Below are 1,153,433 nucleotides of genomic sequence, written 5' to 3' on the forward strand. Positions count from 1 at the left end.
CATAAATCAAATACTAACAATAAAAATGCAATAAATATGTAGAGATCTTTTAAAATATTTTCATTATTTCCCAATTGTTCAAGTATATATATTTTGATAAATTAGATATTTCAAATAAGAAATCACCCAACAATTCTGAGAGGCTAAGGAAATTTATGTGTGCATTTAAAAAACTATATATTTTTAGTTAAGAACTGAGAAACTGGAATTGCTAAAATGCCATTTGCTAATGAAACCTGATTTTTGTGATACTGTTTGAACTGATGACTTCTCATGATTCTGTGAAATAATTATAACATTTTTCAATAAATAAAGCAAGTTGAAATGACAAAAAGAATGGGATAAGCTATTCATGAATATTTTATTACCTATCATATGTGGTTTTTGTGTGAATTATAGGTTAAATTCTGACAAGATTGGAGAAAAAAGGTGAAGTAGAGAATCAAACCCATACAACTTTAGTCTGTATATTTCCAACTTCTGATAACATCTCTTATGATAACTCACTATATTTTAAATAATAATCATTTTAATAAAGCATCAATAAAAAGATAACATTGATGAATACCATCCTAAGTTGAGAAGAAGGTTGAATTGAGTCAGAGTACATTTGACAGAATTAAAGATCTGGATTTTTCAAAAAATAGCTAGCTTACATTTTTAAAATCACATTTCAAAATTCTGTAAGTGGAAATAGATTTTAAAATGTAATTTTTTTTAAACAAGAAACAAATTGAATTCAATGGCCTTTAGCACCCTAAGAGTTTAGTGCAAAGTTAGCAAAAGTTAAAACCTCTGTTGTTCATATTTTAATGTTTTTAAGCACATAGATTAAGTAATGGAAATTTTAAGTGTCATTATACCTATTAGTTTATAAGTTAAAATTAGACACTATTTGGATTATGTTGATAGTTGCCCAGTCTCGCGGAATAATCCATTCACCTCCTGGACAATTGCAAAGCACTTTCTAAACCTTAATCAATGTAATCTACAGGTGCAGTGTCTTTGGGAAATACTGGCATCAAAATGGGGGAGAAGGAACTACCTGAATGACAACCCAGGACTGTCAATAAATTACCACGTTTCGAGAAATGAACTGTAGTATGGAAGTTTAATCACTTACTGCTAAGAAATAAGTAATATATTTATTTATTCATTGATTCTGCCTACAAAGATTATTTGGAGTATGTTTTGGAGCATATATCACTTGTCAGAGTGCTCCAGACGATAGATAAACTGTTGGAGAGTTTACAAAGGTAACGAGAACAAAGAGCACATCTAACCAAATGCTTTAATGGAGGTTTGTGGGGGTTTTCTATTTCAATGAAAATATTTTTAATTTCTTAAGGCTCATTGTCTAATTTAAAAGAAGTTTTGCCTTTTCTTTTTAAAAAAGTGATGTAGTCATATGGCCATAATTCTTAAAGATTCACAGATGTATTCAATAAGGGAGATAGAGGAGTTGATTGTCAATTTATATTCACAGAAACTCCAAAATCATTCAAAAAAGAATTTAGCAGTTGCAGGAAGTCTCTTTGAATTTAAAAACTTCCCCATAAAAATATTCTTTTCTTCCTCTGGTAATGTTTATATATGTTAACTATATCTAATGCATTTCATTACAAATTATACTACAGTATTTTCAATTTTTTCTCCTACAATGAGAAAAAACCAATTACTTAAAAAAGTAATACTTTGAATACTTTTATACTGTCATACTAGGGGACTTTAACACCCCATTGACTTCACTGGATAGGTCTTCCAGACAAAAAAATCAAGGAAAAAGTGACCCTAAATGACACACTAGATCAGATGGATTTAATTGATATTTACAGAACATTCTACCCTAAAGCTGCAGAATATACATTCTTCTCAACTGCACACAGGACATTTTCAAAGATAGAACACATGTTAAGACACAAACAAGTCTCTATAAGTTCAAGAAGATTGAAATCATATCATGCATTTTCTCAGACCACAGTGGCATGAAATTAAAAAACAACTACAATAAGAACACTAAAAAACATTCAAACACATGGAGGCTAAAAAAGCATGTTTTTAAACAAAGCATGGGTTACCAAAGAGATCAATAAAGAAAGAAAAACTCCCTGGAAACAAATGAAAATGAACACACAATAACTCCAAATCTGTGAGACAAAATGAAAGCAGTCCTGAGAGGGAAGTTCGTTGCACTACAAGCCTACCTCAAAAAAAAAAAAAAAAGAGGAAAACTTCTAATAGACTCTCCAACCCTACAACTTAAAAACTTAAAAAGAGAACAAGAAAAGCCCAGAGTAAGTAGAAGGAAAGAAATAATAAAGATCAAAGAAGATATAAATGACATAGAGACTAAAAAAAAATACAAAAGATCAATGAAACCAAGTGTTGGTTCTTTGAAAAAATAAACAAGATTGATGAACCTTTAGCCAGGTTCATCAAGAAACAAAGAGAAAGGACCCAAATAAATAAAATCAAAGATGAAAGAGGTGAAATAACAACTGGTCTAAAAGAAATATAAAGGATTGTAAGAAAATACTATGAACAACTATATGCCACCAAACTGGACAACCTGGATGAAATGGATAAATTCCTAGAAAAATACAACCTTCCAAAACTCAATCAGGAAGAGTCAGAAATCCTGAGTAGGCTGATAACTGCTGATGAAGTTGAAGCAGTAATCAATGGGCTCTCAGCACACAAAAGCCCTGGCCCGGATGGCTTCACAGGGGAGTTTTACCAAACATTCAAATAAGAATTAACACCTACCCTCCTCAAACTATTTCAAAAAATCCAAGAGGAAGGAATACTTCCAAGCTCTTTTTATGAGGCCAGCATTAGCCTAATTCCACAACCAGATAAAGACACTACAAAGAAAGAGAATTACAGGCCAATATCCCTAATGAACATAGATGCTAAATTCCTCAACAAAATATTAGCAAGTTGGAGCCAGCAATATATTAAAAATATCATACACCATGACCAAGTGGGATTTATTCCAGGGATGCAAGGCTGGTACAATATTCACAAATCAATAAACTTGATACATCACATAAACAAATTGAAAGACAAAAATCAAATGATCCTATCAATAGATGTAGAAAAAGCATCTGAAAAAATCCAACACCCATTTTTGATAAAAATTCTTAGCAAAGTGGGAATAGAGGGATCATATCTCAACAGAATAAAGGCCATATATGACAAACCTACAGCCAATATCATACTCAATGGGCAAAAACTAAAACCATTTCCCTTAAAAACAAGAACAAGACAGGGGTGTCCACTTTCACCACTCTTGTTCAACATAGTACTGGAAGTCCTAGCCATAGTGATCAGACAAGAAGAAAACATAAAAGGAATCCAAATTGGAAAGGAGGAAACAAAACTGTCATTATTTTCAGATGACATGATATTGTACATAGAGAATCTTAAAGACTCCACCAAAAACTACTAGGTTTAATAAATTAATTCAGCAAGGTAGCAGGATATAAAATTAACACCCAGAAATCCATAGCATTTTTATACACCAATAATGAACTCTCAGAAAGAGAAACTAATAAAACAATCCCATTTACCATTGCAACTAAAAAAATAAGATACCTAGGAATAAACTTAACCAAAGATGTAAAAGACCTTTTCTCAGAAAATTACAGAACACTGAAAAAAGAAATAGAGGAAGATATAAACAAATGGAAAAATATACCATGTTCATGGATTGGAAAAATTAACATTTTTAAAGTGTCCATACTACCCAAAGCAATCTTTAAATTCAATGCAATCCATATTAAAATACCAACAACATATTTCACAGATCTAGAACAAACACTTCAAAAATTTATATGGAACCAAAAACACCCCGAATAGCCACTGCAATCTTGAGAAAGAAGAACAAAGTTGGAGGGATCACAATACCAGATATCAAGTTATACTACAAAGCCACTGTAATCAAAACAACGTGGTACTGGTGCAAGAACAGACATATCGATAAGTGGAACAGAACAGAGAACCCAGAAATTGACACAAGCCATTATGGTCCATTAATATTTGATAAAGGAGGCAAGAACATACAATGGAGTAAAGACAGTCTCTTCAATAAATGGTGTTGAGAAAATTGAACAGGTACGTGCAAAAAAATGAAACTAGACCACCAACTTATACCATACACAAAAGTAAATTCAAAATGGATAAAAGACTTAAATGTAAGACCTGAAACCATAAAAACCCTACAGGAAAACATAGGCAATAAAATCTCAGACATCTCTCATAGCAATAGGTTTGCTGATACATCTCCTAGGGCAAGAGAAACTAAGGAGAAAATAAACAAATGGGACTGCATCAAAATAAAAAGCTCTGCACAGCAAAAGAAACCATCAACAAAATGAAAAGGGAGCCCACTGTATGGGAGAACATGTTTGCCAATGACACATCTGATAAAGGGTTAATATCCAAAATATATAAGGAACACATACAACTTAACAAAAGGAAGACAAACAATCCAGTAAAAAAATGAGCACAGGACCTAAATAGACACTGCTCCAAAGAGAACATACAGATGGCCAAAAGACATATGAAAAAATGTTCAACATCACTAATCATCAGAGAGATGCAGATTAAAACCACAATGAAGTATCACTTCACACATGTCAGAATGGCTGCCATCAACAAATCAATGAACTACAACTGCTGGTGAGGGTGTGGAGAAAAAGGCACCCTAGTACACTGTTGATGGGAATGCAGACTGCTGCAGCCACTATGGAAAACTGTATGGAGTTTCCTCAGAAGATTAAAAATTGACCTGCCATTTGACCCAGTGATCCCACTTCTAGGAATATATCCTAAGAAACCCAAAACACCAATCACAAAGAACTTATGCACCCCCATGTTTATAGCAGCACAATTTACAATAGCTAAGATCTGGAAACAGCCCAAATGTCCATCAGTAGATAAGTGGATAAAAAAGCTGTGGCACATTTACCCCATGAAATACTATGTAGCTGTAAAGAAGAAGGATCTTTTATCCTTTGTGATGGCATGGAAGGAACTAGAAAGTATTATACTAAGTGAAATAAGCCAGTCAGACAAAGTCAAGTACCACATGATCTCACTTATATATGGAATATAATAAACAAAATAAACTGATGAGCAAAATGGATCCAGAGGCTTAGAAGCATGGAACAGACTGAGGGATCTCAGACGGAAAGTGGGGAGAGGAGAGTTGGTTGGAAGAGATTAATCAAAAAACTTATATGTTTATAAGCATAACCCCTGGACACAGACATTGGTAAGGGGAACACTTGGGGGTGGGATGGATGCGGGGTGGAGGGGATCAGTGAGGGTAAAAAGGAGACATCTGTAATATTTTCAACAATAAAGATAAACTTAAAAAAAATAATACTTTGAGAAGCAGAACTCTGTAGTTATTTTGTCTTAATAAGAATAATGACAAAGTATGCCCAATATAGCCTCTTAATATATGAAAAAATAAATAATAAAATTTGTACAGAATTAAACTTCTGGTTTATATTAGTTGCAGTATAGGCTTGATATTATAAAAAAAAATAAGTTGCAAAACTCAAATTACAATGGTTTAATTTATCAAACCATTTTGTTCCCCTCTCTTATCGCATTCTGGAGATAAATGTCAAGTCAAACGATTGCTCCAGAAAATAGTGTCCCAGGTTCATTTCACATTTGCGTTTAGCCATTGCCAAAGTGTCATTCTCATCTGCACTGTTGAATGTAAGTAAACACTTTTCTATACTGTAACCTGTAGGGAGAGAAAAGGCAATTCAAATGAATTCCATTTAACAAGCAAGTTAGGTATTCATTCATTTTCACATTCCACTGAAGAAAAAATAGTCATAACTAACTCTAAGGGAGGTTGGAAATGTCTCAGCAATGATGGGCCCAGCAAAAGTCTACTGAAATAGAAGAATGGATTTGGAGCAATGGAAAATAAATGGACCAAAATGTCCTTCCTTATTTCCATATATAGACTCATTCCACAATTTGCTGCATTGTGCTCAGTATAGAATCTCTTACTGAAGCATAGTCATGTTCATCAAGCCTAAATATGACTCTTTGCAATCTGATAATTTATGCATTAATAGACAATTTATATGACCACCTCTCACCCAAAATGCAATAGAACAATATATCGGTCTATCATAGGCAAATGACTGGTGGAACAGGCTTTTTTATTTTATTTTTGTAATATATTTTTATTGATTTCAGAGAGAAGAAGGGAGAGGGAGAGAGAGATAGAAACATCAATGATGAGAGAGAGTCATCGATCAGTTGCCTCTCACACACTGCCTGCTGGGGATCGAGCATGAAACCAAAGCATGTGCCCTGACCAGGAATCAAACCTCAGTCTCCTGGATCAAAGGTCAGTGTTCAGCCCCTGAACCAAGCCTGCCAGCTGTACTGTGGGGCAGGCATTTTGTCTGGCTTTCTTGACAATAAAATTCTCTAACAAAACAGAAGGTTTTTGCCTTATTTTACTCCAGTATGTTAAAATAATTAATGCCCAAAGTTTTCCTCTAGATATACACATTAAGTCTGCCAATTCTTCTAATGACTGGTTCTGGACTAGACCCATTTCCTCTCCAATGAGGTAAAGGCAACTAAATCGAAGATACCCTGAAACAATACAGTTGGATGACAAGGCAACACCTTCAATCTGAGCTTTACTGAAGACTTCCTGTGCTGCCTAAAAAGTTTACTTTGGAGGCCTTGGAGATAGGTTAAAAGTAACAAGCTCATCTTCTGCTATTTAGATATAAAAGTAGTTGGTATTTTAAGGCTTTTAGGGCCATATTACTAGTTGCACAGTCAATGATTGCTGATTGCAGGGAGAGATTGCCTCTCATAGCAGTGCTATATTTTCTTCTATATAGGATTGCAAAAATTGTCATTTTTTTTGGCCTAATCTTGACTCTCTTTACTAGTAACTTTGCTAAAACAAGAAAGAACAGCCCAACACATAATTTGTCTGAATTTTTCTAACAAGTTCCAGCAAGGCTACAGATTTGGTAACCATGTGGTCTGCTACTGAAATTATCACAGGTGATAGTTTTCCAATGTTTTGGCATGTCCTAACATGAGCCATCATCTTCCCAGCCAGAACACTCATGCCATCCCTTTTCCCTTGTTATAGCCATGCCACTGCCACAGGATTTGGGTTTTTGTTTAGTAGCACTTCACTTGTAGGTATCATTTTTTTTCTATCAATGAAAGACTAAGGTTGATCACAAAGAGACTACAGAACACATTAGTTTAAATAGGAGTTATTTCTTTCACACATGCAGTTTGAAAGTGATTCAGACTGAAAAGCATCATTTCTCTGTAAAGTTCTTTCTATGAAACAGTCCAGGGTCTTTCCATTTTGTTGCCATTTCTTCCCCTACAGTATTGATTTCACTTGTACATCCAAAAGAGGTCATTTTTAAGCCATGTCCCCATTTCAGCCTATGGAAATAGGGACATCTAATTGAGGACAGGCATCTTCCTTTTGAGCAAGACACTCAAATGTTACATAGATTATATCTACTCTCCATATTCCGTTAGAGAAAACGTTGTCACTTCACCACACTTAGCTTCAGAGAACCCTCCAGACATTCCTCTTCAAGGAGGGACTTATGAGCTGGCTTCTCTAGAGTGTTGTAAGCAGGTGTATATCAAATGTCAGTCCTTTCAGGTATTGCCTGAGTTTCAAAGAGTCATTTTGTCTAAGGACAAATCTCAGCAAGGGCAACCTATATCCAATGACTAATCTTTGTTGGGGTATAAAGTCTGGCTTCTTCACCAAAATTGAGGACAATCCTGAAAGCCTATTCCATTTCAAAGCCACCAATGGGCTCAGCCAAAGGCGGGCTAGGCCATGACTTATCTCTCTGACCATGCTTACTTACTTCTCTGCTTTCACAGGTATTATTCCCAAAGATCCTCTTTAACAAACAGTTGACACTCTAAACTCCATCTCAGAGTCAGCTTGCCAAGGAACCCAATAAATCACAATGGTAAGGTATTTTATTTCATTAACGCATGTATGTTTCTTTCTGTAAATTAGCTAGCCATATCAAGGCAAATATAATAAATGTCCCTATATATGCCTTCCACCTGATTCAAACTTGCCATCAACATAGAAAATTTTCCTAAATGAAGAAGTTATCCTCTACCTTAGTCCTTATGACTACAGTATCAAATGCATAATGAGATTGAATAAAATATGTGGCTTTAATAATTTTAGTTTATATTCCCATGCCTCCTTGACAATATATTTATTATATTTGTATAAAAGCTACTGCCTGATAGGAGTAACCAGACTGCTTCTCATCACTTCATGAAAATTTGTGTCAATTTAGTGGGCAACTGTAGTGCTCCAACCCTCTCCACTTCTATTTGTAAGTACCAGCTTTTGTTTAAGTGGCTCATGCCAAAGCCAATACATCATATATCACTAGAGAATAAATAAGGAAGCTTTTTGTCGGCCTAATAAGCAATGCTTGTAAAAGTAAGAAACACACACAGAGGAAGGAACACTAGGTCTAAGAGTGTCTCATAAGACCAGGAAGATTTAGCCTACTCCTCCCCCTTCTTTAGGACAAATGAGGAGGGTAGAACTAGAAGGAGGTTGCTAGTGGGCACCAGAGTGAATTTTCCTCTAAAACCGGGTGTGGGGGGGGGTGTTCCCAGAGCAGGGGAACAAACAAAGGTGACAAATTCCTGCCAGTTAGAAGATAAGACTAGTTGATGCTATTTCTGTCCAGCCATTACATTTTTTGAATCAAATGAAGGCCAAAATTTTAATACATTCTACATAACATAAATTACCATAGTGTGTTTTGCTTGTTTTGACCTTTTCAGCATTTCTTCTATAATTTGATTGGGCAGCTATTACACTTGCTTTCTGTTTACAACATTTAACCTGAAAGGAAGAAAGATATTGAGCCAAACAAGCAAAATACTAAAATAACACAGGACTTAATTAGAGGTATAATGTGCTGCAAGTCAGGGGAGCAAAATGCCAGTAAGTCTGGAACTGTCTTGTGAATTTCTTGATTGACAAAGGCAGCAAGAGCATTGAAAGTGATAAGTAAAGTGAGGACAACTAAAACCAATTGTTGGTGTTATTTAAAGGTCACTTACATTAAAATATTCTCTAATGTGTTAGATGCAATAATAAAAATGATTTTAAAATAAACCACAATTGAAAATGTGAAATGTACTGAATTTGCAATGGAATAGCCTTGGATAAATAAGATTTGGTAGAACAAATTCAATCCATCAAGTGGCATTTCTTGAGTGTCTAGAATGCACAACACATCAGGTTAGGAACTGAGTATAAATAAACATACTACATATTTCAAACATTTATAACCTCCCCCTGAAATTGCAGACAAGGAATATGTATGAACAAGAATTCATATAATTAAGTGATTTTCCCCAAGAGCATCAGCAACTTGAATGAAGAAGTAGTGGCAATGGATGGTTGGAATGATCAAGGCTAGAACTTTGCCAGTTTATGTAAATAGAAAGATTTGGGGACAGAGAAGTTGAGGTTATTTGTAATATGTTAGTTTTAGTGAGTTTCAGGAGGATGATAAATGGGATGTATTATGTGAAGAAAGGAAAGAAAGACATAGTGGGCAGTGACGAGAATATATAATGTTGAAAAAGATGAAGTAGAGATTAGTTTAAAAATAAGTGTAACAGAAATTCTGTGAAGCAACAAATTCCTATGACAATACGAATTCTTTCAAATAGTTAATGTTTACAGTAAATATTAAAATAAGTTAACATGAGTCTTTTAGCTTTTTCTTTTTTTAGTCAATATTGTTTGTTTTTCTAAGCTCTTTGTATTTTCATATAAATTTTAAAGCCTACTTGTCAATTTCTCCAAACAGGCCTGTTGGAATTTTAATAGAAACTGTGCTGATTTAAGAATAATTTGGGATAACAATCACATCTTAACAATATTTTCTTCCAATCCATGAATATTGGGTATTTTTCCATTTACCTCAATTTCCTTAATTTCTCTCATCACTTTTTGTTTGGTTGGTTTTGGTTTTTTGGTTTTTATTGTAGTGATCCTGAACATTTTTTGTTATTTTCTTTTTCTTAATTTTTAAGGTTTATGATGCTATTGTGTATTAGTCAATTATTAAAATAATAACAACATCAACTCAAGAATAGCAATAATAAAGAAAATACCTAATAGACATTGAGCTTGGCATTTGCTATAAAAATATTATTGCAAAATAAATTATTTTATATTTACTCTTCGTGAAGATGAATTAGCATGAACAAATTAAAAATAAAACAATTTTATTTGTAAATAATTTAATTAAATTGATCAGGACAAATATTTCTACAAGAATGGTGGTTTAAAAAGCAAAAAGTAATAAAATTTATAGTAACAGCCAAAATTTTATTATGAAAAATAACTGGTCTATTTAATGATCAGAAGACTAGTGTTCTGGCCTATTCTATTTCACTAATTAGCTATTTGACCATGGTCAAGTTATACAGTCTCTTTTGTTTCTTGACTTCAGTTTTATTCATCTTCAAAATAGAAAGGATAAACCTACTGGTCCCTCAATCCCTCCCAGTACTAAAAGTATTCTATTTTCAAAGACTACTCAAGGATTTTTTAATTCAAAAAGTAAATATTGCCATTTAGAAGTTCATCAAAAGTTTTGTATGTATCCCTTCTGTAGAGGTGGTGCAGCATAATGAAAATATTTATACTTTGAAATATGGTTTATGGTTTAAATTATGTTCCCCCACAAAAGATATATTGAATTCTATCCCTCAGTGCCTCAGAATATCATCTAATTTGGAAATAATGTCTTTGCCTATGCAATTTGTTTAGTTAAGATGAAGTAATACTGGGATAGGGTGGCCTCCTAATCCAATGTGACCATATAAGAAGACTGTCATGTATCCACTGAGACCCACAGGGACCATATTATGTGATGAAAGAGGCAGAGATTGGAATTATGCAGCTGCAAGTCAAGTAACTACAACAGATTGTCAGCAAACCACCAAAATCTAGAAAGAGGCAAGGAAGAATTTCATTACAAAGCTCAGAGGGAGCTTGGCCTTACTGACACACTGATTTTGGACTTCTGGTCTCCAGAATTCTGAAAACAAAAGTGAAAACAAACAAACAAACACAAACTCTTGGACTTCTAGCATCCTGAACTTTGAGAAAGTTAAGCCACCAGTTTGTGTTACGTTGCTATGGCAGCCCTAGAAAACTAATACTTACAGAATACAGGTTTTTATCCAAGCTCTGTTGTTTCCAGTATATATGAACATGGTACTTAACCTGAATGAGCTTTGATTTCTTCTGATGTCAATTTTGGACAATAAAATTTACTTCATACTCTTCTTTCATGAATTAAATTAAAACACATATAAAAGTAACTCAAATACTCTTGCACCATAGTAAGAATTAAACAATTTTATTATTTATAATTTATATCACTGGTGCTCAATTATAAACTGTTGAAAACATTTTGTAAAGTGTAGACTCCTTAGCCTCACCCCAATTTTATGCATTAAAATTTCTGGTAGTATTTTTAATGACTTTATATTTTTAAGTTTTTCCAGAGATGATCATTCTCTACTTCAGGCAGCCTACTAACACTCTAGGCATCTATTTTAGGGAGCCACTTGTTTAAGTGAGAATGGTTTCATTGTTGATTTAAAAAAATGTTTATATTTGTAATATAAAATTATTGCTTTTAAATTTGAAGCACTCTTAAGACTATAACTTGTTTCTTGAGCTTTTTTTATTACCTCTTTAAAATCCCCTATGGAAAGTAGTTGCTTACATGTTTTGTAAATTAAGATTTTCAACCAAAAATTTTAACATTTGCATATCATATAATAATCTTAAAAAATGTGTTTCCAAGTTTCTGACAGTCTATCAAGAGATCCACAAATAGTTTATTTTAAAAGGCTCTGAAATAATTTTGGTGACATGCATTTCATAAATATGAATTTTAAACTTCATTGATATTTTCTCAGAAATATTGTTATTGTCATAATAATATTTACATCCTTAAAGGTTAATATACTTGGTAAGGTTTTGTTTTGTTTTGTTTTTGTTTTCTGTGTATTATTTAACTTACTTTAGCAGGTTATTGAATAGTTCCAGCCGAGGTGTGTGGTGGGGGGGGCACACATAAGGATCAGTTCATTGTGTATGTTATAAATTACATTTAACATTTTTGTATTTTTATTGAATTATGGGAAAACATATATAGAGAGCATGGATTCAAAAGCAATTCTTGAAAAGATGAAAGTTAGTGATGAAAACAGTCATGTAAATATTAGAATCTAGACTTGCCATAAATAACTAGTAAGATGGATGCCAATACTAATATAGATTATGAATCTGTGTGAGCTGGAGAAAATAAAACTGAGTGTGAAAAAAATAGACTAAAATTGCTTAAAAGTCGGGGCTGGAAAGTGGATTATATTAAACTAGAAATTCATTACCTCAATTTTCAGTGTGTTATTGTTTAAGAGAAACTTTTCAAGCAATTTTCTCTTGGGTAAATCAATCACATTTTTTTCTAGAACAAGTGCTCAATTTTAATTATTATGTAAATTTGACAGATTTGTCATGATTTAGACACCAAAATTATGGACATATCAAAGTTTTATTCTTTTAGGAAATCATAATCAATTATAATTAAGACATGGTATTTCAGAGAATTATTCCTAAATATTATCCTTGGAGAGAACATAGAATGGGGATTAGGAAAATTCCTTTGTCAACAAAAATATACATGATAGCAGATATGGCAATTTACATTCTAATTAGGCAACTGATGTGCAGAATATAAACAGCTCTTGGCATATATGTAGCACATATTAAGTGGAAGTGTTCAACAATTTAGAGTCAATTCTCCTTATTCCCAGATTCTGTATTTGTGAATTTGTTTACTTGCTAAAATGTATTTGTAACCTCAAAATCTATTATTCTGATGCTTTTGTGGTCATTTGTGAGCATTCTTAAAGCAGAAAAAATGTGAGTCACCTGACATCCACATTCCCAGCTGAGAAGATACAAGTTACAGCTCTGCCTTCTTGATTCAGCTCTCATACAGAGATGACCCGAGGATGGAGACAGTAGGGGGTAGTGGAGTGAAATGCAAGAAGATCCACCTCTGAGATGAGGATTGACTTCTAACTTTGGCACCTGTTATGTGGGGCAGCCTCAGGCAAGTCACTTAACACTTTGGAACCTCATTCTCTCCTTTGCAAAAACAAGAAAATAGAATCTACCAGGATAGATTGTTTTTAAGATTTAAGATTACAATCTATGTGAGTTTTGTATATCTATATGTACATATTTCCCCTAAGTCAATGGTTCTGTATTTGCAAATTCAGTTTTTGACAACTTTATAGAACATAACTACAGTGCATAATGAGAATTGACTGTATATTGTCTGCACTACAAAACTTTAAGGGCAAAAAAACTACATATATTCTATTTTGTGATCAATTATATAGACTGTGAATGTGTCTTGAGCAAGTATCTTCCAACTTAATATGGAAGGTTGAATATATAAGTTTTTACTTGCTGCTCAAATCCATTAAAATAATAGTTAAAAATGAATAGCAGCTACACAGCAGGATAAAGAAGAGAGAGGAGACAAGATATGTGAACAAAATTTTAGGAGATTGAATATATGTAATGGGATGTAATGATTTAGAGAAAAAAGCTGAAAGCATCAGAAGCAGTACAGGCAAATAGTTTATTCCTTCTTCCTTTCAGTCATAGGCCCCTCTCTTTTATCTGGACACATGACTGCCTAGGTCTTACTGTATTTCTCAACACCTCTTGCGGCTATATATGTTCATGAGATACAGAGATTGAAATGTAAGTAAAAGTAGCTTGTGTGACTCTCAGATCACGTCTTTTGAGAAGAAAGCTAATTGCTCTCCAGTTGTGTGTTTTCTCTATCCTTCTGGCTACAACTTGGATGCAGTGCTGGTGCTCCAACCAAAATGAATGCATAGATGATGACAAAGCAATAGGATTGAAGGAACCAGGGTCCATGGACAATCTCGGGGAGTAGTAGATTTTGAACAGCCTTCTTGTTCCCTGGCTATCTATGAAGGAGATGTGAGGGTTGATGCTGAAACAAATTGGATCTTCAGACCCCATTCTCCAACCCAGAAGAAGACACAAAGTTTATGCTCTTTAGATGATGAATCAGCAATACAGTAAGTCTTCACTTAACATCATCAATAAGTACCATTATAAGGAAAACAAGGTATAATGAAACCAATTTTACTAGAAGCTAATTTATATAAATAAGAGTTAAATTCCTGCACCATCTCATCAATGTTACAATAAAACAACATTGAATGAAATGGTGTTATTCAAGGACCCACTGTTCTCTGAATAAGAAGAACCAGGGTTTAGCTGAGGGCAGGGGTGAAAATGAGATTGCCACACTACTTCACCAAGAAGAGAGGTACGAATTCAATCATTTATATCCTGTTTCAGAATTCTAAAAAGTATTGCAGAGGGTTAGCAAACAATACTACAACCCTTATTGCACAGCTGGTCCTAAGATATAATTGATATTTCTCTTCCAACCAATTCTATATTACTACCAACTCTCCACTTTGACCAATATTTCACCTTGCTCAATACAGTAGTGAAGTGACCTAGATATTTATATCCAAAGGTCTGAGTGTGAATGTATTACTCATGCCAGGCTGAATTTGCTGCATAGACACACAAAGAAATGTTACACGTTCATTCATTTCATACGTTTTCCTTCTTGCATCCATTGTGCCTAAGCACCCCAACTATTCTTGGTCACCAGGGTTAACTATACCAGATAGTCTAGTAATTCATTTTTTTGCCTGTTAATTCCCTTGAATGGGGAGTCCAATATGGCCCAGTGATATTTGCAACTTTCATTCCAGTAAAACTCTTATAGTTTCTTTTGTTGGAAATTACCCTGATGGTAAACAGGACCTCTATTTCATCAGAGTTACTGGTTGGGGAGAAATGCTCTACAAATTGTACAGGTTGATCACTGGGAGCCATAATGATGTAGTCCATCATATTTCTTCCTCTTCTTACTTAGCTCCTTTGGAATACAGCTTCATATATCAGCCATTGGATCAGCTCATAAATCCTGTCCAGGAAAACAATGCATTTGAACTCATTGTATTTTCCATAATGACCACAACAATATCTTCCATTCCATATGCCCTTCTGCAATGTAACTTTGTCAGTCTCCCATCAGGAGGTGGTTTCTAATCCCCAACACTTCCTCCGTCTCCATGAATCTGAGCCAGTCTTCATGAGTACGTTGAATAAATATAATGTAAGTGGTGATAGTATAGGCTGGATCATAAGAAGTTTTACAGTTCCCACGTGTATCTTTTAAAACACCAGTATTGAATGTTCCCTTCCAAGACCTACCAAAGAAACCCAAGCTGCATGGAAAATCTATGTGTGGATGCTCCAGTTATCAGTCCCAAGCTGAGCAGCTGACATCATCTCTCAATCATGTGAGTGAGCTATCAGCCCCGTCAAGCCTCTGCAGCATTAGCTAGAATCTAGCTTCAGCCTCAGCCTCAATATCTGACCTAAGTCAACTGAGGAAATTTCGTCTGAACCTAGTCAATCAATAGAAGAGAGAGATAATAATTTGTTCAAACCATTTAGTTTAAGAGTGGTTAGTAGATGACCAAAGAGGTCCTCAAACACTTCAAGATGTTGACCCTAAGTTGATGCCTTAGCAGAGACTTCAATAGGCCATTCCATTATTCTGTAGGAACAATCATTTTAGATAATAAAAAACATTGTAAGATCAGGCTTTCCAATGTCCATACACCCATTATCAAAAGTCACTTCCATTATACCGTTTCCTCTTTAGAGGCAATGCTGTGTGAGATGTTGTTGGATCAGGCATTCTAAAGGTCATGATCAACAAATGGCAAAACCATATCCACAATGTGTATCAATTTCAGTGAAAGTAATTTGTTTTCCCCGAAGTGCCTGATGTAATCTACCTGCCAATAGATGGTTGCTCTGAGTATTAGTGCCATATTAAAGAGCTAACCCTGTTCTTTACTTCAATGGTTGGACATTCGGTAGTAGGTAATTCAATCTTTGCAACAGTAACCCACAATTTTTGACAAATGCATAGTTTCCAGCCATGCCACCATAGCTTCTCTGCTCACAGGCCCATTTAGCAGGAAACGCGATAGCCAGAAAAGAGACTCACTAACATACACAGTATAGGTTGTGTGTCACATAGTTTTTGAGAGTCTTCTCTTTGTTAAATCACACCTGTGAGAGTTGACATGAGACAAAACCATCTTTATATTTTGTGCCCTCTCCAATAAGTTTATCTATATCACTCTTCTCCAAACATCCTTAATCACAGTCTTCCATTCTTGTTTCTTTCCAGTCATTATCTACTACAAAGCATTTCATGTACATCCATACATTAGGCAATATCCCACTCAGGAAAGAATGGCTGACTGAGTATTTTGCTAACAGCTTTGCCCCTTGACATGATTTAATTTGACTAATATCTTCCAGGGCCACCTATGAATGGGGGTATAATATGGCAGCAGCCCTTTTTCAGATAGTGTCAACTTATTGTGGATTCCATCTGTGAGCCAGACAGACCTGGAACCTAAACCCTGTACAATCACTGAATAACCATGAGATCTATGCAAATTAATGAGGCTTTCCAATCTCCAGTTTCTAATATGCAAAATAAAGATTTTTAACTGGCATGTAAATTGGAAATATTCCACTTGTGTCAGTGAAAGGAAACACTTGCAACAGGTTTAGTAGGTGCCTAGTTCCTGATTCCACCACACCTGGCAGTCTTGTGGTTTCATTTCAATATTTTAAATTCCTAGTTTATTGTTTATATATTTCGGAAAAGGCAGGTATTTATTCATTTTCTTATCATTCTTCTTATAGTCTCACAAAGTTGAACACCAGTAAGGTTAACGTTCAGTTGTTAACAAAGTAATCTGAAAATGGCAAATACTCAAATGAATTAAATCCTTGTTTCCATCATAAGTCACTTACTACAAATAAAGAGCTGTTTAAGGTTGTGTAAAACATTACTTACCTATCAAAAATAAGATTCCAAGGATACTTAAACTCTTTGCATTTCAATAGCAGATAGTGTCTAACTCAAATCACTAAACTAAGTCATTTTATGAGAGAGGATTCAAAAAATGAGCTCTCACTCTGAGAAAAAATAACATGACACCGGAGGGTGACCCTATTCCCTATTTTTGTGGCAGCATGTGAAGTGTGTTGCTGTGAAGTGAAAAAAACAAAAAACAAAAAACAAAGTCACATGTGGGGAGAGGCAACAGCTGTCTCCATAAAGTCTTTGGCCTCCCGCTGCCCTCCATCCTAAGGCAGAGTGGTGGCTGATGGCTGCCCACCATGCTATACTTTATTGCTTCATTGCCTGTGTAGCAAATGCTGACAACAGTTTACCAGCCGCAAAGAAATTATTTGATTTACTCAAGTTCCTTTGCTGCCATTCCAGAGTCTTTCCTGTCCTTGGCTAAATAGTGCCCTTGTAAAATTGCAAGGCAAAAAATAAACTGTTTTCCCCTTAACCAAATAGATATAGTGCTGTGATGTGAAATTACTAAAAAAAAAAAAAAAAAAAAAGTGATTTGGGGAAATTACAGTTCCTTGTTTAGTATGTATTGTGCATGCCCTACAGCCTTCCCTAACCAGTAGCTCCCAATTTCATTTAAATTGTAATGATTTTCTTTAAGGACAATTAAGTTGCCTAAGAGCAGTGCATGCATACTAATGCTGCAGAGGCAAGGCTCAGTGTAGAAGAGAGTAATAACTGTTTATTAATATGATAATTAAGTGTTAATGCTTAGCAACCTAATGGTATCTGTTAAATAACTTACACTTTGGAGCCAAATCCTGGCAAATGGAATTCTATTAAAAATAACAAAATGCAGTGAATATAAAAATAAATGATGCTAATCTGCCATTAAATCACAGATATTTTCTGATTTGCATCTCATAGGAGAGAAGTCTCTTATTTTCTCTTTTCTACCAAATATGTGAAACCAGTATAATTATCCATGCTCATTTCTGAGTATTATATGCTGGTGGATGTTTATATATATTCCAAAAGAAGCAGTGACAAAAATCAGAAATACAGATGAATACCTTTTTAGATCACTCTTTTGAAACCATCCTTTTAAAAGTATGCATTTTCTAAATTTTCAAAAAATTCTAAAATAAAAAAATAGAATTTCTAAAATGTGCCATTCAAAAAATTTTTTTAATTCTCACCTGAGGATATGTTTTTATTGATTTTTAGCGAGCAAGGAAGGGAGAGAGAGAGTGAGAAACATTGATTGCTTCCCATCTGTGCCCAGACTGGGGATTGAACCTGCATTCTAGGTATGTTCCCTGACCAGGAATCAAACCCACAACCTTTTGGTTTATAGGACGATGATGCTCCAACCAACTGAGCCACCTGGCCAGGCCCCATATTCAACACTGAAACACTTTCTATAGGTCCTCATTCTCCAGCCTGAAGTTATCTTTCAATTTTTTCCAGACTATTCCATAAATAAATACTTCCAATTTACTCAGTATTATCTAAAATTTTTCTCTTTTAAACTTACTTTTATATTTTAAAATCTATATTATTTTATTATTATTATTACATCTTTAGAGATATCCATTTGAGAGTATGAGTAGCTACCCATTGGTAATTTAACTACTGGGAGAACAAATAGAAATTGTCATTGTTCTGACAAAATGGGTAACAGGAGAAACTTGTTCTGCAAGTGTGAGGTCATATTTCTATAAATGTAATAAACAAAACCGTCATGTGTTGCTTTCCTTTTGCAAGTCGTCAAACTATTTCCTAGGTTTAAATGAGATATCACAGTATCTAATTCATTGAGTAGTTTTTGGTCTCTGATCTGCAGTCAGGACCCAATAATCAAAGGAAGAAAATATCCCACCTAAAGACACGCTCCTGAAATCCTATTTTTTCTTGCACTTTCTCAGCCATCTCTCTCCACTGTTCTCCTGTCCCTGTGATAACATATGTACAAACTGACTGAGGAGAATCTTTTGAAAGAAGACAAAACACCTAGTGAGGTTCTTTGCAGAGAGTGACATGAATGAATGTCGACTGAAGTGAAGGAGAAATCAAATGCTTAGCGGATCGAATAGAAATGAGGGCTAGGAACACTCATTGGATTTAATCACCAAGAACTCCTTAATTGCCTTTAAAAGGGAAATATTCTTACAGTATTAAGAGCTAATCAGGCTGCAATGGACTGATGTGTGAATTAAATTAAATCACAAAGAAATTAAAACAAAAAATAATTAATTTTCTTGAGGCTTGGCCTTAAAGGGAAGAAGAGATGTATGGCTTTAGCTAGAGAGAGAATATAGAATTAAGAATTATTTTAAAGATAGGGTATGTGTTTACTCAAATGTGTGTAGATGTTTAAGAAATGCTCAGGGGAGATTGGCTGAAGATTAGCAGGATAGGAATAAGAAGTGATGAAGCAAGATCCCTAAAAAAGTAGGAGGAGATGAAACTTAGAACCAATGGAAACATTGGCCTTGAATCCTAAATAAGTGTCTCTCTCTGTGAAAAGAAAGAAAAGGGGTTGAGGTGTCGTATTTGTGTTGTGAAGGCAAGGGTCTTGTACTGATTCACCTAAAATTTCTTAGTGAAATAAAAAAAATAAATAAAATAATAAAAGCACTGTTATTTAACATTTTCTTTTTTACCACAAGTAGTTTATGTTTGTTGTGTTTCTCTTCAATTCTAAGCAGTGAAGTTTTCAAAATACGGACTTTCACAGCACACCTGCCATTATTATTCGTTACTCTGCTGACCTCTCAACCTCAAAGGTTATACTTGGTCTAGTTTGTCTTTCCTTTTCCAACTTCTTGGTCTTTATTGTCTTGTGTCTTCCTTTGGATCTCTAGGGTAGTGAGGAATTCTTTTCTGTTTGGCCCCAGGTTCATCCTTTTGGCCTCTGGTCTATCTCCTTGCTAACTTGGCTGATATCCATAAAGCTAACTAGAGAATGCTTCTGTCTCTTGGCTAACCCTTCTATTCAGAAATGAGCATAAGTCCTGCTCCCTCCATTAAAGCATGCTAGATATTTTCTGTTTTTGTGTTTTTTCTGCCTGCCATTGGCTATTTATGTCTTATCTTTTATAAAATGTAATAAAGATGAAAATTGAGGTAGGAAAATAAGATTGCTTTTGCTGTAAATGCTAGTTAGCTATTTATGTTGAGGAGTTAAGACTTTCATTAATATCCCAAGAGTTTAGAAGTCTTTTGTTACCCAATGTATGCTTCCTGGGCAACAAGTAAAGATGTAGAATCAAAGCTGTACAAATAAAGATTGATAATTTGATTAATTTGGAGTTTAAAATGACTTTTCATTTGATTTTATGATTGAGTAGAGTATAATTTGCATATAAGGCCTAGGCATGTGAAAGCAGTAAAGATAACACACTCCAATAAAATTTTTCCAAAGAAGGTCCTGGAGGGGGCCAAACATAGGTCAGGAAAAGCTAGAACATTAAAAGATCTGAATGGAGATACAGCACATCAAACATTTTCCTTGTGAGCCTAAGTAACAAACACATGTCAATGGTTCAGGGTTAGGTAAACTGACATTTAACAGGTAAGTTTACTAAGAGACTAAGTACACAGAAGAAACATAACCTTCAATACCAGATGTTTGTTACATCTTCGTATTTTTGCTTAATAAGATTTCCTAATATAATTTTGTGTCAGCACGCTTAGAAGAAATTGCATGTACTGCCTAGTTTAATGAGGTAAATTGCTTTAAGTGGGAACACATTGTAAAGGAGATCTAAGACACAAAACCAGAAAGCTTCATACTCACAGAAGCACTGTTTTTTACAAAGAAACAAAGACAATAAACTATTGATTTCAAGATATCAAAGTGACCCCACCTATTTGTATTTCTTCCCTGTAAGTATAACAGAAATTTTCAAGTAAATATTATAAATTCTATAACAGGGGTAGAAAAACAACAACAACAGTGCTATCAGTAGAACTAAACTTGGATTAATCTTTGTAATACAGGGATTAGATCAAGGAAAAAGCCAATTAGTTTCAAAAGCCGTCGATTAAAACATATCACAACAGGGACAAATGAAACAAGTGGACTTACTTTCCCCTCCAAAAACTCACCAGTTTGAACTTTGAAGGAGTCAGTGTTATCTGTGATCATATGCCTGTGCATGTATCTTTATGTGTGTGTGACCTGTGTGTTTTGTGGGTGGTGAGGACTGAAGTCTGAAAACTTCACTAGGACCAAAATTGTTTATGACTTACATTTTTGGGGATCACTTGGTGAGTCAAGTAGACAGTCCAAGGTAGAGAATCCAGTACAAAAAATTAGGGAAGCAGTTTGCCAATTAAGCATAGGATTGGGACAACTCCAATAAATACAGAAGAAAAGCTTTCAGTAAAGTGGTGAAATCTCCAAATCAGGCTAGTCTCCACATTACCGCCTGTCCAATGTCCTATTCATAACTGCATTTAGACTGAAAGGAATTCTCAGTACCCCACAGGCAGAAGACCAAAAGGTGTAGAGATTATTGAGCATTAGACAGAGATTAGATAAAAGACTTAAGGAGCCCCATTAGCATCCTTCACTGAGAGCAGCCACATACTGATATCATCTCCAAGGGAAGTGCAGAAGTGAGCTTTGCCCACCACTTTCTATCATCAGAGAAGTACCCACCCTAGGACTCATTTGGATGAGACTCCTTAGAGCATAGGAAGAGAAATCAACTGAAAATCAGCCTAGCCCGGCCAGGCATGTCTCAGGGGTTGAGCGTCGACCTGGGATCTAGGCGATCCGGGTTCGATTCCCGATCAGGGCACATGCCAGGGTTGCAGGCTCAATCAATGACTCTCATCATTGATGTTTCTGTCTCTATCTCTCCCTCTCCTTTCCTCTCTCTGAAATCAATAAAGATATATATAAAAAAAAAAAAAATCAGCCTAAAAGTTCACCGTGTTACTAATGTCTTCATCACCAGAAATAAATAAATAAAATTTTAAAATACTTAATATTGTGCCATAATTAAAATTCATAAATATCTCATTCTCTGAACCCACCATAATGAAACTGGAAATTAACAACAAAAGCCAAACAAAACAATGAACCACTCAGAAAGTTAACAGCACTTCTGAATAAGTCTGGGATCAAAAAATTAATTCAAAATTAAACTACACATTTACACTACAAGGAGACTGCAGCAGTCTATCCTTCAAAATCCCAGAGAGGCACTGAGCTGAAAGTGCCTACCATGGAGGGCCAGAGTAAGAGGCAGACCTTGAACCAGGGGACTAGCTGAAGATCCATAAAAAGGAGCAACTGTGCAAAATGCCTGTCACCGTTGCACCAGTACAGGCTCACACACACACACACACACACACACACACAGAATAACTTCTGGCAAAAGGACAAGTGGTTCTCCTCTTAAGAAATTGAAATAGTAATAAGGTGAGAGCAAAGGTTTCTAATGGAGAATCAGAGCCTCAGACAAAGCCCTCTCGGTTCTGGAGACCCTAGAGGACCTGCCTGACAGGCATCTGCGTGTCCGTTCACCCTAAAGTGAGAACTGCTAGTTAACCCCAGCTCTTCCCCGTACATCAGGGTCTCTGCAGCTTTCCCAGTCAGGGAAGGTGAGAAAGCATCCTGTCTATGCAACAATAAAAACATATAACACCCTCTTGGTGCTTAATTATTCAATAAAAATGGACAACAGGAAATTACCAGATAGGTATAGAAAGAACACTGGGAGCATAAAAGTAACCAAGATCAAAATAACCAAAGCTGATTCCAGAGAAATATGTATGGAAAGAGGATTTTAAAAGTGTCTAATTAGTATATCCAGAGAGATTAGGGGGAAAAGTCAGATCTTTTACACAAAAACATAAATGCCATGGGGGAGCAAAGTTCAAGGAACAAAGAATCTATATGAGAGTATGTGTGCTATGTTCAAAATATGAGATATTCATTCTATTATTCATTCAAAAATTATGGAATGTCTGCTATGTGTCAGTGTGTCAGGCAAATTCTCCCCATGCTCTCTGACTGTTGAAAATTGTTTAGTTGAACACCCATGCTGAGAAGTCAGGCTTCAAACACCAATATCACTGAGAAAGGAAAGGACATTTCTAAAATGTCCAATAATGTCCAAATGATAAAAATAAAAATTTTAGAATAGAGAAGCTGGGCACTCGTGGGAGTAAATAAGGCAAAATCCTGAGGCAAATGATATTAATGAAATAAAGCAATTTGCCTCTGCCAAGCCGCTTTTGGTGCAGCCGTGAGTTTGGTGGGGGAGCGGGCTCTCAAGGTTCCCACGCCTGAATGGATTCTCCATCCCGGGTGCACTGAACCAGAATCTCCAGGGCCGGGGGTCCAGTAAACGCCTAGGCTCCGGTCAGGAACAGGGGAAAGGAACAGAAGGGAAGGTGCGTGCGTGGGCTTGGAGGCACCTGGACCTAAAAAGAGTAACTTCAGCTTCAGGAGCGTGTGGATCTCCCAGGCCTCCAGGACCCAGCGGCTTCAGTGCTTCCTCAGTGCAGGGAGTAGGTGCCTCTCTTTCTGCTTGACTTCTGCCCCCTTTTATAGCATTAGTTTCTCTGAATTTGAAATACAGACTCTCTGAAAGGAAGGAACTGATGGGTGTCATGTGAACACTCACAGTGTTTCTCTAACCCCCAGTGTCTTATTTGAAGTGGAGACAGTAATTTCTCTCATATGGTGCGGCTGTGAATATTTAGAAAAATTGCAATGGGAAAAATGCCTGCATAGTGGGAACTCACCGAAAGGGAACAATCGATACTGGTGAATTGGTGACAGATATTATAGCCATTTTAATGACTTTTCTCTGCAATTATTAATCATATTGCCTTTTCCCTGAAAATATTTAAGAATACTATTACCAATACCACTAACTATGGCTGCTGTTTTTATTACTCTTAGTACTCTTTAGTCAGTTGTCAATGTGGCTGAAATTGTGTAGGACAAAATATTTCAGATAATGTATCACCATAATTAAGGAAAATTTTCTTTAATCAATAGAAAAAAACAGGGAATGGTTGAAAAAATGTGGGTGAAAAAGTGGTTGAAAAAACTCTAGGGAATGGTTGAAAAAAAACACCAGGAAAACTTGGTAATGATTTTCTGACTGGAGCCTTGGAGTAATTTGCAGAGAACCCACATTCCAGATTCTATACTTGGGGACACACTTCTTGCATATGAATGATTGAGAAATTAAAATATCTTTGTCTGTCTCTGAGTCAGCTATTTCTGGTAGAGCCATTTATTACATCTTAAACTATTAATAGAGTTTAATATCCCCATCTTTACTCTTACTTTAATTCAAAAGGAGGAGAGTTCTGCTGCAGGGAAGTCAATTAAACTACTCATTACTATAAATATGATGAAGGTAGAACATTTTTATATTACCATAATCCTGTAAGGTACTCACAGGCTGATTTAAGAGAAAGCTTTGCAGAATATTTATGGTGTGTACAGCTCCACAGGTGTGATTGTGAGTAGATCTGCATTTGGGCATCTTTGATTAGAACTTGTGTTGTGGCTTTGAAGGCTCAACACACAAAAATGGGCTGAAGTAAACTGAAGTAGGGAAAGGGTCCAATGTAGTTAAACTGCCACTTCAGGCTCTTGTTCCGAGTTCTGCAAAAGCAGTCATTTGCTTTAACTTTCAATTGCTTGTTGTGCTATTGAGAAACCGTTAGTTCATTTATTCATTCAACAAATAGCTACTGAGTACCTACCATGTGCCAAGAAATAAATGAGGTTAATTTATCTTATTCTTACACAGAGGCTTTTAGTGAAAATGTGCAGAGTTCAATATTGTCCTGACCTCATAGAATAACATTGCTATTAGAAGGCAAAACTCAGTACAACTGCTTCAATTTGAGACCTATTTCAAATTCTCTTTGGAAGTCTGTTCCCCAGGGAAATGGGTGACTAGACCGGCTCTAGAATTTAGCATTTATAGACCTCAGACAGTTACTTAGAGCCACACAAGTAATTTCATTCTAATCTATAGTTTGATTTGTTTATCAAAGAATCCACTCCATTTGAAAGCCTCCACATTCTTTTACTTCTCCACAGGTCATTTTTTAGAAAACTCCAGAAAAAAACTACAAGTCTCCTCTAACATGTCCATTATTATTATTTACCAAAAGAAAAAAAAAAACATTTCAGAACACTCTGAGCTAGTAATATTTATTTCTTCTTTACTTTTCCACAATAAACATATCTGGAATTATTAACATAAGATTTAATATGGAAAAATATAATAACTAAGACAATATTAAGTAATATATTAAATAAAATTATATATGATTGGTAAGCTTGTTCCACTAAAAAAATTGAAAAGATTTAATATTTTCATTTTAAAAAATATTTATACTGGTTTAAATATAATACATGGGGGCTTTTCTTTTAAAAATTCACTATTATGCCTGTCTGTCACAAATATTTTACCATTATTTCTATGGAAAAATCAGATTTGATTTATATCATTTTGATTTAAATCACTCTTTATGGGTCTGTAACACACCTTATGTGTCAAGACTATTCTTGCCTCCATTTTTTTATTTTATTTTTTGACAGATCCAACTCAGCTCTACACTTTTTCAAGGATATCAACATTACAAGAACTGCATCATTTGAGGGAAACAGAAAGAAACTTTTCAATGACCTGAGAAGATTACAATGGCTGTGTGAATGCAATAAGGTGCAGGTAATAAAACTGGTGGAAGGAAATAAAACTGATCTAATATATAGATAGTAATCTGTTAATGAAAAATAAATAAGTCCCAGGAAGATCTAGGGTAGATAATGGGAAATAAAGTGAATAAGTCTTTTCAGACAGAAAGTCATTTTGATGACAAGTTGATTCCAGTAATTAGAAATTTTGATACTGAAAAAAACACACACAACACAATCAAATATAAACAAGGAAATGATGGTGACTTGAGGGTTATGACTCACTTGCAGAATAAATATCATGGCCCCTCAAAAGTCACCTTCTTGATTATAGAATACTGATCTAAATAACTATCCTATTTTAGTAATCTAGGATTTAAAAAATATAAGGATTCATGGAAAAAGTCAATTGGAAGAATGCAAAAACTTGACAGATCTCCAAATGGGTAAGAACTGTTCCACAAAGGGAAATTCTTTAAACCAAGAGCATGTAGGATGGAAGAGCATAATGGAAATGCCATAATATGTGTAGCAGTTTAGAGAGCTATACATTATTCATTCTGTCTCATTTGATCCCTATATCCACCAAGTAGTAGAGATGGAGAAGATGAAAAGGCTTACACTCACAGAGGCTGAATTTTCTTTGGATTTTTCTTTGATATACCCACAACTTCCAGCATATCTTGTTTTGTTTCTTTTCTTTTGATTCCTTCTGCTAGGCTCTTTTTTGTGTGTCAGAAAACAATAAGTATCATGACAATATGGTATTTATTCTTTTGGATCTCTTATGCCTTCTTTTCAGCAGAGAAAAACTGAATGGTATTGGCAGGTGTTATATTTTCTGCAGTCACATGGTGGGGCAGAAGGGCTTCTCAACACGGGTTAGATGCCATGTCTGAGTTGCTTTCTCTCTTTACTCCAGCCTCCCTTATACATTTTGAGGTAAACACTTTTTATTTATTTAACCATCTCTTGGGGATTGAGACCACTAATAAATTACTCCCTCTCATGCCTTCCTTCTAAACTAATAGAAAGACATAAAATGGTGGTGTTCAAATAGAACATCTCACAAACAGAAGTGCTGGAGAAAGCAGTTCAGGGTGATAATTCTCTTTTCATTCCTTCTAACCAAACAAAATAGGTCATCATGTACATCTTTAAGCACAAACATTGTAAAGAGCACAAAATTAGAACAAGTAGAGGCATAAAAGGGATAGATGGGTACAATGGGCAACAGTGACTTGCCTGTCCATTAGCCAATACCCCTTTCTGTGGTAACAGTACCTTAATTTTTCTTTTCCCAACTCTTAGTTCATATTATTTAGATTTCTGTTCCTGTCATTTTCCCCCAGACTCCAGGTGTGGGTAGGTGACCCAGGAGTGGTCAACTGGGGAGTTCCATTTCCCCTGGCCATAGATGTGGGCATAGAGCACAAGACCATTAGAATCCATTCAGAAATATTTAGAAAGCATAGTTGTGTGATGGGGGAAGAACAGAATTCTGCTAGATCTATAGTCAGGACAACCCTGAGACTTTGAGACATTTTTGTTAAATATACAAATTTCTTTTTTGCTAAATTTGAGGGCTTGTTTTGTTTTGCTTTTTTGTTTGTTTAATTGTTTGGCTAAGTTTAAGCCAGTTTGAGTCGGGTATCTATAACTTATTTTCTTAAAACATCTGGACAAGATGGGAGTCAGACTGTTGGAATCATTTCTTTTAATTTATTATAATTAAACAATAGTATTTAATATGAATGTGGTATGAAACCTTAAGATGGCTCCAGTGATTTCGGCCTCTTAGTATTCACAGTATGGTGTTATCCCCTCCTCTTGAGTGTGGGGTGGCCCAGTGTCACTCTTCTAATAAACAGAAGGTAAGGGCAATGGGTTGTTTCTTCCAAGACTGACTTATGAAGAGTTGTGGCTTTGGTCTTGCATACCTTTTCATACACTCTCTTGGGTCACTTGCTATGAGAGAAACCAGCTACCATGTTTGAGCTGCCCAATGGAGAGGTCTAAGTATGGAAAAACTGCTGTTTCCAATCAATTGCCAACACGATCTACAATCACATGAGTGAGCTTGAAGGGGGCTCCTCCCCTAGTCTAGCCCTGAGATGGCTGTAGCCCCAGACTATATGTTAATTTCAAACTTATGATACACAGTGAGCCTGAGGACCCAGCTAAGCTGCACCAAGATTTCTGAACCATAGAAATTATGACATAATAAATGTTTGGTGGTTAAAACTGCTAAATGTGGGGATACTTTGTCATGTAGCAATAGATAACTAATAGAATGTAATTAACTTCAAATCAATTAACAATAAAATACTCATAAAAAAAAAAAGACCAAAAAATCTGTTATTCTTGATTTAAAAATATTCGTTCTAATTAATTAGTGCGATTTAAATTATTCATGCATGTTTTCTGGTGTAATATAAACACTTTGAACAGTACAAAATTAAAAAAAAAAAGAAGAAGAGACTGGATATTGGGGATATTTAACAAAGTAATTTCTACTACCCTCACCGTCAACTTCTTACCAATGTACTATGGGAGAGGTAGAGTAACACTCACATATTTATTCATAATTTTTCTTTCTCTGGCCAATAATTTTCCAAGTATATTATATGAGGGTTTTACCCAAACTTAGTTTGATTAATGCTAGTATTTTTTTTTTCTTTTTGCTGCTTTCACTATTTGTTTCTTTGCTTGTTTGATTCATTAGGTGTGGAGAACAGGAATGTATAACATTTAATTTACTCTGGCATCTTTTGTCTGCTTTCTTTGATTTATACCATTGTGCTCATTCAGGATACTTTCTAGTCTTTCAAGCATGTGAAATCTTCTCTTGCTCTATAATTTTAAGGAAAGAAGTATACATGTAATAGGTTCATATATATTCCCTAATGTTATCATTCTAGCTGAGGTTGCTGTTAAAAAAGGAAATATATTATTTCCATATTATTAATTTATAAATTGATTGTCAATGAACAACTAAAATACATTCATCTTCTTTTCTCTTACTGGATTAAAAGCTCCTTATGGTCTGCAGTCATGTCTTAAGTCCCAAATGTACAAAACAATGTAAATATAAGGATTCAACAAATATCTGTAGAAATAAAGAGGAGTAAATAATAGCAAAAGAGATGGGAAAGTGGGCTGAGGTAAAAGGAGAAAAGAAAGGACACATGGGCAAATAGTTTGTGTTAAACTTCATAAAATAGAAATATTTGTGCATAAGTAAGAACAAACCACCATGAGAATCAGTTGGGGGTGGGGGAAACAGCGTTCAATTTAAAGTATATATGTACATTACACATAATTCAACATTATTCAAAATATAGATTGAAAACATTACTAAACATGTACATTGTAGTAAAAGTAGACAGGAAAACAATATTAGCACATTTTTAACTTCTATAAATGTAATCAGTTGATACATAAAATAATTAAATAATTGCCCTTTCTAGTAAATCTATTTTTGCTTTAATTAGTGTAAATGAATCCAACCTTAGGCTTTCATGAAAAGAACAAACCCAATGCTATTGAAAAGACTTTTCTATCTTAATACCAAAAGGGAAACCCTTATCCATTACTCCTGGTAAGCATTCATTACTTATGATCAATAGATGTGGTTAACTCTAAGGCTTCATGATCAATGCTGTATAAGGCCTATTTTACCAAACTAAGCATAACCAAAATAACAAGCATAGATTTATCAAAACACATATTTTGTTGATGTTGACATGATTCTCTTGAGACTGGTTTTTCTTCATAGTACTAAGGATACTACTATGTAGAAAAGGGTCCTTACCCTTTTGTGGGGTATAAACCAGGAAGGATTTCAAGAAGGTCAAAGACTTGTCCTTGTACCTTATAATTTTTTTGTTGAGTTATAGCTAACTTTATGAAATAGCATAGAGAATGTTAAATAATAATTCCTTTGGAAAGTGATATCAAACATATGAGTTCTGCTCAAACTATTTTCTCTATCTCCTGATTCTAATCTAATGAATTCCCATTCTCTCTCACATAAATCTAATTCCCCATTGAATGTGCCAGTTACCTGTAATGTCAATTATTGCTATCAACATATCATATTTGAGTGCTATTTGTTAAACTGTAACTTTGATGCCATCCTTGATCTCTAGAGCCTTTGTTACTAGAAATGTATAATATAGTCTCTATAGGCATAGTGAATATATATATTAAAAAACATGCCTATCACTATCAAATGATACATAGTTAGTATATACACATATATATGTGTGTATGTATGTGTATATACATACACTATATATATATATATATATATATATATATATACACACACACACACACACATATATATACACACATATATATATCAAAAGTAGGCACTATAGTGTTTCACTCTCACTTTACTTTTAATATCCCCTACAATAGCTACATTGGAGTTTCCAGAGTCAATGAAGTGGACTAGAGTATCTGGGTACACTTTTTAACTCTACTTAGGCATTTTTATGCCCAAGATTAGGTGAGCTTTTTAACAACTAGAGTGCTAGGGAAGATGCAAGCAAGGTGATTGTCAGAAAAGAAGAAAAAAAGATGGTATAGTCATTGGCATTTTTTTTGAAACTTTAAGCTCATATTACAATTGGCATCTTACAGTCAAGGCATTGTATAAATCATGTCTGGTCATGAAATACACTGATAAAACTGAAATATCTGTAAAGACTGGTTTCAGAGGTATATCAAGGCAGACTGGAAACAGGCCAAATAATTTGGCATGATCCATATGGTCTCAGATAATGCTGAATAACAGGTTTTCTATGACAGGTAGGCAAGTTAAATAGACAGGGTTCAGATAGCCATTAAAGGCAGAACCCCAGTGCCATAAGACTGAAAGATAGAGTTAAGCTTCAACCAGACAACCAGCTTCAGGACTGATCTATCTTAGAGTAAAACTAGAATTCTTTGATATAATCCAATCCCACTTAAAAAGTTACCACCATAAGAAGTAGAAAACTGTGAATTAGGAGAAATTAGACCCCTGCATGTTTATCTATGGGGTTCTAATCTAGGTCTATGTAGTCTATGTATGAGCCAAGAACAAAAGAATCAGTGAGGAACACTGCCAGTCAAGACTGCAGTGGCAGACCATCCATAATCCCAGATGGGGCAGTGTGAAGAAGGCATGGCCAGAGGAAGTAAGGTGACAAACTGAAAGGTGGGAGAAAATGATCATTACTCATTGTTTGCTTTTGCATTGAGTAAGGGTAGCCAACATAAAAATGAAGAGCTGGAAACAAGAGAAATGGAAGAATTTAATAAAATTCCAGATTTAATAAAAATATTAAAAGGAGATATTAAATAGAACAACAATTTTAAATATATTTCAAATCAATTACTACATATGAATTTGAAATGGAAGAGCCAGCAATAAAATTATTATATATTGTGACTGTGACAGGGGTGGAAAGAATGTGCTAATCGTGATTTAGGGTAAGGGACATAGGATATACAAAAGGAGATACTATGGCAGGACAATGCCAACAAGTTAAGGGCTGTCTCCAACTTTTAAGTTGCACTTAGAAGCAGGGCTAATAAAGATTTAGCATGAAGAGATACAAGAATAGTTTGTTTATAAGCAGTAGCTGGCCAAAAACTATTTAGCAACTAAATGTTTTATTTGAATTTTTATTACAAATTAGCCAGCTAAATACTGTTTGCTACACCAATAAGAAGCTAACCTTCAATATTTATCACTAATATCCAGCCTTGCTCATCCGCTTTAGCTATATCCAGACTTTCAGAGCCAAGGAAATCTCAGCTTTGTAGTCATTAGTGATCATTAGCCCTAAATGAAAATGTACTGAAAATAACTTTTATATCATTCTTATTGGGTAATTTAAAGGAGAAAATGAGAATATTAATGTTGAAAAAGTACAGTGTAATAGTCAAAAAGCCTATTGAAGAGAATATTAAGTTACAAGGATCACCAGGAAAGAAGTGTCCTTGTCTGATGTTTCACATAAAGCCTCTACTGTTCCTCCTATTATCAGAAAAAAACCATCCCTGACTTCCAAAGCAAACCCAGGGAACGCCAGCCAATACAACAGAACACCAAAGAGAAGCTCTTAGCTCCCAGTGACTTGAAATACCAGCATTCTGAAATTGCCAGAAATTATTACTTACTAAAACCCCATCTCCATTTTTTAATGTAATAATTTAATATATCTTTCAATCTTAATCTGAACCAGCCATTCATAAGCATACAGCCCCACTTGCCAGACACTGCCTTGGCTCTTCCGTGAAAACAGAGCATTCAAAGGGTATTGTCATCTTGTAGTAACCATGAGACCTCAGCTGAACAGCAGATGGGCCTCGGCAAGCACACGCAGAAACAGTGATGGAAATAATGCGCTAACCAGGCCTTGAGACAGGAGGCAGAACAAGGCACTCGGCACCCTTTCCCGCATGGGGTCATTTCACCAGCACCCCTCAGTCGCAGGCACTGACACTCCACAATGTCAGCCCATATTCAAGGGTAGATTTACTCCATCTGTGTCTCTCATCCCTGCAGTTCCTGAGGCTGGATGACCTTCTTGGTGAACCTCAGATCACAGTGTAACATTGCCAACATACAGTAAAAAATATCTACCGAAATGGAAGCAAGAAGTTGCCCCTGAATTTTTAAAAGAATAGTAGGGAAAAAAAAACCCACCTCATTTTATGAGATGAATATATGATGATAAAGTGGCAGTTTTCTATTCAATATTCTTCCCCTCTCCACTTACTGATGGAAAGCCCGAGCTGTTGGAGCAGCACTGTGCGAAGGAAAAGAGGGATAGCCCCTCATCCAGGAGGGAGCCTGAAGAGTAGATCTTTTTCCTTAGTTCAGTGCATCTCAAAGACATCCCAGAAGATAAAAGGGGAAGGAGGAAATGAAAAGTAAAGGGGAATGACAGCTAAATCTGTCTCAGTTAATCCAAGAATAATCAGCTCTCTTCAGAGTGATGCCCAATATTTTCCCATTTACATTTTATTGGCCAGAAATGTATAATTTAGGCCACACCTAGATAGGCAACAGCCTGGAAAATCAAGAATTTAGCTGAGCACACTACTAAACCAAACTGAATTTGGGTTCCTCTTAGTAACAAAAAGGAGAGAATGAAAAAATCAGGGGATTTCAGTAATAGTTGTAATGATTAATATACGTAGACCCATTGTCCAGTCATTTACAGAGGTTACCTTAGTGTATGCTGTATTATTCGGATTATTATATTTACTTAACATTAAATTGTCATTCTGTCCCAATTTCTTGAAAGGAAACTAGGATAACTATCTAGCTTTTCAGTGAAAGCCTTTGAATATTATATTTTTACCCAAATGTCCTTATTATATATTTTTCCTCAGGCATTTAGTCATTTTGTTACATCCTACAGCAGCGATAATTCTCTATTCCATAAAAAGTGGAATTTTACAAGCAGAGCAAACAGTTCCATAAATTAAGAATACCTGCCTATGCTGAAACAACACATTTCTTTCTTATTCACACTTTTGTAATGTATTTGTCTTGGAATCACACTCTCATTTGTCCTTAAATTTACAACTCCTTTTTATGGGTTGAAAATCCAGTGAAAAACTGGTTGACGCCTAGAATATCAAGAAGGAAGGGATTTATAAGTAAAATGCATACTTCAGATATAAACGTTTTCTCAAAACATGTATCTCATCCTAAAATGTTCCTGAATCTATTTAGTAAATAAGATTTTTTTCTCCCAGACTCTCTCCCTCTCTCACACACACACACAGTTACCCATGTAGGTGAGAATTTTTAATTGTGTTATCTAGACAAAATAACCTCATTGGCATATTCTTTTTTTCTTTAAGAGAAAATTTACTAGTATTAATCCAATACTAGTAAATCTATACAGGACACTTGCTAGAGGAAACTAATCTAAATAAACAGTTTTATAGCAACAGTAACTCTCACACTTTTCATTTCAATTAATTTATTGCATTTGATTGTTTTTTCATGTTACAAGTGAAGCAATTGTATCAGAATGGGTAAATACTTTTCATATTTTCACATTAGAATTATGTAGTCATTGAATTATGTAGTCGCAGTGGAAACCAAGTGCTTTACACCACCAGACACTTCAATAAGCCATGCAAATACTGAAGATAACATTTGTAGAAGTAGGACTTTCTAGTATGTCTTCTCCCCTCTCCTTATATATAAGTGCCTATTAAATTCCAAGAAAAACTATGAAAATTCAAAAAATATTAAATTTCTTCAAAATGTATGTGGCTTAAGAACTTTCATTTCAAGGTTCTGAAATATTTCTGTTTTGATATTCTTAGGACAGCTCTTCACAAAAGCCAATACTAATTTATTTTTACAGATGTATAATTAATATCTCTGAACTCAGATAGTTTCTCTGCAAGTGGATCAGACTTTGTTCATAATTATGTATTAAGAAACTACTGTATGCCAAGTCCCATGCTTATTTTAAAAAAAAGTTTAACCCACAAACTTTAGTTTTAAAAAAATTCAGGTTTGCAGTGGGAAAAGTGAAAGCTAAAACTAGTTATGCACTTTTACTTCACGTGCCTTTAAAAAAAATAAAATGCTTCATGATTTATTTCTATTTCAGATTAAACACAGAGCTAAGACCACAGAGAACTCTTAGAAAGCCATTCCTATATCGGAGAATCATGAGTTCTCTTCAACCAGCATTTTTCAATGTCCACTGGGAGCTATGCTGGGTGCTTAGGTGCTTACACAGACACAAGAATGAAGGGGACACATGCTGTAACGTAACCTCCAGCATTTAAAATCTAGCAGGCAAAGACAATAATTATAGTACAAGGCAAAAGGAGAGGTGGAATATATTTGTTATAAAAGTGTTTAGAAGAGAGGGAGAAGGGGCAAGGGAGTGGATGTTTTCTTTGGGACATCAGAAAAGTGCTTCTATATATTTTACCCTTGTGACAGACTTCCAAAGGTAGACATTCTAATTCTCATTTTGTTAATGAGAAAATGTAAAGAGATGAAATAACTTGCAGTCTGGGTCAATCTGTGACTCTAAGAGACTCTGAGGAGCAAAGTACTCCCCCTACCTACCTTTGCCTTCCGTAGACCCTCTACACAAATATTTGCATAAGAGCAAAAAATAAACTTCTGTTGGGCTGTGTCACTTAGATTTGGGGCTGTTTGTTACTGCAATGTAACCTATAATATACTCTCAATCACAGGCATTCTGGGTAGAGGAAAGAGTAAATGCAAATGATTAAATGAGTACATCAAAAGTGAAAAGTGGGAGAAATTTAGTTTGGCTAGAGCACACCTCCTGTGTAGGGTGGTAATGTGGACTGAGGACTTAAAGACCAGTTTGGTCTATGTTACGGAAAGCAGCTGTCCCCAATTCAGTAGGTATGATTCACTGCTTGGGCAGTAGGCTCAACACATCACACAAAAATTAATCATCAGCAAGCAAGTCATAAAATAATAGTGCTTTCTAAACTAATGGATCTATTATCCTCTATTTTGAAGCTGTTCCCTGTATTCTCAAGTGGAAACAAACCACTTTATGTACCACACATCACTACCCCTAAGTCTCCATATTCTGGGATTATAGACAAAATGGTAATCTGTGAGAGAGTTACTAAAAAACAGAAAAAAACAGAAAATAAAGTTCCATCCAAGTCTATCCAAATGCTCTATAATTTACCAGAAGAAGACCTTGGAAGGAAGATAACAGCAGAACTGATGCAATGTCTAACATGCATTTCCCTCAGCACTAGCTCCTCCCTTCACAAATAATTGAAATATACATAATCTCTTTGCAATTTTAAAGTTGCAGATACCTTCTATATTATTCCAAGACCTCTATAATAATAAATGATAAAGAAGAATGATTGTTAAAGTAGACAAGCTAAATTACAAAAGATAATGCATATTCTTAGTGCATTTGATTTTGTTTGAAATTAGGAAGATGAATTGTGATGTTGATTTTTTAAAAAATTTACTAAACTGTACATTTTGCTAAACTCAATCTTAAAAAGACTTAGGAACAAAAGATATCATTCCATTTTCAAGAACAATAGGTCTTTGTTCAAAGGCTCTTTGGAATTACTGCAAAATTTATTCCTCTCCTGTAGCTCCACAATATAATTAAGATGTTAAAGTTCCCAAGATGTCCCATAGTAAAGAAACATCTTTAACTTGATTTGAGTTAAATAAACTTCTTTCCTCAGAGGAAGCTTTTTGTTCACTGTTTCCTTGAAACAAATCTATCATACCCCGTTAGTGCTAGGCTAGAATGTTTACTGTTTCTGAACCTTGGCACTATTGATGTGTTTGGCCTGTATTTGTTTTCTATTGCTACCTCACGAATGACAAATCTGGCAACTTATAACAACACCTGTTTATTACCTTGCAGTTCTGTAGGTCAGAAGCCCAGTAGTGTGGCTGAGTTCTCACCTAGAGACTCAGGTCCTCTTCCAAGCTCATTTTTGTTAAGAAAACAATTCAGTTCCTTGTGATTGTCAGGTTGAATCCCTGTTTCCTTGATAGATGTCAGCCAGGAACTGCTCTTGTCTCCTAAAGTCTACTCACAGTATGGCAGGATAGTAGGAAGCTAGGGAAACTTTTTGACAAGTGGAATAAAGGAACTGATATAAAATAATTAAATAAGGCCAAACAATTTGAGAAATTTACAGCCAGCTAGTGAATCATAAGGTTTTATCTTCCTCAACCAAAGACACTTAGAAGCAAATGGTTTACACACTTCAGATCATCCAGGGGCAGACCAGTCTCAGTCCTGGTCCCTCTTTGATCACCTTTGAAAAAGAAACTAACCAGAAAATAACCCCTGATCCCTCTATACTCACATTTTGATGAATCAGTACAGACACACCTGGAAAGCTAATGAATATTCTGCTAAGACTGTCCCCTGAGACCTACCCTAGGATTTCCACCAGCCAAAAACAGATAAAAATGCCTCAAGACAAACGGCCCGCATTGTGCTCTTGCTAAAGCACACTCATGCCATGCATCTCGTCTTTCTCCTAAGCTCTAAGGGACCCCATGAGACTTGCAACCAGGGGAGAAGGAAGCAGCAGCTGCTCATCCTGGGCTTAACCCCTAAACCTGTCTCCCAGGCCCTCTTTTTCTCTGACTTTCTCTTTCCCGTTCCTTCTTCTACCTTCAGCCCTTCCTTTGTTTCACTGTCCCCAGCTTTAATAAACATACTCTCAGAATCACCTGGATTAATGTTGTGAACTCTTTCCTGCATGAAGGCGGGAGCCCACACACTACCGTTGGGCCCAAGGCAGACAGACCCACTCTGGGCTCAGACCCATCTGGTAATAGCAGATCCTTGACCGCAGGTACCTAAATCTGGGTAACAGAGAACTTCCTTTACTTCTGTTGAATCTCTCTCACACTCCAAATCTCTTTGGTTTCCTATTCTGTGACCATCAGGAGAAAAAACTCTGCTTTAAAAGGGCTCATTGGTTAAGCCTCTTTGGTTATCTCCCTATCTTGAAGTCAACTGTGCCACAGAAGCATAATCACGGTTGTGAAGTCTCATCAGATTTAAGGTTCAGGGATTATACAGAGTGTGTATGCTGGGAGGGGTGATAAATCTTCTGGTTTATCTTAGAATCCTGACTACCACAAGACAGGATAATTTTTTGTGGTGGGTGCTGATCCCTGCATTGTCGGATATTTAGCATGATCCTTGCCCTAGCTATCACAATAAAAAATGTCTCCAGATTTTGTCAAACAACCCCCAGGTGAATAAATAGCCCCTGGTTAAGAACCATTGGCTAAAACCCTATCTTATTATCATGAAATTAGGTGTAAAATAAAAAAATATCCACTGTCCTATTTTTTAAAGGCTAGTAAAATGTGGATTTTATTAATTTATTAATACAATTTTATTAATAACCTGGTGATGATTGTTAAATATATTTACTAATCAGCATTAGTATAATTAGCATTTTTAATTGTATAGAAAAACACAGCCAACTAAACAGCAACAGCAACCATGGTTTAACCCCAGTTTTTAAAACTTGGGCAGATAAGCAAAAGTAGTGGAGACTTCAAAAAACTGGAACTCTACTGAAAATGTTGAGATAACTCATTAATAAAAGTCATGGCTTGAAGCATATTGGCCTTCAAGTTCCAGTTTTCCTTCAGTCTGTTATGAATTTGCTACCTATGGAATTTTCTCTGCCCTTTTCAGATTTATTTATATCTTTAACATGGAACATTTGGGTCTTAAGTTTCACAGTTTTACAACTAACTCTGTAAAATGGAAGTGTATTTTACTAGTTGTAAAAAGTATCTCTTGTGAGTTTCTGGGGACAGCCTCTTCAAATGTTCTCAGATTGCTAAAAACTTTCATGTCCGTCCTCTCATAATATTTTTGAATTTATGGATTTTATAACATCCCTTCTTGACTTTTATTTCTCCAGCTTAAAGAATTCTAATTTAAAAAAAAATTTTCTACTTACATAGTAGCTTTTTTTTTTTTTTTGGTTCCATAATTCATGACACCTCCAACTTCAGCGACGAGGGGACAGCTTGCTGTTTTGAAGCCTTGCTGCCAAAGAATTCTCTAACTAGTTGTGCGACTTTAGACAACTTGAATTTGAGCCCTCCCTGTCCTTATGGTAATCTAGATATTATATCATGTTTCTTTTAGGATTGTTAAAAGAAATGAAAGCTGTAGTCTATGCATTGGCTTAATATAGCTACTTACTCACAGAAATCACTAGTAAATTTACTCCCTCATTTAAATGATATCTGTTAAAAACTAGTCTGTGGTAATGCTGAGTATTTAGAAGTTGAAAACATACACACAAAACAGGCCGGCCCTGCTTATAACTGGTCTAGTGACTTTTATGCTCATGTGAGGATGAGGCAGAGGATGACAGGGATGTTAATTGTGATGTTCTTGCCCCACAAGTAAGAAAACTGAGATGTTGGAAGCTACCGCACAGCACTAGACATTGATCACAATTACGAATTTTCTGTCTTTTCAACCTGTAAGCAATAGACTAGTAGTTGATATCCTAAATATGGGTTTAATAAAATATAAATTCTGTGGATGACTTTACAAAATACAGACATCTAGGCCATACCCCGAGATATTTTTATTCATTAAGTTTCTAGTGGAGAATACTATTGAATGTTCAAAATGGGCCCAGGTGTATTTGGAGCATAAGTCAGGTATCAAAAGATACAGTCCTGTGGTCAAAGATTTCTGGCTATCTATAGCATTATCCATTGACCAGTTGGGAATTACTGCCTTAATAATTTTATTTCATTGTATGAACTTTTCTCCATGCAGTAATTTCTTGCCCTGAAGTACAGTTTCCAGAAATGCATATAATATTTCAGGTCTGGATATATTATTATTTTATAGAAGTGTTCATTATTTTTTGTTTTGTGTTCAACATTTCTCATCAAAAATTCTCAACATCCCAACCCCACAGTAATTATTTTATCCTGGAATATGACTGATTACTAGAGAATCAAATTAAAAGTAAAATCACTTTTAGAATCTAATATAGACAACTATATGCTAATACTGTAAAGTTCATGTTTTTTCTTCCTCCACTTGTATAATTTCTCCTGATCATCTTTAGATTGTGCTACTCATGTATCATTTTATTCTCCAGAAATTCTGTGACATCTACAAATTTAACAGGTTTACTAATCGCTTTAGAAATCACATTAAAATAGTAAATGATTATGATCTCATAAGCACTTTTTAGAAACCCTTCCATTCACAGCTTTTCATCTATCTACTTTTAATCTATGTTTATTGACTTTAATTCCATTTTTATCCATAATCTATTGTTTCCATGTTTCTCATAATCCTTTAACTTTTCAACAATGTGTTTAACTTTTCCAAAAAATTTTGAATGTCGTTAGTCTGATTTTTCCATTTCTAAGAAAGAAAAAGTAATTTTTAAAAAAACAACACTTCGATTATTAATCAAAAAGACCTTCATTTATACAAGTTTTGCTACCTTTTTCTAAATATATACAATTCCATAAATCTCCTCTAATCCTACCTTTTATGCATTCTACTAAGTGGAAATAAGTATGCAAATGAAACTAACGGAGCTATAATTCATGGTTATCCCAGGAGCCCCTCTCAGGAATAAAATCAATAGGAATTCTTAAAGGAACTATTTATTAATTGCATGGTGCCACATATTCATAATTTTACTCTGACTTTTTTCTCTCAACATTCTTGCTAATTGCTTATTTAGTAGTCTCTAGTGTTTCCTTACCATGCCGGCTTCCAAGTGTTTTTACCGCAGCTATAAGGAACATAGCTGTAAGACATATATTTTACATGGCAGCTGAAGAATGTCCAAAGCAATGGTTTACCAGAGACATCTTCCCACCTCAACCTACACTCTCCCTCCAGTTTTCTTGGATACAGTAGTTGCAGATTGAGGTACAACCCAATCTGTATACAGGCATGCATGTCATTGAGCTTTTTGCTGACCTTTGCGAATGGACATCCTTAACTGGATTTCATTTGTTTGGCAAAAATGAAGAAATGTCACAGTTCTACTTTTAGTCTTCTGGATCAATTAATACCCACTGTAAATGTAATTCACATGGGTTCTTTGCCTTCTCATTGTTTCATTCTGATTCTGAAATTTACCATTGTCTCTAGAGATTAGAGATCAGGCTCTATCGGTGCACAGACACAGGATGTGATTTGCGTTTCTGTCATCTAAAAGAGATGCATATGACTCCTCATTATAATGACGGACGGAATCCTAGAAAGTTAAGAATTCTAACATTTGCATTAAAAAAAATAAAGGAAAATAAGGCTGTTTGCCTGTGACTCTTTGCCAAAGGCACTAGAAATCATTTCTTTTTGCAAATGTTATTCAAGGCAAGAGTAGTTTGGAATTTTCTCCTTTAAATATAAGACGTATCTTCTTTATTTTCTAAGATGATGATGAATCATTTCCAAAAATATATTCTTTTGAATTGAAATGTTTCACTCTTGAAGAAAGCCTAAGGCAAGTAAAGTTTAGATATCTGAAATTACCAAGTTTTATATGCTAACATATCATCAACTGATATATATGCTACATTAGAAATGTAAATATTAGTAACAGTTCTTACTTTCTCATGCAGAGGTTTTCTCTCAACTCCTAGGAACATTACATTTACTTTTACAGATAAAAATCAGAACTCACAGCTATCAGAGCTGTGGTCTAGACCACAGCAGGTGCTCCAAGTGCTCCATCCCCTCCCCAACGCCTCCACTCCCAGTCCCTGGCCGGAGGCAACCCCAGCCCAGCCCAGCCCAGCAGCAGCACCCAGGCCTGGTGAACTACCCACATCCACATCCTCAAGGCCGGAGGGACTGGTCAGGACATGGCCATCGTGGGCTATGAGGACTCACCCTCAGCCTGGGCTGCTGTCCTCGGGAAAAACCTTCGAGAGCAGCACACCAGCAGAAGTTGGTGTCCTGGCTGGCAAAGACCTGCCAAGTTTTTTTCTTGAATGGGCTGACACTTGGAGGCCAGAATTGTCTGAGATCCCGGACTCTCTGCTGCTGGATGGGGAATTTACCATGGACCTTCCTACCCAGAGCACTGGTGGAGTCCCTGCCTTCAACATCACTGTCACATGCCTGCCAAGACACTGATCCTGCTGATGGGCAAAGAAGGTGTCCACAGTGGTATGATCAACAAGAAATGTTATAAAATGACCTCCCACCTCAGGCTTTCCCAGTACTGACCTCATCTTTCCCTTCCCTTCACCACCCCCCACTGTTTTTGGACCCCTTTCCTTCCCATACACACACTCCTATACCCATTTTTATTTTGGGAGCCATCACCCCACACCCCTTATTGCTGCCAAAACCACATAGGCTGGGAACCAGGGTTGGATGGACAGATACCTCCCCCTACCCATACCCCTCCAGAGTGTGGTTGAAAATTTGTGTTTGGGGGTTTTCATCTGAATAAACAAGATACTACTAAAAAATCAGGACTTGTAAAAATTAAGTTGACTAGCACCGAAGATAAGGCTGGTAAAATTAAAATAATTTATAGGAATGATAGTCACAGAATTGAGGTGGAAATGCCGCTAAGATTAAATATTTGCTAAATTCTGTCATTAAGCAGAATACAGTAAAACCTTCAACACCTTTTTAATCAACTTATGCTACCTCGTCACAGAATACCAGATCTGAGTAGCAGACATAATGAATAGGTACTGAGAAAGAACAATGAGGTTATTAAAATACATGTAAAACAGAAACTAGGGCACAAAAATGTGCTTAAATAACTGTGTGTTTTTTTTATTTTTTTAAAATCCTCACTTGGGAATATACTTTTACTGATTTAAAGAGAGAGAGACAAGCATCAGTGTGAGAAAGAAACATTGATCAGTTGCCTCCCATAGGGCTGCCTCCGGTCCACCCTGGCTGGGGATCGAACCCACACTTTTGGTGTACAGGACAGCACTCCAACCAACGGAGTCCCCCGGCCAGGGCTAGAACTGTGAGCTTTTCTCTTATGTAGTATTTTGTTTTATGCCACTGTTTTCATTTGACAAACTTTTTCAAGTAATAAATATATATCTTAGGCGTAGTATTGGGAGTTTCCAAAACTTTTACTTCATGGGATAACCATTCTAGGAAATTAATCATGTAGTGAGGAACTAACATTTAAACTAAAGTACATAGCACATAGCAGGCATTCAACAGTGGTGTCTATAATGTTCAACAGTGAATCATTTGTTCCAATGTGAAGGGAATGGGAAGGAATATTAGAAATGCTTTAATGATAAGATACTGTTGGAACTTAACCTCAGAGGATGGCATTTATATGTTGTCTACCATTAATAACATTAATTGGCTCTAAATTGTATTTGTCCCTGATCCTTATAAAAAAAAGATACAGCATTGCCCTGCCTGTGTGGTTCAGTGGTTGAGGATTGACCTATGATTCAGGAGATCGAGGTTTGATTCCTAGTCAGGGCACATGCTCATCCCTAGTGGGGGGTGAGCAGGAGGCAGCCAGTCAATGGCTCATCACTGATGTCTCTCTCTCTCTCTCTCTCTCTCTCTCCCTCTCTCACCCCCTCCCTTCCTCTCTCTGAAATCAATAAAGATATATATATATTTTTTTTAGTTTTTGAGAAGGGTATAGCATAAAGAAAATAAAAACTTACATTATGCTCATTTAAAAATTTTAGTTAATGAAGAGCAAAATATGACCGCCAAGAGCAGCTTATTTTAAATACAAAGAGTGACGATGAATTAACAAATTTCAACACACCTAAGTCATACCACCTTTGACTCACACATACTTTCCAATAAACCAATACTGACTTGATAAATTTGCTAAGAATCAGGACAACTTTATGTTTTAACAGCTTTTCTGAAAGTATGCCTTGGTCTTCCCAGTGAGTTGCCAGGAAGAGATTACTCAGGCTAAAAATAGCGAAATAGAGTTCGTTTTCAGGTTGAAAAGAGAAAGTTAGGAGATTGCAATCGTGCTGCTTTGAAGACCCCCAGTTCTGTCCACACTCTTGATGCTAGGTCCTTGTTATTTTGTCTTTTTCTATAGAGTCATGGAAAGAAGCATTTGGAATAAGGACAGTGGTTAATTATTATGGTTTTTGAGAAGAGGTTGGAAATGGGTGAAACTACTAAGTAGGGCAGAGGTTGGAAACATAATATATGAGCATGACCAACTCCTGATCCTTAGTTCTATTTCCTAAGATGAGTAGGTATTCAGTTCGCTATGGGAATATTTGGGAGTATTTACATTATTTACAAAATCATTTGTCAAGCACGTAATCACTAAGTGCCTGTCAGGAGATATGGATCATCTAAAAGAAAAAAAGAAGAAAAGGGCTCACTCTCCTCACCTTTGGAAAATTTTATTTATTTGGTCAAAGGAAATGAATATTACGTATGGGTAGATACGCATATAGGGCATTCAGGGAAATAGAAGATGACAGAATGAGAAGAGCACATGACTAAAGAAACTGGTGGGGCTCGTGGTACAGGGGAAAGGGGGATCTTACGCAGGGAGGGCTGCGGGCCTTCTGCATGAAGAGATGCCTTGGTTGAAAGTTCCTTGCCATGGAGGAGTTAAGGAAATGGAAAAAGGGGAAATGGCCGTAAGTGGGAGGAATACGATCTTAGGGTGGAGAGAAACAGCTCTGATAGAGAGTTGAACTTTGAATTGATTAAGTAAATACCTAAAATGTACATTCTTAAATAATAAAATATTGAGATGCCTTTAATTGGTAAGTCCTGTCTGTCCTCCAACAATGTCTTTATCCCTCACTATTCTGCATATAGAACAGTGTTAGAAGTCTAAGGTTGGATCAAACATAATTAATTTGCTCAACCGAAAGTATTGTGTGAGTTGTGGCATCACTTCACAGGCACAGAGACACACGTTGGTCTCCTGTAACTTTCACATCTCTTCTGACCCTCTTGGTAAGCAGAGTGGCTTCATAAACCTTCTGAGCTACTGGAAAGAGAAGGCTGTATGGATGGGGTATTTCAGATAAGCTGAGTAAAGATTCAGAGTCACAAGGCGTTACTTCCACTCTACTTTCAGAAGGAGATAGGCTAACGTGAAGGAAAAAATCATTGCAGGACAGAGACGAGGGTGACAAACAACATAGTTCTTTGACCATGTGACTGTGAGCAGTATCCACTCAACGAAAGAAACTTCATTCCCAGGCACTGGCAAAGGGGAGCGGCAGGGCCTGATTGCTGGAAGATGACACACACTCTTTAATTTTAGTTTTCAATTACAATTGACATTCAATGTTTTATATTAGTTTCAGGTGTACAGCTTAGTGGTTAGACAATTATGCAATTAATAAGGTGATTCCCCCCAATAATTCAGGTTCCCACCTGGCACCATACATAGTTAATACAATATTATTGACTGTATTCTCTATACTGTGCTTTATATTCTCTGTGTTTATTTTGTAGCTACCAATTTGTGCTTCTTGATTCCTTCACCTTTCTCACCTAGTCCCCCAAGCCCCTTCCCCTCTGGCAAGCTTCGGTTTGTTCTCTGCATCTATGACTCTGTTTCTGTTTTGTTTGTTCATTTATTTTGTTGTTCAGATTCCACACATACATGAAATCGTATGGTATTTGTATTCCTCTCTCTGACTTATTTCACTTAACATAATACCCTCTAGGTCCACTCACGTTGTCACAAAAGGTAAGATTTCATTCTTTTTATGGCCAAGTAATGTTTCATCTTATATATACATACCACCACTTTTTTATCCACTCCTCTATTGAAGGCCACTTGGGTTGATTACAACTTGGCTATTGTAAATAATGCTGCAGTGAACATAGAGGTGTATATATCTCTTCAAATTAGTGTTTTGGTTTTTTTCAGATGTATACTCAGAAGTGAAATTACTAGATCCTAAGGCAATTTTGTTTTTAATATTTTGAGGAACTTCCATGTTGTTTTCCATAGTGGCTGCACCAATTTTCATTCCTGCCAAGAGTGCAAGAGGGCTCCCTTTTCACCACATCCTCACCAACATTTGTTGTTTGTCGGTTTATTGATGATAGTTATTCTGACAAGTGTGAGGTGATATTGTGGTTATAATTTGCATTTCTGTGATAATTAGTGATGTTGAGCATCTTTTCATGTCTATTAGCCATCTTAATGTCCTCTTCGCAGAAGTGCATATTCAGGTCCGGGAAGCTGGTATAAAGTTTCAAACAATTACGCTGCAGTTCACACCTAAGACCCCACAGATATTTCAGGGCTTAGCTTTCAAATCTAAGCTTTGGAACTCAATTTTTTGTTTTTTTAATACTAATGCCTTTGAGATAAATATTGAAGCATGTTTTAAATTCAAAAGACAAGCATTGGCTTTCTAGTTATCTGAAATTTTCCTTTCCCTGAGATAGACAAAGTAGAAAATCAGACCTTCCCAGACTAGAGAAAAATCAGGTTAATGTATATGCAGATATAAATGGACAAAGCATGTATATATATAGATATAGCTATAATTGTGTTTGCATATTTATCTATATATATCTGTATACATATATAGCAAATACCTTGGTAATATATAACATATATATCATAAATAATGTTATAGCTATTATGGTTTTCCGAAACACCATTTTTAACCATTTCTAATTGCTGTTCTTTTGTAAAAGTGTTCTATCAATAAATAAATTTGGGAAACATAAGTGCTTTGTTTCTTTTCATATATATAATAATATATATTACCATATGAAATGTTATTTAGAGCCCTGATATATATATGTGTGTATGCGCGCATGTATATTTTTTTAAATTTTTATTTATTGATTTGAGTGAGAGAGAGAGATCAATTTGTTGTTCCATTTATTTATGCATTAATTGGTTGATTCTGGTATGTGCCCTGACCGAGGATTGAACCCTTAACCAACAACAATGGGACACATTTCTAACCAACTAAGCTACCCAGCCAGGGCCAGCTTCTTGAATTGTTTCTTCTCTAATCACCTACTTCCACCTTCAGCTCTGAGAAGGGAGACAAGCCATTTATTCATCTGTATTTTTAATATCTGACATGTTATATAGTTGGGCATAATAACCATTTTGTTTCAAATCTTCTTCATAAATTAGGTTTTTGGGGTTTTTTGTAAAATGTATCAACAACATTAATTCCTTGCTAAAACATTGTACATGCTTAAAAGTTTGATTTTATTATTATTTTTGTATTAATACAGTTTTCAATAAAGATGGAAGATAATTAAGTAAAATATGTTTAAAAACCTGAGACTTTCTAATTAATAAATATTTTTTTATGATCTTAGGATGGGTAGGACTCTTGTAGCTATGCTATAAAATTTAAAATGGAAAAAAAAAGATTTGATTACATTTAGATTTAAACTGTCTTTATTAAAATATATCATAATTAAAGTTGAAAGGCAAATGACAAAAATAGTTACATTATCTGACCATATTATTTTTCAAAATGCATTATTAGCTTCTGTATTTCAGTAAGAAATACATGAGCTCTTTAGAAAACAAAATGGCATGACCAGGCACCTACCAAAAGAAATACAAACAACAAATATACATCATTTAAAAATTTCAAATTAACTAATGATCAAATAAATGAAAAGTTAAAAATAAATTAGCATTTCTATCACAGTGATAAAAATTAAAAAGTTGATCATATTTAATGTTAGAAAGGATTTGAGTATGTACTATTGGTAAAACAAGTTGGTGTATCTATCTGGAAGGCAATTTGAAAATATAGGTAAACATATCATATGCAATTCTTTTTACCCAACATTCTGGGTTCTAGATATTTATCTATAGTGAAACAAAATAAACAAAGATATATGTATTGTGATGGCCAACATAATATAAATTTTTAGAAAAAATAAAATCTGTGACAATGGTTAAGTTTCTAGAATGTTTCCACCAAAACTGATAAAGTTGATTTCTAAGTATTTCCACACAAATACTTCTTTAAAAAATAGATATAAATATCTAATGCATATCTGTGTCAGAGTGAGGTGGGAATGATGGTGGTGAGAAAGCCTAGAGTCATTATTTACCAATCTGCTGTGTACCCCACCAGCTGATGTGGAATAATATGGCAAAACCTGTGAGAGGACACATGGTGGTGGTTGTTTTCCCTTTTCCCTAAGGAATTTGTATAACTTTATAATTTAAGAAGCAAGTGCAATCCCAAAAAACACTTTCATATGCAAATGGCACATCTGGGTGGAGAAAGAAAAGCACAAACATACCTATTTTATTGCCCTTTGCTGATATTGTGTTTTTTACAAACTGAAGTTTTGTGTGTCAAGAAAGTCAGCACCATTTTTTCCCAACAGTATTTACTCCCTTCATGTCTCTGTGCCACATTTTGGTATCCTATCAATATTTCAAACTTTATTATATTTGTTATGGTGATCTGTCATCTTTACTGTTACTACTGTGATTATTACTATTTGTAAATGTTGCATGTGTTCTGACTGCTCAACCAACCAGCCCTTCTTCCATCTCTCTCCTTCTCCTCAGGCCTCCCTATTCCCTGAGATACAACAGTATTAAAATTAGGCCAATTAATAACCCGATAATGGCCTCTAAGTGTCCAACTGAAAGGATCGCACGTCTCACACATTAAGTCAAAAGCTAGAAATTATTAAGCTTAGCGAGGAAGGTGTGTCAAAAGCTGATGTAGGTCAAAAGCTAGGTCCATTGTGCCAGTTCAACAAGTTAAGATTGCAAAGGAAAAATTCTTGAAGGAAATTAAAAGTGCTACTCTAGCAAACACACAAATGATAAAACAAACTGGTATGGAGAAAGTTTTAATATTTTTAATTAAGCTATGTACATTGTTTTTTTTAGACAAAATTCTGCTGCACATTTAATAAACTACAGTTTAGGGTAAACATAACTTTTATATGTACTGGGAAACCTAAAAAATTGCATGACTCACTTTATCATAATATTTACTTTATTGCAGTGGTCTGGAAATGAACTCAGAGTGTCTCCGAGGTATTCCTGTATTAAAAGTAAGATTAAATTAAAAGTGGAATTTACTCACTAATGAGAATAGGTAACAGTTCATTTTATATCATACTAAATCAAATAATCATGCTATTAATTTAACACGATTAAAATGGACTCATTAAAATGTTTATGTTATATGGAAAAATACTATTTCTCAGCCATTGAAAGTATTCTATTAGCGTCTGAATTTAAATAGGTTATATATCCACTCATCTACTGATGGGCACTTGGGCTGTTTTCCAGATCTTAGCTATCGTAAATAGCACTGCTATGGACATAGGGGTGCATATATTCTTTTTGAAGAAGTGTCTATTTCGTTCCTTTGCCCATTTTTTAAATTGGATTGCTTGTCTTTCTTTTGTTAAGTTGTATGAGTTCTTTATATATTTTGGAAATTAACCACTTATCATTGGCAAATATGTTCTCCCATACAGTGGTCTCCCATTTTGCTGATGGTTTCTTTTGCTGTGCACAAGTTTTTATTTTGATGTAGTCCTATTTGTTTATTTTCTCCCTTGTTTCCCTTGCCCTAAGAGATGTATCGGCAAACATTGCTAACATAGAGGTGCTAATTTACACCATGGAATACTTTGCAGTAAAAAAGAAGGATCTCTTACCCTTTGAGACAGCATGGAGGGGCCTAGAGAGTATTGTGCTAAGTGAAATAAGCCAATCAGGGAAAGACAAGTATCACATGATCTCACTCATATGGGGAATCTAATGAACAAGATAAACTGATGAACAAAATAGATTCTGAGATATAGAAGCATGGAAAAGACTTCAAAATCTCAGAGGGAAGGTGGGGGTGGGTGGTAGGTAAGGAGAGATTAACCTAAAAACTTATATGCATATATGCATAACCCATGGACACAGATAATAGTGTGGTGAAGGCCTGGGGGGATGGGTGGAAGGGGGGCAATGAGGAAAAAAGGGGAGACATTTGTAATACTTTCAACAATAAAGATAAATTTAAAAGTAAATAAATAGGTTATATAAACTAAGATCCAAAATAATAAATGAGGACAATGCAGCCTATCAGATGATCAGAATTGCCAACAGTGAATATGTTATACTGATAAGACTTTAAAATATAAAAGAAATGAAAATACTATTGAAACAAAATAAATAAAAATGTCCCAAATTGGAAAAACTATAATTAAACGCTCAGTGTATGTAATTCTAATTTAAAAGAATAAATTATTTGAAACTTGGCAATACTTCTATGAATCTCATAAAACGCAAAGTCTTAGTAATAAAGCATATTTTAAATTAAAAATTACATATATTTTTTCAAGTCTATGTAATTTCCTGGAAACTTTTTCCAAGTCTTTAAAAAGATTTTCAGAGAAAAACAAACCATTTTCATGCTGGGTGATTTAGACCTCATAAAAGGTTAGCAGAATGCTGGGAACCTGATCAGTGCATGCATTTGTTTCACTATAGGAAGCTGAGTTTTATTAAGTATATAATTCTATGTTGCAAGAGAAGCGCACGTGGCACGCAGACCTGCTGGCTGCTGTATGGCAATGTTACACGTGTGTTGATTTCGTGCTCAACCTGGAAACCTCAGAAAAATCACAACAGAGGCTGATACCAGCTCCTCGAATTGTGAGTAAGCCGTCCCTAAGGCACTTGGTCTTTTCAGCCTGTTTGTTTAAAGTACAGAAAATTAAGGGAAACATACAAGTGATATAAAGAGCAAACATTCTGAGAAGTATTGGTGCAGTAAATGTAAAAACCAGATGAGGATGCCCTCAGGTTAACTTGACAATCACTACAGCCCCAAAAGATTCCCCCCACCCAGTATTTGTGAAGGGAGGGAGAGGAGAGAGAAGAAAGAACAAGACTGGGGGTAGCAGAGGAGGGCAGCTGGGCCAGCGGAGAGCAGGCAAGAAGCTGCCGGAGGGGAGAGGTTTGGGGGGCCAGGTGAAAAGATGAAGGCATTAAGGAGAACAAATTGAGAGTTTCAAAATAGTCGTGGGGTTGCCAAGTTCAGCATAGGAAATATAGTCAATAACAGTCTAATAAGTATTTATGGTATCAGATGGATACTGGAAATGCCAAGGGGAGCACTTCGTAAAGTATATGATTGCCTAAGCACTATGCAGTATACCTGAAACGAATATAAAATAATATTGAATGTAACTGCAATTTAAGAATTTTAAAAGTACAATAAATTAAAATTTTAAAAAAGAAGCTGATCCTTTCAGTACCCAAGGTTAATCTGGCTGTGGGAATGTTCCCCAGGACGCGGGCCTGGGGAATGGGAATGGAGAAGGCAAGCACTACAGATGTTAGCGTCCAAGTCAGATGGATGAATTCAAGCCCAAATCAAAACACGAAGGACAGAATCCAGCAGGCCCACGGCTGGCGCTTGCAGGTGGTTGGTGCTTGTAGCTGGTGCACCAGAACGAGGCTCAGCGTCAGGCCTATGCCAGTATTGGGCTCCTCTGTTGCTCTGTGACCTAAGGCTGACTCCAAGCAAGAGGGGTAGGGACAGGAAGACGCTCCAGCACGTCAGAAGGCAGGGTGTTCAGGGTGCCTGCCGGGCAGGCTGGGGTTCTGCACAGGTGGCAGAACCTGAGGGAAACCGAAGGGAAAACCAGAAGAACGGTAAGACTGAGGGTGGGGGCAGAAATGGAAACACTGGGGGGGCAGGGGCTCCTGGGAGGTAATGCTCAGACCTCTCCCGTCATTGAGCTCTGCGGGTGAATTCTCAGGTTGGTTGCAGGCCCCACCTGTCAGTGGACCGGGCTCCAAGTCTCCTCGGGAATGTTAGTCACTGAGGACTGGTGGGCTGCCTGGAGCAGGCAGGGCTGAGGCCAGGAGGAAACAGCACCAGCCGTCCAGGGGAAACCCAGAGCGCTCACTCCTTCCATTCAGCCTCCGGAGATCTTTCTGTTTAGTTTGTGTTTTGTTCTGTCTTGTTCTTGTCACTCTGTTTTGTTAGTATTTGTCCCCAGATATTAGCAGTGATTATGTACAGTCATTTTAACACCATAAGAAAAGCCCTAGCAACTAAAATGGCAGAGCAGAGATTCTCTTTCTTCGAGTGGCTTTGCAAACATGGAAACTTACCTAGCATTGAATTCATTTGTTCAGTTCCAAGGTGACCTTCTTTCCTTCAATGTTTCATTTCTGCTGAACAGTAAAGCAAGAAAAACTGTCTTTATATTCATATATTTTGATTGAGGACGATTTTCCCTTCCTAAAGAACAGGTGGCTATCACTCTATCCTGGGGAACTGGTATGCAAGATAGCTAGGGAGGGTGACCAAGGAGTCATCACAGAGCCGTGAGATGTGACATTTCTACAGTGTTTTCTCTGAACCGTGCACTCTACGTGCAGAGCAACTGAGAAAATGAGATGTTCGCAAAGTGTATCCTCTTAAGGCAGAAATAGTCAGATGACTGGAGACTGTTCTATGAGCAGCCAGCACAAGTGATGCTGTATTATATTGATGTAAATTAACTTTCTAGGATATATTTCTAAGTCTAATATGTTCAGATAGTATGTGTATGTATGTGTATATATTTCTTTTTTCAGATAGAATTGCATATTTGTTTTAATTCCTTCAAAAACCCATCTCACAATGACTATAAAGAAATGGGGGCAAAAGCCACAAGAGTGAAAAGCAGCTCATAAGCAGATGTGAAGTTTCAATAAATATATGGAAGGTCAAAAAAACAAAGGAAACATTTGTTCAGATAAAGAGAAGAAAACTATAGCTTAGGATACAGGAAGTTTAGGGTTTAACCTAGAAGAATCCCGGACTCTCAGAAAGTTTAGGAATAAGAAAGGCCATATGTGACTTGAGGGTTTTCTAGTCAATGTGCTAGAGAACCCTGACATCTCAGTCTTTCTTTGTCAGGTTCATTTCTTACTGGGTATTTCTGATCAGGGTTTAGGACTCCTCAAGGCCTGAATCCTGGATCCTGGCTACTTGCATCCTGGGCCTCAACTATCTTCACAATATGGATTCAAAATTAAACCAAATCAAGAACTATCTAGTACACTCAGAAGAACTTCACGAAAACTTATGTTCAAGAAACAAGAACAGGATACTACGAAAAATGAGCCCTCGGGAAATGGGAAGAAGCATTGGCATTTAAAAATATGACTGTTTAGGAATTTTTTTTTTAATGGTAATAAATCAAAAAGAGAAAGAGGAAGGGAAGCTCTTCTCTACTGATAAATGGCATCTAATAAAAGAAGAAAGGATAATAATATTAGAAAATCCCTGTTTTCCTGCATATGATATAATTCTTGATTCAGGTCAAAGATCATCAATGGCTATTAGAATCATTTAGTACCATTTTATCAAGTAACTGAAGATTAAAATAGGGCCAATATATCTTCCCACAGATCATTTACTAATTGAAAGAAGAAAAAGTCCTCTGTAATGGAAAGGATGACAATTACTTTCTATATAGAATGATCATAAGTCACACCATGAATAGAGAAATAACCTAACATTGTGGGTCTCCTGAAAACATTAAACATGAAAACCACACCTCACCAATGAAATATTATGGCCCAGAATGTTTAGTTTTTATCAAGGCTCTAATCCTGTGCTCTACAATGTTAGACACTAGACACATGGGACTATTCATGAATTTTGGCTAGTCCACATTAACATGTGTTATAATTATGTACACCAGATTTGATTTCATAGATATAGTATTTTAAATAAAAAAGGTAAAATATATTAACACTTTTATTTATTTATTTATTTATTTATTTAATGTATCTTTATTGATTTCAGAGAGAGGAAGGGAGAGGGAGAGAGAGATAGAAACATCAATGATGAGAGAGTCATTGATCGGCTGCCTCCTGCACGCCCCTTTCTGTGGATTGAGCCCACAACCTGGGCATGTGCCCTGACCAGGAATCGAACCCCGATATCCTGGATCCTAGGTCGACGCTCAACGGCTGAGCCACACCCAGATGGGCAACACTTTTATTTTTAACTCTCACCTGAGGATATTTTTTTCATTGCTTTTCAGAGATAGTAGAAGGGAGGGAGGGAGAGAGAGACAATCACGTTAGAGAGATACATCATTGGTTGTCTCCTGTATGCTCCCCAACGGGGCCAGGGATTGAGCCTGCAACTGAGGTACATGCCGTTGACCACAATCGAACCCAAACCCTTCAGACTGTGAGCTAACGCTCTAACCACTGAGCAAAACTGGCTTGGACAACACTTTTATTCATATTTGCTATATGGTGAAATGATGTTTTGTATATATTGGATTTAATAAAATACCTTATTAGAATAATCTCATCTTATTTTCTAATTTTTTAAAGTGGCTATTAGAATATTTAAAATTACATATATGGCCCAAATTATTAGATTTTGTTTGTTTTTGTTTGTTTTTTGAACAGTACTGTTGTAGATCCTAGTTTACAAAAATACAGGTCACGGAGAATCAAGTTAATGACCCAAGAGGCAGCAATTAAGCAAGTCCATGTTGTAGAATAGTCTCCCTTACAACTGCCCTAAACTAATCAGAAATAAAATGTCAAGGGGAAAAAAATTGAGGAAACTGTTTTAAACTGAGAGTGAAGAGATGTAACAGGAAAGGCAATGTGAACATAAATTAGATTGGATGGAGTTCGGAAGAGGGATGAAAAAACCCCACCAATGGCTATAAACCTTTTCCTGGGAATGAGTAGAACAATTTGAATATAAAATAGACATTACACGATGTTACAGAATTATTACTACTTAAGCAAGGCAATGCTACCGTGTGGTTATGTAGGAGATTGTACTTATCCTTAGGAGATGCATACGGAATGACTTTGCAATGACGGCTCTACATCTTACTTTCAAATGTTTGAGCATAAATGTGAGAAAGAGGAAATTGGAAATTGGAAAAAAAAATATTAAAAATTGAATCTAGATAAAGGATGGCACTATTTTTTTTTTTTTTAACACATAAAAGTTTTCTTATATATTTTTTTTCTTCAGCATGCCACTGAAGACCCTGGTGTGGCCACTGGCTGAAGCCCTGCCGGTGTTACCTGTATTGCAAGAACAAGCAGTACACAGTCTCACTTCTGCCAGGTGTCCTGCTGCCAAGATTCGCATCTTTGACCTGCGGCAGAAGAAGGCAAAAGTGGACAAGTTCCTATCTGTGCAACAAGTGCCATCTGGTGAAAGGCTGTGGCATCTTACAGATGGCTTTCACACGGGAGCTGTTCCACACCTTCCACATCAACAGGATGCTGTCCTGTCTGTGCTGGGGTGACAGCCTCCAGGCAGGGGTGAGGGGTCCCGCCTCTGGGAATCCCCAGGGCACAGTGGCCTTACCATCCTGTCCATTGGTGCCAAGCTATAGAACAAGGAGCACGAGACTTAGGCCCCCCGCAGAGCCAAGTTCAAGTCCCCTGGCCACCAAAAGATCCACATCTTCAAGAAGTGGGGCTTGACTAAGTGTAATGCGGACCAGTTTGAAGACTGGGTGGCTGAAAAGCAGCTCATTCTGGAAGACTGTGAGGTCAAATACGCCCCTAATCACAGTCCCCTGGACGAATGCGGGCCCTGCACTCATGAGAGCCTCGCCCCCCCATAACTGCACATCCCCCAATAAATCCTACTTCCTGTCCATAAGAAATTTTTTTTTTCTTGCTAGAAAGTCAAAGTTTCCAAAGTTCAGTGCAAAAGGGATGTCATTATCTGTTCCTCTGCAGTATACTATTTTCTTCCACATGTATTTTTTACATTGATTAAAAAAGAATACAATATATAAATGTATAATATCAAATAATACAGGGGCGGACAAATGTAGGTTTACAGTTGTATGTAAAACAGTTTATTCTTGTATTATTATTTACTAATTACTTTATTATTTGTGTTACAACTGTAAACCTACTTTTGCCCACCCCTGTATAAATCTTTGAGAAACTTCCACTAGAAAAAGAGTAATTATACCTGTATGCACTGATACTGATTCAGTTCCTTTCTTTCTCTCTGTTATTTGTGGGGTGTCCTCTGTGTCCCCACCAGTTGCCAATGGAAGTGGGCTTGTTGGGGCACAATAAGAATTTCCTGAGGCTCCCAAAGGGAGATGAGCTACCGTGGAAAGCTTTATTTCTGTGGAATTAAACCCCTTGAGTTCCCAAGGTCCCATCTCCCTCTGTCCCACCAGGGAAAAAGTCCCTGCTTGTCTTCAGCAAGGCCAGGACCAAGGCCATTGCCCAGGTTTCCGCTGCATGTTTGCACGGTTCGGTCCCGCCCAGCATCAGGCTAGGCTGGCTTGTGTTCCCAGGGCAGACCGTTGCATGTGGGGCTGCGTGGCTGTGGGCCCCGCAGTGCTAGGGCCACATGCTGCGGAAGGAGCTCGGGCGGGTGCAGGGGAGGAGTGAAGCCAGAGCAACAGGAGAGAGAGGATTCCTCTGTCTGGGGATTAAGTTTTCCCCAATCTTCACAGGCTTGCAGTGGCTCCGCTGGCTCTGGCCAATGATCTTTGTTCCCAGGTTAGACTGACAGACAAATACCTTCCTTAGTCACCCCAACTTTGTGGCGCATGTGTCCATCTTTCCTTTTGTGGGACCCCTTCCCTCAGTGAGCTGCCGGGAATGGAAGGGACTGGTGGTTCCCTGGGGAGTGTGAAGTTGCAGCTTCCTAGTGAAGCTGCCCAGATGCCCATGCTGATAATGTCTGGCCTTCCCTTTGCTCCCGTCCTATTATTAATATTAATAACTAGCTGATTACAGTGGTAACACCATCAGTGTCCATTTATAAATAAAACACCAGATGCAAAATGGTGGTGATTACACCAGTCAGCATGCCATCAGTGTTATTATCTCTGTAATTTTTACTCACTTAAACAAAAAATAGTTGAATAAAATTGTATCAGATTCTAACGTAGATATTCATTGTAATTAAAACATCAAATTATGAAAAGAAAAATTATTTGTATCCTCACTTATAGATTTCCCCTTCAGCTAGGCATCTCTATAGCTTTTTAGCAACTTTGTGGAACTATGTTTTAATGCTATGTATCATTTTTTAAATTTGATTTGAAATTTATGCTCTCCTTTGTCTTTTTAGTAATAGAATTAATAATCTAGCAGTTTAAGTGCAGATCTAACATAAAGAAGATGCTAAAATAGAATCCTGGTCATCTCAAAAAAGTTGCAAATATGTGTGACATTTGTTACAAGTGATATAAAGTAGACTTTCACAAAATGTATTAGTAATCAAGTTGGAATTCAGGGAGCACATAAAAATTAATTTCAGTAGACAACATTTGCATAATTTTAACTATAAATGAAAATACTAGATAGCCACTTAACTTAAAAAATGAGTACTGTTGTTATGTGGAAAATGTGTTATAGAACACACGTTTTTCTTTGTTCCTATTCATCAGTTTTGACAATGGAAACTTCATGGGTGTTAAGGTGCTTGTACTTCTATTTAAATAGGCAACACAGCAAACTAACCCTTATTTTACCCTTTTTTAGACCCTGAGCTTCTGCAGTCTCAGCCACCATTGATTAATGAGGATCTCAAAAAGCAGAACTTAGAAATTAGCACAGGGAGTAAGTTAATGAAACAGGACTGAAAAATGTTCATGTTAAAACTAACACAAAAGGAGAAAGAAAGACAGAAAGAAATAAGAAGAATAGTACAGGTAATTTTGTTGCTTTTCTGAACAGAAACATTTGTTGTAAAGTGTGTGCCTTATATGGTGATATTGTATTGCAGGTTTCTCTAACTATTGGTTCTAATATACATTTTGCAAGAATCTGACTATAATTCTGATATTAAAGTTAGTTTGTTAAATACAAAAAATAAATTACTATCCGGCAAATGTGAGACAAGATCTTGAAAACATGGTTAATAAAAAGTATTTCATTCAAATAACTACTTTGACAATGTATTGATATTTGAAAATCACAGCCATAATATGGCTTAATGTCTCAGTTTTACAATTAAGTTTATTTTATGTAACATAGGAGAATTTGTTTTTCACATTTATGAAATTTATAAAGTAAAAATTATAGCATAAATCGATACATATAACACTTTTAGGCATTTTAGTTTTGATGTACATTACCAGAAAAGTCCTCTAGATGGCAGTGTTTACCACAGTTAGAAATTATTTTAGAACTACTTTAAGTTTTAAAATGATTCTCAAATACGCCAAGTAGTGTATAGTTAAAAATTCATTTTCTAGTATTCAATATTTTTTCAGCATTTTTCTGGATATATAGTTAACCTAATTCAGAAAGGTTTTGCTAACTTGCTAAGTTATTATTGCAATATAATTTGTGGATTTCCAAGAATCATTAAGTTGACCCAGAAACTTTAGAATAAACATATATGTGATTTATATCCTTTGTAGGAAATAAAATGTTATTGAGACTATGATAACAAGAATAAAAAAAAACTTAGATAAATCACATTTCTTCCTTTGTTTAAGTTTGTATATAACCATAGATTTTAAAGAAGTTATAGATGCTTTGTTGATTTATAAGCAAGGGGGGTTTACATCTCCTATTTCAAATAGTTGTAGTTTTAATTTTTTGACCTGATGAACAACCCAAATAAGTCATAGAATGTGTAACAGAATCTAGGGGAATCGTATTTTGTCAGAGAAATTGTGGGTTGGGTAAATTTTTTAATAATTATGAAATAAAAGAAATAATAATAAAGGTATCATATAAAATCAACTTCTATAATGGATATAGATTACATGTTAGTATAAAGCTAATAAAAATGCCTCATATATTCATTAAAGAATCAAAGTTTCTGAAAATAAAGATGGACAAAAATGGCCACAATTAGGCTCAATGCTTGGTTTATAGATTTGTTGTGCCTTCTATAAAAATAGAAAATTTGTCACAAAGATTTGGAAGAGAAATTTATGTATGCAGATTTCAACAGCATAATTTGTAACATTTTGTCTGTTTTTCTATAGGTCATCAGGTGAACTCTAATGATATCTTAATTTTTGATATGGCTATTTACAGACTTAATAGATATAAATCTGCTTAAATAAATCATAACATATAAAATACAAATACTATTCATCCGAAGCAAGGTTCTTCAACTTTGGCACTACCACCACTTTGAGCCAGAAAATGTGCGTGTGTGCGTGTGTGTGTGTGTGTGTGTGTGTTGGGGAAAGAGGAGTGGGGGAGGGGCAGCTGTTCTGCACATTATACAATATTTAGCATCATCCTGGCCTCCACCCCGCTACATGCCAGTAGCAACACCAACCTTTCCACCCACGTTCCAGCTGTGACAATCGACATGTCTCCGGACATTGCCAAATGTCACCTAAGGGGCAAAATCACCCTGCATTGAAAAGCATGGATGTAAAAATTTGACTATCTTCACTCTTCCATTGTCTCCTACAATTATAAAATGCCAGTCATGCTATTCCAGTGCACAGGCTAGCCTTTCAGTGTATTAACTAACCAGGAATAGACAGGGTCAAGCAAAATGACCACATTCCCATTAGTTAGGCCTCTTTTGTGCAGACAGTAGCTATTCTAAAGGCTCCTCGACTGGCTTTTAAGCAACAGTGGTAGGTATATAACTGGACACCAGCGATGAACTGGAACCAGATCATTAACTGTCATGGGGGCTCTCTGTCTCCGGTTCCTTCTGTGCATCACCTTCATTTTTCTTATTCTCTCTCCCTCTGCTTTCATTTGTTTTCCTGGTTTACTTAATGAAAAACTTCTGTTTCTAATTACTCCTGAGTATATATCACCTCCTGTTCACAGAACAATGGGATGGGTCTTGGAGTATCTTGAGTACAGATGAGGGGGTTCCTTGGCCCATCTTGAACCCAGTATCTTCGTAAACGTAACCAGATGTTGGCAGGATGGGATGGACCCAGTGATTTCTGGCAGGGTGGGAGGAGGCACACTGTGTGAAGATAGCTGCTTTGCTCACCACGTGGATGGAATTTAGGGAGAAACATGTCCCCGAAAGGAGGAACTGTGAGCTTTGGAGAGGACTGACTCATAGGTGCTCAGGCGTGTGCTTGGTCACCTCCTTGTTGACGCCTTGTATGCTCCTCAGGGCCCTGGTGCCCTCACACTGCTTAGCAAGGGCCCCGAGTCCTCCTGGTCTGTTCCATGCAGTGCTGCCCTCCCCAGAAGGGTGCCAGGCTCCAAATGGACATCTTCCTCACGTCCAGTCCAAAGTAAAACTAAAGTTTATCTCAAGATATCTATGTCTGTGAGAGAGAAAATGAACTAAACCAAGTTAATATACGAGTGATGGGTACATTCCTTGAGTCTCTGAGCTATACTTGCATCAAAAGAATGTTTGGTAATAGAATTCATCCATGCATGGTAAAAGGTAGGTATAATCCTTTCTTTCTCCAGTTTTCTCTTCTGTATGCTCTCCTGTGTGCCCTGACACTTCATATCTAAGGTGCCTTTTAGGTCCTTGCTACTTAAAGCCTGGCCAACAGGTCAGGACCCCTGGGGGACTTGGTTGAAATGCTACCACCCCAGAAATAATTTTCAGAACCTGCATTTTAATTTAACAAGGTATCTGGGCAATTTGTATTCTAATTAAAATTTGAGAAACACAGAATCAGTTTAAGTTTGTTGTTATTTAAGTCACAAAAATGTCAATTTTAGTATATTATTAGGCTTACAATCATAAACTCAGTAAACACTCTAGAACAATATGAAGATAAACACAACAAAATTGTTAGTATTTTATTTATGCATATTATCAAAAAGTTGCTATTGAGTATTCAAAATATTAAGACTAATGTAATAAGCAAGTTATTTAAAATCTAAAATATAAATGAGAGATATTATGATAAGAATTAGCAAAGGAGGAAGTACTCTCAGGATAATACGCCTCTATGTAAAAAATAAACAATAAAACAAAAAAAACACACTAAGAGGCCTCAGCTGATTTATGCATAAGATATACAGGGTGAGGCAAAAGTATGTTTATAGCTGTTTGTATAGAAAATAATACAACAATTAATAAAAATACAAGAATAAACTCTGTGCTTCAACTACTCACAACTGTAAACCCACTTTTGCCTTACCCTGTAGATATTAAATGTCTCTGTGCTGAGAATATAGGAGGCTTTTAAAAATATAGTAGGTGTTTTAACATAGTATGTTTTTATTACATTTTTGAGTGACCTAATGAATAAATTTATGATACTAAATATTCCCCTTTAGTGTTTTATAATCATTTCGTTTAAGTTTCACTTTCCACTCTTTTCTACTTGTGGTGTGTACCTGAAGTGCAGCCTGGTCTTTAGGATCTATTTATCTGTTCTAATATTCCCAAAAGTCAGCCTATTTCCACAGTGAGGGACTGATATTACTGGAAAATCATCCCATTATTTCAGCATAGCCTTTAAGAAGATGCCTGCATTGCTATGGCTCTTTCTTCTAGAAACTAGACTGATAAGTCTGCAATTAGGCCACAGACATACTGATTCTGCACTCAAGCAGGGGTGCTTATTTACTCTCTGAATCAATACATGGCATGAATATTTTGGTGACATAAAGAAATGTTTATAATCTCTTGAAATTGTAAGAAGTATTTATTGCTTTCTTTTATTTCACAAGCGACATTTTTCCAAGGAAAGGTTTTCTAGTTAGGCTTAGCTTATAAACTCAACATACAATGTTTCTTATAACTTCTATTTTTAAAAATACTTGTCTCTTATGATGTGCCCCGGCTTACTTTAAAACAGACCGACTTTTTTCCATATAGCCAAGAAGGTTCTTTGAGGTTTTTTATCCTTTATGGAAATTTCACTGATCTGTGTGTGTCTAGAGCATAGTAAATTCACAGGCATAGGATTGAAAAGATGATGCGTATTTTAGAAACTTTTAAAGGATTGTGTGAATGTAGACTACAGAATATTTAAGAAAAATATAGTAAAGAATTACGTATATACATACACAATTTTTGTAAGTAGAGTGGTATTGACTTAAATCCCAGACAAAGCATGCCAGTGTCTTTTAAAGGCTGAGCAATCCCTATCGCTATTACTTGGGAGTTATCAGTGATCTGGAATTAAGCCAGGGCTGCAGGAGTCAATGGAATACGCTTAGTCTCCCTGACTCATCCTAATTCAATTAGAGGGGGACTGTGGGTTGAATTTGGTTCCTGAGAGGAGACTATACGAGAAAAATGAGGCTTATCCATTCTGCCCTATATTAGTAAGTCTATTTATGTGCATATTATGTAACAAGTTGGGCTCTTAGAAGAATATCATGTGAGTTTATTAAAAAAAGAAAAAGGGCAGAAAATATAGGTATGCAGAAGTGGGAGAGAAGACTAAGGAAAGAAAGTTACTAGAATGATGTTTCAGGTACTCTGAAGTTCTATTTTCATGAGAATGTACTAAAAGAGAATAAAGAAAAAACTTGTAAGATATTTATTTTAAATTGAGAATGTTCTAATAGCTAAGAAACTCATTTTCCCAATTACCTTGGGCCAGTGCTATAGTGCGTGAAATGTATTCTTGTCTCAACATCTCTCTCTTTCTATTTTTAAGGGTAAATAGAGGTGCTTCTGAATAATGTGCATGTTACTTCTGCATTTGGGAGTGTTGATTTTATATAAATATGAATTAAATAGATCATACTTGATATTCTAATCTAACAGTTTTTCCCTGCAGAAAATAAATATCCCACAGACAAGAAATAGAAAGTTTTATATGTTACATTTCACTTAAAATTATGACTTTAAAGTGATCAAATTATTTAAGGTTAAACATATTTATTCTCTCTTTACTATCTTAAAATAGCTGTTCCATGTTTTCTGAGTAACTACTTGAGCCCTACCTGTGATAGGGAAATCATTTGTTGTAAGAGCTATGTCTCAATATAACCAGAAATCTTAAAAAACAATAAGGAAATATGAAAATTCAGTGTTTTCTTTGTTTATATGGTAACCATGATAAAGTAGTGGCACTTGAAAATGTCAGTTTATGTTGTAATAACTGAGTTACAAGCCTGACATCTATAATCATTGTCAGTCATAAAAATATAGCAAATTGAGATAAATTTAGTTCAGCTATTCAAAGATAATGCAGTTTCTTGTCACGTGCTTTCCTTTGTGACTGACTTGATTACTTTGGACTAAGTCTCCTTAAAAAATAAGAAAGGAAAAACATATTCAAAGGAAAGAGCTAAGAGTAAAACAAAAGAATTATTCAAGTACCTTACTACACTTTGCCAGTTTGTACAGTCTTAAAAGGTGTTAATTTTTGTGGTGTTAACAATCTGGATTGTCATTTTCTAAACAGTGATAATACAAATAACCCTTTGGATTTTTAACATAATTTGTCCCCGGAAGTACAGTACAATAGTCTAGACTCCTGTGAAATGAGATACCTGCTGTGGCTTGAGCCCCTGTGATTGATTGATTAATGTCTGTTAGACACAATAAGACATCTGGATTAAAGGAACTTTAGAAGTACAAGTCACAATAGTATTTTATTTTAAATTTTGATTGGAATACAGAACTAGTATATTAGAGTTGAACACTTTACTAGTCTTAAAATCCTTGAGGAGGTCATTTGATCATTGCAAATACCACAGTCTGTATCTTTCATGCAAAATGTAACTTAAATAAATAAGCCTTTACAGTCTCTGTGTGAAATATAATTTTTAAATGCTGACTGAAAACTAGAAAATCATAGATGAAAATCCAATTAACAAACCAAACTGCTTGATAGTCTAAGTTATTAAATGCCATTACATGGAAATTGTTTAAATATATAAACAAAATGTTAAATTTTGCAATATAGTGTTATTAACTCATCTTTTTCTGTATAAATCTGTAATAGTCTTCTAGTCTTCAGTTAGCTGATCTAAGGTGACTCAGCTTCACAATATCCAGTGACCTATATAACCAGCAGGGAACACTAAAGCAGTTTTACTACAGCCCAGATGGCATAATTCCTAAATTATATACTAACCAGGTACAACATGTGAGACTATAATAATTCCTTGCTGTAGAAACATGCAATGCCAAAGATAAATAAGGGTTAATTAATGAGATCTAACTGGAAGCCTAATACATATACTGGAAGATCTATATCGGAAGTCCTGTAATTGTAAATCAAATATTTTATTCAACTCACTGAAGAAAAAAGTGATTAAAATGCATCAAAACCAATTGATATTCTTCTACAAAAACTAGAATTGATGTATAATATCATTTCCCTAATTCATAATTATGTAGGTATAACTTTAAAAAAATAAAGTGCAAGAGGTGGATTGCGAGCAGCTCTCATTATGGAAACGCTTTAGACAGCGTCCTGGGCAGAAGCCTCACGTTATGATAGCAGAGGGTTAGAAATATGACCCTTTATATTTAATTTTCTTCCTGAATATTAATAAGATCTTTAATAACAGTTCTCGTTCTGGAGTTTAGCAGTTGGAATAGAAGAGGGCAAACAATAAGCTTCAACTCTTCTAGCTTTAAGAGACAAAACTAGTATGATTAAAGAATACCAATAATTTAGATATGCCAAATAAACACCTAAACGATAGAACGCACTGAAGTCAGTAGCTCTGTTTCTATATTATCGTCGACCTCCTTTGAAGAGTCTAGACGGACCTAATTTGGGGGCTCTGACCTGTGGTTTCTGTTAATTGAAGTCTCATGGTCATAAATTTAATCATGTGATTTTTTCTCTCCTCAACCTTCATCTGTGTTCATACTAAGATTTCACTTATGAGCACAGGGCAATAACGGGTTCTGGCTACTAGTAAAGCTACCCCTCAGCAAACAGAAATAATTCTGCTTAGTAATAATGTTAACTAAGTATTGCTAAGTTATGTGTTGCGACAGCAACGTGACTTTGAAATGATGGTAGTATGTTTAGAATGAGAGGTGACTGTGATGCCTATGAAGTGACCTGGAAAGTGGCTGCGCTACAATGTTTATTGTAAATGTATCAGAATGATGGTTCATTTATTATTTTAAACAAGTGCAGAGCACAGAATAGGTGACAGCTGGAACAATGCACTGGCTCTAATTGTAGATTTTGTGAATGGCAAAATGATCATTCACAGAGTTAAGATAAAAGAATGGTCTTTTGGTTCACTCCTAATATTGTATGAGGTGATATTTTTCTTTCTAATTTTAGATGCTTAAGCAGTCCTTTTAATTCTTAAATTTTGTATACTCTCATCATACAAAATACTACTAGTATGAGAGGCTTTTTTGGCTATTTAAAACCAGTATCAATCTATTGCCTTTAAGAAATCTGTTTTGTATTTCACATATAAGAGATGAACCTATTTTAGTGCACTTTAGTCACTGCACCCTTGTGATGAACACTGACCTCAGGAAAAGTTCGAATTAAGAAGAACTCACATCGTCAGAGAGGTGGGGGAATTGTAATGTCAAAAGAGTTGGTTAAATAGTTAAATTACTTATGCAATATTTAAGTTTGGTGGGTTTGCTTGGTGATAATATTTTTACTTATAACTTAAGTATCTAAAAACAAGTGTTCATGTTTTAAGCGAAAACCACTGTATTAAAAAATAAGAGGTATCTGTGTACATCCCATCATAGTGCGGAGCTGTGCGAAGAGCCATCGGTGCGTCCACAGCTCAGTGCAGAACCGGAGCACGGAAATTTCAAATAAATGCCCCTCATCCTCCCTGTAAGTCAGAGCCAGTTATTCAACCACACATTAAGACCTTCTCAGACAACCTTTACAGGGCATTAAAACAAAAAACAAAAAACAAAATTTTTGTTCCGAGTGAACTGTTGTTATTAAAGCCTCAAACTTTACTATGTAATCTAACGTTGTAGGACGCCCCCCCCCCCCCCATGCAAACCTTCGCGGGTTACTGATTTCAAAAGACCAATCATCCACAGAGAGAGTCTGGGTTTCGGGGCCACTATTTAAGGAATAGGGTTAATCCTTTCGGGAGTCATTCCACCCTGCACCGGCATGAACACTGAGAAACGTGCGCGAGTATCCGCTACAAACACGAGGCAGAGAAATGAACCGCGCAGGGAACGACGAGCATTACGTGTCAGGTTGGAATCAGCAGAAAGTGCCGGGGAAAGGAGACGTTCCGCAGCTCGGGGAAGCGGCTGCGCGGGGCTCCTTCCAGCCTGTCGCGGGCAAAGTTTGCAGCTGGGCGTGCGGGCGCGCGGGCGCGGGAGCTCGGGTTCGCAGGCTGCGGGCGCGGCGGCGGGAGCGCACGGACGGCCGGCTCGGCTCGCGGCTCCGGCGCGCGGGACCCCGGAGGCCGCCGCCGTCCCCGTCCCCGTCCCCGGCAGCTCCCGTCGCCCCGCAGGCCGGCCGCGCTCCACTCCATCTGCCTTCCGCTCTCCGCCGAGACTCCACGTTCCCGCCCCGACCTTCCGCGCCCGCCCTCCCCGCCGAGTCCCCGCCGGCAGAAGCTCCGCGTCGCAGCCCCCGGCGTGCGGTCGGTGGAACGCGCTCCCGGGGTCTGCCGGCTCCTACCCCCTTCCGAGGGGCGACCCTGCCCCGGGTGAACGCCCCCATCTTTGCACCTTGGCCCCTCCGTTCAGAAAAGGGAAGCGAGAGAGGTTCGCGGGGAGAGGAGCGCCCTGGGCGTCCGCAACCCGCCCGCCGCGGTGCCCGAGGCTCCCCGGACCCGCGCCCGCCCGCGCGCCCGCCCGCCCCCCGCAGCGCCCCTCCTGCCCGCCCGCCCGCACTCGCCCGCCCGCCGCCAGCACCGCCCGCGCCGCCCCGGGAGCGCCGGCGCTTCCCCGCCGGGCCGGACCCTGCTGGGCATGCTCAGTGCGCCGCCCGGCCCCAGCTCTCCCGGGGCCGGGATCGGCTCTCCGCGTTTTCCCGACTGCCGAGGGGGCGCCGAGGAGGGGCGGCGGGGAGACCGTCAGCGCCCGGCTCCGCGCCCCTCCCTCGCGTCCGGCCGCCGCGCCGCAAGATGCGGGCCAATCAGCGGCCGGGGGCGGGGCCTCGGCCGTCACGCCCTCCCTCTGGGCTTATTGAGAGTTATATCAAGAAATTCAGTTCAGAGAGAGGAGAGGGAGGAGAGGAGACGGAGAGGGGCGCGGAGCGGCGCGGAGGGAGCGCGAGCGCGCGGCGAGGAGCGCCCCGAGTCTCTCGAGCCCGAGAGCGCGAGCCGGTCAGGAGCCCTTCGGGCCGCCGGCGGTCACCCCGGAGAGCAGCCGGAGAAATCACCGTCACCCCAACTCCGACGTTTCCTGCAAGAAGTTAGAGACTTAAGCAGCACCTGACACCGGAGGGAGATGATATGCTCGATGCTGTGGAAAATACCCCTGAGCTGAAGAAGTGCCACTGGATGTTGTGCGCGTTCGATACCAGAAGAGCCCAGACCCCGTGGGCAACTGAGACGAAATGTGCCGAGAATGACGACAAATCTGTGAATTTGTTCTCTGGAGTTGCTAATTTGCCAGCCCGAAGCAACACATTCCGCACGGAGGAAACGTTCTGCTGCTCCTGATTTCTCCCCAAACTGGTGCTCCCAGATGCATGGCTTTCTATGTGTTGGAACAAATCATCCCTAACTGCAGCATACCGGGAGAGGGGAAAGGTTGAGGCAACTAACGTAAGTGTAAAGTTTCGCATGCACGATTGTAAATTCTGTGTTTAGATATGCCCTCGGCGTAGACGAGGGGTGTTTGTAATTGGGTGGACGGGTTGGGGCAGAGCTCACCTGCTGGGCTGTATCTGCATCCCTACCTGCATCACTCTGCCGGAACTAATCGCGGGCATCAGCTGCCGTGCAGCCTAATGCAGATAAGAGAGCAGCCTGGGAACTGACCAGTTCCACTCCTGGTGGGCAGCTGCCTGGAGCCTTGCCCCCGTTTCAGTTGCAGTTAGGGGAGCATCTGAGCGGAAGCCTTTTAACCTGCATCACTGGGTTGCAGTATTTATATGTGGCAGATGTTACTAATATTGTAACAGAGACCAGGGTTAAGAAACTGCATCCCCCCCCCCTTTAGGCTCTGTCGAAAATATTGTGCTGTTACATGGAAATATTACTGCGTTTCACTTACATCTCGACACTCGCTCCCACCTCTAGGATGAGGAATCCTATATTATTATTTTGTAAAGTTTTTAATGTGTTTATTAATTCTGATGGAGTTAATTTGGCAATATGGAGAAACGAGAGCAAGGTCTGGATAAGACGTTTGAAGTCTTGGTGTTGTGCTTTCAGGCAATAAGGGTCTGTCGCGGCCGGTGACTATTGCTGCTGATGCTGCAGCAGCATGTCCGATGCTTGTTTCCCAGTAAGACTGTGTTAGAAGGCAGTTGAAGAACTGGGCGGCGGGGGGAGAGAAAATGATAGTCTTTTTAGAAAAAAAAAGAGATGACTCAGTGTGGCAGAGAAGAAAACTCATCACAGTTGACATGTGACAAAGCAGGTAGCAGGAACCACAGCCAAATACTTAGTGTTTTTCACTTGCACCTGAAAAAACTAAGGGAGCTGGGTTAGAAACCAGGAGGCAGGTGAGCCAGGGGGAGGGGAAGAGGGGAGCAAGAAGGCGAGAAGGCACGTTTTGAATTAAACAGCGTCCTGAAAAACAGCGTGGGTGAATACAGGTAAAAATAGCAGCTGTCCTGAATTCAAAAGTAGATGATTTTATTTTCTCTGGGCGAATGCAACAAGCAGAGGACGCTGAGTGTTTTTATCCACAGAGTTAACTTGCAAACAGTGGCAGAGCACACTGCCATGTTTACTAATATGCGGTGGAAAATGTGTTGCAATGTTTCGTGACTGTGTGTTTTTGTTTGCTGAAGAGTAATATTGTCTATACGATTGTGTTGGCAGTGGCTGTCTCCAAATAAGCGACGAGATGTAATGCATCCTCCAGTCCATGCATGCTCCCAGTTTGTGCATCGTTCCTCAGTGGAGACCTTTAAACGCTAAAATTCAGGAAAAGAAAATAAATACACTATCATGGACCTGAGGGATTTTTACCTGTTGGCTGCTCTGATTGCCTGTTTAAGGCTGGATTCCGCAATAGCTCAAGAACTTATTTACACCATTAGAGAGGAATTGCCTGAAAATGTGCCCATAGGAAACATACCAAAGGATCTGAACATTTCTCACATCAATGCTGCCACAGGGACCGGTGCCAGCCTTGTCTACAGACTGGTTTCTAAAGCTGGGGATGCCCCTTTGGTGAAAGTATCCAGCAGCACGGGGGAGATTTTCACAACCTCCAACAGAATAGACCGAGAAAAACTCTGCGCCGGGGCCCCTTACGCCGAGGAGAGCGAGTGTTTCTTTGAACTGGAGGTGGTGATCCTCCCCAATGATTTCTTCAGGCTGATCAAAATCAAGATCATCGTTAAGGATACCAATGACAACGCCCCCATGTTTCCGTCTCCCGTCATCAACATTTCCATTCCGGAGAACACTCTGATCAACAGCCGCTTTCCAATCCCATCGGCAACAGATCCCGACACGGGCTTCAACGGCGTCCAGCATTACGAGCTGCTCAACGGGCAGAGTGTCTTTGGACTGGACATCGTGGAAACTCCGGAGGGGGAGAAGTGGCCGCAGCTGATTGTCCAGCAGAACCTGGACCGCGAGCAGAAAGACACCTATGTGATGAAAATCAAAGTGGAAGACGGAGGCACCCCGCAGAAATCCAGCACGGCCATCCTGCAGGTGACGGTGAGCGACGTCAACGACAACAGGCCGGTGTTTCGGGAGGGCCAGGTGGAGGTCCACATCCCCGAGAACGCCCCGGTGGGCACCTCGGTGATTCAGCTCCACGCCACCGACGCCGACATCGGCAGCAACGCCGAGGTGCGCTACATCTTCGGCGCCCAGGTGGCCCCTGCTACCAAAAGGCTCTTCGCTTTGAACAACACCACCGGGCTGATTACCGTCCAGAGGTCCTTGGACCGCGAGGAGACGGCCATCCACAAGGTGACGGTGCTGGCCAGCGACGGCAGCTCCACGCCCGCCCGGGCCACGGTCACCATCAACGTCACCGACGTGAACGACAACCCGCCCAACATCGACCTCAGGTACATCATCAGCCCCATCAACGGCACCGTCTACTTGTCCGAGAAGGACCCGGTCAACACCAAGATCGCCCTCATCACCGTCTCCGACAAGGACACCGACGTGAACGGCAAGGTCATCTGCTTCCTGGAGCGCGAGGTCCCGTTCCACCTGAAGGCCGTCTACGACAACCAGTACCTGCTGGAGACGTCCTCCCCGCTCGACTACGAGGGCACCAAGGAGTTCAGCTTCAAGATCGTCGCCTCGGACGCGGGCAAGCCCAGCCTGAACCAGACGGCGCTGGTCCGGGTGCGGCTGGAGGACGAAAACGACAACCCGCCCGTCTTCAGCCAGCCGGTCATCGAGCTGTCGGTGCCGGAGAACAACCGCCGCGGCCTCTACCTGACGACGCTCAGCGCCACGGACGAGGACAGCGGCAAGAACGCGGACATCGCCTACCAGCTGGGCCCCAACGCCTCCTTCTTCGACCTGGACCGCAAGACGGGCGTCCTCACGGCCTCCCGCGTCTTCGACCGCGAGGAGCAGGAGCGCTTCATCTTCACGGTGACCGCGCGCGACAACGGGACGCCGCCGCTGCAGAGCCAGGCGGCCGTGATCGTCACCGTGCTGGACGAGAACGACAACAGCCCCAAGTTCACGCACAACCACTTCCAGTTCTTCGTGTCCGAGAACCTGCCCAAGCACAGCACCGTGGGCGTGATCACGGTCACGGACGCCGACGCGGGCGACAACAAGGCCGTCACGCTGTCCATCCTCAACGACCGCGACAACTTCGTGCTGGACCCGGCCTCGGGCGTCATCAAGTCCAACGTGTCCTTCGACCGCGAGCAGCAGAGCTCCTACACCTTCGACGTGCAGGCGGCGGACGCGGGGCGGCCCCCGCGCGCCGCCACGGCCAAGGTGACCATCAACGTGATGGACGTGAACGACAACAGCCCGGTGGTCATCTCGCCGCCGTCCAACACGTCCTTCCGCCTGGTGCCGCTGTCGGCCATCCCGGGCTCCGTGGTGGCCGAGGTGTTCGCCGTGGACGTGGACACCGGCATGAACGCCGAGCTCAAGTACGCGATCGTGAGCGGGAACGGGCGCGGGCTGTTCCGCATCGACCCGGTCACGGGCAACATCACGCTGGAGGAGAAGCCCGCGCCCGCCGACGTGGGGCTGCACCGCCTGGCCGTGAACATCAGCGACCTGGGCTACCCGCGCGCGCTGCACACGCTGGTGCTGGTCTTCCTCTACGTGAACGACACGGCGGGCAACGCCTCCTACATCCACGACCTGATCCGCCGCACGCTGGAGACGCCGCTGGACCGCAGCATCGGCGACGGCGCCGCGCCGCCCCGCCGCGACGACTACCTGACCATCGTGGTGGCCGTGGTGGCCGGCGCCATGGCCGTCGTGGTGGTCATCTTCGTCACCGTGCTGGTGCGCTGCCGCCACGCGTCCCGCTTCAAGGCCGCGCAGAGGACCAAGCAGGGCGCCGAGTGGATGTCGCCGAACCAGGAGAACAAGCAGAGCAAGAAAAAGAAGAGAAAGAAACGGAAGGCCCCCAAGAGCTCCCTCCTGAACTTCGTGACCATCGAGGAGGCCAAGGCCGACGACGCGGGGCGCGAGCCCATCAACGGGACCCTGCGGCTGCCGGCCGAGCTGGAGGAGCAGAGCCTGGCGGGCTTCGGCTGGGGCGCGGCGCCGCCCAGCACCTTCAAGCCCGGCAGCCCCGACCTGGCCAAGCACTACCAGGCCGCCGCGCCGCAGCCCGCCTTCCACCTCAAGCCCGACACGCCCGTGTCCGCCAAGAAGCACCACGCCATCCAGGAGCTGCCCCTGGACAACACCTTCGTCGGCGCGTGCGACACGCTCTCCAAGCGCTCGTCCACGAGCTCGGACCACTTCAGTGCCTCGGAGTGCAGCTCCCAGGGAGGCTTCAAGACCAAGGGCCCCCTGCACGCCAGACAGGTAACCGAGCCCTTCTACTGGTCCATAAGTACCGCGCCCAGGGGCCCCGCGGGCCAGCAGGGGCGCGCCGGCGCGCCCGGCCTCCTGGCCTAGCTTTCTAGTGTCGTTTTAAAGGGAAGGGGGGAGGGGAGGGGGGAGGGAAAACAAACAAAAAACAACAACAAACAAAACCAAAAATAAAAAGGGGAGGGAAAAAAAACAAAAAACTTGACCCCTTGTCTCCTCCTCTGGGACTCAGTCAAGAGTCCGTAGGACAGCTTTGAAACGCCTGGGTTCCGAGGATTGGGTAACTTCCCCGTTTTCCTTCCAATGGCGAAAGACGAAAAGGGGAAGTTATTCCAAAAGGTCCCGAGAGCGTGTTGGCTGAACGGGAAAACCTGTCCCGGGAACGCCAAAGGCTGCTCCCGAGGTTTCCCAGTTGACGGCTGCACGATTTTTCACATTGCCTTTGGATCCAAGAAGTCACCTTCAAACCTCGAGTTTTAAGTGACGTTTGAAGGTCTGACTGTGATTATGTTGGAGCTGTGGTGGTGGCTAAAGGGGTTAATTTTTTTTTTTTTTTTTTTTTACGTCTCTAAACAAGATAGTAGAATATTAAATGTACATCAGCTGTGAAGCACATGGTTGTTGGTAGATTGCAACTAAGCCATAGAGGAAGTCTTCTTTTTGATTTCAGATGATTTTATTGTAATATAGTAAATGGGGTGCTGAATAGATAGATTTGCAGATTGTCCACAGTGGCCAAAGTACTCTTGCAAAGGGGGGAAGAAAAAAAAGAAGGAATGCTGTGTCCCTGATCTAACTGATTTATACAGAAAAGAATGAATCCACTGTAAATATTCTCTCATCTTAGTAATGCATAAGTGATCTGTCATAACTCATTTTAAACTGTGAAATATGCCATATGAAGAGGGATTAAGAGGCTGAGAAACTCATATTTCAACCAAATCCAGAATTAGTTTTTCTTAGGTCTAATAATTCCTTGTTAATAAAGATTTAAATGCAGCGCTGTCTAATTTATTTCACTGGTGCTTGTCCGTTGCCACAGAATCTGAGTGTCAATAATAGCCTGTAGATGGCACTAGGGTATCATGTGCTTGCTCTGGCCAGGTGCCAATCCCGTAGTAGCAAGGAAAGGGGGGGGGGAGGGAAAGATCAAGCTGGTACTACAGCCAAAGATACCTTTTATTTAATGATAGTTGCTCTGGAGCAACTAGCATTTCAGTTCATTTGCTTGCCCTTTTGTGACTAGCTCTCACCACACCACCTTTCCAGCATTTCGCAATCCCAAGTTCGATCTTTGTTGGTATTGAGTCCATCTGTGGTGGTGGCCCATCTGAATTTGTTAAAAAATAAGGAACATATAGGTTTCAGAAAATCAGGTAAAGCAAAAGAGATGTGCAGGTAGTATTTGTTGACAGTCATTGACTAGTGATTGGAAATTCAAGAGGCTTCCCCGGCCCCCACCTTTTTGTGTGTGTGTGGGACTGGGATGGGGTGGAATGTCTTCTTGAAACTCCATTGCCTTCTCAGCTTCTAGTGTTTATTGCTCTGGAGTGGCTTTAAGATTTTGTGGTTATTTATAAAAATAATTTTGACAATGAATAACATTGATACTCCCAGATCATTAAATAAAATCTCCATTTCTTAAAGAAAAAAATACCTAGAGCAACTTAACAGTATACTTAGAGCTTGCATACGCAGAGTGCAAGGAGTTAAAGAGTCAGCATAGAAGTTCTAGAGGATAGTGTGAAATTATTAGATACAAGTTGAAGTTGGATGACTTATCTTCGTGTTAAATTTGTTGGCTTTTTAAAAGAAGCTGAAGTTTTAAAATTTAGAACGTTTCTGAGCTTACTAAAGGCTTATAAAAGTTGGTAAATAGTTAACCGTGGTAAGAAAAAGTAATTTATGAGACTGGGTTTAAATACGGAATCGCTCTTTCAAATGAAAAGAAAGAATATGGCTTTTTTATTATTGGCTTTTAACGTGAAGGTCTCTCACAATATACTGATGATATCGTATGATTTGCATAATGTCATGAAAAAAAACTAACCCTATTTAAAGCTTTCGTATAAAACCAGGAACTGGTTTTCCAAAGAAACATACTGATTTTCTTTCCACATCGCCTTTCTTTTCATTTGAGCGTGGTAGTTATTAGCGGTAATGTACAGATCCACTTTTTCTGACGTTGCCCCAGAAGTTGAAACTATAGTACAGTGACATAAGCGTTAAGTGCACATTAGCAAAATATGACAAGGATCTTTTGTTGAGGCTTAGTCAGTCATAACAATATGTGTTTGTATGATGTCATCTTTGAAATAGGACGCTGAGTAATCCTCTAACTGGAACTAAAGTGCAATTTAGGCATTCCTTGAGACCATGTGTCACTGTGCCATTCTCCTTGTAGGCATTTTGGTGTTCATGTGTAGCTATGATTTACTATTATGGTAAAGAGCTATTGTAATGGCTTTGCTTATGCCTTTTCAAAGTTTTCAAGCTGAGAAAGAAAAATTGTGATGTTGGAGAAAAGGAATATTGGAAGTAGGGGAAGATGACGGTGAGAGCAACATGTACAATTTTAGTACGAAGCGGCATATTTTCTATGAATGAGAACATAAACTATATACTACTCCTTTAATTTTTTTCCCACTGAACTATATAATTATCTGAAGATGTTCTATTTAAACTAAAAAGTAAAAATCCTTTTTTTAACTCATTTACTTCAACTAGTGGCTTTTATACTAAAGGTGCTCCTGAAAGCTACACAATTTTGAAAAGTAAGATTTGTTACCACAAAAGTGTTCAAAGAAATTCACAAAGTAACATATGATCTCTGAAGATTTTTAGTTGAATTAGGCACAGATTGCTGTTAACAGGAACACCTTTTCACTTAATGGAGCTCATTGACACCTGGGTAAAATGCAAGATTCTTGAGTAAGGGTCACCAAACTGAAGTATCAATTTGTATCTTCTGTAGACATCATGAGTTTGATTGTAGTGCATTGATTGTTACTTTGTCTTTTTCCCCCCTGCTATTTTCCCTTGTGTGAGCCTGCAAAGGTCCCGTGAAACAATCGTAAACCACATTCCTCATCCACTCTATTTACTAAGCTTTCCTTTTCCTTACGTACAGCCAATCTGTCACTGACTTGACTTTTCCACCGATTAATTTTTATGAAATTATGGAAGTACCCTTAGCATTCACAGATTGAGTGAAATTTCCTGTTTTCAAAGCAAGGTCGTGTCTTGATATTTATTCATATATAGGCAAAGTTCACTGTTATAGGGTTAAGAGAATGACAATATAATTAATTCCAGTAGGGCTTCAAATAACACACATTGGTGTATTTTCTCTAAAAGAAAAAGATACAGTATTCTTTTAATGGATATGATTTTAAAAATAAGATACTAAGTTCTCAAATTTTAGGCTTTCTCAGAATCACCTGAGGGTTTCTGAAATTGGGTTGTTGGGCCTCTCCCCCAGAGGTTCTGATTCGGTACCACTGGGGTCCATCCTGAAAAGTGACATCACTGACAAGCCCCTAGGTGATGCTGGTGCTGCTAGTCCAGGGATCACACTTTGAGAACCACAGCCTGGGCATATTGGAAGGAGAAATGTCAGCTCCTTTCCCTTTCAGATGATCATTTCCAGAGGACCTGTTTTTCCACAGCCCAACTCTCAGTTCACTATTGACAGCCGTTTATTGTAGCTGGAGGCTTTACAGTAAGCTGTTTATTGCTGTTTCCCAACCCAGTTGACAGCTTTAGGGAATTAATTTTCTTGGCCCCAGTGTGCTTTTTGTGGGGGTATAGATGAAAATGTAAAAGAAAAAAAGAGTGACCTGTTTACGTTTGACAACTTCTTCCAGTCATGAAACAATCTGCTGTAGCTGCACTAGAGTTCGTTTCTGGGTAAACAGTCATGTTTCATTTTCTAAATGAAATGCTCATTTTAGAGCTTAAACATCCTTACTTTACTTTTCACAATCTAGGGTAAGCATTTGCTAGTATATACATTTGTGTGCATAGTGAAGAAATGATACATTGAAAATGTGTATGCATGCTGTACTCAAATGTATACATGTACGTTTGCAGTATAAAGGGAATTGCTTCTATCCCCAGTCATTTAGAGATACTATATTACATTCATGATTACTTTTCATTTTTGAGTAATCCCACCACAACCACTACTGAAATGCTGTTATGTCATGTAAAATGCACAAGACAGTCATAGAATTGCTACTTAGGAGTATGAGAAAGAAAAATGCAATTGAAACTGAGGGAGGAAAATTTAACTAATGTGAGGCTAGCAAAAACTTTCAGATATTTTAAACTACTAAGTTTTGCAGTATATTGTGATGGTTGAACATGGGTGGCATTTGGAGAAAAATTGCTCCCCAAAATGCAAATTATATTTACAATGTTACCAGTCGTGATTTTTCTTTCTACTCCTTCCTTTTGGCTAAGTGCTCTAGGATCATGAAATCTGTTTATGAGGGAGAGGATACCAGACCCCTTAGATAACGATTCAGGAACTTGAAACTCGGTCGGGCCATTATTTCAAACCGGCTACCTTTCCCCTTGGGTTTCTGAGACAAATATCTGATGTTTCTTGCAGTTTGATACACCTAAGCTGTAAAATTTAAGGTACATTTTAGCATTTATTGCTAAGAACCTTCAGGAAGGTAAAATAAAAAGCTGCTACTGTATTAAGCATAACTATATCTACAGATTCCTGGACATTTATTAACTAGAGCAAATACATTTCTGTAGTCAAAATATTCTATTATCTTGTTTTCCAAATTTTGTTGCAATTAATCTATATATAGAAACACTGTAAATGGCTGTTCCCTGAGTTTCAGATGAGTCTTCCTTATGGTGTCACAGAACAGGCTTCGGCATCATTATAATGACCTTGTAAATATTGTGCTTGAAATAATGTTATATTCTTATGGTATATGCATAGTGTTATTAGTTAAATATTCAGCTTCTCATAATAGCACAAATTAAATTAAAACATGTGAAGGAGTAAAACAGAGAGTTCAGATTTAATGCAGAACCTCACGTCTCAAATCAGATCTCTTCACAACCAATTGTAGATTGTTTTGACTCTTGACGTTTCATTTTCATATTGAATGTCTATAGGTTACACTCAAAATATTACAAATGGCATCTTAATGAGTTCTTTTCACAGTACTTTATTTTACATGATAGTACTGAGGTATGAAAATGATACCTTTAAATCATATTTTCTCGTGAGCTCTGTGCCCACAACTATTTTTATTTGATTATTATTTAGATTTTTTGACTTCTAATTTTTGAGGGTTTGAGAGGAATGCAGAAATCTACTAAATGCTAAAAGCTACAGTGGTTGTGTTGGTCTAGCAGTACCAGACTGCGTGTTTGCAGGGTTAAGGGCCCTGTCAACTGTATCATTCTTTTTTGATAATTTCTCAGTTTGACTTTGTCAGAGTTGAACTCTTAGCTTGCATATAGTTAAAAAAGACAAAAGCAAAATTGAGTCATGAATTGTTTACCACTTTTCTTAAAATCTTGGAGTAAGCTTTCTCTGAATTTAGTCTGGTGTTTTCTGGAGGGGGATCCTTTATTAAAACTATAAATTAGTCTCTTGATAATACCAACAAATCAGTTAATATCTTACATATTTAACATAGTTGGAAACTAAGTAAGAATTATCTAATGTGGATTTTTAAGTTTTGGATTTCTTGACAGCTAATTTTCTGTTTATTATACTTTCCAGAATTTGTTACATATCAGGGTCTTAAGATGTATATCAGGGTTGTTGAATTACGACTCTAATCACAGGCCAGATGTTAGTGAGAATCTGTGAATGTAAGTCAGCAAGAGGCTTACTCTAAAGTTTTCAATATCTGGAGGCATATGGGAGTCAGCTATTCAGTAAGTAACAGTGCTAATGTGCTATGGCCCTTTTAACAATTAGAGCCCCCCCAAATCTACATCAGATCACAGAAGCAAATCCAAATGTAGAAATATGATCCCTCATGTGCATAAGGAGATATACTTTGCTGTTTAAGATTTCATCAGAAAGCTGTTAAATCTGTCAAACATTTCATCTGGAAAGGAACACATGTTTTTTACCTTTGTTTGATACAAACCTACTGGGCTGTCAGTCATCAGAAACATAGAACAAGATATAGTATCATGAATGACATTTTGATTTTGATTTATATTATTTTTTCCCTAAGCCAAGATTCATTAAAATGTGAAATTCCTAGATTAGTTAAACAACTACCCTCCCTTAACTGTAAGGAGTGGTGGCAGGAAGAAACTGGGAGAACAGCCCATATGTAATCTCTCACCCGTCCGATGTCCTATAGACAGTTTGTCTCCTATAGACAAGAATAGTGGCAGAATCTGTGGAATTTTCTGAGCCATAATATATAACTTTAGGATATTCAGAACTCAAAGTCATTCAATAGGCACCTGTATTTACATGCTTATTTATTATTTAAATGGCGTACGGAAATATTTTTCCCCAATCTTCAACACCTTGATTGATTACGGTGCCATAAGCACATATCGCGTTTAGACTGATGGACTTGGGATCACCTGTACATCTGGGAGTGGTGGAGATATAAACATAGCCAAGATCTTTGAGGCATATTTGATTGATCCTACTCATATTACATTAATTATTCTGGAATTCCTTGAGAAGATATATGAAATTAGTTTATCTTTTACTGAAAGGAGTCAACTACAGCCTTACCACTCATGAATTTATATAGATTTGTAATTATGTGGGCTGCAGGAAAGAACAGAAATGTGGTCAGTTTTAGCATGTTTGTGTGTCTTGCATTTTAACATTCTTCCACAGTCTGTCTTTCTATCTGACCATCTCTGCATCTTCGTATTACACAGCTTTGTTAATATCCAGTCTGTGGCCTTTTTCAGTCTGTTAGCAGTTGATTAAGAAATACTCTAATCCCTTCCAGGATATTGAGAAACTAATGGATTGCAGAGTATTTGGGTCTTTAAGCTTCCGTTGTAAGTGGTATGAAGAATTGTCACTGAGCTGGTATTTGCATATATCTCACCCAGTGCTAGTTACTTTGCCTCCTTTTTTTGTTCTCCTAATCTTCAGCTTTCATTCTAAGAATATTTTAGTTGGAAAGAAGCATGCCTGTGATAGAAATTTGGGATTCACCTCTAAATGAATGCCATCACAGACAGCGAAGCTCTGGCACATTTTGCATAGATCTGTATGAACACAGTGCACCCTTCATAAGCTCTTAGATTGCAGGAAATCGGTGCTGAAAATTAAGTGGGGTTTTAAAGATTTGCAAAGTAGAGAGCTTTGTATCAAAGCTGGTATTGCAGGTGCCTATTAAATATGAAGTAAAAGCTTTGTAATACAACTAGCTAACACATTTCCCTCCACATTAGAGGGGTTTATAGCCTAGGGAATTAGTCTTGCCTGTTTTCTCCAAATACAGAAACACCGGGTGCGTCTGAAAGAATAAAAACCTAAACGCATGACTTAGAAGGGACAGATTTGCTCTGTGATGATTCTAAGGCATTCAGGGCAGACAGTGCAGGCCCTTTCCTGCTTACCTGTGACAGCCTGATGCCCATAATCTGGTCTTCACCTCTCCTGAGAAGAAGCTCTCAATCGCACGTGCAGACGCCCCTCTAAAGGGAAAGCAGGGTGAAGCCTTCAGCATCTGTAGAACTATAGCATTACCATAATGTAGAGGGCTGGCTACTGCACGGGTGCTTTGATCCTCATAGGAATTGCTTTGAATCATTTCTCAAACTGTATTTTTAGAATTCGTCTTTACTCCTTCCGTAAATAGCGCGTATTTGTAGCACAGCATTTCATTCCAGACTTGCAGGGGCTTCAATGCATTTACCTTTATGACAGTGTAGTAAAAGGCCTCACATTTCTTCAATGCTTAATGTTTTGGGCCCTGTTAGATATAAATGGGTAGAAATAGCCATGCATATTTTTCAATGATTTTACAATTCATGTATTTTTGCTCACTAGAAAAAGTATATATATAATCCCTGTGCAGTCCACAGTGAATATAGTGGACTTGCTGAAAATCATCGTAGATGATTGATTTTGAAAACAAAACAGATTTTGTGCAAGACAATAGCAGCCGCAATTCAGTGAATGAGGTTTTGTTTTGTTTTTTCCCCTCATTAAACAAACCTCAGTGAGAAGAACGGAAACACAGGAGGATATGTAAAATGAAGCTGTACCTTTTATAGGGAGAAACTGCCTTCTGCTGACAGTAGTTCCACAGTAGATCTTTTCTTGAGAGAAAAAAAAATTACTGGTGCTTTTTTGGATTCGGAGGATGCAACCAATCTGTGCCTCTGTGTGATAGTAGCTGCATGCTGAGGACTTTCAAATACACAGCTACACAGGATTCTGCAGGAAACTTTTTGTAGAAGGTGCAAGTGACAAATGGAGGCAAGCTGGGGTGACTTCTGAGTTGTGAGTTGATGCCCTCCTATGTCATATATTCATGTCATTGAACCAATTTTCACACTGGAAACCTAGCATCACAATAGCCTTTTCTCAGTTTGTCAGCTGCGAACACACCTGGACTGGCAACTTTTCTCAGCTCCATTTCTTGTCATTCACTAGGTGGACTATATTCATTTATGTTTCTTAATACACAGCTGCTTTCTTAGTTTATTGATAGGTTAACATTTCTTTTATTGACAGGTTAACATTTTTTTAAAATTGATTTTAGAAAGAGAGGGAGAGAGAGAGAGACATACCAATTTGTTGTTCCACTTATTTATTCATTCACTGGTTGATTCTTGTGCGTGCCCTGACTATGGATTGAACCTGCAACCTTGGAGTATGGAAACAGCGCTCTAATAAACTGAGCCACCTGGCCAGCGCTCTTGATAGATTTTTAAGTGACACAAAATTATTTCTGCATTTATTTTCTCAAAAAAGATATTTTGCTCAAGAATATCCATAAAGTTTCAAATAAAATGCTCACAATGTGTTTATAGCAAATCTCTATATATTTTTCTTTGTACTTTTCAAATTTGATTTTACTTACTGGTACCATTTTCAAAGTTAAGAAATAATGTTAAGCTTAGCTTAATTGTAATAATGTTTCAGTGTATTCCCAATCCATTCAAACTTCCAACATAAACAAGGTGGTAGAACTTTTATGAAAATAAATTCGTGTGTTTTTTTGTTTTTTTTTTGGCTGCAAAATTGAAATGAGTCTCAAAATTACATTGAACTGTAGTAAAAACAGAAACAATCTTTAGGATATTTGAGTTTGACATGAATTCATTTTCATTTTTGGTCTTGACAGCAAAATCTTTTGCCAAGCAGTGACTGCAAAACACGTATGTTAAATTCATTGATTGATTTTTAAAAATCTGTAATAATTAAGCAAAATCATTTTGACACCTGCAGTCTCTGTTTTAGACAATTAAATTCTGCTTCAGCTAAGGGTTATTGATTTCTGGATGATACTAGGAGCAATACTCCTCAAGGGTTAAACTATTCCTGCAAGGCTATCCTCTCCAGCTCCCAGCTTATATTCAGGATTCTTCAAAACACGGCCCTGGCCCCTCATCATCTTTCAGTCTCGAATGGCAGCTCAGTCAAATCAAATACTGGTGCCCTGGCCTGTGTGGCTCAGTGGTTGGAGCATTGGCCTGTGCACTGAGGGGTGATGGGTTCGAAATCCGGTCAAGGACACGTACCTGGATTTCAGGTTTGATCCACACCTCAGGCTGGGGGCTTGCAGGAGGCAACCAAGTCACATGACCAAAGCCAGTGGCTTTTATTTTCAGTCTGGAACTGGTATTTTATACATGGCCTACTTTTACTTGTAAAACACTCTTCTTAGGCCAGGTACAAGTTTGAAAAATTTTCTTTATTAGGCACATTATTTGTGTTGGAAAGGACTGCAGCCCATTCATTAAAAATCCATATTACAAAGCCACTCAGGGCACCAAAATTGTTCTTCACGCATTACCCCCCAGTAAACTAACTCCAGAGCATAAGATTACAAGAAAGTGTGGTATGCGTGTGAAACTGTTCTGGATGTATTGCTGTTACAGAGGCCAACATGTATAATGTATATATGGAGAGAGTTCTGAATGTCTAATTTCAGTTGTTGTCCCTATTTTCCTCTACAGCAGGTGATGCCCTAAGTTCTAATTAGGTTTAAGAATCTGTGTGTGTGTGTCTCTGTGTGTGTGTGTGTGTGTGTGTGTGTGGCTGGGGAGTCCCCATACTCTCCGGTCTAAGAAATGAGGATCTCCTTGCACCCCTCCATTCATATTTCTGGAGGTCCAGTGAAGACCCACCTAACATAACCCAGTCCTATAGGTGAGCAAGTATAGCATCCTTGGACTCTGCATTTTGCCATTTTGATCTTTTTACACAGTAAAATATAATTAACATTTTTATATCATTTATCAGTATCTTGACTAATGATTTCTACGTATCGATCAGAGAGAGAGAGTAGCAGAGAATCAGAGAGAGGATAGCAGAGAATTAGAAAACTGCTAATTCTAATGTACATAAATACACTCTATTTTCACTTAATCCAAGATCGTGGTTTCAGTTTTCTCCCTCATTTTCTGCACATCACTATGCCAGCTCATCCTAGCATCTTTCTTTGTATTGGGATATAATGGGAAGGGAAATAGGAACAAAATAAACAAGATCAGATTCCTTTTCTTCAAATCCTCCTCATCCAAAATGTTTATTTCAAGTTATGATACTTAGATTATTGAGTGATTACTTTTAAACATAATGGTCAGTATATTTACTTTTATATCTGCTGAACAGAAACAAGGGGTTTGGAGGCGGAAAAAAGTCATCGCATTAAAGTTTCCTTAATAGACTTTCGAGCCAGCCAGACAACACCCTAGAATCACATATGAATTCTATAAAAAGAAGCAAAATAATAATTGAATAGCAACTAAAGCAGTGTCTAGCTCCTATATTAATTTTAGAAAGATAAATTTGGCATCTAATAGAGCTCATAATAATAGTTTCTCAAGACTCAAGTAGACCTTTGAGATTATTTGGCCTATTTAATTCCTTTTCTAGATGGAAAAAAAAAATGAGACTATAAAAAAGTAGTTTGATATTTGAAGTAAAAAAAAAATGACTTAATGGACTGCTACTTAAAAACCGTGTGACAGCAGGTACATCAAAAGTGCACTGTCCTGGCTTTTCCAGTCTATAAAGTGGATGTAATCATGCCGAATCCATAAGGTTGTTTTGAGATCAAATGTACAAGTACATGGGTACATGAGAATGTCTGACTCGTGGTAGGCAAACCCTCAGGAAAAAAACACAGCCTGTTCTTCTACCCCTTTTATCCAAAGATGCCAGCTTCCCACTGACAGGGGTGCCCTATTTCACTTAACACATGCTCTCTTAGTTTGGTGTTTGGTGGTTTTCTGGAATCTGAGTTTTATTTTATCTTTTTTAATAAGCAAGATATCTGTTAACTTGCTTTTGGTTTTAAACACTGTTTATTGGTTATTTAGAATTTCTAAAAAGGTGATCTTTGTAACAGCATCAGTATGTAGCAGATGGGATGTTATATATATATATTATCTTAGTTCCTATTGTTTCACATTTGTATAATTGCCTCATCTTTTATTTTGAGCATTTCACCATATTCATTTGCATGTTGTGTTTTAAAATTATTCTACTTCTTTTAGAATTTGTTATTAATTTACTTCCTCGTTGATTGCCCATAGGGACTCCACCTGTCTGGGGATTTTCACCTTATACATCACTCCTATTACAAAACAACACATGAGAGAGGGAATCTGTTTCACAGTCGTAGTTAACGCAGCTGGAGCCATTTGAAACCTGCTGGTTGTTGCTTTCAATTATTCCATAGACTAGAAAGCTTCTCTGTTGAAGGAATGGCATCCATGGTGTAATCAAACCAGTTAAAATGCCTTGGAGTAATTGGATCATAATTCTGGGATTCATCAAATGTATGCCAGAAGCATAATTACCTTTTTTTTTTTTTACTTTTTTAGTATTTTAAAATAACATGTGTTCATTTATATGTTTTTAATGTTTGAATATGCAGATTTATAATGTTTGAGTATGTGAGTTACATAGCGTAAATGAGACCCCCAAAATAAAAATATAACACACTATGATAATACCTGAAAAGTACTTTTTTATTTATGTCCTGGGGCCAAAATCATTATTTTATGTTGGAATAGCTGAAATCATCAAGATAAAGTTAATGATTTGGATTAGGAGCAAAATAGAATGGGGATTTGTTAGTAACTTTATCAACTAAATAAGAAGTAGATGTAGTCAAATTTCAGTTGGTCTCATTGTGACTGAGATGGTAGAAATTAAATTTCTAATTTCTTATTGACCCTCGCTACACTCTCAGTACAATCCAATTGTTTTTGGATTGGCCTTTGTGTTTAGTTCTAATTTCACACAGTGGCTCGGTAAGAAGGACTTTAAAATAAAACATGAATGACAAGGAAACTCTTCATGCTTGGAAAAACCTAAACAGATAAAACTTGGCAAAGAGGCATGATTTCCTTTAGACTGCTGCTTGTTTTATGCTTAGTTATGATATCCATCTTACAGCATTGGGATACTGAGCAGGGCTGGAACATAGTGTGGGCAAACCTTGGAGATCAGATCACGTGGAGTTGTTGTAAGGATTATAGCATGACATATAGTAGATGCTACACACACACACACACACACACACACACACGAGTTCTCTCTTCGTTTTAAATCGATGTCATCATTTTCCTGAAATATATTTTTTAAGGTCTCTCCTTTTTTTAACTAGTACTGGAGACTTGATTTTTCACTAGGGTAATAAAATTCTAAGATCTATTACTCTAATTATAAGAATGTCAAGTTTAAATTTATCCTTTGGTTAATTTAGAAGGAAATATACTTTTTCATCCTTAAAATCATACTTCTTCTGCAGGCAAAGGTGTTAATAAAATATAGTTGCAAGTAAAACTTCATTTTTGTAACTATGTGAGATTAGCATATTTGCTATATTAAAAATCATTTTAAAACATGGCACGCATTGATAATGTTGAGTAGCAACCCAAATTAAAAGATAACGTTCTCTAAAAATGGAGTTCCACTTATATAGGGATCCTTTCAAAAGGGTATTTTGAGTCTTGGTATTTTGCAAAAGAATGTTCAGCCTTCACCCTTTGAAAAGACATAATCTTAACATAGTCTTGGGACATAGATGTTAAACTCTGGCTAGAATAAATGTTTGATTCAATCAGCTTTTACCTACAGTTGGTGCTGATTTGGGCAAGTCCATGTTCTTATGAATATTTATCACACTTGTTCAAGGAATCAGTATAATGACATAAACATTGAAAGCAGAGACCTTTGTTATATATAATTGTTTCTTAAATTGAAAACTTTTCGTATCCTGAAATTTTGGTTTCTTTTAATCACAATAGAAAATGTTACAATTGGGCTTTTCAGGCAAGTCAGACTATGTTATTTTTAAATTAATCATTTTAAAAACAGTAATAATTTACATATGGGTGAGTGTTTATATGAGCAGGTCATTTCAAAATTTCAACATAGTGAAGAAAAAATATTTGTATTTTAAAAAAATATATGCATTTAATGCCTCACCTGCACAAATTTGTGCCAAATTATTTTTAAGATAATTTTTTACTGCCAGAAAAAGTACTATTTTAATTGCAGTTAGGCTTTCATTATAACTATCAAGCTGGTGCCAAAAAGATCTTTCCAACTTTTCTGTGGCTACTTAGGCAACTGTCTCCCAAGTAATTACTCTCATGTAAATGAACTACAAAATTAAAACCTGGCAAAAATATGTAGCACTTGTCAAATATATTGATTAAAATATGAACAATTTTTTGGAAATCATAAATTTGTTGATATGACCAATCATCAACTAAATGTAACCCACTGTCCAATAATGTGAAAATATAGATGGTTTGGAAAGCAAATTTAGAACCAAGCAACAGAATACATTATGCTTAGTGAAAAAGATACATTTAAATAAAGGTTGGTATAGAAGTCACATGAGTGTACACTTATGAACCAATTTCTACATAAAATTAGAAATGTGGTAGTCTTACAGTTACTCAGAGTGACAGTTAACTTGGTGTTTTTATATAGTTTCAATTCCTTGCTCAATATGACTTCTATAAATGACTATGCATTGCTTTACCAAAAGAAAGTAAACCAGTAGGAGTTAATAAAATATTTGGATTTTCCCATTTGCAAAACTTTTATACACATTGCTTTCTAATTTTTGGCAACAATAATATCTATTCAAAGCCACTTATACTTTGCTAAAATTTCACTTAGCATCTTGAGAATTAAATTTTCTCATCTGAAAATTGGATTATTGGATTCAGTCATTTTTTATTTTTATTATTAGAAGTAGAACTACAGCTTTTGTTAATTACTTGGAGAAACATCAGTCTTTGTCAGGATTCCTGGTACCACACATCGGTTGACCTACTTCTTCCTATCATCAGTTGATATATGTTCAAACAGTACCAATTAATGTTAACATTGGCTCAAGAAAAATAATTACAAAGTAAATCATACAGTTCAGGCTCTCTCGACAATGAACGATTTGCAATATTTTCATTGTTTGTATGATCTCTGTTATCACACTCTTGCATTAGTGTTGATAACACAGCATTGCCTTTATCTTCTTTGCGGTCTCTGCCTGATTAATTTTTCCCTTCTGAACTAGAAAATTAATTTTTTTCTTCTAAATCAGAAATCACAGGGCGGAAGAATTATAAAACCTCAAGCAGATTATTGGTGTTTATAGTTTGATTGAAAAACCATCAACTTAAAATAGTGTATAGCTACCATCTTTTTATCACTAACATTATACTAGTTATATCTGATTTTTTTTTCCTGTAGTAAGTCATTAAGATGAATTTAGTATTTCACCTTTGTGAATATTGAGAATTCCACATAGTTTGGGGGTGATGTGTAAATATAGTTTTTAAAATGTCAAACAGTGGTAATTTTGATTGATGATTCATTTGTTATCAGGATAAGTCTTAGAAAAGCTAATTAAATCTAATAATGCTCATTGATTTCATTGGCAGCCTGCTCATTCAAAGACAAAATCGAGTTAATTTGAAGAAATAATGTAAATAATCAGAACTGTCAATCTATTGCTGAAGGAAAATCAAGTTTGTGATTAAAGGGACCGAATTGCAAATTAGCTGAAGTAGCCCCCAAATATACCACCTGAATGTCAGACAAGTGCCATTTGCTTATTGGAGCATAAATTACAACTATGTTTTGCCACAGCAGAGCCCACCAGGTTTTCTCCAGAATACTGCAGAATCAGGGCCCTGCAGGGTGGTTCTGAGCTGGACAGTAGCCTAGAAATGCTTACTCCTCCAATATCATAGTGATTTCAAAATCTGTTTGCATTTAGTACTGCTGATAGCATTGTGTTCTTTCGTCTTGTAAAAATCTATGAAAACCCAATTCTATTGGTCTTTTTGATGGAGGAATTACAAAAAGATTATTTTACACTGTTAAGTGGATGGGTTTAAGAATTACTTTACAAGTTTGGCAAGCTGATGTAGATGGAGGCGGTGTAGTTTCAAAAATGGCACATGTTGCCCAAACAGACATGTCTCAGCAGTTGATCATTGATCTAGGATCCAGGAGATTGAGGTTCGATTCCCGGTCAGGGCACATGCCCGGGTTGTGGCTCAATCCTCGGTCAGGGGCGTGCAGGAGACAGCCGATCAATGACTCTCATCATTGCTATTTCTATCTCTCTCTCCCTCTCCCTTCCTCTCTCTGAAATCAATAAAGATTTATATATATATATATATATATATATATATATATATATATATATATATATATAAAAGCACATGTTGGCCATAAGACACTTTTTTTTTTCATATTAATCAGCCTCATCTTATGTTCATATCCTAAATGTACAGCAACAAAGATGCCTTCCTTAGCCATATGGCTATGTGCACGTGATATATTTTCTAAATATTCATTCCATGGATATAAGGTCATTTAGAATTTTATAAATGAAGAGTATTTCAGGACTGGAACCATAGCAGTCTTGTATCAGAGGCTTTGCTTATAGTTGCTAAGCAATAATGCCTTTATGATTGAACTTTTATTTAAAAATATAAGTATGTGGCACATCCCTGAGAGTCAGTTGTGTTCAAAAATAAATTCTTTGTGTAAAGGAAAAAAAGATATCTGAAGCCTAATGCTTTCTTTTTAATTACTTTAGTGTATAAGTTTCACCACTGATCCTGTGGCTTGATAATACAACCATACCTGAGGCACATGTGGTTCTTGCCAGCTTACAATGAACCTTCACAGACAGGACGTACTAAGAATAGTAGTAGCATTTGTATCATTTACGCAGTAGGATTCTGGGTACTTTTCACAAACAGTGGATTTTAGCAGTGAATTTCAAACATTCTGCTCATCTCAAAATAGATCAAACATTTTGTGATAGTCCTTTAGAAAAAAAAATGACTCCCTTCTCATATCAGACAGGAAGGTGTCTAGAAGAGAGGGAGGTCAAACTATGATAACAAACAGATCTCGCCCCTCCACTAGGCTAGAATGATTCTTTTCTTTTCTTTCCTTTTCTTTCCTTTTCTTTTCTTTTCTTTTCTTTTCTTTTCTTTTCTTTTCTTTTCTTTTCTTTTCTTTTCTTTTCTTTTCTTTCTTTTCTCTCTTCTCTTCTCTTCTCTTCTCTTCTCTTCTCTTCTCTTCTCTTCTCTTCTCTTCTCTTCTCTTCTCTTCTCTTCTCTTCTCTTCTCTTCTCTTCTCTTCTCTTCTCCTCTCCTCTCCTCTCCTCTCCTCTCCTCTCCTCTCCTCTCCTCTCCTCTCCTCTCCTCTCCTCTCCTCTCCTCTCCTCTCCTCTCCTCTCCTCTCCTCTCCTCTCCTCTCCTCTCCTCTCCTCTCCTCTCCTCTCCTCTCCTCTCCTCTCCTCTCCTCTCCTCTCCTCTCCTCTCCTCTCCTCTCCTCTCCTCTCCTCTCCTCTCTTCTCTTCTCTTCTTTCTCTTTTCTTTTCTTTTCTTTTGTCTTCCCCTCCCTCCCTCCCTCCCTCCCTCCCCCCTCCCTCCCTCCCCCCTCCCCCCTCCCCCCTCCCCCCTCCCCCCTCCCTCCCTCCCTCCCTCCCTCCCTCCCTCCCTCCCTCCCTCCCTTCCTTCCTTCCTTCCTTCCTTCCTTCCTTCCTTCCTTCCTTCCTTCCTTCCTTCCTTCCTTCCTTCCTTCCTTCCTTCCTTCCTTTTTATTCCAGCCCTATTCCTAAATTGGGAGAAGCACCAACCACCATCCGCCTCTGCACCAACTTGCCATCTCAGATCAGCATGGGCCTTCCCCCAACCTATCTGTAATGCACTGGGAGAACACATCTTCACGTCTAATTAGATGCATGTATGATGTTACTTTATTGTTTAAAAATTTTAGACCTAGAGCAGATTTTCCTGTCTTTTTTTTTTTTACCTGTAACCACAAAAAGTATCCAGTAATTTTATACAGTTCTATAAATACATCATATTTTATTACTGGCTTCTTAAGACCGTCTTGCTTAAAACTCTAACGATAGGTGATAAACACTTGTCAACCACATGTTGGATTTTCAATATCTCCCTTAAATCTGAGAAGTGGGAGAGCTATTTCAGCCACCTAGTCAAATAAAATTTGTTTATTATGGATTATTTTAATGGATGCATTTTTTAAAAACTTCTAGCTGAGAAAGTTGCAGTTTTAATTTGAGGGACATTTGAAGGTTAAAATGAAATAGCTGAGCATTATGAATGCACAGCTTTTCCTATTCCATTTGGCAAAAGAAATTGATTCTTAAAACAACATGCTAACCTTTTTGTCCATCGTATGTCATCCGTGTGTGCATCACTTATGAATGCTATTTTTACTCAGAACACAAATTCTGTCACAGTACTAGAGAATAAATAAGATCTGCTCTTTCAAAAAGAGTTTCTTAATATGAGACAACCTGGCTGTCATAATTCCAAAAGGCCATAGTTTTGAAGCTTGCATTGCTTACGTTTTGATAGTGTGGATACAGTTATTATTTAAAACTTAGTTTGATTTTGGAGCAGCAGCTTTTTCTTGATGACCTTAACTAATAAGCTTTAATAGGCAGAAAAATTTCAATTTTTCTAATTAAAGAGCCATATTGAACATGTTGACCAAATGTAGATTTTGTGTTGTTAATTAGAAACAAGAATTTGGTAAGAACATACTTTAAGATCAACCACTGATATAAGAAAGCTAAGTTCACCTGTTAATTTGTCCATGAACTAGACTGGCAGGTTTTCTTAAATTACTAAGGTAAGATATTATAAAAGCATAATTCTTAAGCATGGTTTCAAATACCTACAGGCAACTTCGAACTCAGTAACTTGCAAGGTTAGAATAATTTTGTTAGTGTATTTGTTAAAAGTGTCATTTTTAAGAGAAATGTTTTAAAGTGATACTCTTTGATGAAATTCATGTTTAACAAAACCAAACATAAAAGCAAACGCTTTTAGTAATTTCTTTTCATCAGATTCAGGCAGAAAAGTGCCAAACTGTTTGGCTTCACGATAGGTTGCCGTCTTGTGACTGAGTCCTCATTTGGGGTTTGGAAGCTAAAACTCTGGCATGCAGATGCTTGTGGCCTAACATGATGTGTTGATTTCGCTTTCTAGATGACTTAAAATATAGCTGGAGTTCTCTTTTATCTAGGGAACTAAACAGACACGGCTTTGTGAAACACTAAATTAATTTTGTATTGACATTCTGGGTGTTGCTTATAATTCGCAGTGACATCATGCCTATTGGTTATGATTGTGACAGGCAGGTCTATCCAAATGGACAATACAAGAGCCAGGCTTAATAGTCTTAGCACTGGAGAGTTCCACCTTGAGTAGAGCAGAAGCTTTCCAATATTTGTTTGTTTTTCTCCCTCCACAATTATGGATTAATACACAGCAATTCTAGGAAGCTGAGGAATGACATGAGAGGATTATTGGAACTCGACCACCTTGCACTAGTGAAGTTAAAATTCTATAATGGTTTCTCTGCTGTGATGTTGTAGAAAAGGTGATGGACACCCATTCCTAGCCTTCCCAAATTCAGAATTTCAAGAAAGTAGATAAAAAGGGAAGTAGAAAACAAATATGTAATTCAAGCTAGTAAATTTTTTTTTGTCAGATACATAAATAATTTTTCAAAAATATCAACAATTGGTTCAATGGATTAGCTCAATACCTAGTATATTATTTTGTCCATTTAATTACAACCACTTTTATCTCTTAAAAATATTCACAGAAAAAGTATGCTTAGTCTGTGACCACAATAAGAAAATTAGATGTAATGAATATACACAATAAATCTAATATACAATCATATACATATTGATGTATGAAATATCTCTAAAGTGATAGGATTTTTTTCATACCTTATCAAAAGTTTTAATAAACATTTTTAACTACAAAATATTGAAGGCTCCCCTGACTCTAGCTTTTTGTTTTTTCCAGCTTACAAAACGTATCTACCATAGTAGAATTGTGGCAATCTTTTCAAATGCTAATAAGTCTGTGTATTTCTTTTTTCAAGTTATCTGAGAACTTTTTAACTATCTTTATTGCAATTTTTTTCCAAAGTGACACTGTGATATTATTACTGTTCTTAGATTTTAATTTCACAAACTCTTAAGTGTATTTTTACATAGAATTCTGATGGGGCACTAATTTCTAGATTTTTCTAGATTTTTTAAAATGTGATTTTTTTTTGAGATGTTTATCCAGTAGAAGGTGATTTCTTATTCTTAATTGCATGTCTTTTTTTTTATTTTTAAAAACCACAAAATGTGTTTGAATGCTGTGAAAATTGGAAAAACAAACTATAGGAGTGTGAAAATGACTTACTCAGTGTCACTTTTACAGATCCACTCACTTAGGCAATGAATTCTAGTAATTCACAGTATTTTTTAAAGCTTTTTTTTGCCCCCCCCCCCGAAAATAGTAATATTAAAGCCAGAAAGATCAGGAGTATGCCAAATTTAAGGTGATTATTTGAAAAAGAGAAATTACAAACTTGTTAACCATGCTATATTTGAAGTGATTGTAGATGACTCTTTGATATACAGCATAGCATTAAAATAAAATTATAAAGTTTATTGTCCATAATGACAGAAATCTAGATCTAGGTGAAATGAGACGATTGTCTTTAAACTTTTAATATACTTGTTACCCAATTTAGGAGCCTTTGTAGCTTATGGGACCTTGTTTATATTCATTTAACTTCAAAAACTTAAGGATGCATTAGTTAAAGAATGTTTGAAGTTCTGTCATTTAGTTTCTAGCATCCTGAGACAGTGGTCAAGAGACTGGAAATGTTTTAACTTGGTGTGAATGTATCCACACTTTATAGTTAAACGAATCATTGCTTTGCTACTGTCAAGGTCTTAAAGCACAGAGTGCTGAGAAGACACAGCAATTTGCTTAATTAACCCCTGCTCCTTCTACAGGGGAAGAAATATGATTACTCTTTGGCAATCACATGTTGCTGGAATTATATTTAATCTTTTATTACTCTGAAAACATACACACACACACACGCAAGCTAATGCAGATACGGACAGCGGAACTATCCCCTTGCGAGTGCATCTCTCCCTTACACAAACTGAATGTTAATAGCTCTGATGGCATTTCTCTCTGATGGAAACGCAGTGCCACCGTTAGAAAGGCAGAGCTTACGCGTTACAGGTTTATGGCCTGCAGTAAAAGTAGATTAAGACTGCATTTGTGTGTGTTCCCTACATAGCCTTCCTCATATCAGCTGACTAATTGGAGAAAATGTGTGTGCTTTCATTCTGACCAATAAAAGGCAATTTAGTGAGTTACAGAGATTGACTGGGTGCTTGACATGTGGTGCTGTCCCATTAAAAGAGTGGGCAATTGGTACTGGGGAGGTTTAGGAGAAATTAACCTGTCTTGCTTGTTTTTAAATATGCTATTAGATATATTAATATCTTAATATTCTTAAAATATAAAAATGCAACATCAATTCACATATAATAAGTTTCCTGATGTTTTTAGAGTACTGATGTAAAGAAAGAATGATAATGCACTCCTAGTCATTTTATAATCATGTTCTAATATTAACAAGGCCATTTTTATAGACATAGATAAACACATTATTCATTATTTAATTGCAAACTGCATCTCTTCACTCATTATTGTCTAAGTAAATTTTAGAGAATGATCATTGAGTGGTGCCTCCTCGCACTTCACCACTCTATCATAGGTGGATATATTAGATTCCTTTTCCGTTCTTCCTCTTATTATTAAAAGTACCCTATAGATAATAAAACATTTGTTTTCAGTTGAAAAACAACAACCCTTGTAATTTATATTCAGTTTTACTTCTGCTAAATAGCCACATTTTTATATACTCCAAACAAATTGTCATGTGTAGCTATATGCTAAAATGATGAAATGTGGCAGAAAATAATCGCCCTTATTTTGTGCTACAGTGTATGAATAATTATAAATGTAAACACTTGACATCACATGTTCCTATAATACCATTATTCTGTAGATAGTATTTACAATAGTATATCCTATTGCTAAATTATGAAATGAATTCTTGAGAGTCATCATAAGGTACTACACAAAGCATTCTTATTAAAGAATTATTGGGAAAATGTTCCCAATTGAAAACTGATAATTAAAAGTATTATTTATAATAAGTGTATTGCAGAGTAGATAAATTCAATGTAGCAATATCTTTTTATTTATTTTTTAAAAAAATACACCTTTATTGATTTCAGAGAGAGGAAGGGAGAGGGAGAGAGAGAGAGAAACATCAATGATGAGAGAGTCATTGACCGGCTGCCTCCTGCAAGCCCCTGACTGGGGATCAAGCCCGCAACCCGGGCATGTGCCCTGACCGGGAATCGAACCCCGATCGCCTGGATCCTAGGTCAACGCTCAACCGTTGAGCCATGCCCAGCCGGGCTTATTTTTATTTTAAATTAAGTTTTTATATACACATAAAATTTGACTCAACAATTAGGTGATATATTTTAGACAATTTAAAACAACCAAAATAATGCTGCAGTGTGTTATATTGATAATTTATCAATAACATTTATTACTGTTAATAATTGATAGAATTTTTTCCTCCTTGTGTTAGTGATTTAAGTTGAATGAGAACTTAGTAACATGTATAGGGATGCATCTTAATATCTATATTTGCTGAACAGTGTTAACACAATTAAAACTTGTCCTCATTAAAATGTACTTTTGTACACTATAATTTGAATTAAGTCATGAATATATAAAGTATTTACAAAGTTGTATATCAAAATGTATAACGTTCCATTTTTGGCTATATTTTGTAAAACATATTTGGTGTAATCAGTATGACTCACATATGTCAAATCAAGTATTCTACTATTTATTTAAACAGATATATACCTAATGTATTTCGAAGTTTATTGCACTCATATAATTGTATATATTGTGGCTTCAAAAATCTGTACTTATCCTTGCTTTAAAGAAGTAGTATGTGCATTTCTTTCCAATTTATTTTAATTAATTATATTAAGGAAAACATCCTTTACTAAATGTACCTTAAAAATCACAATAAAGTTTCAGAAATTGTTTTGTACAGTGTTGAGATTTTGTGTTGAATTTGTTTGTGAACATTTTTTTTAAAAATTGTTCTCTGGTTTTCTAATAAGAATCCCTGACCCTAAGCCTCTTGATAAAACGATGAGTTAAGACATGTGGCGTGGTGAAGAGCTGGCCCTGTGTAACTGAGAGGCTGTCGCCTACGTGACGAATTGCTCACACCTGTGGAACCTTGGCTAAGACACCAAATGGGCTCCCCCTCAAATCCCTAGTCGCTCATTATGTCCACTTTTCAGCATCGGAATGTCAAGCAATTTGCGCTTTAACTGAGTGCCCTAGACTGCAGAGAAGCAGTTTCATGGAGGTAATGTGGAGAAAATATATGCAGGTCTGTTAATGGAAATTTTTATGCTGTATTTACAGAAGTTAAATGGGTATTTAAGAGTAAAAGTTTGGCTTACATTACTTTTGACATCCCATTAAAATATAAGGCTAGACTCTCAAGTATTGTAAACATAAATATGCACATTTTGTTCAGGTTAGCTTATTGAGGGACAGGCTCACTTATTTTGCTAAGAATATTCAGATATCTGGGCTAAGGACAGGCCCTGTATCATCATGAGTTGACCACAGTATTTAATGTCACCCTTGAAGCCTGTTGGGATTCAATCTCTAGGCTGTTTCCTCAAAGAAACACATGTACTCCATCCACACGGTTGAGTAGGAATGAATAGGCCTTTGCTATGTGATCTGTTTAGATTCCCTGTGATAAGAAGAGGGAAGCTGAATTACATTTTCATAGCAAATAACCTTTTCAATTGCAGCTTGATTATTTTATTTATATACCTGTTTAAAACAAGCAAAAAAATATGGATATCATTAAAAGGTTCAAACATTTTTCATATGAAAGGGTTCTATTTGTAATGATACTTATTTGAAATAGCAGAGATGAAAATTAGCTAATTATAAATGTGGAACAAATGTCACAAAATTGCTGTTGGTCTTAAAGTCACCTTTATTTTAGCCCAGAGAGATTTAGCCAGTTGTGTACTATATGCTAAGTTCTGTTTTGTTTTAGCAGATTTTTTCCCTTTAAAAATAGTAAGTTGGTCAGGTCCATTCAACTAATGTACTTGAATGAAAATATTTTTAACTTGCGTTGACATTATAATGCTACACACAAAACAGAAAACTTTTTTTTTTTTACTTTTCATTCATGTAATGAAAAGTATTTTGAATATTGAGGTCATCAAATCTGAGGACCAACAGGAGCTGGGCAAGTGGCTTATTGTTACCTTAGTTAAACAGCCAGGGCAACAAGGTGCTTTTCTCCATAGGAGAAAAGAAAATTAATTTCAAATATGTATTTTCCCTTGTGAATATTTCTCTGAAATTGTTTCCCATTTTAATGCTGTTTAGCAGTTTTAATTATTTTTCATGAGATATAATTCTTTACAAATGTTTTGTCCATATCTCTACTCATGAATAGTGCATATTGTTACTCTATTAAAATATGTTAACACTATAAATTATTCAAATCATTTTCACCACTTAATTTCACTTCAAAAATGCATTCTGTTATTAACTTGGAGGGTTAAAGAAGTATTACCAGTCATATTTTGAAAGAAGCAAGTGACTTTTAACTGAGAGTCAGGGGGAACAAAGGAATAAATATTATGCCTTACAACAAGATATTCTGATAAGCAAAACCAGCTAACGTAGTCTATACTTTTAATTTTATTATTTGGTGACTAGAAATAAAGTGCTTAATCTCAGAGATGCATATGTACGTGGATATATGTTCAGATTTTTATATTCAGGTAAAAATATTTTTTAATCTATATGAGTATGTGTAGAGAAAAATACATATATATATTATATTTATATAGATTGAAAATGGTTGAAACACTAATTCTACACAATAAAAACTTAATTTTTATCTATTAAATATAATTCATTAGTTATCTATTATATAATCAGAATTGAATACATATTTTAATGCCAATAATTTACTTTAGATAGTATTTAAAAAATGTATCAGCTTTCCATTTTAAAATTTCGAATAGGTAGATTCATTGGAATTATGGTCATTAATTAAATTTTTATCAACCTAAGTATTATAGGTTGAGGTCATTATTTTTACTATAGCTGCTTTTGATATTTAAATATATGTCCTTTAGTAAAACACAACACCCACTTAGTTTTTTTTTAACCTGTACAAGTAACCATTTACTTATGAATATGTAAATAGATTTGTGATTCTCCAGTTAGTGTAAATGAATCACTATTTTCTTTTGGTTACTTTAAAATACTATGTCAGGGAGAAAAGAATGATTCCACACTTCATTTATTTAAGAAATAGTTATTGATCACCTATATTATGGTGTAAGTTTTTGCCAAGTGGATCTTCTCACAATTTTATGTGCTTCTCATATTGCACTTACAACCTTCTATATGGAAAATCTGTAAGGTGACTGGGTGTTCTTTTGTTTTCCTTTTGATAAAATTTAGAGTTTTGTATACCAAATGAGATTTAATAACATCCTGCAAATTCAAAAGAAATCTGGCAGAATTTCTGGTTCATAGTAGGCATTCATAAATACTTTATGGATAAATGAATGACTGAGGACTTCAGATAATGGAGGTTTTTGTTTTCTTTTTTAATGTATATTAGCAATTATAACTTACTTTTTTCAAAAAAAATTTTAGTTAATCTGGTTATATGGTAAAATGTATGCTAGGGTTAATTTTATTATTTTATTTTATTTTACTTCTTAACGTACCTGCAAAATAGAATAAAGTGGGGAAAATAACTATTTTCCACTATACAATGGGGAAAATAACAATTTTTTTGTTTTGTTATACAAAATACATACTTAATATTTAAAATAAATATATTGTCCTTACAGTCCAGAAAATTTACCATCCAATTATTTCCCTTTTTATATAAGTATATATTTAATTAAATAACATTTGATGTTTAAAATATTGAAAATAATAAGTAATGGCAATTTTTTGTTTTGTTTTGATAACCATGAGTCACTTGTTTGCATTATTACCTCATAATTTTATATAGAAGGGTAGCAGTGTTAGAATAATTCATTTATAAATTGTAACTATTAATTGACATATTTAGGAGGCTATTCTTAAATATATGCATTAAGTGCACGTATGTAATATTGTATCTTTTGGCAATTAGTTATTTTAATTATTTCAGAAATGTGCAATAGCCTTAAGCATATAAATGATTGTTAACATAACAAACATGTTTGTTACTTTAAATATGTCATTTAAAAACCAGCAATGCTTAAACGTTTGTGTTCTGAACTCCTTTGAGTATAATTTAAGAGCTGTAGGCCCACTGTCCAGAGAAATTCACTTAACCACATGTATTTTGTTTTAATTGCAAATTATTCAAATTTTCCATAGACCCTGTGAAACCCATCTTTGAAATTTTCCAGGGGCCTGCGGCCCTGGGTAATAACAAAATATATGGGAATTATTAAGCTCTTTATTAAACTCCTACTAATTATTCTTTGAAAATAGTTTGAAGTACTTCAAATAAAGAGAATTTAATATTCTTTTCTCAGAACTAGCTATTTTTTAGAAAATGAACTCTTCGAACTAGTTTCTCCTATAATAATGTTTAAAACCTAGACTATTTTTGCTTCCTTATGTTGTACAGTACACAAATGAGACACATTAAAACATAAATTCTGCCATAGGAATGCACACATTGATCACATTAATGAAATACTCTCCATGGAATATATAATTGTGCTGTTAGCAGACATGCAAATAAGCAGCCAGACAGAGCCAGCCAAACACAATAGGCAGGTCTAAATTTAACTTCTTTGATGTATGCGTTTCTTATTGTTTGCTAAATTGGAAGATATTTTTTTATATCTTGTCCATTGTCCTTTTGCTTCTGTAAAATGCACAAAAATCCCTATGGAGTGACATAGCACAGGTGTAATTTCCTGTTCACCCTCACATTTCCACCCTAGACTTGGCCTTACATTTTCTTCTTGCACAGAGAATAATACAGACAATATTTTTTCGCCTATAGCTATATATATTTATATATTAATTTCACATAAAATAGTGTGTTTGAATCCCACAAAAAATGTTTAAATTCGGTTTCTATTCCCATTTCTGAGAAAGTTAAAGCTCAGTGATTGTGACTTTTCCAAGGTCACATAGCTCCTACATGGCTCAACTAGAATTTATTCATTTTTCTTCAATCTTCTAACTCTCATCCCAGGAATCAGGATTGATTTGAAAAAGATACAAAAGTATTTTGCCCTGGCTGGTGTGGTTAGAGCATCGGCCAGCACACCGAAGGGTGGCGGGTATGATTCCTGGTCAAGGGCAAGTACCTGGGTTTCAGGTTCACTCCCTGGTCCATGTTAGGACGAATGCTGGAAGCAACCAGTCTATGTCTCTCTCTCTCCCTTCAACTCTCTCTGAAAAGCAATGGAAAAAATATCCTCAGCTGGGGATTAAAAAAAAAAGTTTTTTAAAAAATATGAAATTAAACATTAAATAAGCATGCATCAAAACATATTTTCCCAGAATTCATTTTTGAAAATATATTCAAAAAACTTTAAATATTATTTATTTATAATATTTTTATAGTACTTATCATGTATGTGAGCTATTTTTCACAGTATATTTTCACTATTTGTAGTTATCTCTAACCCATAATCATTTCAATTTTGGTGAATTAATAAGCCTGCCTTCCTTCCTTCCTTCCTTCCTTCCTTCCTTCCTTCCTTCCTTCCTTCCTTCCTTCCTTCCTCCCTCCCTCCCTCCCTCCCTCCCTCCCTCCCTCCCTCCCTCCCTCCCTCCCTCCCTCCCTCCCTCCCTCCTTCCTTCCTTCCTTCCTTCCTTCCTTCCTTCCTTCCTTCCTTCCTTCCTTCCTTCCTTCCGTGAATCTTCTGCCAGAGTTGAGAAATGAGAGTAGTTTCTCTAATCACTGAGGGGTAAAATATCCTAATAAATACAAACTTTCATGTGCTCTGGCTACTGTTCTCTACCAGTCCATTTCTTAAGGACAGGTGTTTTTTCTTCCCCAGCTGCAATGCCTCTTTAGTTTTGGTGAGTTCATAACAGCACCCAGGTTACTATACCTAGTAACTAGTCCACACTAAATAGATTACACACATTCTTTTATTTGCGGATTTTTGAACCCTCAGAACAGCACTATGAAGTAAGTGTTCTTATCATCATTTCATTAAAGAGGCGGCTGAGTTTCATAGACATTAAGTAATGTATCCAAAAAGTTTGTTTCAACTTCACAGCAAACTAGTGCACAATAAGTGGAAAACCTCTTTGATTCCATTTCTCTTTATAAGCTAATGATCTATTTATATTTTTTTTACAAATTTTTTGAGGCATATTTTAGTTTAGATCTCATAGAATTCAATCATTTAGACTGTGTGATTCCACAATTTTTAGTGACTGCAACTATCACTATAAATCAGTTTTGGAACATTTTTGTCACCCCAGTGAGATTCCTTGTGCCAATTTACTATTTTTTTTAAATTTTTAAATTTTATTTTCATTTAAAATATTACAGATGTTCCTTTTTCTTCCCAATGACCCATTCTACCCCATCCCATCCCCCTCCCCAGTACCTCTCCCCCACTGTCCTTGTCCTTGGGTTGTGCATATATGCATATAAATTCTTTGGTTACTCTCTTCCCCTCCACCCACCAATTTACTATTGATCTCCATTTCCCCCATCCTCAGGCCCCAGACAACCACCAATTTATTCTCTGCCTTTATAGACTTGACTTTTCTGGACATTTCATATATGTAGAATTATACCATATGTAATCTGTATTTTGCTGTTAAGTGATCATCTCTGATGCCATTGTAAAATAAATATGTCTTTACGTATTACAATTATTAATACTGTGAAAATATAATAACATCTATTTATATCCTTATGATCATGAATTATTTTCCCTACAGCTTTTCTAATTGGTAAAGATCCTATTTTTCTCAAAAAAGATCTGATAAAATCAAATAACTCTTTTTGAGAGCTACAGATTATTACTGTACCCCAAACTGGTATTTGCACCCTTCATTACTGATTAAATAATAAATTACCTATTAAATAGTAGGTTATTAATTACTTTTAAAGATCTCAAAAATGTATGAAACCTAACAATATCCCAGACATTAATTTACACAATGAGACTGTATTTACTGCAATTTTATAAGCATTTTTTGGCAATGGTTTGGATGGGGCTCTGGTGACTTCCTGTTATGGAGATTTCCCAGTTGACACAAATGATTTGGGTATCCACTCTCAAGTAAATCAGCATTTCTTCCTTGACAAATAGTACACTCATTGTTATAATTACAGTAGTCTCTCTTGGTAGATATTTACTTCTTTATGTTAATGTGTCTCTTCATTGTGCTTTTGAAACATTTTGTTTTTTACTATATTTCAACATGTACTCTAATCACTGAGTGGTTTCAATTACACCGCTCTTGTCAAAAAGTTACAGAACCATAAACCTTATCAGTCTTCCCACAGTATTTTAAATGAGTAGTAACAAAATACCATTTCCTTGCAATTATTATAGAGATCTTAAAAACATAAAGTTTTATAATTCATCTAATAAAATAATACATTTGAATATTATTATTTTGAGAAGAAATGATAATATATTTCAAAGTAGTAAATAATCCAAATTGTATTTGCTTTTATCTTAAGATGCCATTCCTGGGTTTGGGGTAGCAAATTTAATTTCTTGATTGTAATTTTTGAGCAAATATTTAAATGATTTTTTTTCTGAGCAAGTGGCAAACAGGTAATAGGAGGAGATGAGCAGATATGGTCAATAACAGAGCAATAGTTCATTGAAGATTCATCGTATTTATAAAGAATGAAGTACACGGAGATGATGGAGATGAAATTGGAGCTTCAAAGTTTACTTTAGTCTTCAGTCATCACTATTAAATTTTTGTTTTTGTCTCACATGTTTTTATTTGAAGCCAATGATTTGTGAGTATCTCAACAATTGTGAAAAAGAAAACTATTAAATGTGTCAACATTTCTATAATGCTTATATGAGTGCAATAATCAATAAACTAATATATGAAATAGCTTAGAATAGTGCTCAGAATATAATGAACATCCATAAAGTGTTTGATAAGTAACATTGCTAAAACTCCCCAAAGATTCTTCTCAATTTAACGTCAACAACTAATTTTGCTTTAACAGTATTTTGTCCAATCAGCTATTTGAAAAACATCCTGCTTCATATAGGAGAAAAAAACAAAAATAATCTAAATGTACAAAATTTGAAGTTCTTGTTTCTTGTTCCTATACAGATATATGTAACTCAAATATTAGTGGCACTAAAGTTAAATGTTAGCCCTGTTTGTGTAATAAAATCTGCCTTAACCAAACTATTTAAAACTGGTTTAACTTCCATAGAAATATGGGAAGAATTAGTAAAGGGTTATTGCCATGGGGATTACAAGAGACTATCAAATTGAAACATTAAAAGATCCCCCTCTCCTTTTTTTTAAACTTCTATAAACTCATAACTGCAGGCTTTATCTTTAATCATTACTTATAATTAGTTTTTTCCACTTATAAGAAAATGAACTAAAAATATGTATTCAAGGTAATCTACAGGAACGTAAGCTTTGCATGAAAGGCTGTTTATTTTTGTGATTTATTTCTTTTAGAAAAACTCATGTTTTATAGTTTAACTGAGAGGTAATATAGTTGGGATTCATGTGCATTTCTTAACTTCATTCACCATCAGACCAGATCTGAGATATCGTGCTTACTTTTCTAAATTGATTTTAATGAAACCTGAATAGAGGAAATGAAGATGTGACCAGGCAAAAGAATGATGTGACTGGAAGCGATGAAGTTATAAAGGACATGCGCCAGAGGCTTTCTTTTCCTTTCTCTTTTTCTTTTCCTTCCCTGTGTGTGTGTGTTTTTCAGCTCCTGTAGCACATAGCATGATTCCTTATATATAGTTGACTAAGAACTAAAGCCTCAAGGAAAGGGAAGGCCTTATGATACTAACCAATTTGGTACAGAATTAACTTATCAGATATCTTTATTTCACTAGACTGAAAATTTTCGTGCTAGACATAGTCTGAATCTGGCATGCCACCGGATGATGTTTGATTACAGACAAATGTGACATTCGTCATGCATATATGGGCACAGTCATAATTCCTTGGACTATAATTGGGTTTTCACATGAATATTTTCAGTTCATCTCTCTAGTTTTTACAAAAGCAACTTGGGTGTTGATGAATTGAGAAAAAAGCAATAGGACAAAGGAGCTTGCAACAGAATTGGGCAGAGAGGATGGTTCTTGTTAAGCAGTCTTCCCTTCTGGCTACTTGTTGAAAGATACTAGAATCTTACAAAAACATTCTGTACAAACACATGGAAGTTATGTATGCTTCTGGCCATAATTCAGTGAATAAGGTATTTAAATTAAGTGATTTTAAAGTTGCAATTTTGTACACAAAAGTAAGGAAAGGAGTATCCCTCTAATAATGTCTCTGCCATTTTAAATGACATCTTATGAATTTGTTTCACGATGGATTCTACTTTCCTGAGTTTAGCCACCAATGCTTAGCTTCTCAACTTTCCTTCCATTTCCTGAGATAGTGCAGAACCCTTCTGAGATATTTGTAACCCCACCTCTCTAGTTTTCGATTTATTTTCATTAAGTCAGACTGCGTATGTTGTCATTTGTAATTTAAGGATCCTAAAAATATTTTATGAAAGCACTTATAAATCCATGGATTTTATATTTATAATATTAGAAAAATACACTATTAGTTATGACTGGTATGGTCAGAAAAAACTTCACAGAAGAGATTAAAACTTAACAATTGTATCAAAAGTTAAGTCAGTAGTAACTTACTTGTTTGGTTTTAATTTTTTATATCACTTTCAAATTCATTCTCTCAATTATTCACAAAAACATTATGGGTTGAAAAAGTCAAACATCCCCCCCCACGCACACACATATATTATTATTGATAAAATTATGGTTGAATGATGTAATGCTTTATGGAAGGAGAGATATTCTATTCTTAAATGTGTTAACTGTATTAATATCTTTTAAGTCTTCCAGCAATTCTTTTAATTATAGATTAATTTGTCCCAATTTTTACAAGTAAGAAATCAAAGTAGTAAAATGACTAGGTTCATATAGAAATCAGATCCTTCAATTCCAATAAGACACCCCTTGTTTCTGATTTCTTTTGGATGGTTTCTTGAAGGAGAATTAGCAGAAAGAGAGGGAGAACACCGGCAGAGATGCCTGAGGCAAGCAGGTTCGGGGAAGATGAGAGCATGCAGAAGAAAAGGATGAGGCAGATCCAAATAAGGCTGCTGCTGGTTGGACCAGGCAGAGATTTGTGCAGAAAAGCGGTTAGAGATATGCCTGGAGCGGCAGGTTGGCCTTAAACACTACAGTGAGCACAAAATAACCTCCTCGTTGTGTGCGCTGTTTCCAGTGTTTTCAAACTGAAGTTTGGGTATGTGTCCCTAACATTAGGTAAGGCTACTTACTGTCTTCTTTAAACATGTTGGAGATAGTTTTGGCCAGTAGGAGCAATTCAAAACCTTGAGCTGGAGAGAGCATGAACAAGGGAGATTGTAGAGATAAATTCTTTAAATTCAGTCAAATACTTATCAAGAATTTTTTGAGAGCCTGTTGTATGCCAGAACCAGGAACCACAAAGTGAGCAAGACATCCTACCTGTTTTCAAGAAATTTATGTTTTTCAAGGACTGTACATTTGCCAAGGAATTTATATTCTAGACAGAGAAATATAATAGTTAAAAAACATGTTGAACATATATTTATATTACTTATGGGATTAGGATTTAGCTTATAATAAAGATGAAAAGCTCAAGAAATGAATTATTTTTCTAAAAGGGAGTAGTATTTTTCAAGGCCTTTACCGAAGTCTTAATGGATAGTACAGAATCAAAAATGTATTTTATTGCTTTGAGATGTGTAATCTCAAGAGATCACATATGAGTAAAATGGAGGCCAAGGCCTTGAGAACTTCATTTCTCAGTATTTTTTAGTAAGATAGAAAATAAAAAGTACCAGTTTTACTGTTTTCCCTTATTTTCTACTTACCTATAAGAAGGTCAAATAAAAAAATAGCTTTTATTTGACATTTTAAAATATTGCTGGGAAGGATGAAGAATTCAAGGGACATAGAACACTAACAAAGCAATGTGTATTCCAACTAGAAGACAGAAAAAATATTTTGCTATGTTTTTGCTGTGTTTCAAAATATATCATTTAAAATTTCAGAAGTTTTCCTGGTCAGTGTGGTTCAGCTGGTTGTAACATGGTCACATACACCAAAAAGTGACAGATTTGATTCCTGGTCAGGGCACATACACAGGTTGTTAGGGGTTTGATCCCCAGTGGGGGTGCTTGCTCACATTGGTGTTCCTTTCTCTCTCTCTTCTCCTCTCAAAAAAAAATAAATTAAATTAAATTTCAGAAAACTTGTTACAAATAGTGAAACTATTCATATTAAGAAGAATATTTGCTGACAAATCTATGTTCCTTAATGCATTTGAGCACTTGTCCTAGCTATAATTTTATATGATTTTATATTAGTCATTTTTTACTGGATTCTGACCACCTAGCATGCTGGACTCAGCATTTTCAAAGTAGAAATCTGAAGTTCTGTCTTGGAAATTACGTTATTCGATTAACTAGTTCATCTTACACAAAGGCATCAATTGCTCAATTGGATCTCTATATTGGATTTACTATAGACACAATAAAATAAAACATTTCTTCTTTATTTAAGGTATTAACATCTAGGTGAACTTACCATAAAGAAATCTGGTAGTTTCAAATTGGGAAAAATAAGAATTAGCCCTACTACCATTCATTCATTAACTCACTAACTTAACAAACATTGATACTGTGTCCCATGTAGTGTATTTACCTGTCTTATTTTCTGTCTAATTAATGTTTTTTTTGAGTATTATTAATGTAGTAGAGATACCAGGCATAGCATCATCATTATAGTAAGCAGCAGGACTGAATGTCAAAGGGCCTAGTGATAGGAATTGGATGATAACTTTATGTCTCAGGGTCTTTATCTGTATAATCAAGAATTTTGAGTCAAATTCCCAATTTTCTTTGCATATTAATATTCAATGAAGACATTCAACAACATTATTATCAGCAGAGTCAGAAATCTCACATAGATGCATAGAAATTGGTATAAGTGTAAGACACAGTTTTTTTCCACATCTATTTAAAATCCAACTTCATTAGTAAGTCACCTATAAATTGCCTTGTTAGTTTTAATATCAAGATTTCTGATGGGATTTTTAAAATCAGAGTTTACTCTTGAAACTAACTTGCTTATCTGAAGAACATGGGCTTTGAAATCATTCTATTGTGGGTATAGTTGCACTTTCCCTCAGCCTGTATCAATAAAAGAAAAATAGATGTTATTTCTAAACTTCATTACAATCAATAGGCATATCCATATGATAACATTTATTATAAGTATATGTACTTAAATATAAAGCTGTATAAAACCTATGATGCTGTTCAATAAAAGCATTTCTTGACCAGTTGCTCTTTAGAAAAACAGACTGTTATAGATATGCCATTTAAAGATGCTAGAATGTCTTCTGCTGGAAACAGAAACTATACCTTAGAAGACCCATTATCTGATCTTCACAGGTTATAGCAGCTCATACTGTGTAAATCAAATCCATTTGTGGATATTTTGGTACACATTTCTATACGCTACCTTTGTTCTATCCCCAGAGGTTCAACAAGACTGGAGGAAAGACAGTTATGATTGTTTTCAGTTGCTGAAGAGAGCAGCTTTTCTATGTACTGGGAGGATCAGAGAGGCACTGTGCAACCTGGGGAGCTCCCTTTGCTCCAGGTTTGAGGTCGTTGGGGTATGTTTGTTCTTTTGTTTGTCTTTCAGGGCTACATGGAACATCATGACCATCATGTTTAGCTTTGATGCCTGTGGGGGATAAGTTATATATAAAACACAGTACAGAGAAAGATGCTTGCTGCATTTGTATTGAAAGTTGAGGAAAAACATTACAAGTGCTTGGGTCCACCTAAGTTAAAACAAAGAAATGAACAACAAAAATGCTTATAAATTCATCGTCAAATTATCAGTAATTCTCTCTTTTTAAATTGTAACATCTATGTACCAAAGAAGATGGCCTAATATTTTAGTTTTTGCTTTATAATACTGTTTTTCATGCAGGCTTTAACAGCTGAGACTTATAAAGCCTACAAATTGTCCATGTCTGAAGCTTAATGGGGATCTAATGTGTATATTCATTTTGGGTTTGTAGCAAACCCATATGTTAAATATAAGCATTAATATATCAAACTATTATTCACATTAGAGTTATTATCTAGTTGATCTTTCACCAGAGAATAAATTTCGCTTTTCTTTTCCGTTTATTCATTCTAATCTTTTCACCATGGGGTAGATCATTAACACTTACCTAACTCTATTTTATGACTTGCTACTAAAAATGCAATCCACCCATGAACCTGGAGCATTTGATTTTCCCGGGAGCTTGTTAGAAATGCAGAATCCTATACCAACTGAACCTGCATTTCAGCAAGATTTCCAGGTGATTTGAATGCATATTAAAGTCTGAGATGCAATATTTTGATGTACGCATTAAATAGCAGTAAATATTTCCTAATCTTAGATAAATGTTTGATCTCTGAAGTAAATTTATGCTTTTCTATTATGTAAAACCATCAGGTCATAATAACTTCGGTGTCACTATACTCAAAGGAGAGTCAACATAAATTATTTTAACATTGTACGTATCTGTCAGGATCCATATTGTTAATTTAAGTATATACTCTGGTGTTCAAGAGAAAATGAAAAGTATAATTCTTTCCAACAGCAGATTGTTTCAAATTTACCCTCTGTGAAAGTTAGGGATAGTAGTGAGAAGCTGAGGGACAGAGACAACTAAAATATGAAGATGCCCAAAATAAATTTTATTTATCTCCTTACTTCTCCAGGAAGGACTAGTAAACACTTTATTCAACTTCTTTCAACCTATGGTTCCTTAGTCTGGGTGGTAAAAATTTATTCTTGACGTATTGAGGGATGTTGATGAGATGAAGAGTTGGCATAAAGAGGTGAACAGATTGAAAAATCATCAGCTCTCCTAGGACCTGGAGAGAGGTGATAGCAAAGGGCAAAACCCTGCTCCCTCAGACTGGAGAGACAGAGGTAAATACAGGGAGTAATGGCTTACCAGGGTGGAGAGACACAAGGAGACACTCAGGAGAACTAGTGCCTCAACCAAGGCTGGGATAGGGTAACTTGAACTGTAACTGACAAATTGCTGGTCAATTTTGAGAACTAAAAATTCCAGTGGAGGCCCTGGCCAGGAGAGCATCCTCCGGATATGCCAAGAGTGCAGGTTCTAGATTTGGTCAGGGCACATACAAGAAGCAACCAATAAATGCATAAATAAGTGGAACAACAAATCGATGTTTCCCTCTCTCTCTCTTTCCCTACCCCTTTCTCTCACTCTCTCAAATCAATACATAAACATAAAAAAATAGAGCTGGCATAAATCAGTTTATCTAAGTTCTAAACAGAAAGATTTAGGTTATATTCTAAGAGGAAGCAGAGTGAATGAAAATTTTCAGCAGAGGGATAGCGTGATCTGACCTATAATTTAAAAAAAGTATTCCAGTTACTATGTAGTGATTTGACTTTACTAGGTAAATGGTGAAACCAAAGATAGAGATAATGGTAGTTTGGACCAGGGTATATAGCCAAGGAGGTGGTAAGGAATGATGATTGAGCTTTGGGATATTTACTACATATATAGTAGAGCTGATACGACATGTTCACTCATTAGATGTTGGGCTGTGGAGGAAAGAAGCAATTTGTGTCTAACATCTTGACTCCTTCCTTTTTGGCCTGAACAAAAGGGGAAATGGGAAATCCTGGGGCTGGAGTTGATTTAGGAAAAAGACTGAGAGTGCTGTTTTAGGCAGGAGAAGTTTAAGATGCCCATTCGATATCTAAATAGAATTATCAGGGAGGTGTTTTAATTTATGAGTCCTGAGAGGCAGGGAGGCTGTATCTGGAAGCATATATTTGAGATCCATCTATGTACAATTTTATGCCCTGAAACTAGATATCAATCTAGGTAGCAGGTGAGAGAAGAGATCCAAGGATAATCCTCGGAGATAAACCCACATTCAGTGGCAGGAGGAGGGGAGCCACAAAGGTAGTCAATAAGGTCAGGGGCAAACTGGGGCCAGTGGTGTCCTAGAAACCAAGTGAAGAAAGGGTTTCTGGAAGAGGGAGTCATCACCTAGTAAAATTCTAATGAGGGTGCATGATGGGATTAAAAGACAGAGCATTGACCATTGGAAGATATTGTTTGTGGCCTCGAGAAGGCTATTTCTATAATCCAACTTGTTGCAGTGTTTCATGTTCTGCATTTTAAGTCACTTCTATCTATGTCCCTTTAAGAAACAGCTCGGTTACAGTGTCCCTTCATATTTCCAAAACTAACCCACATTACTCTGATTTTACACCCACTCACAAAGCTGACACCCTCGGCTAGTCTCACTATTTGTAGGAAATATTTATGGAATTTTCACTTCACACTGCCGCCGTTACAATATTACCTATAAAGATTCAAATGCTGTTCCATCCTAACAACTTAAATGTTATTTTAACCTCTGGTGCTTTGCAGCTGTCTTCAGGTTCATTCCACAAACATTTTTTAAGTGACCTGTATCTTTTTTCTACCTGCTCTTCTGTCCTCTCTCTCCCAGACCTCTTGCAGTATGACTTTTCTCCACAGCTCTCCTGAAATTGCTCTGCTTAATGACACCAGTAATTTCCTAACCACTGGAACCAGTGGCTTTTTATGATTATTCCCTCGATGCAGCTACTTTAAGTACGAAGTTGAAAAAATATTTGCACTATTTGCAAGTTTGATTTACCATGACTTAAATTTCAATGATAAATCCCCAGGGGCTCCTCTTTTGACTTAAGCTTTTCCTAGACCCTAGTTTGAAAGCCACTGATCCAGAAAACAAGCATTATGTTAATGTCTTTTATAGAGGACAACACCCAAGGTAAAGGCCAAGCTGACTGTCTCTGGCTTCCTACACATCTCCCACTGTTAAATTCCCCATTAATTTGAAATTGATTTTTAGTAATTAAAATCACAGTTATATTAGCCTCTTGACACAAATTTAAAATGAAGAGCTTTAACTTTATAAACGGTAATGCTTATTGCAGTTGATGGTGCTAAAAGGTAACAATACGACTCTATAAACACATTTGGAGTTGCTATCCCTGAACATGAGCCAGCATCATAATCTACTTATCAGTGAGAAATGCTCAGGGAGTGTGAAATTCAACAAGACAAGCCAAAGAAAATTAATTCAGACCTGCCTCAGAAATGCCAATTGACCTAATCTTCCCAATCTATTAATTCTGAAGGTAGAAAGAGCAATAGATAGAAAAGCCTAGGGGGTAATCATAATAACACAAGACTTAGGAACATCTCACAGTGTCAGCTTGGCTCCTAAAGACCAACCAGGGAATTTTGAATAGTTATTTCAAATGTGTATAGGCCATGCAGAGTCTTATAGGTCAAAAGCAAAAATCCAAAAATCAATACCAAAAAGTGAATTAGGGAACTTAAAGACGTAAATAATGTGATGGGTTGATTTAATACAGGTGACTTTTGGAGTTGGAGGAATCCTGTAATAATAACAGAACCAGTCTTTCAGTGAGCCATGCTGGAACCCAACGGTGAGCTTCACTAGCAGATTTGGAGACAATAAAAGCTTTGAATCAGAATACTTATAAAATAAGTATTATTCTTGAAAACTAGTGCCAGTAAGTAATATTCTTGAAAACTAGTGCCAGTTACATAGCACACAGATTGTGGTTGTGAGTTAAAGTTTCTAAGCATTAAGCCTATCCATTTTTCATTCTCCAATTAGAAATAATAAAGCAGAAAGCATCAGTAATTAAGAGATGAAGCTGATTCTAGGAAATATTATAGATTGTTAAAGAGCATTTCAATATATCATACTAAAATATTCATTAGCCATTTCATCTAACCTTTCAAGCAATCAAATGTTATAGAAAGAATTTCTAAGAAATAATATCAACTGGTAGTTTAGAGATTTAAAAGAAATTTTATTCTAGCTGATGGACCATAAACACATGCAATGATTAGAGTTTTCTTGGGTGCACGAAATATAGACAATGGATATCTTAGCAAACCATAGTTTTAAGGCTGTATTACAATCAATATTGCTTTTCTGTTCTACTTTTCCCCCCTTCCCCTTAACCTTGACTTTGCAATAGGTTCAAAACAGATAGATGATAGGAACAGATTCCCAAGACAAGTAATGAGGACACATTTCTGCCAGGAAACTGGGCAGAAATGTTGTAACCTAGCTAATTTTTTTTATCATTTTCTCCAAAATACCAACTCTTGGTCAAAAAACAATCTGTGAAATATATGCTTCATAAACAATGACCACAAAGTAGCTTCTGGTGTCTTTAGCTTTAATTCTAATAGAATATTACAAGCATAAAAACTAGATTTAATATCAGTAATTATTATAATTAATATGAAGTAAATAAACAGCAGTTAACCCTATAAATCTGCTTCTGCTTAACCTGGTTTGTTAGGATATAGTTCCTGTAGTCTTCATTTGACCTATAATCTGCTTACATTTGCAACCCACTTTGCAGTCATTTAGCAGTTGTGTAGTGAACAGGCTTTGGTGGATGGCCTATGGATAGATTGCTATGGATCAATCATAGTCATTGAATCTTGTGGCAAACACTTTTAGCACTTTTACCTACTTAAACCTCAATAATCCCATCTTGAGGACCAGCTATACAAATGCTTAAATAAAAGAAATAAAATTTCTACATTGACTTTTGTGCCTGACAATCCTAAAAATGAGTACTGGCTCTGACAATTATTATGGGCATTGAATGATAACTAGTGGCTCTCTAACCTCAGTTTTCTATTCTGTAAAATAATAATTCACTACCCAACTCATAGGAGTTAAAGGAGACAAACTCAGTACAGTGCCTGGGACATAGTAATATATTCACTTATGTTTTTACTACTCAAAAGTTCACTGTGTGATCACTATGTGCCACAACTGTGTTTAATTGGGCATGCAGGTATAAATGCACAAATTATGTTTAAATTCTCTGTGTTCATGGATGTCACAATACAACTAGGAAAAAAATTAAGCAAGCCTTGAATTCTGTTTCTGGTATGGATGGAGTACCAAGGTGTTTTGTAGCCTGGCTCTCTGTCACTCTATTGGAAAGTCTTTCTCCCTCATGAGGTTGTTTTGAGGAATTTAAAAATGAAATTATATCTGTAAATCTTGACTCACTGTCTGGTACAAAACAACCATACAGCAAATGTTGCCTATTATTGATGTGTTTAAGAGGAGATTTAAATATCTAAATCCAGTAGGATTTAACTGGCAAAGATGGAGGGGAGACAGTTCAGGAAAATGCAATAGCATGTGCAAAGACCTGGGGTGAGTGAGGTGGCACTTAAGAAGAGCTAAAAAGAATGGAAATGGCTCCTGCATCCAGTAACAAGAGTAAAAAGCATAGAGTTCAATGTTCAAGCTATATGAAGACTAAATTAACAAGTATAGACATTACTCTAAATTGCAATAGAAACTCACCAAATGTTTTTAATGTGAAGAGTTGACATAATCTAATGTAGAAAGAATAGTGGTAAGGAACAGGTACTACCTATTAGATTGAACAGTCATTGTATGCTAAGCACGGGGCCCGTAGTCTCTCATTTAATCCTTCCAACATAAGGTACTAATTGCCCTCATTTTACAACTGAAGAAATTGAGACATAAATAAATAATTTGCCCAAGATCATACAACTCTGCTGATGAAAATGGAACTCTAACTTAATTTAGCCTAACCTTTAACTTCTATGATACATTTTTTCCCATGTAGCGATCTTTGCAAGATCTCTCTCAGTGTATAGAGAGATAAAATAAGAGTTGACAGCAGTAAGAATTCAAGAAAAATATGATGTGGGTTAAGACAGTGGCGGTGAGATAAAGAGAAAAGGACAGCAGATTTGAGGGATATTTAGAGTCAATAGTATTTGGTACCTAATCATATATTGTATTTCAATGAAAAAGATGATTCAGAGATGACTTCCAGATGTGGTTTGGGCAATTGGGTGTGTATTGCTTCTCTTTATTGAGCTAGGGAAACACAGAAAGGTGACTGGTTTTAGAAGTGGAGATTAGACATCATGGGTTTGATTTTGGACATATTGAGGTTGAGACATCTGGGACATCTCCGTGTTGAGAGGTTCAGTGCGGTACAGTGTGTCTTCCTGTTTGAAAGCAGGGATTTGAAGAGCATCAGCAGTAAATGATAGCAAATGGTAACTTAAGTCTTGCCCTTTAAGAGGCCATCAGAGAAAAAGGAACAAAGAAGAGAACACCAACATAGGGTAATAAACACCAAGATGTAAGGATTATACACAGAAGCAAGATTGTAGGGTTGCGATGGACAGAGGAATGGGTTGGGTGTGAAACTGACAGAGGTCAGCTAAAAGAAAGACGGTCAGGATGCCCAAGTCTGCCGGGATACTCAGGTAAGGTGTGGAAAGCCACCTGGATTTGGGGAAAAGACTCCTGAGAGGGAAATTTGAGTGTGGAATTCATATAGCATTCGGGCTACTGATCAGCAGTGGTGGTAAAGAAATGAAGAGTGAATAAAGATAATTTCTTCAAAAAAATACATTCTGAGAGGGAAAGAGAGAGAATCTTGGAGGGGTGACAGATGGCAAAGGATTTTATTTAAAGAAAGTATTAATTACATAATAAGTCAGATGATAGATAGTCTCAATTTTAATTTAAAAAAGCAAGTCTAAGTTCTGAAAGTAGTAGGTCAGTATCTGAAACAATGTGACTTAATGAGTACTCACAGCAATCATAAAGGCACTTAACTGAGTGCTTACTAATGGACTGGACACAATATTCCTTATTAACAATAGATACTTTAATTCTTATAACAACCTATGAAAAAAGTGTGACTATCATTCCCATTTTTGGAGATGAAGAAATTATGACTATGAGTGATTAGACACTACCTAAGGTAACTCAAGGGCACTGCCTTTCATCCCTGACAACAAATCAGTGTAGCCTTTTTTCTTTATTTTTTTTTTGTAATAAGATCACATGAGGATTGACAAAAGTCTATTCACATGCTCTTAGAAAAGGGATGCCTAGCCTGGCCAGTGTGGCTCCGAGGTTGAGCATCGACCTAGGATCCAGGAGACTGAGATTCGATTCCAGGTTAAGGCACATGCCCCGGTTTCAGGCTTGATCTCCAGCAAGGGGTGTGCAGGAGGCAGTGGATCAATGACTCTCTCACATCATTGATGTTTCTATCTCTCTCGCCCTCTCCCTTCCTCTCTGAAATCAATAAAGACATATTTAAAGAAAAAAAAAAAAATGATGCCCATGTTAGTCCAAAAAAAAAAAAAAAGAGAAATTTCAAAAACGAACCAGGTGTGTAATGAGATAGACAAGGCTAGATAAAGGGGGAAGGTAATCTATTCTTACTTAAAGTTGCATTGTAGATATACGTTCATTTTTTTCTTGGTCTAAAAATATTAGTACTTCAGGAATAAATGAAGCTAGGTAGTGCTTGGTGTCAGTCGAAACATCTCTTAAATGTTTTTCAGTCCTAATAGAGATTCTTCTTTTGTTTTGCTTTTTGGTTTTATTTCTGGAAACCATTCAAAAGATGCTTTAACAATAGTGCTTTGATAGTAGAATGATTTTAGTTAAAAACTTTAACATTGAACTGAAAGTACCTTTTGTTGAAAAGAAAATAAATGAAGAGAGTGGGCAAGATGCATGTGCAGAGATCCAGGCAGATCATCTGGTTAAGCATGGGGGATTGAACCTGAAAAGATTTATGGGACCCTGAGCAATTTGCTTTATGCTGGTAATAATTTCCTACTTCCCTTATTAACTTTCTCTGCATCACCGCTCTTTTTGAGTTTATCTGTCTTAATGAAATATCCATCTTCTGTCTTTCTTTCCTGCTTTATATTTTAGACCTTGGAGGGGATTGAAACTAGTTTTCTCAGCTGGACCCACTCACTAGCCAGAGGCCAACTTTGCTTCCAAGTAAGATTCCACAGAATTTCCCCATTAGGCATTTGTTTCATTGTCTACAAGAGAGCAATAAAACTTATCAGCGAGCTCAATCAAACAAATCAGCTGGAAACATCTTCCTGCTGAGCATGAAAGAAAAAACAAAACAAAAACGGTTTCCCTGGATTTTGTTGTTAGAACAGTCTAAATCTGTTGTTTAAACATTAGCCATGGTTTCTGTATCTGCATATTTATGTACTTCTAAAATCTAGTGCCAGCATTTTATTGAAGTACTATCATAATTATCTTTAAGATTAGTTTAAGGCATGGGATTGGAGGTACAAATTTTACGTGAGTTTTGAGACTTATAGAAGTACTTTATTCTATCTGTAACCAATTTGAACAAAGACTCCCTCTGCAGCAACAATTAAGTTTGCATTCTTGTACTTACACTAAGAGAAAATGTGTTTATGAGATCTTTTTCACTCATTTAGGACACTCCCTGAACCTTGGATGGGAGGATCATTGGTATAGGTAATATCATTAGCAAGTGTGAAGAGAGGGCTTAGGTGGAAACAAATGTAGAAGTAGGAAGTTGCTCTCACCCAAAACGACCATCTACACAAACACACACACACACACCAGATACTTTTCTGTATGTATGTATATAATATATGTATGATATAAATATAGATATATATCATCAATATATGTATATATATGGAAATATATATATTTATATTTTCAGTTTTAATGCCCTTGCTTGTTTTAGGCCCTGCATATGGTGTTCTCCTGGGTAGTTAAGGTGGTTTATATGTGCGAGTTCAGATAGCTTACCATCAGGACAATTTATTTATAATGAATCTTGGGTTGTGGTAGGTAGAAACCAACCAAGACCCCTTCCTTTATTTCTGGTGTTTTGAAATTACTTTTTTTCCAATAGTAATAATTACTTTTAGTCATTAAAAGACTAGTTTCTCTGAATAATACTGTTAAGTTCTCAGGCAGAAGCACCATCTTGTCCAAGCTTAGAGAATCATTAAAGACATATTGAGTCAAATAACAGAGGATGTTGGCTTCTACCCCTTCTGGATATAGCAAGTTTCCCAGTAACTTTTCAAACTATGGAAAAGCCTCTTTATCAAAGGGCATTTAGTTTTGTTTAGATAAAATAAATGAATAAGTAGTTTTCTGACATAAAAGATGCTCCCTCCATACCCCCATGTATGTGTGTATGTATGTATATATGTATCTATTTACCTAGCTATCCGCTTTCAGTAGTATATTTAAAAATTAATATTTTGTATACGTGTGTGTGTGTGTGTGTGTAAAAGAGCTATTTAATTTTCCCACAAATTATTCTTTTTATTATAATCAACCCTTTTAATGCAGACCATATGGTCTGTGGGATATTAAATAAGCTTTTAATTATTTCAAATTTACAGTGACCTTTTAAACACAAATTTGACATTAATAAATACATGGACCCTGGCTAGGTAGCTCAGCTGGTTAGAGCATTGTCCCTATACACACAGGTTGCAGGTCTGATCCCCTAGTCAGGGCATACAAAAATCAACCAGTGAATGTATTAATAAGTGGAACAACAAATCCATGTTTTTCTTTCTCTCTCCACCTTCCTCTCTCTCTCTCTCAAATTAATAACAATAAATTTTTTAACTTAAAAAACAATTAAGTGGAAGACCAGTTTAAGATGGAAATAAGAATTCTGAGATGGATGCACCAGCCTTGTATTTAAAGATATGGGATTTCCCCACCCCAACACACACGCATGCAAGCTCAGCCACCTCACTCCCTGCTTACCTGAAGGGCACATGCCCGGGTTGCAGTCCCGGTCAGGGCACATGCCCGGGTTGCAGACTTGATCCCCAGTCGGGGGCCTGCAGGAGGCAGCTGATCAATGACTCTCTCATCATTGATGTTTCTACCTCTCTCTCCCCCTCTCCCTTCCTCTTTCTGAAATCAATAAAGACATATTTAAAAAATATATATGAAGTGGGCAAAAAAAAAAAATGGACAATCCATGTAATTTATAAACATTACATTTTATAATTAATTTATTCATAATATTTTGTTTTAGATGGAAGAAATAATTAAAAGCGTATTTAATATCCCACAGACCATATGGTCTGCATTAAAAGGGTTGATTATAATAAAAAGAATTTGTGGGAAAACTAAATAGCTCTTTTACACACACACACACACACACATGTATATAAAATATTAATTTTTAAATATACTACTGAAAGTGGAAAGCTAGGTAATAGATACATACATACATACATACACACATACATGGGGGGTAGGGAGGGAGGAAAGAAATTTATTTGTTCATTATACTGGTCCTGTCTCCAGAAAGGATCATAAACATTCCTGATAATAAACATTCCTGATAATAAATGTACCTGTTAATGGAACCAATAATGAAAGCTACATTCTTCAGGTAAGCAGGGTTTTGCACACTTTAATAGCTACATTTGACAAGGAAAACCTGTCATCTAAGTTGTTGAAAGAATTAGCTCTTGTACAAAATGATTACTTTTTAAAATAAAATCACAAAAAATTCATGCATACAACTCCACAGATCAGACCTCTAGGTTAGATAAGAAGGTGGTGGGGTTCTATTTTATTTTTGTCTTATAGCTGGAGGCATAAAACAACATTTTCTGCCTGTAAAGTGTACTTAGAATTCAAAATTCAAAACATATCAGGCACATACTTCCTGCTGCCTTGCTAACCGATTTTCCAGGGTCATTTTCTTTCAAGTACAGTTGAAATTTTTCTCTGTCGAACTGAAGTATGTAGCAGAGACTCTTGGGATTCAAGTTCATCATTCTAGACTTTTATCTAGAGCAGGTAGCCTAAGTGAATTTTCCATCTTGTGAAACTCCTGCAGTGAGGCAGCAGAGGGGAAATGAACTAAGTATTGAGAGATGCTCCACGAGCCCCTATGTTGTGAATCAGGGTTACAGCTGGACAAAATATATATAATTTGCTGATCTTAAATGATATATCCTTCAAGGGGCTAAGCTCTTCACCCCTACATTTTCTGCTTTACTACTTTTCACAGGAAGGTGGATTCAATAGCTATACTTCTCAGGTGATATAATTCTCCACCCTCCACCCTTGCTCCCACGTATTTTTATATAGCAAATTGCAAATTCTATTTATTCGAGATCACTATGGGGGGGGGGAGAGACCTTAAAGTGGATAACTTTCAATCCTCCCATCCCCCACTCCGTTTTATCTATCTGTATAAGGTAATCATGACAGTCTAAATTTCCCTCCCTTTGATTTCTTCTTTTTTTTTTTCTTCTTTTTTTTTAATTTGCACTGGAGGATGTGTTTTTACTGATTTTTAGAGAGAGAGGGAGAAAGAGGGAGATAGTGAGAGAGAAAGAAACATTGATGTGAGAGGGAGGCATTGATCGATTGCCTCCCGTCCACACCCTGACTGTGGATGGAACCTGCAATCTAGGCCTGTGCCCTGACCAGGAATCGAACCCGTCACCTTGTGGTGTACGGACAATGCTCCAACCAACTGAGCCACTGGCCAGGGCCCTTTGGTTTATTCTTAATCAAAGATTTACTATTATTATTATTTCAAGTTTCCTGAGCTGTGAGAACCAGAGTTGCAGAGAATTTGAAGGACTTTTTGCCTTTTAGATTTTATCTGCTTGTGGCTGCAAATGCATGCATTTCCGCCTGAGGTCTTAACACAGACCGTGAATTTGTTTTATTTGGTTCTGCAGTGTTTTAAATTTGAATCAGTTGCCAATATTTAACAACTAAGAAATGTTTACTTCCCAAGAGTGCCTGAATGAAGCACCAACATCACCTCATTCTTGAAAGCCTCCAAAAAATTCTCTAGAATTGAGCCCCAGCTATCACTTTCCATAGATCAGGCTCCCTCAAATTTGAATGTCTCCCACCACTGCCTGTTATTCCCATCACTTGAGGCCAAGTCTCTATTGCCAGTTTTCATCTTACTCCCCATTTAACTTCGCTTATTTACTTTAACTGCCTGTCCATTGTAGTCATTTTAGTTTTCTGCTCATTTTGTAGGAAGGGCATAGATGTTACAAATTTTCTGCCAAGTCTTATGAATGAGTATGTGCTGCCTGGAGAGATGTATTAAGAACGATGCTAGGGCTCTGTCTGGCCTCCCCCGGAAAGTATGCCTTCGAGAACTGCACTATCTGCCAGGGGTGGGCCAGGAGAGCAATCATCCCAGACCTAGCTGACTCACGCTGGAGAGGAAGGACAGCCAGGTCGCCTGAAATAGGCCCATTTCAGCAACAGCTAAGAGAAGCTGAGGCTTCCTGAAGTTTTTTTTCCCAGATTGACACACTCAATTTTGGCTGGGTAGTAATCTAGCTAGCCTTAATTTGCAGATAAGAAACTGAGACTCAAGGTCTCATCTGTTGTGATAATACTAGTAGGCAGCAAGGTTGCCTTAAACAGTCTTATTACAGCTATTGGAAGTGAAGCGGTGGCTTACGGAACATTTTTGTTTTTCTCAAACAGATTCACACCCAATTGTTGATTGGGGCTTTGTAGTTAGCCCTAGTTTACAGATATGAAATTAAAGTCCAATATCTCATTTGATGTGATAAAATTAGTAAGTAGTGGCCTTAAGTTTTGAATGTCCATCTTTGTTTATATTGTGCTCCCTTAGTGCATGAGAACGCTCACATTTTCTTAGAGTGGGCAATGGAATCCAGGTACCTGAAGCTGATAATTAGATGCTAAGAGTAAGTCCTTTACGGAAATCAATTCCACTGCTCTCACTTATCGAAGACTGATTATGTGTCCATCCTGCTTCTAGGTACATAATAAAGGTTATCTCGTTTACCACAACAATTTCCTCATTTGTAGGAAAGTATTATAATCATCACTTTATAGAAGAAGAAATCCACTTTCAGTGGCCTCAAGTGATCCAAGATCACAAAGCTAGTAAGTCATTGAGGTGGAATTTGCATCCTGAGGGATAATTTCTTCAATGTCTTGCTTCTACATACTACACCACTGAAGTTCGTGGTTAAAATGTGTAATAAAACAGGGATAGAACCATGTTACCAAAGATAAATCACTGCCATCACAATTTCACCTGGGTCTAGGTGCTTAGATTTGGGATGAGTTCATAGGTAGCTCAGTGGTTTGACTCAAGACTCTCAGTTTCAATTCTGACACATATGGAAGAAATGTATCAACTTCAAACAATATTGAATGAATGAGACTGACAGTTTTAATGATTGGTGACAATCTAATGCCCACAAAGTCTTCTGCTGTTAACGGGAATAGAACACCAACATCCACCCTGAGCTAGAAAAGTCAACTGTTACCCTCAATTTAAGTTTTACCCCAATTTGTAAATGCGTATGCTTGCCTTTGCTTCATGTAGATGCCTCATCTTCATTTTGGGTTTTATTTACTGTTTGGTTTGGAGTGCATACAATTCACAGGAAAACCATTCCCTAGGACAATTTATTTGGAAAATTAAAAGTGACAGAAATGACTCAGTTAGAATATGGAACCAGTTCATGGTAAGTGGGTTTTGGTATGCTCTATTTAATAAAGGAGAAATAAGTTGCTTGGGCCTTGAGATGTCAAACTTCATGGCATCACCTCTTGCAGTTCAAAGAATGTGGTGACCATATTTCTCCCTTAGTCATGATTACATATGACTTTTACATGACCCCCCATGGTTGTCATTTCTTACTTTGGTAAATATATTTCTGTATGCATCCCTGTTATTATTATAACATCTTGATGTTATATTACAAACGTTTGATCTTAAGAGAGGACTTTTTGTAGAGTATCCTTTGCTCTTTCATATCAAATGATATTTCCCACTTTAGACCTCTTGTCATTCTTTTTAGACAGTCACTCTCCATATCTGGTATAGAAATAATCCTTTTACCATTGAGTTTACCAATTTTCAGTAATTGTTAGCAAATATTTTTTGAAGCCTTATGCGAAGTGCAGTCCTCTATGTTAGGAAAACAATCATGACCTCCGTTCACAAGCAAACAGTGTTGCATGTGTTACATTTCTTTATGGTGGGTATGAAAATACACGACTATGTAAGCTTTAAATCTTCTTAATAAAACATTAAATTCAAATACAAATACCAAAACCAAGTTTGCAAAAGAACATGAATAAAAGTAAACTGGTGTTATTACAATGCATAGCAGCGATATCTCTGAAGAACATAAAACTGCTCTTGTGCTCAGAGAGTGTATCATGTAGCATAAGAGAGCAGCCTGTAAACAGGAAGACACCTATCATATAATACATAATATGAAAGAGGGACAGGATTATAACAGATGCTCTGCAAGCACCTAGGAGGGTCACCTAATCTAGTCCTAAGATTTGGGGAGCTGAGTGTGTTGCCAGTATTATCATTCAACATAGTGAGATACAGCAGAAAAAAAGAAGCAACCTTGTGATATTTTCAGCAGTGAGCTAATTGGACAAAACATATAGAAGAGGAAAGTAGGAGCTAAAAAGTTTAGCTCACTTGCTCAAGATCTCTTAAGTGGTTAGTAAAATAAGCTTTTATTAACTTAATCAAAGGAAGTGTCATTTTAAAATAACTGGTTAGGAAAATACATAGATACTTTGTTGGATTTTTCCTCAATAGCACAGTGTTGGTAAGATTCTCTATGAATTACACTGATATGACAAGTATATTAAAATAGTGTTTAGTTTATAAAATAATGCTAGGCCATAGCATAGCTTTTCAGTGACAATAATTAAAAATCAAACACTTTGGAATGTGCTATAAAATTCTGTTGAAAAGAATACAAGATAAGTGGAAACAGCAGTAATTTTATGAGTTAAATTTGTGCCAGAGCTTCCCTTTACAAAAAAAAAAAAGAAAGAAAGAAAGAAAGAAAGAGAGAAAGAGAGAAAGAGAGAAAGAGAGAAAGAGAGAAAGAAAGAAAGAAAGAAAGAAAGAAAGAAAGAAAGAAAGAAAGAAAGAAAGAAAGAAAGAAAGAAAAGACTTTTCTGTACTTGAACACTGGAATACAACAATGTGTAAGTTTTAAGTTTTTTTAATGAAATGTTAAAATTTAAATTCAAATACCACAATGAATATTGCACAATACATATAAATAACTTTGAACTGATGATTTTAGAATGTCACAGCTTTGATTTTCTTAAAATGTGAATTTTCAATAATTTCATAGCTCCTGCCTCATATCGGCATTCTTGGTTTTCATGTCAAATGCAATCATCCGTGTGACAAGTATACTGTGGTCTCCATTCATAAACAACCATTGATTTTCTGCAGTGATGCTTATGACTGCCAGTGTCATCAGTGTGAATAGGGTAATGTCTCTATACTTTGCAATGTCTTATGAAAGTGTGAGGAGTAGGGAAGAGTGGTTAAAACACATAATTAATAACTACTTGGTCAACAAACATTTACTAAACGTCTGCTGGAAGTGTTGCTCATCTTTAGGAGCACTAGAATGATCCACACTTACTCATGAAAGTTGCCCTAAAAGTCATTTTTGAAAGTGTTGTAGAGATTCAGAGGAACTTAAGCTCACTCAAGTTAGAGATAATAAAAGTTTAAAGATTAAGATAGAATTTTAAATGAATCTTGAGCAATGGTTGAAAATTTTCAGCCTTTTTTTTTTTTTTTTGTATTTTTCTTCTGTATTCTGAATGCCTCTTTTTAGAGTTACTGACTGAAGTCCTCTTTAGTATTCTTGGTATAGACCTATTTCTCTCCCCATTATTTCCTCTCCTTCCTTGCTTATTTCCCCATGGTTATGAACATTCTGTATCAGCCTTTAGAATCAGTGTTCTTGAACTATAGCAATATAAGATGGTGATATGATGCAGAGGCTTAGCAAGGAGATTATATATTGAAATCATTTCCAAATCAGATATTTTACATTAGAAGAAGGCTGCAAGAATAAAGGTCTTGTCACTGCTTGTCATAAATGTGAATACGGATTGCCACTTGCTTTGGATAACAAGTGATTTTTCTAGCAAAGTTGTCTACAACATGGTTGCCTTTATCGGTATTTTCTCTTCTCTCCTGGCATTGTATTTGTCATTTTTAATATGAGCTTTTGTTATCTATTGCTGTGAAGCAAGCAATTTGTTTCTGCATGAAATAGTAGGGATGTGACCTCAAGCTTCTGAAGATAGCTCTGTCTCCTTTTCATTTTTCTACGGGTGTATTGTATTGCTTTCTGACGATTGCATATGAATCTAAATTCCTCTATACATTAATTTTAACACTTTTGCTAATAAATTGGATTATAAGTGTAACTCCAGGTAGACAGCTGATCTGTTTTAAGCTTGGTCATAGCACAATAATGCTGTTATGGTGTAATCATGAAGAGAAGAAAAAAAACACAAACGATATTTAGATGAAATGGGGCTGAGAAACTTCAGCATATTTGAAAGACTGTTGAAAATAAATTGGAAATGGATAGATGTCAAAACTAGGCCTCAGTCTGTTATTTAAAACAAGTAACTTAAAATGTTGATTTTCCTGCCACAGGGGAATGTCAACACTTGTAAAGAAAAAGTTATTGACTTAAAGCAAATGATTTGGAAGGCTATGTCAAAAGCTTTTCTATGGCTAAGTGAAAGCTTGATGAAGAGTGGCTTTTCCCCTTATGAAACAGTAAATTTGACTTTATGTACTAGAGAATTATATATGCTGTCCTTACCAAAGTCAGTCATTGTTCTTATTGTATTTATGACATTTTAAATCCTCACAATCACACTATGAAATAAATATAGTTATTATCCTCCTCGTTTTAAATAAGAGTAAATAGAACCGAAGGGCTTAAGTAACTTGCCGAGAGCTATGCAGTTATTAAGTAGTAAAAGCAGATTGAAACCTGTATAGTCTGGCTCCAGATTCTCTCTGCTCTTAACCATTTTTATTAAACACATATAGTCCTCTTTAAGGTCAAATCATGTAACCTAAATATTTTACACTTGAATTGGACAAAGGATTAAAAATATCATAATGAATTCTTCTGAGTATATTGCTTTAAGATGGAATAAGAAAGGGTATTGTTATAAGGCAAGAAACTGGAATTAATTAATTTACTTTCAAAAGGCACAGTGTTAAGAAACCTTACTTCAAGTGATCATTTTTCTAAATTTATGTGAATATTAATGTCATGCAAAGACCTTTTCCACTGTTAGTTTACCAAAGAAAATTATTTCCCAGATGATAGAAATAATAGTGAAATTGTAGTCTATTAGGCAGAAATGCAGTCATAGATAAGCAAAACTTTGCCCACTCATTATAGGCCATTTTATTGCAACATCATACATTTTTTAATCCTAGTAGAGAAAGAAAACATTATTTCTCCTAATACTACTATATAATATAGCTTAGAATAAAAAGCACAACAAAACAATCAAAACAGAGCAAACTCAAAATCCTTAAAAATTCTTATTGATTATGCTTTATATATGAATCTAATAAAGTAAGTAGACACTTTTATTTGACAGAAAATATCAATTATGCTGTGTTACCAAACTAAAGCAGTACTAACCAAATATTTTAGATGAACTCATTACACTCATAGGGTAGGTAAGTACTCAAATATCCACATTTTGTATAATATGAAAGTGAGTTTTCAAAGAGATTAAGTGACTTTTTCATGGTTACCCAGTGTAGAGAAACTAGGTTCAAATTCAAAGGGATACCACAAATCCCACAAATCTGTCCATTTCTTACTGGTCGGGTGTCTTCTATGTCCTCACTTGTTATGGGTGAAATTGGAGTTTTTGGGGTACTGTGGGAACAGGAATTTCCTGAGGCCCCCATGGGAGTATGAGGTATTGTGGAAAACTTTAATGATATGAAATTAAGAAAGTTCCCCTCTAAGGTCCTATTTCCCTCTGTCTCGCCATGGAAAAAGTCCAGCTGGGCCTTCAGCAGGGCTGAGATCAAAGCCACTGCCCAGAGTCTTCGCTCCATATTGAAGTCCAGTCCAGCGTCTGGTGAGCTTAGCTGGTGTTCCCAGCTTCAGTCCACTGTGTGGGGGGGATCACGTGACCCTGGGTCAGGTGGCTGCTAAAGCCACATAGCCCTGGAGGCTCACAGGCATGTGTGAGTCACGGAGCAAGCCAGGAACAGGAGTGCAAGAGCAAACAAGAGAGTGGGAATTCTTTGGGGATTATGTATTCCCAAATTTTCATGGGCTTGCACTGGGGTCCAGTCTCCTAGACAATGATCTTTGTTACCAGGTTCGACTGATAGGCACCTTGCTTATGTCACCCTGACTTACTGTGCGTGTGCCCGTCTTCCTTTTTGTTGGGCTCCTTCCCTCAGTGATGTTCAGGGAATGGACTGGTGGTTCCCTTGGGAGTGTAAAGTTGCAGCTTCCTGGTGAAGCTGCCCTAGATGACCATGCTTATAATGTCCGGCTTCCCTTACTCTCTTTCTATTATTAATATTATCAAGCTAATTATGATGGCATGAATACCCCCTTAGGGAACATGAGCCTCTTGTAATCTTACAAGGGTAAATGGGTGAAGGTCTTCATCTTCTGGCATTGCTTTGTGCTGTCAGAGGGCATGGCCCTGCCTATCCCAAGGCTCAGAGGTTCTCCCTATCTGTTAAAGGAAGTAAGGAACAAAAGGGACAGGAGTATTTATGCAGGGAAGAGGGACTTTGCAAAGTCCAGGTTAGTCTGGTAGTCCTGGGAGGTGGAATAGGTGATATCCAGAGGATGACCTGTTAGATAAGCTGACGTCCTTGTATCCCAGAGGTGACATTTGACAAGAAAGTTAAAAGACACAATTCAAAAGTGAGGAGACTTAATAGCAAATAAAGGTCTGGTGAGAGGTAAAAACCCATATGATAGAGGGAAAGTCTAACTTTACAGTGTCCCAGACTAGGTTTGGAAGAGTGGCTTCCCTGGAAGAAGGTGGGCCATGCCTGTCTGAAGCCCTTCTGTCCACCATACTTACTTCAAATTAGGCCAAGGGTGATATTCTAAGATTTTCCCCATGAAGAACTGTGAGCCTTTTCTGTTTGAATCATTTAGGCAGAAAAAAGAAAGCAATTTTCAAGTGAAGCCGAGAGACCATCTTATACTTCACTAACTCAACTATTTAGTCCTGACATCAAGTCAATTCAGCTGAACCATTGAGTCTCATTTCATGGGATTGTAATGCAGATGGTTTCTAAAGTGAGGCCTATATTGTGTGAACAAGCAATCAGATTAATAAGGTCATAGGCATACATTTTATGAAAACAGAAGGAAGAACACAAAACACAAAGGCTATCAAACACAGCAAATCATAAACCAGTTTAGAAGACTTCCAGATGCAAAGAAGTCTCAAGTGAAAGCAAGCAGTGACAGTCTGATAATGCTTTGTCTGCAAGCACCTTCCCTATGCCACCTTCCCTTTATTGCTGATGCACCCGTCGTCCCCTTTGTTGGACCCCTTCCCCCAGTGATTTGCAGGGAAGGGACCAGTGATTCCCTGGAGAGAGTAAAGTTTCAGCTTCCTGGTGAAGCTGCCCAGATGACCATGCTTACAATGTCTGTCCTTCCCTTTTCTCTCTTTTTATTATTAATATTAGCTAGGTAATTATGATGGTAGCACATCCACAGTTATCTTTTGGATGTCTGATCCATAAGTATCAAGAATTTGGGGATACAGCACTAAGTGAAACCAAGACTCTGCCCTCATGGCAGTTATTCGTATCTAATAGAAGAGAAAAACATTTAACATCATATCATGTGTCAGTTGCTCGTAAAGGTCGCAGATGAATAAAGAAGAATAAGGAACCAGGGAGTCATGGTGGGTGTGAAAATTATTGCCTATGGTGTGGTCAGCAGAGGCCATGCTGATAGGAAAACCCAAAGGAAGCCATTGCAAAGCCCCTGGCCTTAACCGTTTAGGCCAACTGACCCCACACTGCAGCACTTCCAACCCAAGGAGAAAGAGATTCAGAAAGCCTAATTAATCATACTGGTTTAAATGTGGTTAAATCATTCCTTATAACAAATATGTTGTCTGCAAAGTGGGTAGAATGATGTAGCTTTTAATTAACAGAGCATAATAAACTGTTAAAAAGTCATTGTAAATCAACAAATCAGTCATTCAAATATGATTTATTACACTAATGAAAAATATAAGTACATCTTGAAAAAACATTCAAATTCACTAGGAAATAATATTCTATTGAAAAGATAAGTTAATAATGCCTATCCACCTCTCAAAAATAAAATAAAGAAGTGTCTAAAAGCAAATTAGGTTCCCCCAAACAGGCATTCTAATAAGGAGCCAAAGGCAATATAAATTAGAATAACCTTTTTCCCCCATTGGGGAAAAAGAGAGAGAGAGAATAGATTAGATAGGTAGATGATTGATAGATGATAGATAGATAGATAGATAGATAGATAGATAGATAGATGATAGATAGATAGACAGATAGAATCAAAATGTTCTCTTTGTCCTGGATTCAATCTCAATTCTGTCATTTTACCATAAGGCAGTCATAAAATGGAGCAATAATAGAGTTATTGAGATCATAAATGAAGTAATTAATGTGAAGTTTTTAACATAGAACATAGTAAAGTAAGCACCCACAAAATATTAACTATCACTATTGTAAAATATATAATGATACATTCTACAGCCATAAAATTCAGCTTTAGAATTCAATGGCATGCTGAAATTTTTATTAATGCACAGGTAAATAAAAATTGCTGGTTATAAAAATATTTATAGTATGATTTCACTTTGTAAAAGCAGTCATATATATTTTATCAAGTATAACTATACTTGCATAATGTTTAGCTTACTATTTAACTAGCCCAAACTTTTTTATTCATTATCACAGTTTACTAACGAAAAAGTAAAGTAAGAGAAATAAGTACTACCAAAAGAATTAACAGAGCTTATTTCTGGGTGATAGGATTATAAGTGATTTTAATTTTTAGATTCGTTTAGTCCCCCAGACATTGTTTTACACCCCACATTATCAAGGACCTATACTTTGCTATGGCCCTGTTTTAGATTCTCTATTGCTGCTGTTAACAAGATGGTCAAGGTCTCAGCCTGATGGGGCTTTCATTGAGGCGCATAGTCAAGAGGTAAATAAATTTGTTTGTAAGATAATTTCCATAGGGACAGTGTTATAGAAACACAGGACAGAATGAGTTAGAAAGTGACTGCATCGGGAGAGGGAGGCAAAGGTGCCTACGTACAGTGTGGTCAGAATATCTGAGGAGTTAAGAAATAAACTGAGACCAGAACAAGAGGAAGAGGCTTAATGAGCAATCTGGTCAAAGGCCTGAGGGGAAGAACTAGCCCCACCCATGCAATGACAGGCAAAAGGCCAGAGCCTCCTGCAGGCTATCTGGAAACAACCGGAGTCCAGCATTGGTTCTTCTTAAAACTTCTGTTGATTTTTGTATTTTTCTATACTAGACACGTTGTGTATGTTCAAATATTTTAACTGAGGTATATATCTGTGTTATTTAAAAGGGGCAGAAATAACAAAAATAAAAATGTTTATAGTTGAAATGAGAACAGCAGAAAATGAACTTGAGAATGCATTGTAATTGTATTACGTGCAAATGGACATACATTTGGGCAATGACTAGAAGATATCAAAGCACAGAATTACGTTTTAGTTGATTAATAACTTTTAAAAACGAAATCCTTTCAACTTTCAGCTAATTGAGTTTTACAATAAGGTAAGGGAAAAACCCTGTCATTCATTTCCTTCACAAAATTCAGGACCCCTTTAACCTTTCACTTAAAAGTCCTGTAGGTGGTCATTATGCTTCTCTCTGCTGTAATGGCTGGCTTTAGATCATCAATAAATAAGTCTGGACCTATTTTTTTAATAGTTTTGCTGACTATGTATAATAAAAAAATAATGAGGTAAATCCTTCATTATTGCTTAAAGAATGGTATATTTATAAATGAAGATATATCTTTGCAAAATATTATGCAGTGCTTAAATTCAGTTACTTTACACAACAAGTTTGGGTATAAAAATACAGGTGTTTTTTGTTGTTGTTTTTTGTCTGCTTTGAAAAATTACCAACTAAAAGCAGAAATGATAATTACTGCCTTTGTTACAATGATTTGAAGTTAAGGAGTTTAATGTTTTTGATGTGACCTTGTTACAGAAAACCTGCACTGGAATTTTAAATGGTTGGAACATGGCAGAGAAGCAAATTCAATGTGGAAAAGTTAGAGCTCATGTAAAGGATAACATTAATAACTGTGCTTGACAAATGAGAGTCAAGCCTCTTCTGAAAGCTCTGTTCAAGGTCCTACATATTATGTACATATTTAAATATGGCTTTTAGTTACTTTCACTGTGTATTATGCTTTGAGCGTAGCTTGATTCCTCTGCCCGGAGGACTGATCAAGTCATGAACCGTTGTAGTGGAGCAGACACCCACCGTATTTTGCCCACTGATAACAGTACTGTATCGTCGCCTCAAACATCTGTTAAAAGAATAGATATCATGTGAAGTGTTCCTACACAATACACTTTTTAAAAAGAATAAAGACCTTTATAATATCACAATATTAAACTGATAAAAATAAACTGATTCCAAAAAAACACCCTACGAACAATTAGTGCAGTTTTCATTGAAAGGGAGAGTCCCGACTTCCACATTTTTTATTTATCGGGGCTGAGTAAGCTCTACAAGGCTTCTTTATACCTGATTCCCTTTGATTCTCATTCTGGCATCTAGAGTCGCTGCTTTAATCAAATATTTGAAAGCCCAGAGTTGGTTACTCCTCTGATTTTATATGCCGGCCTTAAAAGCGTTACTACTTAAATACTGTAAAGGATTAATTATTCTGGCTACTCTGCGCCGTGAGCGTAATGTGGGAAAGCTGGAGAGCAATAAAGGACCGCAAAAGTGCAGGCATGATGTTGCCTATATTTTCTCGTTAACTTTTCTAAGTATCCCTCCTACATTTAATAATACACTTCAGAAAGATTTTCTGTTTTAGTGGCCTGAAACCAAGCGCTGTTTTCTCAGTCCGGAACAGTGCGGGTAATTGTGTATTCGGCAGTTGTCTTTTTCTGAATACATTATTACTTAAACAGTAATCTCTAAGGGGTGCTCCATCAGTTTCCCTTTCTCTCTGATGTGAAGAAAGATGTTAAAGACTCTGAAGCACCTTCTCGTCTCCACTCACCCGGGAGTTTTAGAAGAGGGCATTGAAGTATGGCCAATTTTATTTTCTGATGCAGACTCCTGCAGACCAGGAACTAGGTCAAACACTGCTGACCTTCTTCTGTGAACGTTTCTTCTGGTGATCAGATAGGAAAGGCTTTTGATGGTTGTTCTGTGAGTTAGAAGTCCAGCAAGTGGAAGTCAACACGGTGGATTCGTTATGTGAACTTTAATAAAAATATTTCACACAGCATTTCTAAGAGAATATATCTAGTCCACTTTAACCAACCAAAATTTTGAAACTGAAGTTCTAGGGAGAAGCTTTCAGAGTCAGACGCTTTAAAAGTTAACATGCATTTTCAAATACTTCGATTTTAGGAGAAATTTGAACTATAATTCAGTTTGACAAAGACACTGGTGTATGTTTTTACTTTATAAAATGTTATAATCTACAAATGTTAGTTTTGTGCAAATCTACATCACTTAGGGTAGCTATCTAGGCCAATAAGTATGAATAAATGGAAGGAATAAAGCCAAGGAAAATTTAGCCTGAATATGAAAAATTAATAACACTAAAAATTATTGGCTTTATAATTGCTTCCCAGAAGATATGGCAAAATCTCTACTCCTAGGGTCATTTAAGTAGGCTGACTTGAACAAAGTGCTTAGACTAGGCCAGCTAATAAGTTTTGGCCCTCACCAATTTCCAAGCACTGTTGACTGCACATAAAATATTATAGTTATCACTTTCCTAAATCCAGAGAAGGGCAAACCCTTTGCAATCCTTGGAGAAATGATGTTGTTGCTATTATTACAACATCTCCCTAATTGTGAGACTAATGGGAAGAGTCACAAGTTACAGGCATTCGGCAAGATGAAACAGTTTCATTTTGTAGTATTTTCCCTTATTAGCTCCTAATTCCCTCTCCCTACTCACATTAACCCTGCCTGCCAGTCCCTAGAAATTAAAGTGTTTATTATTAGGTCCTGGTCTCCCAGACGCTGTCAGTGGTACTTGCCATAGTCAACAGTTCCCCCACCATGAAGGACGGCTCTGCATGTGGGTCTGTCTGTGAGCTGCAGAGAGTGGCCCACTTTTCTTGGCCTTCGGTGGCCCTCTTTGGAACTTACTCTCCGATGAACTGCAAGAGCCTTGGGCCCTGTGGATACATTACATTTAGGACAGGAGGAAGAAAGAGATTTCGCTCTTCAGAAGCTGAAGTAGGTGGGTGCTGAGCCAGGTGTTTCTGTCACTGAAGAGCTTTAAGCCTGGAAGGAGCAGCAGCACGGCAGCGAAGCAGACCTCCTGAATAATGCATCACTGCCCCGCACTCTTCTGAGGCTGGGCTCTTATTTATGAACATAGATTATACTGCTATTGATTGCAGGCCTCACAGAGGCATTTCATTAACTGGGAGGTTTGTCTGTTTGCTTATGCTTTGTTTCTGTGAGAGTTTCCTTGCGTTTGGACAGAATTTATAGCTAAAGTAAAATTACAGAGGACTGTCTAAAAATTCTGGCTCAGGAAGGGAATTGGTAATGGTTTCCTCTAGATACCTAGATTATTAAATCATTTTATTCCATTAATTGCACTGTGATCTGAAGGTGTGATGAAAAACACCCAAGACAAGTACTCTTTCCAAGAATCTCTCTGCTTACCTCATTTACTACTCTTGTTCTAGTTAGATTATCTGAAATTTCAGATAAATTGTCCCATGGTGTGGGGATCTCAGAGATGCTTAAAATATATGTGACTAGGAAAATTGCTCAGCTGCTCCACAAACTAGCTCCTAGCCGCATCATTCAAAGGGTGTGAGAATTCAGTTGCTCTCAGTGCTGCATGAATGTTCAGAGGGAATCCAGAACCTGACTTAGTAGGACGAATGGTTTTCGTAGGTGCCAGTGAGCAAAGTACCCTTTCTTCACAGAGATCCTGAATGATGTTCATGGCTCATGATACTACAGTAACTGATTCAAATAAAATGCTAGATGTATCCCCCTGCTTTTTGAAAGTTCCTGTTACACCACTTCACTTTTACGGAAGGCCTACATTACCGCCTGTTTGTGCTAACCCAAAGAAATCCAAAGAGGATTTTTGCCTTTAATAAGTAAAAAAAAAGGAAAAATAGCATTCAGCACTTGTTTTGCAGCGAGCCATTAGAGAGGCAGCACTCAATCCCAGCAATGAGAGTGGCACTGCCTTTTCTATATTTTAGTGTTATTTTAGGTTTTATGTATCATTTGGTATGATTTGGTAGCTATTTTGGGGGTCTGGGAACACTCAAAAAATGCCTTTCCACATAAATAAATGGTAATTGCTTCTTTACTTTATGCCAATTTGGCTTATGAAAGCTTTCCCAGGAATGTTTTACTTTCGGATAGTGAGGGAAACCTGTATTTGTTTTTGTTTTATTTTGTTGCTGTTGTGGATGATGATCTGTTTGTTTGAAGTCTATGAGGTTGAAGAGAAATGAATCACAAAAACTCAGCGATGTCAGGGTTTTCAAGACAGCAGTGTTGTTCCTCCAAGGAAACCCTCTCGAATGTATCTGAGCTAGAGTACATACTTCCACAGTGGAAGAAACGGGAACATAAGTTCAGATCAGGAGGTGATTCTTTTGTAGTTGCTAGAACTGCAAGGGCTTCTTTGCAACTGTACAAAAAAATAATAGAAAAAAAAAGTAATCAGACAAAGGATACTTTCTGACAAAAGGAAAATATTTTTGGCTGCATAGCTGATTTATTTATTACAGTATTGTTTTCCTTTGCACTAAGTGTTACATTATTTCAATGTAGGTTTATTTTTTTTTCCTGAATAAACTTGTTTCTACAAGAGTCAATTGCTTAATGAGTCAATTCCCTAAGAAATACTTTGCCATTTGTTAAACAAGAAATTATTCACTACCTGTCCCTTAAGTCAGTTCTGTAGTTATATTAAAGACTTCAATGGAAATGTTTAAATTATTTGCAAATTTAAAATAATATATTTTTAAATTTTTTATTCTCATCTCCTCAGGGCTGGGTCTAGTTTCTCTGACTGTTATTTTCCTACTCTAGGTCCAAGAACTCGTCCTATTGCTTTTCCTTTTGTAAATTCCATTTGATTTTGAGAAGCACTGTGGAGGGTCCAGTTTGCCAGTAGTGTACCAGATGTGACATACCACACTGGCTTCAGGTCAGGTCATGTCATCCCTGTGTTAGAACACTTCAGCCTGGCTGGTGTGGCTTAGTGGTTGAGCACTGACCCAGGAACCAAGGGGTCAAGGTTCCATTTCCTGTCAATCAGGGCACATGCCCGGATTGTGCACTTGATCCCCCATAGGGGATGTGCAGGAGGCAGCCGATTGCTCTCAAATCAATGGTTCTATCTATCCTTTCCCTTCCTCTCTCTCTAAAACTCAATAAAAACATGAAAAACAAACAAAACATTTCAGCAGTGAATTCTGAACTCTTTGCTGTGGTTTATATGTCTCTGTAATAGGGAGTCCCACTCTTATCCTTTGCCTAGGACTGATACAGTTGGGCCCAAGGCCACATATCTCATCAGTCAGGAGAGTTGATCACTGTACAGCAGCCTTCTTTTCTTACACCCTCCTATTAAAATATTTCCCTTCCTTCCAACAATTTCCAGCTGAGTGATCTTGAAGAAATCATCTTATTTTGCCTATTTTTTTCAATTTCTTCATTTGTAAGATAGGAATGATAATACCATTCCTTTCATGGTTCTTTTGAAGATTAATGATAGTGTCACTGGGCCAGTGCCTGTCTTACTCTCCATGAATAGAGTGACACCTTTGCTTTTTTGGAATTTGATATTATTTTTGACTACAGGGAGATGTTGTTACCTCTTGCTGATAGTTAATACATGAGTGTGATTTCGACATAGTAGCTTGTGTAACTTTTGCCTAGGCCATTCATTCAGTGTTCTTAAGATTAGCTAGATATAGTAAAAACACCATACGAAGAAAATCCCACTTACCATAGCTCAGAAAGGGTGAGGGTATAACAAAAATTATTTATTTTGTATCCATGCACTAGGGCTTTCATCCATTGAGGTAAAAAAAACACCGAGGAACAAAGTCAACACTTTTAATATCTGTTCTCAGTTTGTGAGCTACATAAAAATTCAAGCAAATGTATACCTAAACAAATTGACATTTTATTAGCTTATATTGTGTGAAATAAAATGAAGAAGCAGATATATTTACTTTCTTTGGGGCTAAAATAAGCACTAATACTCATGCCCTTACAATGTCTCTCGGGAACAGTAAAAGGTCTAATGATACCAATTATGTCAATTATAAAGCGTGTATAGGTTGTGCTAAGGAATGATGTTGTAATTCTTGTTATTTAAAAAAAATAAGATTCTGACATTCAGTTACCTTTGTAAGAAGTTTACTTTTAAAATCACTTCATCTCCTTTGGCATCTAAACTCACCACAGATGCTTTATGATTTCATGTTTTTAATTAATGTCAGCCCCCAGGTTGCAGGGAGAGTTGTCTGATTTTCCTGCCAGAGCCCAGAGTGAGAGAATTATGCTGGCAATGAAGAAACGATGATGCCCATTAAGGTTTCAGACTCAAGTTTCCAACTTCCCAAAAATCTGTGTCTGTTTCTGTATTAGTTTTAAGGTTGCCTTCTGCTAAAGTCCCTTCTGATCACCAGAGAAATATCTTTTGGTAAATATTATGGCTAAAAATTGACCACATTCATAATTCTCACACTATCCTATTATTTCACATGGCATGTTTTATTTCTTACCCAGTTTTTATTCAATAAAATAAATTATTTGGAATTACTTTTGCAGGATCTTGCATGGGCTTGAGAGTAGGAGAGTTTTCCCACAGTGTAGGCCAGTGCTATAATCATATAGGGGCCATTTCAGAGACTCTTAAAAACTGAACCTGTTTAAGCACCTGAGTAAAACAGAAACAATCATTCTTAAGCTCACTATTAATATAATTTGCATCTATTCATTTAAATAATACTATTTGAACACTTAGTGTATGTATGTCTTGAAGGCATGAATATGTCAATAATGAAGAAAAGAAAATCCAGCTGTCGAGAAATTTTTAGTTTAATGGAGATTTTTTTAAATTTTATTTTTGTTTAAAATATTACAGATGCCCCTTTTTCTCCCCAATGACCTGTTCCACCCTGTCCCACCCCCTCCCCAATCCCTCTCCCCACCATTGTCCGTGTCCTTGGGTTGTGCATATGTGCATATAAATTCTTTGGTTACTCTCTCCCCCTCCACCCACCCACCCTCCTCCATCCCTCTGACATTCGTCTGTCTCATCTATGCTTCCATGTCATTGAATCTATTCTGTTCATAGGAGATTTTTTATATTATAGAAGTACCGGGAGTGATAAGTGGCCTAGGTGAGACCTATACAAAATGTTGGGGTAAGGACAAATATAAAGACAATAGACATGATGCGCTTAAGATCTATTAATGTTCAGAAAGGCGTGCGTTTCTTCATTCATTCCACCAATTAATATGTATTCGATATGTGTCAAGCATTGATCTAGGCACCAAGGATACAGGGAATGCGTGGACTATAAACAACTAATTATATAAAGCAATACCAGAAATAAACAAAGAAAAAAACAGTAACAGAAAATGTTGAATACTCTGAAAAGGCAAGAGGAATTCTTATATAAGCTAGTCTCATCTCACAATATTTGAGGTGAGGCTCGAAGGATGATATTGGCCAGCCACAGGAAAATCGGGGAGGTGAGCACTCCAGGCAGGAAGAAAAATGAGCTATATGGCTCTGAAGCAGGTGCAGGCCCACTAGCCATGTTAGTATTTAAGGAAGGGTGAAGGTGAGAATAGAAATTGGACACCTAAGAAAAGCCAAATGAGATTGATATTGCTCTTTTGATTCCAATAAAATGGCCTCCTACCTGGTTATTTTAGAGTGAGTCCAATGCTTTACTTCTCTTTGCACAGCTCTTAGTATTCTGGGTGTTTCCTTTAGGGTATCTAGCTTCTGTCAACAGTGAGTAATTCCTCAGTAAATGCAGAAGGAGAAAAGGAGACTGCCCCTGGGACTTAAAGGGAAGATGGCTTAAAAGTGAAATCACTTCATGGAACACATGATACATCTGACATATGCTCCATTGTTATAAAAATGCAAGAACATTTGTTTTCCATACGTTTGGTAATTACTACTTAACATTATGATCCAATTTCAGCATAAATAGATCTTGTTTTCCCACACCCTTCTTTCCCATTTGGAAATCTTCCCCTGCTTGGTGCTGCTCTAGCCTCCGATACAGTAACATCAAATAATCATGAAACCAAAGCCTAATAACAGATTTTAAAATATTAGAGAAGCTGGAAACATTGAACTATCTTTGAAAAACCTGAAAGATTTAGAAATGATACTGAAATTACTTCAGCCTGCTGGCCTATTGCATTCAGTTCCAGACAGAGAGTTCATTTGCTCCTGAAAAATAACTGATATGAGTTTTAAAAAAAAGCAAGTTAGTGAGAAATTGCGAAATATGTGATAAGCTGGGGTGGGATGCCAGAATACAAAACTGAAAATCATATATATAGAAACTCAAACCTCTTTGACAAAAGACAAACATTAAAAGAATGTAATGAAAATTAGTAAAAAGAAATCATTATGGTATAACATTTCTCAACACAGCATAAGTTACCAACACAAGATAATATCTTTTTCTTGCATATTCTAAACAGGTGATGGATTATTTTAAACATTTATTTTTATGTCTTATAGAAGAGGGACTTTTTGTTATTTTAAGTGTCTATTAATTTTGACTCTCTTCTTCCTTACCTTTGTTTCAACTCAACACATTAATTTTTTAAGAAGTTAGTTGCATGAAACAATCTATACCTTGCGCAAGATGCCAAAGTGTACACGGGCACTGTCTTTTAAGTCTAAGGTCACAACAAGGCCAAATGCGACTGGTATTGCTTTTGTTGTCCATGCAAGATAATTCCTTTAGTCATTCAGTTATTTCAGGGTAAAATAAATTTTTCATCAGTGCCTGTTATGCTGTAAGTATATTTTTTTCAGAAAATAGTAAATCTCCAGTCACTGAGATAAAATCCTCAGAGGAGAAGATACCCCTGGGGTCAGCAAGGGGAGTAGATATTAGGGGCTTTACACCCCTCCAAGTAACCCACTTACTTGTATGACTTCCATCAACAGGCATGGAATGCCCTAAATATGTAAGACATCTCAAAGGACACGAGGATGAAAATGACACAGCTTTTATAGGTGAAAAGCTCCCTATTTTACAAACCGAAAATATATTTAAACAAGTTGTTAAGTGTGTTGTGAGAAGTGCCAAAAATGTTTTCTAAAAATATTGTGGAAGGGACAACTAATTATGTCAGAGAAGAAAGGTTTTGAAAGAAGAAGGTTGAGCTGGGTCATAGGGCCATGCAGGTCCCCCAGGCGAGCCTGGCGAGGGGAGAGAGCAGGGCCACGCGGCCAGGAGGTGAGCCAGCAGGGCAGGCCCAGGTGGCAGGGCTGAGGGCCAGCTGGGGAAGCGTCTGGAACGCTGCGCTGAAGTGGGTGGCGGAGCAGGGCTACCTGGAATCATTTACACACGTGCACTGAGAAGGAACACGCTGCTTGCATGAGATCTGAGCCCCGGTCCTCTGACTTCCTGGGTTTATTCTTCCTAGGTATTTAAAATGTAAAACTTTTTCATCTTGCTCTTTCTCATTTTTTGAGTATAATTTTGAAAGTGGTTCCCCCCCAAATATAGGGAGTTTGAAAGGAGTGTGAATGATTCTTTTTTCACATTGATTGATGGAAAGCTTTATTTTTTATCTCTTGTTTGGGGGGGGGGTGCTGCTGCTTTTGTTTTAAGACTATAAAACAGGACAATATGTCTTTGAATGGAGCTGGCAGCCCTTCCTTTCCAAAAGAACATCAGTCATTTTGAGGTGGCAGGTATTTATTTATTTATTTTTCCAGATGCTTAGGCCTGTTATGTCTAAGGGGATTTCATTTCATCAGAGTTTTAAGAATATTCTGTTATCTACCTAAAGATATGCTGATTTCAACCGATTTACTGTTGTTATTGCAAAACAGAAGAAATGTTCAGAGGTTTAAGATAGAAAAAAATATGTTGTTCATAATTTTTCTTCATCAATAAGGTAAAATCAGAAGTCTAGCAATGTCATGCTTTTTACTCTGAAAGGTACAGGGAGGCCTTAGGCACAAGTAGATTTCTGGAAGCAGTAGATTTCATAAATTTGAACTAAATTGTATCAGGCATGGAGTGCTGCCAAATTCTAATTCATTAGTTCACGCCTTGGCAGAGTTCTGTTTCCTATCAACAGTAAAACATACAGGTTTTTTTGGGGGGTATGGAATGTTCTCACTTCCAAAAGGCAGCTTGTGCTTTTATTCAATGTAACAACAAGTCTAACACAAAAATCTTATGCGTTCTTTATTTATAAGAAGATGAAATTTGGGGGAATCTGCGAAATACTACAATTTCTCTCATGTCATTTGGGATGACTATTTAAGAAATGAAAAAGTATGCTCAAGAATCTTTTAATTCATTCACATCACCTTGCAACAAAAGAATTATCATTTTAGGCACAGTGATGATGCAGAAACCCTAGTGCATCTGGGACTTGGTGCCTTAAAAATGAATCTGGTCCAGAATTGAGTGGTTCTGGCCCCTGCAGCTCTACTATGGTTGTTACTTCCCGAGGCCTTTACAGGACATTAAAGGCCTAAAGTCCTTGAGCTTAACGATATTTTCCTCCTTTTTTATTTATGATATTTTTATTCTCCTTATTTGCCTCAGTTTCGGTCGATTGAAAAGATAAATTTTTTTCTTCCTCTAAGTATTGAGCAAAAAGCTTTCACAGCTTCTAGAAGAGAAATATTCCCTATTGTTCATCGCTGTGTGAAACGAGGTCGTTGGATCAGATGGGGTCTTTGAGTTCTAACTTTATAGGATTTTAGAATGCAGTGCTTCCTCTTAGATTTCCTGCCTCAGTTCGAATCAGGCCCATTTCTTTCAAGCAAGTCCTCAAAGCAGCTGCAGCTCTCGGTTCACCAGTAGAGCTTGACCCTGCTGCCTTTGTGTTGCTCAGACACCTACACCCACCCCCAAAACCTGCAAAGAGAAATGGCAAGGAAGGTGGGCAGTAGGCCGTGTTCTTTTGCTACATTAAATATTGATACCCCTAAAGGGAAAGAAATGTTATTTTTTTCTTTAAGTATTGTTCTGGTCACCCGCTATATATGCAAAGTATTATATTAAGCGGCAATGGGGAAGTAGCAAAGTGAAAAAAGGTCCTGTCTTGCTTATTGGAAGTCTGCCTCTAGCAGCAGAAAAAGACACAGCACTAAATAACTGTATTTCAAGGTAACACAAAGGTAAAACCCACAAATGTGATTTTAAAAAAACACAGGGGAAAAACAAAAGAACAAGACAACAAGGAGCTCTGTATAGATATTCATGGAAGGGCTAGTTTTGAATAGAATGGGGAGAGAGAGCCTTAAGAAGAGGGCAGTCTCTTTACTGGACTTTGAGAAAGATGGAGGACTTTTCTGGATTAAAATAGTTGAGGGCAAAGGACCAGGCAGAAATCATACATGATCAATGTTGAAATCAGTTTTTTCATAGATTAAGTTTTGTTTACTAGGTGGACAGGGAGGAGCAACTGGAAGGTCTTGGGAAGGGGAGCATAACATTCAAAATCTGGTGAAATAAAAAGGTTAATTTGGTTGTAGCAAGTAGGTTGGATTAAAGGGGATTAGTTGCTTTGTTTGCAAATAAAGAGTGCCCCCAACACGTGTCCCCAATCAATCTTTGAATGATTATAAAGTCAGTGCTTATTAATATACAGTTCATTTTCAAAATTTAAAAGAATCTACAGAAATGAATAATTTTTTGTCAATGCCTGTTTTCAAACTGATGACCGTTCTGGTCCAGGCCCTGCTGATAACACAAAGCAACTGAATTGCAAACATCAAGAACCATTTCCGTATTTGTGCGCCCTCAATTCATCGACTATTGCTGGTTTTATACCATAAACTTTATCTTTTATGTATCCCCACAAAAAGTCTAGTGGCACTTTAGGATAAATTTTCTTTGTTCAAAGCTTAGTCTGGCTTCACCCATTATTTCAAATAGTTGAACCTGAAAAGGAGTGAAAATTAAGTGAGTTATCAGCTGTTAAAGTGTGTATGCATTTTTTGGGACACCCTATAGTTGTGCAGTGGAAAAAAACAGCCTTTCTGGGGTGCTACTAGGTGCGCAAACAGCACTGCATGCCTTTGGTTCCAGTTACTCTGTTTTCTAGTTTTTGGTTTGTTTTTTTTTTTTTTGTAAATTAAAAACAAATTTGCATTAGTTGTAGTCCTCTACTTATTTACAAAGCATTATTCTCACTTTTTGATGTGATTACAGGCACTCATTTTTATGTATTGTGGTTAAGAATCACATGACTTAAACAATTCTACTTATTGATTTAGCTAAACCAAGTGTGGGGGAGCAACGTGAGGCCATTGAAAGCAGTAAAAATCCAAGGGTTATACTGCTAATTAACATTTGTTCAAGATATTTTAGTTATGCATCCTTTTTACTCTTCAGTGTAGTCAAAATACTGCTTACTAAATGTAACAATCTCTATTAGTTATGTTTTTTTCGACTTGTTATGGAGAGCAATTCATTGGTTGTTTGGTTTTGATTAAAACTAAAATTATCTTATCATTAAAATATGGACTGAGAATATTCTTTCCTTATATGACCCTTATTAGACATTTGTTTTCAGAATTTTGATTTCAAAAGTGAATATCAGATATTCCTGCCACTAAGAAGCTCTGTAACTTTGAGTTTCAGTTTCTTCTCTGTAAAATGGGAATAAACATGCAGGGCATTTATACAGTTTAATATGTTATTTTGCATGAAAGTGTTTAGTGAAAGCAGAGTTTTTAAAATTCAAACACTATACAAATGCATTTTTATTGCAACTGCCATTACCCACTTTTAAAGTTAATAACCTTAGATATTTTTATAGAAGTAAATGCTTTTAAAGTAATTTTTCTTCATGGAAGTAGAAATTGCAATTTCTTTGTGATCTTAGGGTAACAAGAAATCATAAAAATATCAAAAAATTATGGCCATTAGTATTTATAGTTTGATTTTCCATTTAGTTTTACTTTGTTTTGTATGAAAGTAGATGTTTGGTGCAGGTTTGTTTCTTTCCTTTCTTGTAAAAAATTATGATGATGATGATAATTACAAGAACAAACATTTGTCAAGTCCTAGCAGTGTGCTGGGCACTGTGATTAAAATATCTTACTGAATTTTCATCCTACCTGTAAAGTGGGCAATATCATTATACACATTTCATTAATATAATGAGTCTTAGAAATATTAAAAATAGCATGTCAGGTAGGACAGCACAATTCCAGCTGAGGCTATCGGCCTCAGGAGCCCATATTCTTGCTCTATTATGCCTGCTGTTTTTTTGTACTGATAGGCAGGTTTCTAAGGAATACAAACTCTGGGAGGACAGATATCTATCTTAGCACTTTTTTCCACATGTTTATCCATCTTAATATCTCTTCAAAAGACCTAGAAACATTGTTGGCACATAGTTACTCCATAGATATAGTAGAGGGGTTATTGGTCCATATAGCATTAGGACAGGGTCCTGGGTGTTCAGGTTTGAGCACCAACATGAGGGTGAAAACCTCCTTAAATTTTGCCCCAGAAGTATGTCACTTGCCCTATCCTAGTTGCAGCCTTGTAGTAGATGCTCAATAAAAGTTTGTTTCATTGGATGATTCCATTCTTCATTAGAACTGATAAGAGTACCCAGGAGTTTTACATCACAGGAATAAAAAAAAACTTAGTATAATAAATGTTTTAAAGATCAAAGGGACTTGTCTATTTATTATATTCATCCTTGGACAATTTTCAGTGACTGTATTTTTGTAATTTAACATGTAGACCCAGGCCTTTAAAAACATAAAACCTCTGGACCTTGATCAGTTTTTCTTAGGCTTTTAATAGTAAACAAAAATGTCTTATGACAGGTGTAAAGAACGTAGAAAAAGGCTTCAAAGCACCTGGAAGAAAACTATGACTGAAGCAAGAAATGCTAAGTTTTAAATGCAAATGTATATGTTGATGATTCAGAAAAGTGATGATTTTAAAGAGAATGTTGACCTTTTTTGCCCGAATCTTTTAAGATTAAAACTCACACAGGCATTCTAAACAAAATGCTGGTTATTGCATATAACAAGGAACAACGTAATTACTTTTCCCTTTCCCTTTTTTTATTTTTCCTGTCTCGTTGCCCATGTGCCTGCTGCTGTTTACCTAGGAAAGGAGCGAGTGCACGTCAGCTGTTAAAATCCAAAGACTATAGGAAATTCCTATAATTGGTCTCTAACTGTCTGGGGAGAGCTGCTTCACACAAAGAAATGGTCTTGAACAAATCTTATTCTGTATGTTTCTTTCACATCACAAAGAGGGAGGGGAAAAAATACAAATTCCAATTAGTGTGATTTTGAAGAGAAAAAAAAAAGAAAAGACATAGGAGGTATTTTTAACATCCTAGATATGCTTATAAATTCTCAAAGCCACTGAGACGGAATGACTTCTGAGGACTTAAAGTATGTTAAAAAGATAGACCCGCATTTAAATGCTGATCTCAACTTTTCACTGGGGACCACTAAAAAGCCTTTCAGGAGAAAAGACCAGGATCAGCAAAACATGAAATCATTATAGCAGCAGACTTTCTAGGTCTGCTTTTATATTATATTTTTGAGAGGGACATTTGTTTAAGGATATGATAGTTTTATCCTGCATGTATTGCATGCTCATTTACTGCAGGGATGAAGGGGGTTGTGGGGGAAAAATAGAGTGCTTTGACAGTGAGATCACAGATCAAAAACACAAAGGAACTGGCCCAGACCCCAGCTATTTCTTAGTAATTCATCTGCAAAAGCATTCTTCTGATATCTAATGAGGGCAAAAAGTAAACAGTGGATCGTCTCTGCTTGTAAATGGGTCCCTGGAATAAGAAAAAAATAATTTTGGCTATTGAAAAGGAGGTATTTGTGAAATAGTCCCAAAATGAATGCCATTGCTTTCTTTTAAAACCACTCTCTTAGTTATTTTTCCTTTTGGGGAAGGAAGGAAGGAAGGAAGGAAGGAAGGAAGGAAGGAAGGAAGGAAGGGAGGGAGGGAGGGAGGGAGGGAGGGAGGGAGGGAGGGAGGGAGGGAGGGAGGGAGGGAGGGAGGGAGGGAGGGAGAAATGGCATCCCTTCAAGCTCATTAACAGAGCTGTGAGCATTGGCCAAAGAGGTCACTTTAAAATAAGACAGACCCTGCCTCCAGGAACAGGGCAGGCCATGTGGTTGGATGCGACCAACAGCCTGTTACTGCTATCCTAGTAAATACACATCACGGTTTTATATTTGTGTCGTGGACTTCCTCCTGCCCTTTCCTCCTGCCCCACTCCCACCTCTGCTGCTAGAAAAAAATACCATAAGTAAATCGGAATAATTGCAAAGATAAAGCCATTTTATTTTTCCAAAAACGATAATTTCCCTTTCAAAAACTGAAAGTCTGATAGAACGTTTAAGCATCCTATTTTCAGCTGTTGAAAATTTAAAAAACTAAATAAAATAAAAAAAATGCTAAGTCTAAAAACAATGGTGTAAGAAGCCTTGTCACATGAACTGTAATACTTGCAAAACAGATAAAGCGCTGTGGGCTAGAGGAGGAGAGCAGAGAAACGGTCCATTAGAGCATCTTTCCTACATTGTTTATCTACTTTGTGTGTATAAAAATGCTTCCACTTGCCTCTGGGCACCTATATAACAAATTCAGAACCGTGAAAGAATAAACTTAAAAAAAACTAAGCCAAAATCACAGTTGCTCCTTGCCAAACTAGTATCTCTCTTCCTATCAGAAAAGAGGGGAAAAACAAAATCAAAAAGCTTTATTGTCTCCTTTATGAAAATGTTTAAGGGAAAAAAAATACCTGCTCTTAAGTGAAAGTTTGTTTTGACTGAAATAGGCTTTTCTGGCAGAGTACTTTTAATAAAAGAGGAAGGAGTTGCCAGTTCTCCGCCAGCGCTGAAAGCATTGCCGAGCTGGAACCTTTCATGAGGCCTTAATGTAACCACTGCGGCTTCTAAATGTGAGCGGTCTCGAGGATTCCTGGAAGGATCTATTTTGGAGAGGGTCATTTGCCGGTTTCCGATGTTCCACGCATATTTTTTGTGCACTTTACAAAATGTACTGAGCAGATGATTTTTTCAAGAGTTCCATTGACATAAATAATGGCAGAAAGCCTGAATCAAGATGTCCATCAGAGCAAACCAGTGACGATCGGTCTGTTTTGTTTGTGTGGTTTGGTTTGGTTTTCTTAGGAATTTGGCTTCACAAGGACACTAAGGCATTTTATTTGGAGGAAAGAACATATGGCATGTGTGAGATTCTCTAGTGTATAAATCATCATTTATCCTCATATTAATTTATATGCATTTTATATATGCTTAGTTTTGTAACATCTTCATTAGCAAAGGAAGTTATCATGAACACGGAGCTTCATTACTAAAATCTTAGGAAACAGTATTAAATACCAGGATTTCTGCTGTTTTTCATTATCAAATATTACAGAGACTGATTTGCATGAATTTCCTGGAAACATCTGAAGACATTTCAATGTCATTTTATGTTGACTGAAATGGAACGTGGACTATTTCCTCAATTACCTGCCTAAAACATTCAGCAAAAAGAGACCTATTAAATCTGAAGATTAAAGGCGAGCCAGCTTTATAGCAGACAAAATTAATTCTTAAACTTATTGCCTTGTAAGTTAAGAGCAAAAGACTTTCTGATTACAGATATTAAGACCTGTAATGTCATCCTTCAAAAGCAGGTGTTAATATAAAATCCTTATAAAATATGATTTTGGTGTCATTTTATGGACAGATAGATCATCTCTTCTGAAGTTTGAGGAGTGTCATTGAAGTGACTTTCCAAACACTTCAGGAAGAATTTTCATGCATTGTACGAGTATATTTTATATCCTATAAAAATAATACAGTAACCAGCAAGTAGTAATGTGACTTTGAGCTGCACTAGTTTGCATGAATGCTTCTCTTAGTCTTTACCCATAAAAGATTCCTGTTACTTAGTCTTGAATTTTAAAAGTTATGGGATGCATGTCTGTATGTATGACTGAAGCTTCCAGAGCCTTTCTTCATGTAGCCCACTATTTTACACTAGAATATAAAACCTAGAGTACAAACTGTACTGCGGACCACAATTTAATAGGGCAAGATATCCTTTCTTATTAGGCATGAATAGTCTCTTCTTGTTATTGAGAAATCATATTTTTTCTTAATTAAGACTCTTGAGCTTCTGTGGTACTAAATGAGGTGCCTAAAATCTCTCAACATTCCTATCATGTATGAGAAAGGAAGAACAAAGAAAACTGACAAGGTAAAAATAATTCATTCAGAACACTTGGGGGAAAAAAACTTAAAAATCTTACTAGAGAGATACTTGATTTGTAACTATCTTGTTCAGCCTGAATCGTGAGTTCTTGAAGAATTCTATTTCTTTGGTGTTTGCTGCTAATATTTAGACAGTCATCCAAAGAGAGTTTTGAGCAGCCATAATGCAATACACGATGGGGTGGATATTTTTTGACTATCATCACTGAATTGTTTTATGGTGTGTAATAGATTTTCTCTTTAAAACCAGCTATGGAGACTAATGAGTGTCCGATTTAATGAAATTTCATTTTTCTTGTTGTTTTATGTCAAATGCAAAAGACGATGGGAAATCTGAAAGTCTGGGAACACACCTAACTTCCAATTCAGTCTATGAATGTACTTTACTTGTAAAAGAGAAAATTTTATGTGACTTAGAGTCTAGAGAAATTTTTTTTTTTTTAGAAATTAAAGGGGTCAAAGTGACAGGTGGGATTTAATAATTGACAACCATGAGATTGCATTTCCCATTTCATCTTACTTTTGGATAAAGAAAGTGTGCAGTGAATTGCAGAACATTTGTATGTCCTCTTTGTATGTTTTTCTCCCTAATGCATACCTGCTCACCTGCTATCAACACTTTAAAATGTTAAGTGGAATGACTACTAAGGAACATTGAATCTGATATACAAAGGTATTCTCTGGATACTCTATTAGCATTTTTTGATAGTGAATGATTAAAGGTGTTCCTACAGGGATTTAGGATCCTGGGCATTTTTACTTTTTCAATGTCAGTTTGGTATATAGCAAGTGCCTAATGTTTTACACAATTAATATGTGTACTTATTCCCAGAAGTATAGATATTTCCTACTGTGAATATTTTATAAAATGTATGAATGGTTTACTAATTCACTAAGGTAGTGCAAGACTAATAGATACTGGCTTTTCATTTGGACTGTATCTTCTTTAGTTTAGTAATAATAACACAATAATAAGATATTATATATAGTAGGGCTCTTCTCACATGATTGCTATTAATTAAGGTGAAAAACAAGGATGGCAAATAAGATCATTGTTCCTAGGAGACAGTTACTTACAAATTTTACAAAGTTGCTGCCCCCTCTTTTGTCTTTCATTTTAAAACATTTTCTTCTTTAAATTGTTTCCTGGCAAATAAGCCAACGATCATTAAAGCAAATTAAAAATCTCTTTTGGAAATTGTGTGCCAAAACCAGGAAAGGGAATTGTTGCTCTAATGAGTTCTATCTGCATTTCTTCTTTACAGATTGTTATGTTAGAAAACTCCTAAAATGCGCCTTTCTTTCACCTCTCATGGTAAAGGGAGCTCCCCTGTGATAGTTACTGTTGCCCTTCAGGGAGATACAGGGCCTGTTCCCTCGTGGGATTAAATGTGAAGTGTGCTCCCTGTTTATTCTCCCGAAATATACAGGCGCAATGCGATGACTCACTCACCCGGCTTTCTGCAGGGAGGCATTTCTTCTTCAGTTTCCCTTCCACAGTTTCCCTGAAGCATGTAACAGCGATATCCTTAAATGAGTTTGAATTCAATAAGAATTCCGTTGGAAACTTCTACCACAGAAGAGCCTATATGCACATGATGTATCTCACCCTTCCCATCACGCCTCTGAGTTTGGTGTATTGTCCCGTCTGGCCAGCAGTGTCCCCTTCCTTCCTTTCTTACTAGATCTTTTGAGGCTTTCCTAGAGCTCTAGCCCCAATGGAGGAAGAACACCTCAGAAGGCTTTCCTACTTTTTTCAATTCAGATACTACAGATGTATTCCATTTTTATGCTATAGAATTTATATTAGCTGCATTTCTATTTTACACTAGATGTGGTTATACCTTATATTATAACATCTCCATTATGAAGTCAGTTTGACCAGGACCAGTATTTCCAGTAACTAGCAGAAACAACATTATACACAATGCCAAACCTGGAGCAGACCAAACTGAACCGCAAGGTTTCTTGATCCTAAACCTTAGATTCCTTAATATCGAATTCTATGTCTACCTCATAGGATTGTTGTAAAGCTCAGTTGGGGATATTCGTGGGAAGTAAAACGTGTAAATTGTGTAAAATGAGCTATTAAAACAATTATAATCTAGCTCTGATATTGTGTAAGTTTATAATCATGTATTGGATGAAACATTTTTGTTTCGATAAATTTATTGTACATTTTATGAAGAATATGTCCAAATTTTTAATGTCTGTGTTTTCTCATTTTACTCACTCTTACAAGGTTTGTTGGTTATTTTTAAATTTTGCAAGAATTTTAATTTCAGTAGCGAAACAAACAACCTAGTATTTATTTGCATTTATTTAAAAAGAATAATTTTTTTTATTATATATTTTTATTGATTATTTTTATAGAAAGAGGAAGGGAGAGATAGGAATATCAATGATGAGAGAGACACTGATTGGCTGCCTCTTGCAGGCCCCGGCCGGGGATCGAGCCCGCAAGCCCGTCATGTGCCCTGACCGGGAATCGAACCACTATCTCCTGGATCCTAGGTCGATGCTCAACTACTGAGCCACACCTGGCCAGGCAATTTACTTTTCTTTAATATTACTTTCTTCTCTCAAAGCTTATCTTTGTTTGTGTGCAGCATTTTCATGAGCACATACTAATGTGCCAAACCCTCTTCATTTCCACATGGAGGGTACTGAACTAAGCTGTCACCTTTATTTTCATTTAAAATTCAAAAATCAAGTATAAATGGGGCCATTGGAACCATGCTGATATAAAAGTCACAAAATCAAAGTAAATGTGAGCCACAATTTTTAAAATACCAGTTTTTGATATGGAGTCAGCTTGAACCTTTTTTCTAGGTCTTCGATGCAGAGCAATTTTATGGCCTTATTAAATCAATGTAGGATTTTCACTGAGACTATTAATGTTGATAAATGGAACCATATAAAAGTTTATTAAAAATGTATACATTAACTAGACCGTACAAAAATTTAATTCTGTTTGATTTTCCTAAAATCTATAGTAACAAAACAATGGGATGGAATGGAATTAATTGTCCACATTTTGGATTCAGAGAAACATTCTGATATTTACAGCTATCTCCACAGATTTTCATATCAGGAACATTGTTCTGTTGATGGTAACATAAAATTGCAGTCACTGAAACCAGCATGATATTTTCTATTCCAAAGTGCATTTAGGGCATCATCTACTATTGTTTCATGTAAAATTTTAAACCTCATAATTATAAATGGTACAGAGGCAGGTCTTATAGCCACTGAAAGTCCTGGCACTTTGTAGATTAAGAATTATTGGTGTGGAATGGACTCCATATGCTGCTGCCAGAAATTAAGGAAGATAAAGTTGGTGGAATCACTTTATTGAGGTTCCGGATCTTGGTTACCTGGAATGATCCAAAACTCACACAACATTCCCCTTCGCTTCCTTTCTTCTTGTTACTAAACTTTCATGCTTCCTGCTGTACAATTCTAGTTTCTTCTTTTCCCACTGACTTCTAACACTTAGCCCAGCATTCCTATTGCACACGTGCTCTTGTCTCTCTTTTTATTTTTGTCTATCACAGGGTTTGTAGAATTCCAAACAAATTATATAGAGAAGTTCTAAACTTCTTTCTTCTGAACTCTAATAGCTTTTAATTTCATATTTGTCTTTTCTCCATTGTTAGGTATCCAGTTCTTGACTTTTTTGTGATGTCTCAAGTTGTCCTTCAGATTTACCTTCCAAGACATCATAAAATAGCAAAATAATAAGTATTACAAACAAATGTGGGGAAAAAATTCAAAAGAAAGAAAAGGTAGAGGCATAAAAATGAACCAGAAAAGACTGGGTGTCCTGGAGGACCATGCAGACGCAGTGTTCCCTTCACACTTGACTTTAAGATTTCCAGTAGCCAAGGCAACAAGAGGAATTGTTAGGCATGGTCCAGCGTGTCCCGAGCATCCGCATCTCAAAATAAGAACAAACTGTTTCTGATCCTAAGAGAAGAGAAACGTTTCTCCTGATGTTACAAATGAAAATATCAATGAAGAAGGTACATTGGAATTAACTGGGGGCTTTTAAAAAATAGCAGTTATAAGCTCCACTCCAGATAAAAATTAAATCAGAATTATTGTGGGTGTAAACCAAGAATTACTATTTTTCAAAAGCACTGGAGGTAATTATAACGTACCCCGTGTTGAGAACGCCTGACCTAGAGTAGCAAGGACTGGTTCCCAGACGTGGAGCTGGTATATAGCAGATGTATGTGCTTGTCATTACTACTCTCCTGGGCTTTCTTATTTCAAGTCAAAGCGTTTGAAGTAGATACTTTAAAGGGTCATTCAGGTTGGCAATATTTTTCTCCTTGTTCTTCCAACAGTGGACTTTTACCTTTAACAGTTCTCATGTTGCACATTTTCCAGAAAAAGCTAAGATATACATGGATTGCCACCTGTGGTCATCATAATTAATGGTCATTTCTGGCAATTTGAGCCAGACACTTTGTAGGACTGAATGCCGAACCCCAGGAGGTGCATTTAGTCTTTCAGACGATAATTGACTAAAAGTGCTCTTGTCATAAATCAGTAGCCATTGATGCCAGCAAGCATGTTCTTTTTATGATTTAACCCTTCCTTAAACCCCAAGAATATTGTTGTTGTAAAAAATAAGGCAATGGCAAATGAGCAGAAAACAGCATTTCCAGTAACAGAAGGGAAATCAGCCAATGGAATTACCTTAGGATGGGTGTATTTCAGATAAAGAAAAATAGTCAATCCAGTCACAAAATAACCCCAAGACACCAAGGAATACTACATGCAAGGAACTCGGATGGCTCATATATTAACTGTTTATCATTTGTGACTGAATATCAACCGATGGGAACTGTTTTGGAGTTAATGAAAGCAAAATTACTTTATTTCAAAGGTTCATATCCAGAGTCAACTTGGGTATTGTAGAGCAGATGTTGTGCTCTGGTACAACCTGAACCTATTACAACGATTGCCTCTTGACTGGATCGGGTAACCAGATGTACAAGTCATGCACTTTGCAAAGCAAAAGTGCTGATTGTCAGGATGCTTTTAATTATAAAGTTATAGTAACATATTTGGAATATGTTAAAATCCCCCGTGATATGGGACATTAGTAACCACTGCAAATTTAAGAAAAGAGCAGCTTACACAAATAAGCCCCTACATGGTTTCATTTTTATTCACAGAAAATGGGTAGAAAAAGAGATGACGTTAGAGAATTTTGCATTATTACTCTGTTAGTTTCATCCGGTAACTTCTGTGCTGGAATCAAATGGGAAATTTGCTCTGATTGCAATATCCAACTGTGCTGAATCTCTGAGCGATTAAGACTTGTTAATAGTGGCGAGGAGTCAATAAGACTGCTCACAGATTCAAATGGCAGTGTTGAGAAGTCAGAACAAAAACCAAATTATTTCAATGGAGCATGTTTGATTCACACGTAGTGTGACAGCTGATGTCGGAAGAAAGTCTTCTGCTAATGTTTCAGATAGTTATGTTATTACTTGGGTGATTTGACAGAATCCACCATGGTGTATGCAAAACAGGACCTGGCAGACGTCAAGGCAGAAGAAGATGCACATGTGATAGCATCGACTAAAATTTTTGCCCTTGAGAATTGGGGGAGGAGCATTTCTTTCCTGATACAGGCATCATCTTATTACTTTGGATTCTCACTATGGGAGATCACACAGATACACATACGGTTTGTTGATATTGTTTCCTATTATTTTGCATTAAATAGCACTGATTCATTTTGTTTTCTAGGAGAACTTTGTGTGGTTTGACCGAAGTATTTAGTTAGTCTGATTTGTACAGGCTATTTTTAGTAACATATTAACAAGCTATCATTAAGTTCAGTACTTTAGATCAACAGATGGCACAGGCTGTAAATAAAGCTTGAACACTCAAAACCCATCAAAACCATTTTTAAACATTTTATGCCATTTACATAACTCACATAAGTAACGGACATCATGTTTTGAGTGCCTATGATGTGCCAGACAATGTGCTAAACAGTCTGAATATTCAAGATCATTTGGTCCTCACAATAACTCAATGAAAAGGGCATGTGTAATTTTGAACGTTTTCTAGAGGAGGATTCTAAGACTCAATGAGATAGAGTACTTTGCTCAGAATTTCTTATATAGATAGTAAAGACGAGATTCAAAGCCACTTTATATGATAAAGAAGTTCATGCATTTTCCATTGAGCTAAAATGGACTTCCACCCAAAATATCTTCCTCTCTCTCTCTCTCTCTCTCTCTCTGTCTCTCTGTCTCTGTCTCTCTCTGTCTCTCTGTCTGTCTGTCTGTCTGTCTCTCTCTCTCTCTCAGAAAATGTCTTTTTCTTTGCTGTGTGATGTGTGCATGACTACTGAAAATAAGACCGGAGTAAGATTGTTCATGAGCATTCCTTTCAGTTTCAAAAGTGTTTAGAAATTTTTGACATGGGACTGAACAGATTTTCTCAACTGTAGGAGCATTTTTTAAGTTGTTCTTTTTTAGTAAAAGCCAAGTAATCGATTATGGACAAAGAAAATCAAATAATCCTTGTGGTTGATGACATTTTTAGGCCAAGCAGCTTTTTGAGTAGCTGAAAGAGACCACCAGTGGAGAAAGAATTCCCTTTTATTCCTGTATATTAATAGCACACAAGTAGCGTTAGCAGAATCTATAACAATAGCACTACCTCTCACTATTGCAGACAGAGCTGAAAAAATGTGGATAGGATAAATGTTCTAAAATGTATTATAAAATTACATGTCACAGCAGCTGAAAGCCAATTTCCATTACAACATAGTCTCAATGTGCAGAAGTTGAGTCATCTCTATTTTGGTAACTGTTCTTTCTCACTAAAGATAATTCATGCTATATTTTCATCCTCATGATGGAGGCAAGAGAATCACCCAAAGTTTTGACCTACAAAGTTGCCTTTGATAAAGCAAACTGCGGAAACAGTGATAGAGAGTCTGGTGCTTTCCTTGAGCTTATGGTTGGAGATTTCAATACACAAGATTTCATTTAAATAAAATACCAACCAGACTCCATCCTTACAATGCTACCTAAATATGACTTGGTTTACATATATCAGTCCAGGGCTTATCATAGGCAATTATAAAATACTTTTTGAGTAAAATGAATACATGAGAAGTCCTTGTGTCTCACATTGATGCACAATAACATTGGGGGGGGGGTAAAGAAATACAAATAATCTCCATGAGTCATTTTATAGAACCTTTTATTCATAAACACATTGTGTAAATGATTTCAATTGCAATTTTAGTCTCCATTTCAACAGATTAGCCTGCTGCCCATTGAAACTGGAGCATTTTGTAGATATAGTTACCTTTCATTTCTAGTGGGTGCAGCCTATCGAATTCTCAAAGTATATACTCAGTCCCTCCCCAAACCTTCTTGACATTAGTTTTATATGATGCAGCAAGCTCCCAGGACCATCCATCCACAGGTACAGAGCATGATGCCACCTGGAACACGGGTCCTCTTGAGGAACAGGCGCCGCAGCAGAGGAGCGATTCCTTCGCCCCGTCGCTGTGCTCAGAGCTTAGGAATATTCAGCATGAGTGAGAGGAAGCAACCGCAGCCGAGGCAGCGAAGTGGGCACGTCAGCTAAGCCCTTTCTTGCTTTCTAAGAGCAGGAAATGTTACTGTAAACAAGGATGGCACTGCAGTCAACACTACCAGATCTCCGATTTTCCCTCTGTCCAAGAAAGTATTACCCGAGAGGAAAATATGATGGGAAAACATGCCAACACCTCTCTGCACTTTGCAAATGTACTGCAACGTCTCCCACTGGTATTTTTCTACAAGTGTTGTTGTTTTTTTTAATATAAATGACTCCCGACAAGCTTACTGCATGAATTTTCAAATTCCCCTTGACTATTTTCATTGTACATCCTTCCCTCAGAACGACACTTTATAAATTCCTGATTTTTTCTCCTCTCCTAAATAGTGCCCACCAGTGTTCTTATTGCGAAGTTACTTTGGTAGTGAAGTGCTGGTATTTGGCTCAGTGTTCTATCTTATAACTTTAGAAAACCTTAGGCTTTCTGTAAATCAAAGAAGACAGATTTTTAAAAAGGAAAAAAGGACAGAAAATGCCCATACGAAATGAGATCTATGGGAAGAAAATGGAGGAAGATGTAGAAAATATAAGTTGGATACACACAGCTTGGATTTAGATTATTTTTCCCCAAGCTGAGCTTTGAGGCCAAACGTTTAGTTTAGCTGGCTATGATGCGCCCCCTCTCAAGTACTGTCACAATCCCTTAAGCATATCATCATCAATCAGTTATCAGAATAAAAACTAGAAAATATTATTCACTTATTGTAACAATACACCATGGACACTTTGCTATTTCTGAAAATATGTGGCATCTTGCAATCAATGGCATTTTAAAACTAATAGATAACATTTTTAATGGCACGCAAAACCATAATACATTGCACAATTGATGGCATCTTAGAACCAACCAATAAAATGCATTATTATTATTAACAATAATAGTTAACAGTAATCTTCCCTACCCAGAAATGATTTTCACAAACCTTTCACATTATACAGATGGACTGGAAAAGTCTCATTCCTCACATGTCATTACCATCTTGTAACTTCAGTGTCTTTCCAGTTTCTATGGCAGAAAAATCAACCAAGACAACATGAATTCTTTTTTCTTTAATCAGCTGTTTGAAAGAGTTTTAAAGAGTCTTCGTTCATAAATTTGTATGAAGATCACAGAGGTTAAATTGTCATCTCACCTGAGCCAGATGCAACTTTTATATGGTTCTAGAAGCCCCTGGGATGTATTATAGATCGCTTGTTTGCTCTTATACATGTTACTAGGTTTATATATGCTGCTGTTTGGAAGTATTTTCAGATGTTCTATTCAGCAGGCCAACTTGAAATTCAGCTTTGTATTCCTTACGAATGTGCTTTTGAAGAAAAATAGAAACAGGAAGGAAGGAAGGAAGGAAGGAAGGGAGGGAGGGAGGGAGGGAGGGAGGGAGGGAGGGAGGGAGAGAGGGAGGGAGGAAGGAAAGAAGGAAGGAAGCCTTTAAATGAAGAAGCACACATATGTTAGAGGGAAACACAACAAGAGAGAATTGGGCATGGGACCAAAATCTCAGTGACTCTGAGTCCCCAGGGTCATCTTAAGCAGCCGGGCTAGTGATTCCAGGTCTGCCTCGGGTGGCCATGTGTATGAACCATGGTGAATTAGAGTGCCAAAAAGAATGGTTTATTCTGGACTATTAAAACAGCTAATTCTGTGATAAAGGGAGATTTATATCACTTATTACAAGTTAGTGTTTTTATCTAAATGAAATGACCTATATCTAAGAACCTCAGGGAGTGTTTTAAATTTTAAATTCTCATGAATACTGATCTTGGCTATATTAGAAGTGGGAAAAGAAGGGAATACAACCATTAGGGCTTTTGTTTTTTACATTACATATATATATATTAACATTGGTATTCATAGTTATTTTGAAAACATTTGAAGGCTGTCACAGGAGATTTTATGACAAATAATAACTTTTGTTTGAAGTTAAATTGCACAACAGAAAAATATAATTACTGTATATAAATATGTGAAAGTCATCAGCATGCTATTGATGCAAATTTTTAAGAGTGGGAGTCTTCTTGATCTGCTTTAATAGATTTTAATTTCTATTTCTTTTAAGAGACCTATCTAACTATGAATATTCACAGGTATCTTTTGGTAGAAGTCTTTCCCATACAACCCTCACGTGGACTTTTTAAAAGAACCCATGAGACTTCCATTTTTCCTAAACTCAATTAGTCCATGAAACAGTCACTCTTTCTTAGCATTGCTTTTGATTAATTTATTGCATGAAGGGTCTAACCTTGACTATTAAGATATTTTCTTAGTGATGTCTTTTTATAACCTTTCATTTCTAGATGAGCAACACGAGAAGAGGTAATGCAGTCATTTAGATGAAACACAAACTGCCTGCCAGGGAATCTGGGTTTGTTCCAATTCTCCTCTTAAGCAAATCTTTTATCTCCCTTTGATATAGGCCAGCATTCTGTAGAGCACTAAACTAATGAAAAGGGGTTGTCTTTTTCTCCAATGTTATGAAATAAAATTTAGATTTGAAATTATAGAATTGTAGATTTATAGTCATAAAATTCAACTTTTCAAGCAATGTAACTAACAATTTCAATTCAGAATTCCTGAGAGCCTCATTCAGCCTCTATGCAAATGTATCCATCGTTTTTTAAAGGTGGCCTATTTCACTATGGGCTCCAGTTACAAGTCAAACTAAAATCTACCTCTTTGTTAGTTTAATTTGTTTATCCTCTTTTTACCCTTTGAAATAAAAATGGACAGATAAACTTTTTTTCCAACATAAGACCCACCAAAATTTGAAGCAGGATATCAAACCCGTCTTTCGCTATAGATTGATCCAGCCGTGCTGCAGATTTATTTTATCTTTTGAGATCTTGCATTCCTTGTTCAAAAATCTTGTGCATAGATCTTATATAGGCATGGGGCTGCTTATATATTGTCTGACTATGGCAGAGTACTTTCAAAGCCTTATTTCTTATGATATGGGTACCTGATCTATGAATTTATATTTTGAGGAGCATCACTGAAATGTCTTATAAGAAAATGTCATCTTCAACTCTAGTACATTTCAGAAAACACATAAAGAAGTTAGGCCAGACATCCTGGATATAATTGGATCTGAACAGGTCTTTAAGGAATACATAGAGTTTTAACTAGAAGAAAAGATCAAGGGTGTTATCCTTCTGTCTGATATAACACTTTGTATTGAATTCTTGAATTTTATTGACTATGTGCTACATTAAGGGCCTCAATTTTTTGACATATACTTTGTCAACTATAGTTTTATATTTAAAGTCACTTATTTTTTTAATGCTATGTTCTCTACTTGGCAGGAATTACTATTAACTTCTATATTCTCGATTTTTGCCTATTATAGCCTTTTAAACTTTGTTTGAAATTTTGCTATCCTCATTGTTACTGTAAACTATGTGATTTATATATTCTATTTTGACACACATACCTTCTTTATCTTAAGTTATTGATTTATATATGGTAAAAAGGAAGATCTTTGAACTGCACTTTCAGTTTACATAGATACAAGAAAGTAAACTCAATTATGAACCCCTAAGATATTCCTAGCTGGAGAAATCAGGAAAATTTTCTTGAAAGGTGTAATATTTTAATTGTGGATTAGAAGATGAGAGAGGAGAGGAATGGGGAGTATATTTCAAGTAATTCAAATATATTCCTAGTAGTGGGAAAGTAGTAGGTAATATGGTTAAATAGGGACATTGGTTTCAAATGGGGAAGAAATGAAAACTGAAGCTGAAAATATTCATTCTTTCCTTGTTTCCCCTGAACAAAAAGTCAACTTTAATTTTCTAACTCTCTGATTCCTTATACTTGCATAAAACTTACCAATTGAAATTTAAGTGATATCTATAGTTACATAACAATTTGGTAGATAATTAAATTGGACTAGACACTTGTGTTTGTAATCCCTGTGGAAAGAGAGCGCCTCCTTCTTGATGATGGCAGCAGAAATCCCAGGTAGAAATTTGACTGCCTTGGTGTGGAATCACAGCATCAAATGCACAGGGAGATGGGTAGACAGGCCTTGAGTTCTCATTGAAAAGTGGTCTTCCATTATCAGAACAAGATGGGCATGCAAGCCATTAAAAGTCTATTGTAACTGGAATCATATGTTTATCATATTAGTAATTTTATAATCTGTATCAAAGGCACTTGTCCCAGGTAACATGCAAAGCTGATGAGGTAGAAACTGAAAGTTGTGTGAACATAAGATTAAAACATGTACCTAGTTTCTTTGAATTATATTTATTTCTCAAACTTTTTATGAACTTTTCACAATTTTTCTTCTACATTTTGCCATAATTATTATTAATACTTTTTGATAAGAGATACTGAAATAAAATTATATCTCTGAGATTTTTGTGAATGAAATATTTTAATCCTGTTTTAATCTTAAAAGCAATAAATTGTAGGGTTAGCAATCACGATGTCAACAAGTTCAGAAATGCACACCAAAAATTTGGAAGAATTTACCACATTAAATCACTCATGTTAAACCTTTAAATTAAGGAATTATGTTTGTAAAATATGCTTTCTTTCTTTTCAAATCAGTAATATTCCTCAGGAGTGGTAGAGAGGCCAAATATCTCTGATGATCTGTAGAGATGAATTTATCACAGATGGGACTCCTGTTATGGCCACTTCTTTGACCCTTTCTACAATCCTTGCTTTGTAATATATAATACATTGGAGTCCAAAGATCTAAATGATAATTTAAAATAGAACTGAACATTTATCTATATTATAATAAATTTATCTATATTATAATATTGTAATAAATCTATATTATAATTAAAATTTGTCTATATTATCTATATTATATACTGATTTAAATTATAAAATATACCCTCTGGCCCAAACTATATGTAATGTAAATAAGCACTGCTTTGAAATAAACATCTAAATATTTGAATTAAACATCTTTCTTTTAATTTTTTTCAATTGTTACTTATGTATTTTAATCTGGCATCATTTTATTATTTTTAATTAATACATTACTTCAGTTTTCTCACTGGAAAAGGCACCATAAGATATGCAAACTATTGTAATATTCTTTAAGTGATATATCATTTGGAGTGTTAGATCTATGAATATTAGATAATTCATACATTAAAAAGACAATAATACCTCATTTACTACATTTAGAATTGAGGATTTATATTATACATGACAGACATATGATAGTTTTTCTTTTTGTTTTGTTTTGTTTTTCTTTTAAACCTTTATTCATCTTTGGTGTGTTTTGTTTCTAGTAGCGATATGATAAAGGAGATATACTGAAATAATCCTTTCCTAGAGCTAAGTGACTACATCTATCTCCTGTTTCTTTCTTTGTATGTTCAGAAAGTGAAAATGCTCATTCATAATAAGAAAATGTAAGTCTGCTAGGCACCAAGGTTTTAATATTTAATTTTCTACATTATAAAGCAGACTCTTTTCTGCCTTCCCATAAATGCAGAAATGGATAAGATTAATTAAACATTAAACCATTATTCTTCATAAAAAAAAAAAAAGTCCATTGCTAGTCATGTTTGATATACTTTCTTTCCAAGGTGATCTTTCTGAAGTCTAACTCTTACTCCCTTTCAAAATTTTAAAATAATTAATAATAAGAAACGTAGTCACTTTACTGTCATTTTTCTCTTTTATTTTATTCTTTTATTATTTTGAAAGACTTTAATATGAATTGTGGATTGATTCCAGAATAGATAATTTATTTGATATCAGACCTTCTACTTATTTGTAGTAGAACTGTCTGGAAGCATAAAAAATCAAATTTCCTTTCTAGATTTTTTTAGTTACAGGGAATATATAGTGTAAGGAAGAGCAGATGTTTAAACACTTAGTAGCCAATCCCGCTAAGGTTTGCGATTATACCATTTTAACCAGTAACTCATTCTTAATAGATTTGCGAGGTTAAAAAATAAAAACAACAAGAAATATGAGACTCAAAGGTAGAGTTTAAATGAGGCCAGAATGTTGGATTGAAACACACACATGCAATTTTTCATGCATATAATTTCTATCATGCATTGTTACCCTCAAACATGTACAAACATAACCTATAATTGCTTGAGCTTTTTAAACCATGGCATAATTACCATGAACATGATTATAGCATTTGTGACATTCTATTCATCACAGAGAGGTTTTCTTTCCCTCTCTCTCCTTCTGTTAAGCAAGGTTATTAGTTATTTTCACTGTCATCTGATGATACCTTCTGTATTTTACAATGATATTGAAGAGAAGCCATGGAAACCTTCAGCATAAAACATAAACATAAAATAATTCCTGGTAACTGTTATTCATGGTTATGTTACAAGTGTTTTCAGAGGATTGACTTCTATTCTGCGGTAGCATCAAGTAAAAAACAAACAAACAACTAAAAACCCAGGGTTGCCAGTAGCCAAGTGGTCAGCACTAGGCAGGAGAATAAGTCTGCCTCTGGGAAGAGGTAAAATAATTAGATAGACCGACATCAAGCTTACCTTCTACTCACCTCTTTCTGACCCTTTTTGAGAGTAGACAGGATTTTAGTAAATCATTAAACTCACATACTAGTGGAAATCCTTTGAACAGGGCTGTAGACTAGCTGCACCGTCCTCCTCTCCTAGGAGGTGCCTCATGTGGAACATAATTGTAGAAGCTCACGATGTCCTAGGGGGATTCAAACAATTGGAAGAGATGTAACATTAGCATTTATCTTCAAAAGCCTCATAAGTAACAGAATCTCCACTTCTTCCTTTCTAAACCATAACCAAAGCAAAAGTTTACAACCAATAACACACCCAGGGGTTAAATGCCAAAGGAAAGAGTAGAGGGTGGTGATACACCCACTGAGTGATATGAATTAAATAAAATAAATAAACCTAAGGAAGACCTTTGTGGTACCCAACTGCCATAACTTTGATTAACACCGCTGTGTTTCAGCTCTGGGTCATGCAGCCCTTTTGACACTGTTTCTTTGAGGTGTCAGTCACATTTCAATAACTTTTCAGCATGGGCTTGTAAGTCCTGTCTCTTCATTGACTTTGAATGAGGCAGGATGCTTATGAATGCAGCTCCAAGTGTCACTCAGAGATACTTGCATTGTGTTATCTTTGATTGGCATGTCTGGGGGTTGTGGAAAAATTCCAGCATATCTAAATGTGCTTCTCTAAACACTGAATATCTTCACACAAGTGTTTTCTCCAAGAGCATCAGCTCATCCCCTTATGATGACAGTGTGTTACTGCAGTGTTCCCTCTCACTACAGATGAAGTATATCCTAAAGCAGTAGGTTCATGGGACTTGGGAACTCAGATTGTGTTTGGAAGTCTGATCCCACAAGCCTTTAGGGCTGTAATTTAACTAATGTGTCACATTAACTGCCACATACAGAGCCTATTTAACAACCTAATTACTTTGATTAGAATACCTGTGTAATATTCTCCTACTTGGCAAAAATAAGTGGTGCTAAAAAAGATCCCAAAGCATCTACTTCATCTGGAAAATAAAATAAAATAAAAACATTCCCATCATTAAAAAGTGCTAGACATATAAACAACTGATTTGCAATAGATCCTTATAGTCAAAGAAATACTCTTATCCCCAGTACTGACTTCCTTGCAACAGTTGACATGAGCTGTTGGTATCCATACTAATGCTACATGAAAACTATGGCTTGATGTGTTATGTGAATACATACATATATCTGAAACAGAAAACCTTAAAATGCATGGGAAAGCTGACTCCAGAGGCTGGATAAATGACATGCTCAAAATGCCCTTTCTTAGAGCATGAGCCCCTTATTAGTTGTGGTATAAGGAGGGCACACACACACACATACACACACACACTAGCACCTGGCAATGTATTGAGTTATCAGGGAAAGAGTCAGTACCAAGGTCCCCCAAACTCTCATCATCCCACAGAGAAGGAAGCTTAGGTTAGGCTTAGCTAGATATCACAGCAGGGGAAATGCTGCAGGAGGAGTCTCCATCCCACCACACAATGCTTTGCTAAATATTAGGGACCATGGGACAGGAACATCTGGACAACTATGTACAGCTAGACTTCTGGTCAATGAAGTGGTCTTGGAAGAGGACTCCTTCAGAGAACACTGTGTGAACGTGCTCTTCTGTTGTTCCTGGGGTCTGCTAGGCCAGCTTCTTACGAAACTACCGCAAACAGGAAGAAAATCTGCCACTACAGCCATCTGGATCTGTCTCTCCTCATTTAGAGACCACATTGAATTAATTTGTTATTAATCTGGGTAAGGAATATCTTTCTACAATACAAATATTTATAGGTTCATCATGAACCAATTGTAATTTGTGTTGTTAATCACTTAAATGCCATGTTCCCCACCTATCCCATAGCAAAGCTCAACTGATGTAAGGAAATAGACATATTGATCGCCATGGAATGGAATATTGTGGGCTAAACTAGTTGGAGAACAATAGGGATATTTTGGAAGTACCAAAGTCAAACTTCAACTATCTCAAAATTTTGACTGGAATCGGCCCTATTTCTTCTTAGATAAGCGGAGAAATTTGTCTATGTTATTCTTTGCCATGCCTGCCTCCCTGCTGCCAGGATAAAGGGCATTAATGCCTTAACTAATTATTAGTTAGTTAATAATAGATTAAAAAGGTCTTTGAAACTATATTTTATGTCTAACCACCATTTATAATATTATTTTCATATTTAAACATCTGATCTACAAATTAAATCTTAAAAAATTATTTATAAACTGATACTTTGGCTACATCAATCTAATCAATACTTATTTAAAAGAGGTGAAAGAGTACAGCAAGATCTCAAATACTGCTGTTCTGTTCAAATTCATTTTGTTATAATGTTGATGAGATGCTGTAGGAATTTAACTATTTTTTAAATGAATTTATTGGGGGTAACATTGGTTAATGACATTACATAAAGGTGTACAACTTTATTTATTTATTTTTAAAAATATATCTTTATTGATTTCAGAGAGAGGAAGGGAGAGGGAGAGAGAGAGAGAGAAACATCAATGATGAGAGAGTCATTGATCAGCTTCCTCTTGCACGCCCCTGACTGGGGATCGAGCCTGCAACCCGGGCATGTGCCCTGACCAGGAATCGAACCCCGATCGCCTGGATCCTAGGTCGGTGCTCAACGGCTGAGCCACTCCTGTCTGGGCATGTGAACAACTTTAAAATATCTTTATATTCCATTGTGTTCTCACCACCTGAAGCCTAGTCTCCTTCTGTCCCAATATATTTGACGCCTTTACCATCTTTGTCTCCCCCCCTTCCTCTCTGCTAACCACCATTCTGCTGTCTGTATCTGAGTCTCTTGGTTTTTGTTTTCTGTCCCACATATGAGTGAAATTATATAGTTCTTTTCCGTCTGACTTATTTCACTTAGCACGATACTCTCAAAATCTATACGTGTTGTTGCAAATGGCAATATTTCATCTTTTTTACTGCTGAGTATTATTTCATTATTTATTTGTACAGTATCTTCTTTATCCAATTATCCATGTAAAGAGACTTAGTTTGTTTCCATGCTTTGCTATTGTGAACAATGCTACCAGGAACTTAACTCTGTTTATATCAATTAGCCAATGCTAAAATTGGTTTTGTTATACATTATGTCATTTTAAATGGCAGAACCTATTGATGACATTACGTGAGGACTTATTATATACCAGAGTTTACTAGAGAACCTTTTCGTTGGTTGATAAACATAGTTAAATAAAATTTAAAATAGGTTCAGTATAATAATTACTTTACTATAGTTTAGTGGCTAAGACCCCTGGCTCTTGAACCACATAGTCTAAATTAGAATCTATTGCTTATTAAATATATGACATGACTAAGTTTCTAAAAATCTCTTTGCACTTCTGTTTTCTCAACTGAAAACTGGGATATTAATAGACCACTAGAAATATTACAAGTTAGTACAAGTAACATACTTAAAACTAACCGGCACATAGTGAGTGCTCAATAAATGTTAGCTATATTTGATATTAAATATTAGTGGAGAATTTGTAGATTACTTTAAAGAATTTTAATCAACAAGTAATTATACAAATACATTAATAATACTAAGTTAATAATTTATAATAACTATGTATATTTAAATAAAAAAGTTATACTGCTTATTTTAAACAGAATATTTATTTTATTACATAAACCTTTTGGTTATTATATTTCTCAAAACTCTCAATCCTAATAGAATATTATTCAGCCATAAAAAAGAATAAAATTTTACCATTTGAGAAAGCATGTATGGACCTAGAAAGTTTTATGCTCAGTGAAATAAGTCAGTAAGAGAAAGACAAATACCATATGATTTCATTTACATGTGGAATCCAAAGAACAAAGTAAATGAACAAACAAAATTGAAACAGACTCATAGAAACAGAGTAGGCTGCTGGTTGCCAGAGGGCAGGGAAGTTGGAGGACTGAGTGAAAGTGGTGAAGGAATTAAGGACAGATTGGTAGTTGCAAAATAGTCATGAGGGTTTTAAGGACAGCATAGGGAATATAGTCAATATAATTGTGATAATTATGTATGGTGCCAGGTGGGCACTGGAACACTTTGTAAAGTATATGATTGTCTAACCACTGTGCTGTACACTTGAAACTAATACAAAATAATATTGAAAGTAAACTATAATCGAAAAATTAAAATTAAAAAAATAAAGTGAAAAAATCCTCTCAGTTCTTTATATGTAAATTCATGAAGAAAAAATGTAGAAAGAGATGCATTAAATTTCTTATTTTAAAATACAAAGAATGTTCCATCAATGGATTAAGATACTCAACATGTTAAACAGCCATCCCATTGTTCTCAACTTAGATTAATATGATATAAAATTACCTACACACACATATGCACTTTGAGAAGAATCTTTTTAAAAGGACACTATGTATTGCCAAACTAAAAGGTAAAAAAAACCCAAGATGCCTGTGAAAATGGCTGGTCAACCCAAGACAAATTAAGCAAAAATTAGTGAGAATATAAGAGAGATAAACTCATTGGAATATATGAGAGGTTATTACGGATTACAGTCTATATATTACTGAGCTAAAATTTAAAAAGAAATAAAATCCAGGTGCAACATAGACTGGATGATGGTGACATTCATTGATAATGAAAGAGATAAGTGACATAGGTTCCCCAGTACTTACCCCCCCTTCTCCGTGTACACTGAGTCCAAAATTATGTGTGATTCTTCTGTAGCTTGATGTTTCTGTAACAAAGGGGAGAAAAGGGATTCTTCTCTTCATCCCATATGTTTGTCCCCTCCTACCCTTGACCAGGTAAAGTCACAGCTAAACCCTCCATATATTATCTAAAATAAGGTGTTGGTAAGGGAAATTAAGATTAATAGTGAAGAATTAAGAAAAGCATTTAATTGTTTCCTTATAAGGTTATTATTCTTCCATGGGCAACACCAATGCACATGCACTGTGTTCAGGCTGCTGAGTCACAAAAGAGCTGCAAAATATGACACCAAATGCCCAAATCCATGTCTGTATGAGAGCCAGTGGCACACCATGGGTAGTACTGACCTAGGAGCCAGGAAGAAAAAGGAGGCAAACATTTTATTAGTGTCTGCTCTTTGTCAGAACTGACACTTTACATCTATTTTTTCCACTAAAATTGCACACATCTCTGAGCATTCCCAATTTTGCAGACAAAGAAACTGAGGCTCAAAGACTTGCCTCAAATCAGAAGCTCCATGAGTTGCTGAACCAAGATTTGCAGTCTATACTGCCTCCAAGCCAAGACCCTTCTATTTCCACACAACCTGATTTTGAGTTCAAGGTTTGTCATTGGCTATGTAGACATAAACAGATCACTTTCCTAATGTGTTAATTTAGGGAGTTGCACCAGGACCCATCTGGATCTTGGGAATATCTAAATTAGTAAAACCCAGAGAGGTGAATCTAAATTAAATACCTTCATGTTATCAACACAAATGGATCCTACAGAAAGTACACAGAAATCTCTTTCTCAACACTAGGTCAGTGGTTCTAGTCCTACAGGGATAAAGCTTCTTGAACAATTTTTTACTCTGTCCATTCAGCTGAAATCTACACTACTCTACTCAACAATGACCATGGGGGGAGGGGGTGTAAAATCAAAGAAAATCCAAAGTATGTCTTCTATTTTCATTTCTTATTTACTATGTATTTCAAAAGAAGATTCTAGTTGCTTCTTCCTTCACCCATTCTCTGCAAGTTTTTCTTTTAAGACAATGTGTATAAAGTATTTTCATTTAATCAAAACAAGGGAGAATTACTGCACGTGAGGTCATGCTCTACATCAACAAAAAAATTACTGGAGGAAAGGTAGAGTTGATATGCTAGTAGATGTTAGGTTATTAAATTTAATAAAGAATAATATAGCTTGAAAAATGCCTTGGGTTAGTCATAAATTAATACTGGGTAGCCAACAACATATTTATTGTTTTACAGCTAAGAACTGAATAGGAAGCCTCATAGGACCGTCTTTCTTGTTGCAGAATTAATTCTTAACATCTTTTTCTACTTCATAAGACTGAAAGATGTTTAAAAAATAAAACAGGTTGTTTATAACTCCTGTTTTTTTATTACACTTACAATATTCCTATACACATATTGTTTGTTCAGTAAGTGTATATTAAAGTCTTCAAATGAATGTATATGGCTACTACATCTTACAAACTTATTAGTCATTTCTCTAAAGAGTTTAGTGTTTACATTTATTATATTTATTTGTCACGAAAAGCAAAGACCTGAGCATACTTGCAATTCTGTTTGGTCATTCTTGTCTCCAGTGGAAACAGGGTGGCATACTACAGATGCCATCGCTTTGACAATATTTAGTAGTTATAGAATCTATGCATTTTACTCTGAGACTAGATTCATCATTATTTTGCATTTTAAAACAAAAACATCAACAACACAGAGTTACAATTCAGAATAATTGTGTAAATTACAATGAAAATAAAGACATATTTAGTCATGGCTAGGCACAATAGCAAGCATTTTTTGTTAATTTTTTTCTTTAACTCTTCAGATGAGGCATATTTTGAGAATTAAGATACTGCTTGGGCAGTTCATTAGTACTGACTGTCTAATTAATTTGAACAAATTTTGAGCACTAGAGTATAACATAGATATGAATAACACATTTTATGATCTACTGTGACTAGGTGTCTTATGAAGGAAAAGTACAGAAATCAACTAACTTAGGTATTTTTATCACTTCTTATAAACTTTAATTTTTTTTGTTATATTCAGAACGAGTTGGTTCCCTAATAACTTATATTTTATTTAGACTGAACAAGGATGAGATGACAGGTATTAAGTTTAACTGTAGGCATGAACTCTCTCCTAATCATACTTTCATAATTTAATCACCATACTAATCCATGATAGGAGTCATAAAATTGTTTCAGAAAGACATATATTTGAATAAAGAAAAGTAGGGCTTCAGCTAGTACTGAAAGTGAAAGAGATAGAAACATAGGTAAAGAAAGCTTTTCTCTCCTACCAAGTGTGTGTTTATAAAGTACGCAGAGTATCCTTGTTTGCCTTAAACATATGGATAGATGTGGTATGGTGGAGAACAGCCACATCTTGATTTGCTTTAATTGATTTGGGGGGCAATCTAGAAGAGGAAAGGGAGCTTGGGGTAGTTATATCTCATAGCATTTCTTACAGGAAATATGCTGTTATTTATGTGCATTTGAAAATAGCAAACCATGGTAGTCTTTGTTTGCTTTCTTCTCCTGAGAACTTGCTCTTGTAAATAAGTTAAGAATACAAAGATGGGTAGCAAGAGGTCTTTTACTACCAAATGTCTACAAAGGGGAATAGATTTTGTCCTTCCAAGTTTGAAGGGAGAAACCAAGCAATTTTAAAAGCATTTATATTAATCCCTAAAGAAATAAATAAATGAATGTGAAAGCCTTCAAAAAATTAGGGAATTTGCATACTAATTTTGTTTAGTTCTGTTTTTAATATTTGTGCCACTAAAATAATAGTAAGAGAATTTTTTCTTAAAAAGAACAGAACTAATTTCATGGATGAACTAATGTACACGTTTTTAAAAATTTGTCTCATTTTCCTGGAATACCTTCTGGTGTGGTGAAGTTACTTTGAGCTGAATAGAATCTTTGCTTCCTAACTATTAACTTCACACTGAGCCTCAACTTTCTCATCTGTAAAATGGTGATGATATATTCTTCATAAAGTTATTGTTAGGAAGAACCTAGTAAATATGTATAATATGTCAAGGAAGTGAAAGTATTTGATATAGTGACTCTTTTCTCAGGCATCTCTACCATATAAGAAAAATGCTTGGGGCTTACACTTATATGCCATATTTTATTTATGTAAACATGAATTTCTTTTATTGAAGTTGGAATAGTTACATCTGTAATTCAATTATTCATAAATAAAAAAAAAGAATCTAGACCAAATAATAGACATTAAAAGAGGCTTTGTCAATAAACTCAACTTGGCTATCTTGAGATAGATGTAAGTTCTTCTTTAAGACACTGTGTATGGGGTGTATTCATCATGGTCAACTACACCATTTTTAAAGAAAGAACAAAACAAATGATCTAGAGGTAGGTGAGGAAATTGAGGCCCAGCACAATTACATGGGTTTTATAACATTACATACATTTGTTTAATGGCAGAGTCCAGATAGTGCCAAGACTCTTGCACTTTCAAATCCACACCACTTGCCCATTTATAACAAAATATTTTTTTATAGACACAGCAAAAATCATGTGATAATGCATCAAAAAGATTCTATTCACTGCTTTTATACAAGTACTTTTTCTAACTAAAAATTCTGAAAGGGGTGTATATTTAAGCAGCATTCTCTTGAGATGGCTGGTAATTTGTAAAAAAAGATTAGAGAGTGCTATGCAAAGTAATGTGAAAAAGAGGAGAGAAAAATAATTATTCTATATGATGGAAGAAAAAAAAGCTTAAGATACCACAATAAAGACATTACAAGTTAACATTGCTCCAGGCGGCAATATGTAGTAATTTACTGCAGAACACAGAGCAGATTTCCCCATTCCCAATCCAGTAACTCCTGGGGCCTGCCGGTTTAACACATTTTAAAATGACAGCTCATGCTCACTGTCTGCTGTTGGGACAAATAGTTGGAGCTTCTAGGACAAGCAAGAATAAGAGTCTGTATGTTCAGAATATACTTAAGGTAAAAATTAATTATATTTGCAAATCTTACAATGTACATTGATTCTGGTATTTTATAGTAATTTCCAACTTTTAAAAACAAATCTTTATATAAAGGAATACCCTGAAAGAGATGAAGGTTGTTTTATGATAGCTTTGTATGCATATCTGCCCCACCGCTCAACTCTGAATTGTTTGAGGAACTAACTTTGTCATTAATTGGTGTCTTCAGGAGCTAGTGGAGTATATAGTAGGAAGTCAGTAGTTGTTAAATAGATTAATAAGTAGATATATTTTGTTACCAATAGAATGTTTCTTCTCAATGGAATAGTGCCTCTAAACCCATTTCCTCTGCAGTGGTTCAAGTAATTTCCTCAAAATAAGATGTTTTTCATCGCCTTAAAAACATATGCTGGCTCCTTATTGCAAAATCTATATTTTTTTGTGCCACAATATATGAGAAAGTGACTTGAAAACTGAAAAGTATTACATGGATGGAAAAATATTATCAATTTATTTTAGCAAGTTTTTAAAGAAGGACTAATATGTGACATTGAGGATTCAAATATTAATGAGAACTAATGTTTGTCATATTGGACCAAATATTCCTGTGACTAAATACTGATACAATGTAACTGAACTATGTGTACAGTACTATGTAAGCAATAATGAGGAATAGATTGAGTTTGTTATGCCTGGTGAAGAGTTTGCTGTTATACAATAGATGTCATACTTTAAACTGAATCTTTAAGACTGACTAGTGTAAAGATTAAAGGAGGAAAAGGGAGAAATAAAATGAGAAGAGTTGGGTAGAAAAAACAAGCTTTGGGGTTGTAGAAATTATTTAAACACTCATTTCCAACTCCTAATTTCAGGCATTAGCCACGAATAAAAGCTAGTGAAGATTTGCATTCTTAATGAATAGTACCCACATCCACAGGGGTGGCTTGTATTCAAAGAAAAGTCTATACTGCACATTTCATTATGTAACTGCATGTAGATCCAGACTAATAACAATGACATAAATATAAATGCTTCTTCTAGATGCACAATCAGCCTTCTTCAGGGCCTTCATACAGACCCACATCATCTCTTTAAATGTGTGGGCATGATATGCAGTGGAAGTTTGTTATTAATTCACACATTACATGAATATAGGCCTGGGGAAAAAAGAAAATCTCGAATTCCTCATATATTTAAATCTATTTTCTGTTCTTAGAGATATTATGAAATTATTAAGTAAGTAGCATACAAATTTATAAAGTTAGAGTAAGTTAAATACATAACTATTGTTTTTTTCATATATTTACATATTATCTGGGGAAAAAATGAAGAGACAATGGGAGACCTGACAATATAAAACAAAAGTCACTAAAATGCTTAAAACACAGTGTTCTCAGTCTAACCTACTCATGACTACCTGACCCAGTATCTTCCGAACCAACTCGCTGTATTCTTTGAGGCTCCAATAACTTTTATGTGGCTCACTCCTTCATACCCTATTCTAGCTGTGTAAGAGCCATTGTGAATAAATCATTGCTTAAGCATTTCTAAAACATGTCGTTTTCCATCTCTCAGGGTAGATTACATCTTTTGGCAAACCAATACCTGGGTCTAAGTTCTACCCCTGCATCCTGAGGAAACAAATGAATTAGTGTCATTTCCCTAAATAAGTCATCACATTTCCAGATTGTACAAATGTTTAAATCAAATTGACTCTAAATTTTGTTCCATGACTCTTTCCTGCACAAGTGTATTGCTGAGTAGCATACTCTACATTTACCTGTCTTACATTAGACAGTATAATCTAAGAATTGGTGTGAAAGATATTTTTTAAATATGTTTTTACTGATTTTTAGAGAGGAAGGAGAGGAATAGAGAGATAGAAACATCAGTAAGAGACGAAAGAGAAACATCATCGATCGGCTGCCTCCTATATGCCCCCCACTGGAGACTGGAGGCTGAACCTGCAACACTGGTGTGTGCCCCTGCCGGGAATCGAACCATGACCTCTTGATTCCTAGATGGACACTCAACCATTGGGGCACACCAGCTGGGCATGAAAGATACTTTAAATGGTCATATTTAATTTTTTAAAAAGAAGTAATATTGAAATGGAAATGAATAATTTTTCCTTACTTACTAATGCAAAGTGTTCAGGAGGAGATGTAGGGTGATGTGTTGATGCTAATAATTATTAGCTGTCATGGAGAGCTTAGCGATTTTATTCCAGGTTAAGGTCCACAAGATCCAAGCCCATTTGATTAAATGATGATCATGACAACAACAATAATAACAACAACAACATTAACAAACGAACCAAAAAAGAACTTCTAAATCTCCTAAGACTTCAGGCCCGACGAATTTTCAGATGGAAGCCTTTTATTTTCCATCCACTATAGCCTTGCTGAAAGGACATTCTCTTTCTTACTTGATGTATTCTGGACATGATCTTAACTGTGCTTGAATTCACTGTTATAAACCACCTGCTTCAGGAAAGAAGACGTTTTAAATCCCAGGCACAATTGAATTAATAATAATATGATTCATGCCAGGTGCCATAACATTTTTCTGACCAAATAAACAAATTTAAGTATGTTACTTGCTCTCCATTTGGATGCTAACCCTAGTAAATTGTGGTGACATCAGAAAATTACTTGTTAGGAAAATGTATTTAGGGTAAAGAGTGTAGTGTGAAGGTGCTTGCAATGCCATAAATATAAATCATTTAGAAGCTTGATTAAATTTTAATCCTGAGTTTAGGCCAATCTTTAGTTGAATACTATTGTACTCTATGGTTTCTTGCTTTTCAAAATGCTATGGTCACTTTGAAAGTTAATTTGAGATGTATGTGTGTTTCACCTTGCTTGGCTTGTAGGAAGTCATGTTTACCATAGATTTTTCACAGACTAAAAAGAAATGTTAGAAGCTCACGTTAATGAAGCACAGATAAACAAACAAAAGCCATTGTGCCATATGGCAATTATGTCATATGATTGAATTTATTACTAAATAAAACTGTTGGCTTAGGCATTTCACAGTTTTTACTATACATATCCAGTATTTTTTTAAGGTTTTCTGTAGGGTTATTTGCCCAGGCGTCTACAAAAATAAATAACAATGTGTCCTTGTTTCAGGAAGTGTAAAAAAATGAAATCCCACTAGAACAGTGAATAAAATTAGAGTAGTTCCCTGCCAGTCCTGGTACCAGTGCCAAGAACTAGGAAGGCATTTAACCTAATGAATATAATATTCAATCTGTTTGATTATGGATAGGTGCATTCTTGTATCCAGTATCCACAGCAAAAGTTTCTGCCACATATAATTTTTTGTTCCTATAGAGAAAGTAGATATTTCTTACCTTGAAATTATTTAACATTGCCCATATGAACTATTACCTGCCAAATATATTGCTAAATTTTATTGAGTTCAAAGTGTTGAAAATTTAATCTCATGTTTTATTATGTAAGGATGTTATACTTTTCTTAAATTTTTATATATTCTAACCCTGATCATACAGTCAACTCACCCATTCTCTTCATGGAAATTATACTAGCATGTCCTTTTCTTGGGGAGTCACTGAATAGTTCTTGCATTTTATGTGGGTAATCTTCAAATCCTCAAATAAGTTATATTTGAGATCTGACATTTTTATGTGTAAAAATCCTTTTCAATTTACACTCTTAATTAGGTCACATTAAGGAAAGTGCTTCTTTTTTAAAAAAATCCAATATATCTATTCATCTGTGAAAGTGGACATTTATACTATTACTTCAGATAAGATTGCTCTCTGTGGTTCAGAGGCTCTTACGCACTTAAGTGCAATTTCATAGCACGCGCACATGGAAAACATTATAAATAGTATTCAGTATAACTTTTATTCAGGCTGTAAATTTATAATTTATTCTTTTTTCTTTCTCATTCTTGCTTCTGTGTTTCTCATTTTTCATTAAGCCACTTTCAAAATAAACTTAAAACATGATGCCCAGGGATGCTTATGCTTAGAACTCATCACAACCCCCTTCCCCAAGAACAAAGCTGGACGTGAACACCCCTTACTACCACTTGGATATGCAGTTTGACTTTCTCAGCAAAGTTGGCAGTGATCCTGAGGCTGAAAGGGAATCCTTCAAGGAGGACAATAGTGCTTTTCTTTGGCAGTAGGAAAAGATGCAAGAGAACACAAATAATTCCCTACTCTCGCCTTCAATGGCTCAATTCAGCTGGGCCCCTTCACCAGGATTTTTAGTGATTGGCATGGAAAGAAACACAGAAAAATGGATCTACAGAATTGCTCCTCAACTGGGACAACTCACTTATCTATAACCTGTCAAATTTGCCACCAATTAGTGCCAGTATAGTAAATTCTTTATGAATTTGTCAAGACATGTTTCCCCTTTTTGTTTGTTTCTTAAAGATTGGTCCTGTTAGCTGGACTTATTAACGTTTATCTTTCTTCAATCTATATTTTCTTTTTTCAAATGGATAATGTAACATATGATCATATAAAATTGTGAATAATATTTGGTTCAGTTTATGTGAAAACAGCAATCCCCTGAGAGGAAACATTAATAATGGGTTGGCACAATAAGTTTGCTAGAATGGGTTTGATGCCTTGATTACATTTCTGAGGAGCATTTGTTGTTGCTTTGGGGAAAGTATGTATATTGGGTTCAATAGAGCATAGAATTTGATGTTAACCTCTTATTTTCCTTACCTTTCACATAATAATTTTAATAGTATCCTTTTGTTATTTAAAGTAGGTGGGATAAAGGAGTAATGTGTTTGCTTTTACCAATATTGCTAGCCTTATCTGAGTCTGTTCAGCAGAGAAAATATCTTTGTAGGTCGCTAGATTAAACTTCATTCCCAAGAATATATTTTATTTTTATCAGTTGAATCCAACACTAATTTACCCTATTCAGGCCCCAAGAGTGGAAATAGTTAGCACTTCATTTTTAAACTAGTCTTCCTAATTAATCTTTTCTACCCTCCCCCACCCCCCAACTGGATAAACATTTGAAGAAGTTGGAGTTGATTTTTGGAAGTTATGTTAGACTTTGTCAGGATCTCCTTTTGAGGTAAACAACAAAATTTTAAAATAAAGGGATATAATTGAAAGTAATTTATAAGAATGGAAATGATGTAACAGTTTCATCTAATTCTCTCTGTTTCTGTGTCTCTGTTTCCAACATTCTCTGGTTGATATTGTGATCTATATTAAATTATCTAGGTTGGGGGGTTTCTATTAGATTTGGGATGTTTTCACATACCAAAAAATAAAAAAAATAAATAAGACAATTTTTGAGTTTCAGATATCTAAGAGAAAGGGGGCCAGCCAAAAAAAAAAAAAAAAAAAATTATGTGATTGACAGATGGTGTCATTCCAGGAGGTCATACCTGGAAGGAATGATATAGTGGTTCTATTGTAAGATAAGAGCTGGTTGAATTCTTATTTCTCTGGTAGGAAACACATTTTTTAAATGATATTTAAAAATTATTAGGAAGTTACATTATGTAACCCCTTTCTCTGTTGCTGCAATAGATACTTGGAGGATCTAACAGCCAAAATCATATAGCTGTCAGCATTTGGATTCTCACCCAGACAGTGTGACTAGTATGTTTGGTCCTAATGACTATGCTAGACTGCCACTCCTTATTTAAATTAATAAGAGATAAAATATAAAACAGAATATAATTATTACTTCCAACCAGATATCAAATGAAAAGTGTCACTGATTTTATTTAATTCATTAATTAACAAGGGAACTACATTTGGCCCAAAAGAGAACCTAAAATTCCACACATGAAAATCATATAAGGAATAAATTTGAAATAAGTTTACAATGTCAGCAAAACAGGTTAATATCCAGAGGGACGTAATCAATTGCATTCTATTGGACACAATTTTTATGGATAGGAATCATTTGTATTGCTAATATTATAATAAAATATTATAATGTAATTATTGTATTAATTACACATTAATCACCATTAGTGTCCCATTACTTGAAGGACTCACTGAATTACTTTGTTCTTATGGGTCACCTTTATTACAGGCAAGAAATACAGAGCAGCAGCAGTGGAAGTATTTGCATTGAAAAGGGCCCAGAGATACCAGGCACAGGCTCTTCTGTCCTCTCACTCCTGGGTGGGTTGCACAGGACATTCCTTGTCTCCAGGGTATGTGCAAAACACCTCTGTGCCAGAAAGTCCCAAATCTGCTCCTGGTAGGAGGCGTTCTGTTCACATCCTAACATATAACCAGCATTTACTTTTGAAACTCCACTCTAGATTTCACTAAAACTAGATGTATATCATAAATCCATTTATTAGTACTTAACAATGTTAATATCTTGATATGTCCTACTCCAAAACAACATACAGACTCATGGTTACAGACCAGCACTTGTTTCTAGGTAATAGACTCATCAGCATTAGGTAGCCATGGGGATTAGCAGGCAGTCAATGCAAACCAGCTGAAATTAACCCATGCTGTGCACTGTAATTTTTCAACAGTTTAAATTCTATCTGTACAGAGCTAGAAGAAAAAAGAAGAAAAGAAAGAAAAAAGAAAAAAAAAAAAAACTGACCAAAGCCAATAAGCTAACCATGAAGTGAAAATAACGGGTTAGATTGGAGAGAATCAGGAGGCTAACCAAATTTCAATTTCACAATTCTTCTATGGAAAGCGTACTGAAAAGTAAGACAGTTTCCACATAATACCAGTATAACCAGATAAAAAGTCAACATTCCAGGCAGTCTTCTTTGTGTTTCTATCTAGAACCAAGTTTCTGATACATAGGTATATTTATTATTGATTTTCTGTTCTACTGCCTCCCCCCCCCATACAAACTTAGAATTCACAGGAAGGGACTGTGGCATAATTCTGCAGTTAATTTAAAACTCTCTTTTGTGTGTGTGAATATAGGTGAAATCTTACATTCAGCAATACATTGGGCTCATGGAATAATTGTGCAATATATTGCTTTAAAGATGGTTACAAAAAAGTTTCCCTGCTTTGTTCATTTCTCTCATTCCTTTTGTTTAAAAGTCTCTGTAAAAAAACAAAAACAAAAACAAAGAAAATTGTTAGAGCAGTTTAAACTTTATCGACTGACAAATGCCTCACTGAAATTAACTGGACATGGATTTTCTACAATCTGAAACTTTGAGCTTTGTCAACTGCATACAGTTTCAGTGGGACATGTAGCCCCCAAAGGGGCTAAAATTGGTTCCTGGAGGGCAAGGGTAAAAAAAAATGTACTTTTTTGTGTATAAGTACTTTTTGTGTGTGTAAAGCACAGATATACATACATTTCAGAAACAGATATGCACTCTATCTGCAATATTAAAATTTCATGGAACTGACAATTAGGAAAAAATGTCTTAAAAGACCACTTAGGGGAAAAGTGAGTTAAAAAGGTTGACAAACACAACTTCACTGCAGCTTCTTGAAATGGTAAATTGAAATATAATTAATAAATTATTCTGCCCACTTTATGTTTTACACTGAACTGTCCAGTTGCTTTGACTTTAAGCAGGTTGAACTCAGACTTTTTGCTAAATTATAATTATACTATATTATGTTCTCTAATTTGATTCAAAGAGTAAATAAATAAAACTTGGTTGCACTGTATAGAGCATTATGCTCTGTGATGTACCAAACTGAACACCTTGACTTTTAATTAGCTCTATCCAGCAAAACAAGTGCCTTTTATTGCCTCGCTCAGTGATTGCATTTCTCAGTGTGATCCAGGTGTTTGATGGGCAAAGTTTGGCAGTTACTGTATCAGAAGAAAACATGATTTGGCAATGCAGACACTAATGTGAGGTGTTCTTCCTGTTACCATATGGAACAAAAGTAATTATTAATGATGGAAGGGAGAGCAATCTAATCGCTTGCAGTTTGTTGAGAAGTATTTCTCATAGCTGATAGTGCTTTGTTGAAGTTATAAGACATGATAGGAATGTAAAAAAGGTTTTCCTTTGCTTTCTTCTAGGGATTAAGGCAGAAGAAATATAGTCACAGATATTTTGTGTAGTTTTTGTTTGGATGATGTTATATTTACCTAATTAAGATTACAGGCTGATTTTATCTACTTCACTACATCTGGGCACTGTGTGGTTACTTAGTATTATATTGTGGATTCAAAATTAATTTTAATGAAGTGTCCACCTGAAGGCAAAATATTAATCAAGAACTAGAGTCTAAGAGTAGAAAATAAGATCACACCAAGGTCAGTAATACGATTCTAACTGGAAAATTAAATATTCTAGTGAGATTAGGCTAAAGTCACAAAGCAAAGGAGGCCCAAAGAGGTAACAGGACACTATCTTGCAGAAGCCTTAATCATTTTTACATCTTAGTCAAATAATAAGAAAATATTATTCAGTTTTGTTCAAAATTTGGAAAATTTGTAACTTCATTTATTTTTAAAATTCTTTGAAAGATATTTAATTAGTTTATATGCTCTGTTAGAAGCAGCAGAGCAGGGCAAATGAGAATCCCTTTCCTGGAAGAGTGGCACTGCCAAGGGTGAAAGAACAATGCACAGAGTTAGAATGTATCTGCTGTGGGCGGGAGTCCTGCTGCTGAATCCAGCAGCACAGGATTTAAATATGGCTTTTCCACACGTTAAAGTGTTGCCTCTCCTACCGAATGACAACCATAATAACTGTGTCATAAAGATGCTTTGAAGGTGAATATATATAATGTCCCAAACACCCTGCCAAGCACGGAGTAAGAGCACACCAAGGTCAGTAATATGATTCTAACAGGAAAATTAAATATTCTAGTAAGATTGGAATAAAGTCACAAAGCAAAGGAAGCCCAAAGAGATAACAGGGTTCAGAGTAAGCTTAATATGAGGGATAAAGAAAATAATGATGATGGCAATGGAATTAGTAATTACATAAACAGAATACTGAGTAGGGCCACACATAGAAGCTAAAGCCAGGCTCTACTGTAAGTTGGCTTTACTGGATGACTTCAATGCAGAAGATGACCCAGGAATAATCTAACTAATCTTATTCTGATGTTAGATTGCACTGTTAAAAATGTGTGCAAAACTAATGTCCTTGCTAACATGTGAGTGATAGTGGCATGCCATATCTAATGAGTATGTATAGACTAAATGAAACTAAAATTATGTGTGAATTACCTACAATTTAGTTCCAGGCTAAGACAATAAAATCATTAGTTTTATAAAATTAATAACTGTATTATAATTAAATAAGAAACAACAGTGGCATGAGAGGCTTAATTAGCTCAAAGAGATGAATGTTACATATAATCCTACATTTTTTGTATCTATTGTATTTAGACTTTATTCCACTGGTCTTATCAAAGCCACTCAAAAGGAAGACTAGACAAACTAATTTCCAGTGACTGATCAACCTCCACTGAAATAACTATAATATATGCCTTTACAGGAGTGAGCGGCAAAATGATCTTGTTAATTTTGCAGTGAATAATTAAAGTAATGTAACAGTGAATTTTAAATTTCTCCCATATTCTTTTTAAAAAACCAACTGTTTGGTTGTGGTAACAGGAACCTATAATTTTCATGATGGGTCACTGCTTGGCTGGTGTTTATTTAGCCCTGTTGTCCAGGAGCTTATCTATCCTATAAACAAGTATGTTTGTTTATTTGTTTATATAAAACTTTATATAGCCTGAAGGATTGTTTGCCTAAAAGAATAATATGGAAATATTGTGATGTGTTACTATCTCAAAAACATAACAACTCTATCTAAATGTCATGTATTACTAGACTCACTGCTTGTCTTATTTGCTATCCCAGATGTATATATTTACCTGTTATGTCTGCTTTACAAAAAGGGACTCAAAAAAAAAATATATATATATAAATATACACATATATTTGGAATTAGAATTTTAACTCACTTTGGTTAAAGAAATAAAATATTGTTATTCCAGAAGCCATCTGAAAAAATTGCAAGCCACATAATGAAAGAGACAAAAACTCACTGAGCTTAAGCTGTTTATTTATTTAGATAATCAGTCAACCAAAATGTGTTGAGTAGTCATCATGTTCTAAATGTTAAGAATACAAAAGCTATGGACCTCATGGAACTTGCATTCTAGTGAAAGACTATAAACATGTGAACAAATAAATTGTATAATTTCAGATAGAGACCATTACTATTAAAAAAACAAAACAAAAAAAAAACAGGGTAATAGGATAAAAATTTACTTGATAGGAGTCCTTTATTGAGGGATAATATGTATGTAACTAAGCATAGACCTAGAGTCAGAGACATAAACAAACATATACAATTGACCCTTGAACAACACAGATTTAACCTGCATGGGTCAACTTACACATGGATTTTTTTTTTCCCCCAATAAATTCTGTAAATGTATTCTCTGTTCCTGGTGAATTTCTTAATAACATTTTATTTTCTCTAGCTTACTTTATCATAAAAACACAGTATATAATACATATAGCATACAAAATATGTGTTAATCATGTTATTGCAAGACTCTTGGTCTACAGTAGGTTACTAATAGTTAAGTTTTGGGAGAGTCAATGTTATATGTGGATGTTCAACTGTGTGGATTAGTGGCTCTAACCCCCACGATTAATATACAGGGGTCAACTGTATATTAATCAAAGATCAGCCATTTCCTGACTGTGTATGTTACTTAGGCTCAGTGGATTTCTGTTTTCTTATCTGTAAAAGAAAGGTCATGCCAACCTTGCAAAATCATTGTGAGGTTACAGATATTATCTGTATAATGTCTGGTACATAAGATGCCTTCAGTAATTATGAATCGCTAAGAACTATACAATAAAAGCCACAAAATTCCCTCGTGTGTTTTTTCTTCTCTATAATGTCCCTTTGTTTTAGAATTGCCTTTTTCAAAGACCCCGCAAGCTAAACACATAGGTATTTGTATTTAACTTGTACTTCTCACTGTAAATGGGGCAATTATTCTGTGGTCAGGAGATTTTGCCTTGCTACAAGGATAAAGTGAGGGTTTTCATATGCCCATTGGATATTTTGGGACATTATTTATCTCAGTGAACCTGGTTCAAGAGCATCACCACCAGCTTGCATTTCAGGGTCCACCTATCTTATCTTCTGGGCAACAACATGCCTTGTGACTTTAAAAGAATCATTTCCATACTTTAATTTTCTGCAAATAAAGATTTTTTTGCATGGCGGTTTTCCATATAAGGAGTTTAAACCTAGATTACAAAGACGCTTAAAATGTGCACAGACTTAGATGTTGCTTTGTCAGTCTACTTATCATTAATTTTTTTCATGTGTGTGTAAAGCCTCCTCAGCTAAATTGTTAAGCCCTTGAGATCAAGGACTCATCTACTTCTTTAAAATATTATTGAAATGTAGCACACAAAGGAAGTGTTATGTACATAGTAAGGGTCACTTGTTTTGGTTAAATATAATTATGTTATATGAGGCACTTCAAGAGGCACATTGTCATTTCACTAGGATCTCATCACAAAAGCTTTGATTTTTTCATTTTATAAATAAGAAATCACAGCTCAAGATGCAAAATAGCCTGTCCCAATACCAGAGAAATATAACAAATATATGAGCTAGCTTTTTTATTAGCCCAAAGAACTGTTTTGATCTAAAATAAAAGTTTTCACTCTTTCTAAAATAGCATGAAAATTAATTTAGCCTTAGTGGAGATTATTTTTTAAACAATCCCTGTGTCACTGTGATACTAAATACTTGGATTTTCTAGAGACTTTTATTCAAATGGGTATTATAGTTATTGATTGTGGGTTAGAAAGTATTAGACAAAAATTTTAGTAAAACCTTTTAAAAATCAGTAATGAAGGTCTATGTGTGCTTACGGGTGGGGACAATTCCAGATCTAGACTGGATTTTATAAGCATGCCAATTGAAGACAGATGCATTTGAAAAATGAAGTATGCCAAACTACATGTTTAGGCAACATTATTAACTTACTTAAGAAAGTGAATTTGATAATTTTCATAACACACAATTACCTAAATCTCATTGGCAAAATAGAACTTTAAAAGAAATCAAGATCATTGCTCATAAAACACTGCTAGGTTATAGATCTGAAGAAGACAGAGGGTGAGAAGTATCGAAGGAGTAAAAGGGGCAGAATCAGAGAACCCTCTCCCTATGAGCTAAAGATCATCTTTTCTTTTGTTCTTGTGGAACATGATGGATCTCCATTACCTCGCTAGAATTTCGGTCCTGTGAGAGTTTGCAATGAGTTAGGTATTAATGAAATTTTTACAAAATGTATATATTTTAAAAATTTACACAGACGTTTCCCGACATGGGACTGAGACCACTTACCTCATTTCAAATGGCCCACATGGTTTTGATGAAAATTGACTACATATGATGCGGTAATGGTATTGAGCAAAACTATTAAAATTATACTAAAATATTTTGGTGGCCTGATTAATGGTTTTGCTTTATAAGTCCATACTGCAATGCTGTGCTTTATAACATTATTAACTGGAGCAAAACTGGTGTATTCAACTTCATTAAAACATTAGTCTTGTTCCCACCTAGTTATTTAATATAATACTGAGTTTATTTAGAATTGTGGATTTATTTGATGAAGAGGTGCTAATTTTCATGGTTATATGTGTGAATCTAATCAGTCCTTGCTATGTTCTTGTGTATTATTCTTTATTCATATAATAAACGTTGTATCGGGCAATATGCTATACAATGGAAATGGTACAAATGAAGATTAGTTCCTTCTCTAAAAATATATTTTATTATCATTCTGAAGTGGAATTTTCTACCTTGGAACTGACAAAAACAAATTGTTTATTGCTTCAGCATGAGTGTTTTTTTGAGCACATTTGTCTCATTACCATTATCTCTCGCAATTTAAAACATTATATATTGATTATTATGGATAACTCTTAGTTCCATATCATTATGCTATCAGCTTACAAGTAAGCGATCTGTGTGTATCATTTAATTATTCTAAAGGACAGTATCCTGAATCAGAATTGCATTACCCTTAATGTACCGTATTAAAATTACAATTGTAGTTTGGCCAAATTAATTCTTACCATAAAATACTTACCATGAAATACAATTGACGATTAACCTGCTCCTTATCATTTAAAGGTGATATAATTCTTTGTTACATTTAATACAGAGCAAGTCCAGATATATAGTTAATGTTTAATATAATCTTGATGCTTGCAGTTATCTTGTATTTTATTTAAAATATTTACTGTTTTAATATAGAGCACTTACTATATCTAGGACACAATAGATATTTAACTTGCAAATGTTAGGTGAATGGACAAATAGATAGACAGCAATCACATGTAAAGCAGGGCCCCAAGAGTTTTTATAAATTATCCAACTTAATCCTCACAACAACTCCTAGACAAGCAAGGCTACGCTTGTTTATTGACTACTTTCCAATGTGAGGCACTTCAGGAGGCATATTGTCCTTTCACTAGGGATTCATCACAGATGCATTTTTTGTTATGAAATTACCAAAAGAAATGTAATTGTTGGCAATTTTTTGGTATCTTCTTTAATCTCCTTTAATTCTAACAGCATTATCATCACTTTACTAATGAAGAAACAGATTTGAAAAGTTTGAGACTTGGTCAATGACACCATTATTTTAGTGGTCACATGGGTATTGATAGAAGTTCTAGTGGACCCAGAAGTCATTAAAATGTATTGTCTCCCATATGTGCCCTGACCAAGAATCAAACCTACAACCTAGGTATTTTCCCACACTGGAATCAGACCCACAACCTTTTGGTGTATGGGTTGATGGTACAACCAATTGAACCACCTAGCCAGAGGATATATGCGTACATTTAATGTGAGGAAAAACATGGAAAGCTGCTTATTTATTTATTATATTTAATGTTTTTAAAAACAACCATGTGTTTAATGCTTCACAGAACAAACTTGTTCATTACTATTAAGTTCATTATGAACTTGAATCACTATTTACTTTTATGTAAAAAGAAAGTAGAAAATAAAAGACAAAAAAATGTATTTTATTTCTTATTTTTAAAAGATGCTGCATCATTCTTCTTCTCAATCATCATCTAAGAGGCTGCCTTTAATTGATAAAATTAAATCATTTCTGAAGGTACATCATCAAAAATTATGATTTTCACATTTTAATAAAAAATGTACATATTTAATTTATAAGTAGGCAAGTTTTATAGTTAATTCATGTGCTTACTTCATGTCTGGGTACACAGAGAATTTCCAGCTAGTTATTTATTTCAGGACTTTCCTATTACTGATCCATTCTTTTCCAGTAATCTGGAATGCAATTCTCAAAGCCTATAGCAAAATAATATGGTGTTTATGGCCTAAAATAAACTGTTTTGTTTCTTGTATTTTACTTCCAAAGTTCAGAGTCCCTTTGCCCAATAGTATTATTTTAATTTACTAAATCACTGACAGATAAAAAAAGACCTTCCATTGTTTTGATATTTTTTCTAAGAACAACAAAAATAGTACAATCCTGTGTATTTTTGGTCTTTTTCCAAAATTTATAGGCAATTTCACATAATCTTCTTTCCAAGTCAGTTTGTGACCCAGCTGTAGAAAAGACTCATGGACCCAGACAGCAGCATGGCGACTGCCAGGGGGAAAGGGGGTGGGGGAGGTAGGAGAGGGCGAAGGGGGATAAGTGATGCTGGAAGGAGACTTGACTTGGGGTGGTGAACACAATACAGTATACAGATGACATATTATACAATTGTATACCTGACACCTATATGATTTTATTAATCAATAACCCAATAAAGTCAATAAAAATAAATTAAAAATAAAAATTAAATTAAAAAAAGAAATAAGACAGAAAATACTGAATTCATTAAATGGGAACTCTGAGGCCAAGAGGCTTCAAATTTGAGAGTGTTAGTCACAAGGTATGTGACTGTGGACATAGCAGTGTGAGTGATGAGAGAGAATTTGAGTTCAAGAGTAAGATAACCTTGTGAAGGAAAAGTTTCAAAAGAACATTCTAGGGAAGAGGAGTTGGTTTTTATGTCAGTGAAGTTGGACTGATTTAAAAATGAGATCAATGGTTCTCTCATAGAAAGAGAGGGATCTTAAATGTTAAAGATATTTCTTTGTACAGCAGATATGATTTATATGTTTAGTAATCCAAATGCATTATTTGTAAATATCAAGATAAGCAAAATTACAGTCAGTTTAAAACCGTATTTTAACTGTGAAGGGAAGTGGCTTAAAAGGGGGGGAGGTGTCATAAATAGGCCCTAGCCCCTGTCAATTATAAAACTAGTCTGAAAATACTCTAAGGGCCCTCTAAAATTTCACTGTAAATTTATTACTTTTACCATAGAATTCTGAAATACTTGAGTTTCCAGCAGTTCAATTCATAGACATGATAGTTGGAAGTAACAGAGATAATGCATTTCTTTTAACCTTACAGTGAAATCTAGCCTAAATTCAATATGATATGTTGAAAACTCCAGGACCCAGGTTTTAGATGAGGTGCTCCTCAGTGGGTTTTTCACATGAATCATGAATTTCATGCCATTCTTTTCAAGAAATAACCTTGAGAGGAACACAAAGCTTGAAATGTTGCTGCAGCGAGGACTTACTTTGAATATCTCATGTAAAAACTATGTAGCAGTGAAGTGATCTGATTATCTTGAAATACCTGATGTCACATTCTTAAGATCACTAAACTCCAACCACTCCATAACTACCGTAATTTGATCTCAATTGGCCTCTTTGCAGCCAGATTCAAAGTAGTTCACTTAGCCCTGCACATAACCATCAAACTGACTGTGAATCCCCTGTTCAAAGAACTTCATTGACTCGCCACTGCCTCCTCAGTGACAGACTTTCCTCAGTGAGGCGCTCCAGCCCCTGAGCAGTCCACCGCTCTCCCAAGGATTCCGAGTTCCAGCTCAACCGGCCCTTTTCTTGTCCATGAGACATTACTTCTGTTTCAACATACAAGTCAAAATAATTCCTTTGACTTTATAAGTAATAAAGGTTTATTACAGATAAAGAAAATGTAGAAAAGGAAAAAGAAAAAGACAAAAGCATTTGTTTTTCTGCCACTTGAAGGAAATCAATATTAATTGCTAATATTATTGGCAAGTTTGACATTTTACTGAATTTAGAGGTTTATAATTTTCTCTCAATGCTGCGTATTTAAGTTGTCACCTTTTGTGATGTTATACATTATATATATTTTTGTGAATACCTCTGATAATTACTTGTAATAAATTCCTGAAAGTGAAATTATTGAATTATATTAGGAAGATGTAAATGCTTTTCAATTTTATCAATACCTTCACCAGCAGAATAGTCAAATGATTTCATAAGTGGGAGGCGTCCATTACCCCAACGCTCCTCACATATGTGCTGGTATTTGATGTTTTAAATGTATGAATATTTTCATAGATTTTATTATTTCCCCAGTACTGTGTTTTTATTGATTTTCAAGATCCCAATATATAATATGTATAAGACTCTGCCATATAGATGACATTTTCCCCATGTTTTTACTTAAATTTTGCTACATTTTATAAACATTTAGAAGTACTTGTGCAGTGGAGCTCTCTCTTTTCTTTTATGGTTATTTCATTTCCCAGAATGTTTAGAAAATATTTTAGGTGAATATTTCCCTATATATTTCCTATATATTTTAAGAACTAGTAAAGTGTCATTGCCTTACTCTATAGAGACTTTGTTTTTATATGTGATAAGAGGTAGAAATATAACATTATTGTCTTTCAAACAAATTTATCAGTTGCCCAGGTACTATTTATTTAATAAACTAAGAGTTTCTGTTGTCAATTTAATTGTGAACTAAATTCAAGTATAAATTAATCTGTTTCTACTATTTTTGTTTTATAACTTTCATCTTCAATTATCTTTTCAGTAGTACAATGAATTTAAATACGTTTATATCCAATAGTTCATGTCTAATTATTATCTTTCTTTCCCAGAATATCTGTCATTCTTCATAATTTAATGTTATAGTTTAAATTTAGTCTCTTTTCTTCATGCCCCTCAAAGCTGTCTCCTAGGTAGGACAAAAAAAATAAAAGCTTGGTTGTGTTTTTTGTTTACTTTGAGAGGTATGAAGGATAAATAAAGATAATTTGGGCATTCAGTATGTTTTTTTTCTGTTTGAAAATGTTTAATTTTATAGAATTTTTGATTTTGTGGTTTTATGTGTAAAAACAGATTCGAGCAGACTGTCAGCAACATTAATATTTTTGAATGTCAGTGTTTTATATTTATGTATTATTCCATGTTCAGAATATACTGAGTTGTAGGTGTAGTTTGTCTACTTTACAGTTGAGATCATTGAGGCTTAGAAAGATCTCAGATTAGCAAAATGCAAAACAAACAAGCAAACTAATGAAGGACCCTTGTTCTGTCTGTTTACACAGGCTATAATTGCTTTGGTTCATAACTGCTAAGAAAGCAAGGGACCTGAAGTCAAACTTAGCAGTTTCACGATTGCACTCTAAGTCCTTATGTCCTTCACATTCGGTGCATTTTAGCTGAAGCTCTGGAAGACGTGCAATTGTGTGATCTTTTAATGTAGGATGACTTTTGAAAAAGGAAATCTCTGCCCTTTTATGATAAAGAAGGTTTATTAAAACTGGCATAAATATTATCACTACTATAGAAAGAAATATTCTCACACAAACTGTATTGGGACTGAGATATTGTGGATATTTATAAATTTTCCACTATTTAACAGCATTGGTATTCCATTGACACATGATTCCATCAAGACGTTTCATTCCCTTCAGTAACAGCACCGATTTCATTCCTTTGAACACTGCTGGTATCTGTTGTTCATTTTTATCCTTTTTTGTTACTCCTTTATTTTACTTCAATGTCATTCATTGATATTTACCCTGAAAGAAAAACCGAAAAACTTTTGTCATAACTAAATCACCTAGAGTTTAAAATCAATAGGTTATTCACCCTGGGGTTGTTTAAATGCTCATTGAGAATTCACACAGTCAATTTGGTGGTTACTTGGCTCAGTTGGTTGGAGAGTCTTCCTGTGCACTGAAGGGTCGAGGGTTTGATTCCTGATCAGGGCACATACCCTGGTTTCGGGTTCATTCCCAGTCAGGGTACATATGGGAGGCAACCGATCAATGTTTCTCTCTCTCTCCCTGTCCCTTCCTGTCTCTGTAAAATCAATAAAAAACATATCCTGGGGTGAGGATTTAAAAAATGTTCATTGAGTGATACAGAAATATTAGTTAGATGTGCACATTAAGGTAAAAAACAAAAAGTTCTTACTGTATTTTAGAGTTGCATTACTCTACATTGGTCTATATTTTCATTTCCATGAATACATTTATACATACACAAGTGTGTGTGTGTATATATATATATATATATATATATATATATATATAAATGCATATATATTTAGAGGATACTAAGTGGGTGAGGAAAACTTTTATCCCACTTCATTGGCAACCCATTTTCAATTTTTAAAGGAAAACCTATTTTTTAAGAAATAGTTATTACATTGGATCTCAGAAGAGAAGCTGAAATATAAAGCGCAGAGTTTTGCCGCTCACACGTGTGCTCCCTTAATTTCCCTTTTCCCACATGTACAGGAGCTGACTCGGTGATTGATGAGCAAGTGGTAGTACATGTCACAACTACAGTTTTTGAATAACACTTTCTTGCTTATAATCACATTGAATCTAAGGTTGTCTTTCTGAAAGCACGAATGAAAAGGTAAAAGTCATGTTTGCTATTTAAATGAAAGACTCCTTCCTGGGTGACAGTGGCAAAGGAGAGCAGTAAGGAAAAGAGCATTGTTGTGGGAACCGAGATGACCCTCGCTAGCCGTGGTTCTCCCCTCCAGGCTGATGGCCAAGGTCAGGCTTCTGCTCGTACCCTTCAGGAGCAAATCATGGATTCATTTGTGAGGCACTTTTCACCCTAGAGAAATGAACCCATTTTTGAGTGATGATATCTCTTTCCCAGCTGGTTTTTTCTCTTTCTGTACCTTTGATTGTGCTACTTCTTTAGAGCACTTTCTATGGAAATATTCTGTGAGCAGCCCAAGGTACAGACGTTCGGCCTCAACAGGATGAGAAGGAATGAATTGTTTAGAGCAACTTGTAAGCGACCAAGCAAAGAATAAAATTCTCAAACTGTGTGCTGATATTAGAAGTTGATAAGCAAGAGTGTGGGGAAAGAAAAACATTTAAAAATATCTCTGAGGAAGAAAGAAACATTTGCAGGTCATTCCGAGGGAATTTTTGGTAAGGCTAAGTGAGGTAAGATAGAAACTTCAGTGATTACTCTTTTGGTGCTTATGTCTGCGGTTGCTTGGTATTAATTTTTGCATTAAATTAACATTATTCTTTAAATACATACATGTAATTCAAGATAGAAATACTTCCTGCATTTTAGCAGACTTGGATAACGTTAGTATGATTCAAGATATAAATATTTTCTATGTGTCGGTAGGCTGTGCTTTATGTATATACTTAAAGCTAAGTTATTTTGTGTTGCTCAAACATTTTTTTCATTTCAAGGAAACAGCCTTTGGTACATACTAATCATTCAGTAAATTAGCTCATTATGATTTTGATTATCACTGTGTGTCCTATTATTTCTTACTCAGTACTATAATGAGGATCAAATGAAGCCAATAAAGTTATTATTTAATTAATTAATATGTTACATGTCAGCTGACATAAAGTATGCATTAATGTCTTAAACAATGGCAGGTTCTTTAGGGACAGTGAAAGGGCATTAACTAAGATGTCAACCACTTGAGAGGCAAGGGCAAAAAGCCATAGACTTAGTGACATATCTACTCTAATGTTTTCTTTTATTTTCTTTTAAATATAGTTCAATGATTTAAAATCACTAGAAAGAGTGTGTTTGAACTTCCAGAGAGGTGCAATAGATGTTATACAGTGCCATGGAGTACAGGGACCCATTATTATATTTCATTGTCTCTTTTATTACCTGAGGGTAAGTGCAGGCAATAGAACAAGGTGTCAAACTTACTTTTAACCTCTGCTAGAGGAAGAAGTTAGATGAAGAGTTGAAAGGTATTTCTAAGTTATTATCCTTAGAGGCACCTCTCGCGCTCTCCCTTTGCAGCCGCGGAGCATGAATGTTATCCAGTCTGCAGTGTCAGCCCCTCATATCAAGTCCTACTTAGTCCTGTTGCGTTCTCCACAGGGCCCTTCACCTGAGTGCCTCTGCTTTATCTAATGCATTGTAGATGAGTTAGCTTTTCCCACTGTGCAGTCTAGTCAGATGAATTGTGCTCAAAAACACAATAAACTCCATTTCTGAATATGTAGAAAAAGTTATTTCTTTATACTATTTCATTTACAACATTCTGGAGCAAGTGGCAAATTTACTGACAGTAGTGCAATCCCTTAAGATAGATATAAATGGTCAAATAATAAAAAAAAAAATTGATACTGGAAACCATTGATGTTTGCCTCATTTGTTTGAATTTTTACAAATTTAATGGCAGATTTTTAAAAATCCTTTGACTTTTGACTCAGATCGAAGGTTCTAAGTGGGTCATGTTGGTTATTTTATATGTAGTATGCCTAAACGAGAATATGGTTCTAGGTCTGTCAGCCAACTCTATTCAGCAAGTTCTCCATTAATCTTTCCGTGACCAAAAGAAGGGAAACGAGCATCGTGCTAACGGCCACTGCAGTATTCACAGTGTTTCTAGGTTCATGTAAATCGATTCTACCCTTTAATGACTTTGCTGTTGCTCAGTTGACTAGGATGACTGGGGTGTGAGAATAATGAAAATATGAATTTCAGTGTAAAATTCTAAATTCAAAGGGTTCGACTTCAAGTTCTTTACAAAGGACTACCTGACATGATATCTATTTAGTGCACACGTTTTGTCATTTATTCAATATCTATTTGACTTCCAGAAATAACTGGAGCAACTAGTTAGCCCACCAGTTTTCTCTATCTCATTTTCACTCTTGTTTATAATATTCACTTTAAGTTGTTTCATTGTAACACTTCTGGCATAAGGCAGTCATGCAAACTATGAAGCTTGAAGAAAATTTAGTTTAAATTTAATCAGAAATAGGATTTAGATAAAGAACTTAAAATACATTATTTATAACCAGAAGAAGAAAGAAACAATACTACGGTTAGGAGACTTTGACAAAGATCATATTTTATAAAATAATGCACTGATTATAAAATTTTTACTTGGTTTTAAGAGGTGTTTTTTTCTAAGCATTTAAACATTCTTTAAATTATATTATTCAATCCTGGGTATACAGAATTACAGACCTCGACAATTCTTCAGAGATCACTTAGTCTCATTACGTAACATATGATTCAGAGATAAGTATTTTGACATTCTGCATGTTAATATCTGTTTATTGTATAATATTCTATAACTTTATTTAATTTTTTAGAGTCATTTCTTCCTCCTGTGTCTTTTGCTGGTGATGGTGCTACTTGTTTTGTTTGTTTTTAACCTTGGCAATGATTTTGTTTTTAATGTTTCAGTGATATATTTCAGAATCAGAAATAAATTGTGTGTTTAGTATATATGTGATTATATATGTGTGTGTATGTATGTGTCTCCAACCAGATCTATAAGAGTGAAGAACTTCTTTACTTTCTGCAGTTTAAAAAAATGTTTTTGTTCATAAATATGGATAACACATCAACTTCACCAAGATTTTTCTTAGGATTAGCTAATTAAAAAGTACTTAGCAGCCCAGCCAGGCATGGCTCAGCGGTTGAGCGTTGACCTAGGATCCAGGCGACTGGGGTTCAATTCCCGGTCAGGGCACAGGCCCGGGTTGCGGGCTCGGTCCCAGTCAGGGGCTTGCAGGAGGCAGCTGATCAATGACTCTCATCATTGATGTTTCTCTCTCTCCCTCTCCCTTCCTCTCTCTGAAATCAATAAGATATGTATTTTTTAAAAAGTACTTAGAAGTTCTATATAGTACTCTGAAGTCCTTATCTTATATTTTACCATAATAGTAAACTGTATAGCTTTTCATTTGTTGTGTTCTTTATTTTTATCAGTTCTAGGTGTGTAGATTTTTTTATATCCAAAATTCACAAATGCTTTTTACTCTACAAATTGCTTTAGTGTGGGTTCCAGTAAGTTAAAATTAAAATAAATATAAAATTACTCTTTCCTTTACAGAAAAGAGTAATTATAGATCAAATGGTTATGAGAGCAGAAACTTCACTTAATGACAGATGTTTTCACATAACACCTGTCCTAAAAGGCTATTTTAGTCATAATGAGTCCCTCTGTTCTAATATTAAATAGCTTAGAAATTAAAGTAATTTTTCCATTTATAAAATATTCCATTGCTATACTCTGCCTTATATTTGCTGGTCTATTAGACTCTAAGAATTAGACTCTAAGAATATAGATTATTAATTAGACTCTAAGAATATAGATTATTTATTTTGTAATGCAGGAATTTTTTAAAAATAATATGAAATGTAATAAAAAGGGAAATTAACAGGATAACTTTTAGTTAGACCTGCATTTATATTTTAAAACTGTTTCAATTTTTAAAATTCTTAAAATATTTAAAAATCTGTGCCAGTCACACGTTTGATAACGAAAGCAAAATACAAAAAAAAATAAAAAATCTTATTTTAACTTTACATAGCTTTAAAAAATCGACTATTTTTTTGAGCAGTTTTAGGTTCACGGCAAAATTGAGCAGAAAGTACAGAGTTCCCATGTACTCCTCATTCCCACACACATACAGCCTTCCTATCACCTACCTGCACCAGAGTTTTACATACTTTTAACATTTTCTATTAAAAGAGAAAGAAAACAAAGATAGGTAAATAATGCAGTAACACAAAATCTATAGCATTACTATCTTGAATACTGTTTTCCTGTTATATGCTATGGTTGTCCTTAGCCAGTGGTGTCAAAGAGAACCTGTGATAAAGGCAGTTAAAGAGATGAGAACAGTATCTAAAAGTTGTCTTATAGCCAACCTGATGCAATTCATCAGGATCCTAGCTCTTGCGTTGCTGTGGATTCTTGTGGTGTTACTGCATCCATCTCAGAGGAAAATTATCTACAGAAAAATAAATTCCGTTTTTCCATCTCTTAGTTAGTGCATTGAGAATATATTCTAAGGAGACAGGAATTAAACCAAATGAATAATTTCTAGTAAATTCTGAAATTCTTGTGGGTCTAGGAAGTAGAATGTGTTTCAAAAGATTTGGCAGAATTTCACTGGTTGTGGCTTTGTTGTGTTGCTATATGATAATCTAAAAACTGTCACAGTAATCTAGTTACAGCAATACTGCAAATTTAAGGAAAATTCAATATCGGAAACACTACCCCCAACACACACACACACACACACACACACACACACACAGCTTTATTCATGGCTACTCTATGTAAATGTTAAGTAAATGTTTTTTTCCTCCCAAACTACTCAAAATCTGTCATGGTTTTAAAGAAAAAAAATCATTCTATATTTTGTCAAAAAGGAAACATTGACTATTATATGCTTGCCTATTTTTACCAATACTATAGCATGCATAATTATAAAAGCTAGCATTCTGTTCTTTACTGGCCTTGAGTAACTACAACTTCAGTTTTGGCACGGGGAAATCAGATTTTCCTTTTAGTAAAAGGTTTTTAGTTTCTATTTAGTTGTGTGATTTTTTTTGTGAGTATATAGATTCCAACTGCATTTATTTCGACTATGTGTTATTATATAACAAACAGAACAGCTTATGACAAATAAGGTATTGTCTGAGACCTTGTTTTAGATTCATTTAGCCCGGGAAAGCAACTAACCATTTCTTTGGTGACAAAGACGCAGTAGGTGTCAAGTACTATGTTAGGCACTTTATATACATTATCTCATTTAATCTTCCCAACAAGGAGTCCATTCATGGGAACTGAAGAGCAGGAAGATAATAATGATTCTAAAGCCACACAGTTACAAATGATAGAGGCAGAATTTACTAAAATGTATTGCTCTGCTGCTTACTTTGATAATGTTCTACACTGGTCAGTATGCATCCTCTCTTCTGTATTAACAGAGAGGCTGTCATCATGGGCAGTATTATCTGACATTGTTTTCCTTTTGTCTAATTTACTCTACATATACGTATGGACTGACCCGGAGGATCTCAAATATGTTACTTATTTTAAATGTAACACTTAGCCAAAAAAATAAAAATGAAAAAAATAAATGTAACACTCAAAATCTTTTCTGAGTTTGGTAATAATTTTAAGTAATCCATGATTTTGAAGTAATAATCAAGAAACACCTTGAGTCCAAATCCAAACTATAATCGTTCACATGCAATCCAAGTGAATTGTATGCCACAGTATACAGAGGTTTTTAAGAAGCTCTAAAATGCCTCTTGGACACAGCTGTATTCTATGCTGTCTGAGTAATTGGAATGCAAGTAACACTTGATTGAATCACACACAAGCCAAAGACTAATGCCTACTTCTGTGCTATTCATGCTTCAGTGAAGGTGGTAGAAATGAACAAAACAATTTGAAGGAATATTTGTCTTTTGGAAAGAAGAAACTCTCAGCTGTTAAATCAAAATATATATGTCATAAGGAGAGCCAAATGTTTCACAGTCCTCCATCAGCTGAGGGAGACAACTTGATTTTCAACTAAGGGTTGCTTTTCAGCTCTTAAAATATTATTGTTTCCTGATTTGAGTCTGAGATTTTGACCAGATTGTGGGCTAAAAAGACAAATTGCTAAGACACCTGAAGGGAGTAGGCCACATTTAGTTGGATAAAGGCAGCGATGCTAACATGGTTGGGTTTTCTCAAGAATGGCATTCAGAAAATTCAAAAGACTCGGAAATTGCCTAGAAGAGATTTATAATTCAAAGAACAGCCTTGGCATTATTTTAAAAAAGAAGAGAAGGAAATGTGTGCTCATTTTATTAAGTGTGCTTATGCAGGAAAAAAGAAGAAGAAAAAAGTTAAAAGGTCTTTTTTTGTAGGCAACACAGCAAGCAATGCTAGACATGGGTGTGTGTCTGGGCACTCTTTTGTCACCTCTCTTCCCTTGGGCAAGTTACTTAATCTTATTTCTGTCATGTGTAAAGTCAAAACACACTTCTTAGAATAGGATTCAGGGTTAAATGCTACAAAGTATCTACAGTATTAAACAGGTTGAACGCCTTCCTAAGTGTCAGCTTTATTCTTTTCTCCTCTAATGAAGCCACGACTCTCAGCCTGTTAGCAGAGCTATTTAGACAGTGTTCCGCTACTTCCAGCCTGGGGGTGGAAATGATGATCCCAACAAGAAGAATTTTGTAGTAAAATCTTCTCTGGAGTGGGACATTAGAATATCAGAAGTAAATAGTGAAATGATTGAAATAGTCTTCACTAAGTATTCTCGCTAATTCATGATTTTAACTCATTCTCATGATTGCTACATTATTACTTAAGAATGTCTTGCTTTTCTGAATACTCAGAAGTCCTGACTGCTTGCTTGGGAATATATTTCCTAAAACTGAATATCACAGCCACAGATTAGGACAGTGTAAAGATTTTCAGTGATACGAACAAATGTATTGTTTGTAGTCAATAGAAGTCCACTGAGTGAAAGAACAAAAAAATTCACATTTTACTTTCTCTTTCTTACCCAACCTACCTATTCCATATCTAGTACCTTTTCTATCACCTCATCTTCGAAATTTCCTAAAGTCAGAAAGTAAACTTGTCAAGATAAATTGCATAAATAATATTGGAACAAGATGGTAATGTCACCTAGTTGCTGACAGCCCTGTTGTTCAGTCCCACTGTTTGCGACTGTGTAGCCAGCCACCTTGCAGGCAGGTATTGACGACAGCGGCTGGATTCTCTACAGAACTGCTGTGTTTCTACAGCTGCATTTGTTTCCTAAGGAGAAAAAGAATCAGGATGTGCTAATTTCCATAGAAAAAGAACAGCGTACTTTTATCTTAAGTTTTATTTTTCATTAACTAATAAAATTGAACTCTTATAGCTACTTCCTTTGGGTTTCAAATGGTAGCAAGTGACATTTCTCTTGGGGGTCAAAACATTCTTAGGTCCTATCTTATTAGGGTGATGCTGATATGGTTAATTACTTAGTTTGGAAGTTACTATGGGTTTTCTTCCTTCCCTTTCACCTTGTGGCCTAGAAGTCCTCAGCATTAATTGGCTGAAATTCCAGTCAATAAGGGAACCTGATGGCTGGTTGGGCCTCGGAAATGCTGAAGCCAATGTGAGAAACTGATTCACTTTGCCCACATTATTATTTTTCGGTGAGAATTCTAACAAGGTTGTAAAACTGAACATTACAGCTGGAGAGTAAAAGCTTTGTCTCCTAGGATATTTCTCATTGTGCTTTTTATGGGAAATAAAATGAAATCACATAGGGGAGAAATCATGTGGTTTAGTGCTGTTGAGAGGACAACTTTAGCAAACAAGGCATGCTGCCATCTAGGAAGGCCAGAGTGGCATTAGGCACTGAAACTGTCTCCTCAGTTAGGGGGAATAAACTTCGGAAAAGAGTTATGTGTGTCAGTGGCAGTAGTTCAAATCTCTGTGGGCTCTTAAAAATGAGTTTTTGTTTTTCTCTCTTAGGTTTTTGCCTGGATTCTAATAGCTGTACACACATCCAGGTACATTTATATTAAATCATTTTCTTTACAATCCAGTACAGGTTTAATGAATAATAAACCATGTTATTGAAGTTTTGACTTTGCTTCAAATTGAGTACTATTAATTTGTAGAGTCAAAACCAAAATACCTAAAATCAAAATCTGGCAGTGATGAAAAACGGGATTGCTTTCCATATGTGTATCATAAACCAGATATATACTAGATCTTTGATGTGGGTATTAAGACACTATAAATCTCATAAAATAAGAGCAAGTCAAGTAAATGGACATGGTCCTTTATGTTACATTGAAGGTAAGATTAGAATAAAAGAAAGTTTATTTAAAATTGATAATTTCATCATAGACCCTCAAGTCACATCAGTGTAGAAACTATAGAACTGTTCTTGACATATGCCCCAAATATTAAATCTTCCTTCTATATTTAGATTATAGAATTATATTCTGCCTCAGGGGAAAAAAATAAAACAATTTGAAAAAGCATGAACCCCGGTAACTTATAAATACTACTTAAAACAAAGCCATTTTATTGGGAAATAAAAAAATAAGCACATAATTATACTTATTTTTTTATAAGTTACTTGTGGATCAACACAAAAAATTATATCGGGGAGGAGGGGAAGACAAGATATCCATGTCATACCTGTGGCATTTTTAACTGTAAATTGCTAACAATTTGAACCATGCCACAATGTTAAATAGATTATTGATTTTTACATGCATGTTGTAACTTTAATGCTTATGTGAGTATTAGTATCTTTAATTTTCAAACGAAGCAACTGCTAAGGAGTAGAGCAAGATCAGCTGTGTGTGACTTCAAAGGCAGTGATCTCACAGCAACAATATAGAGTGTCCTTGGAGGAGATTCTGAAGTCACAAACTGTATTGATTATAAAAGTAAAAAAAGGAGGCTTGAGTACCTGGTTGTATCTGGTATAAGCAGGACTTCCAACATGCAGAAAAGATAAAGGTGGTGCAATAAACAGTGATGGGCTTTTGATTAACAGCTCCTGAGTTCAGAGTATTTCCCTCCAGGCTAGTGAGCCTCCATTTTCTTATCTGTAAGGAGAAATGTTAATATCACCTTCTGGTTGATAGATAATAGTCATATAGATGATGCATGTGTTTTGTCAATTACAAAGCATAGACAGATATTGATTTTTGATTGTTATTTTACGTATTAATTACCCCAGGGCAGCACAAGTCAGGAAGCAATTTTCAAAAGCACTTTAACCCTGCTAAATCCAAGCCTATAGTCATTTCTATTTCTAAAATTATTTCTTAGGATGATTGCAGTGAAAACATTTGTCCCTAATCATAGGGTTAATGTTAAAGAATTTGAAATATGACAAATTAAAGTGAACATGAACAAATTAAAAGGTTGTGGCTGCATCACAAATTCTTAGTGTGTAAGCTAAAATCTGTACGTAACAGTAAAAGGACAATATTGGCAGCAAGTCCTACAAGTCATGGCAATCCACATATTGAACAAAACGTGATAATATTTGTAGTTGGAGTTTTATATACTTTAGCTTTTGTAATTTCTACCAGTGTAGATTTAAATTTGCAAACTCTACACCATACTAGCTTCATCTCTTGCGTTTTTATGAAGATTTTTGGGTAGATAAAACATAGATGTAATTTGAATTTTAGTTTTATGTACATTTATAATACCTAAATCATTTAAATAAAGAACATATGTGATTTTAAATTGCATTGCATCAAAGGGATGTAGAATTTATTTAAATTAATACTGGAGTTCAAACATGTTATGAATTTACAAATTCATTGGCAAAGGAACAAAATGAAACATTTCATGAAGCAATGGAGAAGAAACTTGAAACTTGAACTTGAACCAAGAATCTTTAGAATCACCTGGAAGCTTGTTAGAAATGCAGATGGACAATGGAAGGAGATCTGACTTGAGTTGTAAACACACAATGCAATTTATAGATAATGTATTATAGAATCATAGTTTTGAAACCTATATAATTTTATCAATTAATATCACCCTAGTAAATTTAATAAAAAGTAAATATGCAATTTTTAAAAATGCAATCAGGTCACAACCCAGAAGTAATGAATCAGAATCTATATGTTCACAAGTTCCCCCATATGATTCGTATACACATTAAAATTTCAGAAGGACTGCTCTCAAACAGTTTTTCTAACTACAGTCTTCATTAGTAACCATTTCATGCATTCATTCAACAGATATTTAGTAAGTATCTGGGCATTCTTGAAATTCTTCTATTCTAATGGTTTGGGGTTATGATCAATGCAAAGGGGCAAAGGTCAATCTAGAATGAACAGCTAAGATCTCAGCAGATTAATTAACATCTTAACTTGGGCTGGGGAAGGGTCACAGAAGCAATTAAAAATGAGGAAGGGCAAGTCTATGTATTTAGGATTCTATTAAATCACCCATGGCTTGTGTGACTCACTGTTGTTGTTACAGGCACTTCAAAAGCTCCAGGAACAGGTAGGGTAAAGAAGTGACACCAAATATGAGCTTTGTCCATTTTCCTAGGCATGGGTCTATGAGCATCTAAAAATGGACAAAAAAATTAATGTTGAAATGCAGGTAAATGAAGGGGACAATATGACCAAAGTGGTGATTTTTTTGTTTTATTTTGTTTTGTTTTAAATAAAAAAGGCTTCCCTGTGTATTTAGAGTAATTTATAACTAATTGATTATATTTTAGTAGCTGGTTATTTGTCACACTGTGAACACTTTTTAAAAAAAGAAATGAAAATATTTCACAAAATTTTATATTGCTTGAAGGCAGAATGCAAATTTGTTTAACCTTCTTATATTCATGGCCTAATACAATGCATGGGTTGGGTATAGTATATGCTCATAAGAATGGTACGTGGTCAATAAAATCATATTAAATGGCACTTGACTGAAGACTTTGGATTTACTCACCAAAGGCATAAATCACTACTATCTCATCACCAAAGAAAGAACCATTGAGGTTATGTGTCTTGGGCTTTGGAAATAAGTATCAAGCTTATAAAAAGCCAAATAAAAATACAGTCTTATATAAATAGGCAATTATATTTCTGTACTTGTATATAATTAAAGTGAAAAAAAGACAAGTGATATTAGAATATCTAATTATACATCCTCCACACAAACTACTTCTTTTTGTTATAATATTCTGCCTCTGAGTGTGAAATTGGGTAGTAGGAAATAAAACACACATTATTAATGATCTTTACTCTCCCTGCTTTTGGTATATGTATTCTGAAACAACCTTGAAACTTCACTAAGTGAAAAAAATTTAATCAAGACAATAAATGCAAAAGAGAATTATAAGAGGAAATAGAGCACATTTATTTATATGCTTTTATATAGAGTAGATTCTATCATTTCTCTAGTTCTGTTTTCTAATCTTATAATTACTATTTGTAGCCTTCTTCCCTGCCATGAGTTAAATATGATACTATTAACTCAAGTGTCAGAATGCCATTGTTGACTTCCTTTCAGTGTTCATTTCATTGAAATAAAACTAGAATTGTGCTTTTAAACTGCTCAGTACTATTTTAAAAACATAAAGTGTGGGGGAAAAGTAGGTTTAGAGTCATGAGTATGCAAAACACAGAGTCTATTCGAGTATTATTATTTATTAATTATTGTATTATTTTCCATATGGACAACTGTAAACCTACTTTGGCCCCACGCTGTAAATTTGACCATGCAACAGGTCTCACAGACTCTAGAGTGCCTGGTTCTCAACTCAAGCACCCTGAACCCTGATATTATTAGTAAACAGCTTCTCTTCTGCTAGAGTAAGTGACAGTTACACTATTTGCCGGAGTCTTCCTAAGACCTCCTAAGGAATAGTGACAACTCTCCTTCTTTAGGGGAGACTAAGAGGGCCAGCCTGTCAAATCTTAAAAATCATTACTTGAGATACTTACCTCACTGTTAGGACTTTCTTATGACCTTTCCAAAATTCTAAGTTGTTTTATATTAACCTTTTAAGAAAAAAATCTGGGAGACGATATAAGAGAATTAAAAACTCACTTTGTCCCCACTGAATTCTTCATGAAAGATGTGCCATTGGCACATAGTAGATGCTTGATAAAATTTGGTGAATGAGTAGATGGCTGTTAGACTCTATCTGGATTTAGAAAATCGTCTGAACTTGTTTACATACCCATTCCTAGAAACTGGGTAAGACTGAACTGCAGTCTAAAATGATTTGAGGTCCAAGAGACATGGGTTAATGTAGTGCATTAAACAACTCTGTGACCTCATTCACAAAACTAGAGATAAATGTCACATCAAGTCACTCAAGCAGAAAGTCCTGTTCTTTAGGAAGTAACTCTGGGAGGAAAGGAACCAAAATGATTAAATGGACCAAATCCCCTACCTTTCACATTGCAGAGTAGCTGCAATTCCTAATAGTGAGGCTCAGCAGCTTTTGGGCTGATCAGGCTATTTTGGTGCTGTATCAAGAGAAAATTTTGACAGCCTTGGCTCACAATTTAACCTCCTTCAGAACTGTTACAATCTGGTGGGGGAATATCCATGGAATACTAAACATCTATCTTGTTTTAAAACCCGCCATTCTCTCATAAATAATAGCTGTATTTCATGCATGATCCTCTTTTTGTTCTGTTGCTGCAGAAGCAGCCAACTAGGCAACAGAGGAAGCGAAAGTAAACTAACACATTCCCAGTTCTCTTGGCATCACTGATGAAAATGTCTGTGATGCTTATGATGATCCAAAAGACATCAGAAGAAAAAGCACGTTGGCTTGTGCTGTGTAAGTAAAGCGTGTGTAACAGGATGGGGCATGGACAGCCAATGTTTGCCAATTTAGAAGAACAGAGCTTGGAGGGAGGCTGCGCTACAGATCTGAAGTGTACAGCAGTTCATGGAGACTGAAAGATGAGCATTTAAAATATGTTTAACACTCGAACTTGCATTTACCATTTATGTTCTAGCAATGGTTGAATTGCTTACAATATTAACATTTATTTCTTAAGGAAGATTGGAAAGTATAAACCTTTTTCTAAGATTAGAATAAAATAAGGGTTTCAATATATTTGTAAAATTGGTACTAAGATTTATTCCTGTATCCTTTAATCTTTGCTTTTATGTTGCATATCAAATACATTTTATGGCCTAAAACTCAGAAGCCTAGTAGGGGATTTTAAGGACCGCTGGAACGCTTTCTTTGAAATTCAGGCAGTTCTGGTGTTGCACAATAGGGAAGGGCCTTAAAAATGACTGTGCTAGCAGAAACCTCGCAAAGAGATCTTAATAATTGATAGGGGGAAATGTAATTGCTCTGTCACCTTTTAGACAATTTTCAAAACACTGAAAACTCTTTTTCTGATGGTTATACATGTGTAGGGAAGTGAACAAATTGTAAAACTAATATTTATTTAGTACTCTGTCATTTAAAATCATGGAAACATTAAGGATTCAAGTTTTTATTTCTTTGTAAAGAACAAAAAACTTATCAGGCGTAGTTTAAAAATAGCGCTTGCCTTTTTCTTCCGGTCATATAACAGCATGGAGCAAGCACCTTTTCTATGCCTTGATAAATTGCCATACTCCTTTCTCCTTTTGGATCAGCTAGCGACATTTTATCTTTTGCAGTGTCAATGTTTTGGAATATCTCTGAGAATTCCATTATTGTGAAGTTTTTTGCTGGTGTCACTTCTGGGGTATCATGGTACTTTTCATCACAACCACTTTGCTCATTTATATCAATAACTTTGCCTTCACTGAGTTTCTCAGATCGCAGATCTAGTCTCTTGAACAGTATTGGGGACGAAATTCCCACACTCGGTTGTTTCTTCTATAACTCATTTATATTCTATGCAGATTTTATGATGTTATCACTTTTCGTCTTTGGTGCACCTTCATCTTTGTTGGCCAATTACTTCTTTTAATTATCCATTTCTGTAAAGTGTCACGTGGGTTTATCACTGGGAGACAGAAGCAAACAGAACTATATGCTTTGCTTTCTGGGCACTTTGAAAGAAATGCCAAGATCAGTCACTGATAAATACATAGTGATGTGTGGACTGAACAGCTAGCAGCAGAATTTGTAATGTGTATTTCTACAAGGTTTCTATCAGCCGCTATTAATAGGCTGCAGTAAATGAAATTTGGACCATGTTGTTAGGAGGCTGGTATTATTTAACTAAACCAGGGTAGCTACAATTCATACATATAGGAAATGTTCAAATGAGCCTGCCTATATAGATACCATGTTAGTAAGTTAAATAATTTAAGTGCTTTGTACCTGAAGAATGAATTCTTTCAGGTTCCTTATAGAAAAGAGAAACATTAGCCCTAGCAGGATGGCTCAGTTGGTTGGAGCATCATCCCATACCCCAAAAGGTTGTGGATTCAATTCCAGTCAGAACACATACCTAGGTTGTAGGTTCGATCCCTGTCAGGGCAAAATGGGAGGCAACCAACCGATCAATGTTTCTATGGCACGTTAATGTCTCTCTCCTCCCTCTCTCTCTCTTTCTAAAAATAGAAAAAAACATGTCCTCTGGTGTGGATTAAAAGAAACAAAAAGATTAAACAGTTTATAAGGAATATGCGATTTTTTGCACCTACCATAATGCCTATATAGAATTTACCCGAATCAAGTGTTAGTGACTATTTCCTTTAGGTGTAAAGATGATTAAAGAGAAAACTGTAGGCTATATCAAGCTTGGCCTCACAGAATTAGAGTCCTTTATGAGTCAAGTTTGTTTTTTTTACCTGACAGATTCTTAAACGTAACATTAACAAATCACCTTTATAAGTGATGGGATTCTGGAGAATTCTTTCTTGCTAACTAAGCTAATAAGAAAATACAAATTTATATTGGGAAATGTGCCCACCCCAACTGTTGTTTGTATTTTGTAGTTCCTTTAGAGAAACTCATTCATTCCAGGCATGAAATAATTTATTGGTAAAATGATTAATTATAATATTGGAATATTATCCACAGGAATAGAAATAGTTAGGTCTCAAGGTGTGCGTTGTTTTTTTAAAAATTAATTAAGCATATTCAGTAATTTCTCTCTACTTGTTTAAGAAATATTTTTCTTTAGATCATGGTGCCAGTTATTAGAATTAGCACTTTATCAACTTGGTGTGAAATGAATATTGACAGACTTAGTTTCCAATAGCTGTCAACAATGTTTATTAGTGTCCAAAATTAATTGATTTCATAAAACAACTCTTGAAAATACTTGCAACTTATAGTTCATATAGCATATTCTACATGTATTTGAAAATGGCCAGCACATAGTAGGTGCATGTTAAATGGTTTTTTTATATTTTATTTTCTTCTCATTAGTTATTTTTGTTGTTTTTGTTGATAATCTTTCTTTAAGAACATTTCTCCTTGTAGAGATTAGAGTGCTATGTAGAATTTTCAGGGCAATGTTCACAGATCACTACCTTGATTGCTTTTGTACTGGGAATATTTCCATCAGGAAGACATTTTACAATGTTGGTGTAAAGCTTCACTCATAGAATAATTTTTCCCCTAAAGGAAAACACAGGGGATGAAATTTTCTCCTATTTTACCCTCAATAGTGAGGTTATGTGTTAATAAAACTTGTGGCTACCAATCAGTAAATATATTGCCAATTATAAGAATAAATGACAACATATATCAGGAACTAGTAGGGCATAATATTTTAATACAGGTCCTACATTTACTTAAAATTTGCATGAGCTAGAAAATTAAATAAACTAAAATTATCTTTTAAATTGTCAAATTTAAACTAACATGTTAAACTAAATTTCAAAATGAGTGCTCCTAAGACATGATAGTAAATTGAGTTATATCACATTTATAGTTGGAATCTCATAAAGGAGATCCCAAAACAACCTTTTCTGGTGATACATGGATGCAGCTCTCAGAGTATCTTGTACTAACATAATGTATATGACATGTTCCATTTAAGGTGTTCTTTGTGCTCTGTGCTCATTTTTCTGCTGATAGTCCCTTATTTGTTTTTCTTATTAGTAGATGAACAGCACTCAATTAAAAAAATAAAATAAAACATTTGGGCTATGAGTTCTAATAAGGAGACAGTAATGAAAAGCCACAAAACTGATTATTTCCCCATAATTCTTTGTGTATACATTATTTTAAATGATCGTATTTTTTATTCCCAGCTGCACATTGATATTTCAATTAAAATATAGACATTTTTTTCTTAATGCTAGTGACACACATTTTGTTGCCTTCTCTAATTACTTATTTAAAGCTGACATAAGAATGCCTCCCACTGGACATCACTAAGTGTATCTAACCCATCTATGTTTTCAGACTGGCTTTTGCTATTGTAACATGATTAAAATACCACATTAATTATGCAAAACTCTATAAAATAGAATTCAACACAGATAATAAGTGCATAATTAATAATACATAAATTATTAATCTATATATTCAGTTGAATAGATGCAGAATATATTTTCAATTCATAGAGATCAACTGTACTTTTTATACAGATATTTTCTTTTTTTTTTTTAATCCTCACCTGAGGATATTTTTTCTGAGACAGTGGAAGGGAAGGAGAGAGAGAGAAATATTGATGTGAGAGAGGCACATCTATTGGTTGCATCCTACACTCTCTTGACCCAGTCTCTGGGGATTGAGCCTGCAACCGAACTACATGCCCTTGACTGGAATTTAACCCAAGACACTTCAGTTCATGGGCCGAGGCTCTAACCACCAAGCTAAACCGGCTAGGGGCACATATTTTCTTTAATCTCATTCAGCTAAAAAATGAAAACTTTTTCAGGGTGAACTAAGATTCAAGAAGCTTATCATTAAATTTTAGTTTTATAATTTAATTTTGTCAACTGATGGTCATTGGTGCCAATTCAACACCAATAGGTATCCACAATTCAGTGTATAGTCAAGAAGGAAACTATTCAGTGCAAAGCAACTCAATTATGATACAACATGGCTGTGAAAACAGCAGGGCTCTAGAACAGTCTGGAGCCGCATGGCCCTGGGCCCAGGCCTTCCTCTGGGTAGAGAGCTTTGCTCCTTGATGGTCTGCTCAGTCTTCTCTGGGGAGACATCTTTGATGTATCAGTTCAGCCAAGGAGACAGGGAGACAGACTGTAAAGTCTTCAACAGAAGGGAAAGTGTCTCCACTCCCCAGACAGGAGAGGAGCTGGCTTATGTGGACAGAAGTCCCCAGCCCTAGTCCCTGATTGGTTCATTCTCATGCAAATGAGGACTCCAAATCCCTGCTGTTCCTTGGTCCAAAGGGCACTGTCCTGATAGGTCAGAATAGAAATGCTCTGATTGGCAGAGCTGCACAGCTTTGATTGGATAAAAGTTAAGTATCTAAAATATAAGAACTCTAAGAAGAGAAAATAGAGATAATTAAGAATAAATTTTATTGTTGTTGTTAATTCTCACTCAAGCATATTTTTTCCATTGATTTTTAGAGAGAGTGGGAAGGAGGGAGGGAGGGGGAGAGGGAGAGAGAGAGACACATTTGCTTCAGGGCCAGGGATCAAATCTGCAACCCAGGTATGTGTCTTGGACCAGGAATCCAACCTAAGACCCTTCCGTGTGGGGGCTGATGTTCTAACGGCTTAGCAACTCTGACTGAAGCAAGAGAAGGAATTTTTTTTTAACTCAAAAAAACTTTGCAGAACTAAAAGATATGAGTTGTCTGCCTGAAATGACCCACTGAGCACCCAACACAAAGGATAAAACTGACCCAAGCCAAAGCACGTCATCAAAATTTCAGAACACTGGGACAGATGGCTTCACAAGCATTCAGTGGATAAAGTGTGTTACATACTTTATCTGGATCAGGAACCAGAATGGCTTTGGATTTCTCAACGATAACATTAGAAGCTATACCCAGCTAAATAATCATTCAAGTTTATGGTGAAATAAAGCCATTTTACATGAAGAAAAGGAAGAAAGGGAAGGGAAGGGAAGGGAAGGGAAGGGAAGGGAAGGGAAGGGAAGGGAAGGGAAGGGAAGGGAAGGGAAGGGAAGGGAAGGGAAGGGAAGGGAAGAAGAAATATTTGATTTTAAGCCACCTTATGCTGGTCTTTAGTGTTTGATATATTTTAGAATCATGGTAATTATACTACCTACATGTGGACTTTGTTAAAACCCATGAGCCTTGGACTTTGTCCACTATTCTAAAGTGACTTTTTTCTGAGTTTCTTATTTGTGGGCCAGATCCAGACTGACTACTGCAGAACTGTAATAAAGAATTGCTTTCTGATTTATTGCAATGATATGAAAGATTTAGACATAAACATGAAGAGGGGCCCTAGATTATAAATATTACTTTATTTTGATATCCCAGTTTCATACTCTTCTAACAAAGGACCCTTAATGATCTAATTCATTGACTAGGTATTGAATTTCTAGAACCTCCAAGCTGCTGTGCTTACACTCTAGGAAGATAAATAAGACATAGTTCCTGCCATCAGGAGGCTTGAATCCAATGGGAGGATGAGATATTGTACAGGAGGAGACATAATAAAATACATTTTTTATAAAAGTTCACAAGCTGGACAGATTACGGAGGGGGTAAATAAGGCACTTTAGGCTTTGAGTTTGTCTCTTTATGGTCAAGTAAGATTTAGACCAGTAGAAAGAGACAAGGACATTATAGGAAGAGCAAAGACAGAGTTGAAAAACACAAAACTTTTTGAGAAGCAGTGTGTAGTTTCAAAGCTTCCAATCCTTCAAGAGAAGTGGGCAATATGATGGAAAAAGACCTACAAGACATTTGCTGAAGATGAAGAGGAAGGAGCTGAAGAAGACAGGGAGAGCCTCGAGAGCAACGCAGATAACACACCTGCAAAAGAAGAGGTAGGAAAGGGAGCATTGGGCAGGAGAGGCTCAGGACTCAGTGCAGGAGAGCAAATCTTGGCCAGGCTGATGGGGTAGCTGGGAGCCAAGGGCACTGGCAATAGTTCTCACACTACTCTTAGCTCTGGGTGGGAAGCAGTCCAAGGGAATCATGGCTTCATGCTGGGCAGCTGCTGGAGGCTGCAAAAGTTTTGAAGGGGATCTGAGTGACTGATGTCTACAGACATCACAGCCATCTGCAGGAATGCCTAGCAGTTTCATTGACTGACACATACAGAATATAACACAGGGAAGGAGCTGAGACTATATCAAGGAGAACCTGAAATGTCATGCTTTGAAATGTGTACTTTTTCTAATGGAAATACTTTGAGGAGTTTTCCATTTTTATATAGAAATATAATTTATAAAGAATTAAAATTGAGAGCTAAATTAATGTGCATGTGATGGATTGTTTTAATGGGTCAAGTTGGCTACACAAACTCACTCAGTATCTATTGTAAAGTCTGTGGTTTCAGTTACCCATGGTCAACTGCAGTCCAAAATACTGTGGCAAGTTCCAGAAGTTATTCATAAATTTTAAATTGTGCACTGTTCTGTCTAGTGTAACCAAATTTCATGAGTCCCACACTTTCCTGCAGGTTGCAAGTCATTCCTTTACCCAGCATCTCCATGCTGTATGTGCTCCTCACCAGGTAGTTACTTAGCACCTATCTCTGTTATCAGATCCACTATCTCGATATCACAGTGCTGTGTTCAAGTAACCCTTACTTTATTTAATAGTGGCTCCAAGGCATAAAAATAGTGATGCTGGCAACAGATACGCCAAAGAAAAGCTGTAAAAGTGCTTCCTTTAAGGAATAAGGTGAATATTCTGAACTTAAGGAAAGAAAAAAGTATTGTGTGCTAAGGTTGTTAAGATCTACAGTAAGAATGAATCTTCTCTACATGAAATTGTGATGAAGAAAAAAGAAATTTGTGCTACTTTTGCTTTTGCACCTCAAATTGAAAAGGTAAGCTCTTAGGTAGGATGGAAGAGGCATTCAATTTGTGAGTGGAAAACACTGACAGAAAACATTCTGATTTATGGCAACTTGTTGTGCTGGAAAACGTTGAGACCAACGTTGACGTCTTCAGCAAGGGATACCCCAAAACAAGTGACTCCAAGCCATTCACTGAAAGTGAGCGATGGTCTCACAGATTCCGGAATAGGTTTTTTATCATTTTACATCATGACAAGAAGAAAAAGCTTGAGTGTACTATTAAAAGACATTTTGAGAGAGAGAGACATTCACATAACTTTTACTATAGTATATTATTATAATTTTATTTCCTTATTAGCTATCATAGTTTATCTCTTACTGTGCCCCATTTGTAAGTGAAAATTTACCATAGGTATTATATATAGGAAAAATCAGTATTTATATATAGAACTCGGTACTATTCTCCCTTTCAAGCATCCACTAGAGGTCTTGGAATGTATTCCCTGTGGTCAAGGGGTGAGTACTGTACTGATTCAACTGAAATAATTATGCCTTAAATGTTAATGTTAACAGCTGTGACGGAAATGCAGCATCAGAGAAACAAGTAGACAAATGAATCAAAAACTTGAGGGAGGGAGAACAAGAGGATGAAAGAATGAAAGGAAAGAAAGGTGATTCTAAATTGAAATCTAGATTTCTCAGAGAATGTTAATGTCCTCTGTTCATTTAGTCACTCAAAATATTTAGAGCATCTTCTATGTGTGCCAAGTACTATTTTAGATATCAGAGGTATGTCAGAGAACAAAAGGAACAAAGTGTCTTTTTTTAATGGCACTTACACTTGAGACTGAAACAAAAGTAAGATTTTTATCAAGTGATGGTAAGTATTAGAAGAAAATTAAACAGGGAATGCAAAAGATTATTGAGTTATCTGGGAGTTCGGGACAGTAGTTGCTCTTTTAAAAGGAGCGATCAGTGACACCTCATCAAAATAATGATTAAAACAGGAAAAACACAGAATAGCCTAGAAGGAGGCAAGTGGGTAACAGTGGGAGAAAGACTAGGGGCCAGAGGAAGAGCAACACGGGCAAAGGGGCTGAGGTCAGAGGTTTCCCAACAGGATCAATAAACAGCTGTGGGGCCAGAGGGATTGAAGAGTAGAAAGTATCAGAGCCAGAGTGATAACAACCTTGAGGTAGAGGCAGGCATCTTTTAAAACATTACATAAATTTAAAGGTCAATGATATTTTTGAGCAGAGGAGTGGCGTAATCTCACTTTGATCTTCAGCTGCTTACACTGTTGAGAACAGACCGGAGCCGGTGCAGAAACAGGACAACCCCATGAGAGTTTCTTCAGTATCAGGCGAGAGATGTTAGCAATGAATGTGGTGGAAATCATTCAGATCTTGGATACATTAATCAGACATAATCAGACACTAAGCAGCTACCCTGTCATTACAATGCATATTTACTTCTCAAAGTTTGAAGCAATTATAATAAACATATGTCTTATGTTACTTTGAACAAGAAAATCAAACTCTATAATGTACGTAAATTGAATGTAGCTGGTGATCCGTCTTGAATAAATAAGATGTACTATCATTCTTTATGTAGTGTCAGAAAAACAACTTTGTTTCACGAAATTTATGATCACTTCTATTAATAGTTTTCATGGAAACTAGAGCATTTTGCAGATGCTGATTCATCTGCTGGAAACACTGTTTTTCTTCCTCACAGTTTAGCTCTTGGTTAGAGCTTCATAGTTTAGCTCTTGGTTCAAATACCACTTCAGCTGAGAAGTCTTCCCTGCAGACAGCCTGCATTTGGGTTTTTGTGTCACCACTCTGAGCTTCCATGGCCCTCTCTGCTTTGCCTGTGTCGCACCTTTCTCCACTTCCTCCCTTATGTGATCTAGACTTTAGAAATCACATTTTCCCTTTAAAACAATGAATTGAATTAACTCAAATTTTATAATATATAGGAAGTGTAGGAATTTTAGGAAAAGACTATAGAAGGCAATACCCTAGAATCCTCTTGTACCCTACCTAACAAGCAGTAATAAAAGCTACACCTGTTAGTTTTCTTTGACTTTATGTAAAATCAAAATATTCTCAGGTTTTCCTCCTCTTCTTTCTTTCCCTTTCAGAACCAACTTAAATAACCTTTCTTTTCTTTTTTAAATATATCTTTATTGATTTCAGAGAGAAGGGAGAGGGAGAGAGAGATAGAAACATCAGTGATGAGAGAGCCATTGATCGGCTGCCTCCTGCACACCCCGTGCTGGGGATCGAGCCCACAGCCCGGGCATGTGCACTGACCGGGAATTGAACCCCAATCGCCTGGATCCTAGGTTGATGCTCAACCGCTGAGCCACGCCTGGCCGGGCAACATTTCTTTTTATGCATACATAAGAAGAACAATAATTTTGTTCCCAAAAGAAAAAAAAAAATGTACTAAAGTTAGGATGACTGAGAAGTTTTGAGCAAAGCACACTATTTCAAAAGGCAGAACTAAATGTTGAAAACGTTGCACAGAGATGGATTATACCACTTGGTGTCCTGAAATACTGTTTTCATTTGGCTATCTGCTTCTAACATTTTATTTGAACACAGCAGTTGCATTGTTTTTTCTTGTCTACATCACACTAATACACTAAGGGACTGAAAATAGAAGTATATATGACAACTGATCCATTCCCTTTTGGGATGGTTCATGGCACCTAAACAATGTCTGCGCTGAGGACAAGCAAACCTGGCTCCAGCTCAGGTTTACAGCTGTCTGATCAGGTACCAGGGGATTCTTCTATTCACAAGGGTAATGTTGAGAGCTGTAGTCCCCATAATGTTCTTTTCTTCTGATTTTTTTCTTTTTAGTTTAAAATGATCTATTGCATATTAATACTAACTCTGTTCTCTTAATTCCATTTTATTCAGAGATTATACACCACACACTAACACACATGAGGCTACAATAAAGTTTTTCTCAGTTTTGCTTGACTTTTATGTACGTATTTACAGTTCAGTAGAACCATTTTATAGAACTTATCTTGACCTTTCTTCCCCTGGATAACCTTAGAAAGGGCATTACCTGTAGGTACTTCAAGAAATAACTATCCTGTTGGCTGGGTTTCAAGGCAAAACTATCTTGTACTAAATTTTACTTCATAAGGCATTATATTATAGAAATATTAGATAAATAGATGATAGATGATAGACAGACAGACAGACAGGTAGATAGATGATAGATGATACATGATAGGTAGATCGATGATGATGATGATGATAGATGATAGATAGATGGATAGATATATAGATGATAGATGATAGATAGATGATAGATGATAGATAGATAGATGATAGATAGATAGATAGATAGATAGATAGATAGATAGATAGATAGATAGATGATAGATAGATAGATGATAGATAGATGATAGATGATAGATAGATAGATAGATGATAGATAGATAGATGATAGATAGATAGATAGATAGATAGATAGATAGATAGATAGATAGATAGATGATAGATAGATGATAGATAGATAGATGATAGATAGATAGATGATAGATGATAGATAGATAGATGATAGATAGATAGATAGATGATAGATAGATAGATAGATAGATAGATAGATGATAGATAGATAGATAGATAGATGATAGATAGATGATAGATAGATAGATATAGATAGATAGATAGATAGATAGATAGATGATAGATGATAGATGATAGATAGATAGATGATAGATAGATAGATAGATAGATAGATAGATAGATAGATAGATGATAGATAGATAGAGATAGATAGATATAGATAGATAGATAGAGATAGATAGATGATAGATAGATGATAGATAGATAGATGATAGATAGATGATAGATAGATAGATAGATAGATAGATAGATAGATATAGATAGATAGATAGATGATAGATAGATAGATAGATAGATAGATGATAGATAGATGATAGATAGATAGATAGATAGATAGATAGATAGATAGATAGATAGAGAGATAATATCACTTCAGTGAAATGAAATATATACCAAGTTTTGCATCAGGAAGACTATAGTGCAAAACTGGTACCCAGATTCAAGTTTTAAGCTTTACCACCAGAAATGAAAATCTCTTGAAGTAATTCAAGAGTTAACTTTTAGTAGAAGTACTTCATTATACTAGGAATGAAAACATATTTTTATGTTGATAACCAGGGTGTCCCATGGGTCTAAACAATATACATATATTAATATTATAATATTAAAACTGGTAGTAATAAACGTCTAGTTAGCATACCAGAAAACTATGAATCTCAAAATTATGCACATTTAGAGAAGATATTTTATTCCACATGAAAGTTTTACATAATATATAATAGTTGCAGAGTAGTTATATTATTATAGCAGTTCTATAATAGTTAAGCTATTAAATTATAAAGGTTTAGAATGTGAGCAATGCTTGGCTGATTTTTTTTTGGCCAAAATTTTTTATCTTTTAAAGATCTCCTGGGGTTCTTGTGTTTCAGCTTCATTTGATAGCCTTACTTGCAAGCTATCCCACTTTCCATCAAAGAAATTTCTCATTATGTCTAAAAGTTTTCATTCTTTCACTGCTGTAGCTCATAATATGCAGTGTCATGTTGTTATGCAACATATGTTGTCTTTCTTCCTAACCTGTAAACCTCTTGGAGATCAGGAGGAGTATTTTAATTAACCATATAATAATCTCTAATAGAATAAAGTAGAACAGTGTTTTAGTTCTTTCTTGCTACCTCTCTGTAGTTAAATTAATTGGATACATGTGTTTCTGTAATAGCAAATATGAAGTTATTGGCAGTATGAACCAAAGGTGGCTTTTATTGAAATGGGTCTTGGTATTTACTGTCAGATCATATTGCTCAACATTCATCTGGTGAAAAATAAAATGATCTTTGGCAGACGTTTGCCAAAATTCAATTAGTCAATTTTAAATAGCTTCATGTACAAAATGGGCTATATTAATTACCTTCAGGGGCATTCCAAAGACAGTCATTTTCTGTTGGATTTTAGAACACTTTGCTGTTAGATATATGAAGTTTCATCATAAGATAATTGAAGATTAACTATATTTAAAGAAGGTCTTTGGTAACACCTACTAGGATAATTTTCCAGACCCATCAACCTCAACTTTGTTCTGGGTACCCTTTCACAAATTGTGACTTCCAGTCAACTTGCATGAGAAAAACATTGGATACTTTATAAATATTAAAATCCTTAGGCTCCACCACAGACCATTTGGGTATATGTGTACAGGAATATGCAATTTTAACAGGCTCCTTGTGTGATTATTGGGTGCCTAAAGCCTGAGAATGGCTGCTCTATGATGTGAATTTCAGGGAATCAATTGAGCATCTTTAAATGTAGTTGTATAGAACCAAATAATTTTTTTCAAAAAATTTACAATTTATTTCTGCATGCAGTCAACCATAATTTCGTTTTCATTTGTTAGAAGAACAAAAATGAACTAAGACTACTGGCTTCTGAGAATCATCTTGCATGCATTGTTTCAAACATTCCAGCACTTAACAAATATTTCTGTTGTAATACAAATACTGAAATTTATTTTTAATTTTAGTGTTTACCTATTTTTTAAAAAAATATGTTTTTTATTGATTGATTTCAGAGAGCAAAAAGGAAAGGGAAAGAGAGAGAAAACATCAATGATGAGAGACAATCATTGATTAGCTGCATCCTGCACGCCCCCTACTGGGGATCGAGCCAGAAACCCGGGCATGTGCCCTGACCTGGAATCGAACCGTGACCTCCAGGTTCATGGGCTGAAGCTCAACCACTGAGCCACGCCAGCCAGACAACCTATTATTATATAACAGAAATCATGCTGCTTTGTAGAAATTTTGAAATATTTACCATAACATCACCACTGTTTTTGAATGTAAGGTAGGAAATTCTTTTCCTACTCCATGGGTTTCGACATGCGGAACCTCACATTCTACTGTCAACAATATGGAATTGCTATCTTTTTTTAAAAAATTTTTTAGAGAGAGAGAGGAAGGGAGAGGGGTAGGGACATAGAAACATTGATCAGCTGCCACCTGCATGCCCCCTACTGGGGATCGAGCCCACAACCGAGGCATGTGACCTGAGCAGGAACTGAACTGGTGACCTCTTGGTTCATGGGTTGACGCTCACGCACTGAGCCACACCAGCCGGGCTGGAACTGATAGCTTGATGAAGACAGAAACATGCAGGCAGGCAGTCACTCCTGGACTGCTCAGAGGAACTTCTCTCAATGGCCTGAAATAAGTTTTATGCAAAACACTCCATCTTTTACTAGGAACTCAATTACATTAATCATATTGTAACTTTGATCATTTTATTAAGACTTACAGGATAACAGGGTTTTGAACCATATGTTTTTAAGCATTCTCTTACTATTGAATAGTTTGTCTTAATTTTTCCTTGATACACTTTTGATAATTTATGTCTTGTAGAAAAAAATTATTAATAGTAAGGTTGCTGGATAAAAGATTATAATGATTTTCTCTTTGATAGGTATTACCAAATTACCATTGGATGAATTCAAAGTCCTACCAAGTTTTCCCAAGAGTAGAAATGATCAGTTTTATTTTTTTTTAAATCCTGCCAATCTAAAAGTAAAACATTGTATTACACAGTGATAGCCCTTGGCTTTTTATAATTTTTAGTGAACTTCGCCTTTTATGTTTCATGTTTTATGATTTGGAATGTGGTGGCTATTCATTTTGTTTTTAAAAAAATCACTGCCAGTGGTTAGGCATAAAACAGGGAAATGGGCTTATAATCCGTTAAATCTGGTCATTCTATCATTATTAAATAATTTGGCTCTTCCAGTTTTCTCCATTAGGCCCCTAGATAGGGCTCTGGGCAGGGAGAACAGAAAAATCTCTGAAGAGAAAGGGCCTTTTGTTTGGGAAATTAGCAGAAATAAATATGTAAATCTGAGTGTTGAAAATATATGCCGGACTACCTAGAGATTAAAAGCTTGAAGAAATATAGATGATTGCTACAGTCTTTTTGAATAAGAATCTCTACAAAGTGGGGGCAAGGGATCTGCATTTTAACATTGCCCATATGCAAGCTATAATTTGAGTACCAGTGTTTGTGGAAAAAAGTAAAGAGAAACAATTTATATTCAATTATTAGATTTTGCATTCAAGAGCTAAATTGAACAAATAATTAGAAATACCTACTTTAGACCACAATGTTGTTTTTTTGTAAAATGGAGAGTTATTAAGATGCATAATTTAAAGAGGAAATATACATTAACACTGAACTTAATGAGTTCTCAAAGTCCTCTGTATAATTTAATCAGTGGCAATTGCCATGCTTAGATGAGATAAGAAAGTCTCAACATAAAGCAGTTGTTTTGCTTGTTCTGTGTAATCACTATAAACAAGCACAGCAGGTAGATACCTGAAACAATTGTGAGCCTGAAGAGAAGTTTAAAAATAGTAAAGGCAACTTTCAGGAAAACTGTAATGGTGTTAATACCTCTCACACTTAACAATAAAAGGCTGTCTACTTCTTTTTACATTCAATGTTACTGATTTCAGAAACCCCATAATATCTGTTGACAGATTTAAATTAACTTTCTTTTTTTTTAAACCTGTGACGGTAAAATGAGCATCTCTTTTTTTCACAGCAGTTATGCTCGGTAATACTTAGCATCAGGTGAAGGTTAATTGATGCCTTTAAACTTATCTTTGTATATACACAGAACCAAGGAGCAAATATATCTTAATTTAGTCCATAATAAAACAGAGCACAAATATGTAGTTTTGCTGTCTGCAAAATCTCTACATGGAAAACAATCATATTTTATTTAAAATATGCATTCTATCTTATCTATTCTTCATATAGTGGGAGAGAGGCCTGCTAAAAATCAAGAATACCAGTTATTCAGAATTCTCTTGAACATTCTGGACCTCTGAATGTCAAAGATGGAGGGAAGTTTAATGGTATCTGTCAAAAGGGGTTCTCAGTCTTTTATTTGACGTAACAATAACGATAAATGATATTCACATGCCCAATATATTCTTATGAATAAACTGCTTTTGACAAAATCTCAGGATTTTTCAGAACAGCAGAGCAATTAGCATCATGGATTCTTTATCAATTAATCTACTTAAATCTGTTCCCCATTAGTACTGTTTATTCTTAGCCTGCGTAAGGATAAAAAGGCAACAATTTAATTAGATGAAATTTCCTCGAAGTAAATACATGTAACGATTTCCTTACCATAAAAAGTTTTGTGGTCTGAAAAAAAGCAAATTTAGAAAGAAAGGAGATGGTCTATTATAGGGTGTGAAAAGCACTCGCAGGAGATCAAGCTGCTCATTCTCAACATGGGCTGGAAGTAAGGGAGAGTTAAGCTGCCTTGACACTGGCCTGCTCTTCTCAGGCAGACTGTAATTCTGTTACCCTACGATTTTGATTGTGTGGTTTAAAGATAAACTGGGTACATAGTTGTACTTTAGCTTAGTGGAGAAGGCCTGTAAAAAGTTCCTATCAGGCTTTGAATATCAGCTGCTAATTGGTCAACTTCTGACCATAGAGTTTCTTTTAAAAAAAAATTCTTTTCAAGTATTTTGTTAGGTTTCAGTCAGCACAAACAGTAAATATTCTTGGCAGTGCTGAACAGCCCTTTGGAAGCAGGAGTCATTCCCAAAAAGGGCGCATAGATGACTAATCTCCCAAGATCCAGGCACACTCTCAAAGATAACCAAAGGAGAGAGTTAGACAATTCCCCTGAGAGCTAGCAACAGCTGGTAGGACCCTAGCTGCAAATGGGGTGCAATCCACATTTCTGTCCAGGCGTATATTGGAAGCTCCCAACCTGACCGTTGCCAAGCCAACTTCTCAGGATACAAAACCATTCAAACAAGAGGCAATAGTGGTCCCTGGAAGAGAAAGAATCAATAACCAATGGGTACCTGAAAACAAATTCACAAGTCACAATTCAAATATGTAAATCTTACAAAATTTTTTCCCTGTCAATCTGAATTTGGAAAGGAAGGGACAATATGAAAGTCTACTCCTTGAGGCACCACAGACCTGGACGAGCTGACTTTGATAAGAGTTCTCACCCTTTGCTGGCTTCAGGGTTCCCCCGGGATCCCATCTGCAGGCTCTAAGGCCAGTGGTATGTCCCAGTGACTCTCATCCTAGTCACCAGACAATATAGAGGAGGGAACGAGAATTTCTTCTACCCTTTATGGTGAGTGCTTGTCTGAGACGGCTTATTCTGTAGGGCACCTAGTAAACTGATAAGTTTATTTAGCTTAAATGTTCTCTACTGTGGCCACTGTAATTCAAGATAGTCTTTGGGAAAGTTAAACTGATTGTTTAGCTTTAAAAGAAACTTTTAGTCACCTGAGACCTCACGCTGGACCCAATCTGGTTTTTAAGTTGAACTAACATTACCCTGGACACAGTCCAGTTTCTAAGTTGGATTCAGTCTTACTCCTGAACCTGTTCTGTTTTTAAGTCAGATCCAGCCTAGAAAAAGAAATGCTCAAGGTCTGAAAGCTCATAAGCAAATGCTGCAGAGCCAGGATCACAAAGGGACTCACCCACCACCTCCAGAGGCATCTGGAAAGCAGCAAGCTGAGGAGCCCAGCAGGTGCCCATGTCTGTTTGCTCATTGCTCCTGGGGGCCATTAGAATCTCCTCTGTTCCTTCTTCTGGCACCAGAATGGTTAAAAGGTAAACTGAGGCATATTTAAAATGTTTTTAAAGAGTTTATAGGAGCCAAAATTGATTCATATTTGACAGCATCCTGTTTAGCAGGTAGAAAGGAATTCTGAGATGCTGTCCAAAGGAAAGACTTTTATAGGCAGAAAGGAACAAGAGAAAAGAAGTTATGCTGGGCAAAAACGCAGGTTGGTTATTGCAAAATTAATTTTCTTTAGGGGATGGTAGAGGAAGATTCCCTAACTACTGCTGATCAAGAGATTCCTGATTGATTAAGATTCCACTTCTGAGAGAGCTGAACCTGTAACTGAGTAGTGGTTTTGTGACAGGGGGCTTAGTATGAGCGACTCCATCTTGGCCCTGTTGTCTTGTTTTTAACAGTGTGCAACTAAATTTTATTTAGAGACCTTTAGATAGGATGAAAGCTTTAAACTCAAAGACTTACTACTATGGGTTCAATTATTTTGAGAAGATGACTAGAAAGTGAGATATGAACATAATCTGATAGGATTAGCCCTTACTTCACATTTTTACAGTTGGGATAGTTTAAAGTAGTTATATTTAGTGTTTTTACATGTGTAGTTATTGAGTTAAATGTGCCACTTTGACAAACTTTGAATGAAGATAATTTTTTCTTTATTTTTTTCTGCTTTTAAATGTTTTGTTAGATGATGCTAAACTGTAATCAACATGCTGAGGTTTGGGATCAAACACACCTGTTCCACTGCTGACTTTGCCACTTACTTATAGAAACAGGACAGGCTATTAGTTTTTCTGAATTTCAATTTCCTCACATGCAGAATGGAAATAATAATATCAAAAGCTTATAGGCATTGTGGTTAAATATAATAAATATGTATCTCCTAATTTTATACACAATAAATTTTAGTTTTCTTTTCTATACCTTGATAGAGAACACATATCAGGCATCTTTGTATATCCGGCTTTTAGCATAATGCATGTTCCATGTGGCATGATAAGCTAGCATTTGTTGATAACACTTTTTGGAAAAATAAACATTTAATGAATAAGGTTTACCTAAAAATCATATTTTATCATTTTTTAAAACATTTTTATTGATTTCAGAGAGAGGAAGGGAGAGGGAGAGAGAGGGACAGAAACATCAATGATGAGATAGGGTCATTGATCAGCTGCTTCCTGCAAGTCCCCGACTGGGGATGGAGACCACAACACAGGCATGTGTCCTGACTGGGAATCGAACCTCGATCCCCTGGATGGCAGGTCAATGCTCAACCTCTGAGCCATGCTGGGCAGGGCAAAATCATATTTTAGATTATCCTCTTACCTAGCACTTGAAGGATTTTTAAAAAATGTAAATGAGGTAATATTTATTAAATACATATTGATTTTATAATACTATTGTTTGTGACAGTGCTATGTAAAATTAGAAAATAATTAACATTGTTTTATACTTAGTATGCTTGTTTTTCTTGGATTATTCTATTGTAAAATTAATATGTGCTGCTTGTAGGAGTATTTGCCTAGAAGCTATTGAAACTGAATGTTATGTCACCACAACTGGTCCTAACCAAATGAAACTAAGAGCTATGAACTCTGAGTGAACTAAGGATGCCAGAACTTTACTGGAACTGATAGTCTTCAGACTATTCTGACTAAGGGATTATTGCATTTAAATCATTCAGAAATTTAAGGCACCTAATCCTATCCAGGGAACTAACTTTCCATTTTTATTTAGCATAATTTGCATGAAACTGCTCCTCCCCCACCTCCCATAGGCCTAGCAGTCAAAACCCTGGTCTTCTTTTTCTAAATCAGTGACCTACACAGCACACTTCTTCACTGCCAGGTGTTCTCTTACCTGGGAAATTAATACACTCAGAATTTTGTGTTATTGCTGTTTGGTTTGGTTTGGTTTAGCTCTGGTGATCTTTGTTTTATGCTTTAAATGTTTTATTTCAAATAACAAAATAAGGTTAAAAGAAAAACAATCACACGGCTACTTTGAGGAGATGACTCTTTTACATTAGTAAATTCTGCAACCCAATAAGGTAGCTATAAACCGCATGTGGCACTGAGCTCTTGACATGTGGCTAGCCCCAGATGAGGTGTGCTCTAAGTGTAAAACACTCGCTACTCTGAGATAGTGCAGGTGCACACGCGCCTTGTAAAGACGTCATTAATAATATTTCACATTGGTTGCATGTTGAAGTAATGATATTTTGAATACATTGTGTAAAATGAAGTACATTATTAACATGAATTTTACCTGTTCTTTTTACTTTATCATAAGACTGTTAAAATATGTAAAATTACATATGTGGCTTACATACTTCTATGGGACAGTCCTGGTTTAGAACTTAAGTTGCCAGTTGTGCTTCTCCTGTTCATTAACAAAGGCATCTTCCACAAATACATTAACAAAGACATCTTGAACAAAGACATCTCCCCCAGGGGTGGCAGCCCTCCTGAGGAAAGGAAGCCCCAGAGGAGCAGTGAGGCCCGAGAGATTTATGCTGGGGTAGGCAAGAGCAGCTGTGAAGACAGAAGAGAGGCTGAGCACGAGTATAAACGGGGACACTTAGGCGGGTTTGTTCTGATTCTCCTTGGCGTCCGTTTGTCCCTGGAGATGAGGATGCTCCTTTCACAGGAGAGTTTTACCACCTACTTCAGGGAGAAGGGCGGGGGAAGGGCAGAGCGAACTTTCTGCTTCTGCTGTTTTTCTCAAGTTTCTTCAGCTTAAAGTGTTCAGTTTGCCCTGAATTTTAAAATAATGTGATAAAGATTTTTCTGTATGAAAGACTTTCATCTAAGATTAAGTATTTATCTCAGTAGTTTAAGGCACTAGAAGGAGGAGGAGGGGGGAGGGGAGGAGGAGAGGACTTCTGTATAAGTGGCTTAAGTTGAAGCATATTTTCCCTTTGGGTTTTAAAAGTGCCTGACCCAAATTTATAATGACTGATTTTTAATGACTGCCAAGTATTTGATTGAATAGATAGGCTAAAAGTGCATAAACATATCATTTCTATTTTTGAAATTCTGCAAGGAAAACCCCTTAACCCTCACATCATTAAGTACACATCTTACATTATTATTTTTAAATAAATTTCTTAAGGTAGAGGTGCTCTGAGAAAGGAAACGTATTGCCAGAGGTAATTCTTAGAGCCACGCTATTCTTCAGAAAGTTTGTGCCCCTTTCTACTTTTACCAGCAATATAGGAGACTGACCCTTTTGTCTCTAACCATGACTTCTTATCAGTGGAATTTTAGTCTTTTAAAACATATACTGATTTTTATTTCTTAACTTGATGCCTAAATATTCAAATTAATATTTGCTTTAATACTTTGTCTTATTTTTTAAGTATAAAATTACTGTGAAAGGAGTGATAAGAGCAAAATTATTTTTCTAGCAAGTGAAAGAATATTAGACATGTGTGATAAAGCCTGCTCTGCCCCTCAAAACTATATGGCGTTATAATTTTCACATCAGTTATTTGAGTCATGATTTCTTCATTTCTAAAGCAGCAATGGTTAGTAGAGAACATTTACCAGTGAGTTTTTGATGTTCAAAAATAAAATTTTGTTTTAAACTTGTATCACCGAAACCATGGGTTATTTAGTGGCATTTTTAGCCCTCACAGATTCCTAGTTTGTATGGGACATAGTTAGGTAGCTTCCAAACTCAATTCTCTCTCACTCTTTTATATTGGAGTTGAAGTTCAGTTAATATCTAAAACAAGAATATAATTTTGGACAACTGAATGGAAGTTGTGAAAGAATATTCTTTAAGTGAAAGATGACTTATTTTCTGGCATTATTTTAAAATTAGACAAACTTTTTTTAAGTGAACATAGCTAAACTCTTGTTCTTTTTTGAATAAGCTCAGTTGTGTGGGGAGAAAGTTTGAATGATTTCTTTTTCATTTTATCTGTCACAATTTAGTGGGTTTGCAATAAAAGAATAATTAAATATATGATTAACATCATGTAAACATGCTTCATTCCAGTGTTCTCACAAGATACCAAATCCTCTGATTTTTATGTGAAAAGTAATCCCAAAATCCATGTCAGCACAATTCCTCCAATACAGCTTAAATATTTATCATTATATCTTAAATTAAGAAATCCCTTAGGTTCATTCAAATTTTATTTCTACAGATATACAGATGAACTATCCATCTACCTACCTATCTATCATCTATCTAACATTTTATGTATCTTTTTGCACAGATATATGCACACATATATAGATACACACACATATAATTTCCTTCAATACCCTAAGGAATTGTTGAAATGTGTTCTGTTTCTCTTCAAAGTATTGAGATGAAATACATTGAAAAAGTGTGAAAGAGCAACAAATTATATCTTTTGGGAAAGTCTAGCCCTAGAAAAAAAATATGAGTAGGAGAGACGTTTATCGTGATTACTAGGCTAGAGTCTCAGTAGGCTAAGATTATTGTAAGTAAAATTGATTTTGCCCATGATTTGATTTTAATCTAGTGTAGCAGAATCATATTCTACAAGGAACAGATATTTAATTTAGTGCATTATGATGAAAAGACTTCAGTTCAAAGAAGTTTAATGCATTTGATGCGATAAAAGCACTAACTGATTATTAGGTTTTTAAAAATAGTTATTCCTTGTTATTTTATTACTTAAATAATTTCCTCTGTTCATAATATTTATATTAAATCTAGAAAATATTTTAGGCTCTCGTACTGGTACTCAGGCTGATTGTCTCTGTTAAATGCGGCCCTTTAGGAAGGAATAAATAGGATTTAAAATTTGCTTCACAATTTTTGTTTTTGTTTTTTTGATCTAGAGATTTTCAGACAACACTTGCCACAGAATGAGTTGGTCTGACTAGTTACCAGTTACCAAGGGTCTATGGAAATCACTCTTCTGTAATTTTCCAGTCTACTGTTTTCAAATACTAAGGAGTCAGTACATTTGGCAATTTTGAAGATGCTGCTCAAAAAAGGTCTCTAGCACTTTAACGGTTGGGAACAGATGGGACTATTTTCTGAGGTTAACACCAAGGCCTGGAGACCTATCCAAGCAAAGAAAAGAGACAATGGAGGAAATTCAAAGGGTGGAATATTATGTTTCTTTTTCTATTGAATAATTTATGCCAAAATGTTTTCCCTCTCCATTTTTCCTATAGACTCTTTTTTTTAAATTACCTCTGTATTTTTTAAAAATATAACTTTATTTATTTCAGAGAGAAGAAGGGAGAGGGAGAGAGAGAGAGAGAGAAACATCAATGATGAGAGAGTCATTGGTTGGCTTCCTCCTGCAAGACCTCCACTAGGGATTAAGCCTGCAACCCGGGCATGTGCCCTGACCAGGGATCGAACCATGATCTCCTGGATCATAGGTCCATGCTCAACCACTGAGCCACGCCAAGCTGGGTTTCCTATAGACTCTTGATGCTATATCAACATCATGTCAGTTCATCATATTCCCTATAATTCTGTCACCTATTTGTAGTTTATTTTGGGGTTGTAATGAGCACAAAGCTTATCCACATTTTTTCAGAGTTAAGGCTGCTCTTTCCTTTTCTGTAAATTCATGATTAAGACTATCTTTTCACTCTATACCATTAATTTGTTTCACAAACATTCTGTTATATATAATTACAAAGTCACATCAAAATGGCTGTATGCATGCAGCATGTGTTTTGTTGTTGCTTTTAATGTGAAGAATTATATAGTACCTGAGCCTTAATGGGAAAATCAGCAGTATGGTGTAGAGGCAAGGAGGGTGACCATTGTCATACAGTAATGGCTTTTTGCTTTAGAAAGCCTCTTAAATTCTATGAGCCTCAGATTCATTTAGTAAGCTAAATGGAACCTTAATAACACCTACCTGCAAGGGTGACTGTATGTATTAAAATTATGCAATGTAGGGAAAGCACCTCCCCAACTTAGTTGGGCCTTAATAAATGGTGGCTACTTCTGATATTTATGCTTCCTGACTCCCTTGTGGTTAGATAGTCCATTGTGAATAGTACACAATAAGTTGTGGGAGGAAGTGGGGTTTATTCCTGCTGGGCTGGGCCATGTAATTGCTTATGGGAGGTTGTCCAGAACTCTTTATTTGTCTCTACCATGGCAACCAGCATTGTTACAGGTAGTAGTTGCTCCATCAACTAAGATTCCAAAGTGAGTACAGCACAGACCAGAGCCTCTAGCTGACCTGTGATGGGCTTGTAATATAAGTAAGGAATAAACTTTTTTTTTTTCGCTTTAAACTACTAAGCTTTGAGGGCTATTTTCTGCAGCATATTCTAGCTTATCCTGATTTACGTAACCTTTAAATAGGTGTAGGGTATAATACCTTTATACACTACATTGTGATTACTGATAAGAGGTAGGTGTTTTTTTTATATATCTTTATTGATTTCAGAGAGAGGAAAGGAGAGGGAGAGAGAGAGATAGAAACATCAATGATGAGAGAGTTGTCATTGATCGGCTGCCTCCTGCATATCCCCCACTGGGGATCGAGCCTGCAACCCGGGCATGTGCCCTGACCCAGAATCGAACAGCGACCTCCTGGACCCTAGGTGGATGCTCAAGGGCTGTGCCACGCCCAGCTGGGCAAGACATAGTTCTTATTATGCTAGTACTTTGAAACTACTTACCACTTTACAGCAAATTCTGACCTTGATTAGCAAACTTTAATGAATGTTTCATAAATTGCTTCTCTTACTTTTTAAGAAAAAAGGAATGAATATATCCCATTGTTCTCAAACACATTAGAAAAGACTAAATCTATATCATCAATTTAATTAAGCTGAAGCATGTTTAGCTCATTTCTCCACAGTCATTTTAGGACACTGATTTCTTCCCAATACTTCTGATTTCAGAATAATTTTATAATTCCCTAGATTGCTGTGCAAAATATATCTCTATACAGTTTTGCAAGTTTTAAGAAAATAGAACAGTATTTTTAAGACCAGAGCTCCAGATGTTGTATGGAACGCACAATTGTTTGTAGTTCCTCTTGATTACCTTTTTCTTTCTTCTCAACATATATCAGCCTCTGCAAATGTGAGCTAACAATACACAATGTGCAATGTGCAGTCATACAGTGAAATGGCAGGAGCTATGGCTTGCCTTTTATATTATCTGAGATGGTTAACACTGTGAAAGAAATCTTGCATCCTCTGCAGTTTCTCCCTTCCTGTTCTTAGGAACTGCAAAGAAGGCTTTTCTTTTGCCAGATGACTACAGCATGCTTGTATCCATTCTGATAAACACTGGAATTTTTCCTGCAACATGTTGATGGATTTGGAGCGCAGGCCACAAGCTTAAACGGGCTGTGTTTTTTGTTTTTTTAATCTATCTATCTAATCGCTCCAATTTCTTGTCTGTGTTTCACTATCTGTTTGGGGCAAATAAGATTGATAGTGGTACCTTGGGTTCCTGTCACTTGGGGCCTGGTGAAACAGTGTAAGACACATCACCCAAGCTGAAGCAAGGGAACACTTCTCCAGCCTACGTCTTATCAGTAATCTTTGACTTCCACCAGCTGGAACTGCTGGAGTGCTTCACTCCATCTCCTTCTGGCTCCTGAAGACTCGGGAGTAATGAGAATTCCCCCCACCGTTACGGCCTGCGAGTCCTGCACTGAGATTGCATCAGTTCATTTAGCTGGAGCTTTTCAGGCACTTGTTGGCAGGAATTGATTTCCTTATTTTGGTCCCTTTGCTTTTGGATTCTGCCCAAAAGCCAAATTCCAGGAAGTAAATTCTGCCCTTACAAGGTCTGTTTCAGATAATTACCTGGAAACGTTAGAAAATGTAAGGCAGTAGGGAGGTTGTTTTTCTTTATCTGTAAACTCACTATGACGGTGTCTATAATGCACTTTCAAAAATGTGCGTTTCTTCTTGGGAGTTTGTTGAGAGAAAAGAGGCATGCAGGGAAATGAGAGTATTAATTGATTTTATTTTCAAATTGTTTCATTAGAAATTTTCTAAAAGACAAAGATTCAGAAATAACAAAAAAGTAAATTGAAAAAATATATAGCATGTATTTTTACACCAGTCTTTTCTTCATCAGTCATCATGTCATTTCAAATACATTTTCTGCCAGTTTTCAAACCACAGCTTCTTTGCATTACATACATAGCAATTATTTTATATCTATGCTAGGTACAAACAAAGAGATATGATTAATACATCATGCCTGCTCTCAAAGATCTTGCATTTCAACAGGTGTTAGTTTTCCTGCTCATTTGATTGTCTTCATAAGTGACTGGCAAGGTCTTCATGGAGGCAGTGAAATGAACAGAAAAACTAATATCTGTTGGTAACAGCCGTGCTGAAGGAAGCACCACAGGGTTGCTTCACATTGGGAGTGGGGGGAGAAAAAGTTGCTGTTTGAAAGGGAATGTGCAACCTTTTGTTTCTGTTTTTACTGCTTCTCTAGTATATGACAATACATTATTTTCATATTTTAGCTGACAATCTAACTGAAGGTAAGTACAAAAAGAGCAACTAAATATTAAGAAGTCACTCGACTTGTCAGCTGTACAATATGTACCTTCATTTGGTTGGATGATGATGGTGATGATGGTGATGATGCTACTACTACTACTACCACTAATGATAATAATAATAACAACAAGCAAATGAGATCTTACTTGCCAACAAGATGCTCTAACTACCTCCCCCAAGATTTAATGAGAAGGCATTCTAGTGTAAAGTATCTTAAAGGAAACCTTTATAGAAGAGACATCAAAGAAGGTTCATATACTCTGATCCATGAGGAAAACCCAATCCACATCATCTGGGAATCGATTCCAGGTGAACGGAATTAGTCTATATTATTTTTGATGCTGTACTCTGTTTTGAGTCCATGAATGTTGCTCTTGAAAGTAATGTAGAGAAACTAATTTGGGGATAGAAAATAAAATGAAAGCAAAAAGGTCTACTTGAATGTCATCATATTTTTTATTATATGGTGATAATTGTCAGAATTGTGATGCTGGTGGTAATGGAAATGAAGGAATTGATAAGAGAGCCATTTCAAAACAAAACAAAAATAATACCCAGGACTTAGAGAGTGATTAGTTACGGCAGACAAGTGAGAAAAAAAGAATCAAAAGCAATCATTGTTTGTGAAATGATATAGGAGACACAAAACAAACAGAAACTCAAAATCAAAATAGGTGTTTGTGGTCTTAAAGGGCCTAGATTTGAAGTTTAGCTCCCTACTTCCACTGTGAGAGCTTGGGGAAATTGCTTAACTTTACACGGCTTTCATTTCCTCTTGGGTAAATTGGGCTATTATAAAAATTATATGGAATAAAACATAAAACATCAACCATCTATGGTCTCCTTTGCTCCCCTGGAGAGCTAAGTAGGGCTCAAGCATGTTGTGTACCTGACCTCATAAAACCCTTCCAGAAAAACACTGAGGAAGTTTGTCTCTCATTATGACTTATAATAATGAACGTCAAGTGATGTGAGCAACCTGTCCTCTCTTAGTGGGTTCAGGCCAATATAACAAAATACCGTACACTGAGTGGCTTATAAACAGAAGAAATGTATTGCTCACAGTTCTGGAGGCTGGAAGTCCAAGATCAGGGTGTCAGAATGGCCAGGTGAGGGCTGACAGTCTGAGTAACAGGCTTCTTGTAGCCTCACATCGGGGAAGGGGAACTAAGGAGCTCTATGTTACCACTTCTATAAGAGCTCTACCCTCATGACCCAATCACCTCCCAGTGGCCACGCTTCTAATACCATCTCCTTTGGGGATTAGGATTTTAACATGAATTGGGGGGCACAAATACTCAGACTATAGAATGCCTAGAGCCACATAGATAATGAATAGTACAATTAGAATTCACATCCAGATCTCTTTGAATTCAGAGCAACATTCCCTAAAAATGGCATCTTTCCTCTTTACAAAGTGTTTCTTAAACTTTTTGAACATATAGTAGAAGTGGCGGGCCCTCATCCCATGGGGGAGGGTGGGAACATCCATAGATAAACACCAAATGTTGATGTCATGGATGCCCTTAAAGCTGAGAAGATCTCTCAGAAGCTGATGGCTTCAAAGTTAATCTCTAGAAAGTGGAAAAATATGTTAATTAGAAAATCAGTACAACACTAGAGATAAATGTATTCCCTCATTCAAAATGGCTTTCTCTATTAAGTTTCCTGTGTGACTCTGTTTGATTAGGCAAACATCCTTGAAAGGACATTTAGACCCACTTGCGCCTGGGTTTTCTTCCCAAGATACCCCCAGGAGGGCACTCGGTCCTGTCGTTCAGCCTCCGCTCGGGCGTCGGAGGCCCTCCCTGACCAGCCACTTTCTCTGCAGTTTCCCTGCACACATGTTGCATGCCACTCCCTGCTGGATTTTCCTCTACAACGCTTATCATTACTTGACGGCATCTTACAGTTTTGTTTCATAATTCTCTTTCCTATATCCCCATCGGAAGGTAGGATTCACGACGTTCTAAACTCTGTTTTGCTTGTGACTCACCCTCAGCGCCTAGAACAGAGCGAGCACACAGTAGGCCTTACATGCTTATTGTGTGAGTGGGAGAGTTTCCAGGTCCCGGCAGTTACACTTGGGCAGCTGTAGACCAGTCTCCCTGTTTTAGGAGAACAAAGGAGACAGAGCAGGAAGGAGAGGGCAGGACTGAGCCTGAAGGTTTGGTTCAAGGTGCTCAAGTGGCCCTGAAGAGAGGTCAGGCTCCCCTGGGGAGCAGCTGTGTAAGAAGAGTAAGGAAACAGAGAGAAGTCAGTCTCTTGGAATCCCTCACTTATGCTGTGGTTATCTCCTAAAATGCCCTTTGGACACTTTTTATTCAGTACAGGTTGAAAGATCCCTGCTTAGAAAAAATTACACCTAAAAACAAGTCCCTGTGTTTACAGTTATTAGAAAGCTGTCATATATTTACAGGTCAGCTGCATCCAGTTAGTTTCAGGATGTGGGCTTCCCATTGCCAGACGATGCCTTCACCACTAGCTAAAAGCCCTTTCAAAGGTGTGCTAATGTATAGAAAGTTATTAATACAATTATTTGTTACTCTTTGAGGGGCAGAGGTTGAGCCAGTTACACAACGCTGCTATTTAACATCGATCATAGGCAGGCTGTTATTGCTATTTAAGATTACCCGCTACTCCAAAGCATAAAAGTCTGTTTGCTCTCATTTATAGCAATACTTCTGTGGTCGGAGGTAAAGTATGTGTAATTATAAGTTCAATTACAGCTCCTGGTTTATCGGTAGCAGTGTGCTAGACTGGACCATGGCCCTGACGGGGGCAATGCAGTGAAAAATGAGGATCATGCCGAGTACAAAGGAAACTTAAAATGAGATTGGGTTTAAATTCACTGCTGGGATTTGCACACTTGGCACAGGAGAACACGGGGTCACTATAGTAAGATAAGAAGCATTCCATCATATCCTTCAGGGAAACCAAGATACTGTTTTTGTAGCTCTTGTTTAAATGCCTAGAACTTTCTCTTGGGTGATGTGTATGTTCATATGTGAAAGCGTGTGTATATATACTTAGACACACAAACACACATATATATGTACGTTGAACAAATAACTTTTATTTATATAGTGAGAGGTAAAAATTGTAAAGCCATTAAAAAATCCTTTTTTCAATAATATCATTTTCTACAATGCTTTGATAAAAAGGGAAAATACCAAATCATGTAAAATATATTTAGAGATAAATGTTAGCTTATGGCTTTAAAAGCTATTGTTTAGGCATGCTACTATTTAAATCAGGTATAAATTGGGACTATGTAAATAAAATTACACTTTTGGATTTTTATTTACACATTCATGATTACAGAGTTTGAGAAGGTAATACTGAGTCTGGAAAGCAAAACAAAATAAAACAAAAAAAACTCCAGTAAAATTTTAAGGAAGAAAGAGGAAAGGAAAACACCACATCACCACATTTTATTTGTGGGCATATTATGTGCCAAGTACATTGATTGCCCCCTTTTTATTTTGGTGATAATACCATTAATGCTCACAGTTAATATAAAAGCTAAGTATCATCTCTTTCTTTAGAGGAAAGGCAACAAAATTTCTGAGACATTCAATAATTTTGCCATGGTTAATAGGTCGTAATTGGTAGAACCAGGGTTTAGTCTTATATCTTTCTGAATTAAAATTCCATCTTTATTATTTCTGTACTTATCCAATTTTCTTTTCCCCCCTCTTTCTACAAAAGTAATATTATATTGATTTTTTTTTTTTTTTATTTCTTTTGTTTCTTTTTCTTAAACCATAATTTAGGAAAAGGCATCAAAGAGTAAGCACCATTTAGCGTTGGGAATGCATGAAAATCTCTGAAACACATTCAATACAAGGTTAATAGGTCTGGATTAAGTACATTCCTGCTTTTGATGGATGGCCAACTACGGTGCTGATGATCTGTGGCCTGTAAGATGCACATTTTGATTATTTCCAAGTGTTATCATGCTGAGAATTTCATATCCTCTCAGTCATTTCCCTGGATCAGTTGCCAATGGATAAAACATTTATTTGAATCTAAGAAAGAGAGGTCAATTAAAAATAAACAAACTACTCTGATTCCCTTGGGATTTCTGTCATTTATTTATTTATTTATTTATTCATTCAACAAATACATAGTAAATACTTATCTCTATAGACACTGTGCCAGACCTTGCTCTGATTCCTGTAGAACCTAAAGGCTTTTACAGGGGTTGAGAACACAAATTTGCAGGCAGTTAACATAAAGAAGAGAAGGAGGTATATGGGGTCCATCTATAATTACCCCAAAGACACCTTCCACATGTAAAAGAGTGTGGCTGCTACTCAACACTTGTCAATTGTTGCCATATAGAGATATAGCTCAGCATTGCTTGAAATATAATTTTTCAGGAAAAAAAATTCATATTTTTATATGAAATTTCTTTTTTAATATTGGCACATTTTTGTTGTTTAACTATGTGTAGAATAAATTCATTCAGCCTATAGTCCAACTACTTTGAAATGCATTGTCCATGAGATTCTATTGTTAAATATGTTTTCTACCCCTGGATAGTGAGTTCCCAGAGAACCAGAATTATCTTTGCATTTGAAGAGTTTAAGGGACAATATAGGTTAATAACTGTTTAATAAGGCAGAGAAACTTATTCATTTACGAAGCAATAGGTGATACTTAATAAGTGGAAAGTAAGCCTCCTACCAAGCAGGGCAGAAGATATTTATGAGCATCTACTATCTAATGGGTATCATGAGTTGGTGATGCCATTTAATGATCCAAGTCAATGTTGTTAGTGTTATCCAATCTACAAATTAAGAAAAAATAGCATAATTAAATCAGGTGCATAAAGTTGTATCCTTCAATAAATACATGCTCAAAATAACTGGAATCTTGAGTCTAATACACCTGAGTTCAAATTACAGTGGTTTCCAATTATATTCTTGTAAAATGTTGTGCAAGATATTTAACCTTGCCTGATCCTCAATCTGCTGATATAGACAGGGAAAGTAATAAAAATGTTATAGAGCTTTTGTGATATTTTAGATAATATATATGATGTTCTTTGAAGAGTGTGTGCCGTGTAGATGGTTTTTAGTAAAGAGTGGATAACATTATGGCTCTTGTTTTGTGCTTAAAGCCTGTGTTCTGTCTTCTACACCTCCGAATGCAAAGGTAGCCAAACAGCATATCAACGATATTGAATTCTAGGAAGGCAGATACAGTGGCTTGTTATACTTGCACATGTTTGGTTATTTCTAAGCAGTAGACATGCTAGTGGGCCCAACAGCCACGAAGACTCAAGGCCCAGTTTGTGTGTGGATTTAGTCAACTTTAGCATCTCTCTCTCAAGCTTCAGTCAATCAGATTCAGGCTGCCTTGTTAATTCCATTCAGCAATGAAGCGGCCACTATTCTAAAGAAAATATATACTGAATCATGGATTTCAACCTGGAAAACACTCATCAGAATTACGGGACAGCTCTGTCAAACCACAGGTATTTCCTAACCTCAAGAAGGCTCATCAAATAAATAGCTGTGCCCTGAGTTGAAAAGCATTGATTTTCAGAGAAGCCTATATTCAACCATAAATGTTAAAGAAATACTCATTTCATGGTGATGGGTTTTTTTTTATTTTATTAAATTTCTACATGGTCATGAGTCTGAGAATGTATGACCAATAGGGTAGTAAAATATAGTTACAAGATACAAAGGTTTGTTCATCTTTGTATCCCAAATTCCTTACATGGTATACAGTTGATCCTTCAACAATGTGGGGGTTAGCGGCACTGACCCCCTTGTGGTCAAAAACCCACATGTAACATTTGACTCTCCCCAAACTTAACTACATGAGTTCTTCCTTGGTATTCAAACGGGATTGGTTCCAGGACCCGCCCTCACCCGCGTGGGTACCAAACTCCACCATGCTCAAGTTCCCCATATAAAATGGCATATATCAGTACACACAGCCCATTACCTCCACGGATTCCCAACCTGGGCAGAAAACAGTACAGTGTTCTTTGTTTATTTTAAATCCGGGTATAAGTGGATCCATGTAGTTCAAGCCATGCTGTTCAGGGGCCAACTGTTTATAAAATAGTGCATACATATCATCAGTGCTGGCTTAAATGCTTAGGTGGAATCCATCCTTCCTGCCTTGGTGATAGTGTTGATGATGATGATGATAAAACATCCTCTGACACTCGTGGAGCACCTGGCTCTACCTTAGTGCTTTACATATGTATCCCGCATAATTCTCATAATAACCCCACTACTAAGTGTCATTTTCATTCTCATTTAACAGAGGAGGAAATGAATAGGTGTGGAAGTTAATTAGTCAAGGTTTACACTATTACAGGACTGTGACTTGAATCCAGGCATTGTGACTCCAGAACATGTGTGCCTATGGGTGTGTGTGTGACTCCTAGTTTTACACTTTGTTGTTTCTGGTGAAAAGCAAGGAACTCTGAGGGAGGTTAGGGCTCTTCCTTAAATAACTCCCAGAGACACATTTCTAACAAGGAATTACATTATCGCTGTAATATTGAACGTCCGTCCCTTTCTTCAGTGAATATAATTAATAATTGACTGTGTATCTTTTTGAGAGCAGGAAATCAAATAAACACAAGACACAAAAATAGACATAGAGGTACATAGATAGATAGTATCTGGTCAGCTGGCTAACTAGAATAGATGTAGTGATCAGACTCAGAAATAATTACATTTTCGTTAATTAGGCCCTTAGTGCTTTATTAAGTGCCATCTATTCTTCTAAACAAATAAGTACTTGTCTCTTAAATAAGTAAATTGCAGCTCTGGCCTCATTTAGTACATTAAGCACCTTATGAGAATTGATAAGACCAGTTTAAGTATCCTAATATCTTGCAGCTTCCCCTTTTAAAATAATGGCACTCAGTTTTATAGATTCCATAGCAAATCTGTGCATTTTTGCATGTTTTTTTCTAAAATATTTTATTTACTTGTTCTGTACTGCCTGCTCTGTTTCTGTTTAGACATTATTATTCTTAGAACATACCCCCCACTCCCCAGGTCTAGGATTCATAATTCCACTTGAATCTAACCAAAATTTTTAGGGGGTGTACTGTGCATTTAAGGACAGTCAGTGAATGTAGATTGGATGTCTACTGATTCTGCTCACAGGACCTGTCCTGTTCAGACACATATTAATTTTAAAATCTCAACAAATGCAGCAGAATTTTAAAAACAAACAAAACCCCTGACATTTATAAACCATCTAGTACTTCCTAGAGTTCATTTTGACCAATGATTTCTATAGCAACTATTACTCTTATATTTGGTGACTTGACAAATGCACTATAATATCAAAAACATCAGAGCAAAGAAGAATAATTTTTAGTAAGTGTAATATTTTCTCAAAGGGGGAAAAACTCAGATAGGATCAAAAGAGTTCAATGGCTTTTAAGAGGAAATAATAAAACGTATCTTACCAAAGTAAAATTGAGTTTCATAGTAGGATCAATGCAATGGTGAGAACTTTTAGCAAAATTCAGCACTTTGAGATGCTTTTAAAATCATAGAGTTCTCTGATGATTTCAACAATAGAATATGCTTATCCTATAGTTGCCCAAGCCAACACATTCACTCATTTATCTATGCAAAATATATATGTATTTTTTTAATCACCTACTGAACACACGTTCCAATGCTGGATAATATGACAGAGGCTGGGACATAAACATTTCTGACATTAATGGATTGTGATTTGTTCAGGGTGAATTTAGTCCTGTTATTTTTATTTGTAATCCTTCAAGCTCTTTTAATTTTAACGTCTTTTTTAACGTTAAAGAATCACAATGTTCACAATGTTTTACTTCTTTTCTGAGATGTTGAATGTTAACATAATAACTCTGTCAGAAACTTACATAATCAATCATATGTGCATTAGAAAAGGATCTTAGAAAACCTCTGAAGTTTTGCTAATACTAACTTATCTAACCTCTAAAGTTGCTAGCTGGGTCTATTAGAGTGCTCAGATGAATTGTTTTCAGACAAAAGCAAGACGTGCTGCAGAATCCACAGTAACAAATCCAATATCTTTTAAACCATTATGTGCAAAAGCTCAAGTGCCAGGAAGCTCAAGCAAAGGTCTTTGTCTGCTTGTCTGGGGCGTGTGTGCCTACAACAGGATACGTTCATGCTCTTATTTACAAATTAAAATATCTGAAAATAGAAATGATACAATTTCAAAATAGCAGGCTTTTTTTTCTAAATGCATTATCCTGTTAACTAAGTTATGTGTCCCCAATTTAAAGTGAATTATTATTGATATTTTGAAGAGAGTTTTGGAAGTGATTCTAAATACATGGTTAGAAAGAAAAAAAAGAGAAAAAAACCTTGTTTTGCCCCTCCCCTACCTTTTTACCCTGTATTTACCAGTTTATCTGTTACAACTAGATTTGTTTGTTTTTTCCTCCAGGTGGGTGGGTGGGTGAGTGGGGGGAGTCAACACTTTGTATCTTCCATTGGTGATGGTTCAGAGGCACTGTCATTTTAGAGTATCTTAGTGTAGTTTCCTCCCCTGAAAGAGCATACTAATATAGCTCATTGGGGTTTTATGAGGATTCAATGAGTTAATAATTGTAAATAGTTGTAACACCCCCCCCCCCCCCGTTTAAATTGCAATATAACTGACACACATTATATTAGTTTCAGGTACACAGCATCACTATGCAATATTTACATATAACGTGAAATGATCACAATAAGTCTATTTAATGTCTAGTAAATGGTTTTGATAAATGTTAGAATCATGACCTTAAATGTGTCAATCCTATCATCAAGATAGTAACATAAATGACAAATTGGCCTAAAAGGAAAATCATACATTATATCCATTACTTTAACAGTGAATTGCAAAGTTATTTTTTGTTATTTTGTCCGTCTGTCTTGGTGCACATATATGGAAGGAGAATTCCGCATAAATTCACTTTTTTCCCCATAGCTTATGGTCTTCAGACTATAAATAAATGAGTGAGAATATATCTATTTATTTATATCTCTTTATCAATAAACCAAATATCCTTTTCATGTATTTTAGTCTCTGACCCCCTCCAGTACTCTTATCTTGTGTTAGGTTGTTAACTGAAATTCCTTAGAGCAATACACTGTTTCCCCTTCCTTCTGTCCCACTTTGCTATTTCTTGTCCTATGTCCTGTTTCCTCTGTGCTGTTTGTGTTTTCCTTAATCGTCTCTTCTGGGGTTCCTGGAGGGTAGAGGAAATGTGAAGGTCTAGACATATGTATGGAGCTTATGTGACACTTATTTTTGGACAAAGCTCTACCATGTTTTATAAAAGGAGTTGGACCACCTAGGTGAAAAATGAAATCCCCATTTTCTTTCACTTGTAAACCCTGCCCTAATATAAGTTTTACTCAGGTGATCTTCACGTCCTCTAACCTGGGATCTCTCCTGCTCCCACTGGCTTCTTTGACACAGGGCACTTCATTGCATCTTCATCTGTGGCCATTAATACCATTCAAAAATCAAGCGAAGAAATAAGATTTCTAATCCCCCACAGATATATAACTATTGCTTGTTGAGCTTTTAGTTACATTTTTTTATTACTAACGTTTGACATGTTTGTATATGCTGAAGATTTCAATTAAAATAGACAGCAGGGTGATATTGAATCGCTCCTTGTTGTTCTGTATCTAGGGAGAGAGAAGCAATATGAAATATGGAAATCGGGGAGAAAGTAAATGCTCCCGGATCTGCTGTGAGACACACCCTCCTGCTTGTCAGGCAGGCATGGTTTTTTTAGAGCAGAGAATTTTCTGGCTTAACGAATGACAACTTGCCTGTTTTATGAGTTTTGTATCTTACTCTAGATAGAGTCACTGCCGCGATCATTGGAGTACCAATCCTAAGCTGCCATTGAGTTGGAGCCAAATGACAGCCTATTTGAGAAGTGCTTTGCACCATCACAATATGTAGCTGAATACTGCTTATAGTTGAGTAAGCTTGTGATAACTTCACTAGGAGCTGCATGCTGCTCTTCTTTTCCATTTTTGCTTAGGTTTACTTTTCATGAGCTTGCCAAGAAGATAATTATTAGTGTTTCTTATAAACACCCAGTGGGGATCACACTGAGACTCTTTCTTCTAAAAATGGAAAATTTGCATGTATAAACTAACCTACCAATGTGGTGGGACGGAGTAGGGAGGATCACTGATTCTCTTTATGGCGAAGTTGTGGGAGTTTTTTGTTTTTTTGTTTCCCCCACACACTTACTCAGGGGTGGGTAGAGAGTTCAAACAGATTAGATCCAAAGAACAAGGAATTCCTTAAACATATTTAAGAAGCCTTTCAAAAGAAATGATATCAAATCATGGGGTATCTCAAGCAACCAAAATTAAGATGGGAAATCTGCCTGCAAAAGGAAAATCTCTAGCGAAGAAAATGATATGTTTTTAGTTTTGAAACCAAAATGTTTCATTATTTTGTGCCATACTGTGCACCCCACCCGGTATCAGCCTAGGAATCAGAATAACCTGCAGGAAACCAAGACAAACATTTAAGGTCAACTAGATAACATTTTCATTCTCTGATTCTCTCTGAATTTACTATTGTTCCTTCTGAATTCTTTGTTCTCTGAAGGCAAGAAGCAGAACAAACACTGTTGGATATCTTGTCTTGCTGTCTATCTGCAGAATATTTTGGCTACATGCAGTTCTTCAAATATGGTACAGAATAATATTTATGTTTATAAGTTTTCTGCTTTCCCTGAACACATCATTTTCCCACAGACTCATTAAATTTTTTAAAATGTTAATGTGTTAAGAGTTTTTCAAATTTGTAGTTATTTCAATAGACTAGCCAGAAAAATACCTCTCTTGATTGAAAAGTAAACCCTGAAGAAAAGATGGGGATACTGAGCTAGCTAGCAGTAAGTGCTTGGTGTGCCTTGTTTAAAAGCACATGGCTTTTTATAGTCATCCGCAGGCAAAGATTCCTACAAAGGTGTTAATAAGTTCTTGATATATATACATATGCCTCTTGGGCTTCTGTTCCACCAACAGTGAGGAGAGAGCTATAATAATCTGCCTCTTGAGAAAACTCTGCTCATTGCTAGGAAGAAGAATCTGATGGCTTTTCCATGCTTGGGATGTGCTTTATTCCTATTGTTATAAATTGTCCAAGTATAAACAATAGTATAGCAGATGATTTTCCACAATTTACAGATTCCTACTGTTAGCAACATTATCCCTCCATGTGTGTGTATAAGACAGTTCATCAGACAACATGCTAGGCCAATGAAATAATTAGTTGTATATCATTCAAATATTATTGTTTTTACATTTACACACAAGTTTTAGTAAACTCAGAGAGCATATTATTTAAGAAAGCCCCTTTACATTTAAATAAAAAGTACCAATTAAGGAAAATTAAAAGTTAAGGTGGCAGCCAATTTTTAATTTTAGACTATTAAAAATATCTGATTACAATGCACTCACATTTAAAAAGCAATTGATCTGTCAAAAGGGACTAGAATTTTTGGTGTCCTATGTCTTTAAGCATATGTGGCTGCTGCAAACCCTGCAGGCATTTCAGTATTGTAATGCCTTCCAGTGGTTTTGCTTTTAATTCAAGCCATAACAGACCCCCACATTTCCCTGGCAGTATAAGACAACTATCCCAGCAGCAGATTCAGTTCCAGAGACATGATACAAATACCTACTGTGCTCAAAATTTGTGCCATTCACTGAGCAGAGTACACCTGTGAGTAAGGCAGAAGCCCTGCCTATAAACTGCCCACTATCTAGGGGGACAGGGACAGGCTTTACTGAGCTTTTCATTTAAGACAAAGAGCTTCAGTGTTAGCAGGCCGAGGGAAACTTTGTTCAGCACACATTTGTTCTAACACCCCCACCCCCCCATATACTATCTATGTTTGACCAGGCTGTCTGATTTCTCTCATTTGACCTCATTCTTCTGAGGCTATGAATATACGTCTGCGTGGGAGTAAATGCCTTAAGTCTCTGCTCAAGCCCGTGGAAACAAACAGAAGGGGCAGGCTGCATGCGATGCACTGAGGAGCTCAGCCTTACACGCCTTCGCGGCGGACAGTGTCACTGCAGGCCCTGAGCATATGGGTAAGGGCTTGTCTTCAGAGCCACTTACGGACCATATATAACATTTACTGTACCTTCCTGGGAATATGCAGTGTTTGTGAACCACCCGGGAGAGGGATGGATTTATGGACGGGGGAAAACACAGCCAGTCAAGCTATTAAACACTGGATTCCATGGCATTTTCAGCCACTAGGATATGAATGAGGCACTTTCATGTTGGGCTATACGATGAACAAGTGTCTGGATCTTTTTTGAAATAAATTACTTGTCAAGATCTCTTTTAGGGATCAATTTCACTATTTATATCTTCGGAATCATAGGTTTTTGAGGTCAGTGGTCAAGCATAAGGGATGGGCAACACATATAATGACAGAAGTGGCATGAAAGTTGCTTTCCTATTACTGAAAAGAAGTGCAATACGAGAAACAGCCATCCCTCAAGTAACTAATGCCTCCGAATTGATTTTTCAAAGAAGTCCTATTTATAAATTGTACTGTACTTTTGTTAATAGAGAAACTGGTAATATGTCCTTCAGTGCTTGTGGATGAATAATCTTATTAATCCACATAAGTCCTTAAATCAACCTTCTAATTTGGCATTAGCATTTTTATTTCACTATGCATGAAATTTTTAAAATCAAGAGAGTCGACTTTTGGTGTAAGTAGGTATTAATCAGAACACAAGAGCTTGGTGACATGCTGTTAGACCCTGTTTTACTTGGAATGGCATTGTACATTTTCACTAATATGTTTAATTTTACTTAAAGGCATTACACTCTTTTTTTTTTTTTTTTTAATATATCTTTATTGATTTTCGAGAGAGGAAAGGAGAAGGAGAGAGAGAGATAGAAACATCAATGATGAGAGAGTCATTGATCGGCTGCCTAGCCTGCAACCCGGGCATGTGCCTTGACCTGGAATCGAACCCTGGTCGCCTGGATCCTAGGTCGATGCTCAACCGCTGAGCCACACCCGGCCAGGCACACTCTTTCTTTTCTGTATCTATTTGTGAAGTCATATCAAGAACTTCTTATGGTAAAATTGTGAGCCAAATTGATAAGCAGCAAGGGTGAGATAGAAACAGTATACTCATAGAGAGGACCTGGATGTCAAATTCCAATGAACAGAAAGAGGAAGCATCCTTTGTATGTAACCACATATTTTGCATAACTTAACCTTTAAAGTGGTGTCTGATATATATATATATATATATATATATATACATATATCAAAAAGAAAATGCTTCTCTTTTCTAGCGCAGATGTCATTTTGTTTAGACATATAATTAGAAGTACATAACTTGAATATTTAGAAAGTGTTTTGTTCTTGGGTGTGGTTCAAGGAAGGAAGAGAATGGCAAATGTACTTCAACAGGTGCTGCTTACTATTCAACTCAAAGATTTCATTCCAGTGGAGCCTGTGGGCACCATGGCCTTTGGGAAAAGGTATTAGAGTGGGTGTTTAAAAACCTGGCTCTTAGCTGGTTTTAGCACTAGTTATATAACCAAGAGGATATCACTCTCCCAGTCCAAGTGCCTCCAGCTTCATTCCCCATTAGCACTTTATGTCATATACATATTATAGCCCACATTACCATGTGCTTCTATGCAGGCATGGTGAGATGTCCTTTACATGCATCGCTCTGCTTGAAATGTCCTATCAGAATATTCATGAGATTTTATTGAAATTATCTGTTCATGACTCTAACTCTCCTATGTGAGAGACACTGTGTTTTATTGACATATTAGATGCTTAGTTAGGTTTGTTAACCTAAGCTGACCTTTTGTGTTTCCCATTTCTCAATTGTTTATGTTTTTATTCTGTCAAATAAAAATAAGATGATATTTTCTCCTTATGAGAATAAAGAGGGTTTCCTCAGTGTTTTCTCCATTGTTATAACATGTTATGGCAGCAATTTTCAACCTTTTGCATCTCATGGAACATATAAACTAATTACTGAAATTCTTCAGCACACTAAAAAAATTGTATTTTTTGCAATCTGACAAAAATAAAAGAAAAATATAATTTTCATTTATTCATTCACATTGGATGGCTATTGCTGTGTTGGCTGTTGTCATTTTTTATTTTTATGTTCTTTGACAATTTAAGGGAAAAGAGGTCAGTGCCCCTGACTAGATAGTCAGGTATTGCATGTTTTAAAATTTCTTGCCTGGCCAGGTGTGGCTCAGAGGTTGAGTGTCGACCTAGGATCCAGGCGATAGGGGTTCGATTCCCTGTCAGGTCACATTCCCGGGTTGCTGGCTCGATCCCCAGTCAGGGGTGTGCAGGAGGCAGCCGATCAATGATTCTCTCTCATCATTGTTGTTTCTATACATTTTAAAAAAAAGGACTTTTGCACACTTTATTAAAAAAAAAAAAAATTCTTGCAGCACACCAACATGTCACAGAGTGCCTGTTGAAAATCGCTGAGTTATAGTATAGTATTTTTTTGGTATGTGTCTCCTGTATTATCATAGACCATTGTTATTTTAATTTTATGTTTATAACTCAAATGACTCACACATACAAAACAAAACATCCCCTCACTAGATTGTTCTTGGTAAAATAAGTGAAAACATCATAGACTTTCAGTTGCATGCTATACTAAAAACATAGAGTGAATCCACAAGATTTGCCAAGAGAATGATCTTTACATTGGTTATTGTTAATTGGACCTTTTGAAAAAGCTATGTTTTTATGTTTTTGTATTTGTTTTTGTGACAACTATTAACATATTATTAAGCTTTATCAGTTTTATCAAACAGAAAGTTTATTTGACGAAGATTTGTTAGTCTGTCCCTGTTTATCTATTGAGTTATTTTCTAAAATGGTCTTAGGGTCTATATCTTAAAGCTAAGTGTAAAAACCATTAGCAGCCCACACAGAAAGCTAATTGCTGGAGTATAATCTTGGCAAAATTTTTTATAGTTGCTAATGAAGCCCACATAGCTAAGAGGGTACATTATCTTATAACAATTATATTCTCAGGGGATTTTGTTTTTAACATGTTATAATAGCACAAATAATAGCTTGGGCCAATGGCCAAGGGTGGAATTATAATCTGTTGAGGTGAAAATTTCCTACTAGTATAAACTACATTTGAAGTATTTTGAGTCTATAGTTGGGGTAGATGGGATGTGTTACATTCAGTTAAATACTCTACCCCCTTAGACTATTAACACACCCTACAACCATTCTGGAGGAGGAGAGGGAATAAATAGAAAAACAAGAATAAAAAATAAGTAAAAATAAAAACAACAAAAAGTGCACAACAAAAATAATTACCAGAGTTTGAGAAAAATTTCTTTCCACAATGCTCTGGACAACCCAAATGAGGCTAAGGGTTTCTTCCTTTTGAAAAGAAACACAAAAGCATCTCATTGTATTTAATTAAATTTTAGTAGTAGCCATGATAAAGACATTAAAAATACTTAACTATTGATGTTACAAGGCGATGAGTTTTCCAATTCCGTGGCTAAATAGCATATTTAAAAATTTAGAGATATTTGGTCTTTGAGATCATTTAAAACACTGTATTTAGTCACAGTACAGCCTTTTTTGTTAATGTGCTTGCTAGGCAGCGCCATCGCATTATCAAACAAGAAAGCAAATGTTGTAAAGCAGAGATGGGAGGTGTGGAGAGAGAGACAGAGGTTTTGAATGACTGAAAAGGACCAGGTGTAGTGGGCTAGACACATTGAGATAAGTATTGAAAGTATTATAGACTATGTAGGGAAAGAAGAAAGCTTGGGAGGTAATTGCATAATACACTATTTAGTTTATGACTAAACATAGCATTTACGACTAAACTATCGTGTAGTCAGCAGCCTTTGGAAGATCCCAGGATGTACGGGAACATCTGCCATTCCACTTATGATACTCCTTTGAAAGAATTAGGAATAAAACAGTAAAGGAAAGTCTGAGTCATGTAGAATAACCCAAGTTCAGCTGGGAACATTGACCACATCAGGCATGGAAGTTGGCTATTAGATACTGAGATCATAGGAATGCTGGGCAAAGGCTCTGTTTCTAGATGTTATTGTACCTAAGTTTCTGCCCCTTGGAGATCTCACTAAAGTTGTCCTGTCCCCCTAATTCTTTATGGTCTGTGAATGTCTCAATCTTTCCTCACAATCTGAACTCCCAAAGGCGGGCATTTCCATTATCTGCTTCATTTCTACACTTTAGCTGCCTACAGACAGTTTCTACTTTGCCATATAACTGGAAGGATATCGGATTCAGCGTCATAAGTTTTTCATTAAAAAAATCATCCGCAGCAAGTGTTTCACATTTTTAGTAATTTTGCTGAAAATTTGAGAGGCCGTACCTCGAAGTTTATTCTCTTCACTCCCTCCCATTTCATTAAGAGTAGTTTCTCCTCCTTCTCTGAAGCCCTAATACAAACTGACATCCTGCCCTTAAGGGACACCCCCACTGCCTCCATGAATTTGCTAATTTTCTTGAATTATTAATGTTCAGTAAGAATTAGTCACAGCCTTTTCCTCTCTCGGAAACTATCGTGTAGTCAGCAGCCTTTGGAAGATCCCAGGACGTACTGGAACATCTGCCATAACACTTATGATACTCCTTTGAAAGAATTAGATTTGTTTTGAAAGGGATGGCCTGGAGCAAGCTTAGGGCATAATTCTCTTGGGGTTAAAGAAATGAGTGAATTATTGCACTTTAGATGTGTGTGTGCATATATTGTGCACAAACACAAGCTTTCATTTATGTAGGTAATACAATGACTACTTTTGAGAAGCACTATGAATTCCATCTGGAATTGGCATTTTGCTTATCACTTAGGTAACCATACAAATTGTGATGTGAATTCTGATCTCTTTCTTCTAGCCACAGCAGTGATGGAATGCTGTTATAAGATTATATTTCATACTATTTTCTGAAGCAAAGGTTATTTTAAATCTTTCTTTTTGAAATGATCTTGCTATCTTTTATCCCCCCCCCCCTTTTAGAACAGCTTCAGGATAAAGGAATTTCATAAATTAGCTCAATTTCTTTCTTGAAATTTGTGGACATTTTTGGTTGCCTGCCTAATATCTGTGACTCCAATCCTCATTCCCAGTAGAAACTTGATTGTGCCTGGGTTTGATCCTTGGTATTAACCCTCACTCCGGGACTGGAACTTTGTTTAAATGATCTAATCCTATTGATGCCATTCCTCTGTCCCTATATTAGGGATGGATTGATCTAAACCAGTTTAAAATAATTAGATGAGAGGGTTGCAGTGTGCTGCTTAATGTTTCCATAAAACAAAGCCAACACTACTCTCTTAGGACATCAATAAGGTTATATGTACATAATCATGATTATTAGAATTGGGAGCCAACCCATGACTATCTGGGATAGTATATCTATGTTAAAGCAACTCCAGAGCACAGAAGTATGTAGGAACTGATAATTGATGACTTTTAAAGCACTGTATCAACTAACCCTGACAACTGCTCTAACTTTAAATACTTATTAGATGAACAAATAATTTTTCATGTTCTAAGCCCTTTCTTCACTCTTATTAAACCAGCTCAGATATTTTATATTATTTGAATTCATATTTTCAGCTATTGTATATTTTTATCTGTGTCCCACAGACCTTGCAATTTTATTTCATTATCACATTATTTCCAATGTTCTACATCCTACGTGTTTTTCCCTGTATTTGGTACCACCACCCACTTTGTCACAGAAAAGAACCCTTAGATTATTCCTTCCTCTTTTTCCTCTCTTCTCATATGCAACTTTTCATTGGGCCTTATTTATTCAAACTTCTATAATCTGTTTAGTTCATGCATTCCTTCTACATCTCTTTCCTCTGGCTTGCTTCAATCCGTAATCATTCTTTATGTGGATTGTTTCAAGAGATGCCAACCATTCTCTCAGCCTTCCATCTCTTCCCCCAACAATTCAATCTCAAAAATTACTTCCAGGAAGAGCATTCTAAAATATAAATTTGGCACGTCATCTTTCTGCTTAAAATTTGTAAGCAATTTCCTATCCCTTGAGGATCAAGTCCCAAGTCTTTTGCATATTTAAGATGTTTTTTCCCTTCCTTCTTTTATATTCCCTAGCTTATTACTGTATGAATCTCATGTTCCAATTATACTGAATTCTCTAAATTCTCTAAATATGACTATTTTCTCACAACTTGATGGTTTTTCAAATTCATCTCCTTCGGTGTACTCCCTTTAATTTATTATATTTGTATATGATAAATTCTATTTAATCAGCAAGGATCACCAGGGATTACATTTATGTAATTTTTACCCTAGCACTCTTTAGGCAGCATTAGGCCTTTCTCTATAGGACTTCCACAGTGCCATTGCAAATTAGAGGACAAGGCAATTTCTAATATTTTCTGGTCTGTTTCTCTACTAAATCCTACTCTTGGAGCTTAGCACCATTTGTCATTGTATTTCTGATATTCACATTGTGCCTGGCACATAGTAGACAAGCAATGTTTGTTTTCAAATGAATAGTGAGAAAAAGAATTGCTAATGTAAAAACTAAAGGCTATCTGTATATGACATCAGCCCAGCTTATGGAAAAAAGAACTTCAGAGAGTTAATTGTTTTGTTTGCTATTATCTTTGCAATAACACATGATCAGTTTTATATGTATTTTTTGGTTATTTTGTTTTGTATTTCACTTAGATACTTGAGATTACTTTTTAGTTTCCTATTGTTTTTCTGCTTGAAATGTATTTAGTAACTGAAGATAAAGTGATTTGTCTTAAATAGGAATTTAATCAGAAAAACAAAGTGGAAATCATATTTTAACCAAAATTATATGTTAATTCCTTGATATTAAGTGAATGCATATCTGTTTGACTTAAGGGTGGGCTATAGGACATAGAGTAAACTCAGGTGATGATCTTCTATAGCTTATTTTGGACAAAAGTGTTGTAATTATTAGGAAAGGTTAGGTCATGTTATAGTAAAGCAAAACAAAACAACTCTACCCCTCCCCAAACTCCAAGATCTCTTCTTTGGCTCAACACCACAAAATTTCACTTCTCACTTTTTCTACAAACCCCATGTATGACAGAATGCCTCCATCCACACAGTCACTCAAGGATCCAGGCTGAGAACATGTATGCCTCCTGGAGATGCACCCTCAGGAACATGGGTCCTTTGCAAGAGTGACCCCATAACAAGAGAATGGAGAACTGTGCATGAGTCTTTTGGTAGAGAAAACCTGGTAGTGACACAACTTTATTTTGAACACAGTTCAGTAGCGAGAACTTGTCACATACCTTGCCTAATGTCAGAGGGCTGAAAACATAAGGGAGCATATGTGATCATTACCGAGCATTTCTTTCTGCCACAGTCTTATGGTGCCTGTTTCATAGATGGGGTTATAACGATCCAGTCTTGGAAAAGTTAGTAAAATTTGGGAGGAGGCAGGAAAGAAAGCAAAGACCTTTATTTTCTTTCTTTTCAGTAAGCAATACTGCTTACTACTTTTTTCATCAGTACTTTCTCACCCTAAGCTGTAGTATTCTACTGTGATTTTAAACAGAAGGGAATATACTGGCTGATAGTACTGAAAACTTCAGGCAGAGCATAGTCTACTTTGACTTCAGGCTCAACTGTGCCCTGTTGCTCTAATGCGTTGTCAGGATCTGGGTTCTCCTTCAATTTTCCATGTGTAGATCAACTCTCTTATATTTGGGCCTTATTTCTCAGTAGGTTCTTGTTACATAGTGTTTCTTGGCCAGGTCTACACTCTACCTGTTCATGAAAAGTAAGGTTATTAGTACAATGACATTCATTACTATAGGTAGTCTCTAGAAGACAGCAGTGCACTTGATAAACATTGCATAGGTTTTAGTTATTCTATCTTGGTCCACTGTCCCAGGAAGAGTCCTGAGAGAGAATTTCATTAGCCATCAAATATTGTGAATGGACAGGCCTGTGTCATTTACCAAAATGCTGGTGATCATGCTTATCTGACATTCTTGGAATGATTGTTGGGGAGGAAATGGATCCTGGGAAGGCAAAACAAACAAACAAAATGCCTACTGTGCTTATTATCCAAATAAACATTAGCAACTTCATTTGCAATTGTCCATATGCATATATAAGATGTACTGATAAATTCTCATCTTCACTTAAAATATAGTATTTATCAATGTTTTTATACATTCTTCAAAATTATCAGTTATAATGGAGGGAAATATTCCAGAGTGAATATAGAATATTTAAATTAAAATGTTAAGTATTTTTTTTTTAAATCCTCACTCAAAGATGTTTCTTTCTGTTGCTTTTCAGAGAGAGTAGAAAGGAGAGAGAGAGAAACATCTATGTGAGAGAGAAACAATGATTAGTTGCCTTCCATACATTCCCCTACCTGGTATCAAGCAAGTAACCTTTTGGTGCACAAGACAATGCTCAAGCAACTGTTCCACTCCAGCTGGGGATTGACTAGGTATTTTTAAGTCCAGTATTACTTTTGTAATTTCATCAGGAAATTGGATACAGTTTGATTCAAATCTAATTAAATCAGTTGAAGCATGTGTATGTTAAGGAGACCTGCTATGTTATTACCTTATGAGCAATTAAAATTTAAAAATTAGTATTTCAAACACCATATCAATTGCATTTTCCTAAAACCCTTAAACATATACATGCACATTTTAATCACTATATTTATCTACAGTAATTATGTTTATGATCATTTTATTCTTATACTCTGAAGTGTATAGTGATCTTAATATAACTCTAAAAACTGCTTGAAATATGTGGCTTTTCATAATGCAATCAATGCTATATTATTTTTACTCCAAAAACATTCATCTTAAATTTTAATTTAATTCATTTTATAATATAAAGCCCAAAACAATTTTTTATACCTACAGTCAACATCAAAGGCTATTTCCTTGGATTCTAGGTGAGTTTTTGGTTTCAAGTGGAATTTTGTGCAACTTATTTTAAAGCATTTGTGGTTTCTGTTCCTGGTTTAAAAGCTGTTTTCATCATTTGCATATAAACTGTTATTTATATCTTAATGTTAAGCTTCTAGGAATTCTCTTCTTTATGGGACCATCTCACAACCACATTCTAGTATTTATAATCTTCCTTCCAGTCCCCTCACCACTACCATCTTTCCATTCCATTGCAGTGCCATCTCACTATTTTTATTACAAAAAGAAAATGTTCTATCCCAATATGCCAAATATTGCTATGAACGGCATTTCTCCATTGGCCTCTTAATGTTTATGGGGTGAACTACACCTCCACATCTTCGAGCTCATCTTGTTTACCAGAAGTTCCCATTAATTTCATCTCGCTGAGATAGGAAATATAGCAATAATATATTTTCATTTATAAAATGGAACAGTCCTGAACCCTGACCTATGTCATCACTATGCTTTATGACAGTATGCTTGGTGCCAGAGAGAAACTTTCAAATATTTCTGCCATTTGAGAGCTAAAATGTAGTTTTCACAGAAATAACTCCCCTAGTATTAAGACAGTTTTATAAAACACAAGAATAGCGCTGTGCGCTCAACATAAACCCAAAAATTTCTGTAAGATGGCACTTGTAGATTCAGAATCAAGACCTCAGAATTTTGTGTTTACACTCTGGATCATAGCTTTAACGAAAGTGGCCACATTTATGAAAAACAACAACCACACATACACACACAGACACACACCTTAAAAATTATACTATTAGATTTGAAAATTTCTAGTGGATTTTTATATCTGTTCACAAAATGCTTATAGTAAAGCTGCAGAAAGTGTAAATATCCCCAACCTCAGGGCCAAAGGTATATGTGTGAGTTAAGAAGCCAAGTACAAAAATCATTTCTGTGTAAGCCAAGCAAGTAACACAACGTCATGATTTAACATTGATAGATTGAGCATCCCTGTCCACCCCCACCATCAGCTTCAATGCTACTTAACCTGGAATTGAATGTTAGTTAAACCTCTTCTGAATTGATTCAGATTGTCCAACTAGGAAACTACAACCAGAAAAGAGTGTAGGATTTTGTGGAAAGTTGAAGGGGATGTAATCAGAGATTGAGGGGTACTCTAAAGCTGCTTTTAACTAAGTGTTTGGGGTAACCTGAAAAAACTAGATCCTCCAGCTTCTGGTATATGTCAAACCCCAGTGTTAATTTACAACCCATAATACAGTTTCCTTGGCAGTGATTCATAAATCCCCATTTCATCTGACAACCGCTGCATGGTAATGGTACTTTCTCTGCAACAGCTTCCATTCTCCTAAGCCTGCTTCTCAGGCCAGGAAGGCTTCCATTTAGAGAATACCACCCAATGCCAGTCTTAACAAATGCATAGCCTCATAGAAAATGTGCTGGTGACTCACATGATTATGCAGGTCCAGGGTCATTAAAATTTTATCATATAAACCCTGCCGTCTGTACAGAAGAGGAACTGACAATGTTGGCAAGGGATGATCACATGTTTTATCAGAATCTGCTAAAAGAGGAAAATCAACCTGTTTAAAGCAGGAAGGAACCAAAATAACACTGCCTTTCATTTAAATCCTGGCAAAAATAAATAAATAAACAAACAAACAAACAAATAAATAAATAAAACCAAATATCAAAAACCCTGAAATTGACATTAATCGGCTGCAGTTCATTTTCACAAATCCCTCGAATGTCTCAGTTTCCCAAAGTTGCCTGACAGTTTGATCCAGCTGCACATGGTATGATTTTCATGTTTCCCTTGGAAAGCTGATATTAATCAAAGGATATCTCTGAGAACCAAAGGCAGCATGCTATTATTGATTGCAGTGTTGACTTATCAAAGGGCTGAGAGATTAGTCAGTTTAGAGCTTTATGTAGGCAGATAAATTTGAATGGCTGAAAGCCTGATTTGGCAATGTACTTTAGCTTATAAATGCAGATAAAAATATGAAACAGTGGGGACAAAACCAATTCCAACAGCACCCACCACATTTTTGTCAAGTGCTCATGCATTTCCCCTAAAACTATTTCTCCTTACAGTTGTGTTTGTATACATTTTGTTTATTGTTAGATGTAGCATTTTATGTTTTACCTTTTCAGATTTAGAACAGACTGTGACTACTAAAATGCTCCTGTGCTATTCCGGTTTCCATCAATGGCATGAGTAATCATTTTGGAAAGAAAAAATCTATCAGAGCTTTGAAAATGTATAGAAGTTGTTCTTTCTTGTCATATTTTAACATTTTATTGTTTGGAACAGTTTTAATGATTTATGTCTGTAAGCTTTCAAAATTAAAATTAGAGTGTGGTCAGATAACTTCTTAGCACATGAGAAAATCAACCAAGAACAAGTGTTGGTCTATATGCTAAACTTTTAAATATTGTATTATTCTGTGTATAGATAAGGCAAGAGTTCTCATCATTGATATGCAAGCTCTAGATAGTGTTCTACAAGTAGGGATAAATTTTCTCTGATTTTTCATTTCTTCTTCAGCCTTTTGAGATTGTTGTGAAATTTGATGGCGAGATTTCTTGATCTCAAGCAGTTAATCAATCTATGTTTAAATTTACCTTTGATGCCTTACTATAATTACCATCCATTTTTTCTCTAACAAGTCAATATATAATTTAATTTTATTAATACATAGTTTTAATTCACATATAATTATATATATATTTTAATATATCTTTATTGATTTCAGAGAGGGAAAGGGAGAGGGAGAGAGAGAGAAACATCAATGATGAGAGTCATTGATCGGCTGCCTCCTGCACGCTCCCTACTGGGGATCGAGCCTGCAACCAGGGCATGTGCCCTGACTGGAAATCGAAACGTGATCTCCTGGATCACAGGTTGATGTTCAACTGCTGAGACCCACTGGCTGGGCTATAATTATATATTTCTTTACTTGAAACATTCTTTGTTTTTTTAAAGTCCAATTTCTTACTTTAGGAGACAAGCTCTGCAAACTGTTACCCAGTAACTTGCATAAGACATCAATTCCATTATATAGTAAGAACTATCTTAAATTTTGTCCTCTTTTTATAATATAGCCACACAGTTTTAATTCATACTAAAAAAACTTATGGACATTTATCCAAATAGTCTTATAATGAGTCTCATTCAAACTGTGCTAATACCAAGTAAGAACTTCCTGTTCTACATTCAAATCTTAGGACAAGGGAGACCTTTTTTTTTTTCAGTGTTCAGCTAGATTTTTACATGAATACAAACAATACTATATTTTTCTAAATTTTATATATTTCCTTATTAAATATTTCTTATTAAAACTGAAGTTTTAAATCCAAAAGCCATTTAGCAATTGCCTTCACAACTATAATCTATAACTGCTGGCTTTTCTAGCAACTTCTACAGGAAGCTCAATGGCTAATTACAAAATTCTTGTTGCTATAAGTACACCTGTGCTCTCTATAGAGCTACCTCTCTTACTAAATTTTTTTTGAACATTTGTTTTGAAAACATTTTCTCTCTACTTATCATTGGCAAGGTTCTACAAAATTTTATGAAGGCTAAGTAAAAGACCAGAAGTGCTGTCTCTTTGATAGGCATAATTTCAAAGGTAGCTTCTTTTAACTCTATAATAATAAGTCAGAAAAAACAGAAAATATTTTCATTTCTTCAGAAAGTTTACTAGCTAAGCAAATGTATCAGGCACAAATAATAGAAAAAAAATCAAAATCTCCAAACAATAAAAAGTCCAGTATTTTATAGAATTACATTTTAAACATAGACTAATAGGCATTTTGAAAGACACAGGTTTTATTTGAATTGTATTTTATAGGTAAGAAGAGCTAAGAATTCTGAAAGAAATTATTCCTGTAAATTGTAGAAAATATGGATAATTTTATATATATTATCTACACATATACTTCAATTTTTTGAAATAACCTTTTTTTTTAAAAAACTGCTCATTACAAAAATTATGGATGTTTCCAACTTTAGATGATGCTGTGGTTTCATTATTGCTTCTTAACACCTGCTTTCAAAGTAGTTTCTGGTTGGAAGAAAAATGCACAACATTATAGCTCTCTCAAAGCTTTCTATAAATGGTTCGATGTTGTTGGATTTTTCTCATTTATGCTTTGAATACAAAGTTAGTTTAAAGCAGTAGTTCTTTTTTGTTATTTTACTCTGAAAATGCCATTTTTAAACCATAGTATATACTTATAGGGCTAGTTGTTGTGTTCCCTGTATCAGTGTTACTAGGAGTTTGAATCAATTAATTTGAATGACTTTAACATACTAAATAAAAAAAAACTTACTTTAGGAGTTGTGGATTTTTAATCTTATAGTTGCTACTTTTTGTTCTATATTCAGAATTTAAAATTTTGATTTCAAAGTTGAAAGGTAGCATCTTTAATCATCAGTGGTAGAAGAGTGAAGGCAAACTTTAAATTTGTAGAGTGAGGCACCCTCAACTTTCCGGTTAAAGGCTCTAAGAAGGTAAAGAGCAAAATCTTCTTTCCATTAGAGAATGTTAGGCAGAGGCACAGGGCTCTGCGGAAGTATGCTGCTCAATCTCAGCTGAAGGCTCTGCTCTAGAGGAGAGTGCCGGGTCTCAGAGACTCTTCTAAGCATTCTGATTTATTTGAACAATTTATCGTCTTGCACTCTGCCCATTTGTGCCCATAGAAAATGTTTTACTGTTGATCTAAAGTTACAGATCCAGAGCAGGGGATGCCTGGGACCTTTCCTTTTCTAGTCATACATGATAGAATGTGGTCTTTTTATGTAACGGTGTTACTAAGCCAGCAAGAAAAGTGGCTGGCTCTAAAATGGCAGAGTGTGAATATCCCTCTGCTAATTTTTACAATGGCTTTGATAGAAAGATAAAGGGTTCTGACTTGTTTCCATGCATTATTTATTAAGTTAAGAGATGTACCTAGTAATAATGAAAAAAATAATAATAGAAAAACCAACTGAAATACTTTGAGTTTAGGAGTTGAAAAATGAAGATTAATGAAATGTTGCATTAGGTGAGTAGTATTATTTATGTTTAAATGTGCTCACCAGAGTTTTGATGTGTTTCCCTGGTTGGAAAAATGATGCATAAGCATAGTTCCATAATGCATATTGATCATTCAAAAGCACATTGCAAACTAAAAGGCAAAACGACTTACTCAAGGCTCTTAAAACACATGCAGGGAATTGTGCCAGCAAAAGAAGCTGCTTTCTAGGGAAGACTGGGATGTATTAGCTTTTGAATGAAGAGGTTAACCACTGAAGAACTCTTTTAGAAGAAATGGAAAAACAACAGATACTGATAAAAGACAGATAATTCTCCAACATGGGGAGAGAGCCTCCATGAGAGTCCACACAGGGTATTTTCAAGAACTGGGTAATTGGAAAGAGTACAAACTTGCAAAAGATTACATTAGCATTTGTTTTAAGAAGCCATTGTATTTTTCTCATGCTTCTTTGCACAGGCTTTTCACATATAAATCCCATCTAAGGGTAAACTGGAGGAAGATATCATCCTCTCTTTTGCTCCATCCTTTGGCAAAAAAATTCCAACAGCCTTTTAAGTATTTTATCAAAGCTATTATTTCATCTGTCTTGCCTTGATATGAGCTCCATGACAGCAGACTTCTTCTCATTCATTTTTGTATAACCAGTGTTCAAGTCAAAATATTTATTAGATAAATTAATAAATTGATAGGAATATATTAAGACATTTATTTAAAATTAGAATTCCTTGTAAGCTATTTTTAGAAACTAATTTGATTTCAAGCCAACATGATTTTGCCAGAATTAGGCTTCTGATATAATTAAACTATAGTAGTCTGCCTTAGGTTAGGAAAAAATAAAGCTCTTTGAAAATGCCAAATATGTCTAAATCTCATTTTAATTTTTAGGTAATCCATACAATTGTGTCATTTGTTCTATGGTGTCAGGATGGGTGTGTTGTAAATAGTTATTTAAACATTTTTAATGTAGAAAAGTAAAACATAGTAAAATATTTAGAATGAAAGTACAAGAAAGATAAAAAATTGCAGTCTCATAAACCTTGGTTTAACTAACTTTTTATAGTTAAACACCTTAATATTTCTCTCTAAATTGTACACTTCAAAATTAATTCATTCTATGTATATATGATTTTGCCTGCTTTAAAATGTGGAATAATTGTTTATCATAAAATAAAATGTTTTAGTTAGTTTTTAAAAAGAACATAACACAAAAGATAAAAAAATAGACACTATATCAGCTAATTGATAACTCTAATACTTATAATGTATATTTCATAATATTGTATTATGTAATGTAGTATTATATATACATATATATTTGTAAAAGCATATAGATATTCTTTAACCTATCTTTTTTTATTATGGAAACTTTTAAAATGGATTTATTGAGGTAAAATTGACAGGAAGGAAAATACACATATTTAAAATGCAATTTGATAAGCTTTGACATGTGGATATACCTGTGAAATTATCACCATAATCAAAATAGTAGACACCTCCAACAAACCCACAGAAGTTCCTTTGAGCCTTGTGATCACGCCCTCCCACCTTCCCCCAGTGACTTTCAAGTTTTTATTTCAGAAATGGAATTGCTTTTTTTTTTTTTTAATATATCTTTATTGATTTCAGAAAGGAAAGGAGAGGGATAGAGATAGAAACATCAATGATGAGAGAGTCATTGATCAAGCCCCAACTGTGCCCTGACCGGGAATCGAACCCCGATCGCCTGGATCCTAGGTCGATGCTCAACCGCTGAGCCATGCCCGGCCAGGCAGAGATGGAATTGCTTTTAACTTAGCACATAGTGGACATTCAAAAATGGAAGTTATGTAAATCAATATTAAGTTCATGCTTCAACACAGTTCTTCTCAGAGGGGGTAATTATTTAACTTTTTATGTCAATGGTAATATCAAAATTATATACTTTTGACTGTGCTCCTAAAGTTTGAAAAAAAGTGATAACATAAAGTGCCTTCCCTCAGTAGCAGTTGGGATTTTGAATACTCAAGGAATAGTAAGGTAACATTCATATTATTTTTCTTGGACATCTCATGAATTATATTTGAAAGGTCTTGATTTTAATGTTGCATTACATTTGCCCAGTATTAGAGTAAGGGCATTTGACAGATGGCCTGACTTTTCATAGGAGAGTTAAGATAAAACACATGAAACCATTTTCACCTGCTCATTTAGAAGAAAAAAGTTAGAACACAGCACCTTGGTAAATGATAGCTCCTCTCACCTAGCATATGTATAAATATACACTTCACACAAACACACACACATTTATTGTACATTTTGCTGATATAAAGAATGTGTAGCCCGCAACATACAAACAATTACATTAAACTCCATGATTAATTCGATATAACTAGCTGATTCTTACAGAGTAATTGGTGGAAAATGACAAATGAGTTTACTTCTGACATGCATGTTGGTTGATATTTTCATTCATGTTTATAGTAAAACAGACTTAAAACAAACAGAAATAATATATTTCAGAACTTCACTCATTCATCAACAATGTAAGCACTCATTTGTTTAATCAAATAATAGTTTTCAAATATAGTAGGCTGTCCATATTTCAGGGTTTCCTATTAGCAAATCCAACCAACCCCAGATCAAAAATATTCAGAAAAAAATGTTATGTTGTTGCTGACATGTATCATGTGTTTAGGCCTATGATGGCTGCCTCTGTACTGAGCATGTGCAAATGTTTCATTCTCATCATTATTCCATAAACAAAACAATATAACAGCTATTTATATAGCATTTACAATGTACCAGGTAACCTAGAGATGATGTAAAGTAAGTGGGAGGATATATATAGGTGATATGAAATACTGAGCAAGGGACATGAGCATTGAAGGATTAGGTATCTGTGAAGGGAACAGGGGTCCTGAAGTCCATCCTGGTGGATATGGAGGGGTCACTGTACTGACAGAGCATGTCATCAGTTTTCCTGCTGTTTGCAATGTAACAGCTAGAGATATGACACATTTTTGAGTTTATTCTGTATTAACATTTTTCAATCATTGTCTTAAGCATAGATAATCAACAAAGCAATAAATCTAGCTCTGATATATAATGTTTGCTAAGTCCTATGATGTAAGTCCTTCCGTTGTGGCTAATTTCAATCTACCAACATGGTATTACTGAACATGGAGTTGAGAAGAGGTGAACATAGCACACCATGATATACTATTTCCATCATATAGTTACAATAGATAGAAAACCTCAATTATAGATAATAGTAAAAGTTAGTAAAACTATGATTTTAATATAATTTATTAAATTATAAATTCCTATACATTAATTTTTAATAATGATTATGTTTAATAACTGGCTCACAAAATTCCTGAAAATTTTACAGGTTTTAACAATTTCAGTACACCACTGCTTATAGACTGCTGCATTCCTAAATGTAGAAAATATGAGCAATGGCCAATGAGCATTGTGGTAGTTGGCCTATCTCGATACATTCTTTTGCTCTATAGTAATTAATCACCTGGTTTTGGTCAATCTTTGCTAAAGTCACCTTAAGCCTTCACCAGATTGTAAAGTTCTCTGGCCTTTTATCTAAATGACTCAATGTTTTCCTATTATCTCTTTACATTAAAATACACAAACTTAAAGATAAATACAAAAATGAAATTCTGTTGGCTTCCTGATAACGTATTTAGAGTAATGCATGGGCATGCAGGTTTCACTTTTCTGAAGTCCCAAAGCATGAAAGACAATTATGGCAAACCAGAACTACTACTATTCCTAATACTTCTCTTCATCATCATCTTTCTCTGGCCTTTTTTTTTTTCTCTCTCCCAGATAGAATGCCTTAGTATCATGGGACATCCTTTAAAACAGTCTGTTTTGCAATTGATATATTTTATTCTCTTTGTTTATATTCTTTCTGATAGACTCTGCCCTTACCTAAAAATTGCATTTAAATATCCATTCTTTCCAGTTCAACTTGTTTTTCTTTTAAGTGTTTCCCAGCTGCTTTTTTTAAGTTAGGTGGTGGTTGTTTTTCTCTTCCCTCTAGGCTGCTTGCAGCCATGGCAACCCCTCTGGTGAGCCACTGTGAACCCCGCCATCCAGGAGCTCTGCAAGGGCTGGCCAAGTGCCAGGGCCACATGCTGGTTCAGAGCTTCGAGAGGGTCCATTAAGTTGTCCAGCCTCCGATACAAATTCCTACCTCTTTGCTCTGTTTCCTTCCCCTCGGGCAAATTATCTTTTATTTATTTGTTTCACATTCTTGACTTCTATTAAGTGTCCCTTCGAGTAACTCTTTAAATGAAAAGATTCACTTCTTCAAATATGCCTTTGTTTTGTGTGCTTTCCTGTTTCCTGGAAGTTGATTATGTCGGCACATAGAAGATGCAGTTTTATTATAGAATGTCTGGTTTGTCTTTGAAGTTTTGAAATTGTGTTAAAAAGGATGCTAATGTGATTGCTTTTTTTATGGGTAAAGAAAGGCAAATGACGGTGGAGAAGAGAAAAATGGAGTGGGGGACTGGAGTACTAATTTGGAACAGGTGTTGATCACTTTTGCCTAGATTAAGTAGTGTAACCATAAGCAAATTATCTTCTAAAATAAAGGCTCAAAGTTAAAAAGGTTAAAAGAAAGGCTTTCCATGAGAACTTCCCCAAGCCCCTTCCTGAAACAGAAATCTTAGTAAAACAGAAGTTTCAAAGTGGTTAAGAGTGGTTGGTTGGAAATAAAAGCCGAAAGAGAAAACTGCATTGCAGTGATGGGTTTGATTTGGCGAATAAATTGCTGTTTTCAGATTCAATTTGTGCCAATAGGTAAAGCTCTGTACACCTGCAGACCCCATTTCAGTTAGTATCAGCAGCCAGTCTTAAACAATAGGTTTCCCTTTTGACAATAATTGCACCACTATTTCTGAAGCCTCAGCCTAGGAGAGGAGCCTTTGATGTCTGATCAGCAAGCAATACGCTCTTCTGTCCCTCATGGAAAGACCACTATGGTTTATAAATTTAGAGGATATTTTTAAAAATTCTGCCTCCTTGTTTTTAAAAGAGCTGAGGAGGTTGATGTGCTAGAAAAAAAAAAAAAAAATTATTATATGTGCCTAAACACTGGAAGTATAAGGTACTATTTTTTAAAAGAAAGTTACAAAATCACATTTTGGTTACAGGCCTACCTCAGAGATATTGTGAATTCAGTTCCAGATCACCCTAATCGAGTGTCACAATAAAGCGAGTAGTGATTTTTTTGCTTGTGGAAGGTCTTGCCTTCAGTCTGTAAAAATAAGACAACACTGTGAGGTACAATAAAGTGAAGCACAATAAAAGGAGATATGCCCGCCTGGCAGGTGTGGCTCAGCAACTGAGCATTGACCTAGGATCCAGGAGGTCAGCAGTTGAGCATTGACCTAGGATCCAGGGGATCGTGGTTCAATTCCCTGTCAGGACACAGGCCCAGGTTTCAGGCTCAATTCCCAGCAGGGGGCGTGCAGGAGGCAGTTGATCAATGACTCTCATCATTGATGTTTCTATCTCTCTCTTTCTCCCTCTCCCTTCCTCTCTCTATTATTATTAAAATAATAAAATAAATTAAAAAAAAACAAGATATGCTTGTATTTTACAATGAGCAGTACAGCAAATTGATTCAAACAGGTATTCATGGAAGTCTTGCATAGTTCCTGGTTTAGAAGAAAAGCAGCAAAGTAATTTCACATACTTGTCACCACTGAGAGGTAGGAGTTTGGGTTGAACACTCTAGTCTTCCTAGGTTCTGATTCAGGTTACTAATTAAAGACCATCTACTTGTTCATCCCAGCACTTCAAGACTGGAACATTTTTTATTAAATAAAGAAATCTTCCATTTTGAGGCTCTAATGCACACAAATTAATTGATTCATAAATATTTTTCTACCTTATAAGTGCTAGTGATATATATGTATATACAAAAGAACAAGTAAATTACCTTTAAAAATAATATCCTAATTAGAATTTTTTTAAATGCCACCTCCACTGCCACTGGTACATTCATAGTAGCATATAAACTTTGAAGCCCAGAAGTATAAGAGAAAAAATATGTAATTTATTTCAATGATACTTCTTGAGGATCAAAAACTTTTATGGGTACTTGAACAAAATAAAGCATTACCACTTGTCATGTAAGTATGCATTCAAGTATTTAATGATTCTTTTTTCCCCTTACATTCATTTATTAATACTTATTGAGTGTCTGATGTTCAGGCACTGAGCCCTTAGATGAGAGAGACTCAACTATGTGTGCTTCCTGCGGAATTCCACTTAAACTTCTAGAAAGGGCTTGTAGGTATAGCAAAACATTATTCCTTGTCTGCTAGTAGTTATATAGTATAGCAAGTCCTCAAATGTTTCATTCAATGTTGTTATGTTATAACATTGATGAACTGGCATAGGAACTTAATTCTTGTTCGTATCAATTTGCCTATGGTAAAACTGGTTTTGTTATAAGCCATTTGCACTTCAAGTCATGGAACCTACTGATGACATTAAGTGGGAACTTACTGTATAGCAATATAGCATAAGAAGTTGTCACTTTGTCTCATGAGTTTGAAGCTTGACTAGGTTTGCATTGGGTAACATAGGAATGAGTTGTACACTGAATGACACTAAAGGGAGCCTGGAACTTTGAAAAGGGACTATATTTCTTTTATCTCACATAAACAAAGAAAACTAGAGAATGGAAGTGCCAAGTTATAATATGTAGATATTTATATAATGAAGACATTTACATTTAATTGTATAATTTGTTTGAACTGTCTTTAATTTTACCTCAGGTTTCTCATACTTATTTTCACTGGAGTTTTAACTACTGATGGAAATCTCATATATTCAGATTTTGTAGGCTCAAAGCATTTCATACAATGAATACAAATATTCCATAGTCCCATATGATTCAAGTTAACAGGTGACCGACACATAATCTAGTTAAAACCAAGCACATTGTTACTGGTGTTATTATGATTATTCTACCCCCATAACTGCATATTATAACAGTCTAGATTGATGTATTTGACCTCTTCTCACATATTTATTGACTGAAATCTACACGGCATTTTTCCCTGTGGGGATTTGGCTAGTATATACGAGCAACATGGCAACTACATATTTTACTGTTTTGATTTTTTCCAGCTGCTTTCTTGATGGACAGTCTGTTTCTGATTTTTTTTTGCTTTGCTGTTGGTTTGGGAAGAAAGGAATATCTGCATTTCATTTCCTAACATGGGTATATTTTTTCAGGGTTTCAACCCTTCTGACATATTTTGCCTGCTTTGTAATCCAGGCGGATATGGATATGGCTTGGGTTGCTATGGATTCAATAAAGCTTTACTTTAGTAGTGAATCCAAAAATAATTTTGTCTGTCAATGTACTTCAGCTTCTATTTAACAGCAGCTTGTCAGTGGCTGGTGGGGAGTAGGCAGGTGGTTGGATGCGGTAGCATTAGTCACACATGATATAGCGAAGTCAAACTGGGATAAGTGAGTATCGCCCAACCAAATAAAAGCTTTTTTGGTTGCTGTTTTCCTGTATGCTCTTTTTCACAGATGCATTCTGCACGTAAGCCGTACTTGACTTTTAAAAGAAAGAAACATACACTACACACAGACTAAAGAAGAAAAATGTAACAATACCTGTGCATTCTGAAAAATAAAATATAATAGAAAATCAAAGGCTTGTTTGCACAAAACTTACAAAAAGACTCAAGTCACTCTAGCATAGAAAATTTATTTATAGCTAAAGAATTCTATGAAGTTTGTAAATTTTTAATAGTGTGTGTCCAGTAGAACAAATTATTATATAAAAGCCACCCTATCCTGCTATGATGCCCCATCCAGACTCTCCTCTCCCAATCAACTGTCATATGAGCTCATTGTCCCTGGAGTGTGCCTGGTACCCTCCTCTCCTGCCCCTGACATCTTGCTTTCTTCCCTCCACTAATATCTTGCTGTAAGATAATCCCCATCCCTCACGTCTCTAACATATCCCCCGTCTACCTAAGTTTGAGACTATCCTTCATCTCCTTAAGCATTTATATTTTTTGAATACTTACTGTGGCCAGGGTGATGTTCAGACTCCGGGAACATATCAGTGAAAGACTTTAGTGACTTCTCTCAAGAATTTATAGTCTTGTGGGAGATCCACAAAAAGTAAACATCGCAACGGAAATATATAGATAGCTAAAAAAAAAAAAAAAAATGAAGAAGAAAGTTAGTAAAGGAGCTGCTGCCTGAAGGTGTTGGGGAAGGCTTCACAGACAACTATTTGAACTGACATTTTCAAAAGGAGAAGATTCTCACATGGACTTTGTAAGGGAGGAAATTTCAAAGCAAGGAAAAAAAATATGAGAAAAAAATGGCATGAATAACGGGGCTGTTCAAGGAGCTGCAATGAGTTCTGTACTACTTAAAGGAAAAGTGAGAAACTGGCAGGGCAGGTAATGATGGTTGTTAGGAGACTAGATATTTATGAAATAACAACATCAAGAATGTTCTTATTTGCCAGATAAATTAACTTAATTTATGATTTTGATTTTGGGTGGGGTAACATGGTCGTATTTAAATGTCAGAAATAAAAGTTAATTGTCAGCATACATTATTGAATTTAGGGGAATAGAGACTAGAAGGGGGAGCATTGCAATACTTATGTGAGGGATGTGAGAAAGCTGAGGTGTTTAGGAGAGAAGACAGTGCATGGAGCTTGACTCCATATAGAAGAATGAGAAGGAAGGGCAGGGCTAGTAGAGGGGAGGCAACATAGAGCTGTGAGTGCCATCTCTCCATCCTTGTATCCATGGACACAGTACTAACCAATTAGGTAATTATTTGTAACTAAACCTGGCTATGACTCAAGGACACAACACTTCTGAAACCTACCCCAGTCAATCAGAGGGGCCAAGGGGACATATATTTGTCATTATTGAGATAAGATGACTTCTAGTTTATTGGTACTTTTTGAGACTCTTATGGGAGAATATATTCAACTTATTTAGTAACTCACTATTTAGGTCATCCCATTTATTGTCATCTTACATCATATATTTTATTTATTTCTTTGGAAATGCAATATGCATGTCTCATTTTTAATTAATTTTACCCATTTATGACTCTTTTTCCAACTAAATGCAAGTTCATTTAGAACCTGATGATGCTATTTACCTAACATAACTTTTCTTATTCCAAACATAATTTGCACATATTTAGCAAATAGTCAATATTTGCTGAATGGATTAGCAAGCCATTTTGGTTATCACATGACAATGTTCAAACAGTGGTAACACACAAGGACACATTGCATATTGGTAATGCTGAATTGCTTCAAATCAAACTATAATTTGTAAAATTTAAAAAAAAGCAAAGTCACAATAAAGAGTTGTATTACAAGTAAACCAAGGTAGGTATATAAAAGTATCTGAATCAATTATTGGCTCTTAGGTACACCTGAGTTGTATATTTGTGGGTCCTTAAAGTGGTCATTTTCTGTCACCTACAGCATTAGTTCTAAATTAATATGTACTTTCTGTAGTATCAATCTGAGATTATTGAATTTGTATTATTTTCCGTACACAGAAAACACTTTTATCATTTTTGTCCTTTCCACACAAATAAATATACATGCACTATATTTTTAATTACTCATAGACTGTTCACAGCAATAATTTTCTTAAATTCCTGAATATTTATAATTTTGTTTTGTAGAAAGTTGTCAAAAAAAATCATTATTTTATAGTGGGGATATATTTAAGTTTTAAAAATACTAAAATAGTACAACAGTTTTAACTATAATTTATCCTATTGCCCCATCATAATTGAAACATGTAAAAATAGAACCACCTCTTCAGTAAACCTGGGATCATGGGCACATACACAGTAACAGGTGGGCACCCCTCCTTTTTCCCTTCATGGTGCCCATCTGCTGGTACCCATCTGCCTTATCTTTGTAAACAGGGATATTTTTTAAACTGTAAGGGAATATCAATGTCTGTAAATTGCTTAGAGAGCAAGATTTATTTAGATTCCCAAAAGTGACAGTATAATTCACTTAAAGTGAAACTTCATTTATAGTAAAACCGAATGAACGTTCAGATATCTAAAATGTATTGTGTTGTTTAAATTGCATTTTTGGTTTATACAGAGTCACTTTTCTTGGAGCAGGGTTTACTTATGAAATCAAATTGAATTCTATTCTATTTCTGTTCAGCAGATCATGGTTCTACCCTAAATGAAATCATTCTATTTTTCTAAACAGTGAAAGACAGGACATGGCCAGCTTTGTCTGGCCTACATATGATTCATATTTGCCCATGTATCAGCAGCTTCTTCATACACTGTGGCTATTTCAATAGCATTCACATTGTTAAATTCTGAACTATTGATTGTATTGCCCTTCTGAGAGTGCTAGAAATGCTCTCAGTGGACAAAAAAATGTCTTGTAGAAAATATCATTGAGCACTTAATGGGTGCCCTTGGGTCCTATGTAGTAGGTGCTATTATTGAAAAAGACTGTAGTGCAAGAAGTACATTCTTGAAGGTTTATATGGTGAATTCTCATGTAGAACCTATAGACAAATGTAATAATATAAAAGAGAAAATGCTTTTATATTAAATCGATATTGTTATTTGAGACTATTGCCAAAATATTAGCCATGAAACAAGCCAAATGTGCTTGTATTCTGATTTTGATGAGAAGTAGCTTTGGTGATGTAATGGGTCAGTGAACTATTGGAGAGAATATGGGCAGAGTACAAATAAAATTTACTGAGTTGAGACCAAAACTCATTTTCAGGAAGTACATTCGCTGAGCTCTGTAGAAGACTTGCATGACTGTAAAGCTTGAGGTAAATTGGCAAGATGATTGGGAAAATGACACAATAACTTCCTCTCTCTCGAGGCTTTGAGCCAACTCCGTTATTTGTGAATTCAATTTATCAAATTTCTCTCTTAAATTATATAGACTGCTTTTCCTGAGTAGCTCAAATTGTCTCATAGACATTATCTCATTTGTCCTCATAAAAAGATGGGGTGTTATTATTGAATGAATGCTTCATAGAGTGAATATGTTAATGAATGGAAATTCAAAGGAAGTGTTTTTAATTCCTACTCTATCACCTACTGGCTTTGTGACAATGGTGAGTAACTTAACCTCTATTAGTCTTATTTTCTTTAACTGTACCATGGAGAAATACTCCTCCTTTTCACTTAACATCATGTGGAGTATTATAAGAAGTCATGCAGCTGCTCAAGAAAAGTTTTGGAGTTCATCAAAAAAAAGGATATGCACTCAATTTTAATAAATTCCAGCTACGTACATGAAACATGTTTTCCTATTGAATTAACCTCATCTCATGACAACTTATTCTTACAGATATCAGAATGATTTTAATTACTGAAATTAGTTTTTAAAATATTTATTGAGCCTGAAATATTTATCAAGAATTGTGCTGTTGGGAGTCACAAGGATGAATGAAATGGTTGCTACCTTTCAGGAATTTATAACCTACCAGGGAGGACAGACTTGCTAAGAACTTAATAAGACAGAAGGAGTTGAGAACTGTAACTATTGGCAGGAACAGTGAGCCATGGGAGCACAGATGAAATAGAAATTCATCCTGTCTGGGTGGAATAAAGAGAACAATTAATTATATAGGAACAGAGATTAGAAAAGGGGTTTGGGGCCAAAATGTAAAGGACTTGAAGAGTAGATGTAGATTGAATCCTGTTAACAGAACCATTAAAATTTTTAAGACTCTTGAATCTGATCAATGCATTTAATCTGCCTTATGTATTTAAAAAAGTATTTGTGCTGGTGATGAGAGAAAGCAGATTAGAAATGAGTTGTAGAGAGATACAGCAAAAGAGAAAGGTCAGTCAAATAGGATTTGATGATTTCCAAGTTGAGTAACTGCCTGGGTAAAAATACCATTAACTAAATATCAGAAGTAAAGAGGGCAGGAAGAGGAAATTAAAGAAAAGAGCAACAAAGTATAATTTTATAAATTAAGTTTGATATTCTTCTGTATCCCACATTCTAATCTTCACATAAAATTCAGGCTATATTTTTAATATTTACTCACATATCTGCAGTTTTGAGAGTTACCTGTGTTTAAATGACAGTAGAACCATGGAGGTCAGTGTGACTGTCGGAGAACTGCAGAGGGCTGCGGGGAGAAAACAAGGGAGTGTGGACCAAATACAAATAACATTTAAGAGGTTATTTGCACGACAGGTGCTGCTGTAGATAGCCGAATAAAGCTGTAAATGAACAGCAAGAAGTGAATAATGCCATGGAGCTCTAGAAGAAAATCTCAACAAATAAGGGATAACCTATTGTTAAATGCTTTAGAGATATCGAGGAAACCTGAGACCAAAACTTGTTTTGTAAGACTAAGAATTTATCATTGAAATTGACAATTACAAATTATCAATGGTTATACAGTATTATAGTAAAAAAGAAGATAAAGTTAGATCATTAATTCAAGGTGCTTGGTAGCTAAGGGAAGGAGAGTTGGGACTGCTTCTTGAAGAGGAAGTAGGCTGGACAGAGATCTTTGACTACGGAGGATATTTTAACACATTTTCAAGTAAAGAATTGGTGGAGGGAGGCCATGGAAATTTAGAAGGGGGAATAGAGCTTTCTAGAGTAAAGCTGTGAGAAGTAGAGAGGTATACGATCAAAGCACAGTTCATAACTAATTGAGGCTCTTCTTTCCAAGAGACTGTAAAGAAGGGGGCTAGTCGTGAGTGGCACAGGAATAGTTCACCTGGTGAAGGGTTGGTGGGGGGGGGCTGGGAAGTGATGGGTATTTCGAGTAGGGTGGTTATAACTCGCAACTTTGGTAAAGGAAATGGGAAAGGCAACCGAGTAGATGTGAATAAATGCGCCTGGAAGTGCTGAGAGAAAAGCAGTGTTATTATCAAAGGAAATCCAGACTTCGAGAAAGTGGAGCAATAGAGAGAATGCTCTGGGTGAAGAGAGGATATCCACTTTTTGTTAGCAAGTGAATAAAAGTTACAGAGGACACAATCAACCTAGAAAGGACATTTTGCAAGGAAAGAGGCATGAAAAGGTCCAGCATAGGACTGTGCATGAGCTTCCTGTGGCAGTTTTTATTTCTATAGACCTTTCATTTTTCCTTTTTCCTTTCCTTTTTCCTTTCCTTTCCTTTTTCCTTTCCTTTCCTTTCCTTTCCTTTCCTTTCCTTTCCTTTCCTTTCCTTTCCTTTCCTTTCCTTTCCTTTCCTTTCCTTTCCTTTCCTTTCCTTTCCTTTTTCCTTTCCTTTCCTTTCCTTTTTCCTTTCCTTTTTCCTTTCCTTTCCTTTCCTTTTTCCTTTCCTTTCCTTTCCTTTCCTTTCCTTTCCTTTCCTTTCCTTTCCTTTCCTTTCCTTTCCTTTCCTTTCCTTTCCTTTCCTTTTCTTTTCTTTTCTTTTCCTCACTGGAGGAAACATTTATTGATTTTTAGAGAGACAGAGAGAAACATCAATTGGTTGCCTCTCATAGGTGCCTGAGTGGGGCATGAAACCTGCAACTCAGGTTTGTATCCTGATCAGGAATCGAACTCACAACCTTTTTTGGTGTACCGGATGACTCTCCAACCAACTGAGCCACACCACCAGGGCTGACATTCCTTTTTTTAATACAAGGGACATTCATATAAGACCATCTTACTTGTTAGGCAGGCAGGCCCAGAACAGCCGTCTGAGAATAGTATTCTAGCAAGATGTGCGTGTTGGAAGTTATAGAAAGTGAATCTTCTTTTAGTAGGGACAAATAAATTGCCTAGATTCAAGGAACACACACACAAAAAAGTGTGTTTTGACTGGTTTCAAATTTGAACAGAAGCAAGTAAACAAATCTGAAAATGGGCTTATGGTGAGAGTATTGTGTCACACACTGAGAATGGGAACAAAAACATAGGATCCAGAGAATGTTTGCCTCACGATGGCAACACTTTCCCTGATAGCACTTGTCTTCCACCCTCATGGCCTTTCCTGGAAACTCTTGCTGCCTTACCTCTTTCCATAGTTAAGGTAAATAGTCATATGCTAAACTTTTTTCTTCGATTCAAAATTGGTTTTATGCTGAATACTTTATTTCTCTTATTTAACCTCTGATTTTCTCTTATTTATCTACTATGGGTAAAATTCATCCAAGGACAGCCAGGCAAAGATGACTGAGTCTAATATCTGAGGGAGCAGGCCCAATCTATACACAAATCATAGGTTATGTCATCAAGACATGGCTTTTAATGATACAATTTATTTATTTTTGTTTGTTTGTTTGTTTGCTTTTAAATATATCTTTATTGATTTCAGAGAGAGGAAAGGAGAGGGAGAGAGATAGAAACATCAATGCTGAGAGAGTCATTGATCGAGCCCACAACCTGGGCATGTGCCCTGACTGGGAATCAAACCCCAATCACCAGGATCCCAGGTAGACGCTCAACCGCTGAGCCACGCCCGGCTGGGCTCAATGATACAATCTAAAGAAAACCATTTTGTTTTAATTATAGTATCTTAAAATCTGGACCTAATTCCAGGCATTTATATCAATAGAAAGGAATCAGAGATATGGAGAAAGAATTATTCATTGAGTTTATCATGAATAGGTATGTAGTTGAATATATGGTACATCCATAGGATGAAATTATATTTTTACTTAACATTTACTGATACATGAAAAAATACTTATGTTACAAAGATAGCTAAAGCAAAAATAGGATAAAAAGAATGATCCATATTTTAGGAGAGAGAAATGTGTGTGTGAGTGTGTGTGTGCATGTGTGTGTATTACATAATGAGCCAGCATATGTTCAGGACAAATCCTGGGGAAACTAGAATATGATTTTTTGCATTGGTGTTTTTGAATGGTGTTCTTATGGGTGATTTATGCATTTCCAACACATTGACCTAGATATGATACACTTTTTATAGCTACCATGTATCACTTTTTCAAAATTTTTGTAAGTTTTAGGTGTACAGCATGTGTATTCGATCGACATCAGTATACAGTACAAAGTGACCACCCCCAAAAGTCTAGTCACTATGTATAACCATGCAATTGATCCTCATCCTTTTTTCTTACCCCCGATCCTCTTTCCCTTTGGTACCCACCTATCTGTTCTCTACGAGTTTGTTTTTGTTTATTTTGTTTGTTTCCTTTTTAAAATTTGTTTCACCTGTAAGTAAAATCATATGGTACTTTCTGTCTCTCCCCTCTGACTTCACTTAACATTATACATTCAAAGTCCACTTATGTTGTCACAAATGGCAAGACTTCGGGTATTTTTATGCCCGAGTAATATTTCATTGCCTATGTTTACCACATCTTTTTTAACCATTCGCCGATGGACACTTAGGCTGTTTCCACATCTCCGCTACTATAAATAATGCTGCAATAAACATAGGGGTGTACATATCTTTTTAAATTATTGTTTTCATATTCTTTGGATAAATATTAAGAAGTAGAATAGCTGGATTATATGGTTGTTCTATTATTATTTTTTTGAGGAGTACTCATACTGATTTTCATAACAGGTAAATCTGTTTACAGTCCCACCAACAGTGTTTGAGAGTTCCCTCTTCTCCACATCCTCTCCAACAGTTATTTTTTGTCTTTTTGATAATAGCCATTCTAAGGGGTGTGAAATAATATCTCATTATGGTTTTGTTTTAAATTTCCCTAATATTGAACTGGTTTCATGTGCCTGTTGACTATCTGTATGTCTTTTTTGTTGAAAATGTCTATTCAGATGCTCTATTACTTAGTTGGATTGTTTCCAGGCTTTTGTTGTTGGGCTTGAGTTGTATTAGTTCTTTATATATTTACATATTGATTAACCCCTTATCAGATGTATGATTTTCAGATATCTTCTCTTATTCAGTAGCTTGCGTTTTATTTTGATGATGGTTTCTTTCCTTCACTATGCAAAAACTTTATATTTTGATGCAGTCCCATTTGTTTATTTTTGCTTTTGTTCCCCTTGCCTTTGGAGTCAAATCCACAAAAACATTACTAAGACCTATTGGAAAGAGCTTACTTACCACCTGTGTTTTCCTCTAGGAACTTCATGGCTTCAGGCCTTAAGGTTAAGACTTTAACCATTTTGAGTTAAGTTTGCTGTATGGTATAAGATAGTGGTATAGCTTCATTCCTTTTCATGAGACTCCCTAGTTTTCTCAACAACATTTATTGAAGAAACTGTCTTTTCTCTTTTGTATGTTCTTGGCTCCTTTGTCATAAATTAATTGTCCATATATAAATGGGTTTACTTCTGTGTCTTCAATTCTGTTACATTGATCTGAGTGTCTGTTTTTGTGACAATACCTTACTTTTTTGATTACTATAGCTTTGTAGTAGCATTTGAGGTTAGAGAGCATGCTACCTCCAGTTTTTCTTTCTCAAGATTGCTATGGCTATTGGGGATGTTTTGTAGTTCCATACATGTTTTAGAGTTATTTATTCTAGTTCTGTGAAATAGGCCATTGGAATTTTGATGGAGATTATGTTAAATTTATAGATTGCTTTGGGTTATATAGACATTTTTAAAATATGTTTTTATTGATTTCAGAGAGAGGAAAGGAGAGGGAGAGAGAGAGAGAAGCATCAATGATGAAAAAGAATAATCGATCTGCTGACTCTTGAATACTCCCTACTGGGGATTGAGCCCACAACCCCCAGGCCTGTGCCCTGATTGGAAATGGACCCCTGAGCCCCTGGCTCATAGGTCAATGCTCAACCTCTGAGCCACACTGGCTATGTCAATATAGATATTTTAATAGTATTAATTCTTCCAATTTTTAAGCCATATCACTATTCTAATCATGGACATATTAATAAAATGAACACTTACATTATCACAACTATAATTTTGTTATGCCACAATTTTTAAGGCACACACACACTATCACACATATACACACATATACACACACTTTCACATATTGCCTGGGTCTTAAATGAATAGTGTGACTTCACCTAATAATTGGGACTAATTATCTCCTTATAGGAGTGTGTTCTTTTTGCCACGATTTCTAAATGCCAACCAATTTACACTTAAGTCCTTTACAATTGATCATCTAGGCCTTTCATGATATAATAACACTTTTGAATTTTCTCAACAGTGTGACTCTTTAATCTTTTTACATAAAAAAAGAAATACTTGTCTATTATTGAGTGTTTCAGTGTTAACCATTTAATTCAGTTGGAGGAAGGGAGTGTAGGAACCATCACAATTATGTGAGTAGGAGCTGGATGAATCAGAGACCATCTCTGCTGTTCACAAGGCGGAAAACAATGTGATTCTCTAACCATTCAATTTATTTGTACCTTCCTGTTCATTAGTCCATGAATAGTATAAACTGGGTAAAACAATGATTCAGAATTTTCTTATCAGTGTTCATTCAGCAGGAGAAATCTTAAGGTCCCATGGTCTGTTTTGCTTTTTCTTTCCTTCTTGCATCAAAGATAAATTAGAAAAAGTAATTAAATGCTGTTGGTAATAACTTGCTTGTTGTACCTTGAAAAAGAATGTAACTCATTATAGGAGACCTGATTGCTAGGTTTATTTTCCTTCTTTCTCTCAAATGCACACCTGCACACTCACACAGACATAATACTGCATATTTGAACATTGTTTGGCTGATGTGACTATAGACAAAATTAACCTAAATCTCATCAGCATCAATAATGTAACTACTATTGAAAATACTATGAGAGAGATAAGAGTTTTTGAGCTCTAAATATGGGCCAGGTGCTGTATAACATGCTATATATAACCTCTTCTTGTTGAGGGCTTTCAATATGTATTTTCTAATATTTATACATAGTAATAACTTACTTCATAACTTTATAAAAGGGTTACATTTATTTATTTTTTATAACTTAGTATTCTGTTCAACAATTGACAACAGAACCATGATCCAAAAATCTGTTAAGACAATTCTTTCAAGATTTAGTGCTTAAAAATTTCTAAGCAATAGAGTTATTTCAAAATTGCAAAAATAAAGAGAAGGGAAGAAAGGAAGGATAGAAACTTAATTCTTTGCATAGAATGCTCTATCTAAAACAAGGTCTTGCATCTATTTTTATTTTCATGGCTTAATTAATAAATGAACTGAAATTTGTTCTCTCCCTATAAACATAAAGAGGAGTTTCCATGTTGCTTTTGCTGAGTAACAGGTAAACTTGAAAATAGGCACTTTGTTATTTTGGAGTACAGTGCTGCTGATACTAGTAGCCACCTAGCCATATTTTCAAGGAAGAGGGAATCTAAATGGGAACACTTCTATCAAGAGCAAAATGTTTTAAAGAACACTCAACATTCAGCTCTCCAACCAATATGCATGGCTCTATATAAGTGTTTAATCTATTGGCATTTTTCTATGTACATTTAATTTGTGAGTCTTAGAGGCTTCTCTGATTGAAAATGAAATGCCTCAGATCTTATTGCAAAGGTCTAACGATGTTTCATACGGAAACATCTCTTGTGTAACTGTGATAGATCGGTGCTGTATGCAAGACGTTTAATTATTGGTGCACCAAAAATACTCCTCAGTGGCAGAATCACCAACTCTAAGGTGTTGATTTAACAGATATCTAATGAAAAGCATTTTCAACACTTCCATATCTTCCATATTCCATATTCTTGATTTAGAAAACTAGAAATTATTTTAGTATCCATATTCTTTGAAGCATTTAATAAATGATGAACTTCTCAATTAAATCTTTCAATAATATTCTGGTCTACTCAATTTTGGACTATAAATGTAGGATATAAATACAGATTTTTCTGTTTCTTCTTCATTATATTGATATAATGTGTGTCTAATAAGTATCATGAATGACAGCTCTGTAAGTAAACATGACATCACTTCATCATAGACTTGATGTTAATATCATGATTAAAAGAAGCAATAAAAATGATATATGAAAAAATGTTGCAATATATCAAGTAGAGTCAGAATTTGCTTTTACTCACATGTGTACATGTCTTAACTTCCTTGAACTTTATATCGATATAGGGAATTGTATTAGTCACCTTCTCTCTAGGTCACATGAGTATCATGATGAATATCACAATGTATGTGAAATATTTTTGAATCCATAGAGTAATAGGCAGGCAGTAAAAACTAAGTACTCAATCTTTCTGGCTTAGAAAAATGGAAGTCAAATAACTTCACATTTGAGTTTACATACTAGTTTCCACCTCATGCCAAAGGTGATTGATTTGAGTTTGAATTGTTTTCCTTTAAATTGTTAAAGTCCAGTGAAAATATTTATATGCCATGAAGTGTATCTCTGCGTCAAGAAATCATTGCATGCGTCAGAGAGTTGTCACAACTTGGGCAATGCATATACAAGTAAGGAAAATAATATTGCAAATAGATCAGGATATTCTATTAATAACAGAATTAGAATAAGACACTCATCAAAATAAAAACAATCATCACAATCTGTTAATTAGTATTTTACCAGTCTAGAAGCTATAAAAATGGCATCTCTGATATTCTTCAATGTTTTTCTTTTGGCTTCTATGAGTATCTATCCTAATTGAAGTTGGTGTAGTGCTGTTATCCACAGTGCTATTGTGCTCTAAGTGAAGATATCATTCTGTCTTGCAGGCTTTATAGTCAATAGAGAGAAGAAAAATGATTGAAAGACCCTCCCCACACCGACTGCACCTCAACATAATGGATTGAAGCTTCTAGTTTAGCTGATTAAGAGGAGTGCAGGCTTCTGAGTCCCATAGTTTGGAGTTTGAATCCATACCCTATATTAGCTAAGGGACATTGAGGCAGTTATTTAACCTTTCCATGCCTCAGTTTTACCTTAAATCAACAATCATTGCAACAAACATGGAGGCTTATTTTAAGGAAAATTTGAGCTTGGATTGAAATAATATGTGTAAAGCCCCTAGTACAACACCCACTAGTTAGTAAGTTTTCCATTAAAATCCACTGCTATTGTGATAGTTACTTAAATAACCTGATTAACTTATTCTTCACATTTTCTTAACATCCTTAGTTAATTGATAGATTTGTAGCTTGGCAAAGTAATATTCAAAAAGATTTTATATCTATTCTCTTTAGGGAGAACTACATATAAAGAAGTAGTAGAAACACAAAGCAGTTGACAGTTGATAAAAAAATAATAATAATAAAAAGAGCTAGATTAGCCTAGTAAATAAGGAAATGGTTCTGAAAGTTAAGGATGGGTAGAATTTGCAGTAGGAGAGAAGCAAGTGCGGAGTGAGGGCTAAAGGACTTACTAAGTAAGGGGAACAGATCAGACAGAATACATAAATGAAAAGACGTTTAACATGCTCATAAATCAATGAAAAACCCTAGATTCCTAGCAGCAGAGTAGGATCCAGGCTTTGTGTGACTTAACTATTTTTAGGATTCTCTTTAAGAATGATAAAAATTAATTCTAAGGCCTTTTTTGGAGGCCTATGCAAATGAGGAGCCTTGAAGCTGATGTGTTAACGTCACTATAAATCCACATCTATCTAAAGAAGTATTTGCTAAGTGTAATGAAATGAGTAAAGTGGCCTCGAATTATGGACAGCTCTGAAATCTGGGAGGAGGAGTTTAGAATTGTATTAGATCTGTGTTTCTCAAAGTATAGCTCCAGGACCAGGGGTATCATCCTCATGTAGGAACTTGTTAGAAAGGCAAATTATAGGGCTTAACCCTTAACCTGATTCAGAAATTGTGAGACCAGCAGCCTGTGACTTAACAAGCCCTCTTGGTTATTACGGTGGACACTGAAGTCTGAGATGCCATGTTGAGAGATGGGCTCTGAGCTGCCTACAGTGAAGGTGGGCCAGGTCATGGCACGCCGTGAATGAAAGCGGTGTAGGTCCATCAGAAGTGTTCTGCACTAGCCGGGTTAGGGGCAGATAGGCAAGACGTGAATGATGCTGTCACATTGGTAGGTAAACAGTTCATACAGGAAGATATACAGGAATTGGGAAATTGACTAAATTTGATTGCTCCATGTCGAGTATGAAGGAGGTTTGTCTCGGAATGAGTCCAGGTGGGTGTCAGAGTTGCTTTGCACAGCAGCAATGAAAGTAAGAGAGGTGGTTGCTGCACGGAGAGGGTGGGATTGATCGATGGAGAAAGGGGTAGAAGGTTTTGTTTTGAATGTAGTTAGAGACCCAGACTAGAGTGATTCAGTGTATCTTGTAAATTCTTCTCAGTTCTGCGCTGGAGGTGTCCCCTAAAGTCCCAATTTGACTGCAGGATTTATTCAGGACTGACATCCTCTCAAATTGTGCCAGGGAGGGGAAAGAGGAGGCTTTCAAGTCATGGGCTGCAGTGTGTGACATGAGGACGCAAGACTAGATGGAAGCAGGGGCTTGGTCTCTTCAGATTCCTCAGGTCCCCTCCACTCCTCCCACTGGAGGTGAGTTTACACCAGCCTTGGTGCTCTGACTAAAATAGGGAGGCGGAGGCAAAGCTGAAGGTGAGCAAGTCATGGAACCACTTAGAGGCATCAGAAAATGAAGTTTGAGATTTACATCAGCACAGGGTTGGTTGGTTGGTTTTGATGTGTGTGTGTTTGCTATTTTCTTGTTCCCTTTTACCACTTATAAGTAAAATGTAGAACAAGAGAAGGGAAATAACATCTGCACTACCTAGAGTTGTGTAGCATTTTATATTTTTCCCCAATTTTTATTTTTATAAATATATATTTTATTTTATTGTTTAGGTAATCTTATAATAAAAATAGGGCCAGTTTTATTATTCTTGTTTTTGAGATCAGAAGAGAGAGGCCCAGAAATGGGAAGTGACCTCCATTGGGTTAAAAAATATCTGTTTTGAACAAGCTGACTCTGAGATATCAATGAGATATCTAAATAAAAAGTATCGAGTAGCCAAGGGGCTAAAAAGGAGAGTTAGTTGCAAGTACTGGAAGTATAGAGTTGGAATATTTCTTGGATAACAATATAATACAAAACAACATGTAATTATACACCTTCCTCACTCCACAAAAAATAAACTAACAATCTTACAGATTGTACACTAGCTGATTTTTTTCTTGCTCAAATTGTTTACATATAAAAGAAATGCGATACAGCTCTTTTCCCAGTGGGTAGGTAGTACTTAAAAGAAATTCCACTGTTGGTAATACTAGTGCTTTTTACTTTCTAGTAACTTTGAATAGGCTCTAGCAATTTTAGCTGTTACGAGAAGTGGAAACAGAAACAAAGGTTTTGCTGAGAGCTTTTTATTATTTTGTTTCACATTATTATGGTTTTGTTTCATTCTCTTATTCCAAAATCTACATATTATATCTAATGGTGATTGGGAATTATCTTAACCTTAATAAAATCTGCCTATTTTATTTGTACTTTTGCAGCATATACTTACTAAATATATTTGCATTTTATAATGGATGTTAATATGAATGGTGAAATAAGCTCCAATTAGAAGCCTTTTCTTTGCATATAATCGCTCAAGACCAGGAGCATTTTCCATATACTCACTGTTTTCAAAGCAGTAATATAATTGCATTTCATGTCTTTAATAGTGTAAAGTTGATATACTCATGAGTACCCCATCACTCTTAAATTGGCTATTAAACGTGTTAGGAAAGATACCTGAATAAAAATGTTAGCCATGGGCACAAGGACTCAGAGTTGCATGGATTCTGGGGCTTGTTGCAGAAATTGACTAGGACTTGCCAAAATGAGGAACAAATGCAGACATGGCCTGCGTGCCCACATGAGGATGCTTATTCAAATTCCACTTCACAGCCTGCACATAATATAGTACTTTTCTGCTGAATGAGTGGATGGAAGTTATTTATTCCTCTCCTTTTGTATTCTATGCTACCAATTGCTTAGAAAAGTCAGAGAGAGAATAGCGTTTTCAGTGATGCCAAAAATGATAACAGATCAAAAATAATTTCTAAGCCACATAAACATAATGTTCCTCTCTATTCATAAATTTTGAAAAGCCATGTATTAATACATTTTTGTTAATAAATTAAATAAAATATATTAAAAGTTAAGTATCTTTTAAATCTCTCATAATCCCATGATTTTATCATGATTACTGTTTTAACTCTTTTTCTTCAGGTCTTTGCAATCATATATAAATGTAGTTACAAATTGTGTGTGTGTGTGTGTGATGGCCTTTCCTACAATAGATTACAGCCTTAAGACATGAGTAAGCAAAAGAAGACCAGAGCTAGTTGTGCTGCAAAAAAGAGGGGGCAAGAAAGTGAGGTAGGGGGGGCTCTGGAGAGGAAAGGGGCCTGGGGTCACTTCAGGGGAGAGAGAACTGCTGTGGGCTATTTGATGTAAAACCCAACTCTGTCTCTAGGTAGAAATATGCAATACAGTGACCATTTCTCACTAAGGCCTTGTGGTGAAGGTAAAGAGAAGTGCTCCTTGGCGAGGGAAGTGAATGGGGGCTGTGTTGGGAGAGTGGACACCCCTGAATTTCATTTTGGGACCTTGTCCAGGCTTTTTGATGGGAAGTTCAATTCTCAGCTGAATCTGGGTTTCCATCATCACCCTAAGTAAAAGATCAAACATACAACATTGTACCTCTACTGTTGTGTAGTTACAGATTTATCATCTTGGTGTGTAGACACCGTTGGTTATTTTTTATTATTTTTTTAATTTATCTTTTTTGTTGAAACTATTATAGGTGTCCCATTTCCCCCCCCAATTGACCCCCTCCACCTCGCTCCCACCCCCTCCCCAGGCCTTCACCCCATCATTGTCTGTGTCCATGGGTTATTCATATATGCATATAACTTCTTTGTTTAATCTCTTCCCATCCTCCACCACCTTCCCTCTTCCCTCTGAAATATGATCGTCTGTTACATGCCTCAATGTCTCTGGATCTATTTAGTTCATCTGATTCTTTTGTTCACTAGCTTCTTGTTAAAGAAGACCCTTCAACTTTTCCTGTAGTGCTGGTTTGGTGGTGATGAACTCCTTTAGCTTTTTCTTGTCTGAGAAGCTCTTTATCTGACCTTCAATTCTAAATGATAGCTTTGCTGGGTAGAGCAATCTTGGTTGTAGTTCCATGTTTTTCATCACTTTGAATATTTCTTGCCACTCCCTTGTGGCCTGCAAAGTTTCTGTTCACAAATCAGCTGATAGTCGTATGGGTGCTCCCTTGTAGCACTAACTGCTTTTCTCTTGCTGCTTTTAAGATTCTCTCTTTGTCTTTAACCTTTGGCATTTTAATTATGATGTGTCTTGCTATGAGTCTCTTTGGGTTCCTCTTGTTTAGGACCCTCTGTGCTTCCTGGTCTTATAAGTCTACTTCTTTCCCCAGGTAGGGGAAGTTTTCTGTAATTATTTTTTCAAATAGGTTTTCAATTTCTTGCTTTCTTTCCTCTCCTTCTGGTTCCCCAATAATACGAATGTTGGGCCTCTTGAAGTTATCCCAGAGGCTCCTTATACTATCTTCATATTTCTGGATTCTTTTTTCTTTTTGCTCTTCTGGTTGGGTGTTTTTTGTTTCTTCATGTTCCAAATTGCTGATTTGATTCTCAGTGTCCTCTACTCTACTGTTGATTCCATGTAAATTATTCTTCCTTTTAGTTTGTGTAGCCTCATTTCAAATTGGTACTTTATTATGTCATTGATGATCTCACTAGTTTCCTTAATAGTCTTACTAAGATCCTTGAGCAGCCTTATAACCATTATTATTAGCTCTGTATCTGTTAGCTTGCTTGGATCTATCTCATTTAGTTCCTCTTCTAGAGATTTCTTCTGTTCTTTTCTTTGTGATATGTTTATTTGCCTCCACATTTTGGCTGCTTCCAGGTGTTTGTTTCTATGTATTAGGTAGAGCTGCTATGTCTCCTGGAATTTATAGAGTGGCTTTGTGTAGTAGGTGTCCTGTAGGGTCCAGTGGCTCAGCCTCCCCAGTCACCTGAGCTGGGCCTTCTAGGTGCTCCCCTGTGTGGGCTGTGTGCACTGTCCTGTTGTAGTTGAGCCTTGGTTGCTGTTGGCATCACTGGGAGGAATTGACCCCCAGGCCAATCAGCTGTGAGGACCAGCTGCAACTACAGCCAAAGAGTTGCTGTGCTGGAGACACCCCTATGGAGCAGGATTTACTTCAGTAGAGCTTTGGTGTTCACCAAGTGAGCCCCTTGAGTGTGTCACTCGTGGATGTGGTAGGGTTGTAATCCAGCGTGGTTGAGTCTGAGCACCAGGTGCACTGTCTCTGGGGCCTCCTGAGAGGTGCAAAGTCAGCCTGTGCCAGTGCCTTGCCCAGGGCCCCTCAGCATGAGCTACTCAGCAAACCGTAGTTGGCTGCTACTTGTGCTGGGCTTGGAGGTGTCCAGGAGAGGCCCAGCTATGAGCCAGTGCAGGCTGCCGCTAGTGCCAGGCCTGGGGCCACTTATCAAGCCCTATGGGAGATTTGACAGATTTTAGGAAAGTCCTAAGCATGAGGCTCGAGAGGCCACTTGCGCAGAAAAGCCCCTGGAAATGGCCTGGATGAGCTGCAGGTGGGGAGGGGTGGGGCCTCCGGGAATCACGGGGCGGGGCCAAAGGTGCGAGTCAGGTGCTGGCGATTCAAATATGGCGCCTGCCTGCCTGTCTGCTGTGTGTGGGAAGGAGTCGCCAAGGGAGCAATGGCCTCTGCCAGCCCTTCTGCCGGGGAGGAAGCCGCCCCTCCACTTCTCACCTGGATTTCAGGCAGGTTAGTTCCTCCCCGAGTGTCCCAGGTCCTTTCAGGCTGCTGCCCGGCGCTGGGCTCAGAGGGAGCGTCCGAGTGAGTCCGTGCCGGGCCCTTTAGAGGAGCTGCTGGGGCTCCCGCAGCCTCTGCGACCCTCAGCGACAGTCCCCGCTGGTTTCACAGCCGGAGTTGTGGGGACGTCTCTTCCCGACCCTGGAGCTCTGGGCTGGGGGCCTGCTGTGGGGCTGGGACCCCTCACTCCTCTGGGAAACCCCCACCGCCCAGATTCCCTCCCGGTTTCAACTGCGACGCAGGGTGTGGGCCTGCGGCCGTGTCTCTGTGGTTCAGCCTGGATCCGCCGGAGTCTCCACCCCTCCTCCCGGTCTCGGTGCTTCTTCAGGTCCCTGGTTGTGGGGCTTCTGTTCGGTAGGATTTCAGGAGGTTCTGAGTGCTGGTGGTTCTGTATTTTAGTTGTAAAGTTGATGTGGTTGCGGGAGGCGGCGGGTGCAGCTGTGACCTACGCCCCCATCTTGTTTCCTCTCTCCTATTTGTTATTTTTAACTCAATTTATATCCTAAAGATTTCTAAAAGTTTTCACATTTTTACTATTGTTATTTTGATGTCCGCACAATATTCAGTGTAATAACATTGAATTGATATTCTAGAATATTCTAACTCTTAGCATAGATATTACTGCTGTGAAAAGTTTTGTAGCCCGGCCGGGCGTGGCTCAGCGGTTGAGCGTCGACCTAGGATCCAGGCGATCAGGGTTCGGTTCCTGGTCAGGGTACATGCCGGGGTTGTGGGCTTGATCAATGACTGTCTCATCATTGATGTTTCTGGCTATCTCTTTCCCTTTCCTTTCCTCTTTCTGAAATCAATAAAGGTATATTTTAAAAAAAGAAGAAAAGTTTTGTAGAATAGCTCTTGTTATAAACTTAGAACAAATTTTCAGTAGAAAGGTTTTAGAATAAGGTCTGATGCTCTTTGGAATATTTCAATGTAATATATTCACACATTGGCAATATTATTGAAGCTTGGATATCTATAAACCTTTAAAAGACTGCATTTAAAAGACAGCATCATACAAACTCCATATATTTTCCAGGATCAACTGTACAAATAATGGTTTCTTTCCCTTGGCCTGTAAAAAAGAATGTATATGCTTAGGTTTCTGAGTATTTAAATACTCCGGGTCTTGACATTGAGGCCAAACTAGACTTAGATGGGTTTACTCCTTTCAAAAGCATATTTTCCTTGGAAATCACATCATTTTGTTTTGAACTGAATTATGTATTTGCAAAAAAAGAGTGTGAAGTTATGTTTCCCTTTAAGGCTACTAATATTGTTATTTAAATCTTATTAGAATATATAATATATATCTGTTATAATCAAATATATACAATACATAGCTATTATATATATAATAAAATACATATAGTAATATTTACTGCATAATAGGAGCTAAATAAAAATTATATCTAAGTTAATGTTCTCAGATACTTTTAGAATAAATGACTTTAATTCAACTCATAAAGCTAAAAGAAAAAAATCCTATTTTTAAATATTTCTCTTCACTGATCTTTCTTCTTCTTAGTTATTGAGTTCCAATGGCCAGTGTGGAAGGAACTGTATAAAATCACCAGGGATAGGACTAAAAATACTTCTTTCCAGATATTGTCAACCAAATCTTTAGGGGTTGGGACTTGGGAATCAGTATTTTTAATAAGTTTTCCAGTTAATTCTGATAATTTCAGGCAGGTTTCAGAACCGATGACCTAGATTACCAAAGACACCCATTCTGTTTCTATTCCCACTTTATATTTCTTACATCCCTCCACAGTTCATTCTCCATACTTCATATAGACCCTGTATTTTTAGGAACTGGACTTAAGGTATTATTATAGTTCTTTTTATAAGATACAATTTTAGTTTCATTATTTAATTATGTCTACTACTTCTTTTTAGATTTATCACCTAACTCTCATCTTAGGCTATTCTGGATATAGGGCAGGACTAAGTATCTGTGAAATAGGCAGAAGTATATTATTTAAAAGATATTGAAATACCTTATTTATTCTTTGCTTTCACTGACAGAATGACGGCAATACCTACCTAAATTAATTTATTTGGATTGAAAGTTACACATGTGCATATTATTTCTGGAAGACATTTTAAAGTGTACATATTGATGTTATCATGGTTTAATTGACTAGGACTGACACTGTAGGAACCACAAGGGCCTGAAGAGGCGTTTGATGGCAAGGAAACAGAATAATGCAATGGATACTGGGTGCCAATCACAGGGTGCACCCATGGAATGTTTGAGGAAAATGAAAGGTGCACTTGAAGTTTTAAAGCAAGAGTGTGGGGGAGGTGGGTGGAGGATTTCCGAAGGCAATATGATAAATGGCATGGACAGAGTTGCACAGGAAAGCTCATCCAGCTCTGTAGCCTGGGTTCACCGCTAACGAAGCACTTACACCCTCCAAAGGGAAAGCAAATGGTTTAAAGTGAACTCGAATCATAGAAGAAAGTGTCCCCACTTCACCAAATCAATTTCTTCTCTTGACTCCTCTTTCTACCACTTCTTTTCTTAGAGATTTCAGTTTTGAGTACATGAATCTTCTTAATCAGTAGGGAAAGCAAATGGATGTTCCTACAAGCTTAAATGTCTGTGACTCTGCTTGCCTTAGTTTTTCAAATTTCTTCCAATGTCCCATGTGGACTTTTTAAAGAGGAAACCCAGGCCTGGCCGGGCATGGCTCAGCAGCTGAGCATCAACCTGGGATCCAGGTGATCAGGGCTCGATTCCCGGTCAGGGCACATGCCTGGGTTGTGGGCTCGATCAATGACTCTCTCATCATTGATGTTTCTCTCTCTCTCTCCCTCTTCTTTCCTCTCTCTGAAATCAATAAAGACATATTTAAAAAAAAATTTAAAAAAAGAGGAAACCCAGGCTGCACAATCTCTTCCTCCTGTGTCACTTCTTTCCAAAGGGTGCCTTCTTTAATGTCTGCTAAATTACAGAGAGAGGAAAAAGATCCTGCATATAAGTTGGAAAATAGTACCTGTTGTTAGGTGGACCACTTCAAAATACAATATTTTTGCCTTAGATGTTAACATTCAGTTAGAAATAACTGACTTGAATATTGGTTGAATATACAGTAACAATGCAACAATGACAAATACATCAATCGTAAAGTATTTATTTATCTATTATTATTTGTCAGGAAAAGCAAAAGACTTACATAAAATATTTCCTTTAATTATTTCCTAAATCCCATAAATCAAATATTATTTCCACTCCCCCACTATATGCTAAAGACATTGAAGCACAAATAAGTCAAGAAACATCTCCAAAATCACCCATTTACCAAGTAAGAGAACTTGGATTCTCAACTAGACTCCATAGAAACCTACTATCCATTGCTCACAACTAAAAATCTTTTAACATATTTATTTTAAAATATTTTCTCTTTAATGAAATGCTGGTAACAAAGTACAAGGTTATAAATTTCTTCTTTAATTTAAGAAACTGAGCCCTTGCCCATTGTGGGTCAGTTGATTAAATGTCACCTGGCCAAAAGGTCACCCATTAGATTCCCGGTCAGGGCACATGCCTGGGCTGTGGGTTAAATCCCTGGTAGTGGTGCATGTGGGAGACAGCCCATCTCTCTCTCTCTCTCTCCCCCTTCCTCTCTCTCTAAAAATCAATAAAAACATTTTTTAAAAAGAAACTGATATTTTGTATAAATATTTTAAAATAATCTAATTAATGAGTAGATTGTGAAAATGTTTTAATCTACAATGCTGTTTTTACCTATATAGTTGTACTCAACAAATAAATATATTAAAGAAAAAAAGTTAATTTTTTCTTCTGTGACCTACTTCCTTCTACGGAATAAATCAGGGCTCTGATAACACCACACTGCAGAATAGGGGCATTTTTCAAAGGCATTTTTTTCTTCTCAGTTTCTGAAAGAACTTCATCAAAACTAATGGGACTATCCAGAAGATTTATCAGAGTCTCGGTCAGGTCTGCTAGATCGCCCCTGCACATGGGAATGGGCACATCCATCTACCTTCCCTAGAGACTAGTAGAATAGAGAACTCATGACAGATATTATGCCTTTTAAAGAGATTATTTTTTTAAAATAAAGTCCCTTTCTTCCTATGCTATTCTCTAATAATGAGAAGCAATCACTAAAATAGTTTCTTAAAGTGTCATTTAATTTTTTAGTTATAATGGATAGACTAGAGACTGAAATATCTTAGTGTATCATGACTAATTTTGCAATTGGGACAGACTCTTTGGAAGCATAAGAAGTAATGGATGTTTCTGTTTTGTACTATATTGGTTCTCTATAATCTTTATTTAAATAATTGAACGTGATGGTCCTAAGTATATTCTAAGTCCAGTAATATTAGGTCTATCTAATAATGTGTGCATCCATTAGAGGCTGCTTATGATGAAGAAAAATATTTTATGTAGATACTCTCAAATAGAATAAAAGATTACAATGTAAGATTAAACTTCTGTCATTATAGTTCCTTAAAATAATATAGTGATAATATCTTAATAATAAACATACTATAGAATGGGGGGATGAATAGATTAAATATGTTTTTATCCCACTTCTTAAACTTAAACTGTTGTTAAAAGGCCAGTGTAAGGGCTGCTGATGGGGATATAATTTGGTGCAGCCTCTATAGAAAACAGTATGGAGGTTCCTCAAGAAATTAAGACTAGAGCTACCATAGGACCCAGTAATCACTCTTCTGGCTATCTACCTGAAAAATTTGAAAACACTTATTTATAAGGCTGTATGTATCTCTATGCTTATTGCGGAATTATTCACAATAGCCTAGACTTGGAAACAAGCTAACTGTCCTTTGATGGATGATCAGATAAAGATGATGTAGTCCATATACACAGTGGAATACTACTCAGTCATGGAAAGGATGAACTAGCGTCATTTGGGGCAACACGGATGGATCTTAAGAGTATCGTACTAAGTGAAATAAGTCAGATGGAATAGGACAAGAACAATATGATTTCACTCATATGTGGGATATAAAACAGAAGGCAGCACGTAAACATACAAAACAAAGAGACATATAAACGTAGGCAAGAGTATGGTGGTTACCAAAAGGCTGGGAGGAGAAGGGAGAGCATAAAAGGGGTCAAATCTATGGTGACTGAAGGGGACTAGACTCTGGGCAGTGAGCACACAATTCTATATACAGGTGATGTCTTATAGAATTATATACTTGAAACCTATGTAACTACATTAACCAGTGTCACCCTAGTAAAGTTAATAAAAAAAAAAAAAGGAACAGAAAAAAAGTCCAATATAAGGAGTCAGAATGTGGAAGAATTTGGAATAAATTACTTTTTAGAAGTCAGGTAATATCTTTGTTGCAAGAAAGTTATTTGTAAAGCTACTTTAAAATAAAATAATCCTTCCAAAAATATATTGCTCTATATATTGGATTTCTAAAGCATATACACTTACCTTTTATGTGTATGTGTACACACTTTTAATTGTGAAAAAATGCCGTAAGTGAACAAGGTCAATGAGTTTGACTGGAAGATTGTGGAAAACAAGCCTGGTAAAAGCCAATATGATGCAGCATGTAGTTATATAAACTAATGTGCAGCCTACTAAAAACATCTTTGTCTAAATTTGGTTGTCATAAACTTAATACAAGCAAAAAAACAAAACTAAACAAATAAACAAACAGAACAAGCTCCTTTTCCACACAGAATCTATAGAAAGGCTCAGAGGTAAATGTCTGAAAACGAAGGAATTGGATAGACTAATAATTAATGGACTGATCAATATGTCAGTTTCCAACACAATTTATAATATTTTCCATTCTATACAAAAATAGCATAATAAACCTTATAAAAGTATAGTAAGATGGCATATAAATAGAAAGAGGAAGTTCATAGAAGATTAAACTCTCTTTTCAGCAGGCTGACTTTGTTTCAGTGAAAGCTGTTATGAGTAATTAGATTTAGCACATCATTAGTCCTAGTTAGGAACCAAACAGGGATAATCAACGGTCTCTAAAAATTGATATCTTCTTAAAAAGAGAAAAACATGAGGAATGAGAACATTGGATCTCTTAGACTCCTGACTACTCATTAAATCACTTCTAAAACAGAATTGTGAACACATTTGACTATTATTCTAATTCAACACAAAAGGTGATTTATACACATAGATGATATGTATTTTGTCATAAATTTGTGGATTTATTGTACTTTTTAAATTTGAATTAAATTAGGAAGATATTGAACAGCTTATTAACTTATAGGCAACTTTAAAATCATCAGTAAACTGCTTTAGTGTAAGTTTATTGACAACAAATTAGATATTTAATAATAAACGTTTCTCCTAATGATTTCTATACTGTCCATATTCCAGTGATTGATAGGATGTGGCTTTTACATAAAACTAAATCTTTTGAATCTTGTTCATGTATTTACCCCAAGGAATTCTGAGAATGAAGATATTCTATAGGAACTCTAACTTCTTATTTTTTGTATTCATTTGATTGTAGCTATTTCTGCAAGTAAGGGGAACAATTATTTCAAACAGTAAATGTTTATTTTATGAGTGAAATAATACACGAGAAACCTACATTAATTTTGTACTGGAAATTTGAGGAGTAATATATAAGCTGAAATGTCTTTCTGACAATAACTAAATTCTTACAAGCTTCCTGTAGAGTAGTTACGTGCACTGATAGAAATTAAAATTAGGAGACTAAGAAGTAAACTCTTAAAAAACTTAAAAAAACTTATTATATCAAACGCTTCCATTGTTTTGGAATGGCTCTTGGTTGTCCCTGGAAGACTCTTTTTAGCAGGGTACCTGGGATTCACTACCACCACAAGACACTCCCTTGTCCCCTCCACCCCACTAGGAATACACAGCCTGTCTGTTCCTCCTGTTCCTTAGATCCCATGTTGCTCTCTGTCTTTCAGTCACAGCCAAACAACTCTGGTCCTAATTAAACCAAGGGGATTGACGTTCTCTCCTAGGTGCTTAGAATGCTGTACCAAGAGCATTTTCAGCCTATGCCAGCCAGGGAATGAACCAGGGCTTTTCTCATTTTGGGATTTCTCTACCCTTGTTTTGTTAGCACTAAGAAATAAAACTGAAACTTGAATGCCCGGCAGCACAGCTAGCTCCTACTCTTGACACTTTTTGTCTTGTGAAATTATTTTCAAGAACATAATTCTTAAAATTTTATGGCACAATTTTTCAACATTTTCAACAGGTTTAAAATTATTTTGCTATTTTATTCTAGCCAATGTGGTTAATAAGAGCACAATAACTGTACCTTTGAATCAGAGTTCAAACACCAATTCTCCCACTTTTATTTGAGGATAATGATGATAAAAACCACCTTATCAGCTTTGAATTGAGACAGACTTAGTTGTGTATGAAACCTATGTGACTTCCGGACGATATTTTACCTTCTTAATTCTTAGTTTAATCTTTTGTAAATGTCTTAATTATAAAAGCTATTCTTCATCTGTCATTTTGTAAATGACTAGAGGATGTTACATACCTAGAAAAATGACAGGGTCATAGAAGTACTCAATAAACGCAAAGCAATAATAACAATGAAGATTATTTTATATAAATGTTTTTACCACTCTAAAAGTATCAGAAATTACTTTTCAAGTTTAAGACAATTTTTGGTACATGCTTCCTAGCATAAAGATATTTAAAATTATTGTGAATAAAATCGATTGGTCATGAATTAAGTCTAAAGTCCACTTTTTAGCATGGATAAAAATTAGGAATGCTATTAGTTTCCTTCTGTACAAAGAGGATTTGATTCTATTCTTTGTCAAATTTATTTTGTCAGAAATAGGATTAAGCGATGGAAATAAAGTCAAGTTCCTTATTCCTTTATCAGTAAGTTTACTTAGTTTAAAAGTTCAAAGGATGTAGAAGAAACTTGCAAGGATAGCATAAACTTTAGAAATATAAATGAGTTTCCTCATCTTCATATCTTTTATATGTTCTTCCTTTGTGACTTTCATCCGTTATCAGCATTTCTGCAATATGCTGCTGACTCTGAAACCATTTCTACAATTTGCTTGACATCTCAGATTAGGCCTCGAAGGATAGGTAGGAGTTTGCCAGACTGAGTACAAAAGAATAAAGGCAGAGTGGTGGGGAATGAAACAGTTTGTTTGGAGAGCATGGCATTCTAAGGGGTGACTGGCTGGAGAAATGGCCACAGTTATAGGGTGAAGGGGAGACTGGTATATAGGTTTTAAGGGATTCTGAGTCTTACTAAGGTGTTGGTAGTTTATCTTGGTTTATATTTTAACAAATAATGATTGAAGTCCTTGCTTTTTGTTTTGTTTTATTTTTTATTTTTATTTCTAAGTATATCTTTATTAATTTCAGAGAGAAGAAGGGAGAGGGAGAGATAGAAACATCAATGTGAGAGAGTCATTGATCGGCTGCCTCCTGCATGCCCCCGACTGGGGATCGAGCCAGAAACCCCGGCATGTGCCCTGACTGGGAATTGAACAGTGATCTCCTGGATCCTAGGTCCATGCTCAACCACTGAGCCACGCCAGCTGGGCAGTTTTGTTTTATTTTTAACTGAGCTTTACTATGACTTTCTTGTCTCTCAATAAATAAATGGGTTTCTTTGAAATATGGCCCAATTTTCAAGTTCCAATATTGTAATTCAAGACTAAGGCTGTGTTACCTCTTGCAAAGAATATTTAAGAGCCTATGAATCATCTCCTGTATCTCAGGTCTTGTACATACCTGACCTAATTCAGTCACCACACAACTCTGTTTATGTTACCTCTCTTTCTTTCTTGCCCCTCCACATTGGCTCTAGTTAAAATTAAAGTGTTTTAATTCTATACTGAATTTCCTATAAATTTTTTTAACTTTGAATTTAAAATCATACCTTCACCTAAATTTTTAGCTTTTTCTACCATGCTTTTACTACAAACTCACCACTTTCCAGCCAAATGGGATGATTCTCATTTAGACAAGTGGACAAGTGGACTTTGATGATGCTATAAGTTTGTACATATATTTATGTATTCAGTGCATATTTTTTAATCTATTTTGTGTCAGTTTATTAGGCTCTGAAGATAAGTATAGAAATAAATTATAATTTTGATGCTATTTTTTTTCTTAAATACTCTTTCTCAGAGCAAATGCTTATTATAACTCTTCAAGTCTTTGTTCAAATGTTGCTTTCTTAGTGAAGCCCATCTCACCCACCCTGTTTAAAACTGTGATCACTCGTTCCCAGCATGGACATTCTGAGTCCCAGCTAATCTCTGCCTTCTCCTTTTTTCTTAGCACTGGTGTTCCAAGTGTGTTCTACATAATGACACATAGCTTATTTATTACACCCATTGTAAATCATTTGCCTCCACTCACTAGAACGTAAGATCTGCAAGGACTGGGATCTGTAACCATTCACCAGTGTATCCCTGCTGAATGGAACAGAGTAATGTTCAATAAAATGACCACCTCAGAAGACACTCTTTTAGTGAAATTTCCTCTGAGGACACAAGCTACTGTTCACATAGCACTCTTCTTGTGCTTCTTAGATAAGACTTAATATTGTCCTTTGCCATATCTTCCTATTAAGTAAATGCTGTGCAAGGCTAGTGAGTATTGTTTATGCATTTGTATCTTCCATAGCATTCATCCCATTAGCCCAGTAAATGGCAAATAAGTATTTATTGGGGGGGGGGGGGTGGAAATGAATGAAGATTAGCCGCTGTGAAGAAATATTCTGTAAAGGTGTTCTTTATCTTTTTTCAAATATTGCAGCTCAATAATAATCATCTAAGAGCCTCAGCAATAGTCATGTTGTTAATCCAGGCTCTTTTCATTCAAATTCAGTAGATCAGAGCATTTTTACGTAGCAATAATATGGATAATCTGTTCTCTCCGATCCAGTTGAATACATTTGATATAAACTATGTTCCAATCATTTACAGAATAGATGGAGCTCTGCCTGTAAGGACAAGAGTTCAAGAAGCTGCAGTGTTTGCTGCAGGAACACACAATATAACATGTTCTTTGCTTCTTTATAGTCACAGAAAACCATTTTCATGCTGCAAAATGAAACGATCAAACTGACACAAATATTGAACAATTTTCCTAAACTTCTTAACCCAACCCACAAACTTAAGAGTTTGAAAATTGGTTGCAGCTGTTTCTTTCTGTTTTTTAAGTTTTGGGTTCTTTTTTTTCCAACCTGAGTGGTGGACGCATTTACGCACCAGCACTCACGCAGAGCCTCTGACTGCAGGTGCATTTACCATTTGGGGAACGCGCTGCCCTTGTTGTGTTAGCTTCAGCATTTTCAAATACCTTACTTCGCCTGTGGTGCTTGTGAATATATCACTGTCCACCTCTTTTGCTTTTTGTATTTACCGTTGCCTTATGCTTCAGCGTTTCCGATGCCCTTGAGAAGCGGTAACCAGGCTTTACATTTGAAAGAGTGCCAGCTCATTTAATCAGGCAGAGTTTGAGAGGCATGGATGAATTTATTCTATCTACCATTTAATAAAAAATAAATTAAAAATGTGACTTATGCCATGACATGCTTAGCATTACCCTTCTAGGTTTAAATTTGAGAGTTGTCAGCACCCTCCGTGGTCTGGAAACTGACATGTTATCAATCTAGTGCGTGGGTGACAAGGCCACTGATGTCTTCCCAAGGCTCTTGTTTAATAATTAATTTTTCATTGCAGCCATGTTCAATAAGTGGATTACAAAACTTAAGCCCATATAAAAGGTTTCAGAAATTCATTATTAGTTTTAAAAGATGAATGCACAAATTAACTATGCCATGATAGATGAGGCGTGCCAAATATAGCCAGGGCCTAGGTGGTTTTAGTCTATTTATATACAATATAGAGTAGGGAATATCCTATTGTAGACAATGTCACAGAATCACGGAGGAAGTGATTAATTTCAAGGAAGGTTCAAAAAGGGAGATCAGATGACAAAATTGTGCTTCGAACATTTTCATGTTTTCTCCTGCTCTCAGAAGTCCTCAACCATCAAGCCTCTGGACACTCTGAGTACTATTTCTGGAGTCAGTACCTCAGCTCAAGGTCTTTCACAGAATAACATTATGATTTAAATAAAATAAATTTTATCACTTATTACCTTTTAATTTCCTTGATTAATCTGTGGTGCCAGCTATTATACTGTTATCTTTCAACCCCAAACCCACCAGCTTTGTGATTCTGGGCAGGGGCTCTGAGAACTGCATTTGCCCTGGGCCATCCACTTCCCGTTAGGTTCCACCCACAGGGTGCGCGAGAGGGCGGCCTGCTGGCCAGGGCGGGAAACTGGCTTGCTTCTCTGTTGGTTTTATTGCTGTCCCTGCAATGGCACTTTGCCCTTGCAGCGGATTTTCTCTGGTTTCAGTGGGGGCTTTTTTGTTTGTTTGCTTTTGTGTGTGTGTGTATTTCTGGAATTAGTTTTATTGTGGCCCATTGAGTTATCGGGAGTAGTTAGGCAGTGTCCTTACTTCAGAATCTCTTCAGAAGTGAGCCCAATTCTGTGGGTGCTCTGCCAGGCTAATCATTTCTGAGAATGTCAAGCTCTTCCCTTTGTGTCCTAAGGTGTTTAGGTGTTTGATCCTTCAGTTATTCATAATCATGTTACCTCATGTCTTTTCCCTTCCCTGTTTTTTTTTCAATGTTTTATCTGCATCTTTAGCCCTTCAACACTTGATTAATAAGTTCCTATGTTAAATTCTCTCCATTAAAATAGCTACTGATTTGTGTTTTCTGAACTATTACAAATGCTATTGATCATGGGGGAAAAAAAATAGAACCAACTGTCTCTATCTTCTAAAAGGACTCCATATAATTAAATGATCTATTTGTCTTAGGCCATTGAAAAGGTTCTACATGTGAATATATATGTATATGTGTGTGTATATATATATATTCATATATCATTATATAACATAATCTACACATGTACACATACATAATTTTTAAAAAATATGTATCTTTATTGATTTCAGAGAGCGGAAGGGAGAGAGAGAGAGAGATAGAAACATCAATGATGAGAGAGTTGTCATTGATCGGCTGCTTCCTGCACGCCCAGACCAGGGTTAGAACCTTGATCCCCGAGGATCCTAGGCCGATGCTCGATCCCTGAGCCACACTGGGACAGGCCACACACATAATTTTTAAGGATATATAAAATCAGAATTCTTCATAGGTTACCTCATAACTTACTTACCTATTGATTTCTCCCCTCCTACTCTACCAAGCTTTCAAATATCTCCCTTTCATTTCAAGTCAAAGTGTGAGGAAGATGGACAATAGTATGACTGTGGCTACAACTTTGAAAATCTCTTTTCTTATTAGCTGTCGTACCGGTGAAGCAGTTGGCTATTCAGACTCTCTGCTCCCCACATACTTAGGGTAAATGAGAAGCTCCAGGTCAAAAATGAGAGAAGCTACCCGACGTCTATTAATTTCTTTCATCACTATACTAACAATTTGAGTTTCTGAAATAGTTAACTCTTACTTCACAGCCAGGCTTCAGATTATGCTGAACCAAGGCTATGTTAGGAATTAGTCTAACATAAATCTTGCCCCAAATGAGGTGAATCTAAAGACAATAGCTTCAAATGTTTATAAAGGTTAGAATGATTGATGTGTTTTTCCAGATTCAGTATACAAAGTAAGTATCAGGAAAATTAGGAAAATAAATAAAACCATTTCCTCAGTTAATCATGTTTCTGTTTATTTTATACTTATTCATTTTTAATAGGTGTTTCACAAATGTCTATGTATTATGTAACATACTAAACACTGAACATTTTTAATGGAAAATTCTTGTGAAATCAGTCTTTACTAGATAATAACTAGTGTTAGCAATATAGTGAAAATTATTTCATAAATAGCGAATATTATGTGTCTCCACTAGAATTCATTTAGTAGGAAATCTAAACTTTAGTGTCTAAATTTTAATGTAAAACCTTTCCTTCATATGGTAATTGCAGACATGTTTTTTGTTTGTTTGTTTCCATTGCTGCTTTTTTCCGTTGCTGCTATTTAGCCCATTTTGGGCTTTTTTTAGAAATCAAAACTTTGAGTGATCAGAGACTTTTACTCCATAGCTCTTACTTACATTCTCCTAAAGACAACTGATAGACAAGAATAATGATATGCCTTAGCCCTAAAAGATCCTTGGTGAGGTTCACTGGCCTGTTTTCTCTACTCTTCTGTCTTTTGGGCCATGGATATCTGGAATAAGTCATTAATTAGCCAACTTTTTTTGTTTGTTTATTTTTGTTGTTGTTTAAAAAAAAAAATCATCCTCTGTATTCAACTAAGAATGTTAGGGGTTTGTGAAGTGAAACAGGTACTGGCTTTGAAATTAAAAGAGTTCATCTTTCCACAGGAGTGTGATGATGCATTAAAGAATAAATGAAATAATATCACAAAGAGGCATAAGTCAAAGGATAGCACACAGCTCAGATGAAGTTAAGCTGGTGCACTGGAAAGGAACACAAATAGCGTATCTGATGGGTTGGCATGAATTTCAAGTTGCCTTATTCCATAAGAGGAGGTAATTTCCCCAGTATCAAGTTAGATCCCTTGCCTGTTCTTGAGGCAGTGTCAGTGTCTTTCTCTATTACACTCCCAATTCCAGCAAAAGATGTAAAACATAGTAAGTGTTCAGAAAATATTTGATGAGTGAATGTATCAGTAGATGACTGAAGCATTTATTTTCCTATTGGGATATTTTCCTTCTTTTTCCTCCTAAATCTCAGGTTATAATCTGCTTATTGATAGATCAAGAATCAAAACATTTATGTAGTGGTCATCAGTCACCATCTTAATATATTTTTCTAAGAATCTAGAGTTTGTGACACTGTTTTGCATTGTAAAAATAAGCAAAAACAAAGCTTAATCTATCAAATGAGGACTCAAACCTTTTATCAAATTGGAATAAAATTATATTAAATAAAAAATATACACTTTAACTTAATCTTTCATCATTTCCTACAGTCTGAAATATTAAGGTATGAGACTTCTCCTAATAAGCAGCATGCTTCAATGATTTTTTGCATTTCTTTTATTTCCATTTATATTTATGCTAGTGAAACTTATTACTATCCTTCATGAAAACACTTATTTTCCCCTCAGGAAAATATTTTATTTCCTTCATGAAAGTATACTTTACTTACTTCTGAGATAAAGACTTTATTTTGTTTTTTGTTTTAGGTTTTTTGTTCTTTTTGTTTTCAAATCAACCTCATTTTTAATGTTCACTCAAAATTATTTCCTAGGCTTGAGTTCAGGTGAAAATGTTAATGGAATTGAAAAGCAGTTAGTCGAGTAAAATTACAATGAATAAATTAAGTTTATGGTAAACTGAAATAATAAAGAATGCTAAATTTATTAAGGAAGAGTAAATTAAAATCATGCTTTTAACAATGTGTATAACTAGAGAAAGTAATTTTATTCTGAAGTAGTTCATAATTATGTACATATGTAATATTCTTTATATATAATATATATACAATATCTATTTTCCCTTTTAAAAAAGTACTCTTGTATTCTTAGTAATATATACTGGAGACTACAAAAGAACATTAATTTGGGGACGACAACATTAACTATACACTTTTGGTTGTCACATATGTGGTCAAATACTTCACAAGGAGAATTTGCCTTATCTTTTCCCAGTGTAATGGGAAAAAATGTGCCTCATCTATTCTTCTCTATTAATAGTTTTTAGACAAGAATAGACTAGTCTTGAAAACTGAGTTTACAGCTACTGATGTCTTGGAGCCCCATCTTGATTCTGTCGTATATACAGATAAGTTATGGATGGTAGATTCAAAACATTGTGTCACAGAAAATAAAGTAAAAAATAAATTATGAACCGTGGCCCAGGTGATATATATAACTGGCAAACTAGAGTCAGGGACATACTAAAAAAGAATACTAATATTGAAGATTTTTTTAAATGGATATTCTGAAAAGGAAAATTAACTATTAAACAATAACAGCAAAACCAAACTTGATGGAGAGAAAGTGCCAGACCCTATTTTTTTAGAAATAGGGATTATTCTCAGTAGTAAACTTATTCTCTACTAGAAAATGTACTTCTCTATTATAAAAAAATCAGAATTTTTTTTTAAGATTTTATAATTTACTTATTTATTTTTAGATAGAGAGAAAGGGACAAGTAGAGAGAGGGAAACATTGACATGAGAGTGAAACATCCATCCACTGCCTCCTGCATGTGACCTACCACGGATCTAGCCAGTAACCCTAGTATTTACCCTGATGGGGAATTGAACCAGCAACCTTTAGTTGCACGGGGCAATGCCCAACCAACTGAGCCACAATAGCCAAGGCAAAAGTAAAATTTTTTAACCAAGATTAGGATGAGTAGGAGTTGGAATATGGAACTTATATTGGTTATCCAGTGGATAATGAAAGTGCCAAATATAAATCGATATAAATCTTAGTATTTTATTAGAAATCTAGTGTGGAGACATCTACCCTCTTTAGAAATGTGAATTTCCTTTTAATATAATGAAAAATTACTATCAGTTTTATTTGCAACCATATTTGTTTTTGATATTAATTTCTTTTTGTTTTCACACTTGCTTAACAGTGATACAAATGCCATTTCCTCTGAGGAAAAGGAAAGGAGAGGTTGTTGATGGACCATTAAGTGCTGTCACTTGATCCAGTGCTTGGAGTTTACTGCTTATAATTTTTTGAAATATTTTGGGTTGTAAAACTTTATCCTACCTCACCTCTCAAAATATAAGAATATATATGGTTATTTTAAACTGCATTCAGTTTAGCCTTCAAATTAATAGTCCATTCACTGAATTATTACCCAAGTTTGTTAAGGGGTTAGAAAAGTTTGCAAACAATTACAGAAAAAACAAACCACCCCCCAAAATTAAAATATCACAACCTTTTTTTTAGCAAAATGATCAAAATCTTTTTCAGATTAAAAAAAGTTGCTAATACATTTATTATACTGTGAGAACTTGAAAACTTATTTTTTATCAGTCTTGAAATGTGCTATTACAGAATGTTTTATTTGTTTCTTTTAAAGAAACAGCCTAGGCATCAAGCAGGATAGTAGTTTTGAGTTGCTCTACAATGCAGGTGAAAATGCTGCCATCCTGAAGAAGTATTCCTCCTTGTTCAATTTTTTTTATTTCTTCATTGTGTTAATGGCTCATTCTGTTCTTTAATATTCTGTGACAGTCTGAGGAAGTGAATGCTATACCAAGTGCATAGTCAATTAGACACTCTGTCACATGAAGGGAGAATGTAAATTTCAACAATAATTTAGATATCTACAATATTTCACGAGCTCACAGGATTTCTAGTTCATATTTCATGAATAAAGTGATTTAGAGCTGAAGCTGAAATAAAAGTCTGGTAAAGAGGTTGAGTTAAAAAAGACTTAGGAGCATGGAATAATTTCATAAAGTGCCATTTCTACAATCAGAAAGTGGCATTCATTACTTGACAAAATTAGTTGAGAAATAAATTTTGGTCTGTTTTCCAAATAATTGTATTTGTAAGATCATAGGAAGCAAAACATTGGAAAGATGAAATTGAATTGTGGTCCATTTAATAGCTACCATGTCTATATTAAGAAACTTGTCTGTTCCTAATAGCAATGAGACTCAGTCTTATTTCATAAAGTTATTTGGGATATTAGTGGGTCAAATATGGAAAATATTTCTAGCTAATTTTATGTGATATCCATAAGCTAATTAGGATACGATTTTTTTTTAAAACGTTCCACTTTCTAGTTGCTTCATATTATTTGTCAGAATCACAATCAGCTCATGACTTGCAGCTTATAAAATATTTCTACCAATACTTACTATGAGTGGTAAGCAAGTATAGATCTTTAATTTCTGCCTCTCAAAAATCTCTTTTCTAAAACTCACCTAGCCTCTCAGTAGTTTCAGTGTTGCTTAGTGTATATATTGTGCTCTGACCAAGTTTGCTGCATGTGAGGATCTTTCATATGTCGGCAAGTTTGCACACCATTTATTTGCTCTGAATGGCTCCCCATAGTCTCTGCAGTCACAGTCAGTACTTACAAGGCCTCTTAGGTTTAGATCACCATGGCACTCCCTACTGATACTGAAGCTGTGGGCAAACCATCTCACAATTCTGGGCTTTCATTTCCTTGTCTGTAAAAGGAAGGAGGAATAGGTAATTGCCCCTATTGCATCTAGCTCTGAAATCCTAATTCCCACCAATTCTTTTCTCATTCTTTCATTTGCATTCTTGCCCAGTTCCCTCATTTACATTCCACATGGGAAATATTTTATGTATTCTACTTTCTAAACCATTTTAAAAGCACTCAGAGCTCTATACGGAACAATACTCTCCAATAATGAAAATTCAATAAATATCCCCAAAGTCTGTGTCATTTTTTCTGTCATCGAATGTAATACCTTGCCATATTTCCTTTTAGAACATAAAACTCACAAACATGCTATTGGGTGCCCAGTAAAGGGGGAGAAAATTGTGTAATGACTTTTTTTTAAGTTGTTGTTTTGTTTTTTAAATAGTATTTTAAGTGTGGGATGGGGATAGGGAAACTGGCAAAAGTGCTTTATGTGACATTTTTATTTTATAAACATCAGACAATATGTTAAAAGGTTGCTTTTAAGGTACATAATTGTATTTTCATCTTGCATCTTAACCAAATTTCCATGACCTCAATATACTTATGTGTATTTCCCAGTAGGATTTCATTTATTGGGAAACATAGGACTCGAGTCAGGTTTTAGAAACAACAATTCCAATTAAAAAATATTTTTGAAAGATATATGGTGTCATGGAGCCCATTCTTAATTCATATGATATTTTAAATAAAATCTCTATTTAAAGTTTCAGTTTTAGAGCTTCTTCTCTGGCTTCAAACTATGAGTACATTGCCTGGCAGACTTATCTGGTAATTATTATTTAAAAGAAAATTACATTTAAAAAATGTGGAGCATCTTTTCTAATCATGAGGCTGTAGTATCACAGTTTTGCGATTACGCAGTTCTTTGCAATATAAATCCTGCCTACCAATGATTTAGTTGATTAAAAAAATAATGAGTTGCATATCATCTGACTCTCTTTTCATTTTGTAAATTTATTGGTATAATACACATTATATAGGTTGTTGAATGTGGTGATTCACTAGAAAAGTGCAAAACAAGGTCAAATTGGAATGCAAACGAGGTCATAAAGTTTAGAAATAGTCAATAAAACAATTAATGTATCAACAGCATGTGCTATTAAGCAGCAATGTAATGATGCCACTGTTCACTCCAGGGTCCTCTGAGTGTTTATAAACAGACAGGGAAGCTGGGCTTTATAGACATTTCACATGCGTGCTACAGAAAAATACCAACGTGTAGCCTTGGGATCATTAACAAAATTCTATTTCAGATGTTTCTGAGAAGCTTGAGAATATACATATTACAAAGCATACCTTGAATAATAAAATGGAAACATATAAATATAAATCACAGCCCACTTTTTAGTTTATTTAACTTTTTTCATTGTAAAGCAATACACATTCATTGTAATAAATTTAAGTAAAACTAAAGTGTGAAAATTAAAATCAAAATCTCTGCCTTCTCCCATGCCATTTATAGAGGTGGGCTCTAATAATAGTTTAGTTTCAATTATCCTTCAGTTTTCCTACCTGTGATATATATTGATCTATTGATATATAGATGCAGATATAGACATATACCATGTATAATATATATACCTATCTATCTGCTATATATGCATTAATGTTATACTAATGGGATCATGCTCTATTTTTCTGCATATCTAGTTTTTCTCTATTTCACTCTATTACGTGATTGTTTTTATGTTTATTTTGAACAGATTTGTCATTATTGAGAATGAACAATTTTTTTCGTGGAACAGTATGTAGCTTAATATTCTGTGCTATTGAGAATATCTTGCTATTTATTTTTAGGCATCTCAAACCATCATGGTTATAGTACCCCTAAAAACCTATTGGAAAATTGTTATAAAGATTCCTTATAGAAATTTTAATGAGAGGCTAGATAATTTAAATTCCTTGAATAAAACAATTAACTAAAGGTCATTCTCTTCCCATTAATTGTGTAAATGGACTATCTAGTATTTGTACTTTATTCCAATACCACATGTTAAACATAGTATCAGGTTACACTGAGTTATTTCCCCTGAATTAAAAAAGATTATTCAGTTGCATTTGTTTTGTCATTATCATTTATTCATAAAGTGTCAAAGAAAATGAAGGAAATGCTTATGTTTCTGTTTTGGATGATGTGATAAAGAGGCCTCGCCAATGAAAAATAGACAGTGTGTGAATTTATGAACATTCAGGTTATATTCATGGCTAAGAGAATGGATACAGTGGCTATTGACCAGATGAGAATTTATGGGTAGGACTGACTATCATTTTTCTACACAGTTTTCCATCCCATATGGCATAAAGTGTGTGCAGCATTGGCAATGGAATAGAACGGCATGATATATCCCACTCCAACACACAAATACACACACATGCAAGCTAAACATCTATTTTACTAATTTACTTGCTTTTGTAGTAGAGAGATGATAAGTCACTCTGCAGTTATTATTACAGAACTTGAACAGCATAGCAGCTAAGCATCATTCAATGAATAAGAAAGTTTTACAATCAGTCATGTGAATAAGCTGTTTGTGCCTGATAGAAATCAAAAGAGAGCCATAGCCTGTGAACTTTGATGCAATCCATAGATGAAGAAGAAAACAACCCTGGTCTTGTTAGCACTTAAGTTTTCAAATAATCTCAGAGAAAAAGCATATGTATAAAGTTTAACTATATACACAATGCATTTTACTAGGTATAGCTACTTGTTGATACGCCAAATTATGAAAATAATTTAAATATATAACATAATCATAACACTGTGAATGAATTAACTTTGTATTACTTTAATAATCATTTAGCTTTTTGTATGTTATAAATGCCCAGTGCACTTTAATATTCCTTCAACAATAATCAGTTTTCTTGCCAAGAACTGACCTTGGCACGGTTGTAAAGAAGACAGAAAGAATATATATTATTGTCAAGGTGGAGGAAAAAGCAAGTAAGCAAATAGACAAATGATTTCATCTTGTAATAAACACCATGAAAAAGATAAATCAGAGAAATAATAGTAGGGAATATAATATACTATAATATCTAGAAAAATCAAGGACACCTTCATGGGAATATGAGAGTTGAACTGAGATCTGAATGATGCAGGCAAGCAATGATTTGGAGGAGATGTGTTTCAGGCAGAAATAAGAAGTGCAAATAACCTGAAACAGGGTCTATTTTGGCAAGTTGAAAGAAAAAGCTGATAACCAGTAGAGGTGGACTGGCCAGCATGGCTCAGCAGTTGAACATCAACCTATGATCCAGGAAATCGTGGTTCCATTCCTGGTCAGGGCACATGCCTGGGTTGTGGGCTTGATCCCCAGTTGGGGGCGTGCAGGAGGCAGCTGATCCATGACTCTCTCATCATTGACGTTTCTCTCTCTCTCTCTCTCTCTCTTTCTCTCTCTCTCTCCCTTCCTCTCTCTGAAATCAATAAAGATTAAAAAAAAAAAAAAAAAAAGAGAGACTGAGGTGAAGGGCCTGCTTACATAAAAGACCTTTACAAATCAATCTTTGGGAACAGTATAGACAGTTACTCAAAACATAATTATTAAAAATAGACAAAATATACAAGTATAGTATTTTATGAAATTGTTGACAAGAAATCATTCAAACCTATGAAGAATTTTTGTGAGTTTATTTGAGCCAAACTGTCAACAATTGCTGGGAAGCCAAAACCTCAACAGACTGAGATAATGCTCCCAAGATTGACAGTTTTGCACCTTGCTTTATAGATTACAATCAAAGGGGGAGATGTAAGTGGACTACATGAAATCTGTAGGTGATAGATTAGGAAGGTGGGAGAAAACAAAGCCAGGAAACCTCTGGGATTGGATAAAAAGTAAAATGATGGACATACTTCTTTTACTTAGGTGGGTGCGGGATGGTTAACAGTCAACAATTAACTCAGTAACAATGAGGGGATTTGTGGTCTCTGCAGAGCAGTGCCTGTGCTTTGAGGGATCTGGGAAAAGGAAAACTACTTTGACATTCCAAAGATATCGTAGATGCAAAAAGACAATAACAGGCTTAGTTAGGGTGAAAATTAACCTTTGTAAGGGGAAAATACTGCCATAGGGTGTGACTTTCCACCATAGACTGCTTTTAGTTTAAAAGTTTTAATTTCAGACCATTATTTGTGGTTATTTTAGGTCTGAGTTTGCAAGGTTGCCACACAGGCCTGCCTTGAGATTTTCAGGTTGAATATGTGGTCCCTTTTTGTCCACAAAATAATGTACCAGTTGTTATTTTACTAAAATTCTACAAAATTTTTTGGTAGAAATAATTTAATAATAAATTTCTATTATAGTTAAATTATCCTTTCATAATTCATTATAGTAAATGGATTTTACTTCTATCATTTATTTTCTTGAGTCCAACAATATATGGTTCCATTTTAGAATTATAGAGTGTTGAAAAATATCCTAGCTTTTTACCAGATCCAAATATTTCCTTCTCTTCCCTTTTACAAACTGGGAAATCAAAGGCCAGATTTTTTTTACCTAGGTAACTGAAGCAATGATAGGAAGGGCTCTAGAAGGAATTTTCCCTGAAACTCAGGCCAGTATGCATTTCCCTTCTACACCACATGTGGATCTTTGTTATGGAAATGCTCAAGTGGTGGAAAAATAATGTTGGTTTGAAAAGTAGATTATAGATATCTTAAAAGCATATGGCAATTTTCATGAGTACTCACATGTCTTAAAGCATCCCTAAAAGATAGCAAATATTAGTTCAGCCATTGTTAAAGAAATAAAGAGTGAGTATTTCCTTGTGCTCAGTGTTACACTAAGTGGAAACTGAGCTAGGAGGGAGGTTTTCTCAGTCGTAGTCTAATATTTGATAAAGCTACAACTTTATGTACATCTATCCGTCTTCATGAAATTTTGAATTTTGTTAGTATGAATATTTATTTACATCTTATAAATATATGGAAAGGTTATATAGATTATAGCAAGACACCTACAATTATGAGCGTTTTTCTCTTTTTTGTTTAGTTGGTTTCCATTAGAATATGATGTTCAGGATGAGAACTTTTGCAAAAAGTATCTTTTCAATAAAATGAAATTCTTAATTACATTAGATTACATCAGCAAAAATAAGAATGCGTGTATAAAGTAAATTTTATGATTTCTGTTGCCAGAGCACATGCTGAACTCATGTTTTAATTTGAGAATATTTTTAAAGCCATCTGCTGCATCTCTAGTAATTCTGAGAACGCAATCAGCTCCCAATTACCTTCTCAAAAGGATAAAGTAGAGCAGTGAATAATCCAAAAACTATTTCTATTTGGCTAATTACCTTTCTACTCAAAAGTTTTCTTACAAATACACCTAACTTCTCACATAGTCATTTTTTTCACAAATTGGAAAATGTATCTTTGCACCTTTTTTGTAAGTAACCCGACTCTGCTGGGCAGAACAAAGCATTCTATCATATGGCTAACCTGGCAATTTCATTCTACAAAGTGACATTTTACAATTTGATAGGTTTGTTGTTTTTTAACTGCAGCGACCACTCTGAGCAGAATCTTTAGCACGTAAGGGAAACAATAATTCATAGGACTCAGAAAACATTCTATTAAAAGCCATGTGATATCTTTTATTCCCTTTCATTACTCAACACATCATTTTAATTTAACTATGTACTTATGAAGAAAAACAAATGTGCTACTGTAGATATATTATCCCTGTTTGCTACAGGATAGAACTATTAACTCATGCAGAAACCTCAATCAAGTTAGTTTGCACTTCTGCAGCAACTTCTTAATTTACATACTTTGATAATACACAGGAAGTTAAGGTACTATGGTAGATACTCTTGGCTGCCAGCAGCAAAAATCTTAAACTGTACTAAACAAAGAAAAATATTGGCTGTCCTCGCTGAAAGGCCAGAATGTACAGGCTTGCGTGATCATTTGACCAAGAATTCTGCTCCAAATTTCTGCATTTTTTTAGTTCATTTTTTTTTTTTTATCTTCGCCCAAGGATATGTTTTTACTGATTTTTAGAGAGACAAGAAGGGAGAGAGGGAGAGAGAGAGAAAGACAAACATTGACCAGTTGCCCCCCGTATGCACCCCAACTGGCATGGAACCCAAATCCTAAGTATGTGCCCTGACCAAGAATTGAGCCCATAACCTTTAGGTATATGCTTTGTTTTAAGATATTTCCTCTGGCTGTTTTCTCTCCTGGTGGCAAAATTTTCCAAAAGTTCTTGAGCTCCCATAGAGCATTCTTTCTGGAACATCAAGCCCAAGTCCTAGGCTTTCCTCTGATTAGACAAGTTTAGTTCATTGACTCACCCTGAAACAGTCACTGAGGTCCATGGATACCATGTATGGTTTGGCTTACTCTTGGGTTATGTGTCTGTCCTTAAATCAACTACCATGTAGAATATACTTATGGGTATTGGTAAAGTGGCAAGGGGCCAACCTTAACTCCATGAGTGGAGTTATCTTTCCTAAACTCTGATAATGTGTGATTTATAAAAATACCAAATGCTACAATTCATTAGAGGAATGAACAACAACCAGAAGTATTCTCATAATGCGAGTGAATGTTGAGAATTATTTTTGTTTTGTTTTTTTATATAACTTACTTCATGGTTATATAAATATATACAAACATTTTATTTTTTAAAGTGCTTTAATTATCATCAGTGCTATGTTATATTAATGTTTTCATGAAAGAGTGACAGTTGAATTTAATTTCATTACTTGATAATATTTTTATAAATTAAATTTTTAATGATTACAAATATTTACATTTTGCATAAATATCAATGGTACACAATGCTTAATATTGATATTATGCCATTTAATGCATAATATATCAGTTATATAGCTTATTTTATATTAATATTATTTCAATAATATTATATTATGAAAGATTTAATAATCACACTAGAGAATTAAGACTATTCAAAGTGTGCTTTTCCATGGAAGTAAAAATACAAACCAACTAATAATTATATTTTAGCTGAAGGTATCTGCCAAATTCTGTTTTCAAACCTGTGTAATTGGTCGCATTAGGATTTCTAAAACCTTAATGCCAACTAGATTTCTTAATTAATCCAGAAAATATTTATTGAACCCCCTATATGCAATATACAGTTCCAAAGCAGTATGAACAAACAGGGAAAAAAGTATCTTTCCTCCCTAATCTTGTATTTTATTGAAAGGAGCCAAATAATAAACAGATAAACAAGTAAAGAAAGGATATGTCAGATGTTTTTCAGTGCCATAAAAAGAAAGAGAGAAGGGAAGGAAGGAAAGGGAAGGAAGGAAGGAAGGAAGGAAGGAAGGAAGGAAGGAAGGAAGGAAGGAAGGGAGGGAGGGAGGGAGGGAGGGAGGGAGGGAGGGAGGGAGGGAGAACAGGGTAAGTGGATAGAGGCCAAGGTAGTGGGTGAAGATGTGAATTAGGTGGGGAAAGGATTGATAAAATGAAATTTGAACAGAGATGAGAAGTGAGGAAGAAGCAGGCCAAGAAGATATTGGGTTCATGGGGAGAGGTTGGGGCCACTGGTAGAAATGTTCAAGGTTTGGGAAAAGAACAAGTACAAGGGCCCAAATTAGGAGCTTCCATGGTTTGTTTCAGGAACAAAGAGGGAGCTACTTAGGAGAAAAATAGAAGAGCTGAGGTCAGAGTCAACAGGGACTGGACAATGGAGACCTTGTAGGAGGTCCATATTCGACTTTAAATTTTATTCTGAGAAGGATAGCTATTGCATAACGTTGGGCATAAGGGTGACATGATCTGACATATTTTAAAAGGCCTATCTGTGCTTATGGGTGAGAATAGGCTATGGGGAGTATGTGTGCTTCATGTTTCATGCTCAAATATATTTTGGCTTTCAGTGTATCAGGGACTGTTTTAGCAATTACCTGAATTATCTCACTTAATTCGTAGAAACTGTCTCTACTGCCAATTTACACATTTGCCTAAGAGGCTATAAGAGGTTAAGTAAATCCCCTAGTGCTAAAACAGCAGGGCCAGAGATTTTACCTACCTATGCTTCCCTTTGACTATAAAGCCCAAAGTTGCAAGCATGGTGTGGCCTTTTATCATGTAGCATTCTGATTACTCTTATTAATTTAGAATTGTTTTCTTTCTTGGAACATAGTAAAAATTGGGAACTTTCTAATTATGAAACAAACCAGTTACCTGTAGTTAAATACCACAAAATTAAACATAATTATATAACTATGCAATTGTAACCAACATAAAAAAATATATATAGTATGTCATTGAGTTTATGTTTAAAGCTAGAAAATAAGTCATAATTATTCAGAGAAAGCTAATAAAATATTTTTATCTGTACTAACCTAAAGTTTCTAATAAATTATTATGACTGTGTTATTTAAGTCAATTACCATATTCTGTGGTCTAATTCATCTCAGAAAGTATACTGCTTGCATCAGATTGGGGTGGGAGTGGGGGCTCCATGATGTTCATTCCTGTCCAGGTACCTTTTCAATGAAGCAATATGTACTTTTTGTCTTACTTCACAGTTGTAATTGCAAACAAGAAATTAATGATGGGAGGGGAGATAGATGATTGATAGATAGATGATAGATAGATGATAGATAATAGATAGATAGATGATAGATGATAGATAGATAGATAGATAGATAGATAGATAGATGATAGATAGATAGATAGATAGATAGATAGATAGATAGATAGATAGATAGATAGATGATAGATAGATAGATAGATGATAGATGATGATAGATAGATAGATAGATAGATGATAGATAGATAGATAGATAGATAGATAGATAGATAGATAGATAGATGATAGATAGATTAGATAGATAGATGATAGATAGATGAGATAGATAGATGAGATAGATGATAGATGATGATAGATAGATAGATGATAGATGATAGATAGATAGATAGATAGATAGATAGATAGATAGATAGATAGATAGATAGATAGATAGATAGATGATAGATAGATAGATAGATGATAGATGATAGATAGATAGATAGATGATAGATAGATAGATAGATAGATAGATAGATGATAGATAGATGATAGATGATAGATAGATATAGATAGATGATAGATAGATGATAGATAGATAGATATAGATAGATGATAGATAGATAGATGATAGATAGATAGATAGATAGATAGATAGATAGATAGATAGATGATAGATAGATGACAGATAGATAGATGATAGATAGATAGATAGATAGATAGATAGATAGATAGATAGATAGATAGATAGATGATAGATAGATGATAGATAGATAGATAGATGATAGATAGATGATAGATAGATAGATGATAGGTAGATAGATAGATAATAGATAGATGATAGATGATAAATAGATGATAGATAGATATAGATAGATAGATGATAGATAGATGATAGATAGATGATAGATAATCTCTCCCACCACTTAATATACACATTTTGTGTGAATAATTATATATGTATATACAATATATACCTGTGTGTATAGTGTAGTAGCAAGAGATTAAACTACTATAATGACTATACCCTCCCCTCAAAAAATCTCTTAATATAAAATTATTTTAAAATAAACTTCTGACATGAATTCTTTAAACTAAAATTGAAGGAGATATGTTCTTACTTTGAAAATTCTATTTCTGGTCTTCAAAAGTGTGTGCATGTATGTGCCCAGCTTACCTATTAGATAATTAAAATGCCAGTGGTAATTAAGGCATTTCATTTTTCTGGGTGATGTTGGGTCATTTTCTTCACTTCTATTGACTGTCATTAGCAGATATTGAGATTGGATGTTTCTTATAGAAATTTTAAGTGTTCAGAATAAAACCAGTGTTTCCTACATATATATCTTCTTATTTGTTTATATGTAAAATGAATATATAATAAGAATATATTCATACACACACACAACCATAGCAGTTTGTGAGTGTCTGTGTAGTATAATTGGTCATGTACTTCAAAGTTGCAAGTACCCACTGGATAAAAATATGCCTGAAAACACTCTTTTTTGGAATCACCCTTTAATGCCAATAAAAAAGTTGAAACATACTATGTTTTGAACAGATGTCCATTCTTCTACTTAGGGATTTGGACAATTCATTCATGTAAAAAACTGAAAGCAAAGAAAAGAAATAGCATAATGACTACTACTATATAGTAAACACTGAATAAATGAACCAATGATTTTTGTGTGCTTCTAAGATCTCATTCAAACCTTTCAACAACCCATAGCTAGGTACTGTTGCTATTTAAAAAATTAGGAAACTGGTTAAGTTGCTTAAAAGACTTTAAACATGTACCTATTTGACCTCAAAGTTATGGTTTTCAGGCCACCTAATTTAAAAACAGTCATGTGAAGAAAGGCAGTATACCTTTCAGGAAAGCTGAAGCTAGTATAGATCTCCTATCTGATTTTTTATTTCCAAGAAATAAAGAGAATTGTATTTACCCTCCTCGATTTGTAATATGCAAGAAATAAAATAATAAACCTAAAGGTTCTGAGAAGGATGGAGAGGAAGTAGCAAAATTATTTAATAGAACATATAATACATTTAAATGTGTACCAAGACCAGGAGTTTATACTGTTATTAATTTAAAAAACACCTGTTTATAAAATAATTTTATTTGAAATTAAGAAACAAATGTTGGTTGGGAAACTGAAGAAAGCAAATGTATTATTTTGCCCCCAGAATTTTTGCTTAAGGCACACAGGCTCACTGTTTATTTACAAGGCAGGGTTTGGGGGAGTGGTGCCCAGAACAGGCCAGGTTTGATAGAGGTGGTAAAAATGATTTAAGACATTCTTAGGAGGGGATAGATGGGGGTGAGTAGGGGGTGTGGTGCTCCTCCAGGAGAGCCTGTTGTAGGTAGTGCTGGAAGACAGCTTTCATAAATTCATATATTCAACCAAAGCAGAGAAGGTTACTTCCAATCCTACATTTATAACTAAATATTGAATTATAATGTAGCTTTTATATCCTAATACTCATGTGTACTTTCATATGCCTTTGTAATTCTGGGCTTTTGGTATATATTGGGAGCACATTCTATATAAACATGTATATTTTATAGGAGCTATTATAAGGGGTTTATTTTCTTTTTACTGGTAAATAAGTTAGTTGGACTAATTTTCTATTATAAATCTTACCTGTGTCATAAATTTTAGTTCAATGTCCATGCTAATTTTCAACTTTACCATTTCAGTTTATTTTAAGATACTTAATATTGTTTGCAATTAGCATGATGACAAATCACGAAAGTGGGTGGACATATATTGCATTCAGTAAATAGTGAATTTTAATTTATAGAATAGCAAGAATTCCATTCGTAAGATAATCAAAAAGGGAAGTAAATTTTTTTCATAGAAATTATGTAATTAGTAGGATCTTTAGAAAAAATTAAGAATTTAATAAGTTTAAATTGGATCAAGTTTTAGATAAATAATTTTAGTAATAATAACAAAATAAGCCTTTCTGAAGTATATTTTTTGAGTTTGATTTTGCTTTCTTACTTTATTATGTCTTAGTCTTATTTTAACCTATTCTGGAAATTTTGTTAAGGTCAGTACTTTATATATTCTATTAATAGATATAATGCACAGCATATAGCACATGCTTAAAATAGACTTAGTAGCAAAACACATGGAGCTTACTTTAGTAAGCATTGTACGAAGGCTGACTATGATGGAACAAATATAGCTTATACAAACAGCTTGGAACCAGCATGTGTGCTTTTATGAATTTTTCTTATTTTGTTTATGATTTACACTGAACTTCACCCTAATGTTCTTTACTACTAAAAGAGTTTTAATAGACTACTTATTTGCAAATGTTTACTAAGTACGTACTGAGTGCTGTGTATTAAGCAAAGGGTTGGATGTAAAGTTAAAGAAAGCATCCATAAACACAACTTTTATGATTTTTTAAAAATTAGTGGTTGTTATAGTTTTAAATAAGTGAGCATGCAAATAAATATATGCTTACGAGTTGTGATCAAGATTGTCGTGAGGAACAGAGGAGATGAGAAAAGATAAAATGACTTACCCTAGATCAAATCAAGAAATGTCTTACAGGAAGTAATGTTATAACTGAAATCTGAAGGATGAATGGAAACTTCTAAACTACATGGTAGTGGTTAAAGTGGTTAGAAAGCATAAAGTTATGTTGGCCAAGATAATTCATGTTTATCTTATTTTAATTTAAAATTATTTTACATAGAGGAATACATGATTGCATTACACTTTTATAGGATTACCCTAGCTGTCTTACATGAAGTGGTCTTGGGATTGTCTTGGTCTTAGATTGTGAAAGAGGAGAAGGTGTGTGTGTGTGTGGGGGGGTGAATATGTGGTGTGATCAAGATCACCATTTGCCTGCCCGAGCGTGGCTCAGCGGTTGAGTGTCGACCTAGGATCCAGGAGATCAGGGTTCGATTCCCGGTCAGAGCACATGCCCGAGTTTCAGGCTAGGCAGCCAATCAATGACACTTTCATCATTGATGTTTCTCTCTCTCTCTCTCTCTCTCTCTCTCTCTCTCTCCTTTCCTCTCTCTGAAATCAATAAAGATATATTTTTTTAAAAAAATCACTGTTTGATGGATTATTTGGGTCTGGTGAGAAGGCTAGAGGTTTTAAGTATGTCCCCCAATTTGGGACCATGAGCAACTAAATAATTAGCATTGCCATTTCTTGAGATAGAAAAATGAGGTAAAAATAAATTGTTGAAAGTGTCAGAAGTTAAAATAGGTAGATAGATGTAAACATATAAATGTGTGTATTTGTAAGTTTTATTATTTATTATTCATTTATTTATTTATAGTGGGTGTAATTGTCAAATAATTAGTATTGGACAATTGATGGAAACATCACCTTGCAGGAAAAAAAATTCTGGAAGCTGAGCTATTCAGAAATTCAGTACTCAGCATTTAAATAGAAGAGAAAGAGACAGAAAAGAAAAATGGAAGAGAAAGGCAGAGGGATGAGAGGGAATAACCAGCAGGTAGTGGGTGAGCAAAGCCCAAGAGAGGATTAGGGAGAGAGAGAGGTAAGAGGAGGGGAGAGGGGTAGAGATTTAAGTGTAATATGGTCAATTGTGTAAAATGAGCACTGAAAAGTATGCCTATGATTTGACAGACATGGAGGCTATGGGTGGTCTTAAAAATATAAGTTTTAGAGTTATAAGGGGGAAATTTGATTAGAATTAACAACTCTTTCATGATTAAGAGAAGCAAAAGTAGATGTTATTTTGATGGAAATGTGGAATAAAATACAATTGGTTGTGTTTGTTTAAAAATGAGGCTCAAGGTAGAATATCTGTATGCTGTTAGAATGATATGTTGCTAGAAAGGGATGCTGAGGATTCAGGGGAAAGAATTATTTAAAGGCATGGAAGGGTGAATTGGTTCCAGAACAGATGGTTCTATCAGGTTTTAATAGCAAAAAATATATTTCCACTATTGTCAATGAGCAAGATGATGGAAAAAATAAATTCAAGACCATGTAGATTTATAGACTTTGGGGATAAAATATAAGGATTTTCTGCCAACTGGATTTTATTTTCTCAATGAAATGTGAAGCAAGGTCTTGCTTTTTCATTAAAATACACATAAGGGCATGCTGTTGCAAAAGGAAGGAAAAAGCTTAATTATATGAAAGTTTGCCTAGAGTCAGTTTTTGCATGGATTGCAAGACTATTGCAGTCAAAGATTGTGAAAACTCTAAGGTTTGTAGTTTTATCTTGTTTGGTAGGTTTTGGCCTCTTTGTTCTGATAGGGACATTCAAAATTAACTCACTTGCAAAATGTAGTTTAAAAAAAAGCCAAGTCATTCTTTGCTAAACAAATATGGATATAGAGCATAAGACTAAAAGATAATTTTATATAATTGTTTATAAATACAAATATGTCTGTTCTTTATAAAGTTAAATATGTTTGGTGTATTGGTTCTTATTATTTATATATGTATGTGTATTAATAGCTTAATATAAGAAAAAAACAACGCATGCATGGGTCTCTTATCTGTGACTTACACAGATAAGGAAGTCCAGATATATATGTTTTGTAGATGATGTGGAAAAATTAAAATATGTTAATGTCTTGTAATAAATTTTACTTCTTTATAAATACATATATCTGCACAACAGATACCTTTCTGAAATTTGTAATATAACATGCTAGGTAATATTATCTATTTTTCTTGTAAAATTATAGAAATTACAGTAGCTTTTATTTTGCAGATGGATAATCCTGAGCAAGAAGAAAATCCATGTTGTTGTTTTTCATTCCACATATTTGGTTAGGGAGTAACTTCACCATAAATATGTTATAAGCTCTATCTGAAAATTAGCATTTAAATGGACTCTTAAATTTCAGCATCTGAAAAGAGGTCTGCTGTTCCTTGTGGTTAATGACAGCAACCATAACATAATCCAAAACAAATCAAAATAATAATATAAGACAAAAACATAAATACCAGAATGTATACATCTAAATCATCATTCTTATATTTGGTAAATTAATCTTTATTATGATAGTGTAAGAAAAAATTTGGATAGCTTAGGTTTTTTTCTTTTTCCCCCATTTATGTTATTAAAAGTTTTTAGAGTATATAAGACTACAACAGATATAAACAAAGGTTAATTTAGCATATTTTCATTTCATCATTGACATCTATCTGGATTATGTGCTTCCTTCAAATACTGCACTTTTGCCTGTAAAATTAGGATTCTTTCAGTTGCACTACAGCTATTTTCTATAGGAAATCTGGTGGCATGGACAATTTCCAGTGAGGAGATCAGATTCCATGACAGACACTATTTCCCAGCACTCCTTTCTGGAAGAAGCTGAGCTCCTAGTGGAAATGATGCTGTTATTAGGATGATCTGAAGTACTCTGGAGAGAGACCTTCTGCTCAGTTACCATTCAAACTGGAACCTGCTATGACAGTTGTCAACAGTGCCCTTTCTGATGTTTCCCAGTTGTGTTCCATTTAGAATAAGTACTTAAAGAGACACCTGCTAGGAAAGCCAGAATAGAGAACCTGCATGATTCTGGCAAACATATGTAGACAATAATAACCCTTTCCTACCTTGGGCAATAACTTAATAAAACCTTTAAGACAACAGAATCTTAAGTAGTCATCTTTCTTGTTGTTGATGAGAAGGAGAGAGATGGATACCAGCATCAAAACTTTCTTTGTGTGCCTACAGCTGTGATCTGGGCACTGACACCCTCTCCTGCTGCTATGACTCTCTAGCCATATGCTGCCGTTTAAAGTACAGCCTATGATTCAGGCTGCAACCTTGTGAAACTGGCATATAGGCTGTCATCACTGCGCTCCAAATACCGTGCAAGCCAGATTTTTCTTCTTGCTATGAAAATTAGACAAGACCCACCAAGTGTCAAGCATATAGATGTTAAATATTTTAAAGGTATAGAGAGGTATACAATTTAAGAAAAGTAAAATTTTATTTATTAGTTATTACCTAGGGGGAAGTATAAAGGTCTCAGAAATGTACTAATAGAATGAGAAGTAAAATGACACCCCCCAAACCTATTACAGGTCTCCAGTGAATAAAGGGAAATGATACTCATTTAAATCATTTAAACAAGATAGGTTAGGTGTTTAGATCACTGGGGTTGGGGTGGGGGGCAGAGCCTAAATTCCAGAATTTGGGAAGTTTTTGAAATGGAAAACAAAAATGAAAAATTTGGTTCAAATTTCCAAAAGAGAAGTCTTTGTTTTTGTTTTGTCCTCAAGAATTATAAAATAAAAATGATAGTGCAGATGGATCTATAGATAAAAATGAAGGTAAAATAAACTCTCTTCACTCCCCCAAATGTCATATTTGTCCTTTTTCTGTTATTTGATTACAGATAAAATGTAATATCCTGGACTGGATATAGGTCATACAAACAACAAATGAAAGTTTGTATTCTGTTTTCTCACCTTCCCTGACTTCCAGCTCCAGGGACTTGCCCCTAACCTTAGCACTGCCTGCCTTACCTAAATATTGACTCCTCTCTTCCATATTGGTCTTGAGCTTTGTTGGGTTTACTTAATTGCTACTCCAAGTAAAATATGGTATGCATGAGAATAAGGTGTGCTACTTGCCTGGGGGAATCTACACTTTATTCATGAAGTCAAAAATCATTTGAATCTTGAGGAATTATTTTACTGGTAAAGTTTCAGGCACTGAAAGGTTCCATAGAGGAAATGAGTTTTAGCCAAAGGGCCTGTATAGTTCTCTGCCAATATCCCCATGTAAGAGCTGCCTAGTGGAACTTTAAATATGTCTCTAGTTTATGTGTTCCTCAGATTGACTTTTATATATGAATACCTTTGATTTTAGGTAATTCTTTCTGTTAATTCTTTAAGATGAATAATCAGCACCTTTTCCTACAATATTTAAAGCAAAACAAAAGTTGAAAAAATAATTGTAACAAATTAAATTTGCTAGTGAGGAGATTTTAGGATTGAAGGATATTCACTAGATTGATTGAAGTACAGAGTAAGCAATGGCCACTTTACCTATTTTTCCTCAAAGGGCAAATGGAATATCGCCTGTATCACTTTGTATGTGCCATAACTTTCAGAAGAAATGTTTTCCTAAATGCCTTCTTTGTCTCTCCCAATCTTTTTTTTTAAATGTCACACAACCTCACCTCTTATAGACTTTCATTTGATTAACTATATCACACTGATTACTGAATTGCTCTTCCATACAGTTTACTTAGAAATACATTACTTATCATTCACTGTGAAGTTGCTTTTGGAGGGGGATGATATCATAGCACTTTGTATAGAAGTATATTGCTGTTTACCATGTCTTATGGCAATTATTTCTGTTTCCTCTACTATACTAAGATCTCCCCAAGGTCAAATACATTATTTTTGTATTCCTGGCACCTAGTTGTCTAGTTCCTGGCACATAGTGTGCACTTGATAAAGGTTTGCTGAATGAGAACATTCATGAATATAGAAATGCCTGTTGAGTGATTCTTTTATTTCTTTGGCCCCTCTTCCACCTATTTTTCTTTATCATTGCTCTAAGTAAAATGTTCAGCATTGGCTAGACTTTTATGAATTTCTCAGAAACAGCTTTCCACTCCCTCAATGGTAACTATCCCATTATCATCAGAGGGGTTAAAAAAGCATTTTCTGCTAGCTGGATGCCCTTAGGAAAGATACTTAACCTATCTGTGTTTTTGTTTCCCTAAAATGGAAATAATAATACCTATCTACCTAGTGAAGTGGTTTTGGTTTAAATAATTCCATATAAATAAAGCATGTAGGACAGAGTCTGAAACTTAGTAAGTGTTGGCCAATGTTAGTAATTATTATTAATTCTTACACAGACAAAAAGTCCATTGAGATCATTTAATGTTAGAATAGATTGTCTGTTCCTCTGCCAAAAGAATTTATGTTTTATTGACATCACTTCAACTGAGAAAACTTTATGGTATCAGAAATAATCCTGCCCTGCCGGGCATGGCTCAGCGGTTGAGCATCGACCTAGGATCCAGGCATTTGGGGTTCGATGCCTGGGTTGCGGGCTTGATCCCCGGTCAGGGGTGTGCAGCAGGCGACCAATCAATGACTCTCTCATCATTGATGCTTCTATCTCTCTCTCCCCCACTCCTTTCCTCTCTCTGAAATCAATATAGATAAAATAATAAAATAAAATATAAAATAAAATAATAAATAAAATAAAATAAAATATAAAATAAAATAAAATAAAATAAAATAAAATAAAATAAAATAAAAAATAATCCTGATTGTTATAATTCAATAATTTGAGGTCATTTATATTTTTGCTTTCCGTAGCATGGCCTATTCATGTCTCTTCTGATTATTATAACCTTTATTGGGATAGAAAGATATGGTTTATAGGCATTCATCACACTAGTTCATGGCGAAGAGATGGACTCTTTAATGGAAATTTTAAACCCACAATTTTCTTTTATTATTTTAGTGCAACGATTAATATTCTCAAAATAAACAAAGAAGTAAAAGCCTTAGCATCTCCAACATCTTTAACAAAACAGGCTTTCATTAGTGTCATATCAATAGTCATTTACTATGTGGTTAAAACTGTCTCATTTAAACCAGGTTATGTCACAATACTATTGCAGATAAGGTGAATAGTTCACACTATTCAGCATGTTCAGTCTCTCAGAATTACACTTCACAGTATAAAATTTCACTTTAGAGCTGATTTAGACTCTCAATTGGCATAAGACCTGAAAATTTCTACATGTGCAGTTTGTCATTTATCAATGGGTTTTGTTTCCAAAATATGTGGTTACAATCAGTTGTTTGAAATTAGAAAGCTATTTTACTATAGAAACAATATGTTTTAAGAAGTTAAGTGAACAGGCTAGCCCACATACAATTAGCCCCTAAACTACATGGAGAAAGAGTTCTGTAAACTATTACTAATTCATTCCTGTTACATGGAAAAATGCTTTCAAGAGTTCATAATGGGATGGCAACAGTCTTTCCCTCACCTCTGGACTATAATTTTTCTGTTTCTTATACAATCCAATTTCGGTACACATGGATTCAAGCCTCCCCCATCTCAAGCCTATGGCTTATAGCAGGAAGTTGAATAAGGTAGGCACTGGAATGGCTCTGAGAATGGAGGTCTATCTAGAGAGGGAGAAAGAGAATGGGGTTGGTTTCGAGAAAGCAGAAATGAGAGTTTCTTTCCTATGGTCCCTTACAGACATTTCTCTACATCAATAGCCTCCAAAGTGGGGAGCAAATTCCCCAGGAGGTAGTTGAGCTGATTCATTGTAGTGTAGCAAAATATAATGGATTCTCAATGTGTTTCTTCTTAAAGAAAGTAAAGTTTAACCTTCTAATATTGAATATATGGATTGAAACTTAACCCCATACTAAGATGATAGTGATCATTTCCACCTTTGTGAGATATCCTGAGGGAACAGTGGGAGAATCATAACACAGAGAGATGAAGAGTGATATCCTTAGTCACGTATTTGCTTTTGTGGTAATGTCTCAAGTAACATGTTCACTCCTGTTATGTGAAATAGCAATCCTATTATTCTGTTTTGACTAAAATAATTCTCAGCAAGTGGCTGTTGGCCCACTTTCAAGTGGACAAAACACAAAACTGCCAGTGGAGCCTGATACAGTAGATGCAAGTAAACATCAAGAAAATTACTTATCTACTTCTAGAATAAGCATTACATCAAATATACTACAATTTCTAAACTAACTGATGGCCTATCTGATGTGATAGGAGTCATACAAAATATTGAAAATATAAAAGATATTTGAAATCAGATGTTGCATTATCTGTTATGAATTATGAATATTACCCTAGGTTTTATTGTATCTTGATAGATAAGCTAACCTCTAAATACATGGACATACTTGAAAGTGAGTAGATAGTTATATATAGTAGGTTCACCTTATATCTTATTTTTTAAACTGCTTGAAGTACATAATCAACTTACTTTGAAACCACTGGTCTAGACCACCATCCTGTTACCTCTTTCTTTTACTTTGAAGACTTCTAATATCACTCTGTCCTTTCCTCTTCCACCACTCCACCTATGGCTCGTAAATACACTTTCTTTTTTTGTAGCTGACTGGCATACAACTCAATCTCTTGAGCATTTATTTTAATAAAATAGCCATGGTGTGGTGTCCTGTTATTTGAGAGTTTGTTTTTGTCTTTGCTTGTAACAAGTTACATCATGAGAAGAGGTAAAAATAAATAAATAGAGATGAGCCTTTAGATTTCTGAAGAACTTAAGCAACGGTGCAAAAGATACCAGCTTTTAGTATATGAGTGATAGGAATTAGGAAAAGAGGCAAAGGCTAAGGAGTTGGATGCAAAAACTATGCCCTAGAAAGCAACAAAGATAAACAAAACCCAGAGCTACTTAGAGGGCTAATTCCCCCAATGATACTACAATTCAGTGAACTAGGACCAGAATTAAAAGGAAGAAAAATAGAAGTTTTAGGGTATGGTTACAGCCAGTAATGTTAGATAAAGTTGATTGGGAAGGAGATGGGCATACTACCTGTAAAATAGGGAAAGAAAGAAAGCTCCTGAAGCCACTTGTCTGTTTGCCTAGTGCCAAATGAATTTTTATATATAAAGCACAGAGAAAGAAAAGATAGTGACCAGTCTTCTTACTTAGCTTTATTTTCTTGTCTTATTTTACTATTTTAAAAGAAGAGTGGTAGGACAAGTAAAAGTCATAAAGCTCAAGCTTCTATTAGAACTACCAGTGGTTCAAGTTGATCTTGAGGTTTTTGTTTGTCAAAACCAGGTTTGGAATTTCTGTATTAATTCAATGGAGATTAGAACTGTGTGGAATAATTCTTGTAAAAAATAAATGAGAGAGATTAATCAAAGAACTTCTATGTTTATAAGCCTAACCCATGGACACAGACATTGGTATGGAGAAGGCCTGGGAGTGGGGTGGATGTGGATTGGAGGGGATCAGTGGGGTTAAAAAGGAGACATCTATAATACTTTCAACAATAAAGATAAAAAAATAAAATAAAATAAATGAGAGAATGAACCAGGATTTCAGAGGTACATTTTGGAAATGACCATAGATCTCAACAACTGGGGCACACATTAGCGATTTCAGGCCTTATTATAAACAGCAGTCTAGTAGTTTGAGGAAAACAAAGTATTGCACATAGGCTTGGTGAGCAGAGTAGCAGCAGCCATTTCTTAAGGAGGGGAATGACTGCAAACAAAGTCTGCATGGTTGGAACCATGTCCTCCTTCAGGATTCAATACTAGGTTATAGTGCAAAGCAAGGTCCACAAAATGAATAACATGGATGGTATACTTTTGAATACAAATTATTATTTTTTCTGGGTCTTATGGCCATTGTCTCTCATCCTCCATCTTCTACCACTATTTGTGTCTGTGATTACACTTATGTATTTGGTGGGAAAATATGATTAGTCTGTTTAACGTGTAAGAGAATTCAGGTTTGGATATCTTTTGGCAACCGTATTTCTAAGAATTAAAACAATTGCATGTGTAAGTAATTTGATTTCTTGCATTGTGCTGTGTGTGTGCCTGTGTAATAGCAATACATTAAAGTGCAGTTGTCCATAATCAATGTGGAATCACATAAGATTAGGAAATAAATGGTTGTAATAGCTTAACATAGTTTTCTTCCTTGATATTAAGAATGTTTGCACTCAGTGAAAGTTATACACCTCAAACAAAATTAATATTATATCAATTGTATTAAGAGCATATTTAATGATCTAATGTTATCTCTTGGTATAGCACATATTATTTAAGAGTAGCCTGAAGCCTTAACTGTAATGTAATTAGAATGATTCCTTGTAAAATGTGAAACCAAGGAGATGTTAATTTTTAGTCTTTTTAACTAAAATGTCTCTTGCACTCTAAGGTCTCTTGGATATATTATTGGAATAGGCTTTTCCCATTTTATTATTCTTGTTTTGTTTCTACTCTTCGTCAGGACAAACACATGTTCAAGGACACATCTGAAGGATGGAATTTATGGGCTGCCTGTTCCAGTGTGCATTAGATTTGCAGTCATTGAATAGATTAGTTTAAGCAATTAAAAGAGACACCATATAAACCTTGCACAAGCATATAATGATGCCAGGAGGCAATAATGGCCTTGGGAGAATATAAATCAAATAATCAGAATAAGATTATATTGTGGTTCCTTTTCAAAAATGCAGGAGAAAAAGCATAAACTTTTCCATGCATTCATCTTTGATTTATTTAATGTTTTTGATAAGACAGGAAAAATGTGGTTTAAGAAAGGGATTTTTCAGGACACATCAGTAAACATTATTCTGGAGGTTGTTGTCTGGTTTCGTTTATATTCATTTGCATATTATGGACTGCTGTTTGCATAATAAAACCACTGTTATTTCTAGTCAGTCCATGGATGATTACACATGTGAATAACACAATTGTGTATCCTTTGTGGTATGCATTATTGTAATCTATGAAAGTTTCCTGACAATTATCTGCACTGAAGACCCGTGAATCATGCTACAGAGTGTTAAATGACTATTCTACAGTATTATACTGCCATTTAAAAGGAGGAAGATTCTGAAAACACAGAATTTGTGCAAATGCACTTCATATCTTCAGTGCTGTGAGTAGAAAGCTGATCTCATGCATGGCCAAAGATCTGGGCAACTTCACCCCTTTGATCAATATCTATGACTGACACAATTGTGCAGTGATCTGCATAGATAAGACGGCCAAATAATTAGACTGAGTAGCTGGCAATTCTGACACTGATCATTATAGGCTAGACAGAAGAATTCGATATAGGCTAGCTTTTTTTTTTTTTTTTTTTTTTTTTTTTTTTTTTTTTTTTTTTTTTTTTTTTAGTAAAAGACACCCTCAGAGACTTGTAATCATTTTGTAATCACGATGGAGAAAGCACAGAGTGGGAAATAACATTATCGTAGCACTCCTGCTACCATTAAGACATGTTACATTCAGTGTTGCTACCCAGAATGGACCTAGAATGAGACCTCAGAAGAAGAAAACTGGACATGTGTGAGAAATAGGGCTAAAACTTTTTTTTAACTCCTTAATTTTCTTTAAGGGCTGCCAAAGAAATGGCTCCTGCACTTGTCATTCTGAGTATGCGCGTAACTTCATATAATACTACACATTTCAACAAACTTTTTTTAGGTTCTTATGCATTGAAAATTATGTGAGAGTAATAGTCATCACACTGTCTCTAGTTGCTATGCATCTAGCTTTTCTGAAATTCTAATCAGAGTTTCAAGAAGCGTCAGCCTGGAACAACTTTGATAGGTGTCAGATAATCTAGCTTTCCTTTGCGAGAATATCTCAGGCAGGTTTGATTTGCTATGCCCTCTTCTTTCAGAGAGTCTCTACTTACAATTGCAGGGGGGAAAAAAGGGAGAATTGGGCCTAGAATGATGTCTTAATAGCATACATACATGCACATACTTTGGACACATACCCGGGAGCTAAAACATCGTTGTTATCAATATAATTATTTTAAGACTTATGATTTTTCCAAGAAACACTCTTTGCAATTAACTTTACTCTAAAAAAATGAAGTATACCTAATTAGGTCTTTAGAGGATGTACATGCCCATTCCAGAATTATATAATAAGAAAAATCTAATAGCTAACATTAAGAATAGATTTAGCTTCTATAATTGATTCTGTATATATCTAGGAAAATAGAATTTTGATAAAATACAATTTTTAGGTGCTTTAGGTCAAAGCACCAATGTTTTTGAGATTTTTGTTAACTGTTTCTAGAAAGTAAATTAATCAATGTTTATTATTGAAGAATGGTTTGAAACAGAAGGTATTTAATTCATGTGCATGATTGTGTTTCCTGCAAAAAGTGCTGGGCAAGAGTCAAATCCAGATTTCTCAATCATACTATTGAAGTTGGAGGGCACATTATTCATTCACCTGTCAAGGTTATGCTATGAGCGTAATTATAAACACTAGACTGTAGTGATTTCAGTTTATTATTGCTTTATATTCTTCTGCATGTAACAATGAAAAATAAAATCTTGAAATAAGAAGTGTCTAAATATATCATTTACTTTGGGGGTCTGAAGTTCAAAAAGGGTTAAATGATGGATTTTTAAAAACAAAGATTAATTGACTTAACAGTCCTTCATAGCAAAGTATGGGATAGGAAATTAATTATGCTGCAAACATTTAGGAAAAGAAATAGAAACACTAACAAGTTTTTAAAATAGCAAAAATACCAAACAAAGTTCACTTTTACTTTTAAAGAAATAGGTTGACAGCTTATTGGACTGCTATAGAAATAAATAAGCATTGTCAGCATGGCCTTTGACAGTCTTTGTTACATTTCAGGAAACAGAATTCTTAGACATGTTCTAGGTATTAGATCTAAAGGGATCCAGCTGTACTTGAAGGAAGACATTGTGTCATATGGTTACAGGCAGACTTTGGAGTAAGAAGGTTCCACAGGGAATTCCAGCTCTGCCAATGTCTAGTTAAGTGCTCTTGATAAAATCATTTACCTTTTTTAGTTCTTTCTGTATACAATAGTGGTAGTATATTAAAGGGTTGTTATAAGAGTTAAAGATTACATACGTGTGGTTCTTAAAGCATAGTGGATTAAAAATGGAAATCTATGAGTATTATCGTAGAAAGAAGCTTCTGGTATTGTGATATGGGCACTTGCCCTTGGACTATTTGTATGGATGACTTCACTGTAAACATATACATTATGCTTATCATATTTGCACTTAATGCAAAGCTGAATTGACAGCTAATGTATTAGGTGATTGACACAATCAAAGTTTAGAAAATTTTGAATAATGGAAACAGCATGCTCAAGCCATCAGCATGGAATAAAGTCTTCTACTCAAATACAAGAAACAACTAAAAGAACCAAGGACGAAGGAGTCATGATTTGACAACATCTCATCTTAAAGACTTAGGAACTCTTAGTTGATTGTAAGTGCACTATGAGTCATCCTGTGATGAGAATGCCAAGAAAAGCTAATGGAATCTTGGGCATCATTAATAGAAGTATAGTGTACAGAGCTGTGGAGGTAATTTCCCCAATTCTCTGCGCTGATCAGAACAACTGGTAGATAATGTAAGGTTCTGGATATTGCACTTCAAGAGACTTAAATTTGGAAAGTGACAAAGAAGTATCTGGAAATGATGCCTTATGAGGCGAGTTGGTAGGTTAAGTGTTATAGCAATCTGCAAGGATTTCAAAGACTTTTCCATGGAAAAAGAAATGAATGCCTTCTTTTAAATTTTACCTGATATAATGTAGGATTAATGGAAGTTACATAAGCAGGTAAATTTGGATTTTTCTGTAATAAAGAAACTTCTTTCTAACTGAACTGTTAAAAATGGAATGCCTTCCCTTATGAGGTGGTAAATCCTTTGCCAATGCAAGTGTTTAAGCAGATGCTGAATGATTTCCTGTTAGAACTGGATGAGTCTCCCTCATTCCACAAATGTACTGAGCACATGCTAGATACCAGGGTTGCAGAGATGATAAACAGAGACTAGTAAACGGCCCAAGTTTTAAAATATACATGCCAGATTGCAATAAAGCAGCACCAAACCCGCCCCAAAACCTCTAATTACCCTGTAAATATGAAATTCTTTAATAAAGTGTAACAGGCAAAAATAAAATGATAGAGCTAAACCATGATGGCAAAATATTTAGTTTGATTTATTTTTGTTTATTTTAAACAGCATTTATCAAATACAAAAATTGTTATAATTTTTGTATTTGTTTTTATATTGCATTTAAGATTATTATATATGGGGATGATCTATGATTTTAGACAGTCCTGTCCCATATAAAGTATGCATCTGTGTCTCAATATTTGGAAAAATTATATTACGTTAAAGCAATGCTGTCCGAAAGAACTTTCTACAATGATGACAATGTTCCATATCTATGCTGACTGATACAATTAGCTATGTGTGGTTCCTGAGCACTTTAAATGTGGTTAGTGTGATTAAGGAACCACTTTTTGAATTTTATTTAATATTTATTAGTTTAAATTTAAATAGTCACATGTAACTGGTAATGAGAATATTGGACAATGCTGCTATAAACAACTGGATTAATGTGACATCACAAAAACAATTATACTTATCAATTAGTAAGCATACACTCATAATTAGACTAAAGGAGCTAATTATTTCTTTGGAATTATGAGGATTTAAATTCATGCTACTATTTGTGGTGATGTCATTCATCCAACATAACTTGGAATCTGTTTCATCTTTGACAAAGTACAGTATGTATACTTGAATCCTTAAATCTCACTTTTCTAATGTCAGATCGAGAGCTATACTGCGCTAGTCCTCCTGCTTTGTTCCTTTTCTTTCACATTAGTCTGTGAGTTAGATATTAAAGTTTCCATTTGATGTTTATCTCTTCATATATTTGGGGGTCAGGCTATTGGCCATTTTTATCCATTTGGCTTCATGACTTTGCATTTTATTTGCTGCCATTTCTGATTCTAAGTTACTAGCAACTCTGTACAGAAAACGTTTCCAGTTTTCTTCTCTTTTTCACACTGTTTCTCATTCTCTCACCTCTCACTTCAGGGCTCATGTCTGAACATTGCACCCACGGTGCCACTGCATCTATGAACACTGGCGTGCCCTCCTAACCCTGCAGCAAAAGACGTAGCGCACTAAAATTGTTGTGAATACTTTTTACCTCATCATGAAGGCAGTGTAAAAACCTTTCATCTAAAAATCATAGAATCATGGAAATTTAGAGCAAACCTGAATTTAAAAAATATTTGAATCTCTCTAATGCTTGGAGAAGAATCTGCTTTTATTCTTGCTTCTATTCTTTCTAAGAAAGATATCTTAACGTTTCCTAATGGATGATTCTATTTTCCAAAGTAAACCATCATTATTGACAGTCCCCACATTCCCCACTGATTGATTGACATTATAACCCCCTGCTTCACGAAAAGTCCACGTACGCACAGCAGCCCCCAAATGCCAAAGGAGCAGGAGGGCCAAAGATGAAAGCGGACAAGTCCAGCTTGTTGGTTCAAAGAGCTTTAATAGGGAGCTTACTGAGGGACACACCATCCTGGGTGGGCAAAATGGGTCTCCTCCCAGTCACCCCTTAAGCCCCCACCAAACCACCTCTTTTATACCTGCCTAAGAAATGGACCAACATGCTCTGACAGGAATGCAGAGGTGGTGGAGGTGAACCAGGGCAAGTTAATGGTAGTTCCCGATCAACCCAGAGTCTCTGTGCCCATTCTGTAGTCTCCCAGGGGGAAGAGACGCAGGTCAAGGGCTCAAGTGGATTAATTTTAAAATGGAGTCAGCTTTACCTGCACGCCACCACAGAAAGAAGCATACTGAAGAATATATGTACCTTTATTTGGCTGTTTTAAAGTTTGGAATTTCTGCTATGCTATATCACTTGTTTCTTGCTTAAATGAGAACTTTTACTTAAAAAAAAAAAATTGGAGCTGTTTTAGCTTCACATTGAGGGGAGGATACAGGGTTCCCATATATCCCCTGCCCCCGCACAGGCATAGCCGCCCGTTGTCAACATCTGTCACCATAGTGGTGCATTTGTTACAATTGATGAATATATATTGACACATCAAAATCAACCAAAGTTCACAGTTTACATTAGGATGGCTCGGTGTTATATATTAAATGGGTTTGGACAAGTGTATAATGACATATATCTACCATTACCGTACCATACAGAGTATTTTCACTACCCTAAAATACCTGTGTGCTCTGGCTCTTCATCTCTTCCAACCGCCAATCCCTGGCAGCCACAGATCTTACTGTCTTCATAATTTTGTCTTTTTCAGAATGTCATATTGTTGGAATCATACAGTATGTAGATTTTGTAGATGGGCTTCTTTCACTTAGTAATGTGCATTCACATTTACTCCATGTCTTTTTATAGCTTTCTATAGCTCACTTCTTTTTAACGCTGAATAATATTTCATTTCCTGAATGTACTAGTTTATTTATCCATTGACCTATCAAAGGATATCTTGGTTGCTTTCTAGTTTGGGCAATTATGAATAAAGCTGACATTAACATCCGTGTGCAGGTTTTTGTGTAGACATAAGTTTTCAGATCCTTTGGCCAAATACCAAGGAACATGATAGCTGAAGTGCCTTGTAAGACTAATTTTAGCTTTGTTAAGAAACTTCCAAATTGTCTTTCAAAGTGGCTGTATCATTTTGCATTCCCAGCCTCAGTGAATGAGAGTTTCTGAGGCTCCACATCCTAACCAGCATTTGGTGTTGCCATTGTTCCGTATTTGGCCATTCTAATAGGTGTGTTGTGGTATCTCATTGTTTTAATTTATATTCACTTTTATTTTAAAATGTTACCTTATCTCATTTGACACTTGAAACAACTTTCAAAACAAGTGGGGTAGGCAGGGCAATCATTACTATCCCTGTTGCTAAATGAAAAAAACAAAGTTCAGAAACATAAAGGACTTGTCCAAGAGTTTGTGTGTGTTGAGTTGCAGAGATGGGAGAAAAATTCTATCTTCTTATGCTTAATGTCTATAATCCTCATGTGAAAAAATAAGTAAGACATGATTATATAATAAGTATTTTTTTAAAATATCACATACAAGTCAGCTATTTTCTGGTTCATGGCATAAATTAGTAATGAGAACACTTTCAAAAGGATTTTATTTTAATTCTTAAAAGTATAAAGTACTCTTTGACCTTAAATTTCTAGCTTCTCCTTTTTAATTTAGAAATTGACATTATTTGTGTTTGAAGACATATATCTAAAATGTTTTTACATAAAAATTTATAATGTTTTCATATAGTTTATCTTCTCTTTAATAAAACTACTAACATTAAACAGCTGACATTAAAAATAATCAGAGGTTATTCTATTAATATGGTAACAGTGTTATCACCTTCACTATGTTATTAGGGCATAATGAGTTGCTGAGATTAAAAATAATCATTCATTCATAAGCATTATCATAAATAAATTATGAAACCTTCTGCAATCAATTAATAATAAATTTCTGATCTAAATTTTGAGTGCCCTGAGGGGGGAAAATAGAACAATTTAATATAAATAGGAAAAATAGAAATTTCTAAAAGGTCACAGTTGGAATATTTGACTGAGCAGGTTGCTTTTGGGGTATATATGTAGGAGGCTGCCATAACTTGATAGTATGATCTGGAAAGGCTTCCTAAGCATATGGAGTGATGAGGAAAAGTGGCACAGAAATGCTAGTGAAGAGAGATGAAAATTGGAGACATCAAGGGAAAAGACTGGGGGAAGAGAATTGCCTGAGGGAAGGAGAAAAGAACAGATGTAGAGTTGGTCACTGTATTTTTGACATCATGAGATTATTTTGAATATGCTTTTTAAAAGAATAAGCTACTATAATATTTCAAAAAGATGTTAAACTGTCTGCAATGGTTAAAAAAGGTTTTAGATGATAGCAATTTTTAGTTTCAGCATATTGATTAAAGTTGAATTTAGTATTAAGAATGTCCAATAATAGGTAAGCTGAAGTTTTTAATTTGTATGCTCTGCATAGCATCATTGTAAATGCCCTTACATTCAGAAGGAAATCTATGCTATTTCTCTTCTGAATGTAAGCATGTTTACAATGTGTGAAGGATTTCAAAATGCTTTATTCTTCTTTTATTTTTAAAGGGAAATATTTAAAAGTGTTATTTTCCAAGAAGTGCAGAAATTGATTTGCTTACTCTAATTATTTAATGTGCTATTTCTAGTAAATTAAAAAACTGCATATTTAATAGTTTTATATTTTTAGTTGATGATTGTTAGGGAGATACAAGGTGTATAGTTCTGTAATGCCCTTGATTTTACATGTGCCCCAGATCTCTCACTCAAAAAAATTACTATGTTAATTAACCTTGGGCTTGCACTTTTACTTCAAAAGAATGTTTACATTCTGATGCTTGTTCCAATATTTGAAGAAATATTTTTGGAATGACATCTTGTTTATCATTCTGAAACTGGACATTTTTCCAAGAAAGGACTAGAGAGATTAAATAGAGAAATTCCTTAATTGAAGGTCTGTTAGAATCCTGAAAAGCTTATATATATATTATACATGTTTTCCCTAGAAAAGCAGCTCATTGCAATAGATTGAGCCATGAAAGTACACAATAAGTACACATTGTTTTAGGACAATCATTTTAAATCAGAGTTGAGGTAGAGAATTTGATATTGACCCATTGGCCAAAGCCAGGGCCTACACTAGCTCCAGGTCAGATGGATACAATTTATTTTCCTCTCTTATTAAAGTATGCAATCACCACAGTCCATTTCCCTTTTATTTTGGTATTTTCTAATATCATTAGATTATTTTTGTCTGTCTTTATCTGGTATGCCTAGTCTAGTCTCAGAGAAAGCAACTTATGTAAGTACCTTGAGAAGTATTTTATTTAAGCCTATTTTTTTTTTTTAATATGTCTTTATTGATTTCAGAGAGAGGAAGGGAGAGGGAGAGATAGAAACATCAGTGATGAGAGAGTCATGATCAGCTGCCTCCTGCACACCCTCCTTCTGCTTTTAGACTGATGGAGTCTGCAACCTGGGCACGTGCCCTGACTGGGAATCGAACCTTGATCTCCTGGATCCTAGGTCCATGCTTACCCACTGAGCCACGCTGGCCAGGCAAGCCTAATTTTTAAATGCACCAGATAGCACTGTGTTCTGCAGAAAGTGATAAAGAATAACATTTCCACTACCTGTCTGTTTTGTACTTACCCTATTGCCAATAAATATATACATATTACCTTTGTTTTCCTGAATATAAGCAACAACTGAGTTTGTACTATTTATTCATTTCATGCAGTTATAAAACTCACAATTTATCAACCTGAGAGATAATACATTTTAATTTTTATTATTAAGTGTGGCAACTATTAATAGTATTATTAGTAGTTTAAATATTTATATCACTACAATTCTATTGTGTTACTTAACATACAACATGGACACAGACTTTCTTTAAAAGAATGTCTATCCTGTTATACCTGTTTCCAAAAAAATGTGCCTTACTCAGAATTATTACTGTGCACAAGATCAGGAATATAGATCTTCTGCTTTTAGACTGATGAAATAAATCCATGTGTCCATTGCATATTGACTCATTACATTGTATTTTTTATTGACTCCCCCAATATAGGAATAATGAATATTTGGAGTTTTCAGACACAGATGCTTTGCCCGTATTTTTTACTTTTGACCAACAAATGTGTTTGTAAGATTATTTGAATATTTTTATCACATCATCTCTGCATTATTAGAAAAAAGGCAAATAAAAAAGTATCATAAAAGCAAATTTAATATACTTAGTATGGAAATTATTAAAAGTATCTAAGTAGTGAAAATTTTACCCTTACTTAGATTTTCACTGGATTTAAATCCATCTACTGAATATTCAATTATGAAGAGACACTTAACAGCAAATATAAAATGCTGGAGATAAAAGAATGTACTTAAGCACTGAGGTGTAATGTGGGAATTCATGTTGCATTATACTCTTCTGGAAATTGAGTGTCTTCATAGCACAGAAATCCAATGTTTGATTTTTGTTGAAATTTTTCTTTAGCACTTTCTCTAGTACTTGAGAAAGGTTCTGACTTATACCAGTTTTTCAGGTTTTCTTGAACACTTAAAGACAACTATTTATGATCCCTATCTACTTTAATATGGATCTAGGAGAATGCTGTGTGTCTTCATTTAGAATACCAGAACCCTAGGTGCGCCCATCACCAAACTTTACAGATCAAAGATCCTGTTCATTGTCCTTTTCTGTAACAGAGATAAATGAATTATTAATTACTTGCTTTATACTTTTATTAACCAAAGACATCTAAAATATAAACAAAGTTTTTGGTCAACATGAAAAATCTAGTGTTAGGCCCGGCCGGGCTTGGCTCAGTGGTTGAGCATCAACCTAGGATCCAGGCGATCGGGGTTCGATTCCCCTGTCAGGGCACATGCCCAGGTTGTGGGTGGGGCAGCCAATCAATGACTCTCTCATCATTGATGTTTCTATCTCTCTCTCTCCCCCTCCTTTCCTTTCTCCAAAATCAATAAAGATAAAATAAAAATAAAAAATCTAGTGTTAGTTTTCTCAATTGATTCGATTTTATTTAAAACAAAAAATACTTGATGTTTTAAACTGGGCAGACTTACATTGGATAAACAGTTAAATTATATTCATTTAATTTGAATATTTCTTAAATTTTGAAAAGCATAGACTTCTATTACTCCCTTTGATTTTGTCAGTTAACTCAACTATTTGGCATCAGGCAATTCATCTGTTGGGAACAATAAGGATACTAAAGTGACTTGTTTCTTGCCACCATTGTGCTCAAAGTCTAGTGGACCTTATTTCAAGGATATAATCCCCAGGTTACATAAATAATGGGCTCTTCACTTGCTTTTATAAGCACCTTTGAAATGACACACCAATGGATTATTTCAACAATGCTTTAAAATCTCAGTGTTTCTTTTTCAGTTGTTTGGTTGTAGAAAAAAAAAAAATAGAAATGGTACATTTTTTGTACCACAGTCATGATAAAGTTGGTACAAATCAGATGAAAAAATAATAGTAGGAGATATATAGAAGTTATATATGCATAATCTATTGACCTATCTATCTTTCCACTCATTTAAATGGATTTTTCACAGCTGCTACTTTTTAGAGAAGACCAATAAAATAAACTGTGTAATTATTTTATGAATTGATAATCTATATAGTTTAACCTTCCATCAAAACAAAGCCAACGATGGTTAAATAATGTATAGGTTTGAATAATTTGAAAAAATATCAACGTTGTTTTTAGAACTTGGTAATTTAATTGAATATTATTATTAAGAATTGATTTAATGATTCTATATCCCTTTGAAAAATATTTTCTTTATTTTATTTGGTGCATTAAAACTATAATGAAAGGTACTATTTTCTGTTTTCTTAACTGCCCAAATATAAATTCTGTTAAAGTAATAATTATAACATCAATGGCCAGAATATTATAGCTTCTAAAGAAAAATTATTTATAATCTTAACATTTACTTTATGTAAAATTCAAACAAGTAAATAATAATGTGAGAATGACCTTCATTATTTCTTGGGCAAAATTTAATTAACAGGAGATCATTTCCTTCCAAGAACCCACTGTGGCCCTTTGAAATGTTTTGGAGTGATTGAATTCTTATCATAAATTCTTTACAGAGCTTTCAAAATTACCAGAGAAAAGAAAGTAGATAAAAATAAATCTAGTTGTATAACTTTGATGGCAATCAACAAAGCACTCTGATTCACATGAGGTCTAATGATATGTTTGGAAATATTCAATTATATGTCACTTTTTAAAATTAAAATCATTCTTTTGTGATTATCTCTTTTAAATGGCTTCTGTAAGATCTTTATAGAACACTGACACCTAATTTCAGCTGATGACCAAAGCTCCTCTTTTGCAATTACATATATTATTAAGTGAACATGAAATCAACAGAAGTGTTTTGATTTCAGTTCAGTTGCAAAAGTATAAAGACTGATCATTACTGTTTGTCAGTCAGTTTACAGACAAGACTTTCGGACTCTGGGTCTTTTTGCTTTATGCTTCTTTGTGTCAGAATCACTCCCTATTTATTTCATGGCATCTACTATAGTATTCATTTAAGACTTTTGGAAGTTCTGAGTGCCAGCTCTTATAAGTACCCCATGTTAGGTGAAGAATACTATACTCAAATAGGTTTCTATCATGTTTTTAATATTTCATGATTTTTGTGTATTTAAGGATGTAAATCTGTTTTTTAAAATTACATTAATCCACATATATGTTTACTATAAAGTACATCTTAATTTGCCAAAAATTGGAACATTTGTAAGTGATCATTTGTAACTCAAGTCATAAAACTGAAAGAAAATATAACGGCTGAGTTTAGAATAGAAACAACACCAAGTTTCTGAAGAAAAACTAGTCAAACAATATGGTGGCAAATTTAAATTATTACATTTCTGAAAAAAGTGTCAAAGTATAAAATATAGCACGACAAATTTCTGTAGAGAGAACCACCTCCTTGCTAATGTGGGTAGTCCTCTGAGTGACACTTCAATGAAACTGGGAGAGCTCCTATTTATGTTTAACTTAGCTTAGAAACAGCAGCAGAGCTCTGTGCCTAATATAGAAATGCTCTCAGAAGATTTAGTTCATTTCATGAAAAAGTTAAAGAACAAAAACTTAAAAAAAAAAAAAAATCAATGAATAGCATGCTCTATTTGCACTTGTAAGGCAAAATAAATGAATGGAGATATTTTTGTTTCTAATGTTATATATGAAAAAACAAATATGGCTTCTTAAATATTAACTGCTATATAGTGCATGTTTATAAAATTAAAAGCACTTAAAACCAGGTTACTGAGTCCTTGTATTTTTCTACTCTGTTTATCATCAAACCCATACAATTTAAGGCTTGCCATGAAAAAAGTAAACGATATCAGTGCTACTCCCAGACTATTTTGACATTTGGAGCAAATCTTACTTCCTTTGATCTTATTATTTGTAATCTGTGAAATTAGTCCTAGAATTCCATCTTTTCATCCAATTCACCTCATAATTGCAACTTTTTCAACACTCCAGTTCCAATACTCCATCTTCAGGATTATTTTTTTAATTAACTTGCATTTCAACCAGTTGCTCTCTTCAAACTACACTGACCCTCTATCATGTTCAGTTCTAGTGTTTTCATTTCTAATGCTTTCTAACATGGGGAGATCTTTTAAACTTGAACACACCTTCATTTATAATTCTTCCTCTTCTAAACATCAATCATATTTCTCCTTGATTTTGGAGCCAAAATTCTTCAGTTAGACGATGTATAATATGTTCCCAGTACCTTATTCTTACAAGTCTTATCATATTAATCCATCATCAAAAGTGTGATAACTGCCCTGGTTGGCTAGATCAAATGGTTGGAGCATTGTCTCAATGCACCAAGGTTGCAGGTTCAATCCCAGTGAGGGCACAGACAAGACTCAACCAATGAATGCATAAATAAGTGGTACAACAAATCAGTCTCTCTCTCTCTCCCCCTTTCTATATCTCTAAAAATCAATTTTTTATAAAAGTGTAATAATTACTCTCAAGTTTACTACTAACTTCCTTTTCTTTTACTTTGTATTAGTCTGCTTGGACTGCCATAACAAAATACCATAGACTGGATGGATTAAACAACAGAATTTCCTTTCCTACAATTCTGGAGGCTGGAAACCTTTGATGATACCAGCACACTGTGGTTCCAGTGAGTGCTCTCTTCCTGGCTTGCAGATGGCTTCTTGCTTCATCCTCAGTGGCAGAGAGAGGCAGGAAGCTCTATGGAGTCCCTTCCTATAATGCACTATTCCCATCATGGAGGGCTTACCATCATGGCCTCATCTAAAAATAATTATCTTCCAAAAGTCCCATCTCATATACCATTACCCTGGGGATTAGGGCCTTAACATACATATAAAGGTTGAAGGGACACAATTCAGTCCATAGCCACTCTTCTGACATATTTAACATCTCTGACTATTCTTTCGTTAAGAGAGAATCTGTTTTTTTTTGTTTTATTTTTTCGTTTCTTTGTTTTTTTAAAACATTTCTTTATTGATTTCAGAGAGAGGAAGGGAGAGGGAGAGAGAGATAGAGACATCAGTGATGAGAGAGTCATTGATCAGCTGCCTCCTGCACCCCCCCTACTGGGGATGGAGCCTGCAACCCCGGCATGTGCTCTGACCAGAAATTGAACCGTGATCTCCTGCATCCTAGGTCAATGTTCAACCACTGAGGCATGCCCAGCTGGGCAAGAAGATCTGTTTTTAACACCCAACCAATGCATCTTTATTTGCTTTCTCTAGCAAAACCTTCAGTAAGGTCATAGAATCCTAATAGGCATCACATTTGCCAATCGTGTGAAACTTGGAGTTGTAGTACTCTGTTAGAAGGATATCGTGAAAGCGGGACAAAAGTAAGGGTGAAAATAGAGTTCAGTGCAGCTAACAACCCAAGTACAGTTGGAGGATTATGAGGTTTATCAGCACATGTCAGGAAGATGTTAGGATTTTAGTTGTGGGAATTCTCAATATTGGTCAATAGTTGGATGTGACTGCCAAAGTATAAATGCAATTTTAAGCTGCTTTACTCAACATACAGCCACCAAAATCAGGGAGACAAAATCCTCACTCTACACAGGATCTAACTACAAAGCACTGTTACATTAAATTCTGGGTGCCCCATATTTAATGATATATTTTAGGGTGAATCAAAATCATGCCTTATGAATATTCCCTGTGGAAACATAGAAGTTTCCTTTTAAAAAGACATAGCTTGGTAACCAAGGCTTCAGATTCTGGAATATACTGCTATATCTCATTAAAAATAATTCCCATTTTCCTCAGTTTTTTTAGAAGCATGGAACACAGATGAATCTCAGAGGGAAGGCAGGGGTGGGTAAGTGGGTGGAGAGAGATTAACCTAAGAATTTATATGCATATATGCATAACCCATGGACACAGACAATAGTGTGGTGAAGACAATAATGGGTGGGTGTGGAAGAGATCAATGGGGAAAAAGGGGTACATCTGTAATACTTTCAACAATAAAGATAAATATTTTTTTAAAATCCCCATTTTTTTCTGGAAAAACAAAACAAAAATGACCTAACTAAATATATAAATATGTGGGAATATAAAAAATAGTCAAATTGTACTTGTATTGAAGTTGCAGCTATTGCTTTTTCAATATCACTTTGCATCAAATAAATTTTTGAACTCAATTTAAGCCACATCATTTGCAATAATCACTAACATCACCATGGGACCCAACTAACATGTCATCTCCATTTTTATCTTATTAGTTAGAAAAATAGTATGTTTTAAAGTTGATGTTCTTACTAGAAATTTTAATTTCAAGCCACAGTTAATCATATCGCCATTCATTCCTTAAGTCAATAAGTGCATTTTAAGCACCTTCTAGCCTCCAGGCCATGATATAAGTCCTAGGGGTGACTCAGGGAGCAGAGTATCAAAGCCCAGCCTTTAGGTCCTTATATTTGCATAACAAGAAAACAATTAGGTTTTCATTTATTGCTTAAGTACATATTCCTCATTTCCACAACAGATAAGTTTTTTCTCCTTGGAATATTTTGAAGTAGTCTTTAAAATGTTATAAAGTTATAAAATGTTATAAAGTTATAAAACACTTACAAATTCTAGTTCATCCCTGGACTAATCATTAAACTGTTCTCTCATTTCTTTTAAAGGCTAATCTCTGTAAGCATTGGAAGCAAAGGGGAAAGGTGAAATAAAGATGACTATTATTCCTTCCAGCATCTCTGCAGGAAATAGAGTGTGTTTTACTTGATTTTCTATGATTCAATTCTCTTATTTCCTATTTAATGAAGGCTCACCCAGTAAAATTCTGACCCCAAAAAGAAAATACATATACTAGATATAAAATTACTGTGAGGAAAGCTATTTCAGACATTAGCTGCACATTGGGTTTGTTGACAGGGGGAGTGGAATTGGTGAATGAGGAGCCCCCAGGACTTATTAACACCAGCCCCCATTATTACCAGTGGGTGCAGGTTAGAGTATTGACTTGTGATGAGAAAAGAGCAGGCAAAAAGGAAAGGATGGAGACACTGATGCAGTTAGAGATAATTTGCGTAATGTGTTTGCAATTATTAGTCTGTACTCTAGATTATTTGCCAAGAAATTTTGGGAACAAGTACATATACATTATATGTATATATATATATATATATTTTATATATAAATGATTAACCTTGTGGTTAAGAGATGGAGTGGATAGTCAGTCATTAATTCAGCAAGTATTTTTTGAGCTGTACTGTGTTCTAGGCATTGTTGACCCTGGGGCTGCAAGGATAAACAAATTCTGCGACCTCTCTTAATGGAGAGAAAATATAGTAAATAATTACAACATTGTGACATATGTCTTCAATGTTAGTGTTTTTAGGTAAATATTTTTACAAAACATTTTCTCATTTATTGGTGATTTTTCTTGCAGCAAAACTTTGTAAAGCCTAGTGCCTATAGCATGTGTTTATATGTATATATTTGTGCTGAATGGCCAAGATATAATGGAAGTTATAGCATATAGTGCATAGCTGTTAAATCTGTGACCTTACATTTAATACCTTATACATTTCTTTGGCTTCACATTACTACATCCCCTCTAGGTAAACTATCGACTCTGTTTAGAGGAAGATTTTATTTTGCATGAGATGAATCAGAAAAATACAGGATATGAGAAGATAAACCATGTTTCTAGAGCACCTACTATGTGCTAGGTACTTTTATGTACTTGGAACAAACCATTTACTTACACTAATTTTTAAACATGTCTGCGAGGCTGTCAAATAACACCATGGTGGGAAATATCAGCTGAATAATTAGCGTAGTGCTGTAGATACAGGAGGTTGAACATCACTCATGAAACATAGGGAAACAGGATTTGCATCAATTCCCGCCCAGGGTGCCTTCCACATCCATTGCACTTTTGCTGGAGAAGTGTGTGTGACCTGCAGTGCAATCAGCACCTTGCTATTTGATGAAGGAGAAACTAGCCTGTGCATAACCATGTGAGATGTTCACCTATAGGAATGTAAGTTTAGAAGATGCAACAAAATTCAGAGAAACAACTTGCAGATTTACCAGGCCTTTAGTAAAGCCATCTTGCTTACCTTAGCACAGATGCTCACCCCTAATTTAGTTAAAATAATCTCTAGCAACAGATGAAAGAAATAATTGCAACACACCCTATGTTTATTTTATAGGGAGAGGATTAACATACGAATTCACCTTCTCCTTTGAAAGTTTCTTTTAAACAGCTAGATCCCCGAAGGCACTTAGAAGTTAAAAACTGTAGTATCTACATATAAAAAAGAATTGGGGAAATTATGGTTGTTATCAGGAAAGCATAACCCCAGCATCAGCTCTGTCTAGGCAAATGCTAAAGAAAGCTCAATGAGAGAAATGTAGATAGCACCATCAATTCTGTTTGTTTTTGTTGGGAGACTCAGCTCTGGTGTATTGATGCCTGTGTGTGTCATTAGCGATACTGACTGTTAGAAAGTGAGGATGCAGGGAGAACATTTTGCTCAGACACACTCATCTTTGCTCTCTTTGCAGGGCACTCCCTCAGCATTTGCAATGAACACCCAGGTTACTCATGTGAAAACAGGATCTTTGAGGACAGTTTAATCTGTGACTGCTTCTTATTTCTTGTTTGAAGTTAGGAGTTCAATTATGTTAATACTCACTCCTTCTAATGTGAAAGAAAACTCCCTGTGGTTCAGTGAAATACATTCCATTTCCATCATCTTCCCAAGACACCTTTCAATCCAGGCTGCTGGGGGAGACTTCCACTCTGTGCGCACTGGGACACATCCCTACACATCTTTACCTCATTTGTAATAGTATTTGTCATTATCATGAGCAAATGGTATATGCATCTGGTGCACTGAAAAGTGAAAAACAAAAAGATAGAAGAATAAATAAATACTTAAACCCAAATCCTTCATCATTATGAAGCATTTGCAAACACTGTGTAGTGCTGGACTAGCTGCTTTGTAAGCTAAGTGTTCATTGCAGTACGCACTGAGGTTTCACAGATAACCAAGAAACAGGGCAGAATAGAAGATATTTCATCCAGTAAATGTTGAGAAAAATTAATTAAATGATAAAATTCAACATTTTTCTTGCTTACAAGCCAAGGGTTAAGTGTATCTGATAGAGAATTCACATTCAACCAGCTGTCCTCAGTAATGAGAAAAAAATAAATACACAATGGGAAAACCTGTCCCATGCCATATGACAGATGGATGGATAGATAGCTTGTGGAAGCAGAGCTGTTTGTTAAGTAGACAATTTCAAGCTCTTCACATGGTTTTAATCATTTTTAAAAGTTCACATGATCACCTGTCTTGAGTGTTTATTTCCCTTGTCAGGTCCTGGCAGTGCTGAGTAGATATTTTCTAGGAAGGCATTTTCAGTGTATACATACCTATAGGTAACCTGTTTTATATCTAATTATTATGATTATTAAATATCAAAAGGACAATCTTTTATTAATCCAAATGTATACAATGACCTAATATATGAAAATAAAATAATATTTTTCCAGGACAAAAACTGATATTTTCATTTTAGTGATAACAGTAAGAGAGAAATACCATTTATTGTGAATCTAATATTTACCCTAACTTTAGATAATCTACATAAATTACCTCAAATTTATAAAAGAGAATACAACATAATAGCATGACAATAGTGATTTCATAGATGAGGAAATTAACATTTGTAAAGAATAAATACAGTGCCGCAAATCTCACAACTATTAAGTGATGGAATCTGTATCCAAACCTTCTGTTTGATTTTACTCCAGTGCTATGTGCTGTCACAGACCCAGGCCAAAGAACCACCAACTTCTGAAGGAATTATGTGGATTGAATTGGAGCATACACTATTTTTAGTTATTGTTGAATCCCATTTTATTTTTGTCACTATCTACATAACCTAATGTATTATTTACAGAAATCCTATGGTAGATATTATTTTCTATTTAATATGATAATCTTGTTTACTGTGATTAATTAATGTTTCCATAGTCATTTAGAAGTTAATAGAACCTTTATCTATCAAGGCCCACAGACCTTCTAACCACTGTATTGCTCTGTTAAAATTGTTGAAAGCTGCCCAGCTGGTGTAGCTCAGTGGTTGAGCATCGACCCATGAACCTGCAGGTCCCAGTTCCAGTCCCTGTCAGGCACATGTAGGAGGCAGTCGACTGATGATTCTGTCTCATCATTGATGTTTCTATCTCTCTCTCCCTCCCTCTTCCTCTCTCTGAAATCAATAAAATTAAAAATTTAATAATATATTTAAAATAGTTGAAAGTTGTTTGAATATAATTTTTTTAAGTATTTTTTATTGATTTCTAGAGAGAGAGGAAGGGGGCAGAGAGAGAGAAACATTGATGTGAGAGTGAAGTGTCAATCTGCTGACTCGTGCAGGGTTGGAGCCTGCAACCCAGGCATGTGCTCTGACTTCAAATTGAGCCGGCAACCTTTCAGTGCACAGGACGGTGCCCAAGCAACTGAGCCTCACTAGCCAAGGCTGAATAGCACTTTAATCCTGAGTCTAAGAGCCTTTCTGTATCTTTTACATGTACCCAGCTTACTCAGAACTGGTGCCAGGCAAAATTGTGAAATACAGAAGTTCCTATTTCTGGGTCTTCTCCCTCCTGCCAGTATCACTTTCCCCTTTATCTTGTTTCTCTCTTCATTTTCCCCAAGCTCTATTCTATTTCTTGTTTCACTCCAACTAGTCCACTAAGATGATAGTTGATAAAAGATTAGGCTCTGTGTCTCCCAGGAGTATTTACATTTTAATGGGGGTCTCTTGCTGATCAAAAAAGCCTCCAAGAGGAAGAGGAATACATTTTAAAGGTAACAGGCAAGAGAGATATTTTTAGATAGGAGCAGCTGGCTGGCCCCTCTAATCACATCCCATAAGCTGCCTACTCCATTTATTTGTAAGACCTTGGCTTTGCTGTTTACAGTGAGAAGTTTCGCTGTAATTGCACATGCTTTTTCAGAGGTTTGAATCCTGTCTCAGAGATAGCGTGATATTGGTGCCTCAACGTTTATTCTCTTTCCCAGTTCTGCATTTTTTGATGACTGGAACAAATTCTAAAAGGCTTTTTAACGATGATGTAAGGCCTTGAACGACCCAAAAAAATCTGTTGTTTTAGCAGATTTGGAAGAGAATAATTCAGCTGCCACAGGATGAAAGACTAGTCTGGAAATGCCATCCTTCCTTCGCTGTGTTATGATACACACCTAAAAAGGAAACACTGTTTTGTATAAATGCTAGAGTTCTCTTAGATATAAAGAGAATACACAATAAAAAACCCAGACAGCTTTCGTCACTTCACCTGCAGAACTCTCTCTTTAAGGCATGTTTAGCTAAGCTAGCACACCTACATGTTCTATCAAGTGAAAGAATTGAAAAGATTAAGATAAAGTTGTTTTTTTTTCCCTTTTAAGCATTGATTTAGCATATATGCTAGATTAAATTGGGTGCCTTCACATATAATTTTCTATGCAAAAATAGACACCTTGCTGGGTAGTGTCAAACCGAAAAGGCTGAATAATTTTCAAAAAGGCTTAGTAATTAAGTGTGATGATAATAGATTAAAAATGGAAAACAATTAAAAGAGGCTTTCAAGCATACTCTCAATGTGTAGAAAGTTGGGGAAACATCTTAAAGAACTTGGCCCTCATTTAGTCAATTCATTAACATTTTAGTATTTAATTGCTGGGTACAGCATTCTTGCTTTTCTTTTTTTAAAAAATATATCTTTGTTGATTTCAGCGAGAGGAAAGGAGAGGGAGAGAGAGAGAGAGAAACATCAATGATGAGAGAGTCATTGATCGGCTGCCTCCTGCACACCCCCAACTGGGGATCAAGCCCGCAACTCGGGCATGTGCCCTGAGCGGGAATCAAACTGATCTCCCATATCCTAGGTCGACCTCTGAGCCACGCCTGGTCAGGCAGCATTCTTTCTTCACAAAATGTTAACATTTGTCACTCGTTTTAATATTTGGATAAAAATCTTTAGACATTTACCTATTTTTGCTTTTTGTTATTAACTTTTCCAAGCATTCTGAGGATGCTTTTGTATTATGGAGCTTAACACTGATGATAAGCTGTTCACTGTATACTTTTTTTTTTTCTTGCATCACTATAGAATCTATAGTATTCAAGAATGAAGCAAAAAGAAAGAGGCATGTAAATCTGGATCCTAAATACAAATTCTGCATTGCAATTTCCTTCCCAAGATCAGGCATAAATAATTTTGAAAAGTAAAAGGGCAGGACATAAATATAGTAATTCATATAGCAATGTGTGTTTTTTTCAAAAGTCTTTAACTGTTATTTTGGCTTAGTGGGCAATCATTAATCACCAGGAATTCACTCAATTTCTACCATATGTTAGGACCTGTACCAGTATGAACTGTATCTATTTCTCTCCAAATAAATATTAACATTTATGCAGTTTGAGGTCTCAAAATAACCTGTTAGCATGTCCAAATGAGTATGGTAAAGCAACCATTTCTTCACAATTCCAATTTATGTCAATGCCACCACTATTGTCTGAGTCATACAACTTCAACTTATAAAAATATCTTTAAGCCCTGCTGGGCGTGGCTCAGCTGTTGAGTGTCGACCTAGGATCCAGGTGATCAGGGTTCGATTCCCAGTCAGGGCACATGCCCGGGTTGCGGGCTCTATCAATGACTCTCTCATCATTGATGTTTCTATCTCTCTCTCTCCCTCTCCTTTCCTCTCTCTGAAATCAATAAAGATATATAAAAAAAAAATCTTTAAAAAGTGAGCCTTCATACTTCCTCATTTGTTACTAAGTCTTGTCAGTTCTATTTCTGTAGTATCTCTTGCATCAATTTTCCCCACATTTATTCCTACCATATTTCCCTCTAGGTTAGGTAGTTACAGTAACCGTTGACTTTCCCCTTCCTTCAGTGCTTCCTATTCAATTCATGCATCTCATTAAAGGCAGATTCACCTTGTTAAAGAGTAACTTTAATTATGTTAACCCTATAACCCTACTGCTTCCCTCTTAAAAGCATAAACACATTATCTTAGTTGTGCATGGTCCTGTACAATTTCAACCCTGCTCTACCTTTCTAAACTTGTCTCAGATGTTTCCCCTAAACATAACCTAATTTCATGGTAAACTAAATTATTTATTCTTCTCTATAAATGATCTCGTACTTTTCCAACTCCAAACATGTGTTTATAATACTTTCAACCCTCTGGGTCCAATCTTTTAATCTCCATTCAAATCTATTTCCATGAAGTTTTTTCCAACCAACACCTCTGTTTATCATCAACAAAAAAATTAAATAAGTTGTGTCAGTACACTGTTCTTTAAACTCTCCAGAGTTTTATCTTCATCCTTCTAATTGCAATTACATTCTGCCTTGTACTGCAATAGTCTTTATATTTGTCATAACACTCATACTTGGGAATATTTTTGGAGGGAGAACATCTTTATTATTTCATTTTTACAGTAAAGTTTATTTTTTTGCAGTAAAGTTTACACTAACAGCTCTTGTTTCTGACTCTTGGTTTCCTCATCTGTAAAATAGAGATATCAGGTATTATCAGGGCTGTGTTGACAGATAAATGAGGCAACACTATGTAAAAGTACTTTAACATAGGTGTGCTTATTTTACCTCTCATTATGAGTATCAGTGATTGATATGTACAGGATGAAAATTTCAGATGAATTACCTGACCTTGAATATTGTGGCTATTGCACACTGCCCTTCTGCCTTGACAGCCATCTGTCCATCAAAGAGATGCTTCATGGTAGGACAAGCTTGCAATTCAGCACAGTTGAATTATATGCCCTAAAAATAATCTAGTCAATATTACTAGTCAATTATTAACACTCTATATCCTTATGCTAAACTATGACTTCTAAACCATTTTTTCTCTTCGTTTTAAAGTTCAGGAGACTATTTTTATTAAGGATGAAAAATTCATGGCAAAAACATAGCACAGTTATTGAACATATATTGTTCAAGTCATATGGTGGCTTCACTGTGCAGAAACATGTCATCTTTTTGGAGCTATTCTTGAAAGATTCATATTAAATACACATTATCCCCTTTAGGCTACTAAAATTCCATTAGGAATTATTCCTCAAATATATAAAATTTGTGGTAAGGTCAGAAACAGAAAAAGATATATTTTTGCCATAAAACTCATGAAGACTTTATAGTTTTAAGAAAATCAGCGACTCCTAGATATTATAGTTTTCACAAGTGGTTATAATTTAGGATTATGTATTTATGGTCTTTGCTATGTTTCCTTTTTTCTATTGCTGCTATTAAATACTCAGAGCCATAGTATGTACTCTTTACAAAAGTGTTACATATGACCTTCTCAAAAATAGTCTTGATACAGCAAATTAAATACAATGTGTGTTTATAAATGTAATAGTATATAGTCTCTGGATTTTCATATGTCTTCAATGTTATCTAATTACAGCAATGTTTAATGAGTATCTGTTTTGTACTCAGCCACTCATCACTCTAATTATGGTCCCATTGCTTAGCATTTTATATTTGTATGCTAAAATGTGATTTCTAAATTTTCCACATATTTTAAAATTAAAAGGTGGTAGTTACATTAAAGGAAGATTCATGAGAAGAATGCAATATATATATATATATATATATTTTTTTTTTTAATCCTCATGAAAGGATACTTTTTCCATTGCTTTTCAGAGAGAGTGGAAGGGGGGGGGAGAGAGAGAGAGAGAAACATTGATGTGAAAGAGACACATCTATTGATTGCCTTCCACATGTGCGCAGACAGGGGCAGGGGATCAAGCCTGCAACCAAGGTATGTGCCCTGGGCCAGAATCAAACCCAGGACCCTTAAATCCACAGGCTGGCTCTCTAACCACTGAGCCAAACTGGCAGGAAGCAAAATATTTTTTAATATGTATTTTGTGTAACAATCATAGTGGGCCAGTTGTTGAAAAGTATTGTGGTTTTGAACAGTTCTTGAATTACTCTTTAAACTGCTATTTGAATATTGCTTAATAATCTTCAAAGTATTTTAATAGTCATTATAGTATTAGATTCTCACAATAACCCTAAGATATAGACATAGAATTGTTATTATTACTGAAATCTGCCATTGAGAAGAATGAATTGCTGAGTTTTCAAGAGATAGGTCTAGGTTCCTGCAGGTTGCAATCAGGAAGGAAAGGACACAAAGCCAACTCATTGGCCTCTGCAACTCACATTTTTATATTGTCTTAAGCAGATGTTCTGCCCACACTGGGGCACTCAAAGCAACAGGTTCTTACAATCACTTTCTCCTGTTCCTTCTGCCCACGCACTTTAGTTGCCTGAGGTTTTCTCATATTATTACTATACTGATTATTAAGAAAAATCACACCAAGAATCACTCTTCTTTAAATACAAAGCATAATGATATATATGGATAAGTACACAGGTCCTTTGAGTATAGAGATCTATGTGTCAATCTCTAGTTGTCTCCAGAGAAAGCTATAATGTGACAAGTATATAGTCAATTTAAAAAAAAGTTTCAAAACCTTAGAGTAATTGTATTTGAATCAAATGGAGGTAATTTTCATGTAATTTCAGAATTTCTAAGTTAAGTAAACTGAAAATTTCAAGGAACATGAATTGTCACTAGGGAAATTATGGGCAATAGCAGAGTAGAAAAATGTCAGTTCTCCATGATTTCTATAATTGTTGAGTATCTATCTAGAAAGTTTAGGGTAGAACATCCCAACAACCTTTATTACTTGTCTTCTATTGTCAGTTTCAAATAGACAGTTGTGCCTATGGACAAAAATAGGCCCTACATTTGTTCCCACAAGGGCACAGTGGGCCATGAAAGATATGTAACAGAGTTCATGACCAGAAAAGGAGCCAGAGCACAATTTTTTGAAATACAGACCATTGATAATTGAAAAGTAACAATCTGACTTACCTTGATTTGTTTGGTTTGCAAATGCATTAAAGAATGTTGTGATAACTACCTTTAATATGCATCTGTGCTAGAAAATGTTTAAGCTAGTACAATGCTAAGTGTAAAAGTTGCCATAATGTTCTCAAACTATCAAATAAGGTTAATTAAAACCTCTTAGAGTTTTTTCTTTTTTCTATTTGTAAATTTGATATAATAATAGAAGAGATATATCAAATACCACACAAAGAAGTCTGTGAGATGACAAGCACTCTCTTTTCTTCAAGGTTTGCTGTCTGAACATTGCTACTCCATTACCCCAGTAGCCAGTTTCTCTAGGAGTATTCAGATACTTGTCTCAAGCTACTCAATAATTAAACCAGAAAATGACTTCTATTTTTTAAATTACAAAATTCAAGTCCAAAGACAGGAAAAAAGCAGATATCCCACTTTGAAGATGAGGCAATAAAAATTCTCTGTTACTTGGAGGAAGGTCAGCCCTTTTGTTTTATTTGGCCTGTAACTGATTGGATAATAATGGTCACCCAAATATCTGGGTACCTAGTGATATCGACACATAAAATTAAACATCACTGTTATGATATATTTTCCTGTTAATGAAATGTTGGATTCTATTTGCTATAATTTTGCTTAAAATTTTGGCTCTATTGTTACAGCAGATATGGTTTTTGCTTGTCTTTTCTTGTAATGTCTTTTTATGTTTTTTGTATCAGATCAATTCTTCTCGTCTGGTAGATTAATTTAAGAAATATTCCTTTCTTTTAAATTTACTGGAAGAGTTTCTATAAAATTCATTATTATTTATTTTTAAAAGTTTGGTAAACTGGTTAAATTTATTGCCATAATGTATTTTGTAATATTTCCTTATTAGCCATTTGATACCTATAGGATCTGTGGAGATGTCACCTCTTATTCCTGACAGTGGTAAAATACTTCTTTTTATTTTTTGCTTTTCTGTATTAGTATGGCTAGATGTTTCTCAGTTTTACTCATCTAAATGAACAGATAATTCATCTATAAATCAAAGAACTGATTCTTTGTTACATTGATTTTGTCTATGATTTCTTTTAAAATTATTAATTTTGATGTATATAAATGCTTTGTGAATTTTAGGTTTACTTTCTTATCTTTTCTAGTTTATTAAGGAGGAAACTAGGATTCTTGGTTTGAAGTTTTTTAAAAATTTCTAATACAGGGATTTATTGATATAAATGTCCCTAAAGTATTATGTTTGTGGCATTCCATAAAACTACCTATATTGTTGTGGGTTTTCTTCATTTATTCAATCCAAAATAATTTTTGATTTTGCATTCGATTGTTTTTACACACAGGTTATACTAAAATGTAGGATTTATATAAATATTTGGGGATTTTCCAGATGTCTATTATTCATTTCCAGTTTAATCCTATTGTGGTCAGAGAACCTACTTTATTATTATTTGAATTCTTTTAAATTTCAGGCTTATTTTATGTTACAGAGCATCATTTATTTTGTGTATGTTCCAAGTGCATTTGAAAAAACATTTATTATGCTGTTTTTAGGTAAAGTGTTCTTTAATGTCCATTAGATCAAGTTGGTTTATTAGGCTGTCAAAATCTTCTGCGCCCCTACTGATTTTCTGTTTACTTGCAGTTAGTTCTACTTGCTTTCATTTCATGTATTTTGAAGCTGTTATTTTGGCAGAAATTTTAGGATTGTTATGTTTTCTAATCAACATATTATTATGAAATGGCCCTCCATATTTTTGAAAATTTTTTTTGTTCTGAAATCTGCTTTGTCTGTTGTTAGTATACTTAACCCAGATTTATTTTACTAAGATAATATATCTTTTTCTGTTTTCACTTTTAAGCTATCTCTGTATTTATATTTAAAGTGCATGTTAGTCAGGTATGCTTTTTATCTATTATGATAATCTCTGCCTTTTTATGGGGGTGTTGAGGTCGTTTACACCTATTGTAATTGTTCATAATATTGTGGTTGCATATACCATCTTCTTATTTGTCACTTATTTTTCCATCTGTTCATTTCCTTTCCTTTTTCAGCTTTCTTTTGGATTGAGTATTCTTTCATGGATTTTTTTTAATCCATTGTTAGTTTCAAATAGACAATTGTGCCTATGACAAAAATAGGTCCTGTATTTGTTCCACAAGGGCACAATGGGCAAGGTGGATAGTTATCATTAACTCCTGTGAAATAATGGAAAGGAAAATCGTTATTGTGGATCATTCTATAGCAGTTGTTAGGTGTATTGTTTTGATTACAATGTAGACCTTAATAAAGAAATAGCAGAAAATTCAAATATTTAACTAGAAATAAAGAAAACAAAAATAAATGTTAAGTTGTGATTTAAAAAACACACATCCCATTGCTCCCAAACTTATTTACAGAACAATCCTTTGAAGTATTATGAAACCTTCTACTTTGTAAAATTAATAAAGGAAAGGCATTCTTTTGGGTCTAAAATGATACCTGGTAGCTCCTAAATGTCTAATGCAGGTTATTCTTTAACATGTTAGTAGAGTCAATCTCATATGGAGTATTTTTTTTTTTTTTTTTTGCAGAGTATATATGTCACTGTTTAACATCAGGGATCCATTTATCCTAACCTTAGCCATTTTTCAATTTGACAACATAACTTAGAGTTATTTTATGAGCTTCAGTTTTGTTTTGTTTTGTTAATACTGTGGGTCCAAAAACTAGATGTGTGGAGGGAATAATTAAGGAGTATTTTAAAGAAGTTCCCCTTTTAAAAAAAGGCATATTGAACCATATTTCTGAAAGAATAAATTTAGGACAACTATGCCATCATCTTAGGTGACAAAATTAAAATTAGGAAGAAATCTAGACAGACTAATGGGTGACACTAAAGTAAAATAAAATAGTGCTTGGAGAAGAAATCTCTGTACATAGACATAAGATGCCTAAATTAATATTTGGCTTTTTCATTAACTGACCACTAAATAAGTAAGTGAGAAAGATATATCAATAACAATAATAAGCAACAATATCTTTGAATTTAAAGACACATGAGTTTGAACTACAATGCTTTTCTTACAAATTAATAACAGTGAGTTCTCAGCCCAATTCCTTAATCTTCTTAAATTTTAATTGTGTCATCTGGAAAATGGGGAGGGATAATATTTATTTTCCTCAAGGGAAATCTGAGATATTTTTATACTGTTTGACATATTTTCCATCTCACTATTGTATATCAAAGATTGGATGTCTTAGAGATAAAGTACCATAAACCATTTTATAAAACTGTGTGTCACTATGTTTTTACTTGTGCAAGGTACACCTACTTTATGGCAATACAAAGGAAGCACAGAGGCCATGGAATTCAACTCAATTCTAACTCTGCAAACCTTTTGCAAACTTTAAGTGCTTAAGAAATAAAAAGTAACCGAATGAATTAGTGAAGTGTAGAAATACAAACACGTGAACATTAAGCACAAACATCAAGAGGAAATGCTATCATAAAACAGTCACTAAAACCTCCTCAGCATACAACTCTTGTGCTTTTTACTTTATCTGCTTTTTTCTCTTATGCCTCATCAAGCGTTTGCATTTTTTTCTGCATGGTGTAGACTGGTGAAGACAACTGTACATCATTCAATTTAGTGAAATATATTTAATGCTATATCGTTAAGTCATTCAGCTGAGTCAAAGTCAAGTTGAATTATTGGGCAACAATAGCAAGACAGGCAGTGGGCAGGCAGGTTTTAAGTACTTGGTATGTATTTGTTTATCAACCATGATTCTTATTTATATAATTTCTAACATTTTAAAAGTGGTTACTTTTGGTTGGGGTGATTATATTATAAGTGGATCTTCATCTTCCTTCCTTGGTTCCACTGAGACCCAATGTCTCTTCTGCCCCAATATTTTCTGCCTAGCTTGTGTTTGTATAAAATTCTGCCCTGCCAGCGTGGCTCAGTGTTTGAGGGCTGACCTATGAACCAGGAGGTCACTGTTTGATTCCCGATCAGGGCACATGCCCAGTTTTCGGGTTTCATCCCCAGTAGAGGGTGTGGAGGAGGCAGCCAATCAGTGACTCATTTTTGATATTTCTATATTTCTCTCCCTCTCTCTGAAATGAATAAAAAAATAACTAGATTCTGAATATTTCATATAAAAACCACTATCATGTTTTGAACTGTTTAATTAAAGCTGAGGCAAATTAATACACATTTTCTAACTAATATTTACAGAATCCAAGACACTTTACAGAATTATACGATTTGATTGATGACACTTTTTTCCTGCCTTGTTTGCCTGGCATTCAATTGCTGATGATCTAACTAGGAGAACTGAACATTTTGTCTTGACAGGAAAATAGCAACTGCAAATATCTTTTACCCTGGGTTGAGTAAAGTACTTTTATAAATCTAATCTATGAATCAACTAGGGCATTTTTATTTCCAATTTAGATACTGGGGTCTAGTAAATCTATTTTACTATTGTAGCAGTACCAAATCTTGAAAGTGTTTTTCTCAGTGGGTGTCAAATTTGGCTGTATTATTTGGATTATGAAATAACACCACCTACAACATGATAATATATACTGTTGACAAGTCATCTTAATCTTTCCTGTTGATTTTTATAAAACAGTTACTTACCTAATTTGACTGAGAAACTGAGAGATGTACTTTCTTTAAACTGATTCTTGAATACTATATTTGTTGACAATGCTGAAATATACTGATATAGATAAAAGGCACTTTAGGTGATAGATTATTAAGAAAAAAGTTCTTTATAGAAGGAGATCATTTGCTTTCTAATAAGAAGAGACTCAGATGCAACAAGAAATGACACATATCTCAGGGGGAGAAAAGTGGGACCTAAAAAGGCAAAAATATTGTGCTAGTTTACTGGGAAAAAGAGCAGCATTACAGATCTCTGGGTGCCAGAATATAAACCACATTCAATATTTCTAATTTATTTATTTAAATATACTTTTTATATAGCTTAGAGAATAAGTTTCTCAGTAACAATAAGTTTAATTATTTTAACTATTTCTATATTAACATAAATATATTTATATATGAATGCAAAAACTATACTAACTTTTTCTAAGCAACTGGCTATTTTCTAAATTTTAACACATTTCTAGATGTTCTAAAAATGGTTTTGTGGACTTTTTTTTCTCTCAGTTACAACAATAAAATTTTACTATATCCTGAATTTGCAACATATAACCTAAAAGATTCTTATAAGTCTACTCTAAAAATAATAGTAGTGTATTTACACATTTAAGCCTAGACAAAAATAGAAGATTTTTTTTAACTTTCTGAAATCAATGATGTGGTTTCTCTTCTTATAAGTAGGTATAAATAGAGTATTTAATTAGAACATAATACTCTAGAAATTATCTAGAGAAGTATTTTTTTCCCTTGTTTGCTGATACGGCTTTTGAATATTCACCTGAGTTCACAGTTATTGCAGAAATATTTTAGAAATCACTCTGGAATCAAAGAAATATAAATAATTTTAAAAGTTAATTTCTTTGAAGAGATTTAGAACTGAAAGACAGTTGAAGAGATGTTCTTTGCTAACTCTGATACTATTTAGAGGAAGAAACTGAGACGCAGAACAGCTAAGTGAATTTACTTTAATATTAAACACCTAACCAGTGGCAGAGCCAAGATATTTACTCATGGCTTCTACATTCTGTGAATCAAGAGTTCTCTGCTACTCTTTCAAGAGGGATCATGAATTATTCTTTGGGATATCCAGAAAGAGAGGCTCTACAATTTCCTTCCCGTCATGAAAGCAATTACTAATATTTGTGTCCAGTTGACTACTGACTTCCTGCCTCATTAATCTCCCATACACTCCATTCCTAGTAATATGTTTCATTTACACAAAAGACAGCAGACATATACACCAGCAGGTGTACATATACATTCACCAGCCTTAATACACACCCATTCTTGGTCACTGCAAATACAAATTCTCTCAGTCACTCCAGAGCACTTGGCTACATAGTCAGATATTTGTGGGGAGGATGGTAAGCCCATTCCATCACTTCTGGAAACCTCTTCGTACGAGTTGAAATTATCAATAGCATTAAATCAGAACATACGTACTTGGGCGAAATCAATGGCTGTCAGGTGTTAAGGACTTGACAGAAGAACCTTCTGTATTTCAGGGATATACCTACAGAGGGGAACACTAGCACCACTTGCTCAGTTCCTACTCTTGAAAGCACTGGAAATACAATGCATCAGAATTTCAATGAGCAGCAGCATTTTTCTCTTTGATTTCCGTGTGTGTGTGTCTGTGTGTGCATGTGCTTGTATATTTGCTTGTCCCTACCCTCTAAAACTCATTAATTTCAGAATAAAATCAAATAAGTTGCACTTTTCTTCTACATCTGATACATCCATTTATTATTGTTTTTTAAAATATGTTCTTACTGATTTCAGAGAGAGAAAGGGAGAGGGAGAGGGAGAGAGAGAGATACATTAATGATGAGAGAGAATCTTTGAGAGGCTGCCTTATGCATGTCCCCTACTGGGGATCGAGCCCCCAACCTGGGCTTGGGCCCTGTAGGGGAATTGAACTGTGGCCTCCAGGTTCCTGGGTCACCACTCAACCACTGAGCCACACTGGGGGGATGATAAGTCCATTTATACTTTACTGAGGATACAACAGAATCCCTCTGATTGACCATAAGAATTTTATTTCTTCTGAAGACTCCTCAGTCATATATTTTTAAATCTTTGAGAACAGTGATATGCTTAGAGGCCAAATTCTTATTGTTAATATTGTGTTTGTTATGCTGACCCCATATATTCTCAGAATATTTTCATATCTTCTCTTTTTCACTATGTGTTAGCTTATCTTTGAATATTAAATGAACAGAGAAGATAAAAACCAAAATAACATTTATTATTGAAATTAAACTATATAAAGAAAATTTAAATACATAACATTCTATTTATAACTAATGCAATTTTTACAAAGCTTTAAGATGATCTCTTTTTTCAAATAAGTAAAGTAGCATGGCAGTTCAGTGAGCTGCAGTCAACAAAACAGAGCTGGAAAACATTAGTTGATGTGGGCAGAAAAGATAGCTTTCCCTTTTGAAAATTTTAAAACACTGAGCACATTCAGTGTGTGCTGCCACTTAATGCATTGTCCAAGTATTTCCTGCACATCCAATTTTTATGAGAACCTTAAAAGGTTTCTAGTAGACAGTTTAATCACATTTCCTCTCACCACTGAATGTGTGCTTCTTATATGGAGGTCATTGCCATAAAAGGAAACTTGTTTGGTTTCTCAGTGTGCCTTTTCATTTTCATTTTGGCTGGAGGAGGGGATGGGGGAGAACTGATGAATACATCAGAGCAGATACCATTTACAAATATATGCTATTGCTTGATTTTGTCAAATCTGAGCTATTATTAATATGTGCAAAACGCTCTTTGCTTGTCTCCAGACTTGGCTCCACCTTCTTTCTTGCCCTCGAAAAAATTAATAACCGTGAACATTAATAGAGGAATGACAGTGGGACAATTGCTCATAATCTCTATGATATATGTGTAGTCAGATGAAGTAATTTTTTTTAATGTCTTCATAAGAAGCTCATGGTTATATTTCCTCAATGGCTTTTACACTAGGTATTCTAATATTACAGATCAAAGGCTACAAGGAATGAAAACAGAACTCTGAAACGGAAAACCAAGCAGTGTCCTTTCCATGTCTCTTTTTTCCACCTGCAAATATTCTTCAGTTGAAGGTTTTGCTGCTCTTGTCACTGACAGGGCATAGAAAGGTACTAGATCAAAATTATTCTTCTTGAGAGAGGTTTTATAACAGGAACAATGGAGGAAATAAATTTTGGTTATTCTGTAAAAACTACTCACAATGATCTTTAAAGTTACAAGCGATGTTACAGGTTTGAATGACTGTATCCTTGGAATGAAAGGAGAATGCTAAATAACATTACTTTTAGGTAAAATAAGAGTGTATATACTATTGGTTTGATGTAGCTCTCTCAATGGCTGTGCAGGGCTAACGCATATCTTAGGAATAACTCAGATGCCTACATTTCATAAGGTAAAAATTGGTTTCTTACTTAAATAGATCATCAGAAAGCAGAGACAAAATTTTTATTTTTATTTAACCAGATTACTGCCAATTAATAGTGTGAGAATATAAGCCAGACTGTCACAGGACCAGGCTATACATCACTTAGGAACATGATGAACCCAATACCTCCTTCAGTTTTCTATTTATTTCACTTCCTGAAATTATGAAGATTTTTGCTCTGAAAGGGAACACTGAATGATACACTAAATGTAAAATTCTCTGACTCATTATATTCCTCAGTATGTCCCAATATTTCTCTGATTGTGAAGACTAGATAATATAAAAAATTAAATATAGACTGGTCAGTGTGGCTCAGTTCGTTGAACGCCATCCCATGCACCAGGAGGTCACAGGTTTCACTCCTAGTCAGGATCCATATCTAGGCTGCTGGATGGAGCCCAGCAGGGGGCATGCAGGAGGCAACTGATGGATGCTTCTCTCTCATCCATGTTTCTCTCTCTCTCCCTCTCCCTTACTCTCTCTGAAGTCAATAAAAGCATATTTTAAAAATATTAAAAATAAATAAATATATAATAAAACAACTGACACATTCTAAAAGGCACATCACTATATTTTAGAACATGAATATGCGTACACAATTGTTATGGTATAAAATAAAGTTTAAATTGCTAAAAATATAGTTTCTAAAGTTTTACAATTTTTGCATAAAATTAAAATTCAAATTAATATGAATTATTTAATTCAAGAGTAAAGTAAGATTTAATAGGATATGGTTACTAGACACGAAAAGTGTCAATATACCTGGTAAATGTTGTTTTTAAAAATATCAAGATTTATTCTGTGAAGTTTGACCTAATATTTTGTAACTATGATTTTGATAGCATAACTTTTTAAAAAAATTTGTGTATAACATTAAAGAAGAAAAAGAAACCAGCACTGCTCTTTGATTAAATAACAATCTGCTTAAAGGTAAATGCATTCAAAATATCACAGTCATGTTCTATAATTTATGTATTCAGTATGGAGATTAATTTCTGTCCAAAAACATTTTTAAGCATAAAAGATGGAATTAAGAGTTTTTTTAACTGTACCTGACTGTGCTGCTACTACAGGCATACTTCAACCTGATATGGAAAGACCATGAACTGTGGAAACACAAAGCCATTACTTTCCATGTTATGTGGCTTTAGAAGATTTCTTTAGTATTCTGAGCTCTCATTTCCATATAAGAAAAGTGGGAATAATAATGTTAACCTTGTGTATTGTTGTGAAAACAGGAAATTCTGTACACAAAGAGCCAGAGTGTCTGAATCTTACACTAAATAAAAAGCATAAGTTTTGACCATGCTCATAACCATTCTGATACCACTTGTTAAAATAGAGACCAATGAAGTCTTCTTTCTTTATCTTGGAGAAATTTCACAATACTTCTGCTCCAAGTTTTATATTTTAAAAATGAGCTGAGACCTTAATAGGTGAACTCCAAGGCCACACAGCAAGTATAGCAAACTGAGAAGAAACCCATGGCTCATGACTTTCAGTTTAGTGTTTTTTTTTATATGATTATAAGTGCGGAGAATAAATATTATATGCTTTTATTTCTTAAAATTTTTTCACCCTTACTCTTATGTGGCAGGGGTGTAGGGAGATATAAATTCAAATAGGACTTCAAGTTAAAGAATTTGATTGATGGTGATTACTTTGGCTACTTAATTTTATTTTTTACCTAACAAATGTGCATTTACGAGTTGTGATAAGCCGAATTGTGTTCCCCCAAAATGTGTATGCTGAAGTACCTCAGAATGTGAGTGTATTTGGAGATAGGGTTGTTAAAAAGGTAATTAAGTTTAAATGAGGTCATTAGGGTAGGCCTTAATCTAATATAAATGGTGTTCTTATAAGAGCAAGAGATTAGGACACAGATACACAGAGGGAAGCCTATGTGAAGACAGGATTATGATGAACAGCTGTAAGCCAAGGAGAGAGGCCTTGGGAGAAACCAACCCTGCTGGAGCCTTGATCTTGAACTTCTAGCCTCAGAATTGGGAAAAAGTGAATTTCTATTTAAGCCACCCAGTCTTTGCTACATCAGGCTTGAAGGCACTAGGAACTAGTCACTCTTCTGTAACACCATCTACATTGTGTCATTCAGAGCTGAAATTCAAAACTAGCCATTCCAACTCTTATGGATATGTTAAGATCATTTTCTCAAATGGAGACTTGATTCTCTTTCTTAAAAAAAAAAAAAAAAATCTGACAGTCAAGGTAAAATAGTGATATCCAGATCTCTCTCATTAAAAAGCTATCCTCATGTTACTTGCACATACTTTCCTAGTCTTGTCGTGTGAATCTACTTTAGTGCCTTTGTGTGAACTTCTCTCTGGAAAATCTTTATATTGTGCTTTACTGATTCTTCATCACTCCTAAAAGCTGAAATGTTAGCTCACATAAAACAAAGACTCTATCCCCAAGCCCTTCGCACAGCCAATTGTAGTGTGTGGCACCTGTAGATACTTGACAACTGCTGTGGAATTACAGTGAAACCTCTTCACAGTGCTGATCTGAGTGCCTATGCTATGTTAATACTATAGCTAACTGACAGCCTTGGTGGTAAAACAGTCTCACAACATGATGTTTTAAACACTTTAATAATTAAATATTTTTGGATGGTCTCCATGAAAGACTATTACATGCCCATAATATTATAGTGTGATTCCAGAATGGTAATTCTGGCTCTTGGTTGTGGAGATCATCCTTGGTACCTAAAGCTAATTAACATAGCAATACAAATCTTAATCCATGCAGTTTACAAGTGAAAAATCCAATTAGAGTAGCGTGAGATTAATTAGAAGAAAATTAAAAGGTTGGACTGAGAGCTGGCTGACATAGTATGAGTTATCAATACAGGCTATATGTGAGAGGGAGGGAGTGGCGGGCATCCTGTCCACACAGGGCATTTAGAACTTCAAGCAAGTACTGGAGATATTGTGAGGGTTATTTTGAGGGTATTTCAAACATTTTTTAACTCATATATATATATTTTAACTATCTTTATTGATTTTAGAGAGAGGAAAAGAGAGGGAGAGAGAGAGACAGAAACATCAATGATGAGAGAGTCATTGATCAAGCCCGCAATCCGAGCATGTGCCCTGACCGGGAGTCGAACCCTGATCGCCTGGATCCCAGGTTGATGCTCAACCACTGAGCCACGCCCGGCCAGGCTTTTAACTCATATTAAAAAAAAGATACAGCAAAAAGAAGTGGCTATTTATTTATTTATTTCAGGTGCTAGATAGTAGTCAAGAAAGGGAATAGGAAAATTGTAATAGAAATCAGTTAGGAGTACCTGCTTCCCCACTGCTCAGGCAAGGTGGGGAGCCACTTGCCATGCTAAAGCCGTGTGAGAGGACTGTTTTCCCAGTGGAAATTCATTATGTTGGTTAATGGCATTTCTCTGGAAAAATATAATTTGGAAAATAAAACAATCTTTTGGAACATAACAGTGTAATTTAAGTATTACCATTGCCATGCTGTTTTATTCAGATGATTATGTATAGATTATAAATAAATGAAACCCTGCAAAGAATGAATGATTAAATTACCATATCTAAAGGCAAAGATTTCATTTAAGAATTATCATAAAAATTAAGAAAATATTTTTATGTTCTTATCTGTTTTATTATATATTATTACATTTTAATACATATTATATATTTTTTATTTTTATTTTTTATTCTCACCAGAGGATTTTTTTCCATTGATTTTTAGAGAGAGTGGAAGGGAAAGAGGAGGAGGGAGAGAGAGAGACACACACATTGATTGGGTGCCCCAACTGGGGCTGGGGATCCAGCCTGCAACCAAGGTACATGCCCTTGACCCAGAATCGAACCTGAGACCCTTCAGTCCGTGGGCCAAGGCTCTAACCACTGAGCAAAACCAGCCAGGGCCATATTATTATATTTTAATACATTTGTATGTTACAAAGAATTTGATAAAATGAATATAAATGATTTTAAAAGGAGCCAAATATTTTATTAATGACAGAGGCGTTAAATATGTAACTAGTATAAGGAGAGAACATACAAAATTGACAGGTTATATAGACGATCGACAAGTGACCATTGGTGACTACATAAATGTGTCAACCTCAAACTCAGAAATAAGCAGGGAATTGAAGTTAAAGACTTATTTAGGGAAAAACAAACTTTTAGATTTCACTGCGACTTAGTTAAAATAAATCTGTGCATTGTGGCTCCTAGACATAGGGCTCCAAAAGGTACACATACAGAGTTTTCCAAATATTAAATGACTGTATAATTAGGGGAAATATTTTATGGGGTGCATATTATAGATGCAATAGAGAGACACAAATGTAAGAAGGCTTTTAGGACCCTGAATATGGGGAGGAGAGTTATTTTCATCATTGGAAGCAATTTTTTATTTTTAGAAATAAAATGGCTTGCACAAAAAATATTAAGAAATCATATTTTTAAATTTCTGAATGAACAATCATCTATCTGTCTTAACATTGTATTTCTCATTCCATGTAAAATTATTGATAGATGAATCTAATTGACTGAGAATAGATTTAAAGTTTATTTGGAAGCCCTTTATGCCTTTAGTTTTATGATTTATATCCTTTCTATTTCTTACTTGACAATTTCAGATTATTTGCTGAGATCTTTAATTATTTTTACAAAAAACTGCATTTATATTTGTGCCATTCTTTTATGTATTGATGTTACTTTGTATGTTTTGAAAAGTATTTAGGCTATGCGCTGTATCCTGAGCATGCCACTTTAACCTTTGAGATGTTGTGTTCTATTTATCCAAATCCTTAGACTTAAGTAATAATGTCCTATAACAGCCAACTCAAAATTTTAAACTCTGAGTAGTGAAATTCTCCTAATAATTAACATACCTGTAGATACTGCTTTTTACTTTTTCTTTGTGTGTGCATCCTTTATGTATGTGTGCTCATGTATGTACGTTTTTCTCTTCAGATATGTATTAATAATATAATCTTCAAAATATTTATAAGACTGATTATATACATGTCCAGATTATATTTTTGTTCATTTTTATGTGTTTGTATGTAATGAAATTCCTTATAGATTTCTTTAAATGAAGGGCTTCCCTTGTACATTTAAATACTTGTAGAATCTGATTTTAAGTAGCGTTACTGAGATCATCAACATTCTTTCCTTGTGTTCAGACCTAATTATTAAAAAAAGGGTTGATTGAGAATTTGCATAAAATGCAGACACTATATTTTTACACTTTTTGTTCACGTAAAGCAGATGCTTACCTGAGTGATATATTTGCAAACAATAAAAAGGCAGGGTGAACACTTTGAAATTGGAATATTTTATTATATTCAAAGAAGTACTACCTGAAAGGGTAAATATATAGTTTTTAATCAATTCTACTCTATCTATATTTGAGGACTTTCTGAGATAAGATATAAACATGTCTTAAAATTTAACACTAGCAATTTGATTTGATAAGGGATAAGAAAAGTGCCTTATAAATTACAGAAATTTCCAAATCATGCACTTCTTGTGAAAAATAGGTGGTTATTTGTTCCTAGACTGGTGGCCACAATTGAGTTCTCACCCAAAAGAATTTCCAGAAAGTCTTAAAATAATAAATCTGCATGTAAGTTCAAACCCAGTATTGAATAAGGGAGTAATTAGGCAGGTGTAAAATATTTTAAGGATAAAATACAATTTAAGTATGCCTGTCTTACAGGTTACAGATTCTCTCTTCATTTCCCTGTCACTTTGGTTTTGTTTGTTTGTTTGTGTCCTACTTTCTGCTTTAAATCTGGTCAATATGACTATGTGCTTTTGGAATCTGACCTATGATTGAAAGCTCATTGCAGGGACTAAATAAAGCAGATGGATCCTATATCTTTAAGCTTTTTTTGAACATGAAATCACTAAATTTTATAGATGTGTTAAGTAATGCATTTAAACACCAAACAGAAAACAATTCCATAAAGCAGGCTATAGTTACTAAAACTGAAATATTGTGTAGATGCAGTAATAATTTTTTGTTGATTCCTGGAGTCCACTGCATACTCATTAATAAAGCGGAAATAGAACAGTGCAATTACCAACACTTGGACCCTATAGTTCATGGCATTAAATTCATATACGGGCTTTTTCACCAATCAGCTTTGTGCCTTTGAGCAAATTACTTCCTCTATGCCTCAGTTTCCTTGTCTATTAAAATGAGATGTAGACTGTGTACATTCTATGGAATGTTTGAACACTAAAAAGAATAATACTTTTGAATTACTTAGAACTAAATCTGTCACATAGTAACCAATGTTTCCTATAATTATGAGCTTTTGATTTTAACTTGAATATTAAAATAGTCCAAATTATATAGAACTAGGTATTTAATTGTCTCAGTTAAGGTGGAGTCTTTGTTCAATTTACAAAATAATAATATTTTAATACAAAAATTTTCAGAAATAACTGTTATGGAACAGAGTTTACATATATTTATATGCACAACTGAAATATGTGCTGTGCTGTTTTTTTCTCATTTCACTAATTCTCATAGTCAAGATTTGGTACATATCATTGGCTATCAAACATGTGCCAATTACACAACTGCTTATGTGTATTGTCAAGGTGTAGCATTTCTTAAATGTTAATTTTGTGAATCTGAGGAAAGTCTATAAATTTTGGCATTTTCTGCTGTTCAGGTAAGGGACATAACAATAATTTATCTACCCACCAGTGATTTAATCTTTTCATATTTGTTCATAATTTTTAGTTATCTGAATCAGGACACACTAACAATGTTATAACCCCAGTTTCTGACTTAAGCATAAATATCCTCATTTTTTTGCATACTGTATTGATGCTGGGAGAATATTTGGAAAAACTATAACTAAAAATGTTAAGCATACACTTCTAATTCTATTTATTTTTTAACATTTGATACTATAATGAAGTTGGGGGTTTTTTAATGAAAAAATTTTAGAAAAACATGACCATTACAATAATAGCTAGTCTTGGTAGAGTTATCATTTTCCTGGGGAGAATGAGAGGTGTATTTTGATTGGCTGTATCACCTGTAAAACTGAGAAGGACTGTCAACTTCCTCATATCTAATATAAGAGTGGCAAATTGAAGTTATCTGCAGCACTAGCAATAGGGACAGATTGCATTATAAATCATCGTATCATTGACAGACAATTACATTCAGAACTTTCCAAGCATGAGGCGGTGGCAATGTCTGTCCACCAACAAAATTATTCAAGCCAAAAGCTCACGAAGGATATGAACATAAGGAAGTTACTTCTGGGTGAGTTGCTGGAATTAATTTCTCCAATTACCGTCCTTCTCACACATCTACTGTAGAATCATGAAAATTAAAGTTAGAAAATGCCTATTAGCACTCACTGAGTCTGCTCTCCTGCACGTTCAGAAATAATTCAAATCTTTCTCGCTTTCTTGGGCTGAGGGGTGGGGACTTTTTTATGAAAGAAGGCAGAGAAGTCGTTCTCTTGAAGTTAAAGAAGAAATAGACAATTCCTTAAAATTCCAAATTGATAGTTGACATTTACAACTAGATACTTATTTTATATATTCTAAATCATTTGTGTAAAATATTAAGTAACAATTTTTGACATATTATGTTTGCATCACATTTAATTTCTGCACTATTATTTTATAAGTGCATAGTCACTCACAAGACTGAGTGTAATAAATTGAAGAGATGGCATGTTTCCCCCCTGTGAAAGGAAAAGTGGTATAGCTGTTACATATAGAGACAAAGTTAACCCAAGTAGAGAGTCATTTCAAAGCTTAGTTAACAAAGTTTACATAATGTTTACAAAATTTCCAAGTTTCCATAAACATTTTTCTTCTTTAAATAGTGATATTTATCTGGCAACAATTTGGCTTTAATTGCTCTATAAGTTAGTTGGTTTAATGAAAACTGCTACAAATGACATGGATGCATTTCAGGAGACAGTTAAAATGACTATTAGAACTATTACTATTAGGATAGTATTATTTTCCCAGAAGTTTTGCTAATCATTCAGCTCACTCCACTGCACTCAAAATAGGTCTAGCATTCACATAACAACCTACCTTGTGCTAAGTTACTTTTTGTACATGTGGTCTGAGATTCTGACAGATAGATACTATGTTTTATCTAGTCCTTTCAATTCTTCCAGGTGGATTGAGTATATGTTTTGCTTCTGCTTTATACAAAGCATATATTCCTGTAATATGTATGTGTGTATTCATGTGCCAAATTTTAACCCTGTTAGGTCTTCCCCTGGAATTGGCTTTATATTTATATAGTTTTGGTAAAATCAAGATTACTTACCTGATATAAGAGAAGAAGATGCAATAAATATAATCCTTCAGCCTCGTTTTCTCAACTGGATAAACCAACAGAAGTTATTCAAGATGACTGAGCTGTCTGACTTATAAAGCTCTATTCAGACACTAATTCTGATTTTGTCTTTAGAAAACATCCTCTTTCTTATGTGAATACAGTCTCCACTTCCATAGTTACTATAGTTAAAGGTAGTTAAGAATATTGAGTTTTAAAGCACTTATCCAATATTCCTAATTTATATATTTAGAAAATATACCAACTATGCGAATCCTTTTATCTAATGGTTTACAGGAGAATTCTCTAATATAACTCTACTATCTGCCTCAAGAAAATGCTTTTTTCTGGTAGAAATCTTTTCAAGCTGAACTAAAAATTTATGCCATTTGATTGAGTAGATATGTTAGGGTCTTTGTGCATAGTGAAATTCAGCTCACCCGTGCCTCAGTCTTACTCAGAGAAAGAAACCCCATTACTGAAACCTGAGATTCACTTTTAGATAGTTTTATGTAAATGGAGTCTTGCATATTCCAAGAAACTCTGTAATCTAGCTTCACCATAACCACTGAGGCACTCATATGAAGAGGCATGTTTTAAAGACTGATAGAAAATATACAAACATTCAGGAGGTTATTATTTTAGGATGCCTTTGATTTTAGAAAGAAGTTATTTTTGATCTGAAAATTATGGCTCACTGGAAATAGGAATTCACTCAATAAAACTGATTTAGAACACAAAATACTAGGTGATTTTCAATATATCTATGTTACATAAGTGCAGAATGCTGCATAATTTTACATTACATAGGTTGAGGATTAGGGATTTGTATTGTTTCTGCTTTGATAATTGCCTGTAAAAAAGATGATGAATTGTGAGGTGGTTACAGGTTTTAATTTTTTGATTGAATGAAGGAATTGTATTTATAGAGGGTCATTCAACTCCTGTGGGGAAGGTTATTAATATAAGAAATTATGTGCTGAGGTAAACCACCTCACTCAGACAGTGAAATTCATCATTCAAGACTTGTTTAGCAACATGCAAAATACACTGTAAATTTAGTGTCTCCTTTGCAAGGAGATTAATGCTATATAGCTCAGGAGTTTTTGGAAAGTTGTGATCAGAATTGCTGGGGTTAGTAACAATGAGAATACAGTTAAATATTTTCTCTATTTACCTGGAAACCAAATCCATTTTGAGAATGTCTCCTTTATTTTTGTTTTGCATATCTTGTTTAAAAACACAGGGGGAAATTGTCTATTCCTATTATTTTTTATTAAAAGTTAAAAATACACATTTTAAAATATGTAGGTTCATAAAATCAAGTCTCTTACAAGGCAGAAATATATAAGTAATGCAAGCAGTGTTTAGATATCAAGAATATGTCCTGAACAATAGGATGCCAAAGTATTTCCTGGAACAGTGCTATAAGGGTCATAGACAGCATATTTTTTAGGTTATTCTAGGGGACAAACACATTATCAGTTATATGAATTTGTTTAAGAAATGAAAGAATGTTAATACATTGCCTTAATCCAGCAATTTTCAACCTGTGTGCCATGGCACACTCGTGTGCTGCAAAAAATTTAAAAACATGCAATACCTGACTCTTTAGTCAAGGGCACTGATCTTTTTTTCCATTAGATTGTGAAACAAAGAAGTGATAACGGCCAACATGACAATAGCCATTCAGTGTGAATGAATCCAAATTATACCAATTTTTTTTTTTGTCAGGCAAAATATATATTTTTTGGTGTGTCACAGAATTTTAGTAGTTTATCTGTGCCATGTGATGAAAAAGGTTGAAAATTGCTGCCTTAATCTATTATTTTGGAAAATTAACATCATGCTACTTTTAAAACTTAATAAAGAGTAATAGGAATATGTTATATATAATTTAAAATTTTAATATTAATTAACAGAGCCTGACTTTATAGAGCACCTTATACTTTTCAAATTCTTTCACGCCTAATTTTCTCATTTAAGTCTCTTAGCCACCTTCACCTACAGGCTGGAGAGGGGTTGTTATCCCCATAGGGACATAACTACTTGCCTGTGGTTTTACAGAGAATACAATGCTTCTTCCTCAGGAGCACTCAGAGGACTGTGCCTGCATGCAACCTGTCTGAACAAAGGATCCCAAATATTCAATACTGCCAATTAGCTGCAGCAAATCTATGGAGTTCTGTGAATGCCAATGAATTGTGTGGTTCCAAAGCAGAATTTGAAATGGAAAACACTGAATACAGTTATGCAAAAAGTTTTTAAGAATTTTCTACCTGCTAGACACTGTGCACAGCACCAAGACATCAAAGGAAAAAACAAACACACAAGTGCACATTATTATACAGAGAAATGAAGGTTAAAATAAGATGTTCCACTCTCAGGTTGATGTTTCTCTCTCTCACCCTCTCCCTTCCTCCCTCTCTAAAAAAACAAGAAAAAATATATTTATTAATGTTATATTTGTAACGGATGCAAAAGGAAAAGAGTGTGGAGAGTATAAGCTGATGACTTGGGCCTTGAACGAGCTGGTTTTACGATGTGTGAAGGAAACTTAAATGGAATATTTAGTCAACATTTAAAAATTCAAAATGCAGCATCAAACAGTCGGTTATGAAACCATAAATTTGGGAGTCATCACTTACAGTTATATAGCATGTGATTAAAGACATGAAACTGCATGAAGTTTCCCAGAGAAATAAGAAACAGTGAGAAGATAAGCTAACCAAGAATGGAGACTTGAGAAACATTAATATAAAGTATGTTTCCAATGGGAAAGGAACACTCAAGGATGCTGAAATACAGAGAATTATGCAGGAGTGTAGAGATTAGCATCATGGAAGAAAAGAAGATGAAAGGAGCACGATGGGTTTCCAGGAGTAATTTTTGCCATGTTAGGAAAGCTAAGGCGTAATTGAGAGGCCAAGAAGTTGAAAATACTCTTTCCAAAGTGCATCATGAGAGAAGTATGTGGAAAACAGAGGATTTAAAATGCCAGTGAGAGATTAATTATAGAAACGTTTATTTTACCATGATCAAAAACAATTTTCATATATATTTTATCAGAGAAATAACAAAGTTATGTCATTATTTAGATTTAAATAATGTCGGGAGTATTTCGTCATCTTATGATACTACAGAAATAACAGGGCATCCATTTGATAGTTGGGCACATTTTCTACTTCTCTGATTTTTTTCAAGAGGGGAATATTGTTGAAAATTATTGCTATAGCCATTATAAAAGTTATTAACATGGTAAATTAACACATTCTTTTTATTTTTACCTTAGTAAAATTGAACACAAAAGCCTCTTTCTCTTTACTTCTCTTACCCTTTCCTGCAAAAAAACAACAAACAAAACAAGACAGTAATAAGGTGGTATAAAACAGGTTAAGGAGATAGTCTTAATAAAATACGACATATACAATTATAAAAGTTCATGATAAAGACACTTTTTGCTATAAGAAACAAAAAGTCACATCAACTAGATTAACACTGAGATCTCCTGGAATCCAAGGAGAGAAAATGAACCCTTGATTTCTTACCTCAAGAGGAACAGAGGATGATAGATGAGTCAGTTTCTCTGTGTCTTTACATCCCTCATTCTCTGTCTCTGTCTGTCTGTCTTTCATTTTACTTTGTTCCTATACATTTCTGGAAATATCTTTTACTTTCTCTATACTCTTGTGTCACATTTATCTATGGCTACTTCTGGGTCCTTGTATACTCCAAACCTTCAATATCAACAGTCTTTTCTCCCTCTGTTTAAATTTCCACAAAAGCGTTGGGGAAGACGAACTAACTCGTCGCTGCTTGAACATAGCCATATGCAGCTGTTTTAACACAAAACATTGGTCATTTTAGATTTTGCTTATCTGGGTGCTGGGCACACCACCCCCCTGCTGCGCCAGGTGTATATGTGAGAGGGAAGGATGGAGATGGCTGTGTCCTGTGTGTCGCCATGTCTCTCTAGGAGATCTGAGTGTAGCAGAGGGCGATGTCTTGAGTAGTTTGTGATTGACATAACATCAAAGTCAAAACATGACACTTTAAATTTGCAGAGTTGTTCATATAAATAAAGAGAATTATCACTCTGGAAGCATTTTAGTAAGGAAATATTTATGTATTGGTGTTTACCTTTTAACAGAATTAAAAGGAATCTTCTGGTGGCTTCTGCTTTAAGTACTTCCTGTGTGTGTTGAATCCTCACACCAAGTGTTTGTCACTGAATCAAAATGAATGACCGTCATAAAAACAAATAGCATGTCAGCACATTCATTTGACCAGAGCCCTCTTGAGATAATGTCTGAATTTTCATCAGGACTGTAGTGATTAATGTTTCTGATTATGATAATCAACTAACTCATTAGCAGCTATGTTTCAAAAGGATTTAAAATTTTTTAAATATTTCCAGGATATTGTGAAACATTTGGCTCAGGCTGTTGAAAATTGGGAAGAATGAATTGGGACACTTTTGGCTCTTAATCTTATGTACTATTGACATACACATAAGGCAACTATTCCCAGAATTTCAGGCAACACATTCCTAAGTGTGTTGGTTTCATGGCAGTTCATTGTAAAGTGTATTCTTGTTTATTTATGAAGAATAAATTGAACAAAGGTGGCTTTGTCTAATTTGACATTAACATAAAGTGAGTGGATAAAGGTTTCAACAAGGAAGTGTATGTTTTATTAATTGATGTTCAATATATAAAGTAGGCAGTTGAAGTGAAGGAAAGCAGTTTGTGACCATATTTTTCAAAGGAATCTTTATTTGAAAGTAGTTTTAGTTTAATGAGCAGCAAAAATAAGGTTTGTTATCTTTCATGTGTACTTTCTACAGCTTGTTTTAAAGCTTGTAAATATTTACTGAGTGTGCCTAGGTGTATGTATACGTATAGGTTTGCCTTCCTTAGGCAAACTTCCCTTATGTGTTTAGCTATTTATTTTAATAAGACTGTGGACAAGTTTCTCTACTTCTCCATGCTTTAGAGAGCTCACTAGAAAGTAAGACTGGAAAGAATGCTCTGTATTTTGAGAAGATATGTACAATGTCAATTACCTAAAAACAAAAAGTACAAGTTGGTAAAATTCAGTCAAGCCTTACAATCAACCATTAACACAAAAGGGGCTAAGCTACATGGATAAATTACATATGCAGTTGCTAAACTTAGACCTACACTTTTGGTCATATTGAAACGCATATTTAGCATAGTATTTGGTTTGAAACTCATCAGATCTTCCTTTTTAATAGATGTTTCAAAATATCTGGTCGGCATTCTCAACCTTCCAGATTCTGAGTTTGGGATATTTCCAGTTGAACCGAGAAAGGTGTTTTTGTTGTTGTTGTTGTTGTTGTTATAGTTGTTTTATGAATTAAGTTAGATATTGAGTTAAGCAGATGGTTTCTTACTATGTGGTTATAAGTCCCTTCCAGGGAGAATTTCCCCCCCTATTAAACTGAATGACCATCTGGATCAAATGAACTGGAGGCTCTAAATCCAGTCTGTTGATGGGTCTTTGTTATTAGCCTCTTGTGTGGCACTGATTAGGCAATTTGTGAGAATATTAATGAGCTGGATTCAAAGGTCAATTTAAACACTGTAATCCTGGGATTTAAAATATGAAATTAAGAATATGACTGAATTTCTCTTTGTTTAAATTATATTAAAAGGAAATAAGAAAATTTCTACCTATATCATCTAAATAAAATAAAAATTTATTATTCACTGGCATCTAAATATTTGACCGTGGGGTGGCCATTCTCTTTGACATAATCTCCTCATTGATAGAAGAACTGGCAAAAAGAATCTCTAATGTCCCTTTCAACCTTAATACTCATTGAGTCTATCAAGGGTTGAAGTCACCAAAGGAAAGGGAATTGCTACAAATCCTTACTTGCAAGCACAATTTCCAAGCCCAGATTCCATGTTTTAAAAAGAATTTTCAGTACCACAGATTGGGATGAAAAAGAGACCTAATATAATTTTAAAAGAACAAAAGACTATACGCACCTCTATATTCATAGCAGGATTATTTACAATAGCTAAGATCTGCATTTACAATGGAAGACTACTCAGCCACAAAAAGGAAGAAAATCTTACCTTTTGTGACAGCATGAATGGACCTGGAGAGTATTATGCTAAGTGAAAAAGCCAGTCAGAGAAAGACAGATACCATATGACTTTACTTATATGTGGAATCTAATGAACAAAATAAACCAGAAAACAAAATAAAAACAGATTCACACATTCAGAGAACAGACTGACAGCTGTCAGAGGGGAGGGAGTTGGAGGGCTGGGTGATTAAGCAAGAAAACAAACAAATTCATAGACAGACAATAGTGTGGTGATCACCAGTGGGAAAAGGAGAGTGGGTAAAGGAGGGATAAATGGTGATGGAAGGAGATTTGACTCATTGTGTTGAACACACAGTACAACATGCAGATGATACATTATAGAATCGTACACCTGAAACCTATATAATTTTATTAACCAATGTCACCCCCCAAAATTTACTAAAAGATAAAATAAAAAGAGCAAAGGCTGAAATAAAGGCAAAGAAGGATTCTGAGCTACTGAGCTCAGTGTCAGAGTATGAATCATATTACTCTGATTCCTTATTTCTTTTTATTTTGAGTCTCAAAAGAATCCAGCTGCCTTATCTGGTTGCTTCCTTCAGCTTCTACATAAACACACACACATCAACATATAAATGTGCATGTGCTCACACACACACACCCTCCTACCCAAGCTCCTGCCCCTTAGAAGCTGAAGAAAAGTTATATGTTGCATTGTAAAGTACCCATAACTGTTTGGATTATTACAGAACATTTCAGATTATAGGATTAATTTAAACAATCCCTTTCTGTAATGATGTACACAAATCAACACAAAGTAGTGTTGATGGTTTTATTTTCTGTTTATCTTAGGACTCTTGGTAATCAAAATAGTAAGGAAAAGATGCCATAAGAATAGTCTAGCAGAATTTTTTCTTTTCTTTCTTGAAGGAGAGTGAAAAATTTTACTCATTCTTGTCAAATCCGTATTTTTAAGGTTGAAATATAAAATATTCTATAAAAGAGCTTGAAATTGTGATAGAATGTTAACATAAGATCACAAAGAGCCAAGCTTCAAAATTATTGGATTTTAAGTTGAAAGGCTATAATTAGAATATGTGTGTGTGTTTCTATTTTCCTAAAATTATTTTCTTTAAATCATGTATTGCCTTGATTTGCAAGTGGGTTTCTATCATCAGTATTGTTAACATGAAGATAAATGTCTTATAAGATGTTTTCTATGTATTGTTCAATCAATTTTAAATACTGACCCCTTCATTTTATAAAACCACCATGAATTTAAATATTAATCTTTATTTATTTAGTTGGAGTAAATATATTTATCTTGATATCATTGAACGATAAAAAAAAAAGTATTATTACCTGACAAAGAACTATCCTTCTGTATTTTTCTAAAGACCATCATGTGGAAAACCCCCACAATATATAAGTGCTACTATCTGCTATTCTCATTAGATTATATTCTCCCTTCTCCTCTATTTTGAGATGTTTACATATGTTGCTAAGCACATTTGGGAGATATACAGAGTTAATCAAAATGATCATAATTAATATATTTTGACTTCTTCAGGACAAGGGTTATTTCTTATTTTTATTCTTTTAGCCAAATCATTAAAAAGCACTTGGCACATAGGAGATTATTAAGAAATGTTTGTTGCCCAGCCAGTGTCACTCAGTGGTTGAGCTTCGACCTAGAAACCAAGAGGCCACGGTTTGACTCTGTGGTCAGGGCACATGCCTGGGCTTGATCCCCAGTAGGGAGCATGCAAGAGGCAGCTGATCTCTGTTTCTATCTCATCAATGTTTCTCTCTATCCTGCTCCCTTCCTCTCTCTCTAAAAATGAATTTTAAAAATATATATACTTTTTCAAAAAGAAATGAGAGAATGCACTTATTTGTGAGAATCTTCATAAAATATACAGCATTTAATGTGCTCCTTGAAGAGAATATCAAATCATAGGTTTTATCATTTTCTTCCTCAAAAATGTTTCTAAGTTATGCTTCATATTTATTAATATATATTTCCAAAACAGGTTTATGCATATGATCCTATAATCTACTTCTGGTTCATTTTCATACCTCTCTTCACCAGGGGAACAACTTCATAAAGATGAATCATAAGAAGTATTAGTATTTTAGGGAGTCATCTAAGTGTTCCAGTTCTATGACCTTAGGATTAAAAGATAAACAGTAAAGTGCTTTTTCTGAAGTTATATTTGTTTAGAGCTTGGAGACAAAGTAATTCAAAAGATGACTCTATTAGCAGTGACTACATCTATAAATCTTTCCTGTTTGTTAAAATACATTCCTTCAGATATTCTCACTCCAAACCTATAAGAAGAACCACTTTTGAGACCTTGAAAGTAAGCATAGCTCTTAAATGACTTGGTTTTGTTCCTGAAAATACATATACCTTTTAATTTTTAAAATACTCTAAACTTTTAAACATTTATAGCTGTATAGATTCCATACTTGTTGAAGAGTTTCCATCCAACATCACTGTGATTAGTTTAATTTGGCCCTAAATATTCTAAATTGTTTCAAAAGGTACTTGATGCACCAACTCTTTTTCTGAAGAGAATGGAAAGATAGTCAATAAACATCAGACCTTTGATAGTGGTATTTTTCTCTTCATGAATAAAAAGGTGTATATGGAACACCATAGTGAAAATTATATGTTGGTTTTAATAAAGCAACACATTTTCAAAGATATCAGCAAGAAAAGAACAAATGGTTTTGACTGAATCAGTGGTAAAGTTTCATCTTTCCTGCAGCCCCTTTGTCAACTAATTATATACACCATTTTATGAAGGTCTAAAGTTAGAGATTGACATTTGGGGAAAAACATTATCTTAAGTTTTAGGGTAAACTACCTAATAATAGCTCACATATTACTACATTTTGACCTGGAGAGGCAGAGGAGATGCTTTCCTCTAAACAGCTCATTTTACAGACAAAGACCCTGAGCCATGAAATGACAAGATCAGGTAGTGGCAGAGCTGAGATTCAAGTCCAGGTCCCCAAAGTGTTAACTGGCACTTTCCAGTATATTGTGGAACATCCTTTTTACTTTAAATCATTAATACAAATTTCCACTCAAATTTACGTATAGTACAGTTTGCAAAAATTAATATAAAATGTTGAATCTAATGAACAAAATAAAATGATGAACAAAATAAATCCAGAGACATAGAAGCATGGAACAGACTGACAAATCTCAGCAAGAAGGCAGGGGTTAGGGGGTAAGGGGAAGTGGGGTGGGGGTGGTAAGAGATTAACCAACAAATTTATATGCACATATGCATAAGCCATGGACACATGGTGGTTAAGGCGGCGGGGGGGGCGGTATGCTGGGTGGAGGGGGTCAAAAGGGAAAATAAAGGGCATATCTGTAATACTAATACTTTCCATAATAAATTTAGATAAATTTAATATATATATATAAAACACTTATAAAAACACAACTTAAAATTATATATTTAAGGAATGGTGTTTGTATTTGTTATTAATGTACTATAAAAAAACAAAGCATGATCTTTCTCTCTTTCTCTCTGTATATGCTATTAAAAATATGGGTTCAGTTTCAGGATCTATTTTAGAAAACTTTCTGGTAAAAGAAATATAATAAGACATTGAATTTATTGAAGAATTTGCCTTGAAAAGACAGTATTCAAATAACTGGCACAGCCTTGAATTTCAAATTTACTTTATGGCACTCTAGATTTGAATCTGAGTTTTTTTCCGGGGTTTCTTTGATTGAAGGTTGACTTGCAGACTGTTCTTAAATACTGGCAATGCTAATATTATGTCAAAGGTTTATTTTTGGAAAGCATTTTTTATTTTTTTATTTATTTCTCTTTTTAACACAGATATCAAAATATAATTATAATTTTAGGTAAGATTATTTTTTCAGAAATATTTCACCCTAAACTTTAGTATAGTACAATATGTGGTATACTGATAGCACATTTAAAAATTATAAATATTTATATAATATATAATGTATTTATATAGTTGAGGGTAAAATCTTTTTGAAAAGATATAGGTTTTGATGTAATATTATTAAAAGTAATTCTTTGTGATAAATACTCCTTCATATACAAATATATGCAATCATCTATATGGAAAAACATGAATCACATACATGAAATATGTATCCATAAACATGGTGTGTGTATGCTGCATGTGTGCACATACATGTAAATGCAATTCATAGATGGCCACATCTTCATAAAAAAATGTTTACTGTGTATAGAGCCCATTACTGTATATCTGATTCACTTATATCTTAGGCTCACATAACTTTTCTTTGTACTTTAATGCCAGTTAATGGGACATCTGATAAACTAATGTGTTGTTCTCTAATAAGTTAGTTTTAGCACTATGTACTTGCCACTCTTTCAGAACTCCTTAAAAACCTTTAACCAACTCAAAAAGTACATTGACTTATCTATTCTTAAGCATTAATTATCTAGAATGAAAATGAAACTCATCATTTTCCTTTTCTGAAGTCTTTCAATTCCACCTGGAAATGTAACAAAAGACTTTATCTTTAAATTAAAGTGAACACATCTAAAACAGGACCTCCTATATTGTTAGACAATCTAGTTTTTGTGCATTGAGAAAAATTTAGTTTTTGTTTCTTTTCAAGGTATAAAAACAATTAAATGATAAATATATGAAAAATCTCAGGGATTTTATAAAAACAAATGATAAAATAAACTACAAAACAATTGTTTTACATAAAAACATAGCATGCATAATTCTGATTAACCGTGGTACTGAAAATTTCTGATACTGTATTCCTTGAAATATGTTTGGACAGAAGATAGGATCTCTCCTTAAATGTCTGGGGAGTTGCAAAGGCCTGTATTGTCTGCATCCATTTATTTAAAGTGCAGAATTAAGTTGCAATGCACAATGCCTACTGGCATTAATAGAGCTTTGCCCAAGCAATATAGCATATAATCCTTTTGTAATTTAAAACCTTTCAATTATTATTGCTCTTGTGAAATGGCTTTACAGTAAGGTAATAATACAAGGAAGGGAACAATGGAGAAATTGTAAAGTATAGAGCATTAGTGTTTGAAGCATACTTTCAGAGGGATTTTATTTCTACGTATGTCTATAGCAACTGGGTCAAAGGGAGTGCATAAAACTAATACACCACCCATGAACCATTTAAAGAAAATGTTGTAATGTGCACAGAGCAGCTACAATTTGTTGTCCTCATAAAGATGGTTTAGCATTGCTCTTCCTTGGCGAATAATGGCGTAAAATTTTATCCAGTTTATGGATAGTAATTTAGAGAACTTAGCAGTAATTTCTTTTGAAGGAATTTATAGCTGGATGTGAGAAAATATATGGCTTTATACATGTATTTATTTATTTAGCAAAATTGTGTTCATCCTTATGAACCCAGCACTCCAGAACCTCTGTCTTGAGACCTCTTCAGCACACTCAGTGTTCACTTCATGGAGGGCTGCTCTGTGATTGCACACTTAAGGGGAACCTATTGAGTAACGTGGCATAGGATGCTATTGTTAAATTCTAAATTGAATTGTCCCAAATATTACAAGACCACAAAATTACTCTGTCCTTTCTCCACACTCTAATTAAATATTTTATTGAGAAAATGAGACAAAATTCAACCTAATGTAAGCCCTCTAAAAAGCTTAATGATTATTTTTGTAATCCATCTCTATTTCTATGTTTGCATTTGTGACTAGTCCCTTAAGAAAATCCTTGAAAGTTATTGCATGGAAAGAAAATAACTGAGCAAGCATTCTCAGGAAATGGATGATATACAGAATTGCTAAAACTTTGTAGTCACCAAAGATATTTATGACAATAAATTGCTCTCAAATACCACTTAAGCAATAACACACTGAGAGAAAGCAATTTCTTGGTTATGGTCCTTGGCATCTATATATTTTATTAAATTGTTACAATTGTTTGAAAATGTCAGCCAGCCTATAATGGAGACCATTAAATTTTGGAGTAACATATGCAAGAGGAATTCCTAAACAAAGCCAAAGAAGTAAGATGTTTCATCTGGTACTTCAGCTTCAACCACTTACTGAATTTCCTCGGACTTAATTCACATTTTTAGATGTTTTCAAAATCCTCTTTTTACTTAGATGTGTTAATATTTTCCTGATTATAAAGTATTCCTTATATCTTAACTGTTTTGCAACAAATGGGTACCATTTAGTATATCACAAAACAGTAAATTGAGGTAAATATTATAGTAGTGATTGAAAAGTGAACTATGTGCACAAAGTGAACAATGTGAACAAAGTGCACAATAAGAAATGCATCTTTTTCTGTTCATATCACTTGATCACACAAAACTATAACTGAGAAAAGCCAGTTGGTCTATTTAATGGCCAGTGGCAAAAGTCTATATGAAATCAGCTTTTATATTTTCATTATTCCCATGTGGCACAGTCAACTTCTTGCTGTTCATTGAGGAGTAGTGACTACCTTTATCTGGCTGGTCTCTCTGCAAGCCTGGAATAACAATGAAAAGGCTTACTGGGACAGAGGAGAAAGAAAGTGCTATTGTGGAAGAGAGGAAAGGTGCTACATTTGGGACATGAAATTGGGGGAAGAAAAAGTCTCCAGATTGAAAGGAAGATCTGGAATGGGAACTGTGAGAAAGATGGAGAGGGATTGACACAAAGCGAGAAGGGTGAGTGGTCCTTTCAGGAAATTTTGAAGCATAGCCTGGTCAACTTACATACGAAGGTGTCTACTGCCCTGGAAAAAATCAAGGTGGACTTGGTAAAGTCTGTAGGTAGGAAAATGTTGCAGGCCCCACAAATTGAACAGGAACAATTTTTCCCCCACTTATGCAATAGGAAAATACAAATTTACCCACTTAGGTAACATATCACTGTAAGGAAGTTTCTTCCTCACATGAGCTCCTTAGGGTCCGGTTGGAGAAACAAAGCATGATGTTCCAAGCTTTGTTTAATGTTACCACTACAAATAGTCTCAATCTCTGGCACTAATGCACTTTATTTCTGTGATTGCATTTGTAATGAAAATGTACGTCTTGGGAATACTAATTTTGCAATAATTTATCTGCTGGGGACAAAACAAAACAAAAAAGAAAACAGGGACAGATAAATTTTCACCCAGAGAATTAGAAAACAAAACAATGTGGGTGGGTGTACGTCATTGTGAAAGTCTCACATTTATTCATGTATTCTTCCATTTCCCTTGAAATATTTAGAAGATACCCAGTAATGCTATAGGTCCTATATTATATGTTGGAGATAAATTGTCAACAGGAGGACCCTTTTTCCTCATGAGGTGAAAGAAAGTGGAACTGTATATAAAGGAAGTAGAGACAGACCTTTTAGCTGTAGTACTATAAAAGAAAAACAACATAGTCCTCACCTGGTTTTAGAAAAACATTTTCTACCAAAAGAGGAGGCCTGACCTAGAGCCAAATCAGAAAGAACCTAACACCTATGTGGTATCTTTATTTCTGAAGATGCACAATTATGATTTATAAAGCCCTTCTTAACTATAATCAACAATCTCAGATGAAGTAGATTTGTAACAAAATCATGCTAATTCTTTTTCTAGGTGCTTATGCTTTCAGGTATTTGAAAAATTCAGAGAAAATTAAGAGAAATAAGAAAAATGCCTGTCTCTGGAAGCCTGAATTAACATATGCTAATATTTATGTCTCCAATTTTTAAAGAAAATGTATTCCTTTTTATTTTTAAAGAAGAGAGGCAAAAGAACTTCTAAAAATAAACAGACTTCCTGTATAGTGTAGATGCAGTTGAAATTTCCTTTAAGTACTTTTCCCATCCACCTTTCCCCCCCCCATTCTACATAAGTATTCTCTACCTTGAAATTTATATGTATTCTAGTCATCTATATTTCTGTGATTTGACTAGGTTTTTATATGGCAATTGGTTTTAAAATATATAGTCCATCTTCATTTTAACTCAAAATAGATATTACCCAAGCTGAATATCTGTATGTTCACCACAATCTGATGAGAATTTTGACTTTGTTTCACAAACATATTTAATGGTACATAGAAGACATTAGAGAGAGGGCTGTGGATACAGACTCAAGGCTTCCTGATTTGAGATAGAGTACTTCTAGAATATTAAATGATTAACACAAATTTTAAGAAATTATAAGAAGCTGCTCTATGGATCCCTTAAAATACAAGTTTTATCCATTTTTAGGAATACTCAAAAAATATGTGCTTTGAGGTAAACATGTTTAGGGCTGTTCTAAGAGTTCTGCCATTGTCTGCTTATAAGTTGGAAATGGCTCATGTGTCTGATTGAGAATGTATTTTAGAGTCAGGAACCATTGGAGAACATGCTTTCTGAGAAAGTACTCAAGCCTCATCTGCTCTAGGCTTTTCAACGTTAGCAATCACAATATGGACAGTTAAATGGTTCTATAAAGAGGTAAGAAGAAAACTGTGAGTGTGGGTTGCCCAGGAAGGCTAGTAATGTAAGTGCTTCCAGAAGGCAGGAGTTCAGTGCACAAGCAAGGTGAGGACTGAGAATTGCCCTTTGAGTTGTGAATGTGGACGCCATCGATGACCATTATCCAGCAGTTTCAGGGGCATGGAGGTGGTGAAACTTTGATACATGTGGGCTCTCCAAAGCGATGTATGGAGAGAAGTAACAGCCACCAAATATAGACAACTCTTAAAGTAGATTCTTTCTGTAAATGTGAATTTCTTATAAATCTTTAGGGCTTTTGTATCAAAAATTTCAAGAATGTTTTACAATTCTTCATAAAAGGACTTCTTAGTTTCTTAAAATGGGTAAGGAAAACATTTTCAGGTGGAGTTTTTAACAACTAGAATTGTTATTTAATAAAACCTACAGAACAAAAATACAAAGCTACTGCCTCTATAACCATTGCACAAAATTTATAACAGTGCCATTAACTCTTAGCAAACAATTTTGATTTGTAAGAAGGTAGGAGAAGGAGTAGAATAATAGGGTATGTTGTTGCTACTATAGAGTTTGGTGGAAAATGTAAAGAACAAGCCCCTTTTTAGCAAAGAAAGCAGCTGTGTCTTATTTATTTTGTGATTTTTTCCCCCATAAAACTTTTGTTTCTTTTGCTATTGTTGATATTTTTCTTGTGATATCATGAGTGTGAAGTGCTTTCTTAGAATTTTGTGTCAAAAATGAAAGAGCTAATATTCCTGATAATGAGGCAGGTTTGATTAGGTATTTCTACAGGTAGTTAAGAACAATTTCTCAGGAATGACAATGGATATTTTGGGGAGAAAAGATTTATCCACATGTTAAAATAATGAATTATAGATAACGGAAAACTTTGAATTGATTTTAAAATATAAAACATGTATTTACGGTATTTTTATTTTTTTTGTTACCGAGGATATGATTTACTGATTTTTTTTTTTTTTAGAGAGGGGAAGGGAGAGAGAAAGATAGAAATATCAATGTATGAGAGAAACATCTATCTGTTGCCTACTGTAAGCACCCCCACCAGGGAAGTGAGGCCAAAACCTAGGTATGTGCACTGATTGGGAATGGAACTGGCAACTTTTTAGTGCAGGGGATGATACTCCAACCAACTGAGCCACACCGGCCAGGGCTAAAGTGATTTCCATTTAATATGATTGTTGGTATTGAGTTCTGGATCTCTCAAGTTTGATTTACATATGTTTCCTGCATGTTAAATCTGACTAAGCAAACATAGTTTAACTATAATTCATTATATAGTTATATCAAATTTTGCAAACAGAAATAATTTTTAGTCAATGAAATATTGTTGGGATGGAGGGACTTACCTGAGTTCCACTGTAGTATTGAAATGCACTAATTTTGCTTATATTTGAATTCCTTAGGTAGGTTAGGAGAAAAGGAATGCTATTAAAGCTCACCCTCAGTACCAGCACCGTTTATAAAGTGCCCATCCCATTATTTGTCAGTCATTTTGTATATTAAGTCCAATTCTATAACTTTTCATCATTGGTCCTACTGTCGAATTTAATGCACTAATAACCTCTGTCCTTATTCTCAAATTGACCATCATATACTTTATGGTTAAAGCATTGTCAAACTCACAGGCCAGATCGTGAGAATTAATACCTACTGGTCTTTGCATATGCTGTTCCTCCTGTCATGAATTCATGCTGACCATGATTCCCAGGACTCTGCCCATGCTTCACACCAAGGAGTGCAGTCATTTTCTCTTCTCTGTCCCTTAGCACCCTGTGCATACATTTTTATATTTTTACATATTGTAGTGTTATTTGTTCCTATGTATGAGTTCACTGATAGAGTGAGGGTATTGCAAATATTAAATGCCATATCTAGGTGAACCAATAAAATTTTGAAACACTGAATGCACTCAGGAAATGACTAATAATAAAAAAATGAACAAACAAAGCAGAATATGGAAATAAATGAGCAAGTGAATGGACCCTTAATGGAGATATGGCAGAGCAGTAATAGCCCCTGTCTTGTTCCTTGGGGTGCTTTTACTGGGCAAATTCTTGCACAAAGGGCATTAAATATATTTCTACCTATTTAAGAAGGGTTATATTTCCTATCTCTCTGCAGAGGTTTCTTGTGGATAATATATAGAATCTTGTATTTGTAAGTATAAAGTATTATACAAATATAGGGATTTTTTTCAGGTTCAGAGGCATTATGATATATCCATGAAAAAATATCACCTACTCTACGAAGGGTTAAATAAAGGCACAGAGGAATAAATGGTATAAAGAGCAAGAGATCATATTGAAAGAGAGAACTGAGGCCAAAATTTCCTATTAATGTCCTGAGGGCCAGAGGAAGAAATCTTAATATTAACCCAGGGATCTCAACTTGGGCTGCACATTAGAATTACCTGGATATTTAAAAAAGTGTTTTCACATGAGCTATAATTTATCCAGTGTGAGTTGGGGTTTAGTCATGAACATTTTTAAAAATTCCCCAGGTAATTCTAATACAGCCAGGGTGAGAGCCACTGCTGGGCCACAGGAATTGAGAAAATGTTTCTAGGGAGAAAAGGTGCATAATACATGAGATGTTTTTAAAAGATTAATCAGCATGAATAGATATGAGGAGAGGCTGGGGACAGGAATTGAGTGATTAAAATGTCTAGGAACATAACAGATGAAAATAACTGTTTTAAAGATCTAAACTTTTTTTTTTTTTTTTTTTTAAGAAGGCTAAGGAAGCCGCTGTGGAGTGATATCAGAAAGGCCTTCATAATTAACAGTGAAGTGGTTCAGACAAGCTGAATGTCACTCTAAGAATTAATATTGTCAGAGCAGCATCTTACAAACTGCGTCTAAAAGTTGCTTAGGTTGCAAGCAGAGGTTAAAATGGCAATTGCCATTTGTTTAGTTACCCATGAAAAGTTCCCTAGGGGAGGTGAGTTTGGAACAGGATTGGTTGATATTGTTTGTAGAGAGGACAAGCATAAAATAATGCTTTTCATGCCAAAGTTTCTAATACGGTTTTGCGCTTGGAAGTCATGCCTTCCTAATCTTCCATATTGCTATTTCTCTTAAACAAACAAACAAACAAACAAAAATAAATGATTTATTAATTGATATATTCAAAATGTAATGAAGAGTATCCTGAAATTCTTTTTGGTATTTTTGCTTCTTTTTGGGGTTTAAAATTATTTCAAAATAAAAATAAACTTTAAACTGTAATGCATTTTTAAATGTATTTAAATATATAAAATGGTCATCTTGAGATGAGAATATACTAAACTCAATATACTAAAGCCTAAAACTTATTTGCTTTTTAAAATGTCTTTGATAGCAATTTCATAACAAATTGATGGGGAAAGTAAAATTTCAGTAGTGGATCAAAAATTTGGCATACTAGTTTGGAAAAACTGTTGTTTTTCCTACTCATGTCATAAAATTCTGTGTGCCTGTTGTAGTCTTATGGGAGAGGACTGGTTATATACCAATGATGAATCTGTTTTGGAGGCTCTACAATATCTTTTATTAAAGAAATCTTAGAAACACAAATGTAATGTTTAATAAATGGCCAAGCAGCAATGCTTATAAATATTCCTTGTCTTGAGTCTAACAAGAGATTTAAGGAAGAAGGAAGCAGGATAACAGAAAGTAAATAATATCTTATTTTCACATAAAAAAAAACAACTCGTGAGGAATACTGAAAACAGCCATCTTAATATTTTAACAGAGAAAGGCCCAGCCATAATTTATTATCTTTTGTTCTACAATTCACATCTATTTCCAAATGAATTATTTTAGTTAACCTGTTTTTAAAGAGTGCAGAAAAAAGTGAAGTAATATTTTAAGATGTTAAACTTTTAGTTTTTTTTTATTTTTATCTATTCCAAGTGCATCATTTATAAGACCACACATGTGGTAGAAAAGGTATGGAACATGGTCCTGGAAAGCTGGGTAGCAGTCCAACCTTGTTAAAAATATTTTTCATGCTTTATTTTCCTCATCTGTAAATGGAATATTTATGACACAGGTTAACATGTGTGTTGTATATGTATATAGTGCTTGAATAATATCACTCACATATAGTAACATGGGATGTATTAAGTTTAGCTATTAAATATGTTTTAGCTACTAAAATCATAAGCATAATAAATTGACATTGCTCAAAAAAAGAGTAAAAATAAAATAAGTTTGTCTTAGATTTCTTTTGTTTTAGTGAAAACATTCTGACAATTTGTTTATCCTTGGTTCAGTTTTTATCTTTTGGGTAAAGGCTCAGTATTAATGCATGTACCTATGAGTGTAGTGTCCACCCTTGCTAGTTCAAATTGTATTCCTTAATTAGCCTCTTAGCAAACAACCATGTCTCTCAATAGACACTCTAAATGTGGAGTAGTTTGTCACAATTATTTGGTAATCTCTTTCAGTGTAACTCATACAGCAAAAGTGACAATATTCCTGTCACTCCCCAGAAATGTCCCAGCTCTGCGGGTTTCCACATTCAGGAGAATGAAGAAAGCCGTTACGAGGTATGATGTATCTCTATAGAGACCATGCTAGTACTGAGGCATTTGCATTTTCCTAATGATTTCAAATATTGTAAGTTAACCATTATAAATATTTTCTTTGCTCACCTCTTTTACGTTTACATTTTTATACCAGTACTTTTTTAGCAACTTTAAGTAGACAATTTTGGAACAAAAAGTGAACAATAATCTTTTATTTCTTTGGTAATGGTCCATCTATTTCATATAGTCTAGTGTTCTTGTTATTGAATGCAAAGTGTTGATTTTTATCTGTTTTGGAAAAAGTAATAGACAACTTTCTTTCAGAGTTATGTGTTCTTAATTCGTTTTTATTTGAGCTAAAAGATACACCTCTCAGTTGAAAGGTTGGTTTACTTCATCCCCTATACTCAAGGAAGATAAAAAAGACAATGGTGTTTAATATAAATAAGCTATATTGGAATTTTTTTCTGTATAATACATACATATTTGTAATTTAGATGGTATCAGAATAGTGCCTGAATCATGTTACATTTCAAGAGTCCAAAAATTTTAAAATACATGGAGCTGACATACATGATTTATACATAATTGCAACTTGAGAATAAGGAAAGAAAAATATTTTACAGATTTAAATAAAGAACTTACTATAATTAAGTAAAGATTTAAACATCCATTGCTATCACATATACATGTTAAGAAATGCTGTGTAAGTTCCTATAGACACTTATATACATAATTAATATGTATTAGTTATGTTGCCTTAAGTTTAACATACTTCAAACCATGCTAATATTTTAATATTTTCTTTAAACTAATTTCAATATAAATTTTGAATTTTTATTAATCTTTTCCCTTTTTTACTATTTTTCTCAGCTTTATCTTTATTTCACTGTATTTTGAATTTAAAATGAGAATCTTTGCTTTTCTTTTTATAAAATGAATCTATCCACTGTAAAATGTAGATTCTTTTCTTTTCTTTGTGTCTTTCCCTCCCTCCCTTCCTTCCTTCCTTCCTTCCTTCCTTCCTTCCTTCCTTCCTTCCTTCCTTCCTTCTTTCCTTTCATCCTTCCTTTTATTCTTTCAAGCTTTCTGTTGAGAGGCCTATTCCAGTATCAATTATTCTAACATGGTTGGATGCAGAAATCTGTTACCTTTCTTTTTTAAAAAATTGTGATACAAAATACATGACATAAAATTTACCATTGTAATAATTTTTAAGTGAAAGGTTAAGTATGTTCACATTGTTCAATAAAAGATCCATATTTTTAAGAAATGTGTTTCAATAATAAACCTAAATATTAATACATACATATTTATTTCACCTATTTTCCATAGTCATACCATAATGTGATGATAGATGATAGATTAACTCGATAGATAGATGATAGATAGGTGATGATAGATAGATGATATAGATAGATAGATGATAGATAGATAGATAGATAGATAGATAGATAGATAGATAGATAGATAGATAGATATAGATAGATAGATGATAGATAGATGATAGGTAGATAGAGATAGATAGATGATGATGATAGATAGATAGATAGATAGATAGATAGATAGATAGATAGATAGATGATAGATAGATAGATAGATGATAGATAGATAGATAGATAGATAGATGATAGATGATAGATAAATTAGATGATAGATAGATAGATAGATAGATAGATAGATAGATAGATAGATAGATAGATAGATGATAGATAGATAGATGATAGATAGATAGAGATGATAGATAGATAGATAGATAGATAGATAGATAGATAGATAGATAGATAGATAGATGATAGATGATAGATAGATAGATAGATAGATAGATAGATAGATAGATAGATAGATGATAGATAGATGATAGATAGATAGATAGATATAGATAGATAGTTGATAGATAGATAGATAGATGATAGATAGATATAGATAGATGATAGATAGATAGATAGATAGATAGATAGATAGATAGATAGATAGATAGATAGATAGATGATAGATAGATAGATAGATAGATGATATAGATAGATAGATAGATAGATAGATAGATAGATAGATAGATAGATGATAGATAGATAGATAGATAGATAGATAGATAGATAGATAGATAGATAGATAGATAGATAGATGATAGATGATAGATAGATAGGTAGATGATAGATAGATGACAGATGATAGATGATAGATAGATAAATAGATAGATAGATGATAGATAGATAGATAGATGATAGATAGATAGATGATAGATAGATAGATAGATGATAGATAGATAGATAGATAGATAGATAGATAGATAGATAGATAGATAGATAGATAGATAGATAGATGATAGATAGATAGATAGATGATATAGATAGATAGATAGATAGATAGATAGATAGATAGATAGATAGATAGATAGATGATAGATAGATAGATAGATAGATAGATAGATAGATAGATAGATAGATAGATAGATGATAGATGATAGATAGATAGGTAGATGATAGATAGATGACAGATGATAGATGATAGATAGATAAATAGATAGATAGATGATAGATAGATAGATAGATGATAGATAGATAGATGATAGATAGATAGATAGATAGATGATAGATAGATAGATAGATAGATAGATAGATAGATAGATAGATAGATAGATAGATAGATAGATAGATAGATAGATGATAGATAGATGATAGATAGATAGATGATAGATAGATGATGATAGATAGATAGATGATAGATGATAGATAGATAGATGATAGATAGATAGATAGATGATAGATAGATGATGATAGATAGATAGAAAGATATAGATAGATGATAGATGGATAATATGTAAGTACATATGTGTGTGTTAATGTATATTCTATTGGTTAATCTGAATGAAATTATTAACTTTGTATTATGACATTAGGTACAAAATAAAACCAAGGCTGATATGACTAGCAAGCTTTTAATCACTCTTAAATTATCATTCTTAAGTTGTCACTCTTAACTTATAACAGTGATTGCTTACAGAGAAATGTTAATATCAGCTATTGGGCAATTTTTGCACTAGACACTGTTCTAAGCACTTCATATGTATTATCAATTTTCATCTAGCCTAAGATATTACTGAGTATAAAGCATACTTTAATTCATGTACAACTAGGAAAAAAATTCTTTCAATTAAACTTTGATAAGTGCTTATATATGATTTAAATATGTATCCTGATTTAAGATTTGTTAAAATATAAAGAAAAGATTATATTACCATTGTTAAAATACAGCTCATTTAATCCTGACAACAATCTCACTAGGCAGCTACTATTATTATAACCACTTTACAGAAGAGAAACAGGCACACAAAATTTACATAAGTAAATTCACAAAGATAGCAATTAGTGGGGCTGGAATATAAACATAACCACATGGCTTCAGAAACTGCAAGGTCAACTGTTCTGTGATAGCTTAAAAAAATCACAGATTCCTTGTCAAGAACCATAGAGATTACATATCCATATCGCTGACACATAGCTTAAAGACAGGAAAGATAGAGTAGCTTGCCCTTGGTCACAGAGCTAGCTAGTGACAGCCTGGAACTAGACTCAGTTTTTCTGATTCAGGAGTAACTACCTTCGAAGTACATTAAATTTTTCTAAACATGTGTCTAAGAAAGTAGTTCAAATTTGTAATTTTTTCTTAAGTTTTATTTTAAATAAGGGGTAGAATTTAAACTATCACTTAATTTTTCTGTTTTGAGCAGACCTTCTGTCATTGGGTGCACAGAGCACCAAAATGGTTAAAATAGAAGCAAAGAAATGAATATGTGTACATTGTCTTCATACCATTGATGTATATTACCTTTACTAAGCATCTTTGAGCTATAAGTTTTATTGTCACTTCTTTCTATTATATTACATTGCTTTATCCATGAAAAGGCATAGAAAGTAAGCAGATAGAAAGTTCAGTGTCTATATTCTGCAATCTGTAGGAAAATGTCTCATAGTTATTGGAATTCACACAAGACTGCATTTCAGTATGAGTAGCTGCCCCTGACACTGTTTATGATGCTTGAGCTAAAGTATTTTTACAAAATGATCTAGTGTTCAGTGCATGAATTTTTGAGATAAGAGTTTTTCCTTATAGCAATGAAATCTGAAAATCAACGTCAGATGGAAATCTTAACTCTAAGAGTTAGAGACATTGGTGGAAGAGCTTAAAAATAAGTGTGAATTTCAGGCTCCAGACTTTGAAAATGTGGCAGTTATCGCAAGTGTGAAATTCATGGGTGCAGATGGTAGATGAAGATATCCCAGGAGGGTCCACTACTCTAAATCTCTAGACCCAAATAAAGAAAATCATTTTGATAAAGGAAACATTTCTGACCTTCAACATAAATTTACAACACAGGTTTTGCTGGATTCAGAAACTCATGGAAGTTAAATTATCATTGGTTTAACAAACATTCCAATTGTGTAATTTGATAAAATATTTAATATTATAAAATATGTCAATAGAGAGTGAGAGGAGTATGTCATAAGAGAAAGGAGCTAAAATGTATGAAACCATTACTATTGCTATGTGTCAGATATTTTACATTTATAACTTTATTTGGGACAATAGTGTTCAGGTAAGTATTATTTTCCCCAACTAAAAATGACCTTATGGGTGCACCTTGAGCTTGAGTCATCAAACCAAAGGCACACTAATAGTTATGAGTACAATGGGCTCAGTGTTTGTAATATAACTTAGAACACATCTGTTTAAATTAACAATACAAAACGTAGTAAGAGCAAAATGGTATCATTATCTGGTACTTTAAAAAAAAAAGGAGAGATATAAAACCAAACTTGATCTTGGTTTTTTCTTGTTTTCTTTCCTTTCCTGATCTCTTTTCTGCACTTATCATAGATTAAGCTTAATGTAACTAACTAAATAGGACCTAATTAAACAAGATTTAATATATAAATTTTACATACATATTTCCATTTTCCTGTTCATGATGTATTATGTAGTGATGTTACCCATTAAATTTTAATAAATTCTTTCCATACTTAAAATAAGTATTACAGTTGATAACACTTTTTAAAAATATATATATATATCTTTATTGATTTCAGAGAGAGGACAGGAGGGGAGAGAGAGAGAAAGAAACATCAATGATGAGAGAGTCATTGATCTAGCGTGCAACCCAGGCAAGTGCCCTGACCAGGAATCAAACCCCGATCGCCTGGATCCTAGGTCGACGCTCAACCGCTGAGCCATGCCCGGCCAGGCGATAACACCTTTTAAATTAAAATAATAGGTTAACCATTTAGTGATATATTTTTGTTGTATTTGTGAGTAATAAAGATTATTAGTTTAATAGTTTTTCACTAATAATACAAAATTTATTTACAAGCCAGTTTATTTATTTTTTCATAAGAATCAACCTTTCTAAACAAATGGAACTACATCAAACTAAAATGTTTTTACACAGCGAAGGAAACTATCAACAAAACAAAAAGACCATCTACTCAATAGGATAACATACTTGCAAATGGTACATCTGATAAAGGGTTAATATCCAAAATATATAAGAAAATGAAATTAAAAAAACCCAACAACAAAAAGCCCACCAAACAAGTCAATAAAAGAATGGGGAGAAGAACTGAATAGTCCTTCCATCAATTAAAAAGTATAGAAGACCAACAGATATATAAAAAGATGCTCAACATCACTAGTCATCAGAGAGATGAAAAATTAAAACCACAATGAGATATCACCTCACACCTGTCAGAATGGCTGCCATCAACAAATCAACAAATAGCTAGTGCTGGTGAGGATGTGGAGAAAAGGGAACTCTGGTACACTGCTGGTGGGAATGCAGATTGGTGCAGCTACTGTGGAAAACAGTATGGAGTTTCCTCCAAGATTATAAAGAGCTGCCATTCAATCAGCAATTCCACCTTTAGGTACTTAGTTGAACAAAACCAAACCACTAATTCATAAAGGTATATGCAACCCGATGTTAATTGCAGAATTACTAGTAATAGCCAAGTTATAAAAACAATTTAGATGTCCACCAATAGGTGAGGATAAAGATGGAATGTTACTCCACAATAAAAAAGAATGAAATTTTGCCATTTGCAACAACATAGATGGACCTAGAGGGTAATGTGCCAAGTGAAATAAATAAGACACAAACGTCCGTCCTCCCTCCCTCCCCCCTTTCCTTCCTTCCTTCCTTCCTTCCTTCCTTCCTTCCTTCCTTCCTTCCTTCCTTCCTTCCTTCCTTCCTTCCAATATCCAGCAAATATATCAGAGACACTGTTATGTTATATGCTAAATTCATCATGCTGAGCATGCAAACATGTTTCTTTGTGTCCCAGATGTTATAATCTAAAGGTACATACTCTTATATTCAATGTGACCATAGAGTGTAAGCAGTGCTAAAGTGAGATATGTTCAAGATTCAAAAAGAGCACATAACAGGAGCAATTTAACCTAGTAGAGGAAAGCTGTAACAATGTTAATGTAAAACTTGAAGGAGTCTACTACGTGAATGATCAGAAGTTGTGTGATGTGTGGTGGTAGAAAAATGAGAAGGATTCTCAAGTAGACTGCATGTATGAAGGCCTGATGTTAGGAGAAGGCATCATAGGTTTGAGAAATTTTCACTGGATATTTCTCTTATCAACCAGAGTTCTTTCCTGGTTTTGTTAGCAAGACCTCATCATGCTTCAAAATGCAAGACTTCAAACTTTACATTCTTAGTTAATGTGATATTTGCATACATTTTTAATTATTGAGAACAATGACCATATAATATTTCTCAATGTTTGTTTAATAGAGTTGACTTTAAAATTTTTAAAAACTTAATTTTAAACTCAGATATGCATATTATAAATATATTCTTTACAGATTTGAATTTTTAAATCAAATTTCATCTACAACAATTGCACATATACTATATGTGTGTATAATTATTATATATTATAAATCTGATGTAGGGTTTCATCTGCATGTAGTTGTCCAAATCTTATTTTATAAACAATAATTATTAGCCCCTTATTTTTAAAGAAAGTGTACATTACTATTTTCCAGAGGCTAAATAAATGCATTTAAATCATGAACTCCACTGGAAATTCATGGAGAAGTTTTCAGTTGAATTCCCTGTATTCCAGCAACAGATATAAATCAACTGTCAAATTTTCAAACAGCTTTAATTTTTTTCAATTACTTAACCCTGTTTAAAGGACAACCATCACCGTCTTCTACTTTTAATTAAACATGTTCTGCCAATTTCTTCTTCAACACAAAGTAAGTGGGCTTGGCTTTATTCACAGACAGAGCAGCATTTGACTGATTTGCTGAGGGTGTCAGCAGTGGTCACAAGTTTGACGGACATCCTAAAACTTGTTGTGGCCCAGCTCCTGCTAATTAGTTGTTTGAAGCCACTCTGTGTGCCACAGGCATAGGCTTATCATCCAAAGACATCTTTGCCATTCAGAATGACAGCTGTGATGCAGCTGTTTGTGGAGAGAATGGAGTGTACAGAGAGAGAGGGGAAGAGCCTTTTAAACAAGTGACAGCCATAGTATCTTTCACTGAAGGATCCTGAAGATAATAACAAAGCAACCAAAATGTAGAATACAAAAAGGTGTAAATCAAGTATCTGTTGGATCAGCATGGAAACCTTGCACATGAATGACAATAAATAATATCAGACTGAAAATGAGAGAAAAATACAGCTACCTCAGAGTTCTTTTTAACTCAACTTATTATTTTATGAATTAAGAGTTGCATGTTCTTGTGATTAATACAGGTCAAGCAATTAGCATAAATGTGTGGAGTTTTCAGTGAATTCTGCACACCTGTGGATAATAATGAGGAAGCATGCCAGAAAACCTTGTATTTAAATTCCTGTAGAGTACATGGTCATAAACATTTATTGGGATGCTAAATATCTCAGGATATTGAAGACAGATTGGGAGGAGTGAAAGTAATATCAACACTTGTGAGAGGAGTATAGAAATGGAAAAGGTAATATAGAGAGTTGATACAAGAAGTGATAACTTCTTTTTAGAAAAGTGTACTTATATTAAAATAATAATGAATGAAATTATTTTACACTCATTGTGAACTGTGAAGTCCTTTTTTAACTACTATTTTAGGATTTGGAAATCCAAAAGAAAGTCAAAATGTCCATTGTTAGAAGGCCATATTGACTAATTAAATTAAATCAAACTTTTTTCACAAAAGCATTTCATTTTATAAAATCCTCACTCTAATTTCCAAATATTCACCAAGAACAATGTGTTTTATAGATACCTAATATTTTATAAAATAAATTTAGTTGTATGTATATAATGTAGGATTTGTAAATATGTTCTAAATTATGATGTAAGCTACAGAAATTCTGACACAAAGATTTAAATTTGAAATAGATTTTGGATGTTTCCACTGGTTTTATATATTTGTATAATATAAATATTAATATTGCACTCTGTAGACATATATAATGATTTAACAGAGAACTTATGAGATATTGCTTGGTGTGTTACCATTCTGAAAGGACCAGGGTTGAGATTACAATTAGTCTTCTTATCTGTTCTATAGTACATAAAATTGGGGATATAGATATAAGAATGTTTTACTTATTTAAAATGTTTGAGATAAACATTTGTGCAAAAGAAAGATAATACAAATAATACAAAGTATATAATTTCATCTTGGCTTCATTTTAGATTTTATTCTAACTTTATATACTTTTGAGTTTTAAGATGTAAAAACATTTAACAATAGAAGCATCATAGAAATTCTCTAATTATTGAGGAAGAGTTACCTGAACTTACTTTTTTTTCCGTAGATAGTTCAAACAAACAATAAATGTATGTTAAACTGTATGTTTGTGTTGCTTCCATTAAATATAGATTAAATATAGAATAGATTAAGTAGAGACCCCTTTCAATGTCATTTACTTCTCTAGTTTTAGAATTATAGGAAGCCTAGAAGATCCCTCAGTGACTACAGCATGCTATGAGTGACACAGATGGATTCTGGGGCCAAAACCACCAGGAGAGCCACATTCAGCAGGTCAGGGATGGAGTCAAAATCTGAATTTTTGAAAATTTAAAAAATTTTATAAATATCTAATGAGTTTAATGTGTAAGGTGAGCAGGATAACTGAAGGCAGAGTTTAAATAATGATCAGTATATTAGGTCATTACATTAGTGTCTTACAATTTGAGCATCAGGAACTAGTTTTTTCTTAATAGATAGGAAAAGAGCAGAATAGAGTAAGTTGTATAGAATAGAATAAATAGGTTACAACAGAACAGAATGAGGAGACAAAGAAAAGAGCAAGAAGAAAATAGAAGAGAATAAAAATATTGGGGTGTATGGCACGTAAAGTTATCCAGTATTATTTCCCTTATGTTTTATTTCAATTGTTTATGTTTGTGTATGTTTGAGTGTTTATACTGTGTCTCCAGGTAAAATGGTTACTTATCATGGGTCACGGTCTGAAAGCCACTGATCAAAAGTAGCTCGTACCTACCACTTTTCATTTATCAGTGACTCTCCAAAACTCTTCTATAACTCTGGTTTATATGTGAATAAAGGAAAGCATAGAGAGGCAAATGACTTGCACACTGTTACATGACACATAAGAGGCCATGGCAGGATTCACATCCAGAGGGTCTTGGATAAGTTATGCTCTCAGCCACTGCTCTAATGCTTCTGACAAAGATGGTGGCAGATCCAACATTGGTGACCAGCCTCCTGACTCACAGGATAATACAGCACTTTTTCACCTCATCGGCTCCCACTCCTCTTAGCCTACATTCCAATCATAGGTCAAAGTTTACTGGTCTTATGGATCATTTAGCCTGTAAAATATGCCTTGTAAAAGAGTATCTAGGCTGAGTGAGTGTAAGAAATTCTTTCCTCAGTAACGTCTCTTGATGATTTATAAGAGGACTAATGTATAGCTACACTTACCCAATTTTAAGTAAATAAATTTATTAATATATTTTTAACCCACTCACTGGTAAAATAATTTGACTATAAAATCATATTTTAAAAAACTATTAATATTATATTCCATATAACTAGTTTTGAGAAATGCTGGCCTAAATCACCTGTATGCTAAAATTAATTTTCTGAAATTAAAATTAATACTCTTAAAATTTAAGTAAGACCTCAATTTTTAAACAAGATGCATGGCAGAAAATAAAGCAAAACAGAAATAAACATGTGATATCAAGGTTTTGCGTGCGTGTATATTATCCATACACTTGCTATGGAAGTAAAAGTATTTTTAAAATTTCTGATTATACCTTGCTTTTTAGACAAAATATTCAATGATATATGATTATTTTTATATGTGCATATTTTTCAAATAGCACACTCTCAAAAAGCAGAAATCCACAGACTTTCTTGAAGTTAAATCCTTGCTTCTTTTGGCATTTTACACATTCTAATGTGTCTTTTTGTTTGTTTGTTTTTTAGGAAATGTATATATCTTATTACAAGCATGGTATATTTTTTACTTCTGCTGAGATTTTTTTTAAATATTAAAATGAAATTAATTTTTTTAGTTTCTATATACTTTACAAAATAATAAAGGCAAAATTCAGTGATATGTTGAAATGATTGCACAAACACAGCGGTACAGTGAAGGATGACAGAGTAGTGCTAAACTTTGGGTAGCAGGCAACCCTCTCCTCATCATTAATGTACAAATGTTTGAATTTTATATATAATGACATTTCCTGAACTTGAACACATAAAAATTGCTAAAACTTTATATTGGTCAAAAGTATATTCTATAAAATTCAAGTACTGCTTATATATATGAAATATAAATAATTTCAGCTTGGCAATTAATATTAAAAATGAACGAATTTGATTTATAGAGTAATATTAAAATAGAAAGTAAATTTATTCATTTCTTAATACTTTATATATGTTAATTATTTAATATGGAACCCTCAATATTTACATCTTAATATTGAAATAAAGTGAGGAGGCTACATTACATACAACCTTTCTTTTATAAGTCTGTCCTCTAGCTGCAGAATGTGGCTGTTCCCTGATGCCCAGGAGTTAAACTCTCCTAAATAATTTCATTCACTGTCAACTAAAGATTAAAAAAGCTGTCCTCCCCCCGCAAAAAAACACACAATACATGTAGTTTTGATACTGATTGCTAAATTAATGAAGTCCATACATTTCAAGTAATATATATTCCATAGACTTCTACCTCTAATAACTTTTGGTCTGGCTGGTGTCACTCACTGGTTCAGCATCAACCCATAAACCAAAAGGTCGCCAGTTTGATTGTCAGTCAAGGCATATGCCCCGGTTGCAGACTCAACCTCCAGTAGGGTACATGGAGGAGGCAGTCAATCTATGATGTTTCTCTTTCATTAATGTTTCTATCCCTCTTCCTTCCTCTCTCTCTAAAAAAATTTAAAAATCAATAAAAAGTAAAAATAAATGTATGAACTTTTACGTATGTGAGTTTAGCCCATATCTGCCAACAGAAAAATATTTAAAGCATTATTAAATGAAAGAGGTTTATATTTTTTGCAAATTGATCCCATAGCCTTCTACCATCTAATAGTTCTGTTTTATTGGTGTATATTTATTTTCATCTTTTTAGCCATCAAGGCGAGCTGCTTTCAAATGCATTTTTGGCTGAATTAACTCAATTTTTACTTCAATGGGCATTTAAGACATAATAGCCATTAAAACAAATGATAATATAAAATTTCAGTATATCTCATATTGATATTTAATTTTAAACAATTTGTAGACATGCATGCATTTTTGTATTATTTGCAAAGGGACATCCAGTTTGTTTACTCATTTAATGGCATTGTTATTATATAAGAAGTTTACCATTTGAGACTGTAGACATAAGAAATGTTCAAACCTATGGAGAATTTTTATGAGTTTATTTGAGCCAAACTGACGACAATTGCCAGGAAGCAAAATCTCAAAGGACTGAGAAAATGCTCCGGAATCTGACAGTTTTTGCATTGTATTTTATACATTAGAATCAAAGGAGAAGACATAAGGGGGTTATATGGAATCCTTTGATGATAGATTAGGGGGGTGGGAGAAAGCAAAGAGGGGAAATCTCTGAGCCTGGATAAAAAGTTAAACAGACACATACTTCTTTTTACGTTGGTGGGTATAGGATAGTTAACAATTAACATTTACAGCACATAGAGATGGTATGCAGGGAAACAATAAAATAAAGAGGGATTCTTTGGTCTCCTGCTCTGGTTGGAGATTGTGCCTTGAGAAGTCTAGAAAAAGGGGATTACTATGACATTCCAAAGGAATGTTACTGTAGCTGCAAAAAGACAATAGACAGTTTAGTTAAGGTAAAGATTGACCTTTTTCAAGGAAGCTACTGGCCTAGGACATGACTACCTACCATGACTCATCTTAATTAAGAAGTTTTCATTTTAGACCATCCTATGCAGTTACTTCAGGTCTTTGAGTTTGTAAGGCCACCCTACAGGCCTCCTCTGAACTTGATATGTTTAGTATGTTTCCCCTTTTTCATTCATAAGACCATGGGAAACCCCTGCTCAATGTGGGAAGGAAAAGCAAAAACATTTTGGGTGAGTCTAATCTCGATTCAGCATGTATCTAGTGAACACAATATGGGGAGTATCATCCTAAATTAGACAAATATTGATACAATAAGAAGAGGGAAATTTAAATTGTAAATGGGGATTGAAAAATAGACAAACTGTGATAGTATACAACATAATACTATGCAGCCCTGAAAAGAAGAAACCACTGATACAGTAATAACATGTATGAATCTCAACAGTATTATGCTAAGTGAAAATAAAAAGACATAGATGGCTATATATTGTATGATTTATTGTCCATTACATTCTGGAAAAAGCAAAACTATAGATGCAGAACTCAGATTAGTGGTTGCCAGGATCTGTGGCTTGAGGGCTGGGTATGAACTACAAAGGGGCTCAGAGGAAATTTTTGAAGTGATAAAGAGGTACTGTAATTTGGTTGTAGTTGTAGTTTGTAAAAAAAAAAAATTGCATTGGGTGGAGTTAAACAGGCAAAGGAGAGTTTATTCAAGAACATTGCAGTGGGGAGAGAGAAAGATGGAACTCCACTCTTGAAACAAGAGCAAGAGAGTTTTAAGTATTGGGGTGAGCTAATGGGAAAATATCAGAAAATGTTAGGTTGTAGGTTGGTGGTCAGGCCATCTGTGTTTGCCAATGCTGCTTATCGAATTTAGGTTTCTCCCCTCTTACAGAGACTTAGGAGATAGGAAACTTCTCCATCTTAATGAATACATTTTAAAGTGATAACTATCAGGTCTTTGAGAAAGACATTTCTGAGATGGAAAACTGGCAAGAAAGGAGATTATCATCTCAAAAGGGCAGGTACAGAATTTACAATTGCAAGTTTTTTCAGTTTTGTGTTTTTGGGGTTTTTTTTTTTTTTTTAAGCAAATGCTCTAAGAAAAGGGAAGCTATGGCCTAGAGTAAGAAACAAGACTGTCTAAAATTTGGTCAAACTGAGGAGAATGTTAGGGCAATTTAGGCTCCATGATTGTGTGTGTTTGTCCGAATTCATAGAACTCTATTCCTAAAAGGATGACTTTCACTGTATGCAAATTATTTCAATGTAAGCTCAATAAGCCTGATATTTAAAAGATGCAGCTATGAAAAAAATGTCATCCTTGCCCAGCCAGAGTAGCTCAGTGGTTGAGCATCAACCTATGATTCAGGAGATCATGGTTTGATTCCCAATCAAGGCACATGCCTAGATGCTGGCTCCATCCCCATAGGGGGTGTGCAGGAGGCAGCTGATCAATGATTCTCATCATTGATGTTTCTTTCTCTCTCTCTCCCTTCCTCTCTCTGAAATCAATAATTTGAAAAAAAGATAAGAAAAGAAAACAAAAGAAAAAAGTAAAATTGTCATCCTTGGTGTAGAATAAGAGCAGTAGAATCATGATGTCATAGAGAAAGGAAAAAGTGAGATCATAACTTCATAGGAAATAAGTCTCTTTCTCTTCTCTATATGTAACATCAAACATCTTTTATGAATGACATGATAATTCATAAACTTAATATATACACAAGATAGCAGGGATCCACTCAGAAATACAAAACAGAGATCCTAGCTGCTATAAATAAAATATGTTTACTTGCATATCTTTCGGGTACTGAACTGTTAAGAAAAGCAAGAAGCTGGTACCCAGAAAAGCATATTTGATTAAAATCAATATACTGGTATATCCATATGCTACACCACACTTTCTATTCTAGCTTTAAAGAATTGGAGCAATTGTCCTATTCTTTCAACAACATCTGATGGACATAGTTATGATGAAAAGCATCTCAGCAGGAGTGAACTTTGCTTTTTGTCATGTGCCTGTTTCTCAGAATGCAACAGTGTAGTAGCGGGGGGGGGGGGGGGGGGGGAGACTTTCTGTATGTTGACTCTCATACTATTGATTGGTTTATTTTAATTCCAGAACCAGAGAGTGTCTACTCTCCTTGTAGTGGTGATTAGAGGACAAAGGTCTCATTTTCACTAGGAACCAAGTGACAAGGGGCTGGGAATGCAAGGAACCAGGATCTCCATGTAGTAGCATACTTTGTGTATCTTATTAACAGGACTCACAAGTTCCTCTCTCCCCACCATTTAGTCATTTCATTGAAAATACAAAAGGCTCATTTAGTAGCACTCCGAGGCATAAGCATCATAGAACCAATCAATCAAAACAAATACTTTTTTTTCTGAGGCTCCCCTGTGACCTTGAGAATGTGACGAATGACTTAAAGGATGGAACAGACAGAAGTTTCATGATAAACCAGAAAATTATGTTCTGCTGCATGATGAAGGGAAATAAAAATGGGGAGAGCTAGACATACGTTTAGTTTAAATAGGACTCGATAAATTCTGTAACTGCTTTGTACAGCCTTGGTCCCAGATCAGAGGTGCTCAGCTTGCACAGTAATCAGGACTTTCTCAATAAACCTCAGCCTGTTATGGTTCTTACCACATTTACTTTCTCAATACGATAGTGCTTTACAGCTATCTACTCGATTACGGCCAGAGTTCCTAGCAGTTATTGATAACCACACTGTAGACTTTATATCTCAACCAGCCCAGGCGGGAGGAGGGCAGTCAGCACAGTGCATTTCCTGCCCTGGATATATCTCCCTGCAACAGATAGATGTTGACTCAGTTCTACTGTTGAGTCTGTGAGTCTCACTGTGGTGAAACTACTTATGTCATTTTTATTTTTAGCTCCCTGGCACAATTATAGAAAATTATTGTAGGAGAATCACATCTTCCGTGAGGAGGAGCCCTGACTGCTTTTAAGAGGTTCTAAATGCTGGGAAAACTCATAAACACCAAGCATTGCATTTTTTGGTGGGGCAATGGAAGGTAAAAATGTGTTGACTAAAAGAACGAAGCAAGATTGCAAGACAGTTTCAGTTCATCTTTCCCATTCTTACCCTCTCTTTCTGAACTCTGCCTTGTATTTCCTTTGCTGTGGCTGCTACAAAAATCCACAATGTTCCAGGGCCTACCTGTCTCTTCAAAACCCACTCTCTGTGATTCAAGCACCCATTTCCTGTGTGTGAGCAGAGCTAAGTTAAGCGAACATGCAGTTTATGAGAATGACAATTTTGAGTAGCTACTTTTCCACTCCTCTCACTGAGATAGAAGTGAGTGAAATGAATTAGTTTTATAGCCAGAGGTGTTTGCAAGCTGAGTTCAGTAAAACCATGTCACAGTGATTTAATATGTCAGAGTGACTTCAATATCTCAAAATATGGGCCAGAGTTTCAGAGCACCACCTATATAATAACATTTATCATTATTAGCCACTTTATGTATGCAATTACTCCTTTATTTAAAATCAGTATTATGATTTTCAGGTCTGCAACAACTGAATATCTCAATATTATTATATGTAGAAAATGATATTTAGATTCTACAACTGCGTTTTTTTAGTCATTTTAGCAGCATGGGTATGCTTTTACTTCTAAGCCAGTGCCCTTCCTTCTTTCATTGTCTTAAGTATATATCTGCTGCGGTCAATAAATTCTTGCTTTCTTTTCTAAAACAAAATAATAATACCAGAGACAATGTGAAACAATGATATGAATACAAGGTCTAGGTAATACTCTGTAACACAACTGTTACATAATGGTCACTTTTGACATAGTCTATTAGTAATTAGTATGTTAGTATTAATACAATTATTACCAAACTAGCAGTAGCCAGTATTAATAATACTTTTAATAATTTTACATTTTTATGAATACATGTTATTTATGATGTCACTCTATAGTTGCAAATCATTGCATTCCTTATTTGGAAGTTTTAAAAGCCTTTATTAACATCTCCCTATTACACAAATATTTTCATGCTTCCTTTCCTACTTAATGTTTGTTAAAAAGTGTCTGCTGTAGAAAATAGAATGTAGCATTTTTTCCCATGGCAGAGTACGCTTCTTCGTTTTTAATGCATGAGCAGGAGGTTTGGTTCATTAAGCTCAGTGGCACCGATAGTAAACTAAAGAGGAATGAAAGGAAGAGGAACTGAAATACCATCAGCCCACTAATGATACTGAAGCTGCTCAGCTTTATTGGGAGGCTGCCCAGACATCCACTAATAGAAGGCATGGCCCAGGATGTGAACTTGGTGTCGGAGTGCCAAAACTACAAATCCTGAAAAAAGGCACTGCCTAGAAGGATGTCTGGAATAATTTAAGGAATTAACCAGATTAAGGGGGGTGTGTGTGTGTGTGTGTGTGTGTTAGTCTATTTGCTGGTGGGTGATTTAAAAAGAAAAGGAGAGAGAGAGCACACACACACACAAAGAAATAATGGAAGGAAGGAATATTTAACTACATCAAGATAATATTGACTAAGGATAGCAATTCTATCACAGGAATATATGTACCTCAGGATGCATGATTTAGAGAATATACAGATAGTTCAGTGCCACTTTTGGATTTAAAGAGAGTAGCTCCTGTATGTTAAATAATTTTGGATAAATGTGAACTTGTTTAAGAAGGGACTTGAATTCATGGCTCTTCAGACACCCATACACTTCCATATCACAGTGCAATTTAGGTATTTACTAATATTCAGTTATAATAATTAACACTATGATTTCTTTTATAAATGAATGGCATTATTCCCAGTTTACCCCTGCACATGAGGAAGTGTACAGAAATGTGCCCTTTGAAAAGGGGGAAGAAAACAGATTCTCTGTTCAAATTGGGCTTATGCCCAGTTTGAACAGAGAATCACTCAGCTGGGGATGGCAGCTTTCGTGGCCTCTGACTAACACAACCCCTTCAGTGGCTTTTCACAGCCACTTACAATCAAGTCCCAGCAGGCTCCCCGTGGAAGCTGCAGCTGCGGACACTGGGGAACACCTATGAGGTCCCGAATGCACACTCACAGCCCCCTCCAGATCTTAATTCTGCTTATGTTTTGTGCAGGGAAATTGGAAAGACGTTAAAGAATGGACATCCCTCTCACCAGCTTTTTGCTTCCTCCTTTTATAAGTCCTCAAAGAGAGATAAACCTTTTGGAAATTGCTCAGGTGTGCTCTGAAAAATACAGATGAAAGTTTGGGCTCAGTGACATCTTTGCCCTTTAAAAAACAAAGAGCTAAACACAGAAATCCCTTTTATAAGTTTAATGATCCAACAAAGGCAAATGAATCAAGAAAACAGGAAAAGTAAGAAGACCAGGTCTATAATCGTATGGGAGTGTATTCTGACCATTTAAACCTGGTATGAGAATTGATCCATAGTGGAGGGCTTCACTAAGAAGAAAATGGTATAAAGTTTTATGATACCAAGAGGATACTATTGGGGTAGGACATGCAATATATAGAAGAAATGGAAAAGGTCTAGCAAGGTGTTCTTAAATAGAAATTACTTTTTGATAAAGAAAATACTTTTATGAGAAAAAAGTATAAGCTATTTCAGGGTCCAAGGCTTTCACAGCCCTGCAGAAATCTCCATTTACTCTTACAGGCTGTAGCAAATTTTGTTATTACAATTCTTCCAGTTTATTTCAAGTATTATTCCTATGTACTTCAAAGTGACTATAAAAGAGAAATTAACTATGTTTACCAAAGAGGGGACTAAAAGGCCTTGATACAAATAAAAACATCTTAGAGTTGAGTGACATCAGCTAGTGAATTGGAATATTGGCTGGCTTGGCAATACTGTATAAATGCAGAGTCCCTGGTTTTACTTGTACCTTCTTTCCCTTTCTCACCAGTTTCTCTTCCATTAACTATTGAGGTTAATGGAACTTCATATTTTTTAAATATCCTAAAAAACCCCAAATACCTTGGACCTTAATGTTAATTAAGCACAGTCTTTTAATATTCCATTTAATATATTGCTTATAGACAGTACATATATGTTTTCCTAGGCACTCTGAGGATAAATATTTTATCCAGTTCTTAACTTCTATATCCAAGTTTTCTAGAGCTTGAGACAGATCCTGAACACATATCACTACTGCAGCCTAGTTTGAAACACATCCTATGAAGGGGCACGTAAGGCGGAAGGGTGGAAGGTGAGATAGATTGAGGCTGACATAGCAAAGAATGCCTCATGGAAGAAGCAGGATTTAAGTAGAGCATTAGAGAATAGTCGGAGACCTGTCTGGAGATTGGAGCGCTGATCAGGAAAGAATACTGTGGGAGCCGCACAGTCTAGACAAATGAGGTAGCAAAGCGAGGGGTGAAGGAAGGGGAAATGTAGGGAATTAAGGTACAGGGAATGTACTGTCAGGAGAGAGGACATTTTACACTTGATTCTAGCCAAGAGTCTGAGAAGTGATAGAGATAAATTTTAATCCATTTTATTGCTGATCTGAATTTGTAAACCAGAAATAATCTGACACTAAAGACTTAATGAGATCGGCAGCAACAGAGTGCAAGAAAGGTTTCAGAGAGAACCAGCATGTAGCCTATGATTGTTTTTTCTCTTAATTCACAAAACTTATAATAAAGGAATTTTCTCCTTTCAAGCAGTAATATTTTGGGAGATGGGAATAAAGGAAAAATCGAGAAGAGAAAACATTTTATCCATTACGGTGATGGGGCATGGCCCCTCTATTTCCTTCTCCACTTCTTCGTAGGCACCCTTCTCTTTGATGACCTAATAACTGTAAACTCAATCAGTCTACAAAAGCATTTCATTTATAGCTGACCTGCTCAACTATGTTACCTAATAAATATAATGAGAGAAAATCAGTTTAGCTCTGGGATCCCTTTCTCACGCCATCCTTTTTACCCTCTTATCCTCACAAATAAACGTAACCACCACCAACCCATTCTCCCAACACGCATCCAGAAAAAAGATTAGCCTAATTCAAAGGATTCTCTCAATATTGCAAATGTTTTAGATCACCTAGTGAGTGCAGGATATTACACTTACACAAATTAAGAATCAGAGACAAGCATAAAATAAATAACAGTGATGTAATATGTACTATAGTGTAGGTGCTGTGTAACACAAAGAAAGAATCAGCTAGATTCTAATTAAGATCAACTGAAAGAGCCAGTAGAAGGGAACAGATAAGATCGATCTTGAGTGATGATTAGGAATTCAATAAGTGAGCAAGGAGGAGCAAAAGCCCTCAAGATGGAGAGGGCAGCAGACTAGAGGGGAGGGGATTTAAGAGGAGCACACAGACGTTCCTGGAGGAGTTGGCCATCTGCAGAGACTGCAACAGCACCTCCCAAACTGTGCCCCATGATGTTCCGGGAACAGCAACAACGGAACAAGCAAACAAAAAACCCGGTGTAACCACAGTAAATATTTAAACCTCCAGGTTTCTTTTCTGGAGCATTCGTAACACCTTTTAAAGCTAATATGTTTCATTATTCTGCCATAAGACACTTACTGTTATCTCAGGAGCTATCTAATGTAACCAGTGTTCCATGGAACACAATTTGGGAAAGGCGGAGTTAGAATATCCTCAGTCAGTAAAATGTGCCTATTTTTTTTATTTTTAGAGGAAAGAAGATGGGGGTATTTAAGATTCGTTGGATGCTTGAAACCAGGACAAATTCTTTTAAACAAATAAATACACAAACATTCATCCGGCGATACATATATGGTAGCATAAGCATGAAAAAGATGAATAAAACGCAGTGTAAGTCTCTAAGCAGCTGACAGAGTGTTCAAGTTGTACAAGGGAGTGAAAGATCACTTCCAGCTGTTAGAGTAGCTGAACACTCCTGAAGCAGGTGTCATTTGATTAGAGTCTTAGTGGTGATTTAGGTGAACATGAAGGGCTTCTAGGAAGAAGGAACAGTACGGACCAAAACTCTCCGTAGAGCTCAGGGGACAGTGAGGAGCCCTGGCTTGACTGAACGTGTGTAGCATGCTCTGAAAAAACAAAAACAAAAAAAAGATGAGAAAAAAGAGTTTAATCTCATCTAGACACTGAAGGACACCAAATGTCATGAGTTTGAAGGTCAATCTCTAGAGAGCATGAAGTTGTAAAGTTGTGAACTGTGACATCACAATAAGAGAGAAGAACGTGTGAGAACTTCATGAGGTCAGATTTATTTATCTTTAATTAAAATAGTGTGGACAGGTAGAACTTATGCCCTTAGATATTTTGTTGAAATCAGTTTTGTTTTATGGGATTTACCTGTTTTGAAATTGTGTCCTTCTACAATTGGACATCTTTCCCATTAGGTGGTGTCATGGTAAAAGAGTAGCTGCCAATGATTTGTATTTAAACCAGTAAACAAATTTCCATTATCTGCTTTTTTTGGATATGTCTTGAGGGCATATGAAACTGAACAAATATTTATCAAGTGCTGCTCTGATTGAGGGAAGTCATGCCTGCATATATGATATTTTTAGGGCAATTATACGGTATATTATATGGAATTAAAATGTAAATGCAATAGTTTAGAGCACAGAAAGAGGAATGCAGGTTGCCCCTCTTCAGTAAAGGAAATAAAACAGGGCTAGACCTTGATGAATGAGAACGATTTGCAATGGTAGAGAGGAAGCATTGAGTTACTTTGGTAGGAGAAAGCAGGAGCAAAGCTGCCTGTGACGTTTGGTTACAGCATTCACTCAGTATTTGAAAGGAATAGGCAAGATTCCGACATGACAAATGATTACTGTACACTGAGGAAATATATGGCTAATTATGACAGCAAAGAGTTTCAATTTAGAGAAGAGTAGAATATTTTTACATTTTTTAAAATGTTAACCAGAGTTTCTCCATGGCACATAGATAAATGTTAGTTTCAGAAATAATTATATTGCCACCAAGAGAATTTCTGAGAAACCAATGTTTCATGGAGGCAGAAAACTACTTGTTTTTCAATTTGGTGACTTGGCTTTCTAGTTTAAATAGAACGTATAGCAGTAAGTTGTGTTTTAAAGAACTGTACATTTGCTTATAAAAGTGGATTGTCCTACATATAGATTTAATAGATTATGCATAAAATACTACAACAACTGAATTAAGAATAGCCCATGCATTTTTAAAGCATTGCTTAAGGTTATATTAAATAAACCCATAAAGTTAGCCTGGTTTACACAACTCTAACATTGGTGATATTCCCTTACGCATATTCCACATATGCAGTTATTTATTTGTTTTTTGCTCCATTTCTGTTGTTATAAATTCAAAAAATATATATAACTTAAATAGTTATAGAAAGCATTGGAAATAATCCTGGAGTGTTATGGCTTGAAAACCTGTGTTATTTCTTATAAATACTCATATATTATAAGGTTAGTAATATATAAACTTATAACACTTATGTATTATATTAGTTTTGTATAAGAACCCATTTTTAGATGTCTACTGTTATCTTCTTTTGTAAAATATCTTCAAGTAACATACTTTAGAATGATGTATTGTTATGTATTGCTTACTAATATAAAAAGATTCCTTAATCACAAATCAACATTGCAAATTACAATATTCTATTAGTTCAGTTAGTTGCATCAAATATATAAATATTACAAAGATGACCTAACTACTACTAGAGTATTCTTGTCAGGTATATCTAAAGTATTTACATGAGTTATTTTATTTCTATATCAAAAATATTACTACCTCCCATTTCTTACAGAGGAGGCTACTGAAATCTAGAAAGATTTAACATTTTGTCCAGCATCACACAACCAGGGTTAGTGGTAAGATTTGAAAATGGCTCTAGAACCTGCAATTGTTGCTACAACATCAAACAATATTATCAGGAATTTATAAACAGTAAAGGATTCATTGAACTAATTTGTTGAATTATTGTGATGTGTTGAGGAAAATAACCAAATATACTCCATAACCCCACTGCCCATTACCTGCCTTCTACATATCATATCAATTAAATAAATACCCTGTCGGTTATTTCTTCTCATGTTGCAGATGGGAATCTTTTTTTCCTTGTACAGAAAAATCAGTCAGACCTTGAGATAGTCTGATAGAAGAATTTTTATATCAGGAATATGAAATATTAAGTACAGTAGAACCTGGAAAAGGTTCCTAAATAAAATTATATAATTTCTGGTTTACATTTAAGTTTATGTTACTTTCATGCCCAGTAATATCATTATTTGCTTGCCTACTATTTGTTGTGGTCCAGTGAAATTTCAAAATCTGTCTCCTCATAATTGCCAGCTTTCAAATACTGAGAGTGGACCTTCCCGTTTGAAAGCACATATCTCATCCCTCATCAGTTTTCCATTTGGGGGGCAGTGTTGCTGTCATAAGTGATGTTGTCTGATGTTTGAACTTCATAGGATGATTGTACCCTGGGGCTTTCTAGACAGCTGTGTTTGGTGTTTCATGGACATTAAAAGGAATGCCCTGTCTGTAGCTTCCTAACAAAGTACTAGTCATACAGTAAGCACCCTGAATACAACCAATGTTTTATCATTATTGAACTTATTTTGATTTCTTCCTAGTATTTCAGTAGCACAATACAACTGATCTCTTGTTTGTTCTACTCACTGACTCTGTGCACTGAGTTGAGTGCTTTGCAGCTATTTTTTCATCACTAATAACATCTCCTTTCTCATCCTGTATCCTGGAGCATTTGGTGGATTTGTCCTCTGGCTCCAGGATTTGTTTGCATTCATTTATACTAAATTACATTTTTTTAAAATTTGTCTTCAAGCCAAGCCACTTAAATTACCTAAATGTGTTAGTAAGTTCTAAAGGATGTCTTATTTCATTTCCTATTCTGCTTTTTAATTTTCTATTATTAGTAATTGTGCAACCTATTGTAAATCTAATTTGAATAATTTTTATTCAGTTAGATGCTTGATGTATTGTTTTACAGATATATTTTTGAGAATTCCTTTCACGTTTTCTTCCTGTTTCTAGATCAGAGCAAAATGAGTAGAGACATCTTTTGTCTAAGATAACTTTTAGCTGAGGTTATTTGTAAAATGAACAAAGCGGGGAAATGGACTTCTTACATATTCATGTTATTAATCCTAAATTGCCATTTGAAAGTGTAAGTTTTTACCCCCAAAAGTATTATGTCATCTGTAGGGGTGTGAATGTATGTTTCACAAGAAGAAGAAAAAAAAAAGATAGTTGGTAGCCCACCACTGGGACCAAGCATGTTTATTCTGCTGGGCTCCCTCATTTCTAAGCATATTGTTTTTTAACCATCTACTTTCAATATAAGAATACATTTTAGAATAAAGGCTGGTCTACGACTCTTGCCAAAGCAATTATGTAGCCAGCTGTAAAATTAGCTTAAGATTGGTACTTGTTTGTTCTTCTGCCACCCTAGAGAATGCCTGCACTAGTGGTTTTTGATAGTGGAAATTCCTACTATTCAACATGAGAAAATTCAAAATAGGAGAAACATAATTATTAACTGTGCATTAGATAGTTTTTTCATCTCTACTCTTTTTAAAGTAGCTTGCAGAGAATCTGCTAAGTACTTTCTAAAGTGACTGTCTTCTCCATGGGAGAGGCATAGCTTTTCACAAACAGCTTTACTGTTTCTATAGTGATGCCTCCTCTTGGCTACACTGAATGACAATATATCATAGTCTTAAATTATCCACACTCACACACGCATTCCTTGGTTTAACTGTCTTCTATGTGCGTGATGCTCTGACCAGTTTGGAAGTGGGCATCCACTGGAAAAGAAAACAGAGATACCCTGAAGCTCTCCTTCCAATTCTCTTCTTTACCTTCACATCTGTTTTATTTTCTCCTTCTGTTTTTATTTTCTTTCTTTGTAAATACATTTGTTTACATATATATTTCCTTCATATACATTCTTTATTTTGTTTTAAGTCATAAGATGTATAATCGTCCAACTATTTTTCATTCTAGTTTCAGGACCACAGATGCTAAAACCTAATGTTTATTTTGCCTATCCACCCTGGTACCCAACATCACATTCTATCAAGATGCAATTAGGCCTTCAAGGCCCAAATATGAAAAGATTTTGATTAGCAGCACTGCTCTTATTTTTAGCCTTTTTCCAAATCGTCCTTACTCATCTCCCCTTTTCACTCTCTGCATCTTCTACATTCTCCTTCAGAACACAATCTTTATTTTTGCATCTTTTATTATTTGTACAGCTATTTCTGAAAATGTTTAAAAATCTCTTGAAGTTTGGTGTCAAATTCTAATCAAAGAGGAGCATATTAGATTAAATGTTTGTATCTTCTAATTTTTAATATGCGGTTAACAAGGAAAAAGTTAATTTAGGCAATCATTAAGGCAAAGGACTTGTGGAAATCATTGGTATATGGAAATATTCCCTATTCTTACTGAGGTTAGAAGGATTCAGTGACTGAGGAAGTATTTGAATTAAGAGAAGCCACTCACAAAAAGAAAAGGGGAAGGGAAGGGAAGGGAAGGGAAGGGAAGGGAAGGGAAGGGAAGGGAAGGGAAGGGAAGGGAAGGGAAGGGAAGGGAAGGGAAGGGAAGGGAAGGGAAGGGAAGGGAAGGGAAGGGAAGGGAAGGGAAGGGAAGGGAAGGGAAGGAAAGGGAAGGGAAGGGAAGGGAAGGGAAAGAAAAGAAAAGAAAAGAAAAGAAAAGAAAAGAAAAGAAAAGAAAAGAAAAGAAAAGAAAAGAAAAGAAAAGAAAAGAAAAGAAAAGAAAGAAAAGAAAAAAGAAAAAGAAGGTAGATTTTAATCAAGTGAAGAATAATGTTTTTTCCTCTTTGGACATCAAACATCACATACTTAAAAGGTACAGTCCAATGAAGATGTTTCGTGACTAAGGTGTTGGTTGAAACATAAAACTAGCCACAGGGCGCCTAGAGAGAGAAACTGGAGTAAAAATGATCTGAATGCTTTCACAAGTATCTGAAGATCAGATTGTGCAGATTGCACGTACATTTTCCCAGAGGAAATCCCTAAAGACCTCCTCACTGAAGCCGAGGATCCAAGCCTTATAAGCTTGTATTTTCTAGCTTTTTGCCCACTTCTGATTTGGAATTCTTCTTGAGTTTAAAACCCCTCTGGGAAGATTACAGAAGTTTAGGTGCAAAACAAAAACTGCCAGGAGATAAAGTAACACAATGATACTCAGATTTACATTTGTTTAAATCTTTCTTTGTATTATTTTAATACCATTATTTATTTATATAGTATAGTACTGTTTTAAAAAGAAATTAATTTTTTATAGTCAAAAGGACATATATCTAATTTCCTGTCTTTCTTTTTTGTTTTTATTTATTTTTATTTCTGTTCATTCGTTTCTTAATTTTATTGAATTTATTGGGGGTGACGCTGGTTAATAAAATTATAGAGGTTTCAAGTATACAACTCTATAATACATCATTTGTATATTGTATTGTGTGTTCACCACCTAAAGTGAAGCCTCCTCCCATCACCATTTATCTCCCCTTAAGCCTCCTTCCCTCTAGTAGTCACCATACTATTGTCTGTGTCTATTGGTTTTTATTTTCTTTGCTTAATTCACCTTTTTCACACAGCACCCCAACCCCCATCCCCTCTGACAGCTGTCAGGCTGTTCTCTATCTATGAGTCTGTTTCTGTATTATTTGTTAGTACTTTTACTATTATTATTCATTAGATTCCACATATAAGTGAATCCTATGGTACTTGTCTTTCTCTGACTGGCTTATTACATTAGCATAATACTCTCCAAGCCCATCCACGCTGTTGCAAACTGTAAGATACCCTTCTTTTATATGGCTGAGTAGTATTTCTTTGTGTAAATGTCCCACAGCTTTTTTATCCACTCATCTGCTCATGAGCACTTGGGCTGCTTCCAGATCTTGGCTATTGTAAATAATGTTGCAATGAACATAAGGGTGCATACATTTTTTTGAATTAGTGTTTTGGGGTTCTTTGGATATTTTTCCAGTAGTGGAATCACTGGGTCATAAGACAGTTTTATTTTTGAAGTAACTCCATCCTGCTTTCCACAGTGGTTACACCAATCTCCTTTACCAAGAGCAGTGCATGAGGGTTTCCTTTCTCCACACCTTCTGCAGCATTTGTTTGTTGATTTGTTGGTGGCAGCCATCCTGATAGGTATGAGGTGATACCTCATTGTGGTTTTAATTTGCATCTCTCTGATGATTAGTGATGTTGAGCATTTTTCATATGTCTATTGGTCACCTGTATGTCCTCTTTGGAGAAGTGTCTATTCAGATCCTGTCTTTCAACTAACACTTTTTTAAGTTTTCAACTTAGCTAAGATTAATTAAACATCTAGCATTTTTAGGAACTTTCATATGCATTGTCTTATGTTATCTCACATCTGTGAGGTAGGTATATTAATATTGAATTATAAAACTATTACAGTATCTAAGAGGAATCCATTATCAAGTGATAATTGCAGTCTGAATTGTAGAACTCTGTTCCAAATATAAATAACTCTAAAAATTGGAAACTATTGTTATATTAAAAAATAGGATATATGAAACTATCAATGTTTTTGTTTTGCCTGTGATACTTAAAACATTTTGATCTTTAGAAGTCTCTTTTCTCTACTGATTTTAAAAATAATATATCTAACATAGATAATAATACCTCTTTTTATTATTCATTTTAATTTAACTACTTATTTGGCCACACACTTTAACTTAAAATCATTGTTGATGTCCATGTCCACAAAACAATAACAAAGAATCAAGTAATATCAAACACTAGAGGAACTGAAACTTCTCCTAATTCATTCTTTTAAAAATTAAACTCTTTAGTGTGTTTGTTGGCATGATGCAGAGCAGAGGAACCAGAGTAGAATTAACAATATGAAATGATGTTTTGTGATTTTTTTACTTCATTAATTCTAAGTCAAAGTTATTTGTCATGCCACACATTCTTTTTCAATCAGCAGTCACCATATCTGATGTGTAGTCATGCTCTGTTCTCATTTTCATACTGAGGGCAGATGCACAATAATTGAGTACTATTTTTTATTTTCTTACTTTCTGACTCTTGGTGATAGTATTCAGTTTCCTTCACAATAAAAAGTCTAATCAGTTCTGGTCATTGGTTTAAGTAAGTCCTGGCAATATTTCAGTGAATAACTTCCTCACCTACTGAGCACTGTGTTAATTCACACAAGGCATTAATCAATTCATTATCATTTATAAAATGGTAAGACAGAAAGCAGAATTTACAATAACAATATATAATGCCTTGATAAATTGTTTTTGTCTTCAGCAATATCTATATTTAAGATCCCAACTCAACTTTTTATAAGAAATAGACATATCATAATTGGCTCTTTCAAGAGAAAAGGTGGACTTTAGGACCTGACATGCTGCCTGACACATGACACGTGTTTACAGTATTTAAGGAGAATGAAAGGATATAGTCCAGGTCTCCCAAATTGTCCCAAAACTGTAATAACCTCTAAATCCCAGTGTAAACAAACATGAAAGAGCCCATTGGCCCCTTAGAGTTTGTAAACATACCTGTAAATTGTTAGCAGCATACTACAAATAAATTGGGGCAGGTTGCTTTTTAGAATATAGATAAACGTGGGATTATATAGAAAAGACAGAGCAACATGTGATTCTTAGCTTAAGTGAAACATTTCCCTGGTTGACAATTAAAAATACATAATGCAATTCTTTTCACTGAAATAGATCCTGGAATGGAAATTGCCTACATCCTCTTGTAGAAAAGTAGGAAAATGTTTCTAGCTGCCACTCACCCCTTGCTTTGTATGCTCTGTGTATCTGGCATCCTGTGAGTCAGTGAGAATCCAATGTGTTGATGTTTACTAAACAGCAGGGTGCACAATTTCCTACCACAGTACATAAGAAGAAAAGCAGAACATATGCTTGAATATTCCAAATAATTTGTTAGAAGATGCATGTGGATCTATATCTAATATGAAATTAATTTTCCTCACACACAAGGAGCTCTGTAACCAGATTTTTACACAGTGGGTTGTGATATTGTAATCCCTCATTCATGAGCCCTGTGTTGAATTATACTACTTGAATTATCAAAGTCATCTTGCTGTTTGAATGCCGCTGGCATCGTATTTGAAAAAATTTTATAATCAAGTCGAGCTCTTTTAGGGGAGATGTTGATACTGCCCCTGTAGGTGGTACAATAAATGATAGCTGGTGGCTTAAAGCTAATTTTTCTATTCCATGCATTGTTCCTCCAAAAGATATCAGAGTTCTGTTAGCCTCTCTCTCTCTGTCCCTCTCTCCCCCTTTTCTTTCTCTCCTCCCCCTCACTCACACACACGCACACACACACACTCAAGCTTTTGCACACATAATCCAATACCTTCCTCATCTCTAAGTCACTGTTGGAAAAGATAATTCAATGGACTTTTAAAAGTTTAAAATATTTAATATTTTTATAGAGAATCTGATACTTAAGGAAGTCTTCAAACCTCTAGACGCCCAGTTAAATGAGTCTTATCTTGAGAAATGAGTCTTAATTAATGGTTAGCCTCAAAAGAATTATACCAAATATATTTTACTGAACACCTATTCTAAGCCAGATATTTCCCTAGGCATCCTCATTTATCTCATTCACTTCTGAAAGCTTTATCAGATTATAGCTATTTTTGTAAGATAGGCATGTAAAGCTGAAGGAGTTTTATATATTGTTAAGCAACATACTATTGCTCCTGATCTGAGTTTGGTCTGACCTTACTTTATTACTGACTTTGATAAAGATCCAGAAATAATGTGTATCATATATGCATGTTGTACAAAGGAAAGTCTACAAGGTAGGTGACATAATCAGGACTAAGAAAATTTCTGAGTGAAATAATAAAGATAAAAATTAACAGTTTTATGTGTGATGTTCTACAGATGTGTTAGACCTAAGGGAAATATAATTAGGAAATATACTTGACCTAGCTTTGTAGAGAATCAAATGATAAGGTTTGGAGTGCTAAATTGATTATAATTAATTGTAATTTAGCAAGATTGATTGTTACTGAAAAGATAATATTTTCTTAGACCAGATGAAGGAATGCTCTGGGTCTATATTAACAGATTTAGTGATTTGACTTTATATTGGGTTAATCAAATCATATTTGAGTTTTACATTCATTTCTGGGTATAAAACTTTCAAAGATGCAATGGAGTATATTGAAAGGAGATAAGCTTGGACAGTGATGATCTGGACACCATTTCTTATGTCAACCAGGGGTAACATATCTTGAAAACAAGAAGACTTGGGAAGTTGGGGAAGTTGTGTATGTTCTATATATCTTCAAATATTAAAAGAGATTATCTCTCATCCAGCCAGCGTGGCTCAGTGGTTGAACGTGGACCTATGAACCAGGAGGTCACAGTTCCATTCCTGGTCGGGGCACATGCCTGGGTTGCAAGCACAATCCCCAGTAGGGGGCGTGCAGGAAACAGCTGACCAATGGCTGCTATCTCATCATTGATGTTTCTATCTCTCTCTCCTTCCCTTCCTCTCTCTGAAATCAATAAAGACATATTTAAAAAAAGAGATTATCTTGGGGAAGTAGAGTGAACCAAATCTATGGCATTCAGTAGGACTGGTGCATGGAGATTAGGAGAAAAGCATGCCACATTAAAAAGAAAATTATAGCAAGGAAAAATGTCCCACAATAGAACAGATCTTCATGAGCTTCTCGTCCTTGGAAACGCACTTCTCATATTAAAAGATAAGTTAGATTCTTTGGCATTACTATTCCTTCCATTTTAAATGTTTAAGATATTACACTTAAAATGTAGAATGAAGTAGTGAGAGAAAATAGCTTATGCATATTTTAAATGTATAGAAAATGACATTTCTTCTACTTTTTGAAACTATTTTCACAGATATTATGGTGACATTTTGTAGTAGGCCATAATAACATAAAATAACAAAAGTAGACTGACCCATAAATGCGGTTTACCAAGAAAAAGAAATTCTTTTCAGATACAGGTTAAGTTGATTTTTATTAATTAATTAATTTATTTATTTAAATGTATTTTAACTTATTTTAATTTTTATTAAATTTATTAGGATGACTTGGTTAATAGAATTATATAGGTTTCAGCTATATAATTCTACAATACATCCACTGTATACTGTACTGTACGTTTACCAGCCCGAATCAAGTCTGCTTCCATTACCATTTTCCCCCCTTTACCTTCTTCTACCTCCCCCCACCACCCCTCCCTCTGACAGACACCATACTATTGTCTGAGTCCTTGAGTCTTTTTATTTTTTCTTTGCTTAATAGTTTCACCCTTCTCACCCAGCCCCCAATCCCCTCCCCTCTGACAGCTGTAAGTCCATGGGTATAGACTCTGTATCCATGAGTCTCTATTTTGTTAGTTTATTTTGTTCCTTAGATTCTACATATAAGTGAAATCATATGGTACTTGTCTTTCTATGACTGGTTTATTCTACTTTTTTTAAAGTTATTAAAGTGATGTTTTTCAGAATAAATGGAAAAAGACAATGCATTATATCATTATACATATATAATGGTGACTTTTAAGAATGTATCCATGTACACATTAAGATATTAGATTTGAAAACTCCAGTTTTTGAGTTAAAAATTTGAAAGGGAGAAACTACTTCCTTCCTAAAATCATTCATTAAAAATTACATGATATATGTCTATTTTTAATTGGTCTGTTAGTTGTCATCATCTCTTCAACCACTCCATACTAAGGCTTACAGATGTTTTTGTGAGAAATATTTCTTTCATAACAGCACATTATTTAAGTAGGTTTTAACTAGAGGGGAGTGGAAGAAATAGCATTGACCAATATATTCAGACATATCTACTTAATTTTAAAGACTTGAATGTTGAATTCCAAAGAATTTGATCTATAACTGAGCTCAGATATCATATTGACTTTTGTATATGCTTTTACTTGGCCTCACTGAAAAATCAATATAAGATAGTAAAAAATAATGTTATTAATACAATAGATATAGATAAAACATTTGATTTAAAAAAGACTTATTTTTTTTTACTAAAATCTTCATACTGTGTGTGGGCTTTTTAATTTGCCATGCCCATCTTTGTCTTAGTACTGTGTGATTCTATGAAGAATTACCACATACTTAAAGCTTTTCTGAAAACTATAGCCATTCTAGATGCATGCTGGAGACATGAATACAGCCTGATATGGCAGGTCAACATTCTTGAGAAAGAAATAGAGTTTTTGGTTCTGTATGAATTGGCTCACTGAAGAGATAAACATAATTAATTGTATTTATACTTGTCTATATCAGATAATAAAACAGTTGTGGCACATAGTAAAAGGCATATTTCACCCTCTTGAAATCAAAGATTTACAATAGATCAGCAACATCATTAATTTTGACTCTTTCCTCATACTTTTGTCATATGTTCTTTATTGAGAATCTTATATACCTGGCACTGTTTAAGACAGTTATATAAGAAGTCAAGGTCTAGTAGAAGATAGACATGTTAAAATAATAAAAACACAGCTTTACAAATATACTAGAGATATGTGTAGAAAGAACTGTCCATTTTGATTGGGAGCTTGAAGAAGTTATTACATGGAGATAAATGTTGACTTGTGTCTGGAAGGATGAGAAGTCTGCCATGCTGTGAAGGTAGGGCAGAATATTTCATACAAAGGGAGTAAGAAATGTAGTGGTGGAAATGAGAGATGAAATAGCATTGAATAGAAAAGCAGTTTGAATTTGTGTAAGTGCCAGGAAGTAGGTCTCTAAAGCTGTACTAGGGCAGATCAAAATGTGATCAATATCTATGAGCAATGTAAATAATATTGATATAAATAGTAAAAAGTTTAAGCTGACAGTGACATGGGCAGACAGAGACCACTCCAGCAGCAGTATGTGCATAAGGATAAAAATATATCTCATCCCAATTTAGAAAGATGCATCAGAACACTATCACCAAAAAATCTCGTTCTGAAACAGTGAGGAACAGTGTGAAACAGGAGTGGGCCAGAATGATTATTTCATTATTCTTATTCTTTATGTTACCAGAGAAATCAAAGAGAACCATGTTTTAACTACAGTTCAGTTCCATCCTTCTAATAGACCCAACCTTCCTTCCCTTCTTTTCCTCCTTTCTATTCAAAAATATTTTTGAGTTCACAGTCTGTCTTCAGTCTTCTAGTTACTAGAGAAATAGTAGTGAACACAGTAAGGAAAGAGTGACATGAGAGTGTTTAAGTTTGTGTGTGTTTTGGAGGGTAGTTTCAAACAAGCTTTGGCAAATATAAGTGGAATGAGAAAATGCTTGACCAGCACAAAATGTCAATCAGATGTCTAATGAGGCTTGTATAAAAGGTAAATGGGGAGGTATGCAGAAAAATCTTCAGCTTTCTGCAATATTACCACTGTTCAGAATATTTCTATTAGATCACAGAATATGGGCAAGAAAAATAGATGAGAAAGTAAACAGAATAGAAATGGGAAATTCCAGCCTTCACAGTCCACAAAATCTGTGTTCAAATCCCATTTTATTGTTTCTAGAAAGTTTGCAAAGATAAAACAAATAATGTATTCAGCATCTGGCCCATTGTAGGCTTTCAATAAATGCTAGTTATGACAATGGTAATGATTAAGGCTATATCAGGACAAGAACACTATTAAAATTCCACATTATTGTTACTATCATTAATTGTTAAACTCAGCATTAATTTTGTCAGTTTACAATCACCTCGTCAAATATTCTGTCTTCAGTAAGAGCCAGAACTGAGATGAAGGACATGTTACGGTGGGCAGCCTTGGACCATGACTGTCATTTGTCGGTCAGACCTGGAAAAGGCACAGAATCTATGAATTCTTTAAGCAAGTAAACTCATGAATGAAAATCTTGTGTGGTTTTATTGAATTCAAAATTTAGTATGTAGTCAGTTATGCCAGACCTCTTTAATCACACATTTTATCCCTCCACCACATAACACTCAATACATTTTTATTTCTACAGTTCTTAATTTTTTATTTTTGCATTTGGTAAATATTCCTCAACTATTTGTTAAAAATAAGTAAGGGAAAGGCACCTTGGTATATTTGGGTATATGCTTGTATTAGTGAATATGAAAATCACAGCTGAGAATTCTGAGTGATCGTGGAATTCCATAAAATTGTATATTATCTTCTAGAAAAATTTGATGGTGACTCAAAAATGAGTATTATCCAAATTCACCATGTAAATAAATGTAATTATAAAACTAATTATACTATTTTTGTCATGGTAAAATTACCTAATTTGCCCAGTTGCACTGTTATCTCCATAGACTAATATTGAATTTAGCCATGCTAAATTTGTACTGCATATTACTTTTAGCGGCAGTTTCAGGAACCCATTATTAACTGTCAGATGTCATATTATATCAGTGAAATTTGATTCACTCATTACATTTTGGCATTTGCATTATGACAGTAAATCAGCCTAGGGAGCCTATTTAGAGAGTGATTTTAACTTTAGCTAATTTATTATTTAAATAATATACATTTTAGCAATCTACCAATTATTTATGTGAATGTGCACTATAAAGTAAACTTTCAATTAATCAGAATCCATTAAAATCCACATTTATTTATTCAGCAATTCATAAAAATAACAGAGAAGACTTTTTATACTTGATTTTAAAAGGAAAAATGAAAGAAGATAAAAACATATTTGAATTTTTCAAAAAGTTGATAATGCTTGGTAGAGTCAGAAAATACTCATCTTAGTGATCTTTATGTAGATTTATTATAGCAAAATCCAAGTCATAAAAGAAAACTTGATATACATCTCATGATGATACACTTTGGTTATTTTTTTGAATAGCATGACTTAACAAATTATTTTTCCCCTCAACTTCAAACTATTCAGCAACTTTTAATCATTCAGTACATTTCATGTTTCTGAGCTTTTTATAATATTGTAGCTCTTCTTATCACATGTCCATACCTCTGATTTATCTTTCACATTTTGTGATTCATGTAAAAATATTTAAGCACATACTATTCAGTAACTCAGCATTACGCTCCAGTCTTTCTAAAGGGAGGAAATATTACTTTGAGAGAAGCAATTAGGTATTTTAAATGTTTAGATACCCAAATATCATTCTACAGGCTTAGTCTCTCTTATTGAGACAAATTATTCCCTGGTTCTGCATCCATAAACATCACTAGAGAGAACATTAATAATCATTAGATATCTGCCTGAAAAGAAATTGGAAAATAGTTTAATGGGATTTTAACTTAAATGAAGACCAACCGTGAGTAACACTTACTTTACGATGGATCCTCAGGGTTTGAGAGATAACCACTAACAAGAAAATGATCACTTATCTCTAGGTTTGCTTTTCCCCCCTGTGTTTCAAGAATAAAAGTCTCAAAAAGTAAAGCTGGAATAGTAATTCAGTACTACCAAAAACTGAACACAAAAATGCAGCAAAATAAACTGATTTGATCATTACCATAAACAATTTGAGAACCATACCTACTTTTGGAATTCCAAATATTAATATAAATATTTGTTTATTTATTTGCTTATTTCTTCACCTTTTTCACCCAGTTCCCCAACACCCCTGCCCTCTGACAGCTGTCAGTCTGTTCTCTGTATCTGTGAGTCTGTTTATTGTCAGAATAATGGTTTTGTCTTAGACTTGCTGGTTTTTAAAAATGTTCAGAAATTTAATATACCTCTCTACTAACAAGTGATGGTATCCATATACATGTGAGGTGATTTTTTACCCAAGATTATATATTTCCCCCAAAAGTCATGTCTGTAGAAATGTTAAAATAGAAACAAATTCTCATTAACCAAATACATTTATTCCTGTCATTCTTTTTTCAAAGTTCTTGTTTCTCTTTTCTCCCATCATAACAAATCAACCTACTCCACATCTCTTATCCTCAATATATTTTTCACTTAGTAATGGACAGATATAAGGAAAGGACCACTTTTAAATAAAAATTTATTGTAAATGAGTGAACTTGAAACAAAATTAGAAATAGCCTTAAATTTTGCATAAGCTACATAAATTTCTGGCTCAAATCTCTTTTTTTTTTTGAAAACTAATAAAAGTATACATTTCATAGGATATATTTTTTAAAACTCAACCACTTAACATTGCTATACATCAGTTCTGGATACAACTGCCATAATTCAAGAGTTTACTGTGGAAGTAATTTTAACAAAACATAAAATGAAACCAATCTCTGCCACACTGCGGTGAAGCTTCACTCATCCTAGCATGAGAGAGAAATGCTAACATTTTCTCAAAATGGTGGCATTTTGAGAGAGAAAAAAATAAACACTCCCAACACACTCCATGTCCTTCTCTGTAATGTTCCTCAGACATTCCTAAGCCATCGGAGGATATTTCGTGATGTGTCTTAGCAGAAACTCCCTGCAAATAATCTAGGCAGTATTGTCAGGTGCTTCTGACCTGTGAAAAGTTAAAGAACAAAAACTGCCCCAAATAAAGAAACACTAACAAGGATCAAAAGATATCATCATTTGCAAAGGTTCTAATTACACACAATTATGAAGTCATTTCAGTAATAAAAAGTATTGCAACTTGTGATGACAATATGTAAATAAGTATTTTAAATTATAAAGTAAAAGTTGACTACATACAAATATGAGAGAACGCATCATTCTAGGATTGAATGCTCTAGTAGTATATTATCAGTATTCTTTTGTGAGGCAAATACACTCAGATACTTGAAATGTCCATTAACGAGCATAATGAGCACAGAGGATCTTAAAGTGTCTATAACATGCGTAAGGGTAAATGATTTTAAGCTTATTTAAAAATTAATTTTAAAGTTCATTACCATGTTCCAAAACTACTTAGACAATTTTTTTTAGAAAAAAGAAATAAATCTAAGGGAATAAAAATGTCTAAAGATTCTGTTTTCATGATACATACTTTCATTTTAATGTATTTGGAAAACAAAGTTGGAAGGATTTGCTTTTAAGGTCTTGGCTCATTCATTTCCCTTTATTTGCTCATGTTCTGTAACTTGTCCTTCCTCCAGCTCTCCACCCTCCCAAAGTGATTGAGAACATGTGTTGGGTTTTCTTCCTTAGCACTTTTGTAAGCAACTGTTCTTTTTCAGGACTTTTCAGGCAGTTGGTCAGCTTTCAAGTTTATTTGCATTTTTAAAACGACACACAAAATAAAACACTGTAGGATCTGACTAATGCTCACAGTTTTAACTTCTGAAACACAAACAAACGAGCAGTGCAGGGCAGCCACCTGCAAAATGCTAAAGAAGCCTTATGATTATTGGGAGAGAGAACATTGTATGAGAAATTTTGGGAGCAGGAAAAAAATAGGTAGAGTTGGCTCTAGAGAAAATGCATAGGTTCACAAATTTTGTATATAATTAGCATACATTAAAATATTTTAAACTTCCAAATACATCTTGAATGTGTTTTGAAAATGATATGATGAGATGTTGAGAACAAATCATCCATAATCATTTTTTTATTAAGTGACTTCAAGTATGACAACAATGAAAAAGAAAACTACATAGACTTTGAAGTAAAGTTGACCTTCTTTCATATCACCTAATATCTGCTCTTCTCTTTCCACTCTGCTTTTTGAAGGGAGGGAGGTGCATGGAGTGAACCTCAGACACTGATAGCTCAGTGACTGAAGAACCTCAGAAATGTTTCCATTGTTACCAAGAAAATGAAAAATACTATACAGAATGTTTGCACTATAATTCCTAGGATGTTATAAAATACTTCATGTATTATAATTTCCTATAGTGACAAAAGTTCCCTAGAAATTTTGTCTGTAATGTAGTTCATACTGTGGCTTATTATTTTTAGTTGTTATTTTGGTAGTTTGGTGTTATCCTAATAAGTCAGTTTCAGAATGTGCTTAAAAATGCATTTTATTTTAGAAAACTGAAACTCAAGAAGTTGATATTCTGGAATTTGCCTCAATGATCCTGTATGATTTGCTAGGCAGTACTGTATACAAAGTATTTTTTTCCTCCATTATCTCAATTAATCCTACAAACCAAATTCTGAGGTGGTTATTATTATCACTGTTTTTTTCTGACGAGCAAAATAAAACCTGAAAAGATTAAACAACTTTCTAAAAGTTACATGAACCTACAGGTCAGAGGCAGAAGAATCTAAGTACCCCTTTTTTGGACATTGTTTTTATTTATGTTTTACCCTTATCCCAGCCCTTAGAGACAAGTAAATCAACCTCTTAGTAGGAATCTTTATATTTGAATGGTACCAACTACTTTTAAAGAGATAGGGTATTATGACTTTGAAAATGCGACTCTCAACATCCCACTGTTAACACAGCTGAACTATTGCACAGATAAATCTCCTGCTTCAGTGGACAACCATAAACAATCCCCTCCCCAAAAGTTATGTCTTCCCAAAGGCCTAAATATAGATAAAAATTTTCCTTTGATATTTAGTTTTCATTCATAATTATCTCTCAAAATGTTCCTGCTTGCCACTATTTTTCTCTCCTGGGCTGTGCTGGAGGATGACAAAATAGAGACTGAGAAGCAGAGGCATATTAATTGAAAACTTGAAACATTGCCATGAGGCAAGTCTTAGGGGATTCTCTTCTGATGGAGGTGTGCTCATTTCATGAACCCAGATTGCTCATGTCATATGATATATTAACACTCTCTGTTGGCAGATTCTTCTATCTTTTATGTTAAAGGTTACTGACTTTAGGGATTTACAGAGTAGTTGGGAAGAAAAAGTATGGGAAGAACATTATAATACAGAACGACAAATACAATGAACACTATAAAGAGGGCACCCTGAATACAAATGAACCAATCCAGTCTGGAGCATCTCGAGAGACTTTTTGAGAAGGGAAAGCCTCAACTGAAACTTAATAAGTTATGAAAACAAAAAATAGACTCCATTTCCTTAACAGTTTACATTTCAGAAAGTTTAAAACAGTTAATGGAAATAATAAATAATGAATTTTCTTCACAGTCCTATAATAAGCCTATAAAAGCTAATGACACCTCAGTATTAACTTTCAGTAAAAAAAAAAAAAAAAAAATCTACATTTTACAGCCATTTGGGTACAGGCTCTCTAAAGAGCAGAGGAATATGAGAGTTTCATAACAGGCAATGATATAGTGATATAGTGATATAGTCTTTTGTTGCTCTATAACAGAAAAATATGTGTTAAGAGCAAAAGTTTTTTTTCCTGATTTTTTTATTATTATTCTCAAAATCACTAGACTTAGTATATTTTATAACCCTACACTAACTTGCCATAAATACATGCCACCAGACAGATTCTTTCCTGGCTTAAAATTAAAGTTTTTCAGGAGTCATTCTTTTTGTACACAGTTCCTTTCGAGCTAATAGAGTACCAAGATATGAAAAAAAATGCTTAGACATGCACTATCCCTTTCTCTAAAAATGGTTATGTATTAGTAATTGAGGTTTGAGAATATATTATTTAAATGTCTAGAAAGCTAATATAAAGGCAGTAGAGCAGCGCTGTTAATACTGCTTAGAGTAGTACTGCTATGACTAATGATGGCATGTTGCTGTAAAGCTGAATGCAGAACAAACAATAGATGGAAATATCTGAGTCCATGTTTAGTTGTAGAATAGTTCTTTTGTGTTCACTTTTGCATTTCTTCTTTTAAAAAATGAGAAACTCCAAGTGCTAAAGAAAAAGCTATTTTATGACACTTGTTAAAGATGGTAAAACAAACTTGATTCAGGACCGTAGCCACAGGTACAAGAACCACTACAACAGGATTTTACAGAGGGGGAGCGAGATCGGGCTCAGCTCTAAATACGACATGGGCAAGTGGGAACTGTCTAGCCAAGGAGCTAGGTGGGGCATCAGTGGATGGAAAATTACCAAGAAGACACTACAAGGGTAAAAGGGGATTCTGGCTGAGTCAACCTAACAGGATTCTTGCGGAAGGCAGGCTCAGGTGATCAGACAGCACCTGGAAGGCAGAGGAAGATAAAGAACTTGGTCAGATGTGGAGGGTGAGGGTTCTTGGCTAAATTGACTTAACAGGATTTTTTCTAAAACTGGATTTTACAAGGAAGTCTACAGATGGGTTTAAGAGAAGGCTCAGTTTAATTAAGTTTAATTAAAGTATTTTTATCACAAGAGAGAAAGAAAAATATATAAAAGTTTACAATGATTTGCCCCCAATGTGCTTTTAAATCCTTCACATCCCATATAGATTTGAATTTCTTTCTTTGTTCTGTGATTTTGTTAATAATCATGTATAAAGAATAATATCAGCACTATTTCACTTATTTAAAATAGATATCTTTTTTTTTTATAGGTCAGTAAAGCTCTGGAAATAATAAAATATTTTTCTAAGATTTAAAATAATGGGTGAATTCTATATAATAGAAACAACAAGGCTCATTGGAGGCATTTAATGTCCAGAGTGGAATAGCCTTTGACTGATTAAGTGGGCAGACTTTATTGACTATATTATTAAATATGAAATCTATTAAACTTAAGTACAACCTTTCCCCCCCTTCAAATGTTAACGTCAGTGCCAATGCGAGAATAAAACTCGTGACATTTAGAAAGAAGAGAGAATCAGATGAGATTTACCAGAAAGAGGGTATATAAATAATTGAATAGGAATGTCTGTAACAATGCAGCTCTTTTAGATAATGTGTGACAAAATATTTCTTCATTTTCTGATGGGGAAGTTTCTAATAGAGGGCTCAATCAGGGGCTGTAATCAGGGAAATTTGGGAGGCTTCCTTCCAGGTTCTGATTTATCACCCCAGTATCCCAAGGGCCCTTCATGTGATTGCCTTGGCACTGATATTTATGCTGGATGAAGTCAAAGTGCGGCACTTAACTTGATATTATCCTTCTTGAGGTCACGAGAGTGTTATCTTTCAAGTACATTTGGGTGATTTTCACACCACCCCGTATCTCACCAACACTAGAGGCATCTCTTCTTTGAAACTAGCCCTGTAAATGAAATCCAGCAAGTCTCAGTAAACATTGCTTTTCCCAGCTGGGATGCAAGTTCACAGACAAGGAAATCCCATGCCACGAAGTGGGATAAATTAGTGCATTGGCTCCTAATAATACCAGCTGCATAGCTGTGTCAAGATTTCCTTAAGGGGGGTCTAAGAAAATGTATTTTTTCCACGCTTTTTATACTTTCTATGATTGTTATCTATCCTCTTCAGAGGTGTAAAGAAATGACCTTTCCCCTAGAAATGCCAAACTGTTTCTTTCAGAGAGACTTGCTGTTGCTTCTAAAGAGACAGACCTCTGTTTCAGGCTTTTGAAGGATCTGCCAGTGCAATCACAGGTAAAGTACTTAGCAGGAAGAAACAGCACCAGGAGTCTCCAAGGGAGGCTCAGTCTCACATCAGGGCATGGGGTTTGCCCCTGCCTCATCGTGTTCAAGCTGCCAGAGAGCTTCCCGCATGCTGATATCTTTAGATAGCAAGACCTTCACTGTCCTTGTTTACATTCTTAAAGGCTTTTCTTTCTGCTGAAAGTTTGCAAGCTGACAGATTTGGAATGTGAATTTTTCTGTGTCTTTTTAGATCAACTACAGTAGCACTGACAGGAGCTTCCCACACTGCCTCACGCTAAGCGTTCTGCAAAACGTGAGCTAGAGAGTGGTATGAGCTCTGCTCGCCAGCTAGCTCTACCCAAGACCAAAGACAGCAGGCCTTTGCCAGTCCATAAGGCACAGCAGTGGCATTGCGGCATGGGCTGTTGCCAATGCCCACATACGTTTTGACATTGTGAGGTCTTATGACAGTGGGTTCATTGATATAGCTCAAGGTTAGGAGTGAAAAGATTCTCTCTTTTGATAACTTGCCAAAAATAGATGACACTTAGGACTTATTAGATTGGGTTAGCATTGGCATTGTTGGGAAGTGGAAATTCTTTACTCTGGGACCCTTGACATTATCACTTTCTTGTTATTTGCCTAAGGTTAAGTGGTTGGCTAACTCTTGATTTCCATATATACTTCATCGTAATCCAATCAACCTTGTACTGAAAGAGACTGAAGACGTAAAACATTTCAGGAAATAATAATAAAACTAGGCTGTTAAATGTTTGTAATTTTTTTTTAATTTAAAGACTCATTACACTCAAATGGCCTTGAGCATCTTTAAGCCCTGACAAAGCCACATGTTTTGTTTGTTTGTTTGCTTTAATATATTTTTTTTGATTTCAGGGAGAGGAAGGGAGAGGGAGAGAGAGATAGAAACATCGATGATGAGAGAGCCATTGCTTGGCCACCTCCGGCATGCCCCCTGCTGGGAACTGAGCCCGAAACCTAGTTGTGCTCTGACTGGGAACTGAACCTCAGTCTCCTGCATCATAGGTCGATGCTCAACCACTGAGCCAAGCCGGCCAGGCAAGCCACATGTTTTATTAGCAGGATTGTATTTCCTTAAAGCCAAAGGGCTACAAAGCGGTCAGCAATTGCAATAGTCTCCCCTTATCTGCCTTTTCTCTTTCTGTGGTTACAGTTACCTATGGTCAACTACTGTTCAAAAACATTTAAAACACCTTCAACTATAGAGGATCCCCAACCATCAACATCATTCACTCTTACCATCAACATTGTCATGGCTTTATGATCCTGCTCCTGATGTATCCTCAGAAGGTCAATAGCCTAAGGATACAGTCTCAATGGCTACCTCATTCACCTCACTTTACCTCATCATGTAGGTATTTATTACCTCACATCATCTCAAGAAGAAGGGTGAGTCCAATACAATATAATATGCTGAGAGACCACATTCAAAAAGCTTTTATTACAACATATTATAATTTTCTATTCTATTATTAGGTATTCTTAGTCTCTTACTGTGTCTTGTTTATAAATTGAACTTTATCATAGGTATGTATGTATAGGTAAATATAGTATATATAGGGTTCAGCACTATCAGCATTTTCAGATACCCATTGGCACACCCACTTGGAAAGTATCCCCTAAGGATAAAAAGTATTCCCTCCTGCATCTGAGAATGATGCCAGAATGTATCTCCCCATGTACTTTCTTTTCGGATTGTATAATTATTCTTGCACTGTATTTTCTGAAAATAACTTTGAAATTTTTATTTTGAAATATCTTCAAAATCAAGCTAGTACTAAACACAAGAAGAAAACATGTTATTTGATTGCTTTATATTATTTCACCAGAAACAGTGTTACATACCAGTTTAATAACACAATTTCTTCTCTAAACTTGCACTCAAATGATTTTTGTTTGTGCCTGAAAACATATGCAAATTTTCTCCTCCTGAGAGCATTTAAAAACTGACTATAAAAGTTTAAAGATAGTTTTTATGAGCTATTGCAGAAAACTATCTACCTAATCTAAATTTTACCCTTAAACTGTGTTTTAAGCTAAAATGTTGGTGAAGTGTTGGTGCTTCAGAGGCTCTCCTCGTTCAAATGCAGACATTAACAGAAATTAATATAAGGAAACAAAACAATGAATCAGAGCGCCTCTTTACTACACCAAAAAGGACATGTTAGTAATGGTGGAATACAGCTCTGAGCATCCTACAAATGGAAAGTTTTCCGATAAAGGAAATGTACTCAAAGTTTGGATATCTAATTAATAATTTAGATAAGGAAGAGTTTTGTTTGTGTGTTGTTGTTTTTTTCTATTAAATGCACAAAGTAGCAAAACAGTTCTGTACTGTTTTTCATAAGAATCATGATTTATCAAGCTCACATATTCAGGAAGGTGATATTGATAAAACCATGCATGAATAACTTTGTTTTGAAAATATTTTCCCCAATATCTGATATTTAGAGCACTGATTCCCAAAAGCTCATTTTCACCAATAACTGCTATAAAATATTAAATAAAACTATCAGTGATTATGCAGACGCAATAAAATTGATATTGGAGGAAGTAGGAGAGAGAATGGGAAAGGGCTTTATAAGGCATTAAGTGTCTGCTCTGAACCAAACATTCTCCTAAGCACTGGAAACAAAAATCAATACAGGCAGGAGAAGTGGTTACCTAATCAGGGAGGGAGGCAGACATGTAAACAAATAATTACAACATGTGAAAATTATTAAAACAGAAGACAACAGAGAGCTCTGGGAACTTCCAGAAAGACTTAGCAAGCTCTGTCTTTTGGAGATTGGTAACTTGATGGTGACAGGGCAGAGGAAACTTCAAAAGTGTGTTGAAATTTGAGCTGATTCTTGAAATCTAAGAGTCAGGCAAAAAAAAAGGCAGAATCCCAGACAGAGGGGAAAGTAGGTACCAGCACCTATAGGCTAAATATAAATATAAGCAAGACAATGTGGCTTGTGTTGTGTGTGAACATAACAAAAGATGGATTTGGGAAAACAAGAATATAGCTCACAGACAACCTCTGTGTCATATTAAAAAATTTGGACATTTTACCTATAACAAGGAAAGACATTGAAATATTTTAAGCACATATTATAAGAATCAAATTGATTTCTAGAAAAAAAAAATCACTGTAACAAGTTTTTGAAAGCGACTATCCTTTTGGTTGTTTAGGTTTATGGAGCTGGTTAATTAAGGTCATACCCTCTGAAAGATAATCTCCTCTAGGAACAAAAAGAGAAAACAGACCAAATGAAGAATGGATGTTTACCATGTTTACATTTTATGACTAGGCCAAGGGGACCTTAATATTTAATTGTGTTATTTATCCTGATAACAATATTGTTTTCAAGGGGTATTAACTAACTGGATAGAAAGGGAGATTCCATACATTCTAGTTGTCCAGGACTTTGAGAGTGTGATGGTTCTTAGGTTCTCAGACGTAAGACTATGAAGCTCTTATGTTACGAGTCTGGTTTTCACTTTGTCACCCGGGCTGAGGTTCTGGGGCTACTGTTGTGTGGACAAGACCAATAGCATCAGCCTGTCCGTGAGCCTGCGGGAGGCGATGCCAAGCCTTCAGTGCACAGATCATACTTCCAAAGATATAACCGCAGGAGAAAAATATTCATGAGCTTTTAATGTTTGCTGTATTTCTTTTCCTTGTCAAATAATAACATGTAATCTGAAATCACTGATCTGGTTGGCATTGGATGGTTATAAGTAAACAAAAATAGAGGAGGAAAGAAAGGAGAAATTAACATAAAACCAAAATGAAAAAGGAATATGTTTAGACTTCTGATGCATATCTATCTTTTATATTAGGGTGTAATAAATGAAGCAATATAAATCAAGCTCCGTATCTGTTCCCTAGTTACCTCCAGAAGGTGCTGCTAAGGGCACAATTTGCTTCAGGGCACAAGTCGAGCAGCTGCTTTTTCTCAGACTGCTTTCTGGTTACCTAACATTCATTTTCCTCATCTCTGTGACCTCCAGGCCCATGCACATCTAATGCTAACCAGCGAAAGGAAAGCAAAAACAAAATGTGACTGCTCATGTATTTTCTAAGGTATCTTAGTCTATCAGGTAGCCGGTTAGCCCAATTGGTTAGAGCATGGTGCTAATAATAAGGGACTGTTGTAAACCAAATGTAGCAATGAAATAATGCGTATTAGCCCCCAAGACAAAGGAGACATTTGAACTTCAAAAGTCAAACATAGATTGTTAACTTTTGGTAAAGCACAAGTCTCTCCATAGGCTCAGACCTCTTCAAAGACCTTGCTATAAAATAGTGTTACTACTCTGAGATCTCAGAACATAAGACAGATGTGGAGAATTTTTTACATTTATTTTTTAGCGTCTAAGGCTACATGAATGTAATTGGTGCAATTAAATTCTTGGGGGAAAAAGAAGCTTAAAGAAAAAAAATAAAAAGACTAAAATATTATAGCATTATTTTAACATGAAGAAGTTGAAAGTTTGAGGTTGAATGTGTATACAGGGACTGCTAAATTCTTTATATTCAATTATGTGACCTTTTTTAAAAGAAAGAGCTTTATTTGAAAGTTTTATATGAAAAAAATACATAAATCCTCCAAGATATATGCCCCTGCACCCGAGGTAACCCCCCCCACCAATGTGAGGGCGCGGGCGCCTGGTTTTTAGAGGAAGCTGCGACTGTGGCAGCACCTTCCTGGGGGACACAGACCAGAGAGGAGCGCCCTGAGGTGGCGTCCATATCATCCCGTCTCTAAAGAAACACGGGGAAAAATTAGCCTTCGGTCATCGTTGCTATAAGTTTTAGAAAGTGCTTTTAAGGCATAAAATTATTATTTTCCAAAGAAGCTATTTGTTGTGCTTGATAACTTATTTTCGGGTGATCAGAGAAACTAATTACTGCTCCATTTCATATTTATCCTCTGAGGCCAAATGTCTTCAATGCATTTGCATTCCCACTGCTTTCATAAGGTGAAAAGAGATTGCCTTCAACTTTCTCACGTCTCCTGTGATGTGCAGTATATTTTACTCTTTTACAGTCTCTAAATTGCTGATAAAATATTTATCTTGAACTAATCTGTCATCTGTCAACCCGCTTCAGTGTGCTAGAAAGTATCAAAATAGTATCACTTTTTATGTTTCTATTTTTAGATGTTGCTGAAGTTAGTACATTATTTATTTGTGTGGCATTCAAAGGAAAGAATAGGAAAATCCCATATTCTCGAATTTGAAAGTAAGGCAGTATTTATTAAGCCCAAACCTCATACCTATTATATGCTCAAACGACCCACCTTTTCCCATTTACCTCCCTGTAAGAAGACACTGGTGAGCCATTGTCATCACTGTTTTTGAGATTTATAATTTTATTTCTTTATTTTTAGAGTAACATAGAATTCCTAATGTTTCACACATTCAGTAGGTCTTATTCATGATAATAGTTCTCACTTTTGGCTGAGTAGATAGATGCATATATGTTTATTGATACCTATATAAATACACATGAAATTTTAGTTTCTGTAAAGAGAACAGAGAGAAAGGAAACAAAAGGGTTTGAATTCCCTGTTCAACCACTCACTTACTTCCTTGCCAAGTTACTTAACTTTTTTAAGCTTTATTTTTTGTTAGTAAGCTAGAATAATAATAGTAATAATAACAGCTAATTCATAGAGGTGCTATGAATACAGATCCTATTTAACGTAGTGTCTGGAGTAATCACTCAGTAGATGTTAGCTATTATTTTAGTCCTGTCTCAATTGAAAAGTTGTTTATATTTCTTTCAGGAAGTCTAGTGAAATCAGGAAATGAGTGAAGGCTACAAAAGCATAATTGTACTCTTTAATAACAGTGGTCCCATCACAGCAGATTGGGAGATTTGCACTTTGTCAGCACTCAGCACATATTAAGGAAGCAATCAATCAAGACATTGTTGCGAGGCAAGCCCTGATCCATTATTCATTGCTGAAATGCTGGTTGTAAGGCAGAGGTCTGTATGTTAGAGCTGGTTTACCATCTTATCACATGTTATCAATTTTTGGTGAATGAGAGAAGTGACCTTTCTCTCATGGATCAAGTCCATGCTATTGCTGCTGAATAAAATGCAATCAGAAGGACATGATCCCAGGTCACAGACTGGCCATCTTTCCATTAGTATTAACAGCAGAGCGCCAAAGCCACTCTTACTTCTTTATAATTACCTCATAATTTGGTACCTATGACATAGAAGAAAGAGGAATTTAGTGTTTCCTAAATTTTTAAATTACACGTTTATATTTACATTAAGAAAGAAATACATTTGGGCTTTTGTTATTTGCAGTAGCTATGTTCTATAGTGTTGCCTCAAACCCTGAATTCGTGAATATTGACTGAATCATTGATCCTAGAGAAAATTTAGGTTCCTATGAGCCTCTGCTAACAACATTTTAATATATTATCAATACATAACTTTGTTTTATGTGTGTTTTCTGTTTAAAGACCCCTTATTTAATACATATTGTTGATTCATTAATATTGAACTCATGGCCAACAACACTGTAACTCACGCTTAAACAAAGCTTATCTAAAACGTATTCTCTCTGTAAATGTATCACAGCCATTTGTGCTTAGAACACTAGGTAGCACTTCAGCACTATACCTGGAGTCCATTTTAAACAGCAAAATCACCAGTAGCATAAATATGCAAAAAACATGGCTCTAAAGAGCCTGCAAAAAAGATGCTTGTTTACAGCATCTTTTGATGCTGAAACAGGAAGGCACAGTGTCATCCTGTTTGACCTCAGCTGGAAACGTGTGTTGGGCAACTCAGATTTTCCAAAGCTCTGGACACATCCACAAAAGCTCTGTGATTATTGGCTTAGGGATTAAAAATAAATTATAACAAGTCGGCAACTTAACAAATATGGAATCCATGCACAATGGGGCTTGACAATACCTGTAAAATAATCTGTATCTTAAAAAAGTTTTTTATCTTTACACTAGGATAGCAATGGTTTCAGATATGATTTATAATAATAACAATAAACACTTATCGAATAAACATCAGATCAGGCTCTGAACAAAGCACTTTATATTCATTTAACAACTATGGCTATACTACTCTTTTACAGACAAGTAAGTAAAGGCTTAAAGAAATAAAGACAAGGTCAAACCAGTCTGCTTGAGTCCAGAGATTACAAGCTGTTAACCACTATGTTGTACTTCTCATTATAAGGAATATAATATTCAATTATTCACAATAGAGCAACATTAGTGGCTAAAAGCACAGCGTGTTCCATTTTAGTGCTTCTTTGATCTTTAAATCTCATGTTCAAGGCTTTACTTCTTACCTTTGAACATGCCATTGAAATGTAAAATCATATTGCTTTATTTGTATATATTATGAAGCCTTATATTTCTCAAGTTCTGCTCAGCTAAATAATTTCACACTTTTCTCTCTATATATGTTCCCATTAAAATTATTCATGGGTGAATCATGTTCACTTGTGAGTCATTCAGGAATTTCATTTTTTAAACATAGTGGGTAAGGCCCTGGACTAGCCCCTCTAAGCCAATGTACCCATACTGAAACTGGACTCACAAAAGAACACTAATAGTCCATTTGGAACCAACTTTTGCAACAATGTTATCTCGGGAAAACAGTTTCTGGGTGGAATGACAAAAAATATGTATTCATAGTACATGTAGTTAGAAACTCACAGTCCCTTGATGAATAATGGCTGTGGAGACTACCTCACCTCAAAGCATTGCTGGGGTCTGAGAAAGAAACTAAAAGGAACTTCAGAATCTTTGGAGCTGGAGAGAGTAAGAAGGAAACAGAGGGTGATCAGAGGTTTGGGAAGAGAGAATAGTTGAGAGTAAGAAATGAGTGGACCAGAAGTACTCCTAGTCCTTCTAACACTTTCTACTAGGGGACCCTCTTAGGGCTAGGATATCTCCCTGCCTAAACAGCATCTCTTTTTACTGCTGTTGACCTCAGATTTTGTCTGGTGAGCTAACTTTTTCATATCCACTATTTTTGCCTTTGACCAGTCTTTCTCATCTACCTACTTACCCTGAAGAAAATTCTACAAATTTCCATTTATATTCTTGTCCCTAAAATTCAAAATTCAAAAATAATTGATGTGTTCTTAGAGATTTACTACTAATACTGAAAATAAAAAGCTTTTTAAAGCATTCTCTATCCCCCCATCCTTTCCCTGAATTTTCTGTTTTTCATATTTGAGTGTAAATCAGAATCATCTAAGGACAGTGGGGTTTTTTGTTTTGCTTTGCTTTGCTTTGCTTTTTAATATGGAGCCGTAAACTTTGCCTCCAGATAGACTGATCAAATAGGTCTGCACTGGAGTTCAAGAAACTACATTTCTAACATGTGTCTCATCCTGTGACTTAGTGTTTAAAAGGAAAGAAGCTCATACATGCAGGTTATAAAAGTATTCAGCCTGGGAGAACTTACTCTTCTCAGCCACAGTGGTGAAACAGGAAAATGAAAACTTACCCACAGTAATCTTTCCTGGTCATGCCTTACCTTGTCCTTCATCACTTCTCATTTGGTCATCAAATATCTTACCTTGATTGGATTTAAGCAGAGAATGAAAACAGAAATTAAAGTTGGAGAAGAGTGATTTGCAATGCCTATATCAAGAGTTTGAGAATGAGAGAAAAATTAATTACTTTTTGTCACATAGCTAGGTGGTACTTTCTGGAAGGATGTCCTTCTATTAGTGGATGAGCAGCATTATCATCATTACCATTACAATAGCCATCATCAAACACTGATACCATTTATCCAGGGTTAAGTACTACTATGAACTAAATTATCCCTCCCTCCAAATTTACATATTTACCCTAAATCATTAATGTGATTGTTTTTGGAGATAAGGCCTTTATGAAAGTAATTAAGTTTGAATGAGGTTATAAGGGTAGGAACCTCATCCAACAAGATTAGTGTCTTTATAAGAAGAAAAAGAGAGACTCTAGCTATGTCTCTCTCTCCTTCTTTGTCCATGGACCTTGTGAAAGACCATGTGACAGACACGGAGAATGTGGCCATCTTCAGGACAGGAGAATAGCTCTCATTACAAACTGAATCAGCCAGCATGTGATCTTGAACTTTCCAGCCACAAAAATTATGAGAAATAAATTTCTGTTGTTAAACTCTCCAGTCTCTGGTATTTTCTTATAGTGACCCAAGTGAACTAAGCCAGGACATTAATATATTCTCATTTTGTTGTCCTAAGAATTTGAAGAGAATCAGTATGATTCATTTGTAGTCAAAGAGCCCAAGTCTAGAGAAGTTAGGTAACTTGTCCAAGGTTGCACAGCCAGTAAAAGGTGTATTTGTTTGGGGAATGTTAGCTATAACTCAGTCTAACACCAAAACCTGAAATTCTAATAATGTAACCATAGATAATTCCTATAGATGTGTGTAATTTGACTTTATGTTTTTATTAGGCATGTGTTATTTAAAATTTTACTTTTTTAAAAGATTGCTTTTTATCTTAAATAAGTTATTTTGGGGAAAATATAATAATTCATCATATAAATTTAGTGCTACATGTTGAATAGGTTCTTTGTCATAAGTTTATCATTATTTCTGTTTTAAAGGTTTTGTGATTCTGTATGATAGTCAAGAATTTTGCAATCTATTCAGAGGTGTACTTTTTTCATATTAGGTTGAAATATTTCTAGACACTAATACTTTTGTGGCAGAGTTAAAAAGAAAGTTGTCTAAGGGCAGCACACATTTTAGAAGTTTCTCAAATGCCTTCCTGTCCTTTGTTACACTTTGTATTTTTAAGTCCTTTGAAAGTAGGTACAGTGCCTCCCATTCAAAAGATGTTAGAAGAACCTAAACTAGATCTTATTGGTTTAATTCGCCATTTCTTTAAAAACATGCAAGTTGGCAGAGATAGAATCTCCTCAAGGAGGTCCAAAATTTCAGTTCAGAAAAGAGTTTTGTCCATCAACACACTGTTTCAAAGCATTTAACATTGTGATGTAACTTGACAAGAACACAGGGCCCCACGTAAGAGATCTGAAAGATCAGCTGGGTGCATTTTCAAACAGAAGGATTCCCTGTTAAGATGAACTCACTTGTTTGAACTAAATGTTTCTAATGTTTCAGCTTCATGAACAATCACATAAGAATCTACAATCGCTGCAAATGGAAAAATTAACAAATATGTGGTCTAATCGTTGGAATATAATTTTGTGTAAGGAGAAGGAATCATATGTTATCTTTAAGCTTCAGTAGATTTTTAAGTAATTTATTTTATTTTAAATAACTTCCTGAATAAAGGAAATAATAACCATCCTTTGCTGTTTATGGCATCTTCCTTTGCTTTGCCATTTTAACATATTCTAATAGTTGTGCCTTACCAACAAAAATATTTACCTTTCTCTAGTGGTGTCACTCTAACATTCTTGTGCAGTCAGGCATGATTTCTGCACCTCCAGCTCTACTACCATAGTTAGTGGTGCAAGATTATTGTCTTTCCTTGATAGGCGGTAAAATGGAAAGAACAGCTATCTTTAGGAAGGAGGACCCCAAGGATATTCAGTGTCCATAGGGGCTGACCTTCTTATCACTGAAGAGTGCTTGAGTGCTGAGGAAGAACCCAGGCATCTACCCAGGCTGGTATAATGTTTGTGCTAATGTGCCAGCACAATTCTCAGAAGTATCTGTTAGCTTTGTCTCTGGTAGCTCTTCTCGAAGACCTTTGGAAGCTAAAAGCAGCATCACCTGGCAGCTCCTTATGTTTCCAGACTTCTTCCAATCTCGTTTCTCATTGACAGTGAGTCTTAGTCATAATTACATAGATCTGATTTCTGCTTTATTGCCTCCTCCACAAGGCTCACTCACATGCTCTTTCCTGATGATAGATATAGATTCACTGACTCAGAATCCATTACCTTAAAGTAACACAGCTCCCCCATCCCACTCATGCCTAAAAGTCAGTGCCAGGTAAGACTTACAGACTTACAATATCTGTCTCCCTCATCTCATCTCATCTCATCTCATCTCATCTCATCTCATCTCATCTCATCTCATCTCATCTCATCTCATCTCAATCATCTCATCTCATCATCTCATCTCATCTCATCTCTCCCTTTCTCTCTCTGTCATCTATCTGTCAACATGTTATATCATCCCTAAATATCTTATCATATAGGTTCCCCAGAACAGTTACATATACAGGATGGGACAAAGGTAGGTTTACAGTTGTTCATATGGAAAATAATATAAGAATTAATGCATCACAATACAAGAATAAACTTTGTGTTCTGTGAACCAGCTACTGTAAACTTACTTTTGCTCCACCCTGTATACTAACCAAGTCAAAGTCATTCATCAAATCCAGTGTACCCCAAAGAAGCTGTCTCATAACCTATATTTTAATAAAACCACTGTCACTGCCATTTTTATTATGTTGTCACGCTGAACTGACCACCAGGTGAATGTCAGTGTATTCTTGTGCCTTATTTACTGATAGTGGTAGCAGTGATATTGGTTAAATCATAATATATTAACAAAATATTACCATGGAAGAAAAAATGAATAACATAAATCCTTGTATATCCAATTATTGTTATTCTAACACATGAGAAAAGTAGCTACAAATGTATAATATACTAAAAATGCTAATGTATTAGAATTTCCAACTTAAAGGAGATCACACATGGAAAAATATTTGGAAGTGAAGTTACTGTAAGCTCTTTATAACAAATGAAAGAAAATTTAATTTTCTCTCCTCTCATATATTCTAGAAATTATGTCCTTGAAATATGTAGAGTTATCTAAACTGCATACTTATGAAAAGATTTGAGCTATAGGGCACTTTTTATATTTAGCAGTAAGTGCCACAGCATGAACATTTATTAATATCCCCACATTAAACTAATTTAAATTATACATCCCAAGATCTGCTGTTATTGCTTTTTAAGGGTAAATGTTTGATTAATGATGTCTTAGCAAAAATATTAAAATGGCATTATTTTTTTCCTTTGGTTGTGTGAGACAGCAATAAAATGTGATTGACCACTTGAAGTTCTCTTGCCAGGTGTTGGCAAAAGCAGTGCTGAAAAATTCAATTACAGAATTTTAAAAGTGTGTTAGCTCTTTTTAAATTATAAATATTCCATTATTCTAAATATAGCTTATTTTTACTAAACTTAGTAATTTCAATATTAATTTATAATATAACCAAATAGAAGGGGAAACATATTTTTATAATAAAACTGATACTCCACTTTATTCAAATATTACTTGGTTTTTAGATACTGAATTTGTTGATATGCCAAATTACTTACAGAAAATTTGGGCACCTGGCAAGTCATGGTAAGGTATCAGAGATGCTGAAACAATCAAACCAAATACACGCACCATCACAAACACATGAACACACACACACACACACACACACACAAAGTAATCATTAGATACAAATGCAAATACACTATAAAAATCTGTAGGATGAAATAGTAAATTTGTTACCTAAAATGGCCTTACTATCATAGTTGAAAGGGAAAACAACATATTGTGGAATCAATTTTATAATAGAAAAAATACTTGAATGTTTTAAAGGAATATTTAGGTGTACGAAAATAATTTTCTATAAACCTTGTTTTGGAGACAATAAAATTACAAAACTTTTCTAAAGGCAAGAATCACTTAATAGATTAAATGTATCAAACTTAGAAAATGTGTAATTTAGGTGTATTTTTATTTTTATCTCTATAGTTTATAATTTTTATTTCTTGTATAAAAGAAGTGGGAGTAATGATTTATTGGAATTTTGAAATCCGCTCTTATTAAATTACTGTGTGTATCAGGAAACCCTAGAGTGTGTGGTGTTGTATGTGTTTGTATAAGAAAGAAAGAGAGATTGTTGGAATGCTTAAAGAAAAATCCTGTTCTTTTCACAGGTTCTCTTACTATTATAGTATTAACACAAAATCAGGGGAAAATATATACTTTAAATGTTTTTGATAGTTTGATTCACTGCTTTAAATTTTCCCTCCATTGTCAGTAATATTCATATATTTTTCACAGATGAAAGTTCATTTGATGTAAAGGGACTCTAGCTGAGTATAGCACCCAAAATTTGCTTTGTTAATTGAAAGGAAAGAGAAAAAAACAAAGATTAGTAAAATAGAAGAGACAAAAGAGAGGAATATAACTCTCATGAGACTATCAAAGGAGTCATATTTCTAAAAATAAAGGGCAAGAATATATTCACATTACTTTAGGTGATATAATTGTTTTCTACTTCTAGTACTGTAGGTGAGTAATAAAAAAATAAACAGGTTCAATGTGGTAGTGAAAAAAAGCATGCATATATTCTATAATTCAGCACGATTAGAATCTGCTTGATTATTTAGCAAAATATATTCACCAACAGTTATCCACATTTGAGATTTCCTTGTTTATTTAGGGGACACCAAATTAAGTTTTTTGTTGAAAATGTGTTCACATGTTTAGTGATACTTTTTTCCAAGTTATTTGCAAATCATTTTCTAAATATATACCCAGTGCCCCGAATTTTGTTTCCACCACTGGTATAAAAGCTGATTTCTGCCCTCCCCCCCCCCATTATCTATATCTGTTTACACTTTCCACTGTAATGGCCCCCAGAGGAAGTATTATGGTCCATCTCATCGATAATCTGTGTTTTAAACTCTCTAAATACACGGATGGCATTATCAGCTATCATTGCACTGATCTCCATTTTAAGAAGAATCTAAATACATATTTACCAGCTTAATATTTGTCTTGAAAAATCCCAAAGTGTGTATTTATGTGATAAAATGTACTGATACAAGGCAAACTAATCTTTTATGCATTGTTAAAATATTATTTTTAACCAAAATAAACCCAATGCTATAGGAGACATTTAAAACACACATTGAGTTGCAGAATTAAATTTTCCTTTTGGGAAAAACTGTTCCACACTCCACAGCAAAAGGATACTCATGGCTTTGGGGCTTTCTCTTAACTTTTTTATTCTATAAGTGTCCTAGAGTCAAAACTTTGAAGAGGGTACCTAAGAACCTATAAAAATATGAGAAATGCTTTATGTGCTCCCTTTTTCTTCTTTAATTTTTGACTAAATTTATGTTTCAAGTAAATGGATGTTTGTGGAGGAAAGGGTATCTGTTCCCGAATAACAGTGGCGATCAATGGCATAACATAAGATTTTTAGATATTGCCCATTCTGCAAAGAATTCCTACAGAATGCATATTTTTGTTTATCATGTTTCTGATATTATGTGATCTTTTAGGGACTTTTATTTTGTTGAGAGCTTTTGGACTATTTTCTTCAGTTTTATATCTTTAAAATCGTATCCACTTATTTCACCTAGAAACAAAAGCTTTGTGTATAATGCTAAATATGAAGAATTTGGAAAACAGAATTAAATAAAAATATGTATATATATTTTTCTAAATTAACTGGATTGAAATCTATCATAAAGGAATCACAGATTTTTCACTCCCTCCATCACTGTCTTTGCCAGCTGTTTCTCAGATAAATGTTTTTGAAAATATGTATTGGAACATAGACTATGACTGTGTACTTTAGTCATGTCTATTATTTCCACCATGTATTGGGCACCACTGAAGTAAGTTTGGCTATTTAATCCACAGATGTACATATATAAGATGTCTCCACAAAGGGGCATTTATAAGGGGGCATTTATTGACTTAGCATGGACTTTGGTTGTACCTGCATTTAAAAGCCAAGCAGTGGCATCAGCTACTTTCTCATAATCCCTTTCCACTGACAAACTCCTTTGTCTTTGTGACCTCAGCAACAGGCCCAGGTCATGAGATTTCAGCACAGAGCCTTGTCCAGGAGTTTCCACATTAGACCTGGCAGTCACCCTATTGGACCTGGGTGAATGGGGCACTCCCATCCCTGAACAAGTGTCTGTGTCTGGGGAATAGATATGATGTTTTAAATGGTCTTTCCCCTGGCTTCAGGCTCAGGAAGTGAAAGTGAGAAAGGAGTCTGTGCAAAGCAAATTTGGGACACTCTTAACACAAGAAATGGAAGTGGATTCCAACCTGAAAGGTATTACAAATATCCAATACTTGTGGTCCCTGATAACTTAATGTGTCTAGACTCTAGTATGTTCATCAGAGAATATTGGTGTGTGTGTGTGTGTGTGTGTGTGTGTATGTACTCTAATAGACCTGCTCTTCTAGAGAAAATTCAACTAGATTAGAAAAATATTTTTGTTGAAGTTAAGAAAGTTATAATATTTGGGTTTCTCCATCTGTCTCTGTCTACATTTAAAACACAACCCCTTAAAATCTCAAAACAGTGAATACAGTAGCACTCCTACTAAATGAAGTCTTAGTCAGAATTATCTTTGCTGAGTGCACACACCTGTGTGTAGCTGGCATCTCAAACCTGGGTCTTCCTGAAATTCACTGCTGATAGTAATTGATTTCTTTCCTTCAGTCAACAGAGATCAAGAGTGAAGTGGCACTTTGTTACTCACACAATCTCAGCAGCTGTAATTTTGCTGTTGCCAGGATGTCCTTCTTTTATGGTTTCCATAGAGGCTGGACATGTTTCTGAATTTAATTTTGAGGCACTGACTGATTTCCCCCCTATGCATCGGGGTTAGGGAGACTTCCCACACTACTAGATCTGAACAGAAAATTGTCTCCTTTACCATTATCAAATGTGTACCTTCCTCTCTTTATTAAATAGTTTTATAATATTTCATTCTTCTTACCCAAACATTGTGAGATAATATTTTATTCTTATGCCCCAAATGTTAGGATTAATAAATGAGATTAATCAGTGAGTAGTACCATTACCAAAACATTAGTACACATACTGAATGTACTAAACTGATCTTATTTTGTTGTTTTATACTTAAATTGGAAGTCATTTTATGCCATCCTCAAAAAGGATAAAGCTTCCTTATTTCTATAATTTGAGGAAAATAGCATACAATCTAGAGGGCAAGTCAAGGCCTTTGGGAAGTGTCATCCAAAGCTTGAGGAGGGCAAAAGGGGCTTGGAAATGCCCTTCCCTCTTCAATGCAGGTGGCTTTAGAAAAGTGGGATTTGAATCACATCAGAATAAATTTACTATACTCATGTTGGGTGCCTAGAGGAGCCCAAGGTAATATTCCTATCTAACATTATTTCAACCCTTCTCAGTCCTGGTTTCCCAAGCTAAAAATCTCAGTTATCTGAGCTTCTCCTTTTCCTCACGCTCACCTTCCCTTTTTATCTAATACCTGTAATTCCTACATTAGAATGTCATTGTTTGTCTCACATTATCTTAACTGAGCCCCTAATCACTTTATATCTGAATTAATGAAATTATTTTATATCTACCCATGTAAATTTCTAGTGAGAAAAATGAAGCAATATAAAGAGATTTATTTTGGAGGAATTCCAGATAAAACTTCAGATCTACATTCAACCCTCTAACTTTGATTGCAGGCATGTGTGAGCTACAGGATAAATCTTGGGATGACTCCATTAATAGTTATTAAAATAATAATAATAATTTCTGTTTTTATTGCTATTTTATTAAACCCATATAAGTGAATTCTCAAAGAAAATGGATGGGGTGGTTTATACATCAAGTAATTTATCTATAGTATGGTTCTAAAATTGCTATTATTATACTAATTATTTTTATCAAATGTTTTGATTATGAAAACTACAGAGAAAATGTGATGTTCTATAGAGATCTAACATTTTATAACCTGTGATAATTCTTAATTATATTGCTAGATTCTACATTAGAAAAAATAATTTTCAATAGCGTATTATGCCGTTTTAATTTACACTGCTTATATTTCATTTAATTAAATGTGAGAGAAACAAGCATATAAGGAAAAAAATACATAATTGCCATGCAGTATACATAGTAGAAGAATCTCTTATTTTTTCCTAGGACTCAGATGTTTGTCAACAAGACACTTATAAGTACTTATATGTACTTATATGCATTTCTTATTTAGGGAGCTACAGGCTATTGTAAACGCATCATCATAATTTTATTTTTTTACTTTGCTGCTTTTTAAAGATACCAAGTCTTTTAAAAATATTTGGATATGATTTTTAAAAGCCTAGATTTAATCACACTGGATTAAAAAAATAAGTTATCTTAAAAATGTAAGATATTTTTATGCTACGGTTTTTATTTAATCTGCTCATGAGGCAACAATTACATGAGAATTTAGACTGAGACAAGCCACTGAGGTACTGTTTTCAGTATCCAAATGGTCTCTGTGAAACAGAACATCTAGGGGTATATTTTCTTTTAACTTGACTTCATTTCTCTCTAATTAGTAGTGTGCAATGTACCATTGTGATGCTTGCTTCACCCCCTTGGTTCTTGCACCTCCCCTTGGGGATTTCCCAGCTGTTTTGCTCTCCTGTTGTAATTGAAATCTTACTTGTTCCAGCCTGTAATTGATAGTGAACCCAACCATTTTATGTTTGTCATGCAACAGATGTACAAGAGAAACACTCAAGGTGGCATATGGAAAAACTGCCCTACGAGAGTGAAATCAGATCCACTCTTATATCACAATGGAAATTCCCTCAGCATTTTGTGGTTTTCTGCTCCTTGCAAGTACCTCCTTGCTGCACATGTCAATATAAAATTACAATATTCATCAGCTACATAGTGATTCCTCTTGACCCTTGTTACACGATTCTACATCCATATGAGGGCTTCACCAAATAATGTAGTTTAGTTAACCAACATAATAAGGTTCTCTGTACACTTTTGTTAAATCTGGTCAACAATTTTAAAATAAAATAATTAACCTTACATGAGCATGTCTATGCCAGTGAATAAATGAAGAGATTTTTGAACTAGTTAACTATTTTTCTTAAATTAAAAAAAAATAAAGAAAGGACTTGCAAATGCAAAATGAACTTCCAATTCAATTAACTCTAATTATAATTACATCTGTAATTCAAGAGTCAGAGCCTTTGCTTCAAAAGAAAGATTATCTTTTCAATATACTATAAAGAACCTTTGAGTAATTGATTCCGTATTATAGGGTATGTTATTTTCAAAAGATATTGCAGAATGCTTTGTAGATTGTTTGATAGGCTTTTGCGTGTATATGTTAGGCCCTCAGTGGCTTGATTAGTGTAAAAAAAGACAGGACCTAGACTGAGCAGATTAGAGTCCAGAGGAATTTACCACTTCTTAGGACAGCAACACCCTCTACAGGTAGAATGAGATGTCTAATTACAAGTGCACCGCACTAAGGCTTTTCAGGTAAGTACCTAATAATGTCTGATCCAGAAGGGAAAATACAGAAGTAAAATGTTTGGCTAGTTGCGAATCAGAGATATAATGAATAAAAACTTCATATTCCAAGTTTTGGGGTTTTTTCTTTTCATTTTTTAACAGAACCTCAGCCAATCTCTGAGAATATAAGGACCAAAATGGGAGGGGAAAATAATTGACAAGTATTCAGGGATGTGCTAGGGTACCAATCAAGGGTCTTAGAATCCAAGGTAGAGCTCCAGTGGAGACCCGAAAGGCCGACTAGCTAACTGGGCAGAAGACTGACTGACTAATAGTATCAGAGAGGTATTTTCGAAAAATGATTAATGATATTGTACCCAGTGGATTTAAAGGTAGAGAAGCTGAGGCAGGGAGATGAATTAAAGGGCTCTTAAAATATCCCAGTAAGATACTAGAATTGAACAGATAACCAGGAGAATAGCCATTACATAGGAAGACATTTCCGAGGTATAATTAGCATGACATTCTGTGAAATGTGGAGAAAAGAAAACGTGAAAAACAACCCAGGTATTTGTAACCTGACTGACTGGAAACTGTTTTAATATTGGTAAAAGTGGAAGAAATACTGGAAAAAAATGAAAATTTGGGGGATAAAGTAAAGAAATGGGGCACATAATATATTAGAAATTCTGATGATATATCCACATGCAGTGTAAAGTAAGCTTTTAAAAGCAGGAATCTGAATAGAAGTCAATTTAGTCATAAACATTAAAAAGTGATCCTTGCGTATTAACCAGTTATATAATATTTTAAATGTTTCAAATCTTTTATAAAAGATAATTTTTAGCATAAATATATTGTGAAATTAAGAATATAGTATTATTTTAAATATTTTTAATACCATCCTTTGAAATAAATTATGTATATACAAAATGTATGGGGTAGAAAAATGATTAAAATCTCATTATTATATTTTGTAGTTTATAACAGCACAGATTGGATAATCATTAGAGGACATTAGTTTCCTTGCATCAGTTCAAAATTTATTTGCAGTACTCTTTTTTTTTTTGTTCTGACTTATTCAAATAAAGAACATTATTTTTAAAGTGATCACTTCTCTCTTTTGAATAAAAGTCTGTTACTAGAGGTTAGTGCATCATACATTATAAACACAATGGAGAAATGAGCTGTTCTAAAGAATTCTAGTACATGTAGAAACATGGCATTTACACTTAGCTGTGTTTGTAATAAGACATGGCTCTATGCTCATGCATTTTATTTCAATTATAATATTAAAATGCAAACATTCACATGGGTTTTATGTACTATAGTTTTTCATGCTAGCCTGAAATATTGTGTTAATATTGGTTCAATTTTAATGAAGTAGAACAAAAGGGTGTAAAATATATCAAATACTTTTTAGGTATTAATATCAGAGCAAGTTTTCCATATTGAAAGCCTGAGTAAATTTACGTTATTCTTAAGGTGTTCATGAATACATACAAATCATTTATTTTATTTACAACAAATTCAGAATTTACTTTTTGAAAATCATCGACACATCAACAATGAGCATTTTTAAAAATGTGAATATGTTTGAAGATTAAATTAAATAAAAATACTTTTATAAGTATAAAATTTAAAGTGTGTGGTACCGCTGAGTTTATTTTACTAGCCTACATGTGTCAGATGGTGAACCTAGGGAAGGCCATTGAAGAAGGAAATAGAAATGGCTACCTGGTTAGAATCTTGTGAGTTGTCGAGATTCACAGAAGAATGAAAGATGAGAAGAGAATGTGCAGTGAAACATATGCTCTGGAACATGAATATATATTTAGAAACCTGGAAGTAATGGTAATGAGCACAGAACTGGAAATTTTGGCATAGTGGATTAATTTCATTTTTAATTTTTTATGCTTTAATTTTAATTTTTGATGTTTAATTTTTTCTTTATGTTTCAGTGAAAATTTAATATTCCATTTCATTTATACCATCTTCCTATTGTTATCGAGTTTTCTGGCACTCTTTCATAAAAGGGGAGAGGAAGAAGCTCTTGGTGTTGACTTTCCTGGGCGTGTGTTTGGCAGTCTTGTACTGTAACTCTATCTATTGCCTGGGGATTGTCTTTATCTTTTTGAAGCTTATTTGATGAAAATATTACCAAACTTCATAGCTGCACAAAGATGGCTTGGAAGATTGCTGTTTATACAGAAAGTCATTTAAGCATAAAGAGTTGGAACATGCGGTGCTTTGTACATGCTTTTACTAGGCTGTAGAACAGGGCAAAATTTGAAGCAAGGAGCAGAAAAAAAAAGAAAGGATTTTGTGCACTGCATGTTTCTGTTCTCCACAAAGGTCCAGAATCCATTCTAAACACCTGTGGAGACAAAGTGGGGGAAATAAATGACGCCCCAATATCAAACAGCTTAGCTTTGCTTGGATAAGACAGATATATAAGCAAATATAACCATTTAGTGATAAAAGTGCTGATGTAAGTGCACAGAGAATAATTTCTCTACCTTTATGTGTGGGGTGCAGGTGAAGACATAATAAAGGAAGGAAACTGAGAATGGAATTATGAAGAAGGTCAAGAAGAAGTTTGACAGGCAGACAAGACTAGGTACTCGGGTGACCTTCCAGACAAAAGGAACAGTATGTAATATATATATATATATACATTATATATGTATATATATGTATATATATATTTAAATCATATAAAAATTATATATAAGTATGAAAAGAAAGTGATAAAAGAAAGACAATTTGTAAAATTTGCCTAACAAAAATGATTGATATTCCAGTCCTCAAATGTAACTAGACTGTTGGGGAGAAGATCTCACATCACATTTCCATTCTCCTTTATTCCTAAGAAATGTGGAGCCAAGAAAGTGGAGCCGGCTTTTCATTCTGAACTTCAGTGTTCACTACCGTGGATGATATCAAATTCAAACAAATACACAGTTTCTTTCAACTTTGTTTCCCCATGTGACTAAATGTTCTCTCTCTTTTATTCTTATCTATTCTGTACACAGCTGCTGTTTTCTTTGTTTCTGGTGTTTCAACTCACTTAACACCACTTTTATGCTCAAACCTCAGTATTTCTCACACCTGGACAAAGAAACGCTGGTTTCTTTTATATTTCAAAATCATTGTGCTTTGAATGTTCAACTTTTATCTCAAATTAGATGTGTAGGGTCATATTCAAACTTTTCTCTCCTTGCTTTTCATAATTTGAGTGAATACTTTTTTGTCCTTAAAAATCTTCTTGAATATGTATCTATTAAAGAAATTGGGGGGGGGGGTGATCAAATTAAGAGCAATCCTCCCTTTCAAGTTTATATTATATGACTGTCTTCTAACATTTCCTGTGCAAAAGAAAGCAAGCCCATTGATTTTAAATTCATTATTCAAATATGTATAGGCATTCTAGTATAAAAAATATTTACTGCGATAGCCACGTGGTCAGGAGAACAAATTTTGTAGCAGTATAACAAACCCCCAAAGAAAAGTTAACCCAGCATGTAACACGGGCTCAGTGGGGGGAAATGGAACTGCGGCTCATCCATCACTTTCGTGTCATGACCTCTGCTGAATCCACTAGCAAATTCTGTGTTATTGAATCACAATGACAGAGCCAAATACAAATGTCACGACTTCGCTGTGTTCTCTGGGTCTTGCCACATCACCGTCACCAATTTTATATTCCCTTCCAGGGGACACTTTGGAAGATTTAGAGGCTTTTAACCTAATCTGAGTGGCTCCACACAAACAGCTGGGGCTTTTCCAGGAGCAGGGGCCCAATTATGTCAACGAGATGGCCTCGTCCACAGGGGAACTCCAGCCGGGTGTGCGGGAGCTCTGGGACACGCCATGAATTAGTTTTATATGCTCCAGAAGGCAATTTCCTATAAAAACAAACTGCAAAAGCTGCCAGAGGAAATTGTTTCCCATTGGAACCAGGCCTAGCTGGCGACTGTCTTTAGCTACTGTGTCACGTTGCTAGTCAGTCCTCAGGACATACCCGGCTTAGGCCTCTGGAGTTCGGTTTCAAGGCAGAACCAAAGGCCAGGTAACTGCACGTGTCCCATTTCTATAAGAATTGTGGAGCTGCTGTTCTGCATCTAATTATGTAGGTTATTGTTTATAACTTTTAAAGTAAGCTAGCTAAACAGGTATTTTTTTACCTCAACTTAAAGAGGGTTACTCTATAACTTTAAAGAGATCCTTCTATTAAATGTAGCATCCAGGTTGAGAAGAGAAGCACAACTTGCTCTGTAGTTCATTAACCTTTTGCTGAAGCGTTAAATGGAACCACAGGAAGCTTCACTTACAGTTATATTTAAATATCAGTGACATTTAAATAAGAGTTACGTATTTTGACAAACGCTTTGTTATATTTCTTTCCAAAAAGTGTACTAGATGAAAGACTGCTAGGAAGGTCCACTCTTAGATTTCCCAATGCACTATATGAGTTTAGCATCTTACAGCAGCCAGTTAGGTTATAATAGCTGCATATGTGAACAGCACAATATCATGACTTTTTGTACTTCTTATAAAGCAAACTGCCTACCGAGTTTGAAAGGATTTTAGTATTCTTCTGGGCTTTTACAAAATTTAAAAATATCTCTAAATTGTAAGTTGTGGTACTGTTATATAATATATATGCATTTAAAAGTGCATAAACACTCAGATCATTAGGCATGTAGAAATTATATTCAGGAGAATGAATTGGCAAACACATGTTAAGACGGCACCAGAGTATAAAGGCTATGTGTGTATGAAATGCCATATTATTGCAAAGGTCTGAATTTAAAACAGTTGAGTTTTTTTCACTCTATTAAAAGTGTTATTTTCTTCCATAGAAACAGATATTTTGGTAGCAATTGAATTAAACTTAAGTATTTGTCAGCTATCAGCTATTTAAGTATCACAAAGTGAAACAAGTCATGTTCAACTGATTTCTATGAATAATCACCTGCTATCCATATTTTCTTACATCAACCAAAGAAGAATTTGTTCAAATTTCAAATTTGTGAAAATGATTTTCTCTTCCTGCCTGTAGTTTTAATTTGAAAGCTGGTGGTTATACGCTTTAAAGGCCTATTATGCAAATATTATTTGACATAACTTCATTCATAAAATTGTGACCTCTTTTCTATGTGAAAGTGATCATTTAAACTCAAAACTATAGAGAGAAATAGGGAGAAATGCAATAATCACCATTTATTAAATCATTCATCTATTAAAAATGATCAATCATGTACCCTAATAAAAATAGCCTCCCAAGTATTTTGAAGAATACAAAGAAACAGGGACAAGTAAATAGGAGGGATAAGCACACAATAGGTAAACAGAAAATATAATTCGATGCTGGCCACAAAGAGGAACAGAGTGTGTGAGGAAGACAAGATTATGATCCTCTCTTCCTTGCCTTGAAGGAAGATCAGGTAAGAGGTTATGGAGGAGTTGACACTTCAGACAATGCCAACAGACTGCATTTACACCCATAGAAACATGAGTAAAGGAAGAAGAAAATACACAAACAAAAGATCTGGGCTCCAGGGAAGTTTCAGTTCAGTTTTGTTAGAAGGAAAAAATAAGGAAATAAGGTGGGACATATTCCCTAAATGTTACTGTGAGAAATCAGGAAAGATGGTAGGTAGAACAGTGATGCGAGACCACCACACCTCTCTTTTGGGTGCATTTACCTGGTGTTACTGTACAGGATTATTGGGAAGGGGAAAGGTTGATTGGCTGAGAGTCTACATGATAACATTTTTTTTTAATTTAAAATTAGGAAAATGAGACTGAAAAGAACACTTTGAGATACAAAAATACTTGATAACTGATTTTTTTATGGTGGGAAGAGGCAGGGCATTAAGATTCTAAAGCACAGCCCTGCCAGGTGTGGCTCAGCAGTTGAGCGTCGACCTAGGATCCAGGCGATCGGGGTTCGATTCCCGGTCAGGGCACATGCCCGGGTTGCAGGCTCCATCTCCAGTCGGGGGCGTGCAAGAGGCAGCCGATCAATGACTCTTTTATAATTGATGTTTCTCTCTCTCCCCCCCTCTCCTTTCCTCTCTCTGAAATCACTAAAGATATGTTTTTTTTTTAAAAAAAAAGATTCTAAAGCACAGCCTAGCTGGCGTGACTCAGTGGTTGAGTATTGACCCATAAACCAGGAGATCGTGGTTCAGTTCCTGGTCAGGCCACCTGTCCTGGTGTGGGCTTGATCCCCAGTAGAGGGCATGCAGGAGCCAGCCTATCAGTGACTCTCTCTCATCATTGATGCCTCTCTCTCTCTCTCCCTCTCCTATTCTCTCTCTGAAATCAATAAAAAACATATTTAAAAAAAATATTCTGAGGTACAGTGTCTTGGGGCATGTTGGTTCCATCAACAATTATAAGCAGCAAGGGAAGAATACTGGTGGTCTGAGAAATAATTCAGTGCTATACATTAAGGTAGTACTGATATAGCATCCCTGAATTAATAATTAAATGTCTCTGAGTTGATATTGATAGCTGTTTTAGAAGATTCTAATCATGGATAAAATACACATCTTTAATTTTGTTTGATCAATTCTTTGGAAAAGGCATTTAGGTACTTTAACCTATATTTAACCAAATGGGATCATCCAGAGAGAGAGAGAGAGGAGAGACTAATGAGTAACTATTACTCATATCTACATATCCTCACCCATGTATGTTGCATATTCAATATACACACATCAATTTATGTAAAATATTTATATAAAATACCCAGATATTTTATAGATTTGGTTTTGCATAAATGTCTATGAAGAAATATTAGTAATTATAATTTGTCATCACTAATTATATATTTGAACTATTTTCTCATAATTTTATACCCTAGAAAAAGAGGCGTGTAGTGAATTATGTGGATTTCTGTGAGCTTTTTTCTTCCTATTGATGTTTTCACTACACTACTTAATTGCCCCAATATCTGATTCTTAGCAATATTGTCATAGATGCTGGGAGTTATGTTCTTATACTAAGGTAAAATAGGATCTGTGCTTAAGTTTCCTCCACAAATTGCAACCCCAGTATACTAATACAGTGGCTCACACAAATCTGAGGCTGGAAGCCAGCCACTCATCATGACACCAATTAATTTGGACATATCTTAATATACAGGCCCATTTCTCCATCTCAGATTTAATTTGGTGCTTCAGATGAAATCCTATTTGTGAAAATCAAATAGAGGTTAACTGAGATTAGGCTGTTGTGCTGTTTAATGTCCTCAGCTTTGATATGAGGCCAATGTGACATGTAGGTTTTATTTCTGTCTCCATGTCAGTTCTACCTCTCTGTCTCAGAGATCATTTCCTCATGCCAGTTAACAAACACAAGTGGTGCACAAGAATTAGTATGCTCGTCACAGCTGCTGTCATTTTGGAATTCCCTTGTAACAACTCAGAATATAAAAATAAGGAAAACAGTGCCAGCTTAGTGCAGCTTAATTTCTAGGAAAGATTCGTGTCTGGAAGCCACACCTCATGCTTTACAGTGTCAATTTAAAAAATAATAATAACCCCACAAAAACCTTTTAGCTTGAAAGAAAAAGAGATCCTAGGTATATTTAAAAAGTGAAAATGTTGCACAATAGTGAATGCAAATAATAATACAAATTTGGGTCAACAACTTTGTATGCACCGACGATCTGTATGACAGAAGGAGACACCATGTTCAAGAGTTAATACCTTCATTTGCAGAGCGCATCCATCCATGGAGAGCTTGATTCTCTATAACTCATATTTCTCTTTAGCCTAGCAGTCTGTAACAAGCTCTGCTATAAACTCATATATCTGTGTATTGACCTACCCTAAGGGATCTTACTTTTTTAATAGCTGCAGCTGTTTCCATTTTATGTGTTTTCTATTAATGCTTCAACTTTGCTACTTATGCCCCAGGCACGACGTTTATGAAAGGGACAATTTAAAAAGTTGAAATTTAATAAAAAATATTATCTAGCTGTAATGTATATATATGCTAATCACTTTGGATTCATTCTCCTCCTCGGTAAAATATATATATATATATATATATATATATATATATATATTTAGTTGTTTATGCAGTTATGAAAAGTGGTCAATTTAGAGAGAATAGAAGGGAGAGAGGGAGAGAGAGAAAAACATCTGCCCCACAAGCAGGGCCCAGGATCAAACCCATAACCCAGATATGAGCCCTTAACCGGGAATCAAACCTGTGGCCCTTCATTCTGGTGCTGTGACCACTGAGCCAAACCAGGCAGGGCAAAGGCAGCCAACTCTTTATGTAAGCTATCCCCGCTTGCTTTACACATCTATTGGCCTTGAATAGATGAAAATGTCTAAAATTCATACATTTTGAATTCCGTAGAAATGATCTAACAATTTTCCTGTATTGACATCTACAACTATGTAAAGGGCCTTAATTTAAATATCTTCTGCTTTACAACTCATTCATCTTTTGATTTTTTTATAATTATTATTTTTAAAATTAAATCTTAAGCGTCCACTGCTCCGGGGCTAGTTACTGAGAAGCAAAGTTCTCGTTGTCTATTTTTCTTTCTAGTTCCAAGAATTCTCTCTGGCTTCATTTAAATTGAGGTTTTATTGATGTTTTTGTAATATTTATAACTTGGCTTGGCCAATTTGTTGTTATTTTGTTTTGTTTCTCTCTCAACAAACTCAAAACCAAGGTAATATAACATTGAAACAATTTCCCTTTCTTTTATATAATTTGTATATGTTTTAGCCTAAGGGTTGAATGTAAATGAGTTATTTTTCAATATAAACTTCAGAATTCTGAATAAAGATTTGATAAGTTAAAATGGGCTGCAAACTTTGAACTAACTTACAGAACCCAGAATTCTAGAACAAAATCTAGTTTTTCAGCATGGCACAGGGATATCTTTTTCTCTCACTTTTTTTAAGTCAGGTTAACTAAGATATAATTTCATACAGTAAAATTCACACTTTTCAGTGTACAGTTGCTGTGTTTGACAAATGGATGCATTGGTGTAACTACCACCATAGTCAAGATATGGACAATTTCCCTTATCCTAGTAATTTCCTCCTGTCACTTTATTGTCAACCCCACCCCCTACCCTAGCCTGTGGTAGCATCTAATGTTATCTATTCCCATATTTGCCTTTTTCAGAATGTCATGTAAATAACATCTTACATTATGTAGACATTTGAGTGTGACTTTTTAATTCTTTCATTTTTAATAATGCCATTATTAATTTGTATATGTCTGTTTATAACACCTAATAGAGACAAACTTCCATATCAAATGTGGGTGTGGTAGGAGGTATACTTTTTAACCCAACTTACATACATGATGATAAAATAATGTGTTTCATTTGACCTAAATTATTAGTGATGTTTTTTATGTAGGGCTTATAATGAAATTTAAAGACAGTCACTGTGGAACTTCTGGATACATTTAATAAGTTATTCGATTTTCTTTTAAAAATGCTTTTGTTCCTCTGTATCTTCTCCCTGACTCTCTGAACACTTTGTCACTTTTTCTTAATATACTGTATTAGTATTTTACTAAGACAAGTCAGTGATTTATGGACATTTAAATTATTTTAGCTTTTCTCTACTGTTCTATTGTGCACTATCTGATAGACTTTTAAAAAACAGTGCTTTTCTTAGATGATTGATGTTATGCGGTATTGTTTATAGATGCCTATGGTTTTACTTTTACAAGTCAATTAAATAACATAATTAAGAGAGATATACATCTTGGTAGAGAAAGTATGTACTTTTAATAACTAGGGATAAACTTAATATTTTAGTTCTGTTTTTAGTAATGTCATTAATATTTTTAGGGGTGTAATTTTTGTTGTGCTGTATTTATATTTCTCTTTTGGAATGGTTACATCAGAGAAACCCAGAAATTATTAAGATTTTAGGATAAAATTGACTATCACATAGAACTTTGAAGTCCTAAATGTGCACTCCTTGTTCTATAAGGTCACTGATTTTCACTTAAGTTTTCATTTATCCTTACATCAGTATTATAAATTAGTTATTAGTACTTTCATGTTTTAAACTTAGTATTCTCTTTTTTTTTTTTTTCTTTTATTCTGTCTGCCAGGATTTTTCTCAGATGCTAGTTTAGATGTCGGCTTGAATTTAATTTCTAAGTGGATATGTTTGCCATTTTATTTTAAAGAAACTCAATAGAGAGAAGAGATGAGCTCTATCTTTATATTCAGTACTAAAATAAATTACTACATATTGAGAAGTATGTGATACCTGGGGAAGTCTTCTTCTCTTTTGCCTTTTATAATGTCTTCTCACTATTCCATGGGGTTTGGGAGTATAAGGGCCATTACCCTCATTGGTCCCTGGTCATTCTCCCTAGGTCAATGACTTTGTAACCCTTTAGTTCACACTTAAAACAATTCCACTGCTTAAAATCAAACATGGATATGAACTCTTGATTCCCTTCCCACCATTCTCTGTCATCTTTGTGTAGGTTTAACTATTTCCCACAAATGCTGCACAGTCTCCCAGTTGCTCTGGATTTTTGGATGGCTCTCTTCTTCACTCCACAGGTGCTAAGCATTAGCAAGTCCTGTGAAAACCACCTTCAAAATGTGACCCACATATGAGCCTTTTCTCCACCTTAATCCACCATTATCCAAGTCCAGTCCCCCACCACCTGATGCTAGAATATTGGTAGAAACTTTTGGCAGCCTTGCTTTGGCTATCATCTTTGCATAATACCTCAAATGATCCAGTCCCTGTCTACCTCTCTGGACCCCTCTTTTTTTTTTTGGCATTTCCCTCTGAATTGGTTTCCTATTACTGTTGCAACAAATTACCACATCTCCTACCACCCTTCGGTAGTCAAATCTCCTGCCTCCATTTTATAAAAGCACATGTGATTACATGTATGTTCTACCCTGATGACACTAGATAATTCCCCCATCTCAAGATTCTTCATTAATCACATCAGCAAAGTCCCTTTCATCATGAAAGGCAGAATTCACAGTTTCCAGAGATGAGGACCTGGATAACAAGGGGTTTCTATTCAACATACCGCACCCCTGAATTGCTTTGCTGAAACCAAAGCTGATTTCTTAAACAAGCCAACTCTTAACAGCCTCTGAGCTGTTTTGCGTATTCCATTTGCCAAGAATATGGCCTCATTTCATCTTTAGGTCTCTGCTCAAATGCTATTTCCTCAAAAAAGTTCTCTCCCTCTATATTTTAAAAACCTTCCCTTCTTTCCATTCACTCTTTAGCTTTGTATTATTTTCTTTGCTACCGGTATTATTCTGGTGTTATTTTATTTCTTTACTATCTGACTCCACCACCATAAGGGAGGGTCTTTGTCTTGTTCATTGATGCAGTCCCTGGATTAACTATATTGTAAGAACAAGGCAACTCTTAAGTACATATTGAGTAAACAATATATTATTCCAATTACAAAGGCAAACAAACTGAGACTCATCCGCGTTAGGTTGCTTAAGATCACAGAGATGGTAATGGCAGAACTGAGATTCTGTCTCCAATTTGACTAACTTCAAAATCCACATGCTTTATGTTGCTTCTTTCTTTTTCATGAAATTTAACTTTAACCATGACCTTTATAGGTATACATCTACATTAACCACAACAAGAGGAACCAAACCAGTCATTTGCATTATTTGAGGGAATCCTGGAGAGTGATATTCTTACAAGTGCTATTGAAAACTCTTTTTGTTTCTTTTCTGATATTGTGCCATTTTGGAATCCATTCCATGACCATGTGCTGAATTCAAGCTCAGGGAATGATTTATATAAGTCTTTGACTATGTTATACAATCTAGTCTTTAACATGCAAGTTATCTATCATCCTAAAAATGATTCTGGAATGTGAAATATATTCATTCTTTGAGTAGTTTTATTAAAATCTTTAAGGAGTCTTTAGGCCTTAATCCAATACTAAAACAGTACTTTTGTTAGGTGATTGATGTCATTTTATATATGTAATGCTTTCTTTTTATTTCTTTAAAGATAAACATTAACGCCATACCAAATGACTGTTTGGGATCAATATGCAAAAGCTTACTAGAGTATTTGGTTTAATGAGAATGTTTTCCTTCTATAGTGCATGCACTTTGTGATTTCTTTTGGGATCATTTATGTTATCAAGCTGTTTGTCTATCAGCCAGATTCTTGAAGCTCTGCATTTATGCAGAATTACTTGAATATACTAGAAAATAATAATTTCATCATGTTGATTTTGTTTTGAAACACATAGACATATATCACTATATTGGTAATTTTGATTTAGCCAAATAGATAACCTGACAAACTTGCACAAAGCTTTTAAAAAGCTTTTGCAACTCTCTTTGCTTTTAGGGTTACTTAGGGTTAGTACAATCAGGCTTAGGACCAGCCCTAAATGCTTCCCCAATATGGTAAGAAAAAATATACAGTGAGTCCAGAAGCAGGAAGGGCATTTGCATTTGTTCCATGTGTTGTTCAGACAGTGGCCAAGTGGAATGAAAGCATTCTGGAACCACTTTTCTCTTTCAAATGATTAGAAAATGCTACTAAGTTAATAATTAAAATTTAAATTTAAAAATGGCATGCCATTGATTTTAACAATATAAACATATATATCTTAGGGAAAAATTTTATTCCTAAATAGTTTAGTTTTTACTCTTAATTTTGTGGCTATCCTGATAATAAATGCATCCTACAGCTTGACATACCTGACATAGGGGCACAGAGACGGCTACAAAATGTATCCTCTTACCTCGCTATAAACTTTGGGACCTATTTTAGAATTTCATTTCAGATAGTTCTGTAATATGCTCTATTCTCTCACGTTGGTCATTTTGTTGAAATGGAAAATTGACTATAATAACCCTATATTCAATTGGACTTAACATTTTTGAACATTCAAGTGTATATATTTTATTTCAGGCATTTAAAGGTGAAGTTAAATATTTATTCCAAGCTACCTTTGGCAAGTCAAAAGGAATAAATTTATAAATTCTGTTGAAACTGCCAGCCGGGCGTGGCTCAGCGTTTGAGCATCGACCTAGGATCTAGGCAATGGGGGCTCAATTCCCGGTCAGGGCCCATGCCCGGGTTGCAGGCTCAACCCCCAGTTGGGGGCGTGCAGGAGGCAGCCGATCAATGACTCTCTCATCATTGATGTTTCTATCTCTCTCTCTTCCACTCATTTCCTCTCTCTGAAATTAATAAAGATATATTTTAAATTCTGTTGAAACTATATTAGTAGGTTAAGGAAAGTTTTTAAAATATATTTTTTTAAATACTTAAAAAGATTTAATAGTTTTAAAAAGAGATTCCATTTTTTTGTGTCAATAAGTAAAAAATATATTTAAATGGTCCAAATTTAATTGATTAATTTTGACTATTTAATAAGTTATGAAAGAAATTCTTAAGTGCAAAACAACTAGAGCCCTGTAAAGTTGTTCAGGCTTCATTCATCTTTGAAATTCACATAGCACTTTGCTATGAAGAATGCTTTATAAATATTACATGCTTCATAAGTTTAGATGATATAAATACATAAGATCAGAGAACCTTACATTTTGATGACTGATATATATAGCGTCAGGGAATCAGTTTTGTCCACTAAAAAACATTCTTACCATCCAAAACTAAAACAAACCATAAACTTTTTGAGCAATTTTATGAGCTCTGATTTAAATTATTTAATATAAGAGCACAGTTGCTGGGATGAGCAAAAATGTGCTTTGTGAGTGGGGCAAGGTTTTAGGCATACCTCAATAACCAGTCTGTCTAGCTAAAAGATCAATACATTATCATTGCAATTAACATTATATTAAGATGTCTTATGGAAATTCATAATTTAAAGGAATTCATTGCTTAACTCTTTAATATAAAGAAGCAACTTGCTAAATTATTAATTTCTTTCTATACTACAACATCTCAACTTTTAATTATTTAATCTATTTTTGCCCATATATATTCATTATTAATTTATTAAAGACTGTGCTTATCTAAATAAATCTTTGAAAGGGATTAACTTTATATATTATCTTCATACTTCTTATATACAATTAGGCACATCTGTATTTGCTGTTTTTCTTTGATAGGGCATGACTCAATAGGCTGCCTCTATTAGATACATTATATGAAAAGCCTGTGATCATCAAAATCACTTAACTTTTACACTTTAATATTTACAGAAACCAAAAACATGTAAACATATATTGAAAAATATAGATAATTATGTGTTAATATCTCTACAAAACTAATAAGCTATTAGAATTTCACAATACAGCTTTATACACAAATATATTAGCAATATCTATATAGTTACATATGTGGGAATTCATATTCATTCAAAATTCAGGGAATTCAATTTTTTTTATAAAACATATTTTCTTTTAAAGTAATAATAGCCCGGCTTTGCATGGCTCAGCAGTTGAGCGTCGACCTAGGATCCTGTCGATCGGGGTTGGATTCCCGGTCAGGGCACATGCCTGGGTTGCGGGCTCCATCCCCTGTCGGGGTCGTGCAGGAGGCAGCTGATCAATGACTCTCTCATCATTGATGTTTCTATCTTTCTCTCTCCCTCTCCCTTCCTCTCTCTGAAATCAATAAAGATATATTTAAAAAATAAATAAGTAAATAAAATAAAAATTTAAAGTAATAATAAAAACCAATAGTAAGTTAATGATTTTAAAAAATATTTGGTATCACAAATTCAGGCTTATTTATTGTTCTGGATAACTGTAGCACTGCATAAAGAAAATTTCTGTCTCTAATTTTGATTCCGAAGCATGTCAAGAATTGAAGGCAAGATATTCTTGATGTAATGCTTCTCCTAAATCTTTGAAGATTGGTAATCCATAAATCATGTACATTTTAACTTTCAACTAATTTAATTAGAGATGTCCATTTCCTGACAATTATGTATAAATGTGAGATTACTGAGCAAGCTAAACACTCAAGATCTGCATGCGAATACAAAAATAAATACAAAAAGTAAATCTTATACATATGTATGTGTATATAAATTGAAAATCTTAATACTTATGTATGTGTGTGTGTGTGTGTACTAAGCAAATATTGCTATATAGTTATTATCTGGAGGGTATTATGCTGAGTGAAATAAGCCAGAAAGAGAAAGACAAATAGTGTATGGTATCACTTACATGTGGAATCTTTAAAAAAAATTTAATTTAAAAAAAACAATTTCATAGAAACGAAGAATAGCTTAGTGGTTGTTGCCAGGGGCTGGGAAGAAGGGAAAATGGGTTTATGTAGGTCAAAAGGAACAAATTCTCAGTTATAAGAAGTGAAGGTTCTGAGGATCTAATATATAGTCTGGTGATTATCATTAAAAATATGGTATTGTATACTTACTTGGAAGTTGGTGTGAGTAGATCTTAAGCATTCATCTCCCCCCAAAAAAGTTACTTATGTTAACTTTGTATGGTAATGGATGTGTTAATTATCTTGATCTTGGTAGTCATTCTACAATGTATATGTATATCATATCATCCCATTGTATACTATTTATTTATTTATTTATTATTTATTTTATTTATTTATATCACTGTTTTCATATTATGGGACCAGTATTTTTTTTTTTTTAATATATCTTTATTGACTTTAGAGAGAGGAAAGGAGAGGGAGAGAGAGAAACAGAAACATCAGTGATGAGAGAGTCACTGATTGAGCCCACAACCCAGGCATGTGCCCTGACCGGGAATCGAACCCCGATCGCCTGGATCCTAGGTCAACACTCAACCGCTGAGCCATGCCCGGCCAGGCAGCCATTGTATACTTTAAATATATACAATTATATTTATTAATTATTCCTAAGTAAAGTTAAAAAGAAAAGAATGAAAAGCAAGGGACAGTTTACACTGACATGTTAAAAATACCAATATACATTGAGGCATAAAATTCAATAATAAAGGAAGCAACTCTCAATATGTTATAAAAGCAGTGTTCATATAGACTGCAATTATAAGAGTCATCAGTTGACATAAAATCATATAGACAAGCTCAGTAAAAAAATCTGCAGAAACAAATGTGCAGGATAAAAGAACTATCTCCAGGGCAAATTAACATGTTTCTTAGTGAAATCTTTTAGACATGTTGCTAATTATTTCTGGTTATGGTATTAAGGCACACTGGGAATTGAATGCACCACAAAAATCCTCACATAAGGATAACAATTTCATACAGGAGCAATTAACAGATGTTTCTATTTTTAAGTTGGGGATTCTGGTCACAGAGTTTGTAGAACTGCTATGAAATTAGGATGACTTAATAAAAAAAGTTCCTGCGTCATTTACCACTCCAAATTTATTTCCTTGAGAAAATAAATAGTCTGGCTTACGCCCTTAAGGATGCCATTTAAAATACTGCCTTTTTCTATGAAAACTGACTAAGTACTTGGCATAAGATATGTTGTGCCTTTGCTAGTGAAGTATGACTCTTAAGAGTTTGGCTTCCAGAAAGTCTCAGAAGGGTATAAAATGGTCCGTTTAGCTTATGTTTATATAAACCCTATTACTCTATAAGGTTCAAAAAGGAATAGGTACTATAATTTCTGTGATTCAATTTTTCTCTTGTTGCCTATTTCCTCTGAAGTATCTTCATTTTTTCTTATTCCAGAGTCTAAGAAAGACCTGAGTGGGAAAATATGATTGTACTCATTTATCTAGTGTAAAATACTACTTTCAGCTGAACATAAAACTAGAGATGGACATTTGGACCGTTCACTTACAACTGTGCAACAGAGAATTCAAGGTCACCAGTATATAAAAGGCTTACAAAATATAACTAACTAAAAGCATGTATAGTTCAATTCAAAATTACATTATAATCAGGACATGGTGTCTATAGTTTAGGACTAATTTTATCAGAGGAGAAATCCTTTTAATTCTCAATGACTTCAACAGTGGCTAGAAAGTTAAAAGTACGGAGAAGAACAAAACAAAACATAAAACAAAAAAACCCCACTTGGAGTAGAACAAATAATAATTTAAATGTGCTCAAAAATGGTTAAAGAAGACAATGTAGGTTCTACATTTATTTAACACTCCATGGAGTGGGCAGGCCCTTTTGGAGAATTGCAAAATGGGGCAGAAGGCAGAACTCTTTCATAGGATAAAGAACAAAGAAGGCGCAGGGGAAAAAGAGAAAAGATCTGATTGGCTGGGGCCAGACAGTCAACTTTGTTTGGGGTGAGAAGGCCTGGAGCTGCCTTGGTGTTTGGGGCTTAGCTGTCAGGATAGAGTGTCTTTCTGGTCAAGGGGAGCATTTACTGGGACACTAAAGTTATTTAACTCCCAGTTTGCTGACATGGCACCCCAGGAGGGAGCAGATCCATCCTGGGCCTAGGAACTTGTTTCGACAAACTTAAGCCTTCTTTTTGTCTTATAATAATATCTAATATCATGCACAGCATATAATGTGGGTGTTGTTTTTAATTGGTATTTTCATGGCTAAACTTAGTCATTGAAAAAGCAGATAATCATTTTAACCTAAATATTTACAAAATGATTTTCGGTGTTAGAGAAATATTAAAATTTGTTGATTATTCGTAATATTTCTAATTATCTTAAAGATTACTTACTTTGAATTACTGTTTGACTAAAGAGTGACAGGTAAGCATTACTTTTGCTTATTTTAAAGCACCTGTAATTATCTTTTCCGTTGAACCTTGTGTTTGTCCATTCCAATAAATTAGACTGAAGAGAAATCGCAAAACATATTTTAGTTGAGACAATACTCTCCCTAAGGTACTTATTCTGAGGGACCCCATGAAAGTCTCACTAGAGTTGTTGTCCCTTAATTGAATAAGTTCCAATAATAAAGGAATCTCCATATTTCTTGTCATAGTAAAAGTTCTTTAACCCACCCGGGCTCCAGAGTGAATAAATAATAGAATCAAAAGCCTTTCTCTATAGCCCTTTCAAGGTTGTTCATTTAATAAACAAAGAGTCCAGCAAAAGCATCTTTTGAAACTGTTTGTTTTCCTCTGCCTCAGCTATTTTGGGAGGAAGCAAATAGAAAGTTTTGAGATGGGGAAGATAAATAAGTAGGTGCTTGAGGAGGCAGCCCTGTTAAGATTAGAAAACTCCGTAGAATTTGGCAAACCAGTGGTGCACGTGGCTTTCTCTTTCATTTGTTTAAAATAGGGACTCCCCAGCCGAACACTTTACCTTTTTTAAGCTCAGTTGGGGGAGGTGATGAGCTGGAACCCATTTGTTTGTTTTGGCTCCCCTAAGGAGCCCCTCCTTTGGAGGCTACTTTGTTGTAATCATGCATAATGACACCCGTTTGAAGTTTTACTCTGAATCCTTGGGCTTTCCGTTTTAAATAAATCATCACACCTTTTTTGACAGAGAACACTGGTTCCTCTTCTGCTTATGTTTCTGGCTTTGTCAGCGTTTGCGACATGGGAGGAGAGTACTATGAGTTATTAATTAGTCTATTGATAGATTCTGTTTAGTTTTCTTTCTTATTTTTTTCATTTCCTTTTCTGCGGGCACTGTGCCACAACATTTAGACACAGTCATTTTCTGCGTGTAGGTAGGATAATTTTTTTTAATTAAAAAATTAAATACTGATTAAAATTGGAGTTGAAGTAAATCCTCTTCTGGCCAGTATCAAACATTTTTAATTATAAAAATAAGCAATAGTATAACTTAAACACCTGTTAAAGGCAGCAATAAAACTATATAAGGGAATTTAAGTCTTGCTTAGTTTTTGAAACATTTTAATTAAAATATGTTTTGTCGCCTGGCCGGGCGTGGCTCAGCGGTCAAGCGTCGAACTAGGATCCAGGTGATCGGGGTTCGATTCCTGGTCAGGGCACAGGCCCGGGTTGCGGGCCCGATCCCCAGTCAGGGGCATGCAGGAAGCAGCCAATCAGTGACTCTCTCATCATTGATGTTTCTATCTCTCTCTCTCTCCCTCCTCTCTCTGAGATCAATAAAGATATATTAAAAATAAATAAATAAATAAATAAATAAATAAATAAATAAATAAATAAAATAAAATAAATAAATAAAAAATATGTTTTTGTCATTTGCCTAGCTCTTGCCTAAGGCTAAGAGAAATGGGCCTACATCATATACCTGAATTCATGAAGACTCTGCTTTGTACCAGAGTAGTTTGCTAAAGCCAGTCAATATTTCAAACTTTGATAACAGAAATTTATTCTTAAACAAAAATGTTACCAATTAAGAAGTTAAATCGAGACTCTATCCTTTAGGAGGGGAAGGTTTAGATATTTTATATTCACTATCAGTGTTTTATTTGTATATATTTATTTTGGTCCCTAATAAAATAGGTTAGCTCTAGAGTGTTAAAATAATTCTTGGGATAAATTTTTTATCTATATAAAATTGAAAATCTAATTAAATACATAATTTCATTGGAATGAAATTACTTAAGTAATTTTACTCAAAAATATTGACAGTATTAAAATATTACAATGATATTCTATTAAAATAGGAGCTAAACTAGAAAATGCCAAGTTATTTAATGTACTAATTTAGCTTCTATTTGTTAGGTAGTTTTATAAATCACAGTGTGTATTATTGCAAATAGTTCAATAGTTAGACTATGTTCAGCAATATGTACCAAGCAGATAGATGTGAAAGAAATAGTGAAGGGTGGTGAGGGAGAGGGGTGAGGGAGGAGAGACAGAGAGAGAGACCGCGCATATCATTCTACTGCACTTGGATTCTATCTCTGGCTATATTATCACTTGATCATAATCTTACTGATCTAGGACTGGGTTACTTTGAGTTTGTTGGTTTTGATGACACCTCTGCCATCTTTTCTAGGGCCAGAGCATGGTGTGCTAGAAGGAGTGTGCAGTCTGTGCTCAGATATACCTGCAGCATTCTGGACACCTAACAGTTATATAAGTTTAGAGCAGTTGCTTAATTTTTTCTCATCTTAACTTTCCAGTTTGCAATAAGGGATTATACAATCCTGAACTCATGGACTTATTTTGGGAAACATGATGTATGTAAAGCACCTGTCATAATGAGTAGCAGTGTTCAATAAACCTTCCAAAACTTTGATGTGATATCATGGAAAATAACAGCATTTGTATTAGAATCATGTTATGTCATGAGGGAGACAAACCCAATAAAATATTTTTTTTTCAGTTAATAGAAATAGTGCATATGAAGATGGTTATTTCCTTGAGAACCCAATAATATGCATTTGGGTATTTGTAACTAGCTAAAAGTATGTATTTTTTTCTGTGCATCAAACCAGCCTTGCTATAGGCATGGCTCACTAAAAGGCTTACATTATTAACTAATTGAATAACTATTTATTTCTATGCAAATACATGACTTTAAAATAATTGCATAAACATTCAATAAATTGCACTTATATAAATATTAAGGCAATTTTGCAATTAATTAGAAATTGTGCATATTTCCTCATAATCATCTTTTATTTTTAGCAATTTAATAAATTCCTGCTAGAGTAAATTAAAAGTGGGAAAGAAAAAATTAAACTACAAACAAGTTACATATGTTGGGGCTTCAGGTTTTTTGAACCTGAATTTCACTATATTGTGTATAAAAAAGCACACGTTCTTGTCTTTTTCTTAAGAACAATTGAAGGACAGTTAGGTAGTGCAGCATGGTTAATAACAATATCCCGCTATGCTTAATAAAGAACAGTATAATAGGCAAAGCACATTCAGTGCTATTTAAAAAACACCAGGAAATCAATAAAATATCCGAAGATATCTTTGTTTTTGTCCTTCAGATTTTTACTTATATATGACTGATAAATAATATTTATCTTTGCTATACATTCTTTTCCTTCATTTTATTCTTCCCTTCTGTCCTCGCTTTCTTCCTTCTGCATTCACTTTCACCGTCAAAAGTATTTTTTGAGTATCAACTATGCACCAGGAGCTGTTTGGCTATAATCTCTGTCTTTAGTATTCTAGTTAAAGAATAGGATAAATTTACTTTAATACAAGCCTCCTTTGCTTACCCTCAAATTAGATACTGGTTTTCTTGCTGTAGGAATTGCTTTAGAAATTCTGAGTCAGATGCCTCGAGGCGGTCATCTCTGTTCTGTTAATCCACGTGCATCAGTCCATGGTCGCAATCTTCTCGGTTTTTGACAAGTGAAAAGAGTTGGTGCTTCTGAAAAATCAATCTCCACACCCATCACTGACTCCATTCATCACAGTCCTGCCAGAAAAGGGGAAAGTGAACAGTCCATGTGAACAATTTGCATTTGGGATGTGAGAAATTACCTTGATTGCGTATTGATTGCCTATCCCCATTTAGGCTGCTCCTCTGGGGAGACTAGCAAGTGTGAACACAATTAACCAGGAAATCAGGGTAGTGTTGGAACAAGCTGGTGTCTGTGACAATTGCCATTGGAACTATAAATGCTACCAGCCAGGGTTGTTACCATTTTGCGTTTATAGAGGAAAATGGGGGGAGGGGGGACAATAGAGAGGTTTAAGTCTAAGAAAAAATAACGAAACTGATAAACCTATTCTTAATTATTTCTGCAAATATTATTTTTGATCCTGTAACATCCAAGCTGGGGTCACCCAGTCATAAGCTTAGTCCTTTAAGTGTTACTGCTCATGGGAATAAGAACCCATAGTCAGATGCAGTGCTCTGCACTGTTCTATTTTCTGGTGTTCAGATGCTCTGTCTTCCACAGACGACTTTAAATCCCCTCAGGCTCCATCAGTGCCTTAGGCTGTGAAATCGGAATAGAAAATGAGTTGCTCCTAGACAAATCAGATACATTTTATATGCAAATAATTTCTTCCTCGGTATCATCAGAGTACAATAATTTGAGTGTTTGACACAGTGATTTATCAGTGTCTATAATATGTCACTTAAATATTAGAGTCCTTCTTACCCAGAAGGATTTGGTTGGAGGGGTGGCTAAACCTTCCAACTTTTTCCTTTCCTTTGTTCTGTTTTCCCTTAGGTGCCAAATTTAGCATTACCCAATTCTTATAAAATGTATTGTATAGGGATAGTAGAATTTTTTATTCTTATATTTTATATTTTGTCCCTCCTCCAAACTTTTTTTTTTAAATTCCTTATAGGCATTATGCTTTTCCTGAATGTTCTACTCATAAGGAAATATAGAAAGAATAGGCTCAATCTATAGGCAAGTTTATAAAAACCTATCTTATGCTTTATAATTTTCTCTAGGCTTTGTGAAGCCATATTTTGTGTTGCAAACTTTGTTACCAAGGAAAAGAAAGAATGAGAGATAAAAGAAGGAGGGAGGGAAAGAGGGAGGGAGGGAGAGATAAAGGAAGGAGGAGAGAGGAAAGGGAGGAGGGAAGAATATGAAAAATATTTAAAATGACTGCCAGTGAGTAAAAACATTTTCAAGTATTAGCAATTAGTTTGGTGAAATATTTTAAGCCTAGGAAAAATAACATTATTATGAAAGCTGAATGAGAGCATTCCTTTAAATGTCTTTATTAGTTATCCCCTCATGATTCCAAAATCATTGACAATCACACACCTGTTACTTAAGAAGGTGCTTAATGCAGGACCACAAGGGCCTCATTAGCAGATTCTTTTATACAATGGTTTTGGTCCCTGTGTCAATTAGAATTATTTTGTAAAACAGCCAGAATACCTCTTTTCACTTGTTTTCCTCTCTGGTGAACAAAAGACCCAAGAGACTATAAACTGATAATTGAAATTAGTATCCATTATATCTAGAGGTTTACTCTTTTAATATTTTTGTTTCTGTACTGAACAAAAAATAAAATCTTATTAACACATTTGAGGCAAAATTTGTAGGCATGCATTCTTTTAGACCCAACAAGTTTATGTTAAGATAATGTTCCAAAAAATTGCGGTTGTTGAAAGTTGTTATTGGAAAGGGTTCCAGTCCATTATCAAGTGTAGTTAGAATAACCAATAAGTATGATGAAATATTTTTAAAAACTGTTAGCTAAAATTAATTATGCATTTGTTCAGTTCCCTCATCTATAAAAGAAGATAGCAATACATACCTTGTAGAGATATTGATATTACCACAGAAAGCTCTCACTTAGCTTCCATTAAAATGCTTATTTTCTTAAGCTTGAAGTATTTCACCAAAATAATAGCCGTTACTTGATAATGTTTTCTTCTCTGTCAGTTACGATTCTTCAAATATATTTTGGTGTCTTTTAGGTACAGAATTGTAGCCTAATATTACAAGGTCTGTTAAAAAGATTGATAAAAATAGTCTATTTGTGTTAGAGGGTTAACTTAAGTGTATGTCATCATATTCCTATATGCTCATTCTTGTTATATAAAGTGGCATAAATAATTATAACTCCATTGATTGAGCAAGTATGTGCCTAAGTGCTTTCTATGTATTATAGCCCTATAACATTAAAAGCTATATTATTATCTACTTTTTAACAGATAAAGAAACTGGGACTCTGAGATGTTAACTCATCCATTGTCACATAACTAATAAATAACAAGAGAACTTAAATTTGAGTGGGTTGGTTGAACTGTAAAGCTCCTGAACATTCAATACTGATTATTTTTTATTTATAAATTATTGAAAATGTGATATAGGCACAAGGTACCTTAGAGGAAAAAATATGTTTATATTAATCCTTTGCTTCCAAAAGGAATTTTAAGTTTGTAAAAAATGATTCCAAATCCATGCACAAACCTTTTTATAAAGTTAACAAGAAAAAAAGAGAAAATACTGTAATACGGGGTGCTTATAAAATATGAATGCTCAATGAATTTTGTCTGCATGGTTTCATGATAGTAAATATCATAGTAATAGAACATGATTCCACGTTGTATAGTCAATTTGGTGAGCATTTTACCACATATTCTACTTAATGTCTATCTTTCTCAGTATTTCTTTGTCTTCTTATTGCTGTGTCTGTGTGGTCTTCAATAATAGATTTATTAACATTTGAATTATTATTATTTTAATAATGTTGCCTTCTTTAGTCACTAGTATCAAAGCCAAAATGTGGAATATTCTTATAGAATTTAACAAAGCTTCTGATTACATTGACTTTGTTGAATATATTTTCAGGGGCATTCAATAAATATTCATTATCTATTTTTTTCCAAGGACTAAGAAACTATAAAAGTTAATAAAACAAGGTCCTTGCTTTCAAGAGACTGTAAGTGCAGCAAAACACAATTGTAAACTAAGGAATGCACTGACATTAGAAGGCACTGAACTGGGAGTATTTGATGACTGGTGCTAAATTGCTATAATCATCAACCTTTGCTAGATACACACCAAAAAGTGTCACCTTAATAATGACATTGAGCCTTAGAGACAGAGAACCTTGTTACCATATTTAGTGCCCCTCTAGAATTTAATGATTTTTTTTTCTCTTACTTTAGCCAAAGAGTTGGTAATAATTTAAGCATTCTTATTTATTACAGATTTTTTTTAAAAAAAAAAAAAAAGTAACACAAAAACAAAAAAACTAGATTCCACAAAGATCATGTGAACTTTATCATTTTTCCTGATTTCTGTTTTAATAAATTTAGGCAAAATTTTCTGTAGACTTTAAGCAATATTCAGTATATTGTCCATGCAGTCATTTTTGTACCCAGACTCCAGGTACTCTCTCTCTAAAAATAAAGTGATATTATTCAAGTTTTTAAATCACACAGATATCTTTAGTGTGGCTTCTCAAATGTAATTTAATGTGCACACAAATCTCTTATAGGTCTTCTTAAAACTGAATATCTGCCTTCAGTAATCCTGGGGTACCACCGAAGATTCTGCATTTCTAATAAGCTTTTAAGTTTTGTAAATGAAGCTGGTTTAGGGTCTGCACTTTAAGAAAGTGAACAAAGAATATCATGACTAATCTGCATTCTGTAAGGCTGATAGTGTGTTTCACCTCTGTGGTGAATAAGCCTACTAGTGCTTTATGGGAAAGTAGGAATAAAAATATTTTCGATAAACTTAAATTTAATCAGATTGGATTTGAAATACTTATCAGGCAAGTATCAGAACTGCATCATATTACTGGCTTTCAAATCTATTAACATTTAGTTAAAATCTGTTTGTGTTTTACATTAGCAGTAAAATAATCTGATTAAATTGCTCTATTACTATGTAACTATTTTAAAAGATACTCTTATAAAAATAAAAATATCTGTAATATATTCACTATAAATATTAAACTCATACTGCCTATATGAACTTTTATCTGATCTATATGGTATGTTGATGATATATCATTGCACTATGAAACCTTTAGTATCAGAGAGAAAGAAATCAGGATACCCAAAAATAATCCAGGCCAAGATTTGTTTTGCTTAATAAGATGGACTTGGGGGTGATGACTTTTATTATTTGATAGCAATGCCTAGCTTTTCATTCAGGTCTGGCCACTTGCATAACCCTGGATGCAAATTTGAGAGGCAGCTACCTCAGAACACTCTTACATTGAGAGGTGTTCTTTGGTCTGGTCTAACATAGCAACGACTCATAAACATTCCCCAATCTCGCACCAAGCTGACCTACATACATATTCAGCCCTCCCAGGATACATCTGGGAAGCAAAAAACAACTGAAATTCTCTGTATCTGCGTCTTTTTATTTTTGACCATTTAAGAGTTCAGAAAAGTTTACAAATGTTTTACAATTACAAAAAATTAAAAAGGTGTTCACCTCTGCAGAGGAGAGAACTATTAATATGTTTAATTAATGTTTGTTAATTAAGACTGCGTATTATTTTGAATAATACAAAGAATGATACATTCTCAGGACTTCAAAATATTAATTATTTATTCAAATAATACCTTCTTTTGTCTAATACTTTATAGCTCTCAAAACATTCAAAATTATGTCAATAATAATTACAAACATTTATTCAATGTCTTTATGTTGTTCATTGTGTGATGTTCATCACATGCATTACCTCATTTAAGGCTCATTAAACATTAGTTCATTAGTTATTATTCCCATTTTAGAGAAGCATAGCCTGAGACATTAACTCACACACCTGTTGAAGGACAGATGTTGTTAGAAAGTTTTCTGATCCCAACTCCAAGTTCTTTTATACCACCCTACAATACTTGTTTGTATTTAAACAATGAGATAGAACAGAGTATGATGAACTTTTAAATTTTCAATTTGAAGCATTTGAAAAATACTGTGTTTAGAGTGTTGCCCAAATCCATGTATAGTTATTCGGTAATCACTGAAATTTTCAAGCAATGCAATAATATGTGATTTTTATATTTTAAAATCTATAGGCTAGAATATAATATTTTTGATAGAGTAATGGGGTGATGATAAAACTATAACTTTTAACCCTATGATATAAAATAATTCTGGAAGTTACTGTATGATTGCATTTGTATTTCTCATTGTAAGAGAAAAATAATTGAAGACAGTCTAATTTCATACCCCTAAAAATACTTCATAAAGCCAAGATTCAGGTATGAAACCAACTTGAGGAATGAGCATGTAAGTGGAGTTTATATTTACATCATTAAGGGAAAAGTAAAAGTAAAGTGCCTGCTATGGTACATTTCTAATTTAGTTTATAGTTTTTGGGGTAGAAAGGGAGAAGTATGATGAGAGACAGAATTAATAGATTTTTTAAAATTATAGATGGATACAAATGACCCTGTTTCCCTTTTGCAAAATACCTTATAATTGCTGCTATTGATTATGTACATACTGGTTGCCAATATTTAATTTCAAGCAGATTGATTGATGAATGCTTGCATGCAGACACTGTGCTTAGCACTGTGCTCCCCTTCCTCACTACGTACAGCGCAGCAGGGAGCACAATCCCAAGTTCATGTTATTATTATCCAAAGTTTATATCCAGCATCTAGAGATGGGCTGCTTCACTTTCCATGATGTAGCAATCAATTGTAAACAGCAGAGTCAGACTACAAACCCAGAAACAGTTCTCCTTCCGATTCTGTTATTTAATCATGCTAAGGAGTATGTGTGGGTTGTAGGAACTGTTTGTAGAATAGACGAATAGCTGTTTTCTTCCATAACAACTCTGACAAAGGTAATCATACAGACAAGATTACTGGGGAAGACTGTTCAGCTGATAGGCCTGTTCCAACCTAGTAACTGACAGCGTGATTCATGTTCCATGCTAGCTTGGATACACGTTTTCAGTAAGAAATGGTTATATATATTTCAAACATCTTCTGAGCATTGAGTTAGTCAACACTGGATCATACCACCCGGGGCTACTTTGCAGTACCAGAGCTCCACGTGCTACTAGTCTGAGGACACTGACCTACCCAGGATACCAAGCTGCAAAAAGGAAAAATTAAATTGAATCTCATTTGTGGTTTAAAGTAAGCTTTAACATAAATCTTTTTAGCAGGGATATTTATACATGTATCTGTGTGTATATGTGTGTGTGTGTGTGTGTGTGTGTGTGTTCATAGGTAGATATACATTTATTCACACAGTCATACATACACAAGAATCTAAAATTTGACATTTTATCTCCTGGATTTGAATTATTAAAAATAGTTTTGCATACACAAAAGACATGCTGTCAGCAGCTAGAGCCACACTGGCAACCCATTGAAAAAGTCATGTTTTTTCTAGAATTGATTGATGGTTTGCTGAGGAAAAGAACGTTGGGCTTTGGGAAAAAATGCCATGAAACAGAAAATAAATATGAACGGCTGTGGTATTTGGCAACCTTTCTCCCACTCTGCTAAGCCAAAAGGGCAGCCTGCCAAACCTCAAATACGATTGTATTTTGTCCAGAGTGGATAAAAATACTGCAGCAAAGTAAATAAGGAAAAAACAGAGTATCATCTTAATCTGAAAAAAAACATAAGGGAGTTGAAATATTGAAAACCTTTTATGTTACAAAAACTATTAATGTTTATTTTGTTGTTGTTGTTCCTTTGGTTTTGTTGTTTTATAAGATGTACAATGGAGGGAAGGTGAGGTTACAGTTCTAATAGTCAAGTGCCTGCTTGGGGGACTTTGTGTCTGGTATTTAATCTCAGTGATCCTGATGTTTGTCCTGTGTAACATAAGGAGATTTAACCATATTACCACTCATCTCTTTCAAGAAATAAAAACCCATGGTTCCAATATTATAGATTAACATGTAATTTTATTATTTTAAATTTTTATATCAAAGATGGTTCTTTCTTGAAATTTTTTGTGGGTGCAGAATTGTCACCTTTGGATTCTCTTAAATGTTCTCAAGTCTCAAATTTCAGTAATTACTTGGACCAGTGCTATTGAATATCATGAATAAGTTTGACTATAGAATTAATTCCCTTGTTTGGTAATTAGGATTTAAGCATATTCTCCAGAGACCTGCTATATATCCTGTAGGTTTTCTGTAACTGCAAAACTGAATTTTTAAAACTTAAGCCTTGGCCAATGTGGCTCAGTTGGTTGGAGTGTTGTCCTGTGTGCCTAAGTGTTGTGGGTTCCATCAGTCAGGACACATAACCAGGTTGTGGGTTCAATCCCCAGTTGGGGTGCATCTGTGAGGCAACCGATCGATGTGTTTTTCTTACATTGATGTCTCTCTCTCTCTACCTCCCTCTCCCTTCCTCTTTCTCTAAAATCAACAACAACAAAAAATATCTCTGGGCCCAGACAGCATGGCTCAGTGGTTAAATGTCAGCCCATGAACCAAAAGTTTCCTGGTTTGATTCCCGGTCAGGGCACATGCCCAGGTTGTAAGCTCAATCCCCGGTGGGGGGTGTACAGGAGGCAGCTAACCTATGTCTCATCAATATTTCTGTCTCTCATCACTCTTCCTTTCTCTCTAAAATCAATAAAAAATACATATTTTTTTAAAAAACACATATCCTTGGGGGAAATTTTAAAAAAACTTAGAACTATTTATTTTATATAAACTGAACAAAATTGGTGTTGTATGGTATCAAATCAAGCATTTAAAGATCCTAAGGAACATAAGTAAATAATAGCTCTAAAAGATTTTTTAGGTGTCTACTGAAATAAAAGGGGCAATAAAATATACATTCATACCAAGGTACCTCTTCCATGGAACGCCCTATGTTCAGTTAGCTTAGCCTATGTCCTTAGAATATTGCTTAGAGGTCAGTTGGCCACATACCCCAGTTTGTCCAGGACATGCTGGTTATCTTCATGTAATTATTAGCAGCACTCCCTTTCACTCCCAGAAGTGTCTGAAAATGAGCAATTAAATATTATGCTTTAGGAAGCATAATCCCTACCGACTTTCTAGAGTTGAACTTCAGGTCTTCAAAACTCTTATGTATTACATTATATTCCCAACTTCCCTGAAAAAGAAATAATTTTCATTTAGGAAAAGTGTATGAGCTATGAATAAGAACTAACTTGACTCTTGCAAGAATAATTGCAATTAGTTAACAACAGGTCCTTTGAGCAGTAATAGGGCAAATAAACCTTTCTATTTATTTTTATGTATTAATTTGTTTGTTAATATTGCTTTTCTTGCCACTCTGATGAGAAGAGGTAAAAGGCAACTGTCCCCTTTCCTGTAGTGCCTGTAAACCATGTACCCTTCCAGTCTTCTTTACCCTAACAAAGAAATGTTGTTAAAATAATTTCAATTTCATCTTAAAAGTTAAACATTTTAGGAATCATGCAAAATGTCATGCAACATATCTGTACACTTTGTTTATGCTGAGTACCAGTCTCCTCTGCTCTCTACATGTATGGTGGCTGTGGAATACATTATTATGATCTAAATATTTAGTAATCTTTAAGAAAATAAAACACTAAAAAGGCCCTTAACCAGAGATCAGTTTTCCAGCTGAATTATTTGAGTGCGTTTGCCCAAAATACAGTGTAGCAAACCGTGACAGCTTACTGTGACAGGAAGGAAAGGAAGAATGGGAGGCATATAAGTCAGTTAGATAGTAAGGCTCTTGATCGATGACACTAGAGTCACATACCCAAATGCTGCTATTACAGCAGGGTTTCATTGATAGTAACGAAGAAAACGGCAGCCTGTATCAAATCGTGTTGTGGTCACTCAGCAGTCTCTGTGAAGCTCAAGGCTGAGCTGTTCAAGTAGCCCCTGGCACCCAGCGGGCCAGAGACAACTGGCTATCACACCAGGCTAATCTCACAGATCACTTAGCAGCATGTCTGTCTCCGTCAGTTGGAAGGCACCTCATATTTTGTGGACTATTTCACAAGCCAGCACAGTTATGCCACACCTGTTTCCAGATTCTGTTTAAAATATTTTATTAAGCAGAGAGAGCTAGCTGACAGTTTCCTCTGATGGGTCAAATTATCTACAACATTATCCACCCGGTTTTACGCTGAGCAGTCCCTAAACTTGTTTTCCATGTGCATATGAAATGAATCATTATCGTAATGAAATTCAAAACACCCCAGAGTGATGGAGAAACGGATAATAAAACCTTTTTGCCCTGGTATTGAAGATAGCCAAAGAAATGGAATTGCTTAGTGAACGTGTGGTTTTGAGATTTCAGAGCGTGTTGCCCCATGAGCTCTGCTGCAGTGGGTGGGGAGGGGCAGGTGGTGCCTACGGATGCTCAGTATTGGGCACTCAGTGTGCAGGGAGGGTCACTGAGGCCTTGCTGTCTGGAATAGTATGGAATCGTGTTTGACACTGGAGGTAGTTGAATGTGGGCACTTGTTTTATTTAGCTCTTAAGTATTAACCTTTGACCTAGTCATTACTGCATCGGTTTCCTCAGTAGCAACACACTCATCTCTGCATTTCATAGCTTTTTATTCCGGCTGTTTACTGCATCGGACATGCTTATAGAAAGCAAAGAGAAAAAGAGTGCACATTTTATGGCAAAGGGCTGAAAACACACATTATTTTTGTACCTCCAGGGACAGAATGTCCCCTCTAAATAGGCTGACATCGTAATTAATTACACTCATTTGATTCATAGGAATGAAATTCAGTCTTCACTCTGCTGTGTACTCAGAGTTGATCTTGTTTGTAAAACTATATACAGCACTTTAATAATTCAAGCTCTAGAAGTTTATCATTAAATTAATAATATCTTCTATACTTTATGACTTGACTGTTAAGTTAAAGACAACTGTTAGAACTCCACCCCATCACACATACCTGGTTAAATTTGGAAGAAAAATGTCCCTTATTATAATCTATTAGTGCTGTTAGAGTGCTAGCGACCTCATTGTCACCTTTTACTTTGAAATATATGAAAAATACTGAAATGAAAAAGAAATGGTAAGCAATTTATATGTTAAGATTTTTTGGTTTGTCTAAATTGTTTTGTAATGCTACAAATAGAAAAAATTGTGAATCCTGCATTAATAGCTTTTTTATTACTTGGGTAGAATTTTTGAAGTTTAATGACTGGTGAAAGAAAAATAAAGTACTTTTAAACTTTACAACACCCTACAGACGTAGACATTTTAATGAGATAAAATGGATAGCACCTCCTATAATAGTTGAATAAGCTTCTCAATTTTATTTAAGAAGTAGGTGACACAAAATATATCATCATAATGACAGTTATTACATCTTTAATTTCCTAAGATTCCTAAGGTAATATATGTGAATAATCTCAATTTTATTTATTCAAGAAAAAGTATGCCTAGTATTTATTAATTAACATTTTTATTGTTTTAAATATCCTATATGAATTAATAGCCTTGTATATGCCAGACTCTGTTCCCAGTATGTTATACTGTGGTGCTAGTAGTTAAAAGAAAACAAAAAACAAAACAAAACAAAGACAACAAAAAAGCAAAACTAAACAAAAAAACCACTCACCCTTCTGAGAAGTTTTGTCTTGACGAACATTCTTTGCTTGACCAAACTTTAGTAAGGACCTGAACACTGTCCTAGGCTCATCTGTGTCTTCCTTAAAATACTGTTTTAGCAACAACTGTGCTAAGACAGTTTAAGCAGAACCCCTCCCTTGATTACCCAGGCTCCTCATGAGCTACCATCCCCCAGGAGATGTTTTATCACCCTGGCCTGTCTTCCCCAGTAATTTATAAAAGTCTGTTTAACCGGAACCCCTCCCCCAGCCCTTCTCCTTGGCTAAAAATTCCCACTTGCCCATGTTGTATTTGGAATTGAATCCAAAGTCCCTCCCTCACTCCAAAATCCCACTGCAGTGTCCCTGTACCTAGCAAGATAGTCCTGAATAAAGTCTGCCTCACCATCTTTGATAAGTGTCAATGAGTATTTTTTCCTCTAACAGTTTCTGTGACCTCTTAAGATTTAAATCTGTTATTAGAACTGTACTTTTGAAAACTGAACAATACTGACTGATTTATTTCTGATTTATTTCTAAGAAAAGATTAAAACAAATAATAACTAGCTCTAAGGAAAAGCAGAAACAAAAAGTGATTAACGAATTCTGTGCACAGTTGTCTTTTTGTTCTATTTCCTCCCTGATAATTTTGTTTAACATATATATATTTGTAGATGTGTGTGTGTGTATATATGTATACATATTTTTTATTTATATGTATATGATAGATATATATATATATAATCTAATTCCCATGTTATGAAAATTGAGGATTTAATCTATATGTACATTTTTAAAAATTATGATTTGGGATCTGATGATTTCTTTAGAAATATGCTCTGCTTAAATAAACTTTTCTAAAGTTAATAGTTTTAATAATCTGAATAATTTTAAATAAATAAACTGTATGGATTTTGTTTTTAAAATTATTCAAAAGAATTTCCGAAACTCACTGACTAGTCTCCATTTGCTTAATAATATATCTTAAACTTTCTGAAATTTAAAGAGAATACGATTGAATTAATATTTTTTAAAAAGTAACCATGGCATGGCAATTCTAAAGATTTGGGAATTACATAACATTTTCTTGCTTGAATTCACACATTAGTTTGTAGAGATTTCTGCTTGATTTTTAGGAACATTTTCCCCTTAATCCTCAACCAAAAAAATGATAAATTTTGACATACTGGCAATTTGCATAACAATTGGCCACAAAGAGTAATTCATTAATATTCAATGAAGTTCTAATTTGCACAGTGCCTGCAGCAATATGTAAACTTCATTTTGCTTTAAGATGAAAATTTGTTACAGTGCAAATATCAGTAAGTATAATTTTATTAATCAGTCCCAATGAGCATTTGATTCTGTGACCTTGACAATCTATACTTTTGTCCTAGAACACACATAAAAAATAAAAAATAAAAATTAAGGTTACTGTGTTTTCTTCTTGTACCTACTTAGCTACACATAATTCAAGATATTCTAGCACACTATAGTGTGAGGAGCCTTTATTATTCAAAGGGAAGCTAATGTTACTGGTTAATCTTCACTAAAAAATGCAGGCTTATTTTCAATCATGTTCATTAATTTAGTCAAGTAGCATTTGTTTAATGCCTGTTGTTTTCCAGGCAATTTGTAAGGTACATGGGAATACATTCAGACTTGCTTCTGCCTCCTAGGACTTTCAGATTACACATTTTTAGTTAAGAAGGGTGCATTTAAAAAACAACAACAAGAAAGAAGGATGCATTAGCAGTGAACTGTGAATAAAAATACTACAAATGCATTTTCGTTTGAGAGGAGCTTAATAACAATAACAATAATAAGAGGTAACATTTATTGAGTGCTTATGATATGCCAGGCACTATTCTAAGTACTTGACATGAATTGACTCAAGTAATTTTCACAACAATCCTAGGATGTAGCTATCATTATTATCCCCATTTTAGGTTTGAAAATGAGAGTGAGGTGTTTAAATATATTTATACAAAGAGCAATTTGACCTATATTGCAATTTAAAAACCAAAATTTGAGTTCTACGAAGATTTTCTGGCTAGATTTAATGAACTAACACACTTAACCAAAATTAATATGCAGGTGATGCATCTTTCTGACCAAAACTTCGTTTTGAAAATTTTATATTAATGAAATACTTTTCATTGATTCTTTTGACATACATGTGCAGGCTTGAGCATCTATAATCTGTCCCATCTAGGCACTCAAGCTTTAATGGTCAGTAAGACAAACAAGCACAGTCTTATAGTTTTGATTCTTCCATGAGAGTGTTGGAGACAAAGGATAACCAAGCAAACAAATATAAACATAATATACTTGTGCATATATGCATAATACACATATATTATGCATATATACACAAAGCAGAGCAAGGTGATTGACACAGGGCATGAGGTAAGGTCAAGTTTTATTTGATAAGAAATTGTTTAGTTGAACAAAAATTTGAAAGAAATGAGGAGAGATTTTTCTCAATAATATGGAGGAAAGTACTTCAGGAAGGACTAGACCTTATGGGGAAAATAGGAGATTAATATTACAGAGGAAAATATAAAGACAGAGTTAAGTGTTAATGAGGTCAGAGAGATTGCAATAGCTGGACAATACTGTAAACTTTGGTGACCATGCAAAAATAATTTGGATTTTATTCTAAATATGATGAGAAAACAATGGAGATTTTGAGGAAGAAAGTCAAGTGCTATGGATTATAATTTTAAAAGATGACTCTGGCTTCTATATAGAAAATAGACTGTAAGGCAGCTAGAATGAAAGCAGCAAGACAAATTAAAAGTTCCTGTTCTAATCCAGATGAGAAAGGTCTGGAAGGTACATTGAAAGTGATGTTCATGGTCAGATTCAAGAAGTATTTAAATGCCTGAGCCACCAAAGCTTTCTGATGGGCTGGCGTTTTAAAGCGTCACTCAGATTACTAAATGACCAAATTTCAAAAAAACTAAAAAATGCTTTTTTTTTTTTTTACCTAGTTTCTAATATTGTGAATTGAAAAGAAGGTAAGGTTTTAACAAAAGTTATCAGGAGTGATCATTTTAAATTATTTTTAATTTCTTTTTTCTTTTTTTTTAAATTTATTTTTATTGTTTAAAGTTTTACAAGTGTCCCCCTTCCCCCCCACTGACCCCCTCTGCCTTCCTTCCCCCCCCTCCCCAGGCTTTCACCATACTATTGTGTCCATACTTATAATTTCTTATCATATATCAGTGGTTGTATTAAAGGAAAAATAGAAGCTGACAATATGCAACAATTCTTTATTCCCTGAGAATAAATTATGAATGAAATAAAAACTGATCTTTATATTTCTTAGCAGATAATTATTGAGTATTGCTATCTATTAAAGAAAAGTAATTTTATTATATATTTAATGCCTTGCTACTAAAGCCAGTCATAAGCTCACAGGTGACTCATCAGGCTGGTAAGTTAATGGTGATATGCCTTTAATGCACCACAATTTTTCCTTCCACCTTTACTGAAGTATAATTGACAAATAAAATTGTAGTATTTTAGAAGTATACAATGTGGTGATTTGACATGTGCATACATTGTGAAGGACTCCCACATCAAGTTAATTAACATATCCATCACCTAGGTATGTTATTATTTTATTTATTTATTTACTTGTGAGAATGCTTAAGATCTACTCCCTTAACAAATTTCAATTATACAATAAAGTACTATAAATTATAGTCAACATACTATACATTAGATCCTCAGTAAAGTTTGTACCCTTTTACCAAAGGTTCCTCATCTTCCCCACTCCCAGTTCCTGACAACCACCATTCTGCTCTCTGTTCCTATGATTTCAACATTTTTTATTCCACATGTAAGTGAGATCATATAGTATTTAGTTTTCTCTTTCTAACTTATTTCACTTAGTGTAATGTCCTCTAGTTTCATCCATCTTGTTTCAAATGGCAAGATTTTCTTCTTTTTTAAGGCTGAATATTTAATAATACACACACACATATATACCACATTTTTCATCTATTTCTCTGTTGTTTCATGTCTTAGCTCTTGTTTATAATGCTGCAATAACATGAGAGTGTAAATATCTCTTTAAATTCCCATTTCAATTCTTTTGGATATTGAGACTGCTGAATAATAAGGAGTTCTATTTATAATTTTCTGAGCAACTGTTATTCACAGTTATTGCACCAACTTACATTCCTACTCACAATGTACAAGGCTTCCCTCTTCTCCACATCCTCACCAGCATTTATTATCTCTTGTTTTTTGATATTAGATATGCTAACAGGTGTGACTTGATATCTCATTTTGTTTTGATTTATAGATTTTTTAAAGTAAGTTCAATAGTGCATGGTCTCCACTTTGTCAACCATCTGTGCTTGGCGCAATGTATGCGATGACAGGCTCTTCACAACAGCCTGACTGTCTCTCCTTAGTCAGTCAATGTACTTACTTTCTTGACCATTTGTTTATATAAAGTATATCCTATACTTTCCAACTTACAGAAGTGCAATAAGTGGATATAAATCCAGAGATTCAAGACAAGAGTTTAAAGCAGTAAAATGTGGTTGTGAAATATGTAAGAGAAAGCATGGTAAAATATCTTCTAAAAATAAAACAACCCCCAAAACAAGAATATAGTTAAATAATTCAAATAATTTAGAAACATTTTTTGTATCTTTATATTACACAATGCATCAGTAATTTCTAATGAAAAACACCTTCTTTGGGAAAAAAATATATGGCTATAAGATTAATGTGTTTGATACTGGGAAGGTGACGAAATTAAATGAATGAAGCAGCCTGGAGGTCCAAGGTTTGTGTTAATCAGCTGCCCAGGGTAGGTTGCCTTTCGGCAAATATCTCTAGGATAAGTGCCTCTATTATCAAGAGATCCTTTCAGATATGACTACCTTTACACAAATGCAGATGGAGCCACCCTTCCGCTTTCTAATTCTGATGGAGGAACTGGACTCTTGTCTTTGGGATGTTAGTCTTTTGTCTAGATTCAATATGAGTGCACGATTAAGCCTGCTAAGAAAGCAGCTTATAGCCCTGGCTGCTGTGGCTCAGTGATTAGAGCGCAGGGGCGTGTGCAGAAGGCAACCAGTCATGTGTCTCTCTCACATTGATGTTTTTCTCTCTCTCCCCCCCCCTTGAACTCTCTCTAAAAAAATCAATAGAAAAGTATCCTCTGGTGAGGATTAACCAAAAAAAAAAAAAAAAAACAACACACAAACAGAAAACAAAAAGAAAAAAGCTTAAACTCCATAGAAGAAAGAAAGTTAAGGAAAAAAGAAGATGGAATTAGAGACATGAAAGTAGCATGTGGTTCCAGAGAATCACTGATCATGAAAGGGCGGTAGTCTTAATTTTTATATCTAATCCTTTAAGATATATAATATTCAACAATTAGTAAAATATTATAGTCAATATTTAGAACAAATATTTTGAAGAGATGGTCATACGTTTCACATGATTGCATATACATTAGTAAAGAATGTAGTGAATATCTACTTTAAAACTAAAATGGAAAAACAAGAAAAAAGATATTTGGTTTAACTTCCAAAAATGTCTTCCTTCTTCCCTTTTTCTGTTCTTTCTTTCCCCTCCTCTTTTTTTCCCCTCACTCTTTTTCCTGTCTCCCTTCCTCCTTCCCCTTATTCTACTAAAAGAAATACTGAATTATTTCTCTGTGTACGGGATGAGAACACCATGTATGACCAGATACGACTAATAGATGAGGCTACAGAGGAAGGTTGCAGCTCAACTGGGAAATAGCATCAAAGACCCTACTGAGAGTTACAATCTCCTGCTCTTGTCTATATACAATGTTGACCCTCATTTTGAAAAATCCAGTTTTGTGTTTATTTTAAGGTGCAGACTCTTTAAATATAATCATACTTATGTGGAGAACTATATTATATACAAAAATATACATGTCATAAAGGATGAGTTCAATATTATGTTATTTTGTAAGAAATAATCATGTGTGCTTTATTCACCATAACATACATACCAACTTGGTAATGTCTTCATTTACCATTTGTGCTAAATTGTTTTAAAAATTAAGATTTACAAAGGTGGTTTACTTAGAAAGTTTATTATCGGAAGATTAATACTTTATATTGTTTATTAATTTTATTATCTAATAAACTTGAAGTAGCCAAAGATGAACTTTTACATTTCAAAGAATCATGTCACTATGGCAAACTGGTAAATTTTCATTTGAAACATATATATTTGGATTATGGGGTAAACATTAATTTTAAATACATATACATCATTATCATATTGCATTTTTAATAGTCCTTACTCCCACTTTCCTAAGAAATCTTAATGTGTTTAGGTTGAATAAGTCTTTAAACCAATATAACACTAATTTCCTGGAGTACTACAAAAATTAAAGCAGTGATTATTTTGAAAGTTAATTCCCAATCAACAGAGCCCTATAACCTATGGGATAGAGTCTTCATTACTTTTACATGACATAGAACTATCTCTGGATGATTTTTCTTTGTTTACATACCTGACTCTTTTTTCAAAAAGTATATTTTTTATTGATTTCAGAGAGAAAAAGGGAGTGGGAGAGAGAGAAAGAAACATCAATGAGAGGGAGTCATTGATTGGCTACCTCCTGCATGCCTCCTGCTGGGGATCAAGCCTGCAACCTGGACATGTGCCATGACCCAGAATTGAAGTTGACCTCCTCTATCGTAGGCCTATGCTCAAAGGCTGAGCCAAGCCGGCTGGGTATACATCCCTGACTCTTTATCTCAAAGTATGAATTAGCTATACCAAATTTCTTGAGACTCCACTAATGAGAAACATTATTTCATTACTTTGTCTTTGCACCTCTTACACTCTTTCCACAGAATTTTCATTGACACTGCCCATCTTTAAAGTCTTCCTTTGCCACACAAATGAATATTTCCTTCCTCTTCATAGTTTTGCCTCATACTTCCTGCTTCTCTGTTTATTATTCCCTTCTTGAATCATTAATGTACTTCCATCAACTTTTCTTATATCAATAATACAAATATAGTTTGATTACATATCTGTCTCCCCTAGACTTTGTGCTTCTTGAAGGCAAGAACTATTTACTCATCAATTTTACAAACACTGTGTGATAGAAGCTCAATAAATATTTGTTGAATGAATTAATTCCCTAGAGCAAAATCATATATGAATAATACTAAAAATCTTTGTGTTTATTCAGTTTATTATTTATGTGCACTTCTTATGGGGAGCATTGAATTATGTTTGCCTTTCCTTAATATCATCCCCAATTGAAAAAATGGTTATACTTACTTAACTTTCCAAATAAGAGAAGCAGAGTTGTTTGAGGAAGCTCTCACTATCTGCAGTAGATTGGTGTACCAATGGTCACTAATGGAAGAAATGAAACTAATGGTTCTGAGCAATACCAATGTAATAATGAAAACTTTACATTTGCTTTGTTCCATGGTAGGTAGGCTCACATCTTTTAGAGACAAGGGGCTGCAATATCATTTTATTCCAGCATCTGTGCACATTACAAAAATGCCATAGTGCTATATCAAAGTGGAACTGGCTGAGGAAATAAGCTTACTTCACACATATTCAATGGATCAAGAGTCAACATGACATGTAAGTGCTAGCCAACTGCAGATGAAAGCCAGAAGTGCCTCATAAGCCAATGGCTAGTAATAACTGGTAGAAAATGCCCACAAAGGACCATGCTAACTTGTCATGGAAATATCACATTGAAAGTCTAAACTATTGCTTTTGTTGACTAAATCACTGATTAACCTGCTAATATTGCCTATTAAAAGGAAGAGAGAGCATGCAGACAGCATCCTACAACATTACTGGGCAGTAGTTATTGCTTCCCAGAGGAGAGAATCACTGAATCCTTCCAAACACAATGAGCAAACACACAGACAAATTAGTGGGCAAAGCAAGAGGATGCAACAGAATTCACTGTTTGTAGTAACAAAGGGATGCTGTTTTATAGCCACAGTGAAAGTTTCATTGTAGAACAAAATGTGCACAAACATTCCTCCTTGTAATTAGCTGCTTTAAATTGACAACATTGTCATGTTTTACCATCTTTGCAAAACATTTTTATTAACTTGATTGGCAATGAGTAAACAGAGCCCACTTCCTTTTCCCTGTCATTTGATTGTGCAAGAATACCTTGTACAGAAATAATGACAGCCATAAAAATACAGGGGGCATAAAAATACCACTTATCTGGAAACACTTCATATCATAGTAAAGAAAGAAAGTTCAGGAAGGATGGTGATGTGTCCCTCCAGTGAATAGAATCATTTAATTAAAGGTATTTATAAATTATTTGTCAGGTGGTACCTTTCATGAAACTGTTAGCAATAAGTATTTGTTAATCAGTTTATTATATATATTTATAAATAATATTTATTTTACATTATAATTTATATCATCTAAATAAGCTTTTAAGAAATGCGATTACCCTGTATTGGCTAGCTTTTAACACAATACCCTCCTTCTTTCCTATTTCAATCTGTTTGTGTGTTTGAGCGTGTGTTTGAGTTCGTGCCATCTGTCAAATTATTTGATTAGTGACCCTAGAATTGAAATCTAATAAGGTTTCATTCCCTCTAAACTTATTTATTAAAAATACTGTAGATGTAGCCTTGAGTGTTTTATTGAACTGGAAATAGAAAAAAAGGACCCAAAATGCTAATAACAGTGCAAAGGCTTTTATATGGTTTCATTGCTTAATCAAGAACTTTATAATGCAATATAAACACAGGATGAAAATTCAAGTTAACAGGCTGCAATGCAGTGTTGACAGCAGGAGAGGTAAGGTCAAGCAAAGTTGAATGGCAACATTACTGATAGCCATTCTTCCTTGTAGATCTGAACTTTAATCCACAGAGATCGTTAAAGCCTCAGGTGGAGGCTGGGTGATAATGGTGGCTGTTATCCTAAGGAACAGATGGTAGAGTGAGTGACACCTATAAATGTGCAGGCTGTGTTGCTTCAGTGACAAGATGTTAAACCCTTCTGGCACTGAAGTAAAAAGACAGGTGTCTTGACACACAAAGAAGTATTGAAACTATGCCTCTAGCCATGTATAACGGTGGAGCCAATTCTTCAAGCCTAAGTAACTGAAAATCTAAATTGGGGTGTATTAATATGGAAAGATTGCTCTTGGATCTTTCCTATCAATGACTTTCCCTCACTCCTTCCCTCCCTCCCTTCTTTCCTTCCTTCCTGCCTGCCTTATGAGTCTGTTACCCTTCATCTAATAGTAAGTTAAATAATCATTGCAGTCTAAATTCCTGATTTTAATGAGTTCAAGCATTTATGTGAAAAAAATCTCTATTTTTTATTTGTAGGACAAATAAAATAGCAAACAGTTTTCTTTATCGCTGCCAGAATTATACATGACAGCGAAGTTCTTCAGTTACCTTTATGTCTGCTTTAAGTATGGTGTGAAGTTAATCACGTATACATTTACCGTTTATTATAATTGTAATTAGCAATGTCAGGTTTAGAGATTCATGTGGCCAACAGAGAAACCACAATTGTGTAAAAACCAATTTAATGAATGTACTTACTTTAAATTCCATTATCACTTCAACAGATTACTTGTTTTAAAAGGTATTAAAGCTAATAACATTTAATCTACTTGCTTGAATGTAGCAGCATTTTTTTTTGAAAGCCAATGAAAATAAAGCTTCACCAATCAAGTACAATAGATGTTAAAAGTTTTCAGCACAATTTTTCTTAAAGAAATTAGGTTCTAATAGCCAATGGTTTGTGCCTTCTTTCTCTTGGATTTTAAATGATACAGTCATATATTTTTCTACAAAGAGACAAATATGATGGAACAATAAATCATTTCATAATAATCCAATTAAGTGTTTTGGCACTAGTAATGAATAAATAAAGACATTAAAATGTTTAATGACATTATGAGGGTTGCTTAAATATATTTCAGTTCAGTGGTAATGTGAGTGAATGACACCACTAAAGTCAATGTTATAGTGGTATTTAGAATTAATTGCATCTTGGGCCCTACTTCTCTTCACCTATAAAGTCTATGACACATTGAGAGCACTACTAATTGTTGTCTAGCTCTATTATTGTAGACTGCATCTTCCTATAAGAAATTTTATCTTTCCACTATCCATAGCAAGCTGAATTCACTCCACACACTTTTTTTATTCCACAACACTCTTGAAATAAATCTAAGGATTCAATGAAAAAAATTATAGGTAAAATTATACCACAGTTGGCTTGAGCCATGTGTATAATCAGGGTTAATTAACAATAAATCTATAGAATCTGAGTCCTTGAAGATGGTAGACATTCATAGACTAAATACAGGCCCAGGTTGAATATAGCATATTGAAGTAGTCAATACTGACTATTTCATCACAAATTTTTAACTGTCATATGACAATGCAGTATAAGGTACCATGCTGTGTATTCTTTATATATTACATGTACAGTAGAGTTAAGTTGTTAAATTGGTAGCAAAAGCCATTTAATCTTTTTTGTTTATTTATTTGTTTTATGTCACAGGGATCCCACTCTAAGGGAATCCAATCAACTAAGGAAAACTATTATTCATCCTTTGATTCACTGTTGAAATTATTTCCAAATTATTTTAGTCATTCTATTTAACATTTTAGGTATACCAACATAGTGTTTGTAACTACTCACAGTATTCTAATTTAGCATTTGACTTACTTTGCCATCCTACTCTTAAGTGCAAAATCTACAAATATATGTGTGAACAAAAATTCTGATAACAAAATTAACTCTATACATGTGTATGCATGTTACATATAACATGTTTATTTTATATATAACATATATATAGCTATATACAACACAAATATATGACTGATATAGGCACATATAAGTATTTACATATATAAATTCATGACATTATATGTGTATATATATATGACTTGCACACACATGTATAGAGTCAATTTAGTGATTAAAAGTTTTCAAAGGTAACCTATAGTAATACAACAAATTATCATAAACTTAGATTTTATAATGAGTCCCATGTATACGGCCTATTTTATCCTAACTTCATAAAATTAATATACATATATACATGTGTTATACATTTAATAAAAGTTTATGTTCACATAATTTTTAACTAGCATGCCCTTGTAATAATGTATCCAGTTGTAGATATTAATACAGTTAGCCTCCTACTACTGAGGAATTCATCATGTGACCCTGCAATAAATCCTTAAGGTGATAGATTGACCAACAAGAAAAATATTTTCAGTGACTGCATTACATAAAACCGCATAAATATGCCTTAATAGACCCACAAAGTTTTGTGAAGTGAAATTTGCAAAGCACTCTGGTGGAGCAAGGCAAGCATTCTAAATAGGAAATTATTGATTTCCATTATAAAATTCATAACCCAGGTCTTTAAGAGTCTTAGAATAAGTATCTATTGACTTCGGGTCAGTGGAACAAAGATTTTAGGGGGGCATAATTCAATATATTTGGGTGGTAATTGATACACTATAATAGTATTTATATTGTAGGAAAGTCCACATAATAGAACAGGAGTAAAGAGAGCCAAGTCTACTTATGTTTAGAAAAATTATTGCAACAAAATGTTGTTATATGTGTGCATGTGAACCTCAAAATCTTTATATTCCCTTAGAGTTCATCATTTTAACATTGCCAGTAGCCTAAACTTATTTCACTGCAGTGTTTACCAGAGTAGTTTAGCAATGAGCTCTTTTTTTAACTTATATATATAATAAGCTTTGTAAACCACTGTCCAAGTTATACTATATTGACTATTTCATCACAAATTTGAAACATAAAATCATTGTCTATCAAATTCTGTGTTTTATGACTCACCAACCTTGATTTTGCTGTAATTATTTAAAATGTATTAATTTCTTGATGTGTTCATGTACAAAGACTTGCTGTCACATTATTGCAGATTAACAGAGCTACAATAGAAAGTAGTCTCTCTATCTACTCTTACAATAAATCCAGTGCATAGTGAAAGATGATAGCTAACTTCACACAGTAGTGTCTGCCTTGCTACAGGCTTGGAATTGGAGAATTTGCATAGTAATAGTAAATTGCCTATTTAGAAATTGTCTCACATTTGAGTATTAACTTTCCTACCTTATGTCTGATTGATTATTTATTGAAATTTAACACCAACAGAGAGCCTACAGCAACTGGCTAAGACAAAATACAATTTTTAAAACAGCTTAGATAATTAGGCTCCTGAGTGATTTAGATTTCTTTTTTAATCCTGTACAAAGTTTCACATATTAAATATGCCTAAAGATTTTTGACGATATGAAAGAATATTGTTTAAAATTATATATGAAATTGGGCACATGAAAAATAAACAGGAATTTCTAATATTTGAGAGAAGTGGCATTGCATATCACTGGGTGAAGGATAGAAATTTCAATAAACATTGATGGGGAGAGCTGCTTATTCATTTGAATAAAAGCATTAAATAGATCCCTGCCTCACACCAAATGTAAAAATAAACCCCAGGTACATTAAAGAACAATATATGTGAATCAAAACTAGTAAACATTTAGGAGTCAACACAGAAATATATCTCTGTGTCACAGGAATCTTTATAACGGGCAAAAATTATAAATCATGCAGAAAAGGCTAATAAATTCAACTACAATAAATAATTTTTGAGGTCACCAAAAATTTTTTAAAAAGTCAAACCATTAACTACTTAATTTATGAATGATTACTGTGCAAAGTATATAGTGAACTCTTACGAATCAATAAATAATACCCAATAATTTATTGGGTAAAAATTGGCAAAATAATTTTACAGAGAGAAAGAATAAAGGTTTATGGCTATATGAAATGATGTGCACCAGGGAAATGCCAGTAAAACTACAGTGAAATACCATTTCACATCTATCAGACTGAAAAAAAAATTAAAAAGGCTGACAATACCAAGAGTTCTGAATATAGCTTCAATGAAATTCTTCATTATGGAAACAAAAATTGGTAGAGCCACTTTAAAAACAGTTTAGCATTGCCCAGTAAATATCCTACAGTTCAGTCATTCTACTTTGAGATAGGTTCCCTGGAAACAAGCGTGGTTCATAACAGTACTGTAGACTTCAGCATTACTCAAAATGAACAGAATTCTTTCCTGAAGAATAAACACATCTGTTCACTGTTCATTTTTGTTTACTCATTAATTTAGCAAATAATTGTTAAGCACTTAGTATATGCTAGATATTGCTCCAGATGTGGAGGGTGTAGCAGCAGACAACACTGACAAAAATTCTGTCCTCATGGAACCTGCATTTTGTGAGGGAGGCCAGATAATGAACAGAAGAAGCAAGTAAATTCTGTGGTATATTAGAAGGCAGCAATTGTTAGCAAGACCAATAAAATAGGAAAGAGGAATACAGAGTGCTGGGAAGAAGTTACAGTCTTAATTTTTGCTTTTCTAATGGAGAATAAAGGGCCAGAAAAACATACGTGATCCATTTTGGAGTCTGAAAGTAGCTTTAGTTGCTCTGCAAGTTAAGGCTAGGTTCTCAGCAAAAGACTTCCTACATGAAAAAAAAATCACTGTGGGTAGATTAGTTCCTTGCTGTGTGGGGCCTATTTTGATAAGCTGGGGGTGAAAATTTAAGTTTGCCCAATTGCAAAGGAAAGAATCACTTCAATATACCCTTGAACAGCATGCGCTGGTTGAAATAAAATTCTTGCAACGCTAAATAGCCCTGCTAATGGGAACTGCAAGCCACCTTGGAGATTGCCTTGAGATAAAAGAGTGCTGGTTGAAAGTCTGGGCTATGGAGTCATACAGACATTTACACACATCTCGGCTTTGCCAGATGTCACCCAGCTGAACTTGAGCAAGTTCCTCAGGGTCTGAATTACCCCTAATCCACAAGGACTTTGAGGATTAGATGGCACAGCACCTATAAATGTCTCAGTTTAGATCTGACACATGCAGAGTGCTCATAAATGGGAGATGCTTGTGGTGACTGTTGCCTGGGTGTTTGGAATTTGCTGAACCTTCCTGGTGAAGGCTGGGAAAGGAAAAAGGGCAGAAAGATTTTTAAAGTCCAGACAATTTGTAGAAAAGTAGAGGAATTCTGGTCGTGCTAGTCAAAATGGAAGTCTTATCTCTAGGAAACCCTGACTGTGTCCTGTGTTGCCAGAAACAAGAAAAGTCTAAACAGGTAAAACAGCAGGAATTAACTATTGATTTCATACAATAAGACTGCTGTGGAGACAGTAGTAACACGAATTTAGTTTGCTGGGATATTTTGCTTTATTTTGTTTTGATTTTTCTCTTGAGCCTTTAAGATAATTGACTTGAATTCCAGGAAGATTTTTAAAAAATACTGTTTCTTTTTGTATCCTGGGAGATAACATACTAAATTTCAGCCTGAAATTAAGAGGGGAAGTCAGTGAGCTGGCAAGCAACTCCAAGATTTAACTTTAGAACAATAGGGAGAGGCTGAATGTACCAGGCATCATTAAATGCCTCAGCTTAACAGTCACATCTTTATGACATGTATATTATCATTACCATATTACAGATGAGGAAGGCGATATGCAAATTAATCAAATAACTTATCTAAGGCTGCCAAATAGTAATATGGTGAACAGAGATTTAAACCCAAGTCTGGGTGTCTTGCGTCCATGGTATTGCTCTACTTCAAACATGTGCCAAAATGAAGAGAGAGAAAAAATGATGTTGTATATATCTTTATAGTTTGAATAATACATCTTTTTTAAAAAGAAGGTTAAATTTTCTTAACATGCCTTATTATGAAAGACTTTATTATTGTGTGTTGGTAATATAGAAGCCATATATTCCCCAACAGTGTCCAGGTCCCTAACTGGTTGGGGGAAAAGCAAATTTCCAGGTAATTTTAAAGACCAGCTAGGTTACAGTTCAGAACATTATTTAATAATAACTAAAATAAAGCAGCCAATACAAATTTAGTATTTTCTTAACATTTAATCACGGTAAAATTTTCTCAGCTATAAATAACTTTACTTTTTATTTACTGTCTCTTTATACTCAGTGTTTCCCACTTAATCTAAGTGTTTGCCACTTAAGCTATTTGCTGAATTTAAATCATATTTTTACCCAAATGAGATTTCCCCTAAAGGAAGCTAGCCCAACTTTCCAGAAGGTTAGAGAAGTTGAAAGACAGTGGTTGTTGCCTCTGATGGGCCAAAGAAACAAACTGGATGATTTAAGCTGCAAGTAATAGAAATCATGACTCCAACTGGCTCTTTTCAAAAGAAGAAAATCTGCACTTTGCTTATCATGATATAATTAGATCACTGGCTCAATAATGTCACTGAGGAATCCAGAACTTCTAAATTGTGCCAGTGAGCATCAGTGTCATTCTAGTGCCCCTCATAGTTACAAGATGGATGCAAGTGACAATTTAAGACATTTTTTTTTCCTTTTTTTTTATCATATGCAAGATTCTATAACAGCAAACCTCTTCTCCAACATGGAGCATAGGTCTTCTTTGATCCTGTTGAACCAGCTTATATGGGTCTAATGACTGATCAGGAGCAGCCTCCAGTGTAATCCATGTGGCTGATTCTCATGAGGATTTACTTTCTGGAGCTTAACTTTGTGCCCAGCTGTCCTTGATGCATGCGGCTGAATGTAGCACAGGCAGACACCTCAATACCAGGGTTCTATAATTAAGAGAAGGAGAAATGAATATTGGCCATTCAATCAACTTACCACTGGGGCTAATTAGCTGTGTGACAAAGAAAACATTGATTAGGCCCTCAGAGCAATATAGGTACACATTAAAACTTTGCTTCATAAGGAACTAAGAAATTAAATGAGATAACTTAACATGAAGTAATAATCTAATACCTGGGCGATGCTCTATGATGAAAATTATCATTATTTCTAAACTCCAAAACTGATCATTGCTTTCTCTCCCTAGTTTCTATGAGCTAGATAAATGACAATCTCAAGTGTTAGATATTTTTCCCCTTTGGTAGAAACCACAAAACCTCAACAGTAATCACTGAGAGAAAGTCCTGATGCAGGATGTTTCACACATGGCCTGTTCAATGATGCCTCTCGATTGAGGAAAAGGGTGAAGTGTCAGGGGATTAATACTCACATTTTGCCAGCAGCTTTCATTTAGATTATAGAATAGGAGGAAGTAGATCACAATGGTAGATACATAGAAATTTCACCATCATGTTGCTGGTGTCCTGTCACCTGCCAATAGAATGAAATTTTCTGAAGCAGACTAAAAGCAGCATCGTTCTTGCCTTGACAGATATATGCTCTCTGAGACGAATGTTTCTAGGAAAGCTCTGCCTCTCCATATTAAAAACAAAGAAATTTATTAATCAAATAAGTTCAAGTAAAATCAAAATTATTGTTAGTAAAATGTAAAAATAATTAAGTGATCTAGTTGGGCAAAGCCTCAGTGAAGGAGACTAAAATAATGCACTCTTCCAAGAGATAAGTTTGAAAACATTCATCACTAGTATTAAAAATACTCATGTCTTCTGACTCAAAAATCCACTCACCAATTTTCCAAAGGCATAAATGATGATACAGACATAGATTTGGGTTTTGTTATCACAGTGTATTATAGTAAAGCATTAGACAAACCTGTACTATCCAATGATAGATAAATGGACATATAAAATATGACAACTCGAGAGGGACTAATATCCCTACTATTGAAGAATATTTAATGTCATAGCTAATGAAGCTGCTAACTGAATAAAGCAGATGTAAAAATATAGTTCGTGTCATCTTATCTTTTAAGAGAAAAATTACAAGAGAGTATTTTTATGTGTTTTAGAATTATAAATTTTAATACAGTAGAAATACTAAAGAGGAGTTTCAATAATGAAAAATAAGGGAAGGATAGTATGCAGTAAAGCCCTTTAATAAGTTTTAAAAATTATTAAAATAGATGTTTATTACTTAGAGGTTACCTATAGTTTATGAAAGTATGAACATTGTAATTGAGTATGACTTTTTCTTAGATTATGTATGAACATCAGAAATATGCTTTAACTAACCTTTTATATAAAGATGTTATTTGCAGTCTATTTTGTATTAATAAAATAATTGTTGGCCTGAATTGAAAGTTGCTGCTGGTTTTTTCTTTTTTCTTTTTTAAGTGCAATGTTTATGGAGACATCTATGGAAGAGTTTTACATTAACAAACCTTGGTAGAAATGCTTGTATGAGGCAAAGTAAGAACATGACTTCAACATTAGTAATACTCTATCAGTAAGGATTAGGTTCGATGCATGCAATAGAAAAGGACAAAATAAGAGTCACTTAAAACATATCAAGGTTTACATATCTGCACATAAATCAGGCCTGGTGATGGGTGGTCCAGGGTTTCTAAATTGCTTCTTGGTGTGCTCAGCAGCCTGCTACAACATCTTGACATATGGATTTTGCTCTGAAGTTCACTGCAGTTCATAAAAATTTGTTAGAATGTGAGATTGCATTTCTTCATTCCAGGTAACCAGAAACTCAAAGGAAGGAAAATGGGTGAATCTAATCCCTGTACTGAAGACTTTCCAGTTGCCTCACACCTTTTTGCTGATATCCCCATTGGCCCAAATTTAGGCACCTAGTATATCTAGATGCAAGGGCTACTGGCAGGCCTAGTCTTTCATGTACACTGGCAGTGTGGCAATGTGCTAACTAAACATTACAGTACTATTATGAAGAGGGAAGAGAAGAATGGGTGCTGGGGCAGGAAACCAGCACCTTTTGCAGTATAATTAAATATCTACTTGCTATTGATTCTTACTATCGATACCAGTATCCTTTTCTTAATAAAATTTGTTTATTCTGAACTTTTTTAAAGTTTTCAATTATATAATCCCACTGTAAGCATTTTGAAATTGGGGTTTTGTTCTATTATACAAGGTGGGGCAAAAGTAGGTTTACAGTTGTGAATATGAAAAATACACAGTTTCATCTTGTATGACTATTTATCAATTCTTATATTATTTTTCATATAAACAACTGTAAATGTACTTTGCCCCACCATGTTACTTCAGCCTTTAGATGAAATTAAAGTATATTCAATGATACAACAATCATTAAAAATAAATTCATAGGCATGTGAAAAGATGTTCAAAATCACTACTCATCAGAGAGATGCAAATTAAAACCACAATGAGGTACCATCTCACACCTGTCAGAATGGCTCCATCAACAAATCAACAAATAACAAGTGCTGGTGAGGGTGTGGAGAAAATGGAACCCGTTTACACTGTAGGTGGAAATGCAAACTGGTGCAGCCACTGTACAAAACAGTATGGAGTTTCCTCAAAAATTAAAAAAAAATGTAATTGTCTTATGACCCAGTGATATCACTTCTGGGAACATATCTGAAGAAAGCCAAAACACTAATTTGAAAGAATATATGCACCCCTGTAGTCATTTCAGTTTTATTTACAATAACCAAGATTTGGAAGCAGCCCAAGTATGCATCAGTAGACAAGTGGATAAAAAAGCTATAGGACATTTACACCATGGAATACTACTAGGCAGTTAAAAAAGAAGGTAATCTTAACCTTTTGGGACACCTTGGATGGATCTGGAGATTACTGTGCTAAGTGAAATAAGCCACTCAGAGGAAGACAAGTACCATATGATTTCACTCATATGTAGAATCTAATGAGCAAAATAAACTAACAAAATAGAAACAGACTCATAGAGATAGAGAACAGACTGACAGCTGTCAGAGGGAAAGGGTGTTAGGGGGCTGGATAAAAAAGGTGAGGGGATTAAGCAAAGAAAATAAAAACAGACAGACAACAGTGTGGGGACTACCTGAGGGAAAGGGAACGGAGGTAGCAGAGGGTAAAGGGTATATAAATGGAGATGAAGGAGACTTTACTTTGGGTGGTGAATGCAGATACAATAGATGACATATCATAGAGTTGTACACTTGAAACCTGTATAATTTTATTAACAATTATCACCTCAATAAATTCAATAAAATTTAAATAAATTAATTAATTTAAAAGGAATAAATATGCAATATCCATACAGGTTGATAATACTCAAGATATTTCAATATTGCTGTGTTGTACTTAAAGTAAGTCAGAAAATTTATAGGGATGAAGGGGTGATAACTTTTAGGAGAAAGCATATATGTCAAATGAAAAATTACCATTGCTAAGAATTATATAGGAGTATGATTATCTCCATTTTTTTCCTTCATTCAGTAATATATTTGGAGTTTTTCATTGTTTGTTTTCTGGGTTTTTTCTTAAATTTACTCGAATGAATTAAATAATAACCATTAACTTCTATTCATGTTCTTGGCAAACATTAAAGATTCTGATTTTTGTAGGGGCACCGATTGTTAGTTTCAATTATGTTTGTTTCAGTTCTTCTATTGTGCATGAAATTGTTTAGGATATACTTGCCTTTGCATGTCACTTTTGAGGGGAATTACTCTGCTCATAGCCTGGGCTAAGGTATGATCTAGTTGTCTAGTTTTTTTTCAGGTGACCTTGTCCTTGCAGCATACAGAGGCTAGTCAGTCACCTCTGAGCTATGGCAGAGCATGACAAGATGAGTGAGGACAATCAGATTCTCTGTCTAGGGAATGTGAATTGTAAAATAAAAAGGGAATTCACTGAGAATACTGAGAACAAAGGCAGAAATATATACATGCAGAGAGAGGCTGGAGGGCAGCCCTCTGGGGCCATAAACTGGCCAAAGCTTAGAGGGACAAAGAATAAAACAGTACAGGGAGTCATGAAAGCATGGACTAGAGGAAAAAGCCAGGGGCTGCATGCAGAGAGAAACAGAAACCCATGGAGTGAGTAAGACCACGTATACCTCCCTTCAGAGAATTAAATGGCCTATGGAGCTGCTTTGATTCTAGTCCTGGACTAGCCTGCTGCTTCAGAAAGAGTTTGCATTCTGCAATGGGAAGAGCAAAACTAAAACATGTAAATGTGAAATTGTTTAGATTAATTTACGTTAAATGAGCCATAGCTGTATAGTGGGTCATTAATTTAGAAATATTAATAATATCCATTACCATTTGACAGAAACGAAAGCTTATTTATCTGACTGAAGTTATGTGTAATTACCTCTTGCAGGACACACTCCCCTATTTGAGATGCTCTCTCTAAATAAATCCTAGACTGGTGCTGTGCAGTAGAAATACAATGTGAACCACAAGTTCAAGCCACAAATGTAATTTTAAACTTTCCAGTAGCTCTCTCAACAAAAGTGAAAGGAAATGGGAGGAATAAATGTTAATCCATTTGCTATATAATTAATTTTAACAACATATTTCATTAATCCCATATGTCTAAAACATTATCACTTCAACATGAAATAAAAATATTAGTAAGGTATATTAATTTTTTTTTTTGGAAATCTAATGTATGTTTTATTTTTTGAGCACATTTCATCTTGAACTAATCACATTCCAAGTACTCAATAGCCACTGTGGCAACTGGTCTACCATATTGGACAACCTGGTTTTAGAGATTACCGTGATTGATGTCATTAGCCTGCAGTCATACCCCCTTCCCAATAAACAAATCAACCAGCTGACAGCCTTCTTCCTAAACTCTCTTTGTTTTTTTAGTTATTTTATTGGACTAGGAAATAATATATGTTAATTGTGCCTATGCCATTAAAATTTTTTCTATTATTAATTTGTAGAAATTAAGAATTTGCCATTTTACAAATAGAATGAATACAAACTTAATACTTGCAGTTGTTGGAGGGGAGGAAATAGAGATGGGAGGGAAAAAAGTAAGATATAATGAGATATAATGTTAAGAATGTAAGATGTGATGTGATACAAGATGATATTGTTAAAAAAATTAAAATACTAAATTCTGAATCCAGGAAATTAAATATATTGGGATTTACTTGAGCAAAAGAATAGAAACAGCTCCTTAATAGTTCTTTCCCATGAAGAAAATAAGCTCATAATAAAGAACCACAGGTGTTTACAGCAAATTTTCGAATAGTGCCTAGAGGCTGTTGATTGTTTGAGGCCTATAATGCAGCCATTTCATCCTAAGCTGATTATTATGTGATTTATTTTATTGAAATAGCTTAATATTTAACTGAAATATGTCCATACCTTATGTAGCAGTTTCATGATTGATGTATGGCTTTTGTAATTGTATTTCAGATAGGATGTCATTTTAAAAAGTCAGTTCTCTGAAACACTTTTCAAGTACATAAATTCATATATTCTACCAGTTTAGTTTACTTAAGTTACTAAGTCCTTACATGGCCAGAAAATATTTTATGTAAAACCTGAGATCATGTCAAGCTAACGTGTACTTTAAATTATTTTTTGGAAATATGTTTTCTTTTCTTGCCAAGGACAAAATATAAGTGCTAAGCTAATACACTCTTCAGAGACCAAGCCCCTACTAATTATACCTTCCTATGCTGATTTTTAATTCCTTTGTAATATCAGTAGCAGTTTTAACACCTTGTCAGGCATTCAGGAACTTCCATCTGTGCAGCATAGTGTATTTGTGAAATAAACCCATCTGTACAGCTGATTAAAAGTTGGATTAAATCCATGTTTTGACTTTGCCCTGAAAGAGGTGAATCCTAGTGCAGTTGTCTCCCGTAAGGGCAGGATGTGGGGTGATTTGACATGCACAGAGCTAATAATACAAAAGTCATTTTCTCTTTGTTAGCTAACTTTCATTAAATCCTAATTTGAATAAAATCAAATAATACTTAAATAAAATCAGTGTGATCACTTGGCCCAATTAGAAATAGGAGTTTTTCCCCCCATAATTATTTTAAAATAAAAGATATACCTATCTCTAGCAAGTTCTGCTCAGTTTTATGCTACTTAAAATTAGCTGCTTCACAAAATATTACTTGTGGGGAAGTTAGAATGACAAATTCTTTTGAAATTTCTAGCCCTCTGTCATTTGTAACATGGCCTAAAATTTCATAATTATAGCTTCATGTTATTACTTCAGTTAAGGTTTTATTGGTCTTTTAACCTGCATGCCATGTAGTAAAAAGCAAAAACATTTTGAATTTATTTAGTCAAAAAAATTTACTGATCAACTACTCTGTGGTAGCCACTGTTCTAGACACTGGGGATAAAGGACTGAACTGAACAAAAGTCACTTTCCCCCCCTGGATTTATATTCTATTGTGGGGAGACCTAAGAAACAAAATTTTATTTGAGCCTCAGCTTCATTGGTATGTTAGGTATGGGTAGTTTAGACTGATGTAAAATTCTATTTCAGAACATTCATCACAGCTATGGGCACATAGTAGATGATAAGTGGGGTTAGTAATATACCTGTAGTGTAATTCCCACATAATTACAAACTTTCTCAATTTCCTCTTCAGTAATCACTTTAGTCAACTCAATAGACACTATATGACAGTACACTGTGACAGGAACCATGGTGAGTCTAACATGGAAACAGCATCACTCCTGCCATTGTGGAGGAATGATATATAAATAATTATCTTCAACATGGAGGAACGTACTTTAATTAAAACGAGAGGTAAAATAAGGAAGTATTTACACATATGTTCCTGGAGATGATATCAGGGAGAAAATAATCTGCCATTGTCTGGTTGGACTTCTGTAGCAAAATTACCAGACACTGGGATACCCTGGGTGGCTTATGAACAACAAACATTTATTTTTCACAATTCTAGAGGGTTGAAGGTCCATGACTAAGGTGTCAGCAGATCCAGTGTCTGGTGAGATTCATTGTCTGATAAGAGCCTATCTCCTTGTTAATAGACAGCAATCTTTTAGGAGCTCTCTGGAGTTTCTTACGCCATTCATGAGGGCTCCATCTCCATGACTCACCTCCCAGTGTTCTCACCTCCAAATACCATCATATTGGGGCTTAGGTTTCAACATATGAATTTGGGGAGGAAACTAACTTTGAGTCTATAGCAAAATATTTAAGTAGGAGCTTGAAGAATAGAGAGGCTTTTAAAATGCACTTTTGTAAACACATTTTGGAGAATAAGGTAAACAGTAAGATCCTGAGCAATGGGAATGTATCAGGAGACTTGAGATAAGAATGGGGGGAGGATCAGGGGGTCTCCAGCCTGCTAGACTAATGAACCCCCTTGTAGCACAGGACAGCTCGGGTCTCCTCTCACTTCAGGAAAGGCTTGGGTTACTATATTCCAAAGTATTAGGCTCCATCTAAAGTGAATTCCATGACTAAGCATTCTTATTTTAATTAAATTTTTATTGATTGATTGATTTTAGAGAGAGAGAGGAAGGGAAAAAAAGAGAAAAGCAACAACATTGATTTGTTGCTCCACTTATTTATGCATTCACTAGTTTATTCCTGAATGTGCCCTGACCAAGACTGAACCTGCAACCTTGGCATATTATGATAACACCTTAACCAACTGGGCACCTGGCCAGGGCCTATCTACACATTCTTAAATTCTTAAATCTAGGGTCACTGTGTTCTGGTTTGCTTGGGGAAGTTCCCATGCATGCCTGTTGCCCCAGTTTAATTATTAAAAGAGTCTTATTTTGTCCTCAAAAGGGCCCCATTTTAGGAAATAAATTATACACACTCTACCCAAATCTGGAAGCAACATGAGGCATATTGAAAATGTAAAGTGATTTAATTTTACCACATCCATGCCCTACTTTCTGAAACACTGATAAATCTCTTTATTTTATTTCTTATTCTTCAAAAGTCATTCTTTTACAAAACAAATGTTATGTCACTTTTGAAAGAAAAATTGAGTGAGTTCATCATCTGTAAATCAAAACTGCTCAGGTAAATGGGGTTTCCCTTTGTAAAACGTTATCAGCATAAAAAATAATAACTTCATCAGCATGCAGGTAGAAGCTGATAATTATAAAGGATTCCAATGTCATATACTTAGAAAATAATAACCAAATTCAAGTGAGGAAAAGTAACAAGCTAATTGATGGTAAATGGAAAAGTTTCCCAGGAAGCCAAGGGCCCAAAATTGAGTACATGAAACAAAGCTGTGTGATTGAAGGTGAGTGAATATGAACATTGGCTAAAAGTTAGAAGGGTGTGGGTAATTGTAATTATACACAGTAGAATTATTGCCCACTGAGCACAGATTTTACTTGATTCTAGGCCACTCTAATGCTGAGGTGATAATAACAATACGTCATTTAGGGTATTCTAAATCACCTCGTGGGATCGGTGTGAAAACTCTAGGGCTGAACAATGCCCAAGTGTTGGTACCTTGATGAAGCACAATAAATACATAAGCTTCTTTTATAGAACAATTAGGACTAAAATATAAGCACAGTGCATTATATTTGGCAGGACATCCTCAATCTGTCCACTTTACATGCTTTGGAAATATGTTACATATCTTTTAAAATTTGCTGATGACTTTCCCCCAGAGTGAAAATCTAGTGGATGAGCAGAAAAAAGAAGTGACTCCATCATTTCCCCCCTCTTTCTTTTGCACCTTGATAAGCCATACGTTTGGGAGCTACCTTCTCCCTCTCATCACAAAAGCAGACGGTGATTCATGCAGGGACAGTGCAAACACCTTAGGTTTGCAAGGTGGCTTTTTATTCCCCCAGGTATAGATGGGGTGAGTAGACTTTAGTTCTCATAATAGCAAGTCTGTCTTCTGTGATCTTCAGTCCCTTAGGAATAGAACTAAAGAGACTCAGGAAGAGTCATCTTCTGCAGCTTGAAACAGATTATTATGAATATATTTGGACATATTTGTCTTGTTTCTTGATGAAAATGCTAATTTAAGAAATTACAGGAATAAGTGCAAGGACAATTATTCAGATCATCTTCTGCCATTCAGTTTGATAGACACTATATGTGGCTATTTAGATTTAAATTAATTAAAATTGAATGCAATAAAAATTTCAGTTTCTTGGTCACAGTATGCACATTGTAGGTGCTCAATAGCCACATGTGGCTGGAGGATACCATATTGGACAGCACAGATATAGAACATTTCCCATTGAAGAAAGTTCTATTGGAGAGCACTGACGACACATATCGTTTCCTTTTGTATTTGATGTGATGGTAACAGTCATACAGGGGTGACACACCAGCTCCATGTGGTTAAATGCATATTTCATATTTCCATAAAAAGTGAAATTCTACAACTTTATACATTTTGTTTAATTTGTTCAGTTCATGTCAAATCAAGCTAAAGTTAAAATGGTTGCTGGCACCCTTTTGTAATCAACTAAATTTAAATGACTGAAACTATTTTTTTGAGACTTTTTTCCCTGGCTTACTTTCCACCAAAGAATGTGAATCTGTGCATAGATAGAAGAGAAAGAACAATGACTAACATGCAAGTATAAATATTGATAGTCCTAAGGCATTATTATGCTTTGTGATGCTGTACTAAAATGGCATATAATTTGATATTTGAGAATGAACAACCAAAGTATAGTATTTCTAACTTACAAGATTAACTTTAACATTTTCATGGTTTTATTTTTTATCATTTTATTAAAATGTTCAGTTATACCTATATCTGAACATTTGTGACATTATGTAAATAAAGATTAAAACCATGTTATGAGTCATTTATTTATATATGTTTACATGGTACAAAATACGGAAAATTAAAAGACAAATAATATTTCTGATTGGTGTAATTTTCTCAGGGACAATTCAAGCAAACATTTCAGTAATAGAATCTATCATATAAAAGAATAACGCACAGCTTTCATTTGCTCACAGTTTACTAAATATAAAAACTTCCAAAAATAATTTTATAAATGAGGCAACAATAAGCTAGAAATTGAAAACTGGCATGTCAACAAAGCCTGCCACTAATAAAGAGGTATGACTTAACCTTGGATGGCAAATTAAGAGGCAGCAGAGGCCACAAAGGATGGGAGTTTTACAGTCGTATGGAAACATGATTTCTTTACCTACTGCAGGTGTCTGGAGGCGCACAGGATGACTGCTAGAGCAAATCTGATCAGATTTATGCATGCAATGTACTGTATTAATAAAGCTGCTTTATTGCATTTGCCAGGTGTCTTCTTGTACAGAAAGCTATATTTCTAAAGCTGATACAATATATTTTAAAATTCCTGTGCCAGAATGTTTGCTACCTTATGCCTGGTGCTTAAAATCAGTGATTCCATATTTTTGTGAGGTTTTCCTTATGGTTAATTTAAATTGTGATCTCCTAAAAATAGAAAAGCTATAAACTATTTTTGATTTTGTTGTTCTTCCTTTTCTTACAAATCTATATACGTAGTCCAAGCTATCTTTGCCTTTCTAAAAATACTACCATAACGCTAACTCTATGTGCTTATCAGTTTCTCTTCTCAGTGATTTATGTAACTTTTTTCTCATTTAATTACAAAGGGAAGATTTTGTAAGTCTCATCTATAATTAGGGAACAGGCATAAATCAATTTTCCTGGTGTCCATAGGTAACAAAATACAGAGTCCAATATTTGAATTCAATGATTACTCAGAGCATTACCAATGTTCTTTATCAAAACTCTATGCTGCTTCCTTGCCTTATGGCAGGTCCAGTATCCGCCAGTTTCTATTGTTGGTTCTGATGTTAGCACAGTGAAGGTGGTATATGGCCTTGAATTTTGTCCTGGCACTTATCATGATCATAATTAAATGATTAGTATTACAGTTAATGGTTTAATATATGCCTTTCCTATCAAAATGTAATACCCAGGAGGACAAGGACCATGGCAAACACTTTGTAAATATTTGTGAAGAAAATGAACTGAAAGAAAAGACTGAATGATAAAGACTGAAGACAAGGAAGGAAGGAAGGAAGAGAAGGGTGGAAGGGAGAGAGGGAGGAATGGCAGGAACATGGGAGGGAGAGATATAAAGAAGTAAGGAAAGAAATCATCGGTATTCTCCTGTGAGTCAAACGCTAATTAAACAAATTATCAAAATTCAAATGACTGCTATGGACAAGTACAGGAATACAATAGGGGTGTGAATGTAGATAGAATGTGATGTTTAGGTTCAGTCTGGAAGGATAAGTAGGCGGTCATTTAGGTGAAACTGGGGTGATAGGGAGCAGCCAAGACCTATTGTGTTTTGTAGCTCAGGTTAAGAATTCAGGATGTGTAAATGCCCATATTTGTATTTTTAAAAAGTTTCTTTGGCTTTAGTGTTTAAAACAGACAAGGGGGGGGCAAGTGTGGGTTTATGCTTGAAGGGCCACTGAAGGAAGAGTTTGGCAGGATGTGGGAGAGAAAAGATCTATTGTTACAGTAGGAGAAGCTCCCTGGTGGAATCTGTGGTCTTTGTTGGAGGAACACGGTGACTGCGAGGGCAGCCTATTCTATGCTCTTACTTAGGGGATATAAATGATTAATACTTATTCTGTCTACAGTAATATTGTTTCTGCCTTTTTACCTAGCAAACTTGAATAGCTTCACAAGCAACCCCATTTCCTAGTGCAAGTGGAGTGATTCTCGTTTTACCAGCTCCACACTTCCCTTAAATAGAGATTTTGTTTTTAAAATATTATAAAATCACAAGGTGTTTAGGTGTATGCAAATGACTTTTGGTTTCTCAGTCATTTATTTTTAAAAGGAAATACTCTCACCAAATGAGCCCCCACACCTCCTAACCCCAGTAAAGACCTAGCTCTTTTCTAGAATTTTCAACCATTGTCTTCATGTGGACACTTCAACCATAAAAATAGAGAGTTTGACCAGATAAGATTCCCTGAGGCACCACAATTATGTGGTTTTGTTTCCTGGAAGATCATCTAATTGAAAGCCAGTGTTTATTGCAGTAGACTTTTAAAGATATCATCTTCCAAAAAAAAGGCAGCCCATTTTAACTTCAATCACAGAGTGATGTGTGATGTGATCTTGTTGAATTTCTACATATGGTCTGCAGATCAACTTTTAATAGCATAAGTATATATTGCTTGATAGGATTGTAACCAAAGTGGCCCCAAGAAACCTAGAGAATTGTATCTGTGGGGGGGGAAAAAAAAAAAAGCTTTTAATGATGCCAGAGAACTTGAGGAGATTGCATTTCCAAATATGAATTTTTCTGTATTATCTCTATTTTCATTGTAGTGCTACACTCAATTAAAGCATCAAGCACTTAACCTATACTTGTGAAAAAAGCAGTTTATGATGAGTGTAATCATACTCCCATAGGTCCAATTATCTCAGTTGGCTCCCAATTAATCCGTGGAGTTGTTAGGGCCTCCTTTTAATTAGATCCCTTCCTTTCAAAGAACAATCTTTTTTTTTTTTTTTCATATTTCACTTTATTATTTCCTTAACTGGAACCCTGCAGGGTGGGGATACTACTTTGAAATGTATGTGTTTATTTGATGGCTAGTTGAGATTTAATAAAGATGATATTTTTAACCAGAGTCTGCTTCTGAGTGAAGATATAAATGTAAGTCCTTCTCTATGAAAATTAAATACAAATATGTACAAGGGAGATGAGGCATACCTTGCATATGTTAACATTTTTTTCCTGAAATCCCATTGATCTTTTGCATTATCTCCCTGAGTATGAAAATCAGCATAGGATTAACTGGTTGTGGTTGTTTTTTTCTATCTGATTTACCTGTTAACTCTACTACTTTTAAGGACATTAATTTATGTTTTAAATTAAGATGTAATAAAACAAGCTCTGGAAGGAAGATATTTGATGTACAGTGACATTTTGCCTGTTAAATCTCCTCTAGGCCATAGATAATGTCTGAGGGATAAAAAGTTGCTTTGTCAGCAAGGGGTTTCTTTTATACTTGCTTTTTGGTAGCAGGTACTCTCTTGCATGCTTTTTAGAGTTCATCAAGAAAACTCTCTGAAATTATAGATTAAAATCTATAATTGTGTCATTCTTTCCAACCAACTTTCTAAACTGTTAAAAATATTGTCTCATGTAAGGGTAAAACTTTCTCCTTAGACCAAGAGTTGATATAACTTTATGGGAGAATTTCCTTTGTCACATCCTGCATGCCTATTCACTGGCAGAGAGCGCATTTCCCCGAAGAGAGGAAATAAACCACTTTATCTTGAAATTTATTGACATTACAGGAATGTAGGAAATTAGGTTTCATGAGGGCTGAATTACTTTAAAAACTTTGTTATATATGCTTAGTCTTATACAAAAAGGATAAATTTAAACTTTCGTTTGGCAAACCTGGCTAACAACAGGAGGTATAAATTTAGTTCAATTTTTTTTATTATTTGTGCCTTTGATTGTATCTACTATTGCCATTTGGGGGGAGGGGGGATTTTACACTTTTAATGAAGAGCCATAATTTTCCAATATGTCAACAAACAATAAAAGTTATAAATATACAGATAACTATAGTGATAAGCTTTGTACTAAAAATAGATCTTCCTTGACTGGGATCTTTTCAAATCCAAGGTTTCAAATGGAAACCTTGACTCTAAATCTTTCTCCATCCTAGTCTTTGCCACTGAAGAGCTGATTTGATAACTGTTCTTCATAGCAACTATCACACTTTTTTGCTATTATTACTCTTCAAGTCTGTCCACTCAACTAGACTGAGTAGATGTAGAACTCAGACTTTGGAATCTCTGCAGTCCCTTTTTTGTGTTTTCTTTTTTTAATGTATCTCTATTGTTGAGAGAATTACAGATGCCCCCTTTTTTTCCCCACCCCAGGCCTTCTACTTGGCTCCCACCCCAGCCTTCACCACACTTTTGTCTGTGTCCCTGGGTTATGCATTTATGCATATAAATTCTTTCATTAATCTCCCCCCCGCCCACTCACCCACCCCTACCTTCCCTCTGAGATTCGTCAGTCTGTCCCATGCTTCTATGTCACTGGATCAGCTCTTTTTGGATCAATTGGTATAGTTACAAGGCTTTCAATAAATGTTTAGAGAAGAAAGTAAGAAGAAAAGGGAGGGCCATTTTAAATATCTTTGTGGAGAGATTGCTCCATAAATAAGACTGACTCCTACAGACTTAGTACTTCAGAAAAAAAAGCTGTATTGAACACTATTTATTAGAATCCACTTTATCTTGAATTCTACCTTCAAGTGAATATTAGAAAAGTCACACAGATACTGGCCCTTTTCTGTCAAGCTAGTCAACATAAGCAACTCTTTTTCTGAAAGATGCCTACTATGTACTTTTAATTGAAGTTCAGAAGGATCAATGAATATGTTGGCTATCAATATAAACCAGAGTTTCCAGTAACTGAGCTCAAATAAAAAACACCCGAACAAACATTAAATCAGGCAGGAACAATTTAAATTATCTTGACTCATAATTTTTCTCCAATGGAAAACTGAATGGAAAGTAAATTGCCAGGATGTTGCTTAGCAATGGAGGAATTCCAAGAGTGGATTTATTTAATGGAATTAGTCTAAGACATTGTCTTAAATTTAATGCAACTGTACTTTTCCAGTAAAACCTTCCCTTTGGTCTTACATGAGACCATCTCCCCAGCACAATGCCTGGTGGTCACTACCAATATATGTTTCAGGGACTCCTTTTTCTCTTGACTGCTTTGTCAACCATACGCCCTTCAGATTGTCACAATTTTTCTTGAAATAGGTTTCTACTTCAGTGATGATTTTAGTCTCTACATCAGGCTCAGGAGTCAGCTTATGTAAAGCTATTTTAAGCATCTCCATTGGAACCATGAAGTATTGACTACTTGGCTTACCTTGCTTGAAAGCTGTATTTCCCTTCTTTTGCACCTAGACTCCCTCTATAGCTTCCAGTGACTACTACATTAGAGGGTCAGAAAGCTGATTGAAGGAAACCACTATATGGTGCTCTAACATCACCTTACAGCAGTTGGTGTCAGTTGTGAGACATATTCGCAGAGGAAACGAAAATGTCGATTTACGCTTGTGCTGCCATTTTAAACAGTAAACCTCAGTCCTCTAGCGCCATGGATCTATTACCCGGATAATAGATCTTACTGAATACACGAGAGTTAGAATGCTGGAATCCTGAATGCCGTCCACACTGACTAAAGCAACGGTTAGCACACTGAATCCGCTCAGTGCGATGCATGCCCCCCGCCCTCCCTCTCCTTCTTCCCCTCTCCCTTCTCCTCCTCTCCTCCCTATTCTAATTCTTCTTTTTTCTTTGTCTTCTCACTCTCCTCCTCTCCGAAATGTTTCTAAACGTATGTCTAGAGCGCACTGTTGCTCTGTCCCTCATTAGGGTCATCTGCACAACCCAATTTTCAAAAGCTTTTAAGGGTTGTGTGTTGATATATCTAGGTGGGATCTCAGGTCATGTCACTTTTCCTCCAAAGGCTCTAATGTTTGCAAACAAGTGGGCATGCCCCACATGTGCGTGCCAGGCCTTTGAGAGAGCGCTTGGGCACCTTTCTTTTGTAAGCGGCAACCTCTCCTACCTTGGCAGGGCCATGGCCTGATGGATCTCTCTTCACTACTGACTGTCTCAATAGCTGCCACCAGTGACTTCTGCTACCTGGCCCTGTCACAGTCTCCAGGATCCATCCTTGGAGTTCCTGCTACTTATAAACCCCTTCATACTTTTCTTCTCTCCTCTCCTCCCCTCCTTTCCTCTCTCCTCTTCTCTTCCTTTCCTCTCTCTCTCTGAAAGTCAGTTATGCCTCTTGCCACATCACAACCTGAAAGGTTATCACCAGCTTATGTCAAGAATGTAGAATTACTGTTAATTTATATTGTGAATGAATGAGCCAATCCCAGTGCATAGGATATGGTCATCAGGGTCTCAATTTAATTCATCGTTGCTACTTAGGGCCTAGGCTTTTTCTGGATCTCACATCTGAGGATTCTAGCTGACTGGCCTCAAGGTAACAGAAAATAAATTGCCATTGTTGTTAGAAAAATGATTCTACTATCATTACCTAATATTTGTGGGTGGAATACTCTGCAGCAGACACTGTTCTAAACAATTTGCAGCCATGATTTCACTGTTTTTCAAAAGCCTGAGAGATAAGTCCTGATATTGATTTCCATTTTACAGATGAGGCATAGGGACTTCAAAAGATTAAATAAACCTGAGATCTCTGAGCAATTAAGTGAAAACAAGTTTTAAAAGTATGTAAATAATTGTACTTTACATAGCAGATATTTGTTATTTTTAGGTAAAGGAACTGAAGTACAAATATTGACCTTTGTTCTGTATCATAGCTAGAACACAAGTATTCTGACTGAAAATCTCATCGTCTCTCCATATTGACTTTAGCGCTCTATGATTATGAGTTTACTGTCATTGGAACACCTCTTCAGGATAATTTGAATAATTTTAAATAATAAGATTTGGCATCATTAGTAAAGAATAGAAACAAGTATCCCTAGTGTTACTTAAAAAAAATTAAATACTATATTGTTTTTGCAAATTAACAATGTTGTTGAGAAGCTAACAAAGATAGTGCTTTGATGCAAGGAATGCTGTTCTTTCTTTTGTCCTGTGGTCATAGTATAGACCCCTAACCTTGGTCCAGTTTCCCCACTGTGATACATCCAAGTGAATGCATTCAATCTGTGAGTGAGTTTTTGTGAGACAGCTCTAACTCCACCTATTTCTAGTGCCTTCAGGAAAATATATCTGAGTGAAAGTTGAGAATGACCTCCATGCTGGAGTACCTTTGAACCTACTCCAATGTACTTTTTTGTTGGTTTTGTTTATTTTTGTTTAAAATATTACTGATGTCTCTTTTTCTCCCCAATGACCCATTCCACCCTGTCCCCTCCCCCTCCCCAGTCCTTCTTCACACCATTGTCCCTGTCCTTGGGTTGTGCATATATGCATATAATTTCTTTGGTTAATCTCTCCACCTCCATCCACCCACCCTCCTCCATCCCTCTGACATTCGACAGTCTGATCCATGCTTCCATTCATTGAATCTATTCTGTTGATCAGTTTATTAAGTTCTTTACATTCCACATATAACTCAGATCATGTGATGTTTGTCTTTCTCTGCCTCGCTTATTTCACTTAGCATAACATTCTCCAGGTCCATCCATACTGTCCCAAAGGGTACGAGATCCTTCTTTACAGCTGTGTAGTTATTCCATGGTGTGAATGTGCCACAGCGTTTTTATCCACTCATCTACTGATGGGCACTTGGGCTGTTTCCAGATCTTAGCTATTGTAAACTGTGCTGCTATGAACATAGGGGTGCATATATTCTTTCTGATTAGTGTTTCAGGATTCTTAGGATACATTCCTAGGAGTGGAATCACTGGGTCAAAAGGCAGCTCCATTTCTAATTTTTTGAGGAACCTCCATACTGTTTTCCACAGTGGCTGCCCCAGTCTGCATCCCCACCAGCAGTGCACTAGGGCTCCCCTTTCTCCACACCCTCGCCAGCACATGTCGTTTGTTGACTTGTTGATGGTACCATTCTGACAGGTGTGAAGTGATACCTCATTGTGGTTTTAGTTTGCATCTCTCTGATGATTAGGGATGTTGAGCATTTTTTCATATGTCTCTTGGCCATCTGTATGTCCTCTTTGTACTTTTAAAGTAAATCACTCCTAATCTATGGTGCTGTATTATTCATAACAAATAATTTTCTCACACTTCCAAATAATTAATGTTACTTGATAACCCAGATTCTGTGAAATACTGGCATACAACTGAATACCTATGGAAAACATTGTGTATAAATTAAAAGCAACCATTTGGCTAAAACCCAGTGACTCTGTTCACAAGAAAGCAACTTTTAACCTGAGGAAATTCCATTGTGCAGCCCATTCCAAGAATATTAACAGGCATGAATAAGATCTCATATGTGAAGAATAGTCCAAGGACAAGAATATAGTAAATATTTATCATTTTGGGGTTTACATGGAAAAGTTATATGGAAAAACTCCCAATTTTTTAACTATAAAGATGTAATTATTTTAAATACATTTTTAATCTCTATCAATTTCTCAATGAATTGGTACATGTTTTATAGCTATTAGAAAAATATTTTTATTTCATCTTTTTGTATTTTTATGCTATTTCAGAGTTTTAGTAACAAATTATGTATATATTTATCTGTATATAAATGGAAAAATCAAGAAATCAGGATTTTCTTAATCAATGTTCATACCACTAACAATGATGCAAAGCTGTATTATTATTTTTGGCATCGATCAGTTCTTTGTTTGCTCAGAAATTACTGAATTTGTGCTATACTGAGAAAGCTGAAGAGATCAAACTCAGCCTTCGTGCTTTTTTATTATTGAACTTGCCTTGCTCATGACTTTGAACTCCTTCCCATAGATCTGCTTTAGAGAATGTAGAATAATTGTGTTGCTTCTTTCATTTTTTCCCTGTTTCATCTTGGAAACCTGACTTTTTAAAGTTAAATTATAAAATGATATTATGTTAAGAGAATTCCTGTCACTGTCTTAAAATTATTTAACCTTTAGCTTAATAGAGGTATAACTTAATGATCTATGATTGTTTCAAAGTCTGGAATTGGAACATCTCATATAATCTGTATAGAAAGTTTTATGTGCAAATGTTAATGGCTGTAACCCAAAGGAATTAAAGTAAGTTTAGTCCTGCCTGAGTGATAAGCTTCTTATTGCCTGGGTCATATCTTTTCATTGACATTGACTTTTTTTAAACTTAAATAAAATTTTCTCTAGAATAAAGACAGAAAGAGATTCAAAGGCTTTTGTTTGTCTTTGAGTGCACCTATGAACAGTGTGTGTTTGTATGTGTGTAACTAATATGTTTTTATGTTCCTTTGTGTCTTCATACTTCACATCCTTGACACTAAATATTGACTTTTATTTTGTTCCGGTTTTACCTTTCAATTCAACTGCTATTTAGTTAGATATAGGTTGTTCACATCTTGCCTTGTTGGAATTCTGCTTATTTTCTACTTTTATGCATATTTATTATGCCTGCCTTTATTCATGCATATGGATTGTAAAGAAAATATATTTCTGTTTTATAAAACTTATATATATACACACACAAAATATATACACAAAAATAAGTAGTCTTATGATTCTAAAAAATTATTTACCATACATTTATTTTAAATGCTGAACTCTGCACCTGGCCGGGCATGGCTCAGCGGTTGAGCATCGACCTGGGATCCAGGCGATAGGGGTTCGATTCCCGGTCAGGGCACATGCCCGGGTTGCGGGCTTGATCAATGACTCTCTCATCATTGATGTTTGTCTCTCTCTCTCCCTCTCCTTCCCTCTCTCTGAAATCAATAAAGATATATTTAAAATAAATAAATAAATAAATAAATAAATAAATAAATAAATAAAATAAATGCTGAACTCTGTATTTAAATGCAAACTGATTCATAATATATATTTATTCAATTTTTTTATAAGAGTTCAATGCCAAAGAATTTGGATACTCATATTAAATGGACAGATCCAATGAATTGCATAATCTGTTTCATAATATCAAAATAAAATTTAGAAACTGTTTATTTTTCATATTTTTACCTTTAGTATTATGCCAATATGTGTAATAATGTTGGATGTATTTAAGATATAATTTTTAAAAAATATATCTTTATTGACTTCAGAGAGAGGAAAGGAGAAGGAGAGAGAGAGATAGAAACATCAATGATGAGAGAGTCATTGATCGGCTGCCTCCTGCATGCCCCCAAGTGGATATCAAGCCCGCAACCCGGGCATATGCCCTGACCAGGAATCAAACCCCCATCACCTGGATCCTAGGTTGACGCTCAACCTCTGAGCCATGCCTGGCTGAGCTAAGAGATGATAATTTACATTTAAAATTTCCAAACCATTTAAGAATATATGAAGGATTTCAGACTTGGAGTTTGAGCCATTTAAGTTTTTAGTAACAGAAAATTGTAAGATCTTACTCTACTCAGAGTTTGCTAAAATAGTATTTTCTGTACTTCTTTACTTTTTCATCTACACAAAAACCTTTTGGTTTAATTTGAATTGAGATATTTGACAGTAGCTGTGCATATGGAGATGTTGAATAATTGTAACTAGGTATTTTCTTTCTACAATAGTCAGTCTTTTTCCCTTTTGGGGAGGTGGTGAGTTAATATTATTCCCATATATAAGTTTGACTCTGTTTTTTATGTCATTTCTGAAATCTAATCTTATATCCTGAAAGATAAACTCTAGTCTATTTTTCATCATTTGCTCTTCTAGGAATTTTCATTTTGTTAATGAAGACACATAGAAATTGAATGAATAAATGAAACAACTCAATGATGAAAATCTAAATAAACCTGAGACTGAACTCTTGGATATATGCTACTGTAGTAATTAATTTAAGCCTTTTGCAAGAGAACTAAAAATAATTCAGTGGCTTAAAGAATACAGTAATGTAAGAATAAAGTAAAACAAACACTTTTATTTTAATGGTCCAAATAAGCTTTTTCAGGTCAATGAATGATTGTGCTCCATGAAGTCATTCGAAAGCAGTTCTGACATCTTCAACTCAAGTTTCCAATGTGACTCTAGAAAATGGTAGCAGGAAAGAGTGTTGAGAATTTAACTTGCAAGATGGTCCAGAAGTCAGTCACATGACCATACTTAGCTATAGGGCGTGCTGGAAAACATGGTTAGGTGAGTAATAACTTCCAATTACAACTCAATTATTATAAAATAAACAGAGACTAGAATTCGGTATCCACCATAGTCTCCTTGACACAGATACGAATATGTATTTTGCAAAAGAGTGTAGGTTCAGACTTGAAACTCAGAAACATGGAAATTAGAACTGGCACTCCCATGATATGCAGCCTTAGATTCTGACTGGAATTGCAGCAAAGATTATTCTATAAAAGACCTTGTTAATCTCATTGTATCACCATCACCAGATATGGATCTTTTTGCCAATATGTCTTGTTTATCTTTTATAATGAACAATTGTGTATCATTTAATAGAATTCTTAAGCTATTTGTATATTCAGACTCTATAGCCTTATATGATAACCAATTCAATAAGTTACCTCATGGTTTACAAAATACCCATTTATCTTAATATTATTAGAGACTCTCATTTTTTATTTTCCTGATATGCTAGGATTTGGTAAACATATTCATATTTATCTTATTTATAGTACTCATAATTTTTTAAATATATTAACTGTAAACTTAATATAAGCTTCTAAGCTTTCCTCTTACGCACTAAATACACTGTTTTACCCACAATAGACATTTAATTATGAGTTTGTGAATCTAAATCTAATTTTAAGCTATTTTAAACAGCAGCCATATCTTACTCCCTTGAGTAATGTAGCTGTTTACTCTGGTCCTTCTGCAGGTCCATGGTATTAATCAAGATATGATTACATTTACCAGGCACCTGTTATTCATAAGACACCATGTTGAGAGCTATAAACGATACAAAGGATTTTGACATGCACAGGAAGCCACTCAAGTGCAGAGGCCTCCAAGTCCATTGTCAAAAAGACACATGAATTTGTGATTCAAAGGCATGTCCTGGAGAATTTCTCTGCATGTATCAACTTCTTATTTATTCAAATTTTTTCCTTGTGCTCTTCTATTGCTTTGTTCATCTTTGTTTTCCTTTACAACACTTTTAGGTATGGGGTTATGCTTCTTATTTCCTCAACTGATTGATTTATTGGACTCCTCTACCTCCATCCCCCATACCTTAGACCCCTAATTTCAGTTAGTTTTGTGTTTGTTTGTTTTTTAAATATAGTTAATATACATTTCAGAAAACCAAAATTGCATTTTCTCATTAAATAAGTTTAAGCAAAAGGGATCTAAGATGTTGTAGACACCTATAGTTTTTTACAAAAATAAGTAGCCCTTTGCAACAGCATCGATGGACTTAGAGCACATTATGCTGAGTGAAAAAGCCAGCCAGAGAAAGACAAATGCCATATGATTTCACTCATATGTGGAATTTAATGAACAAACTGAACTACCAAGCAAAGTACAGGACAGACTCATAGATACCAGGCACACAGCTCTGGTGGGGGTGGGGGTTGGGAGTGGTGGTGGAGGGAATGAGCAAAAAATAAAAAATAAAAGAGAGAGAACTCATGGACATGGACAACAGTGTGGTGACTGTGGGGAGGAGGTGGAGGTAGGAGAGGGCATAGAAGGGATGAGTGGTGATGGGAAAAAGAATGTATCCCTTTATTCAACAGAGTTATACAATGAAGTGGAATGATGATGAGTTTTAATGCCAAAAAGCTCACTTTTATTCCCAGCTCCAATACTCTATTTCAATTGAAGAGGCATATCCTGTGTACTCTTGATATGTCAGTCACTCTCCTACTATGTACTGTAGGTTCAGAAAAGAAAAAGACAGTCTTTACTCTCAAAAGTATTTATAGCTTGCTTACTGTGATACAGGCAACTTAGTTAATATTCATAGGTACCAGTTTCTTCCTCTGTAGAATGGGGCTAATATATATCTGCCTTATAAGAACATTCTGAGAAATTAAATTATTTTATTTGACTGTCATGGTCATAATGAATATGAAGTTTCATGTTCCTTCTCTGAGATCAGCAAATTTTTGGTTCTATGGATTAAAGTAATTTTTCAATTTTAACATTAAAATTTGAGGGATTATTTGATCTAGAAGGACTAAACTTTTCATTTTAGTTTCTACTATAAATGCTTTAGATATTTTCACATATCTGTTTCACCTGGTTAATGCATTTATTACATAATTATAAAAATAGGCCAACGGCAATTATGCTTCTTTATGAAATTCTCAAGGAATCAGAACTTCTAAAGCCTGTGTAGATTAAGTATAGCATGTTGTATATTTTAATCTCTTTATAGACTATTTCTTGAAAGTTATAGACTACTGGATTTGCTTCAGAAGTGAGTTTAAGCCTTCTCTACTGCAGCATCTCTCTCTCTCACACACACACACTCTCTCTCCCAACAAAAAGAATGAAAAGGTTAAGAAGCTATTTAATTAAGAAGGATAAGTTCAGGAAGACATAGATGACAACATGTGACCAGCACCTAGAAGAAAAAAAGTAATAATTAGTTTCATTTATTGGCAATCAATAAATTTCTAAAACTAACAGGAAAAATATAAATATTTAATATTAACATTATTACAAGAAAATGTTTCCCACAATATTAATTTGTACCAATGTGTGTTTTTGACAGCTTGGATCACCTGGATGAATCATGTTTAAGTAAATTATTGCGTATTTTATGCCTATTGCCATACTGCTTAAAGCAGGAATATAGTATTATTTATCTACAATGACAAAAAAAAGTAGAAAGAGTAGGAAAACAGCCTGCTCTGCTTACTGAAGCCCTCCTATTGGCCCTCTGGGCCAATTTTCTTGATTGGATGACACCTCCTTGTTAATTTTTATTTTAACAAAAATTATATTGAAAACTTACTGAAATTTTTTAGAAATAGAGATATGAATCTGTGGCATGCGTTTTTTCTTACCAGTTCTCATTTGAAACTTCTTTGTTTATTCCTTTACTCGTTTATTGTCACCAGCATTAAACAATAAGCTTAAGACTGGTTTGACATTTTACCGCACGCCTGCCCAGCAGACCACCAATTTTAGGAGTACAGTGGGAACTGTGCTGTCCAATATGGTAAAACTGATACACATGTGGCTTTTTAAATTTAAATTTTAGTCAAGTAAAAATTAAAGGAAGTTGAAATTTTAGTTTCTCAGTTGTACCTGCCACATTTCAACTGTGAAATAGGCACATGAGGCTAGTGGCGACATAGACAGTGCAGGGAATATGCCCACGATTGCATTGAGAACAGAACAGCGCTGCTTCAGAATGAACATTTCAGTTGCTGGCTTTTGGGAGATCACAATATCGTTCTACTTAGAATTGTTAATATAACACAGAATTGTACAAATTGTACATTATTGGTGCACGAACACTAGAAAGTTTGTCTTTTATAGTAAGGCAAAGAGATTTTAGTAGTGAGAGGAGTCTTCTTTTTTTGTTTTGTTTTTTAACTTATTTTGTTTTTATTGGCTTTCTTCATTAGTTAAAAAAAAAATAAAAAATAAAAATGATGCCCTGGTCAGACCGCTCAGTTGGTTGGAGCATTGTCTTAGACACCAAAAGGTTTTGGGTTTTATTCCAGATCAAGGCACATACCTAGGTTGCAGGTTCAATCCTTGGTGGAGGTACCTACAGGAGGCAACCGAAGGATGTTTCTCTCTCCCATTAATGTTTCCCTCTCTCTTTTTCTTTTCCTCTCTCTCTAAAAATTAATAAAAACAAATCCTTGGGTGAAGGGTTTAAAAAAGCGAATCATTGTTATTTTCTTTCTTGACATTTAAAACTTAGATTTATACATTACAAACCTTGTTCACATCTGCCAGAAAAAATTTCTCTTTGAAGTCATTGGGAGATCCAAACAGGAATAAGAGATAAAAGAATTGTGCCGGGGGCAAAATGTATTCCTTTTTATGTACCTATAAAATGAAATAAAATATATTTGATGAATTGCCGGGCTATTTGCTCTGCTTTAGAACTTGCAAAGTATCTATGTTATTATGAAATATAGATTAAAAAATCCCCAAACTCGAAGTCCCTTAAGAGGGGGTAGGGATGTTAGAAGACATAGGGAGAACTTAATAAAAATATAAAGTAAAAAGTTCAGAATGGGCCTATTGCTGTTTGTTATAAGCTAGTGTTTTATACAGAATTAAGTGTCCCTTGTGTTTCTGATAGTTCACGTTTTAGGAATCTATCGTCATGAATGTGCACTCACTCACTTGTGTTAAACAAATCTCATACATTATACTTATAAGTAAGACACATCAGCTGGCCTCCAAGGTTTCATTATTCGTTTGATATTAATGTATCCACTCCTGCTTCCCTGTTGATAATGTTTTATGGCTTTAGCTATGCTCATTTCCTTTCTATATTTATTCTGAAATTTTACTTATAGGACTCCTTACGTTATTTAGGCAAAACATATTTAGATCTTAAAAAATTCAACCCAAGAAATATTTTTTATTTTAAGGGGTTAATTTAAGCTGATCATATTTGTCATATTTTATTGTAGTAGCTAAAGTTTCATTTGGCATTCTGATTTATGCTTCCATGATTTCCCTTTTCTGTTATTTTTCATTTTAAAGAGATGGAGTTTTTAGGTGGGAGGCCTGACTTTTTGTTGCCACAAAAACCAAGGCAGCTTCAGTGATGGGAGGGCACAGAGAGAAGAAGAAATTGCACCTCATACTTCATTTATCTTTCACACAGTGCGGAGGGAGATGCCTTCTCTACCTTCCATGCCTCCCATGACCAGGGGCAGGCCATAGGCCTCCTTTGTGCCTTTATTCCCAGTCTGGGGAGCTGCAGCCCTATGTCAGGAAGTTCCCACTTGACCTCTGGCAGTGCAGGTTCCATGCTCCCTTTTCCTCTGCTCCGCATAAAGAGTTAAGTGCATCCTGTGTTTAAAAAGCTGTGGACAAGCCCAGCTGGCATGGCTCAGTGGTTTAGCGTTGACCTATGAACCAGGCAGTCACAGTTTGATTCTTGGTCAGGGCATATGCCTGGGTTGTGGGCTTGATCCTGGAGCATTCAGGAGGCAACCGATCAATAACTTTCTCTCATCATTGATGTTTCTATCTATCTCTCTACCTCTCTCTGAAATCAATAAAAACATATTATAAAAAAATAATAAAGCTGTTGACAAGAGGGTAAAGGAAGTCAAATGCAAGGTCAGAGAAGGAGACTAGACTTCAGGTGGGAAGCACACAATAGAGTATACAGATGTTGTATTATAAAGTTGTATGACTAAAATTTATATAATGTTATTAACCAATGTTACCCCCATACATTTAATTTTTAGAAAACTCTCTCATTCTCTGAAGGGCAGTGGAGCCACCTTTGATTGAAAAAGAAATGTGCATTGATTTTCATATTGAACTGATAAAGAAGAAATATATAAGGTTGTGTCTCAGCACCTGGTTGGTAAATGCCACTTACCTACGAGGCTGAGAAAGCTGCTCACCCCTCTTTTATAACCTCCGATAAGCAGCAGTCAACCCAATGACAGGACACAGAGCAGACCAAAATGGGGATGACTGCTTTTTTCCTGATCCCAGGAGGCTAGGAGTTGACCCATCACCCATCAGCAATACCTTTCAGTGTTGTGAGGGAGTAAAGCCTCAGCCACACCAGAACAAACACACTATTGGGGAATGCAGGACCGAAGAAGGAAGGGCGGTGACATATTCTCATTGTTCTACACACACACACACACACACACACACACACACACACACACACACACACACACTGGGGGGGGGGATTTGAAAGCCCCTTCTCACTGTGCCTGCACTGTATTTGTGCTGTTCTGATTCTGAGCCTTTCATCTTGCAGGGTTTTTGCTAGAAATAGCATGGAAGGGATCGGTCAGTGTCAGGTCTCTGTGATTAGTAAGTAGATTTCGTCTCCTAGTTCATTCAATTTCTGAAGCAGGGCTTAAACCAGAAGGTTGTGTGAAAACCTGGAGGTATATGGTTGGTAAGGAGGAGGTGTCCAACTTGTAGTACAGACCTTAGTCCTGACTTAAGGCACTGTGCGATTTTACTTTAAAATACATTGAAAACACTTTCTAAATTCTGGTGCTGAGCTGCTAGTAGGAATGAAAAGACAATATTCTACTACAGTTAAGCTAACTACTTTTGGAATTAAACTGAATTTCAGTGGTACCAGCCCTTCTTAATATGATTATGCCCTTGGCTCCTAAATGATGTTTTTCCCATGTATAAAATCAAATTGTAATGCTTATGTCATAAGGGTTTTTCTAAGGATAAAAAGAGACAGTTGTCTGGCACATGGTTAGTACTTTATAAATGATTGTTGATTGTGATGTAGTGTTTGTTGTTATTGCTCCTGGGTGGGTGCAGGGGGGTGCAGATGGATTTGATCAATCTCTCATCATATCTGTTGATTTTCAAAAATAGCGGCAGAATTTAAAGCAGGCACACCCACTGCTATATATTGCAGATGTTGATGGAATGCTCTCCACACCCACAGCGTATTATTGTTGGATAACTACATTTAAGAAGATAAAATTATTTGTGCAGCTAAAGAGTCGATTATCTAAATGAGTGATTCATGTATCCGTGTTTACATGGGTATCCTTTAGCAATATTATGTTTTAATAATTATGACTATAAATAGGGGTTCAGAATCTCAAAAATAACTATGATTTTTACCATTGTTTTCTCCTGAGCCACCATGAACAACTTTCCATGAGCCGCATGTGGAGCCTACTGTGCTGATACACCACACCCCTGTGTGATCAAGTAGAGACAGTGGCAAAAATGTTAACGAACAGCTATGGAGAATAGTCAGGATCAGAGCAAATTCCCACCAGCATTTGAAAATACATGGCTACCTCTAGAGAATTAGCTTATTGATACTTGAATGGTCCGGGGAGTTTCAGAAAGGGAGGAAGTCCTGAACCCTCCACTGTGATTTGTTATGGCTTAACTGCTGTTCATTCATCCACTTCAGGAATGAATTTGACTTTTGAAAACTATATAAACCAGGCAAAATATACATAAAATAGATCTCATTAAAGTTGTCCAAAAATAATAAAACATAGTTCTAGAAGAATCTACTTTATATCCATCCATTGCTGTTGGTTTAGGTCTTTATAATTCCTAACAGCTGTTTAAATTATATGCTAGCCTTTCAATGTATAATTAGCACTCTAAAGCTATCCCACCTAGAATATTTACAATATGCTTTGGGGTATATCAGCAATTCAAGTTTTTCTGCTTGAATGTGCTTGCTTAGTACCATTGAGGCCCAAATATGAAGGTCTAATGAACTGGCTTTAGTGGCTTCCTTACCTCCTTAAATGTTTTTGTTTTAATTGGTTATAATACACTCTATCCTGAACTACATCATAAAGTTCACAGCATTGGTGCTAATAGTCTTTTTATAATTACTGCATAATGAACAAGGTCTGACTGCAGTTCTAGAGGTTAGACACCACAATTAGTGATTATCTTCATGTTTTATGAAGCAGAAATCTTAAGGCTTTCATTAAAATATGGAAATTGTATATGCATACATTTGCTTTAGAGTATATGTGTATGTGCATGTGTATGTCAATCAGATAAATGCCTGGCAAAATGTACATCTAGGGTATGTTCTTTTTATATTATATACTTGTATATATGTATATGTATATAGAGTATGGCAAAAGTAGGTTTATAGTTGTGAGTATGTGAAACAGTTTATTCTTGTATTATTTGTTAATTATTGTATTTATTATTATTATTAATCTAATTTTCCCACCCCTATTTGTGTATGTATATATGTATACACACATTGTAGGGGGAAATCTATGTAATGACTAAGTTTCAATTTATTTGCCAAATGCTGCATTCACAGCTTAGTATATATTATCATTAGTGTATATAGTTCTTATGGATCATCTCTCTCTTTCTGGTCTGGAGTTTGAACAAAATATTCCCATATTGGTAACAGTTAAAGTATCCTAATAAAAAAAGTTAAGGTCATGTCATATGTTTATTTAACAGATTTAGACACCTTATTTTTCATAATAAATACATCCCTTTGCCTAAAATCTTTATAAAATCATCTTAACATTGATATTTAGGCAAAAAAAGGAACAAAATTTCTAACAAATCCTGAAAATTGGGGAGGAGATACAACCGCATTTAGCAATCTGAAGCACTTCTTATATATATATTTTAAAAATGCCAAACATGTATTGATTTATTTTTTTTAACTAAAGTAATGAGAAAATTTAGTCTGGGTTTAGTTGTGCACATGTGATTTAAATTTGCCTTTCTGGAGTAAAAAATTACTATTTATTGTTAAAGAAGTTTCATGTCAAGATCCCTATCAAAGGAGGAATAGATGACATGTTAGCTTTTTGGAAAAAATACTCCTAAACCTCTTTTATACAAATTAAGTAGTGTATACTCATATTTATTTTCTCTCAGTGTTTTAGGAATTTAAGCTGAGTTTGTGTACTTACTTGCTTTAAAGATATTTTACTAATATTGGCATTAAGTCCTATTCTGATTCCTGCTCACTTTTCCTTTCTCTCTTTACTCTATTTACTGTTATTTATTCTACTTATCAATGTTCCTAAAAACTTAAAGTTAGTTAAAATACCTGAAATTATTTGTATTCCTTTTAATAACATTGCAATATTTTTTGGTATTATAAGCAAAGCAAAGTACAAAGAAGCACTGGCATTATATTGTTTGCAATGTGAAGTTGGAAGAACTGACAAATGAAAGGTGTGTGACAACACAGAGGAGGCCAAATGAATGGAGAGAGAATAAACAATAAAAACATTCAATGAACATTTCAGTGCGAGAGGGAAATGAGCAGAAATGAATCAGTTAGTAGTAGTATTTCCGAGAGGAGAAAAACTCAGTCCAGAGGCACAAAAAACTGTTAAATTTTAAACAGGAGGCAACTGGAAGCCAGTGAAAGAATCTAAGGGGGTAGTAATGTGTTTGAGCAAAGTAAAAATGTTCTCCATGTTGGCAAATCTTAATCATTTCTTGCTGTGATAATTAATCAAACGGCTAAGCACTAGCCACTCACCTGCGTCAAAACATAAATCTTAGTTTATGTGCACAACAAATTACCCATTCATGCGCATGTAAATACATTTAAAAATTCCCCATGGGATGGAGGAGATGTCTGATATCTGCCTTTATTGGAAATAATTACTATTAATTTAAGATTAGGGTACCCTAGCCAAACTGTTAGCATTTCTGTTTTATCTAAATACAGCCATGTGAGGGGCACAAGGCTCTCTGTGTTGTTGGAAGCTCTCCCACTGTTCCCAACAGCTGCTGAAACCACAAACATTTCAATCCTACCAATTCAACATGAAAAAAATTAGCATTGTACTAAGGTGTTGGAACCAGCTCACTCTCACCTGACTGATCTCTCAAGTCAAATTAGGAAACCTTCTGCTCAGGAGCAATGTACTATTTGCTGAATAAAGCTGGTTATTTTGGTCACATTTTGAGATGGTGCTCCTTTTGCTTGTCTTATAAGCAATGATGGATTTAACTCAAGTAAATTAAATATTAGGGATTTGATAGGAGGGGTTTTTTTCCTGTCTCTTACAAATCTAAGTGTAATAGAAAAAAATCAATACAATTTTTAAATGAATAAGACGTTATCATCAACACTTGTTATTTAATCATCATTAAATCTGAGGCATCGCTCTAATTGTTGAAGATACACTGCCCTCTTGATCCTCACAATATTCTTATAAGTTAGGTACTATTATTCCCATTTTCCAGATGAGGAAACTAAAGCATTGAAAGGAAAAATAAATCATTTAAGGTTATATAGCTAATTAGTTATGCATCCTGAGTTAGAATCTAGACAGTGTGACATTGGAGCCTATGCTCATTGCATACAACTGAATGGAAAGAAAGAGAGGGGGAAGGAAGGAAGGAAGGAAGGAAGGAAGGAAGGAAGGAAGGAAGGAAGGAAGGAAGGAAGGAAGGAAGGGAGGGAGGGAGGGAGGGAGGGAGGGAGGGAGGGAGGGAGGGAGGGAGGGAGGGAGGGAGGGAGGGACGGTAGAAAGAAACCAAATTTTTTTTCTCTCTAAGATATTTACAGGCAATCTTATTTTATTCCTGGAGGTGAGGCAATAACTAGTAAAGGCCAGAACTAATATAAATTTGACATGTCATATTTATGACAGTCAATATGTCAGTGGTCCAACTGGGACTGGAAGCCATATTTCCTTTCCGTCTAAAACTCTGTCCATATTTACCTTGGAAGAATAACTTACTGAACAGAACATGATTCTTTATATTTGAATTTCTTTCTGGTGTTTGTGTTGGGCATAATATGGGGCATGGGAAGACAATATAAGGAAAATGTGTTCTATTATACAGCATTTATTTACTATACAAAGTAAAATATGTCACACTTTATATGTAACTAAGCAAGTTTGGGGAATGTATTTTCTGTGTGGACATGTATTGGGTATGATGGATGTTGGAACGCTAACACACTATTTAGTTTAAAAGATTGGTTATATGTCTTTTATTTCATGTTGAACTTCTCAAAACAGTGATTCACTGATATTCCTGATTAACCCTTACTTCAAAGTCATGCTTTAGAGTTCATATTTATAGTTTTGGGCATTGGATCCAAGAATATAAATTGCTTAACTATTTTATAAATACAATAATATTTTTTGTTCTGTCAGGTGTTTTAGTTTTCATAAAGTAATAAAACAGTTTTCATCCAGGAAATATGAATATTATGAAAATGACAAATTTGTGTCCCAGGAATTGATGACTATTTAAACTTTGGTTTAAACTTTAGGAATTTCAGGCACAAGTGTCAGAATTGCATCACCCACACTTGTAGGGCTCTCTGCTCCCATTCATAGTGCTAAGAGAGGATTTCAAATAAACATGAGTAATTGTCTTGTTGACACCTTTGGGCTGGCTATTTGTGTACTTAGCACTTCATATTTTCTTTCCCTTTGCATCTTTGTTTCTTGTTTTCTGTGGACATGTCTATTTGTCAAGTAGACTTTAAGCCATATTTAGGCAGGCATTATGTCTTACACATGTTTAAGTTGTAATGCATGATCTCACTTAGATTTTGTTTGTTTCCTTACAGAATTTTTTTTTTAAAAAAATCAATAAGAATAAGGTAAAATACCTACATGGTTAAAAGAATAAAATGTAAGATGATAAAATAGTAACTATTTATTTAATTGTAAGAGATGTTCTGTAGTGACTTCTGCAAATTTCTGGGTGCCCTTTCAAGTTATTTCAGCACCATCATGGAAATTTGCTATGCCTGATGCATACAGAGATCCTTCTCAGGCAGTGAGTGTATTTTCCTCAAGTGGAAATGACTATTTTCACTTACCCCTTGCTTGCATTCAAATAGTGATCTCTATGACAATAATCTATTAAGGTAAGAGTGTCTAAGATGGCGTTCATAGATACAAGTTTTGGGAGTCTGTGAACTTCTGACACTTCTGACATTGATTGCAAAGGGGTGTGTGTGTCTTGGTTTGGAGGCAGAAAACCTATAGCTTTTAATAAGGTTCTGAAAGAGCACCTGACAATGAAAGTTTCAAGAACCACTGATCTATGGTAAGGACTGGAGAGCTGTGTGCAGACTAAACTTATCTATTTTGAGTCACTGTGCTAATGGCATGGTAAGAAAACAGATAAAACCAAAATGCAAGCAGCTGTGTGTTTTTATATGGCAAATAGAAATTAGAAAAAAAAAGAATAAGAATATCCATTAATTTGTTAGTACAATATCTAGTAACTATTATTTGATGAGTAAATATAAAATAAAATATTTTATATCTTTTCATTTAATAGTTTATTAAATTATTCAGTATTTTAACATCACTTTGTGCTTATTTTATGCATGGCACTATGCTGGGTCTTGTGTGAGACACCAAGAATATAAGCTCCAGTGCTTTTTAATCAAGGAAAAGACATTTTATATTGCTTTTTAAGTTACAAAAATGATCCCAAAAAGGTACTAGATAAAGAAGGTAGTAATTAAAGATCAGTTCAGAAGAAGTCTCTGGAGGACTGAATTGTTAGTTATGTCTTTACAGAGAAGGCCAGTTTCTGCAAGACAAATTGGCTTCAGATAGACATAAAAAAAGAGCTTGTTTAAGAAGTGGGATCTCCAAGAGCATACACTGAAGTCAGACACTCCTTGGCATCCTCGAAGTAAAGATAATAGATCTACCAACTCTTACTATGCGATTCATGCTTGGGTGCCCTGGAAACTACTGTAGTGGAGACTCGGGTTCAATATCTGAACAAGCATTTGTACTGGCAATTAGCTGTCACCTTGAAAACTGTTTTTTTATTAGAAGGCTGTATTAGTTTTCCGGGGCTACCAGAAGAAAATACCACCATAGCAAAGTACAGAATAAGTCTGTGTGGATTAAACAGCAGACATTTACTTTCTCACCGTTCTGGAGGTCAGAAGTCTACTAAGATCTAGGTGTTGGCAAGTTAGGTTTTCCTCAGGCCTCTCTCCTTAGCCTGTAGATGGCTGCCTTCTGGATGTGCCCACACATGGTCTTTTCTCTATGTGCTCAAATTTCCTCTTCTTATAAGAACACCAATCAAAGTGAATTAGGGCTCACTTTAACAGCCTCATTTTAACTTAATCACCTATTTAAAGACCCTATTTCCAAATAGTCACATTCTGAAACACTGGACATTAGGGCTTAAAATGAATTTGGGAGGAGATGCAATTCATCCCATAACACAGTCAAAACTTTAGCTGTTATAAAATTAATGTTATAAATATGTTAAACTATAATATAAATATTATTATATTTAAATATATAAATATTATATTTTAAAATAATGTAAGATATAAGAATCAAAAATTTAGTATGCTCAACTTTTATTGAATATAATGGTTCAGCATATATAATGAATATTTTCAAGTGCATTACCTCTCATTTAATCTTTACAATTATTGCACAAGAAAATAAGAGAAAACTCATGCAGTGATGAACTTCAAATTCAAATGCATGAAATCTGAACACTTAATATATTGCTTTTCTATCATAGCTGTCCTCAAGCCTATATACTTCCCATATTGCCTATGCTAGAAGATTTTTGACTCTATTCAATTTCATTTCCCTGAGCCCCACTTGTTTCTACATATATGCACAGTTATGTATACATCTAAATGTACATAAATGTATATGATACTTTATAGCCTTGTTTGTGTTTGTGCACAAAGTATATGCAATCTTTAGTTTATGAGACATTTTCTGATACCTCATAAACCTCTCCCTATTTTAGTTGTTTGAAACCTCCCCCATACTAATAGAATGAGCTTTAGTTACACAAGATTTTGCAAGTGTTTGATAGCTAAATTTTACATTATATTTTGGAGCATCTTGGCAGCGTGTTTTGTCAAATGAAGGTACTGGAACCTGCTTGAGATTTCACAGCTGCCCTAATTAGCTGATACTCTTTTGAAACTTTGAGAAGTCAATAGCACAATCTGTTGTAGATATAATTTTGCAACTAACAAGTATATGATATTTTGGTTTCATGGAAATTGTCCAGAGCTATATTCATGTGACTAAACAAGCAATTCCTTATACTTTAGCTAATCATGTTAATCAAAATTACATACTGTTTTAGCCTTAAGATATTTCAGTCTTGACCAACTCAGCCTCAAAATAGGTTTGGAAGCTGTGTTAACAGGGAATGGCTGCATTTGATAGTTGTTCTGAGTGCTGTGTTTGAAATGGATCTGGTTTTAAATTCTGGCTTTACCAAACATTAGGTGTTAAATATTAGACAAGTTACTTATTTCTCTTCTTTTCTGGAAACAGGCAGAATAATATGCATTTCACAGATTTATATAATATACCAAGCTTTTACTACATTCATAGTACCTAGCATAGTTAGCACTCAATACATAGAGCGGCTGCTATTTATTTTGCCAAATACACACTTTAAATATTTTTTTTTTAATTTGCAATAGAGCAGAGGTAGGTATCAATTACTATTGTTGTTTATATAGATTACTAGTATGCTAAAAGACTGACAAAGTGACAAACTGTAAAGTCTGAGGGCACAGTCCCCAAGACTGCCTTCATTTCTGACACCACTTCCAAACTTGGGAGGTTTACTAAACCACTTTCAGATACAATTATTCAGTGGAGGTCTTACCACACTTAATGCAAACTATGATACTCATGGTTAGAGTTTATTATAGGGAACGGAAAATACTAAAATCTGCCAAAGAAAGAGACTCATGGGGCTTAATCTGGGAGGGTTCCTAATGTGAAACTACTACCCAGGTCCTCAGGATATTTTATCTTCCTGACATCAGTGTGTGACAATATGCAGAGAGTACTACTAACCAGGAAAGCTCTCTTCAAGCTCTGGTGTGCAGAGTTTTTATTGCAGTTTCATTACGTAGGCATCATTGGTGATTGACTGCCCATGAACTCAGTCACCAGGTTAATTGATAAGGTGTGACCCAAAGCCCCCACTCTGAATCACAGGATTGGTCTTTCTAGTATAGCCAGCCTACTCCCTGAGACTATTGGGTATCGCCAGCGTCACCGTAAGATCTGGTCTGAACAGCTCCTGCCTTAAACAAATGCTCCTATTAAGGATGACATAGATTACCTCCCAGAACCTGAGAGTGAAAAACCATATCTCTCTTTGGGAATGGCCAAATTGTTTATAACACAGTGATATTGCCTTAATTATACAAATAGGTTGATTTGTTTTGTTTTTGTTGCATTGTTATTTTATAAGAACCCAGTAAGGTGATTAGTAAAATAATATAAAATATTTTATATGAAATATAAAAAAGAATACAAAATGTTGCTATTGTGAAATTTTTCAAGGTTTTGTCTCTAATAATCAATATATAATAATATTTTTAATGTGATAAAGATACCTGCAAGCTAAAGTTTTAGCTGTATGGCCTTCAGTGTCATTAATGCTATAAAATAGAAAAATATCATTAATATTGGAATCACTGTATACCTATAAAGATTAGAACACATACCTATAAAGATTTTCCTAAAAATTATTGAGTTTTGAGTAGAGAATTAAAATATCTCCTTGATTGTTAATTTTAATATATGGGCATGTACTCAATAGTTTATACCTGTCAATTTGGGGAATGAATTTTTGGCATCAGGTTGTAGTTGGTATGTTTTTAGCTGCAAGATTAATAAATACAGCCATCAAAAATGATTAGTGTGCAAGGAGGTGATCTAAATAATTAACTAAATATGATTGAGTAGCACTTTTTAAATTAAAAAATGTGGAAAGAATAATTTGTGGTTATACTTGACAGAACTATAAGGAGGAATTCTAAGTTTCTATCCTATTGATGCCATAAAGGACATTGTGAGATGTAGAAATATCCTGCGTAGAATAATTATGTAGACAAAACAGTCCCTGGTGATTAAGTTTATACAATTCAATGCAGAAGATTTTCAAGGTTAGACTCAAAGCCACGGAACCAGGTCTTAAATTTGTATAGTGATCAAGCTCTACAACCAGGGGTGGGGAACATCTGATCCAAGGGCCCTATGAGGCCCGCAAAATCATTTGGTCTGCCCTGCCAAGGCAACTGCAGGCAGGACTCAAAATTCAATAAGTCTAGGAGCTTTTCTCATAGCTAATTTTTAAGTTGATAATTTCGTATGACCCGCTAATGATGTTATAAATATCCAAATGGCAGCAAAATGATTCCTACGCCTACATCAAGGTCCATCAGACTTTATTTGTTTTCTTGGTGTTGTAAGCAACACCTGTTTTTGTTAAAATATTTAATTTAGTAAAATACATACACATGTGTTTAAGTTATAAATTTCCACTTTAGTATTAAAGATAGTAGTTATCACACATGTCCATGTTGAGGTAAAGTGAGCTATAAAAACTAAGGTAAATGCCAACAATTAGCACTTGTCATAAAGTTTCTCTCATATATACATTTCTTGGAAATTTTTGAAGTTATGGGTCAATTAAAATCTTAAGTTAATTTTCATATATTTACCTATATGCAGATAAAAATGGCAATTTTCAAGTGAGTCTGTTCTAAATTCAGACTAAATTAATCTTATATTAACAATTTGGAAATATTAGCAATTTAGCAGAAATAAAATATCAGTTCTTATATAGGTATGAGAAGAAAACAAAACATGAAGGTATTTTGTAGGTATTTAGGACTTTGAAATTTGGCTCTTGTGACTTGAAAAAATAATTTTTTTAATTAAATTAGTTTTGCTTTGGGGTGATGAATTTGTTTTTCTCTTACCTCTAGTTAGAGGCTATCAGTTAATAACTTTAAATTATTTTCCAAAGTTGGCCCATATAAACACATCTATATATTATTTATGCCATATCAAAGTAGACATTAAATTTTATATCAGAAATGATAGTAGCAGGTTGACTTTTAAAAAATATTATTGTCTAAAAACCTAAAGATTATATTTTATATTAAAATTAAATGCATATCTTAAACATAAGACAGAAAATAAACAAGAAAATAGTTTTTACAAATATTTTGACTTTCCAAGATAAATATACTAGCACTTATAGCCTATCACATATGGTAACATTCCTATAGCCATAAAAATAATAAGGGAGCATTAAATGTTTCAAGAAATATAGCAGAGTCTACTTATAATGACATAAAATATGTAATTTTATTTAATATTGTTATAAAAAATTTCAAATTTTGTTTTCAAGAAAGGTGTGGAAGAGAAATCTGTTGATAAATAGGACATATAATTTAATATTATGATAATACTAGTTTGGGTTTTGGCTATGGCATTTATAACAGATCGCCTTTGATTTTCTTTGGGTTTCACGGCTTGTGAATTATTGAAACTTGATTTCTTTATGAGATATGTTTATCTCAATTCAGTTCAGAGTGAATTTCCTTTTCTTTCTCGTGCAAGAGCTCATATTGAATATTCAGTGGGACTATAATCCATCATGTTGTTGCTTGGCAAACACATTTATAAATTTAATATTGTACAGATAATTTACATTTTTATTAAATAGGAAACAAAAGTTTTATTTTATTAGGCTAATGAAACAATATAGAGCATTATCTGAGCATGTGATGCAAGAACTCCATAATGATAAGTAAAATAATATGGATTCAAAATCTAAAAGCTAAAAATAACCCTAAAAAGCCATCTTCTCTGTTTTCACTAGAGCCATATTTAAACACAAATTGGATACAAACTCTGACTTCAATAGCAATCCTATATATAACTATGATGCTTGTACAGAAGAAATTCCATTAACTTCCTTAGTGAGCTATTTCAATATCTAAAACTTTTCAAAGCAAGTAAAGTAAAGCTCTACTAGGGTTTATTCCTCTGATTGCTACCATTTCCTCTTCCATAGACTTGAAAAAGTACCGGTCATTCTCTTGGAAGATTCTTTTCTAAGCATAGAAATTTTTATTGAATTACATTTAACTATATACCTCTTTGGAGTTACATTGATTCGTTCTTTGAGAGGTAAGATACACATATACCCCTGTCCTCATAGAGTGTGGAGAATAGTAATCATACAACTACACAGTTGTGACTGTGATAACTGACATAAAGAAGAGGTGCATAGTGTCCTAAGAGCCTATATGAGAGGAATCCAGGTGAAATTAAAGGCAGGTAATATTTCTATAAGAAGACATGCTTGGGCTGAGATCTGCCAATAGTGTAGTAATTAACTAGAGTAAGAGGAGAAGCAAATGTTTCTAAGAATGTTGTCCAAGTGTTTTCACAAACACTTATGCAATAGAAGTTTAAAATAAAAATCAGTTTTAATTATAAAATTTACAAATGTGATGTGAAAATGTAGGAATATTAAATATTTTAAATGACAAAAAGTGTTCTCGGTATCTTTAGTTTTAAAAATAAAGTAAAAACAAAAGAAGAAAATTTCCAGGATGTAAAAAAAAAATTTTTTTAAATGGATGACTACATAAGATACTGTCAGGAGAACTAAATAGTTAATTCAAATTTTGTAGAACATACAGAATACCAAATCTCTACAGAAAATATACAATAGAAAGACAGGTCCACTGTAGTTTGTGAAATAGGTGAAAGAATAAAATAAACACAAAACGAGGGTTTGACAATCATTCAGAAAACTTTTCTAAAACATGTATACTTTGAGATCAAAGGACAGAGATGGAATAGGTACCATGTTTCCTGCTTTCAAATATTCATTAGTCTACTTAGCAAGTCAGGCATGGAAAGGGTCTGACTTACTTTTAGCACATTGTGGTAAGTGCTAAAATTTTGGTTGGCACAGAGGACCATCAGTGCATGAAAAGTCAGGAAGTTCCAGGAAAGGCTTCATGGAGGACTTCGACCTTAAAAAAAGAAGAGTTGGCCAAGAAAGATTGGTCTCATAGATGGTTGAAATAATTTTCTCTGACAAAAGAAGCAACTATAGCAATGTAAGTTGGTAACAAGAATAAATAGCAAACGTTCAATGTGGCAGGAAGGCAAGTGTGCAGAAGTTGGAGGTGAGGGGTAGGCAGCAGAAAATAAAGGTTGAAACAATCACCAGGTACTTTGCCTAATATTGTAAAAAGTTTGGATTCTCTACTGAATTCAAGGGGAAGGTTTGAGGATTGTTAAATAGGGGAATAACAGATTGATTGCATTTTATCCAAAAGTCTCTGGTAAGAGAAAAATAGTGATTTTTTTAAAAAAATGCATACTTAGTCACATCCGTACACATGACTAAAAGCAAGGAGTGCAGTTAATTGTCTATTGTACTAACACTGGTGTGAAACGATGAGAGCCTGAGACAAGGGAAAGTTGTGATGAATTCTGAGTCAGAGGGAAATGTATAAAAGATGTCTAGCAGGGTTTAAATTTGGGTATTATATGCCTGGGAAGGGTGTGACACTGTCTTATTTCATTCATCAAAGGAACACAAGAAGAGCAACAGATTTCAGAATAAGATGTGGAGTCCACTTTTAGGCATGATGAACGTTAAAGATTTCCAGGACACCCAGCTGTAAATTACATAGACACTCAAGTCTGTGAAATAGTTAAATTTATATGTTGAGAGTTCAGAAGAGATATCATCAACGAATAAATGGCATTTGAAAGTGGTATCTGTGAACAAGGACAGTTTTATTTTTCTTCCTCCTCAAAACCTTTACTTCCTTTTACTGCTTACTGCATAAGCAAGACTTCTAGAATGATGTTGAAAAGAAGTGGTGAAAGGGGACATCCTTGCCATGTACCTCCTCTTAGTGGGAAAGCTATATGAGTCTCACCATTAAGAATGATATTAGCTGTAGGATTTTTGTTATAATCTTTATCAAGTTGAAGATGCTCCCCTGTGATACCTTCTTAATTAGTAAAAAACAGTTTAAAGATTAATAATGTATATGTTGAACAAAAAATCAAACTTAAAAGATACCTTAACAGCATAAATATAAATGACCAAACTTTAAACAAAGAATCAACCGCACAACATAAAAATGAGCAAGATTTAGCTTGAAAAGTATTAAAAAACATAGAGAATTGAATTAATTATTATTCCTTAAGCAATAACACTATAATATGACAACAGAAAGACACACACACACACAGAGAGAGATAGAGACAGGAGCAGAGAGAAAATATCAAAATTCAAATTAAAAGCAAACATTTTTAATGAAGCTTCTAGGTTTCAATAATTGACATATCTTCATATTGGGGTCATGAACACAACATTACAACTAAAATAGTGCATTGTATGTATACCATATAATATAAAGTAAACTGAACTGAGACGCTTTAGAAAAGACAGTAATTCTAAGTTGAAGGACTTAACAAGTAAAAGAAAGAATTACATTTCTTTATTATTAGTCTGGGTGATTAAGTAGGAATTATGAGGAGGTACATTTTGAATTAATGTAAAAAATTATGTAGAGACATATTTTAAAATATGTAAAATAAATTTACAAGACTTCTGTCAGTAAATAAAATGCCTAGCTTTCAAAATGAGTTATTTGCCACCACTAATATTTTAGAAGTGTCTAGAAACCCAACTACTAGCAGTTTTATAGTCTCTAAGATTATATAACTCTTAAAATTCTTTAAATTCACTTACAAAGAAACATTCCCCAATACTGGTATCCCACTGGAAAAAAGTGAACCATAGGAATGCTTTTCATTTTGTACCCAGTTTATATTAATTTCAACATCAAGCACCATTTTTGGAAGAGAAAGGAAAAGGTAAAATGAGAGGAGAGAGAAGAAGAGAATGCTTCAGCTTGCCTGTCATATCTATACCTATCTATATCTAAATCTATATTTATACCTATATTTATATCTATATATCTATATCTATCCATATCATATCCATATCTACATCTATAGCTTTATCTTTATATCTATATCATCTATATCTATATATATCTTATATATCATCTATATCTACATATTTATATCATCTACCAAAGTTGTGCTAGAAATTGAATATCAACAGGAATAGTGCTGTATTTAGAGTCTTTGGTTTGCAGGATCAGGGATATCAATTCAAGCTACCTCAAGTCTTGCAAGATTATTTTAAAATAATTTTGGGAATGGCTGGAGCAAAAATCTCAGCCAATTCTTCGAACAGCTGATTCTCACAGAGATGGGAGTGTATTTTCATAACCACGAGAGACTCAGTAACTCAAATGTACCTCTAGGGACTAGAGTGGCAAGCTTTTGTGGGTCCTCACCATAATGTTATGCTTTAAAGAGATTCATTTGCTTTTCCATCTTTCTTACTATAATGGTAGATTTCTTTTATCATCTAATTGCTTTATCTTTTACATCATGCAAGTTTTCACTACCTTAAAGACTTTGCCAAGCCTCCTTTGGCTCACCTCTATTTCCTCAGTCTGTTTTCTGTTTTTTCAGAATATATCCTTTCACTTTCAGGCCTACTATTGTTGCAGGAGAAACCAGTGGGTCCAATTTCCCTGACACTAGTGGGAGTGGGACTCTTGGGGTACCACTGAAATAAATATTTCCAGAGGCACCCACAGGAGAATGAATGGTTTTCGTTGGCATGGAATTATATTTTTGGGTTTCAAAGTCCCAAGACCCTTAACCCAGTCCTGAAAAAGATGCAGCTGGGGCTTTAGCAGAGCCAAAAGTAGAGCCAGCTTCCAAAGTGTCCATTTCACAGTGAAGCTGGTTCTGATGTAGCATCAGGTTAGTTAAAGTCCATTAGTACATTGTGTGGGTCCCACATGGCTGTGAGCCACGTGGGTGAATGCAGGGGAGCATGCCCCCTGCAACAGGAGTCAGGCACCAGCAGCGAGAGAGAGAGAGAGAGAGAGAGAGAGAGAGAGAGAGAGAGAGAGAGAGAGAGAGAGAGAGAGAGAGGGCTAGCACTCCTTTGTTCAAGAGTTAAGTATCTCAGATTTCATGCCCTTGTAGTGGCCACACCTCTTCTGGCCACCTACTTGCTCCCTGGTGTGACTGACAGATAAGCATCTTCCCATGTCACCCAGACCTTACTGGGTTTGCATCTATTATCCAGAGAATGTTAACTGCAGCTTCCTGGCAAAGCTGTACAAATGGCATGCCTATCTTATCTAGTCTCCCCTTTACTCCTTTCCTATTATTTAATAACCTGGTTGTTATAATGGTATCAGTTTCAACTTGTATAATCTTGTTCATGTTATTTCAAATTTTACAATAATAAAAAACAACCCCCTTCTATCACACACACACATTCCTTTTCTATTCTTTCTCTTTCTCCTCTCCTCTCCTCTCTCCTCCCCTCCCCTTCCCTTCTCTCTCTGTATCCCGTTTACCAGGAAAAGTTTAAAAACAGCATGGAGGGAACTGGAGAGTACTATGCTAAGTGAAATAAGCCAATCAGAGAAAGAATATCACATGGTCTCACTTATGTGCAGAATATAATAAACAAAATAACCTGATGAACAACATGGATCCAGAGACACAGAAGCATGGAATAGACTGAGGCATCTCGGAGAGAAGGTGGGGAGGGGGGTGTGGGTGGGGAGAGATTAATCAAAGAATTTATATGTTTATAAGCATAACCCATGGACACAGATGTTGGTCTGGGGGTGGGGTGGATGCAGGGTGGGATGGGATCAATGGGGGTAAAAAGGAGACATGTGTAATATTTTCAACAATAAAGATGAAGAAACTTTAAGAAAATGTTTACATTTAAAAAGAGGTTAAAGATTAGGAGGTATCTTATCTAGCTCACTCATCTAAATTATTTATTATTTCTGCATTTCATTTTATTGGGCTATTTTAAAGCTCTGGAGGTTGTAGAAAAGGAATAATAATAGAAATGATCATTACATATGGGAAATTAATTGTGGTGGACTGTGAATAGTTCTGTTCTACATATATTGCAGACTTATTTCAGAATCCCTTATGCCCTAATATTTATCTCCTTTGAACAAGTGGTAACATATTACTGATTTCCATGTTAATTAAGGAGCTAAATAAAATATTTGACAGGTTCATTTTATGCTTATATGAGTCATGGGTAATATTCTGTTGTAAAATTTATTCTTTAACATTTTTTAAAAACCTGACCCAGGGGCTACTGCTCGTCTTTGGAGAAATAGCTATCACATTCCAAACAGCTGTGGCTGGGAGGTAACTGGGGGAAAGAGGGTGTTGGGGACCAGACCCTATAGGACCTTGTAGAAAATTTGAAACTTTGACATTCATTCTGAGTGAGAAAGAGGAGAAGTGCCAAATTCATTGGCACTTTAAAAGGATCACTCTGGATGTGGTTTTGATAGGAAACAGGAGGTCAAGGGTAGAGAAGGAAAATCAATTAAAAGGCTATTACAGTTCTTTGGATGAGAGGTGATGATAGCTTGGCCGATCAACAAGTTGGTAATGGTAAAATGATGCATTTTTATCAGAGTCCGGATATCTTTTGGAGGTTTAGCCTACAGAACTTGGTATTGAATTAGATGCAAGGCATGTGAGCATGAAAGAAATGAGGCATTATGTCCAGATAGTGGACTTAAGAAATTAGAATGGTGAAGCTTTAGGGAGTGGGGGTTTGTGATTTTTTTGTTAACTTTAACAAACTCATTACAGTTTTACATATGGATGTTATGGAGAAAGCCAGACAATGAGGAGAAAAATCTGGGCAAGAGGTATAATACTGGAAGTTATTAGCATCTACATAGCATCTTAGTTTCAGGCATTTGTAGAAATACACAAAGACCACCCAAATGAGAACAAAGAGAGGCTATTAATTCAGAGCTTATAATATCAAGGAAGTCAGTCACCATCACTTGTGTTTGGCAGACTTCAAGGCAAATTGGGGAGTGGGAAAGTTTTACAATGGGGACAAACAAAACAAGGAAGACTTCAGACATGCTCAGATAGGAGGTCATTGGAATAGGAAAGCTGGGTGTGTGCTAACCAGAAGTGGAGCCTCCTTACATCAGGGAGGCTTTTTGACTTTCTCTGTTTGATACTTAGTTGGAAGGGAAAGGGGAATTGGCGAAATAGCGAGCATTTGTTGACAAAGTCTGACCTTTCTGGAACAATTGCTTCAGAAATTGTGGTTTCTTTTTCTGGATATCTTATGTGGGTCAGAATTCTATTCTCATGTCTTGTCTGGCCATTGTCTGATTGCATATTCAATCTCTCACACTAGATAAGATGACCCTGAAAGTAAATGTGGATAGAAAAGATAAGAATGGAAATGTAAGGATTTACAGTAATGTCATTGTGTATTGAACTATTTTGTTGTTCTACTGGATGAGGCAGGAGAATGGTTTTCATGACTCCTAGTGGCAATTTCAAGCCCTGTGCTTTTGTATGTTTCCAATGGTGCTTCTGATCCCAATTTAACTCCTCTCTGCAAGGACATAGCTAACTTAAATATTGTTGTTGACTTGTTTAAATAATCTGTAGTAAAAATAATCAAATACATTGTGTATAAATCTTAAGTATTAGATTATTTTATGGAGATACCTTAGCTATAAGTCAAGGTCATTTGGAAAGAATCAGGTGGTTTTTTTAAAGGGAAAAATTTTGAGCACTGTCAGCATCATAATTGATTAGCACTGCCATTATTATAATTTTACCCACTTTTTCTTTCACTCTTTTCTTCTTTCATTGCCTTCTGTTGTCAGGTTTTTCTTCCCTAAACCTGTGGCCTTCTTTTAAAGAATAACTTTCAATTAAGCAAAGCCATGTACTTTAAAATTTAAAGAACTCTCTGTGGGGTGAGTCTCGCTACCAGCCTTCTGGCACAATGCTACCTTTAAAAACTGTCCAACTGTTGTGTGGCCTTTCACTGTTTCTCCTTAGCTTTGTGCTCTCCAGTGCTGCAGATTTTCATTAGAATTCCGGGCATGATGCATCATGTTGGCAACCCTATCCTTCCTTTTATTACCATGCCCTTCCTTTTACCCCCTTCTCTTTTGCTTCTGCTTAAATCTTTTGTTATCCGGCTTCTTTTACCCTCCTTGTCTTGCTTCCTTGCCCTTTGTCTTCCTCTGTTATGATTTATGATTATGCCCTGCTCCTTCCTTCTTTAGCCCATCTGCTTCCAAGTGAACTCCCTACTTTAAACCACGGTCAATAAGTTGCTTAACTACTTGACTTTATTTACAATTGAATTTTTAAGTAGAGCGCTGAGATAACTCTCATTTACAGTTGTATTAAAAGCATGCAGATCTTTTAGTAAAATAGTCTTATGCCATTTTCCTGAGTTTGTAAAATCTAATGCTGTTCCCTTATTGAAGATTTTCTTTAAAAATTTTAATTAGAAATGAGTGTCCATTTCATCAAGAATGATTTCTTTTCTATGAGATGTTACACATGGATCCTAAAGTTAAAGGGAAGGCCACATCATATAGGGCAAAGAATCAGGCAGGCTTAGAATATTAGTTGGAAATACCTGGTTCCAGATAATAGAAAGCAATGTCAAATTACATAAGCCAATAATAAGATTGGGAGGGGACTTATTATGAGAATGTCTGGGTGCACCTTACAACACTAGAACAGAAATTAGAACAGCAATTCGCAAGAGTCAGAAATAAGAGCCTTTTATTGTCTCTCATCCCATTTGTCTTATCTTCCTTCTTTCACTTGTCTTTCTCTACAAGGAACAGAACATCTATCCCACAAATCACACATTCAGAAACTCAGCAGACACTGAGACACAAATTGCTCTCATAGGAGAATTTCAGAGGGAAGGGACTCTGCTTGGCCTACCTAAACCAACTTTGTCCATTTAATAATTGTTGGGGTGGAAGACAGGGTGGCACACTACAATTTGTCATGGCTTCTAAAGAAGTCTGTCTCCAACACTAATTTTTTAAGTTAGAACAATATGCTCAATCTCTTTGAGATTTAGTTTTAGCATTTGTAAGGTAGGGATCATTGAACCTACCACATTGAATAAGATAATAAATACTAGCTATTATTATTGCCAAAAGCAAAACATTAAATGCATCTTATTCTATATAAATACACTCAAAGAGCTTATATAATTATTGTGTAACATACTCTAATTTGGTGTACTCAGGTCTACCTGAGTATATAGTATACTAAATATATAAAATATCTGATATATAGACTTAGTTTTAAGAATATGCAAGCAACACTTACCCCTTATTATGAGGTTATCTACACACTGATAACAGTACTAGGAAATTTCTGTGATTATCTAGGTTATCCTAAGTACTGCAGAAAGTTGGATGAATATTAAGTCTTCCTAGAGCAAGTATATTTGGAAAATGGCTAAAGATAAATTACATCCAAATAAGAGGAAACAGACTATGTGTCCCTTTGGGTGTCTGTGTTCATAATTAGAAACCACAGTAAGCTTATAATTTGAAAGCTAACATTGGATATTCAGAGAGATATGAGATTTTTTTAGTACTTGAGGTAGATTGAGAGCAGCACTGTAAGAGAAGAATATAAAAGGGCATAATTTTAAAAAGACGTCAATATTTTCAGAAAAATATGAGAGTTTTACTTACAAACTATGTGTCAAAGATATTGGTTGTGAGAAATCTAGCCATGACATGAGGGTCACTGATTTCAGATACACAGTAACTGCTAATACTTCAGCATTAAATGCATTGTGAGTGTTCTAAAAATGTACATTGCTCTATAAATTCCAGGAGTTTTTATCTGAATCAGGATACAGTTGTGGGGTAACATGTCACATTATAATAAGAAAAAACACACTAAAATATCTAAAATCTAATATAAATATACTCAAAGAGTTTATATAATGTAGATCAGCACTTCCCAAAGCATATTGGTGCATCCTTTAAATGTCAACAGGTGATTCAAAACACAGTTGATTAAATAAAAACAGACATCATTACTGCAGGACTAAATAGAGACTTTAATATGCCAATGAGCATTATGAAGTCCAAGATGGGAATATGTGCTGAATTTTCAAATACATTTGATCTCAGTGCACTTTTCCATAGTACACTTTGTGAGACTTGGTATTCTGAGGACCGCACTTCAGGAAACATAACTTCATTCCATTGTTCCTTCATATTGCAGTATATTTATGCCCAAATTAGTAAAATATATTCAGCACAGCCCATATAACAGCAGGATTATAGATACATATTTCACTGAAAGCACTTGAACTTCCTGTGTACAATATTTTTTTGTTAAATTAACACTAATGGTTACAAACCCATAACATTTGGAACCTTCTGCATAAATGGATTATTCATGTGTATGACAGTAACTCTCTTATACATAGTTGCATTCAGTGTAGGTCCACAGATATTATGAACTCATTTATTGCTATTTATCTTACTCCACCATACCAATTTTTTTTACTATGTATATCCACAATACCACTTGTACTTTTGGGCCCAGAACATACAATGATCAAGTTATTATTATATTCATTAATTACTCTCATTATAATTTTCTCTTTTGTGCTTTAGTATGTGCCAGAATTCATTGCTATCATAATTTCACTTAATGCTTTCAGGTTTTTGTTGTTATGATTGGCATCTGAAAGTTAAAAATCATTGCACAGAATGTATTTAATATTTAGGTCTCCTGCCGATGTGCTCCCTGCACTCCTTAAACTTTGCATTTTGTTGCAGAAATTTGTGTGATATATATGGCATTTAATTAGAAACCTAGTGGTTCTTGGAAGAAAAAAAATGTTGGTGTTCTCAACTTTTTAAAATAACTACTGGTAAAAATAACTAAAAAACTCCTGGGGCTGTATCCCTAAATAAATGTTTTTTTCTTTCTTTTTATATTGTCTAATGTAAATACTTTTAATGAAATCTAGAAAAGATCCTAAATCAAAACTATTTAACAACATTTAATATCGACCTTTCCCATTTTTGCTTCAGGTCTCCTAAGAGCTCAAACATGGTGTCTAGATAATTAGGCATTAACTTGAAACTTGAGGCCAACCATGGAGAAGGAAGTTTCAATTAGAACTTAGATCCTCAGATGTCTCTTTATTCTGTTCAACTGCCATGCCGTTTTTTCATAAACCATCAGTGCTCCCATCAACCCTTGTCCCTTTATTTGTTAATTATTTTCTTGCTGACCAACTTCACTGCAGTTGCTCAGAAAAAGATCTAGAATCATTTTTAAGTTATTATATTATTTGCATTCTAATGCCAAACAACTTCACTATAGCTATTTAGAGAAAGGTCTAGAATCTTCAAATTATTTGTTTAAACAAAAGTGATACAGATGTTTAGCTGTTTTCTTCATTACTGTTATCCCTTTATATTGAACAGTTATCAAGCTTTATGTTCACATCTAATCCATAATATTAGCATTTGAAGAAACCTAAGGATATTAAAGGCTTGTCTAAGGCCACCTAGCTACACAGGTGGGATTTGAAGCCCGTGTGCAGCTATCTCCAGGACCAGATTGTGGTGTATTAAATCACCCTTCCAAATTTTACTACTCCTGAAGAATTTATTATTGAAATCTACATTATAGAATGGATTTCTCTTTAAAGATAAGAAAATAAAAGTTATGCCATATTAACAAAGCTTTAAACATTTAGATAAGAACAAAACCTACAGACAGGAAATAACTACCTTCTTTATTACCTGCCCATAAGTTGGAGTTTGTGTTAGCTAATATCTGAGCTGGCACCTGAAACAGTCCCATACCCATGGTCTAGGGCAGCTGCTTCATTATTCCAGTCAGGTACTACTAAGGCTTCGGGAAGATAAAAATAAATTCTCTCAAAAAAGTGACATCTGTAATATTTTAAACAAAAATAAAATTTTGAAAATAAATTAAAAAAAGATAAATCCTCTCAGGAAAATACTAAAACTCTTTCTTTTACATGCTGTGCTTAAACTCAGGCCTCTATCCACATAGGATATGCTTAAATCTGCCTTCTATTTTGGGGACCAACTTTTTTGGGTGCTTTTATCTCATTGCAAAGTTTGAATCATCAAAACTATTAGTGGTGTCCCCTCTGCAATTGCTTATAATTCTCATGGCAGCTTAATCATAAGATTGCTAGAAATGATCCTCCGACTATGGCTTTCATACCTCCTTTTGTCTTTTAGCACTGAACAATTTTAAGACAATAATAGAAATGTTTTATTATCTTTTAATTGTTATTCATAATTGAAGATATACGCATAAACATGAGTTATTTTTCAAGCAGCATGGTGTAATGGACTATAGAACCAGATTCAACTGTATCTGGGTTAAAGTCTCACCTCAGCGGGCTATAGAAGGGATATTTTTAAAGGTGATTTAACTTTCAGAACCTCAATTTGAACACCTACAAAAAATTGACACAACCAGATTTTTGTGAAGTATAAATAACACAACATATATGAAAGCACTCTAGATTCAGTATCTTCCCTCCTAGCTTGAATGGATCTTAAAGTAAATAAGCTAAATATGAGTTCTAGCTCTCATACTTACCTTTTAATTTTGCTAATTATATGAGCCCAATTTACCCATATAGAAAATGCAATTAAAATATTTCTTTCCAGAGTGTTTTGACCCTAAGCATATTTTAAGTAAATTCAATGGTGAGAAGACAATTATTTTTCCTTTTTTCAGCACCATAACATCATTCAAATCTAATTACTGTGCCCCGAGCCCCCCCCCTTTTTTTTTTTTTTTTTGATGTCTGAACATCACATTTTATTGATGGCCAGATACAGTTCCACACAGCAGCCCTTCATCCTGATCCCCTAATCCCTTCTCTCCAAGAGTTTACAGAACATTGTAAGTGTTCCATGTTTACAATCAATAGAAAGCAGGACAGAAAGATTTCTAAAATCCCAAAGAGCTCCAACACGGTGTCTAGATAATTAGGAATTAACTTGAAACTTGGGGCAAACCTAGGAGACGGAGGATTCCATTAGAACTTAGGTCCTCAGATGTCTCCTTTTTTTGTTGAACTGCCGAGCTGTTTGTTGTTAATTATGTTCTTGCTGACCAACTTCACTGCTGTTGCTCAGAAAAAGGTCTAGGATCATTTTTAAGTTATTATGTTATTTGCATTCTGATGCCAAACAACTTCACTATAGCTGAAGCCCGAAGACGGAGAGTGGCTGAAGTCTCCAGGTTTCCCCAGGGCCCTGCCTGGAGTCTCCAGGTCAGGAGAGGCCAGGTTCAGCCCTGAACACTGGCATTCCCTGAGAGGATTGCTTGATCAGAAGAACCCTCCAATTCGCACAAGGATCGACTGGCATAGCTCTGGAGAGTTAGGTTGGAGTCACTTCTGGGGAGAAGGCCCTGGTAGCAAGAGCAGAGTACAGAATCCTCCCTGATGGGATCCTGCAACTGGAGTGTCTGCCCCTCACTGGGTCGCTTCTGGGTGTTTTTGGTACTCTAGCTCTCTGGTTCTGAAACCAAACAGTAAAGCTCCCTGGGTGATCACAACAACATTCAATCCAGGCCAAGGGCAGGTATAGTAAGGCAGGTAGTCAGCATGCTGGAGTCATCTGGATTCTTGTTGTGAGCATCAGGTCTAGGTAAAATTGACACTAATATCAGTATATATACCTACTTAGAAGATACCACAATAAAGAATATTTACAAATTTGAGGAAAGAATGACACAAAAACTAACTGCAAGCTGATTATAAAACTTTGCAGGACTGAAATATGTCATGTAAATATTAGGACCATTGAAATAGACAGTAAGTAAATTGAGGACAATAAAACTCTGAAGCAAAGTTGCATTCATATGACAAAGATATCCTGCACTGCTTAAATTTTAGCTTTTTGGTATTTTTAAAGTTGCCATATGGTGTAACTGGAAAATACCTTGAAGAGTTCTTAAGAAATAAAAATAAAGAAGATAGGATAATTTTATGAAATTTAAGCTTTAAGATAAGAATATACACATAACATATGACAAAGTGGTTCCCAGGCTAAGACTATAATATTAACCATAATCAGTAGCAGATTCAAGTTGGAGGGGCCCAAAGTTTATATTGGAAGACCTCCTTTTAGAAACAAATATCTTACTTTTGCAAGTTTCATAAAAACATATTACTATGTATGTGAACACGTTGTTTTGTCTTTTCTCAGACCTTTGGAAGAGACCTGTTCAAGTGAGGAGCTTAAGCTTCTTTAGCTTCAGGATTATTCTACCACTGAGTTTAGCTGATTGAATGGATGAGCATATGTGAAAAAAGAACATGTCAATAAGAAAAAAGTGGGTCAGCCAGAAAATTTTCTAACCAGAAGTATCCCTGAGATAAATATTGACATTGCCCTCCCAAGCAATGCCAGGAAGAAGTATAGTTAATATATTTGAAGTTATAAAGTAACAAGAAATATTTAAAAGCAATGTCATTGCAGAGATCATTTGAAAGAATGACTAATCTAAATGTTCCAAAATTAGAATTTACATCTGACTTATAATATGAATTTTCATCATTACATTTTTAAAGCTAATTTGGACAAAATTTTAAATTTCTTGCAAAGGTATTGAATGGTGATATCAGAAAAGGAAATATAAAAGAATTGAAGGAAAGGAGATAGGTGAAAGAATAATAAACATAAAGAATAAAGCCAAATTTAATATAAACCTTGTCCTGGTAAAACACAAAAATAATGGTATTTATTTCCAGGTTATTAAGCATTAATTCCATAAAATTTGGATAAATATTTCAGCCTGATATATTGAAATTCAGTTCCTTTGTTTTAAAGAATGGCTTTAACTATAGAGAATAACATGAGGAAATAATAATCAGAGAGAGTAAACACTATTAAAAAATAAAGGAGGTAGAGATGCTTGTTAATGTATTAGAATATTCAGAAAGTTTCCAGAGGAATTTGGGCAAAGTTAAAAGAATTATGATTTAGCTTTTCTTTTTTTTTTTTTTCTTTCTTTCTTTCTTTCTTTCTTTCTTTCTTTCTTTCTTTCTTTCTTCTTCTTTCTTTCTTTTTTTTACAAAAGAGCAACCAATTTTATTGAGTACAATATGACAATAATGGGAGACATGGATAATTTATTTCACACAACAAAATATTTATTATAAGGTATATAATTTAAAGAAAAGGAAAAGACTTTTTCTAGTTTTTGTTTGTTTGTTTGTTTGTTTTGAGAACTTATTGGTAAAGTCACCACATTTCAATTTTGTACCTCCCTTTCTGAACTCTAGATGCTCATTCTATAGTAAGATTTTTCAAGAGTGACCAGTTCCTTCCTTAAAAAAACAAAAAAACAAAAAAAAAAACCTAGCTTATATTGGCTAAAAAATATTGTGACAATTGGAAACACTGCTGTTGAACTGTGACCACCTTCACTAAAAGCAATGACTGATAACAAAGAGATTAGAAGATTTATTGCCAAACAAAATCTGAGCTCAATTTGCTGGATAATCTAAAACATTTTAATTTTCCTCCTACTTTTGCAAGTATTTTCTCAACTACGCTGAATTTAATTATTTAGAATTTGTCATTTGTGATTGAGGGCTGAATTTGACTATTTGCTCTATGCATATATTTAATATAATGTATGCCTTTCTAGTTTGTGCAGAAAAACCATCCAAAGAGTATATTTTGTTATAATGTAGTAGAAATGATATGATGTGTATGCAACATCAGTAACTACACAATTTTACATTCAGAATTAATAGCACTAGGAAAAAATTCAGATAGTCCTATGAAGCTAAGATTGCTAGTATAGAATAGTTGAAAAGGTTATCCAAATGAGTTCAGTCTTCAAAGTTTGTCAATGTCCATTTTCCTTTCAATGGGAAATCTTATTTTAAAATTGTAATATGAATTGTTCCATGTTCAAATGTACTAAATTTTTATTTCTTGTGCCCGTTATAATATTTATTCTTGTGTTTAAATGAATGAGAATCATTTATTTATGTATAAACTATTTTATGAAAACTCAAACTCTGAATTTAGACTTGAGTTCTAAATAGCATTACTAAAATTAACCTAATATAATTAAGCTGAGTAGTACATGAATAAGTGCTGAGTTTTTTGTTTGATTCCATTTTTTTTTTACTAAGTTTTATGGAAATAATAAACCTTTTCTTATTCAATGTAATTTACCAAGTAAATTATATCATACAATTTTAACTACATATACTATGCCTATGATAAAACTAAGTCAAAAGAAAATTATTCCTAGATATTAAAAAAAGAAAAATAATACCTTGACTTATTTTAAAATTAATTCAGAATCTCAATAAAAACAAATGGATTATTTACCTTTTAATTTTCTCAATATATATCTCTACAACTATTAAAAATTCAGATCTACAAGTAAGGATTTCAGTAGTACTCTTGCTCTATAACTGTAAAGGATGAACATAATGAAAAAAAAACACAAACCACTTCATGAGCTGGAAAGGGATCATGTAATGTCATAAACCTGGGAATTGGGAAACAGAGACATTAAGTAAAAGTGCAGTTGCTGTTTGTGAGTTTGAATCAAATTTCAGCAGAATGTTACTGTAAAGAGCAGAGGCCAACAAGGGCTAAAACATCAAGTACAATTGCAGATGTTCCTTGAAATACTGAGTGTACAGCAGACTCCAAAAAACTCAAGGCTAAGAATATATATGATTCAGATAATGTGACCATGGACTATAAGAATAATAAATAATCTGTGGTAAAGAATGAACATATTTTAAAAATAATTTTAACTTCAATTCTGATTATTTTAAAATAACATAGTGTCTACTAGTCTTTAATTTTATAAGCATGTGTAAACATGAACATTAAATAAAATTTAGTTTTTAAAGTAAGGTGCTACTGAATTTCTTCTTTATTAATGGCACCTAATGATGCTCAAGAGTAAGGTTGAAAAAAATACACTCCCAACATCACAGTCCTCGTGTGACCTTAATTTGAAATTAGCTACGATACACTGGTTGCTGTATTTCAGGTTAACTTTTTTGCAATTGCAATTTTGTTCTTCCATTCATATAGATCCTTTTCTATAACAAGTCAATATACAGTGTTGGATCTGAACATGGCGAATCTGAATCCATAGAGCCAATGTTCTTAACAAACTTACTTGAGAACATCTTGCTTTTTATATAATATATTATCATATTTTATGCCATTTATATGTGTCAGTTTGATTCTTTGTAACAGTTGTGTAATACTGCATTGCATGTATGTATCAAAATTTTCTTAGTTAATTTTCTGTTGATGAATATTTTCCCATTTAATATAAATTAATGATGTGTATTTTTGCGCAGTAGGCAAATAATTCCCCTTTTCTTAACAACTCTAATCCTAATACCCAGAACCTGTATTTCGTCACTTTACATGGCAAAATGGACTTTGAAATATGAATAAATTAAGTAATTTGAGAAGGGAAGATTATTTGAATTAATGTGCTGGGCCCAGTGCAATCACATGGTCTTTAAAAGTGGAAGAGAGAAGCAGAATAAGAGAGCTGGTAGGAGATGTGACTATGGAGGAATGTCAGAGAGATGCAACTTTGCTGGCTTTGAAGGTGGAGGGAGAGAATCATCAGCCAAGGAAATGTAGATACTAGTAGATCTACTAGAGCTTCAAGAGGAGTGTAGTCCTGCCATGGCCTTGGTATTAGCCCCGTGAGAAGTGTGTCAGACTTCTGACCTACAACAATGTATATTATAAATATGAGTTGTTTTAAGCCACTAGATTTGTGGTCATCTGTTACAGCAGCAATAAAACCTAATATATATATTAAATATATAATAAATAAAATTAAACCATAATATATGTATATATTATGCTGGTATTAACATTTCTGTAGATATCCATTCATGAAGTAGAGTTACTGACATGCTTTCAGTTTTCAGAAGGGTGTAAAGCCTGTCCAGTCAGAAAATATATATTTTACAATAAAAACAAGTCTCGTACATAGCAAAGAGCATTGCGGTCATGTCATCTTGGATGCTCTTCTCTGTTAAAAGTTTAAAGGTTAGGTATTACTGTTTATGGAACCAAGATAATACAATGCATCCTGCTTTTTTCTGGACTGAAAATAAAATATAATCATGTCATTTTCTGCACCAGAGCAGTAAATAATAGAAGACATAAAGCATTCCGGTAAAATGTTAAAAGAAAACTAAATATTAATTTTCAGTGAGAAGAAAAAATTCTAGTTTCAGTTATAGTATGTTAAATGGGACAGATTTTATTCCACAAGTCTCATTTCAGACTGGAAAGTGAATGTGTAGAGAGCCAAATCAAGTGACAATTGCATTTATTAAACTTGTCTTAATGGCTGGCCACTGGACAATTTTTAACCCCCAGCTATTTAAAAACACAGGAAAACCCATTAAAGTTTTAAATTGAGGTGATAAGTTGTATTTATTTTAAATGAGAAGATATTTCCTTTTGTAGCAGTATTTGAGGGATCTTACTTACTTGTCTGTGTCTATAGGTATGCATGTGTGTGCTGAATAATTGTCAGTCCGTATCCTCGGTCAGAATTAGACTGAGAAGCAAAGGCGCTAATACTTTCCTTTGACATCCAGTTGCCTTGTCCATTTCATCATTCTCCCAAATGCATGTCTTCTTAGATTAAGGGATATCTCAAATTGGCATCTGCCCTGACTCTGTCAAGTACAGATTCCCTCTTCCACATCTCCCATCATTCCTGAAACCGTGTGGGTTTTGTAGTGGAGCCCTTAAGCTCTTGGTTAAAAGGCAAGCTCAGTTAGGCACTGGCAGATCTCAGGGGAGGCGGCGTGGGCAGGCGGGTGGGAAGGAGATTAAGCAAAGAACTTACTTGCATATATGTGTAACCCTTGGACACTGGCGATAGTGTGAAGGCCTGGGTAGAAGGGGTCAGTGGGGGAAAAAAAGAGGACACCTGTAAAACATTCAACAATAAAGATAAATTTTTATTTTTTAATTTTTTTAAAATATATCTTTATTGATTTCAGAGAGAGGAAAGGAGAGGGAGAGAGAAAGATAGAAACATCAATGATGAGAGAGTCATTGATCGAGCCCACAACCTGGGCATGTGCCCTGACCAGGAATCGAACCTCTATTGCCTGGATCCCAGGTCGACGCTCAACCGCTGAGCCACACCTGGCCAGGCTGGCAATGATTTTTAACATAGTACTCCCATGTTGCAAACATATGCATTTTATTTATTTGTTTGTTTGTTTATTTGTTTATTTTGTAGTTAGTAGACATGTATTTGGGTTACTACTTTTATTTTTTTGTGTGCATTTCATTACAAGTAGTTAGCTTTTTAAAAAATGTTTCTTTATTATTGAGACCATTACAGATGTCCCCCCTTTAACCCCACTGATCTCCTCCACCCCACATCCACCCCACCCCCAGGCCCTCCCCACACCAATGTCCACATCCATGGGCCATACCCATAAACATACATGTTCCCTGATTAATCTCTCCCCACCCACACCCCCTCCCTGCCTTTCCTCTGAGACCCCTCAGTTTGTTCCAAGCTTCTATGTTACTGGATCCACTTTGTTCACCAATTTATTTTGTTAATTAGATACCATATATAAGTGAGATCACTTGGTACTTGTCCTTCTCCAACTGGCTTATTTCACTTAGCATGCTTTCTAGTTCCCTCCATGCTGTGCCAAAGGCTAAAAGGTCCTTCCTCTTCACAGCCGCATAGTATTCCATGGTGTACTATGCCACAGCTTTTTTATCCACTCATCTACTGATGGGCACTTGGGCTGTTTCCAGATCTTAGCTATTGTAAACTGCTCTGCTATGAACATAGGGGTGCATAAGTTCTTTGTGACTGGTGTTTGGGGTTCCTTAGGATATATTCCTAGAAGTGGGATCACTGGGTCAAATGGCAGGTCAATTTTTAATCTTTTAAGGAAACTCCTTACTGCTTTCCATAGTGGCTGCACCAGTCTGCATCCCCACCAGCAGTGCACTAGGGTGCCCTTTTCTCCACACCCTCACCAGCACTGTAGTTTGTTGATTTGGTGATGGTAGCCATTCTGACAGGTGGGAAGTGATACCTCATTGTAGCTTTAATTTGCATCTCTGATGATTAGGGACATTGAGCATTTTCTCATATATCTCTTGGCCATTTGTATGCCCTCTTTGGAGAAGTGTCTATTTAGGTCCTTTGTCCATTTTTAAACTGGATTTTTTTGTCTTCCTTTTGTTAAGTTGTATGGGTTCCTTGTATATTTTAGATATTAATCCTTTATCAGATGTGTCATTGGCAAATATGTTCTTCCATACAGTGGGCTCCCTTTTTGTTTTGTTGATGGTTTCTTTTGCTGTGCAGAAGATTTTTATTTTGATGTAGTTCCATTTGTTTATTTTCTCCTTAGTTTCTCTTGCCCTAAGAGAAGTATCAGCAAACACATTGCTATGAGAGATGTCTGAGATTTTGCTGCCTACGTTTTCCTCTAGGATTTTTATGGTTTCATGTCTTACATTTAAGTCTTTTATCCATTTTGAGTTTACTTTTGTGTATGATGTAAGTTGGTGGTCTAGTTTCATTTTTTTTTGCATGTATCTGTCCAATTTTCCCAACACCATTTATGGAAAAGACTATCTTTATTGTATGTTCTTGCCTCGTTTATCAAATATTAATTTACCATAATGGCATGGGCCAATTTCTGGGTTCTTTGTTCTATCCCACTGATCGATATGTCTGTTCTTGTGCCAGTACCAGGCTGTTTTGATTACAGTGGCTTTGTAGTGTAACTTGATATCTGAAACATATTCATTTTAGCATCAATGTTCAAAGACCAGTATCTTAATTCAAAATAATGGTGACATTTTCAGGCACCAAAAGAGGGAATTAACGTTTCTTTCCTTGTTTGTTTGGTTGGCAAAGCAGCCTATTGGTAGCTAGCTAAGCAAGCTCTGTTGTCTAATATCTGTTAACTCAAATACATACTTAGGAAATGGGGCTTGAAATTAAATTTGACTTTAGAAAAATATGACAAGATGATTGCAAAGGACCACATAGTGTACCTTGTAACCTGTCCTGGATAAACTGAAACTGAAACAGAGGCAAATAGGTGTTTCTGGATTCTCAATAATTATTTTCTTTGATATAATTGTGTAAGTGTTGAGACTAGGAAACATTTGAAAATATCAGCATAAAATATATTCATGAATACAGTTTATTTTTAGAGTGAAATAATCAGTTTAAGTGTGTAGTGTCATGCTGTCCTTCACAGCGTTATGATTCCCTAAGTCTGTAAATGTTAATAGCAGTATAGAAAATATTATGTTATTTTTCCAGTGAATTGAAAAAACCTCCTTCCAGGAAGTTGTGCACTAAATCAATTGTCAAGTCATGTTTTCTACATCTAGCTATAGCCTATAAATGAAAAGGCCTGAGGACTATCTTATGGCTAAAGCTTTCAATCTCAATTCTGATCTTGTCTCTTAACCAAGGGCTTACTTAGAAATAGTATGTTTCCCAAAGATATATCAGAGAACACCATAACCACTGTGACACCTTATGGGTGGTATTATCACATCCCTAAAAAGCAAACCTCTGAAAATGTGGTTGGGGGCAGAATGAATGATCTTGATCATCACAGGAGCCTAATGTCATGGATTTTGCTTTTGGGATGGTTATTGAAGCCAGGGATTGTTTTACCAACACTCTACTTTAGAGCTGCAGGGTCTGTGGTTTAATCGCAAATTTGATTTCTCCTATCACAGAAAGCAGCCGCTGTTATTTGAGTCACATACTTATGCCAAGGAAGCCATGTGTTTTCAACATCTCTAGGTTTCTGACGCAAAAAATGAATCCCTGATGATGTACATTCACAGTCAGTTCTTACATTCTAACTGGAATGTTGATGACTTATGTCATCTGCATATTCGTCAATGGTTTTCCACAGCTTTTTATTAATTTTCCTGAACACAGAACATTACTATGCCTTTGGAAGTGGTGTTTAAAGGAACATACTCTGGAACTGCAATTGTTGCCTTGCTGTTTCAAACTAGAACACACAAAGAGAAAAATATCTAGGAACTAAATCACCAAGTACACTTCTAAGTTTAAAGGGACAATTAAAAAATGGGTTTTCCTTATGTGTAATTTGAATATTACCTTGAAAATAAACAAGAACATACAGAATCAAAAAGATAAGAAAGTTCTACTGTAAATTGGTGTAAAGAAATTAGCGTGAAGATAAATAAGCAGAATAATTTTGTGGGATGAACAAAAAGTTTATCGGGGCAAGCATATTAAATTTTATAAATATTTTAACAGTAAATTGATATTACGTCACTTGGCAATTCAAAGCAGAGTGATATATTCATGAAGCATTCAATAAATATTAATTGACAGTGATTAGATAAAACCCCGCCAAACAGCCAGACATCCCCGTTGCACACAAAAGATGAGTCAGTGACCTGAGCAACGAGAGGAACATGTCTCTTTTCCATTGCTACTAATTTGTCATTCTTAAAATCTTGATAATCTCTATGGGTTATTTCCACTGATGAGTTAATTAATGTTTATTATCTGAGTCTAGTAAGAGAACCTATGTAATCTCATTTATCCCTATCTTTATCAGCACTAACAAATAAAAGTGATGAGCATTTCTCTGTAAGTGTAGAGAGAATTAAGTGCTGCCTAAGCTAAGACAGGTTAATTTTAAATTGCCAGCACTTGAGGGTTATTGTAGCTTAATAGCTGACTTTATAGGCTGCTTTTTGGATCTGTCACTTGTTTTTTCTAAGTGCCTCATCATCATTGCATCTCCTCATCAACACCATGAAATAATTCAACAGCACACCTATTTAGGTTAAGAACATCAGTCAAAGATGTTCTGTAGTGTTTGAAATGGCAAAAGAAGTTAAAATCACCAACCTGAGCCTATCTTAAGTGACAGCTGCTTAGCTTCCTAGACCATGTGACTGCTACATGCTTCACATCAATATTATATCCCCTCGCTTGGGGTGGTACTAAAATTTAAATAGTTGTTTGTTGTTGTGGTTGTGGGACACAAACTTGAAGGAACCATAGCACATATTGATTTTAAAGATTAGTTACTCGGACTCGGCCTTATCTTTGGCTCAAAGTTTTCACCCTAGTCCTATTATCACACGTCTGTTTCCTACATGCTTAGGAGGCTGAGGCCAATATCTGGGGACGGACGCCCACACAGTACTAAAATATAAGTGGCTCCATGACTGAGCTAGATGTCTCCCGAATAAATAGATTTTATGGGCTTGATGGGCAGTACCCATAAGCCATTTGAAAACTGGCTCTTTTTATTGCTGGCTCTGACAACTAAATCGTTGGCTTTTTAACTCTTTCTATCTCAATTCTGGCTTCCAGAGTTTTCACTGGATAAGAAATGAAAGCAATGACTGGCCTTTTATAGCCTTCTAGCTTAAGCTTCTCAGTAACACTTCTCATCTCACGCTTTATTTTATATGTAAATTTACACTTATTTTATATTTACTAATAAATATTCTGCCACTGCACCTAATGTTTTAATGTCTGTCAAGCATGTAATACTTTCCAGATGTTTTGCTTATTGCTTTACATATCTCATTTGATAAAATCCTAACAAAGATCCTGGGATTTAAGTGTTTCTTTACTCTGTATTGTTGAAGAAACGAAGTTTCAGAAAGGTTAATGAACTTACCAAATTTGCTTGCTTAGGAAATGGTGAAGAATAAATCTGAACCAAAGTTAGACTGAGTCATAAGAACTTTGGGGTGGGTGGGTGGGGAGAGATTTAACCAAAGAATTTGTATGCATATATGCATAACCCATGAACACAGACAATAGTGTGGTGAAGGCCTGGGGCAGGGAGTGGGTGCAGGGTAGAAGGGGTCAATGGGGATAAAAGGGGACATTGGTAATTCAACAATAAAGATACTTTTTTTAAAAAAAGAACTTTGAAGAAAGAGACTCTGGATCTAGCCTAATATGTTTGTATCCCCAACACCCAAAATAACCCATTATATATAAAGGTATTCTTTAAACTGACAATGATAATGTCACTGAGATTCATGGTCTTGCTTTAACTCCTAGGTTTCTAAGCATTTCTAAGTTAAATTATTCCCTCTAAAGGGTACTTGTCTTGTTCAAATACACACTCTAATCCTCATGTTTTGGCTCATCTATAATTAATGACTCCTCATTTACATAATGTTAGCTATCTTTGGCCCCAAGTGTGCTTTTGGTTCTTCCTCAATCAAGTTTTTTTATTCCAGCCACTTGTGTTGTGATCAATAGCTTATGAATAGCTTCAAAGGAAATTAACTAAAATCAGATGCCCATAGGGCCAACAAAAAGTAGCCATCAGGTGAAAGACTTTTCCATAATCAACAGTCAGATATATTTATTATTTGTAAAATCAAGTTTCCCATAGTCCTCTTAAGTTTATGGTTATTTAATTATTAAATTATATACACAGTTAAGTTTTAACTTTTCATTCTCTCATATATTAGTTTCTCCGTCATCAGTACTGATTCTTTTCTTGCAATTCTATATTTCTGTATGTGGGAAGAAAGGAGTGACAATTGCATCTTTATTTTTATTTCTTTGTGTAATATATTTCCAAATACAAAAAAAGGTTTGTTAGCACAGTTTTAATACATACAGAATATACATGTATTTATGAAAAATGCCATTACACCAATTCACAGACATTTTTAAGTTTCTCCTAAAATAGATGAGGTGAACTTCATTCAGGTGTAAGGGAGGATTGGGCCATTTGTTGTTTTTCTGTAGCAAGCCATGATTTAGAAGGAAGTCAACATAAACAACAAACACGTTGAATCAACATGGAGTTAAGCTTGGGGAAATGTGTTAGCATCCAGATTTGATTAATACCAGCACAGAGAAAAATCTTTTCCATGTCTCCTGTAACATTATTACAATAGCAGCAGTTTATATGCCACATATTTTGCCTTTATTCTTCGTTTTAGAAAATTATGTCATTGTATGCAAATGTTATGTATAATATTCCTATGATGCAAAATTGTCTCAAGAGACCTTATTTATTTTCATAAAGATACTGAGTTATATCTTCCTTAAAAATTTTATCATATAAACCACCAATATAAATTTAACACATTCTGAAATAACTTCCTTTGATTATAGAAAAGGCTATACATTTTATAGCCCCAAGTTTAATGGGATAATAAAAGTTAAAAAGTTAAATTTGTGACTTTAAACTTTTGTATTTAAGCATTAATGAACACAAATTGCTATAAACTGTGTTGGTAACATGTTTAGCATCAGAAAGATGTTTCCGTGTACTAATATTTTAATACCACCATAATATTTACTCAAATCAAAAACAATATAATTTGATCCAGAAGATTGTAGTTCGATTCCTGGTCAGTGCACATTCCCCAGATTACAGGCCCGATCCCCAGCAAGGGGCATGCAGGAGACAGCTGATCAATCACTCTCATCACTAATGTTTCTATCTCTCCCTCTCCTTTCCTTGCTCTGAAATCAACAAAAAAAGGGGGAAAAAAGTATAATTGGGGACTCTAAATAGAACAAAAGTGAGCAAATCAGGTGCTTTATGTGATTTACATTTTGTTCCTTTTTACAAAATACAACACACATTTTATTGAGGTATAATTAACATACAAAAAGTTGCCCATATTTAATTTATACAACTTGATGAGCTTGGAGATAAGTATGCTCCCATGCGTCCATCACTACAATCTATGCCATAAACATATCCATCACCAACACATACTGCATGATACTACTTATATGAGGAATCTAAAAGAGTCAAACTTATATGTGCAGAGAGTAGAATGGTGGGTGCCAGGGACTGGGAGGAGAAGAAAAATGCAGAGGTATTACTCACAGGGCACAGAGTTTCATTCATACAAGATGCGTAAGTCCTAGAGATCTACTGTGCAGGACAGAGCCACTTGCATTTTCTAAATCAGCATCTAGAGAATTCTTTTTCTGGAACAAGTTTCCATACAACCTATCTACCTAATGAAAATATGAGTTTATGTTTCTTTGCTGGAAGTTACACTTACCAGTTTCTTCTTTTATGATGTCGTTTCCATTGTCATCATTCTGTCTTATTGTATTATAATAATTTTCTAGGATTTGTAAATGAATTGCAAATCTTCCTCTCCCCTCTTCCCAACTGCCTTTTTAATTTACTTTAGTTTTCTCAAGCGCCAGAGGCTTACCTTCTTGTCATTTTTACATTTTACATTTAGGAAAGAATAAATATAACTAAATTTGCTTTTATTTAGACTCTTAATAAAACATGAATTATCTATGTAAGTCAGAAATATTGTAGAAAGAAAACAGCCCTAAGAAATGTCTAGTCTTATGGATCTTATCAGCTTAGCCTCAGGCAACTAAACTGCCTGTCACATGTAAGACATCATTTCACCCTTTAACTATAGTGAAGGCATGTTAGAAAATTGAAGCTATAATTTTTTTCTAAACGTAAGTAATTTTATTTCATTCATAATTGAACATATAAAATTTAATTTTATGAACAAGTTTCTTGTTTTAATCAAGGTTAATTATCTATTCAAAGTTTTGCTTCTGTATAAGCCTTCACAGGACTGATTGTTCAAAAATAAATCTTCTGTAAAACTGATTTTTAAAGTCTTCACCATGATATCCTAAGTGTAATGAAGCATTTAGTGTCATTATAAGAAAAAATAATCAGGGCAGATATATTTAGTTTCATCACTTTTTATTTTTTATGGTCTGAATCAACATCAATGAATGAAAATGTATGGCCATAAAGATAGTACCAGATGAAAAATATTTCTTAATTTCAATTAGTATATTTTTCCATCAAATCTATATAGACTATCTTGAGAAAATAAATTATGTTTTACTCCCATCTACTCTTCTGGATCCAGAGGTAACCAACACCCTGAGAGAGCAGAATATGATTGAGGGCTTTAACACAAAGCTTGGGTTATCCTAGCATATAACTGTTGTTCATTAGGCCAATTATTAAAATCCTGGCATTCTACTAAATTAATTATACATATAAACAAAGCATTATAATTCATTAAGTCAATTCAGAGTCAGAGTGTTATTTGTGGTATTGTTTGTTAGAGCAAGAGAGAGGGAAGGGCAATTCCTACAAGGAAGTAATTGGGTCAAGTGTAAATGTTGAATAGAATTATAAACATTTAACAAAAAATGTAATGATAATACAATGCATTGCATGATAAATTTAGTAAAGTGAAACTTTAAATAATACATTTAAATTTGAATGATGAATAATAAATTTCAATAAACTCAAAATTTAAAATTCTGGGCAATCTCTACTGGTATTTATTTTAGGACAATTTTAATATCAATAATAATTACATTGCTCTAATTTGTATTTAATGTGTAATTTCATTTTTCCCCCAAATATCTTTTAAAAAGCTACATAAACACACTCACATATATACATGCATATATTTACATATACATGCATATGGATCTATATGTGTAGATGTGTATAAAATGTATATTTATATACTTATATAGACATTTATATATATATCTACATATATGTTATATTTTGACATTTTTCAAAACATTTTTTTAATCACTAGAAGTCTCATTCCATTATGATAGTGGATATATTGGAGGTGGAAACATTCAAATAAAATTCACACAACATATATTTCAAATTTATGGTTTTTCTTGGAAAACTGGAAGCTTTATCAATATCAGTTTGAATTTTTGATCCCTCTCTCCTGTAGTCACAGTTCAGTAGTATACCTTTTCTCTAAAACTAAAAATTTGTGTTCTTGAAGACTTAATTTTCAGTTTCCTTTTAAATACTTTTAATAATATAAATTTTTGTGCTAAAATTCAATTTTAAGTATCTTCAGTGCTTTATAATTATCACTTTTTCTCTTTTGCAAAGTTTAGAGAGGAGAGAGAGAGACAGAGAGAGAGAGACAGAGAGAGAAACATCGATCGATTGCCTCCCACATGCACCCCAACAGGGGATCCAACCGGAAACCTGGGTATGTGCCTTACCCGGGAATTAAACTCTCTACCTTTCTGTGTACGGAACAACCCTCTAACCAACTGAGCCACACCAGCCAGAATGCAAAGTGTTTTTCTTAATGTGAATTCATTTCTTAAAGGAAATATTTTTCAAGCAATTGTGAAACTTTTTATCATCAAGCATTGCAGAGTCAGTGTTGATTATGCTGCTATTTGAAAATAAAGCATAATAAATGTAAAAGAGAATACAAGTAAAAAGGCTCTCAGGGCAACATGTTTTTCCAGTTAAGGACATGTGCTTCAGAATCAGTCCTGCTCTGGGTACCTGTGCTTTCCCCAGACTCCTGACTTTAGGCAAATCACTCATTTTGTTAGACTTCAGTTTTTTTATATGTAAAAAGGGAATAACAAATGTGCACCACAGGATTGGACATTATCAGGATTAAGTTACAAAATGTGCATGGTCTTGAGCTTACAGTTAGCCAGGATTAAATGAAAACTTTTGCTGATTTCTTTACGATATTTTTCTTAACTTTATATTTATATTTAATATTATAACTCAACAGAGAATACCAGAGAAATAAAATTTAGCTTACAAAAGCCTAAGAAGTTTTCTTGTTACTGGTAAAATAAATAAATAAACAAAACCAACCAACCAGTAATAATAGCAAGCAACAGGCAAACTCAGTAGTTGATGAAGCCTTCTCAATCTGTCCTTAAAATAATGCAGTTTTATTCTGCACAGAAATAAACAAACAGATCAAACAAAAAGATAGTCACAGTAATTAGAAACTTTACAGTTTCTTAACTCCTGCTGAATTAGTCTCAAGTATTGAGTGGCCTGAGCACTAACAAAATGAAAAATATATACATGCGCACACGTATGTACATAGAGGATACAGTTAAATTTAGACATAGATAGATGTGGGTAAATATACAATATTGTTGTTCACAGTAGGCATCATGTAAAAGCCAGAGGTGAGTCAAAGCATACAGCACAGTTCTATCCAGAAAAATCTCAGTGCCTGAGTCTGATGCTATTCTTTTTAAGATATCTAAAATTTTCAAATGACTGTATCGCTCTGATGCAAGTTAAGGCATGGAAATGTCTTTAATTTTCACTTCTACTTAGGGTGTATATGTATTTATTCCAGTCAAAAACCAACTTTTAAAAAAGGATTCTATGAAAAATTTAAACTATATAAGTAGAAAAAGGGGGAGGTCTAATTTAACTTTTCATGCTTGTGAAATGGAAAAGAAATATGTATGTAGTAGGTTTTATAGAAAAAAGAATTTCAAACAATGGAAAAGAATAGAAAATAATCTGTCAGTGTTTGAGAATTATTTCCATTGACACCTGGGTGTGTGTTTTTATTTAAAAAACACACACATGACTATGTAAGAATCTTACTATATATAAGAAGACAGCTTCATTGTTGTGGTAGGCAGCCCATTTGACAACTCAGTGCATGTTTCTAAGAACAAATAAGTCTGCTTTTGAAAGTCTCCCCCTGATTTATAAGGAACACTTAATTTGTTTCCTTTTGTTAAATTTCAGATTAATCAACTCAGTATTTGCAAGCTGGCCTTTGAATGTTCGTTCCTGTTTTTTTGCCCTCAACTGTAATTACTTACTGGGAATTCTTGTGTTCTTTCGAGAGCATGGAGTGAAGAAACTCAGAAATTATGAATAATGGGTTCAGAATTCTGCACTCCAGCTCATCCTATTCATAACTCTGTGAAAAGCTTACAAGCCCATGTTTGATCTGTGGCTTTTATTAGTTCTAATCACAATTATGTCCTAAGAAGCCTTGTAAATTTAAAAAAAGAAGGCAGAGAAATGGCATTGTTCTTTTCCACAGGACCTCTTGTAGGCTTCTGTCTCATTATGTTAACAATCTGCCAAGAGAATGGAGTGAGATCGCAAAAGCAGACTAAATTGATTTACTTTATAGGCCTTTCCACACAGACCAAGTATTGCATTACAAATAGTGATTCTTTCACCCCATGAAGGAGCAGTTCGATCAGTGCCTGCAATGCAGGTGCCGGGGTCTGCCATGGTAAGTTAACTAGCTCCTTGTATCACAGTCACAGGACCCTGACAGCACAGACAGGGACAGACGCCTTGTTTTACATAGCTCTGAGGTCTCTAAATGAACATGTTGAGAATGGTTATAGACAATGCTATAGGATACTTTTAGTGTTAGGTAAAAATAAACACACTGTTGGGCAGCATTACTTGAAAGGGTATCAGCCTAACATAGTCTCTCACTATCAACATTATGTTTGGGATATTATTAAATATTTTAAATCTTATTTTACAAAAGAGCTAATATAATATTTCTAATTGCAAATTGTAGTTGCCTTTTGCACTAATTTTCTGTGGCTTCTGTAACAAATTGCCAAAAGTTGGGAGGCTTAAATTACAGAAATCTGTTCTCTCACAATTCTGAGGTCAAAAGTCCAAAATCAAGGTGTCTATAGAGTCACATTCTCTCAGAAGCTTCTAGGCAAGAATCCTTGTAGTTCCTTGAATTGTGATGGCACCCACTCCAATCTTGGCCTCTGTCTTCACATAGCCTTCTCCTTTCTGTGTGTCTCTGTTTTGCATGTCTCTTTTAAGGGCACTTGTCATGTATTTAAGGCCCACCTGGATAATCAGGAATAGCTCATCTAAAGATTTTTAAATTAATTACATCTGCAAAGACCCTTTTTTATAAATAAGTTAACATTTATGAGTTCTTGTAATTAGGACATCGACATATATTTTTGGGAACCACCATTCAATTCATTACTCCAGACCTGCCATTCAGCCAGTGGGTTTAGTAGTGACTTGTCATAAATTTGCTAGTCATTAGACAATTTTTTATTGTTGAACTATCAAAAATATTTTAAAATGAAATTTGTTTCTCATAAGAAATGAGCTTGAGAGAAAAGTAGCACTGATAAGTTAAAAGGAGAAAAGTTTTCATAAGAGTTTGCAATGTGAAACAGCACTAGCACTATGTGAAATATTAATACAAAGTTATTAAATAGTTAAAAATTAAAGAAAATGTAAATACAAACCATGTTTTAAAGCAGTGTTTCTAAATCATGGATGATTTTATCCCCTCTCACCATCCCCCTGGGGACATTTAGTAATGTCTAGGACATTATTTTTAATTGTGGCAAGATATACATAATACAAAGTTTACCTTTTTAACCATTTTTAAGTGAGCAATTATGTGGCATTAAGTTTATTCATATTGTTGTCCAACCATCACCACCATCGATCTCCAGACTTTTTCATTTTTTTGAGATGAAACTCTGTATCTATTTAACAAATTCCATTCTCCCCTCCACACAGACCCTGGCAACCATCATTCTATATTCTATCTTTCTGAATTTGACTACTTAGTTATCTCATTTAAGTGGAATCATGCAATATCTGTTATTTTGCATCTGGCCTATTTCAGTTAGCATAATGTTTTCAAGGGTCATACATGTACCTTATGTCAGAACTTCATTCCTTTTCAAAGCTGAAAAATAGTCTATTGTGTTTATACCACATTTGGACATTTGAGTTGCTTACACCTTTTGGTTGTTGTGACTAATGTCACCATGTAACTATTATATAAATATTAGCTTGAGTTCTGCTTTTAATTATTTTTGATATATACCCCAAAGGGGAAATGGTGGATCATATGGTAATTCTATATTTAGGTTTTCAAGGAACTGCCATAACTTAGAGAAATTTTTATTGTCGGGATTGAGGGTGGTAGTGATGCTGGCATCTAGTGAATAGAAGCCAGGGATACTGCTATACAATATACAATATAAGGGACAGTACTCTCACTCATAAGGAAAGTAATTTTGGTCCAGAATGTCAATTATGTCCCTGTTGAAAAACCTTGTTTTAAAGAATTCTTAAATTAAGAATGATCTTGATCCTATTACTTTAATTCTTCCAAATATTGTCAGAGAGATATGGAATATTGCATTATATAGTTCTTTAAGTGAAGCTTAGACTATAAAACATTGTATAATACAATTCTTAACCTGAGTGAGAGCCCATCACCCATCTCTCCTGTTGTTGGCCTACTCTAACATGTTAGTTTCCATGATGGGCTGTGAACAGGATGGCTGTTCAACTGCTTTCCTTTTCCTCAGTTTTGTTTTTTTGGTAAATTTCAGGGAAAATTATAAAATCATGCATAAAGACTACTAATACTAGTGTCTTGAAATTGATAATGAATTATTTGCCATTTCCAAGAACACAGATTACAAATTTCTAATTTCCCCTTTAATTAACAGATTCTTAAAAGATAAACACATTAGGGCCTTTAGAGCCTTGTGGGAAAGTGAAGCAAGCAATGATTAGAAGAGAAACTACACTATAGAAAAAGAGATAATTTTAAGAACCTGTGGTAGTTATAGAATTTTTGAGCTAGATAGAAGAAATTTTAGATTTTAGAGGGCCTATGTGTGAATGGACCTGTACAACTATTATTGAATTGAATCCACAATACTTATTTCATCGATGAAACAGACACTCGAGGATATTAAATAGGTTCCTGAAAGCCACCCAGCTAATAGGTAGTAAATCCAAAAGTAATGTTGGCTCCAAAGTCCCATTTATGCTACCACTTCAAGTTCCCCGATTCAACCTTCACTTTACAAACAGAAAACAGGAGACCCCAAAGTTTTGACGTGGCCAAACAATCAAAGACCAAACCTAGCTTCCAATCTTGTGCATTTTCCAATTACAGTCTTTTTTCAGTCTATGAGTGATTAGAATCCCTGCATCCACTGCTAGATGCAGACCAACTGGTAGCTCTTAAGCTGGACAGGTCCTATCTACCTGAATAACTAGCAAACTTTCTCCTTCAAAGTCAGAAAGCTTTCAGTAGATCATTTGGTCTAAAAATTAGATGTAAAAAAAAAATGTGACCACAAACATTTGACTGCACAAAAGTAGAGATACATAATGTACTATTAATCAAAACATCTTCCCATGGCAATCCAATTTTGCTGCTAGTAAGTCAATTACATTGCCCAACAAGAGTGATGGTTTGTGTAGACATAAACTAAGTTATATATGGTAGAAGACACAATGAACAAACAAGGAGTATGTATGTCTTCTTCTTTATAGGTTAGAGAATTAAAGGTTAGAGAATATTTATTTTGCCTACGTTGATATGAACATGGAAATTATTGTGAAATGGTTACCTGATGTCTTTTCTGAAATGCGTCGTTGCACAAAGAAAAAGCACAGATTAATATTTGAGTTATGTGTCTATAACAAAGATTGCATAATTATCAGAAAAGCACATCAATGATTACTGAAATATTGAGTCTTAACACAAATGAAATATCAGTGATCATTAGTTTAGTACAATTGAATATCATTTCTCCTTTTTTCCAGTGTCACAGTCTCAGAAAAATTATTTTTTTAAATATCCACTAGATTCACATATCACCTGTAGCATAACTTTAATTACCAGTGAAATTTAATCAGTGCATAATGTTCTGGTTTTTAATTTTCTGCACCACACAAACATAATTCATTACTTCATATAATTTTTAATGTAATAAGGATTTTTAAAATTCAAGATGGATAACCAACTACATCTATTATGTTTATTCATCATGTTCATATTTTCTGAGCCATGATAAATACAATAATAATGCATGATAATGCAAAGAAGATTGTGTTCTAATTGCTTTTTAATATTTATTCTCAGATGCAAATTATATTATTGATTATTTAACCACATATTAAAAATATTGAAATGGCCATAACAATATAATAACCAATATGATCACATCATAATTAAACTACAATGTGAACTACATTTAATCTCATATTTAAACTCAGTTAGGAACATTAAAACTCACATGTTTTAGTATTTACAATGCGATCAATTCATTATTAAAAGAATTTTATGGAGCTAAATCTTTTAAAACGCACCTGTGTTAGTCAGGATCCAGTTAAGAAGGCAAACTATGAAAGTTATTTTAACAGGGAGTTTTTAATTGTAGGCAAATGGTTAAACAGATATTAAAAGACTATTGGAACAATGAAGTAGCAGCTGCAGGAAACGGTTATCATCCTTAGGACTGGAAAAGCAAAGGGAGGTGGGTGTGCAGAGCCTAGGAGGAGCTACCTGTCTTTCTAGGAGCAGACCTTTGAGGAGCTGGCTCCACCTGGCATGTGCTGATCTCTCAAGAGTTTATATGTCAAGTTCCATAGTGATAGAATTCAAACCCCAGTAGCTTAGATGAGGGCCCTGTGGAGTTAGAATTCTAAAGCAGTACATCTTCTGAGGCATGATGGGTCTGCAAGTGTAAAAAGCTAGAATCTGAAACAAGCCGCAGTTGGAACCAGTTGCCACAACTTGGATAACGTACCATTGCTTGGGCACTGCTGCCAGGAACCCTCTCTCCTCAAAGATATGGGTTATATGTTCACTGGGGCCTTTTTGCATGCACCAGGCTGCAGTAGGTAATGAGAAAAACATTCCCTCCTCCTGTCAGGTGAACTAAGTACCCCATACTGGCAGAATATAGCAGGGAGCCAGCTGGCAAAAAAGAAATGCAGTTTGGAGAGTTCAGCCACTGTATCATAAAGCAGACACTAGAGAAATAGATTTGGATTGCAAGACCATCACCTAATAACTAGATGGTATCCAAAGCTGGTTTCAAAGCCTCTCTTACAATGTATTATAGAATAATATATGTTAAATTTATTTCTCACATAGCAAATTACCATCAACTTACTAGTATAGTGTACCTAATAATTACTGAAAGAGAAAGCATGGCTGTGTTGTATGTGCTCAAGATTCAGTCCAATCATGGTAATTATTGTTATTGAGATTTATTTTTAATATCTCAGTCTTTGAGATATGGTAGTTTGAAATTAGACACAGATTTCATTGAATCAATTTCTGGAAGAATCTGCATTAAAAATGGATTATTTTATAGACATTAAGTCTCAGGTTTAGGGACAGAAATCAGAATTCATATATTTTGATGGCCAGTTTTAAACTGGCATCAATAAAACACAGTTAGTGATTACAATACTTATATAAGTAATAAATGTGTGTCTTTAAGAAATGCTCACATATTTAATTCAGGAAATATATATTGACTAACTGGTCAATCTTGTCCAAATTTCTGGATATGCAAAGATGAATGAGAAGACCTTTAAAATAAAGAAGTTTCTAAAGGCTATGATGTAAAATATGTTACATCATATTGCCTATTTCCTTTCACTCAAATATCTTCTATGTAATATTTATTTAAAATAATAACATATAACAATCACAATTTTTTACAATGATGTTTTGCCCTATATGGGCCATATTTTTTAACTTACTGGTGCATTTATGTGAAAGCAGCCACAAATTAATGCCTCGTATCACCTGAGGGTGTCCCTGATGCAATCAATATAAGCCAAAATACTCTCCAGGAGTAAATGCCACTTCAGTTGTGTGATAATGTCTTTCCCTTAACTGACCTTATAAATTAACTCGCCTGAAATCCACACAATTGTTTTCTGATATTTTGGTTTATGTTGATCATCTGACAGCCCCTTAGGCCTATACTGTGCACGGCCACTATTAGCAAGGTGTTTACGCTTTGGTAATGCATTTCTTGAAATCACATTATATGCAAGATTTTATTACAGACATCCTTTATAGAAATTCAGATGAGATCCTTTCAGCTTTGAATTGCAATGTCACCCATAGATGATTTTTAGCCTTTTAGAATATCTTCAACTGATGATATAAAAACATTTTGAGAACAAAACGTAAACTAGATTTCTCAGCTGGGATGTCCCTGTGGGAGTGGTTATACTCTAACCAACAAGGCTGCTAAATGCCACTTGCAAATTCCATCTTCATTTCTTTTTAACTTCTGTTATATTTCACAATATTTATGAGGTAGTGTGTGGTTGGAGACATGCCAATGTGTTCTACTCTCTCTTCTAAAAATGCTCATTGGAACACTGCCCTTTGCCATGCAAAAGTGTCTTACAGATGGTAGCTGAATGTCCTATTCACCACTTCTACTTATGTTACTGACATTAGGACTAGTTAACTAGACCAACCTAATCGCATATTTGTTATTTATCATGTGAATGTATTACGTTTCTGTTTGGGAGGGCACAATTTGACACTTTTGGAATACAATTTGGAAGAATATAAAGCGTGCCGATACAATGTTGTTATTGAGAAAGCAGCTGACTATTTCTAGGGCATTTGGATGTATAAACAATTGAAAAATTGTCCATAAAAAGTAATCTTAGAAAATATCTGGATGTTTTTAATTTAAAAGTAATGATTTAATAATATCATGAATTATGAATATTTAATAATTTTATCACCAAGTATTTATTGATAATAATTGTTCAAGTGTCACTGATATACAGCACTTTATGAATCCCTTTTAGTTTTTATTCTTGTCTGTGGGTTCTGTAAGGCTCTTAGAGAAACGTAATATTTTTTCTTAGTATAGTCAAGCAAAAAGTTTACTAAAATAGATAGCAAAATCTAAAAAATGATTTCTAATCAATATATATTTGAATGAAATTTGAAAAATTTTAAACTATTCAGAGTTATGAAAATAATTATAGTACCAGAACTCTCTGATAAACAGGAAAATATTTCTATTTCTATTACAGATGAGTAAAGTAGTGTTCATAAAGAATAAAACATTTTGACAAGATGACATGGTCAATGGTAGAACTTATATTAGAATTTATGCCTCTTACTCTCTAGATAAATGCACTTGATAATACAGTACCACCAATTTTCTCTAAACCTAAAATAAGTCCACCACAGAGAACTTGATATTTTGTATCATATTATACTACTCATATTGCATTAATTGTTTTATATTTAGTTCCCTGTATTGTAGATATATTTGGACAATTCTCCCCAAATAATAGGTTCCTTGTTCCTATAATCACTGTGCCCAGTACAGTGCCATGCTGATAACTGTCTAGTGATAGATTCGTGTACAATACTATTTTTTAAGAAATTGTATATAAATGTTTTGTCAGTACATCTCTAAATAGTATAATTATAGTTGACCTTTAAAGCACCTGGGGTTTACTGGTGCTCCAGTTGAAAATCCTTGTATAACTTTTCACTCTCCAAACTTCCGTCCTTTGGAATTCACAGAGGATTGGTTCTAGGACCATCATCCCCTCATGAAGAAGTCCACGGATGCTGAATTCCTGTAAATAACATGGCATAGATCAATGACATAGTAGATCCTCTGCATCTGTCAGATTAGTCCTGAATCAAAAATATTTTTCACTTTTCAGTTGGTTGAAACATGAAAATGCAGAGGGCAAAATGTATATTTATTGAAAAACATCCATGTGTAAGTGGACCCACACAGTTCAAACCCATGTTGTTCAAGGATCAACTGGAATATTTTACAACAAAACTTAAAGGTAATTCTAAATGTAACTGAAATGCCTGTGATATCTAAGTTAGGTTGTTATACTATAACTACAGATATTTGTGTAAAATGCTATACGATATCTCACATTGAATTGAAACATAACGTGTAAGTGGTTGGTTCTAAACTAGATGGGTTTGTGTGGATGCACTCAATTAAATGGGCTGCATTGGAATTGTAACCAAATAGCTTAGAAAATAGAAACAAAATCCAAGAATATTATTTTTCTTAATCAATACCTACTATAAATGAACACAATTTTATTATCTAGTTGTAGAACTTCTAAGTGTTTTATTAGAGATGAAGAATAATGAAGTATATAAAGGTCTTCAAAGGAAAATAGGATGCTTCCAATCCACCAAAATTAAGTTTCCCTTTATTTTTCAATAATTTATATATTATGAACAGGAAAATATTTTCTCCCCGAAATTCTAATAGTTTATACACTAATGACAAAGACGTCATTTGAAATTTCCTTCAAGGCTAACTCATGTCTCACGCTAGCTGGTCTGGCTCAGTGGCTAGAGCTTGGCCTAGAGACGGCAGGACCCGGTTCCATTCCAGCCAAGGGCATGCACCTCAGCTGCAGGCTCAACCCCAGCCCCGGTTGGGGTGCATGCAAGAGGAAACCAATTGGTGTGTCTCTCACATCGATGTTTCTCTCTCTCTCTCTTTCTTCCTGAAAAGTAATGGAAAAAATATCCTCAGGTGAGAATAAAAAATTTTAAAAAAATATTAACTCATGTCTCATTCAAATTTATAACTTAGAAGGTGAATTGAAGATTGACAAAATAACTCCATGCCATAGGGAGGCTTATATCAAAGACACCTTTTCCTAGCATGGGTATCATCAAGTCAGCTTGCTATTAATTTACACACTGTTGTATAAAGTTTTAAATAGAAATTCAAAAGCCCAGTGCTCCATGGCTCAAGATACCCTAGCCAGAGCTTTGGAGGAAAGATGGTGGATTTTCTAGAATTTATTTTCCATGTGCATCAGATTTTGCCTGGGTTTAAGCAAGTGGCACAACATCCGTCCTTCTTCCTCCCCAACCCTATCAGTCGAAAGCCCTGTATTTTTAAATATGTCATATTTTCAAAGAAACTAAATATAAGGGACATCTATTTGGAGACTAGAAATAAAGATACTGACCATTATTTCAAATATTATGACTTTAATATCAAATTTGAAAACATATCGTTATCGTGTTTTTGGTATTTTGCATTCAACACATTTTTACAAACATAATGCATGTTTTCTTTCTCTTGTTCCTGTTCTCTTCTAAAGTCTAATTTCAATGAATATGAAATATGTGGGTTTATTTTTCCAGCGGTGATTATAGTGATTAAGTTTATTTTTCCTCTGAGATATCAAGACAGATATTATAGTAATTTTCACATGCGAAGCATCTATGTTTAAGTAGTTTCTATTGCTTATCACATAAACAGTTAAAATAATCAGGAAAAATCAAATATAGGGTTTTTGGGGAAGGGAGTTGCGTTTGTTTTGCTTTTGTTTTTATCTTACAGCAACAAAACACTAAAGGACAATACACTGGACAGGTGTTATTTTTTAGCATACTTTAAGCACTCCATAATGACAAGAATTCAGTATTATGTTCTTTTAAGTAATTCTTAATAATTTTCAAAACTTCAGTGTAATATATCTCAGGACCAAGGTCATGAGATTCCTGACATAATTCATGAGGTTTGTAGTTGAGGACGAATGTCTTGCCTGCATTCTAGCATCTCGTTAGACTATATACTAGGACTCTTTAATTCCATTCTGAGCAAATACTAACATATACTTCACTTAGAAATGGGGTTTCTATGTGCTTATGTGTGGAAAGAAGTTTGGAAATAAAACAAGAAAAGCTCAGTTCTGACCCTAATTTTGATAGCCATCAGCCATGATATTTTGCTAACTTAGTTTCCACTTCTGTAAAAAGATTTAATTTTCCTAGGTGGCCTTAAGTAATCAGCTTTTAAATTGCCTTTTCTGATATACCACAGAACGTGTGGATATATCTTTTTTCTCTGCTTCCATGCCCCATTACATTGTCCTAAAGCCTTCAGTGTGTCTGTTAAGTACCTTAACTGTAAACTTCTTGAGAGCAGGAGATGATTTATCTGATTCTTTAATCCTAATACCAACCATATGTAGTCATTCATGTGAGTTACATTTGTATTTGTTAAAAGAATAAGTGAATGATCACTGCAGTCTCTTCTAACTCTAAAAAACCTATCAAATTTTATTTGGATTATCACCAAAAAGTTCCCTCCAATTTTTAAATTAGACAGTCCATACTCATCTATTCCATACTTAGGTTTTCTAAAGTAACTATGTAAACTATATATTGTGATAATGGACTACTTGGTATAAGAAATATACATTTCATCAGAGAAAGTACTGTTTGAATACGAAATGTTAAATAATGTAGTGTGCTACATTCTAAATTCCCATTTAGAAAAGATTGATACGTAGTCTATTTATATACTATTATTTCTTATATTACATAGTCAATCCATGTGTTAAAATCACTTTTCACTGGCATGTATCTCTATTTTTTTTTTACTGTAGGTTTTATGTGGTTCAGTTTTGTAATCAAGAAAGATAATGTTCATCAAATTTTGAAGCTATTTTTAATTTTCAGAAGATAGATTTCTTTTAATTGAAAAGATAATAGTTAGGACATGTCTTGAGGCATAGTCCTTCAAAAAAGGAAGGAAGAGTGAAAAATTCAATAAAACTTACGTCTGTACCCTGCTTTTTCTCACATGGATAGTACTATTTTGTCAATAGCTCCATCTGCAGACCAGGACAACCTGTGAATTTTGCTTAATGATCAGGTTATAAAGAATGAGCTCTCAGCTCACAGCTGTCTATTAAAATCTGATTTGAAAGACAACACCTGAAGACACCTTTTGGAGGTTAATTTTTTAGCAGTGTCAGGTTTTATATGATTTCTGAGAGGATAGCTGTAGGCTCTGTCAATGGGAATTCATTGGGAGAGAGGGAGAGAAGGGAAAGGAAGCAATAACTATTGCTGAAGGCCAGCAATCAAGCATAATAAACTCTTCAGTCAGCTGTTTAAATAAGTACACAGCAAATTAATTTTTTTCCTTCAGAAAATTGATTTATCTGAACGTTTCCCCCATGAAGGCAGTTTCTAAGCTGTCATGTACTCAGTGCACCTTCCCTGGTGATGTGAGAACAGCAGTTCCCACTGTCAACGCTCTAATTTTTGTAGTTTAAACAGTATGTGCTCCTAGTATTAGTATAGTCAGCGGAGTTTCCACATTAGAGGGAGTGGGTGAGGGAATGAGGTTAACCCTTTTAACCATGCTTGAATGCACTTTCTGTGTGAGGGGTTTGTAGATTTGGGACACTAGAGGGCTGTATAAGTCTTTTTTTTTTTTCTTTTTCTTTTTTTCTGGACCCTGTAATGTTGCTAGATTCCCTGAGAAGATGGGATTCATATTATACATTAAAATCAAACCTTTGTCTTTGAAAACCCACAAATAATTTATAAGGGTAAACCAGTATAATTTATAAGGGTAGCACATACAGTGGCCAGATACATACATTTTGTTTCCCTTACTAAAGTCTATTTCAAAGCATAATTACTATAGCTGAGAACACCTGTTTAATGAATCTATTGTTTTCAATTCAGTCTTACCTTAATTTTTAAATGCCCACAGATTTTTTTTTCCATACAGCCACCAAAGGCATTATACTTTCTTACATAATTATTATGTTTATAATGGAGCACATTAACAGCAGAATGCAAAAAAAAATATGCAGGTAGTTACAGTGAATTTGCTCCTAGGTGTGTCATATACATTACAACAGAGTTATGGTGAGGCCGAAATGAGATAATAGCCAAGAAGACATGCTAGTGCTATAAAAATGTAAGGTGACTATATTTATTGTTATTAATTATTAAGTTTCCATAGTATAACAACTTTCAGGCAGTGGTTTCTGGAACAGTAACAGACTGAATTAGATTAGGGGAAGTTGCATAATAGTGAAGCAATTGATTCAAAATCAAATCACACAAAAATTATGCACATACTCTTTTGGCTTTAATGTTTAGAGAGAGAGAGAGAGAAAGAGAGAAAGAGAGAGATTTAATTTTAGTTTAAGCCAATGTGAGCCTTTTACTTTTACTTCCATGCTGATCAGATATCAGCACTTTGCACGTCTTAACTATTGTTTTGAAAAGCAGAAAAGCACTTTTACATGAGACATCTACACATATGATCTCTATTCATTGGTAAACCTGAAGAGTAGCGAGACACACCATTCCACATAAACACATTATAGATAGAGCACATAATAATTTAAGTAGTTTATTTAATGAGTATAAAGCTAAGATTGCACCAGTGAAGTGGAACACAAAGGCATGGGGATGAAGGCAGTGAACTTCACACACTTGTGACAAAAAATACTAAGGCAAACCTATTGAGTCACAGTATAAAGTACACAAATAGTTGTAAAAGAAGGCAGACATTGGTAAGTGTCTTAAAAAGGGAATCATTAAGAGAATAGTATATGCAGATGTAAGTGTAGAAAATCCTTCATAAACAAGGTGGCCCTTGAAAGAGAAGCTTGGGATTTCGGTAGCATATTGAGAAGTACGGATAAAGAAAAGATCATCGAGGAGAAAGGAAAACGTGGGTTTCCCAGGCAGAAAAGAACAGAACAATTCTACAGCATAAACTCCAAATTCAAAATGATTTTGAGCTTCATCCTCTAGGACCCAAAATATAGGCAATGGGAGTTGAAAAAAGTGACCATCTTATAGCACAAAATGAAAGGTCAACAGTTCAGGGCATTTTGCAACCTCATTTCACAGTGAGGTTTTGAAAAAGGTGGCATCAGTAGATTTAAATAAAAACTAAGTGAGCAAATTAATAATAAATGGCAAAAATATGCATGATTAGCTTGGGTTGGTATACTTATTAATTAATTCAAAACCTATTTGTTGTACAAAGACTGAAGTTCTAGAAGCCATTAGAATACATAGCTGTGGATGTACAATAGGTACCTGGACATTCAAGTGTAGAACTACTAGGATGTTAAACCTAGACATACAGAATTGGTAGAAATCTACATAGAGTGATAACTGAGAACAGAGTAGATGCAAAGTCTGAGAACATGTAGACAATGAAGAAAAATGGCCTCAGAAAATATATTTTTGAAAGAAATTCTGGAAGAAAAATTACTCTGACACAAAATAAAGAGAGGAGAAGTGAAACAAAGAAAAAATAATGAAAAAATAGATATCAATGAAGCAAAATTTTATATTTTCATTATTTTTAAAATTATTATTGATTGATTTGAGAGAGAGAAGAAGAAGGGGGGAGCAGGAGAGAGAAAAACGTAGACTTGTTGTTCCACTTATTTATGAATTCAGTGGTTGCTTCTTATATGTGCCCTGACTGGGGTCCTATCCCACAGCCTTGGTGTACCCGGATGATGCTCTAACCATCTGAGCCAGGGCAATGAATAAGAATTTTAAAGAATGCTACTTAACATTTTCAAATTTTGGAAAATGGAAAAATTTCTACCTCAGAAAGCTCTGAGGGTCATTCATGGGTGTTATTGTTTATTACTTCCTTAGTATTTCTGAGGTAAAATCAAGAGTATTCTTTAGTTTGGCAGTTTAAGCAAAGCAAGCGCTGCTTTATGGGAGCCTGCAGTTACCACATAGGAATAACTCATGCATCTCCTGTAGTCACCCTGTGTCTCACGGGTCACCTGTAGTTTACTTTGAGTTGCCCAACTTGTATCTGATCTTACTTATGTGGGAAACCTATGTGTCTTTCTTGGGACACAGTTAGGACCCATGCCTTTTGTTCTGAAAAGTCTTTTTAAGAGGTTGTATTTCTCTATATTCAGTCTCCACAATTTAATTTTAGAATTTACAATTAAAATTTTGACAATCTGTGTTTCTGAGAATTTCCCTAAACTGAGTGATGCCCATTTTGCTGGACCCTGCCAGGGAACATTGACTCTGAAGGAAAGGTTGAGGCCTCTGTTCAAACCCTGAGTCTGTGACTTATTAGCAAATGTAAAATAATAGTAGAAAGTAAGAGATGGATATACAACCACTTTGACCCTTACTCACACAGACATAGTGAGGAAGATCAATGTTTTTTTCCTAGAATATAAATATTTATTTTTCCTATGATTTTTTTTTGCAGCATACAAAAAATAGTGATTATTTTTTCTTTTAATTTAAACATCTTATTGAGTCTACTGGTTGACTATGTGGGATGACTTTTCTAAGGAATTTGAAATACTGCTAAATTAATGCTGTCTCTTTAAATAAGCCAGTCATCTCACAGTGATTTAATTGTGGCTATTGATATTAAAAGACCATACTGAGTTTCCAACAAATAAATATGAGTTCATTGTATAATAAATAAAGTAAATTTCTGTTAATAAACAATGTACACTTTAAGCTTTCATAATTAGTACTATCAGAACTAGCACTTTTTTCTTTTCTTAGATATGAAATGCAAAACTATTACTTTATATAGTACATAATCAACGATATTATTTTAAAGTGACTTTATTCATGTAGGTGAAAACTATTTGTTACAAAGCATGAGAACAATCATTTTCCTTCCTTTTATATTGCTTTTTAGTAAGGATCATAATTATGTAAGCCAATCACAAAATATAATACTATTCTATAAACAAACCGGAGCTCATAGACAAAGCTTATAGCTCAATTCTTGTTTTAAATTTGTTTAGGGAAGTAGTAAACTTTCAACTTCAAGAATTTTTATTGCAATAAGTAATTTATTTAGAATTTCTCCCTAAAATGCCAATCAATGAAAAAAGTTGACAATGAAAGTATGTATATCACCAGGTAACACTTACAAATGACAGTGTAATTCATCAAAATCTCCTTTGCAAAAGTCAAAATATATGTCATAATAATAACCATAATCATGTTAATATTTCTTGCAATAGTGGTTAGAGATATAAAAACTTAAGTGATGCATTCATAGGATATAGTTTAACTAAATTTACAATGAGAAACCAAGAGTTGATAAAGTTAAATTATTTGTCAAAGGTTACAACCATCTTCCATATGTCAAACCTGTTACTTCTATTTTAGAATCTAGCTTGCCGTGAGAGTTTTTAAAGTCTGCTTTCCCATCATTACTATTGGAGAGTCACTATTATTTCTTTCTAGGGAGTCATAAGTCTCATGCCACTGTTCCACTTAGCATTTTGCTCTGCCTTCATATATATATGGAAAACAAAAGAGAAACAAATAGGCAAATTCTGAGAGACAAATGCACTAATTTACTAGGTCAATAACTATTTGGTTGCTGCTGGAGTCTCTTCAGTTGCTTCTCATATTTGTATGTCTGCCCTTTGGATCTAACATACAATAATTAGGAGCTTTCTAAGAGATTCCTTATTTTGTGCAAAGAATGTCAAGTGTTTGTGTTTGTACATGTATTGATTAGTACGATTACAGCAATAGGGAGGTTAAATCAGAGAAATAACCAATTATACGAAATAACCAAGGGCAGAATTGTAATGAGAGTACAGGACTCTTAATTGACTATGCTGAAGTCAAGTACTAAAAGAGTAAACTGTCATTTATGTATGTATGTGTCCATTCATTCATTCATTCATTCGGGGTATCTAGTAACTCCAGATGTTTCCCTTTTCTGAATTAATCAAAAGGATTTTTTTTTTTACAATTTTATTCTATGTATGAGGCTTTGCAGTGGTTATTATAAAAAAATAAAGTACTAGAATTTCGGAAAAGTTCCCTCCCTCTAAAACCTTTTGATCTATTTAGGAGTGATCTATTTAAGGCAAAGAATCTTATAAAGTTCAAAAGTAATGCATAAAATGATATTGATAAGTCCCAATTTTATAAATGAATCATATGAGTTCCTACACTTAAAATATCACTGTGAACTACTTTCCTTTAGAGACTTTTGGTAGGAAAAGGGCTTGAATTTGAATTTGAAGGGTGGCTAAAATGTGGGTACACATATTGAGGGGGAAAGACAATTGACTATGCTTATAATGTTGAGCAGGATGCAGTTCAGTGAAAGATTAAGCCTGTGGGCTCTGTATGCATACCCTCAGATTTTAACCCTGTGATCTACTTTTTCCTGGCTGTTTTTTATAACACGAAGTGTTTTACTTCTTAGCCTGCTTCCTCATCTGTAAAATCAGAAGGATAATAACACCTATCATTCCATTATGTGAGGAGAAATTAAGTGAAGCACTTAAACATGGTCCTACCAACATAAAGAGTGCCAGTGTTAATATCGAAATATGGCCCGTGAACGCATCCATTGCCACGCAGTAGCAAAATGAGATATAATGCCTGTGGTTTAGTGTGGGAGGTAAATTGGGAACATTTAGAAACTTCTCTCAATGTTGCTATAACTAATACCTATTTGTTTTTAAAGCCAATGTGATATTGGAGGATTGCATTGAGGGCAACAGCTAATAACTGGCGACAAGCATGAGTTAAACCATGTAAGTTGACATGTGTGTCTGGACTAACCTGGTTGGGCAGATGAATTTGTGAGTGTCTGCTGAGCAAGAAGAATAAAAAAACAAATAGGAAGATTTTAGATTTGCCATCACCATTGAAGCTCCTTTGACAGTGGGCTTTACAAACCACCCACCTCCTGTGACATAACAGGTTGTAGCATTGTATTTAAATGACAACTGCCACTGCAGGGAGATTTAACAAGGCTGTGGTCCCTAAAGGCATTGTAAAATGTTCCCAGCAAATCCCTGCCATTTGTTTCTAACCACTCTGTGGACTAATAAAAGCCAGAGAAAGCAAGAAATAGGGCTGCAATCCCATTCTCTCTGCAGTTGCTCATGTAAGACCAGGGTTTTCCCTGCACCTGAGATGTTTGCCCGTAGAGTGTTATTTTTCAAGCTGCCTCTGGAAACTGAATAGATCCTAAGTCCACCAATAGCTGTCAAAGCTTCAACTCTGATTCAGCTTTAAAAGTAATTAGATAAAGAAAACAAATTCCAGTTTAAAAAACATAAAGCACTTCATTTGAAAACTGACATGAATAAAATTATAACTGGTAAATATAGAATATAAAAATCTAAAATTACCGTACATTCTGACTTTAATATTTCCATATAAATTAATGTTTTGTTAACACTCATTAAAGTACCCAATAGTCAGGAGAGCAACACAACGATCATAAATGAGGATGCAAAGCCTCTGGTCCAACCCAAACTCTGAGACTGAGCTGGAAACAGGAAAAGATTCTGCAAAGAGCAGCCGCTGAAGCAGTACAGCAGAGGGTGCTCAGCTGGACATGTTTCTCTCTCTCTCCATCTTTTTATTCTTTAGATTAAAAAGACTATAAATAGATGATAGAGATAGATAGATGATGATGATGATGATAGATGATATAGATATAGATAGATAGATTAGATAGATAGATGATGATAGATAGATAGATAGATGATGATGATAGATAGATAGATAGATGATAGATAGATGATAGATAGATAGATAGATAGATAGATAGATAGATAGATAGATAGATAGATGATAGATAGATAGATGATAGATAGATATAGATGATAGATAGATTAGATAGATAGATGATAGATAGATAGATAGATAGATAGATAGATAGATAGATAGATGATAGATAGATAGATGATAGATAGATAGATAGATAGATAGATAGATAGATAGATAGATAGATAGATAGATAGATAGATAGATGATAGATAGATGATAGATAGATAGATAGATGATAGATAGATAGATAGATAGATGATAGATAGATAGATAGATAGATGATAGATAGATAGATAGATAGATAGATAGATAGATAGATAGATAGATAGATATAGATAGATGATAGATAGATAGATGATAGATAGATGATAGATAGATAGATATAGATAGATAGATAGATGATAGATAGATAGATGATAGACGATAGATAGATGATAGATAGATGATGATAGATAGATAGATGATAGATAGATGATAGATGATAGATAGATAGATGATGATAGATAGATAGATAGATAGATAGATAGATAGATAGATAGATAGATGATGATAGATAGATAGAGATATAGATAGATGATAGATTAGATAGATAGATAGATAGATAGATAGATAGATAGATAGATAGATAGATAGATGATAGATAGATAGCTGATAGATAGATGAAAAACGTCTAGTCAATCTAGAAGATTGACTAGCAGTGTAATAGCAGAACAAAGACTGAGAAATATTGATATGGATATATGAACTTTGAGTCAAAGGTAACTTATTTTAGGCATTTTAGTTGTGAAGAGACAGGGATCACAGACAGCAGCATCATGGACACTAAAATCAAAACATACAAAACTTTAAATGTGTTATGTGCATATATTTATACTAGTAAATTCAGTATCTGATAAACATTTAACTTCAACTCAGCTCCACAGGCATTTATGAAGTGCCTGTTGTGTGCCAGGCGTTGTATATCCTTTGGAATAGAGCAGTAAATGTTCTCTTATGGGAAATATAAGCTAGATGAAAACAGATATCAAACTATTACTAGCAGAGGGGATGTGGGAAGGAAGGAAGAAAGTACAGCACCGAGAAACCCCTGAAAGGTGACTTTTAATGAACGACTTGGGTGAAAAATGGAAGGCAGCCAGACAAAGGCCATGCAAGAGTGTTGCAAGCAGACACTTTACTTGCATGTCCAAAGAACCAGAAGTTAGAGGCAGGGTGACATGTTCAAATTAACGAATGGGATCCAGAAGGCTGAGATTTAAAGACAAGGAGGAGGCTGGTGAAAGTTGGTAACATTGAAGAAGTAGCTCAGACGTAGATGGAAGCCACATAAGTCTTGATAAGCATTTTGGGATATATACCAAAAATAAAAGGAAACCATTGTAAAATTTTAAGAAGGAGAGTGATTCACCTGATCAGGATGTGTGACTAAAAGACTGGATTAAGTCAAGTGAAATTTCCAATGTAAATAAATGCCTAACAAAAGATTTCCTTCTAAGTACTAATGAATACTCTTGCAACTATTATAAGGCTCTTTTTAAAAATGAAAACTACCAAAGCCGGAACTCTAGCTTGGGCATTATGTCATCTGAATGTTGGGGAAGAGGAATGAGAGAATGCAATGGTTTATTTAATCAAATACACAAATGGTGCAGTTGTAGGAGCCAAAACCATTGTGTCAAATTTTCATAGGGCATATGGGACAGTTTGAATTAAAATGCCCATGACATTTGCCATATATTTCTGCAGTGAATGCAGCAGTCAATGCTGATGCAATGACTAGACAGAATTTGAATAATTGGGTTGGTTTTCCACAACTTAACATGATTCCTGTTTGCAGCAGCCTTAAGAAGTAGTTGGGGCCATTTTGTCTGTGGTCATGGGGAGCCAAAGGCCCTCTGTGAGCTGTAGTCTAGATACCTTTTTGAGTACCTGTCATTTTTTAAGTAAAGTTTAAAAGGAGCAAAAGATTGTAAACCAATTCATTAACAGGAATACACAATTCATTAAGTGATTCCATTGCCTTACCTATGCTTTTTATTTCTTCACAAATGCAGTGAATGAAAAATAAAACATTACCTAAAATATTTTCTGTAACAGCAGATGACCAATTGTGAGAATTTAATAATCAGAGCTTTTCTAAGATGTAAATAGTTCACATGCAAAAATAAAAATACACTGCAGTGAATGCATTAAATACAAAGAAAGTCTTTTGATTATCTATTTTGTCTTATATCAATGCATTGTTATGTGCACATAGTTTGTATTTATTTCTGGCACTTTAATTTTTCTTTATGTTTTCTTCTTTTGAATTATATTTGGCTATAAGTATTTATAAAACATTACATTTAAATTCATCATATCTCCTGGAATTGGGCAACTTGTTCTGTGTTTGGGGGAGTTTGTTTTGGTACTGTGTATTGTGCACTGCCTTCCACTAGTAGTAACCCTTGGGTTCAGTTAGAAAGCTATAGAATTTTCAAAATGTCATTAATTAAAATAGAAAATTATAAATGACAATGATGGGGGATCAGTGGGGTTAAAAGGGGGACGTCAGTAATGATCTCAACAATAAAGATAAAGAAACATTAAAAGATTTTTAAAAAGAAAACAAAATTTATTTTATGGCAGTAATCTCTAAATGAGAGTATGTCCTATAAAAGAAGTAAGCTTGTCCAAAAACGTTTTGTAAATAGCAAACTCCTAGAAAATGAAGAATCTTAAGGGGCAAATGGATGCAAGACTTATCTTTATACTTAAAATACTAAAAAAAATATAAAATATACTAACAAATAAAATTGCCCAGGTTATCTAGAAAATAAACCATCCATTAAGTATAATGGGCTACAAAATTAGTTGATTGATCGATTGGCTGCATTCTAAATTGGCAAGATCTCATTAATCTCTGTATCTTATCAATAAAAGAAACTTTCTAAATTACATATAAATACTGTGGTCATTAATTACAAAGTGAGGAAACACTGAATCAGCATCTATATATATGTGGATTGTTTCTGTTGCTCTTGGAGTTGGGTTAGTTTCAGAGATGTCCAAGACGGTGCATATAAAACTCAAAGTCTCCTTGGCGACAGCACACATACGGCCTCCATGCTCACATCAGCTCCAAGTGCCATAGACATGGTTGATCCTTCGTAAATATTTGCCAAAGTAATCAGGAGTTAAAATTCTAAACCTGAACTCTTAAACACACGTCCTGATTTTTACCAGAAGAAATTACTACAAAGAAAAATATATGAAAACTTAGCTTGATAATTAGAATTTTTAGTAGTATTGAAGGTGCAAAAAAAATAATTTGATGGTTTATCCCATGAATCATCTGCTTTTATTTAAATAGAATTTTCAAAAGATTATCTAATTAAAAATGTGTTCAGACTTTGCCATGTTTAATAACATACTATTTAGCCTCTATGTGTTTTTGAGTGTTTTTACTGTAGTTGATTTCTAATTTCATACCATTGTGATCTAAGATGCTTGACATGATTTCAGTCTTCTTGAACTTGTAGAGACTTGTTTTGTGTCTTAACATGCGGTCTATCTTTGAGCATGATCATGTGCACTTGAGAGAAATTCTGCAGCTTTGGGGTGAAACGTTGTGTAAATATCAATTAAATCCATCTGATCTAGTGTGCCATTTAGAGTCACTGTTTCTGTGCTGACTTTTTGTCTGGAAGATCTATCCAGTGAAGTCGTGGGGTGTTAAAGTTCATGACTATGTCTGTATTGCTGTTGATCTCTCCCTTAAAGTCCTTAAGGTTATTATTGATAGGTCCTTATTTATTGCCATTTTAATTCTTTATGCCTATGTTTCTCTCTCTATTTCTTCTCATTGTTACAGCAGTCCCTTTAACATTTCCTGCAATGCTGGTTTTGTGGTGATAAACTCCTTTAGCCTTTCTTTTGTCTAAACAATGAATGGGTTACCAATAAGATCAAGAAAGAAAACAAAAACTTCCTGGAAACAAATGAAAATGAACACACAACAATCCAAAATCTATGGGACACAGTGATAGCAGTCCTAAGAGGGAAGTTCATAGCACTACAGGCCTACCTCAAAAAGCAAGAAAAATTTTTAATAAACTCTCTAACCTGACAACTTAAAGAATTAGAAGGCTCCCCTGTGGGGCCATCCCAACCAGGGCTTTTGTTTGCCGGGAGTTTTTTTATTGCTGCTTCAAATTCATCAGTTGTTATTAGCCTCTTCAGGTTTTCTGATTCTTCCTGGTTGTTTTACATGACCTCACTCACATGTGGAATCTAATAAACAAAATAGACTGAGGAACAAAATAGACCCAGAGGCATAGAAGCATGGAACAGACTGAGGAATCTCAGTGGGAAGGCGGGCGGGGGGGGGGGGGGGATTAATCAATGAACTTATATGCATATGTACATAACCCATGGATACAGACAACAGCACAGACAATAATGTGGTGACAGCCTGAGGGGAGGTGCGGATATGGGGTGGAGGGGATCATTGGGGGGGGGGAAGGGATATCTATACTTTCAACATTAAAAAAAAAGGCTTTGCCATTTATCAGGTAAGGTAATTTTCAAAGCATTTGCATATAAAAGTTATAGAAACTGTTCTTTTAGCATTGGGAATCTTCATATTATATTTCTGAAAGCAATTACGTCTCTATATACTTAGATAACATTTAAATAATCTATCAGGGTTTTGCTTTTTAAATTAAATTACTGTAACATGAACATTGCTATATTCATACAAAAATGAAGGTTTCAGATACATTAATTCCAGTATAAAACTTCTCTTCATTTTTCAGAGCAATGCGATAATCATTTAGAACAGAAAAATTAAACACACATGAGAAAGTTATGTTAAGTAGGGAGGATATTGTAATCTTTCGCTTAAAAGCTTCAGAAAGCCCACTATTGGGTTCAGTGCTTTAGCTTGTGTGATCGTGTGCCTATGAATGCATGTGTTATTAAATGTGTAAATGCAATTGGGTTCAAGCTTTTCAATTTTTCAATTTCACTGACCTGACATAAAAATAATATTGGTATTTGTTTTATGGGTCAATGAACATTATTTTATAAATTTTTACAATTAATAAGGACATTAAAAGACCATACTAAAAATTTTTATGATAAAATTGCATTTCAGAATATGATGTGTACAAAATGTTCAAAAACGTGACAATAAGTGCATTTAAATGATTTGAGAAATGATGGAAGAGAACAATTTGCTTAATTTAAAGCTTTATTTGAATATAAGTAATATATTATTCATATGATATAATCATTCATCCAAAGTGATGATAATAGCTAGATTAAATATATAAACACATACCTTAAAATATTTGTTTTACCTTGGAACATGTAATATGCAGGCCACTGGCCTACTTTGAATGTTAGCTGGAGCTCTGCCCTTTCTGTCTTACAGGAACAACCAGCAAACTATAAATTCCAGATTTTGTTTGCAGTCTTAGTAGAGAATCCTTAGAGATTTTTAAAAATATTTCTCTAACTTTTCTATAATTGCTCAAATCAATCTCAACAGAATTTTTAGCTGCTTCCTCAAGGTTTTCCTCAGCACTCAACTTAATCTCCACTGAGACAATATTTCTTTATCTTGCACTCATATTTCACTAAAAGTTCATATTATTTCTTAATAGCCAATTACCTTGTATAATATCAGTAAAATTATTAGTGGAATAAACATATTGGGAACAAAAGCAACTTAATGTTGGTAAGCACTTCCTCCCACCAGTGGAAGGAAGATCCTGTGAACGGAGCAGTGAACTGCAGTGTCCTGTTAGCTCTGAGCCTTCTCTGACTGCTTGGGTCTTAGTCAGTATGGTTAACAAAAGTATTATCAAGTATTCAAAGAACATCAATCAATTAATTGGGAGCCAGTTTGGAGAGATTTTTATTCTACTCAAATTGTGGCCTGGAAATTTTTAAATTGGTATTCTGACCTCTATATCACAACTGTAAAAATCCATATAATATGGAGTTCCTAAACATCTTTCCCTTCCTCTCTCTGTCACACACACATACACACATATGTATATATTTATAGTTATGTTTATGTTTATATAATAGGTTCATGAGTAGCCCAAGGTCCTCATCTCCTGAGTGGTAAATATAGTTAAGGGTTCACATTTTCTGATTACTAATTCAATTTTTATCCTACTTTTTTCATTAGAAAATTTTCTCTTATTAAATATTTCTCCCATATAGAGGAAAATTCAGCATGGTTGATAATCTACAGAGCATATGCTTTACATAAGCTTAGTTTTGAATTTTGATTTTGTTGATTAACAACTATTTGGCTTTGCACATGAATAAGTTATTGAGTATATATGATAATGCCCAGGACAATGCCTGGACACAATAAGTGTTATATATATTTACTATTAATGTGACTCAATCACTCTAAAACTTGGTCTCCAAATCTTTAAAATGGTTATTTAATAGCATAATGTATATTAAGGTCTACAGTGTCTCTCTTCGGTACTCCATAAAAGGTTTTATGTTCAGTTTTGGTTCATGCATTTTGAATCACTACTAAATTCTGAAAAGATTTCCAAGTTTAGAGTAATGGAGATAAAATATAAATGTTATACTTCTGTATGTTTCTGAAATTCATTGCTTTAATTGCAATTAATTATATGCACATTTAAAAGCACATGACAATTGACTGTAATATTTATTACAATATTAATAAACTTTAAATATAAACTCCTAGTAAAAAATAGAGTAAGTATAAAATGAACCAAGAGAGAAAGCTAAGGCCAATGTCTACACAGTTACTTCAGGAATAAGTGGGAAGGAAAATGAGAACCATGACATATCAACTTCATAAAATAATCAATCATAAACTTTCAAACATTAAGGAATGGCTTACAATAATATGATAAAGTTATCTTTAGAAGATTCTGTTTATGATTGTCTAATTGCAGATAAAAAGGAAAATTACTATTGCAAATTTTTAAGAAAAATTGAAAATCTTTTTTAAACAAATATTCAAATGCAAAGGAAGTATTTTAAAAGGAACCCAAACTATCACTGAAGCAGAATATTAACTAATGCATATTTTTTAAAATCTCCAATATTGTGTTGCTGCTTAGTTACTTTGAAAACCTTGTAAACATGTTTATATACATTTAAACCTACTTAGTTACTATCCTAGGTCTTAAAAGAATGGAATTCTTATTTATATAACTTCAAAAGAATAATAAAAACATTGTTGACAAATGGCTTTTTATAAGTTAACCTAGACATGCATTTCTTCTCATTTCAAGGTACTTAAAATGAAATTTCACATTGATTAGATAGCATTTTAAAAAATTCTATTATCTTGAAATTGCTGTCTGGGCATTGTGTTTATGGTTTTCTAAATTGCTTTATAAAGAAGTTAAGATGACAGTTACCCTGATGGCTGTGCACCCTTTAATGATTTTCTAACCATGGTCAATCCATTAACCTTCAAGACATTCCTATATCACTATCTATATCTTCTTAAGTTTGATCTAAAAGAAGTTTTAATCCACATACCTACTTTAAGTAGTTAGAAAGAATCAATATTGACATGTAAATAGATATTCATATTTTAGTAGTATAAGGGAAAACAAATTATAAAGTATATCAGTATTGTTAACTGTAATGCATATTTTACAGAAAACTGTGTTTTTTCTTATACCTGAGGGTTATAGTTTATGGATTCTAGCAGTAAGGATATACATAATCTGCACTCTAAAACATGCATGCTGATCAATTATAAAATGAGACCCACCTGTGCACATTCAATTACAGAATCATTTTCTCTGCTTTTGCTAGATTTTAGACTCAAAGAAATAGATAAATGATAGTTACACATGGTGAGCCCTTAATTTCAATAACAATAAGTGATTTTTAAGAAAATGATATAATAAATGAAGAGGCTGATGTTTAGAGTAAGAAAACTTTATTAAGGTGTTAGCTTCAACTATAACTTGTCATGTGATCTTTAGTAAATTTATAGCTTCTCCACAACTTTCCAAGTCATAAGCATATACACGGTGGAGCAAAAGTAGGTTTACCATTGTTTATATTGAAAATAATAGAACAGTTAATAATAATAAAACAAGAATAAATTCTGTGGTTAGCTTACTCATAACTGTAAACTTACTTTTGCCACACCCTGCATTTTAAGTCACCCGAGGACTATAAGCACTATTGGGCAGGGGTATTTAATTTTTCTGTAATACCTTTGTAGTGCTTAAATAATTATTTGGCACGTATGAAAAAAAATAATGTATAATCTTGATCCAATGGAATAAGATTTGATTATTAATATGGGATATGTTTGATTGCACTGCAATGATTATAAATATCTCTTTTATAGAAGATGAGCTATTCAGTAAATCATATTAAAATGTGAGGCAAATAATTTCTCACTATTTTTTAAAATAACTGCTAAATAATAGGTCAATAATTTCTCACTGTTTTTTAAGAGTAATAGTTAAAGTGCCCGGCCGGGCGTGGCTCAGTGGTTGAGCATTGGCCTAGGATCCAGGCCATCGGGGTTCGATTCCTGGTCAGGGCACATGCCCGGGTTGCAGCTCCATCCCCAGTCAGGGACGTGCAGGAGGCAGCCGATCAATGACTCTCATCATTGATGTTTCTATCTCTCTCTCTTCCTCTCCCTTCCTCTCTCTGAAATCAATAAAGATACATTTTTTGAAAAAGAGTAGTAGTTAAAGTGTTAAGTTCACTTGGGATGCCAAGCTAACCAGCATGAAATGAAGTTCCTGAAATTGTGATTCTTCATGCTGTGAAGATTGAGATGAAATATATATTAAAAAAGTAGCACAGCAACTGACAAATGATAAATGCTCCTTAACAAAATCTTGAGCTACAATAAAAGCTCATATTTGTGAGTATTAAAATTGTCTAGACGCAGCACAACATTGTTACACAAGGTTGAGGTGTGGAGGGGAATTGAGAAATCTGCCTGTTTGAAATTACTCTGAGTAATGCTTGAATATAGACCGCAATAATAAAAGTAGATATGGAAAACACAGAATTCATAGGAAAGAGATCTAAGAAGTTAAACCTCTCCTTCTGTAAACAAGGAACCCAGTGGAGTGCTGAACTGACTTGCACAAGAGTAAGACCTTCTTGGTGACAGAGCTACAGTCAAAAGCCAGCTATCTGTGTGGGATCCACAAAACGAAATAAACCAACAAACAAAATAGAAACTGACTCGTAGATACAGAGAACAGATCTATGGTTGCCAGATGGAAGGGGGTTGGGGGATGATGAAAAAGGTGAAGGGGTTAAGTACAAATCGATAGTTACAATATACTCATGGGGATGTAAAATATAGCATAGGGAATATAGTCAATAATATTGTAATAACTATGTATGTTGCCAGGCGGGTACTAGCCTTATTGGGATCATTTCATAAATTATACAAATGTCTAACCACTATGCTGTACACTTGAAACTAATATAAAGTAATATTGAATGTCAACTGTAACTGAAAAAATAGTGGCAAAAAAAAAAAAGTCAACTATCTTGTCACCTGTTCTTACCATTCTAAAGAAAGATAGAGGAAAGGCAAGGAAACAAAGTAAGATTTGCAACATGCCAGTTAGACACTCTGTACTATGTTCTTTAAACACAACTTAATCATTCCACGATGTAGACATTATTGTGACACCTGAGGTTCAGTTTGGTTAAGTCACTTGATTCCATAACACATTAGTAACTCCAAATACATGGATGGAAGAATCGATCCCCTACTTAAATCTAGGTCCTAAACGTGGATCCTGACCTAAAGGGAACATTTTTGGCAGCGCAAATAGCCAGAAACATGCAATAATGCACAAAACAATTACCAGCACAGTTTTCTGCAAAATTACTAAATTTGCAAATTTGAAAGCCAAGCATATTTACATATCCTTTGCTTATTAAAAAATATTATTCAAAATTGCATGAAAGTGATATTTATGATTTCAACAAAGAGCTCTTATTTAAAAATCAAACCATAGGCAAAAACAAGCAACAGGTTTCTGTAAAGCATGCACAGCTCTTTGTCATTTGTGTTTATTGAATTTTATTCTTTATCTTATATAATTGGAACACATAAAAATCTACAAAATGAAAATGTAGGACTTGATTTTAAAACTTCCAGTGTAGTTTTACAAATAAAAAATCTGAGCCATAAAATGTTCAAATTTCTTATTCCCACTAAATTTCTATCTAGTTTCCCAGTAACATTAGACAAATTCCACAATCATTATGACTGGAAAAGTAAGAGAGAATACAAATCATGACAAGAGTGAAACTGAAGATTATCAGGACTGATTTAAAATTAAATACAATGGGAGGTGTAATTTAATGAATAGTTCTCCTTATTCCATTGAAAGCACCAGTTAACTACACTTTACATCTAAACTCAATGTAGTTTTTCATTTCTTTATCATAGAAAAATTTGTTTGTTTTTTCTATATAATTTTAGAGCATCTTAAGAAGTAAACTAAATATTAATGAAATTTAAGCGAATTATATCAAAATTTAAGTGAATTATATCAATTATTCTAACAGATAAATGATTTGAACTTACATATCCACTATTGTGTGCATTTTTAAATAAAAAAGGAAAATAATGATCACATTTTTAAATCCTTGTTGTTATATTCCTTTGATAGCCCTCATATTTAGTGAAAAAATTCTATATTCAAATTTCCACTATGTAGGAAAAAAACTACAAATGGAAGTTTTTTTGTAGGTTATACAATTTCAGAGTATAACACAAGCTAACATAATTGTTTTCCCACAGGGCCCATCCTAGTTTCACATCTATATTCAATCATTTTTAAATCAATAAGATGTAAAATGGAAATTTCTTCTACATACATAAGTGTTGTCAATATAAATTGTTGATATGTAGTTATTTTTAGTTTATACTATAGGGAGTCAAGCAGAATGTGCATTTTTAAAGTTGAAGCAAAATAACTGTGATGATTCCTTTGATGATTGTATCAGAAAAGGTTTATTTTAGGGCTATCTGTATAATTAAAAATTTATAAAGCTCTCATGAAATTAGCTCCATATATTTTGAAAATGTTATATTATCTGTATTCCTTATATTAAACATCTTGTTTGATAACAAGAAAATCAGTTGTCTAATATTTGATGAGGATCCAAAAGTTATAACTTAACTCCTCATCTTTTTATGCAAAAATGTATTAATATTTAATGTTTTATACTCTATAAATAAAATCTCAAAATGTTAGGCTTTATTATAATCCCTATATGTGTTGATGGCAACAGAATAATACCACAAGCTAATTTTATAGCAAGGAAATTATACAAGGGAGGTGAATTAGTTGCAACTATGTAACTATTTAAATAAATAAATAATTTAATTAAATATCAAATATTGTAATTTTTTTAAATGAATGCCATGTAACATAACAATTTGTTTAAATATTAGGCTTATGTAGTGATTGAAGTTGAGAATGGATGGTGTTTTCTAGGGCTGTTGTAACAAAGTATCAAAATTGGGCGTCTTGAACAATGGAAATTTCTGTTTCAGTTCTAGAGGCTAGAAGTCGGAAAGAGGTATCAGCAAAACTGGTTTCTTGTGTAGCCTCAGGTGTTTCTTGGCTTAAGGGCAGCATTCTCCCTGTGACTTCACACAGTGTGTCTCCATGCATATCTGAATGTGTCCAAATTTCTCCTTTTATAAGGACACAGTCATATTAGATTAGAGACCACTCTAAGGACCTCACCTTAACTTGATCATATGTGAAGACTCTTTCCAAATAAGGTCACAGTCACAGGTACTACAGATAAAGAATTCAAGCTTTGGCAACACATTTTAACCTGTAAAATAAGGATATCACATACTTTCATTATATGATGAAATTTTCCAGAAATAGCGATGAATGGTGATTGATATATATGAATGTGTGGGAACAGCCAGCATTAGGTGGTATATGTTTTCAGTTTCAGCTAGTGTCGTGTAAATGTCCATCTTTCCTTATGCATCCCTCATCCTTAACTGAGTAGCTATGCTCTGCTGTGAGATACATTAAAAATAAATTCATGCCGAAAAGTTGGTGAAGATTCAATATTTTAAAAGATGTTGCTCTAAATTTTTGGATCCCAACCCATAATTAAGCTAATGATGTTCGTGTAGCTTTATCTCTCAAATCTCCATTCTTTCCTTTTTTCTTTTTTTTTAACATACATTTATTAAATACCTTCCATGTGCTACACTTTTGTTAGGAATATCTTATTATAAATTATATAAAGAAAATAAACAGATTACTTAAATTGCTTATTTTATTTCAAAGCCCCATGTATTTTATTTTGCAATAAATATGTATTGATATCTCCCATATTTCAGCATTCTGTAAGGAACTGGTGAAATAAGACCAATAAAGCCACTCCCTTAACAGAACTCATATTCTAATAATGCAACAGACTAAAAAAGAAAACACTAAGTAAATCATCTCACATAAGAATGAATTATAAGACGGAAAATAACACAGGATAGTGGGAGAGTAATGTTAGGGAGAAGTTTGAGGATGGGACTATTTTTGATACAGTCAAGGGAGTCCTCTGGGAAGAGGTGCCCTTTGGCTGTTTGTAAGAGAAACTAAGGAAAAACGTTCCAACACATATGATTATATGTAGTGTTCTCATCTGCACATTACAGGTATAAAGTACAAATTTCCTGACAGGTGTTTTTTTTCTTCAGTGTAATTAAGAAGAGTGACACTTGTAAACTATGCCTGATGGTTTAAAGACCCTTCATTACCTCTATTTGTTTCATGTCAGTGTGTCAGCTCAAGCAACTACTAGTGAACTCCAAATAAAGATCTTCAAGTACCTTCATTGTCTCCTTACTTCCACCTTCCTCTCCCCTGTCGCTGTTCGCTGTTCGGAGCTGAGATGGAGAGTGGCTGAGGCTGCTTGTTGGGAAATAACTGCTGCAATACCTCTGAGAACACCGGCTCCATTTCTGTCAACCTGGCACAATTCACACATCTTCAGTTTGCTTCATTATTTATTGTTTTGTAGAACAGTGACAGTCTACTTGGCTCTGTTTAAAAAAAAAAAAAATGAAAAGAAAAACGAAAAAGATAGAAGGCAGTTCCTTGCCCCAAGGACATGCAATTTAAGTTAGACACATCAGACATAAAACACAATGGCTGAGAAACTGGTTCATTTTACAACTGGAAACAACCTGAGTTTACTTTCTTATTTGAGAAAGTGGCAAATTTACTGATACAAAAAGATGGAAGTGGAGAAATGGAAAATGGTGTCTTTAAAATTTATTTTTTAGTTTTCAGACCAATGACTAGCTAAATTTTATCACACAAAACAACTGAAATAGATTCAAGGAGGTAAACATCAAATCTAAAACCAAATGCAAAATGAGATTAAATAAATCAATCATTACCCAAAATTATAGGTGAAATAGTTCCCTAAAGAGTATGAAAATGTTTTTTTCTATTAAATCAGTGATTTGAAAGCAGGGATGCAGAAATTATTGAAAATAATTGTAAAACTGTAATGCTACTCCAAAAAAGTAAAACTTGTTAAATACACTAGGTTAAAAATGTGAGCAAAGAATACAAAATGTTTCTCTATTAACAATAAGCTAATTTATGTGAATGCTCAAGAAATGTTTCTGTACAGAAGGGAGGGAGAAAGTAACATTCTTTAGAGAAAGTGATTTTCAATAAGAAGTTATTTGTACAGTGTTGGTCTGTGAAAGCCAGCGCTCTGGAAATTCTTAGAAGACCTTTTCTATCATCACCTCATATTACCATCTACATTTCACCAATAAATTCATATCTGACTATGAGTTGCTTAAATCAAGCAAATGGGCTACTTATATTACGTGTTTCTAAGATTATGAATAAAATGTGGAAGACAGTGATGAAAGAAATACCAGTATTTCAGGGCTCAGGGCCTTTAGTATAAAGCGGTTGTAGATTGGTGGCTACCATGTACGTGGGATTGATAAGTGAAAAGGAAACATGTAGGGTTTGGGATCTTGGAGGGTGAGATGAGTAGAAGGGGAGGTGAGACAAAATTTCAGGAAAAAAATCACTGCATACTAATTTTGTTGAAGACCAATAAATATCATGTATGCCACCAAACATATTGTGCCTTTAGTTAAAACAAAAAATTGCCAATGTTTTGGATCTATAGATATTACTCACCTTTTCAAACTCTTCTAAAAGGAGAGACAGAGAGAAAAAAAATCACCCAAATCTTCCTTAGTAAATACAGGCCTCTGGAAATTGTAGCTACAAAATCTATGGAGACAGGGAAACAAGTAATTTAATTCCCAACCTTCTGAAACTCATATCTTTGCAAATCAGTCAGTGGGTTTTGTCCATTGTGCTTATTCCACTGTAAAATTAGATGTACAAAGAAATACATAATTCTTGTTTTTGCTATTGGTTATGAATCTGAGGCTATGGTTATTTAAAATTGTGTATCATGATGACATTTGCAAGATTTTTTCCAAATATTTAGTTAATACTGTATAGACAGGTACTAAAATTCATGTAGTTGTGAAAATAAATGTAGCTTGCTTTCAAACTATATTGGTAAAATGCAATAATGTATAATACAGCACTCTGCATAATGCTAAATATGTATTTTGTCAGGAAAAAAATAGTCGGGGGAATATATTGGTGGCCCTTTATAGCAACAAGAACAAATTCAAACATGCTGTTTTTAGGTTTCATAATTCAAAGGGATGTATAAAATCCCTTAGTAATAAAATATTACAAATAAAGTAATCAAATATTATAAATTTGGAGTTCTTAACCTATGATCCATAACTTTACTAGATCCATTGGCCGAGGTTCAATATTTCAGGGCTCCTGTAAACCCCAGGGTTTGCATTTACTGATATTTCATTAGGTTTTCAAAAGGGACTGAGACAAAACAAGGAAAATTTAAGATCAGTTTAAATAGCCATTTTGTAAATTTTTGTTTCAGTATACTTATATTTTCATTACAGTGGATGTTTTATAAAATGTCCAAATGTTTGGAAATAACAAGACTCTTTCTTATAAGTAATGAACCATCACACTGGTGAGTGCTTCACAGTTTGCAGAGATGTTTACTTGGTGACACTCCCGACTGTCGCTCTTTCGCCCCCCTGCCCTTCTTCCTACAGTCGCCAAACCAGGCACTGTCTTCGCCACAAGCACATTGCATCCACCGTTAGATCCATTTTGTTAGCTTTTATCTCTTTCTTTCCTTTTTCAGCTTACTCTGCTTGCTTTTTAGATAAAATGTGTTAACAGTCACTGCTACCAGTTTTAAAGCTTGATGATTCCCCTAAATAGATTATGTTTTGAGTCTAAGATTGGCATTATAGCTTTTTTCTCTCTATCTTCTTCTTGTTTGGTTTACCGTATGTCTAAGTTTCAGTTTCCTTAACTATAATAGAGGAGGAGAGTAATAATAATAACTAACCTTATAGGTTTGTTTGAAAAATAAAACTATTCCATATATTTAAATATTTTTGCTAATACCTGGAATATAGCAAGTCAATGCAAGCATCCATTCATTCCAGCCATTCCTAGGAAGTAATTAGTGTGGAAACCTCTGACTCTCACAATACAGCTTATTTTGAATAGGAAACTCTGATCACCATTATTAATAACAATAAAGAAATAAGTGTTTTCCTGAGGAGAATCTGACACATTGTAGAACAATTCACCTGGAAGCTCATTCTCAAATCTGCATGGCTGGCATGTTGAGAATTCTTGAACCCTTTCATTATAATACAGAAAGATATACTGTATCTTTCTAGGTAGTTTAAAAAAACAAAAACTATCATTTAACTTACTTCTGGCATTTTTTTACAAATGGGGTCACCTTATGGAGCTTCTGGGGGAAAAAGCTTTGTGAGGCTGCTTCAAATGCATCCAAAAGATAGAAATCCATAGAACATCAGAAGCCAGTTGGAAGAATCTGTGCATAAGGAGCAAATGGGACCCCGAGCCAGCTGGAGCTTTGACCAGACATCCAGCAGAATTCCATCTGGACTCGACTTGTGTAGGAACTTCCCTTGCAGCCTGTGCAGCATGGAGCTTTCTCTGGCTGAGACCTAGTCTGGTTCTCTGGCCCTCACTTCTCTTCTCTGACCGACAGCTTGTTCCACATTTGACCTGCTCTGTTTTCCAGCTCTGACTTCTGGATGTGCCACTGTTGCCATGACTACCAGTCCTTGGTTTTGACTCAGCCTGGATTCTGGTCACAGCTTCTGCACCCACACACAGCCGGGTGCTTAGTTTCTAGTTTTGGATTCATTTGCAAACTTATTTGTACACTTGCTTCAGGCCTGTAATCAACCGTGACCTCTTTGGTTTCACTCATTGGAATATGAGGTCTAGACCCATGGTCCCCAAAATGGGCCTGAAAGCGTAAACATCAGCTTGATTATTTGATGATATTTGGATTGCTCTTTACTGCATGGCTTTGAAACAGCAGTTCATTACTCACCCTTAGTGGGGAATACTTCCCTACCCTAATCTAATATGTCTCAGAGCCATAAGTAAATCAATTCTGCCAGCATGCATTTACTCTTCCATGAATGGTGCAAGTGTTAGCTTAAATGAATTTATATCAATAATTCAATTTAAAATTATATTGAGCATATGCAAGGGGAAAGCAGTTGTAGAGGACAGTCCCAGGCATAAAATAACCGCATAAATAATAGACTATGCCAACTGTCCCAGAGGTACATTAAAAATCTACAACAACAACAGAGCAAAAGGAGTTCATAGGTGGTAGAAATAATGGATATCATGGACATCAAGGTCAAATTTGATACGGATATTAATGAAGTAGCAGGATTTGGGCAGAAATTTGGGCAATATAAATGGATCTAGCAGGATGAGAAAACAAGGAGCACAATGTAGAACTGGTAAAATATAGGACATGATCAGGAAAGTAGTTAGCTTTCTATTTGGGCAAGAGGATAATGTTGGAAAGAAAAATAATAGAACAAAGTGGGCTGGTTGGCGGGGGTTTGCCACTGAGGGTTTCAAAGCTTGTGTGAGAGGCTATATTTTATTATGTAGAGACGGGTAAGACATTGCCTATTTCAATTATGCTTTAGGAAGAATATTTTTTTATGTTGTAAAGGAGAGAGACTGGGAGCAGGAATAGGAGTAAGCCTTAGAAATATTCCAAGTAAAAGGGCATTAAGTGCTTAACTAAAGACAGTATAGAAGAATAATTGGGCAGGAGATACGTTGCAGAGTAGACATGAGAAAGCTAAAATATTTCTAATTACACCGGCCTCTCTGAGCATATTATTTTCAATGGGGCATATAGATCATAGTTTAAAGGAGAAGTAAGTCCTGTTTTTCCTTTTAGAAAGTAAACTTTAAAAACAAATTCTTTCTTGAACTTGATAATTTTCAGGAGTCATAATATTGCATAGAGAGGTGGTTCCTAAACTTGATGACATTATAGAATCACTTGAACAACTTGTTAATCTTTTTTTAGTTAGTAGGAATTAGATGAGATATTTGAATCTTTTGAAAACAAATGCAAACAAGTAACTATTTGCGAAGGGACCTGAAAATTGCTGATTGCAGGAACAGAGTGTGCATGCTCGACCTTCAGCTTTCCCACAAGTCACAACAAACTGACACTAATGCTCTCTTGACCCAATGTCATTGCTGTGAGTTATTTTAATGACAGCTCAATGAGAGGAGTTTATTCTTTTTAATATGTTATTGATTTTAGAGAGAGGAAGGGGGAAGGAAAGAGAGAGAGAGAAATGTGGATTGCCTCCCTTCTGCATGCCCCCTACTGGAGACAAGTTCACAACCCACGCATGTGCCCTGACCAGGAATCAAACCTGAGACCTCTTGGTGCATTGGATGGATGACATTCAACTGCCCAACACTAGCCAGGGCAAGGAGTTTCTTATTTGTCCTTACACCAAAACAAATAAAACTGTACAGGCTGTAAATAGCATAATTATGATGCATTCAGGCAAATTAGTTAGAAGAGAATTTCAATAACATAAATCTTGAACATGTTTAAAAATACGCTTCTCGTTTTTTAATAAAATTACTGCTGGCCAATCAGACTGGATAGTATTTTTTTTTATGTAGCTAAGGGTCTAGTGAACTTACTCCACAGTGGTCTGGTTGGATGGATTCAGTGTGTCCTGCCAGCAGAATTACAGTTGAACGTCTGCGGTTCTTTTTTTTTTATCTTGCTCCAAGCTCCATGGTTTCAGCCAAGCAAGAAGCTCCAATTGCCTGCAAAGATGGCTCGTCACTCGAATAAGCACTGAGGGGTGCAGAGCAAGATGAGAGTCTGGCCTGGTGTAAGAAGCTTTAACATATGCTCTTATTTTATTTTTCGATTACAGTTTGCATTCAATACTTTTTTGTATTAGTTTCAGGCGTACAGCAGAGCCGAGAGACATTCATATGTTGCAAAGTGTACCCTCAGGCACCATACGTAGTTATTACAGTATTGTGAACTACATTCCCTATGTTTTACCTTACATCCCCATGCCTATTTTCTACCTACCAATTAGCACTTCTTAATCCCATTACCTTTGTTACCCTGTTCCCCAAACGCATCACTTCTGGCCTCATATGCCTCATTTTAGATCAGGTTCTACCTAAAAAGAATTCTGTGGGACTTTCAAAGCATGTACACAACTCTAATTCACAATAGGAAATTATTACTTACAGAACAAACCAGAATGAACGTTGTGCTTGAAAGAGACAGTATATTAGGATAAAATATTTAAGGATTAACTAATTTTCAAGCCTCCTTTCTTTCTTGCATCTACTTTATGTGTCAGGAAAATATAGTAATGACTTATAGGTCAGTAATGTTGCAGAAAAATACATATGTATATTCATTTATTCTGTGAAAAATAATTTACATATTTTGGGATATAGTCCACTTTTCTCTGTTAGTAAAGATACTTGCATAGTTATGGAAACTTTCTTCTTTATTTCTCAAATCTTTTTGTCACTGATTACCAAAGATGATAATGTAGCTCTGTACCACAAGGCCTCACACAGAGCTAATTCAGTAGCATTTTTCTCTCACGCTGTCAGATACTGCCCAGATTTTTCTCACTGACATTTGATCCAGCTGCCTTCAGAGCTGTAAAATAATAGTAAGGGTTAAAGGGTTTTTTTGTTTGTTCATTTGGATAAATAGACACCTTACTTTTAAATATACTAGGACATTGACCTCCTATGCAAAATAAATGATAAATCTAAAAAGAAATTTGAAATATCATAGGTCAATAAATATCACTAGGTGCTAAAAGCTAACCAGGAATAGGACACTTTACTTTACCTGTATATTTGTTTACCTCTCTTCACATTTAAACTACAATTGTAAAGGTTCTCTTAAAGAGGCTAGTTTGTCAAAAGATGAAAAAATAAATTGAATTGTCTTCTAACATTAAATATACAGTGCCATAACATTTTTTAAAATTTATCTTAATTGTTGAAAGTATTACAAGTGTCCCATTTTTCCCCTCATTGGCCCCCTCCACCTCGCCCCCACTCCCTCCCCAGGACTTCACCCCATTATTGTCCATGTCCATGGGTTATGCATATATGCATATAACTTCTTTGGTTAATCTCTTCCCACTCCCCACCCCCTTCCCTCTTCCCTCAGAGATACAACAGTCTGTTGCATGAGTCATTGTCTCTGGGTCTATTTTGTTTGTCAGATTCTTTTGTTCATTAGCTTCTTAAAGAAGACCCTTCAACTTTTCCTGTAGTGCTGGTCTGGTGGTGATGAACTCCTTTAGCTTTTTCTTATCTGTGAAGCTCTTTATCTGACCTTCAATTCTAAATGATAGCTTTGCTGGGTAGAGCAATCTTGGTTGTAGTTCCATGTTTTTCATCACTTTGAATATTTCTTGCCACTCCCTTCTGGCCTGCAAGGTTTCTGTTGAAAAATCAGCTGACAGTCATATGGGTGCTCCCTTATAGGTAACTAATTGCTTTTCTCTTGCCACTTTTAAAATTCTCTCATCTTTAACCTTTGGCATTTTAATGATGGTGTGGCTTGCTGTGGGCCTCTTTGGGTTCCTCTTGTTTGGGACCCTCTGTGCTTCCTGACTTATAAGTCTATTTCTTTCCCCAGGTAGGGGAAGTTTTCTGTCATCATTTTTTCAAATAGGTTTTCAAGTTTTTGCTCTCTTTCTTCCCCTTCTGCAAGTGTTGGGCTGCTTGCAATTGTCCCAGAGACTTCTTACATTATCTTCATATTTCTGGATTCCTTTTTCTTATTGCTCTTCTAATTGGATGTTTTTTGTTTCCTCATGTTCTAAATTGCTGATTTGATTCTCAGTGTCCTCTACTGTACTGTTGATCCCTGTAATTTATTCTTCATTTCAGTTCCTGTAGCCTTCATTTCTGACTGGTTCTTTATTATGTCATTGATGATCTCACTAGTTTACTTAATAGCCTTACTAATATTCTTGGCATCCTTATAACCATTATTCTGAACTCTGTATCTGTTAGCTTGCTTGGATCTATTTCATTTAGTTCCTTTTCTAGAGATTTCTTCTGTTCTTTCCTTTGTGACATGTTTCTTTGCCTCCGCATTTTGGCTGCTTCCTGGTGTTTGTTCCTATGTATTAGGTAGAGCTGCTATGTCTCCTGGAATTTGTAGAGTGGCTTTGTGTAGTAGGTGTCCTGTAGGGTCCAGTGGCTCAGCCTCCCCAGCTACCTGAGCTGGGCCTTCTAGGTGCTCCTCTGTGTGGGCTGTGGGCACTGTCCTGTTGCAGTTGAGCCTTGGTTGCCATTGGCGTCACTGGGAGAAATTGACCCCTAAATCAGTCAGCTGTGAGGACCAGCTGCAGCTACAGCCAAAGAGCTGCTGTGCTGGAGACACCCCTATGGAGCAGGATTTACTTCAGTGGAGCTTTGGTGTTCACCAAGTGTGCCCCTTGAGTGTGTCACTCGTGGATGTGGTAGGGTTGAATCCAGCGTGGTGGAGTCTGACCATCAGGTGCACTGTCTCTGGGGCCTCCCCGGAGGTGCAAAGTCAGCCTCTGCCTGTGCCTTGCCCAGGGCCCCCCAGCATGAGCTACACAGCAAACCGTAGTTGGCTGCTACTTGTGCTGGGCTTGGAGGCGTCCAGGAGAGGCCAAGTTAAGAACCAGTGCTGCTAATGCCAGGCCGGGGGCCACTTATTGAGAGGTATGGGGCTTGCTGAGGACAGCTGCTGCTTGTTTGAGAGATTTTAGGAAAGTCCTAAGCATGAGGCTCCAGAGGCCACTTGCATAGAAAAGCCCCTGGAAATAGCCTGAATGAGCTGCAGGTGGGGAGGGGTCAGGTCTCCAGGAATCACTAGGGTGGGGCAAAAAATGTGAGCCAGGTTGATGGAGATTCAGAGAAAGTGCCTGCCTGCTGGCTCTGTGGGGGGGGAGGACTCGCCAAAGGAGCCATGGCCTCTGCCAGCCCTTCTGCCTGGGAGGAAGCCGCCCCTCCACCTCTCGCCTGGATTTCAGGCAGGTTAGTTCCTCCCCGAGTCTCCCAGGTCCTTTCAAGCCACTGCCCGGTGCTGGGCTCAGAGGGAGCGTCCGAGTGAGTCTGTGCGCGGGCCCTTTAGGAGGAGCTGCTGGGGCTCCCGCAGCCTCAGGGACAGTCCCGGCTGGTTTCACAGCCCGGAGTTGTGGGGACGTCTCTTCCCGGCCCTGGAGCCCTGGGCTGGGGCCTGCTGTGGGGCTGGGACCCCTCACTCCTCCGGGAAACCCCCACCACCGAGATTCCCTCCCGGGTTTACCCCGAGGCACCGGGTGTGGGCCCGCATCTGAGTCTCAGCCATTCAGCCCGGATCCGCCGGCGTCTCCGCCCCTCCTCCTGCTCTCGGTGCTTCTTCAGCTCCCTGGTTGTGGGGCTTCTGTGCAGCCAGATCTCAGGAGGCTCTGAGTGACAGCGGTTCTGTAGATTAGTTGTAATGTTGATGTGGTTGTGGGGGGCGGTGGTACCTTGATTACCTATGCGGCCGCCTTGTCTCTCCTACCACAACATTTTAAAAACTGAAGGTGAACTCTTGTTATTCCATGGTTTAAAAAAAACATAATATGACACTTGAAATCTAAACTAGAAGTGTTTGAATTCAAGTAAGTCATCTTAGCCATTAATTTCCTCTCCCATAGTTTTCCTTACTAATTTTCACACACACACCATGTTTCAAAATTGAATTATTTACGTCTTACTTTTGTGCCTTCTCTTATTTGCCCTTTACTAGTATTGAGCTGGAGACAACAGACCGGAGCCCTATACCAACTCCTTCCTTTACTCATTGATCCTTCACCTGCCCATCCATCCTTTCTCACTTGTCTTAACATTTCTGAGAGGCTTCTGCATGCCAGTCCCTTTGCTGAATACAAATATGAGATCTCTTGGACAATCGATCTAAATTAGGAGAATTATTTGGTTCATGGACATTTAAGTCCTATTTTTCACATGCCTTTGAATCATTTATTTTAGTTGTTCTTTTGGGTCTTGTCTTTTATATACTTGATCTATACTCTCAAAATCTTCAGCTGCACTGAAGCAATCAGTTTCTGGAAGCCTTACCATCCCCACTCCCCAACACATGAGCTCATGGGCACCTGCACCCACACACACACACACACACACACACACTCTCACAAAGCACACCACACATAATTTTTCAGCATGTCACTGCACTAACCTAATGTGGGAAAGTAAGTTTGAACTATTTTATTGGTTGGCTTTGAGTGATTATACCCTAAAGGCTGTATGTTCATTAACACCAAAGGGTTATGCCACTAGAACTCAAGAACTTTATGGTTATAAGTATAAATCAACTGGAAAATGCAGTCTGTTCAAAGTCCAGCCCTCGCCCTTTATAAAAAGCATATTTGGAATTTAGTTATATAGCTCCCCTTGTCCATAGACAAGGTTTGCCTTCTGGCATCAGTTTGTATATTCACACATGCATTTATTTGGCTTGTGATAAATGTATTTGTTTGTGGATAAAATTGTAAGACAATTTTATCAATTTATTGCCAACTTTTTCATTCGAATTAGCAACAAATTTTGGTCCTAGGGTTTATTCAACCATGACTTCACGGTCTAACCCAGATAAACAAGGGTAAACCGAGGGGGGACCTCTCAGTGGTAAACCAATTTTAATTAGTCAAAGATCCTGAAACTGCACATTCAAAACAAACTGGGGCTCAGCAGATGATATTGGTGCTATCAGTCAGAGTTCTCATTCACAACTCGTGAAAAGCAGGGAGCTCTGGGGAAGAGCTGGTGAGGGGTAATGAAAAGTGTCACTTAAACTTAGTTCCTGGAAATAAGGATCAAAGTGAAGGACACTCATCCTCCTGGCACAAAATCTCATATCAGAGTGTCAGATTTCAGACTTATCTCAATTCTGCAGTTCCAGCCAGGGAAAGGGAAATACTAAGTTAACGTGCTAGAAGAAATAACATTCTTCATTTTGAAATTCTTCCTCCTTAATTTTTATTTCCTCTTAAAGGAAATGGGAAATGGTGGCATAATTTAGGCTATAGCTAAACCAACATGTCACCAAGCCCTATTCCTCAAAAGAAAAAAAAAGTAAAGATTCATACATGGGCTTGATTTGTCACTATTGTGTTTTTTATATTTTTTATGGATATCCTCACTTCTAACTTGAATAATTATTTCCATTTAGTACTTCCTATGCATTGTTTTATAATTTCAGTTATTCATAATACACCATCGCTAATATACTGTAAAAATTAACTTGCTAGAAAGCATCACTAAAATATTTGTATTGTGCAAACTTAAAACCACTGCTGCAATTAGAAATTGAATATTAAAGAAAAAGACTTCACAACCAAAGTATGTATTATGTTTCAAAGAGGGTTGGCATGTGAATTTACTGGGCATTTGAAATCAGATATATGAATAGGTTGGTCACTGTAATCAGTTGGGATAGGTCAGCAATCAATATCTGAACACTCTCCTTTCATATTTGCAAGCCCCTTGTCTAAACCCAGCCTTATTATTCAGACAATGGAATGATTAATGATAAGGCCAATAATGACAAAAAAAGGAAACTCAAGGTAGAAAGGGGTGGAGAAATAGACCAAAACTCCATGTCCTGCGCGTAGTCAGAACAGCTCTTGCTTCTCCAGGCGGATGAAAGTTGGTGCTGATGGATGAAGTAAATGAAGCCGTAGATTGCAAAGGAACCTTCACCAGGCTAGAAAGTGTCTTCCTCCAGTAATCTTCCATATCCCGAGCTCCAACCATTTGTGATTTGCTCAATTGCACGGCAGTGTATTATCATTTTCAACTCACAAAGAAAACCTGGAGAGAGAGAGAAGAGGGGGAGGGAGAGAAAGAGCATTAATAGGCATTCATCTGGCTCTGAACATTGAAGAGATTTAGATGCTATCACCTCTCAGACATCCTAGTTTAGAACCCTCTAGTAGTTTGTGGTTTCGTTTCCACACAGGCAAAAAGCAGTGGCACCTTAAATAATGCCATCATCGCCCTGCAGTTAATAGTTACACTCCATTATTTTTAGCCACTTGCCCATTTACTAGTCCTAGGTAAAAATAAACTAAAATAGACACCTTCCTCCCAAATCAGCTTATCTTTGTGGCAAAAGTCAGACAACGTTTTTAGTGACCCCATGGGTGGAATTAAGTTGAGAACAGGAGAAGAAATGGAGAAGGAAGGGACCAGGGCTGGAAGAGGGGGGTACAGAAGCAACAATAGGAAATAAATGTTTCAAAAGTCTCTCAGGGAAAATGCAGCAGGATGCATGTGCTTTAAAATGGGAGAAGAAAATTAAAACCTGCTAAAGAATACGCAAACAGCCTCTTCTCCGCTGCTTCTGCCAAACACACGAAATATACTATACCCTAAATGGAGAGATAAACCACATTAAACTGCATCTGCTTTCAAATGTTCCAAGGCCTGCTTTAGTGCCGTTATTTTTCCATAAGTCTTTCTGGAATGACTTAGAACAGTGTTCCTCCCCAAGGGATGTAAACTTAGAGAGACTTACAATTGAGCCTGATGAGCCTGATGGTGTAAGACCACTCTGTGGATGACTAGCGCATGAACAAAATAAGCCTTTGAGACTGAAATTCTGTTACTCGGTCAATACTTATTGAACACTGTTCTAAGGCTAGGGATATATTTGACAATGAAACAAACATGACCCGGCCGTCATTGTGCTTAAAAACTAGTGGAAGAGTAGGCAATTTAGTATTGATTGGGCTCTTTCTATTTTCTGTCATTTTTCAAAAATGTTAGTCACTTTTCCCATCATTGGGGATAATTTAGGATGTGTGTGTGTTTTGTTTTGTTTGTTGCAAATGAAGAGAGTAAATGCAAATACCAGCAAGCAAGAGATTTGACCCTTACACTTAACAAGTATGACCTGAGGCAAGGTAGTTACTGAACCTCTTTAAGTCTCTTTTCTGCTTTGCCAAAGGATACTTAGTTTTTAAGTCTTTGTTGGATATGATCATTAGCACAAAGCACGTAGTACTGTGGTCCGAAAACAATAAATGCTCAAAAAAATTAGTTCCATTTTCCCCCCTCTTGGCTATTAACATAGTATTTCATCAGATCTGAGAAGCTGTAGATTGCAAACTACAGAGTATTATTATTTTATGTACTATTAAGAAAGTAATGCTATCAATTAAATTATAATTTGATACTTTCTTAGCACACTGATTATGGACATATCCTGAATCTAGAATGAATGTATACACTTTTTTTAAATCCTCACCCAAGGATATGTTTATTGACTGTAGAGAGAGAGAGGAAGGGAGGGAGAGAGAAACATCTGAGAGAGAAAAATCTATCAGTTGCCTCCTGCACACCCTCCAACTGGGGATAGAACCCACAGCCTAGGTATGTGCCCAGAAATAGAACCCACAACCTTTTTGGTGCATAGGATGTCACTCCAATCAACTGAACCACCCCGCCAGGGCAAATGCATGTATACATTTCTTAAGAAAATATCATGAATAAACAAATGGGTATTTAAATTTGTTCATGAGAAATAATGACTTTGGTGTTTTAAATTTTAAAGTAACTCATGTTAAGCATATAAAAAAAGTTGAAACTGATAGTTATATGTATACACATTCATGGATGTATTGAGAAAGGACATGAAAATAAAATAAATTAGTCAATAGAGGATCATGACTAAACATTTCCGTTAAGAATTGCTTATTCTATGGTTTAGGAAATGGTCTGGAACAATTGAATAAATAACCTTTAAAAAGTATATGTACCTCTTAAACTAAAATTAACTTGTCTTTATTTCTGCTTGGGAAATTAGAATAGATATAGGAATTACTTGCAAATTAAATACAATTCAATTAACCAACTTATTTGATGATGTTATCTTCCAAAACAAATTTGATTATAAATAACTTGAGAAGACTAAGACGACTCAACACAAAAAATGCAAGCAATCACAACCTAGCAAAGGCAAGGTTTTCTTACAGATTTCTTCAATGTGGAGGCACTGGAAGTAACATTAGGCTTATAACAAGCATCACGATAGGCAGCTCATCCATGTAAATGCTGATGCTTCTCACCCACAAATGTGCCCAGAAGTTTGGGATGCCCTTTCCTGTTCCACTGGCAGGAGGAGATATTATGGCAGGTATTTCCACAAATTCTTAGAATAAAATACACACATACATACACATATATATACATATACACATACATATACACACATACACACACACACCACTCAGATCTAATGGAGTCCACAGGATTACTTCAATACTGGATTCCAAATCATTGTAAAATTCTGCCCAGAGAATGATAATTTGTTTTCCAGTCACATTTGGTGTCAGGAAGTTCACAGTTGTTAATTTGGCAACAGCCATCCTTGTGATGTAATCTGAGACACCCAGAGGCTCCTTGCCTGCCAGTCTCTTTGCTTTCCTCCTACTTGGCCTCCTTCCTGAAACTGCTTGGGATCGTAGCCATGTGAGAGTCCCATATGATTAAGGGACTTTATGTGCAGGTGGACAGATGCCAGGTGCCTTCCCTTCATTTGTATTAGCCCTTCACCTAGGAACAACAGATGCTGCGGTGACTCGATAAGAGCTGTTTGTAGTAGGAGAGCCTAAGGGAGGGCTCATTGGAAGCTAAAATGATCCACACAAATGAGCTGAGTCTTCCCCAACGTGTTTGAAGCTGGAGTAGAAACTCATGTAAATGGCTATCACGTTTTAGGTCCATTGATCTCTATGTACTTTAGTCTGGGCCCTGAGACATCCTAAGGAATTCTAATGCAGGTGGCCCAGGCGCACAAGTGTAATTAAAATGCACATAGGGCTTTGCTTGTGGAAGCTCCTTTCTGCTGTTTTTCGTTCCCTCTTCCTCCTCTGCTGGCTTACTCCTCTTTAAATGTTCAAATGCTCTTGCTTCTTTTTGGGGATTCAAGAAAGCAACAGCAATTGTCTTGGAGTTCACCAGGTAAATGGCCAAAGCTGTCATTTGTTTTCTTCTCTCTGTGTAAAGGGAGACCTATGGTGTACCTAACCATCATAAAAAAAATCTCAAACTTGTAATTTCTTAAAGACTCATCTGCTTTTTGTCAGGTTATTCTCCTATTCATGGAAAGCACTTTTACAGAATTATTATTTTGTAGGCTCCTCCTTCAAGGGACTACGGAGAAGGGGATTTTTTTAAAAGCACTGCGTGCACCTTTAAATGTGTGCAACATGCATAGGAAGAGACCCTTTCACAGTAAGAGCATGACACTTATTAAAGAAAGAAAGAAAAATATCATTAGCGTTCAAAGGAAAAGTGCAGATTTTTTTTTTTTAAGGAGAGAACAGAGTACCTAACCAAATTTGTTTTTCAAAGAGTAGCCTGAATGCAAAGAAGCGGGAACTTTTCTAATTAGAATGTAATTCCAGAAACCTCTGATGGTGTCTTAGCTCTAGTGAGTATGGAAATTTCAAGCCTTCTCTGTTAATTAACTCAATTCGCTCACATTGAGGTGGACAGGGCTCCTCACTTCTAAGCTTTAATATTACACTTTGAAAGCAGGAGGTCAGTGGGGCTTCCCCCACTATGCTTGTGGGCACAACTGGCTTTGTTCAGTCACAGGCTGAGCCAAGTAAGTGGCCTGCTGACAAGCATTTTGCTTTGGTTTTGCTTTTTATTCCTTTTCCTTTTAAAATCTTTTATTTGTTTTGCCAACATGCCTGCTTTTCTGGCACACCTGCTTTCCTTCTTAGATAGCGTTAGTTCTCTCAGAATCAATTGCGAGCAGCTTGCAACCAAATGCCTGATTAAAAAGTTAGCAGACCTTGAGTGCAATTACTTCAGCTCTATAGCATTCAGGCATTAAACCCCGTGTTAATTGTTTCCCATTTTGTAACGATCCTTATAATAGGATAAAAACAGAAGAGATAATTTCTTGTAGTCAAAACAGCAGAAAATAAAGTCATTCACTCTGATTAATTATTGCAATATGAAATTAAACACTATTTAGAATAAATACATCTTAGGATATTTTTTGATTCCAGGAAAAGTCACTATTTCCTTTGTGTCAAGATGTACCTACAAATTGATATTAACAACAAATTATTCATCCAAGGAAGATACTCACATAATAAATAATTTTAATGTACTTATTTAAGGATTTTCATATTTTACTGAGCATTATTTACTTTCATTAATGTTTATCATAAATACATATTCCCTTGATCAATCATTTTATGGTCATAGTGGCTTATATTATCAAGTTGATTATAATTTTGAAACATTTAAACTAAACATTTTAAAGGAACGATTTGATATAAAAAGAAGACAGGTTAAGAAGACGGTGTGAATAAATTTAGCCAACATTGTCTTATTCTAGCATCTCATAGCAGTGAAAAGATTCAAGACTTAGAATTTTATTATTTAAAATTCCTAACATTTTAAATGTTTTCTGCATATGAAAATAAAGAAATGCTCGAAGGCAGTTACTTCTTTTCTAGTTTTTATTCTGTACATCTATTTTGTGCCCTATTTTTTTTTTTTTTTACCTATGATCAACAAACTGAATTTCATAATTTGTCAGGGCTTACTCAGTGGGCTTAACTGCTGGTTTTCATTGTTGAGATTCAGACTGTGATTCTGTATTTTCTTTCATAAAACAAGGGTCATTCATGACAGAGTTCCCTGTAGTTCCCAGGGAGGAAGACCTTGCAGGCAGGATACAACTTGTTGAATCGCCTTCATCATGAACATGGTAGAAAAATCAACACTTCTCTAGATTCCTTTCACTTGCATTTATATATACTTTTAAAATTATTAAAAATGCAAAGTTAATCTGCTTATTTTTTCCATCTGTCAACTCAGCTAAATTTTCAGTATTATTTTCTCAACAGAAAATTTTTTCCTTTTCATATTTGAAACTCAGTCAAGCTAGCTCTTTAATTTTGGCATTGTCAATAAAAAAAAGAGAAAGCCTTGTGATTATGTATATCGTTACATATTTTCATTGAATACATATTTTGAGTGTCTCTAAGGGCCTAAGGTCTATACTAGGTGCTAGATATACCAAGCCAAATAAGATGTCATTTCTGACGTTAAAGAATTTCTACTTCTAGTTCTTTGTCATCATTTTCTTCATTTATGATTTTGATTATAATTTCAGATAAGATACAAGCTGAAAATACAAGCTACCCCCCCCCCCCCCAAAAAACAACAACCCTGAGACAAGCAAGGAACCATTGTTAAGTACCCAGCATTATTGGGACCTAATAATCAAATCCTGAAAGGATAAAACATTATTATATCCATGTTTATGTTAATGCATTTACGTGGAAGCAGTAAAAATTAAGAGATCCTCAGAAGCACTGGGAAATGTGCTTCAACAGCTTCTAGAATTTTTAATGTTAACTTTATTTAGGGGACATAGAGTTTGTATTTCACGGAAGAAAGCAAGAAAACTGCAAAAGGCTACTCCTGGGGAGTTATTATTTCATATTTTTGCATGAATTATAAGATAGTAGGACTATAAATTGTAGCTTTCCAGTGTCTGCCAAGTAGCCATGCATGAGCTCCCACAACTCTTACTGGGAGTCTTCCCTGGGTGTGCTGGGTCCATATGCTATACTGTTATATACATTATTGCACCCTGACTTTCTCCTTCATGATATCAACACATTTATAATTACTTGTTCAGTCCATTTGACAGATTATAAACCTTATGAGTGGAGAGACTGTGCCATTCTTGACTGATAACGTCCCCTCAGTATCTAAGACTACCTGATAGAAAGTATTTAGATAGAAATTAATTGTTTTTGTTAAATAGTTGAGTCAGAGCTCTAGGGAATCTCTTTCAGCCATTCTCTCTTAGCATGTATTCTCCACATTTACAATTCTTCTAATGGCATCATTTCAGAAGTGTCTGTTTTATGAGGATTCATAATTCAGATAGTTTTCCTTTTATTCTGTTTTGTTATGTACATCTCTTGCATGCAGTTTGAAGCCTAGTAATGAAATTAGTAAATAGCATAAGTTGGAAGATTTTAAATATATATCACTAAAATAGATTTACTCTCCAGTTGTTAATTTTCTTTTTTTTAATTTTATTTTTATTTATTGTGACAGTATTTAAGATGTTTCTCTCCACCCCCCTTTGCCCCACTCCGGTTGTTAATTTTCAATTTCTTCTTTCACCAGAAACACTATGATGGTACTTTTTTCCCCCTAACAATATTGCTCAACAGACATAAGGAGAGATTATGTGCATGTAGGAGTCAAAGGATCATGCTCTTGCAATGAAAGACCTTTCTTCTATCAGAGTTTCCCAGGCACTAAAATTGGTTAGCTGCCATGTTTGATCAGTTATCACCCGAACTGCAGTTCCAGTGAAAAATCTCCTAGATTTTTGTATCTATGAAAACTTAGTGATCAAATAAGATAACTAAGCTGCATTTTGTATGTGCTTTGTCAGTCTGTGAAACCTAAGATAAGATGCCTTCTATAGACATTGAGCTCTATGATCTATTTCAGGAAAAGTAATTTTTTAATTTCCAAAATACCATTACTTATCGTTTCCCCTCTGTCAGGCTAGGACATGGACTAGATCAGAGTTATTTTCTGACATGGGGAACATTTCATTTCATCGTCATGAAGTTAACTCTTTGAAATATATCCCTAGAAGTGTCAAAACTAGTTTATATCATTGTAAAATACAAATTAAAATGTCTATTTCATGGAAAACCTTTAGAAGTTTATATGTTTTAAATTTTTTTAAAGGAACAAAGGACAATTGTAGACAAAAATTAGAAATTTGTGCATAAAGAAATATTTTTTGGAATGCATATAATTATATAGGTATAGAACCTTTATTTATAACTTTAAAAGGACCAGTCAGGGCTAAATAAAAGAAGAGGGATACATGAGTATTTATATCACACACACACACACACACACACACAAACTCCACAGTGGTAAAATTCAACATAATACAGAACAGTGCTATCATCTTTTAAATTCCTTGAAAAGGGCCTGAAATCCCCTCCCTTTGACTACAAAAGTATTTGTCTACCTCTTCCCCCTGTTTAAGCCTCTGACTTTTAAAAATACATTTTATTTTAGAGCAGTTTACATTTACAAAATATTATACACAAAGTGCAGACTTTTCATATTCCGTCTTAAACAACTTCTATTAATATCTTGCATAATTGGGTACATGTGTTACAATTAATGAACAATATTTATATATTATTATTAACTAAAGTTTATTGTTTACATTAGTGTTAGCAGTTGTTCTAATTTATTATTATATATCCTAGGGGAAAAATTTTTATTTCAAATATTTAATTATACTTTTCTCCCATCTTATTAAGTACATGTTTAAACAGTTGCTTACAACAATAATTTTATTGAAAATAATTCATTCCAGATGAGCAATTTGTCCTTCATTTTTAACATTATGTGCATAGGATAATATATTCCTGTTTTTTAAGATCCTAAATATCAACTTTAGAAATTTTAATATATATATATGTTTTTTCTAATTGCAGACTGTTTACTGTTCTTAAATTGTAATGCACAGGCCAACTTGTACCATATAGTAAGTTACTTCTGATATTGAAAATTTTGTAGTAGTTTCATTCTGAATCCATCTTTCTGTCTTTGCCCCAGAAGAATATTAGAAGGACCTTCTGGGCATATGCATTAAATCTTTAAGACAAGTGGACTTACAAGTGTTTATTTCCTTCACCAAAATATTGCTCTGAGCCCTGGCTGGTGTTACTCAGTGGTTAGAGCATCAGTCCAGGGACCGAAGGGTCATGGTTTTGATTGCCAGTCAAGGGCACATACCTGGGTTGCAGGTTCAATCCCCAGGCTGGGGTGCAGGAAAGTGTGGGAGGCAACAAATCGATGTGTCTCCATCAATGTTTCTCTCTCTCTCTCTCTCTTCCCCTCCCCTCCCTTCCACTCTCTCTAAGAATCAATAGAGAAAATATCCTCTGATGAAGACTACCAGCAACAACAAAATTAAAATATTGCTATGATTTTTAGATCTTTACTTTCTGGATTGCTATGTCCACATTTGGAACATAATATTTGAAGTTTTATCCCTTCAAAAGAAACTACGTTTTTATAAGTACAGCTCATTAGTACACCAGCTTACCAGTGCTACATAAATCTACAGAAACTTTTTTGGTAAAGAAGTCCTTCACATACGCTTCAATTTTATATTTGTATTCAGGGAAAATAAATTACCCTCAGTGCACAAATAACTGAGATTGGTGACTTGGTAATGTTTTCAAGGAAAAGACTAAAAGCCACAGGGCAAGCAGGGATTATGACTGAGACGTAGGAGTGATTTTTGTTTCAAATATCAGGCTCAAAGTCACAGTGACTGTCAGAAGTAATAGGTGGATATGTTTTTGAAATAAAGTCTAGCCAGTTTGACTGTTCCAAACAAAGGCCAATCTACCCAGGAGAAAAGAGATATAAAATCTTCCTCATGCTTATTCCAACTGGGTAGTTTCTCTGTTTTCTTAAGATCATGATAAGTGCTCTGATTCTAGCACAGTAGAGTAGGTAGTTACATATTATAGTTTTCAAAGAAATAGAGGCTTAAAACACTTTCCTCCAGCTTATCAAGACATCAGTGTTTTACACTCTACTGAATAATGCTTATTAATACTTTCAAAAATATTTTGATATGTTTTCCATATCCAAATGTTACTGTTCAGTACACATGTAGCAAACTTGTTTTATAAGCTTTTTCTCAGATTTCTGTAATTCAAAACCCCTTATAAATTTATCTCCATTCTGTCCTGGCTAGGGGCTGAGTTGGTTGTAGCATCATCCTGTACACCAAAAGGTTGCAGGTTCGATTCTCCGTCGGTCAGGGCACATACTAGGTTGCGGGTTTGATCCCCGGTTGGGGCACATATGGGAGGCATGTTTCTCTATCTCCCTTCCTTTCTCTCTAAAAATTAGTAAAACATATTCTCAGTTGAGGATTTAAAAAAAAAAAATCCATCACCATTCCTCTCATTTTCTAATACCATACTGCCTTCATTGTTTTTTCTGAATTTATCTAAAAAAAAATTCCTGCATGTAAGCTGAGAATAAAATTAGTGTGACCTTTATCTAAGGAACAGGAACTATGCCCTTAGTTGAGAGCTTTCCTTCAAATTTACCCTCTTGCTCCTACACTTAATATTATCATTTCTCAAAATATTTTGGAATGGTCCCCAAATTTAATTTTTATGCCACTGAATAAAATGTGCTATATTACTTTGCAATCTCTTCTTTTAAAATTGCTATTATTCACCACTGTGGATGGTTTTCAGTTGTTTCAAAAACTGAAATCAGATCATAAAAGGCAAAGCTTATGATCTTGTTGGCACCTGAGGCTGAGCCATACAAGCTCCAAAACAATTCAAAAGCACAAACTTCAAAATCTTTTAAAATATAGTGGTATAACTGGCAGACCATTTAGATTTTTAAGTATCTCTCTCTTGAAATAATTAAATACATGTTTTATACAATTTCTGTTTATTTCAAAAAACACTTTCCTCATCTTATAATCATAACTTTATATAATAAATTCTACACTCAATGAAGTATCATTGCTAAACAAATTTTTGTCACTGGGTAAGGCTACATATCATATAGACTTAAATATTAGCATGAAGAGACTGTTTTGGGAATGTAACTTTTGGTAACAGATTTTGTCTAGATTAATTTAGGTTTCCTCATATTTAATTAAGTTTGGATTTCCTTTTTAAAATTGGTAAATAAAGCAAAGATCTCAGATATCATTGACAATTTCCTTGTCTAAGAATAGAAAATTTTCACATTCTAAAGTGTGCCTATTTGAATTAGAGTTTGTGTGCAAGTTTTTTTATCATAGATGCATATAAGCACACAGACAGAAATTTATCTACATGTTGTATCTTATTTTTGAAAGTATTCTCATTTTTTCCTAACTTACTCTGAAAAAAAAGAAATGTGCCTTGAATTTCATACATTCTTAATGAAAAAATTTTCAACTGCCAACAATATTTTTATCAAGACCTTTTAATAACTAAAAGAAGATAAAGTTAGATGAATGGATTTTAAAAAAGCTGTGGTACATTTACGCAATGGAACACTACTCTGCTATAAAAAGGAAGAAAATTTTACCATTTTGACGGCATGGATGTACCTGGAGAGTACTATGCTAAGTGAAATGAGCCATTCAGAGAAAGACAAATACCATAAGATTTCGCTCATATGTGGAATCTAATGAACAAAATAAACAAACATAATAGAAACAAACTCATAACTGTCAGAAGGGAGGAGGTAGGAGGGCTGGTTGAAAAAGGGGAAGGGATTAAGCAAATACATACATACATACATACATACATACATACATAAATCTTCATAGACAGACAACATTATGGTCATTAACAGAGGGAAATGGGGGTGGAGGAAGATGGGAGAGGGTAAAGGGGAGATAAATAGTAATGGAAAGAGACTTGACTTGGGTGTGAACACACAATACTATACAGATGATGTGTATTATGAATTGCACACCTTAAACCTATAGTTTTTTAACAAATCTCACCCGAATAAATTCAATTTCAAAATTTCATTTAAAAAAATAAATAAAAAACGAACCCTTGCCTTTCACAATACAAGTGTTTTTCACAATACAATTACAAAGGATAAATGAAGTTCTTAGTAACCATCTCTTTTAGTTTGATAGTTAATAGAGACACAGTATTTAGAGGATAGTCATCCTATGTCAATCTATCTATCAATTTATCTCCTATCAGACCTTTTACCAATGAGTTCCAAGAATTCAGATGAAGGTCCAAGGATACCTGTTTCTCTTTTGTGTGCTGTATCTAGACATAGGCAGACCCTTTCCTCCCCACACCGCCTCCCCCTTCTCCATTCTGGAAAGGCATTTCTCAAAATGTGTCATGTTTATAGGAAAGCCTAGAAGAGAGGATTCAATATTTGGTTACTAGTATACTTGTCATGTTTTGTTCCTGTACACACATTTCCATTATCTTCTCAGTGTAACTTGGATTTTTTACCAATGGTTTGTAAATTGTGTCCCACTATCCACCTTCTCTATGCAAATTATTTCCTCCACTAACCTGCTTACAAAGATCTGGTTGTTTAATATGACTGTTTTAGTGGCTCCTGTGATTTACTAATTTTTAAATTAATAGTTAATTAATTAATAGATGACTGTCTTCATCTACAAATCATATGAATCATAGGCTCGCAAGGGACTCTTCCTTCAGGAGTATCGGCCCCATGGCCATTTTCCATATTTTTGCTAAAGACAAGTGGCTCCAATTTCATTGCAATCCATGGGCTGCAGGTGATAAATATCAATTACACGTTCTAGGACTAGTTCAAAGAAGTTCCTTCACGGTTTCTAAAACATTTTTTACACTTTGTTCTTTATACTGCAAACATAAAACCAAAAAGTTAAATAAATAAAATCAAACTGCAATGTTGATACAAGATCGATTGAAACAGATGATACCACATTTTAGGTGCAAATGAACAATTCTTCATGAAGACTCTAAACAACCTTATTGTACAGTAAGAGTATTTATGGGTGGGTTCATACAGATCACTTCGTCTACCCCTCTATTCGTGTTTCATTCTCTAACTTGAAATAACATGGTCTTGAATTACTAGTTTTCATTCTTACTAGGTAATTAGGATCTTGTGCCTGTTCAGCGATACACAAGGGAAGTTTAAAGTGTGTGGGTGTATGTGTGTGTGTGTTCATATATGTGTGTGTATGGATATTTAAACTCTATAAAATCTGGGCTACCTCCAAAAAGATACCATATACTTAGAAAATTTGGCCTGTCTTGGTTTTACAGTCTTATTTTGTATTGAGAATTATTAACAGAGGGGAATGCTAGGGAGATGTCCATCTCATCTTATGTTAATGCTGCTAATGCTACCTGAGGTGAATTCTTGAATGCTAGACACCAAATCAGACTTTATTTCTGTTATCAGTACTGACAGATCTCACACTTTTTTTTTTTTAGTGATTTTTCATTATCCAAAGAAAGACTCACTTTTTGTAAAAGACCACATGCTCTGTTGGTGGATTCTATATATTTTCTTAATAACAGTGATAATTTGATGTAATTTCTAATTAAATTGTTACAACTAACATGCATGCTGATTTTGTAAGTGTGATAAGGGTAACTTACTCTGTCACATGGATTTGTTTATACTAGAAAACTAAATTGGAAAGGACTCTTGCTGAGTCATTTCTTCCGTATTTCTGTACATATAATTTATAGATGCAAAAATTCTGCTTGCGGATTCAGGAGCAGCTGCTCCTGTTTAATGTAGTCGTTTTATATTTTGTATGCTCAGATAAAGTGCTGCATTTCTACCGGGCAACATTTAACTGTGAGAAATAACTTGAGGGTGTTTCTGATAGCAGGAACTAAATAGGAATATAAGAAGCAAAATGGCCCACAATGCAGACAATTTTTAAACCTCTCTGCTTGCCTTGGACCCCAGGGGAGCCCTAAGGGTGCGGTGATGGCACTAAACCAAGGGGGGGAGTTATTTCAGAACCTTTTCCCCTTCTCTGCTGTCCCTGAAGGGAAAGTGATATAGGCAAGAGATTCCTCTTTTATGCCTGTTTCCAATATGTATATTCAAGCACCGAGGCTACACCCCAAAAGAGGGCAGAGAATATACTTTTTCCTCAAGTTTTCTAAAGCTATCAATCGTTTTTGCACAGGAAGAGAGATGCTATCTAACTTTCAGATCATACTGAGATCAAAAGGAAATGAAAATAAAGTTATATTAAGAATGTCACCGCATGTTATTAGCATTAGTCTTCCATCCCTGGCACTCTTAAGAGGTATTCAGTGGACTTTATAAAGCACAAAAAAACGTAAGTGCTTACTTTGAGGAAGTCATTTCACAATAAGACATTTATAAACTAAACAGGCTGTTGAAGTCAATGAGTTTCCCAAAGACACTGAAACAAGGTCCCTAAACCAAACACGCAGTTGAGCAGTGAAGTTTGAACACGAGGGGACAGACGGGTCTATGCTGAAATGAAGTAGCTGCTTAGGAGCAGGTAGGGAACGGGTGAAGAGCAGTAAGTGTACTAGATATGAATGCTCCCCACATCCCCTGAAAATGCTACTCAACTTTATATAGCCCATTACAACCTCAGCCTAATCCTTTCTTACATGGCATAGATAACACTAGGGATCATTTAAAAAATCATTTTAAAGCTGCTTACATCCATCACCAGTGATCAGGGAAGTTGTTACACATCTTTCTCAAACACAAACTGAGCCTTCCCATTTGTCTCTATTCTCAAATGTAAACGTGGAAAGAGGAAAGAAGGGAAGACTGACAGCTAGTGGATTGTTATCATGTTTCATTTTGCTCTTGTTTACCCCAAGGCTGCATGTAGCTGCAAACTTCTTGGTGAGGAGACAAGAGAGCTTTTCCCATAGAAAAGCACCTTTGGAAGATGGATAATGACATTCATTTCTACTGCATCCCCTTTAGATGTCCTAGTTCAATTCTGGCTAAATTATCTGCACCCAGCAAATACTCACTAAAAATTCATTAATAGCCAAGTGTATATGTTCTTAGAAAAAACTTGCTGGTTTTTACTTCATCAATTCTTACTGAGGTGTTAACATTTCTCTAACTACTAAGATGGAAAAAAAGAAATGCTCAAGGATATGCAAAGTTAACATTGATTCTGTATTTTGGTTAAGAATAGCCTGCTCGACAGTTTCAGTTACTCTTCTACCTTTTCCCTCCCCACAAATTGGCACTGGATTCCAATCTAAGGATGGCGACAGACCTGGTTACTGTTTTGGCCTAAACTCAGGATCCACTCCCCTTCCTTCTTTTATCTGCCTAGGTTACTGCTAATTAATACAGTGAAGGCCTCCCATTCATGCACTGACCTAGCTTACACAGTTTGCAAGAATTAGAAGAGAATCACATTAGAAAAAGATGGCACAGCTGCTGGCTAAAAGCATCCTCAGAACTGATAGAGGCCTGGCTGGCGTGGCTCAGTGGTTGCGCATTGACCTAGGATCCAGGAGATCACTGTTCGATTCCCTGTCAGGGCAGTGCCCAACGCAGGAGCATATATATCTTCCTGAGGCTTCTTCAATTCCCCCTCTCTTTACTTTCTACTACCCTGCAAGAAAAGATATCGTAAGGGTGCTTGGTGATGTTTCTTAAATCAAAACAGTGTGGCACCTTTCAGCTTGCAGGGTCCTGGACATACCTATATTTGTATGCTTGGTCTCTTATGCTTGTGTAGAATACAGAGTGTCTCACGAAAGGTTTGCTTGGTCAGAATTCATTTTGGCAGCCCTGGGAGAACACAACATGAAACAACCTTATTAATTACTTTTTCCCATCTCATTATTTCTTGGGGTAGCTGGGAACCTGAAGCTAACCTGTCAGTGATAAATCAAATAAACAAATGTAACACTCAAAACATTAACCAGACATAGGCAATAGTAATAAATTAATAATAATAACAATAATAGTTTCCATGGGAGAAAACGGAATGGGCAAAGAATAGAATTAGGAAAACAAAATCTAAGTGAAAAGTCTGAAATAGTCTCATAACAGGTGTTGTCCCAATTCAGTCAGGCAGGATTTGACTATACTTATAACCCAAATTGTGCCTATTCCCATAGGGATAACCCAAAAGCAAAATTCCCAGAGGCAGTAGGTAAAAATGCCTTCCTCTTTTTCTCTTCAAATATGCAAACAATTGTAGGTTTCTTGAAAGAATAATGGGAAAACCTTCACTTTCTTGGAGGAAAAACCAGGTATTCTAGACTGCTGTTCTTCATCCCTCCCCCACCCCCCCAGGGCAGCCTCCCCTCAGAGGAGGCGCCCAGGGCAAGGCATGCCATTATCCTGGGGTTCAGGCGCTTCCCTTCTGAAAGAAGAACGCTTTTTCTTTCCTGGGGTGAAGGAACCACATCTTTAAAACTGGCAAACAGTGCTAGAAACAGAGGTTAGAAGATTGTAGCTATAAATTTCAAGAATTATAGCTACCTTTTATTGAGTACCTACTATGTGTCAAGTATTAAATACCAGGAACACTTCTTATTTTATTTGAGCCTTACAATACTCCTCTGGCAAAGGCATTGTTTTTACCATTTTACAAAGCTGGGAACTTGTTCAAAGAGATAAAGTACCTTGCCCCAGGCCAGTCTCTGCAGAACAAGGGCTCTCATCCAGGAGGCTGTGTTCTGGCTCTTAACCTGGTGCTATTTGGCAAAACCTGAATAAGTACTGTTGAGTCCTTTGTGACACCCACAGCTCCTGTTTCTTAACACTTCATGGATCCTCATTTTTCTTCATTTCAATTTATTCAAATCTTCTCCTTACATCTACCTTGATATTTCAGACATTCTATTTGCATCGACCATTGTGATCATATAAACTAAAGATTTATTTGCTTTCTGAGATTTTTAAGTACCAATATGTGTTCCAATTCTTAGTCCATATGTATCATCACCCCCGCCTCCCATTAGACTGGTAAATTGTGCACAAATTTGCTAATTAAGATTTAAACATCTTTGAGTCAAATTAATTAGGAAGGATTTTCATAAGCCACAGTGGTTTAAGCAGTATATCAGTCTAATTTATAGTCTCATTTAAATAAATTATACTAGAATTATAATTAATTTTCACTAATAAAGTGGTAAAGAAATATCATAGTATAGTATGTGTGAGATGGAATTTGTTGTTATATTTTAAAAAGTTATATTTAAAATATTTCACTTTTTATTCTTAGTGTAATCACAGTACTAAGCATTTAGTAGATGCTCAAGAAGTACCAGCTGAAATGACCATCTGTAAGAACTGCTAGATTCAGGTATAACTGGTATTGTAGATTTAGGCATTGTTTTAGGAGGAAAAAGTACATTTAAATCAACATTACTTGTATTTAGCAGAATATCACAGATACCAATTTTCCTTTTTTTCTTCTGTCATGAAACACGCTTTTTCATGGCTTGAGAGGCTTGTAGAAATGCTTTATAGAGATGGCAGAATCACCTTTGTGTTCCATTGTCTTTCTCTTTTGTTTGATGTCTTTTCTACTCACTTGATCTAAAACTAAGAGGCATTCCTCCAGAGTTAACACCAAAGATATTTTAATCACTAAAATTATGGGCTTTTTATTAAGTCAGTCACTTTAAACACTGTTTGATAGTCATGTATAAGGAGCAGCTTGGTCATTGTCTTTAATGCTGTTATACTGATGAATTAAGGTCATATTGAAACAGAAACAAAAAAATACTTGTATCATTGATTTTCCCTAAAGGGTTAAATTCACATGAGAGACAAAACACTATAATAAATAAGTGGCAGCATGACCTTTCTTATAAAAAGAGAAATGCACTTCAGATATTAATATTCAAGTTTGGCTTATTGTATAACTCTTTCCTAGGCACATTTCAAAACCTATGGAAAGGGACAGCCCTGAGATCGTTGTGCATGAAGGTGAATGTGCTACAATAGACCCAATTAGTACCATTTGTGATTTTAGTTTAGGTGATGCTGGCATCAGTTTATTAAAAATGTAATGAACTATCAAATCATTTTATACAGGTCATTGAACAGCAATAAAGTGGTATCAGCTCTGTTCCATTATGGCTCTGAGCTGGATTTGAACCAGTGACTCTCAAGGAAAAGGTTATGTTTGATTGTCAGTCTATAAAAATGCATTTATAGAGCAGTAGTATATCTATTTATAACATTTTGCCTCTAACTGCATTTTTAAAATAGATACAATCTATAAATTGTCTCTTGAAAAACACAAATTTTAGGTATTATAAAATGATTGCATTATACATTATGTATTTATTTTATATTATAGATTTTATTTATATATTCACAATTTTATTAAATCTGAGTAAAAGTGGTCACATGTGACATGATATTGAAAGGTCTTTTGCCTGTTAAAGCAGAATGAAAATTAGGTGCAATCAGACATATAGCACAGATTTACTATCATCATATAATTCTGTAAGTCATAAATCTTTATTCCACCCACTTTAAATATTCTCCTATCTCATGGATTACACCAGCTAAAAGAATATTTACCAAGAGAAATAAGCAGCAATATGTCCTGAAATGCACAATTTTATTTCATTAAAACACTAACATTTATTGAAGTACCCATATACATATTTTAGGTCACTTCTGATAGTGACACTGTGCAAATAGATGCCAAGTAATATTCCAAACATCTTTCAACTGGGAGATTCTATAACAAATGACCGGTAGTAAAATCTAGGCAGGGAGCAATAGTGACTTCATTGCAAAAACTACTTAAACTTGAAAGAAAAGGAATGTCACATTGTATGTTTGCACATTTCTGCTTATTTAAAATTTTCTATAACCTTGTCAGCTACGATAGATATTCTTTTTTGCCCCTCTTGCTATAATTTTCAACAGTTTGCCATTAGTTTTTGTTCTTAAATGATACAGGATTGAAATTCTTCCTTGTATTTTGTAAGCTGGACATAGCCTAATAAATGGCACATAATAAATGTCTGTGCCCAGCTTCGCTCTAAGTTTTATCTATTTTGTTTTTACATTGTATCGTTCGATGAAAGCTGTTTTGATTTGTGTCCTTGAGCCTGTTTCATCTGGCAGGAGTGTTAACCGCCGTGTCCTGTGGTCTTCTTTGTAGTCGCAGCGCCGCGTTACGTTTCACCTCCCTGATGGCTCCCAGGAAAGCTGCAGTGACAGTGGTCTGGGGGACCACGAGCCGGTGGGTAGTGGCACCCTGATCTCACACCCTCTTCCTCTGGTTCAGCCACAGGACGAATTCTACGACCAGGCCTCTCCGGACAAGAGGACCGAAGCAGATGGCAACTCTGACCCCAACTCCGGTGAGTCCTGTTCAAACTGCCACCACTTGGACTGCCTCTGGTTTCGGATTGTGCACTTGAGCTTTAAACAGTAATTCTGGGAGCAAGTAAATGAACATTCGGTGGTTGCTGTTTGTTTTTTCTGGTTTTATTGTTGTTGTTGTGTTTTTTGAAATACATGGAGTCTGATGTGCTTGGTACATCTTGGTGTTCTGTAGTGGTCTTAGCCTATCAATCACCAAGGCCGTGGCTGGGCCAGCGCTGTGGTTTTTATTCTGATGGCAAGAAACCCTTCGGCAGTAACCATCAGGAAACTTTGAAAAAATACGGGTTTCTTACTTAGGAGACCTGGAAATCACACAGCACGCTTGGAGCCACACAAGGAGAGGTTGTGGAGGGGGAGAGAGGGAGCAGATGATTCTGGAGTCGTGCTTTTATTGGGGTGGATGGTAGGGCCCGAGGGGAAGGGTAATCAAGCAGGTAGCCCAAATGGTCAGTTATTGAAATCAACCAAGCTCTTGAAAAACAAAGAAGCCTCAATTGGCAGGGAGTGGGAGAGCTGGCTCTTTATTTAGTCATGTGGCAACAATGTGTTTATTGGAGACAGACATCTTTGAAGTGGATGCCCCAGAAATCAAAGCTTAAGTCAGGCACTCATATTGCAGGAAAAAAAAAAAAAAAATTTAAAAAGCCAGGGCTTACCTAAAATTGGCTGTTACATTGTATGTTGCACCTTTATTTTGTAAACTACTAAAGAATAAAAAATGCTATAAATATAATTTCAAAAAGTCATTTTTTGACAGACAGCTTGATGTCAAAGATGTTAAACGCAATGCTTAATATTTTATTGATAAAATACAGTTCATTAGAACACAATCAATGAATAAGAAAAAAATGGTTCTGTGGAATGCTGTTTTCCAATGAAAACTTTTTAAAAAAAATGATACAACAGTGATTTAAAACAACTGAGAAATGTGGTGGTAATGATTTTTCGGGTTTACTTCTTTTTTCTATTTCAATTTTGGATGATTTGTTTTTAACTAGTACATTGAACTAGTGGAATGAGTGGAATGTTCATGGCAGAACCTTTGTTTTCCACAGACACACACCCCGTCTGTGAAATCATTGCCCATTCAAAGGAAGCCCTATGAGGGCTCTTGGCCTTTGGAGGAAATTTTGGATGAGTGTGATACAAGTTTCAGTCATGTTATTATAAAAAAAAAATGTCACTGACTTGTTAACTTTTATTAAAAAATTAAAAGTGCAATTGAATAATTATTATGGCAATTCTGTGCTTGCAGTAGAAATACTAAGAGGAGGTAAAAACTACAAAAGCGTTTTCTTAACTCGTCCTGCTGTGGTAATCCAGCAATAGTGTTCTCTGACTTCCAGGATTTTTAAACTGACTCTGTATCATTTGTAGATATACCCCTTTCCAGGCTGTGCCCCCGTCTCTGCAGGTTTCTCTGACATGTGGTTCTCTTCTCATTGGCATGTGGAGTTACTTTTGCATCTTCTTTCTGCTGAGGTTCTTCCCTACCCTAGCCAATGTTTGAGGAAAATCTAAGTGAATTCCATACCAGGTCTGGTTCTCAACCTTTCACGTCCTGTATCTTGGTCTCATAAAGAAAACAAAAGTGCATCTTTTGACTTCACATATCCAGGAAAACAGGCCATACTCAAAGAGGGAACATCTAATCACACAGCATTTGAGAGTGCTGGCCAGCTATTCCCCTAAGATTTCTTGGTTTTGATTAGTCTAAGCACCATTAAATCTAAGTGGTTTATTGAATTGACCTTTGCTGGGCTTGTGTGAAGAGGTCAGAAAGGTAAGACAGTTCTTTCTAAACTGATTTTCCAGTCTCCAGCTTCCCCCTCCCCAATTTTAAAACATCTCTTGTTGGCATTAAGCTAAGGATCTCAAAACTGGTTTCTGACTACCCCTTCTCAATGGGAAGTAGTTGGCTCCTCTTGCTTTTGGGCTTCAGCCAAAACACAGATAGGGAGACACCATTTTAAACGTAAGTCTGATTAACTTAAGCTTCCCTAAGCCAGAACTTTATCCAATATGTACAGCTACTCACCCAATGACTTGGACCTGGGCAATAGTGCTCGGCGAGCTTCCAAATGGGAGAAGATAGAAGAGATGCTAAAGCCAAAAAAAATCCCTTTAAAACCTGCTTCAGGAAGTCCCCAGAGTTTTTTACCAACCTAGTCCCATGGAAAAAGAGACCCAAGGGCTGAAACACCCTGCACACTCCCACATTCACCTCGACGCAGTGACTTCACCCAGGAGAATCACGGGCAATAAAATGTGTTAAACCAGAGCAGTGCCCCTTGGTAGAGAAAAGGAAAGGAGGAGCCCTCAGGACCCCTGGAGACTAACAGATTTTTGACACTTAATGGGACTTAAAATTTTAGCTTCCTTTATAAATGTCTAGAACAGAATTAATTAAATAGCCTAGATATATTAAGAGATTCATAACTAAATGGTAATTCATATTAGGATATTATTATGATATATTACCTTAAAATTCTTCATTCACATTTTGTAATTAACTCTGAGAAATTTGTGAAGTGAGGTACAGCATAATTGAAGCAATAATCTCCAATAGTAATAGTCTTGCTATTTAGATTTAAACTGTTTTCTTTGTCTTTAGTGGAGTTTTCTGCCTGTGGTCTGATAATTCTTGAAGAGCCATGATTTGATAGCAATCACCCTATCTACGTATAAATCACAGATCTATATTATCTGTAGAGTTATTAGGTATTGCACCTGTAAGATTCCTATTTTTTTTCAAATATATCGATTCTCAAAAATTATCAGAGTAAATCACATTTTCTTAAGAAGTGAACTCATTAACATGACCATGCACTCCATGTAAAATTCAATGTAACCATTAATTCTGAGAAAGTAGTAATGGGTTTTCAATTGATGATGGTTATTTTTAACAAATATAACTAGATTGATTAAAAAATTTTACCAAATAAAAGCAAATAAAAACTATTATATGATCAGATCAAAAATATCACTATTATTACCACTAATTCAGAATTAACTATTAATCTTGTCCCACTGAGAATCAGGAATAGGGTCATTTTTATATCTGGTATTTCTTTTAAATGCTTAAAGTATTATCTGCTGTTTAATAATGTGCAAAATTTCAGATTTATTTACTTTTTTAAAGCCCTGTCTGCCATATGCTTCTGACTCTTCCTGGGCTGTGTGTGAATCGCTTGGTAAAGTTTTCAAACCTGAGGATATTCATGAGTAATATTTGAGGTCTGCGTATGGGTCAGGAAGGCTAGTAAGTGTTTAAATATATTGTTTATGATCTCACACCAACATTGTAAGTTAGTATTACAAATAAACTGAATTTCAGAAAATGTATTTATCTCAAGCGACTTACCAAGTGTCTGGGCAGACTGAATGCCGGGGTGCCTGCATCCACAGCTTTTGCTCTTACTGTTCAGAGACACTACCTTCGGTGTACATGTGTTTAGGGCAGGGTGTGGCTCAGTGCAACCATCTCTGCCACTGAGTTTTACATTCTGTGGCACTAATCTTATTTTTAAGAGGAAATTTGAGCAATTGAATATTAAAAAGATTTATAAGATCTTTTGAAAAAATATTAAAAAGATTTATAAGTTGGTTGAACATCTGCTAGTAAGATGAACCAGTTAAAGAACTAGTTCTGCTGGTATTTCTGGCATTGGGCTAACGAAAACTTAGACTTTAGTAGAATTATCTTACGCAGAGGCAAAAAGGGAAGTGCTTTGCATATAGCTACATAGTTTGTGAGTCAAGAATAAAGCTCGTACATGCTGATTTTTATTTAAAGCTCTTTTCAGTGGAACACTTTGTCCTAACCGTGTGTCTTATACCTTTTCCTCCTAGAAAATCTTTATGATTATCTGATTGACAATTGTCTCTCCCACTAATCTGAAGACTATTTGCTCACCTTCTATTCTTCATGCGTGACTGTACCTGGCATGTAGTAGCTCAGAAATGTATTTATTTGTTGACTAAATAAATAAATCAATATTTCACAAACACAAGGAAATGCAATCAGACAAATTAAACATGTTTTATCAAAATAAAAACAAAATGAACAAGAACTGGAAAGTAATGCATCACATTAACTGTGGTTATCTTCAGGTTGGAGTATTGATTTATTTTTCACTATCTATATTTTCCAAAATTTTAATAATGTATTTAAAATTATATTTTTACTTGTAATGATGTAACATACATGGAAAGCACCTGACACAGAGCAGAGAAAAAATTATTCTTTATATATTTGCCTCAAGTAAAAAGTACATTAAAGATTAAAGATTAAACCTGTCATTCTTAAAGACACAAGACATATGCTGAGAAAATCTGAGAATTTAAAATATTTGGGCATGAGAGACAAGCTTTCATTTTGGGGTGAAAAACAAAGTTAGTGAAATTTTAAAAGACTAGGGAAAAAACATAATTACCCTATCAAATTCCAATCCTAAGAAATGTGCTAATCTTAGCTTGCAGGAAAAAAGTCACTAACCATAACTTAGTGAGAACAAAACACGAATTTGATTTTGGGGGCACAGTATTATATTAAATAATTTTTGTGAACTGTGTTTATAATTTTTATAAGTATCCTGGGTTGAGCTAATTATGTAAATCCAAATAAAAATGTTCAGTGGTTTTATATCGTCACCTGTTGTGTTCCCTGGGAATTTTGTAATCAATTCAGGGTGATCTTGCAGTGGTGGCCCTGAGTTAACAAATCTAGAGTTACTCAGAGAGTGGTATAGAGAAAAGGCATTCTATCCTACTGTGATTTGAGTTTAAGAGGAAAAAAAATTCAAAACTCAGCAATAAGAAACCAGACACATAACTTAATTACAATCTGACCTTGTGAGATGTTAATTTTTTGCTTTATTAAAAATATTTTTCTAAATCTAATCTTGAAACTTATATATTGTTAACTATTTTTACCTCAAAATTAGAGAGGACAATACATTTTCTAGATTGAAAACATCTAGACTATAAATCAAACATACATCTACCCATCTCATTATCTATATCTATCTATCATCTATCTATCTATCATCTATCTATCATCTATCTATCTATCTATCATCTATCTATCTATCTATCTATCTATCTATCTATCTATCTATCTATCATCTATCTATCTATCTATCATCTATCTATCTATCTATCTATCTATCTATCTATCTATCTATCTATCTATCATCTATCATCTATCTATCTATCTATCTATCAATCATCTATCTATCTATCATCTATCTATCTATATCTATCTGTCTGTCTGTCTATCTATCATCTATCTATCTATCTATCTATCTATCTATCTATCTATCTATCTATCTATCATCTATCTATCTCTCTATCTATCTATCATCTATCTATCTATCATCTATCATCTATCTATCATCTATCTATCATCTATCTATCTATCTATCTATCTCTATCTATCTATCTATCATCTATCTATCTATCTATCTATCTATCTATCTATCATCTATCTATCATCTATCATCTATCTATCATCTATCATCTATCTATCATCTATCATCACCTATCTATCATCTATCTATCTATCTATCTATCTATCTATCTATCTATCTATCTATCTATCTATCTATCATCTATCTATCTATCTATCTATCTATCTATCTATCTATCATCTATCTATCTATATCATCTATCTATCTATCATCTATCATCTATCTATCATCTATCTATCTATCTAATCTATCATCTATATCTATCTATCTATCTATCTATCTATCTATCTATCTATCTATCTATCTATCATCATCTATCTATCTATCTATCTATCTATCTATCTATCTATCTATCTATCATCTATCATCTATCTATCATCTATCTATCTATCTATCTATCTAATCTATCATCTATCATCTATCATCTATATCTATCATCTATCTATCTATCATCTATCTATCTATCTATCTATCTATCTATCTATCTATCTATCTATCTATCATCTGTCTATCTATCTATATCTATCTATCTATCTATCTATCTATCTATCTATCTATCTATCTATATCTATCATCTATCTATCATCTATCATCTATCTATCATCTATCTATCTATCTAATCTATCTATCATCTATCTATCATCTATCTATCTATCTAATCTATCATCTATCATCTATCTATCATCTATCATCTATCTATATCATCTATCTAATCTATCATCTATCTATATCTTCTATTGCTAATCAGCACAAATTTAATACCTTAAAACAAACAACAACATTCATAATCTCACAGTTTCTTTAAGATGGGAGTCTGAGGCCCAGGCTTGTTGGCTCAGTTGGTCAGAACCTCACCCCCTACACCAAAAGGTTGCCGGTTTGATTCCCCATCAGGGCACATACCTAGGTTGTGGGTTGGATCCCTGGTCAGGTGAATACAGGAGGCAACTGATAGATGCCTCTCTCTCTCTCTCCTTCCCCCCCCCCCAAAATATCAAATAAAAGTATATATCCTTGGGTAGGTGAGGATTTATTTATTTATTTATTTATTTTTAAATATATCTTTATTGATTTCAGAGAGAGGAAAGGAGAGGGAGAGAGAGAGAGAGAGAGAGAGAGAGAAACATCAATGATGAGAGAGTCATTGATTGAGCCCACAACCCGGGCATGTGCCCTGACCAGGAATCGAACCCCGATCGCCTGGATCCTAGGTCGATGCTCAACCGCTGAGCCACGCCCGGCCGGGTGGGTAGGTGAGGATTTAAAAAAAAAAAAAACAGGAGTCTGAGCTTAATTGGCTGAGGCCTCCGCTCAGGATCTCAAAGGCCTGCAATAAGGGTATCAGCCAGGTTGCAGTCTTATCTACAGGCTAACCTCTGGAACAATTTACTTCCATGATTTTCCAGATTGTTAGAATTTATTTCCCTGCACTTATAAGTCTGGGAGCCCCAGCATCTTCCTGGTTATCAGCTAGAGGCTGCTCTTAGCAACTAGAGGCCACCCTAAAATGCCAGCCACATATGCCTCCCAACATGACTGCTTACTTCAAAACCAGTTAGAAACAGTGAGTTTATAGCAACATAGAATTTTATATAATTTAATGTAATCGTGGGAGTACATTTAATTAATATTGGCATGTCCTGTTGGTTAGAGGCAAGTCTTGAGTCCTGTCCACACTAAAACGAAAGGGATACATATAGTCATGAACACCAGCAAGTGGGGACCGTGAGGGACCACAATTTATATGACAGTCATTCTGATACATCTTAGTATTCATGAACTTTTGTTTAAGGTCCTTTTTTCACTTTACTTTTCCATAATTCACTCATCTATTCATTTATCTATTAGTTCTGTCCTGTCATGTAGAGGCTACTATGTATCAGGCACTATGGTAGGTTCTGGGAACAGACATCTAATCCAAGACTTCCTAAACTTATAAAAAATGCAGAAATCCATGAGTAGTTTTTTAGGAAATTCAGGAATTTGGGAAGTTCCTGAAGTTGTTTTGCAGTTTTTTTCTTTCTCTATGGGCATTACTAAGAGCATTTTATAGACCATAGAAAGAAGAAGGGAAAAACACTAACAAAAATAAAGAGAAATGTTGAATTTTGTAAGAGAAAATATACCAGTAATATTACCAGTAATATTAATGACCTAGAATAAATGCTAATGATATGTATATTAAAAAGTGGGTGTTAAAAGTCCAGCGGCATGGCTCAGCAGTTGAGCATCAATCTATGATCCAGGAGATCGCAGTTCGATTCCCTGTCAGGGAACATTTCCCAGGTTGCGGGCTCGATCCCCATTCAGGGGCCTGCAGGAGGCAGCCGATCAATGACTCTCTCTCTCATCATTGATGTTTCTCTCTCTCTCCCTTTTCCTTCTTCTCTCTGAAATCAATAAAGATATATATATATATAGTGGGTGTTAGAATAGAATAAGTTTTGAATAAGGAGTACATAAAGATTCTATAAAATGACACTTTAAACAAATTCCATTGCATGGGTAGAAACTAAGTAAATAAAGTGTGTGTGCATGCATGTGTGTGTGTGCGTGCATGTGTGTGGTGCCTGTGTGTGTGCCTGTTTGCCTCTTGGTGCTATAAAAGGTCAAGTCCAGTTGAGCAAGCAGCTAATAGATCACTATCTCTGTAGCACATGCAGGTATACTTAGTTTTACCACTTGGTCTCAGGTTCCCAACCTCCAAAATGGGGCTATTAATATCTATGATAATATTGTCATAAAACTACAGTTATTTGATATAAGCTATCATCTAGCACAGTGCCTGAAATGTACTAGATACGAAAAACTGGTTGACATGAAACAGTTCACAATAAATAAGAAGGGTTTATGAGATAAGTTGAAACCAGATTTTGAATTCTGGGGAGGGTAGGATCAACTGTAATGAAGCAGGAAAAGGGAAGGGAAGACTTGATGGTATTTCCAAGATTTTAGTTTGTTAGGCTTACTGGAAAATCACACATTTAAATAAATTAGAGAATATAAGAAGAAAAGGTTACAATTAACTTTTTTTTTTAAGTCTGAGCTGCTGGACAAGGTTATCTGGGAACTGAAAATTCGATTCTGTACTGGAAATTTGGAAACTGAGAACATAGAAGGTGATGAAATTCTAGGAGTAAATGTGATAATTTTGTAGAGAGACAAGGAGTCCAAGAAATAAATTATGACAAACCTTAACATTTATAGCAGTCAAAGATTAGGATAGAGCAGAATGAAAGCAGAGACCACAAATTAAGGTAGAATTAAAAATAGATTTGAAAGCTCCGGGGAGTATAAATTGTGTACGTATTTAAGGATGGAGGAAATGTGGAATTGTGATTAAGAACACAGACTGTGGAGTCAAAATAACATATGACCTCATTGACCTTGGGGCCACAGGGCTGTTGACACAGAATGCAGGCTAGGTTTAGATATGTCATTTTAAAAATTATTATTATTATATATAGATAGTGAAAAGGTGCAAAAAAGCAAAACATGTATCTTAATTATTTCTTAAGATGTTTCCAATCAAGTTTTAAAAATTACCGTAGTGAACTTTTAAATGTAAAATTATTGTTATACATATAAAGAAATTATAACAAGATATTAAGTTTCACATTCTAAAAGCTTTACATTTTACGTTCATTTTTGTGACTATTTTGTCATATTTATCATATTTGATGGATGGCTTCACAATGTCACAGTTTGCTTAAGACTAATAAAAAAAAAAAAACCAATAAAGCATTTTTATTTTCCAATATCTTTATTGTTTTACTTTAAATAAATTTTGTTTGCTTTATGATTTTAAAGTATTTATTAGATTAGTTAATAACAAAGCACTTTATGTTGTATTATTTTATTTTTGAGAGAACTACAATGAGATGATTTTATATATTTTTTTTTTACTGAAAGTAGTTAAAAATGGCTATAAAACCTGCAGGAGCACAAGCTTTCTCTGCTGGAAAGTTTTAGATCTCATAAACTTCAAGTATGACTTTAATCCCCCAAAAGAATTCACCTTGAGTACTCGTTTGTTATAAATATTTAAAGTTGTTAGTAATATTTTCTTGCAATTGAACTTAAGAGGTCATGAATAGTGTTTACTATTACAGATGGATATGTAGGAACAATGCGCCTCCTAGTGTAAAGTTAGGGTAATGTCAGCTTTCATGGGTGTGCTGCATGGAATCACATTTCCATAGCTGCATGTCATGTGATTCATTTTTTTAAGAATCCATAAAGCAGAATAGCATTACTTTACCCTAGATTGGGTGGTCTGTTGTAGAGGAGAAAGAAACAGTTCTTTGTATGTCTTTCTTAATAACTTGAGAGCATTACAAGTGATGGATAGATATGCAAATCAGTAGCCATATCTAAAAATAAGGAACTTAGTAATTTCAATAACTCTGAGAAGTATAAAATTAAAGATTTCTTTTTTTAAAACCATCGCACTAGGAAAACATGAAAATAAATTACAAATTGTAATGGACATGTACTCATAAAATCATACTAATATCTTTATTTTATCTAAATATATGAAAATAAATTATCTAGATTTTTTTAAACAACTTGAAGTATTTGAAGAAGCCATAGATGTTTGTCTAAAATGTCCTAAATTTACCCTAATGCTATACTGACACACATTTCTGACAGATGATAGACAATTATTCAGATGAGTGTGACTAACATATACATGGGTGCTAAATTTTAATAGCTCAAAAATAAGGTTCCCATATAAAATACAGGATGATCAATTAACTTTGACTTTCATATAAACAATAACATTCTTTGGTCTAATATGGACTATTGCAGTATTTGGGGCATACTTAGGTTAAAAAAAATACTCATTAAATTCAAATTTAAGCAGCCAACCTGTATTTTATTTTTTTCTAAAACTGACAACTCTACTCTAAAAATATGGTGTTGAATTAAAATTAAATTTAAAATTCATATAAAATTCCAGTATTATGAGGAAATCTACCCATGGCATACATTTAATTATGGTTAAAATTCAGAGCAGTGATTAGTCACCTTAGAGTTAGTCGTGTGACACTGACTCATGTAGAGACATTATTTCTTTGAAAAGGCATCAGTTTCTAGTATAGTTATTTCCATATCAGAGAACAATCACACTTCAACATATACAAGTTCAGTTTCTGCTTATATTCCACAGGATAAATGCTCTGTTCCATTGTGGAATGGTAACTTTTATATTGGTATTTTACTGATGGTTGCAAACAGAGAAATTCTGATTAAAGTTTTGATTCATCATGTTTTGGTTTAAGGATGCTTTTGCTATGTCATATTTTTAGGATTCTTTACATATTAATTGACTTTTGCATACTTTCTTTGCATTCAAGACGTAATCTATAATTCCTAGGCTCTAACCAATTCCAAAGGAACTATGTCAACATGGGAGGAAGGTATTGGGAAGAAGGGGATGGAGAAAGGAAGTGTTTAAATTTGTTTCCATATTCTAAGGCTTATCCTAGTATTTTAAGGCATATCCTAGTAAATATGTCCACCTAGAATACACAGAACACATTTTTAAGCCCTTTCAAGATGCTGAGAGGAAATGTGTGTAGTGGTTAGTTGCTGTGGAGCTAGACAGACTGAGCCTAATCCGTGCCTCCTCCGTTTGCCAGTGCAGGGCTTTGGAAAGGGTTACTGTCCCAATGACCTCGTCAGTAACATGGGATGAGCACAAGACAGTTTACCTCGTAGGCCTGCACAATTGCAGGTTAACGCATGCAACTCACTTACAATAGTTCTAAGCTCATAGTTCGCCTTCACTTATGTTAGTATTATTTTAAGAATTAAGTCAAACTACACAATTATCGCAGCAAACTCTTTGGCTTCAATTCTGTCCTCATAACAAGTATACAAGAATCAAAACATGGGATCTATTATCCCTGAATTCCAATTTCTTGCTGGCTAGTTAAGGAAAATCAGATATTGTTTTTTATAGGGTATCTTAAATCATCAGGATAATATTTTAGCTCTGTATTTCACTTTACTTGCACAGGCACTCACACTTTGTTTCTAAAAATTGTATGATTTAGCTCTAGTTGTTTGAAATGTTACATAGACTTAGTCTAAAAAGAACTTTTGAATAATAATGTAGGGGAAATTTATTAGTTCTATAGGATCAACCCAATAATCTACGCATAAGATTAACTGCTGAGAATTTATTTATATATGAGTAATACTAATGAAAGTCTTATATTATTCCAGACTCCTAATCTTCACTTGAATTTTGAACCTTTACAGATTTATTCCTACTAATTAGCTAGAAAACAACTTTATTTCTTTGTAATTAGTAATAACCTCACTCACAGTCAGATCTGCAAACAGATAGCAATATGCTGTATTTTGGGCAAATTTGTCAGTTGATCTCTGCAAATCAAGAGCACAGTTAAAAATAACATAATAATAATTTTGATTTAAATGTTTCTTGGAAGGAAAGAATTAAACCATAAACTTCCTAAAGTGCAGGCACTGGTTCATTGATTTTTTTCATGCTTTTGTGTTTTGACATAAACAGGTATTTTATCATTCCTGCACATTCAAAAGGAAAACCTTTCACATTACAATAAAATAAAACTGAAACTAGCTTTAAAAATATTCCATAAATTAAAAAAAATTGCTTTAGTCAGGGAAGGGGGTACGTTATATTTTATGTCTTTTAAGGAGCAGTCAGACTAAACACAGTGTGACAATTGTGAAACTATATTGGGGACCAAAACTAGATTTAGGGACCTCACAAAACAACAAGCCATGGCTTAGGAAAGGTATCATACTATCACAGGAAAAGTGGTACCTCATTGGAATATTTTTTTCAGGGCTCTTTTTATTAGGGATATACATTTTTAAATGAAGTGAAAGAAGGTTCCCAACTCAGAAGAGGAATAGAGTGTTTCTTTTCTCCATGACTAAGCATTTCCATCGTCTTTGGCCTTAGCTACAATGTGCTCCCCTTCAACAGCCCATCACCCACTCACAGCACTACTGATACACATTTGAAAATTCCCCACACACCCAGTTGGGGTCTGCATGCAATGATAAGGCAGCGAAGTAAAGGAGACCTTGAGGGGTCCTCAGCTAATCCCTGTGCTTCAATTCAAGGTTATATTCTATAGTGATCACCCTCTTTCAGCTTTTCTTACTGACTGATAAGCTTTTCCTACTCTTACAATTCAAGATGCTGATTTTGATCCAAATATCTTTAATCAATTTCCCAAATATTTTAGAAACTATGACTTCCTTTTTTTTTGTCCCAAATACTTTAGGAACTGTGACTTCCATTTTTGTCCTATGGCGATGTGTGGGTCAAGTAGAGCAGCACGCCTAAAGAGTCCCCCGGGTTCATTCTGGGCCTCAGTGTAGCTCAGGGTATCTCCTGCTTGGAGGCATTTGACAGAACTAGCTTCTATTAGCCTTTAGGGTGAGGTTCAAACTCTGTCTATTCCCTTTGCCTCTTTCCTAAGCACTATTAGTTTGGGGAATTGGAGGTTTGTGTGAACGATGTGACTCATCTTATTCCAAGCAGCTGGAACAAAACGTTAACTATAATGCTGTCTCTCTCCACTAGTAACGAAAAAAGGAAGGAACTTTTAAAATACTCAATCTGGGTGTCTTGTTCTCCTGCAACGTTTATTTAGAAGAAATGTTTGAGATCGCAAATATGTGAGAATTTTTAATTATTAAAAAATCAGGCCCAGCCAGTGTGGCTCAGTGTTTGAGTGTCAACCCATGAACCTGGAGGTCATGGTTCGATTCCCAGTCAAGGGACATGCCAGGGTTTGGGGCTTGATCCCCAGTAGGGGGCCTGCAGGAGGCAGCTGATTGATGATTCTCTCTCATAATTGATGTTTCTATCTCTCCCACTCCCTTGCTGTCTCTGAAATCAATGAAAGAATAAACATATTTTAAAAAAATCAGTATGGGCTCCTTGAGGTTTTAGATTTAGAATGTTTTACCCGTGCAATAAGAGCAGCTTATATATATAACACAGTAAATGGCAAATTTAGTCATTTTCCCCCCCACTGTTTTTCAGAGAGCGTGGAAGGGAGAAAGAGAGAGAGAGAGAAACGTCCATGTGAGAGAGACATATCCGTTGGTTGCCTGCCACGTGGGCCCCGACCAGGGTCCGGAATCAAGCCTGCAACCAAGGTACATGCCCTTGACCAGGAATCAAACCCGGGACCTTTCAGTCTGTGGGCTGAAGCTCTAACCACTGAGCAACCAGCTAGGTCTGAGAGTTTAGCCTTAAACCTAATGATACTATGTAAACTCTTTATGATCAGTTGTAGGCATCTAGCTTATAGTTTTAATGAAATATTGTAATCACCTTTTATATATATCCCTACTTCTATATCTATCTTGTGTTTTAGAAGACAAATATGTCAAAACATACAGTTATGAAGGACCCTCTGACTGAGGCTGTTCCCAAAGAAGCAAGTTTCTTTTTTTCCACACTCCACTCATTGATTCATTCTTTCATTCTAACATTTTCATTTATTTCAAAAATCATTTTATTTACTTTAAAAATTTCACTTATTTATTCATTTATATATTTACTTATTTTTACTGAATGCTTATTGCATTGCAGGATGTTTAAAGAAGGATTTTAAACATGTGCTACATTTCATTTGCTTTGTCTACTTAGTACTCATTTTATTCATGCTTTCTGTGGAAAAAGATGATTACATAAAATAGGCAGTAACATAATAAGTAAAATATTAAGTAGTTACACAAATTGTCAGTTCCTTTCCTGGAAAACTTCTTCAGTAATTTTGATTATGACTTAGACATACTGATTTGAAAAATTTACTACTTTATAGTAGTGTATAGTATTTCTTTGAGCAGATGTTTAGGTTTTAGACTTATTTGCCTATAATCAGTCCAATCAAGTAAATTTTGAGAATGATTCATTGGTACTTTAAAAATATATAGGAATGGAAGATGTCTTTATGTGACAATATTAATTAGAACAGCACAGAAATTTAAAATGACTTTGGTAAGTGCTGTACAGTAGTCCCCCACTATCCTCGGGGACACATTACAAGAAGCCCAGTGAATGCCTGAAACTGTGGATAGTACCAAACCCTACACATATGTACTAAGTTTTCTTCTATATCATAGTTCCTCTTATTTGCGGTTTCACTTTTCTCGGTTTTAATGACCCATGGTCAAAGGCAGTCCGAAACTATTAATTGGAAAATTCCAGAAATGAACAATTCATAAGTTTTAACTTGCATGCCATTCTGAGTAGTGTGATAAAATCTCCTGTTCCCCTGCTCCTTCCCACTCAGGATGGGACTTACCCATCGTCCAGCATATCCAGCTGTATACATTACCCACCCCCTTCTTGGAAGATAAGGGGGGCCTCCCATACATGCAGACCCTTCATGGCTCCTCTTTGGCATATTTGGATTGCCAGCATCAGTGCTCTTCAGCTCTCGGGGCTGGCAGGGTATAAAATGTGTATATGCTGGACAAAGGCGTGATTCACATCCAAGAGGGACAGAGCGGAATGACAAGATTTCTCATCATGCTCGTTAGAACAGCGCACAATTTAAAACTTATGAATTGTTTATTTCTGGAATTTTCAATGTAATCATTTCAGAGCACAGTTGAGTGTGGGTAACTGAAACGGAGGAAAGTGAAACCACTGACAAGCAGGGACTGCTGTATGTTAGGTCAGAGTAGACTTTATTTTGCCTTTATGATGAGTAGTTTAATTTGGAGGGACCTCATAATTTTTTTCTCTCCAAGAACTGTGATTTGCCACCACGTTGAATGAAGTAAATGTACAAGACACTGCAAAATTTGTAACAGTTTGGATTTTAATAATAATGTTTACTATTTATTGAGTACTTACAATGTGCTAGGCACTGTGATAAATTGTTCCCTGACTGAAATCATTCTCTACTCATTACAACCTTATGAATTAAATATTATTTACCCATAAACAAACAAACAGACAGACAACCAAACAACCAAAAATGTGAGGCTTAAATTCACTCGTAATTACCTCAAGGTCACCGTGCTGATGAATGGAGGGTAGGATCTTAAATTTAGCTTTCAACTACTAGATGAACTGCTTCCTCAAGACACTCCTCAACCAATGTTTTGTTTTAAGTCTTAATATTCTTATATTTAGCAAATAGTTTTTTTAGTAGGGATATTTAGTGTTTTTACGGATCCATTGAAAACCAGTCAATTTTTGACTTGAGTATCAGTAAACTCTGCAGTCTCAGATTGATCATCAAGTAAAGGATTTTGTCTTTATATCACACAACACTAAAGGGCCACAACAATTTTAGTATAACAGTGACTTTAACATAAATGTGTAGGTTGTAAGAAACATTAACACCATGGATCTGAATTTTTTTTTGGCACTATTACAGATCTCCCCATTTTTCCCCTCTTTGCTCACCTCCACCTAGACCCTGCCACCTCCTCCCTCTGGCCGTCGCCACACTCTTGCCTGTGTCAGTGGGCTATGCATATATGTTCTTTAGCGAATTTTTTCACTTTCTTTTATCCAGTCCTTCCTGCCCTACTTCTCTGTGACAATAGCTCTGATTTTCTTTTTAACTTTTGTATAAGCAATGTTTAGATGATTTGTTATTAATTTTTAAACTTCAGATAAAAGAGAATGGCTGATACTGAGGCTAGGATGGCCTACTTAGAAAAAAGATTCCACCTAGTTAGGGTTGCCAGTCTTAGCAAGTAAAAATACAGGACACTCGGTTAAATTTGAATTCCAGATAAACAATAAATACTTTTTATATACCATGAATAATCTAGGGCATGCTTATACTAAAGCAATACTTATGATTATCTGATGTTCAAATTTTACTGGGAACCTTCAATTTTATCTGCATACTTAATACAAAGTAGAAAATGTTGATTATGCTTTGTTATTACTCATTTTTTTCCATAATACTAGTTGCACACAGATCGGGACCACCATTCCAATAAAAGCAGAAATGTTGTACTAATTTATCTTACCTTCCTACAGAAGCAAGCAGATTTTACCCCAGAATTCCGGTACTATCCCCTTGAACACAATTTGCCAAGCACTTGTTGCCATCTAACAGATTTATGAGCTTCTCCTGTTAGAATGGAAGCTCCATGAGAAGTTTTGCTCAATGCTGTATCTCTAGTGCTTAGAACAATGCCTACTACTCAGAAGGCAATGAATAAATATGTCTTGAAAAATTGGATGAATAAATATGAAAAGTACTCACTGCAGTTATACTCCTATTAGGTATTGACATATATTAAGGAGGAAAACACATACAGTTTTCCTACTACTAATAGAAGCACAAAAAAATGTTGCAGTGACCGTCTGGGCCAGAGGCAGTGAACTAACTATTTGTTCTCATGGACTGTCCTCCTAAGTCTGATTTTGTGTGAGAAAAATAAGTAAGTAGGTGAGTCTGGTTCCTCTGCAAGCTCTAATCCTAAGCACCATTGATAGATGAAAAGGCTGCCTGCAGCTTAAAGAGCTGCATGAATGCTGAAGGCAGCCCTTTGATTTCCATTTCTCTCCCCCAAACTACATTTTATGTCCTGCAAATCTTAGCAGACCAGGAAGGAGGTGGATGCCCCTGTTATCCAGAATAAAGAATTGTACTTGAAAAGGGAAGTCAGTCAATGTTGTTATTGGGGAGAAAAAAATGGCCCTAGCACATAAACGAACGCTTCTATCCAACACTGGGAATTGCCGAAGAGAAACTGCAATTGTTTGAGCCACACATGCCATTGTATAATATTGTCTTTGCATCATCAAGTCTATTAAGATAAAAATGTATGGAAAACATGTTTATTCATCTGGCAAAACTAATAAATAAAACTGTTAAATAAATAATCAGAGTGCCAACTCTGCTGAATAGTGTGCCATGTGGATACTTCATTTACTGTTTAGCTGAAAGCTAAAAGGGACAGAGCAGGAGCCAAAGCAGACAATAACTTTTAAATATAGATTAGGCTTTATTATTCCATTCAACATTTGTAAGAGCTGCTTGTAAACGACATATGTTGCACTTTAGTATTTTCTCTTTTGTCGTTTTCTTTTGTGTCTTTCTTTCAGAACTTCAATTCTTAACCTTTGTATTCAACACTATATAATATCACAGGAATAAGAGTTTTCTGTATAAAATAAGACGTATATAGATATTACGTGTTGATTTTCATTACTACCAAATGCATCTTCTTCATAAATTCAGTGAGTTTGTCCTAGGACAGTATATCTTGGGTCAGTTCCAATACAAATATTATTTTGGTCAAGTATTTAGTCCAAAATTTAGAAAATATAAAAAAAGAATCTACTAACAACTCCAATTCATACATGTATATGTGTGCCAGTTGTGGTAAATGTGGATGGACGATATATTTGATACACCATAATTTTCTAGTAATTAATATTATTTCATTAATATAAGAAATTTCAGATATAATAGTATTTTAAAATTTACTATAAATCTCAATGATTCTGATACCTCACTTTTTCCCAACACCCAGAAACCAAGTAAATGTGACAGTTTGATTAGTATGTGACTACCTCATAGTTGAAACTTTGCAGCCTTTCTGAAAAGCAAGTATTAAATCAGAAGATACTATGGAAAGCAATGCAGTTGCTGCCCTACCAGCAGAGAAATCATTGGGGGAAAATTGTGCATGGAATACTACTTGAAAAACCTATTGCTAATGATTGGTTTCCATTGAATGATGAGATTGAGAAGGAATTTATCATTCTATTCTATACATTTAAATTTTATATTTTAAGCCTATGCTTATTTCTCATTATGGAAAATAGCCTCTGTTAATAGTTTTTAAAAATTATGTTTATAGCCTGAGCTGTTTTGGTTCAGTGGTTAGAGAGTCATCCAGTGGACTGAGGTGTCTTGGGTTTAATTCCAGTCAAGGGCACATATCTCAGTTGCAGGCTCAATCTCCCTGCCCCAGTTGGGGCATGTAGGGGAGGTAACCAATTGATGTGTCTCTTACATCTATGTTTCTGTCTCGTCTCCCCCTCCCTTCCACTCTCTCTGAAAAGCAATCGAAAAAATATCCTTGGGTGAGTATTAAAGAGAAAAATTATGTTTATAGTATCACTGGGTTAAAAGTTTTGGTAATCATGTAAGAATAAATCAATTATCCAACTAGTCTTTAACACTTCTTTAGATTCATATTAATTAGGAGAGATATGCTAATTTTGGATGAAAATACATGCATAATTAGTAATGTATAATAATTTTCATGGAATCATATTTCTTTTTTGCATTTAGGTAGCACAAATAGATTGAATAAAATATTTTATCCTATTACTACAATGAATTGATGAAAATAAATATGCACCTATATAACTATTTATCTAAACACACATTTAAATTTCTTTTAGAATATTCTATTCCAGAAAAAAAAGAGATCACAGTATAAAAAATCATATGTCCAGTTAGGTGCATTGGAAAAACATAGATTTCAGCCTGAAAAAGAATCTCTTCCTTTGAAGCATGCAGAAGAACTCTGAGCTACAGAAAGAGTAGCTGACAGAGCCAAAGAGAACATAAAATAACAAAGTGCCAGAGAAAGGGGAGTCTGAGAGTGAGCAAGAATGGGCCAAGGTTGAGTGCTCACTTTGAGGAACTATATTTTGGAATATAAATGTGATAACAGAAAATATAAATTATATCATAAAAGCTATATTTATATTTAGAAGAAGAGCCAAACTGTCCATAATAAATGAAAAGAGAATACACAGGAACAGCCACATATAATTAAAAAGAATTTTATCAAAGAAAAATCAGTAATCAGTAGGAAAAAGGGAAACAAAAAGAGCATCAGTAGAATAAAAAACCCCACACCTAAATTTAATTGAACAAGCATATATTATGATGTTATGTTCTTATGGTTTGCGTGGTATTTCATGTATATTTCCACTGACTTTGAACTGCATAATTAGATAACAAAATTTTAAATAACGAGAGCAACTAAAATGTAAAAACCTTCAAAAGATAGTTGGGTCAACAGAAACATGCCAAACTTTTTTTTTAAAAACTCTTCCACTTAGAGTAAGTGACACAATCTAAACATGGACTACAAAAGTGGTGAAAAGTTGCCTGTTTCTAATAATGAAACTACCTTAATTAAAGCTCAAATAGTCAAAGCCATGTGTATGAATTTCAGTGTACAAATTGTAAATGCATGTTTAGTCATATATTTCAATGAAAATTTATTGGATGTACATTAAATACATTGAACAATTTCTCAGTGACTAATATATCACAATGTACATGGAAGAAATCTCTTAGATAGTATATGCAAGGATATTTATAATTTTAAAATTGATGCTGAGTACATCCAAGGAATTATACTTTCTTAAATTCAAAACAATTTTAAATGAAAAAGTTATAATCATCTTTATGGTTATCACAGCCATATTATCCATGTTAAAAGGCAGCTAACCTCTCTCTAATTAACTGAGTGCTATTGGATTCTCTACATGCTTAATAGTCTGTGCACAGTCACTACAAGCACTAAAGTAAGCATTAGTCTTAAGAAAATTTTTTAAGTCTACTTTCCTTGTTAAACTTATTTGACTTATTTTCTTGAATGTGCTCTTTGAGTATTTCTATCTGGTAAAACAACCTTCTGAGAAAATGTCAATGCAAATAACATGCACCATAGGTTATCTGAGTTGATTTAATTGTGACACTAATGATGCAATGATGACAGAACCTTGAGAGAGAATTAGTATCAGTTTGTTCAATTACAGTGATAATAGATCTGTGGCATAATTATTTAACTCTTTTCTCACCCAACAAATAAAAGGAAGTCAATTTCACAGTTACCCAGTGAAACTAATACCTTTTTTAAATGTCTGCATTAATTAAATTAACCAACAAATTATATATAAGTAGTAATGTCATTCTCTAGCAAACGTTCTCCGGAGGGTGGGGTGTATGTTTGTGCATGTGGGTGTATGTGTGTCTGTGTTTTAAATAATAAACAAAAACACATTTTAAGAAGATCTGTACAAGACATTGAGGAAAGTTAAATACCTATTTTTTAAAGACAGACAAAAGGCACCAATATCTTTGGCAAAGAATACCTCTCAAAATTCTTTCTATTGTTAGAAAAAAAATCTAGAAGTCATTATATACAGCACAGAGTTATCAACTAAAGAATATAATCCTCTATGTGACATATGTGCTATGTGAATAAGATATTGCAAGCTGATTTAAAAGGCATTAAAATATAAATAAATATTGTCTGTAATATGACTTCAGAGAAGTGTACAAATGAATCCTAGTTGTTCCCCTGGGAAAGATGTGTTTAATTTGTCTATGAAAACCTCTGAAAATGGCACTATATAGTTAGTTTCTCTCTCTCTCTCTCACAACTTTGGACTGTATAACACTTTTAAAAAGAAATATGAAAAAAATCTTAAGGTTAAGTGTTCTTTAGTAAATTAGAGTGCTCCCTGGGACCTGCATGTAATTTCTGTCTTAATGCATAAATCTAGAGAAAAAACAAACAAACAATTACAATATGGTGTAAGTTTCCTTAAAAACACACACACTTTTAACTTGTTTGTCAGAAATGTTATACATGTGTTTTCTTGAACACTAAGAAAGAATTCAGGCATAAATTCTGATTCTAATGTCTATTCCGATATCCATAATTACTATTCATAAAATGTAAAGCACAAAATAGATATGACAATGTAATACTCTGTTTTTGTGGAATATGTAACAGGCCCAACTCCTAATTACTAGTAGAGGGCAATTAAGTAGATTATCATGCACCTAAACAAAATGTTCAAAAAAATATGTAATTACAGAATTGCTTGAAATGCTTTTAGTTTTTATTTATCTTTTGTCAGCTTATTAGAAACATAAAAAAATGATCTACCAGAAACACTATAAGCAGAGTAAAATGCAGTTCTTTTGTGTTCTAGGGAAAAAAAACCACAACAGTTAAAAATTGATAATACCAACTGCTAGACAATTCCACAGTAGATTCTGTGATACTAAAATATTTTGTCTTTGAATTGCCTGGCAATGAGTTGTAAATCTGTAGTTTTGATCACCAATCTTTATAGTTGATTTTGAACATTTGGAATTCAAATCATTTTAGAAACCTGCACAGTATATTTATTTTAGTTCTGTATTGGTCTATTGTTCTAATAAACCCGTTGAGAGTAATTAGATGCAGGGGAGCTCTTTCATTCTGTTTCTGGAGTGCGTATTTCACTCACTCATTTGTGCTTTTATTGATTTAAAATTTGCTGAGGGCTTATATGTAACTGGGGAAGGAAATATAAATGAGATATGGTCTTAATTTGAAAAGTGCTATAATTGAGGTAATGGGGCATTTTTGTAAGCATAACATCATATTAATCAGGAGGCTTATCAGTGTTAAACATTGAAATTGAAACCCAATCCTGAAAATCCTCTGTAATAAAATTATATTACAAACAAAATCAAACACAAAAAATTGAAGTTTAAAAGTTCGTTTCTGGCATTTTTTTCATCTGGCATATATAGAACATTCATATAATTAAATTGCCAGCATTAACATAATTTAAATGATAGTTCATTGTAAAAAATTGTTGATGATGTTTAATATACTTATTTTTCAAGAAGTAATAGTAGTTGCAAACCTAAACCAAATATTAATATTTTATTTAATAGCTTTCATTAGTTGGCAAACACTGTGAAAGTAACCCACTGAGTGATATACTAAGACCTTGGGTGTTCTAAATATTTCCAAAATGGGATTTTAAATATTTATTGTTTTCTTTAATTTTAAAAAAACCCTTCAATCTAAACAAATTTATATTGGATTCCCAGAGCAAGGGGGAAAAAAGTTTTTGTTATTAAAGGATACTCATATAACTATATCAAGTAGCAAAATATAGAGCCCAATTTATGTTATGGATGGTTAGTGAAAATAGTGATAAATGAAAAAGACATATATATATATATATATATATATATATATGTCTTTTTCAATATATATATATATATATTACTACATATTAAAGCAACTTAAAAGTTAAAATATTTTCAAATGTTCAAAAAGATGGTTTTGCAAAATTTCCAGTTAGATGTAATGAGGAAAATAAATTACATGATTTTAAATAGTTCACTTGAAGTAATTGTTACAACAGAGAAGCCCTAAGGAAAGCTAGTCTTCTAATTATATGCTACTTCGATTATTACTGTCTTTCCTTTAGAGCAGTTTCAGGTACACTGTGCTAATCAGAGCTATTCCAGTTTAGAGTAAATAATTACAAGGTCAAATATATGAACTCATTCTCTCAAGTTCCTGGTTCTTAGGAAGCATTTATGTAAGATTTGGTAACTGTCCCCTTTCCCCTAAAACACACTTTAAATTATGAATACACACCTCTAGTTTTTAATCTCCATTAATGTTGCATGTGCTAAACAAATTTAAGCAAGCACAGAATTTTGTATGTTTAGATTAATTAAATCATTAAGCCAGTAGTTGCTATGCTGCAAATGTCCATTTGGCCTTGTTGGATTTATAATCTAATATCTGTGGACACTGATTAGCAGTTTTTCTCGTTATTAAACTGAACTTGTTGCATAAATCACAACCCTAAAACATTTCTTAGCATGGTTTTTCCCTGAGCTATTTTTAACCTTTCTGGCTCAAATACTTAATTTTGTTTTAAAAAGATAAATGTGTATTAATTCCCCCCCCCCCTCTTTTGTGTTAATACTCACCTGAGGATATTTTTTTCCTTTGCTAATGTGAGGGCGGGAGGGAGGGGATAGAGAGAAGAATTGATGTGAGAGAAACAAAGCAACTGGTTGCCCTCCGAAAGAGCCCCTACTGGGGGCAGGGAGCGAACCTGCAACCAAGGTACGTGCCCTTGACCTGGAATCAAACCTGCAACCCTTTGGTGTGTGGACTGTCGCTCTAACCACTGAGCTACACTGGCCAGGGCTGTATTAATTTCTTGAGCATACTCTTGAATATAGATTATTACAATAGTTGAACAATTTTCTCTCAAGTTGTGTATCATTTCTATATATTCCCAACTTCTAATTTTTTGTTTAATGTAAAAATAAAGGAAAAAAATAGAAAAAAAGTCTCTTTTTCATATCCATGTTTTGTTACAGTACAGTCTTTACCCTTACATTTTAAAGTGCTTCCTCCTCTCCTTTTTTTTTTTAAATAAAGGTGGTTACCTTGGGGGAAAAATCAAAGCAATTTTTTTTCTTGTAAAGTAATGAACTATTAGAGTTTATATGGGAGTTCTATCACAGATAATTCAAATATTTCTGTTGATTTTTAATAATTTGAAAGATCATAGTTAAGACGAAACAATGATCCACAGATGGAGAACATTATTGCCACATCCTTATAAAGTCTTTGATTCAACCCTTTAATTAACATGGTTAATTGTAAAATTTCTAAAAGATTACAAATAGTAAATACCTAGCAATATATATATTACATATAGAAGAAATGAAAATGTGAATTATTTCTCCCAACTTTGCATATGGGTGGATGTATATATATTTATAAACCTCTATATTTGTGTTAATACACAAATACATATATGTATACATAGGTATAAATATAAAACCATCTTATCCTGAGTGTTTTAGTTTTAGAATTCAAGAATTTTTTTAGGAAAAAAATACAATGTTCAATTTGTTAATGTATGCATTACAGAATCATTTGTTGGGAAATGAGACAGAGTAGACAAATTTAATGAAGGCTTGATATAAAAATTTTCCCCTGCTTGGACAAGTAGGTACGTTTTCTTCATGTTTGTGAAATAGAAGGAATTTCCTCACAATTTGGGATTACATTTTTCATTTATTAGATATCTTAAATATTGGATCAAAACAATGTGATCTTTTGAATCATGGGAATACCATATATATTTGTTCTGTTTGTAATAAGTTATCACATATCATTTTGACATGATCTTATTACTTAAAATAATTAGTGTTTAATGTTTGTCAGCACAGTCTATGATCTTGTGCATTTAATATACTATCCAACCCTTTTATTCTATAAAAGGATTATGCCAAATTATACTTTTGCCTTGTAAGTTCACAGTTTTTCTTGTTCACTTAATTAACAGTGGTGTACATGGCTAAGAGAAGAATCTTACACCCTTTTATATTTATTAATTTTACTCTAAAATGGAATAATTCCTAGGTATTTAGAAATGTGATTATCAATGACTGTTTATAAATTTACTCTAATATTGCCACTAACACTAAAAAGTTGACATATATTTTCTTTCCGGTGCAGATGTCCTAAATTATTTGTTTCTGACTAATTTTGTCATTGTTGCAAGAATAATTAATAAAACCTTCTCTCCCTACCCAGAAATCCTTTCCACAAACAGAGGAGAGAAAGGAAACATTTTCATTATTGAACATGCATTAAACCAAAATGTGGTGAGCGTATTAGGCAATCCCCTGAGAGACTGCAGAGACAGAAAGGAATCTCACCTCTTTATATAGCCAAGTAGATTCAACCCATTACTGACACGTTTTCAAGATAAACAACAATCAGTCCTCAAGTAAGAGGACTTGATAGCACTATTTGTCGCACGTAGTTCAATAAAGCTTTATGTGGTAACAGGGGTGACTGTATCTTCGCTAGCTTATTGGCTTCACCAGGAGGAAAAGCACACTTCTCATAGCTCAGTGACAGGAGGTGCTTTAGCAACTTGTAATAAGCGCCCACCGAATTAAGGCTCCCCCCCCCCCCCGAATCTGGGAGACAGGGCCGCTATCTCCCTTAATTCTTACATTTCAAACAGATGGAGCCCAAGTCTTAGAAAAAGACTTTCCTGGGTCCTATTGCTGACAAAAGCTCTATCTAGTTTTCAAAAAGCTCTACATATATTTCAAACAAATGAGAAAGTACATACTGTTTTAAGTTTATACAGTAAATGTTCTAAGAAAGGGAGGGAAAGGGAATCTCTTCCCTCATTCTCAACAGCGAATGAAGCTGCTTATTTGAATTTTCTGCGTTTGTCAATATCATCCCTCCCCAAACTTTATGTTTTTTTTCCATAAAATTAAAAAAAATGGAGTGCTATTTGCACATTGCTTTCATATAAATTTCCAACTCCATATTTTTGCAGAGGACAAGGATTTTTCACTCCCTGTCTTTGATTCAGAAGATTATGCTCAAATGTCGTGTCTTGCCCAGTGGAATATTGTTCTCCTGAGAATGTTATGGGCATATTGTTTCTTTCCTCCCTCATATCACACATCTCAGAGTCATATTATTCTGACTTCAGAAAACATTTTGTCTTGATGCATCACTTCTAAATTAGCTTAAATTTAGCCAAGCCCTGCTTCCAAGTAAATAGTTTTTTTAGTTTGTTCCATGGTATGTTATATTAATAAAACAGAATTGCTTCAGTTATGTCATACCATCTGTTGCTTCAAACACCATTATCATTGAAAAAGTTCATGATTAAAAACTGTATAAAAATGCTTTATCTATCATAATAATATTAATTCCTCCATGCTTCAAACCTTAATGAGTGGTATGCTGATGTATAGAAGAATTTGGTGTCATTCAGAATAAAATTACTTAAAGCGTATAGGGGAGGAAGCACAATTTCTCTCTACCCTTCTGAGTTCTTGCCTGAGACCCCTGTAATGAAAAACAGATTATCAAGAGAAAACAGAAGTTTATTAGGATATATACCTCCTACGTGCATGAGACATACCCAGGGAAAATGAGTAACTCCCTGCGGTTTTTTTTAATTTCAAGAGTTTAACAAATTACAAGTCCATTTCATGTTTGGAAAGAGTATTCTTTATTTTTTTATTGAATGAAAACAGAATTAAAAACAAAGCCAAAATATTTTTCCCTCCTTGCCTCAAAAAGAATGCCTGCCATAGTTATTTAAATTATACTATTGATGAATGCTTTTCAGTGTTAGAAAAATACTTTCTTCTGGGGTCTATAATCATTGTCAAATAATTTTCTCTTGTTAGAGAACCACCATGTATTTTAATTTTTTTCACTGTTATAAATGATTTTTATATGTACAGAATAATATAGACTTGACCATAAAACTCTATCTCTTACAAATATAGTACCATCTTTATTCATTGTTTTAGATCACTGGACCTACGTAAAAGCCACTTCTTGGGGAGAAATATATATTCTAAGAATTCTAACCCATATTCTCTTTTCTTGAATTTGTTTTTCCAAATTATAGTTAATTTATGGCTTTCCATGTCTTCCAGGGGTATCATTAGAATTTCTTTCTGCTATATCACATAAAAATCTAACCCTGGTTAATAAACACCATTAAAATTACCTTTTACAGTGACAAGAAGAAATGCTGAAAGAAAGATGATCTTCAGTCACAAGTTTATAGGTACACATTGGGTGTGCTTAAGCACTGTGCCACGTAATATTAACAGCTTTTCATAAATACTTCCCAACTTAGGTAAGGTCTCAGAAACAACGATTCGGGTTTAAGAATTTACTGCACACTGTATTCCAGAAATAGAATTTTCTTGGACCTTTGTTGTTTCCATCACCTTTAACTTTAAGGTACAGTGGCAAATAAATGTTTGAACAATGCTCATGTTGTTAGCAAAATAATAGAAAACCAACTACATTAAAATTTTATTTCTCTATCTTCATTTTTATTTTTTCTCTTTCTTACCTTAATTATTTTTTCTGCCCATCTATTTCATTTTCTAAGCAAACATGTTTATATAAAGTAGCCTTAACCTTTCAATAATCAACTTCGTGATTACATCTTTTTTTAATATATTTTTTTCTTTTCACTTTTTAAAAAAAATTCTCACCCAAGCATATGTTTTTATTGATTGTAGAGAGAGAGGAAGGAATATATAGAGAGAAACATGGATCGATTGCCTCCAGTATGCACCCCTGTATGGACCTGGTATTGAACTCGCAACCTAAGTACATGCCCTGACTGGGAATTGAACCGGCCACTTTTTTGGTGTGTGGGACACTAGGCTCCAATCAACTGAGCTACCCAGCTGGGGTTGTTACTGCATCTTTTATTCCTGACTCTTTGCTCTATTTCTTTTGAAGTTTTTCTTAGTCAATTTCTTTAAATAATATCATAGAAAGTTAGGCTATGCTTGTATCATAACAGACAAAATAGATAAAATGAGAAAAAAAGTTAAATCAGTGACAGTAAAAATATGTGTAAGTGGAATAAGACAATATAAAAACCTTCAATTCACTGGATATCTATATCTATATCTATAGACATAGATATTTTACATTTGACTTTTAGGAGAAAGGAAAAATCACAGGAAACAGGGAAATGACAAGCTTTCAAAAGCATTATATGTTTTTGATATCAATGTAAATTCAGTTCATGTTAATATCTTGAACCACTGATGTATCATGTTTTCAAAGAACTGCATTCTGAAAAGTTCTGTATGATCGATTATTAAGTATAAGTCAGGAAGGCATTAAATAGAATATTTTAAACCCTTCTTTCCTTTTTTCTTTTTCTTTCTTTCTTTCTTTCTTTCTTTCTTTCTTTCTTTCTTTCTTTCTTTCTTTCTTTCTTTCTTTCTTTCTTTCTTTCTTTCTTTCTTTCTTTCTTTCTTTCTTTCTTTCTTTCTTTCTTTCTTTCTTTCTTTCTTTCTTTCTTTCTTTCTTTCTTTCTTTCTTTCTTTCTTTCTTTCTTTCTTTCTTTCTTTCTTTCTTTCTTTCTTTCTTTCTTTCTTTCTTTCTTTCTTTCTTTCTTTCTTTCTTTCTTTCTTTCTTTCTTTCTTTCTTTCTTTCTTTCTTTCTTTCTTTCTTTCTTTCTTTCTTTCTTTCTTTCTTTCTTTCTTTCTTTCTTTCTTTCTTTCTTTTTCTCTCTCTTCTCACTCCCCCACTCATCTTTCTTTCCTATTAAAAGATGAACACTGAACTCTGAATCAACAAGTACATTGGGTCCTATAACTAGATTCAGATAACTAGTACTAATTAACTGAAATTGTGTTGAATTTTTGTGTGTGCATCTTATTGAACTTAAAACACTATTTGGTTGATTGAATCTTGCCTTTTCCCTAAAGGTGAGCTTAGTCCAATCCATTCAAGATATAAATAAAGCCACTGCCTTGTGCTTATTTGTACTCCAAGTATTGAGAGATACTACGAGTAAGAGGCTCACATCGAATTTATAGCCTCTGCAACTCTCTCTGCTCGATATACAGTTTATTAAATAGCTGACCTCACATAAGCAACAGATGTTTCTCTTTTCATTGTCATTTTCAGTAATGTGCATTTTATAACGTTACTATTTAATGTTGAAAATAGTACAGATGTATTTTTTAATATTTTAAATAATTTTAGCATCATTTTCCTTTCAGTGCCTGTCTCTCCCCCCATTACTTTACATTAACATAACATGTCATCAGAATTTTATACTATTTCAGTATTATAAAGCCTATAACAATTGAAGATCTTTTTTTTTTTTTCTGGCTTATTCAAAATTCATTGTTGTTAGATAATTGCAAATTAAAATATGTTCTACGCCTATTGTAATTCTGTCTGAGTCAACTTTTCTTCCCTTGAAGCTTAAATCATAGATGATCATTACTTGTTACTTGCTAATTGATTTCTGTTTAATTTGCTTCTTTCTATATTGCCGTAAATCACAAGAGTTTAAATGTGAGATTGTGCTTTTAGTTTTTCCTTTAAGATAGTTACTATCTGTGGGTAAAAAATTGGCTTATATTAGCTTAGTTTTCATACTACAATTTCAACGTGATTCATCTTAAGGAAAATGCAGTATTAGAAAAGCCTTGATTGAAATTAGAAATACGTTTTAGGCCAAACATAAATGCCTTATTTTAAGTATTAAACAACAAACTAAGTCTATTATAAAAATAATTAGGAAACAGAAAAATGGATAATGGATTCAGGAGGATGCCTCCTGTGGGACATTAACACAGCATTCCTATAGAATTGTTTTTATGTGAAATAAAAGTAGAACCCAAATTTTTGTTGATTATGATAGATTTTGTATTTTTCACAATTATGGTTTGGCAAAACCCAATATATACTTGGGGGGGGTGCAATTTGGGTACCTGTGTTTTATAAAAATACCCTTAAAAGAAGGTGAGGAGATTAGCCAAAGAATATGTGTGCATAGCCATGGACACAAACAACAGTGTGGTGAGGTCCATGGAGTGGGGCTGGGGCTGGATGGAGGTGGGCAGAGTGGGAAAATGGGACACGTCTGGCATAGTGTCAACGATAAAAATTAAAGTTCTTTAAAAATTAAAATTAAATTAAAAATACGCTTATGTTAAAGTGTATATTTTATTATATTTATATCATCTATATAATTAGAAGAGAATAAATATAAGAAAATAAATCAAGATATAGAGCTATATCTAAGGAAATATAATATTTTGATCTAGATCATTAAAGAAGTATACTTGCACTTTTAAATTTAGTTTTGGCATTTCTGAGGATGAGTGGGAAAGTGAATTTAAGAGTGTGTTCACTTAAACTGTGGCTGTGCAGCAAATAGCAAAAGCAAACACTGAAGACTGCTTTCACTGAAGAGTTGTATATTTCAATTGACAACTTTCAGTCCTTCCCTGGAATCCGTAGATGCAGATTAGATTTCCATCTCCATAAATGAATCCTCATTCTTGCTAAAGAGTGGATGCATTTGTTGTCCTCAGTACTTTTATTATTTTATACTCTGAATCTAATTTTCACCTTGATTGACTAGTCAACCAATTCAGAATTTAATATAAATTTAGATAACCTTGAAAAAGACTTTGTCTCTTGTTTATTATACTAACTTTTTAAAAAGATCAAGTGAATATACTTTTTTCTCCTGCTGGTTGTATCGATTTTTCACTGGTTCTGAAGCTGGATGACTCGTGTGCATCACCACACTCTGATGTCCAGAAGAGGATAATAAGGGCTTAAAATATCTGTGAGATTATTGTTAATTTTTAAACATTTAAAAGTTTTATGATTATAAAAATAATCGTGCATAGAAGTTTTGGGGGCCAGTGGTCTCTAGGAGTTGTAATCAATTTTGTTGGTTGGTTTGAATACTATGAACATATATAACTACAGAAACACAAAACATGGCATCTGTATCAAATGACAGAATTTTTTTAGAGTTATCAGTCTTTTTCCCTACTTGATTAACATTTTTAGATGGACGATATCAACAAAACTTTGCTTTTACCTGGCCTGGAAGGCATGCCAATTATTTTTTGACATGACATAATATACATGATTCCGTTTGCTTAAATAGCCGTGTGAAATTACTTGGGTCACATAATCTTCCTAGACGTAAGATTATTCAATTTGACTATAATGTGTATTCTCAAACTTATTAATTTCTTCAATTATAAAACTTTTCAGTCATGTGCAGTATTATTTGTAGTATGTAAAACAGCTGCTATAGTTGAAGATGGGATTAATGACTCAGAACCCAGCCTGTTGCCCAGAAATTGTATCGCAATGATGACCACATCCCTAAGGGGCTCCCCAGGGACTTTTGAGTTCCTAGGATCCATATGGCACTGGCTCTCAAATTATGCCACACTACATGACTATCGCACACAGCTTCTTTATAATTAATCTTTTAATATGTTTGTAATTTCACCCTGCGATTTTGTTCTAATTGACAGAACCTCTCCGAGTTCATTGCTTCATTTCAAGCACACTGGCTCTACCTAATCTGTAAATATCAGTAAGATTTCAAAGACAGCTAGGCATAGGCGTACTTTATCTATAAGGATTTTGCAGTAATTCTCCAATTAATTGGTTTTCAAGATTTGGTCATATTCAAACCCTTTTTGGAACTGGTGATCGATAGCCAACCACTAGAGCAGTATTTTCTGGTTTAAGTAAAAGTGAACATTTAATATACCATCACGTTAAAAAGAATGAAAGCAAAAAGGAAGTATGGGAAAACTTTCAGAATTATTGATTACCAAGTAATTTAAAAGCCAACCTTTGTTCCCACTTTTTCCTTTGTGAAACAATGAAAAGTTTTTTTAAAAAATGTTCTCATAACAATAGATTTGTAATTTAACTGGAAAATAGGATTTTTGTCTGTTACATCTTCATTTCAAAGCACTGTTTGCATTAGAACCCCAAACCATACAGTTATATAAAATAGATCCTGCTGTCAGCTGTACTGTTTCAATGAGTTATATTCAAGAAAAGAGCCTGTTCAATCAGCTTTAAATATAGTCGTTAGGAATTTTATCCTGTATATCCATTGACCATAGAAATGAAGGACCAGGTCTAACAGATTTTAGGACAAGGAGTTTATTTAGAAATTTTTGTGTGACTGGACTTGCATTTTCTTTAAATTTTCAACATTTTAATAAACATATTAAACATGCGAATATATATGTATATGTATATATATTATACACACATGTGATAGAGGTTCTCATCTTTAAGTACAAAATAAAATAAAAAAGTAATAACAGTAAAAAGCCGATGGGCAAAAATTGATTCATAAATGAGATGGTGGCATTCATCTCAACGCTCTTATTGGAAACCTAAATCTCAGTAAATTTGTAGCCTAAGGATACAATGGGCTTAAAGGATTTCTGTCTCTGAAGAAAAATTAGAAAGCCTTTGAGGTAAGGTAAATGGAAAAGGTTGTGTGGGCAAATGTGGAGCTCTAGCACTAGTAAATGTTAAGTACCATCAGGGGGTATCTCAGTCATTAACAAGAGTGGCATGTGGAAGATTGTTTCAAGCAGGAGAAAAATTATAGATGGCTATGTGAAGGTGGACTAATGCCATAGGGAAATTCTGTCAACCAAGAAATGATTTTTTTACAAAGTTATTGTAAAGAAAAAGTGAAGAGGTTGTGACCATTTATTCCCCTTTTTGTACCGTCTTCTAGAATTTGAAAGACCAAGATGGTTGTAAGAGTCAGAGAGAGAGAGAACTTGGAGGTAAACAAATCACTCAGTGGTCTTCGAAAAAAATCATAAGGTTGAGTAAAGATGGGAAATTCAAGAATTATTATACTCCAGCTATTTAGCATTCTTGATTGAGCTGGCAGTGTTTTAAACAGCAATCTTCAAATGATATTCTGCTGCAGGCACACTGGTGTCCTGCAAGAATTTTTGAAACATGCAAAACCTGACTAGGAAAGAGCACTGACCAACTTTTCCCTTAAATTGTCAAATAATAAAACGACAACAGCCACAACAACCATAGCCGTTTGGTGTGGGTGAATCAAAAGTATACCTATTTTTTGTCAGATCCACAAAAAATACATTTTTTGTGTGCTGCAGAATTTAGGTAATTAGTTTCATGTGTGCCATGAAATGAAAATAGGTTGAAAATCTGTTTTGATGGGTTTGAAAGAGTTTTGTATGTGACTTTTAAATCTCCAGGACTTTTTAAAATGATATTGCAAGTTAGCTCCCGCTGTATTGCTGCAGCTTGCTTTCAGTTGAGAAGGGATCACTTAAGAACTAATTTAGTAATTTTGTCTCTGATCATATTAGAAATCTGAGCACCACATGCACACACAAAGCACTGTGTTTTCAGGCAGCTACTTTCACACAGCACTAGGCCACCCATCTGCCAGCTCTGAGAAATACCCTGAGATTCAGAGCTCTGAAAGAAGACATTGATATTCCCCCAGCCAGAAGCATGTCGTGATGACAGTGGGTACATCGATTTCATGGAGACTGAGCTGGGTGTACCTTTAGAGTGCTAACTCAGCATTACTCTTGGATTTTCCTTAAAGGGTAGCAAATAAAGATAATATCTAAAATCATTTTTTTTAAAATGAATATGATGCTCTTGGTTTGTTGTATGTTTGTATTTCTTTGTATGTTTATAATGCCTCTTGACTAAACAAGAATACATTAATTTCATGTTCAGTTTTCCTTTAAATAAGTTATATTTATCTGGTCAGGGAATTAATAATGATACAGTCCTATCCATAAAATCAGTTGGCTTTAAAAATGATTAAAAATGGTGATGCAATGATGAAATGAGGATTTTTTTGGATACTATTTTTAGAATTAACAGATTATATTAAATTTATTTCTAGATTTGCCCCTTAAAATTTCTGGTAATTAGCATGTTATGCAATACTTTTTGGTAGATTTATTTTTTAAAGCTATGTTATTTTTCAGTTCTTCCCATAAAGAGGTGCCAAAGTGTAGACATGTTGGGTTTGCTGTGTTCTGCTGCTGGGAGTCCTGAGATTTCCACACTGCTGGTGAGAAGGAGAAATCCCTTCTTGTACCTTTCTTTAGTTCTTATGGCTGGACTAATACTAAAATAATAAAATGGACACAAGAATAATTAACAGGAGAAAGACCAATTTAATATGTGCACATGGGAGATCATAATATGATATTCAGATCATAAAGTGAGGCTCAAAGAAATGATCAAATCAGGCATCTTTTCATACTTTTTGACAAAGAAATGTTAAATTTGTGAAGAAATTCACAGGACAAAGGGAAAAAGTGCTCATTGGAAAGGGATGTAAGTAAGTCTTGAATAATCATTCATAAGGAATTTAAACAAGGTAACAAAGTATTTAAGAGGCAACAAGGCTTGTTTATACAGACTCTCTGGCTAAAGTTGTTTAATTCTACCATAAGGGTGTTTCTAGTAGTGGGAAGGACACCTTTCACATGGGAAACTTATCTCCTGCTTTTAAGGAGACAGAGAGGCCTGAGTGTTGGTGCACTGAAAGTTTTTTAAATAACTTTAATTCAAAATTGTCAATACGCTATTATGAGACATCTTGGGGCAGCCAGTCCTGGTCCTAGACAATACAAAGAAGCTTAGGCTCGCCTCCTGGAAGATGAGAGACCCAACCTTCCCAAACATCTCAGCTGAGCCCAGACCCCAGACAATCTGCCAAAGGACTTGAAGCAAAGTCTAACAGCTGCACATTTAGGTCTGCTTTCCTCAGAAACGTATACGCTGTCGTAATGATTACTGTCTTCCAAAAGGTATTGCTCAAATTGAAACTGAGAGTCAGTTTTAAAAAAATGTGTAATTTAATTCCTGTGTTTTAGCTAATGTATTTCTTTTGTGTGTCTACTATATATTATTAGTTTGGCTTTCTAGATTGTATTTTTTTGCAAATGTATTGGCACTAAGCTGCATAAAGTCTGAGCTGTCATTATGCTTTTCCAACTTTTAGTTTATTTATGTTTATTTGTCTCTGAATCTATTAGAGAATCTAAAGAAGTCATCAATGCATTGTCTTCAGTATAATTTTTAGCTGACATTCAAATGTGAATGCTCTCTCTGGCTCCTATACTGTAGAAAGAGTTTTCTACTAAGATGTCTGTTTGATGTGGTTTGAGATAGTGTGCTAATCCAATAGAGTTAACCCAAGCTTGTATCAGAAGGTATAGTGTGCTAATCCAAAAGAGTTAACCCAAGGTAAGTCACTCATTTATTGGTCTCAGCTTGGAACACAGAATGTTGACCACAAAAGACACAGAAGACCTCTTTTAGTCTCTTTGCCTTAAGTCAAAGTTGAAACTGAGTTTGTTGGTCATATATTCATGTTCTAAGATCATTTGTTCACCTTTATGCACCTCGGTACAGTTTAAGGTAATTGTTAATGTTTTAAAGGGAGAAAAAAAAGCCGTGGCATGGCAGACTACTTCTGAGATCCTCTGACAGAATGTGTTAGGTCATCTTCATTCAAGTCTCCTGTCTAGTGTCAATATTACTAGCTTTTTATTTTTATGACAATGCAATTATATTTTAAGATAAAACAATGAATAATCTTAAAGGATTTGATTTCTGCACCATCTTTTTAAGTTATTAAATAGATAAAAACACTCCTTAAAGTTACATACTTTATTTTTAAAATTGATAAGAGAAGAAGCAATCTTGCTGAATTTCATTTATTCAGGAAGTTCTGCCAGGAATGTAGCGATAGAACCTGTTAATCATAGAGACGGGGAGACTCACATTTAGTTAATCATAGAGACGGGGAGACTCACATTTAAATTAATTTTAATTGTTTTCAGTGGATATTGATATAAGGGGTAATAAAAGTACTATCTATAGTATTTTTCTAAGCTATACTAGAAGCCTACCAAATTAGTTTCAACTTCTCACTGATAATTAAAACTTTACACAGGACAAAGACAATTTTTTTTTGCATGTGCTTCATATTATACACTTTCCCAACATGCACTCTTATATTTCAGGTTCTAAAAACTACTAGTTCTGCCATTCATGGGCTTTCTTAATTATATGCCTTTATATGAACCATTTCCCTTAACTGGAATGACCTTACCATTTCCTTACATAAGAGTTTTATTTCTCTTTAATTTAAATACCACCTTCTCTTTAAAATGTTCTTAGCTCATTTCTAGTTGGATTAAACTGTGTTCCCGACTTTTAATATAGGTGTTACCACTTTTACCATCTATAAAACTGCTTCCTATTTCAATTATGAGCTTCCAGAGGTCAAAGACAACATTTCATCCCTGACTCTATAAACTACTGTGCCTTGTATGTATATTGAATTGAATAAATGCTGCGTAAGATGAATTTAATGATACTTTCTTAACAGATTTTAAAGTAATAAAGACACTTCTGAAAAATACTCAGGATTTTTTTTGTGGAGTTAGAGATGATCTAGAAATATATTAAATATGAATATTATTATTAAGGCATAATGAATATTATAATGGCATAATAAATCTTTTGAAACTGAAGTAACTGAAACTTCTAAGTGAATCACTCATTTAAAGCTTGGATGGCAATAGTATCTAATGAGTCTCTACCTTGATTAATAATTTGGTAACTGCTTAAAATCCTAGTAATCAAAATGAAAATATCTAGGTTGTTTGGACCAGTAATATTTGGTTGCCTAGGATTTCTGGGCTTTCATGAGAATCCAGAAATTATGTTAATTCTGTACTCAAAAAAACCCCTGTTGAGTATATATTTTGTTACGATACTTTGAAAAAAGCTTCCTTTAGTTTTTCATGAAGTATTTTCTACCTAAATGGCATAGTTTCTTTCTAGACAGATAATATGAATAAATAGAGTATGGGATGATAAACTCTTTTGAAAAGTGTAAATCCTTAATGTTAAGTAGGTGATCAGGTGGTAGGAAGGTACTATCAAATAAATAAAAAAAAATCAAGATTCCATAGGCAGGTACATATAAGAATTTATTTTTTTGAATAGGGTATTCATTTCTTTAATCAGATTGTCAAAATGTTAATGACAACAAAATAAACACTACAAGAAAAATTCACATGCACATACTCAAATTATGCATACAATATCAAGAACATTCTTAAACTCATGTAGGGATCTTGTTTAGCAGAGGACAAGTATGAGACTCAAGGAGAGAAAGTCAGATTAAAAATAAGTAAGCAGTCCAACATATTGGAAATGAGGGCTATAGAACACTAAACTTGGTGTTGGTGCCCCCACAAAAATAGGTATCTAAACCAGATCATAAGTGTTTAGGTGGAGTGAAAATAGAGAATTTATATGCACTTATATGTGGACTATAAAAACCAAAATAAATGAACAAAAAAAACAGAAACAAACTCATAAGTACTAGTCATGGTCACCAGATGGGAGGGGGTTTGAGAAACGGGTGAAAAAGTTGAAAGGGATTAAGAAGTACAAATTGCCAATTATAAACATAGTCACAGCCTTGTAAAGTACAGCCTAGGGGATATAATCAATAATATTGTAATAACTATGTATGGTCCCAGATAGGCACTAGACTTATTGAGACGATCACTTTGTAAGGTATGTAAATGTCTAGTCACTATGTTGAACACCTGAAACTAATGTAATATTGTATATCAAGTGTAACTGAAAAATAAATTTACAAAAATAAAAGAATTGATGGAAGATCCTGTCTTCAAAAGAGTATTAAGATGGAACGAAGATCTCACTTCAGCCTTTGTAGATTTCTGCTACCGAGAAATAAGTTTTGTAATAGATCCCGTTAGTGGTGAACAGGGGCTTAGAGAGGAAAATCAACTTATAATTCTGAATCTGGTTGTCTGTTTATGCTTCTGTACTACTTAGGTGGTTTTAACCACAGAATAGTAATTTTGCAGGGCACTGGACTTAATATGCCGGCATTAAAATTTTTTATGAAATACAATTTTAAATAATTGTACTAAATGTTGAAGGTAATAAAGGGATGTCTATTAGTTTTTATTAAGAAATGTTAAAAGACCAAGATACTCTAGAACTAGCAATTACCAGTCATGTAATATTTTATCCTTAGTATGAAATGGATAGTTTCTTGAGATACATGAAATATCAGAGTAATTATTTAAATTTCTTCATCACATTTAATTTATCCAGATTGTTCTTAGAATAGATGCCATCTAGATGAAGAAATAACTTTATCTTTTAATGTGGAATATAACTGTGAAATTGAAAAGGTAAGCCATATTATTACATTTTTTTTATAAAGAGAGCACAATACTTTTCTTTCTCTCAAAAAATCAGAGTACTTTTCTATCTCCTTATGATAGGTTAGGTGTGTAATCACTTTGGTCTCAACACATTGCCCAGAATGCCTTGACAGAGCATAGGATTCTCACTGGCTTTCAAGAGGAAGATTTAAGTTGGAGACTGACTGAAGAGGGCTGGCAGATAAATGCTCAGCTGATCCTGTTGTGTGGCGCCTACCCACACGAATAGTTACTTTGCTGACTAGATGAGGTACATTTTTCAAGATCTAAGTAGGATCACTGGTGGATGGTGTAAATTTTGTATTATTTCGTAGAACTGTGAGGTAGAGCTTCAAGCAGTAGGCATTTGAAACCACAAAGAGACTGAAGGAAAAACATGGGACTGCCTTTGCGTTGCTCGTTTTCATAGCAGCACTGGGCACACTTCCCTTCTTGGACACCTATGGACTGTAACTCAGAGTCTGTGGATGAGCTCTAAGTCTTTTGAGGAAATCAAGTAATTAAATGAGTTTGCTTCATAGAGAAACTTTTTTGTTTTTCAGTATGAAATAATGTATTTCCTTTTACCAGTCTTTTATTGGCATGTTTCCTTCTAACGTAAGTTTGTTGTGATGAGGAGCAGGAATAAATGCTATAAAAACATCTCCGATTACATTGTATTTCAGGGAATTCATTTTTGCTGTTCATCTTCTTCGAGACAGAAAACCACAGCAGGTGGTATGTTTAATGCTAATCTTATTATTCACCACCCAGTATTGCAGGAAACCTTCACATAGCAAAATATGGCCTGGCTTAATAACAAAGCTAGCTCAATGCCTATTATTTTTTTTTAACCCTCACCTGAGGATATTTTTTCCATTGTTTTTCAGAAAGAGTAGAAGGGGAAGAGAGAGAGAGAGAGAGACATCGATGTGAGAGAGACACATCCATTGGTTGCCTCCCGAACTTGTCCAAGCCGGGGCCGGGGATCCAGCCTGCATCCGAGGTACATGCCCTTGGCTGGAACTGAACCCAGGACCCTAAAATCTGCAGGTTTACACTCCAACCACTGAGCAAACCAGCTAGGGCTTGATGCTTATTTTATCCTGTCCATGGAAAGTTTCTGACTTGCAAGTGGCAATAAAGTCTTAAGACTTTGATTTGCTTTTTGAAATTTATTCTAGAAAACTAAACTGGTTTCCAGACATAATCTATTTACAAATTTTCACTGTCTGGAATTCAAAAAATTACAACGTCATGGTTCCCATTTGCAGCAAATGTAAGGCATTACTTATTTTATGGTAAAGTTTAGTGGCTCTCATAGCATTTTAAAAAATGGGAATAAATGGATTTGATATAAGAATTAGGGCTTTATATGTGTAGGAATGAATATTTGTGGAAATGAAGGCTGACAAGGCTGTAGGCAAGAGATTACCACTGGCCACCTCCATGCTCGAACCTCCAGCCACGTTCACCATTAATGGAGAAAACTCCCACCTGCTGTAACCTTCCTCCATGTCTACCTGCATCCTGTTCTCCTACTCTTTTTTTTTTTTTTAATATATCTTTATTGATTTCAGAGAGAAGAAGAGAGAGGGAGAGAGAGATAGAAACATCAATGATGAGAGAGTCATTGATGTGCTGCCTCCTGCACCCCCCCCCCCCAACTGGGGATCGAACCCGCAACCTGGACATGTGCCCTGACCGGGAATCGAACCCCGAATGCCTGGATCCTAGGTTGATGCTCAATCACTGAGCCATGCCTGGCCAGGCTGTTCTCCTATTCTGATTCATCTTAATTATCATCTAAATTATCAATCATATAATAGGAGAAATTTGTCAAAATTAACACAGCAATTATTGAGTTTATTGTATTTTTAATGGTTTTATTGAGATATTCACATAATATAAAATGTATTATTTAAAGTGTATATTTTTGTGGTATAGTCACAAAGTTGTACAATCATTAACACTCCTAATTTAAGAAAATTTTTGTCACCCCAAAAACAAAACCTGTACCCATTATCAGTCCCTTCCCAACACCACCACCCTGCATACCTTAATATTTAACAATATTTAGCACTTCATGCAAGGCTTAATGTCCTTTGCACACATGCTGTGTGGTGATATCCGACACATACTTGTTTAACAAGCATTTTATTGAACAACCCCCTGGGCACCAGATAAAGTGGTAGATATTGAGGAAAGAAAGATGACAGTAGCACTGCCTCAAGCAATCTAGTAAGAAAGTAATCTAGTCAGAAATAAACTCATATGCCAATAATTCTGGAAACATGAGAGGAATATTTTAACAAATATGCTTTAAGTTGATATGTAATCTCAAAGAAAGATTTTGTTAAATTTACCTGGGATGGGAAAATATAAAGTTTATGCACATATATTATAGGAAATTATTAACTTTTAATTAAAACATTCATTTTATATAATACTGACTAATAAATACAGTTTATATCAGGCTTGAATCCATAGTCTTTCGAGATGTATAGATCTATTGATCCTGGAAACCTGAGAGTTCAAAGATGCATTTTAAAGAAAGCTACTTGAACATCTTCAAAATTCTTTTTATGGTTTAGATCTAAATTTGTCCCTGGAAATATTACCTGAATTTTTTAAATTGTCCCTAAGATCAAATCACTTAATGTGCTCAAATAAGGGCTCTCTGAGGACTACTTTTTTTTAAGTTAATAGATAAGAACACTAGTTTTGTCAGATAGATCTAAAATAAATCCTACCTTTTCCACATTTCTTTCTTCCTTTTCAAATATTTGAGGCATTTTGATATTTGTGTGACAGTTACTGTTTTACTTTTCTGTTTGACAGTCAAGCTCCTTCAAGCCATTCTGAAACATGGTGAGCATAAACAAGCCCAAACTAACTGATCAGTATGCCCATTTTTTACCATGTTTATTTGTTTATTTTTTTACTGTAACAGCACCATTGACGGATAACTTCCTGTCACCTCCTATCTCCACACCACACCATGATATCAAATGTCCAGGTTCACAGCAAAATTTCCTACATAGAGAGTCCTTTTTCCACCACTGGTGAATATTTCTCATATTTTCTCATTTATGTTTTTGACCTTCAATAAATGAATGTGGCAGAGTTTCTTTTGTTGTTTGCTTGTTTGTTTTTATTGGTGATAATTTAACATGGCTTTGTCTCCGGTGTAATAATTTTCTAGTTCAAAGTTTAGCATTTTGGCTGCTCATATACTTCAATATATTTATATGAAGACATTTTATGTAGTAAATTTTATGCTCTCCATTATGGAGCAGTTATGATTTATATATTTATATTTTAGTTGTGGTAAATGGCTACTGAAGAATGAAACTAATAGGAGTATCAATTTCGGAAGAAAGAGTTTCCTATTTATTATGATGCCAAAACTACCGACTAAACAATTAAGAGACCACGTACCTGTAGAATGGAGGGGCTTTTATTAAATATGCAGTTTCCGTGGGTATAAAAAAATGGGAGGAAGTTTATTCTAGTGGCCCCAGCCCCTACTGGTTGATTACTAAGTCTCCTTGGCCTGCACTGGCAGGAAAACAGAGCCCTGAATGAGTGTCCCAGGTAGGGATCAATGAAGAATTATAAGTTACCTTGCCTCTGCAGAGAGAGTTAGGCAGCACTTTTCTGCAATGGTTAAAGAAGCTGGAAGACTGACAGGAAATTCAAGAGAGGTGTGTGGATAGTTGGCAGAGAGCTATATGGGCTCAATTGGCTCCCTCAGTGCTTACTGAATTTGTTACCTCATGTTATCGCCACTATGTTTTTATCGCTGTTGTTTTTAGTATTTTTTTTTTCACAGACTATATGCAGGAAATGGGATGTTCCATGGATCATTCGAAGCTAGATTTTCCCTTTCTTCTACTTATTTCAAGGGCTATTGGAGATTTAATATAGTTCCTAGTTCTTCACATTTGTTTCTTTCTCGTAAAATATGTTCTTCTGAGATTGAAGCATTTGAGATCACTGTTTTAGAAGCTGCTATTATAAGCAGACTTGCTACTCGTGTCCCCATGAGTCAATCCTATAGCCACTAAAAGACATATTGAGGGCTTCTCCATGCCCTATAGCAGGCCAACTGCAAGCATTTTGTGCTCTCACCACCCTTCAGAGTGAGTGGTTATTATACTTTCTTTAAAGATGAAAAATCTTTTAAAGATGAAAAATCTGTAGCTCATTAAACTTAAGCAATTTATTCAAAGTCAAACAACTAATGGCACTCAGTTCAAATCAGCCATCCTGGGTGAAAAGCCTCACTTACAGATGCTCCTCCCTGAGCAGATAGCACCACATTCAGATAAGATAGTGTGAACCCAGGTAGTAGGATGACTTTCTTGAAGTTGCAGAACATTTTACAAATCATCTGAAAGATTATGTTTCTAATTTACATGGATTTTGGTAACATTTGTTTTTATACTTGTTTTAAATGTCTTTATGGAGGTATTGAATACATCAGGGAAATATTTAAACTCTCAAGCTTTCAGATAATTTATATTATCTCTTGATAGATATATCAAGTACACCTTTTCCAGGGAGACAAATGCTAACTTTGATCTCAATCTAATGGCTGGCTGTGATAAGAGGAAAGCGCCAGAAATTAGTATGTAATCGCAGTTTTCCCACCTTTACTTCTGCATCAGCACTTTACGAAATAGTATATATCTCTGGCTGCACTTTATCAGCTGAGCTTACAGTTGTGTGTCCTATTTTTCAACTTTTCATGCATCTGTCACCTTCTAGGTTTTAGCCAAGTTTGCTGAGCATTGGAATCCTCAGTCAACAACGCTAAAATCCATAACTCTGAAAGCCCTCTTTTAACCAATAACTAATGCTCTTCAACTCAAGGGGGCTGCAGAACTTAAGAAAACAATAAACAGGGAGCTCTTTCTTCCAAAATGGATACTCCTGTCAGTGAACCAGGCTGCTTCTATTTCAATTTCCTTAAGTATACAAAAGTAATAAAAATATGGATATGGACTATACATCCTATGCAGTGTGTTTCATGACAACCAAGCAGGGAAAATAACACCTCTGACATAGGCGTCAGAACAAACCATATTCTCTGGCAGTATTTTGCACTCTATGTGTAGAATTCATATTATATTGAAATACATTATTTTAAAATGCCACTAGTAAAACAAAATTTAAATTAAAAAAAATGTTTCCATTATACACTTCTGTTTCTATTATTTACTTGATTATCCCTTTTCCTGAAATATAGGGTAGTTTGGTAACTATTAACATTAATTATTCTACCCTTAAGATGAATCAATTCTGAAAAGAAAACATTTTTTAAAAAATGGAAAGATTCATTTTGATTTGTATACTATTGGTAAAAAGATAATATTTTGATTGTCTATATTTATTTGTTAGTAGACTGGTTTACTGAACAAATCAATACCAATCATTCTGATTTCTTATAACAGTGGCAAAAAACTTGAAATTGACTTAAATTATCTAAAGTCATTTCTCGGACATAGTTTATCAATAACTTGTTCGATAAAGTTGTGTGATGTTTTTTATTCAGGCAACTCTAATGTTTATGTAATTTTATATATACATATGCTTATGCATATATAATATTATATATATTGTTGCTCTTAAATGTAAATTTACATTGGAAGAAGAAATACACTGCAGTGATAGAAATTTCTTCCTTGAAATAAGATCACTGAGTTATACCTGTTTTTATTTTAATTACCCATAGAAGCTATTTCTAAATCCCATGGCAAAGTACTGCATTTGGTTTTCCTCTAGCTTCTTTTCCCCTAGAATTTCATTCCACACAAAAATGGAAAATTGAAAAGGAGTGAGATTGTGGGAAAATAATTGATGTCCCTTTAGGTTTCCCCCATGAGATTGTTCCCATAATAGCTAAAATTCCCCTGATGTGGGTCTCACAGTTTAACTTGTCAATATGTAATTATGATTCCAAAACAAAACAGCTTACTTTGCAGTTATGGTGTGAATGCTGTCATGCTGAATAAAAAAGATACATTGGCTAGAAAAAAAGAATGTCTCATTAGTAGTTTCTTATTTAATGATCCACCAAGGTTAGGACCCTACCTGTGAATACTATCTTTAACAATCTCTAGTGACAGTCCTCCTGAGGCTCTATAATAGCTGCAAAGGTTGGAATCTGCAACCTAAAATTTGACTTCTCTGATTATGGGCATTATAAAGAGAAATATATGTACACTTAGCAACATATGTGTATCTGTGTATATAAAGAAATCTATGTATTAATATATAACACATAATCACATAGAGCTACATACTTCCTTTATAATGAGCATTTTGGATTATATATTAACTTTGCAGCTCTTAAGGAATGAAGCTTTCAAAGCAATAAAACGTATGTATTTTAATAGTTAATTGGATTTACAAAATGATTCCTGACCTCATGCTGATTATAAAATTAAAGGTTACCTGTTTCAAACTGTTGAAGATTTTTTTCTTTGCTTTTATTCCCTCTGCTGTAAGGTTTAATGGCAATTGTTCTTTTTGTTTAGGTTAAAAATAATCCAATGTATTTAGCTTATATACTCTAATCTGATGACTTTTTTGTACTATACCCATGTGTTCATTGTAGTACAAAAGCATATAATTAATAATTAGTATATTTATTGAGCAACCACTATCTCCAAGACCATGCTAAAAATTGGGCATAGAATGTGATACAAAAGTTGAAACAGTCAGATGGAAATGGTGGTCAAGAAATGTTGCTGAGGAAATGAGCTAAGACATGAAGAATGTGGGTGAAAGTGTGGGTGAAGGGAGAGGATGCCACACAGTGAGAACAAGGAATGCTGAGACCTGGAAAGAATTAAGAGCAAGGCATGTTTAAAGAACTAGATGAAAGCATTGCATTTGGAGCAGACTCATCATTGAAGAGGAGAGTGGTGGGCAGGGGGAGATCATTCATAGCCTTTTGAACTCAGTCTTTTCAACATTAGGCCTAAAGCAGCGAAGAACCTTTGCCAATTTTTAAGTAAATGCTGATGTCCTGATGTGAAGGAGATTCAGGGGAGATATAAGTAAAGATACTCAGAGTTTTGACTCAACAGCTGAGTGGATTATGGTGCCATTTCCTGAGGTAGGAAGCGCTGGAGGAATGTCAGGCAATTGTGAGAAATGCAGTTGAATATTTTTGTGTTAGGAACCAGTAGAGAGCTAAGGCTCAACCTGTCAAAACACTTATTTTCAAACAAAAATATCCCTGTTGTTGCTAGGGCACTCCTTATTTCCTCTTGTAGGGAGTTTAGTCATAATGGAGTCATGTGTGGCTAGAGCAAGGCCAGCTTGCGTGGTAAGGCACAAGCCGCTGGAGTTTGTTGAAAAACAAATATTAACAGGATGGGAACTGTGAAGGATGTGACTGTCTCAGGAAAGTCATGGGTGGACAGAAAGAAAAGCAAACTGGTTGCTAAGCACTTTGACTTGAGGACATTATTTCTGAAGATAAGTGTGACTTCATCTATTTGGAGGACTCATAAGGGAGTGGAATTTTAAGATGCAAAAGATTTAATAGCAGTAAGGAATACCTTCTTGTCTCCTCAATGGAGAAGGCGGAGGAACTGGAATATAGAACCCAGGAGAAAAGATTACGTGACAGACAATTGAAAAATAATCATATGAATAGAGGATATGTTGGTATCTTATATATTATCAATTTAAGGTTATTCTCATCAGAAGACTTCTATTTTCTCTCTGTATCAATAGGCTAGATCATTTGCCTGGGGGTTGAGGCTGGTTCAGTAAAGTCAGAAAGATGTGAGATTGTGGGAGAAGGGAAGCAGAACACAGGTCTGAGGAGAATGAAAATGGTTGGAAGAAGTGGCCGTGGAGAGGGTACTACAGACTCACCGGAGAACCAATGCAGTTGTTTCCAAGCAAGGTTCAGCTTCCGCTTGAGAACGGTGAGCACAAGTACGTAGCTGGACCATCCTGATGAGGTGATGAGATATTTCTCCAGCAGTGGGTAGCAGCTTAGTTGTTAACAAGTGGGAAGCAGAAAACTGAATTTATTAGGAGGTGGTTGTTTTCCTGGGTGGTTTTGCTCAGAGTGACAAGGGCAGTTCAGCTATTGACTAGAGGAATTTTATGGACATACTTTAAAAATTCAAGACTAAAAGCAGGGTAGAAAAATAAAGCTGGAGAAGACTGATGGAGAGAAACAAAGCAAAGAAGAAAATTAACTGGGGAATCAATAAGGTGAAAGAACACTGCAGTGAAATTTTTCAGCATGCCTGTGTCCACATGCAAGCAATGTCGACTGATTAGCTGCATTGCATTTCAGTTGATTTTGTACAAAAAAGAAAACAATAAAATCAAAAGCACTCAACTAAAGACCATTAGTTATGTGACTGTCACTTGATGATAATAATTATAAAGATTTAAGTCTGTAAATCACTTTGCAGTTCATAAAACACTGCATGTACGTAATCTCACCCTACTATCTCAGGTTTACATAGAGCCAGATACTGTGGTAGAATCTAGGGATACACAGTGAACAAGATATGGTCCTTGCCTTCAAGAGAGTCACATGAGGCAATTGGTAAGTCTATCTAGGAGAGTCATGCAAAGCTACATATAGAAGGTGATAGTTGAATTGGATCCTAATTGAGAACAAGGAAATTCAGAGAGTTTAAGTGTTTCCCCCAAGTTTATATAGTCAAAAAGAATCAGAAGTTGAGGTAGAATCAATCTTCTGACTCTACACCCTATTACTTTGTTTTCCCCATTTTGGCACACTGTCCTCAAAAGCACATATATTTAAAAGTTAATGTCACTGCCAATTTGCTGCAAGAGCAACTAGAGCAAATTGTAGATTTTTAGACATAATCAGATATTAGTATTAATTCAGACACACACAATGGCATATTTGTTTCCAAGACCCAGACAAGATAAATAGGAACAAAGTGTCAAATCAAGAAACTGGAAAAAGAAAAAAAGAAAAATGATGTTACTTTTATGCTCAGACATCTGACTATTTTATGACCTCAGAAAAATTATCTGGTCATTTACTGTTGAGATTTCTCACTTGTAATGGTGTATGCAGTAGACTAGACTTATCAGTTGATCTCATAAGCTTTTTATGAAAAATGGCTAATAAGAATAATTATATTAAAAACAGCAATATTTTAACAGTTGAACTGTCAATTGATAATGAGGATGATAGCAGGGAGTACAACTAATAATGTAGGACAGAAGAGGACAATTATTTCTCATGGCAACAATGTAAAAGAGGAAATCAGTACTATTTAATTGCTATTTTTAGGCTAAATGGAGCTAGCTATGTCTTTGATCATGCCCTTCTGTTTTGCCATAACATTCTATCTCTGGCTATTATAATTTTTCTCATACAGTTAGGTGAGCAAATCAGTTTGATAGGTCTACAAATACCAAGAGAAAGGTCAATATTTTTAAATTACATGTATTTGTTGCTTATAAAGAGGTTTCCAAATGTATTGGACTATTTTTTGAGATAAGCCACAACAATTCACAATAAATATCTGGGAGGACCAGGATTAGAACAGAGTATCAGAGTATCTGACATAACGCACTATTTGGATAGAATAAGTTACTATGGCACACTGAATATGCTCTCATAGGAAATATAATTCAAATTGTATTAGACCTCACCTAATACATTTTAACAAAGCAAAAATCGTTGAAAAGTTACCTTGAACCAGTGGTAAGATTTTGATTCTATTATGCTTAAAAATATTACTTATATAAGAAATTATGTTTCCATTATTGTATAGTATATTAATATAGATGTTATACAGTCTGGTCAATTTTTCTTCCTTTTTTTGGATGCACAAAATTAATGATATAAGTACTGAATTATTATTAAATATACACTCCAGGCTTACTAATTTTGAGAACTATTTATTTAAATATGGTCCTCTTATTCACAAATGAAATAAAAACTTTCTTATTTTAAGTCTTGTAACTGTCATATATGGATACTGTAATTTTTAACCTCTACAATTAAAGAGGTTAAACATTGGATAGAGAGGAAAGGAGAGGCAGGGAGAGATAGAAACATCAATGAGAGGCAAACATGGATCAGTTGCCTCCTGCATGCCCCCTACTGGGGATCAAGCCCTACGCATATGTCCCCACTGGGAATCGAACCAGTGACCACTTGGTGCATGGGATGCAATCCACTGAGCCACACAGGCTGGGCAATGTTCAAATATTTTGCCAAAAACCCCCAAACAGGAAATAAAATCTATCATAGCCCCCCAAAACCACGCAAAAAACAAAACAAACAAGTTGCCTAAATATAACCATTTTATGAAGCTGAACATTTATTTCATCTTTTCTAAAATCTCAATTGCCCTTACTTTGTTTTTACTATAAATCTTTTTCTCTGATTAATTTTTCATTGAAATATTTACTGAGGTAAATGAAGATTCACATGCCATTTTAAGAAGTAATACAGAAGGATCCCTAGTCCACTTTGGCCAATTTACCAAATGGTACCATTCTACAGTCAGTATATTGACGTTGATAAAACCCACTTATTTACTCAAATTTCACCAATTTTACTGGTACTTGTATGTGTGTGTGTGTGTGTGTGTGTGTGTGTGTGTTTGTATTCAGCTCTATATATGGGTAGATTCATGTATCCACAACAATCAAGATACTGAATAGTTCCCGCAACACAAAAATCTCTCCCGCTGCCCTTTTCCAACCATATACACCTCCTTCCCGTCTCTTTCTCCCCTGCCAACCCATTTCTAACCCCTCTTAACCACCAACCTGTCCCTCATTTCCTAACTTTTGTTATTTAGAATTGTTACATTAGTGGACTCACACATAGTATTTAACCTCCTGGCGTCACTTTTTCTCATTCCTCACAGTTCCCTGCAGGTTTGTCCAAGGGGCAGCATGTATTAATAGTAGCTTGTTCCTTTTTATTGCTGAGTAATATTCCACGGTACAATTAATTTGTTGAATCTTTCACTTACTGAAGGCCATCCGGGCTATGTCCGTATTTGCCTATTAAGAATAAAGCTTCTATTTCACACTTATGTACAGGTTTTTGTGTGAATGTGAGTTTCTACTTCAGTGGGATGAATGATCAAGGGTGTGATTGCTGGGTCATATGGCAATTTTAGATTTAATTTTTTTAAGACTTGCAACGTGTTAGTTTCCAGGGAGGCTGTGCCATTTTACATTCTCACGACAGTGTAAACAGTGTGGGAATCTAATGTGATCCCATGTCTGCTCATCCTCACCAAGATTTGATGTTGTGTTTAATTAAGTTTTGGTCATTTCATATCTTGTCCAAGAAATCTACAAATTCTCTGAGTGTTCTTCATAAATAGAAATATCCCCCAACTAATAAACAACCAAAAGAGCTCATAGATGGTGATTTGACTACACAAATTTTTGAGTGTGGAGTGAACTGCATAGTAACCTTAAAAATTATATAGAGAAAGAATGGCATATAATGACATTGACAAATATTCATGATATATCTTTCAGTGGCAAAAGCTTATGTTATTGTAAGTATTGTACACGATATAGAGAAAAATGCCAAAATTTTAATATGTGTAATTTTGAGTAGTAGCATTAGAGGTGACTATAATTTATTTTTTATTTATCTGCATTTTCTAAGTTTTCTAAAGTGAAAATTTAATTTATATAAAAACCAGTTAATAAAAACTCCAAATATACCACAATGTTGTGATATATATTGCTTAGTATTTGCATATTAAAACCCATCTGTTTTACCTTCAAGCAGTGTGAAGAAGCCCTATAGTTTTAAGTACTTTTATTTTTACTTTTCATTAACAAACTTATATCCCTCCTTTTCTTCAGCATGTTGCTCAAGATGTACCTATATAGTTTTATGAGTGTATTTTCATGTTTCGCTTTTTTACTTCTATTAAATATTAAAGAAACATTTGGATTTCTCCTGTTCCCTCTATCTGATATACTTTACATGTTACTTACAAAATATATTTAAATAAATACACTGTGAGTGTGTGCATGTGTGTGTGTCTGTGTTTCTGTGTGTAAAAATCTTCAGGTCTTAATTGTGCAGTGTCTTAATTGGATTGGGCTGCCATTGCAAATTAACATAGACTGGGAAGCTTAAACAATAGAAATTCATGTTGTTATAGTTCTTGAGACTGAGAAGTCCAAGATCAAGGTGCCAGCTAATTCAGTTCCTGGTGAGAGTCTCCCCCGGCTTGTCGATGGCCCTGTTTCACTTTGTCCTCTTAGGGGAGAGAGCTCCTGTATCTCTGCTTCATATTAAAAGGGCACCAGCCCTATCAGATTAGGGTCTCACACTTATGACCTCATTTAACTTTTATCACTCTCTCACAAGAGCGGTCTCCAAATACAGTCACAAATGGGATTAGACCTTCAATATATGAATTTTCTGGGGAGGGGGGTCACACATTTTGTCCATAACAAGCAAAGTAACACACAGTAAGCTTGCTTATTAAGCAAATCTTTAAGCTTTGGCTTTATATCAAATAGACATGGAAAATAAACAAGAAAAACATATTTTTCAACTAAAATGTAGCTCTAAATTAGGCTGGCATGAATGTATCTGTATGTGATTTATATAATAAGAATTAATATTTCAGGGTTCACAAGGATAATTTCTTACCTGTTATATATTTTGATAGTGAAAAGAAAAGTCACAGATTGTAATGTCAATTAAATTTGATTTTGTATTTTAAAATGCTGCATTTGACAGATTTAAAGAAAATTTTCTGTTGAGCTGTTGCTCAATTGGTGGTAAACTGTGTTTCACTAAATATTGCTCTAAACATGTTCTCTTAGCCCATCATGAAAAAGAAAGAAGTATAAGAGCATAAGAGACCTATGCATTTTTGTTAGGATCATGCATTTATGTTATAATATCCTGTGTTGAAGTCAAGACTGTTGATAGATGAAAAATGGATTTATTCAGTGTTGCAAAAATGAAAGAAATTGAAATCATAATTGAAGGTTAGTCAGTGACTGACATTTTGATGTAATAAATGGGAAAGGAAGGAAAAAGAAGACAAGTGTCAGGGGAAAGGGGAGCTGATTAAAAAAACAATTGTTAAAGCTACACATTTTTATTCAAGTCTAGTTTGGTACTGTCATATACACAAACTCTTTCTCCCTAAGCAGAAAGTGAGCTTCTTGAGAAAGAAACAGTGATGTAGATTCTGTCATATCCTGGGTGGCACCAATCACAGTGCTCTCCCAGTGAAGACTCGAGCCACCTTCCAAATGGAATTGACTGAATTAGAAAGGCTGTTCCCTTAGCATTTTAGCACCAGTCAGACATGAATGAGTACATGGCATTCAGAATGTACACTTATTGATCTGATACAGTTAAAAATATGTAAAAAAATTATGATATGGTATATTTGTATAGCTTCCTAAGGGAATAATACAGTATTCTCTACATGATGTCTATCAGAGAGGACAGAGGTTGCATCTGTGTGGATGAGTGCAACCCTTCCACTGATTTATGGACATGCAAAAAAAAAATGCTCAGGGTATCAAAATTTTTTAAAAACCTACATTATATACATGATGTGTCTGAGTGAGTTTAATTTTTGTTTGCATTTCCTAAATGAATGAAAGATATGGGGGGGGGGGGGTAAATACCTGTGAGAGTGAGCTCCCGATTGACTGCACATCAATAAAAACCTAAAATGCGTTGGTATTTTAGCAGCTGGATGGAATATTTTTTTTTATCATAAATATACTAGTTTCAGAGAGGAGAATGCAGGTTACTAGAAGATATCTTGCATTTTCAGAAGATATTATTTGTTATTTCACTGGTATCACATACAGTAATCCTCTCACTTTTCTTTTATTAGTCTTTGTTTTTTCCATGTTTAAAATCTTTGCCAAGGCATTGATAAGAGAGTATCAAATTTTCTCATAAAATTATTGAAATAGCATGTCAATGCCATTGTTCCTTTGAGATCTGCCAGCTCTGTTTAAGGTTCTATCTGTCTGGTTTACTGTCAGCAGCAAAGCACTTTGATTCATCCCACAATTGTTTTCCTATCATGGACTGTGTACCAGGCACATTTTAGCCCCTGGGGATACAATGGGCAATGACAGGCGACAAATGGCTTTTACAGAGGGTTGAAGTCAGGGAAGGCAGAACTAATAAATTTTTTAAAAACTATATAACATTTCAATTGCAAAAAGTGCTTTGATGAAAATGAAACTGGATAATGTAATTCAAAAAAAGAGATGGATGGGTAGTCAGGCTACTAATCTAGAATGACTAAATAAGGAATCATTCTCTAAGAGGTAACAACTAAGCCCAAACTTGAAAACAGAAAGATGTCAAAGGTGGGACAATGGTTATGGCAAAGAGCACTTGAAAATAGGACCGTGGAAATGTCTGGAGGATTAAATGGGCTTTTTCTCTTGTAGAACAGAAAGAAGACCACTGAGGGTGGAGCCCAGTACGTGAGGCTGAGCCTGGTGGGAGATGAGAGCAATGGGCCACTGTCCCATCACGCAGCACTTTGTTTTGAAAATGAGTTCAGGTTCTATTTTAAGCCCAAAGGGAAGACAGCATGAGGCTTAAAGCTCTTTTTTATAGTTTTGATAGATCACTCTGGCTCAGCGTAGAGATGGATTTTCAGGATCCGACCCCACCTTATAGAAGCAGGGAGAGCAGTTTGGAGCATACAGTAGCCACCCACGCAGGAGATGTTGGTTTTGGTTAAAGTAATAGGAGTGTGCAGACAGAGACTAAGTGCTTGTGCAGAATCTCTGTTGGAGCCAGAGCCAATAGGAGTTTCCAGTAGTTTTAATTTGTCTGTGAGGATGGAGATGGAAGAGAAAGGAAGGTTGACTCCTAGGTTTTGGCCTTACAACTGGGTAGATAGTGATGATATTAAGATAACTAGGAAATAGAAACAGGGTAGGAACAGGTTTATACAGGAACTGGTGGAAAGAGTCAACAAGAGTTCTACTTTGGATAAGTAAAGGTAGAGGTACATATAAGACATCACTTGAGATGTCAATATCTGGTACCTAATTCTTCAAGCCTGAATGGTATCCAGCAAGACCCAAGAATGTTAAATAAACTTTGAAGAAGTCAATGAAATGAACTAGAATAGAAAGGTTTTGTAGGACATGTTAAACTGAATTTTCTTTAGGGTATTACTATGTACAAAATATATACAAACATGTATGCAGTATATATGTACTTCAGATGCACAAATAGACATAGACATATACCTCAAATTTTAATATAGATGAGGAATGTAACCATGAACTGCTAGTTGCGTTTTATTCTCTGTCACCTGGGATGGCTCCAGGAGTCCTTGTGACTCAGTTTAACAACGCTTCATCTGCTACTCAGGGGAGACAGCGTGGCTCTGACTGTTCATGCGTTTAGTGCATCTACTTTGCTGAGATCTATTTGTGTCTAAAATGAGGAGCACTTTAAAGGTTTAATGATGTGGAAAACACAGGAGACTGCATGCTGGGCTCAAAAAATATATACCAGGGATGATGATGTCATCAGTGACAATAGATTTACATTTATTGTGAGTTTGGATTTTTTATTTGCGTTTTGAACATGTTTTATGTTTACCTAGTGCTTTACATGATTCATGAATTCTTACGCTGCACAACCTTGACTTCTGGGCTGATGTTGGATCAGATTTCTACAGGCAGAGTGGAGACGTGAGAGGTGACTGGGCAGTAGCAGAACTGTGGCAATGGCCATGGTAGTGTTTAATCAAAGAAGTTAGATAAGGTGGCCTTAAAACAAAAAGATAATTTTAAGTTATGTTCCAAAGACAAAGATGTCTTTAGTTAAATATTCCCTTTCAACTGGGTGATATGAGTAGCTTGCAGAAAATTTTACTAATTGACCATTTATTTGAATTTACATCACTGCGAACCATGACATCCAGATTTATGTGTTTCATTGTTTATTGGGTGGCAAGGCTGTGTGACCAAAATTAAAAGGCAGATAAGTGCCACACAGGGATAAGACCAGTGCATGATTTGGTGTTGCTGAGAACAGAAAAAACGCAACCAGGCTCAAGTGGTACAACCTTACCTGCAGCAGGAAGGGAGAGTGCACAAGAACCAGCTTCTTGAAACGAGTCAGTCCCTCCTGGCCAGGAGATCCACTCCACAGCCCAGGCAGGCAATGGGGCTACGCACCCTCCACTTCATGCTGCAGGGGAAGGGTCTGGAATACAGGAAGCTCAGCACACGCCTGGGGACCAATGACACATGTGCTTAAAGAGAACAAAGGGAAAGATGTCTCCGAATGAGGTGATCAGGCCAGCATGGTGGCGAGAGCTCTTTGTGTCTTCGTTAGAAAATGTTTCAGGCTCAAGGCTCATTCTTAGATGGTCCTGCAGTGTCAAGAGGCTGAATGCATGAGACTGCCTTTCCCAACAGTGGGGGAAAGCAATTATTTGAGACTGAATAAGCTTGATACTTCTAAGTTTTAATCTCTGTTGTTTTCCTAAGTATGCAAACGTGGTCCTTAGCTGGGTATGATTAAATGCTTAAAGGTGCAGCATGGCGAAATGAGAAAGGAATGGACTTTGCCTTAGCTTGACCTCCATTTCCGTTACTATATATCAAATAGTTACTTAACTTCTATGAAGTCCAGATTCATAACATTAGAGATAGTGTCTGCTTCAAGAGATTTGTAGGATTAAATGAGACATGTAATAAAATATTGGTCATATAGCAAGCCCACCGTGTCCTCCGATACAATGACAAAAAGTAAACTTTCTTAATTTGTGGAGATAGGAAAGAGAGGTTCAAAATGTGAGTTCTTAGTAGCTATTTTGTTTACACAGTTTTCCCCTAGATTACCATGATCACCAGATACCAGGAAAGTGAGCATGTTAATAATTTTAACAGGATGCAAATTAGTCAAGAGAGGAGTTAGATGTTTCATTCTTTACTCTCCTGACAGATCCCTCTGGTTGTGATCAAACGCAAATCTTGCTAATGGAAACAAGTTTTCAAATTCACTGCACAAGAGAAACTAAGTGTAAAGTTTTCACTCCAGGCCTTTTAATGATTCCTTCTGACCCCACTCCTCAAGTCCTCAAAACCCTGTGCTCGCCAGCTTTGTCATTGAAGCACAAATTAAGAACTCTCAACTACCACCAGGTAATTAGGTCTCACTTCACTGACAGCCTTCCATTTGGCCTACAGAATTTCAGTTCCCTTAATTACAACTAAAAACAATCCTAAGAACAACTTATAGAACAGAGCCATTTGAACCTTTGCCCTAAGGAGTCTTGAGAGCCAACTTTTAGCTTCTGGCTGATTGCATCTGGAGCGGCCCGGAGGGAATGCGGCGTTTTCCAGACTAAGCCCATACTTTGCACCACTGAGTTGTGTCACTGCTGGCGCCTGCCCTCTCTGCGTGACGCGCTGACTCTGGCAGTTGCTCCAGAGGAACTGACTGTGTACTAGGCCACTTTCTGAAAGTTTCAGGGAGGGAAGAAAGGGTTTTTTGTAAATTTCTGTCTGTGCCAAAGAGGGCTTTGGGGGCGTTTTCTTCCTCAGCAATTCCTTAAGTCTCCCCTTGTGAAACATCCTTCTGCGTGCTTTGTGGAGAATGGGATCTCCCCCGAAGCCCTCGGAATGCCTCCCGAAAAGCAGAGCGCGGGCCCAGGGTGGCCTGCCTCCCTCCACCCCTCACAGGCAGCCAGCACAGAACTTTTGACCTCTATGCTAAAGTGTTCATGTCATAAAAGGCTTTTTTAAAGTACAGATTTGTGTAAGAGTATGCAAAGTGATTTCCAAAAGCAGAGTCCTTTTACTTAAATGGACTTTCATGTAATAATGGTGCTGTTTAGTAACACAGGTGAAAGAAATAGTGTAATGGCTGGATAATTGTCATTTACTTCTGTTCTTTGTCCATAGTTTGATCATATGTCTGACATTTTGTACAATTTATCATATCTGGATATATATTCATATATCTTTATATCTCTATCATCTACCTATCTATCATCTATCTATATCTATCTATCTATCTATCTATCTATCTATCTATCTATCTATCTATCTATCTATCTATCTATCATCTATCTATCATCTATCATCTATCTATCTATCTATCTATCTATCATCTATCTATCTATATCTATCTATCTATATCTATCTATCTATCTATCTATCATCTATCATCTATCTATCTACCTATCTATATCTATCTATCATCTATCATCTATTATCATCTATCATCTATCTATCTAATCTATCATCTATCTATCTAATCTATCATCTATCTATCTATCTATCTATCTATCACCTATCTATCTATCTATCTATCATCTATCTATCATCTATCTATCTATCTAATCTATTATCTATTATCTATCTTCTATCTATCTATCCCTACCCATCTATCCATCTGTCTATCTATAATCCTTTCTCTTAGAATATCTTCTCCATGTACCAGTAAAACTCTACTTGAAGTGTAATAGACTCTATAAACATATAGATGTTTTCATATTATATTGAACTAGATTTTTTTTTGCTTTAGATTTTTCCTTTGTTTTAAAAATGCTTACCCAATTTATTGGGGAATTATATTATAACTAGTGCAGAGGGAAAATAATGGTTCCAGTACAGTAAAACAACATAAATGATTTATAATCATGCACATGGTGGTTTCTGTATTTGTGAGATGAGAAGATTATGTTTCCCTAAAATTTTCTAATATTCTGTGAAAGGAATATCCTTAGTAATAAAATAACCCTAAAATATAAATTTATAAAATAGGCTACACTTAGTATTACTTATTAAAAGTCTCTATAAATATATTGTTTAGTGATAATTCTGTATATTTAAGAAATATGTCACCTTTTTGGATTAACCCAGGGAATTCTTCTAAACTTCTAACCAAATATTTCTGATAAATAATTATCAGCTTCTATTACAGTGTAATTATGTCAGGAAGAGTTTTGCATAGTTTATGCACAAACAAAAAATACATTCTCTTTTTATGTCCGAAGGTGAATTTCTTTCCCCTTTATATTTTTCTCTAATCAATTTGAACTTGAAAGGGTGAACTACTTTCTCAGCAGTGTTTGGGTGTTTCTCTGTCCATAATCTTATTGATGGGCTCCTTTGTAATTTGTAAAGCAAAATTAAAATCGACCTGTAATCTGTTAAAACAGTGCTAAGCATTCACCTCGACCATTAGCTCTGATAACTCCTTTATCTTTGTGAAGAAGGAAGGCCCTTAAGTATTGATTTTAAATAACAAAACATAGCTGCCATTCTAGTTTTACCTGTCAGGTGCAGAGGTTCATGGGTTTTGTTCTTCCTACTTCAGTAGTTGGCCTTTTTGTTATGAAAAAAACATACTCTGTTATATCAGGGAAGCATTGTAGAATTGTTTTTCCCCCTACCACACAATTGTAGTTTGAGTGTTCGCCACAGTAGAGACCTAAATAGAGCAATATAAAACCGTAATTTATGATTTGTTCTGTTATACTTTGAAATTTTCATGATTAAATTATGCACTTCAGGCAAGCATCATAAAAAATCATTTACTAGTACAACTTAATCAGCATGTTACAATTTATGGCATATAAACTATTGATCACTGGTATGGAAAGAGGAAGTCTGAATGTTAATGGTGAATGGCACCAGATGTTAGATCTCAGTCCTTGAGTTCTGGCTAAGAAAGAATTCAGAGCCAAAACTCAAACAAAAGGTGAAGTTTATTCAGAAAGTCACAGGGGTAGAAGAAGTGAACCTTGGAAGAAGTGAGCTAGCTGGGCTGTGTGGACTATGGACTCAGGAAACAAGTTACAGAGGTGAAAGAAGGGTCCTTGGAGCTTAGGATAAAAAGGCAAAGGAAAGGTGCCTGGGGGAAGTAGGGGGGGAAAGGCATGGGTGTGCTCTAGTAAGAGAGAGAGAGAGAGAGAGACAGCTCCGTGGGTCCTTCATTTTAAAGGGTTTTATCTAGTTTCCAAAGGTGGGAATTTTAGGGGAGTTCCCAGGGAAGTATCTCAAAAGAATATTCATTAACTTTCAGGTGTGTCTCCTCTGGGCCACAGTCTCTACTGATTGGCTGGCAGTAGGGCAGAGGATCATTAGTCATCACAGCTGGTCCTGATGCCAGCTTTGGCGTTGACCTACCAGCCTGGCCTTGCTGCTTTTCTGGGCCTGGAGCTGAAGCACAACTGAAGACTAGGTTTGACCAAACCAGTTTGACCAAAACTCTTATCTCCATGGTCAACAGACCCAAGGCTTTGCTCCTAAGATTATTTGATACGAGTCAGAACCTCATTGTCTTGAGTGCTTGATGCTTAAGGGAGTGGTCATGCAAGGGCTTGCATAGGAGTCCTATGATGCTTTTATCTGCCCCCTCATTCCTCCTCTAAGGGGATCTACTGCACGACTAGCAACATGCCAGTGGAAAAAAGGTCAAGGGAGGGTCTGAACTGCATGACCAGTGATATGAAAGGTCAGGAAATCTAAACTGCATGACCAGTGATATGCTAAGGGAGGAAAGGTCACCCTGAGGATGAGGTCCCACCCTACAATACTTCTCCTCCAAGTTCTGCCCATTGCTAGGTACCTGGGGCTTTCTGCCCTTGTTACCTTCTGTACCTGACTTATCATTCCTGCTCTGCTCATGCCTGTCTAACCACCTGCTGTATCACCAAAATAATTCCACCTGCTTCTCTATCTATATTTCCAAATCCCCTTGAAGTTAAGCAGGGTCATCTGACTTGTTCTGGTCAATGGAATATAACATTTACAGGCTAATGAAAAGCCCAATGCCCCCACCTCTCTTTATGAGCTAAGATGACTTGCAAGGTTACATGTTCCAGATGGGACATCTACATGAGGATGGAGTGTCAGCCTGGTCCCTGAGTGACTTACTGAAGAGACACAACCTGCAAACGTCATGTAAAATTAGCAAGAAATGAACTTTCAAGTTTGTTATAAAAATATTTTCAGGGTTAATTTGTTATTAAATCATAATCTAGCCTATTCTGGATAACAGGATTTTAAACTAATTCATAAGTAGAAATTATAATGTCATCGTATAATGACACTGTTGTGTCCCATGAAAATTTACTTGAAAACTTTCAGAAATAACTTATTACAGTTATATTCTCTGTGTTAAATTGAGGAGTATCTTACTATTGTATTCGGCCCCTTACATGTGAAGAAAAAGGTGAGTGAAAAACGGGAAGAGAGTGAAATTGTTTTTAGCAGAAAGAATTCATCTTACCAGACAAGATTCAAGGTCTGAAAACCTCTAGTGTTTTAAAAGAAATTATAGGTTAGTTGCTCCAAGAAGACAGTTTTTAATTTCCTTAAACATCCCACTACATTATTTTTATGTTACTTTCTCAGGTTCCGTTCTCAAATATCTTCAAAAGGAGTTCAAAATGTGATTCGTTTTTATTCACTTGTAGGTAATTTAATCTAATTATCTCAGCCTCAAGTTATATTTATAAAAGCAATTTAAAATCTACTAAGGACTGTTTATATTTTATTGTTTTAGTAGAAATCTATACAAAATGCAATAAAACTTTTGATATTGTCCATTATCTAATTCTAATTTTGCTTTTAAAATTCTGAAATGTTTAACAACCACTGAAGAAAAAGATTGAGTTCCTGCTATTTTTTGAATGTCGTGACCTACTCCATGTGTGGAAATGAAAACTACATATGTTTGTTTCTTTGAAGAAACCACCCCCCAAAGTAAATCACCTTTTTTACACAGAGAGAGAGAGTTTATACCTTAATACTTGAGCATCAAATTACTTAATTATTGCAGCCAGTTTTCTCCAGTCCCACATCTTTTTTTTTTTTTTTGCCTTAAAGCAACAGAAATTTTTTGTCTCTACTGTACTTGAGAGTAGAAATTTATTGTCTCTACAGTACTTGAGAGTAGAAATCTAAAATCAAGCTGTCAAGATCGTTCAGTCCCACATCTTATACTCATGCTTTAGGAGAAACAAACAAGAAAACAAATAAACAAAATATAAATCTATAACATGTATAAATTAAAGTCACATTTACCTACAATTAAAAAAAATATTATATATTTAGGGACTGTATCCCTTGTTAATGAAGCTGCTATTTTAGGGCTCAGTGAACAAATTTAGAATGGGTTTTACTTTACAATCAAAGCTTAGTATTTGTAGCCCATGCGCAGAATGAGGCCCAAACTAATTGCATGCAACTCATATGCTTTAAAAGATGATAGAGGCTAAAGAAATAAATATGTCATAGGTCCTGCCATCTGGGCCTATCACTATATTGAAGAACACTAATGTGTAAATGAAAAACTTCAGTGTAAGTTGGTTACTATAACTGTTACAATAGTACAACTAATTGGATAGTTTAATATGTAAAGAAAACATCAGATAGTTTCAGGTGGGAGGTTATAAAAAAAATAATCATGCAAATCTGGAGTAGGCAAGTAACAGTGGTAAGAAAAACTATAAAATAAATTTTGCAGATAATTTTTTTTCTGAATTTGACCAGTGTTTATATGATAAAAAGAACACATAAGTTTAAAATTGCTACCTAGTTTTTTAGCATATATTACCCAGTAATTTTGTTAATTATTTTAGAGAATATATAAAAATAAACAAAACAAAACAAAAAAATACTTGAGAGAAAGTGCCTGTTGGTTTCTGTGAAATGACTCTTGTATCTCTGATGTGAGTGAGTAGCCAAGCACAGAGTTGGAATAGAAGAAGCACTTTTTTAAATGGACACACTAAACTACTTTATATTGTATATTATTTTCTTCATGTTTCTCTAAGACCATTATTTAATTTAAATCTAATATTCAGCATTAATTTGCTAATGTTTGCTTTTCCTCCAAATTTATTGTTAATCTTTAGTAACTCTTCCTTTTTGAAGTTCTAGATTTTCTTAATACTATTAACCTTGTTCATGATGATTTCCTACACTTTTCAATAAAATCCCACACCTTAGCATTTTTTCTGTAAGACAACAAAATTTTCCAACAGCAACTTTATTTACTAGACTTTACTTTTTGAAATAAGCCACATGGATTTTAACTATTAACTTATTTGACTTCAGAAAAAATATTTCATGGTATATTTATACATTAGCTATCCATTTAATTTAATATCTTTGTGCTTTTATTCAATAAAATTTTGAGGCTGATTAGAAATGGGTTTTTTTGCCTTAATCTTTCAGAAATTATGATTTTTACAATTACTTTCTTATCTTATTTCACTTTCATTTGATGAAAATCGTCCTAAAAAGTTGCAACAGAGAATAAATTATAAATATCAAAACCTATTACATATAAAATAAGTGTGTGGCTTTCTAAAAAACTCAGTTTTAGGGATTAAAGAATACTTTGTAGGTGGTTAAGAAAAAGTAATTACTATTGATTAGCAATTGGCTCAGCTTCTCTAGAAAGGTTATTAAGGTCCTAAAATACAGGACAGAGTGTTATAAACAATATCGTGTTCTCCCAAGTCTGTCTAGAACTAACCATTTCTTTGTCTGAAATGTTCTTTTGACGTAGTTTATGCATCTCAGGAGCTTTGACATAAGGAGCAATGTAGAACTAAAAACTATTTCGGCAATTAAAAGAATCTCAGAAAACCCCATAGAAGCTATATAAACTTTAAGTGAATGGAATGGAATAATTGTAGCACCTATTGATAATTACTCATTGTATATAAAATCACTTTATGAAACTAAAAGTAAAATTTTCTTCTGGATTGATATGATTATAAATGGCCCCCAAATGTGCAAACATGGAGATACTATCAAGTTGCAGAGGAAGTAAAATGTCCACATTATGTATATATATTTTTATATACAGGAAAAACTTGATATTAGTAAGGGATACCTTTTGATAGCTTCATAGATTTATAAATAATTGAACACAGAATTGTTTGTGTAGCCCCCTGGCATTCACCAAAATCACATTTCTATCGGAGGTCAGGTTTTGTTTTCTTGTGTGTTTTTTTTCCCCAGGCACACCATCTCAACACAAGTAACCAACTGTTCAGTTTTCCACAGGAGTGTTCTCTCTCTTTTGGGGCACTTTTTTTGTTTTGATTGAAGTAGTGTATAAAGGAATCTTATTAATCAAATTTACATACTACAGTTTAGGTCATATATTGTGTAAATTTGAATCACATACCTACATCAGTGAAAATATTGCATCAATTTATTTAACTTATCCAATAGTTAATTTTTTGTAAGAATAATCATTTATTTACTTACTAATTCATTCAACAAATATTTAGTGTATTTCACTATGTACTAGGCTATATATTAGGCGCTGGGGATACAAAGGTACACAAGGAACATTCTGCTGGTATGTTGGTTCTTTCTTCAGCATTCTTCCAAATTAGATAACTGATTTTGTTTTAGAACTGGACTTCCTTCGGACCAGTACAAGTGCCCATTTTTTTCTCTTTTACTATTTTAAATTAAGTGTCTGGACCAATCATTAACCTATTGAAAAAATTATGTTGATTTTTCTATGTATTTTTCCCCCACAAAGATGCAATCAATATGTTATTAATAATATATCCAGTGCCTGGCACACAGTAGATTCTCAGCATATGTTTGTGGAACTGAATGGAACATAGGGCTGACTATTTCAACAACACAAGGGGAGTTGGGACAAGCATCAAGTTCTGGCACTGGACTCAATAAATAAGTCAGAAATTATTGGAATTATGCTCAGCTGATACCTTGAAAGAGAATGACACCATCCAAATTTTGGTCTCCTATTAGGCACATCTGTACTGAAAGCCCAAGGTGAAAGTTAATGGTGCCCAAAGAAAGAAGTGCCCTAGAAATAGAGAGTAGAGGTAGGAAAGTTCACAGAAATATTGAGCCTAGGTGACCATTGGAAAATATCTCGGAGGTCTCACTGGCTGTGAAACTTCATGGAACTAGACACCAAGGTAACATACACTGAGGTGGGAATGATTTAGAATCCAGGATCGATATCAGTTTCAAACAAGAGCAGATGTTTGGAGAGATGTGGATAGTACATCCCTCACTGAGCCTCACTGTATTGCTGCGGGCTGGGTAAGGGCAGAAATCAGGGCAAAGTCTGCCTCAAACTAGGCTGGGGAAAAAGTGAGTAGGGTCAAACTCGCATAATAACAAACTGACAATTATAAGCCAGTCAGTATTGATATTCTTTGTGTTCTGTCTTTTTGTATATGGGTTCATTTTACCTTTAATATTCAGCTATAAGTAACAGAAAAATCAAGCACTTGACTCCTTAGGATAAAATCTCCACATAGAATCAATTTATATCATCATTCATAGAACTGTATAAAGTAAATATAGGTTATTTGGCCTCTGAAATTGCATCCTATATTGTGTGATATATAGTTTTATTTATTTTTAAAATTTATGTTTATTGTTGAAAGTATTACAGATGTCCCCTTCCCCCCCCATTGAACCCCCTCTACCCAGCTGCAACCCCGTCCCCAGGCCTTCACTTCACTATTGTCTGTCCATGGGTTATACATATATGCATTTAAATTCTTTGGTTACTCTCTTCCCCACCCCCCCCCACCTCCCCTCTTCCTTCAGAGATCTGTCAGTCTGTTCCGTGTTTCTGTGTCCCTGGATCTATTATATTTGTAAGTTTATTTTGTTCATTAGATTCCACATGTAAGTGAGATCATGTGATACTTGTCTTTCTTTTACTGGCTTATTTCACTTAGCATATTACTCTCCAGGTCCTCCGTGCTGTCTCAAAGGGTACGAGATCCTTCTTTTTTACAGCTGCATAGTATTCCATTGTGTAATGTACCACAGCTTTTTTACGTATGATATATAGTTTTACTTCACTTTTTGATGTGAAGAATTATTCCACATTATTTACAATGCAAAACATGAAGAATTTACAACCTAAAAATATACATTGATAGTAGATCATAGTCTTGGAGTTTGAATTAAGCAAGCTTTGCTTCTACTTGATAATGAGTTCTGCTGAAGAAATTCATTCTCCTCTAGCATTAGGGCATCAAAATTTATGCTCTCACTCTCAGGTAAATAATAGAGTACATGGAGAATTAAAAAAAAAAAAAAAAGGTTAGCTGTCAATACAAGTGTGCCTTTAATTTGGCATGAGTTCCAGAATTCTTTTATTTCCTGTTACCTCCTCCCTCCCAATTTTTCCCATGTTGCCATTTTCTTTATAATTCTTTCTAATCGAATTCTTTCTAATGAAGAGACAGCCAAGGAACAGCAAAAGAGATTATAATTCCAGGTATTCTTTTCTCAATGGTGAGCTGTGAATGCTGTGAATTATTTGAATGCTGTGATGCTATGAATCAGATTCTTTTATTTCTTCTTCTGAACTAACTGTAAACAACAACCATCTAGTTTCCCTTTGACAAGAGGGCTTACATTGGATATGGTCCTTTGGGATCTTAATTCCAAGGTCAATTTAAGAAGGTTACACATCAAGTTAAGAAAAAGACACTGTTGGCCAACTTAAAGGCAGGGATTTGTTACTTAAAAAGCTCTGCTTCCCTTAGAAAATGAGAAATTTAAAAAATAATAACTGCGGAGTCACCCTGAACTTGAAACCACAGCTGACAAGCTTGTGAAAGTAGATTAGCCACATTTCTGAAAATGCCATGGATTACGTTTTCCTTTCCTCGGTTGAGAATAGTGTCAAGGGACTAATCAAACAAGTTGTAGAGAAATCGGGGGCATTAGTCTAGAGCATCATTTGTAATGTCACAAGCATTCAGTAGACAGTGTTTCTCTAGTGTGTTCCCGAATCACTTAAAAGGCAAAGAACGGCTGTTCCTCAGTAAAAATGCCAGGCTACTTAGTCACCATCATCTCTCTTCCCTCCAACCACTCTTATTCGTTAACATGAGGATTCGCTGCAAATGACCGAAATCCCAAAACAGCATGTGCCATTAACAAAATAATAATTTCTTTTTGCTCGCATATATGTTTAGGGCTGGTTTGGAGCTTTGTGCTGTCAGGGACACAGGGTCTTTTTACCTGTTGCTTCGCCAGGTGTATTATCTCTAACTTAAGGTCCAACACAGCAGCTCTGAAAGCCAGGCAGGAGGATGGTGGAGGGGTGAAGAAGAAGTTAAAAATATCCTATAGATACTTCTCTTCACAACCCACCGCCAGTATGTAGCTTCAAGGCAGGCTGGGAAATATATTGTGGTGGTCACATGCCCAACCTACGTGCATATGTCTGTGGAACAAGGGCAGAAGAAATGTTGAAGAAAAACCCGGTCTCTGCACCTCATTTGATTCAGAGAAGTCTTAAAAAAATATTAATACTCTTGTGTTGTAATTTTTGATATGGAAACACAAACAGGGTTTTAGATTCTATTACTAAGAATTGTATAAACTTTGCGTGATATTCTGTTGTTTGAATGCACCCTTTATGCTTAAGTCATTCAACAGTTGTAAAATACAAATACAGGAACAAATTGGCCAACAGGAAGCAGATGAGAATATAGATTGTACGTATCGATGATGTCCAGCCTTTTTCATCTCATGGTACACACCAGCTAATTACTGAAATTCTGCGGCACACCAAAACTATATTCTATATTTTGCTGGTCTGACAACAACAAAAATAGATATAATATTGATTCATTCACACTGGACGGCTGATGTGTTGGCTGTTGTCACACTGATGTTACTCTCTCTCTCTCTTGAATCAATAAAAAAATAAGAAAAAATACATTTTTTAAAGAGAACTGAAATTATACATTAAAAAAAATAAGTTATAGTACCTCCTAGAAAATTTTCCATCTCAAGTGATTAAAGATAAACAGGAGTATGGCAGTTCTTTATTATCCTTCTGTAAATGTAGTGGAAATATGCATGGGCACCTTTATCTTTTATCAGAACTGAGGAGAAAGATTACAGCCCAAGCAAGTAAAGGCAGGACGGGGGAAGGTTCCTGCCCATACTGGAAGCAATGGAGAAAGCAGCCACCTTTATTCCCATAAGAAAATCCCCTGTATGTTTCAGTGGAAGAGTATGACAATGGTTACCATAAAGTTACTTTAATTAACTTTCGTCTTCCATCAATAGCCTGTATGCTCCATCAATTTGAACAAAGAAAAAAAAAGACATTGCCATCAAATGTAGGATACAAAAGTACTGTGTGTGTTTTCCACTAGGACAGATAGTGCTCTCATATTAAGAGTAATGCTCCTAAGGGACTCTTGTCTGCAGAATTCCACATAGTGCATACCAGTCATTGCTTGATCTAAATAGTGGATAAAGTGCTATTTAGCAACTGCTGCTTAGAGAGAAAATAACAACTGATTAGTTTAAAAGTTATCAATTGAATTTAATTTCTATAATGTTGGTGCTGTGAGTAACCAGATTGAAGACTGAAGTAATTATAGGAAAATAATCTGTCAAATTGTAAAACTCAATTTTAACAGATATGGAAGTAAAACTGATATACCATCATCTGATTAAAACAAGTCAAATTCTTATTACATTTCTTGAAATCTTTTATTAACTAATTTAATATGTTTGAATTTTATGTTTGTTTGACCCAGAGAATGAAAACCTAGGGATAGGTTAATCAATATCACAGTGTTCCATTTGGGGTCACTAAGGGAAAAACAAATCTCAGAATTCCTCAATGAAAATAACTTTTAGTATGTATGTCTTTATTATTCTAAGTGACAGTTAAAAACATATGACAATTGGCACGTGAATCAAGTAAAGGAAGTTAAATATATACTATATTTATCTTATTCAATATAATCATATAATCATAGGGTAACAATGTAAAAAATATCTAGGCTTGCTGGAATCATATTTACATTCAATCTGCATTTAATCTAAGCTCCTTATTCAAATTGGTCTGGGAATATTGGATTTGCCTAAATTAAAATGAATTGCCCTTTCGTATATATGTATGTGTATGTGTATGGAGTGTGTGTGTGCGTGTGTGTCTGTGAAAAACCACCCTTAATCTAGTTGATGGAATAAGTTTGATTAATTTGGAAGTTTATGAGACAGCTTGGCATGTCCCTTAGTCAATATTACAAGTGTGAATTATTATTCGTTATTAAGTTTTTTCCTGGTGGTTGAATTCTGGATGGAAGGTTGTGGTAGGTGCTGGGGAAGCATTGGTGTGTTTAGAGAGATCCTGTCCCTGTAGTCATGGGCTCTTGCTGCTGTTTACAGCAAGGCATCAGGACCCTGTATAACACGAGTAAAAGTTTATCTGCCCCTGATAAATCACTCAGTAGACATTCATTTCTAATTCTGTGTCTGAACAATAAAACAAAGGCATTAATATCTTGAGCTTATATATATTGCACTGCTGGGAAGGGAGGAGCCGTGCAGACGGTGTAGCTGCCCCGCCAGACGTGACACCAGGTGAGGGTGTGACAGGAGAGGGGAGCTGGCTGTGTCCCCATTCCCCGAATACCTACAGAAGGTAATTTGGGTCTAGATGATTTTTGCTTAGAGGTGATGTTCTTGCAGCACGACACCACTTTGTTTCATTTCTATTTTATTTGTACTATTTGTTTATACCACATGTGTGAAAGAAAAGACTTTTAAGAGGTGTCTCTTTTTAATATGTTTAACTCGACTGACTTTTCTCGTTTTCTTCTTTAACTACATTATAGTGCACGTAATGAGTTTGTGGGGTAAATAAGTATTCATTTCTCAAACTGACCAGATTAATACACAACTTTGAGGTGCAAATTACATACACTGCTAATTATTTATTCTACATTCTAGTGATATGAAAGAATCATTATTTACTTAATGTATCAGTGATTTTTGCAGCGTAATGGGCAACTGATTTAAAATCACCTCATCCCCTCCCTCTAGAACACCATTATGATAATCCGTATGTAGGCATGGAATAAAAAGGAAACATATAAAGTTATTGGAAAGTAAAACTTTTCTGGTCAACATTTAATTGTAATTGTCTTTGTATATGTTTCTCCTAAGTTGAACGTTACATTTTATGAGCATATGAATTTCTATACTCATGTGTTAATCTGAAAATTATATATATAGTAAATTTACTTTATAATGATGTGTGTAACTCCCCACTTTTATTAGTAAGGGTTCTCAGAGAAACAGAACCAATAGGATTAATATATAAAATTTCAAATGTAAAATACATACTTACATAAAGATATCTCTTTTAAGACGTTGGCTCATGTCTGTGGGGGCTGGAAAGTCTGTAATTCATAGGGTAGGACGGCAGGTGGAGACTCAAGCAGGAGTCACTCTTGCAGCCTTTAGGCAGAATTTCTTTTTCCCGAGGACACTTTAATTTTTGCTCTTAAGGTCCTCAATTAATTGAATATGGTCCATTCATATTATTTAAGGCAACCTCCCTTATTTTAAAGTCAATTGATTATAGATATTAACCACATCTATAAAATACTTCACAACAGTACACAGATCAGAATTTGATTGCATAACTGGGTGCTACAGCCAGGTTGACTATAATACTAACCATTACACCCTTCATTGGTAAAATCAAATGGTCAAACCTAATTTGATTTTATAGCCTGGTGTCATTAATGGAAGTACTCTGTTTGATACCTCACAGATTACCTCACATAAGGAGGTATAAATTATATAAAATACAGTGAAGCAGCTAGTCTAAAGCCAGCAAAATCTTTCACATCACCTCATTTAAAGGTTCCTCATCTCCTAGATCCTACAGGAGATTTCTCAGTACTATTTCTCAACTGGATTTACCTATAAGTGCAAGCCTTTTAAATGCAAACAAATGTTGCAGGAGCTAAAAACTAAAAGGGCAGATATATTCCTAGCATGTCAAAATACAGATAAGGAAAATGCCAGTGAGCTTCTCTGATGATAGATGCATAAGCACATTTTTCCTAGTTCTTTCTGTGTTTTGTCTATACATTGAGTACTTACTCTGTATGGCATTGAATTGTGTCCCCCAAATTCATGTACACTTGGAACCTCAGAATGTGACATTATTTAGAAAGAATTTCTTTGCTGATGTAATTTGTTTAGATGAAGTCATACTAGGTTAAGGTGGGTCTAAAGGCAATGACTTGGGTTTTTATAAAAGATGATAGAGAGATACAGAGAGGAAAATATGTGAACACACAGAAGCACCCAGGGAAGATGGCCATATAAAGATGGATGCGGTGATCGGAGTTATGTTGCCAAAAGCCAGAGAACACCAGAAGCCACCAGAAACCAGAAATGGCAAGGAAAAGTCCTTCCCCACTGCATTCAGAGGGAGTATGGGCCTATTGACATCTGTCGATTTTGTAATTCTGGCCTCCATACCTGTGAGAGAATAAATTTCTGCTGTTATAAGCCACGAAGTTTGTGGTAATTTAATAGCCCTAAGACACTAATACTCTCTCGTTACAATTAACCACTGGAGCTTTCACCAACTTCCTTACATTTCTTTTGAAAAGAGTAATGAAGCTTCCCCAGAGAAAACTTAAATGACTTATGTTAAATCTAAGAGAGTCTTAGGACTATTTATAGACAGAATCCCCATTTTGGTAGTTCTTTTCAAAGTCTTACATGGTAGAAAAAGTAGTGGAATGGAGGAAGGGATTTTTCTTCAATGGGATATATTTAAAATGCCACACTAGTTGAGTTGAATTGAATTGTATTGAATCCAGTCAAAACTCCTTTCTCATCCAATTTATTTCTTCCTGAGAGAATGAACTGACCTCCTCTGTTGTGTGTAGAGTACAATGCGTCACTTCCATTAGAGTGAAGACGAGCAGCCAGGGCTGTCAAAGACACTTTCAAGGTGTGCTGCTCAATTTAGAGCCATGCTGCAACCAAAGACTCATTAAGCTCATCTAATTAAATAAAAACAATAACCCAAATAATTAAGGACAAAGTCATGACCTTTAATGATCCCTTAGTTTTTCACTGATACAAAATAAGTTTTAATTACCATTAATGGTCTACACACATCTGAGATATGACACAGTTATAATCTACCCAAAGGAAGTCCTCAGTCCCTTTTGTACATTAAGTATCCCTTTGGGAACAGATATTAACTACTCTTATACAGAAACAAATGTATGTTAAGTTCTGAAGGCATTTTCTGACAACTGTCAGCATAAGTGTATATAAAAATGTAATTGTGTCCTGGGTGGCTTCTAATATAAAATTATCCTTGAGAGCTTTTAGGGCTTTAAACTTTAGTTGCCATATAAAGAAAGCTTAATAACTAATTTTCTGATTATGTTCAGGCAGCACAAGTTACATTGAATTTACAAGAATGGAACTGACAGTTTGATATGTGTTTTAGATGAAATTTAATTTCCTACTAAAATTACTAGATTTGCAAAACCAGCACTACAATGTACTGTGTTTATTTGAACTATAGTTTGTTTTATAATAGATCCTTCATAAATATGTGTGTAAATTTTTTTTCAAAATGTAATGTATTATTGCTCAGTTATATTTATTTATTTTTATTGTGTTTTTTTAATCCTCACCAGAGGATATGTTTTTATTGATTCTAGAGAAAGAGGAACAGGGGGAAAGAGAGAGAGAAACATTGATGTGAGAGAGAAACATCTATTGGCTGCCTCCCCCCACACGCACCCTGACCAGGGATCGAACCATAACTTGGGTATGTTCCCCAATTGGGAATTGAACCCTCGACCTTTCTGTGTATGGGATGTTGCTGGAGCCAATGGAGCCACACTGGCCAGGCCTGCTCAATATTATTTAGAAGGCTACTTAGCAATTTAATTTTCATATTCTAAATTTTGGATCCCCTTTTGGGTATCTCTTAGAAATGAATTTTAGAGAGACAGCAAAGAAAAAAAATAGTGAATGTTAAACTTTTACTGTTTATAAAAATTAATTTATATGTCAGATTTCTATCATTATCTAAAAACAAAACAAAACAAACCCTAAAACTTCTTAATTTAATGAAATAACCATTTGTTTAGCTTAAGATTGTATGGGTTAGCAACTGGAGCTGAGCTCAGCAGGGTGATTCTTCTATGTATGGCTGAGCTCTGTGATTATGTTCAGCTGCCAGTCATATATGGTAGATTGGCTAAGGGATGAGCAGTCTAAGGTGGCCTAATGCACATCTCTGGTTGTTAATTTTTTGTTGGCTGAGGTGAAAGGGCAACTAGGCCACATGTCTCCCATCAGCCCACAGGCTAGCTTAGGCTTATTCCCATTGCAACTCTGCAGATTCCACTGGTGAGGGTGGCTGTAGGAAGCACTGCTGAGTCCTACGCTCACGACTGACACTCTCTTTATTCCACTTTCTGTTGCTCAAAGCAAGTCCAAATACAAGATATAAATAAATACACTCTACATGTTGAAGGGAGAAGCTGCCAAGTCACAGTGCAAAAAAGAAAATGTGACTAGAGGGTAGAATGGAGAACTGAGGTGATTTTTGCATCTATTATAGAATGCTTGTCAAAAATGAAAGATTTAAAGCTCTGCACAAAGACCCTGATTTAGTGGGTCTAGAAACCACTTCAGTAATGTTTCTAGAACAGAAACAACACATAGTGACCCTCAGAGTACCTCTATTCTCATAAAGTTGAGGTAAGTCATGATTCCGTTAAGTAATATTTTTTCCACCAATAAAATAAGTTGCACTTGATAATTCCAAGTGCCCAACCAATTCTGTGATTCTTATCATCTAACTTCAGCTATCTGGGAAAGTATTTCATGTTTAATGTTATTAAATATTGTATTACCACATATTTTAAAAATAATTTCCTTATTTATATAAATAATTTATATTCATTATTTTTAAAAAAATCCTTTGGTCTAGTCAATTATTTTATACTTACAAACAAATAGACCAAGTCTCCAAAAATGGTGTTCTTGCCTATAAAATTTCAAAGCAATAGGTCTTTTTATTATTTATTATAAGTCTCTTACATTGTTTAGATTATAAACTTTTTGTATTTAGGAAACATTTGTTTATGTTTATGTTTTTAAATAATGCTTACTTCTATTTCATAGGTGTCATATGAAGTGTCTTATAATACAAAAAAGGCATGATTTCAAGGTTGGGATATTTCAGAATTTTTATCTCTGTTTCACTCAACTAGGAGCAGGGAAGAGATGTAACACACCTGGGAGTATGGTTCTTGTGAAGAGTCTCTAAGGAAGATTCTGTTTGAACTAAGTCTTACCTATGAGGACAGGATGGCAGGCCAATGGTTAGGGAGTGTGCAGCCAGTAGTGAGACCGAAAAGAAGGAAGTAACCCAGTTTCCACAAAGATGTAATGTAGTGCTCAATGTGCTGCAAAAAGCAGAAGAGAGGTGAGCTGAGTCTGTGCTAGGGTCCTGGGACACTATGCAAAGAGCTTGCATCTTACCCGGTAAGATATCTTGAGGGTTTTCAGGAGATGAAAAGTAAATTTTTTCAAATCATTAGAAATTTCAAATCTTTCCAAGTCTATGAAACTGACTTTGGAATTTGTGTAGTGGAAGAAGAGAACATGAAGAATCCTGAGTTGATCAGAGGAAAAGAGCCTAAGAAGGAGATGAAGAAGATCCTGGACTTTGAGAAGGTCATGATGAAAGTCAAGAAGAAAGAGATGGTAAATTCATAAGACCGAAAAATGCTCATTAGCAGTAAAGAGGTCATTGGTGACTTCAGTGAAGTTGGTCCCAGAAGACTGTAATAAGGTTCTGAGTGCTTTTGCTAAAGAAATAGACTGGACACAGTGAATTAAACTATTCTTTTGTGAAGTTTAGATGAAAAGGAAGAAAAAATTGTTTTTAAAAAATCTTACTATGAACATATTAGACATACAAATATTTAAATATATTTACATATATTATATATATAAAACAAACTCTCTTCACAATTTATTTTAAAGTTTTGTTTCCATTATATTTATTGTCTTTAGAACCATGAAATCCTGTGTTGAAAATTACACTTTTCACTGAAGAATAATTTTTGCAAAATATTTTTTGCTGAGAAGAATCTCTCACCCTCTAGAGAGAAACATATTTCACTTCAAACCCATAGTGAACTTCATCCCACGTGTGATGGTCAATTTTATGTGTCAACTTAGCTAGGCCACAATAGTCATGTATTTGATCAAACATTATTCTAGATGTTATTGTAAAGGTACTTTTAAGTAAGATAAACATTTAAATCAGCAGCCTTCCAGAAAAGCAGACTATCATCCATACTGTGGTGGGCCTCATCCAATCACTTGAAGGTCTTCATAGAAAAAGACTAACCTTCCCCAGTGAGGAGGTAATTACTCCAGCAAACTGGCTTTGCACTCAAACTGCAGCTCTTTCCCTGGGTCTCCAGCTTGCCAATCCACTCTTCACATTTTGCACTTAAGAGCTTTAATGGTTGTATGAGTTATTTCCATAAACTAAATCTCTCTATATATGTTTTTACACACACACACACACACACACACACACACACACACACACACACACACACACACACACACCCTATTAGTTCTGTTTCTCTGGAGCACCCTGAGTAATGCACCATGAGATGTAAATCTTAAAGGATCAGGAAAGGAAAATTTGAGGAAAGGCTTCATTCTTCCAAAAATGATTCCTCTGAACTTTCCAAGTTTAGACAATGTTTGCTGAACATTTGTGTATAGAAAGGTATTGAAAGTATTAAATCATTATTTTTCAATGATTTATGCTTTGTGTAGATGTTTCCCCCTCTCCTACTTGTTTCCTACATACATGTTTTAATTGTTATCCCATCACCTTTCCTTCTACCTCTCTGAATAATATGCAGAAACCAAGAGCACAAAGCACTAATTAATGAAAATAGAAGTGAAGCATTTGTACTGTCTGAACTTCATTAATATGAAAGACTTTTAAAGAGTATCCTTGTCAATGAACTAGACAACCAAGGTAACTATAGTAAGCAGTATAAAGAAAAAAATATTTTAACTCCTTGTATTCCTATATTGCATGTTTGGTTTTCTAGTGATCTTGTTAAACAGCACATATGATCCAAAAAAAAAGCACATTAGTTTTTGTACATAAACAATTCATAACAAGTAACTTGGAGGGTCCTTTTAGTGTTTAATAAAAATGTTACTAGAGAGCTTTTCAGAAGAAGCCTTAAGAATGTGTACCTCTCTTTGGTCACTAAATACTCAAAGCCTAGAAGGTTCCTGCTCAGTGACTGAGTTATTCAGTGACCAAATGTGCCCTGGATAAAGGATTTATTTTAATTAGAAAAACTGTTTGAATGACTTCTGTTTTAATCTTTACAGAGTAAACACTAAGGACTTTTCAATAGTCTACAAGGCTCTACATAATCTGACCCTTGGCTCTCTCCTTGACCTCATCTCTGCACACATTTCCCTTACTTCTCTCTGTGTCAGCATTATAGGCATTTCTTTATTCTTCAAACATGCAAAGCAAATTCTGCCTAGAATGCTCTTTATCCAGGTATCTTCAAACTTCTTCAATTCTTTGAGGTTTTCTGTTCAAATGTCATCTTCTCAGGTCTCTTTACTATATAAAATGTCAACTGAATTTATCTGTCTTACCTGTTTATTATGTATATCAAAATATATCTGCTAATTATAAAACTTTGTACTAATTAAATAGTTAATATGGAGAGTAAAGTGGTTTCCAGGCCCTATATCTGATCCAGACTCTATATCTACCAAGAGTGATGCCAGTGCTCAGCACTTGTGCTTAATGCATCATTAGCTGACTAATGAGCCCTGAAGACTCAAGGGTGCTCATAACCAGGGTGCTCATGATCACTGTGTGCTATACGACTGGTGGCTCGCATCTAGGCAGATAATTAGCAATACCTGAGCATGCTCCCAGCTCTCCCACAAAACACAAGCTTGAGAGCCAGGCATCATCTCCATATTTTCTAAAATTGAGGTCTGTTCTGCAGAACAGTAGTGTTGAGAGATAAATATGGTAATTAATTTACAGTTGCAATTTTGATAATTTCACATTGTACCCCTAAAATACTTCAAAGATATTCATGAGAGTTTTTAGCCCTAAAATTCATTGACTCGGTCAGATGTAATTCTGTAACACGCTTTTATACTTTCACTTCTCTGTTTAGCCATTTATCTATTTTTTTATCTGCTTTTAAAGGCCCATGTATTTTAACTTCAATACATAACTGTTTTTGCACATTTTCTGTGATAATAGAAAAGCATGATCTGATAACTCAAAATTAGTGCTTTTTTAACCTGTCCTCTTCAAAATATTACACCTGTACATACCCAATATTTCAAATTTATATCTACTCATTTAAAACTTTTTTTGCACAGCTCACCAACATTTTTATGCCCCAAATTATTAATTTATTTTTATTTAATTTGTTGGGGTGACATTGGTTAATAAAATTATATAGGTTCCAGATATACAATTCTACAATACATCATATGTATATTTTATGGTGTGCTTACCAATCCAAGTTTTATTCTTTATTCTTTTACTGTCTAAAATATAGCAAAATACCAAGGCTTTCTTGATTTTTTTTACCCAGCATCAGAACGCACACCATTAAAAGACAAGGTTTCCTTTCTGAGTCTTATTTTTTCATCACAGACAGGTGGGGATTGGATGTAGTAACCTATGGGAAGCATTTAGGAGATAGTGACTGTCAAAAAAATAATAGCACATCACAGTTTTCAACCCCTCCCAAAATAAGTTTATTTTTATATAGAAAGAAATTGTGCTAAATGGTCAAACTAATTCCTGATATGTATGCGTGTGTGTGTACATGTGTATGTGTGTGTGTATGTATGCATGTATGTATTCATTTATTAACTGCTTTCTTTACATCCTTCCTTGCATGGTATAAAGGAAGGGGTACTAAGTGGAGAATCAGAAGACCTTTGTTTGAACATCAGCTGACTTAATCCCAAAGGTGTGTGACCTTGAATAAGTTATCTAATAAACTCAAAGAGCTTATTACTTATAAAGAAGAAGTAATTTGTTCCTGTAGCTAAATTGGATTGTGGGGATAATCAGGTGAGATAATACTTGAAAAATTGTTTTCTAAACTTAACAGGCAATACAGATAGATATCTGTGTGTGTATGCATATACGTACGCACACACTTTCACACATATGTGGTCTTTAAGTTCCCATTTAATAACTGATTAATTACCTTATTTCAATGATAATATTATAAATAGAGTTATAGTTCTTTTCAAAAATACTTCGTAGTGGACATTTTTAGTTTATCCTTTGAGACCTTGTTTCTGGTAGTAGCTAGCATCACATTCTTGGGGGGACCTGGGGGCCTCACACTGTTATTCCAAATCTGTGGCTCTCATGGGGGCTGCTGGTAATGGCGTGGTGTGGCTCTGGGGAAATGGAGGGCAGGTTACCCAAGTCGTGTTAATTACAGCTCCTCCTGAGCATTATTTTAATTAGATGAGACTAGAGGAGAGTTTTCTGAGATTTGAGTCGGATCCACTAGCAACTGTAGTACCTGCTTTCTAGATAGTTAAGGGTAGCTTTTTACCTGTTACAATCGGAGTCAGCCAAGTTTGATGTGAAATTCTGGCTCATCGTAATTTAAATTTAAATGACACTTTATTTTTAAAAAGTGGTGCAAATTGTAGTTGGATTATTCTGTCTATTGATCATCCTACCTCTGGGATACTTAGTGGGATACCTGGACAGAGTAGTAAACTTAAGAGTTTGTCATTCTAAAAGAGCTTCGACAATAATATTTACAATTATAGTATGGTATTTTGGACTTAAGTAGGTTGCCAAAATATTAAAAGTTTTTTTAATTTTAATTTTGTATTGAATTTTATTAGTTAAAAGGAAACATATGTATTCCTCAGAGCCCTGTGGTGAGTTAGTGCAAGGGAAACCAGACATACCAAAAATGTTTTTCATCTGAATAACAACAATTTTTAATGTGCCCTATACACAGTTTATTATTTGAAACATTACTAAATATTGTAGTGGCTATATTCCAGTTTTTAATTGTTGCATATTTTGAAGAATATAATTTAAATATTATTTTGTTACTGTTTTTTTTACTAATCAGAATGCCAAAAAATCAAAAACTTTAGTGGGCCAGTGGTTCGGTATCTAGTTATGCCATGCATACATAAACGATCAAACAGATTTGGATCAAAAGACTCAACAACACTTCTTCATGACAGAGCCATTTTATTCTTTGGGTGCTGGGTGTATTTTTATATAATAAAATGAGGGCAAAATGGAAAGCTACCGTTTTATAATAAAATATGCCTGTCCTCTCATAAAGGTGTTGTCATACTTGACAAGAGCTATTTTTGGATTTGTTATAAATTTCAGAATCTCTAACCACAGATTATGCTGCCAATATTCATAAGGGTCCTAAAAAGACCTGTAACCTTTTGTCTGCTGCATTCGTTAGACAGTTACACTGAGTGATGATCACCGTTAGTATAACTCTTATAAGAATGAATGCAACTAAGGCCATTATAAGAGAAAGTCTACAGGAGAGAGCGAGGAAAACAAACATACAATAAAATTTTAATTAAGGTATTCATTAAGAAAAACTATTCTTTTTTATATAACTAGAATTTTCAGATCCTCCTGACTTTTCTCCCTTCAACCCTTCAAAATTATATAGTGTTTCAAAATGACATCATAGAGTTGGGACTGGCTGAGTTTCCAATTACAATTCATCTGATTCACTCTTTAAAGTAGAAATATCCAAGCGCATTAATAAAAATAATATTTTTAAAAACGAGAGTAAGAAAAATAATTGAATCAAAACAAAGCGTATAGTCTGCCATGATGGTCATTTCATACTATTATTTTCAGTTATATTTTCAAATTGGCTAATACAGACGTACTTCCACCCTCCATAAACATGTGACCCACAGAGAGCTCCAGAAGTCAACCAATTACACTAAAATTGGATTTGATTAAATGAGTTTTTGGTTGTTCTGTATGTGACTTTATGTTTGATTGCATTTTAATCAAAACTTGTTAGATTATATAGTCAATTAATAAAATACTGTACTTGAATACCCATGCAGATACTTAACTTCTCTCTAAGGTTATGTCCCTTAAAACTAACAGCATAAGCAAATTAAAATAATACTGTGATTAAATACATACACCTTGCAATGAATAAGTAATGACATTTAGTCTCTTTAAATTAAGTGACAAGAGGAACAAATGCTTAGAAGCAGGTATTTTCATCAGTGAGTGTAAATTGGGCTATAATAGTTTTAAAGTGAAACCCTTTTTAGAAATACTTTGTTAAATTTGCAGAAAACTAATAGATAAATGCTTAAATTTTAAATAATTTACTGCTTTCTAATTGTAATACGTTTATACTGGTTATATGTAGGAAAAAATATAAAATAAGCTTAAGAAGAATTTTCAGGAAAAGTCTTCTTTTCACTTGGTATTTTTAACTTTAATATGATATATTATACTCGGCTTTATAGAGATGCCTTTGTTTTCTAAAAATTAATGTCATGTTTTTAAAATAAGACAAGTTTTGTTCCAATGTCATTAAAAAGTTAAGTACTTCTAAACAAAATTTTATGATCCCAGTATTCTTACAAATTAACTCAATAGAAATATTAAAACTAATTTTAAAAGCACATGGATCCTTTCCCATTAGTGTGTTCTTTTCAATTACTAAACCATTTTTATGGAATATTGATCAAAAATAATGTTCACTCTTCAAAAGTAAAATGTACTTATACTCTCTTTTAGGAGATAAAATTTTTCCTGTTAGTGGTAAATGAAAACCAAAATTACTAAATGATTATATATTTTATAAACTTAATCTACATACTCAGTATTTTTACCATTATTTTAATTGTAATGTTTGTAAGCCCATGCTCTTTACATTACTCTTTTTCATTTCTTTCTAGCTGTTTAATCGCTTGAACTCTACATAGAATTTAGAGGACTATATCGAACTTATAGACCTCTATATAGAAACATTTTTAAAGCATACTTATATTTTATCACAACTCAGAAAATAGCTTATAACTTAACTCAACTCAGTGGCTACTTTATATTTCATGTTCAACTATTCAAACCACTGCAGATATTCATTTTATTCTCACAGTTTTCATATGCTCTTTAAAAACTCTTTGAACAGTGCATTTCAGACAACTTTCACATACTGTTATTCTGCTGATTTCAATCCCTACATTGACTACGTACCACTGAGTTAACTGACTAACTTAAGGATCTGCTAAAAAAGCATCTGAGTATCCAGGGATTAGCGATTTTTTTTTTTTAATTCTATTCTCAAAGTAATTAGTATAATTAAAGCAAAGAGAATTTGATAGCTCATTTATAATTGAGTATCCAAATAGTTTTGCACTTTCTATTTATTTTTACATATCTTCAATATTTGATTTTAAAAAAAGTATAAGCTATGAGATGTAGAAAGGGGCTTAATGGTTCATTATGAGGAAATAAAAAGTGAGTTAATATTCTAAAGAGGAATAGATTAACAGTCTGGAACATACCCACAATTATCTGGAAACAGCTGGTGCCCTTTCACAATGGCTTCAAGCGAAGGCCTTGGTTTTATGCCTCTGCCAGAAATAACATCAGTCCAGAAGCCTGGAATCCAAGCACAGAACTGCCAGAGCTACGGAACATGGGCACACGAGTGGCCTCAGCCTGCCCCAAGACGTGTGACTCTGACCACAGGATAACCCTTAAATTCTTTTGAGTTACGCATATCTTTAAGCCACTGCATCGTATCCTTGGTTAAATCATTTTTTAAAACTATAACCAGTTCTCATATTGTCACTGACTTTCAAATAGTATGTGACTCTGTCAAAAGTGCTGGAATAGTTAAGTGAAAAGAAAAGTGAAAATCAAGGAGAGTGATTAGAAAATGAAATCAATCGAATATTCGTATATTCAGAGCAGAAAATAACATTACAATTAATTGCTAAGAATGAAAAAAAAAAACCACTTAAGTTTGCTTCTCCATTTACAGCTTATTTTAATTTCTTAAATATTAAAACTCACTGGTCTGTCTGTAAATCTTTTCAAATCCTATTTGGACAACTTTTATGCTGACTTACAGGGTATGTTTAAACATAGAAATCTGATTTAAGGGTTTCCAGCTTATAAAGTAAACACAGGTAAGATATCTGAGAATGGAAGAAACAGAGCAGTTAGAGATGTGTAGGCATTCTCTTTATTTGACAAGGGAAGAATTCTAACAGAGAATTTAAGTTAATGAGCGACTGTAGCCTAAGTCTCTAAGTTCCTTTTTTTGTTATCTTTTATCAGTAATCAAATTATGAAAGTCGAACTTTAGAATTTCATGTTTGTTTTAATGCTTAATGAATAAGAATTTATAAACAGTATTTTAAAATGAATATTATTTAAAGCTTCAGCTGTTTTCTTCTCTGTCCAGGAGAGGTCTTGCATTTTACAGATGGAGGGAGTGGACCACCACCCCAAACGAATCTCAAGGGATAATCAATGTTTCTTTAAAAAGCCATTAAAATTTAAATGAGGTTTTTCTTCATCAAGTACATATTCTTGATAGCAAAGAATCTCCAGTGAACAAAAAAGATTAACACCGAACAAGAAGATTGCTTCTAGATCTGTTCATAATCTACCATCCTTTTATTTTTTAACATTAGGTCTTGTTGTTGGTAACTGCTTTCCACTGACAGATTAAAAACAACAATTTTTAACCAGTTCTTCATAAATAACTTTTAACAGTACATCACAGCAATCCATCGAGATTAAAGGGAGATGAAGAGTGTTGTCTTCCCGTAACTGAGGGAAATAAAGGGCCGCATCCTCCCGGCCTCAAAGCAAATGCAAAAGTGAAGCAACCTGTTATCAGCAAGTTCTCCGGTGTCTTTTGTTCTTCGGAGCAGAGTCCTTTTCACTTCCTGAGCCTGATAGAATCAATATTACCGAGAAGGCTGCAAACAAAAGGGATCGAAGGCGGGGGACAAAAGGAAGTAAAGAAAAAAAAAATAAAAGGAAACGTTTATCACATTACATAACACGGATTTTTGTTTTTACCTTCAACACTTTTTTACTCGTGTAAAGTATTTTTTTTTAAACCCTTTTTCTTAAGGCACTCTGGTCCTATCGTGATAATAAGCATGAGGGAAAACGATGGAGGGTTAAAAAATATAAAATAAAAAAAAATCACAGAATCTTTTTAACATCAAGCATCACGCTGGCCTGAGGACAAAGAAGGAAATAGTGGTAGCAGCCGGTGGATTCCCCATAAAGGTTTGCAAACACTTTGAAAGACAGAGAGAATAGGGAAGCATCTCATTTGTTTGTTTGTTTTTTTCACTCCTCACCCGAGGATTTTTCTTCCCATTGCTTTTCAGAGACAGTGGGAGGGAGAGAGAGAGAGACATGAGCGTGTGAGAGACGCAGCCACTGGTGGCCTCCCGCGTGGGGATGGAGCCTGCAACCGAGGCACCTGCCCTTGTCCGGAATCGAACCCAAGACCCTTCGGTCTGCGGGCTGATGCTCTAACCACTGAGCCAAACCCGGTAGGGCCGCAGTAAAGTGTTTCAGAAGACAGTGTTCTCCCCAGAGCGAGTCCTCAGGGTGATAACGCGTCTAACATCTGCAAAGGATTTAGTTGTGTCCTTTAACTGGGTAAAACATCTTATTTCCTCACTATTAACTTATTTGCCGGTGAAAGAGAAAGGAAAAGTGTGTTGGTGGTATTAACCTTATTTTTTTGTTTTCATTGGATCAGCAGACACATGGAATAAGGCATGACTAGTGTATATTAATGATTGGCCTAATTGCTAAATAGCATTTAGTTAGTATATATTGTGGCCCCAGACTGGTGAAGAATGGGAGACTTTTTTTCTTTTTCTTGCTAATATAATCGTTTACATATTTTTTAAAATGCCACAAAGACACTTAATAGTTGGCAAAGAGATAAGAACCCCCCCAAATAAAAATACGGCTATGTAAATAACCTACTTCAATTAATAAGTATCTAATACTCAAAGCACTGTAATGAGAGAAGTAAAATGTTACTAAGTCAGCATCAAGTTTTCATCTCATTTGATTGGAGATGATTTCAGAAGATAAGCCACACACTGTCTAAAAATAATGAAGTCTGAAAGGTTGGCCACTGGGAATCCTTGTCACAAACACATACCTTATTATGCTCTGACAGTATTAATAATTTCTTTCCGTAGACAAAAGACCTTCAAAACCCTAGACCATATTAGAAGGAAGTAGGACGAGCTTGAAAAATAATTAAAATGAAAACCTGCACTGACATTTAAAATTGTAAGCAGAAAGTTATTGCTTATTAAACACCACTAATGGTGATTAACAATACAAAATATCAGTATAACTCAACCACATATGCAGGGAGATGTGTGCGTGTGTCTGTGTGTTCATGATGAATTGTGTGAATGTATTATGCTCATACTTATGATTGTTACTCATCATAAAAGTTGTGAATCATTAAGTTCCTGGAAAAGGAGATTTTTTTCCCCATGAAACAAACTCGGTCCTCCCCCCCTCCCCAGTATGGTGGTATAATTTATTTCTCGTATGCAATACTACCTTGTGTTTATGTAGTATTGATCTGTATGAGGAGCCTTTTGCTTTATATTTTTGTTCTGTAACTGTAGTATATATCATACTTTTATGTCACAGATATATACTAGCTTCCTTATAAAAGAGATGTAAGAAGAGAGAAATAAAACAGATCAGATTGATCTATCAGATACTTTTGCAAACAGAAAAAAATACTTTAAAACAGACTTTTTGTAATAAAAAGATATTGCATAAAATTCAGCTCCAATATGGTTTTATTCAATATTCTAGAGACAATCAGATTTCATTACATCTCAACAAACAGCGTAGTTATTAGTTTTGGGAACAAATATGACTCTACCGATGTGCAAACAAAAAGAAAAAGAGATACAAACCTTTTTGTTGCTCAAAAATCTTTATACAAATAGCAATAAAAAAACAGTTATTTCCCCCCCGAAATAGTTCACTTTAGTGCAATAGTTCTATTTTCTCAGCTGTTGGTCCTATTACTGGCGTAAAGACTGGGCGTATCGCTAGAATTTTCCAATTCCTTTAAGTGGCGAATCAGGTTGTGTCTGAAGAAATGGTTCATTTCAAGTCTTTTTTGGCCTGTCAGTGTTTGAGAGCTTTTAACTTCAACTTCTTTTCTGCCTTTTGAAATCTGACACTGATTTGTCCCATATTTCCCAGAAACCTCTATGTGTAATTAGCCATTGGATTCATTAAGTAATTAGTTCATTTTTCATGTAAAATGCACTTGATTTATTATATACGTGGGAAGCAATGGCAGAGATAGGTCAACAGCAGTTAGAGGAGATTAAAGGAGATAGTCTGTTTAACCGTGGATGCGATCAATCCCCAGAAGGCTGCTGGAGAGAGTAAGAAGTGTGCCACTCAATGTTTAACTGCGGTTTTCTAGATGGATTTGCCCCTGCCCTGACAATTACTGAGGAATGGAAGGTCAAGTTTAAAATCCAACCTTACACATTTATTCACGTGAGCATCAAGTGACACATCAGTCAGGACAAATTCAAGAAAAAATGTTTTAATTCTCAGTAAGAGTTTTCACAAGTCTTATAAACTGTAAATCATAAACAGTAGTTTTACTGTTTAAAAGGAAAAAGGAGACCATTGTCATACTTCTGCCCAGCCTTTTAGGAGAATTTTGCCAGCAATGGCTGTGATAATGTAATCCTTTCCTAAATGGATTTTCCCTGTCTGTGGATAGGTTACTCTAACTTAAATAAATGATACTTTGTAGTGTAATACAAAAGGTAAGACTGGCTTAGAATGAGGAAAGATTGCTTCCTTTTGACTAGGTACTCACATTTTATGTGCAGTTTAGTAGTTGATACTGTACAGTGGAAAATTACACTTTAGTTGCTTGCGAAAACACATTTTAGCGAGACGCCAGTACTTTGTTTCTGTTTGTACAATTGCACTATCACTGGGAGCTTCCTCAGTAGAGTAGTTTCCTTCTGTGGGGCTGGCATCTACAGAGAGGATAATTGAGTGACCTTGTATCGCTGAGGAGGAATGCCAAGTCAGAAATGGAAGACTCCCCTGTGAAGGAAACTGCTGAGAGGTTTTATTGCCCGAGATAACAAAGCAGGGAGAGATTTTTCAGAAATTATAAAGCTCGCTCCAAAGGGACCAGACTTTCTCTTCCTCTGCCATTTCTGTTTTTCTATTTCTAATTCTAGACATCTGAGAGATGGTGAAATTGCAGGAAGGAAGAAAAAAAAAGTTGTCACTCTTTACTAACAATATATTATTTTATTTTTTTGTATAGTTTAGTCTTTTTTCCATAATAACACCTTCACTCCTTTTTCTTTAGAGACTGTGGCATAAATAACTCATCAAGAGAACTACTGTAGTTTAATTCCTTCAGTGTTTATTGGGTGGTTTGGCACATTTTTGGTTGATGTATGCATAATTACTGCCTTTGATAGTTTATCTCCAATAAATGATTAATGCTTTTATATTTTCTTTTGTCTTTAATTTCCTTACACATGTGTGACCATTATATCAAGATATGTTTAACAACGTAAAAAGGCAAGCAGGCTTCCTCGTGTAATTTCAACCATAAGGAACCTCATCAGCACAAAGCATATTATCCAGCCCATGAAATGAAAAGTCCCCAAGATGGGGCTTCCTACTTTGGAGTATCAGCTATCTCCACATAGCGCCTGAATATTCTCATCTGTTTGATATAAATTAAAAGAGAGAGGCAGAGATGAATCCAGAAAAAGAGACACCAGTCATCTTGCAGACCAAAGTAGTAGTGAAGATTTATATCTCACACACAAAGTGATGAATCGAACGGGAGTCCTTTATCTCTTAATTTTAAAACATGACATGACAATATTGCTGGTCTGGAAGTCTTTTTGTAACAGCTTGAATAAAACGAGGGGGCCAGCTATATTTCACCCTGACACTCACAATATTTGGGAGTGATTAAAAGATGGAACATGAACAAAAGTAAAAAATGTAAGTTTTACATAATCAGATATTTTCCCCCAAGGAGTGTCCTGTAAGACTGATAATGTGTTTTGAAAAGCTTTTGTGGAGGATTAGTGCTAGTTAGTGTTAGTGCCTCCCAAACAAAGCAGTCCTGGGAAGGAGGAACCGCCAAGAACATTCATATTCAAATCACAGAGCCCGCCTGGCCTGCGCGCTCGTATTTAGCTCAGCCAGCCATGGAATGGTTTTCTCTACCACTCGGCAGTTGCGAATTCAATAATATGCTCACGGTACTTTCATGCAATTTTGCTTGCACCAAAGATAATCGGGTAGATTATTTATAAGTAATCCAAAAGACAGATTCTCTTCTTAATATTTATTTTTCAATTACAGTTGAGATACAATATTGTATTAGTTTCAGGTGTACAACATAGTGATTAGACATTTCTATAGCTTTCGAAGTGGTCACTCCAGTAAGCCTAGGACCCATCTTACAAACGCTCTTATTCACAGAGATTTTGTTCAAAAACAAAAATAATCCTAACATTTCAAATTTAGGTCACTTTGAGACACTCTTGCTGGGGCAATGTGGTCAGTCTATTTTGAACTTTCATTCATGTGAAATTTGACTTTATTATGTTTCAGATATTTGTTTCAGATATTCAGATGTTCAGAGAGGAAACAGGGTGTCAAAAAATGTCTTGTATGTTAACTTCCAATGCAGCGAGAATCGATCTCTAAGTACTCATAAGAAGAAATGACAAATTATGGCAAATTAAAAATATTGGTGACTCTAGGAGGAACTGTGGAGAGCTATACACTGTGGGTGGGGGAGAGGGAGAGAGAGGGACAGAGGGACAGAGAGATTTCAAGGTGTTGCATACGTTAAAAAAATACCTGGAATTCGACACTCATGGTTTTTAGGCAGTTAGCTCAGCACCATTTCTAAACTTTGAGCTGTACAGACTTTCCTCTTCGAGGAATCTTCATTCTGAAAAAATTGTTTATCAAAATATTTGTACAAAACACAGTACACTTATTTTTATCTTTTATTAGCACCACAGGGTCATAGTCGCTTTACACAGAATTTGTAACTCAAACCTCAGGTGTTCTTTCTTTGTGCTCTCTCAGTTCATAATTAAAATAAATAGCATTATTTCTTCGGTAAAGGACTTGTAACAGGGACACTGGTTAGTGGAAGCCTTTGCCCCTTTCTTAATAGAAATAGAGGTGGCTCTACGCTCACAACTATTATTTATTTTTATTGAGCACCAATTACATCTAAGCCTGTTGCTCAGCGCTAAGAATATACAAGAAGGATATTGTCATAGCCCCTTCTACTGGGGGAATCAGACTGATGTCCAATTAAATAATACAAGTCAGTTCTTCCAAAGGAAAGATCTGTGCAGTGGAGACTGAAATAAATGGAAGAATTTAAACACTATTTAGGAACTAACATCTAATAATTAAATTGTGTGGGTTGAGGGAGATGGATCAGGCAAAAGTAACATTCACGGTCTTAGCTTTTGCAAAGGGTGAAAGCTGGGGAGTCTGGGAGAGACTATGAAATCTTAATTTTGGACATGCTGATTTTGAAGTACCTTTGGAGAGTAAAAATGAGGTGTTTTCGATACAAGTGAATATTGTATTGAATCTTGTGGTCAGGGGCCAAATTACAGCATCTAAAGTATAAATGGGTGATAGGCATTCAATGTAGGCAAATATGTTTAAAGAAATTTGGCTTAAAACAGCAAGATTGGGTGAGTGGGCTAACAACAATTCTTTGTTGTTGCTTTGTTTTAAAATGGAAAAAATTTAGAAGAATGTAAATACCAATGGGGGGGTGAACACTGAGAAGAAGAAAGCATTGAAGACTAAATAGGGGGACTCATGAATTGATAGTATTTTGTTCCAGAGAGAAGAAGAGGAAATTGGATGCAGAACACACATGGAGGGACTAGGATGTGACAGGAGACCGGCGAATGTGAATTTTAAACACACGAAAGCAGAAAGGATAAGTGAGGAATTAGGGAGGGCTGTAAAGGGGCCGCAAGTGAGGGGGATTTTTTACTGGTGAGATATCTATTTCCAAGAATTGTTACGGCCTTTTGAGAGGGGGAGGGAGAGCGGTGGAGATGAGGGGTTCGAGAGAGGCAGGGAGATTGGAAATGCCACTGTAGAGAGGGGACTGAGAGAGGGAACTAGCCGCAGAGCCTCGCAATACTGAGGAGTCCACAGCTGAGGACAGAACTGCAAACGAAGAGTGACACTAGCCTGTGAATTCTTTTCTGAGACGTGCAAGTGCACACACAGGTGCACACACAGACTCACTCAATATTTTTAATAGAGGTTTCCTTCAAAAATCACCAGCTATATAAAACAGGAGCAAAAGAAGGCAATTTTTTCAAGGCACTGGAGTTATCTACATACGTTGGTTTAAGAATAATGTTCTCTATTTGAAGAATGAATGTGCTCTGCTTTTTGATTTCTCAACGTACATCCTTATAAACTGCAACATGCTGGCTTGTGTTTGCTTTACTGGAAAGCTTATATAACCATTTTTGTCCTTTTGCAGTGCTCAGCCAAGCCTGAGTTAACATTTGGAAGGACAGGATAGAATAGTCAAACATTCTCACTTCTGTTCCTCTCCCTTCCTGTTGCCCTTTTTAAAAAATTATTATTAATCTTAAAATGGGTTTACTTTATTTTCCATCATCATTTATCCCCCCTATACCCTCTTCCCCTCCTTCCCCCCATAATCACCACATTATTGTCCGTGTCCATGAGTTCTTTCCCTTTTTTTTTTTTTTTTTTTTGCTCAACCCCTCCATTCCCCCTAACAGCCTCCCTCCCCCCGCTGTCAGTCTGCTCTCTGTCCATGAGTCTGTCTCTATTTGGCTTGTTAGTTCAGTTTGTTCATTAAATTCCACATATGAGTGAAATCATATGGTACTTGTCTTTCTCTCACTGCCTTATTTCATTTAGCATAATGTTCCTTTTAATAGCTCTGCATTTCCAGGCTTCTCCGTGCCATTTTGCAAGTCCAAATTATAACGTTACCATTAATACTCTTCTTTAGCTGAAAAGGGAGTTCTTAACAGGTCTTGATGTTTTCAGATTTACTTATATCCTTTTTAGAAAGTATTTTACAGAAAGAATGTTGATTACTTCTTCTGGAGTTATTTATAAAAGTTCAAAACGCACAAGATTCACAAAACTAAAATGCCTGTCTTCCACGGCAGAGTCAAGATAGACACAAAAGGAAAAGTAATAAGAAAAAATCTGATACACCTGATACAAATGCAATTCATATTTCAAAGGCAATTTATAACCATTTTATATGCTTATATAACTATGAAGATTTATCATACATAAAATACTTTAAAATATATATATTTATTACATTCAATTTATGTTCTTTTAATGGAATCATTCCGATAATTAGATTGTGATAAAAGATTTTGAAAGCTCATCTTGGCAAAAACAGCATGAACTCATTAAAGCCGATCCCACTGTTTATTCATTTTCTTTCCCTCACTTCTCCACCTGAGGTCTGAGTGATGGAGCACATTAATCACTATTTAGCATCAGTTCATAATGGGCCATACTGACCTTGATTATCTGCATATCAATAGAGGTTTCATTGGTATAATCTGAACCTAAATTATATAATCAAATTCAAAACTTTCTGTTTGTTCTGCTATGTAAATTATTTTCTGTTTAAATATCTTTCAAAAGTTGAAATTTCTCTTCCTGCTATCCTTTTCCCCACTCTGAAATTAACCAAAGAACTTATATGCATATATGCTTAACCAAGGGACACAGACAATAGTGGTGAAGGCCTGGGGTGGCCTCAAGGGCTGGGGGGAGGGGGAAGGGGAGAAATTAGGGGACATCTGTAATACTGTCAAAAAAATAAACAAACAAATAAATAAATAAATAGTCGAAATTTCTAAAAACCAAAAGGGAGTTTTTTGTTTTTTTTCTTCCATGATGCCCTTTTTTTCTGTCTGTGCCAATAGAGAAATCCAAGTTCTGAGAGTCTTTTTATAGATGTTATCACTCCATCCAATTATCTTCTAAGTGGTAATGGCAATAATAAAATAATAATAAAAAAAATATCTTTGTTTACTCTTTTCTCACCTGTCACTTTGTCTGTTCCCTGAATCTACCCCCAGACTGTTACTGAGCAGTCTGTATGTGCAAACTTGTATTGAGATCTGTGTATATAGTATTCTTCTTATATACAAGTTAAGCTTATCAGATTTCTAGTTTGGGAAGGGAACTATGCTCTTTGAAGACACACAAGTTATGTTACTTAAACACATTGAATTATTGTCGTTTACAGTAACAGTATCACCACTGAGCTTTTCCTTTTTCTCTTATCAACTCCCTTTTTTGACTTCACCATTGGGCAAGTACTCAAGCTGTTATTCCATTCCTATTTGTAAAATAGTCAAGATAATAGCACTCATATTATAAGGTTGCTCTGAGGGTTAAATAAATCTTCTTATACACTGGCATATAGCAAGTGCTATTTAATGATAAGTTATAGCAATAACGGCACTGAATGGAGGAGGTGGTGGATGGGGCATTTCACAGAAAGGCAATGGTGCGGGAAAGGCAAATGAGAGCGAGTTAACTTTCAAGAATGCTGATTTCTTCCTTGAAAAATTGCTATGACTCCACCTAAAACCACTCTTGCCTTAAGGTCATTTTCAGGAAACACCCTACAAGTAAGAGGAACACACACAGCACACTCTCCTCCAAGACTATCATTTCAACTCAGTGAACTAAACTGAGGTTGTCATCATGTTATCTAAATAACAGCTAAATAAGAATACGATATTTTATTAATGTCCTGTGGCTGCTGTAACAAATTATCATAAGCTTGGTCATCTAAAAAAACCCAGAAACCCTTGTCTCCTCCCTTTGTAGGCCAAAGGTACAAAATCAAGGTGCTGGCAGGGCTGCAAGCCCTCTAGAGGTTTTAGGGGAGGTCCTATTGCTAGTATCATCCATTTTCTATTGAAAGTAATATATTCCTTGACTTTTGGCTGCATTGCTGTAATCTCTGCCTCCATAATCACTTTGCTTCCACCTCTTCTTTTCCTGTGATCTCCTCTGTGTGTCCTTTCTAAGGACACTTGCCACTGGATATAGGACCCACCTGAAAAATCCTGGATAATCTTATCTCTAGATCCTTGACTTAATTACATTTTCAGACTTTTATCCCCCCCCCCCCCCCCAAATGTTATTACATTTACTAGTGCAGGGATTTGGACTTGAGCATGTCCTTTTGGGGACTCATTTAATCTCCTACATATATACTTAGGTAATGTGATGGCTATGCTTCTAAATAATTGTGAGATTGTAATTCTTGATCAGTTTTGCAGTTACTAAATCTACTTCCTTAATTCTGTAAGCTACTAAATTCTCAATTTGATGTCTCAGCTTTCAGGAAATCTTCTTTGGCCACTTGAGTTTACATCTGATTTCTATTTTTCATATGTCAATTGTATATATTATCTGTGTCACTTTGGTTCCTGGTCATACTAGCTTAAGATTTGAGGTGTTTAGGGAAAAGCTCCATGGCTTTACCTGCCTCGTGATATTCTGATTCAATTCAGCTTTGGAAGGGTTTCTGGTATTGGTATTTTTAAAGCTTAGTAATTTTTAAAGTACAATCAAACATAGAAACATTGCCTTGTGCAGTAATTTTTAAAAGTTTGGTACCAAAATTATCTTTCAGAATCTAATGCAAAGCTATAGAGTCTGTCCCAGAAAAATGTATATATGTGCACACAAATAAAACAATACATTAAATATGTATGCCTGTTCACACACATCCATGCATGTTTTTTCACAGATGCCCTAATGTTAGAGAAAACTGAATTAAGAATCCCTAAATAACAAGTTTATTTTGTGAATTGTTTCTTATATCAAAAATTTCTAAGGTAAGCCTCACTAATTAAATTAGTTTTTCTTGGACCAATTTTGCATTTTTAGGATTCAGTCACATTGTGGGTTAAACCATGCCACTCTGCATATAAAAATATCTGACCATAACACACACAAGCAGTGTTACTGGTGTCCTGAGGCCTTAGCCATACACTGAGCTCTCCCATATTTTCACTCACGAACAGCAATATCAACCCTCCTACTGAAAGGTAGTTTCTTTGGAAATTTTTTATAAAATTGGAATTCTATGTTAGCCACCAATGATAGGATCTATGATTCTCATAAAAACAGTTTTCTTATTTCATCTTCAAAGAGGTGACTGTTTTTTGAGTGACTGACAGAGAGCAAGATTCTACATCATGTGGCAGAAACTACCGACCTCATCATGGCCCATTTCCTTTCAAATTGTGCAGGAAAATAAATGATGAAAAAATGTGAAGGAAATGTCTCAGGAACAATCTTTCATGTTTCTAACCACATTACACAACACATGGAAAGGCTAATACTGTATTTTATCTCAGTTAGTGTAACTCATAGCCATGCTTTCAATGGAGGAAAAAAAGATTTAAATGCGGGTCTTGGTTTAATTTGGAACTGATTGCTCATTAATCTTTGGAATAGGTATGCAAGCTGTCTTCCAAATGAAGGGGAGGCTGTTGGCTGCTTACCCTAAACCCCACTGTGCTGTTTTCAATTTGTTTTTCCGTATGATATTTAGTCTTTCATTCAGTGTTTAATACTAAACATTAATGGGGAAAATATTGCTTAATGAGCTGTTGTGCTGGGCAGAATGCAGTCAAACACGCCTCCTTTGCAAGAGTTTGCCAGCTTGTGCCAGTATTTAGATAGTGTCATTAATCATGAAACATTTCATTCCCCTCATTCCTGGAAGACAAGGGTTTCCTGATGTCATGGAAACAGGCCCTTTTAAAACTAGGTATGAATTAAAACATAGGATGCCTAAGTACAAGACATCACACAGTGTTAATTACTGTGAGGCAGATACCACATTTATGGTTCATAGCGCTTCTGTTGTGGATTTTATTAGCCCTAAAGAGCAAAACCCAGAGTGAAGAATTCATCCCGCAAATGCACAGGGTTTGAAGATTCTGCTATGGGACAAGATCAGCTAGATAATCAGATACCTGATAGATCAATTCTAAAGGCAAGGAGCATTAAAGTAAGCTTGACTGGTCCCAGCAGATTGCTCTGCATCACGGGTTTTTATGTGGCTTTGTACCTACAAAGTGATCTGCAGAACCACTGCAGGAAAAGTGCGCGGTGCGCAGTACCCGGCAGTTTCTGACCTGATATTATCGCCCACGTAGTGTCATGAAAAAAAATTAAATGTACTTAGTTCATGTTCAGATTGCTGATTTTTTTAAATTTTTTATTAACAGGATAGAAGACCTAAGGAATTTCAGTACAATTATAAATTCCAAATTAAATGGGAGAGGGGGAAAAAAATCATTATGCACATATTTAATACAAATTCAAGGAAGTCTGTTGTCACTGACATTTTATTACTTAGTACTTATCAGTTTAGGACATTAAAGGAAAAAGATGCCAAAAATAAATGATAGGACTGAGGATAAGGAAAGGACATAAAGAGGGCTAAAGCCACCCCTCCCCCCCGAAGCACGCTGACTGTTCAGAGTCACAGTGCTCCCTCTGTCATCCCTCATAGTCAGGAAGGGACAAGGCCTCCTTGCTATTTTGTCGTGAACCTATTTGGATTGCTGCTTTGGCAGCAAAGGACAATCTGAGTCATAGGAAATATGTGTCAATCATAAAAGTTTTATTTAGTGTAATCCCTTGTCAGTAAAATGTGAAAATATAGATTCTGTTTTAATAGGACTGCCACTGATCACTCAAAAGAGAAGCCCAGAATCAGTAAATGCTAGTCATCCCGGCCTTGCGGAAGATTTTCCTGTGGCCTAAAGCGTCTCTGGCCTGCAAAACCCGAGACAGATTTAACACAGCTTACATAATCGAGGATGTTCTTGTGCTGTGCAAATGTGGATTAAAAGGTTCTTCAGTCCTATCGGGATCATAACCTGTTGTGGGGAAGGGAACTGGCTTGTGTTTTGTCTGTTTCTCTCATAATGCCTAGCAAAGGTCTGAAGAATGATATACATTAAGAGGATTCACAGACTAATACAATCTAGGGCCAAAAGGACCTTAGGGATTCCCCATACTAGCTCAATTTTTATTTTTCAGATATGGAAATTAAGACTCAGAAGCTCTAAGTGGTTTACCAAAGGACACACTGTTAATCAGAAACAAGCCTGAGATTGTAACGTGTTCCTCTGACCCTTTTCTGTTGATGGTCAGTTTGATTATCACAAAGCTTTTGCCCAAATTATCACCAGTAATGTACATAACCCAATCAATGGGGAACCCACCTTGATAAGTCTAATCAAACATACTGATTGGCTGTAATAATAAGCAATCCCTCATACAAGTCTTACTGAGTATCTGATTTTTTTTAGGGATTTACATATATTAAATTATTTAATCCTCATACACCCCTAGAGGAATGCACTATAGTCACAACTTTTTTTCAGAAGATGTTACCAAAGCACGGACGACAGGGATAACCCACCCAAGTTCACAGAGGACAACAGGGATAACCCACCCAAGTTCACAGAGGACAACAGAGATAACCCACCCAAGTTCACAGAGAACAACAGAGATAACCCACCCAAGTTCACAGAGGACAACAGAGATAACCCACCCAAGTTCACAGAGAACAACAGAAATAACCCACCCAAGTTCACAGAGGACAACAGAGATAACCCACCCAAGTTCACAGAGAACAACAGGGATAACCCACCCAAGTTCACAGAGGACAACAGAGATAACCCACCCAAGTTCACAGAGCTCACCTGCTCTGTCAGGTATCCCACAATATTGCTCCCCAGTGGCTGGTGCTCAGAGGTTCCAGCCTCAAACACAAACCGCTTCCAGAAACAGATCATTCTCCATGATCCCTGATGAAATGTTGTTATGTCTGGGTCACCAGACAAGATTTCTTTATTTAAAGTAGTTTCACTTCAGAGCTTTTGTTGCCCTGTGTGCCCTTGGGCCTTTGTTGACACCGCTTTATTGTTCTGATAAGGCAGTTTGCCCTGGTTTCAATTTGTGGGTTAGAGTTTTGGTCCCTCCTCTCCTTAAAGTTTTAAAAGGCCTTCTAAAAATAGATTGACCTCCCCTTGAATTCCCTTGTCCCGGCTGCCGACGGCAGTGCAGACCAAGATTTTTGGAGTATGGCAAAACAAAATGCTTTCTTCCCCCACCTAATTCAATCAAACTTAAAGTAAATTTATATCCCCCCTATGTTTATATAATTTACAACCCTCAGGTGTTTCCTCACAGAGCAAATACCTGCTTTGAGGTGACTGTCTTCTCACCCTTGATGGTAAATAGATTAACATAAGTTTTGAATCACCTAAAGTGTACCATTTTAATTCTGCATAAAGCCCCATTTTTATACATATAAAAGTATATTTTTATAATATTTATTTAATATTTAATATTTAATATTAGATTGATAATATTTTAGTTAGATTATATAATATTTTATTAGGTTAATGTTTAAATCTAGTGTTTATTTTGGGGAGGGGGTTCCCAACTTAAGTTTAAACATTAGCTATTCTAAATTTTGTTATTGAAACTTCTTAAAGTATTGCTCTATTGTGCCTAGCTTTTAAGGTATAGGAAAACAGGATAGAATATATCAGTTTGTCCTATTAAGAATAATGGATTCCATAATGCAGAACACACCTATTCCTTTGTTCCTTCATTTATTTATTCATGCATTCATTCATTTTTTGTCATGCCTACTTCTAAATGATTTTGTTGAGAAAATTTTTTAAAAATTGTAAACTTATTAAAAGGAAGAAAAACAAGAGTTATATATTAAAAATGTGGAGTGCAAAAGTATAGAGTGCATGACAGGAAGGGAAATTTAAGATTAACTACTAAAATTGAACTTTAATATTAGCTCTGGGTTTTCTGAAGGCCAGTTTTTAAAAGAAAGGGCAATGGAGTGGGTAGCTGTCATTGTCTAATAAAGGAAAACCTGGCAGTTCATTAGAAAACACACACTTTCCTTTAATGTTGAATTCTGGGAGGAATTTCACATGAGCTTTTAAGAGGATCTTTAAAGAACACTCTGGATGTTGTCCTTAATGGAATTTTTTTCTTTCTTTCTTTTTTTTTTTTTTTTAAATTACAGAGACTTCTAAGAATGACTGTTTCATTCCAAAAGCTAAAAGCATAATTATTGTCAAAGGTCCTCAAAGCTATCTTTAATCCCGCAGTCATGCAGCCCGGATATGTAGTGCTCTGGTGATCTCACTAGATAAAGGGATCAAGCTTAGAAAAAATGTAGTTTATATCATAATTGAATTTCTTGCTCTACAATGATTTAATAAATCAATTAGGTATCAAGTGTTCAATATGTCCCCTGAGCCTGCTGAGGCACTTTGAGGTCATACTCAAAATATAAGTTTTTTAAAATTATTCTTAATCTCAAGTATATTACATTTTAGTTGGAAAAATAAACTTACAGAAATTAAAGGACACTGGAAATATACAGCTAAATTTTATTTTCTGTGTTCTAGTCTGTATTTTCTGCATTGTCTTCTGTATTATATATAGTTTGCCAGGGGTTGGCAAACTTTTTTTTTAAAGGCCTAGATGGCAAATGTTTTAGGCTTTGCTGGACACATACAGCTTCTGTGGCAACTACTTACTCCTGCCAATGTAGCAGGAAAGCAGCCACCGACAATACTAAACAAATGGGCATGGCTGGATCTGGTCTGCTGGCAGGAGTTTGTACACCCCTGTTATAGAAAATGTTATTTAACTTCATTCTGAACCATGGGACACTGTCTACAGATGCCTTAAGAGTTTAAGGGAAGAAAGATTCTTAAGGAAGTAGTTGCTAAAGACTTTGATGGAAAGTAAATTTGAACATGTCCTGAGTAGATAAAATGATACACACACACAGAGGATGTGTGTGTGTGTGTGTTTATAGTTTGAGGAGAGTGGCAGCTTGTCACTTTTTTTTTTACACACTTTTAATTGTGTAGTCCATTGGCTAAGGACAACGTATTGGATAGTCTCTAAACAATAACTAGATCCCTTATTCAAAATACTGAATTACAAAGAATTTGGAGAAATGGTTAGCCATGCTACCATATCTCACTACCTTCATAAACATGTTCTTTAAAACTTTTCTAATTTTGTACATATGCTAAACTATTCTTTTTAATTAATATATATTAGAGTGCGGTTATCAAAAGTTTATAATACCATTCTGGATGTTTTGCTTTTACAGAGCACTAAAGAATACCCCAAAAGAGAAACATATTTTCTTGGATTATTATTGATAGTATTAGTGGCATTCACAAGTTCTCTTGGCTTTATTTGAAGGACTAGCCACCTGTTAAACCATCTTAAACCACTGTATACATGTCTTTGTTTTAATACTTTTGCTAATTTTATCCATTGGATACCATATGTATTCCTAAACTTTTGCTTTATAAAGGTAATGTGTGTTTTGTCTATTGATTTGTATTGAGAAAAATAAAATTACATTTAATTATTACACTATTTTTAGGTTGATGAAAATTAATAAGGAAAGTAATGTTATATGGCCCGATATATTTTTTAAAAACTAAAAGTATTTCAAATTATGTTCAGAAGAAATTCTGAAATAAAATATTTTCAACAAGAACAAAAGAAGTGGGTATGGGATGAAAGTGTTCCATTGTAAACTTGTAAATGTAGTAATCATCGTCCTTCTTATGGAAACACAAAAAACAATGCAGGTTTCCCCAAACTGTAACTGATTTTAAGGCTAAATCAATGACAATAAGACACACACTATGGGTTTAATTTATATGAATTAATTCCTACAGACACAGAAAAGTAATCTCTTTTTAAATCCTGATTTTGTATTCTCAAAGAAACTAACAGGCAACAAATCTACATTTGTGCAAAACTTTTATACAATGCTTCTACAGGAACCATAATTTTCTATCAATTTTATTCCTCATGTGTGTTTTTGTTATATAATATGTTCAATTTTTTTAAAAATTATGAAAGATTTACAATATAGAGAAAACAATGAAATTCCTATGTACTCACTGCCTGGACTTAGCCGATATTAACATTTTTCTGTTTGCTTCTGGTTGCTTACTTTTAATGAAAGAAATAAAACATTACAGATACAATATTCTCTCTCCTTCCACTCAGGCTTATCATTTGTATGCATGGTTTTAGGATTTTTCTACAGGTTATATATTCCCCAAACAATATATGGTAACTAGTTTTTAAAAATATATCTTTATTGATTTTAGAGAAAGGAAGGTAGAGAGAGAGAGAGAGAGAGAGAGAGAAACATCAATGATGAGAGTCATTGATTGGCTGCCTCATGGAAACCTCCCCCCCACCACTGGAGACTGAGTCCACAACCCCGGACCAGGAATCTAGCCTCGATCTCCTGGATCATAGGTCATCAACTGCTGAGCCATGCTCGCTGGGCGGTAGCTATTTTCTTATTTCAAATTTACCTAGATGATATCATGCATTTATCCTTTTGCAACATTTATTTAAAAATCACATTATTTTAGGAATGTTTTAATAGGAAACTTAATTAGCTGAAATTATTAAAATACAGTTATTAAACATATTAGTGTCTTTCTAATTGGTTGAATAATAACATTGAACTTGTTTAAACATCAATCATATTTTGATTTCTAATTCAAATATGATATATTGTGTCCATGAAATCAAAGCAAGGTTGATATGAGTACCTTGGTAACACATAAATGTATTCATTTATATAAAACTGGACATAATGCAGTATCTAGAGGGAAATTCTTCACAAATCCTTTCTGAGTCTTCTGTTCTTTATTCAGTTCTTTATTTATTTTAGAGTGGGATTGCTAAAGAACAGGAATGAGATTGGTAGTTCTTTCACAACACTTGCAGAATTCCAGGTATAATCAGGGAGCTAATAGAGTTTTATGGTGATGAAAACACTGTACGTATAAAACAGAATAGAAATAAGTAGATATTTGGGCCCTGGATTTAAACTGAGACAAATGTCTCTGTATGAAATGGACTATTATGGGTTTATCTTCAATTCATTTCAGAAATACACTACAGTAGACCAGTGGACCAGATAATCACATGTAGTTGAAAGTGTGAACGATGCAGTGTAGCCATTCATTGCTTTTACATTATGTAGCAGGCAGAAAACTGGTAAGAATTCAAAATGCCTGTAAATAGCAACCTTTTCTGAATAGAGGTTTCCGGAATGCTTACTAAATAAGACAATGGAAGCTAACTACATCAGCTGGCTTTCTCATGTCAGCCACAAAAGCACACCTGAAGAATAAATTCTTTCTGCATTGAATTTCTGAATTCTATATAATATGCTTTAAAAATTTTAATGTAAATGTTGCCTAGGGCATTTACTACCTATACTCAGCAACCCATTTTGCATGTCTCTCTTCTTTCTGTTTCTACTTCATTTTCCCATTCATTAATTTTTAAACTCAAACGATTTATTCTTTAGGCACACTGCCATTCTCTGTCTTCATATAAAGGACGTGTCCCTGCACCATGTCTCAGTCCCACTACTAAATGAATTTTATATATTATACAAAACAGGTCTAGGTCTTTGAACAAGGTGAATGTCCCAATAATTGTGGCTAATTAAAGTCCAAAAAATAGATTTTATTGAATCACATTAGGGATTTGGGATATGCCAGGCAGCAATGTCATAGCAAAATAAATTTGAGAACCTTGATTAAGTATACAGTATTGTGTATGCCTAATCAAACTTTATTTTACTCAGAGCTATTTAACCAGATTTGCAAATATAGAGTCCATATTTCCAAAGAGATAAATCTCCATTCGGACTAAAGCTACCTAGTGATTTCCAGCTGCTTATTTTACTTCCTAATATGTGGATGTGGTCACAGGGTCACAGAACAAAATTTACCCAAGAGTTGTTGATTCAGCTAAAACAAAAATGCCATGTCAAACTTCCTTTTGCAGTTACTACTTGTCACTGCCAGGAAATAGCTTTTTGAAAAGGAGTTCTTAAATTTAATCTCCATTTAATTGAATTAAACACACATATCTGAAAAGTGAGTAAGAGCGAAAAAAAAAAAAGTTATCTCATTGCCAAACTGTAAAAAAAAAAAAAGAAAAGAATGACTGGACCTTTTGAGGGAAAAATATCTCGACTTCAACATATTTCAAGGACATAGGGCATTTTTTTTAAGTTAAGAAAGGTTACACATTTTTATTCTGTCAGCCATTCTATTGTTTTCGTTACAGACTGAAGAATGAAAGACCACGAGAATATTCAGCTGCGCCTGATAAGATTTTTTTTCTTTAAAGATGACCCCAACCTGAGGGAGATGATTTATGAAATCATGATTTTCATTATTGGACTTGGTGCTGACTGTGTTGTTTTTGATTGATGGGCCTATAGTTTTTGTCTTCTTTTGTCTCCAGTAGAGAACAAGGGCAGAAGAACACTGCCAGTGGATGGATGACATTATGTAAAAGGTGGCGGTATTTAGGGAGAAGTGGTTTGAAGGATCTGTAAAGCAAAACACTCATATAGCTTAGACCAGTAATAAAGCATGGGCTTTATTTTATGTTTTCAAATAGATTATTTTAAAGAAGATTATACAAACTATGGCAGACGGTTTGTAAAAGTTTTCATTTGCTGTTGATGAAAATCCTTATAAAATGCAATAAAAGGGGCATTTCATTCACCTGGGCATATAAACTGTTCTAACAGAGAGAAGGACATCTGTTGTTTTATAGGCAAACAGAAAATATATTTGTCTATTTTTATAGCATATGTAAGAATGTGTCTATTGTGTTAGAGTTAATAGCTTTACAGCTCAAATTTCAGGGAATTTCTCATTAGATAAATAATATCCACAGTGAAATATTTTTTTAATTTTTTATAAATCTACAGATTATATGTGTATGAGTGTGTGTGTTCTTTTTAAAACTTCTCAAAATAATATAGGCAAGCCTACAAATTAATGAGGATAGACTTCTACACCAAAGCAGGACATAAACCACCTGTAAATATTGAGGAGGTCCAGCCAGGACTACAGAGAATGAGAAATGTCTTCATTCCCCTTTGAAACATATCCTAGCTACTCTCAGAGCCTATTCTCACTTAATATTTTATTCATTCAAATTTCTTAGTCAAAGGGAACTTTTAAAAAGTTGTTCAAAGCCACATATATGTTATAAAGTACAAGTCTTTATACATAATTGATGTAATCCATTTATTAATCATCAATAGCTGTTTTCTATTAAACATGTTTATTGTATGCATATAGTTCCTTTAATTTTTATTTTTTTAAATTTTATTTAGTTATTGATGTTTGAGAGAGAGAGAGAGTCATCGATTTGTTGTTCCATCCATCCATGCAGTCATTGATTGATTCTTGTATGTACCTTGACAGCGGATTGAACCCCCAACCTTGGCGTATGGGGACAACCCTTTAAATAACTGCACCACCCTACCAGGGCTGGATGCATATAATTTTTAATGTATCCATATATACCTATTTGTTGGATAAATTAAATTGTTTTATATGTTTTCTTAAAAGTTCATTAGAAAAGTAGGCAGGCACAGATCTAGGCCTACATATTATAAATGTTGTGGGACCCTCTCTAGGAAAGGAATATAAAATTATAAATAAGGACATTGCTTAAGAAAGTACACATTAATTAGAAAGAGACCTGTATAAGTGTGATCTCTAAATGTTAAGCTTCATTAACTTCATGGTAAACCTGTCTGCATATCTTTTCAAAATGGAATGGAGTAAAAAAACATAATTAAGCATAGGTAATAGACATTAGCTATGATGAGCTGACCAAACTATACAACTCAGACCACTCATATCATCATCATCATCACTTATTGAGCACTTACAACATGCCAGACACTGTGCAAAAGCTTAGCATTATTATCTCAGTTCTCAAGCAATTCTATAAGGCATGTATGATCTTCTGATCTTCATTTTAAAGATGAGGCAATTAATATTCAAGGAAGTTAAATAATATGCCTCAGAGCATGCAGGTAGTAAATGGGAAATACAAATTTCAATTCAAATTTATGGGGATTTTGAGTCATTGAAATTAAATAGGATGCTTTAACCTATTGTGTATATACAATGAAAAACAAACTACAATGCATAACTAATGCAAACATTTTCATATTTATTGAGAGAAATACATTTATGGCAATTGTGTTTCATAAATACTTAGGAATCTCAGTGTTATAGGTTTAATATCAGAATTTTTCTGGATATTAATCCTGAAGGACTGGAACATTTAAAGCTCATCACAATTTCAGGTCTCATTGACATCACTTATCCTGCCTGTTTATGGAAAGAGTGATTTTCTTTAATGAGCAAAGGAAGCATTGCCACAACAAATTTTTTGGTTTCCAAATTTTACCTACTTGCTTATAGTTATGAAAAACTTAACGGCATTTCAATGGGAAATTTCAGGGGTCATGGAAAAGGTCTAGTTTTGCATATATTTTATTCCCTTAAAAACTCAAACATAACTGCTCTGTAAGTAGAGGATGTATTGTAAGATGTTAACAAAGAGTTTTTCCAATCAAACTGTACAATTCAAGACTTGACTGCTTTATAAATAGAAAACAGAAACATACAGTATTAGATTCCTGAGCAGCCAGTAATGCATTTATTTTTTAAATGAGGCACATTGAAATGCAAAACACTGGATAGTTTGATTAAACAAAATTTTTTATCAGTCTTTATTTGGAAATACATTTATAATTTCTTTACCTTATAAGTACATTTGAAAATTGAATTTTATCTCATAATATATCCATGTTTACTTTCATAGAAAATGTTTTAAGTGTGCAGCTAAGTTGCACTTCCCCCCCCGCCCCCAAATCTTCATGTAAAATGTAAGTGCCAGGATGATATCACTAGGCTCTGTGTGAATTATCAAAGCAAAATTTACACTGGCCAAAATTAATCAGGCAAAGAACACTTTATTCAAGACTATTACAATAGAGGAGAGAAACTGAACTGCTAAAACAAAAGTTGAGAAAATTTTTAAGCATTGAGGTAAGCTAATGGAAAATTACTGGAGGACATTGTAAGAAGAGGTTGATCAATGAGATGAGTCGAGCTCATTTAGTTATTCCAGAGTTTGCAAATGTTTTTATTTTTTCTTCGGTTAGGTCATCTGTGTTTGCTAATTGCTGCCCATCTATGAAGTTAGGCTCTTAAGGCTCCCACAGAGACTGGGAGTTAGGGAGGCTAGTTCCTTCTGTGTTTATATTTCCAAGGGATGAGTCTCAGGCCCTTGAGAAAGACACTTCCTGGGTTTTAAAGCTGGCTCGAAGAAGATTCATCAACATTTCATAGAAGCAAAAAGAGAATTCACAATTTCAAATTTTCTCAAGTAAATGCTCTAAGAGAAGGAGTTCAGAGATCTAGAGTCTGGAAGGAATCTGTCTACAGTTTAGTCCAGCTGAGGAGAACCTGAAGCTCAGTCACGTTACATATATAATCCAGTCTGAGAATCTACTGGCTTCTTTTTGTCTGCTACAATATACCTCTGCCTATTTTAAGCCTAATATTATGTAACAGTCTTTTCAACACATACATTTGCAAGTACTTATTACATGCTAAGCAGAATTCAAACCCCATTATATTCATTATCTCATTCAGTCCTCACTACATTCTGAAAAGTCTTTCTGGTCATCACAATTTACCTGTAAGGGAAGAGAAGTTTATAAGGCTAATAAGTAAAGGGTCTGGAATTTGAACCAAGATCTTTCTGACTCCAAATAGCAATTATACGTACTACTTACCCAATATTTTCTCAAAAGAAAGTAAGTTGCAGTTTCTTTATTGAAAGCATAAACATGTTTTCATGAAACATATTGGATAGCATGACATCTCTTACTCAGCCTTGCCATGCTGTGCAGGACAGTGGGAATAAATAAGACAATAACCCATTAGCCTAGTATGATGGGTGGTACTGAGCAACAGTATGGGCTTTTTGTGAATATCCATGCGGTGCCAACACTCCCTGTCTAATGTAGGTCACAGTGCTTTGAAACGGTTAAGTGACTACAAACTTCTTGATGTTATTGTACTGGACATCTGTATTTCAAAGAATGTGTTCACTCTTCCGTACTATGACAACCGGTGAGCAACACAAAAGGGAAGAATTCAATGTCTGTTATCTGACTAGCACAGTTTTTAATAAAATGTTTTGTTAGAGAAAGACTCTTGGAAAAGAGATAAAGCTAATGTGTTTTTGACAGGCATGCAAAGTCAGTATTTAGGACGTGGGGGCATCCAGGTCCACAACCTGCAGGTGCTGTACAGAGAAATATATTTCTCCTTTGAGCATGTGGCTAAGTGACCAGGATGATGTCAGGTAACCTATTTAGTTTCCTGAAAGTGGGAGGTGAGATCTGGTGTGCTTTAAAGATCCTTTACTGCTCTCTGATTCAAAGCCTTTATTTTTGAGAATGATGGCCTTCGTTTTCAGAAAGGAGAGTAAAGAAGTTCTTTCTGGATATGCCTACACTCGTGTGACTCTCACTCTGTAATAAGGTGCATGACTTTATTTTAAAATTACCTGGGGACCTTTAAAAAATACAGCTATCTAAGAACCTCTCTAGAAATTCTTACTCAATTGAACGGGGTCGAGTTTGGGCTTCAGTAACCTTTGAGATCTTCCTGGGTAATTCTAATATGTAGGCAGATTTGAGATCCACTGCTTTATATCTTTATAGTTTATGATAAAACAAACCAACAAACCAAACATTAACCCATCTATATCAGGTCAGGGATGTAACGATGTGGCTAGCAATTCATCATTTCTATGTGAAACCTCATAGTCTTATAGACATTCCGGGTATTGTCAAAAGCAAACCATCTCATCAAATATTATGTTCCTTCCTAGAAGCAGAGACAGTTTACCCCTTCCGAAAAGCAGCATAGTATAAATAGACATAACATTTGGCTAGTTTTCCAAAGATGAGTATTCTCCTCCCAAACCTATCACAAAATAGCCTTGAGGACTTTTATTAGCCAATTAACACACCAAGCCTAAAATGTTTCACCTAAATGTGATTTTCTCATTTTGATCTTTTACATCTAGTCTTATTTCCCTGCAATTCAAGTTAGGTGTTATTGACCCCATTTTAAGATGACTAAATTACAGTGAAAACCATGTTGATATTTGCCCGAGATCACACCTTAGGTAAGAGGCAGAGGCAAGAATTCCAAGTCCATTTGTTTGGCTTCAATGCGGAATAGATTAAGGTTCATTTGCAAACAAAACTCCTTTAACTTATTTAAGCAGAAAGGTGGTTTACAAATTCATTGAATGAACTGGAGGGGCAGGCCCTAGTCCCAGCCTCCTACAGTGATTCCCAGTCCCCAGAGTCTCTGGCTTTGTTGCTGCACTGGGAAAGCTCCTGCTGCCTTTGTGAGGAGTCATTGAATCACAAAGCTGCTAACAGAGAGATGCTGTTAGAATCCACACCAGCGAACCTGATTCATGGCACTTTGCCTGTCCTTCACTTAGCTTGGTTCTAACTATAAATCTAAATATAAATCTTTAGGTTTTTCACCAATCAGTACATCTGATTGGTGAAAAACCTAAATTTAATCCAGACCATGGTTCCATGGTTGCAAAGGAATCTGGGAAATTTTTAAAAATTTATAAATTATATAAAATAATTTATTTGTTCTTTTCTGCAACCATATAGACAAACTGAGGTATGGAGGTTAAACAGCTCTCACAGGTAACGTGACTAGAGCCAGGTTTGCACCCATTTAGTCTGCACACCTACCACTGTGTAATCCTGTCTTTGTGGCAGACGTAGACACGGTTACGCTTTCATCGAATACTGTGATGCTTCACAACTTGATTAATGCTGGAACATGGCACATACAAAAAATGAAGCAATAAACAACACCCACAAACCCACGCATTCAGGTTTCCTGACAAAGGAGATAAATGGGGTAGGCCAGTAACAGAGGGGTTGCAGAAGGAAGAAGGAAAATCCAACTCTGCCCCGATGTAAAGTTCAAAATAAATTATTATTTTAGGATTTGTCCACCCATGATACCCATTCTGAAATTTTGCTGCATAAAAATGAAGAAAAAATGTGTTTCAAATTAAATACATTTTTGCCTTAAGGAGCTTCAGACAGTTTGAACTTGAAATGCAGCCTGTGAATGAATATTTAATTTCACTTTCCTTATAAGTGAAGTTGAATCACTTTTGCAAGTCTGAGGGTGACAGTTTCAAATTTCAGCTCAGGCAGGCAATCAACAGAGAATAATATTACAGCAGGAGAAAAAGTTGGTGATTCAGTAATGACATTTTAATGTTACAGAACAGAGTATTGGTATAGAAATCTGCAATCCCTTGTGATAGCTTTTTGTTGACTTAACAATCAATACCATCATAACAATAAAAATATGCAAGTCCCTAGCTGTAGGCAATGCCTAAGAATGAGAACATGTCCATCATCTGTTACAACCTTCCAGGTTTTCCTACACAACAAAGAATTTCCCATGCATTTAATCTCATGTTATAAAGCAAGGCATAGACCTTTAAAGATATTGAAAAAGCATTTCTTCCTTTTGGCTATTATTTACTAAAGCAAAGAACACCTTTTTCAGTTAGCTTCTAAAACTAATTTGCATTTTTATTTTAAATTGAAACAGCTTCAAATGCCATAGATGGCATCTGAACATCATTAAGCATTTATTAAGTTTTCTTGTTGCATGGCGCCATAATCAGGATTTAAAACAGACGTGGTCTCTGTCCATTAGAACAGAGTGGCCTGTAACCTGCTCTGTAACCACAGAATGGACCCCAGCTCGCTCACTGTCTTTACTTACTGAGTTAAAGAATCATGACTCTAACAGACTTATTTTTTCTAGTGATGAAGTTTATAAATTGATCTTCTTTCTTATTATGACCCAGGAGCATTTTCTTATTTCTGACATGTTTTTCTGTTTACAGGGAATTTTGAAATAGACTGCTATGACACCCATCTTCCAGGGCAGGGGAAAGAAAGAGAACTACCAGGAGTTTACAGCTTTTTAAACTTTGAGTTAGGGAAATATGATCATAGAAATTTTCCAGGCTTGTTTTGTGGGGTAATTTAACTCACCCTATAAAAAAAAATGTGGAAAGATACAGGTCCACAAAAAATGTGAATATTAGATTCTTCTTCCCACTAAATATTTCTAAATGTTATTTGTTCACTTCACAACTGTTTACAGTGAATATCTATCTCTCTGCCGAGGACAGGGAAGACGTGAGGCATAGTGTCTACCCTCAAGGAACACAGAAGCTCAAAAGAGAGAAACGTAAAAAGAATTAAAATCTTACTATAAAACTATGTATGTGCAAGAACTGTATGAGGGTACAGATTACTCTCTTACCCTAGTAAATGCATCTCATGAGGAATGAAAAATGAAGTAGGCTTTGAATGCTGAGTAGGGCGATCCCAGGCTGAGGAAGGTAGGAAGGGCACTCTGGAGAGACAAAATAGCATTAGGAGAGGTGCATCCACTTCAAGGCTCACAGTATGTCTGGATATATACATAATCTGGTATAAAATAATATAAACTATGTAGCAGTGGAATTTCTGAGTAAAAACCCAGCACAGAATACAGATGGCGTTTTTTGAAGGATCATGTTTGCTCTGCTAAGGAGTTTGAATTTATCCTGATGAAATCCATAGCTATCTAAGGAGAGATGTATGTTAAGACTACTTGGGGGAAGATAAAAATGGGAATAGATGTTTACTCAGTGTTTTACCTCGTAAGCATTATTTGTCTAGTCTTAGATCCTGTGTGAAGTGTCCCTGATGCCTTTCAGGCAGTTTGACAGTCTATGCTCTTATCCATTTGCCTATTTCCATATTCATTTATTGAACACCCATCATGCTCACCAGCGTCTGTGGCTCTGCAGACACAGTGATAACCAATGTTGACAGTCCCTATACTCATATAATTATTCTGTGGCAGGTGTATTAATTAATTATCTACAAACAAACCACCCAATCCTTAGGGGTTTAAGGCCATAACCATTTTCTTTCTCATAATTCTGTGGACTTACCAGGTAATATTCTACTGGTCTAACCTGGGCTTGCTCTTGGGGCTGCGTACAGTGGAAGCCAGCTAGACTGGGTGGTGTATCATGTGCTCACTCATATGGCCAGCCCAGATTCAAGGGATGGATAAGTAGACTCCATCCTTTGAAGGAAGAAGCTAAGTATGGGCTTATGACCATAGGAGGAGTTAATATTAAGTAAGATAATTATAAATATTAAAAAGTGCTTTGAAGGAAATAGACCTAGTCATGAGACAGATGTGAGTCCAGCTGACTATTTTAGGAAAAAGTATCAGCCAAGGCCTTTCTATGGAGATATCAATATCCAACCCGAATGAAAAAAAATCAGCCAGTAGGCTCATCTTGGAGAGGCAAGAAAAAAAAAAAAACACGAGCTGCTATGACAGGTCAGTGTGTCTGAAGAATACTGAGCTAAGGGACAGATGGCTTAAAGTAAAGTTGGGCTTGCATTAGGAATCATCCTGACTAGTGAGCTTTGTGGACAATGGTTACAAGTTTTCAAGTTTTGTTTTGGCAGTTCTTACACATTACCTGTCTTTTTTGTTGATTTTTATAGTTTTTTTTTAGGGATGTGATGATACCTTATATTCCTTTATTTAATAAGGTCCTACCTAATTTTTAAACATAAAAGGTGGTCAAAAGATGCAATCTGAGAGAAACAGGTAGGGGAAGAGAGAACAAAAATTTGGAAATATTAGATTTAAATCCGTCATTGAAAGATGTGCATACTTTAAAAAGGGCTTTTGCTTTATGCTTTTGGATCTTAAAATACAATATGATTGATATGATAATTATCTCTTTTGTAAAGATAAGATAAGGAAAATGAAGCTTAAATAAATCAAATTACTTGCTCATATTTGCCCAGAAATTATTAGTGAATCTAATTTTCCTTATCCAACTCACTATATCTTCTTTCATGTTTTCTTTTCATAAAAGAATAAAAAAGGAGAATATATCAGTAAATGAGGGAAAAATTACACATTAGTAATTTAAAAAATAATATTTCGAAAGTATCATCTAGATCTACCATGGAAGAGAACAATTTTTTGTGTTTGGTCCAATCAGATTCTTTTTAAATAAAGAGGTTCCCAAGGGGACTCTGGGAATAGGCATATTTAATCTCTTCTCCAAAACAGTGACACACTGTATTTTGGAAAAACAATGTCTCTGCTTCTTCACAAGGTAAAGACATTTATTCTGAAAACACTTGGTGAGTGAGTTATTTCATTGCTTAATAATTAAATAATATTGGAGATCAAGCATGCATTTATGAAGATAAATTAACAGCAAGATAGTGCAATTACAAATTGTAGATAATATGCATTTTTTGTGTGGAAGGAATTGATTAGTTCTTAAAGGAATATTTCACAGCAGGATTTTTAACTTGCCAATATTTTAACAAATTGCCTTAAATGTTTACTTCTATTTTATTAAAAGTTTTATTCTTCACTAAGTTAACTCCCGTTTAGATATCTAGACACCATTTAAAAAAGAAATTAATGTCTATTATATTCTTTTATATTTATTCAGATTTATATATCATAGACATTACTTTTTTCACATATGGGCATTTTTGAAATAAAAATATGTTTTAAAGATTTAATGTGGAGGAAATAATAAATAAAATAAATCATTTAAACATTACTTTTTCTTATTTTTCCCACTCAAATATTGCCTTTTTTTTAACTTCAAGTTGCTATAGTACTATGTTTTAAACACGACACTAAGATAAACTACGTATGGTATAAAGATTTTTCTAGCCCCAAATCTAAAAGCGTTTATTTTGTCTCTCTCCTTCACATTTGCTTTTAGGCATTCATGTCTGACATATCCATCAGGAAATAAGTAAACAATGATGAAAAGTAAAGTGTTTCTCTAACACTTCATTCTGTTTGTTGTTCTTTAAGTGAACTATTTCCATGTGACATTTGAGAATGACATCCTAGATGTTTAAATCAAAAAATAGCTCTGGTCTTGTGTTTTGACTCTGTCGATGGAAGGCAAGTTTTGGTGTAGCTGCCAACCAACTTAAGGGCCAAATTCAAGGGTCAAATGTAAGAACCGATTTATCCTAAGGCAAGATGAAAATCACTATTGTTTAGCTCTCTTTTTTTTCACATCATATGGGATAAGATATCAGCATTTCATATTATTCTTTCTTCTTGATGTTTTCAAGACCTTATTGCTAGCACATCCACTTAATGTTGTGAACATATTTCTTTGATTTAACTATGGCATGTTCTACTTGAAAATGTTAATATTTATGCAGTAAGGAGTAAGATATGAAGCTATAATGTTATAGATAGAGGACAAGTTCCAAAAAGTTTTATGTTCCTTTTCAGAACACAGGGATGTTGAGGAAGTGAGTAGGTTAGTGCTTAATGCAGAGTTGTCCCCACCAACACTTCCTGCCTATGTTTTTCCAACTTGAGAAAAAGGACATCTTGCTGGAAATACTAAGTTGCAATTTAGGGAGAGCAGATTAAGTAAAACAATGAGTGCCTATAGCAGTTTTTCTCCATATGTACTCTCTTAGCTATTGGTCCCTCATGGGGAGTAAAGTGGTCCTATGTAAGGAATACCTGCCTGCAATTCTGGGAACCTAGGTTATCAAACCCTCTTACTACCACTTAATACTGCTAACAATGTCTTCTAACTTCGTTTAGTCTCAGATTTCTAACTATTAATATATGGCATTTGAAACATGGTCTCTAACATCCTTCAGGGCTATAAAAATGACAGCTTGAGAAAGAAAGGAGGAGATATAGCTGATTATTTAGTATAAATTCAGGTTTACCTTGACCATTGGACTTTCGGGTGTATGAGGAATTCAAATGAAATTATATAAACAAAGCATAGTAAGCAAGATTAGGCATAATGTAAAACAAAGCATAACTTTACTCAGTATAGGTGGTTTGTGAGCACCACTCATTTCTTGATATGCTTCAGCATCATATTTGAAACAAGTATATTTATTGAAACAAGTAGAAACTTAAAAAGAAATCCATTGCAAACATAAAAGTGTTGAAACCAAAGACCTTGTTAAACCAGATAACTAATCACTGTCAGTAATGCAATAGATATAAGAACCTTGAAAGTATATTATAGTTAAATAATCTCACACTAACTTGGGACTTTAAAAAAAATAAAATAAACTGTTTTTTACTTACATTTGGTTTTGGCATTAATTGCATTATTAAGGATTTAACTGCTTTTGATATAAGGCCATGTTCACTATTAAATAAGGGACAAGTAGCTAATTGTTGGTACAGGTGGTCTATTGTACCTCACTAACGAATTATTGACATTATGTTCTATGTTGTTTCCAAATTACTAACTTGTATAAACCTGTATAGGCCATCTCAAGATAGATGTTTACATGGGGAACACTTATTTTATACACACACACACACACATATATATATACGTATAATGAATATTAGTTGAATGAATATATATATATATCCCCAAAAATATATACACTCACATTGAATAATTATAAAGTCAGTATTTATTTAAATACATTTCATTTCCAAAATTGATCTATCAGCTTTTACAGTGTGTATACATTTTTTTGGACACCCTGTATGTATACATATATATAAAATTCTTAGTAGTGAAAGGGCTATAACATGTTTGAATTAATAGTTTATACTGGGGGCTTAGTGTTAGCAATGAGGTGGGGATGGGTGCAGAGTGGAGGGGATCAATTGGGGGGAAAAAGCGGGCATTTGTAATAGTTTCAACAATAAAGATAAATAAAAAAGAAGAATGAAAGAATGAAATGTTAGGACATTTATTACCTAAAAGATATTATGTTTAGGAATTTGTGAAATAGAAAATGAAAAAGTCTTGGCATGAAAATATAGAAAACATGAAAATAAGTGTTTTTTTGTTTTTTTAATATATCTTTATTGATTTCAGAGAGGGGATGGGAGAGGGAGAGAAAGAGAGAAACATCAATGATGAGAGTCACTGATTGGCTGCGTCCTGCACACCCCTTATCGGGGACTGAGCCTGCAGCCCTGGCATGTGCTCTGACCAAGGAACCAAACCACAATCTCCTGGTTCAGAGGTCGATGCCACACTGGCTGGGTGAAGAGAGTTTTAATATAGTGGACAAAGATTGAAATGAGTTAAAGGAGTTAATAATTTCCCTTAATTTACTGGACAAATGTTAATTTTTTAGTAATGTGATTTAGTTTAAGTAGCAGAAGAAGGGTACTATTTTGAATATAGGCCAACCAGCATTGCCTAACCAAGGTAACTTTTTTTTCTAGTCAGGGATGAATGCAGACAGAATTGGAGATAGAGATTTGAGTGATAATACCATGAGAAATGATAAGAAAAATAATTATATCACCTCTTATTACTATGGGTCAGGCACAGCCTTAAGTATTTTATAATTTATTTTTTTAAAAGACATCTTTATCTTTTTGTTTTTTATATACATATATGTGTATATATATATATACACACACATATATATTTCTTTATTGATTTCAGAGAGAGGAAGGGAGAGGGAGAGAAAGAAACATCAATGATGAGAAAGTCATTGATCGGCTGCCTCTTGCACACCCCCGACTAGGGATCGAGCCCACAACCCGGGCATGTGCCCTGACCGGGAATCGAACCAAACGATCTCCTGGATCCTAGGTTGATGCTCAACCACTGAGCCACGCCCGTCTGGGCCAATCTTAAGTATTTTAAATATACAAACTGTCTAATCCCCTCAGCAAGACAGTGTGGGTAAGTAACATTTTCTGCTTTATAAAAGAGGAAACTGAGTCACAGAGAAGATGAGTAAAGTGATTTGCCCAAGAACACTCAGTGAGTGGTAGAGTCCGGGTTTGAATCTAGGCTTTCTAATTGCAAAGTCTAGGCTCTTAATTACTAGCAAGGATGCATGCCTAGTGGCTCCTGCAGAGATCAAGAGCTGAACACAGTTTGGGGTTGGGAGGTGGAAATGCAGCTAGTAGAGGAGAAAAATAGTCATCATTGTGATCTTCAGCCAGTGCTAAATGAAACGACTCTTTTTTAATAATGTTCTATTTCAAGAAGTAAGTTTTAGGCTTACTAACTGTGGATCCAGAGTTTTTCTCAGCAAGCAAGCATTAATTGATTACCAACTGTTTCTAAAGCACTATGTTAAATCAGTAGCGTTACCTTAATGCTCAACAAGGAAGCACTGAATCCAGATTGACCAGGGGTAACTCCCACCCAGTCCCCACCTGGCTATGGAAGGGGCATCTTTCAATAGAATAAAAGCTGAAAGAACTTAGCAGCTTTTAATGCTACATCTCAGAGTATTTATTCCAGGGAAAGCAAATCTAATTCTTTTTAGTGTTTCTCAAAGTGTCATCTGGTGACCACCTGTGTTAAAAGTACTTGAAGTGTTGTTGTTTTTTAAATTTCTCTTTATTGTTGAAAGTATTACAGATGTCCCCTTTTTTCCCCAATTTACCCCTTTTATCACACACCCACCCACCCCCGCCCCTGCCCCAGGCCTTTACCACCCTATTGTCTGCGTCCATGGGTTATGCATATATGCATATAAATTCTTCGGTTATTCTCTCCCCACTCACCCACCCACCCTTGCCTTCCCTTTGAGATTAGTCAGTCTGTTCCATGCTTCTATTTTATTCATCAGTTTATTTTGTTCTTTAGATTTCACATATAATGAGATCATGTGATACTCGTCTTTTTCTGCCTGGCTTATTTCACTTAGAAAATACAGGTTGCTTGCCCAGCCGGGCGTGGCTCAGCGGTTGAGCATCAACCTAGGATCCAGGCGATCAGGGTTCGATTCCCGGTCAGGGCACATGCCTGGGTTGTGGGCTGCAGCCAATCAATGACTCTCTCATCATTGATATTTCTGTCTCTCTCCCTTCCTCTGTCTGAAATCAATAAAGATATGTTAAAAAAGAAAATACAGGTTGCTGGACTCAAGAATTAGAAATCAAATTTTGACAGAAGATATAAGAACCTCCAGTTGTTTGCCAGAAACATTTTTTTTCTTCTAAAAATTATGAAAAATTTCAGTCACAAACATAAAGAAAAATGTATAATGAACCTCTTTCTATCCACCCATTAAGTGCAATTATAAAAAAATAGAATTTTGCCATTTTTTACCCCCCTCTCCCTTATCTTCCTCCCTTTTCTACTTATTTTCTTCCTTTCTTATTTTTTCTCTCTCTGAAGGACTTTAAAACAAATCTTAGACATCATTTCATCTTATATAGTCCAATATGAATAGTTAAAAACTGTAGATATTTTCTTATATAACCAAATCACATTATTACACCTATTAAAATTTACAATAATTACTATCATTCATATTCAAATGTCCACAATTGTATGAAAAAGAGTATTTGTACAGTTGTTTAACAATTCCCCCTACCTGTTTTATTTTATTTGCTTTTTTCATATAATAAATATGTTGAAGAAACCAAGTCAGTTCTACAAAATCTTCCACAGTCTGGATATGGAAATCTTCTAGTCTTTATTTTTTTATCACATAAACATTTTAATATACAAATGTTTTAAAGCCTGCTAACCCAAGAGTTTTTTTTGGTTTTGTTTTCTGGTTGAAATGTTAGCAGAGGTAGAGACCGATGAGTAGCTGTGTTCTTTAGATGGAGGATAGACAGATAGATAGATCCATAAATACACAGATCGACAGAGACACAGGCATATTTAATTTACTTAGGTAATTTGTATGTACAGTCAGGATATGTTTATCTTCTTAAATTCATGACACATTCAAAACAGTTATTTTAGTCATTTAATGGATTATTTACAATATGGAAAATTACCTACACTAGATTTGCATTTTCTTGTTTGTCAGGCTCGGTGGATTGTTGTTGATGTCTGCATCATCTATCCCTAATATTTTATGCTGTGATGGAATTCCTCTGTATCTTGACAATAATTATCAGTTAGTACAATTTCACTATCTGAAAGTTGAGAGTTTACTTTTTTTAAAAAGTTTTCCACCCAAAAAGCAAACAAGTCTCTAAATAGAAAATTTATTGGATAAGTAGCTTTGCTGACCTTATTCTTTAGCCAACTAGACTCATCTTCAAGTAATCTTCCATATCTCTGCATTCTCACTGACACATTGTTTACATTCCATTTTCTTTTATTTTTTACAATTTCTTTCCTGATCAATAAATTAAAATAAGGTAGTTTTAAATCATGTGTCTTACAAATGAAATTTAACCAATTATTCAATAAGCAGGTTATCATTGCCGTTATTATTTATTAGTGACACATCACTTTAAGTATTTTACTGTTGTATTAAAACATGTTATTAAACCTTGTGAACATTGCAATTATCATGAATAATTATGTTTGATCATGTGGTATACTAAAATGTGACTACATATTGTGACTACATATTTATAAATCAGTCAATTTGTCAAATTGCCTATATTAGTGGCAATCACAGAGTAGAAAATTAATAAATATTTGTTGAATGAATGAGTGCATTGTTTTGATAATAAAACAGTATTTTAAATATGTTATGACATATTCATTTTTTATGACAATTCCTTGGAAACTGCAAATACTTATGCATAAGGTTATTTGCATTTGAGAAATTTGGAATGAAGTTACTTTTTTTTTCACTGTTCATGCTAAAGAGTTTAAAATACTTGTTATGCGGAGATTAAAGATGGCGGCAGACTGAGTGGAAGCTACACTGACACTCTTCTGGGACCAAACTGTAATTACAACTAAAATATGAAAAACCATCCTGAGTAATCAACTTCAACTGAAGGTGACCTGGAGAGCACCCTCATAACCAAGGACATAAAGTGGAGACCACATAGAGACTGGTAGGAAGTGCAGATGCAAGAGGGCTGCCTGGGCTCCCACAGAAGGCGCTGACGGTCCGGAGGGAGATCTCAGCTGTGGGGGGTTCACGCTGAGGACTCTGGGGCCTAAACCCCAGGCTGGGCTTCCCAGCCAAGAGCACCAGAACTGAGAATGATGCCCACATAACAACTGTGAAAAGCAGCAGGGTTTCTGTCTGCCAGGGAGAGGAGGCTGGAAATGCAGGCACCCTCTTAAAGAGCCAATGCACAAAGTTTTGTGTGCAGCCACTCAGCTTGGGCTCCAGCAGAGGGAAGGCAGAGTGGTTTGGAGCTGTGTGAGGAGAATCTAGGGTTGTGGGCTCTGGAGATAGAGATCAGAAGGCACCCCTCTGGACTCCAGTGCCGAGTCGTTCCCCCATACTGCAGAGTCAGACATTTACCTTCCAAGCAGCTTTTGCCTGAAGGGAAAGCAATTGCCTCACCCTGCTGGAAAACCTCTCACTCTACCCAGAGGAGTTTTTACAGCCTGAGGCTCCTTAAGAGACTGATAACAACCAGCTCCCCTACCCTGTGAAGTTTCTACAGCCTGAGGCTTGTTAAAAGAATCAGATTAATCAGCCTGCAGGCAGAGGCAGACCTCAGAGTGCTTTGAGTCTTTGCCTGATCTGCTTTGGGACCCATGCCTTGGAAAAGCAGACTTTGGTGTGCATCTTGGTTCTGTCCAAATGCACCCAGTCTTAGCAGGGAGACCTTAAGCTGAGGGTTGTTGATAGCTCCAAACAGAGTACTCAGGGCCAGTCACAAACTGTGTCTGACGTTGGTCTGCACCACAGATCCTCCAAAAAGACTGAGAGTCGTAGCAGATCTACCTAACATAGAAACAAACCCTAACAGGCAGCCAAAATGGGGAGACAAAAAAAACAAGCCCCAAATGAAAGAAAAGGAGAAGTCTCCAGAAAAAGAGCTAAATGAAATCGAGATAAGCAGTCTATCAGATATAGAGTTCAGAATACTGATTGTAAGGATGCTCAACAGCATGAAAAATGATATGGAAACTATGAAGGAGGTTAAGAATGGCATAGCAGAAATAAAAAATAAACTGGAAGAAATAAACAGAAGATTAGAGGAAGTTGAGGATCGGATCAGCAAATTAGAAGACATGGTAGAAAAAAATCACTCAATCAGAGATCCAAAAAGAAAAAAAACAATAAAAAAACAGGAGATAGTATAAGGGAGCTGTGGGATAACATGAAACATAAAAATATTTGCATCATAGGATTACCAGAGGAGGTCTACTGTAAGTAAACAAGGGTTAGAGAAACCATTTGAAGAAATAATGGCAGAAAACTTCCATAACCTGGTCAAGGAAAAAGTCACACAAGTTCAGGAGGCACAGAGAGCCCCATGCAAGAGGAATCCAAAGAGGTCCATTTCCAGACACATCATAATTAAAATGACAAAAATTCAAACAAGAGAATATTAAAAGAAGCAAGAGAAAAGCAATCTGTTACCTACAAAGGAGCTGCCATAAGGCTGTCAGCTGACTTCTCATCAGAAACTCTACAGGCCAGAAGGGAATGGCATGAAGTATTCAAGGTAATGCAAAACAAGGATCTGGAACCAAGAATACTCTATCCAGCAAAGCTATCATTCAAAATAGATCGTGAAATAAAGAGCTTCCCAAACAAAAACAGGCTAAAGGAGTTTATCACCACCAAACCAGCACTGTAGGAAATGTTAAAGGGACTGCTGTAATTAGAAGTAGAAATAGAGAGAGAAACATAGGCATAAAGAATTAAAATGGTAATAAATAAGGATATATCAATAATAACCTTAAGGACTTGAAGGGAGAGATCAACAGCCATACAGTCATAGTCAGGGACTTTAACACCCCACTGACTTCACTGGATAGATCTTCCACACAAAAGGTCAACACAGAAACAGTGACTAAATGGCACACTAGAGCAGATTTATTTATTTGATATTTACAGAACATTTCACCCCAAAGCTGCAGAATATACATTCCTCTCAAGTGCACATGGGCCATGCTCAAAGATAGATCACATATTAGGACACAAAACCAGTCTCTACAAGTGCAAGAAGATTGAAATCATATCAAGCACCTCAGATCACAATGGCGTGAAATTAGAAATCAACTACAGTAAAAACACTCAAAAACATTCAAACACATAGAGGCTAAATAACATGTTATTAAACAATGAATGGGTTACCAATAGGATCAAGAAAGAAATCCAAAACTTCTTGGAAACAAGTGAAAATGGCATGAAATTAGAAATCAACCACAGTAAAAACACTCAAAAACATTCAAACACATAGAGGCTAAATAACATGTTATTAAACAATGAATGGGTTACCAATAGGATCAAGAAAGAAATCCAAAACTTCTTGGAAATGAACGAAAATGAACACACAACAACCCCAAATCTTTGGGACACAGTGAAAGCAGTCCTAAAAGGGAAGTTCGTAGCACTCTTTAGTCTACCTCAAAAACCTAGAAAAATTTTTAGTAAGCTGTCTAACCCTACAACTTAAAGAATAAGAAAGCTCCCCGATGAAGCGACCCAGACCAGGGCTTTTGTTTGCTGTTGTTTTTAAATTTTTTTTTTTTATTACTGCTTTGATTTCATCAGTTATTAGCGTATTCAGGTTTTCTGATTCTTCCTGATTCAGTTTTACATGATCTCACTCATATGTGGAATCTAATAAACAAAACACACTGAGGAACAAAATAGATCCAGAGACATAGAAGCATGGAACAGACTAATGAATCTCAGTGGGAAGGCGGGGGTGGGTGGGGAGAAATTAATCAAAGAACTTATATGCATATATGCATAACCCATGGACACAGACAATAGTGTGGGGAAGGCCTGGGGAGGGGGTGGTGGATGCAGGTTAGAGGGGATCAATGGGGAAAAAAGGGGGGATATCTGTAATACTTTCAACAATAAAGATAAATTAAAAATAAAATAAAATAAAAAATAAAATAAAATAAAATACTTGTTATGCTAATTAAATTACCAAAGTTGTATGAAATACAAGTGGACAATTTTGGTAGGTTAAAAGTTGAGCCATTTGGATTATTGTTATTTGCTAAAGTATGTCAAATAATGTATAGATATGTACTAAATTTACTAATACAACTCTTGTCGTAATAGAAAATTTGATTATTAGAAGGGTAACAAAGAAAACACTCTTCAGTAGCTCTGGAAGTTGAAGTTAGGAACAAGTTGTTTTGTGTCAGAAAGGAAGACTTGCTAACTAATCTTCAAATCCCACAACAATATATTTGCCAGACTAATATAAACTACAATTGCACTTTTCCTCCAAATACCAAATATGAAGTTTACTACAAATCTGAAAAAAAGGTATAGTAAGAATTCCTGTATGTGATTTTCCTTTAACTATTTTGCTAGTCTTTGAAATATGCTCTAATAAATTTATAATCACTTAGGAAACATATCTATTATTTAATTTATTTATTCTTTAGTATTCTAGTTTAGAGTACAGTTTAGGGTCATTCTATAGGTGGTGAGGAGTGAGTCTTAGTATATTTTTAATGAAGCAGGATTTTCACTTCATTAATAATACATTCAAAAGACTAAGTTCCAGGATCACATTTAGCTCCAGCCTGCTCACCTTTTCTGTGCAATAATGTCTCTAATTTGTTGTATTAATTTGTATATATTTCATGTATTCACCAGAGAAATTCATTTAATTTGATCATGACCTTATTATTCAAAGCTTAAATGTGAAACATAACCTTTTCTCCTCAAGTGGTGTCACAAAAGGTTGCATTTAGTTGTACAGCAGATCAATGACTGTCATGCAGAATGAGGCTTCCACCAGCTCTGAGGGGCACGTGGTGGTTATTTATAGCAACACTACCGAAGCCATCTATCTTTGCTGACAGCTTGCAGTGTTACTAGCCCAACATCATGTTTTCCTCTAATGCTACTTGCAAAACATCCACCCATGTATTCATCATTTATTAAACCCAGCTTTAAACAAATATATATTGAAGTCCTATCTAATGCAAAGGATAGAATGGTCAACAAGATAACTTCCTACCTTCAGGTAACTTTAATATGTTTTCTTTATTGATTGGAGAAAAATTTGAATGGCGTCGAGACTCAAGGACCCTAATGCATTGTAAAGAAGTATAACTATGAAGGCAAATAAGTGCAAATCAAGGAAGCTAATAATAATAGCATGAAAAAGTGGTATCACAATAGAGAGGACAGAGAGTAAATGTCTCTTGTATGTAGCTCTCCAGGATATTTCTTTTAAAGGAGGAAGCTTCCTTTTCAGAAGCCCTGAGATGAGTGTTCTCTCTCATTTCATTGATCTAAGTTGGGTCATACATGTCCCTTTGAAAACCAGACTTGTATCTAGAAGAATTCTGGGTTACCTGCATCAATCACTTTGATACAAGGTATATATAGGAGATGGGACCTATCAGTATACACTCCCATGATGTAAAATCAGCTTAACTCAAAGAATATAAGCTACAGAGGGAAAGTATGGATAATAGAACATATGTGTATTGAAAAATGCGGGGAAGGAATGGATGCTAGTTACAAATTAACAGTTACCAAAAAATTACCATGCTAAACTTTTACCTTTCCCTCTGAGGAAAAAAAGACCATATAAAGCAAACAGATACATTCTGTTGTCATTAACCCAGAAAACATTATTGCAACAAAAGTAATTGATACAGCATATGAGTTACACCCTAAAATATCTAAGCAGTAAACTGAATAAGTCAAAACAATGTCAGTCCCTCTTGAGGAAACCAATTTCCTTGTTATCTTCCTCTATTGACAGAGCAGCAACTAAAGAAGAAACAATCAGCTTTCCAAGTATTGAACTTGGAAACCAACATGTCACTTAACTCAGCAATATGGCACATTTCGGAGACCTTAATTGGTACAAGATCAAAAATGTTTGTATTTTCTTTTTTTTTAAAATTTATTTTTTCATTGTTGACAGTATTATAGATGCCCCTATTTTCCCACTCTTGACCCCCTTCACCCAGCCCTGCCCCACCCCAGGGCTTCACCCCACTGTCACCTGTATCCATGGGCTGTGCATATATGTACATAAGTTTCTTGGTCAATCTCTTTCTGTCCCCCTACCCACCCTTCCCTCAGATCTGTCAGTCTGTTGCATGCTTCCATGTCTCTGTACCAATTTTGTTTGTCAGTTTATTTTGTTCATTAGATTCCACATATGTAAGATTTACCTGAGAATTTCAATAAAAGTCAACTTCTCATTAAATTTCTTATGTTTAAGCCAAATGATCCTTAGCCATTGTCTAAAAAGAACTATGAACTGATGACACTGCATCCATAGAGCTGGGTCTTACACAAGTTTGCTTTTACTAAAAAAAAGGAACAAAAAGGCAAAGGAAGGGCCCATTTTGTTAGGGCCCCAAAGTGTTTAGTGCTGTTTGGTTTCACTTTAAAATAGATGTTGAGGAGAAGCTGAGAAGCCTGTAAAACTAATACTCCAAAGTGAGAGAATATCTTATTCTACAAACTGTGGGTTTAATTAGCTAAAAGAACCAGGTAGGCTCACTTTCAGACAAGCTGTGATTCTCTATAGGGTAGCCCGAAGCAAGACAGACATGCTGGGCAGAGACAAGCCACAGAAAGTTCTGACTGAAGAAATAAATATTAGACATATTTAACTTTTATCTAAGAAAGAAAGCTTATTTGGATCAGCTACGGGGAACATAATTGCTCTAGTTTTTCTCAGAGTTCTTTGTGTCATGAATTTTTTTTCCTGAGTTTTAGGTGCTTTGGTTTATGCTTTAAGAAGTGGTAAACAAGTTATAGACTTACACAGTTAACAGCTCTCTCGCTTCAAACACTCTGTTGGCCACTACCTCATCCATTTAACACAGTTTAACACCCAGAGCTGATGAATAAATTCCACCACCCCCACAAAAAACAACCCATAAGCCACAGAAATAGATGTAACAAAACAAATATCCCCAAACCTGTGCTAAATCTCATGAACTACATTCACAAAAGATCCTCTCATATTCTTACCAGCTTAGTTAACGAGTTTTAAAGTCCACAGGTGATTTAAGAAGCAAATTAGGAGGGTGGTTAGTTACAGATTGAGCACCAAATAAAGCTACCAGCATGACCACATTGCAGGGCCCAACACATCTGCTAGCTTAAATGTCCTATTCAGGGCTTTTGTTAAAAAATGAAAAACATTGGAAAACCCAGGAGCCCTTGGTAATATTTATAGTCTTCAGCAAAGGACAGGTGTTTCTATCCTTAACGATGACCAGGGGTTAACCATTTTATTCAACATCATCTTCTTAAGAAATCAGAAAAGAGGGTAGAAGATTTAGAAATAGTTCCACCCAGTGCTGGAGTTTTTGTGTTTAGGTGGGAACTAGGAAATCACTAGCTTAATCAGTTCCTGTTTGGGGACAATAAAATAAAGAACATCTGAAGACTCTAGCTAGTTGAGTTTGATCATAACTGAAACTGGTTACACTGTAAGCCAGCAAGGATATGTTATTGATGAGGATCCTTCACTGATTTTTCTCCCTATGTATGCCTTCATTGGGATCAGCAAAATTAAACTAAGCAGTGGGCATACTAAGATGAAATTTTCCTCAAGAGATTTTCAGTGGAGTAAATGGATATACAAACAATGGATATATAATTGCATATTAATAAAAATATGCTGAGGGAATTTTGGAGTAAGAAGGGCCAAGAGCCCCACTCTGGTATGGGCTAGTTTGGGGAGCAGACAGGCTGAAATAGTTTGTAATGCAATCACACAGTAATGTATAATATACAGCATCAGCCATCAGTCATACCACAATTAGGAAGAGCATCATGACTAATTATTTAAAAGAGGGAAAAAAATGTTAAAGACCATTTCAATTATTTTTAAAAGTATGTAACTATATGGTGATTCTATAGATTAAAACCTTTGCAAGTAGTTATGATAAATCTGCTAACAAATAGCAGACCAATTATTTACAATGCAATTAAAATGCAACTATGTTTGAGTGTGTATAAACACACATACTTTATTTTTATGTTTTACATTTTATATATTCTGGTACACTCACTTGTAGCAACTAATTAATAAACAGGTGTTTTTATTGGTTGGTTTGTTTTGTGGAAGTGTTTAATCCATCTGAAATACATTTTTATGTAATGTAATATAGCTATTCAATTTTATTTTTCTCAAGATGGATTACCAGTACTTTTTATGCCAGCAATTTTATTAAATAATTGATGCTTATTATACAGAATTGAACTTTTACCAATATTATACATTAAATTCTCACAAATACATAAGTTCTCATAATATGTATATATGCTGTATTTAATTTCTATAAATTATTCCTCTACCAATAGATTATTCCATTACAGTGAGTCTAGAATTTTTTGTTACCTGTTAAAGCAATTCCATTCTTCTTTTCCTATTCTTGACAATTTGGGGTATTTTTTCCCATATAAACTGTTTGATTTTTATATTTGTGCCACACAGTTACTTCTAAAAGACTCTTATCTTTTCCTTATGATTTAAGAATTTTAAAAATTAACTTTTACCTCTTCCTGAAAGTGGCCAGAGGTGACCTCTGAAAATGGTTCGCTATTCACTTGACCCAGAAAATCCCACAAAATCATGCAAATCAAGAGGTTCAAATCTCAGTGTTCACTTTAAGAACGCTCGTGGAACTGCCCAGGCCATCAAGGGCATGCATATTCAAAAAGCCACCAAGTATCTGAAGGATGTCACTTTGCAGAAGCAATGTGTGCCATTCCATCGTTAACAATGGTGGAGTTAGTAGATGTGTCCAGACGAAACAGTGGGGCTGAACACAGGGTCGGTGGCCCAAAAAGAGTCTGAATTTTTGCTGCACATGCTTAAAAATGCAGAGAGCAATGCTGAACTTAAGGGTTTAGATGTAGAGTCTCTGGTCACTGAGCACATCCATGTGAACAAAGCTCCCAAGATGCGACATAGAACTTACAGAGCTCATGGGCGGATTAACCCAGACATGAGCTCTCCCTGCCCCACTGAGAGGATCCTCCTGAAAAAGATCAGATTGTTCCTAAACCTGAAGAGGAGGTTGCACAGGAGAAAAAGATATCCCAGAGGAAACTGAAGAAGCAAAAACTTATGGCCCGGGAGTCAATTCAACATAAAATAAATACTAATAAAAGTAAAAAAGTAAAATAAATAAAATAAAATAAAAGTAACTTTTATCAGTGCTTTACTGCATCTCTTTTGTGTGATCTTCTAGGGTTCTTCTTTGGTCTTCATCAGTGACATCCCTTTATCAATTCACACACCCAGTTGTTAATTGGGAAAATAGGTGTGTTAGCACCAGGATTATCCTTGGTATTGTATTTAAATCTATGTAGGCCACCTCTCCCCCTGAGCAGTTTTATCTCACTAGATCTCTTTTCCATTTCTTTGGACTTGCCTCCCTCCAGATATTACATTACTACATTAGCTTGATTTTTATTACTCAATGCTGGCTTCTAGCTCAGAAGCTGTTGTTGGAATTTCCTAGTGTCAGCAGTTTGGTTGTAGTCTAAAGCATCTTCCTGGTTTGAAAGCAAATGTCAGTTCCCAGTCATGAGACCTGTTGGATGCTGTGGCTCCGCCCCACATGCTTTGTCCATCTGATAAGGCAGCTTGGATGTTGAATTTTCTGTAACACAGAATTCTGCCAGTCAAGATCTTCCCAGGATGTGACATTTTCTGATTCTCACCAAGGGGTAATCAGTAGGTTCTCTCCATCGATCCATAGTCTTCATTGCGTCTGGCTGGCCTATCAGTTTGACTCAGGAGAGGCACAAATGGGAGTTGGTCATAGAAGGGAAGAGAAACTTTTAAAGGTATGTTTCTAGAACTTACCCAATATAGCTCTCTGTGATATAGATTTGAAATGGTAGCTCCTTTTTTTTTTTTTATAAAGATACAATATTTTTATTATTCCGACAAGTAATTTCACTATCTTTATAAACATTCCTAAACAATTTATGATATATGGACACTAGCAAAGTAAGTTTGGCAAATGATGGAAAAGTATGTTACTATGTTAATGCTATAAGTATGAAGGCTGTATTGAATTTACAGACACAGTTTTATAAAAAAGAAAACATCCATAAGGAGAAAATTTAGTGAGAGGTACACATGTATTTTTAGTAACTCAATACTATAAACTAAACATTCATATATAAATGAAAATTGTTCCTTTTCCCCCTAAATAATATAAAACTAAACATGTTACAGAATTAGACAATGGTCTGAAGAATTAATGGATGTTACAAATAAATCATTATACCCCATAGTTTACATAGCAACATAAGTCATTTACATTTACTTAGTTCTTATATCGAGAGCCTAAAATTATGCTCTAAACATTCAAAGTACAACGTCATTCACAAAGGAAATCTCTGGTACTACATCCTGGAAAAACAAGATAATAATTGTCAAAATCTTTGCAAATGTGTATATTTAGTGTTAACTTGATGTATCCTATTAAAATATGGTAATATGTTCAATGTTCCTTTTAAAAATATATAACAAAGACTAATTAAGCTTAATGAATTGTTAAATCCACTAGTCTTGTGAAAATTTTTTATGCATGTGCACATTATTAATGGTTCCATGGAATTTTTTAATGAGGTGCTGTTAATGGCATGAATGCACTTTCTAGATCACATCTGAAATTGCATTGCTAGATAACAGCCTAGTGGCTCATTATGAGATTTGGCCGCCCACATTGCCAGTGTCAAACTTATCTGATTGATATAAACCTCTAGCCTGGTTGCCAGGTTAAGATACATATGTATGCAATAGTCCCTCTTCTCTTTCTTATTTGTCCCTCTGATGTATGAGCTCCTGAGTGTAGGGCCCGAGTCTTATTTAATGTTGTTAAATCTGAATTCAGACCTCATTGGCTGATATCTGCATATGGTAGATAGAAAATGTCTGCTGAATGAAAAAAATTATTAATTTACTTTAAACTGTCTAGCACATTATTTTATAAAGTTAGTGGTTCAAAATAAGTCATTATTGATTAAAAGCAATTATAAATTTCAAGAAATAGTACATAAACCTTCAAAAGTACATTTTAGAGTGACTAGTACATGAAGAAATTATAAAAAGTAATAGCCTTGATGAGGTTATTTTATCAATTTTAGACACATTTCCATGGCATAACATTTTACTTAAAAACAAACAAACAAACAAACAAACCAAAAACCAAACAGAAAACAGAAAACAAAATTTTTCCTAAGCTCTGCTTCAAGTTTTCAAAAATACTATTTAACTGTCAGGGCTGAACACCTTAGAATTTATCATCGACCTTTCTATTTCACTTTCTTACAGAATGGGATAAAAAAAGTGACAGATATCAGTGTTTTAAAATTGATCTTGTGAACAATAAATAACCCAAATTGCAGGTAGACTTTATTTTTAATACTGGAGCAGAACTTTAAAGGGTACATGTGTACACTTATACATTCTTTACCGAATATATAACAAATACTTTTAGGGCTTGTTTCATCTTACAGAGCTCCAGTCCATATTTTGTTCTGCTTGATTTTTACAAAAAGTGAGTAAAATATTTGCATAATTATCATTGTTGTACAGAAACAGAAAAAAGTCTCAGAGGAGTAAAGTGATATTTACATGGCAGAATGTAAATCCAAGCCATATGTGAATTCAGATCATGCTCTTCCCATAACATGAAGCTAGTGCTCTCTCACTGTACATACATGAGTGTGTGGTTATGTAATTTCCCTGGCAATGAATAACTATTCTACTTTTACAAGTTTATGAGAGTTTCTCAATATCATTGACAAGAAAACTAGAAAATAAGTGTAACTTAATTATAACACCCATTTAAATTACATGTGTGGAGCCAAGGACTGCCCCCAAATATACTTCTCTAGAATATACGCTCCCTTCTCCAAGTTAGGTTAGTTTATGAAGAGAACACTGGTCAAAAATTACACCCTATATTGGCATTTTCTGTTAGAAATACAGATTCCAAAGTTACTTTTAGAACAGAGGAATGCTTTTCCACTTTATGGAGATATAATTGATAGATAGCATTGTAAATGTAAGGTGTATAAAGTGGTGATCTGACATAGCTATGTGGTGTGAAATGACTACACAAAAAGGTTAATATATCTGTCAAATCACATGGCTAACACTTTTTTGTTGGTGTAGTGAGAACATTTAAGATCTACTCTCAGCAACTTTCAAGTTTACAATACAGTATTATTAACAATAGTCATTTTGTTGTATATTAGAATTTTCATTTTATCACTGGAAGTTTGTACCTGTTGACCAGCATCTCCCTATTTCCTACATTCCCAGCCTCCGACAACAGCCAATCTACTCTCTCTTCCTTGAGTTTGACTGTTTTAGGTTTCTCTTATAAGTTGAGATCATGTTATTTGTCTCTCTTTGTCTGCATTGTTTCACTTAGCATAATGCCCTCAAGGTTCACATATGTTGCCACAAATGGCAGGGTTTCCTTATTTTTTATGGCTGAATACTATTCAGTTTTTTCTTTTACTATATCGCATTGCCATCCATCAGTGCACAGTTAGGTCATTGCCATGCCTTCACTGTTGTGAATGATGGTGTGATGCATGTGGGAGTGCAGATGTCTCTTTAAGATAGTGATTTTATGTCTTTCAGGTATAGACCCGGATGTGGGATTGCTAAATCATATGGTAGTTCTAATTAAAACCACAGTGAGGTATCACTTCACACCTGTCAGAATGGCTGCCATCAGCAAATCAACAAACGTTGTGCTGGGGAGGGTGTGGAGAAAGGGGAGCCCTAGTGCACTGCTGGAGGGAATGCAGACTGGTGCAGCCACTATGGAAAACAGTATGGAGGTTCCTCAAAAAATTAGAAATGGAGCTGCCTTTTGAGCCAGTGATTCCACTCCTAGGAATGTATCCTAAGAATCCTGAAACACTAATCAGAAAGAATGTATGCACCCCGATGTTCATAGCAGCACAGTTTACAATAGCTAAGATCTGGAAACAACCCAAGTGCCCATCAGTAGGTGAGTGGATAAAAAAGCTGTGGGGCATTTACACCATGGAATACTATGCAGCTGTAAAAAAGAAGGATCTTGTACCCTTTGGAACAGAATGAATGGAGCTGGAGAATATTATGCTAAGTGAAATAAGCCAGGCAGAGAAAGACAAACATCACATGATCTTGCTTATATGTGAAATCTGAAGAACTTAATAAACTGATGAACAGAATAGATTCAATGACATGGAAGCATAGATCAGACTTATGAATGTCAGAGGGTTGGAGGAGGGCGGGTAGGTGGAGGGGGAGAGAGTGACCAAAGAATTTATATGCATATACGCACAACCCAAGGACAGGGACAATGGTGGGGAGAGGGACTGGGGAGGGGGGTGGGACATGGTAGAATGGGTCATTGGGGAGAAAAAGGGACATTTGTAATGTTTTAAATAAAAATAAATAAATAAAATAAAAAATAAAATAAATAAATAAACTAAACAAATTAAAAACATCCTTCTGTGTAAAATAAAATAAATAAAATAAAATATAAAATAAAGTGGAGTTGTTTCTTAAAAATTAGATATTTCTTGCTTTTGTGTGTGGGTATGAACATATGAATGTGTTGGTGATAATAGTTTTCCCATGTTGGTGATGACATAACAGAAACCTTTTCACCCCACTTTTGAGGCAATTGTTATATGGCAAAGCTATGGTGATAACAGTTTGACTCCCTGGCCTGCCTACTGCATTGTCCCTTTAAATAAAGGTACTGACACAACTATCCCCTTCTCTGGCCATAATATTGTTTGAATCTGTAATTCCTCTGAGGTATATATTTGTTTCCTATAAGACAAAAGTACAAATAAGACAGAAAGACAATACAGTGTAGTTTTGAGCATGTTTTGAAATCAGAGAAGTTTATCACCACTTTGGAGAAAACATTCAAAAATTCTTGGAGGCAAGCATTCAAATATAACTGCACATCTTTGCATTTCAGATGAATTGACAACTTCCAAAGTAGATTGTGGACTCTTTAGAACATGAGTCAAAAAGAACAATTTTTCTATCATCAATCGTTTGGTTGACATTCTTCCTCATAGCAAAAACTCTCTGCACTGTCTATGAATAATAGAATGAAACACAGCATGGCTGTGTGGGAGGAAGTGGGTACCAATGTCCAGGGCAAGTGAGAGAGCCAGAGAGACCTTAAATGTTATTAGAGAAACATTCATTCTGATATCATGAAAACATGTTTCAAAAATAATTCATTGTTTACATCAATGATGCTGGTGAGATATTTACTTTGACTTCATCAAACTAAGAATAATTTTTACCCAAAAGAATTAGACAGTTCTCAGAATTAATCTAAAATTTGAAAAGATTAAAACTAGAAGAAAAGGAAAAAAGTAAATCATGTCATGTTAATAAAAATGCTGGTGCTGTTTCTGAAAAAACGGATTGTTGTAGATCCTTGTTGTTGCCCAACCAAGATCCATCCCACCACGTAACTCCCTTATTTTCAGAAAGTGATTCTATTTGGGGAGGCACTTTGCCCAGCATCATGTGATAAATAATGATTTATGTAAACCTACCATGAAAATGTGATTTCATTTTGTCAGGCACTTAATTTCTCAGTCTTCCTTTAGCTTGAGGTGTACAGTGCCCGACGTCTGCTCTGTTGGAAATGAGGGGAAGTCTGCTGGAGAGGGGGTTGTGTGTCTGGGAAAGCACACAAGGAGGCTGCTTCAGATGTTATTCCTGGAGCTGCAGTAGCCACATTGGGAGACCGAAATGACAAACATTAGGTCAAAAGACCAACCGCCAAAAATAACAGAAAAAAGTAGAAATGGACTGGCCCTTGAAGATAGCGTTGCCTGACGGCTTCATCATGTTCTTCTCTGGGATACTCAGGTCTTGCGTAGGTCACAGTTAGAAAGATTGCTACTGGGTTTTGTTTGTTGGCTTGTTTTTGTTTTTCATTTGTTTGTTCGTTTTAGCTGAGAATGTTCCAAACTAACAATTTCCCCTGACTATCTGCAAGTAGACAAAAGGTTCGTATCAATAGAGTTTATAGATTTTGATTCACACACTGGGTTAATTCATTTATGAACTTTGTGTTTGTGTTTATTTTGCATTATTATGTGTGTATGTGTGTGTTCCTCTGAATGATTTGCAATTTTTAAAATTCAATATTTCCTGAAGTGTCCTTGTTAATGACTTCTGCTTATGATAGCTTTCACACCTCTTAAAAAAGTGGGGATTTTTGATTTTGCCTTATATAAGAGATTGGGTAGAAAGAGGTAGATTATGATTGTCAATTACTTTCTCAGAGACAGAAATGTGTAATTAGATCTACAATTAACTTTGAGTAATTCAACATTGTGCTGTGCTGTTTAAACTGATTCAGCAAAACAGATGTTTTAAATGACAATATATAGTTTCTCATAATAATCCCCTTGTAGTTTTATGGTCATGTGAGGTCATGCTGGAAAGAATTATGAGATTATGCAAAATAAAGCAAGTTTTTGAAATTTAAGAGGATGGATACAGAGTGGTTTTTGTCACTGTATCTTTTCCTGATGCTAATTATATATTTTCTTGTCTGGTGTAATGCAGATTCAAATGTGGTTCACATTTGATTTATGTTAATAAAAAATATAACCAACTTTTTGGAAAACTTATATGCCAGATACTACAATAAGTGTTTCACATAGTAATTTTGTTTAATCCTCACAAATAGTCTTAGAGATGGGTACTAATGTTATCCCTACTTTCCAAAGAGGGAACCAAGGCACAGAGAGAGAGAACAGTTTGCCAAATATCATGTAGCCAGGAGCAGTGGAGACAACCCAATCCCAAAATGTCTGTTGGATAGCTATCCTTTGATAGCTATAACCTGCTGACAACCCATCTGAAACTTCATATAATTTAGGTAAGCATCTAATCTCGTATAATTTAGGTAAGCATAAATTCCCATGTCAGATCTTAATTATAACAAATCATGAGGTTGGCACCTATGAAGAGCATGATGTTAAATGCTTCGAGATATATGATCCTATTTAATCCTCACAATAATTCCGTTAATTAGGTATTGTTGTTATTCAGTTTTATAGATGAGCAAACCGAGGTTCAGAGAATAAGTTGCCTGAGCCATGTGGCTTATAAGTAAGTGACATCAAGACATTTTAAGTGTGTTTGACTATAGATTATAAGCTCTTAACCAAACCTTTCCTAATAAAATTTATAGTCTCATATCATCTTATTTCAAACACAAGTGCATGCACACACACACACACACACACACATATACATACATTGAGTCTCTCTGCTCATGTAAAAATTTATACTTTGTATTTTTCCTAATGACTAAAATCAGTTAATTGTTTAAGTAAAAGGCTATTGAAATATTCATGCTATAATTCATATCACTGAATAATAAACAACTCTTAGGAAAGTTAACAAACCTAAATATCCATAATTATACATCACCTGCTTATTTAAATGGGTATGATATAAGATTTTATATCCTAAGATGTAATGTTTTAATCAGCTACTTCTTTGTCAAGCAGAGGGTTGAAGTAACATTGTCATTAAGTTAATGCTATACCATCCTTCCTGAAAATATTTTTGGGTATGAGTCTTCAAAGGACGCCCTAGTTTGTGATAATAAAACAATGTCATCAACTGCTAAGAAGACATTTACCTTCTTACATGATATGGGAGAGAACTAGCATCTCCTTTACTGGGCTTCGAAGCACTGACATATCAGAAGAGTATGTTAAATCTATTTTGAAACAGAGATGTTGTTGCTATTCAAATCTTTAAAAATATTGGAAACATAACTTATCTTCATATTTATATTTATGATAATGTTTTTACTTAATCAGATACTAGTTTAATATATTTATATTTAATTAGGATTATAGATTATCAAATATAATAAGATTCGAACATCTCACCAAATGCATATAACAGTGATTTTATTGACAATTCTCTTTATAAGAAAATAGTGTTTTATCTATGACTATGCAACAAAGCATGATAATTTTTATAATGTTAATTATAAAATGGCATTTTAGTGATTTTTAAAAAAAAATGCAACACTCTTTTGGGGGGACGAACTTTCCAGATACGTAGTGATATTTTGAATTTTTACCTGAGCGTGGACAGACACAAAATCCCAGACAAGTTGCATCAGGAAATCTTGAGCAATGAGCCAGGTTTTGCTGTTGTTGTTTTATAAGGTATGTGGGTGTCCATAAGTGAGGTCAGGATAAGACTCTGGGAATTGTGGGTAGGTTTTTATTTTAATCTTTGTCATTTTCTGCATTGATCTTTATAACAAGGATGTATTCTTTAGTACAAGGAATAAAGTCATCACCAGTCAGCCAAAAAATGAAATAGATTCTAGGGCAATTGTCTTAGGAAAATGTTTTCAGATCTTTAAAGAAAGAAAGAGAACCCAGCTCTGAGCAAATAAGGAGCAGTGAAGAGGCCTGAAAAGTGAAAAGGGGGCAAAACACACCATTAAACCTAAAAGGGCAGAATTTTCCTAGAGATATTTCAAAGAACAATAAAAGACAAAGGACAAGGGAAGAGTTAGGAGGCAGGTGTCCAGTTAAAGAAGAGACTTGGAAGTGAACTAGAGCTCACATTCCGAGAGAGAGAGAGGGGAAAGAGATAGTGAAAGACCATCTGGGGCTTTGTGGAAATATTCAAGTTGAACCAATGTTTTCAATTTATTGTGATAAAATTTAAGTCTTAAACCTCCCTTTCTGGGCATTGGGCTATATGATTTCATTGGTGATCTGAGTATTATTCTTTCCTGACAGGAGACTGTTTTGATGTACTTTACTAAGTAGAACTCAGATCAGATATTTCATTCACTTTCATTTACTTTGGGTGGACATAGGAAGAACTGAAATGAGAAAATATAGTAGGAAGGTGGAGAGGGCAAAGCAACTGAGAAAAGAAATATATTCATGCAGGAATATTTGGAAAGCTGCGAAAAATAGTATGCATGTTCAAAACACTTGGTCCCACAATGGATGAGTTTAGGCACCTTACATAAAAGTTATTGTCTTTGAATTGAATAGTATATAGTAAAATATCATGATAAAAACCCTTATATGGAACCATATTTTCTGCAAAGCTATTTTCAAGTCCCAGTGACAGCAGGAGTGTAAGAAGGTGATTAGCATATTTTGTGCATCTACTATGTGCCAACAAGTGTGCTTTATACATATGGTCCCTTTTAGCAAAACTGGCAGATATTTGCTAATCTTGCATCTCAGATAGTCTCCACAACCAACAACAAATGGTTTTCTTTATGCTATAAGATGTAACACTTGTATAATGAAAAGGAAAAAAAAAAAAAGCATCTTGTTATATGCAGCAATCTCTTTTTCTTAGAAATTTTATAGAATTCATCTCTTTTACCAGTTTGGCAGTCTTTACACATTGTCAAACTTGATTGGTTATATTTTTTACCTATTTGTTGTGAATGGTGTCCCAATATGACATTTACACACATCAAAAAAAAATTACAAACGTAGAAACAATCATAATTATGCTTTAGGATGACAATGAAACTCATCCAAGGAAACTCTAGGTAACTTCCTCTACTCCACCTCAGAATTCATTAGTACTAAGAACAGAAAACAGAACGGTAAAATGTTAAGCACTCTGGAATGTCAGTTAACTCCGGATTAAAAAGCTAAAGGGTTGGTTGTGGTGATTCTCAGTATAAGAGCCACCTGTTGATTCAGTGATAAGAGCCAAGAAATATTAACTTCATTTACCTTTCAATTCCAGTCATTTAAAATTTTTCATTAATTTTTTTACACATTAAACAGTACACTTATGTAGGAAATCAGTAACTATTACCATGTTTTCATGTTGTATTTTATACCATAATTTTAATGATTTTTTAAGTTTACTGAGTATTTTGCTCTGTGAACAGTTAACATCCTTATAGCCAAATATTGGTTATATGCACCTTTCAGAACTTCAATTCGGCAAATATTTATTGGGTGCTAATTACATATACCTTTTACTATTAGTCACAATTAAGCCTATTGTATACCGTTTCAGATTAGTACCTTAGATGGTAGAGGTGAATCTCTCAGTTATTCTGTGGTTTTTCTCATTTTATCCATTAAAATCATGTCTCCAAAACAGCTAGCATCTGTGTGAACTCAGAGAAATAAGAGCCATTTTATTCACTGGGGACCGTCTTTATGTTCTGTGTGCCATGGAGCCGTATTTCTGTATTCACACTGTGGTTTGCCTGTGCAGATAGGTGAGCAATGATGAGAAATGGCTGTAAACTTGTGGGCTGATTAAACTTGGACACGATCATAAAAATATCCTTAGGTGATTTATGCCTAAGTTTATCCTACTATATTGAATACATTTGTTGTCACGTGCAATTTCTTTAAACATTGATATTAAATAAAGCTAAATAATTGGTAATTTTATTTTGATCTTTGAAGTTTTTGGTGGACATTAAATTTTGTGATTGATATGTGTATATCAAGATTAAAGAGTTAGTAATTTCATATTTTTTATTAAGACAACTGTTAATGGCAGTGTTTGTTAATGGCAAATTTATGCAAACATATAGAGATCTACATATCCACAGGAAATGAAGAGCCAGATATGTTTCTTACATGGATATTATTTGAATGAAAAGTTGCTTTTCTCTCTGTAGCATTATGGAAGAAGCTTTCGTAAGCCCCAAGGAAAAGTCAAGATATGCATTTAAATAAAGACACTAATAACTTGAGCTAGGGCTTTCTTCAGAAAGCTTTTAAGTGGTTTAAGATATTTTGTATAGGTAAGAATGGGAGGGAAGTGAATTGCTAATGACACATACAGAATGATTGTGAAGGGCTCATCGCTTACCTGTTATCACATTATATACAGTAAATTACTAGTTCCATTGTAACGTGAATTCTAATACATGTATTATTCAGAAGTTATTGATAGAATTTTAATAGAGATATACAAGTGTAGCTTCAGTATGCATCTATCAGTAGTATTCACTGTAATGATGTTAACTTGGGTTTTTAAGTGGATCATGTCTACATAAATGCCAATAGAAACTTTTAAAAAAGACATATAATAACTTCAGTATTAGTTTATCATTCATATTTATATCAGATTATTGAAAGTAAGATGGGCAAATGTTGATATTTTAATTCCCATTGCCTGCTAATTTTTTTTCAATTTTTGCTATATATCTCCTTTTTTCTAAATTAAAATCTCTACCAACACAGCCTTCAAAAATTGCCATGTAGATAATAACATAAAATGTACAGTTTCTTCTGTTAGATTTAGGATCCCTGTAAAGTTCAAAGACAGTTTAAATAAGCTTTGGATTAATGGATTAATATCTTGGATTAAATATGAAACTACAGTTGTCGACTGGAAGCTCCTCAGCTACCTACTGCAAGTAAATTGAACAGAAAACCAAAAATGTGTGAAATATACTAAGAAGATTTTGTAAGTTCATGATCACATATTAATATTTAAATGAATAAACACAACTAGAAATGATAAAGATTCAAATATAATAATAAATAACAGTGCACTGATTCTTTTATACTTTAGGAAATGACCCAGCATTTCATTGAATTATCACTCTTAGGATAATGGTTTTGCTGTCGTCATTTGTTTGTTTTTTTAATGTAGAGTATATGAATGCTTGGCTTTCAGATTCTTCCTAACCATCCAGTGTTTTCTGAGTTTGAGAAGATGCTAACATTCAGACAAGCTTGGATGCCTAAACCATAAAACTTAGAAAGTTCTTAACTAAAAAGAAACCTTTTTAAAGATGAGAGTTCTGGAATCATTTTCTGTATTGAGACTTGGTCACTGATGTCCATCGTCAGTAACTTCAAATAGGAAAATTGGCAAAGCAAAGTTGTTACAGTCCAGATTCATTTTTATTTCTGACAAGGCTGAACTACATTTGCATTTTAAATGGATAAAAATGTTGTTCTATAAAGAAATATAATTTTAGGGAACCACAAAATAATCCAGATCTTGACCTAAAACATATTCCCTTCTGTTATTTTACATATTCCTCTGATAATAACATGGTGGTCATGAGGATACACTCCGGAGCTAGATACCAGGGTTCAAATTCAACTTTGTCATTTAGTTGCAATGTAAATTAGGGCAAGCTACCTTTTTAACCTCTATTTTCTCAGTTTTCTAACCTGTGAAAGGGGATATTTGTAGAATTGTTATAAAGATTAAATGTAAGTCACCCTTCATCATAAGTCAGCCTTTTTGCATAGTGTCTGGCAAGTAGAATAGAACATACGTTTTGGCTGTTATAATATTAAAGTGGAAATGTTTCAGTCATGTCAGAGAATCACACATGTACAAGTTGATCAAAATGGGATTCACTGTGTTGGAATTAAAATTATTGCAATCTTCTGTTTTTACAGATTCCTTTAGTAAATCTCTGTAGCAGCGATCTTTTTCTTTTTTTTTTTAACAGCAGTTCTATAAGATCAGTTAAATGGAATTGACTGTTTTAGCTAAACTTGGAGGAGCCCAGTAACTGCTAAGAATGTCTTTTTGCTTATTTCACAACTGGCTCTTTGTTGTCAAGGTAACAATTTAACAATCACCTTTTCTCAATACCTCCCTCCTCCCTGGGAAAAAAAAAAAAAGGGGGCATCTACAAACTAATCAGTCTTTTTTAAACTGTAGCTAAAAATATTTGGTAGAAAACACAATTTGATTTTATGGCAAGTAGCAATATTTAAAGGTCTAAGCAGGGTCTATGGTGATCTGGTTTACAAGACAAGGAATCTTTTCCCCCAGTGGCTCAGTACAAGTCTTATTTTTCTTCAGCTATTAACAATTGAACAACATTAATAAAGCCTGCCTTTTATTGATTATTTACTATTTACCATCCAAGTGGCTTTATGCACTTCACATACATTGATTTAAAAAGCATAATCTTGATAAATAAGCTATCAGATACTATGTCCCCATTTTAGAGCTGTGAGAATTTAGACTCAAAGAGACAAAATACTTGTCCAACTTTGCACAATAAGAAAAGGAAATGGTAGGATTTTAATCCAGTTATGTGTCTACACAGTCTTTAATGTTAATTCCTATATGAACTTTCAAAAGCTGTTTTGGATTTCAAGCCTCATTTCTGTACAACGTCCTTGGTTTTCTCCTAGAGATGTTTATAAAATTTCATGTTTTCAGCATTCTGTTCCTTATCACAGAAAATAGAGATGTGTTTATATATGCTATTGAGCGAGGCCCTGGTGAGGTGAGCTTTCCTTCACAGTTAAACTGACCCAGATTCTTGTAAATCACCAACTACTCTTCAGGAATATTGCACTTTTCAAAGATGCATTAACACTTTCAGATGTTCAGAGTATTTTAGTGACTAGTGGTATGTAGTTAGGGAATTGAGTTAGTCCATCTTATATAAATGCCTACATTTTAGAAACTAGGCAATGGATAAATATGGTAAGCCATGTGTTGGGTGTGCATACATGCTAAATTGACAGAAGGATATATATATATGTATGTATGTATGTATGTATATATATAATTCTAAGTATAAAAGTGCCTTAAGTCATACTGGTTTTTTTCAGGTTTTATTTTGTTACTCTCTCATCTATATGTATATATATGTACCTACACATGTCACAACTCAAACTAGCAAATAAGGGTCTGTCATATTCTTTTAATCATAGACGTGGCATTAATCAGCACTTGCCCAATCACTCATAGAGAAAGTAATATTCATATGAAACAAAAACAGAGAGGAGAGGGAGAGAAAGGCAGAACTGGTGTGTCTCAGGAGTTCACCGGAGGCCACTGTAGAAAGTGGCACAGCCTAGAGAGACAGGCAGACCGTGTAATTCGCAGTATCACCCCTCTGCTGTTAGCTTTAGCTTTGAAGGGCAATTAAAGCGCCCCTGTCCATGAAGTGCTTTGGCTTTCTTTATCAGTGACAGACATAGCAGATAAAATGTCCATAATAGATGGATAAAAAAGACAAGGGGTAAAAATGAGAGAGAGAAAGAGAGAGAGAGAGAGAGAAGCAAACCATGAGGGAACGCGAGTCCTGCAGAAAGGAGTCCTGCAGAGCTCTGTGTACAAATGAGAGGTGGTCTGAGAGAATCACTTTTGTTATTTTCAGTGCACTATTGCCATGCACTGAAGGAGTATTTTATACATTTAAAAGTATAATAAAAATGCTCAGTGGCATAGAAAGAATTATATTCATATCTACTTGTCACCGATGGCTTATAAGATGAGAGAAAATGGATCCAGGTTGAAGTATTTGGTTACAGTTTGAGCAGATCCTTCCTTCTTTCTTCCTCCCCTCCCTTCCTTCAGCTTTCCTTCTTCTCTTTCCCTCCTTCCCTCCCTCCCTTCTCCTTCCTTTCCCTTCTTTCCTCCTCTGTCCTTTCCTCCACCCCCTTCCTCTCTCCCTGTCTTTCTCCATCTTTCCCTCCCTGCCTCTTTACCTCTTTTCGTCCCTTCCTGCCTCCTTTCTTCCTCACTTTCTAAAATCGATGCCTTTTGTAAACAACATTTGCTATGACAAAACCACATTATGAAGGTTTCTGATAAGACAACATAATGTGGTTTTGTCATAGAAAATGTTTCTTTCTTTGCAAACAGGTAGGTTACAATTGTCATTAAAACAAATTAAACTGTCAACTGTAACAGCATATCTAATCATTAAGTTTTTAAGCAGTTTTGGAGCCATATGAAACAAATATAACTGAATTTAAAAAATAGGTACAATGTAGTTTCAAAATAAGAGGCATGGGAAGACATTAGTTAGCTTGACAAAAGGGGTATTTTTGACCCAGTTTCTTTTTAAGCCTTATAAACATACACACAACGCACACAAACACACGTATAAATAAGTCCTTTAGAGAGCATCTCTACTGAACGTTACATGTTCAGAATAGTGTTTTTGCTTATATTTTTGCACAAGTTTATCCCCTAATCCTGTCTGCTTGGATGCTGAATGACCACATCTGGCAGGCATACTTGTACCTTCAGGTATGTAAGCTTCTTGAGAAAATACATAGACGAATGCTTAGAATATTTCTCTGTAGAAGGGACATACTCACACCTTTGTTCAACTCATCACCCATGTGGTATACTTGTAGATATGGCAACAACGTGTGCCTATTAATTGTTAACATAAAACAAATTGTAAGTCCGTAGTTCATCGAATAAAGGTTTATTTCATCATCCATATTTTATCTATAAATAAATTAGGACAGTAGTCAAAAATATACGTGACTAGGAAAAAATAAAACGCCTTGCATTTGAGAAACGTTTAATAGATAGTATTAGCATTATTACCACACTGCAAGCAGAGTATGTATTGTCATAAAATGTAAGGGATGATGAAGATCCTTTTAAAAAAATTAGAGTACAAGACTGGTTAATAGCCCAGCTGGTGTTCTCAGTGGTTGAACTTCAACCCAGGAACCAAGAGATCACCAGTTCGATTCCTGGTCAGGGCACATGCCCGGGTTTCGGGCTTGATTCCCCAGTAGGGGGCTTGCAGGGAGCAGCCGATCCATGCTGTTTTTCTCTCATTGATGTTTCTATCTCTCTAAAAATCAATAAAAACATATTTAAAAAAAGAGTGGTTAATAAAAATTGGACAATACTAAGAGATTCATAACTAGGTGAGTCAAATAAATGACAGGCATCTCCCTTATATTTTTAAAGGTTAATTGTGGATACTATGTTGAATATGTACTAGGTCAGTAGAGAAGGGCCTGAGATGCTGACATGGATTAGAGTGGTGGCAGTGGAGGTACTGAGAAGTAGACTGAGTCTCAAGGATTTTTTTTTACATTGATTTTAGGGAGACTGTAAGGGAGAGAAAGAGGCAAAAAACATCTATGAGAGAGACACATGAATTGGTTGCCTCCCCACATGCGCCCCAACTGGGGTCAGGTCAAGGATCGAACCTGCAATCCAGGTACGTGCCCTTGACTGGGAATCAAACCGATGACCCTTGGGTCCACAGGCTGACACTGTCCACTGAGCCACTCCAGCCAGGGCTCCATTGAGTTTTAAGGTGGAGGGTTTGCTGACAGATTGGAGGATCTGAAGGTTTTTGGACTTTGCTACTAAAAGACCATGGTGGTGTCACTTTGTCTTTTTTCCTTTTTGGATGAGAAAGAGTTCAGAGTGGGCGGGTTGATGTTTGAAGAACATAATAGATCCATTTTGGAAATATTAAGCTTAGGAAGCCTGTTAGATATCCAATTGCAGACAAGGAAGAGTTGTATAAACAAATCAGGAGAGGACAGCGAGTGATACACATTTAGATTTCAGAGAAGGGAGGCAGAGGAAAAAGTGTGATCAGAACTGAGAATTGGTCATAGGATTTAGTAACAGATGGGGCACTGTTGACATAGGTGAGAGAGGTTTCAGTTTTTTTTTAAAAAAGTAAGCATGAAACCTTTTGGAAAGGGTTCATGAGATAATAGAAAGAGATAAATTGGAGAAACAAGTATGATCATCTTTTGAGAATTTTTTGTTATAAATGAGAGAAGAAACATTTATTAACTGGGATGAGGGGTCAGTGTATATTTTTGGTTTGTTTTCTTTTTCTGATTGTATGATCCATTCAATAATATAGATGGTGCAGGCTGGAGGGATAATTCCTGGAACAACTTTCTTGAGTTAATGACAGGGTATTGTATCTAGATCACAGGGGATGGTATCTAGAGCATGTACTTACACAGGGGTAAGGGCAAGTCAATCATAGGAAAGACTGAGAATATAGATACAGATGTAAGTCAGCTGGTCGATGTAGGGTGCTTCCCCTTTCTCAGTGAAATAGATAGCAAAGTCATCCTCTAAGAATGAGGCTGAGAATAAAATTATTGGAAGTTTGGGAAGAGAGGAGAAGATGCACAATGCCTAGTCAGTAGAGTTGGGTAATTTATTGTGAATGCAGGGTTGCTGCAAAGGTTTACGGAAACCAGGAGCAAAGGTTGCCTTTACAGAGGAGACCTGTTGAGGCTGAGCTTTGGGGTTGAAGAGACAGCAATTTTTTATCCTGTTAAAATTAGTCTTTTCATGTTGTCTGAATTATTTTTTTCCATGTGTACATATTAAAATATATGTAAACACCTAAGAGAAAAAATGAGCTTAAGCATTAGATCCTTTGTGAAAATTTGAGTGAGGGTGATCTTTTGTGGAACTTGGAGCTTCTTTAAGTCATCTCAAGGACTTTTAAAGTTAAACGAAATTGTGAATAATTTCAAGTACTCTACCCATACGATGTACCTCTAGGTCTAAAGCAGTTTTTCTAAAGTGTGCTTCCCAAACACCTATATTAGAATCACTTGAGATACATCTTAAAACATATTTTCCTATCATTCCAGGTAAATCATTATCTCCTTGAATACAAAAGTTTCAAAACCACACTCTTATTTAACAGGAAGCATTAAAGAAAAAGTAATGGTGATCAGATGTCTTTTCAGAAAGATTACACTTGAAGTAACATGGAGTATGCACTCACTCTATGGGAGTGGGGTTTTCAGCAGTCACATCACATGTCTTAGAGTTGGGTCCTGAACCAAAGGCATTGGGAATAGAAAGTGCAAGTATGTTCTAAAAAGTTCTTAGGAGGTCTTAGAGTCTATAGGACATGGGATTTAGCAGATACTTGGTTTATGAGGGAAAGGAAGACTTAAAAGAATCTCATTATTTACTGTCTTGAGAAAATGCTAACACTATAAACCAGGATAAGGTATTCATGACAAAAAAAGTCATTGGTGAGATGGGGGAAGAGAGAGGTATAAGGTCATTAAAACTCAGCATTGGATTTGTCGAACTAGAAGTAGTGGTACATTAGGGAACAAGATAGATGTTTCTAATATGAACATTTCTCCTTTCTCTCTTGTGCATGGAGGAGAAGGGTATGGGGAGATGGAAGATGGGTGGAAAGGAGAGGGAGAAAATTTAATTTTATAGAACTAAACTGAATTAAAAATTGTGAAAAGAGATATAGTTGTATTTCTGTGAAAAGAAAACAGAATTTGCCAGTATTTGAAAAAATTCCATAGTCTAGGTCTGTATCATCAGTTGTGAGGATTCTTCATTTCTCTTTTTAAGCCTGGTGCTTCTAGAAGAACAAATTGAAAACATTAAAATTTGATTTAAGGCAACCTTTTATTTATTTATTTATTATTTTAATATATATCTTTATTGATTTGAGAGGGAGGAAAGGTGAGGGAGAAAGAGATAGAAACCTCAATGATGAGTCATTGATCAGTTGCTTCTGTGCAGCCCCCCACCGGGAATTGAACCCGCAACCCAGGCATGTGCCCTGCCAAGAAATTGAACTGCGATCTCCTGGATCATAGGTCGATGCTCAACTGCTGAGCCACGCCAGTCAGGCAAAGGCAACCTTTCTTTATTTACCAAATTGAAAAGACTTTGCATAGGAGTCTAATGCTATTTTTTCCCTTTGATTAAATGAGAGCTTATCAAATTTACCATATTAATACATTTTAATAAAACATTTTATTGGCTAATATGAAAGAGCTTTCGCTTAAAAACTCATTATTCTTTTTTATTAAAATAAATGTAGGTATCTAGTTTCTGTGGGATTTAATCAATAAAAAAATCAATAATTTTTTATAATACTTTCACAAATAAGCAAATTGAGGCAGGAGACTGAACAATGTTTCCAATGTTACAATCAGTGGAAAAGCCTAATTCAGTGTGCATTTTTCTCTATTGCTTTGGTTAGCTTAAACCAAATCATGAGAAAGATTTTTGATGTGAACAAAGCTAGACGGTGTACTGCCTACCTTAATAGTATAATTATTTTGAAGTATATAAATCATACTAATTGAGCTGTCACATACACTTACATTTTACTAAAATTAATTTTATATGTGTTTAACTGGCAATTTAGTTGTAATCCATAGCTCAGCTGCTTAGTCTGAGTCATTATAAATACTGTTATATTCAGGATATGACAAGATTTAAATGATCTCTAATGCATATGCATTTTTTGTCATCAAAATTTCTCTGTTTAAATTTCTGGATTTACAAAAACATTTTGGTCCCTTATAGGAGGTTTTTTTTGGTGTTTTTTTTAAAGAATATTTGAATTCTGGTAACATCGAGATTATATTAAGATCATGCAATGTTACAATCCAATACTTCTGATTTTCGCAGGCTGGTGTTCTGTTGATGCTGCCTGTAAATCAGCTCTCCTCCTTGCTGTTAAATCACTCAAGTCACATTCCCCCAGTGTGGTACAGATGTATAAATTGCTACTGCCGAAACTTCACTTTCCACCAGATGTTCAAGAAAGGCTATTATGCTTTCACCCTAAATACGATTTAGGAGTTGCCTTTCTATAGAAAATATGTGTTAGATATTAAGGTGGTATCCTTAATGAAGGTGAGCTTGGTGTGGCCAATGAGAAGAAGATGAAAAAGTGACTGCAATAGACTAGAATTATTCTTTACAACTGTTTCACATGAGATAAAAGTTACAATCTTGGAGCACAAGAATCCAGCTTCCAGAAGACATGCTAACGCTGTGTGCCCTCCCTTTCCTGAGAGTGTCACCCAAATTTAAGAAGCTCATCCCAAGCTCTTTTTTTCCTGCAGATAGTCACTTGCAGTCTCTTATCCAGAGTAAACGGAAAAGTAACCATGTTTTGTTCCTTTAAGCATGTCCAAGCTTTTGATTGCTTCTATTACTGCACAGTCCCTATATCTGGTTATTAAATTGTGCAATTTTCCTTCATCATAGAGTCGGGCGGCTTCAGGTTGAGCACACTAGACTCTGTCTTCTAATTCCAGTAAAGTCAATTATATAAACTCTCTTTGCTTTTACAAAATGCTCTTTAGCACACTGCTTCTCTCATAGTAGGCAGACCCAAGTAAAAGAGAATTGTGGAGCCTTTTCAGGTATAACTGTGTTCTGCTCAGCAGGTGCATTTATTACTAATGGGTAAAATAGTCTCCTTTTTTAGCTACATAATGCTTCTGAAGGCTTCCGTTTTCTGGTTTTGATAGACCTTCCGGTTACCCTGAGAGAGGAAGGTGAATACCATTGATCACACTGTGAAGCTGCTGCAGGAGCACTTTTTTTAAAAATCATTCTCTTTGCTTCATTAGTCAGTGACTGCACTTGTCCTAATGGGCTGATTTGCATTGTCTACTAGGGTCCTTTCTGGATTAAATTCTTGAATCTGCCTCCTGGTCTGTGCAAACACTTATAAGAAGAGGAGACTCCAGTATTTTGGTTTCGTATTTACAAAATGAATGGATGAACAGAAAGGATGCTGTCAATTACATTGGTGTATATAGTGTAAAACACACATGCTCTGTAATTTTAGCATCCATTAAAGTTAAGCTCTTAATGCTGATGGATTGCTTTGTCTCCCGCCTCCCATCAGACATTTACTTATATTTGAATAATGCAGAATCATATGCAGATTTGTGGCTAGCTTAAACCAACATCTGATATGACATTCTTTGCTAACAATGACTAACTGTACCTTTGAGAAAAATGTGAGACTTTGGGGTGGAGGGCAGGAGAAAAGAGCCACTCCTGCTGTGTATATGATCCTTCTACATATGAGCTTGGTATTTCCACGAGCCATATAAGGATGTAAAGGGAGGGAATCCAATGGATACAATAAACTTTTAATTCTTGGCATTTACCATCTTGCTATTTAAAGTGTGGTGCATGGACCAATGTGCTTTAATAGCATCAGCTTTCCCTGGGGACTTGGTGAAAATGCAGAATTCCAGGCCCAAAGCTTCTGAATCAGAATCTGTGTTTCAAATGCACATTAAATGCTGAAAATCCCGGTTGGCAGTCCCCGTTTCTGCATTCTCTCTGTCTCTCTGTCTCTCTTTCTCTCTGTCTCCCTGTCTCTCTCTCTCACACACACATCCTTCCCCGGCTTGCTGTTACATCACACAGGTGCATGTGGCAGAGCATGATTAGGGTAGAAAGGACATCTGTCAGATTTTCTATAATATCTGTAAAGCCATTCTGTTTTCTTAAACAATCTAGAATTCTATTTGCTATTCAGAAAAAGGGATGTCCTTTGACTCCTGAGAGAAAGTGTTCTTGTACTCTCTTGAACTCACAGGGTAGAATCAAGCTGATTGTTTATCATGGTAATGGATTTTCTCTATGGGCAAGCATATGACTAAACGAGTAATTCTCTTCCTTACCAAGTATCACTTAGGAGGTGATCAAGCCACTTCTTCCACCACAATTACAAACATTATATATTTTATTTATTGAGCTAGACGTGCAGCATGCAGCATAAAAGACATTTCCTATTGGATAGCTTGTGCAAGTGGTGACATCACATCTTAGTATATAACAACTAAGAACAACTAACTTCTTTCTCACTATTCCCCCGACTACCAATTGTTAAAATTTTGGGATAGTGGAAAGCCACTGATTTCATTTCATTGAACTCCTCTTCTATAGTATAAAATAGGACTGTCTTTCTCCCTCAGCTCTGAGGAATGACAGTAGCTAGCACAGTTTGAGGGACTGTCTTGCAAGACCCTGAAGCTTGTGATGTCTTTGTTTCTCTCTGTATTTCAGGAATTTAAGACACTAAAAGATTGTAAAATATTTGACTCATAGATCAGTACTTCCAAACTTGTCTACAATTAGAACCACTTGGCTTCTTTAAAATATTCCAGAGGTCAGACCACATTCTAGACCAGTTAAGTCATTCTCTGGGAGCAGTACACAGATATCAATATTTTTGAGGTTTCCCAGCTGATTCTGATGTCTAGACATTTTAGAAACTATTGTTGTAGACAAAGATCTGATCGTGGATGATCCGAACTTTAATATTTAGCTCCCCTGATCATTCTTCTGAATTTTATCTTTAGATGAACAACTCATGTCCCAATCAAACTTCCCAAAGGAATGTCCTTTCTGAATACTGTATTTCTGATAATGGCATTTTCATTCTTCAGAAACATAAGGATTTAAACTGTCAAAATAATCTTCAACTCATCCTCTTTTCAAATTTAAAGGTTCCTCTCTCCAATCCAATTCTTTCAAATAAGTGTGATGAGAACTGGGTCTGGGTTTTAGTTATTATTTTTTGTCCCTGTAGCACTCTGCATAGATTTTTCTGGATAATTACAGTAGTGAATTATTGAAGGTGCTAAGGAGAGGCATGATTTATACCATTTGCTAATCCCCATGGTGTAAATTCTCCCATCATGGCAATGATGGTTGCAAAATTTATAATATTTAATAACCAGCCATTGCAAACTGGTACGAGCTGGCTCCAACAGCACCGCATCGGGTTCTCAAAAAGGGCAGGTGTTGCCCGGCCGGGCATGGCTCAGCGGTTAAGCATCTACCTGGGATCCAGGAGATCAGGGTTCGATTCCCGGTCGGGGCACATGCCCGGGTTGCGGGCTGCAGCCGATCGATGACTCTCTCACCATTGATGTTTCTATCTCTCTCTCTCCCTCTCCCTTCCTCTCTCTGAAATCAATAAAGATATATTTAAAAAAAAAAAAAAAAGGGCAGGTGTTGAATAAGGTCACTGGGTAAGAAACAGGAGCAGTAGGGCAAGGGCTCTGCTTCCAAGTGATTTTTGACATAAACATCTACTCACTTGTTTGTTAAGTTGTTTTACTTTATGTTCCAATCAGTCATTTAGCTGATAACTAAAAAAAATAACATTTAGTATTGCTATAGTTTTCATCACAATTTACCTGGCAATCTCATGTTGCTTAATACAATTGATGTTATATCTAAAGTAGCTATTTATTGATTCTCAAGTCACTATATGACATTTTTTCTGAAAAAATTAAAGGACTGTACCTAGTCAAAAAACAACAACAATAAAACTGTAAGCCTCACGTTTTGTGCATGTTTTGTTAATGTCATGATGTCTCCTGCAAGTAAAGCAAAATCAAAATCTGTGTTAAGCATAGTTTTGCAGATAGCTAATTATAAAGACTCATTTTTTTATTTATTTCATGGATTAGAAGGTTAGAAGGTGGTGTATACATTAATATTTAAGTTATTTGCCTGGCTGGTGTGGCTTAGTGGTTAAGCATCAACTCATGAACCAAGATGTTACCAGTTGGATTGAGATCAGGACACATGCCCCGGTTTCAGGCTCCATCTCCGGTAGGGGGCGTGTAGGAGGCAGCCGATCGATGATGTTTCTCTCTCATTGATGTTTCTATTTCTATCCCTCTCCCTCCCTCTCTAAAAATTAATTTAACATTTTTAAAAAATCTAAGTTATTTAAACTAAAACCATAAATTGCTGACCTATTTTTCAAGATCAAAATTGCTTCTAAACATTTTTCTGCATTCAACAAAAACCACTCATTTTAATTCAGTAAAATCTGAGAATAGATATGTACAATATCCCAGAGGAACTTGAAGATTAAAAAGTATTTTTGGCTAAAGATGATTTATTTAGTTTTGATATAACTGAAACTATGCAAAGGGAATTTCCTAAAATGTAACAAATGTGATTTGTAGTCTTAAATTCCATATGAATGAATAATCAAAGGAATGTATGAGTCAGGCATAATCTTCTAAGAAGGCTTAATGTGGTAGTGATATCTTAGGAACTGACTCCTGGTTAATTTATTTTAGCATTGTGAAGACAATTTTGGGGGTCATTTCTTAGTGAGGGTTTGCCTGAGGATGACAGTCTAAGTCGTTGGCCAGTATTAACCTTCCTTGTTTAGCATCTAGTAATTTGCCCAGACAGATAGGAAAAACCTTTGGCCAATTTCTTTTGTGGCTTTCATTCCATAAATGCTAATAATCTAAACAGAATTACTTTTAAAAACGAAGAAACCCCCTGAGTGTAGGTAGAAGTTTTCAGTGTTGTCATCTCTGCCAAGCTTGTCTGGTGAAGAGGATGGTGTCAGCCGGGAAGGGCTCACACGCTGGAGTAGTTTAGGCAGTTCGGCAGGTGCTGAGTGAGAGCACAGTCTCCAGCTCCTGCTGTCTCTGTCAGTCAGCAGCTCTACCTTTCTCTCCCACTGATTCTTCTATGTGACCTTGGAAAAAGTCACCTAAAACCCTGGGTAGCTTTATTCTAATAACTTTAAAACAGGAAGATGGTTTAAATTTAACCATCTCATAGTAACATTGGTACAACATACATTCAATGCTTTGCAGTCCCATGAGAAAAAGCCCAAGGCTTTTTATAATTTTTTGTTACCTGCTAGTTATATTCCCACTTTTAAAACTTGAATTTCCCCTCCCTTGGCAGAGTCTTCTGAATACCCACCATTTCCCTCCACAATTATTGACATGTAGAAAATTCTACATGTCTACATTCCACTGTCACCATGTAGAAAATTCTTGTTAAATAAGCCTCATTGGGCTGGCTTAGAGTTCATTCCTGCATGGTCTCCTATTTCTTGTTAAAGTAGCTTCAGGCTGATGAAGCTCTTTGAATTAAAGAAAAGGTAACAGTTCTGCATTTAGGTATTTGTATTATATTTCTAAACTATAAAACTGTTTTCCTCTGTCTTCCCTGTCTTTTTCCTGTTGTTAAAGTCTATAATTCTGTATTGTTTTACTTGATAGGGCTATTGATTTCCTGTCATGCTAATTTTAATTGTATATTTAAAAAATATAAACAATATTTATATTTTATAACTAACAAAAATCTGAAAAAAGTATATTGTAAAGATATTAAAATGACACTATAGATCTGACAGATAGAACAGCATAAAGTGTATGTTAGTTTTCCTATAGTTGTTCCTCACTTCTGTTATACAGAATACAGATTTTTTTAAAACTGTGCTTTTATTGATTTTTAGAGAGAGGAAGGGAGAGGGATAGAGAGATAGAAACATCAATGAGAGAGAAACATCATCAGTTGGCTGCCTCCTGCAACCCCCTTACTGGAGATGGAGCCTGCAACCAGGGCATGTCTCTTGACCTGAAATCCAACTGGTGACCTCTTGGTTCATGGGTCATTGCTCACCCATTTAGCCACACAGGCCAGGATACAGATGTTTTTTGAATGAACAAACTGTAGCTATAAACTGGAGGTGCAATTTTAGAGAATGATGTTCTGCGTGCTAAGAAGAGTTGCAAACCTCCTCACAGTATTTTTTATTGCTGTAAATGATTTACATAATCTGTATAAGTGTTAAAGGATTCAAAAGCAAGCCCAGAGCTAACTTTGAATCTAGGATCCAATTTGATATGCAGATATTTAATAGATGCTATAACATTAAATATTAATTCACAGCTTTAAGCATGATAATACATTTTGTCTTCAAGTTCATTAGGGATGTGCGGTAAACTGGCACCAAAGCAGTTGGATGCTGAAGTGGCACTCTTCTAATTGCCTTTCTCATAGTCCTCTAAGAACAAACTATTTTCCTAGTAGTATTTTTTTGTAGTTGTCATTTATTTTATGGTTTTATATTTTTAAGCCCTCCAGAAATTTACATGAACGAATATATCTTCAATATATTAACTCAAACTCAAAAGCTATTAAACGTCAAAAGACACTTTAAAAAAATCAAAAATAAATCCTCACGTCATTTCAATCAATAGCTTCCACTTGGAGGAAAGAAATAAACATATTTCTATTTTTCACCCAGTGATAATACCCAGTGTCACACATGCTGTCAATTCTTCAATCCTTCGCACTGTTGCACTAGGTGACAGCCCTGGTTAGGAACTGGACCCTCCAACACTGTAAACAACCCTGAAGCGGAGCTCCATGAATATGCATGCTCCTGTGACTCAGCTGGTTGGATATTTTTCCTCTGGGTCAACTTCTCTACAGGCAAAAACTTACCACAGGATTAATATCTTCCACCTGAAAGTAGTTTTCTCTGCAATTTGAATTGAAAACAGACAACATGAATTAAAAGTTATTATTTTTCAAAAGCCAGAAGCAGCATACTTTGGTTGGTTGGAGTTAAAACACCCTCCAAAATGCACACTGCTTTGATTTTATTTGGTGGCCATGATATATTTGTCACTAGCTTTGAATTTTCCAACCACAGGGACATTTCTACTTCTTGTGGAATGTCATCCCAGTAGAGAGCAATGTACTGTTGACATAATTTGAATTAGAGTTGCTTAATTTTAAAGCTAAATGGCTAGGTTTACTTCATTACAATAAATGTACACTGTATTTTCTCACAGGAAAATTTGGGAATGTCAGGATTGTAGTGCGCAGTACATATGTACTCTTTGAATGTTACCATTTGTCTTTTCAGTAGTCATGCAAACTGTCTTAAGTAACATTTTGGATAGAACCAAGTTACGTTTCCTACTGTACTGGTTATGTGTTGAACTTGATTACATTCCAAGGCACTTCTAATTAAATTAAGTATAGGTAACTTAAACAGTTTTTGCTACCTTTGGAAGTAGTGGAGAAAGAGATAGAGTGTGAGAAAGTGAAGAAAGCAGTAAAAATCATCAAAATGTGCACAAACAAAAATGCTGTTCTCTCTTTGTACTTTTGCTTCGGCTGGACACATTGTGGCTTCCTAAATTTAAGTTAAATTCAACTCATAGATTTCTTTGTACTGAAGACCAGTCTCTTAAAAAATAAAATATGAGTTGGAGCATAGATTATTGTTTCTAAATCGAAGTACTATGTAATTTCCCTTTAATTCAGATGTGATTAAGTTAAAGTAAATAAGAATAAAATTATAATCTGAAATCAGTTAAGCAGAAAACAATTTAAATAACTGCATGTAATGGGTAGGGCTTGAATGAAAAAGTCAAGAAGAATACAGCTCAGCTGTTATGTGTGATTTAAGAGATCTGGTACCAAATTTTAGAGTTTTAGTTTTTATTTCTCACAAAATATCATTATCAGAGAAACATGATTTGTCTCTCTGCATGTAGCAGTTTGTTAGGTACTATACAGAGCTCATTAACTGATCTGTTACCAAATCCTTAGGACCTTGAAATGTACAATTAATAACAATACAAACATATAAAAGGACTAGAAACAACAGAGAGCAGAATGCACAAGACAATTTAAGGTATATCATTTAGGAATAAGGCAGGTGATTTTAGGAGTAATGTAAAATAATTGAGCAAAAAAAAAATAATTCAACATTTTCTCAGGGAAAACATTTTAGAATAGAGGAAGGTGATGGGAGTTAGTGTGCTTGCGGCTATAAAGGAGGTGTTGAAATCTCAGTATACTTTAAATAAAAAATGGCACAGCGGTTGCCAACTTTGCTGTATTTTACAATTACCTGGGGATCTCTTAAAAATATTAATGCCTGGCTCTCACTTTTAGACATTCTGATTTGATTATTATAGGGTGTGAACTAGGCATTGGGGTTTTCAAAAGCTCCCTAGGCTATTTTAATGTACTGCAATGTTTAAGGATCACTGGCAGGAATATTATACCTTATAATAAAATGAAATACATCAGGGAAGCTATTTTTTAATAAGCAATAATTTTGGGTATTTTTAATTTTTATTAATTGTGTAGAAATCTAAATATTCCTTTTGTGTTAAAATTGGAAATGCTCTCTACAAGGAGATTTATAAAGTAATGCTGGTTATTTGGGTTGTCAGGGTCTGGTAGATGCATTCAGTGAAACTCTATATAGCATTAAAAACAAACAGACTGAAGCCTTAAATGTTAATGAGGTTAAATATCAAAATAATAAACTGTATTGGAAAAGGAAAACTCAAGAAGCATTCATACAATATAACATTCATATAAAGTATAAAAACTAAAATAATTGCTTTTGTTTATGAGTATGCAATAAAGATAAAACATAAATAAGCATAACATTCACTAAATTCAGGATCATGATTACTGCTAAGAAATGTGGAAAGAAATGGGATTAGGAAGGGTACAGTTATTATTTTTAATTTTTAATAATAATATGCTAATTCAATACAGCAAAATGATCAGGTTTGACAAAGCTGATGGTAGTACACATGTGTCTATAACATTATTATCTATAGTTTTCTCTGTACTTAACATATTTCATAGCATCAATAAATGGCATTGGGGAAACTGGATCTCCACATACCAAAAAAATAATAAAATAAAATAAATTGGACCCTTATCTTACACCACATTAAAAAATCAACTCAAAATGGATTTAAAGACTTAAATGTAAGATCTGAAACCTGTAGAAGAAAAATAGGGAGAAATCTCCTTGACATTGGTCTTGGCAATACTTTTTTAGAATTGACACTGAAAGTGCAGGTGCTTAAAGCAAAGATATATAAGTGGGATTACGTCAAACTAAGAAGGTTCTGCACAGCAAAGGAAACAATTGACAAAGTGAAAAAGCAACCCATGGAATTGCTAGAAAATATTTGCAAACCATCTATCTGATAAGAGGCTATTATTCAAATTATATAAGGAACTCATACAACTCAATAACCAAAAGCCCAAATGCCCCAATTAAAATACGGACGAAGGGTCTGAGTAACCAGTTTTTCAATGGCAACATTCAAATGGCTGACAGGTATATGAAGGTGTGCTCAACATTATTATTTATCAGGGAAATGCAAATCAAACCCACAATGACATATCACTTTATACCTGTTAAAATGAGTATTATAAAAACATCAAAATATAATTTTTCATAAGAATGAAGAGAAAAGGGAGCCCTTGTACTCTGTTGGTGGAATTGGTACATCTATTGTGGACAGCGGTATGGAGATTCCTCAAAAACTTAAAAATAAAACTACCATATATGATCCAGCAATCTCACTTTTGGATAGAGTTTCACTATCCTAATGGCCTTCCATATCCATTGCAGTGTTATTCACAGTGGCCAAGAGATGGAAACAACCTAAGAGTCTATCCACAAATGAATGCATTAAAAAAATGTGGTATATACATAGAATATTATTCAGCCTTACAAAAGAAGGAATGTTGCCAATTGTGACAGCCTGGATAAACCTGGAGTACATTATGCTAAGTGAGACAAGTCAGACACAGAAAGACAAATATCACATGATTATTGCTTATACGGGGAATCTTAAAAAACAAACAAACAAACAAAAAACAAGAAAAAAATATCATCAAATCCCTAGGAACAAAAAGTAGAATGGTGGTAACCAGAGGTTGGGGTTGGGGAAAAGGGAGATATGAACAAAGGTCACAAACTTTCAGAGATTTAACATACAACATGGTGACTATAGTTGATGATGATGTATATTTGAAATTTATTAAGAGGCTAGCTCTGAAGTGTTCTCATCACAACATGCACACACAAATCATCTATGGAAGATAGTCAATTTGTTAATTAGATTGTAATTATTTTACAATGTGTACATAAAACATCACATACTACACCTTAAATACATACAATTTATTGGTCAAAAATAAATTTAAAAAACACATTCATAGCAAAAATGAAAGACTATTTCTAATTTTACTCAAACTACACAAGAAATAATCAGGTTGTGATAGCAGGAAGAGAAAAAAGGAAAAATCTAAAGTAAATAAGTTATGGCAGCCTGGCCAGGAATGGCTCAGTGGTTGAGCATCGACCTAGGATCCAGGAGATCTCGGTTTGATTCCAGGTCAGGGCACATGCCCGGGTTGCCGGCTCGATCCCCAGTTGGGGGCGTGCAGGAGGCAGCTGATCAATGACTCTCATCATTGATGTTTCTATCTCTCCCTCTCTCCCTCTCCCTTCCTCTCTCTGAAATGAATAAGATATATTTTTTAAAAAAAGACAACCTTATTAAAATAAATAAATAAATAAATAAATAAATAAATAAATAAATAAATAAAATTAGTTATGGCATATTTTTAACAATTTAGCAAGTTAAGAAACTGCAATAATTGGGATTCTGCAGTCTTACCATAGGGGAAATAAAACTCAGAGTTGGTTTAATACAGTAAAACCAACCCAATAGGAAACTCAATAGAGAGACAATTTGTGCTCTCATTTGAATTTCCCAGATTGTTTCATTAAGTTTTTGCTTTTTAAAAAAATTCTATTACTTGATTAAAAGCATTTTATTTTTAATGTTTTCAGATTCAATATATTTAATTTAAATATGCTCATTTGGAAACTTTATTATATTTCTAATAGTTCTAAACTCTCTTTGGGAGACCTTCATGAGGCATTTGAAGATCAGTGGACAGTTAATGCAGAAAATTGAGAACATATATCGATGCAATATTGTACTTACAATTTCACAGCCTGTGTAGAACTCTTCAGAGTTTATACGGGGGCTCTAGGCTTAGTGTCTTAACTTTAGACTAAAATAACATTAAAAATAGTTTTTTTCTCTTATTTTCTTAGCATATAAAATTTTAACAGAAGGCATTATATTGATTGGATATTTTTACTTAAGATGAATAATAACAAATAACAAATTCAAATATAACTTTCCAAATTTGTGATACTATATCTTCATAGTGAAACAACATAAGATATTAAATTTTATAAGTGAAGAGAAACTATCTTTTACATTACATGCACAGTTTTGCTCTAAAAATATAGATCTGGTAAATATGAATGAACATATTGAGCAATTTAAAATGGAGTAAGCCTAATTTAGAAGACTTATTCAACTGAAATTAACCAGAATATATTTAATTTTTATTCTTCCACACTCTCATTCTTAAAACATTTATTCAGAGTCAAATAAGTGCCTCATATTGGGCCTAGGCTGAAGCATAAGTAGTTTGCCTTTGGAATCTGGTATATTATGGGAACAACAAAGAGTATTATCAATAGAATTTTTTTGTTTTTATTCTAAGTAATTATAAAAATTATTGTAAGAATGCTGTTATGCATGGGGAAAATAAACATATTTATGGGGGGAGAAAAAGTTTTATGAAAAAAATTATATTTCATATAGCTTTTTAGGTTTTAAAATATAGAAATATGAGTGAGAAGGCAAATAATATATGGTTGGTATTGATCAGTGTCAAAACAAGAATGATAATTTAGCTGGAGTTAGAAATTAAGCGAATAAATATATACAGAAAAATATGTTTATTTTATGATTGAATTATCAAACTTCTATTTAAATTAGCTAGGTGATGCCCATTTTGCACTTTTTTGTGTAACTGTAGAAATATATAAAAGAAAAATTGGCAAACATTTCTGTAAGACATAAAAATATCAAAGAAAATCAATACAGATAATTGCTATACTAAAATGCTTACCTAATTAGAAAATAATTCTCGTTGCTTCTCAAAAGGAGTCCCTCACATTAAGAAAAAAACCTGGCAGTTTTTACAACCATGCATTAAAGAGGATAAACTAATAATCTCATAGGACTAATTCATAAAATTAAATATTTCCCCCCCATATCTTGCCAAAAATATGATATGCAAAAATCATGCTTTCCTGGGGGAAATAAAACTTTACCAGTTATCCTCTGACCTTTTTTCCTGTCCTCCCACAGGAGAAGGGGTGGTCTGGGTCTTTTCCCTTCAAGTCCGCTATGACTTTAGGTAATGCATCTTTAAGGGTACAGGACACAGCCTTGCTGTCTCTGATAAGCATTCCTATTGACTGAGGAGGGAATGGTGTCTTCCATAGCACTGCTTTCTTTCGCCCATAGTACATCACTGGGGAGGTCACATTTTATTTGTGGTTTGGATAGATGGAGAAAGATTCTTAGGAGCTTTTTTCATTACTGTTCTATGATTTGTATGTTCCATGCAGTTATAAATGCTCTTAAATATTATAAGTGACAATTAAAAATCTGATAGTAAGGAAATTCAAGTTTGATTTTTCTCTTCTTAATTTTAGCTCATTATATTTTATTTGCTCACCTGTAAACTTTTATGTAGCTGTAAGAATAATGTTTTTGGTTTTTTTTAACTACCCCAAAAACTGCATATTGTTTTTAGGAAGAAAATGTATTACTTAAAAAAAAACCTCCACAAATCTTTATTTGGAGACTGTTTCTCCCCCTCTCCCCTAGACTAGTGGATATTTTTCAGTTTGGACTGAAATTATGATACTAACCCTATCAGAAAAAAATGAGGGTCTTGGAAAATTTCAAAGATATACATTTAGATGTAAAAACGTTATTGACTATGCTATAAGAAATCATAATTATTATTCCAAAGGCAAATATATTTTCCTCTTATTTAAAAAAATGTTATGAGTACTTTTTGGATTGATTATTGACAATAATATGAATTTCAATGGAAAGGTTTATTTTGTTTATTTTTATTCCTGAATTGTTACTAATGAGGTATATGCATATATTAGTAATAATGCAGAAATAAGCAATTCAGACATATTCATAATAATTCGAGAATTTTAAAAAGTTAGCTTTGACTAAAATAGAATCCATTGATGTTATAATTTCAGATTCTTAGAAGGAATCTGATTTAACCCAGCTTGCACTCTATACCACAGCAGAATCAGGGCTGCTGGATGTCTCCAAAATGACATTTCCCCAGATGTCCCCATAGGTGTCCACAATGGCTGGGGGATTTAATTAACTTCAAGAGTGTTTATGTTAACACAATTAAAAGTAGTTCATCATTATAATAGTCACTGGGAGGAATAAAGAGGAAGAATCAGGGTCTGCCTTTGAAGAAGCTAGTAATTTCCTGGGGATAGATTATAGTACTGGGGACTTGCAAGAAGGAAATATTAGAGAACTGTATGACATAGATTATCACTATGTTAAAAACGCATCCGACAGCTAGTAGGAAGAGTAGCTCTCAAGGTCAGCTCACTTTGTTGAGGACAGCTTTATGTAGGCAGTTAGGCTTGAGATTTTCTTTGAAAGAAGTACTGGAGTTAGAATCTTTAAAGACAGGATTTTAGATGGGAAGAGATAACAGGAAAGAAAAGTTTAAGATTTAGCCTAGGTGTCACCTTCTTATCCTGACTCTTGTAGGCTTAGTTAAAAGCCCTTTCAAATTCTCCTGGTAACACATTTATCTGTAGCATTCAGTGCTCCATTATTAGGTAATATCTGCCTCCCAACTTGACTAGGAGCATCCTGAGGACAGAACAATGTTTTAGTTTGTATTTTTAATAACTAGCACAGTGCCAGGCTAGATATTGCTTTCTAATATCTAGCACAGTGCCAGGCTTCCTTAAGTGTGGGCTCTTTGGCTGCCTGGCTGGCTGGCTGTATGGACAGACAGATGAATGAGATGGCTGGCTGCCTGGCTAGATTTATTCTAAATTAAAAGATTAGCTTGGCCAAAGTAATATATGAAGGAATATCAAGGGAATGGTAATAATTTTGAGAGAAATGTCCTGCCCGAAACAATGTATGTTTAGGTAAAGTAACATATTTGTTTGTATAGGCAAGGTGAAATCTATTTATGGAGCTTCTTAGAGGCCAGTGATATGAGTCTGAACCTGACCTAAGAAGCTTTGGGAAAGTCATAGAGAACTCTTGGTCAGGAGAGTGGAATCAGGGAAGTAGTGATCCAAATGGACTGCAAATACTAGAGAGCAGTAGGCTATTGCAGAAATCAGGGCATAGAGCAATGAAGTCATGGACCAAAGGAGTGACAGTGAGAATGCAGTAATTCAGGCCAGTCCTAACACACACACACACACACACACACACACACACACACACACACACACGTATCTCCAAGAAATGCAAAGATATTGTAAATCGGGTTGAAAAAGAGGAGTCTGTCAGAAATCCATGGAAAATACTGAGTTTGGACTATTGGGAACATTCTAAAATATTGGTAGAATTGAAAATTTGGCAAGAGAGTTTGCTTGAGGGAGTTGTATAATAAGCTATGCTTTGGACCTATGGAGAATAACATATAATGAATTTTAAATAAGATAATCAATAGTAGTGACAAAGGCCAGTTTTGGGCCACATTAAATAGAATAATTCAGATGCCCTTTCCCCCTTTCCAGAAAGCATCTTTTTCTCCCAGTGCTCCTCCCTGCTGCTCTCTGCAGTCTTGCTGTCAGCTGCAATACCAAGTAATTTTCTCTCATATATTAGCTGATAGAGTTGTTATCCATCACAGTGATATGTCCATATCCTTTGGAGGATTATTGAAAACACAAGAGTCATTAAGCCTCAAAAGACCATTTTAAAATTTAGGGGCCCAAGACAGGCTAAGCCCTTACTCAAGCTTAAAAACAAACAAACAAAAATGTTGAAGGAAATATTGTCAGCATTATCAATAGTATTGCAAAAGATTGTTACTGTCATTGTTATCTTTGAACTCTAATAGTATTTAGATTCGTTCTAAGTTCCTAAATAATCTAGTGAAAAGAAAATATCTCAGAATCACCAATTTATAACTCTAAATAAAGTTTCTACATGTTAATACAATACTTTAGGTTTTTATGTATTTTTAAATAAAATACTAAATGGCTATATATAAAAATGCTTTGTTTTTAGTCTTGCATGTCTCACTTGCTAGCTTTGTGACTTCTGGGAATTGATTTAGTCTTTCTGAACCTCAGGTGCCTCATTTGCAAACAATTTTTTGAATGTGCACATGTATTGAATATTAAGGCATTCTGTGAGGAGAAAATTGCTAGTATTATTTACATATTATTTAAAAGTTTATTTTGTTATTTAATTAACAGTAGCTTTAAAGAGTAATTAAATAATATTTTAGTAGATTAAGGTAGATTGAAATTAATCAACATTTTTTGCTCAGCTAATATTAAAATGTGACCATAGCACCTGCTTTTGAAATTTTAACTTGAAAGAATTGAGTCCACTTATTATTTTCCAATATCCAGGTTAGGAAAATTATATCAAAACACAGGCTGTAGAGCAAATTCTGCAGAACATAAAAAATAGACTGTTGTCTAAATTAGATTTATGTGTTTTCTAAATTTTATCCTGTAGAAGTAATTTCTATTATTCATTTTGTATAGCATAGACCTGTCATTAAAATATAGTTTTTTTGAGTGAATTTTAAAACCTATTACTCTCCTAAGCTATCATAAATTTTGGTATAAAAATTACATAAAATATAAATTACTATTTGAGGATATTGGCAATGTCATAATTCTGTTTGAAAACATTAGTGGTCACTACTTGCATTATGCAAACATGCTCTTACGTGTTTAAATGCTTGCTATTTCTTTTCTCTCTATGACTCCCCTATGTCTTCCAATTGAAATATCATAGATCTTCTTATATCCATCTAAATGTTCAATCATCTTTTAAAACCTCTGCAGAGTCCTCTAGCCAGTGGAAAAGTGCTTTCCCTTCTCTGACTCAGCATTTCTCTTCAGTCATAGTTCTCTAGAAAATATCCTATGATTCATTATCTTGTTTAGTCTCTTGTTTTCTCATATTCATAAGCATGAAAGGTTTTTGAAGGCAAGGACTCTTTCATAATGATCTGTACACCTTATCTCATATTGTATAATGGTATATGTATAATTGGCATTCATTATATATGTTATGTTAAATTGTTGCAAAGTAACAATTAGTTTATGGTGGTATTAGCAAGTTTTACACAATCTAGATTTTATACAGTATTGAAATACTATGAATAAAATCAACTGATGGCCACTGAAATTTTCTTGGATTAAATTTGATTGTCTATATTTTTTATTGTTTCTTTATTATTTGAAAAAATAAATTCATTTGAAGTGACTGATTGGAAGTATTGAAGTCTAAATCACTGCCTCCTTTATATTTTATGATGGCAATTTCCAAAGCAATATCCTTGTCTATTGTGTAGAGGAATCAAGTTTCCTAAAGTACAGTTGATTGAACATTCAACTATTTTATGTTTAAGAGGTCATGAATGTCACTTATGTATAGTTAATATAATTAGTATATATAGAAAAATGCTTTTAACTCCTAAAAAGAATCATATACGAACACATGATAATCATATTTGTTAAAACAATATTGTAAGTAGTATGTCTACACTAATATAAAATTGGGGTATGTGAGCTTGCTAAAACTTTAGCAAGGCAATATGCATACATTTAAATGCATGCTTTGATTTTTTTCCTTTATTTGGAAAACCCTACTAAACAAGTCTTGATATTTATTTATTAACCTACGCTTTATCTGTATGATACGACTTTCTTAACACTCATGTGAGGTGTTTATGGCAGTATTAAAATGTCCATTATACTTATAACACACTGGAAGATGAAAAAGGTCAGGAGACAAGCTCATAGTCCTAAAACTAAGAGTGGCAAAACAGAATCAAGTCCAGATCATCACTTTTGCTCAAAATAATAATAATAATAATAATAATAATAATAAATTTCTCACTGTTAACTGATTACAGCAGAAGAAGCAGGAGGGAAAAAGGCAGAGTGGAAGACATAATAGTCTTCCTCTCTGGAAGTTGAGATAATGACCTTGAAGTGATATCTTGTCATTGAATGGCAAATTTAAGCATGCAATGATATTCATTTTTAGTCTTGTAAATTTTGCTGTTTGTCTGAAACATTCTGAAAACTTTTTCATCCTTACATGTTCAAACACTAGTGGCTAATTGGGTGTTTAATATTAAAGTACCTTAAGATAAAGAAGATTGTATAGGCTCACTAGGAGGAGCAGTTGATTTTTCCCCCCTCATTTCTTGCTGAGCTGCATTAAGAGAGCTGTCTGGGCTATTAAATTTCTTTATATCAAAGCCTTCTCACCTCAGCTGGGGGCTGAAGGGTTGATTGAAACCAAGAAAGAACTGGACAGCTAAAAGGACCAAAAGCAGCAAAGTGGGGCTGATAAGCTTCCATGAAAGATATATTTTCAGCTAGAATTATTTCATGTTTCAAAGAAGATCTTGCAGCATAACTTAATTTTCTGAAACAAATCTGCTAACTTGATTGTATGGCTGTAAAAATTATTTGAAACAAAAATAGCAAGTAGCAGATGTATTCGTTCTTTCTACTGTAAACCAATAGAATTTTCCTTTCAGTTATATTTCCAAGTATTTTTCTTTCAATGATATGGTAATTTTAATATATGGTCTAACTTATCTTTGTTAGCCCACAATTAAATCTCTATTCCAGTTTCTTTGATGCAATATTATCAAAACTGCATGTGCTTTTTAAAGTACATATCACCCAGATAGTACATGCAATTTGATTTTATTTTTACACTAAGATTTTTAACCGGTCCTCACAACTTGTCTCTTTAATCCTAGGATTAACCTAGCTACGATTCCATGGATCTTTTCTTCAAAGTGTTTCAATGTCTTTCTGCTGTGTAGTGAAAAGAACTGACGCAGGACTCCAATTAGGGCCTGACCCTTACAATGTGAAATGCAGCCTTCACTCCGTTTATCTGACACCTGCACGTGGACTGTGCATACACGTTCTCTGAGCACAATGCATGGCTGTGTCTCTGGGGATGCAATTGAGTTCTGTGGGTCTGAGCCATCAAAAACATACTCCTATAGCCGCTTCTCACAAAACTTTGTGAATTTCTGGCATTAGGTCATCCATAAATACTGCCCCATATAGATGTTCACATCTCAAATCCACCATTTTCTTGGACTTGAATTAGTGTCTATTTTGGTCTGAGAAATTCCTTTATAAAGATCCAATAACCAAATTTCCCACTAGCTTATTATTTTCTTTTTTACTGGTTAATGAGAGAAAGGAAAGGAACCTATTCAGTCAAATATTACCCAATTAGGACCTAATTACAGTGTGATAACTAAATGATTAAGGCATAAATGACTATGGTGAGGTTGACAAAATGAGAAAAAGATAGGATTTTTGCAGTTTTCTATAGTGAAAAAAATGACTCAGATACAGTGTCACTACATATTTTTTCAGTACTTGAAAATACCTTGAGCTAAATTAGTGATTTGGAAGAGATTCATGCAAGATCAGGATGCAATCATGTTTTACTTTGCCCTTGCAACATTAAAATTAATTTGTTAAATATTTTACCAAATTATAAGACAACTTATAATCACTTTATTTCAATTATTTATTTCAAATAATTCTAATAATAGATTAGCTTTACCTTAGATAACCATGCTTTCTGCTTTTGCTTTGAGTTTCTTAACCTTTAGGTACCTGGCATTTTTAAAGAACTACAGTAAGAGACAAATTGATAAAAAAGGAACTCAGTCTTGATCACTTCATAAAGATTTAATTGGGCACACAATAATATTAAAATGTTAAGTAGAAGGGAATGTGAAATTATTATTATTTTGCAAAAAGGGGAAAAAAAAATCACAGTAACTTTCTTGGTAGCAGCTGCATTAGTATGGGAAGATTCCTCTACCACAACTCATAATATGTTGTAATTATTCCCAGTTACATTTCTTAGAGCACCAGTAGTGAACATAGTGTAATTTATAAGCCTAATATTAGGCCCGAGTCTCCCAGGTTATTAGTAATGTTAACTCTGAGTGCACAGGGTCAAGCAGAGGTGTGTTGCATACATCATGGAAGGAAGGCTCAGTTGAAAAAGGAAACATGTATGGACACTTCAGAACCATAGTAGAACACTGTCAACAATTTTTAAGGGGCTCAAAAGAAAACACTTTAAAAAATTTAATATTTCTAGTTGTAAATAGATAAACACACATTTTATATTACCTATTTTTTATTAAAAATCTACCAGAGTAAAGAAAAATGCTTTAATTAATTGCATGCTTGTTACCTTACCCACCCATAAACTTTTGAACAAGCTAAAAGTTTAGAAAGAAAATGTTAACTTTTTAATTTAAGTGCCAAAATACCTAGTTACATTTTATGGATTATTTTGTGTGTGTTTTCCTTACCCCTGTTGACTTAGGTTACTGATGAATTTTTATGTTTATTTATTTTTAAAAACTAATTATATGTCAGAAAGTTAGAATAAAAATTAAGGAATTCTATTCTCTAGAGTCCACAGTTTTTCCAGATAAAAAAGTTCCAACATTTAGCTGATTCTACAATTTTAAGATTTCTGAATATGATAGACAACATCAGCATCTTTTCATTTAATATTAACATATTATTTCATTTTCAGTCATTGCCCAAGGAATCAAAATGCAATTTTTCATACTTCACCATAAGCATAGAGTGTGCTTTAACCTACAGAACAGAAAACTAGCAAACTTCTTTTTATATGTAGCGTGGATTTTTTAATATTCCCTGTAAGTTCTTATAAGTTCTTTTGATAATTCTAGTTTCTTCCAGGCCTACCTCATTGTGGCACCTCTTTTTCCTACCTATCATTCAGAAATTCCAATGACACTTATTTTTGACTGAACCACTATACATTGTAATAAACTTACAAATCTATAGTGCTTATTTTATATCATAATTCCCAGATGTCTTCTTTTCTTATTTTTAATTTCCAAGGGTGGATTTTGCCTTTAATATGAGGATTAAGTGCTGAGCTGGCAAGCTTATCAAATGTTGACTACTCTTTTTCTTGGGTTACCAGCTGAACACTGGAATAAAACTCTGCTAATGGATTTCCTGTTTCAAAAATAAAAAGATGCAGGTGTTTTCACCTGAAACAAACATAGAAATATATTAACATAATCCACACATGCACGCACGCACACACACAGAGAAAATCTGAATATTTCTCTTCTACTACCTGTTAGTTTTGAGTGTTACAATTCTTTCTAATACGCGGATATTCTCTAAAATTTTTAATTCTCTAGGATACACTTTTTTTTTCTTTTAGTACAACAAACTTTTAGTGAAATTCTCATTATAAGTATACCACTCTTGGCTACAGTTGTTACAAATTTTTTCCCCCCAAAATATATTCTCTCTAATGCAAAACATTCTTGGCAGGGAAAAAAAATCTTATTATTAGAAAGCAAAATCATTTCTTTCCTTGTGGAAGCTTTCTAAGAGTTACAACTCATAACTTCATTTCCTGTGCCTCTGAGCTACACTATGTAGCAATCAGTCCTAGTAAGTTATAATTAGACATGTAGGATAATTCTAATGATGTCTTACAACTGATGAAATCAGTCCCAGCCCTGTCTACCACCTGATTACCATGGAAACCATTGCTGGCCAACCGAGTAATTCTGATCAAAAGGAATTATTATTAATTCTCCTAGTATATGTTGGATAGGGATTTTCACAGCTTTTGTTAAAGTTTCTTGCAGAAGCTGAAAGGTCCAGTAAGGGTAAATATTAATTCTTAATGTGCTGGAGAGCAAGAATGGCTTAGTCTCTGTGGGGCACAACTGGCTTTTGGTAAATCAGATATTAACAGATTATAGGATCAGCCTTGCACTACTTAGGGATTAGAGGGGAAAAAAATAATTTCTAAAACTGACTTAATCAAATCATTGCTTTTTCAAATTGGAGTTTAAACAAGAAAGAATGTATAAGAAATTTTAAATTTGTTGAGTAACTTTTATAATTTTTAAGAAATCGATAACACAGCTATTTTCCTCCATTGTATATAACTGAGTGTGAAATGTGGAAAGTGATAACCAAATGTCTGTGATGTCATAGCCTTGCTTAGGGGTCTTTTCTACATATCTTTATCTAGATAGTTACTTTACTGTATTGTGCACTTAAAAAATTGTTAACAGGGTGTATCTAGTGTTAAGTATTCTTAACCCGTTAAAAAATGCAAACCTCCAAAAATGAAATGAAATTCAAAAATTGTGAAATCAAACTTGACATGAGAAATACTGGCAAGAACTGAAGACAAGTTATTAATTTAAAAAAATCAACATGCAAGTTCATGTTATGTAATACTGTGAGGAAAACATAAATTTTTCAAACTTTCGTTTTATATTCCAAGACTAAAAAGTACATGAAAATCAGCACTATTAGTTAGGTTAAGATTTTGTCACTATTAACCATGAACATTTTTCAAACTCTTGCTAGTTTGTTGGTATTATAACGATTATGTAGATGTTCAAGATTAAAAGCAACATAGGAACTAATTCATTCAGACCACTGTAACTTAAAATTGAAAATTGACACACTATTTAAAGATTATGTCAGAATTAAAAAGCTACACCATGTTCAGTAAATTAAAATCTATTATCAATGTCAACTAAAAAATGTTTAGTCTATTGGCCAAGGGATGAATGAGTTTGTTTTTAAGTGCTTATTGAATGTATGGCTTTGTCTTAAATCTGTTTATTTTATGAAAGATAAAACCAAGCCAGTATTTTCTGAATTATTTCTTAACCCACTTAATATATTTCTGTCCATTTTAGTTTTCTGATGTGTGTAGTTAGCCTGTTGCTTGGCTGTTGTTTTGGCATTCAGAAAGAGTCAGAGTGTTGAATTGGCCCTTGTGCCATGCATTTTTGGCTTGCCCTGATGAAATGTGTTCATTTCTACAGCTGTGTAAATGGAAAAAAGAAATATCATGTCGATATGCCTGGAATTACGAACCACCGTTTACACATTTTCTAACTTAATAAAGTTAATCATGAAGGTAAATTAAATATATTTCATATGTATTTTTTGTCAATGATTAAATCTCAAAAACCTGAAAAGAAATATCAAGATCAAACAGATGTCACCATGTGATATGAGAGTTCAAACAATTTTAAAACAAAATCATTTATTACTGAACTTACGATGTGGCTACAACCAGATAAAGTTGTCTAACATTCAGTTTAGAGTAAGAACCCAACTAGATTATTCTTCGGCAATAATGGATTCAAATTTGCTATTTGTATACATAACCCTTCCTCTAGGTCACTCTTAGTGTGTATAAAGAATTGATTTTAAGATTTATAATGTAGAAATACAGCAACTCTGTAGTAGAGAATAAATGTAGTACTGAGAAGTCATAAAACATGCACTGCTTTACTCTGTTTCTTAAATATTTTTAGTGTTTTTCATTATTCATCAACAATGATTATTTTCCTTTCTTAGTTCACTAAAATAAAGCCTTAACTAATTTAATAAAATATAAAGTAATAAAATAGAAGTAAAAAGAATCAGATAAGTGGTGGGATTTGTTCTGAAGATCATTATTGTAAACATAGTCTATTAGCTTTGGAATCTCTGTCCTTGAATTTAGGAATTTTGAAATAAACTACTGAGGTTAAAACATTCTATGCATATATGTTTTAGAAATATCTTTGAAAAATTATGTAAGAAAAACCAATTCTGTTAGAATAGATTTTATTTAATGTTTACCTAGCTTTCCAAACATATTCTTAAAAAAAAGAGTGGCTTCAATGTATTTTTAGGTAGCTGTCCTAATAATTTAATAATTTTTCTCCCCTCCTTTAAAATTAGAAACAAAAAACCATCATATTCTCTCAAATGTTCATTGCTTTGAGAATACGTCTCCAGCTTTGGTGGATAGATTGTGAAAACACTGGCGATATTTAGACTTGTTAACGCAGCTTGTCTGGCCAGGCCCATGGAGAAAGCTCTCCATCCGCCAGAGCTCTTACAGATAACACACTTCACTCGCTGGTGAAGTCACACCCAAAGAGTGGTTTTAATGTTCTAGAGATGTAAATGGGGTGTACGGTAGAATGGCAATAAAAAAGCAATTTAGTTTAGGAAAACTCATTTCTTAGTGTATATCCTGTGAAAGAATATTGTTTGATTAAAATAAAAGACATTAAAATTCAATAAAGACAGAACAATCATGGTTGAAGGAAGTTGAGTCATTTTAAAGTTAATTATGCTTGTGGTTGATCTTGTGGCTGATAGATGTGATGCAAAATCTCTCTCTTTGCATGAAATCATATCTTGAAAACAAGACAAGTAAAGTCTCTATGTTGGACGCATGGAGGCACATGCTGGCAAGGAGGAAAAATAGAAGAAAAGAGGCACTAAGAATAAGAACATGAAGGTTCCCTTACAAAAAAACAAAAAAACTTGAAACTAATGTTCTGTTAGATGCATTTGTGAAACATTTGCATTAATGACAGAAGAAATTGAACATGGCTTATTACCCAGGTTGTTGAAGACCCTGTCCGTGTGAGTCCTTACTCCTCTTAGTTGTTACCTATCTTCCTTTAGACTTGACTTCACACTTCTGAATTTATTTTCTTACCTATAAATTTCAGCTAATGATATCTGTTCTACATATATTATATTGAAAATAATACAAAAACATTATACACATTGTAAAATTAAAATAGTTTCAAAATATCTTTATTTGTAGACATCATGTTTATAAATATCATATTCATTACGGTAACTGATTTAACTCTTTCCATCTCCAGCCAGAATCTACAAAGCTTTTCTAGGCATCACACACAACAAATTGGTACTAAGTTAAGCAATGACCTAATTGTTTTTGGCAATGGTTTAGGCAGTTTCCCTAATAAATAAAAGTGGCAGTGACATCCGTGTTGTCATACATGTCTCCTGGATCAAAAAAATGAATGTGTAAGGGAAATTCTGAGACATTCTTTTATGATTAAACTGCAAAATTTCCCCCATACAACTGTTGCTGAATTGGCTTAAGTTGTCCCACATGGAAGTGCCTATTTATACCAATAGTTTGATGGAAAATTCGCATCATGTTGAGAAAAATTAGTTTCCTCCTCTCATTCAATGTAAAAAACTACTCATCAATTATGTCATATGGTTAAGAATCTTTATTGTTTTCTCTCTTCATATGAATAGGCATTTATCTTGTGTGATGTATGTTTAGTTCAAGCTAAACTTTAATTTGTTCAATAAATGTACACTTGAGAAATTAAGGATAAAGTGTGGGTTCCCATGAATGAACTTACTATATAATGGGCTGTGGAACTGAATATCGAAAATAATTTTTCTAACCTTTTGTTCACTCCTCTAAAACAATAGATCTATGGCAGCTATTTTGGGGACACAAAACCAATTCGGATCTATGAAAAGCCATGGACATGTTTAGAGGAGGTGGTGAAAAACCAAAAGAACGCATATGGAAAGTTTTGTATAATTGATAAAATTCCCTAAAGTCTAATACCATGAGTAAATGGTACGAATCAATAGCATGAACAACCTCTTATTTTAAAGGATGTGCCCTAACTATGATCTTTAAATAATAATAAAAACACCAACAGTAACAGCGATGGCAGCCAGCATTTACTGACTGTTCACTACATGAGAAGCAACATACTTTACATGTATTTATTATTTTAATCAGCTGAACAAATGTGCTGTTATATTAACTACATTTCATAGAAAAGTAATGCATATATACATTAAGTTTCATCCAAGTTCACACAGATAAGAAGTGGCTATTTCAGACAGAACTCAGGTGAACTATTGGAAATGAGTTCACACAATTCCTGTTTTAAAGACACAAAGTCGGGCTATTAATGAGCAACACGGATGTTCCTAAGAACAATGTCAAGCCACGTACTCAAATACTGGAGAGAATGGTTGTTTCATCCTGTCCTATCCACACACTCTTTGTACAGAATTTTCTGTATAAATGTTTCTCCATTATATAGGTTTCCATCAGGCCCAGTTATTTTTGTTTAGGATTAGATCGTCCAGATTATAAGCATAATGGGGTCTATTGGACCAAAGATTCCAGCATCGGGAAGAACTATCTTTTCACATCCTTCTTGGCTACTCATTCCTACCTTTGCTTACTGGGTTGACTTTAGGGCTAGCATTGGAGTACGCTTGCTGCTATAACAATCCAAAATCTCAGTGACAAACACAATACCATTTATCTCTTCTTCTATCACTGTCGGGAGTGGGGCAGAGATGAGGTTGTTACCTGATTTGCTAGGTCTTTTTGAATCTGGCAGAGAAGATGACAGAGAGAGGAGGTTTCTGTGGGGATTTTATGGGTTGGAGCGTCAGGTAGTGAACACTCATGCACACATTTTATTGGTCACATCAGTCACACAACTGTTATCCACCAATGAGAGAGAATGAGCTATATTTTTTTGATGCACACCCAGGAGAAAAAAGGAAATTGTTTTGTATTTACAATTAATAAATAATTTCTTTACCATTTTGCCCTAGAACTGTTTACTGATTCAAATAAGCTACGAACAATTATTCAGCACTGCTTCCTTTACTAGCGCCTAAATGTATATGATGTGTGGTGGGGATGCCCAACTTGTTTAGATAAAATGCTTTGTCTCTGATGGTGAAGAGTGACCAGGATGCCTTTTTTAAACTTTTTATTGAAGTATAATGTAGTAAATAAAAGTACACATACCACAGTGTACTTTCACAAACTGAAAACCACCATATAAGCAGCACCCAGATCAAGAAACAGAACATTAATTATATCCAGAATTCTTCCAAGGACTCCCTCCCAGTTTCCTTTTAGTGCATGTCTTTTGGTGAACATATGCATGGGATTATTTTAGGTATATACATAGGAGTGGATTTGTGGGGCACAAGACATGTATTTATTCAGGTTTAGCACATACTGTCAAGCCAAGCAACATTCCAAAGTTGTTATACTAATTTACACTCCCACCCACAGTGCATGAGACTTCTGGGTGTGCCACATGCTCTCCAATAGTTGGTATTTTCTGTCTTTTTCATTTTAGCCATTCTGTTGGCCTGTAAACTATTTCATTGTGATTTTATTCATATGTCCTTGATGGCTAATATTATTATTATTTTTAAAAATATATCCTTACTCATTTCAGAGAGAGGAAGGGAGAGGAAGAGAAAGATAGAAACATCAGTCATGAGAGAGTCATCATTGATCGGCTGCCTCCTGCATGTCCCCGACTGGGGACAGAGCCCGCAACCTGGGCATGTAGCCCGGCCAGGAATCGAACTGCAATCTCCTGGATCCCAGGTGAACGCTCAACCGCTCATGCCCAGCCAGGCGATGGCTAATATTATTAAGCATCTTTTCAGCCACAAAGTTTTCTGAATTGTGTGAAAAGAATCCTAAGCCTGTTTAATTTTTTTCTGTTTATTTTCAAAGTAAAACTTGAAATTTCAGAAGTCCCTTTGTCCCTCCCACCTTTGTTTTTAACAAGATGCTAATGCAGGAATTACCCATAAGGTGAGATCCGCATCCCAGACCTCAGCTTTCTCATCATGGGGTAAAGCGAAACTAGGAACCCCATCTATTTGATCATAGTTCTTTTACTCTCACCTGAACATGGCAGGAAAATGTTTTGATTATGACTTTTTCAATTCAGAAAATTTGTAGTTTCTGAAAAATGTTCATTTTGAACATATTAGTAAGAAATACCTAGCACACTATAGAATGAAAGTTGTTCATGAAGCACTGTCATAATTTTTTTAACTTCAAAAGAGATTGTTATCATGTGTCATGCATAAGTCGAAGCAATTTAAAGGGACGGAGCATAGGCCTGTATTATCTTTATGTCAACACTTATGACAACTTAATGAAAATTAAGGCACAGTTTAGGTTTCCAAAGTCAACTCAATAAGGAAAAAATGACCTCAGAGTTAAAACTCCTCTATGAGGTTGTGTTCAGAAAGAGAGTTCAGGACAGAGAGAGAAGTAGAATTTAAAAATCCGGAAGCAAAACTGGGGAAATAAGCTCTTTTTAGAACTAAAGCTGGGCGAAAACCTTTAGCAATATCCAACACTACAGAGGTTCCGGTGATAATTTAAATTAAAATATTACTAAACCAGAATACAAACATAAAGTCCAGCAAATGAGATTGATTCTCATGGTTACTAGGCAATGATTTTTTATGTATCAAATTAGTTTGGAAAATAATGCCCTTGCTTTGCTGACATCTTAATACTGCCAAATATGTGACCCATCAGAATGAAGACAGAGAGAATCACTGATATCTAGGGTCCCAAGATAATACTAAACAGAGCCCTAAAGAAAATGATTTCTTTCTGTAGACTGTTTCCAAGCATGGATCTGACTTCAACCATGGGATCCAAATACAGGATTTCTTTTCTTAGCTGTTCAGCTTTTTGTGAATATATGTAGATGATTAAAACGGAGCCGTTTTGTAGTCTACCATTAAAGGTGACACTTTATTATTCTCAGGCAATATCTACTATCTCTAGTTTCCCCTTTCTCTAAATGAATTCAATTTTAATGAATATTACGTGAAAGTACTTTGTTATGTATATATTAGTAAAGCCTTAGTGTGTGGATGGATATGAAATGAGTTAATCTTAGGGAGGAAGTTATTAATATATCTTAAAGTATTATCAGTGCTTTAATATATTAGTGACTTTCATACAGCAAGTTGCCTCATATGATAAGAAAGCAATTAGTGTGCTCCCAATGCAACTATTATGATAAAAGTTTTATATTGAATTACCAGCTTTGATAAAACCCTGGTAGTTTCCATTTAGTAACTGATTTATTTATATGCTCTAGATAATGTAGTACTAATACCATGAACATGGCATTTAGAGGGTCATATATTCTGTTTTTCTTTTTCCAAGTGGATTTCTACTTGAAAGGAATTAGATATAGACAGAGTCGCTTGTCAAAGGCACCATAACTTATAGTTTTACTTAATAATGATTAATTATACTGACTACTTCTCCAAACTTAATTGCTGTCATTTTCCCCATCATATCCTGCAATACAACTTATTGAAACAAATGAGCAGTTTTTCAAGCCATATAATGAATTCCTTTACACTTTTGTCATCTGCCTGGATTGACCTTCTCAACGTGTGAGTTCCGCAGTCTGATTCAGCCTTCTAGTCTTAGTCAAACCTTACTTTCAATGCAGCCTGTACTGATTTCTAGGCAGTTAGACATTTCCTTCTTTGGGTTCTTCTAGCACTTTTTTCTTGCAGGTCATAATAACATATTTACATTATTATTATATTATTTTTATATATAATTCTCCTTTTTATTAACTTAGAATGTGACTCATAGCCTTCTAGTATTATGGCTGGCATATCATAGGAACTTTCAAACATTTTTATGAATGAATGAATGTGTTATACTTTAGCATTAGAAAATTGCTTACAAATGAAGTTAAAAGGTGTGAATATTATTTTCAGTTTATATGCATACAATTTTAAAACCTTCATATATTCTAAGTGCATGAGATTAAAAAAAAAAAAAGAATTCTTACTACTATAGTTCAATTCTGTTCCCCTTATTTATACCTTTATGTAGTCAGCAGATGTTGATTACTGATTATGTGGTACATATTGAATTCTACTAATTATGAAACAGTGAACAAGACAAATTCTCCACTTTAATGTACTTTACTTTAGAGTGGGGAAGGCAGATCATAGAGTGGGTGATACATAATGTCAACCCAAGAAGTGCAAAGCCCTTTGATTAAGTTTAAAAGACAGTTCATTTGAATTTACATTTAAATACAGAAATTCAGTTGAGAATAAAAAGAAAAACTTACTTGAGATGTTTTCTGTGTAAAATTTAGAATGCTCATAGCTGTTCAAATGGCCCAAGTATCTGTTTTTCAGTTTAAAGAAAATTGGAGAGATTCATGTAAAGACTGTACCATAAAAGAAAATCAATGTCATCTATGATCAAATTGGCTTTCTTGCATATTTTGATACAGGTCTTGAAATTTCCAACCATTTCCACAATGTATCTTGATAATTTTGTATTTTACATATTTTTATTTTTCATATCCACTCTAAAGTGGCATTGGATCTACCTCTCTCAACATTACCGTATTTAACTGTTAAGACTAGAAAATTCACTGGGGAGAAAAAGGGACATCTATAATATTTTGAACATAAAAAAAAAAACTAGAAAATTAATTACTGCCTCTTGACCATGGATAATATCTCTGATTATTCTATTGGTTTCAAGCAAAATTATCCAAATGAAAGGTCAATTAACATTATTGAAATAAAGATCCAATTGTGAAAATCTAATTAACACTCTTCAATTTTCGTTGGGGAAAATGCTTAATGCTTATTTGACTACCACAGTAGTTTTAATATGACATAAAAAGAGAGACTTCTAATTTCAGAGTATATTAAAATAACACTATATTTTATCTAACTTAAACATGGGCAAATTTTATTGGAACCAAAGTTTAAACCATATTTTTAATACCTGGCATATTGCCCAGCTGGGTGTGGCTCAGCGGTTGAGCGTCGACCTAGGATCCAGGGGATTGGGGTTCGATTCCTTGTTGGGGCACATGCCCGGGTTGTGGGCTCGATCCCCAGTCGGGGGCGTGCAAGAGGCAGCCGATCAATGACTCTCTCATCATTGATGTTTCTATCTCTCTCTCCCTCTCCTTTCTTCTCTCTGAAATCAAGAAAGATATATTTAAAAAATAATAATGATAATACCTGGCATATTAATGCATCAAGTAGGATGCTTAATATCAGGTTTTCAACCGCCATAAACCCAGTAAAAGGTACACAGTAATATGAATGGATAGATGTGTTTAAATGGAAGTTAAGAAAAGGGTGAATTTTTGTAACATATGAGTTGTTTATATTAGCATGAAGGCATTATTCTCTGATCTCTATATTTGTTTATGAAATAGATAAATAGCTTGAAAAATAAGGAAGTCTTTCATTAGTTCTCAAGCACATATTAATTAAGATAATTTTTGTGAGAACATTTTTGTATGTTAAGGTTAGTTAGATTTGAAAAACTGATGAAAATAAAAAACTATTAACGGTTTAGTAATCACAAATACAAAATTTTGGAACTCCAAAGGCACACAGATTAAACTAATAGTTAACATTTATTCTTTTAATTAACATTTGGCAAGCTTGCTATTGCAAGTTAGTTTGATATAATTTAGTTGATGAAAATTCTAATTGACATTTAATAAGTGTGTTGATTAAAATATATGTTGCTTTGTGTTCCATTTCAAATGACAATTACCTGCTTAAGCATCCCTTTCATTTCACAGATTAATAAGAACTATAGAATTGTAATATTCTTTTGGCCCCAAGACTGTTATTTATATAATTTATGCTCTATAGGATTTTCCCATTACAGAATTTACTTCCCTGTAATAAATTAAGCATCTTCCTCAGGGCATTAAGCCATATTTTCCTAGTATGCACAAATCTATGTCCTGGGAGTAATGGAAGCACATTGGGGGAGCTATGTGAACTTGTACAGGCCAGTGGGGTGTTATTTAGTAGATAACTACTTAGACCAGATGGCATTCACCATTTCTTCCTCATTCTAAAGTTATCATTTTTATTTTCTAGCCACTGTCTATAATTCTGACTCCTTGCTTTTCTGCATGTCTTCATTCTAATATTCACCTATGATAAGAGCATGTAGTGAACCAGAGACTAACAGGGAAAGGGTCCCAACAGTGAGAAGGACAGGGTCCAGCCTACGAATTTTTCCTCTATCTTTTCATCTCTTCTAACTTTAACTCATCTTTCCTTCTCTGATTTTCAGTAAGGATTGATGAAAAGTTATCATTACTTAACACACTCATTAATTATTTCTCCTGCAGTCTGCATTTGTTTCCCCGCTGCACCCTGATACTTTAAAGAGGTCTCTGTCTAACTTGCCTTTCATGACGACACATCAACTTACCCAATTTTGCTAAGTATTACATATTAAAAATATTGTAAATAACCTAATAGATTCTATGACAAGGAATGCCATTTAAGGATGTCAAGCATGTGATCATATTTGTAGTAAAAATTATGAATAATTATTGTTTTGAAAATACCTCTGCTTTACTTGCTTCAGATAAACCATCTCAGGTCTCAGCATCTTCCTGTCACAAACTCCCAGAAGTAGATAAAAGAGGCCCTCTTTTCTCATATTCTATTGAGCCTGCTAGATTGCTGTATACATTGGACATTTTAGACCTGCCAATGCCACAATATTTCATTTGATTCAAAGGTTCTATGTAGATAAGTTTGCTTTAATATAAATATTCTGATAAAAAATAGTATCTGCTTTATTCGTTAACAATTTTCTATACTAGAACAAATATGCAGAAGGAACTTATTTAAATAAACCAATATTTGCTTAAATGTAAAGGACAATTTACACTGAAGAAAAATTGGCATCATTATAATATCATTAAAAACACAACTAACAAATTCTTATCATTTGAAGCATCTTCCTGGAAACTATTTGGAAATACTAAATTGAATATAATAAGTAGTGTTGTTAATAATCAGAACCAACATAGTTAGAAATCCGCTTATTGACTACACTGGCTTGTCACTCCACTTGTCTTGTTTCAGTAGCCTGTGAAACCATATCAGAGAGAATGAAGAGACAAACCTTAATGAATCTCAGAAGTCATTTAAATGCAGTTGCCATGTTCTTGCAAAGCTCTGTTTTTTTAGAGCCTCCTTCCATCTTCTCAATACTATTTAAAATAATCAATGTGTTTGTGAGTGTCTTGGTTTTGATGTAGGAGACATTGACATGAAAGCCTTTTATGTCTACTTTGTTTTTGATAAAAATCGAGTTAACACATATTAATAAACCTTCGTATATTCATGTTATACAGCAGAGAACTGGTATTTGAGTAGCAATATAATAACGCCTTAAAATACATGCTACTATTGGATATAATGAATATCCCTGGTGGACTTACAATCCTAACAAACTATATATACATACATTTTTTAATCCTCACCTGAGGATACTTTTTCCATTGCTTTTCAGAGAAAGTGGAAGGGGGAGAGAGAAAGAAAAAGAGGGAGAGGGAGAGAGGGAGGGAGAGAGAGACACATTGATGAGTTGCCTCCTTCACTCACCCCAACAGGGGCCAGGGATCAAGCCTGCAAATGAAGTATGTGCCCTTGGCCAGAACCCAACCCAGGGCCCTTCAGTCTGTTGGCTGATTCTCTAACCATGGAACCAAACCAGACAGGGCAACAAACTATAATTTTGATAAGTCAACGTAAATACTAAATAGTTGGATTAGGACCATGGAACATAGTGGAATAAAAACAGATTCTTTCAGTTTCCATATCACCTCTGCCATTTACTAGCTTTGTGATCTTGATCAGTTCATTCAATCTGTTTGTGTGTTGATTTTCAATATTGTAAAATTGAGATATTAATACTTACGTCATAACACCAATGTACTAATTAATTGAGTTTGCATATATGGAAGTTGGCAAATACATTTTAACTTGTCTTATTAATTAAATCAAAGATAAACTCAACTTTTGCTCCTTTGAATAAAAATGTGAAGTGATGAAACTTTATAAATTATTATAAACATAACCTGAACTGAATGAAAAATTACACTTCGTATTTCCTCGGACCTACATGCATACATCACCATCAGATTTCTTGAGAAAGGGTTATTGGTCAAATGTACCAATTCCAGTTTTACTGAAACAAAGTGTTCAAAGATTTTTTAGTGAACTGATATTAAGAAGGCATGCCTCATAACTAAACTGTAGATCTGCAGGTTTATTTGTGACTTATGAATTGTCACAGCATATCTCTTTATGATTTAGAAATTAACAGTTCAAATTTCTCTCCAACTTTGAGAGAAGATTCCTTTATGCCTACGCCCCAGACCTTTTGTGCCTATACAGTGCTTTGAGTTGACTCCTGTCCTAGTACCTATCACACTGCATTTCAAATGATTGTGTACATGTATGGTATGGCTCCCTTCAATTCAATTCATTTAGCAGCATTCCAAGACTCCCATATGTCATGGATAAAATGAATCAAAAATATTATAGTCCGCTATCCCGGTGTGATAGCAGAGTGAGGAATTAAGGAGAAACTCTTCATGGCAGGATCCAGTCACCACTTTGGTTTCTCTTATCTACTAAAACAGGGCCAATACCTGGTTGCCACTCAGTACGTGTTTGCTGAATGAATAAATGAATATACAGTTGTAGGAAAAGTGGAAACACTTAGGCTTTCTTGCCACCTTCTCCAGGGGAAGGCTCCAGTTACGTGAACATGATACAGCACAGTCATAACAGATGCTCTGTTAGCTGACTAAGAGCTGACCCATGTTGGCTGAGAGCCACTATTGTCCTGGGTCCTATAAAACTGGCCTGGGACTTTCAGAGGTGTGGTTTTGTGGTTTGTCCCCCCAGGGTGTAGTGTGTCACCCATGTAAGCCCGGCTGGCTGCCACCTGGAGAGAGTGTGGGTTTGTCGATCATGTATGTTTGGCCTGTCCTGGCCAAGTAAAGGAAAAGCCTTGTCCTCTTTGAGCTCCACGCTTTTCTGTGGACTGTCTGGGCCTAGAGTGAACCTCCCTGGCCCTGAGTGGCCACTACAACTACATTATTGTATAGTTGCTAAGTAATTGGTAGGATTTAGCAACATTTTAAAAAACTCATCCTTTACTCCCTCATAGAGGACCTGCAGTCAAGGTTTGCAGCTGTGAGGCAAATAGAAAAGCTAGTTTTTCATTCTTACTCTACTTTTAGCCTAGTCTATTCTTATTCTGACCCAAATTTATTATATTTATTGATGTTGAATTATGCCTCTGATATACTAAGTGAAAGAATTAGGTTAAAATTAGATGTGTAGCATGATCCCATTTTTAAAAAATGTGTGAGCATGTCATTTATTAGTAAAAATATAAGTGAATATAAACCAGAATGCTGGTAATAGCTGTCATTGTGTTGTTGAATTTTAGAGTAATCTTTATTTCTCTGAATGTTTGTGGAAAGCATGTATTAATTTTATAAATAGGAAAAATAAGCTGTTTTAAAAACAGAGACTTAACTTTAACTAGAAACAATGTAAATTAGCCAAAGCATCTAGATTTGTATTCATGTACATACAAGAGTGTTCTTTTGGCTCCTAGAGTATGGTTCCTAGGAGCTTTACCCCCTAAGACTCTTACCCCATGGAGGAAGGGGAGGCGTCTCTGACAGTATTTACCTTGTCTCACTAGCATCTGCATTCCCTTAATAAGCTCTGTAATGCTGAGATGATCTGATCCTAGCTTGCCGGTTTCACCATTGGTGCTAATGCCTTTAAGAAACTGTCCTTGAGGATCTGCAGCAATCACAGCTGTGTGCTTGTCTGCTAGTGATTCTAAGCAGTTGACCTCAGGTTTTAGAACTTTTAAAGTAAGCAGCCAAACTTTTTTCTACTTTTTTTTTTTTTTTTAGCTGTAGGCCATTGTTCTGTGTCTTTCTTTCTTCTGACTTTATGAATGATGTCCTTCCCTTATTCACAGGGTTACCTTGAGCATATTTATAGACCAAGTTCAGATCCCTGTGAGGCAGCTCTTCAGTGTGTACTCTTCAGCTTCAGGATTTTGCACCCTCCAAATCTCCTTTTGTAACATATTTATTCTGGCAAAAGTGTCTTGTCTTAGGAAACTTACTTTTTGTATATTCTCTTACCCCACTGTGGGTGCAAAACATAAAAATCATAAAAGAAAATAAAAAAATGCAAAAAAACACAACAAAACATCAAGTCACACCAGGAGATTTTTGTCGTTCACATAGTCATCATTATGTATTGCACAATTTCTTTTCCCTCTCTTTTTATATTGCTTGTTTTTCAGGAAATGGCATTGCCTTATTTCTCCCACTGCATTTAATTCTTTTGTCTACCTTGTTATTAATCTCTCAAGCTTTTCTCAGACATGCCATTCTTTAAATGCTTTATTTACCTACAGCCTGAGGTATAATCTTATTTTTTGCTCCATCACAGTCACATCAGAGTGAATTTTACTGTATAAACATATTTTTGCCACAATAGGACACAGTGTGTGTTCTTTCTTATTTCAGGCCCCTATTGTAAAACTGATTGTGCTAGAACTAATGTAATCATATGCATGCTACAATGAAATGAAAATTTTCTTTTCCCACTTCAGCTCTGTCTTTTAGGCTAAGATCCTATTGTATATCATGAAAACATGGCCATTCATCCACTGAATATTTATATTACTTTTAGCAAATTTAACTTTATAATGGTAGACATATAATTTTTTTTTTTTAAATATCTTTATTGATTTCAGGGAGAGGAAGGGAGAGATAGAAACATCAGTGATGAAGAGAGTCATTGATTGGCTGCCTCCTGCACACCCCTGATTGGGGATCGAGCCCGCAACCCAGGCATGTGCCCTGGCCCGGAATTGAACCGCGATCTCCTGGATCCTAGGTCAATGCTCAACCACTGAACCATGCCCAGCCAGGGGGCATTATCACTTTTACATAGTTGAACATGTTCTCTCAAATTTGAGTTAATACTCCATTTTTATTGATTAAAATGATTGACAATAGAAAGATGACACAGTTCCAACACCTATGTCGATATGGTTCAGAGTGCTACAATTTTATATGCATTCTATATAATCCCTTGCCAAAACCTTAATCTAGACCTTACAGGCTGCAAATCAAGCTGATGACACAAATTTTAACTATCTTTTGTACTAAGGTTCTGCAAGGACTCATATTAGTTCTTAAGACACTTATTAATATATTAATACAGTCTTTACTTATCTAACAAATTTCCTTACATTTCTGGATTCATTCATTGTGATTTTCTCCTATACTTTGTGTATCATGCTACACAGAAAAAAATCAGATATTTTAAAAAAGTTTATATAGAAAAATGATTCACCATCTAATATGGTATATAAAATTTCCATTGAACTTTTTAAAAAAATTAGCAAAAACAACATAGACTGTTGTCCAAAACACTATGATTTATAGCCATGTACAGTTTCTTTAAATAAAATACATTTTGTAATCACAAAGAGAGAAAAAAATTAAAGCTTTAGTTTGCAAGCTTACTTAAATATATTTGATTACCTCAAATATGTAATGCTGTTTTTCCTACTACTTATACCTACTAGCATTTTATTTAGCTCAGCTAATTTTCTTTTATCATTATCAACAAGAAACATTTTTCTGGAAGTGATGACCCTTTTGATGACTGAGCTTACTGGGAATAAGACTTGGGAGATGGTCACCCCGACCTCGTTGGCTGCAACTGCATGGGGTTTCTCCACAGTTTAGCCTTCATTTAATCCTTGATGAAACACACTTAAAAAGAAGAAGAGAAAAGATGGGCACAGGGGTGTCCTGAAAATTTTCAGTAAACAAAGGAAGACCTCCTGTGAGGATGCAATTCAAATAGAAACGGGGCAGTTCCCCAGGTTTTATCCTTGGGCTCTTGACTTCCAATTTACAACTATGACAAAAAAAGAGCAAAACCTTCCGTATCTGGAACTAACACAAAACATGAGTTTAAGTGAACCAGTGAGCTAGTTTGTTTTCCACACATGAGATTAAATGGGTTTCAAAGGACATTCATTTATAGAAAAATAAATGCAAACAATGAAAGAAAATGGAGAGATGCCATATCAATAAGTCAGGTAAGTAAACAAGCCTGATTGTATTCAGTGAATGAATGGGCAAGCAACATGTACGGTAGGAAGTCAAGGATGATGTAGTTAGGACTTATCTGTTATGGTAGTAATTCAGCTTTGCAATCAGAGGTATTTACCAAATATATTAAATAAATCCTTACAGTTTCATGTCATACATTAATAATTTAAAAATTTAGTACCTTAGGGATTTTGAATTTTATTTTATTTATATAGAAAATTTATATTAGTTTTTTTAAGCAACAGTATAAAATTTCCTGATGCTGACATAGTAACTAAAACCTACTCCCTTTTTTGTTTACCCATGTGTTAGTATGCCATATAAAAATGATAGTATATAGCTCATTGATTTTAAATTCAAAATATAAAACCAAAATTTATAAAATAGATAGCAATTATTTTAACATAAGATGCTGTGACAAAGTGGTCTAATTATGTTATGTTCAAGAATTATTTTTAATGTGGAACTCCACTTGTATGTCTATTATACAAAGAAGGATATTCATTTTAATAAATATTAAAGGGCTAGTAAAAAAAAAATGGTTTCTTTAAATGTAGCAAACTTTTATTAAGATGATAATAGAAAATGAAGTAAATTACTTAGTAAGGTAATAAATGCCAGATAATTTTCGATTCAAAATTTTTAAAAATTTGAAGTTTTTTTTAAGTCTGTACCCTGAATTTCCAATGAATTAGAAATTCATTGTTTCATTTCCACATATTTTCTTTTAATGATAATAATAGTAATAATAATAAATGACCCCATTTTTCTTTTCACAACAAAAAAAATATAATAATAATAATAATAAATGACCTCTGTGAAGGAGCTTTTAAGATTACCTAGTATATTTTTTCCTGTGTATACAAATAGGATCAAAGTAAAACTAAATTTGCACTGTTCAAAGGTTAAGCAATAGTTTGAAAAATAAAATGTAGTAAAATAGGTGCTCCAGCAAATTAAAGAACTATTTAAAATATTAACCTCGGTTTTCTCCCTAGGTGTGATTTAAGTTCAGAGAATGTTTTATGGTTTATATATTCTACTGACTATTTAATAGTTGAAAAAAGAAAAAAACTATGGGTTCTAATGCTCTCATTAAACTCTATTAACATATTTTAGTCCCAATTGATTCTCTGGTTATGGGAGAGAATAGTTTTTCTTTTTCATTTATGTGATGAGTTCAAGAGAAAGAATCACTTTCCTACTACCTGTTGAATAGAGTAAAATATCTATGTGCCAGTTTGATCACTTCTTTCATAATCAGTATTTAGTAAAAACAAGAAACTTTTTACTCCTAACTCTCTTTTCCTGTCATGGATATCAGTCCTCCATCAGCTTCTGTTATTATAACATTATGTCATGATGGACATGTTTATAATTAATTAGACTATAACTTATCTTTTATTAATTACATTTTAGATGGATGTCTTCATTTCTTGCTGCTGATGAGATCTGATGGACATTAAATTCTTAACGAGCTTCAGAAGTCACCCATGTCTTTTTAACAATGAACAAATTTACCAAACCTTCCTAAAGATACTTCTTTCTTTGGTATACCATCCACATATGTCCAAAGTCTCCCAATTTATGATAAGTACTAGTTATTCTAATCAGAATGATTCTGTATAAAAAAATATTTCCCCAAAAGTTTGGTCTGTACACATACAATGTAAAATGTCATAGTAGATAACACTGGTGATCTGAACATATGCTGACCTAGCTCCTTCCTCTAGTCCTAAGATGTAATTTATGCATTTGGAGAAATTTTTAAGAGGACTCTTGTAGAACAAAGGCACATCCACAGGCATTTTTGTTTTCATTTTCTGGAAATAGAGTAAGCCCTGGGGGTGGATTTCCCCCAAAAAATGATTGACATAAAGGTCTTTGATGAGAACTAAAATTTTAAAAAATAAACTATAATGTATTAGCTACATTTTTATTGCATTCTGGCTTTTATTATTGGCAAACCATAAGAAACTGAGTCATACACTCACGTAGAAAGTCATCGAGTCAGTCTAAGTTATACATCTACAACTACATTAAATATTATAACTTCAGAAGGCAAAAAACCAAAATGGTGACTGTAAACAAACCTTAATGTTCTTTATCCCTAATGTCTTTCACAAAGCTCTTTAGGCAGGAAGGAAGATCAGGTGTTGCTTGAGAGTAGAATATATTCAAACAGGATATATAATGTAATATTCATCATTTCTTGTATCTACAAGCAAGTAGCATAGGTTCTTCAGTCTGTCCCATGGCTCTGTGTCTCTGGATCTATTTTGTTCCTCAGTTTATTTTGTTCATTAAATTCCACATATAGGTGAGATCATGTGATACTTGTCTTTCTCTGACTGACTTATCTCAGAGGGAAGGGAATGGGTGGCAAGAAGAGATTAACCAAAGAATTTATATGCATATGTGCATAACGAGGGGACACAGACAATAGTGCTGTGAAGGCCAGGGGTGGGGAGGACTATGGGGGGTGCGGGGTGGAGGGGTCAATGACAGAAAAAAAGGGGACACACGTAATACTTTCAACAATAAAGATAAATTTTAAAAAATAAAAATAAAATAAAAGCAAGTACCATAAAATGGTAAACCTAATAAAACTTAAGATTTTTTTATTTTTCATTCAAATTGTGCAAACCAGTCAATGTGCACTAAAATGTTAACATTCCATTTGTTATCATTGGACCATCCTGGTGCAAAAACATTCTTTTTTTTATTAAATGAACTGTGATTATATGTGTTACTTGTAGGTGTAATTGCAGGTATTATTGATGAAGTTTCCAGGTAACTATTTCTTTACTTTTCAGTACAATATATTTTACTATTCAAATAAAGATTGACTAGTATAATCCTAGGTATTGCTAAATTATAGAAGGAGATTATACATAGCTTTAGCCTTGGGCCTCTTACCTGCAACCCCCCGAGAAGCTTACTGAAAGGAAAATTAAGTACATTGATGAATCTGATCATCTAAGGACCTTTTTCTTTCTGTTTCCTCTTCTCCCCCTCCCCCCTCCCCTTCTTCTCCATACGTGTGTGTGTGTGTGTGTGTGTGTGTGTGTGTTTGCTTTGGTAATATAAACCTTTAGCCAGTGCACAGGACTGTTGATTACTTCTAAGCAAACAGGAATAAGCAGTGTTGTTGTGCTTTGTACATACTCTCACTTAATTCGGTTTAGGCTTACAGTTTCTGTTCTGTTACCTTTATAGATGATAAAGTCTTAAGGTTAGAGGAGGGACCATGTGTACAAGTTACCTGAAGTTGGTTTCTTTCTGTACTACTCTTAAATGGTCTTCCACTCATGTTTGATTAACTCAGGGGAAAGAAACTCATCTTTTTTCTAAAAAAAACTTGGTGTTCTTAGGCTTGCTCAGATTAAAAGCTTTGTTTTTTAGAAGAATGGAACAAAAATTCATCTTATCAGCACACACATACCCCATTCAGGATGCTATGTAAAAAGTCTGATATTTCATCTGCATTACAACACTTGAAATATTAGATGACATGTTTTTCTCCTAATGCCTATCCCCTCCTCTGATGTTGGTCTTAGTTCCTACACCATTCAGATTTTTTTCCTCAGATGTGTCTCCTGACACCTCTTTGTCTTTCCTTTCTCACTCAGAGATGCGCACAGTAATTCCAGTAGCTCAGAGCAGAAGAGAAGCCAGCCTGTCAACTTCATTGCTGCGGATAAATCTCTATGTGTGAAGCCTGCACCTTGGTTAATGCATGTTGCCTCTGCCATCCAGGCCACATTCTTGTTGGGCTTCCTGCACACCTGGACCTATGCCAAGTACAAACACATGAAAACTCCCTGCTGCAAGGTTCTGTTTGCCAAATTTAGTAAAGTAATAGAGAGTCAGGTTAATGAGCATCGCAACTGTGATTTCTGAAAATAATATCCTATCCAAGGACATTTGTTACCTTAATTTTGGAAAAGCATTAAATATAAATTAGATATTTGAAAGAAGGAAGGGATAATATACAGCTTGAGGTCTACTGCACAATTGATAGACTTTTGGAGTCCTGGATATGATCCAAGCAGAATTTGTAGGAATTCTGATGATTTTATTTTTTAGGTTTTTTTCTTCTTATTTTCATGATTTTTTCTTCTTTGGGCTACTAATAAACACTGTCTGCCTGAGGTACATAAACTGCCAACAGTATCCAGATGTTACCTTCTTTCAACTTTGACTTACACCATTGAAAGAGAAGATAGTTTTAGAATTCTCAGGCCATAAGGCTTTCGGAGGGCCGCAAAAAACAAAAACATACAAAAGGTTGTATTCCATATGCCATTGTCATTTGTTGAAAACAAAACAGAACAAAAAAACGTCCAGCCCGACAAACTAGCAGTATCTATTAAAACAGCTTGGAATTCACTGAAGCAACAGCACTTAGAATTTAGCGAATGAGGCATTCCTCTGGCTTCACATCTGTTAACATTTTTGCTCTAGTCTAAATTTCAAAGAGAAACCAATAAAAATCCCTGACAGTAGTCAGGGAATATTCTGAAGAGCTTACACACTGCAAGTCCATTCTTATAGTGTGTAATTTCTTTGAAAAAGCAAGTATTGTGTAATTTTTGTTGAATTCATTTACAACCCCCCAGTATATTAAGATGACAATCTTATATTTATACTTCCAGATTATTTATCTTTTAGAATCGAAAAGTGAGATATGAGTTACGCTTCTTTCACTTCTTTTAGTTTTTTTTATTATTAGATATCTCTTATTTTTCATGTCTCTACTTTATTTCCTTGGTATTCTTATCTATCTGTCTTTGAGACGATATGTCCCCATTCTTCAAAACTGAGTGAGTGTGGCAGAGATGAGAAGTGGCTTCTGAAGACAGACAGAGAAGGCTAAGGGAATGTTAGCCGTAGTCAGCAAATGATAGAGCGCCCTGTAGCAAAGCAATCTGACAGTTGTACATTGGATACTACCTAGCCAATTACGGTAAAATTTATTTGTGGGTGGTGGGAAATTATACGCTGTGAACTCTACCCAGGAAGAGATGGCATTTATCATAATGTGGACAGCATTGCAAGTGTGGCCATGTAGAGTAGGTGGTCAATGAATCTGAAGTGTTTTCTGGAACAGATGGGTTTTGGAGAGGCATTTTGGCAGATGCTGTTTCCAGTATAAACACTCTCTTGAGCTTTTAGTTCATAGCACAGCTATCTTCATTTAAACAAGAAAAGCATAGTTATGGGATAAGAAGGGTGAGAGGTGGAAGGTGAAAATAATGGAGGGGGAACTGAGTTTTGTTTGGTATTAAGAGTATCTTTAATCAGAATGCTAATTCTTTTCAAAAATTTAATTTCCAAAATTTATTCAGCTTCCCTGTTTCAAATTTTTGGTCCCAGATATTGCATTTGGATTTACATAGTTTCATCTATTTCTCCCATTCACGTTTTTAGCATGAAAATTTCCATCTGTTAATACCATATAGACGGCTAAGAAGTCATGAGCATCTTCCTCTACCCAATGCTGGTTGTTTTAACAGTGCATTATTTTTATTCTTTCAGATGTCCCATTTTTGTCCTATTTTCATAAATATATGCATTCACAAAGGAAAGTGGATATGCATTTGGCTTTGTTTATGCATCCATAACATTCTTACTATTTTGAAATTCAAATCTGTTCATCTTCTGGGGGCAAAATAAAAAAGTATGACATAATAGTTTTCATGTAGAAATATTACACTTCCAAAGCTGACAGCAGATTATAGTGAGAAGAATTGTACTAGTAATTCAATCACATGGGCAAGTCTTATCTCTCAGAAATAACATATGTTCCATATTTTCAACAATATTCGGTGGCTTCTTGCAGCTCCTGTACTTCATTAACCACTTTCATAGGCCATACAGAGCTCAAGTGCACAAAGCAACTATTTTTATGTTTTTGTAAAGTTAAAATAAGAAGATCTTTCTCAAGATTATAAAGTAATTCATACCCCCTGGTGGATATTGTCATGCCAAACGTTCTCTAACAAAGAAGGAAATGGTTGCAAAGAACGACTCTCCTTTCTATACAAAATATAATGAACCCGAGGCCTGCACCAGAGTTTCATGTAAACTTTGGACAACCAGACACCACTTTATTCTATAAGAGCTGTAAAATGTGACATATGCTAAAGTAAATAACTGTTGTAGTTAAGTCAGCATCTCCATAATTTTGTAGAAAACCAAACTCATTTGTTTATTTTCATTGCAGCTGAAAAACACTGACACATGAAAGCAAGTTGATCAAATCTGTTCCAGATTGCAGAGTGAAATTCAAAGTGTTTGTTAGGAAAGAGATGAAAATAAATGAACTGAAATACATATTTTGCCTTTGATTTTTTTCAATATAGTCTTCCTTTTAGTCATTTAAGGTAGAAGTGTATTTTTTCTTTTAATGTTCATAGATTAAAGAAAAGCCCTTTTTCTATTTATTAATCTAGACAATAATTTTACAGAAGAAAGAACAAAAACACATTCAAGACTAGACACTAAAGGGACCAGGATAAAATCTGAAACTGAGTATGTGAAGGTGCATTAGGAGATTCCTTGGTAATACTTCTTACAGGTTTGCCCTTATTACAGATCAGTAATTAGTTTGCATACACAATTAATAGTTTTTATTTTCAATTTATTACAACTCAATCTCAAAAAGGATTTTTCAAATAAAAATAGTTAAAAGTCTGAGAATTCTTGGAATGGATCATTGAATCTAAAAGGAATATATATATATCTTTTCAGTTATTAAATATTAAATTTGTGATATATAAGTACATGGACATTCATAGAAAAATACACAAATAAATAAGTATGAACCTATTAAAGTTCCAATGATTTAATTTTATAGTTTATTAAATACAATGTATTTCAAAATCAAGAACTATATCTTTGAGATCATAAATCAATGTGCATATGGAAGACACTGGAAAGATAGGGAATGAATTTTGAGCACTTGCATTTTTTCTTTGTAAGGATTCTAGTGTTGTGAAAATTTAAGTCAAACATGTAGGTATCAACTTGCAGAACAATGAACTTGAAATCTGGTAAATGATGCTTCTTAACAGTAACAAGGTTTGTTAATCCAGGTCTCTGCAGACCCCACTGAAAATATTCTTCTATGCATAGGTGCAGCAAATAATGAATATATTTCCTCTGTGTGTTTGTTTAGCTTGAGCCGTGTCTTCAATTTTCCCTACAAAATGTTTTAGATTTCGAGAGCAGTAATTTTCAACCTATGTGCCACAAGAATTTTTAAGACGTGGGATACCTGACCATTTAGTCTGGTGCACAAATCTCTTTTCCCTTAGATTGTCAAATGAAAAAGTGACAACAGCTAACACAATAGCCATCTAGTGTGAATGAGTCAAAATTATATCTAGAGTATTTTTTTTTGGTCAGATTGGCAAAAATATATATTTTTTGGTTTGCTACAGAATTTCAGTAATTAGTTCATGTGTGCCATGAGATGAAAAAGGTTGAAAAATTACTGGTCTAGAGCAATTTACCACAACCAGGCTTCAGTTCACTCAACATCATGCCAGATTATTTTTACTCAATTAACAGAAGGACAAAAATTGGGAGGGGCCAAAAGGAAGCAGCTAAAATACTAGAAGTTGATGCAAGTTTTGACACTAGGTTTGGTAAAGGAAAAAAGGGTGTAACTTAATAGCATTCATTATCCAGTTCTCTAACTGTATCTTTTATTCAGGATAGCAAGTATCTATTTTTACTGAAGGAAAAAATAATATTTAAAATTAAATAAGATTATTTAATTTATACATGAACAAGAAGTGACTGTAAGAGTTCTATGATGAATGTAGTTGCAAAATAAAGAAAACTTTTTTTTCAAAGAATGGTGCATTGGAGAAAAATCCATCTGTCTTCTCTGGCTTACATTTATGCTAATAAAGAAAAGGACTGTTGCCCAGCCGGCGTGGCTCAGTGACTGAGCATCTATTCATGCAACGAGAGGACACAGGTTCGATTCCCGGGTCATAGTACATGCCCTAGTTTGAGCCCGATCCACAGTTGGGGGCATGTTTCCATCTCCCTCTCCCTTCCTCTCTCTCTAGAATCAATAAAAACATGTTTTAAAGAAACACAAAGAAAGGGACTGTTAGTGATGTCTCTCCTAATATACCATAACTCTGAGTTTGGAATGTAACTTGGGCAGATTTGCAACGCTTCATATGTGCTGTCAAATTGGACTTGACAGTTCTATATGTACCTGCTCCCAGGAAAGTTTCAACAACAGAAAATTATTTGTATTATGTTTATATATTCCCTAAGTACATTATAGCATTTCTTGTTTTTAAGGGAGAAATAACTACTTAAAGATACTCAGCAGGGTGATATTCCTGTTTCAATGGGAGCAGCCCACATTCTGGTGAATACTATTGGGACTTGGTATCCATCGCACCAACATAAATAGCTGTCTGGATCAATATGGAAATAAAACCATTCAGAGAATGTTGACCTTAAGTGAATAAAAGTTGTACACATTTCAGAAGAGAAATCTATTTCTTATATATACACATATTGAATTTCCCTTCCACACTGCCTCTAAGGTGTTTATTCTAGGATATCTATCTATCTATCTATCTATCTATCTATCTATCTATCTATCTATCTATCATCTATCTATCATCTAATCTATCTATCTATCTATCATCTATCTATCATCTATCTATCTATCTATCTATCTATCTATCTATCTATCTATCATCTATCTATCTATCTATCATCTATCTATCTATCTATCTATCTATCTATCTATCATCTATCTATCTATCTATCTATCTATCATCTATCTATCATCTATCTATATCTATCATCTATCTATCTATCTATATCTATCTATCTATCTATCATCTATCTATCATCTATCTATCTATATCTATCTATATCTATCTATCATCTATCTATATCTATCTATCTATCTATCATCTATCATCTATCATCTATCTATCATCTATCTATCTATCTATCTATCATCTATCTATCTATCTATCTATCATCTATCTATCTATCTATCTATCATCATCTATCATCTATCTATCTATCTATCTATCTATCTATCTATCTATCTATCTATCTATCTATCTATCTATCAATCATCTATCTATCTATCTATCTATCTATCTATCATCTATCTATCTATCTATCATCTATCTATCTATCATCTATCTATCTATCTATCTATCTATCTATCTATCTATCTATCTATCTATCTATCTATCTATCATCTATCTATCTATCTATCTATCTATCTATCTATCATCATCTATCTATCTCTATCATCATCTATCTATCTATAATCTATCTATCATCTATCATCTATCATCATCTATCATCTATCTATCTCTATCATCATCTATCTATCTATAATCTATCTATCATCTATCATCATCTATCATCTATCTATCTATCATCATCTTTGGTAATCAAAGTCAAATGTGTTAACCAGGTCTTCAAAACTATAATAGCCATCATTACAGTAATTTTTCTGTAACATTTTAAGCAAAGATAAATGGTATTTTTAAAATCAGTGCACCAAGAAGTGATTATTCAATTCATCCAATTTAAGGAAAGATTTCCACTGACATGGATTTCAGACTTTGTGTAGAACTCTCTAGTCAAAATATTTTTTTCCCAATGATATGACTAAAGAATACCAATTATAAGTCATCTCAAAAGGAAAAATAAAATATATTACTGATGAATATATTTTTTAAATTTTTACTTATTTCCACTGCAGGGACTAATAGAAAGAAGTGCTGAATTTGTTCGAAGAACTTCTTCAGCAATTAGGTGGTGTTTTTTGGAACTTGTAGATTTTAGGTCATCTTACTGTTCATACAGCCCATTTCTTAGAAGTTTTTTTCCAGATCTTTGGTAACAGAAGCAGGAAGAAAATTACTAAAAATATTTCCTCTTCCTTAGGAAAAAAATAACATTTTATCTTCCATTAAGGTTGCCGATGCTGTTTGTGGGCCAAAATTTTGATTCCAGCTCATAATTTATTCAGAAGGCCCCGAGTCAGTGAGTATATTTACCTCTTCCCTTAGCTCCTTGGGTCCCCACGCTCTGCAGTGCTTCTGTCCTGCAGGAGCTAACCTGCTCAGCAAAAGGTTTAGGTAAGACTGAAGTGGCTGGCGGGTTTCCAAATCTCTGGTCTTCCACTTTTCTGGAACACCAGAATTCATTCATTTTGAATAGGAACATCTGGCCCTGAAAGTGGCCATGATAAGTAAGCAAAATTATCAGAACGGGACATTGACACCAGCTATAGTTTCCAGTGGCCACTCAGGAATATTCTGCATTACTTACGGGATGATAGCTAATCGTTACTTGCATGCCATTATAATTTCCTATCCTGCACTGTTCCAAAAAGTCTGAACATGCCACAGGTCTGGGCATTGTAAAGCTGTGTTAGAATGCTAATCCTTTGGTGGAGTACCACATTTCTACACTGTAGCCTTCCTTAAAATGTCATTCCTGTAATGCCATTGAGTTTCTTTTAAGAAAATAGAATTTAGAAATACAATTCTATTTTTTATATATCCATTATTATAAATACAGATAAAAATAAATGCAGAGGCCACTTTTCTCATACTTGGCAGATATAGTTTATAACTTGATATCCAAGTTAAAAATGTAAAATTGATTTCCCATGTGAAGCAAGTTTTAGCCAACCATCTGCTTAGGAGAGGGAAAGGCAGACAAAGCTCATTCCTTCCTGCTGCTGCTTCTCACTGCTGTTAGGTGGCTACTGGGAACCTTAAAATAGTATTTCCAGGTTTAACTTTTTAGATAATGGGGTAGGCATATGTGTCTACCAGAGATTTGGGGCAGGCGGGTTGTACTTAGACCAGTGGGACTAACTAATTTATTAAGTACTGACGCTGACGAATGCCATGGATGGGAGCACAGATGTCACCACCGTGTCCTGTTTTCCATCTCGCATTCACGATTCAGCAATGAAACATGGGGTGATCTCGACTATATGAATCGCCTGGGAATCTAGGTCTAGACTTAAATGTTATTATACTTGGATCTCTTAATCTAGTAGATCACAAATTTTAAGATGGATATGTTAGAGCAGACTAGTTTTGGTGTTGACTGCAAATTGAAGGACTATCTAGGGAAAAAGAGAAATTCTGGAGCTGAAGAATTTGTGACGGTGTCCAGATGTCGAAAATGTTGAAGGCTACGGGTCACGATGAGCCCGGTTGTGGACAAGCATTGTGGCATCACAGTGTCTGCCTTTGCAAAATATACTTTAAAAGGAAAAGAAAAAGTGAAATCAACCAGTGTCATACCTAACTGCAAATATAAACCTGGTATAGAAAGCTAGGTTTTGAAATATAGCAAATATTTAAATCATGTTTTAAAAAAACATTAGAATTCATAGGGAAGGGACATAACGTTGGAAATGTTTTCCACTGAAATATAAACAAATAATATAAGCCCTGTATTTACTTTCTGACGTTTTCTTTGTTTCCTGTCTCCTTTTTATCATTTATCAAGGCCTTCGTGGTATTCAAGGATTAAATCTCTGCCCCTACCCAACGGATCCCACATGTACTCATGTGTGATTTTAATTTCTTCCCCTCTCTCCCAGGCCTCCCATCCCCTTCTTTTTTGTCTTCCCCCCATTATATTCCCTAATTCTCACATGTAAAGGGTTTCTGTGCTGTCTGCTTTACTTCGCAGAATCTCTTAACTATGTTTCTATATTTTGAAGTAGGAAGGTTTATTCCACATATGTCGGTACGGTATTTTTCTTTTCCCCAGAGAACCTCAAAGGCTAAAACTTATCGAGTGAAACAGAAATAGTGGAAGCAGGAAAATGTTTGCTACTTAATGCCATTTAACTTAAACCTACTCAGTGATGTAGTGAGCGTGACCTCCACAGAGACGATCTGAAAAAAGGAAGACACAGGGGGAAGAAAATATATGCCTTTGTAGGTCTTATCCAAAACTCAGTGCACTTAGACGTTCACAAGGATACATCCAAATGTTTAAAGTAGGTTCTACTCTTTAGCTAAAGTAAAACAAATGAAAACCATGAGTCACAATTATGTTTTATATAAGCCAAAAGCATACCCATGTGTTTTCTATGGTATTCTTTATTCTGTCTTATTTATCCCCTGTACGTGTTAATGCATATCTAGAAAAAATGGTTCTTTCTGTTATGTTTACCAACATTTTAAATTCTGTAGTCCCTGTCAAGAAAATGATAAATGTGGACAATTTGCAACTCGCCATACTCTGGTTCTTGCTGCTTCTCTGTCCTTCAGAAGCGACCCTGCGAAGAAAGGAACTGTTACAATTCTGGATATTTTCACTTGAACTTTGTTTAAAGTCTGAATTGTGTGTCTCAGTTGTACAAGTCACTGTTTTAATGAACCTGACTTTATTTTCTTTAACAATGTTTAAAATACTGAAATATGATAGACTACTTAGATAAAATTTCATTTAATAAGTACATGTAATTTAAGCATGTTACGAGAGTCATCCAAGGGACTTTTTGTTTGAGTGGCTACAGATGAATTCTGTTTTACCAGAAGTTGTCAGGAACCTCAGGAACACCAAAACTGATGGACTGCAGTTTTTCATGTTAGATGCTCAACTTACTAAAAAAAATTAGCGATGACCTTAGGTTGTATTTCTAATAATTTAGAATGAGATAAAAAAACACAAAAATTTCCCATAAGTGTTGTAGATCATACAGTGAAATATTTTAGGTGTGATTGGTTGAAATGTTCTAAATGATTTTTCACCTGCACAGAAATTACACTTGCAGCCATAGCATTAGAATACTAAAATTCCCTCATGGCTACACTTATGTGAATGCTGCCCAAGGGCAGGCCACAGTTGGCTCCCCTCTGCTGCAGTGTTAAAGGAAAAAATTAGAATGACAAAGAAGGGCTCTCTATCAGTGAATCCAAACCCGTGTCCTTTATTGAACACAGTATTTAGCATGCAAGAGCGAGCACAGATGAAAAGAAAAAGATTCTGTAGAGGAGCATCCTAAGCCTGTTCTTCGGAGGTTTTTTCTCTCCCTCAGATATATTTATGCTTGAGTATATTTATTGCTGCTTTTTTCATTGCTTTGTTAGTATTACTAGCACTTTAAACATTGAGAAGTTTGTCATCTGAGGAGAAACGATGAAAGTCATTTAACAGGAGGACATTGCTCAGGTGGACAGGTTCACCCTCTAATGCTTTTGAAGTGTTGTCTGGGCCTTGTTTTGGAGATGAGCATTTAAACTCTGCTTTGGTAAGGCATTGCTTTTCCTTTAGTGGCCTCTTGGGTGCTTCTTTTTAAACCACTGTATATGGTTTTGCTGAACATGGGGGAAAAAGTTTTCCTGTAGCTAAAAGTCTCATATATATTTTAAACAGAAATTTGGCAATATTAGGTGAAAAGTATACAAAGAACCTACAACTTCATGGCATTTGTAGATATACGTATTTTACCGTCAATGCTTAAGGAATTATTTTTTGTTATTTGTTTATTTTGTTTGTTTTGGTTTTGTTTTTGCACTGTCCCAGTCACTGGTGATATAGGGAATAAAAAACCCCACATGATCCTCCTTAGATGTTGTAAATTCTAAATAAATCAGATATTACAGATAAAACTTGGATTTAAACAGGTCTAAACTATGATCCTAACTTGGCGAATTAATTACTATCCCGTGAAGATGGGCATATATTGTAAGATTTCTGAATGGCTATATTCTCAATGGTTGAGTAACAAATAATCACACTTTTAGAACTGATGTTACATAATTAAAATGAAGAACCTGAGAGAGGACTCTCCCTCTAGGGAGTGTACAGTAACTATTAGCTATCAGTGGTAGTGTGCGATGTGTGCTGAGATTCTAATAGCAATGGGAACGTTTGTACATGGACCGTGTGTGTCACAGACACCGCCTACACACTGCACGGCAGCCCTGCAAAGCGGATCGTCATCCTGTGTCCCTGCTGGAGCACCCTGGGCCTAGGGAGAGAGTCTGATGAAAACTCGCCCTGGCCTCACAGCTGCTACTTGTCAGAACAAAGACTTACACCTTGCTCATCGGATGCCAAGGCCCATGTGTTTCCACAGCATTAATCTTATATTTAATCCAAGCCTTGCTCCGCTTGGAGCAGCCATTCCTCCCCGTTTCCTACTTGAGAGAGAAACAAATGACACCTTTCCCTGTCCCCGAGCCTGCATTCGCAAAGAACAAGGCAGGCATCCGACTTCCTCGGAAAGCAGCACTCCGGCTACATAACCTTGGAGCAGATTTTGCCCTTCCAGCATTACTGTACCCTCTCTCTAGCATCACCTCCTCCTTAACTCATCCCATCCCAGACCTGTCCCCTATATGTAAGGCCTCCATATAATTTATCTTCCAAACCAGGACATTGCGAGGAGTAAAGGGAGCACAAATGATGATTACTCTGGGTGAACAGGTGTAAGCCAGCTCTATTCTGGAGAAGCCAAGATGTATGGTCATCCTATTTATAAGAGTCCAAGGTTGAGATTATATGTGAGATTAGGAAAGTACCGAGCATAAGGGAAAGAAACATTCTTTGCCCTTGTATATGGATACATAAACATTTCCCCCTTAAGGGGAGATAAAGTCAATCTATTATTAATGCGGCCTTCAGGCCACACTCAGTCACCTGCAATCGCTGTATAATAACAACTTCCACCTTTCTTCTCTCCTTCCGACCAAGGGGAGACGAATAACTGGCACCTTCTCCTTATAACATTTCAACAATCTGTTTTCTGTTCAGGGGAATCTATGGATAAAAACATTTTATTTTCTCCTGCAAATTCTTTGGTCAGCACCTAAATACACAACCTGTGTGTTTGGGAGGAAAAGTGCTGTGCAAAACGGTTTGTTCAATCAGAGCTAAGTATCTCTGCAAAGAAAGAGGCAATTTTAAATTGTAATGCAAATTTTGCTATCATGTCAACCACCGGTTATTTGTAGCAGCTTCTTACTGCAACCAACAACTTGGAAACTGACTGCTAGGTTCAATCTTTTATAAAGGAAGAGCAAAAAGAAGTGAAGAGATAAGCAGGGTGTTTAGTAGGTGATTGAACCTGAGTGGTGGTGGAGGGGGGTGGGGGTAAAAAAGCAAAAAAAGTAAATATAAATTATCCACAAAATAGCTATTATGATTTTTCTCAGATTTCACTGAGTTTTAAGACCTGTTCAAGGATGAGTGAATTTGCTGAAATTAGTCATCCATCTGTACCTGATGTCTGTGATGAAAGCAAATATAGTTGATTTCTTTTAAAGTGTTTTTTTTGTAGAGACAATATTTAAACAGCATACAAGCTAAAAAATAAATGGAAGGAGTATGGACTACAAATATGGTTTTACAATATTGTAATTATAATTAAGAATGTTTCAATAATTTACCTTAAAATCACACAAAACTCATAATTGACAGAAATATATCTTAATTTGATAGAAGCTTAAATCAACTCAAAATAAAAAGAAGAAAAAGCTATTGAAGAGAGAAATGCAAGTAAAAATATTAGGCTTCTGTAGTTTCCAAAAATAGTCTTATTAAGACAACATAAGTCAATTATAAAATTTACAATTACATTTTGAATTTCAGTAATGCATTTAAACTGAATGATTTGTGCCCTGACCCATAATTTCGTTTACTTTTGTTTTCCTTCTCCTATGCCTCTATTCTTGCTTGTTTCATTTTTTATTTTATTTTATTTATGCATTGTTCTGACATCATCAATCTCTTTTTGAAACTAATTTCCGTTGAAGAGTCTTATCTTCCCTTCTTCTTTGTTAGCTGTCTGTATAATTAGACTATTGCATTTCCATTATTAGGACCCCCTCTTTTATTAAGCATATTTTCAGAAAGTCTGACAATAAAACCAAAATTTCTAGTCTTAAAAATGCTGGACTCTGCTCATCTAAAATTCCCACCTGACTACAATTTCTTTTCTTTATTATTTAACACATGAGCAGCTCATATCTTCAGAGGATTCCTAGCATATGTAAACAAGCATGAGCTTTTCCTTATTTATCAAAATTAGGCCAGGAGTAAGCAGTGCCTCCATTTCTACTTTCAGGGAGAAAAAATTGTCTTCAAGGCAGTCTTACATTGTATCAGATATTCCACTTTTAGCTGACTGAGTCAGCTGGCAGTTTTCACGATAGTTAATGTATCCATAAGCACTGCCAGCTACAAACTGAATTAGGAAAAGCACTTTCCATGTTGCAGACTTTGTAGCAGAATATTTGCCTTTATCTTTCTTCCTTCAATCAATTGTTCTTTTTGAACACTTGCCTGAAAAACAATGTGCCTCTCAAAGACTTTGGCCTATTCATTTTGCTCCAAGTTTTCCTCCTATTACTATAGTTATCAAAATAAAGGTTAGGGATTCTTGGGGGTCTGGAAGATGGAAACTATTGTCATAATTATACTAAGACATTCTTTGCCTTGCCACTATCATCCTCTCTAGCGTAGAGATGTGTTTTTGGAAGACTACATCAATTGTGATGGCTTGATTGCTCTGGTCACTAATCAAATGTATGTTTGGCATTCCTGTGATCGAAGTATTTCTGTTTCATTTATAATATGGTGAATATTGATAGATATAACCCACATAAACAAAAGCTCTATAGGGCCCTCAGTATTTTTGAAAAGTGTCAAGGGCTCCTGAGACAAAAATATTTGCAATCTGCTGTTACAGTCCACTCGTGGTTAGTGTTTTACCAAGTCACAATGATAACTGTGATAATTTGTGTAAAGTTACAAGTATATTTTGCTTTTTTCTCATACTTGGTGAAATTAGAATTTGCATCTTAAGTCCAAGTGGTTTTACCAGCCATTTCTATGATAATTTCTCAGTATTTCCCCTCCATTTTTCTTCATCCTGTTCTACCTGTAGAAGCCTTTTTGCTTGAGGACAGTGTGCTTTGTTTGTTAAACAGTGTTTAGAGGAAGAGATATTCCTGTGTATTTCATTAAAGGATATTAGTAGTAGCATGATTTTAGTCAATTGTTATCACCTTTTGATAAAATAAATAACTGACTTTAGGAAAGTTGATTTAAAACACATAGGGACATAATATAGATGAACTTTAGCTTCTTATATCTGTCATTACTCTATCCAGGTGATAAACACCTTTTATTTCTCAGTGTTTACTATCATGTTAAGTACATTTTGCATGAGTAAGTGGAGAGTCTACATTATATCAGTTTAAAATGCTGAGAAACAGAAGTTTTCAACAGAGATAAATTTAACATATTACACATTTATATGGCATGTCAGCATTCATGAGGATTTGAATTTATAACACAATTAACAGTGACATCTCTGCTGCATCCATTAAGATGATTTAATAAATGAAAGATCCAAGTCAATCAACAATCACATTGTGATCATTATGTGATCACAAAGTCTTAATAGGATGAATATAAATCTTTAAGTTATATTGACATTTACTTTATGTAACCAGTATTAACATATTATAATAATAACATAGACATTAGGTATGTTAATGAACATATTCTTATGTGAGCTTTTACATTCAGTGTTTCTCTTATTAAAGACATATATGTAAATAAAATAAGTAAGATTTTTCTGTACCATAAAGACATTTCTAGTTTACTTAACAAGAACGCTGGTCATACTCAGTTACAGAATTAGTTTAACAAAAGTTTAATGATGTCAATAAGGGCTGAGTGTTTTCTCTTGTTTGACGGTGTCACCTTTTTTCCTCTTCTTGGTTTCACTGTAACTGCTCTAGATTCAAGTTTACAGTATTAACTCTGTCTTCTGAGATGGCAGTATGTGAGAGAGACAATTTATTTATTTTTTAAAAAGAGGAATGATAGATTTCCTCGGAAACCCTATGACAGACTTCTAATGTCCTCCTGCCCAGACGTGTGTCACATGGTCATCCACCAGGGCAAACAAAGTGTGAAAAGTGAACATCAGTTGGAAAAACTAAGATTCAAATAATTGATTTTTCCTCTCAGTCACCTTCTAGGCTGGGCACATTGACATTCTGAAAAACAGCCTTGTTCTGTTAGAAAGAGAGGGGATCATCCATGTTGAATTGGAAACTAATAGCTTTTGCCACAATTAATATGGGATAAAAACAGGGACATGCACAGGATGCTCAGAAGCTCAGAGGCCAGGAAGCTCAGTCTGAGGCACTGGGGGAAAGCACACTGGAAGGGAGGAAAAGTGATCCAGTCTAAAGGCAGAGCAAGGGTTAGATGGGAAAGACATGTGGAAAGGGCAAATGGAAAAATATTATCCAGGGCCTCAGTGGTATAAAAAGTCTGAAATAATTTCACTAATAAAAGCCAATTTTCATTTTAAAAATTTTGCAGAGTGTCAAAAAAATGTATACACACTTTGAAAAATGATTAATTCCAATGGGTTAAATGGTAAAAGGAAGCAATATCAATTGAACTATCAGCCCAAATGTGTGTATACATTTTTTAGGAATGCCCTGTATTTGTTAGAAGGCAATTACTATATATTTCTCCCCTCCTTTGCATGAGAATGTTTCAATACTCAAGCACTGCTAAGATGAAAGAAGGAGGACCTGTGTCCACATAGTCATGTTGCATTAGGTCAATGAAGTGTTTCACACACGTCTAAACTGAGAGGAAGCCATACCATTTTGTTGCTGTTGTTAGATCTTCAGGGAGGCTGGATTTCTTATTGCATTCTGTTCAATTTCATTATCAATCCCTAGTGCAGTCTTCTTAACTCCTAAAGAATCAAAGAATTGAAATGACTGAGCAAAGAGTCTTGGGACCACTGCCCCTCTCCCCCCAAGAAACTACACACCTAAGTTGAGCAGGTGAAATCAAACAGCTCTCTTTGTATTAGATTTGCTGTATAAGCATGGTTAAGACTATGTATTTTCCACACACATTTACTTGAGGTTCAATCAGTGATACCTCAAATCCTTCAGCATACTTATAGTCCCATTAGATTAGCCCACTCATGTTTACCTGGAGAATACATATTCTATGAGTTTGCTTCTAGGGGAGGTTGAAACCCAATTCTGTTGACTGGGCTGTGCCTGTCATTTACGCTATTCATTACTGCAAATGCAGGTTTATAAACTTATCTGGATATAATATGACTCTTTTTAGGGAAAGCCATAATTGGAGAGCAACTGCTAACTATGGATAAAAGGTAATCACACATTTTTGCCCTTCGGAATTTATTGTATTACTATGATCTACTATTTATGCATTGCCTTTGACTAAGATTTACTTGTAAGAATTTTCCCCCCACACTCTTTGACTAATAGTGCCTTTTTGCCAAGATTGACACTCCTTGGACCTATCAACAGGTTTCATCCTGGCATGCTAAGAAGAACTATATCTTAAGAGAACTTGTATATTTAATTGATTATTAGAAATAAAGTGGCCCGGCTGGCATGGCTCAGCAGTTGAGCATCGACCTATGATCCAGGAGATGGAGGTTCAGTTCCTGGTCAGGGTACATGCCCAGGTTGCGGGCTCGATCCCCGGGGGGGGGGAGGGTGCAGGAGGCAGCCGATCAATGACTCTCTCATTATTGATGTCTCTCTCTCTATCTCCCTCTCCCTTCCTCTCTGGAATCAATAAAGATATATAAAAAAAGAAAAAGAAAAGGAAATAAAGTAGATAGAGTTCATGCCAAATATGAAAATAAAATAATACTTTCTTTAAATACAGTTTTCATATAATTTTAAAAATATATATCTTTATTGATTTCAGAGAGAGGAAGGGAGGGGGAGAGAGATAGACACATCAATGATGAGAGAGAGCCATTGATCGGCTGCCTCCTGCACACCCCCAGAGATGGAGCCCACAACCCAGGCATGTGCCCTGACCAGGAATCGAACCTCCACCTCCTAGATCTTAGGTTGATGCTCAACTGCTGAGCCACAGTGGCTGGGCGAAATACAGTTTTTATTTAAATGACCTATGAGAGCGGGAACTTCTTGCTGTGGTAAGATAGGAACAGGCTGCAATGACTAGAAGAGATGGCCGAGTGTGGGGAGTGTGGATGCCCTTGAGCTGTCACAGGGTTCACGGTGATGTTGCACCACACTGGGACTCTCTTTGCTTGATGAGCCTCAGCTTTCTTTTCTTAAATTACACTAGAAAGTCAGAAAATAAAAAGGTAAGACAATAAATTATAGCCCAGGGTCGAATGCTCACATTTTTTATTTAACGAAACAAATTAATTTTGTGATATTTGTGTGTAGGACAAGATACTTCTTTTTAATTTTCTGTGGTTAACATTTTACTTCAGAACCCAGCTTGGTTTTAATTTTTGTTTCATTTTTGCTTCATTCTCTCTCTGTCTTTTTAACAAATAGCCATTTTCAAGAGTAGATATATAAGGGAAATTGCAATTCTGTTTTGACTTAAATGTAGATGGTTTTATTGATATGTCTCAGAATAAAATAGACAAATGACCATTTGGCTGAGGCATATATCTTACCTTAAGGGAATAATCAGATGTCTTTTTATGTTTACTTACTCTGACTCTCCCATTCTAATTCTGAACAAGGATCAGTAAGTTCTTCAACAAATCTCTTTTTCCAGCTCCCTATTTTAAGCATCGCCAAAAGAAAAGGGGGACAGGAATTTTCACACCTGTCTAAACCACTTGAATATCAAAAATAAGCTGCTGGCAGGAGATAGAAAGATGCAGGCCAACCCCAGGCATAATATTCACCTTTCAGAGGGTTCTTTCTAGCACAGAAAATAACAGTCTCACCTTAGGTGAGCTTGTGGATATGTCCCCCTCAGATCATAGGAAGATGCCCAGGCTGATTATTCGGGACGGAAATATAATTGAACAGGTATGGTGCCAGGCTTTATTCTAGGAGCTTTCAATTGCTTGCTCACTTCTACCCCACTGTAGCTCCACAGGATGGATGATATTATTACTCCCCATATGAAAAAGCGAGGCTCTAAGAAGCATAATAACTCGTCCAGGGCCCACTACTTGTATATGGTAGTACCGGGATTCAATTACAGGTGTGGCTAACTCCAAGGTTTCCTCACTGCATAGCTCAGTAAAAATCTCCTGTTTTAATGAGTGTGGGATTCAATACTGCCTTATCCCTTGGCAACATAATCAACAAATCTCACAGCATGCAATTAAAAATTGTTTTGTCCAGGTGTGTGCTACCTACGAACTACGTACCACTGTTGTTATTTGTTTTATTTTCTTCTTATAAGTTTTTTTTGTGTGTGTTTAGTGGATGAAAATTACATTTTAATTTATAACAAAATCACTCGCATATATTTCAATCAATAGTAGCTATAGTTTTGTCAGTGACATTGATAATACATTCATAGTAGCTTATAAACTTTCTTAGTAAGTACTAAAATGTTACTTTCTTATATATTTAAAATATTATTATTTAACTCCAGAACTCAATTTGAAATTCACTCAAATATTATCTAAATATAAGCCTTTCTTATTTTCTTCTTTCGCATTTACTGAGGATACCCCAATTGTACATACTTGTGATACTGAAAAAAGAGATAGTATGGAAAATCTAATGGGGATATAGATTTTTTAAATAGACAAATAAGGCCTTAAATTAATTAAAATATCTCTAAATCTCCAAGGTCTTTTGCATTCTTTATTTCTACAGACCTAATCCCAAGAGCCTATTATTTATAAAATGAAGTCATAATCATTACAACAGTAGAATTTCTACATACGTTTATTGAGTTACAATAATTCAAGTTATCATAATTCAAGAAATTATCAAGTAGCAAACAAAAAAAGTTTTGCACTCTACTGAAAATTTATCCATAATTTATACATCTCATCTAATATTCCAAAGCTGTTTTCTGACTGCTGAACTCCCCACTCCAGATGTTTATTTAAAGCATGAGATATCATATCTGGTGGCCTCATTTCTTCTGGTCCTAACTCTGCCTATCATGGACTATCCAACATTGGACAAATCATATAACCTTTTGGAATCTCCTTGTTATATTCTATAAAAGGAAGGGTGAGAGTATTTTCTACTCTGAGTAACTAAGCTTATATAAAATTAAAAATATATTGCCATTATTGATTCTATAATTTGAGTATACCTTTTTTCTCAAAAACCCTAATTATTACATGGTAATAATTTTAAAATTTGCTATAAGCAAAAACAGTCACTTCACACCAACACGTTTTGTTATGAGGTATGCGTGTGGGAAGCTTGCTGTCCAGTTGTCTTCTTCCACAGAGAATAACAGGAGATGCTTAGAGGAGAGGTAAATGAGTTCAGTAATTAGTACAGAACTGGTCAGCCAGTCAATAACAACAAGGAAGCATACAGAAAAGAGTTTCACAAAGATATTTTTAAAATAACATATGTTAAAACAATTTTTTTTTTTTTTTTTGGTTCGCTAGAAACAGGACTGAATGCTCCTTTAATACATTTCAATTGGTGATTACATAATATGAACCACTGACACCTTCTTGGTGTGGATGCGCTTCCTAAATTCAAAGAATGTTTATGATTCTAAAGGTGGGAGCATACATTTTGCAAGTTTGCTGAAATTATTGATCTACCAAATGATTTTGGCTTTATTGTCAGATAAATAGAAGATCTACATTTGCATGGCTCCCTACTTTCAGTAGTATTTACCTTTTTAAGCGAAAATGGTAATGCTTATCATAGAATGTTACCAAAATACATTGTCCATGACTTACCTATCTCCTTTGTCTTATCTCATTGTATGGATGCTTCCTTCTCTCTTATTTTTCTCATGCTTGGTCTTAGGTAAGTTACACGTCATTCTTCACTTCCAAATTCAAGATGTCTAGTCATCTACTCAGTGGAAGCCTTATGGGTGTCAGGCCCATGATGAGCATTTTCATATGCATTATTTTATTTATTACTCATACAGTTGTATCAATAAAGATGTCACCACCCACATCTATGAATTCGGTATGTGGCAAGGAACTGACCTGGGACACAACACTCCAAGCCTCGTGTTTCTTCCCTTGCAACAAAGCTGCCCCCAGACCCCCAAGTCTTTGATTTTTTGTTCATTTCATTCATTCATCCTCATATGACTACAGATAGGAATCAAACATTTATTGTTGCTGACGACTATTTGTGATATTTGGAATCATTGTTACACTCACAATGAATGGTAGTCAACAGTTTGTATGAAGTAAACCTTAAGTCAGGTCTTCAGCATGGATTCCTCACATATTCTAAAGAAGCTACTATGCCTGTGGGAGGTATTTGAGTCTTGAGAAAAAACTGTGAATAAGACAAAGTTCTTGTTTTTGAATAAATTATATATTAATAAAATGGTTGTCACATGCAGGGAGGAAGTTGAGACAAGTTGTATGACAATTTAATCACTACTCATCTCCCCTGGATGGCTCCTCTAATATTCTGGTATTTCATCAGAGATAGGAAGTGTACTTTGCTTATGTTCTCAGGTAAATTCAGATTCTTAAGATTCCTATTCTTAATCCTTGTTCCCCATTATATTAGCTTAAACTTTTTTAAAAAATCTAATTTAGTTTTATTCATTTTTAAAATACTTTATTGATTTTTTAGAGAGAGAGAGGAAGGGAGAAGGGGAAGCATTGATGTGAGAGCAGAACACTGGTTGGCTGCCTCCTACCAGGGGCTGAATCCACAACTCAGGCATGTGCCCTGACCAGGAATGGAACCAGCAAACTTTCCGTGCATTGGATGACACCCAAACAACTAACTGAGCCACACCAGCCAGGGCAATTTTAAACTTTTAAACTAGTTAGCTACATACAGAATATAAACCTAGCCCCTTTACTCATACTTTCTCCAAATATTTTTGTCTGTATATGAGTACATCAATAATTTTAAACCTTCTTCAAGAAAATAAATCTCATTTTTTGTTCTTATTCCACAATCTACAGTTGAGTCAGACTATACTAGAAAAGTGCATCCACTTGGTGGGAAATTCTAAAGTGGATAAAAGACTTAAATGTAAGACACAAAACTGTAAAAATCTTAGAAGAAAACGTAGGCAGCAAAATCTCAGGCATCTCTCGTAGCAATATGTTTGCCAATACATCTCCAAGGGTGAGAGAAGCAAAGGAGAAAATAAACAAATGGGACTGCATCAAAGTAAAAAGCTTTTACACAACAAAAGAAACCATCAACAGAACAAAAAGGGAGCCCACTCTAAGGGAGAACATATTTGCCAATGACACATCTGATAAAGGGTTAATATCCAAAATATATAAGGAACTCATACAATTTAACAAAAGGAAGACAAATAGTCCAATTGAAAAATGGACAAAGGACCTGAATAGACACTTCTCCAAAGAGGTCACACACATGGCCAAGAGACATATGAAAAAATGCTCAGTCACAAATCATCAGAGAGATGCAAAATAAAACCACAGTGAGGTATCACTTCACACCTGTCAGAATGGCTGCCATCAACAAATCAACAAACTACAAGTGCTGGCGAGGGTGTGGAGAAAGCGCACCTAGTACACTGCTGGTGGGAATGCAGACTGGTGCAGCCACTATGGAAAACAGTAAGGAGTTTCCTCCAAAAATTAAAAATTGACCTGCCATTTGACCCAGTGATCCCACTCCTAGGAATGTATCCTAAGAAACCCGAAACACCAATCGCAAAGAACTTATGCACCCCTATGTTCATAGCAGTGTAGTTTACAATAGCTAAGATCTGGAAACAGCCCAAGTGTCCATCAGTAGATAAGTGGACAAAAAAGCTGTGGCACATTTATACCATGGAATACTACGCAGCTGTAAAGAAGAAGGATATTTTATCCTTTGGCACAGCATGGAGGGGACTGGAGAGTATTATGCTAAGTGAAATAAGTGAATCAGAGAAAGACAAGTACCACATGATCTCACTTATATGTGGAATATAATAAACAAAATAAACTGATGAACAAAATGGATCCAGAGACATAGAAACATGGGTCAGGCTGAAGGATCTCAGAGGGAAGGTAGGGATGGGGGAGTGGGCTGAGAGAGATTAATCAAAGAACTTACATGTTTATAAGCATAACCCAGGGACACAGACATTGGTCTGGGGAAGGCCTAAGGGTGGGATGGATGTGGGGTGGAGGGGGTCAATGGGGGTAAAAAGAGGACATCTGTAATATTTTCAACAATAAAGATAAAAAATGTTTGATAGATACATAGCAAATAGATACATAACAAATAGTATAATGAGACTTTAGAGTTAATATAAAATACATTATGGGAAAGATAACATAAAAGGTGTTTTTTTTTTTGTATTTTTCAGGGTACAAAATTTTACCTCACAGTTTGTACCATAATTATTAAGTACTCAGTGACATTTTGGTTTAAGAAGAGAGTATTTTGATATAAAATATTTTTCTAATTATATAAATATGTTTCTGGGAACACTCATCCAATTCAAACCTTCTTCTATAGGTATTTATTTTTCATAGAGTTATTCTTTAGGGAAGCACAAGACTCTTGAATACATCAATAGTGCTCAATAAATCTATCCATTGATATTGAATGGAAAGACTGAAGAAGTATCCTTCACCTTTCCCTATCCCCTGAGGTCCAACACTAAAGGTTAGTTCTATTGAATGTTTTATTGACATTTGAAACTGTTCTCATATATAAGGCATAATATCATGTTTCTCTTTCCCAAGATGCAGAACTGTACAAACAAATGAACAAGAAGTACCTTGTAGATGAGCAATATTGTTTTTCGAGGGTGTTCCCTTGAGCCCTGCCACTTTTGAAATTTTTTTATATTGAGAGAACAGTGGAATTACTTAAACATATATGCTCATGTCTGGTCATTGACATCCATTACAATCATTTCTTTTATTCAGTACATTTTGCTGTGTTTAAAATAGTCTGCTTTCATTTTCTGGTTGTTAGACAGTTACATTTATTTAAAATTAACTCTTCTGTATTATCCACTATGCATACTTGTACTTTTTATTCATTGTGAAAGCAGCACTTTTAAAGAAACATCATCTATTCCACTTCTTTCTCTAGCCAGTTTCTCAAAGTTGTATATTAGAACATTTTGTACTTAAAAAAAAACATAGAATTAGAAAGAGGGCAGTTGACACTATAAAAAAGATGGCTCCTTAATATATTTTAAATGAGATGGTAGTTTGAAAATTCTCAGTCTTTTCCCATAGTTTGCAAAGAAAATGTGAATGCAAATATGCCCAAGGCAGCCATAAATAAGCATATTTAATTATGCTATGGGCACGTGGTTTTGTTGCAGGTTTTTATGTTATTGATTATGGTTGACAATAAAAAAAAAGGCCACAAAAACATACAAATATTTACTAGTCCCAGCCTTTAAGCCAGACTTTCTTTACCATCCCACCCCTAAGCAACTAAGTAGACCTGTATGTAAGCACCACAAAATAAGTACTACTTTCTGGAAATGAGAGGAGGTGGTACATTCTAATAGGTGGAAATCTTGGTGCTGATATTTCTTAAATTATGGTAACTTTGTTTATACTTCAACAAAGAGATCTGTTTCATTGAAATGCTATGGAAGGTAAAATTTACAGCTTGTCTTCTAGGTCAGTGACCCGTGAAAATCTGAGAGGGTTCTCCACTGCCACTCAGTGAGAATCTTCATCCTTCTGTTTAGATAATCACAGTCGTTTTCTACCTGAACTCCTTGCTTTTACATTCCAGCCCTGGACTCCCTGCTATCAAATTCCAGCCCATGGAGTCACCCTCCATATTTCTACCAGATGAAAAGTAAAATAGTGTTTTATCCCCAGCTTCATACCCTTTTATTCCTCCTCTCAGCAATGGTATAATATTAAATGCCTTAACATTGTACCAGTTAGCCCCCAACAAACTCTACAGATTCATTTCTTGCCTCGCCCTCTCCCTTCTCTTACCCAATATATATTTTCTAACTACCTAGCAGGCACCAGGGATAAATAAGCTTGATTCCTGCTATCAATAACTTCCATTTAAAAGACAACTTAAGAGTAACCTCTAGAAACATGTCTCTACCTTCAGCTAATGTGGATTCATCCCCACTGTAATTCTGAACTAATTTAGACATACTTGTTTTATTTTATGTGACTTATGCATGTTATGTCTTTAAAGTTATTCACATTCAATAAATATTTATTCAGCATTAATTTGGTAATGAATGGTCATGATCAAAAGCTACTTTGGATTCCCGCTGGCCTTCCCCAGTGGCAGGAATCCCCCATGCCTGTCATCCTGTCCATTTGTTGCATTATTTTCAGTGTTGCTGCGTTTCTGTTCCTCAGCCAGAAATCAGCTCCCTCTACCACTGTTCAGGTCCTCCCCTGCAGAGCTTTAAAAACACAGTGCCAACTCAGCTCCTCACATGAAAGGATTTAACAGCGGTGCTGTGTTCCTGGATATGTTTACAGGTCTTTTTCTTCCCTCCCTTCTATTATTACAACCTAAATCATTACTTCTCTTGTCTGAGTAGACAAGTGGCCATTTGCAGACATGAACAACCATCAACATTCTTACAAGAAAAAATTTTTAGGTCTAGGATGTTAAATATCAACAAAAAAGACATATAATTTTAAGACTAGGAGGAAATTTACACCAGGAAAAATCAAGTTCAAACCTTCCAGAGTTCAACTCAATGTCACATAAGTCAGATGAAATATACAGAAAACAAGAAAAACAAAAGTGTAGGGCAGTATTCCCCCCCCCCCCCCATCCAAATCCAGTCTTTTAATTTTGAGAAAGAAGAGTTAATCATTGAACTTGTGTAAGGAGATCCTCAGGCCTTCTAAAAGTCAGGTTTCAGTTTCCACTGTATTCAAGACAACCAGAAGATAAATACAACTTTTAGAAGAAACTCCAAGTTTTTTCTCATTCGTATGTCAATCAGTGAGTCTCACAATTCCGGAATTTGTTACACCTGGGTTTTCCAATATGGTAGCCACTAGCCATATGTAAAATATATTCACAATCATGATCAATTTCCATTAGACTTTCATTCTTTCCAACTCTCCCCCCAAGTAACAGAGTGAGGTTAGAGTTACACTTTTTGGCTACTGAATGCATGGTGATCAAATCTGTAACCATGAGCTCAGTACTACTATTTTCTATGTTACAGATTCAGATTTTATCTATAAGATTTGGTACAAATACGTTCAAAGAGATAGCATGTTATTTAAGACAACCAACATTTTATAAAGAAATACTTGTGTATAAAATATAATCAAGAGCATCAATTTGATTTAAAAGCAATTGTTACATTTGCACCCATTAGGAAATCAAACAATGGAATGCATTCATTGATATATTTATTATGACTATACCCTGATACACTAATGTAACCAAACGTGATATAGTAGAAATTTAATATATTGGTGTTGGGGGCAAAGTGACACTTATAAACTGGGTGTTACAGTCAGTGAGATACTGTTTATCATTGGACTCACAGTGAACATGATTTGATTTGTAGTAATTGCATCTGAGACTACATATTAGGTTGCTTAATAAAAAGGTTTATTAATATTCAAAATAACAATTTTAACCAAAAGCTCCAATAAGGAAAGTCAGATAAATTTTTAAAAAAGGTTTTTACACAGTACTCTGATGATCAATAATTTGAGGTCCAAGGTCCTCTTGAGGAATTTCTTTCTGGTTTTCAAAAGCTGTGAGAAACCGTTAACATCATGAGCCCAGCTACAGGAAATGCTGATCTCTAAAATGCCATGGTCTCACACCCAATGGGTCCTTATGAATCTGACTTAATACAACATGTGCAGGCCCAATTACAAGACAAGTCAGCTTCAAGTATTTCACACATTTATAAGCACAGGAGCTATTGTATTCACCACTGGATAAAGCTTCTGGGTAGGCATTGAAATTAGGTAAATGGTATAGTAATCCAAAGGGAATGGTGAGGTTAAGGTTTCCAAACCAAAACCATTTCGAATATTTGGAAAACTTCAGAATTTGAACAGGTAAACAAAACTAGGAAAGACTCAGTTCAGATAAGTGAAACTGTCTGATTGCCAAAAGAAGTGTTTCAAAGGAGACTGCCACAAAACTCATTTGCCTAGCAAGAATAAATAAATCTCAACTGATATAGTTTTATCCAAGTCACAGCTGAGAGCTTGATTAACTGGGGAACAACACAGTTAAATGACATGACATTCCTCATAGTCACCACTCCAATTTCAGTATCTGCATAGAGAAGTATAGAGAGTTACATTGAAATTCTGTATGCTGAGGAATGCCACTAGATTAGCTCCCAGGAAAATTATTAAATTCTGTAATTGTCACTTTATCTCTCAAGGATAGATTTCAACTTCCACTTTTACATTGGTTGGGAACATTTCCTTTGTTGGCTGTGTATTTTGAGAAAGCAAAGTCATTGGCACTTGCAGAGGCTTAGAACATAAACCAACATTAAAAGTAATGGAAACACAGCTAAAAGTTTTACCTGAATCACAAATTCACAACTAGAGATTCATCTGCATATCTTAGAAAGCTAAAAAGACATATTACACTTTTTAACCAATCAGCAAAAATATGTGCCACAGATTTTAATGTCCATAGCTTAGTTCATCACATAAAGCTATTTGTAAATGTTTGATTTGCAAAATTATTCTTACGACATCTTTCCAACATGTTTGAAATTTTCATATATGTTTTAAGGAAAAAACCCACCCTATTTAAAAATGTACTACTAAATTTTAATGTGAGATTCAACCAGTGTCACCAAACTGAAAAAGAGAAAAAAAAAAAGACACATATTGCTGTGTTGGATATGTAGTTGTGACTACAGATAATGACAACACATGTCCTATACAGCGATCATATACATGCTTCTGTTTCATTTCTCAGTCATTGTTAGAACCATTTGGAGGTAAGAAAACCAACGCATCATTGAAAATATGCCCAAATGGCCTAAGACGGTATACCGCATACATCATCACATGCATCTGACTAGGAGTCAGTCCACTAAAAGTAATAGCCATATCTGAACAACATCCTTCTACTGCCAGGCTGGTTTGATTAGCCATTGCCTCTTTAATTAAAAGCTTAACAGATTTGGTATTAAATATATCTCTTCCTTCAGAATCTTCTGCATTTCCTGCAAACACTCCAGCGGATTTCAGGCAGACTGCTAGCTGCTCGTCTTCAGACATCTTCCAAATCATCGCTCCCAGTTCAGAACACTTTTTAGGGAAAAGGAGAAGACTGATGAGTCTTTTCATTGATTCAATACTTAGGACAATGCCTCCCTTCATATCCACATAATCGAGGTCTCCAGATCTTACAGTGTGGCCTAGATAGAAAGGTTGTGATGGATCCTTCCTTAACAAAAAATACTTTAAGTTTTCAATAATAGCAAACGTTGAGGGTCGTGCAAGGAAGAACCAGCTGTAACGGTCTCTGTACTTATAAAAGGCGTGTTTGCAAGCTCTGCCCATCATCAACCACATGGAGTCTGTCTGCAAGGTGACTGACTCAAACACTCTAGCTTCTTCAGAACTGAAGAACTCCGCTTTGTCACAGTGTCTGGTCCAGGTCTCCTTCACTGCAGCCCAAAGACTCACATCTCTGGGCCTCACGAGGACGATGCAGTATACCCGAAAGCTCTTGCTGGGCTCCGCGCGTTCATCCCCTGCAGTTTTCAAGATACCTTCTTCCCTAGGGGCCTGCAGGTGCCGATGCTTGTGGCGGTCCCTCCTAGGCCCATAACCAATCCCCACGTGTCCTAGTGCAGCGATCAAGACACAGACAGCGCTTCCCAGCAGCACACCCTTCAAAAACAAGCCGCTTTCAGAAAGCATTTCCCCCGCGACTAGAAGGGCTCAACGGCGGGTGAGCGCAGCCCCGCACAGCTTCCCTCCCACGTCCGCGACCCTAGGTCCCGCCCCTCCCCGTCGGGCCGCTCTAGCTGCAGGCGGTGTCCTCTCGTTGGTTTCACTGGAGGTGGGGAGGGCCAGGAAGTGGGCGGGGCGAGGCTGGGCGGGGCCGACGTGCCCTGGGCGGGGCGGGGCGGGGCGGGGCGGGGCGGGGCCGACGTGCCCTGGGCGGAGCGGGGCCGCCGTCGGGCAGTGTATTATTTTGTATCTAACAAACTCGCAAAATTTGAAGAGCTCTCCGGGTAGCAGATGTTGTTTGCGTAGGGCCTGAGTCCCAGGCCAGTCGAAGTCCAGCGCTAGGAAAGAAGCGGTGCCCAGATCTTGACCCTGCTCTGCCCCTTGGAGAAGGCGGGCGATGCGGGGCGAACCTGCGGCCCCGGGGAGCCTCCTCCAGCGCAGAAGCGCAGCCCCGCTGCCTTCTGGCGCAGCTTCGCCTCAAGTCGTGTTGGCTCATTGTATTTTCATCAGCTGTGGGAAGTGTGCAGTTCAAACCCAGAGGTGCTTGTGCGCTGTAGACTTTATAAAGTTTTCAGTTCTGGAGGCAGGCAACTCTGCTTTAAATTTAAAGAATAACAGAAAATTGCACTGCGGATACACTGAGAGGAACAGCTTAAGGAATAAAGAATTTGTGATGGGAGAAAACAATAAATCATATTCTTATTACATTTGATTCATTGAGTACTAAGATGTGTTTGGGGTTTATTGTAAACGACATCCTAATTTACATATCAAACAATATACATTTTTCCAAAGTTAATTTAATAACTACTTCGGATATTATAAGATAGCTAAATACATTTCGGAAATGTCATGAATAATAATTTTGTGCTGTTGCACATTTTTCATCTGTTACTCAATAGATATATTTAATGTTCTCACGTATCTAAATTGGGTTAACAAATTATTTTCTCAAATTATTAGCTGAAATAATTTTGTTTGCAGTGGAAAAACATAAATGTTTTCTTTAGTGACTTTCTGATTTTAACAATTTCAATTCAGTTTCATTTGACAAATTTATATTTGATACTTAAGATACATCCCGTAGCACTCAGGTCGTGCAAACTAACAAGACAGAATTCTCTGTGCTCAGTTATTCAAAATGTGTCTAATTCCTAGCTTTTTATACAGAGGCAGGTTTTGAGAAGGTTGCAGCTGTGTCCCTTAATACATTGTTTTGTCCTACCAGGAGTTAATGTGTAAGCTAAAAAAAATTTACAAATGTGTACATATATATGTGTGTGTGTATGTGTGTGTAAATGTATATTTACGTGAAGAAAGTAAAGTGTGTATTTACTGTAAGTTGTACATCAGATTTATTTTGCACAGCCTGATTCTACATCAGGGCAGATTGGACATAGATCGCTTTCGTGGCTGCCGTAAACCAAGCCCTTTAAACTGAATACGTGATAAATTCCTTCTCTAAGACTTGTGCAGTGTAAGATGCCTTTGACTTGCTCACTCATTTATGAAGGTTTAGGTTTGGTTCTCTGAATTGGGGGAGAAATTGCAATTCATGATACCAAGAAATGAGCATAGACTTCTTGCCATGCAACATTGAATTTGTGAATCTAACCTGAATATATAATGTGAGTTTCCTAAATTCGTTGGCAAGTTCCTCTTTTATGAAATCACTGAAGCTCAAGGCTCTATTAGATACACTTGTTGACACTTGGATGCCTTAAAAATGTACCTGTTCACTGAAGAAAATGATAAAACAGACAGAGCATTTGTAAAGTTTAACAGTATTTGGAGCCTCCTAGTAACATTGTACAACTTTCATTAGGAACTTGCAAGACATGGACGTGAAGAATATATTTATAATTGCATAGCTTGTCAGCAGACAGTACATATATATGCAGGACCTAAAATCTTGAACAGGTTCTGGTCACTTACTGTCGCACAGTTCTTGCTCATAAAATTGCGGGTTGTTTTGGATGTTATTTCTTTTTGTCATTTTACTAATGACAGTTTATTTTGTATTACAGTATCCTACTGAAATAAGGTATAAAAGAATTAACAAATTACAGGTCATTGTTAAAGTAAGGGACAGCCCTGATAATATCTATTACATGCCGCTTTACAAAGACTATGCCAGTAAAACATAAAGCTGTCCTTTGAGTTTCTTTTCTCAAAGGACTGCAAAGCAAAAACTGTAATTGTTTTCCCATTTGATCTTTTCCTCATGGTAGTGTGCTGGATTGAGGAAAGAACACAGAGCTAGGAGAAATTCCTTGGTGTTCTCCACTCTCCACTTATTAGAGATGAATGCTAGTTTGAGTATCAGTGTGGGAAGGCTTGAAAGGAAAAGCAAAGACGGCTCTGGTATAAAATAAATGGAAGTATGAACAGCTTGATGACCTTGCAAGCTAGTTCCAGTTTCCATGCTCATCACATAGACTCCATCCACTTCCTAGCATGTGACAAGGGACACTCTAAGATATGTCATGGTCCATGAGTCATGGGTTGTGGGTGGAATGGTCTTGCAAAGTTTTAGACAACTACTAGGTGTCCCATTTGTTTCTGCTTATTTTCTCCCCAGAAATTATTCTTTATTCACATACTATGTGATATGATCTAATTGTTAGATCACAGGGTGACTTCAATTTTGGGGTCAGAGCAAAAAAAAAAAAAGAGAGAGAGAGTCATAAGACAGACCAATGGCCCAAACTGAATTCTCACACCAAAGCTGATTCAGATTCAGTCTACCATATTTGCCACTTGTCCACCGAGTTTAAGAGGACAGGTAATTAAATCATATCATTGGAGAAATGTATTCTCTTGGATCAGCATTTTGGAACATAGATGTGTGCATTTTAGGCATTGGTTGAGTATCAACCAAGTTTTTTACCAATGGAAAATGATCTAAATAAACATATTTATATGTAGTCTCTCTCCTTATTTCTCTCTCTCTCTATGAAAAACCTGACTATGAAAAAGAAATATTTTGGGTGTGGGGGTGGGCGTGGCAAAATTTTCTTTGGGGAAAGCAACATTAAAGGGATAACATTTTAATTAAAAAACGTGTATATCATAAAGTACTCATGAAAGCCTTATAAGATACTTTTTTTAGTTGACCTAAAGATCATTATCTGGAAAAGAACAACTTTCATGGCTAAAGCCATTGACTAGTTTTTTGAGTCTGCATGAAACTGGAAGATTAGCTTCTAGAAAGCAAAAGCAGATCAATATGGCTCTGCTTATCTCATATTACATTTAGCCCCTGCTAGCTAGTCAAGGGAATTGCAATCTCTTTACCAGCTAAGTTTGAGCCACCTGAGAGCACACATAAACATCAAGTTTTTAAGACTCTTTTTGGACCCTGTTTTCACGTACAAGGGGCAGGCTGCTGAAATGAATTTATATACCATTAACATTTATGTTTAATTCTCAAAACCGTTTGGTTAAAATTCTATGTTCGAAGGTCCTAGAAAATTATTTTTTTTGAGGCTAGTTATACATTTAAATAGTCACCTTTAATTCTTGACTCAGAACTTGACTTATGAATAATAGCTGAACATACTTGTTCACGTGTTTTTATAAATCATTTTTCATGAACCAATTCCTATGTGCATCCAATATAAAGAAAAATACCACATTTCCTCAAATACCTTTCACATTGGATTCAAACATTTTGAAAGAGATTCTGGGAAAGGGAAGAAGCTCAATGTTGGGAAATCCAAGATGGTAAATGGTCCCCAGGATGTTACTATAAAACACGTTACAAAGCTTAAGATTAGATGCTAAAAGTTGAAATGACTAATTTCTTAATCTAATAATCTTATTCATAAAATAAAGAGAGTTTACTTCTTTCATGATTTTCTATCACTATAATGATTTTTAAAATGTATATTTTAAAAATGTGAAGAATCAGGCTAAGGAAAACACCTGTGCAAAAGAAACAAGATCGTTTGCACTCCGTTTAAAGGAAAATTGTGCATTGTAATATATTTTGGAATAATTAAAAACATTATAAAACATGGCTAATTCAATACAGAATATTTATATTGGTAGTTACTAACTTTATATCTTGGAAATGTGGTCTGAATGTTTCCTCTCTGAGGTGCTCCATCTTTACATATTAATGAAGAATGGGTTTCTTTCCAAGGGACTTGCATGATCACCTGTTTATGAAAATATATGTTGGTTAACAGGATTTTGAAACAAGAATTTGTGAAATTCAATAGTATAAATAAGAGTACCATATAAAATGGATATGTTTGCCTTCAGAGTACAAAGAACATTGAAAACATTTCCTTATTGACTTCTGTGAATATTAAATGACAGCATTTGGATAAAAGGCATGAAGATTTTTCTTTTAATTCTTAAAAATAATGTTAACAGAAAACTACATAAACTTCTCAGGGTCCAAAATAAAACCTTTAAATCATCAAAGCCATCACATATATCCATTAAATATTACTGAAAATTTTATAAAATGGCTGTGGTGGGGAGTAGAAAGAAAAAACTTGATAAAATCATAAATACCACATTGACAGTGAACCTTGGTAACAGGCGCTGTGAAATCTATATTAATCCAATAAATAAAAAAGCTAAAATCAGTTCACTGAAGGTAAAATCATTATCCAATATAGACTAATTCTAATTCCAGTGAGTAGGGAATATAATTCTTACGAGTGTGGACATAGTCATACATCTCACAGTTTCATAAATATAAGTGATATATCCCCCATTCCTTTTAGTCTAGAAGAGTTCCTTCTGTTGGCAAGCACAATTATTTAAGGAAAATATATCTTTACTTTGAGTGGTCATGGATAAAAATTGAGACAACTATAAATTAATGAAATCCTCTGATAGAAGTCTCTTTGAAAATACATTTGCAGTAATCACCCTCTCCTTAGATTTGTATTCCAGGGGATTTGACTGGCATCCAGATAATAGCAGGCTGACTTTTAAAAACTGCCCAATATCAGCTTGAGGGGAAGAGTCATATTTATATCTATTTAATTCATTCAGTTATTTATTCGTCAAATAATTGGTGCAACCACACACAAAGCACACAGTAGGCTCTGGAGACAGATATCTAAATGGAACAGAGGGCTGCGTTTGAGAAGCTCCTGCAAAAATCACAAAAGTGATAATTATAGAAAAGGAGGTTTTGTCACTAAACCTACCCAGGGAGCTCAGCGGAGGAAGCGGCAGGCTCTTTGTCATTTTATGGGAAATTTTACACTGCAAATAACTTTTGAGATACATTTGAAGGATGAGTAAAAATCAATCGAAAGGTGGGGACTTTTGTTGCTTAATTGGTTGGCTGGAGGGGAAAGTCTTATAATTGATAATAGTGTACAGACAGGAGGAAGAAAGTGGTAAAATAAAGCTTTTTGTCTGGGTGTGTTTTGTTTGTTTGTTTTTCTGTTTCTTAAAGGAGTATATCCATGAAGACATTTTCCCAAAATTGTGTATTATCTGTAGGTGCAGAATGATAAATGGTTATTTCAAACTGAGCATTAATTATACTTGATTTTTTTTGTCTTAGATTTTTCTTGATGGAAAATAAAACATTTAATTTTTATTAAAAGCACAACTGTATCTTGCCATTACCACGTGAGTTAAAGAATAGAGAAACTGTGATCATGTAGCCAAGCTTGTGTTTTATGATACAGATTAACATCTTGTATTATTTGACAGATCTCTGTTGTTTTATTCCCAACAAATTAGTATTGATATTAATAAGTTATGTTGTCATGTGACATGTGCACGATGGTTGGAAACCACTCAATTTTGTCATTAATTCAGAATTAACTAGCCCTCCGCTTCTGCTAGCATATTTCTATGGCATCATAATTTTGAAACCTGTTTGCAAAGTAGAGACTATAACATACTTAATCTGATTATAAATAATTACAAATAATTTTACTACTATTAGTAAGGCCATGTTTTGTGAGAACAAGATATAAAAATTATGTTTTATGCCCGGCTGGGCGTGGCTCAGCAGTTGGGCATCGACCTAGGATGCGGGTGATCAGAGTTCGATTCCCGGTCAGGGCACATGCCGGGGGTGCAGGAGGCAGCCGACCAATGGCTCTCTCATCACTGATGTTTCTATCTCTCTTTCTCCCTCTCCTTTCCTCTTTTTGAAATCAATAAAGATATATTTTTTAAAAATTATGTTTTACAGTTCCATTTAGTAAGCACTTGGTTTCTTTCTTTGATGGTACAAAACATTCATCCAACTAAAACTTAACTCATCATTTCACCCAAAAAACTAAGGCACATTCATTATCTGTTAGTCATGAACTTAATGGAGTTGAGTAGAGCGGGAATGCAAAGAAGTTAAAGATACAATATCTGACTTTGAAAAACTAAAACAAAAACCAACACTTAGTAATGGAGTGGGGAATACATTTTACAAGATTTTCTATTGAGATGGAAGATTTGCTGTCAGTTTCGTAACATAACAGTGAGTTATAATGCTAAGAGAAAATGTACAATGGCATAGTACAATTTCTTGAACAGTGCAGACGGTGCTGTTTTGGACTAATGAATAATATGCGACACATTTGCAAAAATGTATAATATGTATAAGTGTAAGAGAAGAATCTTATGGACCATTAAGCTGATTTATAACCAACATTTTTTGACTCTAGTTAAAAGATACCTTTTCTTCCCTTTCTTTATCAGACATGTTTCTTAGAACAAAATAGAAGACACGGTTGTAACAGTTTTTCCTTTGCTATGTTAAATACATTTAAGTGCCTGTCCACCAAAGACTTTCACATTCCATGCTTTCAAGAATCACATATTTTATTCCCCAGAGTTCGAAACCTGATTTTGTTTTCTCTTATATCCTACAAGGCAGGTAATATTTGAAACTACTCTTAGAATTAAAATGTAACTGAATCCATTTAACTCTTATTACAGTGAACTCTGACTTCCCTTTTGTAATCATACTGTTAGAATCCATTAAAAATCCATTACCATTTTCTTACAAGCTATACATTTAAATTATAAATAAAAATAATGAAAGACAAAAGCTCTGAGAAGCTGTTGATCTTACCACCTTAAGTCTGATTAATTTTTTCATGACATCATCAGTACCTTATTTAGATTATGTGAAAAACCATCTGGTTAATTTGTTGGACTGGAATGGGGCAAAGGAGTGTTTCTATGGTGAGTCAATGGTTAGGCTGTGGTTTAGAATCACTGGTATTTTGGTGGGGATTGGGCAGGGGTAGACATGAGGGAAAAAATTACATAGTGAATTTCATTTATTTATTTTTTTTTACATTTTCTGCTAACCGGGTGTAAATATTCTTCATGTTTTCTTACCCCCAAATATGCCTCAGCTCTCTTTCCTTGCACTGTCAATAGATGTACACAATTAACATTAGATTTTATAAACTTTTAGAACAGGTTGCTTACCTAGTAATCAAGGTAAGTATATGAATATACTTACCAAAGCTCAAATATCCATGTCCATAAAAAGTTTTTATTTATATGTTAGTAATTTTCACAAGTTTCATGTTGTCAGAATTACCATTTATACTCTGATCAGAGAGATTATTATTTGAATATAGTGATTTAGTTCAGATTCTGGGTGTGAAATCAAAGTCCTGCGAAATATTAGCATAGCTAAGAAAAAACAAAACAAAATGGAGCAGATATATTTTATAATGGTTACCAATTACCTGTAAACAATTATTATGAATAAATAATCAACACATTTCAGTGGAAATATTATATCACTGAAATGTTGTTATTGTTCCTTTGTCTGAACATCATGTTGCCAAGGAAATTTTGTTTTAATTATTCTTATTTAGAAACCTTTCACAGTGTTTGTAGTGACCCTAATATAGTGTTGCGTATGGGGAAAATGAAAATTTGAAAAATTCAGATGCTTGTTAAAAATTTGAGAAAGTGAACAAACTGATATTAGGTCATAAATGAAACACTGGCACTCACGATATATATGTAGTGTCAGTACAGCTTTCAATATATATATACACATATATATACAATATGTGTACTATATATGTGTATATATAAAAATATATACTATATTTTTGCTGATATCTGAATGTCAAATGATCAGACTCACAGTCCCAGAACTGCTGCTGGAATAGCCAGGGAGCATTCACAGTTCTTAGAAAACAACTAAAACCAATTAGCAAATAGACTTGGATGTGTGCCATTCTTGCAAATGACACTGCGCTTCCCCTGAGGGGATATGGTATTTCTGAGCGTTTCACATAAAACATAAATACCAAGGAGTCACATTTTCTTAGAAGAAACACAATGGAATACAGTGCTTTTAAACCAATCTTAGGGGGGTAGAAAATGCAATGAACTGAGTCAAAAATTCCTTCTACTTATATTTGGTGAAGCACTCATATAAAAACATGCCATTTTTTGTGTTCATTACATCTTATTTTTCTCATCAGATAAATGTTCATAATGTAGTTTTCCTTTTCTGACAGTCTTGTTGATCAGCAGAAATTAAGGCCTGATAACATTTATGAAATGTGGACTATATTATGCTTAAAGTTACAGTATATTTTCTCTCATAGAGGAGATAATTAAGAATATTTTGCTATCTTCAGATCACAATTGAAGACTGCCTTTTAGTGATTAAAAAACCACAAATCCTCATTGTTAGGCAGCAGCTTTTTGATACATCTTTAGTTTTTCCCTAATAACAGTTTTGTTCCTTAAAAAAAATGTAGTTTTATTAAATGACCAAGGGAATAAGTTCATAAAAATCATCCTCATAATTGAAATAGCAGAAATGTCATATGCATTTGCTTCTGTTTTAAGGTTTTTAGTAGCTTGGGAAAGAGCAATTGGTAATTCCCTTCTTGTCTCAAAGAATACACTGCTGTTATGTTGTTACTGTTTTATTCAGTTTAGTGACTATATTGCATCGGTAGCCACAGTTCTGTCATTCCTCAGGTTAATGCCATCCCTATTTCTAGGTCTCATCAGATAGCTTTCCATACCCCTGAGCAAGGTGGAGCGTTCTTGCTAATTAGATTCACTTCAAAGAATTTGACCTATGAGTACATATTGACTTTGAATTGGGGTCATTTTCAAAATGTACATTTGTTTTCACAGTGTATTTAGAAGATGAAAAGTTTAACAATTAATAGATTTCCTGGGTAAGAGTTCACTTTTAAGCCTAGCTTTAAAAGGAAAGGTTATAATATTTTCTTCTATTCACCTACCCTTTCTGATCTTCATATAACTTATTTTTAGAAGAAATTATTGGAGTGTCTAACCTGCACCCTTTATACAAGAATCTATGCCAAGTTACAGGTTTTCTTTCTTTTTAAAAAAAAATGATTTTAATCTTATGCATCTCTTATTACATTGAATTTGTCCTTGGTGTAGATGACAAAGCTCTGAGTGAGGGTTTAATTATAGCCATTTAGAGACAACTTAAAAACTCGTGTCTAATTTACTGCACTTCTAAAGTAGACTCTGGATGAGAGTTTGAAAGTATTAAAACTACTAATAGTTTGTACAGTTCAAAATATTTTTCAAGGAGAAATGAAAGAATCAAGGGCCTTTTTGTAAATAAAGTCACATGACCAGTGTTAGCTTAGAATTTTAATTCATTGACATGTGCCTTAGAATGTGATGGCTTAATTGGCCAGCTTTATGTTTATCTTTTCTAAGACAGCCTTCTAAGAAACTTCTGCTGTACTTCTGATTTAGAACTGTGTGTGTGGTGTTTTGCTTTTTCAGAGAAAACCGCTTTGAGTGATAAAAATTCAATATTATTTCATTTCAGTACTAAAATTAAACCTTACAAAGTCTGAGAAGAAAAAAAATCATCTTGAGTTATTTTTTAAATGTTTTTTTAATTGATTTTAGAGAGAGGAAGGGAGAGGGAAGAAACATCAGTGGGCTGCCTCCTACATGTCCCCTACTGGGGATCGAGCCCACAACTGGGGCATGTGTCCTGATGAGGAATCGAACCAGTGACCTTTCTGTGCACAACCAACTGAACCACACCTGGCCAGGGCTTGAGTTGTTTTTAACTCATATAGAAGTTATTTCAAAGACACATGCTAGGTTTTATACACCTGTTTTTTCTTATTATTTGAGCGCAAATAATATTTGAATCAAATATTTTATGTCACTATAAAACAAAGAAATACTTATCCTGTACATTTGCTTCACTCTCAAATGCTAAAGTTCTATTTTTTCCATAATAAATTCTAATCCTTTCTAAATTATAGGTGCAAGTTTGACTGCTGAAGAACAGAATGTTAAAGACCTGATTGAGTTAAGGAATGATAACACTCTCCTTAAGAGAGAAGCTATTGCCAAGACAGTGGTCTTCAGGAATAAAAATATTTAATTGCTACTTTAAAAATAGAATTTCAAATTATATTCCTCAAAGAAATAAAACAATTGTCTTTTTTCAGGTGTAGAGATGGGGTAACTAGGTATTTTTGCATGCATTAGGTACATTGATAGAAACCCTTCTTTGAATTTCTTTTACTGAAGGTGGACATGAATATGTCTTTATTATTTTGAGTCAGGGTTTCAGTTCCAGGCCCCAAAAAGAAAAAAACACACACAGATAATATATTTTATAAACCATGGAGGAAAATGTGATTTTCTCCCTTAAAACAAACACAATCCCATCTCTGTCTTTTCTCCCCCTGCAATATGTGTCATCTACTAAACTTTTTGCAATGTCACCTTGCTATGGAGTACGTGTTGCTTAAGTCTGATCACATCCCAGGTTCCTCAGATTGTTTACAGTTGTTTCCATGTAATGAAATCCCTGAAATAGGAAAAGAATATGTAATAACTTCAGGTGGCACTGGAACGGACAAATGTTTTCTTTCTTTCTTCTCTCTCCCCTCTCCCTCTCCTCTTCTTCAGCAAGGTCACTAGGGCACCCCACAGGTGAGCTGTGCCCTGTGCCTAGGCATAGCCCCTCATCCCCATGGACGAATCTCTGCTCCACCAAGGCCTACACTCCCTGGTCAAACCTGTCACCTAAATCCTGCTCTCCACGCCACCTCCCATATACATCAAAGTCATTATTCTATCCTTGTGATCATTCAAGGAAGACTTGTTAATCCAATTACGTGTGCCAGGAGCACAATTTTTTCTTTATTCATTTCAGCTTTGAGAGTAAAGATTAGTTAACATAACATCTAAACTATGTTAAACTATTTTGCTGAGTTCTGACCTGATGCCGACACTAATATAAGGCTAACCCAGCAGTATATTTTGGCTCAGAATTTAAGAAGCATTAACTTGGTCTGTGATATCTCCTGGACCAGCCCCTCTCAACCTTTGTTTTGGCCATATGCCCATAACGGGTGTCATACATAAGAAGCTGCCAAGCACAACTCTTGCATCTCAGCTAGAGCTGTACATATTTCCCTGCCACTCAAGAAAGAACATCAGAATGCAGTGAGAAGGAGACAAGAATAATGTAACGCTAATTTATTTTTTTAATATGTAATACTTAAAGCATTTAGTTATTTAAGGACCATTAGTAACACATTCCTTGCACTGGTAATAAAAATCTCATTTTCTACTATCACACTGTTATATAGGTAGTTAGGCAGACATGAGCAGAGCAAGGGCAGTGAGCCAGGTACAGAAACTCACTGGGGCAGAAAGCCCCGGATGCCTAGCAAGGGACAATACTGGGGAAACAGAAACCCCATCCCCAGGGGAACCTTTCCTCCCCCAGTATATCCTGGTCATGAGGTTTAGACCTCCCTGAGCATTTCCTCCCGAAAGATAACATCTAGGCCTCAGTTGTATTTCAGCTCCAAGCCCAGAAAAGCAGCAAAACCAGACAAGTGGCTCCCTGACTGCCTCAGGACCAGCTAAATTGACTAATGACCCCCTATCCTGACACCAACCAATCCGTGGAGACCCTGAAAGAGCTCACCTGGGAAGCTGATGGATATTCTATTGAGACCCTCCCCTGAGACCTTCCCTAAGATTTCCACTTGCAAGAAAGAGATAAATACACTCTGGACAAAGGGCCAAGCCCATGCTTCCCCCTCCAGGGGAGCACGCCAGTGCCATCACCTTCCTTCTTCTTCCACCTAAGGGACCCCATGAAACTTGCAGCCAGGGGAGCAATGGGCGGCGGCAGCTTGTCCTGGGCTTACCCCCCAGCCTGTCTCTCTGACTTCCGAGGCCCCCTTCTCTCTCTGACTTCTCAGTGAGCCAAAGCAGCCCGGCCTGGGCTCTCCTTTTACTTCGCCTATGTACCTTCCTTGTTTCACTGCTCTAAGCGTATTTTTGCTGCAGCCAATAAATTCTTATTTACTTTGCTATACTTTGTCTCTTGATTGAAATCTTTCCCTCAAGAAGACAAGAACTGAGGTCTCGTTGTCTCCCCGGTAACACGGCTGTTGAAAGCCATCATATTGCCACTCTGAGAAACTTACAAGTTGTACTCAGCTGTACCCGCCCTTCTCACATCCTTTTGTGACGTGCAGCACACAAGGTGGGACAGATGGCCAGAGAGGTGTGTTCTCTATGCTCATGCAGCAGTTTTCCTGGGCAGCTTTACCATTCGCATATGGCCCTTCTGCCCTTATTTCCTTCATATGATAATGTTAAGTAAGGTAGTCACATCTGCTGGGCAGATTGCTGGGATCCTTGCTGCAAACGGCTTGGTGGGGATTGCCTACACAGTGGAAAAATGCTAAGGGTCTGTTTCTGCATGGTTTCCCTGGAGAGGCAAAGGCCACATACTGACAGCTTGAAGGTGACTTGCCTGGTGAACTCTTGTCATCTTCCTAATTCAGCAGCAAACTACAGGTTCACGGAAGTGAATGACCTACAGACTTTTTTTTAAAACCTCTAAAATCCCTAACCTTATATATTGGTCTTGGCTCTGAATGAGAAAATAAAACCCAAGCCTTGACCTCTGATTCGTGAACATTCAACTGGTAATACAGATAGTGATAGCAAGCTCTAAAAGCTAAGAAATAACAGTATTCCTAAATCGTTTCTCTTTAGTATTTAATAAATATTTAGGAACAATGAATAAGATGAAGATATAAAGTATCATTTTGTAACCTCAAGAGGCCTCATGTCTAATTGAAGAAATGAGAAACCATAGCTTCTTTCAAGTGTATACTATGTTTGAGGGCGGGGTAGGTGGGAGTGGATATGTTTTTACTTATCTGGGAAACACAGAACCATAATATTACTCTTGTCAAATATGGTGCTTTAGGGTAACACTGTGCATGGTGATATTTTTCTCTGTTGGATACCATGGTATTTGAAATGAATTAGGTTTTAATGTTACACTGTAATTGCATTCAGTGATCACATTAAAATCCAGAATACACAGCATTTACCTAATAATCTAATAACTGATCTTAGTAACTACTCTTTGTATCTGGTAAAATAATAGGAAATTTTAAACTGCATCTGTTTATCAGCCTAAAGCTGTGATCATTCATTTACTGTCTGCATATGCATAGGAGTAATTTTCATATGCTCATTTTGTGCCTGTGATATCACTCTAATTAACCTAGTTATTAATAACAGGAAAGGAGTGAAGGGAAGGCCAAATCTTTTAGGCATGTCATTTGGGCAGCTTCACCAGAAAGCTACAACTTTACACATCCCAGGGTTCTAGCAAAGGGAAGCTAGACTCATGCCTAGTAAAGTTGCGGGGACACAGCGAAGATGCTTACTGTCAGTCACACCTGGGAACAGGTCACTGGCCAGAGTGGCCATGGCCACTGCAAACGTGGGAAGATCTGGGATACTTAATTCCCTGAACAAAAGAATTCGTTCTCTTGTGCTCTTGGTCACTCTTGGTTGCTCTTGGCATGTTGTGCTCGACTCCTGGCTTGGGGGGCTCTGCTGCTCTGCTTCCTAGATTCACCCACATGGCCCACAGCCATGTGGACCCCCAAACAAATGGACTAATGGACTGCAACTAGCCTGATGCTGAACTGGACCCAGCTGCAACATGGAAAGGAAACTGGACACTGACTTTGCTTCTAGCTTTACCGAAACTCTAGCTACACGTCTTCCAGGACTGGAATGGGACTTTGGAAACCGAGGGGTTTAATTCCATGCAAATAAAAAATCACTCATCCTCCCATGCGAGTCTCAGAAAATTCTTTTTCTCGATATATCATAAGGACCCTACACCCAGCACCCAGTGAGAAAGAGGATACCCCAATTTCCCTGGTAACACTTGGAGTGTATGAAAAGTTACATATAAAAAGTGCACATCCATCCCTTACACAACCAGGCCAAGTTACTTCCCGAAATCTTAGCTCTTTAGTGCAGCCTCTAAAACCAGAGCTTCATGTTGTTTTCAGGTTTCTCATTTAGCTTTGAAAAAATAACACCCCCATCGCTTAATGACACTTTCTGATGGAGTCAGTATGAAAATGAATAGTTGAAAAAACAGACACACACAAACTTTTACTTACTGTTCCAGCCTCAAAGTACTGTTTTACAGAGAGCGTAACTTCAGATACAGGGCAAGCACTTCTATCTCCAGTTAAAGCTTTAACAACTGTAAAATGAACTCAGGATGGATTACTTCTCCCAAAAACCAGGGCTCTGGCGAGATGGTATAAAAATTATTACATCTTTGAAATGTTGAACAAAAATAATTCCAGTGCAGTTCCTGGGATTAAATCTATTTTCATCTAAGCACACAGTTTGCACTTCCTTCATCCTCAGGGCTTTTCAGCAAAATCATTTCTAAAATCAATCCTTTAAAGAGGAATAGGAAATGTAACCTAGAGTCTCTCTTTGAGTGAATTTTTCTTTCCAAAATTTAATTTTCTTTGAAAAATGTTTCCCAAATAGATTTTAATCTATTATACTAATGAACAGAATTGTACCTTGAGGATCAGCTTGTGGCACAATTAGAGCTATTACTGAAATATTGACTTAAAAACCTCATTTGTGACTTTGACTACACCCTATATATAGAGAGAGAAATAAATAGTAGGAGAAAAGAGAAGGTAGAGACTAAGTATCTTTTCTGTTCTAAGTCATGTAGTCAAATTTTAAGAAAAGAGGTATAATTGAATCTGTCTTAGCATATACTTTAGTCACTACAATTGTTTGTTTCTACAAGTACTCAGTCACCTTGCCATATTCATGGGAAGTAGATTCCCTGGCCAATTCCCTCAAAACCCTTTACATCACTGACTCTAGCCAACACTGGTATGCACCCCTGGGCAATCAATTGGTTAATTTATTTGGTGAATTATGTCTATACTTTGCTTTTGACAGGTTATCTGAGCTTCTTTAGATTGCATAGTTTTTGAGAGTAAAACTCTTTTGTTTTTTAATATCCTGAAATAGTGTTTCCTAAAATGTGGTCTCTGAACCAGCAGGAGCAGTATCACCTGGGAGCTCCTTTGAAATGCAGTCCTGGCTCCCTACCCCAGGCCTCTTGGATCAGAAACTCAAGGGGTGGAGCCCAGCCACATGGGGTGTAAAACACCCTCCAAGTGATTCTGACCCTTTTAACTTGAGAACCAGTGGACTAAAACACGCTCATTGCTCAGTGAACTGGACAGAGCAGCTGTCCAATAAAAATGATATGATTGGCCCATTTCACCCCATGTGCGTGGAAAACTAACAATTCAGGCTTATTCAATCACAGTGACTGCTTACAGATGACAAGATAACCTAGCAAAGCGCAGTATCCTCTCCGCCTATGACATTTTGGTAGGGCACCTTGATAAACTGGTTTCTAGTGTTGTCTTCAGCTCAGCTATTTTTTCATTGTTTTGCTATTATTTATTATACCTATGGCAAAGATCTTATAGCTGATGCTATTGGCCCAGGTATGTGGTTGATTACGAAATATGTTAAAGTAGCAATAATAAAAGCATTTTAATTTAAAATCTGTAAACGTATAACTGTCTTGTCAGTTGTTTTTATGCAATGCCAGAGCCATTTCTTTGGTTAGTGTTAAGGGACTTGTATTATTTTGTTGATTAACCCATAATTTATCCATTTTTAATAATCTTTTTAGTACAAAATTCTCTCTAATTTAAAGATAGATTTAAATAAATGTTGATACAGTGCTTTTCTGGGTTTTTATAACATTTCTCCCCCAACCAACATATTTTACCCATGTTATTGGGTAAATGTGCGTATGGTCTTTCTCCGTTGCAAGTGGGAGTGGGGTTCTTGGGGTGCCACTGAAATAAGCATTTCCAGAGGCCCCTATAGGAGGATGAGATGTGGTAGAAAGCTTTATTTTCATGGAATTACATCCTTGGATTTCCAAAGTCCCATTTCCCTTAATCCGGCCCTGGAAGAGGTGCAGCTGGGGATTCAGCAGAACTAGAAGCAAAGCCGGTGGCCAAAATTTTTGTTCCATAGTGGAGCTGGGTCCAGTATAGCATTAGGCTAGTAGCAGTCCATCAGTCCATTATGTGTGGGGTCCACATGGCTTAGAGCCATGTGGGCGAATGCAGGGGAGCCAGGAGAGCACACCTCCTGCAATGAGAGTCCCAAGAACGAAAGTTAGCAAGGGAGAAAACTCCTTTGTTGTGGAGATTAAGTATCACAATTCTGGAGTTTGCAGTGGCCACGCTGACTCTGGCCAATGACCTGTTCCCACTTGCGACTGACAGACAAGTACCTTCCCTACATTACCCAGGCTTTACTGGGCACGTGTCTAAACTTCAACTTCCTGGCAAAGCTTCACAAATGACAATGTTATTTAGCTTTCCCTTTGTTCCTTTCCTGTTATTAATATACAATGGTATCACACACACATAATTAAAAAATACTTTTTGTTTTGTTTTTGTTTGGGTAACTTGCTTTTATTTTACCTTTCAAGAGAAAGCACTGTAGTTTTCATGAAAAAAAAAATACTCTCTATTTTACGCTTAAATTTTAATGATGTTTAAACTACTTAAATTACATATGTAGAAGGTGAACAATTACCAAATAAAGTTCATGACTTAGATAATTAAAAAACAATTACAATATTCATATCAAATTTGAGAAAAATCAAAAGCAACTTGGTTAGCAGGCAGCCAGTTGGTGAGAGATAGAGGGCAGGAACTAGTGAGCTAGAGCAGCTTCTCAGGGTTACCACTGGGCAGCTGAGGGGGTTCCCTCCTCCAGTGTTAGACCACCAGGGACATCCTCTTAGCTGGTGAGTTGATTTAAGGCATTTGATAAGTGACCTCTACATATTAGGATATGGGCTAATGTACCAGGTTCTCTGCCTCAATCAACCTTGTTTTATTTCTTCTATTTTAAGTGACAGTAAATCTGGGAGCATGAACTAACTCAATGGGAATTCAGTTAAGAGGATGTTCTGCCTTTATTTATGTTTGTATTTTGGTTTTAAGTTGAACATCTGTTTCTCATTAGATGCACAGCATTCACAGAAAACTGAAGCACCATTTATTATTATTATTTTTTAAAGTATCCCATGCTGGACTTTCACCCTAATGGAGTCTCAGATTATGCTATGAAACTATGGAGTAAGGGTGGGGGTGGTGGAAATGTGGTACATTATTGACTTAGAAATGATGGTTTTAAACTGTACAATATTACATTTATTCAAATTATATTTTACCTTAAATAATAGTTAACTCCATTATTATAAACTATTCTCAGTTTGTTACCACCTTCTTAACATTGCTTGCAAATTAATGAGTATTTTCTTAACATGGCTATATTCACTTTACAAGTCAGTAAGAAATTTTAAAAGTCCTGTAAGTCACACTCACTAAATATTAAAGAAAGACAGTTTTGTTACTTGTCTTGTTGTATTTTTTTAAATTAAAATTGCCATAAATCATACAAGCTTTACATATAATGAAAGAGAATAGAAAGGCAAGTATGTTTTTCTTGTCATGTTGATCAAAATAATGTCATTGCCTAGTTTTAGAGATGATAAAAAGAGAATAAAATTAGCAGGGAGCAACAATAGCAGGGAAATATCTGATTAACTACAAGGATGGGAATTAAAAAATATCAACATTGCTAGGCAAACCTATATTTTACTAATTACAGGTAATAGTGTAGGATGTCCTATAAGTGAAAGCTAAAAGGGTGTCCCTTGTTGTCTAAGAACTTTGGTGAAAAAGTTAAGAATATCACTTACCAAAGGCACCTGGATAATAATATGGAATTACAGAGAAGTTGTCTAACTCCATTTGGCAAATACCAGTTTTGATAAAGTAGCAGCGCCATTGACAATGACATTTCTGTTATATTTTAGTGACAAGTTGTATGTTTTTAATAGAGTTAATCAGGTACTAACTCCTTTAATCCCTGAATGGCTTTAGAATATTTACAAGTAATACTTAGCAACTTAAATGTGCTTACCTAAAACTGGCAATGTGCTGTGAGGCAGCAGCCTGGTCTAGCAGAAGAACACACTATTGGTTGAGCGCGTGGGGGCAAATTCATTTCTCTGGTCTAATTGCCCTGAATGAGAACAATAACTGCCGTGATCTCTGAGCATTCTTTCAGCTCTAAACTATTCTGACCTTTCTGTCCCATTGGAAGAAATATATTTTGCTGTTCAGCACAGGAATATACTCTGTGTTATAGACATATGCCCTCCAGTTAAAAACGGTTTAGATTCAGAAGATGAAATAGCACTGCGTTGTGATCTTTCTGCTAAACCACCTGAGTGCATTTTGAGACAGGGAAGTTTGGTTAAATGATATTATAGAAAATATGTGGGCACAGAGCTAGAGAGAATTGACTGGAAACCCACCCACCATTTACTACTTGTGTGCTTTGGGGCAAATTACTTAGTGTCGTCATTTAAAAAATGAGAATAAAAGTCTATCTTCTAGAATGGTTGTAAAAATTGAATAAAATGTGTAAAATGCTGAGCTCAGTGATGAAAACTGCTGTTCCCTCTCTCCCCAGCTTCCTGTCAGCTGCAGTCTAAATGAATGAGAATTCCCTAATCAAATTTCTAAAAGTAGTATTATTCCATCACTTTTAGTTCCTCCTTGATGCTCTTTTTTTTCTGTCTACCTTTTATATTCTGTCAAATGCACATCGGTCCCCTATTCCCTTTCCACTCCTTTCTCTCCGTTGCTGTGTAGAGAATTTGTCTGAGAGATGTTCAACACATTAACAATTTGTGGCAAAGAGGAAATAAGTGCTGGATTTTTAAAGGAAATTATATGAACGTAAATATACAGACCTGGTAAATGAGTCCAAGCTTTTCGGTCTATATTATCTAGTTTGTTCTCAGCATGGATCACCATGCCCTGTGTGCTGTTGGTAACTAATAAAGGTCTCCCCCTGCTTTGACGGTCCTGGCAACCCTCTCTGCAGCAATTAACCTAGAAATTGCTGTCATTGTTTACAGAAAAGCCATCAAGGAGGTCGGCAGATGATATAACATTTGCCTTTCTTGTATACCAAGCACTAATAAATGCATTATTTAAATTGCATAGTAATCCTGCGAGATAAGCAGGTATTATTATTTATGAATTGTTTTAATAGTATCGTTAAGTGACTCCTCCAAGATCTTATACATCTTATAAACAGAAAGTGTCGAAAGCCAGGACTGGAAGTTATTCTCATACTCACATAGTGGGGACTCTGTGAAAACCTTTTTTCGACAGGTTCCAATAATTAATTTCATTCATCTTTTAAAATAGTACCAACTACCCTACATAGACCAAGTGTTTTCTGCCTTGTTCATGTTGCTCTTAAATGAATACTGCAAATACTGCTAATTTTTAAAGGCTATTTCTGTTTGACATTCTCTTTCAACTATGCACTGTATTGAAGAAGTAATTCTGGTTAAATATATGTTTATATGGGTTTGTGTCTCTTTCCTTTCTTTGTCTTTCTTTCCCTTCTTATTTTTCTTTACTTTTCATTTTTTCTTTCTATTTCTAAATTAAAATTTTTAATTGACGTAAAAAATACATAAAATTTACAAACATTTTGAATAAGTTTGAATACTTAAGGTTATTGAATACAGTTCAAAAACCTTAAGTATAATCACATTATTTACAACCAGCCTCCAGACCTTTTTCATCTTGCAAAACTGAAATTCTGTACCCATTAAACGACTCCCCATTTCCTCTCCCAAGCACCTGGCTACCACCATTGTGCTTTCTGCTCCTATAAGCTTGACAACTCTTAATACCTCATAAAAGTGAAATTGTACATTTGTCCTTTTGTGACTGGCTTATTTCACTAAGCATAATGTCATCAAAGGTCATCCATGTTGTGCCATGTGTCAGAATGGCCTTCCTTTTTTTGCCTGGATAATACTATATTTTGTATATTCACTCATCCATCAATGGCTATTAGAGTTGTTTGCACCTTTTGGGGATTGAAATAATACCGCTAAGAACTTAAGTATGCAACTGTCTCTATGAGACACTACTTTTAGCAATTTTGCATATATACTCAGAAGTGATATTGCTAGAGTATATGATAATTTTTTTTAAGAACCACCCTACTGTCTCTCATCGCAATTGTGCAGTTGTGCCAGCCACCAATAGTACAGGGCATCCTAGGAACCAGGCGAAATGAGAGTGGTCCAGGATGGCCTGCCTGCTCTCCGCCTTGTTCTTCCCACCCAGCCATTGGCCATATTTTACATGGCCTGCCTCTTCAACAAGACCTCGTGCTGCTGTGCTCACAGGCCAACTGCTTCTTATGCAGGTAATTACCTGCTTAAGGACTTGTCTTGCCAGTGGCCATTTCCTCCCTCCAACATGCTTTTAAACTCCTGCCAGGTAATCTTTTTATGGTATAGCTCTGATGGTGTTTTTATTTGCTTGATTTCGATGCCTTCCCACCATTGGCTGCTATGTAAAATCAAAGCTGCTTAGTCTGGTGATCAAGATTTGCTACAATTTTAACTTCTTTTTAAATCTAACTTCCACTATTTCTCTTTACCAAGTCTGGATTCTAGACAGTTTGAATAACTTATAGACATATTTTCTACACTTTTCACTTTCTGATCTTCTTTGCCTGTTCATATGCTGTTCACCATCTGGGATGTTTTTAAGCATACTTTCTCTCCCATCCAAGTCTCGTGTCCTTGAACCTCCAGCTAAAAGTCTCAAACCACACCTGATTTCCTGATTTTATGCAACCTCTCCAAGGAGCTGATGGCGCTTTGTTGATTGGTCTCCCATGGCATTTATCACTTTCTATGTTGTACAATAGTTATTTATGTACCTTGAGTTTCATATAAGATTTAGCTTCCAAACTACAGCTTGAGGGCAGATTGTGTGCGTGTGCCTGTGTGTGTTTTCATCTTTTTATCTTCTCTAGTACATAGCAGAGTACTTTGTACACAATTAGCAATCAATACATTTGTTTTGAGGGGATGAGTCAACAAGTAAATTAACCTAAGTATTGTGAAGTGGGACAGACAATTTCTTCAGATTCTTAAAAGCAATGAGAGCTTTATATTTGCTGAGCAGTGAGAAAACAGAGAGAGAGGTATTCAAACAGGGCTGGCATTTGAGCCAGAAACCACATGTATTTTAAGGCAAACTACTTCCACCATTTTTTGTGCATTGAGGAGATCTTTGAGGAAACAAACATGTTGACATCTGAAATATGTCTTTCAGGAAAAGTTTTGAGTAATGACGGTAAGATTTTGCTTATTAATGGGAAGTAGTATTTTATTTGTTGGTTAGCATCCTCTTATTTTATTATTTATTATCTTTCAGTGTATTAGCCTGAAAACTAAAAATTAGCTCAAATTAAAATTAAGACCTACTTTAATCTCTTAGGTGCTTACAGTTAGGTGTATATCTGCTTTATTATAGCAGTATTAAAACATTGAAGGAAAAATATTTTTAAAAGTTTAACTGTAGTCAAGTAAGTGTAAAGGGTACATCATTTTGAACACACTTGTATTTTGCCTTAAAAACATTACAACATAAATCTCAGTACCCATCTCTCCTATAAAGGGCAAATCTTTAATTAATAGAAACAAAATATCTCCTTTGAAATAGAGAAAATAACCTTTCTTCCCCCCTGTTCAGGAAGAGTATATAGAAAGTCAGGCAGGCATTCTGGTAAACTGTATGGATGTTTGAATAATAAGGATGTGTGATCCCCATTCAGTAAAATATCAATATCATGTTATAATGACAAGTTAACTGAAAAGTCAGTGAAATAATTACCTAAAATTCCTTATTTTGATTGGCACTATTCCTGAAAGATGCTTCTTTAAAATTAATAACTTGGAAAATATGATTTGTGAAGGTTCTCAAATATAGAGGAAAAAATTACCACCTTTGTACTATGTTTTATCTCATAATACTACTTAAAAAAAATCATCTTTTATCATCAGGAATGACAGTCTTATAATCAAAAGAGTACATTTCCCTGGCCAGTGTGTGACTCAGTTGGTTGCCATGTCGTCTGGTCCACAGAAAGGTTGTGGGCTTGATTCCTGATCAGGGCACATACCCAGGTTGAGGGTTTGATCCCAGGTCAGGATGTGGGGTGCATATGGGAGACAACCGATCCTTGTTTCTCTCTCACATAGATGTTTCTCTCCCTCTCTTGCCCTCACCCTTTCTCTCTCTTTCTCTAAAATCAATAAAAACATGTCCTCGGTGAGGATTTAAAAAAAAAGATAACCTTTATGATTTTCTTTCCTAAGCTCATTAAGCTGTAATCAATTAAGTCTGTGTCATTAACACTTCTATAACTTCATAAAAGCTGCAGCCAAATATTATTTTGTGAATTAGCGCATGTCCAGAAGTTTAAAAGCTATAATGGAATTACATGATTTTAATTCATAAACTGAGAAAATTGTGACAGTTATAAAAGAATAATTGTACCAGACACTTGTTAAAAATAGCAAGGAAGACTTTAGTGAAGATTAGTGCAATAGGAGAGAAAGTTGAACTCACTCTGCTAAAATAAAGAAGATGCTCTAATGAAAAAGTACAAGGACTTTAGAGGGAGGTCGGTCTAAGTGATTAGGTCATTTGTGTTTGCTATTTTAGGCCAAGTTAGGTCCTTAACTCCCATAGGGACTGAGAGACAGGAGCCCTATTTTTCTTGGTGACTATATTACAAAAGGGAAGGCTCCCAGGTCCTAAGGAAATAGATTATATTCCTGGGTTATAGAAGATTTATACCTCAAAGGGGTACAGGAAGAATTTACCATGGCAAGTTTTCTAAAGTAAATGCTATAAGAAAAAGGAGGTTAGGGGCCTAGTGTCCTGAAGAAGCTTGACTGCATTTTCATAAAGCTGAGGAAATGTTAAGGCCTTTTTGACATAGTAGATGTTAGCTACTTGGCAAACATTTCAGATTTGTTCTTTGCTATGCTCTTCACTGGAGAGGCTCTGACCCAATATGGAACTCTTTTGAAAGGAGGTACTTCACTGCTATCTGGGGAGAGTTAATTTTCAATATGTTTGACAAATAAAATGTCACAACCAGAGGATTAAAAATAGACAATTTTTAGGCCTTTCTGCCAACAATTTCCAAATACCAATATTTCTATCAAAAGCATGTCTTGCTGAATTCTTCCCAGCCTATCCTACCGAATACAGCGCTCATTTACTTGCTAATTCAGAAAGAACCAGTGTTATTTCTCAATACTTAAGTTCAAATTCTATGACTAGTTTCCTTATATTTTTTATCTGTATTAGAATCATTTATATAATCAACATGTAAAATAAAATAACTTCTTTTTTCAAAAAGTAAGTGGCATTTGATTCTAATCCTAGGTAGCATGTTATTTTAAAGCCAAATTATCACACTGAGAGAAAGTTGGGAACTCTTCTCTCTGCCTCAAAAAATTATCATTTTACTTAAGAAAAGATAAATGGAGGAGATTGTAAATTTACTTCTAACCAACTCAAAATCCCAATGAAAAAAATAAAATTCTGATTTGATTCTAATCCTTTCTTGTAAACTAATTATAGAAAACAAAACTGTGTTAAGTGTGAAATGGTATGCCAAAGTGATACAGATAAACTTTTAGGTATATCTGATTTATACTAAATAAAGTGAATTGGCAAGTAAGAAAAGAGCACAAATTTAACCACACAGTCTTCTGAGCTAACCATCAAAGTATCTGCATAGTTACAGAAAAGGGCACAGATGTTCACCCTAAAAAAACCTGTAATTAAGACACATTTATCTTTGCAGATGCAGCTATTTCTAAAGACTACCAAACACTCTTGTAAACAAAACTCTTGCAAACACAAACCAAAGAAAAACCTTTTGAACTTTCTTAGTTTTATTTTAACAAGAAACCAAAACAAGAATTCTAATCATACAAATGTAACAGTTTAATTAATCTAACATTTGCTTTCTAGCCTTGTATATTTTACAGGAAGTGTTGAACTTGATTCATAAAGGTTAATGGTTTTTTTCCCCCTGACACTGTTTCTGAAACTTACCAGGAAGATTTATATCAGTTATGTAATATAACATTAGAGGTGTCACTGATTTTAGTAAAGCCAATTTAAAATCAATAATTGAACACTAAAAGAAATTAATGAACACCTACTGAAGGGTATAGGGAGATTATCTTAAAATTTTACATTAATAAAATATTCAATAATTGGGCATCTATATATATTTTATCTTGAAAATCTTGGAAAATAATTCCAGATACATTAATTTGTAAAAGAAAGACAAACTTGCATACTTTCAAATTATTTTTTTGCATTAAAATTTTAATTCATCTAGTATGTTAACAAAGGCATTAAGAAAATGTTCACTGTTCTAGAAATGTTAAATTTATTATTTCTTTAATAGAGTCATTCTCTTTTTTTTCTTTTTAAACTAAATTTTGTAAACTAACTTTATTTTTGCTTCAAATATCTAATTTGTCATTTAAATTTCTTAATTTAAGCATTCAATATGTGTTTCAAAAATATATTTACATCTTGGCATCTTGATTACACCTTAAGAAAGGTAGAGTTTTAATAACAACTTCAAAGAATGCAAAAATATATTTAATTTCTTGAGTTATATCCTGAAGGCATCTTTTCCACCCTTTCTAAGCTTTACAGACTTCCTGGAATTATCTTTCTAAAATAAATTTTATTACATTAAAAAAAAAAAAATGTTTCAATGGCTCCTCCTTATTATCATAATAAAGCCCAAATGCCTAAGCAACAGATAAAAGCCCATCACAAATGGCCCTTTGTTTTACTTTCCCAGGTTGTTTACCATCAGCTGCAATTAAACATCTGGGACTCTGTCACACTGTGCAATTCCCCGCTCTTGTCATTTTATTTTTTTCTACAGGGAGGTATGAAACTTGTTTCTTTCACCTGCCCCCTTTGACACCTTTGAACCCAGAATGTTTCAGTGTTGATGTTATATTGCAATTAACCTGTCAAGAACTCTGTTTTCAAAGTGCTTCCTTTGAAAGTGACATTAGAGTTTTAAGATTCAGCTTTTAATGGCAATTCCGACACAGTATTTAAAATTGAAGCCATATATATATATATTTTTTTACAAGGGAAGGTTAAGTATGTGTTTAGTTTGCATAATTATTTCTTGGCTTTGTATATTGTAGCCTCTTTTCTATACTTGTGAAGATGTAGACACTGTTTTATTTACCACAGTAAACAGGTTTTTTTGTTCTTCTTTGACTATAATTTTTCTTAAAGTGAATCAACTTATCGCTTAATTCTGAAATTTTTAAATTGGATACACAATCAAAAAATAAAACGTTAGTAAAGGTGAAAACAAAACAAAAATGGATGTTTGACCACAATATTTAAGGTTGGTTTGATTTGGGTAAATATATAGATGCTATTGAAAAAATAAGTGTTGTTTAAGAGCAGCAGAAAAGAATATGAAAATGAATTCTTCTATATTTTTTGTATGATATAAAAATATAAATAAATTATGATTGGTGTTGAACTTTGTTAATCATAACAACAGTTTATGAGAATTGCTAGAATTTAATGGACATGCAATACTTAAGGTAGATTATGCTGATGGACAGTTGTAAATTATACTCTTTTCACCATATACTTTGAAAATAACTTAGGGTGTACCAGGCTCAGTTAATAATTATGTTCACTATCCAAATTCATTGTATTATAATAAAATCATTATTTATTGAACTTCTGCTATATTTATCAGCTAATATTTTTAGATACTATATGTCCAAGAACTTTGTACATATTTAATCCAAGAACTATGTAATGTTCTATGAGAAATTATTAAAAGTACGACACTTCTCTTTCCTCTTAAGAACACGCAATTTAATTAGGTAAATAATATAATTGTACAAAATATTTTAAAAAATAATGAAGACAATAATAGGAATCTCATAGCTTATGATTAATTTTAAAAGCAACAAATGATATTAGGAGGTTTTAAAAGAGAGCAAAATCGAATTTGGTATTGTTGTTTAAAAAGATGGAGTCAGAGTTATGGTGAATTGGATGATAATGTATCAGAAGAGAAAAATAGCAAAAATGTTTGAGAAAAGTCAATAAATTTAGGTACATGCTTATTTCAGTGAAATAATCTGTTGGCATTAGGTGCTACATAAATATAATTAAAATGATTATAATCAGGATATAAACCTTCTAATTCTGGCAATGTCAATTTTGCTATAACAAAAATCATGTCTTTGGTAGGAAAAATATTTTTTTGTTTTAACAGGAAGTTAAGGAATTGGAAGGAACCTTGTAAATCATCCAGTTTTAACCTGAAACCCAAAGAAATGATGGATTTTCTTCACTATTGTTTCATCCCCTCATTTTGAATTGGTGAATCCTAATATTAATATATCTTGACAAAAACTTTTTCTTCATGTACATTTTAAGTTTTGAAACTTTTATAACAAATCAAAGAGTAATACTCTTAAAATTTATAAAAATTGTTTTATGCCAATCTCCTATGACACATATATAATTATGTGAATTCTCTATTCTAATGTATTAAGTTGTTTTTAATAAGTAATTAAATCATGTATTATATGATAAACATTTATTGGGCCCTTTGTTACATATCATGAGATGTACTAGACACTGTTGATTCAAAGGTTAGCAGAATTTGTCATTGCAAGTATAGGCTAGTTGACATGGAATCTAAATGATCTGTACTTGCCATCCAAATACTTAACGTAATAACTGATCAATTTTCTCTATTTTTTTAATTTATAAAGCCGATTTCTCTCAATCATCACTACCAGAGTTCAAGAAAGACAAAATAGATAAAAACATAAACATAACTATCAACACAATAGTCACACATTTAAAGGAATAGAAATAGCACCTACTATGAAGGGGTCTGTTTCTGCCTCTATTACTCTAATTCTTACTTGAGTTGGACATCACAGTTTTCACAACTACTCAGCTTTTCCTGTTTTAATGTAACTGGTGACAATGTGCAAGCTAAAACATCATCTGCACATGTTGACAAGTGTCTAAGGGAGAGAACCAACTGTTTCAGATACACCAAGATGACTCAGAAAGAACTGTCAGAGGACCATGTTCTCCAGAGGTGGCATATCACTTGGACTACAAGAGCCATTAGATGACATTTCTCCAAGAGGGAACCTTGTCATTCTGCTCCCTGCCTGCTGCTGTAGGGGCTTCATCCTTGCAATGTGATGAGCCAGAAAATAGGTGAAGGAATTTACTGAATAAGTGTAGGAGACAGGTGTGTATTGTGTGCAGTATAAAATGAAAAAATCATATTCATTTGTATGATTCTCTTTTATGACGAAAGAAGGGCCAGTGCTTCAAAAAGGGCAGTGATGATAAAAACCGTAAGTGAGCATGCACCCGTCCTTTGTGAAATGTAGAGCTACAGAACTAAAGGGATAGAAGAGTTTGGAAGAAATACCTCCTGAGCCTTTCCTTGGTTTTGAATTTGTTAACATCAGAGCCTCTATTAGACTTGTGTCCTCAATTCACATTGGCAGTTGTGCAATTATGTTCTCTCCTGTTTTCAGCATAATCTTTGCATCTACTTTGCAGAATGCAAGAAAATCAATGTTTGATTCATATTTGAAGGATGTGGAGTGATCCAGCTATTTCCTCTTTCCTAAGTTTTCTTTCTTATGTAGAGATCACTTTTTTTTCTTTCCTAATCTGCAATGGGGTTTCACTCTTTATTTCATTCTATTTTCTATGTACACTGGTAATGTATTTCTAGCTGTCAGAAAATTAGGGAATTTAATGCAGTGGGTAGAACCAATATATTGCTAATCATTTCCCCATATATTCTAAGTATATTAGTTCTGCAAAGAGGACTTTAAAAAAATAAAATTACTGCGAGGGTAAGATCATGCTGCAGACAAGCAGTTGGAATAAATCATTTTCCTTTCAGTATAAACATTTTTAATGTTTACCAATTACCATCAATATTAAATTTCCAAAGATGGAGGACTTGCTGAAGATTTAGACTGATCAAATCATTAAATGTGATGGCAGATTTACAGCCCCCTCCTCTACAGCTCCATGGTTCGGGGTATCTGCATATTTGTAGACAATAAAATCAAGAATATTTTACCAAAGCAGCTCCACTGTAAGAATATGTGTTTAAATAAACAGAAAAGTAAAGAAGAAGTAAGAAAATAAACTTTGTTTCTTTAGAAACTGTAAAAGTAGTAGGCCCAACATCATTATGCCAAGATTCAATGTGTGTTCATGGAGATATGTACACACTGACATGGGGATAAGAATGATTATGCATGAACAGAATATGTTCACTTGTACAGATATAGTTGTTCATGTTTAAGTACATTTTCTCACATAAAATTCAGTAAAAATTGAACTCTGCCATCTGGGTTTTACACATTTTGGTTACAGAACTTAGTATGGAGTCTGTTTTAAATCTATAAAATGAGCCAGGAAGACTTGGAAAAATCTTCACAATTTTCCCTTAAATTTTAAGGGTATACATTTTGGGGTAGACTCCCCAAAAGTATTATTTTAATACCAAACTTTTATTTTATACATTTTTTATTTTGATTTTATGGTTTATCTTTTGATTTTCATTGCATCTAATATATATATAGTTCTCAATTGATTCCTGGCTAATGCTTAGGCTGGATATTGTAGTGGACAATCTTAATCTAGATTCTTTTCTGCCAAAAGACTTAAAATAAACATGAAAATATATTATACTTTTAAAATTTTGCCAATGGAGAAAAATAAAAAAAATATTTGATAAAATGATGATCAATAAAATAAAGCTAAAAGGTGTTTGAATTTTCATTCACACTGAGAGTCACAAAAAATAAGGATCTTCACTTAATCATCTCTTTTTATAGATGAAGGGAGATACAAGCTAGATAAAATATGTGACTTGTGTAATATATTGCCCAAATTTTGACTAATGCTTAACCTAAATATTCTTGAAATGTAGCTCTCACTCCAGAATACTATATGAAACAATTTTTACTAAAATATAGATTTTCGTTACATGTACACGTCACTGGGAAATAACTTGCTTTAAGTTGGTAGACTGAGTTTACATTTCTCATAAAATATTTTAAATTGTTGTTAAAACACCCAAGTACTCTATCCATTTGAAAATGTTATTGATTTTATTGAAGGATAACAGAGGAAATGAAGATCACATTTAAAATGTATTCTAATGACATTTAGTACTCATTAGCAGCTCTAATACAAACCAGTTAACATTTCCAAAACAATGCAAGAGTAAGAAGATAAATCCGAAATCTTGACCATGGATTTCAAATAAAACTCTGCCAAATTTAATGAAAACTGTACCAGTTTAAAAATCTGATGTAAAATTAAAGCCAAGAAATAGCATCACATTAGGTAGCTAAGTTAGGAATCTTAGATAGCTGCTCCAACACAAATGGAGTCAATGGTTGTCACTGCACATAAACTTACACATTTTTAAACATAGAGTAATTTATAGACTGTACCCTTAATTAAATCACATCACCTATTGCTAGTGCCATATGAATACTACTCTATTGCTTTAGATACATTTGCTTTAAAATTCATTAACCTGAATTAATAATTATTTACAAACACTTAGTCCACATAGTGTACATACACAAATAATTGGAGCAGTGCCTTTTAACTCATTTAACTAGAATTATACATGGGATGATACTCATTTTGCCGCCAACACACAAAATTTGAACTGAGTGTTGGAGTAAAGGGGTATAATTATGGGATTAGTGCACAGCTCTTCCTGTCGGTTGAGTAAAGTCATTGTGGTCTATGGATCCAGTGCGCTTAATAGATGCCAGTGGTGCTGTTGTGTATAGTTAATGCCCCATTGACTTAATAGAAACCCACTAGGGCCATGTTATTATGCAGATTACATCATCAGCCATCCAAGGCTGGGCTAGATGAGAGCACTTGAGGAAACACAGTGGTAGCCCCACTTCATTTGCTCTCAGTGACCTATTGTTCTCAATGGAGTTCCATCAAAAATTAGCTCAGCTGGTGAAAGCAAAGGTTTAAGAGATTATTAGGTACTCAGTCAAATACCATGTCTAGTGCAGCATAATTGCTTGAGATTTGGTTGCTATTACTTGTCCTTCCAACTCAATAAAAAAAAAAAAAGAGAGAGAGAGAGGAAAAAAAAAACCCACCACGATGTATTAGAAAGGTATTGATGAGGTTAAAAAGAACCTTCATTTAACATTTATTTCAGTTCACCTTGAATTCCACTACTGCTTTAATGCAATCAATCACTGAGACTCTGGAACATGAATTATGGCAATTTTCTGTGATTTTCGGAGAACCTAAGATTATTTTCAATTTTTAATGTACAATTGACTCAAGCCACATTCATTACTCATAGGTACAAATCTGAAACCAGCATAAAAGGAAAGCATCTTTCAAATATTGTCAAATAAAGACTCTAAGTAGTTGCTCGAATGATCTGATGTCTCTTTTAATTAACATTCATAAACACATAAAAAGGAAAACCTCTGAGTTTTAAATTTAAATTAAAAGTCAAGCTGTTTTAGTAGAGTGTAGGCATATTGCACACCACAACATCCTTTGAGACTCACAGTTAAGGTTTAATAAACACTCTCCCCATTTCTGCTGTGATGTGACTTTCATCTCGCATATGTTGACCTTGGTTTAGGATATGGAAAGTTTGTTATTAAACTTACAACCTGCCGTCAAGGTGGGCACCAGCTTTTTCTAAACAACTTCTGTCCACATATTTCTCATTTCAGCAGCATGTCTTTTCAGGTACCACACTCATATTTAGGGCATCAAACAAGGACATATGCAAGACAAGACTCTTCGTTCCCATGCTGATGAGTCTATGTAGCAGGTGGGCTCTGCAGGGCCTGTGAGGTCCTCCCCAACCTTTCTTACCAGCTGCCAACATCTCCCAAGTGGGACAAATGTCCTTTCACCTGAGACAAAAAGCACCTTTGCTTAGAGAAAGCCTAACAAACCTCAGACTTATTTTTCCATCACACCTAAAGATACTGAAAAGTGATGTAAATAATTGCCATCACCCTAACTCATATCCATCTATTATGTATTAAAAGTATACATATTTATACCTTTAACACATGTAATTATATGAACTATATGATCTCAGAGGTAATACAGAGATTCAGAAAACTGAGTATTGTTTAATAGCCAAATGAGTGAATTGAATGGTTAAGGAGATGATTTCTAAAGATGGTCCTCTTTTCGTTTAATTCATACCATCTTGTTCTGATACCTTCAACTTAAGACAGAAGAAATACTTGTGCCTTGTCCGCACTCTAGTAGATTTGCCACTGTTACCAGACAGTCTCAGAGTTTCTCCTAGAATGTAATTCATCTTCATTGTTTCTGTGCCGACAGGATGGAACCTGCTTACAAATTTTACAGCTAGCAATACTTTTTATTGTTGTTCTGAAAGGACTCCTGAGGGCTTTCTATTTTATTTTTAGGAACATTCTGAATTTTTTTCCCCTTTATGCTGTACTTTTCACTATTATGAGTGATGACCCTAGAATACTGGGGAAGAAAAACAAACAACACCCACCAAACTCTGTAACTGTCATAAGTTTCAATGCAATCTTCCAATACTTTGATTTATCGCAGGTGCTCCATTTTAACTATGTTACAGCTAATGAAGAATATCAACAGCCATTGTGGAATGCTGACATTCCTTCAAACTTAGACACCTTACAGATGGTTCAAATGTATTTCAGGGGGAAAATGATAGAAAGGAATGCAATGTTTCTCATGCTTTTAGGTATTGAATTAAAACTTCAGGCATTTGAAATTTAGCCACTTTTAGGACCAGACTTTGAAATTATATCACTCAGTGTCAACTGTGTTCCTTTAAAGATTTCATTTTACTCCTAAGATATCCCTTCAGTGTTGGTTATATTTAAAAGTAGCCAAATAGAAGCCCATGAAGCCAATAGAGTATGAAATCACCATTAACATGTCTTCTGCTTGAAATTTAGGACTAATTTATGTAACTTCAGAAAAAAGAAAATATTATTTACTGAACAGCAGTGGGGAGGGAAGCTTTGTGAACAAACAAGATACAAAATTCATAGCATTTAAAGTAAACCTGAAAATAAATGTGCCATTTTGTATGCTAACATTTTAGGGACTTCTACTTATAAATCACCTTGGGAAAGGTAATTTGTCCTCATATGAAAAACAGGACAGGCAAACAAACTAATGGTTAAGTTGAAGATGGAAGGAGCGCTGGTCCCCCACATTTAGTGTAGAAGAGACAGATTTACTCTAATTCTCCAGCATAATCAAGTTCTGGGCTGATGTTGAAACTCAGTTGCCAACTGACTCTTTTGTAAGAGTTTTCCATGTGTATTTGTTGATATTTTTAAAATAAAAGTTTATAATTGTCCAGTATAGAAAAGTGAATTTACTTAATTTTAAAATAATTTTTGAACTTATGAAGGACCTTTTCCACCATGTGAGCTGTATATATAAATATATAACTGGGTGTATGTATATATAAACTGTATATGCATGTATATCTATATATGTAGACACCTCAATATAATACGATTTTTGTCTTATTTTATGTAATAGCTATATGAAATCTGGAAAATTTGTCCTAATATTTTAATACTTTATTTCAAGAAACAGGATAATAAAAATGCAGAAAATAATTAAAATTCTACCAAATGTGCTGTACTGTTATAAAAATGGCTGTGCTATTAACATTTGATAAAACTTATATTTTCCTTTAATTAGTAGTTTTGTTTCAATTAAAAACATCAATAATTTACTACATGCTGGATTAGGGAAATGATAAAATTATATCAAAGAATTATCATTACATAATCATCATCTTAAACTCAATTTTGTTAAGCAATTTAATTACATTGCTTACATTTGTATCAAATTTTATTTTAATTAGAATTACAATTTATGTTGCCTTGTTAGGAGTATATTTACAGATGATTATTTTTATGCTACTTGTAGAAGCAGTACATTTATTCCATAAGAATAAAATTAAAATTTTTAGGAGCTTTCTGTATTGATAAACTTATTGAGTGATATCAAGGCATAACCTAAAAATATATGATCTAGGTTATCTTTGAAGGGCATTTGTGCTAATATTCCAAGGTATGTTCAATGCAGAAGTTGTCTATAATTATCTAAATTTTCTTTTCTCGTTTGTAGAGAAATTATTGTGAGAGCATACAAGTGAGTTTTAATCCAAGTATACCTTAGTTATCTAATCAACATTGATTATAATGTATTTCTCTTCTACATGGTCTTATAAGGAATAAATATCTGAGAAGACAATCATGTGAGGTTGAATCTTTGCATGCAGTTTAACAACTGTGAGTTTTAACACATGCTATCAAATATGCACCTATGTTTATGATCTGCCTTCTTCCATGAAGAGCTTGGGGGTGGCTTAAAGGATTTGAGAGCCTCACAGTTTAAATTACTCAAAGAATGAATTGATAAATTGTTTCACTTATTTTGGCTAACCACTGTTAGAGTAGACAATCTAACCCCTACCTTCGCTCTGAAAACATATTCAGTTTTCCTAGCAATTCACTGGTCAAGGTTTATCTCTCTAACGTTGCCCTGAAGGAATCCTCTGATTCTGTTTATATGATGCAGTTCTCTCCACTTCCCATAGAAATCTTATCCACACTTCACTTTACCCATCAGAATCTTGCCCACTCACCAAAACCCATCCTGATGCAGTCTTTTTTTATGACAGTTTGGGCCAATCTTCTGAATTTATCTCTTAATTAATCTGAAATCTTGATCCTGTTTTGCCTTGTCATACTCTGTGCTACTTTTCTCTCTTCTGAGAAGCTTCGAGATCCACAGTGGTGGATGACATACCTTACTTATCTTTTTCTGCACACTGGGACAGAAGAGTAGAAAGGTGGGCCTTGGGATACGTTGCCAGGCTTGGTTTCCAACTTTGCCTTGTACTAACTCTGTGACCTTAAGCAAATGACCCAAGAACTATGTGTTTCCTCCTGTGCTAGCCCTGACATCATAGGAATGTTGTGATAATTAAATAAGATACTTAATTCATGCAAAAAACTTTGTCTCAGTAGGAGTTTAGCATATATTTGTCCAATAGGTAAGGGATTTGGCTGACTAATCTCTAGGATCTCCTTTGCTCTTAAGAAATAAAAATAGTCCTTAGTTTACTCTAACTGGACTTGACACAATCACTATTATAGTCCTGACATATCATCATTGCTTCTGCACTTTGTTTCACTTGCCTTTTGTGAAAAAGTTACATTATTGTCTTGGATAAAATGATCCCTTTTAAACTTTTTTTTTTTTTTTTTTTTTTTTTTAGCAAAAGGACTGACAAAAAATATTGTAAGAGCTATGTAGAACAGATTTGAAGAAAACAGATTTTGGTTTATCAAAGACAGAAGGTGGAAAAGGAAGTATGTTGTAGAAATCGATGACCTTGTCAAATGCTTAAAGAGGAAAATTCATTTAAAAGAATGGTTTTCAAGCTAACCTTTAAAATGCAAGGCTTCTGTGAAGGTACTTCAGGAATTCTGTAAAAGTTTAATTGGCATTTCAGTTTTAAATGTTTTATATGGTTTTAAGACTGTAATTTCAAAAGTACCCATTTAGACATATTATATTTTCAAATCATTAATACATTGGAGCTCTCTAATACTTTTTTTGTTATGATAAATTGGTTTCTATTAGTAAATATTATCACTTTTAATGCACAGAAGCCATTTACTCTAATAATATTTCCCTTGACCTATAGTATCTGCTGGTTTCCACCATTTTTCATTTAATAAACTATTTTTTTACTGCTTAAAAATATTTTGAAAATATCTGGTTTGGGAGTCCGTTGGGGTGGACAGCCAAAAGAAAATATTATTCGTCAAAGGGGACAACAATTTGGAGTCCAGGTTTCCATAGAAGTTTTCTTCTGAAAACAACCCAGAAGGCTCTTCGTGTTATTTGCAGTAATTTTGTTTCTCTATAAAGTCTCTGCTTGGACACTGACTGAGCCAACACCGAATCACTGTTCCTTGCCAGAAATACAGGGTCAGGTTCCTGTGAGCATCTGGTCACACCATTTTCATCAAACAATTAATATATAACCTTGTTTTATGTGTGTTTCTGTCTGCAGACACCTTATTTACTACATGGAGGATTCATTCACGTTAAACTCACGGCCAACAGCCCCATCACTCATTCCAGAACAAAACTCTTCAAGCACATTCAGTTTTTCCATAAAGCACATCACAGCTTTTGCTCTTAGTAACACTAGACAGCACTTGAGTCTCAGGCTTGAGGTTATTTTAAACTGAAATCACCAACGACAAGCACAAAAATACAAAACATGTGGGTGGCGGTAAATTGACCTCAACAAAGACACTTGTTTGCAGTTGAAGAGCTGAAACAAGAGAGGCAGAGAGTCACCTTGTTGAACATTAGCTGTGAACGCGGACATCGGGCAACGCAGGTTTTCTCCTGCTCTGTGCACCAGCGTGTGCAATGACTGACTGAAAAAGCATAGTCATTAATTTTTTTATGACTACAAAGACATTTTAGCAAGTTAGCAAATATAGAATCTGTAAATAAGGAGAATTGACAGTGTTCGTTTCCTATTCAAACTGGGGGATTAAAAAACAATATTCACTGGGCTTGGGTTGTAAATAACGTGAGAAACCACTCTGCACAGTTAAGCAATGACACCGAACTGTGAAAACTTGCCTTCAGCTCGTCCTTTGGCCTTGTCACTCCAGTGTGGTCCATGGACCGGCAGCACTGACATCTCCTGAGAGCTTATTAGAAATGCAGACTCTCAGGCCCCACCCCAGACTCACTGTATCAGAATATACATTATAGCAATTTGTGCGCAGGTTACAGGCTGAACCGTATTACTCATGGCGTGTAGCGAACTAATCTCTGATGAGTACAATGGTGATAATAACATCTGCCTTGTCTGTCCAGGCAAATATTGAATGAGGCACGTTTATATGAAAATTCTTGGTAAGTTCTTAAATACTATAAATAAGCAGAGAAGGAAGCATTGAGCTCTAATGGTGGTTAAAAGAGAGAGGGACATTTTTATTATACAGTTAAATCATCTTTGTCTAAGTGACAGCCTTTCCACTTTGATCTAGTTTTGTAAGTATAATTTCCTTTGAATCCATTTGTTCAGCAGCTGCAGCTCTTTTTTATTCTTTTTCTTACTTTTATGTCTATTTTAAAGTGTTTGTTACTTTCTACTATTAACTTACATTGAAAAAAAAGTCATATGTCGATCTTTTTCTGAGAAACAGCTTTGCAACAGATAGAGGAAATTAGATTTTTTGAAATACCACTCTAAAGACCTGTGGGGTATATATATTTTTCTCATTAAAAACATAACAAAACAATCAGAAAACAATTCACCTTTATCTTAAAACAAGAGATGGCCACATTAGAGTTTTTTTTTAATGGTTTGCTCTGGTGTTAAATATCTTCATAATTTATTTCTGCCCTTTTGAAATGATTAAAAGAATGTCTCTCTTTTTTAAAACATGGTAAAGAGACTTCCAACTATAGAATAAATCTGGAATATCAGAGAGAATCTGGTACTTAATCTTATGTTTTCTTGGGTAAAGTTTAAAAAAAAGAAAGAAAAATAAAACAAAACCCTCTCAGACCAAGTTCAAAACACATGTGGTTATGAAGAAAGCAAAAGAGAAGAGTAAAAAGGGAAAGGAGGTGTGTTTTTAGTAAAACATTATCAAAGCTGCTCAAAAGCAAATTTGTGTTTCTGTGTTAACGAGGACTGCTCAGTGTACTGCCGTCTCCTATCAAGAGGATTTTCCTTTCTGCATTTGTTTCTATTCACAATATTTAGTGACCTACTGACTGATTTGTGCCAGGTGGAACTCTTCCAAGCATGTGATATTTACAGTTCTCTATTTATTAGTTTCTGGAGACAGTGAGATAAAAATACAGCAGCAAAGAGTTCTCTCTCCAGACAGAGGAATGTACTTAAATATCTGAGACTCAAATGCAGACAGAGCCCTGAATGTGTTGTTTCACATGCAGAAAAAACTTTATAATGTTTTTACAAAGATTAAAACAAAAATCATTATATTAATTAAGCATACAAGACTTGACTTTAGATTGAGATAAAAATCTGAAAAGGTTATCAGGTGTATAGAGGTGTCAAAGAAACCAAAAGTGGTACAGAATAAATAGTAATATATATATGTGTGTGTGTATATATATATATATATATATGTGTATCATAATATATAATATATATTCCCAAAAATGTATACACACACTTTGAATAATTATAAAGGTAGTGTTTAATAAAATACATTTTATTTTCAAAATTGCACTCTCAGCTGTTAAAATGTGTATACATTTTGGGGGGGGACACCCTGTATGTTTATAATTTGCCTTATGAGCACTGAGAACACTTTCTTTTTCTTTTATTTATTTTTTTTAAAGAATAGTTTATTGATTTTTAGAGAGAGAGGAATGGATAAGGGTGGGAGAGAGAGAGAGAGAGAGAGAGAGAGAGAGAGAAACATTGATGAGAAAGAAACATCAATTGGCTGCCTCCTTCACACCCCCTCCTAGGGACTGAGCCCACAACCCAGGCATTGCCCTTGACTGAGAATTGAACTGGCGACCTCCTGGGGCATGGGGTGACGCCTAACCAACTGAGCCACACAGGCCAGAGGGTGCGCCAAGAACACTTTCAAAAAATAATCTGAATTTGTGTTAAAATCAGAGTTGAATTAAGAGTGATATTGAAACACATCATTAACAGTAATCTTATGTTATTTTATCATCAAGACAGATACACTGTAGGGAGGTGTTTGTCTAAATTGATATATGTACTATTTCCCACAAGCAATGAGCATTTCTTAAATATTACTTTTTAAGTATGCTTTTGAAATTTAGGCATTAATATTTTTATTTTTCAACGTTTTCATGCCTTCAAGGTTTTATAACACTATTGATTTCAGTGCCAGTGAATCATTATGTTTTTTGAGGATCACTCACTTTTCTACCAGTATGTAAGTTCAGCTGCTGTAAAAATGTATTTTAAAAACTGTACTTAGATCACAAGAAAAATCAAAAGAGGTGGAGGTAAAGGAAGGGATTTCATTGAATCTTGAATCAATAGTATTTGACCTTATCCAGCATTTAACTGATTGGCTCTTCAAATCTGTAAAGTGGAGGATTACCCTCTCTGGTTAGAGAGGCTGTTTCGTAGCCACTGTGTACATTTGTATTGATCATGCCTGCATTAGGTCATGCTTGTCATTTAATGGAGAGATCGCAATGGAAGCATCCATTTAAGTGTTTCACAGCATTGTGATCTGTTCGTGACAATCCATGTCATCTGGCAGTTTTATTTTGAGATTGTAACCTCCTGGAAACACTTTCAGCTCTTGGCTATAAAACATGTGTATAGGACAAGTGCCAAGATGAATTTTGGTTATGGAGTGAATATTTGTGTGTGTCCCCCAAAATTCATATGTGAGGCCCTGATCCACTGGTGTACTGTACTTGGAGATGGGGAGTCTAAAGAAGTACAAAGTTTAAATGAGGGTATCTGCATGAAGAGCTGATGGGTTGGATCGGTGTCCTTAGAGGAAGAGACACCAGAGAGCTTGCTCCTTTGCTTTTCCCTCCACGAGACCACAAAGGAGAGGTCCTGTGAACACACAGAGAGCAGGTGCCACCCTTAAGCCCCGAGAAGAATCCTCAGAATGAACCCCACTCCGCTGGCACTTTGATCTTGGATTTCCCAGCCTCCATAACTGAGAAATAATTTTCTGTTCTTTAAGCCACCCAGCCTGTGATATTTTGTTTTGGCAGTGAAGAAAACGAATACTGTTATACAGGCTATAAAAAAGAATAGCCTCGCAGATGGGCATAGACAATGTAAAGAAACCTCGGAATTAAATGATTTGCAACTAGAGGGACAAAGGAAATATCTCTGGTTCATGTTTTTTAATTTGTGATTAAAGATAAGAAGCTCTTTTGTGACTATTTCCTTGTATATCATCAGTTACAACTTTGAGGGAAAGGATGCAGCATAAGGAATGTAGAAGGCGAAGCTCGTTGGTTTTTTATTTTGTTACGGTGAGAAATTACACTGGACCCAAACTGAGAAGATGCAGCTTGGAATATTGATTCAGTCAACTTTATGCTTTGTGATTCTGAGCATGTTAGTTAATCTCTTTAAGAGGCAATTTCTTCATGTGTAAATTCTAGAAATTACCCTATGTGGTTATTATGAGGGTTAAATGAGGTTATATGAACTAACTTAGCACAGTGCTTGGCACCTGATAGCATCCAAAAATATTTGAGGATTTGGGATGCTGTTCCTATTTTCCATTATTTCATAAATATCGACCTGATTAAAGAAAATACTGTGTTTTCCTTTAAGATTACTATAAATCAAATATACAACTTTATTCTTTTACCCATTCCTTACTGTAGATATATAATAAACAACCAATTTCTTAGAAAAGAGAAGTAGCTGCATGACTGGTAGCTTTCAGTATTGTTAGAGGCGGGAGAATCCTTGCATGAAGATATAAAGTGGGTCAGGTTACTTTTGTATTTTTATTAATTCCTATCATATTTTTATTATCTTCTAGAACTTTTCTAATGAACTTATCAAAGCTGCACCTACCCAAGTTGGGCTCACCTGCCAAAACTCGGTTACCCTGCCAAAGCAGTACAATTTTAAATAATTAAATGATGGGGTTGCAGAGAAGATTAAGTGAAAATATGCAAGTGAAATGCTTGGCATTGTGTCTGGCCTGGAGTAAGTTCTTCATAAATGGTTATTGCCGATAGTTATTACTATTAATTTCTATCATTATTACTATAATAATATTTATCCTATTGTGTAAATAGTCCACCTCCTTGGTTATGCAGGGTTGGCGGGTCCTCTATTCTTTGAAGCAATGGGAAAAGATTAGTCATGAAGTTTGGTAAGAAGGCAAATAGGTTTTTGGTCTAGAATAATATGTCTAAGTCCAGTAAGTAACATAGACATTCTCAATGATTCAGCGATTAAAGTGAGATGGAAGCTATAAGAAAGGTGTGAGAAGAGGAATGACATAATGTGACATAAATATTAGGAGATCCGCTCTGATTCTGTTTGAAAAGTAGATGTGGAATTCAGGAAGCTGGATGACCAGTTAGAAGGTTAGTGTAACCTAAGAAGGCAGTGATCGAAATTAGGACAAAGATGCTAGGGGGGTGAGAAGCGTTCGATTTTCATTTTCTTACGAAGATCCACAGGATATGCTTGTGAATTAAATCTGGGGTGAAGTAAAAGGTAGTCGGATAAATAACTACAGTATTTTTGTCTTGAGACACCAAAATAATCAATTTTTCATCGACCAAGATCTAGACAAAGGAAAACAGACCGGATGAGATTCTGTCTGCAGTGACGTTAGTTACAGAATAGTAGAGGTCAGAGGACTAAGGACCAAGCCTTGTAATGGTCCAGCACTTAGCAATCGTAGCAAAGAAATTGGAGAAGTGGGCAGTGATGTCAGAGAAAAATTCCAAGAGAGAGTTTTCTCGAAGTCAAATGAAGGAAACACAGCACTTCAAATAAGAAGCGACGACAACTGCGTCCAGCGCTGTGGGGTAGAGGTCTGGAATGAACTGAAGATGTCAAGTCTGCGTGATTGGGAAAATAATGTTACTCTTCATACATTTTGGGAGTCAGAGAGAAGAGGTCTGAGGCAGAAGCTAATGACTTTGCTTTAGGACAAGCTCAATTCATGGGATGAGTGAAACATCAAGTTTGATACATTTGACTTGAAATGTGAGCCTGGGGGTCAGAGCTAGGCCAGGACTGGAGGTCACAGACTCAGCGTCACGTGAACAGAGCTTATGTTGAGGCTGAGGGCATGCGGAGTGAGAAATGACCCATGGGTGTGCCTTGGGAATGTCTGACACTTAAGGGTAGGATAAAGATGATTTAAAGGTGGTGGGGGAAGAGAGAGAAACATGAATAGAAGCAGGACTGTGTAATATTTTGGAAGTCAAGCATTTCCTTCGACGGTACGAATCGGAAGCTGAAAAGGTAATCAGGTTAATAGTCAGAACCCGTAGTTCCCCGGCACTCACCATTCCAGCCTTGTAAAACGTGCAGCTCCCGTCAGCTCCATTCTCTCAGCTCGTAACAGGTGCCTGACGTTTTCCTTCTTCAGGCCTCTTCTGTTTCCTCAGTTGGCAAAGCTTCCGTCACCCGCTACGTCAGGTAACAGTAGCACAACTGCTGCTGGGAACTGCTCTGAGCAATGCTATCTCCTATTGCTCCGAAGCCACTGCTTTCCTCATCGGCAGCTGTTGAAGGTGTTGGCAGTTGACAACCCTGGCACATCGGATGCTAGGAGCCCTGCCAGGGCTGCGGGCACTGCCATTGTGCAAAGAGTTCCAGACGTGTGTCCAGAGCTAGGACACACATTCCGTCTCCTCTGTAGTTCAGTGCCACATTCTGATACCTAGAAGGAGCAAACCGTTCCCCACATTCTCTGTGTGGATCACAATCATTTCTGCTTTGGATCCCACCTATCTAACAGCAATAACTTGTTGTCCTTGAGATCATGGGAACTAAGCAGAAGACAGAGAGAGTGAAAAGCACAGGATTATACTTTAAATCATCCCTTCTCTCCAACAACCAAGGCAGCCATTCATAAATTCATTTCTTCAGCAAAGATGTGCTGAGAATGAGAACCTAGCATGTGCCAGAATTCTGCCTCCAGCAAAGCTGCCTGCTGCTTCCCATAGGGGGAGGTGTTTTCCTTATGTGGCTGAACTCATTCCAATAGGTCTCTGTATCTGTATTTGACAAAAACTCAGTGCTTCAGAATCACACCACTGCGCTTTCTGATTTAGGAGGTCTGGAATCCGTTTTCCAGGTAAGTCTGATGGGCAGATATGTTTGGTCACAGCTACTTTTGCATCCCATTTATATCTGAATCATACATGGACACAAGGCTGAAACCTCTGCCTGAAACACCTAATGCACAGGAAAGAGCGAGCTACAAGTGTGGTGAGCTGTTTGAGTGCTGTGAGGAGGAAGAACAGGCTGTCAGGAAACAGAACGTAATTGGTTGGCCTGGAAGTCAAATGTGACCTTGAACATATAATTTAAGTCAGGGGGAGGGTCCTGACTGCAAGAATTCAAAGTGTGATGTGGAAGTGGAATCTATTAGGCATCGGGCTATTACTAATCATTAGAGAAACTTGGTAGCAAAAAGGAAGGTAAACTGCAACCATGTGAGCACTTCAGGAGATACTGCAAAGTGGTTTTTGTTGTTAAATTCTGTTTGTTGGTTTTTGACAGGGGGCAGTTATTGCACATTTCTGCGGTGGAAGGAAGCTGCAGGCGGGGAAAATGAACAGAACTGTGCCTGTGTGGTCCGGGAGGGTGGTGGTGATTTACTGATCAAGATGCAGTGGTGTTCTAGAAAGCCAGAAAGACCCCAGGAATGTGGCAGGAAAGAGGTAAAAGGAAACAGGCAGAGGTCAGGGGCAAGGCAGGAGATACGTTCTTCCTCTGAGAGACTAAGGAATTTGGGGAATGAATGTAAACGAGAAGAGATAAAGAAAATTAGGGCTTCAGTAGTCTCACTTAAATAACAGATGGTGTCATTTGCCAAGAATGAGATGCTTAAGCCTGAACTGAGGCCTGAGGAAAACCTACCATGTTGAATTCTCCTGTGAGTCAATAAGTGATGATTAAAGGAATTGTTGAACACCAGTGAGGGTCAAGTTGAGGTTGAGCAGCACAGATTTGTAGAAAAGCCTGTCAACACCAGTTCCGGAGCTGCTCCAGCAATAGCTGGCAGCTCTGGAGAGAAGCAAAGAAAACAGACTGGTGAAGCTTTTGCAGGGCAAAGAATTAGCAAAGTGGGCACAGCTGAAGGTCAGCAGAGCTTGGCTTTATAAAGTCCTTGCAGGAGCATCTGAAATGGCTGACCAAAGGTGCAAGGCTGGGCCGGAGGGCGGGCCGGGCCAGACAGGAGTTAATAAGCCAGGGAGTAGGAAGTGTCTAAGGTACTGCCCGGCTCAATTAAGGTAAAGAATACATTTAGTAGGCACAAGGAAGAAGACAATGTAAATTTTGTTTGTAAATAATTTCAGAAGTAAAGTTTTTGGGAGTGGAGCAATACTGAGTGGCACCATCATTTTGCTTATTTTGACATTTGTTTTGGTTTCTAAGTTGCAGTCTCCGTCATAGCCTAAGGCCTGAAACATTTAGACATTTTAAGTATACCGAATGACAAGGGAATTGTAACTGTTAAAGATATTTTTTTTCTGTCTAAACAGAGTGACAAACTAAAACTATTAAAATTTAAGACGTAAATGCAAAATACGATTGCATTCTATTTGTGTATTACATATGTTCAGAAACATGAATACATTAAAATGCACTTGGTATGCAATTGAGCGGAAGCTTTAATATATTTTTCTTTGGAGACATTCTTAAATTTTCTGTGCTGGGTACATTTTATATCCGTGTATAAAATTTATATAGCTAGCTGTAACTTATAATTTTAAACATAGTACATTTTTAGTTGTAAAGATATGTTTGTTTTGACACAAAAGCCCTCAAGGCCTCAAAGAGTTAATGTACCCCCATAATCCTAAATTTGACACAATGAAAAGATTTTATCTGGGGAAATTCAGCATTTTTCTTTTCACTACTGTTTGCATTTGTTATGAACCTTCTGACTCCTATGCATTAAGTTAGAATTAATAAAACATTTTTTAGGGTGTTCATGATTCATATATGCCTAGAGCTGGGAAGTGCCGTTTGCATTCCTCTGGGTTAATTTCTCATTTTAAGTGCGTGTGCAGCCATGCCAGCACAGGCTCCTGACACACAGCCGGCTAGGGGCAGAGCCGGGATGGAAGCAAGGGCCCCTAGGCAGTATTTTCTGGACTCTATAGCTCATGCTTTCTGTCTTATTGAGAAGGGATTTTACAAAGAACACTCCCCTTCTTGCATTTCCATAAGTACCCTTCCAGAAACCCAGGCTGCTCCCCAGCCCCATGGGCCATAGTGTGAGGCATTGCTGTAATTGCTGCATCGTGATGGATGAGTTCATATAAGAGTGTCAGCCCCTGGTATTGATTAGAAGGTTTCAAGGCACAAAATAAGCCTCTTCACTTTGCTTTCAAAACTGAGGGGGAAAATGCCAAAATGTATCACAAAAGGTTATTTCGACAACCACAGTTTCTAAGCGTTTGGAGCTTAAACACAGGGCACATATAGTAGACTTGCTTCTATGTGGACAAAGTCCATGTTCAAGAATGTATCTTTAGTGGTTATGCGCTCCTCATGAAAGATAGCCTAAGGTGAACGGAGACACGAAGCTTACAATTGTAGCTGTTTGGGGGTTTGGGAAACAATAAAAAAAAAATGCTTGCTGTTTTGTTCTTGCTGTAAAAAAGGGAAAATACTCCACATTAATGAAATGCATTTGGCTTGGTAGTGGAAGTGTGACAAATTGAGATGTGCCAAACTGCCTGAGAATAATTTGGGTCATCCGCAAATCACCGCGTCTGCCAATCTGCAGACAGTCCCTAGTCTTCGTGGTCTGTCACATTCCCTTCCCATTAGCTATTTACCATCTGACAAGTGAAAGAATGCACTAATTTATTTCTTGAGAAAAGATATTCTGTTGTATTGATGTTTTTCCCCCTAGAAGCTGATTGTCCTGTGATGTACACTCCAGTACCTTTTAAATGCTCACTAGGATCTTTCGCCAAAACAGGGAGTATTATAGTAAATTGTAAAAGACATGGGGAAAAATTTTTTTTTTAAAATATATCTTTATTGATTTCAGAGAGAGGAAAGGAGAGGGAGAAAGAGAGATAGAAACATCAATGATGAGAGAGCCATTGATCAGCTGCCTCCTGCAGGCCCCCGACTGGGGATGGAGCCCGCGACCCGGGCATGTGCCCTGACCGGGAATTGAACCCCGATCGCCTGGATCCTAGGTCGATGCTCAACCGCTGAGCCACGCCCAGCCAGGCGAAAAAATTTTTTTTAAGTCTGCTTGGCCTGCTTTCTTATATGAGATGTTTTTAGATTGGCTCATGCTCCAGATATGCTTCAAGGCGCCTGAAGAAGGATCTATGACAGTGGGCACAACCCATCCCTGCGCGCTGGACAGCAGCAGCCTTCTTGCTCTGTGACTGAAGTCCAAATCAGCCTCATGCTCCCGAGTTTACAGGAAATTCAGGGTAAACCTTTTATTTACAAACAGGGGATACTTGCCAAGGTGGAATAAAAAAGCAACTGATTAATCAGTATGCAGCCTTCATCTTGAAGGGCCTCACTGCCCGGCCCTTTCAACGTTCAGGAGATTGGCCCTGGGCGAGAGGGATGTAGTGTGGAAATGCCTTTGATAGCTCAGTGATTGAGTCTATCGTGCTTTGGAAAGGGACAGGACTAGGTTTAAACAACCCTGCCTGATAGAACACAGAGTGTGCATGGCTGGAAAAAAAATTGCCTCATTATAGCTCAGTGCTGTTGCCCTTTGGAGTAAAATGAGAGAAAAGCTTGCTCTGGTACTTCTGCTGATAAAATTCGCTTTCTGGAACACAACCAAATCCGAGCATATATCATCTGAGAGAAATAAAGCAGTCAAAAAATTGTATTCCTAAATAGCCTTGGAACATCTTGGCAACTGCTAAAGCAACACAAATAAGGAACAGTGCCCTACTAGCTCGACCCTTAAATTATGCAGCTGTTCATTACCCGAATTATACATCTCAGGCTGCCCTTTGGAAAAAGGCATGGAGCACAGAGCTGGAACAATCCCTGAATTATAGTACAATAAGAAAGACCTACTAAAGTGTCACACGCATGTAGTGGAAGATAAGAAAGGCCAGCTTAAGTTCTTGGCATTTTAAAGAAGGCAATCAAGAAAGCCTTTGAATTCCTCCGTTTTCTTTCTCAGCAATTTATTTGCATTTTTGTGTTGGTTAGACAAAGCATCCCATTCATGTGTCAGCAGTCCTGTGTCAGTCTTCTGCTCAGGAAAGGCGCACGTGTGTTTTGGTTTAAGCCCCACGGTATTTACAGATGGGAGGGTTAAAAAACCTGAGTAACCACGGCAGCAGGCCTGGCGCATTTAGAGAATTGCAGTGACAATATTTAGAATCTCAAAGAATAAAGACATCATAAAAATAAAGCCATCATCGAGCTTAAGGGCAGGACTCCAAAATTCATTTTGCCCAGTGTAATGGATTTTACATTTGCAAAAGTGAAACATGTTAGACGAGCAAGCTTGAGACTTCAGGAGCACGGCCGGTTTATTGTGTTTTGGTAAGACCCGCATTTCTCTGCACTATCCTGTACTATACTAGCAATACCTATATTTGCAGTTACTAGTTGTGTTAATAATATGTGGGTACACTTTTAAACCCCTATCAGTTTAAGAGTTAATATATTTTATTTTCTCATCCAGGTTATCAATTTTTAGACAAAAGTTAATGAGGATACTGACACTTTGTATTGTATTTTAAATTTAAATAATTACCTGGTCAAATTAATTTCTTAAATTTCCTCTTTGTTGAATATTTGATAAATGATTTAAGACATGCTCTTGCATAAAGCAAATAAAGATTATGTGTGAGAGGTGAGCATTATATTAGACAAAACTAGATGATGGCAATGTTTATTTTGGTCCCCTAGTTAGGTTGTCTGGGCCCCTTTACCATTCTTCACCCCTTTTAAACCAAGGGGTGTAGACAGAATGCCAGCTCCCTAGTGACGGCCATGCCCCAATCCTTGGTACCCGGGAACATGTTATTTCACATGGCAAAAGGAACTTTGCAGATGTAATTTTGATTTTGTCTGTGGGCCCAATCTAATCACGAAAACCCTTAAAAACACATAACTTTCCTTGGCTGAAGCCAGAAAAATACTATACGGTAGAAGGAGAAGTCAGAGAGATTTAAAGCGAGAGGACTCAGACTTAGTTACTGGTTTAAAGATAGAGGGGGCAATGGCGAGAGGAGTGCAGGCAACTTTACCATGCTGAGCTTGGCTTCCAGCGGACAGACATCAAGCAAACAGGGACCTCCACCCAACAATCATGAGAAACTGAAGCTGGCCAACAACTTGAATGAGCTTGGAAGCTGATTCATCCCCAGAATTTCCCCAAAAAAGGAATGCAATGCTGCCTATAACTCAGTTTTAGCTTTGTGAGACACTGAGCAGAGGATCCAGTTCAGTCACTCTGTACCCAGACTTTAAACCTACACAACTGTGAGATAATAAATTGATTTTTAAGCCATTATTATGGAATAATTTGTTATATTAGCAACATAAAGTTAATACACCTGTCCTCTGGTATTCTTTCAGAAGTTAATCCTTCTCAGAAATATCTGCAGTTTAACCATTATTTTTACTTATGGAATTAAATACTTATTACCAGTAATAGCAATTAATAGCAATTACAGATACCAGTGAAGTTGTTGTGGATTGTTTGCTTGCTTATTTGGGGAGTAAGAAATAAGAGTGGTTTCTAATTACCAAACACATAGCAAGTCAGAAGGCAGTAGAGTGTAATAGTTGATTAAATGGACCCTGGGGACAGACTGAAAAGGTTTGAATTGTGACTCAATCATTTACTAGCTGTGTGGCCTCAGGCAAGTTACTTAACCTCTCTGTTCCACAGTTTCTTTATCTCTAGAAGAAGAATGCTAGCATCAATACTGTTATGCAAAGTAAATAAGTTAATACATGTAACACCCAGCATATAATGGGTGCTTTATAAGTATAATTATTTCAATGATTATTACAATTATCCATCTTTATGGTTGCAAAAACTTCATTTAGCTATTTCAATAGGAACCCTTTGGGGAACTGTAATGTTTTATTAATTTTCTAGTTTGTTTGAAACTATAATAGTTACAGTCCTTGAGCTTAAAATTTTGAAACAGAATTGATATTTCTTTTAAAATTGAAACATGCCTTTAAGTGGTATTGCTTCAACTTTGATGTGAGAACTGCTCCACAGTATGGATATTTAAAAATCTATATGTTCAGATTAATTTTAATTCCAGTGAGATATGAATTAAAAGTTTTAATAAAGATGCTTCTTTTTCTGAAATATTAATGTCAAGTTTCTCCCTTTGAACTTTTGAAGACATCAGTAATGGGCCTGCTGTCCCCACCCAGCCCAGAGCAGAAGCAGAGAGGATCCTCATTTTTATTTTCTTCAGTTTTACTGATACTTTAATCTAAGCATGTGGACATTTACAGCCTGTGCAGCTGCTAGTATAGCATATGTAAACACGCACTTCAGGTATGTATATTTATGTCTCCCTCCAGTGCACTGGGGCCACAAGCTCTCCTCCATCCTGCCTCTGTTCTGCCCTGACCATGCCCTCATTCTGGAGATTTATGACATTGCTACACAAGAGTCCTGTGCCTGTTAGTGAGACAGTCCTAGCAAACCAGCTCAGTGCCAGGGTACGCCTTGTACCCCAGAACACACATAGATATAAGATGTTTGTTTGCTCTTTGAGTCACGGGGGCAACCAAAAATCAACAGTCATTAGTTAGATTGGTGCTTCTCAGGCTCCAATGTGCATAGAATTATGGATGGTTTAGTGTAGTTAAAATGCAGATTAAGATTCAGGAGATCTGAGGTGGGGCTGAGAGTCTATATTACTAACATCCTCCCCCGATGATACATAGCAAGAAATCAGAGCACCATTTAACCTTCAAAGAATTACCTTATTTTTAAGCAAGTCACTGTCACCTATGAATAAGCAACACTATCTTTGAATATGCTCTCTAATCTTAATCATTTCTAATCTTAATCATTTCAAAGCGCTTACATTTTACTATAAGAATATAGATATGGTATCTTCTGTTATGTAAAGACAACTATAATCAAGATAAATTATTTCCCTTAAAATAAAAGTATAAATCCCAAAAGGATTTGGTATTGGGATTTTAGTACTCATGCCTGCAGAAAACCTAATAATAAAACAATCTCTAATAATTCAGGTTTTGGAAAAGAATAAATGTCTGCTTACCTATGAGCTCCTTATAACAAGTTGGCTAATCTCACGGGTGGTCTTGAGCAGGTCGCCTAACCTCGTTATATAATGGGGGATACATTTGTACCTGCCACTAGGGTTTGAATATAAGAATTAATTAATTATCTATGTAAATAACTTAGGAAAAAGCTTGAATAACCCTTTTCAAGAAGTCTAGCAGGTGTTAAACAGTATATATTTGGTGTGTCTTTATTGAACGATGTCTTTAAGAGAAAGCCTAGCTGTCACTGTGGAGTTACCATTCTATGGGCACAGAAACTGTGAAAGGAACTGTTAGATTTGTCATTAAAACTCTAGATCTAGCCTTGCCAGTGTTCCATGGCATTTAGATTTACTCTAAGCCCATTGGTTTGGAGCAGGAGAAGCAAGCGTCACAGTGAAAAAGTGTCATCCTGAAGACTATTCCCACATGAAGAAATGCACGATCTCTCCTGTCTTCCAGTTCTCATTTTCTCCCGGCTGAGATCATGTGCTAGAATCAAACTAGTGAGAACAAAACAGAAAAGATCCTCAGGACTTTTAAAACATTAAATGATTCTTACTGAATGCATTTTGGTTTTACCTATAAGAAGTTTTATTTAAAATATTTGAAAGAAATGTGGCATCATCACATTATTTATTTACTTGGGTGACTGGATATTTGTAATTATTCTGGAGTTTTTAATTAAGGAAAGTGATGGATAAGCTTTGGTTTAAATAAGTTTGTTTCTCCTCACCTTTTCCCTCAATTAGGGCTACATAGGGACTGTGAAGGAGGAAGCTTATGGCAAGAGGTTACTAAGCCTAAGGAACAGGAGATTTTTAAGAGATGATGAAGGAGCCAGCTTCAAAGAGAATGAAAAATATGTGCTGAGAGAAACACTAAATGAATAACTGACAGGATGGAAGGGTTTGTGGGGCAGAAGAAACTTTACCCTTCAAGGTTCTTTCAGTTGGTCTAATTAAATCTACATGAAACAGATTAACAAGAGAAATTAACCAAATTTAATTCTATACATACATATGGGCGCCCCACATACAAGAGAGAGTCAGAGACCCCTACATACATAAGAAGTTCAGGGACAGAAAGTTAAAATGAGGTCTCTATGGCACTCTGAGCTAAGGATGAGGTAAGGCACCTTGGGGCTTCAAAGGGTTGGCAGGTCATTGCTGAAATACAGGAAAGGCAGATGTTCAGTAATTAGTAGTTTGTCTAGCCATATGGATAGGTCAAAGAGGTTATCTCTGATAATCTCTTATTATGGGCAAGGCTAATTTAAATTCTAAGTAGTTAAGGGGAAGAGAGAGGCAGAAGTTTCTTTTGAGCCCACAGGCTCTCAATTGCCTTTAGCTCAAAATAATCTGCATACCAGAGAGGCATATCTTGGGGTGACTTGTTCTGCACTCCTACAGGCTGTAGTTAACTAGAAAAAGCCATAGGTTCCCTTTTTGAAAAAAGTGCCTACAAAGTATGGATAAGACTCTTTCCCATTTGCTATGTGAAACAACCACAATTGCATGTTCAGAAAGATCAAAATTAGAAGAAAGATGAATTTTCTTTGCTCCCAAATGCTTAAAAATGAAGCAATTCACACACTTAGCAAAAAATTCAGTGATAGTATGCTATATTTAGCATCTTTATTCTGAATAGCTCATAGTATTGTGATATATTATCTCAGTAATTTTTATGAAAATATCTGTGATGTAGAGGGGCAAGTAAAAACATTTCTTTTATTAAAAGCAACAACAATTACTTACTAATGCAGCTGGAAAGCCAGAGCACTGAGGTGATCTCTAAGACTTAGGATAGGCAAAGAGATGCAGAAAAGTTCTCTTAAGATCATGCTTACGCTTCTTTTGGCTGTCATTACTCTATACTGTAGAAAACTGAAATGAATCCCAAGTCTGTTTCAGCTCTCCTGTGATCATGAAGGCTGCAACTGTAGGCACGTTGGGAGGGTTAGTTGTTTTCTCTCTTCTGTTCTAGTACACTTTTAGATTATTGCCTATGTGGAAAGCTCAAGTCTCAAAACTAAAAGATGTGCATATCTGCAGTGAAAGTTTTCATTAATAATTTCAAATCATACGCTGCCAAAGGGCTGCCACTGTTTCAAGTTATGGCTGTTTGGAGTTCTCATGTTTTTCTGCCAATGTGAAAATTGGTTTCGCGGGATTGTTTATTGCTGCTTCTTTACTGTTTTTTTCCCCTCTACCAAGAGAATATTTCTGTTCTGCAGAAACAATGGAAGCCTAAAAAGATAGAATGTTTTCATGTCAGAAAAATTAAAGTTATAAAGGAGATAGATTTCCAGAATTAAATTAGAATTGAACAAGTCAGTTATGTGTACATCCATCAGCCCAGTGGTCAGGATCTCATTTCCACTGAAGCAAACTTAGCTAGAGGGCAGATGGAAGAGGGCAGGTGGAAGAGGGCAGATAGAATTCCTACCCAGACAGCCCCCACCACATCTTTCATGGGAAAGTATGCTGAGAAGAGACAGCACTCACCTGCTAGTAAGTATAAGGTCTTCAAAAAGGCATTCTCCTGTTTAAAAATATTATTAATTAAAATTTTAAATTAAATTTGTGAAGTATTTTACAGACTTATGAAACCAAATATTAAAAAGTTTCAGGATACATTTACTGACTCTGTCATACCCAGAATATAATTTGATGCTTGGGTGTCCATTTCTTGACCTATCAAAGTTAGTAAAACCCCTCAATTTGATTGTTAGTTATCAAAAATGTTAAATTAATGCTCCCTAGTGATACTAGATATTGTTTATGGTAAGTAATACTTCAATATGTCAGGTATATATTTTGGATAGTTATTATTTTGCCCTTCAACCTAATGACACAGGAAGATAGATGTCACGGAGGCAGAAAAGAAAGTAGAAAGTGTAGAAACATTAACTGGGTACCCACATGTTCTCTGTACTATGCTACATGATTTTATTTATGTGTTTTAATAATCTTCACTGTAATTTTCAGAAGTAGGCATTCGCATTCCAAGTAACAGAACTGAAAACAGAAGTTAGGGCTGCCTAATTAATTTACCCAAATTCACAAGGCTTGCAGATAGAATAAAGAGTATGTCTGGAGCCAGGTCCATCTGAGTCCAATGCAGAAGAGAAAATTGTTCATCGATTGTGGGTGTTCCCTTTATCCACCCTCATTATATATGTTATCAACTCTTTTGCCATATTCTTAATTGTACATTGATTTTCTAAAATCATGATCATCTATCCCCCTCCCAAGGTCATTCTAAAGATTTATTTAATTAAATTCCTTTTCTATTGAATAAATGTTTCTCAAATAAATTGGAAATTCACTGCCTTTTTATTTACTTTGTGCAATTATACATAATGTAATGCTTACTATTATATTATATCAATATGCCCCTAATGTATTGGCCCATAGTTAAGGATTTGCTTGACCTTAAGGAAGGTTAAGAAAGGTTTTGAGGTTGGCAACAACCTCAAAAGCACCTCGTAAAAATTTAAAATGTACTTAAGTGACTTGAGCGGTCTTTAACTTAGATTCAGAAATGGAAGTTATTAATAGACATTAATGGCCAATTATCTATTTTTGTTGGTTTTCTTTTCTCACAAGTACCCCAGGTGAGTTCATATCTAATGAGGATAGTTAAAAATACTGAATTGCAGAATTCCAGTCCAATAGCATAGGTCTTGGGATGAACCAAAGTTTTAAGAGCGATGTGACCATTCTAAAAGCCAGATAGACTAGCTTCATTCCTCCATCCCCAGCCGACTTCCAAGATGGAATAGTCTTTACTGTAGGCCAATCAGTGCTAAGCCCTTCAGTGGAATCCCTTAGTTTTTCCAAGAATAGTTACATTTTTGTGTATATGCATTTCTCTCCACAGACCAAATCAAATAAAAAAAAAACACAAAAATCCAAACATTTTCAGAGTAATCTTAAGTTTTAAAATACATGTAAATTGAATGAAAAGTCATGATTATTACTAAGCCTAATTTTGACCTCATGTCATTTTCAGTATTTTTTATAAAGTACTTTATTATTTGAAATTGGAAAAGAACCAAAATTACTTTATTGTTATTACATTCTTTTGATGATTTTCTGTATATAGTCATTAAGCCCTCTACTTAGTGTTTAATGTTGAATTATATTACAATAGTCTTCAAGCTTTTTTTTTAGAGAGAAGAATATTCCCTAAGAGAAAAAAGACACCCAAAATAAACAAACCTTATAAGAAGAAAATTATATCATCTATTGCTATAAATAGAATCTTATTATTTATTTTTTCTGTTAATTTAAATTAATTTTTTATTTCTAATTTTTAGATAATTCACATATAATGTAAGCTATTTAATCAAAACCACTTATATATAATTTGTAAGATATCTAGATTAATTGGAATATAGGAGGAAACTGATTCTTATGACCTACAAGAGGCAATACTCTGGGCTGAGGTTGACAAAACAATTTAAAAATAGAGTCTCTACCAACTTGTTTCATTAAGATAAAAAAATGATATTAAACTGAAAAGCCACAAATTACCAATGTGCATTTTAACATTTGCAACTTAAAAATATATATACTCAACTTTAACTTTAGCCTACTTGTATCCAAATAACAAAGTTCATTTATTTTCCTCTAATCTTAAACTACTAAAACGTTAAGCCATTTTTTTCTCTATTCTGCACCCATCGAAGATGAGTTGGCGCTTCAGAAACTATTTATAGGCTATTTATATTGATATCTTGTCATATTTTATTAATTTATATTGAACTATTTTTATTTATTATCTCTGTTATTAAAATAATTAAGATAGCTTTGCTTTTCCCAGAGTGTTATATCACCGGTGCCTCTCAGTCTGACCAGCTCTAGCAAATAACATAGGCCATATCAGGTCCAGATTGTGATTTTGTCTTTGTACACCAAATCTTACCGCATTGCTAACTGTCCAAATGTATGCTCTCAGTTAGTACAGTGCCATGGATTTTGTAATAAACAAACACCCTGCAACTTAAAGCCTTTAGGTGGTACTGAAATGTAGGAGACATTGTTTCATATATATATATATTTAATGGAACTTTAAATTTGATAATGTTAATAAGATCCAAGTAACACTCCTACTCCCGTGAGCCGAGTGGATTCCTACAGACTGCTTAGCTGGGCCCTTTCTTATCTGTGTGTGTTTGGAGGGTTGTCTTTCTGTCGTGTGCCCATTACCACACGTGGTCTTTTATCTTTAGATAGAGAATCCACAGTCCCAGAGGATGGCGAGGAATATAATTGGACAATCTATTCTTATAGGATTTTTTAGTATATGCTGTGCCAAAGCCAGGTCATTGTCACATTGCTGTTATGCAGCAAACCTTACTTGACTGTGACAACACAGGCCTCCAGAAACCACGCTTTCCAATTAGGTAGAAGACTCTTGTGATTTTTACTAATATTTTACTGGTTTACAAAGAGAAAAGTCAATTTCCTTTTGTTTATTGTTAAAGATCATTAAAAACTGCCAAGAAGAAAGGTTGCAGGGTCAAACCACACTTCACAGTAAGGAAATATGTTATCCTGCCTACCACTGTGGAGGAAATATATTTATTAATCAGATAACCCTGGGTTTAAATCTTTGCTTGGCCACTTAGTAGTTCAATTCTTTTTTGCAAATTAATGTCTCTGACTTTATATTTCTTCTTTGCTAAAATAAAAATAAAAAGCTCACCTCGAAAGGTTATTAAGAATTTTTAGAGATAATGCATATCAGATGCTTGGTATGGTACCTGGTACATAAGTACATACTCAAAAACTGTTAATTTTTTATTTCATTTATGTTGTTGATTATTGTTGTTAATGTTACTAATCTAGCAAGCTAAGAAGTACATAAATATTAAGTGGATTGAGCACGTACTGAGGATTCGAACAGGCTCTGTATTAAGAGATAAGTAAGAGATAAAGGAAAAGTTCAAATATCTAATGAGGAAGAAGGATTCAGATCCAGAAATTTAGTACTTTAAAGTAAGCAGAAGTGAAATGTCCACCTAATTCTTTCTTTTATATTTCCTGCTGGGCTAACATGTAACCCTGCCACAAGATTTTATGTTCTGAAATAAGTTTGGACACCTGGATATACTGCCTGGTTTGAATCCCAGCTCCAATTCTTAGGCTGGGTTCAATATACATGCTCAGGAAATATTTTTTCCTCTTGCCTTTCTTCGCTTATATTGCGAAGGTTTAGATGAAGCTTATCCTCATTTATCATCTATTAGGTATAAAAATACCTATCTCTTAAGGGTGTGTGTGTGTGTGTGTGTGTGTGCGTGTGTGTATGAAGGTCAATCATATAAAATCAGTAACTATAAATGTACTATAAAACATTAAACTGCTATTTGGGGGAATGTCTAGGATTACAGGGACATCCTTAGAGTTTATAAATACAGGTTCAAGTATGAAGGGTTATGCTAGTGTCTGTTCTTTACAAAATATGAATCGAAAGAGTAATTTTTGTTATTAGAATGAGAGTTTGTGCCCTGATCACAATCATTCTACCAAGTGAATATCAAAAGTAAGACATGAAGAGGAATTAGTTGTATAATCAGACAAAGAAGCTTTTTAAAATTTTTCCTTTTTTAAATAAAGAAGACTTATTTACTATGAGGATTTGTATTAGTGTTTTCCAGAGAAATAGAACAATAGTATGTAGACAGATAGATAGATGGTAGATAGGTGGTAGATAGATGACAGATAGATGACAGATAGATAGATAGATGATACATAGATGATAGATAGATAGATAGATAGATAGATAGATGATAGATGATAGATAGATAGATAGATAGATAGATAGATAGATAGATAGATAGATAGATAGATAGATGATAGATAGATGATAGATAGACAGATGATAGATAGATGATAGATAGATAGATGATAGATAGATAGATGATAGATAGATAGATAGGTAGATAGATAGATGATAGATAGATAGATGATAGATAGATAGATGACAGATGATAGATAGGTATAGATAGATGATAGATAGATAGATGATAGATAGATAGATGATAGATGATAGATAGATATAGATAGATGATAGATGATAGATGATAGATATAGATAGATAGATAGATGATAGATGATAGATAGATAGATGATAGATAGATGATAGATATAGATAGATAGATGATAGATAGATAGATGATAGATGATAGATAGATAGATAGATTTTAAGGAATTAGCTCAGGTGATTATGGAGGCTGGTCAAGTCCAAAATTAGCGGGTAGGGTGGCAAGCTAGAGAGACCCACAGAAGAGTTGGTGCTGAAGTCTGGAGGCAGAATTCCTTCTTCCTTGGAGGACTTCTTTTTTGTCTAAAGACCTTCAACAATGGTGATAATCTTCTTTACACAAAGTTAACTGTTAATCTTACCTTTAAAATATTTTCATAGTGACATGTAGACTGGTGTTTGGCCAAATATCTGGGTGCCTTGACCTAACCAAATTGACACATAAAATTAACCATCACAGGGTTGTACCCATTATTTTTCAGAATTGAACTTAAATCATTTTGTTAACTAATCATTCTATTACTAAGAAATACTCCAGGCACCAGAGGCAAGCATGCAACAAAATAACCCTTCAAAGCATATTTCTGAAAGAAATATTTTTTTATTCAAGTTCTTTCTTCCCCTTTTAAGACTTGCCATTTTGATAACAACAACAGAAAAGAAACAAAATCAGAAATAAAGATCTTTGTTCTTAGGTCATTCCTTTTTAAAATTTCCTTGCGAAGTAATTTTTCTGGTTCACAGAAGTATTTGGTCCTCAGGGACCCCACTGTTTACTTCAAGACAGAGGAGAAAGAGCACTGCAAAGGGACAAGCTGCTGCGGCTGTGACTGCGCTGTGAAGAGCGTGGCACCCCTGCTGGTTGGCCTTCATGGGGGGCGCCTAGTCCATCATTTTTATCTCCCTGCTATATTGGTGTACAAAGGGCTTTGCAGATTTCTGATGTCTCCTGCAGCTGTCTGGGTCCAAGTTAAAAATAAAATCTTCATCTTATCCTTGGACAAATATTCTGAGGCTATTATACTGTTCTGGTTCCTAAAAATCCACACAGGCTTTATGTTTATTTATCTTACCTAAGATAACAGGTCCTGGATCTTGTCTTTTTTAGTTTACCGTGTATTTGGCGTTTGAGTGGGAACATGTGCTGGTAAGAAAGTCTTCATTGTAATGGGAATCCTGTACATTTTCAATTCTATCATAATTAAGAGTCTTTGCGGTTGTAAATGCCACCTTTAGGTTAAATATAAACCAAGCATCTGTCAGAATCAATGTATGGGAGCAAATAATGCCATAGATGCCGGGAGAGTAAAACTCGAGCTGCATTGAAATGAGCTTGTCATCTCATTGAGCAGTGACAGACATCCCTGTTTAGTTCTGTAAAAGAGCAGGCTTACTAAGTGCATATATTTCCACAGATAATAATATATATGTAAACCTTTCCTTAGAATTGTTCTAAACAATGTGCGATTTTCCAATGCATGCTGCCCTCCTCTGACTCGTCTTCTCCAAAATGCATTTCCCATGGAACTGACCCCAGGAGCCACCTCTGCCAGGAAGCTTTCCCTGACCACTCCTGCCCTGAGAGTCCAGACCTCAGTGCTTTCATGGCATGCCGGTATATCTAGGTATATCTCTGTCATCACATATACCTCCTTACCTGTTGACTTGTATGCTTTACCCAGGAGACTGTGAGTCCCTTGAAGGTCTTTGCTTCCCTAGCACCCAGCTCTGGGGCCTGCACAGCCAACATTTTTTGAGTAAGTGAATTAGCATAAAGTAATAAAGCAATAAATACTTGGTGAGTTCTATTGATTCAAAAATGATGACAGAGCCCTGACCGGTGTGACTCTGTTGGCTGGGCATTGTCCCTTGCACCAAAAGGTTGCCAGTTTGAGTCCCAGTCAGGGCACATGCCTGCGTTGTGGGCTTGACCCCCAGTAGGGGTTGTGCAGGAGGCAGCCGATCAGTGTTCTCACATTGATGTTTCTCTCTCTCTATGCCTCTCCCTTCCTCTCTCTCTAAAAACCAATCTAAAAGTCTTTAAAAAAAAAAAAGACTGATGATAGAACTCTTTGGCCGTGTTAGTGAAAGGGCTTGGCAACGTTTTCTTTTGCCAATACGGAGATAGTTGGATGAGCCACTGTGAGTGGCTTGTCAAGAGTTGATTAAGGGCCTCTTTTTAACATGGTGCACTCTGCCTTTCATGCACCTTCTTTCTTTTTGTTTCTGCCCCCGCCGCCCTCCCCTGAAATGGCACAACAGTATCACTTCATAGTGGGAAATTACTTAGCACTCCTGAATGCCTCAGCAATTTGGAAGGCACTTCTCTCCCAGCTGAGCCAAGGAGGCGTGGAGAGTTCTTCGAATCCTCTCCTTAGTGGGACCACTGAGAGCAGCCTTCTCTTTGCTTTTTAGAAAACACCTGCTAGCAACTTTGATTCTCTATTATCCTCTCTCACTGCACACTCTTACTTTGCTTTATAGCATTTATCCCCATCTGTAATTATTTTCAGTGTTTGGTTATTTCGCTGCAGTGCCAGAGGGGTAATGCAGAATCTTCCCTTCTGCACCTCCTCTCCATTTTCATTACAGCATTCTAAAGCCTGCTGCCCCCCAAATACAACATAGAAATGAAATAACAACATTGTTTCTCGGGCGAAGTCCCTTAGCTTGCTTGCCGAGTAACTCTTGCTGCTCCTGAGTTCCCACACGGAGACAGGCATGCTTGTTTACTAATTTATTGCCACTAAGCTACAGTCCTCAGGGGGTTATCCCTTCTTGTTCCTAACCGTGTCCCCTGCACCTAGCAGGTGTGTCTGGAACAGTTAAGGTGTCACTAAAGGTTTGCTGAATAATAAACCTCCAGCCAACTCACTTGGGTTGCACACAGGTTCAAATACATTTTTCAATAAGTCATAAATATTTTATACTATTTTATGCCACTTTTAAAATTTATTTCATCAAATCCTCTGATAATTTTGGATCACTTATATGATTCTTTAGTGCACATGGAGATGTTTAATGATAAATTCCAGCAAATGTTAAACCAAATAGAGATCTGTTGTAGCCACCTGCTTTTCCTCTGGCACTCGTGTAGTTCGGGGCCAGAGACCTCTCATCACAGTATTTTAATATGTGTTGACCTAACTTCATTCCTTTCCTGAGTGGATTTGCCAAGGCTAGACTTTTCCCAGTGGCCATCAGATATGACTCTACTTGCACTTGAAAAGTCCCCCAAGTCACCTGGAAGTCCTGAGGCCGTTTACCCTGTATTTTGCACACAGTATAAATGCTTGTTTTAAATAATGGAAAAAATTCCAAGAAACACAAACACATGTGCACATAAACACACACATGTGAAGTCTCTCCTCTGAGCAGCGTTTAAAGTTTGTGTCAAAGTTTTCAGGGACTGATCCAACCAATTCCTAATCAGGATCCTTCCAAATATACTTTTCTCTGAAAACGGAGAAGTGCTTCTTTTAAGACATTATCTCAGGCATAAATATTACATCCCACAACACACATTTGTTCCCAACAAACTACCTTGCCTATAGATGTGAGCCTAATTTTTTTCTAGAATGGTATCCTTTCTGCTTAAAATATAATAGTTCCGGTACTATCTTAGGCCGAGGCTGGGTGTGATGAATATAGGCCATTTGTACTTGGGCATATAACATACAGCAGGCATTTGTTTTTTAGAGAATTGTATGATTATGTGCACTCTTTCTACCTCAAGTGAAAAATAAGGCTGGAAAGCCTTTGAGATCTATACTCTAACTCTACGATACCAGAAGATACCTAAAGAACTTTTTCTGGAAGTTTTGTCCTTGATCTTTTCTTTTAAGGTATAATTTTGTTTATCACATTTCCCTTCTTTCACCTTATCAGGGAGTAGAGTGGAAAAACAAATGGAGCACTGGCAACAAATCTACCCAGTGGGCCATTGTCGAGTCACAGTAGGTGTTGGCAGAAAGGATGAGTGTCTGAAACATGGTAAATATGCAGCATGGGCAAGTGCTTCTGGTGCTGAATTTTGCTGCAGGACATGCTGAGGCAGACACTTGCATAGACAACTGCTTCTAAATATGTCACTGTATCAGCAGGAAACAAGATCTCCCCACTTCTATTTTTCAATTCCGAAAATGGGTCCCTATGAGCAATTACGTGGTAAATTAGCAAACATCCCGAATCAGCAGCCAGTGCCAAGCTATTGGACAAGAGGATTTTAAAGAGCAAAGAAAAACAGGAAGAAGCTATCAAAATAAGCACCGAACAGACGTCTATATGATTCATGCCACGTGCAAGAGGCACGTAGGGGGAAGAAGTGACGGAGTGCAATGTTTCTCAGGCAGCCCTGCTATCGAGCTCTTACAAAGTGTTTTTACTCCTCTAATTGGGTTATGTTTACTTAATTAACACTGGAAAGATGCAGTTCAAGTGTTTAATAAAACGTTTATATTCAGAACAGCTAGCAGATGTTTTCATTGTAGATGTTGTGAAGTTATGCTTTTTTCTCCCTCTAGAAATTCATTACTTTCATATAATAAGAAATACCTGCTTTGCTTCAGTAGATGATGACTGAGCTGAGAAAATTCATGTGTATGGTTTAGTCTCTATCATTCCCAAAAGACCTCTGTTTTTATACTCTCCCGCCTGTGCATACTTACATTCACACTTCCTCCACAATACGCATGCACACACACATGCACACACTAGTCTGTTAAGAGCTAAGCAATAGCAAGGCTTCCTTTGGTTAACAAGGGTTAAAAAGGGATCCCTGAACATTTTATTAAAAGCCCATTCCGTGTATTAGCCACAGGGAAAGACGTTAGAGAGCATCATGAATCATGGTGTCCTTCATCAGCTGGAGACATTCTCCTTAGCGTGCTACACTCTCTCAGGGGAAAGGGAGCTGGAAAATCATTGAGCATAGATTCCTCTGGGCAACGTTGCCGAGACAGGGAGTGGAGAGGGGAGGTGGGACAAGAAGTTGAAATTACATACTTGAATCTGTATAAGGAAACTCCCAGAATCAGTAGATAATACCCCCCCCCCCCCCCAGGCTGTTTAATACAACTTTTCTACATTGCAGTACAAACCAGAATAATTGTTAAACATTCAGAATCTACCAGTCACACAGTCACATAGGCTACTATGGCTGTGGGCTTTGCTTCAAAGTCACAGATAGAAAATTACACAGATTTAGCTTGTGGAAAACTTAAGCTGATTAAATAATATATGCTTTATGCTTTATTAACTATTCTCTAACTATCTTCTTCCATTATTACTTTACACATTCTTAAGGGACTGTCGTTAACATAAAGAAAAAATATAGAATTATCTCTGAAAATGAACTACTGTTAAACTTACTGTTTTGAAAATGAGAAAAAGAATTAGTAAGAGGAAGTGTTGCTAGAAAACAACAGGTGTGAATTATTAACTAAGCTGACAAATTAAAATATTAACTAATCTTTTAAAGCGAGGTCTAAGAATTCCTTCTTTAAGGTATGTTCCAGGTTAAAAATGAACATTTGACTTTTAGGGCCAGTCTCCGAGAAAATATGCTTTGATATTTCTTTGAAGTTCAATTCAATGCCTTTGTCTAAGGGGAAAAAAATCACATCTAGACTGTAGAAATCATATTGAGAAACTAAAGTGCTTACTTGTGCTGCTGCTGTCAGTCACACTCGTCACACTCAGTGACTATCCTCAATCCAGACCAAAAAAAAAACACCATTCTCAGTTAACATGGATCAATTGGAAAGAATTTAAACCACTCCACTGCCCTGAAGACATAGAGATGTCACCCCTCACACAGGTTATTTGAGTGCTCAGGAGGGCTCTTGATACACAGGAGTTTTGATCATAATACCACATTGCAAACGTTCTGTATTTTGTATGAAAAATAAAATAAAGTAATTAAAAATGATATATTAATGTCCTACCTTAACCATTGCCTGGTTTACTATAAACAATTAGATCCTGCTTCTAAGGCACTTCTTACTTTCATATTTTTTTTTCCTGACGCTGTCAAGGTGCTCATGAGTTTAAATGGCGTGAACCCCCAGAAAAGAACAGACCTGAGCCAATATTATTTATGTCTGAAAAATATCCTTAGTGTGGTTGCTATAATTACACAACCAGAGGATAAAAGTAATACATGATAGTAATCTGGTAAAGCATTTTGTTCAATGCCTCAAAAATATTTTGGAGAGAGAAAATATTTCTGGCTTTGATGAGAGTAAATCTAAGAAGATTAAAAACTGACTGATGAATTTCATGCAACAACTAATTATAAGGTACAAATACATGCATTTTTGATACCTGATGGGCTCCTTGAAGGGTCAGTGATATTTTATTAATGTTTTCAACATTGACCTTTAATGAGTAACTAAAGACTTATTAATTATATGTCAGATGATGCCAAATCAGTTCCAAGTATAGTAAAAAAATACAAGTAGCTTTAGAGAGATGAAAGACACAAGCAGGAATAAACAAAATTAAGTTCATTTCAGGATTCACAGTGAGGAGGGAAGAATACAAGAATTTGGATCTATAGGCATGATATCTTTCATTTTATTTTCATAGTGATTAAGCACAATTGTTACCTAATACACTCACCCAATCTATTATGACCCTCATGATAACCTCATAATGACTAGGTTTTATAGTTCATAATTTTAGGGATGCATTTAAGGTACAGAGAAATTAGACAAGGTCCCCAACATCCACTCTCTATGATGACATAAGTATTTAAACCTTGCTGCTCAGAAGTGAGTCTAGAGCTCTTTTGCCCACACTACCCTGCTTCTCATAAAAATATGTTTTGCCAGCCGGGCGTGGCTCAGCGGTTGAGCATTGACCTGGGATCCAAGCCATTGGGGTTCGATTCCCAGTCAGGGCACATGCCCGGGTTGCGGGCTCGATCAATGACTCTCTCATCATTGATGTTTCTGTCTCTCTCTCTCCCTCTCCTTTCTTCTCTCTGAAATCAATAAAGATATATTAAAAAAAAAAAAAAAAAAAAAGAATGGCAGGTTTTCAACTAAGGCAGTGTAGTGAAGTTGGGTGGATGAGGGGAGACATTTGTTTTATAATTTCAATACCTTATTTTAATTTAAATTCAATACATTTATTTTTATCTACCAACTGTTAAAATTACGTATAATTTCATAATGCCTTTGTTATTAATTTTACCCACAGGAATATAATTACCGTGAATTAAAAATGTATTAGGCATCTATGGAATTTCCCTGGTATCACTAGGTGTTTCTAAGGTAACGTAGAGACATGGCTGTTAACCACAAAGGTTTTATAATTGGGAAAAATTAAAGACCAGAGAATACACAGCCAAGAGGGTTACACACCTGTAAGTGGGAAAGGATCGATAATTATGTGTTTAACTTTTATCCATCCATGCCCTGGTTTAAAACGTATGAAGATGTAATCAGGGTAATACAGGAGGAATATAATTTTCTTGTCATGGTATTTAGAGCAGACTAGCTGAAAATGTGAGAAGCACAGCGCTGATAAAAACAAGGCTATTAGAGTTTTCTGAATGTGAAGCTACCAGAAACTGGACAGAGGTTTGATAGAGTAATGAGAGGAAAAATGTACCTGAGACATATTACAAGGGAAAAATAAGCCTCAGTTCCTGTCAGATTTCTGAATAAGAGGTGGGAATGATCTGCCAATTTTGCTTCATTACAGCTGTAATGAACCTCTGATTCAAGACTATTTCATTGTAATTCAGTCCAACTCCATGGACACAAGATCACATAGTTAATCTAATTCTCTGACTTTTTTTCATCAGTGTCTTTCCAAAACACTTGTATTCATTAATAGCAACCAAAAGCTTTAGCTTTAACAATTGCAAATAAAATAGGTGACCTCCCACTAATACATTCTTGGGTTAAATATATGGAAGAGGAACAGTGGCTCTATAGAAAATACATACAGTATGGAAATGCTGGTGCACAATGACCATTCTTAAGTACCATTTTTCTAAGTAAATTCTGGAATAAGAAAAAGACATCCTTGTATTTCTCTGAATGCTGGCTTATTCAATAAAGGAAAATCATAAATTTAACCTTGTCAACCTTAATTGTGGAATTAGCTCACATAGTTTAACTCAATGTGAATGGTGTTTCTGTCCTTAACAATTTTTGGCTTCAGGAAACTTTTTCTTCCCCTAAATCATTGGCTAAAAACAACTCATCAGAAGTCCTGAGATGTCATAAGTACATTTACACCTTAACATGCAGAAGAGGGGAGAAATCTGTCAAAACCTGAGATCAGGGCTTGTTCTCCAAGTCTTTTTATACCAGCTTTCTGAAGAATAATTGTCCCTTAGCGAAGACCACAAAATCCAAATTCAAATGGAAAGGCAAACATTTCTTACATAGAACTAGAAGGCACTAGGGAACTATTGCAAAAATACACATAATGTTTTGCCCTACAGAGATCCTCTCCTCCCATTTTTTTGTCCAAAAATTTGACTATTGTAGTATATTTATAGTGAAAGGTATTGTTTCTATCATATTGATAAATGATTTTCTAGGAGCTATACTAAAGGCACAATATTTGCAACATAGTCTAGTTTCCCAGAGTGGTAGTGAGAGACAATATGTGCTCTAAGTTTGTATATCTGTTTAGTTTTTCTCATTTTCAGCATGGGGAAGTTTTCCAGGTTCTATTGACCAATCCAAACATATTGGTGATAGGTAGAACACTACAGTGGTAAACCTGTCACTTCTAGTCACTTGGTGAACTACATTCATTTAAGTGTTCTGAATAATCCCAATTTACAGACAGCACATTTCTCTGCTTGTAAAGTTACTTCGTTCTATTTGCTTGGGAAATTTACCTTTCTGTAATACTTCACCTGGTAATCAGTTTTCTGTGCCATTCCTTTACTATTATGCTATCATTTTAAATATTTTCATTCCATAGAATGCCCAATGCGTGCACCTTTACTTTAGACTATTCTAAATGTCACATACAGTTTTATTTTATTCTGGTCATGCTTGTTTAAATTACCATTTTAATCTAAAATGTAATTAATGTCTTCTGTCAGCAACAAAGAAGCAGCAGGATGCAGCACTGTTTTTGAAATTAGAAGCTCTAAATCATGGCCTAGCTCGAAGGAGCTGTGTGACCACTGGCAAGTCACTTTACCTCTCTGAACCTATCTTATCTAATAAAAATAATGGGACTGAGGGAATCCTCTACTGTCTCTCTTGGACAATTCTAAAACATCTAGCTTTATCTACAATATTCACAAATGTGTTTTCCATCTCGTGAAGGGGAGATCACAGCAGGATAGTGGAGGGAGATGGTGTATACCATAGCCTTAGTGGTGTTCTCTCAGATGCCAAAAAGAAAACCCAGCCTCACGTGTTGTATGTGTCTTTTATGGTTTGCTGTTCTATTGTGTTAGTACTCTGCTCAATTCTCTCCTTTCTTCTACTTTACAATCCTTCTTTAAGAAAAAGAAAAAGAAAACAGAGAGGAGCTCAGTCAGAATTGTGACCGAAAAGTAACAGTAACCACAATTTAAGAGCAAAATACCATCATATGTATGTATGTGCAGTTCACTGATACAACTTTAACTGCACTTGCTGGACCAAGATAGTGAAACACAAAGGAGAGAGACCCAGTTAAAATAGTGATTCTGCTAGTCATTCCTCCCGAGAGAGTGAGCAGATGCCCCTGAGTAAACTGCTGCGGGTGACATGAATGCCTGTTCTCTCTCCGCTCCCTCATGTTTCATATAATTTGAGCAACTTGACATGCTGAGTGTGCTTCAAGGGTTGTTTTGACTATACCTGAATTTTGCCTTAAACATTCACTTTGCAAGTACTTAAGATGTGATGCCACAATAGGTTTCAAAAATATAAGTTCCAAATCTAAACAAAACCAATTAAATAAAGACAAAATAAAAATCAGTTTATCATAATAGGATCTCCACACTGCCCATAAAATCTGTACTTTAGAAGCAATAATTCAGGTGTCAAAAGTGAAACCAAAGAAATAAAACTCTGTAATTTCTTACAATGAAACTGAGCAACTCTTTATTCCTTTAGTGATACAATGATTTTTGTTTTATTAGTTATGTTATTATTATTATTATTACTATTTGAAATCACTCTCTTTACACACACACACAGGCACACACGCACAGGTGCACACACACACACTTCAATTGTCTGCTATTGCCTCTAAGTGACTCACTATTCTGGAATTGTTTCTTAACGATTTAGTACCAAGCGCAAGCGCAAGTATGAAGCTTGTGCAACTATAGATTCCCTCTCAAAGAAAATTTTATAATAGCTCCTTTCCTAAAGTTAATTTTTGAAGCAAAGCCAAATGTCCTGGAAAGGTAGTGGTGTGTGTGAAAACGCTCATTTAAAATGATTATTAAAGTTCAATTTCCTTATTCTCCTACAGCAGCCAGTCATCAAACCCCAGAGGACCAGAAGGCAAAAAGACCAGAGATTTTAGGTGTCTTGACAATCATTCTGTATATCATAATTATCATCTCATCTGCACTGTGATTCCTGTCAAGAAAGGGAAACAGTGAATCTATGTTAACACTTGGAAATGCAGTAAATCATTATTTTCCTCTTTATCTTAATAATTTTGTGAAAACTATATTTTTGCTCTTCAAAATGGAAACTCATAATGTTTCATAGTTTCTGGAATCCTTTGGGACATAAACTATATAGGGCTGTTTTATACTAGATGTTTTGTTAGAAAAGCTTAGAATGAACGTATGTGCATATGCAAATAAAACTAGAATGTCCATTAAATACTAATTATGAAATCATTGGATCTACTTCAGAAAACTCCATGTTATTTGCTCCAAGAACATATAATTTTTAATGTCCATGTAGCACACCTTCTTATCTAAAAATACAAGTTCTTGAATTAATAAGGACTGTCTGCATGTAGTCACCAACAAGTTATGCTGTTAAATGAACAGAGGAAACATGCCCTGTGCCTTGTTCTCTAATGACATGAAGGAAGCAGATGGCTCGAGAAAAGATGTGTCAGTATAAGGTGGTAAATCATAAGCAGGGATAGATTGCCAGCTTACCTCAAATCCAGCTTGTTTTCCAGTCTCTAAAACTCACTAAGTTCTGCCAGTCAAGTTGAACTTAACTGTGTCAGATTTTTGATTCATGCCTTTAAACCCAGAGGCAGTGTCTCTGTGTGACAAACTGAGTTGTGGCCATTTTCACAATCAACACTGATCATCCCAGTCAAAATGATCATAGTTTAATTTACATCTGCCATTGAGATAACCAGAGAGAATGGAATGGCTTGGCCTCTCTCCATTCCTTCAGTACACTTTGTCTGGTACTTGATTATTATGATCCAGGAATGTATTCTCATGGAAATATATTTTTAAAATAAATACAGCATGTCCTTCAGAAAAACAGCAAAAATATTGCAACACTAATTAAACATCCATTCCAAATAACAATGATCACACAAGCAATGCTCCCCAAGCTATAATATAGGGGACTATTAATGCAATTTGGGTCATTTTATCAGGCTCACTTATGATTTGGATCTATTAATAGTTGGTTTGGTAGTTACTTTACAGGCCTAGGCTATTTGTGGTCCATTGTAGCAAAGTACAAAAGACATTGTGGTGTTAAGCTAGAGAAGAAACAAAGAAAAGATAACAAGGAAGGAAACAGGTACCCCATAGTGAGTTACAGTGAAGAGACTTTGAGCAGCCTGGAAGGAGAAAATACTAAAGAGTAATTTCAAATCTTATAAGGGTTCAGAAAACCCACATAGAGGTTGCTTGCCTTGTCATGTTACAATTAGAAAGAATGAGGTGGTTTTTTTAAAATAAATGCTCTGTATATTTACAAACACAACATGTTCATCTGTAGTGACCATTTTAATTAAACAGACAAATGAAAACTGCTTCGAATTTCATGCATTGACCTGACCATTTTAGGGATTCAAGGGACTCTTGGGTAGTCAGCCAGCCAAACAGCATACTTTCAAGCAGCATCTGCTACTAAAATAGCAATGCTGACCGTTAACCACAAATATTTTATATAAATACAAAAATATCGTCAGTGTCACATCACCTTTCATCTATGCTCAGTCACCTAGATACCAACTTAAAAATCTGATCTTTATATAAGAAAAATATATTTCACAGTTGTATTTTCTAGTTCACTTTTAAAAATTAATTAGAATATCAGCCCTTCACCTCCTACAAAAAAGCAAAGTTCTTTGAATATTTTATCACAAGTATAAAAATGTATTGGCAAATTAATACCCTGTATCTGAGGAAAAGCTTTGGTGTGTCTCCTGGCTCATGACTTTGGCTTTCTTCAGTTTTATATCATGGAATTTGAAGAGCCATTTATAATCACTAGTATGTATTTATAATTCATTTCAGGAGCCCAATCAGACATGATCCTGTAGCAACACCAGGTATGTGTCTTAAGCTCTGAGTAAGATGGTTGTAGCATATTTAACTAAAAGAAAAATACACTTTAGTGGTTGTAAGAATAATTACCAGAAAACAATGTTTTTGACTTAATGAAAAACATTCTGAAGGAGGAGGAAATTTGGTTCGGTAACATTGCTTCAAAAGAAAATTCTCAAGCTACACTTGATCTTAAATCATCTATTTAAACCAATAATACCATTTCATCTTCTCTCATCTATGTCATCTTCTAGTAAAATGAGGCTTGGAGAATGTAATTAATACCAGTATAATATATTTATATTAATTAAAATAGTACTACTGTCAATTTGGTAACTCTAAGATAAAGAGGTTATGGGTAGATAGATGGATTTATATGCATACATATTTATGAAGTAATAACTCCAATTAATTTATTAGTTATACATGGTAGTAAAATATGCTATTCGTTGGAGTTCTATTTACAGTCCATTCTGAGACGAAGAACATGTGGGTATATTTCAGCCAGATAAAAAATACTCTTAGTGACTGATTTTGGGCCCAAACCATATCAATTGTTCTAGGTGACAACTTAACTTATAAATCTCGCCAAGGGTTCACATATCTTGGAACCTTTGACTGTCATCTAGATTAAAAAGTAAAGGTTCACTGTGCAGTCCACTTCTGTTAGAGAGAAACAAACTGACAGCCTAAGCAGTATTGATATTATTTGGCAAGGGCCAGCTGTCTTGTGATTTTATTGATCTGATAGACTGAGGCACAGAGGACAACTCAAGAACTGTAACAGGAATCAGGTGTTTTAACCATACTGTCCTATATGAAGTAAAAGAAAGAAAAAAACATGCCCGGCCGGGAGTGGCTCAGCGGTTGAGCGTCCAGCTAGGATCCAGGCCATTGGGGTTCGATTCCCAGTCAGGGCACATGCCCGGGTTGTGGGCTCGATCAATGGCTCTCTCATCACTGATGTTTCTATTTCTATCTCTCTCTCTCTCTCTCCCTCTCCTTTCTTCTCTCTGAAATCAATAAAGATATATTTAAAAAAAAAGAAAGAAAGAAAGAAAGAAAAAAACAGAAGCTAAAATTTATAAATTTACTAATAATTTTTACCTCCAATGAAGATAAAGTAGGTTAGTTAATTTGTAATAATCCATGTATACAAAGAGTATAGTGTCTGGTGAATTTATAAAATGCAGCATTTCAAATTTTTTTTACTAAAATATTTAAAAAGACAATGAAATATTTCACTCATTTTCACTAACTCTCTTTACATTAGCTCATAAGGCTGCTCTGAATTTGTAATGATATATATTCTGAATTAATTTTCAAATAATTGGCTTACATATTACTTAAGTAATAAGTTAATTAACTAAATAATTAACTTCTTAATTAATAAGAAATATTGTTTCCAAACTGATCACACTTACCTGGGTTAGCAGTAGATGACCATAAAGATTTGAAACTGTGTTTCGACCAGTCAAGCCTTTAAAGTTTAAATTCCAGTTAGAAGGTTATCTCAGAAGACATTTATAAGCTTATATCTGTTGATTTCTAGAAAAACAAAAACAAAAACAAAAGCTTTCTCACATTTGCTCTTTTGTATTACAAGTTATCTTGCCTACTCATTCTCTGGTTTCTTGCATATATTCTTTTGATTCTTTCGTAGTTCTTTCTACATTCCAGGCACATGAGCCCTCCCTATTCCTGACCCTTTGGGCCTAGGAGTGGAAATATTTATCTATTTTTTTAGGTCCTTGACTCCCTCACCACTCCTTATTTGTTCACTTTCCCCAGCCCATGTTCCACAGAGTCCCCTCATTAAACTCTTTTCAATTAATCCCTTTGAATGTCATTTCTTACATGCCATGACATTGAAAGATACCCAAGCTCTGCCAACTCATGGGGAAGCATACCTTCACATTGTGATCTGATGGATGGTTCAAAGCTTTCGCTATCTCAAAGTCACATTCAGATGCCTTCATGCCTCAGGCATTCATGTATTTGTGTTGAATCAGCTCTATAAAGCTCTTACCTAAGTGTAGCTATCCTTCCAAAGGATAACTCTTAGCATTTTGATCAAGAACATTGTAAGATTAATGAGCTTATCACAGTAGCCCACCACGAATTATGCCCAAGAGACAGTTCATTTTGATGAGACAGATTGGAAGATAATAAAAACATATTAATTGCAACTGGGCAGCAGATCTAGATAGGAAGCAAATGTGATTAGCCATAACTCCTCAAAAGAAATTACTAAAATAACTCAGAGGAAGTAAAAAGGAAACCCCTCAGTAGACAAGGTCAAATTTTGCTCACTAAGAATTTTTTTTTTAGGTATGGAAAAAATGGAAGTCCATCTTCCCTGTTTTGTTTCTTATATTCACTAAGAAACTTTATTCTGAGAGTAATACTAGTTTGCCTAAAATTTTTAATGTAACCATCAACTTAATCTTGAAAAATTTTTAAATATTTTTATTAAATATTTTTGATTAAATGTTGAGTACATTGATGATACAACACAATATGTCTATCTCATAAAAATGATAAATGATTCATGTCTTATAATACAAAATCATAATGATGATTATTGAGTTTTGATGATAAATGTGGCAACATTATATTTATTGAATAGTCAGGACTTATGTTCAACTACCAATAAGATAGTGAAATACTAAAGGGATGCAACTTGTCTTCTATCATCAGAAAACTATAGTATCTGGTAACAGGCAGCCCAGAAGATATTGCAGAAAATCTCCACAAAATTTATATAGATATTATAAAAGTCACATGTAATATTTATTATTTTAAGAGACAACTTTATCTTCAAAGACCTATATTAATGAAGTAATTTCTCTGGATTTGCAAGGTGTGCTCAGAGATAAACATACATTTTAGATTGGAATGGGTAATCCTATGTGTCACCCGGAGAGGGCAAGATTTCCCTCCACAATACTCTATTGCACAGACTATTTTCAATAATAAAGTAATAGCATTTTCAACAGTTCCCTTAGGAAATTCTTTCAAAATATAACATTACGCCTTGCTTTTTTAGAGTAGTTTTTCTCTATATACAACTGAGTTAAAGCAATGAATTTCACTGTGGTATTCTATATATAATCTAATGTGGCATATTAGCCTCTTTTAAAATAAACTTTTCCCCTTAAATTTGTGAAAAGTAATTTTATCTCTTATAGTTGTAAGCCAATATATTTATAGGGAGTCTAAACTACTTTTAAGTTTTTAATACATTTCCTAATCAACTTATTTTTTTCTAAATATTTTCTCATTCTTTGAGCATATGTGTACCAAAAAGTGCTAAGTCCTGCACAGTTATCTCTATCTCATTAGAGTTCTGCTTCCGGAATAAGTTGCTAATAATTACTTTAGTGTCTTCAGGCTTTAAAGAATTATTTTGTTATGTATCCTGTGAATCTAGACTTCTGAAGACATCTAAAGAGCTCTGTTGGTTAAAGGAATTATGAACTTCCTGGCACAATTCAGTAGTTTGGTGGGATATAGGAAGTAACCTAATTATGTTTCACTCTGGGACATTCCACCAGCTTCAACTGCGAAGTAAGTTAGCACATCCATTATTTTGCCCTTATTAATCCATTATCTTAGTGAAACTTTATGCTATGAACTCTTAGCAGTGCTTTTTATGTACAGATAAGAACTGATAATTAACTTTTGTTTTTTAAATGTAAATTGTCTTATGTTTCACATAGTTGTTGTTTTTTTGTTGTTTATTTTTTATGTTAGCTCACTGATTTGAGGCTCAGCACAAACTTAATCTTTTCCATTCAAAAAATATCTACTAATTATTTACAATGTGTCAAGTCATTGTAACAGGTATTGAGGATGCCATTATCAAAAAGCAGATTTAGCTGGCTTTGTGGCCCTTACATGCTAGTGGGAGAGCTAAACTGTTAACATAAGTGTGATAGGTAGCCATGGGTGCTGTCAAGTAAAGTACAGCTGGGTAAGGGGATAGAGAGTGACTGGGTAAAGCATATTATTTGTTTTTATAAGTTGATCAGGAAGTGCCTCTATGAAGAAGTGAATTTGAGGATACAGCTAACTGAGGTCAGAGAATGAGTTACTCTAAGGCCAATGAGAAGAACAGTCCAGGCACAAATAATAGCAAAGGTAAAGGCTCTGAGACTTCATTAATCTTGGTGAGTTGAGGCACAGAAAGAATGTCACTGCAGCAGAGCAGGGGTAAAACAGTGGCGCTGGGGAGATAAGTTGCGGGATATAAGATCAGAGAGTAGGACAGAAGCCAGATCATGTGAGGCTCCCTGGGCCATGGAAAAATGTAGCTTTTACTCTGATGTGGTTGGCTTGCTTTCAATGTTGTGTTAGGTTGCATAGTCCCGGAATATATGCACATCCTAGTCTTCGGGACATGTGACTATGTATCTTACTTGGCAAAAGGGACTTGCAGATGTGATTAAATTAAGGATTTTGCTAGAAGGAGATGACCCTGGATCATCCACATGGACACAGTGTAATCACAATGTCCTTTGAGAGGAATTCAGGAAAAGTTGGAGGAGGTGATGTGATAAGAAAAGTGTAGTAATGTGCTTTAAAGATGGAGAAAGGACACAGAAGCCAAGGAATACAGATGCCTCCGGGAACGGGTTCTCCCCTCAGTTTCCAGAAGGAACCACCCCTGTTGACACCTTCACTCTAACCCAGTACAATTTATAGGGGACTTGACCTCTGGAACTGTAAGAGAATAGATTTATGCAGTTTTAAGCCACTAAGTTTGTGGTAATGTAAGTGTATTAGTTATATATTTAAAATTAATAAATATATGCCTCTAGTTATCAGCTAGAGGAGAGAATGTCAAAAGTGTGGAAGAAGGGAGTTCTGCTAGAAAATAGTGGCTTGGACTGGTAGGTCTGCAGGAAAGTAAATAGGCTGATTGCATAACTTGAGTAAAGGACTAATGTATTTGTTTTCTATTGTTGAATAACAAAATTACCACAATTTAGCAGCTTATAGTAACAAATATGTATTATGTCAGTGCCCATCTGCTGGGGCAAAGCCTCGAAAGTCTAAATTTCAGGATTGATTTTGAAGAACTGACATGCAGCCTTATTCAGATTCCTAAGAGCTTTAATAGGAGAAACTTACATACATGGGCAAAGCAGCTGCTTCTAGTGGTGGCCGCCGGGAAGAACCCACACCCTCCCAGGACAGGATCCCTTTTTATAGGGATTAATAGTAAAACCATGTGGTGGGGAGTCAAGTAGATCACCAGAAAGAACAATGCATTCCTAAGTTAACAGATAACATCAGGCAGTTTACACTTTATGCATTCATTAACCTCCCTCCGGGGGTGTGAAGTTTATCTTTGGGTGGCATTTCAGATCTTCTGGGTAGTCAGCCAAGCCTGAGGTGGCAGAGAGTTAAATAGTCATGGAGAGTTAAACAGAGAATCTAACATTTCCCAGACACCTTTGCTGTTGGAGCCATACTGCATCTCTGAGCTCCTACACATCTATCTATTATCTCAGAAATCCAAGTGGGCTCTAGATACTTAGCGTCTCTCAAAGCCAAAATGAAAGTATCAGCTAAGCTGAACTCTTCTCTGAAGACTCCAAGGAAGAACCCACTCTCCAGCTTGTTCAGACTTTTGGTAGAATTTAGTTCCTTGTGGCTGTGGGACTCAGATCCCTGTTGTCATGCTGGTTGCCCAGCAGCAGTTGTTCTTAGTAACTAAAGGCTGCTCTCCGATCCTTTCCATGTGGTCCTTTCCATCTTCAAAGTCAGCAATAGCACATAGAGTCCGTTTTGTGCTTGGAATCTGAGCTCCCTTCTGCTACCAGCTGGAGGAAACTCCTTGCTTTTCACACATGATTATGTTGATTATGCTGGTCCCACCCAATAATCTTTTAATCTTTTGTTTTTTTTAATCCTTACCAGAGAATGTGATTCATTAGTTTTTGAGAGAGAGAGAGAGAGAGAGTGAGTGAGAGAGAGAGACAGAGAGAGAGAGAAAGAGAGAGAGAGAGAGAGAAACCTCTGTCGGTTGCCTCCCACACAGGACCTGACAGGGGATCCAGCTCGTAACCTAGGTATGTGCCTTGACTGGGAATTGAACTCACAACCTTTTGGTGCATGGAATGATGCTCCAAACAACTGGGCCACCCAGCCAGAGTGATATTTTATTCCTTTTAAAATACAGTCCTTCAGACATCTTTTAAAATATTAAAATTATTAAATCTTTAAATCATTAATTTTGGGGGATTAGTTCAGTATGTTTTCAAATTTTTCCAATGTTTTAATCACCTAGGAAGAATCTCTGTGCTCTCTGAAGACCCTGAGATATAAAATCTCTAGCCCAGAGACCAGGAGAGGAATGAGGCTGTGGTTATAAATGTCCCTGGTGAAAATTATCAGAGAACACTGGGCAAATGAAAATTAACTTCACCAGTTTATTTTTTTCTCTCATTCTAATTAAATATACCTGGAATATGGGAAACAGTAAGTCTTGTGGAAAGCCAAATTACTTCACATTATTGTGTACTACTGACCTGGTTTAGGACAAGCAACTGAGAGTTAAAGGAGACAAAAATAATATATGTCACTTCATTTTTAACTTGGATCTCAGCCTGAAAGTAATCTGTGAAGAATTACTGCATTCCTTAACACTTTAAATTTGTTCTTTAAAACTTGTGCATCAAATATTTACTAGATGTTTTTTGAGAAATAATACAAATTTCAAGAAATGGAGAATAATTCAGGAAACGACAGTATATGAAAAAGCTTTTAAAATGAAAGACATCAAATACACGTAAAAGAAATGGTGAACAATAAAAGAAAGCACATGTGATCCATAATAATGTAAATAAGGAGTTCACATCAAGCAATTTGGTAAAAATCTGAAAGTTAATTTAAATAGTCAATGAAAGCTTATCTCCTTAGACCATTGTCATTCAATTGATTGCAACATCAAATACTAATGGTGAATAAATACAATTATCAAAGATCATTTTCTTTTCGGCAGTTAGCTTTAGCAGATGAGAACACAGCTGACATTCATGCCATGCAGAAGAAAGCGAAAGATTTATAAGGAAGTGCTCTTCATTTCTCACGAGCTATAAAGTCTGTCCAAATAGCAAAATCCTCTCCAGCAGAGAATCTGCTGCTTCGGCTGGCCACGTGTTATTGTGTTTGGACTGTATCCATCTGCAAATGTTGACTTTTCATCTGTGACCAAGGACAAAAATCTGTATGAGAAACGTGTAAAACATTTAATCCCTGTTTACTTGTTAACCAAGGTTTTGTCAAATCCTGCGGGTGTCGGTTTTTTGCATTTGTTTCTCAAGGTGACTGAACATGCATTCACAATGTTGTGTTTAAATCTGGGCTGGAAGGTAAAGCCCTGATTAAACCATTAGGTGTTTACTTAGACATAGAAATATAAATCTTGGTCTAAATATAGTTTCTCATTCCAAACCTAAATGTGACCAAGGTAATAGAGTAATCTACAGGAGCAACTGATTAATAATTTCTTTGCCCTGTCTTGAGTTTCTCATTGGTAAAACAAATATAACATTGAAAAGTCTGATTATCTATGACAAACCACAGTGATGTTTAATAACAGAACAAGAGGATGGTAAACTAAGTAATGCATCAAAATATAGCCTTTGTTCTCAATTTATAGATGAGAGTCTAAGAGCTAAGAAATCTAAAATTACTTTCACAAAATCCATGCTAATTTATCCTTTGAATCTACTTTGCTGTTTGTGATAGCTATGATGATCATGTGACTTAAGATCTCTGGGTTGATTCTGATTTTAGATATGTTATGCAAAAATCTCTTGAACCTAACATATGATCAAATTAAAATTATGGGATGAATGAATGAATGAATGGAAAATATTTTTTTCCATAAGGGTGCTAAAATTTGCCAGATCTATTTTTAAATTTAGACTGTTAACATAATTATGCTATATTATTTCATATAAAAATCTGAGTGACAGTGGCAATAAAATGTATACATTTTTTTCTGTATAATAAGAGCAGAATGATAATATTTATATCCATGTACCATTGATTTAAAAGTATTGATTGGAAATAGTATAATGTGATCTGAATAGACAGAAAGTATCAAAAGGGAATGTGGGCAATGCTTACCAGGATCCTCTGTCATGCCAATCCTCATATTTGAAATTAAATTTTACAAATTTAGAATGGAAGCAAATTAACTGATTTGATTTGCAATAGCCACTGTTCAATAAATATAGAAAATGATGATGGAATAGTGGATAGTAAGGGTGCCTGTCAAGTGAATCTTCCTGACATCTTTTCAGGCCCCTCTAGATTTACATAAACATATAGTTTCAGCTTTCCATTTGAGATAACCCACAAAAATCATAAGAAATTTTTATGCAGTTACACCTTGTCTCAAGTAAGTAAATAAATAAATAATAAAAATAAAGGTGAAAATGAACTAGGAAAAAAATTAAATATATTTTGTATTGATCTCCTAGAGATACTAAAATAAACTTAAAATGTAGTGGGTGGAAGATTGACTAAGGTAAGGAACAAGTATGAAAATTAAGATTTTTTTGTAATATTAATTACAGCAATTGCAAAACAAAATTATAGGATAAAGACCTACATAAAAGTGAAGACATTATATCTTTGTGCCTAAATATCAGGGAAAGTGCTTCAGCGAATCTAAATCTGTGAATGTATCTTTCAACTTAAGGTGTTTAGTGATGCACAATTCTTTGCATACTACACTTATGCTAGGGCAATATCTAGGGAAAATACAGCAAAACTGGAACTTGAGAACAAATTTTTGCATAAAAATAGTGCTATATGTTCTTACCACAAAAAAAGCCATTATACCATCACAGTCAGTTATGTTTTGCATGCAAAGGATATATTTCTATAATGAAAATTAAACAAGTTGAAAAATTGAGACTTGATAAGATTCATCCAACATGATATAAATATGACATATTTTATAATTCAATTTTGGCAGGTTGTTTAGTCTTATTTTACCCACCAGTAAAAATTCTAAGGAAAATTCATTCTCATAAAAGGCCAAACTTTCATATAGTATGAAGCCTAACCAGGAATAAGAAGGTCTCATGATTTTTTTTTTAATGCCTGTTTCTAGCTTTCGCGTTAAGGAGCTTCAAGTCATCAGGTTGAAAAGCAGGTGGTCACCAGCCCAGAAGCTACTTGTAATTACAGCAGTGAGTTAATCAATGAAGTAACAATTCTGCTTCCAGGGAAATTAAAATGAGATCAAGGCTCACTCAAGTATCCCACCATTTAAGTATAGCTGGAGATCCATTAACTTGGATTGTTTCACATTTTGAACCTGCATCTTTAAAAGTTAACAATTCTAGCAGCTCTCTGACAGCTAGCTGTTGCCTAAACCACAGGAAAAGTGTTTTGTTTGGTTTTGAGTGAGAAGGTGAGCTGTGCAAAGATGGAGAGGGAAATACATTGAAACCTGACATAAATATTAACTGAGACAACTTTCAAGAAAGCTTTCTGTAATGTGTTTTGTTTTTGCTGTCAACATTTTAATGCAGAAACAGATGGCTGTACAATTTTATCAGCACTTGTGTCTTTATACATTCAGAAATCAGGAATGATAAGCCAACTCATGGACTGCAGATTGTGAAAGGGAACAAATAATTTAGGTTTAGAAAAAAAAAAATTATTAAATGTTTTAGTGTTAAGAAGAAAACCTAATGTGGGACTTTGATTATTTTTAAGAGAAAGAAAACAAATTTGTGTAATGCTAAAATTATTGATAAGCAGTTTGTAATCCTGATCTGGACTATAAATAGATATTGTATGATGTGGAACAAATAGGACATTACAAAATATACAAAGAAATTGAAGAAACAGTAAAAAACACATGCATGAGCGTGCTCACCTGTGTAAAATCTCAAGACATTTTTTGAGTCCAGCACAGTCTCTGGTGCATGTGATGCATGTTAGGTATTCAGTAAAGGCTCATTGAAAAAATGTATAAATAAATATAAATATAGTTATCTATCTATACCATTACCCATAGTGATAACATTAAAATAATTATATGTCAAAGATAAAGAATACTGTATTGCATATACATTTTGCAGTATTAGTTAAAATTTCCTGATATTTTAAATGCTATATATTTGATGGGAAATCATAGGTTATTTTAAATCATATTTTGGAAAATGACAATATTCAATATCAATTCTTTATAAAGAATATTTTTTCTCCTCTTCAAAAGGCCTAAAATTTTCTTGAATGGTTTTAAAAATGAGAGGAACAAATTAGAAACTCTTCAGTGTTTAGCATGCTCCGGATTATATACTTTTAAAGGACAGGGACTGTTTTAGGGAACTAGTGGAATGGCTGTGTTCTTTTTAACCATTCATCACCAAAAAAAAAAAAAAATGTTTTTTCTTTTTTTACCAATTCATGAAACAGACTTTATAGAAGACAACTTATAAGCATTATTGTTTACCAAAATAAAACTCTTTTTTTTTTTTTTTTTTAAATATCAGGCAACTATTAGGAGTTATATATAGGCTCAAATAAAAAAAGGAAATTTTCTCTGTTTAATTTCATGTCCAAAATAAAAATTTACCAAAGAATAAAGTATATTTTCCAACAATACAACTCACACTATCAAGGACATAACCAATTAGCTTATTTTTTTTAACTTTTTTTTTTTTTTTTTTTAAATCTCTTTTTCCCAGGTCTTTTTCCCTGGCAAGAGTCTGATCGATTTCCTTACTTGAGTAAATCCGTATCTCACCAATTCCGTCTAGAGCTCTCAAACTCCTAGATCAGCATGCACCCACCCTCATTGTGCAGAATTCATGTACCAGATGTCTTGGGACAGCCCCTGTGCCCTGTAGTCTGAGAAATTACTCAAATTAACGGACTCACAGAGAGCCCAGCTAACCCACCCTGCTTGCCACACAGAAGCTGCCCCTAAATTCCACCTTCCTCTTACGCTGTTCCTTGCGCCACCCCCTGTGTAGCACGGCCTGGTGGCCTGTTCTCTGGAACTCTAAAAACTCCTGGCTTTCATCTGAGTGTCATTGCATTGTATCCCACCTTTTGATGAATATTTAAATCTTACCCAACAAGCGGGTACTGAAAGGACTTACCTAAGAATCTACAAAACTTCTGTAAATTTATGCATAGACTTTATCAAAAGTGTCCAAATTTATTTACATAAATGAATCATAAGAAATTCAATTCTCACACAGCAATTAATATAATTTAATGGGAAAAAGCTCAATTTTTGCAAGTTAATGCTTTAGAATAGCACACAGAAATTTTAACCATAAATGTTTTAAATTGTCAATTAACTGTAAGAACTTTCAGAAAAGAGGAGACATGATATAGCTTGGAACAAACAAAGACCATCTGTTACCTTGCATAGGGACATGCCTCCCGAAATCAGTTAACTGCCTTCCGTACCTTCCCAATGACACTTTCTTCTCCCCTTTCAGTTTGTTACTTTTAAGGCAATTATTTGTTTCCCAGGATAAGCCAAAAGATCCATGAGGATAGTGCTGGCATCTGTTTTGTTCACTGTTATATATTTGGTGCTTGTCACAGTGTCAGCATATAGTACATGCTCAGTAAATATTTATGGCATAAATAAATGTTACCAATTCTGAAAATAAATAGAAGAAAGAAAATAATATATTCTATTTGTTAAATTGTGTCACTCAGTGCTGAAGACGTAGGGTTCACATGTACTTACAAATACACAAACGTTATTCTCAACCCTTGGATACTATTTTTTAATTTAATAAGAGGGCAATTCATGTTGGATAAACCTATGTTAAAAATAACTTTGCATATTCTCTATCCTGTCTTTTTTTATGAACTCAGTTAAAACCTGAATCTATCAGCTGAAAAGTTACTTTTTCTCCTTTTGGAGATATTAACAAGAAAAGAAATACTTATTAGTGGTTCTGGGAAAGTAAAGATTAAGGTTTGGCCTCAAGATATATTTCGCATCAAATTGGTGATTACATTATCTCCATCAATGTTTAGAAAGGAGTGAATAAGTCTAACAGAGAAGTTAAATAATTATTTTATTAACTGTCACAAAATATTGTGAGGCAGAGATTTGTGCTAAGGAAGCTTTTGGTTTGATGTTTGTGAAATCAGTATCTTCTATTATAATTATATAAGGTCTGCCTTTAAGGGGATGATACCACTAATTTCTCAGTACATTCTCAATCTCATAACATTTTAATTGACAATTAACATTATTCACAGGCCATCATTATTGCTTAGGACTATGAGGAATCAGAAGACTGATAAGTCATTTTTTCCCCCCATCAAAGGATTTTAAATCTAGTCAGGAGAAAACAAAACTAAAAGCAGATACTCATGAATGTACAGACCCTCCCTACCCCCAAAGAGAAAAATGTTATTAAGGTAAGAGCTGAGGGAGTTCAATTAGGAAATTTGTTATTCGTCAATAGGGGAAGATCTGGGGAAACCCTCCAGGTGCACATGAGACATGAATTGGTCGAGTTTGGGAAGCTTGCCGTGGTACGTGGGAAACAAGGTGACCCTGATAGAGTCAGTAATTAAATGAAAACAGGCCAGGCGAAAAGCCTCTTCTAAGCCTGTGATCCTAATGTGAGGAGAATGGGTTAGTTTGGGGAAAATGTGTTAGCTCTCTGGATACAGAGCCAGTGAGCATATGAAAGCAAATCTAAAAGGGAGAAATTGCATCAAACTTTTAAAATGTGGACAGAATTCAGAAGGCAAAGAAAGGCTCATAGAGAAGATTAAATTAAATATCCTAAAAAGTAAGTAATCATTGGAGGTCTATGAGAGAAACAACTTTAAGTAATAACGATGTGTTTAAACAACATAAAACTGCTTTTGAGGAAATGGGAATATGAGTCAGATGGGAAGGAATTTTAAGATTACTCTAAAGGGCATATTTTAGATTTGAAAAATGACTAAAATTTGAGTTGATAAGAAAGTACATTTTAGTCACACTTTTATTTTTCCCCCACATCCAGTGTCCATTCTGGCACTGCCTGTGTTTTGTGATCTCAGGTATTTGCTATGAACTCTAGCCTATCTCAGCAGGTGTTTGGGTTTTTTTTGTTTTTTTGTTTTTTTAAAAAATATATCTTTATTGATTTCAGAGAGAGGAAGGGAGAGGGAGAGAGAGAGAAACATCAATGGTGAGAGAGTCATTGATCGGCTGCCTCCTGCAGGCCCCCGACTGGGGATCGAGCCTGCAACCCGGGCATGTGCCCTGACAGGGAATCGAACGGTGATCTCCTGGATCCTAGGTCCATGCTCAACCGCTGAGCCACGCCCGGCCGGGCAGCAGGTGTTGTTTAACATGCAAGAAAGAACTACATATTATTAAATCAAGTAGATGATAGTATAATAAAAACCCCACAATTATTGGGCACTTTAAAATGGTAGTAGTGCTAACATGGGCTTTAGCAAAGATCTACATTTCAATTCTTCAGTTATTTTAATTGTTCATTAAGCAACCTTGCTGGTATGTATTCTGCATTTTCTTCTACACTTTTATTCTGATGACTCTGCTTTTCAAATTGCTGTATGCCTCAGGCATTCTTACCTATCCACTTAACCTCATTCATAAAATCAATTCCTAATTTCCAAGCTATCACTTATCACTTGACTGTTTAATCAAGGGAGAAAAAAACAACAAAAAACAACTTTTTCCTTAACTATTTGACTGTTGTTCAGTAAATGGGCTGATATCTTTACACAATTACAAAAGAATTTCCTTTTCAAATCATGGCCAAAATGTTTGTTCTAAATTGCCTGCTGGTAAAAAAAAAAAAATAAAGATAAATACCTATGTTGACTTTTGCCCCTGAATACTCGACTCCATATGATCCAATTTGCAATTTAGCTATAGTTTTGTACATTACAAATCTTGAAAATAGGTTAAGCTCGTTAGGAAGCAAATTCAGTCTTTCGAATCAAATGGATTCTTTATTTATTTGAATTTCAGAATGCTTTCAGCGGGCCAGGTGTGCCTTAGTAATAAACTGTAGTGAAAGTATCCTTTAAAATAATTACTTAATTTTTTTAAATGTTGCAAAATTGTTTTCATGTGATTTCATATATAAGAACAAATATCTACATGGAAAACCAATATTATATATAGCCATTTAGAATATTTATTTATTTTGAGCATTTTTTAATAATATATTTGAAGTAGTACTTTTTCATTTTGTTTTCACGGAGTTGTAGTTTTTACATATTCTTCAACATTGTGCATAAAAATTTCTATTTTTCAGAATTTCTCATAAATATGAGCTTTTTGTTAAGAATTAAGAAATAAATCAGTAATAATACAAATGCCACAGAAAGAGTTGATCAGAAATGATATATCATGGTATTACGCAAAGTGCTGAGGTCCCAGAAAACCTCAGTGTATTGTTTGTGGATTCCAAAGAAATAACACAGAGGACTGGCTGTGAAAAACATGGGTTTATTAGGATTTATATGTGGACCAGTGGTGGCTGACTGGTGAAGCTGACTGCAGCACCGGCTGCCACTGGTGAAGTTGTCCTGTTAAGTCCCATCTGGCCTGCAGATAGCCACACCAGGGATGGTTGGCAGGTACTATTGTTTTGACACCACCCATATTTTCCCAGCACAAGGTTTTATAGAGTACAGAAAACAGAGAGAAACACGGTATGCAGGGCGAGGAGGCCATGTATAAATTGTGTAAGATCAAAACACTAGCTGTTTACAATCCAGGCTCACATCTAGAAGCAGTTTCTCTTTGGCTTTTCTTAGACGGAGTTGTTGGCCAGGTTCCCAAGGTCTCACAATCTAGACTTGGCTATGTTCCCACTGAGTGGGAGAGGGAGTTGGAGCATAGGAAAGGGCCCCCATGTTCTCATTTAACATACACCTGGGTATCTGTTTGTCCATATCTGTCTGTGTATATGTATCTATCTATTTACTTATCTATTTTTCTATTGTATTTTTTTTTCTGGATGTAAACAAAGGTTTAAAGAAGAAAAGAGATAATGCTTACCTCTATAACAAGACATTTGATTCCTTCTATGTTATTCTTAAAAGACTAGAGAAAAAAATATCTTTGAATTGTTTAACTTAATATACTTTTCATGAGAAAATGAGATCATCAATGCCCCTTTCTCTAGGAGATAATTTTAAATGAAAATTCTAACTGCTTTCTCCTCTTATTTTCTCTGTCTCTTGTCCTCTGCAGATGGGCCTCTGGGCCCCCGGGGATTAGCTGAAGCTACAGAGATGTGCACTCAAGAGTGCTTGGTTTTGGGTCACTCTGATAATTGCTGGATGCCTCCTGGCTTGGGTCCATATCAGCACCCCAAATCTCCTCTCTCAACTTTTGCACCCCAGAAAGAATGGGTCAAGAAAGACAAGCTTGTGAATGGGCACACCCTTACCAGAGCCTGGAAAGAAGACAGCAACAGGAATCAGTTCAGCGATCGTAAGCAGTATGGCTCCAACGAAGGCCATTTCAACAACGGCAGCCACATGACAGACATTCCTCTGGCTAATCTGAAGTCTTATAAGCAAGCAGGAGGTGCTATCGAGAGTCCTAAGGAGCACCAACTCTAAAAAACAAAAAACAAAAAAGGCTGTATGGGACTTAATAACATTAATCTAAATAGACATGCTAATACTGTGTGTGTCAGAGCTTTATGTATTCAAAAGATCTCTACAACTATGCCCCTTGTAGCAGGGATATTCATAACTTTGTGTTAGCACCATGGAGGATACAATGTTTTACACCATAAGAGAGAAGATAGTTTTACTAGCCATGTGATCTTGTTTACTAGAATTGATTAAACTCTCTCCATTGTGCAAATATTCTTTTTTTTTTTAAATTGCATTTTATTTTGACCCTGGACTGCTGCTATGAACAATAGAATATGCATTTGGAGAGTAAGAAAGTTCCATGGATTAGAATGATTGACAAATATATCCAGTTAGAAAATTGTGCTCTTTTTGTCATTGATTTGTGCTGGGACTGCTATACTTGACATTATACTTCAAATGAAACTTAAAAAGATAAGCATTAAACCTATTGTGCTGTTAACAACGTTAGTGGACACTTGTAAGTCAGTGTTAAAGTATTTGTAAATAGAAGCAAGTTATTATTAACAACTTTTGTGTACTTAAAATGTTCACCTAAAAAATGTTGTAGCATAATTCTGTGTTATATGGTTGCTTCTTTCCTTTTTTTTTCATTTGCCTTTTTGTTGTTTCTTTTAGTGAGGTGTTTCTACGTTAGTAGTCTGTCTTGACACACATTGTTCAAAGGCTCTCAAACACTTGTGTTTTTAAACAGGTTCTGGAAACTTGCTTCTTCTATGATAGCTTATAATGCCGAGATTCTGTATAACATAAAGATAAAAAGTAAAAACTTTATATTAGAAAATGACTTCTGCGAAATTCAGAACCTATTTTTTTGACATCCTTACTTTCAAAGTAGGCAAAAGCAAATCACTTAATTAGTAGTATTAAGTGAAAGAGTAATGGGAAAGTGTTATTGTTCAGAAAGTGATATAATATCCTGTACTTGTCACTCATGAAAAACTAATGTATCAAAATTAGCATATATTAAAGAAAAATTACTATTTAAAAATAGTTACAATTGGGCAAATGTGTGTCTACAACTTTGTTGAAATGGCAGTTTGTGTTGATCCTCATATACAATAATGTTGTTGTAACACAAGTGTTAGACCATAGCCACAAAATATTTAATGTGTTGTGCCTTCATGATGTAACAGAACATTCTCCAGGTAGGCTAGTTGGGGGAAATAAAGGGATAAATCTCTAATTATTGCTGTTTAACTGTTTGTTATCATAATTGGTCAATGCCTGGCAGGTACCAGCATCACGTCACTTAGGTCAAACCAACAGAGTGACAACTAATGTTAATAAGATCTCAGTTGCACGTGCAAACAAATCCAAATTTGAACATTCTTAGGAGGTTTTTGTTAAGGCATGACAGATGATTTAAACAAATAAATAGCATGCAACAAATTGTCTTTATTGAAAGAAGTGAAAGTTATCTTAATGACGCGGTTCAACATCAGTTTAAAAGTGAAAAAAAAATAAAAATAAAAAAAGGTTTGCTAATCTGATAGTTAATTTGTTACCAAAAATAAAATTACTTTGTAAATAGCAATTCACATTTTTTCACAATATAATGAAAAATAATGGGTAGGGGTGCATTGCTTATTGCAGTACATTTTTGTCAGTTTGTGAGGGGTGTTTGATGACTTTGACAGAATAAATATCTAAACAATTATCCTTGTTACTGCTTTGCCAGTTACGTTATTTACAATTATTCAGCTCTTGCAATAAACGTTCTGAATTCCTGATTGCAGTGTGTTAATTCTTGGTCAACATCCAAAGTGACAATTTCTACTCTAATTGTTGGTTAAATACATGTTGATAAAACAACTTTTCATTAGAAATCAAGAGATTTGTTAGAGGTTTAATACCTTTGTCTTGAAAATATGGTTCCAAGTGATAGTAAAGTCCGCTAGTGGTCTATGAAATCATTTTCTAGGGAAATTCATGGGGGAAATCTGGTTCCCTTTCAGCTCAAGATTCATACAGATTTCATCAAAGTGAATTCCCAAGTCAGAAACTGGGAAGGTAGCATTGGTGAGCTATTGAAGCTATCTTCTTGACTCAGTCTTTTTAATAAGAGTTTATGGAACAAATTCTCATATATTTCATTGTGTTGACAGTGGCAGAAGAGGACCACTCTGGGATTAAGGCCTTAAAACAAGGGCCAAAACCTCATCTATATTTCTTTCAGATTAGGAAAATAGGCACACAGAGCTTTCAAGGACAATAAGACACTCACACACATATACCATGTATTTATATTGACCATAGAGCAACTAGATCAGTGTTCACTGATGTTAGGGTTTTAGGGTAAGTAAGCCAGCCTGCTTCTTCCTCTAGAGCTTTTAGAAGAATTGGGAAGTAAGAGTTAGGAGACAGAGCTCGGCCAGGCATGGCTCAGCAGTTGAGCATCAACCTAGGATCCAGGAGACTGAGGTTCAATCCCCATTCAGGGCACATGCCTGGGTTGCGGGCTCGATCTTCAGTTGGGGATGGCAACTCTCATCACTGATGTTTCTATCTTTTTCTCTCCCTCTCCCTTCCTCTGAAATCAATAAAGATATATTAAAAAAAGAAGAAGAAGAAGAAAAGAATCAGGAGATAGAGACAGAGAGGTAAAGATATCTGCTTGGACCAGTGGCTGCAAGTGAAACCTTAACCCTTCTAAGCCAGACTTATCCCTTACCCTGGGCTCACCTGTTGCACCACTCTCCTTCCCTTCACAGGGGCCAAGCCTGCCCCAGGATGCAGAGAATGAATCTATTCTGAAAACAGAACTGACTGGGCAGGGGGGCCCATACTTTCACAGTTCTCAGTTCTTTCCTTCATTTTTTTTTTTTTTTTTTTTACCAATAAGGTAAGTTAATTCCCTCTGCCTTGAAGAATAAAAGACGAAAGAAACTAAAATAACTTCTCTCATATTTTCCCTTCCCATAGAGAGTGAATAGAATAGAAATGCCCTTCTTTTTATGAAAGTAAACAAACAAATAAAACAACAGAATTTTGGAAAAGAAATTCCACATCTCCACCGTATTTCTCTAATAAATACAACAATATTTACTCTTATCAAGACATTTGGTTGTATGTAACTGTTAAACTTTAAGATTGATAACATTACAAACTAAAGAATTTACTCAAGTAAATAAAATAACAGTCATAAGTGACTACTTAAAAAATATCACCCACATTGTTTTATCGTGTAGAGATTGAATATTATGAATCATTATTTGCCTGGAAATCAAAGCCATTGACATTTCCTAGGGAAGCACCCTTGTATGAAATGTATAAAAATACTGATTTTTAGAGTGATTATCAAATATTACAATGCTATATACTAACGCATTATCTAAGGCAGGTATAGAAATAAACTTTATAAAGCTGAGTATCACCAATTTGAATGAGCATTTCTACATCTATACTAATATAAAATATATATTAAAATAATGGCCATTCATTAATAGACTGAGTAGTCATTTTGCTCCACTGATGCTACTGAGCAAATCTCATTCAGTGTAGAGCAGTGTTCCCCAACCCCCATCCCTTTTTAGCTAAAGCTACAAATGCAGCTGAGTCCCAGAAGCCATTCGAGTATTTATTAAACTCTCTTGGCTCGAAGCCAGGAATGGCTAATTATTAGTAGTGAGGAGTTTTGGCAGCTAGGGATGAAAGGGATGCCTTGTCGGTTTTAATTCTAATGTGAATGCCAGGGTGTTACTTTGTAAGAGGGCAAACCAAACTATGAAAAGGAGGAGTGGTGTTGCAAGCTTAAAAATGCTTCATTGTTCTGCTTTGTTTTAAATAAAGCTGATCTTCTCTTCCTAAAGATGCTCCTTCATTGGTTCTGTTGAAAGAAATTGCTTTCAAATTCCCCCAGTGTCCTTAAAGGCCCAGTGATCACATAATGAATTTTCTATATACTGTTCTTCCTCTTTCACAACTACCAGTCTAGATTTTAGTAGATGCCAACCAAGCTTTACACTGTAAGAAAAATATAAAATATCTCTATAAGGTATGCACTATGAAACATGACTATCATAATGATAAGTCACATCAGTTCATTGAAAGTATAGATTATAGACTGTAATATGTGATCACAGCTTTCATAAGCTATTGTTTCTCCTTTGGCACTTCATGACTTAGGGTAGCATGCAAGTCTACCTCACACTCTGCTGCAGTTGCCCCGTTGCTGTCCACCCCCACCAGAGACACTGCGCGGTGGCCATCTGCCTATGGAAAATGCTAAAATTACAGCAGCTCTCATTTAATTTTTAATTTTTATTTATTTTAATTTATCTTTATTGTTGAGAGTATTACAGGTGTCCCATTTTCCCCCCAATTGACCCCCTCTACTTCGCTCCCACCCCCTCCCCAGGCCTTCACCCCATTATTGACTGTGTCCATGGGTTATGCATATATGCATATAACTTCTTTGGTTAATCTCTTCCCACCCTCCACCCCCCTTCCCTCTTTCCTCTGAGATATGACCATCTGTTGCATGCCTTAATGTCTCGATCTATTTAGTTCATCAGATTCTTTTGTTCATTAGCTTCTTCTTAAAGAAGACCCTTCAACTTTTCCTGTAGTGCTGGTCTGGTGGTGATGAACTCCTTTAGCTTTTCCTTATCTGTGAAGCTTTTTATCTAACCTTCAATTCTAAATGATAGCTTTGCTGGGTAGAGCAATCTTGGTTGTAGTTCCATGTTTTTCATCACTTTGAATATTTCTTGCCACTCCCTTCTGGCCTGCAAAGTTTCTGTTGAGAAATCAGCTAACAGTCGTATGGGTGCTCCCTTGTAGGTAACTAATTGCTTTTCTCTTGCTGCTTTTAAGATTCTCTTAGTCTTTTACCTTTGGCATTTTAATTATGATGTGTCTTGCTGTGGGCCTCTTTGGGTTCCTCTTGTTTGGGACCCTCTGTGCTTCCTGGACTTGTAAGTCTATTTCTTTCCCCAGGTAGAAGAAGTTTTCTGTAATTATTTTTTCAAATAGGTTTTCATTTTCTTGCTGTCTTTCCTCTCCTTCTGGCACCCCAATAATACAAATGTTGGGCCTCTTAAAGTTGTTCCAGAGGCTCCTTATACTATCTTCATATTTCTGGATTCTTTTTTCTTTTTGCTCTTCGGGTTGAGTGTTTTTTGTTTCCTGATCTTCCAAATTGCTGATTTGATTCTCAGCATCCTCTACTCTACTGTTGATCCCCTGTAAATTATTCTTCATTTCAGTTCCTGTAGCCTTCATTTCAAATTGGTACTTTATTATGTTATCGATTTTCTCAGTTATTTCCCTAATAGTCTGCTTAAACATCCTTATAAACAAAATTCTGGACTCTGTATCTGTTAGCTTGCTTGGATCCATTTCATTTAGTTCCTCTTCTAGAGATTTCTTCTGTTCTTTCCTTTGTGATATGTTTCTTTGCCTCCACATTTTGGCTGCTTCCACGTGTTTGTTTCTATGTATTAGGTGGAGCGGCTATGTCTCCTGGAATTTGTAGAGTGGCTTTGTGTAGTAGGTGTCCTGTGGGGTCCAGTGGCTCAGCCTCCCCAGTCACCTCAGCTGAGCCTTCTAGGTGCTCCCCTGTGTGGGCTGTGTGCACTGTCCTGTTGTAGTTGAGCCTTGGTTGTTGTTGGCATCCCTGGGAGGAACTGACCCCCCAGGCCAATCGGCTGTGAGAACCAGCTGCAACTACAGCCAAAGAGCTGCTGTGCTGAAGACACCCTTATGGAGCAGAATTTACTTCAGTGGAGCTTTGGTGTTCACCAAGTGGGCCCCCTGAGTGTGTCACTCGTGGATGTGGTAGGGTTGTAATCCAGCGTGGTCGAGTCTGACCATCAGGTGCACTGTCTCTGGGGCCTCCCGGGAGGTGCAAAGTCAGCCTCTGCCAGTGCCTTGCCCAGGGCCACCCAGCATGAGCTACACAGCAAACCGTAGTTGGCTGCTACTTGTGCTGGGCTTTGCATTGTCCAGGAGAGGCCAAGCTATGAGGCAATGCAGGCTGCTGCTAGTGCCAGGCCTGGGGCCACTTATCAAGCTGTATGGGGCCCGCTGCTGCTTGTTTGAGAGATTTTAGGAAAGTCCTAAGCATGAGGCTCGAGAGGCCACTTGCACAGAAAAGCCCCTGGAAATGGCCTGGATGAGCTGCAGGTGGGGAGGGGCGGGGCCTCCGGGAATCACGGGGCGGGGCCAAAGGTGTGAGTCATGTGCTGGCGATTCAGATATGGCGCCTGCCTGCTGGCTGTGTGCAGGGAGGACTCGCCAAAGGAGCAACGGCCTCTGCCAGCCCTTCTGCCTGGGAGGAAGCCGCCCCTCCGCCTCTCGCCTGGATTTCAGGCAGGTTAGTTCCCCCCCGAGTGTCCCAGGTCCTTTCAGGCCACTGCCCGGCGCTGGGCTCAGAGGGAGCGTCCGAGTGAGTCCATGTGCGGGCCCTTTGAGAGGAGCTGCTGGGGCTCCCGCGGCCTCCGCGACCCTCAGCGACAGTCCCCGCTGATTTCACAGCCCGGAGTTGTGGGGACATCTCTTCCCGGCCCTGGAGCTGGGCTGGGGGCCTGATGTGGGGCTGGGACCCCTCGCTCCTCTGGGAAACCCCCACCACCCAGATTCCCTCCGGGTTTAAACCGCGGCACCGGGTGTGGGCCAGCTGCTGGGTCTCCGGGATTCAGCCCCGATCCGCCCGCGTCTCTGCCCCTCCTGCGGGTCTCGGTGCTTCTTCAGCTCCCTGGTTGTGGGGCTTCTGTGCAGCCAGGTCTCAGGAGGCTCTGAGTGACGGTGGTTCTGTGTTTTAGTTGTGATTTTGGTGTGGTTGTGGGAGGCGGCGGGTGCAGCTGTGACCTACGCTGCCGTCTTGTTTCTCCACAGATACACTATTATCAGCAGCTCTCATTTTAAACCTTATCTTATTTCTAACACAAACAAATTTTAGATTGTTTTTCTCTACCCCCACCCCAAACCCCATATATCACAGAAAAATAAAATTGACAGAAAAATTACACACACACACATATATATATATATATATATATATATATATATATATATATATATATATACAGAAAATTGAGACAAAAGGAATGTGCATCTATATTTTGTATTTTTTCATAAATTCATGTCACCTGTTTTGTATCCTTTCCAGGAATAGGTCACATATTAGTCTATGAGATTACCGGGAACATAAGAGAAAACAAATGAAGATAAACACTCCATTTATCAGTAAATTACATAAAGTAAGTTTTTAAATTTCAGTGGATCACATTCTACCCTTATGATTTTCTCCAAAGTCTGATAACAAATGAACTATTACAAACAATGTTTAAATATGCTCATTTTTTCAAAGTTTAAGGTTTTTAAGTAATATTTTGTGTAAATGATGAATCTCACTATGTAAAATATATAAAATTCTATATAAAACTTATTTTTCTTGACTTATAATATTTTAAGTGTTAAATTATACATTACTTAAGTAACCTTGCTTACAAGTTTCATTCTTTGGAAAACATCATAATAATGGCATCTAGGCTGGTCCTCAGACCACTCATCACTGAGTTCCCTATAATAATCTAATTCTCCTCTCTGCACTATGGAAATGACTATTTTTCTTAGAAAAGACTAAAGTTTCAGGCAGAGGAAAAAATTTCTTCAGCTGCCATGGCCAAGGGGATTATAATCCCTATAAAACATATCACACTTCGACGATATGTTCTCATTCCCCAGCCTCACCCCCTTGTTTAAAGCATCCCTAATAAAATCCTGTTCAAAATCTAAAGGACCAGTGTCCCTCATAGCAGAGGTTACAAAAAATGGTTAAAATCATACTGCTCAGTGGGTTAGCTGGCCTTTCGTTAAGTTTCATAATATGACAGCTGACATGGAGTATTTTAAAAATTATTTACCTTTGGTTAGGATTGTCCCCAAACAGCAGTGGAAATAGTAGAGGTTTTAACCAGGGCCCAGAAATCTTTGGAGTAACAAAGAGAGGTCTCACACATCATGAAACAGAATATAATTTCCTGGAAAAATCTATCCAGCTGTACAATTGTCAGACTGAAACTTAAATATGTAGGACATTTATTTGCAGTCCTTTGTTTTTCTATAGCATGCAAATATCCTTCATAAGGCTTTGTCTTATTTATTCATTAATAATTATAACTGTTCTTATTTTATATTTATAATGCCAAGGTTATACCATGCATTATATATATTATATACATAGGTTATATAGCACCTGTTTTGCTCAGTATAGTTCTAAGAGCTTACGTGTATGAACGTTAAATTTTCTCACGTACTTTTTAATTTAGTACATGCTGCTTGCATCATCATATTACAGATGAGGGAACTGAGACGTGGGGAGTTCAATCGAGTCTGCTCTAGTCCTAGAGCGAGCTGGCACTGCCCACATGCTGGCCTGACTGTAGAATCTGAGCTCGTAACCTCTATGCAATGCGACCTCCTTACAAAAGATTCCAGCACTTTTTATTCTGAGACAGAATCATAAATTGCCTCTTTTTTTCTTAAACAAAAGCAATAAAATGACTTATTAACTTGTTCTGAAATAAATATACCCCTTCCTAGAGTTTGTTTTACCCAATGGATGGCATATTGATATGCTGGTTTAAATATTTTATTTATTAAATGTGGAACAATTGTGCTATTTAGCCTTGGGACAAAATACCCGCCGTCTAAAATGACACACAGGTTTAGAGTGAATACAGCCTAAACTGCGTCACTGGGAAATCTAGCGAAAGGTCCCTGCAGCTAGGTAAAACTGCTGAATTCTTTTACGTGCCCTAGGTGTATTTACTCACAGCTTACACCTTTTTACATAGCACTTGCCTTCTGTTCCTACCTCGGAAAATCAGGTGAGGAACAAAGTGAGCTACTTATCAGGCTTCCATTGCCAATAAAGAGAGCATTAAAATGAGACCAAAACCAGCCTGATAATTAACTTGGTGAGCCTATTTTCTTCCCGTCACGGAAATGCAGCTCCCATTGACATCCAGGGGAGCTCCACGCTCACGTGGAGAGGAGAATGGAATCCCCGAGCATCACGGAGAAAGCCACATGCTAAGCTTCAAAGCATAAATGCCCTCTCTCACTGCATCACTAATTTTAATCAACTCTTCTTACATCTAAAGTTTGGCTTATGGGCTAAATGGAGAAATACCTATTAATTTGACAAACAAGAATCCCAAACTACAGATATGAAGTAAATTCCTGTACTTATAATGCTAGGGTTATACCATGTAGCAGTACTTATTAGTCTACCCCTTCACCCAGGAATAGCTAACCACAGAGTTGAAATGTCAGCTCCCAGCCTTACAGCGCACTTGTTCATAACACAGTGCAATAACAAATGACGAAGTGTTAAATAGTAATATTCAGTTAAGAGTAGTTTAATAGCATCGTGATATCATTTATTAAGCCATTGTTCTATTAAGCCTCCCTTCTAGGGTAACTATTTATTTCTCTGATATATTTTGATCTTTAATTATTTGCTATAACATAATAGTTCATGTAAATAATTGAGTATTGAGTGCATAGGAAATACCTGTTCTTTATGTGCACACAATAATCAATGTGAGGACACCAGTAATATTAATCTTGAGAAAAAAACACATACAGGCATTTTCTTTAAAAAATGTTAACCTGGGAATCTTGGCATATTTTTATCATAGATAGATTTAAGGATACATAGTTATGTAGATGGTTGCATGTTATTTTTAGTATTTACTACTAATTACACATATGGTTATCTTTTGTGTTAATTTGGTATTGCTTATACAATTCCAGAATTCTAAGCAAAAAGCTCATCTATTACAAATACCTATTTCCCTGTGGGATGGCATTTAAACTACCCAGGGCCAATGAAATATCACTAGAGAAGAGATTGCCTTGGTTATGCATTCTAGGGGCTCATGAATTCATTTAAACTTAGGTGGTACAAAGAGAAATATTTAACTATTTAGTTCATGCTTGATGCCTTCCACAATATTTAGTGGAAGTGAAGTTCCTTATAATATTTCAGTATTTATTAAAATTAATAATGAAATGAGGATAAGGAGATTTAGCTTATAAATCCTACTTAAGTAAAAAATGTAATAATAAAGGAGATAATGGCCCTGAATCTCATCAAATTGAGAAATTCTCATTTTGCAGTATAAAACTTGGCATTTTCTATAATTGACACAGTCACCTTTTAATGAAGTAAGATCGGGAGAATAAAATTCACTTCATAGGCTTACTGTGAAGATTAAATGGGTTGATTCATTTATAGAGATTAGAATAGTGCCTGGAATGACGTAAGTGCTCTGTAAGTCAATTTATTATTATTATTATTATTATTATCATCATCATCATTATTGTTCTTAGTAGTAATAGTACATTTAAAACCTTTTCCAATCACAAAAATAATTAAATATGTTAGTTATACAGAACATCATAAGGGCATTATTTTTAGCCCTACTTCTACAAACTGTTACAGTCAAGATTTTCACTAATAAACTGCCTTCCACTCTCAGAGAAGGCCTTGCCCCTGACTCCCTCAACTATTTACCAAAACAGATAGAAACTTATCTGTATTTCCTTGTTTCTTTTCTTTCTTCCTTTCTGTTAAAATTCTTTAACTTTTCCGAACCTATATCTTTTGACTCTTTCAGGCTTATTTTATAATTATTCTATTGCTACTCTATAGTTCAGCCTGTGCAAACTGAAACACTTACAGACACCAGTTCAATATAGATAAATAAATTGAGCAAGAAACCATACTTACTTCCTTTGAAAGAGATAATGGTGACTATTTGGCCTCCATTAAAGATACTGGCCCAGCATTTGCCAAATCTTCCAAATTTTCAGATGAAACCTAAATTCCATAATTTGTGGAAAATTTCTCTCTAGAATATGCTATGGGCTTAAAATAAATAAACAAATCTGTGGTCTAATCATGGTACAAGGTAGCTTGTCTGTTAACTTGTTGGAAGTTCTCTCCTATTTTCTGTAAATTTAATCTCTTCTTACTTGCTCATAAGCTTATGTCTTTTCATAAGTATTTTAAAATGTGCAAGTCTCTCAAAAAAATAATAAAATAAATAGAAAACCTGGATCCCACTCATTTGTCTGCCTCTTCTGTTTTATCCAAGTCATGATCTTCTTGAAAATATACCAATTCATCAACACACCATAGTCTTTTTTTTTTTTTCTTCCCACTTCTAACCACTCCAACAAAATTTCTCTAAATTCTCTTGCCAAATTTATCTCTAAACCTAACGGCCCCTCTCAGGCTTTACTTCATTCAATCTCTTTAAAGCATTTCACGTCTACTTAGAGCATTCTACTCTTTTATTTTTGAAGTAATGAACTCTGCTGGGTTGTCTCCATACACTGAGGGCATATCTTAATATCCTATGCAAAACTCCTTCCTTTGTCCATGTTTTTAACAGTAGTTTTCCCCAAGGTTTTGATTTCTCTTACTCTGCAAACCCTAGGTAATCCCATTCATGTCAATGGTTCAATTACAAGTGCCCCAACCCTACAAATGTAGTCTGGCATTTTCTCCTACACACCAGATCCATGTAAACAACCGGCCAGTAAAATATCCCAGAAATGCCTCACACTCAATATTTTCAGCATCTCCATGCAGCTTCTAGGGAAGTCAGATCTCATGCTTCCAGACTATGTCCAAATCTGGAAATGGAGGAAGAACCAGAGCCTGTGTGTGCCTGGGCACCAGAGCTGCCCTGGGGTCCTGCTGTAGTTGGCGGGATGAAGGTGTTTGAGAACAACACTCACAGGGGGAGGTCAAGAGAGCTGATCATGTTGGGACATTATCCGTAGTGTGACAGTCCTTTCCACTCAACCACAAAAAAACACTAAAGCCATTAAACCATGAATGCCACTGAGGGCTTGGGGGTTAATTGGTGCTGAGCAAATTTGGGGCGTTGCTTAAATGGAAACTGATAGAAGCACTATGGTGGGGGCGGTAACTTTAATATATACTTATCTGCTTCTTCACTTGAGGTCCTGAAGATCTCTTCTCCACAAGTAGCCATTATATTTTGTCTAAAATGAAATCTGATCATATCACTCTGGGTGAAAACTGTCCAGTGTTTCTATATGACTCTCAGTCCAAAAGTCCATGCACCCTAAAATAGGCTGCAGATGCCAGCATGCTTAGTCCTCTGATTTCCTGACCAGCTTCTTCTCAAGCTACCCAAAACATGGATCACTCAATGATCCAGCTAAACTGAACTCCAGTTTTCTTGAAAACACCATGCTCCTCTTTGCTTCTCAGCCTCTGTGAGTGCTCTTCGCTCTGCTGGTTCATTTTCTTTTTGTTCTCCCAATTAGAGCAGCTAACCTCTCACTCCTCAGGTCAAAGATCAAGATGCGAGTTCCTTTAGAAAGGCTTTTTTGGACTGCTCCCAAGTAACCAGATTCTATTGCCCTATCATAGCCCTCGCACTATATTTTGCCTGTTTACTCCCCAGTGTCCCTCATTAGACTCTAAACTTTTTGAGAACAAGTGCTATGCCTCTGTGATTCAGCATCCCATTCACTGAGCCTCTGACATAGTAGGGGCTCTATAAATGTCAATGGAATTAAGTTATGACTGCAATCTAATGAGAGGGTCCTATACAAAGTGAACTGTTCTGAGTTCTTGCGAGTGCACGTTGGTGCTATTAAGAGAAACTTGGAAGATAATCCAAGTGCTCATCATAGAGGTATTACAAGGTATTATGAAGGTATTATAAACCAATTTAGGAGAACTGTTCTGCTTTCCTCTTCTCTAATATACTATGTGTTTTAGGGGTTTTCCCCCCTTTTTTTCTGTCTGGGGGAAAAAGGAACATAATTTGGTAGAAGCTGATTTAGACTTTATTTCCTTTGCCAGGCTTTAGCTGACACACCCAAAAAGGCAGAAACAAAGTTATCACTCCTTAGTAGAGAGGTGCTATAGAGAAAATGATGGGCCTTTTCTTTGTCCAGGTACCCCTCTTGTGCATTCTTTTAATGTCTTATGAGATTATTATCACATTAATTTGTAATTATCAATTTGTTGGCCGCTCCTACTAGCTGGGAACTATCAGAAGGCAGAGACTGACTCCTTAGCCCTGTGGACTAAACATCTCACACAGGACTTACAATATGGTGGACATTTAATAAATTTATAATGTGAAGTAAAAACTCTTCTGCTCGAAGTAACAAGCTATACTTGCTATAAATATGGCAACTGTTTGTCAGAACATTTGAAAGTATATACATCAGCTATGGGTTTCTTTAAATCATCTTTAAGTATCATTTCTTTCAACTTGATGTTATATAACTCTTTGTAACATGACATGTAACATATATTTATGGAGAGGTCTATAGAATAATGTAGTGTTGGAAAATAAATATCTATAAACCAAAGCAAAAAATTGAGACTAAAAGTTAAGTGTAATTATTTCATCAGAAGTTATTTCTAACATGATACTAAAGCAGCTATTAGACTAGTTTATTCGAACTTGAAGTTTAAAACCTCTTGCTCAAAGTTCTTTTTTGAATTCTCTCTTTTCAACTTTGTGTTATAACATAAATAATTCAGAAACATTTCAAATTTTCTAATTCCATATGAACTACTCAAGAATTATACCAGAAGTGCTAAACGGCACTATAAAATAAAATGGTTAGGATGTGAGTATGAAAAAAATATACTCAAATACAGTTGTTCAACATTTTTTGTATTAAATACTGAATTATGAGTTATCGGTCATTCTTTAAAGGTGCATTTTATTTGAAATACTAAAAGATATGCCATAAGAGACAGTAATTTGCACATATTCAATGCTCCAATATGTAGAAGCAGTAATGCTTATGCAGTGGAGATAAACTGCTATTTTAAATTTCCAAGGTTTCTTCTATTGCTCAAAGTTGAATCTAGATTTTAAAATTATTGAAGCTGACAAAATGGCAAATATGGGATTTGTAAACATTCTGTATTTTAGGTTGGACTTTGAAAGTGGGTTTGGGAAATCCTTTTTCTTTATTCTTGTCAGGTTGACTTGAGAGCAACATTGACTCATGCAGATGTAAGGCCATCTTAAACCAGCGATGAAGTCTAAATGAGGACAATCAGATGGAGTTGTTAGGATGTCATTAGGGCTCAGTTAGAGCTGAAGAAGATTACTGTAACGTTTACTCATCTCCCCAACCCCCAAACACACACAAGAAAGACAGTGGGAATTTGACCCTAGGCAAACATGATTCAAAAAACCAGATGGTGTCCGGCCAGGCGTGACTCGGAAGTTGGGCATCGACCTAGGACCCAGGGGCTCACGATTTGATTCCCGGTGAGGGCACATGCCTGGGTTGTGGGCTCCATCCCCAGTCAGGGGCATCCAGAAGGCAGATGATCAATGACTCTCTCATCATTGATGTTTCTCCCTCTCTCCCTCTCCCTTCCTGTCTCTGAAATCAATAAAGATATATTTTTAAAAAACCAAACTAAACCAAAACAAAAAAACAGATGGTCCTGAAAGTTGAAAAGACTGCTAGCTTCCAAGTCTATACAGGGGTGGGCAAACGTAGGTTTACAGTTGTGAGTACTCGAAACAAAGTTTATTCTTATATTCCTATTTATTAATTATTGTATTGTTTATTTCTATTACAACTGTAAACCTACTTTTGCCCACCCTGTATTATCAGATACCCATATTTAAGGTGTCTCTTCCTGCATTTAGTTATTGGTGTTATAATCAGACTTTAGCAAAGCTGTATTACATACTAAAAATGGGTGTTAAATGTGCTGTTCAAGTATAGTGTGGAATCATTCTCTTACCTGGGAAATGGCAGCATTTGGAGAATCAATCGAGAGACAAGAGGTAACAAAGAGAATACTGGAAGGACACTGCATGAGGACACCACAAGCGGCAGCCAGGATTCATTTGTTTTACCAGAGAAGCATTTCTCGGAAATCCTCAGAAATTGTAGGGAGGGTTTCTATGAAAGACGTATATTTTCCGTAATGAAACAGGATTGGGGGCTTGGGCTATGTTAATGTTGTATTAGAGGGAAAAAACTGCTTTGGGTGAAGAACTGGGTTTATGTGCCTAGCAGAGGTTCAATTAATTTACCTAAACAAGCATTCATGCACTCTTATATAGTTTAACCCCCAAAAGTTTCCTTGGATATTGAATGCTAGAAATCTGAATCACTTTTCTCAAGGAAAGTGGTATATGATAATTATATCTGTTTGTTAGATTCCTCCAAAGCCTCTTTATCTTACTCATTTATTTCTCTCTAATCCTCAGTGCTTGGGTACCACATGACCATCGTTTCCACAGCCACACCCCTGGCTTCCATACAAAGCTTATTGACACATCATGGGTCAAAACGGTCCTGATTGCAACCCCGCTGCTCTTTCAAACTTAAACACTGTTTATTGACAGAATAAGAAGAAGCTCTTGACTCACTTTCATCATCACATAGATCTTCCCTTCCCCATCCTTTTACTTTTTAACCTCGATTTTGTAGAACGATATGAAATCATGGTGTGTCGCCACCGGTTGAATGTTGTACCTAGAGAGAGCAGCAGCTGCAGCAGACCCCAGTTCTCCTTGACAGTGGAAAGCCCAGGGAGTTGGGAATGTTGGGATGCTGACTAGTCAGGACAGTGCCACCAGTGAGGAAAAGGGAAAGGCTGCCCTCGGGACTCTTCCTGGGTGACGATGAGAGTGGAGATAGGGTGCGCAGAAGGGCAACGGTAGGCTGCGGCCACTGGAAGGGAATGAATGGAAAGGTATTAAAGACAGCAAAAGCAATTAGCTCTGCTGTTAGAAAATTCTACAAAGCTATTTGGGGGCCTGACTTACACCACAGACTTAGATTTTCTCTTTCAGCAATAAATATTCATTAGAACACTGTTTTTAATGCGCATTTCATATGTGCCGGGGTGAAAAACCTTTCCCTAACAATTTTAATTGAGTAATCACGTATTTGTTCAAGTATAATTCCCATTTTTTAAATTAGAAAAATTGTTTTGGTACATCAAAATACAGCCATTAACTTCAGTTTGTACTATTTATTTTCTTTAGAAAATTAATATTCTTATCTCTATGATATTGATTATTTAAATGTTCATTGCCTTTAACATTTATAGAAACCTATACCACGTCAATTCCTTTATAATGTCATCTTATCTTTTATGTGCAATTGCATATGAAATATTGAAAAGATCATCTATAATTACTGGCCACGTTGTGGCTTTAAAAACCCAAAAGCAAATGAAACAGAATTGGAGACAATCCAGTCAAGATCATTTTATTTAAAAGAAAATGTTCAGTAATTCAAAGTTATTAAAGTACTGCTGCTTACTTAATCATATTAACTGTGCAAGCATTTGAGAATAATTCTTCATTATAGTAGTGGTCTTAGATTTCATACATCATATTCATTTAATTAAAATGAAGAAATACATCCTTCATAAATAAAATATGCTTTGATATTTTAAGTGGTGACATTTTAAATGATTTTACTAAAAAAAAAAACCCACCCAAAATGGGAAAAAAAAATGTCTATTTTTGTTTTAAATTAGTTTGCTATTTCTATCCATAAGGTGTTGCTAAAAATACCAGGTAGTTATATATTTTCAAAACCTAGACCAAAGTTGCTGCTATTTTTTTCTGTGCATGATATGCTTCATAGTTGTCATATATTCAATTTTCTAAAGATAGACTTTCTAGCTCTCAACAAACTTGTCTTATTGTCATAAGTTCAAACAAGCTAAGTGTCTTCTTGACAATTTCAGGTATAAAAACTTCTCTTTTGTTGCAAAAATATGTTCTCATAATATTTTTGTTAAACTGACTGCACATATGGTCCTTTTTATTACTGAGGCTGAACAAAGTCAATAAATTTTGGACTTTTTTGCTGCACAATGGAATCAAGCCACATTTCTATGACATATGAATTAAATTAAATTGGTATACATATAAAATATGGTTCAATAAGAAAAGCTTTTCTCTTGTTAGAGAATATGGGTCTAAAGCATGGTATTTTTGAGAGGCTTATATATTCAAATTTATAATATTTGACCCTGGACCAAATTTAATCATAATGAATTTATGGTTTCTTTGGCTGCTTTTAAAGTGATCTAAGAACTAATTAGATTGGATCAATCATTGTGATTTTTTCCTCAGATATTCTTGGATTTTTATACCAAAGTTATTTCCTAACCTTTTCTTTGTTTCTATAGGCCTGATTTGATTCAGCAATAGAACAGGTTTTCTTTCTTTCATTTTACTGCAGGTGAGACTAACCTCTGGTAGAAAGTTCTAGCCAATGACACAGAGGGCAAACTTCCAGGGAATTTCTGGGAATGATTTTTGGTTTTTCTTTAATAAAAGAGAAGATGTCTCGATCGGATGCAGCTGCCTTGTTATGATAAGTAGGCCACAGGAGTCATCAAGATGCTAACCCAGAGCTCTGAGCATATTGAGTCTATGTGCCAACCCAGCCACCACGAACCTTGAGACTTCCTAATAAGTGAACAATCAGCATCCTATGGCTTAAGTCACTGTCACATAAGTCTTTGTTTTGTTATAAAAAACAACTCTCACAAATAGCTTCAGAGATGCAGGTTAGATGTAAACAGATCTCATCTACAAATAGATGTTGCTTCAACTCTGACAGTTTTGTACAGTTTAAAAACAAGTAAAATGAATGGAATAGAATAAAATAGGTGATTTTTTAGACTGAAAAAGAAGCTCTATGTAAAATGAATATGCCATATGGGTGTAATGAATATTAGGTTCCTTTATCATTGCATCTGACTTTCCTACTGTGATAATCCTAGCCTGGGGCAATTTCACTTGCTGTCCAGAGAGTGGGTTGGAGCCAGTATGATTTGGCTAAAAGAAGATGGAACAAAAGCCAAGACACCAGAAATGTGGTATTAGTTTTAATCTGATTTTTAAGGAATAACTAATAGCCTTTAAGAAGCATTACAAATACCAGACGGCTTATATTAGCAAACACAATAGACATATTCTGAAAATGCATTAAAAGAAACTTTATATTCACATTAGCAATTCTTTGTTCAGATGAATTATAGATATTAAATCTACATACAGTCAACACTGTAAAAGCCATTCTTTGCTTTTAAACTGGGAGCTACATGAAATTTTAGGTGATGGAGTAAGATAGAGGGAAAAAGCTGAGGAGAAACCCATATATAAAGGATAAAAGCACAGTTAATTTTATTAAGACAGAATCCTTGTGAAAACAACAGAAAGCAATGATTCAGAAAGGCCTTTGCCCTCCTTATTGAGATCCATCAACTGTAATTCTGTGACCAAATGGGTGATTTTAGTCTATGAAGAAAATATGTTTCTCTTTACCTGTGATGCTTATAAACTCTTCATTTCTTTTAATCTTCTATTTTTTTAAAGAAATACTTTTGTCTTTTTAACCTCTATGCCACATGTAATACTTGATTAATAGTAGATGCCTAATAAACTTTTCCTAATATACCCACAAATTTCCAACCACATTAGAAATCAAAATACAAGTGGAAGCAATGAAATACAACTATTTAATCTATCAAATTAGTATTTTTAAGGAAATTGCTTGATATAGAAGATATGATGAAGTTGGCCAATGTTATCCATTGCCAGAGGGGAATAAATTGGCACAGGCCTATACTATTATGCATATTTTCTCATCTGTAAAAAAATACTTAATTCATAGATAGGGATTAAACAAAGTAACAGAAGTATCCAGTGCAATAGTTGGTACACAGTGGAATTTAAATACTGGTAGCTTACAAAATAATAATAATAATAATAATAATTGAACACCTTTTTATATTTCTTATAAATTTTCTGCAGCCACCTTGACCATAAACTCTATAACGTTGGGTACCATATTCACGGTGTTTACTACTGTACCCTGATATATCATGCAATGCCTGCCACACTGTCATTCAGTAAATATTTATTAAGTTAATAGAGTTTATTTAATGCCTCTAATACTAAAGAGAAATTTCACAGGCAAAACTGCACTGGCTATCATTGGGCAAATGCAATATATTTACATTCAATGAAAAAGTGTATATAAGAAGTAGTGTGACATAGGAGGAAAGCACGGACTCTGAATTTGGAAGAAACACTTTCAAACCCTATCCTGCTATACCATTCATAAGTTATTCAACCTTTCTGAGCCTGAATGTATATTTATGTGCCTCTAGAGTGAAGATGACTCATCTAATTGAGTTTCTGTTCTGTTAAATGAGAATATATTCATTTAAAAGCGTTATTCAGTTAACACAATCATCGTGACTCAGGAGATTGTGATTCAAATTTATAACTCTCACACTTAAGTATAAACTTACAGATTTAGAGGAGATTTTTAGATAACTTCTTTAAATGTTCTAGAGGAGGCCCTTACCCCAGCTCACAACTGGTAAAATTTTAGGATTCCTGTCATATAGGTTATGCTCTTTTCTCTCTACCACACTCCCTGTTTTGGGTCCTCTTTTCTTGTAATGATAATGACTGACCATGTCCACAGGAACCCAAAGGTTTAAAGCCTTTGTGTTGCTGTGTTTGTATTTTTAAAGTAAAGTTCAACAGGAATAGAGAGGAAGCAAACACAGGGGAAACATTTCTTTTGTATATTTCCCCTCAAAGTTCCTACATATCAGAACATACATGAATAATTTAATTTTTTAGGATTATGAGTAAATGTGATTTTATCAGTAATACTGGTCTATAGTCTACCTACAAGAGTGTTTACAAATGTAGCAAAGCGTGTTCCATGCTCTCCAGGATCTTAATATTTACCTAACACCTTTTACCTAATGAGACAGTGTTTTAAATGTGTTACCTCATTAATTCTCACAATTTCACTGGGAAGTCAGGATGTGAAGATAAAAAACCTAAACAAATAATTATAATAATAATAATGATAATAGCAAATCATTATTAACATTTCCAATATGTCAGACTATATTATGTAGTTTACATCTACTAATTTGTTGAATTCTCACAGCAACCTTCCCGTTTTACAGATGAGTAAACTGAGACTGAGAGAATTTAATTGTCCAACATTGCAACCATCAGGTTATATATAAATCAAACAAACTTGCTCAAGAATAGAAAATAATTTACTAAGTGTAAGCTAGTAATATTTAATCTTGAAATAAAAACATTAGTGTCTATTCAGTAGGTCCCTTTCTGGAGATTGCAAGTAGAGATTACGTAGATTTTCAAAATTACTTTTTCTAAGCAGGAAACCAAGACCACAAACTAATAAAGTATGTGCAATGATTCTCCCATTCCGTGAAAGAGAGAACAGATGCCAGAATTGTCACTGTCTCCTCTATTATTCTAACAGTTTTTCTCGTTGCCAGGTTTATTCCACGGTTCTGTGGGCTACATTATTAACTATGAATTGTCTTCTGACTTTATGTCTCTTTGGAGTTTTTAATATTCTTTATAATCTGACAACTCTTATAAATAGGGTAATTTGAATTCAGTATTGTGGTGATTGTTTATAGAGTTTAGTTTAGCTGTAGATAATGGAAATGTCTTTCATAAAAAGTATCATTTTATTGAGCTGAAGGTGGGCTTTGTTCCTTTGATAACTTTCTGACATTGAGACTGCCGAAAGAAGATGGATTTGTATTTTAAATTCTTTGAAGTTAAGACAATTTAAATGAGGGAAATTTTAAATGTCACATGGAGACACAGCAGATTCCTTCATTGCCTGAAGCAGATAAAGAAAAAAATAAGTCTGACTCGTTTGAGTCCTTCTTTTAAAGCTGTTTTAAAATTAGTGATGGAATTTTCACCCGTGTCAGGAGTTTTAAGGCTTAGTGACGCGAGTAACTATAAACCAGTAACATGAATGCTGGTTGATAATATCAGCATTTTCATTAGGTTTTAACTTTTTGAACAATACCTGTAAGTTGGACTTTCACAGGTAAGTCTTGGAAGGATATTTTATTTGGCAGAATCATTCCTAGAGAGGTGAACATTTTACTTAAAAAATGGTTTGTTTCTTATATTTCTCTCTCCACATTTTAATGCAGGTTAAATTGGGTAAAAATCAACATTCATAAAACACTTGAATAAAGAAAGATATAAGTATAGCCTGAAGGATAATACATAGAAAAGGATAGGACCACTTCTTCCCACTTCCTTTTCTAGACCAGTTAATATGCAAGTTTTTTTACTCCAACCCACAATAAATACATATTATTTTGTGATTTGGTACACATTTCCAAATGCACAACTGGAAGTAGATTTCATGATAAACTATATAAGTAATTCTGTCAATGTGCTCTTTTTTATGTTATATTTACCACACCTTTTTTTATTAAAAATGAAATACTGGCCATTACCAGTAATTGAACTTCATGATCCACTTAAGTTTTTGGTTTTGAAGAGGAAGTTGACCTTCCTGTGTCCCTTGATGCCCATCCAATGTCATTGCTATATGTCTTTGTAACTGTGAGAAAGTTCTAACTACAATTTTGGATCATTCAATAATTTATTCTCAAATGATCTGTTTTATAAAACATTTAAAGTTCCTGTACAGTTAAAAATATAAATTTTACTATGGCTTGGTTAAGTTTATTATGCCTTTCTTTTACTAACACTTTTCATATGCATTTAAATCTGTGCATTTTGAAAACTTAAAACAATTAATTGACTCAGGTATCCTTTGCTGATAAACATGACTATTTCCAAGTAGTTAAAAGGTGGTCAATTGTGTTTATTTAAGGCAAAATTGTTGCTTTTTTCCCAGAGGCAGAAAAAATCAAATATTTTGAAAATATGTTAAACAGTTGCTTATAAATGTACTACTTGTTACATTCATTAACAAATGGGATCAAACTATTTGTTATCTCTTACCACTTTCTTCTCATTTCTTAAGAAATTACTTCACCACTAGAGAGATCAGCCATAATCTTAAATTAGCTGAAGCTACTAAAGTCCAGATACTATAAATGTTTACAGAACAGCTGCAGATCTGCAGATTTGTTACCTGCAACCAAATGCAGCCTGATGCTAATCTATTGCTTGCCTGAATTCTCTAGTGTCTTAGCCCTGCTTTTGGCCCCTACCCACAAAACACACACACACACACACACACACACACACTACACTCACACTACACTCACACTTACACACATTCACTCCCTTTCCAGGATGCTATGTTGACCTGCAGTCTGCTTAGTTCAAATTTACTTGGTCTCTCTTTCAATGATAGATATAGATAGATGATGATGATGATAGATGATAGATAGATGATAGATGATAGATGATAGATAGATGATAGATGATAGATGATAGATAGATAGATAGATAGATGATAGATAGATATAGATAGATGATAGATAGATGATAGATAGATAGATAGATAGATGATTGATAGATAGATAGATAGATAGATGATAGATAAGATAGATGACAGATAGATAGATGATAGAGATATGGATAGAGATATATCTGTCTGTTTGTCTATATGTCTCCATGAAACTGCATTTTATTCATAAAATTCAGAGTTTTCATCTGACTCTATTCTCCCCATAACAGTTAAATTTCAATGGATGGCTCTAGATCTGAGTTTTTGTCCCTTGTTGTCTTCATAAGAACAGAGCCTAGTTGAGTTACAAGGTTTGCTGCTTACTGTAGCCATTCTTTCTTACCTGTTTGTATACTTCTGTACTTTTAAAAAATCTGCAAGACAAGTATTGACCTGACTTATGCTCCCTTATATCCTCTTCCATTTGCAATTCCTCTCTATGAATTGGATTGTCCATGACACATCTTCCTCTTTAGCAATAGGCCATGAAGTTGATTTCTGGAATTTGAGTCATAATTTTCCTTTGTGTTATATTTACTATAATAGATACGTTCCTGTTGAGAAAAGCCTAAGCTTGAGAAACTTGGTTCATCATCTTCTCCATTATATACTGAAAAATATTGTTTACAATTAGATTTTGCCTGTCAGATATTTTACTAAATCTATGCTATGACCTCTCAGACTCTTTCCTCTTGGTTGACATTTTCAGTGTTTCGGGTGATAACATCAAATCTTGCCTTGAGATGATGCATTCTAACACAAACTTTTATTGAAACTGGACAAGACTCTTAATATCAAAATTCAATTAGTACAAAATAAAGTAGTGCCAAATTGATCAGCTTTAAAGTTCTATCAAAATATAGAATATGTTTAAAATGAGTAGTATGCATGCCAAGAACTTTCTATGTATGTCAACTTAGTTCATTACTAGATTTCAGGCAACGAGCCCAAGGCCTACACTTAGAAATTTATTAATATATTTGTAAAATTAATTAAATGAATGTTCATGTCCTCAATTCAACTGTCAAAAGTAAAAAAGACTGAAAGATAATTTATTTGTCAGAGTAAGTAGAGAAATGTATAATCTTCTTTTGTACAGTAGACCATAATGCTCTTAAGAAAAGAAAAAAAAAATTCTGTAGAATAATGTAATATGTGCTAAGTGATGCTCAAGCTTCCTTATTTTCAGTTCATTTTTCCTTAGAGCTTTTAAGTATTACAAATGATACTGATATTAATTGTACCAAAGCAAACCTTCATTTTTCTTCCAGAAAAATAAGATGCTTCCATGAACACAAATTGGAACACTTGAAAAGTATTTGAGTAATCAGTACAACCTTAGCACACATTTAGCCCTGTTAGCCTCTTTGATTTAGGAGTGTGATCCTAAGGGGTAAATGAGCCTGTGTGCTCCATCTCAACCATCCCTCTCCACATCACTTTGAATACTGAGTGCTACAGAGTCTCTACATCCTTGTGGTATCTTACAGACATCTCTCTTCCCCACTTTTGAGGAAAGGATGATGCCAACCATTCCAGTCTCAGTTGGCCTTCCTCCATCAGGGGTCACTAGTGGAATGACAATCACAGTGTGAAAGTTAGCACAGGGATGTCAGTGAGAACATGAAACAATGAGCTAATGGTTTTTAGGACAGGTTAGATCTTCCATGTAAATCTTCCTCCACTTCCCTTGAGAATCTTTGAACAGCTTCTCTCTCAGACTCCTTGCCATCCAGTTGGACGCTGGGTCAGGTGGCGTCTCTGCAGGTTAACGAAAACAGTTCTTTGGAAATAGTAGTGGGGTTGAACGTATTTTCAGTGTCAGCCTTCCAGTGGCCTGAGTTTGCCCTCGTGACAGAGAGTCTTATGGAAACGCTTGTGAGGAAAGGAAATTGTAAGGCTGCTTCCACAGAGAGACTCTGCGGGCAAACTTTTGGACTAACTCCAGTCATTACACATTTGCAAAGGGTTTCACACAAAGGTATTTTGTGCATGAATGGTCTGGAGGAATAGGTTTCTGGACCAACTGGTGTGTAGCTAATTTTAAAAAGTCAGTTTACCATAACAATTATTTTATGGGCTGCAGAGCAGATCTCATTAAAGAAGGAAGGGAATCGTGAATTAGAGTAGAAGCAAACACATTAATATGCCTAATGTCGCCTCTCTTAACATGAACATTCCAAACAGGATTAACAATTTGATACAACTTTATTTTCTCTTAATTTAAAAAATAAAAAAGACTGTTCAGTGAAGATTTTCAAATGTGGTATCTCTTAATTTCTCCATTTGTTTTCTCGAAAACATTTACAGAAAATACTACTTTGTCCAAAAAATTTCTCGGAAGAAGTCCTAATTATTTTACTAGCTTACTCAATTATCATAGCCTCTTTTGCTTTTGAGAAACATTTAAAAATTCCTTGTATTACTATTTTATTTCTCCAGTGGCCACCCACTTTCTTCTATAATCTGTTATGGAATTAGAACAAGTTGCTTAAGACTGTTTGTTCTTGGTAGCTATTAGAGAAAATAAAATATGTATGCCCCATCACATCTTTCCCTGAAAAAAGCTTAACATTCTAGTCTCATTTATTTGATTTATTTCAGTATTCTGGCTTTTGTGAATATTTTCCTGAAATTAGGTGTTTAATACATTTATTTTTCTCAGTTGTCTGTTCCTCTCTCCTCTCCCAACTTTTCCTAAATGTTAATATATATTTTTACTTGTGTTTATTTCTTTTCTTTAGGAAAAGATTATGAGTATATTTGCAATATATGCAAGGTGCTGAACAGTTTTAAGGTACTTCTCCCAAGTTATAGAGATAGTTGTTAAAGTTTCTTTTTTACAAATCTTACCATTAAATCCCTTTTTTATGCATTTATTTATCTCATAAATATTAATTGAATATTTACTATGTCTTAGGCAGTGACGGATTCAGGTAGGAGCAGAAGCTTATATAATAATTTTGGAGGCTCTTTGATAAGAGACTATAGAATGAAACATTTTACAAGTCGACAAATGTTTCACAAAAACATATGAAATTGTGAACACACTGGTTGAGACCCTTCCAGGGCCTTGGAAGTTACTTATGCAAGGATGGAACCCTGAAGCCTAAGAATTTTCTTTTTGAGAAATCTCCCTCTTATTTCAAGCACTATAACTAGCATGGGAACACAGAGATGAAGAAGATGCATTAGGACCACATTATTGAAGTTCAGAGTCTAGAAGGAAATATTGCCTTTAAATAAAACCTCATATTTAATCAATAATCATCTTCTTATTCTGCTCTGGGTGATCTACTTATTCTGCTTTCCCACCTGAGTTTCTTTCCAGTTATATGTACCCTGGCTTCCAATACTGAGCTCACTGTATACAAATTTCCCTATTTTTCCCATCACATCATATGTTATTCACTCCAGCTTTAGCCTTAGTTAAAATCTAGCTTAAACCAGAATTATTGCTTTGCTTGTGGGTAAGTCATTATTCCATTGCCCATTATAAATTCTTGAAGAATCGGACTGTGACTATTTCTCCAAGTCCATAAATACTTTAAAGAATTATTTATAAGCAGTGATTCCTCAGTCACACCAGGTAAAAAGACATTTCTATAAGCATAAATCACTGTTTCATGTCTCCTCCCTCAACCTTTCTTGAATTCTGGATACCATCAGATTCCCCCAAAGAAATTCTGAGTGTCTGCAAGGCATATAACAAAAGTATTTTTCAGACTAACCTCTTGGCTGCTGTGGTAGCTTCTCTCAGACTCTGGTTTGCTGTGATTGCATCTATAGTCATTGCCATTGTCAGAGGCCATGGCTTCTCCTCAAGATACCACTGTAATTATGATGCCTGATAAAGTCTACACTGAGGCTATAATGATGCTTAATGACACTAACATCTAAACCAAAGAAAAAGTCCAGTTTTGACAAAACAACAGGAACTTCTTCCAGTAACACAGAGGTTTAGAACAGTAGAGGGAACAAAAAGATAAATATCCCCACCATCACTTTATCTCCTCCTACCACACTAAACATTTTAAAGAAAGTTTTCAAACATACAAAAATAATAAAATAATTTTTGGTGAATAGCTGTGTAACCACTGCCTTTATGCTACAACTAAAAATTACTATATTTGCTTAACCATATCTGTATGCATCACCATCTTGTTTTTTGACACATTTCAAAGTATACTTTTTTCTAAATACTCTAGCATGCACAGCACTAAAACTAGAGTTAATGTGTATGCTTTTGGAAGTGAAGACTGTTAAATAGCAATTTTATTTTTTACACAATAAAAATCTTGTTGCATGTTTACTGTATTCTCTCCTCCCCTCTAACCCCTCGAGGAAAATTTTGCAGTATCCTTCTGTTCTGAGCTTTCATCATTTATCTTCAAATTCAGATTTTTCTCTGCAACTCAATAAAGGACTTAATGACCATATACATAGTCTTCTTCTTTAGGTCAATTTTTTGCTGTTATTATGAGTAACTGTGATATCTATTATCAACCCATTTCTGTGGATATAACTCAGAGCTTGTTATCACCTGGAAACAATTTATTTGTGAGATTATTGGGAAGCAATAATCCATGGCATTCCAACACATCATTTTAGCTTATCTTGTCAAAGATGTCTGAATAGCAAGTTGTCTTGACAGTAGAGATAACATATCCCTCTGAATTTGTTTCCTGACTGGCATATCATAAATAGAGAACATCCACCCACCCACCCCAAACATTCCATTGTAGTAAAATCTTCTTCCTTTACCTAGAGGATATTTGCTTACATTGCCAGTAATAATGGGGACAAAGGTTTGCCAGGACTGTTAGGAACCTCCCTTTATATTTGGTGTTTCCTAAACTCAGTGTTCCTCAGCATAACTCACACCAGGTCTCTTACCTCATCTGGACCTACCACCTTTACTAAATTACATTTCAGTGTGTCAGCCACTCCTACCTTTGCTTTCCTTCCCCTTATACGCTTGACTCACAACTTTACTTTTTCTGTTATCTTAAAATTCCTTGAATGCCTGCTCAACTCTATGAACATCCTAATTAATTCCACAAGTTAATGTCTCTACTCTTGCACTTGAACTTTTGAACTCTGTTAGTAAGAAAGAAAGAAAAAGAAAAAATAAAAAGAAAAGAAAGAAAAAGAGTATTGACAACTTTAAATATTTAAAAATTATAACTAGCTGGGCCATTCATCATATCCACACTTTTTTTTTTTTTTTTTTTGCTTTTCCATTTGCTTTAACTCTTTCTTTTCCCTACTCCCTACCTAATGAATAGAATCTATCAGTCCCCCATGACTTTTCTCAAGCAACAAAATGCAGACTTCTGAGAATTGTTAACTTTCTGAGTGATCTGGTTCCAGAATGGAAAGCTAACCATACTCCACTCATACATACCAAACAACCTGCAGACCCCTGTCTTGAGGCTTTGCAAATGCTGTTTTCTATTTTTCCTCTCTTTTCACTTAGTGGAATAATACTAATGTTCCTAAACTTGGTGCAAATATCACCAACTCTTTTGAGGTTTCAGAAAAAAAAAATATTACAAAGAACATGGCTTTGGAGATATACTTACTTGCATACCATTCTTTACTTAGCTTGGACATTGTGGGGAAAGTGGAAACACTTAGGCTTTCTCGCCACCTTCCCCTGGCCAAGGCCCCAGTTGTGTGAACATGATACAGCACAGTCATAGCAGATGCCCTGTTAGCTGACTAAGGTCTGACCCATTGTCAGCTGAGAGCCACTGTTGTCTTGGGTCCTATAAGACTGGCCTGGGACTTTCAGAGGTGCAGTTTGTCCCCCAGAGATAAGCTTTGTCTCATGGGGTGCAGTTTGTCCCCTGTGTATGCCCAGCTGGACGCCACCAGGAAAAGAAAAGCAGGTTTGTCTATTCTGTATCTTTAGCCCTGCTGCTGGCTGGATAAGGGAAATGTCTCACCCTCCTTCGGCTCCAGTTTTCCTTCAGACTGTCCAGATCTAGTGTGACCTCCCTGGCCTTGATCATCCCTGTTACAACTGACGTGATCATTGGCATTACAGACGTGATACTTAACACCCATAAATCTTGTATTTCTGTAAAATGGGCATTATCATGTTTTTTAAGTTTGTGGGGTTAGAGAAGTAAGAGGTAAGTTACACAGGTAATGGGTATGTTATACACTATGTTGCTACATAATTTAAAATTAGCCTTGTGACAAGTCATATTACACAAAGTTTTATTTTGCCCTTTCACTGAATATATTCTTCACAATAGTTCAAGAGGTAACAACTGGCTTATGAACACTGATTCTGTATACACAATACTTTTTAAGGTGAAAATGAAAGATACTTCTTTTGTGATGTAACATTTATGAAGTAAGTGTCATATGACAAATTTTTTTGGAAATTAATTCCTTGAAATTGTTTTTATCCCTTTAAAAATTGGTATACTTTCCCTCATCAAATAAATTATGTAACTCTAGAGTGTCAGAAAGCTCAGAATTTAAAATCAAAATCAGCATTATAATAATGATAACTATATTCATTTCATGGATACTCTTTTTTCTTTTTTTGCATTGCTTTGATCTTTCTTTTTCTATTTTAATAACTTTTTATTTCAAACCTCAACATTTTTAGAAATAGATATTCACAAGAAAATGAAAAGGAAATAACTAATCTATTTTAAAGTGTGGTACATACCTTCAAGGAATTTGTTATTCAAAATATTTAAAATCAGCTTACATTAAAAATGAGTTGAATAAAAGGACTAAACTTGAAAATAGAATTTTAAAAAATAAAGAATGACTTTTATGGAAGAATCTATTATTTCAAATTTTATTAATTACAACAAAGTGTGCTCTTTGTTTTTAAAATATGTCTTCAAATAATTCATTTTATTTGAGTTCCAAAACACCTGTCTTAGTTTGTTTGGGCTGCTATAACAAAAATACCATAGATTGGGTGGCTTAAATAACTAACTTTTATTTCTCAAACTTCTGGAAACTAATAAGGCCAAGATAAAGGTGCCAGTAGATTTGGTGTCTGGTCAGAACCTACTTTCTCATTCATTGACAAATGTCTTCTCATCTTGTCCGTATAAGTTGGAAGAGGCAAGGGTTGCTTTTATCAAGGCACTAATCCCATTCATGAGGGTTCTGCCCTCAAGACTTAATTATTTACCAAATACTTTACCTTCAAATATCATGCTAAGGATTAGTTTCAACATATAAATTTGAGGGGACACAAATATTCAGACAAGTAAAAACAGAATGCCACTCAATGACCCCCATAAATTTTACCAGAAACTTCAAAATCCCAAGGTTCTTTATCATTTGACCACTGCACATTTGAGGAGACATAAAATAACAGTTAATTACTTTGTCACTGGATTGACTTGAAATTCTTATCAATTTATTTGCTTAGGGACTTTTGGAAAGTTGCTTAACTGTAGGTGCCTTTTTCCCCATCTGTAAACTGGGGATAATAGAATACCTACTGAATAGAGTTGTTATAATAATTAGATGAGAGGTTTAAAAAAAGCTTGGAATGCCTGGAATGTAATAGCGGTTCAATAATATAATTTTTACTATTATTTCTAAAATAAAAACTGTCCTCACTTACCAATGTCTGCCAAGACCATAAAAAGGGACAAATTATTTATTGAACCTACTCTAGAACAATGTTGGAGGCAGAGAGCCAGTCAAGGAGGATGACATTGTAAGGAAATATGCAGTACAGAGATTATTACAAAACATGTGTTTTAATGATGATAAGCAATTAATAAAGGCATGCAATTTTTATGAAGAGGTAAAATAATGGCAACTTCCTGGGTTGTTTACAAAAAACTCTAAAAATGTGGTCTCAATGTCTCATTTTTGTGAGAGTTCAGAAAAGCAAATGAGTAAATATATAAATAAATAAGCTATGATTGTCAAAAATTTAATTTTTGTTACTTTGGAACACTTTTAGTTTAAGTTTTTTTTTTTATGTGGAATAAAATCTGAATTAATTGTAGGAGTAATGAGGTAAGAGTGGTCATGATTAAAGGAGATGTAAAAATACATGAGATTAGTGAAAACTTTGGTATAATAAGAAATATAGTATAAGGGTAAAATGACCCCTGAACAACTTACATTGATTAAAAAATATTGAAATGAACCTCTGGAATGGTCCCGCGGCTAATTCCTTAACATCACAAGTATGAGATATAATAAGATATGATTTATACAGTACAGAGTCAAGGATGAAGAGAACTTCACATTGATTAATTATTTTTTCCCAATAATATGCAATTGGATCATATTTTAAGTAGTTAGAAGTCAAATAGAAAGTGAGTGAATTGGAACTTTAGGCTTTTATGAGCTGATATTTATAATTAGCCACCAAAATGGAAGTTTGCAATGTTATTCTTCCCAATTTGGGGATCATAATTTCTTACTTTATACAATTGCAATAATGCCAATGTTAAAAACCAAAACACGTTCTGGAACCTCTCCTCAGCACTTTATTCCCAGCATTGCTCAGGCCAAGCCCTCTGCTGTGAAGTTTGCTGATAAAACAGGTAGATCTGTCTGCAGTCAGAAACATTTGAGTTCAAACCCTATTACAAACCCTTTAAATAATATAGCCTTGGACAAATATAATGATCTCTCAGAGCCTGTGTGTCCCTATTTGTATAATGGGGATTATGATCCATGTCCCGTGGGCTATAATTGAAGGTCATTGTACACTCTAGGACTCAATAGATGTTTAAAGATATGTATTACACAATTGAGCCATTTCTGTGCATTGGAAAGAGGAGGACTGTAGAGTTAATTAAACCTGTGGCCTCAGGAAATTAATGAACTACTCTAAACTTCAGGTCTCTCATCTGTAAAAAATAGAGATATTCAGACTTGTATAGAAAATATATTGTGGATATTAAACAAGATATGTATAAACTGCCTAAAACAGCTCTCAACAGAGAGTGGGCTCTCAATAGATGAGAACTATATTTGTTTATAAACTACCAGGTAGAGACTCTTCCAAGAGCTTGTTCATACCTGGTTTTAAAAGCGAATTTCAACAAATATTTAAGCATTTACCTTCTGTTTTTAAAAATTGTAAGTATGTATGCAATTTTATATAGCAGAGTATAAAATTCTGGTTATGTTAGCTGGGGTTTGTTTTTCCTATTTCAGAACAGCAATTTTTTTCTTTACTCAAGGAAGAGTAAGGGGGTGTTTGCTATTGTGTTCCTAGGATGAGGCCTCTTTTCTCCTGGAGACAGGATAAACAAGTGTTTGTGATACTCTGAGTAGTAATAACAACGAAAGTAATTAAAATCATAAAGCAATAAAAAGTTAACAATATATAGGTGCAGCCCTAAGCATTTTACATGTATTATCTACTTTAATCTTCTCAACAATCTTATATTAGCAATTTTTATTGCCCTCATTTTAAAGATGAGGACTTTGAGAACAAAGAGGTTAAGTATCTTGTCTGAGGTCACACAGTAAGGCATTTATCTGATCCAGAGAGCTCCCAGTGAACCATTTATTCTTTCTTGACATGCAAGAAAAAGAATCTACAGAGATGAAATATTCATTTTATTATCACAGGTCTTTCTTTAGATGTGGGCAATTTATTTTTCCTTTTAAAGTCTTATATAAGGGATGAGCATCCAAAGAATGTTTAAAAAACCTGATAGGGGTCTGGGAAAACTAAGATGCACACTAAAGAGAAATGATAAAATAAGCCTGGTATTTAATACAGGCTTTTCAAGATGGATAGATAAATACTGTCTGAGATGTTTACGACATGGCTGTAATGAAACCTTGCCATAATAATTGAACTGGCAGTTTAGCTGAGGCTTGCAACTATTCATTAGAGAGGAAGAACTGTGAGTTGATTAAGAAAAGATTTCAAAGAAATCTCTTAGTCATTCTTACCAAGTTTTAAAAAGGAGATTGAAAGCATAAGAATGGCTGTGGTAGGCAGAATAATGACCCCACAAAGATGTCCACATTCTAATCTCCGGAATCTTTGCCTACATTGTAGATGTGATTAAGCTAAGGACCTTGAGAAGGGGAGACTAGTCTGAATTATCCAGGTGGGCCAATCTAATCACACGGACTTTTAAAGAGTCAGAAAATTTGCCTACAGCTGTAGTCAGAGGAAGGCGTGGTTGTGGAAGAATGATCCAGAAGAAGCAACATTGCTGGTTTTGAAGACGCAATGGAGGAGGGCCACGATCCAAAGCAAGGACACAGATTTTTCCCCAGAGCCTCAAAAAAGGAACAAAGCTCTTCTAACACTAAGATGTTAGCCCAGTGAGATCCATGATGGACTTCCACAGAACTGTAAAGTAGAAAACATATGCTGTTTTAAACCACTAAATCTGTGTAATTTGTTTAAAAAAAACAATAGAAACTTAATACAATGGGGGAAATGGCAGAATTATAATTTTGCCTTTTCTTTCTCATGACTAAGATTATAAACACAAGGAATTTTATTTCTGATTTCATTTATACTCTTACCAACATTTCCCCTATTTCCCCCACCCTCAGTCCCTGGTAACCACCATTCTACTCTCTGTTTCTATGGCTTTGACTTTTTTAGATTTCTCATGTAAGTGAGATTGTATAATATTTGTATTTTTCCATCTGGCTTATTTCACTTAACATAATGTCCTCTACATTCATCCATGTTGTTGCAAATAGCAGAATTTCCTTCTTATTTTAAAGATGAATAATACAGGCATGCCTCAGTGATATTGAGGGTTAGGCTCCAGACCTCCACAATACAGCCAGTATTGCAATAAAACTAGTCATAATCTTTTTTGCTAGAAGATGATCTTGCCTTCAATTTGTAAAAAATGCAGCACCTCTGAAGCACAATAAAGTGAAGCACAATGAAATGAGGTATGCCTGTATTCCACTCTGTGTATGTTTCTATATCACATTTTCTGTATCCATTTATTCATTGATGGACACTTAGGTTGTTTCCATATCTTGGCTATTGTGAATAATGCTGCAATGATCATGAAAGTGCAGATATCTCTTCAAAATAGCAATTTTATTTCCTTTGAATATATACCCAGAATTGAGATTGCTGAATCATGGGGTAGTTTTAATCTTAATATTTTGAGGCACCTCCATACTGTTTTCTATAGTGGCTGCACCAATTTACATCCCCACCAATAATATCTGTATTCCCTTTCTCCACATCCTCATCGACGCTTCTTACCTTTGACCTTTCTTCCCCTTTTTATTGAATTTATTGAGGTTGAAACTGAACAAGTGGGTTTGGTTGCCTGCTACAACAAAAGCTAAACTCGTGAGACAGGTTCTGATGCAAAAGGAAAGAGGTTTATTCAGGTGCTGACCTGGGAGAATGGTGGACTGCTGTCTCAAGGACCATCTCCCCTTACTGTTCAAACCTGTGGTTCTTATAGAGAGATGGAGGAGAGAGCTTTTTCTCTATCCAAATATCCTTCTAGCCTCTGGGGTGCTCAATGTAAGAACATCACCCTGCATCATCTTGTCCAATGGAGGAGACTCCGTGGTGCTCTTTGACTGCATATGGTATCAGGGTCAGTGGTGGGGGATGGGAAGTGGGTTTGCAGCATGACCCACCCTCAGGAAGCCTGGAGATGCTGCAGCCCTCAGCCCACCTCCCAATTCTGGACACAATGCCCATACATCTAGTGGAGCTGGTTGGAGTTTGCAGGGCACCCCTGCATCTCAGCATGCCTGTGTCCTCTGTGCAGCCTCTAGAGAACCGCCCCTCTGACTAACCCTCTACAGTAATAAGGTGACACTGGTTAGCAAAATTATACAGGTTTCAGGTGCACAATTCTACAATACATCATCTGTGCACTGTATTGTGTGTTTACCACCTCAAGTCAAGTCTCTCTCTGTCACCATCTATTCCCCCTATACCCTCGTCCACCTCCCCCCATCTACTTCCCCCTGGCAATCACCACACAGTTGTCCATGAGTTTTGTTTTTTCCTTTTTTGCTCTATCCTTCTACCCCCGCTCCAGCTTCCCCACTCCAAACAGTTGTCAGTCTGCTATCTATGAGTCTGTCTCTACTTTACTTTTAGTTCACTTTGTTCATTAGATTCCACATATGAGTGAAACCACATGGTACTTGTCTTTCTCTGACTGGCTTATTTCACTTAGGGTAATGCTCACCAGGTCTATCCATGCTGTTAATAGCCATTATCATAATAGATGTGAGGTGATATCTCATTGTGATTTTGATTTGCCTTTCCCTGATAATTAGTAATATTGAGCACCATTTCATATATACTTGTTGGCCATTTGTGTGTCTTCTTTGGAAAAGTGTATGTTGAAGTCTTTTGGTCATTTTCAAATCAGATTATTTGCTTTTTTACAGTTGAGTTGTGTGAGTTACAGGTTTTGGATATTAACCCCTTATCAGATATATAGGGTGTCCCCCCAAAAATCTAAAGAAATGAATAATTTTTTTTGTCAATGCCTGTTTTCCAACTGATGACCATTCTGGTGCAGGCATTGCTGGTAACACGAAGCAATGGAATTGCAAACATCAAAAATCATTTTGTTCCATATTTGTGTGGCCTCAATTCACCAATTGTTGCCAGTTTTGTACCATAACTTTAGCTTTTATGTATCCCCATAAAAAAATCTAGTGGATAAATTTTCTTTGTTCAAAGCTTAGTCTGGCTTCACCCATTATTTCAAATCAGTTAAACCTGAAAAGGAGTGAAAATTGAGTTATCAGCTGTTAAAGTGTGTATACATTTTTTTGGACACACTCTGTGTTGTTTGCAAATATTTTCTCCCATTCCATAGGTTGCCTTTTCATTTTGTTGATTCTTTCTTTTGCTGTGCAAAAACTTTTTAGTTCTGTGTAGTCCCACTTGTCTATTTTCATTTTTGCTGCCTGTACTTTTGGTGTCATATCTAAAAATTATTGCCAAGGCCAATATCAAGGAGTTTTCCCCTTTGTTTTCCATGAGCACAACACATTTAAGCTCCCTAAGGACAGTGACTGTTTTACTTACACTTTTATCCCTAGACCCTAGAAAATGTTCCTGCTCATAGCAGGATCACTGTGTCTGAGATTTAGATGCCTGCACTGTATCTGTGAGTGAGTTTCCACTGATAGTGTATTTCCAGGAAAAAATGTCACAGACAACTTATTTAGGGACCTGGGTGTCACCCAGGAGGCCAAGAACTGTGCTTGGACAAAGACTTGACCTCTGCACTGTCTGTCCATGCTGTCAGTGAAAGAGTGATGCTGCCCTGTTCCAGACTCAGGATCTAACCCCTGACCATCTAGGCATTGGATCCATAAGACCTGGCTTGTCATTCATCCAAGATCTCATGCCTGGATCATTACTACTGAGACTGTGAATCTCCATGCAAAACTCTTTATCCACGTCATTGAGTTGAGTCCTTATAATACACTGGGGCAACTTAAAAGCCATAAAAGACCAACTGTACAATCACAATAATCCAGTATATCTACCTATTTTTGGGGAACATGTGTAGGCATTTTAGAACCCTCAAGGTGGGGGCAAAAAGAGGAGACACTCCAGATAGGAGAACATACCAAAAAGTCAAGCAATTAAATGAATCACATTTTTTCTTCAATCTTCTCTTGGATTTTTTTCCAGTTATTCCAAGACAAGATACATATTTTATCTGTATCTGCCACTCATCATGAATCCTTGCAAATCCTTCTGTGCTGTTTCAGTCCTTTTGAATTAGGACATTTAGAATTTTTTTCCTGAAAAAAATAATTGCCAGTAATTTTCACGATAAATTGATATTTCACTATAAAAATTTTCTACTAGTTTCACAGACATTTTACCCAATAGCTGAAGAAAATCTTGAATCAGATTTCTGAATTTCTTTCATTAGTTGATTTTAAAAAGTGTCTAGAAATTTACCAAGGTACTCAGATTATTTTTAATGAGAAATATGGATTAGTTCTCTTTTCCTACTTCTGTCACATTGCCATAACTTAACAAGAAAATAATTTTTGTCAGTGTGTAATGCTTATGTCAGTTCAATCTTTCTTGAATTACCAGCTAATTAACTTCATGGAGTATGGCTTTTCTTGGTAATTTTCAGCTTTCTACATAATACTTTCTCTCCCTCCATCCCAAAATTTAGCACTCCTTCAAATAGCTGATGTGTCAGATAAGTATAATTTAACCAAATTATTTCTAATACATGTTCAAGAATGTATTTAGATACAGGGATATTAACAGAAGAGAGATATAACAAATTTTAAGGCAATAAATTGTAAATATATTTTTTCTAAACTACTTAAATCTCATTTTTTGTTTTTCACTGTGTCTTAGTAAGTAAAGAGTGAGTGTTCTTTGTTTAGACTTCCTATTGTTTTTTGTTGTTGCATGTAGTGTTGATTGGGTTAATGTGAATTTAAAAAGGGCAGCACCTGGGAGCTTCTTAGAAAAGCAGAAAGCCTGGCATCCCCCAGACCTACTGAATCAGAATCTTTGTTTCAATAAGATCTTCAGGGGACACATACACCACATGTCAAATTTTGAGAAACACTGCTCTAGATATAATCCACTCAAACCAGTACAGATAGGACTAATTCTTTGGAAACACTGTGACCACAGTACTTTTCAGTCACCAAAACCTAGCTAAGTACCTACAGGAAACTTTTTCCTTGTACTCTCATCAGTTCACTGTTTTGCCCTTCTCTGAATCACCCAGCCCCGTTCTCCCATTCTCAGTCTTTTCGACTGGGTCCTGGTCATACTAATAATGCTAATAGTGTACTAGGGTTCCCCTTTCTCCACACCCTCGCCAGCACCTGTCATTTGTTGATTTGTTGTTGGAGCCATTCTGACAGGTGTGAAGTGATACCTCATTGTGGTTTTAATTTGCATCTCTCTGATGATTAGCGATGTTGAGCATTTTCTCATGTGTCTCTTGGCCATCTGTATGTCCTCTTTGGAGAAGTGTCTATTCAGGTCCTTTGCCCATTTCTTAATTGGGTTGTTTGTCTTCCTCTTGCTGAGTAGTATGAGTTCTTTGTACACTTTGGAAATTAGCCCCATATCAGATACATCCTTGGCAAATATGTTTTCCTAGACCATGGGGTTGCTTTGTATTTTGAGGCTGTTTTCTTTTGCTGTGCAGAAGCTTTTTAGTTTGATGTAGTCCCATATGTTTATTTTTTCTTTTGTTTCTCTTGCCTTAGGAGATGTATCAGTGAAAAGTCCACTACATGGGATGTCTGTGACTTTACCGCCTATGTTTTCTTCCAGGATTTTTATGGTTTCATGACTTATATTTAAGTCTTTTATCCATTTTGAGTTTATTTTTGTGTATGGTGAAAGTTGGTGGTCTAGTTTCATTTTTTCGCACGTATCTGTCCAATTTTCCTAGCACCATTTATTGAAGAGACTGTCTTTACTCCATTGGATAAGCTTGCCTCCTTTGTCAAATATTAACTGACCATAATGGCGTGGGTCTATTTCTGGGGTCTCTATTCTGTTCCATTGATCTATATCCTGTTGTTATACCAATACCAGGCCATTTTGATTACAATGGCTTTGTAATACAGTTTGAAATTTGGTAATGTGATCCCTCCCACTCTGTTCTTTTTTCTCAAGATGGCTGCAGCTATTCGGGGTCTTTTTTGGTTCTATATAAATTTTTGAAATGTTTGTTCTATGCTTGTGAAATATGCTGTTGGTATTTTAATAGGAATTGCATTGAATTTATTAATTGCTTTAGGTAGTATGGACATTTTGATGATATTAATTCTTCCCATCTATGAGCCTGGTATATTTTTCCACTTGTTTAAATCTTCCTTTGTTTCTTTTTTCAGTGTCACATAGTTTTCTAAGTACAGGTCTTTTACATCCTTGGTTAAGCTTATTCCTAGGTAACTTATTTTTTTAGTTGCAACGGTTGGAATGCAGACTGGTGCAGCCACTATGAAAACAGTATGGAGGTTTCTCAAAAAATTAAAAATGGAGCTGCCTTTTGACCCAGTGATTCCACTCCTAGGAATGTATCCTAAGAATTCTGAAACACTAATCAGAAAGAATATATGTACCCCTATGTTCATAGCAGCGTAGTTTACAATAGCTAAGATCTGGAAACAGCCCAAGTGTCCATCAGTAGATGAGTGGACAACAAAGCTGTGGGACATTTACACCATGGAATACTATGCAGCTGTAAAGAAGAAGAATCTTGTACCCTTTGGGACAGTATGGATGGACCTGGAGAAAATTATGCTAAGTGAAATAAGCCAGGCAGTGAAATACAAACATCACATGATCTCACTTATACGTGGAATCTAAAGAACTCAATAAACTGATGAACAGAATAGATTCAATAACATGGAAGCATAGATCAGACTAACGAATGTCAGAGGGATGGAGGAGGGCGGGTGGGTGCAGGGGGAGAGAGTAACCAAAGAATTTATATGCATATATACACAACCCAAAGACATGGACAATGGTGGGGAGAGGGACTGGGGAGGGGGATGGGACAGGGTGGAACTGGTCATTGGGGAGAAAAAGGGACATCTGTAATATTTTAAACAAAAATGAAAAATAAATAAATAATGGTAATAGTAATCATATCAACAATAATGATAATGGTGATGATGATAACAGAATTTTTCTTCCAGCATTTGTGATGTAAGTGACAGGCTCTAATTCTGCAAACAAAGATGCAACTGTCCTCAGGCTTCTCAAAATGCTATTGCTAATTCTACCCTCCCTGATATACTTCAGAATCTTGAGAATATACTCAACTACTTTTTGTTCTGAGATACAGTTTTTAGAAAACTCTTCTTTTACTCTCATAGAAAAAAACCCTGGTTTGTGAAGCTATGGCATCCGAATAGCCAATCATCTTTTCTCCATCACTTTTTTGTACTCTTCTAAGGCTTTGAAACTGAACCTCTGTTTTCACTGATAGAACTCTGTCATCCACAAGATTCTACAGCAGCATTGGTAGGTCTCAATATTAATGACTTTTATCTCCAAACTTTTAAACATTTCTTTCATGGACACACCTGGACCTTAACATTATCCAAAATCATTATGCCTCTTCAATCAATATGATTTTTAAATAAATGACTCCTTTGTGTTAGAAAAATTATATGGACTTCCCTCCCAATTGTGCTCAACTTCCAAATTACATCATCATTTTCTGGCAACAGCTTTTAACTTCCCTTAATCCTCTCCCCGTGGCACACATGCCTTTTAAGATTCCAATTCTGCTTGACCCAACTTAGTGCCTTCTGAGAAACTGCATCTGAACAAGTGACTGTTGCTATAGAAAACTGCTTTAGTGTGCCTGGTTTCACTTTAAATTTATTACCTCAGATTTCAAAGGGTTACTCCATTGCTCTGAAACTCTACACAGTTTTTCACTCTCTGAGAAAACAATTTTATGGTTTCACCTTTTTGTTCAATATTCCTACATTTTTCCTCCACCTCACTTTCAGCTAATGACTTTACCTAGGTAGGAATGAGACAATAAGTGTTATAGGAAAAGAACTGTATTATCATCTTACCCTGGACTGCAAAAACAATGTATGAGGCTTCTTGATCATCGATTTTCACTTAACACTTCATATGTAATTTCATTTTATCTTTACCACAAACCTATAAGGAAGTTTTCACATTATTGCATATGAGGAAACTGAGGAACAGAGAGGTTAAATAACTGTGGTCATACTGGAGCCTGGAGTTAAACCAGGTGGTCTGACTCTAGAGCACAGGTGTCAGTCTGCCTCCAAACCATAAACTGATATGCACAGCCTTGTTTTATTGCTGTAAACTATTCAGCAACTGCTAGTTCTAGACTGTGTTTTGTGGTGATGTGAACAGTAATTATACCAGAAGACATCTAACGGAAAATAGTAATTATTATTGTGTTTCTGTTCAAAGGGTACTGAACTTTGTCAGAAGCTCAGAGTTCTAGTCTCTGTTCTGCATCTGATCAACTCTTTCATCTTAAGCAACCCCCTTACTACCACTGGAGTTTAGTTGTACCATTTTTTTTAAGTGAAGGGGATTGAATGAATACTAAGGATCCTTCCATCTCTAACACATTTATATTTCTAATGACCATATGCACTAATTCATTTCTGGTTTTGTGGTAAATTAAAGATAATCAGACAATCTTTGATGATCCATACATTAAAATGTTGGGTCCATGCCCCTGTTTCTTGAATCTGTAGAAGCTCTGTGAGTACTCTGACTGGTAGACTAAGAGAGAAGTGACATTGTGCTACATTCTATCTCTAGAAGTTTGACTATTCTGCTGGAAAGACCAGATGAAGAGGCCCTAAAAACTTCTAATGTTAGAGAGTGGCCCTTATGGGACACTATTTCTGCCAAGGCACAGGAAATGTAAGTGAAGTCACTTGGATCCTTCAGATCACATTACCTGCCATATAAATACCTCATAATAACCACATTTGGTGCTATTTAGAACAGAAAAATTATCCAGCTATTTGGGGCCTGAATTCTGGCCTAAAGGTCATGGACACAATACAAAATGATGATTGTTTTAAACTACCAAATCCAGTGTGGTTTGTAAGGTAACTAGAATGGATTTTAGTTCTACTCATGGGCTTAGACTGTTAAGTTAATTTTTTAAAGATTAAAACAACAGCTATAAGCAAAGTGAGTGATTGTACCTTCTAAAAATTTGAGGGGGAAAGAAGTTTGCAGCTGAACATGGAGTGTCAGATCCTCAATGCCTGTACATGCCTTGGCCCAATTAAGAGTATCCTAAAATGATAGCAGGCAGAAAATCCAACAGGCATTGAGTGAAGGTGCTGAGAAAGCCAAAAGAAGGGCTCATAATTAGGGACTTCTGTCAGGAGGCTGGCCTGGGAGAATAAACATTTCTTACACCCGCTTTAGAATATGTTGAAACAATATAATCAACACAATTTATTCTTCTGTCCCTTCCTTACTCATTGAATGTTTCTGTTTCTCTAACCTTGAGAAATAAACTCTACCCTGATGATGGTGGTCTGAATTTGAAGATATGCCTAGGCCTCACTCAGGCACTATATGACAATTAATTGCATGTAACCAATAAAACTAGTTAATAGAATATTAAAAGTGGTTGATGGAATGTTTCATATAGAATGAGTTTATTAATTAAGAGACTAATTCTTTTTACCTATTCTATAATTTTCCAGTGAGTGAATGCCCAAGAAACAGAGAAATAGTAACACAAATGAGAAGCAATAACATCTGATGTGTGTGCACCAGTGGTACTTGCAGGGGCCTCTGAAAAGATATATAAATCTGAAAACTAAAGTTAGACCATGGAGGAAGCACTTATAAAAGCCTTTTGGGAACTTCCGGGCTCTAGAGAAACTGTTTCCTCTGTGTAGCGGCTCTCAAGGGGTTTCACAGCCAAGTGTCTGGTAGTAAACTTGGGGCTACTTTGATCAGTGTGACCCATGATGAGAAGCAGAGGAGAGCAAACACCAGCCGGAACCCTTTGGCACCTGTTTTCTGGTCTGTCACTATGTCTGACTGAGATGACCTTTTGAAAAAAATGACATTTTTTTTTACCTCCTAAATCTCACAATTTTTCTTTTGGCCAGTACTAACTTAAAGTCTTACAAAGTATGAAATTCTGGGAAAATATTTCCAGCTTTAGCCCAATGAACCTCACAGAATTCAGGGCTCTGTGCCACATATAGTTTAAGCAGGTTGAAGGCAACCAGTTGTTTTCTGACTGAAACAGTTAATACTTCAGGGCCTTCTCCCTACCCCTGTTCTATACAAAAAATCAGAAAAGGAAGAGACAATTCATATTTACATGTTAAAACTAAAGGACACATTTACATGTTTATGGTATCTGCTGGCATTGTGAAAGCAATTGGTGTAAAGGCATAAATCTTGATGTAAAGGCATAAATCTTCATTAATGTTTGTGCAGATTATAACTTCCTTAAGAATTATAAAATTTCCTCCCATGTTAGCACTCCTCTTACTTTAAAATTTTAGTCCCAAAAACTCAGAGGGGTTTTATAAGGAGAAAAGAGACTAAAAGGGTCTCAAGCTTGAGAACTTCACCTTTAATTTGGAGGTGTTTGTACTCAGGGTTGTCTAATCTTTGCTATCATTTGGTGATCTGATCTAAATCTTCTAGGTTCTTGAGATCTCATGCTATACGGCCCCTGTTTCTGGCCTGGAAAATTAGACGAATCCTGGCTCCAAAATGTCACCTTCCCATTATCTAGAATCAGACCATTAAAAAGATTATATACATCCTAAGATCTCGGCTCTATCTAATTCTTCAATCACAAAAGAATGAGCATTCAGAATGTCAAAGGACAGCCAGAGTTTTCAAGGAATCAAGGAGAAGGCAAGCAAGGACTAGTCTGACTGGACTGCAGAATTTCCTGCTGGGTGTTTGGTAGAGCTCATTTTACACCTTTTTGATTGGTCTCCAAAACCCTGCTTAAGTCAAACCTAACAACAACAAAAGTGTCACTTCATGGTATAAAAAAAAAAAAAAAAGTGACAATGATGGTAAATATTTTTCTTTGGGGGCAAGGGTAGGAGACCTGGGGACACCTAGAATTTTGCAAATAAAATATGATCATGTCATTTCAGACAGGCATAAATACATTTAATTTAGATATATGTGGAATGCTGACCCCTCTAAAGCACGCTGAATTCCACCAATCCATTTGGATGTAAAGGAAACTCTTTGGATTTCACTCCTTTTCTAGCTGAGAATGTCTGTTGTATTGACTAGGACCATGGGTGATCTGCTCCCTTCCTGCTCCATGGAATGAGGCAGCTCTTTATCTTCAATTTCTTTTCTGCAAACTGGATGCAGGATTTTCATGGCATCTATTCTACTCTATCTTTAGAGAGGATGTAAATCTTTCTGAAGGAACAAGAATCATCTTTTAAAGCTTTGCACTTAGCTACAGAATGATTCAAGCAGAGACAGTAACTCCCCTACCAGTGATCCTTAATTTTGACTTAGAGATTCTGGCTCTATAGGAGACATTTCTGTGTCTGTGTTCAGGCAGTTCCAGGCTTCCCTGATGAGACTGATAGAAAAGGCATTGACTTGCATCAATTGTGATGATAGGTTTTATGACTGGACTGAGATCAGAAATTCATTTTACAGACCACTGAACAATTTCTAAATGCCTGCTCACCTCAGTTTCTTAGCATTCACTAATAATTTTAGTCCTGGGGTGGATTTTATGAATACTGGTCAAATGCCACAAGATTGAAAATTTGAATTATTGGGGGAAAGGATGATTTTGCTTTAATATGTGACCTCATTGTCCTCTAAATTTTCTTTTCAATTTGTTGTGGAATCTCTTCTAAATCCATGAAAGCAACTATTTTAACATATTAACACTCTCACTGCCATTTTAAATTATGGATTTCACAACGGATTAAATAAAATAAAAATAAAAATTAATGCTCCATATATTTTATCTTCTCTTCAATATTCACTTTTTTATATGTTTAGGCTGTTAAAAAGAAAATGGTTCACCACAGCCAACAGTTAGTAGAGACTTTAAATATAATATCTGTGTTAAGTAATCATAGATACTTACTATCAAAATTATTAGTGTACTATGAATTTTGACCATGTAAATCATAATATGGTCAGCAGCTAAATTTGAATTATAAAACTATATGGATAAGTTAATGATGGTAAGCGAAGTTGTCCCCTAAATTTCAGTGGTTTAGAAAGCAAGAACGTTTTTGTGTATGTGTGTGTAAGGGTCCAGGGTGGGAGTTTCTTGGCTCCGTGTTCAGGATCCCAGGCTGCCATTTACAACATATTTGTGAGGTAATATGTTAACTTTTTAATGTAGAAATTACCCTGTAACTCTACTCTGAGTTTTTTTTTTTTGACAATCAAACATAGTTTTTAAATCTTGGATTCATATTCCCGTAATTATGATTAATAGCCTATGTTTCAAGACCAACCTGAAATCTCTGTTTTAAAATGAAAATACCTAATTTTCAAAACACTGCCTAGGCTACACAAAAACAATTCTGTAGGTTGATTTTTGCCTTCTAGGCTACCATTTTGCAACCTCTGGTCTAGGTTTATCAATGAGAGGAGTTGGAAATTTTCACTAAAATAAGAGGTGTTGAAGGCAGCTAGTTCATGAATAAGAGAAATTAAGATTTTTCAAATTGGAGAAAAAAAGAATGCCAGGTTCTCAAAGTTTCAGAGTGTCACCAAACTCACCATCAGTATATTTAAGTCTGAGGAGCTTGGATGAGAGCAAATGGGGAATATCTGTCATGATTTAAACCCCAAGAACTTTAACCTTAGGGATTATAAAAGTCTCTGTGGCAGAGCTTTGTGCATTGATTATGGGGACTTCTTTCTACCAAGGCAGAGCGAATTGTACCTGTTTATGATGTCCTGACCAAGGAGCATTAGCAACAGTGACAGCTTTAAGTAAGAGGCAGTGAAGTCCATTTTTCCTAGAATATGGAAACTACAGATTTCTGGTGAAACTCAGTGGAAGGAGAGAACCATGAAAAATGATTAATATCGGATCTTATGCCAATATTGGTGAGTAACAGATTGGAATGGCATTTAAAAAAATATGACTCATACTAGAGATATCATGGAACATTCATACCTGTTACATTAGCATATCTCAGATCTGGGCATGGCACACTCATAGATCAAGTAATGTTCCAGTGATCAGTACTCATAACACCTGGTAAGGTCACACTTACACACACACACATCATTGAGAAATATGGAACAGACAAAAGTGTAAAATAAAGTGCAAATCATAGGGGTTATAAAATAGCCAATATTTTTGGTAATCCTAAACAAACTAAATAAGTGACAATTGAGAATGGGGAAGCTATTGCAATGTTAATCATGGAAGAAAGTTTACAAAGTGAAAAAGTAAGATGATTACCCATCATGTTGTCTTAAAGTGAACCATTTTAAAATAGACAGTATCTGAGATGAGTGACATCCCCAGGAGACATACGAGCCTCTTCTACTAAGGAGGAGCTTGATTGTACTTTGTTTTGAAAGGCATGTTCTTTCATCTCCTGGAATTACCCAAGGCAAAAGTGCGATAAACACACTCAAATCACCACTGTGATTTGATAATGATACTTCTGACTGACACAGAAGTGTGACCCGACCTTATTGACCTTCCATATTAGGAGAAAATGAACATCATTATGATCATTTTTCCCCACTTGCTATAAACCCTCCCTGAGTGATAGAGGCTATGTTCACAGGGGAAGAAGTTTGGGGCGGGCATACGGTTGGAGAATCTGTTGCCTCCAAATCTTCTCGTTTTAAGCTGTTCCCAAGGAACATATGTGTAGCTTCATTCTCTTTCTCTGTTATTTCTCTTTCCTTTTCTCTGTCAGAAAAAGAGAACTTTATGTAGACTTTATTGTTTTATGGTTATAGGGAAAAAAGGAAACAAAATATTGATTATAGAGTTGGAAAGGCATTCTAATGATTTAATAAAAACAGATACAGTGAAAGAAGTACTAATATAAAGAGAATTCTTGAATGATAAAAATATACATATCAGAAAATTTCAAAATGTTTGTGTCTCTCTGAAATATTCCTTATATTTTGCAAAACTGAGATAAGAAATATGTGTAACATTTAAATTAAAGTGTACTATGTAGGAATTAAATTGCATTAAAAGTACCACACTAGAGTTTATCTTTATTTTTAAACCATAAATCAACGGTAATAATGATTTGTATGATTAAATCACTTGCAGTTTTATTCTCTGCTTTCTGGAATGAAGATTTTATAGAGTTATAAATAAGGAAATAATCCAACTATTTAAGGCAAAAAAAAATCCATTTTTAGTGAATGTGGTTTTACACTCATGAAGAAACATGCATTTCTCACAAAATGCAAGACTCAATAATTATGCTGACATATAATATTTTATTTTTGAAAACTAAAATCATATAATGTCACCTTCTATCTTCAAATGCATTAACATTTTATTAATTGAAAAATGAAGTTTGTCTTTCATTTATCTCTTCTCCTAGGCAGAGCTCATGGTTGTTGACCTCTGCCAGCTGTAGCAGGCCCTCTGTGTGATACACTCCCTTTCCTTCCTGGCAAAAGAGCCGTTGTCTCACAGCAGGAGTTCCTGGAATTAGTAAAAGAACTTAGGACAGTACCAATGTCTCTAATATTTAGAAGGGAAAAAAAAAGACTTAGGTGTAGTTTCATTTATGAATCTTGGCTCAATAATGAATCAGATGTGCAGTTACAGGACAGGTTGATTTATTAAATTTAAAATGTGGTTTCTTAGCTATTAGGTCAAATAATCAGATTTTGGTTTATATAAAAAAGAAACCTTCTCAATATCATTCACAATTGCTTCTTTCCACTTTTCTCTTTTGCTGTCAAGTAAAAACAGAGTTTTCCAGCCAATTAAAAATGCAAAACTTTATAGATTATAGCTATTAGTTGGCTGTGCCTTTTTGCTGCATCCTAAGGAAGGAAAATCAGCCATGTAGTTAAATTGCTGCCTGGCTAAGTGCTCTGTGAAAAACATGGCTATGAGCAGCCAAGGGCCAGTATGACTTAAATGCACATGAAAGTCATTTAAGGTTGGCTAAATCTTTCCCACGTTTTCTACAGTCTGTTCAACAATCACTACTACCATTGACATTCATATTTTCTTCCACCTTCGTTGGGGCTTGGTAGGACCTCACCAAAGCAGGGCAGGCCCATTGCAGTGCAGCCAGGGAGAGCTCAGTCTGAGCGTTTAGGGATTAACTGGTTTAGCCACGCATTAAAGAGTGATTAGTGTAAGAAAAATCAAGGAAAGAAGCAATAATGTTTGGCTGATAGAGCAGTCTAAGTATGTTAAAGATTTTAATTTAATGAGTTTCTGAAGAGAACTCCAGCAAAGTTTTAAATATATATTAATTCTAGAAATTCTGTAAAATGTTTTATATTTGGATTCCCTGGCATTTTTTAATGGATTTTAGTTTCTTTGTTTATTTTGCCAGGATAACAATATGTCAGTTAAAAACAAAACAAAACAAAACAAAAAAACTGGGCTTAGTAAGGAGATACTTTATTAGAAAGGATTTTGTTGTGGAGAGGTTAGGGGGTGAGTAGGAGGGCATTGCAACAGCAAAAAGTCTCTGATCATAGATCTGCAAGAATTTGAACATTAGGCAACAAAGGGGTTGTTTTTTTTTGAGGAGGGAGTTAGCAAGGCTAGGAAGGACAGGGTGTATGAAAGCTGGATGAAAGTGTGGCATTATAGGATAGCAGATCAGAGAATGTTTTACAGTAAGGACAGCATATTCCCAAATCTCTCAGCTGTGTGCTGGTTCTGGCTGGAGGTGACTCAGTGATCCTCCTGAGGAAGGAGAGAGGCTTAACGGAAGTTTAAGTAACAAGCATTTATTTCTGATTGATTAGTGGGGACAGTAGAGCAGCTAATGCTTTATAAGGCCAAGAATAAGAATTTGAAGGGTCTGTGTCTGGTTTTATTGTAGGTAAACAGTGAGACATTCAAATTTTAAAAAGTTTTAAGTATCATCAACACATTAAAATAATATGTATTTTAACATGTAAATATTTGGATATAAATTTACTAGAAGTCAAAATGAAGTTCTAGAAGTCAAAATGAGATTCTTGCATCTACATATACAGTCACCCAGAATGGGATAGACACAAAAAGCAGACTTCAACAGGTGTTTCTTAGGTGATTTAAAATCTGTGATCACACAAATTTCACCAGTTGTTAGGTCAAAGAGAAGGAACTCAAACAAGTTGTTGCCCAATCAGAGCTCATTATTTGTAAAACAAAGGTCTGCCTCCTCATGGCAACAAACCCCTTAAAACCACACCTTGACTCAATTACTGAAAATCTACAAGTAATGAAGTAAAAGGGTTAATATCCATTACTCAACTTCTCAACCCAGGTCATTGTTTTTTTATTTTTATTTTTTAAAAAGCCTTATACGGAATACTTACAAAAGTCAAATAGAAAAAAATAAAGCCTGCATAGTTGTGAATCAAAATTGTTCCACAACAACTGGGTTGCATAAAATGACATCAACTGGTTCTGTATACAATCCAGAATTTACCAGGTTTAAAAAGATTTTCAGCTGTTCCAAATGGGATTTACTAGCAGTATATGCATAAAAAGCTCATATCAGGTGGGTGAGAGACATTTGATCCCTTGTTTGCTTAGTAAGTTTTAAAATGATGGCTTAGTCTTTCTTGTGTGGCTCAGTGGTTGAGCGTCAACCCCATGACCCTGAAGGTTACAGTTCCATTTCTGGTCAGGGCACATGCCCAGGCTGCAGGCTCCATCCCCAGTTGGCGGGGGTGGGGTGGGAGGCAGCCGATCTATGAGATCTATGATTCTCTCTCATCATGGATGTTTCTCTCTCTCCCTTTCTCTTCCTCTCTCTGAAATATACATACACACACACACACACACACACACACACACACATATATATATTTAAATGATGGCTTAGAAAAGTAGGGCATAGTCTAACTATGGTGCTGTTTTAGGCTTGCTTGTTCAACAGAGGTCTAAGCCAATAAAGCAAATATTTAATTGTTTCATTTCTAAAATAAATAAATAATTAAAATCTGTGATCGGCATGGCTGTTAGTGACGCGATCTATATAATGGTCTCGGTAATATTCTGAAAGGAACTAACACAAAGCAATCTTCTCTAAATTTAAAGTTTAGCTGCATTTCAGGATGATGCATTTCTATTGAAACTATGTGAAAATATTTGTGTCTGTATATAAGATGGAGTGGGCTGCCGGGCTTACGTAACTATAAAAAGTTGTTTTACTTCCATAAAAGCAGGAGATGAGGGCAACTTTTTCCCAAGTGGGCCCTGTATAAGATGGCCCTAATTTCCCCCTCAGCCTGACTAAACTTCAGGAAAGCTTCTTTCTGGATGCAGATCCCTAACGTTCCTTTTCTGGAAGCATTTACTATAAAAAAACTTGTAATTGTAAATTCTTACTCTGCCTCTTTGAGATGTAAATCTTCCAGCCTCTTGCCAGCTTTAAAACCCAGAAATATCTTTCTTAGGGAAATGGAAGCCATCTCTTTGAAATACAATCTTCGGGGGAAGAGAGAGTCTCTATCTTCCATGCTCTGTGGGAGGGTAGGAGCTTCACTTCTATAAGCAGCAATTAGCATCTCTTAGCAGCACTGTAACTGGGAGATATGTCTCTGACATTTAGTGGGCAGGGGCCTGGCATGCCAACCTATGCAGGAGAATATGTCCAAGAAAAATTGCACTGGACCAGTTAAAGAGGCAAGGTAGACTTTATTTTATTTTGCAGCAATTAGCAAAAACAGATGCACTAATCTCATGGACCAACCAGCCCCTAACATCATGGCATCATGGAAGCCATCTCTTTGAAATACAATCTTCGGGGAAGAGAGAGTCTCTATCTTCCATGCTCTGTGGGAGGGTAGGAGCTTCACTTCCATAAGCAGCAATTAGCAAATACAGATGCACTAATCTCATGGACCAACCAGCCCCTAACATCATCCAGTACTTTTCTACCCCAGTGCTGAAAAATGCTCTTACTTTTTGTATCAGAGGAGTTGCTTCATCTCTCTTTTTTTTGCAATCCCGTTGCAGAATTCTTGAATAAAGTCTACCTTGCCTCTTTAACTGGTCCAGTGCAATTTTTCTTGGACATATTCTCCTGCACATTGTAATAGGTTGGCATGCCAGGCCCCTGCCGACTAAATGTCAGAGACATATCTCCCAGTTACAGTGTAAACAACACCCTCCTCCACTTTTCAGGATTTCTTCTGCATATTATATGCCTCCCAAGAGATCCACTGATTTAAAGTTTATGTATCTGAGATCTGAAGACCAGAGTTTATAACCTGTTTGCATAACACCTACTTGTATGTGCCCCTGAGAAAGTTACTTAAACTGTTTAAGATTTAGTTTTCTGTTCTTTATAAAGATGCTCACTCTTTATATGACTAATCCAAACATACCTGAAATTAGAACCACTTTCTAAAAAGTTATACAGAATTATCACAGTGCACTTGTTTCCAAGTTATCTCAAATCATCAATATTTGAGAGAGAGCAGGAGGCTGAAAATATTCAGAATATTCACAGTGACTTGCTGGAAGCAGGTTTCCTGGGCCTCCTGCAGAAAGGTATTGAAGAACCAATTAAGGGCCAAAGAAAACATTGCCTAACAAAAAGTTAAACGTAGCTGGGAGACAAATGCAAAATAAACAGAAAAAGGGTGAAAGCTGGGTAATTTTGCTGAAGAATTTTAAGCACTAAAAAGCTTGAATAAATTAATTTCCAAATATGATCCTTCCAAGGGAGCTTTATATAAAATATATTCATAAATATATTATGCATCTATCATACTTAGATATATTTAGAGTTGTATGGACAAAAACAAGTTCACTATTCTTTATGGATGAGTTAAGATATTTTCAAGAGTAATTTTGAAAATTACTCTAGTAAATTTTGCAAATTTTTCTCCATGCACTGACTTTAGACTAACCCCTTCAGGTATTACATGGCTCCTCTGTATAATGGACTGTTTAATAGCCAAGAGTTGTTGGGCACTTAGTGTGTGCCCCACTCTCTACTAAGCCCTTTACATTCATGAATTCATTTAAATTCCACAGTTACTTGATCTAAGTACTAGTCCACAGGCTGTTGATACTTTCTACTCCCTTCAACAATTTTCAAAACATATTTACTGACTGTATAATATAGGATTTACACAATACAAGGAACAAACTTGCAAATCTTTGTTGCAAATCTTTTTCTCTTGTAGAAAAAGAGAGAAGATAGTGTAAAGTCAACATCACAGGAAGTGTAATAGAGATAAAATTTTATGTAGCACTTTAGAAACCACAGAAAATAAAAATGGCTGCTAATTAGGGAGGTCACAGATGTGGCCTTGGAGCATGCCATATGTTATATTTGGTAACAAGGGATAGATGGAGGTGAAGTGTGCCAGCTACATTAGTTTTAGAATCTGAAGATCCAGCTTCTAGTAAAAAGTCACTTAACCTCCCTTGAACTTCATTTTTTTAAAAAAATATGTAAATGGGTATAAAATAAAGGCTGGCTCAGAATTCAGAAACCAGGGCTTCTCTATAGGCAGCATGTGCAGGTTCTATATACTGGTTGCTTCCTGACAGCATTTGTTCTGATATTTGGGGCATTTATTCTGATTGGTCAGTGTCCACACTCTACTGGTTGTTAGTTATTCTGACTATCATCTCTGCTTACATTATAAGAGTTTTATGAATATACAATTATTTTATGTTAAAGTATTTTATAAAATACTATCTAAATGATACTCGTTATATTATCATCATAATTAACTAGCTATTAATATTAATAATAGGAATAGAGCGAAGGGGAAGCCGGGCATTATAAGCATGGTCATCTGGGCAGCTTCACCAGGAAGCTGCAACTTCACACTCCCCAGGGAATCACTGGTCCATTCCCTGCAGATCACTGGGGGAAGGAATCAAGCAAAGGGGGAGATGGGTGCATGCTCACTGAAGTTGGGGTGACATAAGGAAGGTGCTTGCCTGTCAATCTAACCTGGGAAAAATATAATTGGCTGGGGTGGGGGTGGGGGGTGAAGCCATTGCAAGCATGTGAAATCATGAAGGGTTAATTGGTTAAGCTCCTGGTTATACTCCCCAGACAAAGAGTTCTCTCTGTCTTGTTTGCTCTTGTACCTTGTCCCTTCTCTCTTGCTCCATGACCTGCACTCACCTTCCATTTGGCCTTAAGCAGCTGCATGGCAGGGCCAAGTGGATTCCATATGCAGGATGCTGGACTGGACTGTGCTTTAATATGTAGGGGATACTCTGACCAGTGGTCTTAATTCTAACCCTGCTAAAGACAAGATTAGACATTTTCCCATGGCAGGATGGAGGAAAATGGGACTTTAAAAACCCAGAGGTTTAATTCCATGGAAATAAAGATCACATCTTCCCAAGTGAGTTTTGGCAAATTCCTTGCAACATCACAAGAAACTCCACTTCCACCGGTAACAGATGGGGACACAGAGGGCACCCCACAGATAACTATCACATTTACTCAACAAATACTTTGTCAATTTACCATTTAATAGAGTTTGAAACTATATTTCATAAAATAAAAAACCCTGTGAATCCGTAATGCCCATCTGCCCTAAATGAAGAAATTTTGTACTTTGTGATCCCATCTGCTTTGGTCTCAGTTGATTACAAAAGGGAGGATGCATAAGTAAGAACAGGGACCTGAGACTGTAGCATGGCCTGAAAAATGATTTTCATAAATCACATTCCTCTTCTTGACAATTTGAAGTAAGAATATCATAAATAATTTGACAACTGATAGAGAACTAAGGAGAAAATCCAAACTAAAAAATAAAAAGGAAATCATCCCAGGTGCACACATATTCACTGGTAAAGTCTCTAGAGCTTCCTTGAGTCTAGAAACCGTCCTCAACTTGATCTTGAGTAAGTCCTGGCTTTGTGAACATTTTGTACTTAAATTGTATGGCCTGCTCCTTACTACCTCTAAAATATACTTTCTTAATTTGATCTATTTTTTTTAACAAATCTTATTATTTCTATAGCAAAATTATCCTAATTAAAATAAATGGGCCAATTTTGTTTACCAGTGTCTAGCAATGTGCCCGGCACACACCAGGCAATCAAATATCTAAAAAGAAAATATATATTCCTAAAAAAATTCTATGCATTTTTATTTGGATTGTCAATACTACCATTTTACATACATATAAAATAAATGTATGAAATAGAATCTTAAAAACAGTTAAAATGAGAGTTTTCTCTTTTCAAAATGCCTTTGTGACATAATTTTCCCTAAAGACATATAAACTGATCTAAAAACTTCTGCTTTTCTTACTCCCTTAAAATACACACCATAAATTGCCCTTAGGCAGCATTTGTATTCCTGTTTGAGTTGATAAACACCTTTGTAGTTCACTGCCATCTTCATTATGCATGAAATGTGACTATATGGAATATACTGTGACTCTAGGAGCAATAATGTATTACCTTGAGGCTCACATAGATCAAAATCTGATGGCTAGATTGAGAGATAGGATGAAATGCAGGTTGAGCAAACTTATTTTCAGTTGAGGTTTTTTGAGTTGACAGAATAGAGGTTTTATCACTACTTTAAAGTGAGTATCATGCATCCATCAAGAAGGCTGATGACCAACCTATCCCACTATTGGCTCTAACAATGTGTTCATCTCCTTCCATTTATCATAATAAGATTTCATAATTTTAAAATTCCACCTTTATTATAGTGAACCTAAGCATATTTTATCACCATGATACTTGGTGATAACAACAAGATATCTACCATATCTTGTTCCTGACTTATCTCTAATATATATTTGTTTATTAAATAATTAATATTCTAGTCCTGGTAACTTAATTTAAAAAGAAAGTCACAAAACTAATTATGTGCTTACAATTAGAACTGTGCTTCTATAGATTTACTATTTATTATTTATTCTTGGCTGGGGCTAGTTTTCTACCAATGGAAATTCTCTTTTTCTGTTTTTAATAAACCCATGAATTCTAGGTAGGCACAAGGATACCCAGAAATTATTACATTTCCAAGCCTTGTTTGAAGCTCACTGTGAGAGGAGGTGATGTGAACCACTTCTTTGCTGCCCCTTTAAAAGGTATTTTGCCCTTTCTTCCCTCTCCTGGAATATAGACATGATATAGCAAGAGCTGGAATAGCTTCCTCAGATGCAGAAGTTAGAGGAGCTGTGCACCAAGAAGGCAGTGCTGCCAGAGTAGCCATATCCTTCTTAAGTAAAATATAAAAATATATATAATATTTTAAAACGTCTATAATTTTGGTCTCCATGGTACAGCAGCTCGGACTATAACCTAATGGTATGTCAACATGTTAAAATTGAACTTTCATTTTTATATTTTCCTTCATTTTCTCATGTTCTTTTCTCTTGGACAGGTTTTTCTCCCATTGTCCAGCCGAGAGAGCCTTTATTATTCTCTGTCCTTACATCGTTATAGCCTTCTGTCATCTCCGCCTCATTCTCTTCTATATCCCTTAAGCAGCATGGTCATCCCACTTTCTGCAGTCATTTATAGGCATTTTAAAATCAGCCCATAGCTCTTATTAACTTGCATATTTCTAGAAGTCAAGAATGTAACTAATATTTATATCTCCATCCTCAGCCCTTAGCACATTGCTTGACATACACTATGATTCAAGGAATGTGGCTTCAATGAATGAACACAGAAAACCTCCAGAAAAGGAGATCAAAACCAGAGAGCAGCATGGGGGCGAGCACTGGGATGGGGAGGGAGGAGCTGCCTCATTTTGAAACTTCCCTAAGGACTGAAGATGGAAGAACACCAGGACTCAAGGCTTGATTGTTATGCATGTGCGCCTCAGGTTGTTTTTTTTTCCCCCTTAATTTTAATTTCAATTTTTAAGCGCCAGCTGGCAGAGCCCACTCCTCCCCTGCCAACTGCCTGCCTGATATACTGGCCAGCTGCCAGCAGCTGTGCATGTGGAAAGAGGGATCCCCCGGATACTCAAGGTAGGCCACTGAATATCACTTCTTCAAGCTTTCTTGATAACTCGTATTTTTTTAACATCTAAAAATTAAGCTAGTTATCCTTTGAACACTCACCTTTCTTTAAGAACTAAAGTGGTTTTGGTTCTCTAAAGAAATATTTAGTTCACAACAACGCTGTTTTCATGAATTCATTTACATATTCTAGTCACACTTTATACTTTTGTTTGTGATTCTCAAATACACATAGGTGTCCCAAAACCTAAATATCAAAAGAAAAATAGGTGCTTCAGATGAATTATGAATGTTTATTTCTCTCATTTCTCCTTGCTTTTCTTGGCAAGTGAGATAGTTCAAGATTTTTCTTTTTTGGCTCAGGTTTGTATTCATGATCCTATGTGTAGTAGTGACCATAAGTTGTCACCTAATGCAATCAGTTCAGTGACCTGTACAAACTAAATTAGCAATCTCTATCTAGTTTCTACTGGGTATGTGTCTAAATCACAGTTGGTTATCTTGTTAGCTGCCTCAGTTAAAAGTTCAGCGACAGAATGAAACAACCTAGCCTTTCATCTCTAGGGGATGTCCCTTAGCATATTTGAGGCTCATTAACAGAGCTTTTGCACTGAGATTGACCAGAGTATACTTGTTCTAACAGGTTTTCATACTCTGAGACATGGTAAATGTCTACTGCAAATCCAATTGACATTTAACTTTTAAATCATCTTCTATATTTGTTTGTAATTTACTCAGGAAGTATGCATAGTTCCCATCTGCTGAAATATTGATTCTGATTTATGATTTAGTAAATTAAGGAATGGTTGGTTTGCATATTAAACTTCACAAGTGACTCACAATATATTACATTTATATTGCCCTTTAGAATTCTACAAAGTCCTTCCATGAATGCTATCTATGAGCATATTGGGGTGGAAAAACACATTTAATTTATCTTTATATCCTTAGCATACAATCCAGTGCTAGTAAATGAAAGCTACATAATACAGGGTTTTTGATGAACTCATTTGAATCTCTCAACAAGTCAAAAAACATGATGAATTTGATAGTTTTAAAATATGTCCATAAAATATTTGGTATTCCTTATATAGTTTTCTATTGTTGCTATATAGCAAATTAGCACAAAGTTCATGGCCTAAAACAACACAAAGTTATTATCTCATAGTTCTGCAGGTCACAATTCCAAAATAGGTAGAAAATCAAGCAGGGCCCATTTTTCTGAAGGCTCCATATGAGAATCTATTTCCTAGCCTTTTCTAGCTGTTAGAGGCTGCATTCCCTTGGCTTGTGGTCATACCTCACTGTGACCTCTGATTTTGCTATCCTATCTCCTTCTCTGATTCTTACTCTTCTTCTCCCTCTTATAAACCCCCTTGGATAATCCAGAATAATCTTCCTTTCTCAGCATCCTTAATCACATCTGCAAAATCCCCATTGCCAGGTAAAAGAATGTATATACAGGTTCTGGGATTAGGAAACTGACATCTTTGCAGGGGGTGGGGAAATATTTAGTCTATCACATTCTGCAAAAAGAGGGGTCTAATTCCACCTCCCTTGAGTATGGACTGGCCTTAGTAAGTAGTCTGTAGCATAAGGGTCAATGGAAGCGACACTGCATGGCTTTTCAAGTGAGGTTATATCAATCAATATAGCTATAGCTATACAGCTTCTTCCTGGCTTTCTATCTTGGGAAATGGCTTTTGGAAACCTAAGATGTTATATATAAAAGGTCTGGTTGCAATGATGCTTTATGTTAGAGAGATGACTTGGCATTTTCCAAGATGTATGCATTCTAGAGATCTGCTTTACAACATTGTGCCAATCATTAATAATATTACACTGTGCACTTAAATTTGTTAAAAGGGTGGATTTCATGTTAAATATTCTTAAACACACACACAGAGTCATTCGGAGCTAAAATTTGGAGAAATACATAAACACTAAGTCAACCCCTTTGCATACCTCAGCAAATTTAGAGAAGACTTTTGACTTTTATAATTACATAAGATGGGACCTCTAGCCATTTTCTTTGGATAATAAAGGACATGTTAATTCAAGAAGTCTGGAACAATTAGGTTGTAATCTCAAATTTTTATCCCAGCCTAAATGTTGATCTAAAGCAATATTTCAAAATAAAAGAGTTCAAAAACTGAGTGTAATGTTTTCTGCCATAATCACACCCTCCAATATTCCCTATATTAACAGCACCTGTACATACCTGAAAGTCATCTCTCATTTTACCTTTTTATGTCTTGCGTGTAACTGGTTATCAGATTTTAAAGGTTCTACATTTTACTCGCTTTTAAATCTCTCTCCCACTCATCACCCATCCTTACCTCTCTATCCGAAGCTTTAATTCTCACCTGGGCTGTATCTGCAGCTCCTAAGTGTTTTTGCCGCCTCCCGTTTTGTCCTTTTATGAATCATCCTCCATCTCCCTTTCAGTTATCTTCTGTAGAGCAAATTGGATTATGCTGTTTTTGGTATTGATTCAATTTACTAAGTTCTTACTATGTGCCAGGCCCAGTGCTTTGCCCTGTGCCTGCTTGGGAAGCCATAACAATATACCATAGACTGGGATTAAACAATAGAAATCTATGTTCTTTCATTTCTCAGGTCTAGAAGTCCAATATCAAGGTTTCAGCTGACTCAGTTTCTAGTGACAGCTCTCTTCCTGGCTTACAGACAGCTGCCTTTTCTCTGTGTCCTCAGATGGTCTTTCCTTGGTACATGCACATTGAGAGAAAGAGAGAGCTCTCTGGTGTCTCTTCTTATAAGGATACTGATCTTATCAGATCAGGGTCTCACTCTTATGACCTCATTTAATCTTAATTAGTCCATCTCCAAATTCAGTCACACTGGGGGTTAGCCTTCAAGATATAAATTTTGTGGGTATACAAAATTCAGTCCATTACCTCTACATAAATTATTATCTTTATCACAACTAAGCTATGAAGTAGATAATATTATCATCATTTTACAGAAAAGCATACTAAAGCAAAATAAGCAACTATCCCAATTAGTAGTATAATGCAGAGTTTCCTGATAATAGGGCCTGATTGCAACCCTAAGCAATACTACCCAACTATTAAGCAAATGATAATTTGCTGGGTTCCCCTAGATTTTACAAATAAACCTTAAAAATATCTCTCATTGACTATTTGCTTCTTTCTTTTTTCCATTCTAATTATCAGCTTATAGGCCATGACATATAAGCTTTTGTGCCTGTGTACATGATTCTGTGTTTAGCGAACTTCCTACTCATTTTCCAAAGCTTATTATATGTGTCACCTCCTGCAAGAAACCAACACCTATTCTCAACTGTATACCTTCTTGGGAGTAATTCTTTTCCTATGACCTGTTAGAATACCCTTGCCTATCTCTTAGCACATTGATTTGTCATGGTTTCTCTGCTACTTACCTAATTATTTATGAACTCTTCAGTTTTAGTGACTGGGTCTTGGTTCTCTAGCAGATTGTGCAGTACTTGACATATAGTTAAATTTCCATAAATGCTTGCTAAATGAATCACCTAAAGTTCTATTCAGTAAGTAGGGATCATTTCTTCCTAGAAGCAGAAGCTGTAGTTTTGTTATTTAATCTGTTCCTAGTTACCCTAATGGCAGGGAAGTTCACTGTTCCAAATTTTTTCTAACTTAAAATGTGTAATATCTATGAATAGATTTGGAAGTGATTTTAAGTAACAGTGCCCATTCTTTTGGAACAAACTTTGCCTACACATCAAGACTTGAGAATGTAGAACTTACAGAAAATTTTGTTCTACTATTAAACTTTGGAATGTAATTTTTAAAGTGCAAAGAGACTCCAAGAGGTATATTTAGTTTCTAAATTGGCATTTAGTTGAAACATAGTATTGAAAATTGTCTTTTAATTTTCTGTTAGCTTGTCAGCTGGTATTTTGTTCAATAGCTTCAAGGTATAATGTCTGCTACTTTAGGTAGCTTAAGTACGTTAAAAATAATCAGTGAGTAGAGAGGGTGTGGAGAAAAGGGAACCCTAGGACAATGCTGGTAGGAATGTAGACTGGTGCAGCCAGTATGGAAAACAGTATGGAGTTTCCTCAAAAATTTAAAAATAGAACTGCCGTTTGACCCAGCGATCTCCCTTCTGGGAATATTTCCTCAGAATTCCAAAACACCAATAAAAAAGGATATATGCACCTCTATGTTCATAGCAGTATTATTTACACTAGCTAAGATCCAGAAACACTCAAGTGCTTATCAATAGATGAATGCATAAAAAAGCTACAGTACATTTACACCATGGAATACTATGTGGCTGTAAAAAAGAATCTCTTACCCTTTGAGACAGCATGGAGGGACCTGGAGATTACCATGCTAAGTGAAATAAACCAGTTAGAAAAAGACAAATATAACATGATCTCACTTATATGTGGAATCTGATGAACAAAATAAACTGATGAACAAAATAGGTCCATAGACATGGATGCATGGAACAGACTGAGGGATATCAGAAGGGACAGGGAGAGATTAAGCAAAGAACAAAAATGCGTATATGCATAATCCATGGACACAGACAATATTGTGTGGAAGGCCTGGGGTGGGGTGGGGGCTGGGTGGAGTAAGGCAAAGGAAGGGAAAATGGGAAACATCTGCAATGCTGTCAAAAACAGATAAAAGTTAAAAAAAAAAGGTCTGTGACTAGTGGAATTAAATTTTATATAGAACAAGTATGTTCTTATATAATAATTATCATAAAATGCTTTTCCTTTATATCAAGAATATAATAAAAAAGTTCATGATTTTTTATTTATTTATAAAGCATAAAGAGTTTAATAAAAGGCTTTAGTCTTACAATGTATTAGATAGATAACAATATGTTCATTTTGTTTATCTGAATAATAATTACATATTTTATGAGTTCAGTCATCAACTTAGGAAAACTCATTTAGTAACAATACCTGGAATCATGTATTTTTCATTTTGCATTAATGAAATAATGGCAGCCATAATACAGGTTGCCAAGACAAAGAAATTTCTCAGCTGTTAAATTTCATACTTGTTTGTAAGACAAAAGGTACTTCAAAGTTCCATAGCCTGGAACTTATCATTTTAATTGTAAAGACCTAATATCAAGTTGTCTTTACAATAATATTTAACAGAGCAATTTTAACACTCTTGCAGCTTGTACTGTCTTTTTGTATTTCAATATTCTGGCATAACTTTTAAGATGAAATCCTCTCCTTCCCTCATTGTTATGTATTATTGCTAAATAAACACTTTTGGAACATATTAAAAATGTGGTTATTTTTTTCACTGCTAATTTTAGTAATACACCCAGATCAGTCTTTCTGTGAGACACAGAACAAAGCAGATTTGTGTCCAAGTTAAAAAAGAGGAAGAGGGTGAGGGAGAGGGAGAAACAGCGCTAACATTAATAAGGATAGATCTAAGTTTATGCCTCACTTAAAAAACTGCTTCTGAGAAATATTTATAGCATCAATAGTTATTTTTTTCTTTCATTTTCAAAGGTGAGAAATGGGTTACTTTTTTTTTCTTTCTTTTTAAAATTTTTGTATTTTAACATTGTTGTCATCACACCCTTGTTAGTACTGAGGGAGCAGTGTATTAGTTTGCAGGGTTGTCATAATGAAATACCACAGATTGGGTGGCTTAAACAACACAGATTTATTTTTTCATAGTCCTGGATACTTGAAGTCCAAGATCAGTAAGCTGGAAGGTTTGGTTTCTCCTGTGGCCTGCAGACAGTCACCTTCCTACCTGTCTCCACACGGCCTGTACTCTGTGTGTGTGCATCACTGGTGCCTCTCTGTATGTTCTAACCTTTTCTTCTTAAGAGGACACTATTCAGTTTGGATTAAAGCACACCTTAATGACCTCATTTTAACTTCATTACTCTTTTACAGGCCCTATCTGCCAATACAGTTTTTTCCGGAGATACTGGGTGCTAGGGTTTCAATATATGAACTTCTGGAGGACCGGTAGTGTCAGTAGATTAGCACAAGCTATGTGATCTCTTTTCCTTTATGTTTTGTTATATGAATTATTTTTATAAGAAAGAAGATTTGAGAGGTCTGTAGATACCTATATTGAAAGGATTATTTTGGTTTTCTTATTCAAATGGAACATCAGTTGACTTGTTAAAGATAATAGATTTTAATTTAAATAATTCTATTGTGATATTTCCTAACTTTATAAAATTGTACCTATTTATCATAATTACTGCACATTTGTTTATGTGTTATAAACTATTTTTTAAGACTGTCACATGAGATTAACCTTCACTCTGGTCTATCATAATAGAAGTAAGAAGAAAAAAATCAATGTGATTATTAATTACATTGAATGATAACTTTAAGGATAATATACATCTCAATGAGCATATTAGTAGAACTATAAATGAAAAACTGTTCTTATATGAAGTCTCTAAATATAAATCTGAATACTACCAAATATCTTAACACTAAATTCCCAGAAAAGTGTGTGTGGGGGGGAACCTATAAGAGAATGATATTTCTTTTTAATGAAATAGAAAATATAATAGACCACTGTTTTTGTTTTTTTAAACCCTATAATATGTTCACTATGTAGTACATTTAAAATTGGGTTATCATAAGGTGTATGATTATCTATTGACTTAGTAATGAATTAAGTATCTTCCATCAAAAGTTATGACAATAGTTGATTCATTCAAAGATTATATCAAGATAGAAGTATATAAAACTCAAATGTGTGGCATCAGCTCAGTGTGAAACATCATCTTAAAGAGTGGCAACATGGAGTGACTGGAAAATACAGATGTAACTCAGTGTTCGACCTCATGCTGTGACTAGACAAAGACCTGTTCTTGTTCTTTATTTCCCATCCCTGTTAAGGGGTTGCACATCAGGTTTCAGATATTATTTAGTTTGTTATGTGTATATTTTCTACCAAGATTCCTAGTTTTTGCATTAATGGTATCCTAATAAATGTGTTTTGTTTTTTCTTAAAAGTATGTGCAATTCTCTTACAAATTATTGTTATAGGTTGAACCATAGAATGGATGACACTCAATAGGCATTGAGATACAGACAAGCCAAAGGGAAAACTCTTGCTCCCAAGCTGTTGAGGTCACTTTGTGGAAATGGAAAAGCAAACTAACTTTGCAAGACAATGTGATAACTGAAAAATTAAAGGTAAACACATGGTGCTTAGAGGCAAAGACCATAAATAATTAATAAGGCTTAGGAACTGTTTTGGTGGTTGGTGTCACAGAAGGTTCACAGAAGATGAGAACATCAGAAATAAATCTTGAAAAGGAAAGAAAAAGGTGCAAAACGAAGAATTTTCAGTGAAAAGTTGTTCAAAGTTTCTGATGTGTAACTATTAGAGCATATTCCAGATTTAAAGAGGAGAGTTAAAAATAGCTTGGTACTACTCAGGAGGGACAACAATTTGAGAACTGAGACTACAGAAGGAAGCAAGACACCTGTCATAAAAAGCCTCATTTGTTCGACTATGGTCTTTAAGTTTTATCTTGTAGGAAATAGGAGCTTTGGAGAGGTTGATTCTGGGGGTAATATTTTTAAAGATATTCTATTCAATACAAATTATCACAACTTAGCCTCTTCAAACAACACAGATTTATTATCTCACAGTTTCTATGGGTCAGGAGTCCAGCCATGACTTGTTTAGGTTCCCTGTGTGCAAGGATTCAATGAAAGTGAAAGGTGAACTGTGTTTTCATCTGGTTACTCAAATGGGGGAAAATCCACTTTCAAGTTCATTTAGGCTGTTGATAAGATATACTTCCTTGTGGTTGTATGACTGAGATTCTCAGCTTCTTACTGCCTGTCAGCTGGAGGCTGCCCTCAGGTCTTAGCAGCCACCCATTTATCTCTGTCTTGTGGTTTCTGTATGGGCAGTTCACAATCACAGCATGGCTTCTTGTTTCTTCAAGAACAGCAGGAGAGTTTGTCTGGCTCCTGTCTGCTAAAATAGTCTTATATATCATAATATAGAAACTGGAGTGACATCACATCACCTTTGCCGTAATCTGTTGGTTAGAAAAAAGACAGGCTCCTCCCACACTCAAAAGGAGCATATAATCCAAAGATTTGCAATAGTGAAAATAATAAACAGAACACGAACTAGATCAGAATCATTGTTATGATTTACATCAGCAGCAGCAGCAGCAGCATTTCCTGTGAACTTGTCAGAAATTCAAATATTCAGGTCTCACTCCAGACTTATTTCACCAGAAACTATGTGAGTGGGGTCCAGCATTCTGTGTGTTAACAAGTTCTCTAAGTGATTCTGATGCCTGCTAAATTTTAAGAACCACTGATCTGTGCGGTAAATCGTCCTACCCTCTTAGGAATAAGGTTTGTTGTATCACCTGATGATACTGGGAAATGAGCTAGAGAATGTTTTCAAAATCGGATTATTTCCTCCAGGATTAACAGAAATTGTAGTTGTGAAAGACAGCAAAGAGGAAAAACTAAAAAGCAAGAGTCAAGGTGGGAAGGTAGGCTAACACAGTTAAACCACACACAGCAGTATATGCTTAAAAGATGGGAATTTGAGGAAGTGGGTGGTGAAAGCAATTCCTGAGCTAAAGCACAGAAAGATACAGTGAATTTTTATCAGTTTTCTATGTTTAGGGGCTTGGCTTGAACATTACTAATATGAAAGAGGAGTAGACAATAAATGTTGGTGTTTTTATTCAGAGAGAGTCTATTGAATGAAATGACAAAAAGCTGAAATATATCCACATTCAAGAGGCATATGAAGAAAGAAATCAATACATGTAGTATTAAAAAACGCAGGAGGGAAAACTGGAGAGATGTACCTTGGAAGTTTAGGAAAGGGAGAGTTTAAAAACAGACAGTGAGAACACTTTTAGTCATGAATGACACAAAGCTAATTTAAAACATTTGAAACAATACATACCTGCATGAATTAATTAAATTTTTAACATTCATGAGAAGTCCAGGTTGGTGACTGACTGGATCAGTCATGGCTGGATCCAGGGTTTTAAGACATTATCAGGTCTCTCTCTCTCTCTCTCTCTCTCTCTCTCTCTCTCTCTCTCTCTCTCCTGCCCCCAGTAGTTCCAAGATCATCTTTCATTTCATTGGGGGTATAAGGGGGAACATGACTTTCTCTTCCCCAGCATCCATAAAAATTCTGTAGAAAGACTCTGATTAGCTTTGCTTGCTTAGATTACATGACTACCCCAAGAAGATAAAATTTTTCCACTGGCCAGCCTGCATCATGTGCCCATTCTTGCAAAAAAGCTGAAAGAACCAACTGATTGATAGGCCACCAGAAACACTGTAATTGCCAGTGAGGTAAGTTTTGAGAAATTTCCATTGGTTTTGACACTCAAAATAGATATTCATGCCAGAGCTATTTTGGCAGCTGGCCTGCGGCAAAAGCAAGATTGCAGTAGTCTAAGAAGTATAAAAAAAAAGGAGGTAGTGGTAAATAGCTCATGTCCTGTGCATGGTGTCATGACCCCTGAAATGGCTTCTCACATAGGAAATCATCAGGAAGCCCTTAGCCAGAGTTGTCTTGCTTTAAGTTCGGATTTTCCCATAAGTTATTCCTATTTTCTCACTGGAAATAATCACCATTATGCTAAAACAAGAGAGTCTTTGTCCTAGCCCTTTATCCTGCAACTGCACCCTTATCCAAGGAGCATGAAGTCTATGGGGGTCAAGAGCCATGCCCCAATTTCTAGACTGTGTCTGGGATTCTGATTCCCTATCCAAATGGCCCCAAGTCCACTTGTAGGGCTTGTAAAGTTGTCTTCTTCCCATTGTTCCTGCAGAGAAAAGACCATGCCATAGTTGAATACAAACCTAGGCCCAACAAGTAACATTTTCTGTCTGAAGACAAATAATGAGTTGGAAACGTGGATTATGGTGAGCAAATGCACAAGTGTGAAGCATCTACAGCTAGGACAAGAAGCACCTAAGGGTATGCTGAAACATTCCAGCAAGAAACTTCAAGAAGTCCAAGAAATTTGAACTTGGCCTTTCAGATTATTATGAACATGTATTTGTCAAAGTAGGAGACTAGTCCAGATTTTATTTAACACCTGTTAGTTTGGTTTATAACCTTTAAATGTCTAGACACATCTTAAATAAACTTTCATTTATATTCTGGCCTCATGCTTTACAACTGTTGAGGGCAAATTACATACCTTCCAGGGACAAGGGATAGTATGTATTGTGATTCTGGTCAATCTGTTAGTTATAAATTATTTATAATTAACACATGATACTCTATGTTATAAAGTTCTGGGTCAAGAGTTGTTTTCAATAAATGGCCATGATTATGCCTATACTTGTATCCATGACCTTGGGTAATTCCTTCCCATACAGATGCTGGCCTTAGCTATGTGATTTGCCTTGGCTAGTGAGACAATATCAATGTAATATAAGCAGAAACTTAAAAAGTCTTTTTGCATTGGGATTTGTCATCTCTTCCCACTCAGAGATTTCTATCATGTGATAAAGCTTGAGTTAGAATGTTGGATGGTAAGAGACAGATGGCCAACTTATTCTATTACCACAGTGTACCATCAAACATGTGAATGAGGCCACCTTAGGCCACCCAATCCCAGCTCAACTGCTAGCTGACCGCACAGATCAGTTGAAATAGACCAGGTCAGAACAGTCCAACAAAACCTGAGAAATGATAAGCATTTGCCATTGTAAAGTCACTAAATATTGTGGTGGTTTGTTACACAGCAAAAATTTACTGAAACCTGTACCTAGGATTTTTACTCTTAAGTCATTCTTCATTTTCTTTTAGTATATTTTAAACTCAACATGACAAACAAGATTTTCTAAAATCGAATCTATGCTTGCATCTTTAGATTTATCTTTTGTACCTCTCCCCATCTCTAATCCTGCATCTCATCTTAATGCCATTTATAGCTGCTTGCAAGCCTCCAAACATCTCAAGCTTTTTCACAAATCATTAACTTTGTTTTTACCTCTCATGCTGTCCAAATTACCCTTCTTCTCTATGTGTTGATCTCTATCAAGAGATAAATATCTGCTCATTTTTTTCAAGGCCCATTTTCTATCTTTGATTTATTTTTGATACACTGGCATAGAATAGTGCATTCTCATCTTCCCCGATTGAACTATAAAATTTCATTGTGTCCCCTTATTTACATGTATTGCTCTCTTTCTATTATAAGTGAGCCAGCCCCTTAATAGCATGAACTGTTACCTAGTTCTTTCTGCATCTTCAACCTCTAATAGAGTTGATGATACACGCTTAGTGCAGGTTTATTGAATGACAGGTGAAGGAAGGAAGAAAGGAGGGAAAAATGAACAAAAAAGAAAAGAAAAAGGGAGACAAGAGACAATGTATACAAATTTCTTCTTAGTTTGTTCCCAAGACTGAGATGGAAGAAAGACAATGACACAAATCAAGGAAAGAAAATATGTTCAGTTTAGTCATCTTTTCATAGGTATAGATTGTTGTTTGTAGTTGTAGCTTATAATTTTTCTTTTAAAAAGTTTTTTGAGAGGCTTTGCAGAGCATGATTTTATTATGAGTTAAAAGACTAAAAATAGAAAAAGGGGAATTGGCTCCTGAAATAAGTATCTTGAAGATGATACAATTGGATTTATTAGACTCCCTGGCAGTCCATATGGAAGGATACTTATCATTTCTTATATAGGATGTGAGGATATTGGTGTGTTTGCATGAAGAAAACTGAGCACGTTCTCTACCACATGGTCTCTACTTACTCCATGGAGTTTTAGGCAAGCAGGGAAGGTCTTTCGCTCAATATGAAAGGGAAAGAGGGAGGAAGAGGAAAGGAGGAGTCCAGTGAAGGTCTAGAACAGCCAATTACTTGCCCTTGAGAGATTGTATCAATATTTAAGGACTAATTAGGCAACTTGAAGTTTTTCATTATCTTTTTTTTTGTTGGCATACCTATTTATTGTGCTCTTCATTTATTCTTGTTGTTTGTTTTGTTTGTTTCCTCTTTGCCAATTATACTTTCCCATCTTGTTTTAGAACTTTTCTTTGTTTATGTTTTCAGAGGATAGAATAGTGTCTGAGTTATACATATAATTATTTTTATATCCAGAAATTTGTTTGTAGTTATAATTATTTTATGATTAAGGATGATTGGTTAAAAATGGTTTCTCAGTTTATAAACTTTTTTATTTTAACACAATACTGAAACTTCCCATAATTATTTTGTTTTTAGTGCTTTTACCCACTTTATGAGAAATTCAACAGTGAAGGAGATTTATTCAGTCTGAGTTATTTAGCATATGTAAGAATTAAGTCCATAAAGTTGTTGTGATAGAATTAATATCCCCTTTATATTCCTTGGCCTAGAAAGATATGAATAATTGAAATCTGGCCCTTACCCTCACCTTCAATGCAAACATTTTGTGGCTTCTCAAGAAAGGATCTACTTGTCTCAGAACTAGCTTATAAATATCTCATTCGAGTATAACTGTGTTAACACATAGCTCTAGAATCAATACTTTAGTAGAAACATTTTGAAGAGAATCAAAATGTGAAATGAAAAACATTCAGATGTTGGAGTTAGAAAAAAGCCTGGGTTTAAATCTTGACTTTGCTTCTTATTAACTTTGTGACCAGGTTCATGTTTCAGACTCTCTCTTAGGAGTAGTTTTTGGATTTAATATAATAGGATTACTGTTAATATTAACTGAAATAGCACTTCTAAAGTGGCAAGGAAAATGTACGGCATGCAATAGGTACTTGACAAATGGTTTGCTCTTCCTCCCTTTACTACTTCCAACAGCAGCAAAATAGAAATTTACAAACATATGGTCATTTCTTCGTGAATCGGTATTTCTTTATGAGGACACAGAGGTTTGCATGAGTTGTGCCACATGCTGGGGTGCTTAACTTAATATATCATATATACAAGCACAGTGTATAAATTTACATTAAAAAGGTTAAATGTCTTTGAATCTTCCCTAGAGGTATTTGCCTCTGCAGTGCCTCATTTACTTCTTTGTTCTATGTCTTAGTAAATTCATAACCGATATTAGAATCTAGTTGGGAAGACAAAACATCCAAAAGCTATTCAAGTAAGTGATCACTCTTCAAATATATTTTTTCCAAAAAGGAATGAGCAGTGAGAAATGTGTGCAGAATATTTTAATGGTAAAAAGTGCTACATAACATAAATATATTTCAAACTGAAAGGCATTTGGAATGGTTTCTGGGTATATTCAGGATACCAAAAAGAGAAGGAGAGGGAGGGATGGAGAGAGCTAGAGAGAAAGAGAGCGAGCTAAACCTAATCATCAAGCTTAATTGGTACTCCTAAGGTCATCCTATCAACTACCCTCTTCCTTTCAGCCTTAGACAGCACACTGCCTTTTAGATCTCCTCTTTTCCCGAGGACTTAGACAAAGTGTCATATCAGTACCAAGAGGGACCTCTTTAAGAACAGAAAGTCTGACCAGACCTGGCAGGTATGTTTGGACAGTGTCAGCATAAAAGAGAGTGGAGGCCTTTGGGAACTGTTGGAGCAGCTCACTCTTCCTTAGCCCTGCTCTTTGGTCTCATGAAAGAAGCTGTTTTTTAAATTCTGTATTTACTTTTTAGACTTTGATTCAGGATCCCTGAGCCACTCCAAAGAGTTGCCTGGACTCACATTCTAGAGCAAGAAACTGCTCTTAGGTGCCTATCATGGGCCAGTGACAATAGAAAGGAAGGCAGAAAAGGTCCTATACTCAGAAATTTTGAACTTTGTGGATGAGACAGACTAAAAAATATGTATATATATGTACTAGTCAGATAAAAGAAAGTTGTACAAGAAATATGATATGAAGTTATAAATAATGTGTTCTTAATTCCATTGTCTAAGTTCTTTCATGATACCGACTAGCATAATTTACAACTCTAATCCTATTCTTTAGATGCTGAACCTTGTGAATACATATAATTTATTTCCCTGAAGAACCTGATTTTGATGGCCAGGGAGGAAAGCAGATCAAGGCGTTTAGATGAAGACCAGTAGTGAGAAGGAAGTCTTCTTTCTTTGCAATAATAACTGCCTCTATGTGTATTTAGAGCATGTAGAAAGCAGCAGATCCTAGCCCAGCCAGGCGTGGCTCAGTGGTTGAGAGTCGAACTAGGATCCAGGCAATCAGGATTCGATTCCCGATCAGGGCACATGCCTGGGTTGTGGGCTGCAGCCGATCAATCACTCTCTCATCATTGATGTTTCTGTCTCTCTCCCTCTCCTTTCCTCTCTCTGAAATCAATAAAGATATAGTTAAAAAAAAAAAGTTTAAAAAAGAAATCAGCAGATCCTGTGATTTTCTAGCACTTAATTCAGCTGGGGAGAGTTGAGAAAGCTGACTGTTGTAGAACCAAAGATTTTAAAAATCTCAAAGCCTGAGTTTAGATTTTAGCTTTGTCTCTTACAGTCTGATGATTTTTGACAAGTTACTAAACTTTGTTAATCTTCAGTGTCTTCATCTGTTAGAATAGATATTATAGTAGTACCTACTTCATAGGATTAAGAATTAAGAAGTGTGATCCACATAAGCACCTAAAGTATTGTCCTCAGATATTAGCTATTTTTACTAATGCGAAATGTTTTAACAACTGTAGTTGTAAGTCTATATTTTCATTTATTCTATCTATACTTTCATTTATTCCATCAATAAATATCTCTATATGTATATACCTGAACACACAAATTTGCAACTATATAGAGTATTATGAAATGTTGGGAATATAAATAAATTTGTTTTAAAAGCACCCACTGCTAATGTATAGCAAGATTTTAAGTCCATTCCTTTTCTTGTTGTTGCCCCTTTTCTTTGAAGTCTTTACTTCAATTATATTTTATCTTCATTCTTATTTCTCTTTGACTGTTGCTTGCATATAATACTGTCCCTGGGGCATGGGAAGCACCAAGGGACCTCGTGTTGAATGAATGAATAGGTGAATGAATGAATCACTAAAGTATGAGATAAAGGTCATTACCACAGTAGAAATACAGAAAAGGGGTATATTTACAAATTCTGTAGTATACAATAATAATTGGTATAACTATGGATATCTGGAAAACAACATTTTGTTCATGATTCTTCACATACTTATGTTAATATCATCACCATTTATGGCATGGGTGGTTATTATGGGGACATATGCAAAGAGTTACAATTCAACTAAAGAATCTCTTCACTCCATCAATGGATGAATAGATGTAGAAAATGTGGTGTATGCACACACACATATATACATATATATATATATAAATATAACAGAATATTATTCAGCTGTAAAAAATAAAATGTTGCCACTTGTGACAACATGGATGATCTTGGGTACATTATGCTAAGTTAAATAAGTATGACAAAGACAAATACCATATGATCTCACTTATATGTGGAATCTACAAAAACAAAAACAAAACTTCAAGCTTATAGATACAGAGAACAGATTGGTGTTTGTCAGAGGCAGGGTATAAGGGTAGGTGAAATACACTAAGGGGGCCAAAAGGTACAAATTATAATTAATAACACTACATATTCGAAAATTGCTAAGAGTCTAAAAAGTTATTATCACAAGAAAAATATTTTTTGTAACTGTGTAAGGTGAGGAATGCTAACTAGATTGGTTGTGGTGATCATTTCACAATGTATACAAATATCGAATCATTGTGTTGTACACCTGAAACTAATATAATGTTATAAGTCAATTATACTGCAATGACAAAAAAATGAGATATTATAAAAAAAACTTTTCAAAACACTATAAACACACATAATTATAAAACTGAGTGTGTAATACATGCTGAGGTAGATAGATTAGAAAATGGCACCAATTTGTCAATCCTTCCTGTATCCACCATATGCTTTGCAATATGACTTTACTGCTCCTCTAAATGAAAAGGAAATCTATGTCCCCATTTGGGATAGCATTTATGCTTGCTTTTGCCAAAAGAATGTGTGGAGAGTGACCTTGTTCTAATTCCAAACCTGGGCCTTGAATAGATTTGCAGGTCTCTTCTTTCTTTGAAACCCTAACACCATCATGTGAACAGATCCAATCTAACCTCCTGTGTGATTAGAGATACTTGAACCATCTCAGGCACACCTGAGGCTAGTTAATCACCAGATCAGCTGATAGCAGAAACCTAAGCAAAACCAGAAAAAAAATCAGCCCAGCCTGGATTAGTTGAGCAGAGTTGCCAGGCTGAGCTAGAAACCTGTGTACAATAATACATTCTTATAATTTTAAGACATTGGATTTTAGTGGGGTTTATTACACAGCAGTATATAACTGATTCACTTACTCACATGGAATCAGTTATATAGTATATGCATACTCACTTACACAGTATGCATGAAATATGTTTACAACCTTTACATAGATATGTACATTTATATGCACACATATAAATATATTGATACAAATACGGGGGTAGAGAGAGAGCAAGAGTGAGAGTGAGAGTTTGGGAAACTTTTTTATCTCTTCTTCAACAATGCCATTGGCAACAGAGAAAAACTAACTCTAGCTTTAGGTTAGAGATTTGCTACTGCAAATCTCTCTCCATAAGTAGTCTTAGCTTCTTATGTAGTACTCTCACCTCATTAATTCTTAGTCATTTTTCCCCTAATGTGAGCTTATGGAACTAAAAATTCTTCTCTAAATACAATTTTAGTTGAATCCAACATATTTTGATATGTAATTTTGATTACAAATTGATACTAACATTTTATGCATTATGATTTAGCCTTTGACCAAAGAGCTATTTATATATTCATTTAAAGTCTTCCAAACTTAAAAGTATGGGACTTTTAGAAATTAGATTTAAAAATGGGATTTTAACATTTATATTCTGATCAGGGAACATTCTCTGAATGATATTCTTTCTTTCCTATTTATTAACAGTCATCTTTTGTGACTGAGTATATTGTCATTTAAAAAATATCTATAAATGGTCCATATAGGTTTGAAAATATGTTTATTCTCAAATTTGTGGACTCAGAGTTATGCTATCCTATTTTTTAGGACCTTTCCTTTTTGAACTTCTACTAGAAGTATGTTGGATCTCATTATTCTGCCCCTTTTAATTGTTCTTTCACATTTTCTATCTTTGGGTTTCTACGTTTTTTTGTTTGTTTGTTTTTGGTTAATCCTCACCAGAGGACATTTTTCCATTGACTTTTAGAGAGAGTGGAAGTGAGGGAGGCTGGGGAAGGGAGAGAGAAAGAGAGAGAGAAACATCAATGTGAGAGAGATACATCAACTGGTTTCCTCCCGCACCTGCCCCAACTGGGGCAGGAATTGCCTTGCAATCCAGGTATGTGCCCTTGATGGGGAATTGGACCAAGACCCTTTGTGGCTCAGACCTATGCTCTAACCACTAAGCCACACCAGCCAGTACTGGGCCTCTATGTTTTTATTTCTTGTAATTTCCTAGACATTTCTTCTACTTCATGATTTATCTATTCATATTTGCCATTTGATTGATCTGTAGAGGTTATATTTTTGGTGTACATTTCAGTGACAGAAGTTCAATTTTGTTAATTTTAAGCCCTGCTTATTTATTACCAAAATATTTTTATATCCTTAAGCATTTTATTCATCCTTTGAAAGTCTGAATCTAATAATTTCTATTACATAAAAATCTTGCTTGTGTCTGCAATTTCTTGCCCTCATTTTGGGTTGTGATTTCACATTCAGGGAGGCTTTCTTTATATGTGGGAATTCTTTCCAAACTTAAGTCAACGTTGTCCTTCTATAACACTCTTCCTATGTTCCTGTCACTTCTGATCCCACTCGAGATCGCTTTTTATTTTTGTTTGTTGGCTTAGTTATTCTTGGTTCACATGAGAGGTAAAATGCCCAAGCTCCTATGAGGTCACATTCATATTTATTAACTTTCAGGAAAGACTATTTTTATTTCCACATTAATCCCAAGCAAAGACAGATGAGTTTCTTTGTTTCCTGGCTATCAAAAAAGATTGATTTTTTTTCTAACCTACCTGTCCAATAACAGTGAGGCCTTTTGAATGTCCAAGTAATTGCTGATGCGATCATTTAAATGTTCTGAGTTTTAGTTACTCACCAAATGAAGGACTAAGCCTTACCTATTGCATGGCTACTAAAATCAAAACTTTTGTTATTGAGACTAAAACACTCAATCCCAACGCATCTCCCTTTCAGATAGCTGCAGTCTCTGCTTTCTTACCCCTCTTATTTTCAGTTTCTACTTTATTTTTGACCCATCAAGATAATTTGTTCCCATATACTCAGCTATAGTTTTTAATAACCCCTTTTTTAACATGTGTGGAAGGGTATTAAGGACATTTAGTTTACCTAAATTTTGAAAAATAAAATCCAAATTCAATCATTTCTTCAATTTATTTCAAAGTTCAATGAAATAAAATCCTCAAATGCTTCACTTTTACCCTGATGTGGAGGTGGGAGATATATCTCTCTACATAGTAGAACTACACAATGGGTTGAACACATGGATCCCTAAAAGTGAAGATAATACAATTCGTTGTACAACATGGAAATGTTTAATAGCTTCGCTGGTAGAAGAGAACATAATTGTAGGCCTTTCTATACAACCAAAATTAGCAGTTGCTATTTTTCTACCCCAGAAAAATGCATCTAATAGCAGTTTACTGAAACTTCATCATTGCAAAATGTCACTAGTGCAGGAAAAAAATCCCCACTCATATAATCAGGGAAACACTATGTTTAGCTCATTTCTCCAGCCTCTCAACCTCTAAATTTGATAGTTTTTAAGTATAACTACAGCAGTGAATTACGAAGTTATGAAGAAATGATTCATTACATAGGTCTTTGATTGGTTTACTTCCACTAATGACTGTAGTCACCATTTGAAAGCGTCACTTTGAAATAAATTTTAGACACATATTATGAATGCACAATATTGTAATGTGTGAAAATCTTCAAACAGAAAATGAATGCTCACTTGATTCAAAATTAAATATACAAATATAGAATTGGTGACTTAAGCAGCTTTAAAAATAGTTGCTGGTATAATTTTGTTCAAATGAGGTATCAAATCATATTTTTAAAAGATATCTGCAGTGAATACTTATTATGACAGTTAGTAATTTATTGTCTTTTGGTTTCAAATCTACACTTTCTTTCCTTGTCTTGTGTAATTGGAGCTGCCCCACTCCCAGGCTCTTTTATTTGTTTGATCCCTGGTACAATGTTTATTATCACATGGCACTGAAAGGAGTCTAGAAGGAAAAGGAGCTTGACCTTTGGGTTTTAATGTTGTTTTGTTCTCTCTTCCTCTGATGATCAGTGGTTTGAGGGACACCATTTGAGACCAAACCTTCAGCAAGACTCACCAGTATCCCAATGGGTAGCTTCCTGTCTTCTGATGTGTGCAAGACCCAGTGGTGCATGCCTTCTAGCAAGTTTCACATCACTGCTGAGGAAAATTGTTGGATTTAGCAAATAAAGATACAAGACACCCAGTTAAATTTCAATTTCAGATTAACATCTTTTTTTAAGATTTGTAATATACTTATACTAACCTTTTATTATTTATCTTATATTCAAGTTTTGCCCTGGATTCTCTATTTTATTTGGCAGAACTTTGCTCAGTGGGAGTTTTTTGCTTGCTAGCCCTGGAGAGAAGAGATCCTTGTTGGGAGCTCCCTGCTCAGCAGCTGTGGTCTGCAGGACCTCTGTAAACTTTGTTATTCAGTAGGCCACAGCCACACCTTCTCCAACAAAGTTTGAGTTTCACTCTGAGTTTGGATAAGGGTGGGGTGGAGTGGGTGGGTAATTGTTCTAGTTTTTTTCCTCTGCATATTCTTCTTTAGCCTTAGACATAATACCTGTTTCCTACCTTAGTTATTGCTATATTATTTAAGAGTTGTCTTCTTTTTAGTAGTTAAACACCTTTAATTAGTTAATAACTCTTTATATTCTTAATAACTATATAATTAAGAATATAATACTGTAATGGATCTATACTGTAATGGATAATGTGCTAATACTGTAATGAATCTATTTCTTAACTGGATTCTGACAGATGCAGAATTAGGACTGGAAGTGGACCTAGGAGATACACCTTTAAATATGAGGTTTAAGAATCAGTTTGGTGATGCCCATGGGCTTCAGCACAGTGCTGATATCCTGACCACTGGGACCCAGGATGCTAATAATTCAAGGCAGGCAATGTTCCACAATTAATCAAACTACCACCTGATGTTGATTCTGATGAAGTGCCACCTGAAGCATGTGCTTTGGGAACCTAAGTGGCTGCAGCACTTGACCGTTAAACAATCATGCTACATACAAGCATTGTAGCATGAGAGGGATCTGTTGAGTGCACTGGAGCACTTACAAAAATTAAATGACAAGCTCAAATCCTTTAACCCTCAGGTCAAATCATGATCTGAAAATCAGAGTTTTCATGACAGCCCTCATAGACTCTTTAATTTTTTTTTTTTAGCCACAGAGCTGATATTGCTCAAAAATCAAACAATTGTGTAGGTTGCTAAATAACAATATCAATTGAACTCACAGTGTCACCATGTGACACAGTTTCTCATGTGAGTGTTGCTTTGATTTGAAAAGAATGGGACCAGTCTTGGAATTGAAAACCTTTGTTTGGACTCAGATAAAATGGACATGCCAAACTCATAAGTTAATCTGAGGTTCCCTTGCAAGTGAAGGAAGCTTTTCCTCTGTGTCAGAGGAGACTAACCAGGCTTTTTTTGAAAACACTGTGATCTTAATAAGAATTGCATTGAATCTATAGATTGCTTTGGGTAGTATGGACATTTTAATGATATTGATTCTTCTAATCCATGAACATGGAATATTCTTCCACTTGTTTTTATCTTCCTCTATTTCTCTTTTCAGTGTCCTGTAGTTTTCTGAGTACAGGTCTTTTACATCCATGGTTAAGTTTATTCTTAGGTATCTTATATTTTTAGTTGCAATAGTAAATTGTATTGTTTTTTTCGTTTCTCTCTCTGAGAGTTCATTGTTTATAAAAATGCCATCTATTTTCGGATGTTAATTTTGTTTCCAGCTGCCTTGCTAAATTCATTTATCCAATCTAGTAGTACTTTGGTGGAGTCTTTACAGTTTTCTATGTACAAGATCATGTCATCTATGAATAATGATAGTAGCATATTTAAAAGAGCTAGGACAAATATTCCAAAAATTATATGGAACCAAAAAAGACCCCAAATAGCAGCAGCCATCTTGAGAAAGAAAAACAGAATTTGAAGGATCAGTTTACCAGATATCAAACTACACTACAAAGCCACTGTAATCAAAACAGCCTGGTATTGGTACAACAACAGACATATAGATCAATGGAACAGAACAGAGAACCCAGAAATCGACCCATGCCATTATGGTCAATTAATATTTGACAGAGGAGGCAAGAGCATACAATGAAGTAAAGACAGTCTCTTCAATAAATAGTGTTGGGAAAATTGGACAGATACATGCAAAAAAATGAAACTAGATCACCAACTTACTCCATACACAAGAATAAATTCAAAATGGATAATAGACTTAAATGTAAGTCATGAAACCATAAAAATCCTGGAAGAAAAAAACATAGGCAGTAAAGCCACAGACATCTCACATAGTGGAATTTTCACTGATACATCTCTGTGTCACATTTTGGTAATTGTTGCAACATTTAAAACTTTTCCGTTATTATGATATTTGCTATGGAGATCTGTGACCAATGATATTTGAGAAATTGTGCAAGGAGGAGTCAATGGACAGGGCAAACTTTTTTTTATTTTAAGAAATTGCCACAGCCACCCCAACCTTTAGCAACTGCTACCCTGATCAGTCAGCAGCTAGCAACATCAAGCCAAGGCAGTACACCAGTAAAAAGGTTATGACTCTGAAGGCTCAGAGGACACTTAGCATTTTTAGTAATAAGGTATCTTTATTTTATTGATTGATTGATTGATTGATTGATTTTAGAGAGAGGAAGGGAGAGAGAGTAACATCAATTGGTTGCCTCCCACATGTGCCATGACCAAAAATGGACCCCACATGACTTTCCACATGAACATATTTTTATAGGTACCCATTTACTTTCCACATGTTTTTTTCAGTGTATTTTCAAAAGTTTGTCTCACCAGTTCCAGAAAAATGAAAATAAACCTTTAGATATGGAAAGAATTTCAATAACTGTAGACATTCATTAGCAATGTATTTATGTTCCACACTTGGGCAAATTAACATGTTTATAGATTTGGCATTGAGAAATTTTGCAATTGCCAAGAAAATGACACCATAAATTCAGAGTCAAATTAACCTCTCTACCTCTATTGAATAATCAGAATTTATTTCACAAACAAACAATTTTTAGATGATCAGTGCAGAGAATTTAATGGGAGTTTTGCCCAGGTAACAGTGCAGAACATAAAAGTTGTTTGTATAATAAGAAATAGATTCTCAAAAAAATCCTTAAGTATAAAAACACAAAAGGATTTTACTAATTAAGATAAGACTTCAAATTCTGAAGGTATAAAAATATATATTAATCACATCTTAACATGTGGTGTGTATTCTGAAAGAACTATGCTTTTTCAGTGACACTAAAATTCTTAAGTGATGTTAATGACCATTTATACCCATCATAGGGGCAAAATTCTAAGAAGTGATTGACATTTATCATGCATAGAGATGAAGATTCTTAATGCAAATTTAAAAATATATATGAAAATTAATTTATCAATTGTGTGATGGTTGGAATATGGTTTGGAGACCAGAAAGAAAATTATATTATATAGGAAAAAAGCTAAAATAACTTAGCTTTGTTAAAAGATAGACAACAAAAAACAAGGGACAATAATAAAATCATGTCCACTTATTAAAACTAAGAGGAAAATCTGTCACCTATAAATTAATCTACAAAATCCATACATAATAAATGCAATTAAGGTTATTCAAAAACACCTCAAAGAGACTGATTCAATATAAGAAAAAGCCTCATAGTAAATTAATGTATGAGTTAATTTAAACTTAGAGGGAGGTTGTTTAGGAGAAAGAGAAGAAAAGTGAATCAGCGAGATTAAGGTTAGCAGTGTCAACCAAGACCCTTTGCTTAAGTCAGTTCTTTGAAATTGGGTGCATGTCTTTTTCCAATACACATGTCAAATTTCCACACATATACTGCACTTAATCAGAATTCACTGTTTGGAAAAATGAGATTTAGGCATGGGCTTTGAAACAGCTCCCCAAGTAATTCTGATGTCCATTTCTTGAAAAAAATTATTGACTTAAAATATTTGAATATTTAGGGGGTGGGGTTGAGTATGTTGTAGATGCATTCATTTAGTTAAATGACTAAATTTACTAATATTTTCTAAATCATAATGTCTTCATCTTTGTTTATAAATTTAATCCAATACAAAAAATGTTTACTAAGTATTTGTTATGTGAAAACTGAAAGCCCAAATTTCTAAATCATGTTTAGAATTTTTCTCTTAATAGTTGACTGTGAACTTGCTTTCTTTTTTCAAAGAGAAGTGCAAAAAGAGGTTCAAGACTTTTCAACACCATGCTCTAACCAACAGAATTGTCTAGGTTTATTTTACAGATGATAACTATTTTTTTAAATGAAAAAAAAACTTGTCAGCATACTTTTATATGGAAGAAGAAAATTAATAATTATCTTATTGGCATTAATAAATCACTGGTGTGATGATAAGAAATATAATCCAAGCATATAGCACTAAGGATTATATATTTAAAAATACACTCAGTGTTCTCCTGAATCCAAGCTTTTATCCTAAAACTCAGTTCCTCCGCTGAGCTCCAGTTCCATATTTCCTGTTTAAGTGACAATTCTATTTGGATAGGGTTCTCAGTAATAATATGGCTCCCCAAAATCATTTTTCTCAAATAACTCTTCCAGTCGCCATTCTAATAAATTATACCACTTTTAACTCAGGTGCTTAAGCCCAAAACCTAGTTGTCAAAATTGATCTCTCTTTGCCTCAGTCCCATATCCAATCCATCAGAAATTTTCATTTACTTTCACTTATTATTTTTTTTTATTATTTTTTAAATATATCTTTATTGATTTCAGAGAGAGGAAAAGAGGGGGAGAGAGAGAGAGATAGAAACATCAATGATGAGAGAGTCATTGATTAGCTGCTTAGCCCACAACCCGGGCATGTGCCCTGACTGGGAATCGAACCCCCATCACCTGGATCCTAGGTGGGTGCTCAACCACTGAGCCACGCCCTGCCAGGCTACTTTCACTTTAAAATACACCCGGAATGTAGCCACTAGCCATACCAGCCTAAAACACTTTTATATCTCTCTGAATTCCTGCAATAGCCTCAACTTGTCTTCCAGCTTCTACATTTCCACCCCCCTTAAAGTCAATCTTTCAAGCAACTGCCAGTGTGACTTATAAATTTTAAAATTCATTCTTATCACTCTACTGGCCTAAACCCTGCAAATGGGCTCAAAAAAAAAAAAAGTATAATAAAGCCAAACTCCTTATCATGGTTTATTGGTCTACTTGACCTTACCCAGTCTCCTCTGGGGGTCTCTGACCTGACCACCACTCTTCTCTTCCCTCCTCCTATTCCTTTTAAAGTCAAACTTTGACTTAGGGTCCTCTCTGTCAGGAAAGCTATTCCTTCGTATATTGGTGGGCTTACTGGTGCTTGTCATTTGTATATCTGTTCAACTGTGCTTCATAGGAGAGGCTTTAGACCACCCTAAGTAAAGCAGTCTTCCCTGAAGTCATTATCTGTTCCTTCATTTTGCTCATATGACTTTATTACTCTTTTCATTACCTGAAATTACATGTTCCCTTGATTACTTGTTTCAAATCACTTTCCTTCATGAGAGTAGGGACCATGAATCCCTTAAAAAAATCAAATTACTTTTAATTTTGAATTAAATTGTATTAATTTTTAAATTATTATTGAAATCTCAGAGTTTAGAACAGTACCTACATATTAAACAAACAATACACGTATTTTTAAATGAATGAATTGGAAATGAAGAATGTTTTATAGCGTTTCCTTTCCCAAAATATTAGTCACCTCTTTCACAGTGCCTGAATTGCCTAAAACTTTTGAGACCCTTTGTATGTTCTACATGAGTTTTCTTTATTGATAATTTTCTTATTGGCAATGAGAGGGCAGACGATCAAAGTGCTTATTCTTTAACATCCCTCTTCTTAAATCCTGCCACCCCTCACTTTTTCAAATCTTTCATACTTGAATTCTTAGACTTTTTCACTGTAATTGGTGACAGATACATTTTTAAAAGACTTTCCATTTTTTCTTTTACACATATTATTTGAAAGTTTTCATATATTTATAACTAAATTTAAAAATCTAATACACTTTTTCTCACTGTGTCCCCTCAACACAAATATTATGTTTACAATTAAGAGGTAGAGAATGAAAAAGATAGAGGATGAGATGTCAATTAGAGGAAATAAAAACAAACAAACATGTTTTTATAATCCACTAGTTTATGAGAAAAATTATAGGGACACATATGGAAAAGGTGGGTCATGAAATGTTAATTCCTAAAATTGAGCTTATATATATATAACTTTTAGAACATACATTCTAAAAGTTAAAATATTTTTTTATTGATTTTTAGAGAAAGGAGAATGGAGGGGGAGACAGAGAAACATCAATGTGAGAGCAAGATACAGATGTGTTGCTTCCTGCACGCCCCTCCACTGCCCCTGACCAGGGAATGAGCACAAAACCCGGGCATGCGCCCTGACTGGGAATCAGTTTTCTTCATGAGAGTAGGAACCATGAATCACTTTAAAAAATCAAATTAATTCAAATTGTAAATCAAATTTTTGATTAAAAAAATCAGAAGTGACTGCTTTATATTTTAAAATGTTTTTGTTGATTAGTTAGAGAGAGAAGAAGGGTGAGAGAGAGAGAGAAAAATGTTGATGATTGCCTTCTGCACACCTCTTATTGAAATTTGAGCCCGCAACCCAGGCATGTGCCCTGATCAGGAATCGAACCTGAGACTTCTCAGGGCATGGGATGCTGTCTAACCAACAGAGGCACACTAGCCAGGGCAGAATGTCCTTTAAAGTTACTATAGGATTGCTTATTTCTATACAATTTACTGAATGTTCATCTTTGTGTGTGTGTGTTAAGTTGAATAGTCCTTGAAGAGGCATATGCCTTTGTATGCTAGATGGTTTGTGGAAGAAGTGTAAAAAATCACGATTATTTTGTAAATATCTTTAGGTGTTTGCCTGAAGCATTTCAATTTACTTAAATGGAGAGTTAAGTCATAATATTGTCTGAGAATGTTTTAACTTACTTTTTATTAGGCAACAATTATTGTAAAGTCACTGAGGGGGTTTCAAAAATGATTAAGACATTTAAAGGTAAAATAAAATCATTGTCTTTAGATTGCTTATGAAGAGAGATGGGCGAAGTTTAGATTAGTGTGTTGAAATAGGAGGATAGGTAGAGAAGGAGAAAGAGGGAAATGGTATCACTGAACACCTATGGGTTAGTTTCCTAAGGCTTCCTTAACAAAGTAGCACAGGCTTAGTGGCTTAAAACAACGTAATTTTGCTGTCTTACAATTCTAGAGGCTGGAAGTCTGAAATCAAGATGTCAGCAGGTTTGTACTCCCTCTGAAACCTGTAGGAGCATCCTTCCTTGCCTCTTCTCATGATTTGTTGGTAATCTTTTGTGTTCCTTTGCTTGCAGTTGCCTAACTCCAATCTGCCTTTGTCCTCACTGGGCATTTTCTCTAGGTGTCTCTTTGTTCTTTTATAAAGACACCTGTCATTTTGGGATAGGAGCTTACCCAACTCCAGTATGATCTCATCTTGATTTGGTTTAGTTACATCTTTAAAGATCTTGTTTCCAAATAAGGTCACCATCTAAGGTACTTGGAGCAACAATTTTGTTATATATATATAACAGGGAACACTATTCAACAATAACTGACTTAGAAGAAATAGTAACAAAAGTGCATTAATTATATAGAAAATTTACATGACAGTAGAGACATAATAAAAGGCACACTAGATGCATAAAAGAGTTTAGGTATATCTTGAAATAAATGAAAATATAGATGGCTGGAGAAAGTAGAACTTGTATGTGGGAAACTGTGAATATATAATTAGACTAGAAAGTAAATTGTTTGTGAATATCAGAAAGGAGTTGAAAAACTGGGTTGGTTCTATTTTAGGAAGAGGCTTGATAACCACTCCAATAAGGTTAATTCTCTAGACATTTATATTCAAAATATTACATCAGAAATTTATGTGACTGGATCTGTGTGTTAAGATCAATACAGTAGAATTTTGTTGGTTAGGTTGGAGTAGATTGGGGTCCAGTAAAAGTCCAGGTTAGAGAAATAACATTGTGGACTAGAATTGTAGACATGAGAATGAAAGGAATGTGCTGGATTTTTTCCATGCATGATTGAATTCCATTGTACTAGAAAAACACATAAAATATAAGATTCCCTTTTATTTTGGGCTCATTTTTCCTTTTTGTTTAATGACAAATGACAGAACTCAAAAGCCATTCCTCAGCATTTGGTTTTTATAATTATTTCAGGAAAGTTTTGCACCAAATTGTGTAAAGCAGTTATTTAAAATCATTGCAGATTTACTTTACTTAGAGAACACATAATTAAAACGAACCAATTTTTATCTTTGTTCATATTGTTATAATTCATTTGTAAAAGTTATAGTTTAAAAATATCTATATTTTTTTTTTTATAAGAAGCAAATTATATTTCTACTTCCTTTCTTGCACCTAAAAGGTTTTCTTCTCAGGAACAAGTATTCCAAAAATATATTTCAGGAAACATTTTATCAAGTCAAGAAAAAAATATATTTAGTCACAGCTAAGAATAAACTTGTGCAAATGAAAACCACATGACAAACAAAGTCTTATAAATGTATTCATTCATTCAAAAAAGTTTTATTGATTACTTATGGTAATTTAACCACTACATCAAGCAAAATGTGAAGCAAAAACGCAGTCCAACTAGTCTCTGAAGGGACCTGGAGAGTATTATGCTAAGCGAAATAAGTCAGAGAAAGACAAGTATCATGTGATCCTACTTATATGTGGAATCTAATGAAAAAAATAAACAGATGAACAAAATAGATCTAGAGATATGAAAGCATAGGACAGACTGAGGGATCTCAGGAAAAAAGGTGGGGGGAGGAGGGAAGAGATTAACCAAAGAGTTTATATGCATGTATGAATAGCTCCTGGGCACAGACAATAGTGTGGAGAAGGTCAGGGGAGGGGGAGGGAGCTGGAAGGCAGGGGGTCAATGGGGGGGAAAGGGGGAATATCTGTAATACTTTCAACAGTAAAGATACATTTTTAAAAAGTTACTTGTATTTTTAAATGAATATAAAACTTACAAAAATCAGTACAGTTCAAGAGTGATCATTGCAATAGATGTGAGATAAATGATTAAAGTGTGTATATCAGACACTGTGGTGCTATTCCACTGGCACCACCAACATCTTTTTTGTCTTTACCGTTAGAACTCCTATATTGTTTAGGTATCTGAAAGCCATATGCTAGTTGATCTTGACTAAACTAGGGCTAAGCAATCATGGTAATTCTACTCTGTCTTTCCAGAGGTATGTGATTGGGAAAATGGTCTACACTCTTGAAAGGAACATAAAAAAGAGGTGCCTATTTATCATTTTTCTGGTTTTCCAAAGGTGTCATTTTTCTTTTACATCTGGAACAATGACACCCATCTTTGGGTTATGAGGTTCCTGAACACCAGATGGCAGACTGGAAAAATGAATTCAAAGAAACTTTTTTTATTTGAGCTAATGAATTTATCAACTATAGAAACATCCTACCTTGAGATTCCTGTGTTCAATATTTTCAAAAATTTATATTTATTGTTGAAAGTATTACAGATGTCCCATTTTTACTTCCATTAACCGCCTCCCCTCTGTTCCCCCTCCCCCCCAGATCTTCACTACACTATTGTCTATGTCAATGGAATAATATATTTTTATATTATCTAAAAACTAATTCTGTTTTGTGGAGGAGGAATGATGTGAAACCAAAGGCATCCTAACTAAAAAAGAATTCAAAGTAGATGGCATTGGGATTAGTTCTTAAAGAATTATTATATTTTTAATAAATGTGTAAGTTGTAGGCAATATAGCTTGACAGAAGGGCTGAGATACAAAAATCTAAATGTTAAATAACTTGTTATGTGGAAATATCATTCATTTTATTGTTATTGTTTAGCTCAACAAAAGGAAGTTACTGTCTTCCATTTTTATTTACAATTTTTTAAATCTAAAAATTTTAAATTTATTTATGTTTAAAGACCAAGCAGGATCTCATAAGTGTTCTTTGCATGGTAAATGATATATGTAAACTCTTGTAAAAAATATATTTTACCTTGTGCTTTCTTATTTCTTTACAGTTTAAGGCCCATTATTTAGTGCTTTACAGAATGTATCTAAAATTGCACAAGACGGCATCACATACAGAGAAATGATGCATAAAATGTACTGTGGAAGAGAATGAAAGGAGCAAGAATCCAGCAAAATCTAAACTGTTTCTGATGTTAACTTTTATTGTCTCTAAAATAGTCATTACTGTCAGGACAATTGCTTTTTATCTATGCTTAAAAATGCTTCATTCATTTATTTGGAACAGTAATATTCTTTAAATGTTGATCTCTTAGATGCCTAAAAAATCCATTTAAATTCCAGGAGGTTGAAATGGAATATTAATCTAAGCTTTAAAAAACATGAGAAGCAAGCTACACTTTTCTGACAATACTTCTCAGTAAAGCTTACCTCTGTAAGTAGTGTACATACCCTGCAATAAAAAGTAGTACAGTGCATGAAAGGGATTTAGGAAGACCGAGGTGGGGCACATAGGAAATACTGACATCAGGTCAGAACTGCTGATTATTTTTGTGGGCCTTTCAAAGTCTCTCTTGTTTTTAGTAAAGCCATGTGTGTCTGCAAACGATGTATACTATGTGTTATTTCTGGATGAATGCACTTAATTATCTCTAAAAATCATTTCACCAACAGATGTCTCCTCCTCCTTTCCTTGTACTAATCATTCTCTGCAGTTGCAAACTTTTTTTTTCTGAGTCCTTGTGTTCCCTCTCTTCTTCTTCCTGAAGGATTTCTCCTCCAGGGCAATTCTTCCTCTCAAAACCAGAGTGTGTAGCAGCATAAAAGACACCATAAAAGCTTTGAAAATATTCCCTAGTGCAAATTTTAATGTAGCTAACAGATTTGTCCAAACAAAGAAAGTGAATTTCATTATTTTAGTAATTTTTGCAATGGCATCATAAGCCAAATTTAGCAATTTATCTCTCTTATTTGTTTATCCACATAAGGGCAGTCATACTTTATTGTTTAGAAAATGAAACTGTACACAATTTTATTATTTATTTCCATTTCTATATTTCCTTTTGAGAATCATACCAAATAAGCTGTTTACGTATTAAGATCACCCAGGGCTTATTGGGGGGAATATGTCCACCTCTAGGCCAAGTTACAAGTCTCTAGAAAAACATATCACCTGGGTTTAGAAATGTAAAGAGGACTGTGATTGCACATATATTAAAGTTTTATTAGGCCTTCAGCCAACATTACTAAAGCATTTTAGATTTCATAAGACACTGGCTCACTTAAAGTGATTATGGTAGACATATTTGCCTTCTAATTTCTTATTCAACTAAGGATTTGATATGGTACAATCAAATCAAGGCCACTTAGTGTTCAAAAATTACAATCAAAATAGAGGGCTCTTTATGTATGAAGACCATGGACCTAAGCCTGTTTGTTTTTATAGTTGTTTTAATTAAGGATGAGGTCTTAAATTTCACTAATTTAAATTTTATTCATTAATCATTACCTCAGTTCTTTGTATCCCATTGGTTTTCTTAAGTAGAAATGGTCACACATTACTCTGAGAACCTTATTTTACTTTGCTTTTCCTTTTCACATATCAAGAGCCTGCAAGTGATTCTCATCTTGAAATTAGCCCTGGGATTTTGAGTTTGAAAATCTCCTGAGATGATGGTTCTAAATATAAAACCCTGGTAGAGAACCACTGAATTGCATGACTATGACAGAGTACAACCTGGCCTGGAAGTTTGGCTAGGATAGATTTGTATCTCCTCAATAAAATATCTTTTAAAAATTTCATTAGATTTTGGAAGAGACGCAGTCTTTTCAAATTTGAATCCATTCAAAAAAGTACTCCTCAATCACCAGCCAATTTGAAGAATAAAGTTTCAATTGGAAACTCTAAAGGAATTAAAATGTATTGTATGAAGTTTGATGTGACATACATAGAGAGGAATGTGACCTTGAGAACAAAATTTAAAATCTATAAGTCTTATTTTACTGCTTTGTACAATTGTAGTGTTTATCTAATTGTTCTTTGAGCTCTAACATGCTGTGATATGTTGATACTCTCTCCAATAGATTAAATAATTATTTTAGAGTACTTTACTTTTCTTCAAAAAGGGTAAGAAAAAATATACACAATAGAACATTTGATTAAATTAAAAATAAGGCTTGAGAAAATGCAGATTAAGGCAAAGACCAACATTATCAATGTCAAGTTAATAAAGTTTTTTTATTGGGCATCATTACTGCCTCCGAGCTTCTCACTAGCCATTATGTATAGAAATGAAATGATAATATCTAGAATCTAGAATAATGATCTTCATAGTGGAATGTTGTAAAAAGCTTAGCATTTCTAATTATCCTTTTAATTCATCCATATTTTAATGTCTATCTTGTGCATGCTTTATGATATACATAATATATTAATACTGTATTAAAATATATGTAAGTCTAAACATGATTGGTCAAAATTTTTTTAATGATAATATAAACATTTGGAAGACACTGTTGTTGAGGGGGAAAAAGTTCCTTAGCAAAGACAAAGTTTTAGTAGTCCCATGTGCTGAGAGAAATGCAGTGTGAGAAGTAACAATTAGAAAGTTAATAGACAAGGGAAAGAAAACTCAGATGCCTTCAAGAGTCAGCCAGGTAATACGAGTGCTTAAAGCACTGGCTTGAAGCATTTGTTTTGCTTTAAGATAGCTAGTTTTATGGCCCTGTGCAAATATGGACAGTACCCTGCCTAAAAGGATTCAATTGTTAGAATATTCTTTTATTTTTTACTGTTTAAATAGTAGTACACAATTTTCTCTCAAACAATATCCATCCACTGTCTCCTGCCTGTCCCCTAGTGAATAGGACAATGCTCAACCAACTGAGCCACACTGTCTGGGCCCCAAATTTTTTAAGTTATGTAGTATTACTTCATTTGTCTGGTAGATTTTAGATTTTTCTCTTGCTGCTCTAGAGGACACTCATTTATAAACCAATACCCTTCAGTTACCCATCTTTTCACACTGAGTAACCTTCTTACTCTCTTCTTGGTAATCAGTTGACAGTAATAGTAACATGTTCTTTTGAGTTAAACTGAGATTTATTGTTTAAGTTAATGTGTATAGTCTCAAAATGAATGAATAAAAATGTACATAGTGATATGAATTTATTAAATACTTTTTCCTGAAACTTGACTTATTTGTGTGATAAAATTATAAAAATTGTAGCCCTTAGTGACAACCCTTAATGAAGTAGTTTATTCTTTAATTGTGATATTTGCATACAAACTAAAAATGTCAACTATGAGAAGCAAAAAATAAAAGGATGTTTATATGACATTGAGTCTCAAAAAAAAACTTTCTAGAAATGTTTTTAACCCAAGGAAATTGAAGTTAGAAGGTTTGATCAAAGCTATATTACTCTTTATTGGAAAAATGAAGATTCGTTGCAATGTCACTAGAGAGAAGCCTGTAGGTAGTCACCCAGAGCTGATTGTGTGTGCCGTGTTTAATAAGGTTGCTGCCTAATGGACTTCATCACAGGGAAGTCTTTATTGCCCAAGAGACCTTGACATTAGGAACATTATTGGAAGGGATTCTGTCTACACATGCATCCAGCTATTTACCTGCCCAGAGTTAACAAAATTTTTTTTCTAAAGGTTGATTGGTTCAGCCATCACTTTCATTTCCTGTCTCCAGTCACTTTTTGCAGTAATCACATAAGTTGTTTTTGTTGTTGTTTTTTAAGCAACTTGGATTAAGGAAATAGTTTTTCACTTGGACTAAGAGGCATTTTTCATTAAACAACTTGATCAACATTGCTATTTTCAATTTATATGCTAATAAAGTGTACTTTAGAACTTATAAACATGTGCTACCCAGTGGGATTTTATTCCTGGATCCAACATAATCTACGGCCTCAGAGGATCTCTTCCCGTTATAAGAACAAGAGAAAAATGGTTGTCAATTGAAAAGTATGAGGCCATAGTCACAGTAAGGTAGAGGACTGGAGCAATAAATGATAATTTTAAGAAAGGTTAAAAGGAATGTAGATATAACAAACATCATAAAAAATTTTCTGCCATTAATTATTCAGGATTCTTTTTTCTAAGAATATTATATGTCACATGAATGTTATAAATGCATGTTTATCTCTTGAAAATCCTTTACAATCCTTTCTTCACAAGAAGTAAATTCTGTAATTTACTGTAATACCTAATAGATATTACCTTGGTCGTATTAAGTCTTCCAAGAGTAGCTATGACTGCAATAACTGCAATATTTTTTAGATGATCCCTGATGATAATTTCTGCTCTCAGTAGCGAACCTAAAGAACCCCTTAAGTATAGAAGATTGTGTTTGTTTTTACATGACTATTTCTACCAGAAAAATTTGATGGGCCCAGTGTGAGAAAATGATTCAAGGGAAATACAGACATTCTTAACTTACAATGGTTTAACTTACAAATTTTTGACTTTACAATGGTGCGGAAGCAATAAACACACTGTTTATATGAGTTATTTGACACTTTATTATAAAATAGGTTGTGTGTTAGAGAACTTTGCCCAACTGCAAACTAATGTAATTGTTCTGAGCATGTATAAAGTAATTTAAGCTAGGCTATGATGTTTGGTATGTTAGGCGTATTAAATGCATTTCCAATTTACAGTATTTCTAACATTTATGGGTTTATCAGGACATAACCCATTAGTTGAGGAGTATCTGTATATAAATCAATAAGTTTTGTATGAATAGGATTAAAAATCAAGGTTCTCACCAAACAGGCATAATTTAATTTGCTGGTTGCATCAGATCTTTTCTGAGAAATTTAACTGTACAACACAGAAAAAAATATCAGCATTTGGTTATGTTAATACCACCTGAGGAAACACACAGAGACCTTGAGTAAAGGCAGTGAATATTCATAAGTTATGAGTAAAGGCATGAGTCAGAGGATTCATAAGTAAGGGAAATCAGAAGTTGATGAGAAATCAGAAACCAAAGCTCAAGTTTCTGGAGTTTGTTCAGCACAACAGGGACTGTAGAAACAGAACATTGAGCTTCCAAAATAAAGTTCTCCAAACACCTGCTGCTGATAGAATATGCGTGACATAGGTCTGAGTTTGGGAGCAGGTAAGAGAAATATGTAGTGTATCAGAATTTTGTGGTTGGAAACAACTCTTGAAACTGCTCTACATAGGGATGTCTTACATAGAGATTCTTCTTTTCAATTTGATGCCTGAGTGGTTTTAGAAATGAATATGAGAAGCCTGTGCTTTCTAACGTCAGTGAAAGACCCATCACTCAGGGCAGATAATACATTTTCTTTTTATTTTGGGCTCCTTTTTTAGATGAATTTTATTAGAATTGAAGATATTTTCTGTGCATTACTAAATTGCTGTATTCTGTTGCTTTCTAATTTATGCTTAAGTAGTTTAGTTAACTAAGGCCCTACATTGCCATATTCTTGAGTAATTTGCATAATTTGGACATGGAGTGAGTGAGTGTGTGTATATGTGTGTATGAATGAGTACATGTTTAGGTGTCGTGTGTTGAATGTTATAAGCATCAATATTAATTATTTTCTAATTTAGATATGTCTTATATTTTCAAAGCATTCCTATGGTAGATGTTCCTACTATTCAGTGATATCTGAATTTCTTCCTCTGGGCAAATAGATGAATTGTACTTATCCATCTCCTTGAAGAGAGATGAAGCCATATGACTTCTTATAGCCAATGACATTTGGCCTGAAATTACATATATCATCAGTATTTGATAATTAAATATTTCCACTGGGGTGGAAATATTTAATTATCAAATATCAACTCTTCAACTTGATTTTTCTTCTGCTACATGGACATAGAGCTGCAGGTTAACATGTGAGTAAAATATCCAGCATCTGAAAAACAGCTTCACTGGACAGTTTTAAAGAACAGTAGCAGGCTGCATGAATAAGAAAAAAAAAACATTGATGTTTTCAGAACTGAGATTTTCAGGTTGTGTCCTATCATAATATAATCTAGCCTATACTGAAATAGCCATAAAGGAGGAGAACCATCACAAAATTTTTTTAGGTATTAAAGATAGAGACCTTTAACAGGTAAGGGTTATTTCCCAAATGTTTCCACACTTTAGGAAAAGAATTCAAAAGATGCAGACTCATGTTCTTTTAATCATGTAAAACTCTTTAATGGGACATTACTTTATAAGTAATGATAATCACTGGTGAAATAACCCTTTATGGCAATATGGTAAAAATAATCTCATTTGTAATCAAGCTAAATCTTTTTCTACCTAATATTTACGATTTTATAAATAGATTGTATACTATTTATTAAGGAACATTGAAGCATTAATTTGCAAATTCAAGTTTAACAATTTGGATATGTAAAACATTTCCACATCTCATTCTGTCACTTAACCTTTTATTCCACATGAACTTCTCATATTTGTGACTGGAAATGTTTAGTAACTAATTTCTGCTTAAATTATTATTAAATTAAGGTACTGTTTTACGTCAATTAAATTATTTTTTTTTCTACTTTGGATGGTAGTAAGGTATCTTCTTTACTGGCCTCCTGTATCTACTTCTGTAAATAAGTTGATCAAAAGAAAAGAAAAAAATAAAATTGTTGTAAAAATAAAATTGTTTCTGAAATTGACTTGATTCTGATCAAATCTGATTACAAAGAAAATGTGGAACAATGCCCAATCATTGCTCCATTTACTTAGAACTGGCTTATAGAAAACCATGCAAGTATATAAGCAACCATGTGACTTGCCCTCATTTCATTGGCTAAAGCAAGTCATAAGGCTACTTGCACTGATTATATTCAGAGTGATAATAAATAATGGTGACACAAGTGCATGTTATTGCTTTGTTTTTGAATTTATGGGAATAGTAAATAGGTTTCTGCGTTTTGTATGATGTTGGCTGGTAGCATGAGAACATATCAGTTTAATCATGATGATTTTTCTTAATTTGCTGAGAATTTTTATTGGGAATAGCTGTTGATTTTACCAAAGCTTTCTGAGTTTTAGTAAGAAAATCAGATAGTGTTTATAATTTTTATTGTGATAAATTCTATAAATAAATATATTTTTATTTACTCCTCTAGCCCTCCTTCAACACAGTTGATATTTGGTAATAGTTTCTTCTTTGTCTCCTTTTTAGCTGCTCTTCCCCCTCTACCTCCTGTCATCCTTCATCACCCCCCCCCCCTTTTTATATCCTCTCGTACACGTTCAGTCTGCTGGAATTTCACTGAGGGCTGTATCAGCGTTTATATAAGCGAATCAAGCACATTCAGGTACGGACAATAGAAACCATGCCAGATATTCTCAAAATAATTTTATATAGGAAACTGATAATGCAGGGGAGAGGGAGAGAGAGAGACAGAGAGACAGAGAGAGAGAGAGAAAGAGAAGAAACCAAAAGCGAGCTAACAGAGACAGTCATTAAGGAAGGAGCTATAACCCTCCGGACAGGAGAAACCAGTGGAAGATACAGGTGTTATGAGAACTTCCAATATAGTAAGAGGCCCCTGCAGAGCTGGAACAGAGATCTCTGAGGGGAGATTGCTGCACCTCAGGAGCTTGGAGGAGGCCCCCTAAAGTGCTGGAACCCTGAAGAGAGGGCACTGGCCATCTAGTCTTGGTACCCCTGAAGGAGCATTACTGAAAATGGTTCTGTGATACTAAAAAATAAAATACAATAAAAACATGGAATTTGAGGTCTCTTTTTCTGCTGAAGTGAAGAACTGTTAATGAGATGATGCGGCCAAGGGCAGCTAGCAGAGCAGAGCGAAGCATGCTCATTCAGCCGCCTGCCAGGTTCCCTTTGACACCACTGATCACTGAAAACTGATGGGGACCCAGCTGACAAAGGAGAAATGTAGTTTGCAGAGGCCCGGCTCTAACAACACCAAAGTGTACAGAAAGGTGGCTTTGGAGTTGAGAGACAATATAGCATAATAAATGACCAAGTGGAACTGGTTTCTAATTTCTATTTTAAGTATTGTTAGAATTATAGATGCACTAGGTTTGTAAAATGAAAAAGTCACGTTCTTATATTTTCTTTGCTCTAGAATGGTTTACACAACATGAGAATTTTCTGTCCATTGAAAGTATAAATACAATTTGAATCACCTCTCCAGGATCAAGGACATTTTGGAAGGTATTCAGCACAATTTATTTCATTTCAACCATGATTACTAGCATGCATATGCTTTCTACCTTTGATTAATTCTTGGCCGCTTTCTGACACAATCTGGAAAAGCTGTCTGTTGCTGTTCTCACTTGTGTTCCTTCTACTTTGGCAAAACATTGTCACATGTCTAGTGTGGTATTGATCTTTGAAATTATGAGATAAAGCAATAATTTAGAACATAAACAAGTTTTATAAAGCAGTAACACATACATATGTAGCCAGACTTAAATACATATATAAATTTACACAATCACATTTTGAATAATAAAATCTTAACAATTCTTTTCTCAAATAAATATCAATTTGTAATACACTTGATTGATCACTGAATTATAGACAACAGTTTAAATATGATTGTCTTGTATGGGTCTCTTCTAGCAGGTGCTCAAAAAAGTTGCTTAAGTTGGATGCCTTAATATTTGAGGATCAATGTTAACCTACCTTAAGATAAAGTCTGGTTATATTTTGTTTAGGCAGTGCCATTTTTTGTTGGATTTATATAGGGACTATTACTGAGGAACACGAAAAAAACTTTTGAAAATAATTCGTTCTCTTTATCGTTTACATCTTTACCGTGACCCCTCTGAGGCACCTTCCTTCACTGATCATTTGAGCCCTCTCATCTAGAGATTTCAGGTCAGACTGTCTTAGAAAAAAAGTTTATAACCTTTTTTCAAGTTTTTGGATCTTTGTTTAGTTTGTTTTAATTTTACAGTCTCCAGTATAAAGTCAATGATAGTAGAGTTACTATCATTGGGGTAGACACATTTAATTCCTTTTAGTTGCATGCGCTTTTTTTTTTTTTTTTTAATTGACTTTTAGAGAGAGAGTAAAGGAGAAGGGAGGAGACAAAGAGATTAATGTAAGGGCAAAACATGGATCCACTGCCTCCTGCATGCCCCCTACCGGGGATTGAGCCCGAAACCCTGGCATGTGCCCTGACTGGGAATCGAACTTGCAACCTTTTAGTGCACGGGATGATGCCCAACCAACTGAGCCTCACCAGCCAGGGTTCCTGTGCATTTTCAGAGCATATCTGGAAGGAAAAAAATTTGTTTATTTCTTTGAAAGAAAGAGTGTGAAAATGTAAACCTTTTCTGGTTTGTAACAGAAAAGCATTGTTTAAAATGTATTTTATCATGATAAATAATAAGCTAACATTAAATATCAAATTTAATATCAGATTTATTTAGACATATAAAATATGTTCTTTAGGGTGATAAATATGGATATTTGAAAGTAAGAAATCTTTGTCCATTTGATTTTACTAATCTTTACAAAAGCATAAAAACATTTGCTTTTAAGCCGTTAAATGTCAAAAGAGGAAATTTGATTTTACTGAGTGTTCTTAGAAGAAAATTTTGCCCTTGATTCTGGCTTTTGTAGTCATTTTTTGGATCTAAGAGCATTTTGCCTTCTCTACCAACAGAATCATTCTTTTCTTCAGTCTTGACTAGTAGTGTTCCAAAATCATGACTAACTGCAAAGCAAATCTCTCAATGCATGTGTCAAAACAATGTGATACATGCCCGAGTGCAATACCAGAGACAAAGCTCTGGTGATGTTTCTAAAGCAACACTTAATTAAGTTGTTGTTCCTGCTGTAAACACACATCAGACTCTTGGGTCCAGCATTCTGAACCAAGGGACAACACAGCTTCACTGTCTCTGATAAAGGACATGCTTTGAGCAGAACAAGAATACTCTCCTAAAAGGAAAAGCAGACATTTTAGTGAATTTTCTGATTAAAAACTAGCTTAATAAGCCCATTTTATTTTAGAGGTAGGCATAGCAAGTGGGAAAAATATTGTGAGAGTTGATAGAGGTGTCAAACTTATCAAAGTAATAATATGGAGGAACAATCTCACTTTTAGCTTAAAAGATTAAGGGAAAGTTGTTTTAGAATTATAATTAGGATGGACATAATCATATTTCTTACTTTAAAAGCAAGGTTAACCCTTTACACTAGGACAGAACAATGTCAGTCTATATATAGTTAAAGCATATACACAGGAAATAAAAATCTAGTAGAAACCAATATAAGAATGAAGTATGTTGGTTTTATAAGGCAAAACGGTTCTTGTCTGATGTTTTTTTAAATAATTTTTTGCTAGCTTGTCTAAAACTAAAACAACACAAACTTAAGGTCTATGATGCTGAGCATAAAAAAAAAAAAGCCTGAGTAATAAATGTTTTATCTCAATTTAAAAAATCAATTTAGGATCAAGTTAAAATTCAAAACACTTTTCTTTATTGCCCACCTTTGATTATATTAATCATTAATTGTACATTTTGATTAGACACATGAATTATATTATAGAAGTAACACTTATTCAAAACAGATATTCTGATGAAATAATATGATAGTTATTTCTAACTATGGTTATAGTTAATGAGTAACTTTTTATGTACATAAGTTCTGATTTTAACTTTATAGTGTATTTCTTTTCTAAATTATAAAAAGTGTTCCAGATTTTGTGTTAATGATACAACAAACATGCCAGGTAACAGCAATGTTATAGAAATAAAATTGCTAATTCATAAAAGGACAGAAATGAGATTTAGCAGGAGTGGGGGAGAGTTAAGCAGAATATAAGACATAGATTTAATAAAAACCTATTTATAGGTTCAGATCAGATAATAGCAGAAGCATATGTTTTGTAATGGGGACCCAGTTCTTCTAAAAACACACACACTCTGACACAGCCAGAGCTAATAAAACATAGATAGAAGCGCACGAAACTTGGAAAACGAACCTCTTCTTCATGTATAATTTAAATATTAATTTATAATTTAACATGATTGTTAATAATCCAAAACTATTCTGATTTTTCTCATAATAACTATTGTCATGCTTTTCTAAAGGGTGAAGTATTAAAATTTTCCTCCACCAATATTTTAAGGTTCCTGCTTGCTAATGTGCTCCAAAAATGCTGACATGCTTATTAGTTATCTATTACTGCTCTTGAACCCTCACCCCCTCTCCAACTCTCTCCAGTATAGTGGGACCCACTTTCTCCTCTTGATGTCAAATATATTTGAAATTAATTCTTCCAGAGGTAAATCACCTTCCTTACTGAGCTCACCTGAGTTGTCGCTTCTGGGTCTTCCCTGTTTCTAGTTTCATTCAAGAACTAGCCTATGTGCCTAAGACTCGATTTACCTGTCCAACCTTGGTCAGGCCATTTCATCTGGAAAATTCCTTTCCTTATATTATTGGATCGACTAACTGGAATCCCCAGCAGCTGTATAGGCTAATCAGAATGCTACTGGCTCCCATCAGCCTTTTATAGTCGTTCTTCTCATGGATTTTCGAGTGCCACACTCTGAATGGATATTCTGAAAACCATCTCTGCTCACTGTTATTAGGCACCAACCGCTGGAAACCACTATTGACACAGCTAATTAGGAAGGCTACAGCCGTACTCCTTTCTCTGCACCCTCATATGAAATCCTCAGCTTCTTCTCTGAAAAAATAAGCTTTTGTCTACATCTGCCCCTCCCAGACTCACCTACAAGTCCATCTTTTTAATGTTCTAATAGGTGGATATATATTTTGTTCTAAACCAAAAAATATTTGATAGCAAAATGTAAATAACCAAGCTATAAAATATTACATCCAGATTTTTTTTCACAAAGTTAATTTTATTTCATACTATATTTCATTTCTATTTTTGCAATTACTATAGCCCCAGATCTCAGTATAATCCTTCATACAAGGTAGCACATAATTAATAGTTTTTATATGAATAAACAAAAGGGCACTAATGAGTTTGATTTCACTCAGATAATTATTATTGACAGTGTACTTTGAATAGGACTTACTCTTTATTTATCCTTGAACATTACTGGTTATTGGCATATGTTCAACTTTTCCATAGGGAATATAATTTTTATATAATGTTGAAATATATTGTGCATTCAACTAGTTGCTACCATTGAGCACTTTAAATATTCTTAGTTTAAACAAAAATAACATAGAAAAAACAGTGAATTAATGAAATGTCAGTAAAAAAATCTGAATAAAAATTAAGGAAATAGGAATGCATCTAATTAAATGAGATAATAAATGTATTGTGACATATCTATTACCTGTGAATTAGCTGATGTTCATTGACTAACCATATAGCTCAGCTTAATAAACCATTTTCCATGTACACAGAAATGGAAACTATTTGAATTTTTGCTTAAATAACACACAGTTAATAATGTGGTTCTGTTACCAAAAAAAAAAAAAAATACATCCCCAAATTGAACACAAATATCTTCTGGATTATTCATAGTTTTGGAAAATCCATGCTGCTGCTCCCTGATAGTTGAGAATTATTTGTAAAAACATTCCAAAAATGTGCTAATTACTTAAAATAAAAATAGATAGTTTCTATACTTGTAAGCATCATTTTGATATTTGCACTCTGGATATTTATGATATAACATCTGTCTAAAATTTCATGTGCTATTTAAATTAACTAGGATAGATTGAATAAATTACAAAGATTTTTATTAAGCTAGAATAACAAAAATAAGGAAGATGAAAAACACATAGCATCTCTATATTTGCTATTATACCTTAGACAATGACATTATATAAATACAGATATATTTATTACTTTTCTCAAACCCAACCCATTGAGAAATCCTTTGACCTCTTGAATAATTTTACTCAATACTTTAATCCTTTTTTACTAACAAAAGGTGCATTCACCTAATATCTGCTCACCTCATTGGAACAAATATTCACTCTGATATTTGATAAATACACACGGTTAATTCAAAAAAAAAAAAAAAAAAAAAGAACTGACTCCACACTTCTTAGAGTTTCTATCTTCAAACAGCTGACTCTGTTCCACGAAGAACACAGTGGGATGTTAAAAAAAGTTTTCCAGAAAAAAAGAAAGTAGTTTTAGAGATAAAATAAAGCAATTTCGGTGTGATTTATCATCATATGAAAGGTAACTATGTAAACCATATCGATCACCGTTAGGAATCTCTGCAGCTCTCTCAGACTGATTGACTGGTTATCTCGCTCACTCACTGACTCCAGCAGAATTCAAGCCCACGGCATACCCAAGATTGTGCCAGAAACGACTTCCTTATAAACAGATGAGCTTGGCATTTTACAGTAAGCCCTGTGCTGGAGTTGAACACAGGGTGCTGCCGGAGCAAACGTAAGGAGCTTTTTACTTGAGCAACACCTGAGTGGAATTTTGCATGACTGGTAAGATTAACCCCATCCTCTGTTCTCCCAGTCTTCCAATATATTCTCAGATCTGTCAAATTTATTTTTTGTAAACATGAATCTCAGGTTACTTTTCAATTTAAAATTCTTCCCTTTGGTTTCCTGGCAAAATCCAAACTTCTTTTCTGGCTCATGAGACTCTTCATAATTTTCCTATATGCACAACTACAGATTCGTATAGAAATAGTCCTTAAAATATTCTACACCATAAAACCAAACAACATGAGTTATATTTTCCCAAATTCATCCTTTGATTGTTATTCTGGTTGCAATGTTTTCATCCAGCTTGTTTAATCTTACTCATATTTTTAAACTCACATCAGGTTTCACCAAATGAGGAAACTTTTGCAGATCCATCAGGCTGCTTAGATGGTCCTGTGTGCTCCCGTATTCTCTGGCACTTCCCTTTGAATAGTTTTATCATATTGTAGAATAAAAGCTTCTCTGCCAAAGTGAACTTGGAAACATTTAAAGACAAAGGCAGTTCAATTGGTTTGGAATGACTTTATGTAAAAGGTGATAACTAAGTTGGAAATGGAAAAGCTAATGTTTAGTGGGAGGCGGCAGCCAATCAATAATCTAGGATCATAGAGCAGCATATGTGCATAGTCCACACAACTCCTCCTTCGGTTGAGTTGAGGAGAGTGAGAGATGATGATATTGCCACCTTTATGCCATACCAACAACTTATGTTCAAGTATGTTCAAGTATGTTTGAACATACTTGATTAGAAGTATACAGTCAAGCTTACTTTTTTTAAAACAAGGACATTGGGAGCTCTTATCATTGAAAATCAACTTCTGTGTTCAAGTGATGTGTCAGTCTTTCTCTTTTGCTCTGTAAAAGTGTCAATAACAGGAAGGCTCTATTACAGGGTGGCAATACTAATTTTGGCAGTTTAAGGTCTACGCAGTACTCAGTTCTCATATTATTCAGATACTACCAACAAAAAATATGAGGAGAACTTCCACTGGCCCTGTTGCATTACATACTATTGTCAAAATACTCTGTGACCACAGATATTGTCTCTGCTTGGTGAACCTCACTCACATGTCTCTTCTTTTGTTAGAAGGCAAAGAAGGGGTGATTCCTCTAAAACTACAAAGCATGAGGAATACTTCTGAAAAAGGCTGCTACTTTCAGAACAAGGGTGTTACCAAACCCTCAAAAACAACATTTATATACAATATACTTCAAAGTCACCATTTCTGCCCTGAACTCATCTTTCTCTAAAAATCTACAAGGCGTGGCAAAAGTAGGTTTACAGTTGTTCATATGGGAAACCTAGAGAGCATTATGCTAAGCAAAACAAGCCAGTCAGAGCAGGGCAAATATCCCATGATCTCACTCATGTGCAGAATCGAAAGAATAAAATACACTGATTAACAAAATAGATCCAGAGACATGGAAGCATAGTACAGACTGATGAATCTCAGAGAGAAGGCAGGGGCGGGTGGGTGGGAGAGATTAACCAACGAACTTATATGCGTATATGCATCACTCATGGACACAGAAATAATGTGGTGAAGGCCTGGGGCAGTGGGGAGAGGGCGTTTGCAGGGTAGAAGGGGTCAATGAGGATAAAAGAGGACATCTGGAATGCTTTCAACAATAAAGATAAGTTTTAAATTAAACAAAAAAATAAATAAAATAAAAGTGATACTGTATAACACTAAAAAAATACAATAATTAATAAATAATAATCCAAGAATGAACTGTTTCATGTACTCACAACTGTAAACCTACTTTTGTCCCATCCTGTATGAATCCTTCTCTACACTATTTCTTAATCAATTATCCTTTCCTTACTTTTTTCTGTTGCCCAAACAGATCACTTGGGAGTCTTCCATGAATCTTTTCTTTCAAAGAGAAAAATTAATTTATAGTTAAAGGAAATTCATTTATGTAAAAGGATTTAAGGGAAAATATTTAAGTGTAATCAAGCGTTATGATACAGAAAAGGAAGATTTTAGAAGTATTTGAATACTGTCATGATATTAATGATTTTCTTACATTTAGGGACCAATGAATCCCACGATATGTATTAGTGTGATTGTTCTTTAATGAAGTCCACTTTCACATAATGGCTAAAATGATAGGATATGAAATCAACAAACCAGTCTGAATTTTAGTGTACCCTATTTGACGTTGAGCACTTTTTTTATCTGTAAATTGAAGACAATTATAGAACTTTGTTCAGAGATACAGTGTGAGAGAAAAAAACGACATAATGCATATAATTTGCACTATATGGTGTCTGGTTAATGGTAAATCTTTTATAACTGTTAAGTATTATTCCATTATTATTAGAAATTGCCTCTGCTTTGGGATTTGGTCTTTTCTCTTGTTATACCTTTAAAATGAAGAATATGCTGTCAATCCTGTGGGGTTTTTTTTTGTTTTTTTTAAGAATGGCCTATGTTTCTGTGTAAATGGCTTGGTAGTTTCAAGTTTAGTGTTAATAGTTCTAGCTAAACTTTAGATTACTTTATATAGACATCAAAACAATGGAGAATGGAAAGCTGCATAGCATCTGACTGCAGACTGAAAACTTCACAGCATTAGCCAATCTTCAGGCTCAAAGCGGAAAGAGGAAACGGGAAAGCTAACATGTTTCAGAACAGAAAAATAGCAAGAAGAGTCAGAAAATAGAAGAAAGAAGTAAATTTAGAGACATCTTTTGGACTCTATCTTTTGTGTTGCTCCAGCAACCTGAACCTCAATTTTTGTGGTGATTCAGGTGGCTCTGCTTATCTGTTCTCTTTTTTTTGCCTCTCTCCTGTTTAAATCTAATGCTATGGCTAATTCAGTGCTTCTGGCACATTGTAGTAACTAGTCAAATCCAATTTAAATTGTTTAATCAATAAAGTAAATATACCTTCTGCAAACTATATTAGTTTTGATTTTTTTCTTCCATCTACGAAAAGTCTATATATGTACTTTATTAGAGCTTAAAAATATAGCATAGGTAAGAAGAGTATTGGTATAAAGTCCAGCTATCTCCAAATTATCATGGGCCCATGTTATGAGAATCATCTTTAAAAATGTGAACAGATCACCTTATGTAAATAAGTATAAAGAGTGGGAAACCTCCTTCCCTTTTTTTCTTTGTTAAGGGACTGTAATTACTGTCACACAACCTTGGTCGTCTTACTTTCTTCACTTAATCTCCACCAGGGCAAGATGTGTAAGTCGACCAGGAATTGAGCTGGCAATCTTGTTTTGGTGCACAGGGTGATGCCCAGCCAACTGAGCCACACCAGCCAGGGCGACACCACTGGCATTTTGAACTAGATAATTTTTTGTGGTGTAGACTCTTTTGTACATTGTAACTGACTGATAACTTTAAAGCAGGAACAGAGTAAATGTCATCAGGATCACTCTCCTCTTTCTCTTAGGGATCCACTTCCTTCAAGAGAAAATGTCTTCTGCTCTATGCTGGTCCCTCTCTTAAGTTTAGGTCAGGTGTCAACCATAACACCACTGACATTTCTATTTCTTTTTCTTTTTTTAATTAAGATTTTTTAAATTGATTTCTAGAGAGAGAGGGAGAGGGAGAGAGAGAAACATCGATGTGAGAGCGAAACATCAGTCAGCTGCTTCCTGCATGCACCCTACTGGGGATCAAGCAGGCAACCCAGGCACACGCCCTGACCAGGAATTGGACTGACAACCCTTTTTCGGTGCACAAGATGATGCCCAACCAACTGAGCCACACCAGCCAGGGCGACACCGCTGATATTTTGAACCAGATCATTTTATATTGTGGGAACCCTTTTGTACATTGTAAGATGTTAGTCAGCATTCTGGGCTTGTACCCACTACACAGCAGCCAGTAGCACTACCCAAACTGTGACAAGACCATCAAAATTTTCTCCAGATATTGCCAAACTTCCACTGAGAAGGGATCACCTCCAGTGGAGAACCACTGCTTTGAGGCTTGCTTTCAAAGGAAGCTCTCCTTGAGATTGAATAGGTGACTCAGTCTAATTCTAATTACCCTGAACCAAATTTTACATTAATTGTATTAACAACAAAATCAGGACTTTAATTTCCACTTATGTAACTCCATTGTTTCTCTTAAGCAGTCTAAACACTGAAAAGAGTATTGATTTTGAGTTTTCTACAATTTTAATTATGGAGAGCAAAATTAGTTTTTGTTGTCTGTTTGAAAAAAGTTAACTATATATGCAGTGTAAGCCCACTGATGGGAGGAAAAGTTAAAATATTTAAAAATATAATCTTAACTTCCCTGTGAATTTTAATATTTGTCCAAGAGCCACATTTTTGTTATTAAGCAGAGCATTGTTTCTTTAAATGTGAAAATAGAATGGCAAGTTTTTGAAAAAGATGGGAACATGGTCAGTGAAAGCTTATATTTTCCTAGTCTCACTTTGCCTGCAGACTATTTTTCACACTGTTGAGATTAGTGGATAAAAGTGTAGACTCTGACGTTAGACAAGCTTGGGTCGTTATTACCTCTGGAACTGTACTTAATATAAAATGTTTCTCTGATTTTGTTTTCTTACCTCTAAAAGAGAATAATATCAGTACTTTTGTCATATATTTTTATTTTGATGATTACATTAGATAATGTGTGTCAAGTATTTATCACAGTATCTGGCATAGACAAAGCACTAAAAAATTACAGCCATTTTTCTAATTCATACTCAAAATGATGACGGCGGGACAAGTATCTGTTCATGATGTTCTCGGGGCAGAAAGCAAAGGGATCACTGAGACTCTGGGATCAGTAGAGATTAGAGGGACTAGTTAGCCCATCAAACCACAGAGTAAAATCTGGTTGCTCAGCAAGCTTAGAAGGATGATGCAATAAAAGAGACCAAGGGACTGCAGCTTCAGTGCACAGCATCCCACAATGACAACAGCAAACTGAAAAGAGTGGCAGAGGGACATATTCAATAAATTACAGAAAAAAAGTCACAGGAAACATTAATATCATTAGTTACCTCATTAGGGAAAAAAATTATCCGTTGTTAGTAGGTTTTGGATTTACATGAATGGCGAAAGTGTCAAGGCCCTGCAGGCAGCCCACTTCTGAAGGTTTTATTTCATTAGAAGATGACCGAAGAGGACAAGATGATAGGATGACACAAAACAGGCAACCAGGGTCAGTATTAAAATATTTTCGATAGCCACAGATGATTTACAACACTCTTGATTTGGAAATGGCTGTTAAATAAAAATCACAACCGTTGTTCATACTGAGATTGTCAACATATAGAATACGTATATAGTTTAATTTTCTAGTAACTTTTTTGGTGGTTCACAACTACTTTTTGAAAGGATCCTGTCCAAGTGTTGATAAAATGGAAACAGATGAGTCCAAGTGGACACAGCCAACCGGGTGAACACAGGAGTGTGCTCAGGAAACAGGCCTCGGCTGTGACTGAGAGCTGTCGCGATTCTCTTTGCACAGGCGGTGTCCGAGCAGGGACTGTTGCCAGATAACCCACTCTTACAGCAGCAGCTGAGAGGGACATTTTCACTTTGTGCTAAGTGGGACCAATGACCCGTGGGTACAGGTTTCCATGACCCGCTCACCAGGTAAGACATTGAAACAAAGGTAGATAAAAAAGACTCAGGTAGGTGGTGTGAAGTAGAGGGCTGATTTTATTTCTTCTTTCTGTCTGCTAACAGCTTCACTTGGCCACACTAACTCATTTTGAAAGTCCTATTGTGAGCACAGTTGAGAACTGTCATGGAGAAAATGTAAAAGGAGAGAAAATCACAAAACTTAAAAAAAATTTTCCTATGCATTCTACTTTTTGGAGAGTTTTTCAGGAAGACAGAAGGTGACATTTTTTATGGTCTAATTTTCAATTTTCCCAATTCTCTCTTAATTTACCTTTCATTACCATGCAATTCAACACTGCTACTCGAAGATGAGGCTGTTGCAACTTTGTTATGAATAGAAGGAGTTCTGCCCTCTGTGGAAACAGCAAAGGCAATGTGATTACCCTTCTCTTTTATCTTAAGATTCTTCTCACAATTTACAGAAATCATGGTACTTTAGTTCAAGTTTAACAAAGTCATTTCCCCACCTCCATTTCACAAAGGAGGAATGTTAAATGCAAATCTAGCAAGAAGCTAAAATTTAGTCTTAGGAAATATTTTTTACTGTAATCAAAATACTTAAAAAATAAGGCAATATATCAGTAAGATAGAGATCTTGTTTTGTGTGTATATTAATTTCATCATTATTTGTGTAAATTCATTATTTTGAAGAAAATCACCATGGAAAACACTTATTTCATTATCAGAAGGTCTCTGTCGTGATATACAACTGTTCAAATACAAAAATTTATTTAAACACTATATTTTTAAAAACCCTCTAAGTAATTTTAAACTGCTCTGTACCTGGAAAAAGTGAAAGTTTTACGTCACTATTGTAATATTTACACACATATTACAAAATGGAGAAACGAAGCCAACACTCAAATCATGGCTTATCTTTTTTTTACTTTTGTAGTGTCAATATCTTGAGTTGGTTTTCTTAAATTTCAGTATTTCTTAGGTGAATTCCTAGACAAAGCACACTATGTCTTAAGACATAGCCCAACAGCCCTGGCTGGTGTGGTTCAGTTGGTTGGGCACCGTCCTGTGTGCCAAAAGGTTGCCAGTTCAATCCCAATCAGGGCACATGCCCGGGTTGCAGGATCGATCCCAGGTCTGCAGGTCGATGTTTTCACTCTCACATTGATGTTTCTCTCTCTCCCTTCCTCCTCTCTCTAAAAAAAAAAAAAAAAATCAATAAAAATCTTAAAAAACAAACAAAAAACATAGCCTAACTGCTTACAAAGAATGAAGAGTTAGGGAAGGCTGGAACCTGGAAACTTTCCTAAATGTAGCAGGCTTCCTGGTCTCTATTGCCTTGTGTAGCTAAAGTTCCTTTAGCTGGAGTGTTTAATACTCCATTCAGTATTGCTTGTTCATCACACTCAATTCCAATGCCACTTCCCCTTTTGTGAATCCGTTCTCTAGATTCCAAGGCTAGATTATAAATGTTTCCAGATAATTATATAATGTGTCCAAATATATAATGTGTCCATTTCCTTGATGTAAAATGCTGTGTGTGTGACTAAATTATAAGTTAGGTCTTAGAAATCTTTGTGCCTGTTTGGCTTCTTCTCCTATTTTCCATCCAGTAAACAGTTGCTAAATAAATGCTGAGTGAAGTGTTTATCCATCTCACATGGTGAAGTTGATAGGGAATAAGATTTAGCTACTGAATCTGAAAGAAAAGTTCTGTCTGTTTGTTTGAAACATTATGCGGATCCAAAAATATATATATATATTAATTCATGATATTAACATTTGTTCAGTCATCCATTCCTAAACCTAACAGTCATCTTATAAAAGCTTATTTTTATCTCTCATGTCCAATTAGTTTTGTTTCTGACAATTCTGCTCCAACTCCTATTCTGCCCTTTTCCTTAGCAGGCCACATGCTATGGCCTTAGTTCAGGACCTGACTTGCAATTTCACGAAGAAATTTGTTGCTGATTTTACATATAGATCTCCAATGTACAAAATAAAAATACACCCACTGCATATTTGGTTTAAATTGTAGTACTTATCTCAATTCTATCTGCTTATAATTCTCTTATCTTTTTCTTTATTTCTTTATTAAAATGTCTTCACTAAATCCTACCTCTGAATCCTATAATATGCTAAAGGATATAGGGCAATGATTTTCAACCGGTGTGCAACAAAGAGTGCAACAAAAGAATTTTAAACTTGCAATACTGAACTGTTTAGTCAGGGGCACTGGCCTCTTTTCCCTTAGATTGTCAAAAAAAAAACAAACACACACAAAAAAACCCAACAAAAAACCCCTGACAACAGCCAACGCAATAGCCCTAAGGTGTGAATACCCTGTCTTGAACCATAAATATATCATATAATAGAGGTGTATCTTATTGGTCACATCTCATAATAAGTCTGGGTCTAATTGGCTAATTCTTGGTACTGGAAATCCTTATATAGTAGTATAGGCACCTGACTTTTTAAAAAGTCACTTTGGAGCAGTAAGGGTAGGTGGTTACTATTTTTGTGTGTGTAAATCAATCAAAATTATACCCATTTTTTGTCATATTGGCAAAAAATATATCTTTTGGTGTGTCACAGAATTTTAGTAATTAGTTTGTGTGCCTGAGATGAAAAAGGTTATAAAAACAAGTTTATATCACCAAGTACCTATCTTTGACATTCTTATATCTAAGTAGAAAGAAAACAAATATAAGCCAAGGACAACTGGGACATAAAGAAAACTCACAAATATCTGTGGAATGACTGAATGAAGTTTAGCTTTGTAAGATAAACATCACAAGCAAAATAGTAATGTAGAAATAAAGGAAATCGATGTATACTGAAGCACAGATGGAGCTGCTCTAAGGAGACGGCTACAAGTCAGAGAGCTGGGATCGTCTGGGCATGTGGATAAACAGTATAGATAAACAGTAGAAAACAGCATAGATGACAGAAATCGTGGCCTCAGATGTTAAGACCATTAAAAAAGACACCTACACACAGGGGCAGAGTCTGGGATTTTCACAGAAACTTTCTAGAAATAACCATCCTATATAAAAAATGTTTTAGTATCTCCCAGGTTCACAGATTTTGCTTTCTTCCTCATGCCCTTGGTTTCGTCTGTGGACCTGGGCTCCTGAGCGCTTACTAGCACTAAGTGCTGCCTGCTTTGCTTTCTCTGTACCTGCTCACTCATCTTTTTTCTTCTTTTTTTATGGATTAGATTTTGGTATGCGCTATATGACATGGATAGGTGTGCCATAAGTGCACTGTGAATAAATTTCCTAATTTTGATGAGGATTGTAAGCTGGAACACAGGCTACAAGCTGGCAGCTCAGTTTGAAAGGTGCAAACCTTGTATAACCCAAAGAGAAATATTTCCGGCTAAACAATGCGATGGACCTTTTACTGGCTAGGTCAGAAAACGGCATCTGTTAAGCTCACCTGGCAGAATTGTTGCTTTTGGTCCACAAGGGAGCTGATGAAAAGGAAAGTGCAAAACACACACAGAGAACACGGGCCTGCATAGAGAGATGTCAGTAATTAGGGGAATTTGCTTGTGCGCTGCAGATGGCCCACGCCAAGCCATATAATGTGCATGAATCTCTATTGTGTACTCGGTTTCTTAGGAGAAAAACTATCACTGTTTTCATTTTCTGAGCGTGGCTGTGGCTCCAAGATTATTCAATGGAAATGGACTGCATTTAGCTATGAGCAAGAATAGGTGTCTGCATTCATTTAAAAGAGATAGGCTTCTCTTTTAAAGAGTCGAACTGAGCTGCCTTTGGCAACACATCACTAGATGTTCATTTACAGCAAGGGGGAGTTGACACATGATTACTTTGCCGATACATTCACTTAGCACTTGTGGGTGGACATGAGTGGGAAAATTGCCCAATTTTAGTTTTCTGATAAAAACGGAATCTGCTGGATATGCTCATTTACAACAGCTAGATTCAGTCTTCTGAAACAGTTAAGAGTGAACAGAAGGGTGAAGAGACATCAGTGGAAAGTGCCTAAACCTCCCCGACAGTGATGGAAAGCGGGGAAAATGTCACTCATATCAGTCCCTCCTTCTGTTTTCTTACCTATTTTTTTCAAGCTGAAACTTTGCGAAAGCTTCATTCTCTACTCTAGAAATGTGCTCTGTCTTGTGCCTTTATTGTGATCACTCCCATTTTATTTTGAAGCGATTGATTGAACAATGGCTGTAGAAGAACCTTGGCCAATAGCTTTGTTCTAAAAATAAACCTGTGTTTGCTGTCTTACTCTGCTTCATTGTATGTTATTTGTATATCAGAGAATAAACAAAGATGTCTTAGGGCCATGATACAGTTAGAGAGACATATAAGGATTTGTGGTAATCATCAGACTCATTGTATCTAAATTATACATCCAAAGGAGAAAATAGAGGGAATAAAAGACAGTAGATAGAAAGAAAAATAATGTATCTTAATATTTTCAGAATATATATTATGGAAGAATTAAAAACCATTCAGAGCCAACAGCTGCATGCAGAATTTAGCAGACTGTTCAAATGGAGAAAGATGGATTTGTACATCTGGATCTACTCTGGCCACAGTCTGACTAGTGCTTATGACTGATGTTCCTCAGCCTCTAGGGCCGCATTCAAACGCATGGGCAGAAACAAAACAGAAATGGTTGAGATCAGGAGAGAGCACTTATGAAAACAATGCAAACAGCTCATTTAAAAGGCTTCCAAACTATGGTTGTCATATTGCTCAGTGACTTCATTCTGAAGACTCTTAGAGATACTCGCTTTAAAACTCGTAAGCTTGTAAACACTGTTCTTCCTATTTCTTTTATTTTTAGTTCTACAGTGTTATTTTCAATGGTGAAAAATGGATGTGATCAACATTGGCCTTTGCAAACAGCATAGATCTCAAATCATACTTTTGTATCCAGGAACTAAAATCATTAAATGCTAATATGTCTGTTTTTTTGTATATGTTTGTGTGTGTATATATATATATATATATATATATATATATATATATATATATAAACTTAAGTAAAAAGATGTCAAAAGTTTCTATTGATGCTATGGAGATCAGTGCATTTGTCATGGTATCTTCCAGTAAATTTTCCTAATTGCTAAGATCCTTTGGATTTTTATGCATGTTTTAAACTTTTGTTCAGCTCTCTGTGGAGCAACCCAAAGAATGTGGAAGTTTAAAATAGTTTTAACTGTCAGAGTCTTTAATAGATGTTATATTTTTAATACTTGCTTTTTCTAACCCTTCAGCTGGAAATTTCTATTTGATACAACATTACTAATAATTGCAGAAAAAATAAAGATGGGTCTCAATTTTAATATTTTGTGATATTGCTTGGATTGTGTAGTTATTTATAATGATATGAGCTTTTAAAATTTTTTAATTAAATTATTGAATATATCTTTATATATTATTGAATCTTTAATATAGCTCAAATATATAAATTAAATTAAATTAAATTAAATTAAATTAAATTAAATTTTACTTAGTTTCCTTCTCCATAGAAAACTACCAATATATTATTTCACATCTCCATTAGCTCCTTTTGGCTGTAGAATCTCTCAGACTTCTCTTGTTTTTGATGACCTTGACAATTTTGAGGAACAGGGTCTCAGAACACTAAAAGCATAACTGTTTGAATCTGTTATTATCCATAATATGGATAGTGCCAATGAATGGAGAGGACTGTGAAATCAAGTGTGTAACTTTTTCTACTGGAAATATTTCATTTTTAATTAAATATATTGAGGAAACATTGTTTACTAGCATTGTGCAAGTTTCAGGTGCACAGTTATGTAATACATCATCTGTATATTCCATTGTGTGCTCACCATCCAAGATCTAGTCTTCCATCACCATATATTTCACCCCCTCTACCCCCTTCACCCTCCCTTTCCCTCTGATAACCATCATATTGTCATCTGTTTCTATGAATTAGTTTATTTGTTCCTTCTTATTTTATATTGACATATGAATAAAATCATGTTTTTTATCTTTTTCTCTCTGGCTTATTTCACTTAGTATGATACTCTAATGATCCATCCATGTTGTTGTAAATGGTCTTTCCTATGGCCAAGTAGTATTCGATATTATATATGTACCACTTCTTTATTTAATCATTGGTTGAAGGACACACTCATTGTTTCCACGTCTTGGCCACTGTGAATAATGCTGCAATGAACATAGGGGTTCATATATCTTTACACATAAGTGTTTTCAAAATTTTGGGGTAGATACCCAGAAGAGGGATTGCTGCATCATATAGTAGTAGCTTTGTCCTTAAGTTTCTGAGAAACATCCATACTGTTTTTTTTATAGAGGCCCCACCAATGTACATTCCTACTATCTCTGAATGCAAAAATAAAGTTTTTGTATTCAGTTTCCTCACAGTCCAATTTGTTTCCTAGTGTATGATAAAACTAGAATAAATAATTAATTTAATAGTGTCTTTAGGTAAATAAAATATTGTCATTTTAGACAAATAATAGTTCTGGCAAAGATACAATTACATGTTTATTTAATTTATTTATCATTTGTAAGGGTTCATTGATGCATTATCTGACATAACTGTTATTATTATTACTTAGCATTGCTATAACATATTGAATTTTAGAAAAGCTATAATCATTAATTAGCCATACTTTATAACACTTTGGTAGGTAATGTAGTGTTTATAGAAAATTAAGTTCCAAATAATTCAGATTTCTGTCCTAAAGGAATTACCACTTAAGAGTGAATATATTCTAAATTAGAGGTTAGTAATCTTTGGAATTTCTGAATTTATTGAATTGATATATGCAAGCATAGATAAGTGAACAAGTATATTTATTATAGCTATGTCCCTTGTGCCATGTTATTTAATATTATGGCATTTGGATACTCTTTGTTCTGAAAAACTTGCTTATAAATTTTAAACTTCTTTTTATTTTTCTTGAAGATTAAAAATAGATTAAAAATACTGATAAAAACTTCTGTAAATCATTTATTTATGCATCCTCTAAGTTCATTTTTGTTACTGAATTTATAAATGCTCTTACTTATTTTAAAGATTCCTTAGTTAATCTCCAACAACTTTCCTTTTGTCCACATCTTTAAGAAACTCTTTTTCATTTCTAATAAAGTCTATGTCTTCCAAAAAATTGTATTGTTTCTGAACTTTGAAATATGTCACATTTATTTGCACTCACAGTCTGATACCCCTCCTGTTTCTTGGAGCAATTGAGGAGCTCTTTAAGACATAGATAATCTTTTTTTTTAAATTTAATATGTCTTCATTGATTTCAGAGAGAGGAAGGGAGAGGGAGAGAGATAGTAACATTAATGATGAGAGAGTCATTGATCGGTTGCCTCCTGCATGCCCCTTACTGGAGATCAAGCCAGCAACCTGGGCATGTGCCCTGACTCAGAACTGAACTGCAATCTCCTGGATCATAGGTTGATGTTCAACCACTGAACCACACCAGCTGGGCTAGACATAGATACTCTTATTTGCCATCTTAATAGTGATAGAAAGCCTAAAAATACTAACATAATTTCTTAATCTTTTCTTCCATTAAGCTCAAACTTTTATCCTAGGAACAGAAGAGTGTTAAAGAAACTATTTTATATAAGCAATGTAGATTAATATTTTCAAATGTGTCTTCTTGAAAAACAAATTCAAAACTTATTGTAATAAGAGAAGAAAATTTCTCATGAAGGAACTAATTTCTTGAGAAGGAAGAAGGATTTTGGAAGACACAAAAGAGGCACCATCTAGAAGAGAGGACGTTTCTTCCAGGCAGCACTAACCCTAATGCATACAATTTGATCTTTCAGATTGCCTAATACTCAAGTAATACGTTTTTAATGAATTAGAGCAAATAGTACAGTAATTGCAAAGAAAGTAATGTCTTTTTCTTTTGTTCTCTAAAATTCCATAACTAGGATGGGAAGTATACGTCTATGAAATATGTATATGTGTATATTTATATGTATGAGTACCTATATACACAGATGTATGTGTGTATTTATATGTATAAGAATATAGAGCTACATAGCTATATATCTATGTACATAGATATATCCATATGTGTATATGCCCACATATATCCATACTTTTATATATATATATTTACAGATAGAGAGAAAATATTCAGATAGATCTTTTTATCATTTATATGTAGCCATTCATCTACCTATCTTTATAAATGTATCTATATTTAGCCATATGAATTTGCTGATATTTGACTTTTTTTTAATTTATGCAAAAGGCAATTAAAAACATTTTTATTGATTTTTAGAGAGGAAGGAAGAGGGAGAGATAGAAACATCTATGAGAAAGAAACATCCATCAGCTGTCTCCTGCACGGTCACTACTGGGGATCAAGTCAGAAACCCTAGCATGTGTCCTTACCCAGAATCAACCTGGTAACCTGTTGGTGCATAGGACAAGGCTCAACCACTGAGCAACACTGGACAGGCACACAAAAGGCAATTTCATTGACCGATCAAATAATAGAGAAACTTGGTTAGAAGTATAGTGACAACACCTGGTGTCAAAAAATTAATACTGCCTTTCATAATTTTGCTTCTTATTTTATTTCTAATTAATAATTTGTGAACTTAATTCACAAATTCACTAGATTTATGATTTTGAGAAGGCCATCTTTCTAAGATACATTTTTATCATTTATAACATAGAAAAGGTTATCTAGGTCCTGGATCTTTTCATCTTAGCATCAAAATTGTTTCTGCTCATTCATTAATTCATTCAACAAATATTTTGTGATATCTCAATTTTCTAGGTTTTGAGAATGCAACAGTGACCAAACTAGGCAAAATACCCTTATAAATTACAATTAATAGCTGGTTATCCTTTATTTTCCTAGAATTACATAACTATTCTTCTAAGAGAATACACTATCCAGGACCTTAGAGTTTTTCTGAAGAGAAAAGATCATCCTTTAACTCCAAGGATACATGCTGGGTACTGGATATGGGGCATTGTCTATCCTAACATGTTGGACATCAAGAAAGTTGGAGCATGCACTCAGAACTGCCACTTTGGAAAATCTGCATCTCAAAATAATTCTAAAGTTGGTCTGCAAATTTTATCAATTTCAATAGGAATGCAATGAGTTAGAGCAGCAAATGTAAGAAGAAAGTAGAAGAGTCACTACTAAGTTTCATTTGTTTTAAATTCAGGACATGGCTTCTCAGTGGTCTCTAAGGTTTTGTATAGCAAATGTCCTGGTTTTACATACTGTCAAAATACTTTATCTGCTTGTGAATATTCAGTAAAACCAAGACATTTGCCTGGCAACTGCATTCACACCTAGGAGTGTCCAGAGCACTGGAAGAAAACACATTATCTTCAAAGACTACATTTAAACATATTGACCTGATTTTCTTTTTTTCTCAAATCAATTCTGACATCAAGAGAGAGGGTTAGTTTTTTTTCTTCTTCTTCTCTCCTGACACCAAATATATGGTATGTTTTACACTGTAACTTCCTCAACTTTTTGAGACCAACTGGCTGTCCAGTAATTCAATTCAATAGCCTCAGATCCCACAAGTTAAAGGGTCCAGTCCAACAAGACCTTCTCCACTTCAGATACCATCTGCAAGTGCTGGCCCACTGGTATTTCGAACCAAGTACCTACTAATAAATAAGGAGTTCCCAGAATCGCTTCTTAAGTTTATAATTCACCAGACAGACTAACAGAACTCAAAAATCACTTTACTTATTATTAACAGTTTGTTATAGACTAAACAACTCAGGAAGAGCCAAATAAAAGAGATTCATAAGGCAAGGTTTGGGGGAGAAGTTTAGACCTGCTGACAGTTTCCTGGTATACCACCTTCACAGTGCCTCGATAGAGTCACTGACCCAGAAGCTCTCTGAACCCCATCATTCTAAGTTTTTGTTTGTTTGTTTGTTTTTAGGTTTCATTATGTTTAATTAAACATGTTTAATTAAAGCATTGCTAATTGGTAATTAACTCAATTTTCAGAACTTCTCCCTCCCTGAAGGTTGGGTGGTGGGGCTGAAAGTTTCAAGCTTCTAATCAATGTTTGGTATTTCTGGCAATGAGCTCTCATCCTAAAGGTCTCTAAGAGACCCCCACCTCCACCACCACCACCACTAAGAGTTGCTTCATTAGCACTAAAAGCAAACATCTGTCACCTTTATTACTAGGTAAACTTCAAGGGTTTGGGGAGCTCTGTGCCAAGAACTGGAAACAAAGATCAGCTATCTTTCCATGATACTACAACCATATGCAGAATTTTTATGATTGCCCAATTGATGTAGTTATAGCTATATTAAAAGACTGAATAGTTTCAGGATAACTGAAAGTCACCCATTCACCATTAAATCCAGATTCAGATAAAGTGTAACTCTAGTAATTGTTCAAAGTGTGAAAAATAATTAGGGGAGCCATAGACTAGTTAATAATCCTTATAGTCAAAAATAGTATGAATATATTTAAGTTTCTATGATTCTTTAAAAAGTCTATATTAGAGCCTGGCCGCGCATGGCTCAGCAATTGAGCATCAACCTAGGATCCAGATCACAGTTCAGTTCCTGGTCAGGGCACATGCCTAGGTTGCAGGCTCGATCCCCAGTCAGGAGAGTGAAAGAGGCAGCCGATCAATGATGACTCTCTCATCATTGATGTTTCAACTCTCTCTCTACCTCTCCTTTCCTCTCTGAAATCAATAAAGATATATTAAATAATAATAATAATAAAATAAATAAATAAATGCTGCCTAATAAAGGTATTAGTGCCCTCTTCCTAAAATAGAAAGAACAATGAAACCAGATTACTTGACAGTTGATTTAAAATAAATGGGCCCCAAACTCTGGGAATATTAATGTGCCTATATTGTTTCTGCTGTGATCACCAAATAATGTGGTTTTAGCCTTATTAACAGTTCTATTTAAAAAAATTATGAGACCAAGATCTCAACCACTTGTTCTGAGTGTAATCATGACCCATTGATTTAGTTGTTTATTACAACTTTAGCATACTCTGCCAAAAAATTAATTTGGTATATTTGGTGTGTTTTTTTCCCCTGCTTCATCAAGGACTCTATAAAAATAGATATTTTAAAGACATCTTTATCACCCATAAAGGAATAATCTCTGGTTTACAAAAGGTAGCTTTGCTTCTGGGTGAAGGGTGATGTAGAAGATCACTTAAAATACTAAGAGAATATCTGAGAATGGTGAATGAGCTTTTTCACTATATGAGACCTTTTGTGTTGTGAGATGGCAAAATGAGAAGCTTCAAGACCTGGCAAGAGGCTGGGGAATATCAGGGTATGTGGGATTAATTGAGACCTTATATACAAGAAAAGGGGGTCACCTGAACAAATCATAATTCATAATTTCAGGGGCAGCTGAGAGCCTTGAATGGGGTAGTTTTGAGGAAATGGGTAAATTTTACAAATGGGCCTTGTGAGAGTACTCATCTCAGTAGCCATACTAGATGTCCTAGACTTCTATTGTTCTGGGGACAATGACCAGCTGGTTTTACTGTGATCAGTGATGCTCACTGTGGTCACTGTGGGATATAATGCACCCTTAACTGCTTGTTAATATGTGAATCAGTAATTTTGCACTTTTAATCTTTTTAGAATTTAGCTTGACCAGCTGCCCTCTCCTCACTTCCTCATGGTAATTACTATAAAAGATTATGAACTGTAATTGTTTGATTGAAATAAATTGGCAACTTCTAGAGCAAGAAAAATATTTTGGGGACAGACTGAGGTATGTTAGTGGTATTTAGCACTAGAGGAAGGAAAAGAGTTTACTATATATCAGAGATATAATGAAAAAAATGAGAGTATAGCAGCCTCTGTGAAATTTACATTATGGTAAGAAAAGATGCTCTATTAGGCCCTGGTGGTTAAAAGGAAGAAAGTCATTCAAGTTACTTCTGGTAATGAATATGTTTTAAGAGTAACTATTCACCCATGGAAAAAATGCATAATTAGGCCATAAGCAGATAGAAATCATAATATTCCAGACCATTGTGAAAAATTAGAAGCCTAAATTTCTTTGGGGATCTAAAACAGTGCTGAGAATATTATTTGTAGGAGATTGGAGAGAATCATTAATGGCTATGTGCTCTGCTATAATATGACTAATGACCTTCTAAATTTCTGTCATTTCCCCTTTTAGCTACGTTTACTTTGTCTTACTCTCCACTGTGCAAAGACTCTTGATTTACCTTATAGCTCTTGTTTACTTGCAACTTTTGCTTCCTCATAACTTTAGCATGCCACACACACTTATGAACCTAGCTCTTCCTTGCCTGTCATGAACTACCTCAGAGTTTCCTTGAATGGACTTTATTGCTTCCATAATGTCCAATTCAAATTTCTGAAAAATAAAATATAATTACCTAGTTCATCTGTGTTTAATGTTCAGTCTATTGAACAGGTAACCTTGGACTTGGTGCTCACCCATCATCTGATTTTCTGTGAATTAGGGAGTGGAGAGTGAAGTGATTAAAAATAGGGTTGTTTAGAAGTTTTTTGGGAGTTAACAGTAGAAAAGTTTGAAATGATTAACTGGTTTTCTAGAACAGAATATTTTCAGAACAGTGTAAAGAATGCCAATGATAAGATTATGTAAAACATATGGGAACACAAGAAGATAATAAACAACTAAAACTAGGAGATCAGAGACATTTTGTACAAACAATATGCTTGAGTTAGAGTTGAGTAACCATTTTCTAGGTCATTAAGTAGGTGGAAGAGCTTTTCAGAATGAGAGAAGAATATATACCAATGTACAGAGACAGGGAGCTCTATTATTATTTGGAAAATTATAAATAAATTGTCTGGTAGAGGAGAAGGTAAAGGCAGAAAAATCTGTCAGCAATCATGTGCAGTAATATTTAAGGGCAAGATAATGGAAATCTTCTATATCAATGAAAATGATATGGATGTTATTCAATAAGTGATATAGAACTGTGGAAGTATGCTAAGTAGTATGTATGTGCTCTAATTAGATATGTATTTTAGAAGGAGTATTCTGGACACACATAAGACAAGATTGAAGATAAGCTAGATAGGTGATCAATTAGGAATCACTTACAATAGTGCTGTCATGAGGCAACTAAGAAATGACACTGATGGTTGCAGTGAAGATGTGAGGATATCTGCTAAAGCTGTTAAAGAATAATCAATGGCCCCTTTCTCTGTGAAATTACCATGGGGGCTGGGACCTTATATATATCCTGAACACTGGAGGGCCAAGGACATCATTGCTACTCAGCACAGTGGGGCTCAGGTTGGTGTGCTCCCTGCACCACCTTACTTTCTACTTTGGCCAAACCAACCTCACAACTGAATTTGCCCATAAATTTCCTGCCAGCAAGTTTCTAGAATTTTAGGGTGGATTCTGTGTTTGAGAGCAATGTCATTGCTTATTATGTGAGCAATGAGGAACTGCTGGGAAGTACTCCAGAGGCAGCAGCCCGCAAGGTGAATGGGTGATCTTTGTTGATAACATTCCCCACCTTGGGCATCATGCACCAGAAATAGGCCACAGAGAATGCAAAGGAGGTGAGATGAAATCTGGGGCTGCTGGATGCTCACTTGAAGATGAAGACTTTTCTGGTGGGCAAATGTGTGACACTTGCAGATATCACAGTTGTCTGCACCCTGTTGTGGCTCTATAAACAGGTCCCAGAGTCTTCCATTTGCCCGGACCTACCCAATACCAATTGCTGTTTTCTCACCTGCATTAAAAAGCACCACTTTCCATCTGCCTTGGGAGGTGTGAAACTCTGTGAGAAGATGGCCCAGTTTTATGTTCCAGAGCTTGCAGACAGCCAGCCTAAAGTGTTCTTCATGGAAACACACTACAGGGGAAGAGAAAAGATTTTGGTAGGAGAAGCAGGACCCAGGGCTGAGAAGAAACAGGAGAAAGAAGAGGTGAATGGCCCCACTCCTGAGGAGTAGATGGGTCAATGTGAGTAGGTGTTGGCTGCTGAGCTGAAGGTCAATAACACTTTTGCTCACCTGCCCAAGAGGACCTTTGTGTTGGATAACTTTTAGCACAAATGCTTCAACAAGGACACACTCTCTGTGGTTCTGCCCTATTTTGGGGAGCACTTTGATGAGGATAGCTGGTCCTTGTGGTACTTCCCTAATGTACTTCTTTCCTAAGGAGCTCACCCAGAACTTCATGAGTCATACCCTCATCGCTGGAATAGTCTAGTGTTTGGACCAGCTGAGGAAGAATGTCTTTGCAAATGTCATCCTTTTTGGAACCAACGATAACAGCTCCATTTGGGGAGTCCAAGTCTTCTGAGGCAATAACTTGCCTTTCTGCTGAGTGCAGATTGGCAGCTGATCTAGGAGTCATATGCATGGCACATACATGGCAGAGATTGAATCCTGGTAGCAAGGACACGCAGACACTGATTCCAGACTACTTTTTCTGGAGAGCACCTTCCAGCATGTGGTCAAAGCTTTTAATCAGGGCAATATATTCCAGTGGACATCACCTAGCTGCCTGCACCTGCCCTTCACAGAATGAGGGTCACTAAAGAAACTGAACATTGAAAGAAAAAAATCAATGAGCCTCAATGATAGGTTCTTGATTTCAAAACTAGTGATAAAACATTAACAAAATTTGAATATCAGTTTTAGATTGTCATATTTAAATAATTATTACATTATATTTTAGTTATGAGATTTTTGTTAAGAAGGACTGCTAAAGTTTTATGAATGATGTCTATTGCCCAAGTAATTTTTCACAGAAGAAGAGATGATTGAAAGTTGGGCGATAGTTTATCACGTTGTTAAACTGGGGGTAGGAGGTGGTCTGGGAGAACATTACATATCAGGGACTAAAAAATATATTATTCCTTCTTTTTCTAAAAAGATAAAATTCACTGTCTCAGTTATTGAGGAACTAGAGTCGCCTTTGTAGTCAAAGGGCTATAGAATTCATCATACATTCATTGTAACTGCTTAGATAAATAAAGGGTAACGTTACATACAGACATCTGATTCATTTATTCACTTACAAAATACTTATCGACAAACTGTTCCCTCTGCCTTGGCACATAAATTCTAGTGAGGGTGATAAAGACAAAAATATATATTGTTTGTCAGGTACTCATAACTTTGATCAAGAAAAATAACAGACGCATAGCTGGAGAGTCCAAAAGAGAAGTGTGATCTTGAAAGACAGATCCTGAAAAGTGAATGCCCCCCCACCTCACCCAAGACACTTCCTTTAAAGACAAAACCACAGGAATGGTCAACACAGAAATAAGGAACAGGCAAGAAAACGAGGGCAACACACAAGTCCAAATAAGATGCAATCTGCACAGACATCGCACTGCGCACACCCTGAGAGTAATAACGACACGCACACTTGAATAGATACACCCAAAGAGAAATATATCCACCCCGTGGCCTGGAAGATATTGTGGTGCTGTGCATTTTCACAGCTGTAGGCATTAGTGAATAAAAGACCTTCTGACACTTGTCCTGTAAGCAAAATGAACTTGAAAGGAGGTCAAAGCCGCCCCGTTTACTCTACTAACTCCTGAGACAGATACTACTAATGCTATTTCCTAGAAAGGCACACTAAAAAGAATTAACTGGCATAGATGGTTACTAAATCCTTGCCAGTTCTATTGCCTTTGTTATTGTTTCTCACAGCACACGGAAGTTAAAAGTTTTTTGTCAACATAGCTTTCCATGTGGTGCAAAAAACTCAAATTTATTAAATGAGTTAATATTTGTAAACGTCTCGAACACTACGTGCTAATTGATTTATTAAAGACTGTGTAAATAAAATGCAATGCATACTTTCTTAAGCTAAAAAATAAAATAAAATGCCAAAAAATAAAATAAAATCATAAAATAGATGGAAGTCCCACCAGGAGCAATGGAGTCCCACCCTGAGCTTCCTCTTTTCTCCTGCCAATGCCAGCTGAAGGTCTCGGAAGCGAGCAGCTATTTCTTTATTCCTGGAAGGAAGAAGGATCTAGAAGTTTGATCAGACTATTACTCTTCTTCTCACATCCTATATATCAGCCTAGTTTAGTCACTTCCAAAGTCTGTTGCATCAGTATTGAATAAAAAGTAATAAAAATACAATCAGTTTGACCTTTACGACTTATATTGTGGTGTGAGAGAGATGCTGTGGAGTTCAGCAATATGCCTTTTAAACATTCCTGGTCATTCTTATTCAAGTGGTTGGCAGAACACAATTTCACAAACGCCAGTATAGTTATTCTCATTTCCCAAACAGTAAATTAGAGTGAACTGGAGTGATTGGCCTGATGTGAGCTGGGAGAACAGGTACCAGAAACAGATGCCAGTGTCTGTCTCATATACAAACTTTGACTTTAGCTGCCAGGTGGAATAAAATGTCTTGAGAGTTGGGCAGGAGACTTTCAGTATTTCAGAGAACTGACTGGGCATGGGAAAACATCCTTGTCAGACATTTGCTATGTCTGGAGCCTGCCTTTAATAAAACTCCCTGGAAGGTTCCCTTGGTGGGCATGCCTACTTAGAAATCATAACTCTGGGGTTAACCAACCTATATTAGAGCGGATTTCTTTGATTTATTTAATTTAGGCTTAGGAAATGATTTTCTACTTAGAGGTTCAGAAACAATCTTCAGGAAATATACAATAATCTTTTTTTTTTTATCTTTAAACAAGTATAAATTGAATTTCAGAAGTTTTTTACTTTATGTGTTTACAAATCGGAAAATGAAGGCCAAAGCATAATTCTCACGAATTCAATAATGCACACTGTCAACTTGGTTTTGTGGTCTTTTACATGTTTCCTTTAAATATATGGATTTGTATCCATGCTATGAAGCAATATGCTCATTCTGAAGTAGTACATAATGCAACTGTGTCAGCTACCTTCTTCCTGTCTTTAAGGTAATCAAGCTGCCTGTGTAAAATATTTATATTTTGGACATTAGTAATTAGTTTCTTCCTTGTGGCAAGAAATGTGTTAGTATTTTTATTCTCAAAAGGGAAAGGGAGCTGCAATTTTTATATTTTGATAATATTTGAATAACTAAAAGGTGTATGTGTATGGTATAACAGTAATTTATTATAAATGAAATGGCAGCTGGCTAGCTTCAACAATAATTTTTATTATGAGCTTATTTTTTATGCCTTCAAGCTTTTATTTCAAATGTGTGTTTGGGGGTGTACCTGGTATTGTTAGAGATCAAAGAATTTTACAATGTTAGAAATGTTTAGAGGCTTCTTTTCCTCCTAATTAACTCAGAAAGTTCACTGATTCTATATCTTCTCTGACTTTCCATTTGCCGGAAGATGGAAGCGCTGGTAATAAGCTTAGATTAATTAGAGTAATGGACTAAGACTGAGTTACTGCAACAGCTGGTGGGATATGGACTTTGCCTCTGGAAGTGCAATGCCTATAAACACTAACAACAAGGGGTCATTTATCCAGCATATCTCAAATTCACTTTATTTTTAATACTTCCTCCCTTCCCATCAGTGTCCTAAAGCATATTTGTTCCACATGAAGATGAATGTATCAAAAAACATTTTTTTAAAGGGGGCATTTGAGTTAAGAACAATCATTTTGAATAGGCCTCTGAGCTAATTATTAAATGATTAGAAGCTTACATAAATTTGAAAATAAATCTTTAGCTTAACTGATTTAATTAATTGATTACATTCAGCTTGTATTGACATAAATAGTATAAAAATAGATGACTTAAAAAAATACACTAAAGAAATTCAACGAAGTTAAAGAAACAAAATGAAGCTAGAAATGAGGTTATCATAAAAATAGATACCATAGCCCAGCCAGACATGGCTCAGTGGTTGAGTGTGGACCTAGGATCCAGGAGATCGTGGTTCGATTCCTGGTCAGGGCACATGCCTAGGTTGTGGGTTCAATTCCCAGTGGGGGCGTGAAAGAGGCAGCCAATCAATGAAGACTCTCTCATCATTGATATTTCTCTCTCTCTCTCCCTCTCCCTTCCTCTCTCTGAAATCAATAAAGATATATTTAATAAAAAATAGATACCATAAATCCCATGTCTTTGCCAGGAGTGGGCCAGAATTTTGACATTAATCAGTGAACGTGAGAAGAGAAACCTAGTTATTTACAAAATCTACAAAATTCTTAAAATAAAAACAGAACAGTTATTTAGAAAACACACAAATACATATGTTTTTTTAAAAAACAAAACATAAAAAGTGATACAATAAAGTTAACATTCTTAGCACAGTGAGAGTATTCTGAATGTAAAATTCACAAATTTAGTATAAAATCATAAAGATGCAGTATAAAGAAAGCAACAAAATGCTGGCATATGGGAATAAATAATATAATCAAGGCCCAATGCCAAATGTAATGGTATTGTTTATTATATGTCCAATGGCCCAGTGTGATATTTTACCTGAATTCTTCTTCTTACTGATTTTAGTATATGAATTTTAATTTTTATTTTTGGGATGACAAACAATGGACATAAGTATGATTCCGTTGTATGAAGTTTTATAACATGCAAAATGAATCAATAGTGATTTAAATCAGAACCATGGTTTGGGAGAAGATTGTCTGAGAAAGAGCATGAGAAAACTTTGGGGGTGATAAAAATATAGTGCTTGGAATGGTGGTTACCTGGCTGTAGATAGCTGTCAAACTCATCAGATTATATGTTAAAAATGTGTGCATTTTAATACATGTGAATTAAAACCTAACAAAATAATTTAAAAACATAATTCCATATAAGTTAATTTAATTTGTACTTGAATTATTTCCTGCTATGACACTATTTTTCTGTACCAAAATGTATTATATTGTAACTATTTTATCCTTTCTATGCTTAGAGAACAGAGACTGTATTTACCTTGTTTAGCGCCATATTCCTAGTTATGGCCCATAATTCATATTCAGAAACATTTTTAAATGAACATAGATTATAAGATCTTCAGAATTCTGTTTTCATTGATAAGTTTAAAACATTTCAGCTATCATTTATTTATTTGCTTAGGCATTAGGACACTATAAACATGCTACAATTTAACTTCAAAGGTCTCTGATTCCCAGAGTGAAACATGTATTGTATCGTCACTACACAGCTAAATATACATCTTCCTATATTGCATGAATGTGTATTAGTGTATTATGTTATTAGATTAACCAAACAGGTGGACTTTATGACACTCTAATTTTGTATACATATAAGCTAACTGGAATGTATGGACAATAGTGTCAAAATTGCAAATAAGCATATTGTTAGTTTTTAAAACAAGTTTTTCACTATTTCGTGTATTGTCATAACTTTTCTACCAGATTTTACTCGATAAAGAAACGAGAATGCTTTATAGCTGAACTCAATGGCAACTTAAATATTTACAGGCCCCCTGCCCTGGCTGGTGTAGCTCAGTGGCTGGGTGTTGCCAGGTGCACCAAAATATTTCAGGCCCCATCCTCGGTAGGGGGCATGCAAGAGGAAGCCAATGGATGTTTATTTCTCTCCCTCTCCCTTCCTCTATTTTTCTCTAAAAATTAATTTAAAAATTTAAATAAAAAATTTACATGCCCTTCACTTTTCACCCTACAAGGAGCTATGTTTGATACTGTGCCGAGACAACAGGGAGTGGTACATTCCTAGGCGACCACCCTAGACCTCAGAGCTGTTCCATCACATGAGTAACTTCAAAACAAAGGCTATCCTTAAGGGAGACATGATGGAATACCACAGACCTAGAGGGAGTTCTTCAGTACTGTAAACTATCTAAGCCTCAGGTTCCTTATTTGTAAATAAGGAAATTGAGCTAAATTTTCTTAAAGGCTGTATTCAATTCTAATCTCTAAAATTATGTTATCAACATAGGTTCTTTTTTTATTTTTAAAGACCTGAACCTGAAAATTTGGATATAAGATAAAATATAAAAAATGAAATGATCTTTAAAACATTTAGGGTGACATAGTAATGACTTTTAAACTAACACTTATTTTCTCATTTTATGTCTCAAAACTTTTGTATTTCCACTGAACACACAAGTAATGCCTTGAAAAAGGACATGTGAAGCCCGGCTGGCCGTGGCTCAGAGGTGGAGCTTTGACTTAGGATCCAGGAAACCCCGATCAGGGCACATGCCTGGGTTGCGGGCTCGATCCCCAGTCAGGGGTATGCAGGAGGCAGCTGATCAATGATGACTGTCTTATCATTGATGCTTCTCTCTCTCTCTCCCTCTCCCTTCCTCCCTCTGAAATCAATAAAGATATATTAATAATAATAATAATAAAAATTTTAAAAAGATCATCTGAAATAATTTTCTCTCAACTTAACCCATACCGAGTAATATGAATTATGACTTTTTTTTTATCTTACTTGTCTTTACTTCATATTATTCTTAAAATTTGGCATGATGTCTAGAATTTATTAGTCCCTTAATAGCTGTTCATAGAAGATATAATTGAAAAAAATCATTTCATTTATGCTATTAGATCACAATTACCTCCTTTATGACCAGTTTATAAGCATTTTAACATTAGAAACAAGAAATAATAAGCCTGTATGGGTAATAGTAGATATTATTAAAACAATCTTAAAGGCTTTTTATCTCTTTGTTTTTTGGTTTCAATATTAACAGCTTGCATACATACAAAACAAATTCTTAGCAGATGGATATCCTATGCAGTATTGAATATCTCATTAATTATTCAAGAATTTGTAGGTCTAGTTACAGGATCAAAAATGTTATTAATCATTAATACTGTTTGCTTAAATGCATTAGAAAAATCATTTACCTCTCACAACAGAAACACCAAAAATATAGATTACAACCTGTTTAAAAATTACTTTCTTCTTTCATCCACTTAAAAGTCAATTCCTGTTTAGTCCTCAAAGTTGCATTCTACCAGGAGGATATTGCCTTTATTCTGCCCTTTAAGTGAATCAATGTAAATGATTATTTAAGTTACTTTCTAACTATATATACATTTAAATTGGAAATTTTGTCCATAGATAATGTCTTTAAACTGTATTAAAAAAAAAAAAAATTAAATTGTAGCTTTGTTAACCCTCCTAGCATCCTGCAAACCTGTAAACAGTTTCAAACACAATAAAAAGGTCAGAAGTCTGAAGGCTATGTCCTGAGAGCTAAAGTGAAGTGAGAATTGAGATAAAGTATTAGAAGAAAGAAACATTGTCGTAATTTAGCCTAAGAGTTTCATTTTATAGATGAGGAAACTGAGATCAAGTAAAAATGTGACTAGTTCAAGTTCCCACGTCATCAGTATAGGAGATAAATGCAAGAAATAAAATTCCAGACCTCTCTGTAGTGATCGGCTTAAAGCATTACATGATTCTACAATCTGTATAATGTAACTTCAAACTCACTTTGCTTGAATTGTGTAATTATCTAAAATTATTTTCCTTATAAAAACATAACCTTAAGGTATATTGGTTTTCCCTTTTCTGAAAGTATGATCTACGCTTCTTAAATGCCATGCCAAATGCAATGAAAGCACAGGACTCCTTGTGACCACTAAAAATTGTGTGCAGTTTGTACAAAATTTCAGTTTAGTAATTTTACTTTTATTTTCATGGCAATAGGAAAATACAATAAATTAAGTTAAAAAATATCTGTTAAAAGATGTTATTTTACAAATATTTTCTCATTAGAGCAGTGGTAGGAATGTCAAGGTCTTTATGCTTTATGAGCTGTTGATCAATTTAATTCCCTGAAAAATCATGAAACTGAATGATTTTGAGTAAAACTAATTAATAAGATGATTATTTTCTTCAATATCATCCCTCCACGTATTCTGACTTGTTCACACTGCTGGTGAGTTTCTCCATGGTGTTATTTGTGTTACTAACCACATCAATTTCTTCTTTAATCTCCATCGTGTAGTAAAGATCCTAAAGTGCATCCCTGGGTCATTACTGATCCCTTGTAAGGCAAGTTAATAAAGGAGCACCAAGCAATGAAGGAAGCTCTGTAGATCCCCAGGTTATTGTAGGAATTTGGTAAGATGAAATAAATACCAGTGGACAAAACCTAGCCACCTTAGATACATAGATTTTAAAAATTCATGTAACTCAGAAGCTATAAGAAGAAAGAAAAAGTAAATTTGTCAGAATATTAATATATCATAGGAAGGATTTAGAAAGATTTTCCTGAGACGTTTTTGCAAAAAGAAACCTGATGTATAAAAAGAGCTAATTAAAAACTCTTAGGAAGACTTAAGGTGTTTTCAATGTTTTTACAGGAAGCATTGGGCAAAAGTAGGTTTACAGTTGTCAGTACATAAAACACAGAGTTTATTCATGTATAATAATTAATTATTGTATTATTTTCCATATGGACAACTGTAAACCTACTTTTGTCCCACTCTGTATATGTAATCTCAGGATATGGCTCATTTCAGCTAGTGAAAAATGCTTAAAATCAGAAATAAGGAATTAATGTTAAATTCTGCTGGAAAGAGGCCAACATATTAAAGAAAAACAACATATTAAAATGTCAAAAATCTTGAACTAATCAAACATATGGAACTTCATCAAATTTTAAAGTCCTTAAAGTTCTCAGCAAATAATTCACATAGTAGCATAAAAGCAGTGACATGAGTTGCTTTGAATCCTCTGTATACCTGTTCTGATATAGTTGTTTTAGTATGAAAATTTAAAAAGCACTTTCTTAATGAATATTTATTACTTATTGCCTATATATAGCCTGTACATAATTGTCAGACAAGTCATTAAGTCAGAGTAAAGGTAGCATTTCTTTTATTTCTGAAATACACACCAGACATGAATAAAGATATTGAAAACTAGTTCTTTGACTAATTAAAATTTATTTGGATATGTCAAGCTTTTACCAACCACATAAACCTAGTTAGTTACAATTTAGTTACTAGTAGTGAGTAAGTAGCTTAGATTCAGGTTTCTGTCCTTCCTGCTGTTAGAATCATCCCATTGCCTCGTGTTCTCTCTTTATATGTGGCTGAGTCCTAATGCAGTCTGTTAACTATAAACCCTCAGCTAATGAGTTCAAAACATTTGAATTAGTTCTAGTTTACATTTACTTGGGTATCAGAAATCATGTTTCTTTATATCAGTGTTTCCTATTTTAAAGAAGAACTTGTAATTGTTTAGATCGTTCAATAAAATTTTTTCTGTTATTATTTGACATTTCTCAAGGTTTATGTGTAGCTTAAACCTTTATGTGTAGCTTCAGCTGTGAGCTTTATTATAATATAAAATGCCATTGTTGCTGAATTCTAATAGTGTGTCTGGAATTTGGAAAAAAACAACTGCATTGACGATGAATAACTAAAGTAATGTCCACTGGATAAAGGGATCTTCTGAGTTTTTGCTAAACATACTCAGTATGTGAAGGCTCAACTCGCTAAGCTTCAGTCTGCCAGCTTCACTGGACACTGGGGCTGGGTAATTGGCATCATTACTTGTTAGTTCCTTGGTCTGTAGGTAGCAGGCAATAGTGTTCATTGTACACAGGTGTTATACAACTAGTAATAAAATATAGCAGTAGAGTTAGTTTTTTCCAAATTAAAACACAAGTTCACACTCATAGTAAGAGGAAATTAAATGCCATGGCTTTTCTTTCTTTATTTTGAATTGGGGAGGAAGAAAATATTTGCTTAGCTAGCAAACCCCTCTGAAAACTTTCCTTTTATGTGTTCCAGAGAGTTAATAGTACACTTACATTCCACAAAGAAGTGATGGTGCTCAAACTTTTAAAATACCTCTATCTGGGCTTCCTCTAAGAAGATAATGGAACAAGGTTTTATTTTGCAATCAATATTCTTGTTAAAAGACATTATGGCTTTATGGAACTCAGTTAAAAGAACCCCTCAGAAAAGTAACTGAACAAGAGCTGATACCTGGCTCTTTCTTACTGTTAATTTAAGACAGAAACATCAAAGCTACCAGCCCTCAAGCGGTAGCAGAAGTCAAGTGCTGCCATTAGACTACAAAGTAGTCTTTGTAAATTATTAACTTTCCAACTGCAGCATCAAGCTAGCTTCTATGAAAATCATAAATATTAATCAGTCAAAGAATTATTTAAAATATATAAAAATATTTAAAACATTCTTTTAAGGACCCGCAAAGCATGCCTTTCAAGCCTTTCTAATTTAGAATCATTAATCATTACACACATCTGCTAAAGGTACCTGTGGCATTGCTGGAGTAATATTCAGCTTTATTCTTTTTCTGAGTTGGCAAAATCAAGGAAGAACTCATACCCAGGAGGGGTAAGCATTGCATCCTCAAAAATTTCTAAACTACCAGATCATAAGCACATGTCACTTGGGTGGAAACATGTGGCATGTGGGTGATGTGAATGTTTTTCCAGACTTAAAGAGGAAAGGGATCTCTGTTAGTCTTCTACTCCTTGAATGCTTAAGAAGTCCCTAAGGATTTGGAGTCCTTTAGAATTTTAGTTATCTTGTCAACCTGTTTTGTGGCATTAGAATTAATCCAATGGCAGCCTTCTTTTTAGACTGCATGAAATGGTCAAATTGGGAAGACTATAGAGTTCCTCATTACAGGAGGCGTTAAGTTATCTTCGAGGCACACTCCCGTCTTTATTTGATTAGCATGGATTTAAAGAGTGGCAGAGAATTACTTTATCTTCAGGGATTTAAACTTCTGTAGGAGCTGCTCTCCTTGTGATTTTCTAAAGTGTGGTCCCAGGAGTAAATATCCCCAAGTCCCTTACATAAGAATTTTTGTGTCTTTTTCTTTTTTTACAATAATCTTTGAGAAATCCAAGACACTGCAAAGGGTCATCTTCTTACATATTATTACCCTGTTACATTCCTTGCTTTTTTCTGCATGTGAAAGTGAATATTGACTGTAAGTTCAATATACTTGACTTTGGTTGACAGCTGAGGGGATATACACAGCCTTTGGGAATGAAGGTTATGTGCATGAATTAAATATTCCTTCTCTAAGCTTTAACATTCTTTGTGTTATATAACTGGATCCTCCTAAGACTGCAATTGTCCACTTCATGTATCATTACATTTAGTAAATGTAGATATTTATTTTATGAAGTTAAATATTTATATTTTAAGGGATACTTTTTACAATTTTAATTAGTAAGAAAATTTGGAAATTTTATCAGTCTGGCTTTCTTGTACAAATAATGTGAAATATTAGAGGAACTAGAACAGAACTTGGAGAATATAAACAAAATTCAGAAAAGACTGGCTTCTATTTTTTAAATTTTTAAAAAATATGTCTTTATTGATTTCAGAGAAAGGAAGGGAGAGGGAGAGAGAAGAATAGAAACATCAATGATGAGAGAGTCATTGATCGGCTGTCTCCTGCATGCCCCTGGTTGGGAATCGAGCCCACAACCGGGCATGTGCCCTGTCCGGGAATCGAACTGTGATCTTCTGGATCCTAGGTTGATGCTCAACCGCTGAGCAACACCAACCGGGCCCTGGCTTCTATTTCTAATGGCATTTATTTACCAATGGTGTGACCTTAGGTAAATTATTTATTCTCTGAGCTTTTATCTATCATATTAGACAGAAAACTTTGCATTACTTCATCGAGCCAATGAGTGGACAAAGAGGTTACTGTCTTAGTAATATAAAAAAAGGTAAAAACTTTCTAAACTGAAGGGAAGCACAGAGAAAAGTGTTACCTATGCTAGATGATATGAGATCTAATATATACTATATTATGAAATGTATTTATGTTTTTAAAATTATTTCACAGTTTGAAATGAAAACAGTTACTAGTTTCTTCATGGTCAGCAATGTATGACACATTAATGGTTTCTATGTAATTTGACAGAAGTGATACTTTGTAAATTAGACTGAATATGATAAGATGAGAGTACACAGTGTTTTCCTCTCCTCAGCTAAATCACCTTGAGGAACCATTATTGGAGAATGTATTGGATGAGCAAATATTAGGTCACCTAAGAAACAAAACTATATTTATTGGTATCACTAAAGATAAATCTATCAACACTTAGACAACAGAAAAACCCCCACATTATTTCTGCTGACTTCATACAGCATGATAAATAGTTCCGCTAGCTTTCAAAATATGTTTAAGATACTGAATGATTACACATGGCAATATACTGTAATGCTGTGGGTGCCTGGGGCTCCACTGATTTTACCACCTTAAATATAAAAATAAATATATAAACCCAAGCTTTGCACACCATATATATATCCATAAAGGCAATTTGGATTCTATTTTCAGAATCTTACTACTTTTGTATCAAGAAAAATTAAAGTCTAGGAAAGAGTTTAAAATCATTTTGCTATCTTCTTCAAAGGCAAAGCATGAAAAAATCACTCTGAGGTGCACATTGTTTAATAGCATAGTTGCCACCACCACTATCCCTAATTATTCTTGACATTTTGTCTATTATAACATGAGGCTCCTTAGAGGCTAAAAATAATCAGCTGGAAGTGAGGACTAGCTAATTATCTGTATTGCATAAAAAAAGTTGTGGTATTGTAGATGAAACATCAGTTATGGAAATTGGTGATAAACCCTGATGGTGCATATATACCTTGGAAATGACTCTTAACCACATGTTTAAAAATATTGTCATCATCTCTTTCTTTTCTATAAACCAGTAAAGTCTCATTTGCAACAAGAAGTACATGCAAGAGTAGTTTAAGTGTATTACATCATAAGAAACTACTTTATAAAATATAATCACCTTTTAAACCTGCAAATATAGTGGTTTTTAAAATAAATTATTAATATGGGATATATATATAATTCCTGTCTACATTGGAAGGCAATTGTAATTGTTATTTAAACTCTATAAGTATAATTTTATAAATATATTTGTAAATTTAGTGTTATTAAGCTGAAATTTGGACCATATTATGCTTTTGGATTTTAATGCGGGTTCCTACAAAGTCATGTGCATTGGAACTTCACCAGGACACCTTTAGGCAAAGATTAACTTATGAAAAGAATTAGCTTTCCTATAATACTGGCATGAGGTTGGTGTTTCAGTATAATCCTATAACAAGTAGGAGAATGAAGGTTATTCTTGTTTTACCGGGAATTTTATCTATATTTTGCAACTTTTAATATAAACATTTTGTGTTTTCTCCTTAAAATACCTCTTCAACTCATTTTTGAACTTACAGATTATTTCATAACTACAGTAAAGTGCCTGGATTTTAGAGAGTACTGTAGGTGAAGGGGAATATAAATCTTATCAACTGTAGCATTGCCATTAACTGACTATACCTACAGGTGGGAAAATACTAACAAGCCAAGTGTGGTCAGACTGCGAGGCCCCAGCAGGACCTCTGGACCTCTGGGTCAGTGACGGCATCTCAACCTGATGGATACCGCTGACCTAGGGAGCACGTACACACTGGAGTGTTTCCGACCATTTCAATGACTCACTGGGAGAACTATCAGGATTCCATGGGCTCAGGGGTTCTCATTTACAGGACAGTCTGTACAACATAATTTGCTTCATCCTAAATAACTCCATACCAGTGCTAGCAAGTGCTCAGGATGAAATTTTATACACAGTAGATTGTTCCTCATTTAAAGTTTTATTTTTCATGGTTTTACTTGCCCACAGTCAACCAGGGTCCGAAAATATTAAATGGAAACTCCCAAAATAAAAAATTCATGAGTTTTTATAACTGTACAGTAGTAGGATGAAATCTTGCCCCCTCCAGATCCATCCTGCTCTGTACGCCTGGGGCAGGCATCATTCCTCTGTCCAGCCTTTCCACACTGGAGATCTACCCACCCTTGCTCACTCAGTAGTCATCCTGGTCATCAGAATTACTGTCACAGTGTCATGGTGCTTGTTTGACTCAAGTCGCCCTAATTTTATTTAATAATGGCCCCAAAGCTCAAAAGAAGTGGTGTTGACAATTGAGATAGGCCAAAGAGAAGCTGTGAAGTTCTTCCTTTAATTGAAATGGTGAAAGTTCTCAATAAGAAAAGAAAAAATAATCATATGCTGAGGTTACAAAGATCTATAGGAAGAACAAATCTTTTATCCATGAAATTGTGAAGGAAAAGTAAATTCATCCTAGTTTTGCTATTCCACCTCAAACTGCAAAAATGACAGCCACAGTGCACCGTGAGTGCTTAGTTAAGATGGAAAAGGCATTAAACTTGCGGGTGGAAGGCACGCACAGGAAACGTGTTCTGACTGTGCTCATCTTATGCCAGAGAGTGTTGAACTTACACGAAGACTTCAGCTAAGGGTCCCCTGAAGCAAGTGACAAGAAGCCATTTACTGCAAGTAAGGAATGCTTACACGGATTCAGGAATATTTTTGGACTGAAAAATATAAAAATTACTGGACAAGATGCATCTGCTAATGAAGAACCTGCTGCCACAGAGCAGCAGTGTTGAAGAAGTTGATTAAGGAGAAAGGTATGTATGTATAGGAAATGTATATAAATGTATAGGTATGCATAGGGAAAAAACAATATATATAGGGTTTGTTGCTATCTGTGGTGTCAGGCATCCACTGCGACTCTTGGAATATATCTTCCTGGATTAGGGGGATCTACTGTACAAAGAAAATTCTGAATCTCAATTTCTATTTACTTGTATCTAAAAATGGAAAAAGAAAGCTTTACAATATTGATATACAGATTAATATAATTACACATGAATGATTCATAATGCATATGAATATGCATATACTTCCATGTATCCTCAAATTTACTGATAGGGCTTTGCAATAAAATAAAATAACACAAGAAAATAATGTTTGAAGTTCCTGCTTTAGAAAAGCAAATATCTATTAAATTATACATGATAATGAGCACTCTCTCAGGATTATCAGTAGAGCTTAATGATGGGTCTATCAAGACTTTTTTTATTAACTGCAAAATAAAAGAGGGAGCAAAGGGTTTTTTGTTTTGTGTGTGTTTTTTTTTTTTTTATGGTGTTCTTTTTGCATTTTTTTTTCTTTTTCCTAGAGACAAAATTTCTTTTGCTTGATTTACTTAGGATAGTTGTACCAGTGAATATTTAGTCCGAAAAACAGATTATATATGTGTGTCTCTAAACACACATACACAAAGAGAAGCAGAATTTATTAAGGGGTTTGACCTTATGCAATTGTGTGATCTGTTAAGCTGTCTCTTTAAGGTAGTTGTCTGAACATCTAATGCTGGAGTTTAAAGTCTGTAGAGCAGGTGGACACATTACAAAGCCACTCCATGAGTCTTTAGCAAGATAAACTGTGTCTGCCCCTTTGAGGCTTTCAATGATATATAGAATCTAATCTCGTAAAATAGGGATATATTCTGAATAAAAGTGAGTTGCATGACTTGTAATAGGCTAATGGCAGGCCTATAAATATGATCTGAGTTGTAAATAATTATAAAACTCTGAGACAAAAATATTTTCAATGCTCAGATAAACAATTAATATCTATATAATTGATTTCTTAGAGAATAAATTAATTTAATAGAATATGTTATTTAGATTCATTTAAAATTTAGTAGCTAGAGTAATACAAGGAATACTTAAGCTATAGAACATGACAAGTAATGCAGTTGTTCTGATTAATTACTTCTTTGGTGTTCCAATCTGCATCAGAAGGGCATTAATCACTTTACATCATGATTTGCTATGTCTTGTTGCAATTATAAAATTATTCATTATTATTAAGATTTTAAAAATATTAATATTGTGTTTGTATTCTCATTGATAAAAGCATATCTAACACCTAGATGTGCAGTTAAATATGTCATTAAATATCTGTATATATTTTTTATGGTAGAGAGCTCTATTATCAGTTAGCTGAATTAAAATTCAAGAATTTTAATTGGTACTATGTGTTCCATAGTCAAGGCTAAAACTCAAACTTGAAATAATAAAAATGACAGAATTTTAAGCTGAACTACTTCACACACAAACACATACACATTCACATACACACACATATCTATACACATATATATGTAATTTTTATTGTGGATTTTAGTTACAATTATAAAAGGCACACTTGAACTTACTTGTCTTATAGAATTTATCAAATTGCTATGAAATTGTTTACTTCTTTGTATTTGCTCCTACCAAACTGCAGGTTATAATAATTGAGGGCAGTTTATACAAATATGTATATTTTTTTGAAGATTTTTTTAATTCATTTTTAAAGAGAGAGGGAGGGAGGTGGAGAGAGAGAGAAACATCAAGGCAAGAGCGAAACATCTGTAGGCTGCCTCCTGCACGCCCCCTACCAGGGATGGAGCTGGAAACCTTTTAATGCCCTGGACGACACCCAACCAACTGAGCCACACTGACCAGGGCCAAATATGCATATTTGCTGTACAAAAACTTTGATAAAACTATAGCCCAATATTTTGAAAAAAATACACCAACTTCTAGTACCTTTCTTAAAACTTAATTCTACAAGTTATCAAGTCTTTATCTTTAAAATAGAAAAACTAAAAGAGACAAATTAAAAGTACTTTCTTTTCTAAATATTTGTGACCAATGACCCTAATTAGCTCTAGCTTTGCTTCTCCTTTTTATTAACTAAATGTGGAAGATACGCATAAAAATGAAGTTCATATTTTTAAAGAGAAGAAAGAAGCATGGACTATATGGTAACTTTGTCCAGTGTAAGATGAGATAATTCTGTGCATGTGCAGTGATCTTATTATAGGCACCTGGATTCTGTTAATCTTTTCTAAAAGGCCATTCTCTTGAATGTTTGTCATTTTTCTTCTAAATTGGCATTTCATGCTAAAGCTGCTGAATAAATCCCTGTTGCATTCTTTCAGCAAAATCTGTAAGGGTAGAGAAAAACTAACTTCCTTTGTATGCTTAAGTAAATATTAAATTATGTTGAATTTTTGGCAGAAAATGGTGCCTGTTTCCTCACCAAGACACAAAATAAACTAGATTTTTCCCAGATAGGATTGAAGCCAGCCTGGCAGGGCATGGCTCAGCCGTTGAGCATCGACCTAGGATCCAGCAGATTGAGGTTCGATTCCCGGTCAGGGCACATGCCCAGGTTGCAGGCTTGATCTCCAACTGGGGTCGTGCAGGAGGCAGCAGATCAATGACTCTCTCATCATTGATGTTTCTGTCTCTCTCTCCCTTTCCGTTCTTCTCTCTAAAATCAATAAAGATATATTAAAAAAAAGAAAAAAGAAAAAAAGGATTGAAGCCAATTGTTGAACAAGCCTTTTCTGAACATTTCCCTATAAATGGACTCTGAAAAGGAGATTAGTAAGCAGGAAGAATTTTTGGATGCAATCTAGAGATTAACACTGGAAGAAGGAAAGGGAAGGGTGCCGGATAAAACAGCAGATGAAGCTGAGCTTGATGCAGTCTCAAGCACAACCTCAGATTATCCACAGGGAAATCTGAAGGAGGGACGGACCTGCAGAGTTGTTCTGAGTTGAAACAAAGGGGTAGGTGTCTATACTTGTGTATGAATCAGTCACTGGCTTCAGGTTGTACCTGGAAGGCACCTACGTTTTTGAGGGAGATGATTCATGCAAGAAAGTTCTGAAGAGGGATGTTATCTTAGAGTTGTCTGCCAGCAACGTTCTCACCACCTGGAGGAATATGTTCTTCAGTCCTAACGGGGTGAGGCATTAGAGAATGTTCTACAGAACATTATCACCTCTGCCTCGTGCATGTCCAACCTCCTTTAGAATACCTATTTTCATTCCTTTATTTTGAATCTGAATAAACTGAAATAATAAATTAAGACAGATGAATTTTGAATTCTGTTTTTTAAGTTAATAAATAATGTTTGATTTATAAAAATATAAAATTAAAGCCCTAGCTGGTATTGCACAGTGGTTAGAGCATCGACCTGCACACCAAAGGGTCTCGGGTTCGATTCCCAGTCAAGGAAATGTGCCTGGGTTGTGGGTTTGCTCCCATGCCCCAGTCGAGCCACATACAGGAGGCGACCAGTCCATGTGTCTCTCTCACAAGGTTTCTCTCTCTCTCTCTCTCCCCCTTGCTTCCTCCATTCTCTCTGAAAAGCAATAGAAAAAAATATCCTCTGGTGAGAATTAACAATATATATAAAATTAAGAATATGATTGTTTTAATAGCAATAAAGAAAATAGAAAAACAAGGGTCCAAAACCAAATCAAATCAGGCAAATCAAAAGAACTAGAAATAATATGTAGCAGCATTTGAATAAATGATGAGAATATTATCTAATATTTAAGATAAGTGATTTAATGAATAATTTTTTCTCCTTATTGATTTTCACTGGAAATTTGAAAAAAATAGTATTATTTAAAGTGCTGATATTTAAATAGCATTATTTAAAGTGCTGATATTTAAATAATTCTTGGTAAATTAAATGGCCTTGCTTTTTAAAAAATGTGTTGTTGTAGAAGAAGTTGTTCCAGGACTTTCTTTTTTTCTCTTCTAGATCTTGAACTCCTTGAAGGCAGGAGCCATGTGGGATTTGTCTGGGGAGCTGCTGCACCTAGCATAGGACCTAGCACACTGTGGGTACCCAGTGGATGACCGTGAAACTATCAATGAATTAAGAAACACATTCAGCAATGCCTGAATAGAGAAGCAAGATTTCCCACACTAGTAAAAGGAGGGCATAGTGTTTTTCAGCTACTTTCTAACCAAGAATACTCCAGAACATATTGTTTTATAAGAATGTACCCCATCCCTTCTAATTATGGGTAGTCATATAAATCTCATAGCAACTTTGAATCTTATCTGAAGTAGCAGACATTATATATATATATATATATATATATATATATATATATATATATATATATATATATTTCTACCTATTCAAACTTGATAGATGGAAATAATTTTAAAATCCTAAGAAAATAATTCATTTTTGCCCTTGGCTATTCCCTCTCCAATAAGGATGTAAAATTTGTCTTTAATGTTTTTAAAAATAATTAACAATGATAAATCCAATTTTGATGCTAATAGTATAAACCACTTCAGACTAGGTAGTATAGAATTATTTAAGACAATGTTAAAACAATATTTTACAAGGGAAGCCTATTTCAGTGAGAATTGAAAATATTGAGCCTCTGTTGTTCAGTATGTGTAACATAAAGCTAATTTGTACTACAGGATCTATGACTGGAGCCACAGATACAGAATCTGTATTGTTCTTACTGAAACACAGCATGGAATTGACATTAAACTGTAATAAAACAGATCTAAATTAAAAATGCCAAATATTATTGCACCTCCATCTTTTATCTTTCTAAAATAAAATCTCTAGTCTAAAAAAAATAAAAAAGAATACAATATAATAACAAAAGAGTAAACTAAGTTAAAAAATGTTTTTGGATGATCAAGGAACTGATCAAGATATACTAGCTGTTCTTCAAATATTTCTTCACTTTTCATTCAAGTCAATTTCCATGTTTCATAGTTGAGCACTGTTGTAATTTACTTTCTTTTTTTAATCTTCACTTGAGGATAAGTTTTTATTGACTTCAGAGAGAAAAGGAAAGAGAGACAGAAAGAGAGATAGAGCGATCAGTGTAAGAGAGAAACATCAATCAGTAGCCTCCAGCAAGTGCCCCAACCAGAATTGAACCCGAAACCCAGGTGTGTGCCCTGACTGGGAATCAAAACTGCATTCTTTTGGTGTATGGGACAACTCTCCAACCAACTGAGTCACCAGGTTTTTAGATTCAATGGATGATTGAATTTTAATTCAGTTTATCTGTCTGCTGTTAATGTACAAACACTGAAACTATAATATAGTTTTAAGGTAATTTCATATGCATTAATAGAAACATAAGGAAATTGTAGGACGTGGTAGATTTTATCTGTGTAAGAGTATATATGTGCAAAAAAATCAATGCTATTTTTTTAAATTATTAGTACAATTAAAGCACTATTCAAGGATTAGATTTTTTTTCATGGTTTTATAGAATAAATACAGAAATTTTAGAAGCGAAATCAGATACATTAATTTATTAAAATAATTCATGGTAGGATGTGTTCATAAGTTAGGACTATATAGTGGTGAAATAGGCATATATAAATAGAATAATATTAGAGTAAATAATGGAACCGCTTTATATCACAACTACAATGCATTAATAAATGAAGTGCAGAGTGGGAAAGAGAAAAACAGTGAAAACTTTCTTAAGAGTCATTTATTTTTGAAGTTCCTAGGGGATTATTTTCATATGTTTTGCTATTTATGCCACTGGCTAAAGCATTTTATTAGCTCCCATATCAATCATGTAATTTGTTGCTTTTAGTATTTGTTCAAAATGGCAAGTGCTGGAGTCAGAAGACCTGAGGTTTTATCTTGACACTACCATTTGCTAACTGTGTAATCTCTTTGTGTTCAGTGTCCTTATCTGAAAATGAGGATTATAATTGTACCCACCTCAGAGGACTTTTTTGAGCATTAAATGAGTTACATAATGGATGTGAAGCTATTAGCACTGTGCTTAGCACTAGACAAGTCCTCAATAAATGTCTGTCGTTTTTGCTGCTGTTGTCATTGCTACAAGGCATGCAATAAAAATATAAAAGAAAGATTTTGCATGGGGGAATTTATCTTAATGCCTAATCAATAAAAAAAATTATTTTTTCATTCAAAGAGCATTGTTGAGAGCACACTGTATGAACACTGTGTTAATGGGATGCCAGAATGAATACTCTATTGTCTCTCTTCTGGACAAGTGCCTGGTCTTGTGGGAAAAGCTAGCATGTAAAGTGTTATTAAAATATAATAAGATAAATACTATAGTAATAACATATACCGAGTTCTACATATGCAACACAGTAGGTATTGGCCTTGACTTGTGAGAAAAGATACATAGAGAAGTTTACTTGATTTATGTCTTAAAAGTTGGCAAAGAGATTTCCAAGCTTAAGGACAGAAAGGAAGAAGCCAGGAGCAGGATGTTCTGGCACAGGAGTTAACACAGACTGAAGCAAGGAGATTTGAGTGGGGCAGGACCATGTAAAGAATGGCAATGGCATGCGAGGAGACAGGCAGGAAATGAAAGGGAGCTGGATAAGCAGTTTTGGATCCTATCATGGAGGGTCCTGGGTATAAAATTTATCCTATTGTCTCCTTTATTGTCTTCAACACAGTAAACATAATTTTCTTTCCTTATATCTTGACTTCAGAGAACAGTGTCATAAAATTAATGCATACTTGTTTAATTTATAAGAATCTAAGATTTATTTTACTCAAACAGAAGAATGGACATTGAATATAAAAAGATAAGAAATTAATTTAATATTTGACAGCTTTCGATTGTGCTTCCCAAGCTGATTAATTTTGGCACAATTACATTTGACACTTTTAATAATCAATTAAGGACAACAAATCATATACTGAAAGTAGCTGAGACGTACCAGTCTTTTTTAAATCTATTTTTACCTGTATAATTACTCACTGCATTTTGAAAACACTCATCTGTGGCAGAAGTGATTTGTTCAAAGCAGTTTAATGTTTTCAAAAAGTTCCCAGTCAAGTCTACTGTCTCAGATAGAAATACCTTCCCCTTCTCAGCATCAAGGAAAATGTAAACCATCCTATATCATTTATGAAGTTCTATCACATGTTGCAGTTATTTGTTTTAGCTGAGACAGTCCATGAAACTCAAAGTAGTATCACTACATTTACAAAAACTTTTAGGTACCGAGCAGTCAGAGTTATGTTTTTGGCAACACTTTGGCATACTTTGCCTCATTTGGTCCTAAAATACTAGTCATAGTAGATTTGACCACGGAAAATCGGCACTTAACCCTAATGATTAAGCAAATTTAAGTAAGGCCTAGATCCTACATTTTTAACAAGCTCTGGTGTGATGCACCATACTGGTCCCCAAACCACACGTTATGAAGGGGAAAACATTCAGCTGGTTCTGAGGTTTATTTTCAAATATGAGGATGGGAAGGGAAATGTGGACAGTTTTAAATTATACAGTGATTCATACTCACCCTTTTTGAGATTAACTTATATAAATAAAGAAAACCACAGACAGGAGTGTGTAAATTTAATTCTTATCAACAGTGTGTAGAGAGAAAATGTTTGAGAGCCCCTAGCACAGAGTCTTGTAGAAGTTCTTGTAGAAGTTTCACAACGAACCAGAATAAGGCATGAAGTAGACCAAATGAATAAAAACATTTCCATGATTACTTACATAAGAAAAATCACACGGACAATTATTTTTTTAAATTAACATTTTATTTATCTAAGATGATCTAGTGTCTTGAAGGCTTTTATCTTGTTTTTCCTCAGTTCTTCTTCTGTTGTGTCAATTTATTTAACTACTAAAACCTTTAAAAAAAATTGAACATTTAAAGACCAAAATGGCTGTCTATCTATATAATTTCTAGTATACAATATAAAAAATTCAAGTTGAAAAGCAGAACACATACTATATGTAAGAATATGTAACAATTGTTCAGACATTTTTTCTTGAACTTTTAATTTTACAAATTAATTTATCAATTCAATTTCAATGTTACAAAATTATATTTTTGTCTTACATGTAACAAGATAGTGATGTATAAAGAATAGATAAGTGATGCAGTGATTAGCATCATGTAAAACCAATTTTAATGCAGAATCAAATAGATTTAGTGGATTTGTTAGTAATAAGGTGTCCTGCGTTGCCCCAGAAGTATTAATAAAACTATTATGCAGTTCAAACGTTTAAAATATCATTCTCACAGCCAATACATATATATATTTTGGAAAATTTAGTTCCATATATATTCATAATAATCAAGATTTTAAAAAACACACAACCTATGTTACTCAAGCACCTGTAAATCTATTCAATCTTCTTTTCCCCCTCTGTGACAACATGCTTGAAATGTAAACAGCTTGCGAGGAGTACTTTAATGTACAAACCCTTTTCCTCTAATAGCAGAGGATGAGGTCACTGAATCTCTTCTTTATACCAAAAAGAAGAAAAAAACACAATTTCAATGTACTCTACTTCCTTAGTAGATGCTGGTATTTGAAAAGAGCATCAGAGCTTTTATAACTATTGAAAAATATTGGTTCATGATTTAAGTTCTTATTTTACTTTAGTCTATAAGCTTAAAAGTAAAATCATGTAGTTTAAGAGTTGGAAAAGCTTTATGGGTGAATTAGCAATATATGTGCATGAAATTCATGGAAAGTTCAAGCTGGTCCTGAAATGGCATTTAAAGTTTTCACGAAATTCAATCAATCTTTTTCTGACATACTCTATATGGTCTAATTAGTTTCATTTTAAGTTTTGTATTGGCTTCTAGCGATGGTTTTATACTTCTGCAGGTGGTTTTTATTAAGACCCTTCTTTAGTTCAAATATTGAACATATTAAGCAAAACAACCACAAATATATCTACCTTTATCCATGATATACAACATTTGCAGCATTAAAATTAATAGTTAATTATATTCCTAGATTTTTGTACTTAACTGAATCCAACAATAGAGCTTTGTTTTAAGTGACTATATCATAATTATTTAAAGCTCTCTATATTTGGCATTTACTATATGAACACATGTACTTCACAGCATGAGTGTTTCCTGTGAATGGTGTGTGAATACTTGTAGAAAAAGCTTTGGTGGCACTTAAGCACCTAATAGAGGTTTGGGGTACAGAGACTGTGAAATGTTTTAATGAATCATGAGATTTTTAAAAGTAGCATTGATGCCTGGCTTTATAACTGTGAAGTGATTTGCATTCTCATTTTCAGATAAGAGAACTTGAACCCTAGAGTGGTCAAATAAATCAAGAATGGCTACTGCAGAGACTGAATAGAGAGTTAAGTATCTTTCCCAGCACACCATTTCCATGGAGATGTTTCTAAAATAAGGGAATTCAGTAGGGTAGTAAACACCAAAATGTTCCTGTATTCAGTGAAACTTTATCAAAAAGAGATCATCTAAAATGAAATAAATCCTTTCTTGGTCATAGATACCATTAAGTGACATTTGTTTTGGGCTGGCCAGATCCATTTCTTATCTGTTGAGTTAGCTGATACAGAACATTTCTTTTGGTAATTATGTGTTATTTGTCTCCTCTGAGTTCCTTGAAGAAAGAGACAATGGTTTATTAATATTTTTATTCACATAAAATGCCTCCACATATAAGTAATTAATAATTATTGCCCAGCTGGGCGTGGCTCAGTGGTTGAGTGTTGACCTAGGATCCAGGCGATTGGGGTTCGATTCCTGGTCAGGGCATATGCCTGGGTTGCAGGCTTGATCCCCCATCGGGGGCGTGCAGGAGGCAGCTGATCAATGACTCTCTCATCATTGATGTTTCTATCTCTCTCTCTCTCCCTCTCCCTTCCTCTCTCTGAAATCAATAAAGATATATTTTTAAAATAATAATAATAATAATAATAATAATAATAATTTGTTGTATATATATCTTGATGCAATTTGACAATTCTGAAAGGAATTCATCTATGGTGAAAAAATTAATTAATTTAAAGGACAGATAATTACAATCACATTAAAGGTCTCTTAAGTAGTCACTACATAGTATTAATGGCTCCTAGATAATGGCCCCTGGAAATCTAAGCACAATTTATGTTGCCTGTAGTGAGTCTCTTTGTACCCTTTAATAATGAGGATCATTTATAGGGGTAAGAGAGTAAATTGAATCTTTTCCTCACAAAGACAAAGCACGTTCTTAGCTGACCCCAAAGTCAAGAAGTTACAGTTGCTAACATGCATTTCTTCTCCCCATAACTGAGCTATTGGATGTGCTTGACACATAAATGCAGTTAGATGCAGGTGTACACCAGTACACTTTTTTGTTAGCAAGTGATGGCAAACTATAAGTAGCTGTCATGTTATTTCCTTTTGGTGAGAAAGAGAAGGGAATGCTGACAAGAATTTTAGAGAGAGTGAAGACTTTATCAAATCATCATTTTAAATGTATTGTATAACATGTATTAGGGACCAACATTATTTGTTCAGTTAAATTAAGGCATAGCCTCATGTTATTGTGAAATTGTTTAGATAACATGTTTAGTATTGCTTTCCTAACATTTCCTTCTAAGGAAAAGTATGGTGTGTGTGTGTGTGTGTGTGTGTGTGTGTGTGTGTGTGTGTGAGAGAGAGAGAGAGAGAGAGAGAGAGAGAGAGAGAGAGAGAGAGAGAGAAGGAGAGAGACTTGCTTAGGTTTGCCCTTAAGTGAGAAGTCTACTCTCTAAATTTTGAAGGTCCATGATTTCATGATGCAGATTTCCTCCAAAAATCTATGTTTTGGGATTCCTGTTTAAACAGCATGCATCTGCAAAAGATTGAATTATAGTAGACAACTAATTTATAATTGTAGAATATAACATTTTAGAGTCTGAGCATTTTTACTGAGGAATTTAGTGTTTACTAGATGTCAGGTATTGTGTTTGACTGAAGACACCAGGATAATCCCTCCCACTCTTAAAGAGAATCCTTCATTATTAGAGCAATATTTTCTTTTCAAGAACCTGTAAAATAATGACATAATTTTTATGGTGAGTTTGAAACCTAAGATTCATAGAATATGAGGATTTTCTGAAAATTTGTACTATATATACCCTGATAGATACTTTTAATCTATTTTAGAATTAATCTTTATATAAATAGATATCCCAAACTGCCAGATATTACTTTTACTTAGAACAGCTGGAATAAACAAGAACAGGAATTATCCCAATTTATTTCAGTTGAGCCCAAATAAATGTGTTATTGCAACTCTGGTTACACCATCACTATTCTTTATTACTATTTCATTTTACAATACTTTTTGAATATGTAAGTTACTATTTTATTGCTTAAACTTTTAAACTGTAGCTTCTAATGTCACTTAGTTTCTAAAATCAGCAACAAGTTATATCTAAGAAAATTGGGTTCCACCATAAGAATATAAAACCGCTGCCGTATGTGTGATTTACCTCAATGACTGCTTGTGTTTAATATTGTGATCCATTTTATCTTTAATCTTTTAAAGCTTTGTTTATTTATTGATGTACTAATTAAATTATTGGAGTGATCTGTATGAATGTTATATGTGATCATCCAACTAATTTTAGATTTACTTTCTAAAAAAAGTCTTCTAATCCATGCTTGTTTCTGAGATATATTGGTTCTCCCACTTCTCTTTATGAATGCATCCATACACATACCATATTACAAAAAAAGTTAAAAACCTTAAAATTTTGATTATAATCATGGCCTTAGTTAATTGACTATTAACTGTTTATGTTAGGGATATCATTATGTATGCCAAAGATTAATATTCATTCTAGAGTTAAACAGCCAAAACTAAGTTTAATAATTTATAGTTAAGTGCATTATGAATATTAATGTAATGCAATATTACATATAGAAGATGTTTGTGACAGAATGTTAATTGAGATAATCTGTTTACACAAAGATACACATATACAAATACATATACATATGTCTACAGCACATGTACATGGATATCTAGTTTACAATGTGTGGGTGTAAAAAAATTGGAAAAATATGCCAATATATAAAACAGCTGGTGTCTATAGATGGTGAGATAATAGGACTATCATTCTGTGTATGGCACTTAAATGCTGCTGCCAAGATCTTAAATATTTAGTGAATTCACATTCAGGAAGAAGAATTATCTTTATATTGTCTCACTGTCCCCATCTGCTCCACTTTTTCTATAGAGAAAGGCAAATAGACAGATGTATGAGCAGGAACACTCTCTAGAAGCATCAAATATTTAACAAAACTTGGATACCATCTAATTTATATAGAGATTTGCTGTTTACATGACTTTACCATCCTTTATTTCTCAGCTAAATTTTTTTTTGCCTTGTATGGAGAGGCCTTTAATTTGCCCATGTGAATAAATTTACTTTACATTAAACTTTGTTCTTAAGTGATATACGAAACTAATTTTAATTACCTTGGATATCACCAATCTCTAATCATTATATATGCCACTATAAGGCATATTTTCAAGACCATAGGTGGTTTTATTAAACAGATATACTAACATTTTAAAATTATATAAATATATAAATAAAATCAGAATTGAACATTATTTTAAAGTTTACATACCACAATTTCCTTGGTCCAGATTTCTGCCTCTTTAAATATTCATTTAGGTATGTATTTACATAAATTATAACCTATTCTACACATATTTTACACATGTAACTATATTACATGACTAAAAATCCACTTGTTAAAAAAAACTGTAAGGAAATCTGACAATGAGGTTAAAACAGAAACACAAGTGTGCAGATTTTTACAATCATTTTTTCTCAAATAAAACAAAATTTGGTATTAAGATTCTAGATAATCAAATGAACAGCAATGCATGTTCTTATTATATAATTATTTTTTCCAGAATTAAATTCCATCTATTTTTTCCATGAAATTATTAACCTTAAAAAAATAGCCAGAGATTTCTCTGAAAAAAACAAAAGGGTTTATTTGGAAACAATCAAGATTTGTCATTCAGGACACGTTGTCTAATGGTGGATCACACCAAAGTCCAGAGAAACAAATGAGGGAAACACTCTTTCATGGACTAGTAAATGAAGAGTCCATTGGAAACTGAAAGTTCCTGGTATAGCGACTCTCACTGGCTGAGCTATGGCAGCAACCCATGGGATGAGCTGTTGTGGGGCAAGAAGGAATCTGAGGCGGTCAAGTAGTATCATGTCTGTTGGAGGTGCAAAGTACTTCTAGTCCTGCTGTGGTCAGTAGTGTGCATTGAGTGACACACGCATGAGAGTTCTCCCGGCTAGCCTCCCAAATCCATTTTAAGTGACTTTTCTGTTTATTGATTTTCACAAAACAAATTTTAGTAGTGGAAATTTATACACACTGAGGATACTAAATAATATGTTGGGTAACACTTTTACGTTAACTGTAAACTCAGAAACAGATTTCATGTAGCAATTTTTATAGCTATTACCAATGAAAACTGATATCATTTTTACTTAAAAACATTCTCTAGATACAGGAAAAGCAGCATCAAGATTGAAGGCTGTGGAGTCTCACTCCTCTTGCCCAATAAAAGTGAGACTATACCTGGAAAGCAAATCTGTAACCAATGGAGAGGCTATAAAATGATACTGTTATTGATTCTTTAGTTTAGATTAACTCAGGAAATACAACATACTGTTGATTTTTAGAAGAAAAAGAAAAGGAGAGAGAGAGGAACATTATGTGAGAAAGAAACATCTATCAGTTGCCTCTTGTATGGCCCAGACTGGGGACTGAACCCTCAGCCTAGGTTTTGGTGCACAGGGAGGTGCTCCAACCAACTGAGACACCCAGCCAGGGTGCAACATACTGTTTAAAAGAATGAAGGAACTGGTTTTTAATTTATGTTGTGTTATTTATATTTTACCTTGGATACTTTAAACTCTTAAAAACTTCAATTTCTGTATCTTTAAATTTCCTGTTTATATATCTATAACTCTATAATTCATACCTTCAGGATTGAAAAGAAATTAAAAATGTATCTGTCATTTTGTATGTTTGGTTCCAGACCTAGGCATTCATTTAAAAACAGAAATTCTAATATCCTCTTGTCGATTAAAAGTTATTTGCATAACACAAATATGTTTTAATATTTCAAATGGTACTTTTCACATTATGCATCTGACTATAATGAAACAAAATTTTAGTTTTTAAAAAATAAAAAGTCCACAAATTAAATAAAGCCATTTTAATAACTTAAAATTATTGGTTTTTAATTGTTGGCCTTAGTTATTTGGGGGATTTTATTATCCTTTTATCCTTAAATATACAGTATTATTCTTTTGTTTTAAAACTGTATATATTATGCAAGTCTTGCATTATATATGAGGTTCATCCTCATTTAGTTTTACTTTACCCATTTATTAAGATGGTGCAAAATTCTGTTTAATAAATGAATATTTTTCATTATAACATCCCAAGTCAACACTAATCAACATGTCCATTCTGTGTAGCTTAATTATTTACATATTCTTGCCAAGAATAAATTGATAGTCAAAGAAGATCAACACATACTCTTTGGGTGGTTTGGGTGTTGAGGTTGGTAAGGGAGAAACAGTAATCATCAAAGAAGTTAAGAGAAAGGAGTGACAGCAGGAATATTCTAATCTTAGCTACAATGACATTTTAGTAAACATCAAAACTGTTCAGAAGATTAAAAAGTGTATTGGAATGTCAGAATTAGTTCTGAGTTATTTCTCTATTTTTTTCTGGTCTTCAAACACAGATTTGATAAACACTTGCTGGGGATGGTGTATGGGAAATTTGGGTGTGATTAAATGGCAGAACTAGATGACCTTAAAACCTTCTACAGTCTTATGTGCAATCCTGCACCTGACTGCATGTAACTTTACCCTCTGGCCTCCATAATGAATTATCTCCAAAGCAGGAAAACATATCTCTCAACAATCTTGTCCTTGATTCAGTCCATTTTTTATGTTGCTCTCCATGTTGCTGTCAGAATAATCTTTCCAAAACATTAATTTCATTGTGTCAGGACCCTTCCCCTATCCTCCAAATGACCACATTCTACTCCATTTTCCTGCCTATAGCACAAATGCAAATTTTTAAGCAAGCTTGACAAAAATTCTGCATTAAGGATTCAAGTTAAGGGGTCACCATTTTTCCAATAAACCATATGCCCTTATTCCACCCATGCTGGGCTACATGCTATTTGCCAAAATTGTCACATTCTCCAAATAACAGTGCCTTTGCTAGCATGTTTTCTTCTTGTACATTAGGCAGCTTCCAAAGGATTTCTCAGTGCATTCACGGAATGTCACCTCTCTGGGAAGCTTCCATGACCAGAGGCAGAGTTAATCCCGTCCTTGGTGAGCTCATTAATACTCAGTACATGTCTTCTTTTTAGTACTCATTGCACTGCAATTGTTGTGTCTGTGTTTATTGCTCTACTTAAATATGAGGTTTTGGAGAGTAGGGCCTTAAAAAAATCATTCAGTGTATTTCTTCAGCAGAATGCCATGCATATGTACAGTAAGATCTCAGTAAATATTTGGTAAAGGACCAACTTAACTTATCATCTAATTTCTTACTAATTTTCCTATGTTTTGCTAATAATTAGAATTTTATATATGCAATGGTTATATATAAAATGACTGTGAGACTATAATGTATAGGTCAAATAAAGTTTGAATCAGTGGCTACCATACAGACAACCAGAGTAGTTATGTAAGATAAAGTGGACTTTCTTTTAGCCTTAGGTCAAATGTATCCTTGGGTACAAATTGAGTGACTATTTAGCCAATAAGAGGCTGAATCCATGGGTACTTGTGATCGTTTACTAGAAGTAGTTTGTCTACTTGAAGATAGTGAGCATGAAAATCCAGATAAACAAGAAAAAAAGAAACTAATTTGTGTCTTCTGAAAAGTAAATATAACAAATTAGAAGATAAATGCGATGGTTGTTGGATGAGATCATTTTCACAGGCTCATCCTCCAAAAAGTCATATTTTATTTTTGTCTTCTATCTATCTAATCACCTATCTATCCAATCATTCATCACCCATTTTTCTATCCATATCTGGTTATGATTTTCAAATTGGAAAGTATCAAATTTGGTGAAAATTTCAAACAATTCTAAGTAATACAAACTTAACCTTAAGTTGCATATTATTCCCACACCACCTCAATCCCCATTCTAAAACAACATAGCAGTTTTTATATATGAATAGTTTAAAAAATTTTCTAGACCCATGTAAACAAAATTCTTTTACTGCATAAATGCATAGTATGTATATTGCTTGTTTTTTTTAGCTTCAGAATGTATCCGGAGATCATTTCCTACCAGTATATTTTGATAGAGGTTTTTTGTTTCATTTTGTTTTATCAACTCAGTAGTATTTTTATAGGTTGGGATAAATATATCTAAGTCCTTTATCAGTAAAAATTAACTTTGTTTCTTATTGTTTGCACTTACAAAAATTGCTGCAAGTATCCTCCTTCTAAATGTGTCTTACATATTTGTGTGAGATATCTGTGGGTTCTATTTCTGGAGATGGGATTTCTTAGATTACAGTTGCTACAACTTTCTGCTGAGCATATTCCAACGTTTGCATTTGTAATAATATGTCAGTTCTTATTTTATTCTTTGTTCTACATTGTTATGCTTCATATGTATTGGAGATCTATAAATATTTATATAGAAAATTTTAATTAGCTATATTACCCAGTACATTTTGTTTTTTATAGCCTATAGGTTTTATATTGGGCTTTAAAAGCATACAATTTTTAAATTTTTAATTGCTTTATACTATGTAATTACTTCCTTTTTTTTACTTTTCTTGCTCCCAATTTTCATGGAATTGTTTTATTGTTAAACATGATATTATGTTTTGGTTTAAAAATTATGTTAAAGATTTAAAATTACATTAAACATTATGTTAGGCATTATTTATTTGATCATATTCCATGAAAATATATTTGAGAAGGTGTCCTGAATAATATTGGACACAAGTACTGTTTCTAGAATTATGAAGAATATCTTCTTCTGACCTATTTATGTAGTGAACTACATTAATAAAGTTCTTAATATTAAATCATAACAGGATAATCTTACTTGATCATGGTATATTAGTCTTATATGTGTTGCAAGGTTCTAACTTTCTAATATTTTATTTGGATTTATGGATTGATATTAATAAAGGTAAAATTTTAGTATTTTTGTGTGAACACTTGTGCGTATATGATACTATCTTGTATGATTTACTAGTAAAAAAATAATTAGAAACTTGTTTTTTTCAATCTGTGCTTTGAAATATTGTCAGTAATGTTAGAATTTTCTATTCCTCAAGACTTGATAGAATTCAACTGAGAAATTCTCTTTAGTGTCTTATTTTTGGAGAGAGTGGGAGTAATTCTTTAAAAATAGTTTCAGTTACTTATATAGTATATAGTGATGTTGATACTTCTTACCTCAACTCTAGTTATTTGTAGTTTAATAGAATGGCTTTAGCTTATTTCTGATGTTAAATAGAATTAAGATTACTATATAATATCTAAATAGATTTCTTTTGTGTACATAGTTTTATTGTTGTTAATCTTCAACTGAGGATAATTTTTCCATTGATTTTTAGAGAGAGTGGAAGGAAGGCAGAGAGTGGTAGTGAGAGACTGAGAGAGAGAGAAAGGAAGAGATAGAGAAACATCAATGTGAGAGAGACACATCAATTGGTTGCCTCCCACTCTTGCCTGGACTGGGGCGGGGATCGAACCTGCAACCCAGGTACTTGCCTTTGACCAGGAATCAAACTTGTGACCTTTCAGGGTGAAGTCCAATTCTGTAACTACCGAGCAACATCAGGCTGGGCTATACATAGTTTTAACAATTTTTTTTTCAGGATAAGAAAGTTCCCATCTTATTCTAATTTGATAAAAATACTTTTTAAAATAATGACTACGTATAGAATTTTACTGAACCCTTTCTTCAGCATGTATTGGTATAATTATGTGTTTCTTTTATTTGTTGTGATGGTGAATTACATTCAGTGGTTTTCTAATGTTTATCCAACCAACCTGCATTCCTGCAATAACTCAACTAGGTTATGATGTATTATTTTATGCACACATTGCTGGATTTTATTTAAACATATTTCATTGAGAATTTTTACGTCAGTATCATGAATGTTTTAAGTTAATAACATGAGTTTTTTCAACGTATTTTCTTATTAAGTTTTAACATTCTGAGGCACCTGGTTAAATCCCTTTTGCTCATTGTATCTCCTTAATAACTTTTTAAGGTCTGGAGAATCTGAGTTATGTCTCCTATTTCATTCCTAACATTATTTATGTGTGCTTACCCTCACTTCTCTCTGTCTCCCTTTGATCAGTTTCACCAGAAGTTTGTCAGCTTTATTAGACTTTTCAAGGAAACAATTTTGGCTTTGTTTATAGCAACCATATGTTTGATTTCTGTTTTATTACTTTCTACTCTTACCTTGACTTTTTCTCTAATTTCCTTAGGTTTGCTTTACTGGTCTTTTATCAATCACTTAGAAAGTATAATCTTTTAAGCTAATAATTTTTCTTTCCCATGTAAGCATTTAAGCCAGAGGGTCAACAACATTTTCTTATAAATGAACAAAGTGAATATTTTAAGTTATGTGAGCCACATATAGACTTTGTTCAATATCTTTGTATTTTGTGACAACCCTTTAAAAGTATACAAAAATTTTCTTACCACTGTAAATGTATAAAAATAGCAGTAGGCTGAATATGGCCCATGAGCCAGTTTCTTGAAACCTATTTTTTTTTTACAAGCTTCACTCTAAATAATATTTGTAAGTTTCAGTGAACAAGTTTTAAAACATATTTTATTAATTTCAATTTGTAAATATTTTTCTAATTCCAGTAGCATTGTGACTTTGATTCATGAATATTTAAATTTTTTGCAATTTCTTATTGTTTTTCTAGTTATTATTTTATTTTTACTTTCTAACTTACTTACATTCTGTGTAATCCTAAACCCTTGAAATTTGTTGAGACATGCATAACAGCAAGTGAATATTCAATGTATGTTTAAAAAGAAAGTGTAATCTCTAGTTGTTGGATTCAGTATTTTATAAAAAAAATTTAGATAAAGCTTTTAAATTTTCTCAGTCAGAATTTTTATATTTAAGACTTCCTAAAATTTCTCAAACAAGCAGCAGCTGGTCTCTGCATACCCTGTACCTCGTGCTAAGTGGTGACAAGCCTAGCACTAGTGGCAGCTGACCTTGTTTCACATCTTGGCCTCCCCTGGGAACCTCCAAGCCCAGCACAATTAGCAGCCATCTGCAGATTGCTGTGTAGCTTGTAGGTGACCCCAGGCAGGGCACAAGTGGTGGCTGACCTTGTATCTCCCATGAGGCCACAGAACCAGTGTACCTGGTTGACAGCTTCATACCATGCAGAATTACAACCCTACCACCTGCGTGAGTGACACACTCAAGGGTCAGACTTGGTGAGCACCAAGGTACTGCTGAAGCAAGTCCTGCTCCACAGGATCATCTTCTGCACAATGGCTCCTCCACTGTAATAGCAACTGATCCTCCCAGCTATTGGCCTGGGGGTCAATCCCTCCTACTGCCACCAACAGCAACTGAAAGACAAAAATCACATGATCATATCAACAGACACAGAAAAAACATTTGACAAAATCCAACACCATTTTTGATAAAAACTATCAGCAAAGTGGAAATAGAGGGCTCATACTTCAACATAATAAGGGCCATATGTGCCAAACCTACAGCCAACATCATACTCGATGTGTAAAGACTAAAGTCATTTCCCCTAAGAACTGGAACAATACAGGAATGTCCCCTTTCACCACTCTTATCAATATAGTACTGGAAGTCCTAGACACAGTCTGCAAGAAGAAAACATAAAAGGCATACAAATTGGAAAAGAGGAAGTAAAACTGCCATTATCTGCAGATGACATGATATTGTACATAGAAAATCCTAAAGACTCCACCAAAAACCTACTAGATTTAATAAATGAGTTGGGCAAAGTAGCAGAATACAAAATTAACACTCAGAAATCAATGGTTTTTTTATACAATAATGAACTCTTAGAAAGAGAAACTAAAAAAACAATCCCATTTACAACTGCAACTAAAAAATTAAGGGACTTAGGAATAAACTTAACCAAGGAGGTAAAAGACCTGTACTTGGAAAACTACAGGACATTGCAAAAAGAGATAGAGGAAGAAGCGGAAGAATATACCATATTCATGGATTGGAAGAATTAACATCATTAAAATGTCCATACTACCCAAAGCAATCTATAAATTCAATGCAATCCTTATTAAAATACCAATGGAATATTTCACAGATGTAGAACAAATACTCCAAGAATTTATATGGAACCAAAAAAGATCCAGAACAGTCACAACAATCTTGAGAAAGAACAAAGTTGGAGGGATCACAGTACCAGATGTCAAGTTATACTACAAAGTGACTGTAATCAAAAGAGCCTGGGACTAGCACAAGAGCGGGCATATAGATCAATGGAACAGAACAGAGAACCCAGAAATTAACCCAAGCTGATACACTCAATTAATATTTGAGAAAGGGGGCAAGAGCATACCACTGGGTAAAGACAGTTTCTTCAATATATGGTGTTGGAAAAATTGGACAGGTACCTGCAAAACAATGAAACTAGACCACCAACTTACACCATACACAAAAATAAACTCAAAATGGATAAAAGACTTAACTGCAAGTTGTGACCATAAAAATCCTAGAAGAAACCATAGGCAGCAAAATCTCAGTCATCTCTCATAGCAGTATGTTTGCCCATACATCTCCTAGGGCAAGGGAAACAAAGGAAAAGATAAACAAATGGGACTATATCAAAATAGAAAGCTTCCGCACAGCAAAAGAAACCATTGGCAAAATGAAAAAGGAGCCCATTGTATGAGAGAACGTATTTGCCAATGACACATCTGATAAGGGGTTAATATTAAAAATATATAAGGAACTCATACAACTTCACAAAAGGAAGACAAACAAGCCAATGAAAAAATGAGGAAAGGACCTAAATAGACATTTCTTCAAAGTGGACATACAGATAGCCAAGAGACATATGAAAAAATGTTCAAAGTCACCAATCATTAGAGAGATGCAAATTAAAATGACAATGAGGTATCACCTGTCAAAATAGTCACCATCCACAAATCAACAAATGACATGTGCTGGCAAGGATGTAGAGAATGCTGCTGGGAATGCACACTGGTGTAGCCACTATGGAAAACAGTATGTAGTTTCCTCAAAAAATTAAAAATGTAACTGCCATTTGACCCAGTGATCCCACATCTAGGCATATATACTAAAAATCCTGAAATATCAATCAGAAAAATTATATGTGCTCCTATATGTATAGCAGTGCTATTTACAAAAGCTAAGATCTGGAAATAACCCAAGTGCCAATAAGTAGATGAGTGGATAAAAAATAAGTTGTATATTTACACCATGGAATACTATGTAGCGGTAAAAAAAGAAGGATCTCTTACCCTTTGGGACAGCATGGAGGAATCTGGAGAGTATTTTGCTAAGCGAAATAAACCACTCAGAGAAAGACATGTATCATGTAATCTCACTCATATGTGGAATCTAATGGACAGAATAAACTGATGAACAAAATAGATCCAGAGACATAGAAGCATGGAACAGACTAAAGAATCTCAGAGGAAGGGTGGGGAGGGGTGGGGGTAGGAAGAAATTAATCAAAGAACTTATATGCATATATCCATTACCTATGGACACAGATTTTAGGGATTAGTAAAGTGGATTCAAGAGAGGATATATTTAAAGAGAGAAATTTGAGAGTAAGCAGATTGCTTTTCACGGAATTCGCCATAAAACAAAGGAAAGGAATGGAATGATAGCTGAAGGATAATCATAGACAATAGTTTGGTGAAGGCCTGGGGCGAGGAACCGGTGCAGGGTGGAGGGGTGTCAATGGGAAAAAAGTGGGGGCATCTGTAATACTTTCAACAACAAAGATAATAATAAATGAATAAATATCACTTCTCATGCATACCCATAGAAAAATTTGAAAGCTATTTTCTACTAACTATTTTGTAGCAGTGGCATAAGCATTTTGACTGGTTAATACATTCATATATATGTATATATTATAATTTTTATATGTAATATTTATATATCACAACTTTATATGCATATAACTTTATATATATATAACTTTTTATATACATTCATTTTATATAACTGTTTACTTATGTATAATCCAAACACAGAAGAGTACAAAAGTCTTACAGAGCTAAACGAATTTTACAAACAACACACCATGCAACTCATTAGAATAAGCACCCCAGAAGTCCCTGTGCCACAACCCCTTATGCATATTAGATTAGTGTACTCCAAGAGTAACCACTATTCTGACTCTTAATATTATTATATTGGTTTTGTTTGGTTTTAAATTTATTTAAAATAAGTCATGCATAATGTGTTCTTTTATTACAAGCTTTTTGAGTCTATATTTCCTTCATTTGAGTTTTTAATTTTAGTAATTATATTTTCCATTTTTGGAGTTCATTCTTTTCTTCAAGTTTGCTTCCTACCTACTAATATTTTACATCTGTCTTTCATGTATTGAAATATTTATTGGACTAGTCATATAAACTCATACTTATTGATCCAGTATCTGGAATATTTGTGGTTCTGCTTTTGTTCTGTTTTGTTGCTGTTGTTTTGATTCCAATTTATATTCCTGCACGCATATTTTTGTGTGTGCAGGCATGTGTTTGGTAACTTTTATTTATTCATTTATTTTTGTATAGTTTATTTTCTAGAAAAAATTAACTGTGGAAATATACAAGGGGTGTGATGAACTTGTGTTTCTCCAGGAAGGATTTACTTTTATTTCCATATGGCTCACTAGAGAAATAATGTTGTGAGACTTAGGATGACATTTTGGAATTCAGATTTCTCTGGGCATTCAGTCACAGTGGATTCGAGAAACATCCTTTTTGAAGTCTAGCTCTTTATTATAAATTATTACATTACATTTCATTTGTAGGTACTGGTTGGAGGCGGTGGCACTGTTTTTATTTTTAGTTTACTCTTAAACTTACCACATGGATATTCGAGAAACTATCTCTGGGTCTATATTGGCCTCTAACCCATAGGCCTCCAGAAGCTAAAAAACACTGATGCTTATGTTCACTAAGTTTTGAAAATTAACTTCAATGCTGTACTTATGTCTTTTGGTTTCTGTCTTAATATAATTTTTGTCTGTGGATTATTTATATATTTTGTTAATTCATGGTTATATAATGGGATGTTTTTGCATGATATTAAGCCTTTTTATTTTTTTTTTTATTTTTAAATATCAGGAGCCTCTCTCCAGCCATCTAGTACACCATGTTTATGGCAATGGAAGTCAGCACAATGTTCTTAGGCTTTTATTTTAAATCCTTGGCAGTTAGTTTTCCTTTTCTTGAAGTATTTATTTTTTAAAATAAATCTCTAGTGTTACTTGGAGAAGATACGATATTTACTTCACAGTATTTATTTCTTCATATAAATTATAGATTTGGGGGGGAACTAAACAGTAATTATCTTTTTGTAAATTATCCATGTCTATATTCTGTTCAGAAAAAATTAAATTGCATTTGATACATGTAGACTCTATATTTATATAAGACAATACCTTATTTATTTCCTGGAACACAAGCGAGACTGACTGCCTTCAGTTCACAAGATATTGAATTGTTTTACTTTCAAGATACTTAAAACGTGCTATGTAATGAGTAACTTGGTAGGAAAATTAAAAAAAAACAAAACGAATGCCTCTTTTATTTATTTACCCCTTTCAGCTCCAGGTTTTTGGCTGACTTCTTGAGAAAGAAACTGTGTGGAAGTATCAGTATATAATTTAGGTGGGTGGGGAGGGGGTGAGTGGTCATGTGTGCATGAATTTTTACTAATTAAAATAATTTTCTTAGAGTAGTTTTAAATTCACAACAAAATTGAGGGGAAGGTCCAGCAATTTTCCATATACCCCTCAGCGCAAATGGGCATAAGCCTACTCCATTTTCAGTGTCATTCTCCACCAGGACTGTACATTTGTTACAACTGCTGAATTGTCTCACTCACTTTTTATCTACTTGATTTTCATTTCCTTGGAGTGGTTGAATTATAGTCACATACTATATTAGTATTTTTCTATAATTTTAGCAGTTTTCTTCTTTATGAATTATGATATATATTATTTGATGCATAAAGACTCACAAATGTTTGTTAGATATAGAAAATTGTATCATTATGAAGGCCATAAATATCTTTATCTTTTTATTTTGGTACCAACCTTGTCTGATAATAATAACCTGATGAATTTTTTCCTTGGACTATATATTCAACACCGATCAAATTTCTGTGACTAAGTGTGGTACTCCGAGTAGTCAGCTAGAGACTAGCAAGAAATTTCTATGATGGTGAAGTGAGGATCTAGGGATTCAGTAAGCATACAATAAGTCTGACACTTAAAAAAATAATTTCTTTCCAGAAGAATGGATATGGAATACTTGATCAGCAAAAATAATGAAATGTTTATTAAAGTAACAGATAAAGCAAGGTAGCCAAGGCCAGGTCCTGCAACTACAAGTGGGAAACTTGCAAGTTTAGTTGCAAGGAATACTAAGGAATACATAGGGAAAGAAATAAGATTTGAACTCTGGGGGGGGAGATATAAAATTTTACAAAAGCCAATTTGTGAAAAGGCAAGTCACTTATATACCAATTCAATAAATGTGCCTGTTTCTTTAAACTATTTTATTTTATAATGTTGGTTACATCTTCATAACATAATTTTCAGAAAAGTTTATTTTGTCTCTGGCTAAGATTCCTGCTCTACATTGGGGAAACAAAGGCAAATAGACTGGTATACTGAGGGATGGTATATGAGAGATAAGAGACTGAGAGCAGGCTGAGAGAGGGAAATGTAAAACCAGAAAAAGACTTTAAGCAATGCCATATTTTTGTCCAACAGTATACAGTTTTTTTCTCCTTTGTCTACATCGACAGCACCAGAACACACAAGGAAAGTTTTACAAAATGCTATTATAAAGTCAAAATAAAATCCAGTTTTAGTTATTAGTATTTGGGATAAACTGCTATTTCAAAGACCAAAGAGCACAGCTAATACACTTTAAAGTGTGATTTCTCTTTCAATTACTAGCTCATGACAATGGTTTGATTATTTCAGTGATCCATAAATGCTTCTATCTTAGTAATCTGAGACCTTCAACACATTGCTTCCATTTCATAGTCAGAGACCAAAGTTTCGATTTATTGAGTCTACATTTCAGGCATAACAGAAAATAGGAGAGACATTGGATGCCCCTGCCCTTTACTGGTGTGGCATAGACATTACACTCATCACTTCCTGTTCAATCCCATTAGCCTGGATATAGTCACATGGCTCAATTTTGCTGAAATCTAGGCTAAGAATGTAGTCTTTAGTTTTATGGCCTTGTATACAGATACAAATTAGTATCTTTATTAGTAAAAATTTAAAAAGGACATTGGGAAAAAGCAGCTTCTGATTCACCAAATAAAATAAATTTGTAGATGAATTATTAGGTAAATTGATCTACTTCTGAGGAGCAATAGGATACTTAGAAATTATGGACACATAAAAGCTTACCTAGTTCATGGAAGGGATATAACACATTTTGAATGAATGAATGAGTGAATGTCTCAGCCATCGACTGGGTTAAAAATGACAATAATACAGCACATCAGACTCACAGACTTAACTCAATAAGCATTTATTGAAAGGCTACAGACCAAGATTTGTATTAGGCACTGGGTTAACAAACATAAACAAGACACATAATTTGCTTTAATATGCTAAAAATTATGATAGGGAAGAATGCCAAATTAATTATATTAAAAGATATAGAAAGTTTAAATATTCTTGAATTCTCAAGTCAGTATCACAACTCCTCTGCAGGGTTTAAATCCTATCATCTTACCTCCATGAATAATCATGGTAAGTTTGCTGTGATGCATGGACCTCTTCCTAGACTTGTGTAGATTCCAAACATATTATCAACCGAATTCATGAATCTGATGTACAAGTGGGACGTCAATGGATTTCTTTGTAATAAAACATTCTTGCCACAATGACCACAAGACTTTGTAGTGACATGATGAATATCTTTTCTGTCTGGGAAACCTTTGCAGGAAGGTGAGTCATAATAAAAATTGTGCTTGATGTACATTAAATCTCGAAACTGTAAATATTTAATAACTATAACAGCCAAATGCAGCCATTTTACTATAAAAGTTTCCTCACCAATGAGACTGAAATATTTGTGCTATATTGGTGAAGCTTTTCCTTGGAGTGTTTCAGAAATGGTTTCACCCATCATTTAACTCCCACACTCTCCAACACTGTGCCACTCCAAACCCAGCTCTGAGTTTCTGATTGATATACATTTTGCTGATATCTCTTTTTTTCTCCCATCAAGTAATTGTGGAGACATATTATTTTCTTCATGTGATTTTGAATATTTTAAAAAGCTATTTACTGTGTTAATTTTATCATTAAAATTTATTAACAGGAATATTAGTATGTTGCTCATATATTTAAAGTACAAGGCAAACTGGGCTGAATACTATATTTAATGTACAAGAAAATACTATGGAAACACAAGGTGGGAAATATATCTTGATTAAAGGCATCAAGAAAAGCTCTCTATACAGGCAATTCTATTTAAACTAGGCTTTGAAGGATTAATAAGACTTCAAAAGTGGGGGAAGAGTAAAGAGCAGTTCAGGTCAAGTAATCAGTGCAAATAAAGAGGCATGGAAATTATACGGTATTTTTATATTAATAATATAAATAATATATGTCTAGAGGGTAGCAATATTTTAATATAAAATGAAATTACTGAGAGTATAATATTATTTATAATAATTATAATATTTATTATAAAAATTTTATAATAATATTTTTTATAATAATATTTATTTTCACTATTACAATTTTAATGATTCAGGACATGGATTTGTATGAGCAGATCAAGGAGGAAAGACCGTAGGATGAATGGATTAAATGTTCTCAATGTATGAGATAGAAAATAAGTAGAAAATAACCTCACCAGCCAAAGAGTTACTTTCTCCAGGCATTATTCAATAGGCCACCGTGAGTTTCAACTTGTCTTTTTCTCTGTCTTCATCATCAGGCTTTCTGAATACAACAGTATGATAGCAGACAAGGTTTTCTGGGTTCCTCATATATAACGTTCTTTCAGTATAAAATGCACTGAAACTAAAATAGTCATACTAAAAAGCAGATTTTAAGTCTCCTCAATAAATACAGTGCTGTTTCTGCACATAAACTTTTAAATATGATATTAAACACCCAATAAGTGGAACTTCTCTGGAATATTTTATCAAACCAACAAGAGAAGTTGTCTTTTGGGGGAGCATTCTATTACTACAGGACCATCCTTTATGCAAAGAGAATACTGTATATATGGACAAGAGTTAGGGACAAAAAAGAAATAGAGGCTGAACTATTTTGATTAAAAACACTGTTAAAAGTAAAAATTATAAGGCATCCAATGGTAATTTGCCTTAACATTTGTTTCTCTAAGATGTTCCATTGCAAAAGCAATCAGTTGTTTAAATATGGTTCCCAAACATGGTGGCTCAGAAATATCTCATGGGAATATGTTTGAAAAATACTGCTATTACATAGGGACTCAAACATTTTTATTATCTAAGAAATGTCTCTATATCTCTTTCTTGCCATGCTCCTTGGAGAAAGGTTATAAGTATGCCCAACTCAAGTGGCATGGTTCCACAGCTAAACCTCCACAAAGAGTGGCAGCAGCTAGTTACCGTGTCATTTTCTGCCAGGTGCCACACAAACACAGAGGTAAAAGCCTCAGCCGGTAAAATTTTACAAATAGCTCTGTTCTAACTTATTTGGCCAGTTGAAAGATGACCCACTCTCAGATACCTCAATGAAGTTTGTCTGGCAGAACATTAATTCTGGAAGATCTTTATCTATTAAAACAGTAGGGCACAGATCATTTTTAGTTTTTACTATAGCATTTTCTCTAGACTTCAGGAATTCTACCCTAAAGTATTGGACTTCCTTAAGGATATCATTTTAGTAAAATACAAACAAAGGAGAACTTACCTCAAGTATTAGAAAAAAATAAAAGGTGATTTTAATAAAAAGCATCTATTGGTTTCCCAAGTTTCAGGTCCATGTACATCCACTTGAATACTGAGGATGGAGGAGACCAGGGTCATTTCTAAAGAAAAGAGAATCTTCATAGATTTTCCATATTTGTATGTGGCCTACACTGATGACCGTGTTTCAGAACTGAAAAAAATAACCCAGAAGAAGATTTTTTTTTAAAAAGTTAAAAAGTATATAAGTTAAAAACCATAGTAAATTTTTAAATATATCTACCATGTAAATTTGCCTCCAGGCTCCCAGTAAATTATCTGAAGTCATTCTGTTTCTTAACATTTCACCTAGATATGCAAAATCTGCATAATGTAATGAGAGATTTGAGGGGCTGGACAAGGGTGTTAGTTGGAGATGAGTCTGGAAATTAAATAAGTGAATGCTATGGAGGTCCCTTAGAGATCTGGAGTTTTCCACACTAGCTCTAGAGAGCAATAGCTGTATCAGTTTAGCAAAACCATCATGTCCAATAATGATTGCCTGATCGCTTTTCTTTTTTCTATTACAATGACTTTAATTTTGCTACATTTAGTTCTTTGGAGACTACACAGTATCTTTAATTGCCAAGTTTTTAATTCATTTCCATTTTCAACAAGTTTACTGATATCTCTGTAAGGAGTGTGTTTTCACACACCGTTGTTTGCTTAGGAGTCAACACCTTTGATCATACAAACACAGTAAATGAAAACTAGAAGAGGAAATCGCTTGCTTATGTACAGGTTTATGGTAGAAAGAATGCCACTGAACCACTGGGATACTTTAATTACTGATAAGCAAAATTTACTGAGGAAACATGCATGCCAGGCACCGTTCTAACTGCTTTGTTCTTAATACTCACAAAAATCCATTTAGGTACTATCACTATCAAAATTTACAGATTAGAAAATTGGACAATGAGAGTTTAAGTAACTTGCTTTCAGTAAACAGACCTAAGTGGTGGAGCTGAAAATTCAGACCCCAAGATTCTGAAATTGTGGGCTTTACACCTTACTGCATAGCAAATTCTCCTGACACCTAGTACTATTATTATTTATGAGGCAATTATATATATTAAAATATCCTAAGATTTTTCACATATATCACATTTTCATTTAAAATACTAGTTTAATCTCAGTAGGAAGTAGTCTTAATTAACCAATTTCAAGGCAATAAGTGTCACTGAATTTTAAATGTGTGCTCATGTCTATTGTATTTTGCCATTTTATGGAAAAAGCTGTCGAAAAAAAGGATCATTTCTATACGAGGCTACTTCAGTGTAACTTATCTGGCCGCCAACTTTCTTGTTTTTAGATGGCATTTTTTCAATTGATTTTATTTACTTTCAAAGTGACATTTCAACAGAGGTGTCCACTCTCATTCCTACTCTCCTTTGACATTTCTGTGACTTAGAGTGCAAGTTGCTGGTTGCCAAAGCCTTGCTAGATTGATGTTGGGAGGAAAGAGAGAGAAAAAAATCTGCGGATAGCAGATGTTTCTTTTCTTCTTGTTGTGCCTATTACTTTGAAAAAGTGACACTGCTTAAAAACAGATTTCAGATGTTCTGTCTGTTTGGCAGCAAGAGGGAATGTGTTTCCCAACTAGGAAAAGTGTAAGTATTGTTTAAACGGGCAAATTGAAGATGGAGAATGGAAGAATGAATAAACTGTTAATAATGCTTTGCTTTTTCTCCCTCTAAGGACAATTTAATATTAGAAATCCCTAAATTGACTGGGTGAGTTTCTTAGATATACATTTCTCTTCAACATTTTCTAGGTATGGCTAATATTCCAAATAATACTTCAACTGGTCTATATATTTGGAGAGGGGAGCTCATTTTCAAAATCATAGATGAATAATTTAGCAAAACGTACTATGAAATTATTGCTGTCATCACAAATACAATAATCAGGCTTCTGTTAGCACATAGGGGTCTTAAATTGTAAAATATATCCTTCTCTCCCCAGGAAGATTAAATGGAAAAAATAGTTTCCCCTATGGAAAAACAAACTTACGCAGAAGTTTGAGCAACTGAGCTTTGGCTGGCTTGAAGTTCTTACTTGAGCCCTGCCATGTGCATTTGGGCAGGGCGCAAAGTGCACAACTGAATTATATAGCCCTGCAAATAGATTAAAGCATCCATCCAGAGATTTTCAAAATCTCCTGACTTAGTATCCTCATACATATTTCCCATCTCTACATTCTGTTCACTGCATGAATGAGAAAATGGGTTTAAAGTGACCTACAGATGACAAAGTCATTAACAATTTTAGACTAACTCAAGAAAATGTAAGAATGCCATATAAGTGTCATGATGCACCTAACATGCATCTTTCTTCAGATTTCCCCATCTTCCAGGCATTTTGTCTAATAATTCAAGTTGGTTTACAGACACTATTAAAACTATGTCATCTGTGTTTAGGAGAAGTTTTCATATAATCTCCCTTTCCATTTGTCACTTAAATAATAAAAATATAGTAGCTGGTTAATTAAGATTATTGCTGTTACTTGTCTTCTTGTTATTATTGTTATTATTATATTTACAATTATTTATTAGCCTTCTGAGGTTATATAGCAAGATAAGAATGGCTCTTTTATTTATGCAGATATAAACCTGGCAGGTGATGACCTTCATAAAAGTTGCCAACACTTTGGAATTCAAAGATGTTTTTGGGAAATAATGGATATTTTTCCATATAGAGCCCAGGATCTTATGGGAAATATAGAATAGAATCACCAAACATTCTCATCTTCAAAATTGGAGAAATGGATGAGATTTTGGCAATATTGTGTAAAATCTAGTGCCAGAGAGGCATAGAAGTACAATTAAATAAAATTTTTTGAAGAAAGGACAAATCTAGGTTGGCAAATTAGTTTTTAAAACATTTTAAGTAATTTTGATAGAGTATTGTTTAAAGAATAATGTTTGGCTAATCCTAAAACTTGAGCATCTTGATGGTATTTGAGCTTCAGGAAAAAGAGATTGTGCATGCAAGAAATAAGAGAATTCCAGTTTTGCAGACTAAGAATGGTTTCCAAGGTTCTGCTCAAGGAAATGGACTAGTAGCGCCACACCTGTAATAGACAAAGCACCCATGAGTATGCTGCTCAACAGCAATACTATAGAATAGTGAAATAAAATAGCAGAAATGAATTTATCAGACAACAAATGTCTTTTTTCTTCATGCAATAAGGCACTTTAGACTCATTAACTCAATCAAGGTATTTTTTATAAACAATTGGGTAGTAACAGCCCTGATGAGGGAAATACCACACTTCCTGAAATATGGCAGATAGTGGGAAAAGTGATCATTTGGCAAAACAAGAAATGTAACTCTATTTTACCCTAAATTAATGAACCAAATTATACCAGATATGTAGAACATCTATCATTAGTTGTATAAGTTGCCATGCTCTTTTATTTATACTGCTATTATGCAGGACCACAAATAATTGTGTCTCTTTCTATACTATTAATGTATATTATCTGATTATAAAATAATTTAGAAAACCAGAAAAATTATATTCCTATCTTTGATAAGAGAATCTCTTATAATGAGATTATACTCTGGTACAGAGAGGAATTTGGCTTGATCTCTTTTTATTATTTTATTCACTACCATTCCATACATCTCACCCCTTATGTCTCTATCCTATAAATGACTGATAGATAGATTATAGATAGATATAGATAGATAGATGATGATAGATATAGAGAGATAGATGATATAGATAGATGATAGATGATAGATAGATAGATATAGATAGATAGATAGATAGATAGATAGATAGATGATAGATAGATAGATAGATAGATGATAGATAGATAGATGATAGATAGATAGATAGATGATAGATAGATAGATAGATAGATAGATAGATAGATGATAGATGAAATATTTAATAGATTTTAATTGTAAGTATATTTTACCCAAAACTGACCAATACAAAGTAAGTTAAAGTGAAATGCTAAAACATTTGTGGTACTCATCTTGAATTTAGGGTGCTAATTAGTAGAGTGTGATATTCAGGTAAAAGACAAAACCATTTACTTAATAATACCATTAGATTCTAAATTTAAGCCCAACAGACTTGAAGCCCTGGATGTGTTTCAAGAAAATGTTATATTAACATTACATATGTGTGTGTATTTATGTTTGTATGGCTGTATTATATTTACTGAAACTGAATGTCTCAATGTGTTGAATAACAATCATAAAATGTATGCACTACTACTTTAACCCTGTTAAGCTTTAAACTCAAACAAGTCTGTTCTATCTCACATGTTTTATCAAATTATTTGTAATAGTTTACAAGATGGAAATATATGATTAATGCTATAATATATAATAGCCTATCTTGGAAATATTCCAATATTCTAAACTACAGCACATTTAAATATAAATTTATACTTTTGTGGAGCAAATTCCATTTCTTGAGAATTAGAATATTGTACAATGTTGACCTAAACTCACATTGTTATCTGAAGCCAATTTTCACAATTGACAAAATATTATAAAATTATTTTTTACAGCCGTTATGGAAAACAGTATTGAGGCTCTTCAAAAAATTAAAAATAGAGTTGCCATATGACCCAGCAACCCCTCTTCTGGGTTTCTACCCCAATATTTTGTAAAATACATATTTGCAAACATATATGCACTCCTACGTTCATTGCAGCATTATTCATAGTGGCCAAGACATGAAAACAACTGAAGTGTCCTTCGATAGATGACTGGATAAAAAGAATGTGGTACATGTATACAAGGGAATACTACTCAGCTGTGAGAAATGGTCAAATACTACCATTTGTAAAAACATAGATGGATCTTGAGAATATCATGCTAAGTGAAATAAGTGAGATAGAAAAATTTAACAACATGATTTCACTCTTGTTGGATATAAAACTGAAAGCAACAAATTAACAAACAAGAAAAACAAATGAAAACTCATATGCGTGGAAAACAGTATGGTGGTTACCAGAGGGAAAGGGCTGAGGGACTATTAAAGGGAAAGGGGGTCAAATATATGGTGATGAAAGACGACTTGACTGTGGGTGGTGACCTCACAATGCAATGTATCATAGATTTGTCCACTTAAACCTATATAATCATATTAACCGATGTCACCCCAATACACTTAATTAAACAAATTTTTTTCCACACATAAACTGGAAAATAAGATCCACTTAAATAATAGTACTACATGTATTGCTGAGGACAAAAGTCACAAATAATTTGTTGAAATTAAATATAGATGACAAAAATAGAATTGATTAATAAATTAAGGGTTTTTTTAGTCAAATAGAACTTGTAAAAACACAAACAAACCTCAAATGAAAGAAACCCTCGACTTTGTGTACCTCAATTTAAAAAACTTTGGATTTAAGGGACGGAATCTCCAGACTGTGTGTCCTATGTGAAAATGAACACCCTGCTGATTTTAAAATGCTTTAAACTAAGATTTGCTTATAATTAAATTGACAGGTTATTTTTTTGTTATTAATTCACTGTTATTTTTAAACATATTTTAGCGAATAGGCCATATGTTGGCAAAAACAGTAGTATTTTCATTGACATAAATAAACATTACATATCTACAACTATAGTCTACATATTTAAATTCAAGAGTCACCACTTGTAAACAATGTTCAGGGAATGATAAGCACATGATCACTCTTCATTGCTGGGTAATTGGCTCTTTTGTCCCCTGCTGTGACAATCTGCAGCAGTTTTAACACATGCTAAGCCCCGCCCCAGTTGTGTGCATTTGTTTACTGTGGTGACTGGTGAATGCACACATTTACTAGACCTATTCAGTATAAATTCAAAATGACAGTAATACATATAGGAAACTTTTTTGTGAAATTAAACTTTTCATACATACTTAATTTTAATTACACAAATGTGTCTACATGAGTAAATACATGTAAACTAATGTGTCAATTTTTTAACATACTCATTTGGAAAAACCTACTTTTTTATATAATGAACTTTTGGCTTTAAAGGTCGCCTCCTCACCTGAATTAGTCTGTTATATTGAAGTTTTACTGTATGTCACTAGGTAAAGGTACTATAAAAGTGTAGATAACCCCCTCAAAAAGTAAACTGGAAATGTATATATATTTATTTAAAAATACAGTAACTAGAAAAAAATGCATTTCATGTCACATATCACTGTCCCCTTACTTACCAACTGGCATAAGGTTGATGAACAGTAAATGTTGAATGAGTGAGTAAATAAAATTTTTGACTCAAAAAAATAATTGAAGCATTCATATCTGTAGAAATCAGAGATGGCCATGCAAGAACTGCAAGAGAAATAATTATATGTTTTGTGGGAGGCTGTAGCAATAGATAATATCAAAAATTTTAACAAAAATGAGATCATTGGAAAATTAGAAATAAAAAAACATATGCTTATGTCTGTGGATAATAAAAATAACCATTTGTTGACTTTTTGATATCTGGAAAATTATTGGATTGGGTTTAGGATTTTAGAATCACAAAATTTTTGAAAACTATTAAATAACTTTGAGAGGAAAAAATAAAGGAAGGAAAAATGAACTTCTAAAGTATATGAAATGGAAAAAAAATAGTTGATTAGTAAGAAACCAAGAAACATTTAAAAATATACCATGGGTTCTCTATGAATAAGCATTGTAAAAATTATATTAAATTTACCCATTATCTTATAATTTCAAAACTAAACAAAGAAAAACATTTTTTTAAATGTGCCTATGTTTCCCTTGTTTAGAGAGGTAAGAGTGGATAAGATGCTTGAGTTAGCAGTAGCCTTCTAGCCATTGTGTGATATCACTCACATGCTCATGGTATCCAATAGAAGAATGGGATATAGTATTGGGAAATGGGTGAATTCTCTCAGGCACAGAATCAACAGCTGGACTACTAATTTTGGAAATGAAATAAACAATGCATGTTTTTGTGATTTAAGCCAATTCTAATGATGCAGTCCCTTTGGGTGATCACAGTCCAGATAATATACACAAAAATTACATTTTTATATTATTTAAAAATTAGGTTGTTTTGGGCTCTTCTAGAAAAATATCTTAAAAAGAACTAGTCTAAAATTCAGTGCTATGAGAAAAACAATATAAAATAATCTAAAATAAACAATTTGAAATCTGTCCTAGGATACTTAAAAGCCATTGACAAATTATACATTTCATTATACATATTCATCTATTCATAAAGATCTACTTTGAGCCAGACTATCCTTTGTTTACTGGACATAGAGCATTGAACAGGGAGAGAAGCAAAAACTAAGTTAAAAAAATAGATGTTAGATGATAGATAGATAGATGATTAGATAGATGATAGATAGATAGATGATAGATAGATGATAGATAGATAGATGATAGATGATAGATAGATAGATAGATAGATGATAGATAGATAGATAGATAGATAGATAGATGATAGATAGATAGATAGATAGATGATAGATAGATAGATAGATGATAGATGATAGATAGATGATATAGATAGATAGATAGATAGATAGATAGATAGATAGATAGATAGATGATAGATAGATAGATAGATAGATGATAGATGATGATAGATGATAGATAGATAGATGATAGATAGATAGATGATAGATAGATAGATATAGATAGATGATAGATAGATATAGATAGATGATAGATGATAGATAGATATAGATGGATAGATAGATATAGATAGATATAGATATAGATAGATGACAGATATAGATAGATAGATGATAGATAGATGATAGATAGATAGATAGATAGATAGATAGATGATAGATAGATAGATAGATAGATAGATAGATAGATAGATAGATGATAGATAGATAGATAGATGATAGATAGATAGATAGATGATAGATGATAGATAGATGATAGATAGACAGACAGACAGACAGACAGACAGATATAGATAGATAGATATAGATAGATAGATAGATAGATAGATAGATAGATAGATAGATGATAGATAGATAGATAGATAGATAATAGATAGATGGATGATAAGAATATGCACTATATAGAAAATGTGTTTAAGTAAGAGACACTAATATATTAAAAGAACAAAATGGCAGCAAAATGAAGATTCTTAAAAAATTAAAAGAAGACAAAAAAAGCATCTCTTAAATAGCTAGAAGCTATATGGTTTTAGTAATTTTAAATGTAACAGTTGTTAACATAGTGAACCTTATTTCATTATTAGTCTTGCATCACAGTTTGATAGAGTGTCAATACCATTTTAGGTTTTATATCATTATGCAATTCAATGTTTGAACATACAGTGTCAATATGATACATATCTGTAAATATGGAGTATAACAAAACATATATGCTATGAATAATGACAGCACTGAATTGTTTTTCAAAACTATTTAATTCAAATCATCACAAAATATATGCTCTAGAACATACCCATAAACACATTGTTAATATATTAAAACTCCTAAGAATAATAAACATAGCAATAAAAATTGACATAAATACATTAAGCTTAATAGCAAAAGAATGAATTAAAGTATAGCTATTAATCCTTTCATTAGCTATTAAATATGAGAATATTAGCTTATTATTAGTAGTATTCACTTTAGTAATTAATATCAATTTTCTAATGTCATTAACTACAGTGCTAAAATAGATTGGATTTTTGAACTCTCTAGAAGTCATCACTCACAATATACATAGCAGTAAAAATGAGAATAACAAAAAGTAGTGCAAAAGAATACACATATTTTATTCTTGGTTTAAATTGATTTTCATGAGCAACCATGAGAAAGGCCAGTTAGCATATTAACTGGTCTGTAAGAGTAACTGACTTAATTTGTCACTTGAAATGATAGTAAAATTACCCAACCTTCAAGAAAAGGACGGTAGCTACACTCTCCTCATCAATTCTCTTAGCTAAATTTTGGTCCTTGCCCAGACATTTTTGGTGGGAGAAGAAAAGAGCAACCACTGTCAGAGCATCTAATACAGAGCCACAGACCAGCTCATGTCTTGGGTGAAAGTGAGACAGAATCATTGTTGCACACTGATGACTCTAGCCACACTGAAATTCTTGAAGGTATTCTTTTGCCTATTTATCTAAAGGATGCTACCTTTGCTAACTTTGTTTCTCCATTTTCTTGCTGATAATCTATTTTTCTAGATGCACCTCATAAATCATTTCTATGAGACTTTCACTAATTTCTAGCTGAGTTAACTCTGTCCCTTACTATGCTTCCACAGGCTTTTGCTTAACTTCTTTTCATTAGTATATTAATTACATTAATCTGCTAAACTTACTCTTCCATGCTCTGAAATTTAAAATATTCTTTATCCAATTTAAACCCATGAATCTCCCTGCCCTCCACTAAGTGAATATCCTTTAACTCCCATTTCCTCCACAAAGATGACTTGACACATCTCACAGAGAAATTAGGTGTTACCAGATAAGAGTGCTTTAAATTTTCTACACCAGATAAAACAATCTGTACAAACACACCATCATCTTCTCTCTGCCTTTTGTTAAAATGAGGATCCATCCTTTTGATAGAGGACACAGGGGGTCTGAGGCTGCCTATCACTACTTGAGTCAAATTAAGCAGAGACAAGGTTGAATCATATATGCACATTTACTCCAATAATGCTGGCAGTATGGGGAGAGCAGTCAGTCACTCTGGGAAATCTGCTCTGATTCCTCTAACCAGTTGGCTGATTATATACCAGTGAGGGTGAAGATAACTACATGCAGCTGTGAGCTACAAGTGTATTAGGGAAAAGAGAGGGGAGGGTCTGAAGTTCAGCCTTCAAGAGCTCAAAGTATGATAACAAGGTGGCTAATCTTCTATGATGCTACAAACAGCTCAGCCCATTCCTGGGACCCTAGAATGGTCAGCGTTCCTGAGGCAAACTCCTAGAGGGGGCCAGGGTCTGGGCATAGAAACCAAATCAAAGCATGTCTTGTCCTTGGTCTGTTCTCAAAATCTGTCTTTTCTGAGTAATGGATTCATCCAGGCATCTTATCTTTTTACAACCTTGTTTCATCCTCTAGTTCCCCAGAGTCCATAAGAAAACTCTTTATCTATAGTTAGTAAGGTGAATGATTATTAAACAACTATAGCTTTATTCTTATTACATGCCCTTCCCATTACCAACTTGAACTCTATAAGGTCAATCTGCACCTGCAGCTCAACTTCATCTGCTCTCAGGAACCCTACACTTAATTCCTTTTCTCCTTTCGGAACTCAACTTTGCCTCTTGCCTTGATTATTCTTATCATTATTTAAATATGCTCTTTCATAGATACCACTTGTGTCAATTATTGTGCTCACATATATGTTCTTTCGTCCTACTATCATTTGACTTCTGAAGATTATTTTATATTTTTCAACATTTCTTTATCTTGAAAGTTCCCCTTTCTATAGGCTCCTATGACTGTGACATCACATTTTTCATATTCTTCTAATGTCTTTTTTTTTGGCAATAAATTCTTGACCTTTGCAGGTATATCTTTCTTTATGTAGCCATCAGGTGTTGGAAATACCCAAATTCTCTCAATTTGTAATTTATTCTATGCCTTCTAGGCTATTTTTCAAATTGTTCCAGGCCCAATCTGTGAGATAACCAACTACTTTCTCAACATTCCCACTTGAATGTTTCAAAAGTACCACAAACTGACCAAGTCCCCAAAGTAACTAATAATCTTCCTTTTCTTGGCCACTCCCCAAAATATGACTTTCCTCCATTTATTTTTATCTTAATGAATAGAAATATTAGGTTTCACCAACCAGAAACTTGAAAGTTATTCTGACCCATGTTTCCTTAGCTGTATCTCCTTGCTCCATGGTTCTTATCAACTTTGGCATTTTGTATTGTACTGTGTTATCATTTAATTTATGTCTATTTCTTTCTATATACCCTAAATTTTATGAAGACATAGACTATATCTACCTTTCTTCTATATCAAGTATAAGGGCCAGGCATATTGCTTGAAATATAGTAGGTAATCAATTATATCTTTTGAATGGATATTACTTTGAAATTTTAAATTTCTACTTCTTTCTTCCTCCTTTAAGCTTAGAGATCTTAAAATTATTCAGTTTTGAGTTCTCAGTGGTTTATACAGGTCCTCAAATCTTTTTTAAAATATGTTTTTAGTGATTTCAGAGAGAAGAAGAAAGAGGGAGAAAGATAGAAACATCAACAATGAGAATCATTGATCATTTGCCTCCTGCATGCCCCCTGCTGGGGATCAAACTCTCAACCTTGAGCATGTGCCCTGACTGGGAATTGAGCCCTCGCCTCCATGGTCAAGCTCATGGGTCAACACTCAACCACTGAGCCACACCAGCTGTGCTCTTAAATCTCTTAAGAAAAAATAATTTTATCATAAAAGGGGGTAGGTTGGAAAGGTAGGTTTCACTTTTTTTCATAAAAGAAAATGAATATGTTAGGAAAGATGTGACAGAGTTGTTGTAAATCCTTTAGAAAATGTTCATTACTTATTATAACTACAATAACATTTAATAGAAAAACACTGAATTTAAAATGACTCCTTTTCCCCTTTGTTTTTACTAGTGCCTTGTACTTTGATTTATTTTCCATTACTATTTCTGAAATTTTGAAGTAATTTAAATAACTTATGTAAGGATGGTGATGTAAAGAGGAGAAAGAATTGCCACAAAGAAAACTTGTCAATTTCTTGTCTGTGACTCTTTTACATAACTCATTTTCAAACTGGCAGGTGGAGGGAAGCAGCACTGTGTTGTGTTTTCCTATGCCTATTTATTAACACCCAATCCCTAATAAAATCATTATGAAGAATTTGAGGAATCATTTTATATAATCTTCACATTTTAATTTGTCTCTTTAAACTAAAAAAAAAAAAAAGTGATAATACCTTGTATATTTAATAATGCAAATTAGCAAATAATTGTGATATGTTGTAAACCTTTATGAAATCTCTGGTCTATAAAACAACCTATAGACTTATATAAACAACTTATATAAATATTGCTCCCTTATAAAACGGGTCCTATAATATGCCAGATATGTAACTATAATATCATGAAAATTGCTATTCTACTTAAGCTAAAAATATTTAATGTTTGAATTGAGACACTGAGTGTCAAAGTTTTCAAAGATATTTTTAAATAAAGCTAAGAAAATATTTTGACAGTCTAAACGGAAATGTTTTAATTACAAGTCAAACACTATTCCATTATGTAAAGTATTATTTTCGCTTTCTATTGCTATTATTCATTTTCCCAAATATCATCCTTATGACAATTGGAGAATGAACCAACTGTATCCCTGCAGTTTGTGTCTGAAAGATAAAATAATAAGGTTTCCAATTTGGTGTGCCCCACGTGGGTATTAGTCAGGCAGTTAATGGAGCTATCTATCACTTCCAGCTCTCCTCTGTGAGCAGGGAGCAATAGGCGACCCAGCTGACTCAGCTCAGGTAGTTTTTCACAGGGTGACTGCAGCGCTTTTGTGGTGGACTCATCACAGAGATCTAAGGCTCAGTTGGACAAAGATATCTGAAGTACCATGTCAACTCTGGAAGTGATTCCTCCATATTAGGTCTTAATTCAAATGGTGTAGCCTGGAAAATCATTAATGGTATTTGTGGTTAGAAATAAAAACTTTTGAACTGATACTTTACAGCATCAAATTCCAAAATGAATTTAGTTGTTGCTGTTACAAAAAGAGGAAAAATGGGGGAAATAGCCAGTCCTTTAAATCCATCTCTGACATAAATAACCAATCAGGCAAGGCATATAGAAAGAACACTAGAGTTTAATCAGTAGTTGCTGAAAATATCTTAAACAATATTACAAAGACAACATTATAAAAAAGGACAATTCACTCAAAACGTACACACCAGATTTAATATTTCTAATATGTTTTAACTGCTGGTTATTTACTAATTACCCAAAACTTCACATCAAAAGATATATTTGACTGCAGATGTTAAATGCCAAAAATTTGCCTCATCCATCTTTTCTCATAATTCTCCAAAACGGAATTCAGCGAATATGGGAAACGATGAAAAGAAATTGAATAGATATAATGATGCATATTCCTATGTTCCCTCCTCCATGCCTAACCCAAGCCCATATGAATTATACTATTTTTTGCTTTTGAAGTATTTAATTATGGCTTGTAGGACTTTGTGTCACTTCTTTTCTTTTCCCTAGATTCCATCATTTTTGAATAATGTAGAGATCCAGGCATGTTCCATCTTTGACATGTCAGAATGATTATTTCTAGAGAACTGTCAAGTTAGATCAACTTTCATTTCTATGGTAAAGCTTGAACTGGAGTATTTAATTCAAGGACTGCCTTCAGATTTGACAGTATGACACTGAGAATCTAGTGATAGATGTGAGATATACACCTAGAATTTGAATGATTTCCCAAATGTTTGGAATCTGAATATAAATGTTACTAAATGCATTAGTTCTAATAATAAAATAATATCAACATTTTTGGTGTAGAGAAGTGAATTTTTGAAACTTTTCAAATTGACATTTTCTTGTAGATGATTTTGTATATTTGTGATATTACTCTTTTAGTTTACAGTAAAAGCAACATGAAAATCTATATTCTATACAATATTTTTTTATGCTTATTGTTGATTATTTCAAAATACATTTAAAAATAAACAGGAGTTTTTAAAACTATTTTAAATATTTCTTTAAACTTCGTATGATTTTTAAAAATCTGTAGGCTTGTCATGTCATGTCCCCCCAGGATATAATATATACTAACTTTAGAGACCACTCAAACCCAGATCACCTTTAGAGAATGTGGGCACTAAGAATAAAAGTAGCAATTTTTCCATTGAGAATTGTGCTTTCCTCAAGAAAAACCTTAAGCATTTTTAAATGATGACTACAACAACTTAAGCTGACAAACTGATGTAGAACATTTGCTAACCAAATTTTAAATACATTATAGAAATATAATTTGCTCAGTATCACAGTATATATTTGTTATAATGATTAGTTTGCATAATGAATTTAAAAATATTTTATAATGCATCCTGTAGAAGACACTTTAAAAAGCTCAGGGGGGAAAGTAGTAAAATATTATCCCACAGAATATTTTCCAACAGTAAATTAAATGAGAATGTATCAGGATAAATTAAGTACTCTTCCATGATGCAAAAGTTAGATTTTAAGTCTTTCAAAAAAAATTGGGAACTTACAAAAAATAGATAAACCTAAATGTACAGGTTAACAAATGATTGTAATGAAAAATGGTTACCACACCACTCATGAAGAAAATAGATATTTTCAGCACTCAAGGTCCCCATGTGATTCTCTTCTTGATCTCAATAATCTCATACCTGACTTTTACTGTTTTTAATTATGTGCTCTCATTTATAGCTTTATTACATAAGTATGCCTGCATAGTATATGTATGCATCAGTCAGGGTTCAAACAGAGAAACAGAACCAGTACAAGATATACTGTACAGTACAAGTTTTATTATAAGAAACAGTCTTACTCAATCGTGGGAGATGACTAGGCAAGTCTAAAATCTGTGGGGCTGGCCATAAAGAAGGGGAGACTGGATGAATTGAAGCTGCTGACCACAGGCATAATTTCTCCTTCATCAGGGTAACCTCAATTGACTAAACCTTAAGGCTGTCCAACTGATTAAGTCAGGGCATTCAGATCATCTAAAATAATCTCCCTTAGTTAAACTCAACTGATCATGGACTTTAGCATCATCTACAAAATACCTTCACAGCAACACCTAAATTAGTGTTTGGTGGAATAACTGGGGGCTATTGCCTGAGCAACTTGATGTATGAAAGAAGCACCACAGTATATAAGCCTATGTATACATGGTTTAGTTTTCTCTATTTTGAAACTTGATTTGAACTTATTTTTACATATATATATTTATTTCTGTTTATCTTCTCTTATTATTATTCTTTAAGATTTAGCTATGCTATTGGTTGTAGTTGGTGTTTCTTTACTTTTTATTATTCAAATAAACCATAACATATATTTATTCTATCACCGTTCATCTTGAAAGGAGACAGTAGTGGTCATCAGCCAGTATCTTTCACAGAGGCCCTAAATGGGGCTTGAACTCTCAGAATTTCATGTTTGCTGTGGAAGCATATCCGGAACATGTTTACCTCCGAGTCTTTCCACTGGACCTGACCAATCCTTTTCAGACTAGCCGTCACACCAGGCTAGACAGGCAATAGGACAAGTGCATTTTGTTGCAAAGTTGTGGGTTTTTTGGCTTTATAAGCTCTGGCTTTCATTTGTCCTTCCTGGAGTATATTTCAGGTTTTCCCTGAATCTGTGTCTCTTGGACTTGAATCCTTTAAGACTGCAAATAAAGTTCTAATTTGTTTTACTGCCTCTTTATTGGTAGGTATTAAGCAGATATTTCTCCTGATCAATGTTAAAAAAAAATCATCCTGACATTTGTTAAAATAGTGATGAAACTTTGTTTAAGACAAATGTAATAGGAGTCTACTCTACTGCAGTAAGGAAGAGAAATTGAGCTTAACTCTGAATACAATAAGGACATGTGGGGATTTATAGCAAAAAGGAGAGTGAGTGAGTCACTGGATGGAAAATTACTGCACGGAGAGAGACATCAAGGGCAGGGGTGTTCTTGCTAACCCAGCCTAACAGGATTCCTGGTGAAGGCAAGCTAGGAACTTACATAGACATCAAGGGTGCAGGATGAGAACATGATCAGACCTCAGGGGGTGGAGGGGTTCTTGTTCAACTGATTTAGCAGAATTCTGGCTAAGGCAAGCCAAGTTCAAGCCTTAGTCAGGAAGAGGGCCCAAAAGAGATACCACCTCACCAGAATGGCTGCCATCAATAAATCAACAAACAGCAAGTGCTGGTAAGGATTTGGAGAAAAGGGAACCCTTGTGCATGGCTGGTGGGAATGCAGACTGGTGCAGCCATTGTGGAGAACAATATGGAGTTTCCTCAAAAAATTAAAAATGAAACTGCCTTTGGACCCAGAGATCCCGTTTCTGGGAATATATCCTCAGAATCCCCAAATACCAATTTAAAATAATATACGCACCCCTATGTTCATAGCAGCGTTATTTACAATAGCCAAGGTCTGGAAACAGCCCAAGTGCCTTTCGGTGGATAAGAGGGTTAAAAAAGTTATGGTACATTTACACGATGGAATACTACTTGGCCATTAAAAAGAAGGAAATCTTACCTTTTGCAACAGCACTGATAGACCTGGAGATTATTATACTACGTGAAATAAACCAGTCAGGGAAAGACAAATACCATATGATCTCACTTATATGTGAAATCTAATGAACAAAATAACATGGTGAACAAAATAAAAACAAAAGCATGGAACAGACTGACAGCTGTCAGAGGGGAGAGGTGTGTGTGGGGGGAATGAATAAAAGAAGGTAAAGGGATTAGTCAAAGAACATATATTCATAACCCATAGACATAGAAAACAGTGTGGTGACTGCCAGAGGGAAGAGAGTGTGGGGACTGGGTGGAGGTGGGCAAAGGGGTGGGAATATAGGAACATCTCTAATAGTGTCAGCAATAAAAATAAAATTTAAAAAAATAATAATATGAATAAAATAAAAATAATAATGGTAAAAGAGTCTCTCTAAAGTTTGGTCATGGAGAAAGTTTTTGTCACCAGATAATGCCAAACTCTTTTCCAATGTGAATGCACCAATGAACACTCCTCTAGAACAATATATGAGGATTCATTTTACTCAACAAAATTGTCAACAGCTAGATTTTTCAATACTAACCATGTCTGTGGGGATCTAATGGAATGTCACTGTGATTTTATTTTTATTTTTCTTGATTACTAATGAGAGGTGTCACATTTCCATTTGTTTATAGGAAATTTTGATTTTAATTTTATAAAATGTATATTTAAGTCAATTTTTACCTATAAAAATTTTATTGGCTTGTGTGTCTTTTATTTATTAATTTTTGGGGGTTCTATATATAGTTTGGGTATTAGCCCTGTGTCAGTTGTTAGAAATGTCATATCATCTCTGTGGCTAAGTTTACATTCTCTTAATGGCTATTTTTTATGAGCAGTAGTTCATAAAAAATATAAACTACCACTAATGCATTCACATTTATCAGTCATTTGACTTACAGTTTCTGCTCTTTCTGTCAGTTTAGGAAGTCTTTCATTACACAGATATCATGAAGCTATTCCCCTTGATTAGTTTATCATTTCCCTTTCACTATAAAGACAAGTTTATTGTAAGTCCAGTGCTCATATACATCTAAAGTAGTTTTTAGTTTCCCTTTATTCTATTTCATTGGCTTATTATTCTATAATATAATAGATTTATCACTTATTCTTTATGTGCCAATATCACAGCATTGGATTGGTAGGTGTGTTTCACCCTTTACTGAGTAGACTTTCATTAAATAAATTTTTTATTTCCTAAACCTCCCACTTTGGTTCTGCCTGCTTGATAATATCTGGGGGAAAAAATTAAAGAATATCTTATAGTTCTCAGAACCTTTGGGAGGAGTAGAGAATGAGGTTTGCAGTCCAGAACCCCTCTGGTTCCCTTTGCTTAAGGAACTTAAATGCTAGATTTAAAAATGATATATATATTAGCAATTAGAGGATGAACTCATTGGGTTTTTTAAAAGTAATTTTCCCTTTTACACTAAGAAATTATAGTTATTTTCATAGTCTTTGATAATATTTTTTACTACTGTCATCAGCTACAGACCACACTGCTCTCCTATGTGATTCAAGTAAACATGAGCCATTGACCTTCCCTCCAGTGTCAAATAATTGAAATGTTCTGTACTCTATCTTAGGATTTTCTCTCCAATAATACTGTGGCAGACTCTCTGGATATTATTAGGTGAAGATGTTTCAAAAGGGGTCAGAGAGGTGAAATGACAGAGGAGGAGAGAAAAAGCAATATTATCACTCAAGGTACAAAGGTAGAAGTAATAAAACAATTTGAGGCTAGTGAAAAACTTAACCAAGTCGATAAAGTGTTAGGGATTACATGCTCCACGATTTTTAAATCAGGGAAAACAAGTAATCCTGCTGTAAATAATTCAAGTCTTGAAGCAAATGCTTACCCTGAGATTTATTTTGTAAATGGTTTTGCTATTGAGAATATAAAATGTCTGTGTAATTATCATTTTCTCTCTAATACATATTTAAATTAACCTTTAATTTTATCATTTAAATTTTCTAGCGGCAATTTTTACTTTTGACAAAATAGGTCTCTCTTTTAATGATGGGAATTGGTATAAAGCAGGATTTGATTAATAGAAATCCACCCTCCATTAAACAATCATGAAATGTTTCTAATCTGTTAATAGAGCTTGGGGTAAGCCACTTAGAAATATAACTATGTTTAGTATTTTTATAAATTTATATTTCCTGACTTTCTAACCCATTATAAAATAGCCATAGTAAATTTATTTTAAAAATGTGAAAATAATTATTTTGTTTCAAAAAGAATTATTATTCCTCTTATGAACTATTATAAATTCAAATGACTCAATAAATGAACATGCCCTGTAGTAACCACCTTATTCTCATCTACTTTCTAAGAAAATTATATTTAGCTGTAATGAGGAAGATGTTCGTCTTAAGTATTATTTGCAAGAAATAGCAATATAATATTCCCAAATGAATGAAAAATGTACCTTCTGTCTTATAGTGGGGTTTTCACATTAATTTAGCCGGCAAGTTATCAATTAACTAAAAGCTAAATGCATTAAATATATATCTTAAATTGCAGAATTATTTTAAAAGTAATTGCATCTCTTCAGGGTACCTTTAACCATAGTTAATTACTATTGTAATGTGGAGAAACAATTTTGCTGCATTTTTAATAAGGGTTCAAAATCACCTTTGGAATTTACCCCCATGTGTGTTTTCACCAGATATTTAAATCATTTTATAATTACATGCATTATAAGGACTTTAGCAACTAAGGCAAAATCATTAAACCTTCCAATTTTATTTACAGGGCTTCTCGTTTCAAATCAGCAATCAGCGCTTTTCTTCCCATGCTATTTAAACCATTTTGTTACCTTGGAGACAATGAGGCGATCTCAGTCCTTGTCTTCTTGAGGGAAAGATTTCAATCAAGAGACAAAGCATAGAAAAGAAAGCAAGAATTTATTGACTGCAGCAAAAACATACTTAGGACAATGAAACAAGAAAGGGCATAGAAGAAGCAAGAGAAGAGCCTAGGCTGGGTTGCTTTGGCTCACTGGGAAGTCAGAGAAAAGGGGAAAAGGGGCCTTGGAGACAGGTTCAGGGGGTTAGCTCAGGGATAAGCTGCTGCTGCTGCCCATTGCTCCCCTGGTTGCAAGTCTCCTGGGGTCCCCTTGGAGAGATGGAGATGGCACTGATGTGCTCCCCTGGTGGGGAGTGCATGCTGCATCCTTTGTCTTGAGCATATTTATCTCTTTTTTGCAGGTGGAAATCTTAGGGGAGATTTCAGGGGAGTGTCTCGTAGAATATTCATGAACTTTCCAGGTGTTCTTTTTCAGAGTCAAGGTCTCCACTGATTGGTTGATGCAGGTCATTAGTCAATGTAGCTGGTCCTGAGGCAGCCACTACTTGTCTTGTTTTGCTGCTTTTCTGAGCCTGGAGCTGAAATACAACTGAGGCCTAGATGTCATCTTTAGGGAGGAAAAGGTCAGGGGGCTCTAAACCCCATGATTAGTGATATGGAAAGGTCAGGGGGTCCAAACTGCATGACCAGTTATATGCTAGGGGAGGATAGGTTACCCTGGGGGGGAGATTCTTGTTTCCCCAGTTTTGTCCCTTGCTATGCATCTGGAGCTTTCTGTCCTGGTGAGTTTCTGCACCTGGCCCATTGTCCTTGCTCTGCTCATGTCTGTGTAACTACCTATATAACAGTATGTTTTCTTTATTTTGACCTTCACATTTCCTGAAATAAATCTTGAGAGAACACTTATGGGTAACAGTTTAGCCACTATTTTATAAAAATTACATTTTCCTTAAGGCTATATTTTAATAAAGAGATTAAAACAGGAAGAATATTTAGCTCTAATCATTTATTAAGATATTTTCTGTAATCACTTGTGCTGATCATGTACCTAAGTACAGGATAAAAATAAAGCAATGGCACAATCTGAGGATAGATCCAGTTTGTAATTTCCTCAACTTTGTACAATTTTGCAGGCCTCTTCAGACAGCATACAAACAGAAATTTTACATAAGGGTCTAAGGACAAGTACAAATTTAAAATGAGCCCTAGCTGGTTTTGCTCAGTGGTTAGAGCACTGACCCACAGACTGAAAGGTCCCGGGTTCTATTCTCAGTCAAGGGCATGGTCCAGGGCACGTACCTCAGTTGCAGGCCCCATCCCTAGCCCCGGTCAGGGTATGTGCTGGAGGCAGCCAATTGATGTGTCTTTCTCACATTGATGTTTCTCTCTCTCTCTCTTTCTTCCACTCTCTAAAAAGCAATAGGAAAAAATATCCTCGGGTAACGATTAAAAAATATGTAAAATAAAATGAAACCTAATTCCCCCTGATGAAAAAAAGGAAAAAACTACCCCATCCCTTTTCCTAGAGCATTTACTTTAGAAAACTTGCAAGTATTTTCTCCTCTCTTTGAAATATCTACATATCCTTTTTCTGTTGTTAACTCTATTACAGATATCCTCCAATCCCTCTCCCCACTTTATCTCCCTCCACCCTGCCTTTGCCCCCTCCCCAGGTCTTCATCACATTATTGTCTGTGTCCCTCAGCTTTGTGACCCAGGAATGTCCTCTTCAAGGACCTGAGAGCCACCTTTTTGAAATGTAAACATCAAGGAAGATAGCACCTCTATCTCCCAGTCCCCGTGGAAGATTAGGAGCCTAACTTCCTGAGTGCCTTGCTTCAAATAAAGATGAGAAGGATTTTTCTTCTCTGAATAAAGCCAGTCAGCTAACATAGATGGTAACCCCAATTACCAGATAAATTTAGGGTGAGCTATGTGAGACAAATACTGTTATCAAGCTTTCTTACTTGAAGACTAGTTATCATTTATCTTGAAAACAAGTCTGTTATGGTGGTGTCTATTTGGCTACATAAAGGGGTGAGGTTTCTTTCTGTCTTTGCAGTATTTTAGGGGATTGCCTGCAATGTGCACCACATTCTGTTTAATGTTTATTCAATAATAAAAGGGTTTTATTAATCTACTACCATTGTGGGAAGATTTCTGGGTTGAGAGAAGATTTTGTCTTTGATTATATTTCCCCAAAAGTATCTAGATCAATCTATTTTCACAAACTGAACATATCTATGTCATCAGCAAGATTGGTAAATATAGCAATGCAACATTTGCAAATGCCCTTCATGCTTCCTAGAGCCATCAAATCCCTCTCCAAGGCTAAACGCTACCTAAGTTTCTAATAGTATAGATAATTTTTGTCCGTTCTTATTTGCTTGTTAAAATCTTATTTGCTTGATATACATCAATATCTATTATATATATGTCGTAAGAATGATAAGCCAAGCACATAGGTTACCAAAGAGGAGAACCCTGGGTGCCCAGCAATGGGCACAACTCTAAGCCCTTGCAGGACTACTCCCTTAAGCATTAACCCCTGGAAGATGTCATCTAGGCTTCAGCTGTGTTTCAGCTCTAGGCCCAGAGAAGCAGCAAAATCAGACAGAGTGATGACATTACTGACATCAGGACCAGCTGCATATGACCACATAGAGCCCACTAATCAATGGAAACTGTGAGGGGAAACACCTGGAAAGCTGATGAATGTTCTACTGGAATTTTCCCCTAAGGCCTCTAGATAAAAGCCCTTGGTACAGGGACCCTGAGTGTGCTCTCTCTCTCTTTTCTGGAGCACACCTGCTCCTCTCCTTCCTCTTTCATCCTTCAGGGTAGGTATCTGTCTTCCTCTTTCTCCTAAACTCCAAGGGCCTTTCTACTACTTCTGTAATTTTCTAAATGAAATTTCCCTTATAGTTTGAGTTCCTTGTCTCTGAATTCTTTCAAGCTGAACTCACGTATCAAGGTTGGTGAACTGAGGTCTGGCCTAACTTGTCACTAAATCCTGATGCTGTTTTTCTGCCACTAACATATATGTGTTACATATCATGTTGCTCAACTAAGAGATCTGTTAATGTGTTATTTAGCAATTCTTTCCACTACTCTGAATTATGTAGGAACAAAGTAGTCAAAGTCTCCAGTTCAATATAGCTGACTTGTCAGACATATTTGTTTCCTCTCCATACCAAGATGCCACTGGAATGACACTATAAATTTACACCCAGGTAAAAAGCTATTGGCAAAAAGAGGAAGTGAGGAAGATGATGAACAGTTGAGGTGATTTTAACAAATCTTGGAACTAGACTTTTTGTGCATGGAAGGTATTGAAGACTAAAACAGGAGAAAATTCACAGCACAAGATAAGTGCATGAGGGGTCTGCAGTGAAAATAAGAGCAGCTGTCCGGGGATCTTAGAGAAAGGCTGCTCTCAGAGCTGGGGTAGGTAAGTACTGAGGACTCGAGTGAAATGAGAATGGGGAGAAACTGAAATTTCATCTATAACATCTGTCAATCATCAGTACTGTCTACTCATCTCCTCTTATCACCTTCCTGTACAAATATGATAACATTCACACTCAAAAAATGAACAAGAGCCTGGTTTTTCTCTTAGGCAAGAATAAGGTCTTTTTCTAGAGAAAGTAAATGCCTTCATTAAACAGTAAAGGCTCTGAGATGAGGTATTGGCCCAAGAATACATAGATGTGCTTTTCTTTGTGACATTCCTGCCTTCACAGTCTACTGACCTGCTCATACTCACTTGAATTAGAGTGTCTCAGCCCATGAGCTTAAGCAATGTCCTCAGATCTTCCTAATAGCCCTTCTTTTCAGAGAAAACATAAATGTGGAAAGAGAGCCAAAAATCCAGGAGTGGGAGCCCACAACCCTTATCTCAAATAATCAATTTCTTAAATTCCTTCATTTTCAAAATGTGAATTTTCAATGAAGGACTTATTTAAAAAATGTTAGCAGTTATTAAAAAGAAAGATCAAGCCCTGTCTAGTATGGCTCAGGTAGTTTAGCTTCATCTCAAGCACCTAGAGGTCACCAGTTTGATTGCAGGTCAGGGCACATGCCCAGGTGTGGGCTTAATGCCCAGTGGGAGTGCATGCAGGAGGCAGCCACTTGATGGTTCTCTCACTGATGCTTCCCTCTCTCTTTCTCTCTCCCCCCCGTCTCTCTCTAAAATCAATAAAAACATATTTTTAAAAAAAGATCAAGATAAACAATATAGCTCGCCTTGGAGTAAATAGTAATTATGGAGAGAATATTAAAAACCATTTTAATTGCCATTTTTGGAGAAAGGAGAAATTATTTCAATTAAATTTTTAAAAGAGATATAAAAGAGATATCAGAGGGAAAAAAACTATCAAATATGACAAGTATAATGAATAAAATTAAAAATTCTAAATAAAGATTTGAAGATAAAGACAATATTACTAAAAAAACCTCAGCAAAAACAGAGAAAATGTAAAGGAAATTTCTAAGTAGCAAAAAATGCTAATCTAGCAGTTTCAACATCCACCTAAAAGGAAATATCAAGACAAAAATGGATAAAAATAAATTATTAAAACATAAAATCTTGCAGAACTGAAAAAAGATTCAAGTAGATCAGAAAACCACACCAAATGTTGATTAAGATAAATAATTTAAAAACCCTAAAGAAACATTCTTGAAAACTTTTATAATACCACAATTAAAGAGAAAATTTTAAAATCTAGGCAAATAATGGCCACCATTAAAAGAAACAAATTAAACTGAAATCAGGCTTTTCATTATTGATACAAAATATAAGAAAATAATGTTGCAAAACTTTCAAACTTTTGAGAAAACAATAATTTGAGTCTTAATTTTCATATCAATTCAAGTTACAATTAATTATAAGAGTAACAGTAAGATTATTTTGACAAGCAAGTACTCAACATATTCCATATGCTAGTTCTCAAGTTATTTGAGGATGTATAGGAAGAAGGCATATGAGAGTATCAGAAAAAACTAATGCTAAATGTATGAAAATTCAGAAAACACAGTTTCTAATTCAAAAACCAATATATGAGCAACAATCCTGCACAATGAGTTAATTCTTCCAGAGGCAGTTTAAAGGCACCTGAGGGAGGGGGAGGAATTTCCATTTTATATATAGTATGACTGTGAGGTGGCTAAGTTTTAGGATATGTTGAAGGCACTTAATTATTTTATTAACAGTGAAAAATAACTAAGTAAAAAATGTCTACAAAAACAAACAACAGTATTTTGTAAAAGAGAGGATGACAAATTTTTGAGAAATTGATGGAGAACAGGAAAAGTGATTTTGTTTGATCTTAGGTGTTAGAAATATAAGCTAAGCACATAGCATTCATTATATTGAAATTGGAGCTACTAAATTATATTAGAATATAAATCCCCTGAGGACAAGATAATTTATGTTTTCTTGTTACTTGTTTTGTTCTCTACTGAACTCTGACTAAAATGGTGCTTGGCATGTGGTAGACGTTCAATAAATTGTTATTGACTAAGAAAATGACAGGTAATCTTAGCATCCTGCAGAAATCTTCAAATAAAAAGAACTGGAAAAAGAAACTGAATTTTAAGACTATCGTGGATTTTTCTTCATGGTAAAAGAAATAGAATTTTAAGACTATCATGGACTGTTACAAAAGTAATAAATAAAGCAATTAAAAATTATATCAAAGTAATATAATGAGAATACACTTTGTAAAAAAGTGAGATGAATGAGGACTGTTATTTGGATGGATTAGAATTTAAATAATTTTTTCTTATAGATTATCAATAGTTAAATTTAGAATCATTGCAATAATAATATTTTTAGAGCTATGACCTTATCTATCTCTAAATTAAAAACACAAATATGTAATAGGTGTAGTGTTTACAGAGGGGTACTAGACTGCCCTTCCTATGGTAGGGCACCATAGGAAGTGATTTTTTTTTTTTCATTATAAACTTTTATTATTTAATTTTCACCATATGTATCTAATATATTTTTAAAATTCATCTTTATTGTTAAAAAGTATTACAGATGTCCCTCCCCCACACACTGATCCCCTCCTTTCAGCTCCTGCCCCCTCCACAGGCCTTCACCACATGTCTCAAAAGGTAAGGGATCCTTTTTTACAGCTGCATAGTACTCCATGGGGTATATGTCCCACAGCTTTTTTATCCACTCATCTGCTGATGGGCACTTGGGCTGTTCCCAGGTCTTAGCTATTGGAAATAGAACTGCTATGAACATAGGGGTGCATATATTCTTTCTGACTGGTGTTTCAGGTTTCTTAGGATATATTCCTAGAAGTAGGATCACTGGGTCAAATGGCAGCTCCATTTCTAATTTTTTGAGGAAACGCCATACTGCTTTCCATAGTGGCTGCACCAGTCTGCATCCCCACCAGCAGTGCACCAGGGTTCTTTTTTCCCTACACCCTCGCCAGCACTTGTCATCTGTTGATTTGTTGATAGTAGTCATTCTGGCAGGCATAGGTGATACCTCATTGTTGTTTTAATTTGCATCTCTCTGATGATTAGTGGCTTTGAACACTTTTATATATAATTAGTAAAACAAAAATATATCAGGTATATAAAGTCAATAAAAGCAGAAAATCATTGTTTAAAATTCTTAATGAGCTTTTCTCCCTTGTATGATTATATGATTATATGTATTTAAGCATTATTTAGTCTTTACCATAATGGTTGTCTTCATGGATTGAATTATTTTTGAACTCAAAATAACTTATAGAAATCATTTTAAACCCATTTTATTTTCATATTTAAACTTGGAATTTTAAAATGTTAGGGTAGCATTTCCTTTGGAATGTGACTGTTGCTTGTACCCCACGACTTCTTCCTCTTTTTTTTCAGAGTTGTCTAAAGCCTTATCTGTGCAAAAACCAAAAATATGAATTTTTTTTGGTCAATAATCATATAAGGGCCCAATACCATTCACTGAACTCAAGTTTCTCTGGCTTTTGTTGCCGAGTACGCACGTAGGCCTGGAGTCCTAGTGAGCTGTTTTCCTCCCCTCACATCTACCCTGCTCTATCAAAAGCAGACTTCAGCTTACCTAAGCAAGAGGAGACATAGGGACCGGACTGACAGGTCAGGCCAGTGGGACCAGGCACAGTCCAGGGACTGCTCACATCATGGAAACCAAAAGCCTCTGCCCCTGTGACCAGGAAATGAAAAGCTGTGTATGACCTATGTTTGTTCAGTGAAGGCAGAATATTTCACATTCTTTGTCACAGAAAATGAAAATAAACCGATTCACAGAATAGTATCATTCTTTTTTTTTTTTAATACTCACCCAAGGATATGATTTTAGAAAGAGAAAGAGAGAGAAACGTTGATCCCAAACGCACCCTGATGGGGCATCAAACCCGAAACCTAGATAAGTGCCCTGACCGGGAATCCGTCCAGCAACCTTTGGGTATAAGGGATGCTGCTCCAACCAACTGAGCCACCTGGCCAGGGCCAGAATGGTATCATTCCTAAATGAAGAATTTCTTCTTACTAAAAGTGAGACCCAGCAGTGGACTTGCTGGGACTTATTAGAACTGCAACGCTCTGTGATAGCATTAAAATGGAGGTGAAGAGAAATAAAAGCACCTCATTTCTTCTAGGTGGTTGAAAATAAGAATGCAGGGGTAAAAATATCACTCTTTTCAAAACTGAGAGCATATCATGTATCTAGTTCTGAGTTAGCCAAGGTACCCCTCACCCCTGGCACTGGCAACCCCCTAAAGATAGTAGGACTTACTCCTATAAAATGTGCCTCGTTGGTTAAACAAATACTGTCCTTAAAAAACAATAGGAAATCATAGTAGGCAAGACCAAAAAAGCGAGATGGAAGTAGTATCTCAAATAGCTCTTTAGAAATAGTCAAGATATGCAAATAACCTAAGTGTTCCTCAATGAATAAATGAATAAAAAAGATGTGAGATATATATATATATATATATATATATATATATATATATATATATATATATGCACAGTGGAATATTATTAAGCCATGAAAAAGAATAAAATCTTGCCAAGTGAAGTGATGGATGTGTTAATTTTCTCAATGGAGGGATCCTTTCACAATGATGTATACATATCTCTAATCACCATAATGTATACTTTAAATATCTAAAATTTTTATCAATTAAATAAAGCTGAAATTTTTTAAAAATAGGTAAAATATAAAAAAAGAGTGAGAAGAAAAATATAGTCATAAATTTGGGGCAACATATACACACATACACAAAAAAACTTAGAGGAGAAATTGAGCATAATACATTCAGAAGGAGCAAGAGGCTCTCTCTCAGCTCATGCTGGGTAGCAGTTAGACCTAAAATTGCACATGTAAAGCAGAGATGGGATTTTGGAGAGTCAAGTGAGTCATAGTAGCAAACATTCTTGGTTCTTGTCTCCTCTGAAAGCCACTCATCTGTTATGAAGAAAATGCTCTGTTTGTTTTTATATAATTCTACTTGTATTTTATAGACTGATATTAGGTTTGAAAACAGACTCTTTGTGGAAGGAGAGCATTATGAATACAAGTGTTAAACTAGAAGTGCTTTCCAGTAAAATTAAAATATTAGTCTGTTATCCTCATAATAAGCTAGTTTATTAATATTAGTAACAGGAAGAAAGCAAAGGGGGCGATGGGCTCATGTGCAGTGAGGTCGAGGTGACGTAGGGAAGGTGCTTGCCAGTCAGTCTAGCCTGGGGAACAAAGATTATTGGCTAGGAGGGTGGAGCCAATGCAAGCATGAAACCCTGAAGGGTTAATTGAGTTAAAATCCACAAACAATTTTCTCTCTCTTGTTTCCTTCTGCTCCCTTGCACTCTCTTGCTCCGTGACCTCCACTCGCCCGTGTACTTCCACAACTATGTGGCCTTAAGCAGCCATATGGCCCATGGCCAGGCGAGCCCCACATGCAATGGACAGCCAGATGCTGGACTGGACTGTGCTTTGATATGGAGTGGAAACTGTGGGAAGTGGCCTTAATCCTAGCCCTGCTAAAAACAAGATTGGACCTTTTCCCTGCAGAGACAAAGGAAAATGCGACATTGGAAACCCAGGGGTTTAATTCCGTGGAAATAAAAATTACTCCTTCTCCTGTGTGAGTCTCAGTAAATTCCTTTTCTTGCACGTTGCAAGAATTCCACTTCTGCTGGCAACAGGTGGGGACACAGAGGGCACCCCACAGATAGCAAGTCCACACTCCAAATTCTGAAACTCTTAGTAAACACTAAGGGAAGTGACTTAGAAAGGAAATTTAAGAATACTTAAGGAGAACAGACAAGAAGTGTCCTTGTGTCTTCAGCCTAGCTGCATAGCCTCTACATTTAGGGTAAGAGTTGTTTAAACAAGTCTGGAAAGGTGTGCTTAAAAGTCAGTGAAAAAAGACAAGAATCGTAGCCTATCTGTATTACTGGAAGTGCAACTAAGATTCTAACCATCTTCTCTGCGCAATCAAAAGGGCTTGTGGTGCCTAGTTAGTCAGAGAAGGAAGGGATCAGCTCTCACACAGTGGTGGTCTAGACGAGAGGATACAGGACCAATTATAACTAAAATGACTTGCACAGCACTGAAAGGGAATCCTGATAATTGCAATTAAACCTGGAAAAGCATGGGTAGATTGCTTAAGATAAACAATAATTAAAAATGGCTTTAGTCGGAAGTAGATTAGCCTCAGAAATATTTTAGTATTTTATGTTTTTCTTTTCTCCAAGAGGCAACCCATCCAGCCAAAAGAAAACAAAAATCATAGTCAATTTTCTATTACAAGGTACCACTGAGATGTGGCAGGATTTAGCAGTATTATAGTCACCACCATGACATGATAACTGTTTGGAAAATAGATGAACAAAGAAGTTGAATTATATTTAATTTTAATAAATTTTAAGAATCAATATTTTTCAAATAAAGAATGAATTATTTTAAATTTCAAAGAAATTTAAAAACATTTATAAATACATTAGACCAATTTAGTATTCTGAAATATAAATCTTTGCAAAGAATTTTATATACAACTTTCTTTTCAAATTTATTGGGGTGACATTGGTTCACAAAATCATATAAGTTTCAAGTGTTCAAATCAACAAAACATCTGCACACTGCACTGTGCTCCCATTGCCCCAGCAAACACTCTTTGTGTCTTTTTTATACCCCTTTGCCCACCTCCACCTACCCCTGCCCCTTTTCCCTCTGGTTATCACCACACTGGTGTCTCTGTGTGTGTATGTATATGTATCCTAGCCTCACCTCCTGATTTTTTTTGCTTAATCCCTTCACTTTCATTCATCCTGACATTCCACCCCCACCCCCCTCTTACAGCTGTCAGTCTATTCCTTGTATCCATACCTGTTTCTATTTTATTCCTCAGTTTATTTTGTTCATTAGATTCCACATATAAGTGAGATCATATGGTACTTGTCTTTCTCTGACTGGCTTATTTCACTTAGTATAATAATCTCAAGGTCCATCCATGCTGTTGCAAAAGGTAAGATTTCCTTTTTGTTTTACGGCCAAATAGTATTCCATTGTGTAAATGTACCACAGCTTTTTATCCACTCATCTACTGATGGACATTTGAGATGTTTCCAGACCTTGGCTATTGCAAATAATGCTGCAATTAACATAGGGCTGCATATATTCTTTTGGATTAGTGTTTTGGGTTTCTTAGGGTTTATTCCCAGAAGTGGGATCACTGGGTCATAAGGCAGCTCCATTTTTAATTTTTTAAGGAAATTCCATACCTTTCTCCACAGTGGCTGCACCAGTCTGCATTCCCACCAACAGTGTACGAGGGTTCCCTTTTCTCCAAATTCTCACCAGCACTTGCTGTTTGTTGATTTATTGATGATAACAATTCTGACAGGCATGAGATGATATCTCACTGTGGTTTTAATTTGCATCTTTCTGATGATTAGTGATATTGAGCATATTTTCATATGTTTATTGGCCCTCTGTGTGTCCTCTTTGAAGAAGTGCCTGTTCATGTCCTGTGCTCATTTCTTTTCTTTTTAAAAATATTTTTATTGACTTTTAGAGAGAGAGGAAGGGAGAAGGAGAGAGAGAGACAGACAGACAGACAGACAGAAACATCAATGTGAGAGCAAAACATATATTGGTTGCCTCCTACAGTCCTCTTACCTGGGATGGAGCCTGCAATCCAGGCATGTGCCCTGACTGGGAATTGAACCAGCAACCTTTTGGTGCAGAGGGTGTCTCTCAACCAACTGAGCCTCACCAGCCAGGGCTCTGCCCATTTCTTAATTGGGTAGTTAGCTTTCTTGGTGTTGAAGGCTTTCCCAATAGATGTAGTATATTAAGTGAATACTCATTTCACTATTGATAAAATGAAGGCTCAGATAGATGGTGCCACAAAACTAGGCAGTGGAGAGGACGGCAGGTCTGCCAGACTCTAAATCCTATGCACTTTCCATTATAAAATATTTCCTTTCTCTTTTCTCTTCATCTACTTTGAAGGATTAGTCAATTATTATTTTCTACTAAGGAAGTTTTCTTGGCTGTCGCTTCTGTCAGGTGGGTTATCATACCTCTCTTGGTTATCCATTTTATTTGGAGCACTTCTCACACTGAGGTCAATCAAAATTTTTTTAGATGACTTCAAAATTCAGCACCCAAACCTTTCAGTTTTGTGATTTTCCCCCTACGTTTAGTGACTTTTACATTTACTCAGTATTCTCCTACACTAGATCTGATCATCGCCTGGAAACTCTCAGCCAATTAAAACTTAAACTGAAACATTCCTCTCAGAAATCAAAAACCAGCTTTTTCATCTCAATTAATATCAAGATAATTTTTTTGACTGTATACAGTCCTCTGTTCTCTTGAACCCTCTGTTTTCTCCATTTATTCCCCTTCTTATGCTCTCTCTTCCTTGTATCTCTAAGATTCCTGGTCTGACATTTCAAACATTCTTAATGCTTCTCTATACCAGTTCCTTTTTATCTATTGTTCTTTTAATCACACTCTCTGGGGGAAAAATTGCCCATATTCCTCACACATACAACCTGGCTACTAAGCACTACTGGAAATGTGCACAAAATAATGGGGATTTGTGACACTACACATTGATGACTCCCAGCCTCACCTGCGACCTTAATCATGACTTGTAACCTTTTCACCATTCTTTCTTCAGTTCTTGCTCCCATTCTTTAAAACAGCTTTTTAAAAAGTTTGCATAAATCTCCATAAATCACTCTAAAGTCTTCTTAAATTCCTCTTCTCCCCTTTTCTTCCACATTCAATACTATCTATAATAGTACAGCTACATATTTATTGAATTAATAAATCTTCACATTAAAATAGAAATTATTTAATAAATCAACCTCTACTGTTCTCACCAGATCACTACACTAATCTGTAACTAAACTGTTCTTTAACACTTCTTTGCCAATGAAGGCAATTCTACTTTAAAATTTTATGCTATATTTTTCTTCTTCTGTATTTTTATTTCTGTTCTTTCTGCTGACTAATTTCCTTAATGGACTGTTCTGGAAAGGACATTGTAGACATCACCCATTCATAGGGCTGCCAGGAGTCCGATCCGACTCAATGGCATGTAACACACCAAGTTATCCCATTAAACACCCTCCATCTGTTGGCTCTCTAGCCTCCGCCATAGTTTTCTTCTTTTCAAAGCATCTCAAGAATTTTTAACATTGTCGCTTTCTACATTTCCTCATATCCCTCTTTCAAACCACAGTGACTTTACAATTGCCTCATCACCGAAGTAAAATTTTGTCACTAAAGTTTCCCAGGCTGTTTTAATTACCACTAATAATTAGTATTCTTTTACTTGACCTACTGGCGGTATTTGAAATTGCTGGATACTTTTTGTACAATATGCTATTTGTCTTCCTTCTACTTTTCTTTCTTATTATTTTCCAATGTCCAGTGTGGGCTGTTCATTCTGTGCATTCTATAAATGGTTCTAAGGACCTTTATGGGGAATTTTCTTTGACTTATTTTATTTCAACATAGAATACTTACTGCTACATTAACATCAAACAGCACAGTGCCTGGTGTGAGAAGCACATAGTAAATATTTATTGAATAAATGAATGAAGATAGTTTTGTCATTAGTACTTATTGTGTTGCAGTGCTAATCTGGTTCAGAAAATTTCTAATGCTTAAAATTATATTTTAGAAATGAGTTTCTTTCTTTGAAGTATTTGGAGAACTGTGTTTTTCAGGGTATTTTGATAATGCATTATTCTATTTTCTCCTTTTGACCAGTAGGAATAAAAGATATAAGCAGGACTATAATACCTTTTTAGGAGATATTATCACATAATGTATCACATAATTTTATTTTTTTCTTAATACACAAAAGATTTACAAAATATTAAATGACCATTATAATTTGGCTTTGCTAACATAAAATAAAGAGCACATCAAATTTTATATTTTGATCTAATCACAAGTATCCAATCTCACTTGAGTGTATTTTCTTTAATGTCTTTATAAGAAGACATCTATTAATAATCATTTGTAAGCACCAAACCCATAAAACCAATGTAGAACTTATTGTCCATATTTTGATAACATTAAAGATATGAGTATATTTAATTTTACCACAAAATTAGAAACAAGAGTAAATTGATCCCTGAGGTACAGGAAGATTTTCTGAAGTGCTGATATGCTGTCATATAATAAATATTATCAATATGTTTCTTAAACCTCTTATGAATTAAATTACCATGAGATGCAAAACAAAACAAGAACAAAAGAAACGACTCCAGCATATAAATGCCTTCTTCAAATGAGTCTTTGTTCTTCAATGAGGCCATGGATTAATTATCATTCTTATTCTAAGCATCTGGTTCACTGCTTTGATTTAATGAAAGGTTAGTTTGACCCCACACTCAAACTGTCTTTATAAAGTAGTTGAAGTAGCAATTATTGCCTGGAGATTATTTATCAAAGGCAGAATTTTCAAGGATGAAGTGATCACTACTTATCAAATAACTGACCTTGGAAAGCTAGATAAAGTTGACCTGAACTTTATCTATTAGAGATATGTTAAAGGTAATAATTTTTTTCTTCCAAGTGAATGCTTAATTGCCCAATAAAACATGCACTGTTCCTTTAAAGTGCTTACATATCAACTTAGTAAAGTGAATGCTTGGAGTTTCTGAATATAGACTCTAATAGTTCCTTATTTAACCTAGATAAATATTAATGTAGTAAATCCATGTTATTACCTCTTTCGTATCATCTTAAATGCCTTAGGCGTTTCTAAGAAATAATAGTTCAGGGTTAGAAGGTGCCTGAATAGAAAACTGGGAGAACTCGACTGTTAACTGTGCAAGATTTGCCTGTGTGTATATATCTATGTCTCTCTCTCTATGCATATGTGTGTGTGTGCACATATATTTAGACATATGTATCTATACATATGTGTGTATGATAGAAATAGGTTTAAAATGATTAGTCAAAGCAAATCACATTAGAAAGGAAAAGAATCAGATTAGCACTGATTGAAGTTACCTGTGCTACTGAAGGCCTGTGCTGTCCAACTGTTCCCCTGCCCCAAAAGCAAGCCCTTCGAAAGCTCTTGCCGAAACTCTTCCCCATATTATTGGTGTTATAATCTGATTGTGATTAGTAGGAGAGTACCATAAAGTCAGATCAGCCTTAGGTAAACTATAGCATAAGGAGATTTTGCATCTTTTGCAACCACCTCCCCCTTTACCCATCACTTTTGCTTTGTCTGGAAGGACAAGAATGGAGGGATCAAGGCTTGGCAGGGAGAAGCCAGGAGCAAGGTAGTGTCCCTTTATCATGCCAGAGTAAGCAGAAGGTATCCTCAGATAAGAGTGTTAGCTAAGGTGTTAGGATAATCAGCTAATTAGCAATTTCTTGCGTAGTGGGAGGAGGCAGAGTCTTACTAAGCTCTCGAGTGGAGGAATGTTGAAGCTTCCAGGTCCTGAAACACCAGAGGTCATCTATCAGCGAAACTGCCAGCAGCTAAAGGGACTGTTTGGAACTCCAAGTCCCAGAGTAAACACTGCAGTTATGGCAAAGTGAGAACTGGCGTTCTTATTCTAAATGAGAGAAGAATGGCTAAAAATATAAACAGAGTGAAAATGCCCCAGGGGTTGAAAAATCTATTTATTTGCTCATGTTTTAGGTAAATGTTTCAAAATCTATTTCCGAATATGCTGCTCTAAAGGGAAAGCTCTATTTCTAGTAACAATTAAGACCTGGTTTTCTAGCTTGTGCTTTTTTTTATTTTGCCACTAGCAGTCTGATTTCTAAAGGCAGTGGCCGTCCTAAATTCTCCAGCAAAGCAGGCTGTGAAGCTACCAAATTATCTGTCTGTATCAAAACACGCACGGCTGGATGAGGTGCTAATAGAGTCCACTGCAGGCAGGCACTGTTCTGAGACTCAAAGATTTCTTCTTCAATCGGCAAATGCTAGTCGAGGGTCTACTGAGTGCTAGATCCTGCGGCCACACAGAGACCGATGTCCCCAAGCTGCCGCCCGGGCAGGGTTTCATCACGCAGCTCCTTCTGCCTCTTCGCCGTTGAGGCTGATTATCTTGGCACTGTGTGGCATGAAGAAGGCTCGAAATAGAGAGGAGCCATTGGAATAAATGCCCCTTGCAGGTCCATTTCTCTATAGATTGCCTTGATATGAACAACCCAAACCCACTAAAACCTCTAAGGACTATTTAGCTTAGTTTTATATGTATTGTAGGGAGTGATGTGTTAGCAAATGCATTGGTATATAGTAGCCCTGCTTATCCATGGTTTTGCTGTCCACAGTCAACCACGATCTGAACTATTAAGTGAAAAATTCCAGAAATAAACAATTCATCAGAGTTAAATCATGTGCCACTCTGAGTGGCATGATGAAGCCTCTCCCTTTGGCCCTTGCTCCAGCATCCCCATGCTGCATGCGCCCCCCTCCTGTTAGTCGCCACCTCAGTTATCCTACTGGCTGTGGCTTGCATTCAAGGAAACTTTTTTTTGTTTTTTTTTACTTAATAATGGCCACGGTGTTCAAGAATAGTGACTTGGGTAATGCAGATATGCCAAAGAGAAGCTGTCCAGTGCTTCCTTTAAGTGAAAAGGTGAAAGTTCTTGACCTAATTTATATTATTAGTTGTTAATCTCTTATAATTTATAAATTGAACTTTATCATAGGCATGCGTATATAGGACAGAACATAGACTATAAAGGATTTGATATTATTCTGTAGATTGAGGTGTCCACTGGGCCTCTAGGAACACATCCTCTGTGGATAAGGGGATCTACTACAAAAGAGAGACAAGTTCTAATCTAAAGAAGCTATGAGTTTTGATAATTGTCTTGATTTAAAATTTGTTTTCAGCCTATTTTATAAAGAAACAAAACAAATGACTAGGATCAAGCTTTTAAAAATTTTCATAAGATCTTAAGAAATGGACAAAGATTTCAAACATATCTATACTGATCTAAGCTTTCTTTAGGTTTTCTTATTTTGAAATATTGGGAAATGAATTCTATTGGTAATCATGTTAACTTAAAGAATAAAAAAGGAGTCAAAGCATACATAAATAGACAAATTTACTCTCAAAATATAAATATCATGAGATAAGCAATAAATAAAATATAAATGCTTGTTAAATATTTTATATTTTATATCTTCATTATATACAATGTGATGGATATATCATTATCTATGCAAATGTATATATTTCAGAAATTGATTTAATACTCATTTTTATATTCTTAATAAAATATCAAAATTCTAAAAAGCAAAAATAAAAGATTTTCCTGTTGAACAATATTTATGTAGACTTTTAAGCAAAATCACTTGCAAAATTTTATTTTTATAGATCCAAATGTGTGTATATGATGTGCACTTTATGCCTTGCAGGACTTTGAGGAACAGCAGCCTCTCTGGAAAATGTTTCAAGAGAGTATATTGCTTATGAAATTTCCTCTTCTTTTTGACTTGAGCATTTAGCATAAATCTTATTTTTAGTAACAGTATTTTGTAACTAAATGAATGGACTTTATCTCTCCATATCAAACATATATTTTGGTGGAATTATTAGTTCAAGAGAGGGTTAGAATTTTATCAACAGCTCTTTTCGAATGCATACAATGTGCCACACATTGGTATAATTTTAAAATGTTTTTTATCAAACCCTAAAATAGAATAAACAAATTTACTATTATTGATCTCTTTATTTATTTTGTAGTTTTTAAATTACAAAGCAACAAAGATATTTTAGCATGAGTTGCCTCAGTTTGAATTAATGAGCTGTGCTGCCTAATAATTCAGGAAGTATCTTTATTCTGGTAATCCATACTTACAGTTTGCATAATTAAATGATATACAAAGGTTCCGATTACAGTGATTCTCAACCAGGAGGCATTTTACCTCCCAGGAGCATTTGGCGATATCTTCTTTCTGAAGACATTTTTGGTTGTCACAAATGGCAGGATGCTATGAGTATCTATTCAGTTGAGGCCAATGCTGTTAAGCATCACACCATATGCAAGAAAATCTCTGAGAACAAAGAATTACCTGACCCCAAATGTCAAAAATACTGAGGTTGATAAACCCTAAATTAGATGAGGCACACATAGCATTTGGGACCGAAAAATAATATAATAATTGGTATCTGATAGTAGAGCCTTCACTTCTATAGTTGCTGATGTCAATGACTAAATAAGAATATTTCCATATATGTATATCTATGTTTTAAAAGTTCCAGAATGACTCATGCAAGTTACAAGTGTGGAAACTGGTACATAAAAGGCTTTCAGTCCATATTTTTAAGCACTCACAGACCTCTCTCTTTTCAGGACCTTCCACATTATCTTAGAAAATTAATTTATATATTCTATCTTTAGGGAATGATCTCTGCCTTTGTTATGGTTATGCTAGATGTTTTAACAAATAATCCCCCAAATCTCAATAGCTTAACCCAATAGATTATTTCTTGCCCAGCCAAGAGTCCAAAGTGTTTGCTCTACTTAGGGGTAGTTTACTCCATGTTGTGATACAGGGGCCTAGATCTGCTCCATTATGTGGCTACACCATTTCTAGGCTCTCAGAACAAGTACTGGAAACTTGCATGAGAGAGCACAATGCACTTGCTTTTCAAAAGCCCTGGTTCAGAGATTCACATCATCTGTGCTCACACACCATTGATGAGAAGTGGTCACCTTACCACACCTGTATTCAAGAAATGCTGAACAGTGAGCTTTTACTTTATACATTATTAGTTTCACTTTATACAAGTGAGAAGATAAACTTACGGTGTACAGCTGACTTTCATTACCAGAATCCAATGAATTTATTCTATTATCAAGTTTTGAATGCCTATTAATTTCTGAGCACTTTACTAGATTCTAGAGACATGCGAAAATGATGTATTCTTGTTTTCAAGGGATGTACAATCTAGCAGGGCCCTTTAATCATTTCAGAGGTAATTCCTCTGAAATGAAACCCTATACAGATATGTTTCTACTTACAATGGGGTTACATCTCAATAAATGCATTGTAAGTCAAAATTATTGTAAGTAAAAAATGTATTTAATATACCTAATCTACTGAACACCATAGTTTAACCTAGCCTACCGTAAACACGCTCAGAACACAATATCAAGAAATTTAAAATTGTCAACACAGTACACTGTGGAATATGGATTGTTTACCCTCGTGATTGTGTGCCTGACTCAGAACTGAGGCTCACTGCCTCTGCCCAACTTCCTAAGAGAGTATCATACTGCATATTGCTTTGCTGGGAAAACATCAAAATTCAAAATGTGAAGCACAGTTTCTACTGAATGCATATTGCTTTTGCACCATCATAAAGTTGAAAAAACATAAGTCAAGCCACCATAAATGGTGGGCCATCTATACTTAAACTCAGCAGAGAACCCTGAAACATTTCTACAGTTTGGTTAAGTGTAAAGTTTTCTCAGTGCCTGTATGGACTGAAGGTTTGTGCCCCCACCAAAATTATGTTGATATCCTACCCCAGATGAGATTACATTAGGACTTGGGGACTTCGGGGGATTATTAGGATCAGATGAGATCTTCTTTGGAACTCTTATGAGCAGGATTAGTCACAAGAGAGTTTGCTGCCTTCCCCTCTCTGCTCTTTGTCAGGTGGAGGTAACATTAGAAGTCAGCAACTGCAACTTGGAAGAAGATTTTCACCAGAGCCCGACCATGCTGGCATCTAGGATCCAGTACTGTAAAATATAATTTTCAGTTGTTTATAAGCAACACAGTCTATGGTATTTTTGTTATAGCAGCCCAAGCTGACTACAACAATACCATTTATAGTTATCTCTAAGTGCATTTAACTTCAAGGAAAGCCCATATGGCCAAATTGCCCTAATCAGTATAATCTGATGGAAAGATGTGGCAAGAATTTCTGAAAACAAAGAATCCTATCATTATAGTGTTTCCCTCCTTATATAGGGCAAATCTGGACTGTGAGGTATTTCAAAGCATCTACAAAACTTGCTTTCATATATTTAAATATGCAACTACCCAATAAGAGATGTTTTGTTCTAGTTATTTCCCCTTAACTTTGGATGTAGGTACATAAATGAAAATAAAAATAAACAAAATAAGGGTTAAAAATATGGCCACTTAAACATGTATCCCACAAAGAGAGACACCAAGTTTTACTATCCTCTGTGGTTATGGAGACATTTGTTTGTTTTCTCCAAAACCAGTCTTACTCTTTCAAACTGACATTTCACAAAGGTAGGTCCTTAGCAATAGTAAGCAGTTTGTTGTTTTCCACTGTGGCTGAGAACTTTATCTGCCTATAACAAAGTATTTCATCCTGTTTCAGTAATAACAGAGCCTCATTTTTAACTCAGTACCTTACCTCTCATATTGAAAAGCTGTGTTTTTCAACCTCTTCAATGGATAAATATGGCCATGAGATATACATGGGAGCGTGGCTTCTATTCCATGATGGCTTAAAGGGAATAAACTCATCTTAAAATCCTTCTTTTTTTTTTTTTTATTTGCCCTCTGTTTAGCTTCCTTCTTCTAGTCAGCAAGTTGGCTCTGATAGCTGCACCTCCAGCAGTAATATTGGACCATAAGGAACCTGAAAATATAGCCATACGCCAACATGATATAGCAAAAAGATGGGAGTTTGAGTGTCTGGTGGATACTGATTTACTTGTTCACTTTTTTATGGTATGTTATTTTTCATTATACTTTTTAAAACTGAATTTAAAGAGAGAAAGGAAAGGGGAGAGAGAGAAAGAAAGAGAGAAAGAAACATGGATAGAAGTAGAATTGTTGGGTCATAAGATATAGGATGACCTATCTTTAGTAGTAATGCCAAATAGTGTTTCAAACTGGTTATGTCAACTTACCCTCTCACCAGCAGTCTCTAAATGGTACTTTATTATTTGACTATTTATCATGAAATGCCTATAGAAAGCTAACTAAGGTAGATATTATTGTGTTTACACTCTATTGCTTAAAACTTGAGAAAAAAGTTCACAATTTCTATCTGCATATGATTCCAACCTATTGTTTTAGGGCATTCACTTGTGATGATAGTCACTGTGTCACACTGGAAAAAATGTATTTATTAAACTTTTCAAGATATTTCTAAATTTCATAATAGTTGAGGCAATTTTCTTGACATGTCAAGGCTTTTAATAGAGTCTGTTTTTGACTATGTTTTAGTTTGTTAATTATAAGTAAATAAATTTTACAAATAAGTATATAAAGTTACCACAAAAAAGTTAGTATTATTTCAAAGTACTAGATAATGGGTTTCTTGACACAGCATACATGCTAATAAAAAAATAGGTCTCGAACACAAGGAAAGTTGTTTTGGTGACAAATATATTTCTAGCTATGACTAAAAGTAAACGAGAATCTCCTGCAATATAAACCATTCATTATTGCGGTATGATTGTAACTGACCTCAGCTGGAATAACTTGCCACTACTACTTTCTAGCCACCTTTGTCCTCAACACTTCTGGTTTTATATGTACTATGCATGCACAGCTTTGTAGCAATAGCATGACCTTCTGGAGTATGTAAAAATGGTGTTTCCAGGTGTACCTCTCTGAAGCAAGAAGAAAAATTGTGGCACTAGCCAGAAAGACTATGAAAGTGATCAGTCATCAGTAATCAAGTTTAACAGGTCCACAGCAGAGATCCCTACCGATTCTATGCAGGGAATTTAGAATCATAGGCGATGTGAATTTGTGAAACATATCAAGAACAATGAAGACTGGGGGAAAAAGTGGGCTATAGGTACAAAGCTGAGATATCAAAATTCCATGCAAGACCCAGATCAGTGAGAACAGATACAAGATCACATGCATGAAACAGAACCTTCAAGAATGAAGTAGGGAGCAGTTCTCAGACCAGAGGGAGAGGAAGCAAATGTGGTTCTCCCTTGGGTAACAGTATTTTGTGGAGACAAGGACACTTTGGGTAGTCAAGAGATCCAAACTGAATCACTCCAGTTAGACTGCGTGACCTGCACACGTGGTTATTTGACTTGGGATGGGCAGAAAAGAAAAGAAATAGGTTGGAGGAAAGGGGAGAAGTATGTGTACACTTCTAAGCCCTGAGCTTAGCAAAATGAATTAAATATAATTACCACCTTCACAGAATGTATGATGTAGCAAGGAGACAGGCTCTTACATAATACAAATAACATAATGGGATAAGTCTCTTATTAACACTCTGAGAGGAGTCCTGACAAAGAGACAAGAACATGAGAATCAGATTCAAACAAATCTGGATTTCAAAGCTGAGACTACAACTTCTTTCATTCAGCTTCTTTGTCTGTAAAATTATAAGAGTAAGAGCTGCCTGATCTGGATTTCTCTTATGAGTAAAGGTAATAATCAAGTGACTTTAATAAAACCTAATCTTATTTTACTATTATTGTTGTTATCCTGGGATAGGTGCTGGCCTAAGTTCTTTATATGCATTCATCAATTTAATCTTTCTAACATTCCCATGAGGCACATATACCTATTAGCTAGTTGGATAGAAGGGGACTGGATCACCGAGAGGTTTAGACACTTGACCAAAATCCCCTGCTTAGGACATGGCCGAGTCATATTCAAATTCAAGTCTTAGGAATCTTACACAATTAATACATGGTAGCTTAATGAATAAAAATAATCCAGTGGGAATACAGATGTATTTCCCACATTTTTGTTTGTTTATGAGTATAGAAGAACCTATGTTATCACAGGCCAGGAGTTGATAATTAGTACACCTAACTGAACTCCAGAAAGGTAACTGGTAGCTATGACCTTAGGGATCATTGGAAACTTGAATACCATCAGGTTTCAATCTCTTGCTCTTATCTTTGCTTCCCTCTATGTGTTCATTTCTCAGTGATATTTGGGCCTCAGCCACTGTGAGCCCAGTGCATATATACTCATTGCCTTATGGCCTGAGAGGAAAACGATGTGGCTTTCTATCTAGTTCTGTTTGAGCAACACCTGGAAAGAGCTCTGGTTAGCTAAGACTGGGTTAATATGCAATAAAAATTATGCCTAGAAAAGAGCAGGTGGGAGAATCCATCCAAAAAGGTTACTGGGTTTATGGGCGTGAAGCACATAGCTATTAAATTTTTTTGTCTCTTACAAAGTAAGAACCTAGTAAATTTGCGTGGGGAAAGAGAAAAGGCGATGTCTAGAATAACTTTCTTTTCCTGAAGGTTATGCAAATTTCACTTTATTCTATCATGTAACTTTAAATGAATTCATTATATCACTAATTACAGTTTTACTTGATACAGTTTGGAAGCTTTCAATATATTACATATTGCATCTGATGGAAGGAATTTAACTAAAATGAAGGATTTTTGCTTAGAAGATAGATTGGCATAAAGATGTAAAGTACCTTGAAAGAAAGACTTAATTCTTCACAAAAGGTTATCTGAATGGTTTTCCTGATTATTTCTATTTTTTAAAAAGGTAATGTATTATGTGGTAATTGTTCTTTTAACTACTGAAACAAGCAATGCCTAACGTGTGAGAAATATAAATTATGGTTTTATTTGGCACATACTTAAGCAGCCGCATAGCAATTACCGGTGGGGCATTTTTGTCTGTACTCTAAAGCACTGCACAGCCTCCCTTTCACCAGCGTAAAACTGAAGCAAGAGGCTCACTCCTCGGGGAGTACCTTCCTGATCCTCTCTGCTACAATGAAAATATGATTGCCTTACTGATTCTATAAAATATGCTTTCCCAGCTCCAGGACCCTCTACGATAGAAACCCACACCATTAGTGTGACTCTTTTGCTCTATAGGAAATTGTTTTGCCATTACAACACTTAAATGGAAAATCTTTCCTCTCTTTTTTTCACTTCAAATTATATGGCATTTGAAGATCACAAAGGAGTATTTCTTACAAAACACACAATGCAATGTTTCTGCCTATTGGAATAATGAACATAAGGATCTGATTCAAATGGTGAGTGAATATCAAAACTCTATAGAGTTGAGTGAGACTACATCAATTTCTTCCTTTGAAATAAGTAGTTAAATGGCTCTCTTGTGTGTACTTTAACTGTTTTCCATTTACAATGGATTGGAAACACAAACAGCCAAGAACTGTCACTGCATTGAAAAGTTAAAGTGAAATCCTTGTTTGTGTTGTCTCTGTAGACATTTCTATGCCAAAGGTTGTGATTTTTTCCATGGTTCTTGTTATACCCAATAACCTCAGATGCTCTTGGATGAAACTCTGTTCTGGTATCTGGCTTTTCTCTTTAACTGATAACATTCAACTTCTTTTTATTATATATATATTTTTCCTTTTTGCTGCCTTTCTGTAATGTCGCTTTTCTTTCTAGTCATTAATTTTGGGGGGGACTAAAAGAAAAAAAGACATTTTTAAATTCACCTCAAAATACTTTCCCATCAAACTGTTCTTGAAAAACCTATTTTTCATGGCACAATTGTAGAATAAACCTATGGTTAAAGCCTTATTTACACAAACTGAAGGCTGTTATATCTGTGTTTGGCAACCTTGAAACTGTATTGTGCTCAGTGCCCTTTTTATAACCTTAATTACTGGTGAATACAGATCTTTAAAGAAAGACTAACATTTCACTTTAACATCCACAATAATCTATTATAAAGCCAGCTAAGCCAGTCCCCAAATACAGAGAAATGTTATTACATGCTCAGCTAGCTGTCAAGGGGCCATGAGTCAGTGGCTTACAGTTATCAAAAGTAACAAGGTTGTTCAGAATTTCCTCCAATAAAGCCAGCCAGCTTATGGAAGGATTAAGCTCTCTTTGATTAGAACAACTGGAACATGTCCTACCCTTTTAATTAGCATTCCCTTTTGCTTGGTGGAGGCTGGTAATTTGACACTCACATTAGGCATCTCAAGAAATGATTTGGTATTTAGTCCCACTCATAAGCATTAGAACCATGGTATACACTTCTGCATCACTAAAATTTGGGCTGCTGAAGGATTTATGTTCAAAACCCTGTAAAATCCCAAGGGCATTATGCCTCTAATAGACAAAATGTAATAACCCTCCAATATAATGTGTGGCAGGAGACTCAGTTAGCCTTTAGGCATAGTATATTACCCTAAGGCCATGCTCTTTTTGCTTTCTATCTTTGGGAACAAAAAGTTTTATGTCAGCTTTATTGATATTTTACAGGTTTACATTTTAATTCATACCTTAAGGCAATTCACCGAAAGAGGACCTCTAGTTACACTGTTGGATTACTTAGTTGGTGAGTAAATATAATTTTCTGTGACCACACTGAATAGAGCAGAACAGTGGCTATGGGGAATAAAAGACAGAGACGGCATGCTGCCATTCCTCAGGAAGCACATGATCTATCTGAAAACACATTGAGGCATAAATATCTCCTTTGCCCAACTAACAGGCTGTCTCTACTTACACCATTCTAGTATTTCTAGGTTACTCATATTTTCTCCACTTCGTTTTTATTTTATTTTCCATCATTCCTTATTTTACTTCTTTTCTCCCTTTTCTCTCTCACCCCCCTGCCCCCTATTAATAAATAGGCACTGAATAAGAAATTTGCCATTGAGAAAATGGCCCTGCATTTCCGCTGTTTAAGATACTTGAAGAAAAAAATGGTAAAAGTCAGAAGCAACTTGGAGAAATAAAAAGTGTTACTTTATGCAGCTCTCAATATGATTTAGAAGAAAAAAAAAGATGTTTTTAAAAAGCTCAATTAAAAACCAACATACAACATAATTTAATTTTTTTTAGTACAGTCTTCTACAATTAAGTAGCTAATACAGCTATATTATTTCTTAAGGGATGTTTTATGGTTTCCTTTTGAGATGCCCAATATAGATTTAAATTTCAGGATATTCTTTTAAAAATAATTTTCAGAGAATTATATATCAATGAAAGACCCCTGTATATTTCAAGCTTTCAAATGTACCTAAGTATTTCTGGTGCTCACACTTGTAACAGAAATCTATTCAGTCAGATGTTTCTGAGGTGCCACTGTTTATGAGAAGCACAGAAGATATTAGACAAGTAAAATGAAATTTCTGTCTCAAGAAACAGATAAGATCATGGTGACTTCTAGTAAGAGGACACCTCACTCAATTTGCAATTGAAAGAGATGTTTGGTTATTAGCAATTTATTTAGAAGCCACAGACTTTCTGTATTTTCAGTTTTTGTTTGTTTGCTTACATTTTGGAGTGTGTTGAAAGGATTACACTGGGTGAGGATCAGGGAGCTTGACTCATTCTTCTAATTAAGACGAATGAAGAGTGACTATTCTGGTCTGAGAGCTTCTTTGTGAGTTAGAAGGTGAAATTTTAATCTCAGAGTAGAGGGGTAGATTTGGAGATCTGATGGGAGTAGAGAAGGTTTGAAAAGCCTGTTGCAGACAATGGAAAAGAAACTGACTATGGAAGTAAAGGAGAATTCCTGGACCACACAGAGAGTTTAGTTTTTAACTCATGAGATTTTCCTCCAACAGCTCTCAGCACACCAGATGTACGTGAAAGATTGTTTGATGGAAGATTAAGAATTTTCTAGGCTAATCTAATGAAAGGAACGTGGCCTAGAACTTAATTAGATTGAAATGGATGCATTTTAGAAAACACTAAGAGAAAACTCATTTCTTAAAATAGAAGCAATGTCAAAATTTCCTTTCTAGCCCAGCAGATGTGGTTCAGCTATTGAGCGTGGACTTATGAACCAGGAGGTCACAGTTTGATTCAGGTCAGGGCATGTGCCCAGGTTGTGGGCTTCATCTCCAGTAGGGGGAGTGCAGGAGTCAGCAGATTGATGACTCTCTCTCATCACTGATGTTTCTATCTCTCTCCCTCTTCCCTTCTCTCTCTGAAATCAATAAAAACATGTTAAAAATATATTTTTAAAATTCCTTTCTAATATATGTACTTTGGATATTTGAGTAATGTATGGAACATGACATGTCCTCATTATGTTGGAGCTAGCATAGCTCTCTGCTGCTTTCCATATTTTTCCTTAGACTTGAATTAGAATTGACTCAGAGGAGCGTACAAATGATTCTTTAAAGTTACAAGTATATAGTTTTCTTGTACGTTTGTTTTGCTTTTAATTCCCACTGCAAAAATGATATAAGTCACCTACAACAACGGTTGTTCCAAAAGTTATTATGTGGATTTAGAATCACTAGATGTGTGATCTCTGAAATTATTTTTTAACCTCTAGGGCCACACAACTTGAAGAATATACAATCTAAGTAGTATCACATGGAAGCATTTTCCCTGGGCCAAAAAATATATATTATAAAAAATGAAGTTATTTGTTTTATAATCTAACTCCCTAATGCAACGTATTAAGTCACTTATAATGGGACCAATGGGCCAGATTAATCCTACAGATTTTATTTGTTTGGTCATACTGGCATTTAAAACTTTTTTAATTTGAAAAGATTCTCAGTGGGTATACACTTTCCGGTTTACACACTTTCCATCGCTTTTTGTAATATTTTGCACTTCAGATTCACCTATTTATATCGCTTGTGTCTGTAGGCATCTGAAATTGAAAATACTGCTTTACGACTACGTTCTGCCCCATTACATAGCAAGAGAATAGTAGAATTACATTGCTTTTCTTAGCAATAGTAAGAATAAAAGAGAATCAAGAAAGCTGTTTTATTCTAACCGAGTAACAATAGTGGTCACAATTTAATGAGTATAGATGACTTCCAGATGCTTTAAAATAACATATGTTTAAAAAAAAAAAAAAAAAGCCCGGCTGGGCATGGCTCAGCGGTTAAGCTTCGACCTAGGATCCAGGTGATCAGGGTTCAGTTCCCGGTCAGGGCACATGCCTGGTTGCAAGCTTGATCAATGACTCTCTCCTCATTGATGTTTCTCTCTCTCTCTCTCCCTCTCCTCTCATCTCTCTGAAATCAATAAAGATATATTTTAAATAAATAAATAAATAAAATAAAATAAAATAACATGTGTTCCTCAGAAGAATCATATAAAAACGTGCTCTTATCTCCATTTTATAGATAAAGAAACTGAAGTTCATTGAGTTTAAAACACCTTCCCATTAGCACGCAATTTATAAGAAACAGAACTTAATTTTAAACACTTTGGAGTTAGTCTAGTTCTAGTGCTTATGACATTAATCACACAGCTCTATCACAGAACAGGTTTTTCAAAAGAAAATTTCTGTAGGTTAATGAAAAAACAAGTTCTGGGAATTATTTTTTAACTTCTCTTATAAATCTTAAGGAGAAAATTAAGTATTTTTATCATCTAGATAGGCCTTAAAATGTTATCTTATTTAATCTTCACAAAAACTATGGACCTCAAAGAGATTAAATAATTGGAAAAAGGTATAGTGCCACTAGGTGAGAAATTTGGATTTCAATATATTCCAGCTGCAAAATGGACATCCCAATAGCACAAATAAACCAGGATTAAAGAATGCTTACTTAGACTTAATGCATTAAAAGAAAAGGTGCCATTGGGAGGTCATCAAACTTAACAATTCTATTCTGCCTGTGCCATCAGTGGTATATGTATTAAGATTACAGGTCAAGTATTAAGTACAATTACATAAATCAATAGGTATTAAGCAAAGATGGCAAATCTAATTTAAAAGTAACCTAGCAGAAGAAAAATGCTAAACTCATAGTCATTACATATACAGATAGTAGAGGGTTTGTTTGTCTGTCTGTTTTCACTCATGCATGTCTCAAAATACTAAGTCAAGATGCTAATTCTATCATTTTTCATCTGGATGCAATTTCTGATAAATTGTTTTATGTATTATGCAGGCTCAATTTCACTTTCTAAGATATCCACACAAGCCTTGTTTTTCAGTATATTTTACGCTATTATTTTAGCTATTCTATTAGTCTAAGCCTTATCAAATTGTTATCCTCAGGATGACTAAGCTTAGTCTCATTGTAGCTGAGGAAAAGTTGGACATTTTGGAACATTTCATTATAAGGAAGCTCTATAATTTTTATACATCTATCTCCCAGGTACCATAAAAAATAATGCTGTTTGGTTGCTTATAAAGATGTTGTTAACATGAAAATTCAATCAGCTTCTTCATTATTTCACATCTTTGTTATGCGAAACATACTCTTTTCATATCTGCTCTTGAATTCCCATCTACCTGGTATGTGGACTCAGAAAATACAATCCATATCTTCGTATTTCAGGCAGGTCAGTCTTTCTCTGTCAACTTTTAAAATTGATATTAATATATGAGTGATGTATTTTATGAATTTCTAGATTGACTAGAAAACCACAGTTATTGCTTTCTGATAGAACTTAATGGGAATTATAGTTTAATCACTTTCTAGATGTGTGGTCTTAGCAAAAGTTAACATTTCTTGGTCTTTGGATTCATATCTATAAAAGTAGTCATTGGAATATTTTGAGAATTAAATGAAATATTGTGTGCTAATTAAGTAGCATAATTTTTGGACCATGTAAATAACACAAAATAATATTATTTCTCAATTGACAGGCTATGTCATGTTCACAAGGACCAATCATGAGTCAAGTGAGAATATAAGAATGTGAATTAGGCTTGGAAAGGGTAGCTGCCTGAATTGAAAAAAAAGAAGAAAAAAGGAGAAAATAATAATAATTGAGTATCAATTATGTGTAGTGATTTAGAATTAATTGTATATAAATTTTTATAAAATTATATACATGTTCTAGTCTAATCGCAAGAAGCTTGTGGGGTAGATGTATCACCCAAGATCACACATGCAATTGGTAATTATAGGTAGCAAGATCATAAGTCTGTACACCTTGGACAGAAAAAAATCATGAACAAGAGGATATAAAGCACAGCATGGGGAATATAGTCAATTATATTGTAATAAATACGCATGTGTCAGATAGGTACTAGACTTATCAGGGTGATCACTTTGTAAGTTATATAAATGTTTAATCACTTTGCTATACACTTGAAACTCATACAGTATTGTATATAAATTATAATTGAAAAAATTTAAAAATTAATTTATAAACATCTTCTCAACAAAAGAAATTGTTACAACAGGAGAAAAAGGCATTTCTGTATTCCATTTCCACCCTAAGAGGGTAACATATATTTTGTTTATTTTTCTCAAAAAAAATTGTTTCATTCCTCTTCTCTCTGCTTATTAGGTAAATATATCACAAATCTAGATATGAATTTTTTATTAATAGTTATTAATAAAATGAATCCCCTTAGCAGAAGTCTTTTAAGAAAATTTAACTGTTTTAAGTAGCACAAAATATTTCTGAAAATTTGTGTTCTATAAGAATCAAGCTAAATTTTAAGTGCTTTTATAACCATTGCCTCTAAGATGTATCTTGAAGAACTATAAAAATCAGCAATACATGTTCAGCCTTGACACTGCATGAAATCAAATAGTCTTCTGGTTTCAGCCATAGCATGTGAAGAGTTGAGAGGTTGTTATTCCCATTCTTACAGACTGAAAAATCAATGATTTTTCCTTGATCAATAAGAGAACTGAGGTTGTAGAGCAAACTGTAACCTTGAAATCTGGAGAGAGAGGCAAATTTTTAGAGTCACAGTCCAGTTCTGTCCACCTGGAGTAGAAGCTGCTGAAGACATGTCCTGGTAGAAACACTTCATTTTAATGTTCATAAATGTAACAGGCTGAGTGTAGACTAGTTTGAGAGCGAAAGACACCTGGGGCTGCTGTCTGGGGAGTGGCACACTTTTGTGAGCTTTACCTCCAGGAACTCCACCTGGTTCTCATGTGCATAACTCTGCCAGCATGAGAGTAAGAGTAATTATTGTGAAATACCCCTGAGACCTCTCTATAACAAAGGCTTACTCTCCAAAATAAAGAACATTGCCTGAATAGATCACACATGAAATAGACATGAAGATTAAATGTACTGTTGTATCTTTGATGAGATCCTAGAAATAAAAAAAAGATTAAGTTAAAATTAAGAAAATCTGGTAAGTATAATTGTGAAAATCCATTCCAATATAAACGTTAAATAATGGGGAAACTAAATGTGGGTATATGGGAGGTCTTTTTACCATCTTTGCAACTTTTCTGTAAGTCAACAACTATTCTAAAATATAAAAGTTTATTAAAAATCATTAGAGAAACATCCCAAACAGAACTCAGATCTAGGTAGTCCAGAGACCATGATAATATTGTTATCCTGAATGTACTGCTTAATTTTTACATAAATACAAGTCCTCATCTTTTTAATAGTGGATAGATTATTTTATTCTTTTCTTTCTTTTTTTTTTTTGAGAATGAGAAAGAGAGAAACATTGATCTGCTATTCCACCGGTTCAAGCATTTATTAGTTACCTCTTGCATGCACCCCAAGCAAAGATTGAATCGGCAAACTTGGCACATCAAGATGGCACTCCAACCAACTGGACAACCACTCCAGGGCAGCTCATTTTATTCTTTATCTAAGACTACTCTAACAGTAGCAAAGAGAAGGACAATAAAGACTATTTTCTTTCTTCCTTTCTTTTCTTTTCTTTTCTTTTCTTTTCTTTTCTTTTCTTTTCTTTTCTTTTCTTTTCTTTTCTTTTCTTTTCTTTTCTTTTCTTTTCTTCTTTTCTTTTCTTCTTTTCTTTTCTTTTCTTCTTTTCTTTTCTTTTCTTTTCTTTTTTCCCTTCTTATCTTCTTGCCTTTTCTTTAGAAAAATAAATTGCATATTCATGAGAGACTGAAATATTCTAAGCAGTGACCATCTCTGTCTCTTTCAGTGTTGTACCTTCAAGACCTAGAGGAATAACTTCTGTGATAGATACCCAAGCCTCCATCAAATATTGGTTCCTTGAGAAACTAAGTAATTAATAAAGAATATTAAGGGTGACTACCTCTACAATAAATGCACTGAATCTACAAAATAAATACTCTCTTCAGATAATTGTACAGTAAGTCCTCACTTCACATTGTCAATCTAAAAATAAACCAATTTTTCCATAGGCGAATTAATATAAACAAAAGTTAGGTTTCTAAGGCATATTTCTGGTCACAAAAAACATCACCAAACTTCTAAATAAAGACCCAAAACACTTGTAATGTTAAACATTGAAATAAATGTGAGCTATACATGCATTTAAGAAACATGAAAAAATCAAATAAGATAACTGTTTTCCTGCTTGCTTACTCTGTTTCAGGGTCACTGGTGGCCAGAGCCTCTCCCAGAGCAGCTCAGGATAAAGGGCACAGTCACCTCCACTACCACACTACACAGGAACACAAACACACTCAGACTGGGACAATTTCGACATGACAACTCACTTAATGTGCACAGCTTTGGGATGTAGGAGGTAATCAGAGTCCCCAGAAAAAAATGCAGACCTGAGAAAAATATCAAATTCTCCACAGGCAGTGGCCCTGGCGATGGTAGGGAATCAACTTTTTTTGTTTTTTTCTCTCATCAATGTTAAAATAAAACAAAATTGAATGAAATAAAGTTATTTGAGGACCTTCTGTATTTTTCTTTAGATAACTTTTTCTCTACTCTTACTCATAGTCTTATCCTTTCTAAAATAAATAATCTAGACATATATTTTAAATTCATAATTTTAAACAAATCAGTGAAAAGAAGCCAGAAGAGATTAATGGATTACTTCAAAATTTCATAACTGCTTAATGAAAGAAACCAAGCTAAAAATCAAGGTATATTGGTATTCAGAGATTTCTCTGTTATATAACAGTGCTTCTTAAAAATTAGTTTTATAATAAGAAATGGTTATATCTAATAAAACATTTTTATATAAGTTATCATTAGATAAAACAATTCAGGTACAACTCTTGGAAATGGACCTCAATTAACACTAGAGAAAGTTGTTAAAGGTATAGAAAATTATGAGCTAAAATTAAAACACAATGAGCTACAAAAATATTTTTTCCCCTAAAATTTTTAAAAGAAAGATGTTTTTGAGTTCAGTTTTAAGTTATGGTTTATGTAAAATAATGCATCTGAATATATTATTTCTACATTTTCTTGTCAGTTTAAAGAGAAATAAATATGACTTCTTATATAATATAATTGAAGCTTGTATTTAATTTCAACAGTTCAAAAAAGTGACAATATATATTTTTTAAATTTTCACTAGAATTATTTCTGTTCCTTATCATACAATATGGTGTGTTCTGCCATAGAGTTAATGGTTTTGGAAAAATATTAAATAGTGTCAAAAAGAAGTCACTTGTTATAAATAAGTACTAAAATCTAAATAGTATAGCATTAAAAGCTTAATTCAAAACATTAGTTTAATTACCTAAACTTTAGCTCCGATCATTCATGTGACCTGAGATCTTTTGTTCTTGTTAAAAATTACAAATAAGGTACGGATCAGGTATTTTTGTTTTGATGTTTTTGTTTGTGTTGATCTACCTCTAATTTCATTTTGTTATTTAAAAATATTAATTATGGGTCTACTATGTGCTAGGTACTGAAAATGAAAAATAAAGTATACTGGCAAATATCACTGACCTCATGGATCCTATAAGAGAGAACCTCTATGAGAGAGAAAAATAGTAAACAAGATGAAAAAGTAACATATATAGAATGTTAGAAACTGATATATACTAAGCAGGAAAAATAATGCAGGGAAGATAACTGAAATTTAGACAAGAAAGACAGGGAAGTCCTGTATGAAAAAAATTGCCTTTTGTAAATACTAACTGACCTGGAGGTGAATGATTCAGGAAGATAGATTTAATAAAAATTCAAGAAAGAAGAAGAAGGAAGAAAGAAAGAAAAGAAAGAAAGAAAAAAGGACCCGTGATTAGAGTGTTCCTGGATTGTTAGATAAATTGCAAGATAGTCATTATGGTTAAGATAGGTAAGGAAGGGAGACAGTAGTAGAAGATGGATTTCAGAAGTACTGAGAGGGAGTAAATCATGTAGGTACTTCACAGGCAGTGTGAAAATTCTGTATTTTTCTTTGAGTGATGTGAGAAGACATTTGATAATTTTGAACACAGACATGGCATTGGTTTGCTTATATTTGATGGAATCACAGTGACAGCCATATTGAGAGGGAGACTGAAAAATGCAGAACAAAAAATTGTTAGAGATGGTGTGAAAAGTGGTCTCATCTTGAGTTTATTTTGAAGGAGAACCTAGAGGATTTCCTGATGGGTATGGAGAGCAAGTGAAAGGAGAATCAAAAATTAATCAAATATTTTGGCCTACATCATTGGAAAAATAATATTATCATTGGTAAGATGTGGAATATCATGAGAGAAGAAGGGATTTAAGAAAAATTATTAAAGCTTAGTTTGAATATGTTATATTTGGGATAATTATTACACTCTAAGTGCATGTAATAAGTAGATGGACTTGAAGTGCAGAGTAGAGGGCTAGAGTATAAATATAAATTAGGGATTAATCAGCATATAGATTTTTTTTAATTACAAGATTGGATGAAATTACTGAAGGAGTGAATATGAATATTTTGGATGAATTTCAAATAAAAGGTCTTAGAGAAATCCAAATTATAGAAGTTGTGGAGATGGAAAGTAAGCAGCAAGAACAAGGTTGATGAAAATCGTTGAGCGAGGTGCCTTGGAAGCTAAGTGGAGAAATTATTTAAGGGAGACAAGAATGATTCCTTGTGTCAAAGGCTGCTTATAGGTCAAGTAAGATAAGGACTGAGAAATGAAAATTGGATTTAAAATCTATTACTTGAAGCCTTTGGTAACTTCAGTAAGAGCAGTTTCTTTGCAGTGATGTGGGAAAAAGAAAACCCTGAATAGAATGGGTTCATGAGAGAAGGGGGAAAAGAAATTGGAAGCAGCAGGTAAAGACAATTATTTTGTGTATCTTCATAGTAAGGGTAAAAAATGAAATGGTAACAAGAGGGGAAAATGGGTTAAGGTAAAAGGTATTGCTTTTGTATTTTTTTAAGATGGGAGAGATAATATCATGTTTGAATGCTTTAATCATTTTCTATGCTTGCTGCAACAAATTATCACAACCTGGGTGGCCTAAAACAATAGAACTCTATTCTCTAATGGTTCTGGAAGCCAGAATCTGAAATCAAAGTGTCAGCAGGCCTACACTACACCTGGAGGTTCTGGAAAGAATCCTTCTTTGCCTCTTCCAGTGTTGGGTGGCTCCAGGCATTCCTTGGCTTCCTTGGCTGTATCACTCCAATTTCTGTGTCCCTGGTCACATTGCTTCTTCCTATTCTTGTGTCTCCATCTTCTCTCCCATCTCTTTTAAGAAAGCTTGTCATTGGATTCAGGGCACACCTGAGTAATCCATATGCTTTGATCTCAAGATCCTTTGCTTAATTATATCTGCACAGATATTTTTTTACAAATAAGTAATGTTCACAGGGTATGGGTACTACAATAAGAATCTATCTTTTGGGGGGCATCATCCAACCTAGCATAAATACTGGTGGAAATGATGTATCAGAAAGAGAATAATTGATGATGCAAGAGAAAAGCTGAAATTTGTTAAATCAATACAGGGGTGGGCAAAGTATGTGTACAGTTGTGAATATGAGAAATACAGAGTTTATTCAGTTTAGTCTTGTATTATTATTGTATTATTTATTTGTATTACATCTGTAAACCTACTTTTGCCCATTCTCGAGAAACTAAGAAGAGATGGGAATTAGTGCATGAGTAGAGTACAGGATAGCTCTCCCATGATAACTAGAACAATTCTAGGATACATGGGTAGATAGATAAGTAGATAGAGTGAGAGCTTATAGGACTCATGATTTCCTCTGTTTTCTCAGTTATAAAGTGAAGCTATGGTTTTAGGGGTTTTATTTGCTTTGTTTTGTTTTTCAGAGAAGATTCTGAACTGATAATTTTTGTTCAAATATCTCTTAAGAAAATGCTGTCAGGAAAGAGAATGAAGAGAGAGGGGGAAAGAAGGTAAGAAAGAAAAGAAAGATAAAAAATAAGACAATAACAGACACACTCCCATAAATCTTCAGCCTGATCATTTAGGGCAATTCTGGAGTGAAATTTTCTTGACCAAAGGCAAGTGGGTTGGACTTGCACAAGAATATACATCAATCATTGTTTAAATATTTCTTAGGGATATTAAATTCTCAGTACTTCTGTTATAAAACAAGCTCTATTAATTAGCCTGAGATAGTCCTTTGGGGTGGGGGGAGTAAGGGGGCGAGCCTTGGGTGCTGGTTGTTGAAGTGAAAATACTGTAAATCCAAGGGCTAAACAAATAAAAAAAGACAAAAACAAAAAGGGATCAGAATGTTTCTCAGAGGAGTATGACTATACAGTACAATCACTGAGTAAGGATGAGAGAGAAGATATTGGAAATTGAGGAAAGAGAAGAAGGAATAAAATAATTGTCTAAGAGGGTAGGTGCAAAACTGGAATTGGGTTATAAAGCAAGACTGCTATAAAGAACTAAGAATCTACATTTAAAATGAGACCAGTCACCAAAGTGTGAGTTTTCCTGAAGCACATTCCGCATGGAGTAGGGAGAAAGATGGATTTAACCAGGGTTGTGGTTTCACCAAAAGAGTATGGCAAAAACACAGAGATGGAAAGAGTGGTATATACAAAAAACTATTTACCGTGGAATTTAAGTTGGGTAAAGTGGGAGGAGAGGACACATGGAGAGTTGGGAATCATTAATGAGTTCTCAGATAAGTGGATTGAAAGTGGATTGAACATTGTTAGTGTTGGAGCATTAGTTGATATAAGCTAGAAAGACAGAAAATGGCAATAGAAGAGTTGCGTGTTTTAAACTGAGGTTAAAAAGGTGATGAAATTATGGTATGACAGAGTCAAAGACAGGATCGTAGAAATAAATGGCTAAGATAGAATGAAGGACAGAATAACTAAAAGAGAGAAGGTCAGGAAATCAAGATGACAAGATTTTGACAGGAACATACAAACGAATATTGAAAGCACCAAATATTATGGTAATAGTAGTGTTGGAAAATAGGATGTTAAGCTTGGAATTAAAATCTTCAAGGAATAAGAGTAACCGAGCTGCTAGATGACTGTAATGGGAGGTATAGTTTGATTATGTGAGGTTCAAAGTCGGATATTCAAAGGAGGGAGGAAATATTTTAGATGCTGTAATGAGATTCAAGAACAAATTACTTCACCTCCAAACTCAGCAGAAGGCTTTGGGAAGGGAATAAGCCATTTCTTGAAATGGCTTTAGGACAAGTAGTGCCATCAAAGGGAGCCAAGCTTCAGTTAATTCAGTAAGAAAAAGTGGGGTGACAAGAGAGGATTTGCTGGCCATTCACTGTGAGTTTCAGAGGATATAGTGAGAGTTTTAGGAGATGGGAGGGGATTGTACATAAATACTAGGAGAATTACAGTTTGTGAAATGAAAGATCATCTGAGCGTGACTGTCATGAACAAGTAAGAGAGACAGGATGATTTTGGTCCAAAGGGACATAGACTGATGGTGATGATGGAAGCATGAATGCCCAGTTGGGAAAGGATCTTACTAAGATAAGAAAGAGATTCAGGTTTCTATTTGACTTGACCTCCACTAAAGGAGCTGTAGACAGATGTGCCAAGGGAATTTTGTGCTCTGCAGAGAGATGACACCAATTTTAGCATGAGGGCTCCCTCCTGATGCTTGTTGACAATGACCTTCAGCAAAGATGCTTACTCTAAACACTGACTCCTGGGTTTGGCCATTCATCTATAATTTGAAAAAATAGAAACATGTTTAACTTAGAAAATATATTTTAATGTGTTGTGACGAGTACTTAAATATTATTTTTGGTAACAAATTTTAAACAATATATTCATATATTTTATATATTTATGTTAAATTTAAGTGATCCTCCAATTGATCACAGTAGGAAAAAAGGCAAAAATATAGAACATGCTAGTGAAATACATATGTTTTGTTTACATGTCCCATATTTTTTGCCTTTTTTCCTATTGTAATCAACTGGGTAGTCATTTAAATTTATTATACAATTGATTATGTATACTGACTTTTCCAAACCCTGATTGGAGATCTTTCTTCTATAACGAGAACATTTCCCTGTGTCATTAATTCCTCTAAGTACTATAATTAGGGAAAATCATCATTTTTTTTCCTGCTTGCTTTATTAATTTGATTCCTCAAGTGTTAGTTCTTGTGTTGGATGAATTATTCCTTGGTACCAGCTATCAAGTGTATTAATTTTCCTAGGTGAGATTTCCTAGACTGCCTGTAGTATCCTTTGCACAACCTGTGTGTGTGTAAAGACCTGGCAGCAGGTGCTGCAGCTTTGTTTGATCTGATTCCAGGAGAGTGGCTGAGAAATGGGAGAGGCAGAGGACAGATCACTTAAGAGGCAAATCTGAGTGTGAGTACTCATTTCTTCCAGGGTTCAGTCAGATGCCTTGGGCATTGCCCTATCATCCCAATTCAATTTTTTTGACCTTATGCTCTTGCCTTAGGTGTATGATTCTGTGGCTATTGCTGGACACAAGTTAGCAAGGTACAAGGGAAATATTCTGACTGCCTCTTTGGGGGTCATCAAACTAATCACACCTTTTGGCTGCCACTGCATTGCCTCCTGTCTTTTCTGTCTGTTTCTCTCCATGAGTCCTTCCTTCCGGAAGCATACATTGGCATGTATTTTTAGCTATGGAGTCCTTCTTCAAACTCATTTTGTCTGTTTTCTATGTTTGAACTATGATTATGCATATAGTTCATGATATACAATATATGCATATATATGCATATAGTTCATGATAATTTTCCAGTAAAATTAAATTTTGAAAACTTTACTTATTTCTAGAAATCTGGTGTTGGGTAGGCAGGCTTAACATGTTCTTGTGTAGTCTTTGGCTAGAACTCGAGGTTGTATCTCAGAAAGTAGTTGGAACTTTTGTGAAGCTAAAGTAAGGGAAAGATTCTTTTATGCAGCAAGAAACCATAGCACTAATGTATCTAATTTGAGCTGTCCTTCATACAGATTTGGCCAAATTGCTATCACAGCTAGTTGTAAGCAAAGTTTTATAGACTTATATATCAGCCACTATCAACCTCTGGCAATGTTCTTTAGAGTAGAATTTGGCAGTATTTTTCTTTTTCACAAGCATTTATTAACCAAATGTGAATATATAAGAAAGAAGGTATTTCTGATCATTTCCAGCCATATGGGATTAAAAAATGAGATCATTCTTTGAAGTGGTTATTTTAAAAATATAATTAATAGGAGAAAGACATCTTAAATTATAGATTCTATCCTTTGTTTCTAGACCAGTATAGAGGTGTAATGAAAAGCAATTAGGCTGCTCACCAGTCTGAAGCATTGTGTAGCATATTAATCTAAGGAAATAATTTCATTACATAAAAAACCATATTTCTAATGCCTGTTACAATTCTAGGAACAACAGCAACAACAAAATAAGTTAGAGAAGCAAATGCATTTAAGGAGCAACCATGTGAAATAGATTTTTTAAAAGTAGCCACCTTTCCTTAAATAGAGCAGATTTGGAAAAAAAGTATATTTCTGATGTTTATTCACTTATTTGCAGTGTTATTAGAACTCCAGACTCCTTATAGGTGGGCCTCATATCCCAGAGATGGTTGAAGAGGTCAAACCATGGGGTGCACGTTGGAGAGAGTAGAACCAAGAGGAAAGGTTCTAAGTCAGAAGAGGAGGAAGGGAACAAAAAGAAAACAAGTTATTGTCCTCATGTTTTGAAATCATGACGCTTACATAATTTATCCCATGTAATTCACGCAGCATCTCTGAACAGCAGACACAAATGTGATGAGTTTGTCTTTCCATCAATATCTCTCATTTGGTTGGCCACCTTTTAATATGGCAGCTTTTACTGTATGAAGAGAAGGTATAGAGATTTTAAAGATTCTCTGACAGCCAGAACACTTGTTTACTTTAAAAACTATATCTTGAGATGGTTGGCTCAGGAGAGAAAAATTCTGGCTGGGGAGATATCTGTTTTGTCTCCAAAAAATATTTATAGGCCCATTTATTTAACAAAGCATAGTTAAATTAGCACTATAAGGAATGAGAAGAAGCTAAAAAGAGAAAGGTCCCAGAATATTATGTGAGGCCAGGGCTTATAAAAGACTTAGTGAAATTCTATATGGAATTGAGAGATATATAGAATAATTTTATTGAGTATTCAACTTTCTCTCATTTTACATTTTTCATGATTACTCTCATACCAGCTAGATGCTTATCAAACTTCTTTTCTTACTGGGAAAGCAAGAGAACTACATTTTCCAGCCTTCCTTGGACTCAAGGTGGAGAATGTCACCGGTTTTGCAGTCCCTTCTTACCCTGGCTATAAAGAGTTTAATGTTACTCTCCATGCTTGCTTTGCTTTTTGTGCATCCTGATGCGGAGGATTCCCTGAATGATGGAGTGGGGGATATGGATGGTGCTTTGGGGTTGAAGGGACAATGATATAAATGAAACTTGGCTCTCAGAGTTACTTCTTAGTATAGAGCCACCCAGAAGATTCACCCAACTCATATAATTATGAAGAGAACTGAGGCTTATGGTGTCAAATCACTGAGATTTGGGAGTTGTAGTAACAGCTATTGTTAGCACCATCTAGCTATTATACATTTATAGTTATAATACATTTGTCATTGCCGCAAGTCTTTAGTAAAATATGTTTTACCCAAAATCCTTTGGGGAGTGACAAAATAAGTTAGTAGCCTTGAAATTCTATACAGTTACCATCAAAAAAAGGGGGGGAAGGGTTAAAGATGGTGCTGGGAGTGATAACCAGGAGCCAGACAAAGAAAGAGAGAGAGAGAGAGAGAGAGAGAGAGAGAAAGAAAGAGAGAGAGAGAAGTCTGGAGCCTGTACCAACATAAAGAAAGAGAACAACCTCTTTTTTCCAAACTGTATTGAAAGAAGATAATCCTTGGAGGATGACAGTGAGAGTCAACAGGGAAATATATTTATTCCTGATTTTATATGAGGTAAGGACTCGGTCTATTTTCCATGAGTTTTAAATTAAAGTGTGACCGAGGAATTCCAGAGGCATGATACCTTTAGGTGTGCAGAAGCTTCACAACAACTTTTGTACAGTTTTGGGATCTTCATGTAAAATGGGTTGCATGATGTCACAACTTGTCCTTTTCAATCATTACGATGTATTCATTTCAACATGCCACACCCCATTTGACTCACAGAAATTTTACTAAGATGGCAGACTCCTAAACTTCCTAAGGTTTACCTTTTTAACAAAGCATGTGGGATACCATCAGCTCCCTGCTTATATGGTTTTATAATCAGGATACAATCTATACTGGATCATAGTGATGTATTGTGAAATGACAGATGTTCAAGGTCCTCCCAGAATTATATTATAGCGTCAGAGCTCTAACAGCTCAGAAGGTATGATATGTATATACTGTTAACTCATGAAGGAGAGATCAAACACCGTTCAATGTTCTGCCTTTTTGAATAAAGAAAATAGAACCTATTAGATGAAGCAATCTGTGGTTATAGTACAAAAAATATATACACCTCTAATGTTGCTTCAGTTAGAGTGATCATTTGATCAAGCCTGTGATAATTCACTGTCATTTTCCTAAAACCATTTGTCTTCATATAAATCAAACCAAAGTTAAATAGATTATGATAGAAATTAGCAATACTATTTTTTCAAATCTTCAATGGTGAAACAAATTCTAATTGTTTTATCAAGGTTACTGCATTGCTTTTAATTTATTGTTTGGCATAGGAAGTCAGATCTATTATTTCTACCATATTAGTCTTTACCCACAAACCAAGGAGGTGAAAGTGAAGATTCTTCCAGTGTTGAGTATATATTTACTATATACTTTGAATTGGTGGTGGTGGGGGGAGCACAAGATTTCTTAACAGACCCTGTGAGACAGAACTAGTAAACTGATACACAGAAGTTCCCACCCTGACCAAAATATTCCCATAGCCCTTTGTGATTCTGATTGATGAGGAGTGACTCAGAGCCAGTGTCCAAGAATCTAGCAGAGTTCTGGATATTTTCTTTTCCCAGTGCACAGATATTCTTACTATATGGCTGCAGATTCTTTGGAGGAATACTAGAAGTGAGATTTATAACACATCCTTGAAAGTTTCACTGGGACTATTTCAAGACTCCTCAGTGGTCATTTCATTTAATATGCTCTGTGCATTTGAACTGACCTGGCTCAAGTATTGCAATTAGGTGAGGGCCCAGGACTGTACTTGTATGGATCAAATAAGGCTCCCATTTTTTAATCCTACTGGTGTTTGTTTTTTTTTCAATTACAATAAATTCTTAATGGAATGCCCATGTATTTTCAATCTATTAGATCTTGATGTAACCAACTGTCCCAAATAACACTCAACTCTGCTACTAGCTTTGCTTCTAGTGCTTAAATACTGCTTTCTTTTTTACCACTGTAAATTCATAATACCACCAAAAACATTGAAATTGAGACCATTTCAATGGCAGCTTTTTTAATCTTAATCTATCTTTACACAGAATAGCCATTTAAGCAAATATTAAAAGTATTCCCAAATGAAATTCAGAACCTCTGATAACTCTTCTTAATTCAATGAATTCATCCAGATCTAAATATATATATTTGTAAAAAATGGGGTGGGGGAGAGAATAAGATTCTCTTGGGGAACATTTAAAAGAGAAAAATACTTGGACCTTATCTTCAGAGTATTTAGTTTAATTGGTCAAGAGCAGAATATTTTGAATAGGTAATTTTTATGTACAGCCAATAGGGTGATGAAACCTGGAGATAATGTCGAGTGGTATATGTAAGACATGAGAAAAATTTACACCCCTTGGTGAGACAACTATCTTCGAATATGGTCATTACAGGATTTTCAGCAAGAGTCAATATAGGAAGAAGGACTCTACTGGGAAGAAAAACTCAGTAAATTTGTTCACTTAGGGTCCTACAGCCAACTAAAAGATCCCATCTATTTCTTAATTTGCATACTTCCTTAAAGTGTATCAGTTTTCATATAAAAACTTCAAAAATGCTGCAAATATATCTTATGGTATATTTCAGTACCACTCAAGTTCATATTCTACATTTGATATTCAGCTACTTGAACTCTGTTACTACAAGAAGAAACCTAGTGGTTCCCTGAATATGCTTTTATTCAACAGTTTTATTGAATAATTTTCTTTAAGCTCTCCATCAAATTTAGAAGTAGCCAGCTCACATCAGTCTTTCAAAAGTGTCAAGTGCAATAGCCACTCAAAGTATTGCTTTCAATAGGCATTTTATTCCAAGTATCTATGTTTAATAATTTAAATAATGTTTCACCATTGCAGGTTAGAAATTACCAATGTTTCTTCAAATTTTGTTAACTGGATCCTCATTGCCTTCAAGCTCTGGGTCAGGTAAACATTCTAGATTCTTATTTCTTTTAGCTTATGTTTCCAGCAAACATTCCTTTTTTTGTTTGTTTTTTTATCCTCACCAGAGAATTTGTTTGATTGATTTTAGAGATAGAGGGAGGAGAGAGAGAGAGAGAGAGAGAGAGAGAGAGAGAGAGAGGGAAAGAGAGGGAAAGAGAGAGAGAGAGAGAGAGAGAGAGAGAGCATCCATTGGTTGCCTCCCTTATGTACCCCGGCTGGGAATCAAACCTGCAACCTTTTGGTGTATGGGGTGACATGCCAACCAACTGAGCCACACAACTGAGCCACACAGCTGGGGCACAACCATTCCTTTCACTAATTACTGTATTGGTCACTGTTTTTAGTTGTATACAACAGAATTTCTTAAGCTACATATATATTTTTTTAAATAATAGGTAGCTTACAGATTCTCTAGGTGTGTCTTAAAATTTGAATGAAACATAAGACAAAACACCTAGTATAAATGCCCAATCACAGCACAGAATTGTTCTTGGGCAAGAAAAGAATTTCGCAATCCTTTGAAAGAAATATCTCTATACATACTATAAATTGTACCCATATCTTTGCATCTATGTCCATAGGAAGTTGGCAGTGGATTTTGTTTTATTGATGTTTTATAATTTCTTGAACTTGAAAAGAAAATAATATGTATATGTGTGTGTGTGTATATATATATATATATATATATATATATATATATATATATAATTAAGTTTCCCTGTCCTCTCCCTGACATTTACCATTTTATTAAGTTTGTAATGTTAACTACAAATAATAATAGTATTAGCACTACCTGTGACACTAAAGAGGACAATAGCACAAAAGTAGCTAAGAACCCCTGACTTAGAAGAACTAAATGTCTTTGTCTCAGAATGAAGATTTTAAACTTGCTCGCTTTAGCCCATCTGGCCTTGGCTCAGTGGCTGAGCATCAACCTATGAACCAGGAGGTCAGGGTTCAATTCTTGGTCAGGGCACATGCCCGGGTTGGGGGTTGATCCCCAGTAGGGGGTGTGCAGGGATCAGCCGATTAATGACTCTCTCATCATTGATGTTTCTATCTCTTTCTCCCTCTACTTTGCTCTCTCTGAAATAAATAAAAACATATTTTTTAAAAAAGAGTATTTAAACTTGTTCACTTTAGCTTTTTACTCTTGTGCAGAGACTATTTGGTGGAACGTATATCACAGGAAGGGGAAAAAATAAGATATGTGGGTCTAGGAATTATAGAGCCTTCTAGCACTCATAAGAAGACATTTATAAATTGAAATAGGTATGGGATAAGCAAGTTGCTATATACTAAAAAGTGCAAATCATTTTCCCCTCACAAATATTTTTTAAAAAGAACAAATGGCTGTTAAAATAGTTTATGCAGCATAGAAGTTCCTCAAAAAATTAAAAATGGAGCTGCCTTTTGATCCAGTGATCCCACTTCTAGGAAAATATCCTAAGAATCCTGAAACACTAATCAGAAAGAATATATGCACCCCTATGTTCATAGCAGTGCTATTTACAATAGCTAAGATCTGGACACAGTCCAAGTGCCCATCAGTAGATGAGTGGATAAAAAAGCTGTGGGACATTTACACCATGGAATACTACGCACCTGTAAAAAAGAAGGATCTCACACCATTTGGGAGAGTATGGATGGACCTGAAGAATACTATGCTAAGCAAAATAAGCCAGGCAGAGAAAGACAAACATCACATGATCTCACTTATATGTGGAATCTAAAGAACTTAATAAACTGATGAACAGAAATGATTCAATGACATGGAAGCATGGATCAGACTGAGGAATCTCAAAGAGATGGAAGGTGGCGGGTGGGTGGAGGGGGAGAGATTAACCAAAAAACGTATATGCATATATGCACAACCCAAGGACACAGACAATGGTGGGGAGAGGGACTGGGGATGGGGGTGGGGTGGAATGGGTCATTGGAAAGAAAAAGGGACACCTGTAATATTTTGAACAAAAAAATAAATAAATAAAATAAAATAGTTTATGCACACTTCCTTGCTATACAAGTTAAAATTCTTTAATGGGAAGCAATAGAAACTAAGAAGATCTTTAACAAAAGTATATTTATTGGAAGGAAATTTTAGGAAGCTCACTGAATTTAAGGAGCTAATAAAAAAGACCTGAAGAATAGAAAGAGTAGCCCTATCACACTTGACATTTCCCTTAGCTACTACATTTGGACTTTAAAAAAAGTTATTTGCTTTAGTAATATGAAATATCTGAAGTATTCAGGTGCCTCTGAGCCCTCAGGCTGTGAAGATTAAGAGGGCCTTAATACTGCTCCCCACGTGACCACCACTGACACCATGGGAAAGAGGTGGCCTGGTTATTGCTGGGTAATGCTGAAAGTCCTAACTCTAATTGGTCTCCTCTGAAACCACACCTGTGGGCATGGGAAGGGGGATATGGATGGAAGTCCAATTTCCCCCTGTGGTCTCTATTCATACCTTGGGTGGTGGGAAGGGGCTTGTTACCATCTAGAGGGCATGAAAATTTCCCAGCCCTCTGCTCAGCCTTCTTTGACACTGCTCTGGCAGATGTGTTGGGGTACCTCCTTACAGCCTCCCAGGATGGAATTCCAGTCTTCCAACTAGGTTTTCCTGTTGTGCATGATGAGGGTGAGGCCACATTTTTTCCCCCTGTGGTTTTGGCTGCAGCAGAGTAATTATTGATGAAGGTTTTCCATCTTCCCCAGTTGTTCATTTCCTGTCCTTTGGTTAGAGAGAATAATTGCTTTCCTACTTCTGAATTATTGTATCAGCTTCTCCAGGATCAAAGTTAGAGTGCTGGAAGCAAAAGAAAACCCAGAAACTCACCATTGTAATATTTCTCAGATATCAAGGTCCTTAGCTGGTCATCTCTACTTTTCAGAGTCTCCTTTTGTTTGTTTTACATATATTATCTAAGGTTTTTAGTTGTATTTAGCAGAATGAATAGAGAAAATCATGTTTTCTCCATCTCCCCAGAAACTGGAAAATTTATATTTTTAACTTACTATGATTTAAAATATTAGTCTGGCTTCAAGGAGATAAGTTACAAACTCTGTTCTATTTATTTTTCTTGTTAATATTTACTGAATTCTTATTTAAAGGGATACTATTCTACACTTAATTGTTTACTAGCTCACTTAGATTTCCCAGTTACAGAAACTGAGCCACTAGAACTTACCTGCCTTAGATCACACACCCAGCAACTGTCAGAGCAAGATGTGAAATGAAAATTTGGCTCCAGAGCCTTACTTCTCTATACTATCTCTCCCATCACAGGATGGATTACTACTGGTCTGGTGAAGGCCAGGTGCCTGCCTTGGACTGATAACTGTTGCTTGAAAAGTAGCATCTATTAAAGAAAAAAGAAAAAAAAGAGTTGCTAGGAAACCAAACACAATAAACAACATCAAGTTTTCATGCCTAACTGATGCCATGAATGGATTACAAACTTCTGTATTCTTAATCTCTGATTCAGTTATACACTCATGTGTCTGCATTTCTTGGAGCGTATTTTCCTCTTATTACTTACTGCCTTTTACTTAATTTCTTTTTTTATTTATTAGTGCATTAATTTTCAACAGAAAATTGCTACATCTTATATGTTTATGTCTGATATTACTAAACTTTTATATTGAAGTGGCTGTATTCTACTCTACTTTAAAAATATATATTTTTGGATTAATTTTCAAAACTGAAGACAAGTGAACATTTGAAAGACCTTTTTGACTTTCACCAGTGATGATATTTTTCTGTTATAACTATGTTTGTGGAACCAGCTGCCATTACAGTAGTTTCCCTGCATCCATAAGGGATATGTTTCAAAACCCTAGTAGATGCCTAAAATAGTGGATAATACCAAATACTAGACATATTATGTTTTTTCCTATAAATAAACATCTATTGTAAAGTCTAATTTATACATTAGGAGCAGTAAGAGATTAACAACTAACAATAAAATAGAACAATTAAGTCAAGAACTTTCACCTTTTCACTTAAAGGAAGCACTTTACAGCTTCTCATTGACATTTCTGAATTGCCAGCATCACTACTCTTGAGCTTTGGGGCCATTAGTAAGTAAAATAAATGTTACTTGAACAGAAGCACAGCAATACCTCCACCGCAGATCTGATAACCAAGACGGTTTCTCAGTGATTAATGGGTCAGTATCAGACATATCGTGGATACACTGGACAAAGGGATGATTCATATCCCTGGCAGGCTGGAGTTGGAATGGCACCAGATTTCATTACACTACTCAGACTGACAAGCAATTTAAACTTATAAATTGTTTATTTCTGGAATTTTCCACTTAATATTTCTAACCAAGATTGACCTGTGGTAACTGAAACCACAGAAAGTGAAACTGCAGATAAGGGGAGACTATTGTATCCTAATATTGTATCCTAGATATTACATAGTATTATTTGTAACAAAAGCTAAATGTTTATACCTTTTGCAGATAATTGACATTAGTTTTTCATAGTTTATTTTCTAAATTTAATTATATAGGGTTTTTTAATCTAAATTATTAGTATGGCATTCTATAAATGCATGTGACTCAAAATATAAGCATCTCAAAATAATCAGGAACTAAATATTCGTGAAGTCTTATTCAGCCCTCTGTGGTAACACTCATCCTAGTCCCATGAGTTCTCTTCTAGAGGACCACAATTTGGTCAGGTAGACTTTATTTTCTGTATCACTCCAATGAAGCAAGTGTGCTTTGCTCCATTTTCTGTCTTTTGGCCCAGCTGCTAGTCTCAAGTCTGGTTCTCACAGCTATACCATCAGCAGGGAAGGGGAAGGTTGAGATTCGACAGGACATATAAACATTGCAAACCCAAGATTCAGGCAATATGGTCCTTCCACCTTGGTTGCCTTTTATTCTAAAAGAGTTAAGTAATCTCATGTCTTTCCCTTGAATTTGGCTTAATTTTGATAATTCCTGTGATTGAATTGTTTTAATTTGGTTTCTAAATCTTTCTGTTTCATGGCTTCCAGGATAGTGTGCCTGTAGTGTAAGTGGAGGCCACCATTGCATCAAGGTTATTTTTCACATGAGATGGGTCCCAGAGCCATTCCAAGTGTCAAAGACTATTGGGAAAGTATAGATCTGCCAAAGGAAACCCACTTGCTCAGACTGACTTATTTACATTCAGTCAAGGCTTATCCCTTGCAATTAGTCACAAAAAATGGGGTTCTATTAGCAAAACATTTGAGTGTGAGATGACTTCTGATAGTCAATATTAATATCTGATATGGAATTATCCTCTTCAATTATAAATGTGTGCTTCATTTTCTAGTTAACAATATTTCTTTATGGAATAAAAGCAAAATTGAAGAATAATTTCATGCTTTTGATATGAGCATGGAGATATATAAATAATTGAACTCACATAATAGTTCTGACCAAATTAAAACAAAAAAACATATTCTTCCAGGAGGTGCCTAATTTGTGCGTAAGGTCTGAAGTTTAAAACAGGGGTAAAAATAACTTAGAACTTTATTTTAAGAATTGAATATGAGATAATGTACACAAAAGGCTTAACACAGCACCTGCCTCATATTTGGAACTAAATAAATGGGTAGTTATTATGATTATTATTAATATTTTTTGGAATTAATGAATTTCAATGTCATAGGAAAAATGCAATTTAGAAAGAAATACAGGTTTACTCTAGAATAAGAAATCTCAAAATTTAAACTAAATGTCATTTAGGGCACATTTATTAGCCACTTAGAAAAATTCACTTTAGCATTTCTTTCAAGTAAGCTACCCTGGTGCATTTAATATGCTATTAATTTGCAAAGCTGATGAGCAAGAGCAAGTGATTTGGGTAGTAAAATTGTAAAAGAAGTGTGTGGACATTTAGTAATTGTGCTGAGAAATTAAGGCAGTTATAAAAAAAAAAATCAGCCTAAAAGTGCCATTGAAGAGCATTTTTAAAACATTTATTATTCAGATGACTCATTCAAAATGGATAACTGCTCTGACTGATTATTGCTTAAGATGGTTTAATTTCTTTAAATGACTTAATCACTGAAAACTTCATGTAGAAGTTTGGATTTCAGGTAATTATTGAAGGAGAAAGAAAAGTTGCTTGGCAGTAGATCTCAGTTTGAAATTAGAAATAAAATGAGAACAATAAAACATGCACCATGAAATTTCTCTCAAGGTTAATGAAAACTCAAGTTTTAGAAACAATATATTCAGACATGTCTGGCTCTTTGCAAGACTAAAACCAGTTAAGTTTATTTTTGGTGCTTCCAGTCATTACTTACTAACCTTTGTTTTACTTTGTGAAAACCCTCCCACTCTTTAATCTATCTCCATTTTATGTTACCAATATCAGCCTTCCACGATAACCAACTCTGAGGATGTGTACACTAGTCACTGTGAGCCAAGAGTTTTTGCTTTTTAAGTCCAAACTCCAAATGTGGAATTAAAGTCTGCATTTTCATCAAATATATTTAAATAAAAGGAAACAAAATTTTTGGTGTGTTATTTTGTTTCTCAAGACGGGGAAGAAGTAGAGGGACCTTCCATGGTTTTAAAATTAAAAGCTGCTAAGTAGGGTGATCATATGTCCCAGTTTTCCCAAAAGAGTGCTAGTTTACCTCCATTGTTCTAGCATAATTATTAGTTGCATCCCATTTTACATTAAAAAATGTCATGGTTATGATGATAAATTATATGACCAACTAATTATAAAATCATGCTCTTTATTTTGACAAATTAATGAATCATTCAGAAAAAATTATAAACACACTTTACTTAAGTAAGTAGCATATATATTTGGAAATGTAATGTCCCAATTAATATATAATACCTATTCTTCTAGGCTTATTTGTAGAATTTTCTTCCCCTTGGCATCTTGTTCACATATAGCAAGACTTTTGTAAGAAAAATTCTCTCAATTTTTTACTCTTCCAAATAAGTGATTTACCCAATTTGTAGGTATTTCTCACTGGTTTATAAGCATCAGCTTAATTTTATTTAAATTATGACATTATGTATGCTATGCACAGATAGATCAGATAAGATGAAAGTTATGGCTACAGTAAAAAAAAAAATTGAAATCTCCAAATTTCAGGATTTTAACTTACTAGAGATTTGTTTTCCACTTAAGGGAATTCTGGGGCAGCTTGGGAAACTCTCTAGGATAGCTCCTTGTAAGTGGCTATTCAAGAATCTTGTCTGGCTCAGTGATTAGAACATTGGCCCATCCACACAATGAAGGGTTATGGGTTCGATTCCCTGTCAAGGGTATGTACCTGGGTTGCAAGTTCGATTCCTGGCCCTGATCGTGGCACATGCAGGAGACAACCAACTGATGGGTCTCTCTCACATGGATGAGTGTGTGTCTCTCCCTATCTCTCTATCTCTCTCTCCCCCCTTCCTCCGTCCTTTCTACCCTGTCTAAAAATCAATGGGAAAAAAATATCTTTGGGTGAGTATTAACAACAGAAAATCTTGTCTATCATATGCCTCCACATATCAACATGAAAAGTCCAAGTTTGCTTCAGGAGAGGAAGAGAGAACATGGAATGTTGTAAGGGGTCTTTTCATTGCTTCAACCCAGAAGAGACACTTGTTACTTCTACCCATAATCCCCTGGCGATAAATAGTCACAATTCTGATCATCAAAAATCTCCCTTTGACTTTATACTGTGAAAGAAAACACCATCCCCTCTGCATGGAGACAATTCCATGTTCTATCCCATCACTGCACCAACTCAAAAGTCCAGAATCTCTGATGATACACAGCAATCTCTATATTGAGGCAGATATGGCTCCATCAAGTTCTCAGCCTTTGTACACCACATTCAATGATGAAAAAAATGAGATAATTACAATGACCACTTCCGTTCAGAAAGGAGAACAGAAAACACGCTCCAGTTATTGTTCCATAGCAATTTTTAAGTCCCACTGGGAAGCATTATGCATGTATCTGATCCGAGGATATAGTAAGTATTTTGATTATAATGGATTCTGCACACTGTTTTCTATGACTTCTGGCCCCAGGCTCTGTGGGTTTCCTTCTCTTCTGTTATCTCTTTTGCTAACAACTGAGATGAACTTTTTGAAATATGCTTTTCTTGTTACTATACATCTTTCTAAGCTTCTTTGTGTTGTTCTAGATTTGTTGATTTAATGGAATTGATTAAAAGATAGCACATGGAGCAGAAAAATGAGAAAAAATGTTTTCTGTAGAATATGTTTCCATTAGCATGCCTTTATCAAGTCATCTGAGCAATAGCTCCAAAGCCGCACTTACAAATCACTTATTAGTTAAAAACTGAAATCTTGATCTCTGTGGCTCTTCTATATGTCTTATTATTAACTTAATTCTAAACTGAGAATGAAAAACAATTAATTATTCATTTTCTAAAATATCATCTTCTCAAGGCTGGTTAAACTACTCTGAAGCATGTCTATTTTAACAAAAATCTCTTGACAGGTAGACATTTTTGAATGTTACAGTAGATTTGGTTCATTAATTTTATGATTCACAAAGGTTGTTAGAAAAGAAAAAATATTTTATGTATGTTAAAGTAATTATTTTGTATATTTTTAATAAATTACTGTTATCAAATACAATTCTGACTAAGATATTATATATGTATGCAGATATTAAATAAATTTGGAAAGAAATAATATTTAAAACAAATTTTAAAAAAAATTAACATATAAGCACCTTATAGTATCATTTTTGTTATGAGTTGTAATGGTTCTGATCTAATTGAGCTAGTATTCCAGTTAAGTTTTAATGTACTTTTTTTGAACCCCTCTCTAGTGACTATATAGTATTAATATCTTGCTCAACTAATGGCATCACTTTTGCATTTTAGAGTCTTTATTGGTGATGAAGACTAGGTTCTGGTGATATCTTTCTGCTATTTTCATGACTCTTAAAAATTATGATCTCTCCATTATCACTCTTCCCTTTCCTGGTTTATGTCATTAATGAGAATTACTGTTTTATTGTCGTTGCTGTTGTTTTTACATTTTTCTCCCAGAAAGGAAAGGCCTAATCTTAGAGTCTTAAATTGGTATAGTTAACGGGCTCATTTAAATAATCCTGCTTTTAAACGAAGTTTTTATAAATGTTTCAGTAGCATTGAAAATACCATCTGTATAAAGGAGTCATACAAGAATACATTTATAAATTCTTTCTCAATCTTAGTACAAATTTGTAATCTATGTAATCTTTACTAAGCATATTTGATATATACTTTTTAGGGTTTTTTTTAAGGATATTAAGAACCCCTCAGGTAGACAGAAAAGTGACATATATAACAATGTCTTTACAGTAGATACAAAGATAATTTTTTTAGTACAATAATAGTAATGACTTGCTTTAATTAAGTGATTTTTCTAGAGTTATTATTGGGCTACTGGGCTAAGACTTTAAAATAGACTATGTTAATCATCATAACCACTAAATATAGATAATATACCTCTTCTACTTTATCTAGAATCTAACTCTTAAAGAGATTATGTAATTTGACAAAAGGAAAATAATCCAAAGGGCAAACAGGATTCTACTGCAATTCTGTCTAACTTCAAAGCTATTCTTAAACTCTTATACAATTTTATATTATGTAGACCCATTGAACCAAAAAAAGTGCTCCATGCATGCTGAGTGCTTAATAAATGAAGTTTGGTTTACTAGAACTGAGAAAGTTATATATATATATATCAATAAATACTTTATATTTTTTTACCTAGAACTTAGCAATATACTGACTAATTTGTCTTCTAAATTATATTAAAAATCAATAATGTTTGCAAGAGTCTTTGAAATGAAAAGAACTATATAATTGGGAGCTAATATTATTCTGTGTTTTCTAATGTCCTTCCTGTAACAGTCAAGAGAGTAATTGCTTTTACAGAGTTACTTCTGTTCTAAGACTTTTCTCTGCCTATAGACAGGCATCAACAGATGATTGTCTGCAGGCATTTGCCTGGGGGAAGCTATTGAATGTCAATGCAAATCAGGGCAGCTCCCTCAACTGTAGAAAGTCACTGGCAGGAACCTTGCAGGCATAGGTATATTTTAAGACAGTAGAAATGCACAATGTGTTAATGTTTATATCACCAAAAAACTATTTTTTGACCTTGATATCATTTCATAATTTCTTTATAATACACTTTATTTTAAAGCATATTACTAGGAAACTAAAAATGTCAACTATTGTTTATGTGATTTAAAACATACTTATATAATTTTTAAAAACATAACTTACAACTTGCTTGTATTATATTTTGTAATATAAAAAGTTGACAAAATACTCATAATAATAATCACAGTTTAACATTGTGTTGTTTTAATGCTAAATTTAAACAAACTTTTTGAAAGATTACATTTTATAAGTTCATTTGATTAAAAAAATATCCCAGAAACAAAATCCTAAACTGGCTTAATTATTTACATATTTTATCTGTTACTTTCCGTTCTTCAAAAGAAATGGCATAAATTTCTAATGACTTGGGACCTAACCACCTGTCATTCTAAAGAATGTTTCGCTCTTCACAAGTAAGGTGATGTGCTAATTAACTGTTAAAATTTGGGGTAGGGGGTTGAGAACTAAAATGATAATGTGTTATGTTGGCAAAAAACACCAAACAACATTTTTCTACTTAGATGTATTCATTTTACTATTCCTAGTGGGACAAAAATTGATGAAATTGTTATGCAAAGAAGAAACAATGTCACCTTTTAAATTACAATCTGGATAAGGACCTAGAAAACACAGGCAGTCACATTAAAATAGACTGACTGTGCTATTCTTGAAGAAAAGCAATATTGGTGCTAAATGAACACCATAAATTATATATATATATACCATCGACTATGGTAGAGATACTTAGATTCACTAAAATTTCAGTTTAAAATAGTATCTTATTAGCTCTTAGACTATGTCTCTTCATGTTGCATACTTATCAAGACATAGAAAGAATAAAACTCATAAAATTGGAAACTAATAACATGGAAACTATTTTGGCTAATATCATTGCACATATTTGAAAGCAGTCATGAGACAGGGGACTCATGGGGAAAGATTGGGCATACTATGTCAGTCTATTTCCCTAGAGTCACAGAAGGATGCACACAATAAGATCAATGTCTCAGGCATTGAGACGTTACAAGGAAAGAGTAGATCATCCAGGATGACTGGGCACAATGCAGCAAATCTAGGATGTACAGATTTCATAGGAAAGGATGTTTTGATCCAAGAGGAGGCTGTTACAGAAGAAATTTGTTTTCTGGAAAATGCAAGGGCCCTTTTCTCTTTATCCTTGTTCATATTTTTACTAAACCAATCTGGTGCCAAAATAAAGGAAACTCACATTGCTTTAATGTTGCTAAATGCTAGGGGGTTATGTCAAGAGATGTATATAGCATTCAGCTTCCAGATACAGATAAGTAAGAGAATTCACCAGGCAACCCTATGGGCAGTAAGGGCCACACAGACTACCTACATCGCCTTTTTTTCTTTAAATCTAAGGATATGTTTGTATTTATTTTAGAGAAAGACAGAGGAGGAAGGAAGAAGTGGAGAGAGGGAGAGAGAGACATCAGTTTGTTAATTTGTTGCCTCAGGTAAGCACCCTGACTGGGGATCAAGCCCGCATCCTGAGTATGTGCCCTGACTGGAACCAACCAGTGCCCCACCAGGGCTTGAGACAATGCTCCAGTGAACTTAGCCACACTGACTAGGCTATTTTTTGTTTCTTTGTTTTGTTTTGGTTTTCCTCCCTTCATAGGCTTTTGGTTGGCAAAGATCATTCTTCCTGGGTATATTTATCTTCACCCAAGAATGATTAACAATAAAAAGAAATATATGCCATATAAAAAAGGTCTTCAAGAGTAAAGGCTGTGTTATAGTAAAAACTCAAAGAAAGAATATCCCATTGAAAATGATATAATAAATATATGTGAATTTTGAAACAATTCTTTAGAATCATTAAAATAGCTCTTCCCTATAAACAGAAACAGAATGTTACCAGAAAATAAAGGATTATCACTGAATGTGAATTTATTGAGAGATATATTGCAAGGAACCTAAAATTACAAACTAACAATAAAAATTTTCAATGGAACTTAATAAAATTAAGACAAAGAAAATTAATCTATTGGATCACCAGATCATTATAGAAAACAAATTTGAGAAAGAATTATGTAATACAGAAAAAGAAAAAAAGATTAAAATTATAAGAGAGAAGTTGATAATAATGGGAGACAGAGGCTAGTGATCCAGTTTATGTGTTCTAGGAACTCAAAGCAAAAGAATCCATACCCATTAGATTTAATATCTGGAAAAGAAATAGTAACATAGGTCCACTATTTGATTGGTTTTCCTGTAAATCAGGAATAATAAATCAATAGATTCTCACCATAGGCCAACCAGGTAAGCTTAAAGAAAGAGTCCCACATTCAACTAAACACCCCAAATCCTAAAGTAATACATTTATAAAGAATTAAATTTCTGCCCGGCCTGGTGTAGCTCAGCAGTTGAGCATCGACCTAGGACCCAGGCGATCAGGGGTCGATTCCCAGTCAGGGCACATGTCCGGTTGCAGGCTTGATCAATGACTTTCTTATCATTGATGTTTCTATCTCTCTCTCTCCCTCTCCTTTCCTCTCTCTGAAATAAATAAATATATATTTAAAAAAAAAAAAGAATTAAATTTTTTTTGACTTGAAAACCTTCCCTGAAACATTACATGCTATAATGCGTACCTATATATCATAGTATATATACAGGGTGTCCCCAAAAATGTATACACACTTTAACAGCTCATAGCTCAATTTTGAAAATTAAATGTATTTTAATAAACACTGCCCTTAAAATTATTCAAAGTGTGTGTATACATTAATAGGGGGGACACCATATAGATATATATCATGTACAGGGTAGGGCAAAAGGAAGTTTACAGTTGTAAGGATGCTAAACAGTTTATTCTTATATTATTATTATTTATTAATTATTGTATTATTTTCTATACAAGCAATTATAAACCTACTTTTTCCCTACCTGTATATACTTTTGAGATAAAAAAATTTATTTGAGAATTTTATATTCATGAAAGTTTTAATTAATACTTATAGTCTACATAGTGCTATTCTCAGAAATACAAGGTGTTAGAAGTATATCACATGATTACCATTCTAAAGAAGTGTACTCAAATATATATTTTAGTCCCCTTGAGTAGAAATTTATCTTAAAAACTCAAAAATTGTGGAAGTGCTTTAAAAAGGATAAGCATGGAGCCCTGATATTATTGTCAGAGGAAATAGGATGCTTCCATGGTATCACAGGAAATACATTTCAGGGATACACACAGGAGAATTTGAGGTATAGTGGCAAGATTTATTGGTTCAAAAACAAAGGAAGGGCTTAGTCGATGTCTCATCTATGACCAGGTGGCTCAGCTCTGTCTTGCTGTGGAACAAGTCCAGCCTTTGGGGCCACAGGTCTGCACTTGGGCCCACCAAGCCCAGGAGGGGAGCAGGGACCCAGAGCTGCCTGCATCAGCCTGGCACACAGGGTTCCAGTAGTCTCTGTTACCATCTGGCCCACCATCAGTGCTACCTTTGGCCTGTGGCTGCTGGAGAGAGAGAGAGAGAGAGAGAAAGAGAGAGAGAGAGAGAGAGAAAGAGAGAGAGAGAGAGAAACTCTCAGGCCTTTGTTAAGCTTTGGTTATAGCTCCTTAGGTTTAGGAAGGGGTAAGCTTTCTTTCAAACTATCCAACCTCTTTCCTGAATCTTCCTGGGGCTATGCGGGGGCCTCTTTCTATCCAATCTCCTTTTTAGGTTTCCCTTCTCCCCTTTATGGTTGCCATTTTTGCTTCTACTAGGCTGCAATCGTGGCTTCTGCTTCTCATGCTTTAGCAGAGGAATTCTCCCCTTGCTGTTTATCCCTCCTCCTGCTAATGTGGGGGAACAGCGAATTATTCCCTGTGGTGAAGGGTGGAGGGGGTCAGTGGGGAAGAAAAGGGGACATCTGTAATACTTTCAACAATAAAGGTAAATTTAAAAACATAAAAAATAAAAGCAAAACATGAGTAGCTGGAAAAAAAAATTAAGCAGGCCTTTCCTGCCTACTTAGGGATTAGCCTCTGTCTAGTGGAGAGTGTGGCTGCTCCCTGGGGTGTCCAGGAAGCTGTCCCTTCCTAGTTAATCTGCTTAATTAGATGTCTGGCCCCCTTCTTTTTCATTAATTCCAATAGCCAAGATGGCATTCCAGATATTCTACGTTCTTCATCTGTTTATCCAGAAACTCTGTCTTGAATTCTAAGAGGTCAGTTTCACTGTTCTCAGAAAATAAGATCTTCAGGATTTGCAAGGCCTTGCTTAGTACTCTTTTCACCTGCAGAGTAGACTCTAGAGCTTGTATGCCACTTTTCCAGTTACAGACCTGCAGCTGTGACAGGAGTAAGGTTTGAGAATCGAATGTATAACATGGTGACTAGAGTTGCTAACTCTGTACTGTATAGCTGTAATTTGTTAAGATAGTAGAACTTATATGTTCTCATCAAAGCAGGGAGAGACAAATGTGAGGTGATGGATATGTAAATTAAATGGAAGGGAGAAATACCTTTAATAATTTTTATGTATATCAAATCATATATTTAAAATTTCTTATAATTTTATAAATTATACCTCAATACAGCTGAAAAGTAAATTAATGTAAGTAAAAGTAAAATAATAAAAAGTAATTTACATATATAAATTTAAAAACTTATGTAAGAATACTTTTAAATAAACAAAAAATAATAAAGTTCTGTCTTGGACAGTGCAAAGAATCATGGTAAATTACTTATCTTGGAGGTGAGGGCTTATTTGTGGGTGAGTTAGATTGTAATAACATTATAAATTATCATATGTGTTAATACATGTAAATAAAATTTCAGATCTCAATGTGGCAGCCATTACCTTGGGGGAGAGGAGGGGAATACTGATTTAAAAAGCAGGACACGACTTGAGTAAGCAGTCATTGAATAATTGGAAAAACGTTTAAAATAATCTACTAAAATATTTTAGAGAGAAACAAATTTCAAATATTTCAGAAAAAGGTAGCCATCAGCAAGCAAAATGATCTGTAGCATAGAAAAAGATAGAAAACTGCGAAGCACAATTATCATATCATAACCTGACAAAGTTTGCAACCACAGAGAAATGTATATATAGCTCAAATTTCTCTATTAGACAATATTTAAGATGGTCTTCAATGAGCGTAAACTTCTGGTATTTATGTCCTTTTATCTCTCTTCTTTAAGGTGTGCTGGATTAATGAATTAGTGACTCAAGTCTAATGGAAAGAATACAGCAGAAGTAATTAGATGTCACTTTGGAGCTTAGGTTATAAAAATACAATGGCTTCTGTCTTGGAGTCTCCCTTGCTCTCTCATGCCTCACTCTGGGGTAAGCATGCAAACATGTGGAGAGGTCCATGTGGTAAGTAAATGATATCTTCAGCAGACAATCAGCAAGGTCCTGTGTCCTGCTAAGGGGCTCTTAAAAGACCTTGGAAGTGCATTGTCCTCCAATTAAGCCTTGATGTGACTACAGCTGCTGCTGACACCTTCACTGTGACCTCCTCAGAAACCCAGAGCCAGAGGCACCCATCTAAGATGGCCCTGGAGGCTTGACCCACAAAAAACGGTAAGATAAATTTAGATGCTTTGGATTTTTTTTAGCTACTACATTTCTGGTACTTTGTTAAGCAGTAATAGACAACTATTAGACTTAGTTAGAAAGTACTAAGTAAAATATGAACACCACTAAGTAGAAGAGCATTAAAAAAAAAAAATCATGTTATATAGAGTTCACAACACAAAAAGAGAACAAGGCAAAATATTATAAGTAATAGATAGAAAATTAAATATCTATCTATCTATTTATCTAGTATTCTTAGAGTGTAAGAAAGTGAAGCCATGAAAACAGAGGTACATAAAAAATAACTATTTAGCTCAATATGTTGAATATTAATATATAATATATACATATGTATATTATAAATACTGTATATATGGTATACATATATATCTATACATGTTTATAAGAAATAAAGGATTAGAAAATAAGGTTGCAGCAATATCCCAGAGATAAAAAGATAAAGGAATGAATAATAAATTATAAAATAGGAGCAAAAAATAAGATTGGCCCAGAAAGCCTAATTTCCGAATGAAAGAGTCGCAGCAAAGAAGAACTGAGGAAATATTATCAAACGAATATTTGAAAAATGTTTCCCAGAATTGAAAGACATATATTACCAGATTGGAAAAACAACAAGAAAACCTACTAAGATCTCAGTAAAATAAATTAAGAAAATCCACAGCAAGACACATTATTTTGAAATTTTAGAGCTCTTGAGAAAATGTAATAACTTCAGATCTCATAGAGAGGGGAAAAATAATCAGAAGAGACAATTGAAATGTTATTGGACCTCTCAATAGCCCTGGACACAGAAGACAATGAGTGATACCTTCAAAATCTGAGGAAAGTAATTTCCCAAAAAAACCCCCCAAAACAAAAAAACAAAACAACCCCCCCCACACACACATAATTATCTAAACTAAAGTTAAATATGAGGGTAGAATAAAGACATTTTTAATTGTAAAACTTCCAAAATGATTCTACTTCATGCTCCACCTTTATGCTGTTGGAATGGTCAACAAACTTTTTCTGTAAAGATCCAGATAATAACTATTTCAGACTTTGTGGACCATAAAGTCTGTGTTGCAACCAGTCAGCTCTGGTGTAAACAGCTACAGAAAACATATCAATGAATGTGTGTGACTGTGTTCCAATTAAGCTTTATTTATGGACACCAAAATTTCAATTTTACAAAATTTCATACATCATGAAATATTATTTTTTCCCAGCCATTTAAACATGTAAAATCATTTAGCTTGTTAGTATAAAATTGATGGCGGGCCATATTTGGCCTGTGGGCCCACATTCTGCTGGCCTCTGGACAATTGCAATGTAAGCTTTCCCCAGAGAGAAGTAATTTAGAAATAGGAAGCTATAAAAGCCAGGATACAGGGATCCAACACAGAAATGAGGCAAAGGGAATCCCCAGAATGAAGGTAAAGGGAGATCCTAGGAAGACAGTAATGTAACTGTCTCAGGGTCTCAGGCTCCACCGGTCTAGGTTGGAGCAGGAGAACAGAGGGCTCCAGAGAGATTTACCAAGGAAAACAAAATAAAACAAATCAAAATAAAACAAAAGAAAATTGATAGATTTCCCAATGTGTATTTTTTATTGAGAAGAACCTTAAAGGTTTATTGGAGTTTTGGCTAAAAGGAATCACGGTGAGTATAGGGAAGAAAAAAAAAAAAAGACAATCAAATAAATTAAATAATTATTCATAGATTAAAACAAACAAACTAACAAACTGGAAAAGTTAACCAAGAGGCATCATTTAAGTGTCACAACTAAACTGTACAGATCTGAACAACAGTTATAATAGAATCACAGAATATCGAATTGAATATTTTTTAAAAGCATAGTATAAATAAATTAGAGACACTATTAGAAATATGTGTGAGGGTAGTGATAGGAGTAGCTAAGTAGTTAAAATATGAAAATTTAATAAATAGCATTGAAAGCATATTATTTAGAAATAGGGAGTAACCACCAAAAGAAATAGATAATAGTAGTAAGTTCCTTCTGAGCTGCATGAACAGAGTCAGGAAGACTGGTCAGGACCTCTGCTTTACCTACATGTCATATAAATCTACTTGAAATAGTGTTTTAATACCAGTTATTTTATTGCCAACAAAAATTAAATAGAAAAAAAAAACACAATTTCTGTTTTAAAATGGTTGTGACCTAGATGGTATATTAATAATGATATTAATTATACAATAATTATATTATTTTTCTTGGCAATAAAAAAATATAAAATACATTATAGTAATACCACCAGGATTGGAAACAATAAAAAAAATGACAAAATTTGAAGGCATCTTATGTCTTAAAAAAATGTTTGTACTGGCTGTTCCCCTTGCCTGGAATGCCCTTCCAACCCCCATGTGTGACTGGCTTTTGCCTTTCCTAGTTTCATTCTCCTGCTAAAATATAATTTTCTTACCAAGGTGTTTCCTGATCACCCAACCTGCATAGATACTTTCTGTCCACCTTCCCTGCTTTGTTTTCTTCCATAGGTTTTATAAACATCTGACATAGTATGTTTTGTGTTTTGTTCTTGTTTTTCGACTGTCTCTCTGTTTTCTTTTGAATATAAACCACATGATGGCAGGGATTTTAATCTCTTTTGCTACTTATGTATTCCCAAAACTTAGAACAGTATCTGGCACATAGTAGGCACTCAATACATATATGCTCTAATAAGTGAAAGTTGAGTTTTACATACATAAGAAACAATAAGCAAAACTGAATCATGTAAGAATATCAAAATTTCCCAAATTAATTTATAGATTTGACAAAATATATTTCACTTCTCCACAAGAAGGTTTTACTGGAATTTGATAAAATAATTCTTAACTTCAGTGCAGTCAGGAAGCACTGTAGTAGAAGTAGCAGGGACCAGTCAGGTCTATGGTGGCTATTATTATTATTAAGTCAGTGAGAATCAAGGTATTTCAAAAATAATGAAAAAGGATTTCCCTAACGAAAGAGTTAGTTCACTTAAAAATCAACAGAGAGTTAAACGGAATGGAATATTCAATCTTGAACATAATTGTAGCATAAGCAGTCCTGATGGGTGAGTCATAAAATGGGGCAAGAAATAGTGGAGAGTTGGGAAAATTTTAAGTTAAATTATTTGCTTAAAACATAAACCCAAATAAATCCCACAGGTTAAAAAAAAAGTTAAATTACAATTTTTGTATAAGCAAAATAATAAAAATACTATAAAAATATAGGTAAATATCCTATATAGACAAAAATAATTGGAATAATGTTTCACCTGGTCTTTTATTAATAAATTAAAAGTCATCACAAACAAAACCAATATACCAATGATCAATGAAAATATATTTGAACCTGTATTTTTACCATAAAGTTTGAAGAATTCTTCCAAATACAGAGTATAAGACATTCAACTTTTAAAGAGACAAACACTAAAACAAACAAAAATATTCATAGTAGTTTTTAATATGCAAATTTAAAACAATAATATAGCATGCCCTTCTTTCTAATTGACTAAGCCTAATATTAGTAATTAATACTATTAGGTAATCTCACATACTTGTGATGTACATTAAAATTGGTTCAAGTTTTTCGCTGGGAAACTTTTCTCTTTGATAAGTAATTTTACTTCTAAGGAACAAATCCTAAGGAAATAATCAAGAATCAAACTATGATTATGTTCCAGAAAATTCTCCAAATCTTAAGATTAAAAAATAATAGAAACAACTTAACATTCAACAATATAAGAATAGTTTACTAAGTTAAATCATTTAATAAAGTTTAGGTTAAGTAAATGGTAATACACTGACATAGCATTTCCTGCTGCCATTACTAATCACCTGTGTAAAACATGTCTAAAGACATGGAAAAGGCCTCTCACTGTAATACTAATGAATACCAAATAAGTGATACCACTGTGTTGTTTTAGAATTACATCGTTGCTTTTTTTCTCTTTGATATCACATATATAAGACATTCTGTGTATGTATCTATCAATCTAATTGTATTGCATTGTACATAAAGTGTAAAAATAAGCTTTCTTTCTCTCTTTCAATTTCTCTCTCCCTCTCTCTCTCTCTCTCTCTCTCTCTCTCTCTCTCACACACACACACACACACACACACACACAATTTTTCAAGTGATTGCGTCTGGTTGTTAGATTGGTACAGATGACTTTTAATTCTTTTATACACTCTTCTGCATTTTATATCTTCTGCAATGAAGATAAAACATTTTATTATTCAATAAAAGAGTTGAGTAGAAGTGCCATAAACTTTTCCTGAAACCTACTGAAATGCCATCACCAACTCTCACAATTTAAATCATGGCATTTTCATGACTGTCTCAAATAAGGGAGTCAGAAAATAGAATGTTGCAACTAGAGGTTGGATGTCACTGCTTTCCTTTGCTGAAAAGTTCTTCCTTCATAGCGACTCACTGTTTGTAAATGACAGCGCAAAAGAATAATTGGAAGAGTTGCCTGGTACAAAGAAAAATGTAAAAGTCTCTGAAAGTCTTGTGCCTGAGAGTTATTTTTAAAGATCTTAGTGGTCAGAACTACCCTCCTACAAGGCTTGAGCTACCAAACGCACTGTGTCTCCATTCGTTTTTCAGAAAGGCTGCAATAATGACCACCCAACAAACCCAAGCACACACATAAGATACATTTCATATTTTTACTGTGCAGCAATTTGAGTTTCAAAATGCTGCAGTTTACCATTGCCCTGAAAGGATGGAGAACTGTAAGCAGTGTTTTTTGGGGAAAATGCTTCTGGTGACCAGAGGTGCCAGATTTAGGCAGATTGTCTTTCAAAAAGTGTCAAGCTTTTATCTACTCTTTTTTTTTTTTTTTTTTTATTCTGCATAACCTGTCTACACTCTTCTTTCGCTTCTGTCACCTCTTGTGATATGATAGGCTTATGGTAGCTACTATATAAGGTGTCCCTATATAACTGAATAGGACACACTTGTGAAAAGCACCTACACTAGAGTAAGAAAACTATTTATAGAGCATTTGCTCTAGGCAGGCACATTTTTACATTGTTAATAGATTAATTTCTTGTATCTTCACAGCTATCCTGTGCTACACTCTTAATATATTTTGCTCTGAGATAAAGATGCTAAGGAACAGAGAAGGTGAGTATCTTGCTCAGTTTGCACAGCTAATAAATAATGAGCTAAGATATAGACCAGGGAGTCTGGTTCTTAAACACTACAATTAATTTCTTGACATTTTGCAAAGATCTATTGAGCCACTGTGTAAAAACAACAAGCAAACAAAAAAAAAACCACACAAAAAAACCTACCCCTAATGTGTGGGATGGGGTTTTTCTTTCAAATGAATGTAAACTCCTACTGTGAATCGATCTGGGGGATGGTTTATCCTGTGGCAGAAAAGCAAGCGACTTGACACTGAAAGAGAGAGTCTCTTTCTTCGCTCTGTGCTGAAGGACTGAAGGACAAGGGGTTTTAGGTTTGGCGAGGGTGATTTCAGTTCACATAGAGTCAGCAACAGAACCAGGGGGTCCATCAAATACCCTTTCCCCCCTTTCTTGGGCAATGAGGTTTGCAGTTGCGGTAATAGCAGCGCTCTTAATTAGTTTTCTGAAAAGGCAGCGATTTGGGGAAGATAACATCCAGCTCCTCTTTCAAGCGTGCAGCTGAGTTCTAGACCCACTGGCAAGAAGTGAGATAAATTCTTTCTGACATTTGGGATGTAAGGAAATTATTATGCCTTAACTGAGGTCTGGGAGGACAATAGATTCTGGACATCCTGTCCAAGTTTTCCCATTAATCCCAATTATTACCTCTGCTTCTGCTCACAGTTGCTCTTCCTTTGGGAAAATGGTTCTGTGTAAATTCTGAGTTATTTTCTATGACTTGATCTCTTTATGGTCCTGAACATTTTGCTTTGGTTTTTCACAGACTGGACTCAACACTGAGGTGTATCCGTTCTTTCTTGAGGTAGCAGTCCCCCAGGTGTGGGTCAATCTCAAAGAAACCTGCATTACTACTTGTGAAAGCAGCATACCAGGGGACTACTGGAGTCCTTGCCAGCAGCATTTTTTTTTTTTAATTCAGGTCCAACAATAAAATCTGGCCATGTTACTGATGTCATCATGGCTGCTGAGGATGTTGCCTAGCTAGTGGGCTTTCCAGAGGGCAGAATTAACAAAATTGGGCACAAGTGACCACATCTGAGTATCTGCTTTCTTGGCACAGCAAGGCACACTGTTTAATGGGCCAAAGCAAACATCCCAGGAGTTCTTCAGAATGTGTGAGGAGAGAGATCTAGCAATAAACTGGATTTCTTGCTAATCAGTTATCATAATTGGAATATCTTCATGTTGTGTGAACTTATTATAAGACCACAGGCTAGGGACATCTCTGAGTTGACAATGACAGGCAATCTATAATTGTTTTGCACAATGGGTGTCCTTGCAAAGCTATCATCTGTATCTTTATATGAAACGCCTAACGCCCTCAAGGGTCTGACTTCCCAATTGTTCCAGCTATGATTGTGATCTCTCTCCCTCTTTAAGAGCTACTGATTGATGAGTTCTACTTGCTAATTTCCACTGTTGAAATTACTTCCCCAATTTCCACTGGCGGGGACCATTTCTAAAGTGGTAATTGATGATGGAAAAGCCAGCAAATAGGCTTCTCACAGAGATGGAACTGATGCCATTGGATAAAACTCCCTTGTCATTCGGGGAAGTGAGGCTCTTGGGGCACCACTGAGAGAAGCATTATCAGAAGCACCCACAGGATGATGGAATGTGGAAGTAGAATTTATCTGTGTGCAATTCCATTTCTCGGGTTCCAAAGTCCCCTGCCCCTTAAGCCAGTCCTGAAAGAGGAGCAGCTGGAAGCTCAGCAAAGTCAGAAACTGGGCCAGTGTCCAAAGTTTTCATTCAGCTTGGTGTGGTTCAGCATTAAGCCAGATTAAAGTCCATTAGTCCAAGTGCGGAGTCCAAGATGGCTCTATTCCAGGAGAGCAGCCCCCTGCAGCAGGAGTCCCTAGAGGCCCTGACACCCTGGAGCCAACAGCCAAGAGCCAAGTGAGAGACACCTTTCTCTAGAAGTTTATATATTTAGATTTCTTGTACTTGCTGTGGCCACACCCATCCTGGCCAATTACCAGGTGTGATTGACAGGAAAGCATTTTCCCACCTCACTCAGACCTTACTGGGCATGTGTCTAAACTGCCTTTGTCCAGCCCCCTCCTCCATCAGTGAATTAAATGCAGCATTTTGGCAAAGCTGAACAAACGGCATGCCTACATTTTTGGTCTCCCCTTTCACTCCTTTCCTGTTAAATAATAACCAGGTTATTACGAAGCTATTTGAACAATAGTGAAAAGTCCCTGTAGTCTGGCAGTAACCCTGACTCTCTCAGATCTGTCTGAGTGTAAGACAAATCTTGAATGAAGTTAAGTTGGCTTGAGATCCACAAGTACTGTTAATTTTCAGGATGTATGTAAAATCACCTGCTCTTCCCAGCTGTATTCTCCCTCGCTCATCTTTACACAATGGAATTCCACAAATAACTCTTGCTAGTGGGTGGCAAGTGAAGTTACAGCGTTAGCACTAACTTGCTTTAGCAATAATTTGCTTTAATTTAAATTTTGCTTGTTGGAATGTTGCTAACTCTCACAAAGGCTGTAACAAAGATCTCCAAGAGAAAGGAATAGTACCTCCTCCTTCATCTCTTATGTTGTATTAACAGAATAAGCATTTCTGGAGTACTATCTTGCTATTTCCAAAGCAATGGGCAAGGCTCTTTCACACATGTATTAGTCCTTGATAAACATTTTAAGGCAAGAATTGCAACAAATATTCCATCAGGAGCAGCAGCTTGCAGAAAATCTCACAGCTGGTGTCTCTATGAGACTGAGCTAAAACTTGAACCTGACTTTCTGACTGTAAACCTAGAAAGTTTGTATGTTTTGTTCTACTTTTTAAAAATATATATATGTTTTTATTGATTTCAGAGAGAGGAAGGGAGAGGGAGAGAGAGATAGAAACATCAATCATGAGAGAGAGTCAGTGATTGGCTGCCTCCTGCACAACCCATACTGGGGATCGAGCCCACAATCGGGGTATGTGCCTTGACAGGGAATCGAACAGCCATCTCCTGGATCCTAAGTTGATGCTCAAATATTGTCAGATATAAATGATAGTTATAAGTAATTCAAATAATATTAAAGTATTTAAGGTAAAAAAGTGTTATTTTTCTTCTTCCCAAACCCATGACACATATGTGACTGTACATAATAGTAGGATGTTTATACCTCCAGGAATTTTTAATGAATATGTAAAATGCATAAGAATACTCACATAGATGAGAATATCTACATGTATATTTTTTTCAAAATTTAGTGTGGATTAAATATATTGGTTTGTAATTTGCTTTTCTTAACATCTAAAGTCTTGCAAATTGTAGGTATAATGTTCTCTGACTTTTTGATAATTGCATAGTGTTCATTGAAATAATACATATATCTACGCACATATGTGTATATTACCCATAATGCTATATGTTGTGCATATTTATGTATATTTTTAAAGCAAAGAATAATAAAAGGCTTATTATGAGGTAACATGAAATATTAGATTGCTAAATCTTATAAATCAGAAATCAAATTTTGCTAACAACTTATGAGGACACAGATCATGGTGGGACACAGACAGGGTAGAAGTCTGAGACGGCCAACACATTTCCCCAGGAGCTGCCTCCTTATGTTGGAACAGGCTACAGCCCTGATTCAACCAACATGCCCTTAAGCAATGCATCACTTCAGTTTCCCTTCTAGTACACAAATCTGTTCCACTGCATCCTTCCACGATTTATTCTCACAAATGTGTTCTTTTATTCAATCATTATATTTTTCAGCTTAGTATTTTGTTTTCTTTTTGATTTTATTTTTCTAGTGTCATAGTACTGATATCCTCCTCGTCTCTCTCTCTCTTTCTTTTTTTAACATGTTTTTAGGCTTATTCTTACATTCTCGGTCTCTCTGATCAAAGACTGATACTTCTGATACAATCAAGCATACAGTTTGTTGTTTCTCATTTGAAATAGTGCTCCTCAGGTGTCTGGTTATTTTGACTTGTGAGAAGTTTTCCCCACTTGTCACGTGCTATCTACCACTCAGTCCTGCCATGCACAACTGGAAGGCCAGGCCCTAAGCTGTGCCAGTTCCAATTAGATCAGAGCGTAGCATGGTGGTTCATATTCTGTCAATTTGGTTAAGTCGAGTATACATTTACTTGAATCCCCTTTTAACTCTGGTTCTGGTTAGAGTTGGTCAAAAGAGGAATTTACCAAAAAAAGGGGGAATTTACATAAGATTCTGAAGGTGAGAGTGAAGCAGTGGACATTACTCTCTGGATGTCCTATGGATAGATTCAATAAGAGACATACAGGGTGGGGCAAAAGTAGATTTACAGAGTTTATTCTGGTATTATTATTTATTAATTATTGTATTTTTTCCAGGCAAACAGCTATAAACCTACTTTTTGTCCCACCCTATATGTCAGGTGTAACCAAGGCATCCAGTTTGCCTTTGCTTTCTTCACTTCTGTGCTCATATATGGATATATATTTTAACATGTTGGTTTAGTTGACAAACAGTAATTCCAGGCTGATCCCTGGACACCTGGCTGAGGATCCTTAGAGACAACAGTTCCAGTATACATATAGTAGAAATTACCTCCGTGTAGTCCCACTTCAGCGTTAGGCTCCTTGGATTGACATGATCAGTGACTGATTCTCCAGTTCTTGATTTCAGATCTCAACTTCTGCAGCTCCTCCACCATAAAGTTATCAAAGTACAATCCCCTTGAAATATTGAGGGGACCACTTTTTAAAGTACTGTATATGATTGTCTAACCACTATGCTCTACACCTGAAACTAATATAGAGTAATACTGAATGTCAATTGTGACCGAAAAATAAAGTGTAAAAAAAAATACAATTCCTTTATACCATAGAAAGCACTATTTTTCCTACTTGACTCCTGTCCAATACAACTTTGGGCTGAATAAGCTGAAGCATGGGAAGTACACCAACGTCAGAAAAACAGTTATTTCTTAACAACTCCTTAGATCAAGAGGCCACCCCTGGCTAAGCAAAGAGAAACAGATGGGTGCCCGGAGGAACCCCCTACATGTGTTCTCCAGCCCCCGAGGTGTATAGGAGAGAGGTGGCGCAGCACTTTTCGAGGCGGGATTTGCAGACTCCCCACACCTGCTCTTCTCACCTCCTCATACACCCTTGGTTTGGATTGCTGTGATTTTACTCCGGAGGAAATCTGCATCAGAGACCTGAGTCACCATGGGTGTGGATTCTGGCACCGTCTGTCCCACGCAGAGTGGGAGGAAGCAGAGGCAACATTCCAAACGTCTCTTTCCTATTTTTATTTTATCACAATTGGGCAGAGCTGCTTTCTGTCTCAGTCAAGTGCATCTTCCCCTACACATGTGCCTGCTAAAACTGCCTCCTCCAGGTTTGTCAGTTCTCTCACTGTCACGGTGTTTTCTCTCGTTGTCTCTGTGGGGTATACATTTTGAGCAGACATTTGTGTTCTTCTGCAAGTTGTTTTGATATTTCTTGATTTTTTTTTCCTTGTGGCTATATCCATTATTTTTCTTTATTTTATCTTTTTTCCATCACCATCTATTCCCCCCTATACCCTCTTCCATCTCCACCCACCCCCCTCCTCCTTCACTGTTGTCCATGTTTTGAAAGACATTTGAGGTCAATAAATGTATTTAATCTGATATGTTTAATTTTAAATCTCTTTGGCTTTGTTTACACTTTGTCTTACTCAACTCTAGATGATACTAAAATACTATAATGGGGTGGTTTGAACATCAGAAATTTATTTTAACACAGTCCTGGAGTGTGGAAGTCCTAGGTTTGGGTTCTAGTGAGGGTCGTCTTCCAGACTTGCAGGTGGCTGCTTTCTCACTGTGTCCTTGCATGGCAGACAGATAGTCGCTGGGTTCTCTTATAATAAGGACACTGATACTATAGAATCAGAGTTCCATTCTTACAACCAGATGTACCCCTAATTATTTCTTTAAAGGTCCTATCTCCCAATATAGCCATATTGGAAGTAAGAAATTCAACATATGAATTTTGGATGGACACAATTTAGTTTATAACACAATTATAATTTCCTCTTTTCCCTTTTACTCTTCATCTTCAGTAAAGGAACCCAACATCTTCCTGCTGTATCAGGCTATGTATTTTGTTCTCAGTCCCTTTGGCTTTAATACCCTGCCCCCTTGCCTCCCCCCTCCCCAATATATAACCTCCTGGAAATTTCCCTAGTGTTGATTTCTCCCTCTTCTAACTTTTGTAAACAATTATCTACTTTCTTTTCCAGTACCCTTGGCTAAGGAGGGTATATTAGTTTCCAGTTTTACTCATTTAGGCAATATTGACTAAATGTAATTGAAATGCATATGCAAATTGAAAACAGCTTGGGAGATTTTTTTTTAAATATATCATTATTGATTTCAGAGAGAGGAAGGGAGAGGGAGAGAGAGAGATAGAAACATCAATGATGAGAGAGTCATTGATCGGCTGCCTCCTGCACGCCCCCGACTGGGGATCAAGCCCTCAACACAGGCATGTGCCCTGACCGGGAATCGAACCCCGATCGCCTAGATCCTAGGTCCATGCTCAACCTCTGATCCACTCCCCACAGGGTCACTTGAGAGAATTTTACCAACAATATGTGTTAGCTAAGTGCTATATGACAAGTACTGTGCAAGAACTGGCAACATATAAATAATAATTTAAAAAAAAGATTCCAGGTCACAATAAATTTATACTAATGAAGGGCATTTGAAGCTCTTCAGTAGTAAGACCTGGGATTAAACACTCATTAAATCATATCACATAGTCAGATACTCCTGGGCAAGCAGGCTATGCATTTTCTAGTTACAATAAAGACTCTGAGCTAAGACTGTGTGTCGTCAAGTGTGGATTTGATCCCAATACTGGAGCAGATAATAAGGATATCAAATATTTTCACTCACAAGCAATCTGTCTAGCTAATATCATTGGTAGTAGCCAAGCATAATTGAGTAACTAGCTTATATTCATAAGAGAAATGACCCATAGAAACAAAAATCTTCATTTTTCCACACAATTGTTTTATATTTCCAGTGGAGATCCATGCAAAATGACCTGATAGGCTTTGTGAAAATTTGATATGGTTAGAAATATTTCTGTTTATTCTTCATCTCACTTTCATTCATTGAATCCAGTATGGAAGCTGAAAAAAGGAATACCTGACTTTTTAGTTCATTTCCATCTCATTTAGATACTAAATATATTTTGTAAATTTTATAGCTTAAACTTTCTCACTAAATTATTATCTAATGTTACTGCTAAGAATATGCATTATTTAAAAGGTATGAATAATGAAAAGTAAATCAAGTAAAAATAAAATATATATATAAAATTAACTTTTTATTGCTCTTTTTCTATGAACAGGAGGACCATGTCCACATAATCTTCCAGCATAACTCTTACATTTCACTTAGTACTAGACACAGTGTTCATAATTGTTAATTATTGGATTAGTGAATAAATGTGTTAGTGACAAGCATGGAACATAAGCATCCCCTGAAAAAACTAATGATATTTATGACTTTTCTCAAAGTATGACTTCTTATAAAAGTTACTTCTCTCTTAGGGAAGTTTCCACTAATAATTTTTAATTACATGAAAATATAAATGTAATATAGACAAACATCTTTCTGAATATTTTTATGTAAATATAAGATCATATAGTATATTCTAATTGATAACGGACTCCTTTATACTATCAATTTATTTTATATATACTATATGGTCATTTAATATTCTACTTTTTTATTTTCTGTAGGTTTTATACTATTCTGCTGTATGAATGTTAAATCATTTACATAATTACTTCTAATGATGAACAAGTTCATGAGGACTTTTCCTTTTTAAATTGTTAAAAATTATTTTTATTAAGTTGATTTAAGAGGTGAGTGTATCACTGTACTTGTAAACTTAGTGAAATATTAAGAAAAACATATACTATGAAAAAGATAAGATAATTTTAG

The 1,153,433-nt window shown here is 35.0% G+C and overlaps 1 protein-coding gene and 2 pseudogenes across 8 annotated transcripts; 2 read left to right on the forward strand and 1 right to left on the reverse strand.

Annotated features, from left to right (window-relative positions):
* The first annotated feature begins 66,396 nt into the window (after positions 1–66,396).
* Positions 66,397–904,431, forward strand: PCDH9 (protocadherin 9). Of its 6 annotated transcripts, none has more exons than XM_081128654.1 (5): positions 66,397–66,957; positions 68,185–71,349; positions 374,961–375,062; positions 607,864–608,065; positions 902,287–904,431. In XM_081128654.1, the coding sequence occupies exons 2-5, from the start codon at positions 68,314–68,316 to the stop codon at positions 902,658–902,660; spliced, it is 3,714 nt and encodes a 1,237-aa protein (XP_080984780.1). In that variant the 5' UTR covers positions 66,397–66,957; positions 68,185–68,313; the 3' UTR covers positions 902,661–904,431. The 6 variants fall into 6 exon arrangements, with proteins under 6 accessions (XP_080984780.1, XP_080984783.1, XP_080984781.1 ...); XM_081128657.1 differs by having other exon boundaries at positions 607,990–608,065; XM_081128655.1 differs by having other exon boundaries at positions 375,006–375,062.
* LOC308553523 (large ribosomal subunit protein uL22 pseudogene) lies at positions 730,661–731,259 on the forward strand (annotated as a pseudogene). The gene has a single exon. The product of its transcript is annotated as a large ribosomal subunit protein uL22 pseudogene (transcript).
* Positions 817,052–818,008, reverse strand: LOC308553086 (C1GALT1-specific chaperone 1 pseudogene; annotated as a pseudogene). The gene has a single exon. The product of its transcript is annotated as a C1GALT1-specific chaperone 1 pseudogene (transcript).
* Positions 904,432–1,153,433: the final 249,002 nt, after the last annotated feature.

The sequence above is a fragment of the Miniopterus schreibersii genome (genome assembly GCF_964146895.1).
Source record: "Miniopterus schreibersii genome assembly, chromosome: 2".
In the NCBI taxonomy this organism is placed as follows: domain Eukaryota; kingdom Metazoa; phylum Chordata; class Mammalia; order Chiroptera; family Miniopteridae; genus Miniopterus; species Miniopterus schreibersii.

Excerpts from the sequence above, each read along its gene's own strand:
- PCDH9 (XM_081128654.1), top strand. The coding sequence starts at position 68,314 with ATGGACCTGAGGGATTTTTACCTGTTGGCTGCTCTGATTGCCTGTTTA. Across the intron at positions 71,350-374,960 it reads GCCCCCTGCACGCCAGACAG|TGTAACTCATACAGCAAAAG; the intron begins GTAACCGAGCCC and ends AATCTCTTTCAG. Across the intron at positions 375,063-607,863 it reads ATGAAGAAAGCCGTTACGAG|TCGCAGCGCCGCGTTACGTT; the intron begins GTATGATGTATC and ends TCTTCTTTGTAG.